The following is a 1153433-nucleotide window of genomic DNA, read 5'->3' as shown; positions in this document are numbered from 1 at the left end:
TTCTTATATTTTCCCTTTCTTCTTATTCTCGCTCCTCTTTGCACATACTCCCTATTCTTTTCTCATACTTTTCTTTTTCTTCTCATACTCCCCTTCCTCTACTCACACTTCTCTTCTTTTTTCCTATCCTACCCACTCTCTCCTGATATTTCCCTATTTTCTTATTGTCACATTCCTCTCCTCATTCTCCCCCTGTACCTATTGTCATATTCTCCTCTCTCTGCTCTTACTTCTTCCTGTCCCTTCATACTACTGCCTTTTTGTTATATTCCCTTTTGTCCTATATTCCTTCTCTCTGTGTTCATATTCTCCTCTATTTCTTCATATTCCTTTTCTATTTTCATTTTTTTTTCTCTCTCTTTATACTTCCCCTTTCTGTTCATACTGCCTGCTCGCTTCACTTACTCCTCCTTGATTCCTTGCATACACTCTGCAGCACTTTCCTCATACTCGCGTCTTCTCATACGGATCTCTCTCTTTATTCTTTTTTCTCTTGTCATACTCCTACCTCTTTCCTTATACCCCTTTCACTCTTCATAATCCCCCATCTGTTTATACTCCTTCTTTTCTTATCATACTGTATCCTCTGTTCTTGTACATCCTTTTTCTCCTTATGCTCCACTTTTCCTCACATTCTCCCTGCTCTCTTCTGGTACTCTCCTCTCTCTCCTTATACACACCTCTCCTTTCTTATATTCCTTTTTTGTCCTTATACTTGCGCCTCTTTCCACATATCCCTTTTTTTCTCTTTATAATGCTTTCTTTCTTCTTATATTGCCCCCCTGTCTCGTCACACTCTCTTTCTTTCTTCGTATACTCTCCCTTCTCTCCTCATGCTCCCACCTTTCTCCTCTTACTCTCCTTTACCTCTTCATACTTTCCAGTGTGTTCATACTCCGTGTATCCCCTTATACTGCAGTGTCTGCTTATACTCCCCTTTCTCCTCATATTTCCCTTGTCTCATACTTCTGCTTTTCTTATTATAACTCCTTCTATTTTCATATTCCCACCTTTGTTCTCACAATCCTTCCTCTCTTCTTATAAGTAATATAATAGTATATTTCATATATTTATTGTTGTAATGTTATGTATATTTTTTATAATAGATTCTATTTTTCAACGCTGAAACAAATTCATCATGCCTACAAAATCTGAAAAGAGGAAACGACGAAAGAAAGCTGTTTATTTAAAGAGAAATCATCCACATGATTTACCTGAAGAACAATGTGTTAACAAAAAGAAAAAAAGTCCTGGTAAGGGAACAAATATTTTTTTGAGGAAATGATCAAACACTAAGAGTAGTGTGCACAATGTGAAAAATACAAATTGTGTATCTGCAAATAAAAAGAAAAGTAAGAAGAAAGAGAACAGCCATGGGAATTAATCTTGTAAAAAACAAGTGTATAGTAAAAGGAGGAAGAATCAATTTCAGGAAATTAGAAAAAGAATGTTTTATAATAGAGTTTTGTCGAACTTGTTGAAAGAAGTGAAGAAATGTAAAAAAAACAGCTTTTTTTTTTTTTTTTAAATCTTTTATTGACATTTTTTACTACTACATACAGGGCACGGCAAAATTACTAACAAAATGCATCACATTGAGAGAAAAAGCAAATAAAGCAACAGCAATGATAATAAAATGAGCAACATCCAAGTAAAGCAAAAGAATGTTCAAAAATATCAATCCCAGTTCCAAAGCATAAAACAAACCAAACAAAGGTTCCATTCTCTAATATTTCTATAAGGTCACTTGTATCTCTCTGGATATTACCATCATAGCAATTAATACCTTATATATTGTCCTAAATCACCCGAGTTTTGCTCACATATAAGTTTTATTCTGTTACACCCTCCTTCCATCGCGTGATAGGGTCCCATATTAGCTTACCAAGCTTCTTTCCCCTTTTTCCTTTCCGTGCATAGATCTCTTTCTCCACATTATATGTTGTTATTAATTCGGCCAGCCAATTATGAAAGGTGGGTGGTATAGGGTCAATCCATGCCGAGGCTATACATAATCTCATAACTGATAGTGCTACAAATAAAAATTCCCTCCCATTTGATAACTGTTCGTCCTCCAAATTTACTCCTAATAATATAGTTCCGGGAGTTAACACAATTTCGGTTCCTAAAATATTATTTATAAAACCTTCAATGTCTTTTTTTAGTGAATATAGATGGGGGCACGTTGCAAATACATGTTTTAAATCAGCTTCCAGACTTCCACACCTAAAACACTTAATACCCACAGTACCTCCCCATTTTGCTATTTTTGCAGGGGTATAGTATAAATGATACAACGTTTTATAATGTTGCGCCTGCAAAGGCGCTGAGCATAACAAAGAGTATCCCTTTTCTAAAGAGATACCAAAGCTTTCCCCGCTTATATTGAGGTTTTCATTCCATTTTTCGTTCCATTTTTCGTAATCATCCTGTTTTGATTTTGTCAATTCAGCATAAAACCTCTTAATACTACAATCTTCCCCTCTTTGAACTACTTCCATAATAGGATCGCGCCTGAAACCCAAAGCCCCTCCCTTTTTATTCAAAAGAAAACTCCTAATTTGTAGGTATTTAAAAAATTGCCTGTTGTCTAACTTAAATCTAGCCTGTAATTCTGAGAATTGAAAAACCCCCTGTTCCCCCATTACATCTCCTATGCTTCTAATTCCCTTGTTTTACCACTCAATAAATGTGGAACCCGAAAAAATCTCTTGTGGGAGATTTGGGTTCTGTGCAAATCTGGTATACACATTATATTTCCCCAAACCTATTCTTTTAACAAAACTTTTCCAAATTGTACATGCTGCTATGAGCGTCTTAAACTTTGTCCTCTTGTAATAGCTAGCCTCTGTAAACTTCAATAACACATTCTGCACTTCTATTCCCAAAGTTAGTCCATATATTGCCAGTGTTCCAAATTTACTCCAACCTTCTACCTCTGCCCCTCCCAACAAACCAATCATATTTTGGAGAGCTGCTGCCCAATAATAGAGTTTTAAATCTGGTACTCCCCAGCCTCCCCTCTATCTCGGGAGTGTCATATATCTGAGGGCTCTTCTCGTTTTCCCCTTTGCCCAGATGAATCTATTAATTAGGCACTCTAATTTTTTTAATTTTTTTACTTCAAATAATAAAGGTATAGCTCTAAATAAATATAAAAATTTTGGGAGAACCAGCATTTTTATTATATTTGTCCGCCCCACAATTGACATGTGCAAGTTATCCCATCTGTCCAGATCTTTCTCTACTTTCTTAATTAAAGGGATAATGTTCTTTTCTACTAACACGTCCAAGTCTGCCAAGATAATAACCCCTAAATATGTACCTAGTTGCGTCACTCGGTTATCTATACAGGGAGTAAATGAGTTTTTAATTATCTGCATTTTAGATGTATTTAATTTATAACCCGATATCTTTCCAAATTTCATCGCCTCAATTTCCTGATACTCTATAGATTCAGTAGGATTTGGAGTAATTACGGCAATATCGTCTGCATAGGCTAAGATTTTACAATGCCCGATAAGTGTTGTTAGAGGTATAATCATCTCAGATGCCTCTATTCTCCGGATTAGTGGGTCCATATATATGGCAAACAAAAGTGGTGAGCACGGGCACCCCTGTCTAGTACCTCTTTTTATTCGAAATTGCCCCGTATTCCCACCGTTCACACGTACAGTTGCTACCGGATTTAAATATAGAGTCTGTAATGCTTTAAGATATCCTTGTTTAATACCTATTCTTTCAAGAGCATACCAAAGATAGTCCCAGGAGACCCGATCAAATGCTTTTTCTGCATCGAGTAACATTACTGCCATTGGGTCTCCTGTGACTGATGTAACATCAAATAAAGTTATTGCTTTGCGTATATGGTGAGTAGTCCCTCTCCCCGGTATAAAACCATGTTGAGAACTACTTACTATTTTGTGAATTACTCTAGCAAATCTTGATGCCAATGCTTTGGAGAACATTTTCACATCTGCATTCATTAAAGTGATGGGTCTGTAAGATCCTGGTTCCTCCGGATTTTTCCCTTTTTTTAGTATTACTACCACCTCAGCACTTCCCCATGACTTGGGTACTGATTTACCCAACTGTGCCAGTTGCATGACTTTTATTAGCTCTTCTCCCAACATATCCCAAAACACTTTATAAAACTGTATAGGTATTTGGTCAAGGCCCGCTGCTTTACCTGATGGAAGTTTCCATATTGCCTCCTTAATTTCTTCTGTCTGCAAGACCCCCTCTAAAACCTCTGCGTCATCCTCCTCTACTATATCTACCGGGATCTCTTGAAGATACTCCTTCATATCCTCTTTATGTCTTCGAGTATCTCGCCCCGCTAATTCATCATCATATAACTTCTCATAAAAAGTCAAAATACTTCCCTTATTTCATTCGACTCTGAGTGCACCCTGCCTAATGTATCCCTAATTTCTCTCACTGTTCCCACCGCTTCTTGTTGCCTTGTCCGGGTAGCCAAGATTTTCCCTATTGACTCACTCAATTCGTAACACTTCTCTCTTTTAGTATTGTAAATTTTCGCTGCTTTGCTAGCTATATCGCTCTCTGCCTCGCCTTTTGCTTTCACTAGTTCTATCAGAGCCTTATCAATTTGACTCCCAGTCAAAAGACATTTTTCTAAATTCTCCTCTGCCTTGAGTACCTTCTCAGATAACTCTAAATTCCTCAGCTGCATCTGTTTCCTTTTATAAGAATTATAACTCTTCCTTTCCCCCCTTACCCCTGCTTTAAAAGTATCCCAGACCACCCCCAATTCCGCGGTGTCCCTGTTAAAGAAAAAGAAATCACTAATCCATTTATTCATATGTTCTATATATTTATCCTCTTTTAACAGCCCTCTTTCGAAAGTCCAATTTGTATATTGTCTAGCACTTATTTTTGTTACCATTGTAAGTACTAAGGGGTTATGATCACTAAGGATCCGTGGCAGCCTTTCAATATTTGAGTTTGATATAGTAGTACTTGAGACAAAAAAATAATCCAATCTTGCACATGTTCGGTGTGGGGCTGAGTATTATGTGAAACCTTTGTTATCCAGTCTCTTTTTCCCCCATACGTCTGAGAGAGTGTTATTTAAGACTAAACTATGTAGTGCCTGATTAACTCTCTTTTTCCGCCCTTTATATTTACCAAAAGAGCCCAATCCTAATCCATCTGCTCCATTTATATTAAGGTCACCTCCCAATATAATTTTTGGCGCCCAGGTAGCTAATTCCACATCTAAGAATTGAAAAATCTCGGGGTCATCCTCCGTTGAGCCATATACAGTTACAAGCGTTATCCACTCCCCATCTATAAAACACTCCACCATTGCCCATCTTCCCCATTTATCCTGTGCTTTCTTCCTAGTCAAGGTATTATTATTTCTAGCTAAGATAGCTACCCCTCTTTTTTTAACCCCTTGACTTGAATGTACTAGTAGATGCAATCCTAAATGACTAAGAAAGTGTGTTTGTGTTACCATAATATGTGTTTCCTGGATAAATACAAAATCCACATTCATTTGTTTCAAGGCTACCAAAATTTTTGCTCTTTTTTGAGGATCATTTAAACCACAAACATTCCATGTTACACATCTAACACCCATAATTTAATTTATCATATAACTTTTCCCACCTACAGTCTCGCATACATTGAAACCATAATTTTGTCCAACATCTTAGCAATTCTCCAGTAGCATTATTTCTTATATTACCTCCTTTGTATTTTTTAAATTTTCGGTGCCCTGACTGTTCCCCCATTTTTGCAAGTGCCCTTTCTAAGCTACATCTCTCTCTTATGTGTCCTGCCGTGCCCTGCGCCCCCCCTAGCTCCCCCCCAGCTCCCTCTTCCCCTCCCCCCCCATCCCTTACTGGCAAATAGGTCAATCCTGACCTATGTGTGACAGCCGAACCCCCCCCAGGGGAGTTTCCCCCAGCCACTCCCCCATTGTCCATCTCTTTGAACCTTTATTCAAGGTATTAAAGAACCCGACCCCATCTACTTTATTTCTTTGTTATGGAGGCTACTAGTCTTATGCCTTCAATCTGATCCGATTGTATATTCCGTTCTCTATGTGTTCTCTCTTCTCGAAGAAAAGTCAAATACTCCTGCGCAACTATTTCAGAAAAAAATACTCTGAACTGACCATTTAGTCCTACTTTAAGGCGAGAAGGAAAGAGCAGATACACTTCACACCCTACATTTTGAAATGGTATTATAAGTTGCCTCATACGCCATCTTCTTTCCACTGTTATGTGGCAAAAGTCTGGGCGAGCAAAAAAAGTTATATCCTTATATGTACATTTCTTCATAGGTTTAGCCTTCATAATTACTTCCTCTCTTAACAAATAATTTCCCACATACACGAGAATAGCTCTTGCTCTTGAGTCCACATTGCCCTTTTTCCTCGTGAGGGGAAATCGATGCGCTCGTTGCACCTCCTTATCCCAGTCCCATTTATCCATCTCTGGGAAGGCACCTTTCAACAAATCCACAACAAAGGCTCTTATATCTCCTCCTTCCTTCCCTTCCTCCACTCCAAGCAGTCTTATGTTATTTCTCCTCTGCCGATTTTCAAAATCTTCCAATTTCCAGAGTATGTCGGCCTCTGTTTTCTCCTGCCCCTGTTTAAATTCCTGCAGCTTTACCATCTCATCTTCCATTTTACCAGTCCTCTGTTCAACCTCCGTCAATCTACCAGTAACTTCAGCATACATTTCATGTACTTTGTGGAGGGTTCTCTGTATTTTCTTGTTAGCCCGCTTGGCTCTTTGACTCTCCAATCGGGCTTCCCCTTGTATCTGCTGCATTGTGGAGAGTAGAAGATCAAATTTATCTTTATGTGGCTCTACAAAGTTTTGGTGTTGGTCCTCAATCTTCTCTTGTTCATTCACCTGTTCATTCACCTCCTGCAGACTACCGCCTTTAATCCCATCTTGTAGACTCTGCGCTGTAGCTGCACCTATCTTATCCCGATCCAGCTTTTTGGTTACTCTTCTTTGTATCGTACTTCCTATTCTGTTTTTTCGCATGCGTGATCTCCCCCTAGATTTATAAGTTTTGGTTTTCAAATCTCTTTTTTTTAGAGCAGTGATCTGCCCCGTCTCTAATCGTGGGGAATAGATGTCTGATTCTTCGGAATCACTCAATGAAATTTGCTCAGACTCTTCAGACTCTTCAGATGAGGTGGTACTTAGATCCGTTTCGTCATCCTCCTCTTCCTCCATGTCCTCATCATCACCATCATCACCATCACAGTCACCATCATCATTGCTAAGCGGGCAAGATGGCCGCCGGCAGTCCGTAGGGGGTAGCAACCCTCTAGCCACTCTCCTATGCTGTTTATTTGATGTAATGGTTGCTGGTCTTCTTCACGGTTGATCCCCGGTTCTTTTTTCTACATTGGATACAGAGATGTTCAAGGGCCTTCACAGGCTAGTGATTACCCTTGTTTGGTTGCCTGCAGAGGTGCAGCTGAAGAGAAAGCAGAGTGGAGTTTGGGAGACAGCATCCTCTGCTGTTAAGGAAAGGGTCGCTTATCTCTTGGAGAGCTGGGAAGCTGTGAAACGGGTCATGGGCCCGAAACTGCTGAGGGCTGTGAAGGGCATTCGGGAGCGAGAGGAAGAGGAGTTTGAATCATTAAGCGAGCCCGATATTCCTGAATCGAACCTTAGGACTAAGGCACGGCAGAGAGCTCAGGCTCGGAAAGAGGCAGCAAAAAAGCGCGAGGAAGAGCGCTTAATAGCGAGCCAGAAGCGGAGAGAAGGGCAGCATAAGGAGCTACCTGCAGGGGGTACCGTGAATCTTGCTGCTGAGTCCCTGAGAGAGGCAATCTTGCGGCAGCCTTTAATCTTCAAGTCCTTCCAGCCACGCGGAATAAAAGCGTCGCCGGTGGTGGTAGACTTACCGAAGAAACCGATGGAGGCTGAGATTGCACCCGTGGTCTCAGAGGGTGTTGAACCAGAGCCAGAGTTTGCAGGGTGCGCGGTGGCAATCACAGGGTCCGAGAGGAGTGCCGAGAGAAGCACCGATGCAGCTGAAGCATCAGAAGTGGAAGTGGAAGTGGGAGCGGTATCTGTAGCGAGCGCAGCACACCCTGCTCCAGTTGAAGTTACAGATTGTATGACTGGAGCCTGTTTAGTAGGCGAGGACAGCGCCGGGGGCGGACCAAAGGGAGCCAATGAAGGTAATGGTGTGGAAGATGAGACCCACGATGGGGGCGGAGGAGGGGCTGAGCTTGTGAGAGAAGCTGTGGAAGCTGTGGAAGAAGGCAATAACGTTGGGTTGAATGCAGTGCAATGCGATGATGTATGACTTGTACAATCTACTGTAGAAAAACAGTGTGCTGGCGAATGGAGAGCTCCAAGAAGGGATAGCTCCTGTGGCTAATAAAAATAAAAATGAAAATGAAAATGAAATTGTATATGAGAATGAGAAAGATTCACACGTGAAAACGCCTAAATTTGCGAATGACCAGCAAGGTGGTTTACAAGGGGAAAGGCTGGCTGTAACTGTAACTATAGGAAATACTGAGCAGTTAAATATGCAGGTGGATTTCGCAAAGGAGGGGGAAATACCTTCTATACAAACAGCAGCGGGACTCCCATATACAAGTGCAAGTGCATATGTAAACGACATGAAGCAGATCATAACGATCAGCAAAGTGCAGCCACTGATGTCACTATAAGCACAGGAAATGCGCTAACTACAGTACCTACAGTAAAAGCAGTAAAAGCAGTAGCTAATCCAAGCAGCGGAGCTATTCCGAAGGAAAATGGTAAAATGAAGTCTAAACCGGGTACCCCTGACTCATTAATAGATCCAAGGAAGACAAGGAGGACAAAACAGGAAAGAAATATAATTATCACCAGGCAATCATCTCCCACAGGGCCGCTTAGCAAAAAAACAGCTTTTTATAAGAAAAAGAAACATAGAAAATGTAGTTGAGAAAGCTTTCGAATTGAAAAAAAAATGGTTTATCAATAGAATTCAATCACTAGATAAGCCAATCCATTTAATGAAGGCCAAAAGTAAGTGGAGAAGAGTCATTAACAGAAGTGTTTTTCTGAGTTTTTTTTGGGTGAATAGAAACATAGTTCAACTTCCGAGACTTTTTTTAATGAAGAGAGTTATCTTCAAAGTAATGATTTGTTGCATGCAGGTGACACTAATAATCGTGCTTATGAAGTTAGAAATGGTTGTCTGAATGAGAAAGAGAAAATTGTTCCTAGAAATGCAGAAGAGGTGTTAGCTGATGAAGTTTTAGGGAGATGTCCAAAAGCTCCAGTGTACACTTGGAATTGCAGTAGTATTTGTAGTGTGCGGCAGGAATCTATTGATTTTTTTACACAATTTATTACGTAACTAAACTAAGAAAAGTGTTAAACAAAAGATTAAGATGTTGCAATGACTAGACCCTTGTAGAGTGAGAGAAAATACTGGTTTGCAAGGTCATTCTCTGGCTTGTCTTTCTAAAAAAGCATGTCGAAGTGTTTTTCACCATTTCAGGATGTTAGCAGTATATCATACTCAGATGAGGAAATTAGTCAGAACATTGTATTATGCAAAAAGTCCAGTACTAATGTTAAAAAAGTTGAACAGTGCTCTTTTGCGAGGATCTGTATCAGATGTAATCAACGTTTGTGACTTTGGTCCTGAGGAAGACAATGCAGAAATTGATACATTAATAGAAGGAAATGTGGAAGAGAATGTACAACATTGTAGTACAGAAAATCTTGAGCAAGAAATTACAAAGTTTAAGGTGATTTCAGGTGAAAGGCCAAATTATTCCTGTATTTGTTGTTGACAAACTCATTATAAAAATCAGACCTGGACTGTTGATCTGTATTTAAAAAGTGAAAAGGAAAATAATAATGAGTGGATGGAATGTGCAACTTATTTGTTGGTAGAGAATTGTTTTGATTTGGATTCTCATCAGCGTATTTGTAAATATTGTTATAATAAATTAGATGAGAACAAAATGCCTGCTATAGCTGTGCATAATAATTTTGAGTTGGTAAATATTCCTTCTGAACTCATGGATTTAAATACCTATGAGTCTATTCTTATTCAATGTGTGCATCCATTTCAGGCTATTGTTCGTATGGAGCCTAAGACAGGAAAACTGCCTCCTTCAGAGTTACAGAGTGGATTAAAGGGAAGAGTTGTATATTTGCCTCAAGATTTAAAGAAAAATATTGAAACAATTGGTGTAGAAAATGTAAAAGATGAACCTTTAGTTATTCTTGTTAATGGCATTCCTACTAGGAGTAAGAAAATCTGGCAAGAATTAGTGGATGTTAGGAAAGTGAAAAAGGCAACGTTGTATCTGGTAAAAAATAATCAATATTATAAAAATGTGTATGTGAGAGAAGAAATAACTGTAGGGGAAGATAGTGACTCGCCATCTGGACAAATTGAAAAAGTGGATGTGTCCAGAACTGAAGAAATCTACGAACATTACAGTGTTCATCCACTTCATTCTAAAGAAGTGATGGGGAATACTTTGGAGTTATTCCAAATGAAAGAAGCAAAAGGAAGTCCCATTAGTGTATGGGAAAAGAGCTTGGAAGCTCGTTGTTTCCCTCAGTTGTTTCCCACAGGAAAAGGAGGATGATATGACGACCGACCTGTGCAGATTCCTGCATCTGAATACCGGACATCAAGATTATATGCAGAAGATCCAAGATTTCGACAATGTATTCCATATTTGTTTCATCTTTTGTTTGAGAGTGATTTGTCTGTACTTTCTTATGCAGTAAACCATATATTGAAAACAGGTGTACATCTGCAAAATGTTTCGGCAAAGGAATTTATGGATAAAGTACTGCAGAAAGATAATGTTTTGGAATCTCAGCTAATTAATCTCAAGACATGTCAGCGTGGTACTAATGAGTACCGGTACCGTCGTCATGGAGAACTAAAATATATGCTAAGGAACTTAGGAACTCCTACATGGCTCCTTACTCTAAGCTGTGCTGAATATGCTTGGGATGATTTACTTCAATTTCTTCGAGAGGCAAATCCAAATATACTAAATATTGAATACAAGACACCTGGAGAGTTGTGCTCTTTGGATCCAGTTAATGTATGCAGGTATTTTAATCATAGATTCGAAGCTATGATGTCTTTTATCACCAATAGAAAAATCCTCCTCTTGGAGAGGTTCTGGATTTCTTTTGGAGAAAGGAGTATTAAGCTAGAGGTGCACCTCACATACATATGCTTATATGGATCAAAGATGCTCCCAAATTTGGAATTGAATCTGATGATACGGTGCTGTCTTTTATTGAAGAATATGCTACATGTGATATACCCAAAAGTACACAAGATAAGGACTTAAGACAACAAGTCTTACGATTCCAAAGCCATCGTTGTGGGAAATACTGTTGTCGAAAGTACAAATCTAAGACAAGTTCTAAACCAAATGTCGTTTTGGATTTCCACATCCTGTAATATCGAAAGGAAGAGTGAACAGTTTTATGTCATCTTTGCGACATACTATCACAACAAAGTCTCCAAAAAAATACCTACAACTTAAGAAGAAATGAAGAGTCAAAATACATAAATGACTACAACCCAGTCATTTTGTCCATTTGGAATGCTAACATGGATATTCAATATGTTGCGGACAATTCCATTGCTGTTGCTCGATATGTACCATCCTACATAACAAAATCAGAATAGACAGAATTGAAGGAGATGTGGGAAGAGAGAGAGAGTCTAAGTAGGAAATTATATAGTTACAGTTTTAAGATGTTATCTCATCTAGAAATTGAAGCGTATGAATGTTCAGATCACTTATCATCTGCAAGTCTATACTCCAAATCTAGAAGAATCATTTGGGTGAGTCTAGGTCTTACTGCAACACGAAATCTAGTACTTAAATCTGTACAAGAAATTGAATATTTAGCTGAAAAAGAGCCAGAAAGTACAGATATTTTGAAAACAAATATGTTGGCTACATATTATTCAAATAGAAGTCATCATCTTGATAACATGTGTCTCTATGAAGTGCTTCAAAACAATATTTTTAAACGGAATATTACAGAAAACTTCAATAATGTTATATATGCTGTGGTTGGTTCTGAAGGATGTTTGGTGAAACAAAGAAAAGGACATTTGATTAATCACCGTAAACTGAGTTTCGAAACTCCTGACAAAAGTGAATTTTACTATTTATCTCTTTTGCAACTTTTCAAGCTGTGGCGTTCAGAATTGGAATTACTTGGAGATTTTGAGAGCTATGAAGAGTCGTTCAACGCAAGTAAAGATACTAAAGAATTTCGTGTTTTTGCTAATTATGTGAAAATGTTGAACAACGAATTTGAGCAAGAAGCTACATTTGGAGCTGAGATTGCTAGAGACAGTTCTCAAGACTGTCAAACTTCTGCTCCATTGAGTCAGGATCTACTAGGATAACCAATTGTTCAAAATGAAGCAGCAACTGCTATGCAAGAGGTGGAAACAGCAATTTATCAAGCTCAAGGAGATGTAACAAACATAGGAAACTTGGAAGAACAACTAAATGTTGAACAGAAACAAATATATGAGCAAGTGAGAGAACAGATTGACCATGGATTACTTCATGAGAAGAAAGAGTGCTCTTGCTCATCATTTCAACCTATCCGAATGTACGTGAGTGGACAAGCTGGAATAGGCAAAAGTTTTTTAGTTAAAGTAATCACAACTTTTCTACAGAAAACAACTGAGTCGCATTTGTCTTGTGTTGTCACTGCTCCAACTGGATTAGCAGCCCCGAATATTAAAGGAATTTCTTTACATTGTTTATTAATGCTACCAGTAGAGCATGAAAACAAATTAGAATACCACAAGCTATCTGGAGAAGCTTGTTGTGAAGTTTCAAGAGTCTTGAGGAAAATGAAACTTCTCATTATTGATGAGGTAAGCATGGTATCAAACTTAATGCTTGCCTTTGTGCATTTAAGAATGCATCACATTTTTAAAACAGAGTATGACGTATTATTTGGAGAAAAACACGTCATAGTTTTTGGAGATCTACTACAACTTACTCCTGTAAAAGTACAACCAGTGTTTAATACACTGGCGCATGAAGATACCAGAAAGTCTTTGGGGAGCATTGGAAATGTAAACATTTGGTCATATTTTGAGTATAAGTAACTTATTACAAATATGGGACAGACAAATGATGCTGATTATGGAACTATTCTTCAAGATATAAGAATTGGAAAAGTGACTATACATGGCAAAAAAGCTTTACAGAGATGATTACTTTCCAAGTTGTTTCCAAATGAAAATATTGTCCCAGAGAAAATATATATGAGAATTGCAGAAAACTAATCTGTAATCTGCTTAAAGCCAACACTGCGTGAATGTTCTATATTCAATGAAGGAATCTTAAAGTTGGAAAATGAAGAAATTATAAAATTGGAAGCTATTGATAAAATAGAACATGAAGGAATCACTATTATTTTGACCGAAAAGTTGAAGAGGAAATTGGATTCTTTAGAGAAATCGATAAGTAAAACTGCTGGTATAGAAAATAATTGATATGCATGTGTAAACTGTAGGGTAATTTTACAATGCAATTTGCATGTCGAAAAAGGTTTAGTAAATGGAGCAATGGGTAAAATTGTTGATTTAGTTAATTATGTAAATAGAGATGGTATAACATTTTTGAAAATAAAATTGGATGACATTGAAGAAGTACAACAATTTAGTCGTTGTTCAGTTCGGTTTTTGCTTATAAAAGATTTGTATGTTTTCAGACAGCAGTTTCTTTGGCGTATGCAGTGACCATTCATAAATCTCAAGGTTTAAGTGTAGATAGTGCTTCAATGAATATTGGTAGTCTTGTGTTGGCATATGTTGCTTTATCACGAGTGAGAACTTTATCTGGATTGCACTTGATTGATTTAGATGAGACAAAGATTAAAGCAGATGCATGCTATGCTAATGTAGTTGTTAATGTTGTTGTTTTTTCTTGAAAGTTTACAACAACACATTGTTGAAAATCGGAAAGAAAGATTCTGTTCATTGTTGTATTCTGTTTATGAGAAATGAAGTAGTGATAAAAGTAAAATACAAAGTATTTCTTATATTCAAAATGTTTTGGACATATGTTCTGGTTCTACTCAATTTACGCAGAATATTCAGCAAGATTGTCAGGAATTTCTAATGTATATGCGTGTTGTATTGCCAGATGAAGGTATAGATATTGAATACCTTTTTGGCCTTTCTTATGAATGGCAACATGTCTGTGAACATTGTTTGTTTACATGTAGCAGTAACATTGACACAAAAAGAGTCATATATTTGACTTTCCCTGACTGGAGTGTAGCCAATGTAAATCAGAAATGTCATCAACATTATTTATACAAAGATATGGACAGTATGTCATTTTAATGCTGCAATGTTGTAGAGCTGACGGAAGAAAATTGGAAACTTTAATTTAACATTTTTTAGCTACTCCTGTATCAATATCAGGAAGAACTTTTGTAGCTGTTGCAATTATTTTTCATGATGGACCTTCTATAACATCTGTACATTACACTGTTTATTTAAAATGTCTTGTTGGCTACATTGTAATGATAGTCAATTGGTTTTTAAGCAACGTTTGCCTAAAAAGTTACCAAATTCTTACCTAATAATTTTAAAGCCAACATTTTAAGAACAAAATTTGGCCTTTCAGGATTGCTGCTGTTAAGGTAGGTTGGACTGGTGTTGTAGAGTACTTTGTAAGTGAGGGTGAGGAGCTTGAAGGTGATCCTCTTGTCGACGTGGAGCCATGTAGGTCTCTCAGGTGGTGGGAGATGTGGCTGCGGCAAGGGACATTGATGATCAGTCGGGCGGAGGTGTTTTGGACTCGTTGGACTTGTTGTAGGTGTTTGTCCAAGTTGAGATTTAGAGAGTTGATCCTTATGCATTTGGTTACATCTTTCGGTGGTGTGTGGCTCCTTGGTGAGGGAGAAGATGAGTTGGGTGTTGTTGCCTTAGCTGATAATGTTGAGGTTGTGATGGTGGACCACTTGTGTAAGGGTGTCATGTAGATGTTGAATATTGTCAAGTTGAGAGTTGAGCCCTGGGGGACGTTGCAAATGATGTCGGTGGTTTTGGATCAGAATGGTGGGAGGCAGATGCTGAGGATTACTATTGAGGAACTTCTTTACTAAGAATTTGAGATATACTATTTGGCCATGAGGAAAAGTATATAAAACTATAAAGGACTATTTGTTGTATATTTTCTCAGCATATATTTAAAAGTAACTTTGTTTACAGTGTTTGAAAATTAATGATAGTGTTCCGGTATTTTAAGATTCTTTGAGATATCTCATAGTTACGTAAGACATTGCTGTTTGAAAAAAACATTTAACATATGTTTTATTTAAATTTTTCGATTGTTAATGAGAATGTTGAATGTTTTTTTTTTAAGATAATCTAATGTATTGTCTCTTTTTGCCCGCTAATATGAGATGAGTACTATTGAGCTCACTATTTCTAGTGAATTTCAATATATTCTGAAAACAGCAAAAAAGGCAAATGAAATGCTTTACACATTGTTTGGTGTTGTAAAGGATATCTTGTAACTGCTAATGTTATATTATATAATTTTATTATTATTTATTATGTTTAAGATAAGAATAAAGAACAGTTAGAATGTGCTTCTACAGAGGTGAAATAACAAAACATGGATGGAGTATGTAAGTGTTCAAAGATGGTTTGTATATTTTATATACATTTGAAAAACGTAAAATATAAATACACTGAGGGTACCAGTATTTTTTGCATTTTACTACAACACATCTACTACTTTGGACCAGGTAAGGTGAATAGACATATTGTACTTTTTTTAGTACTGCGTTTTATAATAACAGCCTGGGTTTTTTTCCGATAGTGATGTGGGTGACTGGTTTGATAATTTAAGAAACTTTAAAAACTGAACATTCATATAAATAATTATATTTATATAATGTTATTAAGTAGTTGAGAATGGTATTTGTATAATATTTTTTAAAGGGCAATTAGTTGATAAAGCTAGTTTCGTGTTCTGTATTAGGAAAAATGATAAATAAAGTGTTTATGTTTTTGTACAAGGACCTACAACATAAGAAATTCACTATGGAAAATCAACAAAACAATATGGAAGACGATTTAGAAATTAGTAACAGTGTCGTAGAAGAGCTGAACATACCTTTTACGAGCAGCGAGAATGAAGAGGAAGAAATGAATGCTGGAGATATCAGCTGTGATTTTCTGAATTAAACCTTGGATGATGCTTTTGTGGAAGCAGTAGATGACATTGAGATTCATCAGATGACTTTTGAAATTTATAACTAGGAAAATGAAATACCTGAAGAAATTATTTTAGAAGCTCTATTAAATTATGAGATTTTACAAAAATAAATATATTATTATATTATAATAATAATGGTTTGAGACACTCTGCTTGCAGAATTGTAATCATTCAGCTATTACCCTATAGTGCAAAGTGGGCCTTAGGGCATGGACTGCTTCAAACCCTTATAGACTACGTATGTATTTTTCTATGCACCAGCAAACTTGTCTTTTATAGCTTCTATTCCCCACTCTGTATCATTAGACTTTCACCAAACACTCTCACACTACTGTTTAAATGTTGTAGTGAGTCATTCAGCAGTATGTGCTTATCAATACACTGTTCTAAAATTAACCTTGTATACATTCAACTACACACTCTCATTGCAGAATTATAATAATTCAGCCAGTAATTAATTAGTCATGGTGCAAAGTGGGCCTTGGGGCATGGACTGCTTCAAACGCATATAGACTATGCATGTAATGTTCTATGCACCGGCAAACTTGTTTTTATGTACCTTCTATTCCCCAGTCTGTATCCTTATACTTCCAACAAACTCTCTGTGATTGCTGATTCATTTTGTACTGAGCTATTCAGTTAAATGTCCTTAACTATGTACTGTGCAAAAAATCAAGCTCTTATAGATTCACTCATGCACTCTCCTTGCAAAACAGTAATCATGCAGTCAGTACCCAAGTAATTATGGAGCAAAGTAGGCCTTAGGCCATGCACTGTTTTAAACCCCTATAGACTATGCTTGCAGTCTTCTATGCACTTGAAAACTTTTTTTATACCTTCTATTTCTCCAGTCTGTATCGTTAGACTGGAGGAGTGTGGCTCAATGGTTAGAGCGGCAGACCCTGATGCAGAGTTATGGCCAGGGACCAGGGTTCAATTCCCGCCTCGGCGGGTCTTGGGTTCAATTTCCTCGGACCTGACCAATCTCGCCTCAGTGCCTAGTCTAATCATGGGCCCCACGCTGCAACTCTGGGCAATAGCTTGCTTAACCTCCACACCGGCCCCAACAGCGCTAGGATGCCTGGCTTCACCCTGGGGGTGCCCAGGAGTGGACACTTCACAGGGAAAGCCAGGAAGGGTTCCACAGCGGTATTAGTAATAGCGCCAGGAAACCGCTTGGTGACAGTGCGCTCTACAAATACATTGACATTTACATTTATTTACATTTACATTTACATTTACTTTCACCAAACACTCTCACACTATTGTAGTGAACCATACAGCATTATGTGGTTATCTATACTGCTATACATTCAGCTAGATACTCTCCTTGCAGAACTGTAATTGTCAAGTCAGTACCCAAATAATCATGGAGCAAAGTAGGCCTTTGGCCATGGATTGCTTTAAACCCCTATAGAATCTGCATTCAGTCTTCTATGTACCTACAGATTTGTTTTTATACCTTCAATTTCCCAATCTGTATCATTAGACTTTCGCCAAACTCTCTCACACTAGTGTTTCAATATTGTAGTGAGCCATTTAGCAGTATTTGCTTATCTATGTACTGTGGTAAAACTGAAGCTGTTATAAATTCAGTCAGGCACTTTCTTTGCAGAACTGTAATCATCCATTCAGTACCTAAGTACTTATGCATTAAAATAGGCCTTTGGCCATGGACTGCTTTAAACCCCTGTAGAGTATGCTTGCAGTGTTCTATATGCCTGCAAACTTGCTTGCAGACTTTTATGCACCTGCAAACTTGTCTTTTAAACATTTAATTGCCCAGTCTGTATCCTTACACTCCCTCTGCTACTGCTATTTTAGTATTTTAGTGGGTCACGCAGCAGTATCAGTATGTTCTTATGTATGCTCTGTTCTAAAAGTGAACGTGCTATATATTCATCTTGTAGAAATGTAAGCATTCAGTTGGTTCCCAAGTACTCATGCACCAAAGTAGGCCTTAGGGCATAAACTGCTTCAAATCCCTATATACTATGCATCCACTGTTCTATACACCGGCAAACTTGCCTTTTATACCTTCAATTCCCCAGTCTGTATTGTTACAGTTACATCAAACACTCTCACGCTACTGTTTCAGTATTGTAATGAACCATAGTGCAGTATGTGCTTATCTATACATTGTTCTAAAAGTGAAGCTGCTGTACATTCAGGCAGACACTCTCCTTGCCGATTTGTAATCATTCAGCTAGTACTCAAGTACTCATGGTGCAAAGTGGGCCTTAGAGCATGGACTGTTTCAAACCCCTATAGACTATGCATGCACTGTTCTATGCACCGGCAAATTTGCCTTTTATATGTTCAATTCCCCAGTCTCTTTCCTTACAGTTCCACTTTACACTCTGTTACTACTGTTATTGTTTTGTAGTGACTAATTGATAAGTGTGTAGTAATCCATTCAGTACATTATAACACTCATCAGAAGATGTAAAATAAGAAGTACATTCCCAGAGATATGGCAGTTATTGTGCACTGTGAGATCAGCACCATGGATGCACCATATTTACAATGTGGTGCACTATGGGGCAAAAACGACACAGATATGTGATGTATGTGTGTTGTGACTCGTGTTGCAAGTACAACGCAGCTCCAGCGAAGCTCTTGGGGCCCTATGCTCACAATGCTGTGTCAATCATTACACCTGCTTCAAGTAGGTGCAGGGTTTTGATGCACCATAAGCCGAAAAGTGACTGAATGAAATCTTATAGACTTCACTCAGTCACTTTTAGGAGGCATTCAAGAGCCTGAACCCCCCCCCCCCCGCCCTGCGCAGTAAAGCCTCCTTCTGGCCCAGGGCTTTCCAATGGGATTCACTTTTCATATGAGTCACTTTGTAAATACCACACACCATGGCATCTTTTGCACCACTGATGTGTTATAAAAGTGATGCAACAGCTGTGTAAAAGAGGCACAAGGGGGTTGTAAATCCGCCCCTAACAAATACAAGTTCACCCAGGCAGTTTCACCGGCAGTGCAAATTAAAGCATAGACTTTTAACATATTTATGTGCATATGTTACATTGAAGTGCTTCGGAGGTACTATAATATACTATAGGTAAACACCTTATAGATTTATGCTGTAGCACTTCTTTATAGTTCTGCACTGTCACATTCACAATACTCTACTAATGAATTAATTCATTCATTTATGTACTACACATTCATTCAAAGTTTTACACAGTATCATAGAAATATAGCTCTTTATTTAACCAGTGGAGGTAGTTCTGTCAAGAACAGTTTTTTTTGTCTTTTTAGTTTTGTATTTTTTTTGTATTTTTTAAACAAGTTTTTTTTTTTTAACCAAAAAAATGGAACTTGAACCCAAAAAGTGTCCATCAGGGACACAATGGAAAGTGGAATTCTGCATTTTATCAGGTCGATAGACTGTTCCCCGTAACATAAAATTTCTTCACAATAAATGCAAAGGAATTTAAGTTCACCAACATCAGGTTCGATCTGTGGGTGTGGACTGCTTCCCACACGTGGTAGTGGGGCAGTTGATGTACTTGCTACAGCAGCAGGTGGATCCTCTTGCTACCTACATGTTGAGGCTCTCACAAAATTGTTGGGGTGCAAGTTCTTCACGTGCCGCACCATACTCGCAGTGCCAAATGAGTATCTCTTTGCAGGATTGCCCAAGGAAAGTGTTGTTTGGCAAATTGTACAGGTCACAAGTGGAGCATTAACCTTTTTTCCCCTTCAGGAAAAGTAAAAAACTTCCATATAAGTGACTCTTTTTTCTTCCTCCGAGGTGCTTCTGCAATTAATTCTCCATCAGAATAATGGCTGGAAGATGAGTCCATACGTGTTGTCATGTTTGTCTTCTATCTAATTTGACAGGCTTCAGAGAAGAGATGCTTCTTCTTATAAAGTCAAAGTAGAATGATAAAAAAGGAGGGATCTTTCAACAGTTGGAATAGCGAGCTTTATTGACCAATCAAGTCTCTTCTTTTTAAGTAACATGGCTTTGCGTACGCTTACAGTGCGCTTATGGTGCTCTTACGCTGCGAGTACGAACGACGTACCTCCGTGATTTGTATACTTGTTTTTAAAAGTAATATACACTTATTAAAAGGTAAAAAAACTATTTTCATGATTATCCCAGATAATTTCTTCCCTTAATATGTACATTAAATACATAAATATATGTTTTTGACCAATTAGAAACTTTCGCGCCGTACACGTACGGGCCGCCGTACATGACGTCACACGGAAACATGGATGCGACGCGCAACGTCAAAGTGCATTCGTAACGATTTGCCGTACAAAGCATGGTGCGATCACTGTACACGTACGGTACGATTAACCCAAAAAAAACAATGAAAAGGAATTATATAGAATTTAATTTTAATATATTGAAAAAAAAATCATTAATAAAAAAAATGAATTTACTTTTGTTATTATTTGACATTAAAAATATGAAATGTAACTTAAAAAATAAAATAAATATAAATATTTGTAACAAAAATGTAGGAAATTATTATAAAATAAAGAAATATAATAATTAATACATTTAAAAATTATCATTTACAAAACCTTTGAAATTCACTAAAAAAACATAGGTTTTACACACGTTATAGTTAGGAATTAGCATTTAAAAAACCTGCAACACTGCAATATAGCTTGGTGTATATGGGACAGACTCGGACCTGGTGTCATATACATGAGCAAGCATCCGGTACGGTCTACAGAACATTTTGGTTATGCTCAATAAAGTACAACAGAAACAGACTGAAAATGGTCAAACAAGCATTGAGAGGCAGAGTCGCCGAGAAGGCCATGTTGCCTTTCAGTGCTCGTATACATCGACCCACATTACCTTCTAGCATGTCTGCCAGAGTATGGTATATATGTACACCGAGGTATTTGAAGCAGGTGGGTTCCCATTTTATCAGCTGGTGACTCTCCGGTCTGGGCTCTCCTTGTCGGACAGGAAACATGCACGTTTTGGACCAGTTGACTTTTAGGCCCGAGATCTCCCCGAAGCCATGCAGCAATCTTTCTGCTCCGGTCAAGGCTGCATCCGCGTTTTCCAGGAATAGCAATAAGTCATCCGCGTACAAGGATATCAGATGACTCCCTTCCCTGTCGACTAACCATTTGTAATGTCTTCCCGTTCTGATCTCACAAGCTAAAGGTTCTATTGCAAGGGCAAACAAGAGGGGGGACAGTGAGCACCCCTGTCTAGTCCCGCGCGTCACCTGGTATTGAGGCAAAATCAACCTCCCCACACGGACCCGTGCCGTCGCCGAGGTATATAAGACTCTCGTCCATTTTATATATTCCTCACCCAATCCGAAATGTCGCAAGACATTGTACAAGTAGTTCCACTCCAGGCTATCAAAAGCCTTCTCTATGTCTACGGAGAGGATCAGGGGTACCTGCGCCTCATAGTTGTCTATGTTCAGGAGGCGTACGAGTCTCCGAATATTCGAGGTGGTATTACGCTTGGGGATAAACCCCGACTGGTTGTCGTGGACCAACGAGGTCATGCATGGCAGCAATCGGGCCGCTAATATGCTGCTAAGGATCTTATAGTCCGTGGTCAGCATGGAGAGCGGGCTATAGGAGGTCCTGTCGCTACCCTCCCTCCCTGGTTTCAAGAGCGGTATCACCAATGCCTCTCTCATCGATTGGGGTAAACAGCCCACTTCCTTGGCCTCTTTGTAGACCTCCAGGAGCCTTGGCGCCAATAGGTCCAAATATTCACTATAAAATTCCACCGGTAAACCATCCAGTCCTGGCGTTTTATTACGAGCCATACGGTTAATAGCCCCTCAAATCTCCGCTATATCGATATCCTTACCTAGATCTTCTGCTTGGTCGGAATCTATTTGCGGAAGATCCAGCTCGTCCATGAAGGCATCCAATGCTGGGTTGCTTTTGTAAAGCGTGCCCGCCTTGTCCCCCTCCGCGTGTGTTCTGGTCGAGTAAGCCTTGAAGTCAAAGCAGCGGAGGCGCTCCACCTCGACTGCGACTGCCTCTCGGGCTGCATTGAGGTCCTCTTGGAGCTCAGGGTGTCCCGGCCTCTCCCGTTCAAGTCTCCGGAGGTTCCCCTCCGCTGTATCCAGATCCCCTAGGAGAACCCTACGCACCCCCGCCTGCTTCCCAATACAGAGCCCCCTGGTGACAACTTGAAGGCGTCCCATTCTGCCGCCCTAGTCATGGCAGTGCCAGCATTCACTTCAAAATACTGCCTAATCCCGTCTTTCAGCATCACCTGAAACAACAGGTCGTCCAAGGTGTGAGGCCGTAATTTCCATGTGGGAACACATGGAATCTCGGGCATCCAGTTTAGGGTGACCAATAGGGGGTTATGGTCCGAAATTGTCCTGGTGAGATATTCAGTCCGCACTACCAATGGCATTATCAGTGGAGAACACAGCATCGCGTCCAACCGGACATGCAGCTCGTGCACTCTCGAAAAGTAAGAGTAATCCCGACCTGCTGGGTGCCGTGTGCGCCAGGCATCAACCAGATTCCATTGTGCCTGCCATTCCAACCTGCCCTTAGCTAACCTATGAAACGGGGACTCATTTAGCGGAGGGTGAGATCTATCTAGCGAAACATCCGTTACTGAATTAAAATCTCCACCAACCACTATGGGTCCCGCTAGTAAATGTGCCAGTGTCCCCGACAGTGTCCCCAGGAATACCAGCTGTTCCGTGTTGGGTGCATATATGCTGCATAGGGTAATGTCTCGGCCCCGTAACCTACCCGCCACAGCCACAAATCTACCCTCGGGGTCGATCACCTGTCTGGTCATCTGGAATGGAACACCGGCTCTGATCCAGATCAACGTCCCTCTAGCGTATGCGGAATAAGCAGTACTAAACACTTGTCCCTGCCATCTGCGCTGCAGAGCTAGCCCTTCTGTTGCCGTTAAATGCGTTTCCTGGAGAAAAGCAATCTGGACCCCTCTACGAGTTAAATAAGAGTGAACTTTATGCCTTCTCCCCATCGTATGTAGCCCCCTGACATTCCAGGTCACACATTTCAAGTTATCAACGTCAACCATAGTCCCATTCCTTCCCAGTACTGATCAAACCGACTGCTGACCTAGCTTCAGTGGTGGAACCTTCCCAACAATCCCTCTCGTGCCCCGCCCCCCCCTCCTAACAATGAATTCAAACACCAATTCCAAAGAAAAAACCCCAACTGTTACCCTCCCTCTCCTCCCCAGAACAGAACCCAAGAGCAACCCATCAGCCCCCGTCCAAACTCCCCTCATTCAACTTATCCGTAACCTATCCTGCAGTCGTCGCTGCAGTAGCCTTAAGGGCGGTGAGGGGTAGGCTCTGGACCAACGGGTGGCTGCGCCAACTATACCCCGCCCCTCTAGGATCCCAACAAAATGATATGCGGGACCTTATATCGTCCCCATCAGTGTGAAGCAATCAATGTTACAAGAAAGATATGAATTCTCACGTGTCAGGCATCCAGCACCTCGTCTGCTGAGTTCGGTGTCACCTTTGGACACTTGGCGCCTTGCGTCTCCAACATGTCCACCTCTGATCCCGTGTTATTCCCCTCTGAGTCCGTGCCCTGCTTCGATAGCGGCGGACTGGCACCCGATAGTTCCACCACTGCTTGCAGCGCTGCCTTTCATTCCTCCGCTGTTGGCGAGGCCGATGGTGTACGGGTGCCCCGTCTCTTTCCGCTGAGTCTTCGTGATTTCCGCACCTGTGTCTCTCTCATCATCTCCTTTTCTTGCTGCCACGTGCCGTTGGTTCCTGCTCTGTAAGTTTCTATCCACGTCCAGTCATCCTCCGGGGTATGGAAGAAACGGGCCGAGCCATCCAATTCGACTTGCAGCCTGGCCGGGAAAAGCAGGGAATACCGTATACCCTCATCCCTAAGTGCTTGTTTCGCTGACAGGAAAGAGGACCTCAATCTTTGTGTTTCGTAAGTGTAGTCCGGGAACATGGAGACCTTACTATTATCTACTTGGTATGGGCCATCCACCCGGGCCTTCTGCAGCAGCAAGTCCCGGTCCTTGTAGTGGAGTAGTCTTGCTATAACTGGTCTAGGTGGCAGGCCCGGTTTGGGGGGCCTGGCAGGAACCCGATGTGCCCGTTCAAGCATAAAGAAGGGGGACAGGCCCTCTGGGGCCACTGTTGTCTTGAGCCAGGAGTCCAGGTAGCCTATCATATCGCCCCCTTAAATTTTTTCGGGAAGGACGACCAAGCGGATATTATTACGTCGACTCCTATTTTCGGCATCCTTGGCTCTCTTCTCCAGCGTTGTTATCCGGGCAACGGCATCCTCCACCTTCCTCATCAGGTCCGAGTGATCGGGGGTCAATTCCTGCAGCGCTACCTCATTCTGTTTGACCATGTCCGCCAACTTGGCATGGTCAGCTCGGAGCAGCCCGAGCCCGGAAGCCACTTGCGCAATGTCCTGTTGCAGAGCGTCTTTTGTGGCTGTTATGGCGTCTAGTATCCAGTTTTGCATCTGCTGGAGGTCTGCTGGTCCCGCCGCGTTAGGATCTTGGGTCTCCGTTGCCGTGGTGCCATCCACCTTCCCCTGGGGCTTCCCCATGTTGTGGGCCGTCTCACCCCTCTTGTGTACCCCTTGTGGGGCACCTGCAGTCCCAAGTCCGAGCTTGCAGAGAGGGATGGGCTGTCCAAACGTCGGCTACGATCCCTTTCCGGCCGTCTTAGAGACCCGTCGACCGCGTCGGCCCAGTGGTTTATAGTGTCCACGTGGCTGCGGCTCCTCGCAAGCCCCTCGGATCTAGTTAGTGCTCTCAGCTCAGTAGTCTAGCGAGTTAGCTTCCTCCACCTCGTGTCCAAATGGGTTTCAGCAGTGGTGTGGTGGGTCGGACTCCCAGCCGCGCCCCTCCCCTGTAATAGATGATATGCCTGGGCGCTGTGCAGGGAAAGCTCTCTCGGATTTCAAATTCCACAAAATTGGTGCACTTGGGATACCCCCAGCCAGTCTCCGCTCCCTTCCACCAATCCGTGTCCCCAAGGCGGCCCCCTTGGCCCTCTCGTGCTCCAGCTTTGCTTTACATTGTCCCCTAGGGGCCTAGATGTGTCTGAGGGGGTCCGGGATTCCCTCGCCGAGTTGCGCCTTTAGGATGAAGACTCGGGCGTTTTCCCACACCATAGGAAATCCTCAGCTGTCTGCTCTCTGGTCCTCTGACCCGCCGGGTACTATGCTGCCATGTCAGGTCCTGGTCCCAATCCGACACTCACCAAGCTGCAGCATTGGCACCCCTTCAGTTCTGCAGCCGGCGCTCCTCTCCCTCCTACACTAGCGCTGTCCGTGCTTTGCCGCTGTCCCCTTCTCCGCAGCAGGTCCTGTGGCAGCGCGCTCCCCCGGTGCAGACCAGTACCTCATTTCCGATTGTCCAGGGCACTGCTCCGTTCTCGGCCGCTGCCGTCGGGCTCCAGGCTCCAGCCCTCCACAGACCTCGCCAGAACTCGCCTCCTCCCGATCCGGTCCCTCGACCGCTGCCAGCTGCCGGTCCCGTCACACCCCCTCAGTCCTGGTACCAGATGGGGCATTTCTATTCACTGGCGCCGCGGCTCCGCTCACCTTCGCTCAGCATGCGACGCCAGCGCGCCTCCTCAGAAGTCTCTACGGAGCTCCACTTGTCCACCGGGACCCCTCCTCTCAGGTCCGATCACCGCACAGGCGCCATTTTGGGTCCCGCCGGCCAAAGAGCGTTCGGTTCGCGCTCCGCCGCCAATTTTGGTTGTGGAGTATTTTCTTCAGCGTCCGACTGTGCCGCTGCTGTCCTGCACTTTATTTCGGTGTGGCAAATCCAATTTCGTGCGATTCGCCGCTTTATTAGTAGTATAAGCGAGGGATTGGACGCGGAGCTCCAAGCTCACGCCGCCATTCCCGTCGGCAGTCAAGCCACGGCCCCGTACTTCTTCGTTCATGCTGAACTCGTACAAGTCTTTTGAAAAGCATTCCCGATCCGAGTCGTTGGGAAGGCTTTCCTAACGAGATCAGAATCAGTCCCTTAGTTAGTGCCTGCTCTGCGTGTCTTCTGTAGATATGTGGCAGCCAAGAATGCATCTGAAAAATCTATCTAAGTAGCTGCCAGGGGTTTGTCTCTGCACCCATAAGAAACAATTGTAGATAATCTCAGCAAATGTACCAGAAACAGTCTGTAAATGAAAACCAGAAGCAACCTTGAATAGCCAATTTTGGAAGAAACGGAAAGAGGTTGAAGTCCTTCATAGGAAAACCTGACAAATCCTGGAACTGCTCTCACGCTGTTTTTACCATCATAGAATCACCAGGATTGGTTTGAGCAGGGTGAGCTAGCATTCCCTTTTAGGCTATGTGGCTGTGAATGATTTCCCCAGCAGTTTAACGTTGTTGGGATTGTGCACGCTGAAGAGTGCATGTTAGGTTGGCCATCGCAAGACAGCTGGCCAATTTGACATATGCACTCTGCACTGGCTGCCAGCTTCCGGTCATCCTCTCTGCTGCCTGCCATCAGCCCTGGCCCCACCCTCACACTCCTATAATTGCATGTCTACAATTATATGGCAATGGCTATTACCATTAATTTGTATATCTACCTGATGGGCTTGCAACAGGCAGGGTGACCCTACTCTGCCCCTTAAGAGTAACCACCACTACTTTGTACAGCGGTGGAGGACATAGCCAGCCCCCTGTTGGAAATTGTTGAAGGCTGTGATTGGCTCAATATCTTGAGAAAACCCAGAAATGTACTGATGATCAAGCAGATGTAATAGTTTTGGTAATAGTATTTTCTTTTATGTTTAAAAAAGATCTTAGAAAGTCAGAAACAAACACTGACACTACTATATGATTGACCCCATTCTGTACTGTGCATGAACTCACATAGTATATCTGTCATAACATGTTAAATGACATCAATGGTTACTTTACTGATGATCTCTCAAATGTCATTATAGATAACATCACTCATGGCAATGTATATTACAGTTTTCAACATGCTTTTAATACTGGAAGGTATTCAGTAAGATACACGTAGACCCAATTTACAGTCACCTCTTTAGTGATAATGGGTGTAACCTCTCACAACATATAGAACAGGGGTTGAGCTACACTACAAAGAAGATTGTGATGCCCCACAAGGTCCGTCTCTCATCCCGTCCCTCTTCTACATGTACATGACCTCCTTGGCCAAAACTGTAGGATCATATACTCAACATCATCTCCTATGCCCATGACACCCAGCTCATGCTCTCACTGACAGAAAAACCCACCACCACCAGAGCCACCTTCCACAGATGTATGATGAATGTTGCCAACTGTATAAATGTCATCTGTCTCAAGATCAACACGGACATCTTTGGGAACAGCACCTTGCCATGGAACGACACGTGGAGGTCTGATGGCACAGTCCTTTCCCCCACCCAACAGACCATGCTGGCAACCACAGCATCATTTTCAACAGCAAGTTATCTATGCAGAGACAGGTAGTCTCATCCATCTGCTTCCACACCAGACACATGTTCCGTTAGAGTTTCAGGTGGCTCCCAATCTACACCAGAAAGACTGTCGCTCAGGCCCCCATCACGAGCCGACTAGACTACAGTAACACTCTCTAGGTAGGAATGACTGCACACCACTCAAAAAGAGTACATACAGTAATACATTCACTAGCAAGAGTCATCCTCGACTTCCCCAGTTCTCTGCAAATAAAGTAAAATCACCTGCACCTCAAGAAGCGACACTAGCTCCCGATCCAGAAGACATAACCGTCCAAGAGGTTGACCCACACATATAATGACCTGCACCATGTAGGACCAGCATACATCAACAAATAATTGACCTTCCACCAACTAACCTGATCCATATCCCTCTTCCTTTAAGACACCCCGAAACTGCTAAGCCAACATCAGAGGATGCTCCTACTCTCTCACCAAGAGCCAAAGCCTGTACCTTAAAACTGCCTCCTCCCTCTGGGACTTCAGGAAGGGGCTTGAAATCTGGCTGTTTGAATCAACAGAGCAAATCAAAACGGTTAACAATCACTTACATACTATTCGTGCTCTGCCCATGGACTCAACGAATCACTCAGCTCTACAGTTGGACTCATTTGTTCCATAACACGATGCCCATGCTGTCATCCAGTTACCCAGGTGGTACTCTTGCACTTGTCTATTCACCCAGACACTACCCATTGATTCATCCAGTCACCCAGGTACTTTTCATTCAGTAACCTAATCATCCAGGCATTATCCATGCATGCATGCATTCACTCAGGCAGTACCCATGCAATCATGCAATCAACCTGACACTATCTATGCCCTGATCCGTTCACTCAGCCGCTACCCAAGTATTCATCCATTCAATTAGCCACTAGCCTTATACTCATTCATTCATCCGGGCACTGTTCATGCACTCATCCAATCACTCAGTCATTACCCTTGCACACATCCATTCATCCAGGTACTGCTACTGCACTCATCAATTTACTCAGACATTAACCTTACATGAATCTATTCACTCATGCATTACCCATGCACTCATCCATGCACTTACATACTACCTATGCACTCACCCAATTACCCAGGAACCATCCATGCACTTGTCAAATCACTCATGTACTACCCATGCACTCATCCAATCACCTGGCCACTACCCTTGGACTCATTTATTTAATGAGATGCTACCCATGCACTCATCCTATCACCCAGGTGCTACTCTTGTACTTATGCAGTCACCAAGGCACTACCCATCCACTCATCCAGTCACCCAGGTACTATCCGTGAATTTACCCAATTACCCAGGAACTATGAATACACTTATCCAGTCACTCACGTACTACCCATGCACTCATCCAATCACCCGGTCACTACCCTTGGACTCATTTATTCAATGAGATGCTACACATGCACTCATCCTATCACCCAGGTGCTATTTTTGCTTTTATGCAGTCACCAAGGCACTACGCATGCACTCATCCAGTCACCCAGGTACTATCCGTACAGTTACCCAATTACCCAGGAACTATGAACACACTTATCCAGTCACTCACGTACTACCCATGCACTCATCCAATCACCCGCCACTGCCCTTGAACTCATTTATTCAATGAGATGCTACACATGCACTCATCCTATCACCCAGGTGCTACTCTTGCTTTTATGCAGTCACCCAGGCACTACCCATGCATACATCCAATCACCCAGTTATTATCCATACTGTTACCAACCAACCAAACTCTATCCATGCACTCATACATTCGCCCAGGCAGTACACATACACCCATCCAATCACCCAAGTTCTATCCCTGCTCTCACCCAATCAGTCAAAATCTATCCATGCACTCATACATTTACTCACACACCACCCATGCACTCAATCAATCACAAATGAACTATCAATGCACTCTTCCATTCATTCAGGCACTACTTATACATGGATCCACTCACCTAGGCACTGGCCTTGTGCTCATTCCTTAAATGATTTGCTACCCATACTCTCATCCACTCACTTAGCCGCTATCCAAGTTCTCATCCATTCACTCATCCACTACTCTTGCAGTCATTGATTACGCAGGCACTTCCCATGCACCCAACCAATCACTCAGTCACTACCCTTGCACTCATCTATTTACACAGGTGCTGTTTTTACACTCATTCATTGACTTTTTGAAGTATTTCGGGGTTCCCAAGGCCTACACGCTCCAGAGATTACCCACTTACACAAGAACTGTTGGCACGGAAACTGTAAAATGCAAAGAACAAGTTTATTAAAACCCCATGGGGTGGTGGTACACTCAAACAGCACCCTTCGGTAATGCAAGAGGTATCACACCGAACACCGGTGTGACCCCGTTTATATACAGTTTTGGGGCAATAAAAGTTTAGGCGGCACAAGTTAAGACACAGTTTTAGAGACATATATGGTCATGTTTTGGAATACTGCCAGCTCATTGGAGAGTTTCAAACCCACTGGTCAGTTTAGCGGCACATTCCTGAAGGTTTACGGGTCAGTAAAAACTGCGCATGTGTGGCTTGACCAGTACTAAAAATAGCCTGTTGCTGGGCAGATGAGAGTGGTCAGTGGAACGGACAAAGGACTAAAGGGCACATCGGCCACGAGGCCGCTCATGGTGTAAGATGGCCGCTGCGACATTCAAAATGGCGTTTATCGTATATAGCCAAGTTAAGGAGGACAACGTGTAGGTTCAGCTAATCGCTAATCCGAACGGGCCAATTACGACAGACGACCCTTTTAGCGTTTAGCTGAATCTACCTCATAATGAACATAGTCAGGATGTTTGTCCTCGATGTCTATTAACATAATTTGTGTCACCTCTTTGTGTAGCATCATTTTGTCATGGGCAAGAGCTCGTCTCGATGGTAAGCAAGCTGATAGACACATTGAACATAAAGCAGGGCCACATTGGATACACAAACATATAAAGAACATTGCTCCCACAAGTATGCAGAGAATTGTCAACAGTTTCCAGCCCCAAGTTGCAATCATGGACAAGAACCATCCAGAAAGTGTCCAAATTCCATTGTCCGGGTGTATTTCGGCAGCTATTTTATGCAGCTTGGAAATCGCATCATACACAGATGGAGAATTATCAGGGACGTAAACACAACAGCTGCTTCCGATGATTCTACATGCCCCTCCACGATCAGCCAAAACAACGTCCAGCACCATCCGGTTTTGGAGGGTGACAATTCTGGAAATCTGCAGTTCTTCGGTAATATTCCCCAGGGCAATAGCAGTGTCATTCGCAACAGCCTCGACAACGCGAGTCAGCCGTCTGATTTTCCGGCTGTTCAATGCAGCCCCCACAAAGGAGAATAGTCCCAGATTGAAATCCACATACTGTTGTAATGCAGTGTCCGTTTGATCAATGTCCTCTAGAGCAATGGTTCGCTTAACTCTGTTCAAAACAAAATCGTGGTACAGAGTATAGTCGTTGTGGTACATCGGAGGGGCAATGAATACAGGAGGTAGCACAAACGATACATAACATGTGCCCAACCACCCCACTGGAAGCTGATGGTACCCCTTCGTTCCACAGATGAAGTAGGTGTTTCGAGATGCAACAAATGAAATGCCATTCGGGCTATCAAACGTGAGAGTAATATTACATTCGCTTTTCCCCACTGCAATCGTGCCCTTGTTTCGGATACATAAATCGGCTTTTGTGGCAATGACATTTATGACATGAGCACTGGATACATTCACATTCCGTTGATTGCTATATATTCGTGGAGCAGATACATTATCAGGCCTGTATTCTTCCCACTCAAAACGTGTACCCTCCGCCCGGGGAAACCCATCCTTGCCATGGGAACATACTTTATTCAAACGGAAAAGCACCCCCCCTTTGGTTGGCCATCTCAAAGTAAAGAGGAGGGTGTACCAGGCATTGCATGACCCATTGTGCGAAAACGGGAGTGGAATAAGTGGGGTGCCCCCTCTCTTCTGGTGCCCAGGCAACATTCCACACACCCAGCAGTTAGAAGTATTGGTCATATTATGCGTGTGGTGAAGAATCTGAATGAAGCTGTTGTTTAAGTACGTTTGGCGATGGCGTTCTTCATGGAATGGCAATGTAAAATGGAAATGTTCAGACGGTGCCGGGGTAGTCGGCAACAAATGTTCTCGTACAGGCACCACAAGTTCGACTACCCAGGCCATAACAGCTATCACCACAATAGTTAGAACAAAGAGAAAGGCACCCAATATTTTCTTGTCACGGGATGCCGTTGATGCCATAGTTCAAGAAAGTTTGTACAGAGTCTCAAGTAGCACGAATTGTTCACAAATTGTTCACAAATTGTCCCAGATACACGTGCGTGTATACCTAAAAAAAAAATGCGGTGCTGAACTCCGAGGTAGCCGTTGTTTTTTTCTCCGGGCCAAGACGGGTGTCGCTACTCTGGCAGAACTGATCCCCCCCCTTGGAATTCCCGGTTTCCGTTTCACAAACCTGGAGCGGTAACCAACCAGTCATAAAAAAGGAACAAAAATCTTCTTATCGCGGGCGTAGATTGTAGCGCTCTCTTCCGGTAGCAGATTGGTCCGGGAAGACTCCCTCCACTTCGGCCGACGTCACAGCTGGGCTCTTTTCTTTCTCCAGGATCTCCTTATAGTCAGTCAGCACAGCAGGAGTCACCAGGTCCGGAGAGACACGGCGACAATGGGTCGAATGCACCCACCGCTTCCTGTTCGTCACTCGTACTGCGGTGCGGGTCGCCAAGAGGACCTGCTCGGGGCCTTTCCACCTGGGCTCCAAACTGCTTGCTCTCTCAAACGAGCGGATCATCACGTGGTCCCCAGGACGAAGATCGTGGCCTTCTCCAGTGGAGTTATCAGGGAGCGCTTCTCGAACCTGTTGATGAATAGAGAGCAAATCATTTGTTAATCGTGCCAAATAATCATTCATCATAACACAAGGCACATCATGTATTAATCGCGGCTTGGGCACCCCCCAGATATTCATGGGGCGGCCAAACACCACCTCATAGGGCGTAAGGCCAGTTCGTGAGTGGGGTACTGATCTAAGAGAGAGCAGTGCTAGCGGCAATGCATCTGGCCACTTCAACGATGTAGACGCCACGATTTTGGCCAGCTTAAGCTTCAAGGTGGCATTATACCGCTCGACCAAACCTGCTGACTGAGGGTGGAATACAGCGTGGAACTTTTGCTGAATCCCTAAACCCTTCAGTACATATTCCACAATCTTTCCAACAAAATGGGGCCCATTATCGCTCCACAGAAATTTACAGACTCCAAAGCGAGGAAAGAATTCCTTAAGCAACACCTTAGCTGTAGTCAAAGCCGTATTGTCTTTCGTGGGGTAGGCCTCAACCCATTTGCTAAAAGCACACACCACCACTAGGACGTACTTCAGGTTATTGCAGCGCTCGAGTTGGATGTAATCCATTTGAAGCACTTCAAACGGTGCAGAAGGTGGAACGAACCCTCCTTTCGGAGTATGGGCCCCCTTCCCAGGATTGTGTTGTAAACACACCAGGCAGGTCTGCACTACTCTCTTTGCAGTATTTGCAATCTCAGGATGTTCCCAGACTCGTGTTAAAAGCCGAGTTATTGCAAGAGCTCCGACATGCGCCAGTCCATGAGTCATCTGGACCATCGCCTGTAAGTAAGCCGCAGGCAATTTCCACTTCTCCATGTCTTTGCTTCTCCAACAACCTTCGTCATCTAGCACCCCATCTACTGCCCAAGCCGCAAGCTCAGATTCTGTAGCTGATTTTTGAATATCCCGTATCTCTGCTCTAGCATCACTCCATCTCTCGGCCTGTGATTGTACCACGTACATAGGGGAGCTAGTTCGGGACATAGCCGTCTGCCTTGCTATGCTGTCTGCAAAGGCATTTCCTTGACCCACTTTATCCGTGATCTTTTTATGGGCACTGCACTTCACTATCGCTACTTTCTTGGGGCAAAGCAACGCGTTTAGGAGATCACGCACTAACTCTCCGTGCATAATGTGCTCTCCGTGTGATGTCAGAAACCCACGTTCCCTCCAGAGAAGTCCGAAATCATGGGCCACTCCAAAGGCATACCGGCTGTCTGTGTATATGTTCACACATAGGCCAGCACTCAATTCGCAGGCTCTTGTTAAAGCTATCAGCTCTGCTGCCTGAGCCGATTTTTGTGGTATTCTAGCTGTTTCAACCACCGTCTTAAGAGTCGTGATCGCATATGTTGCGGAAGTCGTACCATCTGGTAGCCTCAAACACGATCCATCAACCCACAGTTCCCCATCCACATCAGGAAGTGGCACATCCTGTAAGTCAACACGACCCTTTGTCTGTTCCTCAGTCAGGAAAACACAGTCATGATGTTTTTCTTCCTGACCCTCCTCGGCCGGATAGGGCAATAAAGTCGCGGGGTTCAGAGTAGCGCATCTTTTCAATGTTATGTGTGGCGCTAAAAGTGTCAGCTCGTATCCTGTAAGTCGTGCACTCGTGAGGTATTGGGTCTTTGTTTGGTTTAACAGGGCATCTACTGCGTGGGGAACTAACACCAACAGTTTGTGTGATAACACTATGCCCTCACTCTGTCGTATGGCTACTGCTGTTGCCGCTACCGCTCGAAAACACCCAGGCAACCCTCGTGCTACAGGATCCAGAATGGCAGAGAAGTATGCACATGGTCTCTGCTTATCCCCGTGTAACTGCACTAACACTGACAACGCGCACCCATCATTCTCGTGCACATACAATGTGAAAAGTTTCGTGTAATCTGGTGTTCCTAGCACAGGTGCAGAACAAAGGGCCTGTCTCAACTGCTCAAAGGCTTTCTGACATTCGTCTGTCCACTCAAGAGGCATCGGTGTAGTTTTGGACAATAATGCTAGCAAAGGTTTTATGATATGTGAAAAACCCATGATCCATTGTCTACAAAAAGATGTCAACCCTATGAAGGCACGCACATCTCTCTGCGTGCGGGGGACTGGTGTGTCTAAAATTGCCTGAATTCGATCAGATGTTAATGCCCGCCCCTCCTTAGACAACAGATGACCGAGGTAGGTCACCTGGGGTCTACAGTATTGAAGCTTTTTCTTGGAAACCTTGTGATTGTTTTGTGCCAAAAAGGAAAGCAACGCAAGCGTACTCTGTTCACATTGTGCATAGGAGTCGGCGGCGAGCAGAAGGTCATCCACGTACTGGATGAGCGCCACACCAGACTGCAATTTAAAGGAATCTAGTTGACGTTTCAAAGCCTGGCTGTAGATGCTAGGGCTTTCAGTATATCCTTGGGGAACACGACAAAATCTATACGATTTATTATTGAGCGTAAAACCAAACAGATATCTGCTATCTGGATGAACAGGGATAGAAAAGAACGCATTCTTTAGGTCAATAACACTAAAAGTGGTGGCTGTCGGTGGAACCAAAGTAAGCAAAGTCGTGATATCAGACACCACTGGGTATTGGGGAATGACAATTTTATTTATTTCACGCAAATCAATAATAAATCGATAGATCTTGCCATCTGAGTCTCTCTTAAGAATCGGTAGAATAGGGCTGTTACAAACATTATAAGGGACCTCCTCCACCACCCCTGCAGAAATCAAATCCTGAACAATATGCGTCAGTGCAATTTCACCTTCCTTCGAGATCTTATACTGTGGCACTCGTGGTAGAGGGGCCCCCTCCTTAACAGTAATGTGTATTGGTGGAATGCGCATCTCTCCCACATCCGTATCTGATGTCGCCCACAACGTGTGCGGCAGAGAGGCCAAAGCGGGAATATCTAAAATGACACAAAATCTGTCAGGGTCAGGGCAATCATCAGGGTCAGGGTAGTTGTCATTCAGAATAACCCGCACTCCCTCTGGAGCGCAGCGTATCGTTGCTCGAAAATATTTAAGCAAGTCAATGCCCAAGATATTATCTGGGGTATGGGGCGATAACAAAAATTGGCCAAAACTAAAGTATTTGTCAATGCATAGTGCAAGGGGCTTGGACAATGGGCTGGGGGAGGGTGTGCCATCAAACCCTACACACGTAATCATTTCGCCAGACAGGGGAGCCCTCGGAACCAAGTTTTTCGACAGAGCGCTACGAGTAGCTCCTGTGTCGACTAGAAACTGATCAGTAGAACCCAAAATACCCGCTGTTACATATGGACCTTGCTGATCTACTGGCACTTCAACTGATTCCTTACCCCATCCTACGCAATCCTATGCATGCACATAACCCTGATGTTCCACATTCTCTCCTTCCAAAATCTGATATTGATTCCGTCTATCAAACGTATTTCGTTCGTCCTGGCCACGGCCCCTCTCCTCAACCTGTCTACGATCTCCTCCGCCACCTCTTGTTCCCGTATAACCTCCTCTTGACCTTCCACTGCCTCGACCACGCTGACTACGCTGTTCACGAAGTACCGGACAATCTTCGGCCCAATGCCCAAACTCCTTACAATAAGCACACTGATCCTCCGCAATGTCCGTACGACCATACGATGCGTTACCTCCACCTCGTCTACCTCTCTCATTCCCTCTACCCTGTGTTCCCCGAACCTGCGCCAACATCACCTTCGTTTTCAATTCCTTCGTCTTTTTCTCTACACTTTCTTTAGCCTCCACTTCCTGCCGCTCATAATACTGAGCCATAGTTAACAAAGACGCAGGGGTCGCCGTGGCCCAGGAACTTTCACTCGACTTCAATCGCTTTGCAATCTCTGGTAGGAGATTAGCCACATACTTATCTACAAACAAATGCCGACCCGTATCATCTGTTAAAGATTGACCACTGTAATCATGAAAGGCCTCCTCGAAGCGCGTAAAGAAATCGGAAACCATTTCATCGGGTTTCTGCTTGCACGACGTTAACATAGTCCAATCAATCTTTTTGGCGGGAACAAGCGTTTTTAATTTACGCAAAATAGCCGCCGGGAGTTCTAGGATTAGCTGACAAGGCTTGCATGCTGGTGCCCTGTCTAAATCTGCAGCATTTATTTCTTTCCATGTCCCTCCCAATATTGTCTCATCATTATTTTTACGAATCTGCCGCCACATATCAGGGGGTAATATCAACCCAAAAAACAAATCTATATCTACAAGAGTCATCACACAAGACGATATAGCCCCCTCCAGCCCCTCATAAAATGCCGCTGGATTTTTTCGGAGATCAGGTAAAGAATTTTTCAATGCCATGACATCTGCTCTATTCCATGGCGTATATACCCAATTATACACGAAATACCCTTTCGCATCCTTCGACAATTTATCATCATCCGTACCTTCCCCTTTTGGTGGAACATACAAAGGCGCGGCTTCATGCATAGGCATAACATGCAACGCAGAATTCTTATCTGAACCACGAAGAGAACACTCCTTAGCCTCCCCGCTATTTCCCGGCTCGGACTCCTTTTGCCTCCGTTTTCGTTCCTGTCGCAACTGGGTTGTCTCATCCCGCAGCTTGATCAATTGCTTGAACAGGTCGTCAACATCTGTAAGATCAAAATCACCTTTAGCTAAATTCTCACGATACACCGACAACACTTTAGGCTCAAGCGTATCAGAAAGTTCACGATATGCGTTTACAACTTCATCCGCCAAACTAGACAGAAAATACATTAATTCAAGATCCGACCACCCTTTCTTCTCTGTTAACAACTGCTCCTGAGTAACACAATGCTTATTCACTTTACGAGCCCAACTACGTAAATGAGCGGACCTATCCGCAGTAAACCTGAGAGCGGATACACCCTTTTGGTTCGACTTATCCTGTCCATCATCCTCGGAATCCGCAGCCGGAGCCGTCGGCAGGACGTACGGAGGCGGTGACCGATCTAACAAAGAAAAATCATCAATTTCATTATTAAGGACAGGATAGAGTGGTCGACGAATAGGAAACTGACCAGTCGTTTGCAAATTACGCTCCCGTTCCTCCCTTTCTTTCTTCTCCTGAGCCTCCTTTTCCTCAAGCTGTAAAGCCTTATCCCGAGCAGCCTTGCGCTGCTCTTTGTCCGCCAAGGCAACCTCACGCTTCATTCGCTCACGCGCCGCTTTCTCCCACATTCGCACGCAATCAAACATGTTTTGTCTAGACCTGCGTTGAAACATACATTGCTCTACAAATTGGATTTTACTCAAATCGTACAACCCGTGTAGGGGCCATTGCAATTCGGGATCGGCCTTAGTGTACTTATGCCATAATTTACTGTACATAATAGGTGGAAGGCCGAATTTGATATACATCTCCCTATTTGGTGTCCCCTCTGGGGGAGCCGGCTGTGATTCCGCTAACCTAATTGAGGTACCGTCTCCAAAACAACACATTCCCCGGAGTGTGCTAAAAACAGGCATGTTCAAAAAGTATCACGAAAGCGTGACACCGGGCAAAATGGCACTTACAGTTCTTCTCACGATTGTGCCGCTCAAAGGGAAAAAACAAAGTTAGAGAAACATCTCTACATGCCTGCCTATGTGAAGTGCACTACACATATAAGTTCAAAGATCACAAATTCACAATGTTAGCTAACTCAAATCAAAGTTCATAGAATTCGGCAAGCGTCCTCACCGATCACAAAACACAGATTTTCAGTAAGCGTCCGAAGACTACCTTACCGAACACAATTCGTAGGACTTCAGTAAGCGTCCGAAGACTACCTTACCGAACACAAAGCTTACCAAATACTCAACTGTCCAGGTTCCAACTGCCAAGGTCTTGTAAGCCAAATCAGCCAAACGGCACTCTCTCAGTGATGCGGACACTTCGAAAACTCAGTCGGAGACCGGCGCCACCTGGAAGGTCAGATCGGAAGGAAAGGAAAAAACACCGTGGCAGCCAAGACTCGGGTCACTCGTGGCAGCGCGCGCCCATGGCGGATTTCCAAGCCTTCGTCACGACCTCTCCTTCGGGCATCCGAGTCGCCGATGAGTCCCTTCGTGGTCGCCAATTGAAGTATTTCGGGGTTCCCAAGGCCTACACGCTCCAGAGATTACCCACTTACACAAGAACTGTTGGCACGGAAACTGTAAAATGCAAAGAACAAGTTTATTAAAACCCCATGGGGTGGTGGTACACTCAAACAGCACCCTTCGGTAATGCAAGAGGTATCACACCGAACACCGGTGTGACCCCGTTTATATACAGTTTTGGGGCAATAAAAGTTTAGGCGGCACAAGTTAAGACACAGTTTTAGAGACATATATGGTCATGTTTTGGAATACTGCCAGCTCATTGGAGAGTTTCAAACCCACTGGTCAGTTTAGCGGCACATTCCTGAAGGTTTACGGGTCAGTAAAAACTGCGCATGTGTGGCTTGACCAGTACTAAAAATAGCCTGTTGCTGGGCAGATGAGAGTGGTCAGTGGAACGGACAAAGGACTAAAGGGCACATCGGCCACGAGGCCGCTCATGGTGTAAGATGGCCGCTGCGACATTCAAAATGGCGTTTATCGTATATAGCCAAGTTAAGGAGGACAACGTGTAGGTTCAGCTAATCGCTAATCCGAACGGGCCAATTACGACATTTTCAGTCATCTATTCACTCATGCATTACGCATGCACTCATCTATTCACTTATGTGCTACCCATTCACTCACCCAATTACCATGGTACTATCCACACACTTATCCATTCACTCACATACTAACCATGCACTCATCTAATCACCCAGCCAATACCTTTAGACTCATCCATTCAATGAGATGCTACCCATGCAGTCATCCATTCACCCAGGCACTACCCTTGCACTCATCCATTCACACAACATATACTTTTTCTTTTTCTATTAGAACTGTTTTTTTTAAAACTATTTTAATTTTTTTGTGTTTTTTCTAACTGTTTTGTATCTTGTGTGGTGTTGTTATATGATAATTTAAACAAAAAAACAAGCACAAAACAGGGTGCCTAATTGGGAAAACAAATCAACAACGATGTTTGCTGATGGTGTCCAACATGGGTTTGGACAACCTGTAACCACACACTCAAAACTGTCACACACTTTGGGCAAACGGTCCTGCCTTTGCAAAATCAGGCAGTGTGGGGGAAGGTTTCAATGGATGGCCTTCAGGGACTTATACATAGATAAAGTACCACACAAATACTTTTTTAGCAACCCACGCAAAAGCACCATCTTGCAAATGTTGCAAGTCACCTTTTGGGCATTAACTTTTTTCAGCCCCTCTGGAAAGGAGAGAAACTCCCAGGCCACACTCTCCTTCTACTTTCTGGGTGGCTCCTCGTCTTCCTCCATTCGATTCTGCTCCTCTTCTTCTTGAAATTAAGCAAACACTGCTATTTTAAATTTCCAAGGAAAAAGCAAAAACAAAATACCAACACCCCTCCAAAATAGCTTTTTCTAGAAGGAATGTGCCTGTTGCCAACCACACGCTGGTGTAGAAGAAAGAGGGTTTAATGATGACAGGAAGTTTACAAAATCAAATCTCTATTTTGTGTCACATTGGGTGTGCAACCGCTACACAGTGGCATCGCGTACGCAACACAATTCAGAAACTTCATTTAATTTTACATTTGAAACGATATTTGGTTGTATCTTATAATATTTTTATTGTAATTTAACTTTGTATATATTATACTTTAATTCCTCAGTTTAAAGTATTATTACAGTTGGTGCCTTCCCCGTAGTATCCCCCATCATTCTACCACAATACTGTGTTCCATGGAACTCCTGAATCTCTGGGATTGCAGTTTAGAATGTTCAATGAGTCAGGTGAGGCGTTTGACAGACCGGATGATTTTCTGTTGGAGTCACTTTCTAATTACAATAAAACCTGTTTCCCATTCTTTTTCTTGGATTTCTTTCAACTACTTACATCATTTTGGTGAAGATTCCTTGAAGCTGTGCAGGAGGCAGCTGGTGTCTCCACCCCTGTGTCCTACTGCTAATTCCCTGCTTATACGGTCAATTATTTGCTCAAATTTGCTTATCTTCATCTTTACGTGTCAAGCTATTTCAGAGAAGTTGCCTGCTAAAAAAATTAAACCACTGCTGGCTGAATTATCTCCTTAACGGGTGAATTTGCTGAGTGTGTGGATTGTTTTGACTGTGGAAAGGAGCTGTCAGCGTTTATCTCCTCAGCTGAGAGGCAAATGTTTTCTCTGAAACAAGCCGTTTGTTATTACTTGTCAGAGCTCAGAAGCGCTGAAGCATATCGGAACATCTGACGGTTGGAAGGAGTGTATCCATCGGAGTTTTCTGACTGTGGAAAGGACCTTTCAGTTGTTGTCTCTTTCAGCTGAGGGGCATATATGTACGTGGAATAAGCTGTTTATCAGCTGTTTATCTATTACAGCTGAAGTCAGAGGCTAATCTTCCACAAAGAAGCTGAAGTGTTTACTGCGCTGTTGCTGCTATTATCACTGTCTCGCTTCTTCGTTAGTTTGCGACTGTAGCTCCTGAAGTAACCCAAAGTTGCCTGCCAACTTGTGACATACGCTGACAGGCACAGCCTTGATCTTCATCTTCATTTATACTTTAATTAAGAGTTGCTTGCCAGCTTTCACGGCTTGGTTATTTTTCACTCTCCTTTCTGCATTGTAACCTGAACGCATTGAATGAAGGTTGAAGGCAGTTAATCAAAATCAGCTGTCATCTTCAATAGCTGAAAAGCGTTTTTACATCAGCTGTAATATTTACTTGTTTAACCCTGTTCTCCTTCAATACTGTTCACTAGGTATTGTAATCGCTGTTGCCTGCTGTGAAGTTGAGGAATCTTTCTCCAATTCCTGAATTAATTAAGACTTACTTTAAATTACGCTGACAAGCACAGCTTGAAAACAAAATAATATATGTATATATATATTTTTTTTTCTTCCACCTTATTAACCTCTTAATTGAATCTGCTTGGCATCAGTATTCTACACTGACACTATTTTAATTGCTTTCTCTTACTCATGAACATCTCAGTTTAATGGTGTTCTTTAGTTTAGCAATAAAGGCCACTTTATTAAGACCGGTGCCATCTAATTTCTCAAAAACACTTTTGCAATTTTGGGGGCGTGGCTTGCGCGCCGCTGGGACATGGCGGGTCGCGCTTGAGCTCTCAGGCGAGTGGGGGCCGGCAGAGATTATTTACCGCTTCCTGACTGCCCCTCTTCGCTGAAAAGTCATTTCCAGGTGCCGGAATATGTCAGGAGTCGTCTGACATCCATTTGGGCGAATTCTGCTGAAGGCTGCATCTTTTCCCCGGTCAGCTGCTGCGACGCTCGGTTTCTTCACGGGCGGCCGCCATCTTACCGCTTGTGACGGAGACGGCGCTTTCTCCTCAGAGGTGCCGCTTTTGTTACAATATTGCCGGTGTGGGGATAGCCTGGACATTTTTCATCACGGTGCTGAAATGGTAACATCTTTGTTCTATTTTTTTTATGCTCATTGGGCTGCTTGGCTAGATACTATGTTGCATGCTCTCTATTTTCTTCAGTGATACTATCTATGGATGGAACTGCTTTTGCCTCACGATGTTTTTGGTGTAACCTATTGCGGTCTATGAGGCTCTACCATATATTCTGCTGCCTGCTCACCTTATAAGTCCGCCACTGTCACTGATTTTAGCGCTTCTCACGCTTGGTGTGCTGTATCTCTTGTTTTTGGGGCAACTGCGCAGTTTTTTTCTCAAGAGGCTGTGTATTTGTTCTTTGGGTCTGTCTCTTCATGGCTGCAAGTATGGGCCGTTCCACAACTAATAAAGACCCAAAAGAGGCTGGCGCTTCACTCAAACGTCTTAAGTCTGTGTCTCCTACACCTGAGACTGCTCCGTCAGACACCACCTCTACTCTTGACGCAATATTATCGCACCTTAATGAGGTGCATGATATTGCACAATCTACAAAGACTAATACGGATTTACTACAAGTGGAGGTGTCCGCTATTCGGAATGACTTCAAAGCGCTGTCTCTTCGAGTTTCGGCCACGGAGTCACGTATAGGTTCCTCAGAGGATAATATCCAGAAGCAAGCCAGGTCTTTCAGCCACTTAGAGCGTTCAATGGCGGCGTTGCGTAAAGATCTCACTGAGCAGGAGGACCGTAATCGTAGATCTAACCTACGCATTTTTGGTCTGCCGGAAGATGCAGAGAAATCATCTTCCTCTATGATTGATTTTTTGTATCATTGGATTCCTGATACGCTACAAATTTCATTTCAAAGAGACTTTGAGATAGAAAGAGCACATCGTGTTCCAACTTTTCGTTCTAAGTCTGCCACCCAGCCAAGAGCAATAATTTTTAAGCCACTGCGTCATCAACATACTGAACAAATTCTTTCGCACATGCGCAAGACTAAAAATGTCGTTTGGGAAGGTCATCGAATTTCAATATCTCAAGACTTTGCCAGGGACACAGTCATAAGGAGGAAGGGCTTCCTTAATCTTCGGAAACGTCTTTCTGAGATGAACATTCCCTTTTCCTTTGCTGGTCCCTCCAAATTCCGCATTTCTTACAAGGGACGTTCCAGGTTTTTTGATGAGCCGGCGGATTTAGCTACCTTCCTGGACAATCAGATGGAGATTCAGATGGAGATTCAAAGGGCAACTTCCCAGGATCCTGGTGCTTCGGGCACTTGAAATGTCTTCTTTAGTCTCCTTTATGGTGGCTTTCTGTATTTTGCTGTTTCCTCTTCTCTTTCTTGCTGTTAGCATACTGCTGTATTGACTTTTAACTCCGTTAATGGAGTTTTTTTTCTTCTTTTTCTCTGCTTCATATTTTCTTCCTAGCTATGTTATATACTGTATTATTTCTCTCTCACTTCTCTTCCTTGCATTCTTTGCTACTATGTATATACTGATTGCTTCTCAGTTGATCTCTATTTTTCCTCTCTTTATCTCGTACTCCCTTCTGGGGATATATACTCTACGTTTCCTTTCTTTTCATGATAGTCTCTTAGTTGAGGCTTGTTTTCCAATACAAGCTACCTTTCTCTAGTGTGTTTCACCTTTTCATTTTCTTTCTTTGCTTTTATTCTCCTATTCTCTTTGCGTTCTTAGCTTACAATTTTTTCTAATGTTTATGATTTTTCAAATGTTCTCACATTTCGTACGTTTTACGGTCTTCAGGCCTGTTTATTGCGTTACTGTTTTTTAGATTACGCATAGCGATTACCATGGTCTTTTGGTTTCCTTATTACGTTACCATAGTGTATTTTCATTGTTGGATTCGTTTATATTACTATTGCTTTGTATATATGGTTGGCGTCTTAGTACATCACTCTTTATGTCTCACTATCTGGGGCTCAGCATTTGGGGTGATTTATGTTATGTCAATATTTACCACATGCGAGTTTCATTGCTTACTGTTTGTCTTTTAAGTCAGCTGCCTTTCTCTAATAGGTAGCACCTTTGCTCTGTCTTCTCCGTTCCTATTCTTTTATTCTTTTCCTTTCTTTTCCTATTTTACCCTTCTACTGCGTTGATCTTTTTTCTGTATTCTCTCCTTCTTTCTGAGTCTTGTTGTTTACGCTTTTTATCGATGTACTCTCTCCTTCTTGTTCTTTTTACTATTATGTTCTTATTGCTTGCTTCTAAGTTGCTCACTATTTTAGTCTCATTTTCTTCTCCTCAGCCCTTGGGGTTATATTTGGTCGATCAATATTCATCTCCGGTCAATTTTCATTGTTTGATGCGCTTCTGTTATGAATTGTTATTTTTCTCTGATATGTATCGTCTCTTCTCTATCTGTTTCGATGGCTATTCTTCTTTTCTCTTCCTTTCGTTTCTTATATTTTTTCATATGCTCTTGTGTTTTTCGATTTTAATTATATATCGTAAGGTTTTGTCAGTTACTGTTTGTTCAGTATGGATGGTCTATTTTGAGGCTACACATAGTTACCTTCATAAATTATGTATTGTGTTTTATTTTACCATACTGTGTGTTTCAATATCAATCTGGCTAATATTATTACGCATGATAGTTATGACATTTGTTCTTAGCTAAGCAATTCGATGTGACTTTACTGAGTTGCTTGTTGTACTGTTCCTATTTATAGTATTATGCTGATCTTTGTTTATAATTGGATGGTTGCCTTATCCTCTTTTATTGTCATTTATTAGGTAATCTATTGGGGCTATTGTCATTAATTATTCTCCCTCCTTGTACGGGTCCCTTGCTCGCCTTTCCACGTTCTCCTTAGTATGAATTTGGCCTTTTTCAGGCCTCCCCTGTTATCTCCTCCCTCCCTTCTCTTTTCTTTTTCTCTATTTTCTTTCTTTCTATTTTCGGATTTCCCACATGGATTATCCCTCTATGCGCTTTCTGTTTGCTATTTGGATCCTTGTCTCTGTGCAGTTGTTATTTCTCTGTCACTGAGGGTGTCTTTTTTCCGTTTTTGTATATGTTTACATGCCTAGTTTGAATGTATTATCCCTTAAGGTTAAGGGTTTAAATCACCCGGTAAAGCGGTCAAAAGTCTTAGATTATTGTAAAGCTCTTTCTTCTGACCTGATTCTTTTTCAAGAAACTAAGGTATCTACCAGAGAGGCGTTATTTTTGAAAAAAGGATGGGTTGCTGATGTTGGCTGTTCTGATGCCTCGGGCAAACGAAATGGGGTCATTACATTAATTTCCAAGTCTTCAGGGTTATCTATCATTTCTTCTGAGCACGATTCTGAAGGTCGTTGGTTGCTAACCAAATTGTCTGATGGGCGTAATGTTCTGTATGTGATGAATATATATGCCCCTAACATTGATGACCTGACCTTTTGGAAGGCGGTAACCAAAAAATTACATGATACTCCACATGCTGGAAACCTTATCGTTGGAGGTGATTTTAACTTACCGATGGATCCAATTTTGGATAGAAATTCAGCTTTTCAGTTTCGTCCTTCAAAATCCCATAAACAAATGCTTAACATGTGTTCCCTCACTCAGCTTCAGGATATTTGGCGGCTTCACAATCCCACTGGTAGCGACTTTTCTTTCTTTTCTTCACCTCATTCTTCCTTTTCTCGGATTGATTATCTACTGGTTCACTCCTCGCTTCTTTCGTCCTCCTCCTCTCCGATTATTCATCCTATTTTGATTTCTGATCATGCGGCGGTTACTTTTTCTTTATCGTCTTTTGCTCCCAAATCTTGTGCTCGCTCTTGGAGATTAAATACGGAAGTTTTACATGACTCTGTTCAGGTTAATGAATTCTCTAATGCAATTGACACTTTTTTCCATGAAAATGAGGGTTCAGTTTCTTCCCCAGTTGTCCTTTGGGATTCGTTTAAATGCACTTTCCGTGGTCAGGTTATTAAATGTATGTCCAAATGGAATTCTGATATTAAGAAAGAGCTTATTGATTTATCATCACAAATAAAATCTTTGGAATCGGCCTTTAGACAATCTAGAAATGCATCCTGCCTGCAATCAATAAAACAATTAAAATACAAGTATAATACTATAGTTACCAAACGAGCACATATTGGAGTACAGAAGTCCAAGAGATTACTGTTGAAGAATCGGGCTGGGAAGATTCTTGCAGCTACATTAAAATTTCAAGATTCCTCATTTAAGTCCTCTCAAATTTCATCTATTACGGACCACTTGGGTTCTAAAAAATTCCAAACGGGGGAAATTCTTGGTGTTTTTCGTGATTTTTATAATAACTTATACACTCCTTCTAATCAAACATCTTTTGAGCACTGTCAAGATTTTTTAAAATCTATTCCGGTTAAGATGGTTTCAGACGAAGCTCGCACTTTTTTAAATGCCCCAATTTCCCCCGAGGAAATTGTTTCCGCAATTAAAGCGACTCGTTCTGGCAAAGCCCCGGGCCCTGATGGTTATCCTATCTTGTTTTATAAAACTTTCCTCCCTGTGCTTCTTCCCAAATTGCAATCTGTCTTTGATTCTTTTGTTAAAGATGGGTCTGTCTCTGGTACTGCAGCTGAAGCCACTATTGTAGTGCTTCCGAAAGAGGGGAAAGATCATTGAGATCCCAAAAATGTTCGACCTATTTCTCTTCTCAACATGGAAGCTAAGATTTTTGCCAAAATCTTAGCCAAACGTTTGGAATCTTATGTTCCCCATCTTGTCCATCCCTCTCAAACCGGGTTTGTAAAGGGTCGTCTTGCGCGCGATAATATACGCACTTTTTGTCATATTCTTGAAGCAGCCAAACGATCTCAACTCCCTGCCGCGGCCTTGGCCCTTGACGCTGAAAAGGCCTTTGATAAGGTTTCTTGGCCGTTCCTTCGTGCTGTCTTGTGTGCTCATAATCTTGGTGACGCCTTTATTAATATGATAATGTCCTTATATTCTCAACCTAGAGCTAATATCAGAGTTAATGGTGCTACTTCGTCCTTTTTTAATCTCCGCCAGGGCACGAGACAAGGTTGTCCTTTATCTCCGCTTTTATTTTTACTATCTATTGATCCTCTTCTCAGATTGTTTGAGTTACACCCAGATATTAAAGGTTTTTCTTTTGGATCTCACTGTATAAAAACAGCCGCATATGCGGATGACGTTCTTATTTTCTCAGACGATATTGCCTTGGCAATTCCTGCTATTTCCGATACCATCTCCCTCTTCTCAAAGGTTTCAGGGTATACCTTAAACAAAGATAAAACAGAAATGTTCCCTTTGAATGCTTATTGTTTTTCGTCACATATGGGCTCTGCGGGGTTTAAATGGCAGCCTACACACTTAAAATACTTAGGTATTTATTTTTGTTCTACTCTATACGCTACTTCTGCGTATAATGAATCTCAGACTCTTCTTAAAGTGCGTCGTCTTTTAGATACATGGTCTCCGAAACACATTTCTTGGTGGGGTCGCCTCCAGACTCTTAAAATGATGATCACACCCATTGTTAATTTCGTATCGTCCATGCTTCCGGTTAAGTTATCAGATTCCTTTTTTCGGGAGCTGGATGTTATGACCTCCAAATTTTTGTGGAATGACAAACGTGCTAGAATTGCTTACAAATTCTTGAGACGTCCTTATGATATGGGAGGGTGCAATTTTCCTGATTGGGGAAAGAACCAGATTGCCTTTTTGGCCTCTCAAGGTGCTCTTTGGTTTTCTCCTTCTCATCTTCCTGTCCCCTCTTGGCTTTTAATAGAACAAGAATTTGCTTCTCCTTTGCCGACGGCCTCTTTTTGCTCTACTTCTACGTTACATATCCGGTTTTCTCGTTCTATCATTCGTGATACAATTGCTGCGGTTCGGAGTGTAGATAAAAAAGTGGCAATTCCCTTGCATAAAACTAGGTGGTCGTCTATTTGGCGAAATTCTAAAATTAAACTTAACATTACTCCTACTCTTATGAATTATTGGGCGGCTAAAGGGATTTCTCTTGTTTACCATCTTTATGGTGCTAACAATGAGCTGCTACCCTTTTCCACCCTGGCTCAAAAACATTCTTTGACTAACCTAGATTTTTATACTTTTCTTAAAATAAAAGTCGCAATCGCTAAAGTTCGTCGGCATCCTTCCTCTTCTACCATTTCTCTTTTTCATATATGGACTAAATCTGGTCACGTGGCCTCCAAAATATATACGTTTTTATCATCTGCTAGTCTGCCCACACATACGGTGACTCAACAAAAATGGTTACATCATTTTGATCATGAAGCCACGGAGCATATTTCTTCAGACACCTGGCAATTGATTGGTAAATTCTCCCTTCGGAATAAAATTGCCCCATCATTAATACAATCTAAATTTTTCTCTATCAACCTCCTTCATTGGACGCCAGTTCATCTCCATTCGCTCACTCTCAAGGATGACAATTTATGCTGGAGCTGTGGATTGCTGAAGGGCGATTTCCTGCATATGTTTTTTGAATGCGCTCTTCTTCAACCTTTTTGGCACCTCATTCATAAACATCTATCTCTCATCTTTGGTATTGAGTTCCAACTTTCATTTCATTTAATCTTACTGGGTCCACTGGCTGCCCCTGTTCCTCTCCACTTGGCTCCATTGGAGTTACAGTTGATGGATCTCCTTTTGACGGTTGCTGTGAAAGTTATACTTATGGAATGGAAATCCTTTTCCTCTGTTTCCTATCATACATGGTGGGCTTGGGTATCCTTTTTGCGTAGTGCTCACACCTCGGTTGATCAATCTCACTGTTCTCCTTCTATTTCTAGTAAGGTCTGGGAAGCTTTGGATGTTTATATGGATTTGTCATCAAAGGGGTTGATTGCCCAGTTTCCTTTTGATGTACCTGGTTGAGTGGCGTCTGGAGCTATGCATGTTTGGTTAGTCCATTGGGAATCCTTCTATCTCTTTTTCTTCTCTCTTTCTCTCTTTTCTGTCCTCTCTCCTCTTTCAGTTCTTTTCTTGTTCTCTCTTTCTTTCTTCTTTCTATAACCTGGTATTCCTCCCTGCCCCCGATTCTAATAACTGATAGTGATACAATTGTTTAGCGTTCGAAGATTGGCCTTTACTTTATGAGTTCATCTACCAGGTTAATGTTCTCTTCAAATGCCTTCTCTTAACTTACGCTTTTCACTTAGCCTATGATTGTTTTGTTCTCCTTAGGACAATTGTATCACTTTTATTATAATATGTACTACCTTTACTTTGTCATTTCATATAAAATAAAATACTTTGAAATCAAAAAACACCTTTGCAATTTTATTATCAATCCAATCCCCAAGCTTATACCAAACTATCTACAACCTAACCCCCCAAAATGTTGACCCACCCAGCAAACCCAAAAGAACTGACCCCCATTGATAACTCCCCCTCATTCTGATTTCCTTTCCCCCGTGACTGTATACCCCACCTCCCCCCTTTGAGGATGGACAAACCTGTTCAAGGCTGCCCATCCCCCAGCAAAATTCCGCCTACTGAAAAATTGGCTAAAGAAAAACCTGTCTTTTCGTGGCACGAAAGCAAGGACAACAAAAAACCCACAGAAAATGAAGAAAAAGAAGAGGGATGGGTGGGTGGGACAAAAAACTCCTCCATACCTCCCACCTCCGAGGGCTCAGTAGTTTCACCACCCCGCCCGCCCTTCCAAATAACTTTGTCCTCCACGGGTTGGCTGCCCTAATCATTCCCTGCCTCACCTGTGGTCGCTCCCATGTGCGAAACAGCCTAGGGGGAGACCGGCTCGTGCCCTGCTCCTCCAGGGCCCCCCTCGCACAATGACTCACAGACCACAAGTTCTTTAGTTTAGCAATAAAGGCCACTTTATTAAGACCATTTAATTTCTCAAAAACACATTTGCAATTTTATTTTCAACCTAATCCCCGAGCTTATAGCAAACTATCTACAACCTAATCTCCCAAAATGTTGACCCCCCCAACAAACCCAGAATAACTGACCCCCGTTGATAACTCCCCTTCATTCTCATCTCCTTTCCCCCATGTATATCCCACCTCCCCCCTTTGAGGATAGACAAACCCGCTCAAGGCTGCCCAACCCCACTTAAAATTTCACCAACCAGGAAAACCGAATAGACTTTTCCTGCCACACCCAGGAAGAAAAATGTATAAAATTGTGTTAGAGCACCATACATTCTCCTGCCAGATTTCCGCAATCAAATCCCTCAATTCGAGCAAATAGAAGGCGAGCCCCATCGTAGACAAATGTACCCCATCCTCACGGAAAAGATGTCCCTCTGTGCTTTGACTCCAATGCCTTAACAATAAAGTGTCATTGCTCTATTGAGCTTCCGTCTCGCCTTTTCCAAAGCTGCATTGTTCCTTGCACCACTCCAGTGCAGCCGCATTATGAAGGCAGTCCATAGCACCGTTGTGGCAACCCAGATAGAACTGATGGCGGCAAGATCCAGCTTCATCACTTTTATTAGAGTCATGCAAGGGAAGGCAACAAGATCATTTTCCCCAAGGTGAATGACAAGCAGATCCAGTGAGCTCCCTCTTTTAAAGCACATCATAGACAACATTGGAAACAAATCCTCCCAACGTATTCCCCCATCCCCCTCCATACCACCTCATGTCGAGCACTTGCGAGGCCCAATGATCGCCCACAAATCTGTTGTTCTGCGTAAACAGCTGCCCACTTTACGAAGGAGTGTCCTACAATCCAAGTAGTCTTTTTCAAACTTACAAGCCTTGGTAGCTGACCTAGGTGAAAAAACAAGCATTAACAAAAAGAAAACAACATAGTACTGAACTTCATTTCCTAACGTATTTCTCACAACACGTGGACCTCCATCTCCCAATCCTACGTATGGCTGACCAAGACCACCCCAATTTGGCCGCCTCCATTGCTAAAACCAATGCGAAAAGAATGTGTGCCAAATCGCAGAGGGTCTTCACCCAAAGCAAGAAAGTACCTTCCTCATCACCGCCAACAACTGAGCTATGGAAATCTGACGCCCCTGCCCATGACAAAAAATGGCACCTGGAGTAAAATATTTGGAAGCTGCGAAAACCTCCCATTCCCTTACCGGACAGCATGCCCCCACCATGCTCCTGTTCAAGAAAACCCATTTTCCCCTGCCCAATTGATCCGTTTTGGAACCCCTCAACTAAATCCTTAATCTGTGTTCCTCAATGAAAACTTCTGCACTGCTAATGCCAACCCTATTGTGTAAACCTAGCAACTCTGATGCCCTAAAAGCCCCAGAAAATAACCAAACAAAACATAACATAAACTTGCAATACTCAAACTCATTGTAACAGGATTCAGTTAACTGCGCATCATCCGTTGCAACAAAGAAAATGTCACCGGCTTCCGTAGCTGCTTCCGACCCACCTGTTCCCTACTAAGACCCCTAAGAACCCCTAAGAACCATCTTCACTAGCACCCATCCCACCGGATCCCTTCCCCACCTCAACTGCCTATAAAAAGAAATTCCGGCCAACTTGCCAGAAATAGTAGTGTGTGAAAATCCCTAATCTATCAGGTGTAATACAAAACCCAATGAAAACCTCTCACCATGCACCGCTTCCCCTTGCACAGCAACAGAATTACCATAACTTAAAAAACAGGTCCCAGGCTTGCTGATAGCTCCGTCTTGTTGAGGCCGCTACTGATTTCTCAACGAATTCGACAATTCTCATTCCCCCCACGCCCAGACACACTGAGGGATCTGAGTCTTGTCAGCATCTGCCCCACCAGCCAGCCTGCAAAATTTCACCCACTGCTAACCGGAGAGAGCGTTCGCTATACAATTATTGACTCTGGGGATATGCTGTGCTTTAAAGACAACGTTATGCCGCAAACATTTGAGCATAAAAGCATGTAGAAGTCGCAACACTCTTAAATCCCTGGCCTTTTGGTTATTGATCAAGTCAACCACTGCTCTATTGTCCACATTAAACAAGACAGGTCTATTCTGGAATTCTTCCCCCCATACATGCAAAGCCATAAGAAGAGGAAAAAACTCCAAAAAGGCGATACTGCAACCCTGTTGTAACCAATGTTTCAGCCAGCGTTCGGCGCACCAAAGCCCTTACCAGAATATACCGAAACCTTGTGCAACAGAAGCATCTGAGTATATCTGAATTAAACAAATCATATCTTCGTCCGCAAAAAACAAAGATACTCCATTAAAGTCTGCCAGAAAAGTCACCCAAATGTACAAGTCAGACCTCGTGGCTGCCAAAAGACGCACCCTGTGGTGAGGGAGATAAGCCCCTGACATGGACATACCCAGTCTCCTAAAAAATTTTCTCCCGGCGCGAACCTCCCTGCAGGCAAATTTGCGGTAGCCCAACAACTTCTGCATCTTCCGAAGCTCCAGTCTATGCTCTTCAATCAGCGAAGACAAAAAGGCTGAAATGTCCTGCACTTTCTCGGCCGGCAACCTCGCTACCAGGGCAATAGTGTAAATTTCAATGCCCAAAAATGTCATTCTTGTACTCGGCCCCTCAGTTTTGTCAGGTGCCAATGGCACACCTAAATCCTGTGTAATATCCTGAAAAGTTTGTAAAGCCTGTAGCAGTGCCCTGTATCTTGAACACCAATGAACATAAAATCATCCAAATAATAGCAAACGAGTTCATTACCACCAATGCAAGTAAAGCGCCACTGTAGGAAGGTGCTGAATCTTTTGAATAAGGCACATGATACTGAACACCACATGGGCAGAAAATTATCCACGTAAAACTGTCCCTGGAAGTTCATGCCTAACAATTCAAAATCAGAAGGACGTATGGGCAGGAGCTGAAAGGCAGACTAGATGTCACGTTAAGCCAACTGCGCCCCTCTCCCTGCTGACCTGACCAATCTCAACGCGTCATCCACAGAACTGTAGGACACGCTGGTATCCACAGGAGATATAAAATCATTAACAGAGGAGCCCTCCGGCCAAGACAGGTGGTGAATGAGACAGAACTCCTCAGGGTTCTTTTTAGGCACCACGCCCAGAGGAGAGACTATCAAGGGACACATTGGACAATGAGCGAAGGGGCCCACTACTCTGCCTGCTTTTACCTCAGCCTGCAACTTCTGCTGAACAATCTCCCGAAACTGTTTGGCTGACTTAAAATTATCAGACCACCTTCTCTGCCGGGGCCCCTGATAACCTATCTGAAAGCCATCTTTGAAACCCCAAAATAACCTGGAAGCTGCATCCGTGTCCGGGAAATCACCCAGCCAACCTGCCAAGACGTCCAGCTTAACTGGTGTATGAGCCCTTTGGTACAAACTGAAAATGCTGCCCCCTGGCCCTCTGTCCCCGTTCTTGCTCTCCAAATCTCTGACCTGGGAAACATTGAGTAAGGGGATTCTTGCCACCGCACTGTGAGCACTCATGTTTATATCTACAGAATTGCCGATTACAAAACCCTCTGTTGAAGTTCCAACAGGCTCCAAAAACAGGTGGTTGACCCCTGCCACTAAACCCCGCCCCTAGCTGAGCGGGACGGAACTGAAAGGCAGATAGGATACTGGCAAACCACTAGCTGTATGAGTGGTAGCAGGCGGCTGAGAAGACACCATCCACTGTAACCACAACTCTGAGTCCACACCTCCCCAAGGTCTGTCATAGAAAATGCTCATGCATGCTCTAAAGTCCTCATCATAGGACAGCCAAGCATAACCTCCAAAATAACTCTTAGCTTTCCTTAAGATGTCCAAGTACTTAAACATTGCTATTGCTCTGTACTGGTATTGTTCGCAATATATACTAGCATATATAAGAAATACAGAAGTCAACTTTTCAATAGTTTTAGTGACCCTAGGTCTCCTGCCAAGTTCCCACTCCTCCTCCTTTGAGCCATCTTTGGCCTGAATATCACGATGTGCCAACTTAAAAAGATCCACAAATTTGTGTTGCCAAATCCTGCTTTTAATTTGTTTTTTGATAGGTGTGAGCCTAATGGCATACCAATCCCCATGTAAGGTAGTTTCTTGTGAATATTCTTATCCTCCTCCCCGCCTCTGAGTCCTTTGCCCCCAATGCCTTGTCCTCCGTACCAGCTGCTGCAGGACCGCCACCCACCCCTGTCTTGTCCCGCAGGGCAGCTGTCTGACCAGACCCAGCGGATACTTGATCCTCATACTTTATTATTACTATTTTAAATTTATAGAGCGCGCAGCTACCCGGAGGTTTCCCGGCGCCAAGGACGGATGCAACAGGAGACAAGATTTACTCAATAAACAACCAGGTATTAAGGTTTTTTACAAAAGCTTTTATGGTTGGTTTCATGCCAAAGCGGGTATGGGAGTGAATTCCATAGCACGGGGGCAATATAAGAAAAGGAGCGTCCTCCTGTACATGCTAATCTAACTCTAGGGACTGAGAATTTAGCTTGGGAAGAAGTTCTAAGCAGACGAGTAGGATGATATATCTGAACCAAAGGACATAAGTAACGGGGAGCAGTTTCTGATTTAATTTTATGTATGTAGCATAAGGCCTTGAATTTAGTCTGGTTCTTGATTCTTAGCCAGTGTAAGTCGTGCAAAGAGCCTGAGATGGAGGATGTTTTGGGAACGCGACACAACAATCTCGCAGCTGAGTTCTGCACCACTTGTAGTCTGCGTATCACATCCTTGTTTGCTCCGAGATACATTATATTGCCGTATTCCTATCTACAAAAAGAATTATCACCGCTGCACTCCGAATATGTTTTCAATGTTCTTAATGGTAAAACCAAAGTAGTAACCCAAGGGACTCCCATCAACCTTCAAGTGAATGCCACGTGCGATACCAGTAACGTGGTATACATGATTAAATGGCCATGCGGTCTTCCGTATGTAGGCAAAACCGAAAGAAAAATTAAAGTAAGACTAAATGAACATCGGAGCAATATCCGTCTAACATTGCTGCACATTTTATTCAACAATCACATAATCCCAGTCAAATCCGATTCTTGATTTTGGAAACAGTTGATAAAAAGCCTCACAAAGACAATAACAAACATCTCTTACAACGGGAGTTATACTGGATATATCGTCTACAGGCAGTTCAACCAAAAGGACTTAATGAAAGACTAGAATTCAGCTGCCATGTATGAACTATTGATACGAGACACAATCCTCCTTAGGAGTTTCCCGATCTCTCTAATAAGCTGTGATCAATAACTTTTTTTTTTTGCTTAATATGATGTTTTATATTATGCTTGTCTGATTTCTACTCTACAGTACTGTTTTTACACCTTCTATATGTTTATTGTTTTTCTACACTAGGATGTGTTTACCTAAACCCCCCCCCGGCTCTGTAGCTCACCTTATCTTTCTTCGGTTTATTTTATATTACTGACTTTCCTTATCTATTATGTTTTGTACACACACCTTTATATTTCCATACTTTAACTTACTTCCCACATATACAGGGTTGATTTCCCTATTTTATCCTTATTTTTATCGTTCCTCTTCATACACGAGGTTGCGAACACTAGGCGACCCGTCCGTCTTTCTTTTATGTTTGTCTACACAGCGGAATATTTAGATGCAAAGCGCATGTGTGGCGTCTTCCGGGTTCGTGGCTCGTCCTGGATCTGGTCTGCGCCACACCACTATCTCACTGGCGTACACCTTTCTCCACATTTTACGGGTAATATTTAGTTTCACAGTACTGACCCTGCTAGCCGATTTTATTTTCTTGGGCACTTTTATATTTCGGGCACCATTATGCGACTTTACACGCCACTATAGCATCACGGGTTTACACGTTTACCCTTCTGACCTCGATTGAGATTCCGCATGTCACTCCCTATTTCGCTGGTATTTCCGATCCCTAATACTTTACCACGATGGTTCTTACTCTATCTTGTGCACCCCTATACGGATTCAGTTTCCTATTGATGCACATACTTTTATACTTTGCACTTTGATCAATCATCTCGCATACATTTTGGGTTATCCAAACCTTCACCGTATGCATGTTTCGTCTGCTTTCGTTTACGCACACTTTTGTGTTTTGCTCCTGTACATCAGTAACATTACTTACATTACCCATTTTACTTACAGGCCCCCTGAAGAAGCGCGCTCACGCGCAAAATGCATTGGGGATTTTACACAATGTGGATGTTGATGTACATATCGACCATGGATAATTAACGAAGGATACTCTTTTATGACCTGGTCATATGAAATGAATATGATGGTTATACTTGGAAATTGTTGAAGAATTTACACAATTCAATTGAGTAAAAAATTAACTCTACTTCAGACTATTTGTGTTTACTGTTACACAGCACTAATCAGTGCCCAAGGGTACTCCGGGTTATTCTTACTCGCTGTAAGATTTCTCAGACGTATTCCTATCTAGACATTATCAGGGCCTGGATTATGGTTCTTTTGCGTATGGCGTATGGCCTGGCAACATCCATAGTATCTTCCGGAGCCACCACAGAATAGTAAAGCAGATAGAAGCTGTCTTGGTTACTTGTTGCTTCATGGACAGTTGATCATCGATCACTATCCCCAAGTTTCGAGCAGATTGGACTGGTTTGAGGAGTGATCCCATTTCTCAGGGCCAGTAACGTGGGCCCCAGAGGCTTTTATCTTTACCCAAGTTTAAAACCTCAGTTTTTTCGCCATTTAATTTTAGCCAGTTGGTATCAACTGGCTATTTTGTTCAACCCCGTCTGTAAGGATGCTCCTTGTCACCCCGAACTGCAATAGATTTGGTAGTTTTCTATGTCTGACCCCTTTGTGGCCACACCGACCACCAGCCCTGCTTACCGTTCGGTAACTTTGACTCTCTATGCTGCAAGTCCTGATGATCGACGTGTGGCTGACTGACATACAGAGGGTCCCGTACAATTACTCGGTCCGCACTTGATGTCTGCAAAAGACTAAGAACACTGTGGTATCCCGATACACCCCTCTTATCCCCCGCCATTCTCAAAAACTTCTCTCCACTTTCCCCACAATCACCATCAGAAGTGGCGAGATTGGTAAGACACGGAGCGGTGGACGTCTAACCCCGTCCGTGTGTGTACTGGAGGCGTAGAACGCATGGAAGCTGCTGAACTATCAGGCGGGGGTGAGGAGTTACAGGGCGGGTAGCGTCCTGGGCTTTGAAATGGTGCCTGAAACAAAAGAGGAGCGCACACGGTACGTGCATCGGTAAACGAGCGGATTCCACTACCCGGATGTCGCTCGTTTACCGACGCACGTATCGTGTGCGCTCCTCTTTTTGTCTTACCGATCTCGCACTTCTGTAGCCCTGCAGCCGAGATGAGTTACACCTCCTTCATGGTGTGACGAAACACGTGTCGGCTGGCTGTACTGACCACTACTTGACTTATAAAATACATTATTCACACAAACCTCGATATCCTATGTTCTTTTTTGAAGCAACTATTTTCTCTTAGTAGAAGCATTAGTCCTCAAACCAGGACTATATACCACACGTGCGTGTGCACAGGATCTGTTCTCCTTCCATTTGGTCTAGGCCTCCCGACACCATTTCAGGGGTGTTTTTCCCGTTGGGTTTGTGTTCCCCTGTCCTGCCTTGCACCGCGTGCCTATTGCACACCTATCTCAGTTACAAGGTCACACTGCTCAGAGCGCCACCACTTCCTAATCTCCCAACGCAAACCCAGTCTCTCACCAAAACCATCTCTCAATTCCCCTTCCTCCAGATCATCACTTTCCCCATCAAAAAACAAAGAATCACCAATTCCCCCAGAAATTTCCCCACTTCCCCCCGGCATTTCCCCGTCCCCAACACCCCCATCATAAAATTCCCACTCAATACTCTGTGGAGCTTGTGGTGGAAGAGAATGGGAGGGAAAACCCGCTCCAGATATCCCCCCGCTGAGTGTCCATGTGGCAGAGCCGCAGCGTGCCCTGACCCAGCCGCTCATTACCAGCCACCTTTTTTGTTAAAGCTGGCACTGCTTTCACCAAGCCGCTCTGACCTGCATGTTCCTTCACACCAAGAGTCCCCTGTTTCCCCGTTTCCCACCCCCCTGTGCCCCAATGTCTGAAACGCCACTGCCCACCTATACCCAGTGACCACCCCCCACCTTCCTGCAGGACCTGGCATAAAGGACCGTCCACCATCACGCCCAGCTGACCCAACAACATAGCGGGAGGGCCAATTGCCTTACCACCTCCCCTGCACCCATTTGCTGCGGAAAATGCAAGCTCGCACCCACCACCTGGGAGGAGCATCCCGGCCACTGCCCGCCTCCTTGGCGTCCATAAAGTCAGGCTGGTGCCAAAGCGTCCCACTATTGGGACCCTGCCCTGACCGAAAACCCCCCTGCTCCGGGCATACAGCAGCAGGTGAAAATACCCCATGGGGCCCTGGGGTAAAAAATCAGAGGACACAGCCTGTGAGAATGGGCCATTAAATACAGAGGAAGGACTCCATAAGTAAGCATGCCCCTGAACATTAAGTAACTGTGGTTATACCTGCACAAACTTAAGGGGTCACTTGGGCAGCAGAGGCTTCCTGGTGCCGACCCAGCTAAACAGCTGTGGCCACAGCCCGCTTCAGGAGCTTGCTCTTTACTGCTGCTTTTTTAACCAAATTCAGCCGGCCCAGGGTGCCACCCCTTAACCTCCTAGCCCATCCCATAGAGCTCTGCCCCCTCCTACCGCCCACCGCAGCTTTCCTCCCTGCAGGGGAAGAGCCAGAGCCAGCACCAGTAAATACCTTAGCAGCAGTGGGGGCTGCCGCTCCTGTGTTGTCTCGCTCTCCTACCCTGAATAGTCTTGAACAGAGATGAGCGGCAGCTCCTCCATGCTCTCCCAGCCGTCCTGCCCTCCAGGGGACAAGCAAGTAGCCACCGCTGCAGAGACACCGCGAGACGACTTCCTCTTGGTTTCCTGCGAGCCGCTCCCCTCCATGCCGGTCCCAAGACCCCAGGCACCAGTAAATCACTCCTCCCGGCCTCATACAAAATCCGGATGGCCTCCTTGATGTCCGTATTCCCCGCCATGGCAAAGACACGCGAGCAGGGTGAATGACGCCGCTATAATTTGCCGACGCCAACAAAAACTCCTCCATACCTCCCACCTCCCGAGGGCACAGTGGTTTTCCCGCACCGTTCACCCTTCTAAAAAACGTTGTCCTCTGCACGTCGGCTGCCCTAATCATTCCCTGCCTCACCTGTGGCCACTCCCATGCGCGAAACAGCCCAGGGGCATACCGGCTCGTGCCCTGCTCCCCCTGGGTCCCCCCTTTTACTCGTCCTTGTATTTATAATTGTAATTTCTTAATTGTTTCATAATGGCTGTAATAAACATGAGCCAACCTCCACCATTTTTAAATGAAGTAGAAGAACAGAAATGCCATGAGATAGATGAGTATAGATGTTGTATTCATATTTATTTGCTATAAGGGAAGAACAATTCTCTTCAATTAGAAAACAACACATTTTATTGCATAATTTGGGTGTTCAAGGAAGAACAATGTGCAAAGATTTATCTGATAATGTTGAAGGCGAGGATGGTGGAAACGAAGATGTATTTACTACTACTTTAAGAAAACTAAGTAATCATTCTAAAGAAAGAATGAATGTGGTACTGGATATTCATACGCTCTTCAACCGAGCTCAAGGGAGAAATGAAAAGGTTACCAGCTATATATCTACACTTAGAGGGATATCAGCTACTTGTGAGTATGGAGCTTTAACAGATTCTCTAATTAGAGAACAGTTAGTCTGTTGTACTAATGATCATAAGATTAAAGAGAGACTCCTCACTCATAATCCTGGCTTAGAGGAAGCTATTGATCCAGCGCTCTGATTGAAAAACTGTCTCATAAACGCTACCTAACACCTCAATACTCACCATTAATCATGAAACACATATAAAGGCCCATAATACCAATGAGACAATTTCTGAGCAACTGAATCTGGTGGTGTGATTAATTAAAACTATTCAGAAAATATTCACATCATTATATACAACTGCAGTTTATCTATCTTTATCATGGTTTTAAACATTTATCATTTATTAATCAACCACTAAAGGCGATTGGATCAACCGATGGAAACTAGACCATGAATAAACAAGACCAGCTTGTCCTTTCAAATCTAATGTTATTAGCTTTATTTTTCATAAAGAAAGAGCATTTACGTTTTGGAATCTTTATTTTATAAGCAAATAAGAAAGCAGCATTTTAATAAGGAAATGAGTTAATAAACTGACATTTTTAAAGAAAATTCAGAAACATGAAATATTAGCAGAATAACAGTTTTCATTCCCTAAACCTATTTCCCTGACTAATTCTCACTTCACCTGAAAAGAAATAAATCATTTAAAGTCTGCTGTCCTTACGTGCGCAAAAAGTCCAACAGCATGTCACGTCAATCAGGAATCGGAAAGCAAAAGTTTTTTTCTCTGCTCATAGTGTCAGGTTTTATACCTTTCTTTTTAGCTAAACTTTCTACATTTTACATTCTTTCAAGCAAATTCAGGCTTTTCATTGGCTGTCCTGTGTCAGTCCACGATAAAAGTATTAGGTCATCTCCGACTCTTGACCAAGTCCAGGCTTCACATAAGCCCTATTGTCTTTTACCTCCACATCCTTCTGCTTCCTCAAGAAAGTAACTTTTCCTCGAGTTTTGTACATTACTTCCTAACCTTGGCAGACTTTTAAGTTCCTGTCCTTGAGCTTTTTCTTCATGAGCACGTTCAACTCGACCAAAGAACTGCTTTTCAAATAACAATGACAATGCAGCAAAAATCTTCACAGCTGCGCATGTGCCAAGACTTCACTCCGGACAAGGTTTTGCGTCTGCAGCTCTGTCAGCCATGTTTTCTGAACCACTTTTAGGCCTCACTTTGGAAACTGTTATTAAACAAACACAAGACATCAATTAATTAAAGAATTGAGACCCATTTTGTTACACACACCCTTTACTAATTAACCTTGTTAATTAAGTTACCCAGCAAAAGCACAAGCAGCATTATAAATACCTTTCCTTTAGGAACTACATGAACTCCATGAGCTTTCATCACAGAAAACACATAACATAAGCACACAAAATAAGCACATGCCATTAGTTAAACAGCCGCATTTAATACTGACAATAGACAAGGTTAGTTTATTATTTTTTTTCTTTGCGTTTGCAACATAAAGCACATTAGTTTATCCTGCGTGTATTGATGAATGTTTTCTTAAACTAAGTTGATTAGTAATTTCACCACAATCTTATTAATTTGATTACCATTATGGGAGATTAACTTCACAAGTTTGAACAAAATATTGTTCTTTACCTTGCTTCATCACTATCCAGATAGCCCAAAAAATTGAACATACTGCATTTTGTGTGAAAGAGATGAAAATAAATAAAAGACAATTGCAGGGAGGAAAAGGATATTAGTATTACAGGAAATTTGGAACAAGTATTAAAAGTACAGGAAGGAAAGCATCTTGTTAAATCTAGGTTTATAAATGATAGTGTGAAGTGTTTTAGATGTGGTAATTCTAATCTTGCTAATAATGTTAAATTTCCAGCCAAAAGTGTAACCTGTTGAAAATGCAAGAGGACATGACATTTTTCAAAAATGTGTAAATCAGGTACTGCAGGCAGAGGAGTACATGTCATTCATTTTTTTTGTTTTTTTTTGTTTTTGGAAGACCTTTATTTCACATTTGTCCATCGTCATACAAGGTGTATTACATGGCCCACAGAGGGGTGAATCAAATATTCAATAAACAGAGTTATTCGGTATGGATGACACAGCCATTTAGCTGGCAACCCGGGGGTCCAGTGACAATATACATGGTGGAAACAGTATTGTCATTTGGAATAGTTCATAATAAGTGATCGGTCTAATTTTTCTCTTTTTTGGGTGTAACAACAGTAGAAATGTGTCATTCAGTCAAGCATTGTGGCCGCCGCAGCTCATTCCCTGGGATATCACCTAGGTGCGTGTAGAATTGCATAAGTGCATAGTAATGCGTGGGTCCCGGGGTGGGTGTGGGCATGTCTCGCGTGTACAATGCTCGACCGTGCATGACAATCAGTGTGTGGTATAGCTCACTGAGGCACAAAACTACTGGTGAAGGCTCGCAAGCCCAGTACGCAGCCTTAAAAGCGATGTCCACGTGTGTGGCAGTAGGGCGTGCACACTAATCCTCAGGTCCCAAGCACAGCGGTCAGTCAGTGTTAGAATAGGCGCACTTCGCCTTGCCGCGTGTATGTCCATTGCTTGCGCCGGAGCCCTAAGCGTCAGTACCTCTCCGTACTCCAGGCGTAGCATGCGTTTCATAGTGTGTTGCCGCCTAGTGTTCGCTCTGTCCTCAGTGTCCATATCGAGAGCTAAGTGTAAGTCTGGTCGGGGAACTTGACCAGCGGGTAAACTATCCCCCACGCGTCGTAACGGTAGGGGAGAACTGGGGTCGGTTAATGTATCGCGGTCAGGGAATGGGTGGAGGGGGGGCACGAAGGAGATCATCGTATGATGCAGCGGGAGTTAGCAGTCGTCCGGTGGGGCGCAGAGGGGCCAGGGTTAGAATGACAGAAGCTGTATGTGTGGATGGGGTGCGGGGGGGAGATAGTGCACACCCGGGCAAGGTCTCTATGTGTGTGTGCGTCCAGCGTATCTATGAAGCAGGCGGTGGTCGCCTTAAGTCATCTCCTGTTCCTGGCAGGCCTCCTGATACGTCTTGAGGAGATCGTCCCAGAGCTGGGCGATGGGGAACTTGTGTAGTCCCTCCGTTTCCTCTCTCAGGAGCACGGCACTTTCCGCTCGCGCCCAGTTGGTGAAGGACGTTCGCCAGTGCTGTGTGTGGGGAGGGGTAGCAGATTTCCAATGTTTGGTAAGCAGGCGGGACTACATGTCATTCATACTGAGGAGAGCATGGAGATTAAAGATAGCAATAAGATTATTTTTTAAGTGCATAGTTATGAAGAGGATGATAACGAAAAATATCCCTCATGCAAGATCCAACTGGATGGTAAATCCATTACTGCTTATGCAGGCTCGTGTTCTTCCTATTCTTTGATTGACCATGAGGTTTTTAATAACACTGTTATAGAAGAGAATTATATATTAGAAGAACCTGCCATTAATCTGGGAGGTTACAGCAAAGATCATATTCCCCTAAATGGAATGGTTAAGACGAGAATGTCATTCAAAAACAGACCTACTATTGGTAAAGTGTACATAACGAAGAAAGGATGCAACCTACTGGCTTGAAAGCATCAAAGACATCTTGGAATCAAACTTGATCCCAATAATGAGGAATTTGTTATTTTGGTAGATAGGACCTTAGTTGGGGCAAACATATGTGGGAATTTCCCAGATGTTTTTGAAGATAACATTGGAATACTTAAAAATTACTTGCATAAAATCAATCTCAAATGTGCAGCTACACCCATAGTACACAAAACATGTTCTATATCCTTACTAATGCAGGAACCTTTAAGGGAAAATTACAGGAACAATGTATCATTGAACTAGTAGCGAGATCCGAATGGTTGGCCCCCATTGGTATTACATCTAAAAAAGAAGGGAAACATATTTGCATGTGTGGGGATTTAAGGAGTCCCAATGCTAGCATATGGATTGACAGACCTTCTCTTCCAAAAATAAATGAGATGTTGACTGTTATACATGATGCTAAATATTTTTCTGTGCTAGATCTTTCTTCAGCGAATCATTAGGTTGCTCTTCAACCTGATTCACAGATACTCACTGCTTTTACCACTCCTTTTGGAAATTACAAGTTCTTGAGAATATTGTTTGGTCTTGCTTCCGTGGTGGCAACATTTCAAAGGATAATGCAGCATCTTCGGTAAGGAGTGGATAAGACAGTGTGCTTTCAAGATGATATCCTGATATACGGTTCTAATGAGCATGATCTCAATGACAATCTAAATTTGGGTAAACTAAGAAATGCTGGTCTCACTCTAACGAAAAGCAAATGTAAAATTGGTGGAGCATTGGTTGATGTTTTGGGTCATACCCTTTCAAGAGAGGGAATCAAACCAAAGATGGACCTGATTGAGTCAGTATCGATAGCTCCTATTCCCACTAGTAAAGATGAGGTTAAAACTTTTTTAGGGTTAACCGAATACATGTCCAAGTTTAATAAGAACTTTTCGACCTTGGTTCAACCTCTGAGGGACATATTGAAGAAAAACATTAATTTTGATTGGTTGCCTAATCACACAGATACATTTAATGAGATAAAAAGGGCCATTGTTTCAGCACCTTTTATTGGAAATTTTGATAGCAAAAGAAATACTATACTTCCACTGAATGTGAGAAATAAGGGTCTTGAAGCTACCATTTTCTAAGTGGCGGAGAAGTGGTGGAGGAAAAAGAGAGATTAATTGCTTTCGCTTCCAGGACTCTCAAGAAAGAAGAAGGGAATTATTCCATGATTGAAAAAGCGCTGTCATGCTTTTGGACAGCTAATGATTTTAGATATTTCCTCTAGGGGTTACATTTTGAACTGAGAACTGATAACGAGCCCCTTGTCTCTGTTTTTGATAAAAAGTATATTGAAAAAAACACCCCAAGGATTAGTAAGTGGTAAATTTATTTGCAAAGCTTTAACTTCAAAGTGGTGTATGTTCCAGGAGATAAGAATACGGTGGATGATTGCTTGTCTCGTATTCCAATTCAAAAACAAAGTGAGGACCAGGGCCAGGAGTTCAGTAACTTACAAGTTACTGAAGTCTGACTGGGAGAAGTACATGTTGGAGGATGACATTTTACTGTCAGTTAAGGACAAGATAGTAAAGGTAGGTCGGATAAGTGTGGTTGTTTGTCCAAGGAGCTTCAACCTTTTTGGAATGTGAGGGAAGAACTTTCGATTGATGGGAATACGGTTCTCAAGTCAGGAAAATGTGTTCCTCCTGAGAAGTTGAGGGAACACATCTGCGTACTGGCATATGAAGGTCATTTAGCTAGGAACCTCACCAAGAGTAAACTTAGGTTGGGTTATTGGTTTCCATACAAGGACACCATGATGGAAAATTTGGTTAAAAACTGTAATGCATGTGGTCATAGTGATAAAACCAAAAGTACTACAAAAGTACCCTTATAACCTGTTGATGTTCCAGTTAAACCCTGGGATATGTTGGGTTTGGACAAAATTGGCCCATTACAAGTGAGTGGATTGCAAGAGAAATATATAACTATTTTAGTTGATTACTTTTCAAAGAGGATTACAGTCACTAGTACAAAAACTCTTATTTGTTTTTTGTCGGAGGTCTTCACAGGTGAAAGTATTCTGCATACTCATAACAGATAATGGAGTACAACTTGTTTCAGGGGAGATGAGAGATTTCCTTCATAGTTTGGCCATTAAATATGTTACCATCCATTTGTATTGTTCTTCTGCAAATGGTTTGGTTGAACGCATTAATAGAATGATTAAGGAAGCCTTACATTTTGCTATGAATTCTAATAAACCCATTGTACAATCCATCAAATATATGCTTTGGTCTTATCTCATCACCTTTATGTTTGCTAAGAGGTCTCAAACCTGGTTCTAAGCTGACTCCTAATTGACTACTTAATGATAATTTCTTTCACAGGGAACAGAATGAGATTAAAAAGAAAATTGGAAATCATCAAAAGAGATATTGATTTAAGCTTTATTTTGACAGAAATATCATAAAAGCTATGATTGAAAAAATACATTGCTATTCTTTAAAAAGAGAGAGTACAGATAAGCAACATTATTGGCTTACATGGATATTGATGCAACAAAATAATAAGTTGAGCTCTTGATACAATAATGCATATACTGTGTTCAAATTATTAAAAATAAAAATGGAATAACTACGGTGAGTGCACAATTTCATCATTATAGTGAAGCATTAGTATACTAAAAAGTAATTTGATTTTCCTTGACTTAGCAGTGAAGTTTTAACAAATAAAGTGCTTGTGCATAATAATAATTCTAGCAACTTAAGTGATATAACCTTAAGGTTCCGCACGCCTAGTTTCAATTAAGTCTATGACTTTCTTGAGAGTGCTTTCCACCTTGTGAGCCACGCTTTTCCAAAATGTTTTGCTATGCTACATGCATAGAACGACCTGGGGTTGTACCTGAGGATGCACAGTTCTGTGCGATGGTCCTGTGTGCTCAGTTGTTGACAAAGCGGTTTCAACCATTTTGCACATGATATTTTGTATGCCGAGCAATCAAACATTAAATGGGAAATGCTTTTGGTCGGAGCCTTGCAACATGAACAGTTTTTCCCTTTGCTTGTGCCCCACTATGCGGTCACAATGATATAAAAAGGAGTATTATACCATATAGGGTGTTAAGGATCAAAAGTGGAGAGTTGGAGAATGTATTTGAGCTAGAAAACCAAATATGACATATAATAAAGATAGTAAATACTATGATCCTGAAAAGATCAAGGAGATTAGGAAAAATTTATTAGTATTGGAAAATTTACAGCAATGGAGAATGGACAGCCCTGTGCCTGACGATGCAGGGGCTCAAGAGAGGGTAAACCAAGCTGAATCTTCTGATTGACACTTACTTTATGTTATTTTTATGCATCTTCATTCATGGACTTTTTTTATTTAGTATTATTTTTGTCTTCAAGGTTTAGTTTTTTTATTGCCCAAATTGTAAAAATGGGGAGATGTGTTGTAATTTAACTTTGTATATAGTAGACTTTGAGTCCTCAGTGTAAAGTATTATTACAGTTGGTACCTTCCGCTTACAACCTCCCCTCATTTCACCACAATACTGTGTTCCATGGATTTCCTGATTCTTTGGGAGTGCAGTTTAGAATGTTCATGGAGTCAGCTGAGATGTTTGACAGACCGTATGATTTACAATAAAACCTCTTTCCCATCCTTTTTCTTGAATTTCTTTCACTTCTTACATCAATTTGATTTACAAATATCTGTACTTCATTTAACCCCTTCGATGACACGCAAAATAATTTTTGGGAGCATCCATGAGTGGTAAAGTGAACTGCCTGGCCTCTATTCTTTACTACTTATTGTGCAGTTTCAAAGTTGGCATTTGTGTAGGGTATTTAGTTTTAGTTGTTGTGTATCAATTTGCAATTTGTTTGTGTTTTTTTATTTATATAAAAAAGTTCTAAAATATGATGTTGGTTTGCGTGTAGTATCGATTGGCTGGTGGTGTGCATGGTCTGGCGCTTGGCTGGCGGTGTCTGTGGACTGGTGCTTGGCTGGCGGTATGTGTGGACTGGTGCTTGGCTGGCAGTGTGCGTGGTCTTGCGCTTCCCTGGTGGTGTTTGGATTGGTGCTTGGCTGGTGGTGTGCCTGGACTGGTGCTTGGCTGGTGGTGTGTGTGGAGTGGCGCTTGCCTGGTGGTGTGTTTGGATTGGTGCTTGGCTGGTGGTGTGCCTGGACTGGTGCTTGGCTGGTGGTGTGCGTGAAGTGGCATTGACTGGCGGTGTGCCCGGACTTGGTTTCCTTGGCGGTGTGTGTAGACTGGTGCTTGGCTGGTGGTATGCGTGGTCTGGTGCTTGGCTGGCGGTGTCCGTGGTCTGGTGCTTGGCTGGCGGTGTGCGTGGACTGGCACTCGGCTGGCAGTGTGTGAGAAGTGACTTAATGCTGGTCACTACACACAGTGATAGCTGAGCGCCACTCCATGCAATCCATGAGTTTGTGTAGTTGCTGGGTCAGGAATGTGGGCATGTGAAAGTGATGGGCCCTTGAATGGAGCTTTCTGCTGGTGGAAATGTAGTAATGTGGTGGGTCCGTGGCTGGCAGTGTGAATGTTTTGTATGTGTCACACGTATGAAAGGTGTATGAATGGCCTGTAAAGAGGTTGTTGCCTTGTCGTGGCTTTACAGCTCACGAGCTGTGAGTCAATGGTTCAGTTTCTCGTGCTTTCAATTATTAACAGTGCATTTCATTTTTTGTGAAATAACTTGCTAATACAATTGTATATACTGAACCATCACTCACCCTCGTGCCAAATCCAACCAGTATGTGTGTGTGTTTGAGGACTTGATGGCTGTGTAGTAATTGTTTTTAAAAAAAAAAAATATTTGAAGCAGGGTGCACCTTCTCCCTTTTTTTAATGTTGTGATGTGTTGCTTTCGTGCCTGGTGGTGTGAATGGTCTTCTGTGTATCAGTTATGAAAGGTGTGTGAATGGCCTGTACCTATAGCAAAACTACCTGTTTTTGTGGGGGGGGGGGCACCTGAGTTTTTTGTCCTGGGCTCAGTGGCCATCTTGGGAAACTACCAAACCCAAACATTTCTGAAAACTAGACACCCGGGGGAGTCCAGCGAGGTATGGCATGTGTCGGTCCCCCAATGTTTTCCTACCCAGAATTCCCTGCAAACCTCACATTTAGGTTAAAAAAACACTTTTCCATACATTTTTCCATGGGATCTCTGTGCCGGCACAAATGTCCTACCATCCAGAATTCCCCTTGTTCTCCCAAGTAAAATGATACCTCACTTGTTTGGGTGGGCCAAAGGCATGTGACAAGGAAGAGCACAAAACAGTGGTATTTACAACAAAGCACCGAGAATTCTAAACGCTACATTTTTTTAAAAATACAATTTTAGCCAGTTCTGCTTTGGACACCCACAAAAGTGAGGTATCATTTTACTCGGGAAACTAAGGGGAACGCTGTGGGGTTGGAAATTTGTGCCGGCAAGGTAATTCCACACATAAATATGAGGCAAATGTGTTTTTTTAACCTAAATTTGAGGTTTGCAGGGAATTCTGGGTAGGAAAACTTTGGGGGACCCACGCATGCCATACCTCGCTGGACTCCCCCTGGTGTCTAGTTTTCAGAAATTTTTGGGTTTTGTAGTTTCCCAAGATGGCCACCGAGCATGGGGCAAAAAACTGAGGCCCCCCCACAAAAAAACAGGTAGTTTGGCTATAGGTAATTTTAAAGTCTCCACCATACGATTTGAACCTTTTCCTGTTGCAGCCACTATGCCTACCTACGCAAGTGAGGTACCATTTCTATCAGGAGACCTGTGGGAATGCTGGGTGGGAGGAAATTTGAAGATCCACGTAGATTCCACAACTTTACCACACATAAATGTGAGAAGAAGTGATTTTTTGTGTGAAATTTGAGGTTTTCAGTGTATTCTGGGTAGGAGAATGATGAGGGATCCACGCAAGCCATACCTCCCTGGACTCCCCCGGGAATCTAGTTTCCAGAAATGTGTGGGTTAGGTAGGTTTCCATAGATGGCCGCCAAGCCCCGGGCCAAAAACTCATGGGAACCCCCTTGCAAAACCAGGTTGGTTTGTGATAGGTAATTTTGATGTCGCCTCATTGGGTTTTGGGCCCTTGCCTGTTGCGGGTCCTTAAGCCACCCACGCAAGTGAGGTACCATTTTTATCGAGAGACCAGGGGGAATGCGGGGTATGTGGAAATTCATTGATCCATGCAGATTCCAGAAGTTTCCTCCACAGAAATGTGAGGAGAATGCATTTTTCTGTCAATTTTTTAAGGTTTGCAAGGGATTCTGGGTAACAGAACCTGGAGGGAGGCAGTCAAGCACCCCTTCCTGTATTTCCATGGGTGTCTAGTTTTTAAAAATGTATAGGTTTACTAAGTTTCCCTAGGTGCCGGCAGTCTAGCGTTACAAAACTACAGGTAGGCACTTTGCCAAAAAAAGGTCACTTTACACAGCAAAATCGAGGTGCAACCATGTTGAGTTTTGCGCCGTTTCCTGTCACAGGCACTAGGCTGACCCACGCAAGTGAGGTACCATTTTTCTCAGAAGACTTTGGGGAACGTGGGGTGGGTGGAAATGTGTTGATCCACACTGATTCCAGAACTTTCCACCACAGAAATGTGAGAAAAATGAGTTATTTTTGGCAATGATTTAGGTTTGCAAGGGAATGTGGGTAACAGAACCTGGTGGGGGGCAGTAGAGTCACCCCATCCTGAATTCCCCTGGGTGTCTAGTTTTTAAAAATGTATACGTTTGCTAGGTATCCCTATGTGCCGGCAGAGCTAGGGTTAAAAAACTACAGGTAGGCACTTTGCCAAAAAAGGGTCATTTTTCACTGCGAAATCGAGGTGCGACCACGTTGCGTTTTACTCCGTTTCCTGTCGCAGTCACTAGGCTGACATATGCAAGTGAGGTACCATTTTTCTCAGAAAACGTTGAGGAACGGGGGGTGGGTGGAAATTTGTTGATCCACGCAGATTCCAGAACTTTTCACCGCAGAAGTGTGAGGAAAAAGCGTTTTGTTTGTCAATTCTTTAGGTTTGCAAGGGATTCTGGGCAACAGAACCTGGTGGGAGGCAGCCGAGTCACCCCATACGGAATTCCCCTGGGTGTCTACTTTTCAACAATGTATAGTTTTGCTAGGTTCCTTAGGTGCCGGCAGAGTTAGGGTTAAAAAACTACAGGTAGGCACTTTTTCAAAAAAGGGTAATTTTTCACTGCGAAATCGAGGTGCGACCACGTTGCGTTTTTCTGCCGTTTCCTGTTGCAGGCACAAGGCCGACCCACGCAAGTGAGGTACCATTTTTCTCAGAAGACGTTGGGAAACATGGGGTGGGTGGAAATTTGTTGATCCATGCAGATTCCAGAACTTTCCACAACAGAAATGTGAGGAAAATGTTGGGTTTTTTTGTCAATTTTTTAGGTTTGCAAGGGATTCTGGGTAACATAACCTGGTGGGAGGCAGTCGAGTCACCCCATCCTGAATTCCACTGGGTGTCTAGTATTCAAAAATGTATAAGTTTGCTACATTTCCCTAGGTGCCGGCAGAGCTAGAGTTAAAAAACTACAGGTAGGCACTTTGTCAAAAAAGGGCCATTTTTCTGCGAAATTGAGGTGCGACCATGTTGAGTTTTGTGCTGTTTCCTGTTGTAGGCTCTAGGCTGACCCACGCAAGTGAGGTACTATTTTTCTCAGAAGACTTTGGGGAACGCGGGTGGGTGGACATTTGTTTATCCACACAGATTCTAGAACCTTCCACCACAGAAATGTGAGGAAAATGCGTTTTTTGTCAATTTTGTAGGTTTGCAAGGGATTCTAGGTAACGGAACCCAGAGGGAGACAGTCGAGTCACCCCATTCTGAATTACCCTCAGTGTCTAGTTTTCAAAAGAGTATTGGTTTTCTAGGTTTCCCTATGTGCCGGCAGAGCTAGGGTTAAAAAACTACAGGTTGGCACTTTGCCAAAAAAGGGTCATTTTTCATTGCGAAATCGAGGTCTGACCACATTGCGTTTTGCTCCGTTTTCTGTCGCAGTCACTAGGCTGACCCACGCAAGTGAGGTATGATTTTTCTCATAAGACTTTGGGGAACGCGGGGTGGGTGGAAATTTGTTGATCCACACAGATTCCAGAACTTTCCACCACAGAAATATGAGGAAAATGCTTTTTTTGGGTCAATTTTTGAAGTTTGCAAGGGATTCTGGGTAACAGAACCACGTGGGAGGCAATCGAGTCAACCTATCCTAAATTCCCCTGGGTGTCTACTTTTAAAAAATGTATAGGTTTGCTAGGTTTCCTTTAGTGCCGGCGGAGCTAGGGTTAAAAAACTACAGGTAGGCACTTTGCCAAAAAAGGTCATTTTTCACTGCGAAATCGAGGTGCGACCACGTTGCGTTTTGCTCTGTTTCCTATCGCAGTCACTAGGCTGACCCACGCAAGTGAGGTACAGTTTTTCTCAGAAGACACTGTGGAACGGGGGGTGGGTGGAAATTTGTTGATCCACGCAGATTCCAGAAATTCCACCACAGAAATGTGAGGAAAATGCTTTCTGTTTGTCAATTCGTTCGGTTTGCAAGGGATTCTGGGCAACAGAACCTGGTGGGAAGCAGTCGAGTCACCCCATCCTGAATTCCCCTGGGTGTCTAATTTTCAACAATGTATAGTTTTGCTAGGTTTACTTAGGTGCCGGCAGAGTTAGGGTTAAAAAACTACAGGTAGGCACTTTTTCAAAAAGGGTAATTTTTCACTGCGAAATCGAGGTGTGACCACGTTGCGTTTTTCTGCCGTTTCCTGTTGCAGGCACTAGGCCAACCCACGCAAGTGAGGTACCATTTTTCTCAAAAGACGTTGGGAAACACGGGGTGGATGGACATTTTTTGATCCACGCAGATTTCAGAACTTTCCACAACAGAAATGTGAGGAAAATGTGTTTGTTTGTCAATTGTTTAGGTTTGCAAGGGATTCTGGGTAACAGAACCTGGTGAGAGGCAGTCGAGTCACCCCATCCTGAATTCCCCTGGGTGTCTAGTATTCAAAAATGTATAAGTTTGCTAGGTTTCCCTGGGTGCCGGCAGAACTAGAGTTAAAAAACTACAGGTAGGCACTTTGCCAAAAAAGGGCAATTTTTCTGCGAAATTGAGGTGCGACAACGTTGAGTTTTGTGCTGTTTCCTGTCGTAGGCACTAGGCTGACCCACACAAGTGAGGTACCATTTTTCTCAGAAGACTTTGAGGAACGCGGGGTGGGTGGAAATTTGTTGATCCACGCAGATTCCAGAACTTTCCACCACAGAAATATGAGGAAAATGCTTTTTTTTGTCAATTTTGTAAGTTTGAAAGGGATTCTGGGTAACAGAACCAGGTGGGAGGCAATCAAGTCACCATATCCTGAATTCCCCTGGGTATCTACTTTTAAAAAATGTATAGGTTTGCTAGGTTTCCTTTAGTGCCGGCGGAGATAGGGTTCAAAAACTACAGGTAGACACTTTCTCAAAAAAGGGTCAGTTTTTCACTGCGAAATCGAGGTGCGACCACATTGCGTTTTGCGCCGTTTCCTGTCGCAGGCACTAGGCTGACCCATGCAAGTGAGGTACCATTTTTCTCAAAAGACTTTGGGGAACGCGGGATGTGTGGAAATTTGTTGATCCACGCAGATTCCAGAACTTTCCACAACAGAAATGTGAGGAAAATGCGTTTTTTTGTCAATTGTTTAGGTTTGCAAGGGATTCTGGGTAACAGAACCTGGTGGGAGGCAGTCAAGTCACCATATCCTTAATTCCCCTGGGTGTCTAGTTTTTAAAAAAGTATAGGTTTGCTAGGTTTCCCTATGTGCCGGCAGAACTAGGGTTCAAAAACTACAGGTAGGCACTTTGCCCAAAAAGGGTCATTTTTCACTGCGAAATCGAGGTCTGACCACATTGCATTTTGCGCCGTTTCGTGTCGCAGTCCCTAGGCTCATCCATGCAAGTGAGGTACCATTTTTCTCAGAAGACTTGGGGGAATGCGGGGTGGGTGGAAATTTTTTGATCCACGCAGATTCCAGAACTTTCCGCCACAGAAATATGAGGAAAATGCGTTTTTTTGGGTCAATTTTTTAAGTTTGCAAGTTTATGTCTGGGTAACAGAACCTAGTGGGAGGCAGTCGAGTCACCCCATCCTGAATTCCCCTGGGTCTGTAATCTTCAAAAATGTATAGGTTTGCTAGGTTTCCTCTGGTGCCGGCAGAGACAGGGTTCAAAAACTACAGGTAGGCACTTTCTCAAAACAGGGTCATTTTTCACTGCAAAATCGAGGTGCAACCACATTGCGTTTTGCACGGTTTCCTGTCGCAGGCACTAGGCTGACCCACGCAAGTGAGGTACCATTTTTCTCAGAAGACTTTGGGGAACGCGGGGTGGGTGAAGATTTGTTGATCCAAGCAGATTCAAGAACTTTCCACAACAGAAATCTGAGGAAAATGCTTTTTTTTGTCAATGTTTTAAGTTTGCAAGGGATTCTGGGTAACATAACCTGGTGGGAAGCAGTCGAGTCACCCCATCCTGGTTTCCCCTGGGTGTCTAGTTTTAAAAAATGTATACATTTGCTAGGTTTCCCTAGGTGGCAGCAGAGCTAGAGTTCAAAAACTACAGTCACTTTGCCAAAAAAGGGCAATTTTTCACTGCGAAATTGAGGTTGAGACCTCGTTCAGTTTTGCGCCATTTTCTGTCGCAGGCACTAGGCTGACCCACGCAAGTGAGGTACCATTTTTCTCAGAAGACATTGGGGAACGTGGGGTGGGTGGACATTTGTTGATCCACGCAGATTCCTGAACTTTCCACCACAGAAATGTGAGGAAAATGCGTTTTTGGAGTATTTTTTAGGTTTGCAAAGGATTCTGGGTATCAGAACACGGAGGGAGACAGTCTAGTCACCCCATCCTAAATTCCCCTCAGTGTCTAGTTTTCAAAAATGTTTAGGTTTGCTAGGTTTCCCTAGGTGCCGGCAGAGCTAGGATTCAAAAACTACAGGTAGGCACTTTGCCAAAAAAGGGCCATTTTTCACTGCGAAATTGTGGTGCGACCACGTTGTGTTTTGCGCTTTTTTCTGTCGCAGGCACTAGGCTAACCCACACAAGTGAGGTACCATTTTTATCAGAAGACTTTGGGGAACGCGGGGTGTGTGGACATTTGTTGATCCACGCAGATTCCAGAACTTTCTACCACAGAAATGTGAGGAAAATGCTTTTTTTTGCCAATTTTTTAGGTTTGCAAGGGAAATCTCTACCCTGCCCCCCCACTCTGCGGAAAATGAGGAACTGGGCCAGACTCTCCCTGAACTAGTGGACCAATACCCTTGCATCCTCCAGACCTTCATTCACCGGGGATTCTTCCCTAGACATCGAGGAGTATTACAAATGGATTTTGGACTCACTTGACTCCACACTCCCCTTTCACAACATCAATCTTAAAAGACAGCAGAAAACTGCTCCCAGGTACTCGGAAAAGCTCAAAGAGAAAAAGCACTTCTGCAGAAAGCTCGCGAAAAAGTGGTGCTTGGGATTCGCGGATGCGGATAAAACCACATACAGGGAAGCTATTAAAGCCTATAAACTGGAAATAAAACCCACTCAGTCGACCTCCTATAGTGAAAAAATCATGTTGGCTAGGTCACAACCTAGGGAAATGTTTTAAATAGTAAAGAGCTTGACTAGGCTCCAACCCCCCTGGCTGCTAGTCACAACCCGCTCTCTTGATGTAACGACTTAGCGGAATTCTTTTACCAAAAAAAAAATAACATTTACTTATCTTTCCCAGACTCGGACTCAGACCCTACCATTCAGGATCCACATCTCCCAATAGAAGCTAATCAATTCGGTCAAAATATCCTAGAACACTTCCCTTTGTTAGACTTGGAAACATTAGAGCAGTTGTTACGCCAGGTGAAGTCAGGCTCCCCACACGATCCTGCACCACCTCGCACTCTGGCTTTAGTCAGTCATATTATTCTACCTACGATTATGGAACTGTTAAACTCTTCCATAGTGACGAGCTCTGTACCTTCTACCTGGAAACAAGCCATGGTCCAAGCACTCCTTAAGAAGCCTACCCTTGACCCCAGCAATCTTAACAACTACCGCCCAATTTCTCTGCTCCCCTGGGTGAGCAAAATCCACGAGAAGCACATCAACATCTGCCTCACGAGTTTTCTCGAGAGCAACCATCTGTTGGATGTCACCCAGATGGGCTTTCGCCCAAATCATGCGACAGAAACGGCTCTGCAGGTGGTCACAGAAGAAGCTAGGCGGATCCTTGATCAGGGAGGATCAGTGGCAGTGATCCTCCTTGATCTAAGCGACGCTTTTGATACAGTGAATCATAAAACTCTATTACGCCGGCTCCACAGGTTGGGAGTGTTAGGAGAAGCTCTGGCCTGGCTTAAGTCCTTCTTAAGCGATATGACTTTTCAAGTCTTTGAGGGTTCTCGTGTCTCCTTAAGCAAGCCCTTGGGCTGTGGGGTACCGCAGGGCTCATCCTTGAGCCCGGCGCTATTCAATGCATATATGAGACCGCTGGCTGAGATCATCCATCCATATGGCATTAAGATCATTACATATGCAGACGATACTCAGCTAGTGATCTCCCTTGCACAGAGGAAGTACCAGAACCCCCAGACTGACTTAACAACTTGCCTGGAACAGGTCAAGAACTGGATGTCGATGTTGAACTTAAGCTCAATAGTGATAACACCAAGCTTATGCTTCTCGGCCCCCCAGTCCTACCTACTATAGATTTGTTGTGGCCCACTAGTATGGGCGTGCCGCCTACACCTAGAGACGACATAAAAAGTCCTGGGGTGTGGATGGATAAAACATTGACCTTTAACACCCAGGCAACCAAACTGTCAGCGACTTGCTTTGGACTTATCCGGATGTTGAAGAAGATCTTCCCACTTTTACCCCTCGAAGCCAAGCAAGTTGTTATGCAGGGCTTAATTCAATCTCGCCTCGACTTTAGTAATGCCTTGTACTTAGGGGCGCCTGAATACTGTCTGCAAAAACTGCAGCAGATCCAGAACTCCACAGCACGAACAGTGCTTAGCCTCCCACGCAGAGCCTCGGCAGAGCCTGGACTGAGAACTCTGCACTGACTACCTGTTAGGGAGAGAGTCAAATTTAAGTCCATGTGCATCTCCCATCAAGCGTACTGGAAAACTGGCCCTAAAATTAACCACTTTCTGATCACTCCCCACTGCTCAAATAAACAGCTTCGCTCCGACCATGCTTTTTTGGCGACAGTTCCATGCATTAGAAGATCTAGAGCTGGTGGCCGATCCTTTTCCTATAATGCTGCTAGGCTATGCAACTCACTCCCCCTCCATTTAAGATCTAACTCCAACCTGATGACATTCCGCAAACAGCTCAAAACCTTTCTGTTTAACACTGCAGACTAGCCTCTAGGTTACTACCTGGAGAGCTTCCAATCTAATCCTCAGCACCTGGATGCCTCAGGGCAGCAGCCGCGCTTAACAAAAATTATTTTCATTTATTTCATTTCATTCTGGGTAACAGAACCTGGTGGAAGGCAGTCGATTCACTCCATCCTGAATTCCCCTGGGTGTCTACTTTTCAAAAATTTATAGGTTTGCTAGGTTTGCTTAGGTGCCAGCAGAGTTAGGGTTCAAAAACTACAGGTAGGCACTTTTTCAAAAAAGGGTAATTTTTCACTGCGAAATCGAGGTGCGACCACATTGCGTTTTGCGCTGAGTCCTGTCGCAGGCACTAGGCTAACCCATGCAAGTGAGGTACCATTTTTCTCAGAAGACTTTGGGGAACGCCGGGTGTGTGGAAATTTGTTGATCCACGCAGATTCCAGAACTTTCCACCACAGAAATGTGCGGAAAATGCATTTATTTGGTCCATTTTTTAGGTTTGCAAGGGATTCTGGGTAACAGAACCTCATGGAGGGAGTCAAGTCACCCCATCCTGAATTCCCCTGGGTGTGTAGTTTTAAAAAATGTATAGGTTTGCTAGGTTTCCCTTGGTGCTGGCAGAGTTAGGGTTTAAAAACTACAGGTACAGACTGATTTGCATATAGCCAGGTTCTGAGCTGGGATGGGGCAGTGAGATAAATAACGGTGATGGATCAAGCCCTGATCTTTGGACTGGGTAAGAGTGGTCTGTTTAACTCAGACACTCTGTTCATCACCACCCCCCTTTTTGTAAATCGTTTTTGGCCACTATAGGTGTGGCAGGGTATACTCAGACATGAGTCCCTTTCTCACTGCTCCATCAGGATTCAAGCAAGCCGGGCCGAAGAAGGCTGAAATGCCAGAAACCGGTCCCCGGTAGCTTGTCTCCTTTCTGGTGAAGAATTGGCTTGGTAGTTTAGTCTGCCCTGTTCCCATGATGCACTGGGCCAGGGACAGACTGATTTGCATATAGCCAGGTTCTGAGCTGGGATGGGGCAGTGAGATAAATAACGGTGATGGATCAAGCCCTGATCTTTGGACTGGGTAAGAGTGGTCTGTTTAACTCAGACACTCTGTTCATCACCACCCCCCTTTTTGTAAATCGTAAAAACTACAGGTAGGCACTTTGCCAAACAAGGGCCATTTATCACGGCAAAATTGAGGTGCAACCATGTTGCATTTTGCACCGTTTTCTGTCGCAGGCACTTGGCTGATCCACGCAAGTGAGGTACTATTTTTCTCAGAAGACTTTGGGGATCGCGGGGTGTGTGGAAATTTGTTGATCCACACAGATTCCAGATCTTTCCACCACAAAAATGTGAGGAAAATGCATTTTTTTTGGACAATTTGTTAGCTTTGCAAGGGTTTCTGGGTAACAGAACCTGGTGGGAGGCAGTCAAGTCACCCCATCCTGGATATCCCTGGGTGTCTAGTTTAAAAAAATGTATAGGTTTGCTAGGTTTCCCTAAGTGCCGGCCGAGCTAGGGTTAAAAAACTACAGCTAGGCACTCTGCCAAAAAAGGGTCATTTTTCACTGCGAAAATTGAGGTGTGACCACGTTGTGTTTTGCGCCGTTTCCTATCGCAGGCACAAAGCTGACCCACAAAAGTGAGGTACCATTTTTATCGGGAGACTTAGGGTAATTTAGATTTGTAAAGCAACTGTTATTACCTGTTGAGTTTTAATGCATTTCTGCCTTCCAAATGAAAGTCATTGTGTAAAAAAGAAGTCATTTTGAAAAATGACCAATAACTCTCATAATAGTATGAGTTTTCCCAATTTTGAAAATGTCCAAATATGTAGTGTTTCTAAACTCTATAATTTGTACCCATTTCAGAAATACATAGGTGTCTTTCATACCGATTTTGCCATGAATACGTTTTCGAAGTATAATTGCTCTAAACCCAGTACATAAGAAAATTCAATTGCAAGTTGCTTCAAAGTTTTTGGCTCTGGGTTTGTCGTTTTCTTGGTAAACCTGCACGTCCTATACATGCTCACAACCAGGACAATCCAGCAAATGTAACGGTATATTGCTTGCAAACAGCTGTCATAGTTATAAGAAGTTACAGGTGAAAATGTTGACACAAAAGGCTGTTTTTTTCAACTAATTTGTATTTTTTCCAAAATGTAACTGTTAGTTTCTATAAAGAAACCTTCATGGATTTAGACAAATGACCCCTTTCTGAATTTATAATTTTGTCTACTTTAATAAAATGTATAGATTTTCAGGATCCTTTATTACTTTTAAACTAATTTTTACCATTAACTGGAAGGAGTTTGGAAGCACTAAAAATAGCAAAAATGGGCTATGTCCCAGAAAAATGCCAAAACTGTGTGAAAAATGTTGGTTCTCTTACAAAAGACTGTCATTCCCTAAAAGCTAGGAAGATGGTGATTTCAGCCCCACAAACCATTTTTGATAACATTTGCAGGGAAAAACCCAGAAGCCTTCCTTTGCAGCCTGTTTTCCCATTTTTCTTAAAAAAAACGAAGAATGTCACTGTATTTTGCTTAATTTCTGGGACCCCTCCAAAGGGAATTCACAAACCCTGGGTACCTTTATAATCCCCATTATGTTGGAAGAAAAGGACGCAAAAATGACGTGGATAACTTATGTGGTCAAAAAGTTACAGGGTCCTAAGCACGCACTACCCCAAGTAGCCAAAAAAAGGCTTAGCACAGGAGGGGAAAAGGCCTAGCAGCGAAGGGGTTAAAATAAAGTAAATGAATCTATATCAATATATAATACTATTGAGAAATAATCTTTAGATCTGAATCCCCTATGCAAAACCAGAAGTAAATGTGATCTACATGGATGTATTGCGACTCCTGAAATTAATATTAAATACGTTTTAAATATTTTTTCACTTTTAATATACAAGTTTTTATGCAATCCTAGCAAAACTGTAACCGGTCACTTAAGCTTATTATTGTCTACATATATGTATTAATAGCAAAATAAAAAAGATAGACTCATGTTTGGAACACAATTCCCCACTTATTTCCTGGAAACAAACAAGGAGATACACCATATTTTAAACAAAAATATTAAAGCAATATTCAAATCTAAAGTGTGCTTTATCATAACTATTACTTTTACAAATCACACTGGAGCTGCGATTCCTACGTGGTCTAAGAAGTAAGTCCCGGTAGTGTGCGCGATGGTCACGGAAAATATATACATTTCATTTTCAAATTGTCTTTAGCATGACTACATATTCAATGTATTACCCTTGTTGTGGACAACTACCCTTAAAATATACATAAAGTATTATTTTCACTGTATTTTACAATTGTAAATATATAACTGGGTTTGCACACAGAATGCGACCAGTACGCAACTCTATTTCTATATTTAAAAAAAAAAGCTCTTTGGTAACTATATATGTAGATATGTATGTATATAAATATATATTCACTGAAAAAAACCATAGGTTTCACACACGTTATAGTTAGGAATTAGCATTTAAAAAATCTTGCAAATTCATTGAAAAAACCATAGGTTTCACATACGTTATAGTTAGGAATTAGCATTTAGAAAACCTTGCAAATTCATTGAAAAAACCATAGGTTTCACACATGTTACAGTTAGCTGAACATTTGTCTCATACAAAACCTTTGAAATTCCCCTGTTATAGTTAGTTCAGCTAACTATAACTCGCACGCCGGCAATGCACTGCTGATGACGTCACATATTACATCACTCATGAAATGGTCAGTGACATCACTCATGACATTACTGATGACATCTCAAATGACACGGGGGCGGCCGAGCACTTTGCCAGGGCCGGTTTTGGTTCCCTGTCCGGCCCTTGTCCCAGGCCTCCATTCTTATTGATCTTCCTTTGTTGATCCTAATATTTCCTTCTGTCTTACGGAGCACTCCTACGGATTTTTTTTATAAATTGAGCTTCTATGAATTTCTGTATCGTATTTTTGAAGTGTGTCACGTGTTTTACAATTTGTTCTTTTTATTGTATGTTCATGATGGTATTCTTTTCTGCATCACGTGCCCCTCCTATCCCTTAATGCTTTTAAATTGTATGTACATAGTATAAATGTTTCTTTCTGTGTCACAAAGTCCCCCAGACCTGTATTTTTATAAATTCTGCATACATAAATTTCGGTTTCGTATTTTTTAACTGTCTCGTGCTTTATCCTGTATTCTTATACATTGTGCGTTCATAATACTATTATTTTTTTAAATCCGTCACGTGGCCCACCCAGTTTTGTTTTGCTTAATTTTTCTGGAATATATGCTTTCTGGTTCATCGTATTTGCTCCCTCCTAATTCTCCCATTAGTTTTAATATTTATTACTGCGTCACGTGATACTCCCAAGCCTGTATTTGTTTTTGAATACTTGTAAGTCTAAACAAATGTAATTGGCAGCCACGGCTCGTGCAGGGCGTTACGCCGGGCGGTGATGTCAGCAGCCACGACTCGTGCAGGGCGTTACGCCGGGCGGTGACATCAGGCAGAGGAGGGGCAGGGAGGGAGGTTGTAAAATGCGGGATATAGACGATGTCAGGTAAGTACCGAAAAAAAATAAAAAAAATTTGTTGCCCGTGCTATATCACATTTGGCGATGCAGCGCAGGTAACAACATTTTTTTTTCTTGTTTTTTTGGCACATTACCATGACGTTTAACTTCGTGGTAATTAAGCTAAACAAAAGACCCTGACACTCCCTGGGGGCCGCCCGCCTGTCTCGGGGGCGATCCTCGGTTATGTCCGGGTGCGGAGTCCGAAGAGGGGGCCAAGTGCCATACACCCCCCTCGATTCTGTTGTGCCACGCAGCCCCTCAAGGCTCAGTAATAAGGGACCAGGCCGCTACTGCCATCAGCGACACTTCAAGTCAACGGCACCCTCCCACCGGCACCTCGCCACCGCAGGCGGCCGCTGTTGTTGCAGTCGCGACCGACCGCCCGTCTCAATCGACACCCCGGCTCCGTCACTACAAGGGCCGCAAAGCAGTTGGGGAAGGTTTCTCCGGATTCTCCACACGCAGGATTCTCAGGAGCGGGCGGTAAGTGATCGTTCTCCTTCTCTCATTCAAATATGACTTCGTGGCTCAGAACGAGCACCAGGATGGGTGTGAAGGGCAAGAGGGCTCACAGAGCCAAACGGCTATGCAGCCATTTCGGATGCAGGCTTGGCTCCTCCTCCTCCCATTCGGTTTTTTAACGATTTTAGTAGGTCATTGTGTTTGACAGTGTCAATCACCGATGAGAGGTCTAGTAAGATGAGTAGTCAGGAGTCGTTGTTGTCTAGCATCTTATGATTGTTATCCCTTATGTGAAGGATGACCAAATCTGTGCTGGGCCTACGTGTCTAAATACTGATTGAAATTTGTTGAGTAGGTTAAATTGAGCAATGTGCTGACTCAGTTGGTTGTGAACGCATTTTTCCAACAATTTGTCCAGAAAGGAAATATTCAACACCAACCAAAAGTTGCTCAGAGTTATTGGGTCTGCTACTTCTTTTTTCTTGTGGGGAGTCACTTGTTGTAGCGATGAATTTATGCTCTTTGTCAGTATGGATCAGAAGAGGCTTCTGGGCTCCTTTAGTGTTGTGGAGGGTATTGGGTTGTTGAAATGTAAAGTTGGTTTCATGGAATAGTAAGTGTTTATGGACCTCCTCCTCAGTAATGGTTTTGAAATCCCTCTAGAAGGGTTGAATTTTATTTTTTGATGGTTGAGTCTTCATCTGTTTCTTCACTGTGTAAGGAGATACAATGCAGGAATAGTGATCAATGTCTATGAGGGCTCTTAGCTCTTCTTTGTCTGTTACAATTTCTTTTTTGATTTCTAAGATTTTTTGTCATAGAAAAATGACAAGAAAGCTTCACAGTTCTCCACTGAGTTACTGCTGAACTTGGTTGAATTGTTTGCACCAGTTTTTTGGTTGATAATATCAAACAATCGCCTTAGCGGTTCCTTGCACTATTGAGTTGGGATACGAAGTACAATGCATTTGTGTTTCAGATGTGTTTTGTAGTTATTCTCTCATTCACTTAGTTTGATTAGGAACAGTGTCCAACGATCCTGTCTCCACCTTCGTTCTGCGTGTCTAAAACCCCTTCTTGAAATAAGCAGTTGTGCACCGAGCACTCCTATTTTCTTCAAAGTTTAAGCTAAATCTAACCTAATATTATGATCTGTGTGCAGCAACTGATTGAGTATACCCAGGTACTCTACAAAGTAACATGCAAATGTGGCTGGCTAACGGAAGTTAGCACAGGCTCAGTTGCGCACAACCCTCTTAAATTCCATTGATCAATGGTTTGATCAATGGAATTTAAGAGGGTTGTGCGCAACTGAGCCTGTGCTAACTTCCGTTAGCCAGCCACATTTGCATAAAACCCCTTCTTTCCTCATTTAGACTTTGATTGTACCAAGGATAGGAGGGTTAAAATATTTTCATTTCAGGCATATTGGTGCTACTGACTCCATTATGTTGGATATTTTATGGATGTGGTGTTCAGTTAATTCAAGAACATTCTGTAATATAGTTGGGTGAGGTTTTTCTTGAAAAATGTGGTTAGTTCAACCCTGTCCATGTTTTTGGTGAAAATAATTGTGTGATGATCAAACCAGTCATTGGGTGTGATTGACTCAATTGTCAGTGCTCCTTCTTGGGATATGAGTAGGTTGAGCTTTGAGCCTTTTTTATGAGTTGGGCTCGTTCATGATTGGGTCAAGTTTTGATCAGAGAGGAATTGTTTCACAGTAGATACCTTCGTATAGGAGTATATGACGTTTTTCCGCATACAAATACCCCCCATACCATCACTCCACAAAAATGATCCGGCAAATACTATCACTCCGCAAATTAACACAACGCAAACTTTTACAACGAATATGCCTTTACCACGCATGCCTTTACAATGCAAAGGCATGCATGTTAAAGGTATACTCATTGTAAAAGTTTAAAAGGTAAGTAAGAGTACCCTGCAAAAATCACTAACCAACACTACACATACACTACCCTACACTACATAAACACAACCCTAAAACTTAAAACACTACACTACACTACACATACACTACCCTACACTACATAAACACGACCTTAAAACCTAAAACACTACCCTACACTACACTCACACTACCCTACACTACATAAACATGACCGTAAAACCTAAAACACTACCCTACACTCCACATACACTACCCTACACTACATAAACACGACCCTAATCCCTTAAAAATTAACACCCACCGCAGGCCCATTCCTCCTTACCTCTCTCGCCTCGTTGTTTCTCTCTTTTTCTTCTCGTATTTTCTCACTGCTTCTGCTTTCTGCATCCCGTCCTCTCTCTGTCAGGGGCGATGCACGTTGATGTGAGGAAACGGAAAAGCCTGATTCCTCACAACAACGTGGATCGCCCAAATTCTTCTTTTTTTTACTTCGTATGTGCATTTACCATACATACCTTTACAACGATTTTCATTGTAAAGGCATGTGTGATAAATGCACATGCGATGTAAAAAAATGCGGAGTAATGGTATGCGGGGTAGGGGACAATGCGGAGAAAATGTATGCGGAGTCAAAGTCAGCGTAATAAAAAAATCGTTATGAAGGATATTTACCTTCGTATAGTCTTCATCATTCCAGTGTAGGTTAAAGTCTGTTAGAAAAACAGCATTGGGGTAATTGTTTCCATTATGTGGTCAATGAACAGTTGGATGTCTCCTTGAGGGTGGTATAAAAGATGTTCTTTGCCTAGTGATGTATTTGCTGTGGAGATTTCTGCACCCATGTATTCACATGATGTGAGACTGTGTATGCGGAAAATCTTGACTAATAATGATTTCTCAGGAATGATTGCTATCCCTCCTCCCTGTTATTACTGTCAGTCACTGTGTTGAATGGTGCAATTCGGAGGTATGATGGTGTCAAACAGGGGTATGGAACATTGATGTAGCTATGTTTCTTTAGGAATATAATGTCCACTTTGTGATGGAGGATAGTTTTGGCGATTTCTGTGGTGTGCTTGATTGCTGATCTGCAGTTGAGAAGCATGCATTTTAGGTTCGGTTTAGGTATGTACGAGGGATTATGATTTGGTGTTAATGAGATCTCAATTAGGCTCCCATGGTTTATGTTCTGACATTTCTCGGGGTCCTTTTTTCTTTTCTTGCTGTCGATAGTCAGTATATTGTTGGCCGGTGGTGAGGCTGGCAGTGAGGAATCCCTGCGTCATAGAAACAAGGCTACAATGTCTGTAATTGATAGATGGCTACTGTTAGACCTGGTACCATAGGCGTGGGTCTCTCTTCCATTTTTTGCTGTTGTCTCCTATGTTTTTGGTGGTCTAGATGCTTTGGGTACTTTGCCACTGCTATTCAGTGCCAAAGTGTAAGTGCTCACTATTGTAAATTGTTATATTGGATTACTGACTCTATGATTGGCTTATTTGATTTACTTGTCAGACTCTAGTATAGTGCAAAATGTGTGCTCAGGGCCTGTGGTGGGATTGCAGCACTGGTTGTGCCACCCACAGATGCAGCTTGTAAAGCATGGCTCAGGCATGCCATTGCGGAGCCTGTGTGCAGTTTGGAACTGCCACGTCGACTTGGTAAGTGCACCCACTTGCCAGTTCCTAAACCTTCCTTTTCTACACTTTAGTCACCCCTAAGGTAGGCCTAAGGGCAGGGTGCATTGTGTGTAAAAAGTAGGACATGCCCTGTGTGTGTGGCATGTCCTAATAGTGAATTACAGCCAATTTCGTTTTTCACTGTTTCAAGGCTACCTGTTCCCATAGGCCAGAGTGGACAATTTGATTATAACATCTTATAATCCTAACTGACCCAGGGAACTAAGTAGAAATTCGAGATTAGTGTGCCTGAACTGAGATGGTTAAAATACATCTTTTAGTGTGGGTGATTTTTACATTCTGTATTTGAAAATACCACTTTTAGAAAGTAGGTGTTTTCTTGCCTAACTTTCCAGGATGTCTCTGCTAGGTTTGTGTATTCCATGACTGGTTTGTGAGTGACAGGGGGCTGGAGAGGGTCTTAGCTCCAGCAGTCTGCTGCGTCAGGGCTAGGCTGATAAGGCCCTGCATTGAAAAGAAATGAAATGAAATTAAATGAATTGTATTTATATAGCGCACTTCTACCCTCAGGCCTCGTAGCCCTGTATTCATACCACAGAGGAACCCTTCCTGGCTTTCTATGTGAAGTGTCCACTCCTGGGCACCCCCAAGGTGAAGCCAGGCATCCCCTGTGCTGCTGGGGCCGACGTGTAGATTAAGCAAGCTATTGGCCAGAGTCGCTGCGTGGGATCCATGATTAGAATAGGCACTGAGGCGAGAATATCAGGTCCAAGGAGTTTTGAGCTCGAGACCCGCCGAGGCGGGAATCGAACCCTGGTCCCGGGCCAGAGCTCTGCATCAAGGTCTGCCGCTTCAAACCATTGAACCACACTTGACACACCACCAATGACCCCCCCCAGAGGGGGGGGGGGGTCATTGAGACAGTTTTGGGGGCACTTACCACAGCGTGTCTGCAGTCTGTTGGGGCCGCGGAACTCCATCGCTCTCCGCCGAGTGCTGTCGGCCGCCGAGTGGGGAGGAGCGCCATCTTGCCATGCAAAACTACCCTACCCAGCATCCCTGCACGACCGGGACGCCGCCTCCTGACCCTTGCCGCTTCCGGCCGGGATGCATAAACACCAGGAGCACCTCCGGTGGAGCGGGGGTCATTGAGGCAGTTTTGGGGGCATTTACCACAGCGTGTCTGCAGTCTGTTGGAGCCGCGGAATTCCATCGCTCTCCCCCGCCGCCGAGTGCTGTCGGCCGCCAAGTGGGGAGGAGCGCCATCTTGCCATGCAAAACTACCCTACCCAGCATCCCTGCACGACCGGGACCGGGACGCCGCCTCCTGACCCTTGCCGCTTCCGGCCGGGATGCATAAACACCAGGAGCACCTCCGGTGGAGCGGGGGTCATTGAGACAGTTTTGGGGGCATTTACCACAGCGTGTCTGCAGTCTGTTGGGGCCGCGGAACTCCATCGCTCTCCCCCGCTGCCGAGTGCTGTCGGCCGCCGAGTGGGGAGGAGCACCATCTTGCCACGCAAAACTACCCTACCCAGCATCCCTGCACGACCGGGACCGGGACACCGCCTCCTGACCCTTGCTGCTTCCGGTCGGAGGTGCATAAACACCAGGAGCACCTCCGGGGGAGCGGGGGTCATTGAGACAGTTTTGGGGGCACTTACCACAGCCTGTCTACAGTCTCTTGGGGCCGTGGAACTCCATCACTCTCCCCCGCCGCCAAGTGCTGTCGGCCGCCGAGTGGGGAGTAGCGCCATCTTGCCACGCAAAACTACCCTACCCAGCATCCTTGCACGACCGGGACCGGGACGCCGCCTCCTGACCCTTGCCGCTTCCGGCCAGAGGTGCATAAACACCAGGAGCACCTCCGGTGGAGCGGGGGTCATTGAGACAGTTTTGGGGGCATTTACCACAGTGTGTCTAAAGTCTGTTGGGGCCGCGGAACTCCATCGCTCTCCCCCGCCGCCAAGTGCTGTCGGCCGCCGAGTGGGGAGGAGCGCCATCTTGCCACACAAAACTACCCTACCCAGCATCCCTGCACGACCGGGACCGGGACGCCGCCTCCTGACACTTGCCGCTTCCAGCCGGGATGCATAAACACCAGGAGCACCTCCGGTGGAGCGGGGGTCATTGAGACAGTTTTGGGGGCATTTACCACAGCGTGTCTGCAGTCTGTTGGGGCCGCGGAACTCCATCGCCCTCCCCCGCCGCCGAGTGCTGTCGGCCGCCGAGTGGGGAGGAGCGCCATCTTGCCACGCAAAACTACCCTACCCAGCATCCCTGCACGACCAGGACCGGGACGCCGCCTCCTGACCCTTGCTGCTTCTGGCCAGAGGTGCATAAACACCAGGAGCACCTCCGGTGGAGCGGGGGTCATTGAGACAGTTTTGGGGGCATTTACCACAGCGTGTCTGCAGTCTGTTGGGGCCGCGGAACTCCATCGCTCTCCCCCGCCGCCGAGTGCTGTCGGCCGCCGAGTGGGGAGGAGCGCCATCTTGCCACGCAAAACTACCCTACCCAGCATCCCTGCACGACCGGGACGCCGCCTCCTGCCCCTTATTTACAACAAGGGGTGGTGAGGGACAGAGTCTCTGAATTAAGCAGAAAGCTCTCACCCAGTCAAGAGATCAGGGCTAGATCCAACACCGTTTTTTAGCTCACTGCACCATCCCAGTTTCAGAACCTGGCTGTATGCAAATTAGTCTGTTCCTGTCCCAGTGCATGATGGGAACAGGGCAAACCAAACTACAAAAGCCAATTCTTACACTGGGCCTCCTGCCCCTTGCCGCTTCCGGTCGGAGGTGCATAAACACCAGGAGCACCTCCGGTGGAGCGGGGGTAATTGAGACAGTTTTGGGGGCATTTACCACAGCGTGTCTGCAGTCTGTTGGGGCCGCGGAACTCCATCGCTCTCCCCCGCCGCCGAGTGCTGTTGGCTGCCGAGTGGGGAGGAGCGCCATCTTGCCACGCAAAACTACCCTACCCAGCATCCCTGCACGACCGGGACCGGGACGCCGCCTCCTGACCCTTGCTGCTTCCGGCCGGAGGTGCATAAAAACCAGGAGCACCTCCCGCGTCACGGGACGCGCGGGGTCGGAGCCCTGGCAGAGGGCGGGCCGTCTGTGGCCGTCCAGGGCCGACTAGGGTCGGGACGGGCCACATCCCGTGGTTCTGCTGAAAGGTACTGTAAAAGCCATTCCCCAAAGAGTGTGAGGGCCCGGACAAATTCATTAAGACTGACACGGAAGCCTAACAACTCCCAGGGGGGAAAGCAGACAGATCATTGCTATTGTTTTGTTTAACATTTTTGTCCAAACTGTTTCTTATAAAACAGGAAGAAGGACTACATTACTGACACTGTAACCTGAAAAACCATGGCAACTAAACCGAAAACTCGCTCTACTAAGAGCAAAGTAGGAACCCCTCTTAAACCAAAGAACCCCGGCCCAGAGCCTGGTGATGCATCCACCCACAAAGCCACTCCCACCGTCATTGATTTAATGTTAAGAAAGGTCGCAGGGGATATTGAGCGTGCAGAGAGACGCATATCAATGACCTTAACCTCCCTGCCACTGACACCAACTCTAACTGAGGAGGTAACCCAAGCTGATATATCACCTGAAGGGAGCCGTGAAAACTCACTAGACACTATCCCCTGTGTACAAGTAGCAGTAGAGGACCAAGCATCCATAAACACAGAAACAAATGTAACACCGAAACTACCTACTAAAAAACGCCATAATAGAACTAGACAAACAAAGGGCGAAGAAAAAGATTAATAAGTGTAGTAAACCCAACGACATAGAGGATGAAGTCCTAATAATAGAATCCAAAGCCGCCCTAAGGTGGCTTGACCCTATAATTCTAGAGCTACAAAAGCACCTGGAGACATTTATAACTAGTTTAATTAAACCACTAGTGAGTAAGATAGATAAAATAACTAGCGAAGGGCAAGGCAAGGGAATCCCCAGCATCCACACAAAATGCTAAGGGGACCTCATTAAATAACGTCCCAGCCCCACGACCAGTACCACCGAATAACTGTGTTAGCTATGACCAAAGCACCATTGCCCAAGTTCATGCTGCGACTGAAGGGGCAACTGCAGACAGGGGTGGGAGTACCAACACACATGGAAATTGGGATAGAAATAACACTCAAAGACAGGGTGTGGGAGGGCCAAGGCAACCAGAGAACATCGGCACCTCACACCAGGCAAAAAAACCAACAATATCCTACTGAGCATAATGCTAGAGCACAAGGCCCACTCCCATGTTTAAACCTACCCCCGGAAGCAAGCCCTTTTGTCGTTATTTTCACGGGGGTCCCAGGATTAGGACGGGGGCAGAGAGAAACTTTCATAGAACTAAAACAAAAAATTACAACCTGGCTAAACATTCATAGACCTTTACAGGGTGGAAGAGGGGGGGAAATTTTACATCTAAGGAGAGCACAATGGGTGGGAACCAGAAAGAAAGAAATAGAGGGGAATTGCATTATCGCCAATTTCAGGGATCCGAATCTTGTGCAGTATATATTAGCTAATGATAATAGAAATACCACCAGCACAATAAGGACCCTGCCACTAGCATATTTTTATCCCAGGAAATTGGTGACACGCCAAACAAACTTTCACTTCCCGGGAAGGAACAGATTCATAGATGGACCTGGTCCTAGGCCCATGGAGTATGGCGTGCAAACTATAGCACACCAGGGAGGTCCTCAATGGACAAATAGATACAGCCCCTTACAATCCATGGATGAAAATGAATGACTAAGGGAAGCTGAGAAGGATAAGGGAGAAAAGGATGTAACACTGGCTAGAGGGATGGAAGCGGAGGGATGCGAAGGCACTCAACACATGGCAGAAAATCTAAACAATATTACAACAGAAATAGTGAGAGTTTGTAACAAAATATTAATGGATTCAAACCATGTTTTAGGGGATAAGAATAGTGGGGAAGCACATATACGTAAAGTGAACATTCTAACATGGAATGTAGCAGGTTTAGCAGGCAAATTTGATAACCCGGAATGGAGGAATGAGATCCAGGGATATCATATCCTGGCATTTCAAGAGACATGGGCTGTCAGTGCAGCATTATATCAAATAGAGGGCTATAAGTGCTTTTTTGTGCCTGCACAAAAAGGTAGGGCGGGAAGAGCGAGAGGAGGGTTGGCGCTCAATGTCGATCTAACATTGGAAGGGAAATGGACGGTTCCATCCTGGTCATCACACACCCTGCAAAGCGCAATATTCCAGAGTAGAGGGCTGAGGGTACAGTTTTTCAATTTTTACAACCCCGGACCGATAAAGGGAATAAATGCCGCACTCAGTGAATTAGATGAGAAACTCGCATATGAGGCTGAGGTGAAGAAGGGGGGGTACCAATGACCATTGTAATGGGCGACTTTAACTGTCATCTCTGCCCAGATCTGCTCCAGGATCATCTATATTGGGACACTTGCCCCCTTAACGAGGGACCCCATTGGGAAAATAATCAGGAGGGCATTCAATTAAACACAATGTTAGAAGCCCATTCATTAGCACACACGATGGACCTAATAGTCCCAGAGGCAGAGGGTACATATGTTCCAACCTTCAAAGGCAGAGGGAGTTCTACTATAATAGATTATATACTAATATCCTCCTTTGCTAAAAACAGAATTGCCAGGGTCAAAACTAAATGGAGTCCCTTTAGTGACCATAACCCTCTTGTTTTAGAAATTAATCATGTGTGTGGGGCGGGCAAATCCAAATCCAAAGGGGGGGGGGGAATTAGCCTTCAGCCAACAGATCAGGGAAGGCGTCTCAAGTGGGCAAGGGTAAACTCTGATGAGTTTTATAAATCGCTTGTCCAAAATGGTAGAAAAGAGATAGAAGACTGTTTGGACCCCCTAAAGGAAGGTACAGAACTAATGGAATCCTTCATAACCCTCACAAACAGAGTCGATAAAATGCTGAAAGTTAAAGGCCCGAGGAAAGATCAGAAGAACCCACGCTGGTTCGACAAGAGCTGCTCCAAAGCCCTAAGGGATCTAAAAGCTTGTCTTAAAGTTAAACCAAGGAAAATAAGACAGAAGTGGCCTCTTGCAGATTAAACTATAGAACCAAAGTAAAAGAGCGGAAGAAGCTGCTTCAGGCAGAAGTGTGGGCAGACCTGAGAGAGGCGGGAGAAAACAGGGATCTTGCAGAATTCTGGAGAATTGTAAATCGGCCCTGTTTCAACGAGAATTCTGCCCCGGAGATTAGTAGTAACATCCTCCCAGAGCAATGGGTCAATCATTTCCAAGGGCTATATAATAAGCTACACCTAGCAATTCAAGAGGGCAAATGGCAGGGCATACTGAGTGATAACATCTCCTTCTCGCTAGTAGAGATAACAAATGCAATCAGCGGGTTGACCCCAAACAAGGCCCCCGGTCCAGATGGTACTCCACCGGATCTATACAGAAGCAATATAGACTTATGGGCACCAATTTTAACAAGGGTCTTAAATACAGCTATCAAATCCGGCCTACCACGTTCTTAGTCCACGGCACTGATTGTACCGATATTTAAAAAAGGGAAACATCACTTACAACGAAACTTTTACAACGCACTACCATTACAAGGCAACCATTACAACGCAAACCATTACAACGCATTGCGCTGGGGGGCGCTCTAGGATAGGGAATATATTTAATTTACTATCCAACACCTTCCCTACTATCCACGGGGACTGGAGTTGGAATAGTAAATTAAATAATTCACTATCCAGTGCCTAAAAGCACTATGCGTTGTAATGGTATGCGATGTGAAAACCGCGTTGTAACGGCAGGCGTTGTAATAGCCTGCATTGTAACGTCATACATCCTTTAAAAAAGGATCCAGGGATGATCCTAAATGGGTGTACAACTGTTACCACAGATTTTTTAGAACGCATTCCATGACCACAGATTTTTTACAACGCAGGTCATGTTACAACGGATCCTTTTACAACGCTATTCACAACAATGCAGGTACTATTACAACGCATACCATTACATCGTAAGTATAATTATAGGTAAGTTTATTTATTAGTGGAATATTTAGGTTTTAGGGTTGGGTTTGGGTTTTGGGGTAAAGGGGTATTTTTAGGTTTTGGGGTACAGGGGTATTTTTAGGTCTTAGGGCTGGGTTTGGGTTTTGAGGTACAGGGGTATTTTTAGGTTTTAGGGCTGGGTTTGGGTTTTGGGGTACAGGGGTATTTTTAGGTTTTAGGGCTGGGTTTGGGTTTTGGGGTACAGGGGTATTTTTAGGTTTTAGGGTTGGGTTTGGGTTTTGGGGTACAGGGGTATTTTTAAGTTTTAGGGCTGGGTTTGGGTTTTGGGGTACAGGGGTATTTTTAGGTTTTAGGGTTGGGTTTGGGTTTTGGGGTACAGGGGTATTTTTAGGTTTTAGGGCTGGGTTTGGGTTTTAGGGTACAGGGGTATTTTTAGGTTTTAGGGCTGGGTTTGGGTTTTGGGGTACAGGGGTATTTTTAGGTTTTAGGGTTGGGTTTGGGTTTTGGGGTACAGGGGTATTTTTAGGTTTTAGGGTTGGGTTTGGGTTTTGGGGTACAGGGGTATTTTTAGGTTTTAGGGTTGGGTTTGGGTTTTGGGGTACAGGGGTATTTTTAGGTTTTAGGGCTGGGTTTGGGTTTTCGGGTACAGGGGTATTTTTAGGTTTTAGGGCTGGGTTTGGGTTTTGGGGTACAGGGGTATTTTTAGGTTTAAGGGCTGGGTTTGGGTTTTGGGGTACAGGGTCATTTTTAATATATATTTACAATTTAAAAAATTAAAATTAATTGTATTAATATATGTTTTATTTCCTTAATAAAAAATAATTATAATAATAATACATTAATAATAATAATATTACATTCATAATTAATTAAATTAAATATTAATTTAAATATTAATTTTATTTACTTACCTGTAATTATACTTACGATGTAATGGTATGCGTTGTAATAGTACCTGCGTTGTTGTGAATAGCGTTGTAAAGGGATCCGTTGTAACATGACCTGCGTTCTAAAAAATCCGTGGTTATGGTATGCGTTGTAAAAGGACGCGTTTTAACGTCATATATCCTCCTAAATGTTATAGGCCAATCTCGCTCATTGATGTTTCGGCTAAAATTCTGGGGCGAGTGATTTTAAACAGGCTTATGGAGTGGACTGAGGAACACCATATCTTAGCTGAAATACAATATGGGTTTAGGGAGGGCAGATCGAAAAGCGATCAGTGCCTAAATTTGTATCTTTTGACAGCTAAGTATACGAAAGCAGGCAAGGGCACGGTCTACATGGCATTTATGGACCTAGCCGCGGCCTTTGACAATGTCAATAGGTCTAAACTGTGGTCCATGATGAATAACCTAGGGAGAGAGGAGGGGCTGATTAACATCCTGAAAGAGCTGCATTGGAACACCACGTCTAAGGTCCGCTTCAGCCCAGAGGGGGGGCAAACTGATCAATTTTTATGTGCAGAGGGAGTAAGACAAGGGTGCATATTAGCCCCTTTTCTTTTCTCCCTTTACATTAACGCCCTTGAGAGTGCCCTTATTGCTCTATAAGTTGATTCTCCTAAAGTAGGACCACGTCATGTCCCAGTACTATTGTACGCGGATGACGCGGTCCTGCTAGCCAGGACCCAGAGGGCTTTGCAACTCCTGGTGGACGGATTTGTTGAGTTCATGGGGGACCTGGACCTGTCTGTCAACCTAACAAAATCTTTTGTCATGGTGGCCGGCAAAAAACCCGCCAGCAAGAGCGTGTCCAAAATTGGGTCACATATCCTGGGCAAAGTAAAGACCTTCCCCTATCTTGGGCTGCTAATGGATGGGGACATGCAGTTTAATCATCTCTTGAGGCCCATTGCACCAAGCTTGTTTCCTCTAACGGGGCCATCTCGAGCTTTGCCCGTAGATTGGGACGTTGGTGCCCAGCACAGATAATGGCACTATATGGCTCAATCAGCACAGCAAAGGCCTTGTATGGTGCTGAGGTATGGGGCTTCAGGGACTGTAAGCAACTCCAACAGCATGAAGACAAATTCTTTCGAAGACTTTTAAAAATCCCGTAAACCATCCCTGCAGAAATTGCCCATGATGAACTAGGGATGCCATATATCTCTGACACTGCTAAATTAAGGCCAATTATGGCATGGATAAGAATTTGGATCAACCCGGAGGCAGCCCTGACCAGGGAAATAGTCACAGACTGCTTACAAAGAGACAAGGCCCTACATATCCTTTGGTTGAAATATGTGAAAGACACTCTAACAAGTATTGATCAGTGCCAGCTTTTTAATGATCCTTCTTCGATTGTATATAGTTGTAAACTGAAGGTGAAAAAATTGCTTTTAGAAAAATTTGCCTCCGATAGAAAATGTCGTGGCCTGGTGAAGAAATCATTAGTAGCCTATGATCTTGTAAGAAACGGGGAGGGAATGGAACCATATCTGTTTCTAATGTATAGCCAAAATGATCGTTTTTTAATGTGCCGTTTTAGGCTCAATTGGTTACCAAACATTTTAGCTTACCCTGCTGGTTTTACTGTAACAATTGAGCAGAAGGGTGCCTGCGGCTGCGACAATAGGTCTCCGCAGGACACCCTTCATTTTGTACTTTTATGTCCTTTTTATAGTAACCCTAGACATTTGTTTTTGGTAGCCATTTTAAAGAAACAGAAACTCCACCAAGCAAAAACTGCATTGTTGTTTTTACAGAAAGCTATTGATCCCCACACCCTATGTGCCATTTTAAGCTTTTTAAAAGTAGCAGTAAGATTGAGGAATACAAGAAATGAATTTGTTTTATAAAACCATACCTGTCTCGGGAACCATATCCTCTCTCTGTTACTGTTGTTTTTAACATAAAAAGTTCAGGAAGGAAATGTAATGATATTTAAGGAAAATGTTATAATGTAATGTGCTTTTATGAGGAATTTTTATTCTTCGAAATAAAGATTTACTGAACTTACTGAACTGAAAAGAGAGTAGTGGGGTAGAGATTTTCTTTCACTGACCTGAGCCCTCATAGCATAGAGAGTAGGGGTGGGGAGTTCCTTTCAGTTCCCTGGGCCAGGTCTGCTATCAAACAATGCTGTCTCCACCTCCTGCCAGGAAGCTGCACCCAGAAGGACAGAGCTGGTTGTGGCAGGACACAGGCATGCTTTGCCTTCAGAGGACAAAGGATTTTGCAGTATAAATATTGGGGCCCAGACCCCAAAGTTTTAGATCACTTCTGGGAATCAAGCAGGACCTTTTTCAAAATGAGAAACGAAGGAAGCTGAAGGAGGAGACTGCCCCAGTGCCGGTTGCTATCTGGGGTTGGCCTGCAGAGGTTACTGATTTCCAAGAAAAATGGAAAATGAACTGTGTGTACTTTATCATCTTGAGAAATATCTTCAAGGGCTTGAAGCTGAGCTTGCCTCCTGTTCAAAAGTCTCAGGGCTACAAAGACTTCACCACCAGTTTCACCCTGAATTTCTTGCTGGGAAATCTGCTTACAGAGAGGTGCCTGGTGTTGTTTTGGGACCACTGGAGAATGTGTGTCGCTGGGAGCTGGAAGTGCGACGCATCAAGGAAGAAGCTTGTCGCTGCCGCAGCAGTTGCCATTGCATCACCGAGTAACGTGTTGCCGCCAACATATGTTCGCCGTCGCGTCACCGACAAAGAACGCAGCATCACTGGAGAAGCATGTCGCCTCCGCAGAGATGGCCATCGTATCACTGGAAAAGCATGTCGGAGGGACTGTAAGGGATGAAGTGTACACCGAGTGGCCGCACGGCCATCGGGTGTGCATGCATCGCATTCACGTTGTCGCATCGCATCAAAGACGCCATTTTGTTGCATCGCGCCGGATCTTCACATCACATCGAGGTGCCATCTTGTTGCATCATCACCGGGCTGCAGTAAGAAATTTGCATCAACTCCCCACACAGTAAGGAAGTGACGCATCACCTCCCCTGCGCTGCAGTAAGGAACCAACGCATCCACTCCCCTGAGGGCAAAGATTGGCGCATCAACTTCCCAGTGGCTATTTTGTTTGTATTGTGTGATGCATACCAGGTACTTTTAGAGTAAGTTTTGCATTTACCATCTACATTAAACTAAGCTATTTCTACCATTCTAAAGTCATATTTTCTTTCACAGTTTATGGATTTTTGTCGTCAGGTCTTGTGTTAAGTCTAGTAAAGATTATTTATTTTTCTAAACAGGTGTGGTGTCCATTTGTAGTGTTTTCACTGTATTACTGTATGTGTTCACAAATAATTTACACACTTGTGATAAAGTGCCATCTTTCTTGCATGGTATGCCACCACTTTTTGCTGAATTGCTGATATGATTTGGCTGAGTGTGCCCTGTGCTCCTGCCAATCAGGTGTCCAGGGCCTGTGTTCCTTCCATAAAACTGTGTTAAAACAAAACCCATATGGCATCTCTGGCCATATGTAAGTCCCTGGTAAGTGGTACCCAGGGTATTGTGACCAGAGAAGACCCATAAGGGCTGCAGCACTTATTGTGCCTCCTTTAGGGGCCCTGTACCCTGACACACACACACTGCCTTTGCAGACTGAGTGTCCTGGTACAGAACTAAACAAAGAGTCAAAATGGCACACATTCCTGTGTACCATGTCCACAAACACACTGCCCTAGCATACATCACCCCTCTAACTGGGTGCACCAAGCCATTTGTGTGGGCACAGGTGAATGAGCCCTGTGCCCCTACAGTACCCAGGGCCATTCGTGGGCACTGTAAGTGCAGTGATGCCTTTAAGAGTATATGGTGCTGGGAGGTTGTCATTGTGAACTCCACAGCACCATGATGGCTGCACTGAAGACTGAGAAGTTTGGTATCAAACTTATCAGCACATTAAGCCCACACTGATGCCAGTGTGGGATTTAATGCCAAATGCACGACAGAGGGCAACTTAGAGTTACCCCCTGAACCTAACCTACAATCCATGTCTGTTCTGAGAGGCTACCTAGGCTGCCACACAGCAGACAAGTTGCTTGACCCCTTCATAGAGAGCCATCCACTCTCCTGGGCCTGCAACAATGCACGTCCTTCGCAAGGTGCTGGGTCTCCGCCCCCAGGATGGGCAGGGGAAGCTTCAAAGGCATGCCACCTTTGTGTGCTTCTCCAGGCCACTTGCTGTATTCAGCAACTGCCCCCCACTAGTTCTGACCCCCACTCTGGCGCAAAGACTGGTGGAAAACCCTAAGTGAGGAAAGGGGGTGTACCAGCTCCACCCCCCAGGTGGGAGTGGCGAGGTGAAGCATGACTCCCGGGTTCCGCCATCTTTGAGATGTGGAGTCCTACCCAATCAGAGTTAGGCCCCTGCCCCCTCCCACAGGAGAGGAGCAGGATAGGGGGTGTACACACCCCATTGGTCCCTGCCCTTGCTCTACCTGTAACGCCCTGAAATGTAGTAGTCAGGGGCACCCTGAACGTTACTTCCTCAGATCCAGTTATGAAATCAAGAAAGAAGCTCCTAACAAGAGGACGACACCAACTGACTTATCCCCAGCCCTACCGGCTTGTTGATCCTTGAACCTGCTCCTGCTAAACTCCTTTGTCTCCTGTGGACAGGGCCCTTGAAAACCCCGGAGGACATGCCTGCCTTTGTCAACTAAGAGGACATCCCCCAGCGATTGTGACCTGAAATCCAGTGCTCAAGGACCCTCCTCGACGATCCAGATGACGCATGTAGCCTCACAACCAGGGACCCCTCCATACAAGACCAGCAGAGGGTAACATTTCCCGACGTCAAAAGACACCCCTGCACCCAGGGCCCCGCCGCCCCCTGTGCCCCACTCCTGGGTGCCTACCTATCCTCCAAGATACCAACTTACCTCTCAAAGTGTTGGTTGCTCCGGAAGAATCTCGGTCCCCAAACCTGCAGCCTTTTTTCATTTTCCAAGTTCTCTATTGAATAACATTGAGCGCCCGATGGACCAAAAGCATCCAGCCGCCTGAGTCCCACTGGCAGTGCAACCTTGGACTAAACTTACTTCCCCTTTTGGGGGGCGCTAGAGGGCGCACTAGCTAATGGCCGCACTTCAGTGAGGCTCTGGCTGCCTGGCCAGAAACATCCTGCATATATCCTGTTAACCTGTGGGTTTGCGCCCAGGATTCGCAGCGCTGGTGGACCTACCTACTCCACGGGTCCTGTCCGATTTTGGGAGAAATCCGAGGTCGGATGCCTGAACTACGCGGCTGTTTGCCTTGACCGGAGAGAGCTGCTGTGGGGAGCTACCAAGGCACCTGGATACCGGACCACGCGAGGCCACGGCTTCCCACGAGGTGGCTAGGCCTCGGAGCTGCGGGGCTCGAATCGATAGAGGGGAGACCTGCTGGAGGCCTATCGGGGGGCGACGGAGGTGAGTCTCTCCCCCTCTGGAGCCACTGCGGTGTGCTGGGATGTTGTGCACTACGCCGGTGGGCCGCTGAGGTGCCGAGTGATCAGCGCGGCGCCCGACTGGGCCTGCCGGGGGGGTTGGACATCTCCCCGGCCCTGCGCCTCGTGGCCCCTGCAGCTGCCCCGGAATCCTGCTGCGGCCTTGCTACGTCTGGGAGGGGAGACCTACGAAGCGACTGGGGGCTCCCAGAGGACATAGGAATTGGCCGGCTTGCGGCGTCTGTTTCCCGCGTTTGTCGCGCTGGCCTTCCCCCCACGCCTAGCGGCCTACCACCACCCCCCGCTGCCACTCCCTGGGCTCTGCACTACGTAGCTTGTCACGGCGCCTCACCACCTTGCCCGCAGCTGAATCACCGGAGCGGGGGCTCTGAGGAGTGTGAGGTCACCTGGGATACTGCTGGCCTGCATCCTCGAGGAGGCGATACCGCCTCAGACGAGACCGCTGCACGGGGGGCCATCAGGATAACCAGACTTCTCCGGGAACAGTGGACTCGGACACTAGCACCACTCGCAGGACCCAGTGGGTGCTCACAGCAGAGGCGCGATGGGCAAGAATGACAATAAACAACCCAAGCTCTCTTTCAAACCTCCGGCCGCCAAAAAACCACTGCGCAGCATGGCGGGGGCTAGTGGTGCCCCGGGACCGTCAGGCGCTGACCCCCCCTCTACTCCCTTGGCCCCGGAGCTGAGAATGATGATGGAGGAGATGCGGCAGGGCTTCGCCACGATAGTGGACAAGGTTGACCGCTTATCATCCAGAATGGATGGGATTGCGCAGAAAATAGAGGTCCACGAGGAGCGCTTGACGGAAGCGGAACGGCGCATCTCTACATCAGAGGATACGGCCACTACCCACGATGCGCGCCTAACTAGAATGGACAATATCCTGAGAGTGATAGCGGCGAAGAACGAGGAGTTGGAGGCGAGGAGCAGGCGCAATAACATCCGCGTCACGGGGGTTCCGGAGTCCACCAACACTGGGCGCATGGAGGACTATGTAGAGCGCATCCTCATCATGGCAGTGGGCAAGGAGACCTTCTCCAGTCAATTTATTGTTGAGCGGGCGCATCGCTCCTTGGGTCCGGTTCCCAAGCCAGGGGCGCAGCCGAGGCCCATCATCGCCCGGCTGCTTAACTACCGTGACACGGCACTACGCGCAGCCCGTACGAACCGGAACCTGACTTGCGACGGTGTGCAGTTCTCCTTGTACCCGGACTTTACGCCCATGGTGCAGGACCAACGGAGAAAATTCTTAGACGTGAAAAAGAAGCTGAGGGACATGCAGGTGGACTACGCGCTCCTGTACCCGGCGCGTCTCAGGGTGACCCATCAGGGCAAACAACATTTTTTTACAAACCCGCAGCAGACTGAGGACTATGTTCGGAAGCTTCGCACTGCCAGGAGGGACAGGCGGAATGGGGGAGAGGATGAGGCAGATGTGAACCCTGCCGAGCACGACGAATCTTGACTGTGCCCTCGTGAACATTTGCTTATTGACTCCATATGAAGGCACAACGGACGGACTTGGTTTTTGGTTGCCTGCTACCGTCGGGGAGACCCGGCCCTGCCTGCAGAGACATTGATGACAGATTTGCTGCATTGTGGACTACTGCTGAGCACCATCTGCGTTCGAATACTTTGCCCCTATGCTGGAACTGATCTTGGTCAGGACAATCCGATGGCGGAGCAGGATCTGGAATGTGCAGCGGATGCTCCTCGGACAGTCCTCCTGAACTCTTTGGTAACTTCTCTTGAATGGAGGGTGGTGATGCGAGACGCTGACTTGATGTGTGGGTTTTAGCCTGCAGGGATAATACATGCCAGGCACCGCCCCACCTTCTCTGTCTTCTCCGTATGGCACATGCGGGTCGAGAGGAGAGTGGTGGGGTGATCGGGTGCATTCCTCTAGTGTCACTAGGAGGGGATTCCCCACATGGTTTTTCTACTGTTCTTGATTGTTGGGCTCGGGGTGGGGGGGGGATATGGTACTGGCAAGTTTGGGTTGCTTCAGTGGGTGGGGGGTGAAGCGGGTGAGCGGGGGTTGGAAGGTTGTGCATGGAGGGAGGGGAGGGGTTTGGCTGCTGAGTTGCGAGTTGTTGAAAGTGGAAATGTTGTTGCGATTGGCGATCATGGCATGTGTGCAGGTACTGGAGTTTGGGTATATGACAGCATGACTGGTCGTATGGAGAGAATGCTCTGGACAGCGGACAGATTGGCACTTGGTACATTCCGACTGAGGGCTGGAGCGTTGACCAAAGGCTTCTTTCAGGGATACGGAGACAAACATGGGCGATAATGCTTTGACTACTGTCTCAATAATGTCCTGGAATGTCCGAGGCCTTAATAACCCCCGAAAATGCAGGAATGTGATTGCATATTTAGATAGGCACCATGTACAGATAGCGATGCTCCAAGAAACCCACCTTAGCCCAAATAGTATCCCCAAGTTTGCGAGCACGTGGGCGAGTGTGAGAGAGTTTTCTTCCTATTCCACGTACTCTAGAGGGACTGTTATTTTAATTAATAAACAACTTCCGTTTCAAAAGTTGGGGGTGCGAGCGGATAAGGAAGGGAGATACGTCATCCTTTGGGGGAGATTGGGCACTGATGTAATAATGCTTGTGAACTGTTACGCGCCTAATGTTGACACTCCTGGTTTCTTTTTGTCGCTGTGGGGTCATGTGTTGGAAACTGAAGTCACGCACATTGTCTGGGGGGGGCTTAAATTTATCGTTATCTCCTATGACGGATAGATCGGACGGTAGTGTACAATACAACACGAACGCCAGGGATACACTCCAGGGTATAATAACAGAGGCTGGACTGGTGGATAGCTGGAGGCACACACACCCGACGGTTAGGGAAGGTACCCATTTCACAGCACACGCACGCTCATGGGCACGGATCGACTACTGCTTTATCTCACGAGGCCTAGCTGGGGGGTTGTTCGGGTGAACCATCTGCCTCGCACCTACTCTGACCATTGTCCTGTACTGTCAGTCTTGGAGATGCCGGGGTATGCTAGGGTGAGGCCGCCATGGCGGCTCTTTCCTTCAGCCTTGCTGGACCCTGTCTTTAGACATGAACTGGGCGAGGAGATTGAAGCCTTCTTCCCTAGGAACAAAGAATCAGTCGACAAGGTCGAAAACAATCTGGGAAGCCTTTAAGGTGACAGTGAGGGGGATCACGATCTCTAAAAGCTGCGGAATACTGAGGGACATAGTGCGCACATTAACTAAACTTGAAGCGGAGCTTAAGGCGCTGGAGGCAGAGATGGTCGGAAACCCCTGCCCTGACCTAGCGGGGAAATTCAGGACTAAATTGTCGGCCTATGAGGAAGAAGCAGCCAGGGAAATGAAATTCTGGGGCAAATACTGGACGGCTAGGCGCTATTGTGAGGGGGACCGGCCGGGAAAGGTGCTGGCGGCGCTCCGAGGCACCAGCGCTTCGCTACCCATATCCTGGAAATCTCTGATGGGAAGGGCGGGACTCACCAGAACTCTGATGGAATTCAAAATACCTTCCTACAACACTATAAGCGGCTATACTCCACGCAGCAGGTAGGCGAGGTGGAGTTCGGTAATTTCCTGGACGACATCGCACTCTGCTGGCTAACTGATAGCGACAGGGCGTTCCTGGGTTGCCCGTTCGAACTGGACGAGATCAGGGAGGCAATTATGTCCCTTAGCAATGGCAAAGCGGCGGGGCTGGAGGGTCTACCGGCCGAATTCTATAAGTGCTACATCGACATCATGGCACCGGTACTGAAGGAGGTCTTTGAGGACTCGCTTGAGGTCGGGATACTGCCGGGCTCCATGAGGGAGGTAGCGATCACGTCGCTTTTGAAGCCGGGGAAGGATCCGAAGGACACTGATGCCTATCGACCCCTGTCGCTACTAAACTGCGACGCGAACATCCTCGCAAAAGTGCTAGCGACTAGGCTGTCCCTACTTATGAACACTCTGGTGCTGCCGGACCAATCTGGCTTTGTCCCGGGGAGAGCTACTTCCCATAACTTACGTACGCTGTTCTCCCTAATACCCACCATCTCGCCCGACCTGCCGATCTCTGCTGTGTTTCTGGACGCCACCAAGGCGTTCGATTCGGTGGAGTGGGGTTATCTACTGGCTATTCTGGACCGAATGGGATTCCCCCGAATCTATATAGCCTGGGTGAAGCTGCTCTACACCTCACCGGTTGCTAGGGTCGTCATCAATGGGGTGCTTTCGGCACAGATGCCGATCACGAGAGGGACTAGGCAGGGATGCCCCCTGTCACCCCTGCTTTTTGCCCTGGCTACAAAGGCTTGTAGAATCCGTCAGCTGCACAAAGCTAGTGCCTTTAACTGTCATCAGCATCAGATTAGTATTTCTCTCTATGCAGATGACGTCACTCTGTATGTGCGGCACCCACAAGATCACCTTAACCCGCTCCTGAGGGAATTTGTGGCGTTCGACGGCATATCCGGGGTACACATTAACTTGAAGAAGTCGCAATTCTTCCCCCTCACGGCATCAGTAGCCCGTTTTCCGTTGGATTACCCCCTGGAGTGGTGCAGCTCTGACTTAAGGTACTTAGGCATAGAATTGTTGCTCAATAAAGACAACACTATCCGATCAAATTATGGGGTGGGTATTTCGCAATTGGCTGATAACGTATCCCGCTGGCGGGCCCTGCCGCTCTCGATGGCAGGAAGAGCCTCCCTGATCAAGATGGTCGTCCTCCCACGGTTCTTATATCTATTCCAAAACATTCCCTACTACCCGGGGGCCTATTTTTTCAAACGGCTTTGATCTGAGCTGCTTCGCCTTTTCTGGGGTGGTAAGCAACCACGCCTCAGCTGGAGGGTCTTGACACAGCCATATGACAGGGGAGGATTTGGTGTGCCCGACATGGAATTATACTACCTTAGTGCTCAGGCTCAGCATTCTTATCACTGGGTTAACCCCGCTCCCTTTATGCCACAGGTCGCTGCTGAGGCCTGGATCGTACACCCGCTCCCGCTTAAGGGCATGCTGATGGGACTGACTGGGGATGTTGAAACGCCTGCCACCACAGTTACCTGTACTATTGATGCTTGGCGAAGAGTAACTAAACTGCTGAACGCTCCCATGCTTTATTCCCCAGCAATGCCCCTTGCATACCACCCGAAACTTTCACTCCTAACGGAAAACGGATTTCGGTCCATGTGCAATCGCGTACACCTTAACGCATGGGGTGACTTATTCCATGATGGAATGTTTCGTACCAAAGAACAGATATTCCGGACTACACCCCCGACGCCCATGGAGGTGTTTTACTATATTAGACTCCGGCAGGGTATGCGAGACATTCTCCCCAGCTTCCCGGAGGAACCGGGGACGGTACTGCCATTGCATGTCATGCTTGTGTCGGATGGCAAGCACTTGGTGTCCAAACTGTATGCCGCCATGCGTGAGCAGCGCCCAGCAGTTCTGCCGAAAGCTCGGACTAACTGGGACTCTGAACTGCATACTGCACTCACAGACGAGCAGTTGAAATTATTGCTGCTCGGTCACGGCTAGAGTCTCCTCCAGCTGTCGGTTGAAAATTATTCACTATAAGTTTGTGCAACGATACTATTATACCCCAGTCAGGAAACTGCGGTTTCACCTCTCGGAGGATGATAGGTGCGCTAGATGCCGGGCGGTTGGCGAGGATTTCCTCCATCTGGCCTGGGAATGTGGAGCCATACAATTGTACTGGGAGCAGGTACATGCTGCGCTCCAAATAATGATCGCTGGCCCTCTACCCATGGAGCCGATAGTGATGCTGCTGGGGTATACCGAAAACGTGCCCAAGTCAGATCGCAAATTTGTCGACATTGCGCTACTCCTTGCTAAGCGAAGAATATCTTGCAGATGGGGAAGAGGGAGAGCACCAAAATTTAAGGAATGGCTTGACGATCTCACATACTGCCAGGACCAACATGGCGTTTATGCAGAACTGTTACCCGCCCGGTGTGCGCCTAGTGATTTTTGGTCCCCCCTACAGGTGTACTGGTTATCTCAGGCGACACATAGTGACTCCTCTGGAGATGACGAACCGAGCCCGGGCCCATGAGCGTATAGATGCTTCACATTGCATTCAACATGCTACATTACACATGACGGGAAGTAATTCACTCCGCCTGGCATAAGGTGGGAGGACATGACTGTTCAAAAAATGAAACAAAAACATGTTGAAGAAACTGGGAATTCCGGAGGGCCATGTGATACTGCTTAAGGGAGGGACCTCTCTAACTCTACCACCACTTGGGATGGGGATGGCGGATGTACACACTGGGTATTACGCTTACAGGACGCTACAGATTACACCTGGGAAGGGAGGCACTATGCACTGCTTCACACTATACTGCACCCCGATTGTCCATATATTTGATCTTAGCTGAGCTCCTCAGCGAAAACGCATACACTTGGCGCACGTATGTTACACTGCTACACATAATGACGCGGCCAGTTGCCTGGACAGTGCGGAGACAGTCTCGGGTCGGTGGGCCCTGGCGGTGCCGCCCCTACATGCCTGCCATCACATCTGAATACGGAGGGGAGGATTTTGCTTTCCCTCTCACGCCCTGGACCGTGGAGGGGGGAGGGATCCTAGTATACTGGCCTCCCACTGCTGTACATGGGAATATATGCTTGTATTTTATTAACACCTGCAAAGTTGATACCTCTCTACTGAATGTACCACAATTATTGCTTTACTGGATTGCAGATGCTGTCACTGTCATGTATTTGTGCTGAACGCAACTAATAAAAAAGGTTTAAAAAAAAAAACGTACTTCCCCTTTTGCCCTGAGCAAATGACCAGGAGCCCAGCTCCCACAGCCGCGTGGCCTGCTTCCCAGCTGCCACCAACCAAAGGCTCCCTCCTTCCCATAGGCAATCATTGGGCCTAGCTCTATCAGCACCCGGCTGCCCCTGCGCCACTGAGGGTGTACCAACTGTACCTACCTGACCCTGGGAGACCCCTGAGTCTGTGCCCTGAACCTTTACTCTGCCAGTCATGTACTTACCCAAAAGCTGATAACTCACTTTTCTTCCATTGGGTAACATTGACTGGTTTCTCTTGAAAAGTGTAGAGTTTCGAAACTTTAAAATATTAATCTAAAATCAGCCGAACAATAAATTCTGATTTACTCACCTGGAAAGAACCCGGTGCTGCATCTTTTAGCCTAGCACTGACCCTAAAAAGTAATTGTAACTGTACTTACCAGTAACTTGAATTTCCTTCTATAGGAATCCATTGTATGATTTTCACCAGAAAAGTTTCAGTGGATTTTCAAAAAATATAAATATTCCTTAAAAATCGCCTGTATGACTTGAACACATTATTTGAATTGTTTACAGGAGATGCACCAGGGCTGGATCCAGGATCCAGCCCTGAGTTAGAAAAATTTATTATAACACTACTTACCTGCTAAGTGAATTTCCTCCCATAGGATAACATTGGTGATTCTATGTGAAAAAGTTTTGAAGTGTCAACTTTTAAAATACAATAATGTTCCTTAAAAATTACTAATGTAACCAAAACGATGTTACTTAAATGTTTATAGGAGATGTCCCAAGACTTAATTTAGGATCCAGTCCTGTGATTAGAAAGGTAATCCATGAAGTAACTAATTGCATTGATCTAGAATGTCCCATTGAGATAAATGTTGCATTTTGTTTGAAATGGTATTGCTTATTGCAACAACTGTAACTATTGTAATCACAAAAGTGTATTGCCTATTTCAAAAGTATTTAACTGAATTTACTCATTCTGAGAAATTATATTTTGATACCTTGTTGGTTCTAAAATAAAACAACTATATATTTTGATACAACACAATTGGCCTAGATTTCAGTTCTTCAGTGAGTGAGACCATTTGCTGACTGAGTGTGTACAGCAAATGCTTTACACTGTCCTCTGATACTGCCTTACTGCTCGACCAATCTACCACTTTAGAGATTAAGGTTATATCTGACTTTAGCCTCTGCCAAACCTCTGGGGGCTGTGGACTTTTTACACACTGTACCTTACTTTGGTCCAGTATATATAGCACCACATTCTTACAACACTGCCTCTGAAATAAGCCTGTCTGCTAGTGCCAAGCTACCAAGGGGTTGAGCAGGAGATATCGAGGAGTGTACCTTCTTTCCCTGACTAGAAGCGAGGGCCCCTACTTGGTCAAAGGGACCTACCTCTGCCAACTAGAGACCCCCATTTCTAACAGCTACGTGCTAGCTTGGGCCAAAGAGTGGATGGCCAAGGATGGGTGACATAGTTTGTGAGTGTATGAGGTAATTTGTTAACCTTTGGGGCTAGTGCTTCTTGTACATTTATATTAATCACTTGGTAAGTATGTGTGGTTTCCCTGATGTTAATATTTTCTATATTCAACCCTTTGCTTATGTTTTACAATTTTGTGTTCTAGTTTGCCCTGTAAGAGCTAGATGTAGGTAAATAGTATTTACTGATTCGTAAATACCGAATTCTACCGATTAAATATTTACGAATCGGTAAATGCTATGTAGCTAAAAATTTGGTAAAAATTACCGAATTGTTAAGATTCGGTATTTACCTAATCTGTATTTACCGATTCGGTAATTGCCATTCATTCCTACTGGCCTAGAGGCCCATAGTAATGAATGTCAATTACCGAATCAGTAAATACTGATTCGGTAAAAGGGGGAAAACATTGAAGGGTGGCAGGGTGTCACTTTGACACCCTGTTGCACCACTCAATTGTTTATGGGTGCACATGTTGCAGACATACATGCCCTAAGGGCACTGAAGCAATTTGCATTAAAATGCTTTTTGTTTTATTTTCGTTATTTACCACCAACTTGTAGTTGGCGGTAAATAACGAATCCTAACATGGGATAAGCACTCATATAAGTGCTCCCTACATTAGGAATTCGGTAATTTACCGAATCGGTATTTAAGAAATCAGTAATTTACCGATTCCTTAAATTACTGATTCGATAAATTACTGAATCCTTAATTTCGTCCCCCTACATAAGAAAAGCCAATTACCGGTCGGTAACGGCCGTAATTCGTTAATTTCGGCCGTTACCGACTGGTAATGGGCCACCTACATTTGGTCCTAAGTGGTCAGATTGTGTCCGCAGGGCATGTAACCTCTCTTGGATTCTGTGAAGTGTGACTCACTCTATTGTTCTCTCCTATGCGTTGATCTGGAGATGTGACCTTTGTAAAGCATGTTACCTGAATTAGGTGTTCTCTCTATTGTACATGAACTTACATCCCCATTCAGTGTATGGTTGAGGTCATTGTATGTAAATTTTCCGATAAACATTCCTCACTTACGAACCTTAAAGTAAAACTGCTCTTTGCACTTACTCTTCCAAAAATTCCAAACGGTTAGGAAATATTAACTTAGCATGACACTCCCGTCCTATTTTGTCCTCCTTTGTCTACCTTCTTCTCAAGCTGTCGTACAGAAATTCCCCTGATATTATTAAAAACAAACTGCGATTTCCGTATAAACAAAAGCGAAAGGGCAAGGTATTCTCCCCTTACATAAACTCAAACACATAACATAGTTAATCCGCAAAAGACTTTACCTTAATGTTGTCCAAAATCACTTTCTCTGAATATAACAATCACTTAGTTGACATAAGGTTTCATATGCTATAGGAGGGATGACTTTGAAAGTAGATTTTTTTGAGGTGGATAGAGGTTTATTGGTACATGACCTTATTTTTACACATTGCTGGTGGATTGTTGTTTTTTATACGAAAGAGCGCAACACAAATTTATTATGATTACCGAAGTTGAAGGTGATTTATGTAGATAGGTCTTTACTTTTTTCATCTCTTGGGTTTTCATGCACTAGGGTGATGTATTTACTTGAGAACAACATCTTATGGAATTTTCTGATTTTCTTGTTATATTTCACTATGATTGATTTGGTACTATAATCACTATTTTCTAATAGACATAAGTTATAGATCCTCTGAGTTATCCTCATGTCCTTCTGTACTAGGGTTTTAATTTAAGTTGGTAGCAAATTCAGGAATGTGCATTTTTTTTAATGGGGAACAGATGGCTAGTACTACACAGTAAATTATTGTCCCCTCCATGTGGAACAGCACTAGGGTTCGAGTACTATAGGTATTTAGAAACTCTCTCAGCACTGTGCCATTCATTGCCCTGGGGCAAGCTGCACTCCAAGATGGCTATTGTGATGCATCTAATTCCTTTTTCTGGTTCATGAACACCAGATTGACTCTTACAAGATGGCCACTGTGTTACAAATCTGAAGTCCTCTGTTATTCAACTCTCTATTTTGTTCAGATGCCCTCACTGTTTAACGTTTCTTGGTTCTGGGACAGAGATGGCAAGTAGATTGTGCTGGGTCTCACACGCCCTTTAACGAACCAACAGTATGCTCCCCTGGGGCAGGAGTGCCGTTTCATAGAGACTTGATTGCAGTGATAGAAGGTGCGGTCAAGTGAAAAACTGCAGGTAAAATGTATTTATTGACAGTAACACCTATGTGCCGCCAGGTAACATGTATGTGCTTCTGGTGAGACTGTGCTCCTGCTCTCACCTTAAGCCTCACACCTCTTTTCTCCCCAGAAGACCAGCCCATCACTCCATGCCTCCATCCACATCGACTGTGCCCTAAAGCTGGTCCCGGTCACAGGCTTGTGGGACCCCTCGGACTTCACCCTCTCAGTGTTGCCGGGCAGGATGCAGTCTTCTCGTCCCTCTTCTAAAGCCAATTATCCCCTTTCCTGCAAGAGCGTGATCTTGTATTTCTTATTCTCAAAATTTTTTAATTAGATGGCTGTTTCATAATAGGGATTTTCACTGTTAGTGATCCACAGCCTTGAGAACTCACAGTAGAGCGCATCTTCCGTCAGCCAATTTGAAATTACTTTCTATGCACTTGCACCCTGCAGAGCCTCTGATCAGATGAAGAGACTCAAAGCACACAACGTTGGCTCTTTAGAGAGGGATGTAGCTTTGATGACCGCAAGGATTGCTCAACCTTGTAAATTTCATGACAGTAGCTCTTGAATCCATAACCAATCGACTAGGGACCTCCGATGCCCTTCACTCCTACTGCCTTTACCACAGCTCAGTAACTCTTCTTACTAAGGTAAGACAACAAATCCACATCACCCTACTAGAGGTGACCCATCTTCCTTTGATCTTTTTCTGAGGACTGTTTCCTAAACTCATTGAGTTCACCCCAGCTGAGCCCAATAGCTGATTCCACTAGACTCCTCTTGGAGTGGGCTCTCAATGTACATGGTACAATGGGATATGTGTGGTGCAAGAAGATCCTGACCTTTTTAGGATCTAAAAAGCCAGAAGTAGTGCTGATCCAGGAGATCGAGCCGAAATGGATAGTCTGAGAAGAGACTGGGTTGGGATTGTGATTGCGAATTCAGCCACCAGTCTGCCATTATCGCAATCTACACCCACAACACAACCATACTGAAAAGGTGTGGTGACTATTCTCATCTACAAACGCTATGCATTAAAAGTACGTAAGACCTGTATTGACCCTTATTGGAGAAATCTATTTGCTGGTCTCACGTTGCAATCACAAACATGCATGGTGGGCTGTATCTATGCACCAACAGGAGACAAGAAGGATTTCTTCTCCTAACTCAACAGAATATTGACAGGTGTAGGAACACCGGAGCTCATAGTTGGCAGCAACTGAAATCCTGTCCCTGATCAGGACAACCGGACTGGAGCCACAGCACTGAACGAGGCATCTTGCAGGACTTATTAACCGACCACAGAATGATGGACCAATGGAGACTTTCTCACCCGACTGATAGGGATAAAACTTTTTCCTCAAGTCCACACAATGTGGAATCCTGTATCGATTATATCTTTCTCAGCTCTTTCCTTTTACCGAAGGATGTCACCTGAGCAATAGGGGTGAAATGTGTTTCAGACCATGCCCTAATATCTCTAGAACTAGACTGCTATCTTCAATTGTCCCTTAAAAGGGTCTGGAGAATGGATTCCCATAGGTACATACTCCCAGAGGACAAATGGAAACTGTCAGTTTATCTACGGAATACGTAGATCACAATGGTGGCTTGACATCTTCTCTACAAATTCTGTTGATATCCAGTAAAGACTCTGTGAGAGGCTTGATGATCAGGGACGTGACAGAGGCAAACAAGTGAACCCAGAAACATAGGCATGCCCTGGAAGAAGAATTCTTGCATTTCAAATTACGCTTGTTACTCAAAATGACTGAGAATAGACCATTATGCCATGTCCCATAACTGAGATCTTTCAGGTAAAATCCTAATGAAAGAACACCGGTGTTTGTGACCGTATAGAATACACATCGCATGTAACTTTCCGCACATGCAAAAAAGATACAAAGATGCATTTCTGACTAAAAAAACTAGAGCGAAATGGCAAATGGAATTTATCATAATTTTGCATAATTGTTCCAGATTTCTGCATAATTTCCTTAAAGGAAACTGCACAAATACCATGCTGGCCTACATATAGGCCTGTAGAAAGGTGGAACACCCTGCATTGTCCCTCTCCAGGGGGCAAAATACTGTTGATGCCTTTGGGTGTGCCATGATGTCAAGAGAGTCTGTTGGCCCACCTCATTACTTTTGTTACTCTGTTTCCATAGTGATAAAGTGGGCTTTCTCAAACCCTGGAGGTGTAGATTAGTGGTTAATGCAATAATATACCCCCCGAAAGAGAGAACAAACTGTCTGGCACCTAAACATTTGGGGGGCTGCCTGACGCTAGTACAGAACTGACCGGCACACCATATTTCTTTCTAAAGTTTTTGTACTAGCAGTTTCATGGATATTTTTACCCCTTTGGTGGGAATATTGGATTGTATACTTCCTATCTGCCCACTCAAGGGAGGGTAGAAATCCCACTATATCACCAGGAGAAAAAGTGAGAAACAGAATGGTGTGGAGCCCTTGCTCATCCCTGGCACTGGGCTAAACCTCCACCAAATGGCACCTGGCAGTCTTGCTGCTTCCTCAGTGTTGCAATGTCGAGGATTCACCTCCAGTGTCCAAAAGAGTATTGGTGTGGGTCATCAGCCCGTGTTGGCATCAGGCCCTACACCCAGGCACCAGATAGTCTTTCTTTTGGCCCACATGTCCAGTGAAGATAGTTAGATAAACAATAACATTTGCACTCATATAATAACCACAGACTCGGAAAGGTTTTAAACTCATAATCTAAATTTCTTAAATGGTCATGATGAAAGATTAAGCACCAAAAGACTCTCAATAATGAAAATCAGAATCAGAATATAACTATGCAAAAGATAAATTAACCCAATTTCGATCATTTAGCAATAAGGGTAGGTAAGAAAAGGAACATAATATGCAATCACAAACGATTTGAGCATTTAACTATAGGGAGGGTAAGAAAAGGGAACATATGTAATCAAAACTTTTAACGATTAGGAAGGGTAAAGAGAAGGAAAATGGAAAAAATACAATGACGAACCCACACAGATTTATATTTACCTAGAATGGTGTGAAGACGAACCCTGGCCACGTGTCAGTAAAGGACAGAAAACTCCAAATTTGCAGTCGCCAGTAGGCCAGCAGGTGCAGATCATAATCAGGACAGTGAAAACCAGATTTGGATCAGGACAGGACCACCAAAGGTTAGTCCAGCACCCGCAGTTCAGTTGCAACGCCTGCGCTACTCCCTCTCTGCAGATAATACCCAAAACCCCAATTGGGTTATCGAATTCACAGACAAAGTGCTTCGCCAGGAACTCAGCTTCCCGGACCCGTTTTGGGTCAGCGAATCTTCTGACAGAGTGCTTCGCAGCACCTCTGCTCTCGATCACCTATTGAGTGCCTTGGGTCAGTGACAGGTCAGCTATTCGGACAAGTCGGACAAATTAACTAGCTAAGCCTACCCTAGTTATACTATTTTCCAGGTCAGTGTACCACCCCCCAATGTTGCAAGTGTAAGGACCCCCAATTTTGATTGGACAAAGAGTGAGGAGAGGTCATCATACCACACCAGAAATGAAACTTTTACCGTCTCATATTTAAATTTATGTTCCCACCCATCAATTTAGGTTCTCATGACATCTTTATTCCACCCAACAATGGAGAATTTAATATTGAATACAATGTATTTAACATTAGTACAGTTGGTCTTCCTCTCGTGGGGTCACTAGTTGATCTTCCCAGGCGCATCTTGGTTGAGACTGGCCATGGTTTAGTTTCAATGACAAATGACTTCAGCTCCCTCTGTTGTTTTGACATGCGCAGATTGATTTTCAAGATGGGGTAATAACACCTCCCAGGCCCAAAGATTGCAATACATAAAAAGTAGAAGAGAAACAATTTTAGAACACAGAATAAATGAGTGTACTGTATACCACTTATTTCTACTCTATTCCCATTACTTTATTTTTAACTATTGTGTTATGGTTAGGCAGTACGAACAGCTTAGCAAAAGCAGTAGTGCAAGCATCATCCATGCGGTTACACAAAGAAGCCATTTTAGTGCGCAGAAGCAAAGATTTCCCCCCAAGCGAAAGGTACGTCATGTCATGTGAGTATGATAGACGCATGCGCAGTAGAAAATCCTGCTTGGCAGCAGCCATTTTAGTGCAAGCAGATTAATATTAGTAAAACACATATGCAAGCTTCTTCTAGATACCCAATGTTTATGTGAAATGCGATATTAGTAAAACAATCATTTTGAGTAATTTCTCACCGTTAGGACTAGAGGGCTGATAACAAGCAAGTCGCGTTACATGTGAATCCTTGCGCCATCAAGAGTAGTGTGGGTCATCAGCCCGTCTTGGCATCAGGCCCTACACCCAGGCACCAGATAGTCTTTCCGCTGGCCCACATGTCCAAACTACACCCTAACAATCTAAATTATCTATCAGTTTCTAACGGGATGACTGTAGTATTTGGACTCTGTGCCGCCAAATGGGGGCAGCAAGACTGTTTGGACTTCATGAGTCTGAATTTGAGCCTGATTCCAGAATGGGGCAGCATCCACTCCATTTTTAAGAAAATTAAAAAATAAAAGCAATCCATGAGTTGAAATGACAAATTGTACGCACTGCTATTGTCTCATTAGTTGCACTTGGTCCAGACTGGGGCAGTGCACAAAATTACAAAAAACTGACAGTTCATGCCTGTAACTGAGGAAAGACGGGGCAGCTGATTAACACTACAGCTGTGTTTTTCACTGGAGGCTGGCCGGCCTCTATTTGTGGAAAGTAAGAAAAGTATGTACCTGCAGATGGTAGCAGTGCTTGACTGGACCACTCTGCAGTGTTGGTGCCTGGGGGACCGTGGAACCACGGACAGCCTCACCAATTGGGCACCCTATGGGTCTCATTGACTCTGTATCATCTTTATGTGGCACATAGTCAGTAGGCATCCCTTATGTCTCTTGCACTTTGCCTGAATCTGTAATACGGATTAAAACAAAAAAACTGTTGAATGGATTTCTGCTTCTGGTAATTACTCTGTGCCTTAATCAGGTTCTTTAATTTGTTTCCACCATCCCACTTTAGACAGGAACTAACAATGAAGAAACCTAGGTAGGAACAGTGCAGCCTGAACTATTGGGGTCTGGTCACCTCTGAGAGGGAACACAAATAACCACTGACCATTTTTGCCTATTTGGGCCTTGTCAGTCGGATGCATCTTGAGTCCTACAGGACAGTTAGCACAAGACCAGAGCACAAGGTCATGTTTGGGCGTAACTGTGGCACTTTGGGTTAAGCAAAAAAAGCATTTGGTGAAGTGCTTCAATTAATCTCAGTCACTGGTAAAAACTTGAGGCTGTATTCCAGTCCATCATTTTTTTGCCCATCGTATACTTCAGACAGGAACTAACCATATGAAAATTATCTTTATTGTTGCTCTACTGGTAGCATTCTAGTTCAAACTGCCCAGCCAGGTCCCCTTTTTTTTTGTTTAAATCTTTTTTTTCTTTACATTTTCGTATTTTCATACAACATACACAGTGCGTCAGTACCCTGTGGGGCAACAACAATGATAAGCAGTTCGGCATACAATCCATCCTATTAATAAAAAAGCTATCTGGTAAGTTATTGGTTGTAGTTTCTGCAGGATTGTCTTGGTAATGACTGGGGGCGTATCGTGTCAGATAAACTGATGAGAGGTGTACCTCGAAACCGGTCCGGTCCTCGGATGCTTGATTCCGTTCTGGGAAGGACATGGCTTTTGTAGTTCGGACTGGACTGTTCCCATGGGGCACAGGGTCAGAGCTGATTTGCATATCGCCATTGTCTAACCCAGGGTGGTGTGGAGTGCAAAAAAACGATGGATTTGGGCCCAGATCTTTGGACTGGGATGAATGTGTGACATTGATCCACATTCTGTCCATCACCTGTTTTGTTTGCAATTTTGCCCTAAGTGCGCTGGGGATGCTCAGCCGTGGGTCCCAGGCACTCCACACCACTGGAGTCAAGCTAGCCGGGCTGATGAGAGGTGTTACCTCGAAACCGGTCCGGTCCTCGGATGCTTGATTCCGTTCTGGGAAGGACATGGCTTTTGTAGTTCGGACTGGACTGTTCCCATGAGGCACAGGGTCAGAGCTGATTTGCATATCGCCATTGTCTAACCCAGGGAGGTGTGGAGTGCAAAAAAACGATGGATTTAGGCCCAGATCTTTGGACTGGGATGAATGTGTGACATTGATCCACATTCTGTCCCTCACCTGTTTTGTTTGCAATTTTGCCCTAAGTGCGCTGGGGATGCTCAGACGTGGGTCCCAGGCACTCCACACCACTGGAGTCAAGCTAGCCGGGCTGATGAGAGGTGTTACCTCGAAACCGGTCCGGTCCTCGGATGCTTGATTCCGTTCTGGGAAGGACATGGCTTTTGTAGTTCGGACTGGACTGTTCCCATGGGGCACAGGGTCAGAGCTGATTTGCATATCACCATTGTCTAACCCAGGGTGGTGTGGAGTGCAAAAAAACGATGGATTTGGGCCCAGATCTTTGGACTGGGATGAATGTGTGACATTGATCCACATTCTGTCCATCACCTGTTATGTTTGCAATTTCGCCCTAAGTGCGCTGGGGATGCTCAGACGTGGGTCCCAGGCACTCCACACCACTGGAGTCAAGCTAGCCGGGCTGATGAGAGGTGTTACCTCGAAACCGGTCCGGTCCTCGGATGCTTGATTCCGTTCTGGGAAGGACATGGCTTTTGTAGTTCGGACTGGACTGTTCCCATGGGGCACAGGGTCAGAGCTGATTTGCATATCGCCATTGTCTAACCCAGGGTGGTGTGGAGTGCAAAAAAACGATGGATTTGGGCCCAGATCTTTGGACTGGGATGAATGTGTGACATTGATCCACATTCTGTCCATCACCTGTTTTGTTTGCAGATAAAGTGATTTACCATCTCGCAGCTTTCATGGCTGTGGTGTAACATTCATTCAAACTGTGGGCATAGGGTACAACAAAATGAGGGCAAAATTACCAAATGAGGGATGGGATTGTAGCCTGATACCAGCTGCCGTCTGTGCTAATAATAGGTAAGGGGGGAGATGGCCCTCCGAGATCCGACTGATAGAAACTCTGTAAAGTGAAATCCTGTTAGTATGCAAGGTCAATTCTGTGTCCCTGTAAAGCCAACTGCTAAGCACTGGGTTCCTCATCTGGAACCCCCTCTTTGGGAAGTTAGCCTGATATATGATGTCTACTATTCTAGTGGGCACCTTACACCAGTACAAACGACCCTTATTGATGGTAGATTATAAAGTCAACTTTATAGAAATCTATCCTAGTGGTAGCTGTGGAGAGCAGCCTTCAGGCTAAGACTTAGAGGTGAGTTAAGCTAGTTGTTTTATCAATTATAATCTCTTGAATGATCAAATGAAAGCACACCACACAAGGTATATATCAAATTTATATGTATTTATTCTAAACACAACCCCTCTGGACTCTTTATGAGGTCAGAGGTAAAAGTACAATACAAGGAACTTAATTAGCATACGATAAGTTTCATAATATACGTTATACCGTAGGGGCCTCACAAACCATATACAAAAATGGTGGTATTAGAACCAGGTGAGAGTTAGAAAGTAGGCTGAGGGCCTGTAGAACCGCTGGGGATACCTAAAATAACTAAAGGTTAGGATGCAGGAGGCCCACGGGGGCTCGTGCAGTGTCTAAACACAGCTGCGGGGCACTCTTGACTTTCTATGGGATACGAACAAGTTACAATTTTAAAGATTAAGGACACTTCTAGGTTAACTACGATGGAACACTTTTAGACTAGGACACTTTGAGAGTCAAGACCCACGGGAGCACCGGAGTACTTGTGTTACCTCACCCAGGGAAACCGGGTGCATAGGTGTCTTTTGGTGTCGGGTTACGTCGTCAATTCCAATGGAGAGCTGTGAAGAAATGCTGCATGCGATCAGCGGAAATGTGTCCGTGTGGATCCAAGGGTGTATCGGAGATCTAAAGAACCTGAAAGCAGAGGAGACAGAGTGTGGGTCACTAGCCAGTGACCAGGATGGCGATAGGAAGATGCCAGCCGATGTCGGGTGATTTCAGGTGAAAAGGTGAAGCTTGTCTCTTCAGCCACAAGGACCAGGAGGTGTCAACAATGACCAGGAGCTGTATGTGAGCTGTCCCGCAAAGGATCTAGTTGACTGCGGTGTCGGAATCCGGATTGGACCCTACAAGCCTTGGCAAACACAATCCACACAGGATGTTGAGATGGGCTTCAGTGCAGACCTGCAAGGTCTGAGGAACTCCTCCTTTGGAGAGGAGTGGGAACAAGTCTGGAGCAACAAGGAAAGCTCAAGAAATCAAAGATGGCCCTTTGTGGGGGCTCGCTAGCCATTGGACTATGAACCGCAAAGGGACCTTGAGCAGAAATTCACAAAGCGGGCCCTCGGGACACTCGTGGAGTGTAGGCCTCTGAGCTTCGGTGCAAAAGGAGTTCGGCAGGGGCTTCAAATACCCCAATGCAAAACCTCAGGAAGTAGATGCAGTAGCAAAAATGCAGGATGTCCAGGAGTTCCGATCCCACGTCTCTCATGTCCGCCACAAGAAGTCTTAGCTTGGCTGGGATCGTAGGTCAGGGTCAGAGATGTCTGGAAGTCCATGTCCTGTGTCGCAGATTCTTCGGGATCCGGCGGCAGCCTCAAAAATGCAGACCGGCAAAGATGCTGTTGGTGCCTGTTTGACAGGGTGGTCACTCCTTGACCACAAGGGAGATTTTCTCCATCTTCCAGTCGATATGGAATGTCGAAGGACCAGGAATTATGTATCAGAGTTTCGTCCAGGGTAATCTGAAGTCCTAGGGACTGTGGTTTTATACTTTTAGTAATTTTAGGGGTTGGACTAACTCTAAGGTCCCGCCTATCGGTGGAACTGGTGACTGGGTGGTTTCAGCAACCGCTTTGAACTGGGAAATGCATGGAGCACCTTGTGTGCCCCAGGCAGTGTCTGAAAAGCATTCACTGAATGCAACCTACCCTGCCCCAATACACTAAAGCCTGTCTGGGGAGGTGCTGGCACCTCCCTGAACACGAAACCTATTGTCCAGGCCTCCCCTGTGGAGTTTCATCCGGCAGTTTCGTGTCTGTGGCAGCAGCATCCATTTTGTGAAGCTGGGGCTCTGTTTAACTTTAACCAGGTTTACCAGTTACTATATGTCTTCTCCCTCTAGAAGCCATAGCTGGCGTGGGGTAGTATTCCAAAGTGTTTGACACCTTACACAACATGTTTTGATAAAGCCAAACCGAAGTTAGCATTACCCACAAGGATGATAATGCACTTAAGAGTATATGGTATGACTATTTCATAGAACAGCTATAAGGAGATGGTTCCGAAAGCTGCAGAGGGGCTCAGCTCATGCTAGGGCCCCCTCTCACACAAAACCAAGCACTCTGCCTCCAGGATTGTCAATGTCTGCCATAGGAGTGACTTACAGGTTACTATGTGTCTATATATAAGGTATATATGGAGTGCTTACCCCACCTTACCCAGGCTGTAAGTACAGACCTGTGGTGTCAGTTTGGAAGGCTAACCAGTGGTGGCACAATACATGCTGCAGCCCCTGGTAGGTCTAGGGTACACCTATGCCCTGGGTATCTAAGGTACATTATACAGGGGCTCACAAGGGTGACCCAGTAACCATTCTGGTATGTACCTAGAGTACATGGAGTCCATTTTATAGAGAAAGCAGATACACTGGGGCCCTGAATAGCAGGGTCCCAGTCCAACTAAGTCAACAACCAGCAAAACACCAGGCAAAAAGTGGGGGTAACCATATTTTCAGATTTCCACCTTCCTACACCCTCCTCTGTGACATTATCCATGCACTGCAAACTCGACAGCATAGCATCTCAGTGGCGGCCAACGGAAACTTACGGATCCCAAGCAAGAACTCTGGAGGTAATGCCACCCCTTTTGCCCCTGGGCCAATTAAGTAAGGAGTGTTGCCAGGCTATGGTGTGAGGGGCCATTGGGGACTTCCACCTTTTGGTGATTAGGGGTTTAGCCACTATGAACCCCAGATTGAGGAAGCAGGTGGTTACTCTGTGTTTCTTACTCCTACTAAACAAATTCAGTATGTGTGCCTGACAGAAGAGGAATATTTCGGGAGGTGTAGGTAGGTAGTTTAGATGTCACAATGGACCTTTATTTGCACAAATCCGGGCAGTGCCTCAACATATGTAATATGTCCGTGTTTACTGAGCGGGACCTAGGGCAAGCCGCATCTGATCTAGCAAAATACTTATTGATTTGGGATGGGGCACGATATACCCAGTGCAATATAAAAAACTGGATTTGCTTAAAGTGCTGATACAGTGACAGCGGTGATACACCCACCATGTGCTTGTAAAGCATGTAAAAGTAAGTGAGAAGGGAACATTTTAATTACCTAGTGAAACAATGTAGTATGTTTAAACCATCACCAACCCTCATGTCCTCCTCTTATTGGGAGGCTGAAGCTTAACATTCAATACAAGTTATCCAATCAGAGATGGAATTTGATGTTCTCCCCTCATTGGACAACTGCTACTTTCTAATGTCAAAATGCAAAAACAACAGTTGATGGACCGAATGCAGAACAATGTCATACATTCACCCCAGTACAGAGATCTGGGCCTAAATCCATCGTTTTTTTGCTCACCACACCACCCCAGTTCAGACATGGCCATATGCAAATCAGCCTTGACCCTGTGCCTCATGGGAACAGTCCAGCCCGAACTGCCAAGCCATGTCTTCCCTGGATCGGAATCAAGCATCATAGGACCGGTTTCTGGATATCAGCCGTCTTCAGCCAGGATAGCTTGACTCCAGTGGCGTGGAGAGCACAGGACTCACCTCTGAGCATACCCGTCCCACTCGGGGTGACAAAATGCAAAAACAACAGTTGATGGACAGAATGCAGAACAATGTCATACATTCACCCCAGTACAGATATCTGGGCCTAAATCCATCGTTCCTCTGTAGCTTGTTTCCGGTCCAGGGAAGGCATGGCTTGGCAGTTCGGGCTGGGCTGTTCCCATGAGGCACAGGGTCAGAGTGATTTGCATATGGCCATGTCTGAACTGGGGTGGCAGAGTGGGCTAAAGAACGGTGATGGATTAAACCCAGATCAGTTGACTGGGGGTGAGTGCTGGTATTGTCAACGCTCCGTCCATCATTTCCTTTGGTTATTCTTTGTTCGCCATAAGTTAAGCAGGGTATGCTCAGAAGTGAGTCCCTTGCTCACATTGCCACTGGATTCAAGCAAGCCGGGCTAAAGACGGCTGAAATGCCAGAAACCGGTCCTCGGTAGCTTGTTTCTGACCAGGGAAGGTATGGCTTGGCAGTTCGGGCTGGTCTGTTCCCATGAGGCACAGGGTCAGACTGATTTGCATATGGCCATGTCTGAACTGGGGTGGCAGAGTGGGCTAAAGAACGGTGATGGATTAAACCCAGATTAGTTGACTGGGGGTGAGTGCTTGTATTGTCAACGCTCTGTCCATCATTTCCTTTGGTTTTTCTTTGTTCGCCATAAGTTGGCAGGGTATGCTCAGACGTGAGTCCCTTGCTCACTTTGCCACTGGATTCAAGCAAGCCGGGCTGAAGACGGCTGAAATGCCAGAAACCGGTCCTCTGTAGCTTGTTTCCGGTCCAGGGAAGGCATGGCTTGGCAGTTCGGGCTGGACTGTTCCCATGAGGCACAGGGTCAGACTGATTTGCATATGGCCATGTCTGGAGTGGGGTAGCAGAGTGGGCTAAAGAACGGTGATGGATTAAAACCAGATCAGTTGACTGGGGGTGAGTGCTTGTATTGTCAACATTCCGTCCATCATTTCCTTTGGTTTTACTTTCTAATGTCAGACAGTAATTGAGGGTACGGACAGCTGATGTTCTTCCTTTCCATAGTTTTTGCTGGTGTTCCAATGCTTCACCTCTGCTGTTCTACAAAACCTCTGTGACTTTTGTAATGCGGTCTATATGAATTGTTCTGTCTGCAATGATAACACATTTTCTGTTTGCCAATATAGTACACTTTGCTGGGTTTCTGAGAACGGACCCTCAGTTGGATCCACCGTCAGAATGCTCCAAACTGATGGTCTGTTCACCAAAGGGACACTCACAGTGAGAAATATCCCTTCCTGGATAGATAAAAAACTGTGCTAAAAAGTGCAAAGTACGAACCACAGGCCACTAACTGGTCCCTCTAGACTGGGACAAGGTTAAGTTTTACGGCCAACCACAATGGAAGGTGGATCTACTATAGATACCAGATTCATCCTAGTCAGAAATGTTACATTCTAACTAAGTTTATGAATTGGAAGTAATAAATCCTCAGCAGGGCAAGGCAGCAGGCTGTGGCTGAGATTGGTTCCAGGAGGCCAGATAGCCATCAAACAAATTCCTGGTGAAGTAATTGCCTTCAAGGAAGGTCCTGCTTTGGATGGATACTTTTGGCACCTTTGCTCTGTAACGATTTATACTTTCGGCCTTGGTCACTTTTTGGAGCTTGGATTCCCCCGGTGCAGCAAGGATGCAAGCAGTGGCTGAACAGAACTCCACAAGGCCAGATAACGTCCTGCTGAAATGGATTTGCTTCTGCAGGAAAAGCTGTGAGACGTAGCAAATCTTGTGAACCTGACTTCAGAACCTCGAGGCACCTGCCTCGCCTCTCTCCCTCTTGCTCTTTCTTTCACCTCTGTCTCTCTCTCTCTGACATTTTGGACACTTCTCGCACACTTTTTGCATTTTCTCTCACACTTACTGTTTTCTTTTTGTTGATTTTGTGCGTGCCCTCCATGACTTCTCGTTTCAATCTCTGTTCCTTTTCCCTTTGTGCCTTTTCTTTGTTTTTGCTCTTTGCTCACACTGTTACTGTGACTTTTCTGTGACGTTTCTCTCACTCTTCTTTCCTCTTTTTTCTATCTCTCTCTCTCTTTTCCCATTCTTTCTGTGACTTCTCTATGCCATTACTCTCATTCCTTTTGCCTTTTTTGCTATATCTGTGACTTTTCTGTGCAGTTTCTCTCACTCTTTTAGCTGTTTCTTGCGCTCCTTTTCTGACCTTTGCCTTGTCTCCAGCCTCTCTGCACCATAGTCATGCCCTTTTTATTCCCTCCAATCTCCACCCCCACTCGATACTTGCTCCTTCGAGCCCCTCTCCTTCACTGCCGTTGGACTCCTCCTCAGTCCGGCTAACTACACCCTCGCAGGGATAAGGACGCGACACCAATCTGTTTCTTGTTTTTTTTCCCTGGTTATCTGATAGGTGTTCTTCTCTCCCTGGGCCTACATAATGACATCAGTAGCGCAGACTAGTCATTAAGCAGGTACATAGGTCCACCCACCCCTGGACTTAGCTGCGGCAAGTCCTAAGGTCAAGGCCCTTGTGGAGCATCAAGACACCCACCTCCCCTCTATCCCTCTCGCTCTCTCTCTGTCTCACATGCAGGGGGATCTACTGAAATATGAAAACACATGTATCTTAGTTTGTGCACGGAGTAGGCTTGGGACATGGGAAGCTCTTTTAAAAGAGCAATGTGGAATGTCTATGGTCACAATAATATTACAAAAAGCCATCAGATTATTCCTTCCTTAAGCGGCATGCGATCAGCATAGCATTTCTACAGGAAATGCATGTCTGTGGAGATGACATGATGCAGCAAATGGAGGCGACAGGTCACATTCCAACTGAATGACATTGTGTTGGATATGGAAGGTAGTAGATGATTAGACCCATATTTATGAAGCTTTACAGTGGGATGTACGTTGTTACAACGCATGCTTTTTCCACGCATGCTTTTACAACGCAGGTTTTTCAACGCAAGTCGTTACAACGACTAGCGTTGGGGGGTGCTGGATAGTGAATAGTTTAATTTACTATTCCTACTCCAGTCCCCGTGGATGGTAGGGAAGGTGTTGGATAGTAAATTAAATTATTACCTATCCTAGAGCGCCCCCCAGCGCAATTCGTTGTAATGACTTGCATTGAAAAACCTGCGTTGTAAAGGCACTGCGTGGTAAAAGTTGCGTCGTAAAGGATATTTCCCTTTACAGTGTCCTTTTATCATGCAAGAAGACGCAAGCAAAACGGAAAGGCTTCAGTAACATTTACAAAGCTGTGCAAGGCATGATTTGTATGGCTTGCGTGGCGTTTAAAATAAATGTCTCACTTGGCAGGTGCTTGCCTGCATTACCTTGCATTTCAACTTGGTAGGCATTCCATGGGGGAAGCATGGGTGTTCCCATGCATCCACCCATCGATTTTTGTACAGTCCCAGATTCATGAAGTGAGGCATACCAAGATGAAATATCTTTATTTCCTCTTTCCACTCATAGACAGACTTCTCCTCGTTATTTCCTCTTTCCACTCATAGAAAGAGGAAAATGCCTCTAAAGAATGTTTTTGTGCAGGAAGGTGTACCTTCCTGCATAAAAAATAATGCCCGTAACGCAGGCACCATTTCACTATGGTACCCAGGTACCTGCATTGGTTCTAGACTGCGCACAGTGTGCCAGCGCAAGGAGAGAGCAGAACTGCTTCATCCATACTAATAATATAAAGAGAGAGCCCAAACCTTTGAGGCGGGTAATATCAGGAACCACAGCACCAATCACAACACCCAATACAGCATTGGAAAGGGCAGTTGTAGCAGAAGGACATAGGCTATCCAGACGCCGACCATATACATTTAAAAGGTAAAAGAACCGTGCCAGCAAAGTAGTCCCTTGTGGGCGTGTCTGCGTTGTGCTGTGGGCGTGTGCTGGGGGCGTGGCAAATGTTGGGGGCATGTAGTATTTCCGCCCTTCATGCCATGTCTCATATCGTGTGCTAATCCCACCCTGCTCCCTTTAAATACCCCTGCACCCCATAATCATAACCCACCCTTACTCCCTAAAATACCCCAACACCCTTAAACACTAACCCATCTTAACCCTATAAATATACCCTGTACCCCAAAACCCAAACCTATCCCTAAACCCTAAAAATACCTGTGTACCACAAAACCCAAACCTAGCCCTGAACCCTATAAATACCCCTGTACCTAAAAACCCAAACCTACCCCTGAACCCTACAAATACCCCTGTACCCCAAAACCCAAACCTAGCCCTGAACCCTAAAAATACCACTGTACCCCAAAACCCAAACCTGCCCCTGAACCCTAAAATACCCCTGTACCCCAAAACCCAAACCTAGCCCTGAACTCTTAAAATACCCCTGCACCCCAAAACCCAAACCTACCCCTGAACACTAAAAATACCCCTGTACCCCAAAACCCAAACCTACCCCTGAACCCTAAAAATAACCCTGTACCCCAAAACCCAAACCTACCCCTGAACCCTAAAATAACCCTGTACCCCGAAACCCAAAACTACCCCTGAACCCTAAAATAACCCTGTACCCCAAAACCCAAAACTAGCCCTGAACCCTTAAAATACCCCTGTACCCCAAAACTCAAACCTACCCCTGAACCCTTAAAATACCCCTGTACCCCAAAACCCAAACCTACCCCTGAACCCTAAAAATACCCCTGTACCCCAAAAACTCAAACCTAGCCCTGAACCCTAAAAATACCCCCTGTACCCCCAAACCTAGCCCTGAACCCTAAACATACCACTATGCCCCAAAACCCAAACCTGCCCCTGAACCCTAAAATACCCCTGTACCCCAAAACCCAAACCTAGCCCTGAACCCTTAAAATACCCCTGTACCCCAAAACCCAAATCTACCCCTGAACCCTATAAAAATACCCCTGTACCCCAAATCCCAAACCTAGCCCTGAACCCTAAAAATAACCCTGTACCCCAAAACCCAAACCTACCCCTGAACCCTAAAATAACCCTGTACCCCAAAACCCAAACCTAGCCCTGAACCCTAAAAATACCCCTGTACCCCAAAACCCAAACCTAGCCCTGAACCCTTAAAATACCCCTGTACCCCAAAACCCAAACCTACCCCCGAACCTTAAAAATAGCCCTATACCCCAAAACCCAAACCTAGCCCTGAACCCTAAAAATACCACTGTACCCCAAAACCCATACCTATCCCTAAACCCTAAAACTACCTCTGTACCCCATAACCCAAAACTATATCTGAACCCTTAAAATACCCAAACACAGCAAAACATATACCTCAGTACCCCAAAACATATACCCCTATACCCATACTTACCTTATCAAAACATTAAAAAAACATGCTTTTACCATTCATGCATTTACAACGAATTTCGTTGTAAATGTATGCGTGGTAAAAGCATATCAAATGTAATGCCATGCGTTATAATGGCATTGCGGAGTCATGGTACTTTCGTAATGAAAGTATGCGGAGTGATGGTACGCGGAAAGAAAGTTGTGGAATAATGGGTGTTTACCCTCCCCCGGTAAGTACATTGGTGGCTCGGCGGCCCACATCTCCAGCAACATACTCATATTTTTTCACCACCCATTTGAAAAATGCACAGGTCTCTCTCATTGATGGCCAGCACCAACATACACTTTTAGACACACCTTCCGCCACAAGTTCTAGAATTGCGAACTTTAGAGCTGGGAAATTACGTTCGAATCTCGGCATCAGCTCAACATCCTGTGATTCCAGGCAAATCGCTTTGTCTCCCCGTGCCTACCACAAATGAATATGTTCTTCTGTAATGTAAATTGTGCTCATGCCATGTTGTCGAGTTCGCGCTATATAATATTGCAAGGAAAAATAAAGTAGGGAAACTCAAGTTCACACACTACTGAACGCGCACTCTTAAGTGCATCAGCAGTGCACTGTGAATCGGAGCGTTTCACAGGCCTGTCACAGATAAGAAATGCTATCAAAACGAAATCCTACAAAACAATATACTACTAGCCGGCAGCAATTCATACCAGGACAACGTCGGGACGGGCTGCTAGTATACTTATAAACTTGGAGCATTTCTGCCCTCTCCCTTTTACGAACCTCAGCGCTGCAACTTAAGTTTCTGGCCTGTGTTGTGTGAAAGCGTCAAAAATATGCCCCCCAGTGTTTCCGGGCACATTGAATTTAGTGAAAGTCTGCCTGATAAATGTTTATGCCCCAAACCTGGATTCTGGTGACTTTTTTCCCTAAACTGTTTCTAGACTAACCGCGTACATACCAGCAGACACTCTTTGGGCAGAGGGCTTGATTTGTGTGTTTTGGATAGATTGGATAGATATCCACCAAAAAAGGGGACTAAACCTAATATGACAATGAGTTTGTTGGAGGTGATGGGTTTAATAGATGTGTTGAAAAGTCATCAACCAACAGCTAAGGTGCACTCCTGCCACACCCCTGAAACAAAAAGATATAGTAGATTATATGACTTCCTGGTCCAATCCGTTCAAACTACAAATAAGAAGGGGCATACTTCCTCAATAATTATTGGATCATTCTTTTCTCATGGTCTCTTAAAATATAGGCCGAGGTGTGCCCAGAGATCTGCTGTGGGTGTCACATGTGGAGGCTTTGTCAGATGAAATCTTCTCACAATAGCTCACAGGCATGCTCTAGCACTATTTCACAATGGACAATAGGTCAATAGCGTGGGAGGCCATGAAGGTGGGAGTACGGAGTTAATTTCTGTCACTCAAATATGGGGTGAAAATAAACTAAAGCTATCTGTGTGAGTGCATGGAAATAATTTGAAAGAAGTAGAAATGCCCTTGCTCACTAGCCAGCAGAATCTGCCCCTATGCATGTACTTCTCGAAAGGTGGAACACGTTGGACAGATTTGCTGCTAAGACATATAGACAGCGGTTGTATTGGGAAGGTGATACATCAGGCTAACTGGTTGCATGGTTTCTCAAAAGAGAGAATTAATTTTCTCCCATACTGAGGCTCCAAGACAGTGATAACCACGTGAACCTTTTTCAGTAGGGGATCAATGGCTGTCTCTTCCAGCATATGTGTGAGCTATATACACAACCACACAATGACAGCAATACAAAAGATTATCTCATATGTGTCTAATCTCCCACTGAGCCGGCTGTCCCCTGAGCATAGAGAATTATTAGCTGCCCCATCAAGTAATGAGGAATTCAGAGTTGCCATTCAGATATGCAGAAGGCCAAAACTCCTGGAGCATCAGACTGCCAGTGGAATGTTATCAGAACAACATGCATTTATTAGCCGTTAAATTGTTACTTGTCTATAATGAGGCCTACAAGATGGGAATACTACCTGAATCCATGTGATAAGCTCACATCTTATTTACTCCAAAACCAGACGGATATCTTGAGAGAGTCTCCACTTAACACACCTTCTTAGTGTTTAATGTAGGTGTCAAGATCCTCAGCAAGATTCTGGTGAACCGACATCTTGCTACTCCCCTGGGCCTAGTACATGAAGCCCAATGCAGATTTGTACCGCACAGGGGCACTTTACACAGTATACATAGTCTGACACATGTTGCATATTGTGAGAACTGCTGATAATTGGTATGCACTAGCCCTGATCAACATCAAGCAAGCCTTTGACTCGGTCAACTGAGAGTACACGTGGGAGATCTTTAGGGCAATGGATTTAGTTTAGACATATATCAGATGAGCTCATTTGCTAAATACAAACCACTGGCCTGGGTGGAAAATGGCAGGTTGGTCTTGGAAAGGTTTGAAAAGGAACGTGGGACACAATAGGGCTGCCACTAGTCACTGCTGCATTTTGTGCTGGTAATGGAACCATTAGCCTGCCAGGTCAGGAGGGTGCTTCACTTTAGGGGCCTAAGAGTGGAGGCTTAAATGCATGTAGCATCTTTTTACGCTGATAACCCCATAGTGTACATCAGACAGCCAACCTACATTGTCCCAATCTTACTGCAGGTCTTGAAAGAATACTGGGAGGTTTTGGGACTGCACATTAACCGTGAGGAATCTAAACTTTTCCCTGGGTGACTGAAATTGTTAGATACTTAGGCATACAACTCGCCTTCGATGAAACTAACAGCCATGGGATGGGTGATAGATCAGCTGCAATCATCATTTACATTCTTGAACATGCTCCCGTGGTCAGTAAGGGACTGAGTGGCAGTGTCTAATATGGTATTCCTTCCTTATGTCTATATGTACTGCAGGACTCCAAATATTTGATTCCAAAGGAAGTTTTTCTAACGATGAACTAGCTATTGGTGGACCTGATATGGGTGGGTAAAAGAAGCAGAGTCTAACTTGGCACATTCAAACAAGAGTGGGAGCGAGGTGGGCTGGTAGTCCCCAGTATGGAACTCTACTACAAGGCAGCCCAGCTACAGCACGTTGTACATTGGCTGGACAAAGGGAATAACTGGAAAGAAGAGGCTCCTCAAGGGCACGCATGAGGGGGAACCATTGTCAAACCTTCTAATGAAGGGATGGAGTATCCTGAAACATTTACCATACATGCTCCAGTCTATCAGTTATATGAGGGATAGAGGGATTAAGTTGATACTAAAAAGGCCCATATGTGATCAGGAATGCCTATTTGGAGAATTCACTCCATTGCATGAATACCTATTACGATATCTGTTAAGCGTTGGAAATGGGAAAACTGCTTAATTCTAGCTGACTTATACCTAGACAATCAGTTTATCACCTTTGAAGATGTCCAAAGTGTCTTCTGTTCTGACAGTGTTCAATTTGTAGAGGATGCGAGAATGGGTTAATAACCATACAACCATATTCTATAGTTAGAAAACTAACTAAGGCAATGACAACATGATTAACATCGAAATACCTGGATCCTACAGAATCTAATATTACATGTAGGTAAGACTACTTATTAGTTTGGAGATCACTTTCTTCATGTGCCTCAATTAGGATGTGCATTTTTTCTTCAGATAATTTGCTAATTTTACCATATTGGCCAGTAAGGTAAAGTAAGGTAAGGTCAAATATTTATTGTTGATTGATTGAATTCATAAAAAATTTGCTAGAACAATAATGTAAACTGACCATGGTGCCATTATCAATAAAGCATATAATCTAAGAGAGTAGTAAAAGCAAGGTCGATTGAGGTTAAAACAAGCTAAGTCCCTTTCAATTACAAGTCCACTGGGACTTTCAATAATGGGAACATAATGTTAGCTTCTTAAATAGCAAAACACTAAAGTTATGAATCGCTGTCCCTTGAAGATCAACTCCATGAAGTGCATACTTCACAACTACTGCAAATTGGTGAACTTTCTTAATAAAATAAAATCTAATCCATGTTCAGAGTTCTCATTAAAAAAAAGAGAAAAAGGCGTAGGATATGAGTTAATGATTCTTGTATGTAGCCACAAAGACCACAGGATGTCAAACAATGATTGTAAGCTGCTCATTCATGTCTGAATTTCAATGTTGATATACACATGGAGGTCCTACTGGGTAGGGGAATGCTCTTTGCTGCCTTTGTGGACTTAAAATCCGCCTTCGACCTTGTGCCAAGAGCGAAACTATGGGAGGTCCTATTAGGACTGGGGATGCCTAAAGAGCTAGTTTCCCTTGTTGTTAGACTTAACGAATCAACGTATGCTCAGGCTCGTTGGGGGAAACCGGGTCGAGGTTATAGAGAAATTTGAGGTAGGAAAGAGCGTCCGGCAAGGGTGTGTGCTGTCACCAACCTTGTTTTCTCTATTTATCAACGGGGTGGTGCAGTATTTTGTTGACCAACCAACGGACGCGCCTATGCCCGCCGGCCAAAAGGTGCCCCCGCTCATGTTCGCGGATGATAAGCTTATACTATCCAAGACGAGACAGGGGTTGCAGTTAGCACTGTCTCGTTTTGAAGAGTTTTGCCGCGAACATGAGCTTGTGGTTAACGTAGGGAAGACTAAGTTCATGGTACTCCATAGGTCCAAGCCCGTTAAAGCACAAGTCTTTATGGGTGGGAAACCTCTGGAGCAGACAAAAGTCTTCACCTATTTGGGTGTCACTTTTGGGGACAAGCTGAGTTGGGATCCCCAAGTTAAGATCCTCGCACTAAAACACTCTCAATTAGCGGGAGCATTGACCAAGGAACACAGGCTATTACTAACTAAGCCTCTAGCTCCTGTGGTCAAAATTTATATGACTAAATCATTCCCGCTTTCCTATATGGTGCTGAAATCTGGTGGTTTTGTAACCTGACCCAACTGTCCACAGCCCAGAATAAATAAATAGATAGAATACATAGAAATCGGTTGTGGGCCTGCCCCAATCCTCCCACCGTAATCCACTGCTGTTTGACTTAGGCTGTCATAGTATTGAGGATATTGCCTGTTATAGGACGTTGGCCTTCTGGAGGCGACTCTTTGCTAGGGCTTTGTCCTAAGTAAGGGGATTGGATCGCCTGCATAGGATCCCATGGCTGATTGGCATAAAGTCTCTTCTTATTGATATGGGGATGAGGGAACTTTGGGAGACCCCTGAAACGGTGGAATTTCCTTCAAAAGAATCCTATTGAGCAGCATATTGGGAGTTAATTAAGGAAGTTCTCCTCTGTCACTAGCCCTACTCTGTCTAGAGATTTTTTAGACTTAAAAGATGAACCCTGCCTGGAAAGCTATTGGGACCTTATATCAAAGCCATTAGACCGCAAGCTTTACCACCAATTCAGAGTTGGGTCACTGCCACTCCGGAAGTTTACGTGTAAGTGGCAACCAGGAATTGGTGACAAGTGCTGAATTTGCCCGGATCAGACTGAAGATATTGAACATCTTCGATTTGTTTGTCCGGCCTATCACAAACCCCGTAGCTTGTGGCTAAAACCAGTATGTCGGTCCTTAGGAACTAGCTCTGCGATGGCCGCTAAGAGGCTGTTGAAATCAGGCTTCAATGAGATCGCAGTAATAGGAGTAGCTAAGTTCCTGAGCTGGGCATGGGTATTACGGATGAAACATGGGGGGGCCCATATAGCCAAGATACTTCCCCTTGGGTTATTGAATGAACTATGTGGATTTATGTATTTTTATGGGTTTTTATGATGTGTTCAAAGTCTTGTGCGTGGGATATATTTAATCTTGTATTAGGAACTGTTTTAATATGTAAATATAGGAATTTCAATTTTTTAAAATCTTACTGAGAAACTTGTAAGTCAGTCTTAGGTCTTAGTATGGTATTTATATGGTTGTATTTAATTTTAAATCACCGACTGTTCTGTCTTTTAAGATGAATAATCGCAATAAAGACTTTTGTGAATTGATATACACATCATGTGAATACAAATGAAGTATTGTCTTGTTTCTTTAAACAGACAGCGAGAAAGAGAGTTTGGGAAGTTCCAGCAAAAGCCCATCCAATATATTTAAAATATTTGACTGTTTTTTCATTATCAGCTTAAAACATTCCTGGGATGTTGAGGAGTCCCATAATACTTGTAGCTATAGGGTATGCAGTTAGTTCAAGGGAAAAACTTGACGAATATTTTTTAGGATTGCAAGATATGCTAAGGAAGAATTGATTTGTTGCCGTATTGATGTTTATCTAACTACAACAATCATCTTTTTTCCCAATATGCCCTCTTGAAAGAGAAATTGGAACATCATTACTTTGGTAATGAGCAACATCAAATGGTTTGGCTTTATAACCTCTGAAAAATTAGATCTTTTTTTTTTTTTTTTAAATTTTTTTTTATTACAAGCCATAGGTGAAAAAAAAATGTTATATACATTGGTACATTAATTTCTTCATACTTAGACATACATTAGAAAAAATTTACACTATCCAAGAGACAACCCTAGACAAAAAAACAAAAACAAAAAAATACCACAGTGATAATACACAAACTGCAATAATGCACAAAAAAGAAAAAATAAATAATAATAATAATATTATTACAGTATTTAAGATATTAGTTCCAAAACATATTAGGTTACCCAATATATAAACAACTGATAATAGCAGCATCAAGATTATTATTATTATGCCGTTCATAAAGTGCTAGTGCAAAAGTGAAAAAGACCGACGCTTGAAAGTGCTATTGTTATTACGTGCACAATTTGACCTATATAAAGTGACTAATGCAATAGTAACACAAATAGTAATACACTTCATGAAGTGCAAATACAATAACGACTAATATATATGATAAAAGTGTTTAGCAATTTGATATAGCACGGCAGATGGATATTTACAATACTTACAATTAACTAAAATATAACAATCACCTTCCTTTTAACAGTTCAAGCTTGTTAAAATGTTTCCAATTCCTTTCAAATCTTGCAATTGCACCCACTCTACCTGCATAGGCTCTCTCAAAATTATATGTTCTTCTCATTTTATTAAGCCACTTAACATGACATGGACTCAACGTAGATTTCCAATTTTGCAAAATCAGGGACCGTGCCACGGCAGCGGAAATAAAAATAAACACTTCTTCTGATTCATTAAACCTATTCCTGTCTTTACTGATGCCAAAAAGGGCCACTTCCCCTTCTGGAAGAAGAATTTCCCCAGTTGCTATTTCCAAATCTGCGAAAATCTCCTTCCAGAAGGGTTCTAACTTTGGACATGAGAAAAAAATATGATACCAACCACCCTGTCCCCTGGTTTTGCATCTAAAACATTTGTTCTCACATTCAGGGAAAATTCTCTGTAGGGCCTCCGGGGTGTAATATGCCAGCCAGCGAGAAAGAAAGGACATTCGCTTATAGTTAGCTGCTCGAAGTGCTCTGTTTCCTAAATAACATAAAAATAACATATTGTCTCCCAGTCTTTATCTGACAATACACACTGTAATGTAAGATTTATTTTCTCCAAGTGGTTAATTATTATAGTAGATGATCCAGAAGGGGGTAGCTTTTTATACCAGAATCCAATACCCTTATGTTTCTCCCCATATAGCGCTGTTAGCAAAGCATTGGGTGTTGAATCTAGACTTCCTACTTCTTTTCTTATAAAATAAATCAATTGCAAATATTGAAAAAACATGAGCCGCCTCGGATGCGTTCTATCTCTAACCATTTGCCAGCTAATTAAGGTATTTTGAGTAAGAAGATGCCTTATTTCACAGAATCCGGCCGATTCCCATTCTGTCAGATGACTTGAAGAAATCCTAAGACCCATTTTAGCACATTCTGACAGTTTCAAATAAATAGATCCATCTGAACCATGTTTTTTAAATAGCAGCCGTAATCTTGATGAATACCCTATCAGTGTCTTGTATCGTGTTCTCTTTGGAAGCTTTGCAGTTTTTAAGAAGATAGGAATTTGAGAGCCTGATTTCTCAAGCATTCTATTTAAAAAAAAGTTGTCTCTTGTCTCTCTAGCCTTTAATAATCCTGCCATTATATCGAAAAAAGCTGCTTCGTAATATGTATTAAAATGGGGAAGAGCAAGCCCGCCTTGGTTAACAGGAAGTTGTATTACCGCGAGTTTGACTCTATTGGCCTTTTTGTTCCAAATAAATTTTCTCATCATGGATTCTAGTTCGTTAAAAAAGGCCATATTGACTTTCATTGGAATATTACTAAACAAAAATAAAAGCAGAGGTAATATGTTCATCTTAATCATTGCCACTCTGCCAATCAATGATAGGGGCAGTATATCCCATTGTTCTAAAAGGCTCTTAATTTTATTCTTTGTTTTTATGTAATTCAGTTGAAAAAGTTCTTGATAGTCTCTGGTCACATAAATCCCTAAATATCTTATTGGGTCCCTTTTTTCTGCTTGGAGCTGAAGATCTGGCGGAAGGAAATCTAAATTTGAATTTATAATAAGAACTTCCGTTTTTTTCTCATTGATTTTATATCCCCCTATCTTCTCATATTCCTGAAGCTCTTTCATAAGATGTAAGATATTATCTTTATCAGGAGCCATGTAAAGGATGATGTCGTCGGCAAACAATTTTAACTTCGACATTCCAGCCATTGGGGAAGATATTGCTTCATTATTTCTTATTTTTATTACCAGGGGTTCGATAAAAAAGGTGAAAAGCAGGGGTGATAAGGGGCAACCTTGTCTAGTACCCCGTTTTATTTTAATCTTCCCAGCTTGCTTGGCATTTATTATCACCTGGGCTGATGCCCCTTCATAGATATTTTGTAACATGTTAATAATAGGTGCGGGGAATCCAAAATAACCCAAAGAAAAAAATAACGCTGACCAGTTGACTAAATCAAATGCTTTTTCTGCATCAATCATAAGAATGCATGCAGAAATTGAATAAATATTAAAATAATCTAGTGCCTGTATTAAATATTCTGTGTTGGCAGCCATACTACGACCGGCTATAAAACCCGTTTGGTCTTGATGTATTACCTCCTGGGCTGCCAACACGAATCTTTGAGCCCAAATTTTCATGAAAACCTTATAATCAGAGTTTAATAGACTAATTGGTCTATAGGAATTTACGTCCTCCGGATTCTTGCCTTTCTTAACAAAACTAATAATTGTGGACTCTTTAAACTCTGAGGGAACCCTACCACCTAGTCTAATATAATTAAATAAATGTTTCAAGGGATCTTCTAATTCCTTCAAAAAACCTTATAAAATTCGATTGGGAATCCATCTATCCCTGAGGCCTTTGCTCCCGCTGTGGCTTTTATACTATTCTGAATTTCGAGATGACTTATATCACAGCCTATTTGATTAGATCTGAAGTTGGAAATTTTGGGGATATTTAAATTATCAAAGTATTCCCTGATCAATATTTCCTCCACTTGAATATCAGTAGAGTATATTCTCTCGTAATGATCAAGGAATATTTTCGCGATTCCCTCACTTCGAGTATCTTTTCCACCTGACGGGTCTTGGATTTTTAAAATGATGGACGACTCTTGTTTTTTCCTGATCGAATTTGCCAGCAGCTTACCAATGAGTTGACTGTCTTCATATAGCTTTTGTTGAAAGGCTTTTGAGCTATTTATCTCTTCCAGGATGAAGAAGTCCCTAAGCAATGCTTTAGCTTGTTCCCAGTTATTAGGTTTTTGATTCAGTTTCAATGTATACTCATTCTCAGCAGCACACTGAAGGGCAGAAATTTTTCTTTTTCGGTCATTTGCTTTATTGCAAGAAAATGCTATAATCTGTCCCCGGGCTGCTGCTTTGAATGCCCCCCATACTGCAAAAGGCTCTGCTGAGTCCTTATTTACTAAAAAAAATTCCCTTATCCAATCTTTAAAACCCTCAACCCATGTCATGTTCTGTAACAGGGTACGCTCCAACTGCCACCTAGATCGCTCCCCTGTCGTACCCTCTAGTATTAGTTCTTCCTCAATCCTCCCATGATCTGAAAAGGGATTACAGCCTATCAATGCGTTGGAAATTTGGAGTGATCTTGAGGATAAAAAAAATCTATTCTAGAGGCTGTGTGGAACCTATTAGAATAGCACGTGTAAGACTCTAGATTGGGGTTTAGGGAACGCCAGGAGTCCCGCAATTGATATTCTGACATGAAAGCCTCTAACACCCCTTTGGTCTTTGGTTTTAGTTGTTTCTTATTCTTGTTTGAGGTGTCCCTCTTTAAATCCTGGATATAATTGAAATCACCTCCTATTATAATTTGCCCAGCAGTGCCCCTTAGTATTTCAATAATTTCAGTCAGGGCCGAGGTGTCATCAAAAATTGGGCCATAATAATTTACAAAATTGAATACTTTTCCCAACAATTTTGCTGTAACCCAAAGCCATCTACCTTTAGAGTCTCTTTGCATTTGCAAAATTTCCCAGGGTAGATTCCTAGAGAAATAAATAGCGACACCCCTCTGGGCGACCCCAGCTGAGGAAAAAAACCCATAGGAAAAATAGATCTTGAAGAGAGAGTTTTAAAAAATAAATTGAACAATGCCTCAAAATGTTCCGTGTCTTAGCAGATTCACCAGTTCTAAGCGTTGTTTCCTTCACAACTTTTAGGTGGAACCTGTTGTCATATCTAATGTTGTGTTTCTCCGAATAATGAAATTGATTAAGTCTTGATATTTTTATTCTATGTTATGTTTAGTGATTCAGACTGATTTTGGCTTAAGCCTCAGTCAAGTAAGATATTTTCCTCACACGGCTTGAATGGATCAATGAAACACTGTAACTGTCAGTGAAGCCCATTTCGCAGCTCACTTTCCTCTCAAACATTTTTGTTCTAATTTTATAAACTTTGATTTGGTTCTATTGATTCTTCTAAAATATTATATTGTCTATAGTTACATTGAAATTCAAGAACATCTGCTACAGAGGGTTCAGTGATGGTGCTGCTTTTTGAAAGTTCATTTGTGAGGTCCTTCTTGAATATTATGTTTACAAACAGACATTTTCTGACTTTTACCATGATGAAGCAGTTGGTTGTATTGAATGATGAAATAAAGCAAACGTTTTAGTTTTAAAAAGCAATAAACATTTGGTGAAAGTACAGTAACAACTGGTGGATCTAGGTGCAGAGCAGTAGGCTATTCAAGTTCAATTCAATTCAATTCAAAGAATCTTTATTCGGTGATTAAAAAACACCATAAAAGCACACACATATTTACATGAATAAAAAATCATTAAACATTTTCAAGATCCTTATACAAAATATTAGTGTTAACATAAAACACCAACATAAAGAATATAACAGTTTTTAAAAATGTAAAATCAGAGACATTTCATTCCTCTCCCCTGGTTAGCCTTAAACGGACCGCTACCTTAATAAAATTAATTATGCAGCACAAAGTTAAGGGGTCCGGTGCTTTTTGTAAAAAGACTAATGCTTCCCTGGCATGTGCCTGTTTGGCTTTTTTTAAAACATTTACAAGGAATCTACGCCTGGGCATTGAAATAAAAGGACAGAGTAAAACAAAGTGAAGGGAATCCTGCGGAGACTTATTGTTGCAGCCGCAGGGTCCCTTCTGCTCAATTGATGTTGTGAATCCTGCTGGTGATGCCAACATAAATGGGAGTAAGTTCAATCTGAAACGGCACATCAGGAATCTGTCCTGTGCATTATGCATAAGGTACAAATAAGGTTCCATACCCTCCACGCTCTTCACCAAGTTATGGGCCCTCACTGTCTGTTTGGACCCTTCTGCCTCAGCTCTGCATTGGCTTTTCCGCTCCAGGAAAGTTTTCCTTACATGCATCTTGTGCTGGGCTACAATTGTTGCGGGGTTAGTAAAAAGATTCCCAAAGCCCAGTTCCTCTAGGGTATTCTTTACGTAATTGAACCAGGGAATACGCATACATTTTGCCCTCTCTAAACAGTCCGATAAGATTTCTCTGCTAAGAGATGCGTCAGGGTTAACCCAGATTTTTAGCCAGGCCATAATAGGCCTAAGTTTTACCAAGTCATCTAGGTATGGTCTCCCTAATTCCCTATGTGCTACAATTCCCGCAGTGCTTGGAGGTGCCCTTAAAATGGATTTCAGATATTTGTTCTCTTTCCGTTGGATTCTTGTGGTATTCGCAAAGCCCCATACTTCTGCCCCGTAGATTACTTTGGAGCATGATACTGAGCTGTACAAATTCATCACCTGTTCTGGGCTCCATCTGCCTAGCCTCCTGCCGTAGCTAGCTATTGCCCCGTTAGAGGCAATCATTTTACTGCATCTCTCCTCCACCAGGGAATTAAACTGTAAGGCACCATCAAAGGTTACACCAAGATAAGAAAACGTTTTAACCTCTTCTACTATGTGGGTGCCTATTGTGTAGGTGAATTTAGAGGAAGTTTTTTTACCGGCCAGAAGCACATACGATTTACCCAGGTTAACTGAGAGATCCAGGGCACCCATGAACTTAACAAATCCGTCAATCAGGATTTGTAAACTCCTGGGTGTACGTGCAATCAGGACCGCGTCATCTGCGTAAAGCAGAACTGGAATATGACGCGACCCCACCCTTGGAGAATCTGCCTTTAGACCTAACAAAAACTGCTCCAGATTGTTTATATAAAGGGAGAACAGAAAAGGGGCGAGAATGCATCCTTGTCGGACACTCATACAGGGAAAAGAGTCGGTCAACCCCCCCCTCCCTATTAAAACGAACCTTAGCCGTGGTGTCACTGTGCAGTTCCCTTAGAATATCAATTAAGCCGCTCTCAATCCCCATACTTGACATCATGTCCCATAGTTTCCTCCTGTTGACGTGATCAAACGCTGCTGCCAAATCCATGAATCCCATGTAAATCGATTCATCACTGGCCAGGGTGTATTTGGCAGTCAGCATATACAGATTCAGGCATTGATCACTAGTGGACCTCCCTGTTCTAAATCCGTATTGAGTGTCCGAGAAGATGTTATTTTCTTCGGTCCACTCAGACAGTCTGTTGAGAATCGCCCTACCCAAGAGTTTAGCCGATACGTCGATCAAGGAGATAGGGCGATAACACTTGGGGTCGTCCCTATTGCCCTTCTTGAAGATCGGCACGATGATCGCTTTGGACCAGGACGGTGGCAGACCACAAGTGATTGCAGTATTTATCACCCTAGTCATTAAGGGAGCCCATAGTTCTGTACTGCTCAAGAACAGGTCGGGAGGAATTCCGTCAGGGCCCGGGGCTTTATTTTTAGTAAGACCCTCTATCCCTGCAATGATCTCCTTGATGGTAAATTCAACCGCTACAGCCTGAGTTGGGGTTACAGATACCTCTACAGGAGTACCAGGCTCATGGTTATATAGACCCCCTGTAATGGGTGACTCACTGTTCTGGGAGGATGTTAGACCCTATCTCTGGAGTGTCATTTTCCTGGAAGGTCGGTTTATTAATAATCCTCCAGAAACCCGCTAGATCCTTTCTTTCCCCTGCTTCACTTAATTCTGCCCATGCTTCTGCCTGCAAGGCAAGTTTCCTCCTCTTGATCTCTTTTTTGTATTTTTCCCTGCATACTTTAGTTTTTTGAGGGTCCCTTGGCTTAGATTTAAGGCAGCTTTTCAGCTCCCTCAGTGCTTTGGAGCAATCTTTATCAAACCACCGAGGATTATCGTGGTTCCTTATGGGTGCACTAGTTTTCAGTAGGCCATCGATCAGGTTAACAATCTGATCGAATGCTTCCAATAACCTAAAACCGTGAACATCTGCGTCTAAACAGTCATTAATGGCAGATTTGCCCGCGTCCACCAGGGCCTTATAAAACTTTTCCCCATATATTTTGGACCATTTTAATCTCCTGCCTTGATCTGTTACCCTCTCCGTAATTGTGCGCTGGACTCTAGTTCTAGAGCCCACCCTATACATTAGCTCCAGAACGAGTGGGTTATGGTCGCTAAAACTGCTCCATTCTATCCCTATACTAATTATCTTATTTAGCAGGGATCTTGAGACCAGAATATAGTCTATGACTCATGTGCATCCCCTGTCCTTAAATGTAGGTGGGAGTGTACCATCCTTCTGTGTGCCTATCATATTAATAGTATGCTCAAGATCATACTTGAGCCGGAGCGTACTAAAAGCTGTCCCTGTCGGTGTGTGGGAGAAATGCGGCCCCTTCTCCAAAGGACATTGGGACCAGTCTGCGTTTATTTGGACCAGTGCCGGACAGAGATGGCAATTAAAATCTCCCATGACTAGCAGCGCATATGACTGCCCCTTTTTCTGGACTGTTATTTCCTGTCCCAGCATATAATCCAGTTTAGCTAATTGTGTTGTGTGGTTGCCCGCTGTCTCGTTGTTATAGATGTTAAAAACAGTAAATCTTAGCCCCTTCCTGCAGAACCGGACTGCCTGAATCCCATGGGAATTCCAATCTGGGGAAGTCCAGCTGCCCGGGAGGTCCAAATCTATATAAATGGATAATCCACCCATGGCTCTCCCTGATCTGGATTTTTGCGCAGGTACAAAGAAACACTTATACCCCTGTAAGTGAAAATTGTTCGCCGGGGCCCATGTTTCCTGCACGCAGATTACATGGAATTTTCTAATGTACTCGAGCCACTCTTTGTTATTAAATTTACCAGCTAGGCCTGCTGTATTCCAAGAGATCAATCTCAGTGCCTCACCACTCCGCTCTAGTCCCCCATGAGGCCTCGTTTGTAACTCCCACTCTAACTCTTGCGAATCCAGCCCATGACCCCCTCCTCTACATTCAATATCTATAGCCCTAGGTCCCTCTAGCCTGGACTTCCCGACACAACTCAATGGAGTTTGCTGTGCCAAGGAGCTTTGCTCCTCCATCTCCTCTGCCAAAGCTCCTTTTACCCGTCTCCCAGAAGGACAGTATCCATTTGTCAATCGACCCCCTCGAGGCCATTCAGACAGTTATACCGATTGAAAGTGTGAAAGGATGGCTCTGGTCGGCCAAATAATGGCCTGGGGTTAAGTTCGTGATGTCTCCCCCTACGACCAACCCTTTCCCAGTTGTCAGAGGTTTCAAACGGGTGTACAGGAGCGGGGATAGAGGGAAAGAAATGAGACACGTGAAGGGTTTGGATGGTGGATTCCCTAGATCTATTCTTTCCTTGGCAAATGTGAGAGACAGTACCGGCATCCCTGAAGCTCACTAATATGCAATCCCCTGTTATGGATTTATATGTTCTTCCCACCCATGGCACCCTTCTGACCATTATAATTTCGTTGTTTAAGTGTACCGGGAGGGGTCTGTTTGTGTTAAGCCACTTGATTACCCTGCTTTTTAGGGAACAAAAATCCTCGGTTTCACCTACTTCAAGTGGGGGGACGCCTGCCATAACTACTGTAAAATCGTTTTCCTCAGGGGGTAGATTAGGTCTACGTGGTCTAGGTGGAAGCTGTGTTAGGGGAGTCGGTGTAGTGCTATCTATGGGCTGTGCCTGGGGGACGGGGTCTACAGGGGGAATGGGCCTATTAGAATTAAGAGGCCTTGTTGGTGCAGAATTAGTCCTCAGGGGTTTTGGAGGGGCCGCAGCATTCACGGCCTGTAGGGGCGGGGCTGAGCTTATTACACTACTTGAGGGCTGATGGAGGGCCGGTGGAGGGGGGATGAGCTCCGATGACCTTCCTTGATGGGCAGCCGAGATTTTCATACTACTTAAAGTAGCCTCAAGGATGGTAAGTCTAATCTCAACCTTTTTGATACTTTCACTAATCGGTAGTAATAGTGACCTAAGCAGGAATTCCAGGTTACCAAGTGGGACAACAGAAAGGGGGACATGAGCAATATTATTACCTAGGACTTTTATCAGAGCCGGGGCCAAGCCATCCTGAACAGTGGATTTGGGGTGTTGTTCCTCCACTGGTCTCACAGTCGGTGTTGAGGATTTAGATGGCCTCCCGAAATCAGAGTGAAGGATTTTGGGTTTATTTTTGCCCTGCGTTTCCTTCGACTTTCTCCTACGTTGGTTTGGGGGAGGCCCATGTACTCCTTGTACGGTGGCTGGCTTAGATTTAGCTTTCCTAGCTTTCAGAGAAGGGGGGGTTGAGAGACCAGATCAATAGTCACTCTACTGGGGCTTGGGCTAATAGCTGGGGTTAGACTCATGGGTGGAACGAGTGGGGAGTTCGTACAATCCCTCAGCAGGAGTGGGAAATCCTCTATTAGGGTCGCCTCTTCGCTAGGAGTGGTGGGATATTCCTCAAGGGGTCTATTTTTCAGGTTATCTATAGAGCGTCTCCGCTCTGCCCTTAGCCGAGTTAAGGTACTCTCCTTATCCACATCCCCCGCAGCCCGGGGAAAATAGTTCTCTAAGGTCCTATTTTTAACCCCTCCCTGCCTCATGGGGGTACCCTCCCTTGCCAGAGACGGCATAACTACAGGTGGTTGATAATTATCAGTGAGGGGCTATGACAACAAGTTAGGCCAGGGTTCGGATACCCAGATCAAGAGAGTGGGCAAAGCCCGACCTACTCCGGCCCCTGACGGCCACAGACGGTCCCGCCCTTGTCCCGGGCTTCCTCCGGCGCCCTCCTGCGCGCTCCCGAGCAATGGGTAAAGCTACACCTAATGAAGGGAGGAGGTGTTCAGGGGGCGGGGCAAGCAGGGAGAGCGTCCAGGTGCAGGTGATGATGTCAGCGCAGGGACTCCTGGGCAATGGAGTCCCTGATCCTCACCTGGCGCTCGCAGCCCTGCTCCCCGCAGTTCCAGGAGTTCCCACTCACGGCAGCAAACAACAATGGTGCGCCCAAGCACACGGGCGAAGCGGGACCCGCGAAGCGGGTTCCGCGAGGTCTGGGAGAGTGAAAGGCAGCCCCAGCAGGAAGGACCTCGCACAGACAGAGCTCACGCTCAGCAGCAGTCAGCAAATATCTCCCACCGAACAGGGAGCAAGCAGGCACTTTTCAGCGGTGCTCAAGGGGCGGGGCAAGCAGGGAGAGCGTCCAGGTGCAGGTGATGATGTCAGCGCAGGGACTCCTGGGCAATGGAGTCCCTGATCCTCACCTGGCGCTCGCAGCCCTGCTCCCCGCAGTTCCAGGAGTTCCCACTCACGGCAGCAAACAACAATGGTGCGCCCAAGCACACGGGCGAGGTCTGGTAGAGTGAAAGGCAGCCCCAGCAGGAAGGACCTCGCACAGACAGAGCTCACGCTCAGCAGCAGTCAGCAAATATCTCCCCTATTCAAGTTGGCATGCTCTCCAAAGGCAATTCTAGATATGCTTCACACAAAGAATATGAAACACCTTTATGTAAAATAGAAGATGCCACATGTTGACTGTACATAGATGAGCTGAATAGATGTTGCATGACTTCTGATGGATTGAGTCTCTCTACTCCTGTGAATAGTAGAGTAAATGTGAAAGAGAAATATCTACATACCTATTCAAAGGAACTGGCTTTCCAGGAATTAACTTAATCACTTGGATACAGATTTATGTCCATTTTGCGTGGGCATAGTATGAAATCGTTGTTATTAAATCTGAAAATACTAACTGAAATCACGAAGGTGGCGCCAGAATACCATTGTCACGCCATCAATTGACATTAAATGTGTGTCCTAAACAACACCTAAAAATATAGCCACCTTGAGATAATAATTGAAAATCAACAAATAATGCTGGGTAACCTATGTTTAAGAGAAGATACTTTTTCAGTCAATATTTCGTATACTATATTTGGCAGTAAAACTGCATTCATATGTGCTACATCGTCACTTTGGCAACATTTAATTCTTCTTGTAGTATCCCTATTTAACTACTTACTGTTGGGTATCTATATATAGCTGTCAATAACGGTGTGCACCTCTTTGGTTTTGGTTCAAGAAAGAATCACACATATTTATTTTAAGTTTCCATTGTGCACTTATATTGTATATTTTAAATAGATATAATTCACACTGAATACTTCTCTTAGTAATTTTAGGCGAAATTACATATTTCTCAGCTTATTATTAATTGTGTTTATGTTTTTGTATTGCTACATCTGTATATTAATTCAATCAAAAGGAAAAAATTGTGGCCAAGGCACATTAAAACAGACAAAGAGTTCATAAAAAAAACACATAATATGTCAAAAAACTGTAAAATTAAAGAGAGAATGGGCTTGTCTAGGAAATCTTTGTCTCATGATTGGGTTGAGTATGACAAGCCTTTATTACAAAATGAATAGCCTGTGAGTCACAGAGCAAACCGAGTGGATCTCTCAAATCGTGTCAAATCTCCCAGTTAGGTACAATTCAAAATACTTTCATATACGTTTCTAGCATTGATCACATGATTAAGTTCTCACTATGAATACAAACAAGTAGATAGATGATTCCATGAGAGAATGCCTAGGCAGCCTTTGCTGGACTTGGCCCTTTTTTCAGGGTCATCCGCAAATGTTTTGCCTTCACCCTCCTGTTTTATGAACCCATTTTTGTTGGCTTTTAGGACTCTACACACTCTACCATAACTACCCAGTTCTAAAGCGCTTGTGCTCTCTTCTTTAAACGTGGTAAAAGTGGCTTACTCCTAATTGGCACATGTGAATTACTTCTAAGTCCCTAGTAAAGAGGTACCCCGTGTACCCAAGCCCAACAAGTTACATGCTACCAGTGGGCCTACAGCACTGAATGTGCCATCCACTTAAGTAGCCTTGTAAAACATGCCTCAGGCCTGCCATTTGAGCCTGTGTGTGCAGTTTCAAACTGCTATTTCAACCTGGCAAAGTAAACGTTTTGCTTGGCGTAAACTTAACCTTTGAATACATATGTCACTAGGTAGGCCCTACAAAGCTCTAAAATGTACGGTTACTTTTTTCAAATCCTGGTAGTGAAAAATTCCTAAATTCATTTTTCACTACAGGATAACTTCAGGTTCCCTTATTAAAATCAATAAGTGTATTTTTTCCCAGACGATAAGACAAAGGGAGGCAAGGTGTTGGCAGGATGGGCCACTCTGACTTGCCTCTAGAACATTCCATACACCAATGTGGGCACTTGATATAAATATCGGACCCTTAGAACCACTCTTCAATACACATCTGAACCTGCCTACGACTCAGAAGAAGGACTACTGTACTGCTTGCTGCAAGACGGACTGCTACTGTGCTGCCCTGCCCTGCTGTGCTACCCTGCTGCCCCCCCCCCCGCCTGCCTGAGTGAGAAGGACGTAACCTGCATATTGAACCTAGAGTACCTCCAAGGGCTAGTTGGCTGGCTTCCTGATTGGAGCCTCTGGGAAAGAACAGGCTCCAAAAACCTTTAACCCAGCACCTGAAATCTGCCAGCTGGGAGTCCTGTCTTCTTAAGTGATGCCACCTCAGTGCTGGACACTTAGAGCTGGGCCTGCAGGTGTTTGTTTCAGCAGAACTGATGCAGTGCGACGTATCACCTCGCAAAACTCTGCATCAGATTTGATCATCTACACTTGACTTCGCATTGCCACGCACAGCCTCCTCGCAACTGCTGTTGCACAATGCATCCTTGATGGAGGCTTAGTCATTGCAAACGTCTCCTCAATGACATCCTCAAAGACAATGCATTGCAAGCCCCACAACTTCCCGAACCAGACAGTACAGACAATGCAGGAACTCCCATTGCAGCCTCGCAGCTCCTAGAAACAGCCACCGCATGACATATCCTCAACTTGGGACTCCGCAGCTTGGTCTGCAACCAGGGCCTAACCGCGTTCCATCATGCTCAACCTGAACTTGGATTTTTTCTAGGTCTAGCCCACCCAGCTAACCACAGTTGGCACTTTGTGATTTTTGGCACTATTTACACTTAATTTTTTTTAAATTGCATATCTCCCGATCCACTTATTGGACTTTTTATGTTTTGGTCTTAAATTATTTATTACGTGTTGCATTATATTTTTAAAGTTGTGTGGGAATATTTTTGTGTTGTGTTTTCACTTTATGACTGAGGTGCTGCATAAATACTTTAAACTTTATCTCTAAATTCGATCTGACTGCGTTTGTGCCAAGCTAACAGAGGGTTAGACACTCGTTAATTTGGGTTGTTGCTTGTGTTTCACAGTGACAGAGGTTTTGGCTGCTGCTGGAATAATGTTTCACCCCCACGACCAGTAACCCATTTTCCCACAGCTTTCATAAGTAACAACGCAGTACGTGGTTTAAGCTAAGCAAGTTAGATTGCCAAAATGCATGCCTTGGGTGCCTAAGTACTTGATCCTGTTTTGGAGGAGGGCACCTCCTGCGAGAGGAGTTTAGCTTCAGCATACAACATGACAATTACGAGTTATCAAAGTCAAATATTTACATTTTCATTTCTCAAGTTGGCATAGAACTAAATAGTTATCTTTCAATATATCCTGTGTTGTCAATCTTCTTTACAAAAAAAAAAAAAACAGAATACAGCTAACAGAGAACACAACAATATCCAGGTTCCCATGGAAAGATAACTAGAACTGTGATGTCCTTCTTAAATATTTATCTTCTTAGAGTGGCCCAGGCCTTTTTGATTTTGGGAGGGACCTTTCATCTGTATTTTTCTGTACAGGAGCTCCAATCTACTTACGGTTTTGTGGTGGCTCTTTTTCCCTCTCTAAACTTCTCCTAAGACCCTCCAAATTTCTCTCATTTTGTAGTAATTATCCCCCATTATCAAGCCATTCTCCGTATCCCTCCCACATTTACTACAACACGGATGATTAGATTTACAGGGATCTCTGCAGTTAGCGAAGTGCTCTCCTCACAGAAAAGGTAGGAGAGGTGGAAACCTCTGCACAGAAGTTTGTGAATAGGATTTTGTAGTATGTGAGTAGTACTATTGTAGTGCTACTAAACGTACTATAAAGTGCAATGTGAATAGGTTCCATTTCATATGCCATTAATGAGATATTAGACATATGCACTAAAATATGGAACCAAGTTTGACATGCAGGCATCTAATCCATTAATAAAGTATCTGTCATTTAGGGTTAATATATTAATGTGTGTCCTCAATCATTCCTAGAAGAGTTAAGATGGACTGAAAAATGAAATTTAGTGTTAGTATATTTAAGATTTTTGCACCAGGTTGCCACATTTTTCATAAAAATACAACTGTGCAACCTTTTTAATTACTTTGACAAGTAACTTTTTAAGAAACTCAATCAAGTAAAATGGGATCAGAACAGGGCCATCATCCACTCCCTGCTTTAGCACCTACAGTGGAGTGGAGTTCTTGATGGGACTCTTAGGTATACAACTCGACAGACAAAGACTCATAAATAACGTGAAAGAATGGATTGGCGTGTGAGTGAAAGGGTGGATGTGTGACTGAAAGGGTAGATGTGTAGATTGATGGAGTGATAACTAAGTGAAATGATGGATGTAAGGATGGATGAGTGAAAGAATGGATGGATTCAATGAAAGGAAGGGTGGTTGGATGAAAAAATTGTTGGATGGATGTGAGGGTAGATGGATGCATAAAAGGGTGATTAGATGGATGAGTGAAAGGGTGGCTGCATGAGTGTTGTGAGTGGGTGCATGGATGGATAGAGTGAAAGAGTGAGTAGATGGATGAATGAAACGATGAAAGGATGAGTGGAAAAATGGAGCATGGGGGTTGGAAATACCAGCTTTAGCAGATACTGTGGGGTTTGTAGTTCTTGAGTGACCTCTTCTGTCTACAACTTGGCAAAGAAAGGAGATTGAGTGTGTGAAAGGATGGATGAATGAATGAAAGGGTGGATGTAAGGTTGGATGAGTGAAAGAATAGATGGATGATTGAAAAAGATGATGGATGGTTGTTTGAAAGAATGGATGCATGAGTAAAAGGGAGGGTGGTTGGATGGATGGTGAGAGGATGAATGGATAAATGAGGTAGTGAGTAAAAGGATGAATATCTTAGTGAAACAGAGGGTGGATATATGTATGAGATGATTTAATGGATGGATGGGTGGATGGGTGGATGAATGGAGTGAAAGTGTAAGTGCATGGATAAGCATAAGAATAGAAGGATGTGTGAAAGGATGGATGAGTGAAAGGATGGATGGATGACTAAAAGTGATGGTGGGTGGGTTGATGGATGAAAGAGAGATGGATGGATGAGTAAAAGAAGGGATCAGTGAAAGAGAATGAAAGGATCAAAGGGTGGATTGATGGATGAGTGGAAGAATAGATGGATGAGTGAAGGGGATGTTGAATGGATGGACGGGTGAGTGAAAGCATGACAGTGTGGATGGATGAGTGAGTGGATGGTGGAAGAGTGATTGGATGGATGGGTGGATGAATAAGTGAAAGTAAAATGGATGGATTGATGGGTGAAAGAGTGAAAAGATGGATGGAGTGGAAGAATAGATGGATAAATGACTGAAAGGATGGATGGATGAGTGAAAGGGTAATGGATGAATAGATCATTAGATAGATAGATAGATAGATAGATAGATAGATAGATAGATAGATAGATAGATAGATAGATAGATAGATAGATATATAGATAAGTAGATAGATAGATGGTGTGATGAATAGGTTTAGAAATAGATGGATCAGTTTGGATATGTGTGGGCAGGCAGACAAAATGACGAAAGACTGAACGATAGATTGAAGAATTAATAGATGACAGACTGTAAAGGTGAAATTTTAGATATCAGCAGGTGAATGGAAGAGTGCAAGGATGAATAAATAGTTGCTTGGATAGAAGAGACAAGTGAATTCTTCCAGCGAGGGCTGAGATGACTTGGTTTTTTTCTTGCTGCCATAAGAGCTTTGGTTGGAAGTAGAGGGTATTTTAGTTTTTGGGCTATTCCCTTGGTTCAGAGAGTATGAAAAGGTGCTCCTAACATATTTACCATGTGTCAGGGCTGATAATTGTAACTGTGATGGATTATTCAATCTCTTATTTCGTCTATGAAATTATCATAACCACAGGAGAGGAGAAGGTAAGGGTTACAATATTCCTAACATATCTTTATCAACAAATGATCAGAAATACTGCCACAACCCTACTGAAATGAACCTGCAATCGTTTTGTGTTTCAATAAAATGATGAACTAATACATAAAGGCCTAGAGTCCATCCGCTAAATGTATGCCCTAATGTGATGAATAATAAATGAAGAACAGGGAATATCTATCATTTGCATTAGAGCCAATGGGGCAGAAGTGCTTAAGGGCAGGCTCCCTTCTATTTTCTTTCCCAGAATAACCCATCTTAATTCTCCTGCTCCATATTAAATTTTGTTAATCGCTGGGCTTAATCGGATGCTTTTAAATACCTCACGTGTACTACTCATTCCAGTGTGTAATTGTGTTAACACGCACCCAATGTGCATACGCTTACACCTTTCGTGAGTTGTTTCACATATCATGGCATGAAAAAACGCAATTTGTTCCAGTGTTAGCTCTTTGGTGGAATACTTCCAGTACTCTAAATTCATATTCACAAGAGGAACGACACTGAGAGATAATGGTCCTTGGCTCTGCTGGTGCCTAAGTATGCAATTGTTCAACCCCGTTTCTTTGTATTTCTACAGACAGAGACAATGTTTGCAGAATCTCATATGCACTGCCCTAAAGCATTCAACTAGAGTGCACCCTCTGTAATTCTAGAGGAATATTCAGTCAGTAAAAGCACAGCTCACTCTCGCTGTGGCACGTCTCGCTGCTTGATCTGCAGCCACTGAGCTGACAGGCTGGAGAGCTGTAAATCCTGCGGAGTAGCCTTGGACCTCAAAGATGCCTCCGTGACAAAGTAATGATTGATCGTTTCCAACAGCCCTAAAGGCAGTGGTGTCCCAATGTCATAATCGGGTATGAGAACATTTCTACCATTTATCTTTCAAAAATTCAAATGTCTTTAAAAGGTTACTACTGAGTCTGAACTGTGACTGTGCTGTTTAAACCAGCATACGTTAATTTCATGTTTTGATCTCTGGGAACACACCTTCATCTCATCTCCAAATAATTGCTTCATGCTTTAATCTTTACATTTTTAATGCCAATGTTGGGACTGGTGGTGCATGTTATTTGTTAAGCAGGCTAGTGCATATGTAATGAGTTAAGTGTCCTCGCTTTGGGAAAAAACTGACAGCATTCCAATTTCGATTTTTGTGAATTATCATAATTGACAAAATGACAGGAAGTGATAACATATGACCTCTTAACGAACGTCATCACAGAAAGTGACATCAAATCATATGACAAAACTACCAGCTCATAACTTGACCAAAAGAGACATCATATGAACTGCGAAATGTAAGAAGTTGGCCTGGTATATAATGTCCACTAATGTAAGTGGGCACCTTGCACCAGTCCAGACAACCCTTATGGTGATCTTAGACAACCTTGGAAAGCTCTCTAAGTGGTAGCTGTGGAGAGCAGCCTTAAAGCTTAATCCAGAAAGAGTGTGAAGCAGCTGGTGTCACCAGAATGCAATCTTATAGTATACATTAATGAAAAGGAACCACACAAAGTATTTATAAAAATATGTATTTATTACATAATACTCTCTAGTACGTTCCAGTATCTCCAACACGTTGGTAAACACAATGCCCACAATACTTCTGCAAAGTAACACAGTAAATAGCACTAAATACACAGTGGACTAAAGGGGGTACCAAACCATATACTAAGAAAGTGGTATAAGAACCATGACTGTAGAAATGTTGGGGACCCACAGAACCAACCAAGGTGAGCAGATAAGAAACTCAATATGGGTGTGCGTGCAGTGTGGGAATACAACTGCGTTCTCCGTACAGTTCAATGTGTAAGTCGCAGTTGGATTTTTAAAGTTTCAGGACCCTTCCCAGTGGACCATGAAGAAACCCAGTGGAAGACAGAAGGTTGGAGAGCCACCCCAGCAGTGGATACCCTAGTACCCACATTTCCCACACCAGGGAATCCGGGTGCATACATGTGATGTGGTGCCGGAAACCGCTGTCAATTCCATTGGAGGACTTCAGGAAAGTGCAGCTGATGACGAAGCAGAAAGTGTCCGGTAGAATCTGAAGGTGGATTCTAGATGAGAGGTACATGCAAACAGAGGGGACATAGTCTATGTCACTCAGGATGGACCAGGAGTTCTGGAAGACGAATTCCAACCAATGTCAGGAGTTTCAGGCGAAATTACGGTGACCTTGACTCTGCAGCTGTGAGAATCAGGTGATGCTGAAGAAGACCAGGAGCCATGCACGAGCTGTCCCATGACGAATGTTGAGTACTGAGGGGTCGGTGTCCGGCGGGAGCCTCAAAAAGTTTTGGAAAATGAAACCAACGCAGAAAGTAAAGAAGAAGCAACGTTGAGACCAACGAAGCCCGGGGGATTCACCACAAGCAGGGGAGTCAGGGTAGGCCTTAGCAATCAGGGGAGCCCAAAAGAAACACGTGTGACCCTCAAATGAGCCACTAGGCCAGAGGCACAGGAGTCGCATGAGGACCTCAAGCAGCTCACTAAAAGATGCAGGCCATGATGCACACGATGCAGTGTTGCTGAAGATTCCGGTCACTGGACATGCTCAAAGTCGAGGCTACCTAGAGCCAAGATCTTCTTTGAAGGAATCCAACAGACCTTTGCAATTGCAAGTTGATGCGATGCACAGGGGTTCGGTTATTGCAACCTCCATGAGCAATACTGGCCTCAAATTTGGTGAGAGGGCAGGGCAGGCCTTAGGAGCTGTGGAATACCACTACCTGTGTTGCAGACTTCACGGAGTCCGGAGGAACTCAGGATGAGCAGACCGGTCGACTTAGTTGTGGTGCCTGTGAATGCAGGGGAGTGACTCCTTCACTCCAAGGGAGATTCCTTCAGGTGTCTTTGATGCTGCACTGGCCTTGGAAGGTTCCTGTATGATGCACAGGCACAGACTACACAGCAGACTGGAAGGGAGATGAAGTTGAGCCCAAACAAAGTTCAACAAAGTCTAGAGTGCCCAGAGGGCGGAAGAAGAAGTGGAGTCTGATCTGAATCTTGTCTTGCTACGTATCTAGAGACCTACACCCAGGTAAGCCCTTAAGTACCCTTGGGAAAAGGTTGGGACGATTCAGGGGTTCTTACCAGGGTAGTGTCTGGACAGGGAGGAGGTTACTCCCATATCCTTTTTCCGGTTTCGCACCAGAGCTGGAGCCAACAACTCCCTGAACTGGTTTGAACTGGAGTATGCAAGGAGGGCACCAAATGTGCTCTCCAAGCGGTCTCATTGGCACTGGCAATGCCCCTACCCTGCCCCAGTACACTAAACCTTGTCTGTATGGTCACACCTCCTTGTGATAGGATATCTATTGTTCTGGATTCCCCTGTTCGAGCTTGGCTCAGCAGCAGGAGGCCAGAACTATGTTTATGGTCAGCAGCAGCCCTTGCTTGATTGTCAGTACTGGAAGAGGGCCTTCGGGAGTAACACTACAGTACATGGAATCATACCTCCCACACGTGGGGTATGATTCTAATACGTTTGATACCAAACATGATAGTATTCATTGCCACCATTTTTTAGATGGTCATCACGTAATTACGTGGTGCCCCTCTATATAGTATATGGCTGCTTCACTGACAACCCGGGAGAATGGACTCTGTAGGCCGCAGGTGTGTTCTACTCATACAGGGCCACCCCCTCACTTAGAACCAAGGACCCTGCATTCAGGATTGTAAAGGCCTGCTATAGGGGTGATTTCTAGGTTTTAAGTGCAGTGATCCTAGATATAGGAAACCTATATCTTTAGTAGGTGTTGCATGCACCAACATACACATGTTGGAAAGGCAGGCCTGTACTTCCATTTTGCATGGTCTCCCATGGAGGGCATAATACATGCTTCAGCCCACAGGGGACCTCAGGGGTACCTATGTCCTTTGGTACACAGGTACCATATACTAGGGACTTATAAGGGTACCCCAGTATCCAATCTGGGATGTACCTAATTACCGAACATAACAATTTAGGGAGAAAGCAGATGGACTGAGGTCCTGATCAGCAGGAACCCAGTCATACTAGTCAAAAACAGCATCACATCAAGAAAAAAGTGGGGGTAACCATAAAAGCAGATCCTACTTCCCTATGCGTAATATAGAAACACAATTAATAAGTTCACCTAGTGGTGCAGATGACATGTCAGGAAAGGACGTCATGACTTTTAAGAGAGGAACATTTGTAGAAAGTTGACACTGTTTGAGTCTTTCTTCTATGTATGTAAACCTGTATTTCCAGAAATCTCCCAATTGTATTATTATAGCTTTCGATTTTTTAAAAGCAAGCTCTGATACTGAGACATTCTGCTGGCAACTACCACTCAACTACATTGTCATGTAGTTGAAAAATCAATATGAAGTTATGTTCTCCAAAAACATGATGATTTACACACCTAAGTGAAATTTTAGGGGAAAGGTTTAAAAATATATAATAAATGCCAAGGATAGAAGGAAATATTTTATTCCAGATAGTGTGCTCTGTTGCCTCATTAAAATACACTTATATGTTTCTCACACTATCCATATGCCTACACTGTACTTATTATTAACTTGCTCAGACATTACACTTACACAGTGCACTCACTCACACTCTTTTACTCTTCTTCACATCCATTCCTGTCATCTTAATCAGTTGTCAATCCCTTACATTCTCTCCTTCTGCCTCATGAACTCCCACTTCTCACTGGCATGGTCTGATGTCTGGCCTCATGCGCTCCTCTTTCCCTCTCTCGTACCCTTTCTTGCCTTTGTGTCTACTTCTTCCCAAAAAAACTGGATGAGTCTCCTTAATCAAGCTATTTTTAATCCCATTATCTCTCATTACCTTCTTTTTTTGACACATGGCAAGGTTGTAAATTCTCTGCTCATTGTGAGCAGGAACAGATAATGTAGCTGCAAAGTAAATGACAGAGAACAATGTTTTTCAAATTAACTAGAGGCAGGTTCAGTGGGGCTTCACATTTGTGGCTTGGCCTTTCATACCAGTCGAGTCATAATTTGGATCTTGTGAAGTCAATTGTAAATATGTTTTTTATATATGTTATAGTTTTGCATTCTTCTCACAGGCGTTTGGCACACCCAAACGTATGGGGTTGTATTTTTTCTTGATAGACATGTAGCAATGCAGGATAATACCACGTCGGCCATTGGATGAATGTGCCTGAGAAGTCTGTCAAATTGATATACCTACCCTTACTTTGATATTTGTAGGGTATTCTGGGAAAGAATATGTACAGAAATCCAACCAAGTCACATCGCCCTGTTTCCCCCTGGATCTTTAATTTTGGGAAATGCCCAGGGTTGCTGGGGTTCCCCGGGTGCCGGCCTACTCCAGGATCTTTATACTAAAGTAACCTCCCATTCCAAGATAGAGTTCACAGGTTATTTTATAGTTTTTTATGTTCTCACAACACACTGGATAACAAAACTTGCTGGGATTCTAAAAAGCCATACTCATGGTATCTGGTTTTCAGATATGCCAGAGGGTAGGGGAGGCGTGTGCCACTACCAAGATGGACACCCTGCACTTTGCTCCACCAGGGCTTCTTCTTCTATGCCTTTTTAGATCGAGCCTATGACGGCAGCCCCCATGCGGTGCTCGCTTTCTGAGGCATACAGTAATGGATTATGGAGTAGAAGCTCCATAGAAGCTCTGCCAACTCTCCGCCCATTTTTTTAATTGGCTTGTGTCATTGTGTCATTGTCTTTGGTAAATTCTACTGTCTGATTGATTATGAGGCTTGTTAATCCCTCCTTATTATGGCCATGTTGTCATTTGTACCCTCTCATGGCTACCAGCCCCTTTACTTCGAGTGTTACATGTTAGGGTACTTGTTATTTAGACTGTGAGCACTACTTTGTCCGTGTCTTCGTGCCCCCCAAATTCCTCCTCCCCCGCCCAAATTCCTGATGTCCATGTTTTTCCTCCTCCCATTGTTCATGATGCAATGCAATAGGTCTTGCGTAAATGCAAGTCCTATTGCATTGCAAATGATTGTTTAGATCTTGCAAACCCTAGCTGGACCACCAGTTCCCTCACGATCCTGCATGGGTTTTAAATGAGAAATGTGAATGGTTTCTTTGGGAACTCGTCTCCGCGCAAAGAACGTGGAAATTGTTTTCTCCCCGGAATTATTATTATTATTTTTTTTTTGCGTTTGCTTGCAGCAAATCACTTTTTGAAACTTGGAGATCATTGTTATCTGTGCTATTGTGCTGCCACAGGAGCTGGAATGGCCTCCTGCAGTGCAGTAATGGAACTGCAGATGGCGGAATTTTTATTTTTATGTCCAGATATGCATATCGCGCGTCAGTCCCTGTTGGGGTGGGAGGGGTGGAGAGAGTTTGTTGCGTGCTTATCTAGGTTCCTGATCGATACTGTGACCTTATGCCCCTATTCGGCTATAAATCCATTTATTCCCTATATCGGCATAACCGTTCAAGTGCGATTTTCTGAAAAGTCATCTCTGGCCTCACACGAACAGAGCCACATTCCAGCATGACTCTCTGCTACTTCCTTTGCGACCAATTAGTGCAATGACAGAGCAGCAGTCACTATCTGATATTCCTAGATAACACTCCGAGTTCTTCAACAAGATAAAAACTTAGCAAACCTGGAAATCCCCGCTTGCTATGTTTTGATTAGTAATGGAACTCTAATGAGCAACTGATAACTGTCACTTCCTAGTGACATCTTTAATTGACGTCTTATGTCCAGCAAACTTGCGTCAAACCCGGCACCTGTCAGGTATAAATATTACCAACGTTGCCTTAAGCAATGAGAGAGATACGAGCTGTGAGTTCGTTCCCTGTTGCTGATGCCAGCTGCCTGCATGACCCTGTGTTGGTAAAAACTAGCACTCTGTCGCTGCAGCCTGCTATCCTGTGGTGGTGAAGCTGCTGATTACCATTATCGCCGCTACAGCGCGAACTATGGTGCAGTACGCTTGAGGAGCCGAGCAGCCGTCCTCTGCGAAGACATCCAGCCGATTCCAGCTGCCCGCGGACGCTGTCCCCCCTCCTTCCTCGACGCGCTGAGAGAAGCCGCTGCATTTCTCGTGCAGAGAAATCCAGTCCCGGCGCTTCCGGTTTACCCTCGCGGGTGACTGGGATATCGAGAGAGACCCCTGAAGGAGATACCAATCCTCCATCATTCTATTCAGAGGTATGGTGTTGACTAAACCCTTAGACGAGAATTCTTGAAACAAACCTTGGCAAAACCAACTTAACTTAAAGCTACTTCCTTGCTCCCCTTTCACGTGTTAGGCTTAGGTCAGGCACACTGGGGTAGGCTTAGTTAGAAGCACCAGTTGAGTATGTTAGCCTAATGTATATATGACTGTATATATGTTTTATTACTTTTAAACCATTGTATGGCTAAGAAACCATATCAATGCTTTTACAGTTCTATTTCGCAATACTTGTCTTACTGTACGTACTTTTTATAATAACAATTATTGCAATTGTGGCAATACATTTCTCTTGTACGAGAAGAAAGACTGTTCAATAAATGTTAACCCTTTATTGATACACGCCCGTCTCTCTATTCTCTACATACTGTGAAAGTAAACTGCACTAGACTGACTGAGTGAAATCTATGTCTATTGTTTCACACGACCCTAGAGATCGACTCTTGATCTGAGGAGCAAAGTTGTCATGTTGCACGGTTGTTGGAAAACTGAATCCCTTCTTGTCTGTGCCAAGGAAGCTGATCACTTCCTATGCAGAGAAGAAAGTTTCCAGTGACCTCTGAGCTAGTTGGTAACACAACCCAATTAAGTTTAGCATAGTCAGTGGAGGCCTGGAATATCCGCAGTTCCACGTCGATACTACTGTTTATGTTATTCCAATGCGCAGGGCCTAGTGGGAAACTAGGAACTACACTACATGGCGCCCAAACGTTTGGTAAGGCGATAAACTAACGCAAGACTTATAGAGTAACTCAGTCGTGCATATTTCACACCCCTTTCTCCCGTAAATACTCCAATAGACGTCTGGAGTGGGTGAAAGGTTAAAATCCGCCCGACCTTAGTAGGAAGAGATTCCTATGTAAAGCTCTGGTTTATTCAACGTTGAAGGATACAGTGTTCCAAAATATTGTGCATCTAATCTTTGTCTCCTTGGAGACCTACTCTGCAAACCTCGCATTTTTACAATGCCAGAAAATAACGGAACCACTGGGGGCGCAGCAGATGCGACTCAGCAAGGTCCCGAATACACAGACCCGGATGCAATAATCATCCCGGCACATTTAAGAAGATCTATAACTTTAAAACTTATAGAAAACGGACTGACACCACAAGGTGGTACAGTAATTTTCGTGATAGAGGCTCACGAGTATCGGCAGACAGAGGTATTCTATTCATGGATAAACTTTCCAGCGGTAAACGCTATAACAAAAGAGTTTCACTATTATAAAATAGAGGAACCTCCGGGAGAGTACGCTCCTTTCGAGGAGATTGAAATCCCACTTAAATTTCAAGAGCACCTGCTCTGGTTTAATGGCGCCCTAAAACACAATGATCACATAACCAGGCTCGGTCCACTAGGTAGACCAGGAGCCACGTGGCCGGTTCTAGCCAGCTACACACCACATCCTGACATTGCAAAAATGTCTAGAGAAGAGCTGTTAGCACAGCTAAACACATTAATAAAAATACATAGGCAATTAGTCCAATATGTAATGCGGACTGCAACAGTCCAGCCAGCTGTTAATACACCACAGCTGACCCCTCATCAGGGGAACACAAATAAAATTACACCACAGAACATACAGTCATGTCTTGGTAAAACACCCGTAAAACGGGAACAAATTCCTTTCTGGTTAGCCCAGAAAATCACTCAAATAGAGGCAGTATTTCCTGATACTACCCCTATAGAGAAACACAGAATCTTGACCATCTGCCTTCCTATGGGAATCGCACCACACGTGGAGGACTGTGACACTTGGGGTACAGTCTTTGCTTCCATTTACACAAAAACACACGGTGTTCCGTCTATGGCGGTAATACCAGAAGTGCTAAAACAGATTCAAAATGAATTCGGTCCAGAGCCCGCTTTAAATCTAGGTATGAAATTACTGAAAGACTTCAAGCAGGTCACGGCTATATTATTAGCCAACGTAAAGGGAGAAGCAGCGTCTGTGGCGATTCGCCAGAAGTTGAGGGAAACAGATATAAAAGATCCTGTTGAGCTTGCAAAAATCATAGAAAAATGCTATGAAGAATTAGGTAGAGACAGCTTGGGTGGAAAACCAGTAAAGCCCCAACTGCTCGAAAATCCTGAAAAAATTATTTATTAAAAATAATTCAAATACTCCTAAAAAGAGCTGGGATGGAAATAAACAATCCACTCCCAAGGAAAAAGTTTTCCAGTCCAGAGGAAGGTCTCCTCGACGGAGGGAAAGAACTCCGACTCGAGAACGCCAGTCTCCCCAACGGGAGCCCTCTGAGAAAAGATATAACCTTAGAAATAGGGATAATCTGAAAAAACCTGATAGATATCAAAGTATTGATACACGTCCCTCTCGATCTTTTCCACAGAATTCGGAAAGAAGAGGACGGTCAGACCCAGGAGAGCACACCAAGTCCAAAGACAAGGAACCTGCTCAAAATAAGAAATCTCAATTTCAGAAAAAGAAGGTAGCCAGTATTAGAGTAATCAACCATGCCGAGAATACTGAGGACACAGTTGAAAAACGGGGAGTGGGCATTGACAATGTTGGACAGTGCAGCAGAAATCAGTATAGCGCGCAAGATCTTGATGAGTCATCTGGAGACAGTGGACACGAATGAGTACATTCAGGTTGAAACTGCCGACACCAGACTTAGCGAGCCCCATAAAATATACGAATTAACATTGCGTATAGAGGGTGATAAGACTAGGAAAATTAAGGGTCTATTTTGGGATAAGCTCTCAAAAGGCTATGATATTCTGTTAGCTGAAAAAGATTGGCCCCCAGAGTTTGTCAGGGAGTGCCCTCGTGGCGAAGAAGTGATTATGCCTGCCTTCTCGAATCACATACCGATTCACAAAAAATACACATATGCAAGGAAATGGGCAGTAGCCCAGGCACCTGCATTATATAAAAATCATGTAGGATGGGATGAGGATTCACCGCCTCACAAAATCCAATTAAAAAGTGAACCAACTGCCCAACGGCAGTATCCCATAAAGCAAGAAGCTAAAAAACAAGTCAGGGAGATCTTAGATCAACTTGAGTACCAGGGGGTGATTGAAACATGCACCTATCAAATGAACAATCCTTTGTTTCCTGTCTCCAAGCCAGACAATTTATATCGTCTAGTTTTGGACTACAGACACCTTAATACATGTTGCAAAACCTTTGCAGTACAAAACTCGCATAGTGCAGCCCTAATGAATAACATAGTTAGGAAAAAATATAAAACGACATTAGACATATCTAATGGTTTCTTTTGTCAAAACATTGCACCAGAAAGCAGATACTTGACCGCTTTCTCCGCATTTGGGTCGCAGAAAAAATTCTGTCGACTCCCACAGGGGTTCAAGAACAGCCCAGGACTATTCTCAGCTAGGGTAACAGAGTTACTACAAATCTATGATGATGAAGCATTGTCTTACGTAGATGATATTTATCTCACAGACGACGACTTGGATACTCACTTGAAAAGAGTGAACACCATTATACTTGGGTTCGCAGCAGAGGGTTACAAATTCAACTTTAAAAAGTCCCGAATTGCCCATCTGACAGTACTATTTTTAGGGTACGAATTATCAAGTGAAGGGAAAAGCCTAGCGGACAACTTCTTAGAGAAGTGCGCTGTACTCCAAGCTCCAAAAACGCTGAAGAATTTACAATCAATACTAGGTTTTCTGAATTTCGGAAGAACTTACATTCTAAATTACGCAGAGAGGGTTAAACCTCTCTACGAACTAATAAAACCTGATTTAAAACAAATCAATTGGACTCAAAAACACACAGAAATTTTGAGATCACTGCAAACAGACATGTTAGCAAAAACAAAATTAGATACACGTGACAACACGATCGATCTTGTAATCCGAGTCATCCCAGGAAGATGCGGATTCACGTACCTAACCTCTAATGAGGGAGAAAAGGTACCTATTTCAATTAAATCTCACTTGTACACACAAGCAGAAAAAACATTCAGTCACACAGAAAGAACTGTGAACGCAGTGCAAATCGCATTAGCAAATGAACGAGAACTAGCACACGGCAAACAGATTAATATCCTTACAGCAGAATCCGCCTTCGAAGCGCTATTCAGCCCAGTAAACCTGCCTACAGTGTCACTGGACCCGAAATGGATACAGTGCATAGATTCTCTAGGAGCGGAAGACGTGAAATACTATTTCGCCCCGCAATTCGAAGAACTGAATGATTTAGAATATGAAGAAGAATATCCTCTGCCAATCGAAATCCTGCCTCTCCCACAATACGCCTGTATAATCTATACAGATAGCTTTGTACAGCATTTCAACGTAGAGAGAAAATCCTACGATGCAGCATGTGCGATCATTAAAGGTCGTTGGCTGTGCGGTAAATTCAGACCGAAAGTAACAAAAACTGAATCTGTAAGAAACTGTTCGGTTCAGAGAACTGAAATCAGATCTTTAAAGATGGCGCTCGAAAATGCAGAACGTGAATTCCCGACACTTATAGTGTGCGATTCTCATTTTTGCGTCAACTCTTACAATAACAAACTGCAGAGTTGGATCGAAAACGACTACAAAGATGACACAGGTGCCACAATAAAGCATAAATTGCTCTGGAACGAGGTAGCTCTTTTACACAAAGAACTACAAAAGACTCACGTGATTCACGCACAGAGTCTTCAACGTGATGGCGTTCACGTTGCAGGAAATTCATTGGCTAATACAGCCACAGCGGAAGCAACTAAACCGGCTTCCGTAGCCACAAGAAAGCGTACAGATAAGTACATAGACGGGGAAACCATGCTGGCAGTAAGAACGACCGTAAAAGGCGACTGTGCAGCACTACCCGTAAACTATCCACTCAATTATGCATACATAATCGATGCAAACTCCGTTCCTTTTGCTCGAATCCCTGGAGTGGGGGACAGAGTAATTCCAAACATGAACAGGAGAATATTTTTAATAGCAGACGCACACATGGGTTTGGGTCTAAGGCACAGAGAGATCAAGGAATCACTGACTGAATTACAATCAGTATTCTGGTGGCCGGGAATGAGTGTAGAACACCAAATATATGCAAACAACTGTGAAAACTATAATAGGGATCGCAGTAAGGAACCTTGCTACCGGCTACCAGTCAGAAAGAGCGTAACGCTGCCTACACCCCATCCTGCGTCCTATTAATAGTTAAGACGAAAAGCACTCAAAAAATGAGGTCCCCAGCGCTCGGCTGACGCTAGAACGGTTATAAAAGATTTGCGAGTCTTTTTCGGCACATACGCAATTACCACGTTCCATTCTGACCAGGGTCCTGCTTTCAGCTCTCGAGCCTATAAGGAGGCCATGGCCAGCATGGGGATTGGGTTGCGGTATTCTTGTCCGTCATGCCCCGTAAGGGAACAGTGTGGTAGAAAGAAAAAACCGGGACATAAAGCAATCTATAACAGCGAAGGTATTAGGTTCAGGCGCTGGGTGGGTCAAACATTTAATAAGTGTCCAGACTAGTCTTAACAACATGCCAAGAAATTCTCTAAAAGGTTTCAGCCCATACGAACTATTGTTCGGAATTAGAATGAACGTTCAGGACCTCGATAGTCAGATGTCAGTGGTACAAGAAGAAACAACGCAGTTTGATGTAAAAGACCGTTTGGCTGTTTTACAGGAACTGAATGAAACAAGAAAATCATTAAGCAACATAAAGTTAAAGCAACAGCCAAGTACCACTGACGAGGCACCACCCGCAACAGCCCCAGCAAGGCCTGTCTGGATTCCAAAGATTGGGGATCTAGTCAGAGAAAAGATCGCGGTTAAGAAGGAATTTGGGCCTTCTTACAGAAAAGCAGTACCTGTCTTGGCAGTCACCGGAACAAGATCAGTTGTGCTACCGCCCCTTGCTGGTAAAAAGGAGAACAGAATCGTGTCCATCGATCTGGTAAAACCACAAGCATGTGGCCTATAATCAACAGTAGGCCCAGTGGACTCCCAAGAAACAACAGAATACCCAAACTTGCAACAATCCAAGAGGTTCAAACTGAAAGACTAATCACATTCGATCAGCCTGCAGTGCACAATGAAGGACTATGCAATAATGCCATGGAACTCGTGCCTCTTGAAACACAGATTGAAACAGTTCGTCAAGAAACAACACCAGTCTACACTAATGTGGCATCAGAAAGTGCTACCGATAGACAGATTGAAAGAACAATCCCATCAATTGACAGAACTGCCTCTGGTTATTTCATCAACTTCGACAACTTCTCTGAAGATTTAAACGACCCCGAAGTGATGCCAGAAACAAAAAAGTCTTTTAAAGAAAAAGCAACGGAACTCTTTCATCAACTGAAGGAAATCTACCTAATTTCCCCTTGGCTAGAGTTCTGGTTCGGTCTAGGTGTATTTTTCCTCCTGCTTTGGCTCATCATGGTACTGTGTTTGGGAAAATTCATTGAAGGAAAATATATTACAATGGACACAGCAAGTCAGAACATCAACCTAGTCCTGAAACCACACAGATCATCCCACGTGAAGAAAAGAGAACTGTCAACAGTAAATGTCACAGCAATTCCAATACCTGGTGGGGTAGTATGGGAGAAAACAGACTATGAGATATATGGTCCGGTCGAAATCCTGAAGTATCCTCATCAACTAAAGGTTTCCTTAAGTGACTTTGTGACACCAAGTACATTCTCTGATGATTGGGACTTTAACAGTATTAATGACATGATGTCTGATTTAGTAATGTCAGCTAGATTCACAGATCATGATTATTTACAAGGTTCATCTAGTTATGAGCAGTTATTCTGTTATACCCATTATGGGGATCATTACTTGCATAAATCTGCACAGCCTAGAAATGTTTTTATGTATAATCAATGGGAACATTGTGCTACACCACCTAAAAGCAGTTCTAAAGCATTTTTTGAGAAATTCAAATACTTCTCAGGGTTTAACACCAGTGATGCAGAAACGTTTTATTACAAACTGTTAGATAAAACAGGAATGAAAACAATGCTGACAAATTCTAAATTGATATATTCAGAAGCATTTTATGACAAAATGATGACATTTGGTTTTGATTATTGGAAAAATAATATTGAAACGAAAACCATTTGGGGTACAAAAGATTGGCAGGTGCAAGGCATTGAAGCACTATTTAGAACCTGCATGATACCAGAACAAATGTTATTTTTAAATGACACTGTACACCAAACATCCTGTCTTGGCCTAGCCAAGAACAAAGAAATGAAAACACCGTCTATACCAAAGCCAATACCTGAAAATGCAACAGCTGATATTGAGTTAGACGTGTCACACATTTTACATTTCAACAGAACACATCCTGATTGGAAAAAGTGGTTAATCTGGCCTACAGACACAAATAGCTGTCAAGATAGATTCCTGAATAAAACACAGGGTTTAAAAATGACCAGATTAGACTCAAGATATTCCCAGAGACAACATCCAGGGATTATAACAACATACAGTGTAGGGAAACTCTGCCTAGAATGGCTAACTACATCCACACTGGCTGAAATTAAGCAACACTTGTCTTTATTAAAAGATGGTGCTGATTTGCGCGATTTCATTCTTGGACCACGCAAACAGCGTCAAAAGCGTTTCATAGCGACCAGTATCTATGCTGCTTACAACGAGGCTTGGAAAGTAAAGCAAATTGAAACTGCTGAAAAAATACGAGAAATTGATCGTATTAATTTAGAGAAATCACTTTCTGTGGTAGACAATGGGTTAATGACTCTGTCTTCCAGAATATATTCTTTGGACAATATTGTATCCTCTGCCTTTGATGTGATAGACCGAGATTTGCTAATGTTACAACATGGCCAATCTCAATTGCGCTCTATTATAGAATTAGGCTGGACGCTGCAAAATCTTCGTTCAGGCTATGTGCCTTGGCGTTTAATCAACACAACGTCATAGTTTTCCAGTTTTAACCTTACTGATAAACAGATCAGTTTGGCACAGAAAGGAGCAGACTATACAATCCTGAGCATCGAAAAACTCGAGAGATTATCATTGACAATGTCAGAGAGCCCTGTCATTGAATGGATAATACACGGAATTATCACAATTCCGATAACAACTTTCCGATTTCATAAATGCCTTGAGTACATACCTGCTGGCCAATATGAACAATTGGGTAAGGGATATGTAAAATCCGAATGGAAATTACCATACACTCATTCTTGCTATAGTGACAGCGACAAAAATGTATTTCTTAGTGGTAATAACTGTAAACATTCACTAAGCGGTATACTTTTGTGTCAGGGTATTAATTTACACGGAGCATGTGATGGAAATTCAAACAACCTTTCATGCCACCAGCTAGTCACACCTGCAACTCAGATAGAGCCCTTCTTTATGCAACTCGCAAACGGGAGTTACATTCTTAGAACGGATCACAGGTGTTGTGGCCTCGCGCCCGGAAAAAGTTATCTAGTACAAGTAACGTCCATGGTCAAATGTTGTATGCAAGCATTGTTTCCGAGCGGGCCTCCAGACATAGTGACTCCCCTCTGGCCTCTTCTGAATCTCTATTCTATACGAATTGATACATTAAGCAAAATGAAATCTGTACTTTTACAGACAACAGTGCCTATAACGTCATCTAAAGAGATGTATGATCTTCTAGTCGCAAGGACGGCTACTGAAGTCCATGACCTTTTATCAACAAATTGCCCCGTGCATTTCGTAGAAATGTTCAGCCAACTCCTTAACATGTCTAGTGCAACAAGCATCCCAGGCATATTTAAGACAGTCTTTACGGGACTGCTAACACCCTTCCAGGCAATTTTGGGAATCTTTCCTAATTTTGTGCACTCCATTTTTGGCGGCATTCCACTATTTTTGGGACTCGTTGCAGGGATTCTATTTTTGACCATCCTGCTACGTTATGGCAAGCCTCGGCTCAGACATAGCTCCCATGGGAATGGAAGAGACAATCCTAGCAATGCGCTACAGGGACAGGATAACTAACGTCCTCGGATTGGCCAGGCTGAGAGATCTAAACATGACCTGGTTCCTTTCATTCAGACCGATATGGCAAAAATGCATTTTACCTGTGCTACGGTGTATGCTTTGCGGCGATGAATGCGTGTTGGACATCTGTCTTTCACTTCCATCAGCAGTACCAATGGACGTCGATACTTTGCTCAGTCCAATAACGGCTCACGCATTGTGTTGTCCCCAGCGGCTACCAATCCTGATGACGGCATTCGTGGAGACTCCTGTACTACAGCCAAGTGGTAACAGTGGAGCGAGTGACAAAAGCAACATCATCCAGGTACAACGTTCTGTGAGCATTGCTGGTCCTGCCTTCGATGACAGCAATCATTCTCACACCTGCCAAGTTACAGCGCTATCTAATTTGGTTGAACTATCACCTGATTTTGTAGACCAATTCTTTGCGAGCCTGTCTGATACGATGTTCTCACCCAAAGAGAAACAATAACTTTTGAGAAGCTTTCCGACACACAGCGTTCCCATGAACTCTGAATTCGGCCTTCAGTTTTGATCAACAAAAACTGCCAGGAGCTTTGGAAATCTATTTTCTTTGAATTGGACAATTTTTTTTTAATATTGACCCTTTTTGGCACGAACAATTCTTTGCTTAACGTAAAAACTATTCTTAGAGAACAGAAGCTTCACACTTCTATTTCTAAACACATCTAGAGACATAACAACATAACACCAGCCTCTAGCACACATGTTATTACAATGCATTTTTATGTGATGATTTATCTCGCCTTTCTTCTGTCAGAGATACTTCATGTGTAATTCCTTTTGCATAATCGTTCATTGACTTCATATGCAATAATTTTTTGAATGATTAATATGCTTTAAAAAACGTACAGTACCTAAATTCCATGTATTACAAGTACGCCTATTTCGAATGCATTTATGTATTTTGGGGTGGGCAATGTTACACATACATCTAATTGCTTAGTTTTAGTAATTTTTATGGACATGAAAACGTGGAGTGGGTGTTGCGTGCTTATCTAGGTTCCTGATCGATACTGTGACCTTATGCCCCTATTCGGCTATAAATCCATTTATTCCCTATATTGGCATAACCGTTCAAGTGCGATTTTCTGAAAAGTCATCTCTGGCCTCACACGAACAGAGCCACATTCCAGCATGACTCTCTGCTACTTCCTTTGCGACCAATTAGTGCAATGACAGAGCAGCAGTCACTATCTGATATTCCTAGATAACACTCCGAGTTCTTCAACAAGATAAAAACTTAGCAAACCTGGAAATCCCCGCTTGCTATGTTTTGATTAGTAATGGAACTCTAATGAGCAACTGATAACTGTCACTTCCTAGTGACATCTTTAATTGACGTCTTATGTCCAGCAAACTTGCGTCAAACCCGGCACCTGTCAGGTATAAATATTACCAACGTTGCCTTAAGCAATGAGAGAGATACGAGCTGTGAGTTCGTTCCCTGTTGCTGATGCCAGCTGCCTGCATGACCCTGTGTTGGTAAAAACTAGCACTCTGTCGCTGCAGCCTGCTATCCTGTGGTGGTAAAGCTGCTGATTACCATTATCGCCACTACAGCGCGAACTATGGTGCAGTACGCTTGAGGAGCCGAGCAGCCGTCCTCTGCGAAGACATCCAGCCGATTCCAGCTGCCCGCGGACGCTGTCCCCCCTCCTTCCTCGACGCGCTGAGAGAAGCCGCTGCATTTCTCTGCAGAGAAATCCAGTCCTGGCGCTTCCGGTTTACCCTTGCGGGTGACTGGGATATCGAGAGAGACCCCTGAAGGAGATACCAATCCTCCATCATTCTATTCAGAGGTATGGTGTTGACTAAACCCTTAGACGAGAATTCTTGAAACAAACCTTGGCAAAACCAACTTAACTTAAAGCTACTTCCTTGCTCCCCTTTCACGTGTTAGGCTTAGGTCAGGCACACTGGGGTAGGCTTAGTTAGAAGCACCAGTTGAGTATGTTAGCCTAATGTATATATGACTGTATATATGTTTTATTACTTTTAAACCATTGTATGGCTAAGAAACCATATCAATGCTTTTACAGTTCTATTTCGCAATACTTGTCTTACTGTACGTACTTTTTATAATAACAATTATTGCAATTGTGGCAATACATTTCTCTTGTACGAGAAGAAAGACTGTTCAATAAATGTTAACCCTTTATTGATACACGCCCGTCTCTCTATTCTCTACATACTGTGAAAGTAAACTGCACTAGACTGACTGAGTGAAATCTATGTCTATTGTTTCACACGACCCTAGAGATCGACTCTTGATCTGAGGAGCAAAGTTGTCATGTTGCACGGTTGTTGGAAAACTGAATCCCTTCTTGTCTGTGCCAAGGAAGCTGATCACTTCCTATGCAGAGAAGAAAGTTTCCAGTGACCTCTGAGCTAGTTGGTAACACAACCCAATTAAGTTTAGCATAGTCAGTGGAGGCCTGGAATATCCGCAGTTCCACGTCGATACTACTGTTTATGTTATTCCAATGCGCAGGGCCTAGTGGGAAACTAGGAACTACACTACAAGTTCTACTCTGGGGTTGGTACTAATGGAAGTGGCTTGCCTGGTTCAGCTGGTTTTACATTGGAGTTGCCACAGTGGCACAACAGTTGCTAATTGGTGTGGTGCTTACTGTGGTGTCGTTGAGGTGCTGCAGGCGGTAATAGGTGTGGTGCAGGGGATATTATTACCAGTGGTGCTTACGGTGGTGCATGTGGGAATCGGTGTGGTGTAGGGGGTGTTAGCAATGATGCTTACAGTGTTGTGGTAGAGGTGGTGTAGAAGGGATAGGTGTGGTGCAGGGGGGTGTTAGCAATGGTGCTTACAGTTGTGCCATGGAGGAGGCGTGCTGCAGGGGGTGTTAGCAGTGGTGCTTATAGTTTTGTGGTGGAGGTGGTGCAGGTGGGAATAGTGTGGTGCAGGGGGTGTTAGCAGTGATGCAGTGGAGGTGGTGCAGGTGGGAATAGGTGAGGTGCAGGGGGTGTTAACAGTGGTGCTCGCAGTGGTAAGTTGGTGTGGTGGTAGTAATGCAGGTAGTGTGAGCATTGGCAGTAAAAACAATGATGGGGATGTCTGCAGTTGTGGTGGAGCCACTTGTTGTTTTGTTAGTGGTGGCAATCATATTGATGTGGCGTTGATTGTGCCAACTTTGCTGTTGGAGGTGTTGATGGTGTAGGCTTTGGTGGTGGTGTCAGTGGCAGCAAAGGTCTTAGCATTACAAGCATTAATAGTGACAACTTTGATGGGGATGATGGTGTTGGTGCAAGGGGTGTTAGCAGTGGTGCTTGTGGTGCTGAGGTAGTGCAGATGGGAATAGGTGTGTTGCAGGGGGTGTTAACATTAGTTCTTGGGGTGGTGCGTTGGTGTGGAGGAAGTAGTGCAGGTAGTGTGAGCCATGCCATTAAAATCAATGATATTGGTGTCTGCAGTTCTGGTGGAGCCACTGATTGTTGAGCTAGTGGTGGCAATCATATTGACGTGGCGCTGAGTGTGTCAACTTTGCTGTTGGAGGTGTTGGCTTTGGTGGTGGTGTTAGCCTTGGCATAGGTCTTACTATTGCAAGCATTAGTAGTGATAACTTTGATCGCGAAGATGGTGCTGGTGTTAGCAATAGTACTTTGCTTGGGGTGGTGAAGGTGGTGTCATCTTTTCAGCTGGAGATGATGGTAGGGTGGTGGGATTGGTAGTGCTAGCATTCCTAATGGGGGTAAAAAAGGTGTGCTGCTGGAGATGATGGTAGGCTGGTGAGATTGGTAGTATTAGCTTTTCTTATGGGGGTGAAGACGTTGGCAGCTGTACTGCTGGAGTTGATGGAATAGTGGTGAGATTGGTAGTGTTAGAATTGCTAATGAGGTGTTGGTGCCAGCTGGGCTGCAGGACTTGCTGCTGGTAGCAATAATGTCTAAAGTGTTGGCATTGCTGGTTGATTTGCAGTCGTGCCAGTGCACATGAATGTATTTTTGGAAGTGTTGGATGTGCTGGTGTTGCTTGTACAGCTACTGCATTTGGTAGTGTTGAATGCAGTGCTGATTAAGACAATAAATTGGGTGGTGGTGAGTGATGTGCCCGGTGTGCTGCTAATGAGCTCTCAATAGCATTGATGATGTTGAGTATGAAGGCAAAGGCATGTGAATATCTTTGGGAGGTAGTGGTAACAAGTGACTTTGGTGCTGATGGGGTGAAATCCAGGGTGGTGCCGTTAGTGCTGGAGGTAGCAACGGAGGTGTAGACTGCATTACAAGCATCATGAGTGCCCAGCTTGGATAACATTAGGTGTAAACAAAACCACGATTGTCTGTGATCCTGGCAGGGCATAGCACAAAGGACATTCCCCTTTGAGTCGCCCTTGTCCCTACAGTCAGTGCCCATACTAACACAATGTCAAAGTTTGGGAGTCATTTGTGACTAGGTGCTATCATTCACCACTGAAGTAAAGGCAGCAGTCCGAGACCAACGCCTCACTTATCTTGCTCTGTGTAGTTCTACCCTGTGCTTAATTTGAGCTGGTACTTAATTGTCAACAGTCTGCCACAAGGTGGTGCTGTCTGGCTAATTTACAGATGAGCACAACAATAGTCAAATATAAATTGAATGAATATACATGAAAAATGACTATTACCTGCTGTTCAAGCCATTCCTAGAGCTTTGGGTCACTGCAATAATATTAATTGTCTCACTTGTAGCAGTGGGATGGTTAACAGTTGTGTTATTACCATCATTGGCAGCATGGCACCCGCAATGTATGATGCAGGGTGCAGTGGTCTCCTGACGAAAACGGTCCTAGGATGCTTGTTTCCGGTCCAGGGAAGACATGGCTTGGCAGATCGAGCTAGACTGTTCGAATGAGTCACAGGGTCAAGACTGATAGCATTTAGCTGTGTTTGAACTGGGGTGGTGAAGTGAGCTAAAAAATGATGATGGATTCAACCCAGATCTGTGACAGGGGGTGACTGTCTGAAAGATTTGGCAGTGTATGCCCAGACGGAGTGTCTGAAAAGTTACAGCACTCCGTCCATCATCTCCTTGCATTTGCTTTGTTCGCCCAATGTTTGCAGGGCATTCCCAGAAGTGGGTCCCTTGCTCTCTTTGCCACTGGATTTAAGCTAGCCTGGCTCATGAGGGCTGTTAGCCCAAAACTGATCCTAGGATGCTTGTTTCCGGTCCAGGGAAGACATGGGTTGGCAGTTCGGGCTAGACTATTCCCATTTAGCACAGGGTCAAGACTGATATGCTAATAGCTGTGTCTGAACTGGGGTGGCGAAGTGATCTAAAGGACGGTGATGGATTCAACCCAGATCTGTGACTGGGGGTGACTATCTTAAAATTTTTGAAGTGTATGCCCAGACGTGGGTCCCTTGATCACTTTGCTGCAGGATTCAAGCTAAACTGGCTTATTAGGGCTGTTAGCCTGAAACTGGTCAAAGGATGCTTTTTTTCGGTCCAATGAAGACATGGCTCTGCAGTTCAGGCTGGACTGTTCCCATGAGAGCACTCTTCTCCTTGTGTTTGCTTTGTTCGCCCTAAGTTGGCAGGGTATTCCCAGAAGTGGGTCTCTTACTCACTTTGCCACTGGATTTAGGCTAGCCTGCCTCCTGAGGGCTGTTATACCAAAGCCTATCCTAGGATGGTAGTTTCCGGTCCAGGGAAGACATGGCTTGGCAGTTTGGGCTACACTATTCCCATTAGGCACAGGGCCAAGACTGATTTACTTATAAATGTGCTTTAACTGGGGTGGTGAAGTGTGATAAAGAATGGTGATGGACTAAACCCAGATTTGTGACTGAGGGTGACTGTCTGAAAATGTCGGTGCTCTGTCCATCATCTCCTTGTGTTTGCTTTGATCACCCTAAGTTGGCAGGATATGCCCATACTTGGTCCCTTGCTCACTTTGCCACTGGATTCAAGCTAGCCTGGCTGATGAGGGCTGTTAGCCTGAAACCGGTCCTAGGATTCTTGTTTCCGGTCCAGGGAAGACTTGGCTTGGGAGTTCAGGCTGGACTATTCCCATGATGCACAGGGTGAAGACTGATTTGCATATAGCTGTGTCTGAACTGGGGTGGCGAAGTGAGCTAAAGAGCGGTGATGATTCAAACAAAATCTGTGACTGGTGGTGAAAAGTTTCAGCACTCCATCCATCATCTCCTTGAGTTTGCTATGGCAGTGTGGCCAAAGCTTAGTTTGTGTGCATGTTATGTTAGCAGGGCTTATTAGAAGTTTAAACACCATTTTACCTTTTGCCGCTTTTGCACACGACACCGCATATAGCTGTTTTTGTAAGTTAAGCTTCGTGAACGTCTGCACATGAGAAAAGGCTTGTTTTCGACATCCCTAGACTTACATCGTGCCCCTAGTCTGCACAGTGAGTTCTGAAGCTGTGAAGGTTATCATAATAAGGTTGCTGTTGTTCGAAATGATCGGCTAATGTTTTTTAGACACAACAAATGGCAGCTGTGAGCCAACTGAGATTCTGGCACCTTTACTATGGTACAGTTGCCATGATTTCACACACTTGGAAGATTTTCCTTTCCAGGGATGCAGAGATTTTGCTTACCCTGATATGATTTACTCTTGCTGAGCTGAGAGGTAATGGGGTCCCCCAAACAAGCCTAAGAGACCTTTTTTAGTTTATTAAACATAGTTCCTAGATAGGGAGGGTGTATTAACTAGGCATTATACGACCTGTTTTCACCATCATTGTAATATGATTTCTCCCTTTGTGTTTCATGGAATTGTAACAATGCAGACCATATTCAGACAACTTTATTGGGTATATACATATATATCCATGAAAGCATTCTACATATATAAGAAATAAAAGCAACCATCATAATCATTTCAGGGGAATACAAACATGTGACAGATTTACCCAAGAGCATATGTCATCATAAGTGTGCACAACAGTATTCTTAAAGTTTTCAAAAACATACAAAAATATGTTATATTAAAAACTTTGCTAAACTCAATAGAGTACATTCAAATCTATAAAATCAGACATAACTGGACACTCCTTATAATAGCATTGGGTCAAAAATTTATATCAGACCAAATTGTGTGGAAAGTTCCCAATAGTCAGGTTCATAATTTAGCAAAAAGTGAGTAAGATCCTTTCTCCTTTTCATTGCCATCAGGATAAAAAGGATCACTGCATTGCATATGGATGGGTTTTTCAATTTACTGACATGATAAAAGGCAGACTTATAAAAATACAAATTTATTTGATATAAAAGGGGTCTTAAATCGATTTTCTGAAGTCCCTGTAAAAGTTACAGAAAAGTATAAAGTGAGGGCTCTGAGGGCTTGTACCATTGTACGGGCACTTTGGTAAATCATGGCTCCACTGTCCCATCTCTGGGAATGCTACTTGAAAGTGCAGTGTACCCAGCCTTATTTGCGTCAGATAAAATCTGTGCTATACATTTCTTGTAAAAATGAGATAAGGTTGTATGCCGAAGAGAGGTGGTCCTTCGCAGTAATATTTAATACCTGGTTTTGTACTAAGTTCGGTTAGCCTCTTAGTTTCTCTGCATATCAGGAATCTTCTCTTGAGCTCTATCTTGCCATAAATCTGTATACTCACTGGGTCTTTAAAATGGGTTACCATATTGCACCCTGCCATAAGGCTGCAAATGTAATGCAGCCAAGGTATGTTCCTGCAGTGATCTATGGAGAGGCAGTCTAAAATTATTTCATTTTTTAAATGAGCTTCTTCTTTGGTGAAGATTTGACGCCACAATACGAGGGCCGCTACACCGATCAAGTCGCTATATACGGTCTATCTAGCTCCTTATGGAGTATATAGGTCGATGTCGAATTGGGCACAGATAAAACCCATCTCAGGAATTTGTTCTCGAGAATTTGTAATGAGGAAGTGTCTGCCATACTCCATAGTTCACCTCCATAACATACTCCTGTGATACATTTGCTCACATATAGTTTTAATATTTTGTGTATGGGCTTATTCCCAATTTTCTCAGAAAATCTCAGAATCACCTCACTGGATCTCAAGAACTTAATTTTACAATGATAAACATGTACAGCCCATGGACTCTTGCAGTTAAAAAGTCAGATCTTAATTTGTGCCGGTGCTTGCCTGTGTTTAGCACCGGCACTTACTTTTCAGGGCCGGGTCTACACGCTAAAGCAGGACTGCACATCACAATATGACATGTTAGCTAACAGCTTTTGCTGACTCAGCGCAAAGCGCTGTTCTTTCTATCTTCTCAGTCTCCCGAGTCCCAGTGAGTGCTTTTTGTGTCTAGTCAGCAGGAGACGGCATGGAGCAAAGATTACTTTACTGCATTCAGACAGTGCCGCGATCATCATCATATATGTGATGGTGGATGGCGACATGGTGGCGGCCCTAAGTTCAGTGTTGCCTGTGGTGGGCGGGAGTCAGCCAGACACTGATTGGGCTGGGCGTGGGCTGGATTTGGTTGTGAACTCTGCACAAAGATTTTTGTCCGATTGCGATGCCCTGGAACACACACACTTGACCACGTTAAGGGCAGGCAGCTCAGCAGTAGCAGCAGGCAGCCTATCAGTAGTTAAAAATAGAGGCAGTACCCCCTAGGCCCGGCCGACCACAAGTGTAACTATAAGTAGTACGCATCACACGCCACTAAGCACTGAGCAGTCATCATGCCATGCATGCCCATTGTTGCCAAACCAACACACGCTACTTTTCATTTTAAGCATGGTGGTGTGTCAGGCACAACCATCGCGTTATATCTCCGACTCCATCAACAAGATTTAATGTATTTGATTTATTTAAATCACAAGAGGGCCGGCCACGGCCGTGGTTAAGTTGCATGAAGGCCCATAACCCTTGACTATCACGATAGGGCCGGCGACTGGCCGGGATTGAAGTTAAAGGCCCTGCCTCTGCCTCCTTTGAAAACTTAGTATATATCCTCCCTACTGCTAGTCACTGCTTAACAGTGGTGGGCTTTACTGGCTTCATAGTGGCTAAATAAATGCCATGAAAAGCAGGATGTTTTCTAGGGGAGGCAGGCAGCGCGGCATGCACAGATTTCTTTCCGATTGCCACGCCCTGGCACACCCGCATCCCAGGAGCCATCATCAGCCCGAGGACGTTGTGGCGTTGAGAGGTCAGGCCAGGCACGCAGACAGTAGCAGCACCAGGCAGGCCTCCCTAGCTATAGCCGGTCCGGTCAGTGCAATAAATAAGGCAGTGCCCCGTAGCCCTGGATGCCCGGTCCACCACTAGCTTAAATAAATACCTGTAAGTACTAAGCAGGTCATTCCATTTCCTGCTTTTTAGGGCTCGTAGAGAGACCTAATGCAGTCAAACGACAAAGCTGACTTCACCATGAGGATTTGTAGAAGTGCACATGCTTGTGAACGCGCTTCTATCCCCCTGCCTTGCTCTTCAAAGGCGCCCCTTACCATTTGCTCCTGCCTCCCCGCCCACTGCTTCACACTTCACGGCCGCCAGGCCGTGACTCGCATTTCTGTCCAGCCTTCTGTTCCCCAGCTCCAGCACCTCCCCTCTCTCTACCCGCACACAGCCTTACTCGGATTTCTCCTCCCCCTCCCCAGCCAGCTCCCCCCAGGCCGTGTTCCCTCCCACCTTTCCTCCTCTCTGTCCCTCTCTCTCTGTACATCCAGCGCAGAATCCACGACTGTCACGTCAGTGCCTGCCACATTAGGCATTCCACCACATATCCATGTTACGAGAAACCATGTAAATTTCTGAATAAGTTGCATTGTAAATGCTTGTTCACACCTGCGAGCTGTCTGTTTAGATACATGTTGGCCAGCGCATCCTGCTCAGAGAGCTGTAAAGCCAGCAGGTTTAGTTTGTCTTAGTGGAATTGTATCTGAATTCATAAATGGTAGTGTTTCCTGCCATGCGTGTTCTCACGGAATACATTTTTAAATATGTATGGTTTCATTTCATCCTTTAATATGCAGAATCCAGTCTACCAGATGAGTCGTTCTGGGATACATGTTACTGAAAACGCCACTTTGACAACAGGATTGTAAAAGAAAGAAGGAAATGTGGTGTGGTGTTTCAGTACTTTTTTCTAAAACAATGAACTTCGACCCTGCCACTTAAGAAATCCGCACGTTGCTCACTCCCATCATGCAGTGAAGCAGCTTGTGTTTCCCCCCCCCACTCACTTAGGAAGAACACTTGACACTTCTGCCCCTGCTTAGTGATGTAGGTTTTACTAGAAATACATTTCCCATGTGATATTTAGCAGCACATAGTTTTCTAGGACCGTCTGTTAGAAGAGCTGCTTTGATGCTTTTTAGGTCTCGTTCGAGACCTATTGCTGCCAAGGTGCTTGTCAACGGACGCAGAGAGGGTCACGAGCGGCGATTCAGGTCCGTGATCGCGCAGATTCTGGTCCGTGCACGCGCACCAGCCGCCACCACATGCACAGACGCACCAGCCGGCACCAGCCGGCACCAGCCGCGCGCACACGCACCAGCTCACACACGCACCAGCTCACACACGCACCAGCCGCCCCCAGCCACGCACACACGCACCAGCTGCCCACACACGCACCAGCCGCCATGGCCGCGCACACACGCACCAGCCGCCCGAGCCTGTGCACGAGCCCCCAAGGCACCAAGTCTCACTCACCGGGTGTCATCTACTCCGCCTCCATTGACGTGGCACACACGGGGCTTCCCACACTTGTATTCACAGCCTCATCACCACTTTTCTGCTGCCACCGCCGGGCTCCCCCTCCGGCATGGGAGCCCGGCGTCACCACGTCCATCTCGGCGAGTCACTTCGTGCACGAGCTTATGGCGGAAGTCCCGCCCCACAGCAAGCATGACGCTGCCGGACTTCCGGATTTCGCGCCAGTCGGGCCGGTGGCTTGCCAGGAACTCCAGCGATTTCCAGGTACTTGTTACTTTAGTGATGTGTAACCCTCCACACACCCCCTTCTTTTTTGGAGCCAGCCTGCAGATGTGGAGTGAGCTCCTGGAGTCTGCAACCTTAAGGCTGCACGCTTCCGTCCTACATTTAGGCTCCCTCGCTTCACCACTTTGTGCTACGGGCTCTGCCTGTGGACACGCAGCGTCGGATGCCTCTTCCCTCTTTCGCCTGCTTCAAAACATCATGTTAAATTTTTTTTTTGTTAAACCCACATCAGCAAAACACAGCAGTGGAACAGCATTCTGCTCCACAGGACCGGACAGACATTCCTAGTGTGCCTGATATGTCTGCTTACCACGGCAGTTTCGGTTTGATTTGGCCTCGCCGAGAGCAGTTTAGCCGGAGGCACTGGATGAAAGCAGGGCTCTAGGGCTCTCGTGACTCAGAGGCTTGTGGCGCTCGCTGTCTAGGAAAACGCTTTTTGAGATTTTGCTAATCACGATATTCCTTTGAAATCCGCTGAAGCACGTGATGGCTGCTATTTTTAACAAATGTGCTGCTATAAAATAAATTGTGGCCTCTAGTGTTTTTTTTCTTTTACTACTGTGTGATATTAGTTGTGTGCGCCAAGTTTCAGGCACACAGCCGTCTCTTGCTGCATAAGTTGTGCACTGCACGGCAACCACGGCTTTAGCTGCCCTCATAGTCTCACATTTCCACCGGGATGTTAGGGCAGGCAGTTTTGCAAGAGGCATGCGGATACAGAACATTCGCTGACACCGTGCCCACAGGAGCAGTGTGGGCATTCACTGGCTCTGTCTGATCTGGGGCTTAAAGGGTAAAGCGCTTTAGGGATGCTGGTGGTGTACATGGCCATATGCTTTAGAACTGTCCCTGATAACGTGAAACAGGTGCAGGTTGTGGAAGCTTAACATGACGTCATGGGCAGAGAACTTCGGACCCGGCCGGTAGGTACAGGAGGAGGCTACAGAGGCTCGGCGTTGCACAGAGTGCCATGGGGCCATGGCGAGGCTGCAGAGACTCCGCTTTTCCCAGTTGAATGGGTAGAAAGCGTTATCTATGCATGCAAGCTGTTAGGGGAGTAATTTGGTGCGTAATTTGTGAAATAATAAGTGCCGGCCCCAGACCTTTTTGCTCGTATGCTGCTACCAGCGATGCACAGTTGTGCCGAAAATCAAAACTGCATAGTCATGATTTACCCTCATGCATATTGAATCCATCACCAGACACTCCATGCCCCTTAAACACACTCCTGCACGTTCTTTTCCACCCCTACTTTCTCCCTTTGTCACACTTTTTCTCTCTTTCTTTTGATCCCTTTAGCAGGGTGCGTGCTGTAGAGTTGCTGCCGGGCACAGTGTTACATGGGCAACAAGCAGGCGCGCTACGTGTATAAAACTAGAGCCACCATAGCTTCCAAGGTTTCAGATAGCTTCTGGTGACATTTTCATAATTTCAGCGCACTTTTGAGTGACAATCCAATGATTTAGTGACACTTTCTCGTGAGCAAAACCAAGCAATGAAGACAGGAAAACATATAAGCCCTCAGGAGAGTAAGTATGGGGCACACATAGGTCACAGCCAGGCTGTATTATTTTAAAAAGACTTCAGCTTTCTCAACCCTATAAAAACGCGATAAAAATCATAAGCTGAGCAGTCTGCCCGGTCCGGCACATTGCATGCTACCTGCCCAGCTTCGCAACTGGCACCAGATTACACCAGGAATAAGTCAATGCAATAGGTCTCGCATTTTCAAAAATTTGACCTATTGGTATTGTAAATTACAATGTCTTTTATCATTGCATGTTTGTTAAACACATATAAAAAACGTTCCCATTGCGGGCCATATTCAGATGCATTCATTCTATACGTAAACTTACTTACACACCGCTTCACTGGCAGCCAACACATCAATTTTAAGTACACGGGAGCTGTGCTTTGTCTCAACGCAGGACCGCTTTCAAGTTAGGAAAACATGAGCCATGTTTTACGTAAAACCTCACCGAGCAGGGGCTCCCACTGCAGGCAGACATCAGAAACAGACAATACTTTAGCCGCACTTTATTTTGAACTTTTGATCTGCACGGCTCAAACACCTTCATTTTAAAGAAATCTAACAAACTGAAATGCGAGTAACAGCCTTGGGGCACCTTTTCACAGCGTGATTTCAATGCCTGGTGGGATTATTTCATGGGAGCATGTCAAGAGTCTAAAGCCCAAAGCGTGCACTGGGTAGCCATGTGTCATGCGTTGTCAGCACCTCAAGCGCTGCCCTTTGCTTTGATAACAGGTCGTGAAAACTTGTTAACGCTGTGAACTGCAGATGACTTGTGCCTCCTTATTCTTTCTGCCATTTTTTGTTGTTCTCAATTTACTTCCGAAGTGTCTCCTAACACGTTATACAATAATAGACAACAACAGAATGCTCCCTCCCACAAGTCTGCTCCTTTGCTGACCTCAGTGCCTTGACCCACGGGCCCTACGCAAGAGTGCACTTTTTAGCTGGCCTAGGTTTTATCTTGCCCAATTACAGCTGTGAAACCTCCCTAATTGACCATCATAATTATGAATTGCTTTCGGTCTTCGACAGTGACAGAAACCGACAGGGGGCAAATCACACTTCATGGTGAAAAGTGCAAACTTGTGCAGTGTTGTGTTACGAAATAGGATTTTTCTAATCATAACTGTTTTTTTCCCTCTGTGCAGGTGTGCCCTCTTAGCATGTGTCACAATTATTAGATTAAAACAGAGTTCTTAGCCGTTCTGTCCGCGCTTCATGTTTAAAAAACAACCCTATCCCAAAATGGTGAACAAAGAGAAATAACAAGAAACAAGCTCACCTCTACTTTCTTTGCGAAAGAAGGAGCTCAGCTCACACGTCTACCGAGAATGATACCTCCTCCCAGAACACAGTTTTTAAACAGTTCTGCAATATACTCACGTAGCGTTTTCTTCTTTACTTTGTTATTCCTCTATGTATGGGGTTAAAACTCATTTGAAGTGTGTGTGCTTTGAAAACGGAGCTTATACATGTACCTGATGAGACAATGATGGCTCTGCTTTAGTAAACAGGAAGTTGTGCCCCACCACCAGGAACGAGGGGCCAGCATACGACATGCACATCATGGGCCAACTTTGACTTAACTGCTTCAGATGCAGTATTATCAACTGGTCTGTGCAGATTTTATGTCACTTTTTGTCGGCAATTTTTGCATCCTTTTGGGTTTAACATCTTTTTTTGCCTACATATTGAGGGGTAGCTATTCCAGCAAGTGTTCCTCTAATATTGTTTCCCACCTAATCGCAGTGTTTGTCAAGTCCACTTTAAAAATGCTGCCTGATTCCCGTTTACTCCTTCTATCTCAGTGTCAATGTTGCTGTTGCTTCTTTCTTTTTTCCTGCCTGTGCTGCTTCTTTCGTTTATCCTTCTCTCTGCTCACCTTCTCATTGTCTGTGTTAATTCTTCACCCCACCTCTCACTCAGCCATTCTTTGTGTTACCCCAACCATAAATTAAACAAGCATTTGCAATGCCTTGGGTCTTGTTGTGCCTTTCTGCCCTCTGCATCACCACATCATCACTCAGCGCTACCACAGTATCACTCAGCACCACCACAGTATCACTCAGCACCACCACAGTATCACTCAGCACCACCACATTATCACTCAGCACCACCACATTATCACTCAGCACCACCACATTATCACTCCGCACCACCACATTATCACTCCACACCACCACATTATCACTCAGCACCACCACAGCACCACCACATTATTACTCAGCAACATCACATTGTCATTCAGCACCATCACAACACCACTCAGCACCACCACAGCACCACCCAGCACCACCACAGCACCACTCAGCACCACCACAACATCACTCAGCAGCACCACTCAGCACCACCACAGCATCACTCAGCAGCACCACTCAGCACCACCACAGCACCACTGAGCACCACCACAGCATCACTCAGCACCACAACATCACCACTCAGCACTACCACAGCATCACTCAGCACTACCACAGCATCACTCAGCACCACCACAGCACCTCTCAGCACCACCACAGCACCTCTCAGCACCACCACAGCACCACTCAGTACCACCACAGCCCCACTCAGCGCAACCACAGCATCACTCAGCGAACCCACAGCATCACTCAGCACAACCACAGCATCCCTCAGCACAACCACAGCATCCCTCAGCACCACCACAGCATCACTCAGCACAACCACAGCACCACCACATTATCACTCAGCACCACCACATTATCACTAAGCACCACCACAGCACCACCACAGCACCTCCCAGCACCACCACAGCACCACTCAGCACCACCACAGCATCACTCAGCACCACCACAGCATCACTTTTCACCACCACAGCACCACTCAGCGCAACCACAGCACCACTCAGCGTAACCACAGCATCACTCAGCACAACCACAGCATCACTCAGCGCAACCACAGCATCACTCAGCGCAACCACAGCATCACTCAGCACAACCACAGCATCACTGGTTCAAATATGTTCTCTCAATGTTTCAAGCTTTATTACAAACGTCACAAAAAGATGTTAATATTTCACTTCTGTTCTTGGATTTTCGTCACAATAAAATACAATGAACATAATCTTCACAAAAGTTATTTATAAAAGTTTAAGCTATTGCCATTATAAATTACAATCACTTTTGTTTAAGTATTAATTATTTAAAAAAAATTAAAAGCCATTGTTATTTGTAATATCAATACATCTAAGTCACGTAAATAGAAAACATGTTGTATTACAAATGCTATAGGTGTCACATTTGCGAAAGTTTTAACTATTGGCATTGTAAATGACAAAGCTATTAATTTAGCTATTTTCAAAAACAACACATAAATAAAAAAATTGGCATTTACAAGACCAATAGCTCAAAATTTCCTAATGCGAGACCTATTGCATTGCAAATGCTTGTTCTAATTATGTTCTTTGATTCAGTGGCTTGCCTTCAGGACTTTTAAACTGTTAAGGAATGTGGCCATTGACAGAAGATGCCATACAAATTCATCTCAGTCATAATAGCAGTAGTCACGTGTTCCTGTATAGTCCATTTCAAATGAAGCAGCCATACTGCTCATGCTCTCTCCCAGAAAAAAAAACGAGATAGAGGCTTGCTTTGATCTCTCTCCCCCACATCAACCGCTAGTGAAAGTCAGTGTTTTTGTAATTAATCATGGCATCATAATAACTACATCAGCCCAATGTCTTCTTGCCACAACTATATAATCAGACTGATAAGACTGGTAATGATTCTTGCTGCCTTTATTTGGGGAAAAATGTGATCATCCTCAGCCTTTCCTTGTAATACTTTGGATTTGATGTTACAGTTTAAATCCCTTTATCAGCATTTTCATATGAAGATGGCAACAGGTAGAGCGCAGCACTGCTGAGTCCCGGCCTCTGTCTCATCTCGGACCCCGGCCCGACCATCGCCGGAGACTCGACCTCCGGCGCACTTACCCGCCTGTCACCTCTGAGTCAGAGCGCACTCTGCTGTCACCGTCCCTGCACTCTCGTCTCAGTGTCAGACCTCTCTTACTCTCGTCTGTGTCAGACCTCTCTCACTCTAGTCTCAGTGTGTGTCAGACCTCCCCCCTTACTCTCCGCTCTCATCTCCGTGTCAGACCTCTCTCCCCTCTCACTCTCTGCTCTCTCTCCCCTCTCACTCTCTGCTCTCTCTCCCCTCTCACTCTCTGCTCTCTCTCCCCTCTCACTCTCCGCTCTCTCTTCCCTCTCTCCGCTCTCTCTCCCCTCTCACTCTCCACTCTCTCTCCTCTCACTCTCCCCTCTCTCTCCCCTCTCACTCTCCGCTCTCTCTCCCCTCTCACTCTCCACTCTCTCTCCCCTCTCACTCTCCACTCTCTCTCCCCTCTCACTCTCTGCTCTCTCTCCCCTCTCACTCTTAGCTCTCTCTCCCCTCTCACTCTCCACTCTCTCTCCCCTCTCACTCTCCACTCTCTCTTCCCTCTCACTCTCTGCCCTTTCTTCCCTCTCTCTGCTCTCTCTCCCCTGTCTAGGCTGCTCTCTGACTGTCTCCAGTGGCCTCTGTCAGTCTCTGGTCACCCCTCCTCACCATCACACACCCTCACATCTACTCACCCTCACACCCTCACCCTCACCCACCCTCACACCCTCACCCACCCTCACACCCTCACCCACCTCACACCCCCTCACCCTCACACCCCCTCACCCTCGCACCCTCACTCACCCTCAACCCTTCACCCCCTCACCCTCCCACCCTCACACCCCCTCACTCACCCTCACCCCCTCACCCACCCTCACACACCTTCACACCCCCTCACACACCCACTCACCCTCACACACCCTTACCCTCACCCCCTCACCCTACACACCCTTAGTCACCCTCATACCCTCACCCTCACATCCCCTAACCCTCACCCTCACCCCTCACACACCCTCACCCTCACACCCCCTCACACCCCCTCACCCCCCTCACTCACCCTCACCCTCACACCCCCTCACACACCCACTCATTGTCACCCTCACACCCCCTCACACCCCTCACCCTCACACCCCCTCACCATCACATACCCTCACACAACCTCACTCACCCTCACCCACCCTCACACCCTCACCCACCCTCACACACCCTCACCCTCACACCGACTCACCCTCACACACTCACTCACCCTCATACCCTCACTCACCCTCTCATCCTCACACACCCTCACTCACCCTAACACCCTCACCCCCTCACAACCCTCTCACCCTCACCCACCTTCACCCTCACACCCCCTCACCCTCACACCCCCCTCACCCTCAAACCTCCTCACCCCCCTCACCCTCACACAACCTTACCCTCACACACCCTTACCCTCACACCCTCACCATCAGTCGCCCTCACAACCTCACTCTCACACCTCCTCACCCTCACCCCCTTCACCCCCTCACCCACCCTCACTCACCCTCACACACCCTCAATCTCCATCACACACCCTCACTCACCCTCACACCCTCTCACTCTCCACTCTCTCTCCCCTCTCACTCGCCCCTCTCTCTCCCCTCTCACTCTCCACTCTCTCTCCCCTCTCACTCTCCCCTCTCTCTCCCCTCTCACTCTCCACTCTCTATTCCCTCTCACTCTCTGCTCTTTCTTCCCTCTCTCCGCTCTCTCTCCCCTGTCTAGGCTGCTCTCTGACTGTCTCCAGTGGCCTCTGTCTGTCTCTGGTCAACCCTCCTCACCATCTCACACCCTCACATCCACTCACCCTCACACCCTCACCCTCACCTAACCTCACACCCTCACCCACCCTCACCCACCCTCACCCTCACACCCCCTCACCCTTGCACCCTCACTCACCCTCACCCCCTCACTCTCGCACCCTCACTCCCTCACTCACCCTCACACCCCCTCACCCTCACCCTCACACACCCTTACCCTCACCCTGACACACCCTGTCACCCTCACACCATCACCCTCACAATCCCTCACTCACCCTCACACCCCCTCACTCACCCTCATCCCCTCACCCACCATCCCACACACCTTCACACCCCCTCACACACCCACTCACCCTCACACACCCTTACCCTCACCCCCTCACCCTCACACACCCTCAGTGACCCTCATACCCTCACCCTCACATCCCCTAACCCTCACCCCTTCACCCTCACCCCCTCACACACCCTCACACCCTCACACACCCTCACACCCCCTCACACACCCTCACCCCCCTCACTCACTGTCACCCTCACACCCCCTCACACACCCACTCATTGTCACCCTCACACCCCCTCACCCTCACACCCCTCACCCTCACACCCCTTCACCATCACATACCCTCACACAACCTCACTCACCCTCACCCACCCTTACACCCTCACACACCCTCACCCTCACACCCCCTCACCCTCACACACTCACTCACCCTCACATCCTTACTCACCCTCACCCTCTCACCCTCTCATCCTCACACACCCTCACTCACCCTCACACACCCTCACTCACCCTCACACCCCCTCACTCACCCTCACACCCCCTCACACACCTTCACACCCCCTCACACACCTTCACACACCCTCACACACCTTCACACCCCCTCACACATCCAAAACACAAAGCATAGTATAACAAAACACAGCATACATAACAAAACATAGCATAACAAAGCATATCAAAACATAACATAACTTAGCATAACACAACAAAACATAGCATAACAAAACACAACATAGCATAACAAAACAGCTTAGCATAGCATAACATTGCATAGCATAACAAAACATAGCATAGCATAACAAAGCATAGCATAGCAAAACACAACAAAACATAGCATAACAAAACATAGCATAGCATAACAAACCAAAGCATAGGATAGCAAAACTAAACATAGCATAGCATTACAAAAAAAGCATAGGATAGCAAAACAAACCATAGCATAACATAACATACCATAACAAAACATAGCATAACAAAACACAACACATAGCATAACAAAACATAGCAAAACACAACAAAACATAGCATAGCTTAACAAAACACAGCATAGCATAACAAAACAAAGCTTAGCATAGCATAACAAAACATAGCATAACAACACATAGCATAACATAGCATAACAAAACATAGCATAGCAAAACATAGCATAGCAAAACAAAGCATAGCATAATAAAACACAACAAAACTTTGCATAGCATAACAAAACATAGCATAGCATAACAAACCATAGCATAGCAAAACACAATACCACTCAGTGCCACATAATTATATGCTACATAATTACACTGCACTCAATGCAACATACTCTACAAATACCACTCAGTGCCTTAGAATTACACACCACATAATTACACTCTACTGAATGCAACACACTCCACACAATACCACTCAGTGCCACATCATTACATGCCACATAATTACACTGCACTGAATGCAACATACACTCCTAATACCATTCAGTGCCACATAATTACACTTTACTGAATGCAAGACACACTCCACACAATACCACTCAGTGCCACATAATTATGTTACATAATTACACTACACTCAATGCAACATACACTCCAAACAATACCACTCAGTGCCACATAATTACACGCCACATAATTACAGTGCACTCAATGCAACATGCACTCCAAATACCACTCTGTGCTACATAATTACACGCCACATAATTACATGCCACATAATTACACTGCACTCAATGCAACATACAATCCAAATACCACTCAGTGCCACATAGTTATATGCCACATAATTACACTGCACTCAATGCAACATACACTCCAAATACCTTAGTGCCACATAATTACACTGCACTCAATGCAACATACACTCCAAAGACCACTCTGTGCCACATAATTACACACCACATAATTACTCTACTGAATGCAACACACACTCCACACAATACCACTCCGTGCCACATAATTATATGCTACATAATTACACTGCACTCAATGCAAAATACACTCCAAATACCACTCAGAGCCACATAATTACACGCCACATAATTAAACAGCACTCAATGCAACATGCACTCCAAATACCACTCTGTGCCACATAATTACACGCCACATAATTACACTTTACTGTACTGAATGCAACACACACTCCACACAATACCACTCAGTGCCACATAATTATATGCTACATAATTACACTGCACTCAATGCAACATACACTCCAAAGGCCACTCTTTTGCCCTCACTCACTCTATCTATCGATCTATAGGTCCTCACTCTACCTATCGCCCTCCCTCGATCTATCTATCGCCCTCCCTCGATCTATCTATCGCCCTCTATCTATCTATCTATCTATCTATCTATCTATCTATCTATCTATCTATCTATCTATCTATCTATCTATCTATCTATCTATCTATCTATCTATCTATCTATCTATCTATCTATCTATCTATCTATCTATCTATCTATCTATCTATCGCCCTCCCTCGATCTATCTATCGCCCTCCCTCTATCTATCGCCCTCCCTCTATCTATCGCCCTCCCTCTATCTATTGCCCATACTCACTCACTCTATCTGTCGCCCTCACTCACTCTATCTATCTATCGCCCTCACTCACTCTATCTATCTATCGCCCTCTCTCTGTCTATCTATCGCACTCACTCTATCTATCGCTTCACCACAGCATCACTCAGCACCACCACAGCATCACTCAGGGGAAATACAACATTACTAGGCGCTACCACAGCATCACTGAACGCCACAGCATCACTCGTCACCGCTACAACATCACTCAGCATCACCACAGCATCAATCTGTGCAACCAATCAACAACCACTGGTTCAAATATGTTCTCTCAATGTTTCAAGCTTTATTACAAATGTCACAAAAAGATGTTATTTCACTTCTGTGCTTGGATTTTTGTCACAATAAAATACAATTAACAAAATCTTCACAAAAATTATTTACAAAAGTATAAGCTATTGCCATTATAAATTACAATAACTTTTATTTAAGTATTAATTATTAAAAAATGTAAAAACCATTGTTATTTGTAATATCAATACATCTAAGTCACGTAAATACAACACATATTTCATTACAAATGCTATAGGTTTCACATTTGCAAAATTTAAAACTATTGGCATTGTAAATGACAAAGCTATTAATTTCGCTATTTTCAAAACCAACACATAGATAAAAAATGTGTCATTTACAATACCAATAGCTCAAACTTTCCTAATGCGAGACCTATTGCATTGCAAATGCTTGTTTTTTTGTTTGCGCTGACTGTTGGCGTGTTGGGCACTGTGGTAGCTCTGGCTCGACAGATTCGATGACGCCAGTACTGGATGACGCACTCCCCTGTCTCTGCTGCCCTCCCTGGCCTAGTAGCAGCTGCCACCAGCCCACATACACATTTAGTCAGTCACTCACAATAGTGCCGGCAGGGGTTAAAAGAAGTTAAATAAAGGCCAGTTCCCTTGAAGTATCCTCGGCTGCATTCCATCCCTAACAGTTCCTCTCAAGAGTTGCCAGTAAATCAAATGCCATGATAAGATGGTAAATAAACCTGTTCATTGCCTTCTTTTTTACCCAGCAGTAAGTAGTGGTGCACACCCCCGGCCGGCACACCACCTAATAAAGGAGCCCATAGACGTAAAGCTCTTTAATCCTGCCTTTTGTGCTTGTAAAGTAAGTAGTTGTAATCGGGTAGTAATATATATTGCAGAAGACGATGTGCAAAAACAACTGACCAGAGTAGGTCCATCAGCCTGCAGTGTCCTCCATTAATTTAATTAGTTATATTGCTTGATGTAGAGGCTTCCAGCCCTAGTCTTGATGGCGGAAGGAGGTTTGGAGGTATGCTGGGGATCTAATGAATACCAAGCGCCACCTGAGCATAATAGCATTTGATTAAACTGGAGGCCTCATAGATAGTGGACTCTTCGTGCCACTGGCTTTATTGGATACATTATTCTGGGAGAAGGCTGCCCGGGGGCTTAATTAAGTTTATTTATGCGTCAATTTTCTTCACTTTATTATTACTACCAGCCTGGTATAAATAATAAAAAGTGCAGAAAGAGTACCAGAAGCCTGGTGGTAAGTGGGAGATCAGAGGTGAGGTGAAGAATAACTTAAGTTAAAAGAGGGTAGGGTGGTAGGTTAGGAAGCAGAGAGAGACAGCGGTAAAGAGGGGTGAGGTCAAATACAAAGAGAGAGATGACGAAGCAAGAGATGGGCAAGGAGAGAAGGGATGATATATAGAATAACAGGGTGTTGAGGGAGGGATAGGTAGAGAAAGGCAATCAAAGTTAAAGGTAGGCAGGGGGGTGGGGTTGGGAGATTTAGAGAGAAAAATAGAAGCAAGTAAGAAAGAAAGAAAGAAAGAATACCGGAGGGGGCTTTGGGAGATGGGGGCCAGATTAATTGCCCACTTTGCCTTGAAGAATCTGCGGGTGACATTGACAAACCACCACAATTACGTTTAAAACTTTGTAATCCTCATCCTCTCTTCGAATGCAAATGCCCTCCAGCCCAGTAGATGAGTTGATAAAATTTAAACCCTGGTGGCATCAGCCATGCATGAGTCCATTTGTGGTCTGTCTAGAGAAGGCTGCAGTGTTGTTTAGTGATGTGTAGCAAACAGCAGTCTTAATGTACAAACCTGTATGTTCATTATTGATTTATTACTTTTAAAAGTTTGCAAGCGCAAGTAATGCACATAAGGTGATGGCAGCACATGGCAGTGGTGGCAGGCTGGTCACAGCTTGTGATTCACACTTAGGAATCTTGCACAGCTGTCACTGCTTCCTCTGAGTCTTGTTGTATAACTTCTTTGCGTTAGGAAAACTTGCACTCCTGTTGTCAAAGCTATACCTGGGTTGTATGCTGCTGAAGCCAAAATGATTGACTCTATGAGGGAGGGAGAGGGCCCAGGGGTGAGCCGGTGCTGGGTGCAAAGAGGTGGAGCACATGTGCAAATATGAGCAGGTTTCCCTCCCACATACACAGTGGTGTGTACAGGTGGCTGTGTGCATGTTGTGTGTGCGTGTTGCCTGTATGTGTTGGTTTGTGTCTGGCTCGGGTACTTTGAAGCTGAAATTTGAAATAGGGCATAAGGAAAAAGCTAGTAAAGCCTATTTATAATTCCCACAAGCCCAGCGGTTCTACTAACTCAAATTTCCATAGAGCCCTTTTTTTACACTGTGGCATTTATCATTTTCAGTATATGTGATACAATGTTTTTCTTCCAATCCTGACCTATCTTGCACTTAATACAATGAAATTCCACGTACTGAAATGCCGGGAGCTCCTTTTAGGTCAATTGAATGCTGATGACTAGTAATGACTTGTATAGATCTACAACATTCCAATATTTCCACTATTCCGGTGTTTACCTATTGTTCCTTCCTTCGGTGTATTTTGTAAGCCTGGGCGTAGTTTGCGAAGTAGCGCTATGCGTAGCTACGCAAAGTGCACTTCGCACTACTCGAGCTACACAAACTGCGTAGTGCACTGTGAAAAATGCTGTTCGCAATGATTGCACAGTGCCGGACGCTTGTCCGCATTCTGCAATCAGTGCAAACTGCATCTTGCATAGTGCAAGCAGTCATTTTCTGCCGCTCGAGTAGATTTCTACATTAGCAGCAGCTTTCTCAATGCAGACTGGTGGTTTCTCATTGCGAGCGGTCGGAAGCATACTCGACTACTCGCATTGAGAAACCTGACGTCCTTGTGTAGAGAATCTTGCCGGGAGGTTTATTTTCCATGCTTGCTATCGGCAACTTGATGTTGCTGATCGCGAACGAGGAAAAAGTATTGTCGGGATGTAATTTTGCTTGCTCGCAGTTGCCAACTTGACGTTGAGGACCGCGAGCAAGCAAAAAATGACTGCTGCACCACGCTACTCGTGTTTGCACTGTGCTAAGTGCAATTCATGTATTGCGAAATAGCGCAAAGTTCGCAAACTACGTGAGCATAGCATAGTGCTTTGCCCAGGGTTAATATTTTGTCACATAAGCTATGTCAAAGTTGCATCTTCGATCTCATAGACTCTATTAAAAAGGGCATACCCTACCCCAGTATTGTCCTTTGGCCAAATCGGCACACAGAGCACTGGACTTGTCCCTTTTCAATGCATTAGTGATTTTACTAAATTCTTACAAAATTGTGCTTTAAATGCACTTTTGATTTAATCTTTTTAAAAATGTTCACAGGGCCAGGGAACCTCCTATCAAAAAACCTTACTATGAGGAAGGAACCCTCATCTGAATTCTCACTGTGCCAGTGAGGATGTGGGTGGAGCTAATAGAGTAAGTGGGTAGAGCCAGTGGAGGCAGTGGGTGGAGCCTGAGAAAAGTAGTTGTGGCCTCCGACAAACAATTGAGCACCTGCACTTCATATTTTACAAATTAAGCACTGTAAAAAGTAACCCCAGATAAGAAAAGGTAGATGTTCTTTCGATGTTGGTCCCCCCAACATAGTGATTTCTAATTTTTCAATTTTGTTTTCCCGCATGTCATAACCAGTGTTTTGCTCAAATTTAGTTTCAAGTTCTTTTTAGTCATGTAGGATGAAAACTTATCAATCAGGAGTTGGAGGCCGTTTGCAGTCCTAGATATTAGGACTGCATCATCTGCATATAATAAAACTGGGGTGTTGCGTTTACCAATAACAGGGACATCAGCTGGCAGTCTCTGTAAGAGAGAGTCAATGCCATTAATATAAAGAGAAAATAATAGGGGAGCAAGGACACAGCCTTGTCTAATTCCCCTAGTGATCCTAAAGTGCGTTATGTATTCTCCTTTCTGGCTATGGCGTATTTCTGAAGTTAACTGGGTATATAACTGTGAGAGAAAATGTATTATATCACCAGGTGAAAACATCTCTGCTAAAGTTTGCCCTAGTTTGGTATGGTTTACCAGATTGAACACACCGGACAAATCAACAAAGCAAAGATGGAGTGATCCATCCTTAGCCTGTGTGTTTCCCTATGAGCAACTCCATATTTACGCATTGCTCCACTGTTCCAATCTCCCAATGCTGTCCATACTATTTCTGATCACATGTCTGCTTATGCTGGCAAAGATACTGCACCTGAGAGCACGTTGTTAAAATAAATATTTTAACCTTACCCGTGTCTCTTATTTGCTCCTGTTGTGGACTGGTATGAGAGTGTAACAAAAGAGTGTTCTCACTTCCCACCATTCCTGAGTTGGTCCTAAGTCGCGTATTCTAAGTTGTCTAATCATTGGTTACTTTGCAATAGGACAAAGAGCTAATGTGACCCTGATGCTAGCTGGTTGGGGTTTTCTAGGTACTGAGGTGGGTTACTGGTACACCAAAATTGACTGATGTCCTGGGTCTCTGTGCACAGTTCTGTGTAGGAGCAGGATCCTTGCAACATGGCACACCTAACGTAGTGGTCTTATTGTGAGAATCTTGAGTAGTGCGTATATCAGTCCATTACCCCCTCACTATTGTTTCCGGTTGACAGTGGTGACGGATAAATCTAACTATAGTTACATAAGTCTTTTCAAGCTTGATATTTAAAAAATTTTTTTATTGAATTACTACCCAGTTGTGCTTTATTATATTGCATTGTCCATGTCTTTCACTGTATCAATATGGCTGCAGTTGATATCCTAGTTCATAGTCGCTTGGCTGTGCGCAATCATTTGCAGGATTTCAACATTTCTTCAGAAGGCATGGCAGTGGTTTTTGTTGTATCTGCTGTACCCGTTTGAGCAGTTTTACTTGTGAGTCACGTTACCTGCTGTTCAGGCTAATACTAATGTGTTTCATGCTTAGACTCTGACTGCGGTGTCTGTAGTTTACGCTCAATAAAGGACACAGGAAATTCCAATTTCTGCTTGGCAGCACAGCATTTGGTTTAATGGCGCCCTCCCCCACATTTTAACGGCGGTCAGAATGGGACAGTTGCTAACTACAGGCGCTTCTTGCCTGTTTTAGCTGGTTATACCCCGCACCTTAATGCGGGGCATTGTGCAGCTGCTGAATTAAGGCCCCTTTATGCCTCTGCTGTGTCAGTGATAAGGAGTTTCATTCATTATATTTCCCACAACTTCCCGGGTAGGGCCTCTGGTGGTGCGTCTCACCCAGTTGGACCGAATGGGCTGAAGTTTAGTTCTGTTATGGTTAATGCGGTTATGGGCAAATGTCCCCAGGATAAGGATGAGATGCCTTGGCACGCATCAATGGCTGTCCTGCCCTCCATCATTATACGTGTTCAGGATGAACACGGACCGGAGGCGGCTGTAGAGTTGGGAATGAGGCTCGTGGGATTCTTTGACATTGTGAGCGATCTCGTCCTTGCTAATGTTAAGGGAGATGAGGTAAGTTTCCAGGTGTCTAATGCTTTGTGCGATGTTCCCGGAGCCAAAAAACCCCGTCAGTTACCGAAAATTATTAGGGAGGCTTATAAGACCATTGGCCGTAATAGTTTGGGTGTTAAGCCTTTTGCTAAAAAACAAGCACAGCAGCAAACTCAGTTGGTGTCTTCTAATAAAGATGATCGCCAGAAATTTCCATAACAAAATTGGAGGAAGACTAAAAAACAGGAGAAACAGCCACAGAAACAGGGGTCCCATCCTGCTTCACCTACATCTGACTCAACTGAGCGTACATATGAGTTGCACGACTGCACTATGATTAAGTTACCTGATAGATTTCAGGTTCTTGAACAACGTTCTCCTCGCTCTTTGCAGGAAACATCGGTCTCACCCACTGGTGGAAGAGGAGGCGGTAGAGGACAAGGTGCCCAACAGAGCTGTGAGCAGCCTCGCAAGGCTGACGGAAAAGGCAAACAGGACGACTCACTGCGTCAAAGGCCTCAGTTTCAAAAGAAGAGAATTGGAGCTTTAACAGCGAGATATGCCACAGATAGTGAGAATGCAGCTTCAGAATCTGACTTGGGCACTTAAGCTGTTTGACAGCGCAGCGGAGATTACCATAGTGTGAGAAGCGATGCGTCCACTACTGAAGGTGACAATGACTTACACCTTCGTTGTACTCGAAACAGCTAACACTAAAGTGGCTCCCCCTGATAGGCTTTTTGAAATTGACCTTTTAATTGAAGGAGACATGCAGCATACAGTAAAAGGGGTATTTTTGGAAAATCTTGACTAGCCCCCACCCTTTGACTTAGCTGCTCCGCAAGGGGAGGAGGTAATCCATCCTAGCTTTGCGCACACAGTGCCGAAGGAGCAGGCCATGCATTTTGCAGAAGATTGGGCGAAGGCGCTTTTGACGGCGTTGAACCGTACTCACTGTAGTTGGGACAAATTTTCCCCCAGACATGAGATTCCCTTACGGTCTATGCCACAGCCTCAACCCCAATACCCCATGCAACGTGAAGCTAAAGCTCCTGTAGCGGAAATCCTTGAGCAATTGGAATATCATGGTGTGATTGAAACATGTGTGTCTCCGATGAATGACCCTTTTTTTACTGGGACCAAGCCAGATGGCTCGTACCATTAGGTGTTGGATTACAGCCACTTGAACTCCCATTGTCCTACGTGTGTGGTATAGAATACTCACAGTACTGCTCTTAAGGATAGTCTTGTGCGCAAAAGGTTCAAAACCACACTTGACATATCCAATGGCTTATTTGCCCACAATCTGTCCCCTATTAGTAGTCAATGGACAGCTTTTACCAGTGGTGGCAAACAGGGCCAATTTCGTCGTTTGGCTATGGGCTATAAAAAAATCCACGTGTCTTTTCTTCCCGCATATTCTCTCTTTTAGAGGGACTCGACACAGATGCATGTTCGTATGTGGATGACATCTATCTCACAGACGACGAATTATGGCCGCATCTGTGCCGTGTTGACCGCATAATTTGCCGTTTTGCAGATTTTGGCTATACATTTAACTTTGCGAAAAGTCACAATGCAGAGCACACAGTGTTGTTCCTGGGCTATGAGCTCAAAAATGAACGTCGAGGTTTGGCTCCTCACATCCTGGAGAAATCAGCACTTTTGCGCGATCCCACAACCCTGAAGAAACTACAATCTTTTACTGGGCTTTTTAAATTTCAGGTGCACCTACATTCCCGAATATGCCAAGCGTATCAAGCCTCTTTATGCTTTGATAAAACCTACTTTCTCCAAATCGCGCTGGCTGCCAGAACATTCAGCCATCTTGCAATCTTTGCAGGCTGATCTTCTAGAATCTAAATTCTTGTTGACTCGTGATAACCACACCAACCTGGTGATAAGAATCATGCCAGGGGCAGTGGGTTTTACATACCTCACTTTAAATGAGGGTGACACAGTCCCTATCGCTTACAAGTCACACTTGCACACTTCGGCAGAGTTGCAGTTTTTCACTGTGGAAAACGTTTTGACAGGAGTGCAAATGACAATTCTAAATGAACATGCACCGTCGCAGGGATAATGCATTTTGGTAGTTAATCAGAATCCTGCCTGGAGGCAGTGACGAAAGCCAGTGTATCAAATTCAAAAGCTTTGCTCCAATTGTGAATACAATAGGCTACGTCCTTGACATCCCCGGATGTCACTGTCTTTTTTGATTCCTCGCTGCACACTCAAGAGTTCTTGCAGTATGAATTTGTTCATCCTGCTCCTCTGACCATGCTCCCACTTGAGGATTTCCGTTGTATCATTTTCACTGACCGAAGCGCGCAAGCGGCTACGTGTTCAAAGCACGCATATTCTTTGGCCTGCGCAATTGTGATTGGTACTATGGTGGATGGGGAATTCAAGTCTGATTCAATTCAGTGTCCAGACATTAGGGGACAGAACCGCCGAATTGGCAGAGCTTTGTGCGCTGATGCTTGCATTGGAGTACGCAGATCTCAGTGCTACTACTCTTATCGTAAGTGACTCTTACTACTGTGTTCAATAATACAATGGCAATTTACCCTTTTGGATTCAAAGTGATTATCATGACTCCAGAGGTCGCACAATAAAACATAAAATGATCTGGGTTCGAGTGACTGAGCTTAAAAAAATGGCTGCCACTTGTCTTTGTAATTCATACTCTGGGCCACCAGCGTGTCGGAATTCACGCTGTTGGCAATTGTCTTGCGGATGAAGCCGCTAAAACAGCAGTTGTAACATACTCAGTAGCAGCAATTAACCGTTCCAAAAATAATATTGATGACAACATTTTGGCAGCTATGGCGGCAACAGACAGGGAAGGTAATTACCCTAGAGGTTTCCCCTCTAAATACTCATCATTTAAGCCCTGATGAAGTTCCCTATTTGAGAATTAACGAAGTTAGTGACAGGTTAATCCCAAAGCCGACCGCAGGCAGTCTTTGATTACAGCAGTCCAACCCTGGATGGCCTCATCGCATGCCGGAATGTCAGCTACTGTGTCTCTTCTCCATCAATGTTACTGGCGGCGGGGTTTGTACAAACAGATGCGTGATTGTGTCCTTTAATGTGACATTTGTCAGCAGATTAAACATTCTACTGCTGCACGCCCGCCCCAAACACAGTTGTACATATCTAATAAACCACTTGCCTGTGTTTATTTCGATCATTGGGGTCCTTTCTCATCTGATACTGCGTATAAGTACATCTTAGTTGCAGTTGATTCTTGCATGCGCTTTGTCTGGGTGTGGCCGCAACTCAGTTCTGATTCCAGTACTCTTGCAAGGGATTTGTGTGTCTTTGTGGAAATTTTTGCATTTGGTACCTTCCATTTAGACCAGGGTCCAGCCTTTGATACTAAGGCATACAAGGATGCCATGAGTTCTTAGGGGTTCCAAGTCAAAATTGCGTCTCCATATTGGCCTGAAGGCAATAGTGTTGTGGAGTGGATGAACCGTGACTTAAAGCAATCCTTGACAGCTAAGGTATTAAGTACAGGCCGAGACTGGCTAACCCACCTCAATAGCGTACAGCGTGCACTGAATAATCTCCCTAGAATGTCTCTGGGTGGGCGGACCCCATACAAAATGCTCTTTGGCATCAAAGTTTTGTTCGGACCCTGATGGTCTAGACATGACGGCGTCTGCTGCATCTTTGATGTGGAGGAACATTCTAATGTTTTACAGAACCTACATAAAATAAGAGACAGTCTTGCTAAGGAACATTTGTCCTCCACATCTGATGTTGCTTTGCAGTTTCTGGTAGTTGGCTGGCTGCCCCGAATTGGAGGACTGGTCTGAGAGGAGGTCGAAAACAAGAAGGAATTCGGCCCCTCCTATCGAGCTCCAGTTCATGTGCATGGCGTGCAGGGTACTAAAATAGTAATTTTACCGCCTCTTCCTGGGCGAAAGAGGAACTGGTACATCTCCATTGATAATGTCAAACTACACACGGTAGCCGATTCTTCTTAGTATGACACCTGCGGTCTTGTGTCCAGCAATTATGCAAAACTCTGTTTTGGGCCTGGATCCTGCCATCTTGCCTGATGTTGCCATTGAGATGAATACAATTGCTAATACTTTATTGAATCCACCTGCTGGTGATCCTCTTAATGATACTAAATATACTTATCCCACTGACTTGTCTATGCCTCATTTGGAGACTTGTGCAGCTAATCAATCATGTTTTTCATTTGACACTGGCTCTACCACATCAAAGTCCCCTTCGAAAATTTAGATTTTTGCTACTTGGTTTAAACAACATTTTTTGATTCCCCCTTGGACTTACATTAGGCGGACACTTTCTTCCTCATGTCCATTGGATTTGTGGTGTATTTTTTTCGTTTTGTAAATGGACACTACGTTCAAGAAAGAACTACAACTAGATTAATTGATGGAACTTTGGCTCCCCACTCCTCATCACACATCATGTAGAGGGACCAGTCATTTGTGAACATAACTGCTTGGCCCGTTTTAGATGGGATAGTATGGGAAGTGGTGAAATTCCATATTCATGGTCCCACAGAGGTTATTAATTTCCCTAATGTACTTCGTCTCTCTATGGGGGATAGGGTTAAACAAAATATTTGCTCTGATAATTGGGACGTCCAGACCGTAGAGGCTCTATTTTCTGATTTGAAATATTATGCTGCTTTTGATGCTGAAGATTTGTACCTAGATTCGGCTGATTATGGTGATTTGTTCTGTTACCAGCACTAAGGAATCCACTTTCTGCATAAAGCAAACACGTTTACAAATGTGGTAAATTACACACAGTGGGAACATTGTCCCGCACCTGTTGAAAGCAGCTCTAAAACTCTTTTGAAAAAGTTTTCTTACATTACTGATTTTGATCAATCAAACCCAGATACATTTTATTTTAAGATGACTGAGTAGTCCTCTTCCAAGGGTATTGACCAGTTGGCTGTTGGGGGCTATGAGCTATGGGAGGATACTGTTGATCTTAAATCTGTTTGGGGTTCTAAAAGTTGGCAAGTGCAAGGCACCACCGAGGCTTTGAATCATGCATGCCTCATCCCCAACCATATGTTGTTTCTGAATGCTTCTATTTCACAAACCACCTGCTTTGGATTGGCTACTTAAAAATTAAGGGGCAGATTTATGTCGGACTTGCGCCACGTTTACGCCGCCGTTGCGTGACTCAACAGCGCAGAAACGTGGCGCATCTCTGCGACCAATTTACAACGTGACGCATCTAGGCAGATGCGTCACGTTGTAAAGCCCTGCGCCATATGGAACCTGCGTCAGGTTTCATGTGGGCATTCTGTCGCAGGGTGGGCGTTCCCTCGTAGGAAACCCCCGTTAAACTGATGCAGTGAAATCTACAATATTTCACTGAGTCAGTTTTACGCCGCTGCTGCGTCAAATCCTTACGCCTGCTTGAAGCAGGCGTAAGGAGTGACGCACCACGTTATGTATGGGTGGCCTCTGTACATTGCAGGAGTTGCATCGCACTTGCGACGCTACTCCAGCAATGCGCCGCCCGTACACCACAAGATGCGTCACGCATCTCCCCTTCCTTGCACCATGGTGCGCCGCACTGTAAATGCGGTGCATCTGTGGTGCCGAAAGGAGGGAATTGCGTGACGCATCAGTTCTGGCACATCCCTGCTGATATGCAGAGATGCGCCAGGACTCATAAATCTGCCCCCTAATGCTCTTTTATTTCCTGATTTGGGTGAATATCCCCATTGGAAAAATTACACCAATACTTCCCTTAGTGATTTACAAACCCTGTTGAGAAATTCCACTTTTAATATTGGAACTCCTTAAACTCTTAAACTCCTGATCCAAGCACCCACAGCCTGGCCTCATCACACCTGGCCCTATGGACCTACTGGTCATTACACACAATTCATGATCTATTATCCCTAGCCCAGCGGGCTTAAGGCCGCTGTCCCTTGGCGGTAACACTGAGCTAGCAATGTTATGTACAGTGATTTCAGTTCAGCGCGACTCTCCATTATGGGAAGCTCATCCCTGACAGCTCACTTTGGTTCATCCCTACAGCGCATACGCGGACCTACTCTGTCCCATGTACAGACATGCGCAGAGCGTAAACTAGAACAGGACCCTGATGGCAGGTGCGCATGCGCAATTTCGCTCTGTCTTAGTTACACACATGCTCAGACCGCGTGACGGATTGGTAGTCTGTTCTCTATTGCTGCCTCCCCCACAGGTGCCGACAATACGCACCAATCAACTCCCACATAAATACAGACTGCTACCACCAGACAGGTTCCGGAGCTCGAGCACGGCACACAGGTTCCCTTCAGGTCCTGACTGAGCGTCTTGTGAGTATTAAGCATGGGCGGAAAATCCGTTCTGCTCGCGGATTTTGCGGATTTTCGGTAAATTCGCAATCCGCGAACGCTCGCAAATTTACCGAAAATCCGCAAATTCGCACGCAGCGGATTTTTTTTCTTGGTGATACAATTTTGCGGCGTGCGGTGTAAGTTCGCAATTGCGAACATGTAGGTGCGGCTGGCAGCAACAATCTCGCACTCGCAAAATTACAAAATTTGCAATTCTGCACAAGAAATCCACTAGCAAGCAGCATAGACCTTCTGAAAATGATGATTTTTATCAGAATAACTCCTCAGGTTGACATTTGCCTGCCCTTTTTTGGATTTGAGGTCTTTTGACTTTCTTTGGATCACTTTTGGATTAGAAATAAACTTTCACAAGTAAGTTTGTTGGCATTACATTTGCTGTTCTGCAGAAAAACGAGTTTTGCTAAACTGAAAGCACTCAGCAGCAGGTGCAAAAGTTCAAATTCATCATTAGAAACCATTCCCTGTAGTGCTTCCTGACTGGGGCCCGTCCAGAGTTCAGTTGCTAGTTGCAACAATTGTATGACCCTGCTCTGACCCTCACAGCCAGATCATAGAATAGCTACAAGTAGGCCACAAAGGTCCTGGAAAAAAAATTGCACTGCAACAGAAAGCAAATTACAGATAAGGAAGCAGGTGCAGACTGGAATTTTAAAACAGTGACACATTAATAAATCAACCCCAAATTAATTCATGTCAGTTGAAGTAGGCCAGGTGTGCTTGCTTTTTCCCCCCATAATCTACAGTGATGATGAACCAGAGGGTGGCATTGATGTACCAGAGGGTGGCATGGGTGAAACAGAGGGTGGCAGTGGTGAAACAGAGGGTGCTGGGAATCTGTGATGATGAACCAGACGTAGAAACAACATAATCGCGACCGTTGCGAGCCGACATGTAAGTTCGCAATTGCGAACTGGTACAAAACCCTCGCGAACTGGCAGAAATCCTTGCAAACACAAAAAAAAAAATCCGCAAATTCGCGAGAATTCGCAGATTTTGCGGATTGCGAGTTCGCAAATCCGCAAATTCGCGAACGCCAGATTCGCAAAATTCGCCCATGCTTAGTGAGTATTCTGTCCAACCATCACTACGACCGTGTAAGCGTTTTCTCTACCACAGGTTCTTAACCCCCGGTGGTCCCATATTTGTATTCCAGAGTCATACACCCTGCCGCTACACTCCATGTAGAATTTTGGGCCAATTGCTAGCATGAGAACCTTTGACCTCACGTTCTTTACTCCACCTTGTTTGTTTGAACTTCTGTTTCTTAGTGTCACCACGCCATTTAGAAACTGCCTATCTACACTAACGCTACCACCAGTATCGTTACACTTTTGCTGTTTAGAGTTCCTACACACAGCACTTTAAACAAACAGCAATTTTCAGACTTGTGCAATATGCTACTGTCTTTACTCCTTCTATGTCATGTGTACGTCATATCCGTTGTTTGTCCAGGTATCCTTGAGGAGGGAATCCCCTCCTTTAACATATAGAGCACCCTAGTGAGTGCAACACTTAGTCAATTAACACTCACTGCTTTAAAATAAGTTTTTAACATGCACCCGCACTTATAAAACGGTCCTGAGGAAAGCCAGCATAGAGAAGGCACTGGCTGAAACATGTCGACCCACACATGATGCTAGAGGTCGTAATCCGCCACCATCGCATCCACACTGCCTTGTTTTTAACCGCTGACAGGGGCCCATTTATTAAAGTCTAATTCAACCCTCGGGTATTGGGACCCCTGCCAAGCCGTTTTAATCTCACTCCACCTTTTCACAACACTGCACTTTCAGCGATATACCTGCTCCGGTGTAATCAGGCATCGAAGCACACCCGGGACATATTAGGTGTCACTGTGGTGGGCCCGATGAACTAGGTTGGTGGGTGAGGGCTTTATAAAGACACCCAACAGGTGCCAACTGACAAGATATATCAGAGAATAAAGCTACAAGTCACTTTTAGCTAGTCTTTTTTGATACATATAAACTTATCCCTGGGGATACGGACTGGCTATCCAGTCCTCACTCTCCCTCTTGATACGCCCAATCAACAACTTATGTCAATGAAGGATGCCACATTTTCCTTGTTACATATCAAAAAGTTAGGACCATTACCACTTTCTATGGCCGAAACTAATTCGGCAGTTTGGTTTATCCATGGGTTAAAAACTCTACCTTTCCCTCTGTTCAAATTTGAATCATGCATGAAACACTATTCCATAGGCAGATTTGAGCCTTTAGGTAGCGCTTCTCTCCATGAATTGTGGAATCTCCCATTTACACATAGGTGCTTGAGGGAAGGAAAGGAAGTTTATTTAAAAGGTGAAGACTGAACTTAAACAACAGATCACTCATTAGTCTGTAGAAATTTGCAATTACACAGTTCGTGTAATGTATCGGCACCAAATCTTGCGTGTGTTTTGAAAGGTACCCCCCAACCCGGCTATTACACCAAATTTTACATTGCTTGCAAACAGTAGTTATTTGTTATTAAATAATGTAGATTGCTGTGGTATGCTAGCAGGAATTCCGTACATATTTACTGTTTCCCAAAGTGTAGTTTGCTGTAAAAATGTTCTGTTTACTCCTCCATATGGGACACTCGTTGTTTCCATATGGCCTTCTATTCCGACCTTGAAACCCGAGTTCAACAAGATGAGTCACATAAGGGCTCTTTTGTCCCAGAAAAAATGTGCCCTTACATCTGTGGATGAAACATTCATCCTTCATGTTACTAACACTCGTACTGAGGTACATGCCTTATTAAATACAGATCTGCCCCTGCATTTCGGTGCTTTGATTCACACAATTTTTAATGCCTCTCCTACCACAGGCCTGGCACACTTTTTTAAATTAGTAAGTTCTGGCCTTGTGACCTAATTTCAAGCTATATTTGGTGTCATACCAGCATTTTTTCATTCAATTGGTCAAGTGTTTTTGGTCGTTTCCCATTAATTCTCGATTTGGGAGCGGGCGTACTGCTGTTAATTTGCTTACTCCAAAATAGAAGCACATTTTGTGCCCCACCACAGTCTGCCTCGGCTGCTCCAACTTCGTAACAGGGTGCTTGAATACTATGGATAGCTACCTCTAGCGACGCTGAGTGTGGCGTAAGGTCTATCTTGCCGGTTCTTTTACTTTTCTTGCGTGCAGCCTGTTTTCCATTGCCTGGATTGTGGATTTGAATGGGCCCTGGATTTCTGTCTCTGCAACACAGTTTCTCCTGAACTGGATTTTAATCTACCAATGAGTACCTTAGTTACTCATGAACTAGATTGCTCTGGTTTCAGGATTATGGCCTGGGCAGCCGCTCATGGGGTCCTAGGCAATTGGAACTTATGGACTGCGGCCCATGACTTTCTGGCAAGCAGTTATCTCAAAGAAAGCCCAAGCTGTTCCCTGATGGTGCTAGAGGCTCTGGCTATTGAAGAACATGTATGTTCATTTCCATTACTTAATTGGATGGCTGAAATGTCCATGGATGATAACAACGACTTCCTGTTGGAGGTGTTTGCAACATACTGTGCCTATATGCTGTTGGGTTGAAGTGAGACCTTTTTGCTTCATAGATACACACTGGACTCCTGATTTTTTTTCAATGATGTCTTATATTTTTCTGCTTTTTTGAAATCTTGTTCACACCATGGCCACTCTTGAATGTTTTAATTAATTAGATACTTGTTAATTCAGATTTTTACTCCCAATTATCTTATTTTGGCAACATTTCTGAACCTGGTTCTGTCTCATTCGAACTTGAACTCTGCGTTCTCTAAATATTGCCCCCTTTATTGTGCGTTCTCCGATCAAGGGAGGGTGTAGCGTGGCCTAAGCTTGGATTGCAAGCATGTTATGTTAGCATGGCTTATTAGAAGTTTAAACGCCATTTTACCTTTTGCCGCTTTTGCACACAACACTGCATATTGCTGTTTTTGTAAATTAGGCTTCATGAATGTCTGCACATGTGAAAAGGCTTGTTTTCGACATCAAGGTTATCATAACATGGTAGATGTTTTTCACAATGATCGGCTAACGCTTTTTAGACACAACAAATGGCAGCTGTGAGCCAACTGAGATTCTGGTGCTTTTATTATGGCACAGTTGCCATGATTTCACACACTTGGAAGATTTTCCATTTCCAGGGATGCAGAGAGTTTTTGCTGATCCTGATGTGATTTACTCTTGCTGAGCTGAGAGGTAATGACGACCTTCTTTATTTTATAAAACATTGTTCCTAGATAGGGAGGGTGTTATAACTAGGCACTATACGACCTGTTTTCACCATCATTGTTATATGAGTTCTTGCCTTGTGTTTTATGGAATTGTGACAATGCTGACCATTTTATTTCTGATCATATGTCTGCTTATGTTGGCAAAAATACTGCACCTGAGAGCTCGTCGTGACACTAATGCTAGCTGGTTGAGGTGTTCTAGGTGCTGAGGTTAGTTTCTGGTACACCATAATTCACTGATGTCCTGGGTCTCTGTGCACAGTTCTGTGTAGGAGCAGGACCCTTGAAACACTTTGTTTGCCCAAAGTTGGCAGGGTATGCCCAGAGCCTGGCTGATGATGGCTGTTAGCCCAAAACGGGTCCTAGAATGCTTATGTCCTGCCAGGGGAAGACATTGCTTGGCAGTTTGGATTGGACTGTTCCCATGACGCACAATGTCAAGACTGATTTGCATATAGCTGTGTCTGAACTGGGGAGGCGAAGTGAGCTAAAGAACGGTGATGGATTCAACCCAGATCTGCTACTGATGGTAAGTGTCTGAAAAGTTTCAGCCTCCATCAATCATCTCCTTGTGTTTGCTTGGTTTGCCGTATGTTGGCAGGGTATGCCCAGACTTGGTTCTCTTGCTCACTTGGCCACTGGATTCAAGCTAGCCTAGCTGATAAGGGCTGTTAGCCCGAAACCAGTCCTAGGATGCTTGTTTCCGGTTCAGGGAAGACATGGCTTGGCAGTTCGGGCTGGACTGCTCCCATGAGGGACAGGGTCAATACCTATTTACCTATATCTGAGTCTGAACTCGGGTGGCCAAGTGAGCTAGAAGGCGGAGTCAGCAGCAGTCGACAGCAGCAGTTGTGCAGCGGGAGTGGAAGAAGCAGGAGGCAGAGGAGACTCGAGTGGCTCGCGCGGGCCTGGTGCGAGTGAGCAAGCGAGCAAGGCAGGAGCAGGCAGCGGCGTCAGTAGCTGAAAAAGGAGCAGCTGTAAATTGTGAGTTCGAGGCAGAACGCGGACGCGGGTCGCAGACGCGGGTCCAGGGACCAAGACCGCGCAGTTGGACAACCAAGGTTGAGGCGGAAGGACGAGCCGTGCAGGGCGAGGCCGAGGACGGACAGACGAGCAGCAGAGCAGCGAAGCAGGTTGGTGTGGCTTCCACGCCTCTCTCATCACCCCTCAGTATCCGCTCTGCCGCTGCCTATCCTGCCTACCCTACCTTCCCTGTCACCCACTACCCGCAATTGCCGCACACCGGGAAAATTGCCGCATATCCCTATCTCTGATTAAATTGCTCACTTTTGCCCCACCCCATCTCGAAAATAGGCGGTTGCCCGGTGGTTTCCTGGGGGAGACAAGGGAGACCGAGAGTGAGTCTCCCCCGTGAAACCCAGCATTATCGAGTGGGCCTCCTCCGGCGAATCGCAGCAGACATATATGGCTCTAAGGAGCATCAAGGAGCATTAGAGGGAATACCGAAGAAAGGGGCGAGAGGAGCCTGAGTCCCCCTGCCAGCCCTGTGAGAGTGAATCATAAGGGAAATTATCTACACCTGCATCTGCACCTGCAATCATAATTGCAACTTTCACCGGCTACCAGCAACCAGTATTTTTGCATCGGTTTACCACGCTGACAAACTGCACGCTGACTAGGGGGAAGCCCTTTTGGAGCGATCTCTGCGGGCCCCGGCCTGAACTAAGGCAAATACCTATCAGCGTGCCCTGCTCAACAGAGAACCGGCGAGCACAGCTGCCATTAGAGGCAGCTGCCAAGTAAGAGCCCGGGGGTAGGGGGCTAGGCTGGTCCGACTAGGTCTGATTTTGCCGGTGACCTCCCCCTTGTGTGCTCCAATCGCTTTCGCTCTTGCTTTCCCTCAGTCGGTCCCTATCAAAGGTCAAGGACGCTGAGAGAAAAAGCCGGACCTACCCAAAACTGAGGGCACTACATTTTAAGTTGTTATAATCACTTCTGCACCTTGAAGATATCCCTGTTGCATCCATGACTAATTACAGCTTAACTAAGGTCTTACTAGAATGCGTACTAGGAGCTAACTTCAACTGCAACCCACACATCGTCCACATAAGTCTGCCAAGCGCCAGAAATCAAAGCTGCTGTATTCCCAGGTGGCAGGTCATGGCCACCAGTCTCCATCCTGACCATTACAACCGGAACAAACGGAAGAGGTTGCCGAAAACTCTCAAGCGGCTTAATGGAAATCTCCAAGGATGAAAACAAGCCAATCAGCCTCTCTGTGCAAATGGCGCAAACAGCCTGTCCTTCGCATCTATCAAAAATTAAAAATAGTTGAACTGCTCCTATCAGAGATCACTTCCCCGGATCGACCAATTAAACAACGCTGCTCCCCAATCTTCACGAAAGAAGAATATGAAAACACAGCAGCAATCTATAAACTTCTCCGTTCCCCCCAAATCAATGTCTCTCTATCCTGAAATAACTATTTGCCGCAAGTCCATAGTCTCAGACTCTGTCACTGTACCAGCAAACATATTGGGTAGTCAATCCCCCCTTTCTCTATCACTACCCCTTCCCCCCGAAGAATTTCTTATGCATTACAGCATGAGAAAATCGTCCAATGTGTCACCACCCAAGTCAATGTCTGCTTTCCCTGTTCCATCACTCGTTAATGACCTCGTCACCGCCTCAGACTCAGAGAAAGAAATCCCATCCTCCCAGCCAGGAAAAGAGAAAGATAATGTCAAAGCCATGGCACGCACCTCAGCTGACTCTATAATTTGGATTTTATCGTCAGATTCCTTGACTCAATCACCAAAGCTCTCAATCCAGCAAAGTGTATTACCGCATGAAAATATGACAAATTTCACAAAGGGCGCTTCAAATGACTACACTCAAAAACGCAGCCTTGACTTCCTATTACAAACATCCACCCCAATTCCTAATGGGGTACCTCATGTTACTCCTCTCAGCAATATTGCCTCACCCGAGGCGTTAACCAAAGCAAGCCCACCCATAGTTTCAACTGCAAATACTAGCAATGTTAAAACTGGAATTAAAGACTACTGTTCCAACTATGACCCCAACAGAAACCCTAAAAAATATCAAACTAATTTATCTATCAACTCGTCCTTCACCTGCAATCAACCCATTGAAACAAATCCTGACTCGTCAGGTTTTAGACAGAGGCCTTCTCAAGCAAGCCCAGGAATGCCTAAAATCGAATTGCTACTCGCAGCCACCAACCAAGCATTGCATTCCATGGCTAATGCTGCTCATATGCATGCCGACAAACTGGAGACACAGATAGCTATTCTTCAACTATTAGCAGACTCTATAATGGGTATAGACTCTAAACTGGAACAGCTAAACGCACTGATACGAAGAGTCCAAAATAATGCGGGCCATAATTACACCTCCACAGTACATTTAAGTCAGGAATTGCTCGCAAATATAATCCTGTATCCAAATCACACTCATATCAACTGTACTTGTGAGCCTTTAATAAAAAAACTCGAGTCCCTGCCCGAAAAATTGCCTACTTTAATAGAAGATTTAAGGATAAAGTCTCAAACTACATCGCAGAAAACAAATTCTCCGACTCAACCTCAAACCCAAGAAACTTCTCAAACACCAAAATTAAAAACTCATTAACCCAGTCAGCCCTAGTGATAATTATATTAGCCTGAAACTGGATCAACAACGACTTAATGCTACAATAAATACTCAGCTTGATCAGCCACCTACCACAATAAGTTCTTCTATGCCTTTAATCAAGACAAAACACATTCTGAAGGAAGGAACCCCGATGTCCAGAAAGAACAAGAAAAAACTGAAGAAATTAAACAAAGCAAAAAAAGAGCAACGTATTACTGCAATGGCTTGGAACAAACAAGAGGGACCATACTACAAATCGGGCAGAGGAGCCAGAAATATCAATTGACTTGCAAAAAGATACCACTGAAAATCCGAAATCATCTCTAAATTTCACACAGAAATTATTAGACCCAAAGGAGGATAAAGCATCTAAAAATAGCAGTAATAATAAAAAATCTTGTATTAATCATTCCATTCAAAATGACAAGTCTATTAAATTTGTCACCAATGGAAAAAGAACATCTACTATTGAATACCTAGGACAAATAAAAAGAACTTCTATTACAGAAATTGTATTACCAAGAATAGACGAAATACTAGAGGATGCTGGACCAGACAACAAGACACCCCCCACAAAAGAACTAGATCGAGCAATTTGCCAACAAGCAACTGCTGCATGATTCTAAAGCCAACTATTCAAGATAATCCAGAGCACCTAGGCAATGAAAAGCCCAAAACAGATCGATTAACATGTAGCCCCAACTGGGCACAACCGCACAAAGTCAATACCAATACCCAAGAGTCTCGACCCACACAGTTACAGCACAAAAAAGTATTATTATACCCAGAATATGAATCCCAGGGTCAATGGGATATTCTAAACAGGAGAAATCTTCTAAAGCTATGCCAGCATCTTCCAGGCTTAGAAAGTGTCAACTCAGCGGACATTGAAACAGTGGCCTTTATAGACCCTGTTATGGGCCAGAAAAATGAGTCAACCTTGGTAACTTTTTTCAACCCAGAATTGGCTGCAACACTATCTAAGAACGTAAAGCAACTGAGCGAATGGGGTATTCAAGCTAGCCTTTATACCACCATTAACTATCCGACCTTTCTAAAAAACACCCCTGAACCCCTATTGACCAACAACATTAGTTCCGATTTAAATTTGGAAGGGAGAAACAACAGCTACCCCCGACGTCACGCGGCCACAGACAGGAATCAACAGCAGCACCCTGGATTGACACTCTGCTCCAAGTAACAGCCACAACAGCAGGCGGCCCACGTAAATGTGTATTTAAATCAAACAAATTCCAAGAATGGTCCTGGCTTTCTAAGGCCTTAGGGTAGAGCACAGACAACATGTAAATGAACCAAAGTATGACACAGCCTGTTGCCTAAATATTTGCTCCTGGAACATCCGGGGCCTAACAAAAGAGAAAATAGGCCGATTAACCACGGACCTCCGGAAGTCAAACGATATCTTTGCCATTCAAGGGACCTGGGCCCTGGAGAATACCATCTGGGAAGATTTCACTGTAGCCGAATCCTTTGCTATTCCATCCACAGCTGGTGGCCATGCATCTGGAGGCATGCTGATCGCCGTAAAGAACACATTGGTTGCAAAATTAGAGACACTTTATAACGGCGAAGGTTACTACATTTTCCTTAGCATTGCGATTAAGAGCCATGTTAAGGGAAAAATAAAGCAAAAAATCATCCTTGGCTGTGTCTACCTACATCCCGTAAAAATTTGTCGGGAGTCTACTTTAAGCAACTTGCTTCCTATAATAAATAATCTTGAAGCTTTATTCCCAAATGATCTGTGGCTGATAACGGGCGATTTTAACGCCAACCTAATGGATATTGACCCCACCCAATACTCTCAAATACCATCAGTAAATGAAGAGTGGGCAAACCGGGAGATAAAGTCCCAATACCAACGGAAGGAAGCCAATGGAATAAAATTAGCAACAAAATTAAACCAATCCGGCCTGCGCATTCTTAACGGAAGGTTAGCCTATGATCAACGAGCTGCATATACCCATATATCTTCATCCCGTATGGCCACTTTAGATTACATATGGATATCTCTTACTGCCTTCCATCTGGCACATGAGCTCTCAATAATACCATCGTTAGACAGCGATCATGCCATTCTAGTATGCAAGATTGCCCTTAGGCAGCAACACCGCCTGACAACTCCCCTGATTGGAAGGGAATCAAACCTTCAGAATTTAACAAAATGAAGATGGTCTGAATGGAATCGTGAAGCAATAGAAGCGGAATTTGACAATCTTCTCTCCGAACAGCATCTGGATGGCACTGATTACTTGACAGGATCCTCCTGGGAGACAAGACTAAACGAATTCAGAGACCAATTAGCATTAAAACTAACAAATAGCCCTCCGAAGGACCTTCCGGTCCCAACTACTTTGTTAGAGCAAAAACAACTTATAATTTCCACAAAGAGTAAATTAAATAAGTTTCAACGAGTCCATGCGAACAACGAAAGTGAATATAAAACCCTGAAGAGTGACATATCTGCTTCCAGAAAAGACTACAGGAAGGCCAGATTTGCCCCAAAAAGACAGGAAGAAGACCTCCGTTGGGAGACAGTCTTTGACATAATCAAAAACAAGGACCAAAGGAAATTTTGGAATTGGGTAAATGAGGCAATCAAAGACACTAAACCACCCACTGCAGCTAATATCTTCCCCGTTGATTGGGAGAACTACGTTAAAATACTGTACACAGCACCGTACAGATCAAATAACAGCAGTAGTACCCAACCCACGCTCGATCAGCTCATCACTGAGGATGGCACAACCTCTATCAAAATAACAACAGAAGAAATAGTAGGAGTCATAAAGGAAATGCGCTCCAGTGGTGCCCCTGGACCCAATGAGATCCCTACGCAAGTACTCAAAGCCTCGGCACAAAAATGGGCCGAGATACTGACCCCTCTCTTCAAGGATGCAATACTGGGACACACCATCCCATCCTCCTGGCATGGATCATTCCTTGTATCCTTCCATAAAAAAGGCTCGCGCTCCAACCCCGATAACTATTGGATGATAGCCCTACTTGATGTGGATGGGAAAGCCTCCGCAAGCGTACTTTTAAAAGAACTTACAAAATGGGTGGAAACGAAAAGCTTAATCCCTTTTAGCCAAACTGGCTTCCGAAAAGGTTGCCACATCGAGGACAACTTGATTTCCATAGCCCACTTGATGGAAGCAACCCTAGCTGCCAAAGGCAAATCAATTTACATGGGATTCATCGATTTCCATAAAGCCTTCGACAGCGTTAGTCGGCCCAAATTGTGGGAAAAACTGGCAAGATGGGGCATCCCACGGGCGCTACTAAACGCACTAATAGCCCTACACACGGACACCTGGGTTAAAGTCAGAGTAACATCGAAATGGTCTACCTCCAATAACATTTTTACAAATAGGGGCCTAAAACAAGGATGCACCCTTGCACCATTACTTTTCCATCTGTACCTTGCCGACCTACCTGAATGGCTGTCCCGATCAAGAGCCTTCCTCTCCAGGAGTCGGTCGAAGTAAAATCAAAATTCTGCAATACGTAGACGACACCATTCTTCTAGATCAAACCCAGGTGGGCCTCCAAAGATTGCTCAATTCCCTCGCCCAGTATTGTAACAACAATATGCTAGAGATAAACGTTAGTAAAACCAAAACGATGGAAATTTCACCTGCGAATGGAAAAAAGGTCATGTGGTTTATAGAAGGGAAACCACTGGAGACTGTCACTGCATATAAATATCTGGGCGTCTGGATTGATCATAAAGGGAGATGCTCGGTGCATACAACCGAGATGCAGGCAGTGGCTCGTAGTTTAGAGGGGGCCTTCATGAGAACGAAGAGCGCTCTGCATTCCCAAGACTTTGTCCCTTTGATGAAACTGATCAACGCAAAATTCCTTCCTACAGTCTCCTTTGGTGCAATAATCTTCAAAGACAAAATGAACAACTGGCTAGATAGAGCACAATCATCATGCTATCGCCATGTCTTCCGATTGCCCAATTCGACTTCCCATGGCCAAATCCGGAAAGAATTTTCCCTATCCTCTATGGGCTGTATTATAGGAGCAAGATACGTCTCATACTGTCTGAAAGCGAAACAAGCTAACCCCCATACGCTGAAGAGCTGCATATGGCTCCTACTTAACAACCCAACTACATCATGGAATAAATATTTGACATTCTGCCTCAACTCCCTCGAAGCAGGGGACATATGGTCCTCTTCCTTGCCCGATGAAACGAAATCGAAGCTTTTTAACCAAGCAAGCTAAAATTCTATCAAATCAATCGGATATGCAACAGGTTCGCCAGCTTTTTCATTGCACCTGGGCTGCCGAACTATATGCCCCGAAAACACTACCATCTTATCTCGCATCAGCAATGAAGCCGTATATCAAACATTAATTAATGAGATTTCGTTTCGGCTTAATTCCGTTGAAGGCATATATGTTTGGCCAAGGACACAAGAAAGAAGCCTCCTCTCAGTGCCGTTTCTGCAACCAGGTAGAGGAAAGCCTAATCCACATTCTGTGCATTTGCCATCGCCTTCAGGCGCAAAGAATATTCTGGCTGAGACAAATTTGGCTTCTTCTAGGCATCAGGGCATGTCAAGAAGCGCTCAAGGCATGTACGAGGGGGGACTCGCCACAGTTGGCGACTCGCTTTGTAAAATTCATCACAGAAATTAACTCCTCAACTCTATCACCCAAGCAAGCTTGAACTTTAACCCCCCTAAGTAACATTCCCTTGGCTTTTCTGCTTTTCTGCTTTCCCTTCCCTTTACCCTACCCATCAATTTTATTGTCTTTTTTAACAGACTTCAATACATCTTTTTACTTAAAAGGTCATTTTTTGTATGTGCATATTGCAATGATTTTAAATAATTGTGCAATAACATTTTTACTTATTTACTTACCGAGGACGGTGATGGATTCAAACCAGATAAGTGACGCATGAGCGAATTTTGCGGATCTCGCGTTCGCGAATTTGCGGATTTTTGAACTCGCAATCCGCAAAATCCGCGAATTCTTGCGAATTTGCGGATTTTTTTTTTTTTTTGTGTTCGCAAGGATTTCTGCCAGTTCGCGAGGGTTTCGTACCAGTTCGCAATTGCGAACTTACATTTCGTCGCGCAACGGTCGCGAATTATGTTGTTTCTACGTCTGGTTCATCATCACAGGTTCCCAGCACCCTCTGTTTCACCACTGCAACCCTCTGTTACATCAATGCCACCCTCTGGTTCATCATTACTGTAGATTATGGGGGGGAAAAGCAAGCACACCATCCCTGCTTCAACTCAGATGAATTAATTTGGGGTTAGTTTATTAATGTGTCACTGTTTTAAAATTCCAGTCTGGCACCTGCTTCCTTATCTGTAATTTTGCTTTCTGTTGCAGTGCATTTTTTTTCCCCAGGACCTTCTTTGTGGCCTACTTGTAGCTATTGTATGAGCCTGCTGTGAGGGTCAGAGCAGGGTCATACAATTGTTGCAACTAGCAACTGAATTCTGGAGGGGCCCCAGTCAGGAAGCACTACCGGGAATTGTTACTAATGATGAGTTTGAACTCTTGCCCCTGCCGAGTGCTTTCACTTTTGAAAAACTCGTTTTTCTGCAATTTCGCAGGGTTCGCGGGGTGCGAACACGCGCAAGATCGGATTCGGAAGCCGCAAATTCGTGCGAATATGCAATTTGTTTTTTTTGCGGCGTGTTAGTTGGCAAGGTTTTGTGCGTTTTTGCGAGCCGCTCGTAGCGCAAGACGCGAAGTTACCCTCGCGGTCGTTCAAGGGCGCAGCCATCTTGTTTGCCTGACGTATTTCCGTTTCCGGGCGCGAAGTGTAATCTCGCAAAGTCCGCGGTTTGCCAGTACAGTCTCGCGCGTGTTCGCAAGGAAAATCTCGCGCGAACTTACCCGCGCGGTCGTGAACGGGCGCGGCCATCTTGTTTCTCATTCATTGCTATGGTTCTGGGCATGGTCTTTGTATCCTCTGATAAATCTCTGCCATCCTTTGCTTGTTTGAAGTTTTTTTTTATCTATTTTACTTATTATCTATCCCTCTATTTTTCTAGCCCTATATTTTTGTGTTTACTGCTACTTTTGGTTAATTTTAAACTACTTTTGTAAACTCTTTTCTTTTCTTCTCTTCCCTATTCTATTTTCTTTATTCCTTTCCGCCCAGACCATGGTGAAGGGAGCCGGGAAGCATCCCGAGAAGGGGAAGGGTCCCGCACCCCGTGTCCGGCTCCCGTGCGGGCGTTTGAGGGGGGAGCTAGTGATGCCACGGGAGATCTTTACCCCGGAGGAGGTGGCCCAACTCATTTTTTATGTTCAGCGCCGCCTCCCCAGGACCATCATGGGAGGCAGCAAGATCAGTGCCGGGTACGGGGCCCGGGAGCGCCGGAAGCGGTGGGAGAAGGTGTGCCAGGCCATTTACCACCACTCTCGGGTCTGGCGCACCTACAACCAGGCCACCCACCGCTGGACGGATGTCCTGACCCGTGAGCGAGATCTGCTCGACCTCCTTGGCCTTGAGATCCCCGGGCTTGGTGAGTAGTAGTAGCTATGTCTTTACTACTATGTTTTCTCCTGCTGTGTTATTATATTGCAAATTTTTGTTTTTTACCAAGAGCAATAATGCTGCTCATTACATTGTAGGTACATTTTATTTCAAAATCTTCTGTGCATTTCAGGTACACTGCTCTCCTTCTCAGTAGTGTTGCTACTATGCTTATTTGTTTTAGATTTTGTGTTCATTTCATTGGCCTGTGAAATTATGTATGAGTGTAGTTGAAAGAACTGCGCAATGCTACACACTAAGGTTCAGATTTTTAATTACCGGCGCATCCCTGCAAAGTTGCAGGGATGCGCCAGTAATTGTGCGTCACGCCACCATCACCCATGGTGCGCCGTATTACAATGCGGCGCGCCATGGGCCCAAAACGTCACCAAAGCGTTACGCATCTGTGCCGTAAAGGTGGCGCATTGCTGGAGTTGCGTCGCAACGATGGTGCAGCTCCATCAATTCTCTGGGGTGCCCTATCTCCCCAATGCTGCGTCAAGCCGTACGTCTGCTTCAAGCAGGCGCAGGGTTTGAGTCACGCATCATTGTCCTCAAAGTGACTGATTGAAATCTTGTAGATTTCCCTCAGCCACTTTTAGGATGCGTTCCTGCGCAGGAACGCCCTCCCTTGCGCCGGAACACCCCTATTGGCGCAGGGCTTTACAACGTGATGCATCTCCCAGATGCGTCACGTTGTTAATATACGCCGCACCATTGCGCCTCTTTTGTGCTGTCGCTGCGTCACAAAAGTCACGCAACAATGGAGCAAAAGAGCCGCAAGGGCCTTATAAATCAGCCCCTACAGACTCAAGTCCAGTCCTTCCTTTGTACACATGGCGATAAGAAGAAATAGTGGTGGTGGATTAATAGTTTGAGTATTTTAATGACTGGTGAATGTAGTAGGAAACTTTAGTGTTGTCGCTGATCTTCAATCACGATGGACTTTGGCTGTCACTTTGCGTGCTGCGGACTGCTGCCTGCCAATCCTAGGCAAACCTTTTTAGTACTTTGTTTAGTGAGTTACATAGGGTAGTTTCCAATTCGACGGTCCGCAAATCAAGCAATACTAAAGTAATGACGTAGTCGACCACATGAGATTGGTCAATAATATATCCCGTGGAGTCGTTCCCTATTTGCTATTTCGCAAAAATATTTTGTTACTTTGTTAGTTCTTTTTTAAATGTTTGATTTGGTTGAGAAATAAATATCATCCATGTTTTCTGTTTTTCTTTCTTTCATGTTGTACATCAGCTTCCCCCAGGGGCAAGAGGAGGACACAGGAGGAGGAGGAGGAGGGTGCTGTTGTCGATGCAGGCCAGGACCGGGCAGTCGAGGGCTCCTTTGCTGGCCCCAGTAAGTTTTAATTTTAATATAGAGTACTTATTTTTTCCTAGCGTTCCTCATTCGATTTTTTCTAAATCGTCTTTGATCTTCTTGTAGACAGGATCTAAATTCTTATCCCTATGACTCCGTGTGGTATTACTAGATTATTCTTATTAGTCTGTCTGTGTAGCTAACTAAGATTGCACATTTGGCATTTCCATTGGACTCCCATTCTAGTCAGCAATAGCTCTATGCACTGAGTGTAGTCCTCTGGGATTGTCCATAATGTCTTTTCAAGTATTCTAAATGTTTATGCTTTGACCATTGCCAACAATAAAAAGGTGAATGACCACCACCAAGAAATAATAAGATACTACTTTACTTTTGGTTTGGATAGGACAATCCATTCTACTACTGTTGCAGGGACAAATCTGCACAAACAGAACTATGGACACTAAATAATGCATCGCTTAGCTTATCAATTATAATAGGTGCTGTAACTGTTAGACTTTCCACATACCTCAGTGATAACAGACTTTGTAGTTGAACCCCCAATCTCCTTACTGACTAGATAGTGTGGCAGAGTCATTTCGCTCCCAAAGTCACCGATGGCAGAGGCACGGACTCATGCTTGCAAAAATTCGAAAACCTTTAGCTCATCCACTCTAGTCTGGAGGACCAAAAACCACAGAGTCTATTTAAGTTTAAAAGCTTTATTAAAAGTAAACACATTTATTAAATTCAAGTTTGTCATAAAAGTGAACGTGTAACTGAAAATGGAAAAGTGCTTAGTGCTGACGATTAATTGGACACATTTCTTGTGGTCGAGCCAAGCTCTCACCTGGTTTGAACTTGATCCTGCTCGTGTTCTTAGAAGTCAAGGTTCTGTCTGTTAGGAGAAAAAGTGGTGCGTGTTAAAAAGTAAAAAGCAAACATTCATCAGTTGTGCCAAAAAGTGCAGCAAGACAACAGCCTTCCCTGGAAAAAGGGACATTTTTACTCTAGAGTACACAGTCAAAAATTATTAAATTGTACACTTTTTTTCACATTTCTTTCTTCCTCCTAGACCAAATATTATATAGTAGTGAGTGGTGTATTCTAACATTATTAAATGTACTTTGTAGGTGGAACATCTGGAGACGGGGCCAGCGCGGAGGTGGTGGCATTGGACGAGGAGGACAACTCTGGGGAGGAGGCGGTGCAAGTGCCGGAAAAGGACATGCCTGTGAGGGTTCACACGGTGGTGGCGGGCAGAGGTAAGCTATACATTCCTTAGTCATTGAGATTGAAGACTGCAGAGTGTGCTTTCTGCACGGGTGTATTATAAAAAAAGCAGGTAGTAGCCTCCTCTAAATGTACTTCGACTTAGCTGTGAAGTTTTTGGCGAGAAGAATCCCAATCAGATCTGAGGTGAACTTGATGGATGGGATGAACGAAAAGCGAAAGAAGGGTGTAAGTAAGTGTGGAAGCACGAGAAATGTAATGATGACTGGCAAAGAAGAATGATATGTGTTTGCTTGGTCCCCGAGGTGGCTGGGAAGGTAAGAAAATGGTATGGTGCATGGCTGGGTGAATGATGAAGCAAGGATGGGTGGAAGGAGAACAGCCTGGGTGGGTGAGACAGAAACTGTATGTCTGCAATATACTTTGAATGGATGGATGCCTGGATCATTCATGGTACTATCTGACTCTTAGATAGCATATGTGAATCTAGAGAGAGTAGACGGTCACTGGATGAACTAAGTGTTACTTTGAAGAGCATGTAACACCGCACCCGCACGTCCGTTCCAGTGTAGGAAAGGCAAGGAAAAGAAGTTGTAACGTTGTCCAAAGACTACCATGAATAGTAGCAGTAGTTTGTATTGCAACTGCAAGCACAGCATATATCCAGTTATTACGGTGGGCACTCCCTACCTCCCTTAATAACTTTAGTTTAGTAGTAGTACGTCATTCATGTGTGGGGGTATCACTGTTCACTCAATAATAAGCAAAGCACCTAAAGTCATCCCATATGTCATCAAATACATCCCATATGAAGTGATAGATAATCAGATAATTTAGCTTCTTCATTTTCCTTTTCTAATACTCATTTGCACTGTAGGGTGAAAGCTAAATTAATTAAGCAGTAGCCCTTTTAACAGAGTATTCCCAGTGCCACCCGTAATAGAAAAGTAAGAGCTTCACCACCTGCATGTACTGGACCGGTACAGTAACGCAAGTCTGTCTCACTCACCATGGTGTGCGTCTGTTTTTCTCGGGTGCAAGTTCACTGCGCTGGCATTATGCCGGCTTGCATAAGATAACGTACCAATTTTCCTAAACAAGAGAGAAGAAGAAGAATAAGAGTGGTGTACTGTCATAGTCGACTGTAATAGAAGTCCATAGTGCTCGTAGAATTTGTTCCTTAAACTCCCACTAATGTTAGAGCAAGGATGAAGAAGTCGGAGGTTACATAGATACTGTCCTCAATAGTTATGCACTGTGCTTTCAATTTGCTACTTGTACTGTGACAACTTTCTGCTCAATCATTTTGTGTTAATCTTAAGGAGCATTGGTTACAGACTATGTCTTTCTTTTTTCATGTAGTTGCTCCTTCCAAATCCAAGACACCATCAAGGAGGAAGGAGCAGGCTCGAATGGCCCGGCAACGGAGGCTGGATGCCACTGTTGCTGAATATCGGCGGCTGGTGGCCCTGGAGGAGGAGGAGACGCAGTCTGGAACAACAACAACGTCCACTGGGACAGCTGCCTCCTCCTCCGTGCGGGCTGCCAGCCAGCGCAGTGCTCCAGCGGTACGGAGCCGGGCTACCAAAGCCAAACGCCACCGCCCAGCAGCAAAGAAAGCAGCTGCCCCTCACAGGATTTGCAAGGCACACCGGCGCCGCTTATCCCTCAGACTGTCCTACCTGGAGCAGGAGGTCCATAATTATAAGAACGTGGTGGAGGGCCTCCGCTTCGAACTTGCCACCCTCCGCAAGGAGCATGATGCCCTGGCTGCTAATTCCAACAGCACCCTGCCATAGTGTCCCTTGCCCCTTTTTTAGAGACTTTTGGGGGGTGGGAATTGGGAGTTGTGATTTTTGGGGACTTTTGAAGGACAATCGTTGGGGTTAGGGAGGGTCTTGCGGGAGATTCTTTTGTTAGGGCTATAAAAATATACTTTTTGAAACTTTATCTGACCATACCTGTTTTTTACTGCTTTTGAGTCTGGTGGGTGGGGGTTTAACATAACAGTAAGTTTGTTTTCCTGAATAGTCCTAGGACTTTAGTAGTACTACCGTCAATCAAATCTCTCGTCTCTCCTAATACTCCATTATACTACCTCCAACCAAACGCCTATCTTACCTGTAATTTCTGTTTGCAAGTAGGGCTAGGCCCAGGGCTGGCTCCACGGGAAACAGCAAATAAGGTTGGCAATCCTGGGCGGATAAAATTTCCTCATAGCGGTGGTACTAGTGGTGTGACACAGTGGCAGTTGCTTGCCTATGAAAAAAAGAAAATGAAATCTGGTTTGTCCTCCTGAGCAATACAAAGGTACAATACAGAATATAGCAGGTGACAGAAGTACACTAGAACAGTGCCACGTTGTAGCCTAACAAATGTTAAAGTATAACTAATTCGGTTGAAGTTCTTTGACATTAGCCATGGGTCTTTGTCAAGCAGAGTAAGAATATATCCTCGGATTTCTTCACCAGCCTGTTGCTATCACCTTATCCTCCCCAGCAAGTGTGTGGATTTATTGCTGTAATTTAGTCACACATCAATCAAAACCACACAGCCCGGGGGAAGAGGGTTAGGGTTTGAAAAATGGATGGGTACGGGGGTTTTTGGGAAAGGTTTTGGGAGACAAGAAAAAGTAGCACAGCATGGACGAACAATTGTGAACATAAACAAATCTTTGGGTACAAACCTATCCATCAATCTTTGAAAGTGCATACACTACTGTAACTGCATGCATGTCAGTTAAAAGTAATTAGTACTTTCGACAACTGTGGAAGAAAGAATGCGACAGTACAGGGCGTGGGTGGAAATATTGATAACTATATTCAACATAAGGTCTCTGTAGCCAGATACCTGAGAGCCTTGCTGGTCACTATAAATCCATTCACAACAACACTCAATGGGGTTGGTCTGGAAGGTGTCAGGTTTACTCCCCGTGATCCAGTCGATGCAAATATGGTTCCACTTCCAAATGTCACCAACACCCAGAAGTGTAAACACAGGGTGTTCGAGGCATTAGGCGGGGGAGAAAAATAACAAACTAAAATAAAAAATGTGGGATGGGTAAAGGTAGGGTCAGCAGGGAAAGGATACCTGTAACAGAAGACAAGACAGGCATCAGTGAAGTGCTGTCCTAACATACAAGGGTACTCTCATATAGTCTCACTAAATAGTCTGCAAGTCTCCCGCCTACTCATGGGAAATGTAGTTTCATAGTACGGTAGGCGCTTAGGGGCTGCGTAACCTGACAGAAGGTATAGTAGATAGAAAAGGAGAAATTGCTTTTTTTCTAGGTGTCCCCTCACTCACCAGGGTTGCCCCTTGGTGACATGCTTCATCATTGGGGCCATCCCAGTCCTCTACGGCCTGGGGCGTGCTGCGACTTGCGAATTACGTAGGAGCACTTACAAACGACTATGTGTGGTGCAGATGTGATAGTGGAGTGGACTAAGTGATGTGTTAAGGGATCAATGTAGAAGCAGAGAGAGAGCCAAGAAATGCAGTCACAGTCAGAGAAAAAGGCAAGGGATACTGTATCTATGTGGTTGTAGTGGTCCTGTTGGAAGTGGTAAGTAAGTTGCCCGCAGAAAAAAAATCCTCCTATTAGCGGCACTCCTCCATTGCAGCCGACGCTTCGTCCATCGATGTTGGTCACCAGAAGACACCCTGTCCACTGCCTGCCTGATGCTGAATTGTGGCTCGCTACTGTGAAGCCTGACTCCATCCTTTTTTCCCCATTGCAGAGACTGAAACCCGGCCTGTAATTATTCAACGAAAAACAGGAAGTGATATAATATTACAACACCACTGATAAATAAATATAAGGTATGTAGGCTGTGGAGTGCAAAAAGTCACAATTTGTTTTTCCTAGTAGACAGTACAATGTTTTTGAAAGTGCGTACTCTGAGTCACCTTTTGAAGGATAAATAAGTATGGGCAAATTAATGTATCGGATCTTGCCCCTCAAGCTAGGTGTACTGTAAACTGTGTTTTAGAACAAAATTAGATCTTCCTAGCAGTGCTCCCACCCAGACCCTTACTAAAGCCAGTCGCAAAAATGTAGAAGACCCCCAATCAAATCTCAAAAAACGAGGCCTAGCAGAAAACTGGTGACAAAACTTACTTTGAAAGTAAAAGTAGGCCGAAGTACCCTAATTACCCATTACCCACCGTGGATTGCATTCAAACCACTTGCAAGCAACCAAGCAAAAGTAGCCATAGCCAGCATCGCTCCAAGACTCGAAATCCCCCCCACTCAAACACATGCAATAGAAATACTGCTAACCCTAACGAACCCTAAGTTAAGAATAGTGGCAAAGGCTTTCTTTAACTATGCCAAATCCCCCCTTTCCCACCATGGATTTTCTTCAAATGACTTGCAACCAAAATTACACATTCTCACGAGTGCTCTAAGACCCCAGAACTCAGTTTGAAAAATCTAGAACACCCCGAAACACATGCAATCCTGCTGCTAGGGCTAACCCTAACGAACCCTAAGTTACAAAAAGTGCCAAAACTAAAGGCTTTTCCGCGCGGATTTTGTCCCAACCACTTCTACCCGGTATTAGACCTTCCCAGGAATTCCCCAAGACCCGGCAACCCACCCGCCAAGAAGCGTAACACCCCCAAACAGGCCAAAAGCAAAATCTCATACTTGCAATATTTCTGGGCCTTCGGTCCAAACGCGCTGCGTAGCTAGGCCATAAGTCGGGGTTGGCACGACGGATTTCCTGAAAAGCAAATGCAATCAAGATTAGAGTGTCCCAGCAGTGCTCCCAGACCACGAAACTCACCCGCAAACAGACGGAACCCCCCCTAAGAGCACCTCAAAGGCAAGCAAGTCATCAAAAACACAAAAAAAATTCCGCCTGGGATTTGGTCCAAAACACTTTTATCCGGTATTAGAGCTTCCCAGCAATGGCCCCAGAGCCGTCAACCCAGGAGAAAACGAGTAGAAGACCCCCAAACAGCCAAAGAGCAAAAGTACAAAAATGGGGACTTAGTCACTTTTTCACAAATTTCCCAAATCACTCCGCGCGCGCTCTGCAGCTAGGCCCTAAGTCCCCTCAGCCACCATGGATTTGCTTCAAACCTCTTGCAAAGTAAAGTATATATAGCCAGCAGTGCTCCCACACCACGAAACTCACCCACAAACACCAGGAAGCCCCCCAAACAGGCCCCCGAAAACGCTACATAGAGCAAAATGTCAGAAATAGCCCAAAAAAAAATCGGCCTGGATTTTGTCCCAACCACTTCTACCCGGTATTAGACCTTCCCAGGAATGCCCCAAGACCCGGCAACCCACCCGCCAAGAAGCATAACACCCCCAAACAGGCCAAAAGCAAAATCTAATACTTGCAATATTTCTGGGCCTTCGGTCCAAACGCGCTGCGTAGCTAGGCCATAAGTCGGGGTTGGCACGACGGATTTCCTGAAAAGCAAATGCAATCAAGATTAGAGTGTCCCAGCAGTGCTCCCAGACCACGAAACTCACCCGCAAACACCAGGAAGCCCCCCAAACAGGCCCCCGAAAACGCTACATAGAGCAAAATGTCAGAAATAGCCCAAAAAAAAATCGGCCTGGATTTTGTCCCAACCACTTCTACCCGGTATTAGACCTTCCCAGGAATGCCCCAAGACCCGGCAACCCACCCGCCAAGAAGCATAACACCCCCAAACAGGCCAAAAGCAAAATCTCATACTTGCAATATTTCTGGGCCTTCGGTCCAAACGCGCTGCGTAGCTAGGCCATAAGTCGGGGTTGGCACGACGGATTTCCTGAAAAGCAAATGCAATCAAGATTAGAGTGTCCCAGCAGTGCTCCCAGACCACGAAACTCACCCGCAAACACCAGGAAGCCCCCCAAACAGGCCCCCGAAAACGCTACATAGAGCAAAATGTCAGAAATAGCCCAAAAAAAAATCGGCCTGGATTTTGTCCCAACCACTTCTACCCGGTATTAGACCTTCCCAGGAATGCCCCAAGACCCGGCAACCCACCCGCCAAGAAGCATAACACCCCCAAACAGGCCAAAAGCAAAATCTCATACTTGCAATATTTCTGGGCCTTCGGTCCAAACGCGCTGCGTAGCTAGGCCATAAGTCGGGGTTGGCACGACGGATTTCCTGAAAAGCAAATGCAATCAAGATTAGAGTGTCCCAGCAGTGCTCCCAGACCACGAAACTCACCCGCAAACACCAGGAAGCCCCCCAAACAGGCCCCCGAAAACGCTACATAGAGCAAAATGTCAGAAATAGCCCAAAAAAAAATCGGCCTGGATTTTGTCCCAACCACTTCTACCCGGTATTAGACCTTCCCAGGAATGCCCCAAGACCCGGCAACCCACCCGCCAAGAAGCATAACACCCCCAAACAGGCCAAAAGCAAAATCTCATACTTGCAATATTTCTGGGCCTTCGGTCCAAACGCGCTGCGTAGCTAGGCCATAAGTCGGGGTTGGCACGACGGATTTCCTGAAAAGCAAATGCAATCAAGATTAGAGTGTCCCAGCAATGCTCTCAGACCACGAAACTCACCCACAAACAGACGGAACCCCCCCTAAGAGCACCTCAAAGGCAAGCAAGTCATCAAAAACACAAAAAATTTTCCGCCTCGGATTTGGCACAAACCACTTTTAGTGCTTCCCAGCAATGGCCCCAGACCCGTCAACTCACCTGCAAAGAGGTAGAACAACACCCCCACAAGTGCTGAGTCTTTCTTCATTGGGCGTAAACCAGCCCTCTGCTTTGATGGAAATAGGAGTCTGGAGGAGGAGGATAGAGGAGCATGTTCTTCTGAACTTGTGAACCTGAGGAATGCAGACTGCGGCACCTTCTAATAAATTAGCAAACAAGTGAAGACAGTTCTGCTGATGGGCTTGTTTTTGTGATTATCTGATTAAAGTTTGAATTATATTAACTGTGCACAACAAAGAAAGACAGACACACAGGAATAAAAGTGAATAAGGATGAAAAAGAAAGTTATTGATTCGTTGTCTCATTTTCAGGGCTCGAAGTCGGTATCACGGTCCAGGAATAAGAATAAGGCTTCGTCATCATACTCTGCGAATTCAGCCAGGGTGAGGTCAGTCACAGTGCCACCTGACAGAGTAGAAATTCCCTCATCTATGGTGCTGGCCACCTCCTCTTCATCCGGCACGCTCTCTCGTACTCTTATATCTGGTGGTATGAGGTGCTGATTCATCTTGATCATTGTTAACCTCTCCACATTTTTGGGCGAGAGGCGGCTCCGTTTGGGAGTTACAATCCCACCAGCCGCACTGAAAACCCGTTCAGAAGACACACTTGCGAGTGGGCAAGACAAGTAGTTTAAAGCCAGGTTGGTGAGCTGTGGCCACAATTCTTTTTTCCCATGCCAATACGCCAATGGGTCAGAATTAACATAGACCTCTGTGGAGTCATTCAGATAGTCCTTCACCATCGACTCAAGGTCCTCCTCCAAGGTTCCTCCACTTTGCGTAGCTCTTGCTGTGCCTCTGACCTTTTGAGAACCAAACCCACGCAGAGCTAGCCAATCCTCTTCAGCCTCCAATGTTTCTGTTGTCTTTCGTGCAGATGATCCGGTTGCCGGTGTCTTTAACGGCTGAGAGGTCACTTGTGCCACAGCCACAGGTGCAGAAGTGGATTGTTTTGACTGGGGATGGCCTGCTGATGTACTGCCATTTCCTTCAATTTCCAGCCGTTCTGTTTCAAACTTCTTGGCTGACAAGGCTAGCCAACGTTTGTACTTTGTAACATCTTCATCAGCAAAAGGAAAGAATGCTCTGCCTGCCAGCGCCTTTTTGTAGCGTGGATCCAGAATAGTAGCACAAATGTAATGCTGTTCTGAGTGGATCTTTTGAAGACGTTCATCACCTTGTAGGAGCTCTAATAATTTCTCAGCCAGAAGCAAAGAGTCTTTCTTTTTGTCATCTTTTCGAAACACAGAACACACCTCCTTCAGTTGGTCCTCCAGCATGTACAACAATGGGATAGCTTTTCCCAAATTAGAGTCCTCCTTGCTGACTGCACGTGTGAAGACCTCAAAAGGACGAAGCATGCGTGTTAGGCTTTCAACTATGTTCCATTGCGGCCCACCCATCCTCAGCTCCTCTATACCCTCTTTCAAGAAATATTGATCGAGTTGCGTATACTGCTCATACAGACGCTCAAGCATGTAGAAGGTTGAGTTCCAACGTGTTACCACCTCCTGGATGAGTGCTTTCACTGGCATTTGACATTGATATAGCATGCTCCTCAGCTGCTTGCGGGCCTTAAAAGAATGCCTGAAATGCTTGCAAATTTTTCGGCAGTTCTCCAATACACTGTACGCTGCACTGCGTTTATTACCCAAGAATTTTTGGACAACCAGGTTTATACAGTGCGCCAAACACGGCACTCTGAAATAGTAACCGTCCCTCATGGCCTTAACTATATTGGAGCCATTGTCCGTGGAAACATAACCAACCTTGCGTTTTAGTGGGGACAGACAGTTAAGGACCTTTGTGTTAAAGACATCCAAAATGTTTTCTGCTGTGTGACGTTTCTCCAAACCAAACATGGCTAGTGTTGCATGTTTCCGAGCACCTTTAAAAACAATGTTAGTGTCAACACCTGAGTTTAGCTTTGCTTTAGCCCCTGAAAAAGAGACCCAGTGTGCAGTGATGCACATGTAATCAGCGCCTGCGCCACTGGTCCACATGTCTGTTGTCAGATGTATAGTGTGAACAGCACTCTTCTGCAAAGCTGCCCCAATCACCTTCAGAACATCTTCATGTAGTGCTGGAACCGCAACTCGGGCAAAATAGAACCGGCTAGGAACCTTCCATTTAGGGCAGAGCGCTGTCACTAATTCTAGAAAACCAACCCCTTCTACAAAAGAAAAAGGGAGAAGGTCCAGAGCTAGCATTTTAGCCAGCTTAGTGTTATACAGACGGGTCATTGGGTGGTTGCGTTCATATTGCGCTTCTGTAAACAACATCTTTTTAATGTTGCCCTGGACCAATGATTTACGGGATGATGATGATCTCTTCGACCCAGTTACGCTCGCTGATGAACTTTTCCGCATTGATGTCTCACTCTCTCCCACACTCTTAGTGTGGCTCCCATGGGGTGTGCTGCTGACATGGGAACTGGGTGTAAGTGAAGTGTTTGAATCGTCTTCTTCTACCTCCTCGTCATCAGCAGATGACAAATCAACGTTTTCATTACGTGCAATTCCGGCTTTCTTGACCGCCTCTAGGTGCGGAAACCATTCGACAGCGTGCCTTCTCTCAAGATGACCTCTCTGGCCTCCGGTACCATAGTTAGAACCAAGCTTACCACGACTAAATCGAAGCTTACAAAGGCTACAAATGGCTACGTTTTCCTTTTTTGGGCAAACACTAAAGAAGTCCCAAACTGGAGACTTGAAATGTCTTCGGGGGCCGGAGGAGGCGGCGATACTGGTGGTGGTGGTCCTGCTGCTAATGACAGATGAAGTGGAGGATGTGGATTGCCGAACTTCAGTACGTTTTGCACTTTCACCACCACGAATTGAGGTCGAGGACGAGGTGGGTACCTTCTTGCGAAGAAATATGGAAGCGGTAGGTTTTGGTGTACTACTTAACTCCAAATCTAATGATTCCATTTCCATTGCCTCCTCGCCGACATCATCATCACGCTCAGCAGCTTCTCGGGATAGGGTCAAAATGTCTCTTTGCTGCATGCCCAGTGGGGCTGCAGTGACCTTTGTGATGACTGGCTCGTCGTCATCGTGAGAGGCTTCATCACCAGCAGTATCTGTCACTTCTTGTTGAGCCTCATCACACTCCATAGGTTTGAGTTTTTGGACGACCTTCCTTTTACGCTTAGGAGGTACCGGTGTCAGATCATGGTGTGCCTCTGCCTCACTGTCAGACCGCAGTTGTGGTTCCCAAGACAGATCACTTGCACCAGAACGAGGTGGGCTTGAAGAAGATGTAGACACCCCCCTTGATCTTTTCCTTGCTAGGGATGTGGAAGACAATGAATGATCATCAGGAGGAGTGGCTTCCAATGATACCTCAGCTTCATTGTCGATTTCCAAATGTGCCCCTACTTCGGGAGGAACAACTATTGTGGGCACTTGTGAACGTCCATGCACCTTTGCTTGCGCATCTCCTTTTGCTGCCTCTCCTTCCACATGTACTTGGGCGTGTACTTGCACATGGTGTTGTTGTTGCGGCTGTGGTTGTTCAACACTTGTCAGATGAGTTACAACAACCTGTGTTGATTCAGGGACATTGCTGCTACTTTCTTGCGATGAGCCAACATCACTGGTCGATGGTGATTGGAGAAGTACACTGACTGCCTCTGAAGCACTCAAGGGCTTTGACTTAAGTTGGCGTGGTGGTGGAGGCACTGAACCCAATGGAGCAGGGGTGCTGCTCTCAGGTTGGTCCCCAGCAGATCCTGCTGCTGCAGGCGTACTTTTTTTTTTTGCTCCCAAAAAAAGTGGCGGGTGGCACACCAGCCTCCTTGGTAACTTGCTTCTTCTGCTCCTTACTAGCAACTTTCTTGCTAGAGGAGCTACGGAGAACTTTCTTTGGGGCCATCTTCTTCAGAGCAGGTCAGACAGCAGGCCGCAGTTGCACGAATTGTAGAGTTGTCTGAGGCCAGACGTGACGTCGCGTGACGTTATGCTGCACACACACACCGCTGCAGGACTTCTTCCTGGCACTGGTGGTTCTCTTGAGTCTTGTGCACCTAAAAAAAATGGAAGACAGAGGAACATCAGTTCAGTTATAGAGCACAAAAAAATCGAAAAACACTGCAAAATCAGCACAATCCCAATCCATCCATGCCCTCCATAATGTTTAAATTCAAGACAACCCACAGAAAGACTAGGCCCATGCAAGACTCACTACCCCTGGGCATAAATAAAGGTTGAAAAGTAGGCAAAATGGTTGGAGGCCTAACAACAAAGCCTGCATTCAAAATGGCCACTTGCCTGCCAGCACATGGCCAGTGCCTGTAGCTGCACTCAAAATGGCCACCAGCCACATGGCATGTCCCTCCCCATGAACACCCCCAAAAATCGAAAAACACTGCAAAATCAGCACAATCCCATTCCATCCATGGCCTCCATGATGTTTAAATTCAAGACAGCCCACAGAAAGACTAGGCCCATGCTAGACTCAAATACCCCTGGTGAAAAGGCCACAAGTACAGGCCCAAAAATCGAAAAACACTGCAAAATCAGCACAATCCTATTCCATCCATGGCCTCCATGATGTTTAAATTCAAGACAGCCCACAGAAAGACTAGGCCCATGCTAGACTCAAATACCCCTGGTGAAAAGGCCACAAGTACAGGCCCAAAAATCGAAAAACACTGCAAAATCAGCACAATCCTATTCCATCCATGGCCTCCATGATGTTTAAATTCAAGACAGCCCACAGAAAGACTAGGCCCATGCTAGACTGAAATACCCCTGGTGAAAAGGCCACAAGTACAGGCCCAAAAATCGAAAAACACTGCAAAATCAGCACAATCCCATTCAATCCATGGCCTCCATGATGTTTAAATTCAAGACAACCCACAGAAATACTAGGCCCATGCAAGACTCACTACCCCTGGGCATAAATAAAGGTTGAAAAGTAGGCAAAATGGTTGGAGGCCTAACAACAAAGCCTGCATTCAAAATGGCCACTTGCCTGCCAGCACATGGCCAGTGCCTGTAGCTGCACTCAAAATGGCCACCAGCCACATGGCATGTCCCTCCCCATGAACACCCCCAAAAATCGAAAAACACTGCAAAATCAGCACAATCCCATTCCATCCATGGCCTCCATGATGTTTAAATTCAAGACAGCCCACAGAAAGACTAGGCCCATGCTAGACTCAAATACCCCTGGTGAAAAGGCCACAAGTACAGGCCCAAAAATCGAAAAACACTGCAAAATCAGCACAATCCTATTCCATCCATGGCCTCCATGATGTTTAAATTCAAGACAGCCCACAGAAAGACTAGGCCCATGCTAGACTCAAATACCCCTGGTGAAAAGGCCACAAGTACAGGCCCAAAAATCGAAAAACACTGCAAAATCAGCACAATCCTATTCCATCCATGGCCTCCATGATGTTTAAATTCAAGACAGCCCACAGAAAGACTAGGCCCATGCTAGACTGAAATACCCCTGGTGAAAAGGCCACAAGTACAGGCCCAAAAATCGAAAAACACTGCAAAATCAGCACAATCCCATTCAATCCATGGCCTCCATGATGTTTAAATTCAAGACAACCCACAGAAATACTAGGCCCATGCAAGACTCACTACCCCTGGGCATAAATAAAGGTTGAAAAGTAGGCAAAATGGTTGGAGGCCTAACAACAAAGCCTGCATTCAAAATGGCCACTTGCCTGCCAGCACATGGCCAGTGCCTGTAGCTGCACTCAAAATGGCCACCAGCCACATGGCATGTCCCTCCCCATGAACACCCCCAAAAATCGAAAAACACTGCAAAATCAGCACAATCCCATTCAATCCATGGCCTCCATGATGTTTAAATTCAAGACAACCCACAGAAAGACTAGGCCCATGCTAGACTCAAATACCCCTGGTGAAAAGGCCACAAGTACAGGCCCAAAAATCGAAAAACACTGCAAAATCCGCACAATCCTATTCCATCCATGGCCTCCATGATGTTTAAATTCAAGACAGCCCACAGAAAGACTAGGCCCATGCTAGACTCAAATACCCCTGGTGAAAAGGCCACAAGTACAGGCCCAAAAATCGAAAAACACTGCAAAATCAGCACAATCCCATTCCATCCATGGCCTCCATGATGTTTAAATTCAAGACAGCCCACAGAAAGACTAGGCCCATGCACCACTCACTACCCCTGGTCAAGGCCCCAACAACAGGTCAAAAATCGAAAAACACAAAATTTTACAAAAAAAAAAAATCGAAAAACACAGAAAAATCAGCACAATCCCAATTCATCTATGGCCTCCATGATGTTTAAGTTCAAGACAACCACAGTCCACCCACCACTGAGTACCCCTGGGGAAAAGGCCCCAAAACAGCCCAAAAATCGAAAATCCCAAAATTTTAGTTGCAGCAACTGTAATGCCCCAAACAAACTTACTTGTAAAATTTCTAATCCAACAGTGATCCAAAGAAAGTCAAAAAGGCCTCAAATCCAAAGATCCAGCAGCATCCACAAAAAGTAATCCTTCCAGGTCCACATCCGAATGAAAAGTGACCAGGAGATGGACAAAGCACTGGGAGGAGCCTGCTGAACAGGAACAGGAAGTTGAAGACTATGGGGCACTTCCTTCCTACCACCCCCCTGCCCCCCTCCCCAAAATGGACTCCTCGCTAAAAAAGTGCAGGCAAATGTCAAACTAAGGAGTTATTCACATAAAAATCATCATTTCTAGAAGGTTTATGCTGCTTGCTGGTGGATTTCTTGTGCAGAATTGCAAATTTATATTTTCGCTCGCCGCATCTCAAATCTCGCAATTGCGAAGTACCGCGAGACGTGATCTCGCCGTACTCGCGTTGACAAACTATCGCTGGCAAGCCGCGATGACGTAATCGCGCTCGCCAATTCCCGCGGGATCACACAGCAAGATCCAAAATGGCGCAGCACTCGCAAACTATCGAAAAAAACAACTCGGCAAACGATGATAAACGCCGCGCGCCGCAAAAATTGTATCACCAACGCCGCGCGCCGCCCAAAAAATCCGCTGCGTGCGAATTTGCGGATTTTGCGGGAAATCCGCAAATCTCGCGGATTGCGGATTTCCCGAAAATCCGCAAAATCCGCGAGCGGAACGGATTTTCCGCCCACGCTTACTGGTGGTGAGTGTCTGAAAAGTTTCAGCGCTCCATCCATAATCTCCTTGTGTTTGCTTTGTTTGCCCTATGTTGGCAGGGTATGCCCAGACTTGGTTCTCTTGCTCACTTTGCCACTGGATTCAAGCTAGCCTGGCTGATAAGGGCTGTTAGCCCGAATCCGGTCCTAGGATGCTTGTTTCCGGTTCAGGGAAAACATGACTTGGCAGTTCGGGCTGGACTGTTCCCATGAGGGACAGGGTCAAGACTTATTTACCTATATTAGTGTCTGAACTCGGGTGGCAAAGTGAGCTAAAGGACGTGATGGATTCAATCCAGATCAGTGACTGGTGTTGAGTGTCTGAAAAGTTTCAGCGCTCCATCCATAATCTCCTTGTGTTTGCTTTGCTTGCCCTATGTTGGCAGGATGTGCCCAGTCATGGGTCCCTTGCACACTTTGCCACTGGATTCAAGCTAGCCTGGCTGATGAAGGCTATTAGACCGAAACTGGTCCTAGGATGCTTATTTCCGGTACAGGGAGGCATGGATTGGAAATTCGGCCTGGACTGTTCCAATGAGGCACAGGGTCAAAGCGTATTTGTAAATAGCTGTGTCTGACCTGGGGTGTTGAAGTGAGAAGTGAGCTTAAGAACGGTGATGGTTTCAACCCAGATCTGTGACTGAATTAATTTATTATTTATTCATTTTTGGTGGTTAATACATTTCTTTTCTGCTAGGTACCTTGGTTCATTACTGTGTAAGGCTTTATGCATGAGGCAAGTCATTTTCAATTGAGTTTTATCCTCGAGAGGGAGCCAGTTGAGAGACCTAAGTGATGGGGTAATGTGGCCAAAGCATTTAGTGTCTGTTACCAGTCTAGCTGCTGCACTGAGTTTCACTTTGAGTGGGGACGTTTTCAATATGGGAAGACTTGAAAGGGTCATAGAACATTATTCTAGGTGACTTTACTGCTTCTTTTAAGTCTGGAGGTGGCAGGAATTGTTTCACTTTCTTCAGTAGATTTAGTTGGTATGACACAAAGCATGTTGTTGCACTGATATGTCTTTGCATATGCAGATTTGTGTCCAGTGTTAAGGCAAGGAATTTTGTGAAATCAATAATGATGATTGTTGGTTTGTAGTTGAGGGCGTGTGGAGTTGTTATGAGTGGAGAAAAGTAGGAATTCTGTTTTCAGAGAGTTGAGCTTTAGTTTTTTTTTACCTAGCTCGGATTGCGTTTTGACTAGAGTGTTATTTATTTGAATAACATCCTCTGGGGAGGATATCTTTAAGTATAATTGTGTGTTGTCTGTGTACAAATGGTATGTAATGATCGATTGATTGACGTTTTTCATTAGTGGCTTCATATAAAGGTCAAACAGCATGCGGAAAACAGTTGACCACTGCTGGACTCTGCATCTCACAGGTGAGGCATCTGAAAAAGATTTTCCTAGTTGGTTTTGTTGTGAGCGGTTCTGCAAAAATTACGTCAACCAGAAAAGCACTTTCCCGGACAGCCCCATTCTTTTTTTTAACGATTTTAGTAGGTTGTTCTGTTTGACCGTGTCAATCACAGATGAGAGGTCTAGTAAGATGAGAGGTCAGGAGTCGTTGTTGTCTAGCATCTTATGGGTGTTATCCCTTATGTGAAGGATGACCAAATCTGTGGGGGGCCTATATGTCTAAATACTGATTGAAATTTGTTAAGTAGGTTAAATTGAGCAATGTGCTGACTCAGTTGGTTGTGCACACATTTTTCCAACAATTTGTCCAGAAAGGAAATATTCAACATCAACCAAAAGTTGCTCAGAGTTATTGGGTCTGCTACTTCTTTTTTCAAGAGGGCAGTCACTTGTTGTAGCGATGAATTTATGATCTTTGTCAGTATGGATCGGAAGAGGCTTCTGGGCTCCTTTAGTGTGGTGGAGGGTATTGGGTTGTTGAAATGTAAAGTTGGTTTCATGGAATAGTAAGTGTTTATGGACCTCCTCCTCAGTAATGGCTTTGAAATCCCTCTCGAAGGGTAGATTTTTGGTTTTTGATGGTTGAGTCTTCATCTGTTTCTTCACTGTGTAAGGAGATACACCGCTGGAATAGTGATCAATGTCTATAAAGGCTCTTAGCTCTTCTTTGTCTGTTACAATTTCTTTTTTGATTTCTAAGATGTTATTTTCATAGAAAAATGACAAGAAAGCTTCACATTTCTGCACTGAGTTACTGCTGAACTTGGTTGAATTGTTTGCACTGGTTTGTTGGTTGATAATATCAAACAATCCACTTGGCGGTTCCTTGCACTGTTGAGTTGGGATACGAAGTACAAAGCATTTGTGTTTCATATGAGTTTTGTAGTTATTCTCCCATTCACTTAGTTTGATTAGTAACAGTGTCCAACAATCCTGTCTCCACCTTCGTTCTGCTTGCCTAAAACCCCTTCTTTCCTCATTTAGACTAAGCATGGGCGGATTTTGCGGATTCGCAATCCGCGAATTTGCAAATTTGCAAATTGCGAAAATCCGCAAAATCCGCGAATTCTCGCGGATTTTGCGGATATTTTTTTTTGTGTGTTCGCACGGGTTTCTGCAAGTTCGCGAGGGTTTCGTACAATTTCGCAAATTGCGAACTTACTTGTCGGGTCGCCAGTTTTGCGAACTTGTTGTTTCTATGTGCCCAGCCTGTATCCAAGCCTTTCTTCATCACTGCCACCCTCTGTAACCACTGGCACTCTCTTTGTTCACCCATGCCACCCTCTGGCTCACCCATGTCACCCTCTGTGTCATCACAGCACCCTCTGGTTCACCAGTGTACATTATTGGGGGAAAGCAAAGCACTGCCATCCTCTGTCAACACTGGCACTCTGGTTCACCCATGCCACCCTCTGGCTGGCACACCCATGCCACCCTCGGTGTCATCACAGCACCCTCTGGTTGACCAGTGAGTGTACATTATTGTGGCAAAGCAAAGCACACCTGCTAAGTGCTTTAAGTTTTGCCAAATTAAATTACAACAACACCTGCCCTGCCCCAATTGACATTAATGAAGGCTGGCACCTGCTTGTCTGCTCCCTTTACTTTCTGTTGCAATGTAAATTTTTTTTAACAGGATCTTTGTTGGCAATGGCATACTTGTAACTATTCTGTGACTGTCAGAGCAGGGTCACACAATAGTTGCAAGTAGGCAACCGAATTCTGGAGGGCCCCTTCAGGAAGCACTATAGGGAATGGTTACAAATGATGAGCTTATCTTTTGCACCTGCTCACATTGGTTTTGCTTTTGCAAAAATCGTTTTTCGGTAATTTTGTGCTATTCGCGAGGCGCGGCGTCGTGCGAAATCGACCGTGGAAGCCGCAAACTCGTGCGAATTACCCCAAGTAATGGGCGAGTATGGGCGCCGCCATTTTGTTTGCGTGACGTATTTCCGTTTCCGCCCGCTATGTGTAATCTCGCGGAATGAGCGCCTTGCGAACACAAGTTCGCACAAGTTCGCGAGAGAAATCGCGTGCGAACTTACTTACGCGCACGTGATCGGGCCGCCATCTTGTTTTTCATTCATTCCTATGTGTCTGGGCTTGGTGAGTAGTAGTAGCAATTTTTTCATCACTCACTACTCTTTTTTTCTCCTGCTCTGTGTGTTATATTGCAAATGTTTGTTTTAACTTTTTTACAAAGAGCAATAATGCTGCTGATTACATTGATAGTAGAGGTAAATTAATAATTCAAAATCTTCTGTGCATTTCAGGTGCACTGCTCTCCTTCTCAGTGGCGGTGCCACTCCTTATTTGTTTTCTATTTTGTGTTCATTTAATTGGGCTGAGTAATGTATGAGTGTACTTTACAGAACTGCATAATGCTAGACACAAAGGGGCAGATTTACAAGCCCCTTGCGCCATGTTTACGCCGCCTTACCTGACGCAACAGCGACGTAAACGTGGCGCATCCCTGCGAGTCATGTACAACGTGATGCATCTAGGGAGATGCGCCACGTTAAGGCCTGGGCCTGCGCCACAATGGGTGCGTTCCCACGCAGGGGAAGGGGGGGGGCGGTCAGGCAGCTGTGCGCCTCGCAAAAGTGCCTGCGTGAAATCTACAAGATTTAACGCGGGCACTTCCGCGACGCTGCTACGTCAATTCTTTATGCCTGCTTGCTTGAAGCAGGCGTAAGGACTGATGCGGTATGTTGAGTATTGCGCAGCCCTGAGCATTGCTAGAGTTGTATCGCGCCTGCGACGCGACTCTAGAGATGCGCCCCTCTTTCGTCACGAGATGCGTCACGCATCTGCCTACCCTTGCGCCAGGGTGTGCCGCATTGTAATTGCTGGGAAAGTGAAAATGCTAGCCCTCAAACCACTTTTTCTCACAATTTTTGTGAATACAAACAGACAAAAATATTTTGTTTGTATGGGTGAATTTATTTTACCCTTTTCATGAATTTTTAGTCTTTTTTATAGAAACATTTTTTCAGGTGAGAAAAGGCACAAAAATACAAACATTTACACTATTTACAGCTCACATGCATACAACTTTCATACCGCTATAACAACTGACATAAATACAAGTAATCACCAAAATCTATACATGCTATATATACAAGCTCCTTTTGAAAAAGAATATCAGTTTAAACAACCACAAATAATAATTCTTTGTGGAGAATCAAATTATTATGACGCCCAATCAGGGTCCAACAACAAAAGAGGCAACAAGAAAATAAATTTCAGATTCAGCAGTTGAAATTAGTGAATCAATAACATAAAAATGTTAAGCCAAGGATGCCTAATTTGCTGTTATTTGCCAACGCGTTTCGAATCTGAGTCAGAGCTCAGATTCCCCTCAGGGCTCTTTAAATGTAGATTCTCAAAAATGGAAGACGCGGTCCCGCGATGCCATTTTCCAGGTGGGGGCTTTAGTTTAGGCAGAGGTTCTTTCGATATGACAAGTACTGCAGCTAATGTTTCTTTAAGCGCTGTATTTAATTCCGCTGTTCAGGCAGAGCTGCTGTTGCCTGGTGTTTGTGTTGTCGAGCAGAAGAGTTGCTGCGCGGCCAGCCCGTAGCTCCTTAGTTATCGCGCGGGCGGCGAGCCGGGACCTGAGCGCGATGTTCCCAACAGTCGGTGTGATTCGCGCTGGTTTCTTCCTCTCCGACTATTGCATCAGGAAATGCGAACCCATTGTAATTGCGGCGCATCTGCCGTGACGCAAGGTTAGTTTTGCGTTACGCATTTGTTCTGGCGCACCTCTGGAGGTGTGCAGCCCAGAACTCGTAAGTATGCCCCTAAGTGTCAGATTTGCAATTACCTGCGCATCCCTGCAAAGTGTGCGGCACGCCAGCACCACCCATGGTGCGCCGTATTTACAATGCGGCACACCATGGTCCCAAAACGTCACCAAAGCGTTACGCATCGGTGCCGTAAAGGCGGCTCATTGATGGAGTTGCGTCGCAACGATGGCGCAGCTCCAGCAATGCTGCGTCAAGCCGTACGTCTGCTTCATGCAGGCGCAGGGTTTGAGTGACGCATCATTATCCTAAATGACTGATTGAAATTTTATATATTCCCCATAGCCACTTTTAGCATGCGTTCCTGCGCAGGAACGCCCTCCCTTGCGCTGGAATGCTCCCTTATGGCGCAGGGCTTTAGAATGGGATGCATCTCCCATATGCGTCACGTTGTTAATATACGCCACACCATGGCGCCTCTCTTGTTGTGGCGCTGCGTCACAAAAGTGACGCAAGAACGGAGCAAAAGAGCTGCAAGGGGCTTGAAAATCTGCCCCTAGAGTAGAGGCTCAGGTGCAGTCCTTCCTTTGTAGCCTTCTTTTTGGCTGAAATAGTTGGTTCTTGTTCTTTCTAAATGTTTGATTTGGTTGACAAGGACATCGACAAGCAGCAATCATCAATGTTTTCTGTTCTTTCTTTCATGTTGTATGTCAGGTCCCCCCAGGGGCAAGCGGACGGAACAGGAGGATGCTGTGGCTCCAGAGGAGGAGGATGCAGGCCAGGGCGGCGAGTGCTCCTTTGCTGGCCCCAGTAAGTTTTCATTTAAATATAGAGGACCTATATAGAGGACCTATTGTTGTCCAAGCGTTCCTAATTTAATTTTTTCGAAATAGTGTTTAGATAGGAGCACAATCCATAATACTACTGTTGCAGGGACAATTCTCCACAAACCGAACTATGGACACTAAACACCAGAGTAATATTATTTCAGAGTGGCGTGTTTGGCGCACTGTATAAACCTGGTAGTGTCAGAGGCACGGACTCCTCCTTGCAAAAATTGCAAAACCTTTTGCTCAGTCACTCTAGTCTGGAGGACCAAAAACCACAGAGTCTATTCAAGTTTAAAAGCTTTATTAAAAGTAAACACATATATTAAAATTAAGTTAGCTGGAAATGGAAAAGTGCTTGGTGCTGAGTTGATGAGTAATGGAACACATTTCTTGTGGTCGAGCCGAGCTTTCACCTCGTTTGAAGTTGATGTTGCTCTTGTCATTAGAAGTCCAGTTTCTGTCTGTTCAGAGAAAAATGGTGTGTGTTAAAATTAATCAAGCATTCATCAATTGTGACAAAAAAGTGCAGCAAGACAACGCCTTCCCTGGAAGGAGGGACATTTTTAGAGTAGACAGTCAATTACTTTTTCTGTTGTTTTCACATTTCTTCATTCCTAGACCAAATACTAGTGAGTGGTGTAATCTAACATTCTTAAATCTACTTTGTAGGTGGAACATGTGGTGGCGAGGCCAGCTCGGATGTGGTGGTGGTGTTCGACTCCGAGGACAACTCTGGGGAGGAGGCGGCGCAAGTGGCCCAAGAAGATACTGTGAGGAAGCAGACTAGGTATGGGCGAATTTTGCGAATCTCGCGTTCGTGAATTTTGCAGATTTGCGAACTCGCAATCCGCAAAATCCGCGAATTCCCGCGAATTTTCGGATTTTTTTTTTTTTATGTTCGCACAGGTTTCTGCAAGTTCGCGAGGGTTTTGTACAATTTTGCAAATTGCGAAATTGTACAAAACGCGTGCGAACTTGCAGAAACCCGTGCGAACACAATGTGCCCAGTAGGGTATGTGCCTCGTCTTGTGTGAATAAAAGGTCAGAGAAAGATCAGTTCAGCAGAAGAAGAGAAAGAAGCTCCTGGTCACAGGAACGGATGTACCATGTTACAACGCATACCATTACAACTACCTACTATTACAACGTGACCATTACAACGCATACCATTACAACGCATAGCGCTTTGAGGTGCTGGATAGTGGTAAGTATCATTTACTATTCTAACTCCAGTCCCCGTGGACACTGGGGAAGGTGTTGGATAGTAAATTATACTTATTCCCTATCCTAGAGCGCCCCCCAGCGCAATGCGTTATAATGGTATGCGTTGTAAAAGTTGCGTTGTAATAGTAGGTAGTTGTAAAAGTTGCGTTGTAACAGGTGTATACCCACAGGAACAGCACGGGTATTGCGCTCGTGAAAGTCAAGGATGCAAAGCCTATCCAGCATCACAGCTGATTTTCTACGGTAGATTTGGGAAGAAGGCACACCTGTCCAGCCTCGACGACGCTCACGATTGTTTTTGGGCTAATGAATGAGGCACTGAATTTGAGCATCAACTAGTTCGAGCGTCCATGTGTGTGTTACTATGCAATCGTCCCGAAGGGCGCAGGGGTCCCTTGAGTGAGCTGTGAGCTGTAACTATTTTACAATGGCGCCAGTAAGCTGCCAGCGCCGTTGTAAAATAGTTACAAAGTTAGCTTGCACAGGAAGCACTTAGATAAAATAAAGCAGCACCTGCTTCGTTTTATCTAGTGGTTCCTGTGCAAGCTAACTTTGTAACTATTTTACAACGGCGCTGGCAGCTTGCTGGCGCCATTGTAAAATAGTTGCATGAGTGAGGGTTCAACTTTTGAACCCGTTACGCTCGCGGATTTTTTTTTGCGGATTTTGCGGGAAATCCGCAAAATTCGCGGATTGTGGATTTCCCAAAAATCCGCAAAATCCGCGAGCGTAATGGATTTCCCGCTCACACTTAAAGCAGACAGTGGTGGTGGCGGGTAGAGGTAAGCTGGATCATGATACTATCTGACTCTTAGATAGCATATGATGTGTATCTACAGAGAGTAGACGGTCACTGGATGAACTACGTGCTACTTTGAAGAGCATGTAACACCGCACCCGCACGTCCGTTCCAGTGTAGGAAAGGCAAGGAAAGAAGTTGTAATTTTGTCAAAAAACTACCATGAATAGTAGCAGTAGTTTTTATTGCAAGCACAGCATATATCCGGTTAATAGTACGGTGGCCACTCCCCACCTCTTAATAATTTTAGTAGTAGTACGTCATTCATGTGTGGATGTATCACTGGTCACTCAATAAAAAGCAAAGCACCTGAAGTCCTCCCATATGTAAGCAAATACATCCCATGTGAAGTGATAGATAATCCCATTATTTATCTCCTTGATTTTCCTCTCCTAGTACTCATTTGCACTGTAGGGTGAAAGTTAAATTAATTAAGCAGTAGCCCCTGTAACAGAGTATTCTCAGTGCCACCCGTAATAGAAAAGTAAGAGCTTCACCACCTGCATGTACTGGACCGGTACAGTAACGCAAGTGTATGTCACTCATCATGGCGTGCGTCTGTTATTTTTCTCAGGTGCAAGTTCACTGCGCTGGCATTATGCCGGCTTGCAGATAACGTACCAAACAATTTTCCTAAACAAGAGAGAAGAATAAGAATAAGACTGGTGTGTACTGTCATAGTCTACTCTAATGGAAGTCCATAGTGCTCGTACAATTTGTTCCTTAAACTCCCACTAATGTTAGAGCAAGGATGAAGAAGTGGGAGGTTACATAGATACTGGCCATGGGCGTCCACAGAAATGTTTCCAGGGGGGGGGGCAACATCATCACCATTCCTGACATGATTGAGCACAAGTATTAAATAATTTTTTTTTAATCTAACACAACATAGAGCTTAAATAAACAAAGAACGTCATAGGGGGAAGAGAAAAATCTTGTGCGGCACCACAGCAGACGACCTGGCAACTACATTAAAACAGAGGGAAAAACTAAAAATGCCAGAAAAAAACTATTCTAAATCATGAGGATGTGGTTATAGAGCATGGGTCCTCACAAACTTTCTCTTGGGGCCAAATTGACAGTGTGGTCTGTGGCCAAGGGCCGCACCGATGGGGGCAGGGTCAGTGGGGGAGGGGGGTGGATCTAGAGCAACAAAAAAACTATGACCATGAGGTTGAACTCATGCCCCTGCAGCGGACGCCTTCGTCCACTGAGCCACCAGACCTGGCATACACACATCTTTCTTTCTCTCTCTCTCTGTCTCTCTCTCTGTCTCTCTCCCTCTCTCTGTTTCCCTCTCTCTCTCTGTCTCCCTCTTTCTGTCTCCCTGTGTCTCCCTCTACCTCGCTGTCTCTCTCTCTCTGTCTCCCTCCCTCTACCTCCCTCTGTCACCCTCTGGCTCCCTCCCTCTCTCTCTCTCCTTCTGTCTCCCTCACCGTTTTCCTCTCTTTCTGTCCCTGTCTCTGCCCCTATCTGTCAGTCTGTCCCTGTCGCTATCTGTCCCTGTTTCCCTCCCTCTGTCTCCCTCTCTGTCTCTCTGTCTGTCTCTGCCTGTCTGCCCCTTTCCCTGTCTCTGCCTCCATCTGTCTCTGTCTGTGTCTCTGTCTGTCTCTGTCTCCCTCCCTCCCTCCCTCTCTCTCTCTGTCTCCCTCCCTCTCTGCCTGTCTCCCTCTCTTGCTCTCTCTCCCCCTCTCTCTCTCTTTCTCTGTCTCACTCACTCTGTCCGTCTCCCTCTCTCTCTGTCTCCCTCCGTCTCCGTCTCTCTGTCTCCCTCTGTCTCCGTCTCTCTGTCTCCCTCTCTGTCTCCCTCCCTCTGTCACCCTCAGTCTCAATCCCTCTCTCTCTCTCCCTCTGTCTCCCTCTCCATCTCCCTCTCTATCTCTCTGTCCCTGTCTCTGCCTCTATCTGTCTGTCGGTCCCAGCCTGTTGTAATTACCATATTGTCACTGGGCCAGCACTGGATGGACCTGCGATCCAGGGGGGGGCAAGCGCCCCCCCCTTGCCCCTCCCTGCGGACGCCCATGATACTGGCCTCAATAGTTTTGTACTGCGCTGGCTAGTTGATAGTTGTACTGTGACACAACTTTCTGCTGAATCATTTTGTGTTAATCATATTCTTAAAGAGCATTGGTTTCAGATTATGTCTTTCTTTCTTCATATAGTTGGTCGTACAAAAACATCCAAACCATCCAGGAGTATGCAGGCTCTACTGGCCCGGCAACGGAGGCTGGATGCCACTGTTGCTGAATATCGGCGGCTGGTGGAACTGGAGGGGGAGGACACGCAGTCCAGTACATCTCGTGGGATACCTGCATCCTCCTCCGCGCCCCCACGTTCTTCCGGTCAGCGCAGTGCTCCGGCGGTACGGAGCCGGGCTGGCAGACGCCACCGCCGAGCAGCAAAGGCTGCCCCTCACAGTACTCTCAAGGCTCGCTTGCGCCGTGCAACCCACAGAGTGTCCGACCTGGAGGCGGAGGTCTGCAAGTTGATGGAAAATCAAAATTTGTTGGAGGGCCTCCGCTTAGACCACGCCATCCTCCGGGAGCAGTACGATGCCCTGGCCCTAAGGCATGATGCCCTGGAGGCCAAAGTCCACAGCATGCATCCCTAGAGTGTCCCTTGTCCCTTTTTTAGAGACTTTTGGGGGGTGGGAATTGGGAGTTGGGGTTTTTGGGGACTTTTGAAGGACAATTTATTTGTTGGGGTTAGGGAGGGTCTTGCGGGAGATTATTTTGTTAGGGATATAAAAATATACTTTTTCAAACTTTATCTGAGCATACCTGTTTTTTACTACTTTTGAGCCTGGTGGGTGGTGGTTTTGCAGTAAGTTAGTTTTACTGAACACTGTCATCGTGTTGGTTCACGTGTAATTGGCCAAATGTTTTCCAAAGTAAATGCCTGTCACAGAGTAAGTTAATTCAAGAGTCCTAGGACTTTACTAGTACCACTGTCACTCTCTCGCCTCTCCTAATACTCCATTATACTACCTCCCCTCCAAACGCTTATCTTACCTGTAATTTGTGTTTGAGGGCTGGCTCCACCTGGAATTTACAGTGTGCTAAAGCGTTTTGCAGCAGGGCCCCAACTGGAGTTTCCCGGCGTGGATTTTCTGCAAAACAAAAGCAATCAACATTAGAAATGTGGCAGCGGTGCTCACAGACCCCAAAACCCACACCCAAAACCACAGACAGCACCCCTAAGACAGGCAAGCGAGCAATAACGCCTAAACGTTCACGTGTAATTGGCCAAATGTTTTCCAAAGTAAATGCCTGTCACAGAGTAAGTTAATTCAAGAGTCCTAGGACTTTACTAGTACCACTGTCACTCTCTCGCCTCTCCTAATACTCCATTATACTACCTCCCATCCAAACACTTATCTTACCTGTAATTTGTGTTTGAGGGCTGGCTCCACCTGGAATTCATAGTGTCCTAAAGCGTTCTGCAGCAGGGCCCCAACTGGAGTTTCCCAGCGTGGATTTTCTGCAAAACAAAAGCAATCAACATTAGAAATGTGGCAGCGGTGCTCACAGACCCCAAAACCCACACCCAAAAACCTAGAAGCCCCACAGACAGCACCCCTAAGACAGGCAAGCGAGCAATAACGCCTAAATGTTCACGTGTAATTGGCCAAATGTTTTCCAAAGTAAATGCCTGTCACAGAGTAAGTTAATTCAAGAGTCCTAGGACTTTACTAGTACCACTGTCACTCTCTCGCCTCTCCTAATACTCCATTATACTACCTCCCATCCAAACGCTTATCTTACCTGTAATTTGTGTTTGAGGGCTGGCTCCACCTGGAATTCACAGTGTCCTAAAGCATTCTGCAGCAGGGCCCCAACTGGAGTTTCCCGGCGTGGATTTTCTGCAAAACAAAAGCAATCAACATTATAAATGTGGCAGCGGTGCTCACAGACCCCAAAACACACACCCAAAAACCTAGAAGCCCCACAGACAGCACCCCTAAGACAGGCAAGCGAGCAATAACGCCTAAACGTTTTCACCTCCTATTTCCTCCTAACCAATTTCATCCCTTAATAGACCTTGCCAGCAATGGCCCAACCAAGACCCGTAAACCCAGGCGCAAACAAGTTTGACACCCCAAAACAGCCAAAAAGCAAATCCGGGAAAAAAGCCACACTTAGCAAAATGTATTTAAATGAGGACTCACTACTTCCAGTCCCTCTTTAGGTGGCTTGTCAACGTAAGTTTCTTCATTGTGCGGAATCCAGGCATCAGCATTACGGGAAATGGATAGGGTGAGTCTGGAGGAGGAGGATAGACGACCAGGACTGAGTTCTTGTCAACTTGTGAACCTGAGGAATGCTGCAGCATCAAAATCAAGACAGTTCTGCTGATGGGCTTGTTGTTATGATTGGGTGATTACAGTTTTGTTGTGAATGTGATCAAGCACTTGCTAAACAAAGAAAGACAGACACACAGGAATAAAAGTGAATAAGGACGAAAAATAAAGTTAGTGATTCATTGACTAATTTTCAGAACTCGCTGTCAGGGAAGCAGAACTCGTCCTCAAACTCTGCAAATTGAGTCGGTAGTACTTCTGGTAACTGAGGAAAACTTCCCTCAGGTAGGTCGGTGTCCTCTTCTTCCTGCGTGCATTCTCGTACTTTGTAATCTGGTGGTATGAAGTGCTGGTTCATCTTTATCATGGTGAGCCGCTCCACATTTGCGCGCAAGAGGCGGGACCTTTTGGAAGTCACAATGCCACCAGCAGAACTAAAAACACGTTCTGAAGACACGCTTGCGAGTGGGCAAGACAAGTAATCGATAGTCAGGTTGGTGAGCTCTCGCCATATGTTTCTTTTCCCATGCCAATACGCCAATGGGTCCTCAATAATATTGACCGCTGTTGAGTCATCCAGATAGGCCTGCACCATTGAAACAATGTTCTCCCGGATTCCTGTACTTTGCACTTCTGTGTCCTTTCTGGGACAAGCAAACCCTAGCTGACTTAGCCAATCCTCTTCAGACATATCGCCTGGGCCTGGTGCAGATGATACGGTTGCTGGTGTGGTTAACGGCTCAGAGGAAAAGTCACTCACTTCTGCCACAGGCACAGATGCAGAAGTGCTTTTTTGGGATGCCTGATGGCCTGCTGATTCACTAGTAGTACTGTCTTCTCCTACAGTTTCCTTCCGCTCTCTTTCAAAACGAATGGCTGACTGAGCTAGCCAACCTTTGTACTCTGTAACATCTGATGTTGCAAAAGGAATTAATACTTTGCCAAACAATGCCTTTTTGTAATGTGGATCCAGAATAGTAGCACAAATGTAGTGCTGTTGTTTCTTGATATTTACAAGCCGTTCATTGCTAACTAGGCGTTGTATTAATCTCTGCGCCAACTCATATGCTTCATTCTTTCCAGCATCCTTTAATTTTGAAGACACCGCCTTGACTTGGTGCTCGAGCTTCAGCAACAATGGGATAGCTTTTCCCAAATTACAGTCCTCCCTGCTGACTTCACGCGTGAAGACCTCAAAAGGACAAAGCATGTCTGTCAGGCTTTTAACTAGCTGCCATTGCTCCACCGCTAGCATAATTTCTGTCGTAGCACCACCCAGGTTGTAGACATACTCATTGACTACTGGAAAAAGCTCATGGAGACGCTCAAGCATGTAGAAGGTTGAGTTCCAACGTGTTGCCACCTCCTGGATAAGTGCTTTCACTGGCATTCTACGTTCATTTTGCTTGCGCCTCAGCTCCTTCCGGGCCTTAAAAGAATGGTAGAAATGTGTGCATATTCTTCTGCAGATGGTCAGTATTTTGTCGACTGCAAGTTCTTTTTTCAAGAACTTTTGCACAACCAGGTTTATACAGTGCGCCAAACACGCCACTCTGAAATAGTCACCGTCCTCCATGGCCTTAACTACATTGCTGCCATTATCAGTGGCAACATAACCAACCTTGCATTTTCTTGGGGGCAGCCATTGCAAGACCTTTTTGTTAAAGTCATCCAAAATGTTGTCTGCAGTATGAGTTTTCTCCATGCCAAACATGGCTAATGTTGCATGTTTACGAGCACCCTTAAAAATCTCGACCAAGTCACCACCTGCATTTATCTGTTTTGCAACCCCTGAAAATGAGACCCAGTGTGCAGTGATGCACATGTAATCAAGGGCTTGGCAACTGGTCCACATGTCTGTTGTCAGGTGTATAGTGTGAACAGCACTCTTCTGCAAAGATGCCTCAATGAACTCAAGCACCTCTTTATGTAGTGCTGGAACAGCAACCCTGGCAAAATAGAACCGGCTAGGAACCTTCCATTTAGGGGCCAGTGTTGCCACGAGTTCAAGAAAACCCACACCTTCGATAAACGAAAAAGGGAGAAGGTCCACCGCTAGCATTTTAGCCAGCTTAGTGTTATACAGGCGCACAATTGGGTGGTTGCGTTGAAATGGCGCATCTGAGGAGAACATGGCTGTAATGGTGCGCTGGACAAATTTACTGGATGATGCTGATGACTTCTTCGACCCAGTTGTGCTCAGTGTTAACATTTTCCGCATTGGTGTGTCTCCCAGACTCTCAGTGTGCCTCCTATGTGTTGCGGAGGGTGTGGTGCTGCCAGGGGTACTGGGTGCAACCGGACAAATGTCTGACGCTTCTACCTCCCCGTCATCTTCAGATGGAACATCTAGTACGGGTATATTTTGGCCACTTGCCCTTTGGGATTGCTTTCCCTCGATGTTTGCTAGGTGCGCATACCATACGACACTGTGCCTTCTTAGAAGATGACCTATCTGGCCTCCGGTACCATAGTTGGTACCAGGCTTACCACGGCTAACTCTAGTCTTACAAATGGAACAAATGGCTATGTAATCATGCTGTGCATGGACATTAAAAAAGTTCCAAACTGGGGACTGGAAACTTCTGATTTTGCCGCACGAGGTGATACTGCCAATTCCAGATGAAGCAGTGGTGGATGAGCCTTGCAGACATCTACTGGGTTGTGCAATTATTGCAGCAACGATACTTGAGGGAGTCGAGCTGGATGGAGGTCCCCTCTGGGGAGAAAATATGGGAGCTGTAGGTTTTGTTGAACTTGTTGTACTACTTGACTGCGTTGGTGGTGCTACCAGTGCCACGTCGCCAGGGTCACGCTCAGCATGACGTCGGGATAGGGTATAAATGTCAGTCTGCTGCATGGCCGGTGTGGCTGGAATGACGTGTGTGATGACTAGGTCATTGCTGTCATCCTGTTCATCAACATCAGAATGCACCACTTCATCAAGTCCGACGTTCGGATCCATAAGTATGAGCTTTCCGGGGCCCCTTCTTTTAACATTTGATACCTTTCTCAGCTCATGGTGTGCCTCCCTCTCAGACGTCGGAGATGGTTGCCAATCTAGATCCAGATCATCTGATGGAGTGGGGCTTGAAGAGGAACTTCTACACACCCTCCTTGATCTTTTCCTTGCTGGGGAGCTGGGAGAAAATGAATCATCAGGAGGAGTGGCTTCGTCTTCCTGACATGATACCCCGGCTCCAAAGTCAATTTCCTCCTGTGCCCCTACTTCTGGAAGAACAACCATTGTGGGCACTTGCACCGCTCCATGCGCCGCTACATGGGCCTCTTCACTGACCTCTACTTGCAACTCTCCATGGACCTCTCCTTCTCGCCCTTCTCCTTCTCGGCCTTCTCCTTCTCGGACAGCTCCTTCTCGGACAGCTCCTTCTCGGACAGCTCCTTCTCGGCCAGCTCCTTCTCGGAAAGCTCCTTCTCGGACAGCTCCTTCTCGGACAGCTCCTTGCGCATGTACTTGTGCTTGTACTAGTAGCCCATGCAGTTGTTGTTGCGCCTTTGGTTGTTGAATAGTACTTGTAAGATGAGTTACAACCTGTGTTGATTATGTGCTGCTACTTTCTTGCGATGAGCCAACATCACTGGTCGTTGGTGATTGAACCACTAAACAGGCTACCTGTGCAGCACTCATGGAGGACTTTTGTTTTTTCCACAAAAATTTAGTGGTCGAGGCACCAGTCTCCTTGGTAAGTGGTGCCACTTGCTTCTTCCTCTCCTTAGTAGAGACATCTTTCTTGCAAGAGGAGCTACGGGCACCTCTTTTTGGAGCCATCTTCTTCAGATGACGGAACAGCAGGCCGCAGCAGGACTTCTTCCTGGCACTGATGCTCAACGATGATGCAGAGTTCTTGACTTTGTGCACCTAAAAGCAAACGAAGACAGGGGAACATCAGTTAAATATATGTTGCATATGTAGCCCTTCAATTAATAGTTTGCAAGTAGGCATTTATGAATACACACGTGCACACCACAATATGGAAATATCAAAAATAAGAATTGCTAAATTTTTGGGAAACAGGAATTTAACATTGATCCAAGAGAGCCCACAGAGAGGGTTGTAGTTTCATGTACCACTGACTCCCCCTGGGCACAATGGGTGAAAGCAAGGCAAAATGGGTGCAGGCCTATGGCACAAAGCTCACTGCCTGCCTTCAAAATGGCCGCTTGACCCCCATCCACATGGCCAGGACCATGCCTCAAAATGGCCCCCACCAACATAGCCAGCCCCCAACCCCTACTCCAAAAAGTCAAAAAACACAACACAAATCACCACAATCCAATGCCATCCATCAAGTTTCAGAAGGTTTATGCTGCCTGCTGGTGGTTTTCTGGTGCAGAATTGCAATTTTTGCAATTTCGCGAGTGCGAGATTGTTGCTTCACGACGCGAACGTGGCGAAAAACCCGCAAAATCCGCGAACAGACCGATTCTGGGCCCCCTGGGCATAATGGATGAAATCAGAGCACACTGGGTGCAGGCCTATGGCACAAAGCACACAACCTGGCTTCAAAATGGCCCCTAGACCCCCACCCACACGACCAGGCAATAAAATGGCCCCCACCCACATAGCAAGCCCCCAACACCACCCCAAAAAGTCGTAAAACACACAAAAATCACCACAATCCAATGCCATCCATGCCCTGGGCAGAATCATGTTAAAATTCAACAAAACAGTTGTATCATGCACCCATAACTAAGCCTGGTCCAACTGGATACTGTGGCTAGCCAGTAGCCACTATATAATATTTTACTTAATGTTTTGAAAAAAGTTCCAAACTTGTAGCTAATGCCCCAAACAAACATCAACTTATCAACTTACTTGTGAAATCAAATTTCTAATCCAAAAGTAATCCAAAGAAAGTCAAAAAGGCCTCAAATCCAAATATCCAGCAGCATCCACAATAAGTAATCCTTCCCAGTCAAGATCAAATTCAAAATGGACAAAGCAATGGGAGGAGCTTGCTGGACAGGAACAGGAAGAACTTGGTGACTGGAGCACTTCCTTCACCCCCCCCACCGCCCACTCCCCCCCCCCCACAAAATGGACTCCTTGCAATTAATGATGGTGCCTGCTGGTGGTTTTCAATTCATGTGCAGAATTGTAATTTTTGCAATTTCGCGAGTGCGAGATTGTTGCTGCGCGGGACGCGAGCAGTGCGAACACAAGCAAAAAAATCAGCAGCTCGCGAACTTGCAGATTTTCGGTAAATCCGCGGGAGTTCTAGGCCCCCTTGGGCATAATGAATGAAATCAGAGCAGACTGGGTGGACCTATGGCACAAAGCACACTGCCTGACTTCAAAATGGCCGCTTGACCCCATCCACATGGCCAGGACCTGCAGGACCATGCCTCAAAATGGCCCCCCACCAACACAGCCAGCCCCCAACACCACCCCAAAAAGTCGAAAAACACACACAAAAATCACCACAAACAAACAACATCAACTTATCAACTTACTTGTGAAATCAAATTTCGAATCCAAAAGGCCTCAAATCCAAAAATCCAGCAGCATCCACAAAAAGTAATCCTTCCCAGTCAAGATCGAATTCAAAGTGGCCAGGAAATGGACTAAGCAATAGGAGGAGCTTGCTGGACAGGAACAGGAAGTTGGAGACTGGGCCACTTCCTTCACCCCTCCCCAATTGTAATTTTTGTAATTTCGCGAGTGCGAGATTGTTGCTGCCCGCGCCGCGGGCCGCGAGCAGTGCGAACACAAGCAAAAAATCTGCAGCGCGCGGATTTGTGGATTTTCGTTGGGAAAATCCACAAAATCCGCGAGCGGAACGGATTTTACGCCCACGCCTAATTTAGACTTTGATTGTACAAAGGATAGGAGCGTTAAATGTTTTCATTTTAGGCATATTGGTGCTACTGACTCCACTATGTTGGATATTTTATGGATGTGGTGCTCAGTTAATTCATTCTGTAATATAGTAGGGTGAGGTTTTTCTTGAAAAGTGTGGTTAGTTCAACCCTGTCCATGTTTTTGGTGAAAATAATTGAGTGATGATCAAACCAGTCATTGGGTGTGATTGACTCAATTGTCAGTGCTCCTTCTCAGGATATGAGTAAGTTGAGCTTTGATCCTTTTTTATGAGTTGGGCTCGTTCATGATTGGGTCAAGTTTTGATCGAGAGGAATTGTTTCACAGTAGATACCTTCGTATAGTCCTCATCATTCCAGTGTAGGTTAAGGTCTGTGAGAAAAACAGCATTGGGGTAATTGTTTCCATTATGTGGTCAATGAACAGTTGGTTGTCTCCTGGAGGGTGGTATAAAAGATGTTCTTTGGCTAATGATTTATTTGCTGAGGAGATTTCTGCACCCATGTATTCACAGGATGTGAGACTGTGTATGCGGAAAATCTTGACTGATAATGATTTCTCAGGAATGATTGCTATCCCTCCTCCCTGTTATTACTGTCAGTCACTGTGTTGAATGGTGCAATTTCGAGGTATGGTGATGTCAAACATGGGTATGGAATATTGATGTAGCTATGTTTCTGTCAGGAATATAATGTCCACTTTGTGATGGAGGATAGTTTTGGTGATTTCTGTGGTGGGCTTGATTGCTGAGCTGCAGTTGAGAAGCATGTATTTTAGGTTCGGTTTAGGTATGTACGAGGGATTATGATTTGGTGTTAATGAGATCTCAATTAGGCTCCCGTGGTTTATGTTCTTACATTTTTCTGGGTCCCTTTTGCTTTTCTTGCTGTCGATAGTCAGTATATTGTTGGCGGGTGGTGAGGCTGGCAGTGAGGAATCCTTGCGTCATAGTAGCAAGGCTACAATGTCTGTAATTGATAGATGGCTAATGTTAGACCTGGTACCATAGGTGTGGGTCTCTCTTCCATGTGTTGCTGTTGTCTCCTATGTTTTTGGTGGTCTACATGCTTTGGGTACTTTGCCACTGCTATTCAGTGCTAAAGTGTAAGTGCTCACTATTGTAAATTGTTATATTGGATTAGTGACTCTATGATTGGCTTATTTGATTTACTTGTCAGACTCTAGTACAGTGCACCAAGTGTGCACAGGGCCTGTGGTGGGCTTGCAGCACTGGTTGTGCCACCCACAGATGCAGCTTGTAAAGCATGGCTCAGGCATGCCATTGCGGAGCCTGTGTGCAGTTTGGAACTGCCATGTCGACTTGGTAAGTGCACCCACTTGCCAGTCCCTAAACCTTCCTTTTCTACACTTTAGTCACCCCTAAGGTAGGCCTAAGGGCAGGGTGCATTGTATGTAAAATGTAGGACATGCCCTGATGTGTGTGGCATGTCCTGATAGTGAATTACAGCCAATTTCGTTTTTCACTGTTGCAAGACTACTTTTTCCGATAGGCCAGAGTGGACAATTTGATTATAACATCTTATAATCCTAACTGACCCACGGAATTAAGTAGAAATTCAAGATTAGTGAGCCTGAACTCAGATGGTTAAAATACATCTTTTAGTGTGGGTGATTTTTACATTCTGTATTTGAAAATACCACTTTTAGAACGTAGGTGTTTTCTTGCCTAACTTTCCAGGATGTCTCTGCTAGTTTTGTGTATTCCATGACTGGTTTGTGAGTGACAGGGGGCTGGAGAGGGCCTTAGCTCCAGCAGTCTGCTGAATCAGGGCTGGGCTGATAAGGCCCTACATTGAAAAGAGAGAAGGGGGGCAGAGATTGTCTTTCACTGACCTGAGCCCTCATAGAATAGAGAGTAGGGGTGGAGAGTTCCTTTCAGTTTCCTGGGACAGGTCTGCTCTGGAACAATGCTGTTTCCACCTCCTGCCAGGAAGCTGCACCCAGAAGGACAGAACTGGTTGTTGCTGGGCACAGGCATCCTTTGCCTTCAGAGGACAAAGGATTTTGCAGTATAAATATTTGGGCCCAGACCCCAAAGCTTTAGATCACTTCTGGGAATCAAGGCAGACCTTTTTCAAAATGAGAAACGAAGGAAGCTGAAGGAGGAGACTGCCCCAGTGCTGGTGGCTATCTGGGGTTGGCCTGCAGTGGTTACTGATTTCCAAGAAAAAGGGAAAAGGAACTTTGTGTACTTTATCATCTTGAGAAAGATCTCCAATGGCTTGAAGCTGAGCTTGCCTCCTGTTCAAAGGTCTCAGGGTTACAAAGACTTCACTACCAGCTTTCCCCTGAATTTCCTTGCTGGGAAATCTGCTTACAGAGAGGTGTCTGGTGTTGCGTTGGGACCTCTGGAGACTGTGTGTCGCGGGGAGCTGGAAGTGCAACGCATCAAGGAAGAAGCTCGTTGCCGCCGCAGCAGTTGCCATCGCATCACCGGAGTAGCGTGTTGCCGCCACATCTGTTCGCCGTCGTGTCACCGATGAAGTACGCAGCATCACTGGAGAAGCATATCACCACCGCAGGGGTGGTCATCGTATCACCGGAGAAGCATGTCGGAGGGCCTGAAAGGGATTAAGTGTACACCAAGTCGCCGCACGGCCATCAGGTGTGCATGCATCGCATCCACGTGTTGCATCGCATCAAAGATGCCATTTTGTTGCATTGCGCCGGATCTTTATATCACATCGAGGTGCCATCTTGTTGCATCATCACCAGGTAGCGGTAAGAAATTACGCATCAACTCCCCACACAGTAAGGAAGCGACGCATCACCTCCCCTGTGCTGCAGTAAGGAACCAACGCATCCACTTCCCTGAGTGCAAAGATTGGCGCATCAACTTCCCTATAACCATTTTGTTTGTTTTGTTTGACGCATCCCAGGTACTTTGAGAGTAAGTTTTGCATTTACCATCTACATTAATCTAAGCTATTTCTACCATTCTAAAGTCATATTTTCGATCACAGTTTGTGGATTTTTGTCGTCAGGTCTTGTGTTAAGTCTAGTGAGGATTATATATTTTTCTAAACAGGTGTGTTGTCCATTTGTAGTGTTTTCACTTTATTACTGATGTGTTCACAAATGATTTACACTCTTGTGATATAGTGCCATATTTCTTGCATGGTATGCCACCACTTTTTGCTGAATTGCTGATGTGCTTTGGCTGGGTGTGCCCTGGGCTCCTGCCAATCAGGTGCCCAGGGCCTGTGTTCCTTCCGTAAAAATGTGTTAAAACAAAACCCAAATGGCATCTCTGGCCACATGTCAGTCCCTGGTAAGTGGTACCCTAGGTACCCTGGGCATTGTGACCAGAGAAGACCCATAAGGGCTGCAGCACTTATTGGGCCACCTTTAGGGGCCCTGTACCCTGACACACACACACTGCCCTTGCAGACTGAGTGTCCTGGTACAGAACTAAACAAAGAGTCGACATGGCACACATTCATGTGTACCATGCCCACAAACACTCTGCCCTAGCATACATCAGTCACCCCTCTAACTGGGTGCACTAAGCCATTTGTGTGGGCACAGGTGCATTATCCCTGTGCCCCTACAGTACCCAGGGCCATTCATGGGCACTGTAAGTGCAGTGATGCTTTAAGAGTATTTGGTGCTGGGAGGTTGTCATTGTGAACTCCGCAGCACCATGATGGCTGCACTGAATACTGAGAAGTTTGGTATCAAGCCTGATGCCAGTGTGGGATTTAATGCCAAATGCACGACAGAGGGCAACTTAGAGTTAAGCCCTGAACCTAACCTACAATAACACCTCTTTGTAAATCTGAAGGATTTAATTTGCCAGTCTTAGGCTCCATACGAACAATAGCCTGAAAAGGATGTACACATTGAATCAGAATAGTCTCATAAGTATTTAAATCCATCAGTTCCGATTGAATATTTATCAACTCAAGATTATTATGTACAGGTTTAGCAGGCATTCTATTTTCATTTAATTTATTATAACAATACTTACATATACGTTGCTCAAAACGCAAATCAAAATAGTTTTCTACCAACAAATAAGTTGCAAAATCTTTCCATTGACTATTATTTTCATCTTCACTTTTTAAATATAAATCAACTAACCTAGTTTGACTTTTGTAATGAATGTGTTGACAACACACACAAGGAAAATTTGGTTTCTAACCTGCAATGACCTTAAACTTTGTTATTTCCTGTTCAAAATTTTCAGTATTAAAGTTTCCAACATTTTCTAACACATTTCCTTCTATAACAATATCAGTTTCTACATTGTCTTCATCTGGACCAAAGTAACTTACCTCAATTTCTGCACAAATCTTCTTAACATCTAATTCACATCCATGCAGAAGAGCACTATTTAACTGTTTAAGTTTAAGTGCTGGACTTTTTGCATAATACAACTTTTTCACTAATTTTCTCATTTTCGTATGATGCACTACTAACATCCTGAAGTGATGAAACACACTCTGGCATATTTTTTTAGAAAGACAAGCCAGAGAATGGCCTTGCAGACGTATTTTTTCTCGCATTCTGCAATGGTCTAATTCTTGCAACATTACAAATTTTTTTTAAGACTTTCCTTAGTGTACTTACGTAAGAAATTGCGAAAGAAATCAATTGAATCCTGTTGTACACTGCAAATGCTACTACAATTCCAACTGTAAACAGGAACATTAGAACGTCCCTCTAAAACTTCTCCAGCTATCACCTCTTCTGCATTTCTAACCACAATTTTCTCTTTCTCAATTGCAGAACCATCCTTCACCTCATATGCTCGACCACTGGTGTCAACTGAATGCAACAAATCGTTACTTTGAAAGTAACTCTCTTCATTAAAAAATGGGTCAGAAGTTCAAGTATGCATCCACTTCCCAGAAAACACTTTACAAAAATTACTTCTATTTATGTGTCTCTTCCATTTACTCTTAGCTTTTAAAACTCTGATTGACTTATGTAGTGTATTTATTCTATTAATTACTAAAATAAATAATTTTCTGTTTGTCTCAAACGCGCGCTCAACAACATCCTCTTTATGTTTTTTCTTCTTATAAAAAGCAGATCTTCTTTTACAAACGTTCTCCTTTTTTAATAAATTCGAAACTACTCTGTTAAAAAACATACGCTTCCTGATTTCCGTAAACTGATTCGTACGTGTTTTACTGTATATATTTTCCTCTCTGCTGATTCGAGAAACATTTTGATTTTTTGTAGCATTTGTCCTTCTAGATCCTGATAACTGTTTTTCCTTTTGAAGATTATCCTTTACATTTATCCTTTGACATAATCTTCTTAAAAAATATTTGCTTTTCTTACTAGGAGCACTCTTATTTTTATCCGTCCTTTGTTGTTTTGATAATTCTTCTAATTCTTTCCTCCTCAAATGGTATGTCCGTTGATACAGCTTTCTTTTTTCATTTCTGGTCGGCATACTAATTTATGTTTCTGATAAAAATGACAATCTGTAAAGAACAAACATAACAAATATTATAGTTGGCTACTAGCATATACCATACAAATTAAAACCACAGATTCATTTTATAAGTAGAATAAGGACAAAGAAACAGTCTCTGAACAAAGTAGGAAATCCTGTAGTGAATGTTGGTTCTAAATTTATGACAGGTCATAGCTGTGTCAACATTAGAGATGTATTTTCTGATTCTAATTTTTAATGCATACAAACAGTACACTGTTTTTCAAGAACTGTCGGTGATCCTAGTGCTTTTATTTTTTTTACTATAATCTCTTATACACTTCATGAGAACATGTATTGTCACTCTCATAAAACGACGGATAGTACAAGAAAACTGTCTTTACTATCCAAAATAATGCTTTACTATCCAAAATAATTTTATTTATTTAAAAGTTCATAATCTAAAAGAACTTGAAGCATTATTTCATCGGGTAATTCTTCCGATTGATCACCCTCATCCTCCAAACTCTCCTCTTCCCCTTCCACCATCTCTAAATAAGCACTGTCCAATGTTTTATCCATAAAGTCCTCATTTTCAAAGTTTTTTTCGTCCTCAAAAACTCCATCTAGTAACTCCTCCAGCAGATCATTTACGATTTCAAAATTTATTTGCTCTTTTTCAGAATAATTCTCCATCTCTAATTTTTTTTCTTTCTTCTGTATCCTTTAAAAAAAATATAAGACTAAATTATATCTTTTTCATAAATAGATAACTTAAAAGTACCTTTACTCATTTTTAAACTACATTCTTTTTTATACTTTCTAACTCATTAACTACATATATTAGGATAGCACCTTCCTCTTGTTTTGAAAACAAATTGACACTATGAGCCTAGACATTAACACTGTTCCTTTTTTTTCATTAAATAATTACTGCTGTAAAAAGACATCTTACTGTAAAATTTGTTTTTAGATTTTCTGGATATCACAACTATTGATAAACTTTATAATTGATTTTTAGGGATCCATTTCTGAGTTCTCCACTATAAACTGCTATTCAAACTATATACAGTCTGAAGCGGAGGCTCACATTGTACAAACCATAACATTCACTTAACAGATTACTACTTCCAACAGAGACAGTTGTTTTTATGTTTCAACAGCATACTCAGCATGTGAATTTCATAGCATGTACAAAATTTCATGCTAACCATGAGGAACCACATCATAATAAAGCTCTGCAAATGTATGTAAAACAGTGGACACAGATAGTACAGTCACAGATATGCAGAAAATATGCCCATCACACCAAGAGCCATATCATAATACACCTCTGTAAATGAAGAAAAAAGACGGCCAAAGATAATACAGCATGAGTTTGAGAAATAATGAACACTTAGCAAGAATTATTCCATGGAAACCGCAAAGAATTGTAGTCAAATGATAGATGAACCAGAACTGCATCGAAAAGAACACATGCACCAGGCCCATAAAAAGATAATATCAATGTCAGTGGAAAAATATCTCAAAATACATATCTAGTACAAGCATGGCAAAAATAGAAGATAAAATCATGCTCCAAACCGAAACTTTGCAAATATTTAAAACAATCTTGCTTATTATTTTAATGTGCACCCAAAAAAATTGCCTTTCAAAAATACCAACTCACCTAAAAAAAAGAATATGATTCCTGAAAACTCTGTAACGTAGAAGGCAGGTTGTTGCTGTTCAGCACCAAACACTATAAAAAGAGAAATAATGACATTTAATTAACATATTACAGACATATTTATTACACAACATAGAGCCATTGTAGCAAACAACAAGCCTAACATATAAATTACCTAGGATTCTCTACCATTAGATATCCTAATGCCTAACTCAGTTCAATAATTGTTTTTTGAACATATCAAATAACTAAATATTAAATAAAATATTAAATATAGAGTAGAAAAGAGGCACAGGACAGGGGAGATACAGACTACACGAGAGAGAGAGACAGTAGCAGGGAGAGGAACATACAGAGACAGACCAGCATTCAAAGCACAAATGGAGAGACAGAAAAATAACAGCAGCACTGAAAAGTCAAGAAAGAAAGGGAAGGTACAATAAAGAAAAAGATGACCATGCAGAGGGAGTCACAGAGTAGAAATAACAGACAGAGCACAAAGAAGACAAAAGACAGGAGGCACAGGAACAGAGAGGACAGCAGGCAAACACTACAATAGGGTGAGAGAGAGCAGAAGGAACACAGAGATGGACAAACAAAGCAGAAGAGACAGAAAGATGGAGAGAAGAAGAGTGAATAAGAGGGAAAGAGATATACACCACCATACAGACAATGTAGGAGGAAGACTGAGAACAGGACACAGAGAAAGATACAAAACAAGCACGAGAAAGAGAGAGATATCACAAGGGACAGTGAAGGTAAGAGTGCTCTCAGGCCAAAAAAGAAAAGAATAACAGAAATGAATAAATATAGTGAAAAGCACAACAAAGAAAGAGAGAGCAAGAGAAACAAAAAGAATAGGACACAAAGGGCCTCATTTATGAAAGCCTTGCGCCACAGATGGGTCACTTTTTCCCATGTTAAAAGTGACGCACCGCTGGCACAATGCCTTCATAAATAAAGCCCCATGTGAGAGAGAACAACAACTGCATAGAGAGAAAATGTATGAGAGACAGGAACGGTAAAAATCAGAGGATAGGCAACATGGAGAAAAACTGCACAGTAGACAGAGATACACAGGGCGAGCCAGACACACTAAAATATATGAAGTAAGCAGCACAAAAACAGTATGTTGAGAAAACGAAAACAGCAACACAAATATATGTATACTGACTCCACTAACTTAGTGCAAGAACGTATCTGTTACAGGAACTTCTGCATAATCTTAACTCACAACTCTTTGTTTCCCTTTAGCCCCAACCCTTTCCCCTCTGAACTCTCACCCACCAGTGCAGCTCTCGGCCACAAACCACACTGTAAATTTTGCCCTCCATATTTTTACATGTAGGTAAGGTACAACACATAACATCATACCTACAGCAACTAAGTACTAATACCTTTGACACAGATTCATAGCTGCACAAGTTAACTAAAAAGTCTGCCTACGGCAGGGCTCAAAAGTGCAGCAAGCCTACCTTTAAGAAACTGCCTGTGCTGAGACCCGAACAGACCCGGCCAACTTAAAGCCCTGAAACTATCTTAATTTTCTCCTCTCTCTTTAAACCTTTACATTTCATTTTAAAACCACGTTTGCTTTCCATGACACAAGTTTTTTTTCAATGTTCCACATTCAACGGCTAGACACTTTTCCCTTTTTAGTATCCGAAGCCGCAACTGCAACATGGCTAATGCACGAATTAATTAGTCTACCTTTTGCGTTTTTTCAGTGTTCAAATTCTATAAATTTCTTCACATAAATAGATACCAGCGGCTCAGTACCTCCTACAGTCATAAAACCAAGTCACTCCCTTTCACTTACAAATGCCTTGGAGACTGCAAAAAAATGTAGGGCAGATTTACAAGCCCCTTAAGCCACTTTACCGTCACTTTTGACATGGGACAAGTGAAGCCAAAGTGCCGCACGGAGCATGTTAATCTGCCCCTATATCTGTATAGAGATGAGTGTACTGAGACATGTAATTAGTCGTTCACATCTAGGCACTTTCAATTACATGATTTATTTAACTAGAAGCGCGGTAATGTTGCATGTCTTTTCAAAGATACACAAGTGCCTGCTATAATGCCGACTTTTTCCTTATTCTTCAACAGTGGTTATTTTTTTTTCATGTAATGAGAATTATTATGAGTTTTTAAACGGCAAAGCTTACGCGGTAATAGTCACTCTGCATATGCTTCCCTGTAAGAATGTAGTTTATCCACCCCCGCATGGGAACCTTGATGTTTCCATCTGGCCGCGAATTTAAAGTTGAATCACAAGACATGAACAAGAGCCTTATTGTCACAAAAACAAGTTACCCTACCATCTGTTCACAAACATATCTCTTTCACTTAGCTAATATTCACAGAGAAGTGCATTCCTTGTAAAATAGTGACCTTCCTTTACAATTTGCTGAGGTGACTCCCATAATCTTTAACGCATCCTCCACTTCAAGGCAGGCCTATTTGTTTATAACTACTAAGCAATGGTTTAGTGACTTCTTTGCCAGAAATTATTTTAAGTTATTCTGCTACTCTTCACTCCATAGTCGGTGACCTATTTTTCTGGACTTCCTGTTCTTCTACCAGTGGCAGCTGCGTTTGTGTTCCTATTTTGTTTATTACAAAATGGATGTCCCTCCTGTCTTCGCAAACGAGCCGGAGCACTTAGAACTATTTCGCCACAGGATGCTTGAGTACTATGGCATCCTGCCACTCGCGACTTTGAGTGCATCATATCGATTATCATTTCGATTTTCCTATTTCACCTGTCTGCAGCCTGTATTTCATTGCCTGAACTGTGATTTCATGTGGGCCCTGGACTTATGTCTCTGCAATTTGGTATCTCCTGAAGTGAATTACAATCATCTCATGAATCCGTTAATTGATCATGAACAGCTTTGTTCGACGGAGGGATTATGGCCTTTGCAGCGATACATGGAGTTCTGGGTCATTGGAATATATTCGCAGCGGCGCAAGATTTCTTGGCACACAGCTACATAGAAAAGATACAGAGTTTCCCTCTGATGGTACTAGAGGCTCCGGTAATTCAAGACCATGTATGTTATTTTCCTCTTTTCAATTGGATGGCTGACATGTTTTCGGATGATAACAGTGACTTCCTTTTAGAAGCGGTAGCTGCTTATTTCGCCTACTCAGTTGTTGAATGACTCTTATGCAAGCCATTGACATCTACATTTTGTTTTCCCTCCCTATCTTTTTCACGTTTTCTTGGACTTTTTTTTATATGAACAGACCTATTGGCTTTACTAACAGTGGACATTACAATTTCCTGCTGGTCAGATTTTCGTGTTTTATGTGGACTACATTTTTTTTCCTCACCTACTCGATTTCGAACTTAACTTTTTATTGAACTCTAATTTCAACAATTCAGTTGCATATCTTATCTTATCTTCTTTCAAACGTACTCGGAGCAAAGCAGGGTAATATATGCTACATGTGCCCTGATTAATGTGTAAAGTTAGCATGAGTTTTTTATAAGTTTAAACACCATTTCCCCTTTCAGCTGCTTATTTGCGCCTCACACACCTCTGCTGCTTTAGTTTTCCATGTACTGAAATATTTTTGATTCATACGAGAAAAATATGTTCTTACACTAATATTTGCATTACTTTTCAAGCTGTATTTCAGATGGAGTACTGAAACCCTCAAAAGATATGTCAATACAGTAGTTCTTCTCAACACTGATTTTCGAACCTTCCAACAGACTACATACATGCACCTCCAGCCAATTTGTCGCTTTTGGCACGTTTTTTTTTCTTTACACAATAGCATAACACAAAGTTGAAAGTGCTTCGCATGCAGAGAGCTGATTGTTAATGAGCTGATGTCTAACCACTACCATTTTCATGTATCGTTGCTAAACTTAAAGGCAAGACACCTTCTTAGATTTAATAAAATATAATGTACTTCCTCAGAACGGTGTAGAATAAATTTTGCTAAACCGTATTTATTTTACATCAACTATACCGTTTGTATTCTATGGACTAGTGACTATGCAGATTACTTTGTTTCTTACAATATCTGTACTCGTATTAGATAAGAAACTTGCCTTGAAATCAGTGCATTACTCAATAAACATTTCAAATATACACGTTCTCTCTTTTAATCCATATTCTGAACTAAAATGATTGTATACTGAAAGAGTATTCATGTGTTCCACGTAACCTCAGCTGTACTAAGTTCATGTTTTCTTTTATCGACCTGAGTTACTCATACTAGAACCCGGAGGCCTATGACGGCCCGTCAAGCCTTTCTTAGCGGGTCACAGACCATGCAGACAGTCGTACCTCTGGTAAGAAAATAATTTATTACTGTTACCAAGCACCGCCAAAGTTCCGCTTAACTCACAGTGTTAATCACTGCTCCCCCGCTTCTACAGACCAGACGCTATGTCGTATTTCACTACTTATCACGCTTTCATCTCCACTATAACAAACACTTCTCCGCCAGCCACCAGAGAACAGAGTGCAGATGCAGAGGCACTAAGAAGTCAAATACAACATACCCTCTGCTCTGTGGAGCCAACCGAGCGGTAATTGTGAAAGTAGACATTCACAAACGCTTCAAAAAAGCATCTCAGTTATATAAATAGTTTTTAGAAAAACAACCAAGTACTTTGATGCGACTATCTGTGTGTGCCTGCAGAGCAAACTTCCTCAGCCTGGAATGAAGGCAGACACAGACAGACACACACACACTAAGATAACACAGGGCAACGGAGACGGAAAACAGGAGGGAGATAAAGATGGAGTCAAACGGCAGGAGGGAGAGAGATATTTGTATACTCGGTCTGCTACCTCAATGTATCAAGCCATGTCCTGCACAAACCTGTATACAACCTCATAATCACAAGTTTTCATTTTATTTTACTCAGCCACCTTCCCCTCTCACCCCACCCCCACCAGTGCAGCCAGCGGCCACAAACCACACTATAATTTTGTCGTCTGACAGAAAGTTTAGGAATACCTTAAGCATTAGCACTTTTTGGCGACGGTATCACATGTAATGTACCATTTCTCTCTCTGTCTGCATTATCTGTGTCTCTGCTAATACCATTTTTTCATCTCAAAACCAACTTCTCTGATTATATGGAAACGCTTCAAAATCACACAAATAATTACTGTCTATTTTAAACATATTTTATATTCCATTTTTTGCTGTACACCAAAATTATATACAAAACTATAATTTACAGTTGAAAGAATGTGAAGGAAAGGCGCGCAACCCCCATCAAATTCACAAGACTTCAGGCCCCCACCCCCCTCCCGCCTGTTGTGGCAGTCCAAGGTAACATATATATTCCAGATACACACAGAGCCGCACCTGAACGTTTCACATCTCTGTAAACATCCATTTGAATGTTAATTAGGCCTTATTGTTTTACCCCTTCTAAAAGCCCCTGCAGCTTTACTCTGCCTACTAATTAAACATTCATGTACGCCTAACGTTTTTTAATTTGCTTCCCCAAAATTTCGTTCCAGTTTCGTCTATGACTGACAGTGAATTAAAAAAACTAACAGTAAAAGATTACATAAGAACATGACTGAAGACCATTCAGCTTATTAAAATTTATTATTCAAAATGTTAAACTAATAATTGCAAACAAATAATGTTGTTAAAGAGTGATGAAACGAAATGGAAAAATAGTTTTAAAAATACAAGACTTTGTCACAGTCAAAAATGAGGTTACTCAGAGACTGTGAGGGAAATTAACTAATTATAGTGACTAAACCACATTTTACGGTACATGACAAAAGAAACAGTTACAAACTTACCTTTACCAATGCTTTGTATGATGTAGAACAGTGACAGTCACAAAACAGATATTCGTTTGACGGAACTCTCAATAATGCTTCTATCACTGCAACCAAAATTCAATGGCAGAGATATCCTGTCAATACAGACTCATATATGTCTCTTCAACCAATCATATTTGTTCCTGCACAATTTTAAAATCAAATCAACATTTCAGTTGGTTGTCCCTTACAATATTTTCAAAGTCAAATAAAGGTCACCCATCACCCACTGCCTTCTCTGGCTGTTTCCATGGTAACACCTCATTCTGCACCTGGCTGAAGGCACAGGTCAAAAGTTCATATCTCAACGTTCTACACCAAACCAAGAATGCTAATTTCCCTCTGAAAACACCTGCCTATCCACTCCTTTGTTACATGTCATTTTTTTGAAACCCAATAGTACTTTTCATTTAACATAAACATTAACATGCAACGTAGTCTTCAATCTTGAGGTATTAGAATCAACCAATCATTTTTAGTTTTTCAACCACACCAAGCCTCATCCATTTTTTTATCCTGACTTTCAGCTTCTAACTGCCATTCCACTTCCAGAACCCATCGGAGTACTAGTGCATCTGCCTTGAAAATGAATGTTTGGCTTTTAGGACACAGCTATATTCACTGTAGTGGAAAATATGCAGCAAACAGACGAATTTCCAACCTTGATTTACCAAATGTGCAGATAACGTGGATTGGCCAGAGAGGATTGAGATGTCACCAATTGATACCATTGGTGAAAACTTTTATGCATCTCCCAGAACCAGACCTTATAATTGTGCACTGTGGTGGGAACGATCTAGGCACATTGACTGGGGTAGGTCTGGAAATGATTCTAAAGGACACCTTTCAGCAATTGATGATACTTTTTCCTCGAACTGCCTTGATATATTCCAATATATGCCAAATACAGAAATGGAATTGGTCCAATCAACATTGTCCGCAGATTGAGAAAGCAAGGAAACATGTAAATAAATCTGTTTCTGCTTTCCTCTGAGATTATATCATGGGTTCTATTTACCACAACAACTTGCGTTACAACATGCAAGGCATCTATAGGAGAGATGGTGTTCATTTCACGGATGAGGGAAACAGAATCTTCCTCTGTAACATGAGACTCTGCATCGGTACTTACTTATATAAGCAGAAAAAACTAAATTAACACAAGGGCTCTTTTCAGAGCCACCTTATATCTAAACACTCAAACTTCTGATTTATCTCCATTTTCACACTCTTGTAAATAGGTGTGCGCGAACGAGTGCGCGCACCCCGCAACTTTTATTTAAAAAAAAAAAAATAATTTGCGTTCAAGGGCCTTACTGCACCCCCTGAGAAAACCTACGCGGCCAGACAATCTCTACCTTGTCCCCTTTCCATGTTCCAATGCTTTGAAATGTACAATATATTCACTCACACTAACAAAATGGCGGTCAACACTTCCTGATTTCCTTCTAATCAAATGTTCACAGACGTCACACACCAAAACAAAAATTCCGCTCGCGCTCAGCCGCATTAGTTACGCGCACCCGAGCGAGCTTATAGATATATAATTGACTTCAACTTTCATTTTCTCAGCAACAACTGAACGGATTTACACCATTCAAACAAAAGCGTAATCTGCGACCCGGACTCTACCTTTTTGCCAAATTTCTTATAAATCCATTCAGCCGTTCGACCTGTAGCCGTGTCTAAACGTCCTATGGAAAATAACATGGAGAAAACACGTTTTGGGACCCCCCTTTTATCTCAGCCCCCACTTGACGAATCCCCCCAAAACTTTCAGGGAAGGAGTGCAGCGGACCAAGCCATCTTCTTTGAGAAATTCGCAAAGATTCGTCCACCGGGGCCAAAGTTAATCCAAAGAAAATGTTGAGGATTTCCTATGGAAACTAGGTCCTAACTATAACTACCTACTGGCGACCGCCAGTAGGTAATATATATATATATATATATATATATATATATATATATATATATATATATATATATATATATATATATATGTATATATATTTATATATATATAGAGAGAGAGAGAGATGGATGGACGGACGAACGGACGGGCAGACAGACAGACAGACAGACAGAGAGACAGATAGATATCTATAGATAGATAGATAGATAGATAGATAGATAGATAGATAGATAGATAGATAGATAGATAGATAGATAGATAGATAGATAGATAGATAGATATTACCTAGTGGTCCATCAAGCAGGTCTGAGAAAAAGAGCGTGTCCTAAATCTCATGTTCCCCAATCATTTTTCCATTAGAGCTTTGGATGCAGCTAAAGCCCAAACCGCTTAACGGAGTTAAACCAAATTTCACAGAAAGATAGATCTTGCTCCAGAAATAGTGCTTTTTCTAATTTGGCATAAATCCAATCAGTAGTATTTGAGCAATTCATTCTACTTTTTTGGACGGCTTCCTTTGTGCCTTTAAATTGCTGCCCCCATACAATATCTCATATGCATTGCTTAGAGGAGTTCAGTGGCCAGGCCCCATTTCCCCACCACTCTGCAAATGTCCTCTTGGCGCAACACTTTCATGGGCGAATTATGGTCCTAGGAACCCCATCCCCCGGGCTAATATTTCATGAAATGGGGATAGGGGCTGCATGGCCCCCTTCCTGGGCTGATTATGACCCCAGGGACCCCATCTTCCGGGGGCGGCTTTTAATTTTTTTCTAATGTAATAAAGGAAAGAATGTAATTGATGGGCACTTTAAAAAATTTTTTTTCATACAAATGGAAGTGGGCCTTGCAGCCCCCCTCCCAGGCCAGATTTAACCCTAGAGTACCTTCCATCTGGGGCCTGGCCAGACTACTGGGTGCCCTGGTCCCACCCAGGGCACCCAGATTTTTCCAGTTGGGGACTGCCGGGAAGGTCGAAAGGCCCCGGTGCTACCTGCCGGTTCTGTGATTCCTGCATGAGCTAGTATTGCTTTTGGTTAGATGAGCTGCTGATATGCAGCTTCCTCTGTTCAAACAAATTCTGCCACACGCCCGCCTCATGGAGCCCTAGATGACCCCGGGGTCACCACCTCACACAGGCTTACTTAACATCGGAGGGGCTGCATGCTGCCCCTGCGTGCCCCTGGCTCCCACCAAGCCATAGCAAACACTGCTTAGCTTTATGGAAGCAACAGCGCTAAATATGCTGAGTCAATAAAATGGGTTTGAATTGTGTGCAGGAAGAATTGGCGCTCTAGTGTCTACATATAAAGGTCAAGGAACACAATATTTAAGAACCACGATGTAAACAGGTCAGGGGAAACAAACCCAGAGGAGAAAACAACCCCTGCCAGAGTGTGGGAAAACCCATACAACAGATAATGTTCAAAATCCTGTGCACACAGTTCAAGTGTAATGAGGGTTGATTGATGAACCAAAAGTATTATTCACTGTTCGTATTTAGAAATGACGGAGGTCGACATCCATTGTTTCATTTGCCAAGCAATATATTTCAATTTAATCAGTACAACAAGACATTAAACCAGCCGACACGTGTTTCGTCACACCATGTCAAGATGTGACTCTTCAGGGCTGGGAAGGACACAAATGGAAAACAATACTAAAAAAAACAGAACGAGGTACAATGACCAAAGAGGTGTAAATAATAATAAACATAAAAACATTTAGTGAATGAAGTGAACATAATTCAGAAACACCACTGCTACTGTGGAAACCCTAAGTGTCAAAAGTACAACAAGTGACATGTTTGGCATTGAATAAGACCATAAAAAACGTGTTTGTGGAAAGTGACATTCTTAAATCGCTAGTTGAAAATAGCAAATGGCATCATATCTGTATATATGCAGCAGGAAAACAAATGTGGCTCTTAAATGTGCGTTCCATACAGTCCAATGAGGAAAGAATGTTGCTATAAATAGAAGCGAGGAAAGAAATAAGTTGTGAAGTGAAACAATACTTCTGTGGAAATATAAAAAAAAAACATTTTCAAGAGAAAAGTACATAGCACTTCCTTACAGGTGTGAATAACGTCGTCTTAAGTGCTAATAACCTAGAAATTCAGGTCCAAAATATATTTCAGAGGACAAGTAAGTTAGTGGAAGTATAGCCAGCGTAACTGGAGACTAAAGATAAACCACAAGAGATTAGGGTAATCATGTAAGTAGTTTAGGTGGGAAATGATTTCACCGGGGACAGAGCCAATTACAAATGTTCTAAGATAAAGTGCAAATAAATCGCAAATGGCGTTTAAAATAAGAAAACCATGATGACTAAATAAATGGGCCGGGTATGGATTAGGTGCCTAAATGTAATACATCTGTATTTTAAAGTCAGGATGAAAACCTAAATAAGCGTAAGGCGAAGCTGCAAAGATATAAGAGCATGCTGGCAAAAAGACAAAGACAGGCATGGATTAAGTTCTTAACACGTAATACAAGTGTATTTAAAAACACAATGAAATTCTCCAAGCGTAAGGCGAGAATGGTACACAAAGAACGGGTACGCATGCAAAATCAAAAAGAACGGGTACGCATGCAAACTCGACGTCTAATATATGAGCAAGGTTATAGCGAGTGCTTGACAAAAGAGTAGAACAAAGGACAGAAATGGAGGAGTGAGTAAGCCAGATACAGTAATAAGGAACATGTGGGTAAATAATGCGCAGTGATTTATTGAACAGGGGATATCACCCATCACACCTGTATATTATGAGAAGGGATCGAGAATTTCTGTGTCGGATAAAAGATAAAAAACTTGCATCAGTAAGTGGGGCACAAGAATACGAGAATGCCCATATTCGTAGAGGTTCTATACTCACCACAGGACCCGTGAAAATCTGTAGGTTGCGGGCCGTTTTAGATAAAAACATGCTGCCTGGGATCGTCAGTGTCCATATATGACACTGACGAACCTCCACGTAGTATAGATCTTCTCTTACAAGACCTAGATATAGATCCCAACTCCACAACTCCGAGCGGACTTAAGAGCAAGTCCAAATACCTCACACACCCTTTCAGGTGTCATGCTTCATCATATGGGCTGCTCCTCGTTGGGTCAGCGGTGCAATACCCAATGGGCTCCCTGTAATAGGGGCATTTTATCGGAGATCTTTTTCCAATAGCCATATGGTGAAGTGCGGGTGTGGGGCCAGAACTGTGTAGATGTAGGAATGTGATTAAAATAGAGTTCTGAGTACCTAGAAAAACAAACTTTTTTCAGGGGGTCTCCTACCCTGGGTAAAATCAGACAACAAGGCTCTCACCCAAGTTCGATGTCTCGTATTTGAGTGTCCCTATTGAAAAATGCAGATCAACATGTTTCTTGCTCTAAGTGTATTATACTTGCGATTCTTCAGTACCGAAAAGGTGAAACTATCTACACTAAAATTGAGACATGGAATTTTCCACAAAATTGTCTAATTATTCATGTGCAGGTTTGGACCTGGTTCTACCTGTATGGGGAGACACAATTGTGGCATCATTCAGGCTGATTTGGTACACAACACAGGTATAGGCTTATAGGTGACCCTGACTTCTTATCATTACTGTTGAACGGTGAATGCAGTAGCATTTGAGGACTCTAAAAATATTTAAAACAGTGATAAATGGTGAGTGCCCACAGTGAGTTAATGTGATTTAATGCCCTTGTGGCACTTCAGTGATGCAGCAGAGATACATCGTGAAGGACTCATATGGACCGGGATGCCCGCCACCCCTTCCACCACAAATCCCAATGGTAGGAGACAGACACAGTTTGAACTTTTGGAAGGCAGGGGGGCCTCACGACCCCCAGGCCAAATTTATTAAAATATGAAACAAAATGTAAAACTTTAAATTAAAAACGTTTCATGTATCATGTAAAAATTCAACTTTCATTACATTTGATGAAGACAGGTATTCAGGCTAACCTTAACAAATCTCTAATACAAAGATTTCCTAACCGAGTTTAACATGATGACATAATGCATTGCATACGAATTTGTACATCCTATCGTTAGGGGCCAACGGCAAGGTCTTAACCGGTGTCAGGTCCCTATCACAAAATTTCCGCCCTCACGTGTGAGTGGCGCATGCGCAGAGGACTTTACCCTCGTAGCCAACTGTAACTTCCCTTGCCGTAGGGGCCCCCTTTCACTCTGCGCCATCTTAAGGTCATCCGAGTTCCCGTGCGGGGTATCCCTAAGAAGGACAGCGTGAACTCCTCCCCTTTCCCCGCACTCTCTTCCGCCGGAACGGATATCCGGCCCCCGGGAAATTCGTGGGAGGGGCATATAGCCGTCTCCCCCTGGGAGGGGCCTATGGCCATCTCCCCCTGGGCGATCCCATCCGTAATGGGTGCTGCCCCCCCATGGGTGTGGCCAATGGCCGCCTCCCCCCTGGCGCTCTCCTCAATAATGGGTGGCGTCCCCGCTAGAGACCTTGATATCACTGCTCACCGATCATGACCTTACCGCCCGACTGAAGACTAAATAAATACGACAGTTTGTTACCTACTAGGGGGAAAAACCTATGCTTAATCTTCAATTACAGCTAGGTATATCCAATTAACTATAAACATTGCTACAAAGGAAAAAAAGGTCCTATAGCAGAGAACGTTCTTTATTGCATACATTCCATTACATTTCTACAAAGGAAAAAAGGCCTATAAGCAAGTATTCAGTTGCATGCATACTCTTGGCATCGACTTAAGATGAGAGCAACGATTCCAACAAGACGTTTATTCACTACAATCAAATTGCGACTTAGAACTTTGTTTACTCCCAAACTTCGCAACAGGGGCTGGTGGGTGGGTCAAAAAACTGCAGCTTGTTCCCTTGAGGGCTCACGAGCGATGAGTGGTGCAGCCTTCAGAGCGCAGGAACAAGAGGACGCTTCCCTGGATTCCCGTGCCTTCAGTGGAGAAGTGTGGCTCAGGGGTTAGAGGCGGCAGACCCGGAAGCTGAGATCGGCCCTGGACCAGGGTTCAATTCCCCGCCTCGACGGGGCTTGGGCTCAATAATTCCACGGACTCGATAATTCTCGCTCCGGTGCCTACTCGACTCACGGGTTCACACTCTGCAACTCTGGGCAATAGCTTGCTTAATCTCCACAACGGCCCCTCGCGGCGGGATGCCTGGCTTTCACCTTGTGGATACCCTGCCGGGGTTATCTCACAGGGGAATACCAGGACGGGTTCCCTAAGCAAGCGCTTAGATGCCTGCGATGTGGGTGGTTTGCGCTATATAAATACTTGTACATTTACATTTATCCAGCAGCGGGAAGGCGGGGCAGCGACCCCATCCCGCCCAGAGGTGCACGGACTTCCGGGCGGGTGTTTAGGACAACCCTTTCAGGCGGTGGGGGCGTGCTCCAACCACGCCGCTAAGGGCATACCGGCCAGGACACGCCTCCCACCCGCAAAGGTTTCCCGGGGGATCGGGGCACCCAGCCATACGTTCGGGGTGACCAAGTGGTCTCCCCTTTCCATATGGACCGGGATGCCCGCCACCCCTTCCACCACCAATCCCAATGGTAGGAGATAGACACAGTTTGAACTTTTGGAAGGCAGGGGGGACTCACGACCCCCCCGGCCATATTTATTAAAATATGAAACAAAATTTAAAACTTTAAATTAAAAACGTTTCATGTATCATGTACAAATTCAACTTTCATTATATTTGATGAAGACAGGTATTCAGGCTAACCTTAACAAATCTCTAATACATAGATTTCCTAACCGAGTCTAACATCATGACATAATGCATTGCATACAAATTTGTACATCCTATCGTTAGGGGCCAACGGCAAGGTCTTAACCGGTGTCAGGTCCCTATCACCAAATTTCCGCCCTCACGTGTGAGTGGCGCATGCGCAGAGGACTTTACCCTCGTAGCCAACTGTAACTTCCCTTGTCGTGGGGGCCCCCTTTCACTCGGCGCCATCTTAAGGTCGTCCGAGTTCCCGTGCGGGGTATCCGTTAGAAGGACAGCGTGGACTCCCCCCCTTTCCCCGTACTCTCTTCCGCCTGAACAGATATCCGGTCCCTGGGAAATTCGTGGGAGGGGCATATAGCCGTCTATCCCTGGGAGGGGCCTATGGCCGTCTCCCCCTGGGCAATCCCATCCGTAATGGGTGCCGCCCCCTGTGGGAGGGGCAAATGGCCACCTTCCCCCGGGCGCTCCCATCCATAATGGGTGGCGCCCCCCCTAGGGACCTTGAAATCACTGCTCACCGATCATGACCTTACCGCCACAGGCCAGATAGTTGACCGACTATTTGGCCCCCCCACACCTCCTATAGGTCATGTCTCCTCAATCCCACTAGCCAAGCTATCATGATTCCTATCAATAAGTCATTCCCCACCCTGGACAGGTATACCCCATCATCTGAATAACAGTGATACCCCCAGATGCACCCATGAGGTATGCTTTGAAGATGAGCAGAACGAAACAATTTCTCCATTTTATTGTTGACCCTCTTTACCGAATGGTTCAACGCAGTTGTGGGCAATCCACCCTTCCATACCTTCCTTGGAATCATGTGTGACCAAGCTATTGTACACCCCGGGAGCGTCTTTGCTAACCAACTAACTGCAGAAAGTATGTGCTCGATTAAAGCTCGTCTGCCCAACCTTACCAAGTCATTGCCCCCAATGTGCACTATGACTACAGATGGCGGTGACCTGTGCCACCCTAACAATTCTTCCACAAAACTTTGCAGTCGGTCAATACACAGGCCGCCCTTCCCATGGAAGGACACTCTGAAACTATATTCCTCAGATGTCTGGATCGCATCACCTGCCTTGAACATGTCCGCGGCACGCCTCACGTATGAGTGGCCCACGACCCAGACCACTCGTCTTCCATTCCTTGTTCCTGAAGTGGTGGTTAGCTGATACTGGGCCGGTCCCAATTTCCGCCCTGCGTCACAGGCCCGTGAAATTGTAATCCAAACAAAAGACAACAAGCGTGAGTGCACTTCTTCAGTAACTTACAACATGTGCAGCCGCACGTAACGTTTGAAACAATTCGAAGACCAGCTGCCTAATTGTTTAACATTGTCTGCCTTCAGACCCCTCGCCGTTACTTCTGTAGCGGACCCTATCCTGAATGAATGAGTCCCAAAATCACTCGGGTTCAAGCCCGCAGCTGCAATCGTGATTGCCAGCACCCTCTGGAACTGAAACTTTGTTAGCGGGGTGACGTCAGCATGTCGCAGTTAGGCCCCCACCCCCAAGTTGCCAACCTTTGTTTTAGGTAGGCCTCAACATGCCTCACTGGACAACAGGGACTACCTGGAGCGCGCTGCAGCACAATGCTACTCCCCTGGGCCTCCTGGTCTGTCTTTGACATGGCTATCGTAATCACCAGGGAATCCCCCCTTACTTGCGTGTGGTCCCTGTGCAGACCCCCTTCAGTATCCCTTTTGTTGGCAGCCACTAGTTCGCTTACCCGCAGGGCCCATAGAACGCCAAGGCAAATGCTGCCCGGAATAGGACGACCTCACTAGGTGAGGAGCATATTTCCTCCAGTTTAGCCAACAATGAGGTCAATCTGTCAAATCCTATCGGGTGCCTAGTATCCTTTTTGCGACCCTCTAGATGCCGCCAGCCGCCCAGCGCCTTTCTGACTATAAAGGAATCCGTCGGGTCCCTGATCCCTTGGAGCTGAGCCATAAACGATATGGCGGCCTTATACCGACTGGCGGTTGCCACCGACCGGCCCTCCTCATGAAGTGCCACTAAAAATTGGGTAAAGGACCCCTCCTGACCCCATCTATGCTCCCATGCAGGGCCCAAAAAGGCGCAGTACGAGCGGAACGCCCCTTCCTAAGCTTTCCTTGTCCTGGGCACTAAACTGGCTGCCACGAGGTTTTGTAGTCCGGGGCGCCGATTTGCCATAGTGCTTTGAGAAATGGCGCTGCCACTAGCTCCGCTGAGGGTAAACAATCCCTGAAAGCCTGCATTTTGAAACGAGAGAGCGTATCAGCTGCATTATTCAGTACTCCTGGCACATGTTTTGCCCTGAATTGTACATTTAGTCTCAAGCATTTCAACACAATTTCTTTCAACAATCGCAACATCCACTTGCAGCGTGCTACCTGCTGGTTAATGCACTCATCCACAGTAATATTATCAGACCAAAATACCACCGAGCGGTTTCGGAACTCTTCTGGTCATGCCGACAGCGCTACCCAGATGGGGAATAGCTCTAGAAAACCAATGTTGCTCGTCAAACCGCTTGTTTCCCACCATAAAGGCCATTTCTGGGCTGACCAACAGTTACCAAGGATCGCGCCAAAGCCAACACTGCCCGCAGAGTCGGTCCATAAACCTAATTCTGCTGATGAGGCCGGGGCTTTGCTCCAGACTACTCAGCCGTTGAAATCCACCATGAATGCCAGCCAAATGAGCATGTCCTGGCTAACCTCTGCCGACAGTCTCGTGCGATGGTGCCCTTCCTTGAGGCCAACCATGGCCTGGGCAATGGATCGTGAGAAAGGGCGAGCCATCGGCATAACCCTCAATGCAAAGTTAAGCTGACCCACTGTTTGCTGTAATTGGTGCAGTGTGACTTTTGTCGTTCCGGAGACATTGCAACAAGGAGGCCCTGAATTTGGCGATCTTCTCCGCCGGCAACCGGAAGCAACCCTCCACGGAGTCTAGTTCGATACCCAGAAACTCCAGAGAGGTAGTTGAACCCACCGTTTTACCTGGCGCCAACGGTACCACGAAACCCTGCATGAGCACGCAGAAATCTTGCAATGCCCGTGCACAGTCACGAGAGCCCACTGGGCCGAGAAACAGGAAATCATCGAGATAATGCATCACATGTTGGTGCCCGGAGGCCTTCGAGAATACCCACTCCAAAAATGAGCTAAACATTTCACAATAGGCACATGAAATTGAACAACCCATTGGCATGCACATATACATGTAGTACTTCCCCTGAAATGCAAAACCCAACAAGTGCTGATCCTGGGGATTTACCGGAAGCAACCTAAATGCGGATTCAATATCCGATTTTGCTAACAATGCACCGGGGCCTAGGCGATTCAACATTACCACTGCGTCATCGAATGATGCGTACCTCACACTGCAAATGTCTGCATCGATCACCTCATTAACAGAAGCCCCCCTTGGTGCAGATAAATTATGAATGAGCCTGAATTCTCCCGGCTCCTTCTTGGGAACTACCCCTAATGGGGAACACACAAAATTGGCCGTTGGTGGTTCACCGAACGGTCCTGCAACCCGCCCCAGGCGAACCTCCTTCACGATTTTTGTGGCGGCCACTGCCGGGTTGTGCTTAACAGACAGTTGGCTTTTGCATGAGGGGGCCCCCCGAAAATTACCCGCCGGGATCCTGAAGCCATATGAGAAGCCATCTCGCAGGATCCCAGCGGACACATGATCAGGGTATTTGTTCAGCCAGGGAGTCAAAGCCAGAATATCCACGGGCGATTGCCTGGACCTCGGAGGCACTGTGTCAATCCTGCTTGGTACCCCCTTTCCCTCCAGAATTATTGCCTCTGGATCGGCAGCTCATTTCAGGGTGGGAGGTGTTGCCACAAGTTGCGCAGGCATGCCTGAACCTGCATGTTCCCTGCGGCCTGCTACACGTTCCTTTGTTAAAACCGCAACATACTCCTCGCTTATTCCCATTTCCGCCCGATCTAGATGGAGTATCTCCCCCATAGGTTAGTCGAAAGGGCTGAGGATGTTTCTGTTGAAAGGCCCTGGAGCCGTTTGTATTCGACCCTGATCCACCCGCCGCGCCCGGCAGGAACTGCGCATGCCAAGATACAGTATCCAAACAATCCCAAGTCAGTGTTTCATTGAACTCTTTTGCTTTTCTAAAAGCCACATAATACCCTTTCCATTCTTCTCCTCCATATTTTTCATGGAAGCCCGTGATCCTGCTCTGGTAGCAAGCCAGATCTCCCAACAGTTCTGGCGTTCGTTCCGCCACAATCGCTGCAAAAACAGAGAAAGCCCTGATCCAGTTCATCATGGACTTTTCCACCCTGAATTCAGCCATCTTTGCCCTCCATACACTGGGGTGCCATAAATCCTTCTGAGGTTTGGCATATTCTAACTCACGATTGTCTGTCAATAATGAAAACATATTGATATATTTGTTTCCCCATACCATCTCCTTTGTTGCTATAGGAACATGTTGTGCCAAGCATTCCCGTCTTGAGGGTACAGCGCCCTCCCCCATTATTGGGAGCGATCTCTTACCGGTTTTTGATGTACTTCTGGTTGTGTCCGTCGATTTATTCCGATTCTCGACCGCGGCCGGATTCACCACCTGCGGAGAAATAGAAGGCACCTTCGCTGCCCCAGCGCCTCTTGTCTGCCTGAGCTGCTCGATAATCTGCCTAGCTTCTTCGGCTGGGTCTTCCACAGCGCGGATCCCCCCGCTCCCTTCTTTAACCAAGGTAACACGGCCGCCAACTGAATCGCTAGTTCGGGAGGAATTTGGTCGTTATCCAGCGGAGTGATAACCACAGGGATCGGCAATCCCCCATCCGGTGTGGGTACCGGGCAGGACGCTGGTGCTACTGGGACCGGCGGGACCTCCATCGGGACTGGGGCCTCGCTAGGACCCGCTTTCCCCTTCTTCTTTTTCCCCTTATCCCCCCCTGGGGTAATGTTTGGCAAAGCAGGCCCCACGATCCTCTTAGGTCGCCCTGCGGGCCCTGCTTGGGCCTCAACGTGTTTCCTGAGGGCCGCTAAGCCGCGACCCAGCTGGTCTACTTTACCGAACTTCCAGTCCATCGCCAACACTTGGTTCACCAGTGTGTGCAGCATTCGTTCGATCTCGGAGCTCTTTCCAGTCTTCTTACCAGGCATGTTGGCGTTCTGTTTTATCTCTGCCTGTTCTCCAGTAGTGACTTGGACTCCAGCTACGCCTTGACGACTGAAACAGAAAAAACAAAGATTACACGTTCAAAAAACTGCAGCTTGTTCCCTTGAGGGCTCACGAGCGATGAGTGGTACAGCCTTCAGAGCGCAGGAACAAGAGGACGCTTCCTTGGATTCCCGTGCCTTTTATCCAGCAGCGGGAAGGCGGGGCAGCGACCCCATCCTGCCCAGAGGTGCACGGACTTCCGGGCGGGTGTTAAGGACAACCCTTTCAGGCGGCGGGGGCGTGCTCCAACCACGCCGCTATGGGCATACCGGCCAGGACACGCCCCCCGCCTGCAAAGGTTTCCCGGGGATCGGGGCACCCAGCCATACATTCGGGGTGACCGAGTGGTCTCCCCTTTCCAAACAATTCTGTAGACAAAGGCTTCAACAGTACTTGGTACATCACGCATAAGGCTTTGCTCCTACGTGTAACTGACTGGAAGGAGAAAAATACAAATGACAACAAGTGTCGCCAACATCACCTAATGTTTGTAAAAATATGTTCTCATCAATCATGTGCATTTCCATTATTTAAGTGCTCTTTTGTAATTATGCATGGGCTACTATTAGAGGACGTGTTGCATGCTTGCCCTCTGTTGTGTGCATTTACAGTATTATAGTGGTCATTCACAAATTATACATGGGTTACTTGTGCTAGTTATAATACTCCATGCCTTATGACGCTATTCAGCTCATTGTGCACATAACGGTCAACTCATTTGAATCATTCACAATCTTGCATGTTCGTGTTAGCGCTGGGCTGGTTCGGATGTATGACGTTACAACGCATGCTATTACAACGCATACTATTACAACGCAACTATTAGAACGCAAGTACTTTTACAATGCATGTTTTTACAATGCATGCTATTACAACGCGAAAATATAAAAGTAATAGTAAAGTACTATTACAACGAAACTCATTATAAAGCATACCATTACAACGCATTTATGTTAAAAAATAATATATTTTAAAAAATAGTACAATAAATTCTGGCACGGGATGCAGGGAAAATAGGGGTTTTGGGTGGGGAAGTATATTAAAATGTAGTAAAAATATCTACCGTTAAATTGATGAATATGCATACCATCACAACGCATTTATGTGTAAAAAATAATATTTTTTTTTAAATAGTACAATAAATTCTGGCACGGGATGCAGGAAAAATAGGGGTTTTGGGCGGGCAAATGTATTAAAATGTAGTAAAAAAATCTACCATTAAATTGACGAATAACTAGATTTTTTTTACAATATTAGTACTCAAGTATTAAAAATTAATACTCGAGTATTAAATTACGTAAATATTTAATAAATTAAATTAAATATTATAATAAGACTTATTTCAACCGAAATCGAACCAAAGAGAAATAAAAAACATATTGCTTTCGAAAATATATTAAAACATATCAGGAAATTAAACGCATTAATTTCGAATAAACCAAACATAGTACTCAAACAATGAATTAACTAATCCAGTATTTAAATTAAGACTCTTTACATATTAAAATTACTTATAACCTTTAAAAAGTACTTGATTTACTATCATAACACTTCTAATAAATAAATATTTTAAATTTACTTTTCCAATTCACAAACACATACCAAAAAAATAGCTGCCATTTTGGAAAGGGATGATAAAAATAGTCCTGCAACTATTTCAACAAACAAAACACCACAAAAGTGAAATCAAAATGGACGCAAAAACGCTTTTTACACCGAAAAGAAACACTTTTTACTTCCAAAATTTAAATTACATGTTTCCACAATAAAAAATTCTAAATTAAACGCTCGTTACAATGCACGTTGTCTCAAAAAATAAGAAGACAGTAACACAAACATATAAAAACGAAGCAGACACCATTTTGAAATCAGTTGATTATCAACTAGCAGAGTGAGCAGACGCCTGAACCTGACCCTCTGACCTACTGAACCTTCAAGAACATTACGTGACTCTACGATATATTTCTCAAAATGAACAAGTAAGTTTAAACATAGAGCAAAGCTATAATAATAGTAACTAAATTAGAAACGACCTAATAATTAAAACCAAAATATATTTAATATACTGATTATTGAAAATTTAATGTTTCCTGTTTACCAAAACACGTTTTAATAAAGAACGTAAATAATCACAGCAAAGTACCTAATTTGAAACAGACATAATGTTTCAAATAAATTAAATTACCACATAATTTTTCATTATTTAAAAATGTTAATATATAGTATAAACTTTTCAAAGCACTTCAGATTAATACTCTATTTTTTAAAAGCAATTTCGAAAATTTTCAAGAACAAAACACGCCATATTTAAATAAATATATATGTCAAACGAAAATCGTTCATGATAAATAAAGCATGCTGTTGCATAATTACTATTGTACCGGAAATAACAACATCAGAATAAAATGGTAGGACAAAGTCTATGTATCATTTAATTTCTTTTAAAACCAGTACATTTTATAAAAACGTATACCAAGAAATGCTAACATGGTAAATTAAATAATAAACACTATTTACAAAAACAAACATAAGCATACATTTTTCTTTTTTCTGACTCTCAAAAAAGTTTCCAGAAAATAATTAAGAAACTCAAAACCCAAATCACCTGAGAGAAATCCAAAGAAAAAACAGCAGACTCAAAAGGTAAATCAAATTACACATGTAAACCAATTTTTTTTTAAACTATTTTTAATAATGCTTAATGAATGCACATTACCCCCCTCGTTAAACAGCATACTAAATTACTATTCCAATTCCAAGAAGATGCCGCAGCAGAAAAAATGAGAGATAGAAAAAAAGATATAATGTACTATTCCAAATCCAGGAAGGTATAGCAGTAGGGAAAGTGGAGGATAATGTAAGGGTAAAATTTACAATTCCCACTCCATGAAGGTGCAGCAGTAAACAAAGAAATGGATAGTTTAACCCCTCTGATGCGGCGCAAATATCCCTCCCCAGTGCTGCGCTGTCCATTGGAACTAGTGCTGAATGGACGTCCAATGGTTGTGCGCAGCACTGGGGAGGTAGTGCACGCGACGACCGTTGGACGTTCGCAGCACTGAAGGGGTTAAGGGTATAATTTACTATTCCCAATCCATGAAGGTGCAGCAATAGAGAAAGTGATGGATAGTATAAGGGTATAATTTACTATTCCAACTCCAGGAAGGTGCAGCAGTAGGGAAAGTGATGGATAGTGTAAGGGTATAATTAACTATTCCCACTCCAGGAAGTTGCAGCAGTAAGGAAAGTGATGGATAATATAAGAGTATAATTAACTATTCCCACTTCAGGAAGGTGCAGCAGTAAGGAAAGTGATGGATAATATAAGGGTATAATTTAAAATTCCCACTCCAAGAATGTGCAGCAGTAAAATGTAAGGTGTAATTTACTAATCAAAGTCCAGCTAAATGCAGCAGAAAGCAAATTAAACATTTACATTTCATATTTCCTTTTTTTTAGAAACTCAAAGCAATCTTTTAAGAAAAGCTAACTCCACATCTAAGGAAGCCAACAAACACAAAGGCCAGCAAGAAAAAGAAGACCACAAATAAAAAGAGCAAGCTTAAAGGTAAATAAAATACATGAAACGAGAAACAGATTTTCTGAAGTGCAAGATTTTTTATACTATTTACACTTTTGATACTTGAAGCAAAAGAGAAACATTTAAATGATAAAGAAATATGATAAATGATGGATAGTGTAAGGGTAATATGCACTATTCCAACTCCAGAAAGGTGCAGCATTAAAGAAAGTGATGGATAGTGTAAAGGAAAAATTTACGTTTCCCACTACAGGAAGTTGCAACAGTAAGGTAAGTGATGGATAGTGTAAGGGTAAAATTAACTATTCCCACTCCAGGAAAGTGCAGAATTAAAGAAAGTGATGGATAGTATTAGGGTATAATTTACTATTCCCACTCCAGAAAGGTGCATCAGTAGTGAAAATGATGGATACTGTAAGGGTATAATGGAAAAGGGCGACCACTCGGTCCCCCCGAACGTATGGTTGGGTGCCCTGATCCTCCCGGGAAACTATTTTGGGCGGGGGGCGTGTCTCGGCTGGTATGCCCGAAGCGGCGTAGCCGGGGCGCGCCTTTTCCCGCCCAGGAGGGGTTGTCCTAGACACCTACACCGATGACCATGCCCAGTAGGGGTACCAGAGGAGGGTACACGCCCTCCCGCAGAAGAATAAATTGAGCGGGAATCTGAAGAAGCGTCCTCTTGTTCCTGCGCTCTGAAGGCTGCACCCACTCGTTGCTCGTGAAGCAGCAATTTTGAGAACTTGTAATTCTTGTGTTTCTCTTTCAGTTGCTCGAAGGCGAAGAGTCCAGGTCCTCGTTGATCGTCTAGGAGCGGATAAATCGAAGCCATGCCTGGCAAGAAAGCAGGAAAGGGTTCCGAGATGGTTAAAGTGCTACGCATGTTGGTGAACCGGATGGCTGGCATGGAGCGGAAACTCGGTCAAGTCCCATCGATCGGTCGAGGTTTGGCGGAGGTCAAGCAAAAACTGGCTGCACTGAGCAATCCTGGTAACCCTAAGAAGGTAATAGGCCCGGCGTTGCCGGGAATCGTCCCCGAGGGTAGGGGGAAGCGGGTCAAGAGGAGGGCGGTTTCAGGGGAGGTTCCGGTCCCAGAGGTTCCGGTCCCAGAGGTACCCCCGGCCACCCCTGTCACACCGGCAGACAACCCGGTACCAATCCCAGACGCGGGTCAACCGATCCCGGTAGTAATTACCCCCGCTAACGATGAAGATATGCCTCCTGAATTGGCCACCCAGTTGGCCGCATGGCTCAATACAAAGGCGGGGGGTGCCAAGGTGCCCGGAGACACGGCCAAAGAGGCCAAGCTACTAATCTAGCAATTGCGGCAGTCGCGAGATGCCGCAAAGGCGAATCTTCCTCTTGTTCCCCCACAGGTGACACCGGTAGGACCTGCAGTTGGTCTCGAGAAAACGGCGGGAACAACGACCGAACCGGGTAAGCTCGCTTTGCCAGTGGCGGGGGAGGGCTCATTACCCTCAAGGCGGGAGAGGGTGGCACAGCACATCCCTATGGCCACAAAAGAGTTAATATGGGGAGACAAGTATATCAATATGTTTTCACTATTAACTGCCCATCGCGAGAGGGAGTATGCTAAAACCCAGAAAGATTTGTGGCACCCGAGCGTGTGGCGCGCCAAGAAGGCGGAATTCAGGGTTGATGAAACGATAACGAATTGGGCGAAGGCCGTTGCAATCTTTACTGCAGTTATGGGGGAACGTAAACCCGAGGTGTTAACTGAACTGTCTTGCTATCAAACTCGTATTATGGATTTTTATGCAATGTATGAGGGAGAGGAATGGAAAGGTTATGACATGCAATTCCGAAAAGCGAAAGAATATGATGCCTCTCTGACATGGGACTGCCTCCACTCGGTCTCATGGCATAAGCAGCTCCTGCCGGGGGTGGCAGGGACATCCTCGCCGGGCGGGAGTGGGTCTGGGGCCTTCCGCCAAAAGCCCGTGGTGCCCTTTCGAGCAGGCGCTGGTATCGATCACCAGCCGAAAACCGGCGGGAATGGCGGCAAGCGGGGGGTCTGTTGGGGCTTCAATCGAGGCAACTGTAACAGACCGCAAGGAACATGTAGATTCAAGCATGTGTGTGCGGGCTGTGGGAATTCCTCACACCCAGAGAGTTCATGTAGATCGAAAAATAACGGGGCGGGAGGAAAGGGAGGGTCCAAGCAGGAGTAAGGTACGACGTTGTGACCAATTGCCTACACCCGTTGATCTCATGGCTATGACTCCTTGGTTAAACAAATACCCTGATCATGTCTCCGCTGGGGTGTTGAGGAAGGGATTCTTGCACGGCTTCCACATCCCGGCGGGGGATTTTCGAGGGAACTCCTTTTGTAAAAACCAGTTGTCGGCGCAACATAATCCAAGTGTAGTAGAGAGAAAAATTGCAAAGGAAGTCAGCTTAGGGCTAGTGGCAGGACCTTTTGATCGCCCACCGGTGGCGGATTTATCTGTTCCCCGTTAGGGGTTGTCCCGAAGAAAAAGACCCAGGGGAGTTTAGACTTATCCATAACCTGTCTGCTCCAAGGGGTTCCTCGGTGAACGAGGCCATTGACCCAGAAGTCTGTTCGGTATGGTACGCATCGTTCGATGAGGCCGTGGCCATGTTGAATCGCCTGGGCCCCCAGGGCGCTGATGGCGAAATCAGATATCGAATCGGCGTTCCGGTTGCTCCCGGTACACCCCCAGGATCAGCGCTTGCTAGGTTTTGCATTTCAAGGAAGTTATTACATGGATAAATGCATGCCTATGGGTTGCTCCATTTCTTGTGCCTATTTTGAAATGTTCAGTTGTTTTTTAGAGTGGGCATTCACCGAGGCCACAGGGCATAGGCATGTTATGCACTATCTCGATGACTTCCTGTTCTTGGGAGCAGCCGGCGACACGAGATGTGCGCAGGCGCTGCACGACTTCTGCATCCTCATGAGGGAGTTTGGAGTCCCACTGGCACCAGGTAAGACGGTTGGACCATCTACTTCACTGGAGTTTCTGGGAATTGAGCTCGATTCTGTGGAGGGATGTTTCCGTTTACCGATGGAAAAGGTGGCCAAGTTTAGGGCTTCCTTGATGCAATGCCTGGGTAAAGAGAAAGTCACCCTGCACCAGTTACAGCAAACAGTGGGTCAGCTTAACTTTGCTTTGAGGGTAATACCTATGGCTAGCCCCTTCTCACGCTCTATTGCACAAGCTATGGTCGGTCTCAAAGAGGGGCACCACCGTACGAGACTGTCGGCAGAGGTTCGCCAGGATATGCGCATTTGGTTGGCATTCCTGGCGGACTTCAACGGTCGAGTCGTGTGGAACAAGCCGCCAGTATCGTCAGATGAACTAGGTCTGTGGACTGACTCGGCGGGGAGCGTGGGATTTGGCGCCATCTTAGGTAATCGATGGTCGGCACAAACATGGCCGGCCTGGTGGCACTCCAGCGGTCTCACAGGTAACATTGGGTTCTTGGAGTTATTCCCCATTTGGGTTGCTCTGATGGCATGGTCTGACAACTTCAGGGACCGCGCAGTGGTGTTTTGGTCTGATAATATGACTGTGGTCGAATGCATTAACCAACAGGCAGCACGCTGCAAATGGATCTCGAGATTGTTGAAGGAAGTTGTGCTGCTTTGCATGAGACTGAATGTACAGTTTAGGGCGAAACATGTGCCAGGCGTACTGAATCATGCAGCTGATGCACTCTCTCGTTCACATATGCAGGCGTTCAGGCGTTATCTGCCTACAGCAGACCTAGTGGCGGCACCATTCCCCGAAGCAGCTAATGGCTAATCGGTGCCCCGGACTACAAGACCTCGTGGCAGCAAGCTTAGCCCCCAGGACAAGGAAGGCATACGAAGGAGCGTTTCGTTCCTATTGCACATTTTTGGGTCCAACAGGGAGTCAGAGCTGGGGTCAGGAGGAAGCCTTCCTGGGGTTCCTGGTAGCGCTGCACAGAGAAGGCCGATCAGCGGCAATGGCCAGTAGGCATAGGGCGGCCAGTTCATTCATGGCCCAAGTGCATGGCATAAGAGACCCAACAGATTCCTTTTTGGTTAAGAAGGCCCTTCGCGGCTGGCAGCACCTCGAGGGTCGCAAGCAAGATATGAGACGCCCTATTGGCTTACACAGATTGTCTCTGCTTTTAGCAAAGCTGGATGAGACGTGCTCCTCCCATTCGAAGCAGTTCTGTTCCGGGCAGCTTTCGCATTAGCATTCCATGGGGCTATGCGGGTGAGCGAACTGGTCGCAAGAAATAAGAAAGACGTTGAGGGAGGCTTGTGCAGGGATCACGTCCAAATTAGGTTTGATTCGATGGTGGTCTCGATAGCTAGGTCCAAGACCGACCAGGGGGCTATGGAAGATCGTGTTGTCGTGCAGCGCGAGCGAGGGTCCCCCACGTGCCCAATAAAGTGTATAGAGGAATACTTGGCACTAAGGGCGGCTACATGGGGGGGAGTTTGCTGAGGCACAAGGATGGCACCCCACTGACGAGGTTTCAGTTCCAGAGGGTGCTAGCACTGACAATCGCTGCTGCGGGCATGGACCCGTGCGATTTTGGGACCCACTCCTTTAGGATAGGGGCTGCTACTGAGGCTACAGCCAGGGGTCAGAGTGCGGAGGAAGTGAAACAGTTGGGACGATGGTCCTCGAATTGCTTCAAAAGGTATGTGCGATTGCACATGTTGTAATGATCAATTGACATGCACTCAAGAGTGTGGGGATGGGGGGGAGTCCACGCTGTCCTTCCTACAGATACCTCACACGGGAACTCGGACGACTGTTAAGATGGCGTCGAGTGGAAAGGGGGCCCCCACCACGACAAGGGAAATTTCAGTTGGCAATGAGGGTAGAGTCCTCTGCGCATGCGCCACTCACACCGTGAGGGCGAGAGTTTTGGTAGTAGGGATCTGACACCGGTTAAGACCTTGCCGTTGGCCCTTAATGCTAGGATGTACAATTTTAATTTAGAATGTATGCATTTGCAGGATGTTAGACTCGGCTAGGAAACCTTTGTATTAGAGAACTGTTAAGGTTAGCCAAAGAACATGTCTTCATCGAAATGTAATAAATGTAAACTTGTACATGATTATGAAACTTTTATTTAACGTTTTTAAATTTTGTTTCATATTTTAATAAATACGGCCGGGAGGGTGACTCCCTCCCGCCTTCCAAAAGTTCAAGCCTGCGTCCGACTTCCCATCCTTGGGGATTGTGTTGGGAGGGGGTGACGGGCATCCCGGCCATATTAACTATTCCCACTCCAGGAAGGTGCAGCAGTAAGGAAAGTAATGGATAGTATAAGGGTATAATTTATTATTCCCACTCCAGGAAGGTGCAGCAGTAGGTAAAGCGATGGAGAAATTTAAGGTTTAATTTTCTAATCAAAGTCCAGCTAAGTTCAGCAGAAAGCAAATTAAACATTTACATTTCTTATTTCCTTTTTTTTAGAAACTCAAAGCAATCTTTTCAGAAAATCAAACTCCACATCTAAGGAAGCCAACAAACACAAAGGCCAGCAAGAAAAAGAAGACCACAAATAAAAACAGCAATCTTAAAGGTAATTAAAATACATGAAACAAAAAACACATTTTCTAAAGTGCAAGATTTTTAAAACTATTTACACTTTTGTTAACTGAAGCAAAAGAAAAACATTTGAATAATAAAGAAATATGATAAATGATGGATATTGTAAGGGTAAAAATCACTATTCCAACTCCGGAAAGGTGCAGCATTAAAGAAAGTGATGGATAGTGTAAGGGAATAATTTAGAATTCCCACTCCAGAAAGGTGCAGCAGTAAGAAAAGTAATAGATAATGTAAGGGTATAATTTATTATTCCCACTCCAGGAAGGTGCAACAGTAAGGTAAGTAATGGATAGTGTAAGGGTAAAATTAACTATTCCCACTCCAAAAGGTGCAGCAGTATGGAAAGTGATGGATAGTATAAGGGTATCATTTACTATTCCCACTCCAGGAAGGTGCATCAATAGAAAAAGTGATGGATACTGTAAGGGTATAATTTACTATTCCCACTCCAGGAAGGTGCAACATTAAGGAAAGTGATGGATAGTATAAGAGTATAATTAACTATTCCCACTCCAGGAAGGTGCATCAGTACGGAAAGTGATGGATAGTGTATGGATATAATTTATTATTCCCAGTCCAGGAAGGTGCAACAGTAAGGTAAGTAATGAATAGAGTAAGGGTAAAATTAACTATTCCCACTCCAGAAAGGTGCAGCAGTAAGAAAAGTGATGGAAAAATGTAAGGTGTCATTTACTAATCCAAGTCCAGCTCAATCCAGCAGAAAGCAAATTAAACATTTACATTTCTTATTTCCTTTTTTTTGGAATCTCAAACCAATCTTTTAAGAAAACCAAACTCCACATCTAAGGAAGCCAACAAACACAAAGGCCAGCAAGAAAACAAAAGACCACAAATAAAAACAGCAATCTTAAAGGTAAATAAAATGCATGAAACGAAAAACACATTTTCTAAAGTGCAATATTTGTAATACTATTTACACTTTTGATACCTAAAGCAAAAGAGAAACATTTGATTGATAAAGAAATATGATAAATGATGGATAGTGTAAGAGTAAAATGCACTATTCCTTCTCCAGAAAGGTGCAGCATTAAAAAAAAGTGATGGATAGTGTAAAGGAATAATTTAAATTTCCCACTCCAGAAAGATGCAGCAGTAGGGAAAGTGATAGATAATGTAAGGGTATAATTTATTATTCCCACTCCAGGAAGATGCAACAGTAAGGTAAGTAATGGATAGTATAAGGGTTAAATTAACTATTCCCTCTCCAGAAAGGTGCAGCAGTAGGTAAAGTGATGGATAGTATAAGGGTATAATTTACTATTCCCACTCCAGGAAGTTGCAGCTGTAGGTAAAGTGATAGATAATGTAAGGGTATAATTTACTATTCCCACTCCAGGAAGGTGCAGCAGTAGGGAAAGTGATAGATAATGTAAGGGTATAATTTATTATTCCCACTCCAGGAAGGTGCAGCAGTAGGGAAAGTGATGGATAGTATAAGGGTATAATTTAGTATTCCCACTCCAGGAAGGTGCATCAGTAGAAAAAGTGTTGGATAGTGTAAGGGTATAATTTACTATTCACACTCAAAGAAGGTGCAACAGTAAGGAAAGTGATGGATAGTGTAAAGGAATAATTTACTATTCCCACTCCATGAAGGTGCATCAGTAAGGAAAGTGATGGATAGTACAAGGGTATAATTTAGTATTCCCACTCCAGGAAGGTGCATCAGTAGAAAAAGTGTTGGATAGTGTAAGGGTATAATTTACTATTCACACTCAAAGAAGGTGCAACAGTAAGGAAAGTGATGGATAGTGTAAAGGAATAATTTACTATTCCCACTCCATGAAGGTGCATCAGTAAGGAAAGTGATGGATAGTGTAAGGGAATAATTTACTATTCCCACTCCAGGAAGGTGCATCAGTAAGGAAAGTGATGGATAGTTTAAGGGTATAATTTACTATTCCCACTCCATGAAGGTGCATAAGTAGGGAAAGTAATGGATAGTGTAAAGGTATAATTTATTATTCCCACTCCAGGAAGGTGCAATAGTAAGGTAAGTAATGGATAGTGTAAGGGTAATATTAACTATTCCCACTGCAGAAAGGTTCATCAGTAGGGAAAGTGATGGAAAAATGTAAGGTGTAATTTACTAATCAAAGTCCAGCTAAATGCAGCAGAAAGCAAATAAAACATTTACATTTCTTATTTCCTTTTTTTTAGAAACTCAAATCAATCTTTTCAGAAAACCAAACTCCACATCTAAGGAAGCCAACAAACACAAAGGCCAGCAAGAAAAAGAAGACCACAAATAAAAACAGCAATCTTAAAGGTAAATAAACTACATGAAACAAAAAACACATTTTCTAAAGTGCAAGATTTTTAATACTATTTACACTTTTGATACCTAAAGCAAAAGAGAAACATTTGAATGATAAAGAAATATGATAAATTATGGAGAATGTAAGAGTAAAATGCACTAGTCCTACTCCAGAAAGGTGCAGCATTAAAAAAGTGATGGATAGTGTAAAGGAATAATTTACATTTCCCACTCCAGGAAGATGCAACAGTAAGGTAAGTAATGCATAGTGTAAGGGTTAAATTAACTATTGCCACTCCAGAAAGGTGCAGCAGTAGGGAAAGTGATGGATAGTATAAGGGTATAATTTACTATTCCCACTCTAGGAAGGTGCAGCAGTAGGGAAAGTGATAGATAATGTAAGGGTATAATGTACTATTCCAACTCCAGGAAAGTGCAGCAGTTGTGAAAGTGATGGATAGTGTAAGGGTATAATTTACTATTCTAACTCCAGGAAGGTGCAACAGTAAGGAAAGTGATGGATAGTGTAAGGGAAAAATGTACTATTCCCATTCCAGGAAGGTGCATCAGTAAGGAAAGTGATGGATAGTATAAGGGTATAATTTACTATTCCCACTACAGGAAGGTGCATAAGTAGGGAAAGTAATGGATAATGTAAGGGTATAATTTATTATTCCCACTCCAGGAAGGTGCAATAGTAAGGTAAGTTATGGATAGTGTAAGGGTATAATGTATTATTCCCACTCCAGGAAGGTGCAATAGTAAGGTAAGTAATGGATAGTGTAAGGGTAATATTAACTATTCCCACTCCAGAAAGGTTCATCAGTAGGGAAAGTGATGGAAAAATGTAAGGTGTAATTTACTAATCAAAGTCCAGCTAAATGCAGCAGAAAGCAAATAAAACATTTACATTTCTTATTTCCTTTTTTTTAGAAACTCAAATCAATCTTTTCAGAAAACCAAACTCCACATCTAAGGAAGCCAACAAACACAAAGGCCAGCAAGAAAAAGAAGACCACAAATAAAAACAGCAATCTTAAAGGTAAATAAACTACATGAAACAAAAAACACATTTTCTAAAGTGCAAGATTTTTAATACTATTTACACTTTTGATACCTAAAGCAAAAGAGAAACATTTGAATGATAAAGAAATATGATAAATTATGGAGAATGTAAGAGTAAAATGCACTAGTCCTACTCCAGAAAGGTGCAGCATTAAAAAAGTGATGGATAGTGTAAAGGAATAATTTACATTTCCCACTCCAGGAAGATGCAACAGTAAGGTAAGTAATGCATAGTGTAAGGGTTAAATTAACTATTGCCACTCCAGAAAGGTGCAGCAGTAGGGAAAGTGATGGATAGTATAAGGGTATAATTTACTATTCCCACTCTAGGAAGGTGCAGCAGTAGGGAAAGTGATAGATAATGTAAGGGTATAATGTACTATTCCAACTCCAGGAAAGTGCAGCAGTTGTGAAAGTGATGGATAGTGTAAGGGTATAATTTACTATTCTAACTCCAGGAAGGTGCAACAGTAAGGAAAGTGATGGATAGTGTAAGGGAAAAATGTACTATTCCCATTCCAGGAAGGTGCATCAGTAAGGAAAGTGATGGATAGTATAAGGGTATAATTTACTATTCCCACTACAGGAAGGTGCATAAGTAGGGAAAGTAATGGATAATGTAAGGGTATAATTTATTATTCCCACTCCAGGAAGGTGCAATAGTAAGGTAAGTTATGGATAGTGTAAGGGTATAATGTATTATTCCCACTCCAGGAAGGTGCAATAGTAAGGTAAGTAATGGATAGTGTAAGGGTAAAATTAACTATTCCCACTCCAGAAATGTGCAGCAGTAGGGAAAGTGATGGAAAAATGTAAGGTGTAATTTACTAATCAAAGGCCAGCTAAATGCAGCAGAAAGCAAATTAAACATTTACATTTCTTATTTCCTTTTTTTAGAAACTTAAGCCAATCTTTTCAGAAAACCAAACTCCACATCTAAGGAAGCCAACAAACACAAAGGCCAGCAAGAAAAGGAAGACCACAAATAAATACAGCAATCTTAAAGGTAAATAAAATACATGAAACGAAAAACACATTTTCTAAAGTGCAAGATATTTAATACTATTTACACTTTTGATACCTAAAGCAAAAGAGAAACATTTGAATGATAAAGAAATATGATAAATCATGGATAGTGTAAGAGTAAAATTCACTATTCCTACTCCAGAAAGGTGCAGCATTAAAAAAAAGTGATGGATAGTGTAAAGGAATAATCTACATTTCCCACTCCAGAAAGATGCAGCAGTAGGGAAAGTGATAGATAATGTAAGGGTATGATTTACTATTCCCACTCCAGGAAGATGCAACAGTAAGTTAAGTAATGGATAGTGTAAGGGGAAAATTAACTATTCCCACTCCAGAAAGGTGCAGCAGTAGGGAAAGTGATGGATAGTATAAGGGTATAATTTACTATTCACACTCCAGGAATGTGCTTCAGTAGAGAAAGTGATTGATAGTGTAAGAGTATAATTAACTATTCCAACTCCAGGAAAGTGCAACAGTTGTGAAAGTGATGGATAGTGTAAGGGTATAATTTACTATTCTAACTCCAAGAAGGTGCAACAGTAAGGTAAGTGATGGATAGTATAAGGTTCAAATGAACTATTCCCACTCCGGGAAGGTGGAGCAGTAAGGAAAGTGATGGATAGTGTAAGGGTAAAATTTACTATTCCACTCCAGGAAGGTGCAGCTGTAGAGTAAGTGAAAGATAGTGTAAGAGGAATATGAACCACTCCTAATACAGGAAGGTGCAGCAGTAATGAAAGTGATGGATAATATAAGGGTCAAATGTACTATTCCAACTCCAGGAATTTGCAGCAGTAACGTAAATGATGAATAGTGAAAGTATATAAATTACTATTCCTAATCCTGATAGATAAACCATTATAAAAAGTATACATTAAAATATGTATCTGTAATTAAACCGAAACACAAAAATTTATTTTTGTTTTTCATTTCTATTTTTTCAACAGAAAATGTCAAGCTAAGCTACTGCCACCTATATCAGATCCAGGAAAGGAAACAGGTTATTGAAACATTGTGGATATACATATTGCAATGAAAGGATAAGTGAACCAAGGAGACATTGGAGGTGTGTGCAATATTATTCATCCCGTTGCAGCGGCAGAGCGGTTACTGTTGGGGATAACATTATAAAAACCACAGAACATAACCACTCTGCCTCTGCAATGGAGATTGAAATTCGTGAAACCATTAATGAAATGAAAGATATTGCATCCACCTCCAATGCCACACCTGGTTCAATTTCAAGAGAGGTTGCACAGCATGTCCCCGGTCATGTTGCTTGTAATATGCCTATTATTCCTAATTTGCGACGAATTATCCAAAGAAAAAAGCAGGCAAGTAACACTCACACTGAAACTCCACACACTTTTGCAGACATACATATTCCTAATGAACTTACAATCTCTTTCTCCAATGAACCCTTCTTACTCTACGACAACCAAAACCCTCAAAAACGTATACTCATTTTTACCACTCCCCGCAACCTACTAAAATTAGAGAATACTGAAATTTGGATGATGGATGGGATGTTTAAAAGTACCCCCCATCCTTTCACCCAAATTTACAGTATTCATGAACATATTTAAAATAATGTAGTTCCCTTAGTGTATAGTTTACTTCCTGATAAGCAATCAGCAACTTATACTGAATTTTTGTCAGTAATTAAAGAAAAAACTTCCCAAAAAAGTCCTAGGAAAATTATTGTGGATTATGAATTGAATATGATCAATGTGATCAACAAAACGTACACGGATACCCAAATTCAGGGATGTTTTTTTCATTTTTCCCAGGCATTTTGGCGTAAGTTACAAAAAACATCCCTAGTTACTGATTACTGTTCAGATAGAAAACTACAGGTAGAATTAAAAAAAACGAACTGCACTTTGTTTTGTACCTCCTGAAAGTGTAGACGAGTACTACACTGCAATTTCTGAATCTGAATATTATGTCGAAAATGAAGATAAATTGGCACCCTTGTTAAATTATTTCAAAGACACATGGATTGGACATCTAAGTAGATCGGGTCGCAGGAGGAAGCCACGTTTCCATGTGGAGTGGTGGAACTGCTACACAACCTGCTTAGAAGGAGGTGCTAAAACAAACAATGCCATAGAGGGATGGCATAACTCCTTCAACCACACAATTGGTAAACCACACCCCAATTTCTACTCTTTCTTAATAACTTTGAAGAAGGAGCAAAGTTATCAAGAAATGAGAATTGCACACACCTTGACAGGTAGCCTAAATCCACGGATTTCAAAACAATCTAAGGAGATGTCTCAGAGACTATTGGCAATACTTCAACAGTTTTCATTGAGTGTGGCATTAAACTACCTGGAAAATGTTGCTAACATTTTACATTTTTAAACACATACACCCAACTTACTTTCCTGCTTTTACCTAAATTATTTTTATATTATTAATTCAATTGACAATTTTTTTTAAATTATTTTTTAAAATTTCAGTCGGGTCATCAAATCATTACTCATTTTTTAATTTACATTCATCTTTTTTTATTATATTTCCTAAATATAATTTGCAGGAAAAAAAATTATATTTGAAAAACTTACAATACCATCATAAAAAAATAAGTAAATCATACATCATTCATATAAACCAATTAGCATTTTGTACATCTTTTCCATATATTTTTTTAAAAAATACTTTGTGAAAACATTTTGAACAAAACATTAAATTACTTATTTTCACACTTTCCACTAGTTCAAACAAAAGTTTTTTTGGTATTATTTCTATATGTAGTACTGGTTTTTTGTAATTAAACTCATGCAAACCATTCATCTGTCTATCTTATGAAATTACCCCACCAAATGTATCTTTTTAAATTTTTTTTTTTTTTACAACAAACCATTCCTATTTAAATCCAACAATTTTTTTAAATTCAAGTGTCCGATTTTTGTAATGAAAAATAATGTAAAAATATATTTAATATTTTTTTACATTATCTAAATCAATGAATTAACAGTAAAAAATGTATTATAAATTATATTTCACAATCAAATTCATCTCAACCTTAAATTGGAACACCATATAACATATCCAATTTTTTCTAACTCCTTTTTTTCTCGCTAACTAAAACATAATTTTTTTAAGTCATTTCCTACCTGCTAATATTCTCACTAAGCAACTTTCTTTTTTGCAATCATTAACATAAAAATCAATTCAACAAACGCATTTTCGAAAAATATCTCCTACTAAACCAATAGTTATTAATAATCAATTTTTCAAAAGTAACACAAAAACCAGTATGTAAAATACTCGATAAAACCAAAAACCCACTTTTGTGACAACTAACGAAACTGTCTTCTTTATATTCTTTGCGATTTCCTTAAATCTATACATTTCTTTTACAGCATACTTCAATTTAGTTTCAAAATGTTTTACAAGAGAAATTACTTATATTGAAGAACTTATCTGTTTCCCCTTCTCAAAATACAACCCTACAAAGGCATATTCTTCTAACATGATTGGCGACATGTTAAATATACATCCAAAACATCATAATATACTTATGCACCCTCTCCTTATCCTTACGTAGCAATATATATATCCACAATGTTTACTTTAACTAATATAAAAGTTTTTAAAGTTTCCTACCTGTGCGCAGATCAGCTTCCAGCTGCTTCCTCCAATCGATGCTGTCCAAAATGGCCGCTTGCATCGACGTTAACGTGACGACGTGATATAAAGCAACTAAGATAAAAAAAGGACTATTTTACAAAGTTAATATTTTAGAAATGTTTATGATTTAATAAAAATAGTACTCATGTTTAAAAAAAAGTATTGAAAATATGTTTTATTTATAATAAAATTATCTTGATTTTATTATATTTTTTGGACATAAAATAAAAAATAAGAACAATAAAATATTTTTCTTTGTATTTTTTACTGTTTTAAATTATACCTTTTATAACAATATGTTACTTTAAAAAATTATTATTAATGTCACTTACCACAATGCTGATTGTATTTCCATGATTATCTGCCTATTTCCTGCTTTTCTTGGACTTTCAGAAGCATAACGCGGGATGCAATGGAAAAGGTACTGAAATAAATGAAGGACAAATCACGCCATTGAAAACAATGTTAAAACGTGGGAAAATAAGAAACTTTGCCTACGTAATAAAACCCTTGTAATTTAAAAATATAAATCAAGTTTCTAAAATAGTTAAAATAACATAACACTATATTAAAATTATAATTATATAAAACATTTATTTTTTTAAACAAATAAAAATATTTTTTATTAAAACTCTCTACAAAGTTATATCAATGAAAGAAATAAAAAAACATATTTAAACTTACTTTTTATATAAATTTCTAAATTTACAAAGAAATTAATATTGCATTAAAATACCTTCAAAAATTAAAATATAAATTTAAAAAACCATCCTTTTACATTTTATAATTTATTTAACTAATACATTCATATTTTACCTTTGCTAAATCAATTTAAAAAAATAATTATTTTTATTTATTTACAAATACTTACTTATTATGTATAAAACTATTTATTTTTTTAATTTTTTAATTTTTAATGTATAAAAAAATATAAAGATTTAATTAAGTACTTATATTTTAAATATTAGTATTAAATATAAACTAAAACATTATTTTTTAATCAATACTTCTTAAATACTTTATTAAAAAATAATCATTTAAATAATATTTAACAAATAAAACATTAAATATACTTTTTTATAAACAAATTTAAATACAAAAATAAAACCTAAAATATTTAAATAAAATTAATTTTACAAAAAATAACTTAATTTCGATGTAAAAACATGCGTTGTAACAGTACTTGCATTGTAATAGCATGTGTTGTAAAAACATGCGTTGTAAAAGTACTTGCGTTGTAAAAGTTGCATTGTAAAAGTAATGCGTTGTAAAAGTTGCGTTGTAATGGCTGTTTCCCGGCTGGTTCCTATCATAGCGACATTACCACATGTCATTGTGCGTTCTACTGCTCATTACCTACGCCTGAGAGAGACATGCGCCCTCAGGTCTAGTGTATTCGTAGTTTGTTATTTCTGCGGGTGCCTGTCTTTGCGTATGTCTTAGCGTATAATGTGTGCAGTTGCTGGGTTCATAAAATTTGTATTCCTGCTGGTAAAAGTAGTTCACGCCCCCTATTTGCGGGAAGACTAGAAGGTAGTTTTATCGTCGAGTGCTGTGGTTAATTAATTCAATGGCCATTGTTTTCGGGATGAAAAAGTAGTAGCTGGAACATACTGAGCTCATTTGTTTGGCAGTGGGAAGTTGTGCTTAACCATAATCCTTCAGTATATAGCCCCAAATGAGCTGCGCCCGTTGGAAGCTCAAGCTTAATTGAATGGGTTAGGCAGTAAAAATGAGTGGTTAGGTGCACCTACGTAGTGCATGTACCTGCCGTCTCCCATTAACCTCTAGCTCATTACAGTGTGTCACAGGCCCATAAAATGCGCTTGTTGTTTGTTTGTCTAACTAGCATAGAGTGTAGAGTGTGTGGAGCTGTGCGGTGTAATTGTACAGGACAGCGCTCCCCCGTGGTGTATGAACCCATGTTCGCCTCCCCTCAAACACGAAATTAATCACGTTGACAATGCACTGATAATGTTACGCATGCCAGCGAGTTGTTGTTACACTATACCAGCTATGCGGCAGTGTCCATTTGTCTCCCTATCCCTTAAGCTAGGCGGAACCAGTAGTACCACATTTAATAACGATATCCTAACATGTCATCTCAAGGTACTTACGGTTCAGCTTCATGTGCATCGACCACGACCTACCCACTCCTACCTGGTCCGGGTGGTGCGGAGGTCAGTGGGCTCACTGATTATATCCTGCTATTCATCTCGTGCTGGGGGCTGGGCTTGCATGGTGAAGTGGATGTATGTCCAATGAGTATGGGACCTTGCATTTGGCTACGATCTTGGAGTGGTGTATGGGCACAGTGAGTTCAATGAGTCTAGCATGCTGCAAACTAACATCATAACTGCAGAAAGTCATGTGGTCATTTTTCAGTTTTCAATGCTTAAACGTATTATCCAAACCTTGCATACGTATAGGTGTCTTCCAATCTACTATGGCAGCCATTATGAAGTGATGCGGTGGCTGCATTGGACCTAAGGTTCGTCTATGGGGTTATCTTTTCGTAAACAGTTATGGAGGTATAAGGGTATTCATGGGAAATGTGCGCTGGATGATGCCTCTAAAAATCATAGTGTTGCATTTAATGATAACGTCCCGATTAATAGGTACTTATCCTTCATTTATAGGGATCAGATGCGGTGCTAAAGGTCATGTCCCCATGACCTGCTCCACAGTCATTATATTCAGTCAGCTCCACGGTATATCTTCGCCCCTTGCTGCTGGCGGTTAAACGGTGTATCCACCTTTGCTCTTTCACGAATAGGCCTGTCTTAGTTACATTGGGGAATGCTTCCAGAATTACCCATTTCACCATTTCGTAGAGTCTGGTGTGTGGTTATTTTCAAGGTAGTGAGAGCACATTTTGGTGTTGTTCTTATGGGATCAGAAATTGCTAAGCTGTTCTGATATACGTAATTTGATTGGGCAGCTCATGATCCCTATGTAATAAAGATTGCAGGGGCATGTAATAAAATTAATCCAATTGGATGTATTGCAATTTGTGTGTGACCTCATCCCCCATGTGAACCTGTTGTTGAGTGTGATGGTCTTCTGTACTGTGCAAACTCTGCATGCACCACATGGGTAGTGGCCTTTCACCGCTGGTAAGTGCCACAGTGTTCCCGGTTGATTAGCTGCTTTCACCCTAGGTCTAGAATGGATCAGCATGTTTTTTATGCTCATTGAAAGTTTAAATGCGAAGCGTGGAGTATCCAGATTCATGGAGCCTGTATTCAGTATGTTCCAGTGCTTTTTTATGACTTTTGTTATATGGTTGGAAACAGGTGTGAAGGTGGTCACACGGGTTAGGGTCTCAGTCTGAGTCTTCTCTCTGTTTTCTAACAGGCCGTCGCGATTATTGTTTCTTGCTCTCTTTTTAGAAAGGGCTATGCTCCGTGGTGGGTAGTCTCTTGCGGCAAGGTTTTTTGCAAGGATGGCTGATTCAGACTTGTACTTTTCCACTGTGCTACCATTGAGAGCACGTCTAGAGTGATGAGGAAGTCAATCTCATGTGGTGGTTGATTCTGGTCAAGTAGGCGCAGTATATCGGTGGTGTCTTCTACATATGATGGCACAAGTTTCACCAGTGGTTGTAAAAAATGATCACAAACTTGTGACAAGGGCTCTAAAACCGAGGTAATACCAGAAACAATTGGGCGACCAAGTACTGGGGTGACCCACTGGTGGCACTTTGGTAATATTCAGAAGTAGGGGGTCTTTCCCGATCAGGAAGAAGGCCTCCTTCTTACTTAGCCACCCTTGGTTCTCTGCACTGTCAACAAGGCCTGTGATGGTTTTTGTCAGACGCTCAAGTGGGCTCCTCAGAATAGGAGTGTAGTCATTCCTATTGCTCAATTGCCTCAAGCATTCTGTGTCATGGTCCGAGGTAGCCATGATAACCGTTGCCCCACCCTTATCTGCTTGTTTCACCGTGATGGTGGGGTCGTTGGCTAGAAATTCTATGGCCATCATCTCTATCTTGGAGATGTTACTGTAGTGCCTAGGGTCAGAGGCTGCTTTAACCTCCTTTAGGACAGCCTGTTGTAGGTTATCACTTCATTTGGTATCATCCCATTGTTGGGGGTGAACGATTTTTGATTCTTGCAGGTGGTAGGGGCATTGGCATGTACATTCTGGGCATGTCCCAAACCTACCAAAAACAGCATAATACATGGTGCCTAGTGGTCTCTCTGCCCCCCTCTGGGAAGGGACTGATAGGGCTATTGGCCCATTTGCCTCCTGGGGAGGGAACAATATTGTGGCTAATCATTTTAGGGAGTGGGGCATTTGCATGCCTACTCCAGGCAGTTACCACCCCACCCCTAAGTATTATAAAAAACTAAAGCCTTTCTGCCTCCAGGGTGGCAGATAAGAGGCTATTGACCCATCTGTCTCCGGGGTGGGGGGGCATCAAGACTGTGGATTTTGTTCTGGGTGGGGGCATTGGCATGACCATTCTGGGCAGCCCCCAACCCTATGTAAGAAAAAATAATCCCTTGTGCCTAGTTGTCCTAGCTTTCTATCCCCCTGGGGGGGAGATCAGGGGCTATTGCCACATCTGCCTCCTGGGGGGTAGGAGGACTGTGGTAATTTTTTGGGGGGATGGCAGCATTGGCCTGCCCATTCTGGGCAGGAGCCACCCCTGAACTTTGAAATAAAATAATCCCTGGTGCCCCGTGATAATTCTGCCTCCGCAAGGCAGATAAGGGGCTATTGGCCCCATCTGCCTCCCAGTCAGGGCAGACAGACTGTGGCAATGGTTTGGGGCAGTGGCATTGGCATTCCCTTTCTGGGCGGCACCCAACCCAATGTACATAAAAAAAAACGAATCCCTGTTGCCCAGTGGGCTTTCTGCTCCCTGGGGGCAGAAATACTTTGGCATATTTGTGGTGGAAGGGTGGAGGCATTGGCATGCCCATTCTGGGCAGTCCCTCCCCCTAACTATAAGAAAAATAATTTTTGGTGTCTAAGGTGCTTTCTGCCCCCCCGGGGAGGGGCAGATTGGGGGTATTGTCCCCATCTTCCCCTCAGGGGGGGGCGGTAAAACTGAATAGGCCCAATAGAAATGGGGAGCAAAGACCCTTGCCCAAGGGGCTGGTCTCCCCTCCATGGTGTCTAGTGAGTAGATTTCTACTTGTGGATCGCCCTCCTGAGGCTAAACCCATGCAGGGATCCACCAGGGAGAGGTACCTATGGAAATGAGATATTCTCCCCATTCTAATTACACCTCACCTGTGTGTTTTGGTGCTAGGGGTGCCTGAGATAGACCCACGAGTACTGAAACAGTGCATCTGAAACTGTTTCAGTTTCAATTTCAATGTAATGACTTCCACGCGCCATGTGAGCAGTCGTCAATACATTGCAAAATAAAATGCCTCAGGAGGTTGGGGAAACTCTTCACCACCTCCCGAGGTAAAAAAAAAGGAAGTCTCTCTGCTGTCAGCAGAGGGATTCAGCACGATTGTGCACCTGAAGAAATGGTTCCGTCATGAGCACACGAGCACTGTGTTCATGACTGAACCATTCCTTCATGAGCACTGAAAAGGTTGATGAAAATGAAAACAAGTCATTTAATTATCCTTATCTAGATGTAGCAGAATTCATATTTAACACTGCTTTTCAGTATGTCCTATGTGTCAGCTGTAGCCTTCTTACAAAATAGATTTTGGGTGATGGTCCTTGTAAAAACATGTTATCTTAAAATGTCTACATGTCCTGCATTTTAATACTATGCACTCTATCTTGTGGTCAGCAAGGACTGCACATGGGGGACTTATTAATACTTAAACGGGTTTCTCATCAAACAGGGTTATTTGACAGGTCGCAAGACAGGTTTTACCCTCCAGAAGCCAGGCTACACAGGGTAGGCCTGATCTATATTTGCCTTGCCACTATAGCGAATGGCACAAAAGGTGCAGCAGTTTACAAGTGGCATTTATCTTTCTGGCGCTTAGGTGCCCTTTCTTCACCATACATTAGAGATTATAGGCACGTTAAAAGTGCAAATAAGGAATAATGCAATGCAACATTTTTTCTTTTTTTTTGTTAAAGAATTTGTATTAAATTTTCAGGAGAAGACAAAGAAAGACATAGCGCACTCATAGATTATATGAACATATTATAATATAAAAAAAGTGATCAATATGTAAATACACTATGTAAACAGCATGAGAAAAAAAAGTAAAGAGAAGGAAAAAGAAAAGAAAAAAAACAGAAAGAAAGATATAAGAGAAAGAAAAGTGAAAAGAAAGATAGAAAAGAAGAAAGTTCAATGTATAGAACAGGAGAATTGATAAAAGGAAAAAAATAATTAGTGTAAAGTAGCATGGGAAGAGAGATATGATGTAAAGGGTAGCCAGAGAAGATCAGTTTTAATTTTTTAAGCGAGAGAAAAAGAGGAGACATTAGCAATTCTGTGTTCATCACAAATAAAATTCTACCAAGTTAATGAAGATAATTTGGAATTATATTTCAGAGATGATAAGATTACTTTAAATGCTAATGCAATAAACAAGTCAAGTAACAGGGAAATAGAACAGAATTCTTCAACAGCAGGTGATGAAGAGCCTAAAAATATGTTTTGCAATGATAATGGAAAATCACATTTAAAAATGATCATGCAAATATTCCAAACAGAATTCCAATACATTTGAACAATCATAAAGTTGATGTCTCAACGTGCCAGTATCATTAGAATAAGATCAGCATAATGGAGACGAGGAAGGGGGAAACTTGGAAATACAAATAGGAGTAATAACAGCCCTATCTATACTAATATAATAAAGAGAGAGCCCAAACTTTTGAGGCGGGTAATCTCAGGAACCACAGCTCCAATCACAACACCCAATACAGCGATGGAAAGGGCAGTTGCAGCAGAAGGACATAGGCTATGCAGACGAGCACCATATACATTTAAAAGGTAAAAGAACCGTGCCAGCAAAGTAGTCCCTTGTGGGCATGTCTGTGTTGTGCTGTGGGCGTGTGCTGGGGCATGACAAACGCAGGGGGCACCTTGAGACCCTCTGGGTGAGTAGCGCGCTATATAAATGCCTTGATTGATTGATTGAGGGTACGTTCCGCCCTTCATGCCATGTCTCATATTGTCTGCTGTGGGCGTGTGCTGGGGGCGTGGGCGTGTGCGGGGCGTGGGATTATGGAAAAAAAAGCAAGCGTTGTGCCCAATTTTTCATTGTTTTTTCTTCCCAGGTTCTGTACATTCTAGCTCTGGGTGTGCTTGCCCCGCGCTCCCCTTTACATTCTAAAAACTAATTCAATCCTGCTCCCTTTAAATACCTCTGCACCCAATAACCATAAGTGGATCCTTAAAAGAACATTGAATTTTGTACATCACGACTCAGCGTCTATATAAGAGGATATTTGAAAGATTTAAAAGTCTCCTATGATCGGAGGAGACCCACCCTTTTAATAATAATAATAATAATAATAATAATAATAATAATAATAATAATAATAATAATAATAATAATAAATAATAATACAGAGTTTTATAAAGCCCGATCAGCTACCTCACGAGGAGGTGTCCCGGTGCTGTAAGAACAAGATGTTATGACCGTAGAAGCTGGAGAAGGTGACATCTAGCGTGGCTGGGCAAACAGCCAGGTTTTCAGCAAGCGCTTGAAGCAGGATTCGGATGGGGCCTGTTGGAGGGCAGGGGGCAGCGAGTTCCATAGTGTCGCCACATTAGCCGAGAAAGTTTGTCCACCCAGCCGGGCTCTTTTTGCTCTAGAGACTAAAATCAGAACACGGTTGTTGGATCTGAGGGAGCGGGCTTGAGTGTATCTTGGTAGTCGGGCTTTCAGATAATTTGGCAAGTTACCGTATAGAGATCTGAAGCCCAGAGTAAGTGCTTTAAATTTTATTCTGCTTGCAACTGTTAACCAATGAAGAGAGAGGAGGTGCGGAGAGACTGAGTGCTTGAAGGGAATCCTCATTAAAAGTCTTGCAGCCGCATTTTGGACCAGTTGCAGTTGCTGTATAAGGTACTTTGGTAAGCCCATATACAGACCATTAGCCTAATCCAGCCTGGATGTAACTGCGGCGTGAATTACCGTTTTTCGGCAGCTAGCTGGTAAAAGTCGAAGAATCTTACGAAGATTCACCAGCTTACTCATACAGCAGCTGTCAGAGACGCCACCCCAAGAGTCCAGGTTTTTTCCGTCTTGAAGATGACTAGTCCCAATACCTCCAAGGACCAACAAACGTGGCAAGAATTCCAACACTTGGCAGAATCTGTTGACCCCTAAAGTGACAGGGAAGTGGGGGATGGAAAGGGTAGTGGATGGGGGAAGGAAAGTGAAAGAGAGAAACAAACAAACACAGGATCTCTTCTTGAGATGACTGTCTCTCTCTTTTGAAGCACTCTGGACTTTCACTTAACTGTTGTGGTTCACAGGTTGCTGTACTGCATTTGAAAGGTCAACATTAATTACCACCAATTCTTATTGTTCTACAGCTTTACCAATTACAGAAAAAGTTATCTGTATACATACCATCAATTAGAAAAGCCCATTCCTGTACTTCTTGTGCAAAGTCTATGGAACGTCACTAAGCATACATTGAACTTCTTAGGAGTTTTGTAACACCTTTGAAACATAAACACGCCAGGTAAATATTTGTCCTTATACAGTTTACACGAAACCAAATAACCGGTTAGTATAACTTTAAACCACTCTTCTGCATGCAACCGTTGTATCTTACCTTGCACTGATACGTGTGTGTCTTTAAAGGGGTTCTGTGGAAATAAAGAACAAGAGAATACAAGCCCCCTTATAGCTACTACTCAATAATCCTGTAAATTGAGCAAATAACTCTACAATCAGTTTTTGCAGTTTAAGTCACTGCAGTACAATGAACATTCTTTGCAGTTTAAGTCACTTCTGTAAAATGAACATCCTAGTATAAGCCTAAAGACAAAAATAATGTTTGGAAAATAACAACATTGTCAATTAAATTAAAAAGGTCCGACTTATACTTTAGCCAAGATTCTGTTACGTTCAACTATTGTTTTTGCCAAGGTTCGTTTGTTGTCTTGGCCAAGGCTTGTTCCTTATTTAACAACAACAGAAAGGTCTTACTGTATCCTTCGAACTGCCGGAAGACCGAGTTCTGAGACCGGAAGGGAAAAGCAGGTCCGACTGGAAACGGACTCCTACTCGGAAACCGGAAGTCTCTAGATCCGTCTCTGACGGAGCTTGGGAATCGCCAGGATGATTCGTGCGTCGGGGAATCCTTTGACCGCTGGGCTCCTCCGAGGGAAAACCAAGTAGGTTGAAGCCGAGTCCTGGATAAGCGGGCGGGGCCGGGTGCAGGGGGACGAGGTCCTGGAGACTCCTGAAGCGACGCGTAAGCTGTGAAGCGAAGCGCCTTTTCAGGGAACCGGCGAGCCTTTTATAGGCTGTGTTTCACGTGTGGGGTAGCGTCGGTTGAGCGCACCTGCTCAACGTGATGCCTTTATGAATATTCATAGCTCTTTACAGTTCCCTATGACAATAAGCATTGCACCATACAAATATGTTTCTTAATTCCAAAGTTAGAGGTGGAAGTTGAATAACAAGCATTGCTACCTCCAAAACACTACTTTTGCATTTACATGATACATTCCTAGAATCTGTAACTATGCTTAAGTAACTATGCTTAAGTTTTCATGACAGCAGCCAGCTACTTGCTGGATGTGTGATACAAAGGACAGCTTGTCGTCCCACCGTACTCCTAGATTTTTTACCGAATGGCTAGGCAAGGGGGCTTGTCCCATCTCTGCCGGCCACCACAGATCAGATGGAGGAGGGGGGCCTTTGCCAAAGAAGATCACCTCTGTCTTACTAGCATTAAGTTTTAGTTTATTTGTGTTCATCCAGCAGGCCACATCTTGTAGACACCCCTTAAAGCTCAGGAAGGATGCCTCTGACACTTCTGAATATGGGAACACCAATCGGGTGTCATCGGCGTATGAGATTGCCTTGATCCCCCAATTGGCAATCAGTGTGAAGAGTGGAGCCAGGTAAACATTGAATAAAAGTGGGCTCAGTGGGACGCCACAACTAAGGGCTTTAGGTGTAGAGGAGATGGCCCCTAGCGCCACCTTCTGTGTTCTTTGGGTCAGATACGACTGTAACCACTCCAAAGCCTGGTCCTGGATACCTATCTCCGTCAGTCGTGACAGCAGTATAGCGTGGTCGACGGTATCGAAGGCGGCCGACCGATCGAGGAGCACCAGCATCGCTGAGTCTCCTTAATCCATCGACCACCTCACTGACTCTGCCACCTCAATTAGTGCTGTTTCAGTGCTAAACCCGGGTCTAAAGCCTGATTGAGTCTTGTGTAATATTTTGTTGTCTTTGATGAATTGATTTAATTGATGCTGGATAACTTTCTCAAGCATTTGCCTGGTGCTGCCAAGAGAGAAATCGGACGGAGATTGCTGAGGTCCTTGGGGTCCCCGTTTGGTTTTTTCTTTAAGGGGAGGAGAGTGGCATGTTTCCAAATATTCGGGAACACCCCAGATGAAATGGACAGATTCCATATAAGCTGAATAGTGGGTGCCACAAAATCAGCTATGCGACTCCAAAGTTTGGGAGGGCAAGGGTCGTCCGGTGAGCCCGATTTGCATCGACTTAGTTCTTGCCTAACCATATTTAGATCTATTAGATCAAATTGTGTCAAGATGGCACGGTCCGATATTTTATCAGCTAGATCGGTTTTTACCGTGATCTTCTCTGGCCCAAAGGACTCATAGACTTTTTTAATTTTAGAGTCAAAAAAGTCAAAAATGATGTTGCAAAAAGAGATCGTCGGGGGAACTTCCCTCTCGACACTTGGAGGTAGCAATGCTTGTTATTCAACTTCCACCTCATAGGTTTGAAGAAAAACTGTACTATTTTGAAGGTTTCTTTGCTCGAGTGTTCAGCTTGATGAATAGAGTTTGCATAGAACTGTTTTTTTGCTTTTCTAATGGCTTTGTGCAGTTTTTTGGATGCTTCCTTGTAGCAAGCCTTCTCTAGAGGTTCATAATTTTGCCTCCAAAGTCGCTCCAGCCTTTTGCAGTCCGATTTTTGTAATATGAGCTCCTGAGAAAACCAAGAAGCAGATGGGGAGTCTCGTTTAGATATTGCGGCTGTTGCCGGGGCAATAGATGTTACCATATTCCCGATCCAGTCATTAGGTAGCTGGGGGTCAGTTTCAACATTGGAGGTAAGGGTCGGAGGGTTCTGGGCAAGGGCTGGTCCCATAAAGGCAGGGACTAGCTTGTTCCATTGTCTATTCATAAAAGAGCACTTGCTTGACACAGGTTTGTCAGCCGTTACTTTAAGTTGAAATGGGATCAGAGAATGGTCTGACCAAATCAATGGTAACGGTGTATCTGCCACCACATTTATGATGTTGGAAAATATTAGGTCGAGCGTGTGGCCCACTCTATGTGTGGGGCCCTCGTTAATGAGACTAAGGTTGGCTGAATTCAGTGTAGACCTCAGTATATCTGCAGAGGAAGAATCTAACCTGTCCATGTGAATATTAAAATCCCCAACGACAAGAAGCTGAGGGTGAAGGAGGGAACTCTGGATGATGATATCCATCAGAGTAGTCAGGTGGGGCTCCTCCCCCCCGGAGGGCGGTAAATAACTAATCCCGCTAGGGATATCTGAGATCCCACCTGAAAACAAAAGTGTAGTCCCTCTAGACCCTGAATAGACGTGGGGGCAGAGGAGGTGAGTGTAAGCTGCTCTTTGAATATGACAGCCACTCCCCCCCCCCTCTTTTATTAGCTAGCCGGTTGGAGAAACATATTTTATACCCAGGGGGTATAGCCAGTGCAATGGCGGTCATGTTATCATCATTGAGCCAAGTTTCTGTTAGAAACAGCGCATCCCACTGGTGCCCTTCCAAAAGCAGCCAGATGTCATCTGCATGCTTTGCAAGGGATCTGCAGTTCAATAGTCCCGCTCTGAGGTCTCTACTGATCGGTGGCTTGGGTTTAGTAAACCCTTCAGCCCTCCTACCGACCGGAGTACCTAATAGTAACCCACAGGTCCTACAGACATAGGGGAGAGTGGAGGACCCAAGGTCGGTGCTGTGAGCACAGGTATCGGCCAAGGTATTTAGAGACCATAAGTTTTCCCGCGACCAGACAATTCTATCTTAATGTGCAGTCTCACCGCCAGCATGCCCGGCCCCGGTCGCGGTCTGGTCGCGGACGGGCACAGACGGGCTTGCCTTAGGCGCGACTTCGGCGCGCAAACGGTGCCTATACATATACCCTGTACCTCAAAACCCAAACCTATCCCAAAACCTAAACCTAGCCCTGAACCCTATAAATACCCCTGTACCTCAAAACCCAAACCTACCCCAGAACCCTAAAAATACCCCTGTACCCCAAAACCCAAACCTACCCCTGAACTCTAAAATACCCCTGTACCCAAAGCCCAAACCTAGCCCTGAACCCTAAAAATACCCCTGTACCCCAAAACCCAAACCTAGCCCTGAACCCTTAAAATATCCCTGTACCCCAAAACCCAAACCTACCCCTGAACCCTAAAAATACCCCTATACCCCAAAACCCAAACCTAGCCCTGAACTATAAAAATACCCCTGTACCCCAAAACCTATCCCTAAACCGTAAAACTACCCTTGTACCCCATAACCCACAACTATATCTGAACCCTTAAAATACTCAAACACCCCAAAACATATACCTCAGTACCCCCAAACATATACCCCTATACCCATACTTACCTCATCCAAACATTTTTAAAAAACATGCTTTTACCATTCATGCATTTACAACGAATTTTGTTGTAAATGTATGCGTGGTAAAAGCGTATAAAATGTAATGCCATGTGTTATAATGGCTTTGCGGAGTCATGGTTCTTTCGTAATGAAAGTATGCGGAGTGATGGTATGCGGAAAGAAAGTTGCGGAATAATGGGTGTTTACCCTCCCCGGGTAAGTACATTGGTGGCACTGGGGCCCACATCTCCAGCAACATACTTTTTCACCACCCATTTGAAAAATGCACAGGTCTCTCTCATTGATGGCAAGCACGACATACACTTTTAGACACACCCCCCCGCCACAAGTTCTAGAATTGCAAACTTTTGAATCTCGGCATCAGCTCAACATCCTGTGATTCCAGGCAAATCGCTTTGTTTCCCTGTGCCTACCACAAATGAATGTGTTCTTCTGTAATGTAAATTGTGCTCATGCCATGTTGTCGAGTTCGCACTATATAATATTGCAAGGAAAAATAAAGTAGGGAAACTCGAGTTCACAGTTACACAATACTGAACGTGCACTCTTAAGTGTATCAGCAGTGCACTGTGAATCGGAGCATTTCACAGGCCTGTAACGGATAAGAAATGCTATCAAAACGAAATCCTACAAAACAATATACTACTGGCCGGCAGCAATTCATACCCGGAAAACGTCGGGACGGGCTGCTAGTTATAAATAAAATACAAAGGGGGTCATTACGATTGCGGTTTTTCCGCATCCTCGGGGCCGGCGGAAGCCACCGCCGGCCCCGAGGATGCGGAAAAACCGCAGCGGACTGACCAAAGACCCACCGCCACATTAGGATGGCTGGTGGGTCCTGGTTTCCGTCCTCAGCTTTTCCGCCGCGGTCGGATTACAACCGCGGCGGAAAAGCTCTAATATGGTGACGGTGTCTTCCAGACACCGTCCACCATATTAGGATGGCCAGTGAGTTATGCTTTTCCGCAGCGGGTTTTCCGCCGTGGAAAAGCATACGGAACTTCACTGCGGGGGCCCGTTGCGGGCCCCCTAGGTGAAGGGGGGTGGGGGGTGCACATGGGGGGTACCTATGGTACCCCCCTGCATTTGCATGCAGAAAGCGGCAGGCACCACGCGGTGCCTGCCTCTTTCTGCATGCAAATGCAATGCGTGCATTTTTAACATTGCCGCGGGTGCAGCTTGAAGCTGCACCCGCGGCAATGTTAAAAATAGAGGATGTGACCGCCAGGGTGGCGGTCACATCCTAATTGCACAGGAGGGAACTCCGCATGCCATGCGGAGGTTCCCTCCTGCTCTGGGGTCGCGGACGGACGCAAGTCCGTCCGCGATCCAAATCGACCCCAAAGATTGGGTTATGGGAGCAGCAGGAGAAACTTTAAATGATTTATACCATAACTTATGCCAAGTCGTGATAAAAAGGGAAAGAGACAAGTCTGTTTCCCAAGCTCTTTCAATAGGAGATTTAGGTCTCTCCACCACATGTGACATCAATAGTTTGTAGACAACAGCTGCTTTAGGTCTGTGAGTGTTCAACAGACTATATAATGGAGTTGTTGGTGTAAGAGATGGAGTATCAACTGGAAGTTCATGAATGGCTAGTTGTGATTGTAAGGTAGTTGAGATTGCGGTATATTCATCAATACAAGAGTTAGGTAAATGAAATTGGATTTGTAAATCAGGAAAGGGAATAACGGAATTTTGGTGAATCAATTGGTATACAAAATCAATTCCATTATCCCTCCAATATTTGTAAAAAAACTTTTATATAATAAGCTCTGGGAATATTTTGAAATGGGATTTGTGGACAAGAAGGTACTATTGGACATATCCAATATTTTTTAAAAGAAAAATCCTGTAATAAAGAGCCTTCAAAAACAACCCATTTGGGAAGAGGGATATCTGCAAAGTCATAGGATAGAGCAAAGGATTGTTTAATCAAAAAGGCCATGTGGTAGGCTTTGAAATTAGGGAAGTGGACACCGCCTTCAGAATTAGGACGAATACGTTTTGAAAGAGCAATTCATGGATGTTTGTTACTTCATAAAAATTTTGAACAGATAGAGTTAATTTGAGAAAAATATAAGATGGGGATCCAAGTAGGTAGCATGGAAACTGTGTATAAGACATGCGGGACAATCATCATTTTAATTGTATCCAGGCGACCCCACCAAGAGAGATAAAGGGGAGAACAACTATGAAGGAGTGACTGAATTGTATTAATTAATGCAGTAAACGTAAGTTTAATTGTAGTATTTAACGAATCAGAAAACCAAATACCCAGGTATCTAATTTTTGTGGGACACCTTGCGATATTTGTGTCAGTGAACATAAATTGATAACATAAGGGATTCAGGGGTAAAACTTCTGTCTTAGAGAAGTTTAACTTATAAACTCAAACACTGGAGTACAGCCATACCTCATTTAACATATGAAATAAAAGTCGGACCAAGCCAAACCATTGATGGGTCCTAAACATAAACTGCCAATTGATATGGTCAAAAGCCTTTTCAGCATCCAAAGACAGTGCTGCAAGAGGATATTTAGATTTCCTGCCATAAGAAATAATATCTGCAAACATTCGAGCATTATCTGAGGCTAACCTGCCCTTCAAAAATCCAACCTGGTCTGTTTTAGCTAAAAAGGAACAATATTTTCAAGTCGTGAAGCAAGAATCTAGGCAAACATTTTACAGTCATAATTTATTAAGGATATAGGACGGAAATTTTTACAAAGGGAATGATCTTTGTCAGGTTTAGGGATGATAATTATCAGGGCATCCATAAATGAACCGGAAGCTTTGGCATCAACAATAAAAGAATTAAAATATTGGCAAAAGTTTAGAGACAAAAATGGAAGAAAAGGTAGAATAAAACTCAACAGTAAGGCCATCAGGTCCAGGAGCTTTGGATTTTTTTAAGGATTTGGGGGCAGATGTATCATCCGTTTTTTATTGCAAACGCTGCGATTCGCAAAAAAGTAGTGTTTGCGACCAAAAAATTGGCAAACGTGATGTATGAAAGAATTGCATCCCAAAATTAAGGATTCGCAAAATTTGCGATTCCTTCATTTTGCGCAAGCATTTAAGGAATCGCAAAAAGTGATTCCTTAAATGCTATGTAAGAAACAATAATGTTTTGCGATTTCACATTAAGAAAATCGCAAATTACCACCAACTTGTAGTTGGTGGTAATTTGCTCATTCTTTTACAAATGCACTTTTTGACATTTGTAAAGGTGCAATGTGGTGCTCATACATGCCCTTAGTGCATGTATGTGCGCCATATGCACACACATGTAAATTTCAGGGGTGCAGCAGGGTGTCCTTAAGACACCCTTGCACCCTTGAAATTATTCTCAATTTGCGATTAGCAAATTGTGAATCGCAAATTGAGAATAACTTCCCATTCCTTCCTATGGGCCTCCTGGCCCATAGAAATGGATGGGAAATTATTCCTTAATTGCGATTAGCAATATGCTAATCGCAATTAAGGAATTTTGAGACATCGCTAAAAAATAGCGATTTTCTACATACAGCCCAAATTGCAATTCTCAAATAGCGATTTCTAAAAAATCGCTATTTGAGAATTGCAAATGATGGTGATGATACATCTGCCCCTTAGTAGCATTGGGTATTTCTTGAGCAGTAATCTCTTTCTCCAATGAGGTAAATTCATCAGGTAAAGAGGGTGGAGAGGGGAGACCCGAAAAGAAGGTCTCTAAATTCTGAGTAGAGGGATTTGTGTTGTCTGAATACAGTGAACGATAATATTCATGAAAAACATTAGCAATATCCTCATCACACGACACCAATTTGTTAGTTTATTCATTTAAAATAGAACCAATGAGTTTGCGTTCAGATTTAATTTTCAAATAGTAAGCTAGCATCTTACCTTCTTTGTTTTGGCCACCGTGAAATGTAGACTTTACTTTAAGGAGAATATTACATGCTTCCATTGTGGCACGTTTATTTAGTTCAGCTTTGGCCTTGATCAATTCATGTAAATTGGTAGAGGACTAGGATGTGAAATATGTATGTTCTACCAGTTTACGGTGCTGTAACTGTTCCGTGTATTTTTTTCGAGTTGTGTTCTTTTTTCTTGAAACATATGAAATAGTGAAGGCACGGAAAGAAGTCTTGAATGCATCCCAAGTATTAGAAACAGAATTATCTAATGGATTGTTAATGCAAAAGAATTCAGAAATAAATTAATTAGCCTTGCTAATAAAAGCATTATCAGATAATAAGACATTATTGAGTTTCCATCGACTGAATTTTGGGGAGCAATGGGAGAGGTCTTAAACAGTGTGTACTGGAGCATGGTCAGGGTTAAAAATAGCACCAATGTTGGAGGATTGAATAGAGGGAAGTAATGACATACGAACCAAAATATAATCAATTCGAGAGCGTGTCTGGTGAACATTAGAAAAGAAAGTATATTCAAGTAAATCAGGGTTACAAGTTTTCCAAACATCATACAAAGGACGAGAGGTAATGGCCGACTGAAATGCTTTGTGAGATTTATCTGGATTAAATTTACATGTAGATAATCTATCAGAAAAGGGGTAAATCCAATGATTAAAATCACCAGCAATAACAATATTGGGACAATAAATGGAAAAAAGTAAATCTTAATGTCATTCCAAAACTTAGGGTCTGGTTTAACAGGGCCATAAATATTTAGTAATACCAATGTTTTGTTTTGTATAACATTCTTTGCCATTACCCATCATCCATTTTCATCATTATGTGTAGAGAGAATTTTTGCAGACAAAGCTTTATGAATCAGTATGGCAACACCCCCTTTTTTGCCGGAAGCAGGAGAATAAACAACTTGACCCACCCATTGTCTTTTCAATTTAAGTGATTCTGCTTCACTGCAATGTGTTTCTTGAAGAAAAGAAACCTGAGAGTTTAGTTTGGACAAATAGTACATTTTGTCGTTTGATGGAATGTCCAAGACCACGTATGTTCCACGTATCAAACTTACACAGGATGAAGGATGGGAGGGTCATACACGTATATGTATGATACACATTAGGGATAAGGCAAAAAAGGAAGAACCAACAGACATGAGAAACAAAGAGAAAATACGCTACCAGAAAACAAATATCATAAATGAGCACATGCGGGACATGCCACAAGTTAAACAACGACGACTAACACCACTGGGTATGGGCTCCCAAGCAGCAAGGCCAAACCCTGCCTTATGTATACTACAAAAAAGTGCCAATGCTGCTAGTATTAGTAAATCTATCTATTTGTCTTCCTCACACACGAATAGAACACTATGTGAGCAGTATCTGTTTTTTATGAATTTGTGTGTGAGGAAGACAAATAGATAGATTTACTAATACTAGCAACATTGGCACAAGTTAAACAACAGCAAGTGAGACAGAAAGAAAGAAACCAGAACGAAGAGAAAATAGAGAAAAGGATTACAAATAGAAACAAAAGACGATAGATAAAGGAACTTACCCCTAGATTCATCAAAGTCCCATTTTGCGAGTCAGTAATAGCGATTATTAAGGAATCGCTATTACAGACTCGCAAAACGGGAATCATGTACAAATCGCAATTTATTTTGCGATTCCTACAGCTTTCTTATTTGTGATTAGCTAATTGCTAATCGCAAATAAGGAATAACTCCCCATTCATTCCTATGGGCCTAAAGGCCCATAGGAATGAATGGGAAGACATATCAATGTGTGAATTGCTATTAGCGATTCGCATTTTGAGTTTGCGATTTCAAGGGTGCAGGGGTGTCCAAGGACACCCTGTTGCACCCCTGAAATGATATTGGATGCTGGTGTTATGCACACACATGTCCCAAGGACATGTGTGTGTGACCTACAACTTAGAAAAATGCACTTAAGTGCATTTTTCTAAGTTTCCGCTATTTACCACAAGGTTTGACTTTGCGGTAAATATGGGCCCAAAATTGCGAATTCGCAATTTTGAAATGTTTCATGAATTGCATTTAAGGAATCTCAAATAGAGATTCCTTAAATGCATTTCCTCGCAAAATTGCGAATTCTATTATGGCGATTTTTGCATTTGGGATGATGAATTCCAAATGCAAAAATTGCGCTCGCAAAGGGCCAGATTCTCAGAATCTGGCCCTTTGCGAGCCGATTTTACGTTGATGAATCTGGCCGAAAGTCCGGATCTATGAAAAAGTGACAAAAACACGTGCATGGACGTTATGGCGCAACTACAGATGAAGTGATAGGGAGAAAGATAAACGCGATAGAGTAACAAACAGCCATAATGAACAAGATATACCAAACAGATAACAAGATTGGTAAGGAATATATGAAGCACCACCAGCTGAACCTGAAGAAATTCTCTGGAGAAATGACCTCAATTTAGTGGGGTCATCAAACGAACGTGTGGAACCCTCATGAGTAATTTTACATAAGCAAGGGTGAAGGATATCATAACGAATGTTCAATTGTCTCATTTGAGGACGAAGAGCCAAGAATTATTTTCTTCTAGCATTAGTAGCATTCGATAAGTCTTGCGATATGAAGAGGTTGTGACCAGACCATTTGAGGTGAAGTTTCGATTTAGTTGCTGAGAGGACACGCATTAAATCAGTAAATTCCAAAAACAGCATAATGATTCCTCTAGGTTTGGAGGCATGAAGTTGAACACGTCCAAGTCTATGGGCACGTTGAATATTTAATGAAGGCTCTGGTGAAAGGTCCAAAAGTTCTGGTAAAAAAAATTTGAGGAAAAGAATCATATCTGGACCTTCAAGATTTTCTGACAGGCCATAAAGATGTAAATTATTACGATTTTCAGTTTTAGACGATGAATTTCCTGCTCCAAAACCGGAATTTTTGTAGAAACGTCATGAAGATCACTCATGCGTTGCTCCATATCCAACACGTTAGTTTCCATACTAATCCACCTATCCTCTATTTGTTGAAGTTTCTCATTAGTTGTAGACAAAAAAGATTTAAGACCTCTTACTTCAATTAAAATATTATCAAGAACAGGATTCTGAGAGGATAGGATAGGGGAAGGGGGATTATTTTTGGCTCTTTTAGGTTTGGTTCCTGAAGACGTAGCTTTGACAGAGAGTGGAGCTTCATTCGCCTTCTTGAAAGGATGAGGAGAGCAAGATGCAATTTTTAATGAGGACTTCAATCTGCCCATATGATTAGACGCATCAATAAAGAGTGAGGGTACAGAAAAAAAAACTAAACCAATGAAAAAATAGATGTCACCCTCCATCAGCAATGGAGTAAGAACTATCTGGCAAGAAAGTCAAGGCATCATAGTAAATATTAAAACAGAAGCCAGATTTCAGAGGCTAGGAGTGGTGACTAACACGGAGAGAAAAAAATCTTAGAACTGGATAAGCAAGGTACAGCATGAGAAATGCAGCAGATAATTAAAACAATCTCTGCTCACAAACTTGGTAAAAAGGCAATAGATAGAGGCAGCAGCAGTCAGGGACAGTGAGAGAAGCAGCTTGTGAGGAGAGAGGCTGAGAGCAGATGCCCATAATGCAGGCTGAGGGCATTAACTTCAGAAAATATTATCAGGCAGTGGAATCCTTGACAGAGGAAAGCAGGACACTGTTTCTTTAAAAAACGAACAGAAAAATCATTGCCGAGCATTGATATGGTGAAACGCCGGTTTACCTGATGCTGTGAGGATCAGGCAGAGCACACAAAATGGCAGCCGCCGCTCGCCTCTCTGAATGGAAATTTGTCATCGCTGCTAGAAACTCGCAGGTGGCCCTTGAGGTGTCAGAGCAGCTACATTCACTGCTCCGACCCTTCAGCCACACAAAACGATCTCCGCAACTGCCACCGAGGAGCAAAATCGGGCTGTAACTAGAGTCAGAGCTCCGCAAACCCATGGAGCTCACGAAGGAGCCGCCATCTACAAGCAGCGCGAAGACCCCCCCCATGCAATTTTTTTAAAGATCAAGAACAAGCAATTTACTACTGGGTAGAAATGGTAAAATGGACAGAGTTCTAAACTCAGGAAAGTAGATAAGGTAAAAGTCAGGGGGGTATCACACAAAAGATAGTAATTTTCTACACATTGGAAATCTGTAATAATATAAAAAACACAAATATGAGCAGTTATCAAACAGATACATTGAGGTTATTTTTCTTTATGAGGACTTTTCATAAATGAGAACTCTGATCCTCATACTTCCAACAAAGAGAAAATACAATTGTTTTGTAAATACAAATAAGGAAGTGCTTCAAAATGTGGTCTACCAGATGTTATATAAATTACATAGAATGCAGAATATACCTATTGTAGCACTGATAGAACCAGTCGTAATGATTAACAAACTACAGGCATAGTGACAAAAATAAATTTGGTCATAAGGGAACTTACATCAGAAACACCCATTTATAGGCTAGGTATCTCTGTCACAAACACAGAGATCTTGGCACTGGTAGATCCTACTCAAGGTGTAGGATTTAGTGAGTTTTATGATGTGGTTTGTTGGCTTTCACAAGCCACTATCGATGTTCTTTTCATCCTTGAGAGTGTAATATAGTTACATAAGCCTAATGCTAGTGTCATAATGGTGCCTGAATTGTGGTCAGGATAGTTGTTGTGCAGAAAGAGATACCGTCCTGCCAAAAACTATCCTATATTTGAGTTTATTTCCTCTCTAAATGCATGCTGCAGAATTCAGCACATATGCACAGCACATAAGCAAAGTTGAAAAAACAAGGAGAAATAAAGATTTCTCTCCTTGTTCTGTCAGCCTGAAGCAGGGCCACAATTTTGACACAAACTCATGTTTTCAAATCTTTGTAAATACGCATTTGCATCAGAATGCATGAGAGTATGCACAGTACCGTTCATGCACCACTCATGTAACTCCTAACTGAAGCAAAGTACCACAAGGCAGTGCTGTGACCTGCCATGTGTTATTTTTTGTCTTTAAAAACATGCAAAGCCACGGAAATCAGTTTTGAGCGGCTTTGTACATTCCAAAATAGATTTTGCATGGGGCAGCCACAAAAAAGTGATGCATCTCCAATTCAAAATCTTACTAAATCTGGGTCAGATTTTCCAAATTCCATGTTTCACAACTCACTATATAACCATTAGATTGTGTAACCTTTACCATTTGTCGCCCAGGCCCAACAAAACTGTCATTGTTTTAAAAAATATATAATTATATAGTGCAAACGTGACTGGAAGATATCAGGTATCCGAGGGCTTCACATGAGCACCAGTTGCGTTACTCAAGGACACATTCCTTTTTTTAGGCATATGGATATTAACTGGTTTGCCCAGAATCACAGGATGTTGAGCGTTGTTGCAGGGATTCGAACCTGGGTCCCCAGATTTGAGTTCCACCGCCCTGGCGGTTAGGCCGCATCCTTTATCCCACTTGAAAACATACACAATATTAGAATTCAACCAATCGATCAATCAAGATTTGTTGAGCTCAGTTTAACGCCCCTGGATGGGAAGGCGGGGAGGTGGGGGCTGGGGTAGCCAGGTGATGAGGATGGATAATTATCTCTTCTAAGAAAAAAGCAAAACATTTATTAGTACTATCTGCTCCGTCTTAGAAAGAATGTTTGACATCTAAACTGGTACCTCAACACACGCAATCTGAGCACCTGACAGGCTTGCTCATACTAACATCTAATTCTGAGAAGTGGCAGCCCTCGGGTAGGGGGCTGTCCTGACACAACAGGTATCGATGCTGCGTTAACCTTTTCCGAGAAAATGTGCCAGCAAAGCAGGCAATATTAGCATCCCAAACACGAGTAGCACAGTGCGCCCCCACGGCATTGGGGGTTCGTTTGCGACTCAATTACCGACGCAACCATCAATGCCATATAAGCGAGTCCCCACCTATGCACACCTTTTGCAGGATGCACAAATGCAGACTGGGCAACTGTACACATCTCATAATTAATAGCTTTTTTCAATCCTGGAACAAATTTGCATCTGCACTGGGAACAATGCATTAATTATCTCCTTATAAGTCTTCCTCGCCACTAGAGTTAATTAGTGAGCTTCAGCTCCAAACCATAAACCTCCAAAGCAAGTTTATGTTCCATTCCTCCCATCCCTCTCCAATATGGCCACCCACCACCCCCCTTGACCCAGTACATCAGGAAACACGACCCACCCCACTTCCTGTTTTTTTTCGTTCTGTGTTGCAGACTATCTGCTCCGTCTTAGAAAGAATGTTTGACATCTAAACTGGTACCCCAACACACGCAATCTGAGCACCTGACAGGCTTGCTCATACCAATATCTAATTCTGAGAAGTGGCAGCCCTCGGGTAGGGGGCTGTCCTGACACAACAGGTATCGATGCTGCTTTATCCTTTTCCAAGAAAATGTGCCAGCAAAGCAGGCAATATTAGCATCCCAAACACGAGAATGCGCCCCCACGGCATTGGGGGTTCGTTTGCGACTCAATTACTGACGCAACCATCAATGCCATAAAAGCGAGTCCCCACCTATGCCTTCTTCACACACCCACCGGCATACTCCAGAGTGACTTCTTAGATATCCCACTGAAAGGAACTTCCAGAACATCTAGGACGGAACACTGCGACTTGCACCATATTTGTTTCCACTCACCAACGTAGCAGCTGTCAGCGAAGAAGGAACTCAGACCAATTGTAAGCTGTTCTCTATTCTCCAATGTCTTTTTCTCTTTACTCTCAAAGGGCGCGCTGTTCAGCTAAGAGATGTATTTAGTGTACACCTGTTTCAGCACGAATGTCTGCTCCCTATACAGTAATGTAAGGAACCCCATTGAGAAAAATCATATTTGGGTAGCAGGCAGCACAAATAATACTTTGCACGTGAGGTTTGATTCATCTGTGAATATGAAGTGAAAATATTGATCGTATTTTGGGAAAAAAATATTACTGGAAATTATGGTATTTGTGTTATTGTATAACATGAAATACGGCAAAGGATATAGCCTGGTTCATATTTATATTCAGAAAACTAAAATACGTAGGGGTTTAATATAGCAGAACCATATAGAAAGTTTTGTTTAACAAAATACATATTTGGTTAAAAAAATTCTTGAATGCAACAGGATGGTCCCTAGTGTTATTCTGCAGCAGAACGTCTATTTGAACGATAGCACAATAGGCGACAGATTCTTGGAGAGTGAAGTGAATAGAGTGCGTATCTTCAGACTCCTCTACTCCCATGAGCATTATTCAAACTTACAGACTTCATGTATTTCTTCTTTTACTGTTCTTTCTTCTATTCGCGAACATTAGAATGGACTTAGTCCCAATGTTGGTAGAGTTGTTACCACATTTTTATCCGTACTGTTAGATGGAACAACAATATGACCTGCTTTCTAATTATCCGAATATTTTTCTTCAAAATTATCTTGATGATTTGTGAGATACTAAATTGGTCTTTATAGCCACAGAGAGTACTTTTTTAGCATTACATACTGTATTTTTTTTATTTTGAACAGCAAACGTCATTGCGGAACACTGTGGAGGCCCATTGTTAAGGTTGCTCTGCTTAATACGTGAAATCCATTTTCGGACATACGAGGCCCGAGCTCAACAGGCCAATTGATTCATGGCTGGATAACGGTTTTGGCGGGAGTATTATACCGTCCCGTACCCCAGACAGCCTAGCGGGGATTGCCCTTCATGTTATTGCTTACCCGCAAATACAACTGCAGGGCTGGCTGTTTAAGCGATTGTCATTGTTTGTTAAATTTAGCTCCTATTCAGGCTTCCGAAGTAAATTAATACGCTCAAAAAGCAAGTTAAAATAAAAGACTGTACTCAACTTTTAAACATATATTTTGTTTCATGCATTTTCAAATGATCGGTGAAATTGTCTATGCATTGGAATATACGGAATTTGCCAAGTGGTGATTAATACTGCATGAGTGACTATAATGTAAGTGTTATTGGAATGCACGCCTTATGTGTCGACTCTCCCTTTCTTGAGATGGATATGTAAGAAAAAAGCTACTATTTCTAAGTTATACTTCCAAAAGTTCTCATCTTCATGGGCCATTATTTACATCACCTGGATCTGTATTGCCAAAGGGGGAACTGGCCTGCTGTGGCCCAATGCACACCTTTTACAGGATGCACCAATGCAGACTGGGCAACTGTACTCATCTCATAATTAATTGCTTTTTTCAGTCCTGGAGCAAATTTGCATCTGCACTGGGAACAATGCATTAATTATCTCCTTATAAGTCTTTCTCGCCACTAGAGTTAATTAGTGAGCTTCAGCTCCAAACCATAAACCTCCAAAGCAAGTTTATGTTCCATGTCTCCCATCTCTCCCCAATATGGCCACCCACCATCACCCTTGACCCAGTACATCAGGAAACACGACCCACCCCACTTCCTGTTTTTTTTCGTTCTGTGTTGCAGACTCTTCAGAGCATGGTTTCCAGGTACGTGGGGCGAGGTGATGGCTTGAATGTTTGGGGCTGAGGCCCTGCAAAGCAGACTCTGATTATCCTCCCGAACCCTTTTTAGGTTGTTACCTTCTTCAGCGGAGAGGCACAGCCGAGCAGGCTGAGCCTTGTGATTAGAGGGCCTGCTGCAGTAGGCTCATTTGTCAGAGCAGGACGGGTTTCTCTGCCCCTTTATCCACCTGTTCTTTTGCTGCTTCACAAAGCCCTCTTCCATTACGGGACCTAGTGGGGAACGCCTTCTGACCTAATTTTGGATTCTGGCCGGAGCCGACCTTCTCCAGCATCTTTTTGTTGCCCTGGGCAGCAGTAGGGTGGTTGTGTGTTTTACGATGCATTACGCTATCCGCTTTCCCGGAAGTGGCGCTCAGGCCAGCTGGCTTCCTGTGGTGAGTGTTGTCTTGCTTGGTAACCAGTTGGGTTTTTCAGTCGTGCTTGGGTTTTTACGACCTCAATTAACACATCATTAGCTGCCTATAACTGTGGGATTGTCTTCTTTTCAATCTAGGAGGCTCCCCAGGGGGAGGCTGGTCCTAGCGTTCAGGCTCCTGCTGAGACTCCATCAGTGCAGGCTATCCAACAGATGTTACAAGCTGTTGTGGCTGCAGCATTCAAAGAGCGTGAGATACCTCTTTTCCCTAAAAAGCAGCCTATTAAGGCTTCTACGAGCGCTGAAGCAGATGGGGAGGACGATGATCTCCATGGCAGACATGTACAAGGGCAGGAAACTAAGGAGGAACTGCGGCCCATTACTGATAATCTTTATTTTTCTGTCCCTTCTGTAGAGGAGGAGGCTGATGCTTTGTTCATGCAGTACCAGTGGTAGGAACCTGAGTCTCTGCCCTTACAGCCTTCTACCCGAAGGAGGGAGATGGGTTGACTGCTGGCCTGGGATTATGCCCTAGTGCATCAATGGTTGTGGTTGCAGGGTTGGATGTTGGCGGCGATAAATGTACTGCCTTCGGCTCGTCTACATCTGTACTCATTAGTGAACCATCTCCTGCCTTATTAATCCCCTTGTTCTGCGGCTTATCCTTCAGATTCGGTTCAACCTGGGTTGGTGGATGGTGGAGTCTAATCTTTACAGGGGTCTTCCCTTTCAGGTGTCCCCCACCCAGGTGTTGATGATGGATGCCAGCCAGTTGGGCTAGGGGGTAACATTATATTCGTGGTCGGTGCAGGGTCTTTAGGATAGCCTGTAGGCTGGGATCTCGTCCAACTTCTGGGAACTGAAGCTCATTCAGATGGCTTGTCTGGAGTTTGCTTCTGCCCTTTGGGGGCATCATGTCTTGGTCTGGACGGACTATCAGGTGGTGATGGGTTACCTCAATCACAGGGGGGCTGGAGGGTTCATTCCCTGTGGCTCCTGAGATTCTGACCTGGGAGGAGGACACAGTGCTGTCTCTCCGGAAAGTAGATCTCCTGGGGAGAGAGAACTGTGCGGCGGATCACCTATCAAGGCTGGTTCCACCCATGTCTTCTTCAATCTCCCTGACAAAAGAGGTGTTTGGGCTGTTGGAGGAAAACTTTGGGTGCAAGGTGGACTTGTTTGTAGCCAGGGACAATGCTCACTTGCTCTGCTTCTGAACAATTCCTCCTTGTCCGGAGGCATGGCGGCTGGATGCAATGTTTTTCCGATGGCCAGACTCCCTGCTGTACACGTTTATTTATTTATATCATTTGTAAAGCGCCTGAATCACCCCAAATGGGGTATCTCCGCGCTAGGCACATGTGTTAGTATGGTTTGCAAAATTAAAAAAGCAGAGTTTTAAGTTTTTTCCTAAACCCTAGATAGTTAGTGGTAAGACGAATATCGAGGGGCATTTGATTCCATAGTTTGGGGGCCAGGTAGGAGAACGATTTTCCTCCCAGTCTGGCTTGCCTAATGCTAGGGATGACAAGCAGGCCTTTCCCTTCAGAGTGAAGGGAGCATGGGGGAGTGTATTTCACTAGCCTATCAGCTAGATAGGCAGGATCCAGCTGGTTTAGGCCTTTAGAAACAATGCAGCAGATTTTAAAATGAATTATTTTATGAATAGGTAGCCAGTGAAGCTTGTGTAACAGGGGTAGTGAGGGAGCACGATAAGGTGCACTGGTTACCAAACGAGCAGCTGTGTTCTGTACCACCTGAAGACCTTGCAAGGCAGATTCCTTGGTGGATATCAGCAAAGCATTGCTGAAATCCAAACAACTAAGTACCAGGGCATGGTTCAGGGTTTTACGTGTAGATGCAGGGAGGAAATGGAAGACCATACGAAGGAGGCTAAGGGCATGAAAGTAAACTCTTTTTGTTACAGCTATATGTTCATCCATGTTTAGGTCTTTGTCTATTAGTACCCCAAGATTTTTAACTACTGCCTTGGGAGATGGTGCTGGACCTAATTCATCTGGCCACCAGCTAGGAGACCAGCTCGTGACAGCATCCTTGAAAAGCATTATTTCCGTCTTTCCTGCGTTCAACTGCAAGAAATTACTGCTCATCCAAGATGTTATTGCTTTCATACCTTCCGCAAACATGCTTTGGATGTTAGGAGTATCATTCTTGTAAGAAAGAAGAAGTTGAGTGTCATCCGCGTAGGAGATCGGTGGCATACCCGATCTTCCTAAGGAGTACTGAAAGGGGGGCGACATACAAATTGAACAAGGCTGGACTCAAACAGGAACCCTGAGGTACCCCTTTGGATACTGGGGTAGTCTTGGAATTAAATGGTCCAAGATTCACTGTTTGGGTCCTGTCCTTGAGGAAATCCTGTAACCAGTCCAAAGCTGAATTCTGGATGCCTATAGAGCGCAATCTGTCCAACAGAATCTGGTGTTAGATGGTGTCGAATGCGGCGGACAGGTCAAGCAGTATGAGAATTACTGCTTGGCCAGCATAAGAATGTCATCTGTTACATTAACCATGGCTATTTCAGTACTATGCCGGGGGCGAAATCCTGACTGAGAATGGTCCAGACAGTTGGAAGATTCTATAAAGGCAGAAAGATGGATGTTAATGCGCTTTTCCAGCAATTTGCTATAAAGGGGAAGCAATGAATTGGGCCGGTAGTTTGTTATATCATTGGAAGACAATTTAGGATTTTCCCTGATGGGCATGATCTGAGCATCCTTCCATTCTTTAGTAAGTTTACCATCTTTGATAGAGCAGTTAAGGATATAACAAAGAGGCTCTGCCAATTTGGCTGTAAGTTTTTTTGCAGTTTTAGCAGGGATTCAATCTTCAGGAGAGCCATATTTGGCAGATTTTAATAGAGATTCAGTATCCTGGGTGGTAAGCAAAGGAAATTCTTTTAAAGTGAACTGTCTTGTAAAATCCGGGGCAGGGTCGGTCATCAAATTATGATTGATGTTGGTGATGAAGGAGGTTATCTTATTATAGAAATCCTCTATTTCTTGTGAAAAATGATCAGCTATATTGTCACAAAGTAATTGAGTAGGTTCCTATTCTGGATTACAGGCTTTAGGATTAATGAGGGTATTGAGAATGTGGAAAAGGGTTTTGGAGGTTTTGCCTGATCGCTCAAGTTGGGTAGCTATATGATTTTTCCGTGCAGATTTGAAGTTTTCATGGTAAGTGTCTAGGGCCGCTTTATACTGTCCCTTGTCTATGGGATCTTTAGTTCAACGCCATTGTCATTCTAGCGTTTTGCATTTACTTTTTTCTGTTCAAACATCAAGTGAGTACCAAGGTGTCTGGATACGAGTGGAGACCACCCGGGATTTTTTCTCCGGGATTAGTGCATCTAATGTGGACTTGATAGTGTCATGAAAAGCCGACAGACTATTGTCAACTGTATCTGATGAAGATGAATAGATGGGGGTAAATGCTTTGCAAAATAGATTTGGAGATAGTTTATGCCACTGTCTGTAATTCCGAGTTATTGAGGCTTTTTTAGCTACATGTTCGCACAGGCCAGCAAGATCAAATGAGATAATTGAGTGGTCTGACCATGTTAATGAATTAGTAGATCAATGATGGAGGGAAATTGGTGAGTGCAAGGGTAGGTACCTTTACCTGCAATAGGAGAGGGAATAAGATCTCTAATAAGTAACAGCTCCTGCCTAGAGAAGGTTGTACTCATCCAAGGGTTTTTTGTTTGAACTATGGGGGAACCGGCAGGGTTCCTGGCTCCTGGCGATGGTCTGGCGCAGACTGGCGCAGATGGGCTTGCCTTTGGTGCGCCATTGGCGCGCCCGACGTGCGTCGCCAGCAGCATCTGTTTTTATAGGGAGGAGGTTTGAGCACTAGAACGTTCACCTCTTCCAACCGGAAGTGAGGGGAAAGACATCAAGAGAAAATAGAGCTGAAGGAAAGACTCCCTCCACAACAATCGAGCAATGCTTGTGGTGGACCAGTGAGCTTGATGCACAGCAGCAGAGACAAGTAATTATTTTAAAAACAGTATAAATGACTAGTGACTTGATACTCCGAAAATTATATGCACCAAACAGAACAATTTAAAATGACACCACATACAGGTATCAGCGCGTCCGATGCGCGTCGCTAGCAGCATCCGTTTTCATAGGTAGGAGATTTGAGCACTAGAATTCTCATCTCTTCCTACCGGAAGTGAGGGAAAAGGCAGCAAGAGAAAATAGAGCTGAAGGAAAGACTCCCTCCACAACCATCAAGCAATGCTCGTGATGGACCGGGGAGCTGGAGGCACAGCAGCAGAGATGATTAATTAGTTTAAAAACAATATAAATGACTAGCGACATGCTACTCCAAAAATTATATGCACCAAACAGAACAATTGAAAATTACACCACATACAGGTATCAGCACGTTTACTCCAATTCCTTTGATTGCTTGGGTTCTGTGAATAATTTGCCTGGACAAGGCATTTGTTCTGGTGGTTGTGCTAGGTTGGTTTTGCCATCCATGATATCCTCTTCTGAGGGAGAAGGTCGTCCAGGAATGGTGGGTGATTCCTGATCTTCCCTACCCCTTGATGGGTTCACGTCTTCCTTGGGGGGTTCTGCGTCGACTTCATCTTCAGGGTTGGCTTTTGACAGGGTGAGTCTCTTTTCCCATGGCTGCTCTGAGGATGTGGTGGACTTGATTCAGGGTTATTGTCATCAGGCAACTCTTCTATCTTATTCCCACCATTGGGGGTCCTTCTCTAGGTGGTGTTTTGCTAAGTGCCTGGAATCTGGTTCTGTGGATGTTTTAAGGATGCTGGATTCTCTGTTAGATGGACTTGTCTTGAGTCTAGCTCCTTCTACGCTTCAGGCTCAGTGGGCGGCCTTGTGGGTGTTCCCCAGTCCTCAGTTGGATGGGCTGGATCCTTTGGTGGCCCTGTTGATTCGGAGTTGTTATCTTGAATGTCCTAGAGTGGTTTGTTCTGCCCCTTCCTGGGATCTCCTGATGGCGTTGAATGCCCTCCAGGTGGCTCCCTTGAGCCCTTGGGCTCTGTGGATATTAAATTCTTGATCATAAAGGTGGTGTTTCTGATGGCCATTGTGTCTGCTGGCAGGATTAGGGAGCTGGGGTCCTTTTTGCAGTCTCCTCCTTATTTGTGTGTCTTGGCGGATTGTCCCCGATCCTAAGTTCTTGCCCAAGGTCCCTTTGACAGCCACCCTTTCCAGGGAAGTCTTTCTACCAACATTCGCGCCGGTCCCTGTTTTTTGGGTGGATACTGGTCTCTCCCTGCTGGATGCCCAGTGGGCTCTGTTGGTCTATTTAGAGTGAAGTTTGCCTATTTGAAATTGTGATAGTCTGTCTCCTTTGGCCCAGTGAGATTGGGTTAGAAGCCTTCTCTCTCCACCCTGAGTAGGTGGATTAAGCAGATGGTCCTTCTGGCCTATGGTTTCCAGGGGTCAGAGGTGTTGGCCTGGATTCAGCATCGGTTGACCCTGGGTATTTCTGTCTCCTGGGCCTCTTCCAAAAGTGCCCTGATTGAGGCTATCTGTAGGGCCACTACGTGGGACTCCACTCACATGTTTGTTATAACCACTGTCTGGTGGTGTTCGGTGGTCCTGCTGTGGAGGGTTTTGCTGAGGCTGTTCTCTGGGCTGGCTCTCCCTGCTCTTGATTGGTTTATCCTTCTGTTGGGCGTCTGCTTGGGTTTTTTTATCTCTATCTTGTTGTTTGAATTAAATCCTAAGTGTGCATCATCCTTTGGTCTATGCTTTGTTGTGGGTGAACATGAAGCTGCTTGACTTTGGTATATGCTCACTATGTAACCCTGGTGTCAAGGAAGAATTAAACGAGAAGGTAATGCGATGGTTACTTACCGGTAATCTTCATTACTCCAAGTATTATCTTCCTAACCACATGAGTTCCCATCCCTCCCTCCATGTTTGACTATTGGCTTCATGTGGTTGTTTTTGGGGTTTGGTAGATATATAGAAAGTGGAGTGGTTTATGCCTCCTCTTGTACTGGGTCAAGGTAGGGATTTTGGGTAGGGATGGGAAGAATAGAACACAAAATTGCATTGGAGGGTTCTGATGGGAGCTGAGGTCCACTATGTAACTCATGTAGTGAGGAACACAATACGCAAAGTAATGCAGATACGCAGATTACCGGTGAGAAACCAGGGCATACAGGAAGGCAGACCAGCTGTTGGAAACTGCCAGCCTACCTTTCGCCCTGTAGGTGTCAACTCAGCTGCATTCAAAAGGGGCCTGAGGTGGCCCCTGTGCAAGTGTCGAACACCCTTTATGCAATACCAAAATGTCCTGCAACTTCATAAAGTGGGGGTCTATGTCTGTTGCACTCTGGGACACTATAATAAATGGGGTTATTGACGAGGGGCAAAAACCCTACTAAAGCAACAACCACAGTCAATGTCAGGATAAACCACCTAGTCATTTTGGTAACTTGGAACAAAAGTAGTAAGGCTTAACTTTGAAACATTGTCTTAAATAGAGACTAGATGCAGGGTTCAGTGTGACTGGAGCTTGGTGTATACCCTTACCTCACACTGCAGGTCTGGCAACTAGCCCTTGCAGTCACAACTGGTGGTCCTGGATTCAAGAAGATAGTCCAGTTCTCCTTCAAGCAGCATTGTAGGCCTTCAGGCATCAGGGCAGTCCTTTTGAGAGCAAGGTAAGTCTAAAGCAGCAGGGCAGCCCTCTGGTGTCAGCAGAAAACAAGGCAGACCTCAGGGAGCAGGGCAGTGCTTTGGGGTGAAAGGCAATCCTTCTGAAGTCTTCCACAGGTCCCGGTGTGAACTGAAGAGGTTTTCTTTGGGTCTAAATGTTGAAGTTTTAGAATTTCCTATGCTACACACACATCTGGCACAGGAAATGTCTTCCCTCCTCTGTCAGTATCCAATAAATCTCAGATGACAAATGAAAATGACTAGTCACAAGTCCCTTTGTGTTTGCTACAGGCAAACCCTGTGAAGTGTAACTGGGTGCAGGGAATATCTCTACCCCTAACCGTCCTGCCAAAGCTAGTCCCCTTTTGTGTCACTGTCTTGACGGAAAACACAAAGCACTGTAGTGTAGTTCCTATTTTCCCAATAGGCTCTGCGCATTGGAATAACATAAACGATAGTTTAGACATAGGACTAAGGTTGACTAGGTATCTATTGAATGTGTTAGACTTAATTAGGTTTGCCAGCTAGCTCAGAGGTCACTAGAAACTTTCTCAAATGAACAGGGAGGAGTTAACTTCCCTGATTAGACAAGAAGGGATTCGCTTCTGACAACTGCATAAACATGACAACTTTGCTCCCACAGAATAAGGAGTATATCTCCAGAGTCGTGTGAAAACAATAGATAGCTATTTTACTCAGTCAATCGTGCATACTTAGTTTCACCAGAGTGCAGAGAAATAGTGAGACGGGGTGTTTTCAATAAAAGGTGTTATTTATTGAGCAGTCCTCTTTCTCATGCAAGAGAAGTGAATTGCCACAATTGCAATACTTGAAATAAAGTAAAGTGCGTACAGTAAAAGGAGTTTTATAAGATAATACTGTAAAAGAATTGATATGGTTTCTGAGCCATATGATACTTAAAACGGATAAAATATACAATTACATACAATGACAAAAGTTGACTAAACGTACTCCACTGATGTTTCTAAATACACCTACCCCAGTGTACTTAACCTAAGCCTAGTACGTTTGAAGGAGTAAAGGATTTTTTAAGTTAAGTTAGTTTTGCCAAGATTCTGACTCATATGGCCGGGATACCCATCACCCCCTCCCAACACGATCCCCAAGAATGGGAAGACGGAAACAATTCTTGAGCTTTTGGAAGGCGGGAGGGAGTTACCCTCCCGGCCGTATTTATTAAAATATGAAACAAAATTAAAACATTAAAATAACAGTTTCATATCATGTACAATTTCATTTACACATTACGATGTTTATTGGCTAACCTTAACATATCTCTAATACAAAGGTTCTCCTAGCCGATTCTAAAAAACATCCTGTAAATGCATTTCTCAAAATTCAAATTGTACATCCTAACATTACGGGCCAACGGCAAGGTCGTAACCGGTGTCAGATCCCTAATACCAGATCTCCCCCCCTTACTTGTGAGGGGCGGGCGCACAGAGGACTGTACCTCTGTGCCAACTTCCAATTTCCCTTGTCTTAATGGGGGCCCCATATTTACTCGACGCCATCTTGGTGGTCGTCCGAGGACTCGTGTGAGGTGTCTAGAAGGTAGCGTAGACCCCCCTCCCACCCAACACTGCTTACCACATCCACCGTCGCAGATGTCCTGGCCCCGGGAAATTCCCAGGAGGGGCCCGTAGCCCCTCCTCCCCAGGGAGGGGCCTTGACCGCCTTCCCTTTCGGCGGCCCCATCCTTAGAGGGTACCGCCTCCCCGTGTGAGGGGCCAATGGCTGCCTCCCCCCGGGCGCTCCCATCCATAATGGGTGGCGCCCCACCTCTAGGGATCTTCCAATTACTGCTCACCGATCATGACCTTACCGCCCGACCAAAAATAAATACGACAGTTTTTTAACCTAATGGGGCGGAATAAACAGTTATAATGGACATTTTAACCTAAACTTCAAACTATGCAATCGCTGCTCTTTCAATTCAGCTGCAATACTTCACCTAAAAACAGTAACCATTTTATTGTCACATCAAAACAATCCAAACTTTATTTGAAAACAACCTGAAAAGAGATAAAATCCTCGTTAAACCACTTTATTGCAATTCAAATCGCTGTCATCAGGGGCTGGTGGGTGGGTCAAAATTGGCTCCTTGTTCCGTCTCGGGCTCACGTGCAACGAGGGGGTGCAGCTTCCAAGCACGGGAACAAGAGGATGCTTCCTTGGATTGTTGCTCCTTTTTTTCTTCCTCGGGAGGGCGTTGCCCCTCCTCCAACCGCCTACGGGGCGTGTCCAACGGTGTGGGTGTCTAGGACAACCCCTCTTGGGCGGGAAAAGGCGCGCCCCGGTTACGCCACTTTGGGCATACCAGCCGAGACACGCCTCCCGCCCAAAATGGTTTCCCGGGGGGATCGGGGCACCCGACCATACGTTCGGGGGGACCGAGTGGTCGCCCCTTTCCAAGAATTCTCTAAGGATCTAATCAGCTCCATACCTTGGTTTTAGAATGAAGGAGGTCTTGCATCTCGCTCTCAGGACTCGATCTCCCAGTAACCCGCAAGGGTGACTGGAAACACTGGAGCTGGATTTTCTCGGCAGGAGAAAATGACAACGTCTTTCTCAGTGCGTCAAATGGGAAGGACAGCTTCCTTTGGCACTTGCATCAGCTGGGCTTTGGATAAGTAGATAGCCGCTCTGCTCTAAACCACTGTGTGTTGCTTAAGGCAAACGCTGGTATATTTATACCTGGAAGGTGCTGTGTTTGACGTAAGGTTGGACATAAGACGTCAATAAAAGATGTCACTAAGAACTGGCCGTTCTTTCGGACTCACAAGAGTTCTAGGACAAATCAAAACAAAAGAATGAGGAATTCCCAGGTAGCTGGAGGTTTGGTTTGTTTAAAGAACTCGTTGTACTTTCTAGAAGTCTAAGGAAGTAGCCATGCCGTTTTTGGACTGCATTGGCTATTACTAAAAATGGATATGATTCTTATGCCTTTATAAGGTTATGATTTGTTACAACCACATAAGGGCATACATCGGGAATATTTAATTGGGGTCCTAGATACATTCACAACACCCACTCCACGTATAATGTCCATCATTACTAAATACTAAGCAATATATAAACCTATAGGTATGCAAGTGTTTTCCAGCCCACCCCAAAATACATCAAATGCATTTGAAATGGTGTAGATACACGAAAATGAGTATTATACTGTACGCTTTCAAGCAGTGGTATCATTCAGATAATTGAAATATAAATATCAGCTGAATGAATTGTGAAAATTACATTTATGAAATGGCTCTTAATACAGAAGAGAAGGTCGAGACCATTTCATCACATATTTATACAAGATTGTACATTTGCTAGAGTTTGATTCAAAATATTGTCTCTAGAGTCTCTAAAAATAGAAGTTCTGTTCTTTAAGAAAAGTTCTACTTTAAGCAGAGTACCATGTGCCAAAAAAAAGGTAAATATTTTGAAAATTGGGAAAAAATATTTCGATTTCATAGGAAAAAAAAATAGTTCCAAATGTTTTCAGTAGTGTTGTTTATAAAAACTGAAGGCCGAATTCAGAGTTCAGGGAATGCTATGTGCTCTCTGTTTCAAAAGTTATTCTCGTTGTTAGGAGAGAACATCAAATCAGATAGGCTGTTGAAAAATTCCTCTACTACAGTAGGTGAAAGTTCTACCAAGTTTGAAAAAGCTGCTATAGTGCATATGTGAGATGCATTGCTATCATCGATGTCAGGATCAGCAATGTTCACAGAAGGTTGTACCTGTGTGGTGTCGCTTTCATCTCGTACTTCACCACCACCTAATCGTAATGGTGAAGTCTCAACGAATGCCGTCATCAGAATCGGTAGCCGTAGGGGATAACACGTTGCATGAGTCGTTACTGGACGAGCAAAGTATCGATATCCATTGCTACTGCTGATGGTAGTGTAAGACAGACGTCCAACAAGCATTCTTCTCTGCATAGCAAACATCGAAGCACAGGTAAGATGCAATCTTGCCAGATTGGTCTGAATGAAAGAAACCAGGTGTATTCAGATCTCTTAGCCGGGCCAATCCGAGGACCTTAGTGATACGGTCTCGGTATTGTATTGCTAGGATCGTTTCTCCCATTGTAGCCTGAGTTTTGTCTGTGACTTGGCCTGCCATATCAGAGCAGAAGGAACAAAAATAAAATTCCTGCTATGAGTCCCAAAATAAGAGGCAGGCCGCCGAATAGCGAATGCACAAAATTCGGGAAGATGCCCAGAACTGTTTCAAAGGGTGCTAACAGTCCCGAAAAAATTGTCTTAAATACATGTGCAATGCCACTGGTATCTGACATGTTTAAAATTTGGCTTAACATTTCTACAAAATGCACGGGCCAATTTGTCGATAATAGGGTATGTATCTCTGCCGCTGTCCTTGCAGCTTGCTGGTCATACGTCTCTTTGGACGAGGTGCTGCGGGTGCATTAGTAACATTTAATTTTCAAACCCTGGGTACACGTAGTACCATTGTACCATTTATTGGGGACCTATAAGTGAATTAGATGTGCCAATTAGGTAGGCGCCCATTTCATCATGCTTTGAGAGAGTGCACAAGCACATTAACCCTGGTTAGCAGTGGTTAAGTGTGCAACATCCTAACTCCACCAAAAAAATTTCAGAAAACATCAGTGGTGAACTTAAAACGTTTGGGCGAAAGATGTCAGATCTAACAGGCACGCTTAATAATACAATCCCTCATCCCTCACCCATCTTTATCCTGATGACTTTTCTATCCACTTTTGCATTGAAGTAGTATAAGTACTTCATTTGCAAACAATTAAATCATGTGGGGCACTAAGGCCTACACAGAGGCACCAAAAGTAACATTAAACAACTGGCACATGGGCACACACAAAAAAATGGAAGTACATACAAAGTAAACCAACATTTTCACTGGCATACTGCCAAAGGAGAACAACGGTGACATTGCGACATTGACATTGGTACAATGACTTAGGTGACACTAACTGGGCACTGGCAATGGAGCATGGGCTTACAGGTGCTTTCATAGTCAAATCAGCTTTGACAATGTAATGTAATGTAATGTATGTGGTCTTGTAAAGCGCACTGCTGCCCTGAGGCGTCGTGGCGCTGTAGACCGCGGGGAAACCCGTCCTGGCTATCCTTGTGAGATGGTCTCTACTGGGTATCTCCACGGTGAAACCAGGCATCCCGGCGAATGTGGGGGGCTGTTGTAGAGATGAGGCAAGCTAATGCCCAGAGTTGCCGAGTGTGATCTGGTTAGAGTAGGCACCGAGGCGAGAATTATCGAGTCCGCTGACCCTGGTCCACGACCCTGACGCGTCGGGAATTGAACCCTGGTCCCGGGCCGTTCTCTGCTTCCGGGTCTGCCGCCTCTAACCAGTGAGCCACACCACTCCACTCCACAATATGGCATTGCACAGGAAACCATGAAACAGGAGCATCAGTTTGGGCATGGAACAGAGACACTGGAAAGCTTATATGAGACACAAAGACTAATCCTGGGACTAGGCTGCAGGATAGTTTCACTGTGAAACTGACACATAATGTTAGAAAGCAAGGATACTGACCTCAAGATACTGGCAGTGGGGTACAATACTAGAACAGAGACACTTCATAGGTACACTGGCACAGTGAATCTGTCTAGATGTCTACTCACATGTGGATACTGACTAAGCATGGGCGAAAAAATCCGCAAATTCGCGAATTTTCCCGCGAAATCGCAGATTTTTTTGCGATTTGCGATTTGCCCTGAAGTACTTTCTACTGGCTAATACAGTAAGTGCTACCTCATTGGGTAATGTATAGTGCTTTTACTACACTGCAGCTGCGTAAAAGGCCAGAAGATGTGTCTCCAGTGACCAGTGACACATGGTCACTGGAGACACATCTTCTGGCCCTTTACGCAGCTACAGTGTAGTTAAAGCACTATGGGGGAGATTTACAAGCCGCTTGCGCCTCTGTTGCGCCGCAGTTGCGTCACTTTTGTGACGCAGCGGCATCACAAAAGATGCGCCATGGTGCTGGGTATTAACAACCTGACGCATCTGAGAGATGCGTCACGTAGTAAAGCCCTGCGCCATCAGGAGGCGGTCCGGCGCAGGGGAGGGCGTTCCTGCGTAGGAACGCCTCCTAAAAGTGGCTGAGTGAAATCTACAAGATTTCACTCAGTCACTTTTAGGTCAATGCTGCATCAAAATCCTGCGCCTGCTTGAAGCAGGCGCAAGGCTTGACACAGCATTGGGGAGATAGGGCCCCCCAGAGCATTGCTGGAGTTGCGTCGCGCTTGCGACACAGCTCCAGCAATGCGCTGCTTTTATTGCACAGATGCATCTGTGTCATTCTTGCCACATGGTGCGCCGCATAAGTGTGGCAGGGTATGCTCAGACGTGAGTCCTTTGCTCACTTTGCCACTGGATTCAAGCAAGCCGGGCTGAAGACGGCTGGAATGCCAGAAACCAGTCCTCGGAAGCTTGTTTCCGGTCAGGGAAGACGTGGCTTGGCAGTTCGGGCTGGACTGTTCAATGAGGCACAGGGTCAGACTGATTTGCATATAGCCATGTCTGAATTGGGGTGGCAGAGTGGGCTGAAGAACGGTGATGGATTAAACCCAGATCTTTTGACTGGGTGTGAGTGTTTGATTGATTCAGATGCTCCGTCCATCACCACCCCCTTTTGTACCACTTTTGGCCACCATAAGTGTGGCAGGGTATGCTCAGACGTCGGTCCCTTGCTCACTTTGCGACTGGATTCAAGCAAGCCGGGCTGAAGACGGCTGGAATGCCAGAAACCGGTCCTCGGAAGCTTGTTTCCGGTCCAGGGAAGACATGGCTTGGCAGTTCGGGCTGGACTGTTCCCATGAGGCACAGGGTCAGACTGAATAGCATATAGCCATGTCTGAACTGGGGTGGCAGAGTGGGCTAAAGAACGGTGATGGATTAAACCCCGATCTTTTGACTGGGTGTGAGTGTTTGATTGATTCAGATGCTCCGTTCATCACCACCCCCTTTTGTACCGCATTCTAAATGCGGCGCACCATGGTTGGCAGAGCTGCGGTGCACAATAACTGGTGCATCCCTGGGGGTCCAGTTGAGTAGAGATATGCACAAAAAGGTGGCCTCTTCGTTGGCAAACACGCAGGCCGGGATTCATTTTGCCCCCTGTTAGACTCATTTTTTGTGCCCTCCTGCCCTCTGTCAGACTCGTTTTTCCCTTGTTTTTCTGCCCTTCTGCCCCCTTTTACACTCGTTTTTTGTGCCCTTCTGCCCTCTGTTAGACTCATTTTCCCTTGTTTTTCTGCCCTTCTGCCCTCTGTTAGACTCGTTTTTGTGCCCTTCTGCCCTCTGTTATTCCCTTGTTTTTGTGCTCTTCTGCCCTCTGTTAGACTCATTTTTTGTGCCCTTCTGCCCTCCGTTAGACTCATTTTTCCCTTGTTTTTCTGCCCTTCTGTCCTCTGTTAGACTGTTTTTTTGTGCCCTTCTGCCCTCTGTTAGACTCGTTTTACCCTTGTTTTTCTACCCTTCTGCCCTTTGTTAGACTGCTTTTTGTGCCTTTCTGCCCTCTGCATCACCACATCATCACTCAGCACTACCCCAGCATCACTCAGCACCACCACATTATCACTCAGCACCATCACATTATCACTCAGCACCACCACAGCACCACTCAGCACCACCACAGCATCACTCAGCACCACCACTGCATCACTCAGCACCACCACAGCACCATTCAGCACCACCACAGCATCACTCAGCACCACCACAGCATCACTCAGCACCACCACAGCACCACTCAGCACCACCACAGCATCACTCAGCGCCACCACAGCATCACTCAGCGCCACAACATTATCACTCAGCACCACCACAGCACCAGCACAGCATCACTCAGCACCACCACAGCATCACTCAGCACCACCACAGCATCACGCAGCACCACCACAGCACCAATCAGCACCACCACAGGACCACTCAGCGTCACCACAGCATCACTCAGCACCACCACAGCATCACTCAGCACCACAACAGCACCACTCAGCACCACCACAGCTTTACTCAGCACCACCACAGCATCACTCAGCACCACCACAGCTCCACTCTGCACCACCCCAGCATCACTCAGCACCATCCCAGTATCACTCGGCACCACCACAGCACCACTCAGCATCACTACAGAACCACTCAGCACCACCACAGCACCACTCAGCGCCACCCCAGCATCAATCTGCGCAACCATTCAACAACAACTGGTTCAAATATGTTCTCTGAATGTTTCAAGCTTTATTACAAATGTCACAAAAAGATGTTAATATTTCACTTCTGTTCAATTTTCGTCACAATAAAATACACTGAATATAATCTTCACAAAAGTTATTTACAAAAGTTTAAGCTATTGCCATTATAAATTAAAATCACTTTTATTTAAGTATTAATTATTTAAAAAAATTAAAAGCCATTGTAATTTGTAATATCAACACATCTAAGTTACGTAAATACACAACATGTTGCTTTACAAATGCTATAGTTTTCACATTTGCAAAAGTTATAACTATTGGCATTGTAAATGACAAAGCTATTAATTTAGCTATTTTCAAAACCAACACATAAATAAAAAAAATTGTCATTTGCAAGACCATTAGCTCAAACTTTCCTAATGCGAGACCTATTGCATTGCAAATGCTTGTTTTTATATCTGTCAGTGCTTTCTGTTGAGGCTTAATTTTCGTGACAGGCGCCTCATTGCCTACTTGTAACTATTTTCTGACCCTGCTTCAAGGGTCAGAGCAGGGCCAGAGAATAGTTGCAAGTAGGCAACGAGGCGCCAGGAAGCACTTACAGGCTTACAGCAGCAGGTGCCCAAGTTAAAGTTAATTTCTTTGTAACCCTTTTGTAAAAGGTTACAAAAATGTAGCTTCAACTTTTGCACCTGCTGCTGTAACCCTGTAAGTGCTTGGCTGAAAATTCGTCCCCGCTGATTTACGGATTTTACCGCGATTTCGCGAGATTCGCTGATCGCGAAATCGCGGAATATCCGCAAATTTCGCGAGCGGAGCGAATTTTCAGCCCATGCTTACTACTGACACAGGCATACTCAAAGCTAGACCAGAAATTCTATTCTCAGACCCCTATTTCTGCACCAGCAAAGGTACCCTGGTTAATGACCTCATCTTCTATGCCAGAAAACGGGCATGCTGGCAAATAATGTTCTTCTCCGTGGTCCGAATAACAGGATCTAAGAAAACCCCACATGGCATCAAACTAACAATTTCTCCCTCATCCTCCCTCAAAGCCGCCACTACTTTTACCCTCTACAATAATGATATGATCTGAAGCAAAGCTTCTAATAGTAACCTAGCAAAGATGGCCAATTTTTAGCCCACACTTAAAAATGCTGTGTGTGGCAACCCCTCTGATTCCTACTCAACCTCTACTTCTACGTTGGACTTAACTAGTACGCCCCCTTAACTATTATGAGTACCCCACTCTCCCCTAACCCCTCATCTCTTATAGATGATCCTAGCATCGCCTTGTCCCCGGTGGAATCAGTTCATCCCACTAGAGCTCCCTCTCAGGTGGCTGGTGGATCTATGGGATCAATCTCATCACCGACTATCAGTCTGTCACTGGTTGTCGCTCAATCTAAGGGTTCTCTCAAGTCATACATTTTTCTCGATTACTTGATGAGGCCTCCTCCTTACCTTGCCACAGACTATGCCACATTCTGAACAATGAGTCCCCAGACAGGCCGAGGCCCCTCCCCGATACATATTACCTTGCCACAGACTATGCCACATTCCGAACAACGAGTCCCCAAACAGGCCTCAACTGACTTACACAGATGCTCCCCATTACCAATCTTTTCTCCCTCACAACCCGCACTCCTATACCAACATTCAGACCTGGCTGCGCGCCTTGACAAGATGTCTAGTCAGTTGCTCCTTCTCACTTCTGAGCTACACAAACTGAAATCCCTCTCTAATAACTTTTTCCCAATGGGCAGTTCTCTATTCATATCTTTGAATTGGCCCAAATCGTCTACCAAGGACTGCAACCACACGTATCAGCCACTAGCCCCAGCCTTTTCAAAATCCTTTCCTTTACCTAATTCCTCAGCCAGCCCCATAGGATCTGGGACACTCCTGGCATCCACTGATCGCCTGAACAGTCACAAAATTCTTCTGTACCCAAATCTAACATGATCCAGCCAAGTCAAATACATTCCATTCTTTCCAACCCAAACAGAGAACCTCCTCGCAATCTTAGAGGCAGCAACCCAGACAACCTCACCCGAGTGAACATCGCCCAGACTCCTTCCCCCCTGACCCTCTACGACTTACATGTGTAGTGCTTAATTGTAGATCAGGCAGTAAACAAGCCTCTGGTATCTTTAACCTCATCCAACACAATGAGTTAGACATTATCATCCTCACCGAAACATGGGTAGCTCCCGCTTCCGCCTTTATCTTAGACCTCCTAGTTCCTCCCACTCATGACATAATTAGGCTAGACAGAGCTCTGAAGTTTGGTGGTGGACTAGCCTGTATTCACAGGAACACACTCTAGATGTATCTCTTGGAGTACTCTGCACCTTCCTCCACTGAACACCTGTGTCTTAGTATCTCTAGTATTAATCTACTGGTTTGCAAACTGCATACCTTTTATCACCCTCCGGTTGGCAATATCCCCTTCATTGAGCATCTAATAGAAATCATCACCGGTAATGTTGACCCAGAAGTGGCCCAAATGTTCCTTGGTGATTTCAACCTTCACTGGTCCAACCCCAATGACTCTTATTTTTATTTTATTTATTTTCGAAATTTTTATAGCGCAACGAATACCCTGGGGTGTCTCGGCGCTGTGGAGCTACTAGAATCAGCCATCATCTTACTGGTTGAATAACTGCTGTATCCTGCTTGAAATCATTCTTAATTGATCAATATCTGACTCAGCACTGGAACCAGCCAACTCACGCTAAAGGATAAACTCTAGACCTCAGCATCTCTAAAGAGCACACCATCACCCTAGATTCCATTACCCCCTGTGACTGGTCCGACCATCATAGCATCTTCTTTTAGATTAACATGCAGGTATTGATGAGGAAGGTTTAACCTTTGAAATCGAAGACTTGGAAAAGGAACCTCAGATCAATTGATTCTGATGAACTAGCTGCCCAATGTAAGTCTGTCCTTTCCATCCAAGCTGATCAGCTTGAGGTGCAATCACTCACCGACGCCTACGGTTCGACAATTTCTAACATCATGGATAAAATTGCTCCACTCAAACACAAAAATGCCTCAACTAAAATATCCAAATCATGGTATAATTACAACTTAAACACAGAACAACGCAACCTCAGGGCAGCTGAATGGTCCTGGCGATCCAATCCTTCCTTGGACCAACTAAAACTCCTTAGAGAAGTCAGGAGCCTCTACAATAAACAAATCAGGAGTGCCAAGTCTGACTACTTCAAACACCAACTGGATCAAGCGGCAAACCGCCCCAAGAAGCTGTTCGAATTGGTCAAACAGCAATCAGTCGTTGGTCCAAACCACTCTGAACTTGATGGCGACCCTCCTTCATGCAATGATCTTGCTGCTTTCTTCTCTGAAAAATCAAGACTCATCTTTGCTGACCTCGTCTCTAAGAAGGCTCTATTGCCTCCCTTAGGTGCTGCCTCACCCCTTGACCCCTTGGAGGACAAACTGACCACCATGAACACTAAGAACAAGGCATCATGGGGTACCTTTACCCCATTTAGTGAAAATGACATCCACAAGATACTTCAGAATATCAACCCCTCCAACCACTTCAGCGACCCGTTGCCCCGGTTATCTTCAAAGAAATCAAGAATGCATTCATACCCACCTGGACAAGGATAGTAAATACTTCTCTCTCACAAGGCACGATCCCCAGTGCCTAAAAGCAGCTCAGGTTTCACCGATTTGAAAAAACCTAACGCCGACAAATCTGATCTCAATAATTTCTGCCCCATCTCCAACATCCCCACCATAGCGAAACTTCCAGGAAAATGTGTTCAATCTCAACTTTTCAATCACATAGAGAACTATCAACTTCCAGACCAACATCTATCTGGTTTCAGGAAGGGACACAGCACTGAAATGGCTCTCACCCACGTTATGGATGACATTTTAAAAATGCTTGACAAAAAAGAATCCTGCCTCCTGATTCTCCTTGACCTTTCCTCCGCTTTCAATACGGTTAATCATGACAACCTTCTATCCATCCTGCAAAATAGAATGTGTTTTGCTGATCAGGTGTTACAATGGTTCTCTTCATCAAAAATCACAAAGAGTCAAGGCAAACCACTCTCTCTCCCAACCCTCTCCTGTACTCATGGGAATCCCTCAAGGGTCCGTCCTATCTCCCATCCTATTTTACCTTTTCCTGGAACCTCTTGCTAACTCATTAAACTCTATGGACATTCTCTTCCACATGTATATAAATGACACGCAACTCTAATTGAAAATCTCATCCTTGGATAACATCATCTCCCTCAACTCTACTCTAACGTCGACTCAAAACTGGTTAACTAAGAAGCATCTCCTGCTTAATACTTCCAAACCAGAATTACTGTTCATCTCCCCCCGAACCACATCCCTAAAATAGACCCACGACTAAGTCACCTCACTGTTTTCAATTGCACTCCTCTCATCATTGACTCAGCAAAACCCCTCTGTGTCACCGTCCCAAATACGCCCAGGGTCCTCTAAGGTGAACTCTGAACACAGCGGCTAGACTGGTCCCAGGCACCAAAAGATACAATCATATATCCCCAGTCCTAAAGTCTCTTAATTGGCTACACTACGAAGCTCAAATTCAGTTAACAATTGCTGTTCTGGCTCACAAAACCCTTCACCTCAATACTCTCAGTTACCTTGCATAAACACTTGAACTATCCTGTGGTTCTAGAGCCTCAAGAAGTGCCACTACTTTTCTCCTGAAACCACTTATCCTTAGTAAAAAAAGATCTTGTCACAGAGTCTTCTCCGGCGCTGCACCAAGGATTTGGAACTCTCTTCCCCTGGAAGTACGCAGAATATCTTCAACGAAGGCTTTGAAATTGGAAGCTAAACTATTCCTTATGAACAAATTCTTACCCTAAGAGGGATACTTTCACCTGCTAGGATGTTGATATGGCATTTATGTTATTCCTCCCATTCATATTGTAAAGCTCTCTGTTATCCCTCGGGATCTTTCTCACACTATATAAAACTTTATAAATAAATAAAAATAAATAAATAAATAAGGAATTTAAAAAGGATACTACCTCTTGCCCACTGTCATGAATATGTGCAAGTGAGGATAGTTACACTGGAATATTGATGTGAGTAAAAAACATCAACACTTAGAGAAGACTTAGAGGTAGCAATCACTTGGCGCCACTGACTCAAGAGACACATCACTGGGACACTAACACAGGAGCATCAAAACTGACATGGGTATATTGACTTCTACTGTGAGTGTAGATTACTGGCACGACAATGACACTGGGAATCTGACAAAAAGAGATTAGTTCATGTGGATGGCTACCGACATGATTGATCTCTATTGACTGATTGAAGTCTCTGTGATGAAAATCAAAAATCAGTGTAGAGGAGGAAGTGAGCGTTAGAGTCTAAAAAGTTGGCTGATAGTGATTTATCGTTGCAGACTAAGCTCACATTGTGCAGGCAGAAAAAAATAATTGGAGGTATAACATGGCATTTCAATGATCTGTTTGAACATGGGTGTTGTGAGATTAAAAGGTAGGGCCCTGACCAACCCGTTAAAGTTCCTATTTTGGAGACAGGTTCAGACTGGTTCAAAAGCATATGTTTCCATCCTATCAAGAGCAGACATTGGAAGGGGGGATAACACGGGTGTTAAAATAGAGATAAGCAGTAAGTCCAGAGTTGATCATTGAGTAGGTGTAATTAATATAAACTGATATCTAATTTTTTCTGTTTCATCAATAATTGTGCTAAACCAATACAAATGATGGAATCAGGAGGAGCTAACAGGATGGTCTCCGAGTGAGGTGTAATGTATTACGTCAACCGTTCCTTGTTTGTAGAGACAGAATCAGTTTACAGATGGGTTTACTGATATAAAATGTTACTCAAATCAAATGAATCTTTCTCATCTTGGAGCAACATCAATGACTGCGCCAATCATGTTCCAATTTAGGAAACAGTTCAAGGGTTAGATAACATTACGTCACCATCCATTAATTGGCCATAATATAACTTCCTCCCCTATTACCTGTTGACTTTATTCTTGTCTTTGAGCATGTAAAGGCCAATTCAGCTTTTGGCTAGGTCTGCACAAGAGACACACCATATATATCAATTCATTCATACATACATACATTTCTGGCACTGGAACACAGCCCCAGATACTGGGTGATAGTGAAACTGAGCCAGGTCAACTAACAGGGCCCACTGACAATGGGTAGGTGGCACAGGGATGATGCCGCAGACATTGAGAGAAGTTTATTAGCACCGGAATACTGATACTGGAACACTATATATGACCCAGGGAGTTGTGGGAATGGGAAAAACAATACCAATACAAGTTCATTTACATTTGGACACTGAGATGAGGCCTTTGAAAGATGTACATTCCAATTTCCACTGATATTAGGAGACTGATACCACCACATTGATAATAGGAACATAAAGATATATTGTCACTGACATTGGTCACCGACAGGGGTAAAAGAGGACACAGGATAAAAATGCATGGACAGAAAAAGTAGACCAGGGAGACCAACTGGGAGACCACAGGTATTCGGATATTGGGTAGAAAAAAAAGCAAGTCAATAGCCTCCACTACATAACAATGTTCTTAAATAAAAGAGGGCATGATTTTGTGAATGCACCATCGATTTACCCAACGTTCTAACAATTCCACTTTTTCGGGCTCCCTTATTTCTTGCCTACCGGCTAATCAGCAAGTTTACTCCAGCCTCTGTCAGACACCTTGGCTCTCTGTGTACTTCAATTCCAACTTCAATATACTCTTTTGACCACAAACTGCACCTTTATAAGAGAAATAATTTCTGCTACATTGAATCTAATAAAACACCTCAATGCGATTGGCCTCATTAATTGGGGCAAATCTGCCACTCACTGTGCTGGGCATGTTCTCAATCCAGTCTATTCTAATTTATTTTTTTATGTTTGAAAAGCTTTATTTATAATAATAATGGTAACAACTGACATCAGGGAGGAGAATATAAAGTGTACAATTCAAATAAGAAATATAACAATCCTAATGACAAGCCAGAGAACTAAAAGCATTTTATGGTATTTTGAAGAGGAAGAGGGCAGAAGGGGAAGGAAAAGGGGGTGAGAAAATAAAACAAAACCAAAATATTGCTATAAAGAATAACGGCAAAGGCAAAAACAATACAAGCAAATATCAGAATATATTTGGGATATGCAAAACATTATAATAATAATAAGGACAGTAAAACAGTATGAAAATATAAAAGGAGGAGAGAGTAAAATCATTCAAGGGGGTTTAACATTTTCAGAATTGATAGGAAACGTGTTCTTTTGACCTAAATGATCCAGTAGAAGGCAACCAATAGAGGTCAACATTACGAGGTGGTTTACAGGAGGAAGCGAAGGAGACATCTAGTCTATGGAAATGACATAAAGAGTTCCACCAATGTTGTATGGAAATATTTGTAAGAGATTTCCAATTAGAGGATATATGTTGAAAGGCTAGTGCAAGCATAAGGTCAAAGAGACCTTGAGAGTATGAGGCTAAAGTTAGCGTATCTGAGAGACTACCAAGAAAAAGAAGAGGGAGTGAGTATGGAACAGAGAGAAAACTTTGGAAATGTAAGACCAAACCTGTCTCCAAAAAGTAGAAACTGTAGGACAGAAGAAGAACATGTGTAGAAGATCAGCTTTAGGTGATTTACAAGTCCAACAGGTAGAGTCAGAGGAAGCCGAGAAGTGAGAAAGGGAAAGAGGAGAAAGATAAAGTCTGTGATAAAGAAGAAAGAGAGATTGAGTAAGGGATGCAGAATGAGAAATCTTCAGGATTTGGACCAGATTTTATCCCAGAGGGAAATGGGCCAAATACATCCTAAATCAGCCTCCCAGGAGAGTTCCACTTTTGATTTGAGACGTTCTGGATTAGGAGAAGAAAATAATTTATAGATAAGAGATGCCTTAGGAAGAGTATGGAGCAGTGTCAAAAGATGATGAGAAGGGGAGGTAATGGAAAATGACGAAGGAAGAGAATAATAATGATCAAGAATGATTTCCATAAGAAGAGTGTATTTATGTAGGAAAGAACGAGGACAATGAAATTGAAGTTGAAAATGCCGGAAAGAACAAGGAATTACACCATTTTGAGTTGACGGATCCAGATAATACCCTTAAGCCTCCAAGAGGTCCAACAGGTCAATTATTTACAAGAAGAAGGCAATTATACCATAGGGGTAAATGTAGAAAGGATTTACGCAACGTAAGTGCGGGAGAGAATAAAGGTTTAAGAAGAGAGGAAGTATGTTTAAACAAGGGAAGTGAATCATAAGGGGATTTAGATGAAAAACGTATGAATTCCTCCAAGGAAAAGGAGAGCCAAAGAGGAGAGAGGGGAGTAGATTCCAAGGAGAGCCAATGGGAGGCTTGACGGACAGAAAAGGATTTATGATATAGGCGAAAATCTGGGAAATTAACACCACCATTTGATTTAGGTCTGCGAAGAGATAGAAGAGAAATTCTAGACTTTTTATTTTTACCAAAGAAATTTAGAAATAGAAGAGTCAAGACGTTTGAAATAGAGAGCAGGAATATGTACAGGCAACATAGAGAGAGTGTTAATAAGAATAGGAGCAATCATCATCTTCATGGAATCTAGTCGACCCCACCAAGAAAGAAAAAAAGGATTCCAAGAAGAAAATAACTGATCAATTTGGGAGAGGACAGCAGACATATTTAGTGTAACAGAGGAAGAACTAGAATTTGAAAACCAGATCCCAAGATATTTAATCTTAGTGCTATTCCCGGCAAAACCAGTGGAAGAAAAGAAATGAGGAAGACAAAACTTAGTCAAAGGGAGAATTTCTGTTTTATCTGAGTTGATCTTATAACCAGGTACAAGAGAAAATGCTTCGAACTCAGACAACAAGGGAGGGATAGACGATTCCGGATTTGAGATAAACAAAAGGATGTCATCAGAATATGCGGAAATTTTTAATTGATGTTCATCATTAAAGAAAACCAGAAATTGAAGTATTCTGGCGAATGGAGCACAAAAAGGGTTCAAGGGCCAAAACAAAAAGAAGTGGAGAGAGAGGGAAACCTTGATGAACTCCTTTTTGAAGAGTGAAAGAAGAAGAGAGTTGACCATTCACAAGAACAGAAGCTTTGGGTGAAGAATATAATAAAGAAATGAGAGAAATAAATTTGGAGCCAAAGCCATGCCATTGAAGTGAAGCAAATAAAAAAGGCCAGTCCACTCTGTCAAAAGCTTTTTCAGCATCAACAGAAATAGCAGCTAAAGGCTGTGAGAAAGAGAGGGCTTTGTTTAAAATGTTCAGAAAAAGACGAGAATTATCAGAAGTAAGCCTCCCTTTAATAAAACCGCATTGCTCTTTACCAATAAGGTGGGGCATAGAGGAATCGAAATGCAAAGCAAGTAATTTGGCAAAAAGTTTATAATCAACATTAAGTAACGAAATGGGACGATAATTTTTACAAAGTTTAGGTTCACGACCATCTTTCGGAATGAGACAAATGGTGGCATCTTAAAAGGTACCTGCAGCTATCCCAGATGAAGAAAAGGATTGAAAAAGTAATAAGAGTTTGGCTGATAAAAGTTGAGAAAATGTAAATAAAACTCCACCGGAAGCCATTGGGACCAGGAGTTTTACACTTAGTGAGAGAAGACAGAGCTGTAGAAAGTTCATGAAGGGAAAGATCAAGCTCAAGGGATGAAAAATTAAGGTGAGATATAGAATGTTTAGGACATTTTTTCAAAGTAAGAATGGAGCATAGAAGAAGAAGGGCGGATTCTGGAATATAGAGTAGTTGATAAAAAAGTTGGAATTGTTCAAGAATTTGTTCATTAGTACGAAGAAGAACATTGGCAGAGGAAAAAATAGATTCAATGGAGGTACGCTCCTTACGAGATTTGAGATAGTTAGCTAAAAGCTTCCCAGATTTGCTACGACCTCCGTAATAACGCGAACTACTATGAAGAAGAATTGAGGAGGCATTATCCGTAGTTAATTTATTAAAGGAAATCTTTGCATGCAAAAGTTCTGGGGACATACATTTATCAGAAGAGGTGTAGAATTGATGTTCTAATTTTTTAATATATGCGAGAGAGGGCTTACGTTTTTGGAGAAATTGTTTCTTTTTCCTAGAAACAAAATCAATATTAAATCCCCTTGCAGTAGCTTTAAAAGAGTCCCAGAGAGTATGAGGAGGAATGTCAGGAGTAGAATTAGTTTGAAAGAAATCAGTAGTAAAAGTACAAAATGAAGAAGAAAAATTAGGGTCAGTGAGAAGAGTAGAATTGAAGCACCAGTGAGAGGGCTTGGGACGAGGAGGAAGTAGATCAATATCCGTTAAAATGGGAGCATGATCTGAAATAACAATAGGTTCAATAGAGGAAGATAAGAGATTCTGTGTTTGAGACTGAGAGAGAAAAATATAGTCTAACCTAGAAGAAGAAGCGTGAAGATGTGAGAAAAAAGAATAGTCTAGAGTGTCTGGATGCGTGAGTCTACAAGAATCGGAAAGATTTGCTTGAAGGATAGCGTTAAAAAATTGCTAATGAGGTTTGTGGGGAATGAAACAAACAGTGGATTTGCGATCAAGAAATGGATCAATAATCTGATTACACTCTCCGCCTAAAAGAAAAAGGTCATCTTTCTGTTCAATACATTTGCTTGTAATTAAAGGCCAAAACAAACAATCAGGTTGAGTAGGACCATAAATATTAAAAACAGTTATGGAAATAGAGTTAATTAGCAATTTAACCAAAATCCATCTCCCTTCTGAGTCTTTTTCCTCTAATAACACTTTGCAGTTTAACTTTTAATGAACTAACATAGCAACTCCATTTTTCTTTTTGGGAGAAGGAGAAAATAAAACTGTGCCCACCCAATTATTTTTAACTTAAGGGATTTAAGGTCATCAAGGTGAGTTCCCTGTAAAAGAGCAATATCAGGGGTATAGGATGACAAGTGAGAAAATACTCTCTGTCGCTTAATGGGGTTAACAAAACCTTTTACATTCCATGAAATAACTCTAAAATTGCAAACAGGATAAATATGATAACATAAAAAATTGCAAAACAATATATAAACAACATACGCAAAAGAGAAAAATGCAAGTGAAATAGGTATAAGAACATCATAAAGTACAAAAAGGCATGCAAACATGAAATAGCCAATAGAGGAAGGAGTTAAAAAAAAAGCAAGAATAAAGAATAAAATCCAATAAATAGGAAGAAAGGGAAGGAAAAAGGAAGGAAGGAAAGAAAGAAGCAGAAAAAGAGACAGTACATATCCAAAGGATGACTGAAATTAACATACCTGAGGGAACAAATACAAGGAAGGTGTGGAAATGGCGACACTCAACAAGACGGACCAGGCGAAGGATGGAAATCCAAACTACACCAGGACAAAGGAAATGAAAATGCCACACATACAGACTCAGGGAGGGCCATCAGTAACCTATGTAGGGAGAGAAAAAGACAAATAACAATTGGGAAGTGACAGTGTCGGCATACAAGGCAAAATATTCTACATAACAAACAAAATATTTAAAATAAAGAATATATGCAGTAAGAAAGGAGATAAGAATGACAAGAGAAGATCAAGAAGGAGAACTTGAATATGGAACAACAGCAAGCAGACTATAAGGAGGAATCAAACATGGAGAAAGCGAGAAAATAAAATGAAATGATCAGCCACTAGTAGAATTTGAAGTATCCATGGTGCCACCGGGGTGAAGAAGAAGAAAGTTTTTGAGTTCTCCGGGATCCTGAAAGGTCCAAGTCTTGTTTTGATAAGTAACTTTGAAAATACAAGGATGAAACAGCCCATATCGAGCACCGAGAGATCGTAGAGGTGCACGAAGATTCAGAAACTCCTTTCTTCTGGATGCCGTAGCATTGGAGACATCTTGAGATAAGAACGCTCCCTGACCCATCCACAAATTTGTCGTTTGGATCTAGCTGCAGAAAGAACCGAAAGGAGATCCGAGAATTTCAAAAAGAGAATAATAACAACTCTTGACTTCGGGGACTCAGATGAACGTGGACCAAGTCTATGAGCTCTCTGGATGCTAATAGAAGTGTGAGGAGGCATATCTAATAGTTTAGGAATGAAGGAAGTAAAGAAAGTGACAGGATCATCTCCTTCCAAAGATTCTGTTAAACGATAACTGCGAAGATTTTCCTTCTATTCCTATTTTCCAAATCATCTGTATGTTGCTGGAGAGTAAAAACTGACTTCTCCAAAGACGTGATGCTAGGAATATTAGATTGCACTGCCGAAACTTGCTGCTCAACAGAAGCAATTCTGGTATCCATAGACGCCAAATTTTCTTTCAAAATTTGCATGTTGTTGCTAGTTTCTTCAACAAAGGGGCGAAGGGCACGTATATCTTCTAAAAGTAACTCCATTGAGATTGGAGAAGTAGGTTTATCCGGTGAGGGAGGATCTAGTTTTAGACGTTTAGAAGAAGTAGTAGGAGGAGAAGATTTATTTGATGCAGACTGGGTTAAAGAAGAACAGTGCGGGGGTAGACCAGCCATTGGATCCACCATTGCGGAGGAGACAAAAACAAACTTTGGCTGTCGCAATTTGCCCATACACAAACAATTACTGCAGCGTCTGACCAACGGATGAATTACTGCGATATACAGAAATACAGCTTCCCAAGAGCGGTGAGAAAAGAATTCCGTTGGCTGGTAGATACAATTTGCACTAAGGAACTGCTGTTGACGATGGAAAGAGGAATGAATTTGCACTAAGGAACTGCTGTTGACGATGGAAAGAGGAATACACATCTCAGAATGACAATTTGCATGAACGATACTCCATTTTGTTGTTAAAAAGTTACTTGTCCTTGATGATGTGAAAGAAGCAAGAGCCCTGGAGAATTAGAAGGTAGGAACCAGAGCAATGTGAAAGAAGGGTAATTAGGAACTGGTTTGAGAAGAAGGGCAAGGGCGGACAATTGACAGCAAAAGACTAGTAGAGAAATATGATGAAAAATTGTGACTTTTATTCAATTCTCATTTTGGTAGAAAACATGATTACATTTTTATGGGTATTTGCCATGTGCCTGGCACCCCTGATTCCATCATAACAAATACCGGCAGACCCCACAATTGGAATGCAGACAACAGACTACGTTCAGATTGTCCACGTACCGTCGTCCAGATAACAGCACACCAAGCGCTAGAAGTTTACAGACCCCCGCTGAAAACGCAATGGGCGAGACTTAAAGACTGTCAGCATCATTAGAAGCACCGGGACCCCCATTTACACACTACGGCGAATGTAATTCAAAGATTATCTCCATAACAAGAATGGCCCATAATACTCCGACCAAAGAAGTCTGAGAGCACATTTTGCAGGTCACCCATGCAACATCTCTTATCTTTATTCAACACCTGGAATAAGCATACTCTGTAAAGTCAAGTGACCATTCCCTGAAGCCTAAAAATACTGAAGCGTTCTCTGAATTCAACGAAAGGTCCACGGATTCGAACAAACGCAAAAAGCCCCACAGGTACAAACATAAAGTACTCCGTAATTCCACTGCATCTCTGCCATTTCCTTCGATGTGAAAATCGCCTACATTTATTGATTCAGGTCCATTTGGATACTCACATGGCTCCCTGATGAAGGCCCTCAGCCGAAACGCGCGTAGATGTCATACCTAGCCATGTTTTTATGTATAATGTGCTGAAACAATTGTTATTCTCCACCCCTTAGTATAAATGAACTACTTTAGGATGTGTATAAGTTGTAAAAATATGCATATATATGTAGATTGAAAAGTCACATGTATAGTGGAGATAGGCACATGGCAAATACCCATAAAAATGTAATCATGTTTTCTACCAAAATGAGAATTGAATAAAAGTCACAATTTTTCATCATATTTCTCTACTAGTCTTTTGCTGTCAATTGTCCGCCCTTGCCCTTCTTCTCAAACCAGTTCCTAATTACCCTTCTTTCACATACTATACCTATCCCGAATTAGGAACTCTAGTCGGGGATACCCTCTCTTCCTCACACATAGGAACCAGAGCAATACAACAAATTACATGTTTCCTGTGCATATTAAGAGATGAGGACAGCAGTTGGAAAATAATGAAAGCCATGGAGGAAGTTAACCTGAAGAGACGGGTGATTCTGTTGAAATGCCCGCACTGCGAGGTGAAATCATTCCGTAAAAAGCGGTCATGACAAGCTGGAAAGTAGGTAATCGCTGGCATCAAGCAGATAATGCGCTGACAGAAGATTATTTCAAACAATGCATTGCATTAGAGGCAGTTCATAGCTATTAGAATTCTGCAGCATGAAAGATCGTGAAAACGCTGTTCTGAAGCACTTACAGGACGTATAAGGCAGATAAAGAAGATAAACCAAAAGCACACTGCCAATATCCAGTGATTTATAGCCACTCCCTTACTGGGAAAGGTTCAGGAAGAGGTCACAAGCATTTTCCATTGAGAGAGGGCGCAATGGTGCAGCCATAAATAATGATATCATTTCAACATCCCATATTTCCTGAAGAGGATTGCTGGAGTGAAGATGAAACAGGGGAATGCTTAGCTTTTAAACGACGTTATCTCACATCTGAAGCTCACATTGTAAGGGGATAAAGCATAACCCAGAGCCTTTCTGCAACAATTAATTGAGGCGTTCGTTCTGAGAGGGAAGAGCGTGCCATGAAATGGCGGCCGCGGGAAGGTTCGATGACGAGAAGCGCTGACAATAAATAACGCGCTGACAGGAGTTTATTCAAAAGGGCGCATTAGAGGTAGCTTACATTCCGGTTGTTGTTCATGGCAAGCAGGCTCATGGAAACGCTGTAGAGCCACCAGAAACAACAAAGAAGAGGTCCGGTGAGGAGGAGAGACACCACTACGCGGCCATCCTGCATGGCGCCACAGACACACCCCGCCTATTCTAAATTATTGATGATGACAGTGAGCTTACTGTATCCACTTGCCTGATCTGATCAATATGAGATCTCCGTGTCTCTATCGATTACACTGTCAGCTTCTTCTAAGCTACTAAACATGACTGGATTCAGCTTTGTTTTGCTACATTACTATTTCGAAGTTCACCCTAAGTTCACAGATTGAGGAAACGGCTCAAACCATTAGATAATAGGTTTCCTCAACCCTCAAAAAAAATGATTCTGCTTACTATTTTTTCTAAGACAGCTACTAAATCACCAGCAGCCTGGATTGAATACAATCTCATTGCTACAAAAAAGGGGGCAAAGTACTTGAACAGGATTAGCACGATTACCAAGCAAGTCAACGCTGTCTCATCATCCTGTTTCAACACCCTGCGCATGCTCCGAAAAATCTTCAGATGGATCCCCACCGCTACCAGTAAGACGGTCACCCAGGCCCTTGTCACCAGCCGCCTAGACTACGGAAACACCCTCTACGCTGGAACCACAGTCAAGCTCCAGAAAAGACTACAGTGCATACCGAACGCCACGGCAAGACTCACCCTGGACCTTTCCCGCCACAGCCACATCTCCGCCCATATGAAGAATCTGCACTGGCTCCCCGTCAGCGAGAGAATCACATTCCGACTCCTCACCCACGCACACAAGGCCCTCCACGACGCAGGCCCCAAGTACCTCAACAACCGCCTCACATTCTACAAACCAACCCGCCAGCTCCGCTCTGCCAGCTTCGCCCTGGCCAACCTTCCCACGTATTCGCAAAACCACCGCTGGAGGAAGTTCCTTCTCATACCTGGCAGCCAAGACATGGAACTCCCTCCCCACCCACCTCCGGATGACTCAGGACCATCTCGCCTTCAGGAAGCAACTCAAGACATGGCTGTTTGAGCAGTAGCGACCATCCCACCCAGCGCCTTGAGACCCTAACGGGTGAGTAGCGAGCTATACAAATTCCCCTGATTGAGAGGTAGGTACCTTTGACCAAATAGGGACCCTTGCTTCTAAGTCAGGGAAATGGGATTACACTCCTGGATAACGCCTGTTCACCCCCTTGGTAGCTTGGCACGAGCAGACAGGCTTATCTCAGAGGCAGTGTGATAAGCATTTGAGAACACATATATTAATACAGTGAAAACGCTACAGAAGGACACCACACAGGTTTTATAAAAATAAGTATTATTTATAAAGACTTAACTCAAGCCCACAAACAACCAAAAATCCACAATACCGAACTCAAAATAGACTTAAGGATGGTAGAAGTAAGTTAGTTCAAGTTGATGAGAAATGCGACTCATTTCTCAAAAAAGTACCTGATGCGTAGCGCAAAACAAACAAAAGGTTCCCAGGGAGGGAGATGCGTTGGTTCCTTGCTTCGGGGGCGGTGATGCGTCGCTCCTCAATGCTTTCGCAGAGTAGGGGATGCGTCTTGTTCCTTGCCGGAGAGCAGGTGATGCATTGTTTCTCGTACTGCATTTCGGTTATGAAGCGGCAAGATGGCGCCTCTATGTGATGCAACAATCTGGTGCGATAAGATGGTGCCTTTGATGCGATGCTGTGATGATGATACGTGCACACCCGATGGCCGTGTGGCGAGTTCTGTAACTTTGGAGCCGTTACAGGCCCTGCAACACGCTTCTCCGGTGATGCAACAGTGACCCTCGTGGTGGTGACACATTTCTCCGGTGATGCGTCGGTAAACAGCTGCGACGAAGGCATGCTGCTCTGGTGAGGCGGAGGCAACTTCGCCGGCGTCGACACGCTTCTCTGGCGATGTGACGGCAACAGCTGCGACACGCTTCTTCTCGTTGAGTCACGCTTCCAGCTCCCAGTGACACGCAGGCTTCTACAGTCAGAATTCCCAGCAAGGACATTAGGAGGGGAGCTGGTGGTGAAGTCTTTTGTCCCTGAGACTTCAGCAGGAGGCAAGCAGAAGTTCAAGCCCTTGGGGAAATATTCTGCAAAATGAGGAAAGTTCTTTGAAAATTCCTTCTTCTTTCCTTGGCAATGAAGACACCACTGCAGGCCAACTCAGCACACAGCACACTGGCTGGGGGGCAGTTCAAACCCCTGCAGCTTCCTTAGTTCTTATCCTTGGCAAAGGTTTGTCTTGTTGTTCCAGAAGTGATTTAAGGTCCTGGGGTCTGGGCCGCACTATTTATACTGCAAAATCCTTTTTCCTCTGAAGGGAGAGGGTCCTGTACCAAGTTCAAACCACTTCTGTGTGCATTCTGCCAGTGTACACCTTCTTCATTTGTCACTGCAGGCCAGGGTCCTCAGACACACCACAGGAGGTGAAGTCAGCATTGTGGAAGGCAGGCACAATCCTATTCAGCCCCAGGTGCTTCTCCTCCCACCACTCTACATGCATATAGATCTATTCAGCCCTCTGCTGACTCACCCTGTCTCCTTGAGTCTACCCAGCCCCTGTCACTCACAAACTAGACATACAATACACAAGCTAGCAGAGGCAGACTGGATGGTTAGGTAAGGAAATACCTACTTTCTAAAAGTGGTATTTTCAAAAACATAGGTGCCGTTTCTGATCCGAGTCGGAAAGCTCTCCGATCGAGCCGGATCCGGAGGGTTTTCCGCCTCAGCCGGAGTCCTGCAGTACGAACGAGCGAGTACGATGCAGCCGTTTGCTGCCGGAATCGGTTCGGTCAGACTCCCATAGAAGTCAATGGGAGCCGGTCGTACAACACGTACATGGACTCCCATTGACTGAATGGGTACGTCTCACACAAGGGCCCCCCTACAGTGGGTACGCATCGTTGTCATCCGCACCGTACATGCATGTGTCCGAGTCGTAGGGCTGCGGGTGAAAGGAGGTCCTACGTGGACCCCCAAATGAAACTTCCCGGACGTTTTGCGGGCTGGACACTCCGGCTTGCACCGGCTATCCGATGCTTACATCGTTCTGGAATGGTCATAAATCGCATCCATTGAACGCCACGGTTAGCTTACGGCTGAGACGTACGGAGCGGTTCAGACACGGAAATGAGTCGGTCTGTGAATTTCACATAGATCGCTTCATACTTGCTCGCTCGTTCAGCTGTACGAGTCGGGCGGAAAACACACGTACGGCTCAGACTTTTTTACCGGCCAGATCGCGTTCGGTGCCCTTATGACCCGGATTGGAATCGGTCCTTTAATGTTAAAATCAACGTTAAGAATACATTTATTTTATCATTCTGAGTTCAGGCATACTAAACTCGAATTTCTAGCATGTTCACAGGATCATTTAGGATTATAAGGTGTTACAATCAAACTGCCCATTCTGGCCTATGGGGACAGATAGCCTTGCAATAGTGGAAAATGAAAATGACTGTAATTCAATATCAGGACATGCCACACACATCAGGGCATGTCCTACCTTTTACATACAATGCACCATGTCCTTGGGCCTACCTTAGGTGTGTCTGATAAATAGAAAAGGGAAGGTTTAGGGACTGGTAAGTGGGTGTACTTACCAAGTCAACATGGCAGTACTTGAATGCACACAGTTTCTGCAATGGCATGCCTGACACACATTTCAAAGGCTGCTTCTGTGGGTGGCACAATCAGTGCTCCAAGCCCACCAGCAGCATTTGATTTACAGGACCTGGGCATGCATGGTGCACTAAACTAAGGTCTAACAAGTAAATCAAATAAGCCAATCATGGAGTCACTAATCAATAAATCAATTTAACATAGGGAGCACTTGCACGGTGGCACTGAATATCAGTGCACAGTACCCAAAGCATCTAAACCAGCAAAACATAACAAAAACAGAGGAGGCAATCAGAAACAAAGGAAAGGGAGACCCACGCCAATTGTACTAGGTCTAACACTTACTATAGCTGTATGTTGCTCCAGTTCACTACGGAACAGATTCTCTTTGAGCTTAGAAAGGTACATACCTTTCTGCATTCTAGATTTTTAAACAAAGTGTGACTTATTTCCTTCTCTGGAAGACTCCTACTGAAGATTCCGTAATGCTGACGCCTTTCTTATTTCCCCAATTCATTAGATACCTGTGCTTAGAACTGTCCTATTCTTATCTTAGACTTTTAGTGTAGAGGATTTTAAACCATCTTCAGATCTTATTTAGACTTTAAATTGCAGACTTTGTCTGTGCATGGAGAGAAACATCTGAGTTCCTTTAAGGAGTATCGAACCTTATTCATCATTTTTTGAGTCTTTCTGATTGCATGTATTGCATGTGTTTTACTTCAAAGCTAAACCTCTTTCGAAATTTGAACTTGCCTATGATGATTTTACATGGCATTGAGATCATTATGGATTGCAGAAATTCTAGACTTATTGTAATATTTTAATAAACTAACAAAATGTAACCTCTGATTCCTAGTCATCCTTGAGTAACCAAATTGGTTGCACTGTCATTGAATTGTTAGACTGAATATCAACTTATCGTTTGCCTCAATAAGCCACAAAGGTCCACATCAGAGGAGAGTCAACAAGGATTGGCCAATTTCTGCTGGAGCATCATCCAGCTCCTGAAGTCATCAGCAGTGTTTAGAAGCTGTAAAGGATGATTTCAAGATGACTTGAAAATGAGTATCTGATGACTTCTCAAGATGTGAATAACCCTGATGATTTCAGGATGACCTGAAAATAGATATTTTTACTTCACAAAACATGCTTGTGTCTGATGATGCTTTGAAAATTATTATCTAATTATCTGACTAGCATTTCTGTTTGACAAGAAGGCATACTCGTGTTGTTTGAGAATGTGTTAAATAATTTAAAAAAATGTCAACTATTCTGATTCATTTATTCATTTATATTATATTTATAAAGGTTCACCCTGCTTGATAATTTCAGAATTTGCTTATTACTGCATACAAATATAGAAAACCGAGAAACCTACAGAGTACTGCAAATAAGTATGTGTATGCTAAGTCACACAATTACCATTATTGTTGGCACTTATTTGAAGTTCTTGCCTGGAACAGTGAGTGCACTGACGCTTTTTAGACATTTTGTGTACTGAAAGAGGGATTGGAGTCTGCACATTCCTTACCAATGGCTGGCTTCTTCATCATTCTCATTTCCTTTATTCTCTTTGATTAATGCGTTCTTGCTTCACTTCATCTTCATTTTTTTGTCCCTCCTCTGGCGTATGGCCCATGAACCTCTTACTTTACAGTATCTTTCCACTGCTCATGCTTTAGGAGCTGATTTTTTATTGAAGTTGCCGCACGCTGTAAGAATGTATGTGTTTTCAGGCCGTCTCCCCACGACCTGTCCCCTCACATTTTTATATTCCCCTGTCATAATGGTTACTTGCCCCATGCCCCTCCCATGGTGTGTTGCTTGCCTTGCCCCTCCCTCATTGTGTTGCTTGCCCCTTCCTCCTCCCTTGCTCTGTTGCTTGCCCTATACTTGACACCCGTTTGCATGGTGTTGCTTGACCCTGCCCCTCCCATCAGAAAAAAAGAGCTATGAGTTGGACAGTGTTGGCCGCATCATAGCACTTTTTTCAGCCAAGCTTTATAGCGGCTACACTGCTGGTAAACATGACTAAATGAAATTGACAAAGCCAATAGATGTTTTATAGGTGATATATATTGGCTTTGCCGATGCTTGCATACAAAATGTGTTAATGTTGTTTGTGTGATCTTTGTGCGTTCCCAGTGCTAGCAGACAAGGAGAGAACAAAGTAGATGAAGTGAATCATCCAGATGACACAACTGGTCAAGGGGGGCAGCAGGGATTCCCAGTTTGCTCTGATTCCACAATATTCCCCTTAGCAGCGATCCCCAGGCTAACAGCTGTCAAACACTAGCACTTTTATCCAAATCTATTACTTTATATGCAATGAGGGAATTATGCCTTTCAAATCATGATTTTTTGTAGTAGAGGGATTAATTTCCTCCTACCTAAAACCACATTGGCTTGCCAGTTTTTCAGAGAGGCCAAGCATAATTAATGAAAAGGCGTCTCATCTCAACTATCATCTGTTCCCTTGAGTGGTTGTGGGTTTGCGAACCTGTATGTTATGTCACTATTACTCTCACAGAATAGAGCACATGAGAGCTATCAAGGTCACTGTGGAGCTTCATTCATGCCTAGAGGTACTTCAAACATCATTTGAACAGAGTATTGTCCTGTGCACACACTCAGGCTATGAGGTGAAAGAGGGACAGGTTTAGTGCTGGCAGCGTCAAGCACCTGGAGTCGTTGTTGTGCTAAATGGTGCATCAGTGTTCATTAACACATTATCTTCCTCTTAGTGCATGACAAAGATTATGCCTGAGTTCTGCTAGGCTGGGAGGCTCTCGCAACGAAAGCAGCACAAGGCGAAAGGACTGCAGAAGGGGCATTTCTAAGGCTTCTCTTCATGTTGCAGGTTCCTGAAAAGTTTGTTGTCCTGATTCTCTTGGAAGATATGAATTCTATAAAACTCACAGCTTTTTCAGCCATTACTAAAAACTGTTTATTGGAATTGCCCCTGCATATCCCCCTAAAAACCTTTCAACACTTTCTTAATCCAGTAATCTCCCTGTCCAACTTATCTTTAAGTCTGGGCACTTCCCCTGATACTTATCACACTTTAAAAAAAAGTTGGTGAAAATCCTTTTGTCTAATGTCATATTTTCTTACTCCATTACTTAGATAATTAATAACGATAAGTGAGGCACATATTGCCTTGTTTTAAGAAGCCTCCAAAGGCTCCTCCTTTCTTGACCCCGACCAGACGGGTTTTTGTTTTCCTCGCTCTAAGAAAACTGTTATACTCTACGTAATAGGAGACATGAAGCAGACTAGGGATTGGCCCAATCATTTTGTCTTTCTCCTTTTTGCACATCTAACCTCGGGCTAAGTTGTTCAGTACAACAGGGCTCATCCCTGTCCAGAAATCTATCCAACCTCTATATTTGCCCACTGGTTCACACCCTGCAGTGGCAAAAATTCAAAATAAAGAGTAAAGCTTATGACATGCGGTTGCTCTTCAACATTGATGGCACAATGAAATCTACAGAATTTTCAAGAGCACTACGTTATACATCCATGATGTGCTAAATTGTCATGAGTTAAAGCTAAAATCTGAAAAAATGACATTGTGATGATTAAAATTAAACTGCACAGTTGCAACCCTTCCTTCTGACCATTAGAGATAAGTGCCCCTTCTATACCTAAAAAAGCGGAATACATCATATCACAACGCATGCTAATACATTGCATACTATACCAACATGGTCGTTATAATGACTGCATTGTTAGTACGCAATAGCTTTACATCGGAAGTCATCACAACAAATTGCTGTAGGGGGCGTGCTGGACTTAGTAATAGTATTATTTACAATTCCTATTCCAGTTTGCGCATGATTTTTTATACAATACCTTTTCACCCCCTTAAGCAAGTCATTGTAATGACTTGCGATGTAAAAATATTGTGTACTAACAATACGATTGTTTTAACAAATGTGTTGTAATAGCATTGTGTTGTTTTAACATTGTTGCAAACACTGTTTCCAAAAAAGCAATACAAAATCTTAGGATCCATGTTGATGAAGACTGTTATCTTTTGTGTTAGGAGTTGGTACATTACCAATTCCTAGAATGTTCATTAGCAATTGCCATTGCTGCTCCTTGGCTGCAGGGTTTCATGGATGTCAGTTGGTGTATCTCCGTCTACAATCAACCAATGTCTACAATAAACCAATGTCTTGGTAAACATCAAACTCCACTCTACATACCTACTGTGCATACAACATATTTTTGGTGATGATCCAGAGCCACTGCAAAGAGCCTATGCAATGTCTCAAACTTCTGCTAGGCATAATAATCTGTACTTCTCATTGTGACTCGTACTATGATTTACCAGCACTCTGTGGAGGGAAAATCCAGGGCTATGATTTCTGAATCTGGCTGCAAAATGTACCACCTATTTCTTGATGAGTTTTTCTCTTTCCATGATAATTGCGTTAGTACGCGTAAAGGCCTATCCTTGCAACTAAGTGGAGACCATCTTATGGTATAGCCAGTGTGGTACTTTGATGAGTGTTGTAATATTTTGCCTATTTATTTATGTTCATTTCCTTGTCTCCTTTAAGTGCTTTAGTTATTGTTTAAGTAGCACCATGGCAATATAATGTTTAAGAGTGGTTAGCAAATCAGTTGCACCTGAATGCATCCAGATGATGGATGGAAAATTTCCTTCTTCTGAATAAACCTAACTTTATTTATCTCTTTGAAGAACTTTTATGATTTTACACTAGCGACGATAGTCTGAAACCCACCTTGCGTATCCAGCACTTCATTCATATGGATTTGTCCCAAAATCAAGAATTTATCTTTTTTTTATGAGAAAGAAGAAGAAAAATCTTCACTTTTCTGCTTTGTTCTACAAGGAAACTGACTTTCAAGTGGGTAGTAATTTTTTATAACTTTTTGAGCATCGCCACATGCCTCACTCTGACAAACTTTAACTTTGAGGTTGGGAGGCTTCAATGTGGGCACCTTTACAGTATATGGAAACTATTTAGTTTTTGTCTTCATTTGGCCTTGACCTTTTCACTCAAGATCGTCTGTCTACAAGTGTTTCCTTCCAAATGTAGTTACAGCAGTGCCTTCATCTTCATTAATTGCTATTCAGTCTATTCGGTACATTGAATCTAAAGCATATTATTCATCTCTATTTTGAGGAGAAGACTGATACCTTGGAGTTGTTTTGGAGCAATGTATATGTCGTTTGAAGACGTTGAAAGGCTTTTGACATGACTCTGATTGTATCAGGAGGCGTTTTATAATTTTTAGTAGTTCAACGTTTGGAGAGCTCATGTGTGCTCAAACAAGTGGAAAATCCTGCTTCTGAGTATGTAGACAGGCTGTGAGTCTACACTTCTATCCACACAATTTTTGGATCTGTTACTTGTGGTTGGTGAAAATGTGTGAGTTTTAATGAGCTTTGAATGACTAAGTTCGGAGCTATTTTCATTGAGACTTCGGCATCTTTTTAAGTTTTTTTGTTTTGTTGCTTCTCTTCAGTGTTGGTGTATTTCAAGGTTCAAGTGCTCAAGGTGTTAGTTGGCATCTTTAAACTTGCATGTTTTGTATACCAGCTGCATCATATCAACCATTGCTTCCCTCGTGTACAGTTTTAACTTCATCAAGCTTGCACACATTGAATGTTTACAACTCGGCCAATCATTTCAAATTCACATATTTCCTCACCTGTTGCCATGTAACACAAGTGTTCCACATCTGGTGCATCTGAAGTCTTCATCGTCGGAATTCTCTCTCCCACAGTTCTTGGAACTCGTCATCCCGCAGCCCTGCGTGTATGAGCGTTACTGTTGTATCTTTACCTTTAATTGAGTACATTCCTTGTTAAGAATGTAACTAGGTCATGATTTGGAATGTATTGTTATTTGAGAATTGATCAGTTGTAACATGGTCTATGAGGAGAACGACTTGCCTCCCTGTTGGGCGTAATAAACTACTTGCAACTCGATTTAAGGAGTGCTCATCTTTACATTACTGGCGACGATGAGCCCAACAGGTGATAAAGAACCCTGCGTGATTTTATTTTTGTGATTTCCAGTACCACTGTGGTAGTGAGTTTATTGTTTGTTTGGATTTCCGATCTTTATCGAGTGACTTTTAAAGACTGAACTGATTTCCGAGGTGGCGACTTCATTTGCAGCAAGTATATTTTTAAAATATTTATTTTTTAAGTACTTTCTGCAGAAGTGCCTACCTTCGTTGAACTGCATGATTTGAATTCTCCACGCGAACTGTCTGCGAGAGCTGTGCATGAGCGTGCCTCCCACGTTGAAGAACAACCGCGTCTTGCCGTCACTCGTAGAACTCTGCGCGAGCTGTCTATGAGCGCCCCTCCCGCATTGATGAGCAACCGCGTCTTCTTGCCGTCACACGTACTGTGACGCGCACGTTTGTTTACAAGCAACTTGCGGAAGTGCGCTCTGATACCTGACAAGTACGCTCCGATACTCGCTCCAATACATGACTTTATTTTGCGCATTTAGTTACGAATATCATATGGATTGAGGCAAGTCATTTTAACGTTTTGAAGCGAGATTTGACCATAAGATGAGCAAAATCAGCTGGAATTCATGCCTGATGTAAAAAAGAATATTGATGTTTGTTTAGACTGAAGGAAAAGAAGTACCCATTGAAGAGCAGAGAAGTTTGAAATTATTATTATTTTCCGTTTAATGCTGATTTCACTTCTTTATTTTCTCATTATTATTTTTCCTTCATTATTTTGGATTGTTATTTTAGATTGTTGTGTTAGCTTGTTTAGTTAATTTTTTCCTTTCAGTATGTCATCTTTTGCGATTGGAATGAATCAACCTCCTCAATTTTTGAGTGAGCAAGGCAAACCAATTTTACCATGGAAGAAATGGAAGCCAATTTTTGACTCTTATTTGCTTGCTATTGGTGGGGAGAAGTTTTCTGCGGTCAGGAAACAGGCTGTTTTGTTGAACAATCTAGGTATCGAAGGAAGAAACATCTACGATAGTTTGGATCCAATACCTATTGGTAGGGGTGTGGGTGAACCTTCTGATGTGTATGAGATGAGTGTACTTCTTTTAAAGAATCATTTTGGTGCACGCATTAATGTTGTCATGGAAATACACATTTTTTTATACGTACACAGGCTAAGAGTGAAAGAGTTGGAAATTATGTGGCAGCACTTAAATCCCTTGCACAGACTTGCGAATTTGAACTTTTGACTGACTCTCTCATTCGTGATCAACTCGTTTGTTGCACTAATGATCTGAAGATCCAAGAAAAACTTTTGTCGAAAAATCCAAATTTGAAAGAGGCCATACTTATTGTTGAGAGTGTTGAACATACCTCTACTTGGATTAAGGAGATTAGGAAGGGCCCTTCTCAAACTGATCCTGTTTCCAGTATAGGTAATGAAAATCGTCAAATTTTCCAACCGGAAATAAGTGTTGCTGCTGTAAGTAAAGCTCCTTCAAAGCAAGAGAAAACTACTTTTAAAATTGAAAAACCTAAAGAAAACTACAGTTTTAACAGGGAGAATAAATTTAGATGTCCCAGATGTGGAAGTGAGAAACATGGACCGAACTATCCGAACTGTTTTGCAAAAAGTACTGTTTGCAGGAACTGTGGCTGGAAAGGCCATTATGCAAGAATGTGTAAAAACAGCAAAGTTAATTGTGTAGACGACAAAGAAGAGTACTTCCAGGATTCAATTCATTGTATCACTAATTTGCAGGATGATGTTGTTAATGGTGTGAGTCAAGTTGACGATGATGTAGTAATTATGCCCTATTGTGACATTCAAATTGCCAACAAGGTAGTTCTTGTACTTGCTGATTCCAGTTCACTTTTCACTCTTATCAGTGATAAATTTTGGTTTTCAAATTTTGAAGGAGACAAGATCAAACTTTTGGCTCCTGACATTAATCCTGTTGGGTATGCTAAACAAAAGATTGATTTGATTGGGTAATCCATCCAGACCATTACTTTTAAGGGTAGAGAAACTGTTGGAAAGGTGTATGTTGCGAAAAGGGGGGATAATCTCTTTGGTTGGCGTCATCAAAGGAACTTGGGAATTACTTTGAATCCCAATGCTCCTGAACAGGTTATGTTGGTCTCTCATTTGGGTGATGTTTTAGAGATTTCTGAAAAATTTCCTGAAGTTTTTAGTGATGATTTGGGTCTTTTGAAAGGTTTCAAACATAAGATTATTTTGAAAGGTAATGCAAAACCTGTTGTACATAGAGTTCGGAAGGTGCCTAATCTTATGTTGAAACCACTTCAAGATGAGATTGATAGGCTGTTGAAGCTGGGTGTAGTTGAGGAAATAGAATCCTCGGAATGGCTTGCGCCAATTGTTTTGGCACCTAAGGACAAGGGTACCAAAATTAGGATGTGTGTGGACCTCAGGAGTTTAAATGGTTCAATTTGAGATGACAGGCAGCCTTTACCTAATATAAATGAGATTTTGACTAAGTTGGGTGGTGCTACTGTGTTTAGCGTTATGGATTTGTCAGCAGCGTACCACCAAGTTTTATTGCATGAGGAATCAAGACATTTAACATCTTTTGTAACTCCCATTGGTGCGTACAGGCTTATTAGGATGCCTTTAGGTTTAGCCAGTGCAGCTGCTTGTTTTCAGAGGATCATGAAGAATGTTTTATCTGGGATTGATTCCGTTCTTTTCTTCCAGGACAACATCTTGGTCTACGGGAATGATTTTGGCAGGCATGATGACATCTTATTTGGAGTCTTATCTAGACTCAAGGAATCTGGTTTGACCTTGAAACGGGAGAAATTCAAAAATTCAGAGTCAAATCGGTGTCTTATTTGGGGCACAATATATCTGGGGAGGGTAACAGTCCCAAGATTGATCTGGCGGAGGCTATCCTTCAAGCTCAAACCCCTTCTAACAAGGATCATGTGAAATCTTTCAATGGGTTATCCGAGTATTATTCAAAATTCATTCCAAATTTTGCTAGTGTGATGCAGCCTATTAGACTTCTTTTGAAAAAGGGTGCAGTTTTCAATTGGAACAAAGAATGTTCAGAGGCTTTTGAGACTGTCAAGTCTGAGATCGCAAAAATGCCAACTTTGGGGCATTTTGATGTGCACAAGAAAACTATTTTGTCTACTGATGCGAGTATACGTGGTTTGGAGCTGTTTTGTCCCAATTTGTGGATGGTTCGGAAAAGGTCATTGGTTTTGCATCACGTTCTTTGAAGGGGGCTGAGGAGCGCTATTCGGTTATTGAGCACGAAGCCTTAGCTTGTTTTTGGGCCATCAAGCATTTCAGGTTTTATTTGTGGGGTCTACCTCTTGTTGTTAGGTCTGATCAAAAACCCCTGGTGCAGTTGTTTTCGTGTAGAAATGTTGAATGTACAACTCCAAGGATTAAGAGGTGGGTCGAAGGACTCATGGAATACAATTTCTGTGTGGAATACTTACCTGGTCTTAAAAATATCCCTGCTGATTTTCTTTCTAGATCCAAAGAAACAAAGGGAGAGGCAGGGAGATTAAAGAACACTCTCTTGGTCCCTGGTTTTTAGATACATAACAAAAAAAGAGAGATTACATGTGTCTCAAAAGCCACAGAGACGGAGCCATGTAAAGAACAATTTTACCAACCCAATTTGGATGGATAGGAAAGCCCTCACACACCAACCTAGTCAGTGTCATGCTTCATCATACGGCCCCACCTCGGAGGCCGAGTGCCTCCTCGGTGTGCTACGATGCCAGAAGACTGCGGAGCAGGTTGTGTGATAGGCCGTGCAGTGAGGAATATTAATAAAAGTGTCTAAAGGGTATCTCAAAAATATTTTATTGGTAGATCCCTGCAATACAGTTAAAAATTGGTCTTATGTGTCTGAATTTACAGCCAAAGGTAATGAATTGGTTTAATTCAGAGTATTAATCAGTCAACATGTTTCTGCCTGTTAAGTGGTTTTAATTTACCTAGGAATTCATCAGGACTAGTGTAACCCTGGCGGTATGGACTCTCTAATCGTCCACCCTGACCTGATGACGTGAAAGTGAAAAAGAAAAATTGGTGAAAAAGTGCAAAAAGATAAACGAAGGGGAGGGCAAATAGCCCAGTCCCAACACTCCTGATTTAGGATGTTATCTGCACCTGTAGAGAGAAGAAACAAAGACAAACACAAACAAACACAAAAGATAGACAAGTAGTCAATGATAAGTGTGAGTCCGATAGTTTGTCCAAAGTGCTCCAAACTGTGGCAAGCTAGTGTCAACTGATAAACACTAACATTATCACCTTCCATATAACCCTTTTAGGATTATACCACTAACACTAGGAAGTGGAGTGCATAAGAGTGCTAAAATGTGATAGCTAGCAAAAAAGGGGGTTTAAAATCACTGTGGTAGTACTCCATAGGAGGGATCAATGGACCAAGGGTCAGTGACCTCCCCACATACAGTTCGTAATCTCAGATTAACATCTCACTTTAAAATATGGCGCTAGCTGCACCATGGGTCTCGGGAGGGGGGTAGGAGCGTACCTGGCACATCCTGCGGGAAAAAGAAGCAGATGTTGGAAGTAATTGCTATCATTTCTACTTAGCTCTGTGGTTTCAGTAGCGCGATGTGGAATCAAAGGACGAGAACTCACGCCCTCAACGCTCGCCACCCGTGTCAGCACCTAGCTTCTCCTTTAAACAGGACCCCGACGATGAAGAGCCGGGTCGGTCGGCGTGTTTTAAAGAGAATTAGCGCTGATCGGTAAACTTCCGGGTGGGCGTGGTTCGTCCCAAAGAGAGGCTTGAAACGCATGGGTCACGCCATTGGTAGGCGTGGATCCTGTTGACATCGAGGCTTGGATGGAGAATCCAATCAGAGCATTGAGTCGGATGTCGCTAGGGAGACCGATGTGTACAATCGGCTCAACAATGCTGAATATTATCTACGAATGACTCGCGAAAAAGTGGCCGGGAGGTGGAATAAAGCCTCCGTTGTGATAAGGAGGGGGGAAAGGGATAAGGAGTAAGTTGTCAGCAGTCGGCTCAATCTCCACTTACAACGATGATAATTTCGAAACTCCATTGGACTGACTGTCAAGAAAAGTACAAGCAAAGGTTCGATGTCTTAAGGGGGGCGAAGAGTTCTTCTTGGAAAGTGGATGATTTTGTTTTTGTTAAAAAGGCTGTTTGGTCACCTAAGGGTGAGGCAAAGTATTTTGGGCCTAGACGCATTGTAAAGGTCATGAAGAATGTGGTTATGCTTGCTGGGGGAGATATTTGGAGTATGTCTCGTTTGTCAAGGTGTGCGGAGGGGGATGGTGATGTTGTGAAATCTGGTTCTGGAAAATGTGTTTTGGAACCTGCTTCTGAGAAATGCTCTAACCATCTACCTCAGAATGAGTATGTTCCTTTTCGCAGCACTAGCACAAGAACTAGGAGACCTCCTTTGTATCTTCAAGATTACTACTCAGCGTGAATTATTTCTTTGTTCTTTTGATCCTTTGTTTTTCTGACTGTTTCTTTTCTTTTTCCTTGTTCTCTTTACCTTTACTGCACTTTTACTTTGTTCTCCTTGTCTTTCTTTCTTATTTTTATTTCTCATTCGTTTTGTTATTATAATACAATACAGTATAATGGAGAGAGTTGTAAGTTGAGGTCTTAAACAAAAAAGTGGAAGAAAAAGAAATAGACCAATTTAAGACCCCTGAAAAAATAGACAAGGTGGTCGACGACAGGCTGGAAGCAATGGAAAACTAAACAAGGATAAATAATCCAAGAATTCTAAACGTACCTGAAGGACTAGAAGGAGCAGATATCAAGCATTTGTAATCAAGCTACTAGAAGACACGTTACCATGGACAAAAACCATAGACCTGGCAGAGGATATTCAGAGAGTCCACCTGGACCCATTTGGCAGGAACAAAATCAGAAAGAATCCAAGAAAAATCCTTATAAATTTCAAGAGCTACACCTTAAAGGAAAGAATTCTGAGTGAGGGCCTGAAAGCAGGCTCGTTCCAGATCAAAGATAGGGCGCACAGGATAAAATCGGACATATCCAAGATGACGCATGACAGGCAATGGCAACTAGGCCAACACATGCAGCAGCTAAAGACATTAGGAGCAACAGTTCAAATGCGGTTTCCAGAAGCATTAAGAATAATGTGGCAAAATAAAATGCATAATATCAGAGAACCTAAAGAGGTAGAAAACTTTATAGAACAAATCAAAACAAATGTAGGATCAGTGTAGCACAATGAGAAAGTATGTGAGCAAAACGGGTGACAAACTCAAAGAGGGGCAAAAAAAGAGAACGCCCCACAAGGAGTTAAGGGAGGCTTTACCAGGGAGGGACAGTGAGAAGGGGGGACCACTATGAAAAATAAACTCAAAAATAAAAAAGTGCACAATGTGGGGAGTAAGATGGGGGAAAAATAAAAAAGCATGTCCAAAGAAAGCAATAAAAGGTAGAGAGAGCCCAAAAGAACTGCAAAAATACCAGCAATAATGAACTTAGGGAAACTACAAATAGGGAAGGTAGAAATAAAAAGGGGAAGGTATGTAAATTAAAATATTATCTTGGAAGGTGAACGGCCTTTGGTTGAAATAAAGAAGGGTTAAAATACTGCAGTACCTGAAATTAGTAGACTTCGACATAATAATATTGCAAGAAATCCATTTGCTTAAAGAAGAATGGGAAAATGTTCTCAAAAATCAAAAGTGCATAGCTAACTGGGTATGTACAAATCAGAATTGCACCGTAAAAGGAGTCACAGTCCTAATTAAGAAATCAATTTGAGCTCAGATTGAAGAGACAGAAGTAGACAAAAAGGGCAGATGGGTAGTGGTAAAGCTGAAAATACGCAGCAATAGATATACATTGGTTGGATACTACGGCCCCAACCTAGACGACCCAGAGCCCCTGCAAAATCTATACTTACATCTTTTAACTGCACAAGCTCCAATATTAATGGGAGGTAATTTTAACATAATCTTTGACTTAAAAAAAAAAAGATTGATTCCCTCCCAAACATGGTCCAAATCTACCAAAAATGAGGGAGTGGGTAAATCACTACATCAAAGATCTGGGTATGGCGAATAAATGGAGGGAGAAAGGAGGAAACCTTAAAAAATACACACTGCAAAATAAAAGTTTGGGGCATGCATCAAGGATAGATTATTTTTTATTTGACATAATATTATCAGAAGCAACACAAAAAGCGGATCATTTAATAGCTCACTTATTGGACCACTCAGTTACACCTTAATTGTAGAGAAGTAATGCATACACGCAGATTCACAGTAGATAGGGGAATCTTCCTGGATACTGGCTGCTTAGAAAATCCATCAAAAGAAACCAGAGAGTTCTTTCAAATCAATAAAGAAGGAAACTCAAGGCAAATTACGTGGGAGGCTTAGGAAGCTTATTTTAGTGGCAGATTAATCAGCCTCGGGGCCACAAAAACAAAACCAGAAGAAATAAGATCAAAGAATTAGAGAAAGGAATAGCAACCTTAGAGATTGAGATTAGTAGATCTGCGAGCCTTGAAGTGAAATCTAGACTTAAAAAGGAGAGAGATAAGAAGAAGATGGAGCAGGTAGATTCCTTGAAGTAATCTTAAAAGACAAATCCGTCTGATAGCCCCCGACCCTCCCTGGACGTCTTTGGCCCAGTGACAACGGAAGAGGTAGGGGCAACTCTGGCCTCAATCAAAAGTGGTTCCCCCCTCGACCCCGCACCCCTCCGCTTCCTGAAAAAGTGTCTAGCAGAAAGTCCAAAAATCCCCCCCCTCACGGCTCTGATTAACTCCTCCCTTTCGGAGGGCACATTTCCCCCCAGCTGGAAAGCGGCAGCAGTTAAAGGTCTACTAAAAAAACCCTCTCTAGACCCTCAGGACCTCTCCAGTTACAGGCCCATCTCCCTTCTCCCAGGAAACAGTAAGATTACTGAGAAGTTAGTGAACAAACAACTGTCACTTTTCCTGGAGAGCAATAACCTATTAGGGGTCTCCCAGACAGGGTTCCGTCCAGGTCAGGGCACTGACATCGCCCTCCTGGCAGCAGTGGAGAAGGCCAGAAGCATTTTGGATACGGGAGGATCAGTGGCAGTGATCCTCCTGGACCTCAGTGTGGCCTTCGACACTGTAGACCATCCCACCCTAATCCAACGACTGGGAGAAATTGGATTAAGGGGTATGGCCCTGAAGTGGCTAAAATCTTTCTTATCAGGCCGTTCCTTCCAGGTTTGGGAGAACGACAGCCACTCACCTATCATCCCCCTCCGCTGTGGAGTGCCGCAGGGCTCATCTTTGAGCCCTACGTTATTCAACGTGTACATGGCCCCACTGGAGAAGAGGGTTAGTTCGTTCGGCATTTCAATTATCAACTACGCCGATGACACCCAGTTGGTGGTAACTCTCTCACATCCCCATCACGCCCCCTCTGATCTCCACAGCTGCCTCTCCGAAGTCCACCGATGGATGAATCTCTCATCGTTAAAGCTGAACGGGTCAAAGACCGAGATACTCATGCTGGGTCATAAGGGGCCCTCCCTACCACCTCACCTCTGGCCCAGTTGCTTGGGTGACCCTCCCGCTCCCAAGGACGAGGTCAAAAGCCTAGGCGTGTGGATCGAGAAGGACCTGAGCTTCAAAACGCAGGCAAAAAAGACGGCAGGGACATGCTTCGGTCTCCTCAGAGCCTGTAGGAAGATCTTCCCCCTGCTCCCCGCTAACGCAAGGAAGCTCCTCATTCAGGGCCTCATCCTGGCGAGATTGGACTACTGCAACGCTATCTACCTGGGAGCTCCTGAAGCCACCCTTAACACGTTGCAGAAAGTCCAAAACGCCGCTGCCCGCCTACTTACGGGCACACCGGCTAGATCCTCTGCCAAGCCAGCTCTCAAATCTCTACACTGGCTTCCAGTCAGAGAAAGGGTCGCCTTAAAGGCCCTCTGTCTGGCCCACAAAACCCTCAACAATAACGCCCCCCCCTTCTCAAGGAACTCTTAATCCCCTACAAGGTGGAAAGGGATCTCCGGTCCAGCGGAGAAAATTTCATCTCAGTCCCCAGAGTCAAAAAAGCCAAGACCGGTGGCCGTCGCTTTTCGGTCCACACGGCCAAATACTGGAATCACCTCCCACGAAGACTGAGGACAGAATCGAATCACCTCCAGTTCAGGAAATCATTAAAGACTCTCCTCTTCCCTCAAACATAATTCTTTAGACGGCTGAAACCCCTGGAGATGCAGGATAGCGCTGGGATGCTCATTGGGTTACTACGCGCTTTACAAAACCTTTAAATAAATAAATTTATAAATAAATAAATGGGGTGCAAGCAAAGTAGCTCACTATGTGTATGGAGAATGATGTGGAAAGTTATTGGTGAGGAAGCTTAAAACCGATGAAACAATAAAGAGAATAGAAAAGATTCAGGTGGGAGACCAAAAATACATGACAGAAGAGGTGGATATCAGAAAGGAATTTGCAGCATTTTTTGGCAACTTGTACACCAAGGAAGAACCGCCCACAGAAGAAAAAATACAACATAGGTTGGAAAAAGTAGCCCTCCCAAAACTCTCACGAGAACTGAGAGATGAGATAAACAAAGAAATAACCAAGGAAGAAGTCTTAGGAGTGCTAGTGACTCCACTGACAGAACTGTTCAACAATATATTTTTAGCAGAATAATCACTACCAGGTTCTTGGAATGAGGCAACAATCAGCCTAATACTGAAGCCAGGAAAAGAACCAACAAGAACCGAATCCTGCAGGTCAATATCTCTCCTAAATACAGACTACAAGGTGTAAACTCAAATTCTATCCAAAAGGCTTGTAGAGATTGCAGGTTCAGTGCTTCACGTGGACCAAAAAGGCTTTATGAAAGGACTGCATATACAAGAATTAACACATGAGCTTGTCCTAGCAATTGATATTGCAACGCAATATGATATACCATTGTCCGTCTTGACCTCACATGCTGCCAAATCATTCGATAGGGTAAGCTGGCCCTTTTTAACAGCCACCCGAGTGAAATTTGACTCAGGCAAGACATTCCAAGAAGTAATAAATCAAATATACAAAAATCCAACAGCTAAGGTGCTCGTACATTAGGTACTAAATGACAGCCTAACAATAAAAAGACAAGGCAAGGATATCCCATATCACCCCTGCTATTCAACTTATACATCAAACTATTGGCAGAAAAAATAAGGAAGCAGGAAGTATCTCATTTAAACACCAAGGATGATAGAAGAAGGTTGCACTTTCTGCTGATGACCTTTACCCAAAATAGAAGGGATAATTGAGAAATATGGAGTAGTATCAGGTTACTTAGCAAACCAAACTTAAACCGAAATTCCACAGTGGAATAATCAGTATTAAGACCCTAGAATAAAAGGGAAAATACAATATCTGGGCATTGACATTCTAGTAAACCTTAAGGAAATCACAAACCATAACTTTGTGAGACTATATAAGCAAGTAAAAAAGCTGCTAAAAGTATGGGAAGGTCTCCCACTATCATTCATTGGAAGGTCAAATATAATAAAGATGGCTATATTGCCAACATTCACATATCTATTTAGAACTATCCCACTGGATTTCAAACTTAACAAAATAAAAAATTACAAGGGGAAAAAATCAGCTTTATCTGGACAGCAAATGGAGCTAGGAGAGCCTGGAAAAAAATAAAAACGAAAAGGCACACAGAGGGATAGCCAGCCCCGATATCCTCAACTACTGCTGAGCGTTCCAATTATAAAATTTTAGAAAATTACTAGGCCTCTATGATCAGTACCCCGGCCACCTAAAAGTGTTATTGCAGACAGAAGGAAGTCACTTCTTGTATAAATACGGCCACCCCAAGTACTTTAAAATAATTAGACTTAAAAGCCTAAAGGGGGTGGCTTCACTCTGGTATCAGATGAGAAGAACACTCAAAATTCCATACTATCGCAGACACGCACCTATATGGGACTCGCCGGGAACACCTGAATGCCTACAAGATAAGTTAGCAAGTGTCTTGAAAGAAAGCAACATTACAAATTAGGGCGAGCTAATAATTTCAAACTCTCTAATAGACTGGGAAACACTGAATGGAAAAACCAATTGAAACATCTCAAGGTTTAAGTTCTATCAGTTAAGCAGTTGGATTAAAAACCTCAAAGATATAAAAAAGGGCTACGGAACAGCAGAGGATATGATGCATCAACACAAAAATATTAAAAAAGAAGTAGCATGTTGGTACTGGGTGCTGATTGAGGAAGGAGAAGAGTACTATGATATACCCAAAAAGATCTCGGAGAAATATTCCCAGACCTTGATATAACGAATGAATGGCAAACCTCAATGAACACTTGCTGGGAGACAGTAAAATCAGCACCTTTTAGAAAAAAACATATTTTTACAGCACATACGGCCACATGCATCATTGTTGCCGTTTGCTATTTCTTAATTGCGAAAATTAAGGAATCGCAATTAAGAAATCGCAAACAGCTATGCCCCAAGAAAAAATGCAATTTGTTTTGCGATTTCTTAAATTTCCTTAATTGAGATTCACAATTTGCGAATCGCAATTAAGGAATCCCTTCCCATTGATTCCTAATGAATGGGAAGTCATTTTCAATTTGCGATTAGCAATTTGCGAATCGCAAATTGAAAATGCAATTTCATAAATATAACTTTAAGTGCATTTTTCACACACACATTCCCCAAGGGCATGTGTGTGTGTAAAATGAGACTTTCAAAAATGCACTTTTGTGCATTTTTGAAAGTAAATTACCATGAAGGTCAACTTCATGGTAATTTACCTCTCCCTATTTGCGAATTCGCAAATTTAAAATGTTCATGCATTGCATTTAAGAAATCTCAAATTGCGATTTCTTAAATGCAATCGCAATTTTAGAAATCGCAACGTAATTGCGATTTCTAAAATTGCAAAAAACATGATGCATCCCAATTTTGTAAATTGCATTTGCAAACGGCCGAAAATTGCGATTCGCACCATTTGCGAATGCAATTTACTTTGATGCATTGGGGCAATAGAGCTTACTGGACCCCAAAGAGGCTGCCAAAGTTCAAAGGTCAAAGCGAAAGAAGCTGCCCCAAATGCAGGAAACGGGGTGCTGATGATCTCCACATGGAAGAATTCTGGAGAGAGATAAGTAAAACTGTATCCAAGGTATTGGGAGTACAGGTGGACATAAGTATGGAATTATTTTTGGAAAAGTTGGAAATTGGCCACTGAAATCAAAATAAGTAAAGTTAAACTAAAAATCATGTTTTTGTTAATATTGCTAGCGAGAACGGAGATCTGTATTAACTGGGTAAAGAACTCACCCCAATATTCAAAGATTGGATGGCCTCTGTCCAAAGAATAAACAAACTGGACAGGAGTAGGAATAGGGGGGAACGCACAAAATGTTGGGATAATTTGGTAGGTCTATATAAAAATTAGTTAATCACACCGACAAACAACGCAATTGTCCAAAGATTTAAAGCAATGCAATAGAACACTCCAAGTAAGAACTTGAAGGAATAGTCAAAGTGACTAGCTCACCCCAGAACCACTACTAAAGTGGAATGGACACAAAAAGGGGCCTGAAAATACACAGGGAAAATTAGTATTCTCCATGAATCTGTTGCACTTACCCAGGAGAAATCCCAGAAGGTCGGCATTTCTAAGTGAATTGGGCACCTGGTACCTCTAATTCCCAACTATTGCTTTATGACGGACAAAAAAAAAAAGTATTCGATCATCTTCCTGACATAAATGATCAAGCATTGAATGAGTATGAAATTTGCAATTTAAAGTTGAACAGACATTATTTACCAAAAGTAAGTACCATCCTGGAAAGATACCATTTTGGTCGTAGAACCCAAAACAAAGGTGAAACTGTAGATAACTACATCACGGCTTTGAGGAAATTAGGCTCATCTTGCAAATTTGATGCTTTGCTAGAAGAAAGAATTAGGGACCAGTTTATGCTTGGTTGCAATATTCAAAAAATCCGAGATGACACCTGGCAAAAGGATGATACCTCTCTAGAAGAAGTTATTAACATAGCTAAGCAAATTGATCACTCATTAAAGTGTGTTGAGATCATCACTAAACATGACTAAACATGGAAATAAAAGTGATACAATACATGAGGTTAAGACCTTTTCCATTGGGAAAGGCTCTAAAAAGAATTTCGAACCTGGCAGTAGCAATTCACATTTGGCTAAAAAATATAGTTTTCAATCTAAATGCTTCCGATGTGGAAATCTGGGCCATTAAGCCAATGACAAGAAATGTCCTGTGTTAAAAGCCACATGTAGTAATTGTAAGAAAGTTGGACATTTTACCTCAGTATTTCATGCTAAAAAAAATAAGGTGAAGTGAGTTCAGTGTCCAGACAAATAATCTCAGCGAATGATTCGGACTCAGAAGTAGAATGCAGACAAATTGTGTCACACGTGTCCGATAGCGATAAGAAAGGGCCCTTTGATGAGATTCTTGTGGAAGGAATGTCTACTCGTGTGTTATTTGATTCTGGGGCAAAAATACCTATTGTATCTAGACACTTCTACACTCATCATCTAGAGGGTAAAGTTAAGATTTTGAAAGCTGATATCAAACCTTATGCATATATGGAGAACCAATCAAGCTCATTGGCTACTTCCAAGGTTCGATTAAATATAAAGGGAGGTTAGTCTCTGGGAAGGTATATGTTTCTCACAGAGGGGACAGCATCTTAAGCTGGTTCCAACAGAAAGATTTAGGAGTCATGTAGGATCCCAACAGTAATCCTCCCATTTTATTAAAAGAGAGATTGAATGTGAATGAAATTAGTGAGAGTGAAAAGGATACTGTGTATACTGAACATAGTAAAAGCTTATTTCCCAGTGTTTTTAATGACAATTTAGGTAGTCTACGCCACTAAACCCATAAAATAAATTGGTACCTGATGCCGAACCAATTGCTTGTAAGGTTCGAAGTGTATCTTTCTCAGTGCTTGAGGAAATGAAAGGTCAATTGGATAAGTTAAAGGAAGAAGGCATTATCGAAGAGGTTGAAGGCACACAGTGGTTGACCCCAGTGGTCGCAGCCAGGAAATCTGATGGGAGCCTGCGCTTATGCATTGACTTGCGCTCTCTCAACAAACAAGTAATTGTAGACAGGTACCCTCTCCGGTAAATCTTAGATATGTTAATGTTATTAAAATATGCCAAGGTTTTCCCCACAGTAGACCTAAAGTCAGCCTAGCATCAGATAGAGCTAGATGAGGGTTCCAGAGAAATCACTGCATTCATTATCCCCTTTGGTACGTTTAGGCTTCTTACACTGCCTTTCAGTCTAGTTTCGGCTGCATCAGTCTTTCAGAGAGCCTTAGAGAAAGTTACCTGGTGTTAAGATATATCAGGACGATGTCTTGATTTTACTGAAAAGAAGTATTGGAAAGAATCTTTAAGAATAAACTCCCTATTAAGTTAGAGAAATGGAAATTCAAAAAATCATCTATTGATTATTTAGAGCACACCATTTCTGGTAAGGGTGTTGAATCTAAACAAGAATTAATTGAGCTCATTCAGAATTTAGCCTCCCCACAAATAAAGAGGAAGTAATGAAAATTCTTGGTATGATTGAGTACTATAGCAAATTTGTAGAAGGATTTGCGGAAAAGACTCTTAACATAAGGAAATTGTTGTGCAAATGTGTTGATATCAATTGGTCGGATTTGTGCAAGAATGAATTCACTTGAAAGATTGTCTTAAGAAAACACCAAAACTTAGGAGTTTTGATCCGTCATTGAAATCTGTACTTATCACAGATGCAAGCATGAAGGGCCTTGGTGCTGTTTTGCAGCAAGAGCTTGGTGAGAAAGTGAACGTTCTCTTGTTTCTCTCTCGCACTTTGAAAGGTGCTGAACTCAGGTACTCAGTGATAGAGACGGAAGCTCTGGCAGTTCACTGGGCCATCAAGAAGCTCAATAATTTACTTTGGGGCACTAAATTCTTGGTGAGAAGTGATCATAAACCTTTGTGCGGAGTATTTAATAAAAAAGGGTTTGATGCTATTTCTAGCAGGATCTTAATGTGGATTTTGGGTCTACAGGCTTATGATTTCAAAGTTGAATATCTACCTGGTATGTGAAATTGCATTGCTGATACGCTCTCTAGATTAGTCCATCATGAAGAAGGTGATGTGGACTTAAAGGATGAAGATATGAATGAATGGATTTGTAATATTCAACACAACGGTATAAAAGAGGAAAAATGGCGAGAAGCATGTGATTCTGATGTTGAATTCATGGAGTTGCGCTCACTGGTAAAAAAAGGTTGGTCATGCAAGACTAGTGGTAATGTTTTTTTTTTTTGAAAAACCTTTATTGTAGCATTCAATAAAAATACAAGCATGAGCCTACAACCGCAGGGGCCGGCCGCTAAAAAAAATTAAGACCGCCTATATCACAGTACGACACAGCTCATCAGACGACAACCCTGAGGTCCGGCAGCGATTCAGGATAAAACTTGTATTAGAATGCACAACTGAGTCCCAGGATGAAACAGAGGTTCCATTTCATATTATTTAAGAAAGGATCAGGTGCCATACAATCAAACAGAAGAATACGGGGGACAGGGCAAGAGGCAGGATATGCACGTAATAACCGCTATAATGGAACATTGGCACCAAAGCATATGGATCGGTGCAAACAACAATACAATATACATTCAATGTTGAGCGCCAGTTCTCAGGGCCTGCCCACCCGGGAATCAGGATATCATAAAAAGCATAAGCACTAAATATAAGTACACAATAAGAATCCGAATGATTCGTCAGCTATACTGATCCTTTAAGGAAGAGAAAGAAAAGGAAGAAAAAGGCCATAGAAATAAAAAAGGCAAAATGAAAAAACCCTTTCCAGCCCCCCACCCTGCACCCCTGCAAATGGCTACAGCCTAACCCCACTAGCAGCGTGTCTGTCGCCCCTAATAACTAAAAGCCTAAAAGTAGGAAAAACAATGGAGGAGGGCTTATCCGTTTGGGCTCCCAGCCCCTTTAGTCCCCCCGGCAGAATCAGACACCCTCTATCACTAAAAGATCAACGTATGACAACACTTACAGAAGAAATTAGGGGGCACTGAGACACATCGTCCAGCCTCTTAGATCAAACAGCTGCAGGTCGAACACCCGTAAAAGCCACTCCAACCCATCCCGTCCTAGTTGAACTTAACCTTGGCCCTTCCAAACCAGAACACGAACCCCCCCCAGCGAGACCCGAAGGCACACAAAGGAGTAGTGAAGGAGAAGGGAGTCATCAAGAATCAATCTATGGCGACTCGTAGGCAGTGAGTCCACAAGAACTTCAGACGCAGGAGAACTCTCCCTCCTAGATGGACAGTCCTAATGTATCTTGCCCAGGAGTCGTAAAGTCACCAAGAAAGGAGAAGATAACCACAAAATGAATGGAAAGTCACGAACAAGAATCTCCGGGAGGGGAATGCCTTTCGATACCTCCAAAGTCGATAGTGGTGGAAGGTTCGGCAATACACTGACAACCTCGGGAACACCGTCCTCCAGGGCACCATCCGATGGTTTCAATACTTGCTTCCTCACGGGGTTCTCGCACGGAGTCAAAATGGCCGCGGTTTGAATGGCTGCAGATTGCTGTTCCAACAGTAAGGCTGGGTCCGGTTCCACCAGGAGCATATCAGATAGGCGCATGTCCAATTTGCTCAATAACACATCCACATGTGAATGAAACGCCCAAATTTCTGCCAGTATGGACCTTAGCGATGGCTCAAGCACCGTTCGATCCATAGTCTCACGCCTGGCGCCAATCACAATCACCTCCCCGGGCGAATCTGGCATCTTCGGGGCGGGAAAAACAGGATCACGAACATGCAGATGCGTCCTGTTATGTCCAATGTTTGTGAAACGTTTTTGTTTGTTCTTCTTGACATGTTCTCAAGATTGCCTGAAATCAAGTTTACAAAGAAACTGTATACAAAACAAGTTATAATCTTTCTTAAAAAAGTTTTTACACGTGAGGGTCTGCCTGGGTCTCTCCTGACAGATAATGGTGTGCAGTTTGTGTCTCGTGAAATGGAGGTTTTCTACAACGATGTTCTATTGATCACAAGCTGTGTGCTCTTTACCACACAGAATATAATGGCCTGGTGGAACGCTTTATACGTGTTCTCAAAGAAACTTTCAATATGTCCAAGTAAAATGGTCTTGAGTGGAAGAGTGATTTGAATAAAAGAGTTGAAGCATACAGGTTCACCCCTCATGCCACCACTGGCTATACACTTTTATCTTATTGAAAAATAGGAAAACCAATTCTTTTGTGGCTCCATTTTGTGTGAACTTTGCTGAAACAAAAAAAATGGTGTACCTTCTCAACTTGAGTGGAAATCTAATGAAATCCAATGAAAAAAAGAAAGCCATTGCTAGGAATTTCGATACTAAAAAGCTGTGAAATCTACTGCTGTTAATGTGGGAGATTTTGTCATGATTAGGGCACCTTTGAGAAGAAAAGCTGCAGGGTTATTTTCAAAACCTCACAAATTTGTTAAAGTTTTAAGAACTGTGATAAAAACAGAAGATTCTCGTATATGGAATCTAAATGGAGTGGCTGTGTTTAAGAGTAAACATGTGTTCAAGGACAAAAACAAGTTTGACAAGTGTGAGCCTACTACTTCTAAGATTCCTATTCCTGTTTAAAGAGAATGCAGAACGAAAAGTGTACCTTCCAGATTCAAAGATTTTGATATAGATTTTTAAGGGATGTTACTCTTTATATTGTTGTAATTAGTTTTTTTTTATTGTATGGAAGGAAGGTGTGTAATATTGTGCCTATTTATTTATGTTAATTTCCTTGTCTCCTTTAAGCGCTTTAGTTATTGTTTAAGTAGCACCATGGCAATAGAATGTTTAAGAGTGGTTAGCAAGTCAGTTACACCTGACTGCATCCATCTGATGGATGGGACATTTCCTTCTTCTGAATAAACTTAACTTTATTTATCTATTTGAAGAACTTTCATGATTTTACAAGTGTCTATCATCCATCTGGGTTGGAGAGACTATTTCAGTACCACTTACCCTGTGGACAAACTTGTTTTTTTGTTCAGGTGCAGAATTCTGCTGTTTTCTTTAATGCACCTCGCACTACTTGTGAAAAACGCTGCCATAGGCCATCTTGGGAAGGCAGTGCAGAGTCTGTTTCAGCACCTGTGTCGGCCTTTCAGTTCTTTTTGCAAGACAAAATCTTAGAGCCTGGGTGTCATACTTCAGTTCCTTTCTACTGTTTTGTTTTCCAGCATGTTGTCAGTTCCTTCAGTGACACAGACACAATGTATTCTGAGAGTTCCACAGGCGCGTTGCCAGTTTCTTAGTGACACACACACTATGTATTCTGGAAGTTCCATGAGCTTGTTGCCCGTTTTCTTAGGTAACAAGCACAGCATGTATTCTGAGTAAGCATGGGCGAATTTTACGAATTCGCGATCCGCAAATTTGCGGATTTGCGAATTCGCGATCCGCAAAATTTGCGAATTTGTGCGAAATTGCAGATTTTTGTTTTTTTGCGTGTTCGCAGGGTTTTTTGCGTGTTCGCTGGGTTTTTGGTGTGTTCGCGGGGCTTTTTGCGTCTTCACGAGCCGCTTGCATAGCGAAGTTACCCATGCAGTCGTTTATGGGAGAGGGAGAGAGAGATAGATAGATAGATAGATAGATAGATAGATAGATAGATAGATAGATAGATAGATAGATAGAGAAAGAGAGGGAAAGAGAGAGGGAGAGAGAGAACGAGAGAAAGAAAGAGAGGCCGGATCTCTGAAGGGCCAGATTCCTGAGTTGCCCCTACAGAACATACAGCTTTTTATTTTTAGCAAAATGCATATGAAAATTGTGCTGTAAAGGTCTCTTTTAGTTTAACCCCTCCTGACAACTCAAAATGGGTGTATTTGCCATCCTCTCCCTTCTTCCTGTTTTTTATATCTGTAAGTGCTTCCTGATGAGGTTTAATTCCTTGGACAGGTGCCGTGTTGCCTACTTGTAACTATTCTCTGACCCTGCTTCAAGGGTCAGAGCAGGGTCAGAGAATAGTTGCAAGTAGGCAACGAGGCGCCAGGAAGCAATTAGCAGCAGGTGTCCAAGTTGAAGTTAATTTGTTTGTAACCCTTTTGTAAAAGGTTACAAAGAAATTAGGTTCAACTTTTGCACCTGCTGCTGTAACCCTTGCTTGGCTGAAAATTCGTCCCAGCTGATTCGCGGATTTTACCGCGATTTCGCGAGATTCGCGGATCGCGAAATCGCGGAAAATCCGCAAATTCGTCCGCGAAACGGATTTTACACCCACCCTTAATTCTGAGAGTTACACATGGTGTTGCCAGTTTCTTCAGTGACACACACACCTCTTAGTCAAGAAAGTCCACAGGTGTGTTTCATATTGTTAAGGTGACACGCACACCTTGCTATTGCTATGTTTACGTAAGTGTGCTGAGAGTTGTGTTACGTTTGTGTTTGGAGTGTGTTTTTTTGTAATAGCTCAGAAGTGAAAAACACTGCAATGGAATGCGGTGAGCAGGAGTCATTCTGTATTTTTCAGTGACTGGTGAGCCACAGGAAGCATAGGCAGTTTCCTATTTTTAGCAGTTGTCTTATCTTTCTCATGCTCAATATTTTATATACTGTAATTTTTTAAAACAAAATTATGTTCTTTATTTCTTGAAATTGCTTATAATTAGATCTGGAAGATTGCAATTTTTCTTTTAATATGCAGCCTATCAATCCTCTGCCTTCATTTTTGGAAACACCCGTCAATCATCACATTCTGTGGAGACAACGGTTTGACACTTTTGAAAACATACCCGAGGGCCATAGGTCATCGCATTATAGACCAGAATGGAAAAAGTACCAGCTTTTGCATTCACTAGGTTTCAAAGGCAGGGAAGTCTTCAAGAATCTTCCGGATTTGGTGCTTAGAGATGTTGAATAAATGGGCGACTATCAAGTGATGGTAAAGAAGTTATTTGCAAAATTTGATGTGCAACCTAGCCCGGTTGTGTTATGTCACAAGTTGTTTTAACGTGCCCAATGGTAGGATGAAAATGTTGATGCTTACATTAGTGTGTTTAGAAAACTGTGCGCACAATGTCAATTTGGTAAATTTAATGACCAACTGATAAGGGATCAGTTTATTGCTCATTGCTCAGATAGACATGCACAACAAATGCTCTAGGCTATGTGGAATACAATGTTGGAGGATGTGATTTAAAGTCGCTAAAAGTGTCGAAATTGGCACAATTATCTATTAAGGAACTCCATGTCACATCTATGGTGAAGGAAAATGTTAGTTATTTTTCTGCTAGTGTACCAGTGCATGGGGATAACAAATGTCCTGAGAAAAGGTTCTTTAAATGTGCAAAAAATGTGTTTTAGATGTGAGAATTCCCCTAATACAAAGGAAAGAAGAGCGTGCCCTGCCAGGAATGTGAGATGTCACAGTGTGGTAAGGCCGGCCCTTTTGCTAAAGTTTGTCAGTCAGGTCAATCTTAATCTTCCAGAGTAAATTGTGTTGTGGAAGAGGAGTCAGTAGATGACCAACATCTTGTCAAATAATTTCAGGATGTGATTATGGTGGTGTCTGATTAGGGAATTGTTTTGTGTGATCCAAATAATTGTGTGGACCCGTATGATGGGGTGGTGGTTGGCGGCAAGATACTCAATCTGTTGGTGGATTCTGGTGCTCGCATATCCATGATCACATCTGACTTGTATTGTAAGACAGGGAGTGATTGAGCATTGTTTTCACCAGACAGAGCGCTAGCATTTTATGATGGGAGGATGATAGAACTGGAAGGATTTCTTGAAAATGTTAAGGAATTTATAAGACAGAGGATTCAAGGCAAAATTTACATGGCATTATGTGGCCTGAACATTCTGGGATGGTACAACCAGGGTTTATTTGGGATGGTGCTAAAACCAGGCACAAATAAGCAGGTTTTACCCATCAAGGATGTGCCCCCTTTGTTACCTTTTGTTGATAAGTTTGTCAGTGATTTCTCAAGTAATCTTAAGAAGACAGTTGGTTTCAAACACAGGATTAAGGTTAAAAGGGATGCAATGCCTGTCAAGCACAAAGTTAGGTCAGTTGCATTCAGTCTTAGGGATGACCTCAAAAGGGTTTTCAGGTGAGAGGTGTCATCAAACCTATTGAATACAGTTTGCACTTACCTCTACTACTTGTTCTACACACACACAATGGAGACCTCAATGTCTGCATTGATTTCAGAAGCCTCAATAAGGAGAATTGGGTGCCTTCCCAACCACTACCTAGGATTGGAGACCTCCTAGAAGAGCTAAGAAGTGCTGAGTGGGTTTCCACATCAACGTACCGCCAGGTGGTGTTGGAAAAAACATCCCTATAATATACGGCTTTCAACTCGCCGTTTGGTACTTTCCAATTTTGTAGTATGCCATTTGGCTTGGTATCTGCCGCCTGGGTCTTTCAATAAATTATGCAGCAATTATGATTGAAAGGGATCTGTTGGCTTGCTACTGGGCAAGTGAAAAATTCAGGAATTATGTCTGGGGTAGGAAATTTGTGATACAGACAGATCACAAGCCACTCATGTACATCCTGAGTGGGGACAAGGTTAAGTATACAACACTACAGGTAGCTCAGCTTATCGCAAAACTACTTCAGTATGATTTTGTAGTAAAATGTATTCTGAAAAAAGAGAATGTAAGGGTTCATCTTCTTTCCAGATTACCGATTAATGAGGTGAATATGGTTGACTCTGAAGATGACAAGGAAGACTGCTTCATTGCGAGTGTGGGTGCTGTTGAGGTCAAAGCTTGTGATGACTGTGAGTGGAGAAAGGCTGAGGATGACGAAATGGAATTTAAAGAGGTCAAGGAATACATTGTAAAGGCTATGTCTCTTGAATTTTGACCCTTCCGCAGAATTGTGGAACACGTTTCCATTAAGGATGATGTGGTAATGAGGTGTGATAAGTGTGCAACCCATTTGCCATTCATGAGTTGCTGGTTAACAACGCTCATGAAGGTCATCTGGGTTTGACAATGTTGAAAAGAAGGATCAATAGCGAGCCCTGATCCCATCCTCGTCGCCAGTATTGTAAATAAGATAGTCCTCAGAGACCAGATGATGAGTAGGTACATTCATTAGATTTATTGATAAGATAATAACATCAATATCCATTGGAAGATGGTAAGTCCATATGATGCCCCACCAGGAGCAGCCTCTGCCCTGCTCAGCCTGCACACACCAACTGACACTCCACAGCTCACCAAGCACCCAACATTCCACAACCTCATCATACATCCAACATTCCAGACATCATCAGGCACATCAACACTCACACTGGCTGAGCAGTCGAGAAGGGAACCATAGAGAAGGGAAATGCAGCAGTAGATGGAAGAATGTTGGGATTGAGTTGGTTGGCTTATTCATTTCCCGTATCACTTTAGTTATGTGTTTGTGCTATTTGACTACAATAGCAAGTGGCATGAGATTCGTTTTTTGCATCTCCGACTGCAAATAATACTCCCAGGATCATTGGCGTCAGACAACTATGTCAATGTTGTGAATCATGAAATGGGAGTGTTTTTGAGAGAGTCAGGCGTGAAGCACTTAAGGAGCTCAATTTGCCACCTGCAAATGAATGGATTGCCTCATTGCTCATCTTTTCGCAGACAGGGCACCCTCCACATCATGCAGCCTTGCTCCGCAAGCCAACAAGTCTTACATTTGGTGCTGCTTCTTGATTTTGCCATGACAGAGGACATACTAGTGCACCTATCATCATCACAGGTTGCAAAACCGCTCAGTCCTTGCGGTGCCACTAACTCAGTGATCAGTGAGGCCACGCATGTGGCGGTAGGCCCCTGCTGTTCCATGGGTGATTCAGAGAAGGGGGTGATGATGAACAGAGTGTCTGAATTAAGCAGACCACTCTTACCAAGTCAAGAGATCAGGGCTTAATCCATCACCGTTATTTAGCTCACTGCATCACCCTAGTTCAGAACCTGGATATATGCAAATTAGTCTGACCCCGTGCCTCATGGGAACAGGGCAGACCAAACTACCAAGCCAATTCTTCACTGGAAAGGAGACAAGCTTCTGGGGGCCGGTTTCTGGCATTTTAGCCGTCGTCGGCCCGGCTTGCTTGATCCTGGTGGTGCAGTGAGCAAGGGACTCATGTCTGAGTATACCCTGCCACACCTATAGTGGCCAAAAACGATTCAGAAAAGGGGGTGGTGATGAACAGAGTGTCTGAATTAAGCAGACCACTCTTACCCAGTCAAGAGATCAGGGCTTAATCTATCACCGTTATTTAGCTCACTGCATCACCCCAGTTCAGAACCTGGCTATATGCAAATTAGTCTGACCCCGTGCCTCATGGGAACAGGGCAGACCAAACTACCAAGCCAATTCTTCACTGGAAAGGAGACAAGCTTCCGGGGACCGGTTTCTGGCATTTCAGCCGTCGTCGGCCCAGCTTGCTTGAATCCTGGTGGTGCAGTGAGCAAGGGACTCATGTCTGAGTATATCCTGCCACACCTATAGTGGCCAAAAACGATTCAGAAAAGGGAGTGGTGATGAACAGAGTGTCTGAATTAAGCAGACCATTCTTACCCAGTGAAGAGATCAGGGCTTATTCCATCACCGTTACTTAGCTCACTGCATCACCCCAGTTCAGAACCTGGCTATATGCAAATTAGTCTGACCCCCTCATGGGAACAGGGCAGACTAAACTACCAAGCCAATTCTTCACTGGAAAGGAGACAAGCTTCCGGGGAACGGTTTCTGGCATTTCAGCCCTCGTTGGCCCGGCTTGCTTGAATCCTGGTGGTGCAGTGAGCAAGGGACTCATGTCTGAGTATATCCTGCCACACCTATAGTGGCCAAAAACGATTCAGAAAAGGGGCTGGTGATGAACAGAGTGTCAATTAAGCAGACCACTCTTACCCAGTCAAGAGATCAGGGCTTAATCCATCACTGTTATTTAGCTCACTGCATCACCTCAGTTCAGAACCTGGCTATATGCAAATTAGTCTGACCCCGTGTCTCATGGGAACATGGCAGACCAAACTACCTAGCCAATTCTTCACTGGAAAGGAGACAAGCTTCTGGGGGCCGGTTTCTGGCATTTTAGCCGTCGTCGGCCCGGCTTGCTTGAATCCTGGTGGTGCAGTGAGCAAGGGACGCATGTCTGAGTATACCCTGCCACACCTATAGTGGCCAAAAACGATTCAGAAAAGGGGGTGGTGATGAACAGAGTGTCTAAAATAAGCAGACCACTCTTACCCAGTCAAGAGATCAGGGCTTAATCCATCACCGTTATTTAGCTCACTGCATCACCCCAGTTCAGAACCTGGCTATATGCAAATTAGTCTGACCCCATGCCTCATGGGAACAGGGCAGACCAAACTACCAAGCCAATTCTTCACTGGAAAGGAGAAAAGCTTCCGGGGACCGGTTTCTGGCATTTCAGCCGTCGTCGGCCCGGCTTGCTTGAATCCTGGTGGTGCAGTGAGCAAGGGACTCATGTCTGAGTATACCCTGCCACACCTATAGTGGCCAAAAACGATTCAGAAAAGGGGGTGGTGATGAACAGAGTGTCTGAATTAAGCAGACCACTCTTACCCAGTCAAGGGATCAGGGCTTAATCTATCACTGTTATTTAGCTCACTGCATCACCCAAGTTCAGAACCTGGCTATATGCAAATTAGTCTGACCCCGTGCCTCATGGGAACAGGGCAGACCAAACTACCAAGCCAATTCTTCACTGGAAAGGAGACAAGCTTCCGGGGACCGGCTTTTGGAATTTCAGCCGTCGTCGGCCCGGCTTGCTTGAATCCTGGTGGTGCAGTGAGCAAGGGACTCATGTCTGAGTATACCCTGCCACACCAATAGTGGACAAAAACGATTCAGAAAAGGGGGTGGTGATGAACAGAGTGTCTGAATTAAGCAGACCACTCGTACCCAGTCAAGAGATCAGAGCTTAATCCATCACTGTTATTTAGCTCACTGCATCACCCCAGTTCAGAACCTGGCTATATGCAAATTAGTCTGACCCCGTGCCTCATGGGAACAGGGCAGACCAAACTACCAATCCAATTCTTCACTGAAAAGGAGACAAGCTTTCGGGGACCGGTTTCTGGCATTTCAGCCGTCATCGGCCCGGCTTGCTTGAATCCTGGTGGTGCAGTTAGCAAGGGACTCATGTCTGAGTATACCCTGCCACACCTATAGTGGCCAAAAACAAGGCATACACTGGGGTCCAGCTGGGCACACAAAACATGAGGTGTCTGGACCACTGGGACGGGCCATCTCCATGTCGGTGTGCCTCTGCCCGCCACAGCGCATGAGGTGTGAGAAACTCTAAAATGACGTACAGCACATGCGCCAGGTCTTTTTTATTGGTAGGGTCACATGTCCTGTGATGCCTGAGCTGGATTGGTGTGGTGTGGGTGTATAGCAGCCGTGAGGGTGAGGCTGTGGCATACTGACAACTAGACCTGTGGCCAGCAGATCAGTACAATGAAAATCTGGTCCGTGTAAGGAAAAGTGGAGTGGGAGGACCTGCCATACGGCAGTCCTGTGTGAGGCTGTGAAAAATGACTCTGAAGCTATGGTCGTGGCTCCGTCGTGAGCTGTAAGAGGAATCAACTGATACAGCGCAATGTTGCACATTGGGCTAGATCACACACAAGTGGGCTATATTTTTCCGGGTCGTGCAGTAATGAAGAGACCTAATCATTTTTTATTAATCAAAACCCTTTTCAACCAGAGAGTATATCCTTTCCACTCGATTTCCTCATTTGGAATAACATTTTTTCCTCATTTAATGTTTTTTTCCTCATTCGGAACGAATATATAAAAAAGAAATTTAAAACAAATCATTAGAAACATTAAGCAGGGACTGTGCAATATATGGGCTACCGATCGGACACCGCAAGTAGCAATTTTACATTACGCCTAAAACACGCAAGGTATAGCCTACCTTCAGGTTGCTAGTAAAGCTGCCCCTACTACTGACCTATGCAATCTACACCTGTAAGACAGATAGCACCCCTTTTTAATAGCAACGTTTGTAAATATAACGTTTACATTCCTTCACAGATATTCAACATCATTCCATCTCAGATATTTTGCCAATGTTTTGTTTTCATATCAATTAACCACAATAATACTATGTCTGGTTTTCATTTGTCGTTTTGTTTGTTATCCTTTGTTTCACAAGAGAGAATTCAAACAGGGATACTCCATTAGCACGTTTAGTGGTGGCCATTTTGAGAAGTCAACGCTCTAGTCATTCCAACATGACTAGGCGGTTGCACTTCCTCTTTTACCAGCTCCCATCAGTGGGACGCTAATATGCGGTCTCGAGGGAACCCCAGCAGGTACCAAGCCAGTAGAGAAGCCATTGAAGAAAGTCTGTTCCTTTTCAGTCAACCAAACCCAGGCAAACTGTGTCTTCCAATACACAGTACTGCCCGGGATGACAATCTAGAGTAGTCCACCACCTACGGAATAGTAACCAACCTCTCTCTTCCGTTTTTAGAATTCCGGTGGAACACTCTTGCCCCCTTGCTTCGACCATGAGTCAAAATACAGCCTTTTGAAAGCTATGTTTGTTATGTCTGATCTTTGAAAATGTCTTGTATTTACTATGTGGCACTATCACGAGTATCGGTATTTTGCTAAATGTGCTTCTTTTTTAAACCACTACTGGGACACTGTGCACTGAAATATAGCACTTTTCTCCTACTCAGGATTACAGGCGCACGAAAAAAAAAATTCAACAGGCACGTCTACTGTTCATATACAGCCTGGCACATGACACATTCTTTGTCCTTTCTATGCACTACAATTGGGGAACAGAAGTATTTCTTAACGGACCTGCTAATGGCAGGATGTTGATTCTTAACATTGTTGTTTTCCTTCATTACAGATACCTACCGAACATTATTAAATGTTGTATGTATATTCTCCAGCTAATGCATATTAATCAGTATTTGTAATATTACTTTTTTTACTGCACTTTTGAAGTGGTACACACAGGGCTGGTCCCTGTGGCGTTCTAAAGAAGAGCTATGGGGTAAGTTTGAAACATGTTTGCACTCTACTAGGCCCCTGGACTCATTGCAAACCAGGCTGACCTAGAGACCCACCCAGTTCACTAGTTAGGTATTTTTAGTCACTACACTCCACATACACTACTGCACCACACTAAGGGCCCAATGTAGGTAGGGCGTTACCGATCGGTAACGGCCGAAAATACCGATTTTTGGCCCTTACCGATCGGTAAACAGCCATCGAGATGTAGGGAACAAAAAACATAAAGAATCGGAGTGAAAACCGAATCGTAATGAGTACCGAATGGGAAAGAATCCGATACGTACATACCGAAAATCGGATATGTAACGAATCGGAAAAACACCGAATCGGATGCAAACACCGAATCGGTCCATGTACCGAATCGGTAGTGACACCGATTCGTAAATTCACCGATTCGGTCCATGTACCGATTCGTTAGTGACACCGATTCGGAAAATCACCGATTCGGTCCATGTACCGAATCGTTAGTGACACCGATTCGGAAAATCACCGATTCGGTCCATGTACCGAATCGTTAGTGACACCGAATCGGAAAATCACCGATTCGGTCCATGTACCGAATCGGTAGATAGACCGATTCGGACATGAGCCGAATCGGAAAACATGCCGAATCGTATGAATCGCCGATCGGGAAATTCCCCGATTCCGACAGATGGGGAGATGTAGGGAGGCACAGAAACACCGAAATCGGCTCAAAATCGGTAGAATTCACTCGGTATTTACCATGGATTGCAATCAGGTGGTAACCAACTCCAACCCATATAAACAGGCCCAAAATGCATTGCAACTTGCAGGATGGCAGCTTTCTATGTCATTGCGAGGCGGCTACGGCTACAGCAGGAAGGACAGAGGGAATGGCTAAGAAATGAACAGGTCTACAGACAGAGGATAACCCTGTTCATGCTCACAGAGGCAGAGATACTACAGAGATACAGGCTGGACTCTGACACCATACTTGAGCTCATCAGGGATCTCAAGCCATTCTTGGACCACCACACCCCAAGGGCACACGCCATCCCTGCGCACATCCAGGTGCTATGCAGCCTACACCTGCTAGCGTCTGGCCGCTATCAAAGTGGAGTAGCAGCAGCAGGAGGGGTGAGCCAGAGCAGCCTGTCAAGGTTCTTCCACACATTCCTTGACGCCATGATACACAGGATGGACCAATACATCTCTTTCCCTGCAACCCACGCAGAACTGCTACAAACCAAAGCTGACTTCTACCAGATGGCACAATTTCCCCAAATCATCGGTTGCATAGATGGCACGCACATTCCGATTTGCCCACCAGCGGACACCGAATACATATACCGCAATCGCAAGTCTACACACACCATCAACGTGCAGGTGATCTGCAATGCAAAGTGCACCATCACAGACCTGGTTGCAAAATTTCCAGGGAGTACCCATGACTCCTATATTTTCCAACAGAGCGGCATCTATGCACGGCTGATGGCTGGCGAATTTGGTGAAGGATACCTCCTAGGTGAGACACATCATCAGACCCCCATAACACATAGTAGCTAGGTGGAATACATGTATGCATGTGTGTAATGTAACCCCTTTCTCTTCCAGGCGACAGTGCATATGCCCTCCGCTCATTCATACTCACCCCCTACCTCAACCCCTCCACACCCAGCCAAAGGAGGTATAACCGGGCCCACATACGCACAAGGAATGTTGTCGAACGGACCTTTGGCATCTGGAAAAGTAGATTCAGATGCCTGCACAAGAGTGGAGGTGCAAGGCAGTATACCCCCATCACCTGCTGCAAGATCATAGCTGAATGTGCAATGTTACACAACCTTGCGGTGAAGAAGGGCACTGAGGTGGAGTTGTCTGACTACGAGGACCATGACGACGACGAAGCTGTGCCACTGACACAGCCAGCTGGGGTGTGTACGCCAAGTGATGGCAGATACAGACGTGAGGAGATTACTGAGAACTATTTCTGAGTGAGTACAGATGCAAAGACAGCTAAATGTTGGTTGGGAAAAAACAAATATTAATACTGTTGCAACACAGTTACAGCACTGATGTGCAACAAAAAATGGTGTATAGGAAAAAAACAAAAGTCCAAGGTTCAGGTTGCCTCACCCGCCCTTGCAAGGCTATTTCTTTGCCCGCTTGCCAGACCCACTGGGGTGTCCCTCAGCCCCCTCTGAGTGCCCAGCAGCATCAGCGGAGCGCCTGGTGCTCCTAGGTGGCTCAGACGCAGCGCTGGCCGGGCTGCTGCGGCTGCTGCTGTCCCCAGCATCACCCAGGTCCAGGGCAGGATTGGAGGCCGTGTTCGAAATAATCATGGCCTCTATAGCAGTGGTGATCCGGGCCATCCCCCTTGTGAGCTCTGCTGTATGCTGACTCAGGCTAGATTCCATGTTTGCGCTGCGATGGCACAGTTGTGCCGTCGCCGCAGCAAGGCGGCTCATGGCGCGGTTCAGCACCCGGGCATCCCGCCTGCGCACCAGCTCATGCTCCTCCTGTCTGCTAGATGATTGGGTTATGGCAGTGATTAGCCTGCCTAACCCTGCTGCCACCTCCTTATTCGATTCCACAAATGCCTGAAATCCCTTTACCATCTCTCCCATCTGCAGGTTGTGCTGCAGGAGCTGGCGTTGGCAGGCCATCGTGGATCTTGCCTGTTGCCTCTGAATCTTCACCATCTGTCCCTCGAGGCCCAGGAATACACTGCCCTCCCGTGCTGGTGCAGCAGTGGTGGTGATGGTACGGCGCCGGGCACTGCTGCTTCCGGCCTGCTGAGTGGGCTGGGGTGCCACTGGTGGGGGTGTGGTGCTGGCCGGTCCCTGAGCCCCTGCTCCCAGGACAGGTTGTACAGGTGGCAAGGCCATGGTTGTGGCAGGAGCTGGTGTAGGCGGAATGGTGTCCCTTGTAGGGGAGTTCTCTGGGGAGAACTGTAAGGGGGGTGTGCTGGCCATTTGTGGGGAGTGCAGTGCATCGAAGTCTATCACCAGGTCTCCCTCCATACCTAGCCCTAGGGTGTTTCCGTCCTCCTCCTCCTCCTGGCCAGCCTGGCTGGTGCTCGGCCCTGCGAGTGCAGTGTCAGACGGTGCTGCTCCCTCTGATGTCAATGTTGTTCCGCCTGATGGGGCCCCTAGGTACAAAGAAGCATTTGTAAACTGAGTGCCGATGTATTACAGTCAGTACAATTAAAGCATTCCACATGTCCTTGCATCTCCTTACACTGTGTCACACTGTTTCCTGTCTTGTGATTCTGCACTGCCATATTTAGCTAACTCCTGCTGACTACATGTACCATGATGCTTGTCTCTTGTATGTTGGTGACAGTACTGTGCTGGGGTTTGCCTATGCATTGTGTCTAATGGGGAGGTGTCTGGTAGGGTGTGTCATGATGCGCATGCTTCTTACCTGTAGCTGTAGCTCTCGCAGAGCTGTCCAGGGTCCCAATTCCACTGACACTCTCCCTCTCAATGGTGCTGGAGACCAGTTCCTCCAGCTCGGTGAGGGGTGGCGCCGGGTTCCTGCCTCCTCCAGTGCCTCCAGCCTGCCTCTGTATCTCAGCCATCTTCCTTTTTGTGAGGCTGCGGATGTCGTAGAATCTCTTCTTGAGTTCTTCTACGGACCTGGGGGTGACACCCGCAGCATTCACCTTTTGGGCGATTTCGGCCCAGATCCTCCTCTTGGTGCTGTCTGGCACATTGAGGGACAGCTTTCCAAACAGCTGGCGGTGCACCCTCACCACCTCCTCGACCAGCACCTGAAGCTCGGTGGTGGTGAACTTCGGCTTCCTCTTCTGGGAGGACTTCTGGCTTTCGCACTGCTCTGCCATGTTCTTCAGTACAGTTGACAACCTCCTACTCCCACTGCTGCTAACTGTGAGTGTTGAGCTCAGGCTGGCTCTCCAGAAACTTCTTAATTAGCTGCACCTGCCAGGGTTGCCACTCCCTGTTTGGGTGGGGGAGGGGGAGCCACCTCATTGGCTGAATCGGCTTTTACCGAATCGGATATTACCAAATCGGTAAAATCCGATTCGGTATTATCCGATTCGGTAAAAGCCGATTTGGTTTCTTCAATGCATTCCTATGGGCTTTTTCGCCATGGGTGTGTTTTCATGGCTACGAATCTATGATTGCCGAATCGGATTTTACCGATTCGGCTTTTACCGAATCGGTGTTCGCCGAATCAGGACTATCCGATTCGGTGTTAGCCGAATCGGTAATTTCCGATTCGTTGTTAGCCGATTCGGTACTTCCCGATTCGGTCCGTGCCGAATCGGAACGTACCGATTCTCATTACCGATGCCGACCGAATCGGTATTCATTCGCTATTTTTTCCCTACATCTCGTTTTCCGATTTCAGAATACCGATTCGGCCCGCCTCGGTATTTTGAATTCGGAAAATCGCGTTTACCTACATCGGGCCCATAGTTCCTCAATACAGTGCTCCTACGTATCATCGCAAGTCGCAACACGTCTCAACCGGCAGCTGGTTGGGATGGCCCTTTTGATGAAGCATGTCACAGTGAGGAAACTCCGGTGAGTGAGGGAACTCAAGAAAGGACATTTTTCCTTTCTAGATTACATCCATCGCTTTGATGATAATCTATCACTAAAGCTAGGTTCTTTATCCGTGATCTTGGATTTTTTACGTCCTATACACTAAATACCACATCATTTATATCCACATAATTTCACTGCACAACATACTACATAATTCCACTACTTACTTACAATCTGCATCTACTCCACTCCAAGAAACATAAATAAAACACTTTTAGATTTAAAACACTTATAGCTCTAACTCTCACAAATGCAAGACCTCTAACATTACAAATGCTTCTTTACCTGGTAGTCGCATTTGCAAAGTGGTGAAGAAAAGGGGCTGGGCCTCCAAGCATCGCTCAGACATTCCACTGCATAGGACTTACAAGAGGAACCAGGAGGGCTACTTGGCTGCCAAAGTCCCTCAGGAGTAAAGTGGACTTCATCCCCAAACCAGTACTTTGCCAGCAGTCGCATTTGCAGAATGATGGAGAAATGTGAGCATGGCCTCTGAAGACCTCTCAGCAATCACACTCTGTGGGACTTACTGGAGGTAATAGGAGGGGTAGTTGGCCCCCAAGATGAACCTTGGGGGCCAACTAACCCTTCTATTTCCACCAGTAAGTCCCACACAGCAGGATTGCTAAATTCTCATAGCAGGCCACGCCCCCTTTCCCCACCACTCTGCAATGCACTTCCTCGCTGCTGATGGTCCTTAGGGGCCAACCAGCCCAATACCTCCAGTATGCCCCAGATAGTGGGATTGCTGAAAATTATACACAAGCCACATCCCCTTTCTCCACCATTCTGCAAACGCTCCTCTTGGCATGTTCTGGGTTGGGAGATTGAGTCCCCTTGATTCCTGAAGGTCCCTAGTGGCCAACTAGCCCACTAGGTACCTCTAGTAAGCCCCACACATCTGTATTGCTGAGAGTGGTCCGATGCCATGCCCCTGTTTCACACCATTCTGCAAACGCGCCACCTGGTGCACTGCTGCTCTAGGGATGAAGTCCACTTCAGTCCTGAGGTCCTCAGGACACAAGGGGACCTCATCACCCCACCAGCAGAGCGCCAAGAGGGGCGTTTGCAGAGTGGTGTAAAAGGGGCATGGCCTGGTACCACTTCTCAGCAATCACACTGTGTGAGGCTTACTGGAGGTTCTATGTGCCCCATTTGGCCCCCAAGGACCCTCACTAGCAATGGGGACTTAATCCCTCAATGCAGAGCGCGCCTGGAGGTGCGTCTGCAGAGAAGTGCCGGTAGGGAGTGGGGCCTCTGGCTAGATGCCTGTTTCTTAATTTTTATTTTATGAGGGGGCCATGTGGCACTCCTTTCCTGGGCCAATTTGGGCCCCGGGGACCCCATCCCTGGGGTCAGCCTTTTCTTTAAAAAAAACAAAAAATTAAAAAGAGAGGTATTAACGTGGCCATTTTTGTTCCTGGAGACCCCCCCCAGGGCTTGGCCATTCTTTTTTCTTTTTAAATAACTTAAGGGGGGCCAAGTGGTCTTCCTCCTGGGCCACTTCTGTCCCCAGGGACCCCATCCCCCAGGGCCATCCCTCAAGTTAGGGACCGTAGGGATTGCCCCAATGCCCTCAAGTCCCTGCCGGCTCTTCGCCTCCTGCGGGAGTCAGCCTTGCTTTTGGACAAGAGAAGCTGCTAAAATGCAGCTCCTCTTGGCCAAAAGCAATTCTGCTTTGCTTCGTTGAAGCAAGAGCAGGTTCCCTGCTCTTGCTTTAACGAAGCAGACCAGAGTTTGCTATGTCAGGGTGTGAGCTGTGCTCTCCCCCTCCCATTGCAAACAGCAAAATACTGGGGATTGGACACCCGGAACATTGCAGGAGCCGGCCCCCAGGGCCCTGAAGGTCTCCAGGAGGGGGGCTGCATGGCCCCCTCTCATCATTTCAACAGCCCGGTGAGGTGGTGATCCCTGGGGCCCAGGGGTCTGCAATAGACCCCTGCATTCCAATAAAGAGTACCCCGGGGAGGTAGGAGTCCACCACGGGTGCTGGGGGGCCACGTGCCCCAGCATTTAATTATCTAAGCCCCAGAGAGGTGGAGTTCCCCGGGGCTCTGGAGGAGCCCACGGGCCCCTGTGAATTATTTGGGCATTGCCCCCGGGACTAGACCACCCGGGGCCTTATAGAAAATGAAGCGTGGGAGACCATGCTTCATTTTGTTTTGCCGGACTCACGCACCCAGCACAAATTTGACAGATTTTATTTTGAAAAATGGCTTTTTTGGGCCGTGGGGGTCCTTGTGGGACCCCCTGAGCAGGCCTAGGGGGTCAGGGTGTTCGTACCCTGCCCCATTTCATTGTTGTTTATCTTTTTTCAACCTTTTTCTTGTGACTCGGTTACCGAGTCACAAGATGGCTGCCAACACTTCCTGGTTTGGAGTGTTGACAGCCAATCGGAACGAAGCTCGTGCTCTGAAGGGTTCTCCTCCTCGGTGCTCAGATATCAATGTTTATTTTTTAAATTTCTCAGGAACTACTGAACCGATTTACATAATGTCAAAAAAGGGCACTTTCTGAACCAAGTGCTACCCTTTTGCCAAATTTGGTGTTATTCCTTTCAGCAGTTCGGGCTGTAACCATGTCTAAAGTTCCTATGGAAATTAACATTGGGAAACTGCGTTTTGGGACCCCCCTTTTTTCTCTGCCTCCACTAGACAATTGACCCAGCAACTTTCAAGACAGGAGCTGACCTGATCGCCCCATTAGTTTTTGAAATTTCGCGAAGATTCATCAAACGGCGCCAGAGATATTGGCAAATCAAAAACGCTTTTCCCATGGAAACTAGGTCCTAACTATAACTACCTTCTGGTGACCACCAGTAGTTAATATATATATATTTAAAAATATGGGACTTTTGAAAATTCTATGTCTAATAACTTTGGCGTTTGTGGACGGAATCGGCTGAAATTTTCAGGAAAATGGCACATTTTTTTTCTGAGCAGCCCCTGACAATTTGGGGGGGTTTCGTCAAGGGGGGGCCGAGAAAAAAGGGGGGTCCCAAAACACGTTTTTCCCATTCATTTTTCCATAGGGCGTTTGGCCTCACTTTTAGCTCGAACGGCTGAATGGATTTCTATGAAACTTGGCAAAATTGTAGGGACTGTTAGCCCTATGTGCCTTTGCTGGGTCTCAATATATGTGCTCCAGTGGATTTTGAGAAATTAACGTTTAAAAAAATTTATATATCTGTGACAGCGTCCCAGATAGCGCTCCAGATCGCGTACTTTTTGCGTAACGGAGCTTTGCGAAGCGAAGCTGATTGGCTCTCCGGTGTCTGTTAACATTCTAAACAGTCCGGAGCGGCCGCCATCTTGTCTCTCGGTAGGATCGAGAGACAAGAGGAGGAGAAAAACGAAGGGGGAATTTAATGAAAGGGGGCAAGGTAGACCCCTCTTGACCCCCTAGGAATGATGTTGGGGTTATTAAAGGGTCCCGTGGGGAAAATAAAAAAAAATTGATTTTTCACGGTAGAAGCGTTTCCCGGTTCGCGAACCGGGCCGCAAACTGGTAGCGAAACGGGAATTCGCCATTTTGTGTTTCGGTTTAATTAAATTACAGGGTATAAGGGGGTACGGGAGACGTATCCTGACCCCTTATGTTTTCTGAGGGTGGCTGAGGAGGCTCATATATGTTGATACATGTCTTCCAGCGGCTGTGCGTGAACGTTTTTTTTTTGCTGCGTGACGTCTGTTTACGTTCGATTCGAAGGAAATAAGGAACTGTTGACCACCATTTTGTCACTGCGAGTAAATATTTTGTTAAAAATAATTGTTATAAATTAATCCTTATTGATAAATATTGTCTGCGCCATCTTGCCTTTTTTGCAATGCCACACTTTTGTTGAGCACGGCAGCCATTTTAGATGCCTTGACCAGACCCACTCTCTGCACGCCGCCGATCCTCAGCGTGGCTCCCCACCTTCGCAAGCATCTCCCCCATGCACTGGTCACCCCCGCTCTCTCTTTCATGCATGGGCCATAAACCTCCCCCCATCTGCGCTGCTCTTCCCTGAGTATCACACCCTGTGCCCGCCCGACACCTCCCTTTCACCCTATTCACTACCGCACCCTCTGACACTCCTCTTCCTCTGTGTCTGATTGTCCAGGCCGGTTCCAGGCTATCACCTAGCCCTGCGGATGTAGTTTATGGCCCCAACTGTAAAGAATCACCCCTGTTCAAAGGAGTTACAGTAGATCAAGGCCCCCACCTCATGAGATCCGTCACACCACACGCGTTCCTACTATCTGATAACGATCCTGTATTGTGATTGGGGAAGGGATTCTCACTGTAAGGGTGTGTGGGACCGAGCCTGAAGCGGAAGATTCCAGGGATGCCTCTTTGTACATCAAAGTTTTTACAATTATGTGTCACATTAAAAATATATAGCACTCCAACAAAGTAGTAGGATTATAAAACTTTAATAACTTATAAATATATACAACGCAACAAAAACAGTAAATACATTTAAACATTTTTTTGAAAAAAGCAGCAACAATGGTCAGTAGCTGTGTTTTGTGCGAATAGTCCCAAGGCAGCACAACGTGCTGAGTTCTAGACGGCACCCAGGTGATGTTACTTGGGTGCCGCACTGGTTTTTGGTATCCTACAATGCAGCTCCGAAAAACGGCGTGGGGCTTCCCGGGGGGTGTGGGGGGAGGCCTCGTCAGTAGTGTTCTGTTGTGCGAATAGTCCCAAGGCAGCAGAACACGCTGAGATGTGGATGGCACCCAGGTGATGTCCAGTAAACTGCCGCACTGGTTTTGGTATCCTACAATGCTTCTCGGAAAAACGGCGTGGGGCGCCCCGGGGGGGGGGGGGGAGGCGGCGTGAACAGGCCTCCCCAGTTGGAGGCTCGTCTGCTGTAGTGGGGCGCCCCTTTACCGTTTCAGTTGCCATTCCGCCCGCTTTTGGTACATTGTGCCAAAATCCGCCATTCCGCTGAGTTGCGCCCACTCTTGCGGTTCAGCGATAGGCGGCTGCCACAGGACTCTCAAAATGGTGGCAGGCTCTTTCCTTTTTGGGCCTGGTCCACTAAAATGGCCCTGGGACACCTTGGAACTTGGACGCTTGTCTGCTAGGTCTTGGACCCCATTCTCGAAAGCGTCCCCTCAGCCTTGAAGATTCTACAAAAGTCTTGGGGGCCCCCAACTCGTGCAGGCTTCCGGTGGGGAGCGGCTGCCATGATTGCTCGCGGAATGACCACGACGGAGCCACGAGATGGTGGTGCTCTCATGCTGACGCCAGCTTCAGTCTGAAACATCCAGAAAGAAGGTGGGGCTTTCATCGTTTGGGAAAGAAAAATGTTTTAATCCAATGAAAAGTGTTATTTTTAGGTCATATGATCAAGCCTTCCATCATTAGGAAACCAAAAGTAAAATGAACCAATGAAAAGTTTTATAAACAAGTCACATGACCTGTTATGCGGCATAGGGCTATAAAAAGCGTGGAAAATCCGTTGGCACGTGAGGCGGCGTCTGTAGCGGACCGATGTGCGAATAGGCCGAAGGCAGCACAACGCGCCAAGATCCGGATGGCACCGAGGTGGTGTCCAGCAAGTTGCTGCACTGGTGTGGCCATCCTACAATGCTGCGCCGAAAGTCGGCGTGGGGCACCCCGTTGGCCTGTGAGGTCGCGTCAGTCAGTGGGGGCTGTTTGAGGATCTGACTGCATTGGAAAGCAATGTGATGCTGTGCGTCGCCCCCAAGATGGAGGCTCCTCGGCTGCAGTGGGGCGCCCCTTGGTGTTTCACTCACTATCCAGCTGAGTTGCGTCCGCACTTGCGGCTACAGTAGGCCGAAGGCAGCACAACGCGCCGAGATCTGGATGGCACCGAGGTGGTGTCCAGCAAGTTGCCGCACTGGTGTGGCCCTCCTACAATGCTGCGCCGAAAGTCGGCGTGGGGTGCCCCGTTGGCCTGTGAGGTGGTGTCAGTAGCGGACCGATGTGTGAATAGGCCGGAACCAGCACAAGGCGCCAAGATCCGGATGGCACCGAGGTGGTGTTATAGTTGAAAGTTCTGAGCAGCGCTTGTAACACTGTCTGAAGCTTATTTGCACCTGCTGCAGCTTCACTATTGCCCTGGTGTGGCCAAAGATCGCCCATGACATAGGCGGCCGGCTCCCGGGGTCCGGGGGAACTTTTTTCCTTTTCCTTTCTGCATCTTGTCCCACAATCCGTTTGACCTGAAGACAAGACCAGGTCCCTGAATGTGTGCAGGGGGACGCTACTGATTGGATCAAAATGGCAGCTTCACACAAAGCTGACTCAAGCGTTGCTGCTGATGCTATACAGACAAAAACTGGTTTTCAGTTTGTACATTCGTCAGGATTTTTCCATCCAAGGCTGGTTGAGAGTTTGTAGAACAATGGCTTCAGATTTTCAACATACTACTCTTCAACATTCTTCCTAAATGTAACAATGTGAGACTCACTAGGAGAACGGCTGTTTATCTTTCCTTTCAAAATGCTGCCAACAATATTTTTTCCTTGTTGTGTACTGGTTGCCCAACCTTGATATCACGAGATACGTATGCAGTTTTGAAGCACATGGCGGGCGGGGACGAGTACTGATTGAACATTTGGACATCCCTATTGATATTAAGTTCTGATGTGTTATTGATGACTGTACTATTGAAAGTTCGAATTAACGTCATCCATGGTACTTGCCCGCAAATGTATATCTAGATAATTTTATTGTAAGTGGCCCTGTCGTACTTTAATTATAAAATGTACGTCCACCGATTTCGCAACTGTTAGACACCTTAGTTCTTGCAACCTAATGGTCCGCCCGTTACGTTCCTCTACAGTGTAAATGTCTCCTCATCATATACGATTACAGTTTGCTCCGTGGCCGGCCCACGTGGTTATAGGCCCGTATTTTTATACTGACATTTTCATAATAAAGGTTTTTAAAACAAAACATGGTAGTAGTATTTACATTGGTAAAGTTTTTAATTTTAGTCACTGTTTTCGAATCAGTAAAAGGCAAGTGAAATAAAGCAGTCCAATTACATGACGGATAAAAGGTATAATACGCAGGAACGCAGTAAAGATAAATGGTCAAGGGCTGTTGTGTTTTCTACTCCTGCAACATAAAGTGATCGATAAGAATCTGATATTCAGGCGTATCGGCGACTAAGACAGCAGGCCGAGCCTCTTTTGCTCAACGGCTCCGTCATGGGACGAAGAAACGCCCTTTTTCTCGGAAAAGGAATATATTTTACTTGCAGGACAGTTGTAAATTTTCCGGGAAAGTACATTAGCCTGGAACATTATAACATATATGTTTAAGAAAAAATTATGTTCGAAAGCAATAAAAAGCGTAATTTTTAGGTCATATGACCACCCTTTCATCATTAGAATAACAAAAGTAAAATGAACCAATGAAAAGTTTTATTAACAAGTCACATGACCTGTTATGCTTACGTTACGCGCTGCGCGCCGCGCCCCGGATCGCTTCCGGGAAGCTGCGCTTCGCGCACCGGAGCATTGCCGGGTGCGCTAACGCGGCGTGTCATATAACGCATTACGCGACAACGTAGGTCCAGAATATAGTCAAAATGTCTCCACCAACCAGCGGTCGGAACACAACCCCTTTCAGCAGTCTAAAAAGTTCTGTTAAATGACAACAGAAGGGACAGGCAACAAGAACCATCAGTCAAAGAGGGGAGGGCAAGTTCTTCTCTACCGGATCACGTTGGGGCGCTACCGGAACTGATCGAATTGGTAGTCTACAGTGTTTCTGGATGTTTCAGACTGAAGCTGGCGTCAGCATGAGAGCACCACCATCTCGTAGATCAGTCGTGGCCATTCCACGAGTAATCATGGCAGCCGTTCCCCACCAGAAGCCTGCGGGAGTCGGGGGGCCCCCAAGACTTTTGTAGAATCTTCAAGGCTGAGGGGACGCTTTCGAGAATGGGGCCCAAGCCCTAGCAGACAAGCGTCCGAGTTCCAAGGTGTCCCAGGGCCATTTAAGTGGACCACGCCCAAATCTGAAGAGCCGGCCGCCATTTTGAGAGTCCTGTGGCAGCCGCCTATCGCTGCATCGCAAGAGCGGGAGCAACTCAACTACATGGTGAGCGAGACTCTGTAGTCGCAAGAGCGGGCGGTAACAGCTGAATGGCGGAAGAGGCACAGTGTAGCAAAAGCGGGCGGAATGGCAACTGAAACGGTAAAGGGGCGCCCCACTACAGCGTGTCTTCAGGTCAAACGGATTGTGGGACAAGGTCCAGAATGGAAGAGTCATCAAAAGGCAAAAAGTTCCGCCGGACCCCGGGAGCCGGCCGCCTATGTCGGGGGCAATCTTAGGCCACATAAGGGCAACACGACTTGGGGAGGGGGCAGGAGCCAAGCGCCCCCTCCCCGTCCGCGCCACCACACCGTATGTTGAAAATCTGAAGCCATCGTTCTACAAACTGTCAACCAGCCTTGGATGGAAAAATCTTGAAGAATGTACAAACTGAAAACCAGTTTTTGACTGCATAGCATCAGCAGCAACGCTTGCTATCAGAGTGCATGAGTTTCATGCTCGATCGATTGAGCTAGCCGGATCAGGCAACAAAAAGTATAAAATAGTTATGTAAATAGTTATTTAATAAAATGTTTTACCCTGTTACTTTGCTGGTGTGTTGTATATATTTATAATATTTGCATAGGGTTTATCGTTATTTTGGGCGGGGTGGGTGGCGGAGCCGAGCTGTCTTGCAGCCATCATGGTGTGGAGCTCAGTTCATCTCACTAGTTTTGTATTTCTCATGAAGGGTTGTTCCTTATGTTTCTATTTTAGCGAGGTCAAAAAGAGATCCCATTAGTGGCCTACTGATTTTGCTCGATTACTTTTGTTTTTTTAAACGATTTTTCACTATCTGCAAAGACTAAACAGAGTATTGCGACTCTGTGCTTGTTTGTAAATAGAGAATGAACCAAAGAGAATCAATTCTAAAACAGTAAATGCTTGGATAACAATCAATCAAATGGAGAGAGAAGCAGGCACGACGGATTACAACGGGGGCAAAGGCCTGCGTTAACTACCCTTCACTATCTGCAAAGAGAGAGTACTACTAGGAGAAAAGAGGGGGGGGGTGCAGCGTTCAAAGCACATCAGAGTGCATAAACACGAACATGTTTTTACCTATCACGTACTTGACATTTGACAGCTTTTGATATTTGCTATTAAAAAAACATTGAAATTCACTGAAAAAACCATAGGTTATAGACCATATATAGTTAGGAATTAGCATTTACAAAACCTAGAAAATTCACTGAAAAAACCATTGGTTATAGACCATATATAGTTAGGGATTAGCATTTACAAAACCTTAATTTACTCGCACAAAACCATTGAAATTCTCATATATAGTTAATTGCTATAACTATATATCGCGCACCCGCGATCCACTGCTGATGATGTCACATATTACATCATTCATGACATGGTCAGTGACATCACTGATAACATCACTGATGACATCTCAAATGACATCACTGATGACATCACTGACATCTCAAATGTCATCACTAATATCTCAAATGACATCACAGAAAACATCACTGATGACATCAATCATGTGATAATACGATTAACCTCTTCAGACTCAAATATAACCTTAGATACAATCAGTGTAAACACTCACAGACTGTCACTCATCCATGGAGTTACTCACACACCTAGTCAGTCATGCAAAAAATCAATCACACCTCCATTTCCTCAACTATACAGTTATACACACCTTATTTATTCAAACATATACTAACACATATTTACTCTCTTATACAATCCCTGATACAAGTTCACAATGATCCGTACAGCCACTCACACATTCACTGGCTCTTATGCACAGGTATTTATATATGTCAACTCTCACATGTACTGTGTTTTACATATGTACTTACTTTGACATGTAGCACTGAGATATCCATTCACTCACCAATACACTCATGCACACAGTCAACCGCCCATACAGCTGTTTCCACATGCACTTCTGAACCCATACATCTAGTGAATCAACTGCTCACACATCTATGCACAGAGTCACACACCTCCCAGCCACCCACACACACACACAGTCTCCCATACAAATACTTGGGCAACCAATTAATAACCCATATAGTTACTCATATAGCTACTGATCAACACATGCAGCAGTTTACAGAACAACAGACATAATGATGCACAAATTAAGACAGTTTAGTCACTAACCCATGCACTCAGTGAGACACATTTAATCACTCTCTCATACAGTCAGTCATGCACCTACTAAATCCTTCATCCAGACACTTATACATCCACTCATTCATCAATATGTAAGACATATTTTAACTTTACAGAAACATACAGTCACTGAGTGATGTCATCAGTGATGTCACTGACCATGTCATGAATGATGTAATATGTGACATCATCAGCAGTGGATTGCGGGTGCGCGATATATAGTTATAGCAATTAACTATATATGCGAATTTCAATGGTTTTGTGCGAGTAAATTAAGGTTTTGTAAATGCTAATCCCTAACTATATATGGTCTATAACGAATGTTTTTTTCAGTGAATATATATATATATATATATATATATATATATTACCTACTGGCGGTCGCCAGTAGGTAGTTATAGTTAGGATAATTTTCAATGTTAAATCTCAACATTCTATTTTGAATAACTTTGGCGCCGGTTGACGAATCTGCCTGAAATTTTCAGGAAAATGGTCTCATGGCGGTCCGGTCCTTCCCTGAAAGTTTGGGGGGGATTCGTCAAGCGGGGGCCGAGATAAAAGGGGGGTCCCAAAACGCGTTTTCCCCATGTTAATTTCCATAGGGCGGTCGATTTCACTTTTAGCCCGAACGGCTGAATGGATTTCCACCAAACTTGGCAAAATTGTAGGGACTGGTAGCCCGATGTGCCTTTGCTATGTCTCAAGATATGTGCTCCAGTGGATTTTAAGTAATTAAGGTTCAAAAAAATATATATATCTATAGCCGCGCTCCCGTGCGCGCACGGGAGTGCGCTCCAGGCGCGACACGCGACTTGCGCGCAGGAAGCTGATTGGATCTCAGTTGTCTGTAAACATTCTAAACAGTGCGGAGCGGCCGCCATCTTGTGTCTCGGTAAAATCGAGACAGAAGGGGTTTGAAAAAAAAAGGGGCAAATGACCATAAGGGGGAAGAGTAGACCCCCTCTGACCCCCTAGGTTTGATGTAGGGACTAAAATAGGGTCCTGCAGGGCATTAAAATTTTTTTTTCGTTTTGCGCGGGAATATGCGCTCTCCCGTGCGCGCACGGGAGAGCGCTCCAGGCGCGACGAGCGACTTGCGCGCAGGAAGCTGATTGGATCATAAGGGGGAAGAGTAGACCCCCTCTGACCCCCTAAATCCAGGACTATATTTATGAAGGCCTTGCGCTGTTAGTTTTGCGCTTCCTGTGCGTCAATTTTTGTGACGCACCAGCGGTGTAAAAAAATGCGCATTGTTATGCAATATTCAAAAAGTGACGCATCTATCTAGATGCGTCACTTTTTAAATATAGTGCAACGAGGTACATTTTATTACACTGCTGGTGTTATGCGTCACTTTTCTGTGCGCACTCCTTATGACGTTCCAGATGTGTCATATTTAATGTATGACGAATCATGTTGCAGATACAATATGGCGCAGAGTTTTAAAAAGTGACCCATGTACCTAGATGCGTCACTTTTTAAAAATAGCGTCAGGTATAATGTATGCAGAGGGGGTGTTCCCCCACAAAAAGCTTTGTAATAGCGACGCAGTGAAATGTTTGAGATTTCACTGCGTCACTTTTAGGATGCTGTTGCATCCTTTAAATATAGTGCAACGAGGCACATTTTATTACACTGTTGGTGTGATGCGTCACTTTTCTGTACACAGTCCTTATGACATTCCAGATGTGTCATATTTAATGTATGACGAATCATGTTGCAAGGAGTTACAGATACGTCAGTATTTCTGACATATGTGTAAACATAAAAGTGATGCGAGGCCGGCGCAAAATTTTGACGCAATAGCATCCAAAAAATGACGCAGGGAAATCTCATAGATTTCAGTACGTTGTTATTACCAAGCTTTTTGCGAGGGATTGCCCCCTCTGCATACATTATACCTGATGCAGATACAATATGGCGCAGAGTTTTAAAAAGTGACCCATGTACCTAGATGCGTCACTTTTTAAAAAATAGTGTCAGGTATAATGCATGCAGAGGGGGTGTTCCTTGCAAAAAGCTTGGTAATAATGACGCAGTGCGTCACTTTTAGGATGCAGTTGCGCCAAAATCTTGCGCCTGCTTCTCAGCAAACCTTTCACATGGTGCTTTTTCCATGTGAAAGGACACATTACTGGAGTTGCGTCACTTTTGTGACGCACTCCTGCAATGCGTTACTTTTGTGTTTAGAGATATGTCAGAAATACTGACATATCTGTAACTCCTTGCGAATTGATTAGTCATATATTAAATATGACATATGTGGAATGTCATAAGGAGTGCGTCCAGATAAGTGACGCATCGCTATTTTCACGTAGCGATGCGTCACTTTTCAGAAATGAGGCCTCCAGTTTATTCACTGTGTCATAAATTTCTTTTCTAACACTCACCTTCTTTCAGTCCTCCTACTTCACTTCCTTTCACCTCTCATACCTTTCTGTTCTTTCTTACTCATTCTCCTTTCAATTATCAATGCACTATATTTCACTTACTCTTCATTTTTTAAGATTATAGCTCTTTGATGAGAATTGGAGGTAGTTCTGAAAAGAACTTTTGGTTTTCTTCTTTTAACTGAAGAGGAACAAAAACAGGGAATAGAAACTGCTCAACAGGAGCAAAAAGAAAAGAAAAAAATTAGGGGTGGGAAGGGCAGTGATGGTTCTCTAATGCCCGAACCATGAGCAGGACACTTTGCTCCCCATAGGTGAGGAGTTGATTGCAGTATCTGCATCTGACGACCCCATGGTTGAATGCAGGTTGGATGTTTGCTACCTGCCCCTGAGATTGGTCTCTTCCAGAAGAAGTTGCTCCTCCTGTTGATGTAGAGGGAACCTCCTGTGCCAGAGCCCTGACACTTTCTCGGGCAAAATTCTGGGGGTGCCTGGTCTCCACATGGCGAATCATCGTGAAGTTGCCAAAAGAGTATTTTTTTAGGGGGTTACCCCGTGACAGGACCTTTTTGCAGATCCTGCACTCTACTTTTGGTGCATTCACCTTCTTCTGGCCTTCTGGAAACTTAAAAAATTTCCAAATGAAATGTCCCTTCACCTTTGGGGTAGGTGGCTCTTCATCAATGAAGTCATCTTCACTGCTGGATGATCTGGCAGCCATGATGAACCAAGAAAAAAGGAGCAGCAAAAAAGCAGGTCTTTCAGTCACAAAAGTGAAAGAAGAAGTGAAGGAAATGGGTGGGGATTTCATTCATTGTAAAAAAAAACTGTTAGCAACCAATGAAAAGTGTTATTTTAGGGTCACATGACCCGACGCGCTTACGCTGCGCGCTCGGGTGCACTTCCGGGTGCGTTTACGCTGCGCGATCGTAGGCGCTTCCGGGGCGCACACGTGGCGCGATCGTAGGCGCTTCCGGGGCGCACACGTGGCGCGATCGTAGGCGCTTTTGCGTGCGTTTAGGAGCCGCGCACGTAGGCGCTTCCGAGGGCACGTACGTTGTGCGCTGAAGTGACGTCATCAATCTTTAATAGAAATGCATAATCATTTTCAATATTAAAAAAAACAAATTTTATTTGTATGGTACGAAATGTTTTGCATTATTATTAACTTTTCATTCATATTTTTTTTTCACGAACGACAGTTGCGCTCTGGGTGCGCTTTCAGATGAGCTCTCGGAGAAGCTTACAGGAGAGCTTAGCTGAAAGCTTCCAGGAGCGCGCACCCAGAGCGCAAAAGAAAAAAATTATAAAAAAAATGAATACTTAAAAAAAACAGCAAATTGTAAAAAAAAAAAAGGTTAGAAACTCGATATACAAAGGAATTAGCATTAAAAAAACCTATGAAATTCACTGAAAAAACCATAGGTTTCACACCAGTTATAGTTAGGAATTAGCATTTAAAAAACCTATGAAATTCACTGAAAAAACCATAGGTTTCACACCAGTTATAGTTAGCTGGAAATTTTACTGATATAAAACCATTGAAATTCCCACGTTATAGTTAGTCGGACTCACTATAACTTGCGCGTACAATGCACTGCTGATGACATCACTCATGACATCACTGATGACACCATCCTTGTGACAGAGTGACAGACCTAATTTCAGTGTAATGTAACGCTTGAAACACATATTCAAAAATAGAAACAAACATTTTCTAAAAAATGGAGATACCCAAACCAGTAACAACAACCAATTCAGTAATTCCACCATCTATATACACATCCACTCATTCACCAACAGTTCTATATAGTCACTCATACATATACTCACTCATCATATGTAGTGATACACCTACACATCCTGTTACACATCAGCAATCATCCAAAAGTTACTCACACACATACTCACACATGCAAATAAACTATTAAACATCCATTTCTTTGCATATACATTTATACACACACTGCCACCTTACTTCTAAGGAAACTTACCCATACTTACTCTCTTAAACAATCACTTATAGAAACACATACTTATTTACACAGGAACTCCTACAATCTCTCACTATATATACTATACTCACTTATATACATCAATACTCACATATACTAGATTAAAACATATGTCGTTACTAATGAAGACACTAGTGAGACAGTCATTCACTCACTAACACACACATATATACACTCATCCACCCATACAGTCCTGCACATATGCTGTCTTCAAAACACATACAAACAGTGAGTCAGTCACCAACCCCATGCAGCCACTTATACACAAAGAGAAACACTGATACAAACATTTAAATATTTAAACAATACTCGCTAATATATGTATTCACTAAGATACACATAATATGCCAGTTACCCAACCAATTTTTTTTAAAAAAACATCCATTTACACACTTATTTAAACATTTATTCTTCCATCGACCTTTACAAATACATATATAAAACAAATTTATTTTTCAGAAAGACACACATTCACTGGATGGTCTCATCAGTGATGTCATGAGTGATGTCATCAGCAGTGCATTGTACGCGCAAGTTATAGTGAGTCCGACTAACTATAACGTGGGAATTTCAATGGTTTTATATCAGTAAAATTTCCAGCTAACTATAACTGGTGTGAAACCTATGGTTTTTTCAGTGAATATATATATATATATATATATATATATATATATATATATATATATATATATATATATATATATATATATATATATATATATATATATATATATATATATATACATATATATATATAACATACTGGCGGTCTTCAGTAGGTAGTTATAGTTAGAACCTAGTTATCATAGGAAAATCACAACATTCTTTTCCCAATAACTTTGGCACCGATTGACGAATCTTCAATACATTTTCAAAACTTTTGGCCTGCTTTGGTCAGCTCCTATCTTGACATTTTTGGGGTGATTCATAAAGCGGGGGCCGAGAAAAAAGGGGATCCTAAAACTTGTTCTCTTTGCATTAGGGGGAGGAGCTATTGATGCAAGCATGTATTTTACACAGGATGGTGATCAGAGGTGAAGGACTTACCACAGTGTTGGGGGCTGAAGAAGGTTTTCACGCCGAAATACATTCGCTGCAACTGTGTTTTCATCATTAAAGTATGCTGTTTACTCTGAACCCCCCTCCGGCCTCTGATTTCTTCTCCTAAGAAATTATTTGTGATATATTTTGCGCCAGCCAGAGACGCAGCACAGCAGGCCCTGCTACATCAAAGTGTCCCGGACTTGTTACTGGCATTCCGCTGCCTTCTGCGTGTTCGTGATTGAGGTATCAATGTGTCCAAAGACAGCCAGGAACCCCAGGCGAATGTGGGAAGACGGAGGTATTTTACTTCAACAGGACGCGGTGTCTCTATTTGACAGTCCTTCCCCATATTTGTTCCTGGGAGGAGCGGCGGTAGCAGTACGAGGGGACAAAGAGAGGCAGCCACGGACTGTGATGTGATCCAGGGGGTCCTGTCACCACCCGCCTGCAGTTTGCATGTACCTACTGTCCCGACTGGCCCCCCCACGCCACCATTTCAGCAGGCCAATACAGTGCATGCTGGGATATGGAGTTCTATGGACTGAACACGAACTTCACACAGGTGTGCCTATTGCATTAGGCGGAGGAGCTATTGATGCAAGCATGTATTTTACACAGGATGGTGATCAGAGGTGAAGGACTTACCACAGTGTTGGGCGCTGAAGAAGGCTTTCACTCCGAAATGCATTCGCCGCAACTGTGTTTTCATCATTAAAGTATGCTGTTTACTCTGAACTCCCCTCCGGCCTCTAATTTCTTCTCCTAAAAAATTCTTTGTGATATATTCTGCGCCAGCCAGAGACGCAGCACAGCAGGCCCTACTACATCAAAGTGTCCTAGACTTGTTACTGGCATCCCGCTACCTTCAGCGTGTTCATAATCGAGGTATCGATGTGTCCGAAGACAGATAGGAACCCCAGGCGAATGTGGGCAGAATGAGGTATTTTACTTCAACAGGACGCGGTGTCTCTATTTGACAGTCCTTCCCCATATTTGTTCCTGGGAGGAGCGGCGGTAGCAGTACGAGGGGACAAAGGGAGGAAGCCACGGACTGTGATGTGATCCAGGGGGTCCTGTCACCACCCGCCTGCAGTTTGCATGGACCTACTGTCTCTACTGGCCCCCCCATGCCACCATTTCAGCAGGCCAATACAGTGCATGCTGGGATATGGAGTTCTATGGACTGAACACGAACTTCACACAGGTGTGCCTATTGCATTAGGGGGAGGAGCTATTGATGCAAGCATGTATTTTACACAGGATGGTGATCAGAGGTGAAGGACTTACCACAGTGTTGGGCGCTGAAGAAGGCTTTCACGCCGAAATGCATTCGCCGCAACTGTGTTTTCATCATTAAAGTATGCTGTTTACTCTGAACTCCCCTCCGGCCTCTAATTTCTTCTCCTAAAAAAATCTTTGTTATATATTCTGTGCCAGCCAGAGACGCAGCACAGCAGGCCCTGCTACATCAAAGTGTCCCGGATTTGTTACTGGCATCCCGCTGCCTTCTGCGTGTTCGTGATCGAGGTATCGATGTGTCCAAAGACAGCCAGGAACCCCAGGCGAATGTGGGCAGACGGAGGTATTTTACTTCAACAGGACGCGGTGTCTCTACTTGACAGTCCTTCCCCATATTTGTTCCTGGGAGGAGCGGCGGTAGCAGTACGAGGGGACAAAGAGAGGCAGCCACGGACTGTGATGTGATCCAGGGGGTCCTGTCACCACCCGCCTGCAGTTTGCATGGACCTACTGTCCCTACTGGCCCCCCCACGCCACCATTTCAGCAGGCCAATACAGTGCATGCTGGGATATGGAGTTCTATGGACTGAACACGAACTTCACACAGGTGTGCCTATTGCATTAGGGGGAGGAGCTATTGATGCAAGCATGTATTTTACACAGGATGGTGATCAGAGGTGAAGGACTTACCACAGTGTTAGGCGCTGAAGAAGGCTTTCACGCCGAAATGCATTCGACGCAACTGTGTTTTCATCATTAAAGTATGCTGTTTACTCTGAACTCCCCTCCGGCCTCTAATTTCTTCTCCTAAAAATTCTTTGTGATATATTCTGCGCCAGCCAGAGACGCAGCACAGCAGGCCCTGCTACATCAAAGTGTCCCAGACTTGTTACTGGCATCCCGCTGCCTTCAGCGTGTTCGTAATCGAGGTATCGATGTGTCCGAAGACAGCTAGGAACCCCAGGCGAATGTGGGCAGACTGAGGTATTTTACTTCAACAGGACGCGGTGTCTCTATTTCACAGTCCTTTCCCATATTTGATCCTGGGAGGAGCGGCGGTAGCAGTACGAGGGGACAAAGAAGGGAAGCCACGGACTGTGATGTGATTCAGGGGGTCCTGTCACCACCCGCCTGCAGTTTGCATGGACCTACTGTCCCTACTGGCCCCCTCACGCCACCATTTCAGCAGGCCAATACAGTGCATGCTGGGATATGGAGTTCTATGGAGTGAACACGAACTTCACACAGGTGTGCCTATTGCATTAGGGGGAGGAGCTATTGATGCAAGCATGTATTTTATACAGGATGGTGATCAGAGGTGAAGGACTTACCATAGTGTTGGGCGCTGAAGAAGGCTTTCACGCCGAAATGCATTCGCCGCAACTGTGTTTTCATCATTAAAGTATGCTGTTTACTCTGAACTCCCCTCCGGCCTCTAATTTCTTCTCCTAAAAATTCTTTGTGATATATTCTGCGCCAGCCAGAGACGCAGCACAGCAGGCCCTGCTACATCAAAGTGTCCCAGACTTGTTACTGGCATCCCGCTGGCTTCAGCGTGTTCGTAATCGAGGTATCGATGTGTCCGAAGACAGCTAGGAACCCCAGGCGAATGTGGGCAGACTGAGGTATTTTACTTCAACAGGACGCGGTGTCTCTATTTGACAGTCCTTTCCCATATTTGATCCTGGGAGGAGCGGCGGTAGCAGTACGAGGGGACAAAGAAGGGAAGCCACGGACTGTGATGTGATTCAGGGGGTCCTGTCACCACCCGCCTGCAATTTGCATGGACCTACTGTCCCTACTGGCCCACTCACACCACCATTTCAGCAGGCCAATACAGTGCATGCTGGGATATGGAGTTCTATGGAGTGAACACGAACTTCACACAGGTGTGCCTATTGCATTAGGGGGAGGAGCTATTGATGCAAGCATGTATTTTACACAGGATGGTGATCAGAGGTGAAGGACTTACCACAGTGTTCGGCGCTGAAGAAGGCTTTCATGCCGAAATGCATTCGCCGCAACTGTGTTTTCATCATTAAAGTATGCTGTTTACTCTGAACTCCCCTCCGGCCTCTAATTTCTTCTCCTAAAAAATTCTTCGTGATATATTCTGTGCCAGCCAGAGACGCAGCACAGCAGGCCCTGCTACATCAAAGTGTCCCGGACTTGTTACTGGCATCCCGCTGCCTTCTGCGTATTCGTGATCGAGGTATCGATGTGTCCAAAGACAGCCAGGAACCCCAGGTGAATGTGGGCAGACGGAGGTATTTTACTTCAACAGGACGCGGTGTCTCTATTTGACAGTCCTTCCCCATATTTGTTACTGGGAGGAGCGGCGGTAGCAGTACTAGGGGACAAAGAGAGGCAGCCACGGACTGTGATGTGATCCAGGGGGTCCTGTCACCACCCGCCTGCAGTTTGCATGGACCTACTGTCCCTACTGGACCCCCACGCCATCATTTCAGCAGGCCGAATACAGTGCATGCTGGGATATGGAGTTCTATGGACTGAACACAAACTTCACACAGGTGTGCCTATTGCATTAGGGAGGGAGCTATTGATGCAAGCATGTATTTTACACAGGATGGTGATCAGAGGTGAAGGACTTACCACAGTCTTGGGCGCTGAAGAAGGCTTTCACGCCGAAATGCATTCGCCACAACTGTGTTTTCATCATTAAAGTATGCTGTTTACTCTGAACTCCCCTCCGGCCTCTGATTTCTTCTCCTAAGAAATTCTTTGTGATATATATCATATCGTGATATATATCATACCCAGAAGCACTCACCTGTGGCATTCTGGGAGTTGAAGTCCGTCCATTCAAGCGGCAAACCAACAGGCGAGTTCACGAAACTAGGGGGAGGAGCATCCAGACCAGCACTTAAGGGAGGCAGTGTCAGGACAATTTGTTGAGGCCGAACACGCAGTGCAGGGTGCTGAAGAAGGTCTACGCCGAAATGCATTCGCCAAACATTGCTGTTGTCTGCTGAATAAAGCTGGCTTCTTTCCTGGAATCCCCTCTGGCCTCTGCCCTTTCTTGCCTGAATGGGAGTCTCGTTAAGTATTGTGCTCCAGCCAGAGGAGCACTCCAGACGGCCCCACTGCACAAGTGACCTGGATGTTAACTGGCTAACTTCGCTGTTCTCAGCAAGGTGTGTGGCTCGGGGTACCGGGAGATCCAGGGTCCGCCTTTCAGATAAGGGAAGCACGGGCGGCGCAGGGTAATTTACCTCCGTTGGACGCCCTGCCTATATTGCCGACCTGAACTGCAAGGCAGCAGTGGACCGAGGGGACCCAGGAAGGAACTTGTGAACTTTGGCGGACCTCGTTGTACAGCCCTTTCACCTACCTGCTTCATCTGAAATAATCTCCGGCCACACAATCGGATTCCCCCACACCGCCGACCCAGAAGCATTCACATGTGGCATTCTGGGAGTTGAAGTCCATCCATTCAAGCGGCAAACCAACAGGCGAGTTCACGAAACTAGGGGGAGGAGCATCCAGACCAGCACTTAAGGGAGGCAGTGTCAGGACAATTTGTTGAGGCTGAACACTCAGTGCAGGATGCTGAAGAAGGTCTACTCCAAAATAAAGCTGGCTTCTTTCCTGGAATCCCCTCTGGCTTCTGCCCTTTCTTGCCTGAATGGGAGTCTCGTTATGTATTGTGCTCCAGCCAGAGGAGCACTCCAGATGGCCCCACTGCACAAGTGACCTGGATGTAACTGGCTAACTGAATGGGAGTCTAGTTATATATATATATATATATATATATATATATATATATATATATATATATATATATATATATATATATATATACATACATACATACATACATACATACATACATACATATATATATATATATATATATATATATATATATATATATATATATATATATATATATATATATATATATATATATATATGTATATATGTATATATATATATATATATATATATATATATACATGTGGTCAAGCTCTGCGTGCAGAGCGAAACGCGTCAGGGAGAGCACTTGCTTGTTAAATGGAAGAATATTAAAACTGCACTGCTCACCATATTACGTGTGATGGCGTCCTAATTCCTGGATTAAGGAGTTAGAGTTGGAGGGAGAAAGAGGTCCGCACCCAACAGAAGCCGTGTCGAGGGCGGCTGGGTTTTGTTTTCATATATATTTATATATATTGGACATTTCTACTCTGTATACGAGTATAAGACACGTTGATGGTCTGAAAGCCTGTGAGCACTATTTGAATACAAGACCAATATGCCCTGCATCCCAAAATAGGATGATTCTTGAGATCATGGAATGGTGTTTATCTAAGAATATTTTTCTCTTTGGCAATGATCTCTATATTCAGGAGCGGGGTACCGCGATGGGCACCTGCTTTGCCCCCAGTTATGCCAACTTACATCTCGGCTACTGGGAGGAGCAGGTGCTCAGAGGGGGCCCACTTGATCATTGGTCGGAACACATCCTTTTGTGGGTACGATATATCGATGATGTCTTCGTGCTGTGGCAGGGCACGGAGACATCAACCGGTATGTTTATCGAGGAGATCAATCAGAATTCTCTGAACTTGGAATTTGTGGGGAATTTTAGTAAAGTTTCGATCGACTTCCTCGATATTAGAATTACCCCTTTGGATAATAAATTAGAAACAACAGTGTTCCATAAACAGACTGCGGGTAATTCAATATTGCATGCCGAAAGTGCCCACCCAACTGCATTAATAAGGAGTATTCCGTTTGGGGAGTACTATAGGGCCCGACGTACATGTAGCAGTGATGAACAATTTAACACCATTGAAAAAGAAATGACTCAGAGATTCCTAGAAAGGGGGTATAATAAGACAATTCTTAAAGGTGCTTCTAGCAAAGCTAAGAAATTAACTAGACACTCTCTTCTTTTTGAGCCCTCTAGATCTCGCAAATTGAATATAAGTCAACAAGATCGAGGTAGCTCAAGATTTATCACTACGTACAATACTAAACACAAAGAAGTCAGATCAATACTTAGAAAACACTGGTACTTAATCAGAAATTATCCAGTCTTGGGTTCCAAGGTGAAAAAGAATCCTGAGATCACCTATAGAAAATCTAAGTCGCTAAAAGATCTAATTGTCCGTAGTGATTTTGTAGATAAATGAAAGAGTAGTGCTGACTGGTTGAAGCCAAAACCCGGTTTTAAAAAGTGTTTTAAATGTAAAGCGTGCCAGCATGGAATGAATTGCACGGATTTTAAAACAACTTTTAATAAAACCGTCAAAATAAAAAGTACCATCACATGTAAAAGTGAATTTGTTGTGTACCTATTACAATGTCCATGCCCTAAGATCTACATCGGTAGTACAATTTTACCCGTACACCAACGGATATTACAGCACAGAAGAGCAATAGTCAACCAGGATAGGTCTTACCCTGTGGCCCGACACTTTGAACTCCATCATCAAAGTAACCCTGAAGGCCTGCGGAAGTCCCTAAAAAGAAGAGAGGGGGGATAGAAAAAGTGAGTTGAGGAGATTGGAGACTTACTTTATATTAGAATTTAATTGTACGGAGCCACAGGGCCTAAATGTGGATGAAGACCTATATACCTGTTTGAGTTGATTGACTATGAATTTAATGAACTGTTTTCTAACCCTCGATTACTCCTGAACTGCATTTTAAGATTTTTTTGTCTATGATGTTTCTTTGATGAAAATCTCTTTTTGATTTTAATGGTCTTATTCTGAGTTCCTTCCCTCTATATTTACGTGTACAAAGGTGGTTTTGCTTGTAAAGAAATTGGCTCAGGGACAGTTATATTGCAATGAAGTATGCTGCTTTTGTCCTGTGATATGCACTGACACTTTGGAATAATATTTGCGGAGGTGCAATTTGAGTGAAATGTTTACATCTATGAAGTACTGTATTTGTAGTTGAAGCACTAGCACTTTCTATTGAGATTAAGATATTCTTCAATTTGACTTATAGACATTTACTAAGTAGGAAATATTTACTGTGAAAAACATAGAAACATTAGCACTTTATTTGAAATGATAAGTACTGTTTAAGCACTAGCACTTTATATCCTCCCAGTGCAATATCCAGTCAAATTGTTTACAGTATAAAAATACTTGTTGACTAAAGCACTTGCACTTTATGATTGTATAATAAGGTTGGTTTGATTGACAGCATTATCATTGGCAATAGTCCCTTAAAGTTTGTGTGATATAACATGATCGTTGGAGCCAGGGATAATTCACATGAGACTTTTACTGTGTCAAGTGAAATACACCGTGTTATTCTAACAATATGAGATGTTAAAAATGAATTATTCCCGTTTTACAAATAGGGTTGAATTCCTTTGAAATAGGCACTTGCCTTAGTTCAATTATGAAATATTATGTTAACGTTTTTCAAATAGAAAAATGCACTTTCACTTTAAAATATGTAAATTGTTCTTTTGAGAGACAGCGCTAGAGTTGCTTTTTTGTAATTCTCGGTCCACTCAGCGGTGGACCGAGCTGCAGCCAACCGGCTGACAGCACTTCAAGGGCAGAAAGGTCGTATTTGCAGGACAGTATTGGCAGCCCAGTGATTAAGAACGCTTTCCAGACCCACTGGGGTGAAAAACCTTTGCAATATTTGTACACTGGAATCGAGCAGTTTATTGGAGTGCCTTTCACGGCACTACGAATACCAGCAGGCTCCGGGGGAGTCGACGCCCACTTGGGCAGGTGTTCTAACTTACATGATTGATGCTCGAGGCGGTGTCTTTAAAGCCTCTGAAGAAATGCCATAAGCAGCATGAAACGCGTCAGGCTAAGATGATGTTGGACTGAGTCTCTTTTAACTGCGCTGTGCCTCTTGCAAATAAATACGAAGATTGCAACTTTCTGCGTGCTGGCTCTTCCATAAGGGGCAACCTTGTTGTGGATTTGTTTTGCGGCCAGTCCCGGTCGCGGAGGAGCCCTGCCACTCAGCGGTGGACCGAGCTGCAGCCAACCGGCTGACAGCACTTCAAGGGCAGAAAGGTCGTATTTGCAGGACAGTATTGGCAGCCCAGTGATTAAGAACGCTTTCCAGACCCACTGGGGTGAAAAACCTTTGCAATATTTGTATACTGGAATCGAGCAGTTTATTGGAGTGCCTTTCACGGCACTACGAATACCAGCAGGCTCCGGGGGAGTCGACGCCCACTTGGGCAGGTGTTCTAACTTACATGATTGATGCTCGACGCGGTGTCTTTAAAGCCTCTGAAGAAATGCCATAAGCAGCATGAAACGCGTCAGGCTAAGATGATGTTGGACTGAGTCTCTTTTAACTGCGCTGTGCCTCTTGCAAATAAATACGAAGATTGCAACTTTCTGCGTGCTGGCTCTTCCATAAGGGGCAACCTTGTTGTGGATTTGTTTTGCGGCCAGTCCCGGTCGCGGAGGAGCCCTGCCACTCAGCGGTGGACCGAGCTGCAGTCAACCGGCTGACAGCACTTCAAGGGCAGAAAGGTCGTATTTGCAGGACAGTATTGGCAGCCCAGTGATTAAGAACGCTTTCCAGACCCACTGGGGTGAAAAACCTTTGCAATATTTGTACACTGGAATCGAGCAGTTTATTGGAGTGCCTTTCACGGCACTACGAATACCAGCAGGCTCCGGGGGAGTCGACGCCCACTTGGGCAGGTGTTCTAACTTACATGATTGATGCTCGAGGCGGTGTCTTTAAAGCCTCTGAAGAAATGCCATAAGCAGCATGAAACGCGTCAGGCTAAGATGATGTTGGACTGAGTCTCTTTTAACTGCGCTGTGCCTCTTGCAAATAAATACGAAGATTGCAACTTTCTGCGTGCTGGCTCTTCCATAAGGGGCAACCTTGTTGTGGATTTGTTTTGCGGCCAGTCCCGGTCGCGGAGGAGCCCTGCCACTCAGCGGTGGACCGAGCTGCAGCCAACCGGCTGACAGCACTTCAAGGGCAGAAAGGTCGTATTTGCAGGACAGTATTGGCAGCCCAGTGATTAAGAACGCTTTCCAGACCCACTGGGGTGAAAAACCTTTGCAATATTTGTACACTGGAATCGAGCAGTTTATTGGAGTGCCTTTCACGGCACTACGAATACCAGCAGGCTCCGGGGGAGTCGACGCCCACTTGGGCAGGTGTTCTAACTTACATGATTGATGCTCGAGGCGGTGTCTTTAAAGCCTCTGAAGAAATGCCATAAGCAGCATGAAACGCGTCAGGCTAAGATGATGTTGGACTGAGTCTCTTTTAACTGCGCTGTGCCTCTTGCAAATAAATACGAAGATTGCAACTTTCTGCGTGCTGGCTCTTCCATAAGGGGCAACCTTGTTGTGGATATATATATATATATATATATATATATATATATATATATATATATATATATATATCTTACCTACTGGCACTCCTTCCCTGAAGTTTTCGGGGGGATTCGTCAAGCGGGGGCTGAAAAAAAAGGGGGGTCCCAAAACGTGTTTTCCCATGTTAAATTCTATAGGGACATTCTGACAAGGCTACAGCTCGAACGGCTGAACGGAATTACACCAAACTTGGCAAAATGGTAGGGCCTGGTATGCAGATGTGCCTTTGCTATGTTTGGTGAAAATCACTCCAGTAGTTCTTGAGAAAATTTAATTTGAAATTGTTCAAATGGCATTTTCAATGGGACCTTTAGACACGGCTACAGCCCGAAAGGCTGAACGGAATTACACCAAACTTGGCAAAATGGTAGGGACAGGTATGCACTAGTGCCTTTTCTATATTTGGTGAAAATCCCTCCAGTAGTGGTTGAGAAAATTAAATTTGAGCAAATTATATATCTATATGCGCTCACTGTACACGCACCGTACGCGTACGGTACGCGTACCGTACGCGTATGTGCGCGTACCCTTACGTGCGCGAGCGAGTTTCTGATTGGCTGGCAGTCGACTGTCAACATTCCAAACTGTCCAAGCCAGGAAGTGTTGGCCACCATCTTGTTTTCATGAGAACTGAGGCACAAGAGAGCCCAAAACAAGAGTGGAAAACATGAAAAGGGGCCAGGGTAGAGACCCCCAACCCTTTACCCCTTCTCAGGGGGTCCCAAAAGGACCCCCAAGGGCAAACAAAAAAGAAAAACTTACGGGGTACGCGCACCGTACGCGTACATTACACGTACCATGCGCGTACCCCGCGATTTAAAAAAAATAAATAAATACATTTGCACTTGGTGGTCCTTCTGGGACCCCTCAGAAGGGCTAGGGGGTCAGAGGGTCTCAACCCTGCCCCCTTTTTGCGGTTTCCACTCTTGTTTTGTGCTCTCTTGTGCCTCACTTTTCCTGAGAAACAAGATGGCTGCTCAGGTGGTCCCAGAAGGATAATAACATATATAAACGTTATCCGCTAATAGAATTAGCATTTACAAAACCTTTGAAATTTATTGAAAAAAATATAGGTTTCACGCCTGATATAGTTAGGAATTAGCATTTAAAAACCTTGCAAATTCACTGAAAAAAATATAGGTTTCAAGCCTTATATAGTTAGGAATTAGCATTTAAAAAACCTTGCACATTCACTTAAAAAACCATAGGTTTCAGGGCTTATATAGTTAGGAATTAGCATTTAAAAAACCTTGCAAATTCACTTAAAAAACATAGGTTTCAGGCCTTATATAGTTAGGAATTAGCATTTTAAAAACCTTGCAAATTCACTTAAAAAACCATAGGTTTCAGGCCTAATATAGTTAGGAATTAGCATTTAAAAAACGATTGAAATTGCTCCTATATAGTTAGTTGTACTAACTATATTTCGCGCACCCGCAATCCACTGCTGATGATGTCACATATTACATCATTCATGACATGGTCAGTGACATCACTGATGACATCACTGATGACATCTCAAATGACATCACTGATGACATCACTGATGACATCTCAATTGACCTCACTGATCACATCACTCTTAAAACATTTAATTTAAAAAGGAACAAAATGAGGGGGTATTTTTTTCCATAGAAAGAAAAACTAGGGCACATTTTGAGTGACTTCTCAAATCCTCTTCTATTTCATTAAAAAATTCTGATATGCAGTCTCCCAAGATGGCCACCAGATACAAAAAAGCCCAAATGTAGCCCAAATATCACCCAGATGTAGCCCAAGTATAGCCCAAAGACAGAATGTCCCAGAGTGTTCTAAAGAACAACTAGAGCGCTAAAAGTCTTACTTATGACAAAAGTATGGAACACCAGAAAAAGTGGTAAATCTAAAGTAGCTTTACTACAGTGATCTAATGAACAACTAGAGTGCTAACATTCAGAATTTATGGCAAGTATGTGAGACATCTGAATGCCTTCTTGATGGAACCAAAGTAAACAAGCATTGAAAATGCAATAGATCTCGCCCTTGTTTAAGTTAAAGTAATTCTGTTTGTAATGAGGTGGCTTTTTAGCTTAGCTTTTATTAGTGTTTTTCAAACTTTCATGTAAATAACATGCATATGTATGCATATATGTATATGTATGCATGCATTTATATTTGTATTTATATAGATATGCAGATTATATATGTTTATATATGTATGTATATATATATATATATATATATATACATACACATACATATACATAAATGCATATGCATATATATATGTGTATATATGTGCGTGTAGAGAGAGGTAGAGACGTAGAGGTAGAGAGGTAGAGGTAGAGAGGTAGAGACTAGTAGAGAGAGGTAGAGAGTAAAGAGTTAGTAGTAGAGAGTAGTAGAGAGCAGTAGAGAGAGTAGCAGAGAGTGAGTAGTAGACAGTAGTAGAGTGAGTAGTAGAGAGTAGTAGAGAGTGAGTAGTAGAGAGTGAGTAGTGGAGAGTAGTAGAGAGTAAGTAGTAGAGTGAGTAGCAGAGAGCAGTAGATAGTGAGTAGTAGAGAATAGTAAAGAGTGAGTAGTAGAGAGTAGTAGAGAGTGAGTAGTAGAGAGTGAGTAGTAGAGAGTGTGAGAAGTTGGCCTGGTATGTGATGCTCACTAATTCTAGTGATCACCTTTTACCATGCCAAGCAAACCCTTATGATGATTGGTTGTAAGTCAACCTTATAGACCAGCTATCCTAGTGGACAAAGCAGTCTTAGGCTAAACTCTGAAAGGCATGTGAAGCAAGCTGTTTTACCATATACAACCCCCTTCAATACCAAATGAAAGGACACCACACAGATATATATTGAAAATATATATATATATATATATTTATTAACTACAAATATCCCCTATACTCTTTATGAGCACAGAAGCACAAGCGTTAAAACAAAACACAGTTAAATACACAAAAGTTGCACAATATGGACGAGCCCTAGGGGCCACCTAAACCCTATACTGAGAAAGTGGTATAAGAGATACCAATCGAAAAGGAAACAGGCCTAGGGCCTTGGGAATCACTGGAGCTGATCGGGATTAGCAGTGACTAAGTCGGGAAAGGCCAGCGGGACTCGGGTGCAGTGTTTAAAGTGCACGCATTCACCAATGCATTGTCTATGGTGCGTAAAAGTTACAAAGTTAGTGTTTTAGGAACCTTCCGAGTGACCTAGAGGAGTAAAACTTTAGACACAGGCACTAGAGGTGTGTACCAGTGTAGGAACACCGGCGTTGTTGAGTTACCTCACCCACAGGAAGCGGGTGCACAGGTGCGAAGTAGTGTCGGGTTTCGTCACACAGGTCGATGGTGCTTGGAGCTGAAGATGCTGCAAGCGGCTCGATGTGAAGAGTTCCGGTGGATCCAAGGGTGGATCTGAAGTGGTGAAGACCTGAAAGCAGAGGGGACAATGTTCAAAGTCACTAGCCAGTGACTACCGTGGAACCAGGATGGAACCAGGCAATGTCGGGTGCAAACAGGCGATGAGGTGTAGCTTCTCTCTGCAGCCACGTGGACACGAAGAGGTCGAGGATGTCCAGGCGTCGGTCACAAGCTGTCCCACACAGGCTCTAGCTGATGGCCATGTCGGCAACTTCATCGGAGCAAACAGGCCTTGGCTAATGCAAGACACGCAGGAAACAAAAAAGGCTTATCACTCAGACCAGCAAGGTCAGAGCGGGTGCTCCTTTTTACAGGGGCGAGGGAAGGTCTGGAACAACCAGACCCGCAGTATAAGTTGTAGGTTCTGTTGCCAAGATGGCCACTGACCACGTGGCAAGTGGCCGGGATGGCGCGTCAAGTGGCACAATGCAAAAGGGCCCCACGCAGATCCTAGAGATGCTGGGGGGCTGACCTTCGGTGCAAGGGCTGCTCAGTTGCGGGGCTTCTCAATCCCCAAAGCACAGCATCGAGGGTGCCTCGGGTGCTGCGCAGTCAGCTTTTCGGGGTCTTCCGAGATGTCCAGTCCCACATCTCTCGATGCCTCCACGGGTCCCTTCTTTGCAAGGACTGTGGATCGGGCGGTGAGAAGTCTGGGAGTCTGGATCTCGTCAGGCTCTGGGCTCGGGCTCCGGCGGGAGGCGGCTGCAAAGCAGACGTCGAGTTGCTGGATGGTGCCTGTGTTCACAGGGTGGCCACTCCTAGGCCACAAGGGAGATGCTCTTCAGTCTTCTGTGCAGCAGAATGTCGAAGTCCGGCGTCTTCTTAGTTTTAAGCTGATTTCAGAATGATCTGAGGTGCTATGGCACTGCTCCCACTCTTATTCCCAATCTGAGGGGTGGATCACCTGCTAGGTCCCTCCTCTGGGTGGGACCAGGAAGGGGGGCAATTACACCCCCTTTCCTTTATCCAGCTCCTTGCCAGGCCTGGGTCTGGAAAGTCCCATGACCGGTTTGGACTGGCTTATGCACAGGGACACCTTGTGTGCCCCGGGCATGTCAGATTCTATTCAGCCCTGTCCTACCTAATACACAAAATCCTGTCTGGGGTGGTGCTCGCACATCCCAAGGCAGAAAACCCTTTGTCCAAGCCTCCCTCGCTGGAAGGACTCCCAGCAGCAGGAGGTCAGACTTGTGTCTGTGGTGGCAGCATCCATTTTGTGATGCTGAGGCTCTGGTTAACTTTAACCGGGGTTAAGGCTATGTACATGTTGTGTCCCTCTAGAAGGGTTGAATGCTATCCCCGTCGACAGAACTGTCGAGGGGATAGTATTCCAAATCGTATGGCACCTTACTCGACATGTTTTGATAAAGCCAAACCAAAGGTAGCATATAACCGCGAGGATTATAATGCACTTAAGAGTATGTGGTATGGCAATATCCCGGAACAGCTAAAGGAGTTGTTCCCGACTGCTGCAGACAGGCTCAGCTCATGCTAGAGCACCATCTCACATGAAACCACGCACTCTGCCCCCAGGATTGCAAGGGCCTTCCATAGGAATGGCTAATAGGTTAACATGTGTCCAGATAAGGTTAGATATAGGGATGCTATATCTAAGTAAGATGTGATTTCACCAACTTACCCCAGCTGAGTGATCAGCCAGTTGTGTCAAAATATGGAGGCCAGGCCAGGGGTGGCACAATACATGCTGCAGCCCCTGGTAGGCCTTGGATACACCTCGGCCCTGGGTACATAGTGTACACTGTTACAGGGGCCTATAAGGTGAACCAGTTCCAATTCGTAATGCACCTAGAGTGTATTGGCAATAAATTGTAGAGAGAACAGCAGGCTGTGGGTCTGATTAGCAGGCCCACAGCCACATTAAGTCATAAACCAGTGAAGCAAAAAACAAGAATTTGGGGTGACCATAGGATAGCAGACCCTACCCTCCTAATAACCCCCCCCCCCCCAAACGCAGGGACATTAGACTAACCTTGACCAGTTGTGTCTTCATGTTCTAAGTGGAAGTACCTGGAGAGACCATCTGCATTGCCATGGTCAGTCCCTGGGCGGTGCTCCACTGTAAAATCCATCCCCAGTAGGGAAATGGACCACCTGAGTAGTTTGGGGTTTTCGCCATTCATCTGATTGAGCCATAAGAGTGGCTTATGGTCGGTCTGAATCTTGAAGTGAGTGCCAAACAAGTATGGTCTCAACTTCTTCAGGTCCCACACCACAGCAAAGGCCTCCCTCTCAATGGCTGACCAACGTTTCTCTCTGGGGGCCTGCCTTCTGCTAATAAAAGCAATGGGTTGGTCTTGGCCATCTGCATTAAGTTGTGAAAGCACAGCTCCCACTCCCAACTCAGTAGCATCTGTTTGGACAATGAACTCTCTTGAGTAGTCAGGACTCTTCAGGATAGCTGCAGAGCACATGGCCTTCTTCAGGTCATCAAATGCCTTTTGACAGTTTACTGTCCACTGAACCTTTTTGGGCATCTTCTTGGATGTCAGATCATTAAGAGGAGTCACAATGGACCCATAGTTCTTAACAAACTTCCTGTAGTACCCAGTCATGCCCAAGAAAGCTCTGACCTGAGTCTGGGTAGTTGGAGGGGACCAGTCATTGATGGTCTGGATCTTACTCTCCTGTGGCTGAACTTGGCCTCCACCCACAAGGTGGCCCAAGTACACAACCTTACTCTGCCCTATCTGGCACTTGGTGGCTTTGATAGTGAGGCCTGCCTTTTGCAGAGCCTCCAGCACTTCCTTCAGGTGGACCAGGTGATCCTCCCAGGTGGAGCTGAAGACAGCATTATCATCCAGATATGCTGCGCAAACATCATCCAACCCAGTAAGAACTTGATTCACCAACCTTTGGAAGGTGGCAGGTGCATTTTTCAAAGGGCATCACCACAAATTGATAATGCCCACCTGGGGTAGAAAATGCAGTCTTGGCTTTAGACTCTTCAGCTAACCTGATTAGCCAGTAGCCAGCTGTCAAGTCAAATGTGCTCAAATATTTGGCAGAAGCCAACTTGTCAATGAGCTCATCTGCCCTTGGAATAGGGTGTGCATCTGTCCCGGTGACAGCATTGAGTCCTCTGTAATCCACACAGAACCTCATCTCTCTCTTGCCATCTTTGGTGTGAGGTTTGGGGACCAGAACCACTGGGCTAGCCCAGGGGCTCTCTGAAGGCTCAATAACACCTAATTCCAGCATCTTTTGCACCTCAGTCTTTATACAGTCCCTGACGTGGTCAGGTTGCCTGTAAATCTTGCTTTTTACAGGAAGACTGTCACCAGTGTCTACCACATGGGTACACCAGTTAGTCTGACTGGGTGTCAAGGAGAACATATGTCTGTATGACTGCAAAACTTGTCTACAGTTATGTTGCTGATGTTCAGTGAAGCTGCCATCTAAGGCCACACCATCAACTGAGCCATCCTCAGGGTTCTGAGTGAGCAGTTCTGGGAGAGGGTCACTCTCTTCCTCCTGTCCCTCATCTGTAGCCACGAGCAAGCCCATGTCTTCCCTGTTAACATATGCCTTCGGTCTGTTGACATGGAGCACCCTGTGGGGGCTCCTGGGAGTTCCTAGGTCCACCAAGTAGGTAACCTCTCCCTTTTTCTAACAATTGTATGGGGTCCAGACCATTTGTCTTGGAGTGCTGCTGGGGCCACTGGCTCCAACACCCATACCTTCTGTCCTGGCTGATACTCAATCAAGACAGCTTTTTGGTCATGCCAAGCTTTCTGCAATTGTTGGCTAGCCTCAAGGTTTTTGGATGCCTTTTCCATATACTCAGCCATCCTGGAGCGGAGACCAAGTACATAGTCCACTATGTCCTGTTTAGGCTTTTTGAGAGGTAACTCCCATCCTTCCTTCACCAGACATAGGGGTCCTCTTACAGGGTGCCCAAACAACAATTCAAAGGGGCTGAAGCCAGCGCCCTTTTGAGGGACCTCTCTGTAAGCAAACAAAAGGCAGGGTAGAAGGATGTCCCATCTCCGCCTGAGCTTTTCTGGTAATCCTTTGATTATACCCTTTAGGGTCTTGTTTATCCTTTCAACTAGCCCATTACACTGTGGATGATAAGGAGTGGTGAACTTGTAGTTGACACCACATTCCTTCCACATAGCTGTCAAGTATCCTGACATGAAGTTGGCACGTCTGTCAGATACTACCTCCTTAGGAAACCCCACTCTGGAGAAAACTCCAAGTAAGGCCCTGGCCACAACAGGAGCTGTTGTGGTCCTAAGTGGAATTGCCTCTGGGTACCTGGTGGCATGGTCCACCACCACCAATATGAATCTGTGCCCAGATGCTGTAGGGGGATCCATTGGACCTACAATATCAATCCCCACTCTTTCAAAGGGAACCCCCACCACAGGTAGTGGTATCAGGGGGGCCTTTGTGGTGCTACCTGCTTTACCACTGGCTTGGAAGGTTACACAGGAGCGACAAAACTCCTTGGTGTCTTCAGACATGTGAGGCCAGTGAAAGTGAGGGACAAGCCTGTCCCAAGCCTTATTCTGGCCTGGGTGTCCTGCTAAAGGAATATAATGGGCCAAGGTAAGAAGGAAGCCCCTAAATTGCAGAGGTATAACCAACCTCCTGGTTGTACCAGGCTTGGGGTCTCTACCCTCTTAATAAAGGAGTCCATCATCCCAATATACTTTATGGGCACCTTGAGCATTCCCAGCAGCCTCAGCAGCAGCCTGCTGTCTGAGGGGTTCAAGAGAAGGACAGGTTAACTGAGCCTGCCCCAAGTCTGCTCTAGAAGGTCCCCCTGTCCCCAGAAACTCAACCTGATCAGGTTCTAGTTCTTCAGAGACAGTTCCTTCAGGGGTCTCTAGATCAGCTTCCTGTGAAGGCTGATCCTCACTTGTAGGCAGTTGGGAAGGCACAGCCTTTACCCTCCTGTTCTTCTTCTTGGAAGGTGCTTGGTCTATTGTTCCAGGATCCAAGACCTGAGGTTCAGAGAGGCACTTTTTGGCCGTGACCTAGTCACAGCAAGGACATGTGATGATATCCCTCACATCTCTGCATGAGTCCTGTACTCAACTTCTGACCATAAAGAGCTCTCCAGGTCATTTCCCAACAAACATTCAACTTGGAGATCAGCACTAACCACAACTCTTTTTAGGCCAGTTACCCCTCCCCAGGAAAAGTTAACAATTGCCACACTATGTGTAGTGGTGACATTGCTGGCATTGGTCACCAGGTAATTATCATCTGGCATGTATTGTCCAGGGTCCACAAAGCTAGGTGTCACCATAGTGACACTTATGCAGTGAGGTTGTGGGGTGCACTCCTGGTTTACGTAGTTGTATCTTTTTTCATATTGCCCGGGTACACTTTGTTTTTGATTATCTACATTACAATTACAGACACACCGTACGAACTTTCAGCTGTTTTACCGCACTTAGAAGGATGTCATCCTTTTACTATTCTCCAAGGTGATCATTTACATTCTTCAATCAGCCAGTTTAGTATCGCGCTTTCATTGTGATAAACTCAAAACTTTATTTTCTTCATTTATCCTTGTAGATTCTGTCACAGTTTTTGAAATCTCAGAGAAAGGTTTCTTCTTCAGGAACTTTGGACATCCCAAATTTGGTATGAAAACTAGTTACACGTAGAGTTTTTTGTTCACTTAACACAGTTGTCATTTTCTCCACTGAACCATACACGCTTCCACACTCCTTTCAGTACTCACTTGGCACATTCACTTCTATTTTTCATTTGGGTTCAGTAAAGTTCCACCCTTGAAATACGATAAACACATGGAAATATACGATGACATAACTTTATGTAAATGCATTTTAGGTAGTCAACTATTATACAGTGTGCTGAAAGAATATAAGATTAAAAATGTTTGTTATTTGTTTTTTTAGTGCCCCTGACGAAGGGATTCATCCCGAAATGCATTGGGAGAGGCAATATTTGATTTCATATGATTTATGAACATGTTATGGGAATCAGATCAATGATTTTAAGTTCAACAGAAATTGAACAAACAAGTATTATTTTGGAAGAAAAAAACTGCAATGTATGACTTTTGGAAAAACTTGGAAAAACCAAAAGAATAAACTTGATTTGCAAAATATAAACACAGTTTACTCATTGGATTACAAAGGCGGATGGATTTCAGCCAAATGTAGTGCGGATAGGGTCTAATGACGACTGTCACTAGTATCATTTCACCATAGTGACACTAGCACATGTGTCCCTGTATGCTTGAGCCACAAAGTCATTAATCAAAGGCGTCTGTCTGTATTTGCCCAGAGTACTGGGACTTATGGCAGGTGCCAAATCTATGTCCCCCTCACAAATCAGAACAGCCTGTGTAAGGGTTCTGGCTAGGTCAGAATCTCCTTCAGTTCCCAAGGTGATACCCACTACCCCCTTTGTTTGTGGACCAACACTGCCAACTGTACTAGTGGGTGCATGTGCCTTACGGGCTGCAGTGTTGGGGGCTCCACCCTTTTTACACTCACTTGTCCAGTGAGAGGTGTTTTTACATGTACTACACCAGGGTTTTCTTTGACCTTCTTTCTTCTTTCTTCTTCTTCTTCGAAGTTTGGGACCCACCCTCTGTATTAGTTTGGGCCCTGTTGAAGACTTCTGGTCTTTAGCTTTCTGCTCCGCACCCTTCTGGTCTGTTTTCTTCTGGTCACCACCCTGGTTCTGGTTCCGGTTCTTTTGCTTAACTCTGGTTCTAACCCATTTATCTGCCCTCTTTCCCAATTCTTGGGGAGAGGTCAAATCTGAGTCAACCAAATGTTGATGCATCTGCTGGTTCTGACAATTATTAAAAATGTGTTCTCTCATAAGCAAATTGTACAATCCTTCATAGTCTGTAACTTTGCTCCCCAGCAACCATCCCTCCAGAGCCTTAGTGGCACATTCAACAAATTCAGACCAGTCCTGAGTCTGTGTCTTCTGGGTATCTCTGAACATTAACCTGTACTGTTCAGTGGTTAAGCCTAACCCATCAATTAGAGCACTAATCAGGACCAGGTAGTTTCTAGAATCCCCATCACTAACTGTGAGGAGTTTGTCTCGGCCTCTACCTTCAAAGGAGAGCCACAAGATTGCTGCCCACTGCTCCTGAGGGATCTGCTGTACTTTGCAGGCTCTCTCAAGTGCAGTAATCTATTTGTGTATATTATCCCCAGCTTTGTAGGGGGGCACAATCTTACTCAGGTTTCTGTTATCAAAAGACCTGTCTTTATCCTTAGGGATAATGCTGCCACCAGTGGGTACTAACCCACTCTCTCTAGCCTGTCTTGCTCTAGCAAGTTTCTCTTGGGCCAGGGCAACTTCTAATTCTTGCTTCTGGATCCTAAGCTCAGCCTCTCTCATTTTGGCCTCATGTTCCCTTCTCTGAGGGCTAGTCATCCCCCTTCTGAGCGACCATGAGAGCCTCTAGAAGCTTGGGAGGTGTTGGATTCCTCCTCCTCCTTTGCTCCTTGTTAAGTCCATTTGGGGGTCTGAATGGGTTGGACCCACCTTCAGTCCCAAATAAGCTTAAGTTAGTCTGGTTAAGCCTGCTGACTAGCACCTGACTATTTCTGCCATCATCAGAATCACTGCTCCCCCTTCTGTCTCCTCTTCTTCCTCCTCCTCCTCAGGCTGAGTATCTCCAGTGACTTGGTCATCCTCATCTATCTGGACTACAGGGGCAGGGGTGTCAGTATTGTCATCTTCAGTGGGAGAGCCTCCATCAGAATTCCCTGTGGGGTTTGCTTTAGAGGTCTTAAGAGCCTCAGACTGGTCTAAGAGCTCTCTAAGGTGGTCTGTAGTAGGGGTTGACCCTGTCCTAAGACCTCTTAAGGCACAAAGCTGCCTTAGTTCCTTAAAGGAGAATATAGCAAATTTGGATGGTGCCCTTTGAGGGTTACTCTCAACAGAGACATTCCCAGTGGAACCCTCTGCTCCAGACATTGCTCTAGTGTGGGTGGATATGTTGCAATCTACCTACACTGGTGTTTAACTACTAAACCTATCTAGTAGTTGTAGTCAGGGTGTGCTACTCCCTATCCTCTACAACAACTAAGTTCAGTAGAACTTAAGTATACTAGTCTTGTTTTATATGTACCTAGCAGGTACCTGTATGATCCCCACCGCTGCCACCAATGTGAGAAGTTGGCCTGGTATGTGATGCTCACTAATTCTAGTGATCACCTTGTACCATGCCAAGCAACCCTTATGATGATTGGTTGTAAGCAAAATGGAATGTAAATAAATAAATTCACCCTTATAGACCAGCTATCCTAGTGGTAGCGTGGACAAAGCAGTCTTAGGCTAAACTCTGAAAGGCATCTGAAGCAAGCTGTTTTACCATATACAACCCCCTTGAATACCAAATGAAAGGACACCACACAGATATATATTGAAAATATATATATATTTATTAACTACAAATATCCCCTATACTCTTTATGAGCACAGAAGCACAAGGGTTAAAACAAAACACAGTTAAAATACACAAAAGTTGCACAATATGGATGTGCCCTAGGGGCCACCTAAACCATATACTAAGAAAGTGGTATAAGAGATACCAATCGAAAAGGAAACAGGCCTAGGGCCTTGGGAATTGCCGGAGCTGATCGGGACTAGCAGTGACTAAGTCGGGAAAGGCCCACGGGACTCGGGCGCAGTGTTTAAAGTGCACGCATTCCCCAATGCATTGTCTACGGTGCGTAAAAGTTACAAAGTTCGTGTTTTAGGAACCTTCCGAGTGACCTAGAGGAGTGAAACTTTAGACACAGGCACTAGAGGTGTGTACCAGTGAAGGAACACCGGCGTTGTTGAGTTACCTCACCCACAGGAAGCGGGTGCACAGGTGCGAAATAGTGTCGGGTTTCGTCACGCAGGTTGATGGTGCTTGGAGCTGAAGATGCTGCAGGCTGCTCGATGTGAAGAGTTCCGGTGGATCCAAGGGTGGATCTGAAGTGGTGAAGACCTGAAAGCAGAGGGGACAATGTTCAAAGTCACTAGCCAGTGACTACCGTGGAACCAGGATGGAACCAGGCGATGTCGGGTGCAAACAGGCGATGAGGTGTAGCTTCTCTCTGCAGCAACGTGAACACGATGAGGTCGAGGACGTCCAGGCATCGGTCACAAGCTGTCCCACAAAGGCTCTAGCTGATGGAGTTATCGGCAACTTGATCGGAGCAAACAGGCCTTGGCTAATGCAAGCCACGCAGGAATCAAAAAAGGCTTATCACTCAGACCAGCAAGGTCAAAGCGGGTGCTTCTTTTTACAGGAGCCAGGGCAAGTCTGGAGCAACCAGACCCGCAGTGTAAGTTGTAGGTTTCATCGCCAAGATGGCCGCTGACTACGTGGCAAGTGGCTGGGATGGCGCGTCAAGTGGCACGATGCAAAAGGGCCCCACGCAGATCGTGGAGATGCTGGAGGGCTGATCTCCGGTGCAAGGGCTGCTCGGTTGTGGGGCTTCTCAATCCCCAAAGCACAGCATCGATGGTGCCTTAGGTGCTGTGCAGTCAGCTTTTTGGGGGTCTTCCAAGATGTCCGGTCACACGTCTCTCCATGCCTCCACGGGTCCCTTCTTTGCAAGGACTGTGGATCGGGCGGTGAGAAGTCTGGAAGTCTGGGTCTCGTCAGGCTCTGGGCTCCGGCGGGAGGCGGCAGCAAAGCAGACTAAGCATGGGCGGAAAATCCGTTTCGCTCGTGGATTTTGCGGATTTTCGGTAAATTCGCAATCCGCGAGATTCGCGAATCTCCCGCAAAATCCGCAAATCCGCGAGCAGCGGATTTTGCTCGCACTGTTCGCGTGAGTTCGCGGCTTCCCAGTACAACTTCGCGCCCCGCGAATAAGTGCAAAATTGCAGAAATACGAGCAAAACTGAAACTACTTACCAGGTTCAAAAGTTCAGGCTCATCATTAGTAGCCATTTCCTGTAGTGCTTCCTGAGGGGCCCCTCCAGAGTTCAGTTGCCAGTTGCAACTATTATGTGACCCTGCTCTGAACCTCAGAATAGTTACACATATGCCACAAAGGTCCTGAATTACAGCTAAGGGAGACAAGCAGGAGCCAGGCTGGAAGTTCAAATCCATTAATCAGCCCCTAATTCATTATTGTCAGTTGGGGCAGGGCAGGTGTTGTAACTAATTTTGCGACAATGAAAGCACTTAGCAAGTGCAAAAGATCACTAATCAGGAAGCACTAAGGAAGCAGGTGCCAGCTAAAATATTTTGTGACACATTAATCAGCCCCAAATTAATTCAGGTCACTTGAGGCAGGGAAGGTGTGCTTGCGTTGCCACAATAATGTACACTGACTGGACAACCAGAGGGTGCTGTGATGAAACAGAGGGTGGCATGGGTGGGCCAGAGGGTGGCATGAGTAGTCAGAGAGTGGCAGTGGTGACAGAGAGTGGCAGTGATGAAGAAGAGTGTCCCAAACAGGCTGGACACGTAGAAACAACAAGTTCGCGAAACTTGCGACCCGACAGGTAAGTTCGCAATTTGCGACATTGTACAAAACCCTCGCGAACTGGCAGAAACCCGCGCAAACACACAAAAAAAAATCCGCAAATTCGCGAGAATTCGCGGATTTTGCGGATTGCGAGTTCGCAAATCCGCAAAATTCGCGAACGCGAGATTCGCAAAATTCGCCCATGCTTAAAGCAGACGTCGAGTTGCTGGATGGTGCCTGTGTTCACAGGATGGCCACTCCTAGGCCACAAGGGAGATGCTCTTCAGTCTTCTGTGCAGCAGAATGTCGAAGTCCGGCGTCTTCTTAGTTTTAAGTTGATTTCAGGATGATCTGAGGTGCTATGGCACTGCTCCCACTCTTTTTCCCAATCTGAGGGGTGGATCACCTGCTAGGTCCCTCCTCTGGGTGGGACCAGGAAAGGGGCCGGTTACACCCCCTTTCCTTTGTCCAGCTCCTCGCCAGGCCTGGGCCTGGAAAGTCCCAGGACCGGTTTGGACTGGCTTATGCACGGGAACACCTTGTGTGCCCCGGGCATGTCTGATTCTATTCAGCCCTCTCCTACCCAATACACAAAATCTTGTGTGGGGTGGTGCTCGCACCTCCCAAGGCAGGAAACCCTTTGTCCAAGCCTCCCTCGCTGGAAGGACTCCCAGCAGCAGGAGGTCAGACTTGTGTCTGTGGTGGTAGCATCCATTTTGTGATGCTGAGGCTCTGGTTAACTTTAACCGGGGTTAAGGCTATGTACATGTTGTGTCCCTCTAGAAGGGTGGAATTCTATCCCCGTCGACAGAACTGTCGAGCGGATAGTATTCCAAATCGTATGACACCTTACTCGACATGTTTTGATAAAGCCAAACCAAAGTTAGCATATAACCGCGAGGATTATAATGCACTTAAGAGTATGTGGTATGGCAATATCCCTGAACAGGTAAGGGAGTTGTTCCCGACAGCTGCAGACAGGCTCAGCTCATGCTAGAGCACCATCTCACATGAAACCACGCACTCTGCCCCCAGGATTGCAGGGACCTTCCATAGGAATGGCTTATAGGTTAACATGTGTCCAGATAAGGTTAGATATAGGGATACTTTATCTAAGCAAGAGGTGATTACACCAACTTACCCCAGCTGAGTGATCAGCCAGTTGTGTCAAAATATGGAGGCCAGGCCAGGGGTGGCACAATACATGCTGCAGCCCCTGGTAGGCCTTGGATAAACCTATGCCCTAGGTACCTAGGGTACACTGTTACAGGGGCCTATAAGGTGAACCAGTTTCAATTCGTAATGCACCTACAGTGCATTGGCAATAATTTAAAGAGAGAACAGCAGGCTGTGGGTCTGATTAGCATGCCCACAGCCACATTAAGTCATAAACCAGTGAAGCAAAAAGCAAAAATTTGGGGTGACCATAGGATAGCAGACCCTACTCTCCTACAGAGAGTAGTAGAGAGTGAGTAGCAGAGAGAGAATAGTAGAGAGTAGTAGAGAGTGAGTAGTAGAGTGAGTAGTAGAGAGTGAGTAGTAGAGAGTAGTAGGGAGAGAGTAGTAGAGAGTGAGTAGTAGAGAGAAGTAGAGATTGAGAAGTAGAGAGTGAGTAGTAGAGAGTAGTAGAGAGTGGGTAGTAAAGAGTGAGTAGTAGAGAGAGAGTAGTAGGGAGTGGAGAGTAGAGAGTATTAGATAGTGAGTAGTAGAGAGTAGTAGATAGTGAGTATCAGATAGTAGTGGAGTAGTAGAGAGTGAGCAGTAGAGAGTAGTGGAGAATATTCCAAAGTTTGGCACAGCACCACTTGCACAACAAGTCCAATCAAATCATATCACTTAGAGTCCTTATTGAAGCGCTGAATCTTGGTGTATATTCAAATGCTTTTATTTTCCTTAAGTTTATGTACCACAGTCAGCCGACGCGTTTCTTTCAACAGAACTTCTTCAGGGCGTTCTTATTTCCTTCAAGTTATGCCGGTATCCTGTTGTCATATAACCAGATATTTCTTCCAAATGTTAGACGAGACGTAAGTACATTCTTATTCAAAGTGCCTAGGTATCAATTTTACCCACACAATTCGGGCAGACTTGAGTAATTTATAGCATCCTCAAAGTCAGTCTTTCAAAAATTCCAAAGTATAGGACATGATAATCCAAATCCAAATGTTTCTCAAGAAAAGTCATTTTCAATCGTTCGGAATATCGACGTTTGGGCAGATATGACCCACCGACACGGTTTATGACTTTTCTTGAGATCTAATTTGTAGATGTAAATCCGTTCCGTAGTTTTTCAAATATTAATGACTTGATAAAGGCTTCACGCCGAAACGCGTCGTCTTTGTTTACTGAGTGCACAATAAAGTTATTTGTGCCAGACCTACCTGGTGTGCCATCTGTTTCCTGTGAAACCGAGCACGGATGTGAACGGGAAGTTGGGGGAAAAAGAAATATATGTATATCTGGGCATAGCCTAACCACACATCTCATCTTGAGATCTGATTGGCTGTCAGCACTTCATCCAAGAAGTGTTGGCAGCCATCTTGGGACCAATATACATGATAGCACCTCATTAAAAAGCAATGCAGTTATTGGAAGGTTTTAAGACTTTAGTTACATTATAAATCATTTGTTGATGGTACCATACTCATTTTAGGAATTGTGGTGTTGTCTAAGGTGATTTTACCATCTGAAAAAGCCTTCTGCTGGGATATCATGAATCATGTTTGAGAGAAAACTCTTTTCTCTTGCTTTTCCCACAGAGGTTTGGAAGGTGATCTATAAGCTAAGCTGAAAGCATATTTTCTGTAAATTCACATTATCTTTCTCAGTCATGTGAGAATGAAGAATGACATTCTCAGTAAAACATGTACATCCAACAAGGGCAGAGACTGTCAGTTGGTTCCTTTGTGTTCTACTGCAGCTTCCCAAAGTGTTCTAAAGAACAACTAGAGTGCTAACAGTCCTACTTATGACAAACGTATTGCACAGCTGAAGCCATCTTGATTGGAGTAAAGTTGTAATTCTTAAAACATTTATTTTAAAAAGGAACAAAATGAGGGCGTTCATGTTGCCGTAGAAAGTATGATTAGTGCTGCAGAAAGAAAAATTAGGGCACATTTTGAGTGACTCCTCTTCTATTTCATAAAAAAATTCTGACATGCAGACTGAAACATGCACTTTCAATGCAAGCAGCAGCTTTCCATGGTGAGCAGTAGCTTTACTACAGTGATCTAATAAGCAACTAGAGTATACTAATATTCTGAATTTATGGCAAATGTGTGACACATCTGAATGCCTTTTTGATGGAATCAAAGTAACAAACTGAAAGTATTTCCTACGAGGAAATTAGGAAACTTCATAACAAATAAGTCTCATAAGATGGCCACCAGAGACAACAGAGCCCAAATGTAGCACAAAAATAACCCAGATTTAGCCCAAGTATAGCCCAATGACAGAATGTACTAGTGTGTTCTGAAGAAAAACTAGAGCGCTAACAGTCTTACTTATGACAAAAGTATGTCATACCTGACGCCATCTTGATTGGAATAAAGTGGTAACACTTAAAATATTTAATTTGCAAAGAGTGTTTGGTTGTAAAGGTTTCATTTGAAGAACTGTCTCCATTAAATGGTATCGTTTAGACCTTGGCTGTCAATGAAAATCTTGAACACACAACGTTGCTCCTTTTCCAGCAGTCGTTGTTCAAGGTTGTCAAAGTACTTCATGTGTTCGAGGATGACCCATTTCATGTCATTTGGAGTGTGTTGTTTCTCTATGAAATGAGATGTAATTTTTGTGGTGTTTCTTTTGCACCTAATGTTGCTGCGATTGTAGTGTAGTCCCTATAATCCCAATAGGCATGGTGCATTGGAATAGTATATCCTATAGACGTAGGACTGAGGTCGACTAGGTCTCTATCGAATATACTAAACTTAATAGTGAGTGCCAGCTAGCTCAGAGGTCACTAGAAACTTTCTCAAATACACAAGAAGGGATTAGTTTCTGACAACCGCATAAACATGACAACTTTGTTTCCCCAAGAATAAACGTATTTTCAGAGTTGTGGAAACAATCAATAAATATTTTACCCCAGTCAATCGTGCATGCTTCGTTTCAACAGAGGTGCAGAGAAATAGAGAGACCGGCGTTTTCAATACAATTATTTATTGAACAGTCTTCTTTATCATGCAAGTAAAGTGAACTGCTACAATTGTAATGCATGCTGCAAAGTATAATGCATACAGCGAGAATAGAATGATAAAATAATACTGTAAAAGCATTGTATGGTTTCTAAGCCATATAAAAGTACATATATAAATACACAGACTAAAATACACCTATCCCAATGTACCTAACCTAAGTCTAGTACGCGGGAGGGACTAAGTATTGTGTAGTATAGGTTTGGTTTTCTTTGCCAAGAATCTATCCAAGATTTCTCTTAGGGTCTAATCAACTCCTTACCTTAGTTTAGAATGAAGAAGGTATGGTATCTCTGTCTCGGGACTCAATTTCCCAACACCCTGCGAGGGGAGCTTGGAAACTCTGGAACTGGATTCTCGCCAAGAGAAATGCAGCCTTTTGCTCAGTGCGTCATCTGGAGGGTCAGCTACCTTCGGCACTCACTGTAGCGAGCTGCATCGGGCAAGTAGATAGTCGAGCTGCTCCAAACCACTGTGTCTTGCAAGAGCAAGTGAAGGCATATTTATACCTTGAAGGTGCCTAGTTTGACGTAAAGTCGGGCATAATAACATCAGTAAAGAACCCCAAGGGAATAGTAGTCCACGAGTTCTTGGACAAATCAATATTCAAGCAAGGGGAGGTCCCTGACTGCCTAATCCGATTTTCCAAGAAATCGTTGTGACGTTTTGGTTTTGGTGTAAGTAGCCATGCCTGTATTTGGACTGCATGTCTAAATATGGGTATGATTTCTATGCCTATATTCGGGCAATGTGAATTGTACCTATATAAGGGCAAAAATCGGGAAATTTCGCTTGAATCCTAAAATGCCATACAACACCCATTCCACTTTATTATGTTCAACATTACTAAGTTTTAAGCCTATAAAACATTTCTACAGCATGATGTATTAATAAAAAAAATCTACTTAAATACATAGAAATGCTTTCGAAATGGGTTATACATAAAAAGAGCATTTGTGCTCTACGCATTTTAAAAGCAATGTTTTCAATCAAAGCATATAGTATGATATTTGAAATGCTATCTGAATGAAAAATACATTTATGAAATGGCTCTTAAATACAGAAAATATTTCGAGACCATTCCATGGCAGATTATTTAAACTGTTTGTATTAGGACCAAGTCAAAAATTGTCTCTTGAATGTATTCAAATAATTCTTGTTCTCTAGGAAGACTTCTACTTTAAGCACAGTACTTTGTGCCAAAAAAAAATCAATTTTGGATAAAAAAATTAAAATTATCGAAAAATAGAGTTCTAAAGTTAGAAGTTTGTTTTGAAAAGTGAAGGTCGAAAACAGAGTCCCATAGAACACTGTGTGCTAACTTCAAAAGTCAGTCTCATTGTTTGGAGAAAACATCAAATCTTCTAAGCTTGTAAAGAATTTGTCTACTACAGTAGGTGTAAGTTGGACTACTTTGTTAAGTAGATCGATTGCACAAAAATTAGAAGGATCGCCATCAGCCGCATTAGCAATGTTCGAAGGAGATGGTACCTGTGTGCCTGTCGCTCCACGTATGTCACCGTCAGCAGTTTGCGTCTGAAAGACCTCAATGAATGCTGTCATCAGGATCGGTAGCCGCTGGGGACAACACAGTGCATGAGCCATTACCGATCCAAGCAAAGTATCAACATCCGTTGGCAGTACTGATGGGAGTGTCAGACAGATGTCTAGCACGCATTCTTCTCCACATAGCAGGCATCGTAGAACAGGTAAGATGCAATCTTGCCAGATCGGTCAGAATGATAGAAACCACGTGGTATTCAGATCTCGTAAATGAGCCAAGCCCAAAATCTGTATCATGCACTCACGACACTTCATTGCCAGGAGAGTGTTCTCTAAGGTAATCTGGGTGTCGCTGGTGACTTGACTTGCCATATCGGAGCAGAAGGAACAAAAATAGTATTCCTGCCATGAGTTCCAAAATGAAAGGCAGGCCACCAAACACAGAGTGCATGAAGTTTGGAAATATGCAGAGAACTGCTTCAAACGGTGCTAACAGTCCCGAAAAAAATGTCTTAAATACATGTACAATACCACTGGTATCAGACATGTTTAAGATACGTAAATATGTTTTATAGGAACAAGCAGCTGGGTTCTAGCGGACAGCACCATCAGGACTAGTCACGGGACTGTTGTCATATATTGCCCCCCTTCAAATCACCTGCTGTGAGTAGATCATGGAAAACAAAGCAATTTTTTGTGGATGAGAGGCAACATAAATTTGATCAAGTTAAAACTGTACAGTTAAATTGACAAAATGAGTCTTGTGTTGGTATTCTTATTTTATTTTCAGTCGTGTTTTGGTATGCACAGAACGTAATGTTTAAGATACGTCCTAACATTTCTACGAAATGTATAGGGCAGTTTGTTGATAAAAGGGCATGTATCTCTGCAGAAGGCCTTGAAACTTGTAGTTTATACGTCTCTTTGGATGAGGTCAGTGGCACAGTTTTTTGTAAAAGAATGGCTTTCATTCTGCTTAAAGTATCAATTTGTATAGAAGAGATATTCAGTGAAGGCAGAAAAGTTCTGTTGCTTGTTCTTTAAAAGTTTTATTTGCTGGCGTTGTTTCAGGTTCACTTGGATCCTCGGAAAACGTATCAAAGTTAATGAAATAGCCAGATGCAGTTCTGTCAATTGTAGGTACTGCATCAGGATTACTTGAAATAACTGGAGCTACTGGATCCCTTGTCATATTAGTGTAGTCAGATGTTATATCATTGCAGACAGGTGTTTCTTGACGAACTGTTATTTGGGGCTCAAGAGGTACAAGTTCCATGGCTTTGTTACAAAGTCCTTTATTCTGTACTGCTGAGTATTCAAATGTTATCAGTCTCTCAGTTTGAACCTCTTGGATAGTGGCCAGATTTGGTTGTCTGCTAGATCTTTGGAGTCCACTTGGTCTACTACTTATGATTGGCCACATGATGTGGTTTTACCAGGTCGATAGATACAAAGCTGTTCTCCTTTTTTACAGCAAAGGGCGGCAATAACACTATTCTTGATCTGTGGTTTACTAGCACAGGTACTGGTTGTCTGTACGAAGGCCCAAATTCCTTCTTATCCACGATCTTTTATTTGACTAGATCCCCAATCTTTGGAATCCAGACAGGCCTTGCTGGGATGGGTGGTTCCCCTTCAGTGGTCGTTGGCTTCTGCAATGTGTTGCTTTGACTTCTCCTTGTTTCATTTAAGTCCTGCAAAACAGCCAAACGGTCTTTGATATCAAAAGGTTTTTTTGTTCTACCACTGAAGTGTGATGATCAAGTTCCTGGACAATCATTCTAGTACCAAAAAGGATTCCATATGGAGTGATTCCACCCAGAGAACTTCTTGGCAGATTGTTTAGACTATGTTGGACACTTATTAGATGTTTGACCCACCCGTCACCCGAGCCTAATACCCTAGCTGTTATAGATTGCTTTATGTCCCGTTTTTTTCTCTCCACTACAGAATTTCCCTCAGGATGGAATGGACTAGAATACCACAATGCATGGCCAGATTTCCCATGACCTTCTTGTAAGCTTTTGAGCTAAATGCAGGACCCTGGTCAGAATGTAGCGTGACGATTGCGTATGTGCGATAAAGACTCGCAAATCTTTTATAACATTTTGGGCGTCAGCCGAGGGCTGAGGCCACATCCAAATTTATCTTGAGTACGAATCCATTGTGACCATGATAAATTTATAGTTACCATACCATCCCTCTGTGAGGGACCGCAGTGATCCAGGTAAACGCAAGCTAATGGTTTATCTGAAATTAACAGGGGCGTCTACGCCGGGCGTTTCACTGTTGAGACTTTCATCTTTTGGGGGATTTCGCATTCCGAAACATAGTTTCTGGTCTGTTTCCTCATGCGCGGCCACCAGTATCTTTTTTTTAATAACGATACTATGGCGGAAACACCTGCATGTGCAGAGTCAAGCCTTTCATGTGCTGCTAAAATTAGTCCTAATCTATGTTCCATGTTTGGAAGTACTCTATCCCTCACTCCAGGGATTCGAGCAAACAGAATATTATTTGCATCAGTTTTATATGAGTATTTGAGTGGATAGCCTTTTGGTAATGTTTTACCGCTGTCTTTGTCAGAAGCGGCGACAGCCTGCATTATTTCGCTGTCTAATTTTGTTTTGAATGAGTGATTGCAGCTACGGAAGCCTTTTGCACAGCTGCCTTCGCGGCTTCATCAGCTAATGAATTCCCTGCAACGTGAATGCCATCACGTTGATGACTCAGTGTATGGATCACATGAGTCTTTTGTAGTTCTTTCTGTAATTGAACTACTTGTTCCCAAAGCAACTTATGCTTGATTGTGTGATTGTGCCACCTTTTGCGTCTTTGAAACCGTTTTGAATCCAGTTCTCCAAGTATTCCTTTTAAGATTGAATGCAGTAATACGAATCGCACACTATGAGTGTGCGGAATTTGCGATCTGTATATTCAAGCACCATCTTGAATGTTTGTAATTCAGCTCGCTGAGCTGTACAATCTCCGAAAGATTGTGTTTTTGTGACCATAGGTCTGAATTTACCATCGCGCCAGCGACCTTTAACGATCACGCACGCAGCACTATAAGCTTGTTTACCCCCATTAGTGGGTTGTGCTTATCTGTCTGTATAACTTATACATTCGTACTGTACTAGAGGCAGAATATCAGTGGGCAGAGGACATTCTGGTTCGTACAGCAGAAATTCTTGTGTTTTCAAATAATGGTCAAAAACGTATTCAACATCTTTTTCAGCAACAAAATTAACCCATTGTATCCATCTCAGATGTAAAGCTTTTGCATAATGAATGCTCACTTTTGTCACTGCCTCTAAGGCAGGTACAGGTGTAACGACCATTATGCGTTTCCCTGTGCGAGGGCTTTCTTTTTTGCTACTGCAGTTTGAACCGCTGTCAGAATTTTTTCTGTAGCAGTGAATTTCATTTCACCTTGTGTGTATAAATGTGATTTATAAGTAATTGGTACTATTTCCCCTCCATTAAAGGTTAGGTACATGAATCTGCCTCTTCCTGGAATTATTCAGATTACAAGGTTGCGTATGTTCACGGGTGTCTGTAAATGTGTTGTTGCTAACATGTCTGTTTGCACTAAACACAAAACTTCTGTATGTTTTTGAGTCCCATTAGTTGTTTTGAAATCAAGTTTGATTAATTTATAGAGAGGTTTAACCCTTTCTGTGTAGTTTAGAATGTATGTTCTTCCAAAATTTAGGAAACCTAGAATTAACTGTAAGTTTTTCAGCGTTTTTGAAGGTTAGAGCAGCGCACACTTTCCTAAAAAGTTTGCTGCCAGGCTTTTTCCTTCACTTGATACCTCATATCCTAGAAAAAGGACGTTCAGGTGGGCAGTTCCTGATTTTTTTAAATTGAATTTATACCCTTCAGAGGCAAATCCAAGTATAATGGTATTCATTTTGTTCAAGTGCCTATCCAAGTCATCATCTGTTAGATAGATGTAATCTACATAAGATAATGCCTCATCATCATACGTTTGTAGTAACTCTGTTACTCTATCTGAGAATAACCCCAGACTATTCTTGAATTCCTGGGGGAGACGACAGAAGTGACGCAGTGTCCCCATAATTGAGAAAGCGGTCAAGTACCTGTTTTCAGGTGCAATGTTTTGACAGAAGAAACCGTTTCTGCACAATGTTATTAATTAGTCCAACACTCTGTGCTTTTTTTACTGCAAAGGTTTTGCAACAAGAGTTTAGATGTCTGTAATCTAAAACTAGATACAATGTATTGTCTGGTGTGGAGACAGGAAACAAAGGATTGTTCATTGATGAGGTGCATGTTTCAATCACCCCTTGGTATTCAATTTGATCTAATATCTCCCTGACCTGTTTCTTAGCTTCTTGCTTAACTGGATACTGCCTTTGTGCAGTTGGCTGAGTTTTTAACTGGATTTTATGGTGAGGGGAATCCTCATCCCATCCTACATGATTTTGTTTTAATGCTGGAACCTGGGCTACAGCCTAGTTTCTGGCATAGCTGTATTTTAAACGAATTGGAGAAAGCTGGCATAATGATTTCCTCGCCATGTGGGCACTCCCTGACAAAATTAGGTGGCCAGCCTTTTTCAGCTAGAAGAATGTCATAACCCTTAGAGAGCTTCTCCCAAAAGAGTGTTCTTATTTTCCTTGTTTTGTCCCCCCTCCATCTGGAGAGATGCTTTATATAACTTATGGGGTACACTAACCCTGGCATCAGCGGTTTAAACTTGGATGTACTCATTCAAGTCCACTGTCTCCAGATGATCCTTCAAGATCTTGCGAGCTATGGTTACTTCTGCTGCACTGTCCAGCATTGTCTGGGCCCACTCTGTTCTTGAGTTGTGTCCTCAAGATCCTCGGCATGTCTGATTTTTAGACCTGCTACCTTCTTTTTGGTGAATTGGGTTTTCTTATTTTTTAGAACGTGTTGATCGTCTCTGGACTTCATGCGTTCTTCCTTGTATTCTGACTGTCCTCTTCTTTCCGATTTCTGTGAGGAAGTCTGAAAGGTACGAGAGGAATGTTTATCAGTATCTTGATATCTATCGGGTTTTAATTATTCCTGTTCCTGAGGTTATACCTCTTTTCAGAGGGCTCCTTTTGAGGAGTCCTACCTCGGATTGAGAACGCTTCTCTTTAGAAGTTTGTTTAGTGTTCTTCCACTTCTTTTTTGGAATAGTGAGAGTGTTTTTAATAAAGACCTTTCAGGATTTTCAGTTAGTTGGGGTTTAACTGGTTTCCCACCCAAACTATCTCTACCTAGTTCTTCATAGGATTTTTCAATTCATTTGCCAGTTAATATGGTTGCTCAGTTACTTCAAATTCTCTTAATTTTTGGCGGATCACCACAGGTGCTGCGCCACCTTTAATATTATCTAATATTATAGCCGAGACCTGTTTGAAATCTCTCAGTAGTTTCATACCTAGATTGAAAGCAGGCTCCGCCTCATATTCATTTTGAATCTGTTTCAGGACGTCTGGTATTACCGCCATAGATGGAACACCACATGTTTTTGTGTAGATTGCAGCAAAGACTGTACCCCAAGTGTCACAATCCTCCAGATGTGGTGCAATCCTCATAGGTAAACAGATTGTTAGAAACCTGTGTTTCTCATGATGGGTAGTATCTGGAAATACTGCCTCTATTTGAGTAATTTTTTGAGCTATCCAGAATGGAATGTGTTCCCTTTTTGTGGGCAATTTACCAATGACTGATTGTATACTCTGTGGTGTGATTTTATTTTTTTTCCCCTGGTAAGGAGTTTGTTGTGGAATCCTAATAGGACGTTGGACTCTTGGAGTCTGCATGACATATTGAACCAATTGTCTATGAGTTTTGATTAGTTGTTTTAGTTGAACTAATAGTTCCGCACCTGTAATTTCTTCACTGTCAGGATGTGGTGTATAGCTGGCTATTACCGGCCATGTTGCTCCTGGTCTACCTAGTGGACCGAGCCTTGTGATGTGACTTTGATGTTGTAGGGCGCCTTTAAACCAGAGCGCATGCTCTTGGTATACTAATGGAATTTCAAAATCCTCGAAAGGAGTGTATTCCGTTAGAAGTTCAAGTCAAGTCAAGTGAGAATTTATATAGCGCACTACATACCCAGAGGGTCTCAAGGCGGCGCTTGAGGAAGGGGGGGAGGTTATTATTATTATTTAAAATGTTATATAGCGCGCAGTTACCGTAGAGCATCCCAGCGCTTGAACAGGACTTCAACAGATAAAACAGTCAGTCAGGACCAATCACACAGGAAACAGATGTGTTTTAAGACATTTGCGAAAGCGCAAAGTGCAGGTCTCGGCACGCAAACTTAAAGGTAGGGAGTTCCAAACCGTCGCTGTGTTTACCGAGAATCTTCTCCCCCCCGTGCGGGTCCTCTTTACTCTGGGGACAAGGAGGAGATGTTTCTGGTCAGAACGCAGCGTTCTGTTCGCTTTGTATGGCACTGCTAGATTTCTCAAAATAGGGGGTCCTGTACCCTGGATAATTTTGTGGGCTGTGCACAGTGCCTTAAATTTTACTCTTTCACACACTGGAAGCCAGTGCAATGCCTTGAGGGCAGGTCTAGCTGACTCGGTTCTGGGAATGCCCATGAGCAGTCTGGCCGCCGCATTTTGGACCTGCTGTAGTTTATTAAAGGTAGATTCAGGGGCACCCAAAAAGAGGGCATTGCTATAATCAAGTCACGATGTTATAAGCCCCTGAATCAACAACTTCCTCGATGGAAAGGGAAGAAGCGGAAAGATTTTACGAGCTGAACGTAGCAGGGCGAAACAAACTCCTGCCGTTTTTTTAGCTTGGGTCCTGAATGAAAGATCTTGTTCCAGCCAGACCCCCAAGCTCTTAACCTCCTCTTTCATACTGGGGAGATCGTCCATGCAGCTAGGCCAGCTGGTCAATGGGAATAAGGGGGCTTTATTCCCTAATAGCATTATCTCTGTCTTAGAGCCGTTCAGCTTGAGAGCTGATTCGTCCATCCAGGAATGAACTTCCAACAGGCATGAGTGCAGCAAATCGGGGTTATCTACCAGTTGAGGAAGGGCGACCACTAACTGAGTATCATCAGCATAGCTGATGATCTTGATGTTATAAGGGGCCACCACATCCTCCAGGGGGGCCATGTATACATTAAACAATGTCGGGCTAAGAGAGGAGCCCTGTGGCACACCCCACTGGAGGGGGATAGATGTAGTCCGATTGCTGCCTTCCCAAACCTGATATGAGCGACCGTCAAGAAATGATCTAAGCCACTTCAAGGCAGCCCCTGCCACACCCACCTCTGACAGTCGCTGAATCAGCACCTGATGATTTACGGTGTCAAACGCCGTACTAAGGTCAAGGAGGATCACTGCCACTGATCCTCCTGAATCCATAATGCGTCTGGATTCTTCTACGACTGCCAGGAGGGCCGTGTCAGTACTCTGGCCTGGACGAAATCTGGTCTGCGAGTCTCGGAGCAGACCATTCGACTCCAAGAAACTTGACAGTTGGTAGTTTGCTAGCCTCTCAGCAATTTTGCCGAGGCCTGGCAGCAGAGATATGGTCCTAAAATTTGCCAATTCCGCCATGTCCAAATTAGGCTTCTTTAACAGTGACTTAACCACTGCTGTTTTCCAGCTTGGTGGCACCAAGCCCTGAGAAAAAGAGGCATTCATCAAATCAGTGATGGGAGTCACGATAGAGGCTGCTACTTGCTTTAAAAATTTGATAGGGACCGGATCCATAGGGGAGCCACTTTTCATAGATCCAAGGACTTTCAGTGTTTCAGCCTCTGAAACTGGGCCGAAAGTATCTAGAAAGGTAGATAGCTCTCTAGGCTGGGTTGAGGAATTATTTTCCTGTGTTTGTTGAGGTTGTGTATTCTGAGGTAGGGAACTAAGTATCTTCTCTATTTTTGTGTGAAAGAAGTCTGCCAACTCCTTACACTTCTGATTGTCATGTGTAGCCACCGGTTCGGGAACTTTAAGGAGTTCTTGCACCACTTTAAACGTTTCCCTAGAGGAGTTTGAGGCTGATCTTATGCGTTCCTCAAAAAATTGGGCTTTTGCCAGTCGGAGGGCAGCTTTATAGCCCCTCATCGCTACACGATATTCCTCTCGCCTATTTGCCTCTAATTTCTTCCTCCATGCCCTCTCCAATTTTTTGCATCCTTTCTTAAGCAGGCAAAGCTCAGCCGTGTACCATGGAGCAGAACCTATTCTTTTCTCCCTCTTTTGTACTCTTTTATTTGGAATGAGGGCGTCCAGCGAGGCGTTCAACCAGCGGTTTACCTATTGAATATCCAGGTTTTAAGCTGTTTTCTGAAGGCTAGGTGGTTTTGGGTATTGCGGAGTTGGATGGGAAGGGAATTCCAGGTTTTGGCCGCTAAGGAGGAGAAGGATCTTCCCCCCATGGTGGCTTTGTGGATGCGCGGCACAGCGGCGAGGGCTTGGTTGGACGAACGCAGTTGGCGGGTGGGAGTGTAGAAGGAAAGGCGCGTGTTGAGGCAATCAGGACCAAGTTCGTAGAGGGCTTTGTGTGCGTGGGTGAGGAGGCGGAACGTTATCCTTTTGTTGACGGGGAGACAGTGAAGGTCTTTTAGGTGCCCGGAGATGTGGTCTGTGCGGGGGATGTCTAGTATGAGTCTGGCTGAGGCGTTTTGGATGCGTTGGAGTTTTTTCAGCAGTGTTGAGGTGGTGCCGGCGTAAAGGGTGTTTCCATAGTCCAGACGGCTTATAACCAGTGCGTGGGTGACCGTTTTTCTTGTTTCGGTGGGGATCCAGCGAAATGTTTTTTTGAGCATGCGTAGGATGTTGAAGCACGACGAGGAGACAGCGTTGACTTGTCTGGTCATCGAGAGAGAGGAGTCCAGGATGATGCCCAGGTTCCGTGCGTGGTCCGTCGGTATGGGAGCTTTTCCTAGGGCCGTTGGCCACCAGGAGTCGTCCCAGGCGGAAGGGGATGCACCTAAGATGAGGACTTCCATTTTGCCCGAGTTCAGTTTCAGACGGCTGTGCTTCATCCACTCGGCTACTTCTTTCATCCCTTCATGCAGGTTGGTTTTGGCGGTGTTTGGGTCTTTGGTGAGTGAGAGGATCAGTTGAGTGTCATCCGCGTAGGAGATGATATTGAGGTTGTGCTGACGTGCGATGGTTGTGAGGGGGCTCATGTAGACATTGAAGAGGGTAGGGCTGAGAGAAGATCCTTGTGGTACGCCGCAGATGACTTCGGTGGCCTCTGCTTTGAAAGGGGGGAGCCGGACTCTCTGAGTACTTCCAGTGAGGAACGAGATGATCCAGTCTAATGCTTTTCCTTGTATTCCCATGTTGCGGAGGCGTTGTATTAGGTGCTATGACAGACTGTGTCGAAGGCTGCGGAGAGGTCGAGAAGGATGAGGGCGACTGTTTCTCCGCTGTCCAGTAGTGTTCGGATGTTGTCTGTTGCTGCGATGAGGGCGGTCTCGGTGCTGTATTTGGCTCAGAAGCCAGACTGTAAGGAGTCGAGTGATTTGTTGGTTTCGAGGAAGGCGGCGAGCTGATTGTTGACGGCTTTCTCAATGACTTTGGCAGGGAAAGGGAGGAGCGAGATGGGGCAGTAATTTTTGAGTTCGGTGGGGTCAGCAGTGGGTTTCTTCAGAAGGGCGCTGAGTTCGGCGTGTTTCCATTTTTCTGGGAAAGTGACGGATTTGAGGGAGCAGTTGATGACGTCTCGGAGATGGGGTGCGATGATGGAGTCTGCTTTGTTGAAGATGTGATGGGGGCAAGGGTCTGTGGGGGATCCGGAGTGGATGGAGTTCATTAGGCGGATGGTGTCTTCTGTGGTGATTGGGTTCCAGTTGAGAAGGTTTTTCAGGGGGGGTACAGGTTCGGAGGTGAGAGGGGTTGACTGGTTTACGGGTTGGTTGTCAAAGCTGTTATGAATGTCGGCGATTTTGTCATGGAAGAAAGAGGCGAGGGAGTCGCAGAGGACTTGAGAGGGGGTGATGTTGTTGGAGCTGGCGGTGGGGTTGGTGAATTCTTTGATGATGTTGAAAAGTTCCTTGCTGTTGTGGGCGTTGTTGTCTAGTCGGTCTTTGAGTGCTGATTTCTTGGCTGTCCGGATTAGGTTCATCTTCTTTGTAGAAGTGAAACACATGTCTTACTGGATTTGCTTCAGGGAAGATAATCCATGAATAGAATACCTCTGTCTGCCGATAATCATGTGCCTCTATGACAAAAATCCCCCTACAACTTCTTGATGATAGGCCATTTGTTATAAGTTTTATAGTGATGGTTTTCCTTAAATTTTCTAGGATGATTATAGCATCCGCATCGGTCTCTTGGAAACCTGTAACGTCTAAGCCTGGTTGGGCTGCAGCTGCTGCAGCTCCACCAGTTGCGTTGTTGTCGCCGTTAAGTGACATTGTTTTATGAAAGTTACAGAAAAGGTTTCAAGGAAACAAAGATAAGGTGCACAATATTTTGGAACACTGTATCCTTCGACGTTGAATAAACCAAAAACTAATACATAGGATTTTCATCCTGCTCAGTTATGACGGATGTTTTATCCATTTACCCACTCCAAACGTCTATTGGAGTATTTACGGATAAAAGGGGTCTCTGTGAAAAGCACAACTGAGTTACTCTAGCATCTAGCATTAAATTTGTGTGTTACCAAACGTTGGGCACCATATTCCGAATAGGCTCTGCTCATTGGAATAGCATATTCTATAGTTAGACGTAGTTATATGTAGGACTGAAGTCGACTAGATCTCTATTGAATATACTAAACTTAATAGTGAGTGCCAGCCAGCTCGGAGGTCACTCGAAATTTTCTCGAATACACATAAAGGGATTTGTGTCTGACAACAGCATAAACATGACAACTTTGTTTCCCTAAGTATAAATGTATATTAAGAGTTGTGGAAACAATAGATAAATATTTTACTCAGTCAATCGTGCATGCTTTGTTTCAACAGAGGTGCAGAGAAATAGAGAGACAGGCGTTTTCAATAAAATTATTTATTGAACAGTCTTCTTTATCATGCAAGTAAAGTGAACTGCTACAATTGTGATGCATGCTGCAAAGTATAATGCATACAGCGAGAATAGAATGATAAAATAATACTGTAAAAGCATTGTATGGTTTCTAAGCCATATAAAAGTACTTATATAAATACACAGACTAAAATACTCAACTAGTGCTATCTAAAATATGCCTATCCCAATGTACCTAACCTAAGTCTAGTACGCTGGAGGGAGTAAGTATTGTCTAGTAAAGGTTTGGTTTTCTTTGCCAAGAATCTATCCAAGATATCTCTTAGGGTCTAATCAACTCCTTACCTTAGTTTAGAATGAAGAAGGTATGGTATCTCTGTCTCGGGACTCAATTTCCCAACACGCTGCGAGGGGAGCTTGGAAACTCTGGAGCTGGATTCTTGCCAAGAGAAATGCAGCCTCTTGCTCAGTGCGTCATCTGGAGGGTCAGCTACCTTCGGCACTCGCTGTAGCAGGCTTCGTCGGGCAAGTAGATAGTGGAGCTGCTACGAACCACCGTTTCTTGCTAGAGCAAGTGAAGGCATATTTATACCTTGAAGGTGCCTAGTTTGACGTAAAGTCAGGCATAATAACGTCAGTAAAGAACCCCAAGGGAATAGTAAAGTTCATGAGTTCTTGGACAAATCTATATTCAAGCAAGGAGCGGTCCCTGACTGCTTAAGCCGATTTTCAAAGAAATTGTTGTGATTTTTTGGTACGGGTGGAAGTAGCCATGCCTGTATTTGGACTGCATAGACTATGTCTAAATATGGGTATGATTTCTATGCCTATATAAGGGCAATGTGAATTGTACCTATATAAGGACATGAATCAGGAAATTTTGCTTGGATCCTAAAATGCCATAGAACATGGTGTTCTACAGTTCTTGTGCTAGCTTTTCTTGTGGTAATCCCTATGCAATGTAGGTTGCAGGTACATGTAATCATGCATACCACCCCTTGTATTGCAATTGGTGGAATTGCGAATTTCCCACATCATTTTATTGTTGACTTCAGCTTTCTTTGTGGCTACAGTCAGGTAGCAAACACTGCAGTTGCTGCTTGGTTAGTGTTCGTTTGGCAAGGTTTGTAGGGTTTCCATTTCCTTTTTGTTCATTCTTGGGGCGAGTCTGAACTAGGTATTACCTTAGGTATTTACTTTTTCTGTGGCTGAACATTGGCTTCGGAATGTCTAGTTTACCGCTGTTCAGAGTTCGCCAATGTTTCTTTATGATTAGGGCTCCCGGTTTTGTGGTATTTTTTTTTTTGCCATTTCCGTCTGTATTTATCCCTTTTTATTTTTTGGGCATTTTTTCTGTATTTATCCGCATTTATTTTTGCCACAAGCAAAAGACACCGCTACAGCTAGTATTTTTCCGCATTTATTTAAATTGACAATGCACACCATCTCCCGGTTGTTATTGGTCAACACAATACATTCATCTGAAAACGTTGCCTTTGTAGTACAAGCACATGTGCATTTCAAGAGACTTTGCGGACATTGAGGCTCTTCTAATAGAATTTACTCCATAGTAGTTGTCGAGAGGTACACATAATGTAAATAGGTCAGTGGGCTAGTGCTTTTGTCAGAGTGACCCTATTGTTACTTGCAGTTAAGTAAAAATATTAAATTAGAACAGTGAGCTATTAACTGTCACGTAAGAGCTGTATGCAAATTGCAAGGTATAAGTTAGAGCGTTATGGTTTTTCTTCCAGTCTTTGATTATACTAATGTGGCAAAAAAGGGTTAATTTGAGTAGAAATCAATTCTGATTATTAAAGAGACTCCCCAACCATGGTATTAAGTTTTAAATTCTGAGTTTGTTTCTCGAGACCAATCACTGTTAAACTATGCTGCCTACTATTATGGTTGTCATGTGACTCCCACACCTTTTAGTCCTTTGTTGCAAATTAGGATCTTTTGCCTTTCATGTTTGAACTACTCTTGTGGAAAAAGGGAGGCGAATGGCTGATGACAGAAACTCCATGGCTGGGAGACAAATGGCTTGCAATTCCACTTTTAAGGATATTTAGGACATTCTATTATTAGAAATGCATCCCACTTTGTGAATGTATTTTAATTTCAATAACTCATATAAACTTATATAAAGTGACAAAACTGCTGGTGCATAATTAAGCCATTTAAACAGGTCCTGCTACAAATCTCCGGGCCAAGACTTTCCTGGCAAGATGCTGGTGAGGTTGTGAAGTGCCAGCCTTATGGCAGATAATTAGGGCTACATGTGCCGCTGGAGATTAATGACAACTATGAAAAAATGTGCCTTTGGAAGCATGCTGCAAAGGCATGTCATGGGGAAGCCCGGAAAATATTTCATTCTGGGGCAGATTAGAATACAGGTTGTGGGATGTTTTATACCCGCAACTAATTAGCAGAACTCGTAATCAAGGGCAAACAGCTGAGGGAGACACACTGCATCCCAGAGGGACAGAATCATGGCCCTCGAGTCGGTGTGACCCCTATCCCGCTCACCCCCGCCCAGTTGTTAACCTTATGCTAAGTAGGCAATCAATCATGTAATGGCGCAATGGCTGGCCCTTTCCCTCCAACCTGCTATAAAGTATATGAGTATTAATACTCATCCTATGTGGCATCGAAGCGGGCACAAGGGGGCCATGGAACAGGGCGCTGTGGCCAAACTGCGTAGGAAAGAGAAGCATTCATGACCAGCTAGTGGAAAAGTAAACCAGTACGACAGCATAGCACAGCTGGATAATGCGCCTGTAGCAGCGATCTGCCTTTGACATTGAGGTTGCTGGTTTCAACCTCTGAGAGATAGCTCAGTGTGGAAGATACCTGTTCCTGCCAGAGAGATGAGTATGCTCCCTGGGCGTGCCTGCTTGCAATCCTAGTCAGTTATTCCATGGGTGTTAACTTGCTTGCCTCAGTGAAGCGTGCACCAGCTGATCTGAGTGTAGGCCTCAGCAAGCCATCTCAGATGGTTGAACACCTGCAGAAGCAAATTGTGTGTTTAGCTGTGGGCTACGCACACCATTTGACAAGTAAGTCTGACTCCCTGCGTCAGAGTTTAGAGCTTTAGAGTTTTAGACTGACTTTGACAAGACACCGATGTGAAGCTGGGGCATCAGCGTGGTGAGACACTCAGAGTCAATGTCTCAGTGCATGAGTTACACTCTTGGAGCCGTGGCCTCAGTGTGGTAAAGCACACTGTTGGAGCCGCAGCCTAAACAGCCTGCTTTCGTCAAGTTGTGGGAATGGCTCTTCAAGGACAGTGCTATATCTGTCTTTGGCATCCTTACCCTTTGGGAAGTCAAGTCGGTAGGGTCCATCAATTGCCCCCATGCCCAAGCAGTTCAAATTCGTAGACCCCTCTTGTTGATCGGGCATGTCTGTATTGATTTTCTCCAAACAAGAGTTTAGAGCCTGCCGCAAACTGTTCAGTGTAATTTGTAGGACGTGGGTTCAAATGTCAGGGCGATATGGCGGGGTTAACAAAATAAGTATGATTTCCTTTAAAATATATTTTGCTCCTTACAGTTCAGATGAACGCGTGTCCTAAGAATGGCGATGAGTTCTGCAGAACTTTTCTACTAAAGAAATGCAAGGATTAATTTAGAGGCAAAATCAATGTGTTCCAGCGTTTTATCTCAGCGGCCAGAGAGAAAACACACAGCTCATTGTACTCTGCTGATTTGCACTGGAGATAAATATACTATGTAACATGGCCTCAGCAAAACTGCTGCTGCAGGTGTTCAACTGTCTGAGATCACTTACTGGGGCCTGTGGCATTCAACAAACACAGTAACTAAGAAAATCAAGGACAACAACCCCCACCTCTCCCTCACCCACATGATGACGGAGAATACGATCCTCTGCTGCTACCGGGACGTATGGGGACAGGGGAAATCTCTTACCTTTCCAGGAGAAACGGTGGGGGCTGGTGCAGAGCTTGAGTGGCAAGACATCTAGATGCCCAACATTAAGAGAAGGGCCGGTGCAGGTACATAAGCTGATGGTGGCAGGACGGCGTCTTCAAACTGGGCAGGGAAAGAAGAAATTCAGTCAGGTGAGCCCCCAAATAAAGGTAAAAAGTTATGAGGGTGAGGCCGAAGTTGTTGGCAAGCCCACACACATAGCTTTATTCCGACGAGGATTGGCTCAGGGGAACGGCCGTCCCTGAAAGACCCTGTGCCAATAGGTTCACATGAGGGTGCTAAAAGACCGTGATTGGAAGGGATTAAAATGAATTCCCAGGGGCATGTAAAAGGAAACAGCATGCAGCGGCAGTGCAGCAAAATTTGCCAGTGTTTTGCAGTTTCTAAATATAAATAAAGACAAGGGAAATATAGATTTCCTTCTGTATTTATATGTAAATATCCATAAAAACGGAAAACCGGGAGCCCTATTTATGATCTTGGTTACTTTGTCAGATGCGATGTTGTAGGTTGTGATACATATTATTTTTTTTTCGGTTGTTACCTCTTGTTTGTTCTTAGGTTCTAAAAGAGCATCTCCGTGATTATTGGCTGCTCTTTTTTTGGCTTTGGATATTAGCTGTTTGGGATAGTGCTGTGCTATAAGTTTCTCTGAGAGGTCCTTGGCTTGGGTATTGTAGTCTTCTCTTGCTGACATAACTGCACCTCTCTGTTGCTTCTTTCTGCACTGGTCTTGCCTCTTTCTGCACCCCAGTTGCTTCATTTTGCACTTCCAATGCTTCTTTCTGCACACGGCTTGCTCCTTAATGCACCCCTGTTGACTCTTTCTGTACTTGTCTTCCTTCTTTCTGTACCTCTCTTGTCTCTTTCTGCATCTTACTTGCCTCTTTATGCACTTCTCTTGCTACCTTCTACACCTCTGTTGCTTCTTTCAACAATTCTCTTGCCTCTTTCTGCACTTCTATTGCCAGTTGCTGCACCTCTTTTGCCTCTTTGTGCACAACTCTTGCCTCTTTCTACCACTCACTTGCTTCTTTCTGCACCCCTCCTGCCTCTTTCTGCACCCTTCTTCCCTCTTTGTGAAACTCTCTTGCCTCTTTATACACCTCTCTTCCCTCTTTCTGCACCACTCTTGCCTCTTTCAGTACCTCTGTTGCTTCTTTCTGCACTTCTCTTGCCTCTTTCTGCACCCATTGTGCCTCTTTCAGCACCTATTTTGGTTCTTTCTGTACTGCTCTTGATTCTGTCTGCTACTCTCTTGCACATTTCTGCACCCCTTTTGCCTCTTTCGGCAACTCTTGTGCCTCTTTCTGCAGTTCTCTTGCCTCCTTCTGCAGCTTTGTTGCTTCTTTCTGCACTTGTATTGCCTCTTTCTGCAAATCTTTTCTACTTTCTGCACCTTTTTTGCCTCTCTCTACACATCTGTTGCCTCTTTCTACACCTTCACTTGCGTCTTTCTGTACTCCTCTTGCTTCTTTCCATACCTCTCTTGCATCTTTCTGCACCTCTATTGCCTCTTTCTACACCTTATTTGCTTCTTTCTGCACTTCTCTTGCCTCTTTCAGCACCTCTGAGTTAGAGTTGTTTGTCACCCCCTCCCTAATATGTACTAGGGCATTACAGGGGAGGTCATGCCAATCATAGGGGTACCCTAACCCATAGTGCATCCTAGTGTATGTAGGTGTTTCACTGTATTCTAAATGCCTTTCAGCTCAGCATTGGCTCCAGGCCTGGTTAGTCAGAGTCAGTTATCACCAGTACCAGTCAGCGAAAAGTTGAGGGCACAGGATGGATTTGCAACAAGGCCTCATTTTGCACCTCTGTTGGTTCTTTCTGCATATCTCTTGCTTCTTTCTGCACCCTTATTCCTCTTTCTGGACTTCTGTTGCCTCTTTCTGCTACTTTTCTCTTGCTTCTTTTTGTGCCTTTCTTCTTCTTTCTGCACATGTCCTAGATCTGTAGGCATAGTTAGAAATTAGCATATAAAAAACCTTAGAAATATACTGAAAAACTATAGGTTTCAGGGGCGTTATAGTTAGAAATTAGCATTTAAAAAGCCTAGTTAGTTGGACATTTCCCTTGCACAAAACCAGAGAAATTATGCTGTTATAGTTAGTTGAGCTAACTATAACTTGCACACCGCGATGCACTTCTGATGACGTCACATACTACATCATTCATGACATCGTGAGTGACATCACTGATGACATCATCCATGTGATAATCTGATGCACCTCCTCACACCCTAATATAAGCTTTGATATACCCACACTAAAATAATCACTACCATTTTCTAAACCATACACACACCTATACCAGTTACTATATACCCGCTCACTGATTCCTAGGTCTATACACACATCCACTCATTCACCCATACAGTCACTCATTCATGCAGTCACTCATTAATACAACACTCATACACCTATACAGATACTCATACACTCATCCATAGAGTTACACACATACCTAGCCAGTCATGCAAAGAATCAATGACACTCCCATGTATTCACCTATACAGTTATACACATACCACCTCACTTATTCTTACAGATACTGACACATACTTACTCTCTTCTACAATCACTGACACAAGCACACACTCATCTATACAGCCGCTCCCACAATCACTCACTCACTCTCACATAAAATCGTTTATATACTCCAACACTCACATATACTGCCTCTCACATATCTAGGGGTGGCTTGTATTAATAATACGTTTGGGCCTGGGTTAACTTGCCAGGTCAACTTGGCAGTTTAAAAAAGCACACACAGGCTCGATACAGGTTTGATACATGTTTAAAGGACTACTAAAGTGGGTTGCACAACACGTTCTGCAGGCCTACTAGTAATATTTATTTTACAGGCCATTGGCACATGTGGTTCACTTTCCTAGGGTCTTGTAAGTGAATTAAATATGTCAATTTATTATTACCAGTGTTTGGGAAAGAGCACATGCACTTTAGCATAGGTAAACAGTGGCAAAGTGCCCAGAATCCTAAAGCCAGCAAACATGAAGTCAGCAAAACAAGATGTCAGCAGGAAAAAAATCTTGGGAACCATGCTAAGGATGCATTGTCTAACAGCAATTAACACTGTCTGTGCATGTCAATTCATTCTTAGTGTGTTTTGGGGCCTAAATGTGCAGGCATTGTCCATTGACTATGAACCTATGAAAAATTTGAAACCCAAATCTGTAAGTGTTCATCACCTGAAATGGTTCTATTGATTTGGCATCGAAGGGTGATTTTATAACCAAAACACCAAATGTTTCTCCGCAGTACTACTGATATTGCATCAAGGGCATTTTTTTGCATTCCTGATGATGTTGCAGCATCAATGCTTTGACTTCTAGATTTAAAGGAGTCCAGTTTAGTAGACTGTGACCTAATTGTTAATTTGACTATTTCTCTTTATAATACTTTGGCTCTTTCTTATGTTTTTTGTTACTGTGCTTCTTGTGTTTTTGGATCTCCAGATGTCTTTTCGATATTATGAAAAGAAGGAACATTCTTCAATCTATCAGAAATACATGATCAGGGAGCCAGAAGAGATGCGCAGGATTATCCTCTCCTACCTGCAAAAGAAGGTAAGAGGAAGTTAAAAGCTGTCTTAAATGGGTAAGTGTGAGTGCATTTACATTTATAAAATGTACTAAAGCTGCAACTTTCACCCCCGTGGAGATTGTAAAAGCACCTATAAATGAATATTTTGAATTGATACATTTAATTTGGATACTGTAGGTGCAACCTCTTGATTAAAATGTTAGTTGAGAATGCTAGACACAGTGCAGGAATTTTAGAATGGTTTGACAGTTTTAAAAGCAAGTTAAATGATATAAATATTTCATTAAAATAGTAAAAAAAAATTTTATGTGGAAAGCAATTCAGCATGGACATAAAAAGTAAAAAGTGAAAAATTCTTGAAGGAAAATATATTTAGTCTCTTCAAGCTGTTGGAATTCTTATTGCAATAGAATGCAAGCTTCAAACAAAATCTTGTTTGCGAGGATATTTGAGAGGAAAAAGAGAAACTAAATAAATGGTATCTATAAATAAAAATGCATGATGTTTGTAAATACGCCATAGTGTTCTTTCTCGGAAATTTTGCTAATGGAAAATCATACTGCCTCAGCCTGGTGGACAGCAAAATAAGGAACATTTTTAAAAACTAATCAGAACTGCCAAATGTTTTTTCCTTTATCTTGCATTTTCAAGAATGCTAAATGTGAAATAAGATTTTGAAAGTAAAAGACTGAGGTACAGAGGCGAAGGCCCAAATGCATCAAGGGTTTTTGGAGTCGCAAACGGTGCGATTCCTTAAAATCGGCCGTTTGCGATTCCAAAATCCATTTTTGGAATGCATCATACATTTTCAGAAATCGCAACATTTTTGCGATTTCTAAAAATGTGATTGCTTTCAAGAAATCGCAAATTTGCGATTTCTTAAAAGCAATGCATGATTAGTTTTAAAATTGCGAATTCGCAATTAGGGTGTCAAATTTACCGAGTGGTTGAACCACTCGGTAAATTTGCAAAAAGTGTTAAAAACGCAGCAAATGCATTTTTTAAACATTCATGTTACGGACACACATGTACTTAGGACATGTGTGTGTGCAACATGATGCGAAAACACCATTTCATGGGTGCAGGGGGGGTTCATTTGTACCCCCCTCACCACCCTTGAATTAGCAATTCCCATTGATCCCTATGGGCCTTTTGGCCCATAGGATCAATGTGAATTGCGAATTCGCACTTTGAAAATCGCATAATATTTGCGATTTGGTAGAAATTGCGATTTCTACCGAATCGCAAATAATTTGCGAAAATATTCATGCATCCCGTTTTGCGAATTCTAAAATGCGAATCGCTATTTTTCGCACTTTAGAACTCGCAAAATCCCGGGATGATGCATGTGGGCCCAAGTCACAAACTACTGTGCACATTACACTCTAACTGGTGTGTGACAAGGGCCTAATTTTGTGATGTATTTGGTGTACTAGTTACTCTCATCACAAAATAGGGATTTACCTGGGTTCACAAAACATAGTGCCAAAATGAAGATTAATTAGACAAGAAGCATTCTACAACACACTGCAAATGCTTGAGATAGATCTTTGACCATGCATTTGGCTTTATTCCAAGTGAGTATGCTTTTAAATGAAAACCTGCCCCATAGGGACATTGCCAAGCAGTTTACAGTACATCTTGGAATTCAGCTACTGATCAATGGCTTTCAATCACAATTGTCATAAACTTTTGAAGCATAGCATTTCACTTCCCCAGTAAGAACACTTTCACTTTTCACTCTCTCTCCCCTTTGCAGTTTGGAACTTTCCACAGAAGTAACTTTTTACATTTTAAAGAGTCTTTTGCAGTCACATACACTAATCACCTGCCCAGAAATTGCAAATAGTTTTAGACAATCTGCATATAGTCCTATGGAAGTAGCAGATCGGGCTGGACTGTTCCTACGAGTACAGCCTAAAAGCTGATTTGCATATGACTGGGTCCAAACCGAGGTGGCGTGGTGAGCAAACAAATGAGGTTTTGGGATGCTACCCTGAGCGATTTCCAGTGGTTAGGCAAATTTTTAACATTCCACCATCAATTTCTGTGTGTTTGGTATGCACCCTGTGTGGCAAAGGCATGGCCAGATGTGGCACACTGTGCCACTTGAATCAATCTATACATGGCTGATGAACCCTTATCGGGGTTAATCAGTCCGAGGTTGCTTGTGTTCTGAATCGTTGAGGTCCTTGCTTGGTAGTTTTGGCCGCATTCTTTCCATGAAAAGCAGGGTCAAGGCTGATTTGGAAATGGCTGGGTTCAAACTGAGAAAGCATGGTGAGCAAAAGTAATGATGGGTAAGGATGCTACCCTGAGCAAATGCCAGTGGCTAGAAAACTTTTCTCACATCAACTTTTGTGTGTTAAACATTAATATTATAGTGTCCCTATAATGACAAGGCCTAAAAAGCTTTTTTCAGTATGCCAGGCCGAAGTGTCCTGTGTAGAAAGCCTGAGTGCAGAATACTAGCATTGACATCTCGGGAATAGACCTGCAAGCACAATAATGAAACAACTGTTTTAATAGTTATTAAAAATCAAATTTAATGGTGAAGTTAGACTTTTAATAAATATGAAGAAAAGGCAGCTTTGAGGAAGTTACCTTTTTCCTGCCTGAAGCTCATGGAGGCTAATTAGCAGTAGCTTTCCTGCAACTTTCAGCCTGTGCTTGGCATGGAGACAGGTGTGAAATTCCTCAAGTGGAACAAAATAGGCTGACCAGATTTGCAGAGATGACTCATTTGAGAACAATAGATAAGTGGCTCTGTGCATTGTCTTGAAATAACAGTGCCAAATACAGCTTGAAAGATCTAATGAGCCACTTGTTTCCCTTTGCCACACTTGAATAAGAGAAAAGATAGTGACAGGATAATTATTTTGTATTCCCTTGTCTGTTTACTTAGTCCCTTCGCTTTTGTCTTTAAAATAAAAAAAACTTTCATGTGTTTGCTTTGTGTAGTTTGCCTTTGTCAAACTGGATTTTAGTCTGAGATGTGGGATGACACCAGTATTGAGGGCACCATAGTGCACTCCTCTACACAACCAAAACACTCAGAGGGCAGCTTTGGTGTGGTTGAAGTTCTATTGAAAATGGCTTGACACCTGGCAGTTCGGGCCTGTTTTAGTAAGGCGAGTGGGAACTCCCTTAAAAAGTGAGAAATCACTTTTTAAGGGAGTTTCAGGATCTAAGGAAGAACATAGGACAACTAAATCAGTAGTTAGTGAACTATGAACAGTTCCAAAGAAACAGACACAATCCTCTTTCTACACAGGACATAGAAGTGGACTCAAGGGATCGTTTTGTAGACCTCTTTTGTGGCTATAGGGACACAGAAAGCTGCAAGAGGTATTTTCCCTGGAGAGCCTGAAGTTGCAACTGGATTTGTTCTGGCCTTTGCTGGAGTTAGTCTGGGCCACTAAATGCTGCCTCTAAGGTGCTGAGAGCCTTAGACATGGCCCGGAGGAGCTGCTCTAGAAACCCTGAAAATGTATGACTTAAAAAGACTGAGGCAGAGGAAAATAATCTTTGACTTGAATGTACCTGGTGGCTGTATTTAGATAGGATAGGATAGGATATATTCTTGTAAAGCGCTTGATTGCTGTCGCATCTTGGCACTATTGTATGTGAAAGGGAGTACAGCCTACACTACCGGGAGAACTAGATGGAGGTAAACAGCCATGTTTTCATTGCCAATTGGATTGAAATATCATATCCATTGGCATTTTGTTCCACACTTTTGCTGCACCATAGATAAAGTCCTACCACCCCATCTTGACCGCCTGATTTTAGGAGTCTGGATAAGACCCATATTCGCCAACCTTAGTGCTTGAGAAGGGGTGTAAGGTAAAAACATTTTCTGGATGTCCTCGGAACCACCACCGTAAAGTGCCTTTTGCACCAGGCATAGTGTAGTGTAGTTCCTATAATCCCAATAGGCTCTGCGCACTGGAGTAATATACACTACAGATTTGACATAGGACTGAGGTCAGTATGTCTCTATCGAATATACTAAACTTAATTATGAGGGCCAACTAGCTCAGAGGTCGCTAATAACTTTCTCGAATACATAAGAAGGGATTTGTTTCTGACAAACGCATACACATGACAACTTTGTTTCCCAAGAATCAAATGTATCTTCAGAGTCATGGAAACAGTAGATAACTATTTTACTCAGTCAATCGTGCATGCTTCGTTTCCACAGAGTTGCAGAGAAATAGAGAGACAGGTGTTTCAATAAAAGGGGTTTATTGAACAGTCTTCTTTCTCATGCAGGAGAGGTGAACTGCTACAATTGTTAGACAGAATGCAAAGTATAATGCATACAGCTTAAACAGTAGTATAAAATAATACTGTAATAGGATTGTCTGGTGCTATGACATATAAAAATACATACATAAATAACACAGGCTAAAATATTCAACTGGTGCTTCTAAAATATGCCTACCCCAATGTACCTAACCTAGGTCTAGTAAGAGGGAAGAAGTAAGTGTGGTCTTTAGCATAGGTTTAGTTTTGGCAAGAGTTTCCAAAGGTTTTTCTAAGTTTTAATCAGCTCCATACCTTAGCATGAGAGAGGTTGGTATCTCTTTGACGGGACTTGATTTCCCAACACCCCGCAAGGGGAGTCAGAAACACTGGAGCTGGATTTCTCGGCAGAGGAGGACAGCTTCTGATCAGTGCGTCAACGGGAGAGTTCGCTTCCTTCGGCACTTGCTGTAGTGAGCTGCGTTGTGCAAATAGGTAGTTGAACTGCACCGAACCACACCATGCTTTGCCATAGCAAGTGAAGGTATATTTACACCTTGAAGGTGTTTAGGAATGCCAGCTTTGATGTAAATTCGGGCATATGAACGTCATGGATGAACCCCTAAGGAATAGTTGTTCATGCATAATAATGTGTTTCTTGGAGAAATCAATTTCCAGGCTAAGGGAAGTCCCTTCAGCTTAAGAGTCTGGTTTTCCAAGAAATCGTTGTGACGTAGATAAACGGATGGAAGTAGCGATGCCTTTATTTTGGCTGCATGGGCTATGCCTAAATAAGAACTTGATTTCTATGCCTATATACGGGCAATGTGAATTGTCCCTATATAAGGGCATGAATCGGGAAAATGCATACAGAATCTAAATCCCCACACAACACTCACTCCACTTTCTTATGTACAACCTTACTAAGTTCTGAACACATTAAACATATCTAAACATGAAGTGTTAAAACCCACCCAAAATAAATAAAAATGCAATGGTACTGGTTATACACAAAAGAGCATTGGTGTTGTACGCATTTAAAGCAATGTTTCATTGCAAGCATAGGGGCATATAGTTAACATTTGTAAATGCTATCTAAATGAATCATGATCTAGCAGCATTGCGTCCCCTGCTGTTATGGCGTTCAATCTGGGCCAAGTCTGAAACACAATTTACCCAGGAGATAATCCTTGATTGTCTCAGGTTGGACCACTCCCCACGTATTAAGTGGCTTAAGTACATACACTATTGGTTTCATCTTCTATTTCAGTTTGATATTTTTCTTGACCCCAAATCTGTTGTTTCCATCTCCAAAAAAGACATAAAACAAAGGTTTTTAAACTACAAGAAGGAGTGTCACGATAGGGTGTCCGGCACGTTACAATCTGTGATGTTTTATCGGGATTGCAATTTAAATACCGGTTTCCAACCTTACCTCTCTGGTGTCACCCGTAATTCCCACCGGTTTGCTTTAACCCGCTTAAGGTTGGGAATCGTACACCACCTTGTTGCATTCCCTGTAATGAAAGCCAGATCTGATACCGTATGCCCCTGCGATAATATTTCACGCCAGAGCTGCTGCCATTTTTTATTTTTTTGCAAATTTTATCATTCTTTTAGGGTACTATATTTAAAATCTATCTTTTTAAAAAACAATGTTCGCTCTAAAAAGAATGCTTTACAGCTTTTATGCTCTATAAAAGGATCTGGATATCTGTTTTTTCGTAGCGTCATATATACTAAAATGTACAGCTGCCAGGAAAGCCATAGTCATTTAAAACATCTGATCATGCCTTGTTATTAACTTTGGCTTCCTGTCTGTAGATTTGTTCGTATATCTGTATGTACCATAAATGAATTTAGTTTGTATTAGGAAACAGACCGTGTACCATCCAAATCCTAATTTTAATGGGTCAAATCATGTTTTTAGATTATCACATATTATGTTTATGATGGTTTTAAAAAAGTCTATAGATTTAGCAATTTTGATGAAATTTTAGGAATTAACGTGACATATGTAAACTTGCTCTGCTTGTATGGTTTGTTTTACAAATCGAATAAAAGCTTTTGAACTGAATCATGAAAATATACATTTATGAAATGGCTCATAAAAACAGAAGAAATAAGGGCCAAAACCGTTTCATGTCAGATTACATAAAACTGTTTGCGTATGTGGACAAGGTCAAATATTGTCTCTGGATTCTTGTTCTCTATGAATAGTTCTACTATAAGCAGATTACTTGTGCCAAAAAGCAAAACATAGATTTGGAAAAAAAATAATAATCATAAAAACAAGAGTCAGAAAGTTAGAACTTTGTTTTGAAAAAATGAAGGTCAAATTGAAAGTCTCTCAGAACACTGTGTGCCAAATCAAAAGTCAGTGTTAGTGTTTGGAGAAAACATGAAATCTTCTAAATCTGTAAAGAAATCGTCTACCATTGTAGGTGAAAGTTAGATTACCTTGTTTAGAAGATTAACCGCACAATGATGTGAAGCATCGCCGTCAGCAATGGTCACATTAGCAATGTTCTTAATGGATGGTACCTATGCGCCTGTTTCCTCTCGTACCTCACCATCAGCACTTTGCGTCTGTGAGATCTTAATGAATGCTGTCATCAGAATTGGTAGCCGCTGGGGACAACACAGTACATGGGCCGTTACTGGTTAAAGCAAAGTATCAACATCCGTTGGAATTACTGATGGGAGTGTGCGACATGAGTCTAACACGTATTCTTCTCCGCATAGCAGGCAGCGTAGAACAGGTAAGATACAATCTTGCCAGATTGGTCTGAATGACAGAAACCATGTGGTATTTAATTCTCATAGACGAGGAAGTCCCAAAATATGGACAATGCGCTCAAGACACTTCATAGCCAGTAGAGTTGTCTCCATGGAGAACTGGGTGTCCCTGGTGAATTGCCTTGCCATATCGCAGCAGTAGGAGTAAAAATAGTATCCCTGCAGCGAGTCCCAAAAAGAGAGGCAGTCCCCCAAACACAGAGTGCACAAAGTTTGGAAATATTCCTTGGACTGCTTCAAAAGGTGCTAACAGTCCAGAAAATACGGTCTTAAATACGTGTACAATACCACTCTTATCAGACATGTTTAAGGTACGACTTAACATTTCCGAGAAATGTATAAGGCATGTATCTTGGCAGAAGTCCTTGCGACTTGCAGATCATAGCTCTCTTTGGCCGTGGTCAGTGCACAGTTTTTGCAAAAGAATGGGTTTCATTCTGCTTAAAGTATCAATTTGTATAGAAGAGATGTCCAGTGAAGGCCATAAAGGCGACTCCTTGTCTGTTTTAGTTTTTGGAAACAATATTATCATACAGCAAGTGACGCTGGCTGACACAGTTATTAGATATGGTACGCCTGGCAACATGCAACAGCAGCTGTGATCGCTCAACATGAGGTAACTCCCATTTGAAAGTTGTCCAAATATTGGATCAATCACTGCAGCCGGTGAACCTTGCAGGTGGCAAGATGAATTGTTAGAGGAACCATCACAGGCCCTGTGTAAGTTTATACCCTGACTAAGGAGAGAACTGCTTAGTACTTTTTCATAGTTTTTCTCGCTGTGAAACATTTCACGCCCCCCACGCCAACATCTATGTGTTTACAGTAATTCCCAGGATGTTTTATGTATTCTATACCCAAACTTTCATATGTGCCTGCTGGTATATGTTTTAAGCAATATTGAAAATGGAAAATTGTAACAGGCAGAGTGATTGTTCCATGTATTATCCATTAGTAGACGGCTTTTCTGCTACCGTAAATGGCAATCTTTTCAGTTTTTCAATGCTCATCACCGTATAGTCCGCTCTCCTCTGTGCCAGTTTGATCTGTTTATCAGTGAGATTGAATTCTGAAAACAGTGACATAGTATTGATTAAACGCCAAGGCACGTAGCCTGAACAAAGGTTTTGTAACGCCCAGCCTAATAGCATTATAGAACGTAATTATGACTGACCATGTTGCATCATGACCAAGTCCGATTCCATGATGTCTATGGCAGAAGAAACTATGCTGTCCAATGAATATATATCCTGGAAGACAGAGTCGTTAACCCATTGTCAACCACAGAGAGAAAGTTTTCTCCAAATTAATACGATAAATTTCTCGTATTCTTTCAGTCTCTGCTTGCGTAATCTTCCTTGCTTCATTATAAGCAGCATAGATACTGGCATATATAAAACATTTATGACACAGTGCTCTTGGTCCTAACACGAATTCCCTAAGATCAGTACCATCTTTAAGTAAAGATAAGTGTTGCTTTACTTCCTTAAGTGTAGATCTTTGTAACCAATCAATGCAGAGCCTCCCTACACTGTATGTTGCTACTATTCCAGGATGCTGTCTTTGAACATATCTTGGGTCTGGCCTATTGAATGAGAAACCCTGTGCTTTGTTCAGGAATCTATCTTGACAGTTGTTGATGCAAAATAACAGTATGCACGTCAACCTCCCCCTCTGAAGTGTTATTGCTATCAGGTGTAGGTGTAGGTATGGATGGATTGTTCAGATCTTTTATCTTGACTGACTAACCAAAGACAAGACGTCTGTTGGACAGTGTCATTCAAAAACATAATTTTCTCAGGGATGATACAGGCTCTAAACATAGCTTCTACTCCCTGAACCTGCCAATCTTTTGTGGCCCAGACAGTTTTCGTCTCAATGTTGTCTTTCAAAAAGTCGAAACCTAGTTTAGACATTTGAGCATAAAAGGATGCAGATAAAATCTGTTTGGTATTTGTCAACATACTTTCCATGCCTGTTTTGTTTACATTTTTAAAATAAAATGATTCAGTATTGGATACATTGAACCCTGAACGGTACGGAAATTTGTTTTTGAGCTACCCTTTGGTGGCATAGGACAATGTTCCCATTGATTATACATTAATACATTTCTAGGATTTGCAGATTTGTGCAGAAATTGATGACCATAGTAATTATAACAATACATTTCTTCATAGTCTGAAGAACCTTCTAAAAATTCATGATTAGTGAAAACTGCAGACATTTCTAAGTCATATTATTACTAGTCTCGATGTCCCAATCATCAGAAAAGGTACTAGATGAAACAAAGTCACTTAATGAAATCTTGAATAAGTGTGGAATCTTCAACAGCTCAGATGAGCCAAAAATGTCATAATCATTTTTGTCCCAAGCTATATCCCCAGGTATAGGACCGGCTATGATGTTCACTGATGACAAGTCTCTTTGTTCACGATGGGATGATTTGTGTGGCTTGAGGAGTAAGTTGATGTTCTTACTTGCTGTGTTCATTTTGACATATCTTCCATTTATCAGCATTCCTAAAGTTATTACCAGAGTCATCCAAAGTAGAAGAAAAAGTACACCCAACATAATCCATAGTTCAATCAATGGTGAAACCAGATACGTCTTTTTCAGGTGATGAAAACGGTCTGCTGCTTGTTCTTTCAAAGTTCTTTTTACTGGCATTGTTTCAGGTTTGCTGGGATCCTCAGAAAATGTATCAAAGTTAATGAAATAGCCAGAGGCAGTTCTCTCAATTGTTGAGATTGCATCAGGATTCGTTGAAATCGCTGGAACCTCAGGATCACTTGTTACATTTGTGTGATCAGATGCTACTTCATTGTAGACAGGCGTTTCTTGACGAACTGTTATTTGGGTTTCAAGAGGTAAAAGTTCCATAGCTTTGTTGCTTAGTCCTTCATTTCACAATGCAGATTCTTAAAAGCTGATGAGTCTCTCAGTTTGAACCTCTTGGATTGTTGCCAAATTAGTGCGTCTGCTACATTAACGGAGTCCACTTGGCCTACTGCTTATAATCGGCCACATGATGTGGTTTGACCAGGTTGATGGACATAAACCTGTTCTTCTTATTACCAGCAAGGGGCGGTAGTAATACTTTTCTTGATCCGTGGATTGTTGGGACAGGTACTGGTTGTCTGTAAGAAGGCCCAAATTCCTTCTTGACCATGATCTTTTCTCTGACTAGATCCCAAAGCTTAGGAATCCAGACAGGCCTTGATGGGATGGTCAGTTTTTGCTCAGTGGTGGTGGGTTTCAGGATCACGTTACTTTGTTTTGTTCTTTTTTCTTTTACGTCCTGTAAAACAGCCAAACAATCTTTGATATCAAAATATTTCTGGTCCACCACTGATGTCTGACTATCAAGATCCACAAATAGCATCCTAGTCCCAAAGAAGACCTCATATGGAGTGATACCTCCTAGAGAACTTCTTGGCAAGTTGTTAAGACTTCGTTGGACACTTGTTAGATGTTTGACCCACCCGTCAACCAAAACTTATATACCCTAGCTGTTATAGATTGTTGTATGTCCCTTTTTATTCTCTCCACAACCCAATTTCCCCCAGGATGGAATGGACTAGAGTAACACAATGCAGCGCCCAATTTGGCCATCGTCTCTTAGTAAGATTGAGAGCTAAATGCAGGACCCTGGTCAGAATGGACCGTGCCGACTGCGTATGTGCCGATAAAGACTCGCAAATCTTTTATAACAGTTTGAGCATCAGCCGAGCGAGGAGGCCACATCCAAATGAACCTTGTCTTAATATTTATGCGACCACATTCATCCACACGGAAGTCTGTGTGTAGAAAGTCTAATGCTGTCTAACAATGGTGTCTGTACTGGACTGGTTATCCTATAGCCAGGTATCTGGTGGCGTTCTGTGCTGCGATCTCTATTGCAGTCTTTGCAGTTAATCACAAATATGTGAATATGCACATTCATTCCTGGCCACCAGTACATCTCCTTTAATTCTAATATTGTTTTAGAGATCCCCTAATGTATCAAACCCTCTCCCACATGTGCTTCGGACATCAAAGCTTTTCCGGTTTTGAATTACCTTCTCCCCAACTCCAGGGATTTGAGCAAAAGGAACTGAGTTTGCATCAATTATATATGAGTATTTGAGTGGAAACTTATTAGGTAATGCTGCACCGCTGCCTTTGCTCGTGGCATTGACAGCTAGCATTATTTTACCGTCTATTTTCATTTATGAATGAGTAATTGCAGCTACAGAAGCCATTTTCACAGCTGCCTTGCATCTTTATAACCATTTAGAATCCAGTTTTGCAAGTATTCATTGTAAGATTGAACACAATCGCCCTACCTACCTGCCGTGAGGGCAACGGCTCGATCAGCACAGCACAGTCCAGCGCCGTGAGGGGAACGGCAGCGACGCAAACCAGCTCAGCTCCACCGGGTCAAAGAACTGCAACCCCCAGGTGCCCCGGCGGCCGAGTCGCGTCCCTGACGCTACCTTCGTGCCTGGAGGCGCCTGAAAAACAAGGAGCGCCGAGCGCTCAGGGTCCCCCTGCTTCGCCCTACCTACCTGCCGTGAGGGCAACGGCTCGATCAGCACAGCACAGTCCAGTGCCGTGAGGGGAACGGCAGCCACGCAAACCAGCTCAGCTCCACCGGGTCAAAGAACTGCAACCCCCAGGTGCCCCGGCGGCCGAGTCGCGTCCCTGACGCTACCTTCGCGCCTGGAGGCGCCTGAAAAACAAGCAACACCTCTCGCAACGCGAGTCGCGCGCGGGAGCGCCCGGGGCTAAGTCCGGGGAAAGGGCGGGCCCTCTGTGGCCCTCAGTGGACCGAACAGGACGGGACGGGCCTCCCCCCTTGTAACTACTGCAAAAGGAGGTATTGTGTCCACACTTTATTTATTTATACATTTATTTGTAACATCATTATTTCCATTGTGATCATGCCCTGTAAGGGAGGAATAAGTCCAGCTGCGCAGGGGTGTCATGCGGTGCAAATGCACCAAACGCTTACCACAAGCTCCAGGCCTACTGTGCATGTTACAGACATAATCTGCCCCTGTTACTCCCCATCTAGTACACTATCTCCTCCACTAAACTCCCCAAGAACGCAGAACTTGTCCCCGTGGGGTGAGCTAAACAGATTATGTAAAACTAAATATGTCAGTGTAGACTCACCCTTCTTCGCCAAAGGCATCCGCACTACAAATACTAAAGGCAGTATACAGGGAACCCCCTCTTCATTGAATAATGTCAACACACAAGCCTCTGTACTTTCATGGTTACTACCAGTCAATAGAGAGCTTGATGAGGACTATGCCGAAAGGTCTCAATCCAATTCCCATATACCAACTGTTACCCCCGTAATGCCCGTCCATAATCTCCCTACCACCATGGAGACTGATGTCAAACTGGTTGAACCAATATCTTATTCCCAGACCTCTCTTCTGACTCAGATTGAACAACTTGTCAAAACTATCATTTCCCCACTAACAGAAAAAATCAACGCCATAGGGGAAAGGCTCTTGGGTCTCGAGAACAAAATCACGACCATCCTGAAACCCATCGATAATCCTGTAACATCGAACCGACCCCAGCCAACCACCACTCTGCCATCAGCTAAGCTATCTGCCATCCTTAAAAGCAAGCAAGTCATTCCACAATCTCCTATAATTCCAAGTTCAACTACTTTCAAAGCTCCCTGCAAACCTGTGATATCAAGGCCCTCAGAGGCCAAGACAGTACGCAATGCACCATACATTCATCTCCCGCCACAAGCAGCGCCATATGTGTCCATCCTCACAGGAGTGCCACCACTTGCGCTGGGAAAAGCTGAAACTCAGCGGGACCTAATGAACAAAGTTATATTCTGGATGGGAAGGAACAGACCCCTACCACCGGACAAAGACGGCAGAATCCTGAGCGTGAGAAGGGTCGGCTGGTTGGGCTTACTACCAAAAAACATTTCAGGGGACTTGGTACTGGTTCGATTCAGGAATCGGAACATCGCATCATATTTAAGATCTTGTCCAGCCCAAGAAGGGGATGGCCCAATACAGACTTGGGACTTACATGATTTCTATCCATGTATGCCAAACATCCCCCGATTAGGAACAACAATAGCCTACCACCATCCGCTGGGTGGGGAAGTCCAGGTACCCAGTGGTATTAGTTTCTCTGTTGCCAACAGATTCGATTCATTGTACAATTGCCGCAACTTTTGAGCTCACCCACTTTAAAGGACAAACCCGTGTATCTTCATTCAAGATAGGGATATACCCCTTGAAAATATGTCTCACCGCCGAATCCTGAGGCGGGGGTTATGTCTTTTGAATGTGAAGTTATGTTTTTGTTGAATGTATATATTTATTTTTAATTACTGTTATTTTCTGTATGCTTTTATGATTTAAAAAAAAAATCGAATAAAGCTTATTCATTCATTCAACACAATAATATGAATCACACACTATAAGTGTGGGGAATTTGCGGTCCGTATTCTCTAGGGCCATCTAGATTCTCTTAGTTCGGAAGGCTGAGCTGTACAATCTCCTAGAGTTTGCGTTTTAGTGACCATTGGTCAGAATTTGCCATCGTGCAAGCAACATTTAAGGATCATGCATGCCGCACTAGGCTTGTTTACTCCCCCGTAGCGGGTTGAGCTGATCCGTCAGTATAAATTATACATTCATACTGTCCTAGAGGCAGAATTTCAGTAGACAGAGGACATTCTTTTTCGTATTGTAGAAATGCTTGTGTTTTCAAATATGGGTCAAAAACATATTCAACGTCTGTTGCAACAAGAGAATTAACACAATATATCCATCTCGGCTGTAAAGCTTTAGCATTTGGAATGCTCGCTTTTGTCACTGCCTCTAAGGCAGGTACAGGTGTAACGACCATAATCTGCTTACCCTGTGCGAGGGCTCTCTCTTTTGCTACAGCAGTCTGAACAGCTGTCAGAATTTTTTCTATTGAAATTAATTTCATTTCTGCTTGTGTGTACAAGTGTGATTTATAAGCTATTGGTACTTTTTCACCTTTGTTTAAAGTTAAGTACATGAATCCGCATTGTCCTGGATTGATTCGGATCACTACGTTTTGTATGTTTACGAGTGTTTGCAAATGTTTTGTTGCTAACATATCTGTTTGCAATGAGCGCACAATTTCAATGTGTTTTTGTGTCCAATTTACTGATTTAAAATCAGGATTTATTAATTTGTAGAGAGGTTTAACCCTTACTGCGTAGTTTAGAATGTAAGTACTTCTGAAATTCAGGAAACCTAGAATCAACTGTATGTTTTTCAGCATTTTTTTAGATTGGAGCAGCACACATGTCTCTAGAAAGTTAGCTGCCAGGCTTTTGCCTTCACTTGATAATTCACATCCTAGAAAAAGGACGTTGAGATGGGCAATTCTAGATTTCTTAAAATTAAATTGGTAACCTTCAGAGTCAGTCAGTCAGTCAGTCAAAACAAACTTTATTTGGTTTGTTACAACCATAAAAGTACAATTTGCATCATATCTTACTAAACAGGAAAAGTAAAAGCAACAGAAAATACCTAGTGCGGCGGTATCGATAAACATATTACATCTTAATATACATATACATAACTATCATTTTTAAAATCGAAATGTTATCACAATTAATTTAAAAAACACTTAATTCACATCTAAACATCAACTTCTTAATCATACAGCACTATTTTAAACACTACTTGTTTCACATTATTTGATGTCAGGGACCTATATTATTAGATCTTACTCTGTGCAACTGAGGAATGCCTTAACTTTTTTCATATATTTCCCCAAGGCACAGGCTATGTCTAAGTTCTCCATTTCCATCAACAATTTTACGGCTTGCATCCTATTTGTAATACTGTAATTTTTAAAAATAGGACATAAAATCTCCTTCCGCAAATCTAAAAACCACATACAATCTAATAAAATGTGTATAATATTACAGGTAGTGCCTAAAGTGCAAGTGCAGAACCCGTTACAACTTATCATTTGATTTCGGGCTCCATTATTTGCGTAACATGGGTTTATTCCGATTCTCATTTTTAGGACTTCTCGCCTTAAGTTATGACTTGGTAGCCGGTCTACATATGGGAAGTGCTGGTCAAGCTCCCAGGCAGATGTCATGTGGGCTACCGAGCTTTTTTGTGAGAGGTACTCCCGGTCATAAGTGCGGGACATCTCGGTGCCTTGGAGCCTTAGTTCTCTCTTACCTAATATTATATGATCTTGTAGCGGGCAGACCTTCAGATCGAGCACCCTGTATGCATTCCTTATTGATGTTCTAGCCTCTTTTGCCCAGGCTAGGTCGCTCTTTGTAATTTCCTCTTTGGCCCACTGAGAGATTTTGAGGAGCTCATCAGTTCCCAATCGCTGCCAGAATCGTACAAGGGCCATACAGGCGGTTATCGCCGACCTTCAGAGTCGAATCCCAGTATAATGGTGTTCACCCTGTGCAAGTGCCTATCCAAGTCATTGTCTGCCAGAAAGATGTCATTGACTTATGACAATGCTTCGTAATCATATGTTTGTAGTAACTCTCTTACCCTTGCTGAGAATAACCCAGGACTATTCTTGAATCCCTGAGGGAGATGACAGAAGTGACACTGTGTCCCCATGATCGAGAAAGCGGTCAAATCCCTACTTTCTGGTGCGATGTTTTGACAAAAGAACCCATTGGAAATATCTAATGTTGTTTTATATTTTTTACGCACAATGTTATTCACTAACGCTGTACTGTCTGCATTTTACACTCCAAATTTTTTGCAACAAGAGTTTAAATGTCTATAATCCAATACTAGACGATTTATTGTCTGGTTTGGATACAAGAAACAAAGAATTGTTCACTGATGAGCTGCATGTTTCAATCAGCCCCTGGTTATTCAAGTTGATCTAAGATCTCCCTTACTTGTTTTTTAGCTTCTTGCTTAACTGGATACTGCCTTTGTGCAGTTGGTTGATTTTGTAACTGGATTTTATGGTGAGAAGAATCATCATCCCATCATACATGATTTTTGTTTAACGCAGGAGCCTGGGCAACTGCCCATTTCCTGGTGTAAGTATATTTTAAATGAATTGGAGAATATGTGGTTGGTGAAGGCTGGAATAATGATGTCTTCGCCATGGGGACACTCCCTGATAAATTCTGCTGGCCAGTCTTGTTCAGCTAGAAGAATGTAATAACTCTTAGAAAATCACTCCCAAAAGAGTGCTCTTATGTTTCTTGGTATGTCTCCCTCTATCTGGAGTGTTATTTCAAATAACTTATGTGGAGAACTTAACCCTGGTATCTGCAGTTTCAACTTGAATGAATTCATTCAAGTCCACTGTCTCCAGGTGATTCTTCAAGTTCTTGCGAGCTATGGTGAATTCTGCTGCGCTGTCCAACATTGTCCGAGCCCATTCTACGTTTTTGAGTTGTGTCCTCAAGATCCTCAGCATGTCTGATTTTTAGACAGGCTACCTTCTTTTTGGTGAAATTAGGTTTCTTGTTTTTCTGAACGTACTGATCATCTTTGGACTTCATGCGTTCTTCCTTGTTTTCAGACCATCCTCTTCTTTCGGATTTCTGTGACGCAGTCTGAAAGGTACGAGAAGAACGTGTATCAGTATCTTGATATCTATCAGGCTTTTTCAAAATTTCTCTATTCCTGGGGTTGTACCTTCTTTCAGAGGGCTCTTTTTGAGGGGACCTACCTTGGTATGAGAATGCTTCTCTTTAGAAGTTTGTTTAGTGTTTTCCCATTTCTTTTTAGAAGGACAAGGAGAATCTTTAGTAAAGACCTTTTCAGGACTTTCAGACAGTTGGGGTTTAACTGGTTTCCTACCCAGACTGTCTCTTCCTAATTCTTCAGAGGATTTTTCAATTATTCATGCTAGTTCTTGTGGTTGCTCAGGTACATCAAATTCCCTTAATTTTTGGAGGATTGCCACTGATGCTGCCTCATCTTTAATATTAGCTAATATTATTTCTGAGACCTGTTTGAAATCTTTCAGTAGTTTCATAACCAAATTTAAAGCAGGCTCCGCCCTGTATTCATTTTGAATCTGTTTCAGTACGTCAGGTATTACCGCCATGGACAGACACTGCGCGTTTCAGTATAGATTGCAGCTAAGAATGTACCCCACGTGGTGCAGGCTTTCTGATGTGGTGTGATCCCATTGGTAAACAGATTGTTAAAATTCTGTGTTTCTCATGAGGGCTAGTATTAGGAAATACGTCCTAAATTTGAGTAATTTTTTGAGCTATCCAGAATGGAATTTGATCCCGTTTTGCAGGAAATTTACCAATGACTGTGTGTGAAGTCTGTGGTGTTATTTTTAGTGTGTTCCCCTGGTGAGGGGTATGCTGTGGAATCATTATTGCAGGTTAGACTGTGAGAGTCAGCATGACATATTGGACCAATTGTCTGTAAATTTTGATTAACTTTTTGAGTTGAGCTAGTAAGTTTACATCTGAAATTTCATTATTGCCAGGATGAGCTGTTTAGCTGGCTAAGACAGGCCATGTTGCTCCTGGTCTACCTAGTGGACCGAGCCTAGTAATGTGATTTAAATGTTTTACGGTGCCTTTAAATCAGAGCTCATGCTCCTGGTAAGTTAGTGGAATTCCAATATCCAGGAAAGGAATGTATTCCTCTGGTGGTTCATCTTCTTTGTGGAAGTGAAACACATGTGTTACTGAATTTGCTTCGGGGAAGACTATCCATGAATAGAATACCTCTTTCTGGTGATATACATGTGCCTCTAACACAAACTATCCTACCACCTCTCTTTATTAGGCCATTTTTTATAAGTTTTATAGTGATGGCTTTCGTTTAATTTATAGGAATGCATATAGCATCCTCATCTGTTTCTTGGAAACCTGTATAGTTTAAAGCTGCTGGATTAGCCATAGCTCCACCGTTCTTGGTGATGTCTTCGCTATCCAGCATTTTGTTGGCTGAAGGTTTGCAGAGCAAGTTTCAAGGAAACAAAGATAAGGTTCACAATATTTTGGAACACTGTATCCTTCAACGTTGAACAAACCAAAAAGCTAATACATAGGATTTTCGTCCTACTCAGTTATGGCGGATATTATACCTTTACCCACTCCAAACGTCTATTGGAGTATTTACGGGAAAAGGTGTCTCTGAAAAAAGCACAACTGAGTTACTTTAGTACCTAGCATTAAATTAGTGCATTACCAATCGTTGGGCGCCATGTAGTGTAGTTCCTATATTCCCAATAGGCTCTGTGCATTGGAATAATATACACTACAGATTTGACATAGGACTACGGTCAATATGTCTCTATCGAAAATACTAAACCTAATCGCAAGTGCCAGCTAGCTCAGAGGTCACTAGAAACGTTCTCGAATACACAAGAAGGGATTTATTTCTGACAACTGCATAAACATGACAACTTTGTTTCTCCAAGAATCATACGTATCTTCAGAGTCATGGAAACAATAGATAACTATTTTAGTCAGTCAGTCGTGCATGCTTTGTTTCTACAGAGTTGCTGAGAAAATAGAGAGACGGGTGCTCAATAAAAGGGGTTTATTGAACAGTCTTCTTTCTCATGCAAGACAGGTGAACTGCTACAATTGTTAGACAGAATGCAAAGTATAATTCGTACAGAGTAAACAGTAGTATAACATAATACTGTAATAGCATTGTCTGGTGCTATGACATATAAAAATACATACATAAATAACAGGCTAAAATACTCAACTGGTGCTTCTAAAATACGCCTACCCCAATGTTCCTAAGCTAGGTCTACTACGAGGGAAGAAGTAAGTGTGGTCTTTAGCATATATTTAGTTTTGCCAAGAGTTGCCAAAGGCCGCAGGGCAAGTGCACATACCTTTCAGCCGGTGGTGACGTAGCATTCACCCACAACGTTAACGTCACACCAATTTCAAATGTCACCAGCCATCACTGTCGAGGAAACATGTGTTGGCGGTGGATTGTGGAGCAATAAAGATTGGACAGGTGACATCGCTGAACTTTGACATTTGCGGCATTATTACAATCAGACTCATACTATTACATCTGCTTAAGGACATTTTTTCAACTGTGATATTTGTTATTGGTGTGAAATGAGGAGTGGATGATGGACCGCGATGAACAACTTACTTCCCGCTGGAAACTTGAGCACACTTAGCCACAAGACAACCTTTGCTGAGATGACCAGGTCAGATACCTGCCTGCCATGTTTGAGAATTACTTCGAGCTGTGATGGGAATGGCTCCCAGGGACTTATGTTTAGACCCACATATTTTATCGGTGCTGGGTGAATCGGCGGGAGGGAGAAAGCTGACCTGTGTAAAGGAGTTAGCTGTTAGGTAATTGTTACTATAAGGAATTTCCCTGTATTGTGTGGATTGAATTGCACTATACTTTGTGCTCTAGTCTTTTAATTTGCAGAGTGTCACATCTGTAAGAAACTGGCTATATATATACTACACAAAAATGAGGTATAGTGTGTATAGAGCCCAAGTGTCCCCAGAGGTAGGCAGAGGTTAAAGGTAGATGGAACCTTACTCTCTTTTTGCGGTAGAGTGGTTGAACAATAAGGCAGTATCGGAGGACAGTGTTAAGCATTTTATGTACACACTCAGTCAGAAAATTAATTCACACACTCAAGAACTGAACTCTAGGCCAATTATTTTTGTATCGAAAATATACTATTGTTTATTTTTAGAACCAAGCAAGCCTGGCCCAGGTAAGCATTAAATACCTTTCAGTAATAAGTTACTGGAAATAGAACAGTTTGAAAATGCAATAGAAATTTTACTTTGTTTGATTTTGTCAGAACACCGACAGGTAACCACTAACCTTCAAAGTTGGATACAGCAGGAGCGATGGATGATGCTGCATAAACTTTTTTCCCGATAGGGCGCGACCCATGAGTGCACAAATATCACTGAGCAGACAGCAACTTCATAGGGGAAAGGGAAAAAACGGAAACACTCAGTGGGAAGACACTTATAGTTGTAGGATTCTTTTGGATTCTTGTCACTCCTGTTGTCTAGCCCTGTGTTCCCTGTAGCAAAACACAAACACAACACATGTAGAATATCCACCATATGTAAACTGAACAAGGCTCAATAAGACTATGTGTTTGCACTTACATTAAGGCTTGTGGCACTCATTCTACTATACAGAATCCAAAATCCCAAAAATAAAGCATTAAAATAAATAAGATCTTCAATAGGTAACACAGCTTCTCAAGCATCAAAAATAGAACTGTGTAGTTAGCTGTGGAGATTCTCTTCAGTACTGTAGCATGTAAGTCCAAGGAACTGGCAAATGCAATGAAGAGAGTAGAGGCGTGCTTTTCCTGCGTGCCTTTTAAATTAACATAATAGAAGTATGGCACTTCCTTCAAGCCTCTCGACGGCTCTTTCTAGAGCTGCAGTCTGAGGTTGTGTTCATTAGTTGGGTTACAGCCCTTCCCTCTGGTTCTTTAATGGAGCCCTCTAAATCAAGAACAGTATCTCAAGCCGAGTTCAGGTTCACAAATTTGCTTCTGTGCTTGTGGAGGGCAGAAAGAAGCTTAAGTGGAGTAAGTGGGGAGTTCAGACATTCTCCAGAGCGTTTTCCCCGACAGGAAAAGTGAGCCCAGAGCATTGTACAAACACTATGAGAAGGCACCAAGACGCGCTTCAGCGAGTTGTGCAGCCACCATTGCCTCTACGGCAACTGTTCCCCCCAGTTCAGCTCCAAGTGGTGTTTCTGAACAGAAGGGTGTAGTGGGTTAACCCTGGGAACTGAGATGGATTCTGGCCTAGTCAGGATACCAACTCAAGCTGTTTTGATCTGTGATGGGGACATAATTATGTCCTCTACTGTGAGTCCCAATAACTTGGGCAAGTACAGACAAACTCCTTTAATTAATGACAAATTGTCTCAGGCCTACAGGGACACAGGTGCTAGTGTCACAATGGTGATGCCTGGCTTTGTGGACCCTGGACAGATCATACTAGGTGAAAATTACCTAGTGACCAATGCTAGCAATGTCACTACCACTCACAGTATGGCAATTGTTAATTTCTCCTGGGGAGGGGTAACTGGCATCAAAAAGGTTTTGGTTAGCTCAGACCTCCCTGTAGAATGTTTGCTTGGCAATGACCTGGAGACTTCAGCTTGGGCTGAAGTGGAGTATAGGACCCATGCAGAAATTTTAGGGATATCAACACATGTACTTGCTGTGACTAGGTCACAGGTCAGAAATAGCAACACTGAACTGGCACTGGATTCTGGAACAATGGACTAGTTGCCTACCAGGAGGAGAAGCAGTAGGGTTGAGGCAGTGCCTTCCCCCTTGCCTCAGGAAGAGGATCAGCCTTCTCAGGAAGCTGATTGTGAGACCCAGGAGTAAACTGTCCTAGAAGAGCTTGAGCCTGATCAGGTTGAGTTTCTTGGGACAGGGGGATCCTCCAGGGCAGATCTGAGGCAGGCGAAGTTGGACTGCCCTTCTCTTGGACCCCTCAGATAGCAAGCTGCTGCTGAGGCTGCTGGGCATGCTAGTGGGACCCACAAAGTCTATTGGGATGATGGGCTCCTGTATTCAGAGGCTAGAGACCCCAAGCCTGGAGCTTCCAGGAGGTTGGTCATACCTTTGGCATTCAGGGGCTTCCTTCTCACACTAGCCCATGATATTCCGGTTGCAGGACAAGACTTGGGACAGGCTTGTCCCTCACTTTCACTGGCCTCATATGTCAGAGGATTCCAAGGAGTTTTGTCGCTCCTGTGTCACCTGCCAAGCCAGTGGAAAATCAGGTGGCACCCCAAATTACCCACTAATACCACTACCTGTGGTGGGGGTTCCCTTTGAACGTGTAGGGATTGACGCTGTTGGACCAATGGATCCCCAAACAGCCTCTGGGCACAGGTTTATTCTGGCGGTAGTGGATCATGCCACCAGATACCCAGAAGCTATTCCTCTAAGGATCACAACAGCACCTGTAGTGGCAAGAGCCCCCCCTGGGAGTTTTCTCAAAAGTAGGCTTTCCTAAGGAGGTTGTCTCAGTCAGAGGTGCAAACTTTATGTCTGGATACCTAACTGCTATGTGGAAGGAGTGTGGAGTAAACTAGTTCACTACGCCCTATCATCCACAGTGCAATGGTTTAGTTGAGAGATTCAACAAGACCTTAAAGGGCATGAATAAGGGGCTCCATGAAAAGCTTAGGCGGAGATGGGACATCCTGCTGCCCTGCCTTTTGTTTGCTTACAGAGAGGTCCCACAGAAGCGGGTTGGCTACAGCCCTTTTGAACTACTGTTTAGGCATCCTGTAAGAGGACCCCTTTGTCTGGTGAAGGAGGGATGGGAGTTACCTCTCAAACCTCCCAAACAGGACATTGTGGACTATGTACCTGATATATGCTCCAGAATGGCAGAGACCACGAAAAAGGCATCTAAAAACCTTGAGGCTAGTCAGGAATTGCAAAAGGCCTGGCATGACCAAAGGGCTGTGCTGACTGTTTACCAGCCAGTACAGAAAGTGTGGGTGTTGGAGCCTGTGGCCCCAGCAGCTCTCCAAGACAAGTGGAGTGGACCCCACACTATTGTTGAGCAGAAGGGAGAAGTCACCTATTTGGTTGACCTGGGAACTCCCACGAGCCCCTGCAGGTTGCTTCTTGTCAACAGATTGAATCCATATGTTTACAGGGCAGACATGGGCATGCTGATGGCTACAGATGAGGGACTGGAGAAATAGAGTGACCCTCTCCCAGACTATCTTTCTCAGAACCCTGATGATGGTTCAGTTGATGGTGTAGCCTTGGCAGGCAGCCTCACTGACCAACAGCAACAGAACTGCAGACAAGTTCTACAGTCCTACAGACATATGTTTTCTCTGACTCCAAGTCAGACTACCTGCTGTACTCATGAAGTGGACACTGGGGACAGTCTACTTGTTAAAAGCAAGATTTACAGGCAACCTGATCATGTTAGGGACTGTATCAGGAAAGAGGTCCTGAAGATGTTGGATTTGGGAGTCATTGAGCCCTCAGAGAGCACTTGGGCCAGTCCAGTAGTCCTGGTGCATAAACCTCACACCCAAGATGGTAAGCGAAAGATGAGGTTTTGCGTGGATTACAGAGGCCTCAATGCTGTCACTAGGACAGATGCCCATCCAATACCAAGGGCAGATGAAATTATTGACAGATTGGCATCTGCTAAGTTTTTGAGTACATTTCACTTGACAGCCGGCTACTGGCAGATCAGACTAGCTCTTGATGCAAAAGCCAAAATAGCATTTTCAACCCCAGGAGGACATTATCAATTTGTTGTAATGCCCTTTGGTCTGAAAAATGCACCTACCACATTCCATAGGTTGGTGATCCAAGTCCTCTCAGGCCTGGATGACTACTGTGCAGCTTCTCTAGATGATATTGCTGTCTTTTGCTCCACTTGTAAAGATCACCTAATCCCCCTAAAGAATGTTTTGGAGGCCCTGCAAAAGGCAGGGCTAACTATCAAGGCTACCAAGTGCCAGATAGGGCAGAGTCAGATTGTATACCTGTCCCACCTTGTAGGTGGAGGCCAGGTTCAACCATTGCAGAGCAAAATCAAGACCATAATGGACTAGACTGCTCCAACCACCCAGACTCAGGTCAGAGCTTTCTTGGGCCTGACTGGGTATTACAGGAAATTTGTCAAGGGGTATGGTTCCATAGTGACACCCCTGAATGACTTAACTTCCAAGAAGTTTCAAAAGAAAGTTCAGACTACTCCAAATAATTCATTGTTCAAACAGATGCTTCTGAGTTGGGGGTATGTACTGTACTTTCACAACTGAATTAGGATGATTTAGGCCAGCCATTAGCTTTTATTAGCAGAAAGCTGACCCCTAGAGAGAAATGTTAGTCAGCTATTGAGAGGGAGGTCAGGGGTCAAAATACAATACAAGTCACACATTTAATATACGATAAGTTGCACAGTATACGTTATGGCCTAGGGGCCTCACAAACCATTTACTAAGAAAGTGGTATAAGTACAATGTGAGAGTTAGAAAGTAGGCCTAGGGCCTGTAGAATCGCTGGGGCTACACTAAACAACCAAATGTTAGGGAGTAGGGTACGTACGGGAGCCGTGTGCAGTGTCTAAACACAGTTGCGGGTTCCCATCGAGTTTCTATGGAGTCCGTAAAAGATACAAAGTTGCAATTTAAGGACACCTCCGGATGGACTAGGATGGAACCCTTTTAAACTAGGAGACTTCAAAAGTCAAGATCCATGGGAGCACCAGAGTACTCGTTTTACCTCACCCAGGGAAGCCGGGTGCAGAAGTGTCTTTTCATGTCGGGTTTCGTTGTCGTTTTTAATGGAGCGCTGCAAAGAAGTGATGCAGGCGACCAGAGGAAAAGTGTCCGGGTAGATCCAAGGGTGTATCAGTGATGTGAAGAACCTGAAAGCAGAAGGGACAGTGTCTGGGTCACTTGCCAGTGACCAGGAAGGAACCAGGCGATGTTGCGTGCTTGAAGGTGAAGAAGGTGAGTTTGTCTCTTCAGCCACGAGGTCCAGGAGGCATTGATGATGACCAGGTGCTGGATTTGAGCTGTCACTCAATAGATCTAGACGACTGCGGTGTCGGTATCTGGATTGGATCCAACAAGCCTTGGCAACAGCAACCCACGCAGGATGTCAAGATTGGCTCTGTTGCAGACCAGCAAGGTCTGTGGTGCTTCTCCCTTCCAGAAAAACTGCAGCAATCTTGAAGCAACCAGGAAAGCAAAGTGATTTTAAAAAGGTGTCTTCAGGGTGCTCACTAGCTAACAGGGAAGGAACTGGGAAGATGCATCAAGCTCAAATGCAAAGCTGGGGCCCACGGGATACTCACGGAGTGTGGGGGCCTGAGCTTCTGTGCAAATGGTGCGCGGGGCTAGGGCTTCTCGTACCCTAAAGCACAACTTACTGAGTCTTCAGGAAGGGAGTGCAGGTAGCAAAATGCAGGATGTCCAATATGTCCGGTCCCACATCTCTCGTGTCAGCCACGTGTCTCAGCTTTTCTGTGGATGTGGGTCATGGTCAGCGAAATTTGGAAGTCCTGTTTTTGTGTCTATATGTAAAGGTAGATATAGGTATACTATACCTAAGTAAGGGGTGATTACACCACCTTACCCAGGCTGTGTGAACAGACCTGTGGTGTCAGTTTGGAAGGCAAACCAGGCGTGGTACATGGTTGAAGGACAGTGCCCTATAGGGCCACGCTGGTTTGTACGGCCACCTGCTATGCCTTCCCCAAAATAAAGAATCGGTTAGACAGTAGAGAATGAAAACTTATGTTTTTTAAAGGTATATACTCTGCATCGGAGCCCAGTCAGAACTTGACCCTAAGATGTCTACCGAGGGGACTGATTCCCCAACAATCACTAATACATAATGAACCTTTCTGGAGAGTTCGGCCATGCCTCTAATGGAAAAGTACCGGCCTGGGCCCGACACGGACAAAGATGGCACAGAGAGATGGACCCACACCTGCCCGATGGATGCGCTATCAGCGGCCCAAGGACCCTGTGCCGAGTCTCTGTGTCTCCTAACATGGGAGCATCGCTACAAGTATACAATGGAATGCAAAGACAGAGTAATTGTCTGTTAGCAAGTCGAGTTGCAGCTTTGAACAAAAAGGAAAATAATAATGAATTACTGTGTTCTGTTGAGGCAAGCCTAGTACCTGCACAGCCCTGGCAGTCTAATAAGGATTACGAAATACAAAATGGAGTCACACTGGCTAATGAAGGCCTACATGTTGCAGGGATAACTCAGTGGGTTGCATAATGTGAATATAAATGCATGTAATTCAGCCACACATTGCTAACCTAACATAGCATAGAGAATACATTATGGGAAAGGGAATTTCAAATCTTACAGACCCTCCATTTAGCATGTTTGGCTAAAAGCTTTATTGTTATCTGGTAGGGTCTTTACAATTCTAAGGGGGGGGGAGATCGTGCATAGTCATACATTGATCAAGGCAAAATGAAAGTGAAGGCAAGCACCCAACAAATTTCATTCAGTAATCAAATAGGTCATCATCAATGAGCATGTTTTCTTGCGAAATCATGGTGGAGACTTTATCATGTCTTGAAATTCTAGGAGTAAGCTTAGTCGCAGAGAAAGTGCAGTACACCAGAAGTGAATGAATACATAGAAAACAGGTCAAGATGACACCTGCAATACATATTGAGACAAATAGTACCCCATGATGTCAATAGACCCCAGAGCCATTCCGTGAGGGACCAAGAGCCATTGTTCTCATGAAAATCTGAGGCAAGTTTGTGTAATTTCTGTATTGCTGAATACAGTCCGGGCACTATCTGCAATGTAAACACAGCAACTGCTGCCTGTGACGCAACATGCTCCTCCCCTATCAGCTAAAATATAATCTAAAACCATACGGTTTTGAAGCAAGACGAGTCTTGTAGCCTGGAGCGCAACTGTAATATTGGTCAGTATACCTGCACTGGTATTAATGACTCCCTCTACTGACTAGACGTCTAATATTTAACCCTGGGCAACGCACTATGCTACACTTGCGTAGTTTGCAAAGTTTCTGCTACTTCGCACTGCACGAATTGCACATCACACAGTGCAAACTAGCGTAGCGTAGTGCCGCAGTAATTTATTGCCTCCTCGCGGTCCTCAATGTCAAGTTGGCAACCGCGTGCAAGAAAAATGACATCCCGGTGAAACTTTTTCCTCGTTCGCGATCAGCAACATCAAGTTGCCAATCGCGAGCGTGGAAAATAAACCTCCTGGCAAAATTCTCAAAGCGGGGGGATCAGGATTCTTATTGCGACTGGTCGTGTATGCTCGTGACTGCTCACGATGAGAAACTACCAGTCCGCGTTGAGAAAGTTGCCACTCGAGTAAAAATCAACTTGAGCAGCAGAAAACTACAGCTCACACTGTGCAAAATGCCGTTTTCAATGATTGCACAGTGCCAGATGCTTGTCCATACTGTGCAATCATTGAAAACGGCATTTTGCACAGTGCAAACTAGTTCTACGCATAGCTTGCATAGTGCGAAGTGCATTTTGCGTAGCGTTGCATAGCGCTACTTCGCCAACTACTCCCAGCCCTACTAATATTGCGACTATTGAACATGGGACCCCAGAATGGTATGAAACCCTTCATTATGTCAGTAAACTGCTGCAGGTATGTATCTGGCTGACCAATATCATCTGGATTGACAACTTTCTGAAGTTGGGAAACTGAGATATCCCGGCCCTGCAAATGATGAGTCTTGTGGTAGTTATTCTTGGGGAAGGAGGTAAGAAAGTTAGCATGGCCCATACCATCCCTAAGGTAGCCACACATAACCACGGTCACCACAAATGAAATAACCATTAGGTGGCAGGACCAATGGCAGACTTGTGGGCATTCTCAATATGGAGGTGATGTTACATCTGCTGTTCCCAACCTCTACATTCCCCATCCCCTGTACACAAAAGTGAAACGTTACATCTACAACTGCAAGGGGTATGGGCTAGTCTTCAGTGACATTGTGGGCTTGAAAAGATTGGTAAATATTCTGACACATTGAACTGCAAGTATCTGTCTCTATCCATTCCTGTTCTATTTGTCTACCTAACTCGATCCGCCGCTCTAAGGCAAAAATTCAGAAATATTCTATCAACACGCCCATCTCCAGGGAGACACCCTTTGGGGACCTATGCTGAGGATACACATTCATTGGCAATATCAAAGAAAGCACAATTATTACCACAAACACTAGTTTAGTCTTGGGGGACCAGGATGACCAAACAGGACCATATGGAATTCGGTGAGGAGCCGCAAAGGGCAGCTCCTCATCAGGAATAGGATAAATAAAGAGATACATTTTAAGAAATACTGTTTGGGATCGGAGCCACAGTAGAACCAGCCAGAGGGGTATTCTTCTTTATGAGCCTCACAGGCAGGTTCCTATCGTTCATGAAACACTGGCTCTCCCACGGTGGAATTGCACAATTGCAACCCTTGCTGGAAAACAATTGCGGTCCTTACTAAGAAACAATCTTTCTACTTTCACGAAAAGGCAACCTGACTCCAGGGCAAAAACCCTCAGTGATCCTGTCCAGTGTCCAGGATAGTGTACCGGTGTTCTTCACTCTAGTCTGAAGCAAGCACCAGAGACACAGTACCTACACCCTAAGCTAAAGTCCTTTCCTGACTCCTAAATTGCCCTACCAGTGCGCTGCCTCTCTGTCAGGGCTCCAGATTGTACCTGGTGTGCCCAGGCTCTACTTCACTAGCAACTAGAGGAAAGCACTTGGATTCAGTTGGGGATCGGGACTCAGGTGTTTGTACTCCAAGAGCTGAAGCATCCAGGGTGGCCCTTGACTCTGAGGGGGTCAGATCTCGGTGCTCTCCTTGTCTGTCTGTGTGTGAGTGGCCAGCAGAGAGCAGCAGTGAGCCGCGAGCCGCGCTAGCCACAAACCGCTAGCCTCAAACCGTCGACATCAGCCCCGAGAGAAAGCGGCTCGCTCGGTCTGAGTCGCGAGAGTCAGAAGCCGGGACTCCCAAGCCGGGAGCCGTGACCGTGAGCCTTCATTACTGCGAGCCGTGACCACAGCGGACCCCTGCGGGTCGGCCCGCGACTATCACCACGCTGCTGCAGGGACCGAGGAAGGCTTGAGGAGGCGCGAGCAGGGACGCTGGAAGTTCTGTGGGAGTTCGTGGGAGTCGGCCCCTGCCCCTTATCCCCCCTTCAGCCTGGGTGGTGAGAGGTGAGAGCGGCGTGCGAGCGGTGATACCGGCAATGCAATCAAGCAGCTAGCAGGGAGCTGCAGTCCAGGTGAAAGTTGCGGGGGGCACCTTAGCCCGTGTCAGTGGCTACAGTGGCAGGACTTGCTCTGGTTTTCCGTGACCGCTGTGCCACCTGGGTGACCCCGGCCAAGTAGCAAGCAGCAGGAGCCTAACCAGACAAGCCCCCAACGTGAGCCAATCCGTTGGTCCTTCCGGGCGGCCTCAATCAGTGGCACTAGGTCAGCCGAGTGAACCCACAGAGCTGACCAGAGCAGCGCTGAGATTTGCAGAGGTGGAAGAGCGGGGGCGAAGACGAAGGCTCAACTAGTGGAAAGGTGAGGTGAACTGCTGCATCCCTTACCCCATCCCCTGACGCACGACTCGAGCCATCAGAGTCAGCAGCCCTACCAAAACTGATGACCTCAACCGGAGAGAATACACGCATGAGTTACCCCTGCAGTCCCACTGCAGTTCGGCCGCACCTCTGCCTTCTGCTAGGTAACAGGCAACAGTTGGATCATCCTAGCTGCCATAAAAGCCACCTGACGTCAAAACAAACAGGCTGTCTTGCGTTCAATCACACTAGCGAACTAGTGCACCACAGACGCAGTGGATGCAGCTCTGCCTGCTTCTGCGTAGCCTAGCAGGGAGCAGCAGGGAACAGCGGGGTGTAGTAAAATTCTCTTCGTGAACAGTGACCAGGAGGGTCGAGGCTCAAACCCTGAGAACAGGTGCCTCCCCTAGGGTGGGGTGGAGGCACCTAGAGACTAGCGCTAAGAGAACCAGCATCCCCTTCCCAGCGCTTCCAGTCCTCCACTCTGCGAGTCCTGTCTCTGAACCATTTCCCTGGAGCAAAAGCCAGAAAAGCCAAGCGCGTTTCTGAACTTATTGGCCTAAGCTGCTGGCAAACTTCAGCATGAGGTCGGGAAGACTACGAGGCGAGGACACCATAGTATCCACATCACAGGGGAAGACAAAGAAAGTTAAGGGGGGTCCCCCACGCACGACCACCAACGGGGCGGCGGAAGAGGCGGGGTGGAAGTCGAAAGGACAGCCATGGACAGGGGTAAGAGTCCCACAAAGCTAGCCCAGGAAGCTCAGGGCTTTAGTACAACAGCCCCCGCAACTAGCTCTGCAGACCTCGCAAAAAAACCCCGGGGTACGCAACATCAATTTGATATTCCTGGTTTACTAAGCTTGGATGAAGGAGCCAACAGGCTCAACAACATTGACAGCACAACCAGCAGCCCTGCAGTGAATAATGAGGGAAACAATTCGAGAGATGTAACATCACTCCCGGCACATAGCGAACAGGCCCTGCATTTAAAAGCAAGCAAAAGGGCACTGATCACGGACTTCCTCAAAGTTTGTCAAAGACTTTCCACTGGGGGCGGGAGCGGGAAGGTACCCCCAGTACAAGATTCAGGCTCTAAACGCAACAGCTTACATCATAACGCTTACATGGAGGGCACAAATAAGGAAGCCCAACGGTCCGTACCACCACCATATCGGTCAGGGTGTTACAGCGAACCCAGCAAAGCCCAGAATACAAAGTCAAGAAGGAATTCTGGGTGCAAGGGGTTTGGCCCTCTCTGGTCGTTTTAAAGATCCAACAAATAGCTAAATACTCGGAGCAAGTTAAGGGGGAACCATCCATTCAGCTACCACAAATGACCAACATACTGCCGGCGCGCTCCCTAGTACACTGGGCCCCGGGCGCAGCTGATGACTCGGTTTTTCAAGAGCCGAGTTTGCAGACTGCACACCCAATCCAGAATACGTCCACTACTACAACTGAGGAATCCCCTCCGCAGTTTCAGGTGTATCCTCGCGTTAAAAAACCGTGCTCTACGCCACAGGCAAACTCTTACGGTCCAACGTCCAGTCAGTCTACGCTGAGCTTGGAAAAAAAGCACTGCTCTCTTTCCACCGGACGAGTCACGGAAGACACCGATGCTATCAAAGATAGTCCGATACCGAAGCGACAGCAACTAAATATAATAGCAATAGAGACAGAAAAACTCGAACGAAGCTCTTGCAAGTAACCAGCTCAACACAATCAAGGTCCTGGGAAGGAAGAGAGCACTGACAAAAGACCAGGGTGCGACCAAATGCGTGAGCATTTTATTCAACCACACCACTCAGTCTACTCTGCTATATCACCGATCTCCATTCACAGACACTCTCGGGGGGAATCGCCAGAGAACAGTCAAATGGCTTCCATTTGGCCGCAATTATTAAAGACAATGGAAACCATAGGAGCCGCCATGTCCTATCTCGCGGACAAATTGGATACTCAAGTTGACCTGCTCCACCTCCTGGTGTCCCACGTCCAGGGGATTGAAGCAAACCTTCAAGACTTAAATACCATGATCACCAAGGTTCAATTGAATAAAGATCATACGTTCTACACTTGTCACCTCTCCAATATATTAGACAAATTGGCCACAGTACCCAGTCTGATGACCCAAATACCTTGGCTGCTGGGGGGTTTTCCCGTCCTGTGCTGACATTCTATGAATCCCATTATTCATGACAAGGTCAACTCGCCATAAGCACAGGGCAGGTAAAACCCATGACGAGTTGACCTTGTCATGAGCATGGAAGGGGTTAAGGATTCGTCAAAAGACTCCCCCACGGAAACAATGGAAACAACCACAACATCAAGTGATCCAACCGGCAATCAGCATTCTAAAGAGGATCCCGGTAGGCTGACAAGAATGACCATTGCTAGCAGGGGCAAAGAGAGCCTGGAATCGCAAGACTATCCACACTTCCCCCCAGCAAAGGAAAACAGGTCGCCAGCAAGCCTAGATGACAACAACCTGGTTAACCGTATAGAGGCAGCCGAGTTAATTCAGGAGCCAATTCCCAACGTCGCGCCAACCGCCAATCACATCAAACAGGCTCCAACGATCACAAAGAGAGAACGGAAGCGACTAAGGAAAGCCAGAAACGCAAAAGTACACAACCGAAGGGCCCCTCAAACCTCTCCGGAAAAACCCTTCAACAATTCTGCGATCAAGGAAGCTAAACAGCATTCCGAGTGCGTCCCACTCCAAACTAAAACAAGGTCAGAGCAAGGGACCACGCCGAGGGATTCTTCACCCACCAAGGCACCCTCAATTTGAAAAGGAGCAACAGGTCACACTACGATAAATCAGAACGCATTAAAGTGTTCAGTATCTTTAAACCTGCGGGACAAAAACCAGATTGTAAGGTATCACTTCAAGAGCCTGAAATCAACATAAAAGTCAATCAAAGGACGGAATTAAGCGACAAGAATTCATCTAGCCAAGTCTCAGACATCAACAGCCAAGCTTTCTTTGTTATTGCCGCAGAAATCAAGGGAGTCAACTCACGAGACACACAGGGCGGCAAATTTCATGCTCCAGTCCTCAACGGACAAGACCTCGCCAACAGCGTACAGATGGTAAACTCACACTCATCAGAGCTAGAGGTTGATCAGGTAGGAACGGCCTCCCCATCTAATGAAGAGAGCAGTCGACCAAAAATCCTAAAGCGATCCACGTCAAGCAACAAAATCGAGTTTATTCCACAATATTGTTCAAGAGGGTCCTACGATATCCTGAACAGAGGGGCCATCTTAAGACTTCTAGAAGAACTCCCAGGCCTACGTTACTTAAAATCGAGCGACCTTGAATCAATAGAGTTCAAACCAAACCCTCTTCAATTAGGCTCAGACTCGACGATTACAACTTGGACCAATTATACCATCACAGATCAAATCCTGTCTCATAGGGAGGTTTTCGCCGCATGGGGCATAGAACTAAAAAAAGTGGAGCCTGCACGATATCCCAGCCCACTGCGGAAACAAATTCCAAAAATAAGCATCTTGAAAAATGCCAAACGGCCAGATCTAAGAAGCAGTACCGAAGTGGAAGTGCAGCAACTAAGACAAATTACAATCACCTTCGCCCACCAAGAAGCAGATATGCCCGAAAGGCCCCAACACGCTATTCGGGCACAATCCCACAGGAACACAGCTTGAATTGATAGTAGACCAAAGACGGGGGAAAACGAGGGCTGCATGATCTGCTCATGGAACATCAACGGCTTAAATACAAAGCTGGAGGAAGACGACTTTATTGAGTTCATAACCCAATTTAAAATACTACTGTTTCAAGAAACAGGGCAGACCAAAAACTCGCCTTTAGTGGGACATAAAGAATTCTTTGTTCCAGCCCAGAAGGAGGGACGTTCCGGTAGGGCAAAAGGGGGCCTATCCATCTTCATATCAACAGACTTCACCTGGTCACCAATTTGCATCGACTTAGAGTCTACATGGATGCAATGTATTAAAGTGGAAGTTTCCTCCAACCTGGGCCTCCTGATCGTGAATCTTTACATGCACCCCAGCGGAAAACACAAAGGGAAAAGGATAAAAGAACTAGTCACCACAATCAAGACACTGAAATCAACCTACCCAAGCGAAAACATGATTATAATGGGAGACTTTAATCTGAACCTAACTCGTGGACAGGAAGGAGCCCTACCCGCTCACATCGAGCCACGGCAGGGCAACCAATGCAGACAGAGTGCATTGGGAAGGAAATGTGCCTCTGAACTGGAAGCTCTTCATCTGTACACCCTAAATGGGAGAGGCCATCTGGGCAGACCAGCCGCCCCAACGAGGGTCTCTAAGAACTCAGGCTCTACCTTAGATTACACCCTGGCTGACCCCGACCTATTCCACTACATTAGCGACTTCCAGATCCAGGAACGCATAGAAAGCGACCATTTTCCACAGACCCTCATCCTGACCATTCAACCCACAAAGTCAGAGAAGGCCGTGCCTTTGTCCTTGAATACACAAATCTTTAACCTAAAACGGCTAAACTGGAACGAAGGAAATTTCTCTATCTTAATGGCATCATGCCACAAATTGCTACAACCATCTGAAACATCGAGAGACATAGTCAAAACCTGGGAAAACTTTGTAATGGAGATCAATAAGAAACACCAATTCAACAACAGAGGACGCAAACCCATAAGAAAAAGAGGTGGGGAATGGTACACACAGAAACTGCGCCAATTAAAAAGGCAAATAAACGTTTTCCTCAGGGCTGAACGCAGAAAAGATCCCCAGCTATCACAACCCACGCTGAATACAATCGAATCTCTAAAAAAAGAACTAAAAAGAGAGATAAATCTGGCCAAGCGAATGCACAGGGAAAAACTAGCGTGCTCCATACTCCATGCAAGCAAATTGCAGAATCCGAAGGATTTTTGGGCAAAAATAAACTTTATGCTAAATGGCAAACATCGCCAGTTTACCTCAGATATGACGGACCAGCTCTGGAGTAGTCATATCAACTTATTATACAATTCCTCGTATAATTCATTCACGGACAACAAGGCCGAGCATCTTGTGGAGCTTCCCCAGTCCAGCCCGAGTAAAATGCCAGTTCCAAAAACCACTGGGAATTTACCGACACCAAGGACTACTGGAGACATGGAATTGTTCTCACTAAAGCAGGTCTCAAACACCATAAAATCATTGAGAGCAGACGGAGCGCCCGGTCCAAACGGGCTTCCCAACGACTTATTTAGGAAAGAACCATCGTTTTGGGCCAGTCAACTAACACCCTTATTTGGTCAGAGTCTAAAGACCGGGAACATTCCCGAATCATGGAGAGGCAGCATTCTGCACCCAATCTATAAATCCGGGTCCCGCTCAGACCCTAACAACTATAGGCTTATAGCCTTAATAGACGTGGAGGCTAAGATCTACGCTTCCAAATTGTTGGTAGAACTGGAATCGTGGGTGAGCAGTACAGGGATAATTCCCCGGACACAAACAGGCTTTCGGCCAGGACTGGGCACCTTGACCAATCTATCTGCGCTAACCCTCCTTGCTAACAAAGCTATCTACAACTCCACCCCGCTGTAATCTTGTTTCCTGGACCTAAAAGCGGCCTTTGACAAAGTGCCAAGATCTAATCTTTGGGCTAAAATGAAAGCCTGGGGCGTGCCGCCAAAGTTGCTGGGAGCAATTATTGAGCTCTATACATACACCTGGGTCCAAGTGAAAAAAGGAGATGGTCAACGCCTGACAAGGAAATTCCATACAACCAACGGTTTAAAGCAAGGCTGCGTCCTGGCCCCCAGCCTCTTTAACATCTATACCGTGGACCTGTAAGTGCCCTAAGCACCATCCAGGGAGACCCATCAAAATTGGCCCACTCACCTATAACAAGTCGCCAATACGCAGACGACATTGTGTTCCTCTCAAAAACCACCATCGGTCTACAACGCTTGATCTCCAAACTGTCGCAGTACCTCTCGAACGCACAATTGACTATAAACCTAAAGAAAACTAACATCATATGCTTCTGTGGCTCCAGAAAAAAAAAACATTCGTCTGGAAGATAAATCCTACCCCTCTAATCCAGGTAGACCATTATAAATACCTAGGAATCTTATTGGACCACCGACTAAAATTTAAACAGCACCTAGAACAAGGGGAATCCAAAGCTAAGCAGCTTCAATTTGCTTTCAAAACTGTTCAAAAGCAATTAAACGGACATTCCACCGGCCACATTCTCAACATCGTGGCCGCCAAATTTCTGCCATCACTGACATACGGCTCTGAACTACTGGCAATCCGGGATGCCAAAGCGTTAAAGCTCGCCCAATCCAGGCTGTTTAAAACTCTTTTCTCAATCCCGAGACATATTTCGCAAGCCCAAATTCGTTTGGAGTTCGGTCTTACTAACCAGCTCCCAGCAAGACAAGGAGCACTCGCCAAATATTATTGGCGCATGAGGGACGCAGAAGACGAATCCCTGGCCCACCTTTGTTGGTTAGAAGTCGAAAAACAGGCCGGGCTACCAGACTCAACATACAAGATCTTGAGGCAAGCTCTGGAGGCACTAAAACTAGAAGAATCTTGGCGTCTGCCCATGAGTTATTCCACCTTCAAACTGATAATCAAGAAAGCAGTTAAACAAACATCACTACTCATGGATAAAGCAGCAGTGGCTGCAAAAGCCACGCCTGGATCGTTTTGCCGTCATATACCTACCTAAAACCTTAGGATTATTTGAAAGAATGCTTCAGGGACCACTATAAAAGGAAATTAAGCCTATTAAGGCTGGGTTGCTTCTCGTCCAAAGACCTCACACCCAAATGGCTACGGTTGTGGGCAACTACCGATTGCCGCCTCTGTGTCAACGGCGCAGAGTCTTTACAGAACCTTATATGCATATGCCCGGCACTTCAAAATCTAAGAAAAACGCTTCTTCGATCTCTTCTAAGAGAAGCCCAGATGAGAACTTGCAGGGCGGCGGTGATAAGATGCCTAAGTGGATCCTGGATAGAACTCTCATGTATAACATTTTTGAATTTTGCCGCGATAGAGCTGGAAAAAAGGGCAGCACCCATTGAAGTCTCTGGACAATAGGCCAGGCTTGGGCAGGCCACAGACTTTTCCACTCTCTTCCCCTCCCCTCTAAACGGTTGTTTTTTCGTATCATGAGTTAAAAATAACGAGACTCTTGTTGAACTATCATTATTTTATACTTTTTATTTTTCTTCCTTTCATCATGAGTCAAAATTAATGTGTCCCTAGCTAGAACTCACATCATTTGTTTTATTCTCTTCCTTTTAGACCTTTTCCCCGCTATTTTTGTATAGCATGATATTAATTTCTAACTTGATTTAAAGTTGATTTTGTGTTGTTTTTATGATGTAAATTCCGCTTGCATGGTGGTAAGTCCACCCTTTTATGATTTTTTAAATCAAATAAAGTATCATTAACAATCCTTGTCTGTCTGCACCTCTCTCAGCCGAGCGTCGGAGAAAGGGACAAAGTGAGGGAGCTGCTCGCTTTCCTGGTCAACAATCCCGTCCCGTATTTGGGCATTGTAGGGAAGTGGTAGAGGCACCCTCTGAATGTGGGACCCAGTACTTTCAGCCCTCTATCTTGACTGCCGTCTTAGTAGCCAACAATACTTGGGCAGGTCCTTTCCACCTCGTCTTCAAACAGGTCTTGTGCTGGAACTGCCGAATCATGACATAGGGCCCGATTCACAAAACTAACTTAAGACAAAATCGTAAACTTACTACTTTTGGTATTCACAGAAGTTAGGATTTTGTCTTAAGTTTGTCTTAAGACAGACTTAAGACAGACTTTAGACAAAACCCTTACATGAGGCTGTCTTAAGTATGTCCTAAGTCTGTCTAAAGACAAACTTAAGACAAAATCCTAACTTCGGTGAATACCAAAAGTAGTAAGTTTATGATTTTGTCTTAAGTTAGTTCTGTGAATCGGGCCCATCATCCCTGGTCTGGAACTGGTGCCTGGGGCCCTCTGGCTCAGGTTGTAGAGCTGCTTGTATCTGTTGGTGAACAGAACGGAGGTCTTTAGAAAAAGCTTACACATAGTCAATCAAAAGAGGGTACTCTATTTCAGAAAAACACTTGGGTCTTGGAACGTCCCAGACATTAGTAGGGCGCCCAAAGACAATTTCATAGGGTGGCAATTCGGTCCTAGAGTAGACCGTAACCCTCGTGGAAAATAGAGCTAAGGACAACCCATCTGGGCATTGAAATCCTGTACTTTCATTATTTTTCCCTGGCTTCAGTTTGCGAGTATCATTGTACTTCTCAACAAGGCCTGCTGGTTGGGGGTGGATCGCTGAATGAAATTTCTGTGTAATCTGTAAGCCTTTACACAACAAATCAATGACTTTAGCATTGAAATGGCTCCCATTGTAACTCTAGATTAGGCCTGGGTGTAGTTTGCAGAGTTTTGCGATGCAGAACTCCGCGAAGTTACAAAAAAATTCTGCGAAGTTCAGTGAGTGGCGGAATGCAGTGCACACTGACGTTTGTGCTGGTATTCCTGCCGCTTTGGTTGAAATACTGCTAAGATTGGGTCTAAGTTTGCATATACCATTGGCGCCTGGCAATTGGTGACTATTTAGTAGCAGCCGCCTCTGTTTCCCTGAAAAATCAGTCCAACACCCATTCTCATCAAAACAGCCTGTCCTCTCCTCCCACTTCTCCAGTTTTTCTGCAGTCGCCTCTCTGTGTTTCCTTCACATTTCCGACTGTATCCCGAAATATCCCACTGTCTGAAACCCATCTAGCAGGACCTGCCACAAACATCTTAGTCATCTTTGACCTGGCTGTCTGATCCGCATATGCATTACCCCTCCAAACATCATCCACAACAGCTTTGTATGTACTGCATTTGATTATAGCCAACTTGTCAGGAAGTGTCAATGCTGATAACAAGCTGAGAATTAATGGGCTGTGCTGTATCTTCTGCCCATGGGATGTAAGGAACCCTCCTTCTGCCCACCCAAAATTATGTGCAACCCCAAAAACGTACTGGCTGTCAGTGTAAACAGTAACAGCCAGTCTATCACTCAATTCACAGGCTCTCAGGAGGGCAACTAACTCTGCAGTTTGGGCTGACTGGTATGGGATACAGGATGTCTCAACCACGGTATGTAATATGTTGATTGCCTAGGCTGCAGTAGTAATGCCATCCAGACTGTTTGAAACAAGAGCCATTGACATAAAGTTCACCTTGGGGGTGAGATAAGGGAACATCAATAAGGTCCACCAGTCCCTTCATTTCGTCCTCTGTCCAAAATAAAAAATCATGGACACCATTGTCATTTTCGTCTTAAGGAAGGGGTAGTAACGTGGCTGAATTCAAAGAAGCACATCTTTTAATGGTACTGTGCAGAGCAAATAGAGCCAGCTTGTATCCAGCAATATGCACACTGGTGAGGTGCTGTGTCTTTGTCTTGTTCAACAGCGTTTCCACAGCATGAGGTACCATAACTGTGAGATTAGTATCAAGGACGAGCCCTGCCAATTGTCTGAGAGATACCACCACCGCCACCGCAGCCGCCCTCAGACAGCTCGGGCGTGCTCTGGTGACATTCTCCAGAATGGCAGAAAAGTAAGTGCAGGGTCTCTGCCTACCACCAAAAACATGTTTTAGTACAGAAAGCACGCAACCATATGCCTCATTCACGTAGAGCACAAAAGGCTTCTGGCAGTCCGGAGTACCATGCACAAGGGTGGAGCAAAGCACAGTCTTTAATTGCTCAAAAGCTTGTTGGCATACAGTTGTCCAAGGCAAAGGTTCATGCACATCTTTGGTGGTCAGGTAAAGAAGGGGTTTTATCAGTAGGGAGAAGTTTGGTATCCAATGCCGACAGTACCAAGTTATCCCCAGGAACGGCGTACCTCATGTTGGGTCTTAGGAACAGGCATGTTAGTTATAGCAGCTATGCGTTCAGGTGTTAGTCTGCGACCCTCCTTTGACAGTGGTTGACCTAGGTAGGTGACCTCCTGTCGACAATATTGAAATTTCTATACCACCACCTTGTGTCAAGTGTCTGCCAAATGGAGCAATAAGTTAACCGTAGCTTCTTTACAACCCTGCTCAGTGTCTGAGGCCACTAAGAGATCTTCAACATAATGCCGCAGCACATTACCAAAGGGAAGTTCCATTGAATATGACTGTGTCTTCAAGGCATGACTATAAATGCTGGGGCTTTCTGTATAGCCTTGTGGAGCACAACAGAATCTGAAGATTCGACCAGCTATTGCAAAACCAAAAAGATGGCGGTTCTCTGGGTGGATGGGGATTCTAAAGAAAGCATTTTTCAAGTCAATCACACATAAAGAGAACAGAACTGGCAATAGCCTTGAAAAAGTTGTGGGTTACATTCCCAATACGACGAAACACGTGTCGGCTGTGTGAAAGTTTCCATAACAAACCGCACAAGAATAAACTTGAAACTGAACTACAAAGAAAATAATTAATTTCTCCTATGTATTGACATTATCTATGAAACATTGGTTTATATGACCTGTATTGCAATATCACCGGTGCTAGGGAGTATTGTAAAAGTTTGAGGCAGCAGCCAGTTTTAAAGAGGAATAGTGGTTCCCTTTACCTTTTAGCACCGTTTAACAAGCATTGCGTTAACTATAATGTGTTAATTTCTAAGTGGCGCAAGGAAACCTATACGAAACCACTACCGAGTGCATCCTTTTTACAGTACATACATTGATTGGGCCCACAGGCGCACTCGAAGTGGCACCCTTGCTGGAACTGGGTGTCTGGGGACCCGGACACGAACCACATCCTCTACCCCCTCCCCTTGCACCTGCTGCATCAACAACCTCATATTCAAATCCTTCAACTTCTTCTCTACACTTTCTTTGTCCTCATTCTCTCTATGCTCATAATACTGAGCCATACTTAAGAGGACTGACAGAGAGGATGTTGTCCAAGTACTCTTTGAGGCCTGCAATCCAGCAGCAAATTCAGGGAGCAAACTAGTAACAAACCTGTTCACAAACAGACAAACACCACCCTCCTGTGACAAATCCGGACACTGAAATCTAGGAACTCCCATATCAATTTGGTAAAGAAGTACGATCCCTCTTGTCCTTCTGATGACACGCAGTCAACCTATCCCAGTCCACTCTCTTCGGTGGGATAAGGGAGTGATTGTAGGCGATGATACACCCATGTAAGGTTGATAACTCTGCCTTTGGCTTCTCACCAGGCTTGCGCTTCTTATCCCATGCTCTAATCTCATCCAATGTGCCACCCAATTCCATTGCATGGTCCTGTGTATTGACCTGTCTCCATATATCCACTGGTACCAACATGTCGAAGAATAACTCTAAGTCAGGTAACGTCATCACTGTGGAGGAGGCCGCTTCTCTCAATTCCTTGTAATATGCAGTTGGGTTTTTTCTTGGGTCCAGTAACTAACTTTTTAGGGAAAGGACCTCGCTCCTTTTCCAAGGTGTGTAGATACATTGTTCTTGAAACCGAGCGTCAACTCGCGGTCTGATTACAGTATTCATGGAGTCACACAATTCAGGTATTTAGGGATGATAATTGGGATAGACTTCTCTCATAGGGTGTTGTGTCCCTAGCATCGGGACATTCTAAGGTAACCTTCCTCGGTAACCCACCATATAGACACATTGCTAAAAACCTAATTCGGGGTCATGTCTGTAATATAGACTCTGTCTCATATGTCATAGATAATCTGTGTTGCAGTACCCTGAAAACATTGTTCCCACAATTATATGAGAGTGGCCGACATGTGTTTAAGGGCATGCTGTTGCATGAAGGGCTCAAAATCTTTCATCACACTCCACACATCCTTCACAATATATATCAGGTGGCGAGCCCATTGAGTTTCCTGATTTGCTACCATCTGTTTCTCCTTAGGACCCACAGCCGAGCACACTAACACTTTCTCTATGCAGCCTCATGCTGCTGCCCAATTGGCGCCAGTGATTGCACGGGTAGGTGTCTCGGTGTGCAATGGTGTTTGGGGCGTCACTCTCACATGCTGGAAAGGGTAGATGCAGAAACGGGCACCATCACATAGGAGGACAGAGTGGAAGGTGTAAGAGGGAGTGTGAAACAGATGAGGCAGAACCAAGGAAGGGAAGAGAAGAGACAGGACAGGAGAAGTGACAGTGTCCCCTCCTGCGGCCGTCAAAAACGCAAGGGAGGCAAATGGGGCTGGGACTGAGCAACAGTGCCTGAAGCATTGGAGAGAGCAGCCCCAAAGGTTGAGGCCGTGGAAGTGGCGACCGTAGGGTATATCCGCTGTGGGGCATAGGGTGGCGGGGGACGACAGTCCAAAAACTCCTCAATGAGCTTGTCTCCGTCCTCCCTACTAACATAACTTTTGTCAGTTTGCAGCTGAAACTGCACACTCGTTGCCTTTTTGAGTCTTTTCTCTTTCATAAGCTACTGCCTTCTGTGTAATCGTTTGCGTCTGCTTCCTTCTGCCCTCTTTCTCAGCTCTCATGCATTGCTGCTTTGCTTCCTTTTGCCACACCCTCAAAGAGTCAAACATGGACTGCCTACTCCTTTTAGCAAACAATTTATCCTGCAGGAAATTAATTTTCTGTTCATCAAGCTAACCATTAAGTGGCCATTGCAGCTCAGCATTGTCCCTCATATATTTATTCCACAATGTGCTAAACATAATAGGGCCAATACCGTGCTTGACATATATGTAAACATTTGGAGTACCCTCTGGAGGCGTGGGCTGGCTCTCTTTCAACTGGGCATCAGTAAAACAGCATCGACATCCGAAACATCCGAACTTACTTAAACAAGGCAACTTAATATAAGACGTATACACTGTCCCTAATGGACAAACAACACCCACTATTGCAATACAAGGAGAACAAAAGAACAAAAACCGTTCACATACCAAAACCAACTGTCCGGAAGCACAATCGCTCCTCACTCACACACGCAATTCTATCAGCGTTGGCCCACAGACCACGCAACACTCAGACACACCAACACATCACCATTCAGCTCAGAGGCAGCATCGTATTCAAAGCGGAAAAACCCAAAACTGAATCAATTCAAGAAGGCAAGCTCTAGACCCAGACATTTCTGAAAATATACCAATTGCGTTTTCAAAGTAAAAGCCAAATTACCAACCGGTCCGTCAGGCTGCTCGCAAACACTCCGTGCCGTTCACAAGGGTTCGCAAACTCACCAAGTAAAAACCAAGACAGTGTTAAAACAGACCAAGACACAGCCTGTCGACTCGTGCCATTCATACAAGGCAGTTCAGAAACTGCAGACAAGACAGTCAGAAAATTGAATCAAGACAGCCCAAAAGCTCGTGACAACCAAGAATATCACAATTTTCCCAAGAACCAAGTCACTCACCTGGTGCACACAGGTCGAGTCAAACCATTCTCCACTGTCGACTCTTCAGACCAGATGGTCAGCACCAGGGTTTTGCCTTCTCAGGAGTGGACCCCAGCCGAGGAACACTAGCCGAGGAGCTGTCCGATCAGAAGGATGGGGCAGCTGCGAGAACCAAGCTCGGTCTTGTTTGTGAGGGGTCCGATCTGCCCAATCGACCAGACACCACCCGAAACCCTGCAACCCAATTACGGGTGAGGGGGCCCCTTTGCGGGGTCCCTGTTTGGGCGCCAACTGAAGGACGGTGCTCACTAGGGCCACACAAGTTCATACAACCACCTGCTATGCCTTCCCCAAAATGAAAAGTCGGTCAGACAGTAGAGAATGAAAACTTAGGTTTATTACAGGTATTTACTCTGCAGAAGAGCCCAGTCAGACCTTCACCCTAAGATGTCTGCCAAGGGAACTGGTCCCCTAACAATCACTAGAACATAATTAACCTTCCTGGAGATTTTGGCCAGGCCTCTCATGAAAAAGTACCGGCCTGAGCCGGACACGGACAAAGGAGGCACAAAGAGATGGATCAGCACCTGCCAGATGGATGCACTATCAGCGATCCAATGCCTCTGTGCCTAGTCTCAGCGTCTCCTTACTTGGGAGCAGAGATACATGTATACAGTGGAATGCAAATGCAGAAGATTTACTGTTAGCAAGTCGAGTTGCAGCCTTGAACAAAAAGGAAAATAATAACGAAGTACAGTATGCTGCTGAGGCAAGCGATTCTGATTACTAAGGCCTAGTAAGAGCACAGCCCGGGCAGTCTAATAAGGATTACAAAATAGAAAATGGAGTCACACTGGCTAACGAAGGCCTACATACGTCAGGGATAACTCAGTGTGTTATATATTGCGAATATAAATGCATGTCATTTAGCCACACATTGCTAACCTAACATAGCATAGCTTAGCGAATAAATTATGGGAAAGGGAATTTCAAAGCTATCCTTTTGTCAGAAGCTTCACATGGCTAACATCAATTCCAAAGTAGCACCAATCACACACCACAAAACTATTAACACTGCCCACGCTGCATGCATAACTACTAATGGGCACATCTCTCCATTACATGTTACAGGTGATCAAGGATATGTACTCACCCCATGGATAATGACACCCCTCTGAGGCACCAACGCCCAGGTCCAGAGGCAGTATTATTTGGCCCTTTGACATACCAGGGGCATAGTGGAACGTACATTTGGCATGCTAAAGTCACGTTTGTGGTGCCTTGAAATCACAAGTGGAAGACTGTTAGGCAGTGTTGAAATTGTGTGCAAGATCATAGCATGTTGTGTATTGCACAATATATGTGTACGCACCAATGCCCCATGGATCCAAGAGCCAGATGCACCGGACGATGATCAGGATGATGATGAGGAAGATGAGGCAGGTGGAGCACACCCCACTGCTTCTGCAGCAGGATCAGCCCGAAGGAACACAATCATCACCAATTTCTTCACCTGAGCACGTCAAATTGTGAGTGTCCACAGCATTCAAATATACATTCTAAATGACCCCAAGCACAGTTTATGCTAATAAAAAATACTAGACATATACCCTGTGTGCATGTTTCTCATCCACATTATTACATCACTCTGATAACTGTAAGTGTAACATTAAGTGGTAACATTATCCCAATTTTTAAATTAGGGGGGATATATTTAAACCTCCATCCAGAGATGCTGTTTATGGTGCGATATGTTCCAAACCAGACATTTTACTGTGTCAAAAGTGTTACAAAATTCTGATGTTCAGCATGTCACATGTGGCTAAAAAATAAAAATAGGGTGTCAATAGTAGTAAACCATGAATATCAAGGTGTTATTTGGGGTCAATTATGAAATTAAAGGTATCATTTGGGGCCAATTATGAAATTAAGGGTGTCATCCGGGGTCAGACTTGAAATTATGTGTGTCATTTAGGGTCAATTATGAATATCAGGGTGTCATTTGAGGCCAATTATAAAATTAAGGGTGTCATTGGGTGTCAAATATGAAACTAAGGGTGTGATTTAGGGTCAATTATGAAATTACGGGTGTCATTTGGGGTAAAGTATGAAATTAAGGGTGTCATTGGGGGTCATAATGAAATCAAGGGTGTCAATTCGGGTCAATGCAGGCTTATCATGGTGTTCTGTGTGCCAAGAAATGAAATTTCAGGTAAAACTGTTAATCTGTCTAAGAAGTTGCACTTAGTGTGCAAAGCTGCCCACATTTCTGAGTTAGAGATATATTTTTCATATCAGCGATAGAAAATACATTGCTAGACACATTGAACTATACAAAATGTTCTCCCAAGGCCTCTTTGCATGCAGATTTTCATTGCTAAGTAAAAAACGGGCCGCATATACACAGGAAGTGATGTCTGCATGCTTCCTATTTAATGGAGGAGTGCTGTGCACTTTAAATTTCTCTTTTGAGCACATTGCCGGTGATTATGGAGAGTGCTTAAGGTGTTTGGTGATGTGTGCAGCAGATTTGAGAGTGTTTCTATGTCCGGTGTGCTGTTGAGAGTGTCTCTGTGAAGTGTGGTGTCCTTGTTTTTACGAGTTTTATAGTCTCCTGTTCTCAATCTTGTTGGGTGTTTGTCTTGGAGTAGTGAAATTTTTTTGTAGTTTTTGGGGATATTATCTAGGGTTCCTTCATTTTTAGCCATGGGGATAGGTATGTGTGGGCGGAGATGGTGAGTGTGGCCAGGGAGGGCAGGATGTACAAGGGGCATTGGGGGCTTCCTATGGCGCATAAAATTGAACCTGTCCATGATGGTGGAGAGGGGAGGCCGTATCCTCGCTGGATATCGAGTCAGTGTGCGTAAGCAGAGGTGGGAGTGTGTTCGGACGCGGATGCTGCGCCTATTTGGATTTGACCGCACTGTGCACCAGTGGAAACACTGCTGGCGGGATAACCTGGCCCAGGAGGGAGAACTTTTGGACTACAGGAGAGTCATTGGTGGCCTAGATTGTGGTGAGTTTAAACTCTGATATTTAATCATGAATACAGTAACAAATAACAAAGACTCCTGTGTGGCAGACACTGGTGTCCAAGTGCAAAAATGTTGCTGAGTGAGGTGGGAGACATAATGCTTTCATGCATAATGTTGGCACATCAGAGATACAAGCCTGCATTCTATTGGCAAACATAGGGTGCAAGTTCATGTTACCCACTGTGCTGAAGCAACACTTAGCACTGTTGTGCCAAAGCTAGCACACCTGTTCAAAAATACTTGCAGGATAAAGAAGGTTGGTGTACAGGAATGGTGACTGTATATGAACAATTCAAGGAATTGTTTCTGTAACCTGTGTGCTGGCCAAAAGGATGTGTAAAAATCCTGTCATCATAAATTGTGGTTCATTAGCTATGCTGCCATTATACTTAGGCATAGATGCATCAAGCTAAACACCGCTCGCAAAGGGGCAGATTCTCAGAATCTGCTCCTTTGCGACCGGTATTGTCGCATTTGGGATGCATCATCCCAAATGCAAAAATCGCAATTAAAGAAATCGCAAAATTGTGATTACTTAAATTAATATTACATTTAAGGAATCTCAAATTGAGATTCCTTAAATGTAATGTATTAAAATTAAAAAATTTGGGATTTCGATAATAGGGTGAGCAAATAACCATGAAGTTGAACTTCATGGTGAGTTGCAAAAACTTTGAAAAATGCACTAAAGTGCACTTTTCAAAGTTCCATTTTACACTCAAACATGCCCTTAGGGCATGTGTGTGTGCAAGATGTACCCATATGCAGATTTCAGGGGTGCAAGAGGGTGTCTTTTTGACATCCTGGCACCCTTGAAATTGCAATCTCAATTTGCGATTCTCTAATTGAGAATTGCATATTGAGATTGTCTTCCCATTCATTCCTATGGGCCTCTAGGCCAATAGGAGTGAATGGGGATATTTTTATTTTGCTTGATTAATTAAAATCGTTGCAAATACATAGCAAGAATAATTCCCATTATACACAATTAAATACAATTAAAACAGTTAAAAGATGCGTAATCTAAAAGTCATCAATTGCATGTTGTATATTTATACATTATTCACATAGGCTCTTGCATCTCATGTAGTGCTATCTGCCAATATCTACAACAACTTCCCAGATCGAGTGGCACAGCTTGATCAACACCACTGTCCAGATTGAAGATCTGATGATTAAAATGCTGATACAGCTAAAACAAAGTATTGAATTAATAATATACTTATAAACTTTATCCCCATGGATCGGAAAGCGGCAGGGTTTTAAGTCTCTTTGTGACACTCGCACAAAATGTTGTTAGCTGACAGTTGAGCTGAACATCAGTGGGTTTGAAGCATAGCTTCACTGCCTGCCTACAGGACCAAATGCCATAATGCCTGAAAAAAGGGCGCAACAAGGTGCATCTTATATCCTTTAAGTTGAGGCAGTTGCAGATAACGTGGATGATGTCTTCCTTCCCACTTCCACATAGGCGACAAGTCGGAGAGCCACCTTTCCTTTCCCATGGTTGAAGATGGGGCTTAATCGCAATTACCCCCTGCTGCAACCTCAAAAAGTTTTCCTTCTTACTTATCTTGGTTCCGGTACTCAAATATGCTTGGGGTTTCAGCCTTACATAGTCACTGAGCACTATCAAGCTGTGTGCCTTATTAGTGAGAATTGCTTTTTCTTCTAAGACAGATAGCATTGATGATGTTTTTCGTGCTGCTTTTTTTAAAGAAAGATGGTCCGTTGGAAAGGCCCAGAGATCAGACAGGCCCAGTAACTCAAATGAATCGAGCAAGTAATCCCTGGCTGGGCATTTTTCTTGGCTGATCAGGGCTTTCCAAAGATGGAAATTTAAGGTTCCTGCCTCAGCGCTTTGGATTTTGTGCAAACTTTTAACATAAGTACAAAAGGGGGTGGTGATGGAAGGAGCATCTGATTCAATCAAACACTCACACCCAGTCAAAAGATCTGGGTTTAATCAATCACTGTTCTTTAGCCCACTCTGCCACCCCATTTCAGACATGGCTATATGCAAATCAGTCTGACCCTGTGCCTCATGGGAACAGTCAAGCCCGAACTGCCCAGCCATGTCTTCCCTGGACCGGAAACAAGCTTCCGAGGACCGGTTTCTGGCATTCCAGCCGTCTTCAGCTGGCTTGCTTGAATCTAGTGGCAAAGTGAGCAAGGGACTCACGTCTGAGCAAACTCTGCCACACGTATGGTGGCCAAAAGCGGTACAAAAGGGGGTGGTGATGGACGGAGCATCTGAAGTAATCATCACTCACACCCAGTCAAAAGATCTGGGTTTAATCCATCACCGTTCTTTAGCCCACTCTGCCACCCCAGTTCACACATGGCTATATGCAAATCAGTCTGACCCTGTACCTCATGGGAACAGTCCAGCCCGAACTGCCAAGTCATGTCTTCCCTGGACCGGAAACAAGCTTCCGAGGACCGGTTTCTGGCCTTCCAGCCGTCTTCAGCCCGGCTTGCTTGAATCCAGTGGCAAAGTGAGCAAGGGAATCACTTCTGAGCATACCCTGCCTCACTTATGGCGGCCAAAAGCGGAACAAAAGGGTGTGGTGATGGACGGAGCATCTGAATCAATCAAACGCTCACACCCAGTCAAAAGATCTGGGTTTAATCCATCACCGTTCTTTAGCCCACTCTGCCACCCCAGTTCAGGCATGGCTATATGCAAATCAGTCTGACCCTGTGCGTCATGGGAACAGTCCAGCCTGAACTGCCAAACCATGTCTTCCCTGGACCGGAAACAAGCTTCCGAGGACCGGTTTCTGGCATTCCAGCCGTCTTCAGCCCGGCTTGCTTGAATCCAGTGGCAAAGTGAGCAAGGGAATCACGTCTGAGCATACCCTGCCACACTTATTGCGGCCAAAGCGCTACAAAAGGGGGTGGTGATGGACGGAGAATCTGAATCAATCAAATACTCACACCCAGTCAAAAGGTCTGGGTTTAATCCATCACCGTTCTTTAGCCCACTCTGCCACCCCAGTTCAGACATGGCTATATGCAAATCAGTCTGACCCTGTGCCTCATGGGAACAGTCCAGCCCGAACTGCCAAGCCGTGTCTTCCTTGGACCAGAAACAAGCTTCCGAGGACCAGTTTCTGGAATTCCAGCCGTCTTCAGCCCGGCTTGCTTGAATCCAGTGGCAAAGTGAGCAAGGGACTCACGTCTGAGCATACCCTGCCACACTTATGGCGGCCAAAAGCGGTACAAAACATAGGAGCTCCTCCTTTCCACCTTTTGTCTTTGAATCCCAAATTGAATGAATGGGGAGGTATTCCTTAATTGCGACTCGCAATTTGCGAGTCGCAAATGCGAGTCGCAATATGCAGCCCGATTCATCAAGCTAAATTGCGCTTGCAAAGGGCCAGATTCTGAGAATCTGGCCCTTTGCGAGTGCAATTTTTGCTTTTGGGATTCATCATCCCAAATGCAAAAATCGCTATTTGCGAAATCGCATATTCGCGAGGAATTTAATAATAGAGATTCCTTAATGCAATTCATCAACCAATTTGAAATTGCGAATTAGCAATATTTGGTCGCTATTTACCACAAAATCTGACTTCGTGGTAAATTGCGAAAAAATAGAAAAAAGCACTTTAGTGCATTTTTCTCTTTTGCATGTTACACACACACATGTCCTTTGGACATGTGTGTGCGCAACACCTGTGTAAATTTGCATTTCAGGGGTGCTACAGGGTGTCTTTTGGACACCCCTGGCACCCTTGAAATCGCTATCTTATTTGCGATTAGCTAATTTCTAATCGCAAATAAGGAATACTCCCCATTCATTCCTATGGGCCTTTAGGCCCATAGGAATGAATGGGGAGTATTCCTTATTTGCGATTAGGAACTTGCTAATCACAAATAAGGAATGTGTAGGAATCGCAATTTATTTTGCTATTCCTACATGAATCCCGTTTTGCGAGTCTGTAATAGCGATTCCTTATGAATCGCTATTAAAGACTCGCAAAATGGGTCTTTGATGAATCTACCTGTAGGGAATTTTAAGAAATCGCTAATTTTTAACCGAGTTCTTCATGCATAGCATTTTGCTATTCCTTATCAGCGAATCCTTATTTTTCGCTAATGAGGAATCGCAAAATGGATGCTTGATGAATCTATGGGTTTGTCTCTGTGTGACAATATATGAGATAGGAAAAAATGCTGAAAAGAAATCAGACATCTCCAGAGTGTCATACACAACCAACCACTGTGAAAATGCTGTGTGTGATTTGCAGCGATGCATTTGTACACAAAGCATGTATTACATCATGTTGCATGTAGAAATGGAGCCTTGTGAATTTGTCACACAACTAGTATGTGCAGGTTTGCTAGCATTATTTTCTTGTTTGCCCAGACTCAGCATTCGCAGGTGTTTTGTAAATGGCAGGCAAAGTATACCCAATCATGTAGCCAACATGTAATACAACCATACAGTTACGTAGCATTTCCAGTAATGGTAATGATTTGTATGATAATATGATATGTTTGATTTAAAGTATGATACCAACGCAAATTTATTTTGTTGTCTCACAGCTGGACGACCTGTCATCACACTGGGGTACATTGACTGATTCCAGGACCCACACGCCACTGGCGAGTTTAGAAATCATATATTGCCACAGTGCGGTGGGATAAATGTCTAAGTCAAATGATCAATGTTGTAGTATGCTGTATGGGTGTGTATCACATGTACCAGGACTAGAGTGTGATGATGTATTGTGGAAGTCAGAAGGGTGTACAAATCTGTGGGTAAAGGTGAAGCAATGCATTTGTCTCCCAGTTGTGACTATGCACAACCCCAGTAAGTGATACACATGGAAATTAGGGCTATGGGTTTTGTCACCCCTGCACATGCATGTGGATTACATAGCGCACTGATAGGAGAGGAGACATGTAAGCGGTGTTGCCAATGAGTATCAGCAGACATGGAATGCATGAATAATCCTTGACTGAGATGACTATGGAAATATGCCCGATCATACACAAGGAGGCAGTAGATTTCAGGCCGTGCGTGTGTAGACTTAGGTCTGCACTGTGATTTTGTAGGTATGCTGCATACCAGCTTCAAAGAAGTGGCAGTGCATAGCTTTGAGTCAAGCATATCAAAGGCATGTTCCCCAAACACCTTGCAAAGGATTCAACATTTAGTTGTCCAGGTCACTCTCTGACTTCACATAGTTCCGCTAGAGTGTAGGCTCCCATGTTTAAGTGATCTTGTACCATAGATTTGAATGGAGAACATTGACATAGTCTAACGGACTCAAAATATCAAATTTTTCACATTTTACAGACAACATGATGCCAGCGGAGTCACGCGCCTTCCAGGTGAGGAAGGAGCTGTACCTACATATTAGGAAGGTCGCAAAAGGGTACTGCAATATGGCGCGGAGGTACCAGGAGGACCAGGCGTCTGGTACGTGGAATTCGGTGACTAAGTTGGCAACACGTGGCAGAAGCAGTGTCACACAGGCCACCCCTGGCCCCTCTGGCATAAGTGGTGGATCCAAGTGTGGACAGTAGGTGTCCCATCCCCCTATAACAACCCCCACACAGGGACAACCCACCTGCTCTTGTGAATAACTGTCTGGCACAGCAGGCTCATTATGGACAATAACGTTATACTGGCTGAGGTGAGGCGGGAAATGGCCAAACAGACAAGGCACCTTGAGGACATAAAAAAACACCTTGGACTATCATAATGTCTGGACATGTTGTGCCTTCTCCCTTCCATCAATGTTTTAGCTTGTATTTTAGGTAGTGTTAGGTAAATATTTTAAGTGTTAGGTAGTGTAGTTTTACTGTAGGTACAGTTAGTGTTAGATTTTAAGGTAGTTTTAGTTTTTTATTATTGTATAGCTTTTGGGGATACGTTTCCTTTTCCTTTGGGTGAGGGGTTGACGACTTTTTGGAAAAAATAAAAAAATAAAATGCAAAAATATATCTTTGTGTAGGTTAAATGTGTAGTTAGTTTATGTATAGCTTAGATGTCTTTGTCCTATCTCGTGATGTGCCTTGAAGGTGGGAGGGGGGTTGATGTCTTAGATATGCAGTGCCTGTTTATGATTAGTTAGGGTAGATAGTTTAGATACTTTTTCTTTTAATTCTAGTTAGTTTATTTCAGATTTGTACTAGTTTTGATCATAGTGTATGAGAGCAAAATTTATCAATTTCAAAAATAAATGGTTACTAGTTTGGATTTTTGCTTGCACTTATGTCAAGGGGGATTGTTAAGTTTGAAAATCCTATTCTTGCTTGCCTCAGAAAAACACTGTATTTAGTTATTTTCTCTCATGTCCAAGGCTGTTTCCCGACTTGCTAATGAATAGGCCATTCTGCCCTTGCATACCTATCCAAGTGTGTAGTTCTGCTCCCACGTTAGGAGACGCTGAGACTCAGCTTGATGGCCTTGGACTGCAGATAACATGTACCCAACTGGCAGGTGGTAGCCCATCCTTCTGTACCCCTTTATTTATGGTCGGCCTGAGCCGGTAACTTTCTACTGTGAGTGTGGTTGGGGGGTTCTTGGAGGAATGATTATGCATTGCAGGCTGGGGGGAAGCCAGTCCCTCGGCAGACATCTTAGGTTACAGGTCAGTTTGGACTCCTCTGCAGAGTATTGCTAATAAATGCTTGTTTATATTCTCTACTGTCTGACGAATCTTCATTTTTGGGAAGGTATAGCAGTTGGTTGTAAGCAACACGAGTGGCCCCTAAGGTCTACTTCCTTAAGTGGGCACCCAAACAGGGACCCCGCAAGGTGACCCCACTCACCCGCAGTTGGGTTGCAGAGTCAGGGTTGCGTCTGGCCAGTCGGGCAGATGGGGGTACCCCACACAATTGAGCTTGGTTCTCGCAGCTGCCCCACCCGTCTTATCAGGCGTCTCCTCATCTAGTGGTCACCGGCTGGGGTCCTGAGAAGGGGAAACGTTGGAGTTGACCGTTTGGCCTGAAGAGTCGGCAGTGGAGAATAGCTTGACTCAACCTGTGTGCAGCAGGTAAGTGATTTGATTCTTGAAAAAATTGCGACATTCTTGAATGGCACAAGTTTACTGGCTGTGTCCTGGTCCCCAGACTGTCTTGGTGCAGGTTTTGAACTGCCTTTTTTGAATGGCAAGAGTCAATGGGCTGTGTCTTGGTATGGTCTTCGGGCTGTCTTCTTGATCTCGGTGTGTTTGCGGACCCTTTTGAAAGTGTTTGCGAACAATCTGCAAAGGCAAATTGGTAATTTGGTCTATGCTTGAAAAGGTCTGGGGCTAGAGCCTGTCTTCTTGAACTCGGTACAGTCTCCAGACTGTTGGGAGCGGTCTACGGACCGTTTTTCTTTATTCTATAACAAATGTTACTATTTATCTTTTCTTTTATTATTGTAGTTGGGGTTATACTTGTCCGTTAGGGACAGTGCATGTTCTTTATATTAAGATGCCTTGTTTAAGTAAATTGGGGTGTTTTGGATGTCAGTATTATTCTACTGAGGCTCGATTGGAAGAGAGCCAGCCTGCGACTCCAGAGGGTCCTCCAAATTTTGATGTCTACATCAAGCATGGTATTAGCCCTATTATGTTTAGCACATTGTGGAATGAATATACGAGGGACACTGATGAGTTACAGTGGCCACTTACAGGCTTGTTTGAAGAACAAAAAAAATAATTTCTTTCAGGACAAATTGTTCGCTAAAAAGAGCAGGCAGTCGATGTTCGATTCTCTTAGACTATGGCAGAAGAAAGCAAAGCAACGCCGTATGAGAGCAGAGAAAAACAAAGCCCGTAAGAGACAAACGCAAACTATAACACAGTAAGCAGTGTCTATGAAAGGGAAAAGATAAAGAAGGGCATAGAATGTGCAGATAGAAAGTTTTGATTGCAGACTGATGAATGTTATTTTCCCAGAGAAGCAGGTGACGTTTTGTTGAAGAGCCATTGGATTCTCGCCCTCTTCCACCTTATGCTCATGAGCGGATATACCCAAGGGTTCCAACATCTCAGTCCCCAGCCCCTGGTGCCGCTCTCCCTAGTATTTCTGCCTCCTGTCAAACTGCTTCAGCCCCAGCCCCACACGCTTCCTCTCAACTCACACAAGTAACAGGGGCGGGAGCTATTAGCTGTCCTGTTCTGTCTACTGACTCCGTATCTCTTGCTACACCCCCTTTCACTCCTGCAACACTGTCTCCTTCCATGCTGATACCTGTCTCCTCGTCTGCCCTTTCTCCGCCAAGTACAAGACCCCAAGCACTGCCGAATGGCGAGACCCCCGTAAGTGGGATACATGAAGGGAATTGGGTGGCAGTTGGGCCGCAGCACAAGACCGCATGGAGAAAGTGTTGGTGCATTCTGCTGTTGGTGATGAGGAACAGCAAATGGTGGCAAAACAAGCAGCTCAGTGGGCCCAGAATGAGATCTATAGTGTGGAAGATGTTGGGGGTGTGATGAAAGATTATGAGCTCTTCTTACAGCGGCATGCCCTAAAGCACATGTTGGCCACGCTAATAGGACGTGGGAGCAGTGTTTTCAGGGTGTTGCACCTCAGATTATCTATACAATACGGGACAGGGTATATGCTACAGGTATGGCTCTCAATGAGGTTTTCAGCAACGACATTGGTGGGTTACCGAGGCAAACTGCTCCAAAAGATTCCGACGATGGTGACCCAATGCCCCACGAGGGAGGTCCATCCCATTTAAGATCCTGAAATACCAGAACTGTGCGACTCCCGCAAATACTGTAATTAGACCACAAGTCGACACTCGGTTTCAGGAACAGTATATCTACACTCCTTGAAGAGGAGTGAGGTAATATCCCTTAAAGGTCAGTTGCCGAACCATTGAAAAAACCCGACTGCATACTACAAAGAGTTGACAGAGGCGACCTCCTCCACTGTGATTACGTTAGCTGATATTGAGTTGTTCTTTGGCCTGTTGGTACCGGTTGATATATGGAGTCAAGTGCATACTTAGGATTATGTAGTAGAATTGGGGAGAACATAGGATCAGGTTAGGTTGTGGGATAAGGAACTCAAGCCCGGCAAAAAACCGAAGGCGGAGTTATTGGCTTTACCAGGCCGCATTATCATATTTATGCATTCCCTAATCTCACTGAGAAGGGTGGAAGGGGGTGTCGTCAGAAAAATGACAAGAGTGTGTCTGATTTCTTTACCAGGTTTGAAGTGGTGTTTCTTTATTTTATTGGTCAAGACCTGTCCTTGGGAGGTGGTGTCCGGTTGTTTGTCAGCAGGTTCGTAAACAACCTGCTTCCTGAGATTGCAACTAGGTTGTCGGTAATACTGAGTATGGCACAGTACTATGAGCATAGAGAGAATGAAGAGAAGGAGAAATTGGAGAAAAAGTCAAAACAATTTGTTAAACCTGGCAACATTGGGGTGGGTCTCCCTTCTATTTTTTTCACAGTTGCCTCCTATGTTTTTACTATATTTTTGCTGGTCTAGATGCTTTGAGCACTTTGCCACTGCTATTCAGTGCCAAAGTGCATGTGCTCTATATTGCAAATGGTTGTATTGGATTAGTGACTCCATGATTGGCTTATTTGATTTACTTGTCAGACCCTAGTACAGTGCACCATTTGTGCTCAGGTCCTGTAAATCAAATTTTGCTGGTAGAATTGCAGCAGTGGTTGTGCCACCCACAGAAGCGACTTGTAAAATATGGCTCAGGCCTGCCATTGCAGTGCCTGTGTGCAGCCTGGTGCTGCCATATAAACGTAGTAAGTGTACACACTTGCCAGTCCCTATCTGTTCCCATAGGCCAGCATGGGCAGTTTGATTATAACAGCTTATAATCCTAACTGACCCTAGGAACAAGATAGGAACATACAGTTTAGTATGCCTGAACTCAGCATGTTAAAATACATCTTTTAGTGTGCGTGATTTTTACATTCTGTGTTTGAAAATACCACTTTTAGAAAGTAGGTATTTTCTTTCCTAACCATCCAGCATGCCTCTGCTAGGTTTATGTATTCCATGTCTAGTTTGTAAGTGACAGGGGGCTGGAGAGGGCCTTGGCTCTAGCAGTCTGATGGGTCATGCATTGAATGGAGAGTAGGGGGAAGGGATTTCCAATCACTGACCTGAGCCTTCATAGAATAGAGGGTAGGGGAGGAGATTTCCTTTCAGCTACTTGTGCCAGGTCTGCTTTCAACAATGCTCCTGCCAGGAAGCTGCACCAGGGAGGACAGAACTGGTTTTGGCTGGGCAAAGAAACTCTCTGCCTTAAGAGAAAAAAGGCTTTTGCAGTATAAATATTGGAGCCCAGACCCCAGAACTTTCTGTCACTTCTAGGAATCAAGACAGACTTTTGTCAAGGAGAGAAACCAAGGAAGCTGAAGTGGAAGACTAAATCATTGTTGGTTGCTGTCTGGGGTTGGCCTGCAGTAGTTTTTCATTACCAAGAAAAACGGAAAAAGGAACTTTGTGTATTTTATCATCTTGAGAAAGATCTCCAAGGGCTTGAAGCTGAGTTTGCCTCCTGTCTAAAGTCACAGGGATACCAAGACTTCACCAACAGCTTCCCCTGAATTTCCTTCCTGGGAATTCTAACTGCAGAGAGGTGCCTGCTCCTTTTCTGGTTACCTCTAGTGTCTGTTTGTCGCTTAGAGCTGGAAGTGCCGTGCAAGGATGAAGAAGTGTGTCGCTGCTGCAGCCAATGCTGTCGCATCGCTGAAGAAGCGTGCCATCGCCGACGAAGAGCATCGCATCACCGGAGAAGCCTACCACTGATGCAGAGGTTGCAGTCGCATCACCGGAGAAGCATGTCACATGGCCTGTCGCGGCTATAAAGTTCATCAATTTTGCCACACGCCCTCTGGGCATGCACAAATTACATCTACGTTGTTGCATTGCATTGCATCAAAGAAGCCATCTTGTCGCATCACACTGGATCTTCACATTGCATCAAAGCGCAATCTTGTCACATCTTCACCGGGCCGCAGTAAGAAGCGACGAATCAACGCATCACCTCCCCTGCCCTGCAGTAAGGAACCAACGCATCCACTCTCCTGAGTGTAAGAAACGGCGCATCAACATCCCTGCGACCCTATTATTTGCATTGTGTGATGCATCCTTGGTACTTTCACAGTTAAGTGTCGCATTTACCATCTACATTGAACTGAGTTATTTCTACCATCTTAAAGTCTTATTTTTTAATAAAGTATTGTGGTATTGTCGATATTTGTCGTTTGTTAAGTCTAGTAAAGATTACTTCTTTTTCTAAATTGGTGTGGTGTCCATTTGTATTGTTTTTACTGTATTACTGTATGTGTTCACAAATGCTTTACACACTGTTTCCGAGATAAGCCTGCCTACCCGTGCCAAGCCACCTAAGTTGGTGAGTATGAGGTATGGAGTGTAGGCCCCTTACCCTGACTAGAAGCAATGGTTCCTACTTGGTCAAAGTACCTACCTCTACCTACTAGAGACACCCATTTCTGACATTGGTGATCAGGGGTGGGATTCAGGACTTGTATTTTTGATCCATAAACAGTGATTGTTGTGCACTACTAGGGAGTGCAGACAAATACACAACCACATACATTTTTGGTAGATCTTTTTTCTTGGGACTTCTATTTTTGTTGAGAACTGACAATTTCCTTTAAGTAATGAGTAGATGAGTAAAGCACCATCCATTGCACCTGAAGTGTTTGATTTTCAGTAAGAAAAGTTTGGTGTTTACACTGTGCCACACCTGAAGGCACTCTGTAAAAAGGTTAATATCTCTATGAAAGGTCTCTCCAGGAAGGAAGAATTCCAAAAGGTGCTGAGGGCCTGGTTGGAAGCTAGAAAACATACTGAGCACACTGAAGATCCTGGAGAAGAAGCAGAGAATACAGATGGGCAGCTAGATGGGGCATTGGGCCTGACCGGGAGAGGATACCTTCCTGGCCAGGTAGCAGTGTTTCTTCCAAGGGCCTGTCCACAGTAGAGCTAGAAGACAGGGACAGGGATAGCATGCATCAGATGGAGCTAGCCAAGCTCAAACTGGGTGGGCAAATGGAGTTAGAAAGTAAGAAGTTGGCCCTGGAGGAAAAAAGGATGCATTTAGAGCATGAGAGAATGTTGAGAGAATTGGAGCTCAGGGCTAAGAGCTTAGAAATTACCCCCTCTGGTGGCAGCGCACCATCCGTGCCTTTAGAAACAAGAGTGTTTATTGCCAAGGATGTGATTAAGGAATTCCATAGACGTGAAGATATTGGGCAATGGTTCAAGGCCTATGAAGCAGCCATGACCTCCCATGGGTCCCTGAGAAGGATTGGGGAGCGGAGTTGTGGGGGCGGCACCTCAGTGATGGGTGGGATACTTTGTTAGACTTGCCCCCTGAGGACCAGAATACCTACGCCCACATGAAGGAAGCCTTAATATCCAGGTATGGATTGACCCCAGAGCTTTATAGACAAAGGTTTAGGAATTGTAAGAAACTGGAGTCCAGCACATGGGCAGAATATGTTTCTTTCTTTGGAAGAGCATTGGATGGTTGGGTGACGGGTAGCAAAGTGAATGATTCTGAAGTGCTCTAAAATTTGATTGTATAGGAGCACTTGTCCAATAATTATTTTCTATAGCTGTGCCAGCACCTTATTGATAGCAAGCTGAATATCCCTAGGAAGCTTGCTGAGGAGGTAGACCACTGGGTTAGTACCCGGGTTCACAATGGTCATGTGGGAGACTTCGCCAAAGTTTGGGCAGGGTCTGCAGCAGAAGAGGAGGGACAAAGGTAAACAGAGGGAGTTCAAGAAAAGGCTCCAAAGTAATCCCCAAGGGAATCAAGGGAAGGGTTTCCAGCCCCCTGAGAAGAAGTCAAGGGCCCGACAGATAAGCCTTTTCACTAGGGACCCCAAAATGTTTTAAAGGTTGTCTGGTGGGCCACTGCTTGTATGATCTTAATCTTAAGTGTCCCCTGAAAGAAAATGCAGCACCCACGAATTTACCCCCCTGGCAGAAGGCTAGTGTAACCCTGGGAGAGGAGTTGGGTGCCCAAGGTGGGTGGAGTCCCTAAGAGATGTCCCTGCTCTCTTTAGGAGACAGTGAGATGGTCCCAAGGACCCAACTGCCTAATAAAACTAAGAAATACTGGCAGTGGGTGACCATCAATGGCCTTAGGGTGGATGCTCTGAGAGACACTGTAGCCAGTGTGACAGCTGTCAGTTGTCGGCTTGTGCCTGAAGAGAAGGTGATCCCCATGCATTTTACCCTGTAGTTGCTGTGGATAACACAGAGAGTCGCTGCAAGGTGTCTCAGGTTCGCTTTGAGTGGGGGGTCTCAGGTACCTTTCAAGTAGCTGTGAAGCCAGCCATTCCTGTTGATTGTCTGTTAGGCAATGATCTAGAAAGCTCCCCTTAGGCAAAGGTGGAGCGAAGAGCTCCTTTGTAGATGCTGGGTCTGCCTGAGTGGGCGTGCGTGACCACCCAGTCCATGGCAGCCAGTAAGGGTGTTTAAGAGGACCCAGAGCCTAAAAAAGTGCCCCAGGTACCTGCCTCAAAGAGAAGAGGCAGGGCGCACGAGAAAATGGTCCGCGAAGTTCCCACAATCCAGGAGGAGGCAGACCTTGAGGGGGATGCCCTGGAACCTACAGGACAACAAGTACCTGAACTGGGGGACCTGCCTGAGCTGACCTATTGGCAGCAGGAAAGAGGACCCATCAGGGAAGAGGTCTGTGAGGAGCAGAACAAGTGCCCTTCTCTTTTGAGTTTGTGTAAACAGGCCACAAACCATGCAGCAGGTGATCAGTCTGGATCACATTGGATCTACTGGGAGAATGGTCTCCAGTATAGCGAGCCTAAGGTTGCTGAGCCAGGGTCAGCCCGTGTGCTGGTGGTATCCCAGCACTTCAGAGCCTTCCTACTGGGGCTGGCTAATGATGTGCCTTTAGCAGGACATTTGGGGCAGGATAAGACCTTTGAAAGGCTTGTCACCCACTTGTATTGGCCCCAAATGCACAAGAAATCAGATACTCATTGCAGGACCTCTCATACTTTCCAGGCTATTGGTAAGAGTGGGAGGAAGCAAAAGGCTCCTCTCCAGCCAATCCTTTTGGTCATCACCCCCCTTTGAAATATTTGGCAATGACATTGTGGAGCCTCTGGATCCCAAGACAACGATGGGCAACAGGTTCATGCTGGTCTTGGTGGGCCATGCCACCCGGTACCCGGAAGCCATTCCTCTCCTGTCAGTGACCGCCCCCGTGGTGTGTTGTGCATTGATGGGGATTTTCTCCCATAATGGGTTCCCCAAATAGGTGATGTCAGACTGTGATACCAACTTCATATCCAAGTATATGAAGTCCCTGTGGCAGGAGTGTGGTATAACCTACAACTTCACCCCCCCCCCCCCAGGGAAATGGGATGGTTGAGAGATTCAACCAGACCATTAAAGGCATGATTATAGGTCTTGAGGAACCTATGAGGCATACGTGGGACATAGACTTGTATTGACTTATCTTTGCTTACAGAGAGGTGCCACAGAAGTCCTTAGGGTTCAGTCCCCTTGAACTACTTTATGGTCACCCTGTAAGAAGACCTCTAAGTTTTTTAAAAGAAGGCTAGAAGAAAGCTCCCAGGAAACCTCCACAGGATGTATATCGCTACATGCTAGCCTTAAGAAACCAAACTAGGCGTTTCAGGCTACTCGCTCATATGAATCTGTGGTGTACTTGGGACACCAGGCTGGGAGCGGCCAGTTGGCACCCCTACAGCCCAAGAGTGATACCATCCTGGCTTGGGTACCCCACATGACCCAGACAGAGGTAAGAGCCTTTTTAGGACTCACTGGGCACTTCAGGAGGTTTGTCAAGGAGTATGGCAGCATTGTTGCACCCTTGACTGAGCTGACTTTCAGGAAGCTGCCCAAGAAAGTGAACTGGACTGACACCTGTCAGAAAGCTTTTGATGTCCGGAAGACTGCCATGTGCATAGCACCAGTGCTCAGGGTGCCAACCTTTTCTATAGAATTGATTGTACAGACAGATGCTTCAGAGCATGGTGTGGGGGCTGTTCTTTCACAGATGAATGAGGGGGGCTAGACCTACCTGTAGCCTTTATTAGTAGGATGTTACTTCCACAGGAACAGAGGTGGAGTACAATTCAGCATGAGGCTTTTGCTTTCGCTGAAGAAGTTGAGACCATATTTGTTTAGGACTCATATCTGCGTTCATGACAGACCACAGGCCCCTCAGATGGTTGATGCAGATGAGGGGTGAGAATCCAAAGCTGTTGAGGTGGTCCATTTTCATACAGGGGATGGAATGCATGGTGGAACACCGCCCTGGTTCAGAACACGCTAATGCTGATGGTCTGTCCAGATTTTCCCACCTTAGTGAAGAGAACTCCCAAGAGAATGGGTAGTTCTCCCCACACTTCAGCTGGAGGGGACACGTGTTAGACCTGGCATATTGGCGTGGGTCTCCCTTCTGTTTTTTTCAGTGTTGCCTCTTTTGTTTTTGCTACGTTTTGTGCTGGTCGAGATGCTTAGGGCACTTTGCAACTGCCATTCAGTGCCAAAATACAAGTGCTCCCTATTGTAAATTATTGTATTGGATTAGTGACTCCATGATGGCCTTATTTGATTTACTTGTCAGACCCTAGTATTGTGTCCCATGTGTGCCCAGGGCCAGTAAATCAAATGCTACTGGTTGTGCCACTCACAGAAGCGGCTTGTTAAATATGGCTCAGGCCTGCCATTGCAGAGCCTGTGTGCAGCCTGGGGCTGCCATATTGACCTGGCAAGTGCACACACTTGCCAGTCCCTAAACCTTCCATTTTCTACATATCCGTCTCCCCTAAGGTAGGCCCGAGGGCAGAGTGCAGTGTATGTAAAAGGTAGGACATGCCCTGTGTGTGGCATTTCCTAATAGTGAATAACAGTCAATTTCGTTTTTCACTATTGTAAAGTTATCTGAACCCGTAGTCCAGAATGGGCAGTTTGATTATAAAATCTTATAATCCTAACTGATCCTAGTATCAAAAAAGGAAAATTAAATTTAGTATGCCTGAAATCAGAATGTTAAAATTCATCTTTTAGTGTGGAGGATGTTTACATTCTGTGTTTGAAAATATCACTTTTTGAAAGTAGGTATTTTTTTGCCCAACCATCCAGCATGCCTCTTCTAGGTTTCGGTATTCATGTCTGGTTTGTGAGTGACAGGGGGCTAGAGGGGGCATTGGCCCCAGAAGTCTGAAGGGTCAGGGCTGGGCTGAATAGGACCTGCATTGGATGGAGAGTAGGGGGAGGAGATTTCCTTTCAGCTACCTGGGCCAGATCTGCTTTCAATGCTGTCTTCACCTCCTGGGTGCTGTACCAGGGAGGCCAGAACTAGTTTTGGGCGGGCACAGAAACTCTCTGCCTTCAGAGAACAAAGGTTTTTGCAGTATAATTATTAGGACCCGGTCCCCAGAACTTTAGTTCACTTCTGGGAATCAAGACGGACCTTTGTCAAGGAGAGAAACCAAGGAAGCTGAAGGAGGAGACTGCCCCAGTGCTGGTTGCTGTCTGGGGTTGGCCTGCCGTGGTTACTCATTACCAAGAAAAGGTAAAAAGTAACTTTGTGTACTTGATCATCTTGAGGAAGTTCTCCAAGGTCTTGAAGCTGAGCTTGCCTCCTGTCTGAAGTCACAGGGACACCGAGACTTCACCACCAGCTCCCCATGAAATTCCTTGCTGGGAATTCTACCTGCAGAGTGGTACCTGCTGTTGTTCTGGGTACCTCTAGTGTCTGTGTGTCGCTGGGAGTTGGAAGCACGACACATCGCTGAAGAAGCATGCCGCCGCAGCTGTTTTCCATCGCATCTCTAATGAAGAGCGCTGCATCTCTGGAGCAGCATGCCGTCACCACAGAGGTTGCCGTCGTATCACCGGAGAAGCGTGTTGCAGGGTCTGTTGCGGCTTCAAAGTTCATCAGTTTTGATGCATGGCCGCTAGGTGTGCACATAGACGCCATCTTATTGCATCGCACAGGATCGTCACATCGCATCGAGGCACCATCTTGTCGCATCCCCACCGGGCTGCAGTAAGAAACAATGTATCAACTCCCCAAAATGTAAGGAAGCAACACATCACCTCCACTGCACTAGGGAGCCGGCGCATCCACTCCCCTGAGTGTATGGAACGGCTCCTCAACTTTCCTGCGACCATTTTTTTTGCATTGCATGGCGCATCCCAGGTACTTTGAGACTAACGTTTTGCATTTAACATTGACATTGAACTAAACTATTCCTACCATCTTAAAGTCTTATTTTTGATTACAGTATTGTGGAATTTTTTTGTTTGGTCTTTTGTCAAGTCTACTAAAGATTACTTATTCTTCTAAATTGGTGTGGTGTCCATTTGTAGTGTTTTCACTATGTTACTGTATGTGTTCGCAAATGCTTTACAAACTGCCTCTCAGATAAGCCTGCCTGCTCATGCCAAGATACCAAGGGGGTGAGCTGGGGTTAATTAGGAGTGTAGCCCCCTTACTCTGACTAGAAGCAAGGGTCCCTACTCCGTCAAAGGTACCTACCTCTGCTAACCTAGAGACCCCCATTTTTAAAAGAGTTGAAAACGAGGGTGTTGATGCAGCAAATTGTGAGGGCAATGGAAGAGGAACGGGTTCGACCCACCGACATCCCAGCTCTAACAGGGGTGGTGCTTTGAGTGCACCCATTGGGCTTAACCAATGTGCATATTGCAGAAAGGTAGGGCCTGAGAGTTCAGGGTTTTATAGGACATGGAGGAGAAGGCCTTGGGGATATGCAATCAAAGAATACATTGTCCAATATACATAGCTGGAACCATTTTGATGACCCTTGAGGAAGACAGTATTATTATGATGACTATGACATAGACGAAGTGACAAACTTCGGACGAACGCTAAGGTGGAGTGGTGTGGCTCACTGGTTAGAGGCGGCAGACCCGTAAGCAGAGAATGGCCCGGGACCAGGGTTCAATTCCCGACGCGGCAGGGTCGTGGACCAGAGTCAAAAACTGACTTGATAATTCTCGCCTTGGTGCCTACTCTAACCAGGGAACACACTCGGCAACTCTGGGCATTAAGCTTGCCTCATCTCTACAACGGCCCCCCACAGATGCCGGGGATGCCTGGTTTCACCTTGGAGATACCCAGAAAGGGACCATCCCACAGGGAAAACTAGGACGGGTTCCACAGCGGTCTTCAGCACCAGGATACTCCATGGAGTCGCAGTGCGCTTTACAAGTACACCCACATTTACATTTACGAAGATGTTTCACATCTAGGATAGCCAGGGACAGGGCAAGGAACCAGTTCCTGTTGCTGTAGATCAGCGCAGACCCTATGTCACTGCAGATTTACAAGATACGACCAAAATATTCTTAGTTGATACGGGGGCTATGAATAGCTATGTTTCCCATTCACTGGTCAGCTCTGTCTGGTCAGAACAATATTTTGGTGGTCGGTTTCTCAGATGTGCCAGTTGTTAGCCCCATTTCCAAACCTCTTGCTTTGACTATTGGCCCTTTCACAGTTGATTCATCATTCCTATTAACGTCAAATTGTAGGGAGAATTTGTTGGGATTGGATTTGTTGAAAAGGTTGTGCAACACTTTTTTGTTTTCTAGATGGTGTTAACATGATTATTGGACCACAAGTGGCCTCTGCCAAACAAAGCCTTGCTAAGGATGTCCCCGTCACCGCTCAGTTTAAAAATGTGCCACGCACATGGTGGCCTACAAGAGACATGGACTTGGGGTTACTCCAGATCCCACCGGTCTCTATACAGATTAAGGACAATGCTATATTGCTACGTATTCCCCAGTACAAAAAAAGTTAAGATTTTTTCAGTTTAGGAGTAGTAAAGTTAGGACTCCTAACTTTAGGACTCCTGAATTCCTTCAGTGAATACCGAAAGTCTTAAAGTTTGGATTTTTCTCAGTTTAGGAGTCCTAAAATTAGGACTCCTAAGTTTACTACTCCTCAACGGAGAAAAATCCTAACTTTAAGACTTTCGGTATTCACAAAAGGCATTTAGGAGCCCTAAAGTTAGGAGTTTTAACTTTACTACTCATTTACCTGACCACAAAAGAAGTGCATGAACCCTTGCCTTGGACATATGCATGCCATCAAGCTTTTGAGCAATTAAAGGTTGTGCTTTTCTCTGCTCCTGTGCTTGGCACTCCTGATTACCAGAAGCCTTTTGTGCTCTACATATACGAGGCGGATGGTTGTGTGCATTTTTTTCTAACACAGAGTTTCGGTTGTAAGTGGAGACCATCCGCTTATTCCTCTGCAATTCTTGATAACGTCGCCAGAGCTCTCCCAAGCTGCCCGAGAGCCACCGCGGTGGTGGCAGTTTCTATCAGACAATCAGCAGGGCTCATCCTTGATACTCCTCTCACAGTAATGATACCTCATGCTGTGGATACGCTATTGAATAAGACAAAGATGCACCTCCTCAGTAGTGCACATCTGACTGGCTATGAATTAACTTTGTTTGCTCCATACATTACCATCAAATGATGTGCTACTCTGAACCCAGTCATGTTTCTACCCCTCACTTTGGAAGAAAAGGACAATGATATCCATGATTGTTTATTTCAGACTGAGGAAGAAACAAAGGGACGGGCAGACCTGGCTGATGTTCCCTTATCTGACCCCAAGGGGAACTATATGTCGATGGCTCTTGTTTCAAACTACCAGATGGCACTACCACTTATGCAATCACAACACTGTATTTGAGCCATCCCGAATCCCATACCAATCGGCCCAAGCTGCAGAACTGGTTGTTCTCCTTAGGGCTTGTGAGTTGAGTGAGGGACTGACTGTCAATGTCTACTCTAACAGCCAGTATGCCTTTGCGGTGGACCATAACTTTGGGCTCCTCTGGGCGGAGAGAGGGTTCTTGACATGGATTGAGCATACAACATGGTCCATTGATACATAGACTGTTGTCAGCATTGACACTTCCTGATAAATTGGCAATATTAAAATGCAGCACTCACAAAACAGTGACAGATGACGTTGGAAGGTGAAATGTGTCTGCAGATCAGACAGCTAGGGAGAAAGTTAGATCAAAGATGAAAAAGATGTTCGTGGCAGGCACCGCTAGGTGGGTTCCAGACAATAGAATATTCGAGGACACATTAGAAAATACTTAGAAACGCATAAAAAATACAGAGTAAGGCAACTGTAAATGAACTGGCACTATGGAAGGAGCAAACAGGGTGTTTGGATGAGAATGGGTGCTGGACTGACTTGTCTGGGAAACAGAGATGGTTGCTGCCTAACGCGTATTTGCTCCCTGTTGTTACAATGGCCCACGGCCCAGCACATATTGGCGCCAATGGAATTTGTAAGCTACTGGACCCAGTATGGCAGAACAATTATATCTCCAAGGAATCCACACACCTAGTAAAACACTGCAGGATCTGTCTGAAACATAATCCTGGGAAAGGTACTCCTACACCCAAAGGCAACTTTGCACAGCATTACTTTCCTATAAAGGTTCTCCAGATTGATTTCATCGAAATGGAACAAGTTAACAATTTGAAGTATCTGCTAGTAGTGATTTGTGCATTTAGCAAATGGATTGAGGCTTACCCCACAAAGGAGAATATTACTATGGCAATGGCGAAGGAACTCTTAAAATAAATCTTCCCGCGCTATGGATTGCCACGTGTGAATTGGAGTTATAACGGAAGTCACTTCAATTTAAGACTCATTGAATTGGTGTTTAAAGTCTTGCATATCAAGAAGAAGTTTCATACAGCGAACAACCTCCAGTTACCAGGTTTGGTTGAGAAGTACAATGGTACTCTTAAACTGAAGTTAGTGAAGATTCGAGAAAGCACAGGTCTTTGATGGCCCGATGCCCTGCCTTTGGCTTTATTATCTACCAGAGCAACTGCTCATTCTAGAGCAGGGTTGTCCCTGTACAAGGTGGTCTTTGATGCCCCGCCAACTTCTGTGGCATCCCAAGACCCAAGCGCTTTTCCGAGATAGAGTATCCCCTACTTGTGGACTATCTGTATGAGTTGACTAAAGATCTCCGTTCTATCCACCAACAGATTCACACCTTGCTGCAACCAGTACCAGAGGGGCTGGGCATCAGCTACAGCCCGGGGACTTCATGTTGGTCTAAAATTTTCAAAGGAAGAGCTGCCGGGAGACGAGGTGGAAGGGGCCCCTGTTTGTCCTGCTCGCCACCCTCTCTGCTGTGAAGCTTGAAAGCTGGAAGCACTGGGTGCATGGATTTCACTTTGAAGCAAATCCCTCTACCACCCTTCATGTGATTGATGGGTCCTTGATTGCATTGCTGACCAAGAAGGGGAGCAAGTACCCTGTTTCGTCCCTTTCTCTGATGCCCGATTGAGGTGGTCTCAGACAGACAACGAAAGTAATGCAGCTTTACTTGAGGCGGTCTTCCATTGATAATGGCTGCCCTGGATGCTTCCTCTTCCAGTGCACAGACACCTGAGTCTCAATGCCCTGCTGAGCCTGAATTTCAACCCCTTTTTGTTGATGAAGAAGTACCTAGGGTGGCCAGGTACAACGTGCTGCTCCGAGGGAATGACAGTGCCCCAGTAGGACAGTCCAGGATTTAGGGAAGGGCTCAAGCTTAGGATGTACGTGCTATGTCTAAGGTGCCTGCTTTAAATTGGAGGGAGCTACGCTGGTGCACTGCCCTGGACACTGGACAGGATCGTTGAGGGTACTTGTACAGGTGGGAGGGTGCCCCATCCTGAAAGAAGAGGATTTGTTTTCCAGAAAGAGCTGCCATCATGCGGCTCCCCCATGGGAGTGCTTCCTAGCACTGTCGTTGATGAACAATAGGATTCTACCAGTGAGGCTCTGAAGGACACTGGGTGATTTGTACCCCTCTGGTAGGTTGCATTTTTCTTTTTGTGGCTCCAATTCCTAAGGTTTTTTTCTATGTACCTATTTTCTCGTGCAGTTGTAGGAAGGTGGATATCTGACTGTGGTTGCCCCCAACTTTTTGCCTGGTGTTTTGCTGGTTTTTTTACTTAGTTGACCTGGGACCCTGCTATTCAGGACCCCAGGACCACTGCTCTCAATGTAAAATAGATACCATGTACCTTAGGTACATATCTAATTGGATACTGAGTCACCTTATCAGTCCCTGTACAGTGTACCTTAGGTACCCAGGGCATAGGTGCACCCAGGGCCTACCAGGGGCTGCAGCATGTATTATGACACCCCTGGCTGGCCATCCAAATCTGACACAACTGGCTGATCAATCAGCTGGGGCAAGGTGGTGTAATCACCCTTTGCTTTAGATATGGTATCCCTATATCTAACCCTAAAATGGACACATATATTCCTATCAGTCACTCCTCTGACAGGCCTTATCAATCCTGAAGGCAGAGTGCTTGGAATTATGTGAGATGGTGCTCTGGCATGAGCTGAGCCCGTTTGCAGCTTGCGGAACCAAGTCCTAATAGCTGTTCCATGATAACGCTATACCAAATACTCTTGAGTGCATTATGAACCTCGCGGTCAAATGCTAACTTTGGTATAGCATTATCAAAACATGTCGAGTAAGGTGTCATACGAATTAGAATACTACACCCTCGCCAATTTTGGCGACGGGGGTAGCATTCCACCCTTCTCGAGGGACACGACATGTATGTAACTGTGAACCCCGGTTAAAGTTAACTCGAGCCTCAGCATCACAAAATGGATGCTGCCACCACAGACACAAGTCTGACCTCCTGCTGCTGGGAGTCCTTCCAGCGAGGGAGGCTTGGACAAAGGGTTTCCTGCCTTGGGAGGTGCTAGCACCACCCCAGACAGGATTTTGTGTATTAGGTAGGACAGGGCTGAATGGAATGAGACATGCCTGGGGCACACAAGGTGTCCCTGTGCATAGTCCGGTCTAAACCAGTTCCTGGGGCACTCCAGCCCCAGAGCTGGTGCAAGACCGGACAAAGGATAGGGGGTGTAACCACCCCCCTTCCTGGTCCCACCCAGGGGAGGGACCTAGTCGTAGTGCAGCCCCCTTTAGCTGAATAAAGGTAGGAGCTGGTCCCATTCCAAATCAGATTAATCTTGACAACTTTCATGAAGAACTCTTGACCTTCTACCTCCTGAACATCAGAAGACTGAAGAATCTCCCCTATGGTCAGGGAGTGACCTTCCTGCTTCGCAGGCACCATCAAGCTCTTGTGCGGTTTGCTGCAAGTCCTTCCTTCCTGGAACCCGACGACCCAGCTCGACGAGACCCGGACCTCCAGACTCCTCTGACCTCTACCCATGTCCACAGCACAGCTGAGACCCGTGGGTGCGACGAGCAACTTGGAGATGGCCATCTTAAGAAACCTGCACAGAGCTTCCAGCACGACCGCAGAGGGATCCTCGAGTGAGTGCATTGGGGTCTGAGAAGCCCCACACGACGCAGCTCCTGCACCAAAGACCAGCCCCCCAGCATCCACGAGATCTGCGTGGGGCCCTTTTGCCTGGTTGCTGCTTGTCCTGTTGTCTGGTCACTTGCCGGCTGATGACCTCTGAGACGACGGCCCGAAGAATCCAACACTGCTGGTCTGGTCCCCCAGACTGGCCCTTGCTTCCCTGTGAACGAGAAGTACCACGGACCCTCCTGGTCCACACCAGACGCCATCTTTGTTCCACCGCGTGGCTTGCACTTGCCAAGGCCTGTTGACCAGATCGACAATCCAACACCGCCAACAGCAGCAGACTACGTGGGACAGCTCTTGCCTCCAGCCTGGTCATCGAGAACAGCTCCTGGTCCGCGCAGCTACAGAGAGAAGTGTCCTGTCCTTCACCTGAGTGCGGCGACAGCATCTGGTTCCCTCCTGGTTCCAGCACTGTCACTGGCTAGTGACTGAGACTCTGTCCCCTTCCCTTTCAGGACTTCTTCTTCCTAGTTCCATCCTTGGAACCACCGGACTCCTCCATCTGGCTGCCTGCCAGCAACTCCTTGTTTCAGGCATCACCGGGATCAACGCAGCAAACCCGACACCACTTCAGCCCTATGCACCCGCAGCCTGTGGGCTAGGTAACTAAAGCTTCTAGGTGCTGAAGTCCATGTTCACTATCCTAGTGTTCAGGTCCACTGTTGTTTTCCCTCCATCCAGCCGGGTTTGTCCGGAATCCGTAACTTTGTAAACTGTAGCATCCATAGACGTTGGTACGCATCCTGCGTGAGAGTTTCCACTCTGCAAGTGAGTCCCGTGGGCCTCCTGCTCTGTACTTACCTAGTCAGTAGCGTAGTCCCAGCGATCCTCTAGCCTCTGGATCTCCTTACAGTACTTTCTTTCCTCGCATTCCATTGTTCTGAGTATATGGTTTGTCGTGCCCCTAGGGCACCATTGTAAATTGTGTGACTTAAGTGTATTTTTCCGAAGAGTTTGTCATGTGCTTAGCCCTCTGACCTCATAAAGAGTTCAGAGGTGTTGTTTGTTAATACATACTTGTTTATTTTCATAACTACCTGTGTGGTGTCCTTTCATGTGGTATTCAACGGGTTATATGTGGTAAAACAGCTGGCTTCACATGCCAATAGAGTTTACCCTAAGACTGCTTTGTCTATGCTACCATTAGGATAGCTGGTCTATAAGGTTGACTTACAACCAATCAGCATAAGGGTTGTTTGGACTGATACAAGATGATCACTAGAACTAGTGAGCATCATATATCAGGCCAACTTCTCACAGCAGTCATGAAGGAAGAACTAGTGGCCCCTCCATTACAGCAGAACGGTCCTATTTGGTATAGTTGGTTTACTGGGAGTAGGGTAGCGAAGGTAGTGGTCCTTTTCCTAGTAACAATAACACTGTTTGGGGTGGTGTGGTATTTAGAAAAACAGCACCCTGTACACACATTGATAGGGGCTAACAGGGCCACACCTGAGCATTCCTTTGTTATAATGGCCCGCATAAAGAGAGCCATAGATAGATTTATACCCAGAACACTTTTATGCAAATGCTTCATCAGGTAGACAGTACCACTAATGCCACAAATGTTTAGGTGTGTGGGTTACTTCGCTCGGTTATGCACAAAAATGATTTGCTGGTGTCATTGCCCCTGTTATACTTGGGTAGCTGTGAGGCCCAGTTCCAGTTGCTTTCTATGGTATACATGGACTATCATGCCGACTCTATGTATATGGTACAGGCCGATTATGAAGCAGTATTGGAGTATATAGTGGTACACCAAGGATATACACCTGGAGCAGATGAAAAAGAAGGTAACCTACATCCAGAAGCCTGTATGAATATTTTTGAGGACAATAAGAATGTCACTTGGCTACAAAATTAAAGGTTGGATTTTCAGGGATTTAATGTTACCGAATACTTTAAATGTTTCCAGGAATGAAATATCACTGCACATAAAGCCATAACTATCCCTGTGATCAAGACCACAGCTAGTTTCTGTGTTGAAGGTTCAGGGAACATTCCTGTAGGACAGAGCAGTCATAACTACACATGCTGATTGAACACTACTAGTAGCCCCCCTTTGCTCACACCTCCAAATGTGTACATCGTTTGCAGGGAAAAGGATTATACATTCCTTCCCAGGGAATGGTCTGGTCGGTGTTATGTCTGTTTTCTTCTGCTCCCCATTTACATTGCATCACCTAATTTTCACAAACATCATAGGCTACAACGTAGGGATCTATATTTGCACTGGGTGAAAAGAGTTGTCAATTCAGAAGATATAGATCAAACAGATACTTCCCTACAGCAATTTACTGACATAATGAAGGGTATTTTGCCATTCTGGGGACTCATGTTTAATAGTTGCAATATACGTCGCCTTGCCAGAGTAGTTGAGGGAGTTATTAATACTACTGCAGGTATACTGACAAATCTTACAGTTGATCTTCAGGCTACGAGACTCTTTCCTCTTCAAAATTGGATGATTTTGCTGATAGTGGCGGAGCCTGCTTCGTCATCGGCAGCAGTGTTTGTGTGTACATACCCGACAATGCCCCTAATGTATACTTAGCAATACAGAAATTACACAGGTTTACCTCAGAGATCCATCAGGATAATGGTTCATGGTCTCTTACAGGGTGGTTCTGGGGTCTACTGACATCATGAGGTAGGAAGGTACTACTTTCCCTAATAGCTATTGCAGGTGTCATCTTTATATGCTATTTATGTATCAATTGCCTTCCAGCCTGTTGCACCTATAGTAAGCCCACCCCTACCCCTAAATTATCAGGTCGTGATAATAAGGTCTCTACTATGATGATGCAAGAAATTCAAAACATTATGCTCATTAATGAGGGCATTTTGGAATATTAAATGGATTCTGACACTCATATACTCATATACTGTTTTATTCTCCCCTGTAACATGAGCGACTATGCCTTCTTCTTTCCTCCCCCCTTAGAATTTTAAAGTCCTTTCCGGATAGCCTCAATAAAGCATTTAGCCACCCATGCCATAAGAAGCATCTGTTAGGTTTGAAAATCCCCTTCTTGCTGGGCATTCGTTTCATGCTATATTAGGTTAGTAATAGACACCATGTGTCTAAATAGACACCATGTGTCTTCACGTTATGCAACCTACTAAGTTATCTCCATTATGTATTTCATGAACCCCATTTGGCTGCTTCGGCCATGCCTGAACTAGGCCTCATTATTTGTATTGCTTGCCTCAGCAGAACACTGTATTCATATTTTTTTTTCATGTCAAAGGCTGTTTCCCAACTTGCTAAGGAATAGGCCATTCTGCCCTCACATACCTATCCAAGTGTGTGGTTCTTTTTTTGTGTGTCCTCATTTTGCCAACTTTTTTGTTGGGACTCTTCCTATCTCTGTATTCTAAGTATGAAGGCCATCAGAGAGAGGAAGGAGTACCCCATTAAGAAGAATGCCATTTCTATTCCCATCTCCATTTCCCTCCAGTGACCATATGTGATTTTCTGGAGAGGCCAGAACAGACAACATATTTGGCTTAATCATTGGACCCACTTGTCTTCTCTCTCCAATCCAACAATAAAGTCCAAATCTTATCCTTACTTCTTGGATCACATGCCATATCAGATTCACTTATTGTTCTACCATTCTTTAGGCACTCGGCATAAAGATGGAAAACTTTCTAATTTCCACTTCCTACAGATCTCACGCCTCGCCAACACTACCACATAGAAGATAAACTTAAAATCAACTTCCGTTCTCAGCTCTTCATCTTGCACAAGCCCAAAGATTATCATGTGAGGGCTTCCCTTAATCTGTTTACCCTGTATTTCTCCCATAAAATTACACACCTCAATCCAGTATGGCATGAATTTAGGGCCCTCCAAGAACATGTGAAGGTCAGTGGAGAAGTGTGGCTCAATGGTTAGAGTGGCAGACCCTGATGCAGAGGTCTGGCCTGGGACCAGGGTTCAATTACCTTCCTCGACGGGTCTTGGGCTCAAAATTCCACTGACCTGATAATTCTCGCCTCTCTTTTTCTATTTTTGGTTTTTTCCCCCTTATTACCTGCCTACATCCCTAAGATACCCACGGGGAACCCCCTTCTCTGTTCACTTGATTCCCAGCCTTGAGCTGTGGGGGTTTGTTTGGGTTCTTCCAACTGAATGGACCTAGAGAACGTATGAGTGAAATCTGAATGATTGTGTGTAAATGTTAGGATAACTTGTTTGAGACTTCAAAGTGATACACGCATGACTTGTACTTAATACCATCTTAGGCCTAGTAAATTGGGAGGAAAAATAATTTAACATCATACTTAGACGATTGGTCTCTTGTTGACTGACCCCTACAAACTAGTTAAACTCTGGTTGGCCTTATACCAATCTCTACCCAGAAAAAACTAGAATGGACACCATAAAAACGTTCGGCTTCACGGATGATGACTTTGCTAAAATGTTGGGCCTCCCAGTGGATGGTAATCAAGATTTCACTGTACCCAAAGGACTAAATGGAGATTGGAACAAACTGTTAAATCTCCGAAAAAAATCAAAGAGAACAGAACTACATGCCAAGTTCATGTTAGACTATTTACGAGCTGGTACAATCCCCATTGGGCTTAGAGTCCGGAACATACCTGGAATGTTCATCGAAATCAGACAGTTCCTGGAGCGATGGGCTCTTATTTCTAACCGTTGCTCCAGGGACTGGATGATGCTGATTGTGGAAACAGCACGAAATGTGATGGAGATTCTTGAAAAAGAAATTAGGGAATTGGAAGATAAGTTAAAGGAGGGAGATTCAGTGGATGAGGGAAAAAGGAAACTTGAAGAAATCCAATTTGAACTGGAATCCTTCTCAGACTACCTTTTAAAAAGGAAAACAGAAAAACTAAGGAAGGATGTCCGAATGTTCTCACAAGAAAGGGCCTATCCCTACTTGGGAACTAACTTCTACACTAACCAAGAAGAGAATGCCCCTCGAGGACAGACATCAAGGTGGGGACAGGGAAGAAAGGTCACCACCTTTTCTGAAACAACCGACTCTGAGGGGGATACCCCAGAGGAATATGACCCGAACTATGAACAAGGCCATAACCCTAATCAGGGGCACAATTCCAACAGGGGGAATAGAAATGGAGGATATGACCGCAACTACCAACCTAACCGTTTTTTAGGGAATCGCCGGGGCAACACCCGTCCCCCACCGAGAACCCCCCAAACGAGGAGTTACCATCAGGGTCGCGGACAGCCGCAGATGTATGTGCAGACTCGTTAAAATCAGTATTGGCGAACATAAGGGGGCTCCCTGTATTCAATCTATCCAACGAAACTGTAGATCCCGAGGCCATTCAACTTCTATCTAGGGGCCTCTCATTCGTGCCATCTTCCAACTTCAATAAGTTTGAACTAAATAAAGATTTACAACTATTCTTTAGGAAAATACGCCTTCAGAAGTTTTTCCTGGAAGCCCCTCCCACCGACAATGAAAGCAATAGATCTGGTTGTAAACCCCCATCTTCATTCACACCTTCATTAGAGATGGTTGGACCTGAGGTCAATATATTTGAAAAAACTGTCATGCAGAAGATCAACAAAATGACCAAATATGTGCCCCTACCTAAAGCCAACCTATCTATCAAAGAAAAGAAAGCACTAAAGGACTTGGAAATAAACAAAAACATCACAATTAAACCTTGTGATAAAGGCGGTGGGATAACAGTCCTAGATACAACTGACTACAAAAGGAGAATGAATGATCTTTTATCATCCTCAGGCCACTACATACGTGTCACCAGGAACCCCGAAAATGCCCTTAAAAAACGGATATTGACTATGGTCCAAAAAGCGGTTAACCAAGATCACATATGTGAAGCTGAGGCAGAATATTTGACTCCATCTAACACCAAAATACCTATTATATATGGTTTACCAAAAACCCATAAGAATAGTGTAGATCCTCCCATGCGACCAATAGTCTCCACCATTGGCTCTGCCACCGAGCCATTATCGAAGTATATCGATAAATTTTTAAATCCAATGGTGACAGAACTAAAATCATATGTACGAGATACTGGGCACTTTATCCAGCTAGTGGAAGGGATGCCATTTCTCGAAAAATCTGAAATAATGGTCACGCTGGATGTGGAGTCTTTGTACTCAAATATACCACAACAAGGAGCATACAATGCAATTGAGACTGTACTCTCCAGAAACACCAGTATAACCAATTCTGAATTCATCTTACAATGTTTGAAAGTAGTATTATTCGAAAACTACTTTGAATTCGATAACACCATATACAGACAGGCCTCTGGGGTTAGCATGGGAGCAAGCTGTGCCCCAAGCATTGCCTGTCTGTATATGGGGGAATTCGAAAGGATGAATATCTTTAACGAAATAGCCCCCTTTTTCGAGAACGTCATGAACTGGAAACGGTTCATTGACGACATCTTTTTTATCTGGAAAGGGGCAGAAGAACAACTGACTGAATTCATTGATTGGCTCAATGTGGCGGATACTAATCTGAAATTTACCAGCCACACCAGTAGGTCTAGAATTGAATTTCTAGACATCTGGATTGAACATCAAAATAATGTCATCAAAGTATCGCTGTATACTAAACCAACAGCGCGAAACACCTTGCTCCAATATGGTAGCTTCCATCCGCGCAGCCAGAGGGACAGTATCCCTTACAGTCAGTTCCTTCGGATTAGAAGGAACTGTACGGACCTACAAGATTTTTTGACTCAAGCGGACATACTCCAGGAAAAACTACGATTCCGTGGATACCCCCCAAGATTGATTAGAGAGTCATTCAAAAGAGACAGATATACTAACAGGGAAGCTATGTTTGTGGAGAATAAATCGGAGAAACTGAACCAACTGGTGTGCGTTACCCGTCACTCCGAAATGAATCATAAGATCAGGCAGGCCGTAAATTCAAGCTGGCATATCCTAAACCTGGAGGATAATAAAGCACACCTTCGACGACCCATCTTTGCCTTCAAGAAAAATCAAAACTTAAGAAGCCATTTAGTAAAAGGAAAAATACAGGAACCTCCCACAAACAAACAAACCTCCTTAACAGGAATGGATCCTATATACGGCAATCATAAATGTGGAACATGCCACATTTGTCCACAGGCCATAGTGGGTGATACAGTTATCACCAATACACGTACCATCTCAGTTAATAGGAATGCCACGTTAACCAATTGTCGCACCAACAACATTATTTACCTTATCTTGTGTCCGTGCAATCTCCCGTATGTTGGAGAAACTGGTCGAGAATGCCGGGTACGCATAGGTGAGCATAAGTCCAATATAAGAAACAAAAAGACGGCTGCTCCTATTGTGACTCATTGGTTAGAGAAAAGCCATACAGATACTGAAATCCGCTGGTTTATCTTAGAAAAGATAAAGGCCAACCCTGGAATTGATCCTACATGCCTCCGAAAGAAACGGGAGGTCTTCTGGATCTTTTATCTGGACTCTGTTAAAAAAGGCCTGAATGAGGAATGCCCCTGGCATCAGGCGTTTCTTTAACAACATGATGGCAGATTAGTGGTTATAAAGAGAGTAGTCCTACCAGTATGTCTAAACAACTGACTTAAGGATCTTTCTGCCCTCTAATAATCACAGAACTATATGTAGCTCTGATTAAGTCTGTGTGAAACTTGACAACTAGTTTCACTAGTATGTTTATACAACCGATTTAAAGATCACTCTCCTCTCTAACAATCATGGAACTACATGCTGCTTTGATTGAGTCTGTGTGAAACTTAACAACTGGTTTCACTACAACAACCGTTCCTCTATATCACATAATATCTTTCTAAAAGAAATAGCGCTGTCGATATACAAAATAGCGCGTTAGCAGTTGATGACACTGATGTGGATATTATAACCCTCAGGAACTTAATAATATAATAATAGTCATTGCGACAAGAGACGATCGGTTACATCATGATGGCCGCCGCATTCCATCAGACTATCAACAACTTGATCACCGTCGGTTTACACAATATGGCGACTGAGGAAACAATGGTAGCGAGAGTCCGCCCTTTGTTTCTATTTATTTAATCGGGGCCAGCTGAGAAGGAAAGCCCATGAAGCGCGAACATGACGACATTTAAATAGGACGCCAGAAACGTGAGAGAACCGGCATCGATCAACTGGCCGGCAGACTTAGTCGGCGGAACCCCAATGTGAGGAGACTGACGTCCGGGAAAAAGGTAAGCGCTTTGACTGAGTCTCGCGAATTTCGGAACACGACTAGGGATATTCTCCGCGTTCAAACTCTCTCTACTATCCCCCTTTAGGTAATGTAGCAGTCAGCTCCATTTGAAAGTGGCCCGGAACTACGAGACTTGTTCACTTTTTAAATAGCAGGGAAACAGAACAATAGTGAAACCGCCAGATACGATCATCCTGCCCACAAAGAGGTAAATACGATAGCTATAACAACGAAAGAGGGACAATTGAGGCTACTAGCCGCCTTATATCGCTGTCTTTATTTGCAGGTGTATAGGCGCCTACTGGAATATTGCATCCCTATGCCCCGGGAACCCACTTAGAGGTAGAATGCCTATTTCTGAATACGAGTGGCATTCTAGAGTTCTAACTCCGCTTTGAATTCTGAAAGGTAAACAAAACGAGTTAAAGATCTAAATGTATTACAATCACGAGGGGTGGGTGGATCAGTTTCTGGAAACACCCTTTCACCACCAATATAGAATGTATAGGCTCTATATAAGTGTATACCCCTGGACATTAGACACCTCGAAAAGAAATGGAGTAACATTAAAAACTTGTATCCCAGCCATGTATCTGACTAGAACACCTGCCACGGGGAGTAGTTTTTGAAAGTGTTAACAAATGTCCCCATAAAACCCCTCATAGCGAGAACTATCTACTAGGAGTGGCCAGTACTCTAAATTGATATAACTATGTTTTACTTGACAGGCCCTGTACCTGCCAACTGCTATCTTGAACTGCCATCTAGGAACCAGATGAACGCTAAAATCGGAAGGTGTTTTAAAATATAACGCCGAGAAACCATATTATTTTGGTAGGTGATTAGAACATCATAGAGTGCATTTTGAGCGCGATCAACAGCTGATAGGTTTTCTTCAAGTAGGAGTCTATACAAACAGTCTCCATCTAGCTAAATAAATGAAAGAAATGGAAGAGAGAGACTCATATAAATTCCATATGATATGAAGCTTAGAAAAGAGTAAGGTTCAGGTTAAGCTCTTTAATTTTGACTAGTCTAGAAATATAAAAAAAGGTTTTCCATCTGCTCCCCACAGGAATCGAACTGTAAATAACCTGTCTTGTGAAATAACTACAGCGTAGACGCTCATGCACCCTCTGATGTCATCTTAAGTCCGCTACCTTTGAACAGCAGAACCGAATAAGGAATCAGGTAAAAGATTGAAAGTATAAACTTATATGGCAGAGAAAGTATATAACAACTGTACTATTGGTCACAAACACCTGGCCACTCGCTACTAGGACCTACTCTAACTAACCAGGATTAGTTAACCATAGTGCTGTCCTAAGATTTATCTGGGACTGTAACAACAAGTCATGCGTATACCCTAGAGGAGTACGGAAAGAAATCTAAATACAAGTGAGTGTGTGTGATATAAGGAAAATACAGCTGTTTGCAAGTGAAGATGTCACCTTTTTGTGTTAAATGTGCTCCATGGTCCATACAGTCAAGGCTATCATGATGCCTTCCAGAGTCCACTTATTGGGGAATCTGTACTAGGGAGTGTCTTAAGAGGGTTGACATGGCATAGCGATCACTGGCCAAATGTAGGAGCTTTGCTCCAAAACTATTTAAACTGAAAAAGTAATTGATATAAATATTGGATGCATGTTTTTCTAAACATTTAAAAAATGAAATAATCTATGTGGATGAAAACTTGTTGTTATGTTTTTTAAAAAAAAGATCATCAGTATTCTGAATATGTACATAACCAAACAGAATAGTAAAAATGTATTTTGTTCTGCTCTCTATATTGCAGAGTTTTTACCTTTGTGCCCGCCCCAGTATACTGCCCCTTGCCCTGACGAAGGTGCGGCCCCTTTGGCCGGTCACCGAAACGCGCGTCGGCGCTTGGCTCCTGGAACACAGTTATTGTCCTCACTACACCAGGACCCGTAGCTAAAACCAACTACCCGGATGAACATCCCGACTTGACCATCTATGTGCTATAATTGCAAGGGAAAGTAGAATGAATGATAGAGCGATTGGTGTATGAAATTAGGAGAGAGAGTGAGAGTAGGGATGAAGTGAATGATTATGTGCGTGTGAATAGAGGCTGTTACTGGGTAGGACGAATTGTTGTGACATTATTGTCTCCATATCTGTCTGTTTTATTTATGACTTATATGCACTTGTGATATATCCCCAAAAAAATATATATATATTGTTTTCCAGAAAAAAGCTTTTTTAACTCTCCGTATCAGAAAATAAAAATAAAAATAAAAAGATATATTTTCATAAAATTGAACTGTTTAGTCCTCTTGATTCGACCATGTGATTAATCTATGTCCTGTCAACCCCTTGGTTAACCACCCCTCCATACTTATCAGCCAGGACCCCATAGATAGGGCCTACTTATCTTGAGGCAGGGTACTCTCTTTTTCTATTTTTAATTCTCGCCTCAGTGCCTATTCCATTCATGGAGTCCCACTCTGCAACTCTGGGCAATAGCTTGCTTAATCTCCACAATGGCACGCACAACGCTAAGGATGCCTGGACTCCACCTTGGGGGTGCCCAGGAGTGGACACCTCACAGGGAAAGCCAGGATGGGTTCCACAGCGGTATTCGTACAAGCTCCTTGAGACCCTTGCGGGTGAGTAGTGCGCTATACAAATATCAATTTACATCTGCTTCTGTATGCTTACAACTTGGACATTAATACATAGTGCCTGTAACCTTTGAAAGCTTCAACGGGGCCTATAAACTCTGTGAAGAATAAACAAATGGATACGTTTAAGTGATGCAGGTTTTATAACTCTTAGTAGCATATCGAACGAGCCAACTCATCTTCATCTCCAAACACTTTATCCCATAGGTTTGTGATCTCAGACTCTTTATTATCTTCTACCTCCAAGAAGGCCCAATACCAGAAAGAGATTTCCTTTTTCCAATAGTCTGTTCTTATTACCTGATCTAGCTTGGAGTCTTCCTCCTCACTTGTCAAATCTTGTCTTGCCAACTAAGAACCCAGTTGATAATGCTTAAACATTGTCAGTTTTCCCATGGTAAGGTTACTAAGCACTTGCCAACTCACTAAACTAGAATCTTCCATAAGATCTGCCTAATAATATATGCCCCCTGCTTTTAATGATTTGTTCAATTGGTCTTTCAGGCATTCAGGGGTCCCTGGGGATTTCCAAATGTTGCTCGTGATGAATAGTATGGGATTAGCATTTTTTTCTGTATATTTATATCCATGTTCTTAACACGGAGCTCTCAGCCTGATTCATGAAGCTAAATTGCGCTCGCAATAGCTGCGAAAATGCTATCGCAGGCGCAATTCCCATAATCGGTATTCACCACGAACATAGCGAATTCGCTAACACAGAATTGCGAAATCGCTAAAATATTCGCAGATTCCCGGCAGTAGACCAGTTGCGAATCGGAAATAGTGAGAAATCATGGATTCTGCGAAAATAATAGCGAAATCTCAATTTCCTCGCAATCGGGATTCATGAAAAATCGCAATTAGCGAAAAACACCAAAATCGCATTTTGCGAGGCAATATTTAAGGACAACCCAAAGCAGGTGGTAACCATCAAACCCATAGTAAAAAAAATGTTGAAAAACCGTTGGCCAATCAGCAACTGGTGCTGGCCTGACCAAACACACTTAAGGAGAAGCAGCATCAGCATAAGGAGTGTCACAATGCCAGGAATGTACATGGTGGTCAGGCGGCGAAGGCTACAGCGAGCAGCACGGAGGAGATGCAAAATCCAGGCCAGGATATTCCGCCAGTGGGTCACCCTGCTGGGCCAAACCAGAGAGCAAATTTACGCAAAGTACCGCCTGAATGGGGCAATGATCATCAAGCTAATTCAGGACCTTGACCCCCTGATGCAGCACCCAACAAGGCGGACCAATGCCATGCCAACACATGTCCAGGTATTGTGTAGCCTGCACCTCCTGGCCTCCGGGAGCTTCCAGGGGATAGTTGCGGCTGCTGGGGGGATATCCCAGCCCACCATGTCCCGCTGCCTAGGGAGTTTCCTTGACGCAATGCTGACCCAGCCACACCACCACATCAAATTTCCAACAAGCCAACAGGAATTGGATGAGACCAAGCTTCAATTCTACAATGTTGCGCATTTCCCACACGTAATTGGATGCATTGACTGTACCCACATCCACATCTGCCCACCAGCTGCAATGGAGTACATGTACCGCAATCGCAAGTCCTACCACTCCCTCAACATCCAGATGGTCTGCAATGCTAAGACATACATCACGGACATAGTGGCACAGTACCCGGGGAGTACACATGACTCATTTATATTCCGACACAGCGGCCTCCACACACGACTGGCCAGGGGAGACTTTGGGGAAGGACACCTACTTGGTAAGTACACTTTGCCCACAATGTCACACTGCGATGAAGTAGCTGCGCTGCACAGGCACTCACCCTCTGCTCCTCTCATTCAGGTAAAAGTGGCTACGCCCTGCGTGAATACCTCCTCACCCCATACCTCAACCCTGCTACACCACAGCAACGGCGTTACAACGTATCACACATACGCACAAGGAATTGCATTGAGAGAACTTTTGGGCTACTGAAGAGCAGATTCCGCATACTTCACAAAACAGGTGGGGCCATGTACTACAGTCCAGATGTGTGCTGCTGCATTAAACTTTTTACTGATACCCTCTAGACACTTTTAACTTTATTTTCACCCTCACAACACGTCCCTCTTCACACAACCAGCTCCGCAGTCTTTCTGGCGTCGCAGCACACCAAAGGGACACTCGGCCTCTTTGGTGGGGCCCAGTGATGAAGCATGACACTGACTAGGTCGGTGTGTGAGGGCCTTCATATCCACCAAAGTGAGTGTGTGATCCTTATCTCGCTCCATTTTTTGTGGCAGTTCTGAGATTGATTCGACCTCTCTTTTTTTGTTTACTTGCATCTAACCGGGGGACTGAGAGAGTGTCCTTGATTCTCCCTACCTCTCCCATTGTTGTTTTGTATCTAAGCAGCGCACAGCTATCATTGCCTGTTTTACCAAACGCACTCTTATCTCCTTATCTTGCTGTCTCACCATGGCGAACTTGGGCTTGACATATTCTGAAACTGAAATCGAGGAACTAATGTCGGATCCTACATTATTTGCAGATCCACATATATCGCAAGCAATAGCAAACACTACAGAGTGGGAGAACCTCACTGAGAAAAAAAGAGAGCACATACGTACCATCCTTCATGGCACTATCCTCAAGCAGTATCTTGTCTCCAATACAGCACCAAGAGGTTTGCTGGTTACGAATGCCCCCCGCATCTTTCTTAACGATGCAACCTTTAGAAAAGACTGGGCCATGATCGCATGGCATTGTACGCGTGACTGGCTAGTCTTAATAATAAAAACAGCACTCAGACTCTCCGAAGCACTAATGGTGGAAATTAGAGAGACTGAGTCCCATTTCAAGGCAACAATCACGGGGTTCAAAAAACGGTTGGACGAAATAAATAAGGAGCTCAATGAGTATAAAGACAACCTGATGCAGTCAAAAGCAACCAAACTCCAAAAAGACCAAAAAAAGTTTGACTTTGAAAAGGTGTACCCATACTCTGCGGCAACCTTTACCCCCCAGCACGCAATGATAGCAAATCCGACTATTCGGATGATGACTCCTCCAATAGTAGTGGGTCAAGTAACAGCTCATTCAGACAAACAAAGAAAAGAGGGAACCGTGACAATAGGAACAACAGGGGCAGACAAGAAAAGCAGGGCCACCATCAACAATGGTATCCACCACAAATGGGGATGGGCCCGCACCCTTATGCCTTTCAACAACCACAATTCCCCTTATGGGTTGGAACCCGGGCTTTATGCCTCCCACAAATTTCCAGAATCAGTACAGACAGCCTTTTTTAGAGAGCGTCCGGAGAGGCCGAGGCAAAAGAAGAGGCAACAACAGAGTGTCTTGGGAGGAGGGACCCGGTAGCGAGCCACACCTGCAGCAACCAACAGCCGGGAACGAGCGGAGTCTGAGCCTGGTGACGAATTTATCTGAGAGGATACTAACTCCCACTGAAATTCAAGTGCTCGAAAAGGGCTTAGGCTTTGTCCCAACAGCAAGACCGGACAAATTTAAGTTACACTGCGAACTTGCCGGTTTCTTTCGAAAACTAAAATTAAAGGCATTCTTTGAAGGCAAAACAGACCCTAATGAAGCAACCAGGAGAGGTGACACAGGGTTAAGACCGAATTCCACCTTCAACCCTCCCCCGCACACTGTCCCCGCGGCCATCACCGCCTTTGAGCAAGCCGTTTTCAAAGACTTGGAAACGTGCCATAACCCTAAAACTTTTGGAAATTTCAGCACTGCTGAATACCAAGCGCTACAAATGCTGCAGTCAGACACCTCAATAACTATAAAGCCGGCTGACAAAGGTGGAGGGATAGTCATTCAGAATACCAGAGACTACGAGAAGACTTGCAATGACTTGCTTGGGAATATTAGAAATTATACCCCACTCACACCAGACCCTACAGCAGACCTTACCAACAAGATCACGACCTTGGTGAGACATGCAGAGGAATGTGGTCACCTGTCCAAAAACGAAGCAGACTTCCTGAACAATACTGGCAACGTCATACCATACTTCTACACATTGCCCAAGATGCACAAAAACCGGTTTCCACCTCCCTGACGTCCCATCGTGTCGGGGATTGGCTCTCTCTTGGAGCCTTTGTCACAATTTTGTGACTATTTCCTAAAACCTATAGTACAATCAACTCCCACTTACCTCAAAGATACCAAGAGCCTACTCAAACTACTAACAGAGGTCACATTCACTGAAAACTCAGTCACTCTAGTGACCCTCGATGTAGAAAGCCTCTACACGAGCATCCCACAGGACGACACCATTGAAGTCCTGGGGAAATCACTAGACTCCATTGAATGGGATTACCAGACACCCAAGGCCTTTATCATCGAGTGTGCCACTATAGCCCTAAAAGAGAACTTCTTCTCATTTAAAGACAAACTATTCCTACAGTGCTCAGGAACTTCAATGGGCAGTACTTTTGCTCCTAGTGTGGCTGGGTTGTATGTCGCAGACTTTGAGGCCAAACACATTTTGCCACCAACTGCGACCTTCTCATCGTCTACGCTTTTATGGAAGCGTTATATAGACGACATTTTACTCCTTTGGACAGGTAGTGACAGAGAGCTTGAAACCTTTTTGGTTTGGATCAACACTCTAGACCACAACCTGAGATTCACCAATACCACAAGCAAAACTGACATCGTCTTCCTCGATGTGGTTATCTCTGTTAATGGAACTGGGCTTACAACCAAGACCCACCATAAGCCCACAGCTAAAAACAACCTCCTTGAATTCAGAAGTTTTCATCCGCGCCCACTCAAAGAAAATCTCCCCTACGGGCAATATCTCAGACTAAGGAGAAATTGCAGCACCCTTTCTGATTTCAAAGAACAGTCTTCCTGTCTCACAGAAAAACTCAGGAACAGAGGTTACCCAGCTCCTACCTTGAACAAGGGTCTCAAAAGAGCCAGAAACCAGCCAAGTGATGCACTCTTGGAAGAAAAGGTCGACAACCCTGACTCAATACCACTCACATGTGTAACCACATATAACAGTCTGTCCAACTTAATGAAGAAAACTATCAATAAACATTGGAATATTATAACATCCTGCAAAGAGAACTGGGAGAAACCGCTCTTCTCTTTCAAAAAAGGACGTAGTCTGAAGGATGCCCTGGTTCACACCAGACCGAAAGAAAAGCCTCCTGACACCTTGCCCACAATAACTGCAGCATGGGGTTTACCACGAATTACCGGGCACTACCCCTGCTCAGACTGCAGTGTCTGCCATCTGAATGAAGCAACAAAAACTCTATCGCTGGAAGCAGGAAAGGTTTGGACACAGAGAGAACACACAAACTGCAACTCAATGAATGTAGTGTATCTAATTACCTGCCCCTGCCAGCTTCGTTGCATTGGCATGACCACACGCAGGGTCAAACAGCGCATCTGCGAACATCGGAGCAATGTCAGGTGCAAGAAAGTAACAACCAAGCTGAGACGCCATTTCCTAGACAAGAACCACACACCTAATGATATGAGATGGACTGTTATCGAAGCAATTAATGGCACAACTAATATTACAAGTAGACTCTTTGAAAAAGAGCAGCGTTGGGTGTATCGTCTAGGCACTAATACTAACGGCCTTAACGATGACATCCCGTGGAATACTGTGCTATCTTGAGCAGGATATCTGGGTACCCATAAGACAATATGGATTATCTATCTCTATAATGATAAGGCTATTTGGATGTATGCCATTTGGACCGGTACTTCTCTGTGCCCTCTACCAGGAATATCCCTTCCTAGGCACCTTGCAACTCTCTGTACTAACTCAGAAGGTAACCAGCTGACCAGTATTGAATTTCATTAGCCAACAGGCTAACTTGTTCCTTTACCACAAATACATTAACTTTTTTGTATACCATCCCAATCACCATAGTGCATCTGAGTACTCCCATGCACTTTCTGCATAATGGTAAAGGTTTCCGTTACCACAGAAAGACTTTAACCTGCATATTTTGTCACAAATGACCATTAATTCAAGCTTTAATCGGCTCATAGGCCGGTGAGGCTTTCTATTGTGATTCCGCAACCAAGCCTCGACTTGGTGCAAAGCCGCGCCCCCTCCATACTGGGCGGGCGCGTCCCAAGCCTCATTCGGGCTAGCTACGCCCACGGGAAGAACGAAGCGCCCACCTGGAAGAACGCGACGTGCAGTCCTAATGCTTAAATACTCAAACACCAGGTTTCAGAGGGTCACGTTGCACTCATTTGAATCAGAGGATAAACCTCTTCTGTGCGGAGTGCCCCAGGGCTCTGCCCTCAGCCCTCTATTATTCAACATCTACGTTGCTCCTCTTGCTAAGGTAGTTGAATCTTGGGGTGTCAGGGTGGTCTCCTATGCTGATGATACTCAGCTCATTTTTTCATTCAGAGGCCACTCTGACTCCCATTTCACTGATTTTAGAAACTGCCTTGGCAATATCTGCACGTGGATGTCTGCTAACCACCTGGCGCTCAGCGCCGCAAAAACTGAGGTTCTTTTCTTCGGTCAGAAATCTCCTCCCCCGGCTAGCTTGTGGTGGCCCACTGTCCTGGATCCCCCTCCTAAGCCAGCTCAGACTGCCCGCAACCTAGGCTTTACATTCGATAACACCTTGTCTGGTAAATCCCAAGTCAATAAGGTTGCGGGGGCTTGCTTTGCGAAATTGCGCATGATTAGGAAGATATTCCCGTATCTTCCTCAATCTTCTCGCAAAACGGTGGTCCAGGCACTTATCACCACACATTTGGACTATGCTAACAGCCTGTATGCGGGTGCCCCCCAGTATTTGATTGATCGCCTACAGATAGTCCAAAACGCCGCGGCTCGGCTTATTGGCAATATTCCTGCTCGTACCTCAGTCAGAGCGTACAGAGATGAGCTCCACTGGCTCCCCATAGCTCGGCGTATTGAGTTTAAGATCTTGACCTTGGCATTTCGTGCTATTCATGGAACAGGTCCGTCTTACCTGAGTAAACGCCTAAAAATTTCATCTTCTGTTAGGCACCTCAGATCTAACAGCCTTCGTTTACTGATCGTCCCAAGATTCAGACTTTCCAGATGTGGCGGCAGAACTTTCACCGTCACTGCTGCCAAACTCTGGAACAGACTACCCGTGGAACTCAGGTTCATTGAATCTGAGACGGTCTTTCGACGAAAACTCAAAACCTGGCTGTTTACTAATTGTTCATAATAATGTCTGTTTCTTTTATTTCCTTTCTGTAGGATTTACTTCTGGTACCTTCTCTGGGTGGCATTCGGGTAATCTCAGCGCCAGGACACCTCCGCCGGAGGTAGCCGTGCGCTTTATAAGCTTCAAAAATAAATAAATAAATAAATAAATAAATAAACACCGGCCCCGCTCTCCATCGTCGGGGTCTGGTTTTAAGGCTGAACACAGGTTTTCTAGCGGGCTGAGAGCATTGAGGGCGTGAGTGCACCCGGACCATAAGATCGCCGATCTTCCACATAACAAAGCTAACTGCCACCCGTTTAACGGGGATCTAACAGCTAACCTCTTTCCTTTGCAGGATGTGCCAGGCACGCTCCAACCCCCCTCCCGAGACCCATGGTGCAAGTAGTGCCAGTTTTTAAAGTGAGATATCAATTAAATTTACCATCTTAGGGGGTCACAGACCTTTTGGTCCATTGATCCCTTCATAAGGAGTGCATATATTATGTTTTTAACCCTTCCTTTCACCAATTGAGTTTTTAAAGACACCCTTATCACTTCACTTCCCAGAGTTACCGATATCATCCCCATAGGGTTACGTGGATGGTGTTAAAACTAGTGTCTACTTTGGGAACACTACTTATGCCACAAACTAAGGAGCACTACGACCAAACGCAATGGCATATATTAATCGATTATGTTTGTTTGTTTGTGTTTGTATGTGTACTTCACTCCACAGGTGCTGAGATACTCCTGATTTTGGAGCATTTTGGAATGAGCAACCAGCTCTTCCTTTTTTCAAAAGCACTTTTTTCACCTTTTTTATAATTTTCACTTTCACGCCCCCAGGTCAGGGTGGACGATTAGAGAGTCCATACCGCCGGGGTTTAGTCCTGATGAATGCCTTGGTAAATTTATACCACCCATATGGCAGAAACATGTTGACTGATTTAATGTATTTCCTCTGAATTTAACCAATCCTTAACCTTGGCATATAAATTCAGACACATAATACTCTGTATTCGTGTCCTAGGGATCACCCATTAAACTTTTTACTGATACCCTCTAGACACTTTTAACTTTATTTTCACCCTCACAACACGTCCCTCTTCACACAACCAGCTCCGCAGTCTTTCTGGCGTTGCAGCACACCAAAGCGGCACTCGGCCTCTTTGGTGGGGCCCAGTGATGAAGCATGACACTGACTAGGTCGGTGTGTGAGGGCCTTCCTATCCACCAAAGTGAGTGTGTGATCCTTATCTCGCTCCATTTTTTGTGGCAGTTCTGACATTGATTCGACCTGTTTACTTGCGTGTGCAATACTACACATCATTGCTACCAAGCGCCGGATACCTGTCGACATCTCTGGCAGTGAATCGGAAGGGGACGACCGGCCACCTGCACAAGCGCGCCATGCACGCAGGGAGAACCCAGCTGAAGGCCACAGACGCCGCAACCACATCAAAATGAACAGTTTCTAGTGCACCCTCTCCCCTCACCCAACAAATCACAATTGCATGCAAAATGAAATAATGACAGAACGCCAATGTGTGATGCTATATTAAATATTATTGTTTGATTCACAATAATTGTGCATGTTGCCATCCTTCCATTGCTAACAGTATTGCCCCATACTGCTGCGTCCAATACACAGGGCAGGCTTATGTCCAGCCTGTGCCTGTACAAGTACATGTAAGTCAGGTGCGCATCCGGCGCGAAGCAACCAAGCGCCTCTCCGGCTCCTCCTCAGCCACCGCACGTGACCTTGCAGTGGGCCTGGTGCTACGTTGCAACGCCCCTACGTGTGAGGCAGAGTGGCTGCTCACACTTGACGCGCCCTCGCTGGCATCGTCCCCCCCGACAGTGGCAGGTAGAGCAGGATGAAGTGCCATTACGGCAGTGGCGAGGTGCTGTAAAACCCTGGCCACATCCTCGCAGCATTGAATGAGCTGCTGCTGCAGCGCCAGGGACCGGCGCCATAGCTGTGACGTGGCATTACCGATCACATAGTTTGACCGAGTGTAAGCAGTCAGCCGCGTCAGTAGCTGCCGGTGGCGGCGGCGGGCCGTGTTGCGCTGTGATATCATAGCAGCTGTGTTGGCCTCCATGGCTGCCGTCATGCAGGCCATCCCCTCCCCCACACCTGCCATGGCTGCCTTCATGTGGTCCATCCGCTCCCCCACACCTGCCACATTGCGGCTAATGTTATACAGCTGCAACTGTATGGCCCCTTGCCGGCGTGCCTGCAGCTGGTGGATCCGTAGCATTCTACGTTCGATACTCATGCTCCGCAAGCGCTGTTCAATCCCCCTCCTGGCGCTGGGAGCATTGGTCTGCAGGCGAGCCCTGCCATGCCACTCTGCTGGCTGGCCACAATGGGTGGCCGCTGTGTCACCGCTGGACCTGATGTGGATGCGCCAGCTGATGGTGGAGTAGAGCTGGGCATGGATGGTGCGCCAGACGCTGGATGCACAGTTGTAGTGGGCCGGGCTGCAGGGGTTGGTGCTGCGGCAGACGCTGGAGGCACAGTTGTAGTGGGCCGGGCTGCAGGGGTTGGTGCTGCGGCAGACGCTGGAGGCACAGTTGTAGTGGGCCGGGCTGCAGGGGTTGGTGCTGCGGCAGACGCTGGAGGCACAGTTGTAGTGGGCCGGGCTGCAGGGGTTGGTACTGCGGCAGACGCTGGAGGCTGTGTTGGTAACGGCACCTCCTTGTCATCCTGTGCTTGCTCATCTATGAGCAGCCTCTCACTGTCGCTGCTGTCTGCGCCACCTGTGAGGGGAAGTGGACGTTCATTAGTTGCATGTATCTGTCACACGTGCAGTTGCTACATGCATGCTGGGTGACATTCCCTGACTGGCTATGGCATTGCGTACTTTTGAACCTGTCTGGCTGCATTGGGGTACTTGTACATTGTGGCCACACTACATGTCCCACAATGTACCTAATGTGCACCGATGGCATGACTTTGGAACATTATGGGAGGCTATAGGGTCATCGCCATTCATAGGGGACAGGGTCGCAGTCGCATGCCACTTACCTTGGCTCTCTTGGGTGGGGCGGGATGAGTCCAATCGGGTGACTCCAATGCACGCCTCAGCCTCCAGCTTGTCTTCGACTCGATCCTCCATGGGGGTGTTTGGAGGGACTGTAGGACCTCCCCCTCCAGTGGCCAGGAACTCTCCAAGCCTCTCGGCTACCTTCTCCTTGGCACGACCTCAGAGGTCGTACCACCTTTTCTTCAGTTCATCAAGTGACCTGTCGGCCACACCCACACTGCGGCGGCTATCCCGACCCAGATCCTGCGCTTCTCCTGCTCGGGCACCCTCCTTGACTCCCTCCCGAACAGTTTGGAGTGGTTCTCCACCACCCCTTTGATTAGGTGCTCCAACTCCTGCTCGGAGAACTTAAGTTTTCTCTTGCGCCCGGTGGTGTTGCTGGGCCCAGGTACTGCCTCCTCAGCCATTGCTGCAGTGGAATTGCAAGTGGTAGTCCAACTTTGCTGGTGTTCTTGCAGGAGCTGTCTCTGTTGCTGCCTCGAGGTCTGCCTCACTGTGTTGAATGGGGGTGGGAACTGGCTGCTTCCTGGTTGTGATGTCATCAATGTGTTCGAAATGCGACTTCCCGTTTTCCCGATCTCCCGATTTTGCGATCTCGCTTTTTGCGATATCGCAATTAGCGATATTGCAAATCCGACACGGATGTTGCCGAAAATTATGATTTTTCTGCGATTTTCGATAATCGCTAACGGTTTTTGCGGCCGCATGCGAATCGCTTATTTTTCTCGCTAAACATCATGAATACCATTCTGCGATTTCTCAATTGCGATTCGCAGTTAATCGCTATTTGAGAATCGCAGATTCCGATTTTCATGAATCAGGCTGTTAGAATCTTCAACCTAACTTTTTTTTAAAAATTTGGAACCCCATTCTGAAACAAGAAATAATGCTGACCTTGATAGACCTCACCAAGCATAGCTGCAAATAGTGAGCCCATTGATGACCTATCTGGTTTATTAGCTAGCATACAAACTTTTTCAAAGTGGAAAGCAGAACAGTAAACAAGCAAGTCCCGTAATGCCAATCCTCCTATCCCTAGTCTCCTCCTCAACTTTTTCCAAGCTATCCTTGGACACTTTGATGCCCAAATAAAACTGCCAATTTTCCCCTGTAACTTGGCTATGGAATTAAAAAGAAAAGTGACTTTCAGGAGAATAACCATCTAAATGAGGTTTACCATACCATATATTTAATGGTAAATTTGCCAATTTTAACGAAAGACACAATATCTCCTGACTAACTTTCTTCCAGTTCACTCTTGGAATGTTCCCCAACTTCTGCGTGATTATCACCCCCAAAAACCGCAATTGGGGTTTGGCTCCCTGGGTATTTATCCTCTGGTTCCACTCCATAATCTCGGTTATTTCTATATTAACCTTTTATCCAGAAATTGAGCCAAAACCTTCTGCCTTTCTCAACAAATTGGGAATTGTCTTTTGCAGATTAGTTGTGTAAAGGATCAAATTATCTGCATACAGACCCAGTTTTACCTCAAAGTCATGTAAGTTAAAAGGAAAAATTGGAGAGTATGCCCTGATTATATTGGCAAAAGGCTCTATATATAAATTAAATAAGAACAGAGACAGGGAGCATCCTTGTCTTGTGCCTCTTGTAATACTAAACCAATTCGATAGTTCTCAATTAACCAACACCTTAGCCCTAGGGTTCTGATATAAATTTTGCACCGCCTTTACCGAATGTTTTGGAAAGCCAAAACTATTTAGGGTCCCCCAGACATATATCCAGTTCACTTGGTTAAAAGCTTTAGCAGCATCTACCACCACTATAGTTAATGGAATATTTCGTGCCACCACCATGTCAAGAACTCCCATCATCTGGAATGTTAACTCATTCAATTGCCTCCCAGGAATAAAACCTCTTTGATCAGAGTGAACAACCCCTTTTATCACCTTAGCTACTCATGATGCCACTGTTCCTGAGTAGATCTGATAGTCGATATTTAAAAAAAATATAGGTCTTTATGAATCTACCTTCTGAGGGTCCTTATTAGGTTTTAAAATTAGCGTGATGGTAGCTTTTGACTAAGAACTAGGGGTGATTTTCCCTGCCATATATAATCTGTTAAAGAGGGATTTTAAAGCAGGCAATACTTTATCCAAAATACATGGATATACCTCAACTAGGAGACCATTTAGTCCGGCTGCTTTTCCCCTTGCCATTTTTTTACACTGCACCCTGACCTCTTATTCTGTGATCTCCCCTCCGAGGGCTTTCTCCTGCTCATCTATTAGCTGTTGAAGCTTGCCCGTTTTACCACTCCTCTAAACTCTCTGGGCCTGGCGATATATCATCACTATAAAGCTCACTCAGAAAACCTTGATCCTCCTGACATATATTTACATTTGCACATCACACTTCCCCTGACTCTCTACTATTTAGGCTTCTTATTGAGTTTCTGGCCCTATCTGCTTTCACCTACTAAGCCAGCAATGAACTGCATTTCTCTCCCTAGGCAAAGTGTTGGAGCTTACTCGCATTCCATCTCAAGTAATTTTTTATCCAATTGTGCTAGGAATGTAGCCTGCAAATTCTCTAAGTCTTCAGCACAGTTGGGCACATTGCTTGCACCATCTAGCAAGGCCTCCTATAGATCCCGCCATGTCATCTTAATCTCCCTGATTATGCTCTCCTCTTCCTGTTTTGATAGCGTCCTTTTCCCCCCATTATAGACTTCAGTATCCCCCTTAAATATGCCTTAAAGGCATCCCAAACTGATTGCTCTTTTGCTGAGCATATGTTTATCTGAAAATATTCTGCAGTTTTTTCCCCAAAATCGCTTACTGCTTCCTTGTCAATTAATACAGTCCTATCCAGCGTCCACTTCCTTTGCCCCTCCTTTTGGTGGAGCTTCGAGGACATAGCTACTGTGGAATGGTCAGATAAAATTGCTGGAGTATGCAATACCACCTCTACATCCGCATATAGAACCTGATCCAGAAGGAAATCATTTATACAGGAATGATGCCTATACTTTTTGCTATAATAGGTAAAATCCCTTACTCCACCATTCCCACTGCGACAAATATCCACCAAATTAAATTACTTCATCTTACTCTTTAATCTAGCGAATGCTTTTTGGGGGGTAACATATTTCACTCATGATGTTCTATCTAATTCCTTATTAAGAACTGAATTAAAATCTCATCCTAAAATTATTAGGGCTGTTGTTTCTAGTCAACAGGCTTTGTGCTTTATTTAGGCTCCCGGGTTGTCCTCATTCGGTCCATAGTAGACTACACATACCAAAGGTCTGGCCTGTATCAATATGTTGGCCACTATCCATCTCCCCATAGTATCAGACTCATATTTCACTACCCTTATTCCTACATTACTCCTTATAATAATGGCCATTCCTCTATAACTCCCCCTTTGGTCTGAACACACCACCTCCTGAACCCAACGAGACATAAAAAAACACTGCCTACACTCCTTCCCCTGTATATGCGTCACTTGTAAAAATAAATGCGTGCGTCACTTTCCTTTAAAAAATTCTAACAACCTATATGCCTTTTTTCTACCTCTTAACCCATTAACATTCCATGTAAAAAAAACGTTCTTTTAAATATCCATATTCAGCGTTTTCCCCCGCAATATTCCGTCTCCTTTAACATATTACCCACTTTATGTTTACCCGTCTTCGCTTTCGGAGTTAGCATCCTGAGGACATTTTTTTTTCTTTTATCCCTATGCTCCCCACACCCAGTGCCTCCCTCCCCACTGGCAATCCCCCTTTCTACTCCCTGGGCGATACAATCTGTCCTTCTTGATCCCCATAGAGAAAGAATTCTAGGAAACCAAAAATAGAAGAGCCAGTCTTATACTACATCCCATGCTATATATAAAATCTACAGCCTGCACCTACACCTCCGACACTATGTTCCAAAATACTCATCCCTCCAACTGCGCTAGGAAAGTATCAACTTTCTCCGGATTATGAAAGTTATACATCTCATTGCACCACATTATTTTTAGCAATGCTGGAAAGTTCATCTGCACCTGGGCTCCCTTGCTCCGGCATTCACTCATTCTGGATCCCAAATTCCAGTACCTCTGAGCTGTTCTTTTGTCTAGATCTGACCTTATTTGATAACTAAAGTCATCATATTTTAAAATGCCTTCCTTCAGTGCTCTTCCCAATACCAGTTCCTTCACAGCATATGTTTGGAAGTTTATCAAAAATTTCCTAGGCACCTTCCTGGTTAGTTTAAAGTGATCCCTATGAACTCTCTGGATCTCCTTCTCCAGCTCACTATCTGGTCTATCTTTCAAAATTCCTTCTCTTAATAGCTTACATATAAAAGCTATGATATCTTCCTTTTCAGACCCTTCCGGAGATTTGAGGACTCTCACATTATTGCATCTTGCCTGTGTCTCCAGCCTCTCCATATCTTCCTCCAACGCTCTACTCTGCATTTGTAATTTCTCTAATTCCTTTGTGTTCTCCGTCACTGCTTTCAACAAGACCTTCACTTCCCCTTCCAAAATTCCAGTACGCTGTACAATATCATCCAATTTTCCTTCCAAAGTCTCACATTTGCCTTGAATCCCTCTCTGATTCATCTCAGAAATCTCAAATTTCATCAAAATGTCTTTCCTCAAACTTAGCAACATCTTTTCTAGCTAGCTCTCCACTCCACCTCCACCTGTGGCCCCTTCTACAATTCCTTCTGTGTCTGTGCCTTGCTGAATGTCAGAGTTCTCTTCTTCTGAAACACACCTACCCCCTCTTTAGGGAGACCGGAACCACTTTTATTTCGTCCTGCCCTTTAATTCTTCCTCCTCTTCCTTTAGCCTCAGGAATCAAGCGCAGCAAGTATCTGCTCGTGCCTTGTATGATTTTCCCCACTTATATGAGGTTATCCCCACCGTGGCAACCCCTCCACTATCACAACCGTTGCCCGGTCCATCCTCCCCCTACGCAAACCAGTACTTACTTATGTGTTAATAATGGTGGAGGAAACAATTTCTTCCTTCCCTCAACTGAGATCAATACCTCTGGGGGGAGGGGGGGGTTTCCCATCTGCTTCCACAAGCCTTGGACAGATGCCTTTATTGGGCTTCACCTGGGATCCCGACACCGACTCCCCTCTTCACTTTTCTGGCTCTCCTCCTGTACCCTCAAGCTGAGAACCTGCTCCTCCTTACCGTTGCGTCCCACGCTGCTGCCCCTCTCAGGCTTCCAGAGTCCCGTACTGACACTGCCTCCTCTAACCTGGAACCCTGCCAGCAAAGAAGCAGCATGCGTCCTCTTCCAATGAACGGCTGCTCCACGCCCGATTCCTCTGTTCACCTGCGTATCGACACCCATGTATATCGGTCTCAGGTAAGCCAAACTTTCCTTTTTTCAACATTATATCTATTCCCGACTGTTCATAGCATGTATGTTGTGCTAAATCACTGATTCTTCGCTGACTCTTCACTCAATTTGCCTCCATTCTTTCTCCTCGTTCCTGGGAGGTCTGCCGCCATGTTTCCCTCCGGTCCTGGACCAAAAAGAAAAAACTGTGTGGTTCTGCTCCCACGTTAGGAGACACTGAGACTCAGCATGATGGCCTTGGACTACAGATAACATGTATCCATCTGGCAGGTGGTAGCCCATCCTTCGGTGCCCCTTTGTTCATGTTCGGCCTGAGCCTGTAACTTACCATTGCGGGCGTGGTTGGGGGGTTCTTGGAGAAATGACTATGCATTGCAGGTTGGGGAGAAGCCAGTCCCTTGGCAGACATCTGAGGGTGCAGGTCAGATTTGACTCTTCTGCAGAGTATTGCTAATAAATGCTTGTTTGTATTCTCTACTGTCTGACTCACTCTTCATTCTTGTGAAGGCATAGCAGGGGATTGTAAGCAACCCGAGTAGCCTCTAAGGGCTACTTCCTTCATGATGTGGTGCAGTGTGTCTTTTGAACTTGTCTGCATCTCATATCATCAATGGACTCTCCATTGAATGTGTAAATTTGGTCATGATATATTACTTAGCAGGATTGATTGTGTCAGGATACCTTAGATGTGAGCACAGTAAGCTTGCATGGATAACAGGTTGGCAAGTATGATTTAGGGCCTAGTCTAGGGGCAGTCATTTGGGAAGTTATACTTTTACAACACAAGGTATGGACATGGCATTGAGAGGATATTGTAGTAGCTAATGTTATCCATCATGGAGATGGATGTATGCGCCGGGTACCACAGATTGCGTCATAGAGTCATAGCTCTGCATCTCACATGCTCCTTGCGCAGAGTCAATCTACAGACCTTGGCACACTTGCTGTGTTGTGCAATTGTGTCAGATTCTTTTGAATTACATGTTCCTGTGCTTGGAGGCCCAACCTCCGGGCGATGCAAGTAGTAGTCATTATGTGGGGCCATTTGGAAATGCATATGGCAGAGCAGTGGACCTGATTCGCAAATAAGTCATATGAGAGTAAGTCATGAGTTTATGTTTTCCAGTATTCACAACAGGCATTTTGGGGTAGTACTGTTAGATGTACTGACTTAACTTCTCCTATATGCCTTTTGTGAATCTCTGAATCACTGAAGTTGGAAAGTCATGAATTTGTCACCTTAAAAGTTTTTGGGCATGCACTCAGTTCTGCTGCTCACAAAAGGTTAAATGTTGCATTGCTCCCTCTTGTGCCAGTGTCATGGCATATTCTCACATCTGTTAACTTTTTGGCTCATAGTGATGCCAACCTTGAAATGGTGTCACTGCTTCTGACTATGTGGTCAGTGCAGTGCACCTTTCATCCCTTGTCACATTGGCCTACCCCCTCACAGTGGTCATACCATGTGAGGGTTCCAAAGTCAGAAAGCATTGTTTGTCCACAAGAAGGGCCTGGCTGACACCTAACACTGACACCTAACACTTTGGGGTGAGTCCCTATTGCCAATTCTGCTTCACTGAGGCAGACATTGTAGTGGCTGGTAGTCATGTGCCCTTACGTATCTTTATCAATGTGTACATGGTTTGCACCATCTTGGGATGTAAATGCAATGTGCACATTCACAACAGGCTTCGTCCAGCTTGTAGGGTGTAAGTAGATGTGCCAGGAGATTTTCTTTAAGCAATTGTAACGGGTGACACTACTTGTGGCCTGCAATATACAATACCTTTTTTTTTAGAGATTCCTATTTCCTTCAAGAATGTTGGGCTATGTTGGGACATTGCTAGATTGGTATATTGGAGCAATGGGGGCACAGCTGGTCCATACATACCCAGTCCTCTCACCGCCTAACAGGATCACAGTAAAACATTAGCATTTGATTTATTTCCCTGGTGGATTCACTGCTCTGACATTTTGTGAGATTGCTATACTGGATTGGTCATGGACAACAGACATCTGTGTGATTGAAAAAAATGTATTCACATGTCTGTTAACATAGTTGGAGACTGGACCAGTACTTGGCTATGCAATCCCCACATAACATTCATGCCCAGTGGAGGGCCAGACAGAGTCCTTTAGGGTTGGCAAGTCCAAAGGATGAGTTCAGTCAGCAGTATGATTGCTGTGGCATTGGTAACCAAACAAAATATGTCAGTCCATGTCGCAGTCCAAGGTGAGTGTCCCAGAGTGTATTGGGGGACAGTGGAAGGTGATATTTCGTGGCATGATGCTCAGCCCAGAACCAAGAAAAAAACTCGCCATTTGGCCTAGTTGAATGCTACCACTTCCTTCTTTGCAATAAGGCAGATTCATCCTCGTCTTTGTCCTCAGATGTATCATGTTCCTCCCATGTGGGGGTAGTAGATTGGCTGCAGCACTGTGAGGCACTGACACATGAGGGGCAGAGATGTGGATGTAGAAGCCGCAGCAGTATTCATCTGTGCCAGACCTTGTGGCTGCCATGCAAGTGATGATGATCTGCAGGGCAAGGAAAATTCCAGCTACATCTCGCTGGTGTGCAGCTGTGGGAGCCATTGGTCTGCCTGCATCATCTCCATGGTCTCTATTATCTTCCACATGCCGCCCAACTCCTGGCTGCCATCGCTGGAGCCACTCTGACTGAACAGTTGTTACTGTCTCTGAGTCATGACTCCAGCGATGACAGCCAAGGATCGTTGGAGAGCATTGAGCGGAGTGTGGGTGTCCGTGATGTTTTGTACTTGGTCCCGGATGGAACTCAGACACCCACAAACAGAATCAAGTGTGGCCGCCAGGCTGTCAAATCCCAACCACACCTGATGAGCCAGCTCCTGCTGGACCTCTAAGACACAGCATTTGAATTCCAGATTTGAGTCCGGGAGGTCCTGGGAGACAGCCGTGGTGGAAGGTGCCCGCTGCTGTGTGGTTTGTGCAGGAGGTAGGGTTTGCACGATGCAGCTTTGGTGCTCTGCTCTGGGGGGTAGGGTGCTGATGGAGTCTAGTAGCTTGTTGGAGGGTGTCCGTGTTGATGGTGGAGAATTCCTCCTCTTCATCAGTGAAGATTGGGACAGGCTGCTGTTCAGGAGGTGATGCTTGTTCCTCTGCAATGTACAGGGGAGATCTATTTTAACTGTGTGTTTCATGGATGACCATGCATTGAATGAGTTTACAAGCAGACTGCATGACAATGTACATTGTGACTCTTTGGGAGAGGCTGTCTGTGCTGGATGCTGCATTTTTCGACTACATCATGGATATGAGGTTTTACTTGTTCATCGTCATCTCACAATTTACAGCTATTACTAATGTTATTTATCTGTTGTGTCATCAGTTCAGTTGTGAAGGTGATGTAGTTTGTCTCACATTGTAGTAAATGAGGTTGAAGTCCGATTTGTGTGTGTGTGCTCTGCATTGTGGAATACTTGCCCATGGAGCTTAGGTTTATATGCCCCTTATCCCTTTCAGGCAGTGGGCCTCCAGTTCTGTGTATTTACAATGCTGAGATGTTGCAAGCTGGGCTAAATATGTGTCTTGTGAGAGTTGGGACACTTGTGCATTGTTTTCAAGTAGAGGTCTTGGTTACGTCAGGGGTTGTATGTACACGTGGATGTGTCAGAGTGTGACCTGCTCCTTTAAGGATGTGGGGAACACTCAGTCACCTAGTGTCTTGGCCTGCACCATGTGGAGATGTTTGGGGTGCAGGCATGGTATTCATCATGCACAATCACTTGCATTGTCAGTGTGGCTCACAGACCCACACATTTGCTGTGTACTGCACATGTGCATGTGTTTGTTGCTAGATTAGTTATGTGTGAGGAGGGCCTCTTTAGACGCATTGGCTACTTAGACCTACTTGCTGTTTCAATATGTGCTGCACTATACTGTACACATGTGCATCCAGGTAGCTTTGTCTATTGTGATTTGCATTGCATGCATTGGTTACTGCACTCCTGCTGGATTACCCATTGAGTGAGTTCTATTGTTGTTGCTGACTGGACAGACAGTGTCAACACACATTACCCTCAACGTTGACTCCATGTGTGGTGTGTAAATAGGGCTTGATTTGATGGATGTGGATTTCCTAATGCGTATTTGTGGTGCTTAGTCCTTGTCACCACCAACCACTGTCTCCTCACTGATGACTTGTTCTCCATTTGATCCAGATTCTCCTGTGGCACTGGACTCCCACCTCCAGTCTGCATCGCTAATTTCCATTGGCTGTAAGTTTCTGCTTGGTATTGTGCTTGGCATCATGCCAGCACTCTTGCAGTTGTCCACTGTCCTCCTCACCTCCCCAACAGCATTCACCTTGGTCACGATGGACTTCCATATTGCATTTTTGGGTGCCAATGTCACAGTGGGGCAGACAAAAAGTTGTTGTTGGTGGTCTGTCACCTCTGTATTCAGGATCTGGTTTTCCTGCTGATTGAACCGCGTCTTCCTCTTCCTCTTCTCCTTGGCCTTTCCCTGGGTCTCTGGCTAGTCCTCCTGGGTGTTTGTGGGGTTGTTGTTGGCCTCTGTGCTGGGTCCAGGCTCCTCCATGGTTCTTCTCAAATGTTTCATTGTTTTGTGTTTGGGCTGCATACCGGGCGTTTTATAGTGGTTTTTCATACCGAACAAGAAAAAAGGTGCACTGACACTAATTAGCGTGCCGTTCCTAGTCACTAATTTGCCCTTTGCCACTTTTTTCACGTTAGTGTCATGAATTTTATTGCTGTGATGCTAACCTTATTGCCAGACATTTGACCCTGTAGGGGAAACTATCGCCTGTTAGTGGCGTGTTGTGAATACTCCGCTAACACAGCGATAATTTCCCACGGAACACGGCGATAAGAAAACGCACACTAACTGAGTTTGGAGATAATTTTTGCCGAATGTTGGGAATATCCCCCATAGTGTAAAGCCTTTAACTGCACCCAAATCAGAAAAATAAAATCAAACACAAATAAAGAGGCACAACAACAATTTAGCAACCTTGATCATAAAAATCCACTGGAAGGTTCCGGAGATACTAGTTTTAGAAAGTTTTATCTCTTTTAAATGCAACCACATACAAGCAATGGTCAACAAAATGTTTGTTATTTCCGGCCCGGGTAGGGCAACCAAATCAGGCTGATAGGCAGAAGGGATACTTTGGACAGATATCTGGCCACCAGAGTGTTTTTGAGGCAAGTTCCAAACTTCACAGGACGACTGCCATAGACTTAAACAGAGTGGTCCTGATGCTGAGGATACAGGCAAAGATGCTCAAAAAGATGCCCAGGTTGTGGTGAGGTTGATGGGGTTGTGTCTACTGTGGTTCCCTGGTCCACGATCGACTTTGGCCACAGAGATCAAAGTCCCTCTAAGCCCTCTAAGTTTCAGTGATAAAATAGTCAATGCTGCACTACTGGTTTCGCACCGCAGATGGGGGGCTGGTGTCCCTTGAGTATGACAAATCTGGATAGTACTCCCTGGTCCAGAAGACACAGATGCAAGTTTTGGCTATCTCGGAATTGCCTTTGTTTGTGCCCTGCAACTGGTAGTGGCAAAGCCTCTGCAGTGGCTACTAGCTTGTCGGGTATCCACCCATTGATCTGTGAAGTCAGTGCTGTGGGTGATTGCATGAAATCAACTTTCCCCCTTGTCACGAGCTGCAGGCACAGTCCCAATCTCACTAGCCAAAGGTGCAGCAGGTGCAGTCCTCTCAATGGGGCAGCCTTTCTTTGTGCGAATCAAGGGCAGCAGGGCAGACTTTCTTTGGTCCTTTTTTCTTCTCTAGTGTTGAACTGAGGGGGAGCATGCCAAGGGTGGCATATTTATCCCAGGAAAAAGCCCAGATCAGACCACGCAGTCTATAATCAATGGGATACTGGGTCCCCTCCTATGAAGTGGTGAGTTTCCTGTGATGTGCAGAATCTAGCTACCCCAGAGTGCCTCATTCCTGTCCCTTTCAAAATAGCACAAACCTTCTTTAGTTGTCAGGAGCAGGATAGACCATCCTAGAGCAGGATAGTGGGCTATGTGTCCACACAAAAACTGGTTTGGGCACACGTTCTACTTCCATTGCTCTGCCACCTAATCATCTACAGGAGCAAAAGGCATCCTGCTCAGGGGTGTTGTTGCAGTTGGCTCTTTAAAGGCAGCTATTTCTCCTTTGTTCTAAGACCCTGAATGACCATCCTGGAATGAAGGTGACAACTTTCCCTGCCGCAACTGCCTTTGTTCCTGGGCCTAAGAGTCATTCACACATCTCCCCATGTGGTCAGAAATCTTTTTATGTGTCAGGGCCCTAGTGAGGCCACTGGACTAGCTGGAGTGCAGAGGGACAACTTTCTAAAAGTTGCTTAACTTTAATAGTGATTTTCAAGCTGGCCTGGCCATTTGTTCAGATCTAATGCGACAATTATTTTGATACCTCACTTGGACTTGTTCGGTATTCTCATTCAGAAGATAGCCAGGCTGGAATGCCAGTCGGAAACCCTTTGTTATCCAATGGGGCTACTTTCCTTTCCAGAGCAAAATGAAAATGTTTCTTTTTTAAATTTGGTTTATTACATTTTCAACATGAAAAATACAGTATTCACATATAAATAAGACTTAAGCTTACGCTACTTGCACATACAGAGCCAGCTGATAATATTTGTTTATATTGTAAGGTACTGCATCAATAAATCATGTGGAAATTGCTGTCGGCCAACCTGTTACATACTGAGAAATTTAAAAAAGTAGGAAATGCCAGAATGAAGAAAAAAGAGAGAAATTAAGAACATGCTCCAACCGCACAGTTGCCTGAGTCTTGGGAGCTATTTAGCGGGGAGTGGCACTGCCCAGCACACAGTCCCAGACTAATCTGAAGCATCTTCAGCTAATTCCGCTGATGCATAAAGGCCTGAAAGGGTTCCCAGATATCCATGGGATGGGAAGGGCCCAGCATCAGATCCCAATAGGTAGCTAACTGATTCTGGGAATATGTGAAGTCCCTCAACTAGACCTCCAGTTGTAGGCATGGTCTCTCACCCCAGCATATCAACACTCTTCTCTTACCCAGGGGCAATACCAGCGCAACTAACTTGCTAAACTCTGGCAGGACTTCATTGGCATATCCCAACAGTCCAGTGAGTAGTGTGAAATCTCATCTTAGTCCCACCATCTCATATATAGCATCCATAATAGTTTCCCACTATTTCCGAACTGCTTGGCAATCCTATGCCACATGCAAAAAATAGCATAAGGGTTTGAGCATCTAGCGCAGCACGACTCATCCAAGAGCCCCCTTCTGCATAACCACTCTAGCGCTCAGTAGAGTCTGTTTAAAAACTAAAATGAATCGGATTTAACCTATAATTGGGCGTGAGTGCACTTGATAATAGGTTAATCGATCAAGCAAGTTCACAGTTTCCTCCTCAAACAATAACTGTTGCAAAATCAATAACCCCTCAGGGAACATGGCCCCCATTGTAGTAAGTTGGAGTCATCTGAGTTTATCACCTACACATGCATCATGAGTAAAGGGAAATCTCGGGTGTCTAATCAGTGGCATCGAGGGGGGCAAACAGATCTTTCAATCTAGCCTGATATCGGAGTTCATGTCATGCCCTAATTGTAAATCCAATCGCATCTACCCCAGGCCGCGGGCGAGACTGCGGTCTGTACAGAACCATAGCAAGTGACTGTGGTGCTGCAAGATCATGCTCAGGCGCCATGTGTGCCATAAGCTGTGTAGGGTATTACCAATAAAACACAGATTGCACCTGTGCACAGTTGTAATATAAATCCATATCGGGCCTGCCTAAGCCCTCCTGCTCAAGCGGCAATCCTGGGCTCTCTTTCCAGCCAACGCCAATGTCACCAGGTTTTGTTGCAGCACACGCCTAAAATGTATAGTGAGCTGCAAGGATAGGTTAATAAACAAGAAGACAAAGTTAGGCAATATAATCATTTGGCTATAGCCAGTAGTCCTGCCGTAGAAAGGCGAACGCAATCCCATGTAGCCACTCGCCCGTCAAGCCAGTCTATCACGCACCCATAGTTAGCTTTCTAAAGGATGTCCACTTCTCGGCTCAGCCATATTCTCAAATATTATTTGGTCCTGCACCCAGAAAAGGGGGTATTTTCAGAAGAACTTCTCGGTGGCATCTGTGAGTGAAAACCAAAAAGGTTAACCTATAATGTGACATTATCTGCATACATAGAGACCAGCTCCACAGTAGGGGTGCACACCAGGCCCTGACTTGCATGATGCTGTTGGAATGTGCTACAAAGGGTTCAATAGCAAAAAGTATAAGTGATAGCGGACATCCCGGTTGCGTGCCCCGAGAAACTGAAAATGAAGGCGTGACCCCTCCGTTAATTTGAAGACGCACCAAAGGGCTCGTATAGAGAAGACCAATCAACAGAAAAAACTTAGGACTGATACCCTAGGCAAACAAGGCAAACAGGTACATCCATTTGAGTGAATCAAATGCCTTAGTGGCATTCCCAAAAATTGCTGGTTCAATCGCCTGGTGGACATCAAAAAAGGTGCTCTAATTATGCTCAGTGGCTCTCCCAGGGACAAAAAACCGATTGAGCAGGGTGGGCAATTAAAGAAAGCAGAGGAAGGAGCTGTGAAGCAATCAATTTGACTAATATTTTATTATCCACATTAATCATGGAGAGGGGCCTGTATGACTTGCACTGCTGCTGGTCCTTATTGGGTCTTAGGATAGTGATGATGAATGCATTTCTAAGTGTTGGGAGTACCACTAATTTCTCCAAAGATTCACTGAACCTATTCATCAAATGTGGTGCCAAAAAGAAACGCATACTCTTTATAAAATATGGCTGTTAAGCCGTCTAAGCCAGGTACCTTGTCTACCATGGAGAACCCTAAGGACCTGCACAACCTCTTCTTCCGTGAAGGGTTCATATTCAAAATGGCGATGTCCCCTGAGTAGCGTAAGATTCACACTCGAGAGCTCGGATCTCCTTTTCGAGATGGTGTAAATCCTGTCGAAGCTCCCAGAGAATGCCTGCCTGCTTAACAATACATTCGCCCCTAATCATCACCTTACCTGCCTTCCAGAGTATAGAGTGGGAGCCCACCGCTCCCTCATTGTTACCAAAGTAGTCACCGTCCGCGTGCGCCAATGAACCCCTTTTATAATCAGAATAGCCGCCCCTCTTGCGTATTTAGAATAGCATGCCACATGTGGTTACCCTATCCAGCTCGCCCGCAAGCACAATGAAGTTTGCTTATTCAGGTGTTTTTCTTGAAGAAAACAAATGTCCGTGCTATGGCACTTTAAGTACATCAATACCAATCTCACTTTGCGCTGTCATTCATGATTCACGCACAGTGGTCGAAGTAGGGGAACTGTGGGTGGAGAATCAGGGGGCGGGAATAACCGAAGAATGAATCAGTAGGCGGAGTCAGGGGTGTGGCTAGAAATAGCGAAACATACCAATTTTTTGTACGTTTAGCATTTCACTGACCAGTTACAGCTTATAACGTTATTGGATAAACATGTTTATTTGAGGTTTAATTCAGGAAAAGCAAACACTCATAGGGAATACAGGTTTATGTAAAGCGTTTGAAATATAAGCATTAACAACATGTTACCTTAATACGTTGTTCATAAATCCATGAATATTTTTTGTCTCAAACTTTGAGGTCATGAATACAGGGCTCCTCCTGTACACATGTTTTAAGCAGGGCTCAGAAGAGAAAGGGACTCTTCAGGGGAATCTAGACTCACGGAAACCCACAAAGGCTCCTTCATATTCATGTCAGCCAGCTAGCTGCTCAATCATAATATAGCAAAAAGAACAACTGGTGGACAGAATGCAGAACAATATCATACATTCACCCCAGTACAGAGATCTGGGCCTAAATCCATTGTTTCTTTGCTCACCAACTTCCAGTTTGGACCTAGCCATAAGCAAATCAGTCTTGACCCTGAGCCTCATGGTAATGTGTAAATGTAAATGTAGTTGAGCTTATATAGCGCACAGCTACCCGCAGTGGGTGTCCCGGCGCTTGCTTAGGGAACCCGTCCTGATATTCCCCTGTGTGATAGCCCCAGCGGGTATCCACAAGGTGAAAGTCAGGCATCCCGCCGCGAGGGGCCGTTGTGGAGATTAAGCAAGCTATTGCCCAGAGTCGCAGAGTGTGAACCCGTGAGTCGAGAAGGCACCGGAGCGAGAATTATCGAGCCCGTGGAATTTTTAGCCCAAGACCCGCCGAGGCGGGGAATTGAACCCTGGTCCAGGACCGATCTCAGCTTCCGGGTCTGCCGCCTCTAACCCCTGAGCCACACTTCTCCACGTAACAGCCCAGCCTGAACTGCCAAGCCAGGACCTCCCTGGACTGGAAGCAAGCATCCTAGGACCGGTTTTGGGCTTTCAGTCCTCATCAGCCAGGATAGCTTGATTCCAGTGGCATGGAGAGCACAGAACCCAAGTCTGGGCATACCCGTCCCACTCGGGATGACAAATGCAAAAAGAACAATTGATGGACAGAATGCAGAACAATGTCATACATTCACCCCAGTTCAGAAATCTGGGATTAAAAATCCATTGTTTTTTGCTCACCACCACTCCTGCCCCGTCACTTCTCCGGCCTGGTCACTTCTCCAGCCTGGTCACCCTTCCTCTCCTGCCCTGTCACGTCACCTGCCCGTCATGTCATCTGCCCATCACTTCATTTGCCCAGTCACTTCTCCTGCCTGTCACTTCTCCTGCCCCGTCACTTCTCCTGCCCTGTTGCCTCTCCTTCCCCATCACTTCTCCTGTCCCGTCACTTCTCCTGTCCCGTCACTTCTCCAGTCCCGTCACTTCTCCAGTCCCGTCACTTCTCCACTTCCGTCACTACTCCTGTCCCGTCACTTCTCCTGTTCCGTCACTTTTCCTGTCACGTCACTTCTTCTGTCCTGTCACTTTCCTGTCCCGTCACTTCCCTGTCCTGTCACTTTTCCTGCACCGTCACTTCTGCCCCGTTCATTGCTCCTGCCCAATTCACTACTCCTGCCCCATTTACTGCTCCTGCCTCATTCACTGCTTCTGCCCCATTCACTGCCCTGTTCACTGCTCCTGCTCCGTTCGCTGCTCCCGCCCTGTTCACTGCTCCTGCCCCATTCACTGCTCCTGCTCATGCCTAATCACCGCTCCTGCCCCATTACTTCTACTGCTTCATCACTTCTCCTGCCCCATTACCTCTCCTGCCCAGTCACCTCTTCTGCCCTGTTGCCTCACCTTCCACGTCACCTCTCTTGCCCTGTCGCCTCTCCTGCCCCCTCACTTCTCCTGCCCTGGCACTGCTCCTACCCCGTCACTGCTCCTGCCCCGTTCACTGCTCCTGCGCAGTTCACAGCTCCTACCCCGTTCACTGCTCGCTCCTGCAATGTTTACTGCTCCTGCCCCATTCACTGCTCCTGCCCTGTTCACTGTTCCTGTCCTGTTCACTGCTCCTGTCCCATTCACCGCTCCTGTCCTTTCACCGCTCCTGTCCTTTTACCGTTCCCGGCCGGTTACTGCTCTAGCTCATGCCCGTCACCTCTCCTGCCCCGTCACCTCTCCTGCCCGTCACCTTCCCTGCCCCATCACCCTGCCTGCCCCGTCATCTCTCCTGCCCCGTCATCTCTCCTGCCCCGTCACCTCTCCTGCCCGATCACTTCTCCTGCTCCGTCACTTCTCCTGCCCCGTCACTTCTCCTGCCCAATTACCTCTCCTGCCCAGTCACCTCTCCTTTCCTGTTGCCTCTCCTGCCCTGTCACTGCTCCTGGCCTCTCACTTTTCCTGCCTCATCACATTTGCCACCCCGTCACTTTTCCTGCCCCGTCACAGCTCCTGCCCGTTCACTGCTCCTGCCCGTTCACTGCTCCTGTCTTGTCAGCACTTCTGCCCGATCACCGCTCCAGCCCCATAACTTCTTCTGTCCCATCACTTCTCCTGCCCCGTTCACAGCTCTTATCCGTTCACTGCCCCTATCCGTACACTGCTCCTGCCGGTTACCGCTCCTGTCCATGCCTAATCGCCGCTCCTGCCCCTTAACTTCTCCCGCACAGTCACTTCTCCTCCTCGTCACTTCTCCTGCCCCTTCACTTCTCCTGCCCTCTCACCTCTCCTTTCCTGTCACCTCTCCTGTCCCGCTACTGCTCTTGACACGTCAACTCTCCTGCCCTGTCGCTTCTCCTATCCGTTACTTCTCCTGTCAGTCACTCCGCCTACCTGTTACTTCTCCTGCCCGGTCACCTCTCCTGCCCTACTACCTCTCCTTTCCTGTCACCTCTTCTGTCCATTCACTGCTCCCACTGCTCCTGCCCAGTTCAATCCGTGTACAACATTAACAAATTACACAAGGTGTCAAGTTCCCCACAGTACTCTGTCTGGGGAAAGCTCCTCTGTAATCACCAGGCCCGGAATGGCCATAGTGGGCATCAGACTTTTCCCCGGTAGGCTGCTAGGTAGGGGGCCGGTTTGGGGCTCCTCGGAGGCTGATTTTGTTACTGGGGGTTGGCAATATCGTCCCCCTGTACCAAAATCGGCCACAACTGAAATGGAACTGGAAATATTATCTGTGACCTAATACTGGTACTTTGTGAATTTCGCCGAAAAGAAATGAAAAATGTATGTATGAAACTTTTAATGTAAAGTGCTCTTATACCTTTAATGTTAAGTTTGCACTATATAAAACTATAAAAATAAATGCATAGTAAATAAATAAACAAATATAACACAGGGATAGGTTTGACGGTGATAAGGACTAATATCAAAAGAGAGATAATCCTATTGATTTGCAAATTAATGATGATGAGAAAATCAAGAAATGTCTCTCAACTCCCGACAATAAGGACCGCTGAACACAAGTGGCAATGGGTGGGAGCAAGAAGTCTGTAGTAAGTACAGGAAGGTACAAAGCATTACAACAGTGCAATTAAGCTTTTTTTTATAGGTCTGGGTGAAACTGGTCTCTGAAATACGACCACTAATTCTTATTTGTGAGTTCACTTGGTAAAAGGCAGATTTATTGCCCAAAACAAAAAGCGCATATGCTCAAGCTGCTGGGCTGCACTCCCTCTCACCCCAGGGGAGACCCGCTGAGCAGTTTGCGAGGTCCGGTTTCTGTACCCAGTCAGGCCCTGGTAATCACCAACTCCGATCTCACTCACTTGATGTGCTAAAGGCAGAGGGCTGGCGCGTTGTCATTCCAAAGTGGATAATTAGCCTCAATTGGAATGACAATGGGCCTGCCCTCGGTCTGTTGGAGCTCAGGGAGGGGCTGCTGCAGCCTCTGGAGTTCACAGAGAAGTGTGGCGCCCATACGTTGTTGGCCTTATATCATGACACTCGAGTAGTATATCATTCATTCCTTAACCCCTTCACTGCCGTTTCCGGAAAACAGTGGTGTCGGACAAACCTACCTATTTTGACATAGGTCTTTTCAAGCTTGATTCTTACTAAAAAGGTTTCCTTGAATTACTACCCAGTTGTGCTACACAGTTTACTTTGTTTTTCGTATTTCCTGTGCTGTCATGGCTGCCGTGGACATTCCGCAGCATAGTCACATTGCAGTCCAAGATCATTTGCGGATGTACAATCTGCCTTTGGTACGCTTGGCCGTGATCATGGTGGTGAGTGCAGAACATGCTTATCCTTACGAACTGTTTTATTCGTGGGTGACATTTCCGTCGGTGGACGCTAATTCTGGTGTGTTCCATGCGTACACTCCCACAGCTGTACCTAATGAGTATACTTCGTACAGGGCACAGGAAGTTCCTATTGACGTTTGGCAGCATGGAGTTTGGTTTGGTGGCGCCCTACCCCATTCTTTAACCGCTCTGAGGTTAGGTCCTTTGTCCATTCCAGTTGGCCTGTTTTGGCTGGATTTACTCCTCATCCTCTACACGGCAATTTTAACGTGGCTGAACTCCAACGACTACCGTGATTAGAGCCTTAGTGCATTACATGGGCCGTAATCTTCCCGGTGGAGCTCCTGGGAGTGTGGCTCTTCCGGACGGGCAGGGTGGTTTGAAAATCAGTCCTGTCATGGTGAATGCGGTCATGGGCAAGAAGCCCCAGGATAAGGATGATTTTCCTTTCTGGCTTGCCGAGAAGTTTGACCAGCAGGAAGCTGTGTTTCCTATTACGACTCCTGGTGAAAAACACTGGATTCTTACGCTTAGTTTACCGAAGGATTTGGCCCCTGAGCTCATTGACTGTGAGACCTGGGGTAAGACTTTTGCAGCGGTCTATGCGAGGTGCTACGGCACCCCGTCTATGTCCGTGTTATCTTCGGTCCTTAAATGTGTTCAGGATGATCACGGACTGGAGTCTGCGGTTGAATTGGGCATGCGCCTGTGTGGCAACTTTGATGTGGTTTGCGATCTGATCCTTGCGAATGTCAAGGGAGATGCAGTGAAGTTTCAGGTGGCTAATGCGTTGGCGGCGCTTCCCAATGCCGAGAAACCCAGACAGTTAGCGAATATCATTGTGGCGGCTTATAAAACCTTGGGTCGCAATGCCAAGGGTCTTAAGCCTTTTTCTGTTAAGGAGAAGAAGTAGCCCCAGAGACAACCTTCGGAAACGGAAGTTCAGCCCAAGTCCAAAAAACAAAATTGGCCTAAAAAACAGAAACAGGGAAAGCAACAGCAACAACAACAGACCCAGAATTCTCGTCCTGCGTCTCCGTTACCTGCGCCGTCGGAACGTGTTTATGACGTGCGCGATCGCGCGACGATTAAGACTCCTGATCGCTTTCAGGCTTCTGACCAACGCTCTCCTCGTTCCTTTCAGGACTCATCGGCCCCGACAACTGGTGGTGGAGGGGGCGGCAGGGGTCGGGGTGGCCAGCAAGGACGTGACCAGCCCAGCCCGAGGAACAGTGCAGAAAAGCAGGAAGGCTCTACGCCTAAGAGACCGCAGTTTGCCAAGAAGAAAGTTGCAGCCTTAATAGCGCATCGATATGCCCCAGATAATGAGAACGCGGCTTCAGAATCTGACGTGGGCTCTGACCTTGCTGGACAGCGCGGCAGAGATTACCATAGTGAGAGAGGCCCTCCGTCCACTACTGAAGGTGAAAGCGACTGATACTTATGTTGTCATTGAAACAGCTGATACCAGAGTTGCTCCCCCTGATAGACTTTTTGAAATTGTCCTGTTAATCGAGGGTGACATACAGCGAACCATAAAAGGGGTATTTTGGGAAAATCTTTCGTCTACATGTGACATTTTGCTTTCGGAGGCTGACTGGCCCCCACCTTTTGTGCTCGCAGCTCCGCGAGGGGAGGAGGTGATCCACCCCAGTTTCGTGAACACAGTCTCAAAAGAGGATGCACTGCACTTTGCAGAAGAGTGGGCTCTGGCTCTAGCGCCGGCTGTGTACCACAATCAATGTGGTTGGGATAAATTGTCCCCATGCCATGAGATTCCTTTACGGGCTCAGCCACAACCTCAACCTCAATATCCCATACGTCATGAAGCAAAGGCTTCCGTTGCTGCTATCCTTGAACAATTAGAATATCAAGGTGTAATTGAAACATGTGTGTCACCAATGAATAACCCTCTTTTTACTGTGAACAAGCCAGACGGTTTATATCGTTTGATATTGGATTACCGGCATTTAAACTCGCATTGCCGTAACTGTGCAGTACAGAATACCCACGGCTCTGCTCTAGTGAATAGTCTTGTGCGTAAGCGGTTTAAAACCACGCTTGACATTTCCAACGGTTTTTATGCCCATCGATTGGATGCTCTAAGTTCCCAATGGACATCCTTTACTTGCGGCGGTGTTCAAAAATGTCGGCGTTTGCCTATGGGCTATGAGAATAGTCCTGGGATTTTCACTGCCCGCATTGTCTCCCTATTGGAGGGAATCGACCCAGATGCTTGTTCGTATGTGGATGACATATATCTCACAGACGACGAACTTCGGGAGCATCTGTGTCGGGTCAACGGGATTATTTTATGCCTTTGCCTCCTTAGGTTCCAAATTCAACTTTGCAAAATCGCACATTGCAGAGGTCACAGTGTTGTTTCAGGGCTACGAGCTCAACAATGAGGGAAAAGGATTAGCTCCTCACTTCCTGGAGAAATGCGCACAATTGCGCGCTCCATCAACACTGAAAAAATTACAATTGTTACTGGGCTTCTTGAATTTCGGGAGGACATACATTCTGGAATATGCCCAGCGTATCAAGCCTTAGTATGCTTTGATACAACCAACTTTTTCCAAATCATGCTGGCTGACAGAGCATTCGGCTATTCTGCAGTCTTTGCAAGCTGATCTGCTCACTTCTAAATTCTTACTGACTCGTGATAACCAAACCAACCTGGTGATAAGAATTATCCCTGGGACGGTGGGTTTCACGTACATGACTTTTAATGAAGGAGACACAGTACCTATTGCTTACAAGTCACACTTGTACACTTCGGCTGAATTGCGCTTTTCCACTGTGGAGAAAGTTTTGACGGCTGTGCAGATGGTGATTCTTAAGGAACGAGCCCTGTCACAGGGAAAGCGCATGTTGGTTGTTACCCCGTGTCCTGCCTTGGAGGCAGTCACAAAAGTCAGTGTACCAAATTCTAAACCTCTGTGGATTCAATGGGCTGCGTCCTTGACATCCCAGGATGTCACGTTTATTTTTTACGCCTCATTACGGTCGCAGGAGTACTTACAGTATGAATTTGTTCATCCGGCTCCTTCAGCAATGCGACCCCTGGAGGATTTCCATTGCATCATTTACACTTATGGTTCGGCGCAGGTTGCGCATGGCTCTAAACATGCCTACGTTTCCGCATGCACCATTGTGGTCGGTGCCATGGTGAACGATGAGTTCAAGTCCAGTGTCGTGCACACGCAGACACTAGGAGACTGCACTGCACAATTAGCAGAGCTTTGTGCTCTGATGCTTGCATTGGAGTACGCAGAATAGTGAAAGAATGGGGACCCCCTCTAGGATTTACTTTCAGGTCAGCTAGTAGAGGGGAAAAGAACAACAGGCAACTGAGATAGCTCCCTCTTGACCTATAAATACATTTGTCATTGGAGTAATCTCTCAAACACAGGGCATGTACCAACAATGTCTAAACGAAATGTGAATTGCTTTTCATTTTATTTCATTTTCAGTAAAAAAAGTCAATTTTGTCATTTTTATCATAATTTTCAAGTGAAACAATTATAAAAATATATACATTTTACGAAAAGGCTTCAGAGAAAATTATTTTTCACCATATCGAAGCTATGCATATATGTCTATTTAGGTTCATGAAGACACAATTAAATATATACAACACAGGTAAAAAGCCACCCACGCACAACACATACATACTACCTAAACATCCATCACCTCACAAAACCAACAACAATTATGTCCTATAGCATTGAATCTGGTGTCCACTACATGACCAAAGTCATAAGATTTTTTTTTTTTTTTTTTTTTTTAAAGAAAAGAAAGAGAAGGTCGACGTGTTTCGGTGGAGATAGCAGAAGTACGGACCACCTTCTTCAGGACCAAAACAGATACAGTGCGGTATAGGACCTCTGAACCTGGAATGTAAATCTCTTTTGAAAGAAGGACATATACGTTGAGATGTTTTTTAAGGATGGTGACACTCTGACACGTAATCTGGCGGTAGGAGCAGTCAGATATAAACAAGCAGCTAACAGCTGATTGGTATGCAAAATGGCAGAACGAGGCAGGGGGCGGCTATTTGTAGTCTATCGGTTTGGAATTTTTCTTTATTCAATGGTGTAGAGGGAACATCACCTTTTTCTGTGATGCAGTATCGAACAAATTGAGGACGATGGCGGCGGCGGTGGCGGCTCGTTGAAGGGGATTAGAAATTTTGGACTCTTGAAACGCGCCGTAATACTCGTATGACGATCAGGACACTCAAACTGCAAGTGTATAACACAGAAAAAGGTGGCATCCCCTCTACACCATTGAATAAAGGAAAAATACCAAACCGATAGACTACAAATAGCCGCCCCCTGCCTCGTTCTGCCATTTTGCATACCAATCAGCTGTTAGCTGCTTGTTTTATTCTGACTAAAAATTACGTATATCTGACTGCGCCTACCGCCAGATTACGTGTCAGAGTGTCGCCATCCTTAAAAAACATCTCAACATATATGTCCATCTTTTGACAGAGATTTACATTCCAGGTTCAGAGGTCCTATACCGCACTGTATCTGTTTTGGTCCTGAAGAAGGTGGTCCGTACTTCTGCTATCTCCACCGAAACGCGTCGACCTTCTCTTTCTTTTCTTTAAAAAAAAAAAAAAAAAAAAAATCTCATGACATTGGTCATGTAGTGGACACCAGATTCAATGCTATAGGACATAATTGTTGTTTTTGTGAGGTGATGGATGTTTAGGTAGTATGTATGTGTTGTGCGTGTGTGGCTCTTTACCTGTGTTGTATATATTTAATTGTGTCTTCATGAACCTAAATAGACATATATGCATAGCTTCGATATGGTGAAAAATAATTTTCTCTGAAGCCTTTTCGTAATATGTATATATTTTTATAATTGCTACACTTGAAAATTATGATAAAAATGAAAAAATTGACTTTTTTTACTGAAAATGAAATAAAATGAAAAACAATTCACATTTTGTGTAGACATTGTTGGTATATGCCCTGTGTTTGAGAGATTACTCCAATAACAAATGTATTTATAGGTCAAGAGGGAGCTATCTCAGTTGCCTATTGGAGTATGCAGATCCTTGTGTGACAACTCTAGTCGTAAGTGATTCTTACTACTGTTTCCAGTCTTACAATGAGAACTTGTTCTTTTTTATTCAGAATGACTTTCGTGATTCCAAGGGTAGCACAATAAAACATAAAATGATCTGGGTCCGAGTGGCTGAGCTTAAAGAGCGGGTGCCACTTGTGTTTGTGATTCATACTCTCGGCCATCAGCGTGTAGGAGTCCACGCTGTCGGTAACTCGCTTGCTGATAAAGCGGCGAAATCTGCAGTATCTAAATACTTAGTTGCAGCTGTTACACGGTCCAAAAGTAAAATAGATGTTGACATCTTGGCGGCAGTTGCTGCCACTGAGAAGGGAGGTAAATATCCTGCGGGGTTCCCTTCGAAGTACACATACCACTTAAGTCCCGATAAGGTTCCTTATGTGAAAATTCCTGATGTTGTTAAATGTTTAATTCCCAACTCGGATTGCAGAGCTACTTTGATTACAGCGGCGCTTGAAGGTGTGGCGTCTGCGCATGCGGGCGTCTCAGCCACTGTAACTCAGCTACAACAGAGATTCTGGTGGCAGGGGCTGTACAAACAGACGCGTGATTATGTCCTTCAATGTGACATTTGCCAGCAGATCAAGCCTTCGACTGCTGCGCGTCCGCCTCAGACACAATTGTACATATCTAATAAACAACTGGGTTGCACTTATTTAGATCACTGCGGTCCTTTTTCTTCTGATACTGCGTATAAATACATCTTAGTAGCAGTTGATTCATGCACACGCTTTGTGTGGGTATGGCCCCATCTCAGCGCTGATTCACGGACTATCATAAGAGATTTGCGTGTCTTTGCAGGGATTTTTGCCTGTGGTACCTTCCTTTCGGATCAGGGTCCGGCTTTCGCCTCTAAAGCGTATGAGGATGCTATGATTTTGTTGGGGGTCCAAGTTAAGTTTTCGTCTCCATACAGACCTGAGGGTAATAGTGTAGTGGAGCAAATGAACCGTGACTTAAAACAATCTTTGACAGCTAGAGTTATAGGCACAGGCAGAAACTGGTTAGCCCACCTTAATGGCGTGCAGCGTGCTCTAAACAATCTCCCTAGAAGGTCTCTGGGTGGGCGGACCCCGTACGAAATGCTCTTTGGTATCAAGATGTATGTCCCTGACCTCGACGGTCTAGACTGCGTGGCTCAACCCACGGCCTTTGATGTAGATGAACATTGCAATGTTTTACAGGATCTACAAAAGACCAGAGATAGTCTTGCAAAGGAACATTTGCCCTCCACATCGGATAATGCGTTGCAGATCCCGGTAGTTGGCTGGCTACCCAAAGTTGGAGAACTGGTTCGAGAGAAGATCGATAACAAGAAAGAAAGTGGTCCTTCCTATCGAGCACCGGTTCCCGTTCTTGGAGTGAAGGGCACAAGAACAGTCATTTTACCACCACTTCCTGGTCGTAAGGAAAACAGGTTTATCTCAATTGACAATGTCAAGTTACACAGGGTGGCCGATTCTTCATAGTATGACACCGGCGGTCTCCTGTCCTTCGGTTGAGAGAAATTCTGTGTTGGCCACTATTTCTAATGCTGAGCCAGAAGTGTCCCTCGAGATGCCTGCCATTTCCAACCCTTTATTAAATACTTTTCACGTTAATAACATTGATGACATTGACTATGCCTATCCTGCTGATTTGTCGGTGCCTGATATACAAAATGAATGAAGAAACGTTCTGCACTCAATTAAAACTTATTTTGAAATGTTGGTTAGGTATGTGTGCTGTACTAGATTAGTGCCTGCCCACTAGATTAAGAATATATGTGGCCTGGTGCAACAAGTCACCAGGACTCCAGTACGCACTACAGAAATTCAAATTCTCCTTTAGTACATTCAATTTATTTTTATCCGTTTTTCAAAAATGATAAAGAACATCACTTGTAATTTTTATACTCATACATGATTGCTTACGCCATTAGCAATTATTTCATCATTATAACATTGTGAAAACAAACAAATTTACATTTCCTGAAACATAATGTAAATAAAAACCCAATGCATTTCGGGGCTAAGGCTCCTTCGTCGGGGGTCTGTTTTAAGAGAAAAAAAACAACAAGGAGATTGTATTACTATTGGTGCTTTCAGAGGTTTCTGAGTTTAAGAGTTCTGTCTATTCTTACCACGTATATGGGAAAATTATATTATCCCTTGTAAACTTGTTATAGTCAATTGGCAGTGTTCTATCTAAAGAGAAATGTAACACGATTAGAAAGGGGTAATTCATTACATTAGCGCTATGGAGTATTGTCAGAAAAATAAATATTACCTAGCTAATTTTACCTGAATATTTTTAAATATAGAGATATCTGCAACAGAAGAAGGAAGGTAATTTTAAGGTTATGTTAACGGAAGGGAGAACAAATGTCATGTTTTACACACATGCACTCTTGCTATGAGCTCACCTGTATTGTTCTGGGCCGAGTTTACGTGAAGAAACCTGAATGGGACCGGAATTTGCATTTGCCCATCAATATAGTATTCTGTTATTTGAATGCAAGCAAGTCGTTACGAGTTCAGAAAAAGACTTTTACCTGCGAGCCTTATGAATTTAACTTCGGTCTCGCTGAAGTCTCGATTCACGGAGCGCTGAAAACATAAAGAAGAGGTCCGTTGAGGAACTTGTCGCCCTAATATACAGACACGTTTGACCACAGACTCCCGATTCTTCATTTGACTCTGTTTCAGTAAATTCGAAGAAACCCTCAAATCTAGCAACATATGCCACATTATTTAAAAAACATTTTTTGGTCCCTCCATGGACATATATTTGGCTGGTGCTTTTTTCAGTGTATCTTTTTATGTCAATTGGTTTTGTGTTTTATTTTTTCCGTCTGATCGATGGACACTATGTAGAGGAGAGAATATGCATTCAGCACCTTAATGGAACTTTGTCCCCCCTTTCCTCGTCCCATTCTGCACACAGACTGAAGAGAGACTTGAATTTTGTACACATCACTGCTTGGTCGGTTCTTGATGGGATTGTGTGGGATGCAGTTCAATTTCAAATTCATAGAGCAACTGAAGTGGTTAATGTCCCTAATGTACTCAGAGTGAACATGGGGGATGTGGTGAAACAAAACATACGTTCTGATGATTGGGATGTTAAGGCCGAAGAATCATTATTTTCTAACTTGAAATATGATGCTGCCTTTGATGCTGTAGATTTGTATTTAGAATCTGCTAATTATTGTGATTTATTTTGCTTTCAACATTGTGGTAACCATTTCCTGCATAAAACAAGTTCCAGAAGGGGTACTGTAAATTACACACAGTGGGAACATTGCCCAGCACCGTTACAAGGCAGCTGCAGTACATTTTGAAAAAGTACACTTATTTTACCGACTTTAATCAATCAAGTCCTGAGTCCTTTTTCTTTAAGATGACACAAAAGCCCATGTCCAAAGTTCGACTTACCGATACTAAATTGTTGTATTCGAAGTCGTTTCTAGACAAGTTAGCTGCAGAGGGCTACGAGCTATGGAAGGAAACCATTGACCTTAAATTGGTTTGGGGCTCTAAAAGTTGGCAGGTACAAGGCACTGAGGCTTTGCACCGTGCATGTCTCATCCCAAATCATTTGTTGTTTTAAAATTCTACCATTTTCCAGAAAACATGCTTTGGATTGGCTACTTCAAAAAAATTAAATACCCCTTCTATTCCTGATTTAGAAGAATATTCGGGTTGGAATAATTTTACACAGTTTTCCATTCGAGAATTGCAAACGTTAATGCACAATTCATCCTTCTATATATCCAGTTTGGATCTAAAGGGTTGGCTGATGTGGCACAGAAGCTTTGATTCTTGTCAACGTCACTTTTTGGGTTTAACTGAAGGTTTTACACAAGTCAGGCCTGATCCACGTTTTGATGCTGTCCGTTCTGTCACCACTTACTCAGTTGGCAAATTATGTCAGAATTGGCTACAGCATTCTACATTAGCTGCTGTTAAATTACATCTTTCCAAGCTGACTGATGATGTGGATTTAAATGATTTCATAAAGGGCCCGCCTAATGGTAGATCTAAAAGATGGATTTATGCAATTTACAATGAAATCTTGAAAACTTCACAGGTTGAAGCTGCTAAGCGCCTAAGAGCAATAGATCAAGCTAATTTAGAAAAAGTGCTTGCAGTTGTCGATAACAGTATTAACATGCTTTCTTCCCGCATTTACACGTTGAATAATATTGTATCTTCTGTTGTTGACATTGTACATGATGAGGTGTCTGTTTTGTACCATGGTCAAAATCAATTGCGTTCTATTATGCAGTTTGCATGGACCTTGCAGACACTTAAGGCTGGTCTTGTGCCTTGGAGTTACATGAACGTTTCCTCTCTTTTTGCCCCTTTTAATTTAACTGACAAACAACGCATGCTTTCAATGCGTGATGCTTCATTTTCCATGATACACATTGAGAGGTTGGAATCTTTACCGTTCTCTGTAGCTGAAGCTACTTCTGCAACGTGGCTTATCCACGGATTAATCACATTACCATTTGCCTTGTACAAATTTACTAATTGTATGCGTTACATAGCTCTAGGGAGATATGAACCATTAGGGAACTCATTCCTCCATGAGGTGTGGTCTCTTCCATTCACTTATAGATGCCTGAAAGACGGGAAAGAAGTGTATCTTAATGGGGAAGAATGCACAGAGTCCCCTGACCATTCATTGATATGCAGACACATCCAGTTACGTGGTTCTTGTAATCAGAACCGGCCTAATTTAGCCTGTTTTTTAAAAGGTACTCCAGTTCCTGCAATAGTTCCCACATTCACATTATTAGCGAATGGTAGTTATTTACTGTTGAATAACAAGGAGTGTTGCGGTTTAATTAAAGGTGTCGCTTATGAGGTAACTGTATCAGAACGTGTCGTTTGTTGCAAAAATGTTCTGTAGCCCCCTACGCATGGGAGTTCAGCCGTATCCATCTGACCGCGCATCCCAACCTTGAAAGCAGAGTTCAATGGTATGACTAGAATAAGAGCCCTTTTGTCTCAAAAAGAAGTGGCCCTGAGTTCGGCCCGAGAAACATTCGTCCTTCACATAGCTAACAAGCGCACAGAGGTGCAGGCCCTTTTGAATACTGATTTACTGTTACATTTCAGCGAGCTGGTTCACCAAATCTTCAATGCCTCCTCCACTTCTGGCCTGGCTCACTTTTTTAAATTAGTTAGCAGTGGTCTCTTGACTTCATTCGAGAAGATATTTGGAATCATCCCTAGCTTTTTCCATTCTATATTTTCGAGTCTGTTTGGTGGCTTCCCGGTTTTGCTGGCATTAGCTGCAGGCGTTTTGATTATATTTTGTTTTATTAAACATGGATGCCCGTCCTGTGCTGGAAGCCGCAGAGCCCCTCCTACTGCTGTTTCGCAACCGGATGCTTGATTACTATGGCACCCTGCCGCTTGCGACTTTAAGCACGGCATTTGGATTATCGTTTCGATTTTCCTATTTCACATGTGTCCAGCCTGTTTTTCATTGCCTGAGCTGCGATTTCGAATGGGCCCTTGATTTGTGTCTCTGCTTGACGGTGTCTCCTGACGTCGATTTTAATCATCTGATGAGCCCCATAGTTGCTCATGAGTTGGTTTGTTGTGGCAACAGGATTATGGCCTTGGCAGCGATGCATGGACTAATGGGTCATTGGAACATACTCGCAGCAGCGCATGAGTTCTTGGCACATAGCGTTCTTGAAAACCCACTGAGTTGTCCTCTGATGCTGCTAGAGGATCCAATGCTGGAGGAGCACGTATGTTCTTTTCCGCTGCTTAATTGGATGGCTGAACTGTTTTCGGATGATGACAGTGATTTCATATTGGAGGCTGTTGCTGCATTTTTTGCGTATACAGTCCTACCCTGAGATGCCTCAGAAACTTTTTATTATTTAGGCACGTTCCCGTTTGTAATTTTTGATGATGCCTTTTCCTTACGCTCAATTCTTTTTGTAAGCCCCAGGCCTATTGACATTATCTTTAGGGGCCTTGTGTTGATGACACAAATTGTAATTGGTATAACTGGAATTATGAGTAAAATCTAGCACCCAAAAGATCAAACTGCGGTTGGGAAAAAAGAAGTGTATTGGGTCCGGACTGTGCTTACCTTCCGACTTGGAAGAAAGTTTGCAAAAAAGTGTTCTGAGAAGGTTCAGCAAGGCTGCAGGAGGTTGAAGCTGCGATGAAGATTTCTAAGTTTAGACTTAAGGCCTGATTTAGATGTCTGCAGATTGGATACTCCATCACAACAGTGACGGATATCCCATCTGCCAAAATATATATGCCATTATATCCAATGGGATTTATATTTCGGCAGACTGGATATCCGTCACCATTAGGATTGAGTATCTTATCCGCCAAGACCTAAATCAGGCCCTGTGTCTCTGAAATGAAAGTCAAAATTCTCCTGCGATTGAGGCATAGGGTTGTAGCCAAAGACAGTTCCACAAGACTGGATACCCCTTTTGCAAAGAACCACTGAAAAGGATATACTGCTGTGGAGGGCATGGTTTGAGAAGCAGTAAAGTCAATCTGACTGGCGATGTCCCTCCGGCGGATAGACAAGCTGGTTGGTCCTAGTCGCCTCCTCATTCTCTGAGCATTTGTTCACCAAACATATTCTAAGTCCCGACCTTTAAGTTTTGGCTATCTGATCATCTTCAGCACCACCTCCGAGGGTCCAGGACTGTTGAGGCACCACTTAGGGATTCACTCAGGCTGGGTTCTGGTGTGGGTCCAAGGTGAATCAAGTCATTTGCGTCCCTGTGGGTCAGATCATGAGACCAGCAGGAGGCCAGCCTTTTGGAGTCCCAGGACCCATCCCCAACACCCTGAAGTAAAGAGGAGGAGATGCCATTGTGCCCTCTCGCAAGTTACCATGGCCGCATGGACCGGGCAGTAAGAAATAAAATGGCAGCTCAATGGGAGTGGTGTCAGGCAGACATCCAGCTAAGCAGTGCAAGAATGGCTCCCCTTGCTATGAGTAGCTTTTTTTTAAAAAGAAATAAAGGTACTGTGTGCACCAGTTGGAAACTGGGAACTCAAACCAGTCAACAAAAATGCACAGCAGTGCAGGAGCTGGCTTGGGCACTATAGTGACTATAACTCAGGTCCTTGCCATGCACTGCTAAGAACCTCCAAAATTACATCACTCTTTCCATGTTCTATCACAACATTGATAACATCATTGCATCATCCACAACTACACATTTGCTAACAACACTCTGCATTGCAAAGGGGATGGCTATTGTTACTTTAGTGCAGGAGTTATTGGTATTTTTAGATAACTATAACTTGTGAATTTGAGTGGATTTCTTCATTTAAAATGATCTGTTTTAAATGCCTTTTCACCTGGATATGATGTCTCATTACCTTTTATTTTTTTCAGTGAAAAAGTGCCTGTTTTTGCGTCGTTAACCCAGTTGTGTGGAGTGATGCTCCTATATTCTAAATTCTGCACACTGGAGTACTGCTTCACATTCCTCAGTGTACATGATTTGACCACTAAAACATGGTGCATTTTACTAAACCCCTGCTAGCATACTTACTTTTCTAGTAAGGCCACAGTCTATGGTGAAAAAAAACAGTTGTACTAAAAAGCAAAATGCTACCTATAGACTGCAAAACCTATTGTGCCATTCACTAAATTGAGAAGGACTCATTGGATGATGTCATTAGTGTTGTCACCAGTGATATCATACAACATGTCATGAGTGTAATATGTGAGGTTATATGCAGTGCATGGCGGAGGTACAAGCTCAGCTAACTAAAACAATTCAATGTTCATGCTTTTTTTAGATTAAAACATTAATATCATATGACGTAGTCTCCTAAATATACAGTCACTTTAACATTTGGATTGTACAATAAATATAGATATTGATCAAGGAAATTTATATCTGTGATAATCTTGCTAAGTCCTTTCTTTCTTTCTAACAGAAGAATCCCTGTGGGCTAGCAGTCGATGTTGGCTGTGGTACAGGACAGAGTACTCGTTTCTTGGCTCCTCATTTCCAGAAGGTGGTTGGGATCGACATCAGTGAGTCTCAAATTCAAGTGGCCAAGAGTTTTGGCTCAATCCCCAATGTAGCCTATGTGTAAGTTATCATTAGCTTTTAGTAGAGGTTTCATAGTATGTACAGAAATGTGAAAAAACAGGGGTTTTTGGTTAGAAATGGCCCTGCTAGACCCAACCCCGGAAAACAACTGTAGTGTGAAAATTTTGTGAATCATTGTTAGAACAAATGTTACAAATTGGTGGAGTCCTAAAAAGAAAAAACATATTAATGTGTTTTAAATTAAAGAACAAATACATTTATTTATTGAATGTAGCAATACAATAATAATTGTTTTACTTCTTCATTTTCATTTTGCAAGTTTGTAACTTTACATGCATAACATTTCTAGGCATCGGTGTAGTTTGCGGAGTTTTGCTATGCGGAACTCCGCGAAGTTACAAAAAACTCCGCAAAATTCTGATAGTGGCAAATTACTGTTCACAAACTTACCATTTTGATCATGAGCGGGGAAAAAACTCAACTGAACATCCCGAAGCAGAGTGTTCTGTGCTCTGCGAGATCCACTGAGTGCAGAAAACTCTGCAAACTCTGTGAGCGGAGCGAAGTTCACCACCCAGGCCTAAAAATGTCTTCCAGAATTCAGTGTTGCTCATTTAAATGTAGTACAGCCAAGCAATTTCAAATTCAAATAGTCACTTTCTATTCAAATCAGGTGCAATAATTTTCTTCTTTGTTGTTGTACAACCAACACATGTTTTGCAGCTTAAAGTGAACTGAAGCTTCTTTGGGGCTTCATCATATATCCTCACAAGCTAATATATTAGGAATATTTTTCTAAATACCTCAAAAGTTCTCTTTTAGTTCCTCCATCAAATGAATCGTTACAAAATGAGCCAAATATAAAAAGTATGTATACCACTTTTAAGGGAATCCAATTATTTTTCAAAGCGTTATCCACCAATTATCTTAAAGAACCAAAATGAACCAATTTATAATCCTGAATTTCAATCTTAAATTAAATGCCTGCATATCTGCAGTCTATTGATCTCCCTGATCTCCATCACATGTTCATTGTCCTTCCAGTTGCCATCCATTCATGAGCAGCTGGTGAAATGACGACTTGAAGAGATGTGAGGCTTTTAACCTGATTTTGAAATAACCAAAGTTGTGCCATATCTTTGATAGGGCTGGAGATTTTAATATACAATAATGTCAGCTGTTATCCAAGATGTCCTGTGGAATAATTAATCCTAGAGGTGAAGCTCTAACTATTTTTGTCACAGCCCTTATGAAGAAATTCTTAATTCGCTACTACTAAAGTTGTGTTTGTGTTTTTCTCTTGATTCTCTTTCTTATCCCCAGTATTGAGGTCAACTTTTACCGTTAGAGGCAACTCTAGTCAAATGGATTTTGTCCTGATCTCATTTGATCTCCAAGATTACTCATGGACTCACAATTTTTGAAAATGTGTTTAGCAATCATAATGTCCTTTAGTAAACTTGTGGTTTCCCCCTTTCTTTTTGCCTTCAGGTGTCCTGTTTTCACTCACTTCATTTTTGCTGGCCTTAGGACAATGCACACTTTACCACTGGTAACAAGTGCTAAAGTTCTTGTGCTGTTTTCTTAAAAGATAGCAAGATTGGTTTATTCCCGATTAGTATATTTAATTTACTCATAAGTCCCTAGTAATGATGCACTACATAAGCACAGGTATACCAAAAATACCCCACCAACAGCCGTATGAACTGTAGGATCCGGGAAGCCACGACTCAATACCAGTGAGCACCAGACCTTCGTGTTTGTAGGTGTTTAAAAGCATACGGAGAGATTGTCTCAAACCACTTTTTAATTTACCAAGTACTTCACTCCTGGTCGCAACTACATTTTTCTGCAGTCAGCTGCTGAGTGATCGACTTTAAGGCAAATTCAGGAACATCATTCCCATGTTGGACTTCCTGTTACTTGCACTTTATTCCGCTGTACCAGGACATTGATATGATTAGTTCCCCTACCTGGACAGTGTCTACTGTTGACACCAAGACCCTTCGATCCTCTCATTCTTTTAATACCCTGAAGAAAGTGCAACCTTCTTGCAAGGGTCATCACCAAAATGCACATCGGTGCAAGCTCTGGAGACCAACAAGATAGGATAGTAATTGTTTTGCCAATAATTTACTAGTGATCCGAGATAGCCTATGCTCAGGACATTGAAACTCATCATCATATAATTTTTTCTACAATAATACCCAGTATAACCAGTGACTGAAGAGAGTATTGTCTCAAGACATTGAGTCTTATTATATAATTACTATTTCTATAGAAGCATTTATTACTACCATATGCCATCTTGTAACATTGTATGGTTTTGGTTACTCTCTACCTCAATATATATTTTTTTGTTGTTAGAATGTGTGAGCTAGATGTTGTATGCATGTGGTATGTCTAGATGTTTTGATTAGAGGCTGTGATATTCTCAGACTTGGTGACTGATTCTTATGTTTTTTCTTTTAATTTATATAGAAGTACTATAGATGTGATCACACACTATTTAAGTTTTTGACATTTAATATTTACAATGAAATGACAACATACAGTTTTGTATTTTCATTGTATAATCACTCTTTATTGTATGTGTATTTAGCTCAGTTACACCTATAGTCATTGCTGTTTCTTGGCTTTCCCTGGACTCCTAGTGAGCGCTGTTATGATGGTAAGAGATTCCGCCTATTAAAGTAATATACAGGCAGGAGAGTTTTTGTATATTCTATTGCACTACATGTGCACAGGGCCTGTAAATTAAATGCTACTAGTGGGCCTGCAGCACTGACTGTACCACCCTCTTAAGTAGTCCTTTAAACATGTCCCATGTCTGCCATTGCAGGGTCTCTGTGTACAGTTTTAAACTGCCATTTTGTATTGGTAAAATGAACCTTTTGCCAGGCTCAAACCTTCCTTTTTAATACATATACGTTCACCCAGGGTACACCATAGACAGCCCAGAGGGCAGAATGCAATGTTATGTTATGTTATGTTAATTTGGAATTTTTAAGCGCTTAATACCAGAAGGTCTCTAAGCGCTGTAAGAAGATAGACGTTGGCTCCAGGTAGATTAGCAGGGCGATTGTGTCCAAGCCTCTGTGAACAGGATGGTTTTTAGTTGTTTTCTGAAAGGAAGAAGGCGGCTTTCCGCACGGATGTGGCTAGGCAGTTTGTTCCAATGAGTGGGTATGTAGCTAGAGAAGGCTTGTCCTCCTTTGGTGACGTAGTTGAAGCGAGGGCATTTTAAAAGGCAGTCCGCGGAGGACCTAAGTGAATGGCCAGTTGTATATTTCTAAAGACGTTGTTTAATATACACTGGGACCCGGACGTGAATAGCTTTGTGAACGATGCAGAGGCCCTTAAATTTAGCTCTTTGATTAAGAGGCAGTCAGTGGAGGCGTTGAAGGAGGGGTGATGTTCAAGTATTAAAAAATCAGTAGTACTACCTTTAAGTCTTCCATGTCCTGGTAGTGAAGAAAACTTACAATTGTTTTTTACTCCTTTGAGACGTATCTTTTCTGTTGGATAACATTGGAGTTGCCTTATTACTTTTGATAAGTGCAATTTCCAAATGGTAAGAGATAATGAGATCATGTTTGGTGTCTCTGGAATCACAATTTGTCCTAACTTATGGTAAAGTCGAATTTTAAAATACAATTGTAAAAAAAAAATCACTTTTTAGAAAGTTGCCTTTTTCTTACCTTAGCTATTCGGTGTCTACAGCCTGCCTGGGTCACATGACTGGATTGAGCTAACAGTTGAGGTTTGTGGATTCCTCCTAGATAGCCACACACAGAGGAGAGCGTGGGTGTGACTGGATGGGCTTTCACTAACAGGATGGATGGGAGGAACTGGGCCTAGACACACTTACACTTAAATAGGCTGTGTCATGTGGCGACACAAAGGGTTGCATACCCCGGCAGTTAGTCTGGAGCCAGGGCCATGAAGGCAGGGCATCGGTGCACTTCAAAGGCAAACGTTTAGAATATGGGTGGGTGGAGCTCACTTAGTTTCAATCTGTGGAATTCTGCAGAGTAACATAAAAACTCATCGGGGTACAGTGGAATTTTGCCAACTGGTGCTCGTGCTGCAATATATCATCAGTAGTGCAAGCAGTGCTGAAAATAAGCGTGAATTGTGCCATGTACTGTGTAGGAGACTGCAGCCATTAAAGTAGATTTTACTGAAGCTCGAATGAAAATTCAATCTGGGACTTGCCAATCTCACCTGCCTACCTGCCTATTCTGGAGCCTTGCAGAAGAAAAATTCTAGCACGCGTCAGAACTCAGTGTTAAATTGGGGCGTTGTAAAACTGACTGCTCGTGCCACCCTAGGGAGTCAAGTTGGGGGCCAGAAGGGTCATAGGCATATTAATCAAGTCAACGTTGAGGGATTGCATCCAAGACTGACTGCAAAATATGATGAAGGGCATAGGCCCACTGACACCAAACCAAAGGACAATAGATAAATATACCCAGACATAACATGTAACAACAAAGGGCCTGGAGGGGGCTGCCCCAAATAATACGGCTCTGATGGCCACCATCAATCAATCACATGATATATTGGATGAACAAAATGGTCTGTTGGCTCGGAGGTGAAATTACTGTGACAAGACCTTCACAATGCTGTGGAGAAGATCCCTGAGACCCAGGTCTCAGGGTTGCAAGATTTAGTCACGTCCTTACAGGCCACTGTATCCAAACATACCTATGTGGCCAGAGAATTTGTGCCACACGTGTAAGGCGCTGAGGGATGGTCTCACCACAATAACTTACACTTAGTTGGATTTCAAAAAGGTTGCAACGCTTCTTAGACCTATGGCTTTACGAGTTGATACCCACAGGAGCCCTTGTCCCTTGTTTTGTGGTCAAGAGGGCACTTAGATCATTAGTTCACAAACCACACCCTGGAATTCAGCCTCACCGGTAAATATAAAACTTTTGAACTATATTGTGGGTGTTGCTGAACCTCCGTTCGCTGTTTTCTATGCCTGCACTTTTTTTATTTTTTCATCACATCGTATAGCCATCTAGACCATGCTCTCACCACACCCCTGGATGCCCGACTATACCAGCTTGTCAGCGCATCCGCGCAGCCTTCTGAGGCTGCCAGTGAATTTACCGCATTTTCTTTCCTCATAGATCTAGTGTGCCCTCTGGACGGAGCCTGGCTCCCGAGTCCCATTTCAACCTCCAACTTGACAGAGCGGTTCTGGCATTGCTTGATTTTAATCGAATGGGTTTGTATGTTCCCATATTTCGTTTAGATTATCTTATTTTACCAGTTGCTACACTCCACAAAGGAGCTTGTGGTAAATAGTGGGCGATGCTGGACCCCAGTTCACTGTTTTCTTTCCTGCACTTTATTGATTTTAATTGCACCAAGAAGCGCTCCTGGCCACGCCCTTCCCACACCTTCGGATGCATGTCCACATAGTAGATGCCCCACTGGGGCACCCAAGAGGGTGCATAAAGCAATCCCATCTGTGCCCGTCTGTGCTCATACTGTGCTCAGTGCCTGCCTGTAGGAAGCCGGCTCTGTATATACTATACCAAAGTGAGCTATAGTGTGTAGAGTTCAGTGGAACCACAAAGGTAGGCAGAGGTAAAGTTAGATAGCACCCTACTCTCTATTTGTGGTAGTGTGGTCGAGCAGTAAGGCAGTATCAGAGGATATTGTCAAGCATTTGTTGTACACACTCAGCAAATTAATTCACACACAAAGAGTGAACTTCAGACCATTTGTTTTTGTATCAAAAATATTCTTTTAGTTATTTTATTTCCTTGAACCAAGCAACCCTGGCACAGGTAAGTGATAAGTAGTTTGCAGTAAATGTATAGATTGTAACACAGTTAGGTTTGCAATTGTAAATGAACTTTGATTTGCTTTACAGCAGTGTTACTGATAATACAATGCTTTTCAGAACACAGCACATTTACTTTGAATGGGATTATCAGTAGGCTTACAGGTAAGTTACTTTTGAGATTACTTTCCTACTCAGAGTAGTATGCCTGGATACTACTCTGAACATTTCCTGTAAACAGGTAAGTATATTCGTTTTTGTTAAATAGTACAATTTTAAAGAATTTGTTTAGGTTTTCAAACTCCACACTTAAAACTCTTCAAAGAAAAACAGTCAATGTTATCGTATGGAGGAAAATAGTGTTCTCGGTTTTGAGGTAAGCATTTGGTAGTGGGATATGAGGTTCTGGGGTACATGCAGGGGTCCCCCAGGGTCAAGGATGGACTCTAGTTACACTTTCAGAGAAAAAAGAGTAGCCGGGTGCAGAGTGCCGAGGCCCAATGTTATCCAATGGGTTTTAGAGGGCCTCCGGTTGGTGGCTGCTGACAAGCAGGCTACTTGGTTAAGGGAGCAAAGTTCATGGACATTAGCTCAGGGCAAATGGGGAAACAGAGTAGCACCAAGAGTGCATACTCAGTGGCACTAGGGCAGCCGGGTGCAGGGTGCAATTTCAATGTTCTGCACCCTATTTGTTTTTAAAGAGGAACCTCTGGTTTGCAAAGGCACTGCTGGCTTGATGACGAAGGTCTTCCGCGACCACCAATTCGAGAGGTAAGTTCTGAAGTTAGGGGTTGGTTAGGCACAATCGGTTTGGCCACCCAAGGCTGTGGGGCGTCGGGTGCAGGCGTGCCTTTTGGGTTTGGATCTTCTTATCAGCTCCTGGTCACGGTTGGGGCGACCTTCCAGATTTAAGCTGCAGGCGTCGGCTCAAGGCTTGAAACAGAGTAGGAGTCGCAGGATCTTGGGTCAGGATTGGGGAGACCTCCTCATGGTGTTTGACCACTCGAGGTCGGTTTGTGTATGGTGGGTGCAGAGTGGGGCAGATTCACAGTGTCCGGCCAGAGCCAGAGGTTGCAGATGAACAAATTTGGTGTTCACGGGACAGAATATCTTTGGGTTGAAGGCTGTCATGTCCTCCGGGGTTTTCGAGGTTGCTGGCTGCAGGACACACTGGGATATCGCAGGAGCAGGCTCGAAGTGGAGACAGGCCGGTAGCGCTAGGGCCAAATCAGTGGGCGTCTTCCTCTTGTTAGCTCCTGCACAGCTGTTTGGTCCTTCTATTTCTTTTTCTTATAGTTTCTTCTTGTCCGAGGAAGCAAGATTTAGGTGTGCCCTCAAATACTAGATTTAGGGGTGTTACTGGTAGGTAAAAGTCAGGGACCAATAGGCCCCTACCCTGGGGTGGGTACACCCCCTATTATGAGACCCTCCAGTGGGAGTGAGCATGAGCTTGTCCCTGGTTGGCTGAGTCCCCCCCATCAGCAAGATGGCAGGGACTGAGAGTTGTGCTTTTCCTCGTCTCCTTCACCTGACGGGTGGAGTTGGTACAGGTGGGCACACCTCTCTTCCTCACTTGTTTTTCCCGCCAATTCTCCCACCCAAAGTGCGGCTCAGAATCAGTGGGGACCAGTTGCTGAAAGCCAAAAGTGGCCTGGGGAAGCTCACAAAGGCGGCAAGCATTTGAAGCTTCCCCTTCATGAATCGTGCCCATCCTGGGGAGGAGGCTTGGCACCAAGTCCCGGGTTGTGCATTGTTTCAGGCCACAGAGAGCAGCAGGCTCTCAACCTAGGGTCCAGAAACATGTCTAGGGCGGCAGATGGAAGAAGCCACTCATCCTGGACACTAGTAGGTAGGTTAGTTTTCAGGGAGCATCTCTAAGATGCCCTCTGTGTGCATTTTTCATTAAATCCTACACTGGCATCATTGTGGATTTAATGTGCTGAGAAGTTTAATACCAAACTTCTCAGTTTCCAGTGTAGCTATGATGGTTCTGTGGAGTTCGTACTGGCAAAATCTCAGCACCATTTACTCTTAATGGCAGCACTGCACTTACAATGTCTAAGAATGGACTTATTAGACACGCGTTACTTGAACCCAAGCTTCACAATCACATAGGCACTCAAAATATCTCTTCATACAACGTAAAATAATTTTCTTCACATATTGTTCATGATTATTTCTTCTTTAATTTCCATTATCCTGTTAATTGTTTCATCATTAACTTTTTAGTAGTTCACATGTTAATTTCACATTTCTTGACTGCCCAATGCATTTCAAGCACAAATGCTCTTCCTCAGGGGACTTTGTTCTTAAAAAATATAGCAATATGTCGGTACATTTTCATATGAGTATGCAAACAGGTATTACCTAATTATATCACAGTTCAGAATACAATACAAAAAATCTCAACCACGAACTAAAAATTCTCAGCAAAAAATTTAACCATAGAACATTTCACGTTCCTGTTGAAGTTCTAGTACATTTTCAACCTTATAACCCTTTCTGTGAAGAAATAAACCGTATTGCTTGGTCTTATGTTGTATTGCATGCACTTTAAGCATGTGTGTACTCACTGGGATGTATTCTGTCGTTGACCTTACTCGAGGTTTCACTAGATTTCTCAATTGTTATTCAAAACTGTAAACAATAGACAAGGCACTACTTTACTCAAAGTGTTATGATTATGTTATACTAATCCATGGTTTCCTAATTGCTAATTTTGGTCTTACCGAGTAACTTGTGCAACAACGTCTACAGCGGTTCATCCTCCTTTCCGAGTGTTTCGTAAAGTTTAGCGTGCGTCGCTCTATCCTAGTTATACTCTATCATTATTTTGGTCCGATCACGTGGTGTATGTTAGGGGAAACGAGTCCGAAAACGGACTACCGTAATGTGATTCCTTACGTGTCTCTCTACCTCGTGTAGTCATGGTGGTGTACGATGTTAATCTGCCTTAACCAGTGGAAAAATGTACAATGCGTATGGTAACTGTCACCTAAAGTATTGTGAACGTTCTAGATAACTGCATCATTAGCATGTATGAAAAACATAAATGAATAAATGAACATATATAAATTTAAATAAATGCTCGAAAAGTGTTAAATCGTTCCTGAACAATTATTCTCTACATGTCATCAAATCTCATCACGTCCATAATTTACAGTACTTGTCACTTTATGAGTTAATAGAAAGCAGCTAAGTTCCATCTGCTCATTTAATCCTTTAGGGTACAGGGTGCATAGAAAGTTCATCCAGAAAGTCTCTCTCCTTAGCAATAAATTGTTGTTGTCCATTCCTGGCAGGGTTGTCACCAATTCCAGTATACAGAATTTTAATTGTGAAGGGTTGTGTTTCCCTTCATTAAAATGAACTGCCACTGTGGATTTAAGATTTTTTAATCTGATATTACTCTTATGTTCTGTAAGTCTGGTTTTTATCTTTCTTTGGGTTTTGCCCACATAGGACAATCCACATGGACATCTTAACATGTATATCAGATTGCTGCTATCACAAGTTCCTGATACCTTTAACTTTACTGGTGTACCTTTAGTGGGTGATTGATCACATTCCCTTTGATGATAGCCGAGCAGTTACCGCAATTATAACATGGCATTGTGCCTTTGTATTTCTCTTTGTCTGTCTTTTTTGGAATTTTGATGAGTTCTTTGATGTTTTTTGTTCTCTCATATGCAAATATTGGAGAATTTGAAAAAATGCCTTTAAAATCTTCTTCCAGCGCCAATAATGGCCAATGTTTAATAATTGTCTTTTTGATGCTGTAACTGCGTGTGGAGAATTTTGACACAAATACAGGTCTTTGTTGCTCTGTTTTTGTCTTTGCGGATAACAGATGTTGTCTCTGTAATTTGTCTGCTCTTTCTGCAGCGGCATTCAGAATGGGTTCCGGATATCCTCTGTTATTAAATTTGTTTAAGGTCTTCAATTTGTGTTTATTGTATAATTCTTCTGTTGAGGCGATTCTCTTTATTCTGACCAGTTGTGAAAAAGGAAGGTGTCTCTTGAGTGGTGGTTGGTGAAAACTTCTGTAATGTAAAAGATTATTTCTGTCAGTGCTTTTTGTGTACACGCTGGTAGTTATTTCCCCTTCCACATTAGATATTGCCACATCCAGAACTGTAATTGTGTTTTTGTTGATTGTGAACGTAAATTGAATTCGTTCATTGATTTCATTCAGATGTTGTAATGCTTCTTCTAGACTTTCCGTAGTTCCTCTCCATAAAACAAAGATATCGTCAATATAACGCTTGTAAAGAATCAAGTTGTTCTGCCATGTTTGTTGATGCAGTATGTGGTCCAATTCAAATCTATACATGAATGTATTTGCGTACGTGGGTGCCGCACAATTACCCATGGAAGTTCCAGAGGATTGTACAAAATACTTGTCTTTCCACACAAAGTAACTGTGAAACAAAGTAAAATGAATGAGTTCCATGATGAAAATTTTTAACTCTTCACTCTTTTCTTCGTTTACCAAAAAACTTTCCACTGCTGTCATTCCCAAGTCATGTGGGATGGATGTATATAAGGATTTTACATCCACTGTTGCCATGATCATGTCTTTAGTAAAGTTGATCTTTTCTTCCTCCAGAATGTTTAAAAAATGAGTGGTGTCTTTTATATATGTGGAAGATTTTTGAACGATGTTTTGTAAATGTTTGTCTATAAACTTCCCAATAGGTTCATGAATAGATCCTATGGTAGATACTATTGGACGTAACGGTGGTCTTGTAGCGTGTTTGTGAATCTTGGGTGTCATAAAGATATATGGTATTGAAGGATTGGTGTTCAGTAAATACTCTTTGTCTTTTTGGTTGATTGTACCTTGTTCCAATGCATTGTCAGAAATTCTTTAGTGGGGTCCATTTCCATTTTTAAGTATGTGTCTTGATCGTTAATGTGGATTTCCACCTGATTTTCGTAGTATTCTGTGTCCATGATAATGAGAGCACCTCCTTTATCTGCTTGTCTGATTGTAATTTCCTGATTGTTTGCTAGTTTTTGTAGAGTTTGTCTGTCTTTCTCTGTAAGGTTTGTTTGTTTAGATTTTGGTTTTTTGAAAGTTTCTTCAATTTCTTTCATTACGACCTTTTCAAACGCATCCAATACTTTATGGCTCACTGGAGCGATGAATTTGCTTTTCAGTTTTAGTCCCATCATTATATCCTCTTTTGGTTCTGTTGATGTTGGTTTTTCTATGATGTTTGTGAAAAAATGGCGCAATCTTAGTGATCTTAGGAATTTGTATAAACATACTTTTGTCTCTAGTAAGTTTGAATGGTATGTGGGTACATATGATGATCCTTTTTGTAACACTTGAATTTCGTTAGAGGTCATGGTATATTTGGATATGTTGATTACTAAGGTTTCTGACTCCTTGTATTTTTGGCTACAGTTTCTACTGGTGTTTGTTTTTTTGCCCCTCCTGGTTCTGTTTGGGGTCCGGTGGCCTTCTCTAAAAAAGGAGACGGTGTAGTTGAAGTTGTTTCAATTTCTATGTTTGAAGTTGTGGGTATTGATTTATCTGGAATATTTGTCTGTTTACTTTGTGCAGTTGTACGTTGTCTTCTGTTCTCAAATGGTGCCCTTCTTTGTTGTGTGTCATCTGATGATGTTTCATCCGAGGATCTGTCATAGTTTGGTTTCTGGTGTCTCCTTTTGGCATAAATGTCAGCCCATGTATATACCTCTCCTAAACAGTAATCTGTGGTGCCTCTTTTGAATTTCCTTAATTTTCGGTCATTAATTTCTTTAGTATATTCCTCCACTTTTTTGTTAGTGTCTATAAGAATTTGGTCCCATTCCTCCTTGGTTGTCATTTTACTGAGGTCGTCTTTCAATATGTTTATTTATTTCGTTAAGTCTCCCAAAAGCTTTGCCAATTCTTCCACTATTAACAAAATTAAATCAAGCGAACATTTATTTAGGATTGCAAACCATCTTTCAGTGAACCTGGCATTGTTTTTACATAATGTTGATTTCAGTGATATATTTATTTATTTTATTTATTATGATTTTGGCTCTCAAAAGAGGGCCACATAAAATATACAAAATATAACACACAACAGTTACAGCGCGACCATTACATTGCTCAAGGAAAGGAGCAAAAATATCCAAAGGTAAATACGAAACTGACATATGAATCAAAAAGCTACACAAATCGGACAGTCAAGGTACATCTCCATAGACATATTAATAAATAGCTAAAAACCCTTTAAAAAAGTAAAAAATATGAAAACAGAACATTTCATTGGGAGGGGAATAAAGTGCAAGCAGGAAATCGTTCAAAGTGACAATGCCAAGATTCAAACAGATTACTTTTATCCATCTACAACGTAATTTACGAAGCGCCGGGCAGATCAGCAGCACATGCATACAATCCTGGATATTTACTTTACAAAAATTACACAGAGGAGAGGAGCCATTCCATTTAGATAACAGTCGGTTTAACGGTAATAAATCATAACGTAAAAGAAACCAAAATCTACGGATACCATGTGGTAGGTTCCATCTTACATAGGGCTGAGGGAGTTTCCACAGATAGGAATCAAGGAGATGTTCTACCTTTCTTTTTCCACAAATTACTTTTTTATCCGTCTGGAAACACAAGTCCCATGAAGCTGCTTTTAAAGCAAATTTTAACTGTAAAGAAGAGTACAAAAACAAAGCAGTTTCATCTAATTTGAGGAGGATTACAGCTTTTCGAAAATTACGCACAAGTTGAGAAAACTCATTGAAATTACCCAGTAGTTCACTTTTGAGGATAGCTCTCATTGTCCCTACCTTAGCTCTTGCAAGGCAGGCCACCCATCTAACAAGGGCAGATAGTCCCTGTACCCAGCTACTCCTGAGGCCGAAATCCAGCCTACAGGCAGCTAAGGGGCACGCATTGTTTAGGGAGGAGAGAGATCTTAAAAGTTTACCCTCTGTCTTATGGCAAAAGTCCCACTTTTTCATATCAATAAGTTCAATACCATACAATATTGTTGCGGGGATTTTTGATCTATACACTTCCAATAAAATCGGAAAGTGCCGTTTCCCCGTTGCATGGTAAAGAGAATTTAACCCTTTGCCATGGGCAATAGCTTTGCGTGTACAATGTTCTATGTGGAGTTTCTCGCTCAAATTAGCCATGATAATTTTCCCCAAAAAAGTATAGGACTTTACCACCTCAAGTTTTTGACCCCCTATAAACCAACCAAAATCAGCGGAGCGGCACCTCTTCTTACCAGCTATACACATAACTTTGCTTTTAGTGATGTTGATCTTCATCTGATGCGCCACAGCAAACATATGAAGCGCATTGAGCCGATTTGCAAGTCCTTTGGGGGATAAATCTAAAATGAGGACATCGTCGGCGTACATCAGGCAAGATATAGGGGACCCCCCGAGCACCGGGGCAATGCCCACACTAGAAGAAAGGGCTGCGGGTAGGTCCACCGTGTACAGAGAAAACAAAAGGGGGGCCAACAAACAACCTTGCTTAAGGCCATTCAAAGATGGAATTATATCTGAAAGACCCCTTTCGCCTCCCATCAACACCCTGCACCAGGTCTCTGTATGTAGAGCCCACACCAGCTCCAATAGGTAGGATGGCAGACCAAGCGCTGCCAATTTTCTCCACAGCGTTCCACGGTCCACTTTATCGAACGCTGTGGAGAAATCGATAAAGGCAGCATACACCACCCCACCTCTCACCTGAACATACTTATCCGGGACCACATGCAGGGCGGTAAGGTTGTCTAACGTACCGTGGTCCCTGCGAAAGCCAGTCTGTTCTAGCGGCAGAATATTATTCTCCTCGACCCAATCGGAGAGTGCTTTTAGTAAACATTTCGCAAACACTTTTCCGATGGAGTCGAGGAGAGCAATCAGCCGATAATTACTGGGGCTGTCCCTAACTCCCTTCTTAAAAATAGGGACCAGGATACTACCCCTCCATGAATCAGGGACCATTTTCGTCATAAAACATGCTTTAAACAGGGGAAACAGGATTTTACTCCACCTTACAGGATCAGATTTCAGGACCGTCATGGGGAGTTCATCGGGCCCCATTGCCCCGGAGACCCACATGTTTCTTATCGCCATCTCAATTTCCTTCTCAACGGGGTAGTTGGTAAGCCCCACGGGAGTAGCACTAATGACATTATCTTTGCCTAAATGACCACTGGTGTTAATATTGTTACTTAAAAACCCATTCCCAGCATAGAGTTCCCGAATATAAGATATCCAATCCTCTTCCGCTATAGGGATAGGCGAGGGGCCAAGTCTAGACCCACAACCTTTACCAATTATTGTCCAAAAATCTCTAGTCCTGCCATGAACCACCGATTCCCTCAAATTAATCCATACATTGTCCTCCCTTTCTTTTTTTAATTTTAATTGGACTCTGCTTCTCTTTCTTTTTAACCTTGATATTTCTTTACCACGATCCATAACCCTATCAAGATATTGTTTGCGAACCAGTTTGTTTATTTCCTTATTCAGGCTATGCAGTATACTCGGGACCGCTACCCTATTTCTTGGTCGAAAAATTTTTTGGGCATAAGAAGTGATATTACGAACAAATTCTTCAAAATATGCTATTTCATTCCCATGCCACTTATTTAAAACTAATAGGGTCTCGTCTAGAAAGTCCTGTACCCCATTAATGGCATTGGGATTCCAATAGCACCTCCCCGAGGAGGCATGGAAAGCGACGTCACTACCCTTAATAGACCAAGGTGCCATTGTCAAAGGCTTTAAGGAAAGAGTAACAAGCAATATACTATGGTCGCTCAACGGGGTAAATATTATCTTAATATCCTGCACAAGGGGGAACAAACCGTAGTCTGAGATAACATAATCCAATATAGAGGTCCCAAACGGAGACTTGTGAGTAAATTTAGCAGGCACGTCAGACAGAAATCTCCCATTTAATATCAGTCCATCGACGGCCTCTAATTCATTTAGTAGGATCTTCCCTCTTTTATTTGTCACTAATTTATCAGGGAAGAGTGCCTGCGGAACAAAATATGCCTCTTCTTTAGGTTTATTCCTAAATAAATTCAGGCTAAAGTTAGATATTTTACAATTCAGGTCTCCTACCAACAGAATGTACGGGGGGATGGGACATTTTTGATTAAGTCAATATAACGAAATACCTGCTTTAAAAGCACATTAAAACACTCTTCCGGAGGAATATAAACATTCAAAATCACCACAGGGGATTTTATCCCATTATTAAACAAATTGTCGATAGTTATAGCATGGAACAATTTACTAGGATCCATGTAATGACTAAATTTCCACTGTAATTTATTAGATAATAGGCAAGCAATCCCGCCCCTGGCATGGCCTTTCTTAGAGGGAACGGCGGGAACTTCCAAAACATAGTAATCCTTAGAAACCTTCAGCATATCAATACACCACGTTTCCTGAAGGCAAATCACATTTGCTCCTAGAGAAAAAAGCAACTCAAACTTCTCAGGGCTACTGTGAATCCCTGCGGTATTCCAGGAGATAATATTTAGTGGGGTGTTAAAGGTGCTGAAACAATCTTGGATCATCTTTAGATTTAGTGGATAAGGCACTTTGCAGCCAGTTCCACTGGTTATTGTCCTCTACCAGTGAGGAGTTCTGAGTCAGCAGAAGAGGCTTCACTTGTGAGACCAAGCGTTTTCCCTTAGCTACCCAAATCTTTAGGTCCCTAAGAGGGGAGGCTACCCCATTGTGTCCCTCCCTTCTGGGTACCTCCCCAAACTCCAAGATTTTATTTCCAGGGTTAAAGATCGGGAGAATATCAATGCCTATACGTTGGAAGTTTTCAGCTTGCTGAAGTATCAGATTTACAATAATAGGAGAGTAAAATTTCACCCTTATACTTGTTACATTGGCTTCACCAAACAGGGAAACTAATTCAATATCCCTAGATTGGATATGATGTAAACTATTAATTTCACTAAAGCGCTTAAGAAGCCAAGCTCTGTTTAAAGGCAGGTCAACGTCGAATAAGGGTAAAAAGTCTAACACAAGAGTTTCAAGTGGAATGTCTAAAGTTGTTAAGGAGCGATCCGGGAAATGGCAATCTCCATTCCCCGAAACTACACGGAACGGAGAGGCCAAAGGGTTAAGGGCCCCAGATGGATTTTGTATAGCAACTTCAGTCATTGGTGGATGAGGCAGACTGGTAAGGAGGCCCCCCCTTTGAGAGATAGATTCCAGAGGCATTGGGGGACACACATCACTTTCTACCTTAAAAAAGGTACTAATGGGTAAATTCTGTTCAGTATCAATCTCTGCCTTTCCAGAAGTAGAAGATAGCTCCAAATCAATCACTTCATTCTCCAGTGCAGAGACAGGATTTTGAAAAATTATCCGGCGCTGCCTTTTCTTCCTATATTTACGAGTTGGTTTCCTTTTATTCCCCTTGTTGCTTCTGGATTTCACATTTTTTGCCTTAGCCTCGTTTTTAACCTCGGGAGAGTTTATTTTATTTTCCGACATGAAGATGGGAAAAAGGTCTTGAGCCACTTTAGGTTCAGAAATGGATTTGTTTTCCTCCGTTATTACTAAAACTGAGTCATTTATACAGTTAGGCACTGCAGTTAAGGAAGTAGCCGCCGTATGTGGTATCAAAACCGATGTCCCAGCTTTCGTGTCAAGCTCTACTAAAGCCACGTTTATTTCCCCCCCAGGCCGACCATGTTCGGTCATGAGGGGAACATTCATAGAATCCGGTGACTTTTGTAGCAGAGTCTTCAGTATTTGGGTAACGGATTCCAAAATACAATCCGAGTTGCCAACAAATTTCCCTAAAAGAGTTAAAATAGAGGCTAGTAATTGTTCCAACGCAACCATGGATTCAGAGATAGGTTTTTCACATGCTTCCAATGGGCGGCAGATGCCAGAAAGATTAAGGCCAGGGGTCCCGGAAGCGACTAACAAGTCAGACATATCCTGATCATTCAATGAGGGGGTACTACTATACAGCATTAGACCAGATGGGGTAGCACCCCCAGGGGATTTATTAGGGGCCGGGGACCCCCTATTTGCTAAATCTACATACCGGCCACAGAGTTCATGGTCAATAAGTAATACGGATAAATCACCATCCAACTTATCCTTCGACGTGGTTTGAGACATAGGTGGAAGATTCATAGATTCCCTCTCATGTACTGATGAATTGAGTTTGCTTTCCCCATTCCCTTCAAGGAAAACAGGGGAAGAAGGCACCACGGGCACAGGTAATTGTAGTGCGAGCTGCGACAAAGAGGTCTCCAGGCATGCAATAGGTTGCATAGGAACCTCCTGAGATGGGGCGCCGGAATCTTTTTTAGAAGGTAAATTAGCGTTCTTAGGGGAGGGCAGAGCCCAAAGCTCATACAAATGGCATTGACCCTTAAGGGGGGGATTATTTACCGATTTATTTCTTGTGCGAATAGTTTCCTTATTAGCACTAGGCAGACCGCCCACTTCCCTACCAGAACGAAGTTTCTTAGACATATTAACAACAGTGTGGCCAGGAGATTTAAGTTGCAACAATAAATTACCACCGGATGAATGAATAAAATGAAACAATGTACCACAATAATAATAAATGTCCTGGAGATGCAACAAAGGCCGCCCGAAAATAAAGTCAGAGGAAGATAACTGGCAATGAAGTCTTCCGCATATAGTCAGGCGTATTTCCGATGGAAAAAGTATCAGTCACTTTTAGGGCAATAAAACAAACGATGAAAATAAGCGGGCCCAGCCCAGCCTACCTCGGCCACTGAGGGCCACCCACAAAGGGCCCGCCCTTTGCCCGGGCTTAGCCCGGCGTCCCGCAAGCGTCCCGCTTGACGTGGAGGGCGTGTCCTAAATAGGAGGAGCAAGGGGCGGGAAGAGACACCAGGTGCGCTCCGGTCTTCACGCGCTGAAGCCTGGGTCTCGCAGTCCCAGCCCCTGTCTATCAGCCTCACAAGCAGGAAATCCAAATGCCGCGTTTACTCCGTTTTAGCTCAGCAGGAGCAGGCAACACCAAGCGCAGTTCAAACACGGCAATCAAAGAGCAGCTGCGAGCGGCTCCCGCGGAGCGGGGGCCGCGAGCTGTAAATAGTCTTGTCAGGTATTCAGGGCGGAGCGAGCAGCCAGCACACAGGGCGGAGCAGGGGCGGGAAGAGACACCAGGTGCGCTCCGGTCTTCACGCGCTAAAGCCTGGGTCTCGCAGTCCCAGCCCCTGTCTATCAGCCTCACAAGCAGGAAATCCAAATGCCGCGTTTACTCCGTTTTAGCTCAGCAGGAGCAGGCAACACCAAGCGCAGTTCAAACACGGCAATCAAAGAGCAGCTGCGAGCGGCTCCCGCGGAGCGGGGGCCGCGAGCTGTAAATAGTCTTGTCAGGTATTCAGGGCGGAGCGAGCAGCCAGCACACAGGGCGGAGCAGGGGCGGGAAGAGACACCAGGTGCGCTCCGGTCTTCACGCGCTAAAGCCTGGGTCTCGCAGTCCTAGCCCCTGTCTATCAGCCTCACAAGCAGGAAATCCAAATGCCGCGTTTACTCCGTTTTAGCTCAGCAGGAGCAGGCAACACCAAGCGCAGTTCAAACACGGCAATCAAAGAGCAGCTGCGAGCGGCACCCGCGGAGCGGGGGCCGCGAGCTGTAAATAGTCTTGTCAGGTATTCAGGGCAGAGCGAGCAGCCAGCACACAGGGCGGAGCAGGGGCGGGAAGAGACACCAGGTGCGCTCCGGTCTTCACGCGCTAAAGCCTGGGTCTCGCAGTCCCAGCCCCTGTCTATCAGCCTCACAAGCAGGAAATCCAAATGCCGCGTTTACTCTGTTTTAGCTCAGCAGGAGCAGGCAACACCAAGCGCAGTTCAAACACGGCAATCAAAGAGCAGCTGCGAGTGATATACTTAAACCACACGGAATCCGTTGTGTTTTGTGGTATTTAATCAAGTGAAGAGTTAAAAATTTTCATCATGGAACTCATTCATTTTACTTTGTTTCACAGTTACTTTGTGTGGAAAGACAAGTATTTTGTACAATCCTCTGGAACTTCCATGGGTAATTGTGCGGCACCCATGTACGCAAATACATTCATGTATAGATTTGAATTGGACCACATACTGAATCAACAAACATGGCAGAACAACTTGATTCTTTACAAGCGTTATATTGACGATATCTTTGTTTTATGGAGAGGAACTACGGAAAGTCTAGAAGAAGCATTACAACATCTGAATGAAATCAATGAACAAATTCAATTTACGTTCACAATCAACAAAAACACAATTACATTTCTGGATGTGGCAATATCTAATGTGGAAGGGGAAATAACTACCAGCGTGTACACAAAAAGCACTGACAGAAATAATCTTTTACATTACAGAAGTTTTCACCAACCACCACTCAAGAGACACCTTCCTTTTTCACAACTGGTCAGAATAAAGAGAATCGCCTCAACAGAAGAATTATACAATAAACACAAATTGGAGACCTTAAACAAATTTAAAAACAGAGGATATCCGGAACCCATTCTGAATGCCGCTGCAGAAAGAGCAGACAAATTACAGAGACAACATCTGTTATCTGCAAAGACAAAAACAGAGGAACAAAGACCTGTATTTGTGTCAAAATTCTCCACACGCAGTTACAGCATCAAAAAGACAATTATTAAACATTGGCCATTATTGGCGCTGGAAGAAGATTTTAAAGGCATTTTTTCAAATTCTCCTATATTTGCATATGAGAGAACAAAAAACATCAAAGAACTCATCAAAATTCCAAAAAAGACAGACAAAGAGAAATACAAAGGCACAATGCCATGTTATAATTGTGGTAACTGCTCGGCTATCATCAAAGGGAATGTGATCAATCACCCCACTAAAGGTACACCAGTAAAGTTAAAGGTATCAGGAACTTGTGATAGCAGCAATCTGATATACATGTTAAGATGTCCATGTGGATTGTCCTATGTGGGCAAAACCCAAAGAAAGATAAAAACCAGACTTACAGAACATAAGAGTAATATCAGATTAAAAAATCTTAAATCCACAGTGGCAGTTCATTTTAATGAAGCGAAACACAACCCTTCACAATTAAAATTCTGTATACTGGAATTGGTGACAACCCGGCCAGGAATGGACAACAACAATTTATTGCTAAGGATAGAGACTTTCTGGATGAACTTTCTATGCACCCTGTACCCTAAAGGATTAAATGAGCGGATGGAACTTAGCTGCTTTCTATAAACTCATAAAGTGACAAGTACTGTAAATTATGGACGTGATGAGATTTGATGACATGTAGAGAATAATTGTTCAGGAACGATTTAACACTTTTCGAGCATTTATTTACATTTATATATGTTCATTTATTCATTTATGTTTTTCATACATGCTAATGATGCAGTTATCTAGAACGTTCACGTTACTTTAGGTGACAGTTACCATACGCATTGTACATTTTTCCACTGGTTAAGGCAGATTAACATCGTAAACCACCATGACTACACAGAGGTAGAGAGACACGTAAGGAATCACATTACGTTAGTCCGTTTTCGGACTCGTTTCCCCTAACATACACCACGTGATCGGACCAAAATAATGATAGAGTATAACTAGGATAGAGCGACGCACGCTAAACTTTACGAAACACTCGGAAAGGAGGATGAACCGCTGTAGACGTTGTTGCACAAGTTACTCGGTAAGACCAAAATTAGCAATTAGGAAACCATGGATTAGTATAACATAATCATAACACTTTGAGTAAAGTAGTGCCTTGTCTATTGTTTACAGTTTTGAATAACAATTGAGACATCTAGTGAAACCTCGAGTAAGGTCAACGACAGAATACATCCCAGTGAGTACACACATGCTTAAAGTGCATGCAATACAACATAAGACCAAGCAATACGGTTTATTTCTTCACAGAAAGGGTTATAAGGTTGAACATGTACTAGAACTTCAACAGGAACGTGAACTGTTCTATGGTTAAATTTTTTGCTGAGAATTTTTATTTCGTGGTTGAGATTTTTTGTATTGTATTCTGAACTGTGATATAATTAGGTAATACCTGTTTGCATACTCATATGAAAATGTACCGACATATTGCTATATTTTTTCAGAACAAAGACCCCTGAGGAAGAGCATTTGTGCTTGAAATGCATTGGGCAGTCAAGAAATGTGAAATTAACATGTGAACTACTAAAAAGTTAATGATGAAACAATTAACAGGATAATGGAAATCAAAGAAGAAATAATCATGAACAATATGTGAAGAAAATTATTTTACGTTGTATGAAGAGATATTTTGAGTGCCTATGTGATTGTGAAGCTTGGGTTCAAGTAACGCGTGTCTAATCAGTATCTAAACCTCCCATGCTCAGTGGGAGCATCGCATGAGGCACCAACCACTTTGTTGAAATTGATATCAAAAAATTTGGAACTTCACAAACAGTTAAGGAGTGCGGAGCCACACCCCTAGTGGTTCTAGTAAGAATGGACTTAGACACTGTAGGGGTACAGGGCCCATGCACTTGTACCCTCACAATTGGTATAGTTCACCCCACTAGAGGGGTGACTGATCTATACCAGGGCAGTGGGTTGTAGGCATGGCACACAGAGATGCGCACCATGTCGCCGCTTCATTTTGTTCTGCACCGAAACAAGCAGCCTGCAAAGGCAGTGTGTGTGTGTGTAAGGGGACATGACCTCAATGGTGGCACAATATTTGCAGCAGCCCTTAGAGGACTTCTCTGGTCACAGTGCCCTCGGTAACTGTGGTACCATTTTCCAGGGGCTGACCTGTGACCAGAGTTGCCAATTGGGTTTAGGCTTCAATGCAGTTTTAGGGAAAGAACATAGATCCTGATTACCTGATTAGCAGGAGCCCAGGGAACACTCAGTCAAAGCACATCAGCAATTCAGCAAAATGGGGGGCCACCATGCAGAAAGAGGGCACTTTATCACAGAGCCTGCCTGCCAGTTTCACTACAGATATAATAGGTGCGATTGGGTACCAGAGAGCAACACTGTTATGCTTAAACCTCCCCTGTAAAACATGCACTGGTCCTCAGGTTAGAACCTCACACCTGATGATCAATTGATATGCCCTATTTGTAGGTTTTCACTCACTAATTACAAAATAAAACCCTCACCCTTCCACACATCTAACAAGGTCGATAGCAAACTCAGGTCCGGGTGCTTTATCACACTTTTTAATTCAAGATCATTAGTTAGGAACTTAATTGAATTCACCAGTTTATGGCTGTGCAGTGTCTTGATATGGCCTTTGTTACAGAATTCTGGGCTTACACTGATTCCGACCCAAGTTAAAACTGACTTTAGGATCTTCAGGTTAGACTGAGTATGCAAAAAGGGGTGGTGGCCTTGCCTTTATTTTCTGGGATCATTAAAAAACTAATTTTAAAGATCTTCCTGGCAATCAGATTTGCAAAGATATGGCATCGAAGATAGAATTTATTAGCCATCATTATTTCCATGCACTCCTGTTATATCGTCCCCCAAGGTTCAGAGCCATGATCCCTAACAAAATAGGCAATCTGCTAGCTCATTTGACCTAATAATTCTCAGGGACTTCAATTTCCACCTGTAAAACCCGGTAGATAGGGACTCTGTTACTCTCATTGACCAATTGGGCAGTGTAGGCTTATCTCAGCTAGTGCAGGGTCCTGCACATCTCACAGGACACCTTCTAGAGGGAACTTTTTCCCCTTAACCCACAGCTTAAATGGTTGACCTCATTCCTTTGGTTTGGTCCGACCATATTACAGCCATTTTCAGGATTACAGGTTTGGTGTGTGAGCAAAACTACAAGTGACCTAATCTGCACATAAGCCAATGCTCATGGCACAATGTTAATGACAATCTGTTAAGTTCCTCTCTTGCTCAGATGGTAGCAGAGATCGCATTAGATCTAGATATGGACACATGTAACTATCATGAGTGGATACACTGCTTCCTAAATCATCTGGTTCCAACTAAAAGCTATCATAATCATAAAGCTACCCCCCACAACCTTGGCTCAATAAAAACTTTGGAGACCAAAAACAAAAATGTCGCACATTAGAAAGAAAATGGAGACTGGACAATAAGCCAAATGACAAAGAATGTTACAAAGCCTAACCCCAAAGCTACAAAAAAGATGATCCGATAGAAAAGAACAGCTACTTCACCCTTAAATATTGAAGCCACAAAGAATTCCTCAAAGTAACTGTTTTCCACGATCAAAAAACCTTCAAAACTTCCTGAAAGAAAAAATATCATAACCAGTCAGCAATTTTGCAGTACTCTGGCATCCATATTTCGAGACAAAGTGAAATCTGTCTATGACACTATTCTGGTCACGATCAGGCCCTCCGGTCATACAATCAGCCAGGTTGCTTCAATGTCAATGAAGGTATTCACAAACCTTAAATTTAGTAAAGCTCCCTTAGATGTATCAACCTATGCTTATTCTAATCTACCTGTAAGTCTCTCTTATAACAAAAATCATGGAATTTTACATACTTTTTCTTCCCTGACTGTAGATCAGACGTTAGACCTTTTAAAACAAGTCAAATCAGGATCCCCTCAAGACCCATGTGCCCTTAAAATCATGCATCTGGTACCGGGGATCCCTGCAGCCCAACTTACAGGCATTTTTAACAGCCTTTTTTATATGGGCTATATCCCGAAGGAGTGGAACATGGACTCCTTTTTCCGCTTCTAAAAAAGCAAAACCTAGATGTGACTGACCCGGATAATTACAAATCAATTTCTTGCCTTCCGTTCCTCCCCAAAGTCACTGAGAAGTCCATTAATTTGGAATTAATAGCTTTAATCAACAACAAATAGCTATTGGATTCAACTTAGTTTGGGTTTTGAAGCCAACCTAGCACGGAGCTTGCATTAATAGCTACCACCAAAGAAATCAAACAAACCTTAGTTGGTGTAGGCAATGTGGGCTTGATCTTATCAGATCTTTTGGCCACCTTTGATACAGTCAACCATGACCTTCCTATTGACCAACTTACCTCCAGCAGTATTAAAGACAGCTCTTGACCTGGTTAAATCCTTTTTTCCTGGGTCGAGAACAAACACTAGCCTTAGGAGACTTCATATCAACATCTTTTTCTCTGCCAAGCGGGGTGCCAAAATGGTTTTCTTAAACTCCTGTCCTATTCAATCTGTATGTTACCCCACTGGCTGGTCTGATTTAATCCTATGGTTTCGCTCTGGTCTCCTATGCCTATGATTCTGAGATCGTTGTATCAGTAGCTGGTAATATAGATGCTACCGCTGCCAAATTCCACAGCTGCATGCTCCACATTGGCAATTGGATGAGGTACTTGAAGAAAAACTCCTAATTAAAATTGAAGTTTTGTTGTTTGGCAATAGTCCTTCCTTCTGGTCCTCTTCAAGGTGGCCTCATGAACTGGAACTCTCTTGACCCCAAATTTAACGGTTAAAAACCTGGCTATGATATTTTGAAAACAACTTTCTTTTAAAGGGCAGACTAATCACATCACCTCTACATACTTATTCATCTTAAAATTAACTTAGGAAGGTCCTCCCCTACATCTGACCGGCCTTGCAGAAAACAGCAGTCACATCACTTATTACCTCTAGTCTGTACTACTTCAACGTGCTGTTTACCAACATCTAAAAACATTTCCTGAACAAGTTACAGACCCTTCAAAACACTGCAGCAAGATTGCTTCGGACACTCCGTAACATAGCTCTGCAACATGCCAATCTGGAGCACATTTCCAATGTTATCCTCTTGCTAGAGTGGGAGAAGCTTTGAAACTTGTACTGCCACATAATGAGCCTCTCTACCCCTAGAGCGTAAGAAAAAAACAAAAGCCCTTTAATTCAGAAAAAAGTCTTAAAATATGTCTATGTCATCAGTAACAAGAAAGGTGATAGCATGCATTCCTGTGTTCTCATTGTTGTCACCTAACAAAAATGGATTAAAAAGAAAAATACCATTTTGTATGATTCCTGCGATCTCCGGAGAGAGTCATTTTGCATAACCAACACGTTAGATTGTCATCAGGGGGCGTTTGTTTTCACACTGAGACGATATATTTGGGGTATCATCTTGTACTTCGATATGCAATGGATTATATTTTGATAGCTTTGCAATAGCGACAATGTCCGCGGGCAGGGTTCATACAAATCTAAAATTGTATATTCTGTTCATAATGGCACATTGTATACAGTGATAATACTTGTATTTTGGCTACATTTGTTTTTGTTTTATTATTAATTGCTCACTAGTGTGTGTGTGTGTGTGTGTGTGTTTCGATTTATATAGCGCACTTTAACCCAGGGGCCTCAAGGCGCTTGCTTAGGGAACCCGTCCTGGTATTCCCCTGTGAGATACCCCGGCCGGGTATCCACAAGGTGAAAGCCAGGCATCCCGCCGCGAGGGGCCGTTGTGGAGATTAAGCAAGCTATTGCCCAGAGTCGCAGAGTGTGACCCCGTAAGTCGAGTAGGCACCAGAGCGAAAATTGTCGACTCCATGGAATTTTGAGCCCGAGACCCGCAGAGGCGGGAATCGAACCCTGGTCCACGGCCGATATCAGCTTCTGGGTCTGCCGCCTCTAACCACTGAGCCACGCTTCTCCATGTGGTTCAAGTATTTCTTTCATGTTCACATTTGGGTGGGGTTCTAAAGGTCACATGCTATATAAGAAGGCACTGGTTCTCTTACGGTGTCTTTCCGGGTTTATTTGCAACTATGAAGGGCCCCCGAGGGGGGGGGGGGAAAGTGAAAGTCGCAGGCCAGTCTTCCCCCGGGGATATTCGTGCAAGGCCAGAAGGACAAGGTTAGGGAGGGATTTAGGGTATTGGGGAAGGGGCAGGTGTTTAAGAATGTTTGAAAGATGTCAGGAGAGGAGGATCCGGCCTCTTCCGGACAACTTGGTCCCACCGGGGGTCGGGGGGATATAGTTAGAAAAGTTTGTTAGAGAGAAATGTTTGTGCAGGTTAGTGGCACCAGTGAGCAGGTTTGTGAGGCACGTATTGGGGTCCAGGGTCGCAGGAGTTTCACTATGGGCTTCCTGCAACACTTGGGGTGTTCCTGGGGGGGTGGTGAGGTAGGTGCACCCAGCGGGACTGATCCCCATGGCCGTTCATGTCCACGGGAATAGGGTTGGATTGGGATCCTAATTTGACCCGGGCACTGACGAAAAAAGTGGCCCACATTTGCGGGGCGTGGCCCACATTCGGGGGGCATGGCCCACATTCACGGGCGTTCCCTTTCATGAAACGCACAAGGGATGTAAGTGAGAGGATAGTGTTCTTGGGAAGGACACAGGGCCAAGCTGACAATGTCCTACAAGCTGAGCAAATGAAAAACAGCTAGGCCACTTTCTATTACCAAAATTCCCCAGCCCTCCAGTTCAGGAGCATCTGAAAATAGCTAGGCCCCTTTCTAATAAAAATTATTCCCCCACCCTCAAGCGCAGACGCACCTGAAAAACAGCAAGGACCCTTTCTCTTAAAAAATTATTCCTCAACTCTCCAGCGTAGGAGCTCCTGAAAAAGAGCGAGGCCCCAGCTATTTGTAAATTACTCAGCCCTCCCCAGCCCTTCGCTGCCTCAGGGCAATAGCGTGGCAGGAGAGGGGCTACAGCAAAAACACAGCTTCTTGGCCATCCATGGGGATGGGGGGAGGCTAAGGTGAAGATGGTGTGAGTTCCCCACATCACCTGGCCCCCATAGTGAGACCAATTCTTCCTCGCCCTCTCTGCCCGTATGAGAAGGGCTGTGAGTGAGGACTAATGCAACCACTGTTTCTGGGCTGCGTGGCCCCGGGGGGGCCAAAATGAAAATGGCTCATAGGCATGAGCAACACCTGGCCCCCTGGGAGGCTGATTCTAGCACACAATCACCCCTCCCCAGTCCACCATCAGCATTATTTCTTGGCAGGGCAGGGGGTCAAGGAGAGGCCACAGACGATCATCGCTGAATGGCTGGCCGCACAGCGAGGCTGCTTTCCTCTCCCTGTCAGTGCTCTCTGTGGACTGGTAAAGGGGGCAAAAAATGGCCCACAGAGTGCACAGAGACACAGGCCCTTCGGCCCATGCCCGAGTGCCCGCCTGACTTGGGGCACCCGGGAGCATAGCCGGCATTACAGCATTGAATATGAGAGCATGCGGGGGGCACTTGCGAGTCGATTGAAGCTGCGGGTGGAGGGGCGTGGGTGCTGTCAGTCAGCCAGTGTCTGGGAATAGGCTATGGGTGGGCGGACATTTCCGTTACACCCATGGAATGTGTGGAAATGTGCACCTACCGCAAGGAAGGCGGAAAAATGGGGCAAATTTCCGCACATTCGGGGGCGGAGCGGAAGTTGGCTGCCTTCCCGCCTCCCGCCCACTTCCCCCCCGCCTCCCGCCCGCCTTATTAAATTATATTTAAAGGCTAAAACGAAACTTAAATAAAACGTACCTTATTGCGCCAGAAACTTCCCCATCACGGCTTCATCTTGGAAACTGCGCATGCGCGGGAGCCGCGCACGCTAGAAGCTCCTTCAGGTGAGCTTCTAGTTGATCCATGCTTCGTCCCTGCCCCCTCTGGACACATTATTTATGACTCCTTTCGCCATTCCAGGTATTCTACAGATCACCTGGATTTTTCTAACTTCAGAGCGAACACCGCCAGGAGTTTCTACCAGATACTGTCACAGTACCTGCTTATTACCTCACCAACCCGGCACTTCCCTGCGTAACATCATCACAACGCCCCATGTCCCCCTTTATCAGCCCGTGCTCCCAGCTCGGCATTGCCTAGCAGTAGGACACCGTCCATAGATTTCCCCATATTGTATTAACAATCCCCCTGCCTCTCTTTTGGCCACGCGACTATGGCGGCCGCACGCTACCCCGCCCTTGATGTGACTCACACACCAGACTCCCATGCACCCGGACACTACGTCACCTCAACCCTCATTTTCCTCCTTACACATTGGGACCTCCTTGTGTGCCAGCAACCTAATTTAACCCTTGAGACCGACAGCACTACCCAATTAACAATTTTCACCCCATCACCTTAGTCATGTACAAGATCCCAGCGTGTTCCTAGCACTTGGCCACCCTTACCCAGCCTCCTTTTATCTGGGCTTGCCCCTCTACACTGGTTCCCTTTAATTGTGTACTTCTAATATGGGGCCTATATCGCTACCATAACTAGCGTCGGCCATCTCCCAGTCATTCCAACTCCCCTCTCTCTTTTTCTCTACCCCTCATGTACAGCACTGATGACAAACCAACCCAGTCCTGATGAAGATCCCAAATTATGAGGATCGAAACGCCGTCGACCACTCAGCGCAATCATGGCGCAACACACAAGGTGGTTCAACCAAACTACAACCAACCCAAAGTAGAACCAAGCACCACAATTCAGCTGGAACCACATTGTTTCATCGACACACTGTATATATTTACGTCGTTTTTGCTGATCACATTGTCACTTGCAACGCCACCATGTATATCACTTGCACAAACAGAGCACCAAGTATAATTAGGGTTGTATTATTTATTTAACTACAGTGCTGCTACAACTGTAACTTGTTCATTGCTTGTTTTGGATAAATATGATGCCATGAGCACATTTATAACTAAGAAAGAGTCTAATTATTTCCTTTCTGATAATGTTTATAACATATCCTCTTTAACTGTCTTCTAATAATACCAGTTGGGATACTATATGTTGATATTATATTCTTTGCGCAAGGGCGGAAGGGTAAATCTCCGCACATTCCGTGGGCGGAACGGAGATGTCCGCCCACCCCTAAAGATAACGGCTTCCACATGGCTGAAACGGAAACTATAAACTAAAACACAAACACGGTCTGCAGTCATTAGGCCGGGGCAGCTGCGGGACGGCTTTCACGTTAAAGCAAAACAAATGTCGACGACCTCCGTTAAACCAGAGACTTCTACTTTCGCCGGCGGCTGGCTGATGGATGGTGTGCAGACTTTGGCATCCGACGCCGGCAGCCCTTTCAAACAAGCATTGGCCATGCAGCAGTAAAGCCACACGGCAGTGAAAGTGGCAGCAGGGGCAGGGGGCATAAGCGATTTCCTTTCGGGAGAGTGCGACCATATGGCACCACCATATGGCGCCGCGCGCTCCCGAAACGAAATCGCCAAAATGTGTACGCGTTGCTTAGCAAGCAATGCAACGAGTGCCCTTCTCTGGTGAAAAAGCTCAGCTGGTGGCATTAGGTCTCCTCCTATGTGAATAATGGTGCCTTGCAGACGTGGGCAGCGGGGTGCTATCAAACTGATTGGCCATTAATAGCCAGGTAATGGCCCGCTGGTAACAAGACTGTTTCAAAGAGAAACAGGTGGTTTTATTTAAAAAGGAGACACCTTTTTATGGCTGGGATGTTCTTTATTTACAAGGGATGCAGTTTTAGGTGGTGGATGGTCGTTCACTGATGGGGGGCACCTTTCAGGGACAAGGGTTGGCCTGACAATGTTACTTGTTACACAGGATGCAGGTACAGGCGGTGGATGGTCATTCACTGCAATGGGACACCTCCATGGACAAGGGTTAGCCCGGAAGTGTTCATGGTTTACACTTGAAGCAGGCCTATGTGGTGGATGGTTGTTCACCACGATAGGGGCACCTTTCATGGACAAGGATTAGCCCAGACATGTTACTTGTTTACACATTATGCAGGCCCAGTTGGTGGATGGTCGTTTACTGTGATGAGGGGCACATTTTACTAATGAGTTATAGCACGGAACTGTTAATGGTTTTACGGGATGCACTTTGAAGTGGTGGATGGTCGTCCACCGGGAGCCACAGTCTGGGGAAGCATGGGAACTGGTGAGCAAGTGGTCCTGTGTAGGTTTGGCACCTTTTGTGACCAATGACTGTCCCACTGATATTAATATTATACAGGACACAAGTTTATGTGATGGATGGGTCGTCCACAGGGTGTCAGCAGGCAGAAGGTGCCCAGGAACTGGGGAGGTAGGGAACCACCCTATGGGGATTCCCTGGTTGGCGGTACATTGGAGGGGTGGTTAGTCACATAAAGGCAGATCCACCCCTCGGCGGAGAGAACAGCACACAGGGACTGATAGCGGGCCGTGGGTGGCAATGAAGGAAATTCAACATAGGATTCTTGGAGGGCAAGTGAAGGTGAGAATGGGGAGAGGAAGGGTATTGGGGAAGGGGCGGGTGTTTAAGAATGTATATAAGGTCTCAGGAGAGGAGGATCTGGCCTCTTCCTGACACCTTAGCACCAGCGGGGTTTAGAGAGAAAAGTTTGGCCACCTACCCACACTACAGGTTTTAGGTGAAGGGCATGATACTAGGATTGGTCATAGCGTGCCAGTTTGGGGCATGTTGAAGAGTAGTGACGTTTTGGTACTTTGGAGGGGTGGTGAGTCACATACGGGCGGATTCACCCCTGGGTAGGAAGAATGGTAGCGGGGCGCGGGAGGCAATGAAGGAAATTTAACTGAGGATGATTGGAGGGCAAGGAAAGGGAAGAATGGGGAGAGGCAGGAGTTCATCGAGTGAATGGGGAAGTGTCAAACAGGTTGGGAATGTATATTTATTGCATTCATATACTGTTTAATAAAGTCTAGTTGGTTGCAACCTTGTCCTAATAAAATGGCCATTCACGTTCAAGTAACAGCGAGGATTGTAGTTATTGCGCAAGTTCGCTTTGATCCCAACTTCTTTGACTTTACGGAAACTAATCACAGCAGCCATGGGGCTACCTTTGGCATAGAGAAATTTAAAATAAGCTGACACATGGTGAGTGAAGGGCTATTTTTCAGTTTGTTTAAGCACATTGGTCGTTTTCTTTTTAAGCATGCATCAGCAGACGTTTTTAGGGCACCTGTTTGAAATGAAGCAGTAGTATTTTAGGCACATAGGGATAGATAATGAGTGAGTTTGATTTTCTGATTTTCGTTTTTCACTTGTATTGCTATTTCTGTAATTTTGGTTTCTAATTCACAGTACACATTTAGAAAGAATGTAGCTTTTTTAAAACTCACAGCGATGTGGACCCAAAGTCAGGTAAATATCGTGTTGTGTTTTCACCAAATTGTAACATGTTACGTTCTTGTTGCATGTAGTCTCTTACAACGTTTGAAGGGATCTCTTCACATTTTAGCTACCCCTGACGAACGACAAAATATGCCTAAAATGCATTTGGTCACCCAGGATGTACAGCTTATTCAAATATGGCATGAATAACGCCTCGATGGGCATCTCTTGAAAGATTGTAGTCATGCTGTTCCTACTATGAATGTGAAACACATAGAGAAATCAACGAGAGTGTAAGACACGCACCGCGTTTTATGGAAAGGGGCGACCATTCGGTCCCCCCGAACGTATGGTGGAGTACCACGATCCCCCCGGGAAGCCATCTTGGGCGGGAGGCGCGCCTCGGCTCGTATGCCCGAAGCGGCGTAGCCGGGGCGCGACTTTTTCCCGCCCTGGAGTGGGCTGGCCTAGACACTGACGCGGCCGGCCACGCCCTGGAGGCAGGCCGGGGCGGGTTTACGCCCGCCCTGAAGACGGATAAAAGGAGCAACAAGCCAAGAAAGCATCCTCTTGTTCCTGTGCTCTGAAGCTGCACCTCCTCGCTGCACGTGAGCTCGAGACGGAACGAAGAGCCAATTTTGAGCGTTGTAATCTTTCTTGTTTGTTTTACAGATACTCGGTTTGGAAAATGCCCAAGAAAGCGGGAAAGCGAATGACTACCGAACAGATGCTGCGTGTTCTTATGAAAGAGGTGACCGACCTAAAGAGGCGAATGGCGGATAAAGATGAGGAAGGGGGACCGAAACGTCCTTTGGCGGGAGCAGCTCCGGGAGGAAAAGGCAAGAGGCCCAGAAGGGGAGCAGCTGGGGGAGACATCCCGGTTCCCTGTACGCCACTCGAGAAACCAACTCCGTTGCCAGAAGAGGGGAATCCGATTCCCGTGGTGGTCACCCCCGTGTCTGGGGAGGATATGCCGCCCGAGCTGGCAGCACAAGTAGCAGCGTGGTTGGGTAAAGGTAGCAAGGGCGCCACGGCTGACGACGCGCAGGTATTGATGAAGCAACTGCGTGAAACAAGGGAAGCGGCTGCGGCAGTAGAGAAGCCACCTGGAACAGGTCCAGTCGCAGAGACAGCTTCCGGTTCAGGTAAGCGGCCATTGCCGATTGCAAGGGATGAGTCTGCACCCTCTCGAAGGGAAAAGTTGGGTCAGCATGTCCCCCTGGCTATTAAAGAGAAGATATGGGCAGATGAGTATATAAACATCTTCTCGTTGCTTACCGATCATTATGAGATGGAGCATGTTAAGAGCCAGAAGGAGCTCATGCATCCGAGTGTTTGGCGCGCAAAGATGGCCGCCTTTAAGGTAAATGAAAACATTGGCACTTGGGGCAGAGCATGGGGGATTTTTACATCCATCATGGGTGAACGTAGGCCCGAATTGCTGTCCGAATTGCCGATTTATCAGACACGGATCATGGGGTATTCTGTATCACACGAGGGCAATCAATGGTTTTGTTACGATAATATTTTCAGAAAAGCGAAGGAACATGATAAAAATTTAACTTGGGATTGTTATGATTCTGTGTCTTGGTCCAAAATGGAAGATACTGGTATGTTGAAGTTGCCGTTGGTAGGGAGTAGCGTGGGTGAACCCTCCAGCCAATATGCTGGGACGCCCTTTCGATCAGGTACGAGTTACGACAACCACTCGAGGCCGATCGGCAACGCAGGTAAAAGGGGGATTTGTTGGAACTTTAACAGGGGTAAATGTACGAGGCCCCAGGGGTCTTGCAAATTCAGGCACGAATGTGGTGGGTGTGGGCAAGCATCCCATCCTGAGTCCATGTGCAGAGCCAAAACGGGTGATAACGGGGGTAGAGGAGGCGCAAAACAGGTCTGATATAGTCCGAGGGGCGCCTTTACCTACTCCGATTGATACCATATTTACAACAAGAGGTGGTGAGGGTCAGAGTCTCTGAATTAAGCAGAAAGCTCTCACCCAGTCAAGAGATCAGGGCTAGATCCAACACCGTTTTTTAGCTCACTGCACCATCCCAGTTTCAGAACCTGGCTGTATGCAAATTAGTCTGTTCCTGTCCCAGTGCATGATGGGAACAGGGCAAACCAAACTACAAAAGCCAATTCTTACACTGGGAAGGAAACAAGCTCCCGGGGACCGGTTTCTGGCATTACAGCCGTCTTCGGCCCGGTTTGCTTGAATCCTGATGGTGCAATGAGCAAGGGTCTCACATCTGAGAATACCCTTCCACGCTTAGGGTGGACAAAAATATTTACAACAAGAGGTGGTGAGGGTCAGAGTCTCTGAATTAAGCAGAAAGCTCTCACCCAGTCAAGAGATCAGGGCTAGATCCAACACCGTTTTTTAGCTCACTGCACCATCCCAGTTTCAGAACCTGGCTGTATGCAAATTAGTCTGTTCCTGTCCCAGTGCATGATGGGAACAGGGCAAACCAAACTACAAAAGCCAATTCTTACACTGGGAAGGAAACAAGCTCCCGGGGACCGGTTTCTGGCATTACAGCCGTCTTCGGCCCGGTTTGCTTGAATCCTGATGGTGCAATGAGCAAGGGTCTCACATCTGAGAATACCCTTCCACGCTTAGGGTGGACAAAAATATTTACAACAAGAGGTGGTGAGGGTCAGAGTCTCTGAATTAAGCAGAAAGCTCTCACCCAGTCAAGAGATCAGGGCTAGATCCAACACCGTTTTTTAGCTCACTGCACCATCCCAGTTTCAGAACCTGGCTGTATGCAAATTAGTCTGTTCCTGTCCCAGTGCATGATGGGAACAGGGCAAACCAAATTACAAAAGCCAATTCTTACACTGGGAAGGAAACAAGCTCCCGGGGACCGGTTTCTGGCATTACAGCCGTCTTCGGCCCGGTTTGCTTGAATCCTGATGGTGCAATGAGCAAGGGTCTCACATCTGAGAATACCCTTCCACGCTTAGGGTGGACAAAAATATTTACAACAAGAGGTGGTGAGGGTCAGAGTCTCTGAATTAAGCAGAAAGCTCTCACCCAGTCAAGAGATCAGGGCTAGATCCAACACCGTTTTTTAGCTCACTGCACCATCCCAGTTTCAGAACCTGGCTGTATGCAAATTAGTCTGTTCCTGTCCCAGTGCATGATGGGAACAGGGCAAACCAAACTACAAAAGCCAATTCTTACACTGGGAAGGAAACAAGCTCCCGGGGACCGGTTTCTGGCATTACAGCCGTCTTCGGCCCGGTTTGCTTGAATCCTGATGGTGCAATGAGCAAGGGTCTCACATCTGAGAATACCCTTCCACGCTTAGGGTGGACAAAAATATTTACAACAAGAGGTGGTGAGGGTCAGAGTCTCTGAATTAAGCAGAAAGCTCTCACCCAGTCAAGAGATCAGGGCTAGATCCAACACCGTTTTTTAGCTCACTGCACCATCCCAGTTTCAGAACCTGGCTGTATGCAAATTAGTCTGTTCCTGTCCCAGTGCATGATGGGAACAGGGCAAACCAAACTACAAAAGCCAATTCTTACACTGGGAAGGAAACAAGCTCCCGGGGACCGGTTTCTGGCATTACAGTCGTCTTCGGCCCGGTTTGCTTGAATCCTGATGGTGCAATGAGCAAGGGTCTCACATCTGAGAATACCCTTCCACGCTTAGGGTGGACAAAAATATTTACAACAAGAGGTGGTGAGGGTCAGAGTCTCTGAATTAAGCAGAAAGCTCTCACCCAGTCAAGAGATCAGGGCTAGATCCAACACCGTTTTTTAGCTCACTGCACCATCCCAGTTTCAGAACCTGGCTGTATGCAAATTAGTCTGTTCCTGTCCCAGTGCATGATGGGAACAGGGCAAACCAAACTACAAAAGCCAATTCTTACACTGGGAAGGAAACAAGCTCCCGGGGACCGGTTTCTGGCATTACAGCCGTCTTCGGCCCGGTTTGCTTGAATCCTGATGGTGCAATGAGCAAGGGTCTCACATCTGAGAATACCCTTCCACGCTTAGGGTGGACAAAAATATTTACAACAAGAGGTGGTGAGGGTCAGAGTCTCTGAATTAAGCAGAAAGCTCTCACCCAGTCAAGAGATCAGGGCTAGATCCAACACCGTTTTTTAGCTCACTGCACCATCCCAGTTTCAGAACCTGGCTGTATGCAAATTAGTCTGTTCCTGTCCCAGTGCATGATGGGAACAGGGCAAACCAAACTACAAAAGCCAATTCTTACACTGGGAAGGAAACAAGCTCCCGGGGACCGGTTTCTGGCATTACAGCCGTCTTCGGCCCGGTTTGCTTGAATCCTGATGGTGCAATGAGCAAGGGTCTCACATCTGAGAATACCCTTCCACGCTTAGGGTGGACAAAAATATTTACAACAAGAGGTGGTGAGGGTCAGAGTCTCTGAATTAAGCAGAAAGCTCTCACCCAGTCAAGAGATCAGGGCTAGATCCAACACCGTTTTTTAGCTCACTGCACCATCCCAGTTTCAGAACCTGGCTGTATGCAAATTAGTCTGTTCCTGTCCCAGTGCATGATGGGAACAGGGCAAACCAAACTACAAAAGCCAATTCTTACACTGGGAAGGAAACAAGCTCCCGGGGACCGGTTTCTGGCATTACAGCCGTCTTCGGCCCGGTTTGCTTGAATCCTGATGGTGCAATGAGCAAGGGTCTCACATCTGAGAATACCCTTCCACGCTTAGGGTGGACAAAAATATTTACAACAAGAGGTGGTGAGGGTCAGAGTCTCTGAATTAAGCAGAAAGCTCTCACCCAGTCAAGAGATCAGGGCTAGATCCAACACCGTTTTTTAGCTCACTGCACCATCCCAGTTTCAGAACCTGGCTGTATGCAAATTAGTCTGTTCCTGTCCCAGTGCATGATGGGAACAGGGCAAACCAAACTACAAAAGCCAATTCTTACACTGGGAAGGAAACAAGCTCCCGGGGACCGGTTTCTGGCATTACAGCCGGGCCGAAGAGGCTGAAATGCCAGAAACCGGTCCCCGGTAGCTTGTCTCCTTTCTGGTAAAGAATTGGCTTGGTAGTTCAGTCTGCCCTGTTCCCATGATGCACTGGGCCAGGGACAGACTGATTTGCATATAGCCAGGTTCTGAGCTGGGATGGGGCAGTGAGATAAATAACGGTGATGGATCAAGCCCTGATCTTTGGACTGGGTAAGAGTGGTCTGCTCAATTCAGACACTCTGTTCATCACCACCCCCTTTTGTAAATCGATTTTGGCCACTATAGGTGTGGCAGGGTATACTCAGACATGAGTCCCTTTCTCACTGCTCCATCAGGATTCAAGCAAGCCGGGCCGAAGAGGCTGAAATGCCAGAAACCGGTCCCCGGTAGCTTGTCTCCTTTCTGGTAAAGAATTGGCTTGGTAGTTCAGTCTGCCCTGTTCCCATGATGCACTGGGCCAGGGACAGACTGATTTGCATATAGCCAGGTTCTGAGCTGGGATGGGGCAGTGAGATAAATAACGGTGATGGATCAAGCCCTGATCTTTGGACTGGGTAAGAGTGGTCTGCTCAATTCAGACACTCTGTTCATCACCACCCCCTTTTGTAAATCGATTTTGGCCACTATAGGTGTGGCAGGGTATACTCAGACATGAGTCCCTTTCTCACTGCTCCATCAGGATTCAAGCAAGCCGGGCCGAAGAGGCTGAAATGCCAGAAACCGGTCCCCGGTAGCTTGTCTCCTTTCTGGTAAAGAATTGGCTTGGTAGTTCAGTCTGCCCTGTTCCCATGATGCACTGGGCCAGGGACAGACTGATTTGCATATAGCCAGGTTCTGAGCTGGGATGGGGCAGTGAGATAAATAACGGTGATGGATCAAGCCCTGATCTTTGGACTGGGTAAGAGTGGTCTGCTCAATTCAGACACTCTGTTCATCACCACCCCCTTTTGTAAATCGATTTTGGCCACTATAGGTGTGGCAGGGTATACTCAGACATGAGTCCCTTTCTCACTGCTCCATCAGGATTCAAGCAAGCCGGGCCGAAGAGGCTGAAATGCCAGAAACCGGTCCCCGGTAGCTTGTCTCCTTTCTGGTAAAGAATTGGCTTGGTAGTTCAGTCTGCCCTGTTCCCATGATGCACTGGGCCAGGGACAGACTGATTTGCATATAGCCAGGTTCTGAGCTGGGATGGGGCAGTGAGATAAATAACGGTGATGGATCAAGCCCTGATCTTTGGACTGGGTAAGAGTGGTCTGCTCAATTCAGACACTCTGTTCATCACCACCCCCTTTTGTAAATCGATTTTGGCCACTATAGGTGTGGCAGGGTATACTCAGACATGAGTCCCTTTCTCACTGCTCCATCAGGATTCAAGCAAGCCGGGCCGAAGAGGCTGAAATGCCAGAAACCGGTCCCTGGTAGCTTGTCTCCTTTCTGGTAAAGAATTGGCTTGGTAGTTCAGTCTGCCCTGTTCCCATGATGCACTGGGCCAGGGACAGACTGATTTGCATATAGCCAGGTTCTGAGCTGGGATGGGGCAGTGAGATAAATAACGGTGATGGATCAAGCCCTGATCTTTGGACTGGGTAAGAGTGGTCTGCTCAATTCAGACACTCTGTTCATCACCACCCCCTTTTGTAAATCGATTTTGGCCACTATAGGTGTGGCAGGGTATACTCAGACATGAGTCCCTTTCTCACTGCTCCATCAGGATTCAAGCAAGCCGGGCCGAAGAGGCTGAAATGCCAGAAACCGGTCCCCGGTAGCTTGTCTCCTTTCTGGTAAAGAATTGGCTTGGTAGTTCAGTCTGCCCTGTTCCCATGATGCACTGGGCCAGGGACAGACTGATTTGCATATAGCCAGGTTCTGAGCTGGGATGGGGCAGTGAGATAAATAACGGTGATGGATCAAGCCCTGATCTTTGGACTGGGTAAGAGTGGTCTGCTCAATTCAGACACTCTGTTCATCACCACCCCCTTTTGTAAATCGATTTTGGCCACTATAGGTGTGGCAGGGTATACTCAGACATGAGTCCCTTTCTCACTGCTCCATCAGGATTCAAGCAAGCCGGGCCGAAGAGGCTGAAATGCCAGAAACCGGTCCCCGGTAGCTTGTCTCCTTTCTGGTAAAGAATTGGCTTGGTAGTTCAGTCTGCCCTGTTCCCATGATGCACTGGGCCAGGGACAGACTGATTTGCATATAGCCAGGTTCTGAGCTGGGATGGGGCAGTGAGATAAATAACGGTGATGGATCAAGCCCTGATCTTTGGACTGGGTAAGAGTGGTCTGCTCAATTCAGACACTCTGTTCATCACCACCCCCTTTTGTAAATCGATTTTGGCCACTATAGGTGTGGCAGGGTATACTCAGACATGAGTCCCTTTCTCACTGCTCCATCAGGATTCAAGCAAGCCGGGCCGAAGAGGCTGAAATGCCAGAAACCGGTCCCCGGTAGCTTGTCTCCTTTCTGGTAAAGAATTGGCTTGGTAGTTCAGTCTGCCCTGTTCCCATGATGCACTGGGCCAGGGACAGACTGATTTGCATATAGCCAGGTTCTGAGCTGGGATGGGGCAGTGAGATAAATAACGGTGATGGATCAAGCCCTGATCTTTGGACTGGGTAAGAGTGGTCTGCTCAATTCAGACACTCTGTTCATCACCACCCCCTTTTGTAAATCGATTTTGGCCACTATAGGTGTGGCAGGGTATACTCAGACATGAGTCCCTTTCTCACTGCTCCATCAGGATTCAAGCAAGCCGGGCCGAAGAGGCTGAAATGCCAGAAACCGGTCCCCGGTAGCTTGTCTCCTTTCTGGTAAAGAATTGGCTTGGTAGTTCAGTCTGCCCTGTTCCCATGATGCACTGGGCCAGGGACAGACTGATTTGCATATAGCCAGGTTCTGAGCTGGGATGGGGCAGTGAGATAAATAACGGTGATGGATCAAGCCCTGATCTTTGGACTGGGTAAGAGTGGTCTGCTCAATTCAGACACTCTGTTCATCACCACCCCCTTTTGTAAATCGATTTTGGCCACTATAGGTGTGGCAGGGTATACTCAGACATGAGTCCCTTTCTCACTGCTCCATCAGGATTCAAGCAAGCCGGGCCGAAGAGGCTGAAATGCCAGAAACCGGTCCCCGGTAGCTTGTCTCCTTTCTGGTAAAGAATTGGCTTGGTAGTTCAGTCTGCCCTGTTCCCATGATGCACTGGGCCAGGGACAGACTGATTTGCATATAGCCAGGTTCTGAGCTGGGATGGGGCAGTGAGATAAATAACGGTGATGGATCAAGCCCTGATCTTTGGACTGGGTAAGAGTGGTCTGCTCAATTCAGACACTCTGTTCATCACCACCCCCTTTTGTAAATCGATTTTGGCCACTATAGGTGTGGCAGGGTATACTCAGACATGAGTCCCTTTCTCACTGCTCCATCAGGATTCAAGCAAGCCGGGCCGAAGAGGCTGAAATGCCAGAAACCGGTCCCCGGTAGCTTGTCTCCTTTCTGGTAAAGAATTGGCTTGGTAGTTCAGTCTGCCCTGTTCCCATGATGCACTGGGCCAGGGACAGACTGATTTGCATATAGCCAGGTTCTGAGCTGGGATGGGGCAGTGAGATAAATAACGGTGATGGATCAAGCCCTGATCTTTGGACTGGGTAAGAGTGGTCTGCTCAATTCAGACACTCTGTTCATCACCACCCCCTTTTGTAAATCGATTTTGGCCACTATAGGTGTGGCAGGGTATACTCAGACATGAGTCCCTTTCTCACTGCTCCATCAGGATTCAAGCAAGCCGGGCCGAAGAGGCTGAAATGCCAGAAACCGGTCCCCGGTAGCTTGTCTCCTTTCTGGTAAAGAATTGGCTTGGTAGTTCAGTCTGCTCTGTTCCCATGATGCACTGGGCCAGGGACAGACTGATTTGCATATAGCCAGGTTCTGAGCTGGGATGGGGCAGTGAGATAAATAACGGTGATGGATCAAGCCCTGATCTTTGGACTGGGTAAGAGTGGTCTGCTCAATTCAGACACTCTGTTCATCACCACCCCCTTTTGTAAATCGATTTTGGCCACTATAGGTGTGGCAGGGTATACTCAGACATGAGTCCCTTTCTCACTGCTCCATCAGGATTCAAGCAAGCCGGGCCGAAGAGGCTGAAATGCCAGAAACCGGTCCCCGGTAGCTTGTCTCCTTTCTGGTAAAGAATTGGCTTGGTAGTTCAGTCTGCCCTGTTCCCATGATGCACTGGGCCAGGGACAGACTGATTTGCATATAGCCAGGTTCTGAGCTGGGATGGGGCAGTGAGATAAATAACGGTGATGGATCAAGCCCTGATCTTTGGACTGGGTAAGAGTGGTCTGCTCAATTCAGACACTCTGTTCATCACCACCCCCTTTTGTAAATCGATTTTGGCCACTATAGGTGTGGCAGGGTATACTCAGACATGAGTCCCTTTCTCACTGCTCCATCAGGATTCAAGCAAGCCGGGCCGAAGAGGCTGAAATGCCAGAAACCGGTCCCCGGTAGCTTGTCTCCTTTCTGGTAAAGAATTGGCTTGGTAGTTCAGTCTGCCCTGTTCCCATGATGCACTGGGCCAGGGACAGACTGATTTGCATATAGCCAGGTTCTGAGCTGGGATGGGGCAGTGAGATAAATAACGGTGATGGATCAAGCCCTGATCTTTGGACTGGGTAAGAGTGGTCTGCTCAATTCAGACACTCTGTTCATCACCACCCCCTTTTGTAAATCGATTTTGGCCACTATAGGTGTGGCAGGGTATACTCAGACATGAGTCCCTTTCTCACTGCTCCATCAGGATTCAAGCAAGCCGGGCCGAAGAGGCTGAAATGCCAGAAACCGGTCCCCGGTAGCTTGTCTCCTTTCTGGTAAAGAATTGGCTTGGTAGTTCAGTCTGCCCTGTTCCCATGATGCACTGGGCCAGGGACAGACTGATTTGCATATAGCCAGGTTCTGAGCTGGGATGGGGCAGTGAGATAAATAACGGTGATGGATCAAGCCCTGATCTTTGGACTGGGTAAGAGTGGTCTGCTCAATTCAGACACTCTGTTCATCACCACCCCCTTTTGTAAACCGATTGATACCATGGCAATGATTCCCTGGCTCAGCGAATACCCGGATCACGCTTCCGCTGGGGTGTTGCGGAACGGGTTTTCATATGGTTTCCGCATTCCAGTGGGGGAGTTTCAGGGTATAGCGAAATGTAAAAACCAAATTTCGGTATTGCAACATACGTCCGTGGTACAGGAAAAGATCGGGAAAGAGGTTACTCGAGGTCGAGTCGCCGGTCCATTTAAGGTACCACCAGTTGCTAACTTTGTTTGTTCCCCTTTAGGGGTGGTCCCCAAGAAGGACCCGGGTGAGTTTCGGTTGATACATAATCTATCAGCCCCACGTGGTCGTTCCGTAAATGATGCGATAGACCCGGAAGTATGTTCGGTGCGGTACGCATCCTTCGATGAGGCCGTAGCCATATTGAATTGCCTGGGGCCCGGTGCGCTGATGGCAAAATCTGATATCGAGTCAGCGTTCCGGTTGCTCCCGGTACATCCGGACGACCAGCGTCTCCTTGGTTTCATGTTTCAGGGTCACTATTACATGGATCGGTGTATGCCGATGGGGTGCTCTATATCTTGTGCCTATTTTGAAAAGTTCAGTTGTTTCCTGCAATGGGTCTTCACAAAGAAGACGGGGTTTAGACATGTTATGCATTATCTCGATGACTTTTTGTTTCTGGGGGCAGCCGGGGATCCGGCATGTGGACAGGCTTTGACTGAATTTTGTGTCTTGATGAAACAGTTTGGCGTGCCATTGGCACCAGGTAAGACGGTGGGTCCCTCGACTTGCCTCGAGTTTCTGGGGATCGAGCTCGACTCTGAAGAAGGTTGTTTTCGTTTACCAGAAGACAAAGTGTTAAAATTCAGGGCATGCCTGCAAACGTGTATAAGTGAGTCTAAGGTTAAGCTACATCAATTACAACAATTGGTGGGACAGTTGAATTTTGCCCTAAGAGTGATACCGATGGCCCGCCCCTTCTCCCGCTCGATCGCTCAAGCCATGGTCGGCCTGAAGGAGGGTCATCATCGCACGAGGCTCTCGGCTGAGGTTCGCCAGGACATGCGCATTTGGTTGGCATTTCTGGCGGAGTTCAATGGTCGAATTGTCTGGAATAAACCGGCGGTGTCCTCCGAAGAGCTGGGGCTGTGGACAGATTCGGCTGGGAGCATTGGTTTTGGTGCCATATTCGGCACACAATGGTCGGCTAAAAAATGGCCGTTATGGTGGCATGAGTGTGGGCTGACCAGTAACATTGCCTTTCTTGAACTTTTTCCCATTTTGGTGGCCCTGAAAACTTGGCCTGAGGGATTCAGAGATCACTCTGTGGTGTTTTGGTCCGATAACATGACCGTGGTTGAGTGTATCAATAGCCAGGCAGCACGATGCAAATGGATGCTGAGATTGCTCAAAGAAATTGTGTTATTGTGTTTACAATTAAACGTGTTATTTAGGGCAAGACATGTGCCGGGGGTAATGAATCAAGCGGCTGATGCGCTTTCTCGTTTTCGTATGCAGGCCTTCTGGGGTTTTCTGCCCACAGCGGACCCGGTGGCGGCACCCTTTCCCGAAGCTCTCTGGTCTCTCGGTGCCCCGAACTACAGAACCTTGTGGGAGAGAGTTTAGCACCCCGGACAAGGAAGGCATATGAAGGGGCGTTCCGAGCCTATTGGGCCTTTTTGGGGACTGCTAGGGGAGAGCTTTGGGGACAGGAAGAGCTAGTAGTAAAATTTCTGCTGTCTTTACATCAGGCAGGCAAATCAGTGGCTACGGCCCAGAGGCATCGGGCCGCCATTTCCTTCATGGCAAGGGCTCATGGGATCCAGGACCCGACTGCGTCTTTTGTTGTGCAAAAAGCGCTACGTGGGTGGCAACGCCTTGAGGGTCGCAGAGTAGATGAAAGGCGCCCGATAGGTCTGGATAGGTTGGCCCTGTTATTATCCGTACTCCCTGCAACGTGTTCATCCCAGTATGAAACAGTGTTATTCCGAGCCGCTTTTACGCTGGCATTCCATGGGGCTATGCGGGTAAGCGAACTAGTGGCAAGGAACAAGCAGGATGTGATGGGGGGACTGTGCCGAGAGCACGTTCAGGTCAGAGGGGGGACAATGACTGTCTCGTTCGTCAGGTCCAAGACCGATCAGGGTGCGATGGGTGACTGCATAATCATACAAGGGATTCCCGGGTCCTCCATGTGCCCGGTGAGTTGTGTAGAGGAGTATTTAGCACAAAGGGTGGCATCATGGGGGGGGACTTTGTTGAGACACGCTGACGCCACCCCACTGACGAGGTTTCAGTTTCAGCGGGTGCTTGCGATGTCGATTGCCGCTGCGGGCTTGAACCCGGGCGAGTTTGGGACCCATTCCTTTCGGATAGGGGCTGCTACAGAGGCTACAGCCAGGGGTCTGAATGTCGAACAAGTTAAACGTGTGGGGCGCTGGTCCTCCAACTGTTATAAAAGGTATGTGCGGTTGCACATGTTGTGAAGCTGTAATGATGTACTCACGCTTCTTGTTTTTGTTTGGTTTCAGTTGCGCAAGCCTACGAGGCGGGGCGGACTATGCAGTCGACCCAACACCGGGCCAGCGGTCAGACATCACCGGCTGTGAAAGAGGAGGTGTGGGTCGTGGGCCACTCATACGTGAGGCGTGCCGCGGACGTATTCAAAGCAGGTGATATGATTCATGTGGCTGGGGAATACGGGTACAGGGTGTCCTTCTACGGAAGGGGCGGACTCTGTATTGACCAGTTTCAATCATTTTTCGAGGGTTTGCTAGGGCGGACGAGGTCACCGCCGTCTATAGTCATAGTACATCTTGGGGGCAATGATTTGGTCACCACTGGTAGACGACTTCTTCTTGAGGCGATGCTTTCCACTGTAAGTTGGTTGGCGAGGAGAGTTCCAGGGTGCACGATTGCATGGTCCCATATGATCCCACGAAAAGTATGGCGGGGGGCTATTTCTGTTTCTGCTCTGAATCATTCAGTAAGAAAAATCAATAACAAAGTGAGTAGATTGTTCCGTTCCAATACATTGCATTCGATTTCGCATGGTTGTATTACTGGTGACAGTATGTATTTGGGGGATGGTGTTCACTTGTCCCGGGTGGGGAACGAGTTACTCATAGGAGACTTGATGGCTTGGCTAAAGACTTTAAGACATGACCTTTAGGTAGGAGTTTTTGTGGGGGGTCCGGATAGCCGGTCAACTATCCGGCCTGTGGCGGTAAGGTCATGATCGGTGAGCACTAATTGGAAGATCCCTATGAGTGGGCGTCACCCATTACGGATGGGAGCGCTCGAGGGAGGTGGCCATTGGCCCCTCAACGGGGAGGCGGTCCCTTCTAAGGATGGGCCGCCGCAAGGAAAGGAAAGGCGGTCAAGGCCCCTTCCTGGGTAGGAGGGGCTACAGCCCTCTCCTGGGGAATTTCCCGGGGCCAGGACATCTGCGACGGCAGATGTGGTAAGTTGTGTGGGGTTTGGGGAGGGGTCTACGCTACCTTCTAGATACCTCACACGAGTCCTCGGACGACCTTTAAGTGGCGTCGAGTTTAGTGGGGCCCCCGTCAAGTCAAGGGAAATTGGTAGTTGCACTTGAGGTACACCTCTGTGCGGTCGCCCCTCACAAGTGAGGGGGATATTTCTGGTTTAGGGATCTTGACACCGGTTACGACCTTGCCGTTGGCCCTTAAACGTTAGGATGTACAATTTCAAATTGCAAGTTAATATTTTGTAGGATGTTAGTTCGGCTAGGAGAACCTTTGTATTAGAGAATATGTTAAGGTTAGCCAAACATCGCAATGTGGTAATGAAATTGTACATAATATGAAACTGTTATTTTAATGTTTTAATTTTGTTTCATATTTTAATAAATACGGCCGGGAGGGTCACTCCCTCCCGTCTTCCAAAACTTCAGAACTGATTCCGGTTTCCCATCCTTGGGGATTGTGTTGAGAGGGGGTGGCGGGTATCTCAGCCATATGGAAAGGGGCGACCATTCGGTTCCCCCGAACGTATGGTGGAGTACCACGATCCCCCCGGGAAGCCATCTTGGGCGGGAGGCGCGCCTCGGCTGGTATGCCCGAAGCGGCGTAGCCGGGGCGCAACTTTTTCCCGCCCTGGAGTGGGCTGGCCTAGACACTGACGCGGCCGGCCATGCCCTGGAGGCAGGCCGGGCGGGTTTACGCCCGCCCTGAAGACGGATAAAAGGAGCAACAAGCCAAGAAAGCATCCTCTTGTTCCTGTGCTCTGAAGCTGCACCTCCTCGCTGCACGTGAGCTCGAGACGGAACGAAGAGCCAATTTTGACCCACCCACCAGCCCCTGAGGACAGCAAGTGGTTTTTGAATAAAGTTTTGATGTGGTAACTTTAATTTTGTTTGTAGGTTGGGATTATTATCATGATAACTTTGAATATGCAATAAAGAATGGTCGATTTGTGGTATGTTTTGTAAATAAAGTAATCCTGTTCTAGTGTTTGATCAGTAAGCATGCTTTAATAAAGTGATCGTTGTTACTGTCTTTTTAGGTAATTTAGTCATTTAGTTTAGAATTGTCGTATTTATTTTGGTCGGGCGGTAAGGTCATGATCGGTGAGCACTAATTGGAAGATCCCTATGAGTGGGCGTCACCCATTACGGATGGGAGCGCTCGAGGGAGGTGGCCATTGGCCCCTCAACGGGGAGGCGGTCCCTTCTAAGGATGGGCCGCCGCAAGGAAAGGAAAGGCGGTCAAGGCCCCTTCCTGGGTAGGAGGGGCTACAGCCCTCTCCTGGGGAATTTCCCGGGGCCAGGACATCTGCGACGGCAGATGTGGTAAGTTGTGTGGGGTTTGGGGAGGGGTCTACGCTACCTTCTAGATACCTCACACGAGTCCTCGGACGACCTTTAAGTGGCGTCGAGTTTAGTGGGGCCCCCGTCAAGTCAAGGGAAATTGGTAGTTGCACTTGAGGTACACCTCTGTGCGGTCGCCCCTCACAAGTGAGGGGGATATTTCTGGTTTAGGGATCTTGACACCGGTTACGACCTTGCCGTTGGCCCTTAAACGTTAGGATGTACAATTTCAAATTGCAAGTTAATATTTTGTAGGATGTTAGTTCGGCTAGGAGAACCTTTGTATTAGAGAATATGTTAAGGTTAGCCAAACATCGCAATGTGGTAATGAAATTGTACATAATATGAAACTGTTATTTTAATGTTTTAATTTTGTTTCATATTTTAATAAATACGGCCGGGAGGGTCACTCCCTCCCATCTTCCAAAACTTCAGAACTGATTCCGGTTTCCCATCCTTGGGGATTGTGTTGAGAGGGGGTGGCGGGTATCTCAGCCATATCATAGGTTGTTCTATGTTGCGTGCAGCTAGGGCTTCACTTTCTGTTCCATCAAGCGTTTAAGAATAATCTATAAAGCAAATCCTGTTAGGGTTTGTCCCCCATTGCACAGCGTATATTGAACCCGATGAGGGTAATAGAAAAAGTAAACCAATTCAACTTTCAGTTCATTGTGTTCTTTACTTCATTTTGTTTCTTATGTCCAAATTATCAATCATTTGTACATTCCAATTCAGTTATTAATTCCATTAGTCTGGATATCCCAAAGCATTTAGCCGGTTCCACAGCAGGTGATCACTGTAGCGCAGGAGAGATTTCCCCTGATGAAGTGCTTATGGATAGCACGAAATGCATAGGGATCTATGTCTAAATGCTATGGGATATCCAGACTAATGGAATTAATAACTGAATTTGAAAGTACAAATGATTGATATTTTGGACATAAGAAACAAAATGAAGTAAAGAACACAATGAACTGAAAGTTGAATTGGTTTACTTTTTCTATTAGCCTCATCTGGTTCAATATACGCTGTGTAATGGGGGACAAACCCTAACAGGATTTGCTTTATAAACACATAGAGAAAACAGATTAACATAAAGATTATGGATGAAATAATATTAGATTCTTGTTTGTCTATTTGTCAACGTTCTGCCAAGGTGTGCAGCTTCATCGTGGGGCGTGATGACGCACCAGATACTTCTGTACTTCATCAGTAAGGCATCTCCCCTGGCCCCCTGATGTAGCAAATTCAGTTCTCCTTAGTAATTTCGTGCCTAGGTGCCATTGGCTAACTGTGTCCTTTACAAATTTTAATTTCAGTCCATTTCATATGGACAAAGACACTATTCTAAAGTGTGCTCGATCACAGGAAAAACAAATGTACCAATCAAGGGTTATGATATTCTCAGACTAAACAAAGCTAGAAAAACAAGGGCGACAATCATTAAAGGTGCAAAACAAGCCTCCAAGATTTAAATAATAGATATATGCTTCAATATCCAGCCAAACTCAAAATTTTATGGTGCACAGACAAAATATAGACTCCAAAATATCGAATGGACAAAATATCGAGTTAAAAATATCAACAACAATAAAATATCGATAACAAAAATATCGTTGGTCAAAATATCGAATAAAATAATGATAAAAAAATATTGAGTACAAAAATATCGACTCAAAAAAATTGACAAAATATTGATAAATAGTCAAAGTAAAAAATATAGATAATATGTAGAAAAAAGGTTAAAAAAAAATGTTATCAATAGTAATATAAATAGTAGTTAAGGTTTAGGAGCGGGATGTTGGGTTAATAGGGGATAAGGGTGGGGAGTAATTTAATAATAATTAATTAATTAATATATGTTTGTAAATATTTTTAATTAATAATTAATTGGTAATTAATTAATATTAATTAGTTAATTAATTAATATAATTTTGTACATATTTTTAATTAGTAATTATTTGGTAATTAAATACTATTAATTAGTTAATTACATTAATTAGAGTAATTTATTTATATATATAATGTTTTGTTATTTTTAATTAATTAATTGGGAAAAAATAATATTAATTATTAAATTAAATAAATTACAGCTAATGTGCTAATATATTTACTTTATTGTTATTGTTAATTAATAATTAATTGGTAATTAAATAATAATAATTAATTTCGGGTAAATGAGTATTTTTAGGGTTCAGGGTCAGTTTTCAGTTTTTGGGTAAAGGGGTATTTTTAGGGTTCAGGGTCAGTTTTCAGTTTTTGGGTAAAGGGGTATTTTTAGGGTTCAGGGTCAGTTTTCAGTTTTTGGGTAAAGGGGTATTTTTAGGGTTCAGGGTCAGTTTTCAGTTTTTGGGTAAAGGGGTATTTTTAGGGTTCAGGGTCAGTTTTCAGTTCTTGGGTAAAGGGGTATTTTTTGGGTTCAGGGTCAGTTTTCAGTTTTTGGGTAAAGGGGTATTTTTAGGGTTCAGGGTCGGTTTTGGGTTTTTGGGTAAAGGGGTATTTTTAGGGTTAAGGGTCAGTTTTCAGTTCTTGGGTAAAGGGGTATTCTTTGGGTTCAGGGTCAGTTTTCTCTACTGTTGCACCCACTGGAGTGGGAATAGTATTTTTAACCCCTACGCTATCCAATGCTTTCCCTACGCTTGCACTCTTTGGAGTGGGAATAGTATTTTTTACACTTCTGGTATTGTACGGTAATATAATAGTATCTTATTTAATTATAGTATGTTACTATATATATATGTTTTAACAAATAAGATTGTAAAACATGTTTTTTATTATTTTCATTTATTATTTAATTATTATAAGATAATTTAAGTATTTTTAAGTATATTTTAGTAATTAAATTTGAATATTAATTTAATTTAACACTGTTTTTAATAAAGTCGATATTTTTTACAACTATATTATTGTAAACGATATTTTGTACTCGATATTTTTGTACTTACCTGTTTGTAGATACAAACTTGATATTTTGACTGTCGATATTTTGTCCACGATATTTTTGCAAGTCGATATTTTGTCCCTCGATATTATTTCAGTGATCCAAATTTTATACCTCATCTCTGACTCCCAAGAGGAGGCATATGTTGTGAGTCTGCTTGTCCTTTTCTGTGCGTCTCGTGGTGATGACTTGCTTATCATGGAATTATCCTTTGACATTCCTCTGAGGCACTGCATTCTTAGGGAGGAAGTTGATGCGGACAGCAGGCTGGGATCCCCGATCTGAAAAAGAGCGCAAATAAATACTTTTTACTTTGACTTACCTGTCCGCCTCCTCCATTTCAACTTCTACATTTTGGCGACAAGGATGGGATACGAACCCACACGTGCTATGAATGGATCGGGATCAAATCACACAAACCACCACACCAGGACTTGGACTCCTTACAGAGGAACAGGCACAACAATACTAGAAAGATGCTGGCCTCTCATCACAATATTTCTCGTCATCCTGGTGAAACCCCAAGAAGATGGGAGATGCACCAGAGGCTACACTGGGCTCTCTCCTCCCAGACATCCAGGAGACACTCCCCTAAGAAACACAGAGGGTGCATTTGTTTGGTGAGTTATCTTAGATCTTAACAGTATATGACACCAGGGTGTCAGCATAATGCAGTATTCAACAACCTACAATCTCCAATAGTTAGAATAATGTATCGAAATGGGAAACATTGGGATGGGCTGTTGCAGACCCACCAGATACTTTGGAGCTTTGGAGTATGGGATTGGTGAGTTACATATTGGATAATGCTGCAGCACATTTAGGGCCAGATGTAGGAGCCTTAATACCGGTCGGAAACGGCCGATTTCGGCCGTTTCCGACCGGTATTTGGCTTTTGAGATGTAGGGGGCATTTTATTTACAGAATCGGTATATTTACCGATTCGGTAAATATACAGAATCGGTAAAATACCGAATCGGTAAATATACCGATTCTGTAAATCAAGATGTAGGTGGCACTGTAATCAGTGCCACAAGCCCTTACCGATCGTTATTTACCATGGAATACTATTCCATGGTAAATAACGAATTCCAGTGTACATGCACATCTGTGCATGTACACCTGTGCCATGTGGCACACAGACATGCCCTAAGGGCATGTCTGTGTGTACATGGCACACAAGCCAGAAACAGGGGTGCAACAGGGTGTCAAAGTGACACCCTGTCACCCTTGCAAAATCGGTAATTTTACCGATTCTGTAATTACAGAATCGGTATTTGCCATTGATTCCTATGGGCTTCAAGGCCCATAGGAATCAATGGCAAATACCGATTCTGTAATTACAGAATCGGTAATTACCGAATCTTACAGATTCGGTATTTTTACCGAATATTTTACCTACATAGCAATTACCGAATAGTGAATACCGAATCTGTAATATTCGGTATTTACCATTCGGTAAATTGCTATTACCTACATCTAGGCCTAAGTACCAAGATGATGGCTCATTGTCTGATTAGTCTGCTATTATGGTTATTTGTTTGTTTTTCTTAATATTTGTGATTGGAACCTGCTGAGACTCCATTACCTTACTGCCAAACGTACAGCTACTTTAACAAGATAGAACAATGTCCACATAGTCTCAGGGCAGCACATTGGATGTAATTAGATTGGTGTTGTGGAAGGTCAATGTTCTACTAGATAGGGTGAAGAGTGGGGGTGGTTCTGAAACAGGCGGCAAAGAGGATGGATGCAAATGTCCTATTCCTACAGGATACCCACCTCATGGATAACCAGCCCCATGCCTTGTCCGATGGGGATATACAAAAATCTATCACTCAGGATTCACATTGTGTTCTATGAGTACAGGGATCCTGATAAAGCACCCCTTCCCTTTCCAGCAACTCCAGACATGGGTTGATAAAAATGGTTGATAGAGATTTATTGCAGGGACTCTATATGGGGAACCTCTCATATTGTTCAATGTATATGCCCCAACCCCACTTGTACATTACTTCATCTAGCAGTTGACATTGCTCTGGGAAGAGGTAACTGATGGGGTCATGTTGCTAGGGACAGATTGGAATGGAATCTTCAATCCATCAGTAGACAGATAGCACCCACACGGACTACCCGGTAATCATACCGGGCACCTCTCCTCCATTTCAGCCCTCGGCCTCATCAATGCCTGGCACGCCCCAACCCATCCCTGGTGGGCTACACCTTATATTCTTCCAAACATGGATCTTACTCACGGCTAGACTGTTTCCTGATCCACGATAGTCACTTACACAGGTTGAGGACATCATGGTGCCCCCCAGAGGCCTTTCAGATGACTCTCTAGAGGCTCTGGGCATAAAGGTGCGACACAGATGCCTGGCTTTTTGTTTGTACCTTTCGAAATGGCATTTGCAGTTCCCATATTATGGCAATCACATAGACAGTATATACATATACTATGTGCTAAATATGGGTACACTACAGTCCCCTCAGACATTTTGGAAGGCCATTATTCCCACTCTTTAAGGGGGGCAGACATTAGTTATTGTACAGGGGAGTGCCGGTGCAGACTGCAGGACGTATTCACCCTGGAGACAGGGATACTTCAACTGGGCAGATTACGTCACCAACCAGGGGGCCAACATGCATGTAGACAACTCAGCCTGGTGCAGCACCAGTACCATCAGGCCTTGATAGGTGAGGTGCTGCTCGCCTGGCAGTCTTCACAGAGTTGTATCAATCAGTGGGGTGATTAATTAAGTCAAATGCTTCATAAATTATGCCAGGATGCCCCAAAGCACCCCCTTCCCTCTAATGAGGAGTGTAGCAGGTGTTCCACTTACATATCCTAGCATCATAGAGAACATTTTTATGTCCCGTATTGAGTCAGTTATTGTCAATAGAGAGGTTCTTACAGAGACAAAAATATAGAAGTTTGTGCTGGCACTCCACACTTACCGGGGAGGAACTCCTTGTAGACACAACCAATATCTTTCAAACTATATATGCCTAAGTTTCAAACTAACTGCCTTGAATTAAGCATGGGCGAATTTTGCGAATCTCGCGTTCGCGAATTTTGCGGATTTGCGAACTCGCAATCCGCAAAATCCACGAATTCCCGCGAAATTTTTTTTTTTGTGTTCGCCCGTGTTTCTGCCAGTTCGCGAGGGTTTTTACAATTTCGCAATTTGCGAACTTACCTGTCGGGTCGCAAGTTTTGCGAACTTGTTGTTTCTACGTGTCCAGCCTGTTTGGGACACTCTTCTTCATCACTGCCACTCTCTGTCACCACTGCCACTCTCTGACTACTCATGCCACCCTCTGGCCCACCCATGCCACCCTCTGTTTCATCACCACACCCTCTGGTTGTCCAGTGTACATTATTTTCGGCAAAGCAAAGCACACCTTCCCTGCCTCAAGTGACCTGAATTAATTTGGGGCTGATTAATGTGTCACAGAATATTTTTTTTAGCTGGCACCTGCTTCCTTAGTACGCCCTGATTAGTGATCTTTTGCACTTGCTAAGTGCTTTCATTGTTGCAAAATTAGTTACAACACCTGCCCTGCCCCAACTGACAATAATGAATTAGGGGCTGATTAATGGATTTTAACTTCCAGCCTGGCTCCTGCTTGTCTCCCTTAGCTGTAATTCAGGACCTTTGTGGCATATGTGTAACTATTCTGAGGTTCAGAGCAGGGTCACATAATAGTTGCAACTGGCAACTGAACTCTGGAGGGGCCCCTCAGGAAGCACTACAGGAAATGGCTACTAATGATGAGCCTGAACTTTTGAACCTGGTAAGTAGTTTCAGTTTTGCTAAGATCGTATTTCTGCAATTTAGCACTTATTCGCGGGGCGCGAAGTTGTACTGGGAAGCCGCGAACTCACGCGAACAGTGCGAGCAGTGCGAGCAAAATCCGCTGCTCGCGGATTTGCGGATTTTGCGGGAGATTCGCGAATCTCGCGGATTGCGAATTTCCCGAAAATCCGCAAAATCCGCGAGCGAAACGGATTTTCCGCCCATGCTTACCTTGAATCAGTGTGGTCATGTCAGAAGCAAGCGTTATGTCCTCTTATTGGTGCCCTGCGGAGAAAGTAGTCTTCCCCAAGCCGATTATGCCAGAGGAACGATCCAGCATAGTTTCTGCTGATATCACTCCTAAACTTAAAAGTTATGATTTTAGCCATTGCTTTCGGGAATAGACTGATCACTTGCATCACAAATTTGGTCCACCCCGAACAATTTGGGTTCATGCCCCGTAGAGCCAAACGACACAATGTATGGTGAGCGTATAATGCATTGGCTATGGCGGACAGTCTGATGGAGCCGACGAGGCTTCTACTAGCCGTCATAGATAAGGCATTTGACTCCATAAACTAGAAATAACTATTTCTTCTCCTTTAGGGCCTCATCTTTGGGCCACGGTTATTCTGCTACTTCCATCATCAACATCAGGTATCTTCCCCATACAGTGGGGGACGATAATGTTGACCCCTACCCGCTACTGTTCAATATTGCAATGGAGCAATGTATCCTGCGCATTCGCCTTCCCCCGTATGCTCGAGGCTTTGGCATATTTCCTTCGATAAAGGCATTACCTCTCTGCAGTTTCCTGAAACTCAGATAGGGTTGTTCTAATTTCCTTGAATATATTAGGATCAACTGCATGACGCAGTTGACCCTAAGGTTGCCTAATTTCACCCTCCAGCTGGCTTAGGTGGTTTCACAGAGCGCTCTTACCATTGCAATTTCCTCAAATTATGACTTTGAATGCCTTCGATACAGTGCCTATCATAGGCTGTGAATCAGTTTTTCTCGATAAGAAATCAACATTGTACATTGGAAACTCCATGCAAAAAGGAGAATATAAGAGTATAGTGGGGGAGAGTTGCAATGTTAAACCCGCTGGAACTTAGGTAAGGAGGTGCAGCACCAACAGAACAGGGGAGTGATCCGAACAAGTTCGCATACAATGAGAGACTTTGTGGATCCATGATCCCACTCTCCTGGAGACAAGCCAATAATCTAAGCGAGACCAGTTGTTATGCACCCCTGAATAGAATGTGCCCTGCCTAGTAGAAGGGTAAAATTTGCATCAAGCATCCAATAAATCCTGATCTTCCATGATATCTCTTAAATTGTCTAGCAGTAGCGCTTGGATGGGATATGAGATGTGTCAATGGTTGTGGTCAGCACATCATTAAAATCAACCACCCCATATAATGGTCGGGGCTATATCTGTAATTTGTCCCCAAAGATAACTCACATATGTGCGATCCCACTGTGTTGGCTGATAGTAATTTATTAGTACAATAACAAGCGTATTGATTCTACCCCTCGAGATCAAGAATCGGCCTTGAGTATCTTTCAGTGAGCCTTGTGGAATTTAGATTGTCCCTTTACAAATTAGTGTAACAGTACCTTTCACGGTTGAGGAGTATGTGGAAATTTGCATGTGGGAAGCCCAGCAGACAGCAAATGATTCACTGGAGGAAGCTTCGATCAAGTGAGTTTCATGTTTGTTCAATTATGCTAAGATATGTCTGCGCTTTCGTGGGTTACCAAGACCTCTAACATTCAATGTGAGTTATCTATTTCTTGTGTGTGAAAAAGTTATCTTTGTAATTTATTTATCATGTTAAGCTGGGTTATTATGAACTCGATACTCATATTTATTTGACAAGCAGGAAAGAGCATGACAAGAACAGTGGAGTATCAGCATGATGCATTGGTGAGCACAACATAACATATCAATCAATCGGTGGCGGAGCTAGCTCGTGACCGAGATAGCCGCTTGAGCCGAGAGCTCCAATATCCAGCTGCAATATTTGTCAAGTATCCTGCATCTGTGACCAGCTTCTGCTAAGAAACGGTGATCCTCGGTCTCCTATGGTCATGCGGCGTCGGAGGAGCAAGCTGCCCTCTTTGCGAGATATGGCCCATCGCTGATGCTGGGCTGATAGGGCCTTGGATGCCGGAGACTCGCTGGGCCTGCTGTGGAGTGGCGATCCCGCTCTTGTTGGCGAGGGGACTCCTGCTTCCTGCGGACATCCCGCTGTGGGAGGATGTATTCTGCTGGAGCCGGCTGGAAGAGACGGGTGCCCCGACAGCCGACGCCCGAGCCGGCTGACTCTCCTTGACACTGCCTCTTGCCCCACACGGAGCCGGCCTTCCGGAGAATGTGACAAAGGTGGGCCTGCTAAAAATCGCAAGCCAGGTCCTGGCTACAGACTGGAGCTCCAACGATCCTGAGTGACCCCCGGTAGATCACTGCACCTGTGAGTGCATCCCTGCGGTGGCTGGAACCCCCTGGGGGTGCTGCCATCTTCTCCTTGTGGCAGTCCCGTACATGGGAGCCCCCCCAGACTGCTGGATTTTGTGAGCTCCCCCGTTGGGATCTACTTGGCGACCTGAACCCTTGATTCTCCTGAGCTATTTTAAGAGTGCGGTTGGGGGTGAAGCGGCGCACTGATCTATTAATATTATCTATACCCGGTGGCCATTACGGAATGGCCCACACAGAGACCGCCATTTGGTGCTGGGCACCCTACAGCCTCCTCCAATTGATCCTACCCTGTGTGGAGGCTGGCTCTGCCTTGAAACGCTCTGGGCTTCCACTGCTACTTGGCAGAGGCGTGGAGGGGCACGGTGGGACTTGCTTGTCACTTTCCAGCTGCATTGCAGTTGGGTAATGGCCACTACCAGATATCTGAGACTCCTGGATTGCCCCTTGCAAAGTTTCTGCTTTTGAATTGTGGAGGTGTGGACCCACGGGTGGGCGGTGGGCCCTGACCACTGGCGAGCGGGGTCTCCCCCGCTATTGGGGCACTGTGCAGCCGTGGTGCATATCTAAGGACAGGGGCGATCTGCCATCTTGTGACACCTACGCCAGCATTGCTGTGTGAAGGCTCCCCTTGACGGGGATTGAATACTTGGCCCTGGCCAGTTCGGGGGGCATCTCCCGACCCCCCGCAGTTGCTGTGGCTAAGAAGCAATGTCGGCACCCCTACAGCCCAAACACACGTACAGAGATCTACACGCTGAACAATATCCATGGGTAGTCAGGATGGGGCGAGTGGACAGAATGCAACCAAAGCTGTTGTTCAATCAGAAGCGGTCCAAGACCAGCGAGGCCCCCATCGAGGATGAAGCCAGAGAGTGGGACCAGACTACTGAGGACTAGCACCAGTACATCCGCGGTCTACTACTGGCCATGGAAAAGAACCTTCAAGGGGGTATTACCTCCCTTGGCACCAAGATAGTCGCGCTCACCTATCGGATGGACCGCATGGCCGAAAGGCTGGACAGGCACGCTGAAAGGCTGGACATGTCAGAGAGCAGGCTGAGGAAACAGGAGGAAGTCCAGACTGCCCTCGATACTGAACATAAGCAGCTGGGCAGGGTAATGCAGGTCTTACAGGACAAAACTAAGGACTTGGAGGCTCGTTCCAGGCATTGTAACGTCCGCATCACAGGCCTTCCGGAATCTACTCCAACAGGTAACTTGGAGCTGTTCACGGAGTGGCCTCTGAAGACTCTGCTGGGTGACTCCTCTTTCTCCAGTATGTTCGTGGTGGAGAGGGCGTACCGCTCACTTGGCACCAAGCCGGCGCAGGGAGCGACCCCCAGGCCAATTATAGGGAAATTGCTTAATTACAGAGATAAGGACGTCGCATTCAAGTTCAAGTTCAAGTTCAGGAATTTATATAGCGCACTACTCACCCAGAGGGTCTCAAGGCGCTTGGGTGGGGGTTCATTATTTATCGAATAGCCAGGTTTTAAGTTCTTTTCTGAAGGATATGTGGTTCTGATTAAGGTGGAGGTGAGTGGGGAGCGAATTCCAAGTCTTGGCCGCCACGTAGGAGAAGGACCTTACTCCCATGGTGGATCTTTGGATGCGTGGAACTGCGGCGAGTGCTTGATTGTAGGATCTTAGTTGGCGGGTGGGTGTGTAGAAGGACAGTCGAGTGTTGAGGCATTCGGGTCATATTTTGTAGAGGGCCTTGTGTGCGTGGGTGAGGAGACGGAACGTTATTCTCTTGTTGACGGGAAGCCAGTGGAGGTCTTTCAAGTGACCGGTAATGTGATCTTGGCGAGGGATGTCCAAAATGAGTCTCGCTGATGTGTTTTGGATGCGTTGGAGTTTTTTCTGTAGTTTGGCTGTGATTCCAGCATAGAGGGTGTTTCCATAGTCCAGTCAACTCGTGACCAGTGCGTGGGTGGCAGTCTTTCTTGTCTCGGAGGGGATCCAATGGAAGATTTTTTTGAGCATGCGAAGTACGTTGAAGCAGGAGGATGAGACGCCGTTGACTTGTCTGGTCATCGAAAGTGAGGAGTCCAGGATGAAGCCAAGGTTACGTGCGTGGTCTGTGGGTATGGGTGCTGTGCCCAGAGCTGAGGGCCACCATGAGTTGTCCCAGGCAGAGGGGGATGATCCTAGTATGAGAACCTCCGTTTTGTCTGAATTAAGTTTTAGGCGGCTGTTTTTCATCCATTCGGCTACTTCTTTCATGCCTTCGTGAAGATTGGTTTTGGCGGTATTAGGGTCTTTGGTGACAATATCACTGTTCCGGGACTTCACGGCTAAAGTCCAAGAGGCTTGCCCCCATGAAGAGACAACTCTGATAACTTGGAGCAGACTATGCCATGCTATACCCGACGAAGCAGCAGGTGAACCGGCAGGGGTGCTCACATATCTTTACTGACCCGAAGGCCCTACAGAAAGTGTTGAAATACTGGATGAAGGAGAAGCGGCAGAATCCAGAACCACTCCTACTAAATCAAGCGGCAGGTGGCTCTCTGGAAGAACAGGACTGATTGAGCCATGAAGACACTAACTGTTGAAGTATGACTTAATATTATGGAGTGGGAGGGATTGCATTTTTGTTAGCAATGTTTCTGGAACAGAGGGCTTATACCCCCTTATTTGTATAGCCCTGACTGGCTTGACTCGTGAATGGGCCACCTTACCTGCCTAATGAAGATACACAGAGTTTTTGGGTCCAAGGACGAGGGATATTACGAGGGAGCTGTGTTTCTTATGGAGAGGAGCTCAGGCTGGGGTTTCCACTATCTCAATGCCTCCTTGGGGCCTGTTGGGCTCAGGCACCCTATATTATTTCACAAGCTAATTCCGGGTTGGGTTAAAGATGAGGTCCACAATGTATCCACATCTCTTGGGGATCTGTTGAGCTATGCTTTATTCCACTATCTCACAGCTGTGAGTATTTCTGGATGGCGGGGTGAGGAGCTAAAGCCTTATAGGTCACACACCCTTATTGTGGTGCAAGCTACATCCACCCCTGCGTGAATGACACCTGGGATGTGTTTTGTTGTTTGGGAATGGGTGGGTTTTCTTTTTGGGACGGAGGGATGGCACCGCAGCCAAGTTGGGGTAGGGCAGGTGTGGGAGGGTGATGGGGGTATTGAATTGTGAAATGTTACAATGCTCATTCACACTGATTGCTTTTACGTACTGCATGATTATGGGATTTGTACCTAGCCGGAACTTAACCTATAATCTACGCACCATTTTTGCGGCTCTACAACATACCCACCCGGAGGTCCCTGCTTTTGTGGTATTTTTGGACATGGAAAAGGCCTTTGACTTGGTCGAAAGACTTTCATGAGACAGGTCCTTGATCGAATGGGAGTAGGGGCAGTCCTTCTACAACTTCTTGTGACACTGTACTCTTCCCCCATGGCGTGCATCCGGATCAAATCTCTGGTCATTGACCCCATACGAGTTTGCAGAGGCACGAGACAGGGTTGTCCCCTGTGTACAATACTATATGCCCTAACGGCAGAACCTCTAGCATGCGCACTACGGGAATATCATGGCCAGAGGGGCATACAGTTCCCAAACTACCACTTAATTGCATCTAAATATGTCAAGAAAAATAACAACCACAAAACGCTTAAAACAAGGCTGCGTCCTAGCGCCAACACTATTTAACATCTTTATGTCCGACGTGGCACAGCAGCTGGACGAAACTAACTCTCATGCTCCAAGCATAGGCGGTCTCACTCTCTCCAACTTATTGCATGCTGATGATAAAGTCCTAATTAGTAGAACACCGATAGGGCTGCAACACCTGATCAGCACTACGTTTAAGTACTCAACAGACAACAGCCTAAGCATTAACCTCTTAAAAAACAAAATAATGAGGTTTAATGCAAAATCATCATCAGCAGGATTTCATTGGCACATGGGAGGGACCACACTGGAAACAGTGGAGGAGTGCAGGTACCTGGGGGTAATTCCTGACAGAAAGGGCTCATTCCATCAGCAAAAGTAACCAATAAATGGAGGGGTTTTAGCATAGGGATTGCACTAAGGAGTCCCAAAACAAAAGCAGTTGGCCAAAGCTTCACCCCCCTGCTTCAAGTGCTACAGGAAAATCTAACATCGGCCTTAACCTACGGAAGCGAATGCCTCGGAGGAAGGGACGCCCAGCAACTGAACAGCACAATTGCGAAGGCCATGAGAATGATTTTCAGCCTGCCTAACCACACCTCTCAGGCACAAATAAGGTTGGAATTTAGCCTGAGAAACCAAACGTTGGAGCGAATGGGTGCCTTCGACAAAAGATGGCAAGAGATCCAGAGAGGAGAAGCCAAAAGCCTAAATCACCATCTATGGAATGAGATGGAAAGTAAGAGCAATAGTGCGGCTGCAATATATCTTAAGCACTCCATAAACTCCTTGTGCCTACAAGAAGCCTGGAACCTCAGCGGATCTCACAACACCTTTAAACAGCTAGTCAACAAATCAATCAGATCTACGTCACTAAACGAGGATAAAGCAAGTCTAGCAACTGGACAGTAATCCAAAGCTATACAAGCAACCTCTGCCAAAGTTATTTAGGAGTCGGGTTCACTAGGCGCACAAAGGAAAAGTTTGTACTCTTACGGCTGGGCCAACTTCCAGTACAAAACCATCTCTCCCCATGGAAAAGGCCCCAAGAAACAATCAATTGCTGAGTATGTGGGAACGCAAAAGAAGACATCCTGCACCTAATATGTTCCTGCAAAGGTCTGGACACAGAGCGCAGATCCCATCTAAAACAGCACTTCAACAGGCTGGGCATAAAAACACGTCAGCAGGCGGTAAAGGCTTGCTTTGATGGAACAAACATTCAACTAGCAAGTCATGTTGTCAAATTCTTGGAGGAAGCAGAAAAGAAACAAGAATGACAGAGGGCAGAAACAGGATGACGCTAATTTAAGAAGCGAAAGTCAAATGGTCATTGAAAAGGGATCAATCTTATGATATGGGGAACGGACTGACTCCCAAAGGCTAAATAGCACACAATAAAACAGTAGGGGATCGATATGAACCAACAGACATTGTAGAAAAACAAGCTCTCTTACATTTGCTACATACACCACAGTTCAGTCTAAACCCAGGTGCAAATCAAGTGACTCACCTTTTATTTTTTAATTCTATGCTCAGTCCGAAATAAGCATAAATATGTGTATTAATTACTATTTTTTATACGAGGTCATTCTCAATTTTATATTCTTTTTTTATACACCATTTGTATTTACTAAAGTTTTTTATATGCTAATATTTGCAATGGTGTTAATTAACTGAGCAATAAAGATTTACTCACTTACTTACTGGTATCTACATATGCGGACAACACGCTTCTTTATGTTTGAGAGCCTGAAACCAACCTCTCTCCGGTTCTTAGTAAGGTGGTACTCTTCGACTCTCTTTCCGGTGTCAACGTCAACTGGAAAAAGTCCATCATGTTCCCCCTCACTCCAGCAATGATGCAGTTTGAGCCCGAATATCCATTGCAATGGACCATAGAGGCAGTGCGATACTTAGGTATATGGCTGCATACCCACTCAGAGGTTGTCCGGCAAGAAAATGTTGGAGTTGGTGCTGTGTAAGCGAGCCCTGAGTTCTGACCTGCTGTGATTACCTCGCTGAGAGTGCAGCGCCATTCTGGAGTTGCTGATTCCGTTGCGGCGAGACTGCAGGCTTGAGACATCGACGTTCCCCGCTGCGACCCGGAACAAAGTCTCCTGGGTCTCAGAACATAATGGCTGCTCGGCCCCACCCCCACAGGTTCAGTTCAGTTCAGCTTAATACAATGGCTGACTGAAATCGCAAGGCTAATAGCAAATGAAATAGTTCAATTTGACTAATTCACCTTTCAATCACAGCCCTCCTCCTACAAAGATGAACAGGTTATACCATCAAATATACAACCGCATCAGTGTCATCTTTATAAGGTAATGATACCTCCTTCCTTTTTGGGCTTCTGACTTTATCAGACCTCATTTTATTTATACTACCTCTTGTTCGGCACTTTTCGTGTTTTTGCCATTTACTTTATAAGATGGCAGTGGCCACAGTTTTTATTTTCTCAAAATGGCTGTGGTTGTAAATATAAATAGGCCCACCCCAATCCAACAGCAAGGCTAAAGCCTGTTTTCTCTATACCTCTGTTGACAACAACAAGTCTCAACTGAAACAGGGTATTCCCCCCTTTACAGTCCCTTGGTCAGTAAAATAGGACTACTCTGGATGTTCATCAGAACCCCATCAGCCCTAAAGATCATGGAAATAGGACTACACTGGCTACCCACACACTTAATGGATATAGACTGAGGACTACATAGTGGCAATGTGTCGGCCAACTTAGACTGTCTTTACCATTGAGTGCACGTAGACTGTCACCTCAGATCGCCTTCACACTTAATGGATATAGACAAAGGACTACATTAAGACAATAAGTCGGCCATATTAGAACTACCTTTTACCAGTGAGAGTCCGTAGACCTTCACTTCAGTTTTAGAATCTCCATTCTTTCTTCTTGTTTATATTCCACGTTACTATTTCCCCAAACGTAGGTCTTTTCCCTTTCCTCCCTCTGCCCCCAACTTCCAACATGATTTTTGAGTTCCCACCCGTTTTCTCCCCAAGATTACCTAGCTAACATAGACTGCTTCCCATCCCACAGCACGCGTCCACATTTACCTCGTACCTGCACAAGGTCCATACTCACCATCCCTCCCACAACATCTCATCCACTTTGCGGTCCACTTTCGGAAGCTTACTCTAACTCTACACCCCGCACCCCTGGGAATACATTTAGGATTCCTGAGATACCACCCCGCCTCCCACTCAGCCTGCTACTACCTAGCCACCTCCGCAGTGACTGTCCTCCCCTATCAGTACAGACCCTCCTCTTAACATTCCTTTCCTCATACCACGCTCCCCATTGAGGTTCACACCCTCTTGCCATCTCCTCTCATATCATCTCACCTATTGTTCTGCCCTTATAATGGAACGCGCAGCCACACCCGCCTACAACATCATTTACCCCTCCAACCGCACAAAAAATCAGCCAAACGATTCAAACATAATTTTGTAAAGCTGCAATCTAAAACTCTCTTTGCCGATCCCTATTTCTCAACACACAATAGGATCACAACCACTGACCTCAATTTCAACACAAAGTGAAGAGCCCAATAGAGGAAAGCATTCCTCACCTTAATTTCGATCTCTTCCTAGAAGAAAACCGCACATGGTATTATTTTATGTATTTCCCCCTCCCAGCTCTTCCATGCGACTGCAACCATCCCCCAATACAATAACGGTATTATCCTCATCCAAGCCACTGACCGCAATCTTAATCTCTTGGACAACATCTTCTCTACCATCAAAAACCTAGTGTCCAAACCCCATGTGGTTAACTAATTTTCATCCAGTACTATCACACATGTAGTCACCTCACCCATCAGTCTGACAACCCCGCCCCGCAACCTCCCTGCCCACTTCTGACATTGGAGTCCTACGAGACTTCCACACAATTTTCCCCCACCACTAGCACACCACAATTTACAGTACCAAAACCACATAACACGCCTGACATCCCTCCCCCACCCTGTCCTCCTCTGACATCGGACTCCTACGTTGACACCCAACTTACCCCTCCCCAATACACTTCACCTTACCACACCAAATCCACCAAGAACTCCTGTCATCCTCGCTTCTTGTACCCCCATCCACTTCAGGTGTTTGAGTCTTACGTTATCTACACCCAGACGACTTTATCCTAACCTCACAACACCTCAACAATCCCACATAATCCCACATAATCGACCTCCCAACACGGTTGATAGAGCATATGTCCCACCAACAGATACTGAACCCCTACACCACAAGATCATAGCTCCCCTCCACCCTAACTCCAACACCTCTCCTGTCTCGGCATCCTTGCCCTATATTGCTACTTCTTTCGAGTATTCACCCCTTCCTTTGTATTCGTACTGTTATCCCATTCTTGTTCTCTCCTGTATATTGTGTCATGCAATGTTATGCTGTGTCACATGTCTCGACACCAGAGGACCACAGTGATCACACATTAAGTTCTGAGCACCCCCTGCCCTCAACTACCCTTCCCACTCCCACATTACAACCTGCCACCCCCTCAACTCAGCCATCTACATCCTCCAACATCTCTCCGGTTTTGGCATCACTAGTCTATATCGATACTCTTCACCATATTCACCCCTTCACACCCACCCCCTTGGTTTGTCACATGTCTCAACACCACAATCCCTTCCAAGCCCACCCCGCCCCCAACTTCCCCTCCCTCTCCCACATTACAACCATCCACCCCCTCAACTCAGACATCTACATCCTCCATTCATCCACCCTTTTACACAACACTACCTCCAACACTATCCATACTGCACCTTTGCAGCCATCCACATGCAAAACACAGCCTCAAACCTCACTCATAACTGAACCCGACCTTAGACTTGAGGAAAAATGTTGGCTCTTTACCATATCAAAAAGGAATTTCAATCTTTCAAAGTTCTGATGTCAAGACAACCTTGGCATAATATTTCCTTAATAGCAGTCAACCCAAACGAGCGATCACACCACATAACTCGCACCCCAAAACTCACCTCACCCAATTGGAATTCAGTTCTCCACAATACACTATCTCGCCTTAGGTGAAGAATCAATCCGTTTTCTGAGAGCGATCTTCCATCTCTTTTACAGTCCTACAAACCCTCTCCCATTAATTGCATTACCTCTACTCAGATGACCATACCTACTATCCCCCCAACCCACTCAGAGCTGCCACGCATAACAATAGAGGGGTCATAGATAGCAACCTTAGAAGTGTCCCTCTCACCTAAGACCCCTCCTTCTCCCTCATCACTCCCCATCTTAAATGCACACTCCTAAACTGCAGATCTGCCTTCAGACATGCTGTGGATATAGCTGACTTCATCATCTCACAGGAACTAGACCTGCTAATGTTAACCGAAACTTGGCTAACAGAATCCTCCACCCCACTAACTGACATTCTTGTTCCCCCGAACTAGGACATAATCAGATTAGACAGGATTGATAAAATAGGGGGAGGAATAGCCTGTATTCATCGTAGTAACATCACTGTAAATAGAGCCATATCCCCAGTCTTCCCATCTTGCGAACACTTTTGCCTAGACATTAGCAGCAACGACAAACCAGCTTGCTCACTTCACATCATCTAACATCCACCAGGTGATAACCTCATATTCTCTGATCGCCTCATGGATATGATTTCAACTAACAACGGGCGGCAAAATACCCAAATATTCCTTGGCGATTTAAATCTCCACTAGAATGACAATCACGACGCAATTGTCAACAGCCTCAAAAACTTCCTGGATGATCTAGCCCTTACCCAAACTTGCAATAGCCCTACACATAAGAAAGGAGCAACCGTGGATCTAATATTTTCCAAAAGTGACGTCATTCAGTTGGAGTCGATACAACCCTGCCACTGGTCTGATCACCATATTATCATCTTCTTCAGCAGTAAACAGTAAAACTTAACTTAGTTCAGTCCACAAAATCAAAGATCTGGAAAAGAGACCTGAAACGACTCAACCCAAACACACTACCTTCCTCAATCTACAACCTTCTACTGCCACCTGCTGTCACCTCAGACGTCTATGATCTCACCAACCACTACCTCAACTCTATGACCTCGATAATTAATGAGGTAGCCCCCCTTCAACTTAAGAGAGTTTCGACTAAAGACTCGAAACCTTGGTACAATGGCCTACTTATCAAAGATTGACAATCTCTCAGAGCTTTTGAATGTAACTGGAGGTCAGTCCCATCAACTAATCACCTCAACTTACTAAGGAAAAAGAGAAAGGCCTATTACAAAAAGATCAAGCGAATCAAAGCAGACTTTTTTAGCCACCAACTATACCAAGCTAGAAATCGCCCCAAAAAACTTTTGGAGCTAATCACAAATCAATCTAAGGACGCACCTCAACGGTTCCAAGATGCAGCCCAACCCCAACCCAACCGTGAATAATTTGCTGCCTTCTTTATTCAGAAGACTGACAACATCGAGAAGGATCTCCTAAATGATCTATTACTATACTCTTTGCCGCATTTGCACACCTTACCTTCACTACCAACTACACCACACCAAATCCCCTCAAAATTTGACCTTAAGAACGATGCAGCCTGGTCATCCTTTGACACCTATACTGAAGAGGCTTTGGGTAAGATTCTCAATGCCCTGAAACCTTCCAACCACCTATAAAGATCACAACAAGGCACTCGAGTGGTGAGTGAATTAAACCCAGTTTATTGAAGAGCATTAGAGAATACGTCCGTACATTGAGCCTGGGTCTTAACTGTCATCTCTGGAATCACGAGCGAGCAGCGATCCTGATTCCAGACATGACATCAAGACACCACACATTTCCCTTTGTAAAAGGAAAAGAATTGCATGAACAGAAATATGTAGAAAAACAATTAATAGTAGAACATGAAAGCAAAAGAATAATGCATGCAGCATTGGAGAGAAAAAAAGTACATCGTGAAAAATACATACTTGTGAACATATGACAATTGAAACTAGCAATTTTTATACAAAAGATGGAAGAAACCATTACAACCTTAACCGTACCCTTTACTTTTCGAAAGAGTAATCTTTATGCCACATAGGACTTTGACAGTTTCTTTGTGGACGTTGATTACAAGGAACACCACAAAATGAAGTGGAAAACTTTCTCCAATTTTTCGCGGCATTGGCAGAATTCGAACAAGAAGGTACATAAGAATCATGGACATTTTCATTCAGCCACAACCAACGAGGAACTTTAACAACTTTAGATAAGCTCCACACATTTCCATCTGATAGTTCAACTTCCTGCCTGCCAATGCGTATGACTTTCAAAGGATCTGAATACCGTGACTCTCCAGATTTGATTAGTCTGCTTTATTTTACACTGACCCAATCATTAACATCAATTTGACAAGAAACATCTTTCGAGATATTAATATTATTCTTATTGGTCAAATTTGACATCCATGACTGAGACATATTAGAACAACTCTTCCTTCCCCTCATTTTTTCAAAAACAGACAAATCTCCCATACTCCTAGGGGTATTTCTGTAACACCACAAAATCTCACTTAACGCTTGTTTACAATCTCTTCCATTACGTAGTGCTAACTGTAACCCTTCCTTAAATACACGTATCCACCTTTCCACTATTCCATTGCTCTGTGTATAGTATACAGACGATCTTTTTATGAATGATTCCATGACACCTCATAAATTCTTTCATTTCATTAGATATAAACTGTACCCCATTATCAGTGGTAATAGAATCAGGAAAGCTTTCTCTCTCAAATATCTTGTTTAAAAATGTTATAACTACACTCGAGGTAATGTTTGAAACAATTTTAACCTCTGGCCATTGAGAAAATTGATCTAGTACAATAATGGCATAAACAACACATTTATTATAAGTTAAAGGTCCTGCTATATCGACTGAAACACACTCCCAAACACAAATGGTCTAGAAAGAAGTAAACGCTCATAAGAAATATGCTTTTGAGATTTGTCACTCAAACAGCATTCCATGCAATCTCTAACTTTATGCTCAATGGCTTTGTCCATTGCTGGCCCCCAAAAATCACTTCTGATTCTGTTTTTCATGCTTGTCATGCCTTGATGACCTTCATGAGCCATATTTAAAATAACTTGTTGTAATTCACAAGGAACTACCAATTGCAAACCTCTAAAAAAATGTCATCATTCAGGGATAACTCATGAGCAATCATAAAGAAAGGAATTCATTTTTCTGACAAATTAGTTTTTCGTGGCCATGACGACTTAAAATATAATTTAACATCTCTTAATGTCGTATCATTATCACACGCTGATCTCCAATCATGTTCTTGAAGACAACCTTTAGATATTTCACAAATAGAAATAACACTTTCTAAATCAGTATCATCTTCTACAATATGGTCATCAGGACCAGGTAACCTTGATAAGCAATTTACTAATATATTTCTTACACCAGGAATATACTCCACCTTGAAGTGAAAGTCTTGGAATTTATAGTGCCATCTTGCAATTCTTGAAGTTGCTTTTCCACAACCCTTTGTGGTGAACAAATCAACTAAGGGACTAAGATAACTCCTGACTCTGAAAGTGGTACCATAAACATATTTGCGGAAATACTCAATTCCCCACCAACAAGCTTTCCTTTTCCAAAGTGGAATACCTGCACTCAGCACCTCTTAATGGTCTGGATGCAAAACCAATAGTGACCAACTGACCTTTCTGGTTTTGCATCAATACTGCACCAATACCTGCATTGCTGGCATCGGTAACAATGACAGAACTGCACGCAGTGTCAAAAGTTGCTAAAGCAGGTGCTGAAATAATACTTTTCTTTAACATTTTAAATTCCTCCTTACATTTATCATCCCACATAAATGACACATTTTTCTTCATTAAGCATCTCATGTTAAAAGTCTTATCAGGGAACAAAGGAACAAACTTCGCATAATATTCAGCAAGCCCTAAGAAAGATCCGAGTTGATCTTTATTTTCAGGATCTGGGGCTGGATCAATAGCTCTCATCAAGTTTTGTTTTGGAGAAATGCCATCTTTACTAATTGAATGACCCAAAAATTCAACAGATGACACACCAAATTTACATTTGTCTTTGTGAGAGTAAGACGATTGTCTTGTAAGATGCATAAAACCTTGTGTAAAATGTTTGTGTGTTCGGAGGAATCGGATGCAAAAATCAAAATGTCGTCTTGAAAATATAAGACATTTGCTATATCTTTAAATAAATTATGCATTACCCTCTGAAAGACGGAGGAGGCAGATATCAAACCAAATGGCATCCTCTTATATCGGAATGCCCCTTCTGAAGTGATAAATGACGTGAGATGTTTACTGTCATCATGTAAAGCTATCTGATGGTAAGCGTTGCATAAGTCTAGGGTAGTAAATATTGATTCCCCTTTCAATTTTGTGAACATATCATTTATATTTGGCAAGGGATGTCTATCAACCCATACATTATCGTTTAAATCCCTCAAATCAACACATAAACGCAGTTTGCCTTTAGGCTTAAGTGCGACGACAACTGGAGATAACCACTCGGAAGATTCTATTTCTTCAATTATATCCAATTTACACAACCTTTGTAATTCACACTTAACAGCTTGTCTTACATGTAAAGGAACATTTCTCACTTTGTGCACTTTTGGTATGGCATTTTGTTTTAAAACAATTTTATGTACAAATTTATTTAAAATGACCCAACTTCTCTGAGGAGAAAACATTAGGAAATCTCCTTTCCCATTCTAAACCTGGGTCTGATTCTACACTAGATATTAAATCAGAATACCCCAGTACCAGTTCGGGATGATTAGGATATAGAGTTATCATCAAATCCCTTTGTTGTGGCCAACCCAAAAGACAAGAACCCTCTTTAGCCACATAAACCTTTGTACAAATTGTCTTTCCTTTAAAACTTTGAGTTGTTTCATAAAATCCTAACACATCAATGGGTTTTCTAGCATACCCAAGCAACCTTATGTCAGGAGGAGATAGAGTAAGATTAGGAAATTCTTTTATCCATTCCTCACCAATAAGAGTGTGCCTAGCTCCAGAATCAGCAATAATGTTTACCTCTTTTCCTCCTATTACAACAGTGCAATAAGGAGCATCTTTTACTGATGTATCAATTTCATATACCGCTAGAAGAGACTCATAATCTTCCATGTCACTCATTACTTCCTTAACATTCTCTTCAGTCTGACCTTTACGATCAACATTTTTGCTCTTGAACTTATTCTTATTTCTACACATTTTTGTGAAATGACCTTTTAGTTTAGAGTATCTGCATACTTGAGCAATAGCTAGACATTTCCTGTCATTTGCTAAATGACCCGAAATACCACACTTAAAACAAATATATTCTTTTTTTTCTTCAAATTGTAGACTTATTTTTCAGTTTGTTGTCATCAGAGTAGGTTTTCTTGACTAGATTTACTTCAGAAACTTTTTGCTCAGCGAGTTCCTTCAAACCTAATTTCATATCCTCAAAGCGATGAGCAATGTCTAAAGCTTTGTCTAAGGTTAAGTCTTCAGTATCCAATAACTTTCCTTGAAGTTTAACATCTGCAACCTTGTGCACCATTTGATCACCCAGCATTTGGTCTTGGAAAGTTGAATAGTTGCACTTTGACACTAAAATTCTTAAATCGTTCATGAAAGAATCAATTGATTCATTGGGCACCTGGCCTCTACTAAGAAGTGTGTGTTGTGAAACCACTTCATTAACCTTTTTAATATACTGTTTATCTAATTGAAAAATAGCTTCTTCATAGACATCCACTTCTCCTTCAGTGGTGGATGATGCATTCCCACTTGGAGGTAGGTGACTCAAAACGTGTCTACCTTCTGCACCCAAACAATGTTTCAAAATAGCCAATTTTCTTTTTTCAGTGTAGTCATCACCACCTATTGCTTCAATATATTCTTGAAAACCTTCTTTCCATCTTTTCTATTCTAAAACAGGTTCACCAGGAGAAGCTAGAAAAGGTGCTGGTGCAGAAATGTTTTCCATTTTAGGATTATTTGTTGAAATAATAAATACAAAAAATTAAAAAAAATGTTCTTCTTATTTCTTCTTCATTTTTTTAAACTTATTATTCTATATTTTTTTACAATAAAATTGTTAAAATAGCTCAATTTGAAGAAACAACGCATGTATGAGCAAAGTTCACATCAAAAATATGATATTGACGCTTAAAACTATGTTAAACACAGAAGTTGAAAGTTGTAATGCTTGCACGAATTACTTTGGCAAGCAGTAATGGCAAATCAGTACCCAAACTATGGCCGCCTTACGTTTTGACGTTTATACATCATGCCACATCATTTGCATGTGCTTAATTGAAAGTTGGTTCCCCAAAACATGGCCGCCATACGTTTTGACACTCATACATCACGGGAGTCCGCGCTCGCGCTAAGCTCCGAGTACTCCGACACTCCGAGCGAAGGAAAGGCTTTAAATTGTGTAAAAGACTCACCGGACCCTTAAGACAAACGGGGTTTTCACAAAATGTTGTTGCGAGTCAAGACACTTGCTCCGGTAAAGTACATCAAGATGAAGTGAGTGAATTACACCCAGTTGATTGAAGAGCATTAGAGAATACGTCCGTACATTGAGCCTGGGTCTTAACTGTCATCTCTGGAATCACGAGCGCGCAGCGTTCCTGATTCCAGACATGACATCAAGACACCACACCACCTCATTGATACGCTCCCCGCTAACGCTGTTAAAGACCTAACCCTGTGGCTTCTAGCGCTATGGACCAAAATCATCAACAGTTCACTGCAACAAGGCTACATTCCAGACTCCCTCAAAGTCGGACAGGATTCACCCATCCTAAAAAAACCAACAGCTTACCCCACGGATCTTAACAGCTACCGTCCTATAGCCAATATTCCTACCTTGGCCAAATTACTTGAAAAATGTGTACACCATAAACTAACTAAACATACTGACCACTTTGACCTTCTTAACAATCACCAATCAGGCTCCAGAGCAGGTCACAGCACGGAATCAGCCATGACTCACATTATTTTTTTTTAAAAACCTTTATTGCACAATATAATCAAACAAATACGGGCCTACAACCTACCGGCCGGCCTCGACATCATTTGAAGCACAATAGCAAGCAGTTGGGCGACTCAGTAGCATATCAAAGCAAGCACGATCAATCTGAGTTACACTGTAAGTAGTTGTGCTACCAAGAAGCAGGAGAAGTGAAGGTTTAATTTTAAAGTTTTTAAAGTATGTCCAAAATAGTAGGAACGAAGAAGGATCTGAGTCCAAACAATCCGTCTAGGACATAAGTGGGCAACGTTCCTCAAAGAAAGTCAGCAAGCATTATCTACCAAACAAATGGCTGCAGGCGAGTAACACAGGAGAGATAACGAGCAAGCAGTGGGATACGCCCCAGCCACCACCCACATCGCATCCAACCACCCAATGACCCAGGGAAATGAGAGAAGAAAAGAGTAGAAGAAGGAAAAGAAAAAATTAAGGCCCATAGGAACTGAAACGAACAAAGAAAAAACCCCCGCCACCCCCCACCCTACACGCATGCAGAGGCTACGGCCTACCCCCCCCCAAGCAGTGTGTCTGTCGCCCCAAAAGATAACCCGAAATTCAGAAGCAGAAGAAAGAAGGAAAAAGAGAATCACATAAGACCGGAGGAGGGCCAGAGAAATGACCAACACAACCAGAATGTTTACCCTCGGCCACCCATCCCCGGACCCCGACCCAATACCAAACCAACGTGTACCTCCCATAACTGTCCATTACAGTCCCAGCAATGCACACAACGGGATGCAGCAAAAGGTGAGAAACCCCTTCAGCCTTGTCCCTTTCGATCCAGCATGTCGACGATGCCCAGTTCTAAAGCAGCCATCTTGGACGGAGAAAGCAAACGTAAGGTCCACAGCAGAGCAAGACGCCATCCACAAAAGTCTGTCCACCTCAGAGCCAAATGGTAAGCGGCCATCCAAGAAAGGGCAATGCACGACAGCAATTCTTGAAGGGCAGACGGCCAAAACAGTAGCTGCAACTCCAGGATGGGGCAGAAAGACCCGCCATGAGGCCACGAAGCAGTCGTGAGGCGAGGCGTCCGGACACGAACCTCGAGCCGTTGCCAAGGTCCAAGATCCCCACTCGTCTCCACAACAGTAATGGGTAGCGCGGCAGCAACCATATCTCTCGTCTCCAGCGCTTCCACGTACATCTGGGCAGGCTGGTAATCACAGTCGAACACAGGGTGTGGCGAGGTGCACAGCACATGAGAAGCAGCATGGCCATCCGAGGGCTCTGCAAGCGCAGTGGTATCCAGTCGGCTTTCCAGGTCCTGGGCCGTGTCACGTATAGCTACACGAAGATCACTCAGGGCGCCTAGAATATCAGCAACCCTAAGGGACGCCTCAGGATAAGAGGACGCTGCCGTCTCGCACCCCCTGGGGGCGTAGTCACACTGTAGCCCTCGAGGCTGTTCACCAACAGCCATCGTGAAGGCAGCCCACAAGTAGCCGGCCCACAAAGCACTACCACTCCGGGGGGTACAATAGCAGGACGGTCCCCTTCACCTGCCACCCGGCTGCAGTGCAGCGCCAACTGCAGTAGACACCCCAAATAGCCTCCGGGGGTCGAGAATCCCAGGTGCCGAGCGCTCAGTTCAAAATGGCACCCATCGCAGCACTGGAGAACAAGAAGACGATCAAAGCCGTCCACAAGCCGGAGAGAGGATACAATGTAGCACCGGCGGCGGTGATAGAATGCAAGCATGGAAGCGTGCGGGGCAGGGCGGCTCGCTGTAGCAACAAAGTCAATGCAATTATCGCTCTCCTTCAGCCAACCCCGCCCTGCTACAATGACCGCTGTTGTTGCAATCCGGGACGGCCGCCTCCGGAGAACAAAGACCCAGCATCCGCCATGCAACACCGAAGCGAAGACTGGGACACCTTGCCGCGTCTGCCGCAGGGATCGGGCCGGGGAGCACACCGTCGGACACAGGAGCGCCACCCGGTTCCAGGACGCCGACAGGTTAGCAGGATAGCTTGCAGGATCAGCGGCGTTTCGGAAGGGGAACGAGAAGGTCGGCAGAGCCGAGGGATCAGGCGGCCATCATGGTCGCGGGCTAGGCTCCTCCCCATGACTCACATTATTGATGATTAGCTACAAACCCTTGACCAGAACAGATCATGCCTACTCATCCTACTAGACCTATCTTCAGACTTTGATACGGTCAAACACGAGAATCTGCTAGATCTTCTCAAGCTTAGGATTGGTCTATCAGGATCAGTGTTAAACTGGCATACCTCTTTTCTACATAACCAAACACAACAATTCAAGATCAACAACACTCTTTTCAATCCACTACTAGTAAGGTTGGGCGTCCTGCAAGGGTCCTCACTATCCCCGACACTGTTTAACCTATTCATGGAGCCACTCACCGAAATTCTACATGCGTCTAATGTGCAATGTACACTGACGATACACAACTTTATCTTAAGATCAATACCTTAGAACACATTAAACAGCGTAACACCACACTCTTGAACACCCAAACGGGGTTGGTAGAAAACCATCTCAAACTGAACGCTCTAAAGACCGAATTCCTCCTTACAGCTCCACCCGCTAAAATTCCCTTTCTTTTTTTTTTCTTTTTTTTTGTCCTCATATTTCGCCCTTGGTAATCAAATAATGGTACATGGAGATGGACTTACTGTCGCAGATAAACTGGTAGGGGCTCTAAGTGGTACACCACAGGTAGTTACCCCTCAGTATATAGTGCCAAACTCCAACGACACCACCTTGGAACAACCGTCAGGGTCATATGCTGCATTAAAAATACCCATTTCTATACAGATGTCAACCTTAATGGGTATGTACAAAGTGGGGAAAAAGGTGCCAAGCAGTGTAATCATTGGACCTTGGGGGGAAAAAAACCCCATGGACAATTAATAAACAGTTACCAATTCAATAAAAGCCAGATGTTTCTCTTGCGTGGGTTGCCTGATCTTAAGAGGTCTAACTAGGATATTTGTAGCACAGAAGTGCGCCAGTCCAGCAGAGAGGGAGGTAGTGGATCTTTCCATCTCCTACATATCTCCCTTCTGGCCAGTAAGATACCATAAAAAAGTAAATTTTTTGCCAGCCCCTGAAACTCCGGAGAGACCCCAAAGATCACAAGAGCGGGACATAGTTTAACTTGGGATCCCAAGGATGTGGAGAGAGATAGGCAAACTGCATTCCAAAAAGGTGATAAAAGTGGGCAGTCTAAGAACATATGCAGGTCTGAGGCAGCTATCAAACAGCATTTGGGGCATGACACAGGTGAGTTATCTGAAAACTTTGACAGGCGTTTTGGGGAATAGTAGGCTCTATGTAGAGTGAACAGGTGGTTTCGGCAAAGCCAGGGTGGTTTTACAATATTCCACTTAATCTTAAAGAACTCGAGCCACAAGTTCTCCACACTATTGTTTGTAATACATGCGCCCCACAGCATAACAGGCAACTGAAACTCGCCCTCAACCTCATCCAATAAAAGATTGTACCAGAATGAGACCTCTTTCTTAAATGGGGGCTTGTCTGTTAAGAAGGACACAATATTACTATCACTCCCCCAACTGAAACCTACCTTTAAGAAAAATCTGTGAGTGTGCCCAGCTTTGTATTTGCAGCTTTTTAAATCTAGAAAAAAACGCCCCTATTTTTAAACTCAACACTTCCCATGGGAGTAAGCTGCCATCAACAAATAGATTGCCCCATACCATCAATCCTACTACTCGTAGCGGTACTGCCAGGCTATCCAAGAGCCAACTCGGGATCTGGGAGAGTTCCATAATGGGGCCCTAGGAGAATAATAATCAATGTTATTGGAACGCCTGAGTTTAACCCATGTTTTAGATATATCTCTCAACACCTTCAGTTTTACGTTTTTTCAAAAACTGGGGTCCCCAAACTTAAACAAAAATTTGTGATCAGCAACTTTTTCCGCTCTAAGCAGTCCTGCAAACATATGCCCACATCCCGAGTTTGTCGGAGATTTTAACAACATCCTCGCATGGGAAAACCGGAAAGCTGGAAAGCCCAACCATAGAGCTGAAGGTCAGGCGCCGCCAAACCACCCTTCTCTCTTCGGCACCTGATCTTCTTCCAAGCTAGTCTAGGGATGCGATTATTCCAAATAAAAGAGCATATATCGCTTTGGAGTTTAGATATCATTGTAGGTTCAAAAGAAAGGGGAATGGTATTAAATAAAAACGTAACCTTCGGAAGAATAGTCATTTTAACTAAGTTGGATCTGCCCAGTAAGGATAACGGAAGTGAAGACCATGATCTCATCAGTCTACGACACTCTTTGGCGATAAGCGAGAAATTTGATGGAGCTATTTCGTTTATATCCTTATATATATTTAGGCCGAAGTAGCGCAGGACTGGACTAACCTGTACCCCTGCCACAGGTAGAGGGTCATTCCAGACCATTATATCCGTCTTGGCAGCATTGACTTCATAGCCCGACACGGATCCAAACTCCTCAGCCAGCGCAATTACAGCCGGGAATGCAGAACAAAGTTCCGACAAAAAAATGGGAACATCGTCGAAATTGGTCTATAAGACCCACAATTAGTTGCTGATTTTCCTGGTTTTAATATCAGTGTTATCTCACTATTCCACGAAGTAGGAGGGGGCATCCCTTCCTGGAGGATCTTATTAAACAACTCGGTTAGAACAGCGAGGATTGTTGGGATCAAAGCTTTATAGATTTCAGACGGCAGTCCATCTGGACCTGATGCCCTACTTTTCTTACTACTGGCAACTGCCAACCTGACTTCCTCAGTGGGAGATAGGATCTTCCCGTGCAGTGCTTTGTTCTGGTGACAGTGTAGGAAGAGAGACCCCCGCCAGCCAATCTTCAACCTGCTTGGATTCAACGTTCTTATCTTTGCAGTATATTTCACTAAAGAAATCTCGAAGCGCTCCTCTAATGTCTGCATCACTGGAGAAAGTCACACCACCAGACGTGAATGAGTTGATGTTATTTCGAACCTGCTCGGTCTTCGTCTTCCAAGCCAACAACCTGCCAGCCCCCTCACCATACTCAAAATGTGCCAACTTACTGGCTTCCCATCTCTCTAAAACCCTAACATTTAGAACTGAGCCTAGCTCTCCTTTTAAGGTGGTCACTTTGTTCTGACTTTCATGTACTGTGGTCGAGAGGGCCTCTGGATGACTATAAATTTCCGTTTGGATTCTAGTCATCCCCAATTCTAAGGAGGCCACTGCTTCCCTGTAGATCTTGTTCTTATGTGAAGCTTTATTAGTTATATGGCCCCTTTAGAAAGCCTTTAGTGTATCCCATATAACCCCTAAAGGGGCAGGACCCAAATTTGCTTCCATAAAGAGCTGCACCTCCACATTGAGAGCCTCAATAATATTTGGTGAGGAGAGCAATGAACGATCAAAGGACCAATTTCTTGATCGACTATTAGGAAGCCCTTCCAGTTCTAAAAGAATAGCCGCATGGTCTGATAAATGAAATGGTAAATGGGAAGCCGATGTAACCGGGTTAACTAGAGATTGACTAATCAGAATGAAATTAATTCGGGACTGGTGGTGATATCTGTAATTTCGAAATGTGACTCCTCTTGCAGCACATGCAATGATCTCCAGATGTCATTATACCCTAGCTGCTTCATGCTATCTAGCAAGTAAGACCTTGTTTTGGATAAGATTTTGGCTCTATTAGAAGGTGACTTATCCACTAGGGGATCCAAAACTATGTTGAAGTCAACTGCTAGAATAACCGGCTCGGGAAATAGATATAGATGTGAAAAGAGAGTCTTCAAAACCGACAGGTCATCCTGATTAGGACCATAGTATCCCACTATGGTGATTGGAGACCCTGATATTATGACTGATGCTATTACCCACCGACCACCAGAATCTACTAACTTAGAGACCAGTCTCGCTTTTATAGATTTTTTAAAGATGATAGCCACTATTCTAGTGTGCATCGATTGCGATGTCATTATACCCATATCGATCCACCTGTTCTTTTTAACCAGGGAAAGCATTTCAGACTCAGCCAGATGAGTCTCCTGGAGTACTATTATCTGTGCAGTTGAGTCACGCAGATATTGCATAATGTTGTTTTTCCTCGGACTAGTACGCAAACCATTAGTATTCCAGGTAAGAATTCCCAATTTACCCATTAAACTGATATTCCCACATCCCCAATTTGTCAGTACCACCCTGTTTTTGAAAACTAATCAGAGCTAGTTCCTCAATCAGAAGAAAAAATTGGACAGTCACATATCTCTTTGCCAACAGCAACAAACATAAAACAAAATTACAGCGAAAATGAGGATTTTTAAAAATAAATTTCCCCTGCAACCCCCCCTGTGCCCCTGCCTGACCCTCCACCCCCCCCTTGGAAACCCTTGATCTATCTATCTGGAAGGACCAGAAGATAGCACTCTGTTGTGGACTCCCGCCCATATCATAAACAGGAAAGAAACAAAAAGGAAGGGAGAAAGAAAAAAATATCAAAACAGAGAGAGAAGAGAGATAGGGCTATCCTATGCCCCTATAATATCTCTACAAAAAACCAAGTGTTATGAGTTATATATTATATGTGTTATATGTAATGTATTTCAACCTTTTTTTCTTTTTCACATCCTTCTCTCTCCACTCTTATATATATATGCTCCATATATATTTCCCTTTATCTCCTTCCTTTTCTCTTTTTCTTTTTTTTCTTTCTTTTTCATTTTCCCCTTTTCCTTAAACTTCCAAACATTTTCCAAACATCATTTAATAGCCCATTATCAATTACAATATTGAGATCCGAAATATCTCTATACTTTAAAGATATCAATCAGGGAAGCTTAGTCACTCATCCACAGCCTGCACTGAAGCAAGAATTCATCTAAAAATAGCTTGCATGACACAAAAGGCTGTACACCACAGGTACCCAGTTACCTCGCACAGAAATTGACAATCTCTGGTGGGTCAAGGTCTTCTAGGGGTGCATACAACCTAAAACTGAAATCTCAAAGATTCAACAAAAAGAAAACATATAAACAAACCTTCTCTGGTATGGCACCTAGGATTTGGAATACTCTTCCCCCAGAAACCAGATTGAATTCTTCTACCGTCTCTTTTAAAAAGGAAGTCAAAGCGATTCTCATTGCAAAATTTACTTGACTAGAATCTAAGTATTTATTTTTATTTATTTTATTTAAGGTTTTTGTAGAGCGCGTAGTAACCCTTGAGCATCCAAGCGCTTGAGCCTGAATTCAGGAGGGAACAGCAGCGGAAGGGGCTAAGGATCAGGGGAAAAGAAGAGTTTTCAGTGTCTTCCTGAACTGAAGGAGGTTAGGTTCAGTTCTTAGTCTCCGGGGGAGACTGTTCCAATGTTTGGCCGTGTGTACCGAGAAGCGGCGTCCTCCAGACCATGCTTTTTTTACTCTGGGGACAGTGATGAGGTTCTCTCCGCTTGATCGAAGAGCTCTTGTCGCTTTGTAGGGAGTGATGAATTCATTGAGGATGGGTGGACCTTTGTTATGGAGAGTTTTGTGGGCCAGACAGAGGGCTTTGAAAGCAACCCTTTCTCTGACTGGGAGCCAGTGAAGGAGCTTCAGAGCTGGCTTCGCCGAGGATCTGGCTGGGGTGTGAGTAAGTAGTCGGGCCACGGCGTTTTGGATTCTCTGCAGAGTATTGAATGTAGCTTCAGGGGCACCCAGGTAGATTGCATTGCTGTAATCTAGCCTCGCCAAGATGAGGCCCTGGATCAATAGTTTCCGGGAAGTGGCAGGAAGCAGGGGGAAGACCTTCCTGCATGCCCTGAGGAGTCCAAAGCATATTCCTGCTGTCTTTTTGGCCTGAGTTCTGAAGCTCAGATCCTTTTCGAGCCATACGCCTAGGCTCTTAACCTCCTCCTTGGGTGCAGGGGGGTCACCTAGACAGTCGGGCCAGATGTTAGGCGGCAAGGAGGGCCCTTTATGTCCGAGCAGCAGGATTTCGGTCTTGGACCCATTCACTTTCAGCGCTGAGGTGTTCATCCAGCTGTGGATTTCGGTGAGACAACTGTGAACGTTGGAGGGGTCTTGGTGAGGGTGAGAGAGGGTAACCACCAGCTGGGTATCGTCGGCATAATTGATGATCGTTACGCCGAACGGGTTGACCAATTTCTCCAGCGGGGACATGTAAACATTGAATAACGTAGGGCTAAGAGATGAGCCCTGCGGTACTCCACAGCGGAGGGGGACTGCGGGGGTGTGGCTGTCATTCTTCCAGACTTGAAAGGAGCGACCATCTAGGAAAGACATGAGCCACTTCAAGGCCGTGTCCCTTACTCCAATGTCTCCCAGTCGTTGGATTAAGGTCTGGTGGTTTACAGTGTCGAAGGCCGCACTGAGGTCCAGGAGGATCACTGCCAAGTAAATCTGGAGAGCAATAGTACCCTTATTACCATCCCTTTTTTTTGTTAAGGGTACATCTAATCATCCCAGTCTCTTTCTCTTGCCCTGGACTTTAATCAATCGAGATGCTCCTGTTATGTTCTATACGACTTTTACTGTGTTTTCGTACTGTTATCCCATGCTTGTTCTCTCCTGTATATTGTGTCATGCTATTTGTTATGTATAATCAGCTTTGATCACTGGAAAGCGCTCTGATATCCGCAAGGATCTTGTTCGCGCTCTATAAAACCTTCAAAATAAATAAAGAAAATACATTCCTGAGTACTTCTCCTTCACCCTCAAATTTTCGTCCTGCCACTCTTTTCTTGATGTCACAGACTGTGCGATTATCCTCCCCCATTGCTGTGACAGCAGTGGCTAAATGCTGCCATAGAGCTGCCTTCTGTGTGCCACTGGTGCAGTAAGTTCGGAGACCATATAGGTATTTGTGGTACCTCACAATGAACTCTACAATTGTGGTCTCCTCAGTAGTGAAGTTCTTCTTCCTCATTTCGTACACGTTCCTGTAGCGATGAACAGCAAATGAAAACAGGAACTCTGTGGCCAAACCTGTTCCTTGAATGTGTGCTGATTTTATATGGTTTGTGGTGCTGGTCTTGAAGTTCATGTTAATTGACATCAGCTGGAGCATGGTCGGTAATGGTAGGCACTTGAAATGATCATCAGACCCAAATGCGGGTATTCCGGCCCGGAAGCGGAGATTTCGGCCTGAGAGCCGAAATTCTGTTACAAGTGTGTGATTTCCGCTATGGGTGCAGAGATTCCAGCCCGAGTGCAGCCGTAAAGTTAGGAGTCATAAGTGCATTCTGTGAGTACCAAAAATCCTAAGTGCTTTCTGTGAATACCAAAAGTAGTAAGTTTAGGATTTTGTCTCAGGTTAGTTCTGTGAATCAACCCCAGGTGCTTAAGGCATTTTCAAAGGGCAAGTGCCCTGTAATTGAAGTCAGAGAGGGGAGGAGCGAGTCCCACAGATTGGCTGTTGTGACTGAGAAAGCTCTATGAGAAAGCTCTACTACCTTATCTCTTCTTCCGGATTCTGGGCAGAGTGACCAGATTTGGATGGACTGAGCAGATATTTCTACCTGGGAAGTACCGATTGAACATCTCCCTTCTCACAGATGGAGAGCCTTGTGTACAACATAAAGAGCCTTAAACATGACTCACTTTTTAAAAGCTAGCCAGTGCAGCTCGCGCAGCCCCAGAGAGGCTGACTGATGAATGTTAAGGATGACCCTGGCAAGAGCATTGTGTGCTACCTGCACTTTTGTCAGGGTACATTTTTTTTATCCAGGTAGAGGATTTTGCACTAATCAATTCTAAACATAACGAATGCCAGAGTTACCTGATTTCACACCAAGAAAAGATTAAATGGAAATATTTTGTTTAGTCTTCTTCTAAGCCAGAAGCAAGTAATAAGTGTGATTGGCCTGTTCATTTAGAGAAATCTTGCTATCCATGATTACCCAATATTTATTGCTTTCTCTGCTGGAACTGGCAGAGTGCCGAGAGTAGCGGACCACCAACTGGTGTCCCAGATGGAGGCTTGCATCCCTAAGATCGACTCCTCCGTTTTCTCCCCACTGAGTTTCAGGGGATTCTTTTCTATTGATCATGCTGTGGCTGAAACACAATTTGATAAATTGGCTGAGAAGACTGCTGTGTCTTTAGGGATCGACACAATGATCTGGCTGTCATTGGCATACTAACCACCTGTAACCCATAGGAGTGGATGATGCCAGCAAGTGGAGAGGCATAGAGATTAAACTGCTTGGGGCTCTGTGAAGATTCCTGCAGTGCTCCACATAGCAATGAAAACACATGTAAATGGTATTGGTTCAGAATCATCCTTTGACAGTGATCCTTAAGGAAAGAGGACAGTTGTGCCAAAGCCCTGTCATTGATGCACATTACCCCCTTGCCCTTCATTCTATGACCTGGAATTCACACTTTAATGCTTACTCATCTGTGCTTGTCTAGTTGCGGATCCACTTTACTTGGATTTAGACTCAAATTCCTTCCTGCTGCGTGTCTTGTTACCTTGGATGCCACCTATCTGCCTTAGGTCTTCGCTTCCAGTCTTTGGATCGCCGTGTCATCCTGCATGCATGTTTACCATGTGCATGTCTGAAGACGCCTGATTGGTTCACAATTTGTGTTCCTGGTTTGGTTCCATTTCCATTGTCAAATACTGTGTGCATACTAGAATTAAAGTGCGTGTCTGTCCAGTGCACTGTTTTCACAAACTGGTAAAGTATCCTCTTACTTTGCTCTGCTTGGATCGCTGCGAGTTGGTAAGACCCTTTTGCTACAGTTCCTCTTCAATTTCTCACACAATTTTTACCTATCACATGTCATTGAAGTATCCAGAAGAAACCAACATCAAGGGGCATTTTGAGTTGTGAACCATTTAGCAATACCTTATATACTTGTTCGGAGAAAAAAATACTTCATCAAAGTTTTATGACTATTTTACTGTAACCTACATTTTTCTATTCTTAGGAGAAGGAAATCCCTATGATAGGGCAGTGTTGGTTTTTAAATAGATTGCTGAGATTTTGAATGACTTTATAATGCAGTTTGACCCTCCCTCAAAGTTTCTACAAGCCATCCCTTGGTTGAGGTGGAAGGAGTAATTTCTGACTTAACTCAAGGCTATTGATGGGGTGAGGTTGTCAGCTGAGAGGAAAAAAATAAGTTTCAATACTGTTTAGGGTCGGAGGGTCAGGTTATGCTCAGAACTCTATTACAAGGTGGGGGTGACAGAAATGTTTTTGAAGATGCCATGGTTCGAATAAAGACTGGATTCAAGCCCACTTCCAGTGTTGCTCTTAATAGATTAAAGTTTTATACCAGGGCTCAAGATGGAGAATCATTTGATTATTCTCTTACTGGGTTACAAGCTCTCTCCATAAACTGCAATTTTGGACTTCTCATGGTGAAATGATTAGGGACAAAATCATTGTGCATGTCAGGAGTAAATAGGTTCAAGAGAAGTTTTGGATTTGGGGTGATCTCTATTTGCAGGATGTCATAAGCGCTGCCAGAGCAATGGAACAGTCAGTGAAGTAGATGAAGTCTATAAATGAGGACACCAAGGGTTTGGTAGAGGATGTGTGCAGTGTGAAGTCTGAAAATCCACATGGAGGGCAGAGTGCATACAAAAAATTTGACACAGATTTTTATTATTTTAAAAGTGGGAGCATTATTCATGCAGCATCTGCTCCAAGGTGTCCTGCACCGGGTAAAAAATGTAAGAAATGTGGACGTCTGGGGCATTTTGCTCTTGTGAGCAGGGACTTCCAAAAAGAATAATAATAGCAACACTGGGTTGACTAAGGGCAAAGTCTCTTGTGTGAATGAGGAAGGTAATAAGTAATGTCGAAACAGTTTGGGCATTGTTTAGTCCAAACAGCTAGTTTAAGGAAAATGACAATGACCAGAGATCCCAAATGTGCTGTGCAGATTTTTAATGTAGATTTGGAGCTTATGGCAAACTCAGGCTCACCATGGACAATAAGAATTAAAGATTATGTCTGAGATGTTTTGATGGGGTGCTATGCCTTGATGACTTAAAATATTCATATATTGTTGCAGAAGCTTTCGATGGGTCGAGAATTGATATGATTGTCTATCTGGAGGTTGATATTGAGTTCAAAGGACGGGTGGCTCATATAACTTCTATGTAGCTTTTAAATAAGTGACATTTCTGTTATGGAAAGTTATGGAATCTGCAGGGAGCCACAACCTTACTTCCACCCAGCATTTCCCCAGGTCTCCCAATGCAAATGTCAGGGGAAGCTTTTCCCCTGCTCCCAAGGCTGGAAACAAAACACACCAAAAAATAAAATCCCACTGCTGTAAACAGCAGCAGGGTTTCCTGGATATGTATAGAGGACTTAACGGTTACATCTTTGGCACACGGCCACCGTGGAAGAGGATGGGACCATTACATCCATGGCAGAGAAAGGGTTAACATCAACCATTGATATTTTGTGTTCTAGACCGTTATTAGAGATATTTTTACCACTCAAATCTTTATTCAATTTCTATAGTTAACATTGATTTCATAAATATGATTAATAGATATTGTCAATTTAGATTGGCATGGCTTCCTCAGCAATCAGGGTTGGAAAGACATTTTTAGTGGAACAATAGAACCATCAATTACAAATCTATCAGGCTTCGTAGAGAGTGCTCTGCTCGGTTTCTGAAGCCCATACCCTTTATGACTCTTAAAATCCTGGTTTCATAATAAAAAACATCTCTTGTCTTCTTTCATAGGGTTGGCTGTGCAGAGAATTTACCATTCGATGATGACTCTGTTGATCTGATCACTGCTTCTGTTGCTGCTCACTGGTTCAACATAGATGTGTTCTTAAGAGAGTTGGATCGTGTCCTCAAACCCAATGGCTGCCTGGCAATATACTCTTTGTATCCTTATTGTTATCTTAACTACAAAGATTGCTCTCAAAGTCTAACAGATTGTTTCAACAAGGTGAGTGAGGGGACATATTAAGGATTTGTGGGCCCTGGGCTAAATGTATTTTGGGAGGCCCTGATCCCCACAAACATTTCAGAAAGTTACACCTGCCAAAATGTAAAAAAAGAAAAATGTCCTGAACATTATCTGGATATGCATATTTTTGTGCAGTAAGAACCAAAATCTGTAAAGTTGGGGTAAACACCAAAACAGCAATATTTATTGCTGCTCATAAATTCTGATCACCAGTTTGTCTGATTTTAACAGAAACAGTCATTATCCCACAAGAGCCGGGCCACTCCTAATCAAAATCTGTGAGTTTGGAGGAAATACAAGAGCCCCCAATTTGCAGGACTTATATTAATTATGGACTAGAAGCAACAATCTGAATTTCTTCCATTCTAGGTATGGACCGCCTGAGAAAACTTAGTTTGTGGATTTTACCTCTTTAGTTACCTCACAACTCTAAGTCGGGCCTAAATATCTTTATTACTGTAATGGATTCAGGAGAGAAGATTGCTGTTAGGCAGCAACTTAACAGTTATATCCTCAATAGCCTTTGGTTAAGACTCATTAATGTGGTTGCTATAATTAATGTGTGGCTTGCACAGTTTAGTTAGAAAGGAATATAGAATGGTTAAATTAATCTTCTCATATGATCACATTTTTCTCTGCAGTGTTTTGATTTTCTCATATATGAACATGGTGCTGAAAGTATTGTTGGACTCATGCTATCTGAATACAAAGAGATATTTGATGCTTTGCATTATACAGACAAAACAAGGTAAGAGAATAAATGGTAATTTTAGAGAGATGAGTTAATCTTTCAGCCATTGTCCAACTCAAAACAGCTAATTAATAACAAAAGAACTAGAACATTTATGCAGCTGTTGTACTTGAACATTGTGAGTGTGTACACCTTCTCCAGTTACTACATTGTGGGAGAGTAGGAACTTTACCTCTGTGGGTAAGAGAAGTGTGAGGCCACTTGGCACAGAAGAAACCCTTTATGACTCTTTTATTCCAACACATATTTAAATTCTTAGCTAAAATGTCGAAGCCTGAAGTATAACTAGGGATTGCTGCCCTGTTGAAGAATAACAATGTGTACTGGTGACAAACCAGCCTTTACAAGTTGAACGTTGTTGGAAACGGCCCTTTTTAGGGTGCTTTCCCTTATCTTTTTGCTTCTGGTTGTCCATTGATCTATGTGCTAGCATTCGGACGTTGCATGCTTTTGACACTGCCATTCAGGGCCAAAGTGCTGGCTTGTCATATATATATTGGTGATTGGTGCATACATGTTTGGCTGATTTGGTTTAGCTGTAAGTCTATTTACTGGGGATAATACATATACGTAGGGGATGTAACACAAATGCTGCTCCGTAGGTCACCCTCAAAGGTAGCTCTTCAAATGTGTCACAAGTTTGCCATTGTTAAGCCTGTGTGTGCAGGTTACTCCCTGTGGGCAGGGTCTGGTGTCGGTAAGAAGTAGGGCATGTGCACATGTCTGCTACATGTACTGGTGGGGAATGGCACCGGATGGTGTGTTCGGTACAATCGGACCTGCTTCTGTCATTGATTGCCATGTGCGACCTGTTGAAAGGCTACTGAGCTGTATTTCCTTTGTGCAAAAGAGTGGCACTATAGTGTTTGTAATCAAGAAAGCAATGCAAATACTTTCCGTTAGTGCAAGTGGATTTGACTACTAATGTAGAAATGTCACTTTGGGAAAGTTGTCATTTCTGTGCTCAGAGGGATAATGTATGCATTGAAGAGGGTGGGGCTGAGTGATGAGGCTCTCCATAAATGCATTTGGAGGCTTCAGATAAATAAGGTGGCAGGCTTGCAGCTTGTGTTTTATCCATTAAGAAGGAGCAAATGCAGTGAGTGGATTCTTAGACGCCAATCTTGTGCAGGGGCCTGATAAGTATGAGGAGTGGAATCATGTCAAATGCAACGGAGAGGTCTAGAAGAATGAAGATCCAAAGATCCTGCGAGTGTCTACTGTAGCAGTGATGAGTACTGTTTCTGTACTGTGTAGCAGTGATAAGTGCTGTTCCTGTACTGTGTTTGGCCTGAATCCAGACTTCGTGAGGTTAAGTTGCTAGTGGTTGCTGGTTGTTGGTGAGGCATGAGTTGATTATTTTCTCCAGGTCCTTTGCTGAGCATGGGAGTAGGGAGATGGCTCTGTAGTTTGAAAGCATAGCTGGGTCAGTGGATGGTTTCTTGAGCAGGGACATAATGGTGGCATGTTTCCAGGTGTCTGGGATATGGCTGAGTTGATGAAGGCATTGCTATAGTGTGTTTCAGTCACAGTATCAGCCAGACAAACACACTGTAATTGAAGTTGTCCTATCCATTGGTAGAGCAACCACATTTAAAATGCAACAATATAATTCAACCTAGAGCTGGATCTCATAGGAACAATATGTATTTTGTATCAATAAGATCAGAGAGAACCGTCTTCATAGTAGGCAATATGCAGTAGTATCCTCTTAGGGCCTGAGTCATAAACTGCACGACTTAGTGTATTTTGTATTTCTACAGCAGTACCAATTAAAATATAAAACCCAATTAGCATAAGGTAAAGTTGTTCAGTTATATAGTTTGGGGAGGTCAAATTTTCCAATCTCACTCCACACTAACACACATACAGACTAAGTATGGACAAAATTTGCGAATTTGCGTTCCGCGAATTCCTCAGATTTCCCTGCGAAATCGCAAAAAAAAATCAGCGAATTCGCACATTTTCCAGCGAAATGGCGGATTTTTTTGTGCTTTGCCCTGGAGTACTTTCTACTGGCTAATCCAGTAAGTGCTCCCTCATTGGGTAAATGTGTAGTGCTTTTACTACACTGCAGCTGCGTAAAGGGCCAGAAGATGTGTCTACAGTGACCATGTGTGCCTGTAACACAGGCATAGGCACACATGGTCACTGGAGACACATCTTCTGGCCCTTTATGCAGCTACAGTGTAGTAAAAGCACTAAGGGGCAGATTTATAAGCCGCTTGCGCCTCTTTTGCGCCGCAGTTGCGTCACTTGTGTGACGCAGCGGCAGCACAAAAGATGCGCTGTGGTGCTGGGTATTAACAATGTGACGCATCTGAGAGATGCGTCACGTTGTAAAGTCCTGCAACATCAGGAGGCGTTCCGGTGCAGGGGAGGGCGTTCCTGTGAAGGAACGCCTCCTAAAAGTGGCTGAGTGAAATCTACAAGATTTCACTCAGTCACTTTTAGGCCAATGCTGCGTCAAAACCCTGCGCCTGCTTGAAGCAGGAGCAAGGCTTGATGCAGCATTGGGGAGATAGTGCCCCCCAGAGCATTGCTGGAGCTGCGTCACGCTTGCGACGCAGCTCCAGCAATGCGCTGCTTTTACGGCACAGATGCGTGACGCATATGTGCCATTTTCGCCACATGGTGTGTCGCATTGTAAATGCGGCGCACAATGGGTGGCGGAGCTACCGCGCACAATAACTGGCGCATCGCCATTGTAAATCTGTCCCTATACATTTAGCCAACGAGGGAGCACTTACTGATTAGACAGTAGAAAGTACTCCAGTTGAGTAGGGGTATTGCACAAAAAGGTAGCATCTTCGTGGACAAACACGCAGGACGGGATTCATTCTGCCCCCTGTTAGACTCGTTTTTTGTGCCCTTCTGCCCTCTGTTAGACTCGTTTTTCCCTTGTTTTTCTGCTCTTCTGCCCCCTGTTAGACTCGTTTTTTGTGCCCTTCTGCCCTCTGTTAGACTCGTTTTTTTTGCCCTTCTGCCCTCTGTTATTCCCTTGTTTTTGTGCCCTTCTGCCCTCTGTTAGACTCGTTTTTTGTGCCCTTCTACCCTCTGTTAGACTCGTTTTTGTGCCTTTCTGCCTCCTGTTAGACTTGTTTTTTGTGCCCTTCTGCCCTCTGTTAGACTCGTTTTTCCCTTGTTTTTCTGCCCTTCTGTCCTCTGTTAGACTGTTTTTTTGTGCCCTTCTGCCCTCTGTTAGACTTGTTTTTCACTTGTTTTTCTGCCCTTCTGCCCTTTGTTAGACTGTTTTTTGTGCCTTTCTGCCCTCTGCATCACCACATCATCACTCAGCGCTACCCCAGCATCACTCAGCACCACCACATTATCACTCAGCACCACCACATTATCACTCAGCACCACATCAGCACCACACAGCACCACCACATCTTCACTCAGCACCACCACAGCATCACTCAGCACCACCACAGCACTACTCAGCACCGCCACAGCACCACTCAGTGCCACCACAACATCACTCAACACCACCACAGCATCACTCAGCACCACCACATTATCACTCAGCACCGCCACAGCACCACCACGGAATCACTCAGCACCACCACAGGATCACTCAGCACGACCACATTATCACAGAATAGCACCACTTAGCACCACCACAGCATCACTCATCACCACCACAGCACCACTCAGCACCACCCCAGCATCACTCAGCAGCATCCCAGTATCACTCAGCAACACCACAGCACCACTCAGCATCACCACAACACCACCACAGCACCACTCAGCGCCACTCCAGCATCAATCTGCGCAACCATTCAACAACAACTGGTTCAAATATGTTCTCTCAATGTTTCAAGCTTTGTTACAAATGTCACAAAAATATGTTAATATTTCACTTCTCTTCTTGGATTTTCGTCACAATAAAATACACTGAACATGATCTTCACATAGTTATTTACAAAAGTTTAAGCTATTGCCATTATAAATTAAAATCACTTCTATTTAAGTATTAATTATTTTAAAAAAATAAAAGCCATTGTAATTTGTAATATAAATACATCTAAGTCACGTAAATACAAAACATGTTGAATTATAAATCCTATAGGTGTCACATTTGGGAAAGTTATAACTATTGGCATTGTAAATGACAAAGCTATTAATTTAGCTATTTTCAAAACCAACACAAAAATGAAAAAAAATTGTCATTTACAAGACCAATAGCTTAAATTTTCCCAATGCAAGACCTATTGCATTGCAAATGCTTGTTTTTATATCTGTCAGTGCTTATTGTTGAGGTTTAATTTTCGTGACGGGCACCTCATTGCCTACTTGTAACTATTCTCTGACCCTGCTTCAAGGGTCAGAGCAGGGTCAGAGAATAGTTGCAAGTAGGCAACGAGCCGCCAGGAAGCACTTACAATTTGTTTGTAACCCTTTTGTAAAAGGTTACAAAAAATTAGCTTCAACTTTTGCACCTGCTGCTGTAACCCCGTAAGTGCTTGGCTGAAAATTCGTCCCCGCTGATTCGCAGATTTTACCGCGATTTCTCGAGATTCGTGGATCACGAAATCGCGGAAAATCCCCAAATTCCGCGACCGGAACAAATTTTTCAGCCCATGCTCAATACAGACACACGCGTTACCATCCTTGTGGGGATAATGTGTGGATAGCTGTCTTGTGAGGACTAACCGTTCCCAATGTTTTTAAGATATACTAATTGCAGATTATTATTATTTTTTTATTATACTGGGTCCTGCTTCAAATATGCAAATATAATTTTATTTAATCCCTCGCACAGAACGATCATGATGGAGACTTGAAAATATGGTAATATCCTCGTGGGGACCTGCTCAAAATTGTCTATTGTGATTAAAAACATTTATGAACAAATGTTTAAATGTTTTATATTATTACAGTACTTATGTGATGTGATAGGTTATTCAAAAATGAATAGCTGCTTAAATAATCAGGGCACACTTAAGATGGCTTTTTTTTTTGTGTCCTCATTTTTGCCCTTGGTGATCAACTATTAGATGTGGAAACGATCTTACTATCTCAGATATACTGGAAGGAGCTCCGGGGTATGCAGCTCTAATTGCTCCACAACAAGTAGAATCGTAGTCCAACATAGCCACATTGAATAACCATATGGGACCCATGCTGCGTTCATATGCCCATTGTGTTGGAATATATTGGGTATAGTCAAATGGAAAAAAGAAGAGGATGCCAAGCAGCGTAATCATTGGACCTTGGGGAAGAAAAAAAAAAAAAAAAAACAAGATCAACCATAGCTCTTTACCAATTTAGCAGACTCCAGAATTTTCTCTTGCTTTGATTTCCTGATCTTAAGAGGTCCATCTTTGATGTTTGTAGAACTGACCTTTTCCAATCCAGCAAAATTGGAGGTGATGGATCTTTGCATTTTTTACATCTTTCCCTTCTTGCCAACAATATACAAAAAAAAAGTAATTTTTTTGCTGGACCAGTAAACTCTGGTGAAATTCCAAAAATAACAAGAGCAGGTGTCAAAATTAGTGGAGATCCCAAAGAGGTAGATATTGAACTCGAGACGGAGTCCCAAAATGATGTTAGCAGTGGGCATTCCAGGAACATGTGTAAGTCCGAGGCCTCTGCCAAACCACATTTAGGGCATAAAACCTGCGTGTTGTCTATAAACTTTGACAGGCGTTGGGGCGAATAGTAGGCCCTATGCAGTGTGAACAGATGATTTTGGCGTAACCACGATGGTTTTACTAAGTTCCACAGGATTTTAAATGATTCATGCCACATATTCTCAACACTAATACCAGTCATATGTGTGGACCATAACTGTTCTGGTAATAGGAACTCACCCTCTACTTCATCTAGTAACATATTATACCATAATGAGACTTCTTTCTGAAATGGGGGTCTATCCGTTAGTAGTGACACTAATGTACTATCACCTCCTATCAGAAATCTACCTTTAACACGGGACCTTGCATTTGCCCAACCTTGGATTTGGAGATATTTGAACCTAGAGAGCCTAGGCCCCACTTTTGAACATAGAATCTCCCATGGTAGTAAACTTCCTTCAATAAAGATGTCCCCCCAAGTTATCAAGCCCGCCTCACGTAATGGAGTTGCAAGACTATCCAATAGCCAGCTCGGAGAGCCAGGAGAGTTCCAAAGTGGGGCTTTAGCAGAATAATAGTCAATTTTAAGGGTACATCTAAGTTTAGTCCATGTTCTGCATGCATCCCTAAGCACCTTTAGTTTTATTTTCTTTAAAAACTTGGGGTCCCCAAATTTAAACAAAAATTCATGGTCAGCCACTTTTTCTCCTCTAAGTAGTGCAGCGAACATGTGTCCACAGGCCAAGTTTATAGGGGATTTTAATAGCATCCTAACATGGGACATTTGAAAAGCCCAACCATAAAGTTGTAAATCGGGTGCAGCCAAACCTCCCTTCTCTCTACGGCGCCTGATCTTCTTCCATGAGATTCTTGGGTTATGGTTATTCCAGATAAAAGAACGTATATCGCTTTGTAATTTAGTTATCATTTTGGGATCAAAAAAAAGGGGGATGGTATTAAATAAAAATGTGATCTTAGGTAAGATCTCATTTTCACTAAATTAGATCTACCCAATAGAGATAACGGTAGGTTGGACCATGATTTCATTTGCCTGCAACATTCTTTAGATATAAGCGAAAAATTTGCTGGAGCAATCTCGTCTATGTTTTGGTAAATATTCAAACCTAAGTATCGAAGGACTGAACTTGTCTGGGCTCCCGCTACAGGTTCAGGGTCATTCCAGACCATAATGTCTGTCTTGGCTGCATTAACCTCATATCCTGATACTGCTTCAAATTCTTTAGCCAACGTAATTAGTGTTGGAAAAGCTGATCTTAACTCAGATGTAAAAATGAGAAGGTCATCTGCATATAAAGCGACCTTCCTCTCCCACCCTTCAAACACAAAGGACTTGATATTACTATTGTCTCACATTTTTTGTGCAAAAGGTTCTATATAAAGATCAATTAGGAGAGGGGAAAGGGGACATCCTTGTCGGGTTCCCCGAGTGATATTAAAAGGGTCCGATAGTTCACCATTGACAGGTAAGGATGCTGATGGGTTCCTATACAAGAGTTTGATTGTGCGTCTAAATTTGCTACCTAAATTGAATTTTTCCAGTACTTCTGATAGATAAACCCAATTTACTCTATCAAATGCCTTAGTGGCATCCAAGGTCATTACAGCTAGAGGTAGTGATGTCACCGTCGCCATATCAATAGCACCTATAAGGTCATATGTCAGTTCATATAGCTGACGCCCCCTTACAAATCCTTTTTGATCTGTGTGCAAGATGTTTGTTGCAGCTGCACCCAACCTGTTCGCAAGTACAGAGGTAAATATTTTGTAGTCTGTATTTAGAATGGAAATTGGTCTATAAGACCCACAGTTCAGCGCTGATTTGCCTGGTTTTAATATCAATGTAATTGATGCACTATCCCATGATTTAGGGGGGGGCGTCCCTTCAAGGAGGATTTTATTGAAAAGCTCAGTCAAAAAATGAATAATGACTGAAGATAGGGCTTTATAGATTTCAGATGGCAAACCATCAGGGCCTGATGCTTTACCCTTTTTACTACTGGCCATGACTCGCTTAACTTCCTCTTGTGAGATCGGGTCATCTAATTTATTGCTTTGTTCTGATGTCAGAGCGGGGAGAGACACTTCTGCTAGCCAATCTTCAACCTGCTTTGGCTCCACCTGAATATCCTCACAATAAATGTTACTAAAAAAGTCACGGAGCGTTCTCCTAATATCCACATCAGTAGAAACTATGATGCCGTCAGTCATGATAGAGTTAATGTTATTACGGACTAGCTCAGTCTTTGTTTTTCCATGCGAGCAATTTACTGGCACCTTCGCCATATTCGAAGTGTGCCAATTTGCTGGCTTCCCATCTCTCTTGAACCCTAGTATTTAATATCGAGCTTAATTCTCCTTTCAAAATGGTCATTTTATTCTGCTTTTCCTGGGCCGTAGGAGTGCTGGGATCAGAGTGTCTTATTATATCTGCTTGAAGATTAGCTAACTCTGATTCCAGTGAGTTTACTGCTTCTCTATAGATTTTGTTCTTATAGGATACTTTATTCTTTATCTGGCCCCTTAAGAACGCCTTAAGTGCATCCCATATAACGTCTGGAGAGGCTGATCTTATATTATCATCCAGAAAAAACTGGACCTCAATCTTAAGGGCATCAATAATATTAGATGATGAGAGTAATGAACGGTCAAACGACCAATTGCTTGATCGCTTCATTGGAAACCATTCCAGATCTAAAAGAATTGCTGCATGATCTGAGAGATGAAAGGGTAAATGGGATACTGATTTAACGTGGTGTACTAATGATTGGCTGATCAGGATAAAATCGATACGAGATTGGTGATGATAGCTGTAGTTCCGAAAAGTGACTCCTCTTTGTTGACCATGCATTGATCTCCAGATATCATTATAACCTAACTGCTTCATATTGTCCTGCAAGTATGCCTTTGTTTTGGACAAGACTTTGGCTCTGTTGGATGGAGATTTATCAATTACAGGATCTAGAACTATATTAAAGTCTCCTGCTAGGATAATTGGATCAGGGTGTGAATATAGATGTGAAAAAAGAACTCTCAATGCCGATGGATCATCCTGATTAGGACCATAGTATCCTGTAATAGTTATTGGAGCACCATATATTATGGCTGGCACTATTGCCCATCGTCCCCCTGGGTCTACTATTTTCGAAATCAGTCTTGCTTTAATAGACTTTCTAAATAGGATTGCTACACCTCTAGTATGTGTTGTTTGTGTCGTGTTTATGCAGGCATCAATCCATCTATTTCTCTTAACCAATATCTGTATTTCTGGGTCGGTCAAATGTGTCTCCTGAAGTACCATGATCTGTGCGGTCGAATCTCGAAGATATTGCATGATGTTATTTTTCCTGGGGCAAGTCCGTAGACCATTAGTATTCCAGGAGAGAATAGATAGTTTACTCATAATTACTCATTAATATAGTAAATCCATTTCTTCAGACCTACCACTCCCCTCCAAAAAGCAGGCTCTGTCGTGCTTATACCCCTACTAGAAACAGTTATAGCTAGGACAGCTCTTGTCCGTGACCATATTAAACAAAAAAAACAAAATACCACGAAAAAAAGGACTCTTTTTTGATTTTCTCCCCTGCAACCCCCCCCCCCCCCCCCCCAGTGCCCCTGACTACCTCCCCCCACCCCCTGGGAAACCCTTGTTTTATCTATCTGGAAAAAAACAGAAGATAGCACTCTGTTGTGAACTCCCTATCTAGTAGTGGTCGAAAGAAAAAAGAAGAAATAAGAAAAAACCCAATAAGATGGATAGAATGGATAGAGTAGTCACCCCTAAGGAATATGTTAAAACTAACATATGCGCTCTTTACCAGAACCTTTCGTTATATTCATATGTGTAGTGCACTACTTTATTGTGTGTTTTAGCAACTAACCTTAAAACTCCCCTTTTTTTTATTTCTTTTTTATTCTACTTATCACATCTTATATACCTCTTTTTTTTTTTTTGGAACTATTTCTTTATTTATGTGTAAGACTTTTTTTTTCCCCCTTCACCTCCCTCTTTTCTTGACTTTTCTATGTCCAGTTAAGATTTCTTTTTTCTGTTATCCTACCTCTAATTTCTTGCTCCCCTTTCTCCTTTTTCTCTACCTATAGTGAGCAGTAACTCATCCGCTGCTTACACTGATCTTATATTGTGCAAAGTATTGTTGTACATTACTCTCAGTGCGGCGGGGAAAACCAATTGAGCTGTTGCACCATAACTTCTGAAAGCCTCGAACCTTTTTCCAAACTCCCATTGTTTGTCTAGTGTGGTTCTAGACAGATCCGATCTTACTTGAAAGCTGAAACCTTTTGCCGTGACAGTTTTCTGTTTTAAGGCCAGATTAAGAATAGTTTCTTTAAGGGAGTATGTAAGGAAATTAACCAGAATTTTTCTGGGCTTAGTTCTTTGAGGGTTTTTCTTGAAAGGCTCTCTGTGTATACGCTGAATATCTAACGATAGTTCTTCTTCAGATTGATCAAGTCTTAACGCCTCCTTCAGTAGTGAGATAACAAACTGCTTGATATCTGAGCCTTCTTTATCCTCTGGAATATTCATTAGACGAAGGTTATTTCTGCGAGCATTATTCTCAAGCGTCTCCATCCTCTCTGAGAGAATTTGATCTTCCTTCCTAAGCGTGACGATGTTAGATTTAGCCTCATCTAAATGTATGGACAGGCCTGTCACTCTGTCCTCCAATGTCTCTGTTCTCATTGATAGGTCGCTTAATTTCTTGTCTAGGCTTTCACAGAAACACCTAATGTCTGCTTGGTTAGCTGCTGAGGTTTCAAATCCCTTTTTAATATCCACTGATAGAGAAGTAAACATCTCCTGAAAAGACGCCTGCAAAGTAGTGATCAATTCTGCATTAGTAGCTGTAATTCCTTGTGTAGAACCCTGCAGGCCTGTGGAATCCTGTAGACTTAAGCCTGCTAATGAGGTCAGCGCAAGAGGGGGAGCCAATGGGGGTGCCAAAACTAAGGCCAGAGGTGGCTGTTGTCTTGATGGGTTCTCTGAATTATTACCATCTACCCCCCCCGCTCCAGGGTTCGTGGAGATATCAGAGCCCCCCGTCACCATTTCTAATGGAGAGTCATTTTTATTAATCAAATCCTCGGAGTTTATTAAACCCTTAAGTTCCATCTTGTCTTCCGGGATCTTTTCTGATTTGTCTGACAGTAGTACTACTTGTGGTACTACTTTAAAGTAAGACCTCAAAAGATGGTGTAATTCTAGAAACTGAGGTAGCGTTCTGACTCTTAGATGTTTTCGACCCCTTGGCTGATTTGCGCGTGTATACACGTTTTGCTTTAACCTGCCCGGTTAGATATGAGGAGGACTCTTTTTTGTCAGTGGAAAAATGGCCTGCAGTAGAACTGTGCTTTCTCTTAGTTTCCCCTGTTTTAATTACCTGTCCACCATCATGTCCTAAACTGGCTTCAAGATCCGCTATAGGCAAGCTCGAGTCACTCAATGGAGCAGTGGTATCCCGTGACCACGTTATTTTATTTTTATCTCTGCTTTTACATTTCCTTAATGCTCCCTTGCTGACCATGGCTTTACACAGATCACCTCTCAAGTGATCAGCTGTTACCCTCTCGGTATCGCTGCCACTACCTCCGCTTCCCCTTAGCTCCCTCTGCTCCTGGAGACACGCCGCTTCCCCTACCTTCGTCGTCTTCTCGTCCGGTGATATGGGCGTCTCCCCTTCAGTGACGGCAACTATCCCCCGGCGTCCGGGAAGCAAGCCACGAATTCGGCGCCTCCGTCTTAACTCCAGGGCGGCCAAACTCCACAACAGGTCGCTTCTCAACGATAGCGTATGCCCACAGCCTGCGGAGCCTGCAGAGACTAGCTTCTTGTAACAGACAAGGTGAGCCGGGTAAGGGTTCTTCACCGCCACAGCACTTGCACTCGCATTTGCAAAAGAACACGCCCTCTTCTCAAATCCCATCGGGCAGGTAGTATGTACCGCGCTGATCCGCTGATCCGCTTGCAGAATTTCAACCAGGGGTGTCGGGGGCCCGTAGTATAGATTTACCACCTAATAGACCGCATTAAAGCCGACCAGAATCAGTGCGAGCACATCAAGCCGGGAGAGCACACACAGAGCGCTGCAGCGGCTCAAGCGGCCGCCGCCATGTTTCCCCCTTAAGATGGCTTTTAATAAATATGCATTTGTCACTAGAAAAATATAGCAGAGCAAGTCCACATAATTAGACTTATATATATTGATCATATTTTGAGAGAGAAACAAAGAGTTAATGGTATGAAAAAAAGAAAATAATACCTAGACAAACCAATTGGCAAGCCCGAAATCATGCAGCATGGTCATGTGGGAAAGCCAGGGTCAGATTACCAGATCCATTTTTGTAAACTTTCCACCTAGACGTCGTCTGTGAATGAAGATAGATGGCATGTGAGTACAACAATGTTGAACAACTGATAAGTATATTGTGTGATTATAGTGACGGCCATATCAACTCAGAGATAGTGTTTGATTAGAATGAGTCCCAGGTCCGTGTCGCAGGGATTCCGTGCTCAGAAAGAACTGTGCATAGAGGCTTTGAGCCTCAGTGAATTAGGGTGTGCCAAAACTCACCTTAGTACCCGAAAATCCCCTACCAGACTAGCAATCAGTGTCTCATTGGTCATCATAAACTCCCAATGCATAGAGAAACCAGAACATGAACTTAGTACACCTCAGGTAATGTGGAACACATGAACACTCTTTCGTTATACAATCATTTCAATCCAGAACAAGGAGTAAAAGAGGACACATGCATGTTTGAAATGTTTATTCACTAATGCAGTTTTCTCAAACACAGTATCTTAGCTAATACAAGCAAACATATTATAAGAAACAAACTAATCAGCATAGTCACTAGTCCATAGAACACAAACGGTGAAAGCATAGTATTATGCTAAAATGAATAGGGTTTAACAAAACCTAATTCTCACTCTCCCTAGCTAGTATATTATATTATATCTAAGAAGGTCTCTTGTGGGTTTTAACAGAGCGGCCCCATACCTCAAGATCCTAGTGGTAAGGGATCACATCATCAGCAACCAGCTCTTCTGCGTGCGAAACACCATCAAGTGTGTTTGTATGCTCTCGTGCAAAGCAATATAAAACACGCCTAAAGCCAGAACTTGGCTGCAGTTGCATGTATGTTATGTCTAGGAATGTGCGAAGATCAGTGCTCACAACAACTACTGTATTGAGATATCCTTGAAAGTTTCAGCACTCACTGTACAGCCACAGCTCTCCAAGAAAGGCTGATATCAGTGTAACAACATATTATTCTCGTATGAATCGAAAACATTCTACTAGGCTCAAAGTTAAAGCAACAACTATGTGTCGTGTGCAAAAGCAGCAGAAAGGTAAAATGTTGTTTAAACTCCTAAAAAGCACATGCTAACTTAACACAGTATACAGGCTATATATATCTATATATCAGATTCCCCACTGAGATAGTGTGTGATTAGAATGATACCCAGGTCCCCACAGGATGGTGTGTGTTTATAGTCTGCTTCACTTCATAAAAAATGCTCTCACTTCCATTTTTTTAAAACAGATTTTATCAAGCATGTGTTCCTTCCAACTTACATTAATTACAATCGCTGTTGCTGTAACAGTCAAACATCCTTAAAGTACATTCATCTCTCTAGGTACTGTTGTTACCAAGTCTTATGACTCATCATCTGTGCTTGTGAAGTTCTTATCTTCGTGAATGACCCCAGCCCCTTTGTAATCCTTCCTTACAAAAATATACTGCAATAGGACTTGAGATAACACTGTTACATAATTTCACTTTCCTCATGTCAGTGGCCAAAGAACAAAGACTCACAAATTCAAAAAAATAACTCCTGTCCTTTCCCCTCCACCAACAGGCGTGTCATGTAGGGCACTCAACCTATTTTACCAAGGAGTGAAGCATCTCATAATTCCCCCAGCTTATCATGTTGTTCTTTCATCTGCGTGTCTGAATAGATAGATGGGCTCCATCGTCCTCCCTTCCTCCCACCTGGCTTCCAGCCTTTCAGCTCATAGGCTATGGGCTCCTTCTTTTCCTTCATGGGCTTCCCCTTGTGGAATTTCCACTGCCTCGTTCTCTGGATTCTTTAATAATTTCACCAGTGCCACCCATGCTCCAGCTGCCTCTAGCGCTTTTTCACTACCAGTTTTCCTGGCTGTTCATAGTCTTACTGCTCCCTCACATTCTGTCCATTTTATAAACTCCTTCTTCCACCTATTTATTAGGGCCCCACTGTGTTTCCAGTGGCTTGTGATAGCTCTCTTCGCTAATACCAGGCCCAAGTCTTGGAACTTACTTGTTACCTTATTTTTTATCAGTATGAAGGAACCAATACAATAAATCGTACACAGTGGTGTTGCTGCTACTTACTTTTCCGTTGCCTCTGCTAGTAGGGTAGTCACTTCACCCCCGAAGTTTCCCAACCCCAGGCAACTCCAGAACATGCGGAGGAATTCCTCTCCCTCTGCGTTCCAATGTGTGCATATCGTTGTTGTATATTAAAGTATCTGTTAAAATGACTCAGTATTAGATAACCCCTGTGAAAAATATAAAAATGTACAAGTTGAAATCTGGCATTTTTGCTACCCTTGCTCATTCTTTCCAGTAGTTCTCTCCATGTTTTCTCAGCTATCAGCTCCTCTAGATCTTCCCCCTATCTCTGGTGTAATTTATTTAAGGCAGGCTGCGTCTTGTGTCTAAGTTGCCTATATAAGCATGTAACTGCTTTGTATGTTCCCGCTGTGGTTACCAAATATTGACACCCCTCAGATGTAACTGGATCTGCTAGCACCGCCCCCATTGTTTGCATATCACTGCAGTGAGGGCGGCATGCAATAGGAAGTCCCGTCGGGGAATGTCCTATCTTTCCTTAAGGTCATTAAAAGGAATCAAGCTTCCCTCTTCATGTAGCTCCCCCACTGTAGCCACTCCTAAATCCCTCCAGTCCTCTAATCATTCGCAGTCCCCCCCATGTGGAAGGGCTTCGCATATAGACAGTGAGATCTCTGGGGTGTATGGATGGCTTGCCTTAGATCTCTGCAGGCATGTGTTTCAAAACTTGCAAGCTATTTTTAGTTCAGTGGTCTTCTTAGAGACTTTATTCGGTTATATTTCACACCATAAAAGTACACATATATACAATACGATTAAAAACATTATTCATAATATTACAATAATTCATAGTCACATACAAGAATCATATTACACGTAGCCCATTGCCAATTAATTGATCCAGATACATAGTTCAGTGGTCATTTCTCGCTCCTGGATGGGGAGTCTGAATATCAGACTTGCTGTTGCCACCCCCTGTTGTACCGTCCGCCTCACCCGACTCGCTATCCACAAAGTGAGCCATTGTAGCTGGGCCGCTCTATAATAATACTCAAAATATGGCACTGCCAATCCTCCGGCATTGTTAGCGTTGTGAGTGCTACTCTGGGCCTACCCATGCCCCATGAAAACGCCATTGTTGGTGCCTGTAGCTGTTTAAACTTTCCTGCACACCGAAATAGTACAGTCTCTGTAACGTCACCATCTTTAGTAAGGCTACTATGCCTACCTCTGAGAGTCAAAGTCAAAGTCAAAGTCAAAAGATTTATATAGCGCGCTACATACCCGGAGGGTCTCAAGGCGCTTGAAGAAGGGTGGGGAGTTACTTGTCGAATATCCAAGTTTTAAGTTGCTTTCTGAATGCTAGATGGTTCTGAGTGAGACGAAGGTGAGTGGGGAGTGAGTTCCAGGTTTTAGCTGCGAGGTAGGAGAAGGATCTACCTCCCATGGTTGTTTTATTGATGCGAGGTACGGTAGCAAAGGCTTGGTTGGAGGATCGTAGCTGGCGGGCGGGGTGTAGAAGGAAAGTCGTGTGTTGAGGCATTCGGGTCCAAGTTCGTAGAGTGCTTTGTGTGCGTGGGTTAGGAGGCGGAAAGTAATCCTCTTATTGACGGGGAGCCAGTGGAGGTTTTTCAGGTGACTAGAGATGTGGTCTTTACGCGGGATGTCTAGTATGAGTCTAGCTGATGCGTTCTGGATGCGTTGGAGTTTTTCTGGAGTTTTGTGGTGATACCGGCGTATAGGGTGTTTCCGTAGTCCAGGCGGCTTGTAACCAGAGCATGGGTGACCGTTTTTCTGGTGTCGGTGGGGATCCAGCGAAATGTTTTTTTGAGCATGCAAAGAATGTTGAAGCAAGATGATGAAACGGCGTTGACTTGTCTGTTCATAGAGAGTGAGGAGTCCAGGATGACGCCCAGGTTCCGTGCGTGGTCCGTCGGGATGGGTGCTTTTCCAAGGGCCTCTGGCCACCAAGAGTCGTCCCAGGCGGAGGGGGAGGTACCTAGGATAAGGACTTCTGTTTTGTCTGAGTTCAGTTTCAGACGGCTGTGCTTCATCCACTCGGCTACTTCTTTCATTCCTTCAAGTAGGTTGGTTTTGGCGGTGTTAGGGTCTTTGGTGAGTGATAGGATCAGTTGAGTGTCATCCGCGTAGGAGATGATGTTGAGGTTGCGTTGGCGAGCGATGGCCGCAAGGGGGCTCATGTATACGTTGAAGAGGGTGGGACTGAGTGAGGATCCTTGGGGTACGCCGCAGATGACTTCAGTGGCCTCTGAGTTGAATGGTGGGAGGCGGACTCTCTGGGTTCTTCCGGTGAGGAACGAGGTGATCCATTCCAGTGCTTTTCCTTGGATTCCGATGTTTCTGAGGCGCTGTAGAAGGGTGCTATGGCAGACTGTGTCGAAGGTTGCGGAGAGGTCGAGGAGGATGAGGGCGACTGTGTCTCCATTGTCCAGTAGAGTTCGAATGTCGTCTGTTGCTGCGATGAGGGCGGTCTCCGTGCTGTGTTTGGCTAGGAAGCCGTACTGTGAGGAGTCGAGGGATTTGTTGGTTTCCTGTTGGGAAGGGACCCCCAGAAATCAAAACTAGCCTTCACTCCTCTCAATGCTCTTCCCCACATTGCCATCTAGTAGATCCGCTTGGTCGTGGTATATCTATGCTCCAAGGTATGAAGCTCCTCCCTCAAATTCCCTAGGAATAATAGTAAATCTTCAGCATATAGTGCAATATGGTTTGACCATTGACCTCCAACCCCTTATAGTAGCACCATTTCCTTGTTCTGACTGCCAATGGTTCCATGACCAAAGCAAATAGCAGGGGTGACAGAGGGCACCCCTGCCATGTTCCTTGTTCTACCTGATAACAGTCTGATAAGAGCCTACCCATTTTAACCCTAGCTGTAGATTCCTTGTATAGTAAGGCTGTCCACTCCACCAATTCAGGCCCCAACCTGAACATTCTCATCACTCAAAATAGGTAAGACCACTCAAGATGCTGCTTGGTCATGGTGTATAAGATCTGCCATATGTGAGAGGAGGCGAATGGCTAAAATCTTGCTCAGAATTTTATAGTCTAAGTTGAGCATAGACGGCGGCCTGTACGCCATCCTATCAACTGAAGGTTGCCAGGGTTTCAGCAGCGGGATAATCACTGCCTCTCTCATTGATGCTAGGAGCCTCCCATCCTGCTTTGCCAGATTATATATTTCCACTAGTCTGGGCCCAAATAGGTCAATATATGTGGAGTAAAACTCCACTGGGAGTCCCTCTGCCTTGGTGTTTTATTTCTGGCCAGGGCTTTGATCACACCTCTCACCTCGCCTATTTCTATTTGTCTCCCTAAAGACTGCTTCTTTCTCCAGAATTGTGACAGCTCAATGTCTCCCAAGAACTCCTCTGTTTCTTCCTCTCTTGTGGGGGATATTCTGGTTCCATACAGCCCTGTATAGTATCTTAGGAATATATCATCCTTGTTGTTGGTGACGGATCTCTCCTCGTTCCTCCTTCCTTCCCAATATCATCAACCCTCTCCAAGCTGGATTAGCCAGCCAGGCCAACAATGTCCGAGTCTTATCCCTCTCACTGTGGGCCCGTATTATGTAGTTTTTGTAGTCAAAGCAGCACAATCGCTCCATTTTCTAAGCAACTCTTTCCTGACCCGCTAACAATTTCTCGTGTTTATTCCTCCTTTTAAGTCTCTCCCCTCTCTAAATCTTGGAGCTGCTGTTCTTCCGCTAGTGAGTCCAGCATAAGTACCTTTCTTATTCCCACCACCTCAGAGACGCACCTGCCTCGCATTATAGCCTTGAAGGCCTCCCATTCTACTAATTTGTTTGTGGCTGTCCCAACATTCTCATCAAAGTACTGCCCGATTGCTGTGCCTTTTGTTGCCTGGAAGACTTGGTCCTCCAACGACTCAGATCTCAGGCTAAAGGTCGGGATTTTTGGCCTATCCCTGGTCCAGACTAGCCCCACCAGCAGCAGGTTATGGTCTGAGATCGTTCTCACCAGGTACTCACTGTTCTGTACATATGTGTGTACATCTGAGGAACACAATATAGAGTCTAATCTAACATGCAACTCATGCCAGGGCGAGAAGAACAAGCACTCTCTGTCCTCTCTGTGTTGTGCTCTTCAATTGTCTATCAGCCAGTTTCACCCATTGCTGCTGCCGGTTCTGCACATGGGTGAGTCTGGGAGGGGGGGTGGGAACAATCCAGTACCACATCTGTAATGCAATTGTAGTCTCTCTATTATCACCGATCCTGTAAATGTTGGGGCCAGCGTTCTCGAGAGATAAGTCAGGAAAGGGATTTGATCCATGTTTGGCCAATAGATGGTTCCTAGTGTCACATCTTTCTTATCTGACCTGGCCAGCAGAATTACATACCTCTTGTGGGGGCCTAATATTTGTATTGTGCATTGAAATGGTACCCCGCCCTCACAAATACCAGGACTCCCCCGGCAAATGCTGCGTAGTTCTTATAGGATGCTTGTCCCCTCCCACTATGTTGTAGCTCAGCCCCCTTCATTGTTGTTATGTGTCACCTTCAGCATAGCAATTTGGGCCCCCTTCTTACTAAATATCCATGTAGCCTATGCCACTTCGCCATAGAGTGCATCCCTTGTACGTTCCAGGAGATGCGCCCAAGGTCTATGGGGGATGTCATTGGATTGGCCTTGTCCTTTTTCCATCTATTTCCCTACCCCTGATATGCCGGGTCCCTGAAAAAAACTCCCTATGCAAACCAACACCCCAACTCCCCAACTCCTCCTCCACAGGAAATGTCAAAGTAGTCAGATCCCATTCAAACAAAAGTAATACAAGTAAGATTCCTCTTAACTTTGGGGTTGTGAAGGTTTCCCACTGGGTCCAGGAGCCCCTCCAGCTACTCATCCCCCATTATTATATCTGGATCTTCGGTCCCAGCTTTCATGTTGTATATCACCTTTTCTCTAATTGGGCGTCTCAACTTCATTCTTAACTTTGCCTCCATACGGCAATGGTCTAGCAGTGCACATGTCTACTCTACGTCTTCTTCTTCTCCCTTTAGATGATTTCATTCACTGACTTGGGCGGTATCCTCTGTAACTCTGTTTTAGAGTCTTGCGATCTGATCGGTACGCCTCATGTCTACTTCTGCTCGATCTCGGGCTAGACCCCCCTGGATGAGTTCTGCCACCACCTGAAGTACGTTGTGCCGTTTGGCTCTGTCTTCTGTCGAGGAGCGTGCTCTGGCTGAGCTCGGTCCCTTATCCTACTTCGGTGCTGAATACGGTGAAGATTCTGGTCCTTCTTGTCCTGGTTCAGAGTCCAGCCAGTCACAGGCTTCCTGTGGTGTGTGAAAAAATCTGCACTCCGGTTAAGCCAACTACTCTCAGTTGTGCTGGGAACAGCATTGAGTTGGGACCTGTAGTTGCCTCTGTTTCTTCTTAACTTTTAGGAGAGAAGCCCTTTGCACTTCCCTGGTGAAGTCGGGGAATATCATCACTCTACTGTTGCCCACTTGTATGAGTTTTGTCCGGGGGGGGCTTGCTGGAGTAAATGGTCTCAGACTCTTTAGTGTAGAAGCAGCACCACAACAGGTTGTGGGGGGGGGGGCCTGGTTTAGGGATTCTGGCTGGGACCCTGTGCACCGTCTCCAGAGCATAAAATGGTGAGAGCCCTTCTGGTGCTACCTCTGTCTTGAGCCAATCTTCCAAGAATCACAGCATGTCAGTTCCCTACTCTCTCTCTGATATTCCTACTATGTGTAGATTATTTCTATGAGACCTTCCCTACCTGTCCTCCGACATTATTTTGGTGTCTCAGAGGGATTTTTGTAGATCTGCCACCGTTATGGGAAGGTCAATGAGTGTCTTTTCTATGGTGCAGCTCTTTCCTTGATTTGCGGTGGTCATCTTTCAATAGGTTCAAGTCCGTGCCAATTGCATCTATTTACGCTCCTAAGGGCTCCCTGGAGGCTGCAATGGCTTGCATAAAGTCCACCACCGTGGACCGTCAGCAGCTGTGTCGTTCCCAAATCCAGACTTTCATCATCTTCTGTTTGGGTGCCACCCCCACATGCTGAGTGTGCTATATACTGTGCATTTCAGGACTTTTACCATCCTGCCAGTCAGTTCCTTTCACCTCCCCAGGCTCGGTATCCACAAACAAGTCTGGTGGTTCCACAACAATTTCTACAGTCACTTATCTCTTTGGGGGGCAGTTCTCTGTGTTGCCTCTTAGGTCCTCTCTTACTGTGCTCTTGCTCCTCTAGTCAGTGGGTAGCTTAGGTCCACCCTTGCTCGAGGTGGTTACTTTACCCCTCCTCAAGATGCCTGGTCCACTCCGCGACTTTTGCGTGCCTCAAGGCTTATAATTGCACGCTATTCAATGTGCCACTCACTTGGGTTGTCTGTGCACAAATTTTGCCCTTCTCTGTTGTCCTTGTCATGCCTTCGCTGCCTCTGCTCTACTTTACCACTGCACGGCCACCCCAGCGCCCCAATACCAGTCATTCACCACCCAGTTCTGGTTCCTCTATCTGTCCTCCGGCAGCTACCACCACCTCTCCAGTCTGCCATTGTTACCCGCTGCAGCTGTAATTTGGCTCTTTGCTCTGTTCCAAGGGTGAGGAGTCCCTTAATATGCCTCTCATGTTCCCAAGCTCTCTGTTTGTGCCACTTAAGACTGCCCTAGTATCTTGCCTCTTTTTCTTCCAACCAGCCTATGTGTCTCAGGGCCTATGTCTGAGTTCAGACTGGGTGCGACCCTTAGGCGTAGCTGCCGTTTCCTCCTGTCGGCTTCAGGGTTGTTCAGGGTTCCGCTGCCCAACCTCTCACAGTGTTCTCACAGTGGCCTCAGCTTCCACCACAGATTCCGCACTCTCAGTGCATTCTCTCCTCTCATCAGCTGCCCATATTTAACGGTGGCATTCATTCACCGCGCCAAAGCGCTGCCGTTGGCTGCCTGATAATTCTTGGCTCTACTAACCCCCGTAAAATCCAGAGCATGTTGCGACTGTGTCGGGGCGTTTACCTTTATGGTACTGCTATAGAGGGTCAATTGTACTGCTTCCCCTGCTCACAGAAACCCAGGCTGTGCCATCTCACAGTGCCATATCCACATCTTGTCTGCTGCTTCGCAGGTCTTTGCCTTGATTGGACCCATTACTCCTCAACCCAGGACTTGCAATCTACTTTTTACTGGATGCCCACACCCCAGATCCATTCTACCACACAGTCCTTGTTTAATTAGAGGGCTTGGAACTCAAGTTGATGCCAGATGGGGGTATTGGGGCCGGAGCTCCGTGGACTGTTCCCGTCTACATCAGCATCAAGCCACACCCCAAATCCTAGGTGAAGCAGAACAGAATTGCTTTTGGGGACCTCCCAAATGCCTGCTCCAGCAGGACACAGTGAACCAGCATGCATTGTGGGGGCCTTGATGCTCCCCCCATGGTACCCAACGACGTGGCCATGCCCGGGGGATGGGGTCCTGGGCAATTTTGACCCTTTAAAAAAAAAAGTTAAGGACTTGTCCCGGGGCCTCAGGAATGGTGCGCTTGGCCTCCCCCCTTAATAGAAAATTGGTAAAAAAGGCCTGGCCTCAGGGGATGGGGTCCCCGGGGCTACAATCGGCCAAGAGAAGTGGGGGACATTAAATAATTTTTACAATTTCTCACTTGGTAGGAGTCATGAACCTATCACGGCACTCAGCACAGCCCTCCGGTGTAACGTCACAGTGAGTTTGTGGATCTTACTTAAACAATTAAATATTATCAAGTCAAGTCAAGTCAATTAGACTTTATTTCAGCTGAAAGCCATAAAAGCACAGCAAGGATAAAACAATTATCATATACAGAGGTATAGTAATCTCAACAGGATATTTGCGGTAAAAAAAAAAACAATGTGACAGCTTCAAAAAACGAAACAATCCTAGACGGAAACAAGATAATTTGGCAGAGCAAAGGCTAACTTTTGTATTTAAAAACAGAGTAATATACACGTATAAAATCAATATAAAAGTTCCAATAAATAGATTAAAAGATCCATTTGAGAAAGGTTAAAAAAGAATTGATAACTTTAAAATAATGGGCTAATACAGACAAGGAGAACAGTTTTGTCTCTATATGAGAGAAGCAGCATACACATTGTCTTAGCTCCTAGATGGTTACAGCTTTCTGGGTCTCAATGGTCGCTCTGCAGATATGCCACATCCCTAGCAGAAATTTCGAGGTTACAAATACAGGCAGTTTACTAGTGTCGTATTTCAGTACCCTGTAAACCTCAGTAACATCTCTTATTCCCGTGTTTTTACAGAGCTAGAGTATTCACTTGGCCCTAGGTCTGCTGTAGGCTGGGCAGAAAAGTAGGACATGTAAGTCCGTTTCCTTGCTTGGCCCACACCCTGCACTGGCCAACTTAGTGTTACCCTCCCATTTCTTTGAAAGGGCTCTAAGTGGGATCACCCCATATCTAAATTGCAGGTATAGTTTCATAGCAAGGAGAGGATAAATGTCATTTAAGACAGATTCAAGCCTGTATTGAGATTTAATGCCCAAAAAACTATAGGTCAAAGTATTGATATTCATTTTCCGAAGGAGTTGTGAAAAATTATCTTCATTGATAATGAGTTTCAAAGCTTATTTAGTAATTAGGGGGCAAGTCTCCTCCGGCGAAGACCACATGGTTGATAGCCCCATGCAGTGGAGCCTGGATTTAATGTGTAATACCCATGGTAAGTTTCGTGCCCCCAGAATAGAGAGTACATCTTTCAACTCCTCCCTATAGTTTGAGAGCTCAGGCGTACTCCATAAGGGGTGCCAAAATACCAGGGGCCAAATATTATACAATTCCAGAGGTTCTCTTACAGTTGTGAACTTTATTATAGTGCTAGTGAGAGTGAACTTCATAATCACATTCAAATTGACAGAGTTAGAAATTATATTAAAATATACAAATTAAAAGTTATAGCTGAAAACTGAAATGTGTAGTAGGTCAATACATTTTTGCGTTTGTTTTACGTATTCGCGACAAGTTCTCGAATCCATGAAATATTTAAGAAGAGTATATATATATATCTATATATATATATATATATATATATATATTACCTACTGGCGGTCGCCAGTAGGTATATATAGTTAGGATTTTTTCCCTATGGCATTTCTGAAAATTCTATGTCTAATAACTTTAGCGTTTGTGGACGGAATCGGCTGAAATTTTCAGGAAAATGGCACATTTTGTTTCTGAGCAGCCCCTGAAAATTTGGGGGGGGGGGTCGTCAAGGGGGGGCCGAGAAAAAAGGGGGGTCCCAAAACGCGTTTTTCCCATGTTAATTTCCATAGGGCGGTTGGACTCACTTTTAGCCCGAACGGCTGAATGGATTTTCACGAAACTTGGCAAAATTGTAGGGACTGTTAGCCCGATGTGCCTTTGCTAGGTCTCAATATATGTGCTTCAGTGGATTTTGAGAAATTACCGTTTAAATCAAGATATATATCTGTAAGCGCTCTGGGCAGCGATCCGGTTAGCGAACTTTTCGCGTATCGGAACTTTGCGAAGCGAAGCTGATTGGCCCTCCGGTGTCTGTCAACATTCTAAACAGTCCGGAGCGGCCGCCATCTTGTCTCTCGGTAGGATCGAGAGACAAGAGGAGGCAAAAACAAAGGGGGAAATTACCATAAGGGGGCATAGTAGATCCTCGTTGACCCCCTAGGTTTTATGTGGAGGTTTTAAAAGGGCCTAGGAGGGTCCAAAAAAAAAAATATATATATATTTTTTTTGCGTGGTAAGCGCCAAGTTCGCGAACCGGAAAGCGTTCTGGGCAGCGTACTTTAAGGATAAAAGAATGATAGACTTTTCTAATACTGTATGTTAATTATTTGTTGTTTTTGTTCTTTTTTTTAATTTATTTATTTATTTTGATTTTAAAAAAAATTATTTATTATTTTCATAGTTCATTAAAACTTCTAGCATTATATCATCTGGTATCTCGTCGAACATGGATGTTTCTGTCTCTTGTAAGGTTTGAATAAATTGTTCATCAAAAGATTGATCCATAAAATCTTCATCCACATTTTCTTCAGTTACAATGTCTTCGGATGTAATCTCGAAGGAAACATTAGTTTCTTCTTGCTCCCCTTCCATTTTTTTGCTGTAAATTGCATTAAAAAAAAATTATATTAGAAGACTTAGGGCACTGTTGGGTTTAAGTTCAGACATGTTGTTCTGTTTTTTTAACAGTGAAGTTAAAGTAAGTAAATTCATAATTATAGCAGAGAAGTGTAAGTCAATCAATAAATGTAACAGAGGAGGTTATCTGTATCTATAACTATAGCAGGGGGTCAGTAAATAATTATCAATAAACATTTTTACAAATTAATTTAAAGTGCCACTTACAAATTATCAAATAACTTTACAGGGAGGTGAAAAGGCTCTTGAAATGTAGTTCAGGAAGTAGCAGTGAAAATGGCTGTGTTTCCTTCTCTTCCTTTATATATATTCAGGTATATAACCAATCAAATGTCAGGTAATAAAAATTGTAAATGAAAGTAAAGTTTTCATTGGTTGTCAATTCCAATATTTTAGATGTGTTTTGTGAAGTAATTTACCTCAGGGTATTTAGATAGGTCTACAGGCTAAATGGCTAAATGAAATTTCAATCAAATTTGTGAGAATGAAAGGGATTGTTATGTAGTATGAGCTAATGTATATTTGGTGAGAGTGTCTCTAGTCGTTTTTCTGCTAATTACTTTCCCACCTTTTTTTAGGATCGCTTTCTGGAAAGCGGCCCGGTTAGCGAACCTTAAGCGTCACGGGAGTCCACCATTTTGTGTTTCGGTCGCATTAAGATACAAGATGGAGGGCAAATGTGTAGAAGGGGGCACGGTAGACTTATGTTGACCCCCTAGGTTTTCTGAGGGTGGCTGAGGAGGTTTAAATGTGCGGAAAAAAAACATTTTTTCAAAAAATTCCGCGAGGTTAGCTTTCGGTTAGCGAACCGGGGAGCGTATTTTGTGGAAAATTAGCGAAAAAAGTTAGAAAAAAATAATAATTGTGAGTGATTAGATGAAGGGTAGCTCTGAGAAGAGCTTTTGGGTTTATGGTTCATTTAGGTACTTATAAGTAGGTACCAATGCACATTCTTAAATTCAGAATGAAAATTCTGTTGCCCTCATCTGAGAAGTGAACTCCATCTCCTCTGTAGATATCTTGCATGTAGTAACGCAAGTTATTGTTGTACAGGGAGCCCATTCCATGGTCTCTCATGAAAGCTGAAACAGATTTGTTTACATGCTTCCTCGACTTCTCAATTTGTGGACAAAATTGGTTGGACCACCTCCATTTCTGTCTTTGGCATATATTGGAATATACCAAGGCAGTTTGAGGAAAAAGTGCCATTAATTGCTCAAAGGTGTCCTTTAATAGCATTTCCAGACCTACTCCTGTCAAAGTGCCCAAATCATTACCTCCACAGTGCACAATTAACAGGTCAGGTTTTGGCAAATGCATAAAGGTTTTCACCAATGGTATCAATTGGTGACATTTTAATCCTCTTTGGGCCAACCACTTAATTTCCACATCTTGTAAATTGAGGTTGTGTAAATTTCTGTTCTCGGCATACCTTTGAGCCCAGTGGATGTAACTATGTCCAACAATCCAGACGTTAAACATGGTGGGAGAAGGTTGTGCTGCAGTCAGATGAAGTGTGGTAATGAAAGGGCAGTTGAAACAGTAGGAGTTTGTAAAGAAAAAAAACTGTGGATTTCCAATGCTAATGATTCATTAGCAGTGATTGGTGTATTTCCATTTCTGAAAACAGAAAGTTAGGGTGCCTGGATGTGTTCTTTGAAAGATGTAATTTGAATGGTCAAGGAAGAAACTTTTAATGAAAGATTGCACTGGATACGCAGGTGCACTGAGAGTTCAGAGTTCAATTGAAACATTGTTGTGTGAACTTGCAAACATGAGAGGTCTTCCAGGAGGTCGTTGCTATGGAAAAAAGGTAGAGAGGGCAGAGGGGGGAAGGGTTTTGATTTGAAAAAAGTGAGGGAAGAGTTATGATTGGCTAATATGAGAGATATGTGAAATGAATATCTGTATTTCTGTGCTTTCAATAGCTGCAGCCTCTGGAGTGCATACTTTTTCTTCTGCTGAAGACAATTTGGTGTATTTCTGAGACTGTTTTCAAAACTCAAAAAGTATTTGCTAAGGTGAGAAAAGATTTATTTATTTTAGATAGAGAATAGTATGAATTAAGGAGAAAATGATGAAGAAAGCAGTGTTTTTAAACTGTGGCTTTGTCTGTAGTGATATAGAAATAGATTTTGTTACTTAGAGAAATTGTAATTGCATATTCGGTGTAGCATTCTGGAATGCAGTTATACAAGTTATTGTTGTATATGAAGCCCAGTCCATGGTCTCTTATGTAAGCTGAAACAGATATGTTGTTTATAAAAATAGTTTTGGAAATCAATTACATTTCTGCATATGTACTGCTAGAGCTTCATAGGTTGTTTTGGGTCATATTTATAAGGCATTTGAGTGTCTTTGATGTTATTTTTCCTTTTTAAATGGAAAGCGTTCCTCATGGGGCCCTGAGCAGTTCTTCGCCATGTTATCCAATGGGAGGTGGATAACATGGCTAAGAGCATCTGTTGGATAATGCATGAATATCGTTCACTTTTCAGCGATATTTATGTATTGCGGCCGTTTTTTTCGCATTTGCGATAAACCTTGCTAAGGAGAAAATGATGAAGAAAGATGTGTTTTTAAACTATGGCTTTGTCTGTAGTGATATAGAAATAGATTTTGTTACTTTGATAAATTGTAATTGCATATTCGGTGTAGCATTCTGGCATGCAGTAACACAAGTTATTGTTGTATAGGAAGCCCATTCCATGGTCTCTTATGTAAGCTGAAACAGATATGTTGTTTTTAAAAACCATTTTTGAAATCAATTACATTTCTGGATATGTACTGCTAGAGCTTTGGGTCATATTTATAAGGCATTTGAGTGTAATTGATGTTATTTTTTTCCTTTTTAAATGGAAAGCATTCCTCATGGGGCAAGTGTCTTGTAAATACGCTCTTACCTGCGCTTGGCAAATTTAGATTTTGATTATGGGAGTTACATAGCCATGTTAATAATGTCCAAAAAATGGTGCTAGGGCATTCCAGAAAACGCTTTCATGTGTCTCAAGGATATTTTCAGTCATTTCCTCTTGAATGCAGGTATACAATTGATTTATATGTTGTGTTTAAAAACGATTCTTTTCTATAATGTTATTTTTTCCTTTTTAAATGGAAAGCGTTCCTCATGGGACCATGAGCAGTTCTTAGCCATGTTATCCAATGGGAGGTGGATAACATGGCTAAAAGCATATGCTGGATAATGCATGAATATCGCGGACTTTTCAGCAATATTGATGGATTGCGGACGCTTCTTATCGCATTTGCGAGCAGTTCTTAGCCATGTTATCTAATGAGAGGTGGATAACATGGCTAAGAGCATTTGCTGGATAATGCATGAATATTGCTGACTTTTCAGCGATATTCATGCATTGCGGCCGTTTTTTATCGCATTTGCGATAAACCTTGCTAATAGCAAGGTTTATCTGCGAAAAAAATCGCCGATGTGCGGCGATAATTTTTGTCTCTAAAGAAGTTATCGCTAGTGGTTGGTAATATACCCCCGCGTTTTTGGTTGCAGGAATCGGGAGGCGGGAGAGTAGCACTGAAATCAGTAGTTTGACGCCTGAATCGGGAGGGTTGGTATGTGTGGATTCTCTACAGCTGGGGCTAGGTGATAGCCTGGGACCGGCCTGGCATCTAAAATGGCTACCGTGTACGACAAAATTGTGGCATTGTAAAAAAGACAAGATGGCGCAGACAATGTTTATCAATAAGGATTCATTTATAACGAAATATTTTATCGCACTGACAAATTGGTTGTCAACACTTCCCGATTTCCTTCGAATCGAACGTTAACAGACGTGACGCAGCAAAGAAAAAAAAAAGCTCACGCAGAGCCGCTGGAACACATGTATCAACATATATGAGCCTTCTCAGCCACCCTCAGAAAATATAAGGGATTAGGATACGTCTCCCGCACCCCCTTATACTTAGTAATTTAATTAAAACGAAGCACAAAATGGTCTCCCGCACCCCCTTATACCTATTCCCGTTTTGCCAGCAGTTTGCGGCCCAGTTCGGTGTTCGGAAAGCGCTTCTACCGTGAAAAATATATTTTTTTTATTTTCCCCACGGGACCCTTTAAAAACTCCAACAACATTCCTAGGGGGTCAAGAGGGGTATACCTTGCCCCCTTTCATTAAAATCCCCCTTCGTTTTTCACCTCTTCTTCTCTCTCGATCCTACCGAGAGATAAGATGGCGGCCGCTCCGGTCTGTTTAGAATGTTGACAGACACCGGTGAGTTAATCAGCTTTCTGCGCGCAAAGTTCCGTTTCGCAGGTGGGAGCGTATTTATAAGAAACTTGCACCATGAACAACGCTTTCCATTTAAAAAGGAAAAATAACATTATAGACACTCATATGCCTTATAAATATGACCCAAAGCAACCTATAAAGCTCTAGCAGTAAATATCCAGAAATGTAATTGATTTCAAAAAATCGTTTATAAACACGGCACATAAATCAATTGTATATCTGCATTCAAGAGGAAATGACTGAAAATGTCCTTGTGATGCAGTGCTGGTGCAAAAGATTTTCTATGTTAAATAATAAGTAGGACGTTAAGTTTTTGATGACTGTTATTCATTTACTGTTTGGTAATAGTGCTTAATAACATTTTTTATTATATTTTTCCACAGATTCAACTGCAGATCTTTTTTAAATTTGAAAAATGCCTACGAAAAATAGAATTAGAAAGGCTAGAAAACGTCAAAGACAGCAGGATGATGTTTTATTGCAGCAGTCCTCTTCCCCAAATACTTATCAAAACACTAAGAAAGCTCCGGGTAAGAGCACAAAATCATTCTTAAAAAGTATTTTTAGTAAAAAAAGTATTTTTCGCCAAAATGTTTCAGTTCAGAAAAAGAAAAGTAATTTAAATGGAAAGGCAAGACCCATCAAAAATGTTATTGGTAGAGGAAGAGATAACTCTGTGCATGATAGTAGAAGGAAACAACAGTTTAGGGACATTCGACATCGAATGTTCCGTAACAGGATAATAGTTAATTTATTAAGAAATATTAAAAAAGGCCAACAGAAAGCGGCATTTTATAAGAAGAAGAAAAATGTAGAGAAAATTATTGATCATGCTTTTGAAATTAAGCGGAAGTTGTTTATTTTGGTAATCAATAGAACAGTCAGAGTTCTGTTTCATTGAGTCAAGATCCACTTGGAGGACCTATTATCGAAAATGAAGCTGCCACTGCTATGAATGAAGTGGAAAGAGCCATGGCACATGCTCAGGAGGATTCAGTTAACTTAGAAGACTTGGAAAAACAACTCAATGTTGAGCAGAGGAAAATATATGAAGAAGTTACCAAGCAAATTGAGCATGGATTAAGTCATGAGAAGAAAGAGTGCTCATGTACATCGTTGAAGCCTGTCCAACTGTATGTGAGTGGAGAAGCGGGAACTGGAAAAAGTTTCCTTATTAAAGCAATTTCATGCTATTTGCAGGAAAGGACTGAGTCGTCGCTGTCTTGTGTTGTCACCGCTCCTACTGGACTTGCAGCACATAACATTAAAGGTATTACTTTGCATCGTCTACTGATGCTGCCGGTGGAGCATGACAACAAATTACAATATCACAAGTTATCTGGGGATGCTTGCTTTGAAGTTTCAAGAGTCTTGAGGAAAATGAAACTACTTATCATTGACGAAGTAAGCATGGTTTCCAATATCATGCTTGCCTTTGTGCATTTGAGAATGCAAGAAGTACTTAAAACTGAATATGATGTGTTATTTGGTGGCAAACACATCATTGTTTTCGGAGATCTTCTGCAGCTGACACCAGTAAAAGGAGAACCTGTGTTCAAAATACTCACGCATGAAGATACCAGGAAGTGCCTAGGGAGCATTGGCAACGTCAATATATGGTTAAACTTCAATTATGCTGAACTGCATGAAAATATGCGTCAGGCAAAAGATGAAGATTACAAGAATATTCTACAAGATATTAGAATTGGAAAAGTGACCGAGCATGGAAAAGAAGCTTTGAATGCACGATTACTTTCAAATTTATATCCCGAACAAGAGATTGTGGCTGAGAATATTTTTCAGAAAATTACTGAGAAGAAATCCGGAATATGTTTGATGCCAACTCTTGCAGAATGTGCCATCTTCAACAACAAAATGTTGAATTTAGAAAAGCAAGAGATTGTGAAACTTGAAGCTATTGACAAAATAGAGCACATGGGATCAACAATTATTTTGTCAGAAAATTTGAAATCAAAATTGGATTCATTAGAGAAGACTATATCTAAAACAGCGGGTTTTGAAAAGACTTTGAATGTGTGTTTAAATTGCCGAATCATTTTGAGAAGAAATTTACATGTTGAAAGAGGTCTGGTAAATGGATCAATGGGTAATGTTGTTGATTTTCAGAAGTACAGAAATAGAGATGGAATAGAATTTTTAAAAATTAAATTTGATGGCATTGAGGAAGTACAGCTAATTGGTTGTTGTTCTGCTAGGTTTTTGCTTGTTAAAGACTTATATGTTCGCCGTAAACAGTTTCCTGTTTGCTTGGCATATGCGGTAACAATTCATAAATCGCAAGGTTTAAGTGTAGACAGTGCATTGGTGAATATTGGCAGTTCTGTGTTCAAGGAGGGTATGGCATATGTGGCATTGTCACGAGTAAGAACTTTATCAGGATTGTACTTGATTGACTGTGATGTCACAAACATTTGTGCGGATCTAGATTGTGTTAAGGAATACAATAGGTTAAGAAGAGAGTATGCGCCACATTTGCCTCAATATCCTTTGTTTGAGAAACGTGTGGTAGGCCGCAAACGTAGAAATATCAGTAATAGTAGGGAGGTTGTTCCAAAAAGACTAAAAGTTAATGAACCGAAAATTGTTAGCAGAAAGAAAGTGGATTCTGTTGAAGATGTTGTCGGTTTTCAATTTGAAAACAGTTCTGGTGTCAACTGCTATGCAAATGTAGTGGTTAATGTTCTCTTTTCACTGGAGAGTTTAAAAGAACAGATTCTGTTGAATTCAGAACAAATTTTATGCTGTTTATTGAATTCTGTTTTCGAGAAATGTAGCAGTGATCGAACAAAAGTAGAAAGTGTGTCTGAAGTTCGTTATCTGTTAGATGAATGTTCAGGGCAAACAGACTTCTCTGAAAATAATCAGCAAGATTGTCAGGAGTTTTTAATGTATATGCTTGATGTATTGCAAGATGAGGGTGTAGATGTAGATCACCTGTTTGGGCTTTCTTATCAATGGCAGCATGACTGCGAGAATTGTAGGGTATCAAGTACTACTAGTGTAGACTCAGAAAGATTTATATATTTAACTTTGCCAGACAGTAAATCAGTCTCCTTTAATAAGCTAGTAAATGCAGCGGATCACAACATGGAGTGTAGCCAATGTAAATCTGAAATGATGTCAACATTATTTATACATAGATATGGACAGTATGTCATTTTAATGATTCAACGATGTAGGCCTGATGGATCAAAATTGTCAACTTTAATAAAAAAATTTGTGGCTTCTCAGCTTTCAATATCAGGAAGGACTTTTGTAACTGTAGCAATTATCTATCACGATGGTCCTTCAACAACATCAGGACATTATACAGCTTATTTAAAGTCTCGAAACGGCTGGTCATTCTGCAATGATTCCGTTGTAACTTTCAAAAAAAAATTGCCGTTTGACCTTAAAAATTCTTACCTGGTGTTTTTAAAACCAAAATTTTAATGAAAGAATCTCGGGATTTTCTGTGAAGAATTGCAAAAGGTTCATGAAGTAGAGGGAATGTAAGTCTGCAATGCTGTCTAGATTATTGGTCCAAAACTTTTAATTATAATGTCAATTTAAAAATCCAACTATATAAACCTGATGCAAGTAAGTCTGCTTCATAGTAAGCAGTATCAGTGTCATAGGAAAAGGAGAACATGAGTGACAAAGAAGGGTAAGATATTAGTAGTCCAGGATTGTGAATATAATCTCAAATGTTTTTTTTTAGAAAGTTGCGAAAATAGAAAATGTCGGGATTTGATTGGAAGAATTACAAGAGTAGCGAATCGCGGCAACATGATTTGGCCTAGTGGAAACATGTGATAGAATGAGAGAACTGTTTTCTTCTATGTAACATATTTTTCGTATCGATGGAGGTTTTCTTTCAGAAAGTGGCGGGCTGAAAATATTTATAGCACAACAGAGTGAATGCTGTTCATAGGAGATCCTTCGACGTCATTGAAAGTAAGTTAATTTTAAGGAGTTTTGAAATCAGATTTCTTAGGTTGTATGGGTTTTTTAAACACAGTCATTTTGATTGTGTTTTTTTTCCCCGCTGTTACATGATGAATACGTTCAAGTCACTGATTTAAGTGAAATTTGATACCTTCTGAGAACAGCAAAAATAAACCATAAAACATGTATAATTAATGTTCTTCTGTTTGTACTTATGATATACATTTAGAAATGTGAGGTAGATATGGAAAAACTGAGTCTTCTGTAAGTGTCAATTTAAATGCTTATAGTGCTGAATTTCCGGGTACTGTTTTTTTAAAAAAAAGGAATAGGCCTCACCTCAAAGAAAGCTCTTCAAAGCACACATCTTATTTGCATCCTGAAACTATCATTTAAAATATTAGAGACAATTTTATGATGGCTTTACATCTTTTTTGCGCTGCTATTGCATCACTATTGTGAGACATCAGCAGTGAAAAAAAAGAAGTACCATGTTCAAAAATAGGTCTCAGTTCATCAGCATGAAGATACTGTTTATTTAAAATATATATCTTTAGGATTGTGTAGGGGACGTAGAGAAGCAGAGGCTTCTGTAAATGTCAAAATTGTTGAAAAAGTGTTTCTTCTTGAACCTTCTCCCGTTTCTTTTGTAATTTTTAAATACATGTAGTAATATTTTTGGAAATGTATGTTTTCTCTTTTACAGATTGAAAGTATGAAAAAATATTTAGAAAAGGTAACAAGAATTATAAGGTAAATGTTTTCTACTCTTTTTACCCGCAATGCACTGCTGATGATGTCACTGACACTATCTCTGATTTACTCTGTATAGCTGTCTTTCTTTTTACATTACTCTCTGTTTACTTCCCTTATACTAACTCTTCTTTTTTTTAAAACAATATTTTTTTGGTTCGCTTCAAGTTAGCGAACCGGTCAGCGAACTTGAAGCGAACCAAAAAAAATAGAGCTTGCTAGAGTGTTAAACATTCTAGCAATTTTATTTGAAAGGGGAGGTAGTTCTGAAAATAACTTTTTTTTAATGTTTTTGTTGTTTTTTTTATTTTCTGAACATTTTTTGTTTTTTTGGTATTTTTAGAACAGTTTTATGTTTTTTTTGTGTTTTTCATGGAGGGGAAACAACAAAAAAACAGGCATCGAAAAGGGCTCAACAGGAGCAAAGAAAAAATTACTGCTTGGGTGGGTTAGGGCAGTTATGGTTATCATACACCAAGTTTATTAAGTTTACGCTCATGTTGCCACATGAGAGCATAGCACCACAATGTATGCACGTTAACTTCATGTGCTTGAAGTTTGGCTGTATGTTTGGCACAGTTTCCTGTGCCTCTCTTACAGTCAAATTTATATTAGAAGTTGATTTGGCCACAGGAGTTGTCGGGGGATTATCTTGCAGATCCCTTAACTCTGCCCGGCTGTAATTTAATGGATGCCACCTGACCATATGGCGATGCATAGTATAGTTGCCCATACTATACTTTTTCTCTGTGCCTCGAGATAATCTTTTTTTGCAAATTAGGCAGGTGGCATATTTGGCATTAACCTTCTTCTCCCCTCGAGGAATTGAGAAAAATTGCCAAAGGAAACTTGTTTTCCTTCCGGAAACACGGGGCAACTCCGGAATAAATTCAGGTTCATCAGTGTCCTCTTCTTCTAAGTCGTCTTCTTCTTCCTCTCTGTTTGAGATGAATTGAGATGGTGGTCCTCTCTTGTCATGAGGAGGTTGAGGTGGTGGTGGGGGTCCACCAGCTGAAGCAAAGATAGAAGCCATTGTAATCAAAATGGAAAATGGTCTTTCTCTCACCAAGATGAAAGTCAAAGTGAGGAAAGAAGAAGGGGTTTATGTGATTTTGGAAAAGCAAAAGTTCGGAACCAATGAAAAGTGTTATTTTAGGTCACATGACCTAGTCATACATCATTTGGAAACCAAAAGTGAAATGAACCAATGAAAAGTTCGATAAACAAGTCACATGACTTGTTCCGCTCACGTTACGCGGTGCGCGCCGCGTCCCGCATCGTTTCCGGTTCGCGGTCCCGAGCACTTTCGGGAGCGCTAAAGCGGCGCGTCATAAGACGCATTCGCGACAATGATACGTCGCGCTTCCGCGACGCGTCACAGTTCCGCTAACGTAACGTTTACCGGTTCGCGTACTAGATCGCGGCATCAAGATGAGCTAACGGAAAGCTTCCCGGTTCGCTTACCGGAAGCGAAGAAAAAAAATATTTCAATTAAAATTATCAATAAACATCTAAAATATATTTTGGGTTTTAAAGTAGAATGCATTTTACAGCTACAGATGTTAGCTTTTAAAAAACCAATGAAATTCACAGAAAAAACCATAGGTTATAGTCCATATATAGTTAGGAATTTGCATTTACAAAACCTTGAAAATTCAATGAAAAAACCATTGGTTATAGAACATATATAGTTAGGAATTTGCATTTACAAAACCTTGAAAATTCAATGAAAAAACCATTGGTTATAGAACATATATAGTTAGGAATTTGCATTTACAAAACCTTATTTTACTCGCATAAAACCATTGAAATTCCATATATAGTTAGATGCGCTAACTATATATCGCGCACCCGCAATCCACTGCTGATGATGTCACATATTACATCATTCATGACATGGTCAGTGACATCACTGATGACATCACTGATGACAACTCAAATGACATCACTGATGACATCTCATTTGACATCACTGATCACATCACTGATGACATTACTCATGTGATAATACAATGAACCTCTTCAGACTCTAATATAACCTTACATACACTCAGTATAAACAGACACTCACAGACTGTCACTCATCCATGGAGTTACTCACACACCTAGTCAGTCATGCAAAGAATCAATCACACCTCCATTTCCTCAACTATACAGTTATACACACCTTACTTATTGAAACATATTCTAACACATATTTACTCTCTTATACAATCCCTGATACAAGCTCACAGTGATCCATACAGCCACTCACACATTCACTGGCTCTTATCCACAGTTATTTATATATGTCAACTCTCAGATGTATTGTGTTTTACATACGTATTTACTTGCACATGTAGCACTGAGATATACATTCACTCACCAAGACACCCATGCACAGTCAACCGCCCATATAGCTGTTTCCACATGCACTCTTGAACTCATACACCTAGTGAATCAACTGCTTACACATCTATGCACAGAGTCACACACCTCCCAGCCACCCACACACCCACTCAGCCTCCCATTCAAATACTTGGGCAACCAATTAATAACCCATATAGCCACTCTTATAGCTACTGATCAACACATGCAGCAGCTTACACAACAACAGACATACTGATGCACAAATTAAGACAGTTTAGTCACTAACCCATGCACTCAGTGAGACACATTTAATCACTCTTTCATACAGTCAGTCATGCACCTACTAAATTCTTCATCCACACTTATACATCCACTCATTCTTCAATATGTAAAACATCTTTAAACTTTACAGAAACATAGTCACTGGATATTGTCATCAGTGATGTCATCAGTGATGTCACTGACCATGTCATGAATGATGTAATATGTGACATCATCAGCAGTGGATTGCGGGTGCGCGATATATAGTTAGCGCATCTAACTATATATGGAATTTCAATGGTTTTATGCGAGTAAAATAAGGTTTTGCAAATGCAAATTCCTAACTATATATGTTCTATAACCAATGGTTTTTTCATTGAATATATATATATATATATATCTATATATATATATATATATATATATATATATATATATATATATAGATATATATATATATATTTAAAAATATACAACTTTCACTGTTGGATTATAGTGTGAATCTAAGAAGAGCCGATTTGTTCATTATGACTTTGTTGCAGCTACATGTAAGTGCAGATTCATAATTTGAGGTTGTTGAGAAACACTCGCTCCCGCAGGCAGCCAACGGGACCTCCACCTCCCTGAGGCTAATTGTTTAAAATGCAGTGGGGTCACGCAAACCACGGGACTGCCACCTCCCCAGTGCTTTCTTACCTTATAACAAAAAGGGAGGGCACAAGCCCACCATGCAGCCCCTGAGGACTGCCAAGTGTTAATTGATTGAATCGTTGGAGCGCCTTGGCCCCGCTGCACCGGGGACTGCCAACTCCCCATGGCCATGTCCAGCAAAGTCCCAGGGTTCCCACCCCTGGTACACTGCAGTTTGCTATGGCTCGATTTACAAAAAGGGGGTGGTGATGAACAGAGTGTCTGAGTTAAACAGACCACTCTTACCCAGTCCAAAGATCAGGGCTTGATCCATCACCGTTATTTATCTCACTGCCCCATCCCAGCTCAGAACCTGGCTATATGCAAATCAGTCTGTCCCTGGCCGAGTGCATAATGGGAACAGGGCAGACTAAACTACCAAGCCAATTCTTCACCAGAAAGGAGACAAGCTACCGGGGACCGGTTTCTGGCATTTCAGCCTTCTTCGGCCCGGCTTGCTTGAATCCTGATGGAGCAGTGAGAAAGGGACTCATGTCTGAGTATACCCTGCCACACCTATAGTGGCCAAAAACGATTTACGAAGACGGCTGTAATGCCAGAAACCGGTCCCCGGGAGCTTGTTTCCTTCCCAGTGTAAGAATTGGCTTTTGTAGTTTGGTTTGCCCTGTTCCCATCATGCACTGGGACAGGAACAGACTAATTTGCATACAGCCAGGTTCTGAAACTGGGATGGTGCAGTGAGCTAAAAAACGGTGTTGGATCTAGCCCTGATCTCTTGACTGGGTGAGAGCTTTCTGCTTAATTCAGAGACTCTGTTCCTCACCACCCCTTGTTGTAAATATTTTTGTCCACCCTAAGCGTGGAAGGGTATTCTCAGATGTGAGACCCTTGCTCATTGCACCATCAGGATTCAAGCAAACCGGGCCGAAGACGGCTGTAATGCCAGAAACCGGTCCCCGGGAGCTTGTTTCCTTCCCAGTGTAAGAATTGGCTTTTGTAGTTTGGTTTGCCCTGTTCCCATCATGCACTGGGACAGGAACAGACTAATTTGCATACAGCCAGGTTCTGAAACTGGGATGGTGCAGTGAGCTAAAAAACGGTGTTGGATCTAGCCCTGATCTCTTGACTGGGTGAGAGCTTTCTGCTTAATTCAGAGACTCTGTTCCTCACCACCCCTTGTTGTAAATATTTTTGTCCACCCTAAGCGTGGAAGGGTATTCTCAGATGTGAGACCCTTGCTCATTGCACCATCAGGATTCAAGCAAAACGAGCCGAAGACGGCTGTATTGCCAGAAACCGGTCCCCGGGAGCTTGTTTCCTTCCCAGTGTAAGAATTGGCTTTTGTAGTTTGGTTTGCCCTGTTCCCATCATGCACTGGGACAGGAACAGACTAATTTGCATACAGCCAGGTTCTGAAACTGGGATGGTGCAGTGAGCTAAAAAACGGTGTTGGATCTAGCCCTGATCTCTTGACTGGGTGAGAGCTTTCTGCTTAATTCAGAGACTCTGTTCCTCACCACCCCTTGTTGTAAATATTTTTGTACACCCTAAGCGTGGAAGGGTATTCTCAGATGTGAGACCCTTGCTCATTGCACCATCAGGATTCAAGCAAACCGGGCCGAAGACGGCTGTACTGCCAGAAACCGGTCCCCGGGAGCTTGTTTCCTTCCCAGTGTAAGAATTGGCTTTTGTAGTTTGGTTTGCCCTGTTCCCATCATGCACTGGGACAGGAACAGACTAATTTGCATACAGCCAGGTTCTGAAACTGGGATGGTGCAGTGAGCTAAAAAACGGTGTTGGATCTAGCCCTGATCTCTTGACTGGGTGAGAGCTTTCTGCTTAATTCAGAGACTCTGTTCCTCACCACCCCTTGTTGTAAATATTTTTGTCCACCCTAAGCGTGGAAGGGTATTCTCAGATGTGAGACCCTTGCTCATTGCACCATCAGGATTCAAGCAAACCGGGCCGAAGACGGCTGTATTGCCAGAAACCGGTCCCCGGGAGCTTGTTTCCTTCCCAGTGTAAGAATGGACTTTTGTAGTTTGGTTTGCCCTGTTCCCATCATGCACTGGGACAGGAACAGACTAATTTGCATACAGCCAGGTTCTTAAACTGGGATGGTGCAGTGAGCTAAAAATCGGTGTTGGATCTAGCCCTGATCTCTTGACTGGGTGAGAGCTTTCTGCTTAATTCAGAGACTCTGTTCCTCACCACCCCTTGTTGTAAATATTTTTGTCCACCCTAAGCGTGGAAGGGTATTCTCAGATGTGAGACCCTTGCTCATTGCACCATCAGGATTCAAGCAAACCGGGCCGAAGACGGCTGTAATGCCAGAAACCGGTCCCCGGGAGCTTGTTTCCTTCCCAGTGTAATAATTGGCTTTTGTAGATTGGTTTGCCCTGTTCCCATCATGCACTGGGACAGGAACAGACTAATTTGCATACAGCCAGGTTCTGAAACTGGGATGGTGCAGTGAGCTAAAAAACGGTGTTGGATCTAGCCCTGATCTCTTGACTGGGTGAGAGCTTTCTGCTTAATTCAGAGACTCTGTTCCTCACCACCCCTTGTTGTAAATATTTTTGTCCACCCTAAGCGTGGAAGGGTATTCTCAGATGTGAGACCCTTGCTCATTGCACCATCAGGATTCAAGCAAACCGGGCCAAAGACGGCTGTAATGACAGAAACCGGTCCCCGGGAGCTTGTTTCTTTCCCAGTGTAAGAATTGGCTTTTGTAGTTTGGTTTGCCCTGTTCCCATCATGCACTGGGACAGGAACAGACTAATTTGCATACAGCCAGGTTCTGAAACTGGGATGGTGCAGTGAGCTAAAAAACGGTGTTGGATCTAGCCCTGATCTCTTGACTGGGTGAGAGCTTTCTGCTTAATTCAGAGACTCTGTTCCTCACCACCCCTTGTTGTAAATATTTTTGTCCACCCTAAGCGTGGAAGGGTATTCTCAGATGTGAGACCCTTGCTCATTGCACCATCAGGATTCAAGCAAACCGGGCCAAAGACGGCTGTAATGCCAGAAACCGGTCCCCGGGAGCTTGTTTCCTTCCCAGTGTAAGAATTGTCTTTTGTAGTTTGGTTTGCCCTGTTCCCATCATGCACTGGGACAGGAACAGACTAATTTGCATACAGCCAGGTTCTGAAACTGGGATGGTGCAGTGAGCTAAAAAACGGTGTTGGATCTAGCCCTGATTTCTTGACTGGGTGAGAGCTTTCTGCTTAATTCAGAGACTCTGTTCCTCACCACCCCTTGTTGTAAATATTTTTGTCCACCCTAAGCGTGGAAGGGTATTCTCAGATGTGAGACCCTTGCTCATTGCACCATCAGGATTCAAGCAAACCGGGCCGAAGACGGCTGTAATGCCAGAAACCGGTCCCCGGGAGCTTGTTTCCTTCCCAGTGTAAGAATTGGCTTTTGTAGTTTGGTTTGCCCTGTTCCCATCATGCACTGGGACAGGAACAGACTAATTTGCATACAGCCAGGTTCCGACACTGGGATGGTGCAGTGAGCTAAAAAACGGTGTTGGATCTAGCCCTGATCTCTTGACTGGGTGAGAGCTTTCTGCTTAATTCAGAGACTCTGTTCCTCACCACCCCTTGTTGTAAATATTTTTGTCCACCCTAAGCGTGGAAGGGTATTCTCAGATGTGAGACCCTTGCTCATTGCACCATCAGGATTCAAGCAAACCGGGCCGAAGACGGCTGTAATGCCAGAAACCGGTCCCCGGGAGCTTGTTTCCTTCCCAGTGTAAGAATTGGCTTTTGTAGTTTGGTTTGCCCTGTTCCCATCATGCACTGGGACAGGAACAGACTAATTTGCATACAGCCAGGTTCTGAAACTGGGATGGTGCAGTGAGCTAAAAAAACGGTGTTGGATCTAGCCCTGATCTCTTGAGTGGGTGAGAGCTTTCTGCTTAATTCAGAGACTCTGTTCCTCACCACCCCTTGTTGTAAATATTTTTGTCCACCCTAAGCGTGGAAGGGTATTCTCAGATGTGAGACCCTTGCTCATTGCACCATCAGGATTCAAGCAAACCGGGCCGAAGACGGCTGTAATGCCAGAAACCGGTCCCCGGGAGCTTGTTTCCTTCCCAGTGTAAGAATTGGCTTTTGTAGTTTGGTTTGCCCTGTTCCCATCATGCACTGGGACAGGAACAGACTAATTTGCATACAGCCAGGTTCTGAAACTGGGATGGTGCAGTGAGCTAAAAAACGGTGTTGGATCTAGCCCTGATCTCTTGACTGGGTGAGAGCTTTCTGCTTAATTCAGAGACTCTGTTCCTCACCACCCCTTGTTGTAAATATTTTTGTCCACCCTAAGCGTGGAAGTGTATTCTCAGATGTGAGACCCTTGCTCATTGCACCATCAGGATTCAAGCAAACCGGGCCGAAGACGGCTGTAATGCCAGAAACCGGTCCCCGGGAGCTTGTTTCCTTCCCAGTGTAAGAATTGGCTTTTGTAGTTTGGTTTGCCCTGTTCCCATCATGCACTGGGACAGGAACAGACTAATTTGCATACAGCCAGGTTCTGAAACTGGGATGGTGCAGTGAGCTAAAAAACGGTGTTGGATCTAGCCCTGATCTCTTGACTGGGTGAGAGCTTTCTGCTTAATTCAGAGACTCTGTTCCTCACCACCCCTTGTTGTAAATATTTTTGTCCACCCTAAGCGTGGAAGGGTATTCTCAGATGTGAGACCCTTGCTCATTGCACCATCAGGATTCAAGCAAACCGGGCCGAAGACGGCTGTAATGCCAGAAACCGGTCCCCGGGAGCTTGTTTCCTTCCCAGTGTAAGAATTGGCTTTTGTAGTTTGGTTTGCCCTGTTCCCATCATGCACTGGGACAGGAACAGACTAATTTGCATACAGCCAGGTTCTGAAACTGGGATGGTGCAGTGAGCTAAAAAACGGTGTTGGATCTAGCCCTGATCTCTTGACTGGGTGAGAGCTTTCTGCTTAATTCAGAGACTCTGTTCCTCACCACCCCTTGTTGTAAATATGTTTGCTATGGCTCGGCGGGAGCACTGCTCCAGCCAACCCATAGCAAACTTTGCTCCAGTTCATGAAAGAGAGAGAAGTTAAAAAGCTCTTGCTTCCATGAAGCTAAGCTGAATTGCTTTTGGACAGAGGAAGCTGCCTTCTGCCCAAAAGCAATGCTTGCTTCCGCAGTAGGCGGGGAGCCGGCTGGAACCGTAGGGACCTTGAAGCTCCCGTCGTGATCCCAAATGAGCTGGCCCTGACCCACAGAATGGAGTTTCCTGTACAATATCGGCCCACGGAGGGGGGCATGCTGGCTCCCATCTTATTTAACAAAAAAAATAATAATGAAGGCCTGGCCCTGGGAATGGGGTTCCTGGGCTGAAATCGGCCTGGGGAGGAAGGCCACATGATCCCCTCCCCTTTTAAAAACAAAAAACTAAAATAAATAAAGGCCTGGCCCTGGGTGATGGCGTTTCTGGGGCCGAAATAGGACTTAGGTCCCCCTCCCATTAGAAAAATAAATAAATAAAGGGCAGGCCCGAGGCTTGGGGTCCCTGGTTCGAAAATCAGGCCAGAGAAGAAGGGGTATTAATAATTATAGTATTTTTTTCTTCTTACTTGGTAGAAGTCGCAACCCCATTGCAGCTCTCAGCGCGACCCCCCAGAGTGAAGTTGCAGCTGAGTCACCAATTTACTGTAATAAATAAATATTAAAAATTACACAGCCATTCTTACATAGGAATGTTTTCAACTCTTTACCGAAAGGTAGCTAGGTCTTTATACTGCTGATGGAAATTGGAGCGCATTCCAGAGTTTTGAGACCAACACACGGAAGGAGCACCCTCCAGCACGAGCCCTGCTCACCCTAGTGACAGCCACAAGATTCTGTCCTATAAAACAAAGTTGGCGGGACGGAATGTAGAAGGTGTGCAGATTGGTCAGGATACATGGAGATGAAAGATTAACAATTTTAAAAGTAGTGCAGAGAGACTTGAACTCAAAACACTTTGCCACTGGCCGCCTATAGAGGCGACGGATGGCATTAGAAGTAGGACACCTCCTCGGTAGGCCAAGGAGCACTCGAGCTGCTGCATTCTGAACCCTTTGTAGTCTGACAATCTCAGACTGGTTGACCCCCAAACAAAGGGAACTGTCATAGTCCAGTCTTGACAGATTGAGGGCCTCGACGATAACCTACCTAATAGGGGGATTAAAAAAAAACAACATAGGTTTGAGCCCACACAATTACCCAAAACCAGTCCCTGCCACCTTCTTGGTTTGTGTTAGAAAGCAAAGGGCAGTTTCCATCCAGACCCCTAGGTCATTTACCATCTGTTCAGGGACAGGTGCTGGAACCCATCATGGCAGGACACAAGCGCTCACTCCACAGCTCCTCATCTCTCCCCACCAGCAGTACCTCAAATTTACTGCCGTTGAGCTGGAGACAGTTGGCAGTCATCCACTCCGAAATGGCCTCAAGATCGCTGCGAAACTTGTGAAGTTTATTATAGAGCTACTCAGAGTACATACCTACATTGAAATTGATAATTAGAAAGCATTTTAAACTATACAAAATAAAAAATATAGTTAAAAAAACTGAAATGTATTGCTGTTCACTGAATTTGTGCTTTTGTTTTGCGGATTCACGATGGGTTTGCGAATCGGGCAAATATTTATAGGGAGTATATTTGTTAAAAAATATATACCTTTAACTGTTGAGTTAAAGGTGGCTCTAAGAAGAGCTGTTGTGTTCATTATGACTTTGTTGCAGCTACATGTAAGTGCAGATGCACAGTTTGAGGTTGTTGAGAAACACCCTGTTCCCTTCATCTGTAAAGTGAACTCCATCACTTCTGTAAATGTCATCCATATCAAAACGTAGACTGTTGTTGTAGATAGACCCCATGTTATATTCTCTGAGGTACGTAAAAACAGCGTTATTAACATGCTTACTGGCTTTGTTAATCTGTGGACAGAATTGATTTGACCACTTCAAATTCTGTCTTTGGCATATAGTAGAGTACATAAACACAGTGTGAGGGACAAGTGACATCAGTTATGCAAAGGTATCCTTCATTAGGATTTTCAGTCGTAGCCTAGTCCGTGTTCCTAGCTTATTGCCACCACAGTGCACAATCATAAGCTCAGGGGGTTGACAATTCAAAAAGGTATTAACCTAATGCAGCAATTGGTGCTACTTTATTCCATTTAATATCCACATTATGCAAACCTAGGTCTTTGTCAATACATACTTTTTGTCCCAGAAATTATTGCTGTGGCCTGCAATCTATACTGCAAGCATTTAAAAGGGATGTGTGCAAGGAATCAAAAGATTCTGCAGCTGAGTAAGTTAGTTGTTATAATGAAATGTATCAAAAATGGTGGACAGAATGTTGTTTAACAGAAAGCAGATACGTCATTGGCTGTTCATAAACATTGTATATTCAAAATGAGTTGCATGTTGCTTTGGAAAACATGCATCTTTTTGATTGGTTATGGAGACAAATTTGAAAGGTACAGTTGACTGGATAGGCTAATATTTTGCACTAGTCAACCACACCTGTTATTTGGATTTGGAAGATAATGTGCTGTATTTAAAAATATTTTGAACTTTTGACCTACTGGAACAGTTGAATGTGACAGACACATTTACTATGGAAACTAAGATGAAGCACGATGGGGGAAGGGTTTAAATAAACTGTGTTTTTAAAATATACAGTGGAATGTTATACATATGGTTTGTTTGTAAATGAAGTATTCCCAAATCAGTACTATGTTTAGTAGTGATATGTTGTCTAAAAAGAATTCTAGCATTTCGGGAAATGGGTTTTTAAACTCATGTAAGGTTTGAGGACTCCATTGCGACCTTGCACTGGTGCGCCACGGTGGAGTCACTACTTCACTAAGTTACAGAACCAGATTGAGCTCTTTTAGAAGAGAGTAATAAAGGGTTATTATGACAATCCAATAGAAAGTCGTTTAAGATTTTGGAAAAGATGAAGGGAGTATTTTGAATTGTTACTCATATTCATTTCTGTGGGAAATAAGAGGGAAAATTTGCTGTTACTGGTTTTTCCTTTCTGCGAGTGGTGCAATACATGTTTTTGCCTGGTAAAGAGAATTATTTTAGAGCTTCCGATTTTTTTCAATCTGTACAACAGGATTTGAGAGGTAAGTTACAAATGTATAAGGTGTGTGAGATATGGTGGAGGAGAGATTCAGTGATTGTAATTACATTTTTAACTTTGAGAGGCAGTATTTATAAAAGTTGAGAAGCCTTAGAGAAATATGAGGTTTAACACATGTTACCAAATGAAGTTACCTATAGTCTACTCTATATAATTCTACAGAAATGAAGATTGAAATAGGTTGTACATACTGATACCTTTGCTTGAAACTGAGCATGGGCGTAAAATCCGTTCCGTCTGCGGAATTTGTGGATTTTCTGAAATTCGGCAGTCCGCAAACTTCACGAAATTGCAGAAAAATCTGCGAAATCTCGTCCGTGACGGATTTTCAAAAACTGAAGTTCATGAAGCACTTACAGGGTTACAGCAGGTGCTAAAGTTGAAGCTGATTTCTTTGTAACCACTTACAAAATGGTTACAAAGAAATTAACTTCAACTTGGGCACCTGCTGTAACCCTGTAAGTGCTTCCTGAGAGGCGCCTCCATAGTTGTTGCCTACTTGCAACTATTCTCTGACCCTGCTCTGACCCTCTAAGCAGGGTCAGAGAATAGTTACAAGTATGGCACAATGCTCCAGGCTGTCACAAAAATTAAACCACAACAGGAAGCACTTACAGATAAGGAAGCAGGTGCCGGACATGAAGCTCAAATACAGTAAAACATTAACTAGCCCCGGTGGAGGCTGGGCAGGGGTCCACGCGACACATGCAAAGCGTGTACCCCTTCCACTTCCTTATGATAACTGGGTGAGAAAAGGAATTGGTGCCTCTGAAACGGAACCAGTTCCTAGATACGTTCCTTTCAGCGATGCAGAACTGATTACTGACTCACTGAACTCTGACTCCCCTTCTGAAACTGCTCCTTTGAACACTGAACATTTGTCCTCAGCATCAAACGAACATTTGTCATCTGCGAACTCGAACATTGTAACCCCTGCTGAAAACAGACTATTTCCAGATCAAACAACTCCAGGAAAACTGAGATACAACCTACGTTCTCATTCTAAGAACTAATAAAGCAGGAAACTGCCTATTTTTCATTTTTTGATTTTATACATTGCTCCAGCCAGGAAGTTTGCTAAAATTTTGTATTTTTCTATGTATATTATGTTGTTTTAATTACCTTGCCGTCTGGGTAGCCGTAGGGTCGTGGCTTAGTGCCTAGTTGAATCTGCGGGGGCCAGACACAAGGTCGGTCTTTCTGTTAGTTCTGGGAACTCCCAGGGCTGATAGAGGCATTTTCAACTACGTACATATCATCAGTGGTCGCGAGCGGTTGTAGAAGATGGAGCTAGCTGGGCTGCACCGAGAGAATGTAATTTATGTTCACAGAAATAGGCTGTACAAGATTCTTCATAACAAATGTTTTATGATGCAATGTGCAATTACGTTTTTAATTGTTTTAATAATGTTGGTGGGTGAAATCGTCTTTGGCATCCATTTGATTTTTGCACCGATAACAACCACAGTACCTCCCCTTGATCCTGTTTCTACTACTATTGCTTCTTATCATTCCTTTCACCCGTTCCCTGAACATGAGCAAGCTCGACGCTCAGAATTCATAAATAACACTTTTGTACAACTCTTGCATCAACACCAACTGGTAGTTAACACAACAGACTGCTGGGTATGTGGTTTGATACCCCACACTATGGATAAAGGCATTCCCTATCTGGTCTTGCCTTTTAGCTATAATGGATCATGTCGGGCCTTCCAAACTGTATTTGTCTATGCTCTCGAAACCTATCCCCCGCGTCCTCCACGTTCCGCTAGGTATACATCCGTTAATAAAGCCTTGATAAAGGGAATAACTGACATGATTAAAGACGTCAATAACTCCCCATCTGTCCCTAGAGATGAACTACGGGTTTATCTGAGTTGGAATACCACGGAATATAGTATTAGTTTGGGTGAAAGCAAGCGTAAAAGCTCAACTCCAGTCTGGGTCGTACCTCACCGAGGTCAATTCTGCTTGCAAGGAAATGGGAGAAATCCAAGAGCTCGGCTAGGGAAGAGTGACTGTGTTGAGACTTATGTGTATCCGTCGAACTCCTCCCCTGCCTTCCTAACTGCTAAGGGTACCTACTTCATCTGTCAGGATAGGGCATATACATGGCTGCCTGCTGACTTTTCAGGTTCATGCTATATTGCTCGACTATTGCCTCCAACATACACTGCTTCCCCAGATTATCACAAGACCAGAGTAGCAAGAGGTGTTTTCAGCAAAGAAGATACCGCTGGTCAGGAAGCCGGAGACTTCTTCAAAGGTTTCCTGCCGTTCTGGGGGCCTATGGCCAATAGTAGAAATCTACGTCAGCTAACACGGGTAGTTGAATCTACTATTACAGAAACTGCTGGTGCCCTTAGTAATTTAACAGCTGAGCTCCAGGCGGATCGTCTCATGACGTTGCAGAATCGTATGGTTCTTGACGTAATACTTGCAGATCGAGGTGGGGTATGCAGAATGATCCAATCGAGCTGCTGTGTTTTTATACCCAATAATGCTCCGACTGTATACGAAGCGATCTCTAAGCTACACAAGATTTCTAACTCTATTCACGTAGACAAGGGAAATTGGTCCTTAATGGAGTGGCTTTGGACTCTACTATCAGTGTGGGGATTGAAAGTTCTGATGGTCGTTGGTATTATCTTAGTATTCCTATTCTCGTGCTGCCTTATTATCCAATGTGGTCCCGCTTTGTGTAGCCTCTGTGCTGCAACCTGTTTCAGAAAACCGCCTGTGTTTGGAGACAAGGTACGAGAAAGGATGATGATACAACAACATATCACTGACCTAATGAACATCGAGATAGACTCTGACATAGACTAAGTAATTGCCTATGCAAGGGCAAAAGGAGGGTCTGAGGTTCCGTGACGATTTGAACCCGTGTTTTCAACATTGTCGTAAACTCATAATTTTGGTACCAGTGAACCGCAAATGATCCATTTAGCATATCCTGGTGTTTTCGCTATGCTACGAGCAAGAGCACTCTTGTTATAAACACATTTCTGATTTACCCATGGCATCCATCTTAGATTATGGCAGCCATTTTGTATTCTTGCCCTCACATAGTCAATGGACACACAGTGACCTCCGATCAACCCATTTCACTTAAGGACACGTAAGCTTTAGCCGGCGATTCACCTTGCCAGTGACACGTGCATCTTAGGACAGAAACGCTGTGGCCGCATGACTCGGCAGAAGCTGCCTCCCCAGCCTGAGGCCAGTCCTGCTATACTGGTTCTTGTGTTCGTTGGCCTGATCATGATTAGGCGGCCGAAGCTGGTAGCCTTGCCCATTTACGACCCACAAACATCTCTTATCCTGCTTTTCTATCTTCTACACCTGGCTCTGCTCCTTTCCTTCTGGGCCTTTATTAGGGGGAGGTAAGGAAATTTACGATGAGGCGGTCCGGCTCTTGAATGAAAAATTGACATGGGATTATGATGGAACAGTGGAAACCCCTCGTTCGTAATGTTTTGACATCAGATATTGTTGACGATTCTTGTGTAACGCCAAATATTTATTGTTTAGGACATGAAGGTTTAGAAATGTACTAGCATGTGAAGAATGTTGCCCCAAGCTAAAAATTTTGTATTTAAGGAGCAACCCACTTTGTACAAATTGAACAGGCTCCTAGAATCTGCCCGTGTGTAGTTTCTGTGACTTCTGTGTCCCTGCAGTAATAAACCTTTGGTCTTTGACGCCACCATCGAGAAGCCCGTGTTTCTGTTCATTTGTGCACCGAGACAGGTAGAACTCAGGGGTCTTCGGGTGTTATCCCTGACACCTCTGGACAGTACCAAAAAGTCCAGAACTCCAAGAGGGTGGCAGTGGTGAACCGGAAGAGGGCTGCAGTGATGAACCAGAGGGTGGCAGTGGTGAACCAGAGGGTGGCAGTGATGAACCAGAGGGTGACAGTGGTGAAACAGAGGGTGACAGTGGTGAACCAGAGGGTGGCAGTGATGAACCAGATGGTGGCAGGGATGAACCAGAGGGTGGCAGTGGTGAAACTGATGGTGGCAGTGGTGAACCAGAGTGTGCTGTGATGAACCAGAGGGTGGCAGTGGTGAACCAGAGGGCGGCAGTGGTGAACCAGAGGGTGGCAGTGATGAACCAGAGGGTGGCAGTGATGAACCAGAGGGTGGCAGGGGTGAACCAGAGGATGCTGTGGTGAACCAGAGGGTGGCATTGATGAACCAGAGGGTGGCATTGGTGAACCAGAGGGTGGCAGTGATGAACCAGAGGGTGACAGTGATGATCCAGAGGGTGGCAGTGGTGAGCCAGAGGGTGGCAGTGATGAACTAGAGGGTAGCAGTGGTGAACCAGAGGGTGGCAGTGATGAACCAGAGGGAGCTGTGATGAACCAGAGGGTGGCAGTGATGAACCAGAGGGTGGCAGTGATGAACCAGAGGGTGACAGTGATGAACAAAATGGTGGCAGTAATGAACCAGAGGGTGGCAGTGATGAACCAGAGGCTGGCAGTGGTGAACCAGAGTGTGTCAGTGGTGAACCAGAGGGTGGCAATGATGAACCAAAGGGTGACAGTGATGAAGCAGAGGGTGGCAGTGGTGAACCAGAGGGTGTCAGTGGTAAACCAGAGGGTGACAGTGATGAACCAGAGGGTGGCAGTGATGAACCAGAGTGTGGCAGTGGTGAACCAGAGGGTACTGTGTTGGACCAGAGGGTGGCTGTGATGAACCAGAGGGTGACAGTGATGAACCAGAGGGTGGCAGTGATAAACCAGAGGGTGGCAGTGATGAACCAGAGGGTGACGGTGATGAACCAGAGGGTGACAGTGGTGAACCAGAGGGTGGCAGTGGTGAACCAGAGGGTGCTGTGATGAACCAGAAGGTGGCAGTGGTAAACCAGAGGTTGGCAGTGGTGAACCAGAGGGTGGCAGTGATGAACCAGAGGGTGGCAGTGATGAACCAGTGGGTGGCAGTGTTGAACCAGAGGGTGCTCTGATAAACTTGAGGGTGGCAGTGATGAACCAGAGGGTGGCAGTGGTGAACTAGAGGGTGACAGTGATGAACCAGAGGGTGGCAGTGATGAACCAGAGGGTGCCAGTGGTAAAACAGTGGGTGACAGTGATGAACCAGAGGGTGCTGTGATGAACCAGATGGTGGCAGGGATGAACCAGAGGATGGCAGTGGTGAACCAGAGAGTGGCAGTGGTGAACCAGAGGGTGCTGTTATGAACCCGAGGGTGGCAGTGGTGAACCAGAGGGTGCTGCGATGAACCAGAGGGTGGCAGTGATTACCCTGAGGGTGGTAGTGATGAACCAGAGGTTGACAGTGATGAACCAGAGGGTGGCAGTGGGGAACCAGAGGGTGTCAGTGGTGAACCAGAGGGTGTCATTGGTGAACCAGAGGGTGGCAGTGGTGTACCAGAGGGTGTTGTGATGAACCAAAGGGTGGCAGTGTTGAACCAGAGGGTGACAGTGATGAACCAGAGGGTGGCAGTGGTGAACCAGAGGGTGGCAGTGATGAACCAGAGGGTTGCAGTGGTGAACTAGATGGTGACTGTGATGAACCTGAGGGCGGCAGTGGTGAACCAGAGGGTGGCAGTGATGAACCAAAGGGTGGCAGTGGTGAACCAAAGGGTGGCAGTGATGAACCAGAGGGCGGCAGTGATGAACCAGATGGTGGCAGGGGAAAGCCAGATGGTGGCAGTGGTAAACCAGAGCGTGCTGTGATGAACCAGAAGGTGGCAGTGGTGAACCAGAGGGTGGCAGTGGTGAACCAGAGGGTGGTATTGATGAACCAGAGGGTGGCAGTGATGAACCAGAGGGTGGCAGGGATGAACCAAAGGGTGGCAGTGGTGTACCAGAGGGTGGCAGTGGTGAACCAGAGGATGGCAGTGATGAACCAGAGGGTGGCGGAGATGAACCAGAGGGTGGCAGTGGTGAAGCAGAGGGTGGCAGTGGTAAACCAGAGGTTGGCAGTGATGAACCGGAGTGTGGCAGTGATAAACCAGAGGGTGACAGTGGTGAACCAGAGGGTGGCAGTGATGAACCAGAGGGTGACAGTGATGAACCAGTGGGTGGCAGGGTTGAACCAGAGGGTGCTGTGATGAACCTGAGGGTGGCAGTGATGAACCAGAGTGTGGCAGTGGTGAACCAGAGGGTGACAGTGATGAACCAGAGGGTGGCAGTGATGAACCAGAGGGTGACAGTGGTGAAACAGAGGGTGACAGTGATGAACCAGAGGGTGCTGTGATGAACCAGATGGTGGCAGGGATGAACCAGACGGTGGCAGTGGTGAACCAGAGGGTGGCAGTGGTGAACCAGTGGGTGCTGTTATTAACCAGAGGGTGGCAGTGGTGAACCAGAGGGTGACAGTGGTGAAACAGAGGGTGACAGTGATGAACCAAAAGGTGCTGTGATGAACTAGATGGTGGCAGGGATGAACCAGAGGGTGGCAGTGGTGAACCAGAGGGTGGCAGTGGTGAACCAGAGGGTGTTGTGATGAACCAGAGGGTGGCAGTGGTGAACCAGAGGGTGGCAGTGATGAACCAGAGGGTGGCAGGGGTGAACCAGAGAGTGCTGTCATGAACTAGAGGGTGGCAGTGGTGAACCAGAGGGTGTCAGTGGTGAACCAGAGGGTGGCAGTGATGAACCAGAGGGTGGCAGGGTTGAACCAGAGGGTGGCAGTGGTGAACCAGAGGGTGGCAGTGGTACACCAGAGGGTGGCAGTGATGAACCAGAGTGTGGCAGTGATGAACCAGAGGGTGACTGTGGTGAAACAGAGGGTGACAGTGGTGAAGCAAAGGGTGCTGTGATGTACCAGATGGTGGCAGGGATGAACCTGAGGGTGGCAGTGGTGAACCAGAGGGGGGTAGTGGTGAAAAAGAGGGTGCTGTGATGAACCAGAGGGTGACAGTGATGAACCAAAGGGTGGCAGTAATGAACCAGAGGGTGGCAGTGATGAACCAGAGGGTGGCAGTGGTGAACAAGAGGGTGTCAGTGGTGAACCAGAGGGTGGCAATGATGAACCAAAGGGTGACAGTGATGAAGCAGAGGGTGGCAGTGGTGAACCAGAGGGTGTCAGTGGTAAACCAGAGGGTGACAGTGATGAACCAGAGGGTGGCAGTGATGAACCAGAGGGTGGCAATGGTGAACCAGAGGGTACTGTGTTGGACCAGAGGGTGGCAGTGATGAACCGGAGGCTGACAGTGATGAACCAGAGGGTGGCAGTGATTAACCAGAGGGTGGCAGTGATGAACCAGAGGGTGACGGTGATGAACCAGAGGGTGACAGTGGTGAACCAGAGGGTGGCAGTGGTGAACCAGAGGGTGCTGTGATGAACCAGAGGGTGGCAGTGGTGAACCAGAGGTTGGCAGTGGTGAACCAGAGGGTGGCAGTGATGAACCAGAGGGTGGCAGTGATGAACCAGTGGGTGGCAGGGTTGAACCAGAGGGTGCTGTGATGAACCTGAGGGTGGCAATGATGAACCAGAGGGTGGCAGTGGTGAACCAGAGGGTGACAGTGATGAACCAGAGGGTGGCAGTGATGAACCAGACGGTGACAGTGGTGAAACAGAGGGTGACAGTGATGAACCAGAGGGTGCTGTGATGAACCAGATGGTGGCAGGGATGAACCAGAGGGTGGCAGGGTTGAACCAGAGGGTGACAGTGATGAACCAGAGGGTGGCAGGGTTGAACAAGAGGGTGGCAGTGGTGAACCAGAGGGTGGCAGTGGTAAACCAGAGGATGGCAGTGATGAACCAGAGTGTGGCAGTGATGAACCAGAGGGTGACAGTGGTGAAACAGAGGGTGACAGTGGTGAACCAAAGGGTGCTGTGATGTACCAGATGGTGGCAGGGATGAACCAGAGGGTGGCAGTGGTGAACAAGATGGTGTCAGTGGTGAACCAGAGGGTGGCAGGGTTGAACAAGAGGGTGGCAGTGGTGAACCAGAGGGTGGCAGTGGTAAACCAGAGGGTGGCAGTGATGAACCAGAGTGTGGCAGTGATGAACCAGAGGGTGACAGTGGTGAAACAGAGGGTGACAGTGGTGAACCAAAGGGTGGCAGTAATGAACCAGAGGGTGGCAGTGATGAACCAGAGGGTGGCAGTGGTGAACAAGAGGGTGTCAGTGGTGAACCAGAGGGTGGCAATGATGAACCAAAGGGTGACAGTGATGAAGCAGAGGGTGGCAGTGGTGAACCAGAGGGTGTCAGTGGTAAACCAGAGGGTGACAGTGATGAACCAGAGGGTGGCAGTGATGAACCAGAGGGTGGCAGTGGTGAACCAGAGGGTACTGTGTTGGACCAGAGGGTGGCAGTGATGAACCAGAGGCGGACAGTGATGAACCAGAGGGTGGCAGTGATTAACCAGAGGGTGGCAGTGATGAACCAGAGGGTGACAGTGATGAACCAGAGGGTGACAGTGGTGAACCAGAGGGTGGCAGTGGTGAACCAGAGGGTGCTGTGATGAACCAGAGGGTGGCAGTGGTGAACCAGAGGTTGGCAATTGTGAACCAGAGGGTGGCAGTGATGAACCAGAGGGTGGCAGTGATGAACCAGTGGGTGGCAGAGTTGAACCAGAGGGTGCTGTGATGAACCTGAGGGTGGCAATGATGAACCAGAGGGTGGCAGTGGTGAACCAGAGGGTGACAGTGATGAACCAGAGGGTGGCAGTGATGAACCAGAGGGTGACAGTGGTGAAACAGAGGGTGACAGTGATGAACAAGAGGGTGCTATGATGAACCAGATGGTGGCAGGGATGAACCATAGGGTGGCAGTGGTGAACCAGAGGGTGGCAGTGGTGAACCAGTGGGTGCTGTTATGAACCCGAGGGTGGCAGTGGTGAACCAGAGGGTGACAGTGGTGAAACAGAGGGTGACAGTGATGAACTAGAGGGTGCTGTGATGAACCAGATGGTGGCAGGGATGAACCAGAGGGTGGCAGTGGTGAACCAGAGGGTGGCAGTGGTGAACCAGAGGGTGCTGTGGTGAACCAGAGGGTGGCAGTGGTGAACCAGAGGGTGGCAGTGATGAACCAGAGGGTGGCAGTGATGAACCAGAGGGTGGCAGGGGTGAACCAGAGAGTGCTGTCATGAACCAGAGGGTGGCAGTGGTGAACCAGAGGGTGTCAGTGGTGAACCAGAGGGTGGCAGTGATGAACAAGAGGGTGGCAGGGTTGAACCAGAGGGTGGCTGTGGTGAACCAGAGGGTGGCAGTGTTAAACCAGAGGGTGGCAGTGATGAACCAGAGTGTGGCAGTGATGAACGAGAGGGTGACAGTGGTGAAACAGAGGGTGACAGTGGTGAATCAAAGGGTGCTGTGATGTACCAGATGGTGGCAGGGATAAACCTGAGGGTGGCAGTGGTGAACCAGAGGGGGGTAGTGGTGAAAAAGAGGGTGCTGTGATGAACCAGTGGGTGGCAGTGGTAAACCAGAGGGTGGCAGTGATGAACTAGAGGGTGGCAGTGATGAACCAGAGGGTGGCAGGGGTGAACCAGAGGGTGACAGTGATGATCTAGACGCTGGCAGTGGTGAGCCAGAGGGTGGCAGTGGTAAACCAGAGGGTGGCAGTGATGAACCAGAGGGTGTCAGTGATGGACCAGAGGGTGACAGTGATCAACAAAAGGGTGGCAGTGGTGAACCAGAGGGTGGCAGTGATGAACCAGAGGGTGTCAGTGGTGAACCAGAGGGTGTCAGTGGTGAACCAGAGGGTGGCAGTGATGAACCAGAGGGTGGCAGGGTTGAACCAGAGGGTGGCAGTGGTGAACCAGAGGGTGGCAGTGGTAAACCAGAGGGTGGAAGTGATGAACCACAGTGTGGCAGTGATGAACCAGAGGGTGACAGTGGTGAAACAGAGGGTGACAGTGGTGAACCAAAGGGTGCTGTGATGAACCAGATGTTGGCAGGGATGAACTAGAGGGTGTCAGTGGTGAACCAGAGGGAGGTAGTGGTGAAAAAGAGGGTGCTGTGATGAACCAGAGGGTGGCAGTGGTGAACCAGAGGGTAGCAGTTATGAACCAGAGGATGGCAGTGATGAACCAGAGGGTGGCAGGGGTGAACCAGAAGGTGCTGTGATGAACCAAAGGGTCGCAGTGATGAACCAGAGGGTGGCAGTGATGAACCAGAGGGTGACAGTGATGAACCAGAGGATGGCAGTGATCAACCAGAAGGTGGCAGTGGTGAACCGGAAAAATGCTGCAGTGATGAGCCAGAGGGTGGCAGTGGTGAACCAGAGGGGGCAGTGGTGAACCAGAGGGGGGCAGTGATGAACCAAAGGGTGACAGTGATGAAGCAGAGGGTGGCAGTGATGAACCAGAGGGTGGCAGTGATCAACCAGAGGGTGACAGTGATGAACCAGAGGGTGACAGTGTTTAACCAGATGCTGGCAGGGATGAACCAGAGGGTGGCAGTGTTGAACCAGAGGGTGGCAGTGGTTAACCGGAGGGTGCAGTGGTGAAACAGAGGGTCCCAGTGATGTACCAGAGGGTGGCAGTGATGAACCAGAGGGTGACAGTGATGAACCAGAGGATGGCAGTGATCAACCAGAGGGTGGCAGTGGTGAACCGGAAGAGGGCTGCAGAGATGAACCAGAGGGAGGCAGTGGTGAACCAGAGGGGGCAGTGGTGAACCAGGGGTGGCAGTGATGAACCAGAGGGTGAAAGTGTTGAAACAGAAGGTGACAGTGGTGAACCAGAGGGTGGCAGTGATGAACCAGATGGTGGCAGGGATGAACCAGAGGGCGGCATTGGTGAACCTGATGGTGGCAGTGGTGAACCAGATTGTGCTGTGATGAACCAGAAGATGGCAGTGGTGAACCAGAGGGTGGCAGTGGTGAACCAGAGGGTGGCAGTGATGAACCAGAGGGTGGCAGTGATGAACCAGAGGGTGGCAGGGGTGAACCAGAGTATGCTGTGGTGAACCAGAGGGTGGCATTGATGAACCAGAGGGTGGCATTGGTGAACCTGAGGGTGGCAGTGATGAACCAGAGGGTGACAGTGATGATCAAGAGGGTGGCAGTGGTGAGCCAGAGGATGGCAGTGATGAACTAAAGGGTAGCAGTGATGAACCAGAGGATGGCAGTGATGAACCAGAGGGAGCTGTGTTGAACCAGAGGGTGACATTGATGAACCAGAGGGTAGCAGTGATGAACCAGAGGGTGACAGTGATGAACCAAAGGGTGGCAGTAATGAACCAGAGGGTGGCAGTGATGAACCAGAGGGTGTCAGTGGTGACCCAGAGGGTGGCAATGATGAACCAAAGAGTGACAGTGATGAAGGAGAGGGTGGCAGTGTTGAACCAGAGGGTGTCAATGGTAAACCAGAGGGTGACAGTGATGAACCAGAGGGTGGCAGTGATGAACCAGAGGGTGGCAGTGGTGAACCGGAGGAGGGCTGCAGTGATGCGCCAGAGGGTGGCAGTGGTGAACCAGAGGGGGCAGTGGTGAACCAGAGGGGGGCAGTGATGAACCAAAGGGTGACAGTGATGAAGCAGAGGGTGGCAGTGATGAACCAGAGGGTGGCAGTGATGAACCAGAGGGTGACAGTGATGAACCAGAGGTTGACAGTGTTTAACCAGATGCTGGCAGGGATGAACCAGAGGGTGGCAGTGTTGAACCAGAGGGTGGCAGTGGTTAACCAAAGGGTGACAGTGATGAACCAGAGGGTGGCAGTGGTGAACCGGAAGAGGGCTGCAGTGATGAACCAGAGGGTGGCAGTGGTGAACCAGAGGGGGCAGTGGTGAACCAGAGGGGGGCAGTGATGAACCAGAGGGTGACAGTGGTGAAACAGAGGGTGACAGTGGTGAACCAGAGGGTGGCAGTGATGAACCAGATGGTGGCAGGGATGAACCAGAGGGTGGCAGTGGTGAACCTGATGGTGGCAGTGGTGAACCAGAGTGTGCTGTGATGAACCAGAGGGTGGCAGTGGTGAACTATAGGGTGGCAGTGGTGAACCAGAGGGTGGCAGTGATGAACCAGAGGGTGGCAGTGATGAACCAGAGGGTGGCAGGGGTGAACCAGAGGATGCTGTGGTGAACCAGAGGGTGGCATTGATGAACCAGAGGGTGGCATTGGTGAACCAGAGGGTGGCAGTGATGAACCAGAGGGTGAAAGTGATGATCCAGAGGGTGGCAGCGGTGAGCCAGAGGGTGGCAGTGATGAACTAGAGGGTAGCAGTGATGAACCAGAGGGTGGCAGTGATGAACCAGAGGGAGCTGTGATGAACCAGAGGGTGGCAGTGATGAACCAGAGGGTGGCAGTGATGAACCAGAGGGTGACAGTGATGAACAAAATGGTGGCAGTAATGAACCAGAGGGGGGCAGTGATGAACCAGAAGGTGTCAGTGGTGAACCAGAGGGTGTCAGTGGTGAACCAGAGGGTGGCAATGATGAACCAAAGGGTGACAGTGATGAAGCAGAGGGTGGCAGTGGTGAACCAGAGGGTGTCAGTGGTAAACCAGAGGTTGACAGTGATGAACCAGAGGGTGGCAGTGATGAACCAGAGTGTGGCAGTGGTGAACCAAAGGGTGCTGTGATGAACCAGATGTTGGCAGGGATGAATTAGAGTGTGTCAGCGGTGAACCAGAGGGTGGTAGTGGTGAAAAAGAGGGTGCTGTGATGAACCAGAGGGTGGCAGTGGTGAACCAGAGGGTAGCAGTTATGAACCAGAGGATGGCAGCGATGAACCAGAGGGTGGCAGGGGTGAACCAGAAGGTGCTGTGATGAACCAGAGGGTGGCAGTGATGAACCAGAGGGTGGCAGTGATGAACCAGAGGGTGACAGTGATGAACCAGAGGATGGCAGTGATCAACCAGAAGGTGGCAGTGGTGAACCGGAAGAATGCTGCAGTGATGAGCCAGAGGGTGGCAGTGGTGAACCAGAGGGGGCAGTGGTAAACCAGAGGGGGGCAGTGATGAACCAAAGGGTGACAGTGATGAAGCAGAGGGTGGCAGTGATGAACCAGAGGGTGGCAGTGATTAACCAGAGGGTGACAGTGATGAACCAGAGGGTGACAGTGTTTAACCAGATGCTGGCAGGGATGAACCAGAGGGTGGCAGTGTTGAACCAGAGGGTGGCAGTGGTTAACCGGAGGGTGCAGTGGTGAAACAGAGGGTCGCAGTGATGAACCAGAGGATGGCAGTGATGAACCAGAGGGTGACAGTGATGAACCGGAGGATGGCAGTGATCAACCAGAGGGTGGCAGTGGTGAACCGGAAGAGGGCTGCAGAGATGAACCAGAGGGAGGCAGTGGTGAACCAGAGGGGGCAGTGGTGAACCAGGGGTGGCAGTGATGAACCAGAGGGTGAAAGTGTTAAAACAGAGGGTGACAGTGGTGAACCAGAGGGTGGCAGTGATGAACCAGATGGTGGCAGGGATGAACCAGAGGGTGGCATTGGTGAACCTGATGGTGGCAGTGGTGAACCAGATTGTGCTGTGATGAACCAGAAGGTGGCAGTGGTGAACCAGAGGGTGGCAGTGGTGAACCAGAGGGTGTCAGTGGTGAACCAGAGGGTGGCAATGATGAACCAAAGGGTGACAGTGATGAAGCAGAGGGTGGCAGTGATTACCCTGAGGGTGGTAGTGATGAACCAGAGGTTGACAGTGATGAACCAGAGGGTGGCAGTGGGGAACCAGAGGGTGTCAGTGGTGAACCAGAGGGTGTCAGTGGTGAACTAGAGGGTGGCAGTGGTGTACCAGAGGGTGTTGTGATGAACCAAAGGGTGGCAGTGATGAACCAGAGGGTGACAGTGATGAACCAGAGGGTGGCAGTGGTGAACCAGAGGGTGGCAGTGATGAACCAGAGGGTTGCGGTGGTGAACTAGATGGTGACTGTGATGAACCTGAGGGCGGCAGTGGTGAACCAGAGGGTGGCAGTGATAAACCAAAGGGTGGCAGTGGTGAACCAAAGGGTGGCAGTGATGAACCAGAGGGTGGCAGTGATGAACCAGATGGTGGCAGGGGAAAGCCAGATGGTGGCAGTGGTAAACCAGAGCGTGCTGTGATGAACCAGAAGGTAGCAGTGGTGAACCAGAGGGTGGCAGTGGTGAACCAGAGGGTGGTATTGATGAACCAGAGGGTGGCAGTGATGAACCAGAGGGTGGCAGGGATGAACCAGAGGGTGGCAGTGGTGAACCAGAGGGTATCAGTGGTGAACCAGAGGATGGCAGTGATGAACCAGAGGGTGGCAGAGATGAACCAGAGGGTGGCAGTGATGAACCGGAGTGTGGCAGTGATGAACCAGAGGGTGACAGTGGTGGAACAGAGGGTGACAGTGGTGAACCAAAGGGTGATGTGATGAACCAGATGGTGGCAGGGATGAACCAGAGGGTGGCAGTGGTGAACCAGAGGGTGGTAGTGGTGAAAAAGTGGGTGCTGTGATAAACCAGAGTGTGGCAGTGGTGAACCAGAGGGTGGCAGTGGTGAACCAGAGGTTGGCAGTGATGAAACAGAGGGTGGCAGTGATGAACCAGAGGGTGGCGGGGGTGAACCAGATAGTGCTGTGATGAACCAGAGGGTTGCAGTGATGAACCAGAGGGTGGCAGTGATGAACCAGAGGGTGACAGTGATGAACCAGAGGATGGCAGTGATCAACCAGAGGGTGGCAGTGGTGAACCGGAAGAGGGCTGCAGTGATGAACCGGAGGGTGGCAGTGGTGAACCAGAGTGGGCAGTGGTGAACCAGAGGGTGGCAGTGATGAACCAGAGGGTGACAGTGATGAAACAGAGGGTGACAGTGGTGAACCAGAGGGTGGCAGCGATGAACCAGATGGTGGCAGGGATGAACCAGAGGGTGGAAGTGGTGAACCTGATGGTGGCAGTGGTGAACCAGAGTGTGCTGTGATGAACCAGAGGTTGGCAGTGGTGAATCAGAGGGTGGCAGTGGTGAACCAGAGGGTTGCAGTGGTGAACTAGATGGTGACTGTGATGAACCTGAGAGCGGCAGTGGTGAACCAGAGGGTGGCAGTGATGAACCAAAGGGTGGCAGTGGTGAACCAAAGGGTGGCAGTGATGAACCAGAGGGTGGCAGTGATGAACCAGATGGTGGCAGGGGAAAGCCAGATGGTGGCAGTGGTAAACCAGAGCGTGCTGTGATGAACCAGAAGGTGGCAGTGGTGAACCAGAGGGTGGCAGTGGTGAACCAGAGGGTGGTATTGATGAACCAGAGGGTGGCAGTGATGAACCAGAGGGTGGCAGGGATGAACCAAAGGGTGGCAGTGGTGAACCAGAGGGTGGCAGTGGTGAACCAGAGGATGGCAGTGATGAACCAGAGGGTGGCAGAGATGAACCAGAGGGTGGCAGTGGTGAAGCAGAGGGTGGCAGTGGTAAACCAGATGGTGGCAGTGATGAACCGGAGTGTGGCAGTGATGAACCAGAGGGTGACAGTGGTGAAACAGAGGGTGACAGTGGTGAACCAAAGGGTGATGTGATGAACCAGATGGTGGCAGGGATGAACCAGAGGGTGGCAGTGGTGAACCAGAGGGTGGTAATGGTGAAAAAGTGGGTGCTGTGATAAACCAGAGGGTGGCAGTGGTGAACCAGAGGGTGGCAGTGGTGAACCAGAGGGTGGAAGTGATGAAACAGAGGGTGGCAGTGATGAACCAGAGGGTGGCAGGGGTGAACCAGATGGTGCTGTGATGAACCACAGGGTTGCAGTGATGAACCAGAGGGTGACAGTGATGAACCAGAGGGTGTCAGTGTTGAACCAGATGCTGGCAGGGATGAACCAGAGGGTGGCAGTGTTGAACCAGTGGGTGGCAGTGGTTAACCAGCGGGTGACAATGGTGAAACAGAGGGTCACAGTGATGAACCAGAGGGTGGCAGTGATGAACCAGAGGGTGACAGTGATGAACCAGAGGATGGCAGTGATCAACCAGAGGGTGGCAGTGGTGAACCGGAAGAGGGCTGCAGTGATGAACCGGAGGGTGGCAGTGGTGAACCAGATCGGGCAGTGGTGAACCAGAGGGTGGCAGTGATGAACCAGAGGGTGACAGTGATGAAACAGAGGGTGACAGTGGTGAACCAGAGGGTGGCAGTGATGAACCAGATGGTGGCAGGGATGAACCAGAGGGTGGCAGTGGTGAACCTGATGGTGGCAGTGGTGAACCAGAGTGTGCTGTGATGAACCAGAGGTTGGCAGTGGTGAACCAGAGGGTGGCAGTGGTGAACCAGAGGGTGGCAGTGATGAACCAGAGGGTGGCAATGATGAACCAGAGGGTGGCAGGGGTGAACCAGAGGATGCTGTGGTGAACCAGAGGGTGGCATTGAGGAACCAGAGGGTGGCATTGGTGAACCAGAGGGTGGCAGTGATGAACCAGAGGGTGACAGTGATGATCCAGAGGGTGGCAGTGGTGGCCGGAGGGTGGGAGTGATGAACTAGAGGGTAGCAGTGATGAACCAGAGGGTGGCAGTGATGAACCAGAGGGTGGCAGCGATGAACCAGAGGGTGACAGTGATGAACCAAAGGGTTGCAGTAATGAACCAGAGGGTGGCAGTGATGAACCAGAGGGTGGCAGTGGTGAACCAGATGGTGTCAGTGGTGAACCAGAGGGTGGCAATGATGAACTTAAGGGTGACAGTGATGAAGCAGAGGGTGGCAGTGGTGAACCAGAGGGTGTCAGTGGTAAACCAGAAGGTGACAGTGATGAACCAGAGGGTGGCAGTGATGAACCAGAGGGTGGCAGTGGTGAACCAGAGGGTACTGTGTTGGACCAGAGGGTGGCAGTGATGAACCAGAGGGTGATGGTGATGAACCAGAGGGTGACAGTGGTGAACCAGAGGGTGGTAGTGATGAACCAGAGGGTGGCAGTGATAAACCAGAGGGTGGCAGGGGTGAACCGGAGGGTGGCAGTGGTGAACCAGAGGGTGGCAGTGGTGAACCAGAGGATGGCAGTGATGAACCAGAGGGTGGCAGAGATGAACCAGACGGTGACAGTGATGAACCAGAGGGTGTCAGTGTTGAACCAGATGCTGGCAGGGATGAACCAGAGGGTGGTAGTGTTGACCCAGAGGGTGGCAGTGGTTAACCAGAGGGTGACAGTGGTGAAACAGAGGGTCGCAGTGATGAACCAGAGGGTGGCAGTGATGAACCAGAGGGTGACAGTGATGAACCAGAGGATGGCAGTGATCAACCAGAGGGTGGCAGTGGTGAACCGGAAGAGGGCTGCAGTGATGAACCGGAGGGTGGCAGTGGTGAACCAGAGTGGGCAGTGGTGAACCAGAGGGTGGCAGTGATGAACCAGAGGGTGACAGTGATGAAACAGAGGGTGACAGTGGTGAACCAGAGGGTGGCAGTGATGAACCAGATGGTGGCAGGGATGAACCAGAGGGTGGCAGTGGTGAACCTGATGGTGGCAGTGGTGAACCAGAGTGTGCTGTGATGAACCAGAGGTTGGCAGTGGTGAATCAGAGGGTGGCAGTGGTGAACCAGAGGGTTGCAGTGGTGAACTAGATGGTGACTGTGATGAACCTGAGGGCGGCAGTGGTGAACCAGAGGGTGGCAGTGATGAACCAAAGGGTGGCAGTGGTGAACCAAAGGGTGGCAGTGATGAACCAGAGGGTGGCAGTGATGAACCAGATGGTGGCAGGGGAAAGCCAGATGGTGGCAGTGGTAAACCAGAGCGTGCTGTGATGAACCAGAAAGTGGCAGTGGTGAACCAGAGGGTGGCAGTGGTGAACCAGAGGGTGGTATTGATGAACCAGAGGGTGGCAGTGATGAACCAGAGGGTGGCAGGGATGAACCAAAGGGTGGCAGTGGTGAACCAGAGGGTGGCAGTGGTGAACCAGAGGATGGCAGTGATGAACCAGAGGGTGGCAGAGATGAACCAGAGGGTGGCAGTGGTGAAGCAGAGGGTGGCAGTGGTAAACCAGAGGGTGGCAGTGATGAACCGGAGTGTGGCAGTGATGAACCGGAGGGTGACAGTGGTGAACCAAAGGGTGATGTGATGAACCAGATGGTGGCAGGGATGAACCAGAGGGTGGCAGTGGTGAACCAGAGGGTGGTAATGGTGAAAAAGTGGGTTCTGTGATAAACCAGAGGGTGGCAGTGGTGAACCAGAGGGTGGCAGTGGTGAACCAGAGGGTGGAAGTGATGAAACAGAGGGTGGCAGTGATGAACCAGAGGGTGGCAGGGGTGAACCAGATGGTGCTGTGATGAACCAGAGGGTTGCAGTGATGAACCAGAGGGTGACAGTGATGAACCAGAGGGTGTCAGTGTTGAACCAGATGCTGGCAGGGATGAACCAGAGGGTGGCAGTGTTGAACCAGTGGGTGGCAGTGGTTAACCAGCGGGTGACAATGGTGAAACAGAGGGTCACAGTGATGAACCAGAGGGTGGCAGTGATGAACCAGAGGGTGACAGTGATGAACCAGAGGATGGCAGTGATCAACCAGAGGGTGGCAGTGGTGAACCGGAAGAGGGCTGCAGTGATGAACCGGAGGGTGGCAGTGGTGAACCAGAGGGGGCAGTGGTGAACCAGAGGGTGGCAGTGATGAACCAGAGGGTGACAGTGATGAAACAGAGGGTGACAGTGGTGAACCAGAGGGTGGCAGTGATGAACCAGATGGTGGCAGGGATGAACCAGAGGGTGGCAGTGGTGAACCTGATGGTGGCAGTGGTGAACCAGAGTGTGCTGTGATGAACCAGAGGTTGGCAGTGGTGAACCAGAGGGTGGCAGTGGTGAACCAGAGGGTGGCAGTGATGAACCAGAGGGTGGCAATGATGAACCAGAGGGTGGCAGGGGTGAACCAGAGGATGCTGTGGTGAACCAGAGGGTGGCATTGAGGAACCAGAGGGTGGCATTGGTGAACCAGAGGGTGGCAGTGATGAACCAGAGGGTGACAGTGATGATCCAGAGGGTGGCAGTGGTGGCCGGAGGGTGGGAGTGATGAACTAGAGGGTAGCAGTGATGAACCAGAGGGTGGCAGTGATGAACCAGAGGGTGGCAGCGATGAACCAGAGGGTGACAGTGATGAACCAAAGGGTTGCAGTAATGAACCAGAGGGTGGCAGTGATGAACCAGAGGGTGGCAGTGGTGAACCAGATGGTGTCAGTGGTGAACCAGAGGGTGGCAATGATGAACTTAAGGGTGACAGTGATGAAGCAGAGGGTGGCAGTGGTGAACCAGAGGGTGTCAGTGGTAAACCAGAAGGTGACAGTGATGAACCAGAGGGTGGCAGTGATGAACCAGAGGGTGGCAGTGGTGAACCAGAGGGTACTGTGTTGGACCAGAGGGTGGCAGTGATGAACCAGAGGGTGATGGTGATGAACCAGAGGGTGACAGTGGTGAACCAGAGGGTGGTAGTGATGAACCAGAGGGTGGCAGTGATAAACCAGAGGGTGGCAGGGGTGAACCGGAGGGTGGCAGTGGTGAACCAGAGGGTGGCAGTGGTGAACCAGAGGATGGCAGTGATGAACCAGAGGGTGGCAGAGATGAACCAGACGGTGGGAGTGGTGAAGCAGAGGGTGGCAGTGGTAAACCAGAGGGTGGCAGTGATGGACCGGAGTGTGGCAGTGATGAACCAGAGGGTGACAATGGTGAAACAGAAGGTGACAGTGGTGAACCAAAGGGTGATGTGATGAACCAGATAGTGGCATGGATGAACCAGAGGGTGGCAGTGGTGAACCAGAGGGTGGTAGTGGTGAAAAAGAGGGTGCTGTGATGAACCAGAGGGTGGCAGTGGTGAACCAGAGGGTGGCAGTGGTGAACCAGAGGGTGGCAGTGATGAAACAGAGGGTGGCAGTGATGAACCAGCGGGTGGCAGGGGTGAACCAGATGGTGCTGTGATGAACCAGAGGGTTGCAGTGATGAACCAGAGGGTGACAGTGATAAACCAGAGGGTGACAGTGTTGAACCAGATGCTGGCAGGGATGAACCAGAGGGCGGCAGTGTTGAACCAGAGGGTGGCAGTGTTTAACCAGAGGGTGACAGTGGTGAAACAGAGGGTTGCAGTTATGAACCAGAGGGTGGCAGTGATGAACCAGAGGGTGACGGTGATGAACCAGAGGATGGCAGTGATCAACCAGAGGGTGGCAGTGGTGAACCGGAAGAGGGCTGCAGTGATTAACCAGAGGGTGGCACTGGTGAACCCTAGGGGGCAGTGGTGAACCAGAGGGTGGCAGTGATGAACCAGAGGGTGACAGTGGTGAAACAGAGGGTGACAGTGGTGAACCAGAGGGTGGCAGTGGTGAACCAGAGGGTGGCAGTAGTGAACCAGAGGGTGGTAGTGATGAACCAGAGGGTGGCAGTGATGAACCAGAGGGTGGCAGTGATGAACCAGAGGGTGGCAGGAGTGAACCAGAGGATGCTGTGGTGAACCAGCGGGTGGCATTGATGAACCAGAGGGTGGCATTGGTGAACCAGAGGGTGGCAGTGATGAACCAGAGGGTGACAGTGATAATCCGGAGCGTGGCAGTGGTGAGCCAGAGGGTGGCAGTGATGAACTAGAGGGTAGCAGTGATGAACCAGAGGGTGGCAGTGATGAACCAGAGGGAGCTGTGATGAATCAGAGGGTGGCAGTGATGAACCATAGGGTGGCAGTGATGAACCAGAGGGTGACAGTGATGAACCAAAGGGTGGCAGTAATGAACCAGAGGGTGGCAGTGATGAACCAGAGGGTGGCAGTGGTGAACCAGAGGGTGGCAGTGATGAACCAGAGGGTGGCAGTGATGAACCAGAGGGTGGCAGGGGTGAACCAGAGGATGCTGTGGTAAACCAGAGGGTGGCATTGATGAACCAGAGGGTGGCATTGGTGAACCAGAGGGTGGCAGTGATGAACCAGTGGGTGACAGTGATGATCCGGAGGGTGGCAGTGGTGAGCCAGAGGGTGGCAGTGATGAACTAGAGGGTAGCAGTGATGAACCAGAGGGTGGCAGTGATGAACCAGAGGGAGCTGTGATGAACCAGAGGGTGGCAGTGATGAACCAGAGGGTGGCAGTGATGAACCAGAGGGTGACAGTGATGAACCAAAGGGTGGCAGTAATGAACCAGAGGGTGGCAGTGATGAACCAGAGGGTGGCAGTGGTGAACCAGATGGTGTCAGTGGTAAACCAGAGGGTGGCAATGATGAACCAAAGGGTGACAGTGATGAAGCAGAGGGTGGCAGTGGTGAACCAGAGGGTGTCAGTGGTAAACCAGAGGGTGACAGTGGTGAAAAAGAGCGTGACAGTGATGAACCAGAGGGTGGCAGTGGTGAACCAGAGGGTACTGTGTTGGGCCTGAGGGTGGCAGTGATGAGCCAGAGGGTGACAGTGATGAATCAGAGGGTGGCAGTGATTAACCAGAGGGTGGCAGTGATGAACCAGAGGGTGGCAGTGATGAACCAGTGGGTGGCAGGGTTGAACCAGAGGGTGCTGTGATGAACCTGAGGGTGGCAGTGATGAACCAGAGGGTGGCAGTGGTGAACCAGAGGGTGACAGTGATGAACCAGAGGGTGGCAGTGATGAACCAGAGTGTGACAGTGGTGAAAAAGTGGGTGACAGTGATGAACCAGAGGGTGCTGTGATGAACCAGATGGTGGCAGGGATGAACCAGAGGGTGGCAGTGGTGAACCAGAGGGTGGCAGTGGTGAACTGGAGGGTGCTGTTATGAACCCGAGGGTGGCAGTGGTGAACCAGAGGGTGCTGCGATGAACCAGAGGGTGGCAGTAATTAATACCCTGAGGGTGGTAGTGATAAACCAGAGGGTGACAGTGATGAAACAGAGGGTGGCAGTGGTGAACCAGAGGGTGGCAGTGGTGAACCAGAGGGTGTCAGTGGTGAACCAGAGGGTGGCAGTGGTGTACCAGAGGATGCTGTGATGAACCAAAGGGTGGCAGTGATGAACCAGAGGGTGGCGGAGATGAACCAGAGGGTGGCAGTGGTGAAGCAGAGGGTGGCAGTGGTAAACCAGAGAGTGGCAGTGATGAACCGGAGTGTGGCAGTGATGAACCAGAGGGTGACAGTGGTGAAACAGGGTGACAGTGGTGAACCAAAGGGTGATGTGATGAACCAGATGGTGGCAGGGATGAACCAGAGGGTGGCAGTGGTGAACCAGAGGGTGGTAGTGGTGAAAAAGAGGGTGCTGTGATGAACCAGAGGGTGGCAGTGGTGTACCAGAGGGTGCTGTGATGAACCAAATAATGGCAGTGATGAACCAGAGGGTGGCAGTGATGAACCAGAGGGTGACAGTGATGATCCAGAGGGTGGCAGTGGTGGCCGGAGGGTGGGAGTGATGAACTAGAGGGTAGCAGTGATGAACCAGAGGGTGGCAGTGATGAACCAGAGGGTGGCAGCGATGAACCAGAGGGTGACAGTGATGAACCAAAGGGTTGCAGTAATGAACCAGAGGGTGGCAGTGATGAACCAGAGGGTGGCAGTGGTGAACCAGATGGTGTCAGTGGTGAACCAGAGGGTGGCAATGATGAACTTAAGGGTGACAGTGATGAAGCAGAGGGTGGCAGTGGTGAACCAGAGGGTGTCAGTGGTAAACCAGAAGGTGACAGTGATGAACCAGAGGGTGGCAGTGATGAACCAGAGGGTGGCAGTGGTGAACCAGAGGGTACTGTGTTGGACCAGAGGGTGGCAGTGATGAACCAGAGGGTGATGGTGATGAACCAGAGGGTGACAGTGGTGAACCAGAGGGTGGTAGTGATGAACCAGAGGGTGGCAGTGATAAACCAGAGGGTGGCAGGGGTGAACCGGAGGGTGGCAGTGGTGAACCAGAGGGTGGCAGTGGTGAACCAGAGGATGGCAGTGATGAACCAGAGGGTGGCAGAGATGAACCAGACGGTGGGAGTGGTGAAGCAGAGGGTGGCAGTGGTAAACCAGAGGGTGGCAGTGATGGACCGGAGTGTGGCAGTGATGAACCAGAGGGTGACAATGGTGAAACAGAAGGTGACAGTGGTGAACCAAAGGGTGATGTGATGAACCAGATAGTGGCATGGATGAACCAGAGGGTGGGAGTGGTGAACCAGAGGGTGGTAGTGGTGAAAAAGAGGGTGCTGTGATGAACCAGAGGGTGGCAGTGGTGAACCAGAGGGTGGCAGTGGTGAACCAGAGGGTGGCAGTGATGAAACAGAGGGTGGCAGTGATGAACCAGCGGGTGGCAGGGGTGAACCAGATGGTGCTGTGATGAACCAGAGGGTTGCAGTGATGAACCAGAGGGTGACAGTGATAAACCAGAGGGTGACAGTGTTGAACCAGATGCTGGCAGGGATGAACCAGAGGGCGGCAGTGTTGAACCAGAGGGTGGCAGTGTTTAACCAGAGGGTGACAGTGGTGAAACAGAGGGTTGCAGTTATGAACCAGAGGGTGGCAGTGATGAACCAGAGGGTGACGGTGATGAACCAGAGGATGGCAGTGATCAACCAGAGGGTGGCAGTGGTGAACCGGAAGAGGGCTGCAGTGATTAACCAGAGGGTGGCACTGGTGAACCCTAGGGGGCAGTGGTGAACCAGAGGGTGGCAGTGATGAACCAGAGGGTGACAGTGGTGAAACAGAGGGTGACAGTGGTGAACCAGAGGGTGGCAGTGGTGAACCAGAGGGTGGCAGTAGTGAACCAGAGGGTGGCAGTGATGAACCAGAGGGTGGCAGTGATGAACCAGAGGGTGGCAGTGATGAACCAGAGGGTGGCAGGAGTGAACCAGAGGATGCTGTGGTGAACCAGCGGGTGGCATTGATGAACCAGAGGGTGGCATTGGTGAACCAGAGGGTGGCAGTGATGAACCAGAGGGTGACAGTGATAATCCGGAGCGTGGCAGTGGTGAGCCAGAGGGTGGCAGTGATGAACTAGAGGGTAGCAGTGATGAACCAGAGGGTGGCAGTGATGAACCAGAGGGAGCTGTGATGAATCAGAGGGTGGCAGTGATGAACCATAGGGTGGCAGTGATGAACCAGAGGGTGACAGTGATGAACCAAAGGGTGGCAGTAATGAACCAGAGGGTGGCAGTGATGAACCAGAGGGTGGCAGTGGTGAACCAGAGGGTGGCAGTGATGAACCAGAGGGTGGCAGTGATGAACCAGAGGGTGGCAGGGGTGAACCAGAGGATGCTGTGGTAAACCAGAGGGTGGCATTGATGAACCAGAGGGTGGCATTGGTGAACCAGAGGGTGGCAGTGATGAACCAGTGGGTGACAGTGATGATCCGGAGGGTGGCAGTGGTGAGCCAGAGGGTGGCAGTGATGAACTAGAGGGTAGCAGTGATGAACCAGAGGGTGGCAGTGATGAACCAGAGGGAGCTGTGATGAACCAGAGGGTGGCAGTGATGAACCAGAGGGTGGCAGTGATGAACCAGAGGGTGACAGTGATGAACCAAAGGGTGGCAGTAATGAACCAGAGGGTGGCAGTGATGAACCAGAGGGTGGCAGTGGTGAACCAGATGGTGTCAGTGGTAAACCAGAGGGTGGCAATGATGAACCAAAGGGTGACAGTGATGAAGCAGAGGGTGGCAGTGGTGAACCAGAGGGTGTCAGTGGTAAACCAGAGGGTGACAGTGGTGAAAAAGAGCGTGACAGTGATGAACCAGAGGGTGGCAGTGGTGAACCAGAGGGTACTGTGTTGGGCCTGAGGGTGGCAGTGATGAGCCAGAGGGTGACAGTGATGAATCAGAGGGTGGCAGTGATTAACCAGAGGGTGGCAGTGATGAACCAGAGGGTGGCAGTGATGAACCAGTGGGTGGCAGGGTTGAACCAGAGGGTGCTGTGATGAACCTGAGGGTGGCAGTGATGAACCAGAGGGTGGCAGTGGTGAACCAGAGGGTGACAGTGATGAACCAGAGGGTGGCAGTGATGAACCAGAGTGTGACAGTGGTGAAAAAGTGGGTGACAGTGATGAACCAGAGGGTGCTGTGATGAACCAGATGGTGGCAGGGATGAACCAGAGGGTGGCAGTGGTGAACCAGAGGGTGGCAGTGGTGAACTGGAGGGTGCTGTTATGAACCCGAGGGTGGCAGTGGTGAACCAGAGGGTGCTGCGATGAACCAGAGGGTGGCAGTAATTAATACCCTGAGGGTGGTAGTGATAAACCAGAGGGTGACAGTGATGAAACAGAGGGTGGCAGTGGTGAACCAGAGGGTGGCAGTGGTGAACCAGAGGGTGTCAGTGGTGAACCAGAGGGTGGCAGTGGTGTACCAGAGGATGCTGTGATGAACCAAAGGGTGGCAGTGATGAACCAGAGGGTGGCGGAGATGAACCAGAGGGTGGCAGTGGTGAAGCAGAGGGTGGCAGTGGTAAACCAGAGAGTGGCAGTGATGAACCGGAGTGTGGCAGTGATGAACCAGAGGGTGACAGTGGTGAAACAGGGTGACAGTGGTGAACCAAAGGGTGATGTGATGAACCAGATGGTGGCAGGGATGAACCAGAGGGTGGCAGTGGTGAACCAGAGGGTGGTAGTGGTGAAAAAGAGGGTGCTGTGATGAACCAGAGGGTGGCAGTGGTGTACCAGAGGGTGCTGTGATGAACCAAATAATGGCAGTGATGAACCAGAGGGTGACAGTGATGAACCAGAGGGTGGCAGTGGTGAACCAGAGGGTGGCAGTGATGAACCAGAGGGTTGCAGTGGTGAACCAGATGGTGACTGTGATGAACCTGAGGGCGGCAGTGGTGAACCAGAGGGTGGCAGTGATGAACCAAAGGGTGGCAGTGGTGAACCAAAGGGTGGCAGTGATGAACCAGAGGGTGGCAGTGATGAACCAGATGGTGGCAGGGGAAAGCCAGATGGTGGCAGTGGTAAACCAGAGCGTGCTGTGATGAACCTGAAGGTGGCAGTGGTGAACCAGAGGGTGGCAGTGGTGAACCAGAGGGTGGTAGTGATGAACCAGATGGTGGCAGTGATGAACCAGAGGGTGGCAGGGGTGAACCAGAGGGTGGCAGTGTTGAACCAGAGGGTGGCAGTGGTGAACCAGAGGATGGCAGTGATGAACCAGAGGATGGCAGAGATAACCCAGAGGGTGGCAGTGGTGAAGCAGAGGGTGGTAGTGGTAAACCAGAGGGTGGCAGTGAATAACCGGAGTGTGGCAGTGATGAATCAGAGGGTGACAGTGGTGAAACAGAGGGTGACAGTGGTGAACCAAAGGGTGATGTGATGAACCAGATGGTGGCAGTGATGAACCAGAGGGTGGCAGTGGTGAACCAGAGGGTGGTAGTTGTGAAAAAGAGGGTGCTGTGATGAAACAGAGGGTGGCAGTGGTGAAACAGAGGATGGCAGTGGTGAACCAGAGGGTGGCAGTGATGAAACAGAGGGTGGCAGTGATGAACCAGAGGGTGGCAGGGGTGAACCAGATAGTGCTGTGATGAACCAGAGGGTTGCAGTGATGAACCAGAGGGTGACAGTGATGATCAGAGGGTGACAGTGTTGAACCAGATGCTGGCAGGGATGAACTAGAGGGTGGCAGTGTTGAACCAGAGGGTGGCAGTGGTGAACCAGAGGGTGGCAGTGGTGAACCAGAGGGTGTCAGTGGTGAACCAGAGGGTGGCAGTGGTGTACCAGAGGATGCTGTGATGAACCAAAGGGTGGCAGTGATGAACCAGAGGGTGGCGGAGATGAACCAGAGGGTTGCAGTGGTGAAGCAGAGGGTGGCAGTGGTAAACCAGGGGGTGGCAGTGATGAACTGGAGTGTGGCAGTGATGGACCAGAGGGTGACAGTGGTGAAACAGGGTGACAGTGGTGAACCAAAGGGTGATGTGATGAACCAGATGGTGGCAGGGATGAACCAGAGGGTGGCAGTGGTGAACCAGAGGGTGGTAGTGGTGAAAAAGAGGGTGCTGTGATGAACCAGAGGGTGGCAGTGGTGTACCAGAGGGTGCTGCGATGAACCAGAGGGTGGCAGTAATTAATACCCTGAGGGTGGTAGTGATAAACCAGAGGGTGACAGTGATGAAACAGAGGGTGGCAGTGGTGAACCAGAGGGTGGCAGTGGTGAACCAGAGGGTGTCAGTGGTGAACCAGAGGGTGGCAGTGGTGTACCAGAGGATGCTGTGATGAACCAAAGGGTGGCAGTGATGAACCAGAGGGTGGCGGAGATGAACCAGAGGGTGGCAGTGGTGAAGCAGAGGGTGGCAGTGGTAAACCAGAGGGTGGCAGTGATGAACCGGAGTGTGGCAGTGATGAACCAGAGGGTGACAGTGGTGAAACAGGGTGACAGTGGTGAACCAAAGGGTGATGTGATGAACCAGATGGTGGCAGGGATGAACCAGAGGGTGGCAGTGGTGAACCAGAGGGTAGTAGTGGTGAAAAAGAGGGTGCTGTGATGAACCAGAGGGTGGCAGTGGTGTACCAGAGGGTGCTGTGATGAACCAAATAATGGCAGTGATGAACCAGAGGGTGACAGTGATGAACCAGAGGGTGGCAGTGGTGAACCAGAGGGTGGCAGTGATGAACCAGAGGGTTGCAGTGGTGAACCAGATGGTGACTGTGATGAACCTGAGGGCGGCAGTGGTGAACCAGAGGGTGGCAGTGATGAACCAAAGGGTGGCAGTGGTGAACCAAAGGGTGGCAGTGATGAACCAGAGGGTGGCAGTGATGAACCAGAGGGTGGCAGGGGAAAGCCAGATGGTGGCAGTGGTAAACCAGAGCGTGCTGTGATAAACCTGAAGGTGGCAGTGGTGAACCAGAGGGTGGCAGTGGTGAACCAGAGGGTGGTAGTGATGAACCAGAGGGTGGCAGTGATGAACCAGAGGGTGGCAGGGGTGAACCAGAGGGTGGCAGTGTTGAACCAGAGGGTGGCAGTGGTGAACCAGAGGATGGCAGTGATGAACCAGAGGATGGCAGAGATAACCCAGAGGGTGGCAGTGGTGAAGCAGAGGGTGGTAGTGGTAAACCAGAGGGTGGCAGTGAATAACCGGAGTGTGGCAGTGATGAATCAGAGGGTGACAGTGGTGAAACAGAGGGTGACAGTGGTGAACCAAAGGGTGATGTGATGAACCAGATGGTGGCAGGGATGAACCAAAGGGTGGCAGTGGTGAACCAGAGGGTGGTAGTTGTGAAAAAGAGGGTGCTGTGATGAAACAGAGGGTGGCAGTGGTGAAACAGAGGATGGCAGTGGTGAACCAGAGAGTGGCAGTGGTGAACCTGATGGTGGCAGTGGTGAACCAGAGTGTGCTGTGATGAACAAGAGGGTGGCAGTGGTGAACCAGATGGTGGCAGTGGTGAACCAGAGGGTGGCAGTGATGAACCAGAGGGTGGCAGTGATAAACCAGAGGGTGGCAGGGTTGAACCAGAGGGTGGCAGTGGTGAACCAGAGGGTGGCAGTGGTAAACCAGAGGGTCGCAGTGATGAACCAGAGGGTGGGAGTGATGAACCAGAGGGTGACAGTGATGAACCAGAGGATGGCAGTGATCAACCAGAGGGTGGCAGTGGTGAACCGGAAGAGGGCTGCAGTGATGAACCGGAGGGTGGCAGTGGTGAACCAGAGGGGGCAGTGGTGAACCAGAGGGTGGCAGTGATGAACCAGAGGGTGACAGTGATGAAACAGAGGGTGACAGTGGTGAACCAGAGGGTGGCAGTGATGAACCAGATGGTGGCAGGGATGAACCAGAGGGTGGCAGTGGTGAACCTGATGGTGGCAGTGGTGAACCAGAGTGTGCTGTGATGAACCAGAGGTTGGCAGTGGTGAACCAGAGGGTGGCAGTGGTGAACCAGAGGGTGGCAGTGATGAACCAGAGGGTGGCAATGATGAACCAGAGGGTGGCAGGGGTGAACCAGAGGATGCTGTGGTGAACCAGAGGGTGGCATTGAGGAACCAGAGGGTGGCATTGGTGAACCAGAGGGTGGCAGTGATGAACCAGAGGGTGACAGTGATGATCCAGAGGGTGGCAGTGGTGGCCGGAGGGTGGGAGTGATGAACTAGAGGGTAGCAGTGATGAACCAGAGGGTGGCAGTGATGAACCAGAGGGTGGCAGCGATGAACCAGAGGGTGACAGTGATGAACCAAAGGGTTGCAGTAATGAACCAGAGGGTGGCAGTGATGAACCAGAGGGTGGCAGTGGTGAACCAGATGGTGTCAGTGGTGAACCAGAGGGTGGCAATGATGAACTTAAGGGTGACAGTGATGAAGCAGAGGGTGGCAGTGGTGAACCAGAGGGTGTCAGTGGTAAACCAGAAGGTGACAGTGATGAACCAGAGGGTGGCAGTGATGAACCAGAGGGTGGCAGTGGTGAACCAGAGGGTACTGTGTTGGACCAGAGGGTGGCAGTGATGAACCAGAGGGTGATGGTGATGAACCAGAGGGTGACAGTGGTGAACCAGAGGGTGGTAGTGATGAACCAGAGGGTGGCAGTGATAAACCAGAGGGTGGCAGGGGTGAACCGGAGGGTGGCAGTGGTGAACCAGAGGGTGGCAGTGGTGAACCAGAGGATGGCAGTGATGAACCAGAGGGTGGCAGAGATGAACCAGACGGTGGGAGTGGTGAAGCAGAGGGTGGCAGTGGTAAACCAGAGGGTGGCAGTGATGGACCGGAGTGTGGCAGTGATGAACCAGAGGGTGACAATGACAATGGTGAAACAGAAGGTGACAGTGGTGAACCAAAGGGTGATGTGATGAACCAGATAGTGGCATGGATGAACCAGAGGGTGGCAGTGGTGAACCAGAGGGTGGTAGTGGTGAAAAAGAGGGTGCTGTGATGAACCAGAGGGTGGCAGTGGTGAACCAGAGGGTGGCAGTGGTGAACCAGAGGGTGGCAGTGATGAAACAGAGGGTGGCAGTGATGAACCAGCGGGTGGCAGGGGTGAACCAGATGGTGCTGTGATGAACCAGAGGGTTGCAGTGATGAACCAGAGGGTGACAGTGATAAACCAGAGGGTGACAGTGTTGAACCAGATGCTGGCAGGGATGAACCAGAGGGCGGCAGTGTTGAACCAGAGGGTGGCAGTGTTTAACCAGAGGGTGACAGTGGTGAAACAGAGGGTTGCAGTTATGAACCAGAGGGTGGCAGTGATGAACCAGAGGGTGACGGTGATGAACCAGAGGATGGCAGTGATCAACCAGAGGGTGGCAGTGGTGAACCGGAAGAGGGCTGCAGTGATTAACCAGAGGGTGGCACTGGTGAACCCTAGGGGGCAGTGGTGAACCAGAGGGTGGCAGTGATGAACCAGAGGGTGACAGTGGTGAAACAGAGGGTGACAGTGGTGAACCAGAGGGTGGCAGTGGTGAACCAGAGGGTGGCAGTAGTGAACCAGAGGGTGGCAGTGATGAACCAGAGGGTGGCAGTGATGAACCAGAGGGTGGCAGTGATGAACCAGAGGGTGGCAGGAGTGAACCAGAGGATGCTGTGGTGAACCAGCGGGTGGCATTGATGAACCAGAGGGTGGCATTGGTGAACCAGAGGGTGGCAGTGATGAACCAGAGGGTGACAGTGATGATCCGGAGCGTGGCAGTGGTGAGCCAGAGGGTGGCAGTGATGAACTAGAGGGTAGCAGTGATGAACCAGAGGGTGGCAGTGATGAACCAGAGGGAGCTGTGATGAATCAGAGGGTGGCAGTGATGAACCATAGGGTGGCAGTGATGAACCAGAGGGTGACAGTGATGAACCAAAGGGTGGCAGTAATGAACCAGAGGGTGGCAGTGATGAACCAGAGGGTGGCAGTGGTGAACCAGAGGGTGGCAGTGATGAACCAGAGGGTGGCAGTGATGAACCGGAGGGTGGCAGGGGTGAACCAGAGGATGCTGTGGTAAACCAGAGGGTGGCATTGATGAACCAGAGGGTGGCATTGGTGAACCAGAGGGTGGCAGTGATGAACCAGTGGGTGACAGTGATGATCCGGAGGGTGGCAGTGGTGAGCCAGAGGGTGGCAGTGATGAACTAGAGGGTAGCAGTGATGAACCAGAGGGTGGCAGTGATGAACCAGAGGGAGCTGTGATGAACCAGAGGGTGGCAGTGATGAACCAGAGGGTGGCAGTGATGAACCAGAGGGTGACAGTGATGAACCAAAGGGTGGCAGTAATGAACCAGAGGGTGGCAGTGATGAACCAGAGGGTGGCAGTGGTGAACCAGATGGTGTCAGTGGTAAACCAGAGGGTGGCAATGATGAACCAAAGGGTGACAGTGATGAAGCAGAGGGTGGCAGTGGTGAACCAGAGGGTGTCAGTGGTAAACCAGAGGGTGACAGTGGTGAAAAAGAGCGTGACAGTGATGAACCAGAGGGTGGCAGTGGTGAACCAGAGGGTACTGTGTTGGGCCTGAGGGTGGCAGTGATGAGCCAGAGGGTGACAGTGATGAATCAGAGGGTGGCAGTGATTAACCAGAGGGTGGCAGTGATGAACCAGAGGGTGGCAGTGATGAACCAGTGGGTGGCAGGGTTGAACCAGAGGGTGCTGTGATGAACCTGAGGGTGGCAGTGATGAACCAGAGGGTGGCAGTGGTGAACCAGAGGGTGACAGTGATGAACCAGAGGGTGGCAGTGATGAACCAGAGTGTGACAGTGGTGAAAAAGTGGGTGACAGTGATGAACCAGAGGGTGCTGTGATGAACCAGATGGTGGCAGGGATGAACCAGAGGGTGGCAGTGGTGAACCAGAGGGTGGCAGTGGTGAACTGGAGGGTGCTGTTATGAACCCGAGGGTGGCAGTGGTGAACCAGAGGGTGCTGCGATGAACCAGAGGGTGGCAGTAATTAATACCCTGAGGGTGGTAGTGATAAACCAGAGGGTGACAGTGATGAAACAGAGGGTGGCAGTGGTGAACCAGAGGGTGGCAGTGGTGAACCAGAGGGTGTCAGTGGTGAACCAGAGGGTGGCAGTGGTGTACCAGAGGATGCTGTGATGAACCAAAGGGTGGCAGTGATGAACCAGAGGGTGGCGGAGATGAACCAGAGGGTGGCAGTGGTGAAGCAGAGGGTGGCAGTGGTAAACCAGAGGGTGGCAGTGATGAACCGGAGTGTGGCAGTGATGAACCAGAGGGTGACAGTGGTGAAACAGGGTGACAGTGGTGAACCAAAGGGTGATGTGATGAACCAGATGGTGGCAGGGATGAACCAGAGGGTGGCAGTGGTGAACCAGAGGGTGGTAGTGGTGAAAAAGAGGGTGCTGTGATGAACCAGAGGGTGGCAGTGGTGTACCAGAGGGTGCTGTGATGAACCAAATAATGGCATTGATGAACCAGAGGGTGACAGTGATGAACCAGAGGGTGGCAGTGGTGAACCAGAGGGTGGCAGTGATGAACCAGAGGGTTGCAGTGGTGAACCAGATGGTGACTGTGATGAACCTGAGGGCGGCAGTGGTGAACCAGAGGGTGGCAGTGATGAACCAAAGGGTGGCAGTGGTGAACCAAAGGGTGGCAGTGATGAACCAGAGGGTGGCAGTGATGAACCAGATGGTGGCAGGGGAAAGCCAGATGGTGGCAGTGGTAAACCAGAGCGTGCTGTGATGAACCTGAAGGTGGCAGTGGTGAACCAGAGGGTGGCAGTGGTGAACCAGAGGGTGGTAGTGATGAACCAGATGGTGGCAGTGATGAACCAGAGGGTGGCAGGGGTGAACCAGAGGGTGGCAGTGTTGAACCAGAGGGTGGCAGTGGTGAACGAGAGGATGGCAGTGATGAACCAGAGGATGGCAGAGATAACCCAGAGGGTGGCAGTGGTGAAGCAGAGGGTGGTAGTGGTAAACCAGAGGGTGGCAGTGAATAACCGGAGTGTGGCAGTGATGAATCAGAGGGTGACAGTGGTGAAACAGAGGGTGACAGTGGTGAACCAAAGGGTGATGTGATGAACCAGATGGTGGCAGGGATGAACCAGAGGGTGGCAGTGGTGAACCAGAGGGTGGTAGTTGTGAAAAAGAGGGTGCTGTGATGAAACAGAGGGTGGCAGTGGTGAAACAGAGGATGGCAGTGGTGAACCAGAGGGTGTCAGTGATGAAACAGAGGGTGGCAGTGATGAACCAGAGGGTGGCAGGGGTGAACCAGATAGTGCTGTGATGAACCAGAGGGTTGCAGTGATGAACCAGAGGGTGACAGTGATGATCAGAGGGTGACAGTGTTGAACCAGATGCTGGCAGGGATGAACTAGAGGGTGGCAGTGTTGAACCAGAGGGTGGCAGTGGTGAACCAGAGGGTGGCAGTGGTGAACCAGAGGGTGTCAGTGGTGAACCAGAGGGTGGCAGTGGTGTACCAGAGGATGCTGTGATGAACCAAAGGGTGGCAGTGATGAACCAGAGGGTGGCGGAGATGAACCAGAGGGTTGCAGTGGTGAAGCAGAGGGTGGCAGTGGTAAACCAGGGGGTGGCAGTGATGAACCGGAGTGTGGCAGTGATGGACCAGAGGGTGACAGTGGTGAAACAGGGTGACAGTGGTGAACCAAAGGGTGATGTGATGAACCAGATGGTGGCAGGGATGAACCAGAGGGTGGCAGTGGTGAACCAGAGGGTGGTAGTGGTGAAAAAGAGGGTGCTGTGATGAACCAGAGGGTGGCAGTGGTGTACCAGAGGGTGCTGCGATGAACCAGAGGGTGGCAGTAATTAATACCCTGAGGGTGGTAGTGATAAACCAGAGGGTGACAGTGATGAAACAGAGGGTGGCAGTGGTGAACCAGAGGGTGGCAGTGGTGAACCAGAGGGTGTCAGTGGTGAACCAGAGGGTGGCAGTGGTGTACCAGAGGATGCTGTGATGAACCAAAGGGTGGCAGTGATGAACCAGAGGGTGGCGGAGATGAACCAGAGGGTGGCAGTGGTGAAGCAGAGGGTGGCAGTGGTAAACCAGAGGGTGGCAGTGATGAACCGGAGTGTGGCAGTGATGAACCAGAGGGTGACAGTGGTGAAACAGGGTGACAGTGGTGAACCAAAGGGTGATGTGATGAACCAGATGGTGGCAGGGATGAACCGGAGGGTGGCAGTGGTGAACCAGAGGGTAGTAGTGGTGAAAAAGAGGGTGCTGTGATGAACCAGAGGGTGGCAGTGGTGTACCAGAGGGTGCTGTGATGAACCAAATAATGGCAGTGATGAACCAGAGGGTGACAGTGATGAACCAGAGGGTGGCAGTGGTGAACCAGAGGGTGGCAGTGATGAACCAGAGGGTTGCAGTGGTGAACCAGATGGTGACTGTGATGAACCTGAGGGCGGCAGTGGTGAACCAGAGGGTGGCAGTGATGAACCAAAGGGTGGCAGTGGTGAACCAAAGGGTGGCAGTGATGAACCAGAGGGTGGCAGTGATAAACCAGAGGGTGGCAGGGGAAAGCCAGATGGTGGCAGTGGTAAACCAGAGCGTGCTGTGATAAACCTGAAGGTGGCAGTGGTGAACCAGAGGGTGGCAGTGGTGAACCAGAGGGTGGTAGTGATGAACCAGAGGGTGGCAGTGATGAACCAGAGGGTGGCAGGGGTGAACCAGAGGGTGGCAGTGTTGAACCAGAGGGTGGCAGTGGTGAACCAGAGGATGGCAGTGATGAACCAGAGGATGGCAGAGATAACCCAGAGGGTGGCAGTGGTGAAGCAGAGGGTGGTAGTGGTAAACCAGAGGGTGGCAGTGAATAACCGGAGTGTGGCAGTGATGAATCAGAGGGTGACAGTGGTGAAACAGAGGGTGACAGTAGTGAACCAAAGGGTGATGTGACGAACCAGATGGTGGCAGGGATGAACCAAAGGGTGGCAGTGGTGAACGAGAGGGTGGTAGTTGTGAAAAAGAGGGTGCTGTGATGAAACAGAGGGTGGCAGTGGTGAAACAGAGGATGGCAGTGGTGAACCAGAGAGTGGCAGTGGTGAACCTGATGGTGGCAGTGGTGAACCAGAGTGTGCTGTGATGAACAAGAGGGTGGCAGTGGTGAACCAGATGGTGGCAGTGGTGAACCAGAGGGTGGCAGTGATGAACCAGAGGGTGGCAGTGATAAACCAGAGGGTGGCAGGGTTGAACCAGAGGGTGGCAGTGGTGAACCAGAGGGTGGCAGTGGTAAACCAGAGGGTCGCAGTGATGAACCAGAGGGTGGGAGTGATGAACCAGAGGGTGACAGTGATGAACCAGAGGATGGCAGTGATCAACCTGAGGGTGGCAGTGGTGAACCGGAAGAGGGCTGCAGGGATGAGCCAGAGGGTGGCAGTGGTGAACCAGAGGGGGCAGTGGTGAACCAGAGGGGGGCAGTGATGAACCAAAGGGTGACAGTGATGAAGCAGAGGGTGGCAGTGATGAACCAGAGAGTGGCAGTGATGAACCTGAGGGTGACAGTGATGAACCAGAGGTTGACAGTGTTTAACCAGATGCTGGCAGGGATGAACCAGAGGGTGGCAGTGTTGAATCAGAGGGTGGCTGTGGTTAACCAAAGGGTGACAGTGGTGAAACAGAGGGTCGCAGTGATGAACCAGAGGGTGGCAATGATTAACCAGAGGGTGACAGTGATGAACCAGAGGATGGCAGTGATGAACCAGAGGGTGGCAGTGGTGAACCGGAAGAGGGCTGCAGTGATGAACCAGAGGGTGGCAGTGGTGAACCAGAGGGGGCAGTGGTGAACCACAGGGTGGCAGTGATGAACCAGAGGGTGACAGTGGTGAAAAAGAGGGTGACAGTGGTGAACCAGAGGGTGGCAGTGATGAACCAGATGGTGGCAGGGATGAACCAGAGGGTGGCAGTTGTGAACCTGATGGTGGCAGTGGTGAACCAGAGTGTGCTGTGATGAACCAGAGGGTGGCAGTGGTGAACCAGAGGGTGGCAGTGGTGAACCAGAGGGTGGCAGTGATGAACCAGAGGGTGGCAGTGATGAACCAGAGGATGGCAGGGGTGAACCAGAGGATGCTGTGGTGAACCAGAGGGTGGCATTGATGAACCAGAGGGTGGCATTGGTGAACCAGAGGGTGGCATTGATGAACCAGAGGGTGACAGTGATGATCCAGAGGGTGGCAGTGGTGAGCCAGAGGGTAGCAGTGATGAACTAGAGGGTAGCAGTGATGAACCAGAGGGTGGCAGTGATGAACCAGAGGGAGCTGTGATGAACCAGAGGGTGGCAGTGATGAACCAGAGGGTGGCAGTGATGAACCAGAGGGTGACAGTGATGAACAAAATGGTGGCAGTAATGAACCAGAGGGTGGCAGTGATGAACCAGAGGGTGGCAGTGGTGAACCAGAGGGTGTCAGTGGTGAACCAGAGGGTGGCAATGATGAACCAAAGGGTGACAGTGATAAAGCAAAGGGTGGCAGTGGTAAACCAGAGGGTGTCAGTGGTAAACCAGAGGGTGACAGTGATGAACCAGAGGGTGGCAGTGATGAACCAGAGTGTGGCAGTGGTGAACCAGAGGGTACTGTGTTGGACCAGAGGGTGGCAGTGATGAACCAGAGGGTGACAGTGATGAACCAGAGGGTGGCAGTGATAAACCAGAGGGTGGCAGTGATGAACCAGAGGGTGACGGTGATGAACCAGAGCGTGACAGGGGTGAACCAGAGGGTGGCAGTGGTGAACCAGAGGGTGCTGTGATGAACCAGAGGGTGGCAGTGGTAAACCAGAGGTTGGCAGTGGTGAACCAGAGGGTGGCAGTGATGAACCAGAGGGTGGCAGTGATGAACCAGTGGGTGGCAGGGTTGAACCAGAGGGTGCTCTGATAAACCTGAGGGTGGCAGTGATGAACCAGAGGGTGGCAGTGGTGAACTAGATGGTGACAGTGATGAACCAGAGGGTGGCAGTGATGAACCAGAGGGTGCCAGTGGTGAAACAGAGGGTGACAGTGATGAACTTGAGGGTGCTGTGATGAACCAGATGGTGGCAGGGATTAACCAGAGGATGGCAGTGGTGAACCAGAGAGTGGCAGTGGTGAACCAGAGGGTGCTGTTATGAACCCGAGGGTGGCAGTGGTGAACCAGAGGGTGCTGCGATGAACCAGAGGGTGGCAGTGATTACCCTGAGGGTGGTAGTGATGAACCAGAGGTTGACAGTGATGAACCAGAGGGTGGCAGTGGGGAACCAGAGGGTGTCAGTGGTGAACCAGAGGGTGTCAGTGGTGAACCAGAGGGTGGCAGTGGTGTACCAGAGGGTGTTGTGATGAACCAAAGGGTGGCAGTGATGAACCAGAGGGTGACAGTGATGAACCAGAGGGTGGCAGTGGTGAACCAGAGGGTGGCAGTGATGAACCAGAGGGTTGCGGTGGTGAACTAGATGGTGACTGTGATGAACCTGAGGGCGGCAGTGGTGAACCAGAGGGTGGCAGTGATAAACCAAAGGGTGGCAGTGGTGAACCAAAGGGTGGCAGTGATGAACCAGAGGGTGGCAGTGATGAACCAGATGGTGGCAGGGGAAAGCCAGATGGTGGCAGTGGTAAACCAGAGCGTGCTGTGATGAACCAGAAGGTGGCAGTGGTGAACCAGAGGGTGGCAGTGGTGAACCAGAGGGTGGTATTGATGAACCAGAGGGTGGCAGTGATGAACCAGAGGGTGGCAGGGATGAACCAAAGGGTGGCAGTGGTGAACCAGAGGGTGGCAGTGGTGAACCAGAGGATGGCAGTGATGAACCAGAGGGTGGCAGAGATGAACCAGAGGGTGGCAGTTGTGAAGCAGAGGGTGGCAGTGGTAAACCAGAGGGTGGCAGTGATGAACCGGAGTGTGGCAGTGATGAACCAGAGGGTGACAGTGGTGGAACAGAGGGTGACAGTGGTGAACCAAAGAGTGATGTGATGAACCAGATGGTGGCAGGGATGAACCAGAGGGTGGCAGTGGTGAACCAGAGGGTGATAGTGGTGAATAAGTGGGTGCTGTGATAAACCAGAGGGTGGCAGTGGTGAACCAGAGGGTGGCAGTGGTGAACCAGAGGTTGGCAGTGATGAAACAGAGGGTGGCAGTGATGAACCAGAGGGTGGCGGGGGTGAACCAGATGGTGCTGTGATGAACCAGAGGGTTGCAGTGATGAACCAGAGGGTGACAGTGATGAACCAGAGGGTGTCAGTGTTGAACCAGATGCTGGCAGGGATGAACCAGAGGGTGGTAGTGTTGAACCAGAGGGTGGCAGTGGTTAACCAGAGGGTGACAGTGGTGAAACAGAGGGTCGCAGTGATGAACCAGAGGGTGGCAGTGATGAACCAGAGGGTGACAGTGATGAACCAGAGGATGGCAGTGATCAACCAGAGGGTGGCAGTGGTGAACCGGAAGAGGGCTGCAGTGATGAACCGGAGGGTGGCAGTGGTGAACCAGAGTGGGCAGTGGTGAACCAGAGGGTGGCAGTGATGAACCAGAGGGTGACAGTGATGAAACAGAGGGTGACAGTGGTGAACCAGAGGGTGGCAGTGATGAACCAGATGGTGGCAGGGATGAACCAGAGGGTGGCAGTGGTGAACCTAATGGTGGCAGTGGTGAACCAGAGTGTGCTGTGATGAACCAGAGGTTGGCAGTGGTGAATCAGAGGGTGGCAGTGGTGAACCAGAGGGTTGCAGTCGTGAACTAGATGGTGACTGTGATGAACCTGAGGGCGGCAGTGGTGAACCAGAGGGTGGCAGTGATGAACCAAAGGGTGGCAGTGGTGAACCAAAGGGTGGCAGTGATGAACCAGAGGGTGGCAGTGATGAACCAGATGGTGGCAGGGGAAAGCCAGATGGTGGCAGTGGTAAACCAGAGCGTGCTGTGATGAACCAGAAGGTGGCAGTGGTGAACCAGAGGGTGGCAGTGGTGAACCAGAGGGTGGTATTGATGAACCAGAGGGTGGCAGTGATGAACCAGAGGGTGGCAGGGATGAACCAAAGGGTGGCAGTGGTGAACCAGAGGGTGGCAGTGGTGAACCAGAGGATGGCAGTGATGAACCAGAGGGTGGCAGAGATGAACCAGAGGGTGGCAGTGGTGAAGCAGAGGGTGGCAGTGGTAAACCAGAGGGTGGCAGTGATGAACCGGAGTGTGGCAGTGATGAACCAGAGGGTGACAGTGGTGAAACAGAGGGTGACAGTGGTGAACCAAAGGGTGATGTGATGAACCAGTTGGTGGCAGGGATGAACCAGAGGGTGGCAGTGGTGAACCAGAGGGTGGTAATGGTGAAAAGGTGGGTGCTGTGATAAACCAGAGGGTGGCAGTGGTGAACCAGAGGGTGGCAGTGGTGAACCAGAGGGTGGAAGTGATGAAACAGAGGGTGGCAGTGATGAACCAGAGGGTGGCAGGGGTGAACCAGATGGTGCTGTGATGAACCAGAGGGTTGCAGTGATGAACCAGAGGGTGACAGTGATGAACCAGAGGGTGTCAGTGTTGAACCAGATGCTGGCAGGGATGAACCAGAGGGTGGCAGTGTTGAACCAGTGGGTGGCAGTGGTTAACCAGCGGGTGACAGTGATGAAACAGAGGGTCACAGTGATGAACCAGAGGGTGGCAGTGATGAACCAGAGGGTGACAGTGATGAACCAGAGGATGGCAGTGATCAACCAGAGGGTGGCAGTGGTGAACCGGAAGAGGGCTGCAGTGATGAACCGGAGGGTGGCAGTGGTGAACCAGAGGGGGCAGTGGTGAACCAGAGGGTGGCAGTGATGAACCAGAGGGTGACAGTGATGAAACAGAGGGTGACGGTGGTGAACCAGAGGGTGGCAGTGATGAACCAGATGGTGGCAGGGATGAACCAGAGGGTGGCAGTGGTGAACCTGATGGTGGCAGTGGTGAACCAGAGTGTGCTGTGATGAACCAGAGGTTGGCAGTGGTGAACCAGAGGGTGGCAGTGGTGAACCAGAGGGTGGCAGTGATGAACCAGAGGGTGGCAATGATGAACCAGAGGGTGGCAGGGGTGAACCAGAGTATGCTGTGGTGAACCAGAGGGTGGCATTGAGGAACCAGAGGGTGGCATTGGTGAACCAGAGGGTGGCAGTGATGAACCAGAGGGTGACAGTGATGATCCAGAGGGTGGCAGTGGTGGCCGGAGGGTGGGAGTGATGAACTAGAGGGTAGCAGTGATGAACCAGAGGGTGGCAGTGATGAACCAGAGGGTGGCAGCGATGAACCAGAGGGTGACAGTGATGAACCAAAGGGTTGCAGTAATGAACCAGAGGGTGGCAGTGATGAACCAGAGGGTGGCAGTGGTGAACCAGAGGGTGTCAGTGGTGAACCAGAGGGTGGCAATGATGAACCAAAGGGTGACAGTGATGAAGCAGAGGGTGGCAGTGGTGAACCAGAGGGTGTCAGTGGTAAACCAGAAGGTGACAGTGATGAACCAGAGGGTGGCAGTGATGAACCAGAGGGTGGCAGTGGTGAACCAGAGGGTACTGTGTTGGACCAGAGGGTGGCAGTGATGAGCCAGAGGGTGACAGTGATGAACCAGAGGGTGGCAGTGATTAACCAGAGGGTGGCAGTGATGAACCAGAGGGTGATGGTGATGAACCAGAGGGTGACAGTGGTGAACCAGAGGGTGGTAGTGATGAACCAGAGGGTGGCAGTGATGAACCAGAGGGTGGCAGGGGTAAACCGGAGGGTGGCAGTGGTGAACCAGAGGGTGGCAGTGGTGAACCAGAGGATGGCAGTGATGAACCAGAGGGTGGCAGAGATGAACCAGACGGTGGGAGTGGTGAAGCAAAGGGTGGCAGTGGTAAACCAAAGGGTGGCAGTGATGGACCGGAGTGTGGCAGTGATGAACCAGAGGGTGACAATGGTGAAACAGAAGGTGACAGTGGTGAACCAAAGGGTGATGTGATGAACCAGATAGTGGCATGGATGAACCAGAGGGTGGCAGTGGTGAACCAGAGGGTGGTAGTGGTGAAAAAGAGGGTGCTGTGATGAACCAGAGGGTGGCAGTGGTGAACCAGAGGGTGGCAGTGGTGAACCAGAGGGTGGCAGTGATGAAACAGAGGGTGGCAGTGATGAACCAGCGGGTGGCAGGGGTGCACCAGATGGTGCTGTGATGAACCAGAGGGTTGCAGTGATGAACCAGAGGGTGACAGTGATAAACCAGAGGGTGACAGTGTTGAACCAGATGCTGGCAGGGATGAACCAGAGGGCGGCAGTGTTGAACCAGAGGGTGGCAGTGGTTAACCAGAGGGTGACAGTGGTGAAACAGAGGGTTGCAGTTATGAACCAGAGGGTGGCAGTGATGAACCAGATGGTGACGGTGATGAACCAGAGGATGGCAGTGATCAACCAGAGGGTGGCAGTGGTGAACCAGAAGAGGGCTGCAGTGATTAACCAGAGGGTGGCACTGGTGAACCCGAGGGGGCAGTAGTGAACCAGAGGGTGGCAGTGATGAACCAGAGGGTGACAGTGGTGAAACAGAGGGTGACAGTGGTGAACCAGAGGGTGGCAGTGGTGAACCAGAGGGTGGCAGTAGTGAACCAAAGGGTGGCAGTGATGAACCAGAGGGTGGCAGTGATGAACCAGAGGGTGGCAGGGGTGAACCAGAGGATGCTGTGGTGAACCAGAGGGTGGCATTGATGAACCAGAGGGTGGCATTGGTGAACCAGAGGGTGGCATTGATGAACCAAAGGGTGACAGTGATGAAGCAGAGGGTGGCAGTGGTGAACCAGAGGGTGTCAGTGGTAAACCAGAGGGTGACAGTGGTGAAAAAGAGCGTGACAGTGATGAACCAGAGGGTGGCAGTGGTGAACCAGAGGGTACTGTGTTGGGCCTGAGGGAGGCAGTGATGAGCCAGAGGGTGACAGTGATGAATCAGAGGGTGGCAGTGATTAACCAGAGGGTGGCAGTGATGAACCAGAGGGTGGCAGTGATGAACCAGTGGGTGGCAGGGTTGAACCAGAGGGTGCTGTGATGAACCTGAGGGTGGCAGTGATGAACCAGAGGGTGGCAGTGGTGAACCAGAGGGTGACAGTGATGAACCAGAGGGTGGCAGTGATGAACCAGAGTGTGACAGTGGTGAAAAAGAGGGTGACAGTGATGAACCAGAGGGTGCTGTGATGAACCAGATGGTGGCAGGGATGAACCAGAGGGTGGCAGTGGTGAACCAGAGGGTGGCAGTGGTGAACTAGAGGGTGCTGTTATGAACCCGAGGGTGGCAGTGGTGAACCAGAGGGTGCTGCGATGAACCAGAGGGTGGCAGTAATTAATACCCTGAGGGTGGTAGTGATAAACCAGAGGGTGACAGTGATGAAACAGAGGGTGGCAGTGGTGAACCAGAGGGTGGCAGTGGTGAACCAGAGGGTGTCAGTGGTGAACCAGAGTGTGGCAGTGGTGTACCAGAGGATGCTGTGATGAACCAAAGGGTGGCAGTGATGAACCAGAGGGTGGCGGAGATGAACCAGAGGGTGGCAGTGGTGAAGCAGAGGGTGGCAGTGGTAAACTAGAGGGTGGCAGTGATGAACCGGAGTGTGGCAGTGATGAACCAGAGGGTGACAGTGGTGAAACAGGGTGACAGTGGTGAACCAAAGGGTGATGTGATGAACCAGATGGTGGCATGGATGAACCAGAGGGTGGCAGTGGTGAACCAGAGGGTGACAGTGTTGAACCAGATGCTGGCAGGGATGAACCAGAGGGCGGCAGTGTTGAACCAGAGGGTGGCAGTGGTTAACCAGAGGGTGACAGTGGTGAAACAGAGGGTTGCAGTTATGAACCAGAGGGTGGCAGTGATGAACCAGATGGTGACGGTGATGAACCAGAGGATGGCAGTGATCAACCAGAGGGTGGCAGTGGTGAACCAGAAGAGGGCTGCAGTGATTAACCAGAGGGTGGCACTGGTGAACCCGAGGGGGCAGTAGTGAACCAGAGGGTGGCAGTGATGAACCAGAGGGTGACAGTGGTGAAACAGAGGGTGACAGTGGTGAACCAGAGGGTGGCACTGGTGAACCAGAGGGTGGCAGTAGTGAACCAAAGGGTGGCAGTGATGAACCAGAGGGTGGCAGTGATGAACCAGAGGGTGGCAGGGGTGAACCAGAGGATGCTGTGGTGAACCAGAGGGTGGCATTGATGAACCAGAGGGTGGCATTGGTGAACCAGAGGGTGGCAGTGATGAACCAGAGGGTGACAGTGATGATCCGGAGCGTGGCAGTGGTGAGCCAGAGGGTGGCAGTGATGAACTAGAGGGTAGCAGTGATGAACCAGAGGGTGGCAGTGATGAACCAGAGGGAGCTGTGATGAATCAGAGGGTGGCAGTGATGAACCAGAGGGTGGCAGTGATGAACCAGAGGGTGACAGTGATGAACCAAAGGGTGGCAGTAATGAACCAGAGGGTGGCAGTGATGAACCAGAGGGTGGCAGTGGTGAACCAGAGGGTGGCAGTGATGAACCAGAGGGTGGCAGTGATGAACCAGAGTGTGGCAGGGGTGAACCAGAGGATGCTGTGGTAAACCAGAGGGTGGCATTGATGAACCAGAGGGTGGCATTGGTGAACCAGAGGGTGGCAGTGATGAACCAGTGGGTGACAGTGATGATCCGGAGGGTGGCAGTGGTGAGCCAGAGGCTGGCAGTCATGAACTAGAGGGTAGCAGTGATGAACCAGAGGGTGGCAGTGATGAACCAGAGGGAGCTGTGATGAACCAGAGGGTGGCAGTGATGAACCAGAGGGTGGCAGTGATGAACCAGAGGGTGACAGTGATGAACCAAAGGGTGGCAGTAATGAACCAGATGGTGGCAGTGATGAACCAGAGGGTGGCAGTGGTGAACCAGATGGTGTCAGTGGTAAACCAGAGGGTGGCACTGATGAACCAAAGGGTGACAGTGATGAAGCAGAGGGTGGCAGTGGTGAACCAGAGGGTGTCAGTGGTAAACCAGAGGGTGACAGTGGTGAAAAAGAGCGTGACAGTGATGAACCAGAGGGTGGCAGTGGTGAACCAGAGGGTACTGTGTTGGGCCTGAGGGAGGCAGTGATGAGCCAGAGGGTGACAGTGATGAATCAGAGGGTGGCAGTGATTAACCAGAGGGTGGCAGTGATGAACCAGAGGGTGGCAGTGATGAACCAGTGGGTGGCAGGGTTGAACCAGAGGGTGCTGTGATGAACCTGAGGGTGGCAGTGATGAACCAGAGGGTGGCAGTGGTGAACCAGAGGGTGACAGTGATGAACCAGAGGGTGGCAGTGATGAACCAGAGTGTGACAGTGGTGAAAAAGAGGGTGACAGTGATGAACCAGAGGGTGCTGTGATGAACCAGATGGTGGCAGGGATGAACCAGAGGGTGGCAGTGGTGAACCAGAGGGTGGCAGTGGTGAACTAGAGGGTGCTGTTATGAACCCGAGGGTGGCAGTGGTGAACCAGAGGGTGCTGCGATGAACCAGAGGGTGGCAGTAATTAATACCCTGAGGGTGGTAGTGATAAACCAGAGGGTGACAGTGATGAAACAGAGGGTGGCAGTGGTGAACCAGAGGGTGGCAGTGGTGAACCAGAGGGTGTCAGTGGTGAACCAGAGTGTGGCAGTGGTGTACCAGAGGATGCTGTGATGAACCAAAGGGTGGCAGTGATGAACCAGAGGGTGGCGGAGATGAACCAGAGGGTGGCAGTGGTGAAGCAGAGGGTGGCAGTGGTAAACTAGAGGGTGGCAGTGATGAACCGGAGTGTGGCAGTGATGAACCAGAGGGTGACAGTGGTGAAACAAGGTGACAGTGGTGAACCAAAGGGTGATGTGATGAACCAGATGGTGGCATGGATGAACCAGAGGGTGGCAGTGGTGAACCAGAGGGTGGTAGTGGTGAAAAAGAGGGTGCTGTGATGAACCAGAGGGTGGCAGTGGTGTACCAGAGGGTGCTGTGATGAACCAAATAATGGCAGTGATGAACCAGAGGGTGACAGTGATGAACCAGAGGGTGGCAGTGGTGAACCAGAGGGTGGCAGTGATAAACCAGAGGGTTGCAGTGGTGAACCAGATGGTGACTGTGATGAACCTGAGGGCGGCAGTGGTGAACCAGAGGGTGGCAGTGATGAACCAAAGGGTGGCAGTGGTGAACCAAAGGGTGGCAGTGATGAACCAGAGGGTGGCAGTGATGAACCAGATGGTGGCAGGGGAAAGCCAGATGGTGGCAGTGGTAAACCAGAGCGTGCTGTGATGAACCTGAAGGTGGCAGTGGTGAACCAGAGGGTGGCAGTGGTGAACCAGAGGGTGGTAGTGATGAACCAGAGGGTGGCAGTGATGAACCAGAGGGTGGCAGGGGTGAACCAGAGGGTGGCAGTGTTGAACCAGAGGGTGGCAGTGGTGAACCAGAGGATGGCAGTGATGAACCAGAGGATGGCAGAGATAACCCAGAGGGTGGCAGTGGTGAAGCAGAGGGTGGTAGTGGTAAACCAGAGGGTGGCAGTGAATAACCGGAGTGTGGCAGTGATGAATCAGAGGGTGACAGTGGTGAAACAGAGGGTGACAGTGGTGAACCAAAGGGTGATGTGATGAACCAGATGGTGGCAGGGATGAACCAGAGGGTGGCAGTGGTGAACCAGAGGGTGGTAGTTGTGAAAAAGGGTGCTGTGATGAAACAGAGGGTGGCAGAGGTGAAACAGAGGATGGCAGTGGTGAACCAGAGGGTGGCAGTGATGAAACAGAGGGTGGCAGTGATGAACCAGAGGGTGGCAGGGGTGAACGAGATAGTGCTGTGATGAACCAGAGGGTTGCAGTGATGAACCAGAGGGTGACAGTGATGATCAGAGGGTGACAGTGTTGAACCAGATGCTGGCAGGGATGAACTAGAGGGTGGCAGTGTTGAACCAGAGGGTGTCAGTGGTGAACCAGAGGGTGGCAGTGGTGAACCAGAGGGTGTCAGTGGTGAACCAGAGGGTGGCAGTGGTGTACCAGAGGATGCTGTGATGAACCAAATGGTGGCAGTGATGAACCAGAGGGTGGCAGAGATGAACCAGAGGGTGGCAGTGGTGAAGCAGAGGGTGGCAGTGATAAACCAGAGGGTGGCAGTGATGAACCGGAGTGTGGCAGTGATGAACCAGAGGGTGACAATGGTGAAACAGGGTGACAGTGGTGAACCAAAGGGTGATGTGATGAACCAGATGGTGGCAGGGATGAACCAGAGGGTGGCAGTGGTGAACCAGAGGGTGGTAGTGGCGAAAAAGAGGGTGCTGTGATGAACCAGAGGGTGGCAGTGGTGTACCAGAGGGTGCTGCGATGAACCAGAGGGTGGCAGTAATTAATACCCTGAGGGTGGTAGTGATAAACCAGAGGGTGACAGTGATGAAACAGAGGGTGGCAGTGGTGAACCAGAGGGTGGCAGTGGTGAACCAGAGGGTGTCAGTGGTGAACCAGAGGGTGGCAGTGGTGTACCAGAGGATGCTGTGATGAACCAAAGGGTGGCAGTGATGAACCAGAGGGTGGCGGAGATGAACCAGAGGGTGGCAGTGGTGAAGCAGAGGGTGGCAGTGGTAAACCAGAGGGTGGCAGTGATGAACCGGAGTGTGGCAGTGATGAACCAGAGGGTGACAGTGGTGAAACAGGGTGACAGTGGTGAACCAAAGGGTGATGTGATGAACCAGATGTTGGCAGGGATGAACCAGAGGGTGGCAGTGGTGAACCAGAGGGTGGTAGTAGTGAAAAAGAGGGTGCTGTGATGAACCAGAGGGTGGCAGTGGTGTACCAGAGGGTGCTGTGATGAACCAAATAATGGCAGTGATGAACCAGAGGGTGACAGTGATGAACCAGAGGGTGGCAGTGGTGAACCAGAGGGTGGCAGTGATGAACCAGAGGGTTGCAGTGGTGAACCAGATGGTGACTGTGATGAACCTGAGGGCGGCAGTGGTGAACCAGAGGGTGGCAGTGATGAACCAAAGGGTGGCAGTGGTGAACCAAAGGGTGGCAGTGATGAACCAGAGGGTGGCAGTGATGAACCAGAGGGTGGCAGGGGAAAGCCAGATGGTGGCAGTGGTAAACCAGAGCGTGCTGTGATGAACCTGAAGGTGGCAGTGGTGAACCAGAGGGTGGCAGTGGTGAACCAGAGGGTGGTAGTGATGAACCAGAGGGTGGCAGTGATGAACCAGAGGGTGGCAGGGGTGAACCAGAGGGTGGCAGTGTTGAACCAGAGGGTGGCAGTGGTGAACCAGAGGATGGCAGTGATGAACCAGAGGATGGCAGAGATAACCCAGAGGGTGGCAGTGGTGAAGCAGAGGGTGGTAGTGGTAAACCAGAGGGTGGCAGTGAATAACCGGAGTGTGGCAGTGATGAATCAGAGGGTGACAGTGGTGAAACAGAGGGTGACAGTGGTGAACCAAAGGGTGATGTGATGAACCAGAGGGTGGCAGTGATGAACCAGAGGGTGGCAGGGGTGAACCAGAGGGTGGCAGTGTTGAACCAGAGGGTGGCAGTGGTGAACCAGAGGATGGCAGTGATGAACCAGAGGATGGCAGAGATAACCCAGAGGGTGGCAGTGGTGAAGCAGAGGGTGGTAGTGGTAAACCAGAGGGTGGCAGTGAATAACCGGAGTGTGGCAGTGATGAATCAGAGGGTGGCAGGGATGAACCAGAGGGTGGCAGTGGTGAACCAGAGGGTGGTAGTTGTGAAAAAGAGGGTGCTGTGATGAAACAGAGGGTGGCAGTGGTGAAACAGAGGATGGCAGTGGTGAACCAGAGGGTGGCAGTGATGAAACAGAGGGTGGCAGTGATGAACCAGAGGGTGGCAGGGGTGAACCAGATAGTGCTGTGATGAACCAGAGGGTTGCAATGATGAACCCAAGGGTGACAGTGATGATCAGAGGGTGACAGTGTTGAACCAGATGATGGCAGGGATGAACTAGAGGGTGGCAGTGTTGAACCAGAGGGTGGCAGTGGTTAACCAGAGGGTGACAGTGGTGAAACAGAGGGTCGCAGTGATGAACCAGAGGGTGGCAGTGATGAACCAGAGGGTGACAGTGATGAACCAGAGGGTGACAGTGATGAACCAGAGGGTACTGTGTTGGACCAGAGGGTGGCAGTGATGAGCCAGAGGGTGACAGTGATGAACCAGAGGGTGGCAGTGATTAACCAGAGGGTGGCAGTGATGAACCAGAGGGTGACGGTGATGAACCAGAGGGTGACAGTGGTGAACCAGAGGGTGGTAGTGATGAACCAGAGGGTGGCAGTGATGAACCAGAGGGTGGCAGGGGTGAACCAGAGGGTGGCAGTGATGAACCAGAGGGTGGCAGAGATGAACCAGAGGGTGGCAGTGGTGAAGCAGAGGGTGGCAGTGGTAAACCAGAAGGTGGAAGTGATGAACTGGAGTGTGGCAGTGATGAACCGAAGGGTGACAGTGGTGAAACAGAGGGTGACAATGGTGAACCAAAGGGTGATGTGATGAACCAGATGGTGGCAGGGATGAACCAGATGGTGGCAGGGATGAACCAGAGGGTGGCAGTGGTGAACCAGAGGGTGGTAGTGGTGAAAAAGAGGGTGCTGTGATGAACCAGAGGGTGACAGTGGTGAACAAGAGGGTGGCAGTGGTGAACCAGAGGGTGGCAGTGATGAAACAGAGGGTAGCAGTTATGAACCAGAGGGTTGCAGGGGTGAACCAGATGGTGCTGTGATGAGCCAGAGGGTTGCAGTGATGAACCAGAGGGTGACAGTGATGAACCAGAGGGTGACAGTGTTGAACCAGATGCTGGCAGGGATAAACCAGAGGGTGGCAGTGTTGAACCAGAGGGTGGCAGTGGTTAACCAGAGGGTGACAGTGGTGAAACAGAGGGTCGCAGTGATGAACCAGAGGGTGGCAGTGATGAACCAGAGGGTGACAGTGATGAACCAGAGGATGACAGTGATCAACCAGAGGGTGGCAGTGGCGAACCGGAAGAGGGCTGCAGTGATTAACCGAAGGGTGTCAGTGGTGAACCAGAGGGGGCAGTGGTGAACCAGAGGGTGGCAGTGATGAGCCAGAGGGTGACAGTGGTGAACCAGAGGGTGGCAGTGATGAACTAGATGGTGGCAGGGATGAACCAGAGGGTGGCAGTGGTGAACCTGATGGTGGCAGTGGTGAACCAGAGTGTGCTGTGATGACCCAGAGGGTGGCAGTGGTGAACCAGAGGGTGGCAGTGGTGAACCAGAGAGTGGCAGTCATGAACCAGAGGGTGGCAGTGATGAACCAGAGGGTGGCAGGGGTGAACCAGAGGATGCTGTGGTGAACCAGATGGTGGCATTGATGAACCAGAGGGTGGCATTGATGAACCAGAGGGTGAGAGTGATGAACCAGAGGGTGACAGTGATGATCCAGAGGGTGGCAGTGGTGAGCCAGAGGGTGGCAGTGATGAACTAGAGGGTAGCAGTGATGAACCAGAGGGTGGCAGGGATGAACCAGAGGCAGCTGTGATAAACCAGAGGGAGTCAGTGGTGAACCAGAGGGGGCAGTGGTGAACCAGAGGGTGGCAGTGATGAACAAGAGGGTGACAGTGGTGAAACAGAGGGTGACAGTGGTGAACCAGAGGGTGGCAGTGATGAACCAGATGGTGGCAGGGATGAACCAGAGGGTGGCAGTGGTGAACCTGATGGTGGCAGTGGTGAACCAGAGGGTGGCATTGATGAACCAGAGGGTGAGAGTGATGAACCAGAGGGTGACAGTGATGATCCAGAGGGTGGCAGTGGTGAGCCCGAGGGTGGCAGTGATGAACTAGAGGGTAGCAGTGATGAACCAGAGGGTGGCAGTGATGAACCAGAGGGAGCTGTGATGAACCAGAGGGTGGCAGTGATGAACCAGAGGGTGGCAGTGATGAACCAGAGGGTGACAGTGATGAACCAAAGGGTGGCAGTAATGAACCAGAGGGTGGCAGTGATGAACCAGAGGGTGGCAGTGGTGAACCAGAGGGTGTCAGTGGTGAACCAGAGGGTGGCAATGATGAACCAAAGGGTGACAGTGATGAACCCGAGGGTGGCAGTGGTGAACCAGAGGGTGGCAGTGGTGAACCAGAGGGTGGCAGTGGTGTACCAAAGGGTGCTGTGATGAACCAAAGGGTGGCAGTGATGAACCTGAGGAAGACAGTGATGAACCAGAGGGTGGCAGTGGTGAACCAGAGGGTGGCAGTGATGAACCAGAGGGTTGCAGTGGTGAACCAGATAGTGACTGTGATTAACCTGAGGTGGGCAGTGGTGAACCAGAGGGTGGCAGTGATGAGCCAAAGGGTGGCAGTGGTGAACCAAAGGGTGGCAGTAATGAACCAGAGGGTGGCAGTGATGAACCAGATGGTGGCAGGGGAAATCCAGATGGTGGCAGTGGTAAACCAGAGCGTTCTGTGATGAACCAGAAGGTGGCAGTGGTGAAACAGAGGGTGGCAGTGGTGAACCAGAGGGTGGTAGTGATGAACCAGAGGGTGGCAGTGATGAACCAGAGGGTGGCAGGGTTGAACCAGAGGATGGCAGTGATGAACCAGAGGCTGGCAGAGATGAACCAGAGCGTGACAGTGGTGAAGCAGAGGGTGGCAGTTGTAAACCAGAGGGTGGCAGTGATGAACCGGAGTGTGGCAGTGATGAACCAGAGGGTGACAGTGGTCAAACAGAGGGTGACAGTGGTGAACCAAAGGGTGATGTGATGAATCAGATGGTGGCAGGGATGAGCCAGAGGGTGGCAGTGGTGAACCAGAGGGTGGTAGTGGTGAAAAAGAGGGTGCTGTGATGAACCAGAGGGTGGCAGTGGTGAACCAGAGAATGGCAGTGGTGAACCAAAGGGTAGCAGTGATAAAACAGAGGGTGGAAGTGATGAACCAGAGGGTGGCAGGGGTGAACCAGATGGTGCTGTGATGAACCAGAGGGTTGCAGTGATGAACCAGAGGGTGGCAGTGATGAACAAGCGGGAGCTGTGATGAACCAGAGAGTGGAAGTGAAGAACCAGAGGGTGGCAGTGATGAACCAGAGGGTGACTGTGATGAACCAGAGGGTGGCAGTGATGAACCAGAGGGTTGCTGTGGTGAACCAGAGGGTGTCAGTGGTGAACCAGAGGGTGGCAGTGGTGTACCAGAGGGTGCTGTGATGAACCAAAGGGTGGCAGTGATGAACCAGAGGGTGACAGTGATGAGCCAGAGGGTGGCAGTGGTGAACCAGAGGGAGGCAGTGATGAACCGAAGGGTTGCAGTGGTGAACCAGAGGGTGGTAGTGATGAACCAGAGGGTGGCAGTGATGAACCAGAGGGTGGCAGGGGTGAACCAGAGGGTGGTAGTGATGAACCAGAGGGTGCTGTGATGAACCAAAAGGTGGCAGTGATGAACCAGAGGGTGACAGTGATGAGCCAGAGGGTGGCAGTGGTGAACCAGAGGGAGGCAGTGATGAACCGAAGGGTTGCAGTGGTGAACCAGAGGGTGGTAGTGATGAACCAGAGGGTGGCAGTGATGAACCAGAGGGTGGCAGGGGTGAACCAGAGGGTGGTAGTGATGAACCAGAGGGTGGCAGTGATGAACCAGAGGGTGGCAGGGGTGAACCAGAGGGTGGCAGCGGTGACCCAAAGGGTGGCAGTGGTGAACCAGAGGATGGCAGTGATGAACCAGAGGGTGGCAGAGATGAACCAGAGGGTGGCAGTGGTAAACCAGAGGGTGGCAGTAATGAACCAGAGGGTGACAGTTGTGAAACAGAGGGTGACAGTGGTGAACCAAAGGGTGATGTGATGAACCAGATGGTGGCAGGGATGAACCAGAGGGTGGCAGTGGTGAACCAGAGGGTGGTAGTGGTGAAAAAGAGGGTGCTGTGATGAACCAGAGGGTGACAGTGGTGAACCAGAGGGTGGCAATGGTGAATCAGAGGGTGGCAGTGATGAAACAGAGGGTGGCAGTGATGAACCAGAGGGTGGCAGGGGTGAACCAGATGGTGCTGTGATGAACCAGAGGGTTGCAGTGATGAACCAGAGGGTGGCAGTGATGAACCAGCCGGAGCTGTGATGAACCAGAGCTTGGCAGTGATGAACCAGAGGGTGGCAGTGATGAACCAGAGGGTGACAGTGATGAACCAGAGGGTGGCAGTGATGAACCAGAGGGTGGCAGTGATGAACCAGAGGGTGCTGTGATGAACCAGATGGTGGCAGGGATGAACCAGAGGGTACTGTGATGAACCAGATGGTGGCAGGGATGAACCAGAGGGTGGAAGTGGTGAACCAGAGGGTGGCAGTGGTGAACCAGAGGGTGCTGTGATGAACCAGAGGGTGGCAGTGGTGAACCAGTGGGTGGCAGTGGTGAACCAGAGGGTGGCAGTGACGAACCAGAGGGTGGCAGTGATTAATCAGAGGGTGGCAGAGGTGAACCAGAGGGTACTGTCATGAACCAGAGGTTGGCAGTGCTGAACCAGAGGGTGGCAGTGGTGAAACAGAGGGTGCTGTGATTAACCAGAGGATGGCAGTGATCAACCAAAGGGTGGTAGTGGTGAACAAGAGGGTGGCAGTGATTACCCTGAGGGTGGTAGTGATGAACCAGAGGGAGACAGTGATGAACCAGAGGGTGGCAGTGCTGAACCAGAGGGTGGCAGTGATGAACCAGAGGGTGTCAGTGGTGAACCAGAGGGTGTCAGTGGTGTACCAGAGGGTGCTGTGATGAACCAAAGGGTGGCAGTGATGAACCAGAGGGTGACAGTGATGAACCAGAGGGTGGCATTGGTGAACCAGAGGGTGCTGTGATGAACCTGAGGGTGGCAGTGGGGAACCAGAGGGTGGCAGTGGTGAACCAGAGGGTGGCAGTGATGAACCAGAGGGTGGCAGTGATGAACCAGAGGGTGGCAGGGGTGAACCAGAGGATGCTGTGATGAACCAGAGGGTGGCATTGATGAACCAGAGGGTGGCAGTGGTGAACCAGAGGGTGGCAGTGATGAACCAGAGTGTGACAGTGATGATTCAGAGGGTGGCAGTGGTGAGCCAGAGGGTGGCAGTGATGAACTAGAGGGTAGCATTGATGAACCAGAGGGTGGCAGTGGTTAACCATAGGGTGCTGTGATAAACCAGAGGGTCGCAGTGATGAATCAGAGGGTGGCAGTGGTGAACCAGAGGGAGCTGTGGTGAACCAGAGGGAGGCAGTGATGAACTAGAGGGTGGCAGTGATGAACCAGAGGGTCACAGTGATGAACCAAAGGGTGGCAGTGGTGAACCAGAGGGTGGCAGTGATGAACCAGAGGGTGGCAGTGGTGAACCAGAGGTTGTCAGTGGTGAAACAGAGGGTGGCAATGATGAACCAGAGGGAGCTGTGATGAACCAGAGGGTGGCAGTGATGAACCAGAGGGTGGCAGTGATGAAGCAGAGGGTGGCAGGGGTGAACCAGAGGGTGTCAGTGGTAAACCAGAGGGTGACAGTGATGAACCAGAGGATGACAGTGATGAACCAGAGGGTGGCAGTGCTGAACCAGAGGGTACTGTGTTGGACCAGAGGGTGGCAGTGATGAACTAGAGGGTGACAGTGATGAACCAGAGGATGGCAGTGATTAACCAGAGGGTGACAGTGATGAACCAGAGGGTGACGGTGATGAACCAGAGGGTGACAGTGGTGAACCAGAGGGTGGCAGTGGTGAACCAGAGGGTGCTGTGATGAACCAGAGGGTGGCAGTGGTGAACCAGAGGGTGGCAGTTGTGAACCAGAGGGTGGCAGTGATGAACCAGAGGGTGGCAGTGATGAACCAGTGGGTGGCAGGGTTGAACCAGAGGGTGCTGTGATGAACCTGAGGGTGGCGGTGATGAACCAGAGGGAGGTAGTGGTGAACAAGAGGGTGGCAGTGATGAACCAAAGGGTGACAGTGATGATCCAGAGGGTGGCAGTGGTGAACCAGAGGGTGGCAGTGATGAACTAGAGGGTGGCAGTGATGAACCAGAGGGTGGCAGTGATGAACCCGTGGGTGGCAGTGGTGAACCAGAGGGTGCTGTGATGAACCAGAGGATGGCAGTTATCAAGCAGCGGGTGGCAGTGGTGAACCAGAGAGTGGCAGTGATGAACTAGAGGGTGGCAGTGATGAACCAGAGGGTGGCAGTGGTGAACAAGAGGGTGCTGTGATGAAATAGAGGGTGGCAGTGGTGAACCAGAGGGAGCTGTGATGAACCAGAGGGTGGCAGTGATGAACCAGAGGGTGGCAGTGGTGAACCAAAGGGTGCTGTGATGAACCAGATGATGGCAGTGATCACCCGGAGGGTGGCAGTGGTGAACTAGCGGGTGGCAGTGATAAACCAGAGGGTGGCAGTGATGAACCAGAGGGTGGCAGTGGTGAACCAGAGGGTGGCAGTGATGAACCAGAAGGTGACAGTGATGAACCAGAGGGTGCTGTGATGAACCAGAGGGTGGCTGTGATGAACCAGAAGGTGGCAGTGGTGAACCAGGGGGAGCTGTGATGAACCAGAGGGTGGCATTGAGGAACCAGAGGGTGTCACTGGTGATCCAGAGGGAGTTGTGATGAACCAGAGGGTGGCATTGATGAACCAGAGGGTGGCAGTGGTGAACCAGAGGGTGCTGTGATGAACCAGAGGATGGCAGGGAGCAACCAGAAGGTGGCAGTGGTGAACCAGAGGGTGGCAGTGATGAACCAGAGGGTGGCAGTGATGTACCAGAGGGTGGCAGTGGTTAACCAGAGGATGGCAGTGATGAACCAGAGGGTGACAGTGATGAACCGGAGGGTGCTGTGATTAACCAAAGGGTGGCAGTGATGAACCAGATGGTGGCAGTGGTGAACCAGAGGGTGGCAGTGATGACCCAGAGGGTGGCAGTGGTGAACCAGAGGGTGCTGTGACTAACCAGAGGATGGCAGTGATCAACCAGAGGGTGGCAGTGGTAAACCAGAGGCCGGCAGTGATCAACCAGAGGATGCTGTTGTCAGGCATGAATGACATTTTTGTAAGTGGTGTCATAATAGCAGTATATTTAGTTTGTTTTGTGTGAGAAATTCTTTTTGTATTTGTGCACGATGTGTATTGTGTTGTATTATGTGTAATTTGCTTTACTGTTTTCTTTTTTATTGGGAAATTGTTGGTTCTTGCTGTGTCTGTGCAGAGTATGTGATGATGAGTTTAGCTGTTTCTGGCAAGCGAGTGGTATCATTTTGGAGTATATATGTCTTTGTGATAAAGCCACATTTTGTTTATTGTGAATTTTGCAAAGTGTTTGCTATTTTTGACTTTTTTGTCAAGTTACCTTCATTAGTAAGGATTATGTCTGAAGAATTACTGCTCAGCTGGTTGTCGGTATGCTTTTTGAATATTCCTCTGACCATGATTATGAGAGTGATGTGCATTTGGGAAAGAAGAGGACGTACAAGATTCTGGCAGTAAGTTTTCTGCCCATGAGGAATTATCTAACGATAAAGCTACCCAGTGCAAATTAAGCTACTCTCAGTGCGGATGAAGTGCCTGTTTTAGAGGAGGACACTGATTTGTTGTTAGTGCAGCAAGAGGCATCATGATTGCAGACTGGGGCTACAAGGCTTCCCTTTGGAAGTGCTGGAATCTGCATTGATCCAAACATGCTGCAGCTAGTCTTGCCTGCCTTTAGTGGTGTTGCAGGGTGTGGAGTGAATTGTGAAAATGTTTTGCCTGTACAGTTTATTCAGTTGTTTATTAATGATGTATTTCAGGCTAACATTTTTGAGCAGACTAATTTGTATGCTTAACAGTATTTGAGGGACAACAGTTCCAGACTTAGGCCGCACTCTAGAGCTACCCTTTGGACTCCCATTAATTTGGATGAGATTAATACGTTTTTGGGTTTAACTTTTTTGATGTGCTTGATAAGAAAGATGTCCTGGCTTCATATTGGTCTACCAGTCAAATGATGGCAAAATACATATTTCCTGCAAATATGAGACTTGATCTGTGTTTACTTTTGCTTTGGACTGTCCCTGATCACTTTGTAGATAATTTCTCAGAGATCTATGCTCCAGGTACAGAAATAGCTGTTGATGAGTCTTTAGTCCTGTGTAAGGGCTGTTTGGTTTTTACGCAGTACCTTCCTAGCTAGAGGGCGTGTTATGGAAATAAGATGTATATGTTTTCTGAGAGTAAGACAAGATATGTTTATAATTTCAGGGTGTATACTGGTAGGGTTTCTAGTATTGGCCCCCCTGGTTGCCCGTCCACTTTGGGAATTAGTGAGAAAACTATGTGAACTTGGTAAAAAGAAAGACACCATTTGTGCATAGATAACTTCCACACTGCTGTACAATTATTTAAGGATTTTTTCAAAGTGGACCCTGTTGCTTGTGGCACAGCCCATGGTAAGTGCAAAGCTTACCCAAAAGAGCTTGTTTGCAAATAGCTTGAGAGGGGACAGTGGAGTGCCTTTTGAAGTGATGAAATAATAGCTGTGAAATTTGTGGACAGGAGGGATGTCTACATGCTGACTACCATCCCTGATGAAAGGACTTCACGTGTGACTTTTTGGTGTCAGGTTACTAAATTGTCCAAATCTGTGTGCATTGAAGACTACAATAAGCACATGGTAGTTGTGAATAGAGTAGATCAGAGGTTGGAACCTTACACTGCTGCATTTGGTACAAGACGTTGGGCATCCATCTCTTCAACTTAGCAACTTTTACTGTTTTTGCTGTGCTCAAGGAGTGTTCTTTAGCATCAAGGATGACTTTTGTTAAGTTTCAGGAGTTTGTGATAGGCAGCCGTGTTGTAGTAGAACAGGAAAGTGTTCCTAGAGTTGGAGTGGTGGGGGATGTGACTAGATTCCTCCCACGCCCAAAAAATACAATCCCTTTAGGAGATGTAGAGTCTGTTTGAGAAAAGGTATGCGGAAAAGTCGTGTGCACTGTGCTGATTGTCCTTCTATTCCTGGGCTGTGTGTGCCCACATGTTTCAGATTGTATCATAAAACAAAGAGTTTTTGGGAGCAACATTGAGTGTAATAGTGAACTGCCTGTTCTGTATTGTTTTATATTTTTAGTTCTGTTTCACAGTTAACATTAGTGAGATGTTTTAGTTACATCTGTTGTATTTGTAGTTATAGTTTTGTATATACTTTCAATTGCCTTGTGTTTACTTTCAAGTAAAAAGAATTTGATGGTGGTGTGCGTCGACTGGCATTTAACTGACGGTATGCATGGATGGTGCCTGGCTGGTGGTGTGCTTGGACTGGACAGGCTCTTGGCCATCTGTGTGAGTGGTTTTGGGCTTGGATGCCTGTGTGTGTTGTCTGGCATTTGGCTGTATGTGTACGTGGACTGTGGTTGTCTGGCTGTGTGTGTAGACTGGGGCTTGACTGGTGGTGTGAGCAGACTGGGGCTTGGCTGGCCATATGAGTGGATTGGGGCTTGGCTGGCAGTGTGAGTGGACTGGGACTTGGCTGGCACTGTGCGTGGACTGGGGTTTGGCTGGTGCTGTGCATAAACTGGTGCTTTGCTGGTGGTGTGTATGGACTGGCAATTGGCTGGTAGTGTATGTGAGGACTGGCCCTTGGCTGGTGTATGTGTGGACGGGCATTTGGCTGGTGGTGTGTGAGTAGTGAATGCTACTGTATACTACACATATACTGAAAGCCTAACACCACTGCACACAATACGTCAACTGCCAGCCAATATTATTGCTGTGTCAGTTAGGTGGACATATGAAAGTGATGAGCCCTTGAATGGTGCTGTCTGTTGATGTGACTGTTGTAATGTGCTGGGCCCGTGGCTGGTGGTGTGAATGGTCTTGTATGTGTCACATATGAAAGGTGTGTGAATGGCCTGTAAAGAGGTTGATGGCTTGCAGTAGCTTTACAGCTCACAGGTAATTGGTTCAGATAGTTCACCTTTTAATCGTTAACATTGCATTTACTCTTTGTGAAATGCCCTGTTAGTAAAGTTTTACGCTCTGAACCTTCACTCACCCTTGTGCCAAATCCAACCAGTATCTGTGTGCACTTAAGGAATAGTTAGTTGTGAAGTAATATTTGCCTTTTCTGTCTTTCTCTGTCAGGCTATACATTGTCTCTTCATTCTTTTGAACCTTTAAATATTAACCATGCATTTAATTTTTGTGAAATCTTCCCACTGAAACAGAAATAGCCTCACCAGTGAAAACAGATAAACACTGAAAAAAAACCTGCACAACCACAAACTAAATGCCATTCAAAGAAAGGAAAAAGAGAGTGAAAGAGTCATTTCTTTACTTCCTGGAGGGGCCAATACAATATAACATTGTTATAAACCTAGCAGTAAGAAAGTCTGGGCTAACATTATTCTGCTTGACTTCCTTTAGTTTTTTCAGTTTTGTGGTCTTTGGTCTAAAATGCAGAGTTTAGAAGCATGTTTTAGGGTTCATTTAATTATTTTATAAACTGAAGAGAATCAGGAAATATCAAAATCATATTTTATTTTTTGGCGCGTTTCATTCTTTCACTGATAGGTGAAATGGCTGGTTTCGTAAGAATCTTTCCCAATATGTGTCATCACATTTACCCACAGAGAAGGGGTAAAAACCCTTAATACATCAGCTCCCAGTTTCTAGTGAGCCAGTATTGATAGTAGGCGAATTGCCAACACCTCAGGCTTTAAACATTCAAAGCAAGGTATAGTGACAAGTATGTGTGAAAAAAGCGCTATTACCAAGCATCTGGGATAGTAGTTAAAACATGACATCAGACTTTTGGAAAACACAGAACTCAGGGCCATATTATCAAACCAGGAATCTGCCGCTAAAGTGGCGATAATGGGCTTGATATTAGGCTGTATGGAATTCCAATTGAAGCCCATGTAAGATGTGAAGGACATTTTACATGAGCTTCTATTGGAATTCCATACCGCATATTATCAAGCCCATTATCGTCACTTTAACGGCATTTTCCTGCCGTTAAAGCGGCGATAATTTTATCGCCCAGGCTTGATAATATGGCCCTAAGTGTCACTGAATATGCGCTGCAAAAAGGTTCTTTACAAGTTCAATAAAGATTGGAGTGATATTATGTGTATTTGCAGTGATTCAGCTACGTATATGAAAAGGTTGTGTAATGACCTGTCAAAATTGATACCTGAGCTGAGGTGCTTCCCTGTAAGAGATCATTGCCACCTATTAGATGTTATGCTGAAAGAATCTTTACAATCTTCAGAGTTAATGAGGAATGCTATTGACTTTTTAGTCCATTCTGGTGCACTGTTTTCTTATGAAGAGGAACTAAAATGCAAATATGTATAATTTTGTGGTTTGTGTGGCATCAAAGAAAGAATCATCCCAACTGTGTCCCTTAGCTGATGGTTCTCAATCCAAGGGGCTATGAATGCTATGTTATCCGTGTGGCAACCGTTTACAGAATGTTTTGCTGAGTGATGTTGCCAAAGGCAAGACATGTAAGTATCTTCGGTCACATTTTGATAGTGATGTGAAAAAAGTACACTCTACTGCATTCTCAAATTTGTACAAGAAAACATAACTGCTGTAGTGGACATAATAAAAAAATAGAGTCTGAAAACACCCTTATATGCCAAGTGTTCAGCATAATTGGTGTAGATGTGAAACATCTCTTTGAGAGTAGGCTGGGCAACACCTTTGGTGACATTGGCACTGCAACATGTTCCATGTTAGAGTGCTTGCCACTTGGTAAGCAAAGCAATGGTGAAGAGCAATTCAGGAAATTTTATTTTACAATGTATGAGAAATTACCGGCAATGATGCATAGAAATGACCCTTCACCATCAATGGCATTTGAAGTAAATGAAACCTCACTGTGGTACTCTGTTCTTGATTTTTCAATAAAAGGGAATTTTTTCCGTAGTTTCAAAAGCTGCTGCTTCATTTTTGACCGCTTCAATAACTCTGAGGGAATAGGCACCCAGATCAGCACAAATTTTGCAGAACTTGCCCTGAAAATCGCAGTCTTCAAGTGGACCAGTATTGGCTTGGAAAGCTATGTCAGTGGCCAGAGTTAACAAATTGTATACTGGCTGTTTTGGTGTTGCCTATCTCAAGTGCCAATGTTGAGAGGGCCTTTTCACAGAAGCTTACATAGGAAGGAAAGAGCGAGCGCACATGACCAAAGACTCACTGAAAACGTATTGCATGGTGTACTACAATAAGTTTAATTTGCAAAAATCTATTTGGACCTCATATACACTATACTTACCATGTCTATATACCATGCGCTATCAGTGCAGAAAACAAGCAATAATAAAAGCGAAACATTCCATAAACACCAGAAAAACAATGTTTCTGTAGTTTTTAATGAGCAAAAAATTTACCCACTGATAATCACTGATTTTTTAACCACATGGCTGCTAGGCGTTTTCCCGTCCTGCGCTAAAAAATGTAAAACACCATAAATCATGACGAGCTGGCCTTGTCATCCGCGCACGGCAGGTAAGCGCCATGACGAGCCCAGCTCGTCATTAGCTTCGAAGGGGTTAAGGTAGTAAAAAAACTCCACCAGAGTTGACCAAAAATAGAAACTGAAAACATGAAAGCCTAAACATATACAATACAATTTAAAAAGTGTATACAACTCAGTGAAATTTTTTTATGTTCTAAAATATGTTCCTGTCTTTAATGTACATTTTAGGGCAAAAGATTATCTAAGGTATTCATAAAAAAATATATATCTATTTGTAATATAAATATTATTTCGAAATATATTTTTCTGAAGTCGCTACGGGTGCGCGCTTCGAGAGCGCATGGTGCGCCGATCCCATGTGACCTCAAAAAAAGATTTGATTGGTTCATAACATTTCCCACAGTAACTATTGAAGGACCCCACCCATTTTAATTATTCTGTTTGGAGCAGTTGATGAGAGACATCTCTTCTTCTTCCAGAGCTAGTTTTGGAATTTTTTGGGTGTTTTTAAAAAATTGCATTGGAGAAATGGCATCTGGTGTTAAGCTCCTCATCATTCTTCAGATGAAGATATCTTAGAGAAAGTTCCACCCAAGCAGAGGCCTGAATCAGTGGTATGGACATTTTTCACCTTTCCTGAAAAAAGATCAATGCAAGAAAAGTCACATGCTTGCTGTATGACAGGGTCCTGTCGCAAGGCAGTGACAAGAAATACTCCTGTGGAACAGCGAGTATGTATACATATCTGCGGACCATTCACATGAAGAATCTGGCATGAGAAGAAATGAGGCGTGTAGCAAAAAATCCACCACTAGGCAGCACCTCCGGAGCGTCCACTTCAGCACCACTAGTAGACATTCGCCTAGCATTTGCTTTACTGCAGCTACACTGCACTAAGTGCAAAACCATCATCTGTTATGGTGAACAGTTCAACAGAACCACAAATGCAAATTGTTTTGTTTGTTTTTGGAATGTTTCTGAATTCCAAACGCTAACTGTTTCCTTACTTCTTTTTTTGTTGAATGTGTAAAAAACACCAAAAAAGTACAAAATTGTTAAGAAACTACAAAAAAACAGAAAAAAACAAGAAAAAAAGTTCAGAACTACCTAAGCTGGTTTAAAAAAAGAATTATAATTGCATGGTAATGTCTGAAAGTTTGGTTGAAGGTATCTGTAGAGCATGATTGACTGAACGAATGCATTAGTACTGTATTGTGAATTTATAGGGGCAGATCTTTGAGGAAGTGATGCCGCGTGACACTGCAAGCCCATTAGTTGCACTACGCTGCAGAACCTCTGAAGCACAGGGATGTGATGTGACATATTTACATGAATATGTTGCAATTCTGTGCTCCCTCTGCACTAGCACACAAACTGCAGCCATGCAGTGATGCAGGCAACCTTGCACCATGGTGCAAGGATATCTGTGTTGTGTGGAGATTGTTTTGTGCAGGAAAGGACTACGTCCTGCACAAAAACAATCACTCAAGGCATTTTCCTCCTTCAATGTGTGCAGTGGAATGCAGCATGCATTGAAAGAGGAAAAAACTAGGAAAAATGAAAACATTCCTCCTTGTTGTGCCTCACTACACCACCTCTGGGGTGGTGACCATTCACAGGTATCTACAGATATGCACTTTCTTGTAAATCTTGAGATGTGTTATGCCATGGGTGTTGTGTGGGAACTCACACAGCAAAACCCATGGAACGCCCCTTCAATGCAAAGTGCTGCGTTTGAATGGGTTGCATTCTCAAGGAGGGTGGATTTTCCTCTCCTTGTAAATATGGAGGAGTCCCCAGCACCATCACTACAATACAAAAAATTACCTACAGGTGGTGCAGGGGGCTTGTAAATCTGCCCCATAAGTACTTAGATATTGGCAGAGTGATACAATAAGAACATACTGCTGGATGGCTGATTGACAAACTGCATGAGACTGACAGGAGGTATCCTAGGCTGCATGAGTACTACTTCAGTATTTAGTGGAGTGTACCAATAGTATGTATCTGCTTAGAGGTGTGTAGGGATTGTGCACAGAATATTGTACGTGTACTTGTATTGGTGCATAGATCATTCTATATGAACATTACTAGTTACTAGAATAATGACAGTTCTTCAAACAGAGTGCTCAGTTAATTTATAAGTGCATAGGTATTGTCCCAATGCCTGAGTCATTCTGCAAGTGCATAGACAGTGACTGGGCTAGTATTTGACAGCAGGATAAGTTTATAAGCACTTATAATTCTGCAGAGTGATTAGATAAGGACATGCTTCAGTCAGGATGATTGTAGGAGAGGACACAGACTCACAGTGTGATTCCAGACAAGCATGCCTATTACCTGGACTTTTGCAGGACTGACTCAGTGGTCTGCAAGGGGTTAAGGAACCAAATGTATTGTCCACATTTGACTGTACCACTGCTTGTCTCCATGCCTGAGTCATTCTAGAAGTGCAAAGACAGTGACCAGGTTACTAGAGTGCTAGTACTTGACAGCAGGATAAGTTTATAAGCGCTTATGTTTCAGCAGAGTGATTAGATAAGGACATGCTTTTGTCAGGATGATTGTAGGAGTGGACAAAGACTCCAGTGTGATTCCAGACAAGCGTGACTATTACCTGGACTTTTGCAGGACTTACTTAGTAGCCTGCAAGGGGTTAAGGCACCGCATACCTTGTGCACATTTGACTGTCCCACTGCTTTTCTCAATGCCTTAGTCATGATTCTGCAACTGCATAGACCGTGACTGGGTACCTAGAGTGTGAGTAGTTAACAGCAAGATAAGTTTAAAAGCACTTATGTTTCAGCAGAGAGATTAGATAAGGACATGCTTTTGTCAGGATGATTGTAGGAGTGGACAAAGACTCCAGTGTCATTCCAAACAAGCATGACTATTACCTGGACTTTTGCAGGACTGACTCAGTAGTCTGCAAGGGGTTAAGGGACTGCATACTTCTTGCACATTTCACTTTTACCATTGCTTATCTCAATGGCTCAGTAATTCTGAAAGTGCATAGACAGTGACTGGTCTCCTAGAGTGCTAGTATTTGACAGCACGATAAGTTTATACACGCTTTATGTTTCAGCAGATTGATTAGATAAGAACATGCTTCTATTGGGATGATAATAGGAGTGGATACAGACTCACAGTGGGATTCCAGACAATCATGACTATTATCTGGACTTTTGCAGGACTTACTCAGTAGTCTGCAAGGGGTTAAGGCACCACATACTTAGTGCACATTTGACTGTACCACTGCTTTTCTCAAAGCCTGAGTCACTCTGCAAGTGCATAGACAGTGACTGGATTTCTAGTGTGCTAGTAGTTCACAGCAGGATAAGTGTATAAACGTTTATGAGCACTATGTTTCAGCAGAGTGATTAGATAAGGACATGCTTCTGTCAGATGATTGTAGGGGTGGGCACAGACTCACAGTGTGATTCCAGACAATCATGACTGTTACCTGGACTTTTGCAGGACTTTCTCAGTTGTCTGCAAGGGGTTAAGGCACCGCGTATATTGTGCACATTTGACTGTACCACTGTTGTCTCAATGCCTGAGTCATTCTGCATGTGCATAGTCAGTGACTAGTATAAGAGCATGCTAGTAGTTGACAGTAGGATACCTTTATAAGCACTTTTGTTTCATCAGAGTGATTAGATAAGGACATGATTCTGTCAGGATGAATGTAGGAGTGGACACAGACTCACCGTGTGATTCCAAACAAGCATGACTATTACCTGGACTTTTGCAGGACTGACTCAGTAGTCTGCTAGTGGTTAAGGGACTGCATGCATTGTGCACATTTGACTGTACCACAGCTTATTTCAATGCCTTAGTCATTCTGCAACTGTATAGACAGTGACTGGGTTCCTAGAGTGCTTGTAGTTTACAGCAGGTTAGGTTTATAAGCACTTATGTGTCAGCAGAGTGATTAGATAAGGACATGCTTCTGTCAGGATGATTGTAGGAGTGGACATAGATTCATAGTGTGTTTCCAGACAAGCATGACTATTACCTGGAGTTTTGCAAGACTGACTCAGTAGTCTGCAAGGGGTTAAGGGACACCATACATTGTGCACATTTCATTGTTCCATTGCTTGTCTCAATGCCTGAGTCATTCTGCCACTGCATAGACAGTGACTGGGTCTTTCAGCAGAGTGATTAGATAAGGACATGCTTCTGAGTCACTCTGCAAGTGCATAGAAAGTGACTGGTTTCCTAGAGTGCTAGTGGTTGACATTACGATAGATTTATAAGTGCTTTTTGTTTCAGCAGAGATGTTTCTGTCAGGATGATTGTAGGAGTGGACACAGACTCATAGTGTGATTCTAGCCAAGCATGACTATTACCTGGACTTTTGCAGGACTGAGTCAGTAGTCTGCTATGGGTTAAGGAACTGCATACATTGTGCACATTTGATTGTACCACTGCTTGTCTCAATGCCTGAGTCATTCTGCACTTGCATAGACAGTGACTGGGTTCCTAAAGTGCTAGTAGTTGACAGCAGGATAAGTTTATAAGCACTTCTGTTTCAGCAGAGTGATTAGATAAGGACATTCTTCTGTCAGGATGTTTGTAGAAGTGGATACAGACTCACAGTGTGATTCCAGACAAGCATGACTATTACCTGTATTTTTTCAGGACTGACTCAGTAGTCTGCAAGAGGTTAAGGGACCACATACTTTGTGCACATTTCACTGTGCCACTGCTTGTCTCAAGGTCTGATTCATTCTGCCACTGCATAGACAGTGACTGGTTCTTTCAGCAGAGTGATTAGATAAGGACATGCTTCTGTCAGGATGAATGTATGAGTGGACACAGACTCACAGTGGGATTCCAAAAAAACATGACTATTACCTGGATGTTTGCAGGACTGACTCAGTAGTCTGCTAGTGGTAAAGGGGACTGCATGCATTGTGCAAATTTGACTGTACCACTGCTTATCTCAATGCCTGAGTCATTCTGCAACTGCATAGACAGTGACTGGGTTCCTAGAGTGCTAGTAGTTGACAGCAAAATAAGTTTAAAATACATTATGTTTCAGCTGAGAGATTAGATAAGGACATGCTTCTGTCAGGATGCTTGTAGGCGTGGACACATACTCACAGTGTGATTCCAGACAATCATGAATATTACCTGAACTTTTGCAGGACTGGCTCAGTAGTCTGTGAGGTGTTAAGGGACCTCATGCATTGTGCACATTTCACTGTACCATTGCTTGTCTCAATGCCTGAGTCATTCTGCAAGTGCATAGACAGTGACTGGGTTCCTAGAGTGCTAGTAGTTGACAGCAGGATAAGTTTATAAGCACTTCTGTTTTAGCAGAGTGATTAGATAAGGACATGCTTCTGTCAGGATGATTGTAGAAGTGGACACAGACTCACAGTGTGATTCCAGACAAGCATGATTATAACCTGGACTTTTGTAGGACTGACTCAGTAGTCTGCTAGGGGTTAAGGGACAGCATACATTGTGCACATTGTACTGTACCATTGCTTGTCTCAATGCCTGAGTCATTCTGCAAGTGCATAGAGAGTGACTGAGTTCCTAGAGTGCTAGTAGTTGACAGCAGAATAAGTTTATAAGCGCGTATGTTTCAGCAGTGATTAGTGGACTCAGACCCACAGTGTGATTCCAGACAAGCATGACTATTACCTGGACCTTTGCCGGACTGACTCAGTAGTCTGCAAGGGGTTAAGGGACCGCGTATAGTGTATATAGAGCCAGAGAAAACAGGTCAGTAGAGCTGCTTTAGAGCGGGAGAACTAGGTCAGCAGAACTGCTTTGGAGCCATAAAACCAGGTCAGCAGAGCCATTGTAGGGTCAGAGAACCAGGTCAGCAGAACTGCTTTAGAGCCTTAGAACCAGGTCAGAAGAGCTGCTGTAAATTCATAGAAACCAGGTCAGCAGAGCTGGCTTAGAGCAAGAGAACCAGGTCAGCAGAGCCATTGTAGAGCCAGAGAACTAGATCAGCAAAGCTCTTTAGAGGGAGAGAACCACATCAGCAGAGCTGCTTTAGAGCCATAGAATCAGGTCAGCAGAGCTGCTTTAGAGCCAGAGAACCAGGTCAGCAGAGCCGTTGTAGAGCCAGAGAACCAAGTCAGCAGAACTGCTTTAGAGCCATAGAACCAGGCAAGCAGAGCTGCTGTAAAGCCAGAGAAACTGGGTCAGTAGAGGTGCCTTAGAGCCAGAGAACCAGGTCAGCAGAGCCAGTGTAGAGCCAAAGAACCATGTCAGCTGCTCTAGAGCCAGAGCCCAGGTCATCAGAGCTGCTCTAGAGGCCGAGAACCAAAGAACCATGTCAGCTGCTCTAGAGCCAGAGACCTAGGTCAGCAGAGCTGCTCTAGGGGCCGAGAACCAGGTCAGCATAGCTTCTGTAGAGCCAGAGAAACCAGGTCAGCAGTGTTCCTTTAGAGGGAGAGAACCAGATTAGCATAACTGCTTTAGAACCAGAGAACCAGGTCAGCAGAGTTCTGTAGAGAGAGGAAACCAGGTCAACAGAGCTGCTCTAGAGCCAGAGAACCAGGTCAGTAGAACTGCTTTAGAGACATGGAACCTGGTCAGCAGAGCTACTTTAGAGCCGGAGAAACAGGCCAGCACAGTTGCTCTAGAGGCAGAGAAACCAGGTCAGTAGAGCTGCTTTAGAGCGGGAGAACCAGGTCAGCAGAACTGCTTTGGAGCCATAAAACCATTTCGGCAGAGCTGCTTTGGAGCCAGATAACCAGGTCAGCAGAGCCATTGTAGGGTCAGAGAACCAGGTCAGCAGAACTGCTTTAGAGCCTTAGAACCAGGTCAGCAGAGCTGCTGTAAATTCATAGAAACCAGGTCAGCAGAGCTGGCTTAGAGCCAGAGAACCAGGTCAGCAGAGCCATTGTAGAGCCAGAGAACCAGATCAGCAAAGCTCTTTAGAGGGAGAGAACCAGGTCAGCAGAGCTTCTCTAGAGCCAGAGTACCACATCAGCAGAGCTGCTTTAGAGCCATAGAATCAGGTCAGCAGAGCTGCTTTAGAGCCAGAGAATCAGGTCAGCAGAGCCGTTGTAGAGCCAGAGAACCAAGTCAGCAGAACTGCTTTAGAGCCATAGAACCAGGCCAGCAGAGCTGCTGTAAAGCCAGAGAAACTGGGTCAGTAGAGCTGCCTTAGAGCCAGAGAACCAGGTCAGCAGAGCCATTGTAGAGCCAAAGAACCATGTCAGCTGCTCTAGAGCCAGAGACCCAGGTCATCAGAGCTGCTCTAGAGGCCGAGAACCAGGTCAGCATTGCTGCTGTAGAGCCAGAGAAACCAGGTCAGCAGTGTTCCTTTAGAGGGAGAGAACCAGATTAGCAGAACTGCTTTAGAACCAGAGAACCAGGTCAGCAGAGTTCTGTAGAGAGAGGAAACCAGGTCAGCAGAGCTGCTTTAGAGGTAGAGAACCAGGTCAACAGAGCTGCTCTAGAGCCAGAGAACCAGGTCAGCAGAACTGCTTTAGAGACATAGAACCAGGTCAGCAGAGCTGCTTTAGAGCCAGAGAACTAGGCCAGCACAGCTGCTCTAGAGGCAGAGAACCAGGTCAGCAGAGCTGCTGTAGAGCCAAAGAAACGAGGTTAGTAGAGCTGCTTTAGAGGGAGAGAAGCAGAGAAGCAGTTCAGCAGAACCGCTATAGAGCCAGAGAACCAGATCTCAAGAGCTGCTCTAGAGCCAGAGAACCAGGTCAGCAGAGCTGCTTTAGAGCAACAGAACCAGGTCAACAGAGCTGCTCTAGAGGCAGAGAACTGGTCAGCAGAGCTGATTTAGAGGGAGAGAACCAGGTCAGCAGAGCTGCTTTAGAGCCAGAGAAACCAGGTCAGCAGTGTTCCTTTAGAGGGAGAGAACCAGATTAGCAGAACTGCTTTAGAGCAATAGAGCCAGGTCAGCAGAGCTGCTTTAGAGCCAGAGAAACAGGTCAGCAGAGCTGCTCTGGATCCTAAGAACCAGGCCAGCAGAGCTGCTCTAGAGCCAGAGAACCAGGTCAGCGGAGCTGCTGTAGAGCCGCAGAAACCAGGTCAGTAGAGTTGCTTTAGAGCGGGAGAACCAGGTCAGCAGAGCTGATTTAGAGGGAGAGAACTAGGTCAGCATAGCTGCTTTAGAGCCAGAGAACCAGGTCAGCAGTGTTCCTTTAGAGGGAGAGAACCAGGTCAGCAGAACTGCTTTAGAGCCATAGAACCTGGTCAGGAGAGTTGCTTTAGATCCAGAGAACCAGATCAGCAGAGCTGTTGTAGAGCCAGAGAACCAGGTCAGCAGAGCTGCCGTAAAGTCAGATAGACCAGGTCAGTAGAGCTGCTTTAGAAGGACAGAACCAGATCAGCAGAGCTGCTTTAGAGCCAGAGAATAAGGCCAGCAGAGCTGCTTTAGAGCCAGAGAACCAGGTCAGCAGAGCTGCTTTAAAGCCAGAGAACCAGGTCAGCATATCTGCTCTAGAGCCAGAGAACCAAGTTAGCAGAGCTGCTTTAGAGCCATAGAACCTGTTCAGCAGAGCTGCTTTAGAGCCAGAGAACCAGGTCAGCAGAGCTGCTGTAGAGCATAGGAACCAGGTCAGCAGAGCGGCTCTAGAGCCAGAGAACCAGGTCAGCAGAGTTGTTGTAGAGCTAGAGAACCAGATCAACAGATCTGCTCCATAACTTAAGAACTAGTTCAGCATAGCTGCTCTAGAGCCCAAGAACCAGTTCAGCAGACTTGCTGAACTGGTTCTCGGGCTCTAGAGCAGAAAACCAGGTCAGCAGAGCGGCTTTAGATGGAGAGAACCAGGCCAGCAGAGCTGCTTTAGAGCCAGAGAACCATGTCAGCAGAGCTGCTCTAGCAAACACCGACTGACTGACACTGACTGACTGACACTGACTGATTGACACTGACTGACACTGATTGACTGACACTGACTTACTGAACTGACTGAAACTGACTGACACTGACTGACACTGACTGACTGAGACTGACTGACTGACACTGACTGACTGACACTGACTGACACTGATTGACTGACACTGACTGACTGACACGGACTGACTGACACTGACACTGACTGACACTAACTGACTACTCTCTACTACTCTATTACTCACTCTCTTCTACTCCCTATTACTCCCTCTCAACTGCTCACTCTCTACTACTCACTCTCAACTACTCACTCTCTACTACTCTACTCCTCTCTACTACTCACTCTCTACCACTCACTCTCTACTACTCACTCTCTACTACTACTCTGTACTACTATCCCTCTACTACTTACTCTCTACTAATCTCTACTGTTCACTCTCTACTGCTTAATCTCTACTACTCTCTCTACTACTCATTCACTACTACTCTCTAATACTTACAATAAATTTATAAGCGCTTTATGTTTAAGCCGAGTGCCGCGGGCTAAGATGGTGGCTGCCGATCAGATCTGAAAACCAGATCCGAGGAGGACGACGTTCCCAAGACCTTGGTTTCTCCTCTCCAGTTATCGCCCCGAGGTGAGCAGGTCTCCAGCGCGAGCGTCAGGAAGTGCTCCCTGCTCCTCTGCAAGATGTACACCCAGCAGATACGCCACGCGTGCCGATGCCTGACCTTAAGCTGGGGGCACCTTTAAGAGATAGGTGCCGCTGACTCCCGCTGACCAACCTGCGAGCTCCTGGGACCTGGTGGCATCTGGACAGACCTGGTAGCAACAGTGCAACCATCAGTGTGCACCCAGTGCTCTCTTATTAGGAATACACCCGACGGTGCTAACACGTGGGTTGACTGCTTGGTCCTAAGATGGCGGCGCCCTCAGGATAGCGGTACCACTGACTATCCCTAATTACCCTGCGAGCTGCTGAGACTCTGTGGCATCTGGTGGGTCCTGTGTGGCAGCGTATACCATGGATATGGCAGACATCCTGCGCACCATGCGTCTCTCTGCCATATGCTAGACTAGGCTCCAAGCTACTGATGGGGCTCTCATCCCCCCATGCCCCCTCCCTGCTGAGTAGTACTGCTGGCTGCGCTCCAGGGGGAACAAAACTCCCATCTACGGACTTTACTGGCTTGCGTCCACTGTGAGGTATGAGTGTGCCAGAGGGGGGAAGGGCTGCAATTTGCATAATGGAGAGGAGGATGCAGCAGTCCCAATAAGTGGGTGTACAACTAGCCTTCTTTCATTAGTCTTTCCAAACCTGCCATTGCTTGCCATCAATGCTGTGGCAGTCCTGGAGAAATGTGTCATAGGACTGCTTTTGTGTGTGTGTCTGTGCGTGTATGAGGGGGTGTGTGCGGATGCACGTGTGTGTATGCGCCTGTGCTTGTATGAAAGACTATATTCACATTTGTGTGTGCTTGTGCATGTCTGTGCGTGTGATGGTATGGACATGTACTTGGGTATTTTTGTATTAGAGCATGTGATTCTATATGTGCTTGTGCTTGTGCACGCAGATGTTTCTGCATGTGTGCTTATGTCTGTGGGTGTGATGGTGTGTGCATATATTTGAGTGTTTTTGTATTAAAGCATGGAAATATATGTGTGCTTGTGGATGTTTCTATATGCATGCTTGTGTGCACCCTCTCTTCGTGTATGAGAGTGTGTGCGCACATATGTGTGAGGTTTTGCATGTGTGGGCGGGTCGATGGTGTGTGTGTGTGTGCATGTATTTGTGTGTACGTCCTTGAGTATTTTTGTTCTGGAGCATGTGATTGTATGTGTGCTTGTGTGTGTGTGCATGTCTGCGTATATGCGAGTATGAACGCACTTGTGTGTGCTTGTACATGTGTGTGCATGTGATGGTGTTTGCGTTTGCATGTATTTGGGTGTTTTTGTATTAGAGCATGGGATTTTATGGGTGCTCGTGTTCTTGGATGTTTTCTGTCTATGTGCTTGTGTGTGTGTGTCAGTGAGCATATGAGAGTGTTTGCTCACATTTGTGTGTGCTTGTGCATATGTGTGCGTGTGATGTTGTGTGCACGCTGGATTTGTTATTCTCTGCCCTGGACATTGACTTTAACTGCCAGATGCCTAACCTTAGGATGGCCACCAGTGTACCAGTGTACAGTACAGTCCCCTGCCTGATCCCAAGATGGCTTCCATAGTGGTCCCCTACGCGTTGTTTTCCTTCCCATGGACAACAATAGGACATTGACCAGACGGTGAACCTATCTCCTAACCTACCTACACATCAGGACTTGTAACCTGCGGAACTTACCCCAGACTGTGGAGACCTAGCAACTTGGCTGATGCCTGTGGGAGCTACCATATAGCAAAGAGGAGATGGGTTGTAGACTACCCCCCTTCCTACCCAGCAGACCTTGGGCAGATCTTCGCCTCGTCTCTACGTCCTATCTTCCTCCTACACCTTTACCCTATCCCCCTACCTTTTGTTGCTCCATTCACCCTGTCCCCTATGTTCTTTAAATGCTTTTCTTGATAATTATGTAACTTTTAACTGATGTAAATTGCAACATTATTGTTCCTCATGTTAAGCACTCTGATTCCCTCAGGTCTAGCCAGCACTATATAATAACTCATTATTTAAATTTGTTCCCATTTCGCACTCTTTCTTTCTTTGTCTACCTCCCTAGTTCCTAGTTCCTATCCCCTCTCCCCTTGCTTGCTTACCTTGCTTGCTAGTCTGCATAGCCCCCTGTCCTTTGTGCCCTTTGACTAAGCACTCCTTCTCACCTTGTTGGGGAAAGATCCAATGTTTATACTGTGGAGTCTCAGCGAACCCGATCAGAGAGTCCACTGTGCCAAGGAAGCCACTCACAGCTGAGGTATGTCAGTCAGTCAAAATACTTTCTTCGGTTCATAACAAAAACCATAAAAGTATACTAAACATTTCATGTCAAGACCAAAATTAGCTAAAAATTTAAAAATACAGTTGAGAAAGTGCAAACTAACAATGTATACAGAACAATTTGTCATTTTGAATAAGAACATCCTTTAAAACCATTTAAATAAAAAAGAGAAAATGCTCAGTCACAATTCATTTCTTCAAGTATCGTTATAGCAGCTAATTCCATTTAATTCTTTTCTTTAATCTTACAGCCACAGTGAGAAAATTGGCTATATTGGAAATCTCCCACACATTAGAGAGCAGCTGCAAGTGAAGGAGGGCCGGTTTAACTTGTGTAAAACCCTTATCTTTTATGAGAGGAATGACGAAGCGTTTACGAATGGGGTGAAAATGATCACAGAAAAAAACTAAAATGTGCAGTATCCTTTATGGAAAAGCCATCACATGAACAGATCCCCAAATCTTCCCCCTCGTCCACCCTGGAGATTCAGTAAAAAGGAGATGGAATTTATTCAACCTGAATCTCGTCAGTAAAAAGCAATGATTCGCATTATTTAAATTTTTCAGGTATGGCTCAATCGTTCCTAAAGTTTTTAATAGTTGATGAGCCCTTACTGTCGGTTTACCCAGCTCTTTATCCTCTCTGGCCGAGCACGCCACCAACTTATAGGAGTCCTTGGCCCACTTAATCACCTCCTTCACTAGCTTGTCAGGAGAGTTGAACAGTTCAGATCGGCCCAGTTTGACAGCTAATTTATGGACATAACTCAGCCAGGGGATACGATTGCCATAACCGAGTGCTATGCAATCTCTAAGTATTTCTTGATTCAACTCCAGCTCGGGGTTCAGCCAGGTGAAAATCCATTTTAAAAGAGGAGCTATGGCTATTCGGTCTTCCAGGAAACCTACCCCACACTCCTGGTGAACGGTGTAGCCAGATGTGGTTTGGGGGACAGAGAGAATAGTTTTCAAAAAGGTATCCTCCGCCACTTGGATGGCCTTCACGTTCTTAAAACCCCAGAGGTCCGCCTCCTACATAGCGAGGGAAATGCATTTGGCGTCATATATCTTTAACAGAGCTTACAACGGTTTAACACCCAGTTTTCGGGCAAAGCCCAGAACAGCCAAGATGGATCCAGCAAAAACATTATGTTTAGCTACATCTGGGGTAACCATGTGCACTTATCGTCAAATATAACACCTAAGTATGGAAAAGTGGATACCCTGGACAGGGCATTTCCTTCACAATGCAAGGTTTTTACCCCTTTCACTTTGGTGCTCACCATCAAAACATGGGATTTCGTAAAATTGATGCTGAGATCTAACGCTTTCATAAAAACAGAGAATGAATTTAAAAGGCTTTGCAACCCTACTGCGGTGCGTGCTATAAGAGCGGCATCATCCTCATATAACAATGCCGGGATGGATCGCTTGCCTACCCTTGATATGTCCTTGCAGGCCTCTGTTAAAACAGTGCCTAAGTCATTGATATATAAGGTGAAAAGCAGGCGGGCTAAAATGCACTCCTGCCTAACACCATTGGCAATACAGATCTTCCCTGTACAATTACCCTTGCGGTCGTAACTTACTGTGGCAGATAGGTCCCTATGGAGGTCAGCAAGGAAGTAGAGAATATTTTTATCCATGCCTAAGTAAAGAAGCATCAGTCATAATTTGGACCTATTCACACGGTCAAAGGCCAAGGAAAGGTTCATAAAGGCTAAATATAGGGTGCCCCTTTTGGCGATTGTGTACTTCCCAATTTTTAATTGAAGGTTGAGACTTTGATCAATTGTGCCTCGCCCTTTCCTGAACCCGAATTGCAGACCCGAAAGAATATTTGTGTCTGCCAGCCACCCTGTAAGTTTACCTAGAACCAACCGACTAAGGACTTCAACAGCAGAATCAATAAGGGAAATGGGGCGGTAGCAACTGGGTTCCCCTCTATTTCCCTTTTTAAAAAGGGCACTATAACAGATTCAGACCAGGTTCCCGGCAAACCTGATTTGCAAACCCTATTAAAAACATTGCATAAAACCTTTGACCATGTCTTGACATCCGATTTAAAGAGGTCGGCTGGGACGCCATCAGGTCCGGGAGCTTTGTTACTTGTCATCTTACCAATGGCCTTTGCCACCTCTGTCTCAGTCACCGATAAAGTATAAGGATCCTGCATGGGTAGGGCTATACCTACCCCTCCCAAGTCATCCCTTTCATAGACTGATTTAAAATGGGAACACCACACCTGTTCCTGTATGCCGCAATCTAATTGGCCATTACAAGTGTCATTAAAAAAAGGTTTATTGACCACTGCCCAGAATTTGGAGCTGTTTTTGAGAACATAAGGTAGCTCTTCCCATGCCTCACCTCTGATTTCTCTTCTTCTATTTTCCAGGGCCACTTTGTAGGCTTTCCTTAAAGCCGCCACAATGGGCTTATCCACTGGGTTATGTTTCAGGGTCTCCTTCAGTCTCCGATGTGCTAGCGAGCAATTATGATTAAACCAACCCTCCCCGGCAAAGTCGTTCGCTTGCCAGGACGTTTGAGATTATCTGCAACCTGGGAACAAATTTTAATGTATGCCTCTAGGACCTCCTTGTCCCCAGCTTGCTCATTCATGCAATTGTGCATCTCTGTTCCAACCTTAGTTAATAGGTTGGTTTGGAAATCTTCAGGTACTACTCCACACCATCTGATTCTACGGGCCTGATCCTGATTCTACAGGCACTTTAAACTTGCATAATATGACCTCTGTGTCGTGCCATAAAATTTAGATTTTTCACAGCCTGCTGTGGCAGAAAATCTGGATTTTATTAAGGACACATAGGCTAATATTATCCCTCCTCTTTGCCCTCCCTTTATATTTATTGATTTTACGACATATTATTCTTTTCTGTCAGAATAAAATTGTGTTTCTCTTCCGGAGTACATTGTGGAAGTTTCTCTTCAGTTTTTTCTCATGCCTATTTTCTTCACGAAGATCTTTCTTCGCAGTCCAACAAGAAGGATGATGGATGGTCTCCAAGGGACTTTATAGTTATTTAGAATGTTGATTGTAGTTCCATGTTCTTCAATTGTTGCTACTGAGCAGTGGTAATAAAGGAGATTTTGCATAATATAAGCCTCCGTGTCCTTAATAAAATCCAGATTTTCAGCCCAGCAGGCTGTGAAAAATCGAAATTCTACGGGCCTGATCTGAGCTGAGGTATGGTATAGCACCCCTTGTCATAACCTGTCTACGTCCCCAGCTCCTTCCTCCCTCCCCTGAATCTTTCCCCTTGCCTGCTTTTCACAATCATGTTTGTGCTAATTGTTTATCTCTACCTTACAAGTAACTATGTTGCCATGCTCTAATAACTGTTTAACCTTTGTAATGATGTAACCTGTAACTATGATCTGATGCTTATGTAAAGCGCTCTGATACCTCCGGGACTAGCCAGCGCTATATAAAAACATTAAAATAAAAAATAAAATAAATAGATAGGAACATACTTCTGTAGGGATAATTTTAGGACTGGACATTGACTCACAGCGTGATTCCAGACAAGCATGACTATTACCTGGACTTTTGCAGGACTTAGTAGTCTGCAAGGGGTTAAGGCACCACATACATTGTGCACATTTCACTGTACCACTGCTTGTCTCAATGCCTGAGCCATTCTCCAAGTGCAAAGACAGTGACTGGGCTCCTAGAGTGCTCTGTAGTTGACAGCAGGGTAAGTTTATGAACGCTTATGTTTCAGCAGAGTGATTGGATAAGGACATGCTTCCGTCAGGATGCTTGTAGGAGTAGACAAAGACTCACAGTGTGATTCCAGACAAGCATGACTATTACCTGGACTTTTGCAGGACTTAGTAGTCTGCAAGGGGTTAAGGCACCGCATACATTGTGCACATTTGACTGTACCACTGCTTGTTTCAATGCCTGAGTCATTCTACACGTGCATAGACAGTGACTGGGTTCTTAGAGTGCTAGTAGTTGACAGCTGGATAAGTTTATAAGCACTTATGTTTCAGCAGAGTGTTTAGATAAGGACATGCTTTATGCTCTCTACTACTCTCTGATACTCACTCTCTACTACTCTCTCTCTACTACTCACTCTCTACTACTCATTCTCTACTACTCACTCTCTACTACTCTTTACTACTCACTCTCCAAAACTCACTCTCTACTACTCACTCTCTAATACTCTCTACTACTCACTCTACTACTCACTCTCTACTACTCTAATACTCTCTATTACTCTCTCTACTACTCACTCTCTACTACTCTCTCTACTGCTCACTCTCTACTACTCACTCTCTACTACACACTCTCTACTACTTGCTCTCTACTACTCGCTCTCTACTACTCTCTACTACTCACTTCCTACTACTCTCTACCGCTCCACTCTCTACTACTCACTCTCTACTACTCAGTTTCTACTACTCTACTACTCTCTAATACTGACTTTACTACTCATTCTCTACTACTCTACTACTCTCTGCTACTCTCTCTACTACTCACTCTCTACTACTCTCTCTACTACTCACTCTCTACTACTCTCTACTACTCACTCTACTACTCACTCTCTACTACTCTGTACTACTCACTCTACTACTTACTTTCTACTACTCCACTACTCTCTACTACTCTCTCTACCACTCACTCTCTACTAATCACTCTCTACTACTCTCTACTACTCACTCTCTACTCCACACTCTCTACTACTTGCTCTTTACTACTTGCTCTCTACTACTCTCCACTACTCACTCTACTACTCACTCTATACTACTCTCTACTACTCTACTATTCTCTACTACTCACTCCCTACTACTCACTTTCTACTACTCACTCTACTACTCACTCTCTACTACTCTACTACTCTCTACTACTCTCTCTAGTACTCACTCTCTACTACTCGCTCTACTACTCACTCTCTACTGCTCTCTTCTACTCACTCTCTACAACACACTCTCTACTACTTGCTCTCTACTACTTACTCTCTACTACTCACTCACTAATACTCTCTACTACTCACTCTCTACTACTCTCTCGCTACTACTCCGTACTACTATCTTCTATGCACTCTCTACTACTCTCTCTCTACTACTCTCTACTACTCACTTTACTACTCACTCTCTGCTACTCACTCTCTACTACTCACTCTTTACTACTCTCTACTTCTCACTCTCTACTACTCTCTACTACTCACTCTCTACTACTCTCTACTACTCACTCTTTACTAATCTCTACTACTCACTTTATACTACTCAACACCAGCGACACTCTAAATTTGCCCACCTCAAATGTCTGCTTTTCTATCAAAGTTTTAAGCATAGAATTAGCACAGTGCTATCCACGCCGAGCTGTAAAATTACAAAAGCCATTTACCACTCCAGGCACAATATCACTAACCTGGGGATTCTTAAGGTACCAGGGCTTAATTGGGGTTGTGTGGCCAATAGTTTGTTCCCCCACCTCAAGGCGACACAAAATTGGAGAGTGGTCTGAAATTCTCCTTGCCAAGTTTTGGATTTCCTTGACACTGTCTATTTTGTGGGCTAATATCAGGACATAATTTATCTGGGACATACTGCGATGCGCTCCAGAATAAAATGTATACTGTTGTTCAACTGGGTGCTGATTCCTCCCAACGTCTACAAGGCTCAGTGCGCCCAAAAATCCATTAATCTGCATTCAGGAGGGGCAAAGGCTTTTGGGGCCAGCAATCAAGATGTTAAAATCTCCACCAAATAAAACTCGACCCTTTGGAAGCTCCAGGAGAAGGCTTCCCAGGTCCACAAAAGCCTGGGCGTGTAGGTCCGGTGGTGCGTAGACTGAAAGAAGATTTAGGATAGCCCCCTCCCAGGTCCCAGAAATGGCCACAAACCTACCCAAGCCATCTGTGCAGACAACGTCAATCGTCATTGGGAATGATTTCCGTAGCAGCATGCCCACGCCCTGGGAGCCAGAATCATTATCAGTATGCACCAGCACTTTAAATCCCCATCTGGGCATTGCCTCGCAGGCCTTTCCTAAAATGTTAGTTTCCTGCAACAGACAACATCAGGGGAGTGATTCTTCAGGATCTGGAGAACAATGCCCCGCCTGATTTTATCCCCCAACTCGCTCACATTCCAGGACAGCAAGTTGAGCCTGATTCTAGATGTTACCCTCGCAATGACCCCTGGGGAAAAGAGACAGCGATAGGGAGGACCCCGCAAGTATCTATGTTGAGGAGCAAACTTTTGAACCACTGCCCACCAACACAACAATACCAAGAACATAGAGTAGTAGCTGCCAGTTCTCAAATAGAATCAAGTTTGTCATACCTGAAAAACAAAAAACGAACCTAATTACAACATCCCCCCCACTCAACCCTGCACTGTCAAAATCACAAAAGGAGCACATTGGAAATAATTTGTAACAGAGAAACAGAGTGCACAGGCACCCAACATTTCTAACTCTGCCTCCCTGCATGGTGGAACTAAAACCTCCCACCTCCCCAAACGTGCAGAGTGCCTTTCACCCATCCCTTAAACTAGGAGATGCATGTAACCAACGGCCCCACGTATGAAAGCCAACAATTAAACAATAGTGTGTAGAGAAGCTTTGGGCCCAGTTGCATCATATAAAGCATAGATTGACGAAAGTCAAGTATACTAAACAGTTGGATACCCATTTTCTTGCAGCTTAACCCACTTCAAGTGGGAGGACCCGGCCAACATCCGGACCAACAGGCCACTGAGGAGGAGGCAGCACACAAAAAGGGACTTGAGTACAGACCTAATTATCCAACACTGCCTGCCGCGGCCATATGACCGCTCGGTGGGGAACCCCCATCAATGACACTCTGGGCACCCTCTGTACCAGGTTTTTGAATGTCATTAGTGTTCTCCTACCCCACTGAGCAGCAGCCATCCAGACAGACCCAAGCCTCTTCAGGGGCAGTGAAAAAACAGGCCCTCCCCTCCAATTCCACCCTTAACTTGGCTGGGAATAACAAGGCATAGTTTACGTTTTTGTCTCAAAGAACAATTTAAACATCCAATAAACTGCGCCATTGTCGCTCTACCTTGAGGGTAAAGTCTGTAAAAAAAGGTATTGTACTATTCTGGAATGCCAGTGGGGGTGAGACTCGGGGAGCCTGGAGGATAAGGTCCCTGTCCCTGTAGTTGAAAATCCTAGCAATCATAAGCCGCGGGGGGCGCCCTGTATCGGTTTGCTGCCTGGCACACGGTGCACCTGCTCCACGGAAAAATGGTTGGACAGCCTTGTTGGTTTCATGTGATTGGTCACCAGTTCCTAGACAAATAGGTTTGCTGCCGGTTCTTCCGCTCTCTCCTGAACCCCCAGTATGCGAACATTATTGCACCAGGAGCGCCCTTCGTATTTGTCCAGCTGCCCCTCCAGTTTCGTAATGAGAGTCTGAAGATCTATCACCCTCCGCTGTAAGTCAGAAGTGTCAGTGACCTGCGAGCTTGCCTTGACCTCCACGTCGTGGAGTCTAGTGTTCATGGAGCGCATGTTGGCATGTATAAGGGACACCTTCAAAGATACAGAGTCAAACCGTGACTCCAAGGACGTACGAACCATGGTAATGGCAGTCAGGATATCCTCTGGCATCAGCTCCTTTGCCCCATCCTCAAGTTGTTGCCTTTCAGATGGAGTGTCACTCCCCTTCTGGGCCACGCCAGAGCCCTTGTCACAGGCATAAGTCTCCAACTTTGCCTGCACTGCTTTGGAGTTATGTCCAGCCATGGCGGGCCCAGCAGACAAGAAATGTGTGGAGAAACAGGGTGCGCACAGATAGAGAGTGTGGAATCAGATCAACTCAGCGATGTCCCCAATGAACAACACCTCCTGGCTGGGATAATGCAGGCAGCACCACAGGGTGAGAATTACTCATGGCTAGAGGGGACACTGCCAGAGGTGACCCCCAGCATGCAGGACATGGGCCCTATCTCACAGAAATTGAGTGTTGGACCCGGGCCTTTTTGGCTGGTTCACCCCTGAACTTTTTGCTTTTGATGGTGACCTGTCATTCGTGATTTCTGGCTTGGCGCACTTTTTCCCTGTGTCCCAGGGTAAAGTGCGTGCATGTACTGAGATTGGCCTGCCCTCCCATAGGAATGCATGGGCAATGTATGTGACCATGTTAGTTCCTGATGTGTGGGGAGTGTAAGCTCGAGTTTGGTATGTGCGGACTTGTGAGATTTAATACTGCGCAATGATGTGTGCAGCATGAATGTGTCTAGTTTGGAAGTGCCACTTCTAGACCTGGGTGTGCGTGTGCAGTGAGTGTGCTGGTGTGTGATTGGCTGGAGCTGGCTGGTGAGCCTGGCTCCAGGAGTCTGGAGTGGAGAGATTAGCATGCTGATGTGAGGGAGGGGTGCACCTGGGACCTGAATAGGGATGGGCTTTCCCCACACAATGCTGGCTCCACACCCTGTGATGTGTCTAATGACCCAAGCCTGGCCAGTGAATAGGAAGGGTGGCTGAGCACATCACAGTGCTCCAAAACCAGCTGCAACTGGTTTTTCCCCCACCCTGCACACATCAAAGAGGTTTTACTGTATAAAAAGGGCTGTGTCCCCTTACAAAATGTTCTTCTTGATCCAAGCTGAGGGGGGGGGGGGCTACTGCTGGGTGCCAGGAGGACTGCCCCTGGGGATTGACTCCCTGCCTGGGAGTACCCTGTGAGCTGGCCCTGGGCCCTGCCTTGCCCCCACCCCCTGAAGGACTTATTGACGGACTTTGGGGGCATCAGCGCCTGAGAGCGCTTTACTTTTACTTTGCTGAAGCCCTACAGCTCCTGGGAGTGCTGTATTTGCCCCCTAGCGCCCGGAGCGGTGATCCTTCCTTCCTCGAGGGATTCCCCGGCGTGGGGAATCCCCGTTTTACAAGTCTTGCGACACGGGAGCCCACCCCGCTTATTTGCCGCTTCTTGCCCATGTTTTTCCTAAAACACAGGAGCCCACCTCGTATTGAGCTGAGATCACCGCCCCGGACCCAGGGTCTGCCTGTGTCATCATCCCCGCCGCACTGGGATTGGCCAGCGGGATGAAGAGGTGCCCTGCAATTGGAAGCCCGGCTGCAGAGCGAAGCCCACGTGGTTGGGGGCTCGACCGCAACGCCGCGCTGGGATTGGTCAAGCGCAGGGGAGCAATTGAGGCCGAAGAACACCGAGGAGACCGAACCACACCCGCCCGAGGAGCAGCGACGACCGGAGAGACTGTGGGTGAAGCAGTCCGGTGACCAGTGCAGGAGAAGTAGGAGGTGGATTACCGCGGATTTGTCCTCGGTGAGTGCGGGCCACGTGTGGGGACAGTGTTGGTGCAAGATTTGTTCAGAGCCTGTCGAGGCTCCAACGATGGGGCAAGTGGTTTCTCGAGCCCTCAAGGGGTTCAGGGGGCATTTCATGATTTAGAGTCCCCCGCTCGGGACTCCATCGACCGATGTGTGGCTGAGTTGGCCCACGAGGGCCCCGGGGTCATTTTATTTATCTTGAGTCCCCCGAGAGGGACTCCACCATTGGGGGCCACATTCCTTCGAGCCCACGAGGCTCCAGAGCAGTTGTGTCTCGAGTCCCCAGAAGAGGGGCTCCACTGAAGGCGCCATTTTGTTTTTTGGAGCCCCGCCAGCTCCTAAGTCCCCAGTGTTTGTTCGAGCCCACGAGGCTCTCACAAGTGTTTTGCCCATTGGTGATTTCAGCTGCCCAGCACTTAGTGGGCACCTGCCACGTTTAGGCTGGGAACTCTGGAGCAGTTCTCCTTTGGCTGCCTGCGCAGCCTTGCCTGACTTTGCTGGACAGAGGGCGTGTAAGCCCCTGAGAGGCCAGGTTGGCCTGAGGTCAGTTCTGTAATGTTTTGGCGCATATGATTCGCCTGCCTAATGTGATTTATGCAATGCTTTTGCTCTTGCCTCTAACAATGTATTTTTAATGCCTAGGAGGTTGTTTGCCCTAGAAGAGGGATCATAGTTAGGTAATCGGTGCCCCTACTGGTGTTGAGTGTCTTTCCCAGTGAGCAGCGCGAGAGAGAGAGAGCGTTTCTGCAGCGGAGCAGGAGCAGGCGAGAGGCGGTGAGCGGCGGAGGTGAGAGGCGGCGGCGTCCCTTTGCCTTTGCCTTTGCCGAGAACCAAGCCGAGAGCCGTGAACCGTGAGCCGTGGTTGAAGCTGAGTGCAAGCTGCCCACGAGCGCCATCAAGCCAACAAGCCGCCCCCAAGCCTCCAAGCGGCGGTGCGTACAGCATCTCGGAGCACCGCGGCTGCAGCAGAAGCAAGCTGCCCACGAGCGCCTTCAAGCCGCCTCCAAGCCGCGGTGTGCACAGCGTCTCGGAGCACTGCAGCTGTAGTAGAAACAGAAGCCGAAAGCCGCCGCCGAGCCTCTCTGATCTCTCTGATCTCCAAGCCTTTAAACCGCGGTGCGATCTACACGTCGGAGCACCGCGGCTTCTCCGAGTAAGAGCTGCAAAAGTCGGCGCTTTGAGAAAGAGAGCACGATCCAGTCCATGTTTTACTGAGCTGACCTGCAGAAAGCTGTTGGAGCTGTCGATTGAAGCCCGCCTGCAGTAGCCTGTCCGTAACCGCTGCACATCGACGGCATCCCGGTGAGCTGGTGAGCCAGGGGCTGGGCTACCTTCTTCAGCAACAGCGGTAAGCCCTGTGGATTTCTTATGACATTTTGTGTCACTCTGCACGGCGGCGGTAAACTTAGTCAGGAGAACGTCAGGATCACGTTTCCTCACCGCAAGCAGCAAGCAGCAAGGAGCGGTGGGGGGAAAGGGTTGTGAGTGGCTGGGAGCGGGCTACTTTAATGAAAGTGAAAATCGGGCACTAATCCGGTACCAACCCGGTATCACTACTGAGTCCTGACACAACACCAGAAAACTAACTCCAGACCCAGGGCAATACTTGACCTTACTAAATACCTGGTAAATCTGCCCTTCAAAAGTGTCTTTTAAAGCAGCACTTACCAGAACTTGCACGATACACCTCGCTAGTCTCCGCAAAAACGTAACAGCACCTCGCTATCCTCCCTGACGGCAGCTATTCCTATTAGAGGGGTAGATAGGCTTGGGAGGTGGGGGAGTGCAGGTGGAGTGGGATTGGAGGTACAGTGGTAGAGCTGGCACAACGGACACCAGGATACCAAGTCACCAAGGTATCAGTCTGCTAGGTTTTCTACCTAATAGATCTAAAGAATGAGATCTGGAAAACTGCGTCTCAATACAAGTGCAAGATCAAGAAAAGACGAAGAAGACCAGATCCAGGGCTCAAATAAGCCAAGTAAAAAAAGGAAGAGGATGGCACAACAAAGAAAGAGACTAGTGTCGGCACCTGAGCTATCAACCCCTAGCTCAAAACAACGTAACATAGGGATTCAAAAATTCTTTTCTCCTAAGGACCTCATGACGTCAATTCATGGGCAAACGCAGGAACAAGCCCTCCAATCAAGCCCGACCACACCGGCACCACATGTAAAGGAGGATGTGCAACGCCAATCAAATAGTACAAAGGAGAAGAACAAGGATTCACAGGACACTCACAGTGAGAGTTGTCCTATTAACAAATCATCTGACAAGAAACAAATGTCTCAGTCTCCAGGCAAACAAAAATGCAACATTGGCTGCGGCAATCTCATTGTGGCAATAGCCCAAATAAATAAGAACGCTTCCCAATCTCATGAAAGTGATAAGGAAATAAAGTCCATGGACCAGGGCAAAGTGGAAGAAGTAATACCAAGGAATAAATCGGTGGCGGGTCAAACTGCCGCACAGGAAGACTCATGGCCAACTTCCTTCTCCCTACCTGACGACATAAGCTTGGACATACAAACAGGAACGGAAAACATCAACCAACCCCAGTTACAAGTTCATTTAAAACCCAGCCAAGGTACACATGACATCTTCAGATCTCAAGATCATGTGAAAAACGGACGAGGGTGTAACGGAAGACTGGAATCTACACCTTTACACCCAAACGTCAACCCCCATGAATGGGACAAAGACCGAAATAAAAATATAGGAAGGAGCAACAACATTCTAAACCAGGAATCTCCAATTACGATATCTTCAATGAGCAGGACAGACGAAGATTTAGATGTCCAGGAAACATCGCTCAAAGAAGAAGACAAGACCCCATGGAGTAAAACACTTCTAAACACCTTAGAGCAGGCAATCAAAGCTCTGAACTTCCAGTCGGATAAAATGGACGTTCAAATCGATTTAATAAATCTCATAGCGAGCCATATTTCTGGCATAAACATCAGGCTGGACCACATGGCAACCCCACTTCAAGGGAGGGCTGACAAGGGACTCTGTACAGAGATTATCCAGCCAAGCTGTGTTTGTGGCAAACTAGTGGATAATATGTCAAATTTACCATTAATATTAAATGACATACTAAGGGCGGTCCAGTCATCAATGGATATAAAACATAACTCCAAAACTCTGAGCAACATTGAGTCAATAAAATCAGATGTGGGAATTGGAAGCCAACTCATAGTAAGAGATTCCACTCAAAACAGCTATGTAGAGGAGGAAATAAGCAAGCAGTGTAAAGAAAAACCTGACAACGATCCAGATCAAAAAGAGGAAGCACAACACGCAATGACCCAGTCTAAAGATAAGCTAGCAAAAAGGCAAAGGAAGCGCGCAAGGAAAGGGAGGGTTCAACTTAAATTCCAACCTTCAACAGATATTCATACCTATCCCATCTTTAATCACACCGCTAATAGGAAACAGAAACCAGCACCTGAAGTAATAGCATCAAAACACATCAACACGCCCCCGGTCCAACCAAACCAGTCAAATGCTGTGAATGGGACCAGCCTGAGTATAGAATCTTCACCCCTCCAAACCTCCTCAAAACCAAACCATATACAATGGATTACACAACCGAAAAGTCAAATAAAGAAAAAAGAAAACTCCCCAAGAACTCAGGATAAAGATAAGACGAAAGAGGAGTCTGATGAAAGGGTCTTAACTAATGAAGTCAGTGTAAATCACACAGCAATGATCCACCAGACAGATGAAACGCAATCACTCCAGGTCAAATCAACAAACCAGGAATTAAGGCACCAAAATGGCCCAATCTTCGTGGATATCGAACAAAACATAACAGATAAATACAAGCAAAGTCAACCTATAAAAAGAGCAGATGAAAAGGAAAACAAAAGAACACCAATAAAAATAAACTTAAACGAAGATGGACGAACCTGCAGTACTTACCAACCAAACAAACAAACAAGGCGCATACATATACCACAAAACCCGATCATCGATAAAAACACGGACAGGATTAATGAACCAACCACCTATCTGAGAAGAACAGATGGTCCATTCGAAGATCTAATAATAAAAACACTAAGTCAAGGGAGAAGAATAATTACAAAAGGGGAAACAACAGTAAATTCAAACCCAGAAGAAGACACACAAGCTAAAACGAGCGCACAATTACAAGCAGAAACAAATAATAAACTGACATTTATACCGGAATACCAGACATCAGGACCACAAGATTTTCTGAATAGAGGCAACATAATGAGGCTATTAAGAGAAATTCCAGAATTGAATGACATAGAATCTCAAGATCTCTTGTCAGTAGAATTTAGGTGCACCAAAAATATGTCAGAGGTAGAAGAGTCCTTAACCACCTGGTCAACTAAAGAAATAGTTGATAGAATACTTGAAATGAGTTTGTCATTTGAAGCCTGGGGCATTACACTGAGGCGAGACGACCGGAAAAAATATCCTTTTCCACTTTTAAAAACTTTAACCTTATGTAAAAAGACAAAGGCTGAGGGGAACAGCCAAAAATCATGTTTAAAAGGAGCGTTTGCAAAAAATACACCACAAAATAGACAAGAAAATACAGCGGTACAAAGAGGCACCCGTGAACAGGCAACAGATTGGACCTGGGTGGCTTCGGCTTTGAGCAAAAAATGCTCCTAACAAGACGAGTCATTTAGAAAAAGTTACCATGTTACACCCATGGTCAACAGCTGATAATCAAGAGGAATCCATTGCTGCAAATCCGCACACGATCAGCCTCTGTTCCTGGAACGTACATGGTTTCAACAGCTTGTGCCATGACCACGAAACTGCAAACTTCTTGGATCAACACGACTTAATACTGCTACAAGAAACCTGGAACCTGCGCCAAATCTCCATCCCGGGATACATCGAATTTCGCGTCCTCGCCGAAAAACCCTCTAACTTTGGACATCCTAGAGGAGGCTTATCAACGTATATCGCCCAACAACACAGATGGCATACTGAAGAAGTAGACACTATGGTTAAATGGATACAAGTAATAAAACTCACGGAGAATTTGGTCGCCGGCACAGGCTCTTGTAACCTACTATTGCTCAACGTTTATGTTCATCCGGAAAAGAAGGAAAAAAATGAAAAACTGATTACTCTACTCACCTTGATCAGGGCCTTGCAAATCACTCATGAGACGTATTCCATGATTATATCAGGTGATTTTAATAGCAACCTAACAAAAGATGACAAGATAACGCAAGCTCTTGAAGAACTGGGCCTTTTCATTCTAAATAAGAAATTCAGTGGGAATAGTGGTATACCTATAACCTTTCTAAGCGGTAACCGAAAGTCAACAATAGACTTCACAATATTGAGCAACAGCCTGTTACCAACGGTGAGTGCTTTTTCAGTGGAGCAACGTGTGGAAAGTGACCATTTCCCTCTAATTACCAAAATGATAATGTTGGTTACCAAGACGGAAAAACAAAATACCATCATCCAGTATACTGAAAAATTTAATCTACGTAAACTAAAATGGAGAGGAAAGGATATAAAACCAACAATGGATAAAATCAAAAACGAACTGCTTAGTTTAACACCGGAAGAAAAAGGAAATCTGGTAAAAACATGGGAACACCTATGCGAAGCAGTAACAAGTAATCCCCCACGTACAAATCAAAACCCAATAAGATTCAACACTGGCAAAAAGCCTTGGTACACTACTACCCTGAGGGAAGAAAAAAGAAAAATTGCACGTGAAGTCCGCAAGCAGGCATTATTGATAAAAAGTGGAATAAAATCAAATAAATCGGAATTGAAAGTTATGCGAAAAAAATATAAGATCATGCTAAGGAGCGCAAAAACACTGTACCAAGAGGAAATGTGGACTAACTTACTAATAGCTAGTAAACACAAACATGCCAGGTCATTTTGGGGTATTATCAATAAACTGACAAGGGGGAATACCCTAAAACAGGAGGCAGGTATTGGAGAAAGTATATGGACCCAGCACGTTGAAAACATGTTCAGCGACAGGACGGGAGGTGAACAAAGGCACTGTAATTCGGAGTGCAAAGTATGCACTAGAAACTGCGAACATGCAGAAAATTTGCTGGGAAAAGAAGTTAATGCTCCAGGAGGCAAGCTGAAGCAATCGTTGGGTAGTGGAAACAAGATCAACCCCAAAAATTCACAGTTTAGTAAATCAGAAAAAATAGTGAATGCCGTGACCGACACCCTAGTAACAACAGACCAGCTTAAAGACATAATAAAACGCCTGAGAAAAGAGGGTGCAGCGGGTCCAAACGGGCTCCCAAATGCTATTTTTAAATATTCGCCTGAATTTTGGGCAGAATATTTAACTCCACTCTTCAATGCAATCTACAACCAGAACAAGCCACCAAGATCCTGGAATGGGAGTATAATTCACCTCATTTTTAAACAAGGTGACCACAACGAGCCGGGGAACTACAGGCTGATATCGCTAATGGATGTTGAGGCAAAACTATATGGATCATGCCTATTATCACTCCTTCAGGACTGGATGGAAGATACAAACATAATACCAATGTTCCAAACTGGTTTCCGGCCAAGGACGGGTACATTGACAAACCTGACAACCCTGGCGCTCCTGAAGGAAAAAGCTGCAAAAAGGGGGACGAGACTGTATGCTTGCTTTATAGACCTTCGAGCAGCTTTTGATAAAGTGAACAGATCCCGGCTATGGGAAAAACTAAGATCATGGGGTATCCCGAAGAAGTTATTGGAGGCAATTATAGTCCTGCACAGCAACACCTGGGCTCGAGTAAAACTGGGAGACGGTAGCAGCGTAACGGCCGAAATAAGAACTCAACAGGGCCTAAAACAAGGCTGTGTACTGGCCCCAAGTTTATTCAACCTGTACATGGCAGATATTGCGAACCACATGGAGATTGGGGAATGCCATCCACCCCACATGTCAAAAATCCCAATTCCCTTCCTGCAGTATGCAGACGATATTGTTGTTCTGAGCCAAACCCCAATAGGGTTGCAAAGATCGATCAATAACTTGACAACCTATTTGGAGCACGAATGCTTGGAACTGAATAAAGAAAAAACTAAGGTTGTCCGCATTGTGGATCCTAAAAAGCAAATATTCAAATGGTATGCAAATAGCACCCCAATAAAGGAGGAAACTTCATACAAATACTTAGGTTTGAAATTGGGGCGAGGGCCGACGAACAAAGAACATAAAACCGAGCTAAAAGCAAAAACACAGTCTCTGATCTACGCATACCGGCAATTACAAAATAAACTAAGTTGTCCAAATTGTTCACACCTGCTGAAAGTGATCAAAGCTCAAACCCTACCATCCTTATCATACGCACTGGCCACCTGGTGTGGCAAAGAAGCAGGGCTGTTAAACAGCCTACAAACAAAAGTATACAAGGCAGTACTAAACCTTCCAAAATCATCAGCTCCGGCGCAGGTTCGCCTAGAATTTGGCCTTCTAAATCAAAAGTTTCGCAGTATGGGAACCTTTGTGAAACTGTGCCATAAAATACGCACGTCGGAAGCCAATACATTGGACAACCTGTGCTGGAAAGAAATTGAAACTCAACAGAAACAGCAAATTCCAAACAGTTGGGGAGGCTACCTGTCTCAATCCCTAATCTGTATAGGAATTGAAGAATCCTGGGACATGAATCCAGACAGATCCACTTTTGACAAAATTGTAAATAATGCGGTCAAATGGGAATCCTATCTGGAAGACAAGATAATTACCGCAAAAAGACGACACGGGTGGACCGTGATAAATTCATATACCGGGATAAACCGCAGGCCTACCTAGAAAGCCACTTTAACAATTCGTTAAAACAAAGATATATAAAACATCGATTAGGTCTACAGTTCTCAAAGGACCTGCTACCAGCCTGGAAAAACTGCCACACCGACCCCCATTGTCGCCTATGTGGATATCGAAATGAAACACTACCGCACTTACTATGTGTGTGCCCGGCACTTAAGGCCTTGAGGAGACGGCTTTTAAAGAACATTTTTAACAAATTGAATATTCGGACTTGTAGGCAAGCCGTAATCCAATGGCTAGATGGATCATGTCCTATGCTGGCCTGCAGGGGGGTCAAATATATGATGAAAGCCCAATCTCTCCTACAGCAAGCTGACCTTGGAATTATACCACCAACCTGAAATAACTGTCTCTTACTTGCCACTTACAAACAGTTTTATTTGCCAATATTTTAAAATGTGTTTTATGTCCCAAGTTGATCTAGATGCGTTTTGTAATGATTTTTAATCATTTTATACAATAAAAATTGACTTGACTTGACTTGATAGTGAGGTAATGGTGCCCTGTGTGATATTTACCTAAGGTGTTGTAGGATTACGTAGGTGGTGTTTACCTGTTACCAGTGAGTACTGGTTGTGTGCCACATGTGCTAATCTTGGTACTACAGTTATGATATCTTCCACGTGCTAGTTCTAAAAGTGAATACTCCAGATGGCCCTGTCCCATGTAAATAATCCCCTCTACATTCTGCCCGTGCCCATGACACCTTGTAAAATATATGTTTATTATCTAATGTTTGTGGTATAATACAAAGACTATTTTTTATATACCCTTGTGTGGAGTTTCCTTTGTAGTGGGACTTGGGTGTTGTCGCTGGGTGTGCGCGCAAACGCTTTACACATCGCCTCTGAGATAAGCCTGACTGCTTGTGCCAAGCTACCAAGGGGGTGAGCAGGGGTTATCTTGGCGGGTAACTTCCTTACCCTGACTAGAGTGGTGGTTTCTGCCTGGCTTTGGCGCAAGCCTCAGCCAACCAAAAATTTCCCATTTCTAATATTGAGCAAATGCCACACAAGGTTAAAACAGCCCAACAGGCTCAGTTCAGTCAGTGAATGGCCAAGGAGCACGAACCCAGACCCAGATAGGATGGACCGGTCACTTCCACTTTGCTTTTCAGGCACACAAGTAGTTAAAGCTGTACTGGTTGGGCCGGCTCCTGTGCAGCTGGTAGTCACTCAAAGGTATGACACTGAGCTCACATTTATTTGTGGCAGAAGTAAGTGGTGAGGAGTCATAAGGAGGAGGGGCAGATGATGATGATGCAGAGCCCCCCACCACCCAAAGCCAGGGGGAGAACCAGCAATGACAGCCGCATGGCTGGGCCAAAAAATGTCTAGGATCTCATGGGGCCAATCCTCAAGTCTCAATTAGCAGTCCACCACTTGTGTCAAACACTCACCGGGAAGTACAGCGGGTTCCCGCTGCGGCCAACCACATCTCTAGCATCACAGGGAGGTGCAGCTCCAGCAGTCTTGTCCCAGGAGATCACGGGTGGATACCAGCACATTCGACAACGGAGAGACCGTCTCAGTCAGCCGCCAGGCCCTGCAGTGGTGTGACGCCATGTCCCAGTAATCAAACAGGTGCCCCAGGGTGCAGGAGAGGTCAAGACCTGATCGGCCAACAGATCTCGCAGTCCCTCTGCCCCGCCCGTTCAGGCAGCAAACAGTTCCGGATGTGTCCTGGGGGCTACAAACCAGCACCCCTCCAAGTGCTGGGTCTGCAAGTGGGCACCTCCACAACAAGAGTTTCTGATGAGGCTTAGACCCGATCAGCCACCGGGCCCTGCAATACACCACTGCCCCAATAGCACAAACAGCCACCACCTCCAAGTGTGCCAAGGATCCCCCAGCCACCCCCCATCAACCACCAGACACAACTGGCAGGCTCTAATATTCAGGCCGCCAAGGGGGTCCGCAATCGACTATTTCAGCGCAGTCAGCGCTGGAGGCCCTCCCACCCCTCCGCCACTTCAAAGTCCTCCATTGTTGGGCTAAATGTGACACCAGGCTGCTCCCCGGCACCGCCAGCAGGAATTGGCAGTCTCATGGCTCAATCGATTCCCACCATGCCAGGGGCCCCGAATCTATGGTCATTGCCCAGAATTAAGCCGGATTACTGGCCGGATTTACAGTGGAGCAGGTGTGCTCGGTCAGAGCCGCTTCACGAAACGGCCATTATCCTCAGCGGTTGGCCACGCCCCCTTGTAGTTTTATATTTTAAGGACTGATTGAATCATTGCTGTGAGAGTGCTAATTTTTGCATAAAATTAAGGAAATTTAAAATAGTGTTATAGCGAAAACAAAACATGTTCTGTTAAAACAGTGTCAGTTCAAAATAATGTCAGTACCTGATGGGCAGTAGTCTGGGGATGTATATCCCTTCATGGGGCCTAAGCATGGACTGACGAAATTATATGGTTTGTACTTAGATTTATAAAAGTAAAAGGTCACAAGTGGGGCATCATTCTAAGCTGAAGATGATGAAGACTTGACAAAGTCTTAAATTTCAGTTTATCAGTCCCAATATATTTTTGTAGTTTATTCCCCAATGGCATCAATACCCAGTAAGAATAATTCAACAAGGTTGTATTTTTTCAAGTAGTCTTCGAGTCTTCTCCCAGTCCTTCAATGATGAATTACGAACTTTGAGAACATGTTCTATGGTCTGATTTATTTGTGCAGCCGGCCCATCATTCCTCCTGGGTGACAAAGTGAATACTCCATAGCCTTGGTGGAGGGTCCGCCATGGGTGGTCACAGAAGTTCCTGTCAACGCAATTTTCTATTTTGTACAGGGCCCTGTGAGTGAGATAGTACTTTACCAAAATGGTGTTCTATAAAAAAAAAATATTTTTGAAAATAAAAACGTGTGATGCTCCCCACAAAATGGGATCTTTTAGCAGTTTTCGCTACCCCCTACTTTAAGGGTTTTCCTGGTAGTGACAGGCAGGGAAAACTGCCCTGTCATTCCACCATTGCAATGAATTTCCCTTTCTGCCAACATATGAAACTGGCCCTTATTTTTTGACTTGGAAAATCTGAGAGCCCTCTTGACTGTTGGACTCAGATAGCAATCCAAAGGTTCAAGTTTAGATGAGGTTCCTTACAAGTCCATTTCAGGTCAACAGAAAATAGCTAGCAGCAATGCACCACTATGCAACATATTTACGTGAGATCCGTCACGTTGTAAAGCCCTGTGCTACATTATACCTGCATCAGGTAGAATGTATGTAGGGTGGGCGTTCCGACATAGGAAAGCCTCGTAAAAGGGACGAAATGAAACCTACAAGATTTCACCGAGTCACTTTTACAACGCCACTGCTTCAAAACCTCACGCCTGCTTGAAGCAGGTATAAGGAGTAACGCATCATGTGAGGAATAGGCATTCCTAATCATTGCTGAAGTTGTGTTGCCACAACTCCAGCAATGCGCTGACTTTACGTCAGAAGATAAGTCACACATCTTTCCATCCTTGCGCCATGGTGCATCGTATTGTAAATGCAGCACATCCATGGTGGTGCAAGGCTATTTTTCTGCAACGCAAAATGCTAATATGCAGAGATGTGCCAGTTATTGTAAATCTGTCCCCTAATGTCTAAAGGTTCCTGGTCTCTAGCTATAGTAGCACTATCTTTATTTGAACACAGGACCTTCTCCACTCTGCAGACACAGTAGAGGATTGTCACAGATGAAGGGAATACCATATCCACTTTTAACTTGCTCTGTAGTTTACTTTCAGCCAGGCACAGTCTTTCCCAGACCTTCTGTACTCTTAAAGGCAGAGGTCGATCTAGCACCATTGTGGCTGCTTATGCTGCACTCTCTCTACATTTTGCAGCCCTGTGAGCTATTTCTGTAAATGGAATATATTTAAATGTTATATGTGTTGTTTGTGAAAATTAACAAAAATGTGAACAACACCTAATCTTGGTAAATACTTTAGTAAATTACAACTAATGCAAAAATCTATTCAATTTCATTTGCCCAATTTTCTGCTTTTGTACTATACAATTTTCTCCAAAATGTAGGGTCAGATGTACATGTGGAGGAAGAAAAGAGGTATTGAAAATGTTCTAATTCCTGGAGTAGCAACTATATCGGAAAAAACCATTGTGTGTGTGCAATCCTTAATTAGGTCTTTGTATTAAAAAATATCCTCTGTTTCTTGCTACCCGAAAAGCAGAATATGTGAAATAATTCCATCCAAATATATAATTTTCATATTATCTTTATAGCTTTATAATCTTCACACCGAGAATCAGTTTTCATAATGGAGAATAAGTATGTCAGATGGACAGAATCCAATGCCTCTATCTATCCTCTTTATTGTCTACAGAGTTACAAAGGTTTTGTTGAAGAGAACAATCTCCTTTGCAGAATTGATGGGGTATGTTGAGTCACTTGGCATGTTTCAGAAGTTCCTGTTGAAAAATTCAATTGATGCGAAACAATTCCTGCAACAATTCCAAGAAAGGTAAAGAAAATGAGATGCTACAATAATGCATTTTGAAAGTCTCCATCAGGCCATTGGGCAAGCAGATGTGAAATATATACCTATGATTTTTTCAGTGAATTTCTAAGGTTTTTTAAATGCTAATTTCTAACTATAACGTGCCTGAAACCTATGGCTTTTTGAGTGAATTTCAAAGGTTTTTTAAATGCTAATTTCTAACTATGCCTACAGAGGTTGGACATGTGAAGAAAAAAGAAAAAAACACACAGAAAGAAGCAGAAGAAATGCAGAAAGAGGCAACAGTAGTCCACAAGGATGAAGAAAAGTGCAGGAAGAAACAAGACATGTGCAAAAAGAACCAACAGAGGAGAAGAAAAAGGCCTTGTTGCAAAATCATCCCGTACCCATAAATTATTCTGACGGGAACTGGTGGTAACTGACTCTGACTAACCAGGCCTAGAGCCAGTGCTATGCTAAAAGACACTTTGAATACTGTGAAAAAACCTACATACACTAGGGAACACTATGCGTTGGGGTACCCTTGTGATTAGCATGACCTCCTCTGCAAGGCCCTAGTACATAATAGGGCAGGAAGATTAAAACTACCTCTTAAAATGCACCACAGGGTGCATTTGCACAGTGGTGAAGGGAGGGGGGACCTGAGGTGACATGTGTGCAAACATGACCTGTGGCCGTTTTAAGGTGGGAGATTAAGTCCCCTTGAATCTTGGGGGTCCCTGGGGTCCAACTAGCCCACTAGGTACCTCCAGTAACTCTGACTAACCAGGCCTAGAGCCAATGCTATGCTAAAGGACACCTTGAATACAGTGAAAAAACCTACATACACTAGGGAACACTATGTGTTGGGCTACCCTTGTGATTAGCATTACCTCTTCTGTAAGGCCCTAGTACATAATAGGGTAGGAGGATTAGAACTACCTCTTAAAATGCACCACAGGCGCGTTTGCACAGTGGTGAAGGTAGGGGGGACCTGAGGTGACATGTGTGCAAACACGCCCTGTGGTCGTTTTAAGTTGGGAGATTAAGTTCCCTTGAATCTTGACGGTCACAGGGGTCCAACTAGCCCACTCGGTACCTCCAGTTAGAGCCACAGAGCTGCGTTGCACAGAGGTGTAAATAGGGGCATGGCCTGGACCTCCTTTCTGCAACACAGGCCTGTGGCGCATCCTGGAGGTACCTGGTTCACCTAGTTGGCCCCCAGGGGCCCTCAGGATTCCCCACCTAAAACGCGCAACAGGGCATGTTTGCACACATCACCTCTGGCCCCGCCCCCTCCCTTTACCACTGTGCAAAGGCACCCTGTGGAAGTTTTTAGGTTGGGGGATTAAGACCCCTTGAATCCTAAGTGTCCATGGGTCCAACTAGCCCACCATGTACCTCCAGCAAGCACCACATGGTCCAAGGCCATGTCCCATTTTACACCTCTCTGCAATTCAACTCTGTGGCTCTAACTGAAGGCCACACCCCCTTCCTTCACCACTGCGCACCACTGGCCACTGGTGAAAAAAGGGGCCTGGCCTGGGCAACCTCTCTGCAATACAGGGCAGTGGTGCTTACTGGAGGTAAGGGGTGGGCTATTTGGTCCCCAGGGACCCTCAGGATTGAAGACAAATTATTTCCCCAACTTAAATTGCACTACAGGGTGTGTTTGCACACATGTCACCTCAGGCCCCGCCCCCTCCCTTCACCACTGCAAACACACCCTGTGGCGCATTTTGAGTTGGACGTTAAAGTCCCCTTGAATCCTGAGGGTCCCTGGGGTCCAACTAGCTCACCAGGTACCTCCAGTAAGATTCACAGAGCTGCGTTGCAGAGAGGTGTAAAAAGGGGCGTGGCCTCTAAACACCTCTCTGCAACTTAGTACCCCAACTTAGAAAGCACCAGGGGGTGAAATGCAGTGGTAGGGAAAGGAGGCTTGGCCTTTGTCCACCTCTCAGCAATCCCACTATGTGCGGCTTACTGAAGTAAGACATAGGCTAGTTGTCCAATAAAGGACCCCCAGCAACAAAGCACGCCAGGGAGCGGGTTTGCAGAGTGGTGGGCAAAGGGGGCATGGCATGCTATGAGAACTTAGCAATCCTGTTGTGTTGGATTTACTGGATGTAATAGGAGGAGTAGTTGGCCCTCAAGGTTATCATTGGGGGGCCAGCTACCCCTCTTGTTACCTGCAGTAAGTCCCACACAGTGAGATTGCTAAGACCTCTAAGAAGGACATGCCCCCCTTCTTCACCACTCTGCAAACTCACCTCCTGGCAGACTACTGGACGGGGGATGAAGTCTAATTTACTCTGGAGGGACTTTGGGGCCAAGAAGCCCTCTTGGCACCTCCTCTAAGTTCTATGCAGCAGAATTCCTGAGGTCGGAGGCCCAGCACCCTCACTCCCCTACCCTGCAAACGTGACTACTACTTAAAGAAGCATAATTCTGCACCTCTGACGTAGAGGTAGTTTTAATCCCCCTGCTCTATTATGTACTAGGGCCTTACAGACGAGGTCATGCCGATCACATGGGTACCCCAGCGCAACGTGTTCCCTAGCATATGTAGGCGTTTTCACTGTATTCTAAGTGTCTTTTAGCATAGCACTGGCTTTTGGCCTGGTAATTCAGAGTCCGTTACCACCAGTACCCGTCAGGATGATGTTGCAACAAGCCCTCTTCCTGCTTCTCTGTTAGTTCGTTGTTCACATCTCTTGATTCTTTCTGCACCTTTCTTCATCTGTCTGGAATTCTGGTGCCTCTTTCTGCATTTCTCTTGCTTCCCTCTGTGCCTTTATTCCTCTTTCTGCACGTCCTACCTCTGTAGGCATAGTTAGAAATTAGCATTTAAAAAACCTTTAAAATTCACTGAAAAAACACAGGTTTAGGGCACGTTATAGTTAGCTGGACATTTCAGTTGTACAAAACCAGCGAAATCCGGCCGTTAGTTAGTCCTGCTAATTATAACTCGTGTCCCCGCAATGCACTGCTAATTATGTCACATATTATATCACTCATGATATGGTCAGTGACATCACTGATTACATCACTGATGACATCTCAAATTACATCACTGATGACATCACCAATGACATCATTCAGTGACTGTGTGTTTCTGTAAAGTCTAAATATATTTGATATATGTCGGCCAAGCTGTATTGAAGAATGAGAGGGTGCATGAGTGTCTCAATGGATGATTTAGTAGGTGCGTGACTGACTCTATAAGTAAGAGATTAAACATATCTTACTGAATCCATGGGTTAGTGACTAAACTGTGTGAATGAATGTCTGTATCAGTCTGTCTGTTGTTGTGTAAGCAGCTGCATGGGTCCGTGAATAGCTACATGACTGTCTTTATGGGTTATTGATTGATTGTCTGAGTATCTGTATTGGTGCCTCAGTGTTTGTGTGGGTGGGAGGTTAGTGACTCTGTGCATAGATGTGTGAGTGGGTGATTCACTGGGTGTATGGATTCAAAAGTGCATCTGTAAAGGCTGCATGGGTGGGTGAGTGTGTGTGTATAGGTGTGTTGGTGAGTGAAGAGATGTCTCACTGGTACATGTGTGAGTAACTACATATATGTGAAAGGCAGTATATGTGAGTGTTGGAGTATATTAACGACTATATGTGAGGGTGAGTGATTGTGGGAGTGGTTGTATGGGGATGTATGACATTATAACGCATGCTTTTACAACGCATGCTGTTACAATGCAGGTTTTACTACGCATACCTTTACAACGCATTACACTTTGGGGTGCTGGATAGTGAATAGTTTAATTTACTATTCCAACTCCAGTCCCCGTGGACACTAGGGAAGGTGTTGGATAGTAAATTAAACTTATTCCCTATCCTAGAGCGCCCCCCAGTGTAATGCATTGTAAAGGTATGCGTAGTAAAACCTGTGTTGTAATAGCTTTGCGTCGTAAAAGTTTTGTTGTAAAGGATGTTTCCCGTTTGTATAAATGTATAGGTGAGTAAATGAAAGTGTGATTAATTCTTTGCATGACTGACTAAGTGTGTGAGTAACTCTATGGATGATTGGCGGTGTGTGAGTGCCTATAGAGGTATATGAGTGATTGTGATAGTCCTTTCCAACTAAGACTTTGGTGTAAGTTCATTTTAAATACCAGTATTTTCAGCTTGTCATTGCATACTTGGTCTAGTATGGATAATGTGATGGGGTCTTTGCAAATTATGGCTATTCCTCCTTCTGTCCTGTGTGGTCTGTCTAGTTGTTGTATGTGGTAGTCATCTGGGAGTGCCACTGTGATTGCTGGGTTGGAGTATGGATTAGTCCAGGTTTCTGTCAGGAACCCTATATGAGGGTTAGTGGAGGACAGCAGGTCCGATATATTAACTGCATTTTTTGGCAGAGACCTTACTTTGGCCAGACAGCAGTTCCAGCCTTCGCTATTATCTGTCCTAGGAGGGTGCAAACTGTGAAAGGGATAGTGATCAGATCTAATGCCCTGCTCGGTGGCTATCCTGACTCTCTGAGGCTGAGCTTGTATGCTTTGGAATTTACAGTTGTTGCATGAAAACGGTCCTATTACTTAGGTGTGGAGCATTCCTTTTTTACTGTTCTTCTGCTTGTATAGCCGTTATTAATCGTAACCAGCTCTTGACTAGTGTAGGTGTGAGAAGTGCTCACCTTATTAGTACATTTTTGGGCAAATTCGGTAGGTGTTCCTGCACATGGTGACGTCCAGGTGCAGACGGGCTTCGCGCCTTCTGTGAGCCAACGGCACGGCCGCTGCGTGCGGCCGCTGCACATCTGTCCAGGCATGTGATTTTATAGAGAGGTAAGCTAGCCTACTAACCTCCCATGTGGATTCGGTGGGAAATGGTTGAACCTCACTTCCGGTCTGTGGTGCCTTTCTTCAAACAAATAGAACAATCCGTGCTGGACCTGGGAGGACTCTGATTCAAAGTGCAAGAGGTGAGCTAATTATAAATAAACTAGCAGCCCGTCCCAACGTTGTCTGGGAGCAATTAGGCTTCAGGGCCATCGCTTGCCCCGACGTTGTCCGTGGGTCTCCCGGAGCCTTCCTCCATATATTGCAGTATTATACCTATGTTTACTTTGTATGCTTTTGTAACCTGCACACGTAACTTTTTCCTCCTGTAATGCACCGTTTGGCTCACTTTTTTAATGCTCCGTTTGTTTCCTCTTGCTACCTGCACACGTAACTTTTTCCTCCTATACCTCTATGTTTACTTTCTACGCTTTTGTAACCTGCACACGTAACTTTTTCCTCCTGTAATGCACCATTTGTCTCACTTTTGTAATGCTCCGTTTGCTTCCTCTTGCTCACGATGTACGCTTTTGTAACCTGCACAAGTAACTTTTTCCTCCTGTAATGCACCGTTTGGCTCACTTTTGTAAATCTCCGTTTGCTTCCTCTTGCTCACGATTTTCATTTTTTGCTTAATTTTTCTGCCGCTCACCGCATCTAAATAAATAAATAACCTACCTCATCCGCCACTCCTCACCGCCTGTCCGCCGCTCCTCACCGCCTGTCCGCCGCTCCTCCCCGCTCCTCCCCGCGCCATGTCCGCCGGTCCTCCTCGCGATCCTGGACACCGCCCCTCCCCGCGCTCCTCACCTCGGGCACGCACGTCGCGGCCCGCGCTTCTTCCAAGGGACTACTTTTTTTTCGGTACATTTTTTAAATAACGTACAATTATTAAGTTTATATAGCCTATGTCCATCTCCACACTCTGACAATTACAACGATGTATCGGCTGTGTGGATTGGCACTGTGGATCCCGAGTTTACCCACCTCAAAGGTTCAAAGTTCTTCCTTTATAATAGTAGTATATATATATATATATATTTATATATATATCTATATATATATATCTATATATATATATATATAGATATATATATATATATATATATATATATATATAAGCAGCCCGTCCCGACCTTGTCCGGGAGCAATCAGGCTTCAGGGCCCCTGCCCGCCCCGACATTGTCTGTGGGTCCCCCGGAGTAGCAGCCCGTCCGACCTTGGCTGCAGGGCCCCCGCCCGCCCCGACATTGTCCGTGGGTCCCCCGGAGCCTTACCTCATCCGCCACACCTCCCCGCGCTCTCGAGTTCACCAGTCCGCCGCTGCTCACCGCTCCTCCCCGCCTGCCCGCCGCTCCTCACCGCTCCTCCCCGCCTGCCCACCGCTACTCACCGCTCCTCCCCGCCTGTCCGCCGCTTCTCCCCGCGCTCATGTCCGCCACTCCTCCTCGCGCTCCTGGATGCAGCTCCTCCCCGCGCTCCTGATATCAGCACGCACATCGCGGCCGGCGCTACTTACATGGGACTACTTTTTTTTTTCATACATTTTTTAATTTATATAGCCTATGTCCATCTGCACACCCTGACAATTACAACGATGTATCGGGTGTGTGGATTGGCGCTGTGGTTCCCGAGTTTACCCGCCTCAAAGGTTGAAAGTTCTTCCTTTATAATAGTAAGTATAGATAGCTATAAGGTCCTTCCTTCTGACTGGATCGCTAAGTTACATGTCCTAGACATCTTCCCTAAGATTGTGAAATATTTTAAATACCTAGATGTCACCACGGATAACTCCCTCAATCTTGACTTCAAATCAAAGAAATCCCAGCAGACTGTCCAATCTGCAGACCGGCTGATCATCCCTACGAGAAAATTGCTCCCTGAAATGGTTAAGACTTGAATCTTGCACAGCTCGTAAAAGAGCACGTATCACATAGAAAACAATACATCTAAATTCCTCATTCCAACAGCTGATGGTTATTACAAATGTACATATTGCACGTCGCTTGCACTTGTACTGCTGCTCTCGAAGTATGTTCTCTCTCTACTGACCCCATATTTATACATTTTTTTAATTTCCTAGGGTTATACTGATGCAAGCCACAAAGGTGCATAGGCCTCATTTTCCTCACTATTGTAATTTCTCTTCCCCCTTCGGATATTGCTCCCGGTTGTGTCCTATCACCCTTTGCAGTAAAGCACTCTATCAGTCTGGAGTCTAGCAGTTTAAACATACGAGGCGCAGATGTGTAAATGTGCATGTGTGTGCTGTATGTGGTCTATTGCCATTGATGGCTGAGGAGTGGCATGACTCGAGAGAAGCCCCTCTTCACACTCTATGATGGTAATAAACACAATATTACACTGCATATCTGAAAATATACTCCATGTATGAGTCTCGTATCTGCTCAGAAAATGAGCATGTGTTTTACAGAAAAATCTCATTAACTGTCATTTCCACTGTGCCCTCCCCGCGTTTGCTCCTGTGCTACCCGTGCTGAATTCATCTCATATTCAGCCTAACCTCCGTTTATCCTTTTCACACAGAATGAGTGTTTCCCAGATCCCAGTGGGAGAGCCCCCTGCCCTCTGCGCTGCGGGGAGGAACCCGCGTCTAAGGCCTCCGTGCATGTTGTGGTAGCCTGCTTGACCCCCAGCTTCCTTGAATGACCTGTCTGTCACTCACTCTCTGGCACAATGCAGTCTGATAACATATGACACAGTAAGGCATCGGAGGGGGCCATGGCAAGCCTCAGGAGGAGAGGCTGACTGAGGTACACATAGCCTACTTCAGAGCCCGACTGTAAGCTGTATTATCTAAAAAATACACTTTTTGAGAGCGTGAGCAGTAATATTCATAAATAGTTGTGCGGCCATCAGCCCTGGCTATGGTTCAGTGGCATGTCACCCCACTACCTAAGAGTACTTGCACCAGTGCGTGTCATGCAGCAGCCTGTCTAAACACACATATGGCACAGAAGTGTTAACTTTAAAACATACCGGCACTCTCTCACTAGTACGTACTTCATTCTGATGACCAATGACTTCTTGTGGCAGCTGAGCCCGGCTGCTCGTGCTGCGTCTGCAAGCTGGTATCGGATCCGCTCCGGAAAGTCAGATGCCAATAAGAGCTCTGCTCCTTTATTGCTGCACTGCTTCGCCGACAAATCATGAGGCCTGCCTGCCAGGTGCCTCACTCGAGTAAAGCACAGATAGGCCTGGGGTCGAGGGTTCAGACACTGGGCGGGCGAGATCCCAGTGTGTCCACCAACCCGCCCGTGTCCATATGTAATGTAACGTGTGCTGTTATAAAGTGCTCCTATAACTTCGGCACGAGTTGTATAAAAAAAATAGCGTCCGTCCTTTTTGAGGCAGAACCGGATAGGAGTCCGCTTGATTTCCAGTAAGTCGCCCGCCAACCCTGACAGTAAACATGAAGCAGCACACTGTAACGCCAAGCTTACTGTTTGCAGCCCAGTGACTGGCATTGTCGGCGCTCGAGGTCAGTCAATATCTAGTTACCAGCGTTTGATGTCAGCACGCATGTCGCGGCCGGCGCTACTTCCATAGGACTACTTTTTTTTTCTCGTAAATTTTTTAAATAACTTATATTTTTTTCATTTATATAGCCTATGTCCATCTGCACACCCTGACAATTACAACGATGTATCGGGTGTGTGGATTGGCGCTGTAGTTCCAGAGTTTACCCGCCTCAAAGGTTCAAAGTTCTTCCTTTATAATAGTAGTATAGATATAGATGTGGAAGTTTAAAATAGTTGTGCCAATAAGGCAAGTTTAAAACAATTCAACAGCAGAACAATGATATGAGAGTCCTTTCCCAGGTGCTCTATTAGTGCAGTTAATCAGCTAAGCTCTGTGCAATTTTAAAACAAGAAAGGACATTTTAAAAGGAGCCCTTTTCCAGGCATTCCACAGTTGTGTGCACTTTTGCTGTACAAATCACCTTAGAAGCCTTAAGCACGTCCGCTGTGCTTCTGTCCAAGCATGTGATTTTATAGAGAGGTAAGCGAGACTGCTAACATCCCCTCTGGATTCGGTGGGAAGTGGTTGAGCCTCACTTCCAGTCTGTGGCGCCTCCCTCCAAACAAACGGAACAATTCCTGCCGGACTGGGGAGAAGGCTGATTCAAAGTATATGTCATCCTTAGGATGCCCCTCGATTAAGGGCGCCACTCCACCACAGTTCGTTTCACCAAGATACTTTATTTAAGGAAACAGGCATTTCCCCTTCTGTAAAGATTCATTCCTGACGCGTTTCAGAGTCCTTACTCCTTCTTGGCATAACAGGCTTCCAAGGCACTTCCTTTTAAACAATGTTACCAGCTCCTCCCCGATGGGTCAATTTCCTCTAATTGCATGCTGGGGGTTGTAGTGTCTTAGACATAAATGTCACCCTCCACTAGGACGTGTTTAATGCCAATATCGATTTAAAATGTATTTTACAGCCCTGCAGTGGGCTACAGGCAGAGAAACGGTGCGGTTCATATTGAAGAGAACTACGGTGCCATTTACGGGTTCGCAAAGTTCACTCCTGTGTGGTCCCTTTTTGTTTTTCGGGCAGCGCATCCTCCACGGTTAAGCCTTCTGCATGTTACTTATCCTTAGGTTGTCCCTCGATTAAGGACACCTCTCCACCACAGTTCATTTCGCCAAGAAACTTTATTTAAGGAAACCACATTTCCCCTTCTGCGAAGATTCATTCCAGCCACGTTTCGGAGTCTTTACTCCTTCTTCATAGGAATATTGGCATAAAAGGCTTCCAAGGCGCTTCCTTTTAAACAATGTTACTAGCTGCTCCCCCATGGGTCTATTTCCTCTAATGGCATGCTGGGAGTTGGGAATGAATGTTTATGTGCAGGAAGGTGTCCATTCCTGCACATAAACAATTATTCCCAATGCAGGCTTCCTCCCTCTATTGTGCAAGGGTGCCTGCATTGGCACCATGCAGCTAAATTTAGCGCCATCACAAGGGAAACACAGGGGTACATTGTATACCTGTGAATATGGTGCATCCCTGTGTTTGAAAATGTCGGGGTGCGCTGTCAAATTTGCCGCAGCTCCACCCTTTGACTTTTTCTTGAACTATACCCCCTTGAGTGGAGAAGTGGGAAAGAATGGATAGAGACGGATGTATGACGTTACGACGCATGCTTTTACCACGCATGCCGTTACAACGCAGTTTTTACAACGCATACCATTACAACGCATAGCGCTTTGGGGTGCTGGATAGTGAATAGTTTAATTTACTATTCCAACTCCAGTCCCCGTGGATAGTAGGGAAGGTGTTGGATATTAAATTAAATCTATTCCCTATCCTAGAGCGCCCCCCAGCGCAATGCGTTGTAATGGTTTGCGTTGTAATGGTTGCGTCGTAATGGTAGTGCGTTGTAAAAGTGGTAAAGGAACCCTATATGAGGGTTAGTGGAGGACAGCAGGTCCGATATATTAACTGCATTTTTGGGCAGAGACCTTCTTTGGCCAGACAGCAGTACCAGCCTTTGCTATTATCTGTCAAAGGGATAGTGATCAGATCTAATGCCCTGCTCGTGGCTATCCTGACTCTCTGAGGCTGAGCTTGTATGCTTTGGAATTTACAGTTTTTGCATGAAAACGGTCCAATTAATTAGGTTTGGAGAAATCCTTATTTACTGTTCTTCTGTTTGTAGAGCTGTTATTAATCGTAACCAGCTCTCGACTAGTGTAGGTGTGAGAAGTGCTCACCTTATTAGTACATTTTGGGCAAATTCGGTAGGTGTTCCTGCTCCTGGTGACGTCCAGGTTCAGACAGGCTTGCCTTAGGCGCCCTCGGTGCGCCAATGGCACGGCCGCTGCATGCGGCCGCTGCACATCTGTCCAGGCATGTGATTTTATAGAGAGGTAAGCTAGCCTACTAACCTCCCATGTGGATTCAGTGGGAAGTGGTTGAACCTCACTTCCGGTCCGTGGTGCCTCTCTTCAAACAAACAGAACAATCCGTGCTGGACCTGGGAGGACGCTGATTCAAAGTGCAAGAGGTGAGCTAATTATAAATAAATGTGGAAGTTTAAAATATTTGTGCCAATAAGGCGAGTTTAAAACAATTCAACAGCAGAACAATGATATGAGAGTCCTTTCCCAGATGCTCTATTAGTGCAGTTAATCAGCTAAGCTCTGTGCAATTTTAAAACAAGATAGGAATTTTTAAAAGGAGCCCTTTTCCAGGCATTCCACAGTTGTGTGCACTGTTGCTGTACAAATCACCTTAGAAGCTTTAAGCACGTCCGCTGTGCGTCTGTCCAGGCATGCTATTTTATAGAGAGGTAAGATAGACTGCTAACCTCCCCTCTGGATTCGGTGGGAAGTGGTTGAGCCTCACTTCGAGTCTGCGGCGCCTCCCTCCAAACAAACGGAACAATCCCTGCTGAACTGGGGAGAAGGCAGATTCAAAGTATATGTCATCCTTAGGATGCCCCTCGATTAAGGGCGCCACTCCACCACAGTTCGGTTCACCAAGATACTTTATTTAAGGACACAGGCATTTCCCCTTCTGTAAAGATTCATTCCTGACGCTTTTCAGAGTCCTTACTCCTTCTTGGCATAACAGGCTTCCAAGGCACTTCCTTTTAAACGATGTTACCAGCTCCTCCCCGATGGGTCAATTTCCTCTAATTGCACGCTGGGGGTTGTAGTGTCTTAGACATAAATGTCACCCTCCACTAGGACCTGTTTAATGCCAATATCGATGTTAAATTTATTTTACAGCCCTGCAGTGGGCTACAGGCAGAGAAAAGGTGCGGTTCATATTGAAGAGAACAACGGTGCCATTCATGGGTTCGCAAAGTTCACTCCTGTGTGGTCCCTTTTTTTTTCGGGCAGTGCATCCTCCACGGTTAAGCCTGCGGCATGTTACTTATCCTTAGGTTGTCACTCGATTAAGGACACCTCTCCACCACAGTTCATTTCGCCAAGAAACTTTATTTAAGGAAACCACATTTCCCCTTCTGCGAAGATTCATTCCAGCCACGTTTCGGAGTCTTTACTCCTTCTTCATAGGAATATTGGCATAAAAGGCTTCCAAGGCGCTTCCTTTTAAACAATGTTACTAGCTGCTCCCCCATGGGTCTATTTCCTCTAATGGCATGCTGGGAGTTGGGAATGAATGTGTATGTGCAGGAAGGTGTCCATTCCTGCACATAAACAATTATTCCCAATGCAGGCTTCCTCCCTCTATTGTGCAAGGGTGCCTGCATTGGCACCATGCAGCTAAATTTAGCGCCATCACAAGGGAAACACAGGGGTACATTGTATACCTGTGAATATGGTGCATCCCTGTGTTTGAAAATGTCAGGGTGGCACTGTCAAATTTGTCGCAGCTCCACTCTTTGACTTTTTCTTGAACTATACCCCCTTGTGTGGAGAAGTGGGAAAGAATGGATAGAGATGGATGTATGACTTTACAACGCATGCTTTTACCACGCATGCCGTTACAATGCAGTTTTTACAACGCATACCATTACAACGCATAGCGCTTTGGGGGGCTGGATAGTAAATAGTTTAATTTACTATTCCAACTCCAGTCCCCGTGGATAGTAGGGAAGGTGTTGGATAGTAAATTAAATCTATTCCCTATCCTAGAACGCCACCCAGCGCAATGCGTTGTAATAGTTTGCGTTGTAATGGTTGCGTCGTAATGGTAGTGCGTTGTAAAAGTTTCGTTGTAAAGGTTGTTTACCATAGAGACTGTCCTCAAGAAAAGTGCACATTGATTGGACGAGAGGAGAAGAAGAAGCAGCACAAACTGCAACATTTCTTTTGACTGTTTACTTTTGTGCATCTTATAAAAGTAGGCTAACACACTTTTTTTATAGCACCTTTCTCTCTAAGCTCCTACCCGTACCACACTGAGGCTGAATGCTAACAGCTCTATGTTGGAAGCTGAATGCTGATTTACTATCCTAAACAACCTAATTGCTGATTGTAGTTGCTACTGCATGATTATTTTGCTTATTTGTGCTGAAGCCTGTACTGAGTTTTTGTGGACCTCGTTATAGGAAGTTCAAATGATTCTGATTGATTGAATTTTGAGCTTCAAACTCTATCTCACTCTTTCCTCTCAAATATGGGTTTCTGATAACACCATTTTGCCCCATTCTTTAGAATGTTTTTTATTCCTATATGTAAAGTGCTGAATCAATTACTTTATGTTTTTGTTCTAACGATATTTTTATCTCAATTATCTAATTTTACTGATGTATTTTCTGATTGAATAAAAAAAGAGAACTCACTAAATCTTTTATTGAAAATAGCACCCTTAAAACTATTCAAAACTCTCATTATTGACTGAACTTGGAAATTGCATTGTGAGAATGAATTTTGTGATGCGTACCTCCTTATCTTCTTATAAACAATGGCAAACGTCTGTCGCAGAAAAGTTGGAGCAAACACAGTGAGTGGGGCTTCAACCCTGTTGGTGTGAAATAGCGATGTTCAACAATTTTTATTGAAATAAAGTGGCCCATATGGAGAATTAAATAACTAAAAAGTGGCAAAGGTTTGAAAATTACTGCAGGTTTGAACTTATAAAAGCACTCTCTATAAGTGTTCTGCAAGTTATGGAAGATTGCATCGATTTGAGCTTGCTGCAGGTAATGCTGGCTTTAATAGCAATGCTTGTTTTTATATCAGGGAAATCAAGCAGTAAAATCCCACCCAGCAGACCATAAAATAGGCCCGCTGACAGCCCACACACTGACCCAACAGACTAGCTATCTCGCACAGCCTGATTTCCCTCTCAGCTAGTCCAACGCACTGTACTGCATGGGCAATTCTGAACTGAGGAAATAGCAGCGTTTAGACATGTCACATTACATACTCTGTAGCACACCTGGAGATGGTGCATCCCTGTGTTTGAAAATGTCGGGGTGCGCTGTCAAATTTGCCGCAGCTCCACCCTTTGACTTTTTCTTGAACTATACCCCCTTGAGTGGAGAAGTGGGAAAGAATGGATAGAGACGGATGTATGACGTTACAACGCATGCTTTTACCACGCATGACGTTACAACGCAGTTTTTACAACGCATACCATTACAACGCATAGCGCTTTGGGGTGCTGGATAGTGAATAGTTTAATTTACTATTCCAACTCCAGTCCCCGTGGATAGTAGGGAAGGTGTTGGATATTAAATTAAATCTATTCCCTATCCTAGAACGCCCCCCAGCGCAATGCGTTGTAATGGTTTGCGTTGTAATGGTTGCGTCGTAATGGTAGTGCGTTGTAAAAGTTTCGTCGTAAAGGTTGTTTACCATAGAGACTGTCCTCAAGAAAAGTGCACATTGATTGGACGAGAGGAGAAGAAGAAGCAGCACAAACTGCAACATTTCTTTTGACTGTTTACTTTTGTGCATCTTATAAAAGTAGGCTAACACACTTTTTTTATAGCACCTTTCTCTCTAAGCTCCTACCCGTACCACACTGAGGCTGAATGCTAACAGCTCTATGTTGGAAGCTGAATGCTGATTTACTATCCTAAACAACCTAATTGCTGATTGTAGTTGCTACTGCATGATTATTTTGCTTATTTGTGCTGAAGCCTGTACTGAGTTTTTGTGGACCTCGTTATAGGAAGTTCAGATGATTCTCATTGATTGAATTTTGAGCTTCAAACTCTATCTCACTCTTTCCTCTCAAATATGGGTTTCTGATAACACCATTTTGCCCCATTCTTTAGAATGTTTTTTATTCCTATATGTAAAGTGCTGAATCAATTACTTTATGTTTTTGTTCTAACGATATTTTTATCTCAATTATCTAATTTTACTGATGTATTTTCTGATTGAACAAAAAAAGAAAACTCACTAAATCTTTTATTGAAAATAAAACCCTTAAAACTATTCAAAACTCTCATTATTGACTGAACTTGGAAATTGCATTGTGATTATGAATTTTGTGATGCGTACCTCCTTGTCTTCTTATAAACAATGGCAAACGTCTGTCGCAGAAAAGTTGGAGTGAGTGGGGCTTCAACCCTGTTGGTGTGAAATAGCGATGTTCAACAATTTTTATTGAAATAAAGTGGTCCACATGGAGAATTAAATAACTAAAAAGTGGCTAAGGTTTGCAAATTACTGCAGGTTTGAACTTATAAAAGCACTCTCTATAAATGTTCTGCAAGTTATGGAAGATTGCATCGATTTGAGCTTGCTGCAGGTAATGCTGGCTTTAATAGCAATGCTTGTTTTTATATCAGGGAAATCAAGCAGTAAAATCCCACCCAGCAGACCATAAAATAGGCCCGCTGACAGCCCACACACTGACCCAACAGACTAGCCATCTCGCACAGCCTGATCTCCCTCTAAGCTAGTCCAACGCACTGTACTGCATGGGCAATTCTGAACTGAGGAAATAGCAGCGCTTTAGACATGTCACATTACATACTCTGTAGCACACCTGGAGATCTGAGACTGGTGCAGCTTTACAGGCATATCACTTGGAATGTTTTTGAGTAGGGGAAAAATGTTTATACAACAACAACAACAGAATTATGATTCCCATTGTGAAATGAGCCGAGGGTGTTCACCACTAGGAATGAAATGGAACAGTAAGGGGTATCTCCTTGGTTGTCACTCTATAGAAAGAAATTGGCTTCATTCTGTCCTGAGAATTTGGCTCCACTGACAGATTTGGGGTATATCATATTTGGCTTAGTGTGTTTAAAATACCCAAATGTTTAAATGCCATTATTTCTGAACTTTAACTTTGACATAAGAATTGCTTCATAGGGTTAATCTGAATAAGACAAATACCACACGAGCATAAGGTATAACAAATGGAGGAATTTTCCAATTTTCCCTAAGGCGAACTGCCCGTGTGCGTGAGCTGCTACAAAATACAGTTATGCATATTTATCAGCTTTAACTTTATTGAAAGAAACAATAAGCTGAATGAATTTAGCATCTTAAACAAACCAAAAGGGCTCTTCTGTGTTTCATAATGGCCCATACTTATGTTTACTTCAGTAACATTTTGAGGGGATTGAAAGCATTGACAGAAAGAGAGAAAAGAAGAGAGGTACAAGTTTGATCGATACATTTGCTAAACCATATAAATTAATTTTCTCTGTCATTTTTATTTTCAGGATGTTGAAGATCATGGGATCATCTTCTTTAGAAACTGAGATTGAAATGTGCAACAATTATTGCTGTGTGTTGGCTTGCAAATCAAGCGAATAAATTGATGTTTATTTCACAATATACTTTAAGTAATATGTAATAAAAATTGATTTGAAAATACTTAAGCACATTTTGCCTGTTTAATAATCATCACATGCAGTATCGCAAATAAAAAAAATTACCTCCTTATGTCTGTTTAACTGAAATGTAAGTTTTTATTTTAAGAGTATGTGTGTGCGATATGTAATGGGCATTTTATTATTGAATAGACCCTGATAATGTTTCTACTATAGCAGCTTGTGTAGTTTCACAGTTTCCTTGCTCCTAGATTGACTGCACAACTTTCTGGTGCAGAAGACTTGGGGCATCATTACGATGTCCGGTGGTCAGACAGCTGACTGCTATTGAGGTGGTCGGTAGACCGCCTGAAGAGCATGTGGCAGTCTCACCACCTTATTAGGATATTACCAACAGGCTGGCAGTCAGAAAGGTGGTGGTCCCTCCATAGTGGCAAGGCTTAGTCATTTGGATGGGCCGCAGCAAATGCAACCGTGGTGCTGCTGCTTCTGCATGGCACATGATGCATGGAGGTGAGTGGTGGCACAACATGTTAGAGGGCCCCCATATCCCTTTCTGACAACCTTTTAATGTGGGGTTCTTGCCATGAAAAGACTGTCATAAAGGGATTATAATCCGGACAGTGGTGCCTGCCTCTGCACTGCCACCATTGTAGGATGCAGCTCCACCATCAGGATCTATAGTTCTGATGGAGCCGGTGGTCTTGCATCTGACAAATTAGGGTCCTACCACCAGTATAATCAAGCAGCAGTCAGACCGAAGGGATGTCGGCGTTCGTAAAGCAACCAATAGCTTGTTAGCGACCCATTTGTCCACCTCATAAATAGGGCCTTGGTTTGAGCAGAAATCTTTTGGGGAGCTATGAAACTGGAAGTGTGCTGCATTGATAACCAGATGACTCACAGAATGGATGAACGTATTCTTACATTTCCTTGCAGCAAATACTATTACTAAATGAAGTTCATGTTCAAATAGGAACTTTGGCTTGCCAAGTACCTATGTCATTATCACTAAAAAAACATCAAAGAAAAGTAGAAATGTATAGTTCCTTTTGTTGGTTGCCTGGCAACAATCTATTTGGGTAATAGAAGAAACATAGAGATGTTCTCCTATATGTCAACTTGCAAATGCCAATAGGATCTATTGTATGGCCTGACATATTGACACAGCAACAGAAGCTCTGGCACAGTGACACAGCAACAGTAGCACACGCTTGGTTGCAGGCAGGCTGGTACACAGTACGAGTAACAGGATCTGTTGATGCTGCAGGAAGTCGCCACTGAGCCCAACTGTGCCAGATACCGCAACCACCGAAATCAGCCACCGGATCCAGCGGAAGCCAAGTGAGGCCTGTCCGAGTGTGCATGTTGTAGCATGCATCCCACAGAGTAGGCTGGGCACAGCTGGCAGGCTGCCCAGTTTAGCTCCTGATCGGCTCCAGCCATGGTGCAAACGGCCTAACACAGCACTGCATAGCAAACACCGGAGCAGGGCTGGTTGACCTTTCTCTCAGCCTCTTCTGCTGCCAGCCATCTAGTTGGTCTCCAGCCCTGAGCCACAGACTTGCAGCACCACAGTTATATTGGAAGCTTCCAGATGTGGGGGGGCATTGAGGGGTGTGAAGAGAAACCTACCTGGGCTTAAGGTATAGGTCACTAGCAGTCTGAGCACACAGGAAGATGCGCAGGCACCCAAGGAGAGGGTGCAGAAGCAGCAGCCAGTAGCAACAGCAGCAGTAGTGGCGAGGGGGCCATTGGGGTGCCAAGGTCAGCCCTGCCACAGACTGCACCCCGTCGCTTTTCGCAACTCGTTAACCATTCCCGACCTCCCTGCCCCATACTTGAAGGCAAAGCAATCAATTACTGCTAAAGAACAATAAAAGGAGCCACTCAGGACAACTTTTATCATACTCTTGCAAGAATACCTCGGAAACACTAGGAATGGGATCTAATTAACAACAACGGTCTGTCTTAAAAGGCAAAAAAATGAAATTAATAGAAATAAGGCAAATACCAGTGCAGAGGAGCCTCAGTCAAATGCAGGGATCACAAAAACATCTAGCAAACAAAAGAATAAAGCCAGTTGATGCGCATACCAAACAGAGGAGCCCTCTAATCTTGCCAACATTTTCCATTTTTGACAAAGCAGACACAGGAGGCAAAGAGAGTATGGTCTCTAAGTTATTTTTTCTCAAAGACCCAGGAGCTGCAATCTACTCTATGCCGAGAGATGTATCAGGACTCCTAACCCCACTGGCTCTGCAGAGAATACCACAGTTTCAAGCCCAACAAGAGATCAAATTGAATCCCTACACAATCAAGCATGTTATAGTAATCAACGCGCTTAGGAATCACACAACGCATCAGAAAAGGAAGGACTCAATCAATAAAGCAATACCAAACCAACCCGAAAGACCACAACCATAGAAGTTCAGGTCCATACAGAAAATTCAAATTGGTCAGTGACAACTACTATCCTAGCCTGAGACATACCATAAAAGTAACAAGCAAGATAGCCTTCTCTCAGGACCATAGTCCTCATTAAGACAAAGAACACACAAAGCTAAATATAAAACACTCAGGAATGAACAAAAACACTGAGGAGGCATATTCTCCTCACTCCACGCCAGGGCTGGTCCAAAACTAGAACCCACCCAACGGCTCGAAGTAATCACAAAAACACATTAGGATGAGCGCATTCACCCTTTTGACCAATGAGGATCTCTCACAATCAATGGAAGCCAAAATGATACACAATGAGGGCAGCTTTAAAGCATACATTAGAAAAGATCTTAACATACCAACTAAAACCAAAAATGACATGGGAATCATTGATATAAATAAATAAATACAAAGCCAGCCCGATCTTCCATCAACATTTCTGGCAGCCCTTCTCAGTATCAATTAAACAACTCACTAGATCCTAATAAAAAAGGATTACCAAGCACTGGATTAAAAACAGCATACTGGCAGCAGTTTAGCGGATGATGCGATCACTCTGAGCGTTTTTACACATCACTTGACATGCTGCAATCCTTATCGTAGACATATACATTGCAATCCGATAAATTAGATTTTCAGGTTGATCTAATGAAAATCATAGACACCCACATCACAGGAATCAAAACCAAGCTTGAAAAACGAACAGACCTCATTATAAGAGTTCAATCCATTCACTAGCCATCAAAAGAAACTTGACCATGTATTCCATAATTAATAAAGTAAGATCTCTCCCAGCAGATAATAAACTTGTAAAAAGAAAATCTTGCAAATAGCTTGGCCACTGCCACTAAGGCAGATGATCAATCAGGCAAGAACACAAAACAACAAGAACATCTTACTAATCCCATCCAATCTACAGAAGATTTAACAGAACTCCCAAAAAAGCAGGACAAAATAGGGGTTACAGTGGATCAATTCTAGCAGCTTCTAATAGAAAAACCCACCGCGGAACAGCCCAAAGCATTCACGCATATGAATAGACAAACAAAACATGAAAGAAAAGCAAGAAACAAAATCTCACAATAAGCAAAATAACAGACATCAAAAGTATATCTTATATTCTGATCGACCCTGGGCGGTAATGAAAGCTTAGCTGAACCATCGCACCAACAATCAGATAAATACACTGGAAGAATTCTGCCAATCCCAATTATCAGGACGAAATCCCTCCCCTTCCGAAGACCTGAGCAACCAAACAAAAAAATAACACAGTTCAAGCATCCCCGACATAGTAACAAAGGAAACTAATGAAAAAAAACCTCTACAAAGAAAATGCTACCCGGAAGTGCAAAAACATTCTATATTCAAAATGCGATGTGCACCAGAAAAAAAGGACCAATCATCCCTCAAGACACTCAGACAGCAGGACTGAGCCATCGGGATTAAATTCTAAAAAGCCCCAAGAACAGTGCCCAATAGCCTGAACTTCCAAACCAAGCATGGAATTCAGCCCTCAAACATCCAGGCAATCAACAAGTTGAGATGGCCGAAGATCCTAGGCCTCTGTCTGGTGCTGGAAAGGACTGTAAGAAGCCAAAAGAGAGCCTTTGGTTCACTATTCAAAACACAAAAAAGCTGACACTCTGCAATCACTTACTAGGCAGAAATATTCTCGCAACCATCAACCTACTACACAACTGATAATTCCATTTCCACAATATGTATGGCAGGGTTGGCACGATACACTAAAGAGGGGGAAAACTCTAAAATTAACAGCAGAGAAATTCCAGCGTTATAAAACTTAGTATACTCAAATCTGAAATCAATAGAATTCCTCCCAATAGAAGATCAAAAATGCAAGGGATTCACCGGTACAGCCTGGGAAACAGAAGAAATAGAGCTACGCATCCTGGAATGCATGAAACAGTTCTAAACATGGAGCATAAAATTAATCAAACTAACAGCACAACCCTACCCCTGACCCTTTACCACAAAACTGTCTTACAAACCAAAACCTGAAGAAACAATATTAGGATTAAAGGCATTATCACAAAGATCGCAACTGCAGATCTGGAGGCACATGTCCCAGCTCTCTTTGTCCACAAACTTTATATGTGTGGTCCAAAATGATCAAAGGGTCCTCGTTTTTTTTAGAGTTTAATCCACTTACCAACAACAATTGAGGTGTACAGATGTGTCCACTACTTTAAAGACGACATTATGAAAAACCACTAATGTTTCAGAGAAATTCCCTCCTCCTTTTTAAAGATGTTTTGCCCAACACCTTAGCTTACTGGAAAGACTTAAGAGACATTACCCAACACCTACAAAAAGAAAAGATCTTCTATCCTTGAAGGCTATCCCTTCACAGATAAAAAGAAACACTTTGCAGTGCACAACCACCTGGTTTCCAGAGAGGCCTCCCCCTAAATTTCTCCCAGGATCGTGCCCAAGAACTGACATGTACCGAACTTGACGGATCAAGGTGGTTGCTGGCGTTTTCAATCAATATATTTCTCTTGCAGAAGAGCTTGCAAACTCCACCACGAAGGGGAAAAAGATGGCCACCTGTCATCTTCAGAAGCAATAATCCATAGGAAGTATGAAAAATTACATTCATGACCTGCTCTAAACTGCACAGCTATGGTTTTTTACTGTATCCGGTTCTAACCATTATAAACTTTGCATAATGTGGAGAAGTGTGGCTCACTGGTTAGAGGAGGCAGACCTGGAAGCAGAGGTCAGCCCGGGACCAGGGTTCAATTCCCGGCTCGGCGCAGTCTTGAGTCCTAAAATGTACATGGACTCGACAATTCTCACTCCGGTGCCTACTCGATTCATGGGTTCACACTCTGCGACTCTGGGCAATAGCTTGCTTAATCTCCACAACGGCCCCTTGCGGCAGGATGCCTGGCTTTCACCTTGCGGATACCCTGCCGGGGTTATCTCACAGGGGAATACCAGGACGGGTTCCCTAAGCAAGCGCTTACAAACCGCTCGGTGATTTGCGCTATATAAATTCCTGTACATTTACTTAATGGGGGGAGCCAATACTAGTCCTAGGAGCTAGCCCCTACTTTTTCTACTTTTTTTTAATTCTGTTATTAATGTTTTTAACAAAGAACCAACAACATGGTACACAGATAGTCACACGTGTCACATATCAATTAAAATCATGTTACAATAATGGATCTCAGGCAGTAGTATGGTATCATCTGTTCAGATAGTGGTCTACAATCCGTGGCACAATCAAGAGTCTCCACAGGTTATATAGAAATACAAAAGGTGCAGTGGCACCTACATAGCCAACAGTCCAGCAGGTTCATACAATACAAAGTTCAAGCATTAACAAGGCAGCCAAAATACTCAGTCACATCACTCCGTTGATACGTCAGGCATTTATCAGAAGTCTGTGACTAACTCCCCACCCGCATAATTCACCAGCTTCCACTCCAACATGTATCTACATGGTAGTGATGAGCACACAATCATAATTTGCTATTGGCCGGGGTCAAGTCTTGCCACGCTCTGAGGGTTTGATTGATGGTGAGTTAATAAATATCATTGCAGCGGGGCCCAAATATCCCAGGGCCTGGATGTCACGGGTAATAGTTCTGCATAGGTCGATAGTTGCTCCTGACAGTAAATTAAATCGTCAAGCCATACCTTAAATTTGGGCGCCCTTCCTCTGCCCCATCTACATGAGACTCTCCATTTGGCTAATAAGAGGGCTAAAGCTACAAATTTGGGGTGTACCGCTGGTAGTTGCTCAACGTACCCTAACAAAGCAAGCACTGGCGAAGGCCCCAACTAAACATTAACCATTTTGGACAGTGCCATGAAAACCTGCATCCAATATGCCTGCACTGTAGTGCATTCCCAGGCAAGGTGAAGGAAATCAGCCCTTGGGGCATGGCAGCGATCACATGTTTCTGTGTCCCTCAGTTTGTATTTGTGCATACGAACTGGTGTGTAGTACAGTCTATGAAAGAACTTATAGTTAATCATCCTAAATCTGCCCTTCGCCGAGACCCTTTCAGTTTGCTGTGAGCAGTATTCCCACTGTCTCTCCGTAAGCGTTGTGTCTAATTCACAGTCCCATTTAGCTCTCGCTATCGCTGGAGGCTCCTCCCTCCGTACATGTACTGTCTTGTATATCCTCAACACTAGCCATTTTGCCGACGGTCCCTGTAGCATCGTTTGTAGTGGCATAAGGGCTGGGGGTTCATTGGGAAAATCTGGGGTAATAGAGCGCATCCCTTGTCTGAGGCAGATGTACAAGAAGGTGTCCATCGGTGTCTGCTGTGTGCTTTGAAATATGTGTTCCAGTGTACGAAATTTCCCTTCATGATAGAGGTCCCCCCAATTTCTAATCTGAGAGCGTTCTAGGAATTTGTGAAAGAGCACTTCCTGAATGAGTGGCAAAGATGGGCGGTAAATACTAGAGGCAAGAGTGGTGAGTAAAGCATAGGTGCAGCCAACATCTTACTCAAGCGTGACCATGGGACAGACGTATATGTTACCATTGTTGATGTCTTGTCCCTATGAGGAAGTGGGATATACAATGCTCCATCAATAGGAACCGGCAGAGCAAGCCAGTGTTCCGCAGCTATTTGTGGCATGTATCGTGTCTGATGTACCCAGAAGTAAGCATAATGAGCCTGTGGGGTATAATAATACAGTTCAATATCGGGGGCGCCAAACCCCCCTTGGGAGTAGGGTCTAATTAGGACATTCCATTGGAGGCTTGGCCTCTTACCCCCCCACACCAATCTTGTTAGTTCAGCCCTTAGTTGCTGAAAAAAATATGTTCCCGGATTAAACGGGATGTTTAAAAACAGGTAAAGTAATTGGGGTAGTATTACCATTTTAATCAGGGACGCTTATCCCGCCATGGATAGGGGGAGAGAAATCCAGCGTGTTATATTATCCGATATACGGATCATAGTAGTCCTGTAATTAAGTGGCATCAGTGCTTCCCTATCCCTGGTAACTTGAATTCCCAGGTATCGTAGCTCATCATTACACCACGCCATCGCAAAGTCCAATGGAAATCTAGCCGTGGCATCAGTAAGTGGAAAGAGGCAAGACTTGCTCCAATTTATTTGGTACTTTTTCTACTTCCTAGAAACTATGGGGTATTTTCCCTGAATGTTGTTATACCACACACTTTTTTTCTCTCTAGCTCTCGTATATACCTGAAAGTTATGTCAACCTTTCCTAGGTAAAATCACACACAGAACACCACTAGCTATGTCTCGGGCTGCACGTGCCAGTCTTCAATAACCCATGCCTTCCCACCACTTACAATTATGCCTATAAAGAAAGTGTTACTTAACCTAAAAAGCCTAAACTCCCTGCTTAAATACAGAGCTCTCATACAATGGCTTAAGTGGTAGGAGGTGAACATAGCACTGGTACAAGAGATCCATCTTCTCATAGCAGATATGAAAAGGTCGTAATGGTACTCAATGCATTTGCCACTTTTATCAAGAAAGCACATGGAGTCAGGATCCTTGTACCAAGGGGCTTTTCTCTTTGGAATGATTCCACACATATAAATAGGGAGGGTCGCCAAGTAGGTCTACAGGACAAACTAGGCACACAAGACCTCACTCTGGTTTCCCTAAGTGGCCTTAATGAGAACAAAGCATCATTCAACTCTGCTCTCGTCCTTCAGATAGTTCAATTTGCAGTAGAATACATTGTCGGGGGAGGGGGACTATAATACACAGCTGTACCCAGTCATGGACCATTCCCAAGTCCAGCATGGCGAGCCCCTTCCCATTCACTTATTCAAGAGAGGCATGACCTCAACATTGTAGACATCTGGTGCCACCAGCATCCTGGGGAGCGGACTAAACTTTTATTCCAATGTCCAAAGAACTCATTCTTGGATTGACTACTTCCTCTCCTCCAAGGGTTTACTACCTAACCTCCTCAATTCCTGGATAGATATCCAAACATTGTCAGATAATGCTCTCCTCTGGTTGACAATGACCACTGTAACCCCACAAAAATCATTCTCAAAGCGCTGGGTGCTCAGCAAATAGACTTTAAGAGACCCGCTGTACAGCAATGCACTAGGCAGACTGTAGAACACTGCTTCGTGAAATATTGGGAGGTGCATTCCTTGACACTATGGTAGACATCTAAAGCAGTCCTCAGGGATGAGCTCATCTCCATTGCGGCCATATTTGAGCATCTAGTCGCACAAAAGAAAATATACCTAGAGCAATAACTATTCTAGATGGAGCCCCAACACAAACACGGGGTACTGCAAAAACCCCAAGAGACTTGCGTAGGCTAAGAAGGGTGTTAGAACAAATTAAGATAAGTAGGCCACCAAACCACTAATATACATTAATCATGCATACTACGATATGGGAGATAAGGCATACAGGCTTGCTAGCATTTAACCTTCGCTTAAAGGCAACTGTAACAACATCCACACCATACAGAGAGAGGAGGGGGTACATCTGCATGACGTATCTGAGGTTCTCGCTCTATTCAAACACTACTACTCAGCCCTCTTTTATGGACAATTCTAGATAAGGAGTACAAGCTGCTTATCTCTCAGAATATGATACCCTACATTTGGAAGCATACTTCGGCCCTCTAGCAGAAGATTTCTCAATAGATGAGGTACGGGAGACAATCCTATATTTACCACCAGAATAATATCCTGGCTGTAACTGCCTCACTGCTGCATTCTCTAAGACATATGCCTCCATACTAGCTAAACCCCTCACAAATGTTTCCAACTACTTCCTTATGTCTAAAATAGTCACAGACACTAGGCTGGGCTCATAAGTTACCTTTCCATCCAGACAAGAATCTGTTGCAGTGTCTGTCATACCAGCTGATAGCCCATCTGAATAGTGATGTAAAGTTGTAATCCTCCATTCTGGTCACAAGCTGCATGAAATATTATGGTGCCTCATCACTAATCAATATTCATCAAAAGTAGGCAGGCAAATGACAACACCAGACTGGCGATAACACTAATGGAAGCTGACAAGTGGCACTTGTCCTCCTCTCCCTTGATGAGGAGATGGCTTTTGATAGAGTGGACTGGCCATTCCTAACAATATTGTGAGGTAAGATCAATAATCATTAATGGGGAATAATTTCCTGATGGGCTAGTCACTTAGATGAATGAAACAAGGTTTTCCTCTATTCCTGTTAATTTACTTATTGTCTATGGAACCCCTAGTTGCAAATATCCAGAGCAAACCAAATATAAATGGGTTAATGTTTGGGGGCAGAGTACAGAAACTTGTGTTGTTGGCTGCCGATAGCTCATGCGTTATTACTGACCTGACTGAATACATACCAGCATTGCAATCGAAATAATACTGATTTGCACAGGAATCAGGCTTCAAAATCAGCTACCAAAAATCGCAAAGCACATGGATCACAGACCCCCAAAATAGCCCACACAAGCTGGTCTAAAGAGCGGCTTTAAGTGAACAGAAGCCACAATTTGCTACCTGGACATCAATTTGCCCCCCTAAATATTATGAATCTATGAATGGAGTATTCCTGATGTGGTCACTGTATGTTAAGAGATCTATTTTGCTGGGGCAAACTTGAAATGTGTTGGCTGGGCAGGCTAGCTAGCTTTAAAATGAATTTCATGTCCCGACTTTTGTACATACTCAATACACTGCCATTCCCCCTCTCCAAGACAACCCAGAGGTCAGTTCACCGGGAAATGATTTGCTTCATGTGGCAGGATAAATTCTTGCAAGGGCATCTACAACTCTTTTGCTGCCCAGTGCGGAGGGTGGATAGGGATTATGCAACATGGTGTCATACACATTAGCACATTAGCAGCCTAAGTTTGGCATTTCCTTGATTGGGATTTTAAACAAGCCATGGATCCAAGTCAAACAATAATTTTCCTTAGTGTCCCTGAAGGATTTGTTATGGCTACCATGCTGGTGAGTTAGGCCTAGGTGATGGTTCATCTGGTGTGGAGAGGGAGCCAATTGATGATCTTACAGACTATGCAAAGAGTTAGGAAGCAGGTGGTAGAGACTGGATGTATGATGTTAGCATGCACACTTTTACCACGCATACCATTACCACGCATTTTTTACAACGCGATACCTTTACAACGCATAGTGCTTTGGGTGCTGGATAGTGAATAGTTTAATTTACTATTCCAACACCAGTCCCCGTGGACACTAGGGAAGGTTATTGGATAGTAAATTAAGCTATTCACTAGCCATTCCCTAAGTTAGATCACCTCAAAGCGCTATGCGTTGTAATGGTATGCGTTGTAACAGATGGATGGTAATGGTAGTGCGTGCTAAAAGATGCGTGCTAAAGGTTGTATACCGTAGAGACTGCATTGAATAATTTTTCCACAGTGAATTTCTGTCCAGTATGAAGTGAGGGTTCTAGTTTGTGGGGCCACCAGGAGTCATTCCACGGGGAGGTGTAGTTCATTAAGATCAGTACTGTGAAGAAGTTGAAGAGTCATCTGGTTTGGTGAAGCCTAAGATCCTGGGATAGACAAACAGATATTGAGAAAAATGTAGAATGTAGTTTGTTGTTGTTTTATGGTTTTCTTGTCTGCTAAAGGTTTGTGGTATAGATCGTGAGGCACCAATTACTACAGAAATTGAGAAAAGGGCATTAATAAATTGCTGATCTTGTACTAAGATATGTTGATGCTGGCAGAACCATCGCAAAGGGTGTAGCTACATTGATAAGGGTGATTTCCCGCTGGTCGAGATTTCACTTGATATTCTGATAATCTTTTTGTGTAAAAAGTCGGAAGGTGCAAAAATGGTTTACTTTAGTTGTTTAAAGTTGTTGAATTGTGTGTATGGGATAAATTGTACAGGGGTGTACTGCTGCAAGGAGTGAAATCAAATGTCATAGTGGGCCTCAGTTAGATAGGCTAGTTGGTGTACTGTTGTAATGTTATTGGTTGATGACGACACATAGTGCCGCGCTGTCATAGGTTAGTTGGTTGTGTGAATATTGCATTGAGATTGGTTAAAAGGTCTTCAAGAATACAAACTGTGACAGTATTGGAGAAAAAGATTTACAGAACAGAATCAAAACATTGAATCAAATTGCCTTTATTAAACTGACTAGCAGCCGGCCCGACGTTGTCTGGGGATGAAATATCATATCGGCAATGGTTGTAATGCGCTAGGCAAATTTATTTCGAAACTTGCCTGTGCGTCCACTCAGAAGCCCTCATTTGGTACCGCGGAAGGTAAGTGTGTGCTTTTCTGTTTGTTGTCCTTGCCGCAATATGCGAACATGTGTGACCGCTCCAGCCGACGCCCCGATCGCCACAAAATGGATGCACTCCCCAAACACAGCGCAGTGCACTTAGACACCCCACATCGCATCAATGGCAAACGACACAACTCCTGCTTCTGAATGCTTCTGGCGTCTCCGACAGCACACGCCCACAACAATGCCGAAGGGCACGCCCACTCGTGTTAGAACGCTAGTCCCACACAGAACGCTTATCGCAACCGCAGGTTTTTGCCGAATGCACACGCCCATCGCTGTATGCACACGCCCATCGCTTTACAGCAGAACGCACACGCCCACAACAGACTACTTTTTCCCAAACATTCTTTTTCCCTTCTAATGTATATTTTGAGCTGTTGTATAGCCTATGTCCATCTGCTGATACTCTCCTTTCCAACGCTGTATTGGGTGTTACGGTTGGCGCTGTGGTTCCAGAGCTTACCCGCCTCAAAGCTTTGGGCTCTCTCTTTATAATATTGGTATGGATTATTGTTGAACTTGTGAAAATCATCAAATGTTTTAGAGAATTTAAGAGTTTTGTAAAATATGATGTTATAATTCCAATATGCAAAGATGAAGGGGCACCTTCTGAGGGTATACCTGAATAATTATGGCAACGGAATTGGGATTACATACATATTTATGGCTTCTCCAATGGTGCAAGATCAGTGAAAAAGATGGTCCATTGAGTTTTCCTAAATATGGTACCTTGCAGCTTAGAATTATTGAAAAATTGAAGGGTAAGCTGTACAAAATGAAGCCGCCACCTAAATACATGCAATCTGAAGCACTGAATATGTGGGAGAAGGTAGCATAAAACAGAGACACGGAGACATACCAGAGTATGACTTTAAGAGCAATTCATAATTATACGAATGCTCAATGGGATGAAGCACAGCAGAGATGGAGGAAAGCTATAGTTGAGGGAACTAGGCTGTATCCAGCTATTACGACTGAAAGACCTCAGATATCAAAAAAGACTAAGACACAGGAAAGGATTAAAGGAATGATGAGACAGATAGTGATTCAAGGGACGATATTCTTGAAGAAATGTTAGCCGCGCGGCTCCCATCTTATGTGAACTCCATCACAAGTAATGATAATAATATCACTGCAAGCACTACAGTAGCCACTGCCACTGTTGAACCAAGTATAATGCAGATTTAAAGATCACTGCGGACATTCCAGATTGCTACAGTACCTGTTTTTCAGACACCAACAGTTATCACACCTGGTGTTACTGATGGAGCAGATTTGCAGTCAGGCATTGTTTTATTTTTGTGCTTCAGACAGACTGCATTTAAATTGCCACGCACCTTTTGGTGCAAGTTATAAACATGGCACTTGAAAAATATGAAAGTTAGGCCAAATCAGTCTGACATGCTTTTGCTGAATTAACATGTGTTTTTGCAATGTAGAGAAAAGTGGCCTTTTTAGCTTTGAAGATTAATAGAATGTGTTTCTCTCTTCCCAGCGCATCCCATGTAATCTAAATCCACTATTCCTGTCTTAAAAGACTTTGACTTGTTGTATATTTTGATAAATATTTTCAGTTAATAACACCTCTTTTACTTTGTTGCACATTGCACATTTATTTTACATGTTGTACATAAATAATGGAGTTTGGAAACATAATGTGCTGATTCACATGACATTAATATTATCTTTTTGTTTGTTTTATTTTCGGGCCTACCATTAAATGGCTGCCTGTGAAACCATCAAAAGCTATGGCTTGCTTTGAATGAGAAGGGAGCATGCGCAGACTGTGGCAGCTCTCCTCATGCCAAGAAGTGAAGGACAGCTTGAACTGTACATTCTTCTGATTGTGCCAATGTGCCAGCTAACTAAAGTATCCGTCCTACTGCGCTGAGAAAAGGAAGGATGAAACATTTTCCCTAGTAAATGTTGCAAATGTTTATAAATGTATTATTCATGTATGCTTCTTTTGTTAAAACTGTTTTTTTTTTTTATGCGTCAGGAAAGTGCAAACTCATGCCATCATGATTGACCAATCAACATACAGGTTTTCCTGAAATGCAACATTTTGTGTAGTCTGCCAAAATTTTGTGTATAAAAACTGACAGGGGCGGGCTTTTTCAGCTCAGCTGGCTTCTTGCTCATTTTGGCTTAGGCTTCTATGGGTTAGGTACGAGAAACGTCCCGGGAGATTGCTGAGGGTTTGCGTCCGAGGAGAATCAGGGGGAGGTTTCTTGCTTCCACGTCATATCTTGGCCACATTCCTTTGAGGTCTTGTGAAGGGCGGGCTGTCTCCCTCCCTGCTTGCTTTTTAGACACAGACAGATGCAGAAGAACAGCTGATTAAATAGAATTAGATGCTAAACTTCAAGTTATGCTTAGACAAATGAATTAGGTCTGAAAAGATTTATTTGACTTATGCATTTATTTTTCTTAATGGGAGATTTTTGCAAACTATTTGATTTTTGATTAGCCTTGCAAGACTATTTTTTCTAAGAAACTCTTTAAGAATCTTGAATGACATTTTGCGCCACATTCCTATATGTAATGCTGATTTGCAGACTGTAAAATGTTCTGTATTAATGCTATTTTTCCTGGTTTTCAAATTCTGTAACCTGATTGATATTTTATTAATGAATAAAGGGTCAGAGAAAATTAACTTTTGACTAGAAAATAAAACCCTTTAAAATAATCAACAACTCTCTTTATTGGCTTAAAATAATAATTGCATTTTTGACTGTTCATCTTTATTTAAAGTCTCCTGAAGGTATTACATGGTGTGAAGGGCCCAACACCTTTTGAGCGGTAAATTAGAGGTAGCATGAGGGTTTTGCATTGAGAAATTGCCAGAAGAAATTACCGCTCCATCAGTTTTTGGTAAGCAGAGGATAGTCATTATTGATTAGTTTGGTGATTAATGATTATTGATTTCACCATCAACTACTCAACTAATGGATCATTGACCTTAAGAAGGGAAATAAAATAATTGCCCAAGTTAGATAAATGTCCAAGTCCTGATTCCTGACTCCAATGCTCAGAACCTGAAGATTGGCAAAGCAGTACTGGCAGGTGATGCAAGAAGTGGTGTGAGTATGAATAGGGTTGTGAAATGTTGTTAATATGCTAATATGTTTTTATAAAGCGTTGAAAATAGTAAGGGTTTTTACTGTTGGTGACATTTTGCTCATTTTGAATTGATGGTGTTATTGATTATATTGGTAATTTCATAGGACATAATTTTTGGTTAATGATTACATGTTTTAACTCTTTATGTTAAGTTAGTGTCTTGTTCTATGTAGTCTGAACACGCAGGTATGCACACCTGTGGAATCCCGGGAAGGAATAGTGGGTGGTAAATGGAAGCCACACTGCACTGAGGTTACTCGTCTGTTGGAATAGCACTGAGAAGCTAGGTAGGGCTGGCAGTGTTAAATTAGGGACTATTTTCTGTGTGAGTGATTGTAGCAAAGAGTTCGCTGGTGAAACTTTGGTCTGATATCACCTAGAAAGGGTCACACCAAAGGAGTAGCAGGTTCTTCTGAGCTTGAGTGACAGCAAAAGGGTTAGCTGGTGAAACTTTGGACTAAGATATATCCTGAAGGATAATTCCAAAGGAGTAGCAGGTTCTTCTGAGCTTGTGTGACAGGTAAGCGGAAGGGATTTACCTGTAGTGTTTGAAGAGTAAACGGAAGGTCTTACTTTGTGAAGGGTAAGCGGAATGTGTTACTCGCAGTGAATATAAATCTATCCTTTATTTAGCACAACAGACAGAGTAGCGAATGTATTTATGTTGTTACTAACAGAGTTATTGATTAAGAAAATATTGCAGTAAAGTTTTGTGGAGGGTCAGTAGTAGGAGTAAAACTGACTAAAATTGAGACTGACAGCTTTGGAAAATAGAAATTGCACTGAACTGTTGCAAAAATGAAATTGTTTGAAGGCTTAAAGAAGCTGTTAGGAGGTAAAGTGAAAAATTCGTTTTTTATTGGTGATGCTCCTGAAGGAACACCTGTGCATTTTATGTCTACCAATTTGGGACAAAATACATGTATGTGGGTTCACCAATGGTGCAAGATTACTGACAAAGAGGGTGCTTTGAGGTTTCCAAAAGATGGTACTTTTGAATTGCAAATTATTGACAAATTGAGGGAAGTCTTATGTGAAATAAAGACACCATCTAAAGCTGCACAATTCGAGGCCTTAAGCTTGTGGGAAAAGGTAGCAAGAGAAAAAGCAAGTGAGGATAAAAAGGTAAAGCACCACATGCAGGAGAAGAGAATTAATGATGATAAAGAGCTTCAAATAAATAATGATTCAGGTGATGAAATAATGGATGCATTGTTAACTGAGTGTCCACCACGTTATGTGGTTCCCATTAAAAATACTGAAAATAGTGTACCAGTAAGCACTACAGTGGCTGCTGCTTCTGTTGAACAGAGAAAAGCAAAGGTTGAGAAAACTGTGCAGACATTTTATATAGACCCATTACCTGTTGATTCAGCACTGACAGTGATACCTACAGGTGTTACTGCTTTAAATGTGCCTGATTCAGTCCAAGAATTGCTAACTGCAGATGCACAGATAATGCATAGAAAAATTATGACTGTCCCAATTAATATGGTCCCTACTGAAAAGGTTCAAAGAGCTGCAGAAGGCGTGATAATGGCAGGGTTTATTTCAGAAACTCAGAATTCACAGATTTTTGACCAGAAATTACCCCAAGCACTGAAAGGTGAGGGAAAAATGGTATTTACAACATCTGCAGCTCAGAATAAAATAAATGTAATTGAAAATGTGATTTTTCAAACCTGCTTTGGGGAAGCAGCAGTGATTAAAAAGATAGAAAACATGGGAGAACATATTAACACAGGCCCTGAAAAAGAGAGACAGCTTAGTGTTTTAAATTCAGCACTTGAACAAGGAGAAAATAACAGTCCATGCTGTTTAAATAATGACAATGTGAACCAGTGTCAGGAAAAAGAATTAATTTCCCTGAGTAAGGAAACAGTTGCATGTGCATTAACTACACATAATGGCCTGACAGATTTGGCTCAAAATTATGAAATTGATGTTTCAGGAAGTTTTCCATCTCAGAAAAGTTTTAGGGTACATATGGATGATGAAGCAAATGAGAAAATATGTTCTTCAGGAATGCATTTGCACATTGCAGAAATAAAGTATGTTTTTAAATGCAATGGGTTTGAGAAAGTAGGAGACAAATGGGCAAGAAAACATGAGAAGAAAAAGAAACCACCAGACCTTGCAATGAAACTGGATAAGGAAAAGAAGCCACCAGATTTAGTTGAGAAAAATAATAAGCAGAATGAGGGAGAAGCTTTTGCTTACTCATTGAGAGAAAAGGTGGGAGAAGTGCATGTTCCTATGCCACAGAATAAAAGTGAACTTGCAGCATTTCTGAACACATTACCTCAATTGAGAGACAGACAAATGCTGTGGTACCCACAAGTTGATGGATTTGATGACATTTTAAAAGAGTTTTGTATTAATTCAGAAATGTTCTTTTACATTGTCATGCAGAATGAATTGTGGTTTGAATATAAAGTTGTTCAAGGGCCAAGTGAGGAGACAATGAAAAGGGTTTGCATGAATGCACCATCATTTTCTGTTATGGAGGAAAATATAGCAGTGATTATTTTCCTGAAGGGTGGAGTGCCAGCAAAGGATGTTGATTGGGTACAGATTAAAAGAACACAGGATGGAAGTAAAGGGGTTTTGGTTTGTGAAAATGCAGGTATGGATGTTGTACTGCTGGAAAATGTGTCCTTTTGCCATCTTTATAGCAGATTTGAGCATTGGGAGAAGAGAAATAAATTTAAAAAAGATGCACAAAAACATGGAGAAATGCAGATGCAAAATATGCAAGCTAAGCAAATGCAAATGTCAGTTCAGAGACAGGTACCTATGGCAGGAATGTTTCAAGCAAAGATACCACAAAATATGGAAAAAGCTCAAATTAATTTAAATAAGGTGTCCAGAGCAAATGTGAATTATTTCCAGAGGCAAAATCAGAACCCAGTCCAACAGGTTGCTGTGTTTGAAAATGAGCGTTTTAACCCTCACAATTCAGAATTTACCAAGTCCATTGTGAAGGCAGTGGAAAGTCCAGATTTAATTGCAGGAGTTTTAAACAAAGAAATTATAAACCCAGTTTTAGAAAAATTTGCACCAAAATTAGGCCCATTTGAGGAAAACTGCAAAACTGTTGTCTGTGATTCAGGCCTAGCAGAAAAACAATTGTTTTGCAAATTAAACAGCAGCGATTACTGTACATCAGATAATGTTATTTTTCAGATTCCTGATGAGGATGTACATTTTAAAATGGCCCAACAAGAAACAGCTGTAGCATTATTTTCAGAAAAGACAGTTGAAAAATTATCTTCTGATTTTGAAAAAATAATAAACACAGAAATAAGAGAATTCACAGAGAAGGATGCCAGATTAATAAAATGTGCAGAACATGTCTTATTAAAATTAGAACCAAATGACATGAATTCAGGAACACCATCAGTTGCAGGAATTTTACCAATAAAAGGATTTTTGATGGACTTGATTAGAAGTTTATGTAACTTTCTGATCACAGGTTCACAGAAAATAAATGAAAAGAACAGAATAGTGCAGGAGATTAAAAGCATATTTTTTTCATGTTGTCCTGTGGTACCGAATCCAGCCAATATATTTTTTCACATTCCATGTGCTGAAGAATGGCTTACTTTTATTGATTTTTGCAAAGTCCATGTCACAGTGCCATTGCATGAGAATAGTCAGGAGTACTGTCAAAAAGAAGATGAATACCTGAGACTCAAAATTGGAAAGGGAGGTAGAAAGGTGTCACCAGAAAGGGTGGAAATGTTTTCCAAGAAAAATCCACTTCAAATTCAGAAAGAAGTCAGGACATTTTTGGGAATGGTTAGCTGCTGTAGAGAGTGGTTACTAAACCTTTCCCTAGTGGCTAAGCCTTTACTGAGGCTGACACATGAGGATGTGTCTGATCCGCTTCCATTGGACAACAACTGCACAAAAGCATTCCTAGAGTTGAAAGAGAAAGAATGTTGCGCCCCAGCACTAGGAATGAAAGTTTATTTAAAAGAAAATACACCAATTTGCAGTGAGAGGGAGGGCTGCACTCTCTCATTGCCTATTCAAAAAGATGACTGTGTTCAAAGCTCTGTGATGTATTGCCCAATGACCTTTGACCCTAACTTCACAGAAATGTCAGCAAATTATTTGATTTGTGATGAAACTGAATATGAGTGTCTAAATATCATGAAAATATGCATAAAGTCAAATTCAGACTTTAATGATGAACGTCTGAGTCAGGCCAACAATGTCCATTTTGTAGATGGCCCATGTTTGAAAGGTGACACATTAAAAGCAGCACATGCTGTGCTCCTTATACATTATGTTGTCAAAGCTTCATGGCTTTTAGTAATTACCCCAGTCCAAAATTCGAAATTGATTGCCCTTACCATAACATGCAGTATATCTGCTCAAATGAGAGTCACTGTTGTCATGGGAGAGAGAAATGCTTATTCAGTTGCACACATTTGTGTTCTGTTAGCATGCACATTCTATGGCATATTCACAGGTGAATTAAAAGAGGCTCAAGAAAATGTTTTTGAAGCAGCACAACAGGGTTGTATCAGAACTGTTTTTGAGAAAAGTGACAACTGCATAGTGGCAAAAGTGTTATTGCAAAGACTGATGCCCAGGTATAGATTGCCAGTTTCTCTGAAATCAGATTATAATGTGGTCACAAAGATAATGAGTGCAGAACAATAGATTGGACAAGGAATGGATTGCAGCTATCTGCCTAAAGTTTCAAGCATAATAAAGCAACACAATGGCAGCACTGAGTTACCTTTTGCCAAAGACGGTGTCTCACCAACACCAAAGTGGCTTGAAAATGCATATGCAAATGCACTTGTGGAAAACACTGAGGAGAACACTAGCCATGGCTGTGTAGGTCAGTTTGATGTACAGTGTGCAGTTTCTCACCAGATTGCAGCTGCTACACAAGATCTGCATAATGGATGGTGCAACGGCTTTGGTCGGAGAGATGAAGTGGTGAATCATCTGAATCTGATCAAAGTGAAGATAAGAGTGAAAGGCATTGGTTGAAAAAGTGCAAGAGATTGATGGTGCTCTGTCCGAGTTTCTCAGCACCTAAGTAGTCTAATTTGCATTGAAAAAGGTACAGAATGCCAATGAGCCATTCTGATGGCAAGCTGATGACAAAGAGAAAAGAAATGCTGAAACTGTCCTGTTGAATTCCTTTTTTATTATTTTAGTTACTTATTTTAAAGAAGATTAACTGTTTCAAGAAGCTACTTACAGAACTCTGCACTAAAACATTTGAGCTTGGCTATATATGATCTGATTACAGATAGACTTGTGTTTGCCTTAGAAATAGATTTAAAATTGTTATATGCTCAGCTTTTGCAATTTTTTTAAAAAAAATGTCACTTTTGAAAATGAAATGTGTGATTAATTATAAATCATTTTATTATGATTTGAATTATCAGAAGGGTGGATTGATGGAGCAGATTTGCAGTCAGGCATTGTTTTATTTTTGTGCTTCAGACAGACTGCATTTAAATTGCCACGCACCTTTTGGTGCAAGTTATAAACATGGCACTTGAAAAATATGAAAGTTAGGCCAAATCAGTCTGACATGCTTTTGCTGAATTAACATGTGTTTTTGCAATGTAGAGAAAAGTGGCCTTTTTAGCTTTGAAGATTAATAGAATGTGTTTCTCTCTTCCCAGCGCATCCCATGTAATCTAAATCCACTATTCCTGTCTTAAAAGACTTTGACTTGTTGTATATTTTGATAAATATTTTCAGTTAATAACACCTCTTTTACTTTGTTGCACATTGCACATTTATTTTACATGTTGTACATAAATAATGGAGTTTGGAAACATAATGTGCTGATTCACATGACATTAATATTATCTTTTTGTTTGTTTTATTTTCGGGCCTACCATTAAATGGCTGCCTGTGAAACCATCAAAAGCTATGGCTTGCTTTGAATGAGAAGGGAGCATGCGCAGACTGTGGCAGCTCTCCTCATGCCAAGAAGTGAAGGACAGCTTGAACTGTACATTCTTCTGATTGTGCCAATGTGCCAGCTAACTAAAGTATCCGTCCTACTGCGCTGAGAAAAGGAAGGATGAAACATTTTCCCTAGTAAATGTTGCAAATGTTTATAAATGTATTATTCATGTATGCTTCTTTTGTTAAAACTGTTGTTTTTTTTTATGCGTCAGGAAAGTGCAAACTCATGCCATCATGATTGACCAATCAACATACAGGTTTTCCTGAAATGCAACATTTTGTGTAGTCTGCCAAAATTTTGTGTATAAAAACTGACAGGGGCGGGCTTTTTCAGCTCAGCTGGCTTCTTGCTCATTTTGGCTTAGGCTTCTATGGGTTAGGTACGAGAAACGTCCCGGGAGATTGCTGAGGGTTTGCGTCCGAGGAGAATCAGGGGGAGGTTTCTTGCTTCCACGTCATATCTTGGCCACATTCCTTTGAGGTCTTGTGAAGGGCGGGCTGTCTCCCTCCCTGCTTGCTTTTTAGACACAGACAGATGCAGAAGAACAGCTGATTAAATAGAATTAGATGCTAAACTTCAAGTTATGCTTAGACAAATGAATTAGGTCTGAAAAGATTTATTTGACTTATGCATTTATTTTTCTTAATGGGAGATTTTTGCAAACTATTTGATTTTTGATTAGCCTTGCAAGACTATTTTTTCTAAGAAACTCTTTAAGAATCTTGAATGACATTTTGCGCCACATTCCTATATGTAATGCTGATTTGCAGACTGTAAAATGTTCTGTATTAATGCTATTTTTCCTGGTTTTCAAATTCTGTAACCTGATTGATATTTTATTAATGAATAAAGGGTCAGAGAAAATTAACTTTTGACTAGAAAATAAAACCCTTTAAAATAATCAACAACTCTCTTTATTGGCTTAAAATAATAATTGCATTTTTGACTGTTCATCTTTATTTAAAGTCTCCTGAAGGTATTACATGGTGTGAAGGGCCCAACACCTTTTGAGCGGTAAATTAGAGGTAGCATGAGGGTTTTGCATTGAGAAATTGCCAGAAGAAATTACCGCTCCATCATTACTGCTCCCATTATGACTGTACAGGTACAATTACCACAAATTGCAACTGTACAGACAGTGCCTAGATCACATGTGACTGCCCCAATTGTAACAGCCTCACATGTGACTGCCCCCAAAAATATTGTTTCAACTGCAGAAGCTCGAGGAGTTGTAGGAGGATTGACTGTCTCAGGGTTTATACCTACATCCTAAAATTCACAGATTGTTGCCTGGAAATAAACACAAAGGATTCAGTCATTGAGGGATGGGTGAAAGATTATATTTACAACACCAATAATACAAGGAGAAGCCAATGTATTCAATGATGGGATTTTTCCACCATGGTTTTGAGGAAGCAGTAGGACTTAAAAAGAAAGTGCAGATTGACAAGTTACCCTAGAACCCAAATAGGCGAGACTACTGAATGTTTCAAAGCTAAAAGTTTAACTAGGAAAAATTATTGGTGATGTATTGATCATGAGCATACTTAGTTAACCTGAGTAAGGGGATTCAAAGATGTGCAGCAATCACACACAATGAATTGACTTATTTAACCTTTCAAAGAGCTTTCCTTTGCAGAGAGTCATCATCTTTCAATTAGATGATAGAGCAATTGAGAAGATGTATTCTTCAGAAATGCAGTTCAAATTTGTAAAATTCATCTGTAAATGTAGTGATTTTGAGATATTAGAAATTAAATGATCCAAAAAGCATGTGTGTGCTTTGGAGCTCATGACTTGAACTGTTGGCCAATCATCATGTGCAGAATCGGATTCCTTTATGAAGTCTTTGGCCTATGAAAGAGCAAGTGGCGTTAAGGATTCCTCCAAAGCACTCTAATTTGATTATTTTTTTCCAAATGGACTTTCCTTCTAATTTTAGTTTCTAGTCATTCACATTTCTGAAACATGGCTTTAAATATGTTCCTTTCTGATTACATTTATCATATCTAGTATACTTTTTAGTGCTATTGTCCTGACCAAAGGGAGGTTGTGGGATGTGGCCCATTCACATTTTTCCTATGTTAGCAGTAAAAAGAGGTTTGGCCCGAAAAAAAAATGTAAGCAAGGTTGAGAGGGGGAATAAAGCGAGTTTAAAAGAAGAACATCTTTGAGGAGCCTGAAAAAGTAAAAACGAGTTACAAGGAGAAAAATACTTAATGGAGCCTGCAAATGAAGAACACAGATTAAGGGGGGAGAAAATGGGTTAAGCCGAAGTGAAGAGTTAAGCAGCTGGTAAAGGAAGCACACAGATTAAGGGGGGCAAAATAGGTTAAGCAGAAACAAATCGTTAGAGGAGTCTGCAAAGCAAGAATGCATTTTAGGGGGAAAAATGGATTATGAACCTGCAAGGAGTTCTGCGGGTCTGCATTGAAAAGTGAGCAACAGGAGAGAGCTAGTCAGGGGACCTGCTCAACGGGATTGCACTGTGGCATCCATTAACTAGATTTTCTGGGAGAGCAGTGACTGCCCAGGGTGGGGTCAGAGGGAGGCAGGACGGAGAGAGAGTGTGAGGAACAGCTGGGATGAAAAAGCCAGAAAAAGAGGTTTAGCCTGGAAGATAAATGAAACCATGTAGAGAGTGGGAAAAAACAAGTTTAAAAGGAGAAAATTGTTAAGTATCCTGAAAAAGTAAAAACAAGTTTGGAAAAAAATAGGAGGTCTCTCAAATGTATGAAATTACCATATGTATGCAGGGGCTTTAAGCTCTCAGATTTTAAGCTTTATTTATGTGCTTCTTTTGTTGGACTGATTCGTGGATTGCTTTGTGGGCTGGACAGTGTCCCTGCCATGTTTTGTTACCAGTTAGCTTATGGGCCATCAGTCGGGCTCATGCTGTATAAAACTTCTGATCCCAACTCCTTCAAGCGGGTGAAGTTTAAGTTGGATAAACACATTAGCTGAATATGGCAAGATATCAGTAAGCAATATTCTATTCCTATGCTCCATCATCACACAGTGTTATGGGGTAATCCTACGCTGCCCAATATATTTCAGGATCTCATTGCGAAAGATTGGCAATGGAAGGACATTACCTGGTTGGGTCAACTTTATGATGGACGGGGGTTCCGTTTGTTTGCTGCACTTAAAGAGGAGTTTGGCCTTGTGCACAATATGTTAGTTAAGTATTTACAGGTTAGGGACTTTTTATATGAGGCAAAAGTGTATTATCAATGCCAAACTCATTTGGTATTTTGTCCCTCATATATACGTACTCTGGCCGAGGGGCTATTGGTCTAGCCTATCAGCAATTTTTGGCTAGTGTTAGTGACGATAGCTTACTGATCGCCGCTAATTTAAGTCGGGCCATTACAGCTAAAATAATGGCAGAGGAAATATAGGAATCCATGGTGTAAAGTACGAGGTTCCAGAATAAAAGTAAAAACTTGAAGTTTTATTATAGTAGTAGTGGCACAGCGCAACTGCTAAGCTGGATGACAAGAACAAACTGCCTAGTTCAGAACCTGGAACATAGAACCAAAGGAGTACATGCTGGTACTTGATTCTAGTTCCAGAAAATAAATATTTAAATTAAACAAAGAATGCAACACATCTCATCCCTTCAAAATAGGAAAAAAAATACAAGAATTATGACAAAAATCTGGCAGGTAATACAATAGGTCTATAGTTACTCTTAACTCTAGAAGCAATGGATTGAGAAAAACAAGAATTCCGTTGAACATTTTCATTTTGATTGTTACACGATTTGACAAATTTGCACTTGGCTACTCTTCTCATGTTCCAAACTCTTCCATCTTGAGTAATGACTGAATTTTTACACGGTTTAACAATTTTAATAGGATTGCTAAATTTGGAAGTACCTTTGGATGAAGACCCAGGTTTTTGATACTAATCCATTCACCCACCTCAAAATCAGGAACTTTCACATTCATGTTATGATCAAATAAAGTCTTCATTGTGTCCTGTTTGACTTCCACCCGTTTAGCAACTTGACTGATGTCTATATGATCAACATCTTTGTTGATTTTTTTAACTCACCAAGGACATATTTCTGTAATAGGTTCTCTTCCTTTGAGAAGTTGAAAAGGACTTACTCCAATGACTGAATGTGGTGTAACCCTGTACATGCATAATCTTTTTCTCACCACATCTCTCCAAGAATCACCAGACCTACAAGCAAATTCTACACAATCTTTAAGGACACAATTCAATCGTTCAACTTGACCATTTTCTCTTGGTTCATCAAGGGAAGTATTAAAATGCTTAATAGCACACATACAAAGAAAATTCTTAATTTCCTGTGAAATGAGTTGAACTCCATTATCCGTAACCAATGTTTCAGGAGAGCCCTCTTTAAAAAAAGATATGATGACTTCGGTGGTAGCATTCGCAACAAAATTTACCTCTGGCCATTTTGAGTGGTAATTTATCAACACTAAAGCAAAACAGGCATTATATGGAAGATGATTAAATGGACGAGAAATATCGAAAGCTACCTTCTGCCATGGATATTCAGGCCAGGGAACTGGTCTAAGGGGTGACTGTACCCTCCTCACATGTAATTGTAATTGTAATTGTAATTGTAATTGTAACGGTATTTATAGAGCGCGATTGCTGCCCGTGGGCGTCCAAGCGCTGAGCTGACCAGAAAGTGACGGGGAAGGTGCTATGGTACAGTGGGTTTGTCAAACAACCATGTTTTTAAGTTTTTGGGGAATGAGAGAAGATTAGAGTTGGACCGGAGTGAGAGGGGAAGGTCGTTCCAGAGCCTGGCGGTATTCAGCGAGAACATTCTTCCCCCTGCTCTGGCTCGCTTTACTCTGGGAATGACGGCAAGGAAGGCCTCCTTTGATCGTAGATTCCTGTTGGGATGATAGGGGGTGACAAGATTTCTGTTGATCGCTGGGCTTGTGTTCCAGAAGGTGCGGTGCGCCAGGCACAATGCTTTGAAGGACATGTGAAAAACGTGGGAGTTTATTTGGATGACAGATTGGACATGAGAAAACAGGTCAATGCCATGGTGTCATCCACGATGTTCACTATTAGAACTACCAAGAAAATACTCCCTTTTCTGCCTAAGGAGAGGCGAAAGATTGTGGTTACGGCAATGGTCATGTCAAGACTGGACTATTGCAACAGCCTCTATTTAAACATCCAAAAGAGGCTGTTGCATAGGCTACTGATGCTGCAGAACACAGCTGCTAGGCTGATTTCAGGCATACCTTAGTTCTCCCCTATTTCTAGTGAAATCTGTAGACTTCACTGGTTGCCAGTGAGACAACAAGTACACTTTAAATCCATTTGCCTCGTTTTTAAGTCACTTCAGAACCAGGGACCACGCTATCTTCAGGACCAACTTCAATGGTATTCACCAACTAGGCCTTTACGCACATCAGCTCAAAAATTTGTGAAAGTACCATCAGTGAAAAACGCCCGCTGGGGCGGGAAAAGCTTTGTGGTGGGCGCAGCTAAACTGTGGAATCAGTTCCCTTTTTATCTGAGGAGTTGCACGGATTTGTTACCATTCAGAAAAATGCTTAAAACTTGGTTGTTTTAGATCCACTTCTTTACCGTGCAACTCATTTTCTCCTTTTCTCAGGAATGCAGATAGCGCCAGGACACCCACGAGTAACAGACGCGCTCTATAAATTATAAAACATAACAACATAACAAGAAACCCTAAGCATCTTATAATTGCTTATACATTCAGAACACTCTTTAACGGTTCTATCAACTACTTTGTCAAGACCAGGCCACCAAACATTTGCCCTGATGATGTGTTTTATAGAGGACATACCTAAATGTCCTTGATGAGCAAGAGTCAAAATTCTTCCCTGTAATGAAACAGGAGGAATTATCTTTCCCCCTTTAAAAAGTAGACCACCAATTGCTTCAATCTCTGTTGATACTTGACAAAAAGAAGCAAAGTCTGCCGTAATGGTTTTATCTTTGGGCCAGCCTTTTTACAAATAACCAAAAATAAATTGAGACACAGTATCCTTCTCCATCTCAGACATCCATTCAGACTCTGACAATCCAAAAACTCATCAGAAACAAAATCTGTACCTGTAGATACAATATCTAACTCTTGTTCTTCCAAACATAAACTCTCATCAGCACAAGGCAACCTAGAAAGGAAATCGGCAGTAACATTACTCTTCCCCGGAACATACATCACTTCGAAATCATATTCTTGTAATTTGGAAGTAAGCCGGGCAATACGAGCAGCAGAATTCCATCCATCACCAGGGGATAAAATACCAACCAGTCGCTTGTGATCTGTTTTGAGAATAAACCTGTTACCCCATACATAGTTCAGAAACTGCTCTACAGCCCAGATACATGCTAACAATTATCTCTCAATGACAGCATATTTACTTTCTGTAGCAGACAAAGTCCTAGAAGCGAAAGCAACACACCATTCTTCCATTCCTCATGATTGACACAAAAAACACCTCTAAGCCCATAACAGCTGGCATCAACAGTAAAGATGCACTTTTTATTCAGAGAAAAGGACTTTAAGGTGGGAGCATTAACAAGTTTATCTTTAATTTGTTGAAAAGCTGCTTCTTGTCTGTCAGACCATAAAAATTCATAGGATTTTCTAGTTAATTCCCTGAGAGTTTCCATTTTAGTAGCAAAATTCTGGATAAACTTGCTATAATATTCGCATAATCCAGTGAAAGAGAAACATTTCTCTCTGTTTTCTGGTGGGGGTGCTTTCACAATGGCTTCAACTAAAGATTTTTTAGGCACAACACCTTCGCCAGAGAGAGTGTGGCCTAAATACTCGACTGACTTGCAGAAAATTTGCATTTCTTGGATTTAAGTGTTAATCCACTTTTACTCATCCTACTACAAACTTCTTTAAGATGAAGTAAATGGTCATTTTCATTCTTATAAAAAATAAGGATGTCATCCTGAAACTATTTGACAAACATACCAACATCTTTAAAGATATGGTACAGAGGGGCATATCACCAAGCAATAGCGATAATTATCGCTATTGCTTGGTTAGAGACAAAAATTTACACTGAGCTGCGGCGATTTTTATCGCAGATAAACTTTGGTATTACTAAGGTTTTTTGCAAATGCGATAAAAATCGGCCGCAATGCATGAATATCGCTGAAAAGTCAACGATATTCATGCATTACCAAGCTAATGCTCTTAGCCATGTTATCCACCTCCCATTGGATAACATGGCTAAGAACTGCTCAGGGCAGGTGTTAGCTTTTGGAGATATTCGTGCTTAGCGCGAATATCTCCAAAAGTTGGTAATAGGAGATAGAGATGTTAGCGACTGTTTCCAGTCGCTAACATCTTGGCACGCCCACTTTGCATGTCATTAGTGATAAATATCACTGACATGCAAAGTGGGGCCCAAGATGGTCGCTATCTCCTACTAGCTGTCGCTAACTGGTGTTAGCGACAGCTAGGTAATAGGGAGATAATTTTACCTCCGCTTTCTTGGCTTTTAAAGCCCAAAAAGCGGAGATAAACCCCCTTGATAATATGCCCCATAGTCCTCTGAAAAACAGAGGCTGCCGATGCCAAACCAAAAGGCATTCTCTTCAATTGAAATAGGCCATGGGGAGTAGTAAATGCAGTGAAATGTTTTGAATCTTCAGTTAATTCAATTTGGTGGTATGCAAAGCGGAGATCAAGAGTTGAAAATAGGCACGCACCATCTAACATTCAAACCATCTCATTAATATTCGGTAGAAGATGACAATCAGTGATTAAAGTAGCATTCAATGCCCTCATATCTACACATAGCCTGATACTTGTATCCGGTTTTTGTGCCAAAACAGTAGGCGAAACCCACTAAGAAGATTCTATTTCTTCTAAAATGCCTCCTTGGACCATTTCATCTAGCATTGACTTAAGTTCTGCTCTAATGCTAATTGGTACTCCTCTAAGCTTTTGTTTGAGCCAAACTGAATTTTCCCTGACTTTATTCCTGGGGGTGAAACCCTTAAGCTTACCTAGTTTTTCAATTAAAACATTAGGAAACATTAAAGTAAATGTCTCCACTTGATCATCAGTAATAACAACATCATTGACTTCCTCTCCTGTGAGTTCAGATCTCAACATGTTGTTAGAAGAGGAAACATTATCTTTGATATCCATTTCTTCACAAGATGTAACAGCAATGACAGAAACAGGTTCTTTATCTCTGGGGTTTAACTGAATTCCAAGTTTGGCTTGATCCCTCCATCCTAGTACATTAACACCCTTGAACGTTACATATAGTTTAATCCAAGCATTATTGCCCTTGAAGTCCATCAGAACTTCTTTAAAACCAATACAATCAATATAAGAACCATCAAAGTTCTGTGCAACAATGTCAGGTTTACATAAACTCATGATATCAATAACATTTCCAAAAATTTCAGAGGAATATTGTCTTGTGATTATGGTCCACAGTGATCCTGAGTCAGCCATCATATAAGATTCTTTCCTAAAATGCCAACAATACATTTTGGTGGACCTAAATTGTCAGCTAGTGTTGTATCAAAAGAGTTGTGGATGGATACTACAATGCCTGACTCAACTTTAGATTGCATGTCTTCATGAGAAGATGTACTATGAGAGATAGTAGAGATTTTATCTTTTGAGTAATTGGATGAAGACACAAGGGGATCATTTGTTCTCGTATTAGTATCCTTGCACATCCTAGAAAAATGTCCTACACGTCCACTTTTAGTGCATTCTTTTCCAATAGCAGGACATCGTGGAAAGGAAGCAATGTGACCTGGGTTGCCACACCTAAAGCAATAAAACCCCTTAGAACTGGACTGACCCTTTAAGTTAGAATTAGACTTAGAATTGCTAGCAGAAGGTAAGTTGTTGGAAGTAATATTATTTATAGTACCTACATTTAACGTGCTAGGTGTCACATTATTAACGGAACTAGAATTGGAAGTTTTGTTTTCAAGAGTTTTCATCCATTTTTCAGATTGTTCTAAGGCTTTAGCAGTTCTAAGAGCTGTCTCTAAATTGGGATCACCCGAAATCCACAGTTGTTCCTGGACTTTTTTGTTCTTAACATGAACCATAATTTGATATCTGATCATTTCGTCAGTAATTAAACCAAAATTACAGTGCAAAAATAGAGCACGAAGGGCTGTGGTATAAAAATTATATCTGTTTAAAGCAACACTAGTATTAGGTTTGAATCTATTTTCAATACGTAATAAAGCTTCATCATAAACATTATGATCTCCTCCAGATCTCATAGGAGGAAGAGTTCTATACACATTTTGCCCTTCAGAGCCTAAACAATGAAGAAATATATTCCTCTTCCTTTCCGCAGACATCCGTCCACCATCAATAGCTTTTAAGTAGGTGATGAACTCCTCCTTCTATCTTGCCGATGGAATGGGAGGTTCACCCTTGCTTTGCAGAAATTTATTAGGAGGATCAAATTGCATGTTGAAATAATATACGTAAGACAAGAAAACAAATGCAATAAACACTGATGAAATTATGTAATTGCAAATGATATGTATAAAAAACCAACTAATGCTAGGAATAGCAAATTTAAGAATGGAGTAACTAGTTATACTTAAATAATAACAATTTTAAATAGAGTGCATTAACCATAAAGAATTGAAGTAATGTCCACCTTTGTAGTAAAATAATATTAGTCTCCACAGAGATAGTTCACCTAAACACAAAAAGAACTGTTTGAAGCGTGGGGTATGCGAAGAAACTGTAAAAGTCTTTATATACATCAACAAATACCTTTCACCCACAAGTAATGCACATTGAAAAGCAGTTGTAGAAGAGACATAGTTGTGTGCATCGACAAAGTACACACAAGTTATGCGCATCAGAGTAATTATAGAAAAGTCATTGTCATGCGCATCGACGTGTGTAGTGCGTGATGATCTCACGCGTTCCACGGATTCAGTTTGTGAAACTGTCAGGAGGACGAAAATGTTCCCAGGATTCAGTTAGTCGAGCTGACAGGAAGACAAATGCAGGAAGCTGGAACGTATTGGAAGGTAAGTTCTGAAGCTTACATGTCATAGGAGAATCACATATCATAGAAGGACTTCACTGGATACTGTTGTCAGGAAAGTCGTTGATCCTAAAATACAGGTGAAACTTTCCAAATCCACAAATACACTGCAGAACAAGCTATGAGTGTCAAAATAGCACGGTTCTGCCGAGAACCATGGCCACAGTAAACTCACAAGGCTGTACAATAAAATGCTGGGTCCAGAAAACAAGTCAGGAACTCCTTCGCACCTGTGCCACAGGAAATTCTACACATGGAGTGTCCAAATATCGTCGCCAATTTTGTAAAGTACGAGGTTCCAGAATAAAAGTAAAAACTTGAAATGTTATTATAGTATTTGTGGCACAGCCAACTGCTAAACTGGATGACAAGAACAAACTGCCTAGTTCAGAACCTGGAACATAGAACAAAGGAGTACACTCAGGTACTTGGTTCTAGTTCCAGAAAATAAATAATTAAATTAAACAAAGAATGCAACACATGGGCTTATTAGATCGAGGAGTAACATCGGTAAATCTGAACTTGCAGCAGCAACGGATTGTATATGTGCTGTAATATACACTAGAGATTATATCTAAGTAGGCCTCTCGATCTTTTGAAAAGTAATTCTGTCCAAAGTGTCAAGTGTATGCTGCAGACCGCAGGCATACATCCATTGACTGTCCAAGGTTAAATAGGTTTTGAAATGGGGTCTCCAGTATTCTTAGCTCACTTCTCGGCCCAAACTATCAACTAAAGAGAAATACATATTTTTTGCAATTAGAAGTGAGGAGGCTAGCTACGTTAACTTGCTGGCTGCTATTATTATTATGTGTAGCCAGAGTCTAGATTAATAATGCCAGTGCAAGTGTTAATGAGTTCTGGGTCTTACTTAGATAGACATATGAGATGGAGCTTGAGGGTTGCGCGCTTTGCTTAAATTCAACTGGATTTGGACCGGTCTTCAATGGGGGCATTGAAGCCCTGTCATTTTTATTACGTTATGGCCATATGTCAGATTCTGTGTTAAAAAAAACATTTTTGGGGGATTAGGATTGGCTTCGCAACATCTGATTTAATTGTTTCTTCTTTTACTGGACTACTGTATGAGTAAAAAAATAACAGTTATATATTGTTTACACTTCTATAGTATTCATGTAATGTTTGTCTTACTTTTGGCAAAATATATTTTAAAAAATAAAGCAGGCTGCAAAGGAAGAACACAGATTAATGGTGGTCAAAAAGGGTTAAGCGGAAACAAATCTTTAGAAAAGTCTGCAAAGGACGAATGCGTTCTTAAGGGGAAAAAACTATGAACCTGCAAGGACTTCCAAGAACATGCCTGACAGAGTGATCAGCAGGGAAGAGGTGGCCCGAAGACCTGCTCAATGGGGTCATGCTGTGGCCTCCATTAAGTAGGTTTGCCGGGAGTGGAGCAGGGTGCTGGAGGGGTCAGAGTGAAGCAGGAGGTAGAGGTAGCATGAGTGATCAACTGTGATGACAAAGTGGGAAAATTAGGTCTTGCCTGAAAAAAAAAAAGCAGATAAGAAAATTGTTAAGTCGCCTGAAATGGAAAAAGATTAGTTACAAGGAGAAAAATACGTAAACAAATCTGCAAAAAAAAAATAGAGATTAAGGTGGAAAAAAACAAGTAAAGTGTAAGGAAAAAGTTAAGGAGCCTAAAGAAGATGCACACGAAGATGCACACAAATTAAGGTGGGAGAAAACAAGTTAAGCAGAAGCTAATTGTTAGAGTAGTCTACAAAGGAATAATGTGGGTTTTGGGGTAAAAACAATTATGAACATGCAAGGAGGTCCAAGGACCTGCTTGGCAGAGAGAATAGCAGGAGACAGCTGGCCCGGGGACCTGCGTAATGGGGTCATGCTGCAGCCTCCAATAATTAGGTTTCCTGAGAGGAGGGTGGCGCACTGGGTGGTGTCAGTGGGAGGAAGGAGGAAGAACAGAAGGAAAAAAGTTGGGATGAAAAAGCAGGAAAAATATTTTCAGCCTGCCAGAAAAAATAAACACGGTTGAGAGGAGAGGGAGGACGTTTAAAAGGAGAAAATAGTTACAGAGCCTGAAAAAATTAAAATAAAAGAGTTAGAAAGGGAAACATAGTTAAAGGAGCCAGGAAAGTAACAACACAGATTTACGGGGAGAAATGGGTGAAGCAAAAGGAAAAAGCAAAAGAGCTTGTAAAGGAAGTACAGAGAATAAAGGAGGATACTACGGGTCAAGCAGAAAGAAACAGTTAAAGGAGGCTGCAAAGGAAGAACACAGATTAAGGGGGGAGAAAATGGGTTAAGAAGAAAGAAAAGGAGGGAGGAGCTTCGCGGGCAACCAAGATGGCCGCGTGAGCTCGGAGCTCCGAAGACCCTCCGATCCGCCGAATTAATCCTGCCACCTATCTTGTCCCACAATAGTGGGAATCTGTTGCTGAACTGCTGCTGATGCGGTATTCGTTCTCCGATCGAAGATCCGAGTTTTCTACGCGAAGTTATACCGTGTTGAAGATTGGGGACGACAACGCCACCACAGCCCGGAATTACGTGGGCGACGGCAGTGCCGCTACACGGTGGCAGTCTGGTGAAGAGGAGGCCGCCCCGTTCTGAAATAGTGGCCAGGTCACTCAGCGGATCGAAGTGCTGGAGGAGCGGTGGAGGCGAGTACTGACTCCTACCGACTTGGGGCTTCAGGGACGACCAGGATACTTTCCTGACCGAGCGACCCCCTTCACCCAACATGGCGGGCAGGGGCGATCCAGACAAAGGGAAACCCAGAGTCAGCAGAAAACCATCCCTTTCTCAGCCCACAATCTCCGATCGCTACACCCTCCCAAAGGGATCGCCCGGAGCCACAGGACGCACTAAAGACACGCAGAGAGATGTATCACCGGATGACTCGGAACCCACCCTCCGGGATGTCATGGGAGCCATTGCGGGCATCAAGGCTGAGATGCATAAGCAACATGAAGTGCTAACACACAAGGTCGACACGCTGGCCATCGAGGTCAACCTCATCAGAGCCGATCTCTGCAAAACTAACGACAGAGTCAAGTCACTAGACATAAAGGCGTCGAGTTTAACCTCTGACGTGACTGACCTGCAGTCGGAGATTCGGGACCTGAAAGCTACGAACATGTTGTTTGCCCGCAGGCTCGATGATTTCGAAGGACGGGCCAGGCGCCAGAACGTCCGTATCATTGGAGTACCGGAGGGCACCGAGGAGGATGCTACCGATCTCTTTGTCGAGAACCTGGTTCTGAATCATCTAGCTCCCGGTGGACTAAGCAAGTTCTTCTCGGTGGAGCGGGCGCATAGACTACCTGGAGGCCAGCCGAAACTGGGGCCCTCTCCGCACCCAAGGGTCTTCAATTTTAGGGACCAGGACGCTATCCTGCAGGCCTCGAGGAGAGGTGGGCCGTTGAAGTTTCAGAACGCTGATATCAATTTTTTCCCGGACTTCACCCAAGCGGTGCAGAAGCGTAGGCAAAGTTTCATGGGTGTGAAACGTAGGCTGAGAGAGTTGGGGATGAAGTACTCTAGGTTATTCCCAGCGAAACTGCGGATTGAACATGACGGCCGGGCAGTGTTCTTCGACATGCCGGAAGCGGCTGGGGACTGGCTGGACACTTTGCCCCAACGACGGAGTACGCCCGAGGAACAGTCGGAAGGGGCGTCGGGCGGCCCTGATCTTCAGGATTGAGTGAACTCTTTCGGACCATCTTCGGTGGATGGGCCTGCACATGCAGTCAGTCGCGGACTATTGTTCATTGTTATTGTTCTTTTTCAGGAAACGGGGGAAACGGAGGGGGATAGGCTGACTCCTTTCTCCTCTGGGGGCTTTTCGTAGATTCGTTTTTCGGGGCGACAGGCACACTGCTAGTTGGGGGGGCTTTTTAGTCTAATGCAGGGGTGCAGGGTGGGGGGTGGTTGGGCTGACTTTTTCTTTTGTGTTTTCTTTTTCCCTTCTTTTCTATGGCAAGGTGACTACTCTTCTGTTGACTATGTAGCGGCGACTGTTCCCTGTGGGGGTGGCGGGGGCCCGTACATTGATGATGGGGGGTAAGAAGTTAAATGTACTGAGTTGGAATGTGAATGGGCTGGGCGATCGCATTAAGCGAGGGGTCGTGTTGCAAATGTTTAAAAGATGTGTACCCGATGTCATCTTGCTACAAGAAACTCATCTCATTGGCAATACATGCCACGCACTCACCAAGAAAGGGTTTAAAATGGTGGCACACTCGGGGTTCTCTTCGGGGTCCCGAGGGGCGGGGATCATGGTGCACATGTCTCTCCCGTTTGAGGTGGAGACTAGTGTGATTGACGATAGGGGACGTTACATCGCCGTCACGTGCAGATGGGAGGGGCGTACCCTGGTTTTGGTTTCTGTTTATGTCCCCCCTGGCCTACAAACGACGACTTTTTAAGATCTTGGGGGCGCCATTTTGGGCCTGCCGGAGGGCTTGCTTATAGTTGGTGGGGACTTCAATGCAGTTGGATCAGGGACCCTAGACCGTTTTCCATCCAGAGATCTTCGTAGTGCGCAGTCTTGGCTTCCTGACTTCTTGAATACCATGGGGCTTATTGATTGCTGGAGGCTTCTCCATCCCGTCCGGCGGCAATACTCCTTTCATTCGGGTGCGCATGGCAGCCTCTCCAGGATTGACTACGTTTTGGCTCTGGCTGCCCAGGCTTCAGCCGTCTCGGAGGCCCGCTTGATGGCCAGAGGCATATCGGACCATTCCCTGGTCTGGGTGTCCTTTGATTTTGATATCGTGGCAGCCTCCAGAGTAGCGCCGGTCAATCCATGGTACTTCCGTAACCCTAAAACTTGTGACCTCCTGGCTATTTTTCCGAAACTACAGGCTCTGTGACGTCGGCCTTGTCCCTATGGGAGGCCTTCAAAACTGTCCTGAGAGGAGAAGCTTTCTCCTTAATAGCCGAGGCGCGCAGACGCAGAGATGAGGATGTGGTGTGGCTCGAGTCAGAGATTGAGGACCTTGATTCTCAACTGGAGACCGATCCGGCACCTGCCCTGTTACATGCTCTCTCTCTCAGGCAGGCGGAGTCTCGAGCCACTGCTACTGACGCAGCCAAGGTGATGGGCAGAGAACAGCTGGGGAGGATCTACGATGCAGGGGATAAGGCAGGCAAGCTTATTGCTTGGCTAGATAAGAAGGAGATGGCTTCCCGAGTGGTGCCCGAGGTGCTGGGTGACGACGGGGTGGTTGTCACTGACCCCAGCGCTATAGTCACGGCCTTTGCCGACTATTTTGAGTCTGTCTACACATCGGTCTCTGCTATGACCGAGGCGGATTCGGCCTCTCTTCTTGAAGGGATTGAGCTTCCTTACTTGTCGGATGCTGAACGCGACGACATGGACAGAGGTATTACGGCTGATGAGGTGGCTTGCGATACGCTCCTTAAGATCTGGCAAAGCTCCCGGCCCCAACGGTCTTCCGGTAGAGCTTTACAAGATTAAGGCTGACACCATTGCTGTACCCTTGCGAAATATGTTCCTGGAGGCGCGCGAGGCGGGTGAGCTCCCTCTGGATCAGCGACTGGCCACTATTGTAGTTATTCACAAGGATGGGAAGCCTAGAGACCTTTGTAGGTCGTATCGCTCGATCTCCCTGTTGAATGCCAAGCCTAAAATTCTGGCTAAGTTATTGGCCAACCGGCTGGTGGGTGTGATCGCCGACCTGGTTCACCCGGACCAATCGGGATTTATACCCCATCGCAACAACGCCCTCAACCTCAGGAGGCTCCACGCAGTCATGGCACGAGTCAACAAGCTCTGTGAGCCGTCTGTCTTGGCATCATTAGACGCGACGATGGCATTTGACTCCCTTGAATGGAATTACCTGTGGGCAGTACTGGTTAAGTTTGGGTTTGGCCCTGAATTTATAAGATGGGTCAGACTCTTATATGCTTACCCATTGGCCAATGTTACGGTCAACGGACGTGTGTCAGCTTCTTTTGCTCTACGTAGAGGCACCAGACAGGGCTGTCCTCTGTCGCCGTTGCTTTTTGCTCTCGCGCTTGAGCCACTTGCCTCTTGGATATGGACCCACCCAGACATCTGTGGGATAAGGTGGTCACCCGGCTTTGAGGACCGCGTGTCGGTATACGCGGATGACATCCTGCTCTACCTCACCTCCCCTTGTAAATCCTTGATTGTGGCCTGTGACGTGTTGGGTACTTTCGGTAGATATTCGGGCCTGGTTATCAACTGGTCGAAATCTCACCTTTACATACTTAGCGGAGAGACTCCGCGTCTTCCCAGGGGCTGCGCTATACAGATCACGAGGCAGGGGTTCAAATACCTGGGCATTTATATCTCAACTGATGCCCGGGCGCGATACTCCAACAATTTGCTTCCCCCTCTTGCACGCCTTCGGCGCGACGTGGAGGGATGGCGCAAGCTACAGTTGTCCCTGCTCGGACGTGCGGCATTGTTTAAGATGATGTCCCTGCCCAGATTCTTGTACGCGCTCCAGAATACACAGGACCCTGTCCCCTCCAGATACTTTAGGGAGGTTGAAGGTTTGCAGCGGACCCTCCTGTGGGAGGGGAGGCCGCGTATTGCTGTTGCCAAATTGACGATCCCTTGGTACGACGGCGGTATCGCTTTGCCGGATATCCGGAGGTACTACTGGGCCTCTCAACTGGCCGCTCTTAACCATGGCTTCTATGGACCGGCTGACAGTCCAGGGTATGCCATGGATCGGTGGCTCCTGGACGATGGGAAGTACTATAGAGCACTATACTAAAGATCTCTGGATGGAAGAATGACGGGTCCCACCAGGACCGCTGTGCACATTTGGAGGGCCATTACGAAAGCGCAGGGGTGGCAGGGTAGGCTTACTTTGGCTACTCCACTTTATGACTCTGACTTGCTGGGCAGGATGTGGCATACAAAGGGGTTTGACCGGTGGGACCTTATTGGAATCTCCAAAGTAGACGATATGATGGTCAGGGGCGAGATAAAGTCTTTTGACGCTTTGCAAACGGAGTTCCAATTGGGAGCCACAGAATACTTTAGGTATGCCCAACTGCGGCATGCCCTTCTGGCAGTGTTGCCGGTGGGAGAGAAGGTCCCCGAATCGTCCCCGTTGGAAGACAGGGTACTGGATGGCCATATGCCGGACAGTGCCATCTCCCTGATCTATAAAAAATTCATCAACGTTCGCACGGATCTTCTGTTGGGTGTGAGGGACCAGTGGGTGCGTGATGGTGTCAAACTGGATGATGAGGACTGGCAGTGCGTGGTGTCTTCCCCTAAGGAGGTGGCAATTTCAGCCAGATTGCGTCTGGTTCAATTGAAGATTCTCCATGGAGTCTATGTGACTGGCCCCAGGCTGATTCATATGGGACTCTCAGTGGACGGTCTTTGTAGGTGTGGTTGTGGAGAACTGGCCACATTCTTGCACATCATCTGGGAGTGCCATGCTGTAGCCTCTTACTGCAGACGAGTACATGCAGTCATGCGTGAGGTGACTGGTGTGGACTTGCCGGCAGAGGCCCGGCACTGCCTGTTGAATGTGTGGGGCCCCACGGACTACAATAATGCCCCAACCCAATGGGTCACCCTGGGGAATATGGTGGCGAAGCGGGACATCGCCCAGAAGTGGGGGGCCCCATCACCCCCCTCTGTGGAATTATGGAAGGCCAATATGGATTGGTGCATGCTCCGCGAGAAGACAGTGTATGTGGCCAGGGGTAAGCCTAGGAAGTGGAGAATGGTCTGGGGGGCCTGGAATGAATACAGGGACGACATTTGTTTACCTCCTGATGCTGACCCGCTAGAGGTTCGTCTTTCTCCCTAGCCCTCCCTTCCAACCAACTTATTATTTTGCTGGTATCCTGATTCTTTCCCCCCGTTATCGTTTGATTTATACAGTATAGCTGCACTTTGTGGGCACTTGGCCCTGCCTACCTCCCGGAACTAGGTGTTGTCGCTCTTGCATTATTCCTTGCCTATTTACCTTTTCTTAGTGTTATTTTGGTTAGTTTTCTTTTAGGTTTATTGTTATCATATTATAAAATTAAACCTGATACGTTTCTTCAATCTGTATTGTGTGCACCATATATCCGTATAATGCTGCCTAGCCTCAGGGATGTAAGGCTAAATAGCTGTGTGCTTTGGATCTTAAATAAAGGTTTTCCAAAAAAAAAAAAAAGTAGAAAGAAAAGGTTAAGAAGCCTGCAGTCGGGAAATGGGAGGGTGAGAGAGAATGAAGAAACAGCTGGGATGAAAAATCTGGAGCAAGAGGTTTAGTCTGACCAAAAAAATGGAGCAAGGTTGATGGAGAAATGTGAGTTTAAATAGAGAAAATAGCTAAGGAGTCCAAAAAAAGTAAAACAAGTTAGAAGTAAAAAGAGCCTGCAAAGGAAAAACAGATCCCAGGACTAAACCTCCCTTCAAGAGATTTAGGAAACAATTAAAGGATCTTCTTCTAAAGTGGCACCATAACCTTCTGGGCAATAATGCGTAGTGCATAAAGGGAATCTCTATTCCAATCTAATACTCTGGAGTCTTTCCAGAGTTAAATTAAAACATTATAAATAAAATTAAATAAACCTTTTTATGAGAGCTTTAGAAAAAGTCTTTATTATAGCATCAAAAGAAAGGCACATTAACATTACACTTTTTAAGGATGAAAAAACATATGTTTCATAAACTGTTGGTGAGGAGGAGGAAGACAACTTTAAAAAGAAAATTATTTACACAAAGCTGAAACTAGAGAGACCCCAAAAATGGAAAATCCATTCTTTACAAAAGGAGAATGCATACAAGAAACCAAACATGTGTAAATTAGTAGCTGTGAACATACATTTGAATTATTGGGAAACATAGGGCAACTTTTTTCAAGGGGAAAAAACTGCAATTCCAGGGGTTTATTTTCGTTGTGGATAAGATACTTACTTCCAACTACCTTCTGGTTGGAAGGGTATTTGCCATTCAGCTATATTGTTTAAAAAATATTATACTGTATAGAATAGATGCATTAACAATGACATCCGCATCCAGACTCACCCGTAGTGCAGAAGTTGGAAACCAGTTAGTGGAATACATTCATGGTGTACACATTCCACCTGTGAGAGTGAGAAAACATTTGAAAACTGCCAACAGTTGGTCACAAGCTGGTAACTAGTACTCCAGGAGCTTTATTAGTTGAAAACTCAACATTGGTGCTCATACATATCCGACGACAACAAGAGAATTCAAGAAATTGCATAGAACATTTCCGAACTGAAACCTGAATTATAAGAGATACGAACACCTAGTATTTGAGAACACTTTAGAAAGGGAATACACACACGTGGAAACTGGATCGCAATTGCAGGAGGGGAATCCTGAAAGCTATTCTCCACTACTGTCACTACTAAGTTAAGCCCTCTGTATACTTCTTTTATTAGCATTAATAAAAGGCTGTAGATACTGATTACAAAAAGAAAAAGCTGAGAAAGGAGCAAGAGAATGGAAAAATGGAAAAGAACTTGATTTAAATGATCATCTTAATGACAAATATAGAAAATCATTTTAATTCAAAGGTGTAACCCCTTTGGTGCATTAGACGGCCAGGGGCCGTCCAACGCACCAGGGCTTATGTGCGTCAGCTGGCCCCCATCCGTCCAATAACATGGCACAGGGAATTCCTCTGGTGTGTGCACCAGAGAAATTCCCTTTCCACCCATCAGCCTTGAGAGCTAGGGAAGAACTTTCCCAGCTCCAGAGGCTGTTTCTCTGCTGACTGTGCAATTACAATCAGTGTGCACGTAGCGCTGATGTAATTGCACAGAAACCAAAACTGAAATGAGGAGATTGGCAATAGTCGCTAATCTGTCTGGGGGTTAGGGGGCAGGAAGACCACTAGGCACTGAAAAGGAAAACTGTGGAGAGTCCACACAAGCCATACCTCACTGGAGTCCCCCGGGTGTCTAGTTTTCAGTAATGTGTGGGTTTGGTAGTTTTCCAAGATGGCTGCCAATTCTGGGGAAAAACACCCAGGAGACCCCCCTTGCAAAACGAAGATGTTTTGTGATAAGTAATTTGGATGTCTCCTCAATATGTTTTGGGCCCTTGCCTGTCGTTGGTACTTGGCCCATCCACGCAAAAGAGGTACCATTTTTATCAGAAGACTTTGGGGAATGCAGGGAGGGTGGAATTTTGTGGATCCACACTGATTTCTGAGCTTTCCATCGCAGAAAAAATGTGTTTTGTTTTACAAGGTATGAGGTTTGCAGAGGATTCTGGAACACAGAACCTGGTGAGAGCTACACAGGTCACCACCTCCTTTATTCCCCTGGGTGTCTAGTTTATAAAAATGTAGAGATTTTCTAGGTTTTCCTAAGTGACGTCAGAGCTTGGGCTCAAAATCTACAGATAGGCACTTTACAAAAAAAGGGTCATTTTTCACTGTAAAAATATGATGGGTCCACATAGGATTCTGGGCCGTGTCCTGTAACAGGCACAAAGCCTAACCACACAAGTGAGTTACCATTTTCATCAGAAGACTTTTGGGGAACGTGGAGTGAGTGTAATTTTGTGGATCCACACAGAGTCTAGAACCTACCATCACATAAATGTGAAGAAAATGTGTTTTTGGGACAGAGTTTGAGACTTGCAAAGGATTCTGGGTAACAGAACCTCATGAGAGCAACACAAATCACCCTATCCGGGTTTTCCTTGCGTGTTTAGTTTTCATAAATGTATAGGTTTGCTAGGTTTCTTTAGCTGACTGCAGAGCTAGAGTTCAAACCGTACACCTAGACACTGCAAAAAAAGGGTCAGTTTTCACTGTAAAGATGTGGTGGGCCCACATTGCGATTTGGGCTGTTCCCTATCACGCGCCCTCGGCCTCCCCACACACGTGAGGTACCATTTTTATTGGAAGACTATGGAGATTGCAGAGTGTGTGGAATTTTGTGGAGCCCTGCAGATTCCAGAACTTCCTTCACAGAAATGTGAAGGAAATGTGTTTGTATTAGAAAATTGGAGGTTTGCAAAGGATTATGGGTAACAGAATCCAATGAGAGCCACTCAAGTCACCCCATCCAGGATTTTTTCTGGGTTTCTAGTTTTCAAAAATGTACAGGTTTGCTAGGTTTCCCTAGGTGCTGGCTGCACTCGGGTTAAAAATCCACAGCTAAGCACTGTTCAAAAAAGGGTTTGTTTTCACAGTAAAAATGTGGTGCGTCCATGTCGGGTTTTGGGCCGTTTTCTGTTGCGGGCACTAGGCCTACCCACACCAGGGAGGTACCATGTTAACCGGAGACTTAGGGGAACTCAGAATTGTAGAGCAACTGTTATTACCTATAGACTTTCTATGCATTCTCTCCTTCCTGATGTAAGACAATGTAATATAAAAGTAGTCACTTTGAAAAATGTCCTACAATTTACAGGCTAGTATGGGTAACCACAATTTTGGAGATGTGCTAATAGCTACAGTTTCTAAACTCTATATTTTGTTGCCCTTTCAGAAATACATAGGTGTCTTTGATACCTATTTTCCCTCTTTATATTTTACCATAATAATTGCTGTTTTTTGGGTAATTTCTGGGTCCGCTCCTGGGGAATTTACAAACCCTGGGTACTTTTAAAATTTCTATGGTGTTGTAAGGAAAGGGCGCAAAATGGGTGTGATACCTTATGTGGACAAAACATTGCAGTGGCATGAGCCCAAACTACCCCAAAAAGCCAAAAAAAGGCTTAGCACAGGGGGGGGAGGCCTAGAAGTGAAAGGGTTAAAAACAAAACGATAATACTCCACTGATGATGAAAGTGCCCATAGTGCAGAAGCTACTTGCAAAAATGTGATGGGTAAGATAACCATCAGATGGGGGGATTGAAAAGGAATTTTATTAAAATGCAAATAATTTAGTAACAGATACGTGCAATGTTAATGTGCAGTTTATATTGAAGTAACGCAACGTTAAACTGTGTAAAAATCCAGCATGTAACCATACCTACCAGTACGAGTCCCCAAAATGGTTATAGCAAGCTTCTTTTTTTTCAGCAGCAAAGCTAAATGTGTGGAAACATGCACAAAATGCTTAAAGGTTGACCTTAACCTGACATGTTTTTTAAATAAAAACTACACATTGTATTACAGAATGTTCTGATTGATAGTAATGTTTGGAGATGCTCTGCAGGAAACACTTTATCATTGAATAGAATGGCTTATTATTATATCACACCGTAAATACACTGCATGAATAGAAAATATTGACAGTTTAACATACTTCTTTTCTGTTTATTAAAAGATATAGTGCTGAATATTATTTGTTGCAGGGGATGGCTCTATTACACATAGCCTGTTGTTTATCCTAACATACAGTTTTTTCATTAAAAGGTTAGAAATGTGATCACATCCGCGGAAAAGAAGGTCTAAGAAACAATCAGACTCATACATAGACTCATACATAGATTCTGATTAATTAATAATAAATGACTTTTTCTATGCACCTGCAAACATGCCCTTTAAACTTTCAAGTGCCCAGTCTGTATCTTTACACTTCCTCCAAACATTCTGCTACTGCTATTTTAGTATTGTAGTGAGCAATACAGCAGTATGTGTTTATCTATACACTGTTTTAAAAGTGAAGCAGTTATACATTCAGCTCAACACTCTCCTTGGACAACTGTAATCATCCAGGCAGTATCTAAGTAGTCATGGAGCAAAGTATGCCTTAGGCCATGGACTGTTTTAAACTCTTATAGACTATGCTTGCAGTCTTCCATGCACCTGCAAACTTGCCTTTTATATGTTCACTTCCCCAGTCTCCAATCCTTACACTTCCAGCAAACACTCTGTCACTCATGTTATAGTTTTGTAGTGACTCATTGATCAGTATATACTAATCCATTCACTATATTAAAACACTAATGGGTAGATGTACAATATTTGCCATATTCCCAGGGGTATGCCAGTTATTGTGCACTGTGACATCATCACTATGGATGTGCGTATTTAGAATGTGGTGCACTATGGGGCAAAAACGGTACAGATATGTGATGTATCTGTGCCATGAAGGCGGCGCATTGCTTAAGTTGCGTTGCAAGTGCAACGCATTTCTAGCAATGCTCGGGGGCTCTATGCTCACAATGCTGAGTCAATCCTTTCACCTGCAGCGAGTAAGTGCAGGGTTTTGACGCAGCATGAGTTCAAAAGTGACAAAGTGAAATCTTGTATATTTTACTCAGCCACTTTTAGGAGGTGTTCCTGCACCGGAACTCCCCTCCATCCCCCGCTTCAAATCATTATTAAGCGCCTTGAGACTTTTATGATTTGTGCGCTATACAAGAGACTATGAATATGACTGTGACTTTTATAGACTATGCATTCACTGTTGTACACAGCAGCAAACTTGCCTTTTATATCTTCAATTACCCAGTGTGTATCGTTACACTTTCACCAACAACTCTTACACTACTGTTTCAGAATTTTAGTGAACCATACAGCAGTATATGCTTATCTATACACTGTAGTAAAAGTAAAGCTGCTATACATTAAGCCACACACTCTCCTCGCAGAATTGTAATCATTCAGCCAGTATCCAAGTACTCATGGTGGAAAGTGTGCCTTAGGGCATGGACTGCTTCAAACACATATAGACTATGCATGCAGTGTTTTTGCACCAGCAAACATGTCTTTTATACCTTCAATTTCCCAGTCTGTATCTTTACACTTTCACCAAACACTCTCACACTACTGTTTAAATATTGTAGTGAGCCATTCAGCAGTATGAGTTTATCTATATACTGTGGTAAAACTGAGGCTGTTATAAATTGAATCAGGCTCTTTCCTCGCAGAACTGCAATCATCCACTCACTACCTGAGTACTCATGCATTAAAATAGGCCTTAGGCCATAGACTGCTTCAAACCCCTATAGACTATGCATGTAGTCTTCTATGTATTTACACATTTGTCTTTTATACCTTCAATTCCCCAGTTTGTATCCTTACACTTCCACCAAACACTCTGTTACTGCTATTTTTGTTTTGTAGTGAATCATTCATCGGTATGTAGTAATCCATTCACTACATTAAAACACTAATGGGCACATATACAATAACTGTCATATCCCCAGGAATATGCCAGTTATTGTGTACCGTGACACCACCACCATGGATGCGCCGTATTTACAATGCGGTGCACCATTGGACAAAAACGGCACAGAAAGGTGATGTATCTGTGCTGTAAAGGTGGTGCATTATTTGACGTATATTGCAAGTGCAACGCATCTCTAGCAATGCTGTGGGTGCCCTTTGCTCAGAATTCTGTGTCAATCCTTACATCTGCTTCAAGCTAGTGCAGGGTTTTGACACAGCATGAGCCCAAAAGTGACTCAGCCACTATTAGGAGGTGTTCCCGTGCTGGAACGCCCCCCCCGTGTAGGAATGTCTAATTCTGATACAGGGATTTACAATGTAACGCACCTCCCAGATACGTCCCATTCTAAATACCACACACCATGACGCATCTTTTGTGGTTGTGTAAAAGAGGCAAAAGGGGGTTGTAAATCTGCCCCTAACAAACATTTACAAATTCACCCAGGCGGTTTCACTAGCAGTGCATTCTTTTTGAATTTACTTTTGTTATTATTTTACAATAAAAATATGAAATGTAACCTCAAAAATAAAATCAATATAAGCATTTATAATAAAAAATGTAGGAAATTACTATAAAAAGAAAGAAATGTAATAATTAATACATTTTAAAATTATCATTTACAAAACCTTTCAAATTCACTGAAAAAAACATAGGTTTTAGTCACTTTATAGTTAGGAATTAGCATTTAAAAAACTTTAGTAATTCACTGAAAAAACCATAGGTTTCAACCACGTTATAGTTAAGAATTAGCAGTTACAAAACCTTAGACATTCACTAAATAAACATAGGTTTCACACATGTTATAGTTAGCTGGACATTTCACTCATACAAAACCAATGAAATTCCCCCGTTATAGTTAGTTCAGCTAACTATGACTCACGCGCCCGCAATGCACTGCTGATGACGTCACATACTACATCACTCATGACATGGTCAGTGATATCACTCATGACATCACTGATGACATCTGAAATGACATCACTGATGACATCACTGATGATATCATCCAGTAAATGTGTGTTTTTCAGATATTTAAATGTTTCATATATGTATATCTCAAGGTCGATGGAAGAATAAATGGGTATATAAGTGTCTAAATGGATGATTTTACAGTGAATTTCTAAGGTTTTTTAAATGCTAATTCCTAACTATACTATATGTGAAACCTATGTTTTTTTTGTGTGAATTTCTAAGGTTTTTAAAATGCGAATTCCTAGCTATAACGTGGCTGAAACCTATGGTTTTTTCAGTGAATATATATATGTATATATTACCTACTGGCGGTCGCCAGTAGGTAGTTATAGTTAGGATTATTTTCAATAGGGAAATCGCAACATTCTATTGGGAATAACTTTGGTGCCGGTTTCCTCAAATTTGCCTCGCGGCGCTTTGGTCCTCCCCTGAAAGTTTGAGGGGGATTCCTCAAGCGAGGGCTGAGATAAAAGGGGGGTCCCAAGACGTGTTTTCCCCATGTTAATTTCCATAGGGCGGTCGACCTCACTTTTAGCCCGAATGGCTGAATGGATTTCCACCAAACTTGGCAAAATTGTAGGGACTGGTAGCCCGATGTGCCTTTGCTATGTCTCAAGATATGTGCTCCAGTGGATTTTGATGAATTTAGGTTCAAAAAATATATATATCTATAAGCGTGCCCCGGTACGCGCACCGGGCGCGCTACGCGAGTTCGCGAGCGGAGAGCTGATTGGCTCTCGGGTGTCTGTCAACATTCCAAACAGTCTGGAGCGGCCGCCGGGCCTACCAAGACACAAGAGGTGGCAAAAACAAAGGGAACATGACCAAAAGGGGGCAGGGTAACCCCCCCCTGAGCCCCTAGGTTTGATGTGGGGGCCATAAAAGGGCCCGCGGGGCAAAATGTTTTTTTATTTTTGTTTCGATTTTCGCGGGGGGAGCGCCCGGTGTGCGCACCGGAGAGTGTACGGGGGAGCGTAGCATGAGGAAAACCCAGTTCATTCACTGCGTCACCTCTACGACCCTTTCTTGCGTCAATACACCCCTTTTGCATACATTACACCTGACGTAGGTATAATGTGGCGCAGGGGTTTACAAAGTGACGCATCTACCTAGATGCGTCACTTTGTAAATATGACTCAATAAGGTGCATTTTTAACAGCACTGGTGCGTCACAAAAAGTGACGTACCTGTGGCGTAAAAGTGATGCATGGCCTCATAAATGAGGCCTTCGGTCTTCTACTCCTGCGTCATATGACGTAGGTATAATGTGGCGCAGGGGTTTACAAAGTGACGCATCTACCTAGATGCGTCACTTTGTAAATATGACTGAATAAGGTGCATTTTTTACAGCACTGGTGCCTCACAAAAAGTGACGCACCAGTGGCGTAAAAGTGATGCATGGCCTCATAAATGAGGCCTTCAGTCTTCTAGTCATGCGCCATATTAAATATATGACGTATTATGATGCAAGTACTTACAGATACGTCAGTATTTCAGACGTATCTGTAAACGCAAAAGTGATGCATTGCTGGAGTGTGTCACAAAAATGATGCAACTCCAGCAATGCATCCTTTCACATGGGGCCAGGCCCATGTGAAAGGGCCTGTATCAGTTTTACGCCTGCTGTGAAACAGACGCATGAGTTGGACGCAACAGCGTCATAAAAGTGATGCAGTGATATCTCATAGATTTTACGGCATCACCTCTACCACCCTTTCTTGCGTCAATACGTCCCTTTTGCATACATTACACCTGATGTAGGTATAATGTGGCGCAGGGGTTTACAAAGTGACGCATCTACCTAGATGCGTCACACTGTAAATATGATTGAATAAGGTGCATTTTTTACAGCACTGGTGCGTCACAAAAAGTGACGCACCGGTGGCGTAAAAGTGACGCATGGCCTCATAAATGAGGCCTTCAGTCTTCTAGTCATGCGTCATATTAAATATATGACGTATTATGTCGCAAGTACACACAGATACGTCAGTATTTCAGACGTATCTGTAAGCGCAAAGTGATGCATTGCTGGAGTGTGTCACAAAAATGATGCAACTCCAGCAATGCATAATTTCTTACCCTTCCACACCCCCGTTCCTTTTCTACATTTTCTTTGAATATCCACATTCCCCATGTTCACTCTCCTTCTCCTTACTTTCCTTCCCAACACTCACCTTTTTTCAGTCCCCCTACTTCACTTCCTTTCTCCTCTCATACCTTTCTGTATGGGCCGGGATGCCTGCCACCCCTCCCAACACCATTCCCCATGGGAGGAGACAGACACAGATTTAAACTTTTGGAAGGCGGGGGGCCTCACGACCCCCCAGCCATATTTATTAAAATATGAAACAAAATTAAAAAATTTAAATTAAAAACGTTTCAGGAATCATGTACAAAATCAACTTCAATTACATTTTGATGAAGACAGGTTTTTCAGGCTAACCTAACAAATCTCTAATACAAAGGTTTACTAGCCGAGTCTAGCATCCTGATAAATGCATTACATTTTTGAATTTGTACAACCTAGCATTAAGGGCCAACGGCAAGGTCTTAACCGGTGTCAGATCCCTATCACCAACTTCCCGCCCTCACGGTGTGAGTGGCGCATGCGCAGAGGACTTTACCCTCGCAGCCAACTGTAACTTCCCTTGTCGTGGGGGCCCCCTTTCACTCGATGCCATCTTAAGGTCGTGCGAGTTCCGGTGCGAGGTATCCGTAAGAAGGACAGCGTGGACTCCCCCCCTTCCCCACACTCTCTTCCGCCGGAGCGGATATCCGGCCCCCGGGATATTCGTGGGAGGGGCATATAGCCATCTCCCCCTAGGAGGTGCCTATGGCCGTGTCCCCCTGGGCGACCCATCCGTAGTGGGTGCCGCCCCCCGTGGGAGGGGCCAATGGCCGCCTCCCCCCGGGCGCTCGCCATCCATAAAGGGTGGCGCCCCCCCTAGGGACCTTGAAATCACTGCTCACCGATCATGACCTTACCGCCCGACCAAAAATAAATACGACAGTTGTTTTACCCACTAAGGAAAGAAAACTATGCCTAAATCTGCAACAGTTTGATAATTCACCGACTTCAACATTGCTACAAAGGGAAAAAAGTCCTAAAGCAAAACAGAATCTTTATTGAATCCAATCCTTTACGTCTATACAAAGGAAAAAAGGCCTACAAGCAAGTATTCAATTATATGCATACCTCGTCATACATTCATGATGCAAGAAATGACTGTCATACTTTTTATTACATCAAAATAATCACAGAGAATATTTCTTTATTTCACAAAATCTGCAACAAGGGGCTGGTGGGTGGGTCAAAAAGTGCAGCTTGTTCCCTTGAGGGCTCACGAGCGATGAGTGGTGCAGCCTTCAGAGCACAGGAACAAGAGGAAGCTTCGTTGGATTCCCGCACTATTTATCCAGCTGCGGGAGGGCGGGGACCCGCCTCAAGTACGCCCATCCGTGCACGGACTTCCGGGCGGGTGTCTAGGACAGCCTCTTTTGGGCGGGAGGGGCGTGCTCTGGCTACGCCGCTTCGGGCATACCAGCCAGGTCCCGCCCCCCGCCCACAATGGTTTCCCGGGGGATCGGGGCACCCATCCATACATTCGGGGGGACCGAGTGGTCTCCCCTTTCCATATGGGCCGGGATGCCCGCCACCCCTCCCAACACCATTCCCCATGGGAGGAGACAGACACATAATATATGGGCGACCCATCCGTAGTGGGTGCCGCCCCACCGTGGGAGGGGCCAATGGCCGCCTCCCCCCGGGCGCTCCCATCCATAATGGGTGGTGCCCCCCTAGGGACCTTGAAATCACTGCTCACCGATCATGACCTTACCGCCACAGGCCAGATAGTTGACCGACTATCTGGCCACCCCACACCTCCTATAGGTCATGCCTCCTCAAACCCACTAGCCAAGCTACAAAGTCTCCTATGAGTAATTCATTCCCAGCCCTGGACAGATGCACCCCATCATTCAAATAACAGTGATCCCCCCTAATACACCCATGGGAAATGCATTGGAGATGAGCGGAGCGAAACAGTTTCTCAATCTTGTTGTTGACCCTCTTTACCGAGTGGTTCAACGCTGACATAGACAAACCCCCCCTGCCATATTCTCCTGGGAATCATGTGGCACCAGGCAATTATACACCCAGGGAGCCTCTTGGCCAACCAGCTAACTGCAGACAATATGTGCTCAACTAACACCCGTCTTCCCAGTCTCACCAAGTCATTGCTCCCCACGTGCACTATGACTATAGATGGCGGGGACCTGTGCCGCCCTAGGAGTTCCTCCACAAATTTTTGCAATTGGTCAGTACAGAGGCCTCCCTTCCCATGAAAGGTCACTCTGAACCCATATTCCTCAGATGCGTGGATCGCGTCACCTGCTTTGAATATGTCCCCGGCACGCCTCACGTATGAGTGGCCCACGACCCAGACCACTTGATCTCCAATCGGTGATCCCTTCCCGCTGGTCAGCTGATGCTGGGCCGATCCCAATTTCCGCCCCGCGTGACAGGCTTGCGAAACTGTAATCCAAACAAAAGACAATAAGCGTGAGTGCGGTTCATCAGCTTATTACAACATGTGCAGTCGCACATACCTCTTGAAACAGTTCGAGGACCAACGGCCTAATTGTTTCACCTCGTCCGCCTGCAGACCCCGAGCCGTAGCTTCCGTAGCGGCCCCTATTCTAAATGATGGGTCCCAAAATCACCCGGGTTCAAGCCCGCCGCTGCAATCGTAATTGCCAGCACCCTCTGAAATTGAAATCTCGTCAATGGGGTGCTGTCCATGTGTCTAAGCAGGGCCCCCCCCATGTTGTCAACCTCTGTTTCAGGTAGGCCTCCACATGCCCCACTGGACAACCGGGATTCCCCCGTGCACGCTGCAACACCACACTATTCGCAGGGCCTCCTGGTCTGTTTTTGACCTGGTTATCGAGATCAGCAGAGAATCGCCCCTTACTTGGACGTGATCCCTGCGTAGACCTCCTTCCACATCTTTCTTATTTCCTGCCACTAGTTCACTCACCCGCAGGGCCCCATAGAACGCCAATGCGAAAGCTGCTCGGAACAGTGTTACCTCGCTGGGTGAGGAGCATGTCTCGTCCAGTTTTGCCAGTAAGGTGGTCAATTTATCCAACCCAATCGGGTGCCTGTTATCCTGTCTGCGACCCTCCAGGCGCCGCCAGCCGCGGAGAGCCTTCTTGACTATGAAGGAATTCGTCGGGTCCCTTACCCCGTGGAGCTGCTCCATAAATGATATGGCGGCCCTATACCTGTTGGCGGTTGCCGCCGACCGGCCTTATCTATGAAGTGCCACCAAAAATTGGAGCAAGGACTCCTCCCGCCCCCATCTATGCTCCCCTACTGGCCCCAGAAAGGCGCAGTATGAATGGAACGCCCCTTCATAAGCTTTCCTCATCCTTGGCGCTAGACCGGCTGCCACGAGGTCTTGTAGTCCAGGGCACAGATCTGCCATAGTGCTTCGGGGAAAGGTGCCGCCACTAGCTCCGCTGTGGGTTGATAACCCCTGAAAGTCTGCATTTTTGAACGAGAGAGTGCATCAGCTGCATTATTCAGTACACCCGGCACATGTTTTGCCCTGAACTGTACGTTCAATCTCATGCATCGCAATACAATTTCCTTCAACAGTCATAGGATCCATTTGCAGCGTGCTGCCTGGTGATTAATGCACTCGACCACTGTCATGTTATCTGACCAGAATACCACTGAGCGGTCCCTAAAGTCTTCTGGCCATGCCATCAGAGCCACCCAGATGGGGAATAACTCCAAGAAACCAATGTTACCTGTTAGGCCGCTTGAGTGCCAGCACGCCGGCCATGTTTGTGCCGACCACTGGTTACCGAAAATTGCACCAAAATCCACGCTCCCCGCTGAGTCGGTCCATAAGCCGAGCTCCTTCGACGAGGCTGGGGGTTTGTTCCACACCACTCGACTGTTGAAGTCCTCCAGAAATGCCAGCCAAATGAGCATGTCCTTGTCAGGGCCTGCTCCACAGGATCCGATCGATGAACAAAGGGGTCCACCTCCTGATGTTACCAACACCCTGAATGAGTACACAGGGGGTTCGAACCATCAGGCGAGGGATAAATAATGAAAAGAGACCGGGGACGGGTAGGGGTCAGCAGGGACAAGGGATCTGAAACGACAGAACATAAGTTTTATAACACCAACCAAAGATAAGGCTACTCTCGATAATACTCTCTAGACTTCTGAATACCTTGAGGGGCTGTACACATTCCTCCAACCAGTTTAAATGATTATCGGTTCAGCTTCCTGAAAGGAAACACAATGGTTATCACAACATATATCACACAGGTTTAAGATCTAGAAACTATAAACCCTTTGTGAATACACACCGTATTATGTGGAGAATGAACCTTATTAAATGATCCCCCCCGGGTAAAAAGACTTGTTCCTCTAAATTAGTCTTTGAGTTATTCACAAGTCTATCGTCCGGATTTATCTTAAAAGAGTTTGTGGTATAATACCACACGTTGTCACTCGATCAAGCAAAGCTCTGTCCCTTAAAATCACATAGAATATCTTTTAGCCAAGAAGAGGTAATACGTTGGTGTACACTTCTGCATAACAAAAAGTCTTTAAACCATATAACGGCAACGTGTGGTTGCGACCACCACCACGCTCCGCTATTTGAATATGATCAGATAAACAAATAGTCTAGCCGGCAGTAGGTAGTTAGCTCACCACTCTACTCCGGGCATTGCAGGACATGAAGTTTACTCTAACCGGCAGTAGGTAGTATGACTCACCACTCTACTCCGGAATGCAGGACAAGGATATACAATTCAAATTTAGGCTTTCCGCGGTAACTTGCAGCAGCCGCCGCAAAGCTCCGTGAACAGAAAACCCAGAGGAGCCGGGTTTGAAATTGACACGCACCAGGCGGTGCGTTACTTCGAAAAGAAAACAAGGCTTCAATCACTATAATGCCGGCAAGCGCCCGAGACCAGGGCTCGCAGCGGATCCATTGCAAACAGTACCTTAACGCTGTGAGGAGCTTGATCAGCGCTCTCACTTCCCAACGCGGCAGCAGCTCGATGAATGCCGGTCTTCTCCCAGCAACACGGAAAACACAAAGAAAGGACACAAAATTACGAGCAACTCATTTCCTGTTAACACCACCCTTATACTTCCCCCTACAAGGATCATGGGAGATGTAGTTTTCTGATGATTGGGTAGGCGCGGTGATGCAGGAACCTGACAGTATGCCCTCTCTCCTAGCGCCTCCTAGGCCCAGGCTTGGCAGGATACCTCCGATGAAATGATCTGACAGCAACAGGAGCATGCACATTCACAGATGGCTCCCAAGAGTCGTCCTCAGCCGAGTAGCCCTTCCAGGCCACCAAGTACCACAACGTGCCTCTGCGACGTTTAGAGTCTTTTATGCAGCGTACTACATACTCCAGACCATCGTCGCACAGCACTGGAGGAGGAGCCCTCCGTCGAGCAGCCAAAGCCGGTTTCAACAAACTACAGTGAAATACCGGGTGAATTCGAAGCGAGGCTGGAAGTTTCAGTTTATACGCCACAGGGTTAACCTGTTTCAAAACAACGTACGGACCAATATATTTAGGATGGAACACCGAACGGAGTTTAAACCTGATGTTTTTGGTGGACAACCACACCCTGTCCCCCACCTGGTAAACAGGACCCACACCTCGATGCTTATCGGCCCATTTCTTGTACTCTTGTTTGGCTTGAACCAAATGTCTGGACACTTTCTTTTGGACCGCATGCAAACGTCGGACCGAACCCAACACCGAAGGTTGATTACCCACTTCTCCAGGAATGGTGATAGGCAATGCCCGGGCATCGAATCCATAGTTGGCATAGAAAGGGGACACCCCCAAAGAACTATGCCATGCATTATTATAGGCAAATTCAGCTAGCCACAAGAGGGACACCCAGGAATCATGAGCCTCAGCAGCATAGCATCGTAGATATTTTTTCAAAGTCTGATTGAGCCGTCAGTCTGACCATCCGTCTGGGGATGGAAACTGGTTGACAAAGAGGCTTTGATCTTCAACGCCAAACACCATGACTTCCAAAAGCTCGCAATGAACTGAGGTCCCCTGTCTGAAATGATGACTTCAGGAATCCCATGGAAACGGAAGACATTAGACAAAAGCAGCTGTGCTGTTTGACCCGCCGTGGGGAGGTTCCTGCATGGTATAAAATGTCCCATTTTTGTAAGGCTGTCTACCACCACCAGCACAGCTGTATGTCCATGATCAGAAGGCAACCCTGTGATAAAGTCCATACTAATACTCTGCCATGGTTTCTTCGGAGTGGGTAATGGCATTAGTTTCCCCTTGCTCTGACTCTGCAATGTCTTTGCACGTGCACACACCTCACACTGACCCACCCAAAGAGTTACGTCTCTGGACAAGGTATCCCACCAGAACTGCCTCTGAACCAAGAGCACTGATTTCCTTATGCCTTGATGACCTGACAGTGGCGAGGAGTGACACCACTCGAAAGCCTTTTTCCTGCTTTCCATGGTAGGCAAGAACAGTTTGTTTTCCACGAAAGGCAGACCACGGACGAGGGATCGTCTGATGTCTTTACTACTCCACAACCTCCAGGCCGCCTCAGTCTTATGTCCCTTGATTGTCTCTAGAAATACATCCGCATTGAGCACACAGATTACTTTGCTAGGTTCAATGATGGCATCCATTGGAGGATCAGCCTTTACCTCCAAAGTATCACCCAAGCGTGACAAAGTATCCGCCTTCTTGTTTTCAGCACCTGGACGGAAAGTTATCAGAAAATTGTACTCTGCAAAAAACAGCATCCACCGCATCTGTCTCTGTGACAGATGTCTAGCCGTTCGCATGTATTGCAGATTACGGTGGTCTGAGAACACAGTCACTGGATGTATAGCCCCCCATAGGTATTGTCGCCATTCCTGGAAGGCCTTTTTAATAGCAAGTAGTTCTTTTTCTGCTATAGTGTAGTTTTTCTCTGCTTGGCTCAGTTTTTTGGAGAGATACGCTACCGGGTGGAGTTGACCTGTTTGTACATGCCTCTGAGACAAAATAGCCCCTACTGCCTCATCCGAGGCATCAGCCTCTACAACATACGGCAACTCAGGTTGTGGATGTGCTAATATGGGCGCGGTGACAAACGCCCTCTTGAGATGAGTGAAAGCTTTCTCTGCTTCTTGCGACCAACCATACACCACCCCTTTTCTTAGTAGCCGAGAAAGAGGTGCAGCAATGCGCGAAAAGCCATCAATAAACCTCCTGTAATAGTTCGCAAAACCCAGGAAACATTGGACTTCTTTCACTGTTTTCGGTGTGGGCCAGGACTGAACTGCTTGCACCTTTCTTTCTGCCATTTGCAACCCATCTGGACATAGCATGACCCCCAGGAACTCCACAGTGGTTACTCCAAACTCGCATTTACTAAGCTTACAAAACAGATTGTTCTCTCTCAATCTCTGTAAAACCTGTGTCACATGGTCGTGGTGAATCCCTACATTACAAGAATATATCAAGATATCATCAATGTAAACAACCACACTGATGTCTACCAGATCCCTCAAAACATCATTCAGGAAGTATTGGAAGGCGGCCGGGGCGTTACACAGTCCAAAAGGCATAACAGTATATTCAAACAACCCGTAGCATGTTTTAAAGGCCGTCTTCCATTCATCACCCTTCCTCATCCTCACAAGGTGATATGCCCCCCGAAGATCTAACTTTGTATAAATGCAGGCCTTCCTTACTTGATCTAGTAGCACCGGAATAAGGGGGAGAGGGTACCTGTTACGGACAGTGTTTTTGTTCAGCATTCTGTAATCAACACAAGCCCTCAATTCACCATTAGCTTTCGCTATGAAAAATAAAGGAGAGGCTGCAGGGGACTTGGAAGGGCGGATAAAGCCTATAGCTTGATAATGAGTTAGATACTCTTTGAGGTGCGTAGTTTCGGGCACAGATAATGCATACACACGACAGGAGGGCATCAGGGCTCCTTCAACCATATCAATGCAACAGTCGTATGAACGATGAGGTGGTAGTTCATTAGCCAACTGTTCGCTAAATACATCCGCAAATGACTGATATGCACTAGGTAATGATACCTCCTTTTCGGCCGCAGTAGCCACCTGAAAAGGAATAGACAGCTCTCTAGCCTGAGTAACCGGATGTGTTGACATATGTTCCTGACATACAGGTGAAGGAAACCTCAATTTCTTCTCTTTCCAATCAATATCAGGGTTATGATATGAAAGCCAGGGCATACCCAGAATCACCTCATATTGTGGAGCCTCGATTATGTTGAGGGTTAACCTGTCCCGATGTTCCCCTTCTGGCAAGTCTACCACCAACAACACTTCTTCTGTCTGTTCAGTGATCATCCCAGATTTTAAGGGTTTCCCATCTACCGCCCACACTTCTTCTGGGTGCATCCGGGGTATGCGTTTCAAGTTTAAAGATGTTACCAGTCCGCTGTCTATGAAATTGCCCGTGGCCCCAGAGTCAATCATCACCAAAACTTGATGGCCCACTAGCTGACTCACCAGACACATGGACAACACGATGTGGGATACTGAATCCTGAAGAACCTCACAAACCAGAGAAGGAAGCTTTAAGGGAGTCTGATCATCCCTTCCTTCATTATCTTTGTCGTATGACTCGGTGCTGGATATGGCTAACCTTTTCTTAACCCAACTCCCTGTATTTTTTGGCTTGGAGGGACATTCTCTCACGTAATGTCCTTTCCTTCCACAATACATGCACAGCCCCTGGGTTCTACGGGTTTCCTTTTCTTCTCTAGTTAAAGGTGCCCTCACTGCTCCTATCTCCATAGGTTCATGGCTTTCTCCTATTGATGATGGTCCCTTCTTACTGAAATACTCCGGCCTAGGGGATCCTCTGTCCCATTTTCTCCTGTCCCCTGATCTCTCTGACATTCTGCCATCGAGTCGTAAGGAAAGGTTAATCATTCCGGCACAGGTAGTAGGTTGGGGATCTATTTGCGCTATGACATCTTTCATCCCATCCCGCAGCCCTTGATAATAAATGGACATCTGTTTCTCTTCAGGCCAGGAAGACTCTGCCACCAATCTGTTAAAGGACGTTAAATATGTAATCAATTCATTACGTCCCTGTCTTAACTCCATCAATTCCCTGTCAGCCCTGAATGTAGTGGCCCGTCTATCAAACACCCTCTCAAACTCCGTCCTGAAGGCCCCCCAGTCTGAAAGAATAGCATCATCTCTCCTTACCAGTGGGACAGCCCAACTTGCTGCATCCCCTATCATGTAAGAGATGGCGAACGCTACTCTTGAATGGTGGTTGGGAAAAGACGCGGGTTTGCAAGAAAAATGCATCATGATCTGTGTAAGAAATATCTGCGTCTTAGACGAATCCCCCGAGTATCTTTCAGGGCTTGCCAACGGTATAGGGGGAGGTACCGTTACTTGTATACGAGTCTAGTTCTATACCCAGAAACTCGAGGGAGGTAGACGGCCCCACTGTCTTACCTGGTGCCAACGGGACCCCAAAACCCCGCATGAGCACGCAGAAGTCCTGCAATGCCTGCGCACAGTCCTGAGTGCCCACTGGGCCCAGAAAGAGGAAATCATCATAATAGTGCATCACCTGTCTATGGCCCGTGGCCTCTGTGAACACCCATTCCAAAAAGGAGCTAAACATTTCAAAATAAGCACATGAAATCGAACAACCCATGGGCATGCATTTATCCATGTAGAATTTCCCCTGGAACGTGAATCCCAGCAGTCGCTGGTCTTGAGGGTGTACTGGGAGTAACCTGAATGCAGATTCAATGTCTGATTTAGCCAACAATGCACCGGGGCCCAGGCGATTCAACAGTACGACTGTGTCATCAAACGATGGATACTTTACTGAGGCCTCCCTCGGGGCCGACAGATTGCGGATGAGTCTATACTCCCCCGGGTCTTTCTTCGGTACCACTCCTAAAGGTGAACACACAAAATCCGCTACTGGTGGGCCGCCAAATGGTCCTGCCACTCGCCTCAAGCTAATTTCCTTCGCTATCTTTTTGGCGGCCACCGCTGGGTTGTGTTGAATAGACAGCTGGTTTTTACAGGAAGGGCTCCCCCGAAAATTGCCCGCCGGGATCCTGAAGCCATATGAAAAGCCATCCCTCAGAGTCCCGGCGGACGCATGATCAGGGTATCGGTTCAGCCAAGAGGTCAAAGCCAAGATATCTACAGGTAAAGATGTTTGCTTCAGAGGCACCGCATCAATCCTGCTTGGATCCCCCCTTTCCTCCTGTGCCATTGGTTTTAGATCGGCAACTGGTTTCCGGGTGTGAGGAATTCCCACAGCCCGAGCACGCGTGCCGGAACCTACACGTTCCCTGAGGCCTGTTACAAGTTCCTTTGTTAAATCCCCAACAAACCCCTTGCTTGCCTCCATTCCCGCTAGATCTGGGCTGGGATCCCCCCCCGGCGCTCGCCCGAAAGGGCTGTGACGGCCTCTGATGGAATCCCCCAGAGCCACTCGTGCTTGGCACCAAAGCACCTGCCGGCCCTGGCAAGAGCTGAGCGTGCCATGACACTGTTATGTTATGTTATGTTATGTTACGTGCATTTGTACTGCGCACAGCTGCCCCAGCTAAGGGGCGTCCTGGCGCATGTCAAGGTAACACGCAACATCCACAAGAAACACAACAGCTAAAAAGAAGAAACCAAATTAAAATAAGAACGTTTTAATAGCCTTACAGAAGGAGAAAAGATCCTCCAACAGCCGAATTTCCACCATGTCAAGGCCTGGTTAAACTCCTTTGCTTTTCTAAAGGCAACATCATAACCCTTCCATTCATTTCCCCATACATGGCATGGAAATTCATGATCCTGTTTGATAACATGCCAGGCCAGTCAACACTTCTGGTTTACGTTCTCCGATAATTGCCGCGAAGATAGAAAAGGCCCTGACCCAGTTCACCAAGGTCTCCTCGACCCTGAATTCCGCCATCTTGGCCCGCCATACACTGGGGTGCCAGAGATCTTTCTGGGTCTTTGCATATTCTAACTCACGATGGTCAGTCAAAAGTGAAAACATGTTAATGTACTTGTCTCCCCACACCATCTCTTTCGTAACCATGGGAATATGTTGAGATAAACTTTCCCGCCTTGAGGGCACCGGGCCCTCCCCCACCAATGGCAACGCTCTCTTACCGGCTTCAGCCGACCTCCCAGCAGTGTCTGTTGTCTTCTCCCGATCATCAGTCGTGATCACCTTCACCATCTGCGGGGGAATAGAAGGTACATTCGCTTTCCCGGCATCCCTTGCCTGCCGCAACTGTTCAATAATTAACCTGGCTTCTTCGGCCGGGTCTCCCGCGGCAGCTGATCCCCCAGCTCCCTTCTTTAGCCAGGGTAATACCGCTGCTAACTGAAGTGCTAATTCCGGGGGCATCTGGTCATCCCCCAGTGATGGGAATTGGCAATCCCCCATCCAGTCCTGGTACCGGGCTGGCCGCCGTGCGACGGGAATCGGCGGAGTTACTACTGGGACTGGGCCTCGCTGGGACCTGCCCTCCCCTTCCTTTTCTTACCCTTATCCCCTGGGGTGACGTTCGGCAATGCCGGTCCTATGACCTTTTTAGGCCGGCCCGAGGGGGCATTCTGGGCCTCCGCCTTTACCCAACTTCCGGTCCATCACCGCCCCTTGGTTCACCAACGTGCGCAGCATCCTTTCCATCTCGGAGCTCTTTCCGGATTTCTTGCCAGGCATGTCTTCGATCAATCCTTCCAACTTGACTTGCAAAGGTGACTCGATCTCCCAACACGCCTTGGTAACTGAAAGAGAAAGACAATGATTACAAGTTCTCAAAAAGTGCAGCTTGTTCCCTTGAGGGCTCACGAGCGACGAGTGGTGCAGCCTTCAGAGCACAGGAACAAGAGGAAGCTTTGTTGGATTCCCGCACTATTTATCCAGCTGCGGGAGGGCGGGGACCCGCCTCAAGCACGCCCATCCATGCACGGACTTCCGGGCGGGTGTCTTGGACAACCTCTTTTGGGCGGGAGGGGTGTGCTCCTGCTACGCCGCTTCGGGCATACAAGCCAGGTCACGCCCCCACCCACAATGGTTTCCCGGGGGATCGGGGCACCCATCCATACGTTCGGGGGAACCGAGTGGTCTCCCCTTTCCATTCTTTCTTGCTCATTTTCTTTTCCTTTATCAATGCACTCCACTTCACTTACTCTTTTTCATTTTTTTAAGAATATAGCTCTTTGATGAGAATTGGAGGTAGTTCTGGAAATAACTATTTTTTTTCTTCTTTTTTCTTTTTTAGAAACTGCTCAACAGGAGCAAAAAAAAAAATACAAAAATAGGGCTGGGAACGGCAGCGATGGTTCTCCAATGCTCGAACCATGAGCAGAACACTTTGCTCCCCATAGCAAAGTAGCTGATCACAGTCTCTGCATTTAAGGACGCCTTTGTTAAATGCAGGCTGAATGTTCAGAACCAGCTCTTGTGATCTCCCCCTCACCGATGTTGTTGGTCCTCCAGTTGATGTAGAGGCCCCATCACTGGGAACCTCTTGTGCCAGAGCCGTGACACTTTCCCGGGCAAAATTCTGGGGGTGCCTCCTCTCCACATGGTGAATCATTGTGGAGTTCCCAAAAGAATATTTTTTAGTGGGGTCACCCCGTGACAGGACTGTGTGACAGATCCTGCACTCCACTTTTGGAGCATTTACCTTCTTCTGGTCATCAGGTATGGAAAAAAAATTCCAGATGAAATGTTCTTTGACTTTTGGCTGAGGAGGCTCTTCATCGACAAATTCATTGGAGTCATCTTCACTGCTGGATGGTCTGGCAGCCATGATAATCCAAGATATCCAACAAAGAACCGAGAGCAAAAAGGCAGGTCTTTCAGTCACAAAAGTGAAAGAAGAAGTGAAGGAAATGGGTGGGGATTTCATTCTTTGTAAAAAAAACTGTTAGCAACCAATGAAAAGTGTTATTTTAAGGTCACATGACTTGACGTGCTTACGCTGCGCGCACCAAAGCGCCTCCGGGGGTGCTAACGCGACGCGAACGTAGGCGAACGTAGGCGCTTCCGAGGGCGCATACGCGAAGTGACGTTTTGATAGTTTCACGGAAATGCAAAATCATTTTCATTTCCTTATTCAAAAATACTGCTTTTATATGTATGGTACTAAATGTCTTGCGTTATTATTTACTTTTCCTTCATATTTTTTTACACGAACGCAAGTAGCGCTCTGGGTGCGCTTTCTGGAGAGCTTACCGGTGCGCGCACCTAGAGCGCCCCAGGAAAAAATGATTAAAAAAAATGTAAAAAATATTACTATTAAAAAAAAATAAAAAAATTAATACTTACACAAAATAGCAATTAAAAAAAATCGTAGGTTACAAACTCGATATAGAAAGGAATTAGCTTTTAAAAAACCTTTGAAATTCAGTGAAAAAAACAGAGGTTTTACAATCGTTATAGTTAGGAATTAGCATTTAAAAAACCTTTGAAATTCACTGAAAAAACCATAGGTTTCTCACCAGTTATAGTTAGAAATTAGCATTTAAAAAACCTATTAAATTCACTGAAAAAACCATAGGTTTCACACCAGTTATAGTTAGCTGGAAATTTTACTGACATAAAACCATTGAAATTCCCACGTTATAGTTAGTTGGACTCACTATAACTTGCGCGCCTGCAATGCACTGCTGATGACGTCACATATTACATCACTCATGACATGGTCAGTGACATCACTCATGACATCACTGATGACACCATCCTTGTAACAGAGTGACAGAGCTCCTTTCAGTGTAATGTAATCCTTGAAACACATATTCAAAAATAGAAACTAAAATGTTCAAACAAATGGAGATACCCATACCAGTTACAACAACCAATTCAGTAATTCAACCAACTATATACACATCCACTCATTCACCAACAGTTCTATATAGTCACTCATACATATACTCACTCATCATATGTAGTGATACACCTATACATCCTGTTACACCCCAACAGTCATCCAAAAGTTACTCGCACACATACTCACACATGCAAATAAACTATTGAACATCCATTTATTTGCATATACAGCTATACACCCACTACCACCTTACTTCTAAGGAAACTTACACATACTTACTCTCAAAAACAATCACTTATAGAAAGACATACTTATTTAAACAGGAACTCTTACAATCTCTCACTCTCACATATACTCACTTATATACATCAATACTCACATATACTAGATTAAAACAAATGTAGTTACTGATAAAGACACTAGTGAGACAGTCATTCACTCACTAACACACACATATACACACTCATCCACCCATACAGTCCTGCACATATGCTGTCTTCAAAACACATACAGTGAGTCAGTCATTGATGCATCTATGTGCTAAGTAATACCCCCCACCAAACCCTACAGACACTCATACTGATACTAAAAAAAACATCTAATAACCCATATACACACACATGTAGCTACTTACCAACCTATGCAGCCACTTATACACAAAGTGAAACACTGATACATATATTTAAATGTTTAAACATTACTCGCTAATATATGTATTCACTAAGATACACTTAATAAGCCAGTTACCCAATCATTTTTTTTTTAAAACATCGATTTAGACACTTACTTAAACATTTATTCTTACATCGACCTTTTTCATATACATATACAAAACATATTTATTTTTCAGAAAGACACACATTCACTGGATGGTGTCATCAGTGATGTTATGAGTGATGTCACTGACCATGTCATGAGTGATGTAATATGTGACGTCATCAGCAGTGCATTGCAGGCACGCAAGTTATAGTGAGTCCAACTAACTATAACGTGGGAATTTCAATGGTTTTATGTCAGTAAAATTTCCAGCTAACTATAACTGGTGTGAAACCTATGTTTTTTTCAGTGAATATTTATATATATATATATATATATATATATATATATATATATTACCTACTGGCGGTCGCCAGTAGGTAGTTATATTTAGGATCTACTTCCCATAGGAAATCCGCAACATTCTATTGGGAATAACTTTGGCGCCGGTGGACGAATCTTCCCGAATTTCTCTAAGAAAATGGCCCACTCCGCTCCGCTCCTTCCCTGAAAGTTTGGGGGGGATTCGTCAAGTGGGGGCCGAGATAAAAGGGGGGTCCCAAAAGGTGTTTTCCCCATGTTAATTTCCATAGGGCGATCGGTTTCACTTTTAGCCCGAACGGCTGAATGGATTTCCACCAAACTTGGCAAAATTGTAGGGACTTTTGAATAATCTAAGAATAGGTTTTTTAAGTGTTCAGAAATTTTTAGCGCTCAACTTATCACGGTAAAGTATTTGGTTAACTTGGTATCAAAGTAGGTGCTTCTTGGACAGAGGAAAACCTTAACCTCTGTGAAGAAAAGAGGTACACAAACCTCTATCTTATTCTGATTGGGCAAGGATCCAGAGCACACTATGCGTAATTAAATATTGTTCATGTGTTCAAATATTCACTTTGGTTGATCTATCCCTAAGGAGTGAATATTTGAACACATGAACAATATTTAATTACGCATAGTGTGCTCTGGATCCTTGCCCAAAATTGTAGGGACTGGTAGCCCGATGTGCCTTTGCTATGTCTCAAGATATGTGCTCCAGTGGATTTTAAGTAATTTAGGTTAAAAATATATATATATATCTATGGCAGCGCCCCGGTACGCGTACCGGGCGCGCCACGCGACTTGCGTGTGAAAAGCTGATTGGCTCTCGGGTGTCTGTAAACATTCGAAACAGTCCGGAGCGGCCGCCATCTTGTCTCTCGGTAAATCAACACACAAGAGGTGGCAAAAACAAAGGGGGGAATTGACCCCCTAAGTTTGATGTGGGGGCCATAAAAGGGCCCAGCGGGGTAAAAAAAACAGATTATTTTTTTTTCGATTTTCACGGGGGGAGCGCCCGGTACGCGCACTGGGGAGCGCACCCGGGAGCGTACCATGAGGAAAAAAGAATTACAGACTTTTCAAAAACTGTATGTTTATTACTTGTTCTTTTTTTGTTTTTTTTTATTATTCAGTACCAACATGTAGGTACCAATGCAGAGTCTAAAATTTAATATACACCGTCTCCTCTGTAGATATCTTGCATGTTGTTACAGAAGTTATTGTGGTATATGGAATTCATACCATAGTCTGTCAGGAAAGCAGAAACAACATGGAGGCAGGAGATGATAAAGAGATGTTAAATACACATTGGAGATAATATAGTGGGAGAATGGAAGTAACTATGAGCAAAATTACTATGTAACATAAAAAAGTTGCACAGTATATTTTAATTCTCACTTTATATTATATCTATTTTGGTACTATTTCATAATTTACATATAAAAATGAATAATGTCTCAAACAATTTTTAATTTTTAATTAAAAATTTATTGCTGTGATTTTTCAAAATCTAAAAGAATTTCCAACATTAATTCATCAGGTATGTCCTCATTTGGATTCCATGACTCCATTTCTTCTACACAATTAATTAAGTCTTGGTCCAGAGAGTGACCAAAAAGTCTATTTCATCTTTGTCTTCCTTAGGATTGTTTTCCATATTAATTTCAAATGAAATATTGATTTTATTTTGTTCTCCTTCCATTTTCTTGCTGTAAATTGCATTAAAAAAACATATCAGTAGAGATAGGGCAATGTTGGGTTTAAGATCAGACAGGTACTTGTGAGTTTTTAACAGTGAAGTTATCTTTGGGCAGTGTATGGTTTCAGGCAGGAAGTAGACCTATTAAAAAGTGCCTGTGATGAAGCCTAAGCAAATTCATAATTATATCAGAGAAGCCTAACTCAATCCATAATTATAACAGTGAAGCCTATCTCAATCTCTAACTCTTACAGAGGGACAATATATAACTATCTGAAAACGTTTTGTCAAATTAACTTAAAGTGCACAACATAGTTCCCCTTCAAAAATATTAACTTACCTTTTTAAAAGCAGTTGATGTTTTCTGTGAAAATTCTTTTTGAAATGTCCCTCAGGTACTATTAGTCAAAATGGCTGTGTTTCCCTCTAATTTTTCTTATATATTCATGTACATAACCAATCAAATGTCAGCACATAAAAGTAAAAAATGTAAGTAACATTTTAATTCGTTGTAAATTCTTACACTTTCATATGTGTTTTTGTCATGTAATTTACCTCAGGATATTTAGACAGAGCTACAGCCTAAATGCGTCAATGGAATTTAACCAAATTTGGGTAAATGGTAGAAACTGGTATGTAGTAGGGCCTATTCTATATTTGGTGAAAGTCTGTTCAGTGGTTTTTATGTAATTTCATTTCCCACATTTTTTTTGGGAGCGCTTCCCGGTGCGCGCCCCGGTACGTGCATCAGGAGCGCTTCAGTAGTCCGCCATTTTGTGTTTCTGTAGAATTGAGACACAAGATGGAGGACAAACAACGTTGGGAATGGGTAGAAGGGGGCACGATAGACACTTCCTGACCCTCTAGGTTTTCTGAGGGGAGTTTAGGAGGGGCATATATGCCAAAATAAAACAAAATAAAAAAATTATTTCGCGGGGGGATCGCCCGGTACGCGCACCGGGGAGCATACCGGGGAGCGTACCCTGGTGAAAAATAGTGAAAAAAGTTAGAAAAAGATAATCGTTTTGAGTGATCAGAGGTAGGGTAGTTCTGAAAAGAGATTTTGGGTTCTGTGGCTGATTTAGGTACCTACAAGTAGGTTCCAAAGCACAGTCTTAAATTCAGGAGGAATATTCTATTCCCCTCTTATGAGAAGTGCACACCATCTCCTCTGTAGATGTCTTGCATGTTGTAACACAAGTTATTGTTGTATATTGAACCCATTCCATAGTCTCTCATGTAAGCAGAAACAGATTTATTCACATGTTTCGTGCTTTCTCAAATTGTGGACAAAGTTGGTTGGACCAGTTCCATTTCTGTCTTTGGCATATATTGGAATATACCAAGGCAGTTTGTGGAAAAAGTGTCATCAATTGATCAAAGGTGTCCTTTAAAAGCATTTCCAGACCAACCCCAGTCAAAATGCCCAAGGCATTTCCTCCACAGTGCACTATTAAAAGGTCAGGGTTTGGCAGATGAAAAAAGGTTTTAACCAATGGTATCAATTGGTGACATCTAAATCCTCTCTGGCCAATCCATTTAATTTCCACATTTGTTAAATCAAGGTTGTCAAAATTTCTGCAAGCTGCATACCTTTGAGCCCAGTGGATGTAGCTATGTCCAATAATCCACACAGAATACATGATGAGAGAAGGTTCTGGTGCAGTCAGATGAAGTGTGGGAATGAAATGGCAGTTGGAACAGTAGGAGTTTACAAAAACAAATTGTGGAGTTTCCCTGCTCTTGAATCACAAGCAATGATTGGTGGATTCAGATAGTTGAAAACTGAAAGTTAGGGAGCAAGGTTGTGTGGTGTGAAAGAAGCAATTTGAATGGTTAAGAAAAAGTAAATTAAAGCAATAATGCCCTGGATAAGCTGGTGTTTTGAGAGCTCAAACAACCTTGCTGACTTATTTTGCAACATTGTTGAATAAACTTTTGAACCTGAGAGTTCAATTAGGAGGGAGTCGCTATGGTAACAGGTAGAAAGGTCTCAGAGGGGGAAGGGTGTTGGTTCAAAAATAGTGAGGGAAGAGTTTTGATTGGTTGAAATGAGGCATATGTGTGTTGAATCAGAGCTTTTCTGTGCCAGTCTTGGTTTCAGTGTATTGAATGCATACCTTTTGCTCTGCTAAAGAAACATTGGTGTGTGTGTCTGACACTGTTCTTAATCTCCAAAAGCATTTGTAAAGGTAAGTAATGATTTATTTAATTTAGATAGAGACTTATTTGCTCTATGGAGAAGATTTGGAAGTAGATAGTGAAGTTTCAGTAGTAAAATTGAATGCTTGTACATAGGACTTGTGCTGTGTTTGTAAAAAGTTATTTAAAAAACGATTTGGGGGTAAAAGAATGGCTTTTATTTTTTTGAGAAGCAATTAATAGTGTCTGCCTCTGTAAAGAAATATATTTGAATGTTTTAGAATTAAGTTATCTTCGTTAACTCCAATTAGGAAGCAGATTGAGATTCTTTCTTGTTGGTTTGTGGTATGTTTTTTGGAAATGCTTGATATTAAAATATGCAAGATAGAGGAATTGTCTTTTGTGAAACAGTGAGGTTTCAGGAGTGAAATTGAATGCTTGTACATAGGACCTGCGCTGTGTTGGTAAAATGTTATTCCAAAAACGATTTTGGTGGCAAATCAATGGTATTTACATTTGGGTCATATTTATGATTGGCTTGTACCGCAGTTGCGTCACTTTTAACATGGGAAGAAAATGACGCACCGGTGGCGCAAGGCTTTAAAAAATAAGGCCCTGAGTTTCTTTGCTGTTGGTTTGTGGAATGTTTTTTGGAAATGCTTGATATTAAAATATGCAAGATAGAGGAATTGTCTTTTGTGAAACAGTGAGGTTTCAGGAGTGAAATTGAATGCTTGTACATAGGGCCTGCGCTGTGTTGGTAAAATGGTATTCCAAAAACGATTTTGGTGGCAAATCAATGGTATTTACATTTGGGTCATATTTATGATTGGCTTGTGCCGCAGGTGCGTCACTTTTAACATGGGAAAAAAATGACGCACCGGTGGCGCAATGCTTTCAAAAATAAGGCCCTGAGTTTCTTTGCTGTTGGTTTGTGGTATGTTTTTTTATAAAAAAATTAGTATTACATAAATATACAATATAGGATTCATTTTAGAAAATATTACATTTCATAGCTATAGAAATTTGCTATTAAAAAACCTATGAAATTCACTGAAAAAACCATAGGTTTCACACCAGTTATAGTTAGGAATTAGCATTTAAAAAACCTATTAAATTCACAGACAAAACCATAGGTTTCACACCAGTTATAGTTAGGAATTAACATTTAAAAAACCTATTAAATTCACTGAAAAAACCATAGGTTTCACACCAGTTATAGTTAGCTGGAAATTTTACTGACATAAAACCAATGAAATTCCACGTTATAGTTAGTTGGACTCACTATAACTTGTGCATGTAATGCACTGCTGATGACATCACATATTACATCACTCATGACATGGTCAGTGACATCACTCATGACATCACTGATGACACCATCCTTGTGACAGAGTGACAGACCTCCTTTCACTGTAAAGTAACCCCTGGAACATATAATCAAAAATAGAAACTAACATTTTCAAAAAAGTGGATATACCCATACCAGTTACAACAACCAATTCAGTAATTCCACCATCTATATACACATCCACTCATTCACCAACAGTTCTATATAGTCACACATACATATACTCACTCATCATATGTAGTGATACACCTATACATCCTGCTACACACCGACAGTCATCAAAAAGTTACTCACACACAAATTCACACATGCAAATAAACTAATAAACATCCATTTATTTACATGTACAGATGTACACACACAACCACCTTACTTCTAAGGAAACTTACACATACTTACTCTCTTAAACAATCACTTATAGAAACACATACTTATTTAAACAGGAACTGCTTCAATCTCTCACTCTCACATATACTGACTTATATATATCAATACTCACATATACTAGATTAAAACATATGTAGTTACTGCTAAAGACACTACTGAGGCAGTCATTCACTCACTAACACACACATATACACACTCATCCACCCATACAGTCCTGCACATATGCTGTCTTCAAAAAACATATAAACAGTGAGTCAGTCATTGATGCATCTATATGCTAAGTAACACCCCCACCAAACCATACAGACACTCATACTGATACTAAAAAAACCATCTAATAACCCATATACACACACATGTAGCTACTCACCAACCCATGTAGCCATTTATACACAAAGTGAAACACTGATACAAACATTTAAATATTTAAACATTACTCGCTAATATATGTATTCACTAAGATACACTTAAAAAGCCAGTTAACCAATCAATTTAAAAAAAATCCATTAAGACACTTATTTAGACATTTATTCTTCCATCGACCTTTACATATACATAAATAAAACAATTTATTTTTCAGAAAGACACACATTCTCTTGATGTGTCATCAGTGATGTCATGAATGATGTCATTGACCATGTCATGAGTGATGTAATATGTGATGTCATCAGCAGTGCATTACACGCGCAAGTTATAGTGAGTCCAACTAACTATAACGTGGAATTTCATTGGTTTTATATCAGTAAAATTTCCAGCTAACTATAACTGGTGTGAAACCTATGGTTTTTTCAGTGAATATATATATATTTTACCGACTGGCGGTCGCCAGTAGGTAGTTATAGTTAGGATTTTTTTCAATGTTAAATCTCAAAATTCTATTTGGAATAACTTTGGCGCCGGTTGACGAATCCGCCTGAAAATTTCCTCAAAATGGCCTCTTCGAGCTCCGGTCCTTCTCAGAAAGTTGTGGGGGGAATCATCTAGCGGGGGCCGAGATAAAAGGGGGGTCCCAAAACGCGTTTTCCTCATGTTAATTTCCATAGGGCGGTCGACCTCACTTTTAGCCCGAACGGCTGAATGGATTTCCACAAAACTTGGCAAAATTGTAGGGACTGGTAGCCCGATGTGCCTTTGCTATGTCTCAAGATATGTGCTCTAGTGGATTTTGAGTAATTTAGGTTCAAAAAAATTTATATATCTATAAGCGTGCCCCGGTACGCTCACCGGGGAGCGCTCCGGGCGCGACACGCGAGGTGCGCACGGAAAGCTCCTTGGCTCTCGGGTGTCTGTAAACATTCGAAACAGTCTGGACCGGCGGCCATCTTGTGTCTCGGTAGGAAAGAGACACAAGAGGTGGAAAAAAAAGGGGGAAATAACCATAAGGGGGCAGGGATAGACCCCTCCTGTCCCCCTAGGTTTGATGTGGGGGCCATAAAAGGGCCCCGCAGGGCAAATAAATGTTTTTTTTTTTATTTGCGCGGGGGGAGCACCCGGTACGCGCACTGGGGAGCGTACCAAGGGGAAAAAAGAATGACAGATTTTTAAATAAATGTAGCCTTTTTTTAGAGGTAGTTTTAAAAAGAACTGTTTTTTTCTTCTTTTTGTTGTTTTATATTTTTTTTAATGTTTTTTTGAACTTTTTTAACTTTTTTGGGGTTTTCTGAACACTTTTATATTTTTTTTGTATTTTTCAAGGGGAGAAACTGAAAAACAGGGAATTGAAAATGGCTCAACTGGAGCGAACAAAAAAAAGAAAAGAATTAATTAGGGTCGATTGGGGCAGTTGTGGTTGTCCCCAGCAAGGACGATGAGCTTTACACTCTGTTCTCCGTAGGAGATGGTCTTCCCACAATATTTGTAGGTGATTCTGAAATCTGCAAATCGGGGCTGAATGCAACGCATCGTTTATCTTTCTTCTGGTGTTGACGGAGTGTGTTTCTTTCTTTTTGAGCTGGTTCTTGTTGATTGGGGAGGGTTACTGGCCAGTTCCTTCATCTCTGCAGCAGAATAGTTTATAGGATGCTTGCGCTGCATGTGGCGGATCATTGTGTGATTTCCAAAGGAATATTTTTTAAGAGGGTTCCCTCAGGAAAGTTCCATGCCACAGATCAGGCAAGTCACCTTGGCTGCATTTACCTTCTTCTTCCCCTGTGCAAGAGAAAAAAACTCCTGAATAATGTGTGGTCTGGGCTGGTATGGGGTATTGTGTTCTTGGAGAAATGTTCTCCTCCCTTCTTCCTCCTCCTCCTCCTCCTCTTCCTCCTCTTCTTGACCACCAATGAAAACTTGTGGTGGTCCTTTTGGTTGTTGTGGTGGTGGTGGTGGTGCAGATGCACCAGCTGCTGCTGCTACTGAAGCCATTATAAAGATGAAAATTGTACAGAGAGGTACAAGCAGGTCTTCCTCAGTCAAAGGACAAAATCAGAAGAAAGGAAAAAGGCGGGGTCTTTCATCAGAAGGGAAAAAAAAAGTTAGATCCAATGAAAAGTGTTATTTTCAGGTCACATGACCAGAGGCTTCATCATTCTGAAACAAAAACTGTTATGAACCAATGAAAAGTGTTATTTTCAGGTCACATGACCCGACGCGCTTACGCGGCACGCTCCGGGTCGCGTAGCGTAAGCGCGTCGGAAGTTTACGTTGCGTGATCGTATTCGCAAGAGTGCTTCCGGGTGCGCTTATGCCGTGCGTTTCACGCAGACGAGGCTACGCGATACGTCACGATCATGTTTTCGTTCGCCATAATGGCGCTTACGGGACGCTACCCGGTGTGCGCCCCGGGGCGCTTCATATAATTACGCTTTCTGGGGCGCTTTCTGGGGCGCTCCCCGGGGCGCGCACCGGGAGCGCACTAAGGCAAAAAAAAAAAGAATATATATATTATTATTTTTTTTAAAATAGGCAAAATTGTAGAGACTGGTAGCCCGATGTGCCTTTGCTATGTCTCAAGATATATGCTCAAGTAGTTTTAACGAAAGTTAACTTTGAAAAAATATATATTGGGCTACATTGGGCTATATATATGTTAGAGCCCAAATGTAGCCCAATGTAGCCCAATATAGCCAAATGTAGCCCAAAGATGGCCACCAGAGACAAAAAAAAAAATGTAGGCAAAATATCAGCCAGATGTAGCCCAAATATAGCCAAATGACAGAATGTCCCAGAGAACAACTAGTGCGCTAACAGTCTTACTTATAAACTGAGATTTATAGTTAGGAATTAGCATTTAAAAAACCTTTGAAATTCACAGAAAAAAACATAGGTTTCACACCAGTTATAGTTAGGAATTAGCATTTAAAAAACCTAATAAATTCACTGAAAAAACCATAGGTTTCACACCAGTTATAGTTAGGAATTTGCATTTAAAAAACCTATTAAATTCACTGAAAAAACCATAGGTTTCACACCAGTTATAGTTAGCTGGAAATTTTACTGACATAAAACCATTGAAATTCCCACGTTATAGTTAGTTGGACTCACTATAACTTGCGCGTGCAATGCACTGCTGATGACGTCACATATTACATCACTCATGACATGGTCAGTGACATCACTCATGACATCACTGATGACACCATTCTTGTGACTTAGTGACAGATCTTTCACTGTAATTTTACCCTTGAAACACATAATCAAAAATAGAAACACATTTTTTTTAACCCTGGGCGAAGAACTACGCTCCGTTCGCGGAGTTTGCGGAGTTTCGGCAACTCCGCGTTCCGCGGAGTACGCGTAGCTGTCGATTACTCCGCGATCTGGTGCGTAGCGTAGTTCTCGCGCGCTGAATAACATTATCGCGTGCGCGGCAATGGCTTACCTTGGTTCTGCGTTCGCTTTTTCCCGGTCGCGCGTGCCACCATGTTTGTAAACCCTCCCGCACCATTCCGTGCGACTGTGCGAACGCGATAACGTCATTTGGATGCGCGATAGCGTCATAAGGATGCTTGTTGGTAAGATCGAGTTGCCGAACACGCAGAACCTGCAATCTTGCACAGAATAACTCGCGAGAATGTTAAAAGTTAAACCATAATAATAAATTACCATTTTGGTTAGCAAAAAAGTGAGAAACCCCTCAAAGTTGTACCTTTGGCTGTATTTTTGGGGGGGAAGGAGTCCTCTTTTTGTTTCTACTCTATTTTTGAAGATTAACACCTTGGCTGCTAGGTGTTTTCCCCTCCTATGCTGACTTATCGTCAGGTCCATTGATCATGACGAGCTCAGCTCGTCATCAGCACAGCTCAACCGTGCATCATGACGAGCTGAGCTCGTCATGAGCATGGAAAGGGTTAAGGAGGAAGGGCTCTTGAGTTTACAACTTCCTGTTCCTGTCCACCAGGCTCCTCCCAGTGCTTTGTCCATGAGGTGCTCACTTTCATTTGGATTTTGAGCTGGAAGGATCACTTTCTGTGTGTGTTGGCTGCATTACTGCTTTTTCTTGGATTTTATTGAGGACTTTTGGATTTGGAATTCTCTTTTTCAAGTAAGTTTCAGTAATGTATGAGTGAGTATGATGTTGTAGACTTGTGTTTGTTTGATTTGAGATTTTTTTAACTACAGTATTCATTCCTGGATTTAAATTATTGATGGGGGCCTGTACTTTTATGAGGTCCCAACTTGTATTTCTTTTTAAATTTCATCCAGGCTACATAGAGAGGTACCCATGGGTAAAATCATGTTTCTGTGGTCTGTGTTTAAATTTTTATTCAAGTTTGTAAACAAACATCCTGGCTGGCATTGGATTATGGTCATTATGCAATAGCAATGTCTGTTGTGGAATTTCTTTTTGTGTAATTTAAATGTTTTTATTTTTTTTAAGCCAATAGCTGACCCTAGTACTCCATGTAGTTAGTGTGTAGGCATGCTTGAGTTCATTGTATTAACTTTCTGTGGTTGGCCTGGCCATGTGTTGGCGGCCATTTTATGTTTCCCAGCCACTTTGGTCTTGCCATAGGCCTCCAACCTTGTGGCCTACTCTGCCAGTAGGCCAGAGGTACTAGTCATAGGGTCATGAAAGTTAATCAACTGTTTTTGTGGTGTACCCTTAATTAGAAAATCATGGATGGCTTGGTTTGATTTAGAAAATCTTATTTTTATGTGTGGGGTATGTCAGGTTTTGGGTGTGTTTAACTAATCTGTCAATTTCTGCCATTAGGTAACCCTAGGAATACAGCTTGGGTAGTTTTGGTAACTTCGCACAGTGTGAGAATGTGACCTTACATTTTTTGTCTTGTTCGCGCGCTCAATGTACTGGCTCGGGAACGCGATAACGACGTTTCATTCAATTCGCGCTGCCGAACACGCCGATTTTGCAATCTCGCGAACAATATGTCCCAAGTTGCATAAAAGTTCCTCGAAAATGTTTAATGTGTTTCTTGTGCTACAAAAAGTCCTCATTTATGTGTCATTTGGTTGTAGTTTTCTCTTATTGGAGCATGGACCACTTCCAGTTTATTTCTGTCCTCTATGTAATGATTTCTTGTTTATGGGTGGGGTGACCAATTTGGGCGGTGGTGTGTCCATTTTGTGAAGCTAAGCATTGTCCCTTTGCCATAGGCATTTTTTGTCTGTCTTCTCTTTCTTTTCATGTTGTTGTGGGTGGCCAGGCCATGTGGTGGGGGCCATTTTGTGTGTACTTCCTTTGTGATGATTTTGCCATGTTGTTGTTGGTGGACAGGCCATGTGGTGGCGGCCATTTTGTAGGTACTTCCTTTGTGCATTTATCATTGGCCTCCCTGCTGTCTGATCTGACAGTAGGCCAGAGTCCCAGAGGTAGTAGTTAGCGGGGCTGCTTTATGTAGCTGTTTCTATTCGGTCTATTCAATTAACATCATTAGGGCATGTGTGTATGGCATTGCATTCCCAAATGTGTTGTCTGGGCAGGGGTGTAGGTAACTTTTTTGTGTGTGTAATAGTTTTATGCCTTGTATGTGTTTTTGCGTTGTAGGTTTCCAACCTCTTAGCCATGGGGTATTTTATTCCTTGCATTAACCTGTCATGTGTAGCAGGCATCCTCCTTTTTCTGTCCATATTGGTATATAGGCCCGCTTGACTTTATTGGTTCTTTCTGGACTTCATGTGGCTGGGAGCTGTGGTGTTGGTAGTATTAGTCTTCTGTTTTGTGTTTTATACATTGGCCTGTGTGTCTTTCAATTGTTCATGTTGGCTTACTGCTTGTTTGACTGATGTTGTTCTGTCTTCTTTGCTTGTAGGTGCACAAAAAAAGACTGAGGAGGTGCTGGTTGTTTTCATCCATCGCCCGTTCTACTGCCAGACGGACGTCCTTCAGTTGTACGCCACGTGTGGTGTGTGACTCATCTGACCACACATCTATGCAATTTGTGCTACTGAGTGCTGCTGTGTGCTGACATCAGAAGAAGATGGGCCCTAAGAAAGCAGGTACCAGGTCCTCCACCACCAAGAAAGTTGCTGAGAAGAAGGTACAGAAGAAGGAAGTGTCACTCAAGTGTGGTATGGACCCCAAAACCTTTTTTGGGCCCCCAAAAGGTACGCCTACAGCAGCGGTGTCCGGGGGATGCAAGCTGGGGCCAGCACATCCGCATTAGCGGGGGCAAGCCACCAACCCAGGGCCAAGCACATGAGGGTCGAAGAGGTAGCCAGCCTAGTGTTACAAAGCAGTGATACTGAGCCTGAACTAAACTTATCGCTGTCTCAAAGAAGTACACAATCCACGCAAGATGAAAGTGCTCAACAACCACCGCCAGCAGTAGATGTTCAACAACCACAACCACTTCCCGCAATAGTTGTTGAACAACCACAAGCACCGCCTGCAATAGTTGTTCAACAACAACAACCAAATCCCACAATAGTAGTTGTTGAAGAACCACAGCCCGCTATAGTACTACCTCAAGAACAACAACCACCATCTCCGCACGCAATAGTTGTAGTTATTCCTCCCGAAGTCGGGGCAGTTCAGGAAGTAGAGCCTCATTCCGAGCAAGAAGAAGAGGAAGCCACTTCTGGAGGTGATCTATTGTCTTTCAATTTACCAAGGGAAAGGAGGGTTAGTGGCAGTGCATCGACTTCTTCGCCAAGCATCCCTTCAGATGACCTTGATAAGGATTGGCATCCAAAACTATCTGAGCATTCAAAGGAGAGACATCCCAAGACCAGGCTAGGAAAAAGGAAGGATCCACCAAGGCTTGAACTTATGGAGGTCGATGTAGGTGAGCAGGATACTGCTGGTGATAAAGACGGGTCTGACACTGTCATCATCACGAGCGTTATTCCTGGTGCAGAGGATGTAGAGACCAACATTTTCACCCTATCCAGAAGGGCTGCGATTAGTGATGAGCAGGTAGCACGTATAACTCCTACACACTCAGCACCCAAAGTAACACCAGCTCCCATTTTTTCATCCTAAACCACCAACAGGAGATTACTTTTGATTTATTAACTCATTCATCATATATCCAAATATTTTTTGAGTTCAACGGCGTCCAGTGAGCAGGCGAGGTCGACCGGCTGTAATCACTGTTAGTCAGAATCACGAACTGAGGAAGAAGTACGCCTATGAGTAGACGAGCTACCTGATTAAAAGACTGGAGCCTGTGAGAAAGTGCCTCCCTTCCTCCATTGTAGAACCTAGAACAGAGGAATAGGCACGCCCATGAGCTGATAAGCTACCTGATTTAAAGACTGGAGCTTTCGAGAAATTGCGAATTTCCCAATTGTCCAAGATAATTCTTTACCATGGTGCCTGTATGACATTTGGAAACCTCATCGAGATGTGGTAACAATGGAATCCACACAATAAGAAGTATTAATAGGAAGTTGGAATTCAGGACCACCTCCCTTGTTTTTCATCCTATTGAAGGGGTTATTATTATCCCTTGGTTGCCCACGTACATTCTCCAGTCCTGATGAAGACTCGCAATCCCAAGGTTCAAATCACCGGTTGGGCATAAGACGAGTCGAAACGTCGACATTACCCCTCATTACCCTTGGACCAACCTAAGAATTGTATATAGTGCCAAATAATTGTTAGACACACGTCGAATTAAAAAAATCCTTCAAAGAGACTATAAACTAGTTGGCCAGGGTTCAAATATGATTGAGCTGAAAGTTTGTTATTGTTTTGTAAATAATGTGAATATTTGTCTTTACACTCTCTAATTTTGTTTCCTTTCCGTTTACTTGCGTTCACACTCCTGAGCACTTCTTTTGCACTATCCTTCCTCTCGGGCAATCGCTATATGTTTTTATCAATTTTTGAAAGTAAGTAACTGTGTATAATATGAACTGAAAAAACTCAAAAAATATTTGGATATATGATGAATGAGTTAATAAATCAAAAGTAATCTCCTGTTGGTGGTTTAGGGTTTTTTGTGTGGTACAAAAAGAGTTTTCTCTAGTACGATAGAGCAGATGGACTGTGGTTGCTCTACTTAAAAAAATTGTTGATATTATTGATTTAAGTCAACTTGTATAATTAATAGGTCGAGGACCACTGTTGTTTTGATACCGTTAAATGCCCAGGTCCATACCTTATGGGTTACCCCATTTTCTTAATGGTTACCCATTTTTTCATCAGCGAAGGCCCGGCAGCGTCCGACATCCAGCACAAGCGCCACCTCAACAAAAGGAGGTAGTGGCAGTACTAGTACTGAGCTGTCACATAGGGAAATTCAACAAAAATCCTACAGTTCATCCGGCATTGGAAGTGGGTCCTCTTCCTAAGGCAGGAGACAAAAGTTTACCTCCCCAGTGTGGGATTTTTTTACGGTTCACCCACATCAGGAGAACATTGCTATTTGCACCATTTGTCATGCCAATGTTAGTCGTGGTAAGATTGGTACAAACTATGGTACTGGAGGCCAAACGACCCATTTGAAAAAAACACACTTAATCAAGTGGGAGAACCAACTTGTAAGCTTAAAAAATGTAAGCACTGGTGTTGGTGGGGATACAGTACTACAAGGTCCACTCATGGTTGACTAGGAGGAAGAAGAGGCAGACGATGACCTTCTATCTGGGAGTGGTATACAAATGAGCCCTGTCGCCAGCACTGGAGTGGTGCAGTCCACATCCTCCGCATCAGCAACTTCTCAGTGGCACTAGAGTCAGCCGGAGACACCAAGGAGTGCAAAGTCTGCGTTGCAAGGTGGTCCGTCTAGCATAACAGAAAGAAATACCAAGCAGCGTACCATTACTATCATGTTTAGGCAGGAGGGAAAGTACGAGCGGAACCACCCAATAGCACGTTTGTACAATGCGAAACTTGCAAAAATGTTGGCATTCGACCTTCTCCCATTTTCATTTGTTGAGGCAGTGGGATTTCGGGAATTAGTGGCAACACTCTCCCCAAAATGGGACGTTCCCAGTCGCTACTATTTTGCAAGAGTTGCTATTTCAGCACTACACCACGACGTGCTGGAATTGATTGGGAAAGCCTTACAACAGAGTGTTGTCCATTGTATCCACCTGACAACAGACATGTGGAGCAGTCGCGAAGCCACAGCAGATTACATGTGCATCACCGCACACTGGATCTCTTTTGCAGGTGTTAAAGACAAGTTAACTTCAGGCCTTGACGTTGCTGGGATTTTTAATGATACTCGCAGACATGCAACTGTAGCCATGTTTGGTATTGGGAAAAATCATACTGCTGAAAACATTTTGTCTGAGTTTAACAGCAAGGTCCTTGAATGGCTGCAACCTAGAGGCCTTAAGATTGGTTTTGTTGCCACCGACAATGGCAGTAATGTAGTGAAGGCAATGAGAGAAGGACATTATTTCAGGGTACCCTGTTTGGCACACTGCATTAACTTAGTCGTGCAAGACTTTCTGAAAACTGAAGACAAAGTCAGCAACATACTGACCATCTGCAGAAGAATATGCACGCATTTTAACCATTCTTTTAAAGCACGGAAGCTGCTACGCGTCATTCAGCGTGAGCATAAATTGCCAGTCAAAGCACTGATCCAGGAGGTCCCAACACGTTGGAACTCTACTTATTTCATGCTTGAGCGTCTCTTTGAGCAGTACATACAACTGAATGCTTATGTCATGTCAAGAAGATTAGGGGATCCTACTGTTAATCTTAAAACCCTGACCGTTGAGATGTGGCAGTGGGACATCATTAAATGCTTGACAGAGATGCTACTACCTTTTGAGGTCTTCACACGTGCAGTTAGCAGGGAGGACTCTACTATGGGCCAAGCCATCCCATTGTTGTACATGCTTGAGCAACAGCTGAAGGAGGTCTGTGAAACATACAAAGGTGACGAAGAAAAAGTTGATGCATATACCTTGGCCAAGGCCTTAGCCAACCGCTTATCTGTAAATGCAAGGCTTCAAATGATTGTGTCTGATCAACATTACATAACTGCAACAATGTTGGATCCACGGTACAAATTGTTTGTCAGCAGTAGCGCAGTAATTCCTTTTTCAGATGGGGATGTTGCCAATTACAAAACTTCCATAGCTGTGGAAGCTAATGATTTAGAAACTGAACGGCTGTTACTTAAAGGCCTGCCAGTGCCAGCCCAGGACAGTCAAAGTACTCCAGGCCATCCTCCTGAGGCAAGTTCTTCAGAGCATGAGAGCAGTGCGTTTGCTTCCCAGCAGGCACCAACAGTACCAAAAGCAGCACCTACACGATCTGATTCAGCAGACACAACCAAAAGCATAACTGCTTTTTTTCTACAAAAAGGGATAGGTAAGTCCGTTGCTGTTGCAAAGGGGAAAGAGGACCAGCAAAGCCGAGCACCAATGAACACTGAGCGGATGGTTCAGGCCTATCTGGATGACACAACAGAGGTGTTCATGGAGCAAAGCCCATTGGTCTATTGGTATGAAAGAAGGAGACAGTGGCCAGTGCTGAGCAGGCTGGCGATAAAGTATCTGGCTTGTCCTGGAGCCAGTGTCCCTTCTGAGCGGGTTTTCAGTGCTGCTGGTGCCATTGTGACATCGAAAAGGACCAGTCTCTCCCCCAAAAGCGTGGAGAGGCTGACAATGATAAAAATGAATCAACACTTCATACCACCAGACTATACTGTACGTGAATCAGAGCAGGATGAAGAAAGCGAGTCCGAAGACATCATCACTACTGTGTTACATGACCTACTTCTGTCCGAACCCCCAGAGTTTGAGGACGAGCTCCTCTTCCCTGACAAATAGGCTTTTAAATTGTTACTTTCTCCCTTCCTTTATTTGTGTTATTTATTTTCTTATTAACAATGGCTTTCTGGTGCAAAACTGCTAATAAAAACCACAACCAAATCCATCCCCACCACTGATTCTTTTTATGTACCTACTGGAGTTGCACGCCTGTGCATTTATTTTCACTGTATCTTTTTATTTACCTCCTGGAGTTGCACGCCTGTGCATTTATGTTCCATGTTGACTGCACTCCTCAGAGTCTTGCTCCATCTTCTTGACTCCCACTCAAGTCAATACAATTCCATCTTGCCAGCCATACATTGGATGTTGTAGATGGAGTATAGTACAATAACAATAATGTAGCCTCTAACAGTCCCTCCATAACAAGTGAACCGTGCATGACTACAGCCATCCTCTATCTCATTTGAAATCTGCAACTCATCACTGCCTTACTGAGTCTTAAGGCTACCACCTCTGTCTGCAGGCATTCGTAGACGACTCTTCAGTGTCAAAAGAAACTTGAGCAGGCATCCACAACTGAAGTCAGTCAGTCAGTCAAAAAACTTTATTTGGTTAATTAAAACCATAAAAGCAGTACATGATACATAAAATCAGGTTAAAAAAACAATTTAAACAGATATAAAGAATTGATTGCTACTCCTTCATAAAACACAAAAAGACGCGTTCTTTTTTTTAAAAAAAAGAATCGATAGATGTGGGGAACACCTATATCAGCATGTTTGAAACATTCTCACCAAGGTTTATACAGGAGTCAGATTTGGTGATTAGGTACCGCAGCGGCTCTTAATTTGTTTTGTCTAGCGGCTGCTACCAAAAAACAAGCTACACCGTATGTGACCTGCACCGAGTTCAACATCTGAAGATATAATAAGGCTGGCCGTACCTGGACAAAATTCAAGTGTTTCAAGATAGGAACAAGAAATGTTTTCCGAGGCACCAGGTAGTGCTCGCAGAACATGACTAGGTGAAGAGTGTCCTGTGTGGAAAAACAATCACAGGTACAGGGAGGAAAATTGTCTGGGGTGCCCCATTCTGTATGCGAGCCAAGGACAAGGTGGATCAGGTTGAATCTGAACCTTATGAGCAGGAAGCGATGATAAGGCTTTGTGACATATTTTAAATAAGGTTCCATAGCTGTAGATGTGGAAAGTTGGAAAAGTGTTCTCACCGTAGGCTTACAAAGTTCAACCGTTTCCCTTTCGCATTCCATCAAAGTTCGAAAATGCTGCTTCACCCACTTTACATCCTCTTTTTTAAGGTTTTGTGGAAGAGAGTACATTTCCGGGCGCCCTAGCCTCGCGCATGCCGCTCTAACATACGCCAGCCACGGTATATTGTGAGCTTTGTCCAGAGACATACAATCTGTAAGGATGCAATGATTCAAACTGATTTCCTCGTTTGTCCAGGTTTTAATCCAGCATAACACTGGGGACATATTTAAGAGATCAGAGACATATCCCATGCCTATTTCATTGTGGATTGAATGTGTGGGAGAAGATTTCGGGAGTGACAACAGGGCTCGTATAAAAAATTTTCAGCAATTTGTATGCCTGGGGTTGAAACGTAGCCCCATATGTCTGCCCCATAGGATACGATTGCCACGCATTTGGCTCTATAAATCCTGGTCATGGCTTCCATAGGTCTCGAGCCCAGTCTTTTGGAAAAACTCAGAAGTGCTGTAGTAGATCTGATGACTCCATTCTCCTTAAGTTTCATTTGGGCCTTCCAAGTTCCTCTCTCGTCAAAAGTGACGCCCAAGTAACAAAAGAAAGGGACCCTCGAAATTGGCGAGTTATTACAGCTAAAGGATCTAATCTTCGTATGTTTCTTTCGTGAGCCTACGACCATGACATGGGATTTAGCGGTGTTGATCTTTAGGTCGAGGGCTTCCATGAAGAGTCCAAAATGGTCCAAAAGTCTTTGCAGGCCTGTGCCAGTCCGAGCTATAAGGACAGCGTCGTCCGCGTATAGGAGGGCCGGAATAGGTAACCCCCCCATACGCGGCGTGTCCGGGGTGGCTGAATTCAAAGATTTCCCCAAGGAATTGCTGTACAGTGTAAAGAGGAGGGGGGCCAGGATGCAGCCTTGTCTGACCCCTCTCCCTGATCTGAACTTTGCTGTACACCTTCCTTCCCTCGTTACCCTAACAGACGCAAACAAATTTAAATGGAGGCCGTGCAGAAAATTAACCAAGGTGGTGTCCAAGCCCAGGTTACGCAAAATTGTCCACAGTTTTGAGCGATTGACCAAATCAAAGGCGGAAGATAAATCCATAAACCCCAAATAAAGAAGCCCCCCCTTCACCACAGTGTATTTGCTAATAATAAGATGAAGGTTTAAACATTGATCCATCGTCCCTCTATGTGCTCTGAAGCCATACTGTAAGTCTGAAAGGATCCCGCTCTCCTCCAGCCAATCCCCCAGTCTTTGCAAAATGACTCTGCCTAAGATCTTAACGGCAGAGTCCACCTGGGAGATTGGTCTATAGCAGGCCGGGTCCCCCCTGTTCCCTTTCTTAAATATGGGCACAATTATGGAGGTGGACCAAGAAGATGGGAAGCCGGCGACGGGTATCGCATTAAAAACGTTCGTTAAAATCTTTGACCAAAATTGTGGGTACTGGATGTAGAGATCTGCGGGGACCCCATCAGGTCCCGGAGCCTTGTGTTTGCTTGTGTCTCTTATCGCCCTTTCAACCTCCATGGTGTTAAACTCCATAATCAAGTTGGATGGATCATGGGCATTGGCAGGTGAAGCAGGGACTGTAGATTCATAGATTTTTTCAAAATGGGCTAGCCATCTATTGTCCTCTATGACACAGTCTAAATCCGATTTCCCGTTTTCAGAAAAAAAGGGCTGATTTACAATGGCCCAAAACTTTTTGCTGTCTCTCAACACATCCATGGATAAAAGGCTATCCCAAGCTTCCTCCTTGATTCGGGTTTTACGATTAAAAACTGCAGTTTTATATTCCTTCCTTAAATTGGCCACTAATAGCCTATCTCTGGCTTTTTGTTTTATGGCTTTCATCAGGGCACTATGTTTTTGCGAGCATTCATTATTAAACCATTTATGGATCTTCGTGTTCCTTTGCCCAACTGACCTTCGCTCCAGGTTCTTGGAGATCCTTACACAGATCTCCTCATATGCAACCAAGACATCGGGGCCCCGGGCCCCGGGCGGTTGAATCTAGACACACTGCCATATTAGCCTCAGACTCTTGGGCAAGTGAATGAAAAAATTGATCAGGGACAACCGTCTCCCATTTTAGTCAACTTGTTGTGACTCGTCATTACTTTTAAAAGGCTCGGCAGCATCTGTGATCAATCATCTGACAGTGAAAGAGAAGATCAAGACAGGTATATTAAATGAATCATGCCATGCATTGCATTGAAGTATACTAGTAACTTCAGACTCACATGATAGCCAATTTTTCCATGTTATTTAATAATATAAATTATTTACGCACTTGTGTTCCTACTACTACAGGTGCAGTCCGGACTTAATTTATCGTAGTCACTCACTACAGACTGAGTTGCTGTTGCTGTTGGACTAGACGAGCCACACCTGATAATGATGGTGACCACCATATCTTTGCTGTCAGGCAGTTGGATCTGAGCTGATTGATGTACGATGTTTCTTGGAGTGGAATACAAGGTAATAAATACAAATAAGAGGCACAGCACAGTAGACCCAGGCTACTACATGTGTGTGCACTGTGCAGTGGTAGAGTACAATAGTGGTATGATTGATGACTGAGAATGACGCATTGATTTTGTTGATTCATTTTGTAAATGCTAGGTTGCTTTTTTATTCCCCTTTCTGTGGCTCTGTGAAATTTTCAGGGAAATGCAGTTTGTATTACGGGCGACCCTGTGTCGTCGTGGGCCTGTTCTGTGCTGGCTCCTGTCTTTTTTTGTACTTCTAGATTAATAATGATGTGCAACTAGTAGACTTATACATATTGTATCGAAGCCGCCACAGTCTGAAAGTCCTCTCATACGACTACTCCCCTTGTATTATTTTTTTGATCTTTACTGTATTACAATTTGTTTAGGTCATTCACATTCTTTTGTATTTGCCTTTTCTTTTTCAGGCTGGACGTTTTTCACCCACTGCTATTATACTATGAGCATCAACTCACCCTTACCACTAATCCTCATCATCAAGCAATTGGATTGCGGGAAACCAAGAATGATATTCAGCGTGTCCTTTTCTTACGTTTATTCCTTACATTCATTGGCTAGTGGATCAACATCATAAATCATCGTCTTCATTGTTTTGCTTTTGTTGTCTCCATGTGTACTGTTTTTCTTTCTCAAACCTTTCCCAAAACCCCCGTACCCATCCATTCAACAAACCCTAACCCTCTTCCCCCGGGCTGCGTGGTTTCATTGAGGTGTGATGTTTGTTACATTAAATATACACCAACAATTTGATCACGCGCTTGCTGGGGCAGATGTGGTGAAAGCAACAATAGTGAAATGTCAACAAGGCATGGCCAGGATCTTCTTCGGCTTCCCAACTCAAGCTCTGTGTATAATGCCAAATAATTTACCATTACCATCAAACAACGAATACATCTAATGAATTGGCGTAATTGTTTGGGTTTAAGTTTAAACATTATGATTTAGAAAAGTTTGACGTTGCCGTGAGTACTACAACTACAGTTGAACTTCTAATCTTCTCTTGCACTTAGTTTCCAGTCCCCAAAACCATTGTTTTGTTTCAGTTTAGCAGTTGCAATATTGGGTCAGTCGTGTAATGTACTGTACTTAATACTTATACTACCCCCACATTGTCTGTCACGCAAATGACTGCCTCTTTCTTTTTGTCTCAAAATGCTACTGGCAGGGTCTGTCTACTACTAGTACTATCACAGAAGTTCAGAACCACAGATTCTTCTCCATTGTCTTGGGAAACAAATGCAGCCCTTGCAGTGCCACACTTCATCATAAATCATCATCAGCAATCACAGGTAAGATAAGTTTGCTGTGAGGTATAACGCAAGACAGACTGGTAGTTCTTCTAATACTACAAATATAACTCGGTGAGGGTTCACCGCATCTATCTGTCTGCATGTTAAAGATGTGGCCACTATATTTTTTTATTAGAAAGCACTGTCCGCCGACCTGCATGGCCGATTAAACCTTGCGATGTTGCACAACGTACATTATTTGGTGAAACAGTCCCCCCTCCAACCCCCCCAACTAACACAAATGAACTTCAAATGTTTTCTTTTGAACATAACTTTGTGTCTCGTTTATTTTAACATAATATAAATAAAGATGATACAAAAGTTAAATATATATTAAATCTTACCCCACAGCTATCCCTACCCGCCTCCCCTAACCCCAACCAAATTTCCACGTTCAATGTAATGTAAACCCCAACACCCAATTCCCACCCACCAACAAAAGGATTGAAAAAGGGGCAAACAAACAGGGTCCATCTCAAAGCCGGCGGGCTTTCAAGTGTTTATCAACAATGAGCTTCACACGCTCCTCTATTTCACCCTCCAGCCTGGCTACCCGGAGGAGAATCTTTGTTTGGAATTGACGGCACCTACATTGGCATGCATGTTGTGGGGGGGTGGCCGATGCTGAAAAAATCTGGCGGCGGGCGGCTGCCTGACCACGGCGACGTACTCCTGCAGGCTTGGGGGCCGGGGCATTGGAAGAGGCAGCAGCTGCTGCCGCCGCCTCCTCCTCCTCCTCCTCCTCCTCGGCCTGAGCCACCAGCCGGCGGTAGGCTTTAACGATGGCCTGCAGTTTCCGCTGCCGGGCCCGGACTGCCAACTCCTTTCTCATTGGTTTTGAAGGAGTAACTATAAAGAAAGAGACAGAATTGTTGTAATCCAAAATCCCAGCAAATCAAGAACACAACATTTATTCAACACATAGTGGCACAGTACAGTAGCACTAGCAAGCAAGCTGAGTACAAAAAATGGTGTTTTATCTATCTTGAACATTCTACGGCTTATATACTTAATTTGTTTGACTTTTTGGCACGGCATTATGCCTGCCCTAGTAGCATAGCATGGGTGTACTTCAACGGTCACACACATACGAACACCTGTCTTTTTCATATCTCGTTTTTTTATATCATATACTCTGTGCTTCCGGGAACAGTGACAGTCTCAAACTAACATTAATTAACAGGGGCCAGATAGTACTGGTAAATGTCTAGTAGAGACTATCATTCTTTATATCGCGCAACAAACTTTAGGTGGTTTGTGTTTCGCCAGCAACGACCCGGAATGCATCCAGTCGTCCCCTCCTTCCCTTGCCTTTGGGTTTGACCAAAACACCGCTGCTGACACTATCCACCACTACCCACCGATATTGGATGTGTCTCCCACCAACGCAGGCAGCTGTGTTTTCCTCTTTCTATGCTTCCACAACAACCCATGCATCCAACTGCTATCAGCCACCTGCATTGCTGATTCCAAAGTATCCTTCTATATTAGATGATTGGTGCTTTTTCCTTTCTCCTTTCATCATACTTAAAATCAATCTCCTTAGTGTTAATCCATCGCGGTCATGTAATGTTGTGGATAAGACTTTTTTAGTCTGCCACCAACCTTTCACAGCTGAGTTGTAGTCAGATAGAAGAGGCCTGTTATTTTATCAATTCTCGCCGGTGGTAATGCTAAGCTTGGTAATGACAAATAAAGGTGGCGTCATATATTGTCCAGTAGAACTTCAAGTTCATTATAAATATCAGAGTACAGTGAGGAAGTTTTCCCCACCCACCAAGTAATGCGGATCACTATTGAATGTAACTTACCATCGCCCACCGTTGTTGGCTCCTCCCCCACTGCTGCTGGTGCTGGTGTAGGTGTCTCTGGTCCTCCTGTCCCCTCCGGGATCGCCTCTGCTGACGCTGCGCCGCTGTCCCCGTCGGCACTGGTGGATGGTACTGGTTCTGCACCTATAGAAATAAGTACACCTTTTTAGATGGATGCACAGCCCCCATTGTACTTGTTCACCAAGAATGGAGTTCTGCAAAACAGTTAAGTACAACGTAATCAGTAGTAGTCCACATTGCCTAGTACAGCAGAGTAACTAACTCACTACACATATTAGCATTCATTTGTTATGGTATGGTACCCAAGCTCATCTCATCTCTACTGCTACTCTAGTCCTTGGAAAGTTAGACTGAACCATGTAACCTAACCAGTTTGTACATCAATGTCTACAGTTTTGCGCATGCTACCTCGCAGCTTGTTGCGCAGTACGAGAAGAGGCCTTTGAGGCCACATGATTGTTCAAAGCATACACCTGAAGAGTTTGGAAAATAAAAAGGCCCGTATTTACTTTTTGAATGTGGATTGTGGAATCGAGTTTGCTTACAGCCTCAGGTTACACCTTTTTTTTTAGCATGACTGCTAAAAACTTGCATAAATGTATTTAATTTTTTCATACTGTCTAACGTGCACCACTTTTGTCATTATTTTTTGGCAGATGAGAAGATTTCCTTCTACGAAGCAGAGATTTCCAGAGCTTACCAAAAAGAGGCATATGTAACCAGTATACATTCAATGGTGAGGGGTCTCCGACATTTCCCACATTTCCCTATCGTGAACTGGTAGCTGTACAAATGTAGATTACTTTATTCAGCCTTTTTTAACTCTGGATTTTTTATGGTGGGCCTTGACGTATTTCACGGAACAACTTAAAAACATTGATGTTACTTACTTAGTTACTTCTAACAAAATAAAGCTTTTGAAGTACCACATTGACTCGGAAGTATATTTTCAGTGTCTGTTGTCTTGTAGACTTACACGAGAGAGTGAGCAAAAGGGGGTTACTTATGTTATGGATTGTGTAATAAAAGCATTGGGCATCTTGGTATTGGGGTCCAGGAGTGGGATAATTGAATAATTGACCAATGACTGAGCCCATATAGGTTGTCGTTCAGTGAATTGTGGGTTCCTCAGAGTTCTGTGACTGAGGTGTAAGACTGTAAGTAAGTAAGGTCCAACCTGCCTATCACCAACATCCAATTTTATGGTGCATACATAGTTATGTATGTGACTGCATAGAAGAATAGAATACCCACAAGAGTAGTAGTGGTATACTAATGTTTACAAAATACTATACCAACATCTGGATGCATACTTGGTTGGTGTCAATTGGCAAAGAAGAGACATTACAGAGGAAAAAGCATAAGACAGGAGTGGACCCTGTGCCTGCAGCTATTCTATCACAGACTTTTTTTAAAGATTAATACCTTAACTAAAGAGTGAGCAACAGGGCAAGCTTACCTACAGACAGTCTAGTAGTAGCACAGAGAGTCATAACAGAGGCTCTTTGAAGGAACAGAAAGCAGGGACAGATAACCAAAATTTTGAAAACATAATCAAAATCAAAAAAGCATTTGTCAAAATTTAGTTAGGAATGAAATGTCATTAATCGGTTGGAAAAAAAAGCTCCGTTAGAAAGTTAGGGAAATATCATTGTTCCAAAAGAAAGCACTGTTGGACTTACTGGGGAAAGCAGCAGGATCCTCAGTAGAGGAGCTCTGTGCCTGTGGTTCAGGTTCACCCGCCGACTCGGTCCCAGCCTTCTGCTTGCCCCTGGGTTCTGTGGTTCATGAAGAAATAATAAAGAAAGAGAAAAACATTGAGTGCTATGAAACATAGACAGCATTTCAAAAACGACTGCTACAACATTAAAAGAATTAAACATTGATCTACCAAATGACTACTGCCTTGCATGATTCACTGACTGTATACTTGGAGAAAACAAATCAAATGTTCCATAAACATTTTGATTGCAGATAAGTAACACAGAGGCAGTAACACCTGAACAACACCACCGATTCATGAATGGGGTAATCAATTATCTGTAAGTAGGCATTTCTTTTTTATTTTTGCCAGCAAAATGCATAGATCACAAGGAGGAGACATGCTTAACTTTGTGCATACTAACACGGAATTGTACGTTCATTGCATCATATTTGGTTCTGCTACTGACTGAATGCTACTGCTGCCCTACCCACTGACTAAACAAACTACATCAGTTCTATGGAGGGCTGAGGCAGGGGCGGCTCTAGGCTCATGGTGGTCCTGGCCAGGGAGCGTAGGTAGGGGGGCCCGGAAGAGGAGGTCGGGGCAGAGCACGGAGGCCAGTGAACAGGGGGGAGTCAGGGTGTTTGGAAGTGGAACAGAGCCGGAGGCACCAAATCCTTGCCAGGGGCCGCCACGCAAATATGTATCCATCCTCTGAGGATTATTAAATTAAGGATATATATTGGTGTGGTGGCCCCTGGCGTTTGGTGGCCCTGTGCAGTTGCACAGCTTGCACATACCTAAAGACGGCCCTGGCTGAGGTAAGAAGAACAAAGTAACTTTAGCATTCATTGCCAGAGGAGGATTCATGCAGAAGAGAAGGCCGTGAAAAAAAAATGATACAATATGCAAACACGTACAATTATCCATCAACCGCTATTTAACTGACGGACAAAGGAAGGACAAGACTCTATTAATAGCATTAACTAACTTCAGTTCTCTAAAATAAAAAAAATCTCACATCAATAAACAGCAAAAGCTAGCGCCAAATTGAACACGCAAGAGTCAGTGAAGATGAAGAAGGGCAGCACAGACCAGAGTCATACAATTACAGTAGATATAACGGAATACATCGGAAATGTAACTAGGAGCACCAGTCATCACGTTACTTATTCAGCCAAGATTTACAAAGATACAATAACAATACTTATACTACTATAGATATATATTATACACACACTTTTTTTTTTTGGGTAGCCACTCACCAAGACCCACAACCTCGACACCAAGCAGGTCCAACAGGTCCTGCTCCCGGTCCAAAATGTCTGCCCAGCGGTGGGTCAGCTGATGGTGGGTACGCCGGATACCGGAGCAGCGGAACACTGCCCGGCGCACCTTCGCCCACCGCCGGAGACGCTCTTCAATCTGAAGGTAGCCGGAGCCAGGCCTGCCGCCTGCTGCCAACATCAAGGGGAGGTGGCGCTGGATAAAAAAGACCAGGGCAGCCACCTCCTCCTCCCCAAAAAGTTGGCGGGGCCTCACCCCTAGGGGGCGCATTCTGCCGCAAGGCAGCCGGGTTTTTTGGGGCACAGGCGCCTTGCCCTTTGAGCTGCCGCTGCTGCTGGCACCCTTGACCATGGTTCTGGGTGGAGGGGAGAAGAAAAGTTCAAGACAAAAAGGTAGGGGAAAGAAGAATCAAGGTAAAAGAAGGAAGTAAAATAAAACCATAGAAAAGTTGTAAAAGTAGAAATAAAATGAAAAATATAAACCTAGGCACAGAGAGAGATAGGTAATAACTAAAGAAAGTTTGAAAAAGTGGGTAAAAAGACCAGGATTGAAGAGATATCAGCAAGATGCTAAAGGAGGCCCAAAACCATAGCCAGAGTGTGTGATCCAAGATGGCTGCGCCCATCGCGACCGCGTGGGTAGGTTCGCGCGATATTTAGCGCGATCACGCACTTTTGTAGTGCGAACGAGAAGATGAGTTCCCGAACATGTCTTGCACACCCCGAACACGTTACTTGTGACCCGGAACAGGAAATAAGGGAACGCAAGCGGGCGGGACAAACCTCTTGGGTAACTTAGAGCGCTAGCCATCCCGAGCATGCAGACAACGCCCCGAACACGCGCACCGCGCTCCCGAAGACGAAAAACGGCGCGCAAACGGGTCTAGCAAGCAACTACGCATGGCTGCGGAGCTACGCGTAGTTCGCGGAGTGCAAGTCCGCGAACTACACCCAGGGTTAATTTTTTTAAAAAAATGGAGATACCCATATCAGTTACAACAACCAATTCAGTAATTCCACCATCTATATACACATCCACTCATTCACCAACAGTTCTATATAGTCACTCATACATATACTCACTCATCATATGAAGTGATACACCTATACATCCTGTTACACACCGACAGTCATCCAAAAGTTACTCACACACATACTCACACATGCAAATAAACTATTGATCATCCATTTATTTGCATATAGAGCAATACACACACTACCACCTTACTTCTAATGAAAATTACAAATATTTATTCTCTTAAACAATCACTTTTCGAAACACATACGTATTTAAACAGGATCTCTTACAATCTCTTACTCTCACATATACTCACTTATATGCATCAATATTCACATATTCTAGATTAAAACATATGTACTTACTGTTAAAAACACTAGTGAGACAGTCATTTGCTCACTAACATACACTTATCCACACTATTCAACCATACAGTCCTGCACATACGCAGTCTTCAAAATACATACAAAAAAAGTCAGTCACTCATGCATCAATGTAGTAAGTAATTCCCACACTAAACATTACAGACACTCATACTGATACTAAAAAAAAATCTAATAACCCATACACACACACATGTAGCTACTCACCAACCCATGCAGCCACTTATACACAAAGTGAAACACTGATATATATAATTACATTTTTAAACATTACTCTCTAATATATGTATTCACTAAAATACACTTAATAAGCCAGTTAACCAATCATTTTTTTTTAAAAATAAACATCCATTAAGACACTTTTTTAAAAATGTATTCTTCCATCGACCTTTACAAATACATATAAAAAACATATTTATTTTTCATAAAGACACACATTCACTGGATGGTGTCATCAGTGATGTCATGAGTGATGTCACTGACCATGTCATGAGTGATGTAATATGTGACGTCATCACCAGTGCATTGCACGCGCAGGTTAGAGTGAGTCCAACTAACTATAACGTGGGAATTTCAATAGTTTTATGTTAGTAAAATTTCCAGCTAACTATAACTGGTGTGAAACAAGTGAGCATGATCTCATCACTTCCCAGGCAGGCAAAATGAGCTACATGGTCCGCGTTTCGAGCATATATACAGAAATTACTCCCATATATGTATATATATATATTCCAAGGATAATCCGGCAAGGCGCAGGCTTTCTCCAGGCTGCAAATACGGACGCGGACCCAAAATAAGCGCAAATATTGATTTATTTAGTTGCAGTGCTCCCAGTCATCACGATGCGTTTCGCGCTTCACAGAGCGCTTAATCACATGACACAGCTAGTCACCAGGCATTGCTTTAAATACATTAAACACATGATTCAATAAGCCTACAATTAGCATAGACATAGAAGAGTTTTCAGTGCCCAAAACTACAAAATACATTTCATCATTTCCTATTTGCCCAACTGTAGCTTATTTAAATGTTTTGGCGCCCAAAAAGGGATAAACAAATATATTATTCAGCGTGTGAGTATTGAAACCATGTCCTAAAAAATTAGTGTTGGTGCAATAAGCAAAACAGTGTATTAAAATCCAATATCAAAATTAATTTCTTTGAGAAAGTGCAGCAAAAATTCTAATGTTCATATTGATACATAATGTCATGCAATATAGGTAAATATACTTACATAACCGAAGCTTGCCATCAAGTACATAAAAATGGAAACGATATGGAGCCCCATATGTGGTAAAAGTCAATGTGTTATTCATAAGCACTGAGGCAAATGATAAAGTGCGATGTGCAAGCTGAATCACCTCACAGGTAAGATGTTATTATCAATTTTTGAGGGGGCAAAAAATAATACCGGTCAAATACATTATCACCACCAAATATGAGTTTGATTATTCGGCCACCGTACTTGATATATCACAGGTTAATGTGCAAATAACGCATATGTTTCAGGCATGGTGTTTGGTTCCATCCGTATAAAGATAACTATCAATGGTAATCAATAAATATACACAGTCATAGGATTAAAAAATACGCCATATATATATACACACTGAAAAAAACCATAGGTTTCAGACATGGTATACTTAGGAATTAGCATTTAAAAAACATTAGAAATTCACTGTAAAAACCATAGGTTTTAGGGGTGTTATAGTTAGCTAGACATTTCACTCATATAAAACCATTGAAATTCCCCCGTTATAGTTAGTTGTACCGCAATCCACTGATGATGATGTCACATATTACATATTTTATGACATTGTCAGTGACATCACTGATGACATTACTGATGACATCTCAAATGACATCTCAAATGACATCACTGTCAATTGTCAATTAATGTTTTGAAGCCCCAGCGGTGGCTGTCCCCGGGACTGGGGGGGCCTAAGATCCCCCCACCCATTTTAAACAAGCCCCGGGGGTGGGGTTTCCTGGGGCTGGAAGGGGGTCCTGTGAGCCCCCCACATATATTAAGTTACATCCCCGGGGAGTGTGGAGGGATTGCGACCCCCACACTATGTTTTTAAAATGCGTCCGGGATTTGGCCCCCCCCGGAGACTAATAACCTTTAAAGCAGTGAAATCCCGTGATTTTTCATTTAGTTTATTTTTCTGGGCCTTAGGGGCACTTCTGGGACCTCCTTAGCAGGCCTAGAGGGTCACAATGTGTCTACCCCGCACCTTTTTTGCGTTTTGCATCCATATTTCACAGACTTTTTCAGCCTCGCTTCTACCGAGGTATAAAATGGCTGCCAACAGTTTCTACTCTCAAATGTTGACAACCACTTGACAGCCAATTAGCATTCAGCACGTGATCGGAGGGTGCACTTAGGGTGTGCTCACGGTGCACGCAGGGTGCACTGATCCACCGTGTCCATAGATATATAAATGTTTTTAACTGTGATTTCCTCAGGAACTACTGAACGTATTTACACCAAATAAGCACAAGGCATGAGTCCAAGGACTACCTCTTTGCCAAATTTTGTGTAATTCCGTTCAGAAGTTCGGGCTGTAGCTGCTGCTAAATGTCCTACGGGAAATTGCATAGGGAAAACACGTTTTGTGAGCCCCCTTTTTTTGGGCCCTCGCTTGACGAATCATCCCAAGACTTTCAGGAAAGGAGCAGACCAGAGCTGGCCAAAAGTTTTGAAAATTTTCCAAAGATTCATCAACCGGCGCCAAAGTTATTCCAAATAGAATGTTGCGGATTTCCTATGGCAATAGGTCCTAACTATAACTATGGGTTCTAGGTTTGCTCCCTCTTTGGTCAACCTTTTCATGGGTTGGTTTGAGAGGGAGCATGCCTGGAGCTGTGGGTCTGGACGGATTTCATTCTATGTTGGGCCCGGTTCATGGATAACATTTTTATGATATGGCGGGGTACTCATACTGAACTATTTTAATATTTCAGTTATTTCAATCAGAATGACTTTAATGTAAGTTTCATCATGAACCACAATACCAATAAAATAGAGTTCTTAGATGTGGAATTATTTGTGGATGGTGATTCGATCAAAAGTAAGTTGTTTAGAAAATGTACAGCAACTAATTCCATACTACGAGCAGACAGTTCCCATTCAACATCAGTAACAAGAGGAATCCCTTATGGGGAAATGATTAGATTACAAATGGAACTACAATTTGGATATTGTCATTAGAACTGAACTGGATAATCTTCAGAATAGACTAATGAACAGTGGCATTTGTTACTACTCATTGTTCACAGAAGGATAGAATAGTTAAAGTTCTAGGCAAGTACTGGAATTTACTAATGTGAGTACCTGGTTTGATTGATCTGGAAGGGGACAGACCAGGGGGGATCTTTAAAAGAAGTTCTACTATTAAGGAAATGGTAACTAAGAATGATATTCAACCATTAAGAACAGTGAATTCTAATTTACTGCCACAACCTTCTAAAGGCTTCTATGTGTGTGGATCTTGTAACGTTTGTATTTTGGGCATGACAAAAGATTTCATGTACAACACCCAGAAACTTTATTTTATTAAGGAATTCATCAAGTGTAGCAGTATTGGTGTAATTTATGTATTTATTTGCGCTTCCCAAAAAATGTGTATAGGTCGTACTAAAAGAAGTTTGAAAACAAGAATTCAGGAGCAGAGACACTCCATACTAAATAAAAGGATATCAGATCACCTCTGCACCTACATATTAGGGAACAACACAACATGCAGCAAAATTTTATGTTTCACGGTATTCAGAAGGTAATTCCCAGCCCCCTAGGAGGGGATTGGGAATTGAGGTTTAGACAGGAAGAAGCCAGATTCATTAGTAAGTGTAGAACAGTTTCCCGAGGGCTGAATACTGATACAGAGCTTCATTATTTTTTACATCTATTCATGAAAAGGTTGTGAGGAAATATAAATTTTATGGTCAAGTAATGTTCCCTACCGTGTACCCCACCGTCTCCATGTACCAGCTTAAAGTGCATGTAACTTCCCTCCTGTACCAGCTATGAAGACGCAAATACATTTGCGTCCAACGTTAACATGTCCTCTTTCAGACCCACCCTGAATAGGTTGAATATTCCGTTTCCAAGTATGCTATGCCAACGTCTTTTTGTAGTGTACTTTACACGTTTTTCAGCTCTGGCAAAGTAGGCCCTGAATTCTGCCATCGAGCCTTTTTCCTGCTTTCTGATTCCGAAAGCTTCAGCCCAGGCTGTCTCTGTTCCCGTGACCTCTGCCTTACTCCCTGTGCGGCTCATGGCGCTTAGCTCAGCCTGCTGCCTGCCAAGACTGTATTCAACCTTCGAATTATCTGTTCCGCTCCTCGAAAATGCATTCCTGCCTACTAGTTTAAGTAAACATTCCCCCAGCTGCAGAGCAAAGGGCCCGGCCTCACTGTCTCCGTGCAAGTAATTCATAGCCTCTGTTACCATGGTAGGCCCATGCCCCTCGCATTCTCATGTAGACACTTAGGCGCTTATACACGCACTCCCAGTTAGTATAGAATAGCTTCTGCCCCAGAGACCTTTCCATTTAGATAGTATGGTTCCCAAACACCAGATATCAGATATGATAGAGGTACGAGTTGATCTGACATGCCAGACTTCTGTCTCTTTCCGCCAGTGTAAATGTCAAGTCCCCTGCACCCTCCAGTTTCACGTCAATCACACGTCATGCAGCTGCGCGCGCATCCAAGCCTCAGATTTCTGCTGACATTACAAGATTCTGCTTTTATTGCCACCCACTTGTGACACCTACCTGTGACGTTTCTAGTACACACCTCTATGTTCACGCCTAGTTCACGCCTTCTAATTACGTATCACTACCACGTGGATGCTGTTATCTTGTTTCTCTCAGCTGTTACGCCTACTGTATTGGTTTCTATAATACAACTTAAGTACATAAGCTATGTATTGTCAATAAAATATTGCTCTATCCCTTCCTGAACCCCTGTGGTTGCAGGAACATGATATCCAGTTCTAGAACCATTCCTTTTTAAGGAATAAAAACCCCAAAGAACTCTAACACCACGGACTCTGCCTCTTTCTTTCCGATTGAGTTATTATTGATTAAGTACTTACCTGCATAGAAATTAGGACGGTAAATCAAATATTTACCACATTATTTTGGCACCCGAATAGGGACCCCTCCCCCACCCCACGCGCCGGTTGGTGCGTTGCAAGCTCTGTCCCCTGCCATCAGTTAGACGGAAACTACGCGTACTGGCAGGATTTCCTGTATCTCCCTCTGGCCCACGGAGGTGACGAAGACTGCGATCAGCACCCAGACGAGGCGGTGAGGAGTGCGGAGGATCCCGACCAGAGCCTAGCCGAAAGAAGCAAGGTCCGAGGTGTCAAGAGGCCCACCAGTTTCCGAAGTATCCACGTGTCGAGTCGAGTCGAGTCCAGTCCGGTCCAGTCGAGTTTTCCGAGGCCTTCTGTTTCCGTGCTTCCCGGTGAGTACCATTGCTGGGACGTATCAAGACGGGTTTGGGTACACAAATTCGGTCTGCACTGTTTTAGACAGTGTATCTGTACTGTTTAGCAGTATATCAGTTATTTCAAGTTCTTGCACTGTTCTTAGCAGTGTATCTGTGCTGTTTAGCAGTACATCCGGTATAGGGGGTAGTCATATATGTCTCAAATGTCTTTCATGTGATTAATGTCGTGGTATGAGTGTGACTGTTTTTAATGTGCATTATTGTGTTCTTGTGTAACTAGCTGTATTCAGTATTAAGTAGCAAGGATTGAGCGTTCAGTACTAAGTAAACAAGATGCCGTTTTTCAACAAGTTAAAGCAGATAGGAACTAGGAAAGGGATACTAGAGGAAGAAATTCCTATCCCCCCTAGGGACACTCCTGGAAATTTTATGTACCACAAGCATGGCTTAGATGCCATATTGTATCTAGATTTATGGGCCGATTATACTAAGCATCTAGACGAAAGACATAGATGGCCTGTCACCGGAACATGGGATGCTGAGTGCATCATGAAGGTAGAAGAAGCACTGTGGAAAAAGAAAGCCAGACAATCTCAGAAGGACGCCATAGAATTTTGGCGTAAGGAATCACATAAGCGTGCTGAAAAAGCACTCCGTAGAGAAGACAGACTTAAAGAATCAGATAAAGCCCAAGAAAACGAATTAGTTACTGAAGGGATCCGAGTAAAATCAGAGCAAATAGACCGCACACGAAACAATCTCGTAAATGGCATGTATCTCGTGGCCGAGGGTTCGCCTGAGGCCACTTTAGAAATACTGAAAAATCTGCCGCCACCATTGGTTCCAACTAAAGTAAATCACAGGACTACTAAAGACATATTCCTGAATTCCTATCTAGAGGATGTAGCACCCGCTTACACCAGTCTGCCTGTCCGCGTCCCGCCTACTGACGGTGACAGGGGTGGCAACCCGCCTCCAGACCATAACCCGCCATTACCACAATCAGGTTTCCCCGTTCGACAGCCCATCGTTCCTCCACCTCCACCACTTCCCGCACCTAAAATTGATATACCGAAACCGCTTCTACCTGATCCTACTCAAAGACAAGTTCAAGTACAGATACAGACTCCACAGAGAGATAATGTCCAAGCTTCCGCCTCAGGAGGTGCGACCGGGGGTCACCGGACCCCGCCACCAACACATAGATTACAGCTTAGGGATATGCAGAAGCATTTTTCGCTTCAATCACCCTGCCTCGACATACTCAAAGAACCGCTTCAAGTTTGCAGATACGATCCAGTACCCGGCAAAGATGATAGAATGTTTTTAGCATCACTACGCTTACGACATGCTACAGATTACCTACTGTTTTTCTCAGGAATGAAAGAGCACCTAGATAGGATATATCATTTTGTCCAGACTGGGGAAGACCCTGACAGTATTAAGGAGGCCATGGCGCATCAGAAAGTTGACACTCAAGCATATATACTACGTTTTTTTATAAATTGCTTAATAAGAGAACGAGACAGGCCTGAGACAGAACAGGAGGAATTAGATGGACTCAACAAGTGGGGTCAAAATATATCCGAAGGAAAACATGACAAAGGGGGTTGCATAGCCAGTATGTACAAGAGAATAAGAAAAGCAGTGATAGAAATACACGAAAAAGAGAAAGAAAAAGCTTGCTCCGAGGAGGAGGAAGAACCTGAAGAACAAGAAAAGACTACAGACACGATAGCGTATGTAGGTAAGGGAACTTACCTTAGGAAAGGCATTCGTCCAGAAAGCAAGAGAGTTTTTCTCTCTGGCATAACAAAACCGAATTCTCCGGAACATCAGTTCCAAGAGACTGATAAAAGGCTTCGAGAACGAATGGGGTACCATGTACTCAATTCTATGGATGAACAAGAACTAGCCCGGTCAGCAGTGTTATGGGCTGACAATCCGAACATATACAATGATGACACAGTAGCGCAGACATTTCTGAACCTTTCCCCAGATGAGCAGAAATTAGCAGGTGTGTACATGATTCAGCACCTCCTCACGCTATACAGAAACCAACATTCTGATCCAGGTCCCTTACACGATACATTAGAAGCACTACTCATGGATAGATGGAAAGGTCTAAGTACCAAGTTAATACAAATAATTCTAGAACAACGACATAGATACAACACTTTCTTGAGCTCCGAATATGTTCCCGCTCCGCCCCCAGAAAGAAAAATGTATCATATGGAGCGTCTGCATGGCATTGAAAGTCAGAACCCCTTACGAGAAGTACATCCAGTTATGGGTACCGATAATAACTTGAAACGTGTGTATGTACACACGCCTCTGACCAAGTTAGAACTGTTAGAAATGAAGAAACTAGTACCCTGTCATGATAAAGACCCTGCAGGTTTTCACAGAGAACTTAAAGACATGTTACTGATGGGGGATTACACATATGAAGATATCATGAAAATGTTAAAGGTACTGCTGCCCACGGGCATCTACGAGAAACTCAAGGAAAAAGAATGGGAGGTGGGAGACAAAAAGATTGTATGGGCAGAAATAGAAGACGAGGAGGAAAAACGTACCCCAGGGCTAGGCCTTGGGGAGAAAACTAAAGCATTACCAGGTTTGATAGTACAGGTTCTGCCAAGATTACTGACAACTAGAAAGGAAGATTGGGACGCAATTTCGGCCTGTAAACAGAAGCAAGATGAAGATACTAGTGACTTCTATTCAAGATTCGAGAAATGTTTCATTATTAATAGTGGTCTTAAACCAAGTAGCGAATCGTACCCACATCTTTTTGTATCAAAATTAGTCGAGAATTCCCTGTTAGCAGTTAAAAACCGTGTATACAAGGTTGAGAGTACATGGCAAGCAAATACGCCATCACAGATGTTACAAATGTTACAATATCATCAGAACAGAATTAGAGAAGAACAGGATCATGAACAGAAACGTATGAAAGACACAAAAATGAAAATGTTAGTGGCCCAATCAGTTCCAGCCGACAGCCAGAGAAAGGGTACGACCCAGACAGGTCACGCGGCAGCTCCCGTTAAAGGGACATGCAACTATTGCAAGCAGCCAGGTCACTACGTACATGAATGTCCAGTCTTGAAACATAATATATCAACAGGTAAAACTAAAGAAAGGCCGCGTCCACCTAGACAAGACCAGGTCCAGCAACAGACTTCACAGAATTCACAGCCTACGCATGCTTCATCTCATACAGCACAGACGGTAGCGGTAGCACAGCCACAGCCCATTGCCGCGACTCAGCAAGTTTCACAACAGATGTACCAGTATGCCCAATCTGCTTACCCCGATTAACCACGATACACATGAAACAGCCTAGAGAGGGAGTTTGGCTTGCCTCTTATTGAGATTCCGGTAGATCAAGAGGGTCCTTATGTACACAGTCAAAGTATTGGGAAAAGACAGAAAGTTTTTAATTGACACAGGGGCAAGCCGCACAACAATCAGCCATGACGAAGTCCCAGGGGCACCCCTCTCAGGCTCACAGAATGTTTCCCTTGGTTTTTCAGGACAGCCTATTGTAAATGAGGTATCAGAACCAGTCCCCCTGGCTGTGGGTCCATTATCACGTGTTACAGACTTGTTACTTACGAAATCATGTCCAGAAAATCTGTTAGGTATCAAAACATTGAAGGCTCTAGGAGCTGTGATATGTTGTTCTCCGGAAGGAGTTAGACTTTTCTTGCGAGATTTCAAGGGTCACTATGTATTACGAGAGTTTGATGTCAGATTGAAAAATGTACCGGATCACCTGTGGGCACAAGGCCCAACCGATGTAGGCTGCATGCACATTACACCATACCGTGTTACACTGAAACCAGGTGTTGTTTTACCGAGAATCAGACAATACAAGTTACCACCCGATGCTGTAGTGGCTTTACTGGAAATCATTGAAGAGCTCATTGCCCAAGGAGTGGTCGTAGAGACCGACTCCAATATCTGTAATTCCCCAATCATTCCGATTCTTAAACGTACTGATCCCAATGCACCGCCAGTATATCGGCTGGTGATTGATTTACGAGAACTGAATAAATGCATTGTACCACAGTACCCTGTGGTCCCCGATATCTCTTCCCTATTGACTGCTATTGATTCAGAAGCAACGTTCTTTACTGTAATTGATCTCAAGAACGCCTTCTTCAGTGTACCTATTGACCCAGAGAGCCAATACCTTTTCGGATTCAGTTTAAATGGACGAAGTTTCAAATTTTCACGCGCACCTCAAGGATTCACAGAAAGCCCCAGCATCTATAGTCAAGCACTGAAAAGACAACTAGATTGTATTCAAATGCCAGTTGACACCGCTTTACTGCAATACGTCGATGATCTGTTGATCACCGCACGAAGTGAACCCGAATGTGAACAAGCATCACTGACAGTTTTACATTTCCTGGCCGACAAGGGACACAAGGTGTCTCCTTCAAAGCTACAATTCTGTGTTCAGCAAGTTGTATACTTGGGTCACTTGCTGTCCAAAGTGGGGAGACAGCTCACTCCTGATCGCATTCAATTAGTTGTAAATATGCCGCAACCCCAGACACAAAAGGAAGTGCGGGCCTTCATAGGCCTCACCTCGTACTGCAGACAATGGATTCCTCAGTATGCATTTCTAACTAAACCACTCATTCAGTTGACAACACAGGAGGCAGCGACTTCGACTGTCCTTCCTTGGACTCAGGAACACACACAAGCCTTTGAAGAATTAAAGAAAGCTTTATGCCAAGCACCAGTTTTAGCGACACCATGTTACAGCAAACCTTTTACACTTTTTGTTACAGAACGTGATGGTACAGCATTGTCTGTCCTCACTCAAGACCAAGCAGGTTCACATAAGCCTTGCGCTTATTTTTCAAGTACATTGGATTCAGTAGCCCAGGCACTACCTGCGTGCTTAAAATCAGTAGCAGCAACAGCACTAGCAATCAGACAGAGCGACTCGATTGTTTTAGGACATCAATTAACAGTGCAAGTTCCACATTCTGTAGAGGTTCTTTTAAACAGAACTCAGACTCAACACTTGACTATAGCACGACTGACAGGTTATGAATTAACGCTATTCCAGCCACACATAGAAATCAGACGCTGCAGCATTCTGAACCCCGCAACATTGTTACCTTCAATTATGACAGATCCAGCTCCGCATGATTGTATAGAGATCATTAATGCAGTAACAAAGCCCCGACGAGACTTAACGGATGTTCCATTGACAAACCCAGACCTGACACTTTACGTGGATGGTTCATGCATGAGAACAAGTACAGGAGAATTAGTGGCCGCGTATGCAGTGACCACTGAAACTGAAGTCAAAGAAACATATCGCATTGATACACTGTCCGCTCAAGCGGCAGAGCTCATCGCTCTGACCCGAGCCTGTATACTAGCCAAGAACAGAAATGTTAATATATACACTGATTCCCGTTATGCGTTCGGAGTTGTACACGACTTCGGAATGTTATGGCAAGAACGAGGTTTCTTGACCTCTCATGGTGCCAAGATCCAACACGGTCCCCTCATTCAAGCACTGTTAGAAGCAATACATCTGCCTTCAGGCATATCCGTCATGAAGTGTAAAGCACATACTAAAGTTACAGATTCTGTTTCCCAGGGTAACGACCTGGCAGACCAGACAGCAAAACATACAGCATTGACTCACACTCAGACAACTGACGTGACAAAGACAATAGTACCGACACATTGTATGACAGTCAGGGATCCCGCCCTAGATGGAATTGATATTCAGACACATGCTACTACAGATGAAATAAAGAAATGGACTGAACTAGGAGGGATTCAGACAGATCAAGGTTGGATGACGAAGGGAAAATCTACATGGTTTCTCCCCGACTCTATGGTTCAAGTCATAATCAATACAGCACATAGTCCAGCACATCTAGGAGAGAAAGCGATGTTAGACAGTTTACAGAATCTCTGGTATAACAAACACTTACGAGCAGCAGCAAAACAGAAAGTGCGTACTTGCACGATCTGTTGTCAGTTCAATCCAGGTAAAAGCGTCCCTGTAGAGCAAGGTGGATTTCATCCTCCCGATCACCCTTTTGAAGTACTCCAGATGGATTATATCCAGATGGACCGTTGTCGAGGATTCAAATACGTCCTCGTAATTGTTTGTGCACTTTCCCGTTGGACCGAAGCATATCCAGTCTCAGATTACACTGCTCCGACCACTGCCAGGCAGCTGGTTCGAGAATTCTTCCCACGATACGGCTTGCCTCGTGTCGTGTACTCAGATAACGGACAGCCATTCTCATCCGAACTCATGAAACAAGTTTCCCTGCTGCTAGGATATCAGTGGAGATTCCATTGTGTCCGACATCCCGAAGCCGCTGGCCTTGTAGAGAGGCATAATCAGACACTAAAGACCCGCCTTGCTAAAGTTTGTAAAGAGAAAGGGGTCGACTGGATAGTCGCCCTGCCAGTTGCATTGTTCTATATGAGGATGGTCGCCCACTCGAAATCAGGACTATCCCCGTATGAAGTGGTCTTTGGAAGACCACCGAATATGTGGGGGACGCCCATACCTAAGAAAATTACCGATGTTGATTGTAATATGCTGACAGATTACCTTGCCTCCTTGATGTCTGCACTCCAATCATGTCGTTCACAGGTTGCCGCAGCCTTCCCTGACAACACTGATGTAAAGCCGCATGATGTCCGTCCTGGCGACCTGGTCCTAATTAGGAACTTCGACAGGAAAAGTCCGCTGGAGCCCCGCTGGAAAGAGCCGAAGACCGTCCTTCTTACAACGCGGACCGCCATCAAAGTTGAAGGCAGAAAGGGGTGGATCCATACAAGCCATATAAAAAAGTGTAACAAACTGATGCCAGAAAAAGACTCATCCACCCCTTCCAGAGACTGTATCGAACCTAGTGACTTTAAAGTTCCGAAACAAGAGAAAACTCCCCAAGAAGAGTACCGCATGAAACTCCGATCTAGCAAGTCAGACAGTTTAATTGTTTAAGTCCTCCCCTAGGTGAATCGGTTAAATAGTTTCTGACATGTATCCCCTAGATCGAGATAGAGAGAGAGAGAGACAACTCAAGAAACGTACATATTGCAAATCACTCCGCAGTCACTGTATAGTGACATTATTGATTATGTTTTTTCTAAGTCTTCTGATTATTGTTGCGAGTATATTGCTTCCTATATACTACCCTATTTTCAAGCGTGAACAATCTGCTTACAATGCCACTGCTGAACATTCCTTTAGTGAATTACCTCCCCACGAACTTTCTTACAGACTCGCGCTGCGCAACAACACATTCATTAGTATGTTACATCACTCCCATCAGACTAACAATGCTACAAACTGCTGGATATGTGGCCGACTCCCTCCCTACCAGAAATACAAGGGAGTTCTGCCCCTCTTTCCGTACCCGTTCACTCACAATGGCTCCTGTGGTGCATGGTTTAGAATAATTAATTCCTTAGATCCTGATATCGCTGTTTTCAAAGGGAGCTGGGTTTGGGGAAACTTGAACTTAGTTCTGCTTAATGCCTGTTACCCTGACAAGAAGGGACTTCCCATTAGAATAGGAACTGATCTAGAAAATGAAGTACATGGATTAGGTAATTATACAATTAACCTTATGATTCTTACTGTTGAATCCGAAGCTGCACCAGTTCTCCCTGCTATGTTAGTATTACCAGTCACTGGTGATCTATGTGTCAGTAAGAAAGGTTCAGTACACTTAGGTCATAGTAAATGTACTACTGTGGTCGAATTCAGTGATCAAGGTAAATCTTCCTTTAGAGCTACCCGTCATTCCTACTTTGTTTGTGGTCATACCGCATACGTACGCTTGCCTCCAGATTGGGATGGTACCTGTTACATTGCATTCCTTCTGCCACCTGTTTTTCTAGCTCCTCCTGATTATCACAGAAATACAAATCTAGTAAAGAATAGGCTCCGAAGAGATCTCCCGATTGTCGACTACACTGAAACGGCATGGGAGCAGTACACAGATTTCAATAAAGGATTATTTTTCTTCACAGGCCCCGTCCAAAATAGTAAACTAATACGCAGATTAACTAGAACACTTGACGCAGTAGTGAATGAAACTGCCTCCGCCCTAGTTAACTTAACAGAGGAGCAGTCCGCCATGCGGGTTGTTGTTCTTCAGAATCGTCTTGTTATTGACGTCATCTTGGCAGATAGAGGCGGAGCTTGTAAGGTCATCGGGTCAAGTTGCTGTGTTTTCATCCCAGAAAACGCGCCAACGGTATATCAAGCTATTACACGTCTTCATAAAATTGCAAGTCAGATACATCAGAATCCAGGCACCTGGACTTGGTCCGGTTGGTTCTGGACAACGTTAACCGCTTGGGGATGGAAGATCCTATCCTTCCTAGGCATTGCCCTTGTCATAGTATTCAGTTGCTGCCTGTGCCTACAGTGTGGGCCAGCGATTTGTGGACTGTGTGCCACATCGTGCATTGAACATTCCAGTTTTCTCTCAAAACGTGACAGAAAGAAAGATGAGCAAATGATGATACAAGAACAGACTGATCGATTCATGAGGATCGATATATCATGAAGGGTCCGTAGGGAACAAGGAGGGAATGAGGAAATATAAATTTTATGGTCAAGTAATGTTCCCTACCGTGTACCCCACCGTCTCCATGTACCAGCTTAAAGTGCATGTAACTTCCCTCCTGTACCAGCTATGAAGACGCAAATACATTTGCGTCCAACGTTAACATGTCCTCTTTCAGACCCACCCTGAATGGGTTGAATATTCCGTTTCCAAGTATGCTATGCCAACGTCTTTTTGTAGTGTACTTTACACGTTTTTCAGCTCTGGCAAAGTAGGCCCTGAATTCTGCCATCGAGCCTTTTTCCTGCTTTCTGATTCCGAAAGCTTCAGCCCAGGCTGTCTCTGTACCCGTGACCTCTGCCTTACTCCCTGTGCGGCTCATGGCGCTTAGCTCAGCCTGCTGCCTGCCAAGACTGTATTCAACCTTCGAATTATCTGTTCCGCTCCTCGAAAATGCATTCCTGCCTACTAGTTTAAGTAAACATTCCCCCAGCTGCAGAGCAAAGGGCCCGGCCTCACTGTCTCCGTGCAAGTAATTCACAGCCTCTGTTACCATGGTAGGCCCATGCCCCTCGCATTCTCATGTAGGCACTTAGGCGCTTATACACGCACTCCCTGTTAGTATAGAATAGCTTCTGCCCCAGAGACCTTTCCGTTTAGATAGTATGGTTCCCAAACACCAGATATCAGATATGATAGAGGTACGAGTTGATCTGACATGCCAGACTTCTGTCTCTTTCCGCCAGTGTAAATGTCAAGTCCCCTGCACCCTCCAGTTTCACGTCAATCACACGTCATGCAGCTGCGCGCGCATCCAAGCCTCAGATTTCTGCTGACATTACAAGATTCTGCTTTTATTGCCACCCACTTGTGACACCTACCTGTGACGTTTCTAGTACACACCTCTATGTTCACGCCTAGTTCACGCCTTCTAATTACGTATCACTACCACGTGGATGCTGTTATCTTGTTTCTCTCAGCTGTTACGCCTACTGTATTGGTTTCTATAATACAACTTAAGTATATAAGCTATGTATTGTCAATAAAATATTGCTCTATCCCTTCCTAAACCTCTGTGGTTGCAGGAACATGATATCCAGTTCTAGAACCATTCCTTTTTAAGGAATAAAAACCCCAAAGAACTCTAACACCACGGACTCTGCCTCTTTCTTTCCGATTGAGTTATTATTGATTAAGTACTTACCTGCATAGAAATTAGGACGGTAAATCAAATATTTACCACAGTTGGATTGATAGACATTGGTAGGTTTTTACATGTGTATTCTGTTATTGGCTAAAGATGATTGGAAGGTATCCAGTTGTGAGGATTTGTAGCTAAATTTATGATTGAGAGACAAGGTAGAGGGATTTTCATCTCACTTGAAATTTATGTTTCTTGACCAGACATGATTTGAAGTTATCATTAGCATGGATTTGCAACTGAATGTTTGTTAGGTAGAGAGACTCTTTGGTTTTCTTTACAAATATGCCATCTACGATTGAGTTGCTTCAATGATATATACATTTTAAGTGTATTCTCTGTTATTTATCAAAGATGATTGGAAGGTAACCAGTTGTGAGGATTTGTAGCTGAATTTATGATTGAGAGCCAAGGAGAGGGATTTTTACGACATTTGGAATTTTTGTTTCTTGACTAGACATTTTTTGAAGGTATAATTAGCATGAATTTGCAGCTGAATGTTCATTAGGTAGAGAGACCCTTTGATTTTATTTACAAATATGTCCGCTTTGATTGAGTTGCCTATAATGGTTACAACATTTCAAGAAATAGGTAGCTGTCATTAGGATGAAATGGAGCATACATATTCAGATGCCGGTGGTGTGTATCTTCTAAGGGGGAGCTTCTAGTTTGATGAATATACTAAGGGAATTGTGAGGAATTGATTTATAACCAACAACTGCATAATTGTTTCTGAATAGGAACACTGTCAACGAATTAGGGAAGGATACAATGTCAATCTGGATGTGGACGGCGCACAAGTAGGTAACAAGTTGAATTCTGTTCAAAGAATGGGTGGAGCTCCTGTCAGGCGTTTTGTGATTGGATTATGAACATGTTCATAGTATTTCCATTTATACGACTCTAAAATGTTAGCAAACACGGAAATGGTGAGGTTAAGACTACATAATTAGAGGGGCAGTTGAGGAGAGGAAAAGTTATTGGCATTGTGATAGGTATTCAAATACTGTTAGCGTGTGATTGGAGGATTTACTCACGCTGACACTTTTTGTGCAAATTGTTCAGTACTGATATTTGGAAATGTCACCAGCGGACCTGAGAGGACATACTTTCAGTAGAAGAACGAGTCGATCGGTGATTGGTGGCGTTACACGTACGGTGTTTTGTTATTCCGTCTTCAATATCGAGCACCGGATTGGGCAATCAGTACTTTAAATATGGAGTTTGGCGGGCTCTTCAGCTCATTCTGGATTTAACGGACCGGACCAAGGACGTTTTTTGATATGCTGGAGGAATAACCTTTGGGACTTTGTGAGGTATGGATTTGGGTATTATTTGGGAATTTAGGACTATAAAATTAGATGTTTATGATATGCTACCAGCAATCAAGTTTCAAGTTTAATGTTTATTGCTTGATTAATTAAAATCATCACAAACCCCCACACTAACTTAAAATAAATAAAGTGCATCTACACAGGCAGCTAGGATTGTCCTTATGCGAGCGATCGTATTACATCTGTGCTCTGTCTGCCATACATTTTGAGTGTATAAAAATTCTGTTATTATAAAATCATACTAAAACTATGTTGAAATCGGGTTGCAGCAAAGAAGTAAAATTTATGTACCCCAAGTAAAAATATGGGGATGTATTACATGTGAATATGATTATCATCATCCGCTTGCAATAGGACGCTGTTGACGAGTTTCATATACTTGACTCCTCGGCAAGCCAGGATGCATGACGAGCCCTCCAGGCAGCTTATCACTGCTTGTCTGCTAGAAAGAATGTTCAGGTTGATAAAAGTTGCCTTTAGGTACTGTCTTCTTTGGCTTAACATGGCTGGACAGGCGCACAACAAATGGGTTAGGGTTTCTGTTTGGAATCCGCATAAGCGACAAACTTCTGAGTTAAAACCTGTCAACCAGGAGGGGGATAAATACTTGGAGACATGCACCCCCATCCTGAACTTTAATAAGCACATCTTTAAGTAGGAACTAAAATGGGCAGATAAATAGGCTTGTGGCTTTGAAGTCCTATATGATTTAATGACTGTCCATCCGTCCCGCCTCTTTGTGAACATCAATTTATCTTCCAGTAAAGATTTCTTTTTGCTCGCGACGTTTACAATTTTGTTAAAGGAAACTTGATCCATCTTGTTGTCCCATGCTGGTTGAAGTTCCAAAGTGGCCAGAAAACTCCCCCAAGAATTTGGGATTCCTTGCTCATTCTGTGACCTAACTTCGTCCCAGCAGAGTCTATTTAGAGTGTCCACTTCAGATAACCGGAGAGTGTTGCAGAATTTAATAAAGTTGCTCATTGCCCTATATTTGAGGCCCTGGAGCCCAAATTCCAGTCTTACCTGGGCAGGCGAGACGCATTTTGGCAGATCCAAAACCGATTTGTAGATTTTTGACTGCAATTCATTCTGAAAATGCGAGTTTTTGCCACACCAGGGGACGAGGCCGTAGGACAAACTTGGTTGGATTTGGGCAGCCATAACTTTTAACAGATGTGAATGGTTTGGACAGTCCAATTTTCTGCGCAAGGATCTATAAGCATAGATCAAGGACTGGGTCTTTGCTCTAAGGGCCAGTTTGTGTTCTTTGTGACTTGTGCCCTGCCCGATTATTACGCCCAGGTATTTGTATGAACTTTTTTCTTCCACGTAAGCCCCCTTGACCCTCCATTTAAACATTAATTTCCAACTGTCAACTAGGCGAACGACTTTTGTTTTATCTTTGTTTATCTCTAGCTGTTCCGAGTCCAAGTAGGATGCCAGATTATTTATTGATCTTTGTAGCCCCACTGGGGTTTGGCTTAGCAAGACTATGTCATCTGCGTATTGGAGGATTGCGACTGGCTCATTTGCCTGTTTCGGGGGGTGGCAGTCTGGGTTTTCAAAGTGTCGGGCATTATCCGATAAGTACAGATTAAAAAGGCTAGAGGCCAAGACACAGCCTTGCTTCAGACCGCTTTGTGTAAGAATACTTCCAGTGGTGCTCAACCCATTTCCCAACTTAACTCTTGTCCAGGTGTCAGTGTACAAGGTTATGATGGCGGTGAGGAGTACATTTGGTAAGCCCCATCTTTTAAGTTTGCTCCATAAATTATTCTGGCTCATTCTGTCAAATGCTGATTTGATGTCCACGAAACAGGCAAAGAGGTGGGCTTTCCTTCTTTGCGCCTGTTCCGTCAAGAGAACTAGAGTTGCAAGATTTGAGTAGGGATGATGTTTCTTTCCTCCATCCAGCCTTGCAGATGGTTCAGTAGGCACGAGGCGTATAATTTTGCCTCCACGTCAATCAAAGAGATTAGTCTATAGTTCCCTGGCTTGTTGTGATCTCCCTTATTGTGTATGGGGTGGATGACAGTCCCCCTCCAGGAAACTGGGATATTAGAATATACATAAATCTCATTGAAGACTGGAGTTAGGATTTCAGACCACAACTCTGGGTTGTTCCTGAAAATTGCATTTGGTATGCCATTTGTCCCAGCCACTCCCTCAGACTTTAGTTTCTTTATGAGTCTTTTCAGTTCTTTCGCATTTGTGGGAGGAGTTTGCTCTTTGAAAGAGGAGTTTGAATGGGATGAATTGTCTGTTGATGTTACATGACTGGGTCCGACTTGAGCCTCCTTTTGGTCATGGTGTGGCCCCTGGGGTTGTTGTTCTAGATCCCTCGTGAATTTGTTGAACAGGGAGTTTACATGGTCTATCCAGATTTCTGCACTGATTCCTGCCTGTTGCTGAAGAGTTGGACCAGCTGTTAAAGTATTTATGATCCCTCAGAAATCGCTGCTGTTTGATTTTTTGCTAGCTGTTAATAGTTGCTGCCAAATTGATTCTTTATATACTGATTTTGCTTTCCCCAACTTCTTTCTATAAGCACTCCTTAGTGCTTGCAACTTTATTTTTTCTTTTGTTAGGCCCTTTTCTCCCTCTCGGGATAGGCGTCGCACTTCTCTTGCGATCTCTCTTTTGCACATTTTAGAGATCTTGATTGAACCATGTCTCCAGCCTGACTGTTTTTGAAGACCTCTGTGGCTTGGAAACCGGGAAGGTTTGAAGCAAGAACTCGGCCAGTTGCTCCCAGTGCTTTAAGTGCGCCCGTTCTTGAACTGGGCCTTGGGTTTCAATGAAGGTCTTTACTTTGTCCTCCATGACTTGTGGGGCCAATCTTCGCCATTTTACTTTACGCAAATTAAACGCTTCTGGGTGCTGCATAATGGCATTAATCTTCTGAGCGATTTTTCTTCTATTCTTCAGATTCAGTGGTAGCGGCAGGTGGTCACTTTCTGCTCGTGGAATCATGCTTAAACTGTTTATTTCTGAGAACAGATTTATGCTGGTGATGATAAAATCTATTGTCGAGGTGACTTTTCCACTCAGGTATGTTGCCACGAGGGGCGAGTCCCACGGGGATTTGCCGTTCATGATTATTAGGTCGAGTGCTGCTAATTTGCAGACAAAATCGGACGCAACGTTCGGAGCTTTACAGTTTCTTCCCCGTTTAGTCGCTAAAAGATTGGTGTTAAAATCGCCAGCGATCACCATATGAGCATTTGTGTGGCTTTTCTGCAATACTTTTAAAAGTTTTATAAGAGTTATATATTTACCATTTTGCTTCTTTCTCTCCAGATGAATGTAGACATTTATTAACAGGAGTGTTATGGTTTGTTCCTTGTCGGTTACCTTGGTCACTTGGATCCAATTTGCAACAGTATCTATTTCTTCGGTTTCCCAGTTCACTTTTTGAGTTATAAAGGTTGATAAGCCCCCTCTTGGATGGCCAACATTTGAGTAACTTTCTGCCAGGCAATGATGTTCGATGAAACCAGGTATTGTGGTTGCCCCCATGTTCCATGTTTCCTGAAGCAGGATTATTTGTTGTTGCATTATAAAGGTTGCGGTATCTTGATCTTGGCCCATGTCCCTAAAGCCATGCACATTCCATGAACAGAGCAAGATGTTAATTAATTCATTATTTTCCCTTGCCGGTCATGGTGTTTATATTCCTTGGTTAGGAGTGCTTATCATTCAGAGTTGTTGCGATCCAGGCCCAGTCCTTGATTTCCTGCAGGCTTCCCCCAATGGTACCCAGGCTTTCGCTTTTGGGGTGCCTATTGTTTTGCAGGGACGTTGTTGGTGAGTTGGAATGTGCTCCGCGTAAACATGTGTACTGGTGTCTTTGCGGGCTTTGCTCTTCATTTAGATTAGTTAGAAAGGGATACGGGTACTTTGGGCGTTGCACTGCCTTAAGCCTGATTCCCCATGCCTCGAATCTTCCGCTCATAGCTGCGATGTTGTGAACCAGGCTCTTTGGATGCCCACGTTGTCAGGGACTCCTCTACCCCCCTTCGGGGTGTTTCCTTGAATTTCACGGAAATTAGGTCAAGCGAACGGATTCCTTTTAGTTCAGGGATTTCATGCAAAAGTCTCAAGAGGTTTCCCCTGTTGAGCGTGTCCTGGGTGCCTTTTGATGAGTATTCCATGATAAAAGCCATCTTCAATTCACATGAGTCAATTCTGACTTGCTTTTCAAATGACAGTGGTGCGGTTTCATTTCTTCCCCCTGGTCCTGTAAGGATTAGCGGGGGTTCTTCACTGCTTCCTTTTTCATACCCTGCTGGATTTTTAATACTTACTTCTTGCCTGGCAGTTGAAGGGCCTGAATTTTTTCGGGTCGACGTCCTTATTTGTGGGTCCGCTTGCTCCTGGACTGAAAGCTTACAGTGGCGATCCTTTTCCCTTAGTATTACAGCAATTGATTTGTGGGGGATTTGAGGGCTGGTTGACAATGTGCCCTCCGACCTGTTTCCTGGGAGCTGCTTATGCTCTGCTGAGGTGGGCCCCTCGTGTGTCTCTACTTGTTGCCATGCAAATTGTTGACTATTTTGTACTTTGCTGCCCCTCAGGCTGCTATATCCCGGTGATTGCTGATTTTCCGTATGTACAACTTTATCCTCTTCATATTCATGTAATTTTGTCTTCTTCGGTTGCTGCACCACCCGGGTTTCTTTACCAATTGCTTTGTACTCAAGCACTGGGCTTCTAACTTCTCTCTTGTTTTGTAGCACAGAAAAAGGTTTTGCCGTGTGCCTAAGCCGTTGATTGTTTGCAAAGGAGGACTGTGAAAAATGTGCTTGATTTCCTTCGGTGCATCCTGCCTCGGATAGGGAGCGAGACTTTGCTTTCATTTCCGTGGTTGGTTTTGCTGTAAAGAGTGGAAATAATTTAACCGGGGCTTGGTAGTTTATTATATTTTAGCCTGGCCTTCCTTGCGCACTTTCTGTCCTGTTTTGTGATTTTAACTCCCACCTTTGTTATTGGCTGTGATGCTGCTATTTGATATTCGCGTTGACTTTGGTTTATCTCAAGTTCTGAGGTTATTTGAGGTTCGTTTTTATTTTTTGCTTCCTCTGTGTTAACTTTGGGTGGGTTGGAGGTTTGCTCTTGCACAATCGGTTTTTGAGGGGTTCCTTGATAGTGGGTTTTTAAGGACTGTTTTGCTGCCTCTAGAACATCTTTTAAAAGTTCTGGTAGTATTGCCAGTTTCTCTATGATCTGGCTACAGTGGCATGTAGCTAGTTGGTTATTTATGTCACTTTGCCTGTCTAGGGTTTCTTTTTTTGTTAATAGCGCTGTTATTACGTCCTGTTTTTTATTTACTCCAGCGATATGACTGGCCATCAGATTTATTAAGTCAATCTGGACGTCCATTTTGTCAGATTGAAAATGTAGTACTTTTATGGATTGTTCCAGGGTGTGAATCAGCGTTTCAGCCCATTTCATATTGTGATGGTCATCATTATGTTGAGCCAGTGCTGACGAGCCAGGGCTTGACCCGTTTCCGGAAGAAATGGCTATTGGTGATGACAGAATTAGTTGCTTCTTTGTTATAGGACTGTGGCCGTCCTCCTGTGGTTCTGTTGTGTTGTCATCCTGGTTTCTTTGAGGATTCAGAGGGATTGACGAGACCAAAATGGCTCTTCTTTGTGGATTTGTTTTCTTTGGACTCGAGGTACGTTGCTCCATATCCTGTCCCATCCCTTCTAGAGACTCCAGGATTTCAATTAGATTCGCCTCGCTTATGTTGGAGAGCGTTTTGCCGATCAGCAATTCCTTCGAAGCTACGCTTGCTGCTGATTTTATTAGATCTATTTTTTCCTTCTTTGACCATCTTGTGTTAACTCGGCACTGTTCCTTGTTTTCTTGGGGAAGTTCACTGACGTTAGGATTTACTATAAGTGAAGGATCATTTTGTTGCTGTATTGATCCTTCTAGAAAGGAGTGGGATTTTCCACGCTCTCTGCTTATCCCCACAGGGGCCTCTAGATCCAAGGGTTCCTCAATATCTCCAGTATTAATTATAATAACGTTTGCTGTGGTTTCTTTATGAGCTTCAATTGATTCTCCTGATTTTATTTTGGGAGTTAGTCCTGGCATTTCAATAGCTGCCTGGTGCACCTGGGCTGTTAGTGATACCAATTTCCTGCCATCAGTATGAGTCAACTGATTCTCTAGAAATTGTTCTTTTGATGATACGCTGTCGGACATTTCAGGGGTACCTCTAAGAAAAGGTTGTGCTTTGGCCGGCTGTATTGGGGTTGGCAATAGAGCAGATTCCTTTTGGGGGGCATACATAGCCGCCATGGGGTCTTCTAAGAAGAAGAACCTTTGAATCACTGTTTGATGGGTCGGTTTAGAGTTTAACTTTGTTGGTGGGGTGAGAAATGAGACCAACCTATCCCTGTGACCCACTCCGTTTTTGCTGATGTCGGTGTGTGAGACCTCCTCTTCTTGTGATTTTAGTTTTGGTGTTTTTGCTTTTGATTCCTTGTTTCCTTGTCTTTCTGTGGCCCCTGATGGATGGTTCCTGATCGCATCTGTGCAAAAACCCTGACGCTATGTTTTTTTTGCGCACATCCAGGTGCTGGAGACTGGCATGCACTTCCTTAACTTTCTGTGGGAGGTGTCATTTCCTGGCACTTGTTGCCTGTTACTCGTGAGAGATACAAGTCAATTCGCTCTTGTTGATTGATGCCAATTTCTTGCGGGAGTTTGGCTATTTCAGCTGACCTCCCCAGAAGGGATCTTTTTTCTTCTCGCAGCACCCTACCCAGCTACGGGGTAGATTCCTGGTATCTTTTGTTAGCACTGAGGATGAGTGGAGTCTGAAGGGGGTGCAGACCCTGTTTTTTCTGGTTCCTCTGGTTTATGCCCGACTCCTCTGCTGCCAGCACTTCCGACTCTATACATCTGACTTCTACCTATTTTTTATGGCTACTTCGCACGCTGCTCGCTACTGCTCCAGCTTCTCCTCCCTGTTATAAGCAGTTAGCAAGTAGTTAGCAAGTTAGCAAGTTAGCAAGTTAGACTTATTACTTGGCGATCTCTTAAGTGGCAGTACATCAGTCAATGCAGCCCTGCACTGACTAGCCCTGTGGGCTTAGGGGTGGCTCCTGATGGAACAAATCGCTGGCCAAGAGCCCAACCCAGGTCACAAATGTCGGGGCACACAGGGCACTTCTAGTCAATCTCTCACCTGGCTGGCTGACTAGCTGGCCTCCGGTGCCGCGACTGCCGCTGGTGGTGGTAATCTACTCTAACCGCTACTCCGCCTCATTACTGTGGCCGGCTGGTGATGCTGGTTAGCTCTGGCCACTCCACCTCCGCTTTCCTGCAATTAGCTACGTGGCTTGTAGATCGTGCTTTGTGCCCAGTGCTCCGGCCGCTCCACCGCCTGCGCCTCCTCACTGCGGCCGTGGCTGCGCCAATAGTGCCGGTGATGCTGATGATGCCGGTGTGCTCCAGCCATTCCCAGCCGCTCCTCTGCCTCTTCACTGTCCTGCAAACCCGCCCTCTGGCGGCCGCCACAACCCCCTCCTGATCAGCCCTTGAATTGGCCTTGTTCCGCCGCCAGGTTGTCAGGCTTTTTCCCGGAGACTGGTTGCCTCGAGCAGCCTCGCGTATCTCCCCCATGGCTCCTCCTCGGCAACAGCACAGCACAGCATTTGGCGTCTGACGTCACAACAGCACTCATATTTCGAATGGGGGCATTATATATAATTTAGTTGCTAAATAATATAAAAACCTTTTTTTCAAAACAGATTCTTAATGATATAAAGGATTAAGGATTTCACTCTTTTTTTTGGAAATTCCTTACTTGTGAAAGGAAGATTTGGATAATAGGTGAGCACAGTGTGGCTTAGATAATGAGCTATTTTGTACTTGGAGTTAAGGTGCCTTATTGTTGTTATATTGTTTTTTTGACAGACTAGTATACGCTGGAAGTAATATAATTCAGGATGTTCGTTTGATGATTAGGAAGAAGATATAAAAATGTTTTTTTTTACAGATTTAAGGTGAGACGTTTTAAGTCCAGTTTTTAGTTAGACAACAAATTATTCCTTTTGAATAAGTCAAGGTAGTCCCAACAACAGTTTTAAACACAAAGGGTGTGTGTGTGTTGCAGGAACCTACTCCATTGAGGCATAAAATATCCAATGCAGTAACTAAATTGATTAAGGAGTATGAATAACTAGGCTAAACTGATTGATTTTGTTATGTCTGAATTTGTGGAGGATTTCAGATCTGCGATAAGAGTACATGTGATCAATTAGCACTTTTATAATGTTTATTAACATAAATGAAAAAACATTTCACTATTTGTTGCGATTGTTTAGATTGTTAAATAGGCAGGTTGCCAGAACAATATTTCTGAGAGTACCATTCTTACATTGTAAAATATCCATTGTTTGAATTTGCTCTGAGTACTGGATTTTTTTATATGCTTTTGTTTTGCAGTCCTGATGATGTCCCGAGGGGGGGACGAAACGTGTTGGCTGTGTAAATCATTAATTGTTTTGAAGTTGGATGATATTGATGACTCAATGCAAAATAATGAACAGAATTTGAAGCACACATCATAAGGATCCCCTGTATTTGGACTCCAATAGTTGATATATATATATCAGACACTCCTTCTTGAGTATCATTAATTTTAAGTGTATTTGTTATATATGATAACATGTATATTAAATCTACTTGTTTTAAATTATTTTTATTGGTATTTTATGTGATATATTTAATATGTATTATGTTTTTATATGTATATATATATATATATATATATATATATATATATATATATATATATATATATATATATATATATATATATATATATATTCACTCAAAAAACCATAGGTTTCACACCAGTTATAGTTAGCTGGAAATTTTACTGACATAAAACCATTGAAATTCCCACGTTATAGTTAGTTGGACTCACTATAACTTGCACGTGTAATGCACTGATGACACCATCCAGTGAATGTGTGTCTTTCAGATAAATAAATATGTTTTATATATGTATGTTAAGGTCGATGGAAGAATATTTGTTTAAATTATTGTCTTAATGGATGTTTTTTTTTAAAAAAAGGATTGGATATCTGCCTTATTAAGTGTATCTTAGTGAATACATATATTAGCGAGTGAAAGTAGGTCAGTCTCTCTGTCATCAGTGATGTCATGAGTGATGTCACTGACCATGTCATGAGTGATGTAATATGTGATGTCATCAGCAGTGCATTACACGTGCAAGTTATAGTGAGTCCAACTAACTATAACGTGGGAATTTCAATGGTTTTATGTCAGTAAAATTTCCAGCTAACTATAACTGGTGTGAAACCTATGGTTTTTTCAGTGAATTTCATAGGTTTTTTAAATGCTAATTCCTTTCTATATCGAGTTTCTAACCTTTTTTTTTTTTTTTTACAATTTGCTGTTTTTTTGTAAGTATTCATTTTTTTTTTTTATATATATATTTTTTTTTGCGCTCTGGGTGCGCGCTCCGGGAAGCTTTCAGCTAAGCTCTCCGGTAAGCTTTCCGGTGAGCTCACCTGAAAGCGCACCCAAAGCGCTACTGTCGTTCGTGAAAAAAAATATGAATGAAAAGTTAATAATAATGCAAAACATTTCGTACCATACAAATAAAATCAGTTTTTTTTATAAGGAAAATGATTATGCATTTCTGTAAAAGTTTGATGACGTCACTTCGGCGCGCAACGTAAGTGCCCTCGGAAGCGCCTACGTTCGCGCCGCGTAAACGCACCCAGAAGCGCCTACGATCGCGCCACGTTTGCGCCCCAGAAGCGCCTACGATCGCGCTGCGTAAACGCACCCGGAAGTGCTCCGGAGCGCGCAGTGTAAACGCGTCGGGTCATGTGACCCTAAAATAACACTTTTCATTGGTTGCTAACAGTTTTTTTTACAAAGAATGAAATCCCCACCCATTTCCTTCACTTCTTCTTTCACTTTTGTGACTGAAAGACCTGTTTTTTGCTCCTGGATCTTTCTTGATTTACCATGGCTGCCAGAGAATCCAGCAGTGAGGATGAACCTGATTTCATCAATGAAGAGCCTCCTACCCCAAAGGTGAAGGAACATTTTATATGGAAATTTGTTAAGATTCCAGCTGACCAGAAGAAGGTGAATGCTCCAAAAGTGGAGTGCAGGATCTGCAAACAGGTCCTGTCACGGGGTGACCCCAAAAAAAAATACTCATTTGGGAACTTCACGATGATCCGGCATGTGGAGAGGAGGCACCCCCAGAATTATGCCCTGGAAAGTGTCAGGGCTCTGGCACAAGAGGTTCCCAGTGATAGGGCCTCTACATCAACCGGAGGAGCAACTTCTTCTGGGAGAGGGCAATCGCAGGAGCAGGTATCAAACATTCAACCTGCTTTTAACCATGGTGTCCTCAGATGCAGATACTGCAATCAACTGCTTACCTTTGGAGAACAAAGTGTCCAGCTCATGGTTCGAGCATTAGAAAACCATCGCTGCCCTTTCCACCCCTAATTTGTTTTGTTCTTTTTGCTCTTGTTGAGCAGTTTCCATTCCCTGTTTTTGTTCCTGTTTTGAAAAAAGAAGAAAACCAAAAGTTCTTTTCAGAACTACCTCCAATTCTCATCAAAGAGCTATATTCTTAAAAAAATGAAGAGTAAGTGAAATATAGTGCATTGATAATTGAAAGGAGAATGAGTAAGAAAGAACAGAAAGGTATGAGAGGAAAAAAGAAGTGAAGTAGGAGGACTGAAAGAAGGTGAGTGTTAGAAAAGAAAGTTATGAGAAGAAGAGTGAATATGGGGAATGTTGATATTCAAAGAAAATGTTGAAAAGGAGGGGTGTGGAAGGGTAAGAAAAGATGCATTGCTGGAGTTGAAGGTAGAAGGCCTCATTTATGAAGCCATGCGTCACTTTAACGCCACCAAAGCATCACTTTTTGTGACACAACATTCCAATAAAAAATGCACCTTATTTATTCATATTTACAAAGTGGTGTTTCTTGGTAAATACATCACTTTGTAAACCCCTGTGCCACATTATTCCTACGTCAGGTGTAATGTATGCAAAAGGGACGTATTGACGCAAGAAAGGGTCGTAGAGGTGACACAGTGAATAAACTGGAGGCCTCATTTCTGAAAACTGACGCATCGCTACGTGAAAACAGCGATGCGTCACTTTTCTGGACGCACTCCGTTTGACATTCCAGATATGTCATATTTAATTTATGACTAATCAATTCGCAAGGAGTTACAGATATGTCAGTATTTCTGACGTATCTGTAAACACAAAAGTAACGCATTGCTGGAGTGCGTCACAAAAGTGACGCAACTCCAGTAATGTGTCCTTTCACATGGAAAAAGCACCATGTGAAAGGTCTGCTGTGAAGCAGGCGCAGGATTTTGACGCAACAGCATCCTAAAAGTGACGCAGTGAAATCTCAAAGATTTCACTGCGTCGCTATTACAAAGCTTTTTGCGGTAAATACGTCACTTTGTAAACCCCTGTGCCACATTATTCCTATGTCAGGTGTAATGTATGCAAAAGGGACGTATTGACACAAGAAAGGGTCGTAGAGGTGACACAGTGAATAAACTGGAGGCCTCATTTCTGAAAAGTGACGCATCGCTACGTGAAAACAGCGATGCGTCACTTTTCTGGGCGCACTCCTTATGACATTCCAGATATGTCATATTTAATTTATGACTAATCAATTCGCAAGGAGTTACAGATATGTCAGTATTTCTGACGTATCTGTAAACACAAAAGTAACGCATTGCTGGAGTGCGTCACAAAAGTGACGCAACTCCAGTAATGTGCCCTTTCACATGGAAAAAGCACCATGTGAAAGGTCTGCTGTGAAGCAGGCGCAAGATTTTGACGCAACAGCATCCTAAAAGTGATGCAGTGAAATCTCAAAGATTTCACTGCGTCGCTATTACAAAGCTTTTTGCGGGGGAACACCCCCTCTGCATGCATTATACCTGACGCAGATATAATGTGGCGCAGGATTTTAAAAAGCGACCCATCTACCTAGATGCGTCACTTTTTAAATATAGCGCAACGCGGCGCATTTTTTTACACCACTGGTGCGATGCGTCACTTTTCTGTGCGCACTCCTTATGACATTCCAGATATGTCATATTTAATGTATGAGGAATCATGTCGCAAGGAGTTACAGATATGTCAGTATTTCTGACGTATCTGTAAACACAAAAGTAATGCATTGCCGGAGTGCGTCACAAAAGTGACGCAACTCCAGTAATGTGTCCTTTCACATGGAAAAAGCAAAATGTGAAAGGTCTGCTGTGAAGCAGGCGCAAGATTTTGACGCAACAGCATCCTAAAAGTGATGCAGTGAAATCTCAAAGATTTCACTGCGTCGCTATTACAAAGCTTTTTGCGGGGGAACACCCCCTCTGCATGCATTATACCTGACGCAGATATAATGTGGCGCAGGATTTTAAAAAGTGACCCATCTACCTAGATGCGTCACTTTTTAAATATAGCGCAACAAGGCGCATTTTTTTACACCACTGGTGCGATGCGTCACTTTTCTGTGCGCACTCCTTATGACATTCCAGATATGTCATATTTAATGTATGAGGAATCATGTCGCAAGGAGTTACAGATATGTCAGTATTTCTGACGTATCTGTAAACACAAAAGTAACGCATTGCTGGAGTGCGTCACAAAAGTGACACAACTCCAGTAATGTGTCCTTTCACATGGAAAAAGCACCATGTGAAAGGTCTTGCGTCAGTCTAACACCTGCTGTGAAGCAGGCGCAAGATTTTGACGCAACAGCATCCTAAAAGTGACGCAGTGAAATCTCATAGACGTAGATAATCTACCTAGATGCGTCACTTTTTAAATATAGCGCAATGAGGCGCATTTTTTTTCACCGCTGGTGCGATGGTGCTTTCCCCTTGTGAAAGGACGCATTACTGGAGTTGCGTCACTTTTGTGACGCACTCCAGCAATGCGTCACTTTTATGTTTACTTTTAGTTCAAAAATACTGACGTATCTGTAACTCCTTGCAACATGATTCGTCTTACATTAAATATGTCACATCTAGAATGTCGTAAGGAGTGCGCACAGAAAAGTGATGCATCGCACCAGCGGTGTAAAAAAATGCACCTCGTTGCGCTATTTTTAAAAACTGACGCATCTAGGTACATGGGTCACTTTTTAAAACTCTGCGCCACATTATATCTGCGTCAGGTATAATGTATGCAGAGGGGGCATTCCCCCGCAAAAAGCTTGGTAATAACGACGTACTGAAATCTATGAGATTTCACTGCGTCACTTTTAGGATGCTGTTGCGTCAAAATCTTGCGCCTGCCTCGCGTCACTTTTATGTTTACAGATATGTCAGAAATACTGACGTATCTGTAACTCCTTGCAACATGATTCGTCATACATTAAAATGACACATCTGGAATGTCATAAGGAGTGCGCACAGAAAAGTGACGCATCGCACCAGCAGTGTAAAAAAATGTGCCTCGTTGCGCTACATTTAAAAAGTGACGCATCTAGATAGATGCGTCACTTTTTAAATATAGCGTAACAAGGCGCATTTTTTTACACCGCTGGTGCGTCACAAAAAGTGACGCACAGGCGGCGCAAAACTGGCAGCGCAAGGCCTTCATAAATATGGTCCTGGATTTTCCCCGTGCTTCGCTCCCCGGTGCGCGTACCAGGCGCTTCCCCCGCGCAAATCTAAAAAAAATGCCCCGCAGGACCCTATTTTAGCCCCCACATCAAACCTAGGGGGTCAGAGTGGGTCTACTCTGCCCCCTTATGGTCATTTGCTCCTTTTTTTTTCAAACCCCTTGTGTCTCGATTTTACTGAGACACAAGATGGCGGCCGCTCCAGACTGTTTAGAATGTTTACAGACACCCAAGAGCCAATCAGCTTTCTGCGCGCAAGTCGCGTGTCGCGCCTGGAGCGCTCTCCGTTGCGCGCACCGGAGAGCGCCTATAGATATATATATTTTTTGGAACCTAAATTACTCAAAATCCACTGGAGCACATATCTTGAGACATAGCAAAGGCACATCGGGCTACCAGTCCCTACAATTTTGCCAAGTTTGGTGTAAATCCATTCAGCCGTTCGAGCTAAAAGTGAGTCCAACCGCCCTATGAAAAACTCAATGTTAAAAACACGTTTTGGGACCCCCCTTTTTTCTCGGCCCCCACTTCAAGAACTGTGCGATGCGTCACTTTTCTGTGCGCACTCCTTATGACATTCCAGATATGTCATATTTAATGTATGAGGAATCATGTCGCAAGGAGTTACAGATATGTCAGTATTTCTGACGTATCTGTAAACACAAAAGTAATGCATTGCTGGAGTGCGTCACAAAAGTGACGCAACTCCAGTAATGTGTCCTTTCACATGGAAAAAGCAAAATGTGAAAGGTCTGCTGTGAAGCAGGCGCAAGATTTTGACGCAACAGCATCCTAAAAGTGATGCAGTGAAATCTCAAAGATTTCACTGCGTCGCTATTACAAAGCTTTTTGCGGGGGAACACCCCCTCTGCATGCATTATACCTGACGCAGATATAATGTGGCGCAGGATTTTAAAAAGTGACCCATCTACCTAGATGCGTCACTTTTTAAATATAGCGCAACAAGGCGCATTTTTTTACACCACTGGTGCGATGCGTCACTTTTCTGTGCGCACTCCTTATGACATTCCAGATATGTCATATTTAATGTATGAGGAATCATGTCGCAAGGAGTTACAGATATGTCAGTATTTCTGACGTATCTGTAAACACAAAAGTAACGCATTGCTGGAGTGCGTCACAAAAGTGACACAACTCCAGTAATGTGTCCTTTCACATGGAAAAAGCACCATGTGAAAGGTCTTGCGTCAGTCTAACACCTGCTGTGAAGCAGGCGCAAGATTTTGACGCAACAGCATCCTAAAAGTGACGCAGTGAAATCTCATAGACGTAGATAATCTACCTAGATGCGTCACTTTTTAAATATAGCGCAATGAGGCGCATTTTTTTTCACCGCTGGTGCGATGGTGCTTTCCCCTTGTGAAAGGACGCATTACTGGAGTTGCGTCACTTTTGTGACGCACTCCAGCAATGCGTCACTTTTATGTTTACTTTTAGTTCAAAAATACTGACGTATCTGTAACTCCTTGCAACATGATTCGTCTTACATTAAATATGTCACATCTAGAATGTCGTAAGGAGTGCGCACAGAAAAGTGACGCATCGCACCAGCGGTGTAAAAAAATGCACCTCGTTGCGCTATTTTTAAAAACTGACGCATCTAGGTACATGGGTCACTTTTTAAAACTCTGCGCCACATTATATCTGCGTCAGGTATAATGTATGCAGAGGGGGCATTCCCCCGCAAAAAGCTTGGTAATAACGACGTACTGAAATCTATGAGATTTCACTGCGTCACTTTTAGGATGCTGTTGCGTCAAAATCTTGCGCCTGCCTCGCGTCACTTTTATGTTTACAGATATGTCAGAAATACTGACGTATCTGTAACTCCTTGCAACATGATTCGTCATACATTAAAATGACACATCTGGAATGTCATAAGGAGTGCGCACAGAAAAGTGACGCATCGCACCAGCAGTGTAAAAAAATGTGCCTCGTTGCGCTACATTTAAAAAGTGACGCATCTAGATAGATGCGTCACTTTTTAAATATAGCGTAACAAGGCGCATTTTTTTACACCGCTGGTGCGTCACAAAAAGTGACGCACAGGCGGCGCAAAACTGGCAGCGCAAGGCCTTCATAAATATGGTCCTGGATTTTCCCCGTGCTTCGCTCCCCGGTGCGCGTACCAGGCGCTTCCCCCGCGCAAATCTAAAAAAAATGCCCCGCAGGACCCTATTTTAGCCCCCACATCAAACCTAGGGGGTCAGAGTGGGTCTACTCTGCCCCCTTATGGTCATTTGCTCCTTTTTTTTTCAAACCCCTTGTGTCTCGATTTTACTGAGACACAAGATGGCGGCCGCTCCAGACTGTTTAGAATGTTTACAGACACCCAAGAGCCAATCAGCTTTCTGCGCGCAAGTCGCGTGTCGCGCCTGGAGCGCTCTCCGTTGCGCGCACCGGAGAGCGCCTATAGATATATATATTTTTTGGAACCTAAATTACTCAAAATCCACTGGAGCACATATCTTGAGACATAGCAAAGGCACATCGGGCTACCAGTCCCTACAATTTTGCCAAGTTTGGTGTAAATCCATTCAGCCGTTCGGGCTAAAAGTGAAATCGACCGCCCTATGGAAATTAACATGGGGAAAACGCGTTTTGGGACCCCCCTTTTATCTCGGCCCCCGCTTGATGTATCCCCCCCAAATTTTCAGGGAAGGACCGGAGCTCAACGAGGCCATTTTCAGGAAATTTTCAGGCAGATTCGTCAACCGGTGCCAAAGTTATTCCAAATAGAATTTTGAGATTTAACATTGAAAAAAATCCTAACTATAACTACCTACTGGCGACCGCCAGTGGGTAATATATACATATATATATATATATAACCTACTGGCGTATATATAGTTAGGATTTTTTTGAATAGGGATTTCTGAAAATTCTATGTTGAATAACTTTGGTGTTGAAGGATGGAATTGGCTGAAATTTTTAGGAAAATGCCACATTTTGTTTCTGAGTGTCTCCTGAAAGTTTGGGTGGGGTTTCTTGAAGTGGGGGCCGAGAAAAAAGGGGGGTCCCAAAACGTGTTTTTAACATTGAGTTTTTCATAGGGCGGTTGGACTCACTTTTAGCTCGAACGGCTGAATGGATTTCTATGAAACTTGGCAAAATTGTAGGGACTGGTAGTCCGATGTGCCTTTGCTAGGTCTCAAGATATGTGCTCAAGTGGATTTTGAGTATTTTAGGTTCAAAAAAATATATATATCTGTGACAGGGTCCCAGTAAGCGCCTCGGTTCGTGTACCACATGCGTAACGGAACTTTGCAATGAGAAGCGGATTGGCTCTCGGGTGTCTGTAAACATTCTAAACAGTCCGGAGCGGCCGCCATCTTGTGTCTCGGTAGGATCGAGACACAAGAGGTGGCCAAAACAAAGGGGGAAATGACCATAAGGGGGCATAGTAGATCCTCCCTGACCCCCTAGGTTTGATGTGGGGGCTTTAAAAGGGCGGGGGGAGCGCCCGGTACGCGCACTGGGAAGCGGTCCGGGGAGCGTACTATGGGGAAAAAAGAATGATAGACTTTTCAAATATTGTATGTTTATTGATTTTTCATTTTGTTGTTTTTTTTTGTTTTTTTTTATTTAAGTAGCAACATGTAGGTACCAATGCAGAGTCAAAAAATGTATATACACCGTCTCCTTTGTAGATATCTTGCATGTTGTTTCAGAAGTTATTGTGGTATATGGAATTCATACCATAGTGTATCAGGAAAGCAGAAACAATATGGAGGCAGGAGATGATAAAGAGATGTTAAATACACATTGGAGATAATGTAGTTGGAGAAAGGAAGAAACTATGAGCAAACTTACTATGTTACTATGTAACACAAAAAAGTTGCACAGTATATTTTAAGTCTCACTTTATATTATATCTTTTGGGGTACTTTTTCATAATTTTCAAATAAAAAAGAATAATGTCTCAAACAATTTTAACTTATAACATTTAAATTTATTTTTCTGATTTTTCAAAATTTAAAAGAATTTGTAACATTAATTCATCTGGTATGTCCTCCTTTTCATTCCACGATTCACATTCATCAACACATTTAATTAATTCTTCGTCTGCAGTGTCATCCAAAAAGTCTATTTCTTCTTTTTCTTCGTTAGGATTGTTTTCAATCTTAATTTGAAATGAAATGTTATTTTCATTCTGTTGTGTTCCCATTTTCTTGCTGTAAATTGCATAAAAAATAAATATATCAGTGAGATAGGGCATTGTTGGGTTTAAGTTCAGACAGGTACTTGTGAGTTTATAACAGAGAAGTTATCTGTGGGCACTGTATGGTTTCAGGCAGGAAGTAGAACTATTAAAAAGTGCCTGTGAAGAAGCCTAAGTAAATTCATATTTATACCACAGAAGGCTAACTCAATCAATAATTTAAATATTTAAGCCTTTCTCAATGACTAACTCTTATAGAGGGACAGTATATAACTATCTGAAAAATTAATTTAAAGTGCATAACATAGTTCTACTTTCAAATTTTTAAAATAACATCTTACCTTTCAAAAAGAAGTTTAAGTTGTCAGTGAAAATGCTCTTGAAATGTACTTCAGGAAGTAGTAGTCAAAATGGCTGTGTTTCTCTCTCTTTCTTTATATATATTCAGGTACATAACCAATCAAATGTCATGAAATAAAAGTAGAAAATGAAAGTAACATTTTAATTGGTTGTCAATTCTAACACTTCATATGTGTTTTTGTCATGTAATTTACCTCAAGATATTTAGTCTCAATGGAATTCCATCAAATTTGGGTAAATGGTAGGGACTGCTATGTAGTAGGGCTTATTATATTTGTGATGAAAGTGTCTCCAGTGGTTTTTCTGTAAATTACTTTCCCACCTTTTTTAAGCGAGCGCTTCCCGGTGCGCGCCCCGGTACGCGTACCGGCAGCATTACGGGAGTCCTCCATTTTGTGTTTTGGTAGAATTGAGACACAAGATGGAGGGCAAACAATGTTCGGAATGGGTAGAAGGGGGCACGGTAGACACTTCCTGACCCTCTAGGTTTTCTGAGGGGGGCTTAGGACGCTCATATAGGCAAAAAAAAAATAATTAGCGTGGGGAGCGCCCGGTACGCGCACTGGTAAGCGTACCGGGGAGCGTACTTTGTTGAAAAATAGTGAAAATAGTAAGAAAAAGAAAAACGTTTTGAATGATCAGAGGTAGGGTAGCACAGAAAAGAGCTATTGGGTTCTGTGGCTGATTTAGGTACCTACAAGTAGGTTCAAATGCACAGTCTTAAATTCAGGAGGAAGATTCTATTCCCCTCATCTGAGAAGTGCACACCATCTCCTCTGTAGATGTCTTGCATGTTGTAACGCAAGTTATTGTTGTATATTGAACCCATTCTAAAGTCTCTCATGTAAGCAGAAACAGATTTATTCACATGTTTTCGTGCTTTCTCAAATTGTGGACAAAATTGGTTGGAACAGTTCCATTTTTGTCTTTGGCATATATTGCAATATACCAAGGCAGTTTGGGGAAAATGTGTCATCAATTGATGAAAGGTGTCCTTTAAAAGCATTTCCAGACCAACCCTAGTCATAGTGCCAAAATCATTTCCACCACAGTGCACTATTAAGAGGTCAGCGTTTGGCAGATGCAAAAAAAAAATATATTAAAAAAATATATTTTTCCTTAAAAAGAAGAATACATTTTACAGCTTATGATATTTGGTAATAAAAAACCATTGAAATTCACTGAAAAAACCATAGGTTATAGACCATATATAGTTATGAATTATCATTTACAAAACCTTGAAAATTCACTGAAAAAACCATAGGTTATAGACCATATATAGTTAGGGATTAGCATTTACAAAACCTTATTTTACTCACACAAAACCATTGAAATTCGCATGTATAAATATATATCGTGCACCCGCAATCCACTGCTGATGATGTCACATATTACATCATTCATGACATGGTCAGTGACATCACTGATGAGATCACTGATGACATCTCAAATGACATTACTGATGACATCACTGATGACAACATGCAGTGACTGTATGTTTCTGTAAAGTTAAAATATGTATATATGTGTTATGAAGACAGCATGTGTGCAGGACTGTATGGGTGGATGAATGTGTGTATCGGTGTGTTATTGAGTGGATCACTGTCTCAATAGTATCTTTATGAGTAACTACATATGTGTTAAACTAGTATATGTGAATATTGATGTATATAAGTGAGTATATGTGAGAGCAAGAGATTGTAAGAGTTCCTGTATAAATAAGTATGTGTTTCTATAAGTGATTGTTTAAGAGAGTAAGTATGTGTACGATTCTGTAGAAGTAAGTGTAGTGGTGGGTGTATAGCTGTATATGCAAGTAAATGGATGTTTATTTGCATGTGGGAGTTTGTGTGTGAGTAACTCTATAGATGAGTGTCCGTGTGTAATAAGATGTATGGGTGTATGAGTAGAACTGTTAGTGAATGACTGGATGTGTATGTAGATTTTTGGAATTACTGAATAGGTTGTTCTAACTGGATTTGGTATCTCCATTTTTTAGAAAATTTCAGTTTCTATTTTTGAATGTGTGTATCAAGGGATATATTACGCTAAGAGGAGGTCTGCCATTCTTTCACAAGGATGATGTCATCAGTGATGTCTTTGAGATGTCATCAGTGATGTCATCAGTGATGTCACTGACCATGTCATGAGTGATGTAATATGTGACGTCATCAGCAGTGCATTGCGGGCGCGTGAGTTATAGTTAGCTGAATTAACTATAACGGGGGAATTTCAATGGTTTTGTATGAGTGAAATGTCCAGCTAAATATAACATGTGTGAAACCTATGGTTTTTTCAGTGAATTTCTAAGGTTTTTTAAATGCTAATTCGTAACAATAACGTGTGTGAAACCTATGGTTTTTTCAGTGAATTTCTACGGTTTTTGAAATGCTAATTTTTCACTATAACATGGCTGAGACCTATGTTTTTTTCAGTGAATTTCTAAGGTTTTTTAAATGCTAATTTTTAACTATAACGTGGCTGAAACCTATGGTTTTTTTCAGTGAATTTCAAAGGTTTTGTAAATTATAATTTTTAAATGTATTAATTGTTTTATTTTTTATACTGATTTACTATATTATTTTAAACTATTTATTTTTAGATATTTTATTTTTTTAATTATATTACACATTTTTAATATAAATTGAAAAAAATGTTTCTGAAAATATTGAAATTGTAATATTTTTTTTATTTAATATGTTTTAATTGTATATATATTTTATATAGCAGGCAATGATATCCTATGGCAGGAAATTCAAGTTACTGGTAAGTACAGTTAAATTTACTTTTCAGGAATAGAAGTGAGCTAGATTGGGGAATTAATTCCTCTTCAATCCTGAGGTCCCCTGAGAGCCAACTAGCCCACCAGGTACCTCCAGTATGCTCCAGGCAGCTGTGTTGCAGAGAGTCATTCAAAGGGCACGCCCCCTTTTTACAACACTCTGCAACACAGCTCTGTGGTGCTTACTGAAGATACCTGTTGAACTAGTTGCCCCCTAGGGGACCTCTGGATTGAACAGGAATTAATTCCCAAACTTAAAACGCGCCTCAGGGCATGTTTGCACTCACATCACCTCAAGCCCCGCCCCGACCTTCTCCACTGTACTCACGCGCCCTGTGCAGTGTTCTAATTTGGGGGATTAAGTCCCCTTACATACTGGGGGTCCCTGGGGGTCAACTAGCCAACGGGAACCTCCAGTATGCGCCAGGAGGCTGCGTTGCAAAGACGTGTAATGAGGCCACTCCCCTTTTTACACTTCTCTGCAACGCAGCCCCTGGGTGTGTTTGCAGAGGGGGAACTAATTCCCCTTGCATACTGGGGATCCCTGGTGGCTAACTAGTCCACCAGGAATCTCCAGTATGCGCCAGGGGGCTGCATTGCAGAGAGGTGTAATGAGGCCATGCCCATTTTTACATCTCTTTGCAATGCAGCCCCGGGGCGCGTTTGCAGAGGGAGAACTAATTCCCCTTGCATACTGGGTGTCTATTGGGGCCAACTAGCCCACCTGGAACCAACAGTAGGTGCCAGGGGGCTGCGTTACTTTGCCTCGAGGGGCGTGGTCCCTGGGGAAGTGTGGCGGGAATTGGGGCCCCCACACACTTCTTTTTCACTATGGTCCCCCCGGGGGTATTTTGAAAAAAAGCAGACTGGGTTTTAAAAAAAAATGTTTGGGGCCTTGGGGGTCCTTGTGGGACCACCTGAGCAAGCCTAGGTAGTCAAGCTGTTTCTACCCTGCCCTCTTTTTGCGTTCTACACATTTATTTTTCTGCTTTCATGTGCCTCAGTCTACCGAGGCACAAGATGGCTGCAAACACTTTCTGGTTTGGAGTGTTGACAGACAGTTGACAGCCAATCCGCATGCAGCTCGTGCTCGGAAAGGTACAGAGTACAGTAAGCTTACAGAAGGCTTACAGTATGCACCTCTAAATATACTTATGATTTTACTTTTGATTTTCTCAGGAACTACTGAATTTACACCATTTAACAAAAAGCGTGATCTGCGAACCGAACTCTACCTTTTTGCCAAATTTGGTATACTTCCGTTCAGCCGTTCGGGCTGTAGCCCTGGCTAAAGGTCCTATAGAAAATTGCATGGGTAAAACACGTTTTGGGACCCCCCTTTTTTCTCGAACCCAACTGTATGAATCACCCCCAAACTTTCAGGGAAGGAGCGGAGCGGAGCAGGCCATTTTCTTGGACAAATTCACGAAGATTCGTCCACCGGCGCCAAAGTTATTCCAAATAGAATGTTGCAGATTTCCTATAGAAACTAGGTTTTAACTATAACTACCTACTGGGCTACTGCCAGTAGGTAAAATGTATATATATATATATATATATATATATATATATATATATATATATATATATATATATATTCACAGTAACCTCCTTCACAAGAACGAGCAGAAACCCATGTGGAAGACTCAAAGGCACACTTTATTGAGAAAGAGTCTTAAGCGAATGCATTTCGGCAATTGGAGCCTTCGTCAGCGCTTCTCTCCGACCTCTTCGTGTGCTGTGGCGTAGGCAACCCTGCCTCGAAGGAGATGTAGGAACCTTGCTCCGCCCCCTGTCGTCATGGAGCACACCTGTGTGGTCCTGTAAGTCCGGACCTCGAGTCCCAGAATGCCTCTGTATGGTGCATGCCAGGTGAAGGAGTGCTCGACGGGGTGACACTGTCGGAGTGGAAATCGAGAGCAGGCACAGTCGTGAAGAAAGTTGGGAGGTAAGGCAATTTCAAAGTCCGGTGCTCCCTCGAGTCCTCCGCATATTCTCGCAGCTGCCTCTCAACCTGGAAACTTTCACGGGGGTTGGCACAGGAGTCCCGGTCACCCAAGATGGAAGTATGAATACCTCCAAACCGCTGTATATCCAGGCGTCCTGGCGGGTACTGGACGTGATTGATACCGCAATCAATGTAGAAACGCTCACAGAGCAAACCAGACCGTCCAGACCTCTTGTGCTGCGGGGTATTCTGTAATGCGCGCTGGCAGTCGCATAAATATTCACAGTAACCTCCTTCACAAGAACGAGCAGAAACCCATGAGGAAGACTCAAAGGCACACTTTATTGAGAAAGAGTCTTAAGCGAATGCATTTCGGCAATTGGAGCCTTCGTCAGCGCTTCTCTCCGACCTCTTCGTGTGCTGTGGCGTAGGCAACCCTGCCTCGAAGGAGATGTAGGAACCTTGCTCCGCCCCCTGTCGTCATGGAGCACACCTGTGTGGTCCTGTAAGTCCGGACCTCGAGTCCCAGAATGCCTCTGTATGGTGCATGCCAGGTGAAGGAGTGCTCGACGGGGTGACACTGTCGGAGTGGAAATCGAGAGCAGGCACAGTCGTGAAGAAAGTTGGGAGGTAAGGCAATTTCAAAGTCCGGTGCTCCCTCGAGTCCTCCGCATATTCTCGCAGCTGCCTCTCAACCTGGAAACTTTCACGGGGGTTGGCACAGGAGTCCCGGTCACCCAAGATGGAAGTATGAATACCTCCAAACCGCTGTATATCCAGGCGTCCTGGCGGGTACTGGACGTGATTGATACCGCAATCAATGTAGAAACGCTCACAGAGCAAACCAGACCGTCCAGACCTCTTGTGCTGCGGGGTATTCTGTAATGCGCGCTGGCAGTCGCATAAATATTCACAGTAACCTCCTTCACAAGAACGAGCAGAAACCCTGCCTTCCCACTAATAGACCACAGCTCCTCCCACTGCGTTGACCTCATGACGCATATACCACTTGTAGTCCGCTTGATGTTCGGCGCCTACAAGGCCCAGCATGCCACAGCCGTGCATAGGTAGGTATCGCACGAGTGGAGTGGAAGGCGAGATATTTACTGCATAGTCTATATTAAACTTCTTTGCCCAAAAGTACATGTGCGCAGCTGCGCTTCCTCCAGTCCTCGTACCGCTTCAACCCAGCAGTTCAGGAATCCTTTCTGGCGGGGGCAAGTCTAGGAAATATATATATATATATATATATATATATATATATATATATATATATATATATATATATATATATATATATATATATATATATATATATATATATCTTTGCTCGTTATGCTGCCACAGATGAAATGTCATTAAAAAGCACCCGTCTCCGAGGCCAGCTCAGGAAAGTAGAATACTTCCCGAAACACCCCTTGCTCGCCTCCGTGTGGAATACTGTGTCAAGGTAATTCTTTTCTTTCCAGGTTGAAGGCGGGCGGGTCATGCCCCCTAAATCAATTCCAACACAAGCTTCTCCGTGGTAGGGGGCCCCCAACCATGGCAGGGTGGCCTCTGACAGGCAGGAACGGAGTATCCTGCTAAATTACAACCAGCAACATAGAAAATGCAACTGAGGCCGGCTTCGGAGATAAGGTGCTTTAATAGTGCAAGGCGGCAGCCATTCAATTACTTCCAGACGCGTTTCAACTGTTCATTCAGTCTTAATCATTGGAGAGTCTCTGGTAACCAATGGGGATGCACTATCCAGTGTCACACTCCTCCATTTCCCAGGATGCACTATGTGAGCAAAATGCAAAATACTTTTCGTGCTGCATGATGCATTTCTTTTATATAATTGTTACTTTGCATGACAGTCTGCAATATAAGAATAGATTTGTGCACTCACATGGCATCTTTGCTCGTTATGCTGCCACAGATGAAATGTCATTAAAAAGCACCCGTCTATATATATATCTTCCAACTTTGTCCCTCGAGTAAGGACGCCACTCAACCATCGTCCATTTCAACATGAAACTTTATTTAAGGAAACTGGCATTTCCCCTTCTGTCATAGTTAATTTTTCATGGACTGTGGTGCCAATCACAGGTTTGCACAGTTCACTTCCGTGTGGACCTTTTAGATTTTCAGGCGGTGCATCCTCCGCGTTGGGACCCACTGCTTCTCATCCAAGCATAGTTCTCCCCATTGCATCCTGGTAAATGAGGTACGCTTACTTTCAAAGTTGCTGTAGATTTTCACCAAAGTTGGTATAAGTAGTACTGTTATCTCTAGACATGTGTATCTGGGTTTAGCCCTTCATCAGTTGTGAAATGGTGTCCAAGTCTTCACAGGTCACAGTCCCACTCCACAGGCACACAGGTGCATCCCAGGAGAGCTTGTCAGCTCTTTGGCTCAAGGGAGGCTTTCAAACACAAGGGGGGTGTGAGGCAGTGTGCGCCCTCCCTCCTCCTATTTGCAAAGGCTCCCTTGAGCTAATGAGCTATGGTTGATGTACCTGCATCCAGCGAGTGGTACAGAGACCTGAGAAGAATTTGGGCAACATTTTCAGCAACCCGAAAAATAATGTATTGCTCTCTAGTAAAGAAAGGGCAATTATCCTGAAACACGTGTCTAGAGATACACAGGCCTGGCTGCATCAACAAAGGTGAAAAACTAAAGCCTGTCACAGAAGCAAGTTTTATCATGCACTGCTTTTACTACGATGCATGTCGGCAAAGTGAGTGCTGGGATGTGAGGCAGTGTGCGCCCACCCTTCTCCAGTCTTTTGCACAAGGCATGGAGATGTTCAAATAATGTGCTTTCTAACTGGCAGCTGGTGTCATGTTTCTAGTCCTTTGATGGCAGATTGGCGTCTAGGGATGTCTAGAATTAATCTGGCAAGCGCGTTCTGTACACCTGAAGTCTGTACTGAGTGCTCTTAGGGTCCAAGTATAGTGAGTTGGAGTAATCCAGTCTGAACATAACTAGGGCAGGAGCTGGCAGCTTGTCATGACCCATCTGGTTCTGGCTAGTCCCTGTCAACATAGCCCTGCTGCGGTGAATGTACGTTGTACCCATGGACATATTGGCATTGCCAGGGACGTCCAATGTGCACCTTATTCGCTTTTTACTTTGACTCCTTATTTATTTTAACGCCTTACAAATCCTGCATCGCGCACTCTGAACTGCATCATAATGCACCTTGAACACTCAGTCAGTAAAACACTGAATGCTAGGTGCTTAATGTGTTTTTTGTATTTATATGCCATCTTTTATTATTTCAAGCAAGTTTGCATTTTGCCTAAATTGGTCGCATCCCAACCACCGTAGCTTAGCCTCTGGCTATAAATGCAGCCACGCCCAGCCGCACCCTGCGGATTATTCAGTTGGCAGCGCTGGAGTTCGAAAGCCACTTTCTGCTGAGAACAGAAGCTGTGTCATGGATGCATCTTCACCTGCTTCCTGAAAGGCGAACACTCAGTGAGATATTCCGATATATGGCAGCAGGTAAGAGACAGCAGAATTCTCTAAGTAAAGAAAAACCCAGTAGAATGATTTATTAACCAGTAAGGCACTGTGGAAAGAAAGACGTTCCGGTTTATTTTTGGAAATCTGCACATTTTCACATTAGTACCTCTTCTTCTAGGCCTTAAGAAAAGGCTTAATCCCCCCTTAATAGTTTGTGCAACATCATGGGACATATTGTGCAGACTCTTGGAAAAGTAATCATTCTTTAAAAGATTGAACATAACTTTTTCGTGTTATATTTAAAAATGTATGGACGCTTGGAAAAGTGAAAACGTATCGGAAGATTGAGCATAACTTTTGTTCATTGTGTAAATGACACAAATTCAGTTTGTCTACAATTCTGAGGCTCAAAGGTCAAAAGGTTGCTTTTAAGACTACAGAGATATCAAGATTTTATGTTGGTTTACAAAAATAAGCCCTTGCTGCCTCAAAGGTCAAAAGGTTGCTTTTAAGACTATGGAGATACAAAGCTTTAATGTTGGTTCACAAAATGTGTTCTTGCCGCGTTTGGAAGCTGAAGCCTGCATTTGTTTGTACTTTATTTTGAACTTCCTTGCAAATGACATTGATCCATGTTTTATAAATCTACAATTCTCTAATTCCTTCCCAAGACATTAAAGGAGGCTTAATTAGGATCTGATTTGAAGAACACTTATATGCATGCTACATATTTTTATTTCAGGTAAAGCTTGGTTAAAGTGTGTAACTTATAGTTATATATTTACAGCATAGGCAAGAAAGTAGACTGGAACTCACCGTGCTCTGCTATCATTTTCAGACCTCCTTCCCCGCAGTACCCTCCCTAATACCCTTCCCCTCGTCTGGCCACTTTGATCCTCTGGTGCGTTTTAACTCAGAGTCAGAGCTGCCGGAAGGTGGGCCTCTTGAGGGTACTGATCCTGAGGAACTACGACCCTGACACTGCTGTATGAGCAGAAAGATTTTCTTGAGCATCCTTGTCATCCAGATGCAGATTGCTACTGTACGAATTGCTTGGACATTAACTTTGATTTCAGTATCTATGAGAACTCCAAGGTTCTTAGCCTTCCTCTATGGGGTCAAGCAGTTTCCTAGTGATTCTGGCCACCAGCCACTAAGTTTTGGCCCATCCAGTATGCCGCTGCCGACAAACATCGCAAGACATTATCTGCTATGGAGCATCACTTCACAATAATTTGAGTGTTGTCAGCATATGACACGACCTTCATCCCTAATCATTGTTGTATTGCTGCATTGGAGGCCACACAAAAATGAAAGAACATGGGGCTCAGCGAGGAGCCCTGCCGCACTCCACATGGCACACAAAAAACATCTGAGTAAAAGTGCTGTACCTTCACCTTTTGCGATCCATCCCTAACGAATGAGGACAGAAGGGCCAGGCTTGATGACAGATACCCAAACCTTGGAAATTACCCAACAGGAGCAAAGGCAAGATGGTATCAAATGATGCTGAGAGATCCAAGAGTATCAGAGCCACACCCTGTCCTTCATCAACTAGCCACTTTATGTAGTCTGTGGTTGAGATCAGCGCAGTTTCTGTTCCATGATATATCCTGAAACTGAACTGAGAATTATTCAGCCAATGCTGCTATGCTGGAATTTCCATCAGATGCATTTTAATAATCTAGAATCTTTGCTGGCAGGGAGGCAGATAAATCGGACTATAGTTTTTCCAGTCCGTGCTATCCAGATTAGATGTCTTTAGGATGTGCATGATAATTGCCTCCTTCCAACACCTGGGATAAGATCCGGAGATGAATGCTTTATTCATCAAATTAGAAAGGGGAAGAGCTATGATGCTGGCTGCCAGGTGAAGAACCACAGGCAGGCAGGCCTCCCGGTTGACCCTGATTCTATATTAAGAAGATTTTGTTCCACCATCTTAAGGGTAAGTGTTAAAAAGACACATAGTATTTTGGTCTCTTGGTCTATTTGAACAGACATCCCTTAAGGGTTGTTTGAACTCTAAGAGGGAAAGGAATTTGCTAAGTGATTACAAAATAGTTGTGAGACCTCTGGCTCTCCCATGACCTGAGGGGTGTAGATCTGCTGCACTGCCCTAAAGATTTCTCTACCAGATGAAGCATTTTCAATTTCATGAGTAAAATATTTGGATTTTTCCTTGCTTAAAGCTACTTTGAATTCTTTAATAATCTTTCAATATGTAATGTTGTCTTGCTCTTCCTGATTTTTACTTCATAAAAGCTCTTGACAGCGACATACCTGTTTAAGTGTTCATCCTGGTATTATACCAGGGAGTTGATGGAGAGACTGCCCTAAGGATGGCTAATGTGTTGGTCAACCTCTCCAGCCACTCTGCAATTGCCTCCTCCCCCATATTTATGTCCTCTGGGATTTAACAAGATATACTGGTTAATGTTCTCAACAGAGCTTTGTCAGATACTCCCTTCCAGTTTTGTAACCTAATCAAGGTGCGACGGAGTTGGCTGCTGCTGACTGAGGATGAAAATGTGAAAAAAAACGCTTCTGCACTGTGGGCAGACCAACTAATGGGGGTGACTGCTTGTTTGGCCAGCCTAATATCATTGGAAAAAATACCATCCAGTGTGTAATCCGCCCTGTGAGTTGGGGCGGATACTAACTATGTCATTTCCATATTTGAGAGAGCTTTTAAAAGGGATCTTGATTCTTGGCAATCCGAATCTTCGGATTAAAACTAAAGTCACTCATGATGGTCAAGCATTTGGTAGGTAGGAAACGTTCTAATAGGAGTTTTAGCTTTTTAAGTAAGGGTGATATGGGTCCAGGGGGCCTAAAGATCAGCACACCTTTAAATGAACAAGTGGCTGATAAAATACGTTTGAAATGGAGAGGTTTGCGTGTTTTTAGAACATATCCAGATTCCATCAAGCATTTAATGTGCGATTTGATCATAATAGCCTTTCCCAGCCCAGTGGACCAGCTCTGTCTACCCTCACAATTGAGTAATTTATCATAATTGCATCTACTAAGTTGGGCCTGGATGCACCATCAGCCCAGGTTTCAGTGACAAAGACCCAGTCAGGTTCAGATCCTGCCAAAAAAACTGGGAATTAAAATGTGTGTTTTATGAGGAAACCCTTATATCTCTCTTCCAAAGTAGAGACACTATGTCCTACATTAGTATTAGGTATAGAGGTCATATGTACCCAGGGATCCTTTTGATACTAGTCATATGGAAAACCACATGAGGTCACAAACACATTGCTTTCTACAGAGAGAGTGGTCCACAGGAAAGTCCAAGTCCATATCAGTTTTCACATAGTTTTTGTAATAGGAACACACTCAAAAAAACTCTGGACCTCTTGAGTTTTTGAACAATGAAGTTTTGAAGGAGGTAATGAGTGTGCTTGGTGTCAAATCTTAATGTCCTTAGGTTCAATCCTTGCTTGTATCATCAGAGTCAGAAGTCCTTATTTTATAGAGTGAAAATGGCAAAGGAGGGGCTGAAGGAAAAATGTACGATGGAATGAGAGTGCTGGACGACGAAAGTGATTGAAAACCAGATTCATATTCTGATATCTGCACCAACGATGATGAATTGTAAAGAATAAAATATACTGTAAATAGCCTTGAAAAAGCCCTGGTGCAATTCGCCACAGGGGCGGAACACGTGTCCATGTTTTTATTGAAATAAATAAAGAGCAACCTTTCTATAAAATAAGGACTTCTGACTCTGATTATACAAGCAAGGATTGAACCTAAGGACATTAAGATTTGACACCAAACACGCTCATTACCTCCTTCAAAACTTCACAAACACATTGCGGCTGCAAATTAAGGTAAATGACAGGGGACATGATCCAATGAGGGAACTTCCAACTTCCTCAAAGCTTTAGTAGAGTCTCTGGGTAGCTAATCCCTAATACATTTTCGCACTCATGAGTACAAGGTGTCTGGGCACTGGGTGCAGTCCGGACGCAAACGTGTGCAGACGGGCTTGCCTGTAATGTGCCTTTGGTGCGCCAGAGGCGCTTCCGGTGCGAATCCGCATACAATTGGCCTATTTGTGGAAATGTCTAGTTGAGACACTAGAGTGCTGGTGACAATCTTCTCCCCTCCCTGGATTTGCTCCAAATGCTTGCTTCCCTCAGCAACATTGAGCTAAACTGCTCCTGGCAAACCAGGGAAGCAGGAAATGCCCAAGATAACAAGACTACCAAGAGTGAATGTCTGAGTGTTAAAATGTCTAAAATTGTGGAGTTGACATTGTTTGTTGATGAAATCCAAAAAAGCCTAGCCACAGTTATCCAAGTTCAAAGTCCAACTTTGTACCTCCATCAGATTTGGAACAGTTTGTATGGACAGACGGCAAAGTTAACACTCGGCACACAATGTATGATACAATGGGCATCTTTTGTAACTTGCTGGGAGTGGTGCATTGCCATCTAACACTCCCATTTTTCACCTCAGAGGACTCTTCATACATTCAGATGGGGAAAACACAACTGCAGTATTCTGGTGTACAGTGAAATCTCAGCCTGGTTCAACGTCCATCCCTGTGGCTTATTCAGATGTTGTTGGCACAGAAATGTACTGACAAGATGGCTGACACTGGTGACTGGTGTTTCACTTGTCCCCAACTCCCATCAAGGCCTTGTGCACCAAACACCATGCACCTGAGTCAGCCATCTTGAAAGTACGCCTCCCCTCACTGTCAGATACCCATAGTTCCAGGGGTGCTGTGTGGGCTGAGTTGGAGGAGGAGTGTTTGCAATGGCTACATCTCATATCAGGCCCTGTCCTACACACAGGGCCTGTCAGTCCCTGTCCGACCCAGCCCAACCAAGCCACTAGGTTGAGAGGTGTCCTGACTAAGTATGGGCGGAAAATTTGTTCTGCTCGCTCGCGGAATTTGCCGATTTTTTGCGATTTTGCGATCCTCGAATCGCGCGAAATCGCGGCAAAATCCGCGAATCCGCGAGCGGGATGAATTTTGCTCAGGAAGCACTTACAGGGTTACAGCAGGTGCCCAAGTTGAAGCTAATTTGTTTATAACAATTAAAAAAAATAACTTCAACTTGGGCACCTGCTGTAACCCTGTAAGTGCTTCCTGAGCGGTGCCTCGTTGCCTACTTGCAACTATTCTCTGACCCTGCACTGACCCTCGAAGCAGGGTCAGAGAATAGTTACAATTAGGCAACGAGGCTCCTGTAACAAAAATTAAACCTCAGCAGTAAGCACTTACAGATATAAATAAAGCAGGTGCCCGAGTTGAATCTCAAAATCAGTAACGCATTATAATCAGCCCAAGAATCTAGTGAGCACGGTGTGCTTACTCCCCAGATCTACCATCTACAATTAGCTGTGATCCGTGATGGGGGTCTAGGCATCCACGAGTTTCTCGAGCGCAATCCGCCTGTACTTCCAGTGACCAGCACTTACTGCTTTCTCCTCATTTGTTGCTCTGATCGGTCTCTGACCCTTTATAAACGAGAGGCATGTGAACTCGCACAGAACCCCACCCATTTGGCCCCTTCCCACAGGCACTAGGCTATGCAACCTCTTTCCTCCCTTACCCCCACTGTGACAGACAGCTCACTCGAGGGACCTCGGTGCCCATGGGTGCGGTGGCAAAGTTACAGACACACGTGGTCACTGAAGACAACTCTTCCGGGCCTTTATGCTGCTGCTGTAGTGTAGGAAGAGCACAATACATTTACCCAACGAGGTAGCACTTACTGCTTTCTCCTCATCTGCTGTGCTGATCGTTCTCTGACCTTTATAAACAAGAGGCATGTGAACTCGCACAGAAGCCCAGCCCCACACACACTAGGCTATGCAACCTCTTCCCGCCCTTCCCCCACTGTGATGGACAGCTCACTCGAGGGACCTCGGCGCCTATGGGCGCAGTGGTAAAGTTACAGACACATGGGGTCACTGGAGACAACTCTTCTGGGCCTTTACGCAGCAGTAGTGTAGGAAAAGCACAATACATTTCATTTACCCATCGAGGTAGAACTTACTGCTTTCTCCTCATCTGCTGTGCTGATTAGTCTCTGACCTTTATAAACAAGAGGCATTTGAACTCGCACAGAAGCCCGGCCCCACACACACTAGGCTATGCAACCTCTACCCGCCCTTTTCCCTACTGTTATGGACAGCTCACTCGAGGGACCTCGGCGCCTATGGGCGCAGTGGTAAAGTTACAGACACACGGGGTCACTGGAGACAACTCTTCTGGGCTTTTACGCAGCTGTAGTGTAGGAAAAGCATGATACATTTATCCAACGAGGTAGCACTTACTGATTAGCCAGTAGAAAGTACTCCAGTTGAGTATAGTGCAATTGCCCAAAAATCTGTGATTCGCTGGAAGATCCACGAATTAGCGGATTTTTTTGCGAATTCGCGAACCGCAAATTCGCAAAATTCACCCATACTTAGTCCTCACAATGAGAGGAAGTGTTCTAGCAAATGGCTGACACTGGTGCCTTTTGTCTGACTTTAACACAACTCTCATCAAGGCCTTGTGCTCCAAACATCATTCGCCAGTGTCAGCCATCTTTGCCAGTACATTTCCAATCACTGTCAGGATAGCAGAGCTCCAGTGGGCCTGGGTGGGAGGAAAATGTTTGCAGTGACTAGATCTCTCATCAGACCCTGTCCTACAAGCAGCTTCCCACTCACCGCAAGCAGGCCACCAGGAAGAGTGGATTCCTGACAATGAGTCTTGCTAGTACACACTAGCAAGACAACTGACAATGGTGCTTGGTGCCAGACTTGACCTATCAAGGCCTTGCGCTTCAAACCCCAGTCACAAGTGTCAGCCAACGTGCCAGTACATTTCCACTCACTGCAGGAAAGCAGAGTTCAGTGTGGCTGTTTAAGCTCGGTGGGAGGAGGAGAGTTTGCAATGACTATATCTCCCATCAGGCCATTTAATACACATGTTTTCCCGCCAGCCAAACCAGACCACCTGTCAGAATGGTTTCCTATCAGTAACTGGAAATGTATTTGCAAGATCCAGTGGGGCTGTTTGGGCTGGGTAGGAGGAGGAGTGTTTGCAATGACTACATCTCCCATCAGGCCATGTCCTACACACACCTTCCCTCCCAACCCAACCAGGCCACCAGGAATATTGGTGTACTGATAATGAGGGGAAGTGTAGTAGCAGGATGGCTGAAACTGGTGACTGGTTTCTGACTTGATCACTACTCCCATCAAGGCCTTGTGCTCCATACACCAGTCACTAGTGTCAGCCATCTTGCCAGTGCATGTCCACTTACTGTCAGGAAAGCATACTTCCATTGGGGCTGAGTGTGCTTGGTGGGAGGAGGGATGTTTGTAATGACTACGTCTCCCATCAGGCCCTGTCCTAAATACATCTTCTCACCCAGCCCAACTAGGCCTCCAGGAAGGGTGGTGTCCTTCCAATGAGGGGAAGTGAGGGGAAGTGAACTAGCAAGATGGCTACACTGGTGCCTGGTGTATGACTTTATTACTGCTCCCATCATGGCCTTGTTCTAATATAGCTAACACTAATTCCTGGTGTATGACTTGAACAGTAGTCCCATCTAGACCTTGTGCTCCAAACACCAGTCACAAGTGTCAACTATCTTTCCACTACATTTCTACTCACTGTCAGGAAAGCAGAGCTCCAGTCGGGCTGTTTGTGCTGAGTGGGAGGAGGACTGTTTGCAATGACTACATCTCCCATCAGGCCATGTCCTACACACACCTTCCCCCTCAGCCCAACTAGTCCATCAGGAAGAGTGGTGTCCTGAAAATGGGTGGAAGTGTACTAGCAAGATGGCTGAAACTGGTGACTGGTGTCTGACTTGAGCACTACTCCCATTAAAGCCTTGTGCTCCAAACACTAGTCACAAGTGTTAGCCATCATGCCAGTATATTTCTACTTACTGTCAGGGATGCATACTTCGATACATATCTATAGTTGTGCTCTGCCTTTTTTGATCTGTTTTGGTAGGCGCCTTGATACCTCCGGGTTTTAGTCGCGCATTACAAATTGCTTTTCAATTCAATTAGGGCTGTTTGTGCTGGGTGGGAGGAGGTGTGTTTGCAATTAGTTTATCTCCTATTAGGCCCTGTCATATATACACATTCCCACCCAACCCAACTAGACCACTTGAAACTCTGCTTTCCGGACAGTGAGCGGAAAGGTACTGTTAAGATGGCTGACAATGGCACATGCTGTTTGGAACACAAGTACTTGATGGTAGTTTGGGTGAAGTGTGTACATGGCAATAGTTTTGATACTTTTCATCTTTATTGCAGGTATGTGGGTTATCTATATTACAAACACATCATATGATCTTTAACTATTAGTTTGTTTGAATCTAAGAATGTTAATTTTGGTAACTGGGACAATTACAGAGATGTCTGCATTAGTGTCATTGCTAACCTGTGTGAAATGTGGAGTTCCTACATACCAGACTCCCATCCTTCTGGTATTGCAAACAAGCTCTTCGCTGAATGATGGTACGCGTCTTCTCCTCCCAAGAAGTAAAGTGCACAGGTGGTACAGGAGGGCCACCCACAGGTTGTTGTGCATCCCGGTGTTCTTTGCTGGGCAGTTGTTTGGCCCTCCTTCTGATGTTGTACCACCTCTTTTTGATATCATCTCATGGGGCTCTGTTGGACTAGGGTACTGAATAAATGTGGCTTGACATAGTGAGGATGAAGGTAACTGTGAGTGGGAGCGTGAACATGAATGTGAATTAGAAGGTGTGTCTAAGAAAGGAATATGAAACAAAAAAGTGATATATGCAGGCAGTGATATGAATGCAGTGTGTGAGTTTGTGCAGGGCTGACAGCAAAGACTGAAGAAAGAGCTCCCTACTTCTTTCAGCAGTATTAGGAAAGGATCATTTTGTTTTATATTGGAAGATTGGTGGGTGCGTCTACTTTTTAAATTGGCATGTGCTCTTATGGTTGATGCTGTATTTTTTGGCCTGTTTTTTTCAATTTAGAAGTTGCCATGTGCCACACAAACTAAGTACACAACCATGTTAAATGCATCATAATCTGCTTGGTAAGACAACCAATATATGTTCATACTAAGAATCCCTATTGAACTGCTTTTCTGACCGACGAGTTCAGTTAGTATTCGCTTACGGCCAATGCGGTTGGATCAGAATTGTCTCTGACCAACACTGTCAGAGTTTAGCCTGCTATACATTATAATATGGTGGTCATAGAAATCGCAGACTAGTCGTGGTGAATGTATCCATGACAGAGGCAGTGGGATGGTCTTTCTGACCGACATCGTAGTAAGACCCTAAGTGTTTCACTAGAGACACACTAGACTTGTACATCATAGGATGAAATGTACTCACTATTTAAAGTAACATGTACCTGGCCCAACTTCCATAACTTGGCATATTAAAAGGGCTAATTCATAGTCCACACAAATACATTTCCATCGATAAAATACCAAAATCATGCAGGGAATACACTAATTATAATTCATCATGAGTAATGTGTTGTAGTTTAAGAAAGTGAATTATCAGTTTGAGTAGATGGTAGTCAACCACAAGCAAACATGTAAAAAAAATGTTAGATCCAGGCAAAGGTTTCAGTAATTTAAACCTGAACCTGTTTCCTCAGTCCAGCAAAGTCACACCATGGGTGGATTGCCTTGGTTTATGTTATGTTGTGTTATTTTCATTTATACCGCACATAGACACTGCAAGAGTGTCCCGGCGCAGGACTGGGTGACTGGTCTTGGCTCTCAGGAATACTGAAAGTTCAAACTTTTTAGATGTGTTAGAAGAAATAAATTTAGACACAACTAATGGTCCCAGGATGTCAGGGTCAACCTTTGGAGGTAAGTCTCACTGCAGGAGAGGCCACTAACAGGGTCCTCTCAAGGTCAAGTAGGTACTGGACAGCTGGGCACTACAGGGAAAAAGGTATTTTGCAGCTTCCATTTCTTATCTATGATAGGTGATGCACATAGGGTTATTCATTCTCCATTGCCGTTACTTCAATTCTCTCCCATTAGTAACGCCGGGTCTCTTGACCCGCCATGTTTTGAAAATGACTGCGGGTTGAGAGGCACAGTGATCACTGGAATTGAGAATTTGCATTTCTCTACTGATATTGGAGAATTAATACGTTGCGCTTTGTGTTACTACGAACTTCTTATCTGAGTTGGGGGACGAACTGAAAGGTCTCTGTTAAGAATGCTTGTATTTATGAAATAAAATACACACCAATTTGAGAGTTTGGAAGTATTGATCCAGGTACTTCCGAGTCCAACATAAGATTGGAGCAATTTGACGATTGCTCTGAGGAAGTCCCATTCGGGGCAAAATGCGTTGGCTGCACTCTGGGTGTACTATTCCATCATATATGGTCCAAGATTCCATTAAAGGATCATATCTAACACCATTCGAAGAGTCCGGATTGATTCATCTATTGTGCGTTTGTACATTTTGAAAGGTTTATGTTGCCTCTCTGTGCTTTTTTAAGTGAACTGTTCAGCTGACCAGTGGCAACGGGAATTGGACCCTGCCGTTGGCCTCTGCCTAACACCCTGTGAGTCTCTATGTGCCTTTCCAGAGGTCTTTAGGGCCTTTAGAAGTGTACTCTTGTGATGAAATGAGACTTAAAGGACTGTCTCAGAAGGTAAAATCTTTGGCTGAGATGAACCTTGTTGGCGTATGTGACCCGCCATTCACTTTAGTCCCTGTTTACTACAAACATGAACTACCATTGGCACTTTGTGCAGCACCAGCTCTCAGAGCGGTTTAAAAATGAAAAAAAAAAATGCTAATAACACAATGTTATTATCAATTTATCTTACCATAATATAGGCCACCCAGACCAATCATGATGCTGCTATCATGCTAGTAATAATATTACCAGCATGACAACAGCATTGTGGTTGGCCTGGAGAAGTCTGGGAGCCTGTGCGCTGCCAGGAGCGACAGACATGGACAGATGAGAGGTGGCGGCCGGCAGGTAAGTCATCTTCTCTTTGTCTTTTTCTTTCTGACCCCTGTCTTCCCAACCCCACCACTGACCGACTACTTCTGTTCAACAGCAGCTGCCACTGACTTTGTGCTGAGTGCTATGTAAACATTTTTTAATCTGGCTCCCCTTATTGGATGATTTGTAATTTAGTTTATTTAATGTTACTTCTTTGCACTTTATTACTGTATTCATGCTGCATACTTACTTTAAGTATTTCCCGAAATTACTCCTGGCTACTTTGTGCCATAGGTACCTGTCGGTTGAGCTCAGTTTAATGTTGTGACTTTGAGGGTTCACCCTGAAATTGGCTTTGATTAGTCTTTGAGGTGGGTAGTCATCCACCCCAAGTAATAATCCGATTTCTTACAGACCACCTCAACATTTTTTAGCCTTTCCTCAAATTCTGTTTTGCCAGTACTGGCACTCTGCATTGCTCAGCCCTGGCTGATGAGGAGCCCTTAACATTTGCAGAGCACACCTAGGATAGAGCTAACCCTAACCTACACACAGAAGCCTCCCAAATGTGACTAATTTCACCAAGGTTAACGAGTCATTGTTGTGTACCTCTAGGCATCAGCTTGTCAGAAAACTCCTTCTAATTGTAACAAGAATACACAGCTACAGATAGTTCCATCCCTCCCATCCATCCACCTTTAATTTCTCTTTCAATAGTCCATCATATCGCTGACAGCCCTGAGAACACATATAATGTCTGCTTAGAGCTATATCATGTTGTTTGTTGCTTTAGTTATTTCGAAAACAATACAGGAGTGATGCAGACATAAAGTTGTTCTATATCTTGTTTTCTTTCACTTATTCTAAACACATTTATACCAGGCAGCCAATAAAAATAACAGTACATTTCTTATTCTCTATGGTTTCGTTAGGAAAACAAAAATACGGACTTGGCAAGTCAAAGTTCATTTACGAACATGCATTGTATGCAATAGTCTTGGGGGCAAGACCAACTATGCATAGTTTCATCTATTCTGAATCACCTGGTTATCACTGCAGCATACCTGCGGTTTCAGTTCTTTCACCAGATTGCTGCTAAACCCAACTCTTGTGCATAATCAAGCTGTGCAATAAATCTGGGTGTAACGAAACAGGATGCCACACAGACTGCACTGGGAGCATAATAATTTGGGTTTACACAAGTATATGCCTTCCCAAAAATATTCACAAACACATTCTTGAAAATAACAAAATGCATTTCAGTGAAATAAATATATAGGATTTTTATTTATATTTTATTTATATTTTGCAATACATATGATAAAAAAATATGATTGACGTATTCATCCATTTATTGATCTGACTTGCAAGCCAACACACAGCAGTAATTGTTTGAGATCTCTAGCTCAGTTTCTGCAGAAGACGATCCCATGATCCCCAAAATCCTGCAAAAGAAGATGGAGAAAGTAAATTAGGTACATAGTTTAGCACAGATACTATGTTAGCATTCATTCATCAGATCTCTCGATCTGTTCACTCTGACCTTCAGTGCTCACTATTGCATCTGAATCTTACTAAAATACAATTGAAGTCTAATTTGATAGAAGAGCCCTTTTGTCTTCTGAGTTTTTTCCGATTTGTTTGGGATGTTAAATTTCATTAGTATAGTTCGCTTTTTCCAATAAAAGTAAAACTCGACATATCTGTATTTTGTAACATCTCATGCACAAATAACCACGGTCCCCAATTAGGAAAAATGAAAATCCAGAACCAGAAAATTACCCTGTTTGTTGCACAAGGTGCTGTGGAGTATGGCTTATTAGGATTTAATCACAAGAAAAACCTTTGAATCAAATTTGAAGTTTAAGAATATTGGGATTCGAATTTATGCTTATATTAAATACGCTGAGCCAATTATACAGACCTCAGCTCTGTGGGTCGACCCTGATTCTCCTTCAGGAGAGAGGGAAGGTCATGCTGCCCTCAAAGAATACAATGAAGGGGATGCATACACCCCTACCGTTTCCCACCAGCCCTAGCGGTGAGCATATATGCTGGCCCCATAGACTCATAGAATCATACATCTGTATTTACTAATTACGTGCATGATAGTTGACTTACATTTTGCCCTACTCAAAAACATTCCAGGTGGAATGCCTGTGAAGCTGCAGCAGACGCAGATCACCAGGTGTACTAATGTGAGTGTCATGGGACAGGTCTCCTGGGTGGGCTACTATTTCCTCAATGCAGAATCATGGACAGTTCAGTGGCGGACATATGAAATTGTGAATCAGTTCTTCAGATCCGCATGTATTGGTGAGCATGCTGAGTGAGCATCAAGGTAATTAGGTTAGTTTAGAAGAAAAGCAAATATCTTGCAATAAGCTGTAAATAATTTACAACAGTTTTGCAATGTTTCAATTGTCTGGCTTAGGTAGTAAGACCAGAAGAACTATGAAAACAGTTGCATTTTATCCTGGGGTCTCCTTAATGAGTACCGTTAGAAGTAGTGTGTGTCCTACTGTGAAAGCAGGATACACCCAGTAGCCCAGGAGGACAAGCCACTTCGATGAATCATTTGATACCCCAGGATAAAATCAGTTACAAGCAGCACCAGCAACCTGCCCAAGTGGCAACCTGAGTGAGGCACTTCAGATTCTGCAATCTAAGGCGAAAAAGCACAAATACGTAGATTGGAATTCACTAGTTGTTTATCATCTTAACTTGCAAGTACACCAGTAGAATGAATTAATGCTCACCAATGTCAGCGTGCTACATGTGCAGCTATTTATATGTTCTAGGCACCGCAGAGGCCTGCCAGGAGGAGACACCACAATAGCAACCAAAGGTACCATTTGACCCCTTCCAATCAACAGCTGTAGCTGGCAACGTCCTAACACTCCAGTCAGAACGTTGAGGGCCTCCTTCATAAAAAGTGTTACATGGCTGGTTGAAAACAGCGACTTGACATGCTTTATTGTGCCCTCCTTGCAACCTGTTGGTGCGCATTATGGCGCACCATGATGCTGGGATTGACCAGATACGTCAGGAATTCTGATGCATCTGGTGGCACAGTAATGACGCATTCCAGCAGTGTATCTCGAAACAGATGCAAATCCAGCAATGTGTCTATACGGATGGGCTAGTTCCATGTAAAAGGGCCTGCATTAGCCCTTATGCCTCCTGTGAAACAGGTGTAAGGATTCGACACAGTAAACTAGTAGAAGTGGTGCAGAGAAATCTCATAGATTTCAATGCGCCACCTCTACGAGCCTGTTTTACAGGGGAACGCCCACCCTTCATACATAATAACTGGCACAGGTATAATGTAGCGTACAGGTTTACAAAGTGACGCATATGCCTAGATGCGTCACTTTATAATTATGGCGCAGTGTGGTGCATTTTTTACGCCTCCACAGTCTCACAAAAAGTGAGGCACCGGTGGCATAAGCCCTTCAAAAAAAAAGAGACTACGTCTTTTTCATCAGCCAAGACAACTACAACAACTCTGCGAAAATGTGAAATGCTAGGGCACATACGGCACTAGAAAAATGAAAGTAAAAAGAGACTCAGTTGAGGACACCTTCCTTGCTGTAGTAGCAGTACACACAGTGCTACCTGATCTGATAACCATGTGTTCACCTCTGTAGCCTTCATCCAGACACTATGGGCCATATTTATGACTCAGTTTGAACATCATTCTTACACAACGCAACATGGTGCAAGAAAATTACAAACTTAAAGTCACATTTCTGAAGCCCCAAGAAAGCCAGTTTGGCAGTTTTGAGTGGCTCCAAAAGTCTGGAGAAATGCAACTAAGCACAAATTGATGCATTACATTACTCAGCCTTGGAAGAAGTGCCTTATGCATTGTGTGAGTATTCCCCCAAACAACCCATTGTTTTTGATGCATTCCCAGATTTACAAGAACTTCTAACCCTGAGAAAGCGCCTAAAAGATGCACCTCCCCATGAGAGGTGTGATGAGGAATAATACCTTTATTTCTTCCTGTTACTTTCTATTTCTATGTGTTCTGCATTCTTCAGCACATATAGAAAATGAATATATCTCTCACATTGTTTTTGTGCTGGAAGGTGTCCCTTCTGGCACAAAAACAATCCTGCGTGCAACGCAGGCACGATTGCACCATGATGCAAGGGTACCTTTGTTGATGCTAGGCAGTCCATTGTGCAGCAGCTCAGGGGGAAAGTCAGAATTTGCACTTTTTGCCTTAAATACAGCATGTGATGCAAAGCATAATGGCCATTCTCATATCTTGGTGACTCAAGCAGCACTAGAGCTTGGCTCAGGGACATTGCCAGATGAGTCAGACAAAATCTGTGGGAGAATTCTCCTCTGCTGATAGTCTAGCCCACGATTGAAATTTCTGATTGGTATTTTAGTATATGATTATTGGCAGGAAACGGGTCTGTGCTATTTCGACCCTCAGCTACCAAGCCCCAGGCGGTCAAACCCCATGTGTACTAGTGTGTGGATACACATTTTTTTCTGTATGGGTACTTTTGTGTTCTTTCACTTTTTAGTTTTACCCATTTTTTTTTACAGTTTTCATCTTCTACTTTTTTTGTAATTTTTTCATACAGTAGAATGTTTTAGTTTTTGACTTGATTGATTAGGTCTTTTCTCACTGATATAACTCAGTGAATATTTCAGGGTTTACTACAATCTTCTTCTCATGAATTACAGTGCAATATCCTGCTGTGTCAATGCTACTGTTGCAAAATGGCCTTGAAACAAATACAAAACCAGTATAAGACCCAATTCCAGGTGTATTCAGAAAATACTCAAATCTATATCCATCTAGAAACTAATTCAGAGCACATGCCCAAATTCACTAACTATTACGACCACATGTTACAACTGAATGAAAGAGAATGTATTTCATCATTACGGTGGAAAGAAATCAATACATTGGTTATGCAAGAGCAAAATAACTCATCTCTACCATTCAGGTAGCCTGCCATCAAGAGACAAAGGCAAAAAATCTAGAAATCCCCTGTGACCTTTTAATCACTCCCAAATCTAAATCAGTTGTTAATTGTGTGTATCTTTCCATGCTCAGTACTTTTTCCCTCAAACTTCTCATCGGATACAGCCTGATTTTTGGTCACGTAGAATATAGTAATATCAGCAACATCACAGTTGACAAGCCGGTAACTATGACCTGGACAAGACATACCCTCGTCAGTTTCAGCATACTAATCCCACACATCCTCTGATCCACTACCACACGACCTGCCTGCCGCAGTTTGAAAACCATCACAGAAGCGGACTGGGCTTCTGCCCTCTGTACACTTGTATGACTACACAAGCAATTTGCTGAAAGCCATCAAGAATCTTAAGAGCTGGGTTACTGCATGCACCAATACCCCAACTTCCCTCAAGGCCACCTAAATGACAAGAGCACAGCAAGTTCGTACACATAGGAACTCTGGCTTGCAAAATGCTGCTGCAAGCAACTGTATCCCAAATGGAGCTCAAGTGAAGACACCACAGAAAAAGACATCTTTGAACCCACCCCTAAAAGCTACCATCAGCAGAAACGGACCACCAAAAGTATAGCTCTTGCAGCATCCATCAAAACCAGCACCAATAGAAGAAAGACAATCTTCACCATCATCAGGTATTTCACTGCTTTGCAAGGCACCAGAAATATAACTTATTAACAAGCTTCAAAAACTCAAAAATAATGTAAATCCCCACATTTATTTGAAAGTGTACCACCTTAAAGTACTTCACTTAGTGGATAAACCAAAGCTTGGTATACCTGCAAAAACTGGCCCTACACTTCAGTCTTCCCAGTGACGTTTGCTATTCTACAACACTCTTTTGATTAACTAAAATAACTAAAACACCAAAGCATATCCTTAGTCATTTTGAGTCACAGATTGCGAAAAGTCTTAAACCTCGGAATAAGTAGAAGTCTGGATGAAAGCATCTGCCCTTGCGGTCGCATATTAAGAATACACGTCTTCACATCATCTGTGGGGAGAGTAAATTCCAATTTCTGTTTGTATATTGTCTACCATATGCTTCTATATGTAAATAGTATCTTAGTAACTACATTGTAATTGTATTTCTTATACGTTGTAGCTGTTGAGACTAGAAATTGAAAATTTGTACATGAATGAATGTGAGTAAGAAGAGGAGGGTTGTAGGGTGAGTGGTGAGAATGTGAGATAGAACATTGTTGAGAAGTACTGACTATTAGCTTTCATCATTATAAAAGGAACATGAGAGAAAGTTGGGAGGGATTGCTATTGTACAAGAGTTGAGTGTTGGGTGTTTAATTTTTAAAATGAGCCATTTATCAGTGAAAATGTCATGCATAGTGCGGAACTGACACCTTTCTTCCAAGGAATTACATATAATGACTCCCCATCAAATTAGCTAACAAACCTTCAAGAGAACAGCACGCAATAATGCCACTTGTAGCTGTACTTAGATATTAGCATCAGGATCCACCAAAATGCTGATGGAGCACAAGTGAATTTGAAAGACATCTAATATCCGAAATACTGCCCGCACATTGATTATACCTACCTAAAGATCAGCTCAAACCAGGCAGAGTTCCGGTTATTAACCAAGTATAGCATACAGAAAACTGTAAAACCTTGCTAAATGACAAGCACCTTCAAGGCTCGAAATCTCAACTTTGACGTAATGCCAACCCACTTAGATTCACCTCGATCACCATCCTCATCCTCCAGGAATGCTTTGCCAAATAAAAAAAGAAACAATGACGCCTGACAGAGCTTTCTCTTCTAAAGAAAGGTAAACAATTTTGATCGAAAGTGATTTCAGATTTGCTGTTTTAGCCCCCATACTCTTGCACCTGGATGGCGGTAAGACCCAGCTCCATGGCCTCACAAACTCCACATTTGCACCCATTAAGGGATCCTGAAGACTGCAGAACATTTCATGCAGGGCCTGAAGTAATGCGATCACATTAACCCATCCTGATGGTACTCCATTAGCTCCCCTTGACACAGAGGATGGAGCGTATTCTAGTTGGCCGGTGACCAGGGGGATGGATGGGCCAGTTAGTAAGTAGAGTATGGTAATCAGTAACTTAGCTGTTGGTGTATACTTTGTGAGGCTAGATAATATGCAACACTAATGCTATCATTGCTAGGGGTAAAGTAAGGTACTTAGCGTAACATATATTATTGCATGACATCAATTACTAAACTGAGATACTAGGCATACGAGGAAAGGGGGACAAACAGTCAGATTGAGGGTACAGGATAAAATGCAAAAGGCAAGGTTCAGGGAATCAATAATTCAAATGCTACCATGATACCTTATGACAATAGAAAACAATTATGGGAATGAAGCTGCAAAGTATAAAATATTTTACAGAGTAAAACGTTGTGAATGCTACTGAGAACCTATACCACACCAGAAGAGCGGGGGAGTGAGATTAGGATAAGGTGTCAAGAAGCAATCTTCCAATCCAGTTTAATTAAAAATAGGTTGATACACCCTTCTAATTCTCTAAAATACTATAGAAGAACACTGAAGTGGTTTATACAAAAAAAAGATTAAGACCCTCACTCATGGACAGTACATGCTTCCTCAACAGGCCCCTTTTCACCATCCATTTAGCAGTTTTATCCACAGTGTGATTTCCATCTAGCTCTTTAAGTAAAGCATATATGAAAATTGCCAAACGTCTCTATTGCTATAGAAGTCTTTCAAGACCAGAGATTATAAAAAAAATGTTATTTGCTCGCTCTGTATCACATAGTTAAAAGTGTGGCATCAAGGTTCATTATATAATGTACTCCCCAGATAGTAGGCTGTGCTTCATCATTCAGACCCTCATTCACAGTGGATATAGAATGTTTATCCACAGTGGACTCTCCCCAGATCCCTTTCATTAGAGACACTAGTGAAGTGTGCCCAACTTGTCCATTTCTTTAGAGGTCCTTGGGGCACCAGATGTTAGAAGCATACAATTTGTAAGAGGAAGATTAAAAATCCTTTTGTTTGCTCACTCTCTATAACATAGTTAATAGCACAGAGTCCAGGAAATCTATATAATGTAGTGCCCTGGTATTATGACAACATGTTTCTGCTCCTGCCAACAGCCCTTGTGGGTCCCAGCATTAATCAGGGTAATGGGTCTGCCCTAACAGTCCCCAGAGAGATCCCTATCCATTCAATATAGAGTCACACATCAATCCATCAATTGTAAAGGGGAATAAACTGCACCAGCATTCCTTGTTTAGCCATACTCAGTACTTTTGCCCCACAGGGAGAATCAACTAGATATAATAATAATAATAAAGGGGTTTATAAAGCGCTTGGTGACGCCCTCCCGGCGTGTCCCCGCGCTGTGGAGAGAGAGTCAAAACAAATGAAGAGAAACTAAAGAGAAAAAAGGTAGGTTTTCAAAGGTTTTCTAAATTTTGTTTCAGTGTCCGCTAGCCTAATGCTCATAGGGAGAGAGTTCCATTCGTTGGCTGCCAGCACACGAAAGGAGCGTCCTCCCATTCTGGCTTTTTTTATGCGGGGAATTTTGAGCAAGCCTGTTCCCCTAGAGCGAAGAGTTCTATTAGGCTCGTAGGGGATTGCCAGATCTGTCAGATAAGGGGGGGCTTTCTGTGAGATGATCCTATAACACATGAGAAGCGCTTTAATTAGGACTCTCTTTTTTATAGGCAGCCAAAGAAGAGTGGCCAGGGTAGGTTTGGAGGCTGCTCTTTTAGGTAGTCTGAGTACTAGGCGGGCTGCCATGTTTTGAAGCACCTGCAGTCTCCTGATGTTCTTTTCCGTAGTTCCTAGGAGTAGCACATTGCCGTAGTCTATTCGTGAGGTTACTAGGGCTTGAGTCATGGTACGTCTGGCCTCAAGAGGGAGGAGGTCCAGCGTGCGGTTGAGGGTCTTCATAACCCGAAGCATTTCCCTACAACTTTATGTACATGGCTATCGAAAGAAAGTCTGGGATCAACCCAGATGCCCAGGTTCTTTGCTTCCTTACAAGGAGTGGGTAAGGGCCCTAGACAGGATGGCCACCATTCTTTGGTCCAGCTGGCATCCTTACCTCCGATTACTAGAACCTCAGTTTTAGAGCCATTTAGCTTCAGACAGTGTTGGGTCATCCAACCTGCAAGAGCCTGCATACAGGTTTTAAAGTTATCAGCAACTGTGGTGGGAGCTTGGGACAGGGAGATAAGAAGTTGGGTATCGTCGGCATAGGAGACTAATTCAATGCCGTACGATTGAACCAACTCTGCCAGCGGGGCCATATAGAGGTTGAACAGGGTGGGACTCAGGGCAGAGCCCTGAGGTACCCCCTGTTCTAAGGCTATGCTTTCTGAGAGGTGCGTGCCTCTCTGAACCTGAAAGCAACGATCGGTGAGGAACGCTTTCAGCCAACCCAGTGCCGCCTTGGTGACCCCGGCTTTGTTTAGAAACTGTAGCAGGATGGAATGTGCTACAGTGTCAAACGCGGCACTGAGGTCCAGCATAATAAGTGCCATGGTATGACCCTCGTCAGCTCCTGCCCGTAAAGTTTCGGTCGCTCTCAAAAGAGCTGTCTCGGTGGAGTAGCCCGACCTAAACCCCTATTGCGAGCTGTGGAGAGCATTGTTGGATTCAAGATGAGCCATAAGTTGATTATTGGCTATTTTTTCCGCTACTTTCGCTAGATAAGGTAGCAGAGAGATGGGTCGCAAATTTTCCAAAGTATCCTGGCTCACATTGGGTTTCTTTTTTATAGGGAGTACAATAGCTTTCTTCCATTCTACAGGAAGGCAGGCTGAAGCAAAGGAAATTTGGAGCACATGTCTAAAGTAAGGCTCCAAAACTGTTAGACTAGCTCCTAGCACCTTAGGAGGAGCAGGATCTTGGGGGGAGCCCGATTTAATACTTTTACAGATGTTCATTATTATTATAGGTGGGGGGACCGCGAAGCATCTTAGGCATGACTCTGTGAGATCGACATCTTCATTCTCTACAAAGTCATGACCCGATGGCAAGTTGCTCGAGAAGTTGGCATAGATGTCCGTTATTTTACCAGCAAAGTATTTGGCAATTTTGTTGCACGTTTCAACTGAGTCATTGAGGGACGTGTTTTCGTTGGTTACCACAGAGATTTCCTTGAAGATCTTGAAAAGCTCTTTCGAAGAATTCTCTGCTTCCCCAATGCGATTTTTGTAATGTACTGCTTTGGTGGCACGAATCTTTTTGTTATAATCCATTTGCGCTTTTTTATATTGGGTTTTAACTGTGGGGAAAAAGTTGGTACGCCATTCTCGTTCAAGTTTTTTGCAAGCAGATTTAGCTATCTGAAGTTCCGGGGTGAACCATGGGGTGGATTTTCTCACCTTCTTAGTATTTGCAAAATTACGGATAGGGGCGGTGCTATCTAGGGCAGTTACAATACAGTTCTGTAATTGTTTGTAAGCAGTTTCACAGTCTGATCCTCCTGGAGGTCCTTCAGTTTCGAGTTTGTGGATAAAGGTGTCTAGGGAGAAATGTTTCCATTTCCGACATCGGTAGCGATGTTCTCTATCTTTCTCAAGCTCAGTCTCAGATACCTGTATCTGCAAAGAAATTAAAAAGTGATCAGACCATGGTACCGGTATCGGAGGCAGCGCTTCCACTCCGGTCCAGTTCCCAAATATAGGGTCCAACAGATGTCCTAGTCTATGTGAGGGGTCCTGATTTTTGAGATCTAGCTGCAGGGAATGTAGTTCAGACCTGATGTCCGAAGCAACTTTGTCAAAGGGATCATCGAAATGAACATTCATGTCTCCCAGCACTATTAATTTGGTTTTTCTCATGGCAAGGTGGGCTGTAGCTTCCACTAGGCTAGCCGTGAAATCATACAGCCTACCTGGGGGTCTATATACAAGGATGCCCGAAAGGGAGTGTTGAGGCCCAATTATAATAGTGAAGGAGGCTGCTTCACAATGATCGACCGTTAGGGGAGATATGGAGCATTCCATCGGAACTTTGGTTGCGATAGCAATCCCTCCACCCCTGCCATCCTTCCTGTCTAGTCTGGAGAGGGAATAGCCAGGTGGCATGGCCTCTATGATGTCAGGGTCTGAATGTTCTCCTAGCCAGGTCTCAATCAGAAACAAAATGTCTAGAGCATCATCCTCAAGTAAGTGATAAATGTGAATGCAGTGTTTACTGAGGGATCTGCAGTTTATCAGTGCAGCCTTTATCTGTCCTTTAGAGGGCGCTTTCATAGGAGCGGCCTCAGGAGTAAAAGGACACACTGAGCAACTGTGCAGCGATACTGCCTCCATAGAATGTTTACAAGGTAGGGTGATAGTGGGACATAGATCCAACAGTTCTTGTCTACCATACCGTACAACTGGAGACTTTGGTTGACCAGGGTTTATGGCCCCGCGCCCCATCCGGCCGCGGATGGGCGCAGACGGGCTTGACTTTGGCTCGACTTTGGCGCGCTTCCGGCGCGCCCGCTGCACGCGTCCGCTGCGCGGTCGCTGGCCAACACACATTTATAGAGGGAAGGGGCAACTAGAGCGCTGACCTGGCAGCCCTGAGTCCGGAAGTGCTAGGCTCCTCCTCACCCTCCGCATCAAACGCCCAAAAATGGACGCGGCGGACCGGGGCGGGAGTAGGCGAAATGCGAGTCACCGAAGCTTTTACAATCAGCCCAGAGGTGAGGTGCAGTCAGAGAGTTGTTTACAAAATTATTACACGCAAAATTTTAAAATTTAGCCTACAATCGCTAAAGTTAAGAACACGCTATACAATCAGCGCTTACAGTGTGATAGTGGTTGAACACAGTGAAAGCAGATAGAGCCAGCCTCTGCCACCGGCTAGACTCTTCTCCACAGCGCGGCTGCGTTCTGCTAGGCTTTAAGTACTAAACACCTACAGCACAACTAGAGCGCTGACCTGGCAGCCCTGAGCCCGGAAGTGCTAGGCTCCTCCTCACCCTCCGCATCAAACGCCCAGAAATGGACACGCCGGACCGGGGCGTGAGTAGGCGAAATGCGAGTCACCGAAGCTTTTACAATCAGCCCAGAGGTGAGGTGCAGTCAGAGAGTTGTTTACAAAATTATTACACACATAATTTTTAAATTTAGCCTACAATCGCTAAAGTTAAAAACATGCTATACAATCAGCGCTTACAGTGTGATAGTGGTTGAACACAGCGCAAGCAGATAGAGCCAGCCTCTGCCACCGGCTAGACTCTTCTCCACCATATATTAGTGGCACTTTGCAATTAATATGTTTAATTTCTGTTACTGGCATGTGAGACAAATGTAAGCATAACAAAGCACTTTGCATCAACCCACGCACATAATCGGCCATCATTATTCACATGTGCACTAATCTCACTATCCACCACTTTTTTAGTTTGCACAATAATCACAGAGTGCGCATTCGGAATGTCCACCTGGCTAAGACATATGTAGTAATGTCTGAAACATGACGATACAGATTAAAGATTAATGTCCCAGTTCTCTTTTGGTGAAATCTTCTCTGATTGTTGGGGAAGACATGCTTGATCATACAGTGTGGTAAGTTGCTGAGTCCAAAGTTGGTGTAAAACGTCTTTAAAATCAAGCAATGTTTCTTCATAATCTCTTCTGTGGTGCGCACTTTCAATTCTCAATGTTTGCAGAATCGTGTGACATTATTGGGTGCACAATGAGGTCTCACAACACTCTATGCATTATTACTACATCAAGGGACATCTTTGAATGGAGTCAGATGAATTATAGCCTGTCTAGTATTACATTTGAAATTGAAATGGTACAATTAGATAAATGTTGTTGGTAACATTTGTGAGTGCATGTTTAAACATGAACAGCCTGTACAGGACTTTCAGATGAATTTAACTTTATAAGGGGCACCTCACAAAAATTTAGACCCAATGGAATATGTAATGTTGCAAGACAATACTCCCAGTTGTTTTACCAGAATTAGATGGTATAAATTATGGCTGGACCTTTGACCTGATGGTACAGTCACTGTCTACATTGTTACTTTCTATTGTTTGAACTTTTTACTAATTTTAACACTGGCAAATTGTGCCTCTTGCTATTTACAGTCCTCAGAAAATACATAACTAGTATATAAAATGAGTTACTATTAATTATCTATTACATTACATACACAACATAAAAATGAAGGGGATACTCTATTTATGAGTCTAGTAACTCATGCATTGGCACATAATTACTTACAAATAATATATTTATTGTTTGATAACATGTAATATTACATTATTTGTTAATTTAAAATAGGTTACTACAATATTTTATAACTGAATAAATAAATATGTACTTTTTAAAATATTTTTTAACAATATTGTATCTTTATTTATGTTTTTACATATTTAAATTATTTTTATTTAATGTAACATTCTTTCCTATAGAGTTTAATGTTAAGTCCCTACACCCATGATTTTCTATGTGAGGTTGTTGCAGTAAAATGTTTGGGCATGTGTAGTCCTAGACTTACAACTGATGTGTGGTTATTTGCAGAAACTTACACTAAGAAATTCGGAATACCAAGAAATAATACACTTACTCAAAATTGTAAGCTACCTTTGTAATCAGGCCCAAAGAGTATACAGACATCCATTATATGTGTCATAGGGCTCCAGGTTAATGTTAGTCTATACATAGGTGCATAATATGCTACTTGTGAGCAGGAGTGAGACATGAGGGTCCGATTCACAAAGGTAAATTGAGACAAAAGTCTAACTTTACGATTTTCGATATCCATAAAGGTCAATTATCAAGTAGTAAAGTTAGACTTTTGTCTCAGTTTAACTTAAGTTTTGTTCTCAGTAAGACTTAAGACCAAAACTTAAATTGAACTGACACAATAGTCTAACTTTACTACTCGTAAATGCCCTTTGTGAATACAGAAATTCATAAAGTTAGACTTTCGTCTCAGTTTACCTTTGTGAATCGGGCCTGAGGTTTTTATATGTATACTCATTTAAGAGTATATGTATACCTTGAACAATATTCCTGCATAATTATGAATATAAATACAAATGTTATTTGGAAAATTTGAACAAAACACTTTATCAGAGGAAAAGTCTGGAATTTTCGGATTTGTCCTTTGTTTGTGGGACTTGAAAGATTGTGGAAATGGTGAAGGCTTTCGGAGTGAACATGAAGATTGTGTGAAATTACTCCAGCTCTTATTATTCCCCAACATATGTCCAAGAACCTGCTCTACATGAACAGAATGGCTAAAATCATGATAAAATACTGTATGTGTCATGATAAAAACAAATCATTCAGGAGTGGACATATAGAGAAGTATGGAATCACTTCTGCTTGCCAAATGTTCTGATGGAGACTGTTATCTTGTGTTATTGTAGCATACTGTTTTCGTTACCTTTCTTGAAATGTTTGCAGGAATTCTTTTGCTTCTTCAGGGTTTTTTATGAGGAAGTTCTGAAACATGCCAAGTGCCTCTACATACCCCATCAGTTCTGCAATGGATATGGTTCTCTTCAACAAAATTTTAGTAACTCTGTAAACAATAAAGAGGATACAGGCTGTAGATTACGTCCATCATCATGCACTGACAAACTCATCTTTCATTATGAGTATTGATTTTACTTGTAAACAGTGTAAGGTTTGCAAGAAGAACATAAGCCCCATGTTACATAAAGTACACAATATGTGAGTATTTATTTGTATGTTTTTTGCTGACATAGTTTTTAGAGACTATAGAAACTGTTTTTTAAACAAGAGGTCTAGTTTGGAGTTGGTTTATCATGGAAAATCCTCAGATTCCTGATTGCAATGTTAAACCTGTAAAGGAATGAAATGGGCATATTTCCCTGACCATGCATGCAATAAAGTGCAGGCAACACACACTGATTTATACTTCTGGTTTAGTGAACACTCCAGAAATGAGAATATTTCCCAATACCACTTTTCCCCACAAATGTAAATCTTGTTCTATGTTAAGAGTAAAGTCAGATTGCTGAATTGCGCAGTACACTATCAGGAATAATTGTATAAATTGAATTGCTTTCCTTTTTGTTTTAGACCTGTTCGGATATCTGAGTAAATTACACAAGGTTTTACCAAAAGTGATACATTTTTGTAGTTTCATATTTGTTGTTAATTTTCTCAATTATCACTTATACAAAATGAAATGTATTATACTTACAGCAATATCTCAGAGTGCTGCAAAATGTATAGAGCATGCTGCATAAGCAGTCAAGTTGGCCATGGAACTTCCCCTGCCTTTTTGTCCCTGTCCCTGTGGAACTTCTCTTCTATGGCGATGTTAGAAATGGACTGTAAATGCCACAGGTATGCACATTTGTCCAAGTAGGGACTCTTGCTTCTTGTCAGGGTAAGAGGGATGCATACTTTAGATAGGTTTATCTTAAAGGAAATGTGTAAAGTATGTGTACTTCATTCGCCTTTTATTTACCCTTCACCAACCAAATAAAACAGTGCTACGAGTAACCATTGTTAATCACGTGTCAAATCCAGTTCAACTGCTACTTTTTCCTCGAATCTGTATTTCAGCCATGACATATTTGCATCTTCTTTAAACCTCGCTGTTTAACACCCCTCAAAGGTCTTTTGCCTGAATATCTCGAGCTGCCCACACATTTCTTCCAGACAATCTGTTGTTTCAAAACTAGCGTTCAAACCCTTTGATTTCAAAACCTACATGTACCACGTACCTGCTCATTTCATGACTATCCTTGCCGCATCACGTGCGCCTGACATCGCCCAATTTTTCTGTTAATGTTGGGGTTTGATTTTTATCACAAAGTTCACGATTGTTTAGGGGGATAAAATGCAGTGTGGGAACTGTAGTTCACGGAGGAAAGTAACAAAGACACGTGATTTAGAAACGTAAGAAAAGGGGAGGAGTTGAGAGGGTGAAAATCAGGGAATCCGGTGGTTACTCGTAGCACTGTTTTATTTGGTTGGTGAGGGGTAAATAAAAGGTGAATGAAGGGTGGGAAGCCACAATATATAGATTATTGAACATAGAACGTTACTTAGTTTAATTCAATGAATGAAATGGCCAAAATGTAATGTATATATTTGTTAATTCACAGTTATCCCTGAAGAAGGGCTCTCATATGCCCGAAATGCATTGGGTTAATAAAGAAGACTGCTTGGAACCAATTTGTGCATTTTTGTGATCGTTATTTAAGAAGAGGCTCTGATGGGCACACGTGATAATGAGAAGCTGAACAAAAAAGCACTTAAAGTTTTGTGTGGATTTTCAAAAAATGACTTGGAAACATGATGAATTTGGCGAAATATATTGGACGAGTTTGAGTAAAAAGGGTAAAGGACTAAGGTTAAAAAATGAAGGTTAAGGATCTAGTATCCATTCATGCAGTGCAACCGGGAGTGGAGCGCTAATCACGCTCCCCACATGCATTATAGAATTATGGTGCACTCTGGGCAGAGCACTACCCGGTTTTGCACGCACTACGGAAACATTGAGAAAAAAATGGCACAGATTAAACGCTGAAGAATCAGGAGTGCAGACCACCACATGCGATAAGAGAAGGTTGAGGCAAAGTTTCTGGTGGTGGGCGAATCTTATGAAAAACATGATGAGCTTTTAAATGGAGTGTTAAAAAGGATTGATGAACATGGCATGACCATAAAGAAAGAAAAGTGTCAATTAAGGAAAGAACAAGTAAATTATTTAGGACATGAAATATCTGGTAAAGGCATCAAACCAAAGAATAGAATTGTAAAAGCTATTGTTGAAGCTCAGAAGCCTGTAGACAAGGATTTGTTAAGATAATTTCTAGGTTTGGCAGAGTACTGCTCAAAATGTGTGTCTAATTTTCTCAGATTTGGTTGAGCCGATGAGGGCGTTGTTGAAAAAAGGTGTGGAATTTGAGTGGAATCAGGCATGTGAAGAAGCCTTTAAGAAGGTCAAAGATTCTTTGATTTGTGCTCTTGTGTTGAGTCATTTTGATATTCACAGAAAAACTGTATTGACGACGGATGCTAGTAATGTAGGTCTGGGTGCCATTTTGACACAGTATGTTGATGGGGAGGAAAAGATAATTGGATATGCATCGCGTCGTCTACAAGGTGCTGAAAACATCCTATTCAGCAATAGAAAAGGCAGCATTAGGTTGTTGTTGGGCCATGCATCATTTTAAGTTCTATCTTTGGGGTTTGCCTTTCATGCTTAGAACAGATCATAAGCCACTATGGTATATCTTTAAAGGTGGTAAAGGTCTAGAAGGGAACGTGACTACTAGAATTTCTAGATGGCTTTTATCGATCATGGACATGAACTTTTCAATTGATTTTGTGAGAGGGAAGAAAAATATTGTGGCAGACTGTTTGTCTCGTATGCCAAATGTGGAAGAGGATAAGATTTCATCTTTGGTTGAGGTAGATGTTATGTCAGATTTCTCTGGAGATGGATTGGCTCTGAGAAGTGAGGATTTGAGTGTGGCCTTGGAAGGTGATGTGTTGTATGAAAATGTAAAGAGTGCCATAACACATGGATGGAGAAATATGTCAGATTTGGAGAAGATCTGAAACAATATATTAAGGTGAAGGATCAGTTAAGTATCCACTCTGGGAAGGTTTTAAGATGCAGTAGAATTGTACCGCCAAAGATGTTGAGACCAAGATTGATTAAACTGGTGCATGAGGGTCATCGTGCCAGAAGCATGTGTAAGAGAAGGTTGAGGCTAAGTTTCTGGTGGCCAGAAATGGACAAAGAGGTAGAAATGGTGATTAAAGATTGTTATGCTTGTAGTAACAGTGACAAATGCAAAGTTATACGTGAACCACCCTTGGGGTGTGTAAAGGTTCCTGACCGTCCACGGCAGAAGTTAGCATTACATTTTTTGGGTCCTGTGGAAAAATTGGGTACTAGGAACAGGTTCTTGATGGTCTTAGTAGATTACCATAGTAAGTGGTTCACTATAAAGCCGGTTGAGAATATCACAGAAACAAAGGTAATTGGGTTTTTAAGTGAAGTGTTCATGGAAGAAGGGATTCCTAGAACACTGGTTACTGACAATGGAGTGTAATTGGTGTCTAGCATGATGAAAAGATTCCTTGAAAATTTTGGGATTGAACATGTTCAAGTACCATTGTGCAGACCACAGGGTAACTGCCTGGTTGAAAGGGTCAATAGGATCATAATGGACAATATCCAATTATCATTGGCAAATGGGTTAGCTTGGAGAGAAGAATTAAAGAAGATGATGTGGGCTGATCAGGTAACTTCTCATTCTGTTACGGGAATTTCTCCTTTCATTGCATTGAAAGGAAGAAAACCAGCCACTAAAGAATCACCTGTTTGGTTGAGAAAGAAAGATCAGGTTTGGGTGGATCGTGAGTGTATGGCAGAAAGGATGGACGATTCTCATGCTCGTAACAAGGAAAGTTATGATAAAAGGAAAGGAGTGAAAGTTGTGGGTATAGAGAATGGTGATTGGGTTGTTGTGAGGAAGACTGGTTTTGTAAAAAAAAAAGAAAGCAAATATTCTCAACCTCGGAAAGTGATCAAGGTCATGGGATCAGTTGCAAAGCTTGATAATGGAAAAATCTGGAATTTGGGAAGTATGTGTAAAATCAATCCTCATTTTCCTGAAATTGTAACTTGAACAACTGTAAAATTAAATTTCTACATTTGTTTAACTAATTTGAATGTAATCTTGCTAAGAAATTGTATATATTGTTAAAGGTATGCAACTGTTACCACAGATTTTTTACAATGCATACCATTACAACGGATACTATTACAACGCATGTCATTTTACAACGCATTCTATTACATCGCATTACACTACAACGCACATACTATTACAACGCATACCATTACATCATAAGTTTAATTATTGGTAAGTTTATCTTTTTTTATAAATATTGGGTTTTGGGGTACAGGGGTATTTTTAGGTTTTAGGGCTGGGTTTGGGTTTTGGGGTACAGGGGTATTTTTAGGTTTTAGGGCTGGGTTTGGGTTTTGGGGTACAGGGGTATTTTTAGGTTTTAGGGTTGGGTTTGGGTTTTGGGGTACAGGGGTATTTTTAGGTTTTAGGGTTTGGTTTGGGTTTTGGGGTACAGGGGTATTTTTAGGTTTTAGGGTTGGGTTTGGGTTTTGGGGTACAGGGGTATTTTTAGGTTTTAGGGTTGGGTTTGGGTTTTGGGGTACAGGGGTATTTTTAGGTTTTAGGGTTCGGTTTGGGTTTTGGGGTACAGGGGTATTTTTAGGTTTTAGGGTTGGGTTTGGGTTTTGGGGTACAGGGGTATTTTTAGGTTTTAGGGCTGGGTTTGGGTTTTGGGGTACAGGGGTATTTTTAGGTTTTAGGGTTGGGTTTGGGTTTTGGGGTACAGGGGTATTTTTAGGTTGTAGGGTTGGGTTTGGGTTTTGGGGTACAGGGGTATTTTTAGGTTTTAGGGTTGGGTTTTGGTTTTGGGGTACAGGGGTATTTTTAGGTTTTAGGGCTGGGTTTGGGTTTTGGGGTACAGGGGTATTTTTAGGTTTTAGGGCTGGGTTTGGGTTTTGAGGTACAGGGGTATTTTTAGGTTTTAGGGCTGGGTTTGTGTTTTGGGGTACAGGGGTATTTTTAGGTTTTAGGGCTGGGTTTGGGTTTTGGGGTACAGGGGAATTTCTAGGTTTTAGGGCTGGGTTTGGGTTTTGGGGTACTGGGGTATTTTTAGGTTTTAGGGTTGGGTTTGGGTTTTGGGGTACAGGGGTATTTTTAACCTATTTTTACAAATAATAAAATTAAAATTAATTTAATTAATAATTTTATTTATTAAATAAATAAGAAATAATTAAATTAAATAATACATTAATAAATATTTACATTATATTTTGAAATTATTTATTAATATTATATACTTACCTATACTTATGTTGTAATGGTATGCGTTGTAATAGTATGTGCGTTGTAGTGTTTTGCGTTGTAAAGGTATGCGTTCTAAAATGACTTGCGTTGTAATAAATCCGTTGTAATGGTATGCGTGCTAAAAATACGCGTTGTAACATCATATATCCATTGTTAAATGTATACAATAACATTGTATTAATAATTTAGGAAGTTGTGTCATTTATTTATATTTAGTTATGAGGGGGAGATGTGTGGTGATGTCTTCTTTAAGAGAGAACTTTCTGATGAATGTGTGACATCATGAAAGATTCTTGTGCAAGCAGTTGAAGCTGAGGGTCACTGATAGCTGTATCACAATAAACTAGCTCTTCTACTAAATTGGATTTCAAGTGTGATTACTACACTTATTTATATTTATGTCATTTCCCAGGTAAACTAAGCTTGGGTGCCCGACTTTGTATCTGTATTCAGAGTCATCCATCCATGAGCTCTCTTTGATAGTGCGGCCAAGTCCTCCAGCAATGAGAGTAGTTTCACCATCTTCCACACTCTGCTGTGAAGGTATTTCGGAGCTGGTGATGTAGCGTACGGTTGAACTCCCTCCACAGCTGTTCTTTTAGCGTTCCCTGAGAAGCTTTTCGCACTTGATCCCATGCAGTGATAAAGGCCCCTTGCCTGGCAAATGATTGTTTCAAGACTCCAAACTCAAGTCTAATTTGCGCAGGTGAAGTGTATCTCGGCAGCCCAAAGATGACCCTGTATGCAGCTGTTACTGTGGCATTGAGTATTTTCATGTCCCTGCCTTTCTGTGCCTCACTACCGTGGGTGATTGTTGGTATAAGTTTTGCGCTAACCACCTCAGCGAGCGTCAGGATCGATGGGCCAGTTAATTTAGAGTTTAATGTTTTTAGAGAGATTGCTAGTATTAAACCTTTTTTGCCTTATGGCCTTCTTCTGTGCCAAGAAATGGCCGCCAGTATCCAGCTTCACGCCAAGATATTTACATTCTGTTGTATCTTCTATTCTGGTCTCTCCCCAAAACCAGGCTGCAGTTTGTCACCTTTTTTTCCCGATTGGCATTGTTCTCATTTTGTCCAAGTTGATCGTTAAATCATTTGCTTGGGAGAAGTCCTGCGTTGTGTTTAAGAGATGTTGTAGCCCTTCTTTTGCTTTGCTGATCAGGACTATGTCATCTGCATTAAGGAGACAAGGTATTGCCATGTCTCCTAATTTCAGAGCATGTGAGTTGCAACTGATGAGCTGCGGGACTAAATCATCTACGAACAGATTAAAAACAGTCTGTGCTAAAACACCCTGTTTCAACCCTTTTTCCGTGGGTATGTGTCTTGACAGGAAAGTGTCATTACCCAGCTTCACCTGTAGCCATGTGTCCATATGCAGATTTATTATCAAGTTGAGGAGGGACTGTGAATGCCCCCAACGATGGAATTTGGACCAAAGTCTAGTGTGATTTACATCATCAAAAGCAGCCTTGTAGTTGATAAAGCATAGGTATAGAAATGTCCGTGTAGCCTTGGCCTTATCCATAAGCATAGCAGTGCTTAATATGTAAGGTATTGTCCCAACTGATTTTGCGAAGCTGGTCTGTTGTAGGGGAATTGCGGATTTTTCTTTCACCCATGCCTGGAGAAACTTCAGTATCAAACCTGTGAAGAATTTTGCTTCATTATCTCATAGAGCTGCTAAACTGTAATTTTGTGGTTCCGATTTATCACCAGATTTGTGGATAGGGGAAATGATTGAACCTCTCCATGAGCTGGGCAAGATGTTCTGCGTTCTAATTTCTCTGAAGACTGGGTCCAGTGCTTCTGCCCAAAAAAGTACTGGTGGAATTCCATTTGTGCCAGTAGCACCTTCTCTTCTCCCCTTTCCAATCTGCCTTTTGATGGCATCTATATGGTTCATTTGGTGGACTTTAGTTGATGAGTCTGACCCTGATTTCACAGAGTCAACGAGGTTGGGTTCGGCCCAGGCCTTGAGTGACGTTTCACAGTCTGGTTAATTTTGACAGGCTTGACACTGCTCGGTGCGTTCCGTACCCTGTTGGAAGTGGGACGTGAGCTATTTTGCTCAGACTTCCTCTGTGATATTCGAGGAGATGCTGTCATGATTGTGATAAATAAATTGGTTTATAATACCCCAAAATCTGGTGCTATTGTCGTGTTTAACATCGGCATGTAGTTTGACCCATAGATCTTCCTCCAAGGCTCTATTCGCATCCTTTTTTAGTTTTTTGAGGTCTGCCCGTTGTTTTCGTAATGCTTGTAATTGTGTTTGATTGCTGTGCTTGTGCTGAAGGTGTTTTTTTGCAAGCTTGATTGTTTTCCTTAGCAGTATATGATATGGGTTTCGTGCTGCTAAATCTTTGCAGGTTTGGTGGTTCGGTCTTAGTCGCATGTGCTTCCATCACTTATAGGAAGTTTTTGCATTTCTCAACTTCGCCATCTACGACCCTCGCAGCGAAATTTTGTTTTGTGGTTTCAACCATCTTTCTGCCTGCGGATATCCTGAATTTTATACTTCTTAGGTTGATGGTGGGAATTAATCCTTGGGACTCCCGGCACCATTCAAATATTGGAGTGACTGTTCTCAGTTCTACTTCTTGAGGTCGATGATCACTATCGCCTTTATTGCCCAACTGAAACAATGCAATTTGATGAAAAAGGTCTAGGGAGATGAAAGTATAGTCCAGAATCTATCTTGTTTTTGTGGAGCTGTATGTTGTTATAGGAGGGTTGTCTTAAGGTAATCTACAATTTAATTCCCTCAAATTAAGATGTTCCAAATCCTCCAAGGTCATTTGTCCTATCTTGGTTTGTTTGCACGCATGAAATGTTCCTTGGAGCGGGATATTCCAGATTACGTTTTACAAAAGCACTTCTTCATCCAAGGAGAAGACCATTAGATTACGGTTTAAGTCCCCGGTTAAGATGAGATCCATTGTGCAGCCTTCTCTTATACATGTTTCTACAAAGTTGTAAATTTCCTTATCTAGTTTGGTTTGATGTTTATGTTGGATATACACATTTATTATCATGGTGTTAGGATCCCTTTTATGTATCGGTGGTGATGAAAAGGAAATAGTGACTGCTAATGTTGATTGTATTGTGGGATGAAAGGTGTGGGTATTTTATTTTATTTTATTTGAAGGTTTTATATAGCACTGGCTAGACCCGGAGGTATCAGGGCTCTTTACATGAGCATCAGATCATAGTTACAGGTTACATTGTTTCAATGGTTACACAGTTATTAGAGCATGTCACCATAGTTACTTGCAAAGTCGAGATAAAACAATAGGCACAAATACATAAGGGGAAAAGTAGGCAAGGGGAAAGATTCAGGGGAGGGGGGTAGGAGCTGGGGAAGTAGACAGGTGGGAAAGAGAAGGGGAGGGTGAAGGACACAGCATAGAAAGAGGAGGGGGAGGGCAATCGGGACAAAAACCAGTAGACGAGTGAAAGCAACGTCCAAAGTCCAGTAAGCTGTGATCCGAGGGGAAGTGGTATCACTTCTCTATCTCTGTTGCGGGAGGCTCCCTTTATGCAGTGGACTCTATCAGAAGGGTCTCTGAGACTCCAAGGCCTACATACTGGAACCTTCCCCAAAAACGAGAGAGGGAGTGCTTTGGCAAGGGGTGCCATACCACACCTCAGCTGTGAGTGGCTCCCTTGGTGCAGTGGTCTCTCTCAGTGGGTTTGCTGAGACTCCAGAGTATAAATATTAGATCTTTCCCCAACAAGGTGGGAAGGAGTGCTTAGCAAAGGGCACAAAGGACAGAGAGCTAAGGAGATTAGCAGGCAAGGTGAGACATTCAGGGTAGAGGGGATAGGATCTAGGGAAGTGTACAAAGAAAGGAAGAGTACTAAATGGAAACATATTTAATTAATGAGTTATTAAATAGTGCCGGCTAGACCAGAAGGAAACAGAGCGCTTTACATGAGGAACAATAATGTTGCAATTTACATCAGTTAAAAGTTACATAAGTATGAAGAAAAGCATTTAAAGAACATAGGGGACAAGGTGAATGGCGCAAGGAAGGGTAAGGGGATAGGGTAAAGGGGTAGGAGGAAGATAGGACGTAGAGAGGAGGGTTATGTTTCCTCAGCCCCTCCCACACAGCTGCCACTGGCCCTTGCAGTGTCTTCTAATGTCGTCCTGGCGTTCCCTCTTATTCCACTGCTGCTCTCTCCCGAAAGGTGGTGGACCGCTGGCTCAGGCGCACTTGAGATCAAAACCCCTTCAGGCGTCTTATGGTGTATGTTCTCAGAAAAAGTGGGTAGTGCATAGTTCTTGCACAGCTCCTCTTGCAGCACAGCTATGAGCGCTCTGCCCCAAGTGCCAAGCTTCAGGGTGGGGCCCAGAGGTTCCTGCAGCACAGCCTGATTGGGGTGTCTTCTATAGCCTATCGGGCCTTCATATATATATGTGGGGGCCCCCACTGAGGGCCAGGGCTGTCTCCATTGCTACTTGGTTCACCCCAGAGGTGCCCAGGTCACCACCGGCCCCCAGGGAGTGTTGCCGAACCTCCTCGGACTGCTCCGGTTGGGCGCCCCACCAGCACACTCACACTCCTCACATCTGAGTGCTGAACTTTTCCACTGATGGGCAATATGCTGATGTTGCCCCGGAGCGGGTGCCCAATCCCTCGCAGCGGCAATCTGGGATTACGGGCCTCGGCCCTGGGGTCCCTGCTGCACTAGCGACCAGTCTCCTTGCATCTTGAGGCTCACTTGTAGTCACGTCCTGGACCTCCTCTCACCTTCGATCGTGCAAGATCCGCCTCTGTGGTTTCCATCTTGGCTCTGCCTATGTATCGCCAAGCCGGGGTGAGTTTCATCAATAAACTTTGTCGCTCGGGGTCTGCTGAGGTTTTTCCCAGGATCAGCACAATCCCCAGGCGTTCAGACACTCGGATTATGCAAAATATTGTGCCCACCAGGGCTCAGGATTAGTAGCATCGGGGATGCTGCGGACGGAGCTCTGGGTCCACTCCCGCTCCAGTACACGTTTTGTTTTTTGGAAGCTTTATATAGTGCAAACTCGACCCGAAAGTATCAGAGCACTTTACATGAGCATCAGTTGCGTTACAGACGGACACATTTAATTTTGTGTTAGGCATGGGGAGATTAATTTGCCCAGAATCCTGTGATGATGAGCATCCCTTCCGACACTCAAACCCGGTTCCCCAGCTTAGAGGTCGATTGTGCCCTTAGGCCACATCCTCTCATCTATCTGTTCTTTGAGCAGGCATATAAACCCACTGCACTACCATAGATGAGTTAAAGCTGCCAATAGACAAAACTCACATCTCTCACCAGCAGGTACATTAACCACCAGAGTTATCTTGACACTGGTATTGGTACATTAACCACCAGAGTTATCTTGACACTGGTATTGTTGCTTGAAAATGGCTGATATACAAAGAAATTTGAAATGGTTTTCAAAACTGCTGCTCTGCCTAAAAACCAACCAACCCACCCTTCCAGCCTCCTGGTGAAAAGCCTGATGTCCTATATGGCCAGTCGGGCCTTGCTGCACCCTCAATCCATGGACCCAACCTCCCCCACAGAGAGCCGGAAAGCCGGCTTGTTCCTGTGCTGAAGCGACTGCTCGGTCAAGGGTGGTGAGATGAGCTGCTGTGGGGTGATAGGGCCGTGTGCTCTCACCTGTCCTCAGTGACTAGCCCATGCACTCATTTAGCTGCAACTGTACACCCTGCTGTGGAGCTGAGGCGGGTCTCCTACCCATGTTTCTTGTAGTCCCACTATGTCGAAGGCCCTAACATAGGTGACAAAGTTCAAATCAGCTAGTTTGTTAGCGAGCCCATTTACATTCCAGGACCAGATCCGTACTGTCCCCTTTGTATTTGCTGTATTTAGTGGGCAGGGGGCTTGTCAATCTCTTGTGTTGTTTATGCTTCTCGCGATCCATCTTATTTATTCTTCCCGAGCTTGCGGTATAAAGGGATCGTTACAGCTTCTTAGATCCTCAGGTTGTTGCCTCTTGTCAGTACTACAGTGCCCTATGGCTCTTATCAGCACTGATGTGGTTGGTATACAGGCAGCCATCTCAGGTATCCTCAGGGGTTCCAGGGTTCACAGGTCTGGATATCCTGGTTTAAAATACGGGCAATGGTTATCCCCCTAGACTTTAGGATATCACTTTCTTTGAGTATTTTAGGTGCTATTATTGGAGTGGTCTATGTCGCTCTTGTTTTTGCACCTGCCTTGAAAGCCCCACAGTTAATACATTCTGTTGACTCCAATTCTGTTGTTGTTATAGCTGCCAATGGTGTTATGTGAGATAATAACTGCAGTATGTTGCCTCGGTTCAGAATGTTGTGCCTTCCTTTAGAGGTGTATTTAGGTATGAACCATGTTGCATTTGTTTCCTTCACCCCTTCCTGTTTAGAGACATCTTTATGGTTTTTAAGGTGGGCCAGCTGACCTCATTTTGTGGGCATCCCAATGCCATTTGGTTAACTTCTGTAGGGCCTATGCTTCCTTGACATTTTGGGCCATGAATGGTTCGATTTTGTGTTTGAGATATCAAGGAATTTTTGACAGTTGTTTGTGAGGCTTTTGTGTCTGAGAGTAGGAATTGGCTGTTCTGTGACTTCTCTCCCTCCCTTTTGGCTAGGTGTTCACTGACAAGGATGTCCAAATTCCCCTGATTTGTGTACCTCCCCACGGCGATGCTGTCATTTGTAGATGATACCCGTGGGTTGTCGATATGTCTAGAATTTTGGTTGGTCTCAGTGGTTTGGTTTCTCACCCCGTTATCTCCTTCAATTCTGGTTTTAATTTGATATACAATGGGGTTTCCAACTAAGTGAAGTTGAGGGGGGTCAACTCCCACATCCTCCTGTGCGCTCTCAAGTGCACTGGTTTCTTGCTTTCTGCTTGGTGGGGCTTGGGAACCACTAGGTATGTTTGCGATGCTCTAGGTATTGATTGCTTCTGGTGTAGGGATATTCTGTTGCGTTATCCCATCATGCACTGGCGGAGTCTTAATGGGCTGTTGCTTTATCCATTCTTGCACTAGTGGTGCCCCAAAAAGTCATGGAAATCCATTCCTGGTGGGGCTTTGTTTCTGATTCCGCCCTTTCCGTTTTTGGTGACGTCTTTGTTTTGCATTCATTTTCAATTCCCCTTTAGCTGCCTCTGCCTGTTATGGCGTGTGGCTGTCGCTAGTTAAAGATTCTGCTGTTTGTTTACTTTTGTTATTATTGGTGTTATTTTCTGTTTGTTTAGTTAGAGTTGGTATTTGCTCCTCGTTGACAGGCCCATGCTGTTGAATTGCTTTATCTTCACCGTAACCAGACGGGGTTTGCCCTTTTATAGGCTGTGTATTAGCATTATTTGATGCCTTTTTTTACTTGTGCGCATAAATCCGTCAGCATTGCTGGAAGAGTTGCTAGTTTATCCACAATTGGGCTGTACCCGCAGGGTCTATGGTCGGCTAGCGTGTGATCCTGAGTGCTTTGCAGCATCGTGTTCAAATTTCCCAAATTGCCATCAATTGATACTACATAGACGGCCATGGTGTTCAGTAGGGATAATTGCAAGTCCATTTTGTCTGTCAGATATTGCAGGGCCTCTACCAGGAGTTGAACAGTGTCCCCTTGGTCAGTTCTTTGCATGTCCTCTTTAGGATTTCCAGCCTCACTACCGGCTCTGCTGCCATTGTCTGTTTTTTGTATTTTTCCATGATGTGCTCCAGATTCTCTGATTGTACAAGTGGACAGCGCATACGGCCCCTCCGCTGTCTCCTTGCACCCATCCATTTTTAGGATTTCTGCTGATTCGCTCCTGTGGGTGTCCCCCCGGTAGGCTGGCAGGAGCGCCTGCCATTCGTCCTTATCTAGTTATGAGTGTTTATCCAGTTCTGATTCATCCAGCAAACTGGTTTGAGACATTGCTGGTTTGCATTGGGGGTGCGTTGGGAAAAAACATACTTCATGTTCTGAGCCCAGCTTGTTCCTTGGGTTTTCAGATGATCCCCCTTTTGCCTTCGGGTCCTCCGTATTATCTTCCAGATTACCCTTTGCAGGGTCGTCTTTGTTTCCTAACCGTAGGACTGCTGTTGCATTGTCTAACTCACAGATGGTTAGTGGCTCTAGTAATACGCAGTTAATCCCACCATTTTTGTGTTGATTGGAGGGCCTGGACATTGTAACCGTAGAGATGTTGTGGGTATTTGCAGGGTTTTAGTTGCCTGCGACTACGATATTTAATACCCGTTTTTCCCATGAACCATTGATCTCAAGCTTATCTCCCCCATCTTGAGGTGAATCTTGTGGCGCTTCCGAGTACAATTCATTAAGCTTTTTCTCTGGGGTCTTGAGATTCCAACTTGCGGCAGGTGCTGGGCCATATGAGTATGTTATTGAGCTATCCACCCCTTGACTTTCCCCCTTTCCTCCTTGGGGGCAGGCCCTTCAATCCCTTCCTCCTTGCCTCTATCATCTTGAAGAGAGGTCAGGAGTGGTGTTTGAAGACCCGCAAGTACGGTAGGGTGTGAAAGCAGGGTGTCGCCTGCATTTTTTTTTAAACAAAATTTAGTGTCGATTTTAGGCTAAAATAGGTGGGATTTTGGCGTTTTAGTCTCCGGCGTCAAGTTGCTATGCCTCATTGAGTCTGGTGTCTTTTCAATTATGGTGCTTTCTACCTGCATTGCCGGTCTGGTGTTAACCAGATGCTCACCCTCTGTGCACTCAAGTGTTTTCAACTTCCTTTTCCACTTGATTGTGTTGCTTGAGTTGTTGCTAACATTGCTTGTTCCACTAGTGTATTTGGGCGCTTGTTCTACTAGTGTATTTGTGCACCCCGCAGATGTGCCCTGATGTCATGCTTCCAAATCTATGAGATCTATTAAGGTGATTTTTCTTTGGGCTTTAATCGACTACTGCGTTCCGTGTTGTGGGCTTAGTTCAGTCCAGGTTCAGTCCTGACTGTGTCCAGTGGAATTTTCAGGGGGGGATGCACGGCCGATGCACGGCCAGTGCGCTGCTGGTCATAGCTGTCCCCCGCCCCGGTCTTAGGCCCAGCTGGTTGACCGGCTTCCAGTGCTTAAGGATAACCCTGGGGCCCCTTGTGTAGGAGAAAGAGCCACAAGGGTCAGCAAGAGTCAGCTAGAGTCAGTTAGACAGCAGAGCCTGTGGACCACACGCAGGGATACTACACAGCAGCAGACCGGCTTGCTTCCCACTCACAGCCTGCCGCTCACTGCAGCATGAGAAACCCAGGTACCTCCGCTCCTCCGCGATGTGCCTGGAAATGCTGAAATGCTTGACGTGCTGGAGAGACAAGCAGCTCCTGCCACGCTGGTCAAGCTTTTCGCAGCTCTCTTCTGTGGCTCCTGCGGACAAGTTTTCGCTGCTCTCTCCGCTGCTCCTGCCTGCTGCATCAAATAGCTTGTTATGCAAGATTGGACAGACTTGGACAGACTTTTGCAATTCCCCCTCGGCTCCTGCTGCGTTAATTGTGCTTTATTTTTTGCTGCCGGGAGTTAGGGAGTCCGGGACCCTCCAAAGAGAGAGGGCCTCAGGTGAGGAGTCTGAGTCCGTCCACGGCTCCCCGGCGGCTGGTGCTCAGCTGGTATACCGCCTGCTCGCCTCTGCACGGTTCCTTGCTCTGCTCTGCTCCACCGGCTTTGGCAAAAATGTGGACTGGATTCCGGCATCCCAGGATCTTGTCCGTAGCCCTGGTTCACCAAGCCACCATCAAGCGCCCAGGACCTGAGTATTTGAGCTCCCTTGCCAGACGATTCCTTCCTGGTGAAGCTGGTGGTGCTGGAGAGCCTTCTGGCGCAGGCTGGTAGGGTGCAGTGAGGCAGTGGAGGAGGGTGCAGGAAGGAGAAGAACATGGCAGCCGGCTCTGCAGCTGAGTCAACCCAGCCCTATATCACCCAACCCAGCTCAGGCCTGAGTCCTGATGCCAAATCCTGTCTGCCACTCAGCTTTTTAGTGACCCCCCTCTTGGATCGTGGGACTCCAGCTGCTTGCAGTATGCCTCGGTGATATAGCCAAGGATGGTGCCAAGGAAGGTTGCAGGCTAAGGGCTCCAATCTGGCACTGGTCCAGATGATAACCTCTACTGTGGTCCTCCACACCGCAGTCTCAACACCAACCTCTGCCTCACTGCCTCACTCTCTGCCTAACCGCTCAGGGTGCGCTCTTAGTCTGCACCCGCACTCTGCCATTTTGGTAGCATGTGACAGTGTCTGTCCTTGGGGTAATAGCGGCAGTAACTGCACCCAGTTGGCGGCAGTCGGCCGGGACAGCTGTAGTCCACTGTCCCGCTCCCGGCCTTTCCTGCTTGGTATCAGAGGGATATTCACAGGAATTTGCTATGGGAATCATGGAGGGAATTGCAATGGGAACCGTCACTAACTCCTTGCCGCGACCGCTGTCGTTCTGTTCTGCTCTGCTCAGGTGTTGCTGGTCTGGGTTGCCTCCTTTCTCCCCACCTTGGTGCCTGATCATCCGATACGGGCTGGGCCACCTCTGAATGCCGCGTGACACAGCTCGCGCTCCTGCCCAGTTCCTAAGGCGCCATGGGACAGGGCCCGTGGGAGAGCCAGGGAGGTGGCCATCCGGTCGTCACTGGGAGTAAAGTCAGGGGGTTGAAGGCAGCCTGTTGCCCCCTGCATCCGGTTTTGCTACCAACATGCCCCATGGCTTCTCAGCCTATAACACCATTGCCTTTGCCAGCCCGGTGCTGCTACTGTCCACCTCCAGCAGCGAGAACCCTGGTGCCGTCCAGAGCCACACGACAATGCATTGGTGTGGCCTGACGGTGCAGCGTGCTAGAACTGAGCTCTGCCTATAGTGCCATTCACTCAGTGTGCTCCTGACCCTCTCCTGCCCTCTTGTCTGCCAGGTGCTGCTGGCACAAAAAGCCTGCTATACTCTCTTTAACTCCATCAGCATTGCAGCACTAATGTACCTGCCCTCCAGGTTCCCGCCGAAACATCATATTGCAGACTTCTGCCTATCACAGACACCATATCATCAGTGGCCATGACGCATCCCCACACCATCTCAAGGGATTGCTCTCCACGGAAGTTACAAGGTGTGCCATGCACTGATGAGCCAGCTTATGCAGTCAGGGCTATACTTTGAGGCTCGCTTACTGGATACAGTGGCCCATGGATATCTCCATCCTTGGTACAAAAGGGGTTGGTGATGGGCGGAGCATCTTAACCAATCAAACACTCACACCCAGTACACAGATCTGGGTTTAATCCATCACCGTTCTTTAGCCCACTCTGGGACCCCAGTTCAGACGTGGCCATATGCAAATCGTCTGACCCTGTGCCTCATGGGAACAGTCCAGCCCGAACTGCCAAGCCATGCCTTCCCTGTACCGGAAACAAGCTTCCGAGGACCGGTTTCTGGCATTTCAGCCGTCTTCAGCCCGGCTTCCTTGAATCTCTGTTGACTGGGTGTGAGTGTTTGATTGGTTCAGATGCTCCGTCCATCACCAACCCCTTTTGTTCCGCTTTGTTCGCCATAAGTTGGCAGGGTATGCTCAGACATGAGTCCCTTGCTCACTTTGCCACTGGATTCAAGGAAGCCGGGCTGAAGACGGCTGAAATGCCAGAAACCGGTCCTCGAAAGCTTGTTTCCGGTACAGGGAAGGCATGGCTTGGCAGTTCGGGCTGGACTGTTCCCATGAGGCACAGTGTCAGACTGATTTGCATATGGTCATGTCTGACTCTGAACTGTGGTGGCAGAGTGGCTATAGAACGGTGATGGATTAAACCCAGATCTGTTGACTGGGTGCGAGTGTTTGATTGGTTCAGATGCTCTTTCCATCACCACCCCCTTTTGTACCGCTTTGTTCGCCATAAGTTGGCAGGGTATGCTCAGACGTGAGTCCCTTGCTCACTTTGCCACTGGATTCAAGCAAGCCTGGCTGAAGATGGCTGGAATGCCAGAAACCGGTCCTAGGAAGCTTGTTTCCGGTCCAGGAAAGGCATGGCTTGGCAGTTTGAGCTGAACTGTTCCCATGAGGCACAGGGTCAGACTGATTTGCATATGGCCATGTCTGAACTGGGGTGGCAGAGTGGGCTAAAGAACGGTGATGGATTAAACCCAGATCTGTTGACTGGGTGTGAGTGTTTGATTGGTTCAGATGCTCCGTCCATCACCACCCCCTTTTGTACCGCTTTGTTCGCCATAAGTTGGCAGGGTATGCTTAGACGTGAGTCCCTTGCTCACTTTGCCACTGGATTCAAGCAAGCCTGGCTGAAGACATCTGGAATGCCAGAAACCGGTCCTAGGAAGCTTATTTCTGGTCCAGGGAAGGCATGGCTTGGCAGTTAGGGCTGGACTGTTCCCATGAGGCACAGGGTCAGACTGATTTGCATATGGCCATGTCTGAACCTGGGTGGCAGAGTGGGCTAAACAACGGTGAGCACAGAGCTAAATAAGGAAAGACGCACACTCAGACAGACAGAGAGATCTTGGTGACAGCACCCCTCCCCTTGAAACCTTGCCCGCCTCAGACTTGCTAGGTCGTCATACAAAAAACACATCTGGAGACAAAAAGCTTCCTTCTTCAGGACTCAACTAGAACGAACTAAGAACAGGCCTAGAGAACTTTTCAACATCGTACACAATCAAACTGCTTCTGTTCCCCCTGTCCCACCAGCCTCGACGACTAAATGTGAGGAAATAGCTCTCTTTTTCTCTGACAAAATTAAAAAGATTGAGCAATCCTTCCTCCCTACTGTGATCCCTACCACCACTCCTGACATCTCTCTTACTACTCCCCTCCATCATAACTCCCCTTACTCCCGCTACCACTCATCGTAACTCTGATCTCCATCTCCCTTCACAGCCCCACACTCTCCCGGACCCTAAGCTACCTAGCACTGTCCTTAAAAATAATGCTGAATGTCTTAATTTCCAGCCTGTCACTGAAAGAGAAGTCTTCAACATCATTACTGAACTTAAGCCTTCCTCCCTCACCAAAGACCCACTCCCCTCCAAACTTGTCCAAAACCTCAAACATATCATCACCCCTCCCTGGACTGCTATTATCAACACCTCCCTTGCCACCGGCTGTGTCCCCTCTTCCCTGCAACTTGGACAAATTTCCCCCATTATCAAAAATCCACTGGCGGACCCAAATGATCTCAACAATCTCCGTCCCATCTCCAACCTTCCCCTTCTCTCTAAAGCCCTTGAAAAATGCGTCCTTCTCCAACTAGACAGACACATTGAACAATTTAACTTACTTGACCCCTTACAATCTGGCTTTAGGACAGGATGCAGTACGGAAACCGCCATGCTCAACATTGTTGACGACATCCACCACTCACTCGACAATAACGAATCTAGCCTTCTGATCCTCCTTGATCTCTCTGCAGCGTTTGATACTGTTAATCACTCTACTCTACCTAATATTCTTAGAGATAGATTTGGCCTAAATGGTATGACAAACAAATGGTTTGTCTCTTACCTTCAACACCGCACTCAACAAATCAAAGTCCAGAACTGCCTATCTAACCCTACCCCCATCTCCTTAGGAGTTCCGCAAGGATCTATCCTCTCTCCCTCTCTCTTTAACCTCTTCATGGAACCCCTTACACTCATTTTCAAACAAGCCAGGATCAACTACCATCTCCATGCTGACGACACCCAACTCTACTGTAAGATTAAAACTCATGCCAACATCATTCACCTCAACAACACCCTCATCAAGATTCAAGCCTGGTTCCACATGAACCACCTCAAACTTAACCCCCCAAAAAACGAAATTATTCTTTTTTCCCCAAAAAACAATCAGCTTCCCATTCAGAACTGGATCACAGACCTTAATCCCCCAAACTGCTCCTTATCCATGTCCGACTCATTCAAATCACTAGGGATCTCCCTAGACAACCTCCTCACCCTCAAGGTCCACATCAACAATTCTGCCAAAGGGGCCCTCTTCACTCTCCACCACCTGAAGAAAATCAAGCCCTTCATCCCAAGAGATGAGTTCAAACTAGCTCTCCAATCCCTTGTACTCTCTCGAATTGACTACGGCAATGCCATTCTTACTGGAATTCCCAAGATCCACCTAGCAGCTCTAAAATCTGTTCTCTACCTTGCAGCGAGGCTTATCACAGACTGTAAACGATTCGACCACATTTTCCCTGCCTTCAAAACCCTTAAATGGCTCCCCATTGAAGGTAGGTCCACTTACAAAACGGCCTGCATTACACACAAAACTCTCCATCAAAACACACCATCCTACCTCACTAAAAAACTTAGTAAAGCCAGCTGCTCCCGATCCCTGAGAAGCACTAACTCCTTCCTTCTTATACCCCCCTTATGAAAAAGAAATCCACTCAGTCTCGATCCTTTTCCGGCAATGCTCCCTGCATATGGAATGCCCTGCCTACTAAACTTCGATGCAATCCTTCCTATTCTAGCTTCAAAAAATAACTCAAACTACATTTCCTCAATAAATACTGGGGACCCTAATCCCTATCTGCCCCCCTACACCGGCCACCTCTGTCCGACCGTAGATTCGTTTGCCTCCCGCGACCTGCCCTACCCGCCCTTCCTCTGATCACCCCCTGCCTCCCTGTCTACCACCCTCACATTTCCTTACACCCCCGTCCGTCGTCAAAACTCAGCCCTCATCACCACTCTCCAACCCCCTCCAATTTTTGCCCTACCCTCCCTTTCCTTATCAACCTTACTGCCCTATTTTCCCAGCGCTCTTCTTAATTTTTGTGCCTATGTAATTATAATTACCACTTTCTCCACAGTATGGTGTTTTTTGTCTACCCAGATTTATCTTCCTGAAGTCCCCCATATGTTGACTTATATGTTGTGTATATACTATACTGCTATGTTTTTGGGTCCCTGTGTTTTTACCTTCTGGCTCACAATATGTAAAGCGCTCTGATGCCCCCGGGTCCAGCCAGCGCTATATAAAACCTCTAAATAATAACTAATAATAATAATAATGATGGATTAAACCCAGATCTGTTGACTGGTTGTGAGTGTTTGATTGGTTCAAATGCTCCATCCATCACCACCCCCTTTTGTACCACTTTGTTCGCCATAAGTTGGCAGGGTATGCTTAGACGTGAGTCCCTTGCTCACTTTGCCACTGGATTCAAGCAAGCCTGGCTAAAGACGTCTGGAATGCCAGAAACCGGTACTAGGAAGCTTATTTCCGGTCCAGGCAAGGCATGGCTTGGCAGTTAGAGCTGGACTGTTCCCATGAGGCACAGGGTCAGACTGATTTGCATATGGGCACTTCAGGTATGAAGTATTGCAAAGTGTTCTGGTCATGGAAGAAAGTTTTATACTCAGCTTTATGGGTGTGTCAAAACGGGGTATTGCTGTCAGGTGTGTTGTACTGTAATTTGTACATTTGTAGTTGCCATGGGGGTGTGTCTTTGAGGTGTGTTAGGTGATTGTGGGGGCAGAACTAGTTTGCTGTGTGGACTTGGAGGCCTTTTTCTGATTTTTTCTTGCTGACCGCCATGTTTGTCACGGTGCATCTGCAGCGGTGGCTATGCTACAGCTCTTCCGCTGGCTCTCCTATTCATCACTGTTTGCGACCGCAGTGGTCGGAGACAGCGAAATGTACCGCTGTTACATTAGGGGAATGCTAATTTCACGGGCAGTTACTCAGCGGGCCTGGCGGCGTTATTTTGCGTTTCTGCCACATATCCATCCGTCACAGAGTGTTTTTCACCTGCTCCGCCCACTATGGGCGTTTTTTCATTGACATTTTCGGCCTCAGTTGGAGTTTTGGGCCATTTGATCATAATGGGAGAGCCGGTTTTGCCACGGTACCGGCGGGTGGTTGATTTCCGCTACCATAGCGGTCGGGGTGGATTTCCGACCGCCATCCTAATAGACCCCTAAGTACACAGCTCTTCATAAAACAAGGTTTTTTGTGTGTTCTGCTTTTATTCCTTTTTCTTTCTTCCAAGCAGATGGAATGTTTGTTGGTGGCAAGTATTTCGGAGTACGAAGGTGAGGAGTGTTTTGGAGAGATCGTGTGTATTTTAGTTCATGCTGTTGAAGTTGAAGCAGTTTTGGAGAGAGCTGATGTTTTAAACTGAAATGGGTAGGGTGAGATATGACGTTTGCACAAGGTTTTTGATCCTTCAAAGGGTCTAAATGTTTGAAGTAAACTCCAGGTTAACCTTGGGGTTCTTAAACAGGGAGATTGTGATGGTGAAGTTATCAGTAAAAACCAGAGCTGTATTTAGGTTGCACTGGATGGGCAGCGATGTCAAGAATGAAAAGATAAAGCTATGGCTTTTAGATTGAGTTGATTGGTGACATGCTGTGATACCCTGTGCAAGTACCCTTAAGATGCTATCTCTTGTATTCTTAATGCTGTGTAAGTGTTTGTGTGAAGTGAGTCTGATTGTAGAGATGGTAATGAGGAGTCCTGGGCTAGGCACATCGTACTTTGTAGTTGCTTGCTGCATTTACAGTGGTTCTGTCCCACGGCCCTTCCCGCTCATAAGAGAATAAAACAGAAGATTCCATTGTCTGGGTCTGTCCAGAGAGGTGGCCACCTAGATGTTCGGATACCCTGATGAGTTAAATAAAGTAGGATAAATGGCAGACATTTTGGGGAGGTTGGGGATAAAGCAGTGACATACCTTCCAGTAGAGGTGGATATATGGAAATATGATAATATCTATTTTTGTTGACATAGATACTGGGCAATGTAGTCCACTTATATGGCCTCCTTTTAAAAGGATTTCTGCAAGAAACTACTGGTAATTTCTAGATGGATTCTGTATCAGGATTAGAAATTCTTGAATATAGAATGTCAGAGGATCTCCTCTCTCACATACCCACATTAGTGTTTATGTAAAACCTTAATTACATTTGATGAATAAACATGAGCTCAACTGTTGCTATGTTCATGACTGTCTGATTCAATACATCATTTTGAAAAGTTGCCTCACTAAAATCCAACAATGAGTTTTAAGAACTGGTTACATTTCATCACAAAAGCATGGAATTGATATTCGTTGTCTCCCCAAAAGTTAAGACATGGTATTCAAGAGGTTTTTCTGCTTTCCAAAGATCATTGAATCTTGATATAATGCTTGTCTCTCCGTGTGGGTAATATATAGGCCATCATGCCCATTAGTGAATAGTGCACATGTTCTTTCAGAAGTGCCTACTAAGAAGAGGGTTTGCTCTGATTTTAATATCAAAAACTTATGGTACAAATAGATCCAGCGAAATATAACACTGTGTTTTTTATATGGTTGCCTTAACAATATATATCCATACTTTGATAATCGTTGTATGTATTTGACTGTCTGGTTCTTTGACTAAGGAAAACAGATCTTGAATTACATGGCATGAAGAAACATTGGAGGCAGCTTGGTACATCTACCTCAAATTGGCGGATGCATCAATCAGACAAAGTTGTTCCCTTAACTAAAGTTGGGAAAAATGCAGAGTTTTCTGTCAGAAGAGACACAGCTTGATTTGCCATTTAAAACCTTTCACCAAATGGCAGGTCTGCCACATGGCCCAATTTTGGAAGCAGAGACCATCGCTCATTTTCTCAACATGAGACCACCATGGTGGCCTATTCCAAGGAAATTGCCGAATGATCTGCAAGTGCAGAAGAAATATCACTGTGCTTCAAAAACACTGTAACTTTGTTTTACAAGAACAAACCCTAGCCTTGGGAGTTTGTTCTTGAAGTTCAGAATGCTTGGTGGAGCAGGTGAATCACACATGGTGCCCGTTTGCGTCTTTTGGCAAATGAATAGTTCCATTAGTGAACCTGTCATACTGGTACATCAACTGAATGTGCAAAAATTCCCATCTGCTTGGGATTAAGTTTTCTATTTAGTGGAAAGTCCTCTGCTGAAGATGATGGGGAACGTTAAAGTCATCACTAATCAAGTGGTCGTCAGAGTCTAAATGGAATTGATAACCTGGCTTTCCATTCAATGAACTAGTTATATTTGAGGCTGAATGTCTGATACATATATTTATCCAAGTAAAGAAAGCTGCATGTCTGAATCGAAAGTGATAGGAAATTGCCAGTCAGTACACTTAGGTATATAACTTGCAACTGTGAAACCTAGTTGTCTTTCTATAGTAAATGAGGACTTGAATTCAAAGGAAATAAACTGTAGAATCCCTTTGCAAAGATGTCCTGAAAATAAAGGGAATTTTAAACTACAAGTAAAAAGTATTTTCCTCTAACTTGGATTAGTTCTTTTCACCCCATCCTACCTTCCTCTGTAACACAGTTAAAAGATCACTCACACAAAGAGATGGTTTGCACTCTACAGTTTTAAATACAAGCTTCATAAATTCATATAGCCACTCAAGGGAGATGGCAAAAGTATGAATGTACTCATTTTAATTAAAACTACGAATTTCAGTTTATATAGGTTGGTTCATTACCTGTACACACCGTACAACCTCAACTTGTCTGCAATCACTAGTAATTCTTCAGTCAGGCTTCAGCATTTGAACTGATAAGTTAGATATATGGAGAAAATAAGGGGACAGAGCCATAAAGGGCTTGCCCTCTGTCTAATGGCCTCATATGTCTTTTACCAGCAGATGTAAAATTCTGCAGCTGTCTAGTTATTTTATTAGGAAATATCTATCTGTGACTTGGACAGTGATTGAAGATTGGTTCCTTCCCCTTATTTGTCTTACCTTGTTTTATCAGCATATTGAACAGCTTCAAATATTGCTTTGTATTCAGTAATCATGTTTTCAGCAACACATTCAGCACCATATTCATATAAGAGAAAGTCAATACCCTGCAGAGATAAATGCAATCATGTAAATATCGTATTCAAACCAATCTGTGCTTTGTAATTTATGCAAGCCACCCAGTAATATTATCAGCATTGCAAGCGATAATCCTTTTCCATAGCTTACTGTATCTTTCAGGCTACAGATGATATAACTGTTAAATTGCTACCTAACAGCATTATTCTCTGCTGGATCCATAAAAGTATTGAATATATTTAAGGATTGATTTAGAGTTCTAAGTGAAGTAACAGTCCAAGGGGTAGAATCCACTGTATAAATGCTCTTTAAAATTCTATACCTAAGCTGGAAGAAATGGAGACAGTGAATTCTATTCCAGGTTGAAAATTCAGTCTTGAAACTGGGGACTCTTCAATTCTCTCAAATCTCATTATGAATGGTCTGGAAGAAATAGGCATTCCTCCTTTAAAAACAGATACACTGGGGATCAGAATTTAAGAGCTGCAATCATATTCACCTATTCTGAGTCCAATCATGTAAGATTTGGCAGAACATGTCAATATTGGGCCTTACTGCATCACAATTGGCATGTCTAAGTATTTTCTGGACATTTTTCTCTTGGTAAATTTTGGCATGTTTTTGCTGGGGAAAATTACGGGGGTGGGAAATTGTAGTACCAAGAGTTATCGAATATACTAGAATTTCATGGGGTAGGAATAATAAAGCTCTCTGTCTGACTTCAAAGACTTTGTTAGCCTTTTCCCTTTATCATGTGCATATCTTTTTCATTTTATTTACCCTGATTCCTCTAAATCTAGGACTATGATATATTAACACAAAAACTGAATGAAGAATGGTGTCTTCTACACTCAATCATTCATCATGTTATTCATGGTATGCATGTATTGATTAGTAAAGTATGTAATTACCAGTTAGAAATCCTGACAATGGAACCAAAGATGAAAAGGAAACCAGAAATAAAAGGAACCCTATGATCCAGTGTAGTTTTTAAAGTTTTACGAAGAGGGAGAAGTTGATTTTGTGCACAGAGATGGTCCGGAAGTGAGTTTTGCAAGTTTCCGGCAAGAATACAAAAAGTATGACTGCCAGACCTAGCACAGTACTGCATAGGTACAGACAGGTGACTTAAAGACCTTATACTGCGAGTAGGCTGGTAGTGAATGAGCTTATGACAAAAATGTATTTAATGATGAAATGCATTGAAAAACAAACACTCCTTTAGGTTATCCAATGCCAGGGCTCAAATGCCTTAGAAACAGATGCTCTGATATTCAGATCAAGCTCAAGATGGACCTCTGTGTTCTGTATACATTACAGTTGTTTACTGACAGAATATCAACACCTAAAATATCCCCATACCACAATATTGATTTAAAATATCTATGTCCAGTTCAGTTCAATAACTTTATTTGGTTTACAAAATAGAAAACCATAAACGATTACAAATCTCATAAAAACAGGGCATATCCAGATCCTATACATATTGAACGACAATCCCACTGAATACAGAATAAGATATATAAACGCCATATATACAAATTATTTTAAAAAAATACACTATTATTACAGAGTACGTGTGCCATCCAGTTAATAAAAGGAGATACCAGCATTACGGATGAATTAATTAACCGACTGAATGGGCCATATGGCCTCAACACTGTATTACAGAAAAGAAACAGCCATCAGTTAGAAATTATTTTCCATACATTTTCTATATTTCAATGAACATTTCAAAAAACCAACCACAAATGGGATGCATTCAGGCTTTAACATTTGTAGAAAATAAAGAGCTGGGCGCACTTTGGGAAAATTTTATTTTTTTAAAAGTGATTTTTAAAAGAACCTCCGGGGAGCATCATAGAAACTACAGAAGAACATAAAGTGCAGCAGATCCTGTGGAGACACTCCGTTGCAGCCACAGGGTGCTACCACTTGTCCTCTATGGCACCCCAGAGGAACAGCAAGTAAAAAAAGGAAATAATCCATTCTGAACCTGGTCAATAAAAAACGCTTGTGGTTCGACAGGGGCATTAAAAGATAAAGCTCAGTACCCAGAGTAGTTTTTAGCATCACAAATTTCGGGGCACTAGTTTTTAATAATTCTACCCCATCTCTGTTTGCTTTTCTGAGCAAAATAAAAGATTCCTTTACAAACACCATGTCTTCTGCAGTGATACAACCAGGTCTTAAAAACAAGTCTGTGCGCCCCAAATCACCAAAACAACTCTTTATGTATTTTAGCGATGGAATATCAAGCATATGGTCCACACTCATTACTTCTTTCAGTAGCTCATGATTAAGGCTTACGTCTGTGTTCAGCCAGCAATTGAGCCAAAAGAGCAATGGATGTATAGCCTGAGTATCAGAGATAAATGCAGTCCCAGTCTCTTCATGTACTATTAGGTTAGCAGTACTTTTGGGAACACCCAGCAGATGTTTTAAAAAATTATTCTCAACCACCTGAATTCCCTCCGAGGCTACATATCCCCATAGTTCACTTCGGTAGGTGGCAGTTGCTACGCTTTTTGCCTGGTACATTTTCAGTATTGCCACAATTGGGCGCTTGCCCCTCTTTGTAGCAAAGTTGAGAATAGATGCATTTACTCTTGTCACTTCCCCCTTCCTTCTCCTAACCAGGGCACTCCAATCCAAATGATCATCCATTAGGACGCCCAAGTAAGAGAAGGTTGGGGTTATGGGCACCTTCTCTGCATTCACCCTAAAGGAATACTGCTTCTTAGGGCATGACCCAACTTGCATTACAAATGATTTTGAGTTATTTAGAGACAAATAGCGGTCTGCCATAAAACTGCAAAAGGTATCCAACAAGGTTTGCAGGCTTCTTGGGGTTCGGACTAGGAGAACTGCATCGTCCGCATAAAGCAGAACGGGCAGACCTCTTCACCCCACATATGGGAAATATACCCCTGTTTCTAACAAGGTCCTATCTAAGTCATTGATATAAAGGTTAAATAGAAACGGGGCAAGGATGCACCCCTGTCTTACACCCCTTTCAATACTGAAATCCCTGGAGACCACAAGGTCCTGGCCATACCTAATATTTGCCCTTGTATCACTATGTGGGTCCCTCAGGAAGTCCACAAGGTTGCCCTCCACCCCCATGGCCCTCATGGATTGCCACATTCTCCCCCGATTGACACAGTCAAAAGCAGATGAGAGATCCATGAAGGCCATGTAGATTGTCCCTTTTCGGGCAACAGTGTACTTCCCGAGGATCAGGTAAAGGTTGAGGCATTGGGCTGTAGTAGAGTGTCCTGGTCGGAACCCATATTGAATATCTGAAATGATCCTATTATCTTGTGCCCAGTTAGCCAGTCTATTCTATAGAACCCCTCCCACAACCTTAACTACAGAATTAATAAGGGAAATTGGCCTATAGTTCATTGTACTATTGCGATCACCTTTTTTGAACACTGGTACTATAGTGGATGTGCCCCAAGACTTTGGGCAACGGGCCTTAGCTGCCGCATTAAGCACACCCAGCAAGACCGGAGCCCAAAGTGGAAAGTTTGATTTAAATAGGTCCGGCGGAATACTATCCGGCCCTGGTGCCTTATTACGCGACAAACCAGCAATGCCTTTCTCCACTTCCCTCTGGTAAAATACAACCAAGGCAATATTTTGAGCGCCAGCTTGTAGTTGAGCTAGGGATAAATCGCTCTCGAAAATACAGCTAAAATGCGAGACCCAATCCTCTTCCAATATGTTGGTACCAAGACCTTCATCCATCACCATTTCAAAAAGAGATCTATTGATAATGCCCCAAAATTTAGCGCTACTACCTAACGTGCTAGGGTCTACCAATTCGCGGCAGGTTGCTTCCTTCAATTCCGCCTTGCGGCTAGCCAGTATCTTTTTGTAATTAAGTCGAAGGGCACAAACCAGAGGTAGGTCCCTCAGGTTAGCTTTCAGAGCATACTTCAATACTGTGGCTGCTTTAGAGCGTGCGGAATTAAACCATTTAGGATCATTAGATGATGTTTTTCGTGCAGGGACAGAAAGCAAAGCCCCCACCTTAGCTACAATCTCTGAAAATGAGTTGAGGACGCCTACTGCTGAAGAGTCAGGGGACACAGAAGATGCAAATTCTGCAACACAAGACTCGTGGACCTTTTCATAGAAAATATTTGGAGTCATCTGAGACCATTTAGAACAACGCCTACCGTCTTTCAATTTAAGCGTGCCCGGCACTACCTCCCAGGCCCTTCTATTCAATATACCGCCCCCCAACTGCACACACACTGGATTGTGGTCACTGAACAAACACTCCATAATTTTAAAACCCTGAAGGACAGCCTGGAGGCTAACAGAGATCAAAATATGATCTATAAAAAACCCTCCACTACGCCCTTTAAAGGACGGCACGGGCTGTTTACTAGATGGAACAGCAAAAGACATAGAGGAAAACAGATCGTGTTCATTAAGCAGATCATTGAGTACATTTCCTTGCTCAGAGTGCTCAAAGTGGAGACCCCGTATCCTGGTGCACCCCATATCTCCCATCCTAGTTGTTTCAGGGTCACCACACGGGTGGACAACAAAGTCTGGCCCACTATGTGTATGCAAATCTCTTAGTCACTTTTTATGTGGCATGGATATTGGACCCATTAGGTGTTATTAAAATACCCCTCACACACCAACCTGGTTGGTTTCATGCTTCATCATCGGGGTCCCAACCAGGTGGCCGAATGCCACCTGGTTGTGCTTCGACGCCTGACTACAGTGGAGCAGGTGTTGGTGCAACAGTGCGATGTGGGTGAAAGTGAAGGATAAAAAATACCTCTTGGAATCCTTGCCTATCTTTTTTATTATTGGCGGCCCAGGGTATTGGTTACAAATATGTGTAATGCAACTACTAAAGGAGTGATTTTCCTAAGAGTTGACTTATGTGTGGCGGTCTACATGTTTCAGCCCCCTCTAGGTGTTTAACGGGGCTTTCTTCAGCACCAAAGGTGAAAGTGAGTGGCGAAAAGAATAGTAGCCACGTGAAAAAACAGTGTTTTTCCTACACACTCGCTAAGGTGTGTGGTAAAAAAAAGAACGTGAAGTGTTGGCGTACTTACGGACACTTTTGAGTAGCTAAAAAAGTTCCTGTAAGGAAGAAAGAGACAGTACACAACATGTATGGTTTAGCAACATAAAATGCAATCTTTGAGCATTGAGCGGTGTCATGCACTAGTCTTCCTACCGGCCGTTCAGGTGACTAAGATTTGGCTCTGGCGAAGCGGCATGCATGAAATACTGTGTGACATGCCATGGCCGACTTGCTAGCAGCAATACAGTTATGGAACACTGAGGGGCTGCGGTAGAGATGTGCTTAATTAGGCCCGTAGTGCGCTTGTGAGTGTAGACATTTATGTAGCACTGAAGCGTGCTGATGGGCCGATGGGAAGGAAACCCAGCGGTCCATGACGTGCTGCGTGCAAATTGCTGATGGCATGTAAATCAGGCTAAATCAGGTTGTATGAAGTAGTTACCGTGAGGCTACCACTATGGCTATGCGTTACATAATAGTGCTACCAAGAAATAGTGAAAAAAACTACATGAAAGTGAGGTTTAAAAATTAAGGAATAAAAATGCACCAATATTTACAATGCTACACGGATGTAGGGCTGTATACGGGGCTCGGGAAGGAGGCACTGGGAATGACCAATCCGAAAATGAAACAAGAGCGCTGTTGTCAGCTGTTATCGGGTGGTCAGTACGCACAAGGAGCAGCGTCTGAAAAGCCTCTAGGCCTTACTTGGTAATGCAGTGTCCTCCATGGTGAACCTGATTGTGGTCCCTCCGCGTCCCATCTGGTAGGAGTTCACCAGAGACTGCCGGTTAAGTAGAGTGTTGTGCATGCCGGGGGCAGGCACCGGGTCGTTTCCGGGTTAGCGGGGATTCAGCCAAACCGGTAACTGGTGCATACGCGAGCATGCGCAGATGTCTAGTGGTTCTGATTAGGGAACGGCGGCCATCTCAGAGAGGTGTGCTCTGCCTGGGGGACACTGCTGGGGAATAATGTAAAGAGATATAAATGGGAGTATTTAAACTGGTTGGTTGTCTGCCAGTGAGAGCTATGGTATATTCTCCTATCTAGTCACTGTAAGACACCACCCTACCCTTGACTAATTCTGGCACTCCTGTCAACACAACAACATCAGGGGGTAAATCAATGTGTGGCAACATATACTTTTGATGATCAATAGAGTGTTGTGGTCCCATCAGTCCTCCCTGGTGCTTATTCACGTTCCCCCCTCCCCCCTCCCGCCAGTTGTTGGTTGGCTCTCTTTCCTTAGGAGCAGTCTTTTGTTTCCCTGAATATTGCCTCCAGCCATAATACCGGGGCCGGCTATAATGTTCCTGTCCAAGTTGCCTGGGATTGGGCCTAAAACAAGCGTATGGGATGAAGGAACAGTGCTCAAAGTGTGCTCTGAACCGTTCCTCTGGAGATCCTCTGGCACTTTGGCAAAATATTCTCAATAAGAGAAAAGTTTGTTGTAGAAAGCTGTTCTAATTTCATCAGTCTATCCTCAATAGTCAGCATGTTTTCATAAACACGCTTTATAGAGGCTGATATTAGCTTGCCTAGTGTCCTCCAAAATCCAACATCAGTCAAAGGCAAAGGTCCATCTTCTGAAATCAGAGGAAGACTATTTAGAGATGAATCACTCACACCTGATTGCCCTGGACTTGAAGGAACCAAATCCACGTTTACCAAGTTAACCGTGTTGTTCGATTCCGGCTTCTTGGATTTTTTTCCTCTTTTGTGTCCCCCCCCCTTACTTCTTTTTAGATGTCGCTCCCGATGATTTTTTTGCTGATATGGAGTGGACTTTTGGGATGGCCCCTGAAGAAGCACGGTAGCTACCCCACAGTCCACATTATCCTGGTCTGACAGCAAAACCTGGGGAGGCCGTACACAAGTTTGACTGGAAGCCACTCGATAGACAGCCGCAGGGTTATGCGGCACCGGGCTACGAACCAGCGCCAGGTCCCCCAAGGAAGAACGTTTAGCAAATGTAGGGTCCTGAGAGAGTCAGCGCTCAGGAATTGCTATTTCCTTTGCCAGATGTTTCGGCTATATATCCTCCTGTAGCTGCTTTCCTTGTCTTCCCTTCAAAGTCAGCCATTTCACCCACAGATAGTTCTCAGATTTAACATAAGAATGATATGGGTTATTACACTTATAGCCAGGCCAAAAACTGGGAGAATAACCTTAGCAAAATGATGATGTTAGAGGGGGGGCCCGGCCCATCCTCTTCTGTCCTCTAACGGGCTCAAACGGGCCCGCCTTGGCCTGGGCTTCGCACGGTCGCTGCCGGCACATGTCCTGCGTTGCGTGGGGGAAGGCAGGTGCTTTGTAGTACGATGTCAGCGCCTCCCCCAGCAGCAGCAGCTGTGTCCACTCTGGAAGATACGGTGCACCTTGGGACCAGGAGTCTCACCAGGGTGTTTTACGGTGTAACTGAGCCTCCCGTAAAGAACAAGATGAGCTCAGTTCCAGGCACGGAGAAATTACAAAGGGCCTACCACAATATTGATTTATAAATATCTATATCAAACACACACACATACACACATATATATGCAGACTTCAGCAGTTGGAATCCCAGTACATTTTAGAAATTGACTCCAAAATCCTGGGGGTTTAAATTCTGAAGAAGAAATGTCCTGGTATCTAGGAGAATAGTCATAGTATGTCCAGTTACTGGGTGCTTTTTCTTTCAAGTTTGCGGATTTAAGTATATATTTTTTGTAAACATATTTAGGATAGGCGTATCCTTGTAACTCCTGCCTAAGATATCCGTGCTAACAATGATTTTAAAGTCACTGCCACTAATATTTTATGGTTTTAGTTTATTACTGTCGGATCTTGATTTAAGGTTTTTTTTGCCCAATATGTTTCCTATCTTCTTTGTATAGGTGGCGCAAGAATGGGGATACAGAAAATTGCAACAGTCAAGTGCAGCAATGAAGATTGTGTTTGGACACTTAATAACCCCACTTGGGAAGGTGTATCATAGTGTATTTGTTATGAACGTTTCTATTTGGATGTGCACACATTTAGAGGACCCACTTGGGATATTCATAATTTTAAAATGCAATTCCTGTAAGAATGTTATTACAGAGCTTTTATTAATTACCCACTTGGGTGAATGCAGTAATTGTTAAACTCTATTAGTCTACCATTGAGTTGAACCTAATTTTTTAACACAATATGAAATTCAAATGTGTGCAACTTTATTGATATGTTTATTTCACTGTGATACGAGTCTACATTTGATTTTTTGATTTATCGATTCTAATGCACAGTTGCGCATACTATTCAGCAAGATAAAAATGGCACAGCTTATGCAGAGTAAAACAGCGATATCACGATATTATGCTATCTCTGTTCCCTGTTTTGCTTGATATTATTCAGAGGAAATTTCCATGCTACAAAAATGTATTTTGAATGTACATGAAGAAACAAATAAGAAGAGAGGAATCTTGACATTTGAAATGTATTGGGCATTTATGTTTATTCAGCATTGAAATATATTGCATTGCACGATGGCCGACAGCTTTTCTGTTTATACACTAGTCCACTATTTATGTTATTGTTTGTTTGGTCATGTGCATGTGATCTGCTTAAATGCCCGCTTGAGCGAGTTATGAGTTTACCCGTGAGCAAGGCGGCTTCGCCAAAACCCGTAGGGTGCTCTTTTAGTTGGCTCAAATGCAATAAAGAAACTTCTTTGGAGCAGATCGTTCGATTTCTGGCGTGATTTTCATGAGAGGAGTGCACGCGTGCTTTGTTGCACAGTGAGTAGTATTAGTAACTGGGCTGCCTCTGACCAGGAGGTGCACCGCGGCATGAAGTGTCCCGGCTTTCTTCAGAGGATGAGGAACGCATATATATATTATGTGCACTTATAAAAGTTGAAATAAACTAAAAAACAACTAACTCACCAGAGAGCATGAAATGTGAAGCTCTGGAAATGAGATGTAATAGTGATATTGGAAGCACGGAATATATAGTAAAAACAACAACATAATGGCAGCTCAGTAGAAAGCTAAAATAAAATGAATATTCAATGAATTAGAAGAAGCAGGATATGAATGCAAGAGTATCCTCCAAAATTACGAATATGAAATCAATAAGAATGGTAACAGAGATAATGAACATTTCATCACGATATATCACTAAATGCATAAAAGAAGGGGAAGGAAAAAAGAAAAAAGGAGAAAAAAACACAAACCCCACAATGCACCGTATTTGTTTGAACAGGAAATGGCCAAGTTCAGGGAGCACTGCAATAAAAGAAGAATATATATATATATATATATATATGTATATATATATATATATCCAAACAGTTTTTGCCACACCAACAGACGAAGGGACGAAAAATGCAGACCCAAAATCAGTTCAAATTTAGTTTATTCTGGAAACTCCTGCACTTCCGCCATTCATCATTTCAGCCTCAAATGAGGCCTTGATCACATGACACGAATCAGAGACATATTTTGTGCAAGTGCAAAGAAAACAAGCATGATTCAACATCATGGAAATGGACAAAATACTCAATGATATTGTTGTGAACTTGTCTCTGTGCAACACATATATATAAATATATATATATTTCTTAAATAGAGTATAATAAATATGTGCAAAAAAGCGGAATCAGCCATTAATAAATATTCATAATAATATATAAATATTTAAAACAAAAAACACATAGTTAATATTGGGTAAAATGCAATGAGATTATATCCCTTAAAACCATCTGTTTTTTGTCTCCCTTATTATTTCCTCAGACCGAGCTAAAATAAGTGAAACTGGATAAAATGACATAAGACACTGTATAAATAAATATATTATATCCTAAAACCATCAGTGATGTCATTTGCTTCAAGCATGTGCAAGGTTTTGATGCAGCATAAGCTCAAAAGTGACTGAATGAAATGTTATACATTTCACTCAGTCACTTTTCGGAGGCGTCGCTGCACCCCCTCCTGCACAGGAAAGCCTCCTTCTGGCGCAGGGCTTTATAATGTAATGCACCCTCCAGATGCGTCACATTCTTAATAGCACACACCATGGCACATCTTTTGCACCACCGCTGTGTCACAAAAGTGACGCAACAGCTGTGTAAAAGAGGCACACGGGGATTGTAAATCCACCCCTAACACATACAAATTCACCCAGGCAGTTTCACCAGCAGCTCAAATTGAAGCATACACTTGTAACATATTTATGTACATATGTTACATTCAAGTGCTTCAGACATACTACAGTATACTATAGGTAAACACCTTATAGATTTATGCTGTAGCACTTCCTTATAGTTCTGTACTTTCACATTCTCCATACACTAGTAATATATTCATTCATTCATTTATGAACTACACATTCATTCGGACAAACTTTTACACACTAACATAGAAACATAGTTCTTTGTTTGACCAGTGAAGGTAGTTCTAAAAAGAACAGTTTTTTTTCTGTTTTTACTTTTCAATTTTTTGGGTGTTTTGTCAACAAGTTTTTTTAAACCCAAAAAATTGAACTGGAACCCAAAAAGTATCCAACAGGAACAAAAGAATGAAGAAAAAAAATAATGTTGAGGACAGCGATGCTCCTGCATCCTGCGTTTTATCAGATCAATAGACTGTTCACTATAACACAAAAGTTTATCGCAATGAATGCATACAATTTTAACGTCAGCGAAATCAGGATCCATTTGTGGATGTGGACTGCTTGCTGAAAATTCTGCTGCAGTAGTTGATGTGCTTGGTGCAGAAGCAGGTGGGTTCTCCTGCAACCTCCGTGTTGCAGCTCGAGCAAAGGTATTGGGGTGCAAGTTCTTCACGTGTCGCACCATATTTGCTGTGCCAAAGGAGTACTTTTTTCGATGTATCACCCCTTTAAAGAGTTGTTTGGCAAATTTTACAGGTTACTTTTGGAGCATTAACCTTTTTTGCCATTCTGGAAAAGTAAAAAACTTGCCAAATTGGAGCTTCTTTCCTCTTCTTTGGAGGTTCTTCAGGAATGAAAGCTCCCTCTGAAGATCTGCTGGAAGATGAGTCCATTGCTCTAATTATGATGATCTTCCTTCTATTTGAGAAAATTATCAGAAGAAATGCTTCTTTTTAGAAAGTCAAAGTCGAATGATTATAATGGGACAGAACTTTCAACAGTTGCAATAGGAAAAGTTATGAACCAATCAAATCTCTCTTTTTAAAGTCACATGACTTTGCGTACGCTTATGAAGCACTTACGCAGCTCTTTCGATACCAGTACGCATGATGTTCTACCACGATTTGTGTAATTGTTTTTAAAAGTAATATATGATTGTTAAAACTGTAAAAAAATGTTCATAGTTATCTCAAATAATATCTTCCCTTAGTATGTACATTAAATACATATGTTTTTAACCATGTAGAAACATTGTCGCCTTTCACGTACAGAACGCTGTACATGACGTCACACGGAAGCTTTCATTGCGATGCGTAACATCAAACCATAGTCGTACTGTATGCGCGGGTACACGCTGAGTATGATTAGCATTACAAAGTGTATTGCGATCACCGTCTCAGTGACAAATCAGAGTTCAGGGCGCGCTAAGGAGAATTATTAGAAGTGGTCACTCATTGGAGATCTGATTCTGGGCCTGCCTCTTCCCACATGATAACACCGCCCCATCTCTTTCTGTTGTTAATTGTTAGTGCACACACTCACACTTGCACATGCCACCACATAGCATGCTTGCTATCACTAAGCCTGGAAACTAATACATTAGCCAATGTGATGTCCCCCAAGGCCATCATTCTTATAGACCGCGAAAACGCTACCAATGAGCCCTGAGCTTGGTTTGCTCAGCCCACGCGGTTCCCATATAATACGGGCACTGACTTGAGCACGCTCTCTTTTACCTGCCTATGCTGCGGTGACAGACAGAGTGTCGTCATCGATTTTACTACAAACTCATAGCTCGAGCAGAGGAGGACTCCTTACACTCAACGTGGTGTCACTACTGCTGCTGCCCAGCCACAATACCATAGGCGAGGAGGCGGTGGCCCCCGCACCTAAAAACCCCAGACCCAGCGAAACCGCACCCTTTGAAGACAGGACAAAAGATGGCAGAAGCAAAGGTAAAAGAAGCACTCACAACATCAGCCTCTGCTGTAAATTGTATATGCATGATGCTATTTTTTTTCTCCATCATATGGCTCTCCTACCCCTCAATGGTTTTAAATTGTATGCGCATTGTATAAAAGTTTCTTTCTGCATCACGAGATCCTATACACCTCTAGTTTTATAAATTATGCGTGCCTACATTTCTGGGACGTATTTCTGTACTACACCACGTGCTTAGGCCTTTATCGTTATTAATTGTGCGTCCATGATGATATTTTTTTTCTGCGTCACAAGGCCGTCCCAGGCAGGCACGGACTGGCCATTGCGGGCACTGGGTAATCCCCCGGTGCGCCGCAAGAGTGGGGTCCATTTGTGGGCCCCTGGTGGCCGATTTTGTTACAGGGCCGTGTTTGCAGCATAGCTGCAAAATCGGCCCTGTAACAAAATCGGCCGAAAAGAGCTAGGTCGCACCCCCAACTTCCCCTCCTCCCGGAGAGGGGGTGGGGGGGCAGCCGAGCACTTTGTCAGGGCTGGTTTTGGTTCCCAGTCCGGCCCTGGTCCCAAGCATCCATTCTCATTAATCTTCCTTTGTTGATCCTAATATTTCCTCTGTCTTACGGAGCACTCCCACGCCTTTTTTTATAAATTGAGCTTCCATGAATTTCTGTATCGTATTTTTGAAGTGTGTCACATGCTTTACAATGTGTTCTTTTTATTGTATGTTCATGATGGTATTCTTTTCTGCATCACGTGCCCCTCCTACCCCTCAATGCTTTTAAATTGTATGTACATAGTATAAATGTTTCTTTCTGTGTCACGAAGGCCTCCAGACCTGAATTTTATAAATTCTTCCTACATACATTTCGGTTTCATATTTTTTAACTGTCATGTGCGTTAGCCTGTATTTTTATACATTGTGCGTTCATAATACTATTATTTTTTTTAATCCGTCACATGGCCCTCCCAGCTCTGTTTTGCTTTATTTTTCTTGAATATATGCTTTCTGGTTCATCGTATTTGCTCCCTCCTAATTCTCCCATTAGTTTTAATATTTATTACTGCGTCACGTGACACTCCCAAGCCTGTATTCGTTTTTGAATACTTGTAAGTCTAAACCAATGTAATTGGCAGCCACGGCTCATGCAGGGTGTGTGGCCGGGTGGTGGCGTCAGCAGCCATGGCTCGTGCAGGGCGTTACGCCGGGCGGTGATGTCAGGCAGAGGAGGTGCAGGGCTGGGGGTTGTAAAATGCGGGATATAGATGATGTCAGGTAGGTATCGAAAAAAAATAAAATGTGTTGCCCACGCTGCATCACATTTGGCGATGCAGTGCGGATAACGAAATTCGTTTTTTTCCTTTTCTTTACTTACCTGACATCGTCCATATGCCGCATTTTACAGCCCCCCACAATGACCCTCCTCTGCCTGACTTCACCTCCCCGGCTAACACCCCGCAAGGGCCGTGGCTTCCTCAAATGCAATCGCAATTTAAGGAATCTCAATTTAGAGATTCCTAAATTGCGATTTTTGCATTTGGGATGATGCATGCCAAATGCAAAAATACTGGTCACAAAGGAGCAGATTTTGAGAATCTGCCCGTTTGCGACCGTTTTTTTGCTTGATGCAACTTCATTAAAATATTAGTAAATACCAACAAGAGTTTTCAAGGATAACATTTATGAATATCTACCAAACAAATCTATAGTGCCCGTCGGAACGATATTGCTATTTGCATATCATTTTGTCTCACCAATACTATGGTTCTAACACGGTTGATCTGAAACCCATGATTGTTTTCAACCCCAATCCTAATACGAACAATTACTATTCTTTTGAATAGTTGTGACTGCCCCGTTGCATTCATTTTAAAACACTTGCAACATGTACAATAATTTGCAAACTAACTTTTCAATGGGTAGCATTGCTATTATGATGCGCTAATATACATCTTTTTTACATTTACAGTCTGTTAAAAAGTATTGTGGTGCCTGCAACCAAAAAGCTTTAGCAACTTATACAGAAAACTTTATGGTAAGGATCTTTTCTGAGTTGCGTCCACTATGTTGGAAAGCTGACTATGCACCGTCAGGGATGTGGAATTCCTATAGCCCGACGCACAGCACATATTGTTTGAGGACAAGGGCAACAAGTTTTCATGTGTATTGTGTCCTTGGCACAACTCCCAGCAGCACAAACCCCATGGCTGCCAGTTAGCAGTACCACATAATAGGTCAGAGAAGGGCACTGTCTGCAGTTAGCAATATATGTTTGCCCATATGTTAATGCTGTTTAAACCTGCATTTATTGTTCATTAATTGAATGCATTTAATACTCGGGCACGCACTCTAAGTAAATGTTGTAACCTCTGAGTGCACAACTGTCAGTGGCTCCAGTATACAAAAGTGTGCAGCTCTGAAACATGCCTGACCCACGTATGCTTATCAGAAACTCTTGCACCTCTCAATGTTCAGCATCATATATTTATTGGGGCCAGTGCCATCAAGATTTCACATTTATTTTGTCCTTGGAACAAGTAGTCCCAGGCCCTGCAACACAAATCCTTCAGCCAATTTACAGTAAAACGTTATGGAGCAGGAATGGGAAGTGTCTGCTGCCGAGGTAATATTTGTGTCCATATGTTAATGACCTTCAAACTTGATGCAAAGTCATTATTATCAGTTAGAGTGACTGTTCCAAATTAATGTTGTAAGCTCAGACTGCACTACTGACAGTTTTTGTAGTAAAAAAAAGTGTACACACATTTCCAAAGTTTAGCACTATGAGGCTATGTATACTGCTCCCAGAATTCTCTGCGATTTGATGCAAATAATTGTGGAAGCTTAAAAGCAAGTTTGATAATACTTTGCTTTCAAAATAAAATGTTCATAAAAAAGAGAAAGCATGAACAAAAACATTTTGCTAAACTACTATAAAATTTCAGTTACCATTTTTTTGCAGCATCATTTAATAACGTGTTAATCCATGCTAGTATTTCCCAAAAATATTCATTATGGAAAATCTTTGTAACTAGTTTAAATAAGATTATGGGAAACAACATTCAACAAGCATTGGCAAACACAGTAGGTCTGAAATTGATGGTCACCTTTTTACTTTTGTCATTGTGTGACTCATTTTGGCATCGTGTTTGTAAAACGTTACTGGCATCTACGCTGCTGGGCCCTCATTATTATAACAAACTTTGACAAAAGCAAAAAATATTTTTGGTTTTAAAAATCACAAACTTCCACAGTAGTTACTGGCACTGAACAAAACTAATTTGTGTGCCGATATGCTCCTTGTGAAACAGCTTAATGCTGTGACTCACAGTGAAGTCATCCGATACAAAGACAGAGAGAGAGAGAGAGAGAGACAGGAGAGAGATCAGAGTGGATGAGAATGGAGGGGAGAGAGAGAGAGAGTTGTAATAAACGCTAAAGGTCACAGTTAATGCCAGACCAAATGGGAGGCCCAATTATTCAAGAAAGTCTCAAAAGTGCACCCATGGTATATGTCCTAGCATTAAGTGCAGCTATACAGCTTTTGTGAATTCCCAAAAATGTACACAAGTAGGACAAGAAATAGTCCTCCTAGAAAATATTTGTGAACTACATTTTAACATGAGCAAATTTGCATATGTAGATTTGCTCATGCAAAAATTTGCATGTTTACAAATTCACTGTTCCTCCAGCCCCTTTTTTCCCAACTCAGAAAGAAAGTGGATGTCTGCCATTGTCAGGAAGAAATTTAAAACGTTCTTCTCTATGACAAAAGATTAGAGAAGAGTTGTTAAAAACCCTTAAAACATGGAAGTTAGTGGGTTTGCACAGACTCCAAAGGGCATTCTGACCCTGGAACTATGTTTTCCATGTAAATACATATAAAGTTATTATTTCAAAAAGCTATTCAACTTTAAACAATGCAATATTAATTACAACATACTTTTCACTTTCTTCTCAATAGGCCCAATGTTTCGAATGCAGCAGATGACTCCACCTTCAATTCATAAAAGCAAATGTAAATCATACTTGCCTTTTACTGCCTGTATATGTGAAAAATGTGTTAATTTTGTTGAGTCTAAACACACCTTTTGGATTAGGACTATGAAATAGTGGTATAAAAATATAATTCATTCTATTGTCAGATATCTACATTGGTGATAGTAGAATTACCACTACTTTTTAGACAACCATTCAACAATAATGTGTAGAGGAGCGTGTTGCTTCTTCACCTTCAAAGAGGAAGATTTAAATTTATATTTCAAAAGGTAAACAAAATTATTACTCAATTTCAAATATAAAATTAAGTAGGAATGTTAGACGAAGTCTGCTCCAACTCTAAAAGGATTGTGCAATTTGTAACAGGTGAAAAAAAGTGTGTCTCAACATTACTTTTTAAAATAATTTGGACACAAGACTCGACTGCAGGAGTGTCCAAATATCTAATTAGATATCTTGCATGTGATCATATGTTACTTAAAAACATACTTATGCACTTTTAAATGCTGGGCAATATTGCTTCTAAACACCCTTTCACTGCTTGCTTCCATACCTTCAAAAAAGTTTTCATGAATTTACATGCATAGTCTTTCAGGTCTGTATATCTCTAATGTAAAACAATGGTACTTGTTTTCTCTTTTGTCACTGACATATGTAAACTCATCAGTCACTCCTATGGTAAGCCTTTACAATCCTGAATGCTGAGTACTGAGTTTTGTGTGAGAGGATGCCCATACATAACCAAGCTAACTTTTCTTTAGCTACATAGAAACATGTAGTGTAACCTGTCAAACACTTTGAAATAGTACCCTCCCACTAGTCCTAGAGGTGGATGTAGAATTCAAACGTTCTTCATAAAATAGAATTGGATGTCACTAAGTACAAGTATTTCTGTATTATGGAAGCCCTAGTGCGTCCCTTAAAAATTCAAGCAAAGTACAAACACATACTAACTGAAACACACCAACCATTAGTAACCTGTAAAATATGCCAAACAACTCTTTCAAGGTGTGTTCAATCCAAAAAATACTCCTTTGGCACATCAAATATAGTACAAAACACATAAACCACTTGCACCCCAACAACTTTGCTTGAGGTGCAACACAGAGATTGCAGGACAACCACTTCCTGCTACACCAAGCACATCAACAGCTGCAACACCATCTTTAGCAAATAATCCATAATCGCATATTGATCTTGAGTTTCGTAAACTTAAATTTCTATGCATTTATGATGATGAACTTTTGTGTTCTGCAAGTATATCAACCTCATCAAAACAAGAAACAGGAGCAGTACTGTCCTCAACATTAGTTATTAGACATTTATCAAGCTTTTTTGTTGTAAAAACCATCCCGTCCGAAGGGAGTTGAAAATGTGCACACTTGCTGCCTTTCTGCCTAGGGTTATCAATTATTCTTGAATTTCATATTTTGATTCAATCTTGTGGCCCTTTATTGAGCCTTTTTGTTGTACCTACTACCCCGGCCGAAGGCAGTGGTAAATTTGGACACTTATTGCCTTTCTTGGCTGGTGTTATCAATTATTCTTGAATTTGATATTCTGATTCAAACTCGTGGCCCTTTATCGAGCATTTTTGTTGTACCTACTACCCCGGCCGAAAGCTGTGGGAAATTTGCACACTTGCTGCCTTTCTTGGCTGGGGTTATCAACTATCCTTCTTGTAATACAAATTCAAAGTGTAGGCCCTTTATTGAGCCTTCTTGGTAACTATTACTCATGAATGGCAGTGGGTAATTTGCGCACTTCCTGCCGTTCATGTATGAAAAAAAGCTTGACAAAAGTCTACCAATATTAAAAAAGAGCCAGTATAGTCTATTGTTATCAAATCTTCTGTCTGTTATTGTAATTCAAAGTACAGGCCCTTTATTGAGCCTTCTTGGTAACTACTACCCATGAATGGCAGTGGGTAATTTGCGCACTTCCTGCCATTCATGTATGAACACAAGCTTAAAAGTCCAACAATATTAAAAAAGAGCCAGTATAATCTATGGTTATCAAATCTTCTGTTTGTTATTGTAATTCAAACTACAGGCCCTTTAGTGAGCCTTCTTGCTAACTACTACCCGTGAATGGCAGTGGGTAATTTGGACACTCTCAGCCATATTTTTAACATTATTCATCTACCGCTCAATCAACACATCATCTACAAGTACACACACCTACTTGTTGCCTTGAGCCTTTTTGTTGTACTTACTACCCCGGCCGAAAGCTGTGGGAAATGTGCACACTTGCTGCCTTCCTTGGCCGCAGTTATCAATTATCCTTCTTCTAATAAAAATTCAAAGTGCAGGCCCTTTATTGAGCCTTCTTGGTAACTATTACTCGTGAATGGCAGTGGGTAATTTGCACACTTCCTGCCGTTCAAGTCTAAAAAAAGCTTAACAAAAGTCTAACAATATTAAAAAAGAGCCAGTATAGTCTTCAGTTATCAAATCTTCTGTTTGATATTGTAATTCAAAGTACAGGCCCTTTATTGAGCCTTCTTGGTAACTACTACCCGTGAGTGGCAGTAGGTAATTTGCACACTTGCAGTCTTTCTTATTTTATATATTATGCATCTAACACTCAATCAACACATCATCTACACGTACACACACCTACTTACGGCCTTTTTTGTCTCCAGTTATCAATTATTTTTCAATTTTATATTCTGATTGAAACTCGTGGCCCTTTATTGAGCCTTTTTGTTGTAGCTACTACCCCAGTCGAAGGCAGTGGCAAATTTGGACACTTACTGACTTTCTAGACTGGGATTATCAATTATTGTTCAATTTCATATTCTGATTCAAAGTCAAGGACCTTTATCAAGCCTTTTTCAGATAGATACTGCACTGGCAGAAGGCAGTAGGAAATTTGTACACTTGCTACCTTTCTTGGCTGGGGTTATCAATTGTTCGTGAATTTCATATTCTGATTGAAACTTGTGGCCCTATATTGAGCCTTTTTTTGTAGCTACTACCCCAGTCAAAGGCAGAGGCAAATTTGGGCACTTACTGCCTTTCTTGGCTAGGGGTTATCAATTATTGTTCAATTTCATTTTCTGATTCAAAGTCAAGGACCTTTATCGAACCTTTTTATTGTACCTAATACCCCGGCTGAAGCAAGTAGGATATTTTCACACGTGCTGCTTTTCTTCACTGGGATTGTCAATTATTTTAAAAGTACCTACAAGCTTAGCAACAATATTTTCTTTTGGAGACAAATTTCAAACTAATCATCTCTGTAAAACTTCTTTGACATGTTCAGTCATTTCTCCAATTCTTATTTCTTGTAGAGTTCCATAGTCAGCATCATTTCCCTATTGCATATTTGTAATAACTTCCTTATATTAAAAATATAACCAAATGTTAACATTACCAATGCTATATTACATCATTTACTTATACTACCTATGGAACATAACAACAAATTACAATACCACAAGATATCTGGAGAAGCTTGTTGTGAAGACTCTTGAAGAAAATGAAACTTCTCATTATTGATGACATAAGCATGGTATCAAACTTAATGCTTGCCTTTGTAAATTTAAGAATGCTGCAAACTCTTAACACAGAGTACCACATATTAGTCCTAATTTATTTAAGGCACAGACAATTGTGCTATGTCCTCAGATTCTGTTAACTGTACAAAACAACATTCATCAATGTTTGTGTCGAGTAGCACCTTCAATATACAATGCAGACATCAGGGTTCACAACTTCAATTCACCTTTCCTTCTACATTAATGACAGCATTGAATCCAGCCTTGCTTTACTTTAGGCAGAGACAATTTTACTCGGTCATCACATTCTGTTAACTGTACAAAATAGCATTCATCAATGTTTGTGTCAATTAGTACCTTCGATCTACACTGTGGACAGACGAGTTCACAACTTGAATTCAACTTTCCTTCTACATTAAGAACAGCATTGTATTCAGCCTTGCTTTAGAGCGGAGATGCGTTTGGACTTCTGTCCTCTAATTAAGACTAGCTATAAGAAAGCACAAAGGGAATACGACACTAAACTACGAACTACTAAAGCCATGCACTACAAAGCCCGTATTGGGGAGGTAGAAAACTCCTCGAAGGAGCTTTTTAAAATTTTCAAGGAGATTTCAGTGGTAGCCAATGATAACACTCCACAAAACGACTCAGTCGAAGCATGTAATAAAGTAGCAAATTACTTCTCAGGAAAGGTAAGAGATATTTATGCGACTTTCTCTGGAAACACGATATCTGGACGCGACTTTGAAGAAATAGTAGGAGTAAGCTCTGTGGAGGTATGTCTACAGTGCTTCTCGGTACCCCCTCCAGAGACACTAAACAGTATATGTAAGAGTATCAAATCAGGTTCCCCTCGGGACCCAGCTCCGCCTAGGGTGCTGGGAGAGAGCCTCACGGTACTGGAGCCGTATATTAGGCATGTGCTCCAGGTCTCCTTTGCTTCCGCCAGACTCCCGGAAGATTGGAAAAAAGCGATTGTTCTCCCCATCAAAAAGAAACCTAATGTCAGCCATGAAACACTTGAAAACCTAAGACCAATTTCCTTGCTACCGTATTTAGCCAAGGTGGCAGAGAAAGTGGCTAACAGTCAGTTAATGTCACATCTGGAGTAGAACAACCACCTACACGCCTCTCAGTCTGGCTTTAGGCCGGGCTACTCTACGGAGACTGCCCTCCTGAGAGCGACTGAGACCCTGCGACAAGGGGCAGATGCCGGACACACCATGGCACTGATCATGCTGGACCTCAGTGCGGCGTTTGACATTGTAGCACATTTCATCTTGCTACAGTGTCTAAATAAAGCAGTTGTCACTGAATCCGCGCTGGGCTGGCTGAAGGCGTTTCTTACAGATCGTAGCTTTCAGGTCCAGCGGGGCTCTTTTACATCGGACATGATAGCCTTAGAACAAGGGGTGCCTCAGGGCTCTGCCCTGAGCCCCTCTTTGTTCAACTTATATATGGCCCCCCTAGCAGATGTGGTGCAAACGTACGGTGTAGAATTAGTCTCATACGCCGATGACACCCAACTGCTGATCTCCCTGTCCCAAGCCCCAACAATTGCTGCAGCAAACTTCAAGGCCTGCATGCAGGACCTAGCAAGATGGATGAATTTGCACTGCTTGAAGCTTAACGGCTCCAAAACGGAGGTACTGGTAATCGGAAGGAATGACTCGAGCTGGACGGTTGATTGGTGGCCAGCTTGCCTGGGCCCTATGCCTACTCCCTGTAAAGAGGCAAAAAATCTGGGTATATGGGTCGATCCGAAACTATCCTATGATGGCCATATTCATAGACTAGTGGGAAAATGCTTTGGGGTGCTAAAAACTCTCAATCGCACCCTGGATCTACTTCCGTTGGAGGCCAGACGGACCATGACTCAAGCTTTGGTAACCTCCCGTATTGATTATGGTAATGTGCTATTCCTAGGTACCACTGAAAAAAGCTTGGGGCGCCTGCAAGTACTCCAAAATACAGCAGCACGTTTGGTCCTAAAACTCCCCAAAAGAGCAGCATCTAAACCCTCTCTTGCTGCTCTACACTGGCTCCCGATCAGGAAGAGAATCATGTTCAAAGCACTCTTAATGTGCCACAGGATTATATGGCACAAGGCTCCGCAGTATCTTCCGGACCTTGTCCATATCTACGAGCCAAACAGAGCACTTTGCTCCAAGGGAACAGGCCTACTGAGGATTCCCCGTGTAAAAAAAGCTAAACTGGGAGGCCGCTCTTTCAGAGTGCTAGCAGCCAATAATTGGAACCGACTCCCTGTTGGCCTTAGGCTAGTAGAAACAGAAGCTAAGTTTAGAAAACTCTTAAAAACCCACCTCTACAATCTATAGAGCGGAGCCTACCTTACACGGAACTTATCTCATCTCCATAGCGTGGGGACACGCCGAGATGGCGTCACCAGGCGCTTTATAAACCTCTTTATTATTATTGGTATTATTTCCTTATGGCAGAGACAATTGTTCTGTATCCTCACATTCACTGTGACAAAATAGCATTCATCAATCTTTCTGTCAACAACTACCTTCAATCTACACTGCGGACAACTGGGTTCACAAATTGCATTAACCGATCTTTCTGTCAACAACTATCTTTGATCTACACTGTGAACAGCTGAGTTCACAACTGGAATTCAACTTTCCTTCTACATTAAGGACAGCATTGCATTTAGCCTTGCTTTCCTTAAGGCACACACAATTATACTTTATCCTGAGATTCTATTATCTGTGACTAAATGGCATTCATCGACCTTTGTCTCAACAACTGCCTTCAATCTACACTGCGGACAGAAGGGTTCACAACTTCAACTCAGGTTTAGAAGTAAAATGATCTTCAATATTTGTCCTTACAACAACCTTCAATTTATTCTGCGGTCAGTAAAAATTAAAACTTCATAGCAAGAGCTCCACTACTACAGAAAACATTGAATTCAGCCTTGCTTTATTTAAGGTAGAGACTAATGGATTTCATGTCTTCCGGTTTTGTAAAAGAATGTCACAAATAGTATTCATCTATAACTGCTCACTAGAGCTTTCAATCTACACTACGGCCAGCTCAGTTCACAACTTCAATACAGCTTTCCTTCTACATTAAGGACACCATTGTATTGAGCTTTACTTTCCTTAAGACAGACACAATTATACTGCGTCCTCAGATACTGTTAACTTTCACAAAATAGCATTCATCAATCTTTGTGTCAACAACTGCCCTCAATCTACATTGCAGACAGCTCACTTCACAACTTCAAATCAGCTTTCCTTTTAGATTAAGAACATCATTATATTCAGCCTTGCTTTCCTTAACGCAGAGACAATTATACTGTGTCCTCAGACTCTGTTAACTAAGATAAAATAGCATTCATCGATCTTTGTGTCAACAACTGCATTCAATCTACACTGGGGACAGCTGTATTCACAACTTCAATTCAGCTTTCCTTCTACATTAAGGACAGCATTGCAATCAGCCTTGCTTTCCTTAAGGCAGAGACAATTATACTGTGTCCTCCGATTCTCTTAACTGTGACAAAATAGCATTCATCGATCTTTGTTTCAACAACTGCTTTCAATCTACACTGCAGACAGCTGGGTTCACAACTTGCATTGACCAATATTTCTGTCAACAACTACCTTCAATCTACACTGCGGACAGCTGGGTTCACAACTTCAATTCAGCTTTCCTTCTACATTAAGGACAGCATTACATTCAACATTATTTTCCTTAACACTGATACAATTCTACTCTGTCCTAAGATTCTGTTAACTGTACAAAATACCATTCATCAATGTTTCTATCGATCAGTACCTTCGATCTACATTACAGACAGCAGGGTTCACAACTTCAATTCAGTTTTCCATGTAAATTTCTCTTCACTATGTGTGCTGAGAAGTGCCTTCAATCAATTCTGCGCTCAGTAGACTTAAACTAGATACCAAGAGCTCCAGCACTACAGAAAACATTCAATACAATCTTGATTTACTTAAAACACCGACAATTGAACAATATCCTCACATTTTCTTAAACTTTGAACACTAGGAAATTCAGCCTTCATTTATTTAATGCAGACACAATTCTACTATATGTGTTTCACATTTTGTTTAAATAAGTGACAAAAAATATTCGTCTATGTCTGTTAACAACTACCTTCAATCTACACTACACAGGGAACACACAAGCTCACCGCCAAAGATACTACTTACTCAGCGCACCATAAATAATCACAAACAAGAGTAAACACTTTTATGTCACAGTGAGACATACTGTCCCTTTTATTATTATTATTATTATTATTCTGAGTTTTGTATAGCGCCTGGTTACCAGTAGGCATCCCAGCGCTTACCAGAACATAACACTACTAAAGAATGAAGGGATTAAACGGAAAACAAAAAAGTTTTTAAAAGTTTTCGAAACCGAAGAAGGCTAGCTTCCGAGCGCAGTTGTAGGGGCAACGAGTTCCACAAAGAGGCCACATTTATTGAAAACCTTCTGCCACCAGTTCTTGCCTTTTTCACCCTGCCAACCTGAAGGAGATGTTGATGGTCAGAGCGAAGAGAGCGAGGGGCCTTGTAAGGCTGGACCATCTCCTCCAGAATAGGTGGGCCTACCCCGTGCAGAACTTTGTGGGTGATACAAAGTGACTTGAATTTCACCCTGTCCCTCACAGGGAGCCAGTGCAGTGCCCTCAACGCCGGGCGAGCAGATTGACGCCTGGGGAGACCCGTCAAAAGCCTGGCCGCCGCGTTCTGCACTTGCTGCAGTTTATTCAGGGTAGATTCGGGTGCGCCCAGGAATAACGCATTGCTGAAGTCCAGCCGCGAGATGATAAGTCCCTGGATGAGAAGCCTTCGGGTGGCCGCTGGGAGCAGAGGCAGAATCTTCTGGGCTGCGCGGAGCAGGCCAAAGCACACGCCAGCAGTCTTTTTGGCATGAGTTTTAAACGATAGGTCCTGCTCCAGCCATACCCCCAGGCTCTTGATCTCCTGTTTGGGGGGGGGTACCGGTCCCAGACAGTCTGGCCAGCTGCTGGGGGACAAAGATGGAGAGGAGTTCCCCAGCAGCATCAGTTCCGTCTTGGAGCCATTTAACTTTAGGGCTGAGCTGCACATCCACGTGTAGATCTTCTCGAGACACGTGTGCAGCCGGTCGGGATGGTGCGCCGACTGGGAGAGGCCTACCACCAGCTGAGTATCATCAGCATAACTGATGATTTTAATACCCAGCGGCAGTACCACACTCTCCAGGGGGGCCATGTAAACGTTGAATAAGGTAGGGCTCAATGAAGAGCCCTGTGGCACACCACACTGGAGAGGGGTTGAAGATGATTTTTCATGGCCTTCCCACACCTCAAATGAACGACCTTCCAAGAAGGAAGCGAACCATTTGAGGGCCAGACCCGTGACCCCCACCCCTGACAGCCGTTGGAGAAGCACCTGGTGGTCCACGGTGTCAAAAGCAGCACTGAGGTCCAGGAGGATCACTGCCACTGATCCCCCCCGAATCCAGCATGCTCCTAGCATTCTCCACGACCGCCAGCAGGGCAGTGTCAGTCCCCTGACCGGGACGAAAACCCGTTTGGGAATCGCCCAGGAGGGAATTGGTTTCCAAGAAGTCCGAGAGGCGTCTGTTCACCAGCTTCTCAGCCACCTTACTGATACCCGGCAGCAAGGAGATAGGCCGAAAGTTGGCGAGATCGGCGGGATCGAGGTTTGGCTTTTTCAAAAGGGCCTTAACCACCGCCCCTTTCCAACTGGGGGGGGACTACCCCATGGGCGAGGGACAGGTTTATCAGGTCCGTCACAGGGCCGCCAATCGTAGAGGACACCTGTTTGAGATATTTAATAGGTGCTGGGTCTTTCGGGGAGCCGCTCTTCATAGAGCCCAGAACCGCCAGAACTTCCTCCATAGTGACCGGACCCAGGGAGGCCATCTCCACCGATTGCATCTTAGGTTGAGAGCTGGAATTGTCCTCCAAGGAAGGAACCTCACCTAGCCGGGGAAGGGAAGCCAGTATGTTGTCGATTTTGCTTTTGAAAAACGAGGCCAGTTCTGTGCATTTTTTACGAGGGTCCTCGTGTACAACCTGGGGTTCAGGGGCATTAAGTAGCTCCTTAATAACCCTGAATGACTCTTTGGAAGAGTTGGCCGCAGAACCTATACGCTCTTCAAAGAATCTTGATTTTGCCACCCGTATAGCGGATTTATACCTGCTTAGAGCTGTACGGTATTCTTTACGACTCGCCTCACTCCAGTCTCTCCTCCAGGACCGCTCTAGCTTCTTGCATCCCTTCCTCAAGGTTCTCAATTCCGACGAATACCAAGGTGCGGAGCCCACTCTCTTCCCCTTTGTAAGTTGTTTCTTTTTGGGTAGGAGGGTGTCCAGAGAATCCACAAGCCAGGTATGTAGATTCGCATCAGCGACTATCGGGTTAACTCCTTGAGGGGGCCGCGTAGCCTCCAGGTGTGCCGCCCAAGTGTCAACTGGGAGCCTCGACCAGGCTCTCTCCAGGGTATGAACCCTTTTAAATGGAATTGATGCAGAATTCAATCAACAAAAGACATTACTTCAATTACTGTACCTCCCCCCCGACCACACATCATCACAGGATACATTCAAGGTCAGCGTCAAAGGTATTACTAACTCAGTGCACCACAAATCATCACCATATGACCATATTGAATGAGATGACTTATTTAGAAAAAAATACATAATACTTTTTGAAGATATATTTCAACTTAATTCCTGTGAATGGACAACCAATACATATGAGAAAACTTGATTTTAAAGATTCTGCTACCAATGCGTCCTACTTGGACCACACATCATCACACACTCCACAGAACTTTGTTGCTTTAGATGCACACTTGCTGCCTTTCTTGACCGCGGTTATCAATTATTCTTCTTGTAATACAAATTCAAAATACAGGCCCTTTATTCAGCCTTCTTGATAACTACTTTCCGTGAATAGCAATGGGTAATTTCCACACTTGAATACTTTCTTCCAACGCACAGTCTGTGTAATGAGCTGGGAATCCAATGATCTACTTCCCTGATAAGACAGTGGTTACTTTGCATGTCTGCACCCTTTCTTACTTTTTACCTTATTCATATTCCATTCAATAAACACATCATCCACACATACACACACTTACTTGCTGCCTTTCTTGGCTGAAATTATCAATTACTCTTCAATTTCATATTCTGATTCAAAGTCAAGACCCTTTAACAAGCATTTTTCATGTACATACTACCCCGGCAGAAGACAGTTGAAAATGTTGAACTTGCTGCCTTTCTTCCCAGGGGTTATCAATTGTTCTTTAGTGTCATATTCTGATTCAAAGTCAAGGCCCTTTACCAAGCCTTTTCGTTGTACCTACTACCTCGCCTTTAGGCAGTAGGTAATTTCCACACTTGCAGCCTTTCTTACTTTTTACATTATTCATCTTCCAACCAATCAACACATCATCCAAACATACACACACCTACTTGCTGCCTTTCTTGGCTGTGGATATTAACTATTGCTCTATATCATATCCGTATTCAAATTGCAAGCCCTTTATCAAAGCTATTTGTTGTAACAACTACCCCGGCCAACAGCACAGAGAAATTTACAGAATTGCTGCCTTTCTTAGCTGGGGTTATCAATTCTTCTTTAATTTCATATTCTGATTCAAAGTCAAGGCCCTTTATCAAGCCTTTTGGTTGTAGCTACACCCCCAGCCGAAAGCAGTACAAAATTTGCACAATGGCTGCCTTTCTTGGCTGCGGTTATCAATTCTTCTTGAGCCTTCTTGGTAACTACTACCGATGAATGACAGTGCATAATTTGCACACATACGTCCTTTATTGTGCCCTTTCTACTGCACAGTGTATGTAATTTAAACAGTTGCTTCCCTCCTTAGATGTACTGACAGTTTCTCAGGGTCCTACTACGGAATCCGACTCACAGTCTATAATGGACTGAAAAACAAAACACCCACTTCTTTTACAAGGCAGTGCATAGTTTCAACTTCTGCTGCCTTTCTTAATTTTCAACTTTTTCATCTTCCACTCAATCAACCCATCATCCACAAATATACACACCTACTTGCTGCCTTTTTTGACTGGAGTTATTAATTATTCCTGAATTTCATTTTTTGATTCAAAGTCAATGCCCTTTATAAAGCGTTTTTATAATAGCTACTACCTCTGCCAAACACAACACAACTGTGATAGTTTCTCAAATCAATACACTACTCATTTTATGTTCTCTGATTTTTGTAATGAAATTAGGAAGAAGACTTTAATTCCGCTTTTGAGGGGCAATGGCTTTCTTCAGGTTAGACCAGCACTAATGTACCTTCAATTATTAGACAATACCTGGAACATTTTTAACATTGCTCGTTTTCTTATTGCTGCTGTTCGCCTTAGGAAACAAAGATTCCCACTGATGATTGAACTGTGTATTCCTCCTAAATTTTTAAATACCATGAATTTCTTTTAATCGATATATCTTTCTAGTTTTATATCATTTAGTTATATCTGTGTACTAATGATCTACAGTTTTATATCGCATATATGTATTAAATTGTCTCGTGTTTTGTATTTGTACTATTATGATTTTTATTAATCAAATAAAGTGGTTTGAAGACTGAAGAATATAACCTCTCATAACTGAATGGAGCTTCTAAAATAATTTCATCATGTATTTCATATTTCTCATCAATTTCAAAACTCATATCATCATACTCGATGTCATTTAATGCTTCCCCAAAATCAGCAACTAAAGTTTAGTCTAGGAAATCACAGCTGATATCTACAGCATATATATCTTCCTCTTCATTCTCCCTACTTATAAAAATTAGGTTTAGCTCATGACACTGTTATTAATTTCAAAACCGCCTTCCAAATTGTTTTATTGATTTACCATGCTGAATTTCTTATGTTGTACAAAAACATAAACCCTTCATTTTATCTTCACTGTGATATTAGCATATGTGGTGATTCATATGAAATATCTTAAAAATATATCTTACAATTAAAGCAACATTTTTTACATGAGTGTATAATATTTTCAAAATATTCTAAAATTAAATACAATAAATACAGTGTCACTCTGCATTGTGTCAAGTTCTTTATTTATTTATTTATACTACCTACTATTTTGTAAACTTAAAATAATGACGACAGCACTGCGTTAGTTTTACTCACCCCATTAAGTTATCGATTAGGGTTGAGCAAGGCAAAGGAAAGGAGTAAACTACATGTCTACAGATGTACTCCTATATTTAGAACACTGGATCAAGGCTGCATAAAAGATACACAAAGGAAAGCAACACAAATAGGTCACCGAATCTTGAACACAAACTGGTAAATCACCAAAAGAACAAAAAGGCTAAGAACACATTAACGGACGCTACGTTGTGGAACTCATTGTGAAGAAAGGTAGAAACATACTGCAAATAAAGTGTTATTCAAAGAAAGAAAAAGTAAAAAAGATACATGGATGACAAAGTCACTGGAGTAATACTCTGTTCCCCAACACAAAAAAAGATTTTGCAGCAATTATATGTACGAATGCTTAAGGAGCTGCAAAGGGACCCAATCCCCCGGGACTCAAAAAATAACATTGGGGACCGTGGGGAGAACGCCAATGCCTGACCAGGAGTTACCCTGCTCTAGTGTGCACTGTACCTATTGAACTAAGAGAACTAAGAGAATGATTACACAGCGAGAGAAGACATGCAACTCTTATAGAAAGTTACGGACGATACGGACAAAAGAGTCACACATCTCTAGCACCCGATTCCTCATAGGAAGTCTAACCGTTTACACGGACTACCGTTTCAGATACAAAGGGATAATTGACTCCTCTAACCAATACATCTACACGTAGACGGCGAAGAGATAGTCACACTGAAGCGGCGAACATTGCCCCTGAGGAAGGAACACGCGTTCCGAAATGCATTGGGCCAGAGACTAAATTTGGTTCAATAGTAACTATGGAAGTATCTAAGAACATTTAAAGACTAATAAGTCTGAGGAATTGTGATGAAAATAAGAATTCTTGTAAAACAGTTGGAACTTATAATATATGTGATGAAATAACATATAAATGAAATAATTGTATGAAAAAGTAAACACGATTCTTGCAAAAAAGGAAATATTGTGTGAATAGTGATATGTAATATATCAACACTGTGGAACTAAGTTGATCTTATACAGTTAATGATTGTGTTAAAATTAGAGTGAACGAATAGTTTAATAGGTACAGTGCACACTAGAGCGGGGTAACTCCTGTTCATGTATGTTTATAATTTAGTGTGGAGCCAACACATGAATATAGTGTAGCACCCTTGTACAAGCAGAGTGAAGAGTAAAAAATATTGCGCGAATATTGAGTGCGCCTCTCACCCAGTTGTGGGTACTTGACTTGAGAACGCCAATGCCCCCACGATCCCAGCCGGCTCCACGCATCCTTCGAGGGCCGGAATTGTTTTCTCAGAGAAAGCAGCTTACATGCTGCTCTCTTTAACGAAAAGCAATCTGCTTTCCTACTCGAAAGAGACAGCAGATTCACTTGCTCTCTCTTTCAAATAGTAAACCGGTTTGCTGTGCTAAAGTGGGAGCTGCGGCGCTCCCGCCCTACCATAGCAAACAGCAGTGTCCCGGGGATAAGCACCCCGAGAAACTGAAAGAGCCGGCCCTGGGAAATGATGGTCCCCAGGGTCATCAAGGGTTCCAGTAAGAAAGCCGCTTGACCCCCTCCAAACATTAAAAAGTCCAGAGAAGTGGAAGTCCCCGGAGCTGGGAAATCCATGTCATCACGGACCCCCTATTTTAAATATTACTGCCCCAGGAAGGTGGCAATCCCCGAAGAATATAGGAGAGCCGTGAGCCCCCGCATACTTCAAAATAAATGATGGCTGCCAACACTTCCTGGTTTAGAGTGCTGACAGACAATTGGCAACCAATCAGCATGCAGCTCGTGCTCGTAATTGTACAGATTTCCGTACGCCGCGATTTTTCTTTAAAAAAAATAATATATATATATATATATATATATATATAGCCTAAACATCCATGTACGACCACCTGAGCAAGCCTATAGGGTCAGAATGTTTCTACCCTGCCGCCTTTCCTTATTTCTCAACTTTTTTTACTGTTTTCTTGTGACTCGGTTCTAGCGACGAACAAGATGGCTGTCAACACTTCCTGGTTTGGAGTGCTGACAAACAGTTGACAGCCAATCAGCATGCAGCTCTTGCTCGTAATTGTACAGATTTCCGTACGCGTACGCTGCGATTTTTCTTTAAAAAAAAGAGCCTAAACATCCATGTACGACCCCCTGGGCAAGCCTGGAAGGTCAGAATGTTTCTATCCTGCCCCCTTCCCTTATTTCTCAACTTTGTTTCTCTGTTTTCTTGTGACTCGGTTCTACCGATGCACAAGATGGCCGCCAACACTTTCTGGTTTTGAGTGTTTACAGACAGTTGACAGCCAATCAGCATGCAGCTCGCGCTCGTAATTGAACAGATCTCCGTATGCGTGTAGAACTCTGTCTCTAGATATTGTTATGATTTTACTTGTAATTTCTCAGAAACTACAGAACGGATTTACACCATTTAACAAAAAGAACAATCTGCGACCCGAACTCTACCTCTCTGCCAAATTTGGTGTAATTCCGTTCAGCCGTTAAAGGGCCCTATGGAAAATTGCAATGGGAAAACAGGTTTTGAGCCCCCCTGTTTTCTCTGCCCCCACTTGACGAATCACCCCCAAACTTTCAGGGAAGGAGCGGAACCGAGCAGGCCATTTTCTTGGAGAAATTCACAAAGATTCGTCCACCGGCGCCAAAGTTATTCCAAATATAATGTTGTGGATATATATATATAAAAGCTAAATCCTTACTATAACGAGTTTGTAACCTACGATTTTTAAAGTGAATTATTATTTTTTTTTAATAGTTGTTTTTTTATAACTATTAAGTATAATATTTTTTATAAAATTAATATTTTTATTTTTTTCTAAAATAAATGTTTCAATGTATTTTTCCTGTTTTTTTTCTTTTTTACCATTTTACCTTGGAGCGCTCTGGGTGCACGCACCGGTAAACGCACCCATACACGTAGCGAGAGCGCTATTCCTGAAAATTTGACAAAGAGTCATTCAGGCACGCCGCGTAAACGCCCCCGGAAGCGCCTACGTACGTGCCACGTAAGCGCCCCCGGAAGCGCCTACGTACGTGCCACGTAAGCGCCCGCGAAAATGCTCCGGAGCACGTAGCGTAAGCGCGTCAAGTCATGTGACCTTAAAATAACACTTTTCATTGGTTGTTAACAGTTTTTTTTTTACAACTAATGAAAACCCCACCCATTTCCTTCACTACCTCTTTCACTTTGGAGAGAACAATACCTATTCCTTTCTTCTCTTCAATTGTTTGCAAAGAATGGCTGCAAGACCTCCAAGCAGCAGTGATGACTCTGATGACTTTCTCCAGGAAGAACCTCCTCAGCCAAAAGTGAAGCAGCACTTCATCTGGAAGTTTTTTAGCATTCCAGAAGGGGAGAAGAAGGTGAATGCTCCTAAAGTGGAATGTAAGATCTGCAACACTATTCTGTCTCGTGGTGACCCCAGGAAAAAATACAGCTTTGGGAACTCCACTATGATCAGGCATCTCCAAAGAAGGCACCCCCAAAACTATGCCCGGGAGAGTGTCAGGGACCTGGCACGGAATGCACATGGAGATGGCGCCTCGACTTCCACTGGAGGAGCAACATCATCGGGAAGAGGAAGAGCAGTCGAGCTGATACCAAATATTCAGCCTGTTTTTAATAACATTACCATTAGGTGTAAGCAGTGTGACGAACTGCTTTGTTATGGAGAACAGAGTATCCGACTAATTGTTCGAAAAAGAGAAGAACATTGCTGCCCTCCCCAGCCCTAATTTTTCCCCTTTTATTTCCTCCTGTTGAGCAGTTTGGCATTCCTTAGTTTTTTTTTGTTCTGAAAACGTTCGGAAAAAGTAAAAAAAAAAAAAAAAAAAAACTGTTCTTTTTAGAACTACCCCCCTACCCCCAATTCTCCAAAAAGAGCTATATTCTTTATATTTTGAAAAGGAGTGAGTGAAGTGGTGAGCTCAGGGTGCGCGTACCAGTGAGCGTACATGGGAACGCACCCATCGCTTACCCCGCGAAAATTGCAAAAAAAAAAAGGTTTTTTACACTTCAGGGTCCTTCTAGGCCCCCCTCAGAAAACCTAGGGGGTCAGGGGATGTGTACCCTGCCCCCTTTTAATCATTTCCCCCTTTATATTTTCACCTCTTGTGTCTCGATTCTACAGAGACACAAGATGGCGGACTCTCCGGACTGTTTAGAATGTCGACAGCCGATCAGCTTTCCGCTCGCGCACTTCCGTAGCGCGCCGGGTGCGCTCCCCGGTACGCGTACTGGTGAGCGCTCGGAGCGCGCCTATTGATATATATGTGTTTTTGAAGTTAATTAATTTCCATAGGACGAATTGACAAGGCTAAAGCCTGAACCACTGAACGGAATTACGCCAAACTTTGCAAAATTGTAGGGACTGGTACGCAGATGTGCCTTTGCTATATTTGGTGAAATTTGCTCCAGTGTTTTTTTTATATATACGCATGTTTAATTGTTTTTGCATTATAATATTTCTAACTCTCTTTTTTCAATTATATGTATTATTTACTTTATTTTATATTATTGTGTAAACATTTAAACAAAACGATATTTTTAACAACAATATTTTTTGCCGAGATTTTTGGACTTACCATGATGTAGATAGGATGTCAATATTCTTGACATTGATATTTATGTCCAAAAATGATGGGACCTCGATATTGTGGTCGTCAATATTAGGATTTTTGGACTTACCATGATGTAGATAGGATGTCAATATTCTTGACATTGATATTTATGTCCAAAAATGATGGGACCTCGATATTGTGGTCGTCAATATTAGGATTTTTGGACTTACCATGATGTAGATAGGATGTCAATATTCTTGACATTGATATTTATGTCCATAAATGATGGGACCTCGATATTGTGGTCGTCAATATTATGTCAGTGATTCAACGGCATGTTTTGAAACGAATACAGACTAAGGTCCGGGGCTCCAATAGCGGAGTTTGCAAAGTTTTACCAACTCGGTGCTCTGCTGGGAATGCAAAGTTGATGCAAAACTCAGACTCCTTGGCAGAGCGCAGTAAGCCCATCAGCCCCTTTGCCATGGCAAAAGACAAAAAACCCACTTACCTGCTCTCTGGTGTCTGGCGGCCGTCCTCCTGTATGTGGTGTCTCTCTTCCTTGCTGTCACCTCCTTGTTGCCGCTGCTGCAAACCCCTACACTTTACGCCTTACATGGACTGCACATGCACAGTCTACGGAAGCCGTAGATCGTAGGGGATTGCGACAGGAAATGGTGAGGAGGATGGCGGCAAGGACGAGGAACACCACGGCGAGGAGGAGGATCGCCCGCAGTTACCAGAGAGTAGGTAAGTGTTTTAAGTCTTTTTTTAATTGTAGGTGGTACTAGGCAGAGCGGAGTTACACATAGTTTTTTTTTACTCTGTGGAACTCCGTGGAGTGCAACCCTGCATATGCTGCCTAGGGTTAATACTAACTCAATCAAGGTTATAACTGCCTTTGAGTGAATACTGTGTGAGGTAAAAAATAACTTAACAAAGAATGGTGTAGCTACCAAAAAGTGGTTTGTCCAAAACTGTACCAGAGCGCTCTAAAATCTACTTAAGGCTCTACATAAGGCCCTTAGGACTGAATTAAGAGATAGAGATGTGGTCAAGTTATCACGAAAACTCTATAAAGATGCCATGAAGGCTAGACTACAAGCACAGAAGGAGGAAGCCTGGGAACAACTTCAGCAACCTTCCACCTGAAATAATTCCAGGGAATTTTAAAAGGTAATTAATGCCCCATTCCTGAAATCATTCCTATACCTTAACCTAGATAGCCATGTGGATTAATATTTATGGGTGGCCCACTTTTCCAAAATATTCAGTACTGGAAGTGAAGGAAGGCAACTGTCCATGAATAGCATTGGCTCTAATCCACCCCCGTTCTTATTTTAATTTTTTTAGAGGAAAGGGAAGCCCTCTCCCAATGCACAAATAATAGGGCTCAGATGGTCTTTTCCCTAAGCTCCCAGACCCTTGGGCCCCAGTTTTGACCAATGTTTTTAATGTGGTAGATAGGGTTGGTCCACCGGAACCATGGTCAAAATATTTAAGAAGGGGTGAAATCGGAGCAAAAATATTATAGGCCTATCTCACTCCAGGACAGTACGGCTGAACTTATGGGTAGGATCTTACTGAATACATTGGAGGAATGTACTACAAGTAAAAATTTCCCGATCCCAACCAAGTATGGTTTTAAGAAGGGAAAAGGCACCCAGGATGAATGTTTAAACTTGATCTTGCTTATTGTCAAGTATTCACAAGCAAATCTAGGCAAGCTTTACTCTGCTTTTATGGACCTCTCAGCAGCATATTTACACAGGCGTTGTGCCACTGGAGCGTCACATTTTAGGACGCTCTGATTGCACAATGCTCTGATCCACTTACCAAAGCAGCACTTTGTAAATATTGTACCTTCATGTGCATATCTGCATAAAGCCACTGGATAGCAGGTGTTAAATGAGTGATTCTGTTGTGTGTTCCCTCTGAGGCGCAAAGCCGGAGGTTTTTGTTGTGTTCCCTGCACGCTGAAAGAATTTAGAAGCTGACTTTTAATCACTGTATGATATTTTAATGGTGTGATTTTAAACACTCTACACTCTACTCACCTCGAGGCGAGATTACTTCGCCGAGGTTCTTTCAGTTTCACCACGCCGATATTGCCATGCGCTGGGAAACCCTTATTTCCACTTCAGGGGCCATCTTGGATAGGGAAGGCGGGCCGGAGAGCTCGGCGCCCCTCCCGCCCTCCCAGGATATTTAAGGGTGAGAATCCTTCCCCCTAGTGATTCTGTTGTGTGTTCCCTCTGAGGCGCAAAGCCGGAGGTTTTTGTTGTGTTCCCTGCACGCTGAAAGAATTTAGAAGCTGACTCAAAAATAATAGAGTTGATATTTTTTAATCACTGTATGATATTTTAATGGTGTGATTTTAAACACTCTACACTCTACTCACCTCGAGGCGAGATTACTTCGCCGAGGTTCTTTCAGTTTCACCACGCCGATATTGCCAGGCGCTGGGAAACCCTTATCTCCACTTCAGGGGCCATCTTGGATAGGGAAGGCGGGCCGGAGAGCTCGGCGCCCCTCCCGCCCTCCCAGGATATTTAAGGGTGAGAATCCTTCCCCCTAGTGATTCTGTTGTGTGTTCCCTCTGAGGCGCAAAGCCGGAGGTTTTTGTTGTGTTCCCTGCACGCTGAAAGAATTTAGAAGCTGACTCAAAAATAATAGAGTTGATATTTTTTAATCACTGTATGATATTTTAATGGTGTGATTTTAAACACTCTACACTCTACTCACCTCGAGGCGAGATTACTTCGCCGAGGTTCTTTCAGTTTCACCACGCCGATATTGCCAGGCGCTGGGAAACCCTTATCTCCACTTCAGGGGCCATCTTGGATAGGGAAGGCGGGCCGGAGAGCTCGGCACCCCTCCCGCCCTCCCAGGATATTTAAGGGTGAGAATCCTTCCCCCTAGTGATTCTGTTGTGTGTTCCCTCTGAGGCGCAAAGCCGGAGGTTTTTGTTGTGTTCCCTGCACGCTGAAAGAATTTAGAAGCTGACTCAAAAATAATAGAGTTGATATTTTTTAATCACTGTATGATATTTTAATGGTGTGATTTTAAACACTCTACACTCTACTCACCTCGAGGCGAGATTACTTTGCCGAGGTTCTTTCAGTTTCACCACGCCGATATTGCCAGGCGCTGGGAAACCCTTATCTCCACTTCAGGGGCCATCTTGGATAGGGAAGGCGGGCCGGAGAGCTCGGCGCCCCTCCCGCCCTCCTTTGCCCCCACCACTATGTATATAAGCAAGGGACCAACCCGTCCGCGCAGCGGGCGGGCGCAGCGGGCGCGCCTAAGGCAAGCCCGTCTGCGCCCGTCCGCGCTTGGCCCGGGCCTAGGGCCACCCCCCCTGGCCCACTTGACCAGTCCCCTCGTATTCATTACTCGGCCGCCCAGCTTATGCGTTTACGCCCCATGACTAGTGAAACCTGTTATATCTCCCATCCGATCTCCCTGCTCACTAGCCCTGTAACTTACTGCTCGGGCTGTCATACCATGATCCCCGCTATCCATAAACCCCCGCAAAGTAAATTGCGTACTACGGAAACATACACGATAGCACTCACAAATGTCCGCTCGCTTGGCAAGCATAGCCAAGACATTCATGAGTTGATCCATGACCACAATATAGATCTCCTGTTCATGACTGAAACATGGATGGGCCCAGCATCCGACCCGGATTTGGTCATAGCAGTCCCGATGGGGTATACCACCCACAGATTAGATAGGCAAACCAAGAAAAAGGGAGGTGGCATCGCCATTATCGCCCGTGACACCTACACTGTAAGGTTTACCACTATTGTACAGACCTCATGTGAAGCCATTGAGTTTTCTATTAAAATGTCCCCATCTTACACTTTTAAAGGGATCCTTCTTTACCGTCCCCCAGGGCCTAGAGGTGACTTCATTGGCGCCTTCAGGTCATTTCTGGAAGCATCTGCATTAGATACCCCTTTTACCATTCTAGGCGATTTTAACTTTCATTTTGATGTCCTTGATAATCCTGACACAGCCTCTCTATTAGCAGACTTATCTACCTTTGGCTTGGCCACTCTGGTTCATGCCCCCACGCATGAAGGAGGTCATATGTTAGATGGCATTTTTTCAAATGCCACCGGCTTTCAAGTTACAAAAATACTGCCTCTAACATGGTCTGACCACCATCTTATTCTCTCAACGCTACAAATTTATGATCTCCCGATTAATAACTCTAACGGTAACCCTCACCAAACATATTTGGCTTGGGATAACATAGATGAATGCAGCTTAAAAAATCTGCTTACAGATACAATTCCTTTGTTATCCACTGACCCTAATACCGCCACCTCTCAATTTTACCACTGGGTCAGTTCAGCAGCCAGAGATCTGGTTCAAGTCAAACAGCGGTCACGCAATAGAGCGACCCCCTCGGCCCCATGGTACACGGATGAACTACGCACACAAAAACAACAGTGCCGGAACAGAGAGAGACACTGGCGTAAGGATTATTCCCAGGAGTCCAAATCTCTCTACAAAGAGTCGGTAACAATATACAAAAATCTTATTATAGACGCTAAGAAAAGATATTATTGTTTCAGAATAGAAAATGCACAGAACTCAAATAAATGTCTATTTGAGACTACCAGACAGTTAGCTGGCTTTTCTGTGGATCTCACACCCCCCCCTTCCCAAACCCTCTGTGACGCATTGTCTAGTTTTTTTTTCAGCAAAGTGGATGACATTTATCGAAACTTTGCCAATACCGCAATCAGCTCCCATGAGGCCTTTACCCAGCCTGAAGGACCAATTTTTCAGCAGTTTAGAGAGGTGACCTGCCTTCAGGTGTTCAACATCATATCCTCTATTAAATCTGGGTCAGCCTTGGACCCGTGTCCCCTGAAGGTTCTGCGGCCTATAATGGACACAGTTCTCCCATCCATAACCGAGATCTGTAACTCCATGTTTTCTATAGGCATCTACCCGGACACCCTAAAGAAAACACTCATAAAACCGCTTCTGAAGAAACCTTCCCTCGATTAAGAGGAACCTAAAAGTTACCGGCCCATTGCCAGTCTGCCATTTTTAGCGAAAGTGGTGGAAAAAATCATGAACACCCAACTCTCCCTCTTTATCGAGGAGAACAAAAGGCTCGACGAATCGCAGTTTGGTTTCCGCCGATGCCACGGAACAGAGACCGCTCTGGTCAAGGCGGCCGATGATATTAGATCTATCCGGGATGCAGGGGGCTCTGCCATCCTGATTCTACTGGACCTATCGGCGGCCTTCGACACGGTCGACCATACCACCTTGGTCGACCGTGTCGAGAGCATAGGTCTCCGAGGCAACGCAAAAAATCTGATTGCCTCTTTCCTGGCTAATAGGACCCAGGTTGTCACTGTGGGACCTTTCGAGTCTTCCCCACTGTCTTTACCATGTGGAGTTCCTCAGGGCTCATCCCTTAGTCCGACACTTTTTAACATTTATGTGTCGGACCTTGCCAAAGTCATCAGGGCATTTGGGATGAGCCTAACGTCCTACGCAGATGACACCCAATTGATCCTAGCTGTTAAGAACGATGGGCCACAAAAAGCGAACATGCTTAACCAAGGTATGCAGGCAATAGGCAGTTGGATGGGTCATAATTGCCTGAAATTGAACTCTGAAAAATCAGAGGTTGTAATTTTCGGCAATCTTTCCCCAGACTGGTCCCCCTTATGGTGGCCGTCGTCTATGGGCCAGCCTCCAGACCCGGTCGACAAGGTCAGGAACTTGGGTGTACTGTTTGACAACCGTCTAAACTTCCTGCCTCATGCTAACCAGATCTCTTCCTCTGCCTTTTATAAACTTCGGCTTATAAAAAAAATTCTGCCCTTTTTACCTGAGCATCATGCCAAAACATTGGTAAGCGCCCTGGTCCTCTCCACCCTAGATTACTGTAACGCCCTGTTTCTAGGTGCCCAGGAGAGAGTGCTAGCTAAAATGCAGGCCATCCAGAATGCCGCTGCAAGGCTCCTAGGGCGAATTACTAAATACCAATCGGTCTCACCAACTTTAAGGCGACTTCACTGGCTCCCAGTGAAAAAGAGGATAAAGTTCAAGGCACTATGTTTGACATACAAGGCCTTACATAATGTCGGACCAGTGTTCTTCACTCAAAATTTAATTCCCTACTGCCCATCTAGAACACTGCGCTCCTCCAATTCTTCTGATCTGGCGGTCCCCCGAACCAAAACTGTCAATTGGGGTGATAGGCGGTTCTTAGTAGCTGCACCGAAATTGTGGAATACACTTCCATATTCAATTAAGGCCAGCACCTCTCTCAGGTCCTTTCGAAAAAATCTTAAAACCTGGCTTTTTAACCTCTGATCCTTTTTAACCTTCGTACTTTCTGTCTCCCTGGGTTAAACACAGCAGTTCTTTAGCGCCGAGATGCCCTCGGGCCTTCGTTCGCGCTTTATAAATGTTTCAAATAAATAAAATAAATAAATAAATAAATAAACGAGGATAATTAGTTGTATTTCTTCTCGTTTTTGCTCTTTCTAAGTGTGCTGCATCTGCAGCACGCATGGAAGGTGCAAATTGTTTTTGATGGTAGCCTATGTACAGCAAGGTGCCCCTTCTTGCATGTTGACAATCATTCCTGCATCGTAGGCACCCTTGCACCATGGAGCCAGGGTGTCTATTGGTAGTAGGCAGCTTTTTTAAGAGCCAAACACAGGTTAGCACCGTATACTTGAATGAATGAAGGTAAATTTGTATGGCGCTACTTAACCCGGGGGCATCAAGGCGCAGATGGTGGAAACAAGCTGAAAGATCAAAAAAGCAACCCAAAAGAGAGCAGCTTACAGGTAGGATTCTGAGAAGAGCCAAGTCTTAAGATTTTTCTGAAAAAGAACAAGAGACGGCTGGGCCTTAAGATTAATGGGAAGCGTGTTCCACAGTTTGGGGGCAAGGGAGAAAAAAGCTCTCCCTCCCCACCTTGCCTTGGCAGTTCGAGGTGTAATCAGAAGATTTTTATGAGCTGACCACAGGTGCCTGCCGGGAGTGTAGAGGGATACAAGGGATCCAATGTCCTCAGCACCCAGACCGTGAAGGGCACAGTAAGTGAGTACAAGAACCTTGAAATTGATCCTTGCCTGCACTGGCAGCCAGTGGAGATCTTTTCTAATCCCCGAGCTGGAAACCCGTCTGGGGGCATCCACAACAAACCTGGCTGCAGCATTGTGGACGATTTGGAGACGATGAATCAATTTTTTTCTTATACCAAGGTAGAGGGCATTACAGTAGTCCAGGCGAGGGGAAATGAGGGCCACTGAGATCTGTTTCCGAGCATCTGGGGAGAGGTAATGGGCGAGTTTCCTGAGGATCCTTAACACCCCACAGCATGTGGAGATGGTCCTACCTACTTGCTTGTCAAAAGCAAGAGTAATATCAATGGTTACCCCCAAATTTCAAAGAAAGAGGGAAGGCTTGGGGCAGGTGCCAAGAGCAGGAGGCCACCACTGCTCTGAACAGAGATCCGGTTTTCCCCCAAAGACAAGGACCTCAGTTTTTTCCCCGTTGAGTTTGAGGAAATTCGAGGTCATCCAGCCTGCCACGGCTTCCATGCAGTTCTTAAAATTCAAGGCTGAGGACTCCACAGAATGGGATAAGGATACCATTATCTGAGTGTCGTCGGCGTACGACCGGACTTCCAGGCCATAAGATCTAACCAGTCTTGCAAGTGGGGCCACATATATGTTGAAAAGTGTGGGGCTCAAGGAAGAGCCCTGCGGGACCCCACAATGCAAAGACTTGGCCGGAGAAAGGAAGTCATCCAGTTTGACCTTTTGGGCATGGTGGTTAAGGAAAAATGTCAGGAGACCCAAAGCTGATCCTTCCACTCCCATCTCACCAAGTCGCATGGCCAAGATGGAGGGGGACAGGGTGTCAAACGCGGCTGTGAGGTCGAACAGGATCTAATGGTAGATTGACCTCTGTCGACCTTAGCGCGGCTGTTGTTGACTACCACTGTCAAGGCCGACTCGGTGCTGTGAGCCTTCCTGAAGACATGCTGAGAGGGATCTAGCAGGCCAGCTGTATCCAGGAAGAGATTGAGGAGGTGATTCAGATGGGCCTCAAGCATTTTTGCAGGGGTTGGGAGGAGGGATATGGGACGGAAATGTTTTAGAGTCCCAGGTTCCAAGGTGGGTTTCTTTAGTAAAGGTTTAACAATGGCCAACTTCCAGGCTGCGGGGAAGACGCCATTCGAGATTGCCAAGTGCATCACCTGAAGATAGGGGGAAAGAAGGACCTCTCTACAATTTTTCAGGACTTTAAGAGGACAGGGGTCTAGGGGAGATCAAGCAGGCCATTTAGCACTTCATGGGACAGTAGGGGAAAATTGGATAAATGTCCTCGCGGGGTCAGGGAGAGACTGGGTCCTGAAGAAAGGTCGGATGACAAGGGGGAGTCCTGAGTAGAAATAAGGGCTTCTAAATCGGAGTAAATATCTCCAATTTTAGTATGGAAAAACAAGGAGATCTCATCACAAAGTTTTTGTGATGCAACAACGGGGTCAGGAGATGGAATAACAGACAAGGAATCCACAATATTAAAAAGATCTCTAGGAGAGCGAAGGGAAGTAGTTAGATTGGTAAAGTATAACTGTTTGGCAGCTAGAATTGCGGTCTTATATCCTGTAATAAGGTCCTTATGTTTGGTCCTTTCATCAGGGTCAAGATGGGCTCTCCAGAGTCTTTCCTGCCTCCTGCATTCCTGCCTGCGTAATCTAAGTGCGTTGGAGAACCATGGGGCTGACGGTCGTTTCCTAGCACAGTAGTGGGGTCTTAGCAGGGGCAAGAGTATCAACTGCCTCAGAGATGATATCAACAAGCTCCTGAGCGGCAGTATCCGTATTAGATTTGAAACAGGACATAAAGTTAACAAGAAAGGGGCTCAAGGTCTCATTGTTAAGTCCTTTATAATTCCTTTTCAGAGTCCAGCTGTTATTATCCTTTAAGGGTTTAAGGGTATATCCAAAGGTCCAAAGGTAAACTCCAAGGGGACTGCCTTATGGTCGGACCATGAAAGAGGAATAGGAGGGCCTACTGCCAGCCTTGGGTCATTGGTAAAAACGCCATCTAAAGTGTGAACTGCAGAATGAGTAGAACATCCCTCTATCTGTCATGCAGTGCAGCACAGCACTGTACTTGGACATACAGCGCAGGCCAGCGTTTTTTAAATGACCCTTTACGGTACTGCTAAATTGCTTGCAGCACCCGACTGTGTCATTTGTTTTATACCCCAATATGTAAATGTCTGTGCCCTGACAACACTCATTCAAAAAACATCTTAAGTTTGTCATTTATTCCAGGCTAATTAAAGTTTCAACCCTAACTATGTTGCAGTAATATATGTAACACCTGCATGATGTGCATCTAGGGGTTCATTAAGCGACTTTGACACAGTGCAGCGCTGTAAGTCATCTTGCTGTGCTGCACTGCATGACAGATAGAGGCCACAAATGAATCCTATTTAAGGCTATACAGCACATTCCTGTCAGTTTTATTGATTGATTGATTGCGGGTTTATATAGCGCTAGAATCGACTCCCGGGGGAGTATCTCCGCGCTTCGACCGCTGGGGAACCCGTCCTGGCTCACCCTGAGAGATGGTCCCTAATGGGTATCTCTAAGGTGCGACCAAGCATCCCCGGCGGTCTGGGGGGGCCGTTGTGAAGATGAGGCAAGCTAATGCCCAGAGTTGCCGAGTGTGGTCCCTGACTGGAGTAGGCACTGAGGCGAGAATTATCGAGCCCGCTGACCCTGGTCCACGACCCTGCCGTGTCGGGAATTGAACCCTGGTCCCGGGTCGTCCTCTGCTTACGGATCTGCCGCCTCTAACCAGTGAGCCACATCACTCCACATTGCACTGGCTCCATTTATTAGCTTATCGCCAACACAGACACCCTTGCACCATGGTGCAAGGGTGCTTGTGTTGCATGCAGGATTGTTTTTGTGCAGGACCTTCCTGCACAAAAACAATCCTGGGATGCATATTCCTCTTTTTATGTGCGCTGTAAAATGCAGCACACATAAGAAGAGGAAGAAATGAGGAGAAATAGAGATATTTCTCCTTGATACGCCTTCCCCAGGAAGGTGTATGTTTTTAGCGCAGCCACCTAGTAAATTTGGGGATGAATCAAAATCCATGGAAGTTGCTTGGAAACACCCACATAATGACCATGGAATGTCTTCCTAGGGCAGAGTGATGCAATTGCTCTATATTGCGACAATCCAGATTTTTTAAGCCACTCAGAGCACTGTAAAGTGGCTTAGCGTGGTTTCAAAAATCTGACTTGGCGCTTGTTATCATGCATGTTTCATGTTGCGTGGTGGAAACGCGATGCAAGCCTGTCATAAATAGGGCCCTTAGTTCTTTATATTGTATACAAATCCAGGCACTTGCTAGTTACTTCTATTAACATGACTGCTCAAAAATATTTGGGCTCTGGAACCTTAAGCCAAAAATCAGGATTGGTAGTCACATCTTTGAGGCTGCTTGCTAAGTCTGATGTGCACAAAGGTATTTAAAAATGTGTAGAATAATAATTGTGTAATCACTCACCTCATTGAAAGCATGTGTTAAACTTTGAGAGCATTCTTTGTAGTAAAGATTATAATGTGGATGCAAAGAGTATATTGCCAAGCAGCCATTTGGTTTGAGGACACGATCTGATTCTTTTAAGAACTCCTCTATTTTGAACCAGTGAGCAGCAACAGAAGTAGTGATCAGATCAACAGAGCTATCTTCGAATGGCAAATTCTCTGCACAACCAACTCTAGAGAAGAAGAGAAAAGATGGGTTCAGTTGTGAAACGAGGATTTCAAAAGTCGTACAAGGCGTGAGCTTTCGGAGACCTAACAGTGCACTCTCTAGGAAGCCTGATATTTATGCATGCTCCAGCAAACACATCTTCACTACCCTGATTATTGAGGAACTCATGGGCACTTTGAATTAACATACACTTGAAGGCATATTATTTAAATCAATATTATTTCTGGATATTACGTGCAAGAAATGGGGCTATTATTTGAGAGTGGTGGAAGTCACACTCAAATAATGTGCACAATCCTTGTCAGGATGAACCACAAACGTCACTTAATGAGCCTGTGCTTACCCCTCTAGTGGCTTGGCAAGAAATCCATTGCGGTAGTAATATATGCCAAGAAAATGCTTGCAAACTTAAGCTGACAGATACCAGCAAGAGTTCAATGACAGAACAGCCTCACAAAATGGCCAAAACTGCACACTATGCCCCAAAACACAACACTGCAATAATAGCAGCATTCCAAAACAATTCCAGGTCTTAGCTGCAATGTAAGAGAAGGCTCTTCCACCTGTTCTGTTTCTGCAGATGGAGGGGACTTCTGCCAGAGTGAGGTCGGCAGAGGGGAGGTTCCTCTTGGGTACGTGGAAGGATACTCTCTCATTGAGGTATTTGGGTCCGATGTTGTTGAGGGATTTGTAGGGGTGGGCGAGGAGTTTGATGGTGGCCCTCTTCTCGATGGGGAGCCAGTGGAGGTCTCGTAGGTGTTAGGTCATGTGCTCTTGATGCGTACTCCAGAGGATGAGTCTGGCTGCAGCGTTCTGGATGGTTAGGAGTTTGTGTAGACGGGTTCTGTTGATTCCGGCGTATAGGCTGTTGCCATAGTCCAGTCTGCTGGTTATGAGTGCGTGATTGACAGTCCTTCTGCAGTCGGGGGGAGCTAGTTGAAGGTCTTGTGGAGGATGCATTGGCAGTTTAAACTGGTGGAGGTGATGTCGTTGATCTGGCGGTTCATGGAGAGGGAGGAGTCGAGGATGATGACGAGGTTTATTACCTGGTCTGTAGGGGTGTGTGGGTTTCCAAGGGCGGAGGGTCACCAGGTATTGTCCCAGGCGGAGGTGCAGGGTACGAGGATGAGGACCTCTGTCTTCTCTGATTTGAGCTTCAAACAGCTGTCTTCCATCCAGGCTTCCACCTTCTTCATTCATTCCTTGAAACAGAGCCTGGTGTCTTCAGGCTTTATCGTGAGTGAGCTGATGAGCTGGAAGTCACAATGGACAAAGGACACAATGCTGAACCCATGCTCTCTGTCAATGGTGGCGAGGGGCGCCATGTAGATGTTAAAGAGAGTGGGGCTGAGCGATGATCCTTGAGGTACTCCTCAGTTGATATCGGTGGGTTCGGAGACAAAGGGAGGGAGTCTGATCCTCTGGGTTCGGCCAGAGAGAAAGGATTGAATCCAGTCAAGGGTGGTTCCTTTTTCCCCACAGCATTCAATGCTGTGGCCTGCCCGAGATCAGAGGCCAGGAGCTGTCGCATTGGAGAGCTGGGCGTGGCACACTATTTGGTCTAGCCCTTAGTGAACGCCATGCCATAGACGTTCCTGCAGTCGGGCTTGTGAGAGGGGGAGGCGGTCCGAGTCCCGAAATCCTGACCCTGACGCAAGTGGCTGTGGCCCGACCACCCACGATGGACGGAGGAGTGCTCCTGCCAGTGTTGCGTGAACGAAGCATGCAGAGGTGGCTGCAGTAGGTGGTGAACGCATGTGTCCCGATCAGCTAGCTGCTGTAACGGTAGGAGACAGCCTTATGGGACTAGGGGTGGGCGGAAAATCCGTTCCGCTCGCGGATTTTGCGGATTTTCGGGAAATCCGCAATCCGCGAGATTCGCGAATCTCCCGCAAAATCCGCAAATCCGCGAGCAGCGGATTTGGCTCGCACTGCTCGCACTGTTCGCGTGAGTTCGCGCCCCGCGAATAAGTGCGAATAAGTGCAAAATTGCAGAAATACGCTCTTAGCAAAACTGAAAGTAACTACTTACCAGGTTCAAAAGTTCAGGCTCATCATTAGTAGCCATTTTCTGTAGTGCTTCCTGAGGGGCCCCTCCAGAGTTCAGTTGCAGGTTGCAACTATTATGTGACCCTGCTCTGAACCTCAGAATAGTTACATATATGCCACAAAGGTCCTGAATTACAGCTAAGGGAGACAAGCAGGAGCCAGGCTGGAGGTTCAAATCCATTATTCAGCCCCTAATTCATTATTGTCAGTTGGGGCAGGGCAGGTGTTGTAACTAATTTTGCAACAATGAAAGCACTTAGCAAGTTCAAAAGATCACTAATCAGGAAGCACTAAGGAAGCAGGTGCCAGCTAAAAAAATATTCTGTGACACATTAATCAGCCCCAAATTAATTCAGGTCACTTGAGGCAGGGAAGGTGTGCTTGTTGCCACAATAATGTACACTGACTGGACAACCAGAGGGTGCTGTGATGAAACAGAGGGTGGCATGGGTGGGCCAGAGGGTGGCATGAGTAGTCAGAGAGTGGCAGTGGTGACAGAGAGTGGCAGTGATGAAGAAGAGTGTCCCAAACAGGCTGGACACGTAGAAACAACAAGTTCGCGAAACTTGCGACCCGACAGGTAAGTTCGCAATTTGCGACATTGTACAAAACCCTCGCGAACTGGCAGAAACCCGCGCAAACACAAAAAAAAAAAAATCCGCAAATTCGCGGAAATTTGCGGATTTTGCGGATTGCGAATCCGCAAATCCGCAAAATTCGCGAACGCGAGATCCGCAAAATTCGCTCATGCTTATATGGGACCCTGAACAGCAGATATGATGGCGCAGCTGCCAGTCTAGATTTGGACCGCTGGCCTCTGAAGGGCTGAAGTTGAGGCTGTGCCTGAGGTGGTGGGCCGGAGACTGGCTGGGCAACCCAGCTGAATAAAAAAACTCAGTGACCCAGTTAAATCACCGCTATTGTCAAGGTGGGGCAGAAGAAAAGGTCACAGTGGTCCCCATCTACAATCAACACTAATGAGTGACCTGGTATGTGGTGCTCCCACCCGCTGGTGACAGAGAATCATCATAAGTGAGCCGTACGATAAGGCTGGTCGCAGTGGGGCAGAGGGGATAACCGCTGAGGAGTATAAGAACAACGGCATTGCTGCCGGTCTGGACTTGGACTGCTGGCCTCTGGAGGGCTGACCTTGAGGCTATGCCTGAGGGAAAAAAGCTTATCAGGCCCTCTCGACCGCTGTGGTGGGCCGGAGACTGACTGGGTGGCCAAGCTGAATAACCAAACTTGGTGCCCCAGTAGAATCACCACTATTGTTGCATTGGGGTAAAAGAGAAGGTCACATTAGTTCCCCACCAACCGACAACTTTTATGTGCAGTGACCTGGTATATGGTGCCTCCCCGTGCTGATGCTGGTGATAGAGAAACATCATAAGTGAACCGCACAACAAGGCTCGTCATCGTGGGGCAGAGGAGATTACTGTAAGGAGTGGGAGACCTGGAGTCTGCGTGGGGCTAATCTTAGCAGCACCATTGAAAAGATGTTGACTGCCAAGGGTGCGAAAAAGGTGCAACAGACTTGACTAGACAAATAAGTGCTGCCAAAGCAGGCGGAACCTGAACACAGTGACAAGGGGTAATGGATGACTGGATCTGGGGGGGAACTTCTGGACCTGACGTCAAAAGATGTCATGGACACAATTTTAAGTGTACGCTCCTTCCTTGAGCAGAGGATAGACACAATCATGTCTGAAGCGATGCTGATCCGAGCTGACCTAACTAAAACTGGAAAGAAAGTGAAGCAGATGGAAATCGTCACTGCCGGCCGCATGGGAGACGCAACACAAATAAAGCAAGATATCAATGACCTGCAGACCTTTCGCAAATTAGCAGAGCATAAACTGGATGACTATGAAGGTCGCACCAGAAGAAATAACGTGAGGATTATAGGTCTGCCAGAAAGGGCAGAGGGTCCTGCCACGGATCTATTCATGGGAGAACTCATACTTAAATACCTTCAGCTTAAGGGGTTGCCAAATTCTCTGTGGTTGAAAGGGTGCATAGAGTCCCTAGAGGATGCCCCAAACCTAGTGGCCTCCCTGCCCTATGCTGACGAGACTTCTAAATTTCAGAGACAGACCTCGCGTATTAGCCTCCCCTTGAAATATGAGAATTCTGAAATCTCCTTTTTTCTAGATTTCACCTCGAATGTACAGCGGCAACAGGGTTCCTTTCTGGAGGTGAAGAAGAGATTTAGAGGCAAAGGACTTAAATACACCATGATATTTCCTGCCCGACTCCGCATCGAAGCCGATGGTAGGATCTGGTTTTTTGATGCCCCTGAGGCGGCTGCGGACTGGCTTGAAGGATGGAGAGATGCGAGGGACCATACTGCCCGCTAGGGAGAGACTCAGACCAGTTCATCTAATGACTCAATCTGCGGAGCATGTGGTGCTGGTGATTAATCTTGGCACACTGCTCAGTAGTGCCTTCGAACTGATGCAGCGACTGAACATATGTGATGGACAATGGCTAGACAGGATTGATTGATTGTCATATATACCCTTTTTGGTATTGGGTGGGCCCTTCTGGCAGGGCACATCACTTTTTAGACTTAGGAGGTGGTTGGGGTGGCAAAGCTACCCCCCTCTTGTATATTCTACATTTAGTTATAAGTTTGGGCGACAGGCACTCTGCATAGTTGAAACATGGGCTGTTCCATGCCCAGAGTGCAGGGGAGCAGGGAGGTGGGGAGTTGCGGTGGAGTGGGGTTGTTCTATGTTCTGTTACAGAAAGCAGCATTGCACATTAATAAAAAAGAGATGAGATACAAAATATTTGCACCTACACATGAGGAAGCACTGGGATAAGAACTTTAAGCTCCTAAGCTGGAATGTAAATGGGCTTGGAGACAAAGTAAAACATAGTATTGTACTGCAATATATCAAGTGCTATACTCCAGAAGTGGTGCTTCTCCAAGAGACGCACTTGGTAGGTAACTTCTGCAAGGTCATGGGCAGATTGGTCGACCAGCTGGTGGTCCAGTCTGGTTTTACCATGGGTTCCAGGGGAGTGATATCCTGATAGGAATTCCTTTCCGCTGTCAATCCAACATACATGGACTGATGGGATGGGTAGGTAAGCAGCGATTTCCAGACAGGGGGAGGATAAGACACTCACGCTGGTGTTGGTGTATATCCAGCCGGGGCTGCAGGGCCAACTCTTCAGTGACCTGGATAAAAACGTGTAGTCATTCCCGGTAGGCTATCTGGTTATAGGAGGAGATTTCAATTCAGTGCTGTCGGGCTCTCTGGCCCGCCCCCCCATACCATCAGCCCCTCGCAGAGTTGGCTCCCAGACTTCATCAAGGACATGGGCTTCGTGAATGTGTGGAGAGTGTTCAATTCAGATCGCATTTAACACACTTTCCATTCTGGGACACACAATAGCCTATTCCGTATAGACTACCTTATCAATACGGTGCCCCAAGTTGGGACTATGAGGTAAACCAAACACCTTGTCTGGGGCATATCTGATCACTCCCTGCTGTGGGCAAAAGTGGTCATTGGTGAGAAAAGAGTGGGACGGTTGGCACCTATCAGCCTGTGGCACTTCAGAAACCCAGTGGTTAAAGACAGAGTAGTAACAGCTAAGAAAATTACTTCCTAGAGAATATGGACTCAGTTAGTTCATCCCAAACCCTATGGCAAGCCTTTAAAACTGTAGTGCGTGGTGAGGCACTCTTGCTGATAGCGGGGGTGTGGAAAGAAAAGTCAAAGGAACTAACTTGCTTGGAAGAGGAAATCCTCCCCATGGAAGACAATGGCGGGGAACCACTGACACCAGACACTCTTCATGCCCTGAAGCTTAAACAAACAGAATATAAAACCATAGCAACTGACACAGCCAAGTCAATGGGTAGAGACAGAGAGGGTAGGCTCTATGACCTGGGGGACAAGGAAGGGAAACTATTGGCATGGCTGGATAAAAACGAGCAGGCGAGCAGACAGGTACAGGAGCTGCCCAAGGGCTCAGTGGAAGTTATAACGGACCGGCAAAAGACTGCTAATGAGTTTGCGGATCACTATGGCTCCATCTGTAGCGCGAGCACTTCCTTTACGGGAGAAAACACACAGGATCTGATAAGAGACATAAAACTTCCCTCCTCGGACATAGATGACCGAGCTCTGCTAGACAGCGATTTTATTAATGATTTGGTTTCTCAAGTGATTAGAAGCCTCCAATCTGGTAAGGCTCTGGCCCCTAACGGCCTGCCAACGAGCTCTACAAGTTGAAGCCGGATTTACTTGCCCGAAATATGCGAGCCATGTTTGAAGTAAGCCGAGACTTAGGGCTGCTTCCTCTAGATGAGCAGGTTACCACACTTATTACTATACATAAAACTGGCAAACCCAAAGGGGTATGCTCGTCCTACAGGCCCATTTCACTATTAAACGTTGAGCCCAAAATACTCACAAAAATACTAGCCAGACGTTTGGTCCAGGTAATAGGCAAACCAGGGCACCCTGACCAGTCGGGCTTCATGCCCCACACCGTAATACTGCTTTGAACCTAAGGAGGCTGCATGGTGTGTTAGGGCACCAAGGCATGATTCAGGAAGCTGTGTTTGTGGTCTCGCTTGATGCCGCAATGGCCTTTGATACCATAGAATGGCGATATTTGTTTGCAGTCTTGACCAAGATGGGAATTGGGTCCAATTTTATCAGGTGGGTAGCCTTTGGTATGCAGAGCCCTTGGCACAGGTGGTTGTCAATTATAAGAAATCGGGGTATTCGCACTAAGCTGGGGACACGACATGGGTGTCCGCTGTCACCCCTCCTCTTTGCTCTTACCCTGGAACCTCTGGTGGCGTGGATTTGTGGAGACCCAGTAATCCAGGGGCAAAAGTGGGCTGACTCGTGAGAGGACCACATTTCTCTCTATGCGGAAGACATCCTGCTTTATTTTGCATCCCCTAAGCCATCACTCTATAGAATACTGGAAATATTCACCACCTTTGGGAAATTCTCTGGATACAAGATCAACTGGAGTAAATCCCTGATATATGTCCTTAGTGGTAAGCTGCCTCCACAGCCTAAAGGTATCATTTGAAGAAAGCGAAGAGGGCTTCCAATATTTGGGAACCTATATCACTGCAGATACAAAAACTAGCTATGATCAAAATCTATCCCCCGCTACAGAGACTAAAACAAGATGTGACCACTTGGAGGACCCTACCGCTCTTGTTATTAGGGGGGGCCGCATTATTCAAAATGATGTCTCTGCCACGTTTTCTATAAGCGCTCCAGAACTTCCCACATCTGGTCCCGCCAAAATATTTTAAAGAGGTGGAAAGCCATCATAGGGAGCTGCTTTGGGATGGTCGCCCTCGCATAGCCCATCCCAAGTTGGTTCTAAGTTGGTATGATGGGGGATTGGGCTACCAGACATAAGTATTACTGAGCTGCCCAATTAGCAGCTATAAATCAATGTATGTACTGTCAGTGGGACGACCCAAGTTACAGAACGGATGAATGGGTATTACGGGGGGTAGCTACAAAATGGCTCTCTATTCAAGGCCCAAAAGATTTTCACTTATGAGGCCGGCCGGACATTCAATGCACATATGGCACACAGTAAATAGAAGCCTGGGATGGGAACAAAAGCTCACAATGGCTACTCCCTTGTGCGACTTGGAACAATAGGGCACCCTGATGTGTTCAAAGGGGTTTGATAAGTGGGACCTGATAGGGATCAAGAAAATAAGGGACCTATGGCAGAAGGGAGAAGTGGTCTCCTTCGCCACCGTGCAAAAAGAATGCTAACTGGCCAGCACCGAATACTTTAGGTATTTAGAGGTATCCCCCCTGATGCCTCGCCGCTGGAAGAAAGGCTACTCGATGGATACCTACAAACGAAAGCAGTGTCCTTGACATATAAAAAGCTGGTAAATGATTGTGCCAGACCCTCTCAAAGAGATCCAAGAGCGCAGGTGGAACAATGGGTTGGAACTTGATGACTATGAGTGGCAAGAGGCACTGGCCTTCCCGCTTGAAGTTGCAATCTCCTTCAGGTTGTGCATCGACCAACTGAAAATCCTCCATAGAATTTATGCCACAGGGACTCAGCTTGTCAGTATGGGAAGGATAGATGAGGGCATGTATAGGAGACACTGTGGTCAGGAGGGCACTTTTATGCATATCCTGTGGGAGGGTGTGCATATACAGTCATATTGGAAGGGGATACACGCCTGCCTCAGTGAAGTTCTTGGATCTGTGGTGAGGAACAAGGCTAAGAGATGTCTTCTAAATGTATAGGAGTCCGCAGACTTGGGTAGAAAAGACAGTATATGGGTCGCGTTGGGACTGATGGTCGCAAAAAGGAACCTGGCCAGGATGTGGGGAGCCAGAACACCGCCCAAAGTTGTAGATTGGAAAGCAGACATGGATTGGTGTATGTAGCGGGAAAAAATGTGTATCTTTCTAGAGGGTGCCCTAAAAAGTGGATTTACATTTGGAGCAAATGGAATAGCTACCGCAGTAATATATGTGAACCCCTAGCTGTTCTCTCTTTGGAAGATCCTGTAACACCATAAAGATGTTGACATTACTATTTCATATAACATATCATACAACAACGTCAAGTGTGATTATAACCATGTAACATGTCCTATCTCATCAAATTGTGAATGGAAATGCTGTCTTTTTGTTGTTTAATAAACTGATCTATAAAAAAAGAACATAGCAATGCAACAACAGCCAAACACAGAGATAACCAAATAAAATTCACACACAACCACAATGTAACAGAACACCAATATAGTATAGCACAATGACAAAATAAACATATAAGCACAAAACACTAAAGCAAAAGAACAACATGTTGAACTAAAAGCAGCACTACAGCACATCAGCATACCAACACAACACAATAAAACATTTGTTGACCAAAACTAAACAACAAGCATACCACACTGTAACACAACAATAACATTGTGTTTAGTTTTTCTGTTGAGTTGATGTTGTAGTGTGTAGTTGTTTTGTGAAGGGGGTTCATTCCTACACTGATGACACTCGTATCATTAGAAAAAGATCCAAATGTGTCACATTTATTATTCTACAAGATTGCCTGACCTCCATGAATGAGCGGATGGCAACAAACTGGCAACATAAAATAGCGCTAAGATAAGGATCATATCGTCTGCAATAAACAAATCCAACTTTTAGCTCAACATCTCACAGACCATCAGAGAAAGTAATTAGCACAGGCAGATTATGTCCACACCCTTTACTCTACCATGATCAAGCCTATTATTGTCAAATTGTGCTATTAAGGGGCAAGCCTCTGACGCTAATGTTAGCCACCAAAGTAATTGACATGGTACACCGGGGTGATTTAAAGACTGAATCTAATCAGGATATGACCTAAAGAACATTTTTAATCTTGAAGTGCCAGAAGAAGTGCAGTTTAGTACAAAATATGGACATATTGAGATCCTTGCCTTCCTGGACCTTCATGCATAAAGTACCTGTGTAGTAGTTTGAACTGCCATTTTGACCTGGGAAATAAACCCTCTTGCCAGGCCATAACGATTTGTAATACATATAAATCACCCTTAATGTACAGGGCAGGGTGCAGTGTTTTTTAAAAGTTTGACATGACTTTTACATTCTACATATTGTGGTAGTAAAAACTCTTAAATTCCTTTTTTATTTCTGCAAGACCTATTTCTCCCATAAGTTAACATTGGAGTTACTTTATTACATTGTATAAGTGTAATTTCCATTTGGGAAAAGATAGATATTTGGAGTTTGGGGTCTTGGGATTCAAAATCTAAAATCACAATTTATGATAAAATCTGAATTTAAGCTATAAGATTGAAAAAGCCACTTTTAGAAAGTTGGCATTTTCTTACCTAACCATTCTGTGCCCTTGCTTGTCTCTGAATACACCTCTGGGTTGGGTGACAGCTGGGCTTTGTGTATTCCCTCCAGACAAGGGGTGGGTGGTAAAGTCTGCTTTTTGGGCACAGTTAACATAGTTTTACGCACTATGTGGGAAAACCTCTGCCAAATGCAGCATGGTGCAGATTTTCTTCTGCGCGGCTCATCAATATTAAGTTGCCAAGCACAAACAAAAATAAGATGAGTGCTAGATCACCTCCTGGTAAGAATTCTCAATGTGGACGGTCACGGCAGTAAGAAGCAGCACAATCTGGTGTGCCATGTGGTCCCATTCCCTCTGATTTTACTGCATGTGACAGGCTTCCAGGGATTAAAATCAGTACAAACAGCACGACAAACTGGAATTCTGTGCTCGCGAAACTCTGCAGAATCTCACTGAGTTTTTAGGTAACTTTAAGGAATTCCATGGAGTTAAACTCCTCCAGTTTCACCCACTCATCCTCTAGACAGCCACATACAAAGTGAGCTTAGGTTTGCCTGATGGTCCAGTCACATTCTGATGGGCTGTTGCCAGGCTGATGGTCCTTCCCGAACAAAATGGGAGGGAGGATCTGACACATGCATAGGGTTATGCCTGTCTAGACACAAAGAGTGGCTGTGCCTGGCTCCACACAAAGCGCTGCATACCCCCTGTTGTTTGTCTAGAGACAGGGCAAGAAGGGCAGGGACTTTTTGCACTTCGAAGGCCCCTATATGAAGTCTCCCCAACTTCAAAGGCACAACTGGTTATAAGTACTTGATTCCTGAAAGCACCAACTCAGTACACTTCTGGACCTGAGGACACTCTGCCAACAATAAGGATAGCTCTCCTCTGACAAGACTGTCAATCTGCTGGGTTCTGCTAGATTCCCGTTCTGCTGTGCCTGCGCTGATATCTGCTTTCCTCTTTGCCTGATAGTGAAAAAGATTGGACCTGCAGAAGCTCTACATCCCTAGAAACAAGTGACTCAAAGGGACATCCAAGACTTCACCCAACCCTGCTACATTCTCTGGACTCCGCCAACTCTGAATGCTGCCCTGCCAAGTTGTGCCAATCCAGTCCTGTACACTTGGAAGTGGCTGTTTTTTGCAAAAGCCACACATCACTGTTCTTTAAACCGGTCTGAACTGAAGCATCATGCCTCAACGCTGATGCATCGCCATTGCTGCTGCTCTAAACATATCATCACTAGAGTTTCAACAACAACTCAACTCCCAACTGTGACTCAGAACTGAAGCATCACCTACAATCCTATTGATCTCGACATTGATATAATCTGCACGAAGGCACTATTTTCAGCGGGTCGTACATGGCTCCAGTATCCAAACCGAGCTCCATTGCAGTTGGCCTGACTTTTCAGATTTGATACTGTCCAGCAGGATCAGCGAGCCCCGACTGGCACTTCATGTTTCTAAGTCCTACATTTCAAAATATTCGTTATAAATTCATAATTTAGGTTTTACTATTTTTCTAACTTGCTTTAGATTATTCTTCTGTGGTGTTTTCACTGTTTTACTGTTTTAAGTTTTGCACAAATACTTTACACATTGCGTCTTAAGTTAAGCCTGACTGCTCTGTGCCACACTACAAGAGGGTGAGCACAGGTTAAATTAGGTTGTGTATTCTACTTTTCCAGATTCAGATTGTGGTTCCTGCTTGGCAAGGTGTTATACCTCTACCAACTAGAAACCCAATTTCTAACAGGGTCCTTCCGCAAAACGCTATCTCCCCAAAGGTACTGAATGGGGATAGATGGTAGTTGTATTTACTCAGCCTACATGTGTGTCCATGCTAGTGCGAACATGTTCACATGCAAACAACCCGGAGCCTATTACAACATCTGTGTAGCAGCAGACCTTACTTTAAAAAGCAGACACTGGTGGTTAGTACTTCCAGTTCACTTTATCACAGCTTACAGTGAGTGAGACCCAAGTAATGAGACTTACTCACAGTGGAGGTCAAAAATCCGGGCAGTCATAAAATCAGAAATAATTAGGGGACCTACGTCTCACCCAGAGTCTACATATATATATATTCACAGAAAAAAACATAGGTTTTAGGCCATATATAGTTAGGGATTTGCATTTACAAAACCTTATTTTACTCGCATAAAACCATTGAAATTTCATATATAGTTAGTTCCACTAACTATATATGGCGCACCCGCAATCCACTGCTGATGATGTCACATATTACATCATTCATGACATGGTCAGTGACATCACTGATGACATCACTGATGACATCATCCAGTGACTGTATGTTTCTGTAAAGTTAAAATATGTCTTACATATTGAAGAATGAGTGGATGTATAAGTGTCTGGATGAAGGATTTAGTAAGTGCATGACTGACTGTATGAGAGAGTGATTAAATGTGTCTCACTGAGAGCATGGGTTAGTGACTAAACTGTTTTAATTTGTCCATCATTATATCTGCTGTTCTGTAAACTGCTGCATGTGTTGATCAGTAGCTATATGATTAACTATATGGGTTATTGATTGGTTGCCCAAGTATTTGTATGGGAGAGTGAATGTGTGTGTGGGTGGCTGGGAAGTGTGTGACTCTGTGCATACATGTGTGAACAGTTTATTCACTAGATCTATGGGTTCAAAACTGCATGTGGAAACAGCTGTATGGGTGGTTGACTGTGTACGAGTGTATTGGTGAGTGAATGGATATCTCAGTGCTACATGTCAAAGTAAGTACATATGTAAAACACAGTACATATGAAAGTTCACATATATAAATTACTGTGTATAAGAGCCAGTGAATGTGTGAGTGGCTGTATGGATCATTGTGAACTTGTATCAGGGATTGTATAAAAGAGTAAATATGTGTTAGTATATGTTTGAATAAGGAAGGTGTGTATAACTGTATAGTTGAGGATATGGAGGTGTGATTGATTCAGTGCATGACTGACTAGGTGTGTGAATAACTCCATGGATGAGTGACAGTCTGTGAGTGTCTGTTTACTCTGAGTGTATCTAAGGTTATATTAGAGTCTGAAGAGGTTGATCGTATTATCACATGATTGATGTCATCAGTGATGTTATCAGTGATGTCATTTGAGTTGTCATCAGTGATGTCATCAGTGATGTCACTGACCATGTCATGAATGATGTAATATGTGACATCATCAGCAGTGGATTGCGGGTGCGCGATATATAGTTAGTGGAACTAACTATATATGAAATTTCAATGGTTTTATGCGAGTAAAATAAGGTTTTGTAAATGCAAATCCCTAACTATATATGGCCTAAAACCTATGGTTTTTTCTGTGAATTTCAATGGTTTTTTAATACCAAATATCAAATGCTGTCAAATGTCAAGTACATGATAGGTAAAAACATTTTCGTGTTTATGCACGCTGATGTGCTTTGAACGCTGCCCCCCCCCTTGCCCCCCTCTTTTCTCTTAGCAGTACTCTCTCTTTGCAGATAGTGAAGGGTAGTTAACGCAGGCCTTTGCCCCCGTTGTAATCCGTCGTGCCTGCTTGTCTCTCCATTTGATTGATTGTTATCCAAGCATTTACTGTTTAAGAATTGGTTCTCTTTGGTTCATACTGTATTTACAAACAAGCACAGAGTCGCAATACTCTGTTTAGTCTTTGCAGATAGTGAAAAATAGTTTAAAAAAACAAAAGGAATCGAGCAAAATCAGTAGGCCACTAATGGGATCTGTTTTTGACCTCGCTAAAATAGAAACATTAAGAACAACCCCTAATGAGAAATACGAAACTAGTGAGATGAACTTAGCTCCACACCATGATGGCTGCAAAACAGCTCGACTCCGCCACCCACCCCACCCAAAATAACGACAAACCCTATGCAAATATTATAAATATATACAACACACCAGCAAAGTAACAGGGTAAAACGTTTTAATAAATAACTATATACATGGCAGCCTACTGCAACATCGATCCAAATGCCTTTTGGTGACTCTTCCATTGTGAACATTGTCCCACAATCCGTTTGACCTGAAACGATTACACAAATAAAACATTTGTGAGTTTTAAATTTCCGGAGAAGTATAATTCACCAATAGTTTTCTCTGTACATCTTTTTCCATTAACAATCCCAGTTCCATCACCCGCCCAGGATATCACTACTGTTAGTTGTCATTGTTGCTTCTGTTTTAATAAAAAATGTTTCAAGGTGTTTACTGTTTTTGTTGAGATGTATATATTTATAAGTTATTAAAGTGTTATAATCCTACTATTTTTTTTATCGATTATTGCTGTTTGAGATATTCCCTGTCTACAAACAGAGAAGAATAGAAATATTCTGTCTCCCTTTGCAGATAGTGAAGGATAGGTAATGCGGACTTTTGTCCCCCGTTGTAATCCGTCATGCCTGATTGATTGATTGGCTGGACATTTATTGTTCAAGGAATAGTTCTTTCGAGGTACTCTCTGTTTGCAAATAATGTGGAATAGAAATATTCTGTCTAGTCTTTGCAAGTAGTGAAGGGTGGGTAATGCGGACCTTTGTCCCCCGTTGCAATCTGTCACTCCCCACTGATTGAGAAACTACTTCCACCCGGACCATTTATTAGAGGTACATCATCTGACTCAACCGGAGAGAACCCCTAATAAAGAAGACATATGTAAAATACGAAGTAATCCCTGTATCCTGTTAAACAGAAACTTTAGCATGAAACACACTTGAAAAGGAAAGGAAAGAAATCGAACAAAATCAGTAGGCCTCTGATGAGTTTTTGACTTCGCTAGAAATAAGAAAGATGAAAATGGTGAAAGAAGCCAAGCTTGACGTTACGGCAGCCACAAGGTAGCTAGGCTCCGCCACCCCCCCACTGCTCCAAGCATGTCTGTCCCACCGCCCACCACGCCCAATAACGGTAACATGAAATAGATACAAATCAGCAGATACCTACCCCCATTCCGGAAACTCCCGAAGTGCAACAGGTTCGCGGCTACGCCCATCCGGAAGACGAGGCCTTCGGCACGTGTAGGGCGAGTCCTGCTGGCAGCCGTAGGAGAGGAGCCGAGGCCGACGGGATTCTTCTTCTTTCTTAGATAATGACTGCGACAACGGGGGGGGATGTCTTGCATATGCCACCGACCCCCCCCCCCCTCGTATCTCCTGGTCTGGCCCCGGCTTGATATGAGCTCCCCGTTCGGGCCTGAAGTGGCGCCCTGCAGGCCACGGGGGGAGGATGTCTTGCAACTGCCTCCGACCCCCCCCCTTATCGCCTGGTCCGGACATCACGGATATCAACGCCAGGTGTCGGCGTGGGGTGCGCTGGGAGGGAGAGGCGGCGCGAACGAGCCTCTCCCACCCCCCCCCCCAGGTGGGGCCCCCTCAGCTGCACCCCCAACGCTCCACTCACCCAACAAAAGGGTTCCTCCACTCTTGGGATACAGCGATGCTGCATTCACCCGACAAAAGGGTTCCTCCACTCTTGCGATGCAGCGACGCTCCACTCACCCAACAAAAGGGTTTCTCCACTCTTGCGATGCAGCGACGCTGCACTCACCCGACAAAAGGTCTCGTCCACTATTGCGAGGCAATGATGCTCCGCTCACCCAGCGGGGGTCTCGTCCACTGTTGCGGTGCAACGGCGCTTCTGAGTTCAACTAGAAAATGAGTCCTGCATCCAGAAACGTTCTCCTCAACTTTGAAGATTCTATAAGAGCCACGGGGGCCCCCGACCCCCGATGGGGAATGACTGCCATGATCACCCACGGAACGACCACGACGTAGCCGCGGGACGTCGGCGCGCTCATGCCGGCGCCGGCCTCAGTCTTGAAATCACCAAAATCCTGCAAGACTACCAACTTGATCAGTTCCGGTGGGACACCAGTATGACCCGGTAGGAGAGATTTTTGCCTCCCACCCCTCTTTGACTGATGGTTCATGTCGCCAGTCCCCTCTACTACCCTTCAACGAAAACGTTTAGACTGCCGAAAGAGGTCCCGGTCCAACCACGAGTTGGTGGAGACATTTTGACTATACTTGGACCTTCCTGACCTCACCCAAAATGGCGCCGGTACAAATGAAACTATTGTGCCCCGATTGCTCAGCCTTGATATCATGAGATATGTATGCAGTTTTTAGCACATGAATTGATATGGGATAAGACTGATTATATGTTCGGACAATGAATTGATCCGGGATGGGTATTGATTATACGTTCGAACAATAAATTGACATGGAACTTGTACTGATTACACATTCGGACAATGAATTGATATTAAGTTCTAATGCATCATTGATTACTGTATTTATTGAAGGTTAGAATTGTCGACACTTTTGGTACTTGCTCACAATGAATTATCGATATGATTTTGTCGCACTTGTCGCACTTTTTACTGATTATATGTTCGGACAATGAATTGATCCGGGATGGGTATTGATTATACGTTCGAACAATGAATTGACATGGGACAGGTACTGATTACACGTTCGGAAAATGAATTGATATTAAGTTCTAATGCATCATTGATTACTGTATTTATTGAAGTAATACTGATCTCTCCGCATGAAATTAATTTTCCACATGCTACACAAGTCAATCTCATCTGCCCAAAGTTCTTTTGCAGATTTGGGACCGTTTCCCTTGCCTCTGACTCACTTATTGCTAAGTCATTGGTGGATGTTTTTGCCGGTCGGGGGTTATCCCCCAAATCTCGAAGTTGTGCTTTAGAATAATTAGGGTGCCACCTCTCCATGTGCCGATGCATGGTATGATTACCATAGCAATATTTTTTTTCGGTCCCTCTCGAGAGTTTTTTTTTTGCAGATGAGGCAGGTAACGAACCTGGCTTTAACTTTCTTTTCATGAGAAGGAAAAGAAAAAAATTGCCAGATAAAATTCACTTTCACATGGGACGTTCTTGGCATTTCTTTTAGTTTTTTAATGTACATGTTCATAAAACGATTACACAAATGAAACATTTGTGAGTTTTAAAGTTCCGGAGAAGTATAATTTACCATCATCCGCCCAGGATATCACTACTGTTCCCCATGTCATAAAACCTTAGGATGTTCAATAACTGAAACAGCTAATATGGGTTTACTTACAGGGGACATCTTTTGTTATGTTTTGTAAAGTAAAACTATTGTGAACGCTAGTATTATACATAGTAAGTGTTTAATATAGCATTTGTCAGTCATTGGTTAAGCAGCTAGGACCTGTTCACTCTTGACATCCCAGGTGCTGTGTATGTTGCACTATAGTGCTGCATCGGGAATACGGACAACCCTATTGATGTTGATTTTTCATTATTGATTATTGTAAAGAAATGGCGACTCCCCCCTTTAGCAGATTAGCTAAATCTTTGCGTAATTTGGGCATAAAAGTTATATTATTGGAAGTAGATGGTTATAGTTCTGGTTAATTTCCATTCAGAATGTCCTACACAGCACCACTCTAGGTAAATATGCTGCCTTGGGACTATTCGCACAACAGACCGCTGCTGACCATTGTTGCTTCTGTTTTATTAAAAAATGTTTTAAGGTGTTTACTGTTTTTGTTGCGATGTATATATTTATAAGTTATTAAAGTGTTATTTTCCTTCTACTTTTTTGTGAGTGCTATATATTTTTAATGTGACACATAATTGTGAAGACTTTGATGTACAAAAAGGCATCCCTGGAATCTTCCGCTTCAGGCTCGGTCCCACACACCTTCACAGTGAGAATCCCCTCCCCAATCACAATACAGGATGGTTATCAGATTGTAGGAACGCATGTAGTGTGACGGATCTCATCGGGTGGGGGCCTTGATCTACTGTAACTTCTTTGAAGAGGGGTGTTTCTTTACAGTTGAGGCCATAAACTACATCTGCAGGGCTAGGTGATAGCCTGGGACGGGCCTGGACAATCGGACACAGAGGAAGAGGAGTGTCAGAGGGTGCGGTAGTGAATAGGGTGAAAGGCAGGTGTCGGGCGGGCACAGGGTGTCATTCTCAGAGAAGAAAAGCGCAGATGGGAGGAGGTTTCTAGCCCGTACATGAGAAATAGAGCGGGAGTGACCAGTGCGTGGGGGAGATGCTTGCGAGGGTGCAGACAGTGGGTCTGGTCAAGGCATCTAAAATGGCTGCTGTGCTCGACAAAAGTGTGGCATTGCAAAAAAGGCAAGATGGCGCAGACAATGTTTATCAATAATGATTTATTTATAACAAATAAATTATTTACTCGCAGTGACAAAATGGCGGTCAACACTTCCTGATTTCCATCGAATCGAACGTTAACAGACGTCACGCAGCAAAAAAAAAAAACGCTCACGCACAGCCGCTGGAAGACATGTATCAACATATATGAGCCTCCTCAGCCACCCTCAGAAAACAAAAGGGGTCAGGATACGTCTCCCGTACCCCCTTATACCTAGTAATTTAATGAAATCAAAACACAAAATGGCGAATTCATGTTTCGCTACCAGTTTGCGAACCGAGAAGCGCTTCTACCGCGAAAAATCATTTTTTTTTTATTTGCCCCACGGGACCCTTTAATAACCCCAACATCATTCCTAGGGGGTCAAGAGGGGTCTACCTAGCCCCCTTTCATTAAATTCCCCCTTCGTTTTTCTCCTCCTCTTGTCTCTCGATCCTACCGGCAGACAAGATGGCGGCCGCACCGGACTGTTTAGGATGTTGACAGACACCGGACAGCCAATCAGCTTCGCTACGCAAAGCTCCGTTACGTTAAAAGTACGCGATCTGGAGCGCTATCTGGGACGCTGTCACAGCTATATACATTTTTTAAAACGTTAATTTCTCAAAATCCACTGGAGCACATATATTGAGACCCAGCAAAGGCACATCGGGCTAACAGTCCCTACAATTTTGCCAAGTTTCGTGCAAATCCATTCAGCCGTTCGAGCTAAAAGTGAGGCCAAACGCCCTATGGAAATTAACATGGGAAAAACGCGTTTTGGGACCCCCCTTTTTTCTCGGCCCCCCCTTGACGAAACCCCCCCAAACGCCAAAGTTATTAGACATAGAATTTTCAAAAGTCCCATAGGAAAAAAATCCTAACTATATATACCTACTGGCTATCGCCAGTAGGTAATATATATATATATATATATATATATATATATATATATATATATATATATATATATATATATATATATATATATATATATATATATATATATATATTCACTGAAAAAACCATAGGTTTCACACCAGTTATAGTTAGGAATTAGCATTTAAAAAACCTATTAAATTCACTGAAAAAACCAGAGGTTTCACACCAGTTATAGTTAGCTGGAAATTTTACTGACATAAAACCAATGAAATTCCCACGTTATAGTTATTCGGACTCACTATAACTTGCGCGTGCAATGCACTGCCGATGACATCACATATTACATCACTCATGACATGGCATTACTGAATTGGTTGTTGTAACTGGTATGGGTATATGCACTTTTTTGAAAATGTTAGTTTCTATTTTTGAATATGTGTTTCAAAGGTTACTTTACAGTGAGAGGAGGTCTGTCACTGTGTCACAAGGATGTTGTCATCAGCAGTGCATTGCACGCGCAAGTTATAGTGAGTCCGAATAACTATAACGTGGGAATTTCATTGGTTTTATGTCAGTAAAATTTCCAGCTAACTATAACTGGTGTGAAACCTCTGGTTTTTTCAGTGAATTTAATAGGTTTTTTAAATGCTAATTCCTAACTATAACTGGTGTGAAACCTCTGGTTTTTTCAGTGAATTTAATAGGTTTTTTAAATGCTAATTCCTAACTATAACTGGTGTGAAACCTATGGTTTTTTCAGTGAATTTCATAGTTTTTTTTTAATGCTGGTACATTCTGTCATTGGGCTACAGTTCTGCTACATCTGGCTGATATTTGGGCAATTTTTTTTTTGTCAGGTTTTTTTTAATGCTGGTACATTCTGTCATTGGGCTACAGTTCTGCTACATCTGGCTGATATTTGGGCAATTTTTTTTGTCTCTGGTGGCCATCTTTTGGCTACATTGGGCTATATTTGGCTACATTGGGCTATGTTTGAGCACTAACATATATATAGCCCAATGTATCCCAATATATATTTTTTCAAAGTTAATTTTCGTAAAAACAACTTAAAAATAGGGCTTCCAGTCCATACAATTTTCCCTATTTTTTTTTATTTATTCTTTTTTTTTTTTTTGGGGGGGGAGGGGAGCGCTCCCAGAGCGCGCCCCGGGTAGCGCCCCAGAAAGCGCAATTATAGGAAGCGCCCAGGGGCGTGCACCGGGGAGCGTCCCGTAAGTGCCAATATCGCGAACGAAAACATGATCGTGACGTATCGCGTAGCCGCGTATGCGTGAAACGCACGACGTAAGCGCACCGACGCGCTTACGCTACGTGACCCGGGGCACGCCCCCGGGCACGCCCCTGGGCGCGTAGCGTAAGCGCGTCGGGTCATGTGCCCTAAAAATAACACTTTTGATTTGTTCATAACAGTTTTGGTTTCATAATGATAAAACCCCTAGTCATGTGACCTAAAATTAACACTTCTCATTGGTTCAGGATATTTTTTTTCAAAATGAGGAAAGCCCCCACCTTTTTTCCTTATTCTACCTTTTTGCTTTGAGAGAGGAAGACCTTTACTTTTATCTATAGAAAATGGCTACATTAGCTGCAGCTGCTGGATCTTCTGGACCACCACCACCACCACCACCACCACCACAAGGACCTCCTCAACTTCACAGTGGTGCAGATCCAGAACAGGAGGAGGATGAGGACGAAGAGGACAGTGGATTCGTCCCAGAGGACAACATAACATACAAACCAAAAGAGCACATCATTTGGCAATTTTTTTCTATCCCGAGTGACAAAAAAAAAGTGAATGCACCTAAAGCAACCTGCCTTATCTGTCATCAGGAGATGTCAAGGGGGAATCCCAACAAGAAGTACTCCTTCGGCAACCACACAATGATTAGGCATATGCTAAGAAAACATCCCAACAACTATTCTAGGGCAGAGGTCAGGGAACTGGCCAAAAACCCTGTACAATCTTCTGCCAGCACCTCCAAAACTACTGTTCCCACCCCATCAGGACCGGAAGTTAGGGAGACATGCTCCATCATACAAACCAACTTTTCAAATTTTAAAATGGTTTGTAAATTTTGTGGTCAAATGATTTGCTATGGTGAGCAATGCATCACTCTTATTAATCGTGCTTGGGAAAACCACAAGTGCCAAAGGAAATATTAATTTGTTGCCCTTTTTTTTTTCTCCTGTTGAGCCCGTTTGAAATGCTTGGTTTTTGTTTCTCTCCTTAAAAAATACAAAAAAAACAAAAAATGTTCAGAAAAACCAAAAAAAGCAAAAAAAGTTTAAAAACTCCCCCAAAAAATATAAAACAACAAAAAGAATAAAAAAACAGTTCTTTTCAGAACTACCTCCCATTTATATAAAATGACTTAAATTTTAAAACTCTGCCATTCTCTTTTCTCCCTGGTGCGCTCCCCGGTGCGCGTACCATGCGCGCCCCCCGCGATAATCAAAAAAAATATATATTTTTTTTGACCCCGCGGGGCCCTTTTATGGCCCACACATTAAACCTAGGGGGTCAGGGGGGTCTACCCTGCCCCCTTATGGTCAATTCCCCCCTTTGTTTTTGACACCTCTTGTGTCTCGATTTTACCGAGACACAAGATGGCGGCCGCTCCGGTCTGTTTCGAATGTTTTCAGACACCCGACAGCCAATCAGCTTTCAGTGCGCACCTCACGTGACGCGACCGGAGCGCTCGCCGGCGCGCGCACCGGAGAGCGCTTACAGATATATATATTTTTTAAAACTTAAATTACTCAAATTCTACTGGAGCACATATCTTGAGACATAGCAAAGGCACATCGGGCTACCAGTCCCTACAATTTTGCCAAGTTTGGTGGAAATCCATTCATCCGTTCGGGCTAAAAGTGAAATCGACCGCCCTTTGGAAATTAACATTGAGAAAACGCGTTTTGGGACCCCCCTTTTATCTCGGCCCCCGCTTGACGAATCCCCCCCAAACTTTCTGGGAAGGACCGGAGCTCGACGAGGCCATTTTGTGGAAATTTTCAACCGGCTCCAAAGTTATTCCAAATAGAATTTTGAGATTTAACATTGAAAAAAATCCTAACTATAACTACCTACTGGCGACCGCCAGTAGGTAATATATATATATATATATATATATATATATATATATATATATATATATATATATATATATATATATATATATATATATATATATATATATATATATTACCTACTGGCGTCTCGCCAGTAGGTATATATAGTTAGGATTAATTCCCTATGGGATTTCTGAAAATTCTATGCCTAATAACTTTGGCGTTTGAGGACGGAATCGGCTGAAATTTTCAGGAAAATGGCACATTTTGTTTCTGAGCAGCCCCTGAAAATTTGGTGGAGTTTCCTCAAGGGGGGGCTGAGAAAAAAGGGGGGTCCCAAAACGCGTTTTTTCCATTCATTTTTCCATAGGGCGGTTGGACTCACTTTTAGCTCGAACGGCGGAATGGATTTGCACGAAACTTGGCAAAATTGTAGGGACTGTTAGCCCGATGTGCCTTTGCTAGGTCTCAATATATGTGCTTCAGTGGATTTTGAGAAATTAACGTTTAAATCAAGATATATATCTGTAACAGCGCTCCGGGCAGCGATCCGGTCCGCTTACTTTTCGCTTATCGGAACTTTGCGCGCAGAAAGCTGATTGGCTCTCCGGTGTCTGTCAACATTCTAAACAGTCCGGAGCGGCCGCCATCTTGTCTCTCGGTAGGATCGAGAGAGAAGAAGAGGTGAAAAACGAAAGGGGAATTTAATGAAAGGGGGCAAGGTATCCCCCTCTTGACCCCCTAGGAATGTTGTTGGGGTTATTAAAGGGTCCCGTGGGGAAAATAAAAAAAAAATGATTTTTCACGGTAGAAGCGCTTCACGGGCCGCGAACTGGGCCGCAAACTGGTAGCGAAACGGGAATTCGCCATTTTGTGCTTCGTTTTAATTAAATTACTAGGTATAAGGGGGTGCGGGAGACGTATCCTAATCCCCTATGTTTCCTGAGGGTGGCTGAGGAGGCTCATATATGTTGATACATCTCTTCCAGCGGCTGTGCGTGAGCTTTTTTTTTTTTGCTGTGTGACAGTCCGGAGCGGCCGCCATCTTGTCTCTCGGTAGGATCGAGAGAGAAGAAGAGGTGAAAAACGAAGGGGGAATTTAATGAAAGGGGGCAAGGTATCACCCTCTTGACCCCCTAGGAATGTTGTTGGGGTTATTAAAGGGTCCCGTGGGGAAAAAAAAAAAAATGATTTTTCACGGTAGAAGCGCTTCACGGGCCGCGAACTGGGCCGCAAACTGGTAGCGAAACGGGAATTCGCCATTTTGTGCTTCGTTAATTAAATTACTAGGTATAAGGGGGTGCGGGAGACGTATCCTAATCCCCTATGTTTCCTGAGGGTGGCTGAGGAGGCTGATATATGTTGATACATCTCTTCCAGCGGCTGCGCCATCTTGCCTTTTTTCCAATGCCACAATTTTGTCGTGCACGGCAGCCATTTTAGATGCCAGGCTGGTCCCAGGCTATCACCTACCCCTGCGGATGTAGTTTATGGCCCCAGCTGTAGAGAATTCAGACATGCCAACCCTCCCGATTCAGGCGTGTGACTACTGATTTCAGTGCTAGTCTCCCGCCTCCCGATTTCTGCAAGCAAAAACCCGGGGGCATATTACGAACAACTAGCGATAATTTTTGTCTCTAACTTGTTCAGAGACAAAAATTATCGCCGCACATCGGCGATTTTTATCGCAGATAAACCTTGCTATTATCGCAGAAAAGTCAGCGATATTCATGTATTATCGAGCAAATGCTCTTAGCCATGTTATCCACCTCCCATTGGATAACATGGCTAAGAACTGCTCAGGGCAGGTGTTAGATTTTGGAGATATCTCCAAAAGTTGGTAATAGAAGATAGCGATGTTAGGGACTGTTTCCAGTCGCTAACATCTTGGCACGCCACTTTGCATGTCATTAGTGATAAGTATCACTGACATGCAAAGCGGGGCCCAAGATGGTCGCTATCTCCTTTTAGCTGTCACTAACTGGTGTTAGCGACAGCTTGGTAATAGGGAGATAATTTTATCTCCGCTTTCAAGGCTTCGATGCAGGGGTTCTAGAAGAGGTGATAAACCATTTAAGCCTCATGAACAAGCGCATGGTCTTTTAAAGATTTGTGAAGTACTCGGAGCGGCGGTGTGTGTGTTTCCTCTTTCAGGAGCGGGCGGGGGGGCACTGCCAGCAACTTGCCAGGTCAGGTAGTGTTCAACACGTGCATCACCCTTTCTCTGCTTGCTATTGCGCTCCATGCTTCGGAAAGGTAAGAAAAAGAACGTGCATTTGAGTTTGAAATGTCCGATCCTGCAGCAGCACACTTCCAAAGCCCACACATGACAATAACCCGATTCAAGGCCCCATTCACCCGTTTTTAAAAAAATAGATAACACTCCAACAAAGTAAGGTTATAAAACTTTATTAACTATTAACTTTAACGAACGGAACAAAAACTAAAAACATTTAAACATTTCTCAACACAAAAAGCAACAATGGTTAGAAGCTGTCTTTTGTGCGAATAGTCCCAAGGCAGCACAACGTGCAGAGTTCTGGACGGCACCCAGGTGATGTCGCCTGGGTGCCGCACTGGTTTAGGGATCCTACAATGCTGCTCCGAAAATTGGCGTGGGGCGTCCCGGGTGGGGCGGGGGGAGGCCTCGTCAGTAGCGGTCTGTTGTGCGAATAGTCCCAAGGCAGCACAACGTGCAGAGTTCTGGACGGCACCCAGGTGATGTCGCCTGGGTGCCGCACTGGTTTAGGGATCCTACAATGCAGCACAGAAAAACAGCGTGGGGCGTCCCGGGTGGTGCGGGGGGAGGCCTCGTCAGTAGCGGTCTGTGTCCAGTGTCACATGGCTGACACAACATGTACGACAGGCACCCAGGTGATGTCCAGTAAACTGCCGCACTGGTTTTGGTATCCTACAATGCTGCTCCGAAAATTGGCGTGCGGCGGCCCGGGGGGGGGGCGTGGGGGAGGCGGCGTGAACGGGCCTCCCCAGGTGGCGGCCATCTAGCTGAGTTGCGCCCGCTCTTGCGGTTACAGCGTCTCGCTCACCATGTTGTTGAGTTGCTCTTACTCTTGCAGTGCAGCGATAGGCGGCTGCCACATGGCTCTTAAAATGGCGGACGGCTCCTCGGTTTTGGGCCTGGTCCACTGAAATGGCCCTGGGACACTTTGGAACTTGGACGCTTGCCTGCTAGGGCTTGGGCTCCATTCTCGAAAAGCGTCCCCTCAGCCGTGAAGATTGTACAAAAGTCTTGGGGGCCCCCGACTCCCGCAGGCTTCCGGTGGGGAGCGGCTGCCATGATTCCTCGCGGAATGACCACGACGGAGCCACGAGATGGTGGTGCTCTCATGCTGACGCCAGCTTCAGTCTGAATGATCCAGAAACAAGGTGGGGCTTTCATCGTTTGCGAAAAAAAAATGTTCTAAACCAATGAAAAGTGTTATTTTTAGGTCATATGACCAAGCCTTCCATCTTTAGGAAACCAAAAGTAAAATGAACCAATGAAAAGTTTTATAAACAAGTCACATGACCTGTTATGCGGCATAGGGCTACAAAAAGCGTAGAAAATCCGTTGGCACGTGAGGCGGCGTCAGTAGCGGACCGATGTGCGAATAGGCCGAAGGCAGCATAACGGGCCGAGATCCGGATGGTACCGAGGTGGTGTCCAGCAAATTGCCGCACTGGTGTGGCCATCCTACAATGCTGCGCCGAAAGACGGCGTGTCCAGCTGAGTTGCGGTCACTGTTGCGGTACAGTGACTCGAACGCGCCGAGATCCGGATGGCACCGAGGTGGTGTCCAGCAAATTGCCGCACTGGTGTGGCCATCCTACAATGCTGCGCCGAAAGACGGCGTGTCCAGCTGAGTTACGGTCACTGTTGCGGTACAGTGACTCGAACGCGCCGAGATCCGGATGGCACCGAGGTGGTGTCCAGCAAATTGCCGCACTGGTGTGGCCATCCTACAATGCTGCGCCGAAAGACGGCGTGTCCAGCTGAATTGCGGTCACTGTTGCGGTACAGTGACTCGAACGCGCCGAGATCCGGATGGCACCGAGGTGGTGTCCAGCAAATTGCCGCACTGGTGTGGCCATCCTACAATGCTGCGCCGAAAGACGGCGTGTCCAGCTGAGTTGCGGTCACTGTTGCGGTACAGTGAGTCGAACGCGCCGAGATCTGGATGGCCCCGATGTTGTGTCCAGCAAGTTGCCGCACTGGTGTGGCCATCCTACAATGCTGCGCCGAAAGTCGGCGTGGGGTGCCCCGTTGGCTTATGAGGTGATGTCAGTAGTGGACCGATGTGTGAATAGGTCGGAACCAGCACAAGGCGCCAAGATCCGAATGGCAAGTCCTGGATGTTGAGTGCCTCAGTTGAGAGTTCTGAGCAGTGCTTGTAAGACTGTCTGAAGCTTATTTGCACCTGCTGCAGCTTCACTAGGTCCGGCGGAACTTTTTGCCTTTTCCTTTCTGCTTCTTTTCCTACAATCCGTTTCATCTGAAGACACGATCAGGTCCCTGAATGTGTGCAGGGGGACGCTATTGATTGAATGAAAATGACGGCTTGACACAAAGCTGACTCAAGCGTTACTGTTGGTGCTATACAGACAAAAATTGGTTTTCAGTTTGTACATTCTTCAGGTTTTTTTTTTTCCATCCAAGTCTGATTGAGAGTTTGTAGAAAAATGGCTTCAGATTTTCCACATACTACTCTTCAACATTCTTCCTAAATGTAACAATGTGAAACTCACTAGGAGAACGGCTGTTTCTGTTTCCTTTCAAAATGCTGCCAACAATATTTTCTGAATGGAAGACACCATCTTGTAGCATAAAGGGCCGAAAGGGGTTCTGGTCTGGCCGATGGTTGGTGGAGACATTTTGACTATATCTTGGACTTGCCCGGCCTCGCCCAAAATGGCGCCGGTATAAATGGGACTCGTAACTCCTTGCCCGCAAATGTATATCTAGAAAATGTTATTGTAAGTGGCCCTGTTCTATTTTAATTACAAAATGTATGTCCACCGATTCCGCAACTGTTAGACACCTTAGTTCTTGCAACCTAATGGCCCGCTCGTTACGTTCCTCTACAGTGTAAATGTCTCCTCATCATATACGATTTCAGTTTGCTCCGTGGCCGGCCCACGTGGTTATAGGCCCGTATTTGTATACTGACATTTTCACAATAAAGGTTTTTAAAACAAAACACGGTAGTAGTATTTACATTGGTAAAGTATTTACTTTTAGTCACTGTTTTCGAATCAGTAAAAGGCAAGTGAAATAAAGCAGTCCAATTACATGACTGATAAAAGGTATAATATGTAGGAACGCAGTAAAGATAAATGGTCAAGGGCAGTTGTGTTTTTCATGTCTGCAACATAAAGTGATCGATAAGAATCTGATAATCAGGCGTATCGGCGACTAAGACAGCAGGCCGAATCTCTTTTACTCAACGGCTCCGTCATGGAAGGAAGAAACGCCCTTTTTCTCGAAAAAGGAATATATTTTACTTGCAAGACAGTTGTAAATTTTCCGGGAAAGTACATTAGCCTGGAATATTATAACATATGTTTGAAAAAAATATATTGTTCGAAAATAATAAAAAGCGTAATTTTTAGGTCATATGACCAAGCTTTTCATCATTAAATTAACAAAACTAAAATGAACCAATGAAAAGTTTTATTAACAAGTCACATGACCTGTTATGCTTACGTTACGCGCTGCGCGCCGCGCCTCGGATCACTTCCGGGTGCGCTAACGCGGCGTGTCATAAAACGCATTACGCGACAACGTAGGTCAAGAATATAGTCTAAATGTCTCCACCAACCAGCGTTCAGAACACAACCCCTTTCAGCAGTCCAAAAAGTTCTGTTAAATGACAACAGAGGGGACAGGCAACAAGAACCATCAGTCAAAGAGGGGAGGGCAAGTTCTTCTCTTCCGGGTCATGTTGGGGCGCTACCGGAACTGATCGAATTGGTAGTCTATAGTGTTTCTGGATGTTTCAGACTAAAGCTGGCGTCAGCATGAGACCACTACCATCTCGTAGCTCCGTCGTGGCCATTCCACGAGCAATCATGGCAGCCGCTCCCCACCAGAAGCCTGCGGGAGTCGGAGGCCCCCAAGACTTTTGTAGAATCTTCACGGCTGAGGGGACGCTTTTCGAGAATGGGACCCAAGCCCTATCAGGGAAGCGTCCGAGTTCCAAGGTGTCCCAGGGCCATTTTAGTGGACCAGGCCCAAAACCGAAGAGCCGGCCGCCATTTTGAGAGTCCTGTGGCAGCCGCCTATCGCTGCACCGCAAGAGCGGGCGCAACTCAACTACATGGTGAGCGAGACGCTGTAGTCGCAAGAGCGGGCGGTAAACAGCTGAATGGCGGAAGAGGCACAGTGTAGCAAAAGCGGGCGGAATGGCAACTAAAACGAAAAAGGGGCGCCGCACTACAGCTTGTCTTCAGGTCAAACGGATTGTGGGACAAGGTCCAGAATTGAAGAGTCATCAAAAGGCAAAAAGTTCCGCCGGACCCCGGGAGCCGGCCGCCTATGTCGGGGGCGATCTCAGGCTACACCAGTGCTATAAGACTTGGGGAGGGTGTCGGAGCCAAGCGTCTTCTCCGAGTCCATGGCCATCACACCGCCCCTCAGGGGCCTCCGTCAAGCTGTTTAGGAAGGTAACATATCACATTGTTTTCTAATGCAGTCAGGTCCACAAACGACACTCACTTACTTTGAGAATAGTGAAGCTGCAGTAGGTGGAAATAAGCTTCAGACAGTGTTACAAGCACTGCTCAGAACTCTTAACTATGGCACCCAACATCCAGAACTTATGCTATTTGAGAATGGCAGTGACATCGAAGCATCTCAGGGACCAAAACCATTAACGTACTTTCACGTATGAAAATCTTACTTGGGGAGGGGGCAGGAGCGAAGCGCCCCCTCCCAGTCAGCGCCACCACACCGTATGTTGAAAATCTGAAGCCATCGTTCTACAAAGTCAACCAAACTTGGATTGAAAAATCTAGAAAAATGTACAAACTGAAAACCAGTTTTGGTCTGCATAGCATCAGTAGCAACTCTTGAGTCAGCTTTGTGTCAAGCCGCCATTTTGATTCAACAAAGCACAGGCATTGAAAAAGGCTGAAATTCAGAACTCTAAACTATGGCACCCAACATCCAGGAGCTTGCCATCCGGATCTTGGAGCCTTGTGCTGCTTTCGATCTATTCACACATCGGTCCACTACTGACATCATCTTATAAACCAACGTTATGTAAATAGTTTTTTAATAAAATGTTTTACCCTGTTTCTTTGCTGGTGTGTTGTCTATATTTTTAATATTTGCATAGGGTTTGTCGTTATTTTGTGCGGGATGGGTGATGGAGCCGAGCTGTCTTGCAGCCCTCATGGTGTGGAGCTCAGTTCATCTCACTATTTTCGTATTTCTCATGAAGGGTTGTTCCTAATATTTCTATTTTAGCGAGGTCAAAAAGAGATCCAATTAGTGGCCTACTGATTTTGCTCGATTACTTTTATTTTTTTACACGATTTTTCACTATCTGCAAAGACTAAACAGAGTATTGCGACTTTGTGCTTGTTTGTAAATAGAGAATGATCCAAAGAGAACCAATTCTAAAACAGTAAATGCTTGGACAACAATCAATCAAATGGAGAGACAAGGAGGCACGACGGATTACAACGGGGGTAAAGGCCTGCGTTAACTACCCTTCAGTATCTGCAAAGAGAGAGTACTACTAAGACAAAAGAGGGGAGGGGGGGGGGTGCAGCGTTCAAAGCACATCAACGTGCATAAATACGAAAATGTTTTTATCTATCACGTACTTGACATTTTAAAGCTTTTCATATTTGCTATTAAAAAACCAATGAAATTCACAGAAAAAACCATAGGTTATAGTGGATATATAGTTAGGAATTTGCATTTACAAAACCTTGAAAATTCAATGAAAAAACCATTGGTTTTAGGCCATATATAGTTAGGAATTAGCATTTACAAAACCTTATTTTACTCGCATAAAACCATTGAAATTCCATATATAGTTAGAAGCGCTAACTATATATCGCGCACCCGCAATCCACTGCTGATGATGTCACATATTACATCATTCATGACATGGTCAGTGACATCACTGATGACATCACTGATGACATCTCAAATGACATCACTGATGACATCACTGATGACAACTCAAATGACATCACTGATGACATCTCAAATGACATCACTGATGACATCACTGATGACAACTCAAATGACATCACTGATGACATCTCATTTGTCATCACTGATCACATCACTCATGTGATAATACAATGAACCTCTTCAGACTCTAATATAACCTTACATACACTCAGTATAAACAGACACTCACAGACTGTCAGTCATCCATGGAGTTACTCACACACCTAGTCAGTCATACAAAGAATCAATCACACCTCCATTTCCTCAACTATACAGTTATACACATCTTACTTATTCAAACATATAATAACACATATTTACTCTCTTATATAATCCCTGATACAAGCTCTCAGTGATCGATACAGCCACTCACACATTCACTGGCTCTTATGTTCAGTTATTTATATATCTCAACTCTCACATGTATTGTGTTTTACATATGTACTTACTTGCACATGTAGCAATGAGAAATCCATTCACTCACCAACACACCCATGCACAGTCAACCGCCCATATAGCTGTTTCCACATGCACTCTTGAACTCATACTCCTAGTGAATCAACTGCTTACACATCTATGCACAGAGTCACGCACCTCCCAGCCACCCACACACACACTCAGCCTCCCATTCAAATACTTGGGCAACCAATCAATAACCCATATGGCCACTCTTATAGCTACTGATCAACACATGCAGCAGCTTACACAACAACAAACATACTGATGCACAAATTAAGACAGTTTAGTCACTAACCCATGCACTCAGTGAGACACATTTAATCACTCACTCATACAGTCAGTCATGCACCTACTAAATCCTTCATCCAGACACTTATATATCCACTCATTCTTCAATATGTAAGAGATATTTTAACTTTACAGAAACATACAGTCACTGGATGATGTCATCAGTGATGTCATCAGTGATGTCATTTGAGATGTCATCAGTGATGTCATCAGTGATGTCACTGACCATGTCATGAATGATGTAATATGTGACATCATCAGCAGTGGATTGCGGGTGCGCGATATATAGTTAGCGCTTCTAACTATATATGGAATTTCAATGGTTTTATGCGAGTAAAATAAGGTTTTGTAAATGCTAATTCCTAACTATATATGGCCTAAAACCAATGGTTTTTTCATTGAATTTTCAAGGTTTTGTAAATGCAAATTCCTAACTATATATCCACTATAACCTATGGTTTTTTCTGTGAATATATATATATATACATATATATATATATATATATATATATATATATATATATATATATATATATATATATATATATATATATATATATATATATATATATATATATATATATATTCACTGAAAAACCCATAGGTTTCACACCAGTTAAAGTTAGCTGGAAATTTTACTGACATAAAGCCATTGAAATTCCCACGTTATAGTTAGTTCGACTCACTATAACTTGCGCGCCACTCATGACATCACTGATGTCACCATCCTTGTGACAGAGTGACAGACCTCCATTCAGTGTAATGTAACCCTTGAAACACATATTCAAAAATAGAAACTAAAATTTTCAAAAAAATGGAGATACCCATACCAGTTACAACAACCAATTCAGTAATACCACCATCTATATACACATCCACTCATTCAGCAACAGTTCTATATAGTCACTCATATATATACTCACTCATCATATGTAGTGATACACATATACATCCTGTTACACACCGACAGTCTTCCAAAAGATACTCACACACATACTCACACATGCAAATAAACTATTGAACATCCATTTATTAGCATATACAACTTTACACACACTACCACCTTACTTCTAAGGAAACTTACACATACTTACTCTCTTAAACAATCACTTATAGAAACACATACTTATTTAACAGGAACTCTTACAATCTCTCACTCTCACATATACTCACTTATATACATCAATACTCACATATACTAGATTAAAACATATGTAGTTACTCATAAAGACACTAGTGAGGCAGGCATTCACTCAATAACACACATATACACACTCAGCCACCCATACAGTCCTGCACATATGCTGTCTTCAAAACACATACAAACAGTGAGTCAGTCACCAACCCATGCAGCCACTAATACACAAAGTGAAACACTGATACATATATTTAAATATTTAAAAATTACTCGCTCATATATGTATTTACTAAGATACACTTAATAACCCAGTTAACCAATCAATATTTTATTAAAAAGACATCCATTTACACACTTATTTAAACATTTATTCTTCCATCGACCTTTACAAATACATATATAAAACATATTTATTTTTCAGAAAGACACACATTCACTGGATGGTGTCATCAGTGATGTCATGAGTGATGTCACTGACCATGTCACGAGTGATGTAATATGTGACGTCATCAGCAGTGCATTGCAGGTGCGCAAGTTATAGTGAGTCCAACTAACTATAACGTGGGAATTTCAATGGTTTTATGTCAGTAAAATTTCCAGCTAACTATAACTGGTGTGAAACCTATGGTTTTTTCAGTGAATTTAATAGGTTTTTTAAATGCTAATTCCTAACTATAACTGGTGTGAAACCTTTGGTTTTTTCAGTGAATTTAAGAGGTTTTTTAATAGCAAATTTCTATATCTATGAAATGTAATATTTTTTATAATGAATCCTATAATGTATATTTATGTAATACTATTTTTTTAATGTATATTGTTCATGTTCTTTTTTTTTTTTTTGCCCTGGAGCGCTCCCGGTGCAAGTCCCGGTGAGCGTACCGGAAAGCGCAGTCTTGCGGCGCGCCCCAGGGCGCGTACCGGTGAGCGTCCCGTTAGCGCTTTTTCCGCAAACAAAAACATCATCGTGACGTATCGCGTAGCCGCGTCCGCGTGATACGCACGGCGTAAACGCACCCGGAAGCACTCGAGCGCATACGATCGCGCAACGTAAGCATCCGACGCGCTCACGCGACGCGCCACTGGGCGCGCCCCGGGGCGCGCCCGGGGGCGCGTAGGCTAAGCGCATCGGGTCATGTGACCTAAAACTAACACTTTTTATTGGTGCAGGACAGTTTTGGTTTCCAAATGATGAAAGCCCTGGTCATGTGACCTGAAATTAATACTTTTCATTGGTTCAAGACAGTTTTTTTTCCTAATGATGAAAGCCCCCACCTTTTTTCCTCATTCTCACTTTGTACTTTGAGTGAAGAAGACCTGTTCAAAGACCTCTCTGTACTTTGTTTGCTTGAAAAATGGCTTCAGTAGTAGCAGCAGCAGGAGCATCTCAGCCACCACCACCACCACCAAGAGGACCACCACACTGGGGGAGTTGAAGAAGAAGAAGAGGAGGAGGAGGAAGAGGAGGAGAGGAGGACGTTCTTGCCAGAAGACAATACCCCATATAGGCCAAAGCCACACATTGTATGGGATTTTTTTCCATCCCAAGTGGCCTAAAAAAGGTGAATGCGCCAAAGGTGACTTGCCTAATCTGTAACATGGAACTTTCAAGGGGGAACCCTAACAAAAAATACTCATTTGGCAATAACACCATGAATCGCCACATGCAGCGCAAGCATCCCAACAACTATGCTGCGGCAGAGGTGAGAGAACTGGCCAGTAACCCTCCCCAATCTTCACCCAGCACCTCAAAAAGAAAGCAACCCACTCCATCGGGACCAAAGACAAGAGAGATGGTCCCAAACATTCAACCCCAGTTTGGGAAATACAAGATCACTTGTATTTTTTGTGGGAAAACCATCACCTATGGTGAGCAAAGCATAAAGCTAAACAACCGTGCTGGTGACAACCACAAATGCCCCAAAAATCCATAATATTTTCCTGGGTTTTTTTTGCTCCTGTTGAGCCATTTTCAATTCCTTGTTTTTTGTTTCTCCCCAGAAAAATAACAAAAAAATATAAAATAGTTCATAAAAGCCAAAAAAAGTACAAAATGTTGAAAAAAACATTTTAAAAAATGTAAAACAAAAATAATAAGAAAAAACAGTTCTTTTCAGAACTACCTCCGATTTATAAAAAAAGGCTACATTTCTAAAAAACTCTGTCATTCTTTTTCCCCCATGGTACGCTCCCCGGTTCACTCCCCGGTGCACATACCGGGCGCTCCCCCCGTGCAAATCGCCCTTTTATGGCCCCCACATCAAACCTAGGGGCTCAGGGGGGTCTATCCTGCCCCCTTTTGGTCATTCCCCTCTTTGTTTTTGCCACCTCTTGTGTCTCGATCCTACCAAGACACAAGATGGCGGCTGCTCCGGACTGTTTGGAATGTTTACAGACACCCGAGAGCTAATCAGCTTTCCGCGCGCGAACTCGCGTAGCACGCTGGTTCGCGCCCCGGAGCGCGTACCGGGGCGCGCTTATAGATATATTTTTTTTTTTTAACCTAAATTACTCAAAATCCACTGGAGCACATATCTTGAGACATAGCCAAGGCACATCGGGCTACCAGTCCCTACAATTTTGCCAAGTTTCGTGGAATCCATTCAGCCGTTCGGGCTAAAAGTGAGGTTGACCGCCCTATGGAAATTGACATGGGGAAAACACGTTTTGGGACCCCCCTTTTTTCTCGGCCCCCCCTTGACGAATCCCCACCAAACTTTCAGGCAAGGACCGGAGCGCCACGAGGCAAATTTGAGGAAAATTTCAGGCAGATTCATCAACCGGCGCCAAAGTTATTTCCAATAGAATGTTGTGATTTCCCTATTGAAAATAATCCTAACTATAACTACCTACTGGCAAGCCAGGATTGGAAGAATATATATATATATATATATATATATATATATATATATATATATATATATATATATATATATAAAAATATATATATATATATATATATATATATATATATATATATATATATATATATATATATATATATATATATATATATATATATATATATATATATATATATATATATATATATATATATATATATATATATATATATATATATATATATATATATATATATATTCTTCCAATCCTGGCTTGGCATGAAAAAGAACAGGCACTGACTCCGTGGATGAAGGTCTAAGGCTTTTTTTCTCCAATATAAACGATCAGACGCGTTTCGGCGGACAAGTCCGCCTTGTTCACTACATCTGCTTACACCATGTTTGTGAGACTCATTTATACTAGTGCATTATGACATGTGGTACTCAACCATGTGACATAGGTAACCATGTGACGATAAACATAGAAAAGTTAGTTGCGCTAAAATTGCAAGTCATTGTGAAAAAAAAAATGCATAAATGTTTCTGAATAGTGTAAATACACCTTTACAATTAATAGAAAAAGATTTTGTTATCATGTTGCTGATATTCACAGTTGATAGCTACTCCGTGTCTGAACAGAAGACATAATTGTGTTACAATTAGGCTTCTGCCTGTTACGTGCTGTTCTAGACATGGAAGAGTTCCTATCCGAGGTGTATAAGCTCTCAGCTGCTCTGTGTTCTGTAACCTTGTGGAGCCCGATCGAGACGCATCGTGTGTGCACGGTGTTCCTGTTTGGGTAAGTTTCCACTTTAAGTGCGTGGTGGGCTGATGTAGATACACGCATCCTGTTAGGATCTCAGAAGGTGCAGGGTGATGTATGTTCGTTGACGGGCAAAGGCGCTATTCGGGATGTACAGCGTATTGTTAACGCAAGAGATTGTCCCGTTAATTAGTGATAGGTCTGCTTTGTCTGGCTATGATCGTGCGCTGCGCAACCGTTTTCTCAAGTTTGATGAAGTCCAAGATAAGTATCATGGCTCTAATTTGAGAACTGGTAGCTGGATTGAACGCATGTGCGTGAAAAATGGATGGGGGTAGCCAGAAGAGGGCAGGGGTCCAGCCCAAGTCGGCTTTGGGATCGTGTCTCGTTGGAAATGCATGTTTGCCTCATACCTCAATCTCCCTGTGACTTTCCAGGTGTAGAATGTCATAGAGCAGAGCCACTGTTGTCGATATCATCATGCCTCAGTTTGGGAGCGGCTTGCAGGGTTGTGTAAAGCGCGTGGTTGATCTAATATGTGGTGGTTGTGTGTGTGTAAAACGGTGATAAAGAAAAATGAAATTTAAAATTAAAAGTTAAAAGTTCACCAAAATTGCCCACACAATAGAGACGCACTCCTCCAGCTGGAATTTTTGAAAGCTTTTATTCCAAAAGAACAGGGTTACAGATCCGCTTTAGTGTTCATTTGCCTGACGCGTTTCAGAGCGTTCAAGCTCTTTCTTCAGAAGAGATTTCAAAGCACTTGCATTCTTCAGCCTCCCACAGTCCCCTGCATGCTTCCTTCAATTAAAAGGGCCTCTGGTGTGCCATTCTTAATAGATTCTGTTCCTAGTGCACGCCGGAAATTGTAGTGAAATTTTATGCTCATTGTTAAACCTCCAGTGGTTTGAGTGCTTCCGAAATTATTTCATGAACTAATTATAGCCCTCCAGTGGGCCTCAGAGCTGTAATCTTGTTCCACCTTTTCCTGGAACCAGCTGCGCCGTACTTGAAGCCCTGATCAGTTCAGGTCTGACGATCCTTTTTGGTGTCACAGGGCGGTGCGAACTCTCACAGCTGGACCTGCCGTGTCAATATCTTCACCAAAATTGCCCACGCAATAGAGACTAAGTAGTAAGTATGGGCGAAATGTGCCAATTCGTGGTCCGCGAATTCACGCGAAAGCGAATTCGTGGTCCGCAAAATTCGCGAATTTGTGCGAAATGGCGAATTTTTTTATTTTGGTGTGATCGCAGGTTTTTTTTTCATTTAGGCTACCGCAAACTTACCCATGCGGTCGTTTTTGGGCGCGGCCATCTTGTTCGCAGGAGGAAAACAACTCTGCAAACTCAGAATCAAGGTAATTCAACGCAGCGCGCGCAAGATTGTATTTCTAAAGCACAAACAAGCAAAAAAAAAAAAAATTTGTGAATTGCGGATTGTTTGGCAATTTCACGCGATTCGCGGATCGTGAAATTGCCAAAAATCCACAAATTTCACGAGCGGAAGAATTTTCAGCCCATGCCTAATAGAGACGCACTCCTCCAGCTGGAATTTTCAAAACCTTTTATTCCAAAAGAACAGGGTTACAGCTCCGCTTTAGTGTCCATTTGCCTGGCGCGTTTCAGAGCGTTCACGCTCTTTCTTCAGAAGCAATTTCATGCACTTGCTTCCTTCAGCCTCCCACAGTCCCCTGCGTGTTTCCTTCAATTTAAAGGGCCTCTGGTGTGCTATTCTTAATAGATTCTGTTCCTAGTGCACGCCAGAACTTGTAGTGAAATGTTATGCCCATTGTTAAACCTAGTGGTTTGTGTGCTTCTGAAATTATTTCATGCACTAATTATAGCCCTCCAGTAGGCCCCAGAGCCGTAATCTTGTTCCACCGTATCCTGGAACCTGCTGCGCCGTACTTGAAGCCCTGATCAGTTCAGGTCTGACGATTCCTTTTGGTGGCTGGGCCGTACATGAAGCCCTGATAAGTTCAAGTCTGACGATTCCTTTTGGTGTCACAGGGCGGTGTGAACTCTCACGGCTGGACCTGCCGTGTCAATATCTTCACCAAAATTGCCCACGCAATAGAAACGCACTCCTCCAGCTGGAATTTTCAAAACTTTTTTTTCCAAAAGAACAGGGTTAAAGCTCCGCTTTAGTGTCCATTTGCCTGACGCGTTTCAGAGCGTTTACGCTCTTTCTTCAGAAGCGATTTCAAAGCACTTGCATTCTTCAGCCTCCCACTGTCCCCTGGGTGCTTCCTTCAATTTAAAGGGCATCTGGTGTTCCATTCTTAAAAGATTATGGCCCACATGCATCAAGCATTTTTGGAGTAGCAAACGGTGCGATTCCTTAAAATCGTCCGTTTGCGATTCCAAAAATGCTTTTTGAGATGCATCATGCTTTTTTAGAAATCGCAACTTTTTCTAAAATTGCGATAGCATTAGAGATATCTCAATTTTGCGATTTCTAAAATGCTATGCATCATTTGATTTCAAATTGCGAAATTTGAAATTGCAAGTGCAAATTACCACGAAGTTGAACCTCGTGGTAATTTGCGAAATTGTTTAAAAAAGCACAAACATGCATTTTTTAAACTGTAAAGTTACAGACACACATGTCCTGATCAGTTCAGGTCTGACGATCCCTTTTGGTGTCACAGGGCGGTGCGAACTCTCACGGCTGGACCTGCTGTGTCAATATCTTCACCAAAATTGCCCACCCAATAGAGACGCACTCCTCCAGCTGGAATTTTCAAAACCTTTGATTCCAAAAGAACAGGGTTATAACTCCGCTTTAGCGTCCTTTTGCCTGACACGTTTCAGAGCGTTCATGCTCTTTCTTCAGAGGCGATTTCAAAGCACTTGCATTCTTCAGCCTCCCACTGTCCCCTGCAAGCTTCCTTCAATTTAAAGGGCCTCTGGTATGCCATTCTTAAATTCTTAATAGATTCTGTTCTTAGTGCACGCCGGAACTTGTAGTGAAATGTTATGCCCAGTGTTAAACCTCTAGTGGTTTGTGTGCTTCCAAAATTTTTTTATGGACTAATTATAAAATTTCACTACAAGTTCTGGCCTCGGCCTAACAAATGAGGAACTTATTTTCTCTATGGTACCAACTTATCACATTCTAGGGCATGCAATTCACATTGGTTCCTTTCTTCTTCTTCTGCAGGAAATAAATTAACATCCACTTGAGAAGGATGTACCATGTTACAACGCATACCATTACAACTACCTACCATTACAACGCGACCATTACAACGCATACCATTACAACGCATAGCGCTTAGAGGTGCTGGATAGTGGTAAGTATAATTTACTATTCCAACTCCAGTCCCCGTGGACACTAGGGAAGGTGTTGGATAGTAAATTATACTTATTCCCTATCCTAGAGCGCCCCCCAGCGCAATGCGTTGTAATGGTATGCGTTGTAAAAGTTGCGTTGTAATAGTAGGTAGTTGTAAAAGTTGCGTTGTAACAGGTGTATACCACTTGAGAAGCCCTAATACAGCATCAATAGGCTAAGAGTGAAGAAAAAACTTTATCCACTGGAGCTATCAATTCCACCTTAATTCCACTATAATTTTAAAGAAATAACCACAGTTTCAAATGTCCTAATAAAATTCCACACTAACGAAAAAAATTGACACTAAAGCCACACATTTAAAAATATCTATATGGTTAACACCAGTGCCCCCTGACCTACCTATCACAAAAAAAAAACTCTCACCAGGAACCCACAATGAGACACTGTGTAATATGTAACACTGCAGCTTTAATAGAATGGTAAGGACATCATTAGCTATGTCACCTTATGTTGTCAAGGCAATGTTCTTATTTCAGTCAGTTGATGTCTGCTGGCATTGTATGTGGATGGGATCTTTATTCCTGGATTAAACTTCATTTAATATATCTTCCTGTATCTTGGATTAATTAATGAAGATACTTCACTGGCGTAGTCGGCATTGGAAAAGGTAAGGTATCTCTTATAAAACCTGACATCATTCCATTGGGATATGACAAGAAACCGATAAAACTACATGGCTATTTTATGGGTCTTATATAGTACAAGTCTAGGTTTGTGTCTGGTAAAGTGTATGTCTCAAAGAAGGGTGACAGCATCATCAGCTGGTTTCATCAAGGTGATCTGGGTGTATATTAGGGGTGGGCGGCCAGCTACGCTCCATGCACGGAGTGTGCGTAGTGCCGCCTACTCCGCATTTTGCGGAGCGGGCGTAGCCAGGCGGCACTACGCACGCTCCGCAGACGGAGCGTAGCTGGCCGCCACCCGCCTCCCTCCCGCCGTCCCTAAATACTTTCTCGTGAGAAATGCGCATGCGCGGCCGCCCGCGCATGCGCATTAGTAAAGAAGACGGAAGACGGAAGATAGCGAGCCCCGGGGACGCGGCGGGCAGCGGCGGGCAAGGTAAGTGCGTTTTAAATTATTTGTCTCCTTTAATTTAAAGTATTTAGGGAGGGCGGGAGGGAGGCGGGTGGCGGGGCTGGCGGCCAGTGGTGTTTGCGGAGTGGGGCTACGCGGAGTGCGGAGGTGGGCGTAGTTTCTCGCCCACTTTGCGTAGCTCCGCGAAGCCCCACTCCGCCAACTCCGCCCAGGGTTAGTGTATATTTAGATCCTAATGCCACTCCTTGCATACAATTGAGAGACAGAATTCTTAATGTTATAAATGAAGAAGTAAAATTAATTGAAGAGAAAAAATTAATTGAAGGGAAGTCAATGAAAGACAAATTTACATGTGAGTTAAAAGAGAAATTTCCTAATGTTTTTAAAGAAACTCTAGGTTGTCTTAAAGGTTATCAACATAAGATACGGGTAAAGAATGACTCTATCCCTGTGAGCTGTAAGGTCCGGGTGTACCTTTAGCTGTAAAAGAAGATATGAAAATAGAAATTGGAAAACTCATTGAGAATGGCATAATTGAAGAAATAGAGGGTTGTGAATGGATGGCTCCAGTCATCGCAGCGCGAAAACCTAATGGCGATTTGCGCTTATGCATTGATCTCAGGCAACTGAATAAATGTGTAATTGTTGACAGATATCCTTTGCCTAATATTGCAGAGTTATTGGTATTGCTAGGAAATGCCAAAGTCTTTAGTACAATAGATCGTACCTCTGCCTATCACCAGATTGAATTGGAGGAGTCTTGCAGAGATCTTACGTCCTTTATTACACCTTTTGGCACGTATAGATTCAAGAGGATGCCATTTGGGTTAGTATCTGCTTCTTCTGTGTTTCAGCGGGTTATGGAAAAAGTATTAAAAGATGTTCCTGGTGTTTGTATATATCAAGATGATGTATTAATCTTTGCAGATAATGTGTCTGACCATGATAAAACATTAAATATGGTTTTGGAAAAATTCAGGTCTGATTCTATTAATTACTTAGGACATAACATTTCAGGTGATGGTGTGAAACCTAAATCCGAATTGGTAGACACCATAAACAAAATGGTGGCACCGGAAAATAAAACTGAACTCATGAAGCTTTTAGGCATGATAGAATATTATGCAAAATTTGTCAAAGGCTTTGCTGAATTAACAGTAAACATGAGGTGTTTGTTGAGGAAAGGTGTGGAATTTCAGTGGTCTGATCAATGTGAGAATGAGTTTGTTGAAATTAAACAAAGGCTAAACAGTGCTCCTGCGCTAAAAAGTTTCAATCCTAAATTCAAGTCTATTCTAGTCACTGATGCAAGTGAGAAAGGGTTAGGTGCTGTTTTGAAGCAGAATGGTCCCGAAGGCATGCAAACCATAATGTTTCTGTCCAGAAGTTTGAGAGATGCTGAAACTCGTTATTCTGTCGTAGAGAGGGAAGCATTGGCTGTGTTTTGGGCAGTGAGAAAGCTAAAGAAATTTCTTTGGGGTCTGGTCTTTGATGTCCATACTGATCATAAACCCTTAGTGGAAATTTTTAGCAAGAAAGGTTTGGATCTGGTATCTGGTAGGATATCAAAATGGGTTATTGGCCTACAAGAATATAGCTTTGGTATTCAATACATTCCGGGTGTGGATAATGGAATAGCAGATGTTCTCTCACGTTTAGTTTCTAATAGTGATTTGGAAGATGATTATTTGGATTTAGATGATTAACTGGTTTGTGCTGTGGATTATGAATTTCTATCTGAGAAGAAATGGTCTGATATCATGGTTGCAAGGGTGGGGTACTGGTAAGTAGTGCAGTACAATGACACAGTATTTTATTTGCATATAACAATTTTACTGGTCAAAATTCTTTAAGGTTACAAGTAATCCACAATGATTTCTTCATATTCTTCACTTGAATTAATTGACAACCACCGTGTCAAAACAGGCATTGAACGTTTTTTAAGAACAAGGGGAACCCAACGGATAGCTAAGAGCCATGGGTATAACTTCGTTATAGTGAGACAACGGACCTTAGCTTATTCAAAAATAAATACAATATATAGTATAGGAACTCAATGGAAGCTATACAATTCAGGTTGTCCTGACCCAGCCGGGGCAGGAGTTTATTACCAAAAGACACTGTCAAATATACAATACAATTTTACAAGACACAAGCCTGTGCCGTACTGACAAGAAAGGAGAAAAAAGATATAGGGTGAGAGAGAGGGTGGTTTTCAGGCAAGAAAGGAGAGCAAAGACAGGGCACTGCGAAAAGATGCAAGGATTGCTAGCAGTGTCGCCTGGAGTGGAGTTTACACAAATTTTTAGGATATTACAAGTGTCAACCCACTCTTGGGTGTCGACGTTTCGATCCCTAAAGGCTCTAATAGATGCACGGGATCATCATCAGGACTTATTTAAGTAACAAAACATGCCTGAAATGAGTAAGGCCTGTATTAGAGAAAAGGAACAAAAGGAAACAAAGTTTGTGAAAAATACTTCGCCATTAAAGAATATTATAAAGATTTTAACTGCCCATATTGTAGTTACATTCGAAATCGCAGTGCGTGACCCGGTGCAAAGTGTATCGTGTTAAACTTAAAAGTTTAAGCAAAGCACATTGTCATAAATAACTTCCGGAATCGCAGTGGCATGCGTGAGGTTCATAACTCTGGGGCTACGTGGTGATAGTGAGCCTGGTCTAAGTCTAATGGGCAATGGCAGGTGCCTTCGTATGAAGTTGGTCAGATACGTGAAGGGAAGCCTTCCAAGGTCTAGTGGAAAATGGCTTAGCAAACACATAGGACAGAAAACAATATATAACATACCATATGGTTGAGCTTGTGCATACGATTCTCTGGGGATCAGTGGTTGTCTCAATATAATCGTATTTTAAAACTTCAACGACAGTCTGAAGGTGGCTGCACTAGAATCAAGGAATCAATTAGGGATTTAAGACCAGAAAGTTTACGCAAAACCAGTGAGAAGTACCCAAGATTGTAGGAAGTGGTTACCTTCTATTTCGCGTGCTAGCGGGAACTCATAAGAATACAGACATCAATGGTATCATGTTAATTGTCAGTGTTTCCGACTCCTTTCTGAGGAAATAAGGCGGAGAATCGGTTTTACTCCAGACATACCGTGGTGGCCAATTACCGTGATCTAGTCTCGGGCATGCGCAGGGTACTTACGAATTTGGAGTTTCAGACTTGCTGTGCCCCGGGTTTCAACAATGTGGGAAAAGGGCGCTGAAAAAAGGAGTGATTACTGCGTCAGAGCGTGCGGCGATAACGTCGCGCTAGCCTTGGTAATTGGAAACAGAGCTCTGGAGTCCATCGCAGAGCTCTGTTTCCAATTACCAAGGCTAGCGCGACGTTATCGCCGCACGCTCTGACGCGGTAATCACTCCTTTTTTCAGCGCCCTTTTCCCACATTGTTGAAACCCGGGGCACAGCAAGTCTGAAACTCCAAATTCGTAAGTACCCTGCGCATGCCCGAGACTAGATCACGGTAATTGGCCACCACGGTATGTCTGGAGTAAAACCGATTCTCCGCCTTATTTCCTCAGAAAGGAGTCGGAAACACTGACAATTAACATGATACCATTGATGTCTGTATTCTTATGAGTTCCCGCTAGCACGCGAAATAGAAGGTAACCACTTCCTACAATCTTGGGTACTTCTCACTGGTTTTGCGTAAACTTTCTGGTCTTAAATCCCTAATTGATTCCTTGATTCTAGTGCAGCCACCTTCAGACTGTCGTTGAAGTTTTAAAATACGATTATATTGAGACAACCACTGATCCCCAGAGAATCGTATGCACAAGCTCAACCATATGGTATGTTATATATTGTTTTCTGTCCTATGTGTTTGCTAAGCCATTTTCCACTAGACCTTGGAAGGCTTCCCTTCACGTATCTGACCAACTTCATACGAAGGCACCTGCCATTGCCCATTAGACTTAGACCAGGCTCACTATCACCACGTAGCCCCAGAGTTATGAACCTCACGCATGCCACTGCGATTCCGGAAGTTATTTATGACAATGTGCTTTGCTTAAACTTTTAAGTTTAACACGATACACTTTGCACCGGGTCACGCACTGCGATTTCGAATGTAACTACAATATGGGCAGTTAAAATCTTTATAATATTCTTTAATGGCGAAGTATTTTTCACAAACTTTGTTTCCTTTTGTTCCTTTTCTCTAATACAGGCCTTACTCATTTCAGGCATGTTTTGTTACTTAAATAAGTCCTGATGATGATCCCGTGCATCTATTAGAGCCTTTAGGGATCGAAACGTCGACACCCAAGAGTGGGTTGACACTTGTAATATCCTAAAAATTTGTGTAAACTCCACTCCAGGCGACACTGCTAGCAATCCTTGCATCTTTTCGCAGTGCCCTGTCTTTGCTCTCCTTTCTTGCCTGAAAACCACCCTCTCTCTCACCCTATATCTTTTTTCTCCTTTCTTGTCAGTACGGCACAGGCTTGTGTCTTGTAAAATTGTATTGTATATTTGACAGTGTCTTTTGGTAATAAACTCCTGCCCCGGCTGGGTCAGGACAACCTGAATTGTATAGCTTCCATTGAGTTCCTATACTATATATTGTATTTATTTTTGAATAAGCTAAGGTCCGTTGTCTCACTATAATAAAACAGGCATTGAATCAATTCACTCCTATGAGAAAAGTGAATACCTTCCCGAAGTATAAATTGGTAGGGAGTGCGAAATAAATGTGGAAATCATATTTCAAAAAGCTTTCAAATGTTGCTCATTTTTATGTTACCCCCTACCAAATTGAGAAAGTTTCAAGGCAGAGTAGGCAGCTTTTTTATAACCAATGTGGCCATGGTTAAAATATCAGTAAAATTGTAAGCAGCTTTTTCCATGTATTGTCCATATGAGAACCCTATTTCTGAAACTTTTAGTGAAAGTTGCAAACATCCCTGCTGTTAAAAGATCTTTAGCCATTATTCCTCATGGTACTCCTTGAAGAGTCCCTCTGTTTACAGCTCTTGAATAAATCCAGGCATAAAGACCCTGTACGGCCAGAGTGTCACAAACAGTAGTAAATTAGAACACACTATACATTTATGCTCATATTGGTAAAATATATTTTACAAAAATTCTCAAATTGTAGAGGATATCTTCTTATAGAATTCAAAAAGCTATTCTGATGCTACTTTTGGACTATCAGAAATGTCTTTATTGTGCTCCATGCTCTACCTCCTCTGCCGATGTTTGTGTAATGTTAGAGTTATGTGACTCTGAAATGTACTGAACAACCGGCACCTGCTATAAAACTCTTGTAAAAGTTGAAGCTAACTTACCGGTAGGACACATTGGAGGGTGAGCCAACACTCTTGGCCTCTTGGATCTGAGCCTCACTGATGTCGATCCCAACCACCTTCTGAAAACGAGGAGCCAAGAAACGAGTGCTGTCCCCTGTTCCACAGCCAACATCGACTGCAAGCTCATGGGGATTCTTCTGTTGGAAAAAAAAGGTTTAAGCAAGATTATTAGAGACAGGCTTTTCCTTGTGATGTCCTTGATATATCCATGACATTATATGGAGGTCTGGTATTAATATCTTACTTTTTACTACAAAATAACCTTAGAAATGCAAGAAAACTGAGGACAGGGGTTCTGAAAAAAACAGACTGACAGAGAGAAGGTTCTGAGACAAGAGCACTGTGTCGGCCAAGATATTGAAGATCCATCTGTGTACGGGGTCCGCTATTCTACCTAGAGATCCATATTTTATAAACGCCTAGCTTTGGTAGTGGGGGACGGTTTCAGTATATCTGTTAGATAACATCACAAGCTCTTTATTGTGTATTGTTCACTAACTATGTTGATGACATTATTGACATGTTCTGCTTAATAATTGTGGCACCATTATTGCATCTTAGAGCGCAATAGTTTAAATAAACATTGTAAACTCCCTTTGTATCTCTTTTCTATCCTACTGTCGACAAATTCTAATGAGAGAACAAAACGTTGTGTCTTGTTACTGTGATCGCTCAGAGGGTCAGGAGTTTTGTCTTCTGCGGTGCTAAGTCACTTGTCTCTGGAAAGGTTAGGAGGGAAAGTGAGGCATTATAGCTATTTGGACTCAGGCCCACAGATACTGATGTGGTATAGTGTCTCATTCCCCTCCAGACTCCCTGCCCCACCCTATAACACGGCCATTGCTGATTTCCCTTGTGTCTAAATGTAGCGCAGGAGGTAAATGCTCCTCTTTTGCTTGTTGGAGGAGTAAAGTGTTGTCATTTAAGGACCAGCTACCCTACCCACAAGTAAGTGGCATTATAAAAATAATCAAAAGTACGATCTGCAGTAAAGCAGTAACTATAACCTCAACCATGATTTCAACCAATGGGCCAGGGTGGCCTATATAGCTTTGCTTGAAGAAGGGTACAGAGAGCCTCTGACCCTAACACACAGTGCACTGTCCAAAAGTCCCTAAGGTTTCTGTTTGTAACAGTGAAAAGATAAAACATTTATGCCAAAAAAAAACCACTTAATCTATACAGCTTTGCAGCATGGAATGTGAACGGGCTTAAAAACAAATTAGGCAACCCTGACTGGCATAATTTTATATTGAAATATGAAATAATATGTTTGGAAGAAACTTAGGGCCCCATTAGGATGACGGGCGGACTTTGTCCGCCCGCCACCCTATCGGTATTCTGGACCGCCGGCCATAAGGACGGGGGTCCAGTTGGGGGAATTAGGATGTGCCCGCCACAGTGGTGGGCACATCCTTCATTTTTAGCATTGTGGCGGGCGGTGCACTCTGCACCGCCCGCCACAATGCTAAAAATGATTTTTTGCATTTGCATATACAAAGCGGCAGGCACCACGTGGTGCCTGCCGCTTTGTATATGCAAATGAAGGGGGGTACCATAGGTACCCCCCTGTGCACCCCCTCCTCGGCCTTCACCATGGGGGCACGCAGGGGCCCTAAATAGCAACGACCGCATGCCTTTCCATGGCGGGATCGCCGCCGTGGAAAGGTACCTATACACATGCATGCAAATATGGCTGGCGGTGTCTGATAGACACCGCCACCATATGAACCCTTTACCGCCCCGGCCGCAAGGCGACCGGGCGGAAAAGTGGCGGGCGGTGTTTGCCTCCGCAGCTGTCCCCCCAGCCATTGTAATGTGGCTGGGGGGAAAGGGTGGCGGGCGGGCATTTCTGTCGGGCGGATCGCCACCGCCACCATGGCGGTGGCGATCCGCCCGACATCATAATGGAGCCCATAGTGTTTGAAACCCATTCACGTAGATGGGTTATCTTCATATTCCTTAGAAGCAACAGCATCACCTGTAGGGCAGGCTAAAGTGGGGCTATTAACCCTTATTTCCAACAAAATCACAGTTAAAGTTAAGATGATTTTGAACCCTGATCCACTTTTTTATATTACGACTGAAGAAAAATGGGAAAAATGACCTAGCTATAATAACCTACTACAACAATGTGTTTGATGCATCACGAAGTAGGGTGGGGATGACACTAGTTCATCATTTGGGGACCTTCCTAAGTGTTATACATACTAATTATATGTCAATATGGGCAGGAGATTTTAACATACAAGCCTGTGCCCTAGGCTATGCTCGGACATGTAGTTGAATTAATCAGGATGGGATGGGATATGACCATTTTTGCCATAATGAATTTGAATTTTATTATTACCAAATTTGTTCTGGAATTATAAAGGTTTGATTCTGATATAAATGGTGAATCAGTTCCAACATTTACGGAAAGGAATTCAACCTCTATCATTGACCATTTGCTGATATCAGCATCAGCAAATGTTTAGTGTGGTACGCCCACCACCGCAGGGGCACCTCTAAGTGACCATAACTTGATCACAATATCACTATATCTTTGGAGTAAGAGGCACCATATTTTCATGGCTGACCAGATGGTATTATACATAAATGGGAAGGTGTTGATCCCACCACTATATTGCAAACAACAGTGGAACAAACTATTGGGGAAATTGATTACTGTCTCCAGGAGGACACTGTTCCTAATTTGATAGTTAGAAATGTTAGCCAAATTATCAGCTCCATGAATCTACTACTTACTCACCACCCCATTTTTGCTGGGAAGAAGAAAAAGGATGGTTTGATAGCGCTTGCACCAAAACACTCTGATTGCTTAAACCTGCCCTGACAATTAAGACTCTGTGTATCCATTATATTATTATTAATATTATTATTATTGTTATTATTAAATTAAATTTGTAATGCGCACAGATACCCAGAAGGGTTTCCCGATGCCTAGCACACAAATTGCTAGAAAGTGAGAGGTTCAAAGCACATTTACTGCTAAAAAAGCCACGTTTTAAGATTTCTTCGAAAGCTCAGATAAGACGAGTCATTTTTCAAAGACAAAGGAAGAGAATTCCAGATTTTGGGGCCGAGACAACAGAAGGAACAACCTCCCATTCTTGTTAATTTAAATCTGAGGATAACAAAGTCCCCATGAGCTGTAGAGCGCAGGGGACGAGAAGGAATGTAGGGATGGATGAGCTCTTGCAGATACTGTGGTGCAACCCCTTGTTTGATGTTAAAGACAAAGTTTTAAATGTAATTCTTTGAACGATTCATAGCCAGTGGAGGTCACGAAGATAAGGCGAGATGGAAGCCTGTCTGGGAACTTGGCAGTGAAGGCGTGCAGCAGAGTTCTACACTACCTGTAACTTTCTCAGTACCGTTTGACAACTACCAAGATAAAGAGCGTTGCCGTAATTGAGGCGAGAGGTGATAAGTGCCTGGACTATCGTGCGTTGGGCAGAGACAGGGAGCATCCAGATGATCTTATGGAGCCATCTCAAGAGCGTAAAGCAGATGGCAGCCACATTAGCCACCTGTTGTCTCATAGAAAGATTTTCATCAATAATGAAGTCCAGATTGCGGACATGAGTGACAGGAACAGGAAAGGGCCAGGGATTGTTAGAAATGGAGATCTCTGGTTGGCAGTGGATGGCCCCAATGTCCAAATAGGGACCCTCGTTCCTAAGCCAGAGTAAGAGGGTACACCTTTTGATAACCCCTGCTCAACCCTGTGGTAACGTAGCACAAGCAGACAGGTCTATCTAAGAGGCAGTGTGTGAATCATTTATGACCATACACAATAACAAAGTGAAGACACTACAAAGGGACACCACACAAGTAGTTACAGAAAAATGAGTATCTTTATATAGGCTTAACACAAGGCTCAAAAACAATCAAGAAGCCACAATGCACATGAATATAGGTTCACTTAAAATGCAATGAAAGCTCTCAAAAGCGTTTGAAACAAACTTAGTTCGGGCCAGGGTCTACGCGACCCACCGATGCACAATGTACCTGAGGTTTAAAGGGGCATGGCATGCAGCTTCGGTATGAAGTCGCAATGATGACAAGCGGACTCACAGCGACCACAGCTCCCAGCTGCAGCAGTCTGCGGCGTGCACTCATGATGATCCTGAGACGGTGATAAAAGGTGGCCACCCAGCGTTAACAGGGCTTGTTGGCGACGGCCGCACACGTGATAACAAAGCTCCTCGATGCGTTGACTAGTGCGGGTTCTCAGTGGCACAGCTCCTCAATTGCAGTGGCCCACAGTAGCAATAGTGATGATTTTCGTAGCACAAGCAAAGGTGGGCTCTCAGCTGCAACAGCTCCTTAGCTGCAGCTGCCCAAAATAGCGATAGCGTTGTTTCTCATAGCACAGATAGTTGCGGGCTCTCAGCGGCAACAGCTCCTTGGCTGCAGCGTCCCACCCGCAAACAGCTCCTTGGCTGCAGCGTCCCACAATAGCGATAGCGATGTTTCTTGTAGCACAGACAGAGGCGGGCTCTCAGCAGCCACAGCTCCTCAGCTGCAGCGGGCTACAATAGCAATAGCGATGATTCTCGCAGCACAGACAGATGCAGGCTATGAGCGGCAACAGCTCCTCGGCTGCAGTGGCCCAAAATAGTGATAGCAATGGTTCTCGTAGCACAGACAGATGCAGGCTCTCAGTGGCAACATCTCCTCAGCTGCTGCGGCCCACAATAGCGATAGTGACAATTCTCAGCCCGCGTTCACCGCAGTAGACCCAGACGCTCTGGAATTCTCGACAGAAGCCCTCCTGCGAGTAGAATCCTCTTCAATATGAATTCAGAAGGCTGATGTCCCTGAGACTTCAGCAGGAAGCAAGCTCAAATCAGGCCCTTAGGTAATTGCTTCGGCAACATGGATGAAAGTTTCAAAGTCCTTTCCCTCTAGTTACATGTACTGAGGTTCGTCTTGACATCCAGAAGTAACACACTGGTAGGGTTTTGGCCCAGATATTTATACCCCACAGGCCTTTGTTCTCAAAAGTCACAAGTCACTGAACCCAGCCACAACCAGTTTGGTGTTATCCTGGAGCACTTTGTTTACAAGGCTGCATCCTGACTTTCAGGAAGAGGGGGTCTGCCATCAGACGCACAGTGGGAGGCGAAGCCATTATTCACCTTGCCAGGCACAGCCCTGCTCAGATCAAAGGGTCACCCAACCCCTATACTCCAACTGCAGACATCTCTATTCAATCCAGGTCAGGCTCAGTCTGCCCTGTCGTTCCAAGACCACACAACCAATACACAGAACAGCAGAGCCCCCTGGAAGACTTAGACAAGAAAATACCTACTTTCTAAAAGTGGTATTTTCAAACACAGAATACAACAAGAATCCTCACTAAAAGATGTACTTTAATATTCTGAGCTCAGGCATACTAATTTTGACTGTCCACTTTACAAGCTGCTTTAGTGGGTAGCGCAATCAGCGCTGCAGGTCCACCAGCAGTATTAGGTCTACCAGCCCTGGGCCCGCACGGTGCACTATGCTGGGGACTAACAGGTAAATCAAATGAGCCAATGATGGGAGTACCAATTCATGCAGTTAATTTAAAATAGGAAGCATTCGCGCTGTGGCACTGAATGGCAGTGGCACAGAGCTCCAGAATGAAGCTGGGGACAACCTTACTATTGTGGCAGAGAATAAAAACACTAAGCTATTCTGGTACACAGTGTGTAGTGAAGACAGGGATCTGCATGCACACATTGCTATGTTAGCAAAACTTGTTAGAAGTTTAAACACCATTTTGCCACTTTACAGCTTTTGCACACAACACTACATGTAACTATTGTTGTAAGTTAAACTGCTTGAATTTCCTCGCATGAGAAAGGTCTGTTTTTCACATCCCTAAACTTACATCGCAATCTTGGTCTGTACACTGTGTGCAGAGTCCTTCAAGGTCATAATGTAAATGTAAATGTATTGGCATTTATATAGCGCACTACTTACCCGTAGGGTCCCAAGGCGCTTCGACCGCTGCGAAACCCTTCCTGGCTTCCCTGAGAGATGGTCCCTTAATGGGTATCTCCAGGGTGAGACCAGGCATCCCCGGCGGTCTGGTGGGGCCGTTAGTGAAGATGAGGCAAGCTAATGCCCAGAGTTGCCGAGTGTGATCGCTGATTAGAGTGGGCACCGAGGCGAGAGAATTATCGAGTCCGCTGACCCTGGTCCAGAAACCTGCCGCGCCGGGAATCGAACCCTGGTCCGGGCCGTCCTCTGCTCTCGGGTCTGCCGCCTCTAACCAGTGAGCAGTGTATGCTGTTATTCAGATTGATCGACCCACGCCCTAGACACAACACGCACACAGCTGCAACCAATTGAAATTCTAGCGCCTTTAATATTGCACTGCATGCATGATTCGGGCACTTGGAGAAAAAACCTTCCCAGAGGCAGAGAGCTTTGCTGATCCTGAGTTGTGATTCACCTCTGCTCATCTTAGAGGTATGGCGTTCCCCATTCAAGCCTAAGAGACCTTCTATTATTATAAAACCTAGTTCTCAGCAGGGGAGGGTGTGTCACAAGGCACTATATGACCTGTTTCCACTATCATTGTAACATGATTTCTCCCTTTGTATTTTATGGAATTGTAACAATGCTGATTGTTTTATTTCTGATCATATGCATGCTTACGTTAGTCAAAATACTGCATCCTAGAGCACGTCGTTAAAAATAAACATTTTAATCTTTTTCTTGTCTCTGTGGACTGGTATGAGAAAAACAAAAGAGTGTTCTTGATTCCCACCATTCCCGAGAGAACCCTAAGGTACATGTTCTGGGTTGTCTAATCATTGGTAGCTTTGCTGTAGGATGGAGAGCTAATGAGATACTGATGCTAGTCGGATAGGGGTTCTGGGTGCTGAGGTGAGTTTTTTGGTACACCCCAATTCACTGACGTCCTAGTTTCCTGGGCATAGTTCTGTACATGAAATGAATTCCAGCACCAAGTTAATATCCCATTCTTAAAAAACTATGCATCTTGTCCCTTGTGATAGTCGGGTGGCACATTTTTTAGAAATATTTAAAGAGCATAGTGAGGATGGAGGACGGGAGGGTAATGGAAATTAGAAAACCTAGAAATTTCCCTCAATGAAGTCAAGCTTGCTATTAAAATTAGCAAATAGGGATAGGCCCCTGGGCGGAATGATGTGCCACTTGATGTACTTAGATCTGCTCAGACTGCAGCTTGCACTACCTATTGTACCTGCCAGGGCCACTAGTGAGAGAACCAACACAACTACCACCCTTCATGCCCTCCAAGTGTGACAATTCAGACTATTTCAGCTACCAAAGATTTAACAATGGTTTGGACAGCAGTTATTAGACATTTTTAAAGCAAATTGAATTAATAAACAACTGTTGTTGAGTTCATCTCTAGCTTAGACAATTAGCACCACCATGTAGCAGACTGTCATATGTGGTGGTGTTGATAATTAGGTCCCAGTGCCCAGCACCGGAAAGCACCAGCTCAAAATATGCCCTGGTCTGTGGGGTGTTTGGTACACCTTGTGGGCGGAGTAAGGAGTAGCCCTTCCAGCCCAAGATAGAAACCATCATGGCCGGTAGCCCCCCAAAATACGGTCAGAAGTGATGGCATTCATTGGATATTACTGGAGGTTTTTCAAGGGCATGACACCATTGTTGCGCCCATTACTCAACTGCTTTGAAGAAGCAGCCAAGTAAGGTTACCTAGACAGAGGTCTGTCAGAAAACCTTTGACTCCCTCAAACAGGCCATTGTACAACCCCAGTACTTAAAGGCCCAGACTTTTCCCAGGACTTTAATGTGCAAACAGATTCCTCAGAGGATGGCATGAAGGTAGTATTATCACAATTTAATGAGGAAGTCCTAGAATAATCTTTAGCCTTTCATTAGCAGAAGGTTACTTCACCAGGAAGAGAGGTGGAGTGCTACTGGGAGAGAAACCATTGTTGAATTCTGGGCAATGTAGAAGCTGCACATGTAGAACATGTAAAACATGTAGAACCAGCACATGTTGTTGTATTTTATTATTTTCCTGGGATTTAGTCTAAACAGCCTAGGCATGGTCAAACAACATTGCCCCTTGTTATTCTCTCTTGTCAGACACTAGCACCTAGACATACCAGTAGAATGCAGCTGCTGTTGTGAATTCCCATATTTCGTCTTATGACTGGTGACAGGGGCTATGACAAAAACACTCACACACACAGAGCAAAGGCCATGAGACAAGAATGTTGCATCAGCTGTGATATAGCATATCCACCTATGCATGCTAAGGTACAGGGTCCACCAGTACTGGGTCCGCCACGGGGAGGGGAGGGTTCCAGCAGATCTGTCGGATAACATGACAGGGCTTTTCATTGTATATTGTTTAGTAACCATGCTAATGATGTTATTGACATGTATTTGTTTTCTAATTCTGTCACAATGATTGCATTTAATTAGAACACAATAGTTTAAATAAAGATTATAAACTTTATTGTGTCCTGTTACAGTGATCCCTGAGAGGATCAGACGTGTTGCATTTTGGGGTAACAAATCACTTGTCCCTCTGGAAAGGTTAGGAGGGCAAGCTATAAGTCGACTCAGGCTCATAAATGCAGTTGTGGTATGGTGACCCAGTCCCCTGCATACTGATGGTATCTTGTCCCAAGCATAGTTCTGTTCCTGAACAGAACCCATGCAACACTACTAGTAGCCCAGCCACACTAATTTGCCGCCCACCTAAGTAGCCCTCTAAAACATGTCTCAGGCCTGCCATTGCAGCAGCTGTATTCAGTATTGAACTGCATTTTTGACTTGGCAAAGTTTTTGCCAGGTCCAAGCCTACCTAGATTGAAGTCACGGCTAGAGTTGACCCTGAACAGCCTGAAGGGTGGCAGGGTGAAGTGTATTTAGAAAGTTATAAATGTACTTTTAAGTTAAAAATTCTAATTTCCAGCTCACTGTTCTGCCGGGTATGAAAAATATGAGCACAACGTCCCTTGAAAGCTTGACCAAAAAATATGATCCCTGGAAAAAAGGGGCAAAACAAGCTTAACCCAAGCAGCAACACTGATAGGTGTGACAATAGAGAGGCCATCACACTCTGTACTATGTGATGGCCAACTAAAATGTTATCACTGGAAAACAAATGGACCAATAAGAATCCAGCACTTCTGAATGCTGCAGCTAACAGCCAATGGCAATGGATGAGTTTGCCAAAGCCCCACAGAGAGATACTTCTGGTCAATGCTATTGCTCAACCTTAAAGGTACTTATCAGCAGCATAGAAGGAGGAACTGCTCCACAAAAGGGGTCTCGCACATGGCACATTCAGCTATTGGGATGCAGATCCAGCCACCTACTTATAAACAGCCCTGAATGTGTGAATGAAAACCATAACTATATTTAACATTTCTTAAACACACACTAGCTAACAGCTTTTACTTAAATTCTAAATACTCCCAACATTACCAAAATATGGAACATGGAAATAAGTTAAAAAAGTGATTGCCCACTACGTCCAGAATGTAAAAAATCTGTCTCCTGGTTCTATATGTCGAACTAGTCCACTAGGTCACAGCTTGGGTGGCACTGATTTTGATTGCAAGGCCAAAGAGCTACCCTTTCCAGAGAAGTCCCACTATGTTGAGAGCCCTTTAGAATATAGGGCCTTCTTCTCAAACTAAACTTTGTAATACTACAAAACGTACTCAAAATTCGAATTCAGAAACTATGTGCAGAATTTTATGACCGCATTGCCTATACATATATGTGTGGTGTTCTCTACCCCAAATGTAGTATCTTCACACATGTAAGTATTTGATTTATTTGTAAATATGGGATTGATTGGAGGGAGTGGGTGGAAAGAAGTGATACAACTAAAGGGGATGGGATTATTGAGCAGAAAGAGGAGTTTAGGGAGGGTCTGGGGAAGATTCAACTACCACACAAAAGTAATCCAATTGCATTACTCTGGAGGGAGAGAAATGTAACTTACACTTTTTTTAGAAAAATTACACTCAGAAGGGATGATGCCTTGAGGACACCCCACAGTTGGGCCAGAGAACATCACACATAAAAAGTTAGGTCATTGCACGCAGAGTCTCTGCAGTCATAAAATTATATTTGTAGTTTGTAAAAATGGTAAACTTATACAGAAGTGTAGTTTACTTTTGTGAATCAGGCTTGGAGTTCGTGAATACCAAAAGTAGTAAACATACCACAAAGTGTAACTTACCTTTATAAATCAGCACATTAGACTGACGCCTCCTCGCTAAATTATACACTTTCTTGCATCACACATCCGGCAAGGCCAAAACGTTGAGGCAGAAATGGTGGGAGCAGGAGCTGGGGTGGACCCTTACACACAAGGAGTAGTAGAGATATACTAAAGGGTGAGGCACACTGAGCGCAACACCACACGGGTAGAGACCGCTGTTTAGATTGCTAACTATTGGGAACTAACCTCGGTTCGCTTGTCTTGGCGCAATATCAGCCGTGGTGCAGAGGGCTGAAAAGGATGTGGCACCATTCGGACATTGCGTCACCTTCTCAGAGACTGACTAAAGCACACACGATACTTGGAGATGGTTCTAGATGAGATCAAGATGGCCGCCTAGGAGGAGCAGCTGGAAGAAGCTCCCGGGCTTGTGATCACCTTCCTGGTGAAAATCTCTGTTTATGCCCCCTCATCCACCCCGTGACCAGCCACGTTAATAAAAATATTACGGCGGCAACATCATCATCCCGGTCAAGCAATCCAAAACAGTGTTTACCGATGGATTTCCTACCTTGATGCTCTCGACGTGACGACTATCCCCTTGGACTGCCTTGGACCCTGAGTTGCCGGCTGAATTGGACGCGAGGCCCGGAGCTTGTGGTGAGCAGGCCACCTCGGACCTGGCTTCATGCCCTGGCTGTAGTGACGAAGCGGTCCCTCTCTGTGGCGGTCCCAACGATCGCAGACCGGACCCTGGGAGACATCGGTCTCGAGGTCTGGGCAGACGAGTCCACTCCGATCTCGGAGCTCCATGCTTCCTTAGCCTATTGCAGTGCGCTGAGACATAGCTTTGGAACGTGAAGACGCGCTCAGATCTCCGAGCCTCCAGGAGCCTGTGTTTTTTCTAGGGACGCGAGGTCTTCTGATGTTGGGTGCTGGCCGGTGTCATGCTGAGTGCTCCCGTTGGTCCGACCCCTGATCTGCTGATTTGATCTGCGGGCCCCTTCCACATACCGGAGGCCAATCTCCAGCGGCACTGCCCTTTACTTGAGCCCGCTCTGACCTGTGCCTATACCGGAGCTCTGAGGCTTAACCTTACCCCCAAACTTTTTCTGGTGACGCGGAGCCCCGTAGCGACATTGGTCCGGGCCTGATCGCGTCGAGGGTGCCGCTCTTCCTCCACCCCTCCGCATCGGCTGAGACCACTGGAACCTCCCGGAGGTCCCATCTGGACGCGGTTTCACATTTCAGCCATTCACCGGGACGCACGCTTTATAATACTGAGCCTGACCGGAGCCATGCTGTGAGCCCTTTCCCCAGCGCTATCCGCCGATCACGCCAGCTCCTGGGGATTTGATTGAGCGTCGCCACTACGCCCCAGCAGAGTGCCCCATCAAGATGGTGGATGGGTAACCCCTTGACATCCTATGACTGTACAGTGCAGCTGTTGGTCGGTGGCACTGCAATTTTGTAGCTGTTTTGTAGCTGTTTTGTTGTCCCTAGCCTTTTGATCATGGAATTGCATTACTCCCCCACTGCAGTGTTGTTGCAGTTTTGTTGTCCTCAACCATTTTGATCATGGAATTGCTCCCCCTTTCCGCCTCTAGCTTTTTCCCCCACGATATTGGCAGCAACAGGTAATGGTAATTGAAACAGGACTGTACCAGAAAAACAAACAAGGGTCAACAGCAGCTCCATGAGCTAGGCTTGAGAAGGTGGCGGCCATCTTTGACAGGCTCTGACCCGAAACAGCGGACAATGACCGACCTGTTGGATTTTGATAAATCAGGGGAACGCAATTTACATCAAAGAAGATGTCACTATCACAGGACCACCCCAGAACAGTACTTGTGAGAAGTTAGTCTGACATACGATGTCCACTAACGCTAGTGAGCACCTTGCATCAGTCTAACCCAACACTTCTGGATGATGGCTGTAAAGCCAACCCTATAGACAGCTATCCTAGTGTAGCCTACACCAGCTATCAATAGGCTAAGACTTCTAAGTGCTTGTAAAGCAATTTGTTTTGTTTTACTATGTATATTCCCTTGAATACCAAATGAACAAGACACCACACAAGGCTTAGATCTTATCTATATGTATTTATTCTAAAGACTACCCCTCTGCACTCTTTTGAGGCCAAGGGCAAAAGTACAATTAACTTACATTTAGTTGCTCAATTACAGCCTTGCCCTAGGGGCCTCTCTCATCATATAATAAAATAACAATAGAAGAACCACATCTGAATTAGACAGCTGACCTAGGGTCTGGGAAATTACTGGGGCCTCACTATACACCCAATGGTTTGGAAGCAGGATGTTACATGTACTGAGTCTAAAACGGTGGGATTACCATTAACTCAGAATAACATAACCTTATTGCGTGATCTATACAACTTATACTGTATTCCGCTAGTATTCGATTCTCCTCATCCGTTTCACAGCAGATTCACAACCTGTGCATGGTGCACCCCCCATTTTCCTGGAAATACGTTTTCATTATATAAACTCAGCAGTGGGTGACCAATGACCTATAAATTAACGTAACCTTGATGCGATATCTTTGCAGCTATTACTATTTTTTCACGGTTGTTTATTCTCTTTAGTCAATTCACATACTTCACAGTTTTAGTTTATTGCATATACTTCTCAGTCCTATTATTTGTCCTTGATTGTACTTTTTTGATGTATTATATTATCATTGTTGTTTATTTCTTATTACTTTGCTGTGTTTTGTTGTTGTTTATTTGATCTGCTAATGTTGTCGCCCCATTGATTGCTCTCTTATTGCGCTCTCCCCCATTTCCCTGTAAATGTTCATTTAGCTTAATATATCTCTTCCTTAATTTCGCCTTTCCTTTTTCCTGTTCTGACTTAACTTATGTTTTAATCTGTGTGCTTCCTTGCTCTCTCCATTCTCTCTTAATCATGCCTCCCCTCTCTCTTTCCCCCTCTTCCTCAGTATCCCCTATCTCGAAAATTGGCCCCAATTCCTGGTCTATCCTCTACCCTTCCCATCTCACCAAACATGGTAAGAAAAACTTCAAACACAAACTCCTCAATCTCCACCCTGAAACCTTATTTGCCGATTACCACAACACACTTAACTCCTCCTTAATCACCAACTACATCTTCTTCTCTAAACGCCCTTCGAAATGGAAAAGCCTATTTCTTCAGCATCTCCCTATCACTAACTCTCACTCTCACTAATTCAGTATGGTATAAAACTCTCCACCACCCCCTCCTCTTCCTTTCCTGGAAATATTGATATTTCCATCTTCAAATCTAGTAAGATTCTCATCCAAGCGTCGGAAAAAACACCTCTACATCTTCGAACTCCACTTTAGTGCCTTATCACAATTCCTCGATCAGTCCCTGAACACCCCCCTCCCTCTGCCTCATCCCCTAGTTCCATTATCTCCCCCCCTGTCTCCTACCCCCCTAACTCTTCTCTATGATCTTCCTTCAACCTCTCTCTATAGTGACGTCTACTCCCAACCTATACTGTCTACTCAAACTCTCAATACCGGTACTAGCTTCGACACCATACTCCCCCCACCCTCACGTTCCCTCCTCTCTAACTCACCCATTTTTCCACCCAGCCCTGTTGCCCTCATTCAACCGCAAATGTCCCCCCTAGTTGACTGCTTTATCACCAGCTCTGACTGCCTATACCCTCGCTCCCCCTTATCTCTCCTTACTGCCTCCCCCACTTCTTCCACTATCCTTGATGTTCTCTCTCAATCACTACTAACCACCCTGACTCCTAAATATATAAACAATATCAACACCCTTATCTCCCAATCACCTAGCTTTTCTGCCCCTCTCACCCCCTACCCCCCACTGTCCCTTCCCCTCCTTCCTCCAGCCTTGACTCCCAACCCTACTTCTCCGCTCCCCTTCCCCTCAATCGCCCTGCATCACCCTATTCCTTCCTTGCCCCCCACCCCTACACCCTACCTCTGCCTCTCTCAAATTAGGTCTACTTCACTCACTTCTCTTAAACCTTCAAACCTGCTTGATACCCCTGTTACCTGCATGCCCTCTCCTGTTTCCCCTACTACCCCGCAGTCTCTAAGCTCTACCGAACACCGCATTCCTTGTGATCTCCCACTGAACAAACCCCCTCCATCCTCCTCTTCTTACTATTCTCCCTCGCCTCCTCCAACCTCTCTGACGGACCCCCTTACACTCCCTCTTCTCATCAATACACCTTTGTCCATCTACCCCTCTACTTCTGACTCCAGTAACACCCACCCCTTGGATGCTCTATATCCTCTCCCCCCTCATGTAATCGCCCCCCATACTCCCACAGTATCTCTCACATCTCCTCCGCTGACCACTCCCTCTCACACGCCCTTGACCTCTCCTGCAACCCTCAATACATCTACATCCACATCCTGTACTATCCCTCCCCCTCATTTAACTAACGATCTTACTGAACCCAATGCCCCAACCACTCCTATCTTCTCGGTCTCTCCCCTCCCAAATACGAAATCTCCCTCCCACCTTAACCCCCTTCTCCTCCCCCCCCTGGTTACCCCCTCTTCCTCTCCCTAATCCCAACACCTACTCCTGACTCCTACCAAAAACAATTGACCCACTCCAATCCTCTCTTCTTACACTGTCACTCCTTAATGTTGAACTTCTCCTTTTGTCCCTTGTTTTAGAACTCTCCTCCCTCAGATCTGATGTCTCACTCCTTACTAAAGCCCACTCTTCTGATCATGCACGCACATCTGTCCCTTCATTAAACAGCGTATCTTCACACATCAGCTCCCCTAGTAATGGTAACACCGAGTACTTCTCTCTTGGCGCCCTCCTCCCCACAAACTCCCTGCCCCACCCAAACTTATTGACCCTTCCAATACACCCCAACCCTACACGGCCTCCAAGATATCCTCTGCTCAACATGTTGCATACCCAATATCCCTGGAGGTTAACTTACCCCCGAACCTCCCTGTCTCCCCCCTTCCCTCTTCGTCCTCTAGGCCCCCTTTCCCACAGTCTACTATTACTGTCCTCCTAGGAACGAGTCGATTCCCCCTTTTCCCGACGTCACCTAGAACCCCTCAACAACTAACCTCTATCCTCCCTGATCCCACCACTCAATACCCTGACTCCTTGCCCCTCTATTGCATGTTGATTAACTGCCGATCCGCATCTTGCCATGCGACTGATATTGCAGAAACCATTTTCAATGAAAATATAGACATTGCATTCCTTACGGAAACATGGCTCAACCCCCACTCGACTCCTATCCTTGACTTGCTCATTCCTCCTGGATACTCCATCATTAGGAAAGACAGAGTAAAGCAAATAGGAGGTGGCCTTGCCATAATTTTCAAAAAGGAACTTAATCTCACGCTAGTTCATCTCCAGGATCCTTCCTCTTTTGAATACCTTTGTGTTGATCTCACTGCCCCTGGCTCCCCCACCATCCGTTTACATACTATCTATCATCCCCCCGGCCATCCCATCCCCTTCACTGATGAGCTGTCTGATCTTATCACTCAATCCTTGTTCACTCACTCCAAGAACCTCTTTCTTGGCGACTATAACGTCCACTGAAATAATAACGACGACCCGTCTGTCATCCGCCTTAAAGATATCATGAACATTACTAACCCGACTCAACTCTGCCAATCCCCGACTCACTATAAAGGTGCCACCCTTGATGCTATTATGACGAGCAAGGATCTGGTCTCTCTCTCAATGATTCTTCCAGTCGATTGGTCTGATCATCACCTTATCCTCTTCACTTTGAATTGCTCTATTACTCTCTCCACCCCTACCAGCACTTTACCCTCGAAACATACTCGTAATCTTCACCTTATTCCCCCTGGCAAGTTGGAATCCTCTATCAAAACCTGTTTACTCCCCCCCCACCTCTCACAGCACCAATGACCTAACTGAACATTACAACAATTCTATTCTTAAAGCACTTGATCAAATCGCCCCAATCAAACATAAACAACAAAAAAAATATACCTCCCAAATCCTGGTTTAATTCCTACCTTAATAATGAAAGACGGGCCCACAGACAGTCTGAACGCTCATGGAGGAATCACCCCTCTCCTGATAACCTATTACTCCTTAGAAACGCCAGATCCAAATACAAGAAGCACATCTTCACTGAAAAAGCCTCCTTCCTCCGCTCACAACTTAACCAGGCTAAAAATCGTCCCAGAGAACTCTTCAGCATTGTGAAAAAACAAACTTCCTCTGGCCCCCCAAGAATAACAGCCACTGTTGAAAGATGCGAAGAAATCGCCAGCTTCTTTTCGAATAAAGTCAACTCGATTGAACTATCCTTCTCTTCTCCTCCTCTCCCATCCCAATCTTCCCTTAGCCAACAACACCTCCCTAACTTTCCTACTTCACCGTGCTCCTCTGCCCCTCCATGCCACGACCCCTCTCTACTCCTCCCTACTCTACTCCACCCCTCTCTACCCCTCCCTACTCTACTCCACCCTGACTCTATCTTTATGGACACCCTTACCAAAAACAATGCCTCCTGGAAGAAATTTTGCCCAGTATCTGAATCTACTGTCCTTAATATCATCTCTAAACTCAAACCATCTTCACACACCAATGACCCTTTCCCTGCCCAGTTGGTTCAGGAACTCAAACACATCATTGCCCCCACCTGGACCAATATCATCAACTCCTCCCTTGCCACTGGTTGTGTCCCAGCATCCCTTCAACTAGGTCAAATCTCTCCCATCCTCAAAAACCCCACCGCTGATCCGAATGACTTAAACAACCTACGCCCTATCTCTAATCTTCCCTTCCTCTCCAAAGCCCTTGAAAAATGTGTTCTTTCCCAGTTAGGCAAACATATCAATTCCTTCAACCTCCTCGACGTTTTCCAATCGGGCTTTAGAAAAGGATGCAGCACTGAAACTGCCATGCTCTGTATCACTGATGACATTCATCGCTCTCTTGACAAAGGCAATTCTTCCCTCCTTATCCTCCTTGACCTCTCTGCTGCGTTTGATACTGTCCACCATCCCACCCTTCTTAATACCCTCAAAGAACGGTTTGGTTTCGAGGGCATTGCACACCAATGGTTCACCTCATATCTCCAAAATAGATCCCAACAAATTAAACTCAGTCACTGCCTCTCCAAAGCCCAACCTGTCTCACTTGGGGTCCCACAAGGCTCTATCCTTTCCCCAACACTATTTAATCTATTCATGGAACCACTCACCATTATTCTTAAACAAGCTAATATCAGTTACCACCTCTACGCTGACGACACACAACTATACTACAAGGTCAAATCCCACCATGAAATCCTTCTCCTCAATAATACCTTGAATAAAGTCCAAGCCTGGTTCCATCTTAATCATCTCAAACTGAATCCCCAAAAAATGGAAGTCATCCTTTTCACTCCCAAAAACAGTTCTCTACCAATGCAACTTCGGATCAATTATTTCAATGCTCTCAACTGCTCCCTCTCCACCTCTAACTCTGTCAAATCCTTGGGCATCAGCATTGATAAGAGTCTCACTCTCATCCCTCACATTAAAAATGCTGCTAAAGGTGCTCTCTTCTCCCTTCTCCACCTTAAACAAATCAAACCTTTCATTCCAGCGGATGACTTCAAAATTGTTGTCCAATCTCTTGTACTTTCCAGAATTGACTATGGCAACGCCACCCTTGTAGGCACCCCAAAAGTCCACCTTGCCCCGATCAAATCGGTCCTCAACCTGGCTGCCAGACTTATCTCCGATTGTAAACGATTTGATCACATTTCTCCTATCCTCAAAAACCTTAACTGGCTCCCAATTGAAGGTAGATCCACCTTCGAGATGGCATGTATTACTCACAAAGCCCTTCACCAAAACACCCCATCTTACCTCTCAGACAAACTGCAAAAAGATGGTTGCTCCAGGTCCTTGAGAAGCACTAACGCCCTTGTCCTCATCCCCCCCGAGACTCAAATGTACAAAGACACAATCACGGCCATTCTCTGGTAATGCCCCTACGATCTGGAACTCTCTCCCCAAGATCCTCGCTGCAACCCCTCCTACCCTCTCTTCAAAAAAGACTGAAGGTGCTTCTTCTCAACAAATATTGGGGCACCTAACGCCTCTATATTGATTCAGTCCTCATTTTCTCTTCTATCTCTTAACCATCCCCATCTCCCTTACCCATCCCTTAATTACTCTCTTTCCTCAATTACCTCGTTCTAACTGAAATGCCTCATCCCATGCTTGTTTTTATTCACTCTGTAATTTTGTTTTATTCTGTTTCAAGATGTTTATCTTGTTTATCTGTCTGTAAAGCGCTCTGATACTCCTGGGTCCAGTAGCGCTATATAAAACCTTTTAAATAAATAAAATAAATAAATAAATAAATAACATTGATAAACATCTCGATGCACAGCTGCAGCGCTTCCCAGTTTACACAATCCTAGGTATTCCCAACCCACTGCCTTTCCAATCAAATGTTGCTGGGGGGCAACAGATGTGGCTTGCGTTGGGAGACGGAGAAGCTTCCTACACAAGTGGCATGGCTCCTCGGATGTGGTGCATCCTAGGAATGGAGCGTATGACTTTAGCGTTAACCTCTCAATTAGCCACATATTGAGACCTCTGGAAGCCATACATTTGGATGCACACTACTGAATTCTATGAACTGACATGCTCTGGATACGCTACGCTTGACTGAATATGATGAAACGACGCAGGGGAAGGGTGCACCCAAGGACGAGGCATAAACACACCACAGAATAAGAGTGAGTACAATTGGGGGGCAGGGGCGAGGGAGGTCGGGAGGGTGTGTTTAATTTGGCTGTATGATCAGTTTTATGGAGTTGAAAGATGGGCACTTTCATGCAAGCCCCCTTGCTGTATGTAAAGCTCTGTTCTTAAATGCCATAAAATATATTTGACCCATAACTATAGTGTTTATTTCCAGGATATTTAGGTGTCTGGATAAGGGATGCTGCATGATGTTTTCCACAGGCATTTCAAATACCTTGTGTGGGCCTGTGTTCTGGGAGCTGGGCAAAAAAACTGAAATCTTGCAAGAGGCAGGTAGAAGCGGTATGTAACAAACTTACTACAGAAGTGTCGAAGGGACACATGGTGGGCCCTAACAACACAATTCCTATGTCGGATCTGATGATGTCCGCCTTGGGTATAGTGCCGAAGAAGGCTGCTGCTAAGTTTCACATGATACACAGTCTATCATGGCTGAAGGCAGGTTCTGCAAATAACTTAAATAAAAATGTACAGTGAAATATTCAAACATTGACGCAACAATAAGTCGTTTGTGTGGTGATTGAAAGGGGTAGCACATTTCGAGAATGGCTGGTGAGACAGATGGTGACAGACAACTTTTGTTTACCTTTGTGGCACGAAAAGGTCCGAGGTCCTGACTAATGTTTTTAGGAATTGAGTTGGACTCTGTAGATATGGTGTACCGATTTGACTGAAGACAAGCTGGATGACTGAAGGCCTTGTTAAAGGAATTGTTAGGGAAGAAGAAGTGCGGAGTGTTTTTCACTCAACAGATGCTAGGATATCTGAATATTGCATGTAGAATAATTGCTTCAGGCAGGGTTTTTGCAGCCAACTGCATTATGAAAGAGGAGACCAGGGTCCATCGCATGATGCAGATTACTGTAAAAGTGAGGACAGTCGTTGAAGTGTGATTGTGTGTTTTGGAGCATCGTAAAAGTGTGACATTGTGGCTTTATGACAATCTGATGGATTGGTTGGTAGATTTCATTTTTGAAGCATTAGGCAAGGGAGACTTTGGATTGCACTGAAGAGGTTGTTAGTGTGCAGAAACATGGTGGGAGGGATGGAGAGGGATGAAGCGCAGCATAACGCTTTTGGATTATTTCCAGTGGTCCTGGCAATGAGTTCAAAGAAAGAAGAGTGACCTTTAGAGTGGACAACAAATCAGTGGTACACATGGTTAACAGAGAGTCAACTTTTGTGATAACTGGTGCTGATGTGGGATATGTTGCTCATGGACTGGCATAGAGTAGGGCTAGGCAATGGGTGATTCAACGCAGTCTCGTTCAGAGTCAGCAAGATTCTGTGGTTTGGCTCTAGAGGTAGACAGAAAAGCAAACAGTACACAGTGACATTTTCTCATTTGTGCAGGAAAAAAACAACGAGGCGTGTGACTGGTTTTTGGGCTGGGTTTGGCCCAGTGTGCATATTTTTTGTGGATGTGGCGACGCCTCGTTGCATCAAAATGCATCATCTCCCAGAAACTCCTCATCCGATCCGCAGCACAAAGCATCATCTCAACAAACTCAACAACAGGACCAATGCTTGATGCATTCCTCTCAAGGGGCTTTGTATTGCCACATGTAGTCTTTCAGGAACTGCGGGTGCCCTGTACAGACCTTTGCAATGCAAGCACCTCATCAGCTGCATTTTCAGCGATAACGCTGGACTTCACATTGCAGTCTCCCAGCTCCTTGGATTCACCGTTGCCCGACACATCCTCAATGCAGGACTCCGCATTGCTCCTCAATCAGGATTTAAGATACTCTTGTTCAGGAGACCTAACTGGGTCCCAGTAGCCGGCCCAAGCTTCATCGCAGTCGACCTGAACTTGTGACTTTGCCCTAGTGCCGCACAACTAGATAACCACAGTTGGAGCTTTGTACTTTTAGCCATTATTTTCACTTAAATCTTGTGTTGTGTTTCAAATTATGACTGTTTGAAGTGCTGCATAAATACTTTACACATTGCCTCTAAATTAAGCCATACTGCTTTTGTGCCAAGCTACCAGCGGTTTAAGCACAATTGAATTTCGGATTTGCTTGTGACTTCACCCTGACAAGGATTTTGGTTGCTGCTTGAGTAGGATTTCAGCTCCCTCAACCAGTAACCCTATTTCTTACAGTACCCCTTGCTCCTTTAAGGGATTAATTATTTTTTAAATATATGTTCACTAGCAATAAATGCAAATGGAGGTACAGAGCTCTGCATTCTTTTCTGTCCTCTTCCCCTGTGTGTCTTCATTTGTTTAGTTTTACGTTGTTTACTTTATGCTATCCTTAAAAAGCCCCAGTCAAATATTCTTCTGGTCAAACGTAGGGATTTGTTGAAGCCTGCAACTCTCTTGGAATAGACATTCCATTAGATTGGAGATATCTGTCTAGAATATTTCACTTTTTAGGAAATGTAATTCAATGCAGAATTGTTTTCTGTATAAACAATCTTCTTGGACAATTTTAACTGAACTCACCTTGTTTGTAAGACTGTCAAACCCTTCTAAAAATACCAGGATCGTTTTTGGCACCCTGGAATAGCTTTTTAATCAACAAGTTACATGTACATTATTCAATGCAATATTATCAATTCAAGAAATATAGCGTTAGATTTTTTTTATCTAAATGTGAATGGCAATGCACTCACACATACCCATGTTCCTCTTACCTTCTTTTCTAGGTAGGAAAGGATGAGCCCCTGCACCTCTCTAGGCTCACGGATCATGTATTTCCGATACAGTGACGCATGTTCCTTCTTTTCGTAGAATCGAAAAGTCATCTGGAGATGCAAAAACACAAGAAACAAAACGAAAAGAACATAAGGATTATACAAATAATAGATAAAGTGAACAACAATGCCATAATGTACTAAACTGGGTTCCCCTCCACTTAGAACGAAAACCATGTATTAGTGCAAATTCATAATTGCTGCAATATCATTATGAATGTGAAAAATCACCCAAGTTGCAGCATTGACAGTACTGTGGAAATTCAATTAGTGTAAAATCATATTCTGGTATAAAAACAGTTTCAGGAGTCAAAACATATATTGATGTCAATTCAATAGGACCATTTTCGATCAAACGGAAGTTCAGATTTTGGTACCAAAATGTTCTTAGGTGCAATGGTAACGGAAAGTGGAAACACATTTAGGTAAAAGAAAAGTAGACATTTAGAAGACGTGAGTAATAATTCAGTGCACAAACACTGTTAGTTGCAAAACTACCATTGATGTAAAATCAGCAGGATTACAGTATATCATATAGTCACAGAGTGTGTGTGGTATGTGAGTCCTGAGGCGGAAGCCGGGACACAACTTTTTATAATTGTTGCACGATCGCAAATTGTAATTTGTTTTTAACTTGCACTAAAACGAATTTTTAAATTGATGCTGCACTTAGTTCTGAATAGCGCTGTGTGATAGCTGTTATGTTCCTGGAGGTCCGCCCCCGGCGCCCCGAGGGCTGGACGTGTTGGTCATGTGACACCCTATAATAAAAAGAGGTCTAGCACGTGCGCGGGCGTTCAGAGAGAGACGCACAGACCGAGCAAGCAAACTTATTCCCAGTGTCTGACTGAGTTTATTCTAGGGCCACGTGTTAGGCCTAGCTAGGATTAGATGCCCCGGAGTGTAGGTCCCAGAGTGATCCCCCTAGGGCAATCCTGTCCCTGTCTCACGACACAACAATTGGCGACGAGGGTGGTTGTCGATCCCTCGCTCAGGGTGTGTGTGTGCCCTTCCTTGGGTGAGGCGGCTGCGGGTGCTCCCAATTGCCCGCAGTGCTCGTGCCTTGCTCCCTCGCACACCCCCGCATTGCTCGCCTGGAGGAACAACCTATCTCCCTGGCTCTCGGCAGGTGAGCGGCGCTGGCTTGCACCTTCCTACTGCGCACAGGAGCTCGATTGGTCGCGCGAGGTCCTCCCTCCGCGGACCCTCCACGCACGGTGCCGCACCGTGCTTGGCTGCACGTGCGTGACTCGCACCTCGGCACGCCTGGCGAGGCGCTCCGGTCGGCGCCCGGTCCTGCCCAGCTGCTCGAGGGGACGTGGTGCTGACTTGTCCCAGGCCTTTACACTGCCACCCGACGCTGGGGTGCAAGGGCCGTCTGTTGCCGGGCCCATGGAACTCGGATCGCCTGAGCGCGTCTGCCGCTCTCTCCGCGCTAGTCGGAGTGCCCCTCCGGGTCGTCCCCGAGCTGCCCACAGACCTGTTCCAGAGCGTCCAGGGCGATGGCTACCATTCCGCCCATTGAACCGTTTGTGGTGGAGGGTGCGCCCTCCACTCTCGCACCGAAGTGGAAGGAGTGGGTGGACAGGCTCCTAATATTCTTCGAGGCCACCAAGGTCCACAAGGAACAGAAGCGTGCCATGGTCCTCCATCTTGGGGGCAAGGATATCCACTCCATCGCCCGGACCCTTACGGAGGCGACTCCCAAGACCCATCACACCCTAATCAATGCACTAAACGCGCATTTTGAACCCATGGCCAACCAGGATTATGAACGATTCATCTTTCGGCAAGCACGGCAACTGCCGGATGAATCGCTGGACGCATATCACTCCCGGCTAAAGAAACTAGCACTGACATGTGGGTTTCAGGACGTCACGGAAGAGATCAGGGGCCAGATCATCCAAGGATGCGCCTCTGCTAAGTTACGCGAGAGAATATTGGAGGAGTCGGGGAAGCCTCTGCCAGATATCCTCACGCTGGGTCGCACTAAGGAGCTGTCCAAGGCCAGGGCAGCCCACATGGAAGCGGCGCTACAAGCCAACATGAAAGTGGAACCAGTTAACAAACTACAGGTCCGCCCACCGCCCAAATGGCCCAAACGAACACCAACTCCTCAGGGCGGAGCCTCAGCGCAGTCATGTGGCTACTGTGGTGGCCCGAAACATCCGGCGCCAGAATGTCCGGCAAGGGGCAAGAGATGCTCAGGCTGCGGAAAAATGAATCACTTTGAAAAAGTGTGCAGGTCCAAGAAGTTCGGAAGACCTCGCCAGACAGTACACACGGTTGCTGAGCACGAAGGTACGGAAGGAGAACCCAGCAACAGTGATATGGACGATGACGAGGAGGAGCGATCCGTACACAAGGTGCACATGATTGGCACCGCCACTAGACGCACCAGGCCGCTGCCACAGTGCTCCATACAGGTGGCCGATCAGGACATCATGGCAACAGTCGACACGGGTGCCTCGATCAACCTTATGAGCGCATCCCTCTACAGAGACATGGCTACCCCTCCCAACCTTCGCCCCACTCCGATCACCGTTTTTGCCTACGGGCAGGACATTCCCCTCCGCATCCGTGGAAAATTTAAAGCAACGGTCCGACACGGGGACAAAGTCACGCGAGCCAACATCTTTGTGTCGGAAGAGGGTCAAGGTATGCTCCTGAGTTGCCGGACGGCAGAGGACCTGGGGGTAGTTACATTCGCATTTGGCGTGCATGAGGAATCAGTACAGCAACTCATTGTGGATTTCTCCGACCTATTTGAAGGAATTGGATGCTTCAAGGGCCGGGAAATACATCTGCATGTGGACCCCACTGTCCAACCAGTGGCCCTGCGACACCGTCGCGTGGCGTTCCATTTGAGACCACTGGTTGAGGAAGAACTACAGAACCTGGAAGCAGCGGGAATAATTGAGAAAGTGTCCGGCCCCACCCCCTGGGTATCGCCCATCGTGGTCACGAGGAAGCCAAAACAGCCGGGAGCGGTCCGGATTTGCGTGGACATGCGCTTACCCAATGCTGCCATCAAAAGGGAGCGACACATCACCCCCACGATAGATGACCTGATTGGGGAGATGGCTGGAGCCCGGTGGTTCTCCAAACTGGATCTCCGGGCGGGGTACCATCAACTCGTACTGGACAAGGAGTCCCGGAACATCACAACGTTCTCCACCCACATTGGATTGCGCAGGTACACCAGGCTGAGTTTTGGAATATCCAGCGCCGCCGAAGTATTCCAAAATGTCATCCAGGAACTGATTGCTGGCATCCCGGGAGTGATCAATGTCAGTGATGACATCATGGTACATGCACGAACAATCCCAGAACACAACCAAAGGTTGGCGCAGGTGTTCCGCAGGCTCCGAAGTGCGGGGCTCACACTGCACCGAGACAAGTGCGAATTCCTACGGAACAAACTGGGTTTTTTCGGATATGTGTTCTCAGACGAAGGCGTCAACCCTGATCCGGACAAGGTGAAAGATATCAAGGATGCACCACCGCCCACAACGGTTACGGAGATCCGAAGCTTTCTCGGGATGGTAAATGACTGTGGCCGTTTCATCAGGGACCTGGACAACCTGACTCTCCCCCTGCGTGAACTAACCAAAGACTCCACCCCATGGAGCTGGGGACCTGAACAGGAAAAGGCATTTCAAGACATTAAGAGCGCACTCTCCAGCAGCACCACGTTGGCGTTCTTTGACCCACGAAACTCCACGCTCATTGCAGTAGATGCCGGACCGGCGGGACTGGGGGCCGTCCTGATGCAGAGGGCTCGAGATGAGATAGACTGGTCCCCGGTTGCTTTTGCCAGCCGGTCCCTCACGGACACAGAACAAAGATATTCCCAAATTGAGAAGGAGGCCATCGCCATACATTGGGGATGTCGTCACTTTCATTTGTACGTCTACGGCAAGCCTTTCACGGTGGTAACTGACCACAAACCGCTGTTGGCTCTGTTCTCAGGCACCTCATCCAAGCCACCCCCAAGAATAGAAAAATGGATCTTACAACTGCAAGAATATAATTGCACTATTGAATACCAGCCAGGGGCGAAGAATCCGGCGGATTACCTATCACGACACCCTAGGCCTGCGACTCCTGAAGAGATGGATGAGGCAGAAGAGACGGAAGCATACGTACAGTGGGTCGTGGCGAGATCATGTCCGCGCCCCATATCATTGGAAGAGGTTGTGAGCGCCACGGCTCAGGATGCGTGCATACAGCGAGCCAAGGACCTTCTCCGAACCGCCAATTGGCAGAAAGCCAAAGAGGGCTGGAAAGTACTCACCCCTGAAGCTCAGAAGATCATGGACAGCTTGTACCACGTGAGGGCTGAACTGAATGAAGATGCGGCGGGATGCCTCCTGCGGGGGCATCGCCTGGTGATCCCTACGGCTCTTACAGGACGAGTGATCCAACTGGCACACATAGGACACCAGGGGATGGTCAAGACGAAGGCTCGACTGCGGACGAAGGTATGGTTTCCGCTCAATGATGATATGGTGGAGAGTGTGGTGCGATCGTGCGAGGCCTGTCAAGTTACGGGTGACAACCCCCGTGAAGCCCCCATCATCGTGGAACCCCGACCACAAGGGCCTTGGGAGAGAGTTAGCATGGACTTTGGCAGTCTCCCGGATGGAAGACACACGCTGGTAATGATAGACGACTACTCAAAATACCCTGAAATCGAAATTGTCACAAGCACCAGTGCCGACTGTGTCATCCCCAAAATGGAGAAAATCATTGCCACTCATGGAGCCATGAGAGAACTCAGAACAGACAATGGACCGCCATTCCAGGGCCAAGACTTTGCTGAATACCTATCGTCTCTGGGAACACGACACAGGCGCATAACACCCCGGTGGCCTCAAGCTAATGGGGAGGCCGAGAGGTTCATGAGGACTTTGAATAAAGTTATTCGCATTGCCCACGACAAAGGACAGTCAGTGGAAATGGCCATTTTCACATTTCTCCGAAGTTATCGACAAACCCCACACTCCACAACTGGGGTGGCCCCCGCACACCTCCTTCTAGGAAGGGTGATAACTGACTCCATCCCTCATCACCCACGGTGGGCCCCGGCAATGATAAATGAACACGCGGTGGAGAAGAAGAGAAACTCTGCATGTGAAAAGATCAGTCAAAGGCGCCGGGCCGTGGCCCCGCGTTTCAAAAGAGGTGATGTGGTGCTCATCAGAAATCGTGTAACTGGAGGCAAATTTAGACTGAATTACGAGAGCGACCATGGCGAGTCATCGGAGTGAAAGGCACCTGCCTCACGGCCATTCGAGGACGAGACAGGGTGACTCGCAATGTGTCTCATTTCAAACTGTATCATCCTTCACCCCTCGAGTCAGGGCGCCAGCAAGGCCGTGAGCAAACCGAAACTGAAACCAATGTGCAGGCGGTTGAATCAACAACTCGTCAAGAGGCCCGGCAAAGCAACGAGTATCCAGTTTCCAGCGAAGAAGTGGGAGGTGACGCGGAGGTCCTGGATGAGGCCCCAGATCCGGAGGGGGCAGACAGAGAGGCGCCAAGTCACGAGTTGGATGTTGGAATGGAACTGGTGAATCAACGGGGGTCACAACGTCAGCTACGTGACAATCCCACCCCCTCCGGATGGCTGAGAGATTACTTTTCCGTAAGACTGTTCCCATTTACATATATGCATGCGCAGTTTGAACTGAGTAGCTGGTGGCGTGGCCTGGTATTTGAAGGACGCTGAAGGCATCGGTCCCAATGTTTCCAAAAAAAAAATGTGTTCCTTGTTGGTGTTTTGGTTTTTCCTTATTTTAGGAGGAATGTTATGTTCCTGGAGGTCCGCCCCCGGCGCCCCGAGGGCTGGACGCGTTGGTCATGTGACACCCTATAATAAAAAGAGCTCTAGCACGTGCGCGGGCGTTCAGAGAGAGACGCACAGACCGAGCAAGCAAACTTATTCCCAGTGTCTGACTGAGTTTATTCTAGGGCCACGTGTTAGGCCTAGCTAGGATTAGATGCCCCGGAGTGTAGGTCCCAGAGTGATCCCCCTAGGGCAATCCTGTCCCTGTCTCACGACACAACAATAGCGGCTCATTTATCCTCTCCAAGGGACTCGGCTAGAGCCCCTCGGCTCATTTGTGCCTACGTTTGCACTTCTGGACCACCCCACTGCAGTCGAGTAGGTGCTGCTGGGGTCACAACGGGTACCGCCATCTTGGGTGAGGAGCAAGCAGATTAGTGCTTGGCCCCTCCCTCCCTCCCTCCCGCCCTCCTGCCCCGACAGTACAAAAGGCTCATTCTAACGTTACCCCGCTGATTAAGAGTGTGTGTGGTATGTGAGTCCTGAGGCGGAAGCCGGGACACAACTTTTTATAATTGTTGCACAATGAAAAGTTGTAATTTGTTTTTAACTTGCACTAAAACGAATTTTTAAATTGATGCTGCCCTTAGCTCTGAAAAGCGCTGTTTGATAGCGGCTCATTTCTCCTCTCCTAGGGACTCGGCTAGAGCCCCTCGGCTCATTTGTGCCTACATTTGCACTTCTGGACCACCCCACTGCAGCCGAGTAGGTGCTGCTGGGGTCACGACGGGTCCCGCCCTCTTGGGTGAGGAGCAAGCAGATTAGTGCTTGGCCCCTCCCTCCCTCCCTCCCGCCCTCCTGCCCCGACAGTACAAAATGTCGCCCTCCCTAGGAGGCGCAGCGGACGGGCGCAGCGGCGGCGCCGAAGGTGCGCCTACGGTAAGCCCGTCTGCGCCCGTCCGTGCCAGACCGGGCCCAGGGGCAAGCCATGTTGGCCATCCCATTTCATACTCGTCAAAATCCCTTAGAGAGTTGCAGCATCCCTACCCCCCACCATCTCCTACCTCCATCAGGCGCATAAACACAGCTGGTCTAAAGCGCCCAGCCTCTCACCCCCTCTGCTGTCGCAAGCCTTCTGCCAAACCGACCAGGAGTGACATTTCCATCAGGGTGACATATCTGAACACCCGCTCTCTAGTAAAACACCACGACGACATCTTTATCCTGCTGTCTAATAACAAACCCGACATACTCCTGCTTACGGAAACTTGGCTAACCGCTGAGTGTTTCCCAGACATTCTAGCGGCCCTCCCCCCAGACTACTACATTCTGCACGTCGACCGCCCTGGAGACCGTCCTGGGGGTGGGGTGGCAGCCATTAACTCAAAGCGCCTGATCTCTATTTCCTCATCCTCCCTCCCCCTACCTGAGGTGGACAACTTGCTCATCAGCCTAGAAACTGATGCGGGGGCCCTTACGCTCTTCCTCTTATACCGGCCCCCACACCCTATGCCATCTTTCTCTACCATCAAGAGTGAACATCTGTCCAATCTTCTGACACAGCATTCCAGTTTCGCCCTTTTTGGCGACCTTAACTACTGGTTTAATGACACCAACGCCGGCCCCCATGCTACAGAGCTTTTCGAAACTCTCAACAGCCTGAATCTGACCCAACAGGTCTCCTCACCTACTCACATTAAGGGCCATATCCTCGACCAGATATGGACCCACAATGTAGCACTGTCCCAGCCAGCTATCTCCCCTTGCGTCTGGTCAGACCATTACCTAGTCGACACCACCATCACTGTCGCTGGCAGGACCCATGCCCTTCTGATGGCTGGCGGCCTCTCACGAAAATGGAGCGCATATGACTCCCAGGGCTTTCTCATGACCCTGGCTGATACCTGTCCAGTCATCAATACCACAGACAACATGGACATTGACACTATAGAAAGTGACATCGGCACCTGGCTAAAGATGGCCAGTGACCAATTTGCCCCTCCAAATAAATTCCCTTGCACTAGGCATCATAATTCCCATAGATGGTTCTCGAATGACCTCAAGCAACACAAATTGAAAGTTCGCCAGCAGGAACGGATTTGGAGGCGTAACTACTCCGACTCAGCCAGACTGTTATACACTGCTGCACGCAGAGAATATAAAACCACCATTACCCTAGCCAAATCAGAACATTTCTCCAACAGGCTCTCGTTAGCGGTCAACAAATCAAAGGAGGTCTTCAAAATTATGAATGAACTTACCACAGACGGCAGAATCCTCCCAGTCCAGAACCCCACCCAAGAGACATGCGATGCTCTCAATCTCTTTTTTGTTGAAAAGATCATAAAAATCAAAAACTCTATCCCCCCTTTTCCTCAGTTACAACCCTTGGACACATCCCCTAACAACCCCCTGACCCTCACTACACTCCCTGCCCTCAACCCCACTTCATTAGCGGAACTCGCAACGTGGGTCAAATCGACCTCCTTGAATGACTGCTGCCCACCATCGGTCTTGCGGAATATCTGTCTAAATCTACCTGACTGCATCTTACCCCTGCTGAATGGCTCTCTCAGCAGCGGTACTGTCCCTAGATCTTTTAAAGAGGCCATCCTAGTGCCTCTTCTCAAGAAACCTGGCGCAGACTCCGTGGAACCATCTAAATATCTCCCCATCTCCCTCCTCCCTTACTTCTCCAAGCTAATGGAGGCCCACGTTACCCGATGCCTCTCAAATTTTATCGAGACCTCCTGCCACCGGGAGCCCAACCAGGCTGGCTTCAGACCTGCCCACTCTACTGAGGCCATCATCCTCGCAGTCCTAGACACACTAAGAAGAAACGCGGATGCGGGGATCCCCTAAGCCCTCGTACTCCTGGATCTGTCGGCCGCGTTCGACACGGTGGACCATAACATCCTTCTCCACCATGTCGGGCAGGCAGGCATCCATGGCACCGCACTCAAATGGACCGAGTCCTTCCTGACTGGAAGAACACAGGCCGTTCGCCTGGGCCCTTATATAGCGGCAAAAACACCCACGACCTGCGAAGTCCCCCAAGGCTCCTCCCTTTCACCACTGTTATTCAACCTTTACCTTCGGCCATTGATTCACTCACTTCAGAACTGGGACATTACCGTATATAACTACGCCGATGACTTGCAGATTGTCTTCTCTCTCAATTCCCCTAATGCCGTTAACACCTTTCACACCGCCATGATCCACATCCAACACTGGATGAATCTGAATCAACTAAAGCTAAATCCTGGAAAAACCAAGCTCCTCCTCCCTGGATCTAGCCCTGCCCATTGGGGCTCGCAGTTCTGGCCCATTGAGCTAGCCCCCCCCCCCAGTCCCTGTCAAATCAGTGAAAAGCCTAGGTGTGATTATCGATACAGAGCTCTCTCTCAAAGCTCAAGTGGGCGCTGTCACCTCCTCCTGTATGCACCAGCTCAGGAAGATCCGTAAAGTCAGCCACCTACTGCCACCCCCGCACTAATCCAGGTTGTCATCTCCCTAGTACTATCCTGTTTGGACTTCTCTAACTCCCTCTACTACGGTCTCCCACAATCACTGCTGCACCGCCTTCAGGTAGTTCAGAACCACGCGGCCCGCCTCATCCACAAAACTCCCAAATGGCAATAGGCAAAACCCCTGCTCCACAGACTTCACTGGCTGCCCATAGTACAAAGGGCTGCCTTCAAGGTGGGCTGCCTCACATTCAAAGCCCTCCACGGCACCAGCCCTGCCTTTCTGAAATCTCTAATCATTCCACAACGACCAATGCGCAACCTCCGATCAGCTCATCTTCATCTGTTAGTCGCCTCCAAAGCTAAAACCAAGAAATTTGGTGGCTGTCGCTTCTCCCATTTGGCTCCCGGTCTCTGGAATCCCCTCCCTCTTTCCATCAAGTCCAGCCCCTCCCTTCTCAATTTCAGAAAATCGCTCAAAACTCTCCTTTTCGCCCCCCCCTAGGTTAACCCGGCCACTCAGACCTTACCATCATTCACTCTGTTTTTTCAAGCACCAGGAAACCTCTGTGTCAGTGCGCTATACAAATCTCACTTAACATAACATAACATAACAGTCACAAAGTTAGTCACATAAAGATCAGATTAATGTGGGCAGTGAACTTGTGTGTGTCAATTATCCATGACTGGGCTGGGGTATCCTCTCATTGTTAAAGACTGACAGATTATCATCTCGAAGAAGGAGTATCCTCTGCCTTAAACACCTCTAAACTGCAGTGTGGCCTATCTGTTTCAGGGAATCCTGGGCAAGGCATGTGAACAACAAGAAACATCTATATTCAAATAGATTCTGAGTCAAACTATTGTCACACTTGACATTTACGCAGCCATCCCCCTATGTCACTCACATTCAGCCTGCTCCTCGATATATAGGGGAAACATCACTTACAACGCAACTTTTACCACGCAGTGCCTTTACGACACAACTTTTACAACGCAAACCATTACAACGCATTGCACTGGGGGGCGCTCTAGGATAGGGAATAGGTTTAATTTACTGTCCAACACCTTCCCTACTATCCACGGGGACTGGAGTTGGAATAGTAAATTAAACTATTCACTATCCAGCGCCCCAAAGCACTATGCGTTGTAATGGAATGCGTTGTAAAACCCGCGTTGTAAAAGCATGCGATGTAAAAGCATGCGTTGTAATGTCGTACATTCGATATATAGATGTTAGACTTGGCATCTTTTGGTGTGTTCCCCCTGCCTTTTTGCTTTCTGACCTCCTGGTTTTGACTCTGTTTTTGCTGGCTTAGTGTCTATGCACACTTTTTCACTGCTGCTCTGTGTTAAAGTGCAATTGCTCCTGTTGTAAACTGTTGTTATGGATTGGTGTTTCCATGATTGGCATATTTGATTTACTGGTAGGTCCCTAGTAAAATGCACTGAGTGTGCCAGTGCCTGTAAATCAAATGCCACTATTGGGTCTGCAGCACTTCTTGTGCCATCCACAGGAGGAGCCCTGAAAAGGTAACTCAGTCCTGTCTTTGCAGAGCCTGTGTGCAGTCTGGTACTGCCATATTGACTTCCCAAGTTCACCCAGGCCCTAACCTTTCCTTTTCTTACATGTTAGTTACCCATAAGGTAGGCCCATTGTACACCTGTGGGCAGGGTGCAGTGTATGTGAAAGGTAGGACATGCCCTGTTGTGTGTGGCATGCCCTCATAGTGAAATACTGCCAATTTCGTTTTTCACTTTTGCAAGGCTACCTGCTCCCATTAGATAGAATAGAGAGTTTGCTTAGAACATCATATAACATAACAACTCATGGGAACAAGGTAGGAAAATAAAGTTTAAAATGCCTGAACTCAGAATGTTAAAATGCATTTTTATTGAGGCTGATTTTTATATTCTGTGTTTGAAAATACCACTTTTAGAAATTAGGTATTTTCTTGCTTAACCATCCAGTGTGCCTCTGATAGGATGTGTATTGACTGTCTGGCTTTGGAGTGACAGGGCTGGGGATGTGCAGTGGGTCCAGAAGGTCTGGATGAGTCATGGGTGGGCTGAACAGACCTGGGCTGCATTTAGAGTAGGGGAGGAGATTACCTTTCACCTGTATGGAGCTGGTCTACCTTCCACACTGCTGTCTCCACCTCCTACCAGGAAGCTGGGCCTGGGAGGACAGAACTGGTTTGGACTAAGAACAGACACTCCCTGAATTTCAGAACAAAGGGAATTTGATTATTAATATTTGGGCCCAGACCCCAACATTTTAGAACTTGCTAGAGTCAAGGAACCTGCCATGAGGAAGATCTGGAAACGCTGCAGGAGGAGTACTGCCCCTCTGCTGTGTTGTTGCTTTTTTGGGTTGGCCTGCAGTTGCTGCTTCTGCCTCGGGCAGTAGCAGGACTGGACTGAACTTTCTGTACTTGTGCTGAGTATCTCCAATGGCTTGAAATAGAGCTTGCTTCCTGTCCTAAAGTCTCAGGGATGGAAAGAATTCACCAACCTCTGAGTACCGCTTCTGGAACCACTGTTTCAGTTGCCACTGAGAAGGAAATCGCAACCGACTTTGTTGCTAGCTCTATGTCCTGATGGCATAGCAGAAGGCACCACTTGCATCTTGCACCGCAAACCTGGTCTCTCAGACAACGGCGAACAAAACTGCTGCCATTGAGCCACTGTTTGAATCATGAACTGGGGGCATCGCACTCTGCACCGCCTTGCTTCACTCCGGCATCCTGTTCCCACCGACACTGTCGCTGCTGCTGACCACATCTTGGCTGGGGGCACAGCTCATAAGTTTCAGGACCCACCACCTTGTCCCACACAGCAATATGGGCTGACTGGTGCCAGCTTCTGCTAACCGGCTATGTCGCTTGAACCACAACCTGTCAGCACCGCATCGAGCACTGCATCATCCTGCACCATTGGTTTTGGTCACCTGGACGATTTTCACTAAGCACTGCCTCCACAGCATTGAGAGGACACTGCACCCTGCACCTCTTCCATTTTGCAATGCAACTGCGATGGTTGCCTAGTCCGGCTCGCACCAACAAGCCAGGCACAACAAGAAGATACTTTTACCAGGTCTGTCCACGCGTTCGCTGGCCTGTACCAACTTGGTTAGCTGGAACTGTTAGACTCTGTTGTTTTCAGCATCGCAGTAGCCCCGGATAGAGCTACCGCCTCCATAAAAAGTTCAGGGATGACCCTGCAAAAAAGGGTCAAGTCCAACACTAATCAACCATGGATGATTGTTCTGAATATGCAAGGCTAACCTCTATGCAGCCTTGATCTTACAAATACCTCCGCAGTGTCCCCCACACTCCTCCCATGCAGGTTCATTTGCAGTTTTCTCTCAATAAATCTCCCCTAAAACCTCCTTTCAGACCATATCAGTCAGCCACACATGTGGATGATGTTGGCACTGTATAATCTATAACTCTAGAAATACCAGTTTATCTAAATAGCAGGCCACTCTGTCATGGTATATTAATGCAATGGGTGCAACTCTGTGAGATATCAGACTTATTAACAGACTCCCTCAGATGCTTGACAAGCGGAGGTATGCCTCAAATAAAACTGTGAATTCTTACCAAAGCATGCAAAAGATACACAAATACCAATAGCAATCCTCAAGGACAATGTTGGAAAATAGGTTAGTGAATGAGTAGGTGAAACCTTACTCAAGCAGCAACCTCAATCTCTGTCACAAGCAAAACCCTAATTAATCTATGCTTAATCCTCTGGTAACTTGGCATAAAAGCAGCCAGGCTTAACGTAGAGGCGATGTGTACAGTTTTATGCAGTACTTCAAACAGTAATACAATTTAAAAATACCACAAGAAAAATCCCACACCTATTTAGAAACATAGTTAAATATAATCTGATATTTCACACCAAAATGACAAAAATCCAATCATTAGAACTAGAGACATGAGATTTTGAAGATTTAGGAGAAAATAGCTAAAAAATGCACAAAGTGCCACTCACAGATATCTTGTCATGTGAGACCATGTAAAAGTCACAAGGTCAGGTTATCTTTGATGAAGTGTCGGACAGATACAGGGACCATAATAGATGATACACTGAGATGGAGCGCCAATTAAGACAAGAATCACCTCAGCAGTCCAGTTCAGTTTGTGGCGGAGTTTCCATCCTTCTACAAGGGGCTGTATGATGATTTTGTGGAATCTGCATTTTTTGACTGACTTTCTCTTTATCATCTCACAAATGACTGGACTGTCAAACTAGAGAGCAATATTACTGAAGATTAAATTCTGGACCCTATAAAAAGCATGCCTACGGGAAAAACCCTCAGGAAGGAAGGATTCTTTTTGTTGAATATTGATAAATAGATCATCAGACTGTGGTCCTGGTATTGGCCAAAGTCTGTAAGAAGATGTCTGAGTCATATTCCATATGACCAGAATTCAATAGAGCTAATATTGTTCTCCTCCTTAACTTAAGCCTTCTTCAGTGTGGCAACTCCTTCCCCATATCTCAACCCGGATGGAAAATATTAGCAGAAGTATATACCATCCTTAATAGGCAGGTCTCAGGGGGCTTCACACCAGAGCACCTATCTTCCAACCATATGAGACTTTTTCACATATAACATGGCAAGATCAGGAAAAGAAAGTGGCGATATTCCTAGCTGCTGCGAAGGCATGCAATAAGGTCCAATGGCCTTACTTGTTTCCGAACTTTAGAGAGAGCTGGTTTCTAAGTACGTTTTCATCAAAAGGTTAATATTCTTCACCCCTACCCAAAGCAAATATCACCTGTAATGGGTCTCAGTATCAATCGTTTACAGAAAACAGGGTCATCAAAGGCTGTCACCTGTTGGCACTTCTTTTCCTATTGGCACTTGAAGCCCTGAAAACAAAACTACATGCATCCACTGGCATCTCCGCCATTAACAAGGAGGTCCTGGAAAGAGAAGCCTCTGTGTTCCATTACTACATACAATTACTGTGTTTGGTAATCTTTCTAGTAATAACATATTTACCCCTTATCTGAGCAACAACAGCAACAGAACTGAATGGCTTAAATACTTTGCCATCATGCTCAGCACAGACTTAGCACAGGCAACACTGAAAAACATGAAGGCCTTGCTCAATACATCTGCGGCTGACTTTAAAGAAGTGTTCAGTTTTGTAACTTCCACTCTGGGGCAGATGCAAGCAGTAAAGACGGTGACAGTATCTCTCTTTAGTTACCTGAAATATCTATTAGCGTTTTGCTCTTTCTATGTGTGCTGCAAATGCTGCAAAATGTAGCACGCATAGAGAAAGCAAAAATTAGCAGAAATAAAAGTATTTCTCTTTGTTGCGCTATTCTAACACCTGCTATTGCATGGCGTTCTTTTTGATGGTGTGCTATGTCAGATTTACACATGCTTAGAAACCTGGGTCACTGTAAAATTGCAAAGGATGTTGCTGTGGAATGCCCTCTGCAACACCCATGGCACGCCCCATTTACGCAAGTGATGCGTGTGGAGGGTTTGTGTATACAAGGTGGAGTGAAGCCACAAAAAGTGGCTTAACGCTGCTTTGTAAATATGGAGAAGGGCATAGCTCCGCCAGAACGTCTCTAAAAAGGACATTCTGGTGGTGCTTTCCCCTTTTAAATATAACCTTCTGTTTCTTCAAACAGTGCACGATTGGCATACATTCCTGCAAACACTACAGGCAGCCTATTTGTGTCTCAAGGTGACTTCCTGGTGCCGTCTTCTGGAATGCCTTTCCTATCACAGTCAGGTCCACTCCAGTTTACGCTGGCTTCCGTAAAGCCCTCAAGACTTTTCGGTTCACCCGAGCTTTCCCAGCTCAACCTACCCTTTCTGCTTTAGCGGTTCATCTGTCCTCAGCGCCAAGAAACCGCACGGTGATCGAGCGCTTTACAAGTCCCTTAACTTCAACTTCATCTGCTTGCTGGAGATGTGATCATTAGGTTGGTGAGATTGTAGATTAATACTCTTCGCCACCTTTACAAACATTTGGCAAATGGTCAGAGGGAGTATCTACTCTTGCAACAATCTGGAACAAAAGCCGTAACAGTGCTGATTTTTCTTCATGATTCACTGAAAGTGGCTGATCTCGACAACCTTACAAAGCCGTGTGTAGGAACAGCTCTTGCGGCAGCTACAATGGCTATGCTTGTTGATGGAAGCAAAGAGTGACCCGTTTCCACATTGACGGGATGCATGACTTGGCAGCGGCAGCCTTAAACGAACACCGCATTTATAGTCTCTGGATTAAACGCTCGTATTTGAGCAAATTTGACCCTTTCATTCCGGATGTGCTCCCCCTTCTTAAGCTCATATGGGCGATGCAAGTTTACCTACACTTTCTTTACCTTTCCTCCTTAGGGCTGCCTCCTCTAACACGATGCTAAGTGGATTAGGTGCAGGTGAACTGTCTGATTGCTTGTATATTCGATTTTGTTGACCCTCCTATGACAGTCAGAACATAACGTGAAGGGTTAGTTACTAAACTGATGTTACTGTTCTCTGTGTCATTTGTCACTGTATAGCTATGAATGATCAGTTTGGGGACTTTGTATGATGATTTTAAAACCCAAGAATAAAATGCAAAAAAAAAGAGAAAAGCTTCTCTTCTGAAATAGACTGATTCAAGCCTCAGACCGCTGCACTGTGAGAACAGAAAGCATGTGTCTTTCTGCCAGTGCTGGGAACCTTAAGGGCGTTTTTTAGAAATTCACTTTTTTGAGGCATGGGTTGGGTTTATTTTCAGCAGGGACGAGGAATCATTGTGCGTTTAAATTGATAGGATGCCTTATTATCTCAAAATTATAGGCTAGGATGTATTGCTGATACGCAGAATTTGCAATTGTCATGTTGTACTGTCTTATGTAACTTTTTGTCATCAGGATTCATAAACCACATGCCTGCTCAAAACTTCTCAGAACTAAAATTGATTTGCTAAAGTAATTTAGTGCACAATAGCCTACTTAGAACAGCAATACCCTGAGGTGTTTTCGAAAGAGCCCTTTATCCGGGCTGTGACACAAAATACCTGAAGGAGCTGTCCCTCTGCCTGACTTGTTTGATTATAGGATCTTGTGCTAACTTTAAATTGGCTGATCTTAAGGTTCTAGATGGAACGTAGGGTTGTATGAGATGCCCCACATAGTATGGCGCTATATTTGCAAAGTCACAGTAGGCAAAGCAGAGAACTTTAAATTGCATATGCTTGCCCTCTGGCAGCCAATGTAGATCTCATAAATATGGTGTAATCGAGTGGTACTGTGACAGCGCTGGTGTTCTCATACATTGCAAAAAGTTTGGAATATCTTTAGTGAGGCCTGCTTGATTGTCAGATATTAAAATTTAGATCATCTAGAAGTTATGTTGAGTTGGAGACAGCTATTATCTGGTTGTCAACAGTTAAATTACTACATCACGCCCTAGGCCTTCACTGCAAACTTAGGGGCTGGCAATGTGTTTAAGGCATCTGGCCACAGTGAGAGGCTCACAAGATCGGGCTGATTCCCACCATCATGCATTACCATTGAATTTCGAGGCATTTAAGGTCCATATAGACTGCCACAAACATCAGACTCTCTCTCATTGAGAGTGGGTTGCTGCCTGGATGGGGAGTCACAGATATGATAAATTGATTTCAGCATGTGAAATTAATGTAAAGCCAAATGATTGAAAAATGTTTGCTAAAGGGCAGTCATATATGCTAAAAAGTGTAAGGCTCAGTGACGAGACTGTGGAACACCTAAGGGAATAAATGAAGATGTAAAGTATTTTGATGAAACCTGGAAGGAGTGGTGAACTAAAAAGTAACTAAATAAGGTCCTTATCACATATCCTGCACTCCAATGGCTAGATGTACTAACATTAGAAATACAGATTTTCAAATTGTGATTAATTCTTAATCACAATTAGGTAATCGGTATTCCTATTGTATGAAACTCGTAAGAGTTTTGTTAGCAATTCCTAGTGGGTTGCAAATCAACCTACCTCATGCATATTAATGAGGTAGGCTGTTGGGTGGTCAGAAAATCACCATGTCAGTGATTGATTTTAGTTAAAACAAACTTTTCTTTTTTATCTGCGGCCCGTTTTCCTTAAACACTTAATGGAGACTACAACATGACCCTGCCACTGGCGTGCCAAAGGCAACCCTGACTGGGCTCATCAACACCTGAACCTTGCCCAGCACCTTTGGCCCTAAACCCATTCACCGATATACCAGCTCCAAACTTCTAGCCCTCAACTCAGGTCCACACAACAACAACCACTACCATGTATCTCCGTGAGCAACAGCCACTCTCCTGCTGGCACCGCCTCTTACATGGGAACATAGAGCCCTCTGCTCCGCAGCGCTCACCCACAAACACCACTATAGATTAACTCAAATTGCTAATGATCAACACCTGTTCACTTCAAAAGCACACCAATGAGATGTGGAACACAATTACCTTCCAGACATCCTAATCTGGCTTCACCACACAGCATTGCCACCACCACACCAAATATTTACAAGATAAGCTGTGGGGACCGCCCCAACAATCAAGTTGGTGGATTAGCCTTCCTACACAAAGAGTCACTCAACTGCACAATCACTGCCGTATCCTCCATCTCCATCATGGAATACCTCAACTTCCAGATCAACTCCAACAGCAAATCATTGGTCACAGGCAACCTAGCCTACAGACTCCTTGGGCCACACCCTACCTTCTGCAAAGCCATCTCCGACTTTGGAACCCCGCAAACCATACTCTCCAAGGACTTCCTCTTCCTCGTGGACCCTAACTTTCACCTAGAACACCCCAACAACACAAACACAATCAATCTACTCAAGAGTATGGGATTCCTCAGCCTCTCCCACCTCCTCACAGACTCCACACACATCACTGGACACACCCTTGAGCCTATTTCTACCAGTGACAGAATCAGGTACAGCCATGCCACCAATATCACCTGGTCTGATCATTTCATTGTCCACTTCAACATCTCAACCTCCCCCTCCACATCTGCTACCTTCCCAAACCCCCTAAAGGAGCTGCATCATCATAACAGTGATTCTCTCTGTACAAAAGTAAGGAAGTGTTGTCATGATATATCAAAACCAGACGTGGTAATGCAGGTAAGAGCAGTGGGGTCAGGGGGGGAGAATTTGGAAAGACGACGATGAGGAAAAATGTTTAGAATTTTCCATCATGGTCATCAGTTAAGTCCACCCAACCCTTTCCTACTGCTTCACCACTCTAACTTGCAGGGGACACGGCTGACCAAACCTCCCTCTGTGATCGACCCCTGAACTCCTCGTGCTTCACTCTTTTTGAAGGATTTACCACAGTTCCCAAAGGAACAGAAAAAAATAGGCTGTCAGGTTAGTTCCACATCTCAAGGATAAAACAAGGACTCACTGGTGCACTCTAGTTTAAATCCAGTTTCATTCTTCATATCCAATCTCTGCTTTTGATATGATGGAAAACCTCTCTTATATGCTTTTGAAACAATTCTCAATAGAAGACCTTTAATGGGCAGGTAGGGGACCTAACCTTTAGTCTCCAAAGACTAATTACCAAACAGACCACAGAAGTTCAATGTGCTCTAAATTCCCTTCTGCTGGTAGATTAAGAGATCAGGGGCTAGATGTAGGTAAAGAAAATGGACCAATTTTAGAATCGGTAAATGCAATGTAGATAAAATTCGGTAAGTATTACCGAATCGGTACGATTCGGTATTTACCGAATCAGTATTTACCGATTCGGTAATTCACATTCATTCCAATGGGCTGGAGTCCCATAGGAATGAATGTGAATTACCGAATCCGTAAATACCGATTTGGTAAAATAGGGAAACATTCAAGGGTGGCAGGGTGTCACATTGGCACCCTGTTGCACCCCTGAATAGTGCATGGGTGCACATATGGCACACATACATGCCCTATGGGCAAGTATGTCTGCCACATGGCACTTTTGAAAAAGGCACAAATTTGCTTTTTCAAAGGTTTTCGATATTTACCACCAACTTTTATTTGGTGGTAAATACTGAATCCTTAACCATGCAATGCACTCATTTGACTGCTCCCTACATTTCAGCTTCGGTAATTTAGGATTCGGTATTTTAAGGAATCAGTAATTTACCGATTCCTTAAATTACCTATTCAGTAAGTTGCCGAATCTGAAATGTAGCCACCTACATCTCAAAAGCCTAATACCAGTCGGTAACGGCCGAAATTCGGTAATTTCGGACATTACCGACCACAATTGGGCTACCTACATCTGGCCCCAGATGTCAAAATTTTCTTTTTTACCACCAACAATTTCAACCCTCTGCACTGATTTTCATCATCGAGGCTTCAATCTGCTCTCTCATCACAACATCAGTAGCCTTCAACCCAAACTAATGCCTCTTTGTCAGGTTAATCCAGTGTCTCGACAGCATTGCATTGTGTCAGCATTAAGAGTCACTTTTGGGGGCGATAGAGGGCGCTCTGCTAGCTTAGCAACCTATCAGCCTAAAATCCTGTTCTTAATCTGACATCCTGCGCCAAGACTTGGTGGGCACTGTTGCTGAATGGAAGGAGGGTGATTTGAAGTGGCAGCGGGGTGGGGATTACCCAGAATCCTGTTTTTGCTGATCGCCGCTGCCGCACCGACGAATGCAACATGGTGGCTGCGAGGCCAGACAGAGTCCCCTGCTGAGAGCTGGTGAGGTGGGCTGCCGTGGGGGCGCGACACAGGCCTGTATGGGCCAGGGGCCGGTGTGAGAAGATACCCCTTCTGGACGCCTGCTGAGGTCAAGATTACCGTTGTGACTCGCTGAAGCTGGGCGGCCTTTGCCGGCGAGGGCCCCCCGGGGCGTTGTGCAGACCAATTCGACAGACGCAGTATGGCACTGTCTTTCGATCCATGTGCTTTGTTGGGCCTATGGCAGTGAGCCTGCTCCCTGGAGTTAACCTGGTGCGATGCTGCTGCGGTGCGACTGCAAAAGCACCATTGCAGAAAGGGGGCCTTCCCTGCTGAGAGGCCAGGCCCAATGTAAGAGACAACAGTGGCTGTAAAAGATTGTATGCAGAAGCAAGCGCACTGGAGCTAAGTTCTATGTTGCTGGAACTTTTCCTGTAGGGACCCCGCAACGCTTTTGACTAATACCCAGGGCCAGCGTGAAGGCAGATACATGGCGTGAGCCACTGCAGGTCTGTGGATCTGGATGTGGCAGTTTGACTACATTGAATTGGTGCTGGGCCTCACTCCAGTGGCACGCTCAATGCACGGTATGCCATGATCCCCTGTCTCCTAGTGATGTAACGCTAAAGTTTATATCTGCGCATCTACACAGACGGAGTAGGGATTACCTGTTTATATGGAAATCAAAGCGCATTGCGGCATATATCGAAAGGAAAGACACTGAACTGTGTCTAACACAGCACAAGCAGCAGTAAACTACAGAGGAAGCCTTTAGGGCCTGCGAGGGATCCGCTATGCTCGGTGGGGTCTCCCAGTGTGGTGTGAGATCCGTTGGGGCTGGAGGTTCCACGGAGCATATAGCCAGCTGGCAGGACGTGATCTATACATATCGTCATGGCCCATATGGACAAAATGGGCAAAACAGACAAGAACCAATCTTATCTATCTTTCGAGCTGCAGAAACCTGGCAAATCGCAGCAGAAGGCACACCATCACTTGAAGCAACTCTCCTCACTATGCAAAGTAGCCTGCAATCCATTGATGGTAAAATGCATGCCCTTAATCTAGAATGGATCACATGTCAGCTAAGCTTGATAAGCAGGGCTCCAGGCTGGGAGAAGCTGAAAAGAGTATTTCCGGTGCAGAGGACAGTCTATAAAGCGTTTCATCCAAAACCCTCAACATGGAAAAGGTGCTTACGGATATCCAGGCTAAGAATGAGGACCTTGAAGCTAGGTCAAGACACAATAACCTGTGGATCACAGGCCTGCAGGTGTCGACCAACATGCAGAGACTGGAGCCCTATGTTGTGGAAATGCTCAATGAGATCTTTAAAGCAGAAAATCTGTTGACGATGCTGGGCACCCTGCTGAGGCCAATTATTGATCAACTGTTGCAAATTATAAGGACCGTGGGGGCGTGGCCAAGCCAGCGTCCAAGATGCCCGCTTGGTTTTGAAGCTCCGTCGGACGCCCTGGCTATCCTACATTTTCCCCTACGATCGTTGCAGATACCTCAACATGCCTAACAGCGCTTGAGTGCTGAGAACATGCTGAGCATGGCGGTCTGACCAGGTGGTGGAAAGGTGCCTCCTGCGGTGATCTACAGCACTCAGAAGCTGCGGGGTGGAGCAAGAGCCGGTGAGACACTGCGCCCTCCAGACTCGTGCAGACTGGAGGACAAGAACTGAGATGGAGGGCACCTGACACAGACCGGGACCCATTGTGGTGGTAAGTGAGCTGGACGAGGGTCTGGCGGCGGAGACACCCACCCCCGATTCAAGACTGGCTTAGCTGGGTGTGATCACGTCAGCGCTGTCCCCTGTCTCCTCTATTGTTTATCCTGGCCATGGATCCTTTAATACGCCACTTCCAAGAACAGCATTTACAGAGAGGCTTGCAATTCTACACAGGCCCCCTCCTAGTCTCGCTTTACATAGATGACACAATCCTCTATGTTAGAGATCCCCAGGTGAATTTGGAGTTGCTCATTAGGGAAATACCCAGATTTGGGCGTTTCTCCAGCCTAAGCATTAATTAGCATCAGTCGGTGATCTTTCCTTTAACATCCAGTACAGTTCCATGGAAATGCGAGTTTCCCTTGGAATGTGTTCTGACTTGGTCAAGTATCTGGGTGTCCATATTCACTTAGATACAACCCAGATAATCCGCTTGAATTACGGGCAGGCAGTCCGCACCCTCGAGACCCAGGTTGAGAGATGGCTGTGTCTGCCATTGTCAATTGCTGGCAGAGTCTCGATTCTTAAAATGGTAGTGCTTCCCACATTTTTATACATTTTTAACAACATCGCCATTCCCCTGCCAAACAGCTTTTTCCTGACTCTGCGCACACACCTTATAAGATTGTTCTGGGGTGGCAAGCATGCACAAGTTTGTTAGCAAGTTCTCACTCTTCCATACGACAGAGAGGAGTATGGGGTCCCGGATTTACAATTATACTATATAGTGGCCCAATGTTGCCACGCCTATGCCGGACGCCAGGTTCCAATTTCTTTGCACAGAGGCGGATTTTGTCCTGCCAGATCGGCTATCCACAGTGCTGCCCAGGGGCGTTCCTCGAGACCCTAATGACAGACAGACGGTTTCCACCACCAGTTGGGCCTGGGAAAAGCTGAGGTTCCTAACCGGCACCACCATATTATATTCCTCTGTATAACCTATCCCTAATGCTCGCTGGCTGCCAATAACCGGTGAAAAGCTGGTACTTTAGCCAAATTTGAGATCACCAAACTGGGAGATCTATAACCAAATGGGCATATTTTCTTAGTGTCTGAGAACGACCATTTCCAAGACGCAACTTTTTATAGCCAGATTTGTGGTGGGACGAATCCGTTTGGCTTTCCGTGCCACACTGCCCGATTTCCTGATTGAACCTGAATTGTTCACCCCTGTTCATGCTGATTACGGAAAGTACTAATAGTGCTCAGCTAATATCTAAACTATATAAAACTTGTGCTAGGATGAGGCCGGTGAACGACAACAAGACTCAGGTCGCCCCATCACGGACGAGCAATGGGCCAAATGTTGTGCAGTTACGAAGGAAGTCTCGCATAACAGCAGGCATAAACTCCTTTATTTCAAGTTCTTATGTCAAATATACTTCACTCCTGCCAAAGCACACAGACTAGACCCATCCAGACCGCATAATTGCCAGAAGTGCTCAGTGTCACCTGCAGATTTTGCCCTAAGATTCAGGCCTATTGGGAACAGATACACAGCACACTAGGAGATATGCCCAAATTGACCCTGATCCCTACACCGGAAGTGGCTTTACTGGGCTGCACAGTTAAATTTCGCAGAAAGATTAGAAGATTTGCGTTCCTCTGTCTGCTGCTGGCCAAAAGAGAAATAGCCTTTCTGTGGGGTCGCAAGTCAGTTACAACACTTCAGAATTTGTTGCATAGCCTTGCTTATAGAAGCACTAACAGCGAGGTTTACTCCAGCACTAAGCATGGGAGAATTTTGCGAATCTGGCGTTCGCGAATTTGCGTATTTGCGAATTCGCAATCCGCAAAATCCGTGAACTCTCGCGAATTTTTTTTTTTTGTGTTCGCAAGGGTTTCTGCCAGTTTGCGAGGGTTTTGTACCAGTTCGCAATTGCGAACGTACTTGTCGGCTCGCCAACGGTCGCGACTTTGTTGTTTCTACGTCTGGTTCATCATCACAGGTTCACAGCACCCTCTCTTTCACCACTGCCACCCTTTGGTACATCACTGCCACCCTCTGATTCATCACTATAGATTATGGGGGGGGGGGGGAAACAAGCACACCTGCCCTGCTTCAACTGACATGAATTAATTTCTGGTTCATCACTGTAGATTATGGGGGGGAAAAGCAAGCACACCTGCCCTGCTTCAACTGACATGAATTAATTTCTGGTTCATCACTGTAGATGATGGGGGGAAAGCAAGCACACCTGCCCTGCTTCAACTGACATGAATTAATTTGGGGTTGATTAATGTGTCACTGAATTTAAACTTCCTGTCTGGCACCTGCTTCCTTATCTGTAATTTGCTTTCTGTTGCAGTGCAATTTTTTTTCCCAGGACCTTTGTGGGCTACTTGTAGCTATTCTATGAGCCTGCTGTGAGGGTCAGAGCAGGGTCATAGAATAGTTGCAAGTAGGCAACTGAACTCTGGAGGGGCCCCTCAGGAAGCACTACAGGGAATGGTTACTAATGATCAGTTTGAACTTTTGCACCTGCTGATTGCTTTCAGTTTTGCAAAACTTGTTTTTCTGTGGGGCACTTCCTTCCTCCCAACCCCCCCACCCAAAATGGACTCCTTGCAAAATAAAGTGCAGGCAAATGTCAACCTGAGGAGTTATTCTGATAAAAATTATCATTTTCAGGAGGTTTATGCTGTTTGCTGGTGGATTTCTTGTGCAGAATTGCAAATTTTGTAATTTCACGAGTGCGAGATTGTTGCTGGCCGCCGCATCTACATGTTCGCAATTGCAAACTCTCGCGATGCGTCGCCAAACTCCCGCGGGATCCCGCAGCAAGATCCAAAATGGCGCAGCACTCGCAAAATATAGAGAAAAACAACTCGGCAAACGCTGAATGACGGTAAGTGAATGCCGCACGCCGCAATATTGTATCACCAAGCAAAAAAATCCGCTGCGTGCGAATTTGCGGATTTTCGGTAAATTCGCAAGAGTTCGCGGATTGCGAATTTACCGAAAATCCGCAAAATCCGCGAGCGGAACGGATTTTCCGCCCATGCTTATCCAGCACTATGCCTTGCTCTTCAAGCCCTAAGGACATATGGGTACTTTACTGAACCTATGTAGAGGCATCCACCTCTCAACTGGAACGGGGCATTGTTCCAGAGGGGGTGGGGTGATAGATCTCCTCCACTTTGTATTCTGGGGCGTACCCACGGGGCCCACCCCTCTGCCATATAATTCTCGAATGTTTAGCACTATATGTCTGTCGAATCCAAGATTTCCAGGGGAGGGCGCTAGCTGGATGGTGGCCGCAATGAGGGCATGGGTTGGGGCCAAGGGACTGTGTTTTTATAGAACGGCTAAGTATTATACACTGTAAGCTATAGTAGTGTGTGTATTGCAATGTACAACTATGCTATTTTTTTGGATGTTTCAATGATGCTGTACCGACAGTGAACTGCCATGTCTGTATAGTTTAATATGTGACAAATTTAAAAAAAAAATTAAAAAAATTATAGGGACAGTGACTCAGTTCTACGCATGTCCCATGAGAAAGGCACCATAAACCTTTGGGGAAATAACATGGCCTTCTACCCGGATTTCACAGCAACGGTGCAGGCAGTGAGGCGGGAATTCCAGCCTGTCAAGAAACTGGTAATGGCAGAGAACATCCCGAATGCCATGCTATATCCAGCCTAGCTACGAATTGGAACATAAGGTAAAGCCAGAATATATGCAAGCCCAAAATCTGCCCTGGAAAATGCAAAAACACTCAAGCGAAGCCGACGCAACGCTTCTGGTGCCCCGGAGGTTTTGAAATACTGAGGGTCATTGCTCCAGAGGAACTCTTGTGTTGATCTTGGGCCTTCATCTGTAGTTACAAGGGTGGGAACAGTTGATGGGGACCGAGACTGATGGTTGGTGTCTGCTGGGGTGATCGAATAATGTTGGTATCTCGTGGTCACTGATTGTAATTCTACCTATTGGTGTGTAAGTATTGTAATTATATTGCTGTTATTAATCCAATGCATACGTGTCCCCCTGTAGACGTATCCAAAACTGATGGAAGGTATTGTTTATGTTGTGCAGGCCGCATATCAAGGCCGCTCAGGTGTGCAGAGCTTTCAGATCTCTGTAAACAGCAACCTGGTAGCATGTCACACTACATCAGAGATCAGTCAGGTGTTTATGGGGTTCTTCTCTGACCTGTATGGGCTGTCCTGCCTGTTGCTGTATCCAAGTTCTCAAACTACTTAGATGACATAGTGTTGGGCTGGTTGTCTATGGGCCATCGTGAATATCTCACACAGCCCTGGATGGTGAGGACATTAAAGAGGCCATCGTGTTGCTCTCTAATGGAAAGGGGTGGGACTGGGCGGCGTACAAAGTGAATTTTATAGGGCTTATGCAGACTTGCCTGCCCCCAGACTGCTGGAGGTCTTTTCTGTAGCGTATTAGGAAGGTGTGCTCCCCACCTCCCTGCAAGAAGCTCTCATAGTGTCATTGTTAAAGCCAGACAAAATATCCAAGAGGTTTGAGTCATAAATGCCGATCTCCATGATCAACACTGGCACCAAATAACTGTCAAAAATAATCGCTAATAGGCTGCAGCCCCTGATCCCAAATCTGGTCCTGCCAGGTCCTGCCGGGTCAATTGGGGTTTGTACCCAAGAGATCCAGGAGATCCAAGAGATCCACAACACATAACTTACAAACTACATTTGCTGTGTTACATCAGCTGGACCCTGAGCTTTCTGCTACGTCCATTCTATTGGACGTGGCTAAAGCTTTTGACTCGCTACTCTGGTATTATATGTTTGTAGTATTAGAGCACTTTTTTTTTTAAATGGGTGTGCCTCATTTATTCTATTCCAGTTGCCACAGTGCGGGTGAAGGGGGAGTTTTCACCCAACAGCTATCTGCAGGGACACCAGGCAGGGTTGCCCCCTGTTCCCAATGCTGTTTTCTGTGGCACTGGAGCCATTGGCTTGCAATATAAGGCAGGGCCGTGCTGGCGCTTTTGCTTTTGCCAGCATCCGCTTGCTATTCGCTCATATGCAGATGACATGCTCCCGTATATGAGAGAACCTGCTCTGCATTTGTAGTCCCTGCTGAGGGACTTTGTCCAGTTTGAACAATACTCAGGCTTTGGTATTAATTGGAGTAAGTCTACTGTGCTTCCCCTTACTGAGTGCACAAAGGTGCTGGAGTTGGAGTTTCCAATGGTTCGGTCGAATGAACCTGTGCCATACCTAATTTATTTAGTTTTATATAGCGCCAACATGACCCATTGGTATCACAGTGCTTCACAGTTACATGTCATACACCGTTTAGAGTACAACAGGTATAGCAGTAGTATATACATATGTTTCCAATGTGTACCTTTCGTATCAGTTTCATATCAGTTTCAACAATAACAATAATAAGGTTAGGATCAGTTTGGAGTAAAACGGGTTTAACAGTAGTGTTGTATATCTGGTTCCGCTGCATACCTTTTGTATCTGTTACAACAATATCACGTGTAGGATCCATTAATTGTAGTAATGAACAGCCTAAAGTGCCTTCTTAGCCAACTGGTGAGTTTATCTTTACAGACGTTATTTTTCTCTTAAAGTAAACACCTATATCAGATCTAATGGCACATCGCTTTGATCATTGCTGAGGATAGTTTTGGTGTCTCTGTGATCTTTCTTGAATAGGATGCATACATATCTGACAGGTCTATGCAGCGCCTATCAATTGACCACAATGCAGAGGATGATCAATCATTGTTTAGGGTAGAAAGTTGCTCATTAGGAAGATCTTTGATTCACTCTTGAAGGTTGACGTGTTAGGAATTTTTCTAATGTTTGGGGGGACTGAGTTCCAGATTCTGGGGGCAGCTCCGGAGAATGCTCTGTCATACGGTTTCTTTTTCTGACAACATTCCAGGATTGTCTGCCTCCACTGGATAACTCAAATTTCTGGGCTTAGTACATTAGCGTTTTGTTGTGGAGCGCTTTGTGGGTAATACATGTCAGTTGAATTCTGGCTTCAGATGGTAGCCAGTTTAATGGATTCCAGTGTGGGGAAATATGGTCATATTTTCTTGAACTTTAAATGAGTCTTGCAGCCACATTGAGGCAAGCTTTTAGTGGTGCTGTGGAGATTTTAGGTAGACCTGTTAATGTTGTACAGCCATATCCAATCCTTGATGTGACTAAGGACTGAACTGCCAATTTGAGGTCTGACATAGTAATGAGTGGTTCCACTTTTCTAAGGTAGTTCAGGTGAACATGGGCACTTTTTGCCCTTGATTTGATGTGGGTTTGCATATCTAGATTTGTATCACGCGTTATTCCTAGTGCTTTGGTTGAGTCAACTAGGATAAGGGTGCATTTTATTGCTGTTATCAGTTTGGGCCACTCCTTCACATCTGCAGAGCTTTATGGAGGGGATTTTTATTAATAGGAATTCAGTTTTTTGTGCATTTATTTTCAGATGATTACTAGTTAACCAATGTAATGACACTTTTAAGGCCTCATTCATTGTCCTGATCTCCTCCCGCGATGAGATCTTGATGTAGATCTTAGTGTCATCTGCGTACATGTGATAGGAGATGTTGGCGTGCCGGATAATTTCTGTAAGGGGTTCGACATATAGTTTGAATAGTGATGGGGATAATGTTGATCCTTGTGGAACTCCAATCGAATTTAGGCATGCGGGAATAGCGACTGGTTGACCAAGAATCTTTGTGTTCTATTCTGTAGGGTGGATTTAAACCATTTCAATACATTTCCCGATAATCCCATCCTGTTTTAATGCCGGGCTAGTCATTTTTTATGATTTACCGTGTCAAATTCAGAAGACAAGTTAAGAAGAACTAGTAGACATGTTTCATTGTGATCCAGAGCCTGAAATGCATCATCCACTATAGATAAGATTGCTGTTTCCGTACTGTGGCCTTGTCTGAACCAAGATTGGCAGTCGTCGAACAGACTGAATTTAGCGATGTGGTGGCTCCTTTGTTGTTGCACACATTTTTCAAGTAGTTTGGCTAGTAGTGGAATATGGGTCACTGGGCAAAAGTTGTTTTGGTCTGCCAGGTCCCCTGTAGGTTTTTTTTATGATGGGTAGGACTTGACCTGTTTTTAGGCAATCTGGTAAGGTGCCTTGAGACAATGAGGTATTGATTATTGTTGTCCACCTGGGGACAATGATGTGGTTGATTCTTTTAAAGCATTTTTAGGGGAGAGGGACATTGTAGTGGTGATTTGGTTTGATATCTGAGAGAGTTTTGGCAATGGGGGACAGACAATGCTAATATGCGGTCGGTGCGGTCCGGAGTGCGCAGGGGGTGGGGCGGGGATGCTGGTCTGCTGCTGTGAGTGACAGTCTCTGCAGCAGGCCAGCAGCACTGTGCGCAAGAGGATAACTGGGCTGTTACTTGCCCGAGCATGGGCCGATGCGCGACAACCAGTTAAGCATTAGAGAGAGGGTCCGAAGGGGCCGGGGGTGCTGCTTCAGCCGGGCCCCGTGTTTTACAAAGGCTGCCAGGGCGAGTACACAGTGTGCCCCCCTAGCCAATCCTGGTGCTGTCTGAAGCACCAGGATTGGCTTGTCCACAGCGCAACATCCATTATTGGATGCCGCGTGTGGGTGGGGGCAGAGTGGCAGACACAGCTCAGCACTGCATATATCTGGCCAATCACTGTGTGACTTCAGCATGAAGCCATGCAGTGATTGGTCATTCAGCGGGATGCGCGCACTGTGACGTTACTGTTTCTGTTTCTATTCTAACAGAACGGAACGTAGTCGTCGTCGCCACGTGCAGACTAGAGCCAGCAGCCTGAGCCCAGAACCAGCAGACGTCCACGACGGTCCACACGGTCACCACACAGTGACAGTCACGTGCGTCACAGAGTTCAATCACTGAGACTGAGACACAGTAGGTGGGTGCGTGCTGCTGTATTCGGAATTACCCGTTACATTTCCTGATTTTTCATTTCGCCCAGTTCAGAACTCACACACAAAAATAACAAGTTACAAGCATACATTTGGGCGAACATTTGCACCTGATCATGATTCTGCAATGTTATGTAAAAAGCCTACTCAATAATTAATAATAACTTTGCAATGATTATGTGGATGTATCAGGTGTTGCTTGCACTATTGATCTGTGACTGTCTGCTTTCTACCGTGGCATATCTCTGAATTATGTCCAATTATTTATCCGGTGTTTGCACTGCAAAAAACACGGCCCGACTCGGCGACTCCGTAATGTGCAGTGATAGCTTGCCTTTGCTACTGGGAGCGGACGGATGTCGGAGCCATACTGCTGCCGAGGCTTCTTTGCACAATTATTCCTCGTCTAGCAATACGTGCCATCCACATGCAGCAGTTTGTGATAACTGATATTTCGGCCAAAAGTATCTTTGGTTGGGTAATGGCGACAACTCGACAAGGTATTTACACGTACACCGCCATTGAATGTCAAGAACTGAATTAGCAAGAAAGAAATACATAGAAGAAATACAAGTTATTATTTGGTTGCATTGAAGGATTTTGAAGTATTCGAGTTTTAACCTAGCTGTAGCTTCCCTAAGGTTTTTGTTGTGCTGCATTAGGAGCTCTATCAAGTCACTGCCAGTGAAGTCTAGATGTAGGCAGTGCAACCTACATCCCTGTTACGGAGTTCTGAGCTGGGCCAAAAGTATGCCTTCAGGTAATGTGTTGAGTGATAGCCCGAATATCACCACTTTAAAGGTTCCTGAGGTGCATGAGCATGACGAGGGGAGATCACAGTAAAAAGAGTGGGTCCCATGACAGCCACCAGGCAATGTGGCAGTTGTTGCTATTGCCTGAAATGCTTAGTGGATAGTGGTTAGTGAGCATATAAAATCTGGCCATATGGATTCATAGAAGCTCATGCTCATGGTCCTGTTGCCCATAATGGTGCCCCTTTGTGTAATACTCAGTCTGCCATCAATGTTGCCAAGCAAAGCATTTTCAACCTGGGCCCATCTAGGGGTTACCAGGGTAGTGTGTAAAAAATGGCGCAATCAACCCAGTATAGCTCAGTGTCTGGCAAAGTCACCCAGGTAACTAAAGCTGCACTTTAAAAAATGAAAAGGAAACATGACTTTTTATTTTACTGATTTGTTTTTCTAACTGAACACTGATAATCAGAAAAGAGATCTTTCTGGCAACATGTTTATATTTTTTCACTCATAGGTAAATATAGAAGGATTGAATCTTTCTGATTGTTTCTACAGCTGAGCTTCAGCGTTTTTTTTTAAATCCGACTTGTATTAAAGCGATTCTTAAAACTGTTTGCAACACATGTAAATTCTTTGCTGTGTGTTTAGTTTTTCTCTAGAGATTCTAAATATATTCTGCATGTTTAAAAGCATCCTATTTCTTTTATATGAAAGAGGTCTACATAAAGGATCTCAGTGGCTAGTCGGAAGGGATATAAGGAATAAAGTACCCCCTGCTCTATGTTCTAAGGATATTGCAAATTACCTTAGAGTTCCACGACCTTATAAAGGAACTCAGCCAGCCTTTCTTATACTGAATAAGCAGCTACCTATGTTTTGACATCTATTAATGTAATAACTGCTCTTTCACAGTTACTTTATTAACCTTCCTGCTTTCTCAAAATTTGCTTGAAAATGCACCATTTGTCCACGCTTTTTTCAAAATGTTCTTGGGGGGAAAGCCCCCGAACCCTCCTTAGGGTGTTAGGTCTTGCTCGCTGCGCTCGCTCGCTACGGTGCAGTATGATTATCATTTTACGCCCCACCACTTTCAAATGTCACCAGCCGCCCCTGATTACAAACTGTTTTAGCTGTGTGGGAATCTACAGGGCTTATAACTCGGGTGTACAATGCCTCTCAAAGAGAAACAGATGTGAAAAGTTCCACTTTCTTTGCTAGTTGGAATAGACAGTTGGAGGTGCCGCTGGTCTGGGAGAACCGGGTGGCATGTTGTGCACTGACTCAGAATAATACTTTTTAAAATTCCTGCATCAAATGTATTACACACTAATGAAGTTGTGGAAATATGGGCAGCATGAGGATGCTAAATGCGTGCGATGCAGTGACGATGGGGCAGATTTCGCACAATTGGCCTGGTCATATAGCTCTATTTATGAATTCTGGACAAATGTTACACTGATGCTCACATGGCTCACGTTGTTTATAATGAAAACTGTTGAATATTCACCTGAAGTATGCCTAATAGGTCTGCTAAAAAAACTTAAGCCATGTAATAGGCGAAGGAACTGCCAGAGGCCTCTAGACCCAAAAAGCTCTGGGCGCCACTTACATGTTATCTGTTAGAACACCCGGATATGGTATAAACTTGCAGTCGGTAAATGGGCAATACAGATACATGATGATCGACAGCATTGGAGTTGTGAATTGATGTGTGGCACTGCATGGCATATGTTCTGTATCTTTGTTTTTTCTCTGATTGCTTTTTTGTTGTCGCCTATTTGGTATAATGTAGGACATGCAACCTTGGTGTCAATGTAACCATTGTGAGATGTGATGCAAAATGTATTGCTGTATATTGCTTGACAACTAAAGTTGAACGTAATAATTTTTTTTTTTTTAAAGTCACTGTTAACTCCATCAACAATTCTTGTTGGTCCTGTGCCAGAGTCCCAGTGTCATGGATCTTGAGTCAGGTTGAACAAGGACAAAGACCTCTCCCTGGCAACAATTTAATACATGGGTATTACCTCATTCATTTAATTGACATCAATATTGTCCCAAGCCAGAAATATATAAAATTATTTTCTTTGATTGTATCACAAGTGAAAACTATATTTGGCAAGGAAATTTTATCAAACTGTTTGTTGCATATACAAAATTTTTCACCATACATAATTCATATTTACATAGAGCCCCTAAACAAGAATATATACACAGGAATCATTCATCCCCTAATAGTTCCACACATACCCACACGCATCAGTCAAACCATGCACAACTGGAATACATCAAACTCCACTTAACAGAACACAAAAATATAACAATAATACGAAAATTATACAAACAACATAACAACAACAAAGGGAAAAAAGGCACTGACGCGCGTTTCGGAGTAGGACTTGGGTCCAAATTTCCTTCATCAGGGCGCAGAAGATGCAATACTTTCAGGATGAAGGTTTCCTCTATGGATATTTCAACAAAATATGACACGGCAAAGCTGGGGCTCAAATATCAAGTTCCAATCAATGTGAAACCAATTGTAATCCTAGAAGATAATATCTTGGGTAGAAAGTATGCGGTCCTTTAAGTATAGAGATTCTGACGTGACACCTTTAGAACGGTAAAGTCACTGTCAGAAGTGAACAGTCTGATCCTGTCCTAATATTCATGTGGCAGGCATCGGATAACCACTCCTAAAATATCCTTTACTGGGTATACCTTGTCCAACAATTTGCGCGGATCCAACTGTCCAAGTAAATGAAACCACGGCAGCGAGAGACGCTTGGGTGCGTGGCCCCTTGTTAGATGCCTGGCGGTTTACACAATCAATGTATGGTTTGACCCGCGGTTCCTCTTAAACAATTGGTTGTGTTCAAAATAAGGTGTCCAAACCCTCTTCGCATACCGCTTGAGTCATGTGGCCATGTGGCCATGTGATTGCTGGTGTCCCTAGGACAGTGCACTAGTGTTGATGTTTTTGACCTATATCAACATTTCACTGTCACTATCCCAATGTTCACATATCCATGTCAGTGTTCTAGTTTCCTTGAAACAGTGAGTGTCCAAGCAGTAGCGTATGTGTGTCAGTGCCCCTGTTGGAGTACACATGTCAGTACACCATGTCTTGCACTCCGAGTCTACCTGTCAGAGTCCCTACAATGTGTCTCTGTTCTTGTGTTGTGTCCTAGTGCCACTATCTTCATGTCAGCACCCCTGTGTCAGGTTTGCAGTGAAACCGCCCTGCAACATTGTCATAGTATTAGTCTTTGTGTCCCATATCAGCGTTCAGTGTCTCTCTGCCCTACTCATATCACTGCTATTGTTTCATGGTTTCCTGTGCCAATGCCCTATTGTTAATGATGGTTTTATCATGACAGCACATGTTTGCTTGTGCCCCAGCATCAGTGGTCCCCAGTTAGTATTACCTTAACTACAGTACACATGGCAATGTCCCATGTCAGTGTTGGTTCTTCTGTGGTAGTGTGGCAGTGAACATGTTGGAGACTTTTAGCTGGGGCTTACCTGTCATTGTGAGTGTCCTTGAGTTAGTGTCTTAAGGTCACAGTGAGTGCCTCTGGGTAAGTCTTAGGGGCATATTTAAATGTCAGAGCACGGATCTGTGCCAAATTTGGCAGCATAATGATCCGACATTTACAAAACTCAGGGATGCACACTATTTACAACAAGCAATCAATCAATCATTACATTTCTAAAGCGCGCTACATACCTGTGAGGGTCTCAAGGTGCTTGTGTTTTACCAAGAGCTGGCTCTAAAATTATCTGCCTATCACCAACCTAGGCACCCTTGCACCATAGTGAAAGGGTGCCAGCGTGGCAGGTAATGATTGCTTATGTAAGGTCTACCTTCCTGCACATAAACAATCCATAATGGCAGCACACATAGAAACAGCAAAAACAAGGAGAAAAATAAGCATTTTTCCACGTTTCACCATTCTAATGCCTGCTCTTGCATGGCGTTAGTTTTTGGCGCTTCGTCAGATTTGCAGATCCTTGTAAATCTGTGGCAGTGTCAGAAAGCAATAGGTGTTGTGGTGGAATGCCCACAGAAACACCCACTGCACACCCTTTCCACGCTGAGTGATGTGTGTAAATGGGCCATATTTACAAGGTGGCTTGAAGCCACGAAAGGTGGCTTAATGCCACTTTATAAATATGGAGAAAGGCATAGCACCACCAGAACGTCCCTAAACATGATGTGCTGGTGGCGCTATACACTTGTAAATACACACCAAAGTGCCCCACATGATATCTTTATTCACCTATAAAGTACTTATACTACTTCAAAACTCGTGTGGGATGGACGAGCCGTCAGAATAAAGATGGGTGAGAGATTGATGTTTTATTAGCATTCGTGGCCCTTTGTGCAAAAGGCATGGCCCCTCCTATTTGAGCTCCTAGGGCACATTTGTGTTGCAGAAGGAGTTGCGAACACCTGCACAGGGGACACCGCAGGTATCTTGCTTACAGATGCAGGGTTTTTGCTACCTGCACAGTGAAAAGTGGACTGGCGGTTTCAAACAGCTGATCTGCCTTTCACTAATGGAATGTTCCCAGTGAGATGCAAGCCTGCTCCTGCACTGAGAAAAACAAGTCATTATGAAAAATGTGCAGTGACCCAGTTTGCCTCTGGCACGGCCTGTTAAAGGTGCGCCCTGCCGGGGTTAATATTTGCAATCCATAACCAAGTGATCTAAGTATTGGCCCAGGGCGATGATTACTTTAGGCAAGAGAACTTTAAAAAGGTATGTAATTTGTCTTATATATTCAGGTAATGAAAAGGAGAGATGACACGTAAAACATGCATTTAACTAATGCCTACATTACAGTCACCCATGCATTATCGCAGTTAATCCCTACATCATGCCAAAGGATCAATATTTCATTTTCGCGTATCATTTGAAAATCAAAGAAAATGTGCGAATTATATTTCAAAGTACAATCAATAAAGGTCTCTAATTTGAACTTGCATTCTGCATGTATTAACTGGTTAAGATAGTGTTAACATAGCTAAACTTTACCAAACAATCAATTCTACTGCTAGCCCTGCAGTTGCTTTTGGGGGGAGGGACGGGATAGGGGTGGGGTAAAGCAGCAGCAAATGAGTGTTGTCCCTGCTAGGACAAGATAACACTCACCCACCCCTGAATCATCAGGCCAGTGTTGAGCTCATCTTCTTTTTTCTTTTTGTTGAAATATGAACATTTACTGGAATCTGACCACACAACTAAAACTGAATATCACGTGTGATAAGCAGAACAACTACGACACAGACCCTCATAGCTACTGCAATCACCTCTACTATTGTCAATGAAAATAGGGAGTGTCTAATTGGGTAGAATGCTGTAATGGGGACTTTCTTCTGGGGCTGAAAAGACCCAAAAAAATAACCATTGTTTTAGCTCTCAAAAACGAATGAAATTGAACATTAAATGCTACATAATTAAAGGTATGATATATTGTCAGCACAGGTAAAATGCTATAAGTGCAAATATTTCTGCAACTGCGCACTGTCAATAACTTATTTAGGCATTTACAGCCTGATTCATGTAGGTAAATTGCACTCGCAAAGGGCCAGATTCTCAGAATCTGGACCTTAGCGAGTGCGATTTTTGCATTTGGTATTCATGATACCAAATGCAAAAATCGCTATGTAAGAATTCGCATATTTGCGTGGAATGGCATTTAAGGAATCTCTAATAGAGATTCCTCAAATGCTATTCATGACACACAACATAATTGCGATTTTGCAGCCTGATTCATGTAGGTAAATTGCACTCGCAAAGGGCCAGATTCTCAGAATCTGGCCCTTAGCGAGTGCGATTTTTGCATTTGGTATTCATGATACCAAATGCAAAAATCGCTATGTAAGAATTCGCATATTTGCGTGGAATGGCATTTAAGGAATCTCTAATAGAGATTCCTCAAATGCTATTCATGACACACAACATAATTGCGATTTTGGACTTTTGGGGCCGCTATTTACCGACAGGTCAGACCTGTCGGTAAATAGCAAAAACTCAGAAAAATGCTTTTAAAAGCATCATTCAAAGTTGCATGTAGCACACACACATGTCCTTTGGACATGTGTGTGCGCAACACCTGTCCAAAAGTGCATTTTAGGGGTGCTACAGGGCGTCCTTTGGACACCCCTGGCACCCTTAAAATCGCTATCTCAGTTGCGAGTAGCAAATTGCTACTCGCAAATCCCCATTCATTCCAATGGGCCTCTTGGCCCATAGGAATGATTGGGGAGTATTTGCGAGTAGCAAATTGCTACTCGCAAATAAAGAACATGTAGGAATCGCTATTTAAGTAGCAATTCCTACATGAATGCCGTTTTGCGTGTCCTCAATAGCGATTCGCTATGATTCGCTATTAGGGACACGCAAAACGGCATGTACATGAATCAGGCTGATAGTCAAGTAACCTGTGTGCATCAAAACTTAAAGGGGTCTCAAAATCGTTGTAATTTCAAATTCATAGCAGAAACCCTGAAATATGGTTTTCTTCTATGTGTTATGTGGTTCCTAAAATTACCAAAACGATAGAAAATAATGGTGTGAATAAACATTTGGTCAAAACTCTACTAACATGAAACCAATAATCCTCCCAGCATTATAGACCAAAAGCAAAAAACAGTAAAGGGAGAAACACACGAATACATGAAGTGTGCAAAGATACGCACTCTATGCGCCCCACTCTCAGAATCAGTCACCCACCATGTTATCCATCGGGTGAATATTAGATCACACAACACACAATTGTTTTAAACAAATGAGGTCACTCTGTAACATACAAGAAAAATATTATACCAAATCTGTATTTGTTTCAAACTAAAACCTATAGGGCTGACCTATGTCAAGGAGATTCATTCTTCAGTTTCCTAAATGAGGCATGATTCAGCTCGGACCTTATGACTCATTTCATGATGTACACTATCACAATTACCATATTTTCCAGTGTAAATGTTTACTGTTTCCAAAACTATTACCAATATTTTAACTTCATATTAACAGATGGCTCAAACCTGCCGTGCAAAATGTTGTTTTTGCTGATGCCCAAGTATGATTGCCCTCAATAGGTTTCCTTTTAGCACCATACACACGAAAAAAATCACTGTGGAAGCAGATATGCATTCCACTAAAACTATTAACAGAAGCAAAGCCTTGTAATAAAGAAAAGAGAACACCCGAGGAAAGACCAACTTACTATTGCAATGGGTAAGTGTTTCTTCTTCAATGACAGCTGCTACGTTGGTGGGTGGAAAGTGAGTGGTTCAAGTCGCAGCTCCAAGGTACTCAGGAGGATGCTTTCATTAGGAAGTCTATGAAGTCCCACTCAAAGAAGCCAGTGAATGTGTGAAGGTACAGGTGGGAACTCTCTTATATGCCAATGATGGTTACATAAACAGCTGAATGTTATAATCATGATTGGGCATGCCAATGCTGCCTCATCTGCTGGCACATTTCTTTTCAACAAAGGTGAATAAGGCATTGCAACATGGGCCACACCCTTCCTGCGGGTAAGAGTTCTATATAATCAAGCCTGCCAGGTACCAAGTTAAGTAGTATTGAAAGTATCTGTTAATGCTGTATGCAGTCTTTCTGAAGGCACTTCAGATGAGCCATTTGTCTCTGGCAACATGTCATATTTTCTTCCAGTAGAGATGAGTATTGTAATAATGTATATATTTTCTATTAATCAATCAATTGTTCGTTAGGCGCCACTACTCATCCGTAAGGGTCTCCCTGGGAGTAGGGGTGTGCAGGTTCCGGTCCATCAAGGAGGGGGGTCTGTCAAGAGCCAGGTCTTGAGGTCTCTTACGACCTTACTTGGAAAGTGATGTTGTCTGTCTGAGGTGGAGCGGAAGGGTGTTTCAGGCCTTGGCTGCAAGGAATGAGAAGGAGTGGCCTCCTATGGCAGTTTTGTTGGAAATGGGTGATGAAAGGAACATGTTACACAAACTAATGATAATTTTTTGATTTATGAAACTGACTCCGCAAATTCAACAGGATGACATTAGCTAATAGAGCAGAGTTGAGTTGGCCCTAATAAACCAAACTTACATAACACATAACATGTGCCATCTGGAGGTTGGGAAATACTTCTTTGTCCTTCAGATAATAAAGCCAGATTTCATTCTTCATTTTGAGATTCAGATTGGTCATTTCAGGCTTGGTCGTTAAGGAAAAAAAAAACTAAGATCTTATTAACAAGAAAAGTAGAAAATGTTATTTTATGTTGATTTGTATAGCTCACTATTCACCCAAGAGGGTATCCAGGCACTATTTACATTTGTGTCTGTGTGTAGATTTCCTACATTATGGAAGTAGGAAACTTCTCAAGGAACCCACATGAAATGCTGAGTTTACCACAGGTGTCCCTGCAAATTCCTAGCAAAGTGAGGTGAATTTCATCTTATGAACACATTCTCTCTGTATGGAGTTCACTGTGGTGGAAAATGCTGCACAGAAGCACAGAAGGATCACAGTTCTCCATTGTTGGCTTTTCCTTTCTCCACAGGGATAATATTATACCCCTGCAGAGAAACACCGTCTTCTACAACCCCACCAAATGTGGGGGTGGTTTATTTCCCTTCCCACCCTGGAAAGGGTATTTACACCACCTTGAACTGGCTTATTTCAAACTGGCACATCTAACTTGCATATACATCTCTTGCATATTGAGCAAAACGTGCACCCAAGGCCTGGAAATTAGACACAATTTGTGAATTGTAGCACCTTTTGTGCCCTTCACTACAGTGGCAGAGCAAAGATGACATCAGGAAAAATTCTGTGTTGCACCTCCCCCTCCACTATCCATATATGACAGATGCTCCCGCGTGCAGCGTTTACGCGCAGCGATCGCGCCCAATTCGCGCCGAAGGTGCGCCAAAGGTAAGCCCGTCTACGCCCGTCCGCGCCTGGACCGCGCCCAGCGCCAGACCCCCTGCCCCTCGCGCTGCCCAGCCCGCCCGCATTACCTACGATGCCTCCTCCCTCCTAGCCCTCAACCCCGGTCGCGCCCCCAACTGCGTCCAAGCCGCTCCTGGACACACGCATGGACCCTTCTCCTGCAATTCCTGCAAATTCATCGGTACCGTCACCAACTCCTCTACGCTCACTCCTCTGATTCCCGATCCCAACCACCTACAATGCATCCTGCTCAACACCCGATCGGTCCACAGGCACGCCATTGACCTATGGAACCTACTAGACACCACCTCTCCAGACGTCGCCTTCCTAACAGAAACATGAATGAACGCTTCCTCCGCCCCAGACATCACCATTGCCATCCCAGAAGACTATAAGATCATTCGCAAGGACCGCTCCGGCCACACATGAGGAGGAATCGCTATCGTCCATAAAAAATCTATCCACATCTCAACCAGCTCGGACGTCAATCTCGCCAACTCCGAACACCTTCACTTCCAGATCCACATCGACCCCAAGACCACACTCAGAGGCACCCTCCTATACAGACCACCAGGACCCCGCGCACAATTTAGTGAAGACATCACGGACTTCATCACTCCACACGCGCTCCCCTCCAAAGAATACATCCTTCTGGGAGACCTCAACTTTCACCTTGAAAAGATCAACGACCGCAACACCACCACCCTCTTGGACAACCTCGCCAACCTCGGACTTAAACAACTGGTCACTTCCCCCACCCACATCGCAGGTCACACACTCGACCCTATTCTCACCTCCAGCAATCACGTCTCCTTCAGCCACACTACGGCTCTCCTTTGGACTGTCCACAGCTGCGTTCACTTTACCTACAACAAGCCTAAACCCATCAACCACCCCCAACCAACTCTGCAAAGAAACTGGAACAAAATCACCATCGACCAGATCTCCTCATCGCTACTTCTAAACACCCCAGCCCACTCTTCGAACCCAGACCAAGCCGCCGCCAACTTCACCCTATGGTTATCCAACAGCGCCGACATCCTAGCACCACTGAAAAAACGTCAAAACAAACCCGGCAGCAAGAAGGCCTCAAGGTTCAACGATGATCTTAAGAAGTCCAAGAAACTCTGCCGCTCCCTTGAGAAGGCCTGGAAAAAAGACCCAACCACCAGCACCAAGGACGCCTTCAAAAACGCCACCCGCATACACCACCAACTAATCCGAAAGGCCAAGAAAACAGCATTCAAGGATCGACTAGACAACAACGCCCACAACAGCAAGGAACTTTTCAACATCGTCAAGGAATTTACCAATCCCTCGGCCAACTCCAACGACATCACCCCCTCTCAAGCTCTCTGCGACTCCCTGGCTTTATTCTTCCACAACAAAATTGCAGACATCCACAACAGCTTCGACAACCAACCCGGAGACCAACCCTCCCAACCAAATGCTGAACATTCACCCCCCTTAACACCCTTAACAACTGGAACCCAATCTCCACTGAGGACACCATCCGCCTGATGAACTCCATTCACTCAGGATCCCCCACAGATCCATGTCCTCACCACATCTTCAACAAAGCAGACTCCGTCATAGCTCCACACCTCCGAGACGTCATCAACTGCTCCTTCAACTCCGCCACCTTCCCAGAAAGCTGGAAACACGCTGAACTCAGCGCCCTTCTGAAAAAACCCACAGCGGACCCCACCGAACTCAAAAATTACCGCCCCATCTCGCTCCTTCCTTTCCCGGCCAAAGTCATCGAGAAAGCTGTCAACAACCAGCTCGCCGCTTTCCTCGAAGCCAACAAATCCCTCGACTCCTCACAGTCTGGCTTCCGAGCAAAACACAGCACTGAAACTGCCCTCATCGCAGCAACAGACGACATTCGAACTCTTCTGGACAACGGAGACACAGTCGCCCTCATCCTCCTCGACCTCTCTGCAGCCTTCGACACAGTCTGCCACAGCACCCTTTTACAACGCCTTAGAAACATCGGAATACAAGGAAAAGCACTTGAATGGATCACCTCGTTCCTCACCGGAAGAACCCAGAGAGTCCGCCTTCCACCATTCAAGTCCGAGGCCACTGAAGTCATCTGTGGCGTACCACAAGGATCCTCACTCAGTCCCACCCTCTTCAACGTATACATGATCCCCCTCGCGGCCATCGCCCGCCAACACAACCTCAACATCATCTCCTACGCGGATGACACTCAACTGATCCTTTCACTCACCAATGACCCCAGCACCGCCAAAACTAACCTACACGAAGGAATGAAAGAAGTTGCCGAATGGATGAAACACAGCCGTCTGAAACTGAACTCAGATAAAACAGAAGTCCTCATCTTAGGTACTTCCCCCTCTGCATGGGACAACTCTTGGTGACCGGAAGCCCTTGGAAAAGCACCCATCCCGACAGACCACGCACGGAACCTAGGCGTTATCCTGGATTCTTCACTTTCAATGAGCAGACAAGTCAGCGCCGTCTCCTCATCCTGCTTCAACATTCTTCGCATGCTCAAAAAAACATTTCGCTGGATCCCCACCGAAACAAGAAAAACAGTCACCCATGCTCTGGTCACGAGCCGACTGGACTACGGTAACACCCTCTACGCAGGTACTACTGACAAACTCCAGAAAAAACTCCAACGAATCCAAAACGCCTCAGCCAGGATCATATTAGACATCCCGCGCAACGAACACATCTCTGGTCACCTGAAAAACCTCCACTGGCTACCCGTCAATAAGAGGATCACTTTCCGACTTCTAACTCACGCACACAAAGCACTCTACGAAATCGGACCAGAATGCCTCAACTCACGACTGTCCTTCTACACCCCCTCCCGCCAACTACGTTCTTCCAGCCAAGCCCTCGCCACTGTACCTCGCATCAACAAGACCACCATGGGAGGCAGATCCTTCTCTTACCTGGCAGCTAAAACCTGGAACTCACTTCCCACCCACCTTCGCCTTACCCAGAACCACCTAGCATTCAGAAAGCAACTTAAAACTTGGATATTTGACAAGTAATCCTCCTCCCCTCCCTAAGCGCCTTGAGACCCTCTGGGTAGGTAGTGCGCTATATAAATTCTATGACTTGACTTGACTAGTGTAAAACATGTAATCTGTCAAAATAACACTTTTTGACAAGAGAAAACCTGCCTTTTAGATAATAATAAGTCACCTCAATTATAGGAAAAGACAGCATATTTAAAAGTATGAGATGCAGAATTTAAAAGTTCACATGTACTTACAGTGATTAACAACCAAAAGCAATTTGTATTGTAAGCAGGCCTGACTGGCCCACAGGAAAAAATGGAAAGTGTGATTAAATAATAATTTGTCTATCTCTGGATTGGGACCAAAGATGAACGCACATTTGTATGTTGTATGCTTATCTGCATTTGTCCCCCAGCAGAAGACTAGTGGGTAAGTAGTAGCCCTGATGAGGTGTGAAAGCTGCTCCCAGAGCAGTTACAATGGCTTTGGGAGTGGGGTGTGCGGTAATGTTTTCACTTTCCCATGGCGGAATACCAGTTCTGATATTCCCAGGAGCATAATTTACCTAAAAGTGGCCTCCCTCATCACAAGCCATGCTAGTGTAAACCTGAACAGGCCCAGCATTTTTCTTCCAATTCAAGCAGGCACCAATCCCACTGGGGAAAAGCTGCTCCCAGAACTGGTTTGAACTGACCACAGAGGAAGGACCGGCTCATTACTCTGGCCACAACTCATGGTAGGCACACAAGTTTTGCATAAATTGAGGAGGACTACTCATTTTGGGTTTTAGGAGTGAGGGAAACTTTGGGATTGATTGCAGTAGAGACTGCTGCAAAAATGGATGGAATAACCTGTGAGAACTTTTATCCAATTTGCTAGGATGGGTCAGGAGCCACCTGAATCACTAAGTAGTGCCTGGCAAAAATGATGTGGTATCCCCAGGCTCCCTCTTAAGAGTATATTCTGTAACTCAGGAAGAAAATAAGAGGAATGTGAGAGAAGTTGGCCTGGCATATGTTGTCCACTATTCTAGTGGGCACCTTGCACCAGATTTTACCATACTCACCAGGGCCCCTAAATCATATACACTTTGAACAGGTAAACGTGTGCTAAACCAGTGATTTTATTTAACCTTTTATGACCTATACCTTTGACTTACCAATCCTAGTCACTGGTTCCTAGAGTCCTAAGGGATCAAGGGAGCTAGCAAGAAAATAGGCAGTAAATAATCATTTGCACTCATAAAATAACCACAGGCTTGGGAAAAATGTAAACGCTTTATCTAAATATTTTCTTTAAATGTCAAAGTCCATACTAAATTAATCAGAGCTCGATCAATTAGAAAGAATCAAATCAAAGTAAAATGATGCATAAATATTATGAGGCTTTCTTTAAGCATTAAAACATAGGAAGGATAAGAAAAGGGAAACAGCGCAATGACATTCCCACACACCCTTATATTTACCTAGAATGGTGTGAAGACCAACCCTGGCCACGGGCTGGGATAAAGGACAGGACTCCCAATAGTGCAGGGTCCATCAGGATAGAACAGGTGCATACAAAAATTCAGGATAAGTACGGACCAAATTGGATCAGGACAGGACCACCGAAGGCCAGGACAGGCAGCCACAGCTAAAGTGCAAAGCCAGCATCACATCCCTCTCTGTGCTAACAGTTGGACCCTGATTGGGTTAGCACATCTTCTCCCTCTTGAACCCCGATTGGGCTATCAAACTTCTTTCCAGAACCCCGATTGGGATATCGAATCTTCTGACAGAGTGCTCCGCCAGCACCTCTGCTGTCGATCCCCTATTGAGTGTGTTGGGTCAGCCTACCTTAGTTATACCATTTTCCAGGGCAGTGTACCACCCCCCAATTTTGCAAATGTGTGTATTCCCTCAATTTGATTGGTCAAAAGACGAGGAGAGGTCATCACAGCATACCAGTTATGTGGTCATGCTGTTCAATTTTCAGATCAATGTTCCCGCCCAATATTTTATTTTCCCATGCACTTTTCTCCCCCCAACAATGAATGTTCCAATAATAAATACAATGTATAATTTAACATCCTCTTGGAGGTTCCGGAGGTCGGGTTCCCATGAGCATCTTCTAGCAAGTCAGGAGTTGGCAGGGGTTCAATGCCATGGTTTGTAGACTCAGGTAAATTCGGGACATGCTCAGTTTCAAGACCCTAGATGGAACAACATTGTACTTGATTGGTCCCAACACGAGCTAATAGCAAAGTCAAAGAAGAATAGTTTTAGAACAAAGAATAAATGAATGCACTGTATATTACTTATCTCTACTCTATTCTCATCACTTTATTTTAACTACAGCATTAGGGATTAGGCAGAACAAACAATTTAGTAAAAGCAGCAATGCAAGCGTTAGCGTGTGAGAACATATAGCAGCCATCTTTAGTTCTAGTGCACAGAAGCAAAGTTTTCCCACCAAAGCACAAAGTACGTCATGTCACGTCAGTGGGACAGACGCATGCGCAGAAAAGTTCCCGTGTTGGGGTGGCCATTTAAGGTTAATCGAGCTACGGTTAGTAAAAGCACATATGCAAGCTTCCCAAACTTACAAGAAATGTCGTGTTTTGCATTGGTAATAAGACAGAACATGTTGGTTAATACATTACTTATTATTTTTAGAGGGTTGAGTCCAATCAAGTCGCTTTATGTGTGAAACCTTGCTCCATCAATCCCCTCTTTGATGGTATTTTATATCATCACAAATTTCAGACACAGATGCCAACTTTTCAATATTTATTCAATTCTATTTCTTCAAACACTCTTTTATGTTTTTCACCATTATTCATGTGGAAGTTTTTCATTCTTTTATAAGAATCCCCATTTAATTCTTCAAGCTCTATTTCACTGAAGTTTCTTTTCTTCCCTTTCTGATTTACTTTATATGTCTTTTTGTGTTTGCGACATTTACAACAAATTATTAACCCTAAAATCAGTAGTGCTCCCCCCACCATTGGCATCAGCATTTTACCTACACAACTCTTTCCTATGTTAGTGAACCAACTACCTATTGAGGAGAGACCACTAATTAGTCTCTTCCATGCACTGTCAACCTCCAGTGGATTCAGTTCTTCTCTCAAATTGGTAATATTTCTCGCATACCTTTTAATTTCTACGCTTTCATCTGGAATGTAAATGCAACAATGTTGCGTCTTCAGCATTCTACAGACTCCGCCCTCTTTTGCAAATAATATGTCAAGAGCAAGTCACTTTTCTAAAACCCTTGACCTTACCACAACTATTTTAGTATTGATCATCAAAAATACACTAGCAGTTTCAGTCGATAAGCTATCTACAACTGTTGACAATTTGCAGATTCTTTGAGTATTCAGAACCACTCCCACTGAAGGTATTATTGCACTAAATATGTCACCTACTATTTCAGTAAATGATGTTCTTTTACTATTAGTTAATCTATTAGTTTCTTCATTGCTTCCAGTGACTTTCTCTACATGGTATATTTTTTGGAATACTATTCCAAAATAGCAACACCCGTACCAATGATCAGGCAATTTAAAATAGGCCTTGTGCCCACAAATGTAATAAATTCAAGGATAAACTGGTTCGGTTCCATCTTTAAAACCCCAACCCCCAATAACTTTGAAAATATGTTCACATTCACAGGAACCAATGAATATATTGTTATAATAATCTGTTTCTCCCTATGGAGACAGAGTTTCCCTTGCTTTTCGAAATCCAGCAACATAGCAGCTTGAGTCTTGTCATTAGAGGTAAACTCTTTATTTTCTGCCCATTTAGGAATTTTTCTTTCATGATCAGATGCTTTCTTATTGAAATCCTGTCTCCTTTTCTCAACTAAATCCAAAAACATTTTGGCTTTCTCTTGTAATATTAAATTATCCTTGTTAGCCTTAGCTATATCTATTGATCCTACTGTTAGAAAATAATCACCCATGAAGTGAGTAGAATCTCTAGTACTAGAAATATGATTTAAATTTCTATGTAAAGGAACTTCAGAAAAGATTACATCAAAATTTGAATAATAATACTGCAATTTTCCAGTTCTATAAAATAAACTAGCTAAAATGCTACATGAAATACCATAGTCAGAGGTAAGTGATGGTAAGTGACCCCTTCAGCTACTTATTTGGGCAACTTCATGCACTCGTAGCAGTCACTGATTTCCATAGCTTTTACATAATGTACTAACAAATTAGCAAATACATTTAAATGAGTTCTATTTCTAGCTCTTCTATAATGTAAGCCTCCCTCATCTGGTTCTTCTAAATCTACTCCGGGTTGCTTAAGAACTGCTTTCTCATGTGTATGTGTATTTACTGTCTTAGGTGAATCTTCTTGCTCAGGTATATTAGTGTTATTCTGCATTTCTTTGCTCATTAAGTAAGGTATAGCTAATGCCAATCCAAACAATACTATAACAAATAATACTATACTACAAGTGCATAGTCTACAACATGTCTTTAAGCAATTTCTTTTCGGTCTTTCGTTAACTTTCTAATCAGCCATTTTTTGACTAAGGAGATTTTATCCCCTCTTTCTAACTTTTCACAGAATTTTAACTCGTGATTCTTTTCTCAAGTTGGTCTCACTTCTACGTAAGTCTGGTCGACAATTTGTTTGTCATCACTCAGTACTAGATTTTTGAAATCTTCAAGTATGACGTAGGTCCACTCAGGTCCTTTGAACTTGTTATTCAGTCTTTCCAAACGTGGACTTCTCCTTCTGGGTTGCTCTGTGGATGGTCCAGCTTGGCTTGATATTTCGTTGACTTGCTCTGGTTCTTTGTTTTTTGTTTTAAGGCAAAATTTCAGTTTTTTGACAAAACCAGGCCTCTTATCTCCCTTTCGGATTCTATTAGCTGGCACTGTGTTTTGACTTTCTTTCAGTCCAGTGTGTGATTTTATACCTGTTGTTGGTGAGTTCCTGAAATAGTGCCTTAGTCTCACTTTTCGAAAATATTTGTATAATTCAGTCTTGATGTTGAATGCATTGGGTATTGCCGTCGGGACATAGGATAGACCTCTACTGAGCACTTTCACTTCACTGTCAGTCAAGGCATGGCTAGATAGATTGACCACAGGGCTTTCCTTTACCACCTGTAGTTCTTGCGGCGGGTCGACCTCTCTCCATGTTCTTCCGGGTTGAACCTGACTTGTTTCTAACCATGTCACCGATTGCCATCCCAGTCGCTGCTGTTGTTCTGTTGCCATCTGTTGGTTCCTCTGAAGAAGGGGCGACCACGTCCTCGTGGGGGTCTCCATGTTCCCTGGTCTAAAAAAGGCTGTTGTTGTTGGTAGTTGTAGTCCTGGTATGTATAATTGCCACTAGAACCTGCCTGTTCGGTATCTCCTTCCGAACTGTAGGATGAATCGGAAAAGGTAGTGTAGTTGCGTCTGCCTCTATATCCACCACGTCCTCTATTAGTAAAGCGACCTTGATTGTCCTGTCTGTAAAACTCCTCTTGTAAATAAGGATACGTCTTCTTCTTGTCGTATAGTCGAATATCCCGAGCCAATTTATTTAGTTTTCTGGTTTGCGTAGTAATGTCGAAATCCTTGAGTGTAGCAGCCAGTTTTTTCAGTGCTTCATTTGCATTGGTAAGTGATGGGTCACCTTCAATCTCAGCCTTCAGAGTCGCAATCTCTTCCTGGAGGATTTGGATTAGTTCCGCCGCCGTCTCTACCCCCAGCACCATCCAGTGCCGGGAGCAGTTGTTGGCGACGAAACTGAACCCTTCACGGAATTTGGGTACATCCCCAAAAACTTGCAGGTTCTATTCTTATTTGCAATCCAGTGGGAATAATATTTGCCTGAATATATTGGGTTATTAGATGTCCATGTAATCTGGTCCTTATCAATTTCTTTTCCAAACGCTCCAAGTGTGCAATTTTGACATTCACTGGAAAGTCAATCCCAGGTGTACAATCTGATAGAAAATTGCTAGCCCGGTCCTGTATGAGTTGCTTAATGTAATCCTCTGTGTATGATGAAGTTTCCCTGTCCACCATATTGGATCTACGTGAAATCTCAAAGGAAAGAAGGAGAGAGGACCTCATAGGTAAGCTCCTGCGCTAAATATGTTACAGAATGAGGGGTCAAGCCAGAACGTCAGAGGGACCTGGGTAGTTACTAGGCCCAGGCAAAATTACAATTTCACTTGTGGAGTTGGCGGAATTTGGTAACTCCGCTTTATGCATGTAACAACAGAGTTTCAACTGCATTTCACCATCCATTGAATGGCGTAATTTATACAAGACTTGTATCAGCACGTGCTGGCAAGCACAACAAGATTTCACGGCCGCCACTGCTGCTTCCAGTCATAATGGAGACTTCCAAAACCATTTTTGTGATGCTGGCAAGCGCGAGCAGTTGGAGGAGCTTCTGAAGCACATTCTCTACTCATCAAGCAGCTACGTAAGCTCGAAAATACTTATTTGAGTGAATATTCAACAAGAAGAAAGTGCCCCAGAGGCTCAAACTTCATCTTCCTGTGTAGCAGGCTTTTCTTAATGCTTTGTCCTTCCTCTTGTCAGTTTTGATTTCGATTTCGAGGTGGAATGATAACTCTCTTTGTATTGGATTACTGCTGCATTTATACAATTGGATCTTAAGGTCCTTATTTTTGTGACATCACCAGTAAGTTCAAAAATCTTTGTATAAGGGTGTTATGTTTTTTGATAGAGGGCATGCACATGCATTGATTTGTACTTTTGTTAAATTTGATTGTGGTTGTGGTGGGTTGCGAGGAGTTGCAGAAGGGACCTAGGTATTTTTTTTGTATTTCATTTTTCCTCTTTTGTAAGGGAAAAAGTCTGCACAGTTCTGTACATTTTCTCCATGTTTGGAATTTGCACTATTTGTGTACTTTACTTTGTGACCTAGTCTGCTCATTGACACCCAGCTAGTACTAGTCATTGGGTACATTAAATAACGGTTTCTGTGGTATATGTTGTTTTAACACATCATTTTAGACATGGTTGTCTGTGTGCTGCCTATGCCTCCCACCTAACATCTGTTCTAAGCTTGAAATTCCTCCTGCCTACCCTCCATTGTCAGCTTGCCACACCTATCTCAACCACTTACCCTTCATTGTATGTATGATTTCCAAGTGCCTTCTGCCTACTCTGTCTTGTCAGTAGTATGCTGC

General features: G+C 44.4%; 2 protein-coding genes across 3 annotated transcripts; one reads left to right on the top strand and one right to left on the bottom strand.

Annotated features, from left to right (window-relative positions):
* The first annotated feature begins 312532 nt into the window (after window positions 1-312532).
* Window positions 312533-809372, top strand: LOC147701321 (putative methyltransferase DDB_G0268948). The gene is made up of 7 exons (XM_086928630.1): window positions 312533-312666; window positions 449054-449164; window positions 571161-571318; window positions 654573-654786; window positions 655449-655555; window positions 793137-793274; window positions 809181-809372. The coding sequence occupies exons 2-7, from the start codon at window positions 449054-449056 to the stop codon at window positions 809272-809274; spliced, it is 822 nt and encodes a 273-aa protein (XP_086784756.1). The 5' UTR covers window positions 312533-312666; the 3' UTR covers window positions 809275-809372.
* Window positions 809373-955349: 145977 nt separating this feature from the next.
* Window positions 955350-1141752, bottom strand: LOC147701320 (uncharacterized). 2 transcript variants are annotated; one of them, XM_086928628.1, is made up of 7 exons: window positions 1141565-1141752; window positions 1103944-1104054; window positions 1082297-1082454; window positions 1036659-1036872; window positions 992600-992706; window positions 968427-968564; window positions 955350-955495 (listed from the first exon to the last, which is right to left on the bottom strand). In XM_086928628.1, the coding sequence occupies exons 2-7, from the start codon at window positions 1104052-1104054 to the stop codon at window positions 955402-955404; spliced, it is 822 nt and encodes a 273-aa protein (XP_086784754.1). In that variant the 5' UTR covers window positions 1141565-1141752; the 3' UTR covers window positions 955350-955401. The 2 variants fall into 2 exon arrangements, with proteins under 2 accessions (XP_086784754.1, XP_086784755.1); XM_086928629.1 differs by lacking the exons at window positions 955350-955495; window positions 1141565-1141752 and adding an exon at window positions 1097042-1097047 and having other exon boundaries at window positions 968423-968564; window positions 1082297-1082451.
* Between the last annotated feature and the right edge of the window lie 11681 nt (window positions 1141753-1153433).

This window comes from Lissotriton vulgaris, chromosome 7 (assembly GCF_964263255.1).
Source record: "Lissotriton vulgaris chromosome 7, aLisVul1.2, whole genome shotgun sequence".
NCBI classification, from domain to species: domain Eukaryota; kingdom Metazoa; phylum Chordata; class Amphibia; order Caudata; family Salamandridae; genus Lissotriton; species Lissotriton vulgaris.
The sequence above is the reverse complement of the archived record's forward strand: the minus strand, read 5'-3'. Positions and strand labels throughout refer to the sequence as shown.

Excerpts from the sequence above, each read along its gene's own strand:
- LOC147701321 (XM_086928630.1), top strand. The coding sequence starts at position 449,054 with ATGTCTTTTCGATATTATGAAAAGAAGGAACATTCTTCAATCTATCAG. Across the intron at positions 571,319-654,572 it reads ATCCCCAATGTAGCCTATGT|GGTTGGCTGTGCAGAGAATT; the intron begins GTAAGTTATCAT and ends CTTCTTTCATAG. Across the intron at positions 654,787-655,448 it reads TAACAGATTGTTTCAACAAG|TGTTTTGATTTTCTCATATA; the intron begins GTGAGTGAGGGG and ends TTTTCTCTGCAG.
- LOC147701320 (XM_086928628.1), bottom strand. The coding sequence starts at position 1,104,054 with ATGACTTTTCGATTCTACGAAAAGAAGGAACATGCGTCACTGTATCGG. Across the intron at positions 968,565-992,599 it reads CAATATGCTGATAAAACAAG|AGTTACTAAAATTTTGTTGA; the intron begins GTAAGACAAATA and ends TATTGTTTACAG. Across the intron at positions 955,496-968,426 it reads CTGCAAACATTTCAAGAAAG|GATTTTGGGGATCATGGGAT; the intron begins GTAACGAAAACA and ends CTTCTTTTGCAG.